Here is a 1,118,481-nt window from a genome sequence, read left to right as displayed (position 1 = left end):
ATGTGCACATCAGGCGGGGAGCTGTCTCTGGCAAGTGGCACAGCAGAAGGCTGGATTTCAGTCAAGATTTTTTTTTTCCCCACCCTTTCTGAAGTCTGCCTCTTCCTTGAAAGCCGTGCTTTGTTTGTGCACTAACACTTCAGAGCGATGTGGGGACAATCTGGAGCGCCGCGGCTGCTGGTGCGCAGCACCGGGGCCTCTCAGTAGGGCACGGGGACAGCCCCGACTGAATTCACAGGGAATGATGGAAAATATTCAGTAGGGCCAACATCCAGCATGGTGCTGGGTGTGCTCAGCTCCTTCCCAGGCTCTGCAGTGGGGTCCCTGGGAGAACAGCACATGGTCTTGGTGGAGCAGCAGGAATAACCCTCCTGGTTCTGAGCGACCTTTCCAATGGACCCGTTTGTGTCTTGATGTCTCCACGTGGTGTTTGGCCTCTCAGCCCCAAAACTGTTGTGGGTGCGAGGATTAGTCCTTGAATTCCGTATGGGGGGGCTGTCTTTGTGGGGCTGATGGCTCTTTGCTCCTTCTGAGGGTCAGAGATGAGATCTGGCCACTAAATGCCCACCCACCTCCCGGGGGAGCCTTTACAGACCGATCCCCTCCCTTCCTGGTGTTTCCTGGGTGTTGTGGCAGTTGTTAAGGAAAATGAGGCTTTTTAAAGACAAAGGAGGGGGGTTGGACTGGAAAACTGGGTTCCACTCTGAATTATATTGTGGTCCCATCTGCATCCCAGTGCCAGGAGCCGGACAGAGCTCGGCTCTCGCTGTGCCCAGGCTCTCAGCTGTGTCGGTGCCGCAGCCCTGTCCTTGCAGGCGTAGCAGTTCCCAAACCTCAGCCCTGCTCAGGCACGGATTGATTGAGCACCAAACAGTCGAGGTGCAAACGTTGATCATGCAGGAAAGTGCTGGTCATCAGCCAAAAATAAGTGGTCCCCAGCTGGAATTGGTAATTCTGCTTCACAAACCAAGCGGATTACGCCAGTGGTGTCCGTCCCCCCTGCGCGGTTGTTGTGCTTCATGCCATAGTATATTTTCCCTACTTGTCTGCCTCTTTGGTTAATAAAGATGGAGAGAGACAATAAAAATATTCATTAAAAAGAACAAAAAAAAATAAAAGATGGAGCCCTGCCTGTAGCCTCTAGCAGCTGGGAGAAGCAATTGCTAAATGAAACTGAGACCTCCAGGGTGGCTGCTGGTGCTCAGGGCTGGGATTTGGGGGTGGGGGGATTTGGGAAGCCCAGAGCCCTGGGTGCCTGGTGGGGCCGTGGGATGCTCGGGGCGAAGGCCACAGCTGTGGCACTGCAGGGACGGCTGCTGCTGCGGGGCGGAGGGAGGAGGGCGAGGGAGCGGTGATGAAAAAGGGAATTAGCAATATAAGCTCTGGGAAAAAGCAGCTGTCGGATGGGGTTATGCGGGGTTAAGCCGTTATCTCGGGCTGTATCGAACGTGTGGCTGGGCTCTCGCTGCTCCTCCCAGGTCATTAGGCGCTGTCCTGAGGAGTGAATGTGCTGAAACCCTCAGGCTGGGGGCTCTTGGCGTGGGTGCTGATGGATGGGAGCACCATGGGGCGGCTGCGATGGATGGAGCCAGGGCTGGGAGGAGCAGGGGAGAGACCCCGTGGGGACCTGGGGCTGTGTGGGGACAGGCTCGGTGGGAAGGGAGAAGGGCAGGAGAGGCGGGCAGGATGCTCTGTGCTGTCCCCATGTCGTTGTCACACCAGCTGAGATGCAGCAAGTGGCGTTTCTCGTGAGGTTATCACTGATGGGACAGCCCCGTGGCACGCGGTGTGTCGATGCTGGCACAGGGGTTTGGGGGCAGCCCTCAGAGCACTTCAGCAACACCCCGTGTGTGTGAGCTGCTGGTGGGAGCCCTGCCCTGCCCCAGCCCGTGGCACCAAGGCGAGACGTGTGTTTCCTCCCCGCTTCCGAGGCGTGAGAAGAGTGAGCTCTGTGCCTCGTTGCGATTTATCGCCCGGCCCCGAGCCAGACGCCTGGATGGCTTCAATCTGCAGCTCCCAGAGCTGATAGAAATATCACCCTGTCACATTAACATCACCCACAGCTACCGCAGCTGCGTGTCGGCAGCGGAGCAGCCAGAGACCTGCTCCCACAGGGCTGGAGCCCCCGGGTTGGGGCTGGCTCCATCGCGCCTCCTCCTCCAGGGGCTGCAGCTCCCCGTGGCTGGCTCCGAGCCCCCCTCACCGCACCACAGACGCCTTGGGTGAGCACCCACCCGCCTCCAGCTCCCCCCCAGGTGCTCGTGATGCCTTTCCTAGAAGTACCAGCGAAATGCAGTGTGGTTTTTTTTGTGCTGAAAAAGCATGGAAATGGCAGCGGGGAGCACAGCAGGATGGCCAGGCTGATGGTGAGGCTGCTGCCTCCCTTCCCTCCTTGGGCATCGGGGGCAGAGCGAGGTGCTCAGCTCCTGCCCCTGTGGTGCTCTGCGTGATTTGGGGGGCATTGTGTTAGCTACCGAGCTGTCGGAGGTACGGCTGGTGTTGTGGTGTGATTTGGAGCCCCTCCAAAGCCACCCAGCCCTAAATCTCCTGCCGCCGCCCGCCCTGTCCCCGCCTCACCCCCATCCCTCTCCCCTGTGCTATCTTCGGTCTAATTAGGAGGCCAGGGCGGCGCGTGTGAGACGAATGTGACCTCATTAGTTTCTTAGGCTGTATTGAAACTTCTTCTTCTCATTTACATCCCAAATCCCTGAACGCACGTCTCTGCTCTCCGGGGTCGCTGCTGCTGCTTTCCAACCCTTCTGGCAGGGCTCTGGGCCGCAGCCGCCTGCCCTCCCCCTGGTCGCTTGCTCCACTTCTGCCTTGAAGCCGAACCCCTCGTGGGTTTGTGGGGGGCAAATTCCTGGTTCAAAGTGAGGGGGAGGGGAGAAAGGCTCCTGGGGGAGATGCCTTGTGCTGGGGCGCTATCCTGTACCCATGGGGATGGGGTGTGGGGGGAGCAGCGAGCACCCCTGCCCTTCAGCGCCTCTGTTTGCTGCAGCACGGGGATGCCCAAATCCCCCTGGCTTCATCCTCCTGACGTTCAGAGGCTTCCTTTCAAGCTCTGAGGATGTACAGCCCCGTGGAGCCCTTCTTTTTCCATCCTAGTTGGAAGGAAAGTGTTCTCTGCAATGGGAAAGTTTGCGTGGGCTCTCCTGTGTGATGTTGGATCCCTTTATAGGGCAGGTACCTCCAAAAGCAAGATGTTTCCAGCTCTCGCAACGAGCATAATTCTTGAAAACGTACGCAATAAACAAAACGAGCCAAATGTAATTAAAATGGAGACAGCATATAATCTGGTAACCCACTTAGAGGCTCAAAGCTTCGGCTTTTTAAAAAAAAAATGTTTGCTCCCAATCCATTTAAATAAACAGAACACCACACAAAGGCTCTCTGTACATTATCAGGACACAAAGAGAAGCGGATCAAAAGCAGCTGTGGCCGGGCTGTACATATGTAGCGAGGAAATTGCTTGATCTCACGTTGCACCTTGCACATGCAAATGCGTCTGCGGCCCTCGCTGTGCGCCGCAGCCGAGCTGCTGCTGCTGCTCCCCCCTGTGCTCTGTGAGGGGTGGCGGCAGGACCCCCGCTGGGCTCCCCCCTGCTGTCCCACCCCTTGTAGTGCTGGGAGATGGGTATGGTGAGGTGGGACCCGTGGGTGGCCCCGTGTCACCCCTTGTGCTTGGTTAGGGTGCGGTGGGACCCATGGGTTGCCCTATGTCACCCTTTGTGCTTGGTTAGGGTGTGCTGGGACATCCTTCTGCGTGGCCTGGGGGGCTCCTGGGGTGTGATTGGTGTCTCCCCTACAGCATGAGGATGTGCTGGGGGTGCTCTGTGGTGTCTGCATGTCCTGGATGCTGTGGTAGGTGTGGGGAGAGGCCAAAGCTGGCTGAGCTGCGCCCTCCCCATGGGTGCGCACAGCAGTGTCTGAAGGGGTGAACTGCTCAGAAACTCGGGAAATCGATGGGAATCCTCTTCCTTACCGCCTGTGCCACGGGTTCTCTGCTTGGCCAGTGTCACACAGGCCGTGTGCTGCCACGTTGCGTCCCCCCAGGCTTGCTGGGGACCATCCTGGTGCTGTGGGGTTTCCGTCTCCCCTCCCCAAACGCCGTCTCGCGGTTCTGCAGCACAGCCTGGCTGCGTTTGTTGGCCCTTGAAGTTTTGCCAACAAACGTGATTTGTCTCGGGCCGGGCAGCAGGGGCTGCGAATCCAGGATCAAGCACGCTCCTAGGCCAGCAGAAGGCATTTGGGGTCGGACGAGCATCTTCCCCTCGCTCTTTGGGGTGGCTGGGGCCAGCCGGGGGACGCTCGTGGTGGCGCGACGTGGGGCGAGGTGACGGTGGGGAGGGCGAGAAAGCTCTCCTTGAACTTTCCACCTATTTCCAGGTGTCTTCAGCTTTAGGAACCGGAGCCTGGGCTCAGCCTGGGGGGGGGGGCGATTTCTCACCCCCACCCTCACCGGCACCGCTCCCCGGGGGCTGCTCGAGGCTCGGTGCCCGCCGTCGGGGCCGGCTCCCGCAGCGGGCGGCGTCGCACCGGCAGAGGGAGCTCCGGGAGCGTCCTCAGAGCGGGGGGACCGGGGGCGGCGGGGCTGGAACCCCCCCCCCATGAGCCGGAGCCGGGGGCTGTGCCCGTCGGGGGGTGGCTCTGCCTCGGAGCTGGGGGGTCCCTGCTGCGCTTTGGGGGGGGTCTGAGGGAGCGGGGTTGGATGTGGGGCGGTGCCGGTGGGGGCACAGAGCCGGCAGCCCCCCCCCCCCCCGAGGCCATCCCGGTGGTGAAGGGCACGGCGGTGACCCCCCCATCGCCCCCCCGGGGGCTGCAAACCGTGCGTGCCTCGCACCGGGGGGGGGCAGCCCCCGCTGCCAGCAGCCCCACGGCCTCCAGCACGGGGGTCCCGGCCTCCCACGGTGGTGCTGGGGGGGGGCAGGACCCTCATTTTCCCCCCACGTCCCCCCCACCCCCCCCCAGCGCGCCCTGTGCGCCCCGTCCAGCCGCGCCGGGGAGGGATGGAGATGGTAAAGGGGGGGGGGGCGCTGCCCGTCCAGCTGTGCAGCCCTGATTGACGGCCTCGGCGTCCAATGGGGGGACTCGGAGGGGCCGGGGGGGGGCCCCTATTGGCTGGGGGGGGGAGGAGGAGCCGGGACTTGAAGTTGGAGTGAGGGCTCCAGCGGTGCCCAGCGCTCCGCTCGCCGCCCGCCCGAGCATCCTCGGCGGCTGCACCCCCCCGGGGGGCCGCTGGTGGGGGCGCGGGGGGGGCCGCCGGAGCCCTTCGGGAGCCTCCCCCGGGGGCTCAACCCCGGCTACTGGAAGGGGAGAAGGGGAAAAAGGAGAAAAGGAGGAGGAGGAGGAGGAGGTGGTGGTGGTGGAGGGGAGGGGGGGGGGCAGAGCTCGCCGCCTCCCCTCCCGCGGCTCGGGCCCCCCCGGAGGCACGGCGAGGAGGAGCTACGGAGCCCGCAGCCGGCAGGGCAGGGCGAGGGGGGCCCGGCCCCGGCTCCCCCAGCCATGCAGCCCCGGAGCTGAAGCCCCCCGGCCCCGGCGCGATGGGCTCCCCCCTTTAGGTTTCCTCCCCATCCTCGGCTTTCCCCGGCTCCCCCCTTCCCCCGGGGGGGGGGTCGCGGCCGGAGGATGGACGAGGCTGGAGAGCGAGCGGCCACCGAGGAACCGGAGCCGGGCAAAACCAAGACTTTCATCCGTCTCAACGACCTGTCCGGGGCCGGGGGGCGGCAGGGGCAGGGGGCTGGGGTCGGGGAAGGGGTCGGGGTCGGGGTCGGGGGGGGCGGCAGCGGCGGCGGCGGCTCGGAGGCGGAGGCGCTGCCCTACCCGGCTCTGGCCCCCGTCGTCTTCTTCTACCTGAGCCAGGACAGCCGGCCCCGGAGCTGGTGCCTCCGCCTGGTCTGTAACCCGTATCCTTTGCAGGTGCCGGCGGCGAGGTAAGCCAGCACCCCCCCCCCTTCCTTCCCTTTTTGGCCCGCACCCCCTTTTTTTTTTTTTGCCCACCCCCCCCCCCTCTCCCTCGGCTGGGATTTTTAGGAGGGGATGGAGCCGTCTCGCCCCCCCCCCCCCTCAACCCCGGTGCCCTCTCGGGAAGTTTGCTGGGTTGTTGCAGGGGGTGCATCTCGCTCCGTCCCGTTTGGGGGGGTCCCCTCCGCTGTGCCCCCCCCCTCCCCAAATCCCCGAGCTCCCCCGGGGATGGGGAATGGGGGAACGGGGGCAGGGGCAGCGGGAGCCCCCTCCTCCTGCTCCTCTCCTGCTCTCCCCGGCACACCGAAAGACCCCAAACCCCATCGCCCCCCCCCTTTGTAGACCCCTCCTTCCTCCCTGACCCCGTTTCTCACCCGTTTTAGGCTACCCGCTCCCTTCCCTGGGGGTTTTAATGAAGCCGGGGGGGGGGGGAGGCGGTGGTGCAGAGGGGATGGAGAGGGGCTGGTTCGCTGCTCGCCTGCGGGGTCCCTAAATAATTCACGGCGTGTGGGGCCGGCTGGAGGGCCCCCTCTCCCCAAACCCTCCCGAGCTGCCGTGGCCCAGGGGATGCTCCTGGCTCGGTGGGGTCCAGGCAAAAGGCAGGGGGGAGCGGGGTCCCATGGGGTGCCCGTCGGCCGGGTCCCGGGGTGAGCCGTGACCCCACACAAGCTCCTGGTCTCCTCCAAACTCCTCGTCTGCTCTGCACAGGTTCCGTGTCCCAGCCGCTTTAGTCAAGTTTAAGCTTTCAAAAGAGAAGGAGGGGGGGGAAAAGACAATAGAAAAGCCACTTCTTGCTGCAGTCTCGATGCCTTGAAAGCCTCCCTCGGAGTTGAGTCGCACCCAGCGCACGGCTCCTCGCATCGCGCCTGGTTTGCCATCCCTGAACTCCAGCTCCGGCGTGTTATCTGCAGGAACAAAAATCCTACGGGGGGATAAAAGGAGGCGATGTGGCTTCCAGCAGGGGATGGTGCCCGCGAGCAGCCCGTGCCCGGGGTGAGCGGGACCTTCCCGGGGCCGTGCAAAAGCCAGAGCCGAGCACGGGCGGGCAGAAACCCCACATCTGGAGTGGGAGAGGCTGTGCGGCAGCAGGGAGGACATGTTACACGGCACGGAGGGCCAGCATGTGCTGGGTGAGAGCTCCCAGTTCACGCAAACCGGGAGTAAATCCGTCGGGGCTGAGGTCGGTGTGCCCGGGCGAGGGGCTGCGGGAGCCGTGGGTATTGTTTTAGTTAAGCTTCGGCGGTAATTCATCCGATAAACAGTCTGCCTCCTTTCCTAAAATGTCCCCCAGGAGGGGAAGAAAAGCAAGATTCCTCTTCCCAGTCATGAATGCTCCCTGCAGTTCCCCCCAGACCTCTCTCACACCAGCCAAGCCATCCGAGGCTGCGTTTATTTCAGCATCTTAGGAAATCTCGAAACTTTGTGAAGCGTTCTGTTTGGGGGAGGGATATTAACTGCGAGTCCGGGTGCTCTCGTTGCCTTTGGTGGATAATGCAATTTGTGACAGCTGATTTATGGACATTTTTTTTCAAACCCCCGCTTCTCCCCGGTGGTGTTGTTTTGAAGCAGGTGTCGACACCTGAAGGTTTTCAGCTGGTTTGGGTAAAATCCCCTCCACCCCGCTCCCTCCAGCGATGGCTTAAAATGCGTCTTGTCCTCTGTGGCTACGAGTGGGATTGCTTTCATCCCTGGGAGAGGAGCGTTACCGTCAAAGCCTCCCCTGGGCACCTGCACACCCTGCTGTGCGCAGGGCTGAGCGCTGGGCACAGCCCTGGGGGCTGGCGTTTTCCTCCTCTCCCGCTTCCAACAGGGAAATCGAACTGCTGGGAGCGATGCTGCAGGGCTGCGGGTCGGGTGGCTGTGAGCTGCTAGTTGTTTTCTGGGCTGCTGACCCACAGCTGGGGGAGCTTATTTAGAAAAAGCAAAGAAAAAGTGGTCTTTAACCAGGTTAACCAGAGCGGTCTTGCTCGTGGGTTTGGCTCTCCGCAGCCTTTTGCTTTTTTAGATGTTACACTTTTATCTTGCTTATCGTGGTGGGCCAGAAAAGTGAAAAAGTGATTCTTCCTGCGCCGTAATCTCCTAGGAATCGTGCCCTGGTGCCACAAACCTATAATCGCCTCCTCGGAAAGTCCTTGTTGCCACCAGCTGCTCGGGGAGGAGTGACAGTGCCCGGCCACGTGGCTGGCAGGAGCCCTCCCTGCCTGCTGCCTTTGGCAGCCGATGGAGGGGCTCTCGGGGGCTTCTTCCGTGCTCTCATCTCGTTTTTGCCTCTCCCTGGGTGAGGCTGTGTGGATATCCACCTCCTGCCTGCTCCCCGACGTTCCCCTGCCCTCCGTGGTGGTCCCTGCGGGCAGGATGGGTGCTGCGGGTGTTGGCAGCGGGTGCTGGAGCTGCTGCTGCACCCAGAGCCCTCTCGCTGTCCCAGCAAGGACAGCTGGTGTCCCCGAGGCTGGCTGTGTCCCCAGGGCTTGTCACATCCCCGTGACACTGGGACGCTGCTCTGCATCCCTCCAGGCAGGTTGTGTGACCGTGACGGCCGAGGCAGGGCGCAGGTTGATGGGCTGGGTGTCAGCAGGGATGCCAGGTCCTGCCGAGGTGATTTGTTAGGCTCTTCTACCCTGTTCCAGTTCAAAGCATCCTCCGTTTGAGGCTGTTTCTCCCTTGGTCTGGTGCGGGGATGGGGGAACCTGTGCTGGGCTCTCGTTCTGCTCCCTCAGGGCTAGAAAGAGGTCGCGGAGTTTGTCCTGATCCAGAAACTGAATGCTCCAGGGCCTGAAACGTTGGGTTTTTAACCTTAAAACTCTCAGCCTTGCAAAGCTCTCCTTCCCCTCCACCCCATTTTGGTCTTTGAAGGAAAACCTGGTTGGGGCCAGGCCCCCAAAGGGGAGGGAGGTGATGGGGACGTACTGTGGGGTCACCGCGCTGGGGCTGGGGGCATTGGGGCTGGGGAAGGCTGGGCTGGTGGGCAGGGAGGAACGGGTGTCCCCGGGGGGAAGGAGGAGGGAAGCTGGTTATACTTGACTTTCCCTTGTAGAATAAAAGCTCCACGAAGGCTGGGAGGATGAAAGGCTGCAGCAGGGGCTGTGCCAGCCTGCTCCTCTGATCAGAGGCAAGAAACGAGGCTAGGGCTCGAGAGCTGCGCGGTGATTGAAGAGCAGGGCTGGAGAAAGCGGGGAGGATGCTGCTGCGTGGCGTCAAGAGCTCTGAATAGGAAAATAACAGCGTTACTGGAGGGCCTGTGATCTCGGCCGTGGTGCTCCAACCTGCCTCTTCCCGGTGGCTGCGCACGGAGTGGTTTGGCTGTACCGAGCTGCTGCCCCGTAGGGTGCCTGGCATGGCCCCGTCTCATCCTCCTGGGGCAGAGCTCACGGCCTCTGGACCTTAGGTTTTAAATTTATTTTATGGCTGAGGGCTGTGTGGGGCTGGCTGGGGCCGAGCTCCCTGCTCCATGCCCATGTCCGTGTGTCCCACGTGCTGGAGAGTGGTGGGACGGGGCGCGAGCCCATCGAGCTCTGCTGTGGTTTGGGCTTCCCCAGCTGGATGTGCTCCGTGCCACGGGGGCACACGAGGTCCTTGTCCCCTTCTCGGGCTGGGTGCTGCTGCTTGAAGGACTCAGCTGTAGCACGCTTTAAAATGGTTGATTTTTTTTTTTTTATCCGAAGGGTGTGTTTTGAGAGGGGAACGTGTTAGTGCTCTTTGGTTGGTAGGTTTGTGGATCAGGTCACTTCCGGGTGCAGTGAACCGAGGTGCTTCGTTTTGGGAGGTTGAAACTGAAAGATTTATTTATTTATTTATTTATTGTTTTAAAAACCCACCAAGGAGGAATTCAGTGGCTTCACCCGACCCATGCTCAGTCCTGGTGCTCGTTTTTCTCCTCTCCTGCAGGCACCAGGTCACCGGTGAGCGCCTCCTGCTCACGGGGGATGCAGAAACCCCATTCCCTGCAGCTCACAGGGAACAGAAGGCTGTGGGGGGGGCTGTGGGGGTCCTCACATCCCCTCCCTGCCCGTGGGGATGAGGGGAATTGGGATGGGGCACAGCTGGCTGGGGATGGGCTGCTCTGCCTCCCATGCAGTGATATCAGGAGAAAAAGCAGGACTCGCTGCCTTCTAGCAAGGGCAGCACGAGCGTGGTGTCTTTTTCCTTTTTCCTTTTTTTTTTTTCTTTTTTTTTTTTATTTTTTTTCCCCTTTTATTCCTCCTTTCCCAAGGGACAAATAACTCTGAAGCCTCTTCCCCGCCGCCCGGAGCCCTGCGGGAGCGAATTTGGGCTCGGCGCGGCAGCCGGCAGCCCCCTCACTGCTGCCTCCCGAGCAAAGCCAGGAGCTGCTTGATCCTAATCTCGGTAACACACCGATCCTAATCTCGGTAACACACCGATCCCAATCCTAACACACCGATCCCAATCCTACTGCCTCCATCTCTGCATCCATCCAGCGCCGGGAGCCGCCGCTCCCTCCGTTGGCTGCTCCGCGGGTGTGTTTTCGAAGGGAGATTCTCTTCGGCGAATTCCCTCTCCCAAGGCTGTTGTGTCACATCTGGAAGTTTGTGTAGGAGTTTATCCAAGCACTGGAGCACGGGGCAGCTTTTTCTCATTTAAAAATCATAGGCTGGCATTTTGAGCCGGGCTGGTGGGGGGGGGGAGAGGGAGGAGGAGGGCTGAGGGAGCCGTCTGCCAAAAAGGAGACTGGAGCAGAGGAATTGTAATGACTTCCAGAAGTTTTTCTTTTCTTTCTTTCTTCCTTTCTTTCTCTCCCTCCCTCCCTCCCTCTCGGCGCGCAGACAAAGGGCTGAGCCCATGCTGGTTATGTCATCCCAGCCCCGGGACCCGGCTTCCCCAGGGGGGGACCAGGGGCTGCCGCGTCTCCGAGCCCCCCCCGGCAGGAAATCCAGGAGGAGGATTCCTGCGAGGAGATGCCCCCAGCCTGCTTTTAATTTGGGGAGGGGGCGGCTCTCCCCAGCCTCCTGCATCTCCTGGGGCTTGGACCCCTGGGGCCAGACCCCCCCTGGGCACCTCTCATCACCAGGGCTCCCCCCCCCCCATGTCGGTGGCACCCCTCGGCCGCTCGCTGCCCTCGAGTCCATCCTTTTGTGCTCCCCCCCGGTTCGGTAGCACTGGGTGGTGTTGGAGTCGCTCGAGAAATGCCCAGGATTTTATGATGCATACAAAATTTTCTGCTTTCTTCTCCCCCCCCACCACCCTGCGCACCCCCTGCAGATGTTTTGGCACCGGGCTGAAAAAATGCCTCTCTCCCATTTTTCCTTTAAACTCTTCGCTATTTTTTTTTTTTTATTTCCTCGCAGAAAAGATCAGGCTTTTCTTTGCCTGGGCTTCTCGAACCCGGGTCTCTCTTAGCTCTCCATTTTTACAGTATTTTGCTGGGAGGGAGAGAGGAAAAACCTCTGGCCCAAAGGAGCCCCCATGCTGGCTTTGTGCGCGGATCCCGCAGTCGCTTTCCCTGGGCAGCCTCAGCCCCCGTCCCGTGCACGGGGACCCGGGAAAGGAGCATCCACAGCCGGGCTGGGAGGGCTTTGAAGCCTTGCTGTGGTTTGGAGGGCCTGAAATTTTCTAGTTAATTAGGAGGCCTGAGTGTTTCTGGGTTTGTTCCGGGGCCAGAGCGTGGCTTTTTCTTCCCCTGGCGGAGGCTACAGAGCGCCTTGGCTTTCCGCTGAGCGACCTAGATGGAGATTTTTTTTTTTTTTTTTTCCCTTTGGTTGGTGATGCACGCGGAGGTTTCCCCCAACCTGGCTTGGCTGCACTCGCGAGCCTCGGCCTCTCAGCCAGGAATCCGGCCTGGCGCGAAGAAAAATAATAAAAATAAAAAAAAAAAAAAAAAAAAGAGAGGAGGAAATTCTCATGGTTTTATATAACCGAGTGAGTAACAATTGATCGTGCTTTGGGATGCTTTCACATCTGCTTCCTACCAAAGCCTCGGCAAAGAGGCTTTGAGCGGATGGAAAAAAAAAAAAAACACATTTTTCACCCTGACTATTTGGCTGAGAGAAAGTTTTGGGCTCGCTCTCTGCCCGCGGTGGCGTGGTGCTGGTCGCTGCCCCCAGCACGAGCGGGGCTGTGGGGACACCCACATGTGGGGACGCTGCCACCGAACGTCCCGGGGGCACCCTGCAGCCACAAGTGGATGGGGCTCGGCTTGGCCCCGGCGTCTGGAGCGTGGTTTTGTTGGAATTTTTCATGCGCCTCCCAGGAGGAAGGGCTGGGGGTGGTTTTGGGGGTGCATCCGTTGCTCTCGCCCTCCTCGGTTCTCCCTCGGCTGGGATGCGTGCCCTGGAAATTTATCCAAGGGATGTGGGGTGTCCCCCTGGGGGGCAGCACAAAATCAAACCCAAATGCTGAAGCCCATCGGGCAGGTGATGGGAGGGAGCTGGGAACTTGGCAGGGACGAGCTCAGAAAGAAAAGGGGATTTATTTGCTGTAATCCACGCTCCAGCCCCACGCTCGCAGGGTTCCGGTAGCAAAGCAGCCTTAGACTTCGCTCTCATTTGGGTCTCTTCCAAGAGATTTTCCCCCGGCACATCCTCCGAACCCGCCTCGGGATGCTCCTGATGAGTGTTTGGGGCTGGAGGGGGCTTCACCCACCCGCCCATCCCTGCGCTTTGTGCCCCCCCTGGGATTTTCTGGGCTTCAGAACCGCCACAGGCCGGGTTTGGAGCTTCTCCTGCCTGGTACTGACGGTCTCCAAGGGGCTGGCGGCCACAGCAGCAGCCCAAGGCAGAGCCCTCCCCTGCCCAGATGGCGGATAGGACTTGTTAATGATTTGTTAATTCAATTAGGAAGCGATCGTTAACCCCTTGCGAGGACACAGCTCCCTTCTGCAGGGCAGGGTTTGCCCCCACGCCTGTGGCTCCCGGTGCCAAAACATTTATTTGGCGTTAAGCTGACAGCCACGCTATGCAAGCCGAGATGTTAATCGGGAACGGGGCTCGTTGGCAGTACTGGGCTGAGACCGGGCTCCTGGGGGGGAGCATTTTGGCTCCCTCCCCACCCCAGGGGCCGTAGGAAGCAAATGTTCCCTCTGCTGAGCCCTGAACGAGGCTTTGAAACGCAGTCGATGCGCTGTGCTGTAACCAGCCTCCCCTTCAGCCTTACCCAGGGACAGCCTGAAAAACCCAGGTCTGGTCAGGCTGGCGGCACCTGGCTCGGTGGTGCAGGTGTAGGGTGCCTTGGTTTTGGGGGTGTCTTGAATTTTGGGAGCCTTCCTCTCCCGGCAGGCTGGCTGCAGCAACGCTACCTTAACTGGAGAGAAGAGAGAGCCCGGTAAGGATGATGAATAGCGGGGCCCTCGTGCTCCGCTGAATTAATGCTTATTTGGGCAGGCAGGGAGGAGAGGAATTAAATTAATATCTGACTTGTAACTGCTACTGTATGTGCTTATTGACTTATCTGGCTTTGGAGGAGCATAAATACGTCTCAGGATATGCCCCCGAGACCGCAATCTGCCGGGGTCACGGCGCAGGTCTGTCTCTGATGCTCCTTTAGAGACTCGCTGCGACTTCTGGGGTCACGGCTCCTAATTCCTCTGACAGAGGACCCGGCCGCTCGCAGATGTGAACGTGTTTGTGCTGCACCACGAGCCAATGTCATAAATCTTGAGGGCCTGCGCCTCGCGTAAATCGCGTTTCTGCCTGACCCCACCGACTGCTCGGGGTTGGGGGCGGCTTGGGCTCGGGGGAGCGAGCGGGGTGTGCGAAGCCCCTCGGTCCTGAGACTGCCTGGATTCCAGCTGCAGCCCCTTTCCTCGTGCTTCCAGCCATTCCCCGAGCTTTTGCCTGCTTTGGGCAGTTGTTGATGGGCTGGGGATGCCTCGGTGAGGCAGGCTGGGGGTCTCAGACAGCCCTGCTGCCCTTCCCAAGGGGGCATGAACCCACGGATCTGTGCAGAGGAGCAACAGCTTCCCTGGTTCAGGTGTCCCAGGGGGTGTAACGCCAAACCCTGTTGTGCTGTGGGTGCTGGGGTGGGCACTGCTGCCCGCTTCCCCTGTGCACAAGGAAGGGGAAGGAGCATTTCCTTCTCCAGGCTGCTCGCCCCGTCCTGCAGGGACACGTCCCTTTGGAAACCTCCTCCTCTGGCTGGCCTGGGGGAATCCTGCCCGGTACCAGGCTGGGAACCAGCTGAGGAGCCCAGCAGCAGCGTGGGCACCCATGGCAGGGGTGGGGACGCTGCCCTCCCTCGTCTTGGTAACTGGGATTTGTCTCCTCCAGCAGCGGACGGTCAAATCTCGCAGCTGGGCTCTGGGCTTGGCTTTTTGCTCTGTTTTGTTCTCTCCTTTCTCGCAGCCCCGTGGAGCTGGGTTGTCTCCCTTCCAGGAGCTCGGAGGGCTGGGCAGGTCGTGGTCAAGCTGCAAATCCGGCCGCGAATTCCCTTTTGTGACAAAAAGGATGCTCTGAAAACGCTGTTCTGCGCCTCCTCCCCTCCCCAAACCCCTCCTTTTACCTTCCCCACACCTCGACTTCCCACCTCGCAGTTTTACTATTGCCTTGGTTTCCCATGGGGGCAGGCTGCAGGTTGGTGTGTGTGTGTGTGTGTGTGTGTGCGATGAAGCTATTCGAGGAGTTGTGATCTCTGCGTTTCATTTTGCAGTTCAGCTGGAAAGATCTCGTTTCCAAATACACCCACACACAGGCACGGCGAGAGAAAGCAGGCGAGGGAGCTGCTCAGGGGGATGGGGCGGCCGTGGAGAGCGCGCCGAGGAGGGGACCAGGGCGGGCAGGGCTCAGTGCCAGGCATGGAGCAGCCCCGAGGCTTTCCCTGCGCTCGGTGAATCCTATCTGGAGTGATTTTTTTTAGGCTTTATTTAGGGACTGGAGGCGCTACCCTGCGCCCCGAGGCTGCATCTTGAGGTGATGCACATGCTGGGCTGTGCCTGTGGGTGGCCGGCTGCCCTGCTGCTGAGCAAAAGGGGGCTGGGGGCAGCCAGAGAGAGAGGTCCTGGGGGCAAAGGTCTTGCTCTGGATGTGGAGAGCTAAAATTGTGCCCAGGATTGGCCTGGGGAGCCAGGGGAGGGTATGGGACACCCCAGTGTGAAGGCATGTGAGCGTGTGCGTACCCACTGTGTGCTGAGCAGGGCATGGCAATGTGGAATAAATGCAGAGGTGCAGAGAGGAGTTGTGAAATTCCTCTTCCAGTGACCTTCAGGCCCAAGCCACCTCGCTCCCAAAGCTCATCGGGTGCTGCAGGAACCCGGCTGTAGGTCCCCGTCTGCGCCCTCTGCCCAGCACCATCCTGACCGGCCCAGGTCCTGCCTCTGGCTCTGGGCCACGCGGGGAGCTGCTGGCGGGGTGGGCACATCCAAGGGGGGCTGGGGTTAGCAGAAAGCACGAGGATCTTCGTGCTGGTGGCACCTCAGTGTGCACAAAATAGGGTCCCTGTGTCCCCCCTACCCCTGGGTCTGTGTCCAGCAGGGCCGGTGGCAGCGGCCACCCCGTGCTTGTGCACCGTGCTCGGCCCCCGCGCGCCGCATCCTCCTGCCGAGGCTTCTGCGTGATTTTTTCCATCCATCTGAAGCGGCTGAGCTCATACAACAATATTCCCCGAGCCAACACTGCTCCTTTTTGAAGTCCCTTGTTTTGGTATCCCTCAGGCTTCACCTTCCTAGCCCCGAAACACAACACCCCCTTGGCGCCGCCGCCTTCCCCTCAGCACCACGGCTCCGCTCATCCCCTGCGCCTCGCGGGGGCCACCCTGCGAAACCACTGCCCTGTCCCCGAGGGGGTCACTGCATCCACCACAAATTTGAAGTGGAAATGGGGATGCTCCGGGCCCTGCAGCCTGCGGTGTTTGTCTTAGCCGGGTGCCGGGGATGCCAGGGCAGTGAGTTATCCCGCTCTGCGGTCAGGGTGGAAGCCAGGGCAGGAGGGAGCGGGGAGGATGTGGCAGCGAGGAGCGATGGCGAGGCGCTCCCAGCCAGCGCTCGTGGCCAAGAATTGGGTTTTGCTGGGGTTTCGCTCCGTTATTTGTATTTATTTTATTTTTTTTTTTGTTGCTGGCTGAACTGGCTGAGAGGTGAAGCCTGTGGGCTAAGCAGCGGAGGTTCCGGGAAATATTTCGCCTCGCTCGTGGTGCTGGGTTTTGTGTTGCTCTGGCAGCGGATGAAGGCGGCGGAGCGCAGGCAGCTTGGCGCAGGGCTCTTGTTCCCCAGCTCCACCCGGCCACGAGTGGCGAGAGAAAACACCAGCGAGCCGCATGCCTCTCCGGGGCCCGTTTGAACTTTTCTCCCTCTTTTTTTTTTCCCCCTTTTTCTTCGAGCCAGGACCTTGCTGAGGGGCCGGCATCCCCAGGCAGAGCTCACATCCATGGTGGTGTGCTGCCAGCCCTCTCTGGGCTGGGGCTTTTCTGGGGTTTGCCTTTCCCCCTGATTTTCTTCCCATGGCTTTCGCCCCTCAGGCTCTTGTGCTCACCGCTGGGCACGGGGCAACCACGGCTGAAGGCAAAAACTGTTGAGGCGAGGATGCGAGCTGCCGCTCGTGGCCTCCTGTGTGTTCTCTCCCATTAAAATCTTAAATTCTGCCATTTTTTGACAAGATTTGGGTTTTCCGCGCTGAGCCGCAGAGTCTCTATGGCAACAGCTAGAGGCAACTTCCCTCCCCAACCCGTCTGATTTTGCAGAGGGGGAGAGGACGGGCACGGGCACGTGCCCGGGAACTGTTTGAACCCCCAGCGTGTGGGGCAGGGAGCAGGAACAGGGGCACTCGGTCACGGGGAGACGCAGAATTGCATCAAGCAGGGGACTGCAGTGAGCTGTGCCCCCCCTGCCCCTCGTGTGCTCTCCTGGCTGTCAGGGGGAGCAGTGCCGCGTCCACCCCGCTGTCCGTCCATCTGTCCGTCCTGGGGCTGCTTTGGGGTTTTCTGCTGGGGTTTGCTGTGCCCCAAGGAGCACAGCGAGGTGGTGGCAGAGCTCGGAGGCGCGATTAAAACCCTAACCTTTCAGGAAAAGCCTCGCAGAAGGGAATGGAAAGGGAGTCAGCTGGGCTAGATTGAAACTTAATAGGTTTGGGGAGTAATTTTGAGAGTCCTATACTGGAGGTCTTTCTAGAAAGATACTATACAACTTAATAACATGTTATATTCCTATATATTATATTTAAATCATCCTATAGTATTGTGTAGGAGGAATCTAATTTTCCACTACAGGGTAATATACCTTCCTATAGGTTTTTTTATCGTGTTTTTTTTTTGTCCAGTGGAGTTAAATAAAAAAAAAATATATCCTTCCTAGAAAACCTAACGAGATGACGAGAAAATAACGGCTTTAATTTATTTAATAAAGGATATAAGTATTTTTCCTGGGGGTTTATATGGCCACAAAAAAAAAGAAAAAGAAAAAGAAAACTCACTCTGAGCTTGTTGGGAAGGGGTTTGTGAGCGGAGGGAGAGGGGTCCTGGGGCCATCGGACCGGTCCCCAGGGGTTCATTGCCAGGAATACTGTCCCTGGGAGCAAAGAGTGGGTCCCCCATCACCTGGGGGAGTCCTGCATGGGGTGGCAGGGGTCTCACTGTGTTGTGGGTTATATCCTTGGGGTGCAGGAGGCGCTTGTGTTTATCCTGAGGTGCCGTGGGGGATGCGTTTCTGCCTGGTGATGCCAGGTTTGGGGCCGGATCCATCTCCAAAGCGGTGCTGTGCTAAGGGCAGGGCTGCATCTGTGGGCTCGCCTTGCTCCCTGGGTTTTGGGGTCTCCAGTTGCACCATGGCCAACAAACCCCTATTGCTGTGCGCCCTGCTCGGGTAGGGGGAGGCTCCCCAGGGGTTGCGGGGCTGGGCTCCTCCATCCCAGCGGGCAGCCGCCCATCACTGCATCCTCGGGGGATCTGGGGACCCACCGGGCACCCGGCACCTCGGTGGCCTGCTGGGGGAAGCCAGTGGCCCTGGTCCTTGGGGGTCCCCAGAGGACAAGCGCCTTTTAATAGCCATGGCAACTAATAAGCCCCGCGCGGTGACATCCCGCCGTCGCCTTGGTGACGGGCCGCACATCACATAGCAACATGTGCCTCACGTACCCATGGAAACGAGAGGGTTTTTAGCATCGCCCCGGTACATCTCCGCTCGGGGAAGGTGCCGGGGCTTATCCCTATGTGACCCCGCCGCGGGCAAGGCCGTGCCTGGGGGCTGCATGGCTGAAATCCCAAAGGGGATTTGGGATGGCACGAGGAGACCCCCGGCACGGGGAGGGAGCGGGGTTTGGTGGGGACAGGGCAGGAGCACGGTGCTTGGGGGTTTGTCATGAGGGCTGCAGGTCTGGGGGGTGGAAATCATTAGAATTAGTTATCTGATGGGCTCATTGAACGGGGGAAAATAAGAAAAGGTGCTGTGGGATGGAGGCTGGAAACCTGCCTTGCTGCGGGCAGGGTGGTGTTGCAGCAGGATTTTCGCAGGCAGCCCGCAGGCTGGTTTTCCCCAGGGTCACCTCCTCCTCCTCAGGCTCCCACCTTGGGTTTTTCCTGGTGGGATGCAGAGGCTGGGCAGCGCTGCTCCTCCCTGGGCGGCACAAATCCTCGGGGGGTTTGTGGCCCCAGCACGTGGCCGGGTGGGATGGGGCTGCGCGACCCCATGGCGGGGCCCCAGCAGCAGGCGCCGGGTGCAGCACTCGCACCGCGACGCTTCCCATTAAGCATTTTCCTGATATTTGCCACTAACAGGCTGGGAAATTTAGGAGCTGGTTCGTTTGTAGCTGCTGAAGTGCTTCTTGCAAGCACACGCAGCCCTTCTTTCCCTGGTTTTACAGGCTTGCCATTAAAACCACCTCATGCAGGCACTTTGGAGAGCAAAAGAGCCAGAGGCCATGGCTCAGGGCCGGTGTGCAGGTGGCTCTGTGGGGTGGTTCAGGTTGCCCCTGCAGATCTGTGGGTCTGTCCTGGTCAGGAACTTGGTGCTGTCACGGACAGGCTTTAAAAATGTTGGAAATCTGCACCAAGAGCTCTGCTGGACCTTAGGCTGGCAGCACGGCCGCTTCTGTGCTTGCGGTGTGTTTCTGCCCACCCGTCAAGGCTCTGGGGTGTGCTGGTCCATGCCAGTGGGAAATCCCTTCCCTTGCCCCCAAATCTCACCGAATATCTCACCGTGTGCCCCAGGGGCGGTCGGACATTGGATGGTTTAGAGTTCAGAATAAAATCAGCCGGGAAGCCACGACAAATGGTCAAAGGAAGGGGCGAGGCGATGTCCTGGGGCCGTGCCATCCCCGAGGAACCCCATCATGAGGCTGGGCTGCCCTGGCTGCCCGCTCTGGGATCCTCACACCCCATCTCATCCCGTGCAGCAGGATTGTTGGCACTGGGGGGCTGCCTCGGGGGGGTGTCCATGCCGCTGGCCTTGTCCAGGTCTGGAGTCTGGTGGAGAAGCTGCTGCTCGTACCCATAGCCGTGGGTCTGCCCCCAGGCTCGCTCCTCCCGGCGTGCTGCAGCATTTGTGCATCTGACAAATCTTCGCATTTATTTTCCCCCTACAACTTGGGGAGAGCAGCCAGCCTCTCCCCGGCCCTGCCCTAACGAATCAGCTCGCAATTCCCAGCGTGTTTTTGGCACCGGGCTGGAAATCCCAAGGCTCCGTTCAACCAGCAGCCAGCCAGTAAAAATAATAATAAAAAAAATAATAAAGAAAAATGGGGAAGGAGGGGGGTAAAACTCAACCGCTGGGCTTCTTGCCACGGCTAGGATGTGGTGCTCTAGGGGATGTACCCCAGCCTTGGCCATCAGTGTGGTGTGCAGGAGCCTGGAGGAGCAGGGTTGGGGTCTCCACGAGCTCATCCGGCCCCGCTGCGGGGTTTGGGGGTGACGGAGGCAGTGCCGGCCGCAAAGGAGGGCTGCAGCCAGCTCGGCGAGGCTTAATTAAATGTGAAATCCTGGCCCTTGTCTCCCGGGCTTTGGCTTGGGATGCCGCGGGTAGGAAATCACTAGAAGGAAATAATGAGAATTAGAGCAACTTCAAGGGCCGCTGCCTTCCCGGCTGGCACGAGGCGAGCGAAGCGCGGGGCTGCAGAGCTTTGGGGCAGCGAGATGCAGCCTAACTTCTCCTTGGGGTACGTGGTGCATGGACGGGGTCGTGCCCGGGTTTGTGGGGCAGCTTTTTAGGGAGGCTGTGCTGTCCCTCATCGCTCCAGCTGTGTGCTGCCCGGAGCTGGGACTCGCTCGGGGTGGGAGCTGGCTCTCCGCGATCCCCCAGACGCTCAGTGACCGAGCCTGGCAGCGAGCATCTCCTGCAGTAGGTGTCCTTTATTTTTTTTGTGTGTGTGTCTCTCCTTTTCTTTAGAGGCGTGCTCATTAAGGCTGCAAAGAGCCTTACTGTAAATTGGATACAAATGTACAGTTAACACCGACTCTCCCCAAGGCCAGTGGAGGTATTCTGGTATTTAACGGAGACAAGGGGAGAGATCCAGGGGAAAAAAAAAAAAAAGGAAAAGTGGCTCTAATTGAGGCCGGTATTTGAACAGTGAAGACCAATTAATGCTCCTGAATCAATAGGGCTGCGTGACTGAACTAATACAGCCCTGCTGAGGGTTTGGGAGCACGCAGCTCCTGGGATGCTTTTGCCTGGAGCCCGTCTGGGGTGAGCTGTGGCCGTGCAGGGACCTTGGGGTTTGCAGAGCCCTCAGGGTTTGCAGCCCTGAGGGGCTGTGGGAGGTGCAGATGAGATGATTTGCCCTCAGACGTGCAGGAAAAGCAATGGGAGGCAGAATTTTCGTGCTGGCAACCTTGGGCACCATCGGGGGACGAGCCCTGCCCCGAGCTGCCTGCAGCTCGCCCCGGTGCCCTTCCCCTCCCTGCTGCTCCTCCCAGCCCCTCGCTCCCTTTTCCAGGTTAGAAATCCAGGACGCTGCCGGATGCGCTGGAGGAAGGTGGGGGAAAGGCAGCCAAACCTGGCGGGCTCGGGAGGTTATTTCTGGCCGGGCTCGGTGCCGCGCTCGCTACCTTTCGCTGCCTCCTTCCCACCTCCCACGGCCCCGCTGCAGCTGGGGCGGAGGAGCCAGCGCCAGCCCCGTGGCGATGGGGGCAGGAGGCAGAGCTGATGGCAGCTCCTGGAGGCTGCCTGCCAGCACAGGAGGGTTAGTGGGTTGGAAAAATATGGCCAGGAGTGTCAGTGGGGACCTTCCTCCCCCTCGCTGCTTCGCCCCACGCCCTGATCCTTGAGCTGGGTGAGGGTCTGGGCGAACCGAGCGCATCCCCATCGCCTCCAGGCAGGCTCTGTGGTGTGAATGGAGATCCTGGCTTCTGTTTTTTACGCTTTTCTCGTGATTTCTGCTGTGTTCCCATGGCTCCAGCTGCCGGGACAGCCGGGGGAGCAGCTGGCAGCACGCTCAGCCCCGGTGCCACACACGTGCCCGAGCAAAAGCTGCGAGCGAAGGGAGCCGGCGGTGTGGGGGCTGCTCCGAAAAACTATTTCCCGAGCGTGCCGAGGTTCGCTCCCCACGGGGAGATCTTGGTGCTGGGCAGGACGATGCCCTCCTCGCTTCCCCAGCAAGGATTTGGGCTCAGCATCCTCCACAGTGAGGGGCTCCGGGGGCCTCCGGAGTGGCACGGCCGGCGCCGGGCGGGCTGTGGGGCTGGAGGCACGTGTGTTTGTGGCGGGCAGAAAGTAAACGCTGTCACTTTGCATTACCAAGTGAACGCTGTCGCTTCGCGTTACGGCCCCGCTCGCCCGCGCTCGGGCGCTGGCAGCCGCAGCCCGGCCCCGGCCTCGCTGCAACACGAGCCCCGGCGGCACGGCCAAGCGCAGCGCCGGCCAAACCGAGCAGTCCGGGCTTGGCTGGGAAGGTTCTTGCACAACCTCCATCCAGGCCCCTCTCCTCACCGCTTTTTGCCCTCCGAGGGGGATCCGCAGGGCTTTCTGCTGGGTTTGGCATCCAATGGGGGCTGCTGAGCAGATAACGGGGCGGTGCGCAGCCCCGTTTTTGTGTTATTTGTTATTTATTTTATGATATTGCAAAATGCAGGGCGGCACCTTGCGCACGTGCTGGTGCCCCTGGGTGTCACCGCTGCCTTCAGTGGGAGCAGGATGAGGCTGCTGCTGCCCCAGCACCGGGGCAGGATGGTGCCCGAGCCGCTAGCGCACGGCGCTGCTGAGCGCTGCGAGGAGGAAAGAGCCGAAATATTTATCTTGGAGACACAAGAAAAGCCATGAGCAGGGAGCCAGGAAGGGGAGGGCGGGTGGGGAAGGCTCGCAGCGTGCTGGCTTTCTCCTGCTGCTCCCTCCCCACACGCCCTTCTTCCCCAGCCCTGGCTCTCCTCTTCCTCCCCGGGGGGAGCAGCCGGTGCTGGCAGCATCTCCTGGCCCCAAAGCGGGGGAAACCATCCCACGAGCCCCTTGCCCCCACGGGGTGGGGGAGATGTGGGATGGAGACCCCCACCCAGGAGGCTGCCAGCCTCGCTGCCACCTCCCGGGGGGTGAGCAGGGCTCTGGGGGGGCACGGAGGGGTGGTGCTGAGCCCCCCGGGGTGCCTGGGGAGGTGGAGGAGGCAGGGATGTCCCTTGGGGTCCCTGTGGGGCTGGCACTAGGGGCTGGGGGTTGCCAGTGGCTCTGCGGATCCGTTCCTTCCCCAGCAGCTCCCTGCTGGGTTGGGGGCCCCGGGGGGGTCAGGAAGCCCCCCAGGTCTGTCCTGCCTCAGTGTCAGCCCCGTGGGTGCTGCGGGGAGCGCGTCCTCCCCAGCGGGTGACGTGAGACGAGGATTTGTAATTGGCAGCTCGCTGGCTTCGGTCCCACGGCTCGCGACCTTCCTGCTGCTCCCACTATTTTGTGTTTTGCTTCTTAAAATATTTACGTACGTCTATATAATGTGAGCTTGGCAGCGGCCGTGCCTCAACACCTGCTATTTCCCCGGGCGGGGGTTTGCTAACGTAACAGCCTCCCCGGTCCCCGGGGCCTCGTAAAACCCCGCGGAGCTGATGGAAAGCCTGGGCTGGGGCTCTGCGGTGTCTCCGTGGGGCTGTGGGGTGGGGATGGGGACGGAGCTAGTCCCGGCTCGCTCCTGGTGCATCCCATCCCCTTGGCCAGGCACCTGGGAAGCGTGTCCCCACGCACGGTGCTGCCACTTCGCCTTTTTATTTAAGCCTCTCGCTCACTTCTAACAATAACCCCAGGGAACGGGTTCACGCTCTGCACGGGTGACCTACCAAGGGCACGGCTGGTTTGTAGGAACGGCCGAGCACCCATCTGTTATCCCTTGGTGCTGTGGGGTCTGGCTGCGTGGGACGAGCTCCGCATCCATCCCACTCTGGTCCCCAAAGCCACCCGCGCTCTGCCCCCGGCCCCGGCTGCGGTTTTTATAAGCCTGAGAATGGATCCCAGGGACAGCCGAGGCTCTCCGGGGAGCGGGGTCACGGCGATGCAGAGGAAATCGCTCCCTGGGAGCGGCTATCCAGAGGGGAAGAGGCCGGCCGTGCCGCGTTCACACGGGGCCGGGAGCGGGGCCGGGGCGCGGGAAGGCGCTGGCACGCGGGGCGCGCTCCCCACGGGGTCACGACGTGCTCGAGGCTCCCTGCCCTGGCGAGGTGCTTCGGAGGAGGATTTAGCACACGGAGGTGCTTGGAAGACAGCATCACTGCTTGTATGGGCCAGGCTTTGGGTCCGCTGCCGTGGGCTGGGGGAGCCCAAAAAGGGACAAAGCTGGGGGGCAGCAGGTGCCGCAGCAATTCTCTGCTCGCCCTCTCCAAGGGAAGGCTGTGATTTTGGGGGGCAGGAAGGCCTGCCCCTCAAGTCCCGCATGCCACTTGTGTTTTCTTTTTCTTTTTTCCCCATTTTAACTCTCTCTGATGGTATTTCCAGCCCTCGCAGCTGCAAAGGGCAGCTGGCAAACCCCCACCTGGTGTGCTCTCCGTGTTGAAGGGCCCCCAGCCCCCTTCCCACAGCGCAGGGGGGCGGCAGCAGCAGCAGAGACACCCAGGGGCTGCTCCTTCTTTACCTGAGGCCACTTGCTGTGCTTTCTGGAAATAACCTGTCTGGGGCTGTGGGCAGAGGTTGGCCCCCGGTGCCAGGGGTTTGCTGCCTTTATTTCACTGCGCTCACCCAGAGCCGCGCGCTGCCGTGTCCCATTGCACCGTGCCCGTTTGCGCCTTGCACCCGGCTAAAATCTGGGGGGCTCCCAGGGCTGGGTGTCGGGGTGAGGATGGGGATGGTGTGGGACAGCCTGCGGGGTGGTGAGAACAGCAGGTGTGGCCTCAGGGGGCAGGGATGAGGCAGCAGAGCATGCAGGATGCTGTCCCTGGACGTCCCCGCTGTGGCCCTGTGCCCCGATGGAGCCGTGCCTCCCGCGGGCAGGCGTGGGCCCTGCCGGAGCACGTTTCCCTGCGGGACATCCCCAGCCCCCATTGTTCCTCTGCTGCTCCCTCCCCAGGCACCAAGCAAGGCTTTCCACGAGCATCCCACCCCACCCAAAGCCCAGGTTTCCTCGGGCTCTGGAGCCTCCAGCTCCTGCCCAGCCCTCGGTGCTGCTTCCCCTGCATCTCTCCCATGCGTAGAGCGGGGCAAACAAATTACCCATGAATAATTTATCTAATCTATTAGCTTGACGAACGTCACCGCATTCCTTCCCCGGCCTGCCCAGATCACAACCTCCTTCCAGCGCAGAGAATTCCTTCCCCCCGCCGCTTCCGCTGGTGCTTTTTGGCTCGCCCTGTTTGTTTGCAGACCGTCTGCCCGCCTGTGTTGCTTGGATGGCTCCGACCGCGGCCGCCTTTGATTCGGACACGTAGCTCGCTCCGCGGGGTTCTGACCCCTGGAGGGGCGAGATGCGGCTCTGAGAACCCAGGTTTTTGCCCTGAGCAGCTGCAGCTTTTTAATTTCGAGCTCGCTCTCTGCAGCCGGCCCCCAAATTTCTCAGCAGCGCCGTTCCCGTGGCCCGGAGGCTCCCGTGGGAAGCGGGGCAGGGGGGCACTCGCCCCTTCCCTGGCCCCTTTTCCCCTTTTTTTTTTTTTTTTGTGGTGCCCTGGGGCCAGGGCTGCTCTCTTGGTGTGAGCACCCCACAAACATGCAGTGTGGTTGGGGGGTGCTGTGGGGGGACACGAACTGCCCCCAAATCCTCCTGTCCTTGAGGTCTTTTCCTGGGTTAGGGTCCGAGTGTGTCATTGCCAGTGCCTGGGGGATTGATTTGATTGTGAGCCTTCCTGGAGGAAAAATGAGGCCAGCTGTAGGGCCCCTTTCCTCCAGCTCCTTTTCAGGTGCAAAACCACAGCAGTGCGAGGGGTCTGGACCTTTTTTGTGGGGTATTTTGGTCCTCGCTGCAGTTCTGGGTGCAATGGGGGCTGCAAACGGGGCAGAGACACAGCAGGAGCCATAAATAATCCATGAGGATGCCCCGTGCCAAGCCTCGGGCTGGGGCTAACCCTTAAAACACCCACCAAAAGCTCAGGTTGTCACAGGGAAGAGCAGGCTCCGAGGTCCCACGGGAGGCACCCAGCGGTCCCGGCCCCTCCGCAGCCATCCCCAGGCTGGGGACAGGGCCGGGAGAGCGGCTGGAGGAGGGGGGGGACCCTGCAGAGGGGAGCAAAAGAGCCGCCCTCCTTGCCCAGCCCTGCAGCCGCGGTAATTAAATATCAAGATCCACCCCCCCTTTCTAGCAGCCTGTTTCCACTTATCCTTTATGGGCGATTAATCAGGGACAGGGAGCTGACGGCGCTCAGAGGCACGTCTGAGAGATGGGAGGGATGGGGATGAGGGGGGTGGTGGTCAAAGGCAGCTGCTGGGGGCCGAATCTCCCCGTGGCGAGGGAGTTTTGGGGGGCAGAGGGGTTTGGGTAGGGTCATTTCTCCTGGCTTGGCAGTGGGAGCCTGCCTGGTCCCGGAAGGCTTTGTCCCCCTGCAGGTGCCTCCCCCGTGCCCGGTGGTGTCCCGGTGCCGCCGCGCTGGGTTGGTGAGTGGCAGCCGTGCTAATTGCGTCTGAATCCCAATTAGCCACGAGGGAAATGTGCAGAAATATGGGAAGTAAACAGCTCGGGGCAGAAATTCCCCCTGCTTTGGGGAACCTTCCGCTAGGACAGGTTTCCTGCCCCCCTTTTCCCTCTGCGGGCTGCTCCCCCCGGCACACGGGGCACTTTTTGGGGTGCTGATCCCCCCCCCTCAGGACAGTGCCGTCACCTCCGGCCCTGCCGGTGCCCCCGCAGCCACAGGGCTCAGAGGATTTAATTCCCTCGGCCTTTCGCCACGGGTCAGCCCTTTCTCTGGCTCCTCTCCAGCTTTTTGGGTCGTCTCTCAGAGAAGTCGAGCCATGAGGTTTGCCCCAGCTGGAGCACGGACCCACAGCTTCGCAGGCGAGCGTCCTGCCCGGTAGATATTTATACTGCAGCAGCAATGTTAAAAATAACAAAAATCAGAGCAGGAAGTTGTAGCAGGGAATGAAAATCTGGCGTTGAGCTGTGGTGCCTGGTGCGTGCCAGGAGTGCCCGTCCTCTGCCACCTCCGGCCCCGCTCCGGGTCCCCTCCTCTCCGCGGGTCCTTGTCCCGTGTGTTTGGGGCACGAAACCTCCCCGAATGCCTGCAGGCGTGGTTCTCAGCCCCGACGTCTTATTTGGGCTCAGCTCAGACCTTTTCCCTGTTGACACAGCTTTGCCTGAGCTCGCAGGGCCGCAGCACAGTGACCTTTCCCGTGTTTGCCGTCCGTGCTCAGGATCGGCCGCGCCGTGGCAGCGCGGCTCTGTGCCACAACCAGGGGGGCAAAACCCCTGGCGAGGGCGAGCACCTTGTAAAAACGTTTGCGTGCTCACCAAGCTGCTCAGGCTAGCACCCTGTGGCTCTGCTGCTGCCTCCCCTTTGCCTTTCGCTCCCCCTTTCCTTGCACCCGATGGCATTTCAGCCTCCTTGATCCAGGGCTGGGCTCTCCCCGCTGCCAGCGCAGGGCAGCAGCGTGTCCCTGGGCAGCAGGGACCACATTTCCCAACCGAGGGCAGCTCCATCCCTTCCCCACGTAGCTCCCAGCACCGTAACCCCTGTACCTGGCAAACATTTCCCCCTTTAGGAGGGCTCTCCAAGGGTTAAGCACGCTGCAGCCCTGCCCAGCTTGGCGCTGGCTCCCTCTCCCCGGCGTGTGACCGTGCTCGCCCTTTCCCAGGCAGTGGCTGGAGCTGCCCGCGTGGGTGCAGGACCCATGGGAGGGGACCAGGGCCGGGTATGGGACCCATGGGAGGTGATTGGGGCCCCCACACCCACTGCTGGCCCCGCACCACAGCCAGGACCCACGGTGTGGACCCCCAGAGGTGGCTGCGGGGCTTCCTAGCAGAGCGCAGGGAGGAAGGGGTGGAAACTGGAGAATCGGAGATGATGCTGGGTGGAAATTGGAGATGATGCTGGGAACTCAGCCGTGGGATTTGTGGGGGCTCGCCTGGCTGGGGCTGGGTAGCCGAAGTGATGGGTAAACCTTCCAGGGGCTGTCCCAGAGCATCCCCAGCCTGGCTCTTCCCAGACAGTCCGAGCAGAGCGTGTCCCCAACCTTTGCCATTTATTATTATTTTTTTGCCATTCTATTATTTATCTTATTACCCGTGACGATGGGAGCTCGCTAACGTTACTTCTTGGCCAAGTCTTGCTCGCAAGCACTCGAGGGCGAAACGAATCGGGGTCACAGGAGGGTTTAATTCAGAGCGTTGTCCTTCAAGGGAAGGAGAAGTCAGACGAGAAGTTTTAAACATTTTATAAAAATATCCACATGTGCTCAGCGCAAAACTCACCGTCTTTACCTAATTTAGAAAATGACTTTATAAGGGGAAAGATTTAACGCTGCTCTGTGGAGGGGAAGAATAATGAAGACGTCTGCACCAAAGCGCACTGTCACCCGAAGATCTCCACGTGCTTCTGAAAGGCTGGGAGAGAAATGATTTTTCTTCCCTGGTTTTAGAAACTGAGGCATGGGATGAGAAAGCCATCAAAGTGCAACTTCCCGGACTAATTTTAGCCGTTTCAGTCCATAGCTCAGCACCTAAATAAATGGCCTGGTTTTAACAGACCCCAGGTCAGGTCCCTGGGGTAAAACCTGGAAGGAGCCCGGCTCCATTGGCCTGCAGAGGTTGCGTGGGGCGGGAGCTGCCGTCGCTTGGCACTGCCACGAGCCCTGCCAGGACACCAGGAGATGAAGCTAACGAGAGCAAATTCATCCCAATTCCTCTGAATTTAAGTGGGGATGAAGGGTTTCTGTGCAGGAGGAGCTGTGTTTTGCCCAGGTGAGGTCAGTGCCCTTTGATTGCCCTGGGGTCAGGGCAGCTCGGTGTCTCCAGGCTTGGAGAGCAAAAGTTGATCCAATTTTTAAAGCCCCTTTGTCAGTCTCCAACCTTTGAAAGTTATTTAGCAAATATATACGCACTTAGCAATAAAAATAAAATTATTTAGCATGCTCCTTAAAGGAAAATGCAATCTGGCTCGCTCAGCTGAGCAGACGGAAAGGTTTCCAGGGTCACTCTCACCAGGAATAAATGCTGACGCGTGCACAAGCCAAGCTTTGCGTTTGGTGATCTTCGTGGGAATCCCAAATCTGAACAAGTGTGACCTGGGGACAAGCCTGGGAGGAGGAGCTGTTCCCAAAATGCTGGCTCAGGCTGGGCAGTTGTACCCCTGAGCCCTGTGGCGGGCCCTGCAGGATGCTCTCCTCCTAGGAAATGGTGCTGCTTTGGGAAGGACGTGGCAGGCTGGGGGGTTTTATAGATGTCACCTGCCTGGGATGTTCCCGAGGTTGGGCTGGGCCAAGGCACGCTCCCTGCCCACCGCTGCTGTCCTGCCTGCCTCCAGCTTGGCTGTTTTTTCCCTATTTTTGGGGAGCACCAAGGCAGTGCCAGCAGGCCCAGGCTCCTCGCAGCCGCAGCGTGATGAGATGTGCAAGGCCAGATCAGGGAAAATCAATTAATGCTCAGAGAAATACCTGCGATCGGGACGGCAACCTTTCATCCTGCTCAGCCCTCCCTGTTTACCGCCGCAGAGGAGGAAGGCAGGAGCAAAGCAGCCTGGCAAGGCACACAAAGCCAACCTCCTTCCCGCAGCTGCTCTGCTCCTGCTAATTCGGGTCCCCGCAGCATTTACACGCAGCCCCGAGCAACCTCGAGCGGCACTCGAGGTTGCTGCAGATGCGATGGTGTTTGTAGCGAGGGATGCTGTGGTCACTGCACTTGTTCCAGGCAAAGGCAATGAGAATTTTATGAGGTGCAAATGGATGGTGAGAGCTTGGAAGTGATGGGTTCCCCCGCCCCGTGCTCGCGCGCCCTCCTCTCGGCACCGGCAGGGCTCGGGGAACAGATGGGTATCAGGGCTGCAAGATGCTCCGAGCCTGGTTTCTGTCGGAGGTGCTGCTGTGGTGGTTAAAACCTGCTTCTGGCTGTGGGATTCATTAGGGCCCCGTCTCCAGGGTTCAGAGGGAAAGCAGAGCAGCTGCTGAAGATGGGGCCGTAACACCTAGACCTCCTCCAGAGCAGTAATGGGATTAGGAAGAAGACAAACACCGAGTGGCCTCATCCACGAAGGCTTTATTTTCTGCTTCCTCCTTGCCTTTTGCTTTATTTGTTAGGAGGGGAACACACATTTTGCATTAGAGGGCAGACGATTAAACCACCTGGGACTGAGAGAGGTACCAGTGATCAGCTGGAATGGGGAGGCTGGAGCTTTCTCAGCTCTTTCTGAGAGCTTCAGCAGCAGATAACAGAAGTGAGAAGTGGATGGGGAGCAGGAGGGGAAGGCGAGGCTGTGACAGAGCAGGGGGCAGGACAGTGAAGGGCACGAGCTGCAGCCTGCAGTTGTTTCAGCAAGGCTTATTAAGGGAGAAGAAACCGCAGGGGTTTATTTTGTGGAAATTCTTTAGTTTCACAAAGATTTGTGCACAGGGAGCAATGAGACGCTGGACCAAGCATGTGGCAAGGAGCCGGAGGGGGAGCCTTGCCCTAGCCCCCAGCTGGCTGGCGCAGGCACCCCCTGTGCTGTGCCCACAGGCAGCGAGTTTGGGGAAGCAAACTTTGGGAAGCGAGCTCTCCGCGCTGCCTTGTCCCGCACAAGCCTGATCCCATGCCGGTGTTTAGTCACACTTTGTCACCGTGATATTTTGACGTGGCATCAGGATGTTTCAGCTCACGCATGTGGATGTCACCTGCAGACACCTGGAGGAGTGACTCAGGTACAGGGCAGCGCTGCTGGGGAGCTGTGCACGGCGTGCCCCTGCCCGCTGGTCTGACCGTGCCTGGGCAGCACCCGCTGCTTCAAACTCTTCATCCCCTCGGTGCCGGGGAAATTCGGTATGATGCTGCTGTTGGGGGGGACCAGCTCTGTCCCCAGCAGCGTGTGAGGTGCTCTCTGCCGCTGCCACCGCCCACAGGGTGATGCTCTCGATGCTCACCCAGGTGTGGAAGCTCGCGCCGAGGAGCGCTCTGTATTTTTGGGCTTAGGCTTGAAAATCTGAAGCGTGCAAGATGGTCTCTGTCTAATTAAGTACTTAACCTGCAATGAAATGTTGTATTTTGTGTTGGTGTTTTTTTTAGAGAGGAAACGTTGGCTCCGTTTCCAAGTGAAACAGAAGCAGTCCAGTTGGAAACTCGTCATCATTCAGACTTTGTAAATATCTTTTTTGGAAGCCAGGTTGGAAAATGTAGCCAAAACTTTGCGGGTACTTCGAGTTGCCCCAAAGCTTTTCCATGCAAACACCTTTGCATGGAAAGTGGTACCCGGTGTTAATTGCTGTAAGCCATTAAGTGGAAAGGGCTTGGTAGTTGGGTAGCTGGGTACAGCTCCCGTGGGCTCCTGGAGGAGGCTGTCACCCTGGTTATCATCGCTGTTGTGGAAACTGAGGATCCCCAGGGATTGCCCTGTGGAGCAGCCCCAAATGGTGTCCCCAGGGCATGGCGCTGGTGACAGTGCAGGGAAAACTGGGGGGACACGGGGTACAGCCCCTGATCTGCTTTACGTGTCACCTGCATCCCTTGGAGGCAGCGCTGCTGGTTCCTACAGCGTCTGCCCTGCCTCGGTCTGTAGGGTTAAAACGATGCTGGGTTTGTCCTTGGGTTTGTCCTCTGAGCTTTTTGCAGAGCTTGGCTGGGTTTCCCCGGGGGCTTTGAGCTCATGCCCTTCTGCGATTAAAATACCAGGGTGGGAAAGAGGAGGGAGCTGCTGCAGCAGTCGTGGCCGGCAGCCGGGCGCTCCCAGGTCATGCTGGAGCTGGCGCAGCAGGGAAGGGGACTGTAACACTGCTGCCCTGCCCGGAGCTTTTCCTCTGCTCATTCCCAAGCTATGGAGAGCAAATGGACAAACCCCAGGGTGTGAGCTCCATCGCTTCCAGAAAGGAGGGAGTGCGTGGAGCCTCTGTCTTTCCGAGGCCTGGAGGATGCTCTTTGGAGGGCAGGTGGTGGAAAGAGGCAAGCCTGAGCAGTACCCTCTCATTGGAAGGGGTAAAAATGAATAGAAATACCCTCTTGGAAATGTCCCAGAGCTGCTTGCCTCTGGAGATCCGGACAAACCTGGCCCCTGGGCGCCAGGGGCAGCATCTCCTCCTCCTCCCAGCTGTGCCGCTGCGGGAGGCTCAGCCCCGAGCACCCCTCGTGCCCGGTGCCTCTGTTCCCCATCTCAAATCTCACCCGCGAGCATCCCTCACCCAGGCGCCTGCAGAAGGATTGTGGCTTGGGAGGGCTGGGAGTAGAAGCTGGTCGCGCATCTCCAATGGATATGGAGATGATTTGTTCAGCGTGCTGGGCTCCCAGCTCCTTTCCTACCAGCTCTTCCCTACGAGGCTTTCCCTGGCTCTCTCTCAGCAGAGGGAATTCCCTTTCTGCCCGAGCTGCCTTCCTTTCTCCAGCTGCAGCAGCATCACCCAGGCAGGTTTGTGGTCCTCAGCCCGACACCTCGTTGTATTGACTTTCTGCCACCCCCTTGTTAGGGCAATTAGGGAATCGCCGCATTAATCGGTGGCTGCTGCTGACCCCGCCGAGCTGTGCAGCTCCTGCGTGCCCCGCTGCAGCTGCCGACACCTCCTGCCCTGGATGAATCTTTCATGCGCTCGCCTCGTGTATTTTTAATAGGCTGGGCCTTGGTGAGGGCGCGTGTGGGCTGCTGGCAGGGTTTGGGGGGGCACAGGGCACCCCGAGGATGCAGGGGTGAAGGGAGAGGGGTTTGGGGTCTGGATGGGTCCGTGGGCAGTAGGGGACTTGAGGTGGTGCTGGGCACGGCAGCACCTTGCTTTGGGAGCTTCCTCCTCGGGCACCACTGGAAGAGGAGGAGGAGGAGGAGGGAGACGTCCCCTCCATCTGTGCGCTGCCCTGGGGAGGGGCGTAAATCACTGGCTGGTGAAAATAGGAAATGGGAAAATAGGAAACGTGCTGGTTTTGCTCAGGTTTTGAAGCCTGCAGGAGCCTCCCATGGCTGCTCCCTGCCTGTTTACAGGAGCTTCAGGGGTTTCCCTCTGCCTGCCCCCACGAACCCTGCTCTGCCCTCTGCTCCAGCAGCGAAGTGCAGGGGATGCTCTCCAAGCAAATACCCTAAACACACAAATCTATTTTTCTCCGCTTTATCCCAATCTGCCATCCCACGTGTTTGGGATCTCCTCCACTCCGCCCTGCCCTCTCCATCCTTCCTGCTTCGGTCTGAGCCTGGCTGACCGCTGCGGAGTCCCCGGCACGGGACCACTCCTGCCCCGCGTGTGGCCACACAGAGGCATCGCTGCCGCTCCTGAGCTCCGCGGGCATTACATAAATCCGCCCCGTACCCAGCTCGTGGACGTCACTGAGCTCTGTCCATGCCCATAACATCATTGTTGCCATGGGAACCAGCGTACTTCCAAGGGGGAAAAAAGTAGAAGGAGACTAAAAAAAGGACAAAGAAGGAACAAAATAAGACAAATATGTGACATATCCCAACGACGTGTCGGTGTAGGATGTTGTAAAGATTGCGCCGCAACTTGTTTGGGAAGCCTTGCATAACGGTTTGGTCTTGGGCAATGCAGCAAGCTGAATCGGGGACGGTGAAAACCTGCTAGTACCCCAAATATCCCGAGCGAGGCGGAGGCTGTAGGGCATGGGCACTGCCCGCTGCAGGAAGCACGGCTGATTTTGGGGCTCCTCGGGGCACTCTTGCCCCGCTGCTGGGAGCTGTGCGGGAGGCTCTGTGCACACGGGGGCTTTGCCTTGCAGAGCACCAGCTTGCTGCACTTGTTTGCTGGAGCACGAGGGAAAGCTGCGTTGCAGCAAGCTCTTGGTTTTCCTCAGTTTACCCCCCCACGAGCATGCATGGCTGGGAGGTGGCGGAGCGTTGCGCTGGGAATATTTTCTGGGTGAGCAGCCAGCAGTGCTGCTCTGCCATATCCATCACCAGCGAGCTCTAAGGGCAGGCTTTTTTAAGGGACTTTTTGCAGCCAGTGCGTTTAAAAGCTGTATATTTGGGGGTTGAGTGTGTATCCACTCCACACTTAAGGCGTGGTGGGAGAAGGAGCCTTAAATATATTATCGAGCACCAGTGATGGCTCCGGCGTACTTAGCGAGTTCTAAATTGTGACCCTCAGTTCCTCCTGCAGCGGGGGAGTCCATTAGGGAGGATTTTGCTGCTCATCTTGTCAAATGCCACGCATGAGCTGCTGGGGAGGGCGCTGCTCCTTGGGGCTTCCTAACGGGGTGGGCTGGGAGCCACAAGGGATGGGGTGTTAGGGGATGACCCCACAGCCCCGAAATGTCAGCAGAAGGTGCTGGAACGGTGATGGGTATGGAGAGGGTGAGAGGTTGGGGTTTTGCTGAGTGGTGTTAGGGCAGTGTGTTGGGAATGGTGTGGGAAGCTGGACCCAGGGCTCCCTGTGGTTCCTAACGGGTGTCCCAAGCCTCCGCCGTGCCTCTCCCGCACCCCTCCGTGGGACAGGTGTGAGCAGGACAGCAATGGGAATCTGGGCTAAATTCACACCGAAGTGCTCTAGCTTGGGATTTTATTGTGTTATTTAATTTCTTATCAGAAACAGCTCCCCCCCCTCTGGTGCTGTTCCCGCGGCCGGGCTGCTGGTGGCCGTGCCAGCCCTCCCAGCTCAGGAGCTAATTGCGAGCGATACGCAGGGCTCTGCTTAAAAGCTCCAGCTCCTGAAGTTTGGGGATTATGCAAGGCACTCAGCTCGCAGGGTTCTTTTTATCTGCATTTTTTTTTTTTCTCTTTAAGCAGTAAGATTTTAAACCCTTTTGGTTGCTGGGAAAAAAAAAAAAAAAAAAAAAAAAAAAGCTTGAAGTTTGAATCTAAAAGGCAAAGGGGAAACAATTCTGCAGCAGTCAGGCAAGCAAGAGCCTTGTCAGGATTTTTTTTTTTTTTCTTTTTCTGACAAAACACCTCTTTTATCGAGCTTCAGCCCCTCTAAATACAGCATCTTTTCTCACTCCATCACCTGAGCAGGCTCCTCTGTGCTGCAGAGCAGGCGCCACGCTCCCCTGGAGCAGCAGTTGCATTTCCCAGGCAGGGGGAAGCCTCCCCTGAGCATCTCTGGCAGCACAGGTTTGAAATCTTTGGGAGAAAATGAAAAGGCGATTAAGGCGATTAATCCCAGAAATTCCTATTTTCCTCTATTAAAGAGTTTTGCTTCCCTGCCAAGCAGCGATGAACCTCCTCTGCGCTCTGATGGGTGCCAGTGGCGTTTTGGGGCACTTTGTGGGGTTTTGGCTGCCTTTAGGTCTCCGTGTGGCTGTGGTGCAGGGGGTGCCACAGTGCAGCACCTGCAAGGGCTGCAAGGAAAACTGGATGAAATGAAATTTCAAACCCTGTGGCATGAATAATCGCCCTGTTTGGGTTTCCCAGGTGTAATTGCAAAGCTGCAAGAATTAAAACAACCTCCCAGGGCTGAGGGGAAGCAGTCTGAGAGAGCTGCAGAGCGAGGGGGGAGCACAAGAGGCCAGACAATGTCCCCAGAGGCCACCCCTGCCAAAACTTCATGTGTTCTTGCTTGTCCCCACACCATGGCCATGCTTTCAGGGTGGCACCGTGATGTTTGGAGAGCTCCCAGGGGCTGCGGTGCCTCTTGCACGTGCTGGAAGCACGAAGTGGCTGCTGCCCTTAATTTTGAAGGAATACCATTAAAAAAATGAAATAAACCCCAATTAATTGTGCAGGGTTGGGGTAGGATTGCGGCAGGAATCCTACAACCTTTCTGCCAGGTGTGACATTCGGAGCCTTCTCTTGGTGGCCTGGGCGGTCGGTGGCAGAGCTGGGAAGGGGTTTTTATTTCCATCCGTGAGGCAGATTAATTCTAAGGGCTTTTCACTTCCCTCGCGAGCGGCCTGAATTAATGTTTTAGGATTTTGGTGGCTGCCGCCTCCCTCTCCCCCAAAGGCCAGACCCTGGAAGTCCCATTATGCTCTTGTCAAAGGGGCTATTTCTGGAATTGATGATAGGAACGAAGCCTAAAACTCCGTTCTCATTAACGTCTGCGGCTTATCCCGGCGTCGCTCCTAAGCTGGTGGGACTCGGTGGCACTGCAGGGGAAGGCTGTCATTTCAACCCAATTTTCGCATCACATTTGCACAAGAATTTCCAGGCCTCGCCAGCACTTTCTGCAGGTTTGCTGAACAGCAGCAGCTGTCCCAGAGAGCAAAAACTTTGCAGGGCAGGAGGGAAATGCCCAGGAACTGTCCTGGTGCTGCCATCCCCGAGCCAAGGAGCGCGCCTGCAGCTGCCGCTGCCCTCCAGCAGCATCGTCCCTTTTAATTCCCTTGCTGGCAAATCTGATCCAAACTTCTGCAACCGAATCATAGCGAGCATAATGCAATATCTTTCTCTTTTGATTATATTAAGCTGGGTAGCGCTGGCTAATTGAATCCTGGGTTCTTGCCTCTTAATTATGGGAGGTCGTGCTCAGCCGTGCGCACGCAGGTGGCGCCGGGGGGAGGCGTTTGAGGGCGTTCGTTCAGGGTGAAGGCTCCTTTCCTCGCAAGCGCTTGGCTTCTGTTTTTTTTTTTTTTTATTTTCTTGTGCTTTTCATTATTTGCAATTTCAGAGAGAGGTCACGGCAAAAGTCTTGCTGGATCTTTCTGGAAAGGGAGCACCTGTGAGCGTTTCAGCTCCGACCAAGTCGATGGTAAAATTGTGGGGTTTTAAGAATGGCTTGGGGTGGGAGGGTGACCCCAAAAGCGGGGACTCTCCAGCGTCCTGTGGCATAGAGAGGACTGTTTGGAGTGTTGGTCGTGCATGTGTGACACGGGTTCCCTGCACCAGGAGGGCACAGCCACCGCAGGGCCAGCTCAGCACCAGCAGTGCCTTGGCGCAGGATGCGGTCCTGATGCGGTGCCACTCTGTGTGGCGAGGAGCAGTGGGGTCTGTGTGGGGCTTCCTAAGCCCCGTGCTCCCTGCTCGGCTTTGCCCCTTCGCTGCCAAGGCAGCAGCAGCAAGCAGTATTCAATAAAGCACCTTCTGCTGCTGCTAATTGAAGTTTTCCTTTGTCAGCCTCTCCCTCAGACAACAGTAGGTACAAAGCCGTAGCCATCAGCACTTTGTGTGGCTCTGAAAATCCCATTAGCAGAAGAAAGAGCTTGAAGTTCCATTCAGCTGGAAAAAAAAAAAAAAAGGGAAAAATAAAATAAAATAACCCCCAACCCTGTGATCTATCAGCTGCACATTAACATATCGCCCCGTGCACCAGCAGGCTCCTGTGCCGGCCCTGCCCCGGGGATATTTAATCAGGGAGAAGCGTTATATTGGACTGAAAATGTGTTTGCCTGAGGGAGCGATGTGCTGATAAGTGGGTCTGCGGTCAGAGCCGGGCAAAGAAAAACACCAGCAGCAGATAAAATCCCATCCTGCTCCCGGCCCCCCTCTCCCCAGGCTGTTTTTCCACCCGAGGGGTGCCTGTTCTCAGAGCCGGGGTGCCCGTCGTGGCAGTGAACGCAGGGACCAGGCACCAACCCAGGTCGTGTTCTCATTTCGGCCACGTGAGGAGAGCTGGGCCTGTCTTCTGCCGCCGGGAAAGAATTTATTTGCAAGGATTTGCCTGGCTGGGGAAGCTTCCATCTGTCCGTCTGTCTCGTCGGGTTCCCATCCGACCAAGCGGGCTCCTTCTGAGCCTTGAATATTTCGCGCAACCCTTGTCAGACGCACACTCATTCTGTCACCAATTCGGGATCTTGCAGGCTTTTTTTTTCCTCTTTAATTCCTGATTTTCTCGAAGGGCTTTGCAGTTCATCACTGGCAGAGCCGTGGATGCTTTCCAAGCCCCCCCAGGCCAGAGAACGCCCGCGGATTTGGCGCGGCTGCTACCGGAGCCTCCTGCCCCCTCCTGCAGCGTGCCCTCCGTGCGTGCCCCCGCAGGGCTATATTTGGGATAAATATTCCAGCCCGTAGCCACGACCTGACAGTCGGAATTTCTATTCCGATATCTTGTAAACATTTCTTCAGATTAAAGGATCCAGATTGCCAGGGACCGGGCGGTGACTCAGCCCCGTGTGATTTCGCAGGAATCGGAGCGGGGTCGTCCTGCGGCACCGCGTGCTCCGGCCCCGCGCCCCACCAGGCAGGCACCTGCTGGTTCCCCCACACCTTTTCCTTCTCCAGCCTGATAACGTGACAACACAGGCTCCAAAACATCGCCCAGCTCTGCATCGCAGTGAAAGCTCTCGTCTGACGGGGGCTGCGTTCATTTGGGTGCAGGCACCGAGCTGCTGGCAGCTCCCCAAACGCTGCTTGCCTCGTGCCAGGGCTGGTCGGCCTCACCAGACACGTGTCCCTGGCTCACCTCTGGGTGTCTGTGTCCCAGGCTCACCTCCAGGTCTCTGCACCCACCAGCTGCAGCGTGGCATCCTTGTTATCCCTCAAATGAGATGCAAACCTCTAATTACAAGGTGGTGAAGGTGCGGAGAGGAGCTGCCTAAAGTGCGGCTTGATCCAGCCCAAAGGCAAGCATGGAGCAGAGGCCAGGAGCTTCCAACCCAGCCTCTCCCCTCCAAATCTACTTTTCCAGGCTTCAGCCCTATGGAAGACCCTGCAGCCACCAGACAAGGACGTCCCCAACACCAGGCACGGGTTGGGAAACCTGCTTGAGGTGCTCTGCCTTCCCCCTTGCAGCTGGAGGTCAAGGCTTAAAATATTCCTGAATACAACCGGACCCAGAGCGTCCTGCCCACAGCTGGAAGCCCTGGTGCTGGCAGATAACCCCGGTGGTGACAGCTCCTTGGTTTCTTGTCCTTGTGCCCTTGGCAGCCAGGAGTTGGCTGGAAGAAGGATGCAGAGATTCAGTACCAGGCTCAAAGCTTCCCCAGGAGGATTTGCTGCAGCAGCGCGCCTTGTTACGTCCAAGCAAGTGCTCAGAGCCTGTCCCAGCAGCTCAGCTCTTCAGCGTTGCTCTGAGAGGCAACGTTTGGGCAGGGGATGGGCTCTGCGGGGCCTCACGGCAGCCCTAAGCCTTTTAGGCGGCCAGTTAATGTTTTTGACAGCCTTAATTTGGGCTGGGAATGAAAAGTTCAATCACTGGCTTCAGGGAAACGCCCCTGGGATAAGCTGTGACATAGTTAATAGAAAATTGTAATGTTGTTAAAGTGCTTTTCTGTGAAATGCCAGGAGAGGAAATTAATGGCGTGTTTTTTTCTAAAAGTTTATATCATTCTTTTAATTTAATTTTTTAATCCATCATATCAGCACTCAGCAGTCTCGCCACGCAACTTTAATTTTATAGCGTTTTTCACATTAGCCACGGCCACTGATGTCACCATGGGGAAAACATGCCACCGGTTTGCCACTCGGGTGCCAAACAACGGGCAGGGTCTCCGTGCAAAACCCCAAAATCTGACCCTTGGGCAGCAGCTCTTGGCGTGTGCCTTGCTGGAAAGACAAGGATTGTCTTTGATTCAGTGGTGACTGCTGGTGTACTGAGTTTGGGTGTTTCTTTGTGCCTGGTGACAAATGGAGGTGAGGGAAGAAGGGGTAAGAAAAGGATATTTTAAAGTTTGATGGTAGTTTTTATGGCAAACTTGTGGTATTTAAGTGCACCAACCTGGGGAGCAGCAGGGCGAGGAGAGACAGCATGTGGGGTGTCCCGGATGGGACAAAACACCTTGGGGTCCTGCTGGCATCTCCCCCCTTCTTTTCCCTATCCACTAAACTGGGGACAAAGACCTGGACCGGGGTGCAGGAGCCCTGGGGGCGAGGGGATGATGAGGGGGGCTTGTGCTTGGCACTGTTGCTTCCTTGACCGTGCCCCGTGCAGCTGGTTCGAGCGGGTGAGCATGCTGGTGATCCTGCTCAACTGCGTGACGCTGGGCATGTTCCACCCCTGCGAGGACATCGCCTGTGACTCACCACGCTGCCGCATCCTGCAGGTACGGCCAGGCACGCGTGGCTTTTGGGGCGGGAGGGCTTTGGGACCCTTCCCTGCCCAGCAAAAAGCTGCGGCGGCCGGCAGTGGGGCCGTGCGCCCTTCGTCCCGCTCCCTTTTCATCCCACTCCCTTTTCATCCTGTTCCCTTTTCATCCCGCTCCCTTTCCTTTGGCAGAGCTTCGACGATTTCATCTTTGCCTTTTTTGCCGTGGAAATGATAGTCAAGATGATCGCGCTGGGGATTTTCGGGAAGAAATGCTACCTGGGAGACACCTGGAACCGCCTGGACTTCTTCATCGTCATCGCGGGGTGAGTCGGGTGCCCTGGGTGACCCCTGCCCACGTGGGCTTCGTGTCTCATGTGCCAGGTCTGGGGAAAGAGAGCTCTGGATGGAGAGTGCTGAGGTCCCTTGGGCTCTTATGCATCAGGGCTGTCAGCACCACCTATCCTAGAAGCCTACAATCTTTTAGGTTGGACAATACCATTAAAAACATCGAGTCCAACCACTGACCTAACACTACTAAACCACGTCCCTAAGCCACGTCCACACATCTCAAATACCTCCAGGGATGGTGACACCCCCACCCCCCTGGGTAACCTCTTCCCAACCACCCTTTCCATGAAGAAATCCTCCCCGATATCCCCTCCAAACCTTCCCTGGTGCAACGTGAGGCTGTTACCCTCTCCTGTAGCAGGGACACCAGCACAGAGGGGGACCCGCTGGTTGTCTCCATCACCCACGAGAGAGATCTCCAGTGCCTGGAGGTGGTGATGACAGTGTACTGGTGATGTTTGGCTCACAAGCACTGGTGGGGATGCAGCAGGAGCCGTTTGCTGCAGTTTTTGGCCAGCACATGCGTGTCCCGTGCCGCGCGGCCACCCTGCCTGGCGCTGGGCTTGGCTCCGCGGCGCTGGGGGCTTGGGTTTCATGCAGGCTGCCCGACGGGGGGGGGTGTTCAGCAGATTGTTTGAAGCGCGGAGAGCTGCCTTCCAGGGAGGATATTTCAGTGAAATGTGCGTGATTGCCCTCTTTGTTGTTTTTGAGGGAAAGCAACCAAGTTTGCCTTTTTGAGCGTTTTCCTTTCCGAGGCACCTGGTTTGAGTTAAGGCTCCTCCAGCACCCGAGAATCTCCTGGCTGGGGCTGCAAATCCACATGAAAAGTGCCTGGCCCCCGGCCAGGGCGCTGAGTTTCTTTGGCACAGGATTCACTCACCGGCCCTCGCCTCCCCTCCCTCCTCCAAGAGCCCGGAGACCTTTTGGGAAAATGGCGCTTTTTTTTTTTTTTTTTCTTTTTTTCTTTTTTTCTTTCCCCTCCTCGCTTTTGATAGAGCTGCAGATCAAATTTACTGGATTTTCCTGGAAAGGAGCGGGGCCCCTCCAGGCTGGGCCGTTTCCCAGGCGAGGGTGTCAGCGGGGCGCCTGCCGTCTGCCGTACGGGGCGCCGTGCCTGCAGGCTTCCCTTACAGCCCCTGGTGTGCGCCCCTGTGGGGAGCTGGGGGCACCGCGAAGGTGGCCCAGTACAACCAGTAAGGAGGCGGCAGGTCTCCCAGTTAGCCCCTAGGAACTCGTTGCTGGAGGAGCCGAAAGATCCCAGGTTCCTCTTGAGTTCTTTGTTATTTCTTGGAGCAGGATGAAGCGTGATGAGGAAGGGGACCTGAGTGTGATGTGATGTGCTGTGCTATGGGGGTGGCGTGTTTGGGGGTGCTGCACTGCCCCCCCCCAGCCCTCTCCCATCCTCTTTAGCTTGTCTGGCGTTTGGAGCCAGGGTTATATATCGATGCCCATGACGGGGCCCCCCATCATGATGGGTGTCTGCTGCTGTTCCTCCAGGCTCTCCTAACCCTGCCCTAATTCCTACATAGCTGTGCTGTGCTTCAGCATCAAACCGCCCACCTGCCTTCTGCACTTGAACGGGAGCCTGGGTTCAGCCCCTTTCCCCCACGGAGCCCTGGGTGTGGGTACGGGCACCCGCATCCCCCGGGGCGCGGCAGCTTCATTAGCTCCAGCGGTTCGCAGCCTCGCAGCCTGCCCGCCTTGGTGCCTCCTGCCAGGTCAGCTTTGCCTCTCGCTAAATGATCGGCCTTTCCTTTTTGTGCTCGAGCTGTTCCCATCTGGGCCCCGTCACAAGCAATTCAGCTGACAAAGGATCGAACTGGCTGTAGGGGCGAAGGCAGAGCCTTTCCCTCGGTGCACGCGGGGTTTTTCTGCGGCCGCTCATCCTGCTGCTCTCCCCCAGCCTCCCCATCCATCCTGGCCCCCGCTGCCTCCTGCTACAGCATTGCTGCTGTCCTAGGGACCCCTCGCTGTCCCCCTGCGGTGCCAAGTGCTGGGGACAGCTGCAGGACCGGGCTGCTGCCATAGCAGAGGACATCAGGGGACCAGAGCCTGGAGTGAAGGCGTAGGTAGAAAACACCTTAAGGACAAGACCAAAAGGCAAAGACAAGACCAAGGGTCAGGTCCCAGCCCAGTAAAGTGAAGGGGGTACAGTGCAGGTGATGTGCTTGGGGCATCCCAGGATACAGGCTCGGGGGAAAATTGGGGAATTTTCCAGGGCTGAGCTGTGGAGGAGAGCGAGCGCCAGGGCGATGCCCTGAGCCGCTCTGGGTTTGTTAGATACCCCATAAAGCAAATGGGGTTTTAACGTGGGTCTCGTGTCAGGGCTTCACCCAGCCTTTCGCCCCTCAGAGCCTGCCCCAAATCTCCCCCAGCCCCTGAACCTCCTTGCAGAGGAGGCAGCACAAAGCTCTGCTTCTGCCTACCCACTGCTTTCCTCCCTGTGGGCAGACCTCCCGCGGAAACCCTTCGTAACCGTGACCAGCCTAGGACAGGCTTGCTTCCAAAAAAAAAAGGAAAAAAAATGGCATTTCAACCATTTCACCCTCCCTCCTCGAGAAGTTTCTGGCCCTGCCGGGGGCTGTGGTCGCAGAGGAACCAATTCTTGCGTATTTGCCCCAAAGGCAGTGCCGCTGGGCGGTGCTGGGCTGGCCACTTGCGCAGCGTGCCGTTAAGTACTTCTCAGCTCTGTTAAACTGTCCAGACCAATCTCATGAGCTCATGGAGAATAAATGACTTCTTTGTGACAATGTAATGCAATTAGCACTAATTGTAGAGAGTGTAATGTCTGCAACACATCTCTGTAATTACAGCAAAACTTGCTGCAGATGAGGGGAGCGCTACACAGACAAAACTCCGCTTGGTGAAGCACAGCTTTGGCTGTAGGTTACGGAGCTGTGTGGGGAAAGGGAAAAAAAAAGAAAAAAAAGTGACGAAACGCATAATTATGTTCCTTTATTTTGAAGGAGAGGATTTGGGGAGTTTGCTTTTTCAAGGAGCGCTTGAAGGTTACCAGGCGCTGTGTGCCGGCTCCCGCTAAGGGTGGCTCGATGGGATTTTGACCTCTCGCGGTGTACAAAGTGGAGGTGCCAAGGACGGGTGCTTGTTTACGCCCAGAAATGTGTAGGATCTCTTGCAGGCTCAGCTGGCGAAGCGTGGCTGTGGGGTGCTGATGCTCCTGGCCCCCTGGGGACCCACAGCCACGCTCTGCCCCGAAAACCAAACCGTGCTCAGCAAACTGAACAAAAAGCAGCAAAACCCCGCGGTTTGGTCGTTCCCCCAGGAGGGGGGCTTTCATCAGGTGAGGATTTGGTGCCTCCAGGGCTCCTCTGGGGCTCTGGGTCGGCGTCTGCCTTCCTGCCCCCCCGCAGGCAGGGCTGTGCATCATCTGTGTGTGAGCTGCGCGGCTCTGCTCTTCCTCCGCGCTCAGCCAGTTGTTTGGCCAAGTGTCCCGTTTGCGCCTTGCTCCTTGGAACAGTGACGGGCCTCTCAGAGGGCTTTCTGACAAAGTTAAACACTTCTGGAATATTTTGCTTACAGTTCGGGAGGAGCTGGGGCTGGAGGTGGCTGGCAGCCCGCTTGCTTTTGAAGCAGACATACCATTTTTTTTCCCTTTGCTTCCTGAGCACTTCTTGTAATGTTTGTTGTTGTTTTTTGTTTTTTTTTTTTTGTTTTTGTTCTCCCTGTGCTGAAGGCAGTATTAAAGGGTTAGCTCCACTGAAGCTTTCATAAACAACTCTTAAGGATGTCTTGCTCCCTCCTGTTTTCGAGTGCTGAGTTTCAGGGCTGAGATATGCTGCAGAAAGCCTTGACGAGTTCGTGGGTAGCAGAGAGCAAGAGACACACCACGGTCCCTTGCTCCACCTGAAACAAAAGCACAGGACAGTTTCTGAAAAGCTCTTTAGCCAGAAATTGGGCACGGAGACAATTCTGCCAGGTGGGTCGCTGCGGGGAGCATCGATCCCATGTCCGTGGTACCCAAAGGATGCGTGCTGGGGGTGATGTTCCCAGCCCGTGGCCTTGATCTCTTGGTGCCTTTGTGCTTCAGAGGCAGGCAGGGCTCCTCCGAACCGCGCTGCAGCCGCACGAGGCACCCAGGGCACCTCAGCAAACGGGGTGGGCATGGGGAGGAAAGGCAAAGCACGGGGTGTGGGATCCCCTGCTGCAGCCTCCTGGCGTGACACGGGGCAAAGGCTCCTCCTTCCCCGTCATCCCTTAAAAAAATAATAATAATAGAAAAATAATAATAGAAAGGCGGGGGTGAAAGCTACTTTTTCGTCCCCGCTCTGTTTGCTCACAGTGGTCTCCAGTGCCTCAGGGCATCTTGGAGCAGCACCCCGGGACCTTGGCTGCGCGGTGCCAGCGGTCAGGTAATTGTGCGTGTGAGCAGCGGGGTAATTGTGCGTGTGATCGGTGGGGTAATTGTGCGTGTGAGCGGGTGATTTGCACACACAATTACCCGATGTGCAGCCGCCCTCCCTGCCGACTGCAGCAGAGGCCGTGCCCGGCCCTCAACAACACCAGTGCTGCCAGCCGGCCACGGGGAGCCTCCTGCCTCGTCCCCGGGGGGCAGCGGTGGCAGAACCAAGCCAAGCCACCAGCCGTGACCCCAAACCTCCGGGTGTCCCCACGGGGGTCCCAGCTTGGCCATGGGGTGCTTTTGGTGAATCCTTTGGTGTGCTCCCTGCCAGCCTCGGTGCAGGGAGGCTGCTGTTTGCAGCAAGCCCTCAGCAGCCTCCCTCACAGCCCGGCTAACTCAAACCTACCTGCAAAAAGGGGTATTTGGGGGAAGTTTTCAGATTTTTTTTTTTTTTTTTGAGAGAAATCTTGTTTCTCTCAGCTTTTCAGCTTGAGCTGAACTTGCTGCTGCTCCAAAAGCCTCTTTTTTCAGGTGTCCTGGCTGGGACTCATGGTGCCTCTGCACGGCCGGATCCAGGGGCTCGCACTACCTCCACCGTTTTTATTTTTATTCCGTCGGGCTGGAATAAAATGGAAATTTTTCAAATTAACAACGCCCACGGATGCGGTGAGACTCGCGAGGCTCAGAAAGCAACGCCTGAGCGAAAAGCAGAGCACGGCGAAGCCTGCGAGGGCCGGGAGGAAATTTCATCCCGGCTTTCTCCAGATACGGCACCGCCGAAATAATTCGCCTTTGTCTTTCCCAGCGCTGATGGCTTAATATCATCCACCCATTGCTGCGCTTTGTAGATAAGGGACATCTGTGTGCCTGGGCTTGGAGAGCTCCTAGCGCTGCGTAAATCTGCATCCTGGGAGATCTGTGGGGGTGAGGCACAGCTCTCGGGGACACGGCCCCAGTGCAGGTGGGGGCTGTCACCTTGCAGCTTTGGTCACCTCGGTCACGTCCATGCCTGCGTCGTGTCCCCAGGTCCTCGGCTGTCCCCATGCTGCGGGTGGCAGGGGGGCAGGATGGGGCCGCCCAGGGCGCTGCGGGGGGGCTCCCGGTGGAGAGCTCATGGCTGTGGGCATGGCTCCATCCGCAGCCCTGCGTGGCAGCATTTACATCCCATTTAGATCAGACACAGCCCAGCGAGCTGCCAGGCCATCCCCAGGCGGGATGGGAACAGCCTCCTGCTGCCTGCTCTGTCCAGAGCTGCTCCTCATGTGCCCTGTCTGTCTGTCCGTCTGATCTGCTGCGAGCCCCAGCACCTCTCCCTCTGGGAGGAGCACTTGCCAGAGGCTGCATCAGCTCTTTTCATGCATCCCCCCCCCCAGCAGCTCGTCGTACGCCTGGCTTTGCAGATGCTCTGGTGGTATTCTTAGAAAGTCCAAAATGTTTCCGAAATGTTTCCTCTTTCTGAATAGCTCCAGCGACCGGGGGCTGCCGAGCGCTCCGATGAGTCTCAGCGTCTGATGTGGATCCACCCTAGTTAATGCCAAGTGTTTTTCTGAACTGTTAACGTTGCTGGGCACTCGGGACCACGGCAGAGGCTCTGACAGGCATCGTGCTCTCACATTTGAGCAGAAATGACATTCGAGCTGGAGCTTTGTCGTGGGCTTTTTACACCACAGATTCTCAGTGCGCTGATGCGATACAGGCGGGTAAATGCTCCTGTCACCTCCCCGGTGCTCAGCACCCCGGTGTTTGCTCTCTTTGGGGAGCTTTGCTGGCCGGGGACTGGATTGATCCCTCCTGTGCATGGGAGGAGACCTCTGAGCTGCTGGGTGCTCGCTGGTGCTGCCTTTTGGTGACTGTTTCCCCCGCACCCACCTGCTCCCAGTCCTCGTATTGAGCTCTTTGCTCAAGGTAGTGGGATCTTTTTTTTTTTTTTTTTTTTTTTTTTAATTTGACACTATAATTGTTTTTTAGTACGTTAAATCAAACCGCGTTCTACAACATGCCCTTTGCAGATTACAAGCACGCTCATCTCTGGGAGTGAGTCTGGAGCTGTCATTAATCAGAAAACGATTTGTCTTGGTGCAAATAATCATGTGCTGCTCTGAATTTTGCTGTTCGCCTCTGTTTTAATTATGGATGAAAGAAAAGCAGTATGTTCGACATGGGCTTTTTACCAGAACCCTGCAAACCATATGAAAATCTTATTTCTGAACACCGAGGGGTATTTTAGAGCTGTGAGAGGCCGGGGAAGCTTTGGTGGCTCTCCTTGGGGGGGACAAAGCTCTGGAGTAGGGTCAGTGAAGTCAGGGTCAGAAGAATTTCTTGAGGCTGCTTTGGTCTTGGCTATGGTTTGTAATCATCATTGTTGGAGCCTACCAAGGGAAATGGGGTGGGGTATCACTGCGTCAGGTGTGGAGCTGTAGGTTTTGGGGATCACACCAAGAGCACATCTCCAGCGGGGAGGGACGGGGCAGCACCAAAAGCCTTTGAGCAAGGCGCCAGCAGTGCCTCCTCCAGCAGCCGGTGCCTGAGCAGGGGAGGGTAACTCAGGCTGGGACAGGGGTGGAGATGGCTGGGAGCAGAGATCCTGGCTGTGAGACGGGGCTGGAAGAGCTGGCTTTGTTTGGCTTTGCAGAATCGAGGCTGGGAGATGTGCTTTGTGCTCTGTCAATACGTCGGGTGGGTAAACACCGGCGACACGGAACGGCTCCAGGAGCAACTTAAAAGGCAGCGCTGGCGTAAGAGCAAATGCATGTGAGCTCGCCCTGAATAAATTGAGGCTGGAAATTAGGCTGCTAACCATCAAAGCCGGAGGGAGGGAACCACCCAACTCGCTTCAAGATGGAACTTGATAATTTTCGGAAGAGATTAATATCCTGTGGTTGCCTGCAGCAGCAGGAGCCCGGCTGTGCAGGGAGCCTCGCGGTTCTGTCGTCGCGTTTGCCTGGCTCTGCCTCTTCGGAGATGCTTTTCGGCAGGTCTCTCATGCTTTCCTCCGGGATGAGGGCCAAATCCCAGCGGTGACACGGCCGGTGGCCCCGCTGTGCTTGAGCAAAGGTGTTGTGAGCAGGGTGAGATGGGGCTGGGCTGCCCCAGGGGCTCACACAGGTGAACTGCAGCCGTGGGCAAAGTCAGGTGAAGGTGGTGCCTCGTTGTGCTGAGCTGTGAAATGGGAACAATCCGTCATTATAAACAGGGCTCTGTCTGGCAATTTCCCTCCCGCAGTGAGCAGGGACTTTGAGAAGCTTCTGCCCTGGATCCTGTGCAGAAGCAGCAACCAGAGCAGATGAGAGAGAGGCGAGAGACCCGGCTGTGTGCGCTCGTTGACTTTATTCCGATAAACAGCCTTTAATGAATTCCTCTGGTAAACCTTTCCGAGGGGTGAGACGCAGTAAAATTCCCTTGGTGAGCAGCTGGCGGGCGGTTTGATCTGCAGTGTTTGATGATCCCGGAGACCCTTGACGCTCGTCCCTGTCTGCCTTGCAGGATGCTGGAGTACTCGCTGGACCTGCAGAACGTCAGCTTCTCGGCCGTGCGCACCGTGCGCGTCCTGCGGCCGCTCAGGGCCATTAACAGAGTCCCCAGTAAGTTGGCTTTTTGCTCTTCCCTTTATAAATCTCTTATATCTGTGCCCCAAAGGTGGAAGAACAAACGTGGATGCTTCCCATCTTCCATCCAACGTTCGCCCAGGCCCTGGTGGTTCTAGGTCCTACCACTGCTCCTGGCTTTCCAGTGCCTGGCGCTCACCAATTCAAATAATATTCCCAGCTGTGCCTTTGGGTGCCACAAGACAAGGGGATCCCCAGGGCTGGCTTCAGACTCCTTTATTTCTCATCCTAAGGGGGTCTTAGGAGGCTGCAAAGGTGAAGGGATGCAGGTGGCGGGGAGCCAGCAGCCTTCCCCATGCAGCGTGGGCAGAGGGATCCAAGCCCTCCCTGCACTCCCCCATCCTTTCCCGGAGAAGCTGGGACACAGAAATCGTGTCATGCCTGGAGGCAGCCCCTGGGAGGCACCGAGGAGCCTCCTCGTGCAGCATCTCTTGCTCCACTCCCCACAGCTGGTCCGTGCAGCAAACCTTGCCTGCAGAGCTGCATGGGTGCCCATCCAGGCACTCCAAGCCTAGAAGAGCCCCCGTTTTTGTAAATTTAGCATAGCCCACTCTCAAACTGATGGCCACGTGCAGTTCTGCCTGCTGGTTTCGCCCTGGAGAAGATCTCTCACCTATCCTAAGAACCGAGGTACTGGTTTTAATGTGAAATAATTCATCCAAGCCTTTTTCTCCCTGGGAAGCAAAGCGTCTGAGTCCTTCTGCTGGGAGATTCACAGCCTCTTGTGAGTGCAGTGATGCTCTGAGGCTTGTGAAGTACCCAGGGAACACCAGGAAACATTGCAACATTGTGGTGCTGGATTCAGCGTTGTTTTCGCCAAATTACCTCCAAGCCTGAACCCCTCCCCTGTACCTCGATGAGCACTGATCAGCTCCAGCTCTGTGCTGGAACTGCCTGGGCTCTGTTTATTTGTCTCGTCCCGACACTGAACCCGGTTTGCTGCTGCTGGTTCAGACGTTACGGTACCCTCCGAATCCTCTCTGTGATGTTTTTTTTTTTTTTTTTTTTTTTATCCCCGTTGCTGAACTGACGGCTGGCTGAATTTATCTGCCACCGTCTGACCGGGGATGTAACTCCCTTAATGTGTTTTCAAATCCCGGGTAATTCGTCTTGGCTCCTGTGCAATGTAGTTATGATGGGATAGAAATATAAGGTGGGAAAAGCAAGAGGAGGGTTTTGTATGATGATAAATGCAGCAACCGTGGAAAGTCGCTCCAGTTAATTATGAGTTGACTCATGGTGGTTGCTCCCCATTAGAGGAGTGAAAGGAGAAACCTGATGGAGGAGACGACAACATCAGAAAGCTTCTTGAAGTATCAAAGTAAAGGGAGCAATAGTAAGGGTTCCTTTAAATGAAAATCAATGCAAGCGAGTGAGAGAATGCAGAAGATGGGGAAGGAAGGGGAGAGAGAGATGAGCAGAATATTACAGAGATGTCAGATAAAATCAATTTTTTTGTGTGTAAATGTCAAGTTGAAGTCACCATCAATTTGTCTTTGTTACAGAACTGGCTGTTCCTGAGCTCGTGAGAATAAACTGCCAGAGAAAATCCCGTGTTTGAAGGAAAAGAGGGGATTTAGGGTAGACAAGAGGAGTTAGGAAGGGAAGGGAATGTTAATACAGCCTGAGTGGGGAAAGCAATAGGGCTGAGCAAGGGAGGTGTCAGAGACAGATCTTGGAAGGAAAGGGGCTGGTAATTGGCAGAAAACTTTGAGAGGAAAAGAGGATTTGGGAGGGGAATGGAGGAAGGAAGAGGAGAGGGGAAGGTGGGTTGTGTGCCCAGGAGTGGGGCCGGGCTGGATAGGGGTACCTGGGGCTGGTGGTGGGGCCAGGGAGCTGCAGGGACCTGCAGCAAAGGGGATGAGGAGAACAGAGGGGAAGGAAGGGTGTAGGTGGAGGGGATAAGGAAAAGGTCAGGAGGCCATGGATGGAAGGAGAAAATTCAGTGCAGATTTTCCTTCTTTGGTGACCGCTTCGTCCTCCCCTCAGGTATGCGCATCCTGGTGACGCTGCTCCTGGACACACTGCCCATGTTGGGGAACGTCCTCCTCCTCTGCTTCTTTGTCTTCTTCATCTTCGGCATCGTGGGAGTCCAGCTGTGGGCGGGTTTGCTCAGGAATCGCTGCTTCCTCCCCGAGAACTTCAGCATGTGAGTCCTGTGGCTGTGGCTGGAGCGTGGGGGGGCATCTGGGCTGCCCTCCAGCAGAAAGCCCAGGCCCTTTGTGCATGGTCCCAGCTCCAAAATGCCACCACAGATCCCACCATGGTGCACGTAGATGGAGTCAGGTCAGCAATTTGCCATTCGCATCCCACAGTGCTGCCCTTCGCCCTCGGCCGGCGCTGGGAAGCCTCTGTGATTGATAAGAGCCTCCAAGAAAACAGCCAGGCTTAAGAGTTGGGGCTTTCTAAATTCAGCAGATCATTAACGTGTGACCTTTTCAGCATTCGTCAGGGTGCCGAGACCTGAATCCCGTTCAGCAGCTGGGAGTGCTTATTGCTATGGCATTCGTGGTCCCACCTGAACCCCAGGGGAGGCTGATGGAGCTGGGCACGCACTTCACGATGCCAGACGCTTCTTAGTCTCGGAGCTGGAGACAGTCCCTGCCTAAAAGTGCTAATTTTTGACAGATCCCAGCCCCCAGGTTTGCACTCGGTGATTTGGTTGTCTTCACATACAGCAGCCGTGCTGCAAATAGTGCCGGGAGCCCAGTGCTGCGAGGAGCATCCCAGCTTGGCAGCCTTTGGGACTGTAATTAGGGCTTCTCAGATGCAAAACAGCTCCAAAGATGTCACCTCTCAGTGCTTCGCCTCCAAACGCAGCCTCCCCGGCACTGATCCAGCTGGATCCACACCGGGATGCACGAGTGTGTAAGGCAGAGGCTCTCCCTTTGCACATCCAAGGATCCCAATGGGCTCCCAAAGCTGGAGGCATCTCTTATCCTCTCCCACACATCCCCTGACCGCCTGCCATCCCCTGCAGGCTGTGTCCCCCAGGGGAAATCAGGGGAACCATTACCAGGGCAAGACCCCGCTAATTAAATGGCATTAGGGCAGGGGGACTCCTTCACCCTTGGGTAAATCCAACCGAGCTACAGGTTTGGGTGCCGCTTAATTGAGCCAGAATTCCAGGGGTTTTGATAAGCTCTGAAGGGTATTATAGGCAATTCTGCAGGATTGAAGCGGGCTGAACTAGGCTTAAAAATATCTTTGAGAGCTTTAGTGGGAGCACTGGCGGCATTAAGGAGACAGCTTCTAGCTCTGCAAGCAGCCAGTTTCTGGCCGGCCATGGCTTGTTTCAGCTCTCTGAGTGTTTTTGCCATGCTTGTTGTGGTGAGGCCACCCTCAGAGGGAGTTTATAGCTTATCTATGGGCTGAACAGGCACTGAATTGTAGATGGAGGCCATGCCTCTGGTTTTAGGAAGGCCTGGGAGGTCTGTGTGCATAGAGTCTTCCTAAGCTGTGCTCAGCATCACTAGGACAGGAGATACAGGAGCTTAAAGTGGCCAATTTCCGTCTTAGTGCAGCAAAGAGGGTTCAGAGAAGAGCTGCTGGGCTAAGCCCTGCTCTTAGAGCCCCAGGTCAATGCTGTTGGTCCTCCAGATGGAGAGACTCTTCGTAATGCCATCAGAGGAGTCGCTCCAAAGCCACAACACAGCACTGCTTCAGCAGTCTGACCAACCTCTTCCACTCCTCATCTGATTCCTTTTCTACTCCTCTCTTTCCATCTGTTTCCCCCCTTCTATTGATGAAGAGTTTGTATGGGGCAGGGAACAGGGGTTCCAGCCCCACCAGCAACCCACTGAGTGCACTGCCTCAGTTTTCCTAAGCCCCAGCAGGGACATCATCTCCCCCAGGGGGGCTGCAGAAAGGCCAGGGGGATTTAAGCAAAAAAAAAACCACAAAACAAACAAAAACCCCTTTACGATGCAGAATAAAAGATGTCACTTTGTGTTGTCGCTTCAGTCGTTATCACGCCAGACTGCCCGCAGTCGGCGTGCAAACCCCAGCCCTGTCTGGCCCCTTTCAGCCCCTACGCGGTGGATTTGGAGCGGTACTACCAGACCGAGAACGAGGACGAGAACCCCTTCATCTGCTCCCAGCCCCGCGAGAATGGGATGCGCTACTGCCGCAGCATCCCGACGCGCAGGGAGGAGGGCCTCGAGTGCACCCTGGACTACTACTCCTACAACGACACCACCAACACCTCCTGTGTCAACTGGAACCAGTATTACACCAACTGCTCAGCCGGGGAGCACAACCCCTTCAAGGGCGCCATCAACTTCGACAACATCGGCTATGCCTGGATCGCGATCTTCCAGGTGAGCCGGGCGTGAAAACTGCCACGGAGCAGGGGTGGGATGGCTGGTGGTGCCTCCCCAGATGTTGTGGGGCTTTGCAACCCCTTTCCCAAGGCTGTGGTGCACCAGCAAGCCCTTCTGTAGTAGCACAAGGATGCTCGAAATGGCAGGGAGACAGTTTGATGCCTGCTTTGATGATGGTTTCATGGGCAAAAGCCTGGTCCCAAATGCTGTGTGGGTGCAGGAGGAGCGTCCTGATGTAGAGCATGGCCTCATGCCTGCTGTTCCCTCTGCAAAGTGCAAAGTTGGCCCTTCATCCAGCTAGAAAAGAAGGGTTGGATGCAGCCCTCACTGGGCGCCACCAGCAATGTGGCTATTGGTACTGGTGGCAGTGGGATTTGGTTCCTCTCTGTCCCGTATTGCTCCCAGACTGGCTATGGGGTGTCAGAATCGGCCCAGGCAGGAGAAATGTTGCTTGTTCTCTCGGTGCTGTAACGGGGCCTCGCCGTGTTGGTTTTCCCTTCCTGCCCCCACCAGGTCATCACGCTGGAAGGCTGGGTGGACATCATGTACTTCGTCATGGACGCGCACTCCTTCTACAACTTCATCTACTTCATCCTCCTCATCATCGTGAGTGGCCTCGCGGGGACGGGGGGGGTCTCCTGGTGTTGTGGAGGGCGTGGAGTGGCCGAGAGGAGCAGGCGGATAGGATAGCACAGGGGATGCGAGGCTGATCCCACGCAGCAGAAACCAGCCTGCTGCAGGACGTGCGGTTTCGGCACGGCACTGCGTTGTGCTGCAAAGGGAAGGTGCACGCAAGCTATGATAGATGCGCTGCTGTTGCTCCTCCTACTTCTTTCTTTGTCCTCCAAGGTCATCTCCCTTAGCTGCCTCCTTGAGTTTAAGTTTAAAAGCAGGGAAATTTCCCCGATCAGGTCTCAAACCATGGAAGGGAGGAGGCTGCCCAGAGGTTTCCCCGTGCCGAAGAGCCCCGCTGGCTGGGCCTCGGTGCAGAGGGGACGTTTAGGGAAAGCAGCCCCAAACTTCAGAGAGCAGAGGAAGAAAGGAGGGAAGGGATGAGTGCCCACAGCCCACCCACGCTTCCCAGCATCAGCCGAGACCACCCACAGAGGAGCCAACAAAGAGTTTCGGAGGGGTGGGCTCCACCATGGGCTTCATCTACGCGAGCGGCGCTGTCTCCTGCGAGTGGAGGAGCTCATTGTCTAGACTCCCTTTATCGTCAAGGGAGAAAAATAGGTGCTTTAAGGGGCTGATTCATCTGCTCCTGAGGTAGACATTCAAAATAAATTAGATGCATTGCAGACTTGATGTGCCTATTCCTCTCCTGACTCTAAAGGATCATTAGGTGCCTCGCGCAGATATAGCTGAGGTAAGTGAGATGAGTCCCTTTCTTCCTGTCTAATTGGACTAAATCCAGCAAAATAGCTGCACGTCCTCCATTAGACCATTGTGGGGATTTCTGGTCCTCATCAAGCCAGGCCTCAAACCCTGGTGAGAAGGTAGGAGGCTGTTTAGCCCACGATGCTTTTTCTGGTTCATCTATTAGCTTCCCCCAAAAAAGCAGCAATCCCTTGCTCTCTGTGTCCCCAAAACAGCAGAGAGGAAGGACAAACAGTGCTTTCCCGGGTGCCGTGCGGGTCTTGTTAGCAGTTTGTGGCAGCCCATTAGCATATCAGAAATTCCTTGTGATCCAGGCTGGCATCTGCAGAAAGCAGGACCTCGTGAAAACCCGGGTTGGAAATAAAATCTCAAAGCTGTGGATGCACACTGCCGCTGCCCTTGCGTAACAGTAACCCGCAAATCCCGTTAGCAGGGGAAAGGGATCTGCTCGCAAGCTACCCACACACTGCCAGAAAAAACGCTCCTATCAGGAGGGCTCAGCGCATTCATCGTAATGCCACTAATTGCGATAATTACAACTGCTGTCTGCAGAGAGAGAAAAACACGATCTTAAAAGAGCAAAAGCTTTTTGTCAAAATTATCTCCTCCTGCCTTTGATCTCTGACGTCCTCCATGGAGCCCTGGTGTGGGAGTCCCCGGGGTGGGGACCTGGGGGGGCTTGTCTTGGGGGATGAGTCAGGCGTGCTGTGGTCCCGGCTGGTGGTCCTTGATGGGGGACACCAGGAATGGTTTCTGGTCCTCGATGGGGAACACGAGGGCTGGCTGGTGGACCTCAATGGGTGATACCGGGGCCAGATGGGGTTTGTCCCCTGCTCCTTGCTTGGTGGTGTAGGGCGAGAAAGGGCCATGGGGTGGGCAGAGCTGAGGACACGGGGCTCTGATGGCTCCCGTCCCCGTAGGTGGGCTCCTTCTTCATGATCAACCTCTGCCTCGTGGTGATCGCGACGCAGTTCTCGGAGACGAAGCAGCGCGAGAGCCAGCTGATGAAGGAGCAGCGGGTGCGCTACCTGTCCAACGCCAGCACCCTGGCCAGCTTTTCGGAGCCGGGCAGCTGCTACGACGAGCTCCTCAAGTACCTGGTTTACATCGCCCGTAAAGGCAGCAAGCAGCTCGTGGAGCTTTACCGGGTGGCGGGCGTGAGGATGGGCTTCCTTGCCAGCCCCACCGGCAAGGCGGGGACCGACCGGCACGCCGGCAAGCGCCGGGCTAGGAAGAGGTCCTCAGTGCACCACCTCATCCACCACCACCACCATCACCACCACCACTACCACCTGGGCAACGGCAACCTGCGGGCACCCCATGCCAGCCCGGAGATCAGCGACGTGGACACCGGCTCCCTCCACAACGGCACCAACCGGCTGATGCTGCCCCCGTCGGCACCGAACCCCGGCGCCGCTCCCGGCCCCACCGAGTCCGTGCACAGCATCTACCACGCCGACTGCCACGTGGAGCCGCTGCGCTGCCGGCCGGCCCTGCCGCAGACAGCTCTCGGCTTGCCGAGCCCAGAAGGTGTCCCCAAGGGCATGGGGGGCGGCAAGGTGTACCCCACCGTGCACCCCAGCACCTCCCACGAGGTGCTGAAGGAGAAGAGCCTGGGGGAGGCGGCAGTGGGGGCCGGCAGCAGCACGCTGACCAGCCTGAACATCCCGCCGGGGCCGTACAGCACCATGCACAAGCTGCTGGAGACGCAGAGCACGGGTGAGTGCCGGGGCTGGTTGTTGGTGTGGGGCTGCATGGCGGAGAGGTGAGCGCTGTGCTGATGGCCTTCTCTTTCGCCCACGTCTTTGCAGGGTTCTTTTCGGTCCACGTTACGGATAAAGGTGATGGATTTGCAGGTGAGGCCAGCGGGAGTCTTCCAACCTACCTAATGCATCGCAGATAAAACAGGGAGGGAGGTTGCAAACTTCCAGGCTTTGTACTTGCAAAAAAACAAAAAAACAAAAAAACCTAAGGGATATGAATGTTTTCAATGAAGTTATTTTATTCCCCTTCAAAATCTCCCCCCAAAATACAATTTATTTTGCAATTAGAGAGCACTCCCCAGATCTCCGCACTCCCCAGATCATCTCCAGCTTGGCTCAGGGACACTGCGCAGAGCTGGAGCCCAGCCTGGCTGCTTCCAAATGGCCAAGTCCTTTCCTCTTTAAAAGGCAAGGGCTGGTGGGGGCTCCGGACCGAGGAGGGATGAGGCTCAGCACACCCCACAGGGCCCCAGGCTGGGGGTGAGGGGGTGTCTGCATTTCACGGCTTCTCAATGGCATTCGCAGATGCCGAGCATTAAAAATCTGCCCTGAGCGATTTGCTCAGGAAGTCTGCAGCAGCGCCAGGAACTGAACGCAGCTCTCCCCGGGCGAGGGTTTCGTACCTTCACCGCAAGGCACTCTTTCCCCTTCCACATCCTGAGGTTTGGGAGCTCGGGCCAACCTCCTTCAAACCCTCTTGGCCTCCAGGCAGCATTTCCAGGCCAGGCTTTCCCAGGCAGTCGGTGCCATCCCCATCCTGCCACGGTGGCCTTTAACACCTCGGGTTTTGACCTTTCCAGGTGGGACCTGCATAGGGAAAAGCCAATTTCCCCCAGCCCAGAGCTCGTACCTGCAGCAGGGCTCTGAGCTCTGCGGTGCTGGGCTTGTGCTGGTGGTGCTGTGCGGGAGTCGGGAGCTTTGCAGCTCGCCTCTCCCCTAGCAGCCAGCTGGCGATGGGGGGAATATCCCACTGCTGCTGTCCCCCGGGGAGCCACCTGGCAGCTGGGAGCTGCTGTGGGGGAAAGCTGGGGATTTTGGAGCATCAGCAAACAGCGGGAGCAGGAAAGGAGGCTGCTGGCAGCGGCGCTCCCGCTAATTGCAGCTCAGAGAGTGCCAAGGCTGGAGGAGCTGATTGATTTCTCCCGGCCTTCACGGCCAAGGGTGCAAGGAGACGGGTGCTGGGCTGGGGAGGGTGCTGGGGGCAGCGAGCAGGGAGAGAGTGCTCAGGGAGCAGGAGCTTGGCCTGGGGATCTTTAACCCTTTGGGAAATGCTCCGTGAGGAGTGAGAAAAGGGCTGGATGTGCAGGTGGCTGTGGCTGCTTGCATTAACTGAGGGCTGGGGTGTCCTTTGGATAGCCACATCCACGTTAGCACTTGCTGATGGCATCAGAGCTGCCTCTGCTCAGGAGCCCTTTTCCCCTTCACAAACACCTGTCGTGTTGAGGACAATTTTTCGATGCTACCAGGCACAGGGGGACCGCTCTCACCGCCTCCCACCCTGCCTAACAGCCCACCCTCCCCTGCCCCGTTGGCGTTTCAGCTCCCTGCCCGAGCTCCTGCAAGATCTCCAGCCCCTGCACCAAGCTGGACGGCGGCTCCTGCAGCCCCGAGGGCTGCCCCTACTGCCTGAAGGCGCTGGCGAGCGAGGCCGAGCAGACGGACAACGAGACGGCGGACTCGGCCAGCGAGGAGGGGGTCTACGAATTCACGCAGGACGCCCACTACAGCGACCAGCGGGACCCCCAGCGTGGCAGGGCCCGGGCCAGGAGCGCCGGCAGGGTGCTGGCCTTCTGGCGCGTGGTGTGCGAGACCTTCCGCAAGATCGTGGACAGCAAATATTTCGGCCGCGGGATCATGGTGGCCATCCTCATCAACACGCTCAGCATGGGCATCGAGTACCACGAGCAGGTGAGCCGGCTTGGCGCTTCCAGCTCCCTCCCAGTCCCAGGGGATGGGACGAGGTGATGTCCCAAGGTCCCTTCCCATCCCTCATTTTTGGGATCGGCTCCGTGCTGAGCCCGCTGCCACGTGGCAGCTGCTGGGGTCGGTGCAGCCGCGGGCAGGAGCGTCTGTTGAATGCGTGGTCCCCAGGGGGGATGTAACAAATGCCTTTGCCTCCCCGGTGAACGCTCCAGCAGCAGCGTGCTGAATCCAAAATAGACTCAGCGCTGGCTATTCCTCCACTTTATTATCTCGGTCCTTGCAGGCAAGAGGCTGCCTCGGCTCCAGCCTCTCATCCGCTTGTCAGCTAGGCGAGCTTTTTGCTGAATGTAGTCATTAAGGAAAGAAGTTGCCACCCTGGAAATGTCTCTATAAGGATGACAAGAGCTCTGCTGTCAGAAGCCGCGGTCTGGTCTCTCGCTCGGGTTTTGTGGCTGAATCCCTGGGTGCTGCCCTGCTCCTACTCTGTGTTGTGCCCTGAGCCCCACAGATGCTGCATGGGCATGGGACGGGCTGGTTCCTGGGTTCCTGCAGGTGCACGGTTCGTTGGGGGGAAGAGTTTATTAGCCGGGATGCCGAGATGCTGCAAAACCTCGCTACATGCCCCCCGCTGCTCGAGGGCTGCCGGCAGCCAGCACGGTGCTGCTCACGGGGCACCGGGGCTCTCCCTCCCAGCCACAGCCAGCCCTGTCCCTGCGCCAGCCTCTTCTGGGAACTCCCTTGCTTCTGGAGTCATCCTTGTTTACTTCTCCCCCGTCCTGGCACGTTTTCTATTTGCACAGTCACTCGCCACCGCGCGCGGAGGCGTTTCTGCGCTGCCCGCAGCGCCCCGTGCCAGCCCGGCTCCCAGTCCCCGTGTCCTCCCGTGCCATTAATGCCTCAGTGACTGAGCGATGGGGGGGGGACTCGGGTGTGCTGAATGTGTCCCTTCCGACCAGCGCCTTCTCCCTGACGGCCTAATGCAGTCTGGCTGGCCAGCCTCACTTCTCAGCACATATTAAGCGGCCGTGCTCTCTGCGCTGCTGCCGGTGGGATCGCCCGCCCCGCCTCACCTTCACGTGCTGCCCCTTGGAGCCGTGTGAGGAAGCATCCATGAGGCTGCTTAATTATAAAGCTCGTCTCCTTTATATTTCTCCTTCCAGTGGCTGGAAGGTGACAGCGGAGCCGCGGTGGCTCTGTTGCCCACCGCCTCGTTGGGGTTGCCCAAGGGTGGTCAAAGCTCGTTGCCCCTCTTCAGGAGATGCTGGTGCAGGCTCCTGCTGTGCATGCACCCGGGACCATCCCGCCTGGATGGGTGGCAGGACGAGCTCCTGGCATCAAACACCACAAAGGAAACAGTTCCTTAATTTTTGGGATCGGGGGAAATCCCAGCCCCTGCTGCCCCAGCAGGCAGGTAGAAGATTTGGGTGAAGAGCAGATAGGCATGAGGGGACTCCAGGCACTGTGGGTGGTTGCTTCCTCTGATGGTATTTTGAAGCCACTACCGTTCCAGATTCCTTTCTCCCAGGCATGTGGAGTGAATAGCGGAGCTGTTTTTATTAGTTCATCTGCTTAAAGTGGTGGCGGAGAGCAGAGAGGTGTTTTTCTGTGAACTCGGGAGGCTTACAGGCTGCAGTTTCATAATCTGACAGTTACGAGAGCAGGAATTAGAGTGGAGAGATGCTGGACCAGGCCTTTCTGCGGGGATGATAAACACTGAAACATGTGATTTCTCTTTTACAAGAGCCTTGCCTGGAAGTGCAAGTGCTCAGCCTCACCAAATTTATCTTCATTGGCCGATTGTTTGCAGAGAAGTGAGGGGGCTTGAAGAGTACTTCACTCCCTGAATTTCTATATTAAGCTCTCTGCTTATTTAATGAATATTTACCTTGTGGGCTTTTCACACGAGGCTGGCCGGGGCACACCAGGCTATATTAGGATAAATCCTTTCGGGCCACGTTTTATGGTGCCGTTGCTTACCAGCACCTTGCCAGAGGGGAGAGGACCCACCAGCAGCCCTGGTGCTCCGGGAGGGATGGGATGGTTGGGGTGGGAGGAGAAGGGCTTCTCCCACCCTGTTTCCCCAGCAGTGTGGGGTGGGATTCAGCAGTCCTGGGACCACGCTGGGCTTCAGAACACGAGCTGCTCACTGCTGTAGCCAGGGGAGAACGGTAAAACCATGGCTGGGGGCTCAGGGTTTTCTCTAAGCTCCTTCAGATAGGGAGCTCACTGACTCGAGCTCAGCATCAGGTTGCTTCCACGAGGCTCCTGCGTGCTCTGAGCGCCCGGCCAGGCTCGGCTGTGCACCCTGGGGTGCTGCCCGTCCTCCCCGTGCCCCCCAGCTCTGCCCCTGCGGGGTGCAGGGGGAGGAAAGCAGAGGCACGAGGGGCGCGCAGCACTCAGCGCGTGGCCGCCGCCGCTGCTGGGCAGCACTGTGAAATTTTCCATCAGGGAACCGACAACCAGATTGCCGCGGATTATTAATGTGACTGCGAAAGTGCTTGTTTTTCTACGGAGATGAAGCAAAATGCAGGTAGAAACTATTAGCTTTGGGTAGAGAAATATAAAGGTGATTTAAGGGTAGGCTCTGGGGGATTCTAAATACACTGCTGAACCAATTGACTGATTCGCCTTAGGGAAGCTGAGACTCTGCAGCGCTGCGGGTTCAAACGGTGAGGGCTTTGCAAAAGCTTGTTCTGCCACAGAGCAGGAGGGAAATGTGCTGCTGAAGCAGAGGGTTTGTGTGCTGCTTTCCCCCCCCCAGCCCTGGCTGTGAGCCAGGCTGTGCTCCACAATGTGCTGCTTTCTGCTTCTTAAAGTCCTTCCTCGGAGTGCAAAGCGACGGCTGAGCACACGGCGTGATGTTGGACTCCTGAGCAGGGGAAAGAATTCGGTGAGGGCTTCCTTAAGGAAGGGCCCGGGGTTTATGTTTTTGTTTTTAAAATCTGGTTCGCATTGAGCTGCCTGGCTGTGCCGATTTTCCTTGTCTGAACTCGCGCGGTATGAACTATACCCTACATACTCGTCTGTTTAAATAGCGCTTGAGTTTCAGCCGCCGTCTCCGTGGTGTTGCACCATTGTTAGCGAGACGGAGGCGAGATCCCAGCCAGAGGGTCCTCCAAAGCCACAATGGCTGGAGCTCCTGGGGACTTGGATCTAGGCTGGGCCAAAACTCTGGGGTCTGTAAAGGAAGGGGAAATTGGTTCCGGCCTCTAGGATCCTTTTGTTCATTTTGGGAAAGCAAATTGGAGAGGTGACGAGGGCGAATGGCTTTTTGGGACAGCACCGAAGGAGACGAGCACATAACCCACGGGAGGCTGTTCTCCACGGGGGAAGAGGCTGTGCTGGTGTTTGGGAGCTCATGGTAGTATCTGAGGCTTAATTCCTCGTGGGTCGTGCTGCAGGCGCCGCGGTACAGCTGACGTACAGCTGTCACCAGGAACGTCATGATCTGAGAGCTGCCGCGCCATGAAAATACCAGCCATCTGTGCCAGAGGAAAGCCTGCTGGCAAAATGGATTAAAGCACCTATTTATGTAAACAGGAGAGGCTGCGGAACGTGGCAGCCTCCCGAATCGGCGTCAAATTCTCAGGTCTCCAGGATGATGGAGGGAGGAAGGGGCAGAAGGGTCAGTACCTGCAGCTGTGCTGGAAAACCTGCCAGCGTGGAGGGGCTACGGGTTCAAGCATCTGTAACGGTCACCCAAAAGGCATTTACGTGCTCGTGCTTCTGCCTGAATTCAGTGGGAAGGAAAGAAGGTAGCTGAAAGTTATTACCTGCCTGGAAGCCTGGGGACCTCAGGATTTGCTTTGGGTCTTAAGCCAAGGCTGAGTGAAGGAATGCATAAAATGCTCGTAGCAGGGCAGAGACTCAAGACTGAGCTTGGCTCAGCCACTGGGGTTATTTTGCAGAGGTCTGAGCAGCCTCAGCAGCATCCTCAGCCCCTGCATGGGGCAGGAGGGCCAGAGCCCCCAGCCTGGGTGTCTGTGCCTCCTGGCATGGCTGAGAGAGAGATGGAGCTGCCAGCATGGGGACAGTGCTGTGCCTGCTCCTGTCCCCTTTTTATTGCATTCCCCGTGCTCTGCCCATGCCCCAGACTCATTAACTGCTGCTCCAGATAATGAGTTGGAGATCAGGGATAAAAGTCAGTCCCCGAGTGACTTGCTGGTTCCGTTTTGTGTGTGCTGCCAGGAGGAATGAGCATGCTCTGGGCATCAGAAGCACTTTTCTCCCAGGACCGGGTGCTCAGGAGCACCCAAGCCGGGCTGAACGTGCTGCAGCTGGACACGGGAGTGGTGGCAGAGAGCACGTCTGTTGTGCACAGGGAGGTGGCTCCTTGGACATCCGTGGGGTGCCAAAATGAGATAAATGCGTGCCAAAATGAGATTTTTATCAAATGCTCGTCCACCTCCTTAGCCCTGTGTTTTGGCTGCTCTGCACCCACTTAATAGCTAGCCTGACTTTTTTACTTTGAAGTTTGTAGTTTGATGATTCCCCGCTATAAATGTGATTCGTTAGGCTTTGATGCAGGAAGGCCTTTGTGCATGTGCACGCATCCCTCTAAATCCAGGAGAAGTCAAGGAGACAGCCCCTTCCCCAGACTGCCTCTGTCCACTCCAAGGAGCCGAGGGGGTCCCACGTTCAGGCACGTTTTCCTTCCTCGAGATAGCTCCGCTTCCCCTTTGGTGCAGGTCCCATTTCTCTATTTAACTCCATTACACATCTCTCCAGCCCTGTGCCAGCTCGTCTCAGCCAAGCGATCAGCGCCTTGGCAGCGCAGCGAGGCTTTCCTCCCCCGGAGCCCGCTGTCTCTGCCCAGGGCTGGGCTTGCAGCTAGCCTCAACTCAATTTTTCAGTGCTACAGCTGCACAGGGCACTCAGACTGTAGGAAAACAAGGTGCCCTATAGATTTGCACGTGTTGTATTCAATTAGCTCCCGCTTCAGCAGAAATTACTCTTATTAACGGTTTGTTGTTGGAGACTGGGGGAGTCAAATCAATGCTAATGGAAGTCATCAGAGCTGTTAATCACCAGGATCACTGACTTCAAACCCGGCTCTCCATTTGTTATTGGGGGTAATTCTTTTTGCGGACCTCGGGGGTTCTTCCGCTCCTTGGCATTTTGAAGGGTTTATGAGGTCTTGTAGGAACTTGTGTCTGTTAATTGACTGCCTCACCAAGCTCCTTCAGGGCACCGTGCAAAACGCGGCGGTGCCACGGTCCTCACATCTGCTAAAAACGGGGCCCTGCCCGTAAAGTAGGCTTTATCCTGGTTTTGGAGATTGCATCCTTTGAAAATTAAAGGAGCTTTCGTGCAGTGGGAAAATGAATGATTTTTTTTTTATCAGGCAGTTCGGCTCTCCGCATGCTTTAGGGATGAACCTATGTGGATTCCTTGACATCCACTGAAGTTTTCTTCAGCTCTGCGGATGGGGAGCTCGAAGTGTCAATCCTCTCCGGTTAATTTTCCTCAGAGGCTGGGAACGCTCGGGCTGCCTTAGATCGTATCATTACAGCTGTTGTTTCAGCTGCCGGCGGCAGCTTCGTCTTATCTCTGCTCCGGCAGCGCTGGGAAGCGCCTGCGGCTCGGCGAAACGGCAAAATGCTGTGTGCCTCGAGACCTGCTCGCTGCCTGTGCCCATGACAAGTCCCTGCTCCCCACAGATAGTCGGGCCTTTCTCTCTGCTCTGACTTTGATTATTGTGGTGTTCCCTGAGCTGGAAAAAAAAAAAAAAAAAAGGAAAGAAAGGAAAAAAAAAAAAGACGGTGCCCCACGGCCACCCGTGTCCTCGCAGAGCCCCTCGTGCCCACTCAGTTCGCACTCCCATCTCCCCACCAGGTTTCAGCTCTGTGTTATAACGGGGTTTCTGCTGATGTTAGGACTCTACCAGCTTTCCCCTGTGGACGCCTGTCAGCATTAGAGATAGCGTTACCGGCACCAGAAACCCGGTTTCAGCAGAACTGGGCAGGAGCTGTACAGGCAGCCTTTTCCTTTCTTTTCCTTTCTCTTTTTTTTTTTTTTTTTTTTTTTCTTCCCTCTCTCCCCTTGGTACCTCTCAAGTACTAATGGGGAGATAAGTTTGGAACTCGGTTTAGATTAACGAGAAATAGAGGGCTTTAAATCTCAAGTACTTACAAGGTGTGACCAAGTGGAAATGCAGCTTTTGTTCAGCTTAAGCTCCCTCGAAACCTGGGTGGAGGGATGAGCCGGTTCATGTTTTTCTTGCATTTTCTGGGATAATATTCATCCGGAAATCTCAAGCTGGGAGAGATAAGGAGTTCAAGCGAGAATATCTGCTGTGCCTCCAGAGACGGGTGTGGAGAGCACAGCTTGGGGTGTGCAAGGGGAGAGACGGGTCTGTGGCTTTGACAGGCTCCCGGAGAAGGGCACGGGCTCGGTGAGGTCCCCACCGCACCCCTGGTGATGGGTGCAAGGGGACACGGCCCCATGTAGGGACATGGCCCCATGTGGAATTGGGGGTCACAGCCACGACACCCAGCCCCTGCCTGCCCCAGGTTGGGTGGGAAGGGGCAGTGTGAGCTGTAGGGGAGGGATGAGGAGGAGATGAGGTGATGCAGGGGGTCCTTGTGGTGCAGGCAGCTCTGATCTCCCCGAAATGGAAGCTGCCTGCCTCCCTTTCGTATGGTATTGCTGTGGCATGAAATATTCAGCTCCCGTTCAGCCTCCAGCAGAATCCTTCTTTCCCATGGTGTGATGGGATGAAGCTGGGCTCATCTGGTTTTCTGTCAAAGTCGTTCCCGTGTCACAAACATCTCTAAATCCTGGATATCACAGCGGTGCCTCCCTTCCCCAGAGCTGGGGGCTGGAGCTGGGAGGGATGGGGACGAGCAGGAGAGGTCCACGGCCACAAGCGGTGACAAACCCAGGGGCTGAGGAGCTGAGCAAAAGCTCTGCCGTCTTGCTGCTTCCCGAGTCATTTTCCAGGGGAACTTTTTCTTTTAGATTGGTGGGACAAAGAATCTGTAGGGAAAGCATCGCAGCACAGCAGGCTCTGGTTGAGCGCGGCGCAGGTTGGTGCAGCCAAACCAGGACTAAAGCTAATGCCCAAATCCTTCCAGGGAGCCTCAAAGACAATGAATGTCACGGCTGAAAATATCCGCGGATCCAGCTTCTATTTATAAAATAGCAAGCGGGCCTGCAGCCGAGTGGAGCGGCGCTTACTGGGGGGCCTTGAAGTGGATTTGGGGCAGCCGGGGCTCTGTGGGGTCTGCCAGCCCCAAACGCTGGGGAATCAGGCACAGCAGAGGGCACAGGAAGGGCGCCTCGGACTGCTGGTTAATCACTGCTTCTCTTCATCTGAATTCCATGCTTTTTGCCCCAGGAATTAGGGTCTGGCTCCCACTTTGAGGTGGATGTGGTGCGTCCACACGCGGAGGGTGGAGAGGATCCTGATGGGAGGCGTCAGGCCGAGAAGCGTGGAGAGTCGCGTGTTTGCGTGACCCGTGCGATTTTTCTTATGTGTGTATATATAAAAAATCTGCAAGTGATGAGTCAGGAAAATGTTGTCGGTGTTTCCTGGGAAATAGCTGAGGTCGTTATTTTCTTTCTGTGGTATTTTGCTTTAGTTGCCATGGAAATGCTTTCAGAAGGGTTTTATTCTGCAGTCCTTTGAATGGCTTCGAAGTTTTCCTGCTGGTCTGGATCCGCTCACAGCAGTGGAGCCTTGGGCTCAGAGGGGACCTGCCCCTGCCTGGCCACCCCACGCATCCCTTTGTGCAGGACAGAAGGCTTTTTGTCTCGTGTTTGTGGGCGAGGGGAAAGCACCCTGTTACCTAGATAGAAATCCAGCCCATCCCTTCTGCCACTGGAAACCTTGCTCGAGAACTTCTAGTTGGTTTAACAAGGAAAAAAAATGCAAAACACCAAAATAATGCATTGTAGCTTATATCTGAGTGCTGAAAAGGGGGACAGTGCTGGCTGAGCTCTGAGATAACATTATCCAGCATCTAGAAGCATTGTCCCTCACCTGCCCCAGCCCCTTTAGCTCAGCTGTGCTCTGTGGAGCAGGGGCACCCTCAAGCCACTGCGAATTACTCACTGGCTCCACAGCCTGTGGCAATGGGGGACTCGGGGGGCTCTGGGTGCTCCCCACAGCCTGTGTGGGGGCAGAGAGGTGAATGGGATAAATGTCTTCCCCTGGTGGAGCCGAAATCTGTGTGAGCCCTCGGAGTCCCCAGGTCTCCAGCCCTTCTCACCCCTCCTGCGCCCCAGCCTCCTCCCCGCTGTGCTCGTTTGCTGTGTGGTGCCTGTGAGAGGTGCCACGCTGTCCTCTCCTGCGGTGTGTGCTGCCAGAGCTCATCAGCATGCTCTTGGGTACATCAACAAATTGACACTGCACAGGCACAGAGCTAACAGGGGATGATTTATCCAGGGCACCACGTCTGTGTGTCCAGCGGGGTGAGATGTCCTGGGGACGAAATTCAGTATTTATGGGGAGGACTCATGGGAAGAGCTGGTGTTCCACACCATGCCCAAGGTGTGCTTGGATCTTGTTCTTTCTGGGTGCTGCTCATTTAATCATAGGATGCTTTCCTTTTAATTAGTCACTGCTGCTACTGATGAGGAAATTAGCAGGCTCTTCTCTTAATGGAAAGCTTGACTCCGGCAGATGTGCTGTGATGGAGCGGCATGCAGGAGGCTCTGTGCGGCACAAAGCTGCGCGATTTGCACCTTGAGTGTGCAGACCTACACGGGGCTGTGGTTCCCTGCAACACAAAACAAATCCAGACAGGTTCCTTCTTCCAAATCCATCACTTAGTGAAAGGATCAATGCTGCTTACCTCCCTGCCTGCCGGATCCTGCAGGGAAGATGCTGCAGGCTGCTTCCTCCAGCCATGTGCTGGGTGGCCCAGGCTCGCTCAGGTGTATTACATCCAGAGCTGGTCAGTCCTGGTTTGATGAGATAGCTGGTGCCAGAAAATGGCAAGTTAGCAAAACTGATGCTGGTTGTAGGAGGGAAGCTGTTTCAGTGAACTTGCTTCAAAAAAAAAAAAAATCTATTGAAATACATTGTCTGAGATATTTGAAACATCCATTTGAACGTTTGGGGAACAAAAAGCTCGTGTTCTTCAAGCTGACTTATTTATATTTTTTAATTTCAGATGATTTACAGTACAGAGCAAATGGATAAGGGAATAGGGACTGAAACGGGGGGAGGGCTTGCAGAAATTTGGAGACGCAGTGTTTCAGTTTGGAGATGCAGTGTTTCAGTTCCCCACATCTGAAACTCCTCTGTCTTGGTTCGGATCGGCTGACAGTTTTAATTCCCATGGGACGGAGAAGCCACTTCCCTGCAGTATTTTAATGATGTCTAAGGAAAGATGCCTCAGATGCATTTTTGATTTCTCTAAGGCAGCAGCATCTCCTAAACAGCCTTGTTATCTGTGCATGTCTGCAGCTCTCTGGGAATCCCGCAGCGGGGGCTCTCCGAAGCGCCCCCGGGGCCTGAAGCCCTGCTGCCAGCCGGGATGCACGTCCCCTGCGGCAGGTTCGCAGCCTCAGCCCGCTTCCATCTGCAGAAATAATTCTCGTGTGTGAAAGCAGCACTTGTGGCCAGGGCCTGGGCGAGCGCCCCAAGGGCTGGCAGTGGTGATGTGTCCCTGGAAAGGGACCCAGAGCTGAGCAGGGGCCTGGGAGCTGTGCGCTGGGGACTCCCCTGCTGGGAGCACACTGTGAAACCCCTCGAGTAGCTCATGTCACCCCCACCCACTGCTCGGGGACCTGCTGCTTCCCAGGACAAAGTAATTCCATGGCCCTAGAGTGCGTGGAGCAGCCGCTCCTCCCTCGCCTCTCCCTCCCCATGGTCTCTGGCCCCAGGGGAGAAGTCTCCTCTTCCCTTCCCTTCCAACCTGTCTTGGCCATTAAGCTCAGATTCGGGTTATTCTCAGCTCTATTTCAGGAGATCCCACTCCCCATTTTTGTTGTGTGCGCCCAATGTCTCCAGTGTTAATATCCTTTTCCTGCAAGGGAAGTAGGAGTGTGTGGAGGAGGAGCAGGGTCCTGGTGGTTTTATTGTTGGGGGGAATGCAGCGGAAGCTGGGGCTGCGGGGGGCAGGATGCTGAGCAGCAGCAGGGAACTGTGGTGGCACATCCATCATGCCGTAGTAGGGCTCAGTGCTGTGGATCTGGCTGTGGGGGTCTGGCTGTGGTCACTAGCTGATTTTGGCCCCCTCTGGTTTCCAAAACAGTCAGGAGAAGCTGTCCTTTCAGATCTGGCAAGGCACTGCCCGTGCTTTCCTTGGGGACAACGTCTCCGCTTCTGGGGAAAGCAGAGCCCTCTCTGTCCACGAGCAGAATCAGTCCCTGTTGATTCCCACCCCTGGCTTCCCTGAACTCATCTCCTCTCACCTCTCCAAGTGGAGGCTGAAGTCCTGACCCTGCTGGGAGGGCGGCAGCCAGCAGCGGTGCCCCCGAAGGCTGCGGGCACCCCGGTGCCACGAGCTGCAACCTCTGCGCTCCCTGCTCCGACACTGATGGGTTTGGAGGCTGGGCCAGGAGCTCCGTGGTGCCCTGGGTGACACCAGCCTCCGTGCTGGGTTAGCGGTGCCGAAGGGCGAGAAGGAAAGCCTCCAGGAACCGAGAAGGAAAGCCTCCAGGAACCCGCTGCTTTTCCCAGCAGTGTTACTGCAGTAATGAGAGCAGCACCGCGGTGTCAGGGTGCTTTTGAATGAGTTGACTTTTTTTTTTTTTTTTTTTTTTTTGACTAATGTAGGCTTTTAGCTATTTGAAATCATCCCGAGGTGCGACTCAACATACAGGTTCTTGGCCTATTTGTGACTTTGTCTGAGTGCTCCCAGAGGTATGCAATGTTAGAGCAGCGAGGTGTTTAATATCGGGAGCATTTGTACTGCAGCTCTATATCATGTCAGGTGTGTGCTTGGCAAACCTGGCCAAGGCATCTGCTCCTCTACAAGCGTGTATGAGACACAGGAAACATTCCAGCTCTCCCCCCACTGTCACCTTTTTCTTTTTTCAGATACTTTTTCTTTTTGGTGCTGCCATTTCCCGCTTTGCTATGCTGGCACCACTGCTTTGTCATCCCACCGGAATCAGTGCAGGTCCCTGGGGGTTATGTGTGCTGAGACAGCAGCAGGGAGGTTTAGGTCCCCATCTTCCATCACACCGGGCTTGGAGGAATTGAGCTAAAAGGGCTTGGCCTCGGTGCTGAGACATTGACTGCAGAAACAAAGGGAGTTCAAAGCCCGTGTGGGTTTAACTGTTTATTTGTCAGTGTATGCCTGTAAAGCTTTGGTTACTGGGGTTTCTCAGCCTCCGAACCATGGCCGATGATGCTGTGAGCAAGGTGGTGACCCTGTCCCCAGCCACCCCTTTGCAGCTCCCACACTGCTGGGCTGGAGTTGGGTTTGGGACATCTCTGCAGCTCATGCTGCCCCGTGACCAGGCGTTGGCAGCTCCTGGCATGCTGTAGGAAGTTTTTGTTGCTGCTGTTGGCCATAAAAGTGTTTTATGGAAGTGGTGGGTGCAGTCAGCATCCCACCCATGCACATCACACCTTGGCTTCTGCGCCTGGTGCAGCCACCCTAAACCCGTGCGTTATGAAATTGGGGCTGTGCATTGGGGTTACACGGGGAGAAGGGCTCTGCTGCTGCAGGCTCTGCTCCGGCCTTTCCTGTCGATGAAGAGTCTGATCCTGAACAGACTACACCGTCAGTTTTTGTCTTCTGCCATATGTTTTCCAATAATGCTCGCCCACCCGCCGGGGAAAGCGCAGCGCTCGGTGTCTGCAGGCATTGTTGGGAACCCTCTGTGAAATATGCTAGAAAAACATGAAAAGTATTAATTTAGGTCTAAGATTACGAGAAGTCTGTTTGTTGTGGGTTTTGTCGTTTGTGTTTTTTCATACCTCTATTTTTAGATTGCCATTCTGAAATGCCAGGATTGTGCCCTTTTTGCAGGAGGGGAATTCAGGGCTTGCTGATAATGAGGTTTTATTGAGACGTTTCAGGCATAACACCTAACGTTTTTGCTCTTGAAAATCTTAGCTTAAATCTTTTGATGAGACATTAAATAAAAAGGCAGGCTTGAAATGCTATTTACATGAGAACCATCTGAGTTTTCTTTCTGTTTAAGGAGGGTTGGAGGATATGAAACCTTGGTGCGTGATGCTCCGATGCAAACCTCCCGTGGTGGTGCTAAAGCTGTGCTTTACGTGAAGTCCATGTCTGGATTTACTTCCCCAGCTTACAACAGACGTATAAAACTTAAATACTCGAATGCCATTCTTCTGCTCTCTCCTGGGCTTTCAGCAAGCTGTTGCCACGTCCTCCTTACACCGTTTCCATCAGCGTCCCTACCCGTTATGTGGACTGATGTATTTCAGGTGTAAGCGTGCACGTGCCTAACAAACAGAGCGGTCGGAGCTGCTGATCTTGTCCCTTTCCTCCCCTTCCTTCCCTAGCCCGAGGAGCTTACCAATGCCCTGGAGATCAGCAACATTGTCTTCACGAGCCTCTTTGCCCTGGAGATGCTGCTGAAAGTCCTCGTTTACGGTCCCTTCGGCTACATTAAGAATCCATACAACATCTTTGATGGGATCATCGTGGTGATTAGGTATGCAACCAGAGCTTTCTTTATGCGTGTTTCCCCTCGTTTGACTGGTTCATTAAAACAGAGAATAATGGAGAGTGGGCATAAATACCTTCCTATGTCACTTCTGTAAATTAACGCACAAAGATACAATTACTAATATACGTCTTGGGGTTATTTTATGGCCATTTTAGAGAGAAGCCTGCACAGAAAGCTATCCATCCCAATGTCCTGGGAAGTCTAGCATCCAAGTGGCACAACCAGTGCCCAATTAAGTAGCTGTCTGGCTTTTGGCACAAGCAAAGACTGTAATTGCACCTGCAGCTGCAGCCGCTGATTTGCAGGCGTGCTCTTGACACTCCAGTGGGGCTCTGCTCCTTGTGAGCCTGGACGGCATCCAGCCCACAGGAGGCATTGGCAGCTCCTCTCTGCCCAGGGCTGGCTTCCCGCTTCCCATCCTTCTTCCCCCCTCTCCTTCCCTTCCACTCCTCTGTGCCTTTTGCGTCGGGCATTGCCTTCTCATCCCCTACTGACCTTTTTTTCCCCCCCTCAGCGTGTGGGAGATCGTGGGCCAGCAGGGCGGGGGCCTCTCTGTCCTGCGGACCTTTCGGCTGATGCGGGTACTGAAGCTGGTCCGCTTCATGCCGGCCCTCCAGCGCCAGCTCGTCGTCCTCATGAAGACCATGGACAACGTGGCCACCTTCTGCATGTTGCTGATGCTCTTCATCTTCATATTTAGGTGGGTGCTGGGTGAGAGACATGGGTCCCTGGTGCCATGAGCTCTGGGTGCTCAGGGGTCCCCACCAGGGCTCGTCTGAGCGAGCAGCCCCATTGCTGGCCAGTGCTGGCAGTGGCTTGCTGGATAATTCCTCTTAACTCTGGCCAATTGAGACATCTGTCTTTGCAAGACGATTTGCAAGGAAAATCTTTCGGCTGGAGGATTCCTTGACATCCCCCCAAGACAGCAGTCCTGTTGCTTACAGCTAAGCAGAAAGCCAGGTGCTAAAAATGCTGCCAAGGAGAAGGGCAGCGTTCCTAAAATGCAGCCAGCTGTGCTGGTGCTCGTGCTCTGGCCCGGCCTCTGTGCAGAAGTGAGGATCTGCAGCAGGGATGTTAGGAAATAAAAAAGCTTGGCGTGACCCTGAATTTTTGGGTTTTGGTCTAGATTTCACAAAGAGCCTGGCCCTGGTAGCAGCTGCTTCTCCTGCAACCCGAGGGCTGACAAAAGCCTGTCCCTTCGTGGAGCAATGTTCCTTTCCCCAGTGAGACACTTTGCTCTGAAACACCGTTTGCTGCCACAGTGCCGAGCAGAGCTGTGAATAATTTGATTATTCAGGTTACTGGCCGAGAGCAGGGGAAAACAAATGATTCTTTTAGCATCAGTCTGAAATGAAAGGTATTCTGTTTTCTTGTCAGAATCAGGAAAGATGTTGTGGGTCCCTTGATAGGTTTCATCGAGGCATTTCACAGGAACCCTTTTTGTCTTCCTAATTCAATTTAAGCCTGTTTTGCTGAAAATGTGTCATTGCAAAACAGAAAGTCAAAACATTTTGTTTAGAAAATGTTGAAACAGAATGTTTTGACTTACAAAAAAAAAAAAAAAAAAAAAAAAAAAAAAAAAAAAAACAAAGCAGAAGAAAAAGAAGGATCAGGCATGCTTCTTGGCTGAAACCATGTGGCAGGTCTGACCCAAATTCACAGTCGGTTCGCATGATCTTGAGGTATGATTTTCACTGAATGAATGATTCATCTTGTAAAAAAAAAAAAAAAAAAATCAATAAAATCACCCGGCTGAAGTCAGGAGGCACAGTCAGCCCTGCCGTGTGGCTGCTCCTCACTGCTGGCCCCGTTCAGCCCGCGCTCTGCCTTGCAGCATCCTGGGGATGCACCTCTTCGGCTGCAAGTTCGCCTCCGAGCGAGATGGCGACACGCTGCCTGACAGGAAGAACTTCGACTCCCTGCTCTGGGCCATCGTCACCGTTTTTCAGGTACAAACCAGAAAGCACCCAGCTCGTGTGGCTTTTGGGGCTGCGGGGGCTGGGGATGCTTTCCAAAGTATCCGACAGAGCTTAGCGAAACTCCTTGCTGTGGGAGGGAGAGGGCCTCAAGCCATGAGGGAGGGGATGGGGGGGTTTCAGGCCGTATTAGCAAATAAATCAGAAGGTTAATGAGGAGAAACCCCGAGGCAGAAATACTGACTGTGGTTATAGCTACGGGTGGCAGCCCCAAAGCGGGTTGCCTGTGTGCATCAGGCTGTCCACCCAGAGCAGACACCCAGCGCAATGTTCTATGGTGTCTCCATTGTCCTGATACATTTTCTCTGCAGATTTTGACCCAGGAAGACTGGAACAAGGTCCTCTACAACGGCATGGCATCTACCTCCTCCTGGGCTGCTCTCTACTTCATTGCTCTCATGACGTTTGGGAATTATGTTCTCTTTAACCTGCTGGTGGCCATCCTGGTGGAGGGTTTCCAGACGGAGGTAATGTCCTCACGCTCGTGCCTTCGCTGTCCTTTAGTTTTCAGGGCCTCCAAACCAGACCCAGGAATTTTGATTTCTGAAATGGGCAGCAATACGTCTGCTGGAGTGGTACAAGAAAAGAAGTGGGGAAAAATAGAAGGAAAAAAAAAAATAAAATATCTTTTCTTTTTTTTCCCTTCTTTTTCCTTAGCTAGGGCGCAATTTAATTCAGCAGGCCCTTTAAGCGAAGGGCTTAAATGAAAGGCATTGTTAGCGTTAATGCAGGAGGGAGAATTCAGCGGTGAGTCAGGCACTGCGGCTGGGATAACTGCTATGACAGTGTCTCTGAAACGCTTCTTGCCGTGCTTGTGAGCTAGATTAAACCCCTCCTGAAAACTTACGCAGGCTGCCGGGAGATTAGTCTGATTGCCTATTTGATGGCCCGCGCTGATGGAGCTCCTCTCGTCCCCAGCACTGCAGTGCTCTCCCCAGTTTAACTTGAATGGGGCTTTGTCCCTGCCAGCTGGGAACCTCTACGGGGCAGCTGTGGGCTTTCATGAAGGGCAGGGGGATAGATTTGAGCTGCACGTTTTTCCCCCAAACTGTGCAGCTGGGAACAAACAAGCATGGCAGCCAGTCCCCAGTGTGGAGACCTTCCATGCCTTGCAGGGGTTGTCCAACTTCGGAGATGCTCGGTGGGAGCGAGGGGATTTTGCACCCTACCCGGGATTTAGGGAGGAATATATACCCTAAAACCATCCACTGGGATCTGCTTGTATGGGCTGTGCTTCTACACGTTCTCTCTGCTTTTTATTAAGCGTGCTGGGGTGGCTGAATATTATTTAAGATTGGTTGCTTATCACCCTATCCGAGCAGCCTATGAAGGGCTATGCACAGAACCGTATTTATTTTTATTATTATTATTTTTTTTTTGCAGTGCAGTTTAGAGTTACATTAATGGGGTCGTACCAGGAGAAGATAGCTAGAAGATTTTTTTTCTCTTTTTCTGTATCGTCTCTCTCTGTGTTGGTGCTTTCCTGTTTAATTGTTATTGCTGTAGCTGTTGCTCTCTGTAACTCCCCCCCTGCCATTCAGCTGAAGGGAAGGTCACTGCCAGGTTCTCCTCAATAGCTCAATGTTCCCTTGCCTGAGCAAGAAGAGGTAAAATCTCCTTGCTGCTTGTGGAGTGATGACAGCTTTGAAACCGACCCTTTGCTCAGGCTAGCAAATTGGTTCTCTGAAGGTCACCTAAGTGGAGGAGCCCCCACAGCCCCCGTATCTCGCTGCCTTACAGTGCATTGTCCCATTTTCTGCCCCCCAAGTCCTCGAGGGCAGTGACACCCTCGGCCAGCACCAGTGCCACAGCCTGGCCCCACGCTATGAGCATCCCCGAGCTCGCTCGCCGCACGCTCTCACCCACGCACCCCGCACGCCCGTGGCGCTGGGCAGCAATTTCTCACGCTCGCTTTGCAGCCAGCTGGTCCCACGGCACGGCTCGCTGTAAGGTCATGCCCTGCCTTAATGCTCTGCGATTTTATTCCTCCAGCCATGTCCTTGTGGGTACATCTTCCTCATGCTGTAACCGAGATTTGAGCACAGGGACCAGAACCCAGCACAGCCTTCGAAGCCCAGACCCCTCTGTGCCTTTTGGGGCTAATTCTGCCCAACCATGGCAATTTCAGCGGGCTTGCACTTGATTTGTGTAATCTGCGACTCTGCTTATGGTGCTGTTTGATGTCTCAGCCTTTTAGGATGGTGTTTTAGTAATCACCTTTCTTCCACGTCCTTGTTATCCTGAGCTCTCAGCGCTCCCCCAGTGAATGGAAATGTGATAAAGACAAACCTCGGCTGAAGCCGAGCTCTCTGCAGCAGAGGGGGAGCGAGCACATGCCGAGGCCAGGAGCCTGAGCTCACCGTGGTGGGAGCCAGCGCTGCCACAGCAGACAGACCCTCACCCACCAGCTCTGGCCTCGCAGCTTCGTGTTTGTTCAGTTTTGCTCCTCCAACACATCTCATTCTGGTTTTTGCTAGCGAGCACACAAAGGCTCCTCTCCGAAGCAAAATTAATAGAGAGATCACCTCTCGCTGAAAACAAACCCCTGCATCTCTCTCCAGTGGTTGCACTCAGCCCTTCTCCTGAGTTAGGTGTTTTTCCATTCTCCTTCAGCTGTCTGGGCTGAAACTCAATCCCAGGGCTGCTGCCTTTATCTTCCTGGTCCTTGACTGCCTTCCCTCAATCTGCGAGCACCTCGTTAATTTTAGTGCATGGCTTTGCAGCCCCAGTTGCTAGGCAGCAGATGTATATAAGCAGTTGGGAAACAAAAAGGACCTGTTCCAAACTTTGAATATGGAGCAATATATTTTGCAGGGTTGAGTTTCTTTCCCTTTCTTTTCTCTCCTTTTTTTTTTTTTTTTTTTTTTTTTTTTTGGATAACCTGCTTCTCTCGTGCAATAGGCACACGCAGGACTTTATGCAACGCGGTTATTTTTGGACGCGCGCTCTCTGATTTAACTTGGGTCTGGCGTTCATGCGGGGAAGGTGAGCAGGGGACTCCGTTTGATGGAGCTGCTAATTTGAAATCGCTGCCTGAACTCTCAGGTCCCTGCCCTCGGGATTTCTCTCTTCGAAGCAAACAATGACTCCTCTTTGTCAGACATAAAGCTCCTCTCCCGAGGGACTTCCTGACAATATTATCTCTAAAGAGTGCTCTTCCATTGGCGATCCTCCCAGTCTCGTGTTCCCTTGTCCTCCCTCACTCCTGGCTCTGGCCCTCTCCCTGCCTTGTGTCCCCCCCAGGGCCACCCCCAGCATGCCCACTGGCCCCCGCGGGAAGGATGCTGCCTGCGCTCTGGGTGTAGCAGCAGGCCCCACAGAAAACAGGGCTTTGACTTCTTCTTCTGAAGAAGACTTCTTCATTTTCCCTTTGTAGAGATTTTGGGATGGTGTTTTTGTTGCATCCTTTTGCATTCCTATCAGCTTTGTTGGGGTTGTCCTTGTGAGAGAAAAGTGTCTCCGTGTTTCCTTTCAATGGCTAGTCCACACCTCTCTCTTTCTTACAAGCACAGACTTTAAATTAAGTGTCCGTGGCTTGCAAGATGCTGTCCTCCCACTCAGCCCCCCCCCCAAAAAAAAAGTCTTAAACTCTTCATCCCGGCCTAGAGCAGGGCAAAATGGCATTGCCACGTAGACGAGCAGTTGAGGAGGGGGTACCCTGTGCCTCCTGGTGCCCCACACCATGCGCCCAGGGCCGTGCCACCTTCCCCAAGTGCTGCCGGGGCTGACAGCGAGCAGAAGGGTGCAAATACCTCAGGCTTTCCAAGTGGGCCAGGAAATGCTGATTTCTGGCACCGTGAAGAGGTGCTGGAGGTATTTTACCTGGCTGTAAGAGGACTGATACTGTGTTAATCAAACATTCATTAAAAGCCTCCATTGCTGCTTAATGACGGTGTAATAAATAGAGATCCCATTATGCAGCTGCAAAAAGGAAAAAAAAAAATCGTGTTTTCAATAATTAGCTGGTGTTTCATTAGCACAATTATCACTTAGGAGCTGAATCAAGCTCTCTGTTTGAAACACTTAATTTAAAGGTAAGGCTGGCCTCTTTGGAGGGCTGTGCTCCACCTGAGGTCTTCCACCCTCTCCCCGCGGAGCCGGCTCTCCATCGCGGCCGCACGCTGCCCTTCTCCTTCCCCGCCTCTCCTCGTTTTTACCCAGATTGATTGATTGATTTTTTTTTTTTGACTCCCCGCTCCGTTCTGCTGTTGAAAGTGTGAAAATTGAACCCCCCCTTCCCCTTCCTTCCCCCTCCCCTCCCTTCCCCCGTTTCTCCTTCAGGAGATCTCCAAGCGAGAAGACGTGAGCGGGCAGCTGAGCTGTATTCAGCTGCCTGTCGACCCGGCAGCGGTACGTACGCCCGCGCATGAGCCCACCCGTGCCCCCCGTGGTTGTGTCCCCTCGTGGTGCCTGGTCACCCTTCCCATCGTAGTAGCTGTCGTGCTTTTGGGGGTTGTCGGGCTGGTGTCGTTCCTTTCTTTTTTGTCGTCCTCATTGTCAAGTCAGCCTTGGTTTTGAGTCCCGTCCTTCTCTGGGGGAGCTGCAGGAACGAAGGTGGGTGCTTTGGGGTGGCCGATGGGGCTCCGGCCCCAGCTCTCGCCGACCCTTTTGTGCAGCCCTAAAATGGGGTAAGCTCGCCCATGGGGCTTGCAGCAGCTTGGTCCGAAGCGTGCTCGCAGCCTGGTCACAGCCGTGGAGGTGTGGGCGGCGATGCTGGGAGCAGCTCCTGGCACCCAAGGGACCTGGAGTCAATCCCCTGAGCAGCACGGTTGTGGGGGCAGGAGCCCCACGCTCTGCAGGATGAGGTGGGACGGAGGCAGCCACTGCTGGAAGATGCTCTGGGGTGCCCAGGGAAGGTCAGCTGTGATGTGGGGTCCTGGTGAGACTCTCCTGAGCATGGAGCAGGTCGGGATGAGCAGGTGGCAAAGGGCAGCAGTGAGCTGCACATCTCCTAAGTGCAGCATGCCCCGAGCCTCACTTGTCTCCCGACCTCATCTTTCTCTTCATCACCCCCTTCCCTTTCTGCCCTCTCTAAGACATCTGGCTTTAACTTCAGCACAAAAGCCCTTTCCATCACATCCAAGTGCGCTCTGTCACCGCGGGTACACACTGCCTTAGCCACAGTGCCGGGGGGCCCTTCTCGACCTACCCCCATTTTCTTGTAACTCCCTCTTCTCTCCTAACCCCTTTTCTATCCAGAAAGGCAAGCTGGGAGTGCAAGAACAGGTAACGGGCAGCAGTGCTTGCCGCAGCGTGCTGGGGCTGGCGCTTGCTGGTTCGCAGGGGACGCTTCTGCCCCCCCGCTGTGGGGTTTGGTGCTGGGGGGAGTCCCCCGTGGCTCCGCTTCCCCCCCTCGGCACACGTCTCGTTGTGCACCCTAAAACTTTCCTCCGGGCTGTCGGAGAGCACTCCAGGAATATGAATTACGTCGGATTTTTTTCCCATTATTTATTCGCCTTTAATAACCCATTAGGGAGAAGTGAGTAATTCCTGGCAGGCCCCCGGAGCTGCGGAGCTGGCGGCGGGAGCGTCCCTGCAGCCAGCTGGAGCCCGCGCTCGCTGGAGCCAGACAGCCCCAAATCCAGCGAATTTTGGGCCAGCCTGGCTTCACGGCCCCCTCTCGCAAGGTGCATTCCTGACCTTCCCTGCTTCCTGCAGGGCGGGCTTCCCTGGACAGCACAGCAGTCCCGAGTGCTCAGGAGGGGAAGGGAAGAGCCAGCTCTTCGCATCACACTCTCTTTTGCTTTAAAACTGTGTCTGAGAGTGTCCAGCCTGCCTGGAAAAGAAACAAAAAGAAAACAAAGCAAAAAAAAAAATACCCTAAGTGTTTAGCAAACCAGGTGGGGAGCAGCAGAGCTAACCCCTGCCCTAACCAAGAGGCGCACAGCACCAGACGTGGTGTCGGAGGCCATCTCCCTTCTGGCCCTGTGCTGCTGAGCTTTCCTCCAGGCTGGGGCCCCTCTGCCTTTCTCCCACTAGGAACCCGAGCACCAAACCTCCGCAGGGGCTCCCGGGGTGCAGCTTGGCCTTGGGGTGGGGGTTCTGGGGCTGCTGGTTTCTCCCAGCTGAAGTGAGGGTCTGCTTGGCTTCTCATCCCGGCACCCTGCCTCCCTTCCCTGCCCTTCTCCCTCCTGATGTGCCTCACGCCGGGGTCTGGTGCCCTTTGCCAGAACGTTTGAGCGTTTTCAGCCCCAAATCCTTCTCTGCTGGATGGGCATCGTTCTGGCAAGCACCTTTTCCTGCCGGATGGGTCCTGACTATACCACACCCTAAGCACCTTTCTGCAGTGCCAATGGACAGAACCGTGCAGGGAGGTCCCTAAGCGGGTCCGTGCCACGAGACTGAGCGAGAGCCCAGGCACCACGCTGCGAGAAATGGTAAACCTCATCCCTCCCCTCCTGAGGACGGGCACGTGTCCTCGGCAGCTCTCAGGATTTGAAAAGATGCAGTGGAATTTGTGTAAATCCCCCAAACTTCTGCTTCTGCTATGTTGCAGCTGGAGGGTGTGTGGCCACCCAGGGGCAGCTGTTATCAGGTACCTCTTGGAGCCTCTTCCATCAGCTACATAGAAAGTCAGGGTCCCTCATGTCCCTTCTGAATCTTCAGTTGCTTTGTCGAAGCATCACTAGAAAGAGCCATGTGAATGCCCATGCACAGGAAGCTTTAAGCTATGCTGCAGAAATTGAGAGAGATGAGTAGGGTCAATTTTTGTCCCTAAGTTGCTCATCAGAATCCTTCCCTCATATCCACACCATGCGCAATTCCAGGAAACCCCAAAATAAGCAATGCTTTCTGGAGGTGTTTTTTTTTCTTCTTCTTTTTTTTTTTTTTTTTTTTTTTTCTTTTTCTGATCCCTTTTTGGGACTGCGTTTGGAATCAGAGGCAGTCTGTCTTCCTGGTAGGAGGTTAATTAGTCTGTGGTATAAATATGTGCATGCCTCATTTTGTGAAAGGTGGTGTTGCATCGTGGTGCAAAACTTGGTGGATCCGTAGGTGTGTTGTTGGCAGTGGGAATCCGTTTGTCGGAGGGGTGTCCGTGCGGTGCAGCCCTCCATCCTCCCTGCTGAAGCTCTCTGCTTTGCTCCAGGGCGACGCTTCCAAGTCCGACTCGGAGGGCGATCTCTTCCCCCGCAGCCTAGAAGAGGAGGCCGGGCTGAAGAAAAACTTGTCGAACCCAGCCTGTGAGTAACAGCCCCGGGACACCTGTCCCTGCTGCAGAAACCCCGCTCTGCTGTGAAAACCGGGTGTCCTGGATGGGGAGAGCCCTCCTGGGGAGGATGCATTCATCCTGGCTCACAGCAGGCTTGTGCTGTGGGGTTGGAGTGCAAGCTGCAAAGGGAGAGGCAATGGCATTCAGGCACGTGCTGTCAGTGCCAGGCATGAGGTCTGGGTGTTTGGAGCATCCCTGCAGGGGCACAAGTGGAGGAGCCCTTGGGGGGAATCAAGGAAGGAGGAGGATGGAGAGGAGAGATGGAGCCCAACATGGGCAGGGGTCTCCAGGGGAAGAGTTGGCAGGGCTCGGTTGAAGGGTTGAGGGGCAGCAGATAACAGATTTGCTCCCCTTTCTCATCAGTGCCTGATCCCATTCCCAACTTACCCCTCACTATTTCCCTGCCATGTTGGAGGAAGGCTCTTGGCTCCCCAGATGGCTTTTGGTCCCTGTCCTCCCAAAGCACAGAGGACAAACACCCCTCATGCAGCTGCTCCGCCTGCCCGAGAAGAGGCTGTGACCGTGCCCCAGGATGAGGGGGGCACCTAAACACCCCTTGTGTCTTCCAGTGATGGCCCTGAGCGACCACCCGGAGCTGAAGAAGAGCCTCACCCCGCCGCTCATCATCCACACCGCCGCCACACCGATGCCCATGCCCAAGAGCGCCGTGTTTGGCGAGGCCGCGCAGGGCCACGAGTCACGCCGGGCCAGCGGCGTCTCCATGGACCCTGCTGCCTACGAGCTCAAGTCCCCGGTAAGGACCTGAGCATCCTGTGGATGCTCCATGGGCATCTGCCAGGCTCACGGGGTTGTTTTGTGTGCTCGAGCCGCATGGGGACAGCCCGGCACGGGTGGGTGGCACGGTGCTGATATTGTCCCCATCCTTCCCGCAGCCCAGCGCCCGCAGCTCCCCGCACAGCCCCTGGAGTGCTGGCAGCAGCTGGACCAGCCGCCGCTCCAGCTGGAACAGCATCGGCCGGGCACCCAGCCTCAAACGGAGGGGCCAGAGCGGAGAGCGCAGGTCCCTGCTCTCCGGGGAGGGGAAGGAGAGCTCGGAGGATGGGGAGAGCTCAGACGAGGAGCGCTCAAGCCGGGCCGGCAGCTTCAACGGCTCCTTACCTCATCGCATGGAGTCACTGGAAACAAAAGGCTCCTTCGACCTCCAGGACACCCTGCAGGTGCCTTCCCTGTACCGGACCAGCAGCATGCACAGCAGCCGCACCTCCGCCTCCGAGCACCAGGACTGCAATGGGAAAACCTCTCCAGGCCTGCTGGTACACCAGCTCCACCTGGACGACCCCCGGCAGGACTGCGATGATGGTGATGACGAAGGCAACATGGTAAGGAAGTGCCAAATGCTTACATTTGGCTGGTTTTGCTCGACCAAGTGCTATTGGCACCTGTCTCGGGAGCGCGCTGGTGGGTGCAAAGCCATGGCCACTGCAAGAAGTGGTTGTCACCACCAGCCCAGGCTGAGGGGCACCAGCGGAGCACCAGGAGCAATCGGGCTGTGGATGCTGCCAGAAGAAGGGCAGGCGTTATGTTAAGTGTTTCAGTGCTGTATCAGATGTCTCTGGATGGAGATATCAGATTCCAGGAAAAGGTATGGATCAAATGCTATCGCAGCAGTACATGCCCCCATCGTGGCAGTATGTGCCCCCGTCCCTGCAGGAATTTAATATGTGTGGATGTGGCACTAAGGAACATGGTTTAGTGTCCCTTACTGGACTCAGCAGGTCAGGCTGGTGACTGGGCTTGGTGACCTTGAAGGTCTTTTCCAACCTAGATGATTCTAAAATTTTATTCTAAGATCGTATGCTTTTCTGTTCTTTTTTTTTTTTTATTAGATTCAATAAGTAAATTTCCCTGCTCCCCAGCCATTGTTTGGCTTTCAGCTCCCACACACAGGAGCAGACAATTTCTGTTGACATCAACAGGCAATGCAAGGGCAGGGCTTGGCCCACAAGTCCCACGGAGACATTAGTCCCGTAGAGACAGTGGTAATTTCAAAGGCTTTGCATTAATTTCAGTATGAAGAGGCATTAGTCCAATAAGTGTCTCTTTTTCAGCGGCCTGAAAAGTGCCATTTAGGAAACGTTAGCTAAAAGCATGGCAGCGGGAGAAGAGAAATCAGCTGTAATTTTGAGCTGATTAGAGCGCCAGATAGTAGAGAGGCATCTCCAGCTTTGCATATTCTCTGCATCCGCACTTCCAAATCAAGGCACGTAATTTGCCACGTGCTGCTGCTGCCCAAAATCATGTAAATGCCACCGGGACTGGGGGGTTTCAGAAACTCCAGCAGCAGGAGGGGAAGTGTGGGGCAGCATGGATGGAAGACACCCACAGTCCTGGCCCTGGCATACGCATAGGGGTGTCCTCATGGCAGGGGCATTTTGGGGTGTTTTCAGCTGTTTTCAGGTTCTCTCATTGCTTCAGCTCACCTTGTTCTTGGGTTTAAAGACGTGCTGGTCTGGTGGGTCATCTGGGGGATTGCTCGGTTTGCATCGGGTGAAGCTGATGGGTTTTGGGTACAGCAATGAAATGGTAATTGGGGCGGTGCTGAGAACATAAGAGCTGTAGCTTGTGGGCATGATTTTACTATATTTCACTGAGTTTGTTGAATGAAAATGGGATTTGGAGCATGTGAAGGGATGCAAAAGGCCGTGGTGACTCCAGAGAGAGAACAGGAGAAGAAAGAGAGTTTGTGCTGGCAGAATGGAGTCACTCAGCCGTAAATCGCCTTTAAAACAAGCCATTATCCCATTACATCTCCAGCATGGATCCTCAGCCTGGGATTTTTACTGATTGTCTTAACCTGGTTTTTAACCTCCATAAAATAAATTGAATTTTTAAGAATAGGAGAGGTAATTATTTTTTGAAAAAGCACGACTGGAAGTGATCAGGAGACCGTGCTCTTTATAGCCAGCTGGGGATGGTTTTTATGTCCAACGTGTGCTGCTTTTTCCAGCTCACCTGGTGCAAAGATCCTGCAGGTGCCTTCCTTCCCCCCAGCAGCTGCCCTTGCGTTGGACACCTTGTGATGGGACACGTCCCTCCTGTCCCCCTCCCATCCCACCCATCCCCGCAGCTCCAGCCAGCGCTGACAAGCTGTTGAATAAGATGCGTGGCTTTAATTTTTTATTATGGCAATGGTGGCTGCTTTTAGGGGAAATTAAATGTCTTCTTTCTGCGTGCTGAGGTCTGGCCACGCAGGGTTAGACCAAAGGTCCCTACCCTTTCCATGGAGCTCTCAGAAGCAAACGCCTAGGGAAAGAATAGACAAAACGGGGTAAATAAAGCGTGCCCCTGCCCGTGGTGCTTCCACACTCGGCAGCTGGGACATCCTCAGCTGGCGGCTGCCTTTCCCCGTGCTCCGAAATATGCACTTACTGCAAATTGCTAAACCAGACGGATCGGAAAATATTGCTTAGATTAGTGAAATGAGTCCCCAGGTTGCAGAGCTTCCCTTTGTGATTGCCTCCTGACGTTCTGGGGGTTTCTTTGCCCCTGTGCGAGCTTTGACAAAGTCAGAAAAAAAATGTCATTATTTTTTAAATGAAAAAAAAAATAATATTCAAAACTCCCCTACCACCAGAAGAAGAAAAGAACTCAACTGTTACTCAGATCAAAGCAATCCTAAATATGCCCTTCTGCAACAAAGCTTAACAAGCTCTCCTTGCTGGATGGTTTTGATTGCCTCTGCACAGAAATAAAAGGCGGTGCAAAGGCTTCGTTTGGATCTCTCAGACTCCCATTATATTAGTGCAGCCCCACTGCCTTCAGAGAGTTTATTCTGAATTTACATTGCTCAGAGGGGCCTGAATCGGGCCCCTGATCTCCCTTCTCCCCAGAAGTACAAAATTAGGGAGGACAAAATCTCTTCTTCGGGGTGTGGATGTAGACAAGGAGAAGCTTCACCGACCTGGCGATCTGCTGCCTGCTTGGGTTTGTGTGGCTGTACCTGAGGTCGGGGATCTGCTGGGGGACCTTTGCTGGGCAGATCTCTGATCCAGGCTGTGTTACAGGTCACTGCACATGCCAGCTGTAAAATTTCTGTGCCGTGCAGAGAGAAGAAAAACTCAAACGCCGAGTGCTCAGAGTGGAAAGCGAGGGCAGAGCCAAGTGTCCCCTACTCCCAGGGGCAAAATCCCTATTGCATGTTGCAATCACAGCTCGGATTCACTCCAGCTATTGCATTTTTTCCTGTGATGTGCAGTCCAGCTGTTCCCCCAAACCATCCTAGCCTGCCTCTACTGCATATTTAAAATCAAATAATCATGTCCCGAGTGCCTCTGTGCAGCTTCAAGCTTGCCTGGAGGTCTGTTGCTGCTCGTAGCGCGTTTTTCAACGGTTCCCCCCCCATCCTTATAATAAATCTTTTATAAACCTAACCCTTTCCCTGACTCGGAGGAGTGCATCAGTCATCTTTTAATGCCAGCTGCCTTTCACCCTGCCCTCAGAAGTACATTAATATCTGGAAGTCCTTAAAAAAAGAAGCTATTTAGCAGCAGCTCTCCTTCGCACAGGCTGGGGGGGGCTGTTTGAATGTGTGGGGTGAAGGCAACATCACAGCCCATCAACGAGCATCACTGCCCCCGGCCCCGTGTGCCCCCGCATCCATCCCCGTGTTGGTGGGGGGGCTGCTGCTGTGAGCGGCTGGGTTTTGGTGAAGCCACCAGCACCCAAATTAAGGAGTAGTTTTCTTCTTTCCTACCCCCCTCCCATCCCAGTCTTTATTCATCCTGCCCAGGTGTGTTTTATGAACAAATAGATGTGATTTAAACAACATAATTGATATATTGCTTCGAACATAATGCGGGCTTAAGCAGCAATCAGGCTGATTGTGCGCGGCTGATGTGTGTCTGGACCTTGCAGAGAAAGCATTTGATGGGACTTGGGCTGGAAGAGCTCGCTTTTTATTTCACAAATATCTTACATTTGGCTCAAATTACCCAACTGGGCTGTTTCACTAGTGGAAATCTGGAGTAATTCCTTTGACTTTAGATTTATGCGGATGTACGGGAGGACAGCACTCAGCCTCGGACAAAGCAGCCAAACTGCAGCCACGGCTGCCCTCGCGTTGACACGCTGAATAGGGACGCGATGGAAGATCGCTTTCTGCCTTTGTTATCTGATTTAGCCCATGAACTCGGAGCTGCAACAATTAGACAAACCCCAAAATATCTTTGGCATTAAAATTGGACAAAAGGAATATAAAGAAGCATTCTGTGCTGCTGACGCATTACCATTCACTACAAATCCCCATGATAAATACCAGAACTGCTTTGAATAATAGATACTTCTGGAAACCTTCCAGCTTGCAAAATGAACTGGACCGAGCTGCAGCTATTACTCCACGTCCAGAGGCTGGGGTAGCAATCACTGCTTTTGCTGCAACTTTGAACAGACACACGATTTTATCCTTTTCTTTTTTTTTTTTTTCTACCTTTGTTAACTCTTGGATAATTTAACAGTCTAGGCTGCTAGGAGGGATAACACATCCCCAGGATGCATGCTCTATTAAATACAGCTTAGAGTGAAGGGAGCACTTCTGACTCCTTGCCTGGAGTTGGAAAAGGAATGTGAAAACAGCCAAGATGTGGCCAAAACCTACTGGTGTGCCATGGCCTGGGGCGTGTGTGCGTAGAAGGGGAGGGAAGGATGGACAACCAAAGGAGAGGGGCAGAAAAACCCAGCTTTTTTGTTATGCAGGCTTCTCTTGTAATTTTCACAAGGTTGTTTTCCTTTTTTGAAGGGTTCAGGTTATCACCAAGTGCTTTCATTAAGATGGGCACTACACTAGCTATTACCCATCGCTAATGAGACCCCTGGCTGAGTACACATAGGAGCAGAAAGCATTTCCTCCATTCCACTCAATTACCCTAACAAATCCCATTTTTACAGTCCAGAGTACCTCAAATTGCTAACAGTTTGGCTCAAAATGAGCACAGAATCCCCCCTTCCCCGTTCTGAAGATGAAATGTGTACAAGTGCCTGAGCCCTGCGGTTCACCCTGCTCCTTGGGCACCAGTGGCAGTTCCTGCTCTGTGCTTCGCGGCGCCGTTCCCAAACACCTGCAAAATAATCTTCCAGGAGCCCTGCAGCCGTGTTCCCACACCTGTGCAGATTCAGACCCACGTGGCAGTGGGGAAATAAGGGTAATGAGTGAGTGAGAATTCATTTTTATTTGTCTGCCAACGCGAAGCACTGTGGTGATGTTGCCCGCACCGGTCTGCGGGTTTGTCTCCCGGTGCTTCGATTGGAAAGGGCTGAGGAAGCCCTGGCGTGGTGGGTGAGGAGTTCGGCTGGGGAACCGGGTGCTGGGTGGCTTCTGCTGGTGGTGCGTGAGTTCACAGCACTGTCAGGATAATTTTCTTAAAGATCCTGGCCTCCCTTTGGAGATCTGTGGCTGAGAATTCAAGAAGACCTAATCCAGAGGCTGTCACAGCTGGGACAAGGCTTCCCCTTGGCACTGAGATTTTACTTGACCTGCTGGCCATGGCACTACAATCTGCCCTCCTGGCCTTAAATAACCTGGTAGTCTAACACATATGTGTGCATGGCTGAGGATGTGCTGTGGTTTTGAGTAGAAATTAATTCGGGGGAGTTGGAAGGCCCGTGCTCATCCAGGAGGTCAGGCTGGCCACGATGTTCCCTTCTGGCTTCATAATCTGCTGTCTAATCTGTTCATGCCGAATGAGAGGCAGATGCTTGCCATCATGTTCCTGGACTGAAACGCAGGTCCCAAATGGCTTCTTTGGCTTTCCAGTGGTGCACAGCCACAGGGCTTGACCCAGCAAGCAGCAGGAATCCCTCCCTGTGTTGCTGTTATAGCTTTTGACATAAGCATTATACATAATTTAAAAAACAAACAAACAAAAAACAACTCAGAAGATTCAGGTAAGCGTCTGTCGAGAATCTGGAGGGTCTGTGGCTGATCTGAGCAGGTTATCACTCCTCTGGGACAGAGGATTTACTTACCAAGTCCATCCTGTTGGCTAGCCGTGTGCTGGAGGAAGGTACCATGAGCAAGGTGAGGCCCCATGAGCTCTCAGCACCAGCACAGCCCTCACCCGGCCTCTGGAGCTCCATCCCCTGAAGGTCTTTTGGGGAAAGATCATTTTCCTTTGGCTTTACTGAGTATCTGGGGATATTTGTTTAGTGAAAAATGGCCCTGAATCCTTTGCTTGGGAGCTTTGGGGGTTTTAACTGTTCTCTCTGCTTTTCCCTCCTGGTCCGTCTCTGCTGTAAATTTTCCTCCTAGAGCAAAAGGGACCGTGTGAAGGCTTGGATCCGGGCACGTCTTCCTGCCTGCTGCAGAGAGAGAGACTCCTGGTCCATCTACATCTTCGCTCCTCACTCAAGGTAAGGCTGCTCACATAGCAGCAGGATGCCTGGCGTGGATGTCCCCGCTGTGGTGGCTCACCACCCGTGTCCCCTCGGCGGTCCCTACACCACAGGGTGCTCTGGTGCAGGCACAGCCCTGGCATGGGAGAGTTTGGTGGTGGTCTGCAGCCTGGGCATGGCAAAGGCTTCATCGCTGATGCCAGCGCTCTGTACGTTTTTTATTCAATGGAGCAAAGAGACTTGGAAATGAGAGGGAAAGGATCTGCATTAAGCAGAAAAATCTAGTTTTGCACCTGGTGTACACGTACAACACAGCAAAGCGCCCTCCTTCACCTGCTAAACCTCCCCTCAGCCCTGACTTTTGTCCTCCCCCTCCCTTCCTCCCTCTCCCACCAGCCCCATAAATCTGCCCTCTCCTTACCCCAGTGCTGCCCTTCCCAAAGCCCGGCCATGGGGCAATTGGGCTCCAGGCTCTCTTTCTTCCTCTGGACATTAACCCACGCTTAACGAGGGTTTCCCACCTTTGAGCTGGTGGGCCCTGGACAGCATTCGAGTTCATTCATAGCAAGATTAGAGAGATTTTCAGAAACAGACTTAGGGGAATGTAATACGGCATTATAAATCCCGGGTCAGTGTACAGCCATCTGTCACAATAAATAGCTTCTGTCTCTTTGTTCTGTGTGCACTCAACCCTTACACGCTTGCTGGAGGTATTTCTTCCTTTATTTAAGTTAAACCTGAACTCTGCGGACCAGGCAGTGGCCAGATCCACACCTGGCTGCCTGTCCGAGCTGGGGAAGCAGCTGCTCCACTCCGAGTGGGGCAGATTCCTCTCTGGTTTTAACCGGGGCTTGAAGTTTGTGGCCCAAATTTGGCATCGAACTTTGTAGCTCGGGTCCTTTTTCATTCCTACCCAGATCTGCCTGCAGCATGGGGCTCTGCCAGGGAGGGGGTTGCAAGACTGTGGCTCATCTGCTGTGCAAACAGGGTGCTCGATTCCCCGGCCGTGCTTCGGCTGCTGCGCAGGCGGGAGCGTGTTCATCCCCAACCAGCCGAGCATTAACAGCTAGTCTGTGTGTTGTCTTTTTTTTTTTTTTCCTCTTCCTTGGCAGATTCCGTCTGATGTGCAATAAAATCATCACGCACAAGATGTTTGATCATATCGTCCTGGTGATCATCTTCCTCAACTGCATTACCATTGCCATGGAACGACCCAAAATCGAGCCTCACAGCGCTGTGAGTTTGAGGTTAATGTTTTCTGTGCTCCAGGCTGGCGTGTTCCTCGTGCAGCCAGCTCATGTGGCTTGCACCCCACTGCCGTGCATTTGGGCTCTCTCTTTTCCTTTTTTAAATGGGAAGCTGCCAGCATATGTGTTGAATTAAGTACAGTGTTTACCGGGGTAATGCTGTCCCAGGAAAGGCTTTTCACCATCCCCTGTTCCATGTGCTGGGGCTGCTGCTCCCAGCTCTCTTGGTCCCTCTCCAGAGTCCGTTCAAAGAACGAGAGCAGAGCTCGTGGTCTGCCACATATCGAGGCTCCCCTAATAATAGCCCATTTCTGCAAGTATGATCGAGGTCTGAATTCGTGGCATAAGCATGGCATCTGTCTCAGTTTCCTTCTCTGATCAACCTTCAAACACTTTTCCTCTCTCAGCACAATATTCGTTTCATCCATCTGTTGTTCACGGGCACGTATGTATGGTGCGAAGGGAATGGGGGAAACTGTTCATTTCATACTTTTCTCTCCCTTTTGTCTGTGATCTTTGTTGTGACACAAGCAAAACCAAATTGCTATGTGCACCGTAATTCCATTTCCCTGAACCGTTTTGCTTTAATTGACTGTGTAATGATTTTTCAAACCAGACCCTCACAGCACCAACTTCCATCAATCAGGGGGGCAGGATCATCCGGTTGCTCTTTTATTTTAGCATAGGTTGCGGCTGAGATATATGCTGGGCTCTTGCTGATGTATTGCAAAAGACTGCTCATATCGCAATCGTATAGAATCCTGTTTTGTTGTCGTAGGCGTGTCAGGCTGTTCATTTTCATGGATCTTCAATGTTAGACCTTAAAACTGGAGTCGTGGCTGCTCTCTGCCTATTTTAAGCTTTCCTTAGTAGTCCTCCTTACTGAATTAGTTTGCCCGGAGGTTCTTCCCCTAAATCCACTTTTTTTTTTTTTCCTCTTTTGATTATTGTGCAGCCATGGAGCACCAACTCACAGCTGCGAGACAAGAGCAGGACTCCCTGCCAGCCAATCTAGCAGGAGGAAATCACCCTGCTGTTCCCCAAATGGGACACCCTTGAGATCCTAAATGCTTCCTTGGAGCCCCTTGCTGTGTCCTTTGAGAGCCACCATTCACCAAGGCTGGCTCTGAAAGGAACTGTACCTGCATGGAGATGAAGGGAGCGGTGTGACATGCAGAGTCAGAGGAGCCCATGGCATGTAGCACAAAACAGCACTGCTGCCTGTATAAGAGAGGGAGGACGAGCTGTGGTGTCCCCAGGCACTGGCAGAGTGCAGAGAGGAAAGGGGACAGGGATCAGTGTGAGGCTCCTCAGCATCAGGTTGTAGCCAAGGGACCCGAACTGGGTCACCTGGGGCAGGAGCTGAGCTGAGCCGTGGTCTGGGAGCAGCAGAGAGGAGCAGGAGGATGCTGATGCTGAGCAGTGGCAGCCAGGAGGAGTGTGCAGCCCCTGCCCGCACTGATGGAGCTTTCATCTGGAAATGGAGAGAGTTAGTTTAGCTTGAGTTGTTTAAAATAATTGTACTTGGCTTCCCCGAGCTGTGGATTTTCTAGCTTGTTCAAGCGAGTTCTCTTTCCCTGCCCCAGTTTCAGCTGGCTTATCGGAACAGGGGATGCTGTTGCTAGCCAACACGCGCTCCCCATTTCAGAGAGCGCGACATGGCCCGTGGAGATTATCCTTCAAAATAGCCCCACGCTTGCCAGAGAGGAAAGTAATATCCTCAGTCTCCTCCACGCTATTGCTGTTTTATCTCCAGCACCACAAGCAGGTCCCTACCCTCTTCCACCCGCACGCCGCCTCGCCCTCGCAGCCGTCTTTTGTGTGGCAGTCAGCGGGCAGCCGGAGATGTTCCCTATCACAGCTCCTGCAATCACAGTGCAGGCCTAGCACCTAATTAATTATGGGCCCAGGATGGAAACAAGCTACTCTGTGGTTCCTGAGTCACTTTCAGTAAATCATGATCTGGCAAGCGAGAGAGTTGCCAAGGTGTTTTGTCTTGTTGAAATTGCATCTCATTTTGAGTGAGAGATCTGCATCTCTTACAGGACTGCTCTGTAGAGAGCAGCAGAAATAAATCCAAAATTGTCATTAGCATAACCAGGGCCAGTTCAATTGTACGCACATGTGTATACATGCACACTCCCCTCCTTTCCTCCAGCTTCCACTGTCTGCCATCCATTTCTCAGCACAGGCAATCAGAGATTTCTTAGGGATTAGGGAAAAGTGTAATTTATTTAATAGTCATCATTAAAAAAGAAAGGTTTCTGCTAACTACAGATAGGGAACCGGTCCATGGCCTCATCTGTAATCGCTAGCTGCTGTTTCAGAACAGTGGCAGCGAGGACTGCATGGTCTAGTGGATAGCACAGTGGATGGGGAGATGAGACCGCCAGGCTTCGTGCCCAGGTCTCGCCTGTGGCTTTGGGCGAGTGATTCACCCTTCTGGGGACAGGTCTCAGCTGGCACCAACCCCCGGAGCTTCTCGGCTTCGGTGGAGCAGTGATAGCTCATGCCAGCCATGCTCTGGCCTCCCATGGGTCCCGCTCGCCTGGCAGCACAGCCGCTCCAATATTGACTTAATTTACTGGGGAATTGGGAGCTCGGTGATATTTGCGCTGCACGGCGGCAGCCGCAGGTGAGGGGCAGGGAGAGATGTGCCAAGGGTGTGAGATGGCCGGGTGTCTGCTGGGGGACATCCAGAGGCCTGGGGGGCAGCCAGAGGCCTAGGGGATGGACAGCCAGAAGCCTGGGGGGCAGCCGGGGGCCTGGGGGCCGCCGTGGTGCTGGCGGAGGGGCCGGTGCTGCGCCGCTGCCCCTCTCCATGGTGCTGACACAGCCTGGCCGCCCGCAGCGAGGTTGTCTAAATATTTGGATTTCCCCGCTCCGCGAGCAAACAGTCCGAGGCCTGGTTCAGCACAGAAGCTGCAGAGCAGTCGGCAGCCGCACAAATGTGCGCAGGGAGGCGTAGAGCTGTGGAAAGCGAGACGTAAAATGTTGTCCCTTGTTTTTCTTTCTTTTTTTTTTTTTATAGGAACGGATTTTCCTAACGCTCTCTAACTACATCTTCACGGTTATCTTCCTGACTGAGATGACAGTTAAGGTAAATGAAGCTGGAGGATGTGTGTCTGTGTTATATCAGTGATATTTTATTACATTGGGCTTGCGAAACTTCTAGGTCTACCAGTGACGAGCGAGGTGAATATTTTCCCCTTCTGAATCATATTCAAATACCCACCACACGCCTTATTCTGAGCACGTTTTACATCAGAACAATTTCACTGAAGTTGCTCTTGATTTACACCATTATATGAGCAATGGGATGCTTCAATTCAGCAATCCTTCCCTATTCAGCAAAGCTCTTGAGCACATGCTTAACTTCAGCCATGCATGGAAGTCCCATTGTCTTCAACAGCCCATTGTCCTCAACAACCTAAGCAGCTATGTGCTTTCCTGAGGAGGAAGATACTTAAGCACATTGAAATTCTTTGCCGGGTTTGAGGCAGGAGGCTCAGAAACCCACTGCTGTAAATCTCTCTTGTGTAATTCATAATGATCTCACAGAACAATTGCTCTTTCTATGGAAAGTTTCTCTAGTTTCTGTATTTGCAAAGCTTGTAACTGATTGCTGTGGGTCAGCCACTCTGAACCTTTACTCCAGGAGTCTATAGAAATAAAACACAATCAAACTTTTTATGCCAGATCTAAACATGTTAGAAACACTTCTGTGCAGCTAGGCTTAGTTGCATTTAAAATACATCAGCTGTCAGGGACAATCTGGGATGTATCTGCAGAGTTATTTTACAGTCCTTGCAATATAACACTTTGCTGATTTGTCTCATTAGGCTTCGATACTGGGAAGCAAATGGACTCACAGACTTGTATCTGTAAATAATGCACTCTCAGCAGGCTGCTAACTGGAGAAAACATATTGGATGCAATAGTCCTAATTTGTTGCAACTTGTTGTCCGGGCAGGTGGTGGCACTAGGCTTGTGTTTTGGGGAGAAAGCCTACTTGAAAAGCAGCTGGAACGTGCTGGATGGGGTGCTGGTTCTCATCTCGGTCATCGACATCCTGGTCTCAATGGTGTCCGACAGCGGCACAAAGATCCTGGGGATGCTGAGGGTTCTGAGACTGCTGAGGACGTTGCGGCCCTTAAGGTAAGCAGAGGATGGGGAAGACCGAAAAGCGCATAGGGTGTGCGTGCCCAAGGGGTTGCTGAGCCACTGCTGCAAAGCAGCAGCACTCATGCAAGGGAAGGGGCAGGCGAGACAAGGGCACGGCGTGTTGTGCCCAGCCTCCTACTGCTCCCCAGACAATGAGCGGCCCGCGGGTCCCGCTGAGCCGCAAGGGGCTCCGGGCACTCAGGCACTCGCTGGGTTTTGGGACCAGCCCCAAGTGCAGTAGTAAACTGATCAATGCCTCTCTTGCTCATTAAAACACACATCCCCTGCTATTTGTGTTCTCATTTGCTCTGTGTAAAGTGCAGCTTAACAGCTTCTTCTCCCCCTTTCCTTCAGGCAGTCAATGGCTTTCGTAACAAAGAAGGAAATTAGTAGCAGGTGGCAGATCATTTTTAAGGAAGCAGAGACTAAACTGTTGCTTAACGTAGAATGCAAAGAAGCCTTTTCCCCTCCGTTCCCCATTAATTTTAAGGAGATATTTGTTTTATATATTGCCCCGACAAGCTGCAAGCAGTTGTCCTTCTGACTCGCTCCCCCACTGCTGGCAGCAGGCACTATCCCATGCCTTGGGGCAGGTGCCCCTTGGGCAAGAACCTGCCCCAGGAGCAGCACCGTTTGGTCCCATACCCCAAGGCAAGAAGGTTTCTCCCCATGCTAAATGCAGTCCCCCTTTAATGCCATTGTTGCTGCTCTTGTTATGCAGCAGCTAATAAACCTTCCTGCTCAAAGCATCTTTGTGTGCCTGTCATATTGTACTGCTGCTTCCTTCATAAAAGGTTCTCTTTGAGTCAGGATTTTCTCTTTCAGGACAACAACAACAACAAAAAAAGGACTCTGCTTCTGACAGAAGATGTTGTTTTACTACCCTTGTGTGAATAATAAGTCTAAATAACAATAGCCATGACCATACATTATGTATCTTTCAAATATTCTTAACAGCTTTGAAAGAGTTTCTGTTAAACTGGGCAATGTGTATGTTGTGCTTGGAGAGTTTTAGGACATGAGCTGCTTTAATCATTTTTATCTGGACAGATCTCCTGTTGGTGTGGTTCGTCTCTCTGGCCACACGACTAGGCTGTCTTCCTATGTGACTCCAGTTCAGAATTTCTTCTCTTCAGGTGTCCCCCAGCATCTCCATGTCAACTGTTGTTTCTGGGGGGAGTTTCTGCCAGATTTCTGGTTTGTTGGATCTGTTCTGCTCTTCTGTTTAGACTGATTTTTGACTCACATTAAGAAAACTTGCAAAATAATCAGGCTATCTCAGAGTAAAACAAGGATCATTTTCCTGTCTCTGAGCTGCAGAATGCAAGTTCCTCTCTGGAGGTGGTGTGGTTAAATCAGATCTAGAGGGAGATGTTTGTGTTGTGCTGAGCCCTGCTAGGGTCGCTGTCTGACCCTAACGCCTGTGTGCTACTTTGTGGATCTGTAGGTCTGCCTTGCCAGGACTTGAGGCTTCATTTGCTTGTCTTTCCCTGCAGTCACCTATGTGCATGAGTAGTCTGCAGTTATGGGGAATAAACCGTGGAGTAGCTGCAGGGCGGAGGAAGACCTGCCATCTGGAGCATGTGCAGGATTAGGTCCTTCCATTGCTATTCCATTCCTGTTGGCATTCAATATGTTTTCTCAAGAGTGTCTGAATGTTTTCAGCCAACACACTGCTTTATACTACAAAGGAAATGCAAAAAGACAGCAACAAGCCCATTCCCTAAATATGTTCACAATCAGTTCTATTCCCCTGTAATTAGATTTGTAGGAAATGAAAAAGCAGCCATCAAACCGGGGACTTTTCACTAAGTCGTAAATCTCCGCCTGTGGAAACCCATCTGCCTCGGCGATGTGCATCCTGGCTGTCCCACTCTGCCGCGGGTCTCCATGTCCCTGCCATGATCCCAGGCTGGATCGGTGCAGGACGGCAGCAGGATTGTGCATGCCGTGGCCCTAGTCCCCATATCAAGGTCAAGTCACTGGTTTTCCTTTCCAAGCAGCATCTCGTGCCCACCACTGGGAGATGGAGCTGGCCACCCGCTGCCCTCCCATCCTGCAGGCACCTGGGGATGGTGATGCAGGGAGGGCACTGTCAGCGAGCAGCCACAGCTCTCACCCGATCTTGAGGGCAGGGACAGCCCTCATTGCCTCTACGTTGGCTTTTCTGGTTCATAACTGGAAGGGGTCCTTCTTGCAGAAAGACCTCCCTTGTTCTGTCGCTTGTTTTTTTTCCCGTGCAAACAACCCCGCTGCTTTATGCAGCACACGAAGCCACACATGCTTGTGCCATTTGCACAGGCATAAAAAAGCTCTGGCCTGCGTGCCAATCACTGGCTTTTGATTGCATGATTGATTATCAGCCTCCAAATTGAATCCATGAGCATTCAAGCCCAGCTTTATGACCAAAATTCCAAAAATATATTCACAAAGGAGTGACATTTAAAGATGTTTCCATGACCCTCTGATGTTTCAGCCAGTAGAGGGATTGCTTATACAATAACATTCCTTCCTAATGCGTTCAACCTGCTCTTGTTGGGATCAAGTGTTGTAGCTTAAGATACAAGAGAAATCAAGATTGAAAATGTATTCAGAATTAATTTGGTTGGACTTCAGTGCTGTTTTACTCTCTGCAGCGCCTGGGCTTTGCCTTTCAAAACAGATGGATAAATTATTCACTCTTCATACCATTGCGGTATGAAACAGTCATTTCATAGACTCACTTCTCCCTGTCATATTATCACCTTTGCTTTTTTTTTTTTTTTAATCTGTGGAGGAAGGCCTTCATTAATGTTGATCTGCTACTTCATCTAAGTGCTCCTTCTTCATCTGAGTGCTCTAATCAGACCAGCAGGCTTAACGTTAGGAAATGTGATCCAGCTGGGGTGAGGCTGGCAGTGGTTTTGGAGTGTCTCACACAAGGGGTTTGACAGCATTGTGAACGCTGAGACCAGCAGAACCAGGAGGAGCTCGAGGGATTAGCATTTCTTCACAACGAACAAAAAAAAAAACGGTCTAACTTCAATTTCCCTATTTGTCATACGCTTAATGCAGATGGGAATTGCCCTGAATGCAACATCAGCGAGTCTCCGGCTCTGGCACGTCCAGAGGGCTCCAAATCAGCTGGATCCTTCAGCAACAAATTGCAGGAGTGGCGGATCAGACAGTACGAGTCTGCAAGCCTGATATCTGCAGGATCTCGGGCAATATTGATGAGGCACAGGGATGCTGTCTGTTGACATATTGGAGCTGACACTAATAATCTGGAAATGCTGAGGATTTCATTGGCACTTCTGAGAGAGTTATCAGACTCTCAAGAGAGACAGCAGGAGACTTTGCACGGACTTGCCTCGACATTGGATCAGGCCCTTAGTTTGAGGCAGCTCCAAGGTCTGAAGGTTTTCATTAGTAAGAACTATCATTTTTCAAAAATCTTTTCAAAGTCTTCTCTCTCCGTAGGGCTGGAAACAGCATTGGCATGGAGCTAGACTGGTGGCAGCTTTTACCCTCATGCATTCTCATTTGAGGAATTCCCTGGTTGATCAAATCTCCGAAAGCAGCCAAATGCTGCAGTTCTTCAGCCCTTTTTTCTCAATACACGCAACTTTGCTAAGTCAGATGAGAAACCTCCTATTTTCTATCTCTGTTGGATACCAAATAGTATACCACAGGGGAAATCACTTTATTATTTCTAGGATAGGTTTCGTTAATAACCATTGGAGAAAATTATCAGCTTCAGACTCTGGAGGCTAAATTTCTTCCTTGTTCCCCCAAATTTAAGGATGCTCCAGTAGCTAGACCACAGGCCTTCAATTTACAAGGCCTGACTTCTGTTCCATCTTGCATAACTGCAGGCAAAATACCTAAGCCAAGATCCCAATGTGCCTAATTTCTATTGAAATCATTGGACATGAAGTGCCCGCAGAGCTCTGGGAGCATAACCATGATCCTCCCGTGCCTCAGTTTCCCATCTGTAGTTTGGCAGTTGTAATATATCACCAAGGATAGTGCAAGGGTAATATGTGAAGGACCATCTGAGGATCCCAAAGTTTGGGATTCAAGCTCAGACTGCCTGGCCCTGTATGCTGACATGGACTGGGAGGAGTCCTTGCCCTCCAGACATTGCCTGCTGGGCTGGATGAGCCACCCCATTGCATCAGGCACAGCTCTCAGCCTCAGTGCAGGTATGACATGACAGCAGCATTGTAATTGCCCCAGCCTGGAGCAGTTCTTGTAGGCAGCGTTGGGAGCCAACCGGTCTCTGCACTGCCACGGCTGCATGGGGTCCATGCCATCCCCTGGAGCACCTCAGCCTTGAGCTGCTTCTCTCTCTGAGCCTTTTATAAGCCCTTTTCCTGCAGCTTAATTCCTAAAATACCCCAGGTCTGAGCATCAGGAAAGCTGAGGTGTCCAAAATAAGGAGCCACACCAGCTACCTGGAAGAGACACCCAGAATGAGTAATAGAAGCATCTGCCTTTTGTGTTTCACTAGTAAGGGAGTGGATAAAAATATCACCATCTGTTTCTTTTTTAAGAGGATAATTGATGATTTACCCTTGACATTTTGAGTAAATATTTAACCAGAAAAAAGGGAAATAATTTTTAGGTCTTCAGGATACTGTTTAAAGCCAAGAGGCTTTGAAAGAACCGGTGCCTGTGTGCTGAGCGCCGCAGTTTGCTCGAGCTGTGGGCTCTGGGGCAGGAGAGGGCTCGTGCAGGCTTGGCTGTGGTCCCAACCCAGGTCAGGCAAGCACACGCTCAGGCCATGCATGTCGGGCATGTGGACGTGTCCATGGGGACCTCTGCTGGGAGCACCAGAGACCAGAAAGGGGGAGAGAGGAGGAGAAATTGGATTTTCTCCAGACAACAGAACTCCAAGCTGTGCTTCAGGCGGGGCAGCTGGGTTTGGGGCCAAACGGCAGAGGCGGTGAGAAGACTTGATGGCAAAAGAGAGAACCAGGCAGAAACAAGAAGGTGGGGAAGTTTGTGGCACTTTTGAGTGCCAAGCGTTCAGAGGAGCCACCAGCCTGTACCCAGGAGCACACAGGCGCTTCCCCCCATCAGGCTGACGCAGCAGACAGCTATTTCTGCTCTAGGAGAGCACAGCTTCTGTGGCATCAGTACAAGCTGATTTACAGAGCTAGTGAAATGCTTAACTCCAGTTGGCATCAAGAGGGGGGAGGTGTGCAACCTCTTCAGATGGCTTTGTCAGTCCCCCAGCTCTCCACCTTCATGTCTGTGATCCTGAATACCATGTTCATCCTGCCCAGCATGGGGAGATGGCTTCTCTAACGCTCACAAGCTTTGCCCTTTCATCATAATATGGTCTTTGAGAGTATAGTACAGTTTCTCCTCTTTTATACGTATATTCTAACAAGCTTCTCTGGTGATGTGCTCATTATTCTCCCCCAACCTTTCCATATAAGCTAATCCTCTGTTAGGAAATTCTGTGCAGTACCAGTCAGAGAGGAACTACAGAAACGAGGTGAGATTCCTGCGGTCCCAATGGTGAAGTTCCACCTGGATGACAGCACTGGTTCTGTAGCTGGGGTTGTACAGCAGGTATAAAGCTGAGACTGGTGGAACCAAGGGGCAGCTCAGGTCTCTACGTAGCAGCACTGTGGGTGCACATACAGACACCTGCTTCGTTTCTCCAGGCTGAAACAGGGAAATCAAGAGCCTTGCCTAAAACCACACAGGAGTGCGCTCTGGGAGGACTCTGCAGTCCTGGACGAACTACAGACATAAAGGGGTGTGCTTGTGGATGAACTGAAACAAGAGGCAGCATCCCAGGGAAGCTGTGATCAAGTCTGGAAACTAGAGAGCTCTTTGGGCCAATTAATAGGAACAGGAAAATGCCAAGCCTTAAAAACGTTGAATTGAGTGGCAACTAGAAGAAGTTGATCAGGAGGTGGATCAAGGATAGACAGCGGGTTAGATTAAAATCATCATTCTGAGTTTAAACAACGTGGGGCTAGCCTCTACGTCTTCCTTTCCTCAACTGACCTTCCTGGTCTGTCTCTTCTCACGTGGCTGCTTTCCCTCTCTTCTTTCATGCAAGGCTGTATGCATAGGCAGAGATCCCTTTCCCTCAGACACTCAACAATCTCACAGGTTCTCTCATCATGTTTTTTTGAGTTATTTGCCATTCTTAAGAAATCTCTAATGCTGTCTTTTCCACAGGTCTTCTGTTCTGGGGGGGAGGCAGAACTGGGCAGATCAGGACTAACATAGGTTTTGTGCTTACTTGCCCTCGCAGAGTCATTAGTCGAGCCCAAGGACTAAAGCTGGTGGTGGAGACTCTCATGTCATCCCTAAAGCCTATTGGGAACATCGTGGTCATCTGCTGCGCCTTTTTCATTATCTTTGGGATCCTGGGAGTTCAGGTGAGTCCCTTGTACATGTATGCCTCGGCACCAAGACAGAAAGTGTAGCAGGCCACAAGTGGCCCCACAGCTTGGTATCAGTAGCAGCACGTGCCCTTCCTGAAGCCAAACCCATGGGGCTGATCCGTCTTCCTAGGGAATTCTTCCTTCCAGCGAGGAGGAGGCAGATTTCCCATTACTGGTCACCCATTAAAAACTCTCTGATTCCAGCCTAACAGCAGTGACCAGCTACGTGCGTCACTAGCTGTAGCTGAAGTAGCAGCAGTTACAGCCAGCTAGTGAGGTTGGCTTTGCCTCTTCCTGGCTTTGTCAAGGTCTTGCAGCCGGCTCTAGAAACGTGTGTTGGTTTTGAATGCCTCACTCTGCTGCAGCTAACAGCCCCGAGTGACTCAGACCCGAGGGCTTTTGCAGCTCTCAGTCCACACCTCAGCAGGACAGCGTGGCCTTTCCAGTGCTCTCAAAACACGATTATTCCTGACTTTCCAGTCTTGGCTGTGTGTCACTTGATGCGTTGAACTTTCTTGAAGCTTCCCTATTGCATGCAGTGGTACAAAAGCTGATGTGATGACCCCCTTGGAGGCACAGAATGGGCTTTCTTCATCCTTTCCCCACCACAAGGACTTTTGCTCTGCCTCCAGCAGGACATAAATCAAGCTATTTCGCCACTTTCTTCCCCTGGCCACACCACAGAAAGGTCAGGCTCGAGGCACCACATGTACTGCCAGAAAAACTCTGCTCGGGAAACTGTTAAATCCCATTCCTGTTCAGTCTGTGAGATAACGTGGGGACATCTCCCCTCCACCTTTCTTCTAGGTTTAAAGCAATAGGGAAATAGAAACTCTCAAGGATGCAATCTTAAGTTTGTAAACTCCAGAGAGACCTTGAATGGAGATTCATTCAGGCTCTGACAGTTTCTATAACTGAAAGCTTGCAGAAATAGAAATTTCTGAGTCTGTTTCCTGCTGGCACTGCTAGCAATATCCTCAGTCCCAGGAGTGCAGGAACCCAGGGGAAAAAGTGGCAGAGTTTCCAATGCAGTTGGTTTCTCATTAACTGAGAAGAAGAGATTGTTTCGTATAAATATTCTGACATAACACTTATTTCTCTCTGAAGTTTATCTGATCTGTCATGACCAGCTTTGGAAAGCAGTTCTGTTTTGCTTTGTTTTTGGAAAGGTGTCTTATATAATATTTTATACTAATGTACAGTTTAAATAATAAATACAGCATTGAAAATAAACAGAGGAGAAAATCGTGCCATCCATAACCATCACAGCAGCTAGATTGGCTGAGTGTTACAGCACAACAACATCCATCCATTATACTAAACAGATACATAAACCTAAGCATATCGCATAAAACAATATCAAATTCAGACACAGGAAAATTTATGCCAAACAACAAAACTTGCAGTATGCTCTCTGAATTTCCTCCCTGCTTATTGCGATTGCTTCCCCTAGTGACTTGCAGTCTTCTGTTAAATTGTCGTGACTATCGATGTGCTTAAGTGGTAGACACAAGCAAGACTGAGCCTGTATTCAGTAAGCAAAATTCTCCGTTAATATTTATGTCTAATTAGGTGTAAGATGAAGGATGTAACTATTTCTATAAAAAGACGATCTCTCAAAATTACATTTGGTTTTCCCATGTAAATATAAGCAGAAGATCAAACTACAGTTAATTTATTTCTTATGCTACAAAAATCTAGACTTCCAAGCTTCTAATGGTGTTTCCTCTTAGCAAGACTCTTTTTGTTGTGCCGCTTGTCCACATGTGGCTAGGCATCATCGGACACGAGAAACAGATTGATAAACAAGCACACTGCAAAAACGCTTGGTCTTTCACTTTCAGAAATGCTGGAATCCGTAGCTCCAACTGAAGCACAGCCAGCGAGCAGCACTTTTACAAATTGGGCTTTCTGTTTCCAAACCCAGTTAGTAGCTGTGTTACTGCTCCCATCTGACGGGCATTACAGTCCAGCTCCAGGAGAAATTGTATTTATAGACAATATATTAAAACAGTTGTTTACCTTCCTGCTTAATTAAAACTTTTTGATCTGTGCAGGCTATATCTCCCTCGCCTGCCTTACAAACAGATAGTGTTTCTCCATGGAAAGATCAGGGAATGCTTCTCTTCTAACATCCAGAGTTTTATGATTGCATTGAGTGGTGATTAACTTTGCATGCCTCGAGAACATCCTTCTGCCGCTGCTGATTTCTGAAGGAAACCCATGGAGTAATGTGTGGGCTTGTCTTGTTCGCTATTATTTCTACTGATATTTGAAATGAACAACAGATCAAAAAGCGTCAGCATCTTTTCTCTGTATACCCAAGCAGTGTTCTAAGAAGCCTGGAGAGCAGGTTGCCACTTTCCCCAAAATCAGTGATAGTAATGTCAATAGCTTCTGTCAGCAAATAAAATCAGGTTTGTTGGATGCCTTGCAGGCTCCGAGCCCATCAATTCTGCTAACATCAATCACCCTGTCTGGAGCAGTCCTGCTCCCCTGCCACTTTCTGTTCTGGCTGTGGGAAGCACCAGCTCTAGAATTAAGTACACAGAGGTTTGTGTTCCTTGTGCGGGTGTAAATCAGGAGTTAACTCCCCAGGAGCTGCATCTCTCCTGGTTTACACCAAAGGAAGCAAGGTCAGGATCAGGTACCCAGCCCCAGCTGGGCTCGACTCTTTCGGCACTGCGTGAGGAATATTTTCAGTCCCCTGCAGGGCTGCAGAGCCCAGTGGTGGCTGGGGAACAGCATTCAAATCCAAGACAGAGCGCTGCCAGCCCTGCACACAGCAAGAGCCCAACATCAGCTGCAGCAAGTCGGCTTCCCTCCAGCATGTCCCCTTCCGACCTGTATAAAGCGGAGCAGAGCTCAGCACTGCGCCTCTTTAGTGCCACCTGCATGGCTGGCAGGGCCCCCGTTACGCCTCATTTCCCGGTGACTCTTGCAGCCAGCATCACTGGCTGGGCTGAGCCGCCGGAGGCATCCTGTGTGTCGCGAGCAGCCGCGGAGTGGTCCCAGTGATTAGCTCGGGCTGTGCTGGAGCTGGCGACCTAGCAGCTACGGGCTTTTGGCTGGTCTCAGACCACTGAACCACACAACCTAACGCACCAGGTGGGTGTCCTAAATGGTGTGAAGTCATGCATTTGCTCATTAGGTATGTATTATACAGGCTGTGCTCATACTCAATAACCCACATGAACAAGGCCATTTCCTTTAACTAATCTGGTCTGCATGGGCTGTGCAGAATTCCCCATGAGAAATGCCCATCCTCTGCAGAGGAATCCCGTGGTCCGAGCCATTACCTTTCCTCTCTTCTTTATGTGTTTTGCAGCTTTTCAAAGGCAAGTTTTTTGTCTGCCAGGGGGAGGACACCAGAAACATCACAAATAAATCGGATTGTGCAGAAGCAAGCTACAAATGGGTCCGGCACAAGTATAATTTTGATAATCTCGGCCAGGTATTAATAGAACGGTAATCTGCTTCTTTGCTCCTTTACCTCCTTGACTTAAAACCTGTGCATTATTATCCCATGGGATTTTCTTACAGGGCACTACCAGCCACAGTAAATATTCAGTTCACATACACAGCATTCTGTCTCTGTAAATCCCAAAGGTGGTGTTTCCAAGCAGGCATACACTTCTTTTCAGAACAGAACAAGCACATGTGGCTTCGTGGAGTACTTAATTGCTTCACTGCTACATAACAAACCAAATATATCTTGCAGAAGGGCTTGTCTAATAAAGCCGGACACTTTCAACCATTTCTGTGACACTGCCTTATTTTAGCTGTGTGGCAGGGACTAATTAGTAGGGAGCAGTAGAAACCTGGAGGGTGGAAGTGAAGGTGCTTTTGTGTTCGGCTTTGTGGTTTCTGAATTAGCGCTCATTGCTGAACCGGGTGCTGACATTGATTGGGTTTTGCTGCTAGGAGAAACCTTGGTCATCAAAGTGTCCCATTATCAGCCAGGTAATGACAATCCCCAGACAGGAAAGGGCAAAGAAGAGTAAAATGTTACAGGTAAAAAAAAGCTTTACTACAACTGCGTGTAACTTTTTTTCTGTGTGTTTCTAGGCCCTGATGTCTCTCTTTGTTCTGGCCTCCAAGGACGGGTGGGTGGATATCATGTACGATGGCCTGGACGCTGTGGGAGTTGACCAGCAGGTACGTGGTTGCTAGAGGTCACAAGCTTCAGATCTTTTTTTTTTTTTTTTTTCAGAATGCTGTGGCTTGGGGGTTTGGGGGCTGCCAGGAGGCAGCCACATCCTGGGGTGTGCCGAGGAGCCCTGAGAAAAGTCTGGATTCGGAGCCAGCCTTTTTGCTGCAGATTTTGCCACACAATCAGTGTAGCTAGGCCACTGCAGGACAACTACACTCGTTGAAGAATGAAGGCTGGCCTTTTAAAGCAATTCGGGCATTTGGGGAGAAAACTGTTTTGTGTAGGAATAAGTTTTCAGTGAGGGAGACGATAGCTGCAAAGAAGGTGACTGTCCTGCTGCTGGCAGAACAGACGTGGTTCTGTCCTCCATGTGCTTTGTGTTTGGGCAGTATTCTGTCAAAACATCTCAGAAGGCTCTAGTTTTCATGAGGAGCAGAGCACACTGACCTAAGGGGCACCCACTTTCAAGGCTGTGGATGTAGCAGCTGTAATCATTTGCTCCCAGCTTTTTGAGGTTCAGTTGATATTTGCCTTCCTCCCCTGTGCAGCCAGTCATGAACTACAACCCGTGGATGCTCCTCTACTTCATCTCCTTCTTGCTGATCGTGGCCTTCTTCGTCCTCAACATGTTCGTGGGGGTTGTGGTGGAGAATTTCCACAAGTGTCGGCAGCACCAGGAGGAAGAAGAAGCCAAGAGGCGGGAGGAGAAGAGGCTTCGCCGGCTGGAGAAAAAGAGAAGGAGTAAGGAGAAACAGATGGCTGGTCGGTAGTCTTTCCACATCTTTCTGAGTCCTGCTTGACCTTCCACACAATCCCCTCCTCCCTCCCCTCCCTGCCTCGCGTCTGGTGATCATTCTTCTCCTAAAAGCATGTCCAGCTATGAAATTTGCATGAAGGAAATAGTGCTGTTTTAGGCTGAGCTAGGAGCCATGGAAGCCTTTTTAATAGCTGCGTGATTTGCAATGACCTTTCCATTGGAGGTTATTTAAATTTAAAAAATAATAATAATCAGACCTGGAGCTTCTTGGATAGCAGAGCTCAGTGTTACACAAATAGTGACAACTGCAAAGATCAGCAGTGCTGGATGGCACCGTAAATCTTATGAATCATGAGCACTGTTGCTGATAACTGGATTCACTATTTGGTTTATTACAGCCTTGTAATGCCACAGTGATGCTACCTGTCCCATTTATCAAACAGGTTTACTTATTGGTAGAGTAGCACCACTGCTATTCAAGAGTGTAATAAAATAATGGAGCCATCTCATTCTAGTAATGCTTAAAAACCCCTTAGAGAAACATATCAATGCATTTGCTTGAGAAATACAGATTAGAAAAAAACAGCAATTGAGGAGAGTAACTAACTAGGCAAAATGGCATTGATGCAAACGGATCCAAACGCCAAGCTCAGTGTGCAAGCTTGCAGCCCTGCCTGGAGGAGGCTTTAAATGTGAAAGGATGCTTGACCTCCACTCTGTCAAAAGTCTATCTATCTTTGTCTTTTGGTCTTTTTTTTTTTATTTTTCTTTTTCTTTAAATTTGATTGAAAAAGGAAGGAATATGTCAGCCAAAGGGTCAAGGTCAGACGTACTTTTCTTCTCGCATGCTCTCTTGTGACTGAACTTTCTAACTTTCTCCTTTGCCCTCGTGTCCATGGCCTCACCCTTTCCCTCCCCGGTCCGACCGCCTGCTGCTCACTCTGTGTCCCCTTTCACATCTCTTCTCTATCTTTGACAGAATTTAGTACTGTTTAAGAGACTGTCTGATCAAGTGCTTGTTCTGAATGCTGGTAATATTAAGTCTGTTTTATTTTATTTTTATTATTATTTTTTGAATAACCTAAGGGGTGTTTAATAGCTGTGACAGGCTTAATTGTGCAACCATGAAACACAAGCATGTCTCAGCCTTTCTCGGTTCAGCACTCACACAGCACTTTCCCATGTCTTTAAGTCCCATTAGCTTCACAGGTTTTGTAACCGATAGGATTATTCACACCAGCCTCTGGACACCAAACTTTGCTTTATGCTGAGAGCCTGGCTTCCTCGACGCTCAGTGGAAAGACGAAGGCTTCCCTCAAGAGTGCTGGAGGACACTTTAGACTGTTCTCAGTTAAGTGGGATCCAGGTAGAAGGAATTGGTTTTCACACCAACGAAATGCCTAGAAAGCACTTTTGGTCAGTCCAAGTTCCCAAACACGGTTTCAGGCTGATGGTTTAGAAAAATGCTTTTAAATGGTGAATAGAAAGATCCCTATTTAAAGTTGCGGTTTTGAAAGGCAGACGTAGAAGAAAAATAGATGTTTAGTTATTATTAATGACCTTATTTATAATGCTAGAGGAACTAGATGAAAAGATGTAAGTCTGGGCAATTTCCCAGCGGGAAGGAATCACAAACCATCCTTGGAGATGTAGTTATTCATTCAGTCCTATGAAATGTCTAATTAAAGAGGCAATAAACAGCTATTTCACTGAGGATCAAATATTGCTGAGTATTCAATCGCCATAAAAACCTTTGAAGAGCAAAGTCTAAAGCCCTCCAAATCGCTTCAGAACAGTTTTCCCAATTCACGTCCAGCAAAATGCTGTTTTTAATTGACCGTGTCCGGCTTTGCCCTCGAAGACAGCAGATGTCACAGCTTAGCTTCGTTCTGCATGGTGGGAACTTGCAGCAGATACCGAGATGAGGCTTTGGTTGTGCCAGCAACTGCATGGGGGCTCCTTCTAGCAGGGCTTCCTGAGCGTCCCCGAGTCTACCTACAGATGTCTATTTTTCATGTAGCCAGATGTAGACATCTAACAGTTGTTTTTCTTCATAGACTTTTCAAATGCAGTTACCCAGTCTGAAAAGCAGAGGAGCGTGTGGGATCCTGGTTGGTGAGGTGTAGGCAAGTGCAGGAGTGGTTGCTGTAAGGTGCCCAGCAGGACGCGTGCCCCACCTCAGGTACAAAGTCTGTCCTCCAGGAGCGTCTCCTTCTCCACCACCATCAAGCCAGGGCGTTCTCAGGGATCTCTTGGGCTTCCACCTGTGTACGCAGGAAAAGCACAAGAGCCCTTCAATGTTCATGATGAGCCCGTGTGCCCGAGCCCACCCTCCATGGGACACGAGGAGAGGATCTGCAAGGAGATGCTCACGGTAGAGGCAGTGGAGAGCGCGAGAGCCGTAGGAACCTCTCAAGGGGAAGGGAAGTCTTGCCGCGTGTCCTGCCGGATGATTAATGCCGTTTCGTTCTTTTAGATCTAATGCTGGATGATGTATTAATGGAGAGCACAGCCAGTGCAGTGCAAGGTACTGGGAAGTCGTCACGTCTCGTCCCACTTGAATGGCAGTGCTGTGTAACTAACGGTTGGCCACGCTGCTGTGAGGCATCCCACTAAACTGTGTGTGTGGTGCAAAGCTCGTTTGCTTACTTCATGGCACACGCGTCTCATTCTGACCTGCAGGTCTGCAGACCTGGCTCAGGACTGACACTTGCAAATCCTTAATTTATCCCTTAATCACGTTATGTTTTTCAGTCATTTTTTTTTTTTCTGGTTTTCGTTAAAGCACTGTCAGACTTTTCATAGCTCTTTTTTTTTGTTTTTAAATTTTTAATTTTTGTTTTGTTTTGTTTCAGAGAATAATGTCTGGACTATGAAAGGGGTCCTTTATTGTTTACGCTAGCTTTCCAACCACAGACTGAGGAGTCTCTGAATAACTTGCAGGAGTGTCTCTGGAAGGCGGGCAGTCTGGCTTAGGGAGATCATTTTGTTATTTCACCAGCCCTCGCTCCTTGCTCCACAAAGGCTGTGCAGCAGGGAGGCACAGTATTTTTCAGCAGGGTAAAATCCAGGATAGTGCAGATCTGCACCAGCCCTCAGCAGGGACATGGGTTTATCTGTAGTGCTGCCAAACTGGTAAATTCTTCAGCCTGATAGAGAGCTGCTCCACCCATGAGCATCTTGTAAGTTAAAAGAAATAAAGATGTAACCTCGTATCCACTCCAAGCCCTGCAGGGATGGGGCAGCTGTGCTGGAACCCGCTCGGAGTCTGTGCTAACCACCCTGACCCGCTGCTCGCTGGCGTTGACCTGTCCCCTTCTATTTTTAGAAGAAGCTTTGATCTGGCAAGCATTTTGTTTAATTCATAACTTAAGAATATTAGCCTGAATAATTAAAGAGGTGCCAACATAGAAACAAATATAGCTGTAATTTTCGACAAAAATAATGTGCTGGAAAAATTGTGCTGTTAAAACTCTCACCTGTGAAAAGTCTCCCACTGCCTGAGCTGGGAGCAGGGCTCCATCCATCTGTCACACGCTGCAGGAAGTTTTGATTAAATAGAAATTGCAGGTGAGGGCAATTGGCTTTGGCTGGGGAGGATAACTCAGGGGGACAGAGGTTCCCACCCTTATATTTCTGAGCCCTTTGGAAGTTATCACAACATGCTTTCATAAACCCTGAACCTCCTTTCCATTGCCATTTCTGGTACTTTTGTTTCTTTGCCTTCATTCTTGCTTTTCTTGTTGGTCTCTCTCTTCTGCAAAACTGGCCACCGGCCCTCAGGGTAGCACTGGGGGTTGCCCTGGGCTTGGGGGCTTCTTTGTTTGTTCTTTCTGTCTGGTTGTGACTCCTCTTCTAGTCGTACAGTTACGTCAAACATGTTTTATGGTATTTTATTTTATTTCTAAGGCATTGAATTCATTCCAAACCCCTCTGTTATCCTGTGCAGACTCAAAGAGTTCTGGAGTCTGCCTTTAAAAAGCGTGCGATTGTCAGGTCTGTGCTTTGTGTTGCCTTTTGTTGCCTGTTCTTTGGATCCCCTCTCGGTGAATGCACCACGCTGCTCTTCAGGCGCTGGCGTGAGCGCGCGGAAAGATTTCTTTCTGAACCCAACTGCTGGAGACGTTAGGGAATCGATCCTGGGTGCCGTAGATGAACCTCCTGGGGTTCAGTGGGAAACCTGAGGTTGTGATCCCAGCAATTCCACACATCTCTGCAGTTACAAAGGGCTGCCTTTCTCTTTATGTGAAGATAAGATGGGGAATTGTGTGCGTGCGCTGCTGCCTGGTGCGTAGTGAGATATTACAGGTTTTTTTTTCTGTTTTTTTTTTTTTTTTTTTTTTTTTTTTTTTTTTTTCCCCGAAGTCTACATTCTATCACAACTGGAAACTTCACAGTGGAAATAATTTATCATTTTCCATTTTTTTTTTTTTGGTTATAAATCCATTCAGTACAATAAAAGCCAAGTAAAATGCTGTGTTTAAATAATAATAAAAAAAAAAGTTCCTTCAGTGCAAACTACTTTTTAACCTAATAATGTTCTTTATACAGTTTGTAAATCCGGCTGCGTCATGGGCTCATTGCTCACGGCCTTGCTGCCATCCTCCAGACACACTCAGAGCTGCAAAGGAGTTAATTCCCTTATTATAGAAGGAGGAAAAAGCCAGAGGAGACTGTAATGGAATTGTCCCACTCTCGTGAATTCCAATTTCCCATGCCCACGCAGCTCCGGCTGCAAAGCCACTTTGGGGAAAGTGGCAATTTCTCTCTTGACAGAGCTATATTGGGAGGCAGCCCCGCTCCAGCAGTGGCACCATCCGTTTTGGAGCCACGCGCTCAGCTTGGAGAGGGCAGAACAGGGGTAGGAATGGGGAAGGTTTGTTGTGCAGCAGCAATAGGAACTGCCTTAGCTAAGGGCTATCTCTGGGGGCATCGGCATTGGGTTTTACTGGGGAGCAAGGGAGCAGCATGGTGAGATGCTCGGGTAGCCCAGGATCCAGGCTGGCATTGCTGTGGGCTGCTGCCTTTTACTCCTCAGCCCTTGGCAGGCATCGCCCACAGTCATGATCCCATGGGATGATGCAAAGAGGAGCAGAGAAAGTCTGCTTGGGAAACAAGTCAAGCTGAGAGCCCATCAAAATGATTAGCTAACAGTGAGTGCCACTGTGACAGGCATCTGCCCCATAGAGACCATTTCCCAGGACAGAGGGACAGGAAGGGTTCTCTGGGCCAAAAATCTCTCTGTAAAATCACCTTCCTACCTGGGCCAGGAGGAAATTGCTTGGGATCCGCTCCCCGAGCTGGTTTTCTCCTGTGTAACTCCATCTAAATCCGAGACACTTCTCGCCCCCACTCCTGGCCTCCAGCCACAGTGAAGCAGCTTGATTTACATCCTGTTTACCAGCCTGATGTTTCGTAGTGGGCTTTTGCTGTATTTCCCCATCTTCTCACATTCTCATTCTGCCAATTCTTCTTTCTTTTGTTTGTTTGCTCTCCTACTCTTTTCTTTAATGCCATGTGTGCCGGGAAGCCAGTTAACCTTTCCAGTAATAACTGAGACTAACCCAGAGCTCTTGTTGTTCTTGACACAGTGTATTGTAACAGTACAGTAATGTGGTGTTGTGTTAGTTGTGAAGTTCACCACCTGGAGTTTAACAGATGTCTGTATTTCCCAAGATGTTGGTATTGTTTAGATCTTTATTGCAATAATTATAAAGGATACTGTGTGATAGGGGGCAGGGGCTTCACACCTGGATAATTACAGATGAACAATACCCAATTTATGTGCAGAAATGCACAGGTCATCTTAAATAAATAATGTTTATACAGCAGCAAGAAAAGCAGTTCATCTGTCCAGAAAGTTCCCTGCCTACCTAGGCACAGTAGCTGTTTGTCCGCGGTGCTCGGACAGCATGCTCTTTTGTGTGTGCATCATCTCGAGGTAATTTCTGTACTGCACTAATATGCATGGCCAGCATGCGGGGAACAGTGAAGTGAGTGGCGGTATGATTTATAAACAGGGTTGACAAATCCCCTCCTAACAAACTTACTGGTGAAGGACAAAGCATTTGCTGATGGTAATTTTCTAAGGCTGCATCCACCACAGCAGCAGCCAGAGACGTTTGGCTCTGGAAACCTTGGGGATGTGCTGGGAAAGGTGACAAGGAGCTTTGGTGTTTGGGAGAAGGGAGAAGCCTTTGCAGATAGATGAGCAATTAGCAACCCTGCTTATAAGGTCACGCACTAACTAATCCAGGTGCAGGATCCCTGCACAGGAGACATTTTAGAAACTCTCTCTAAATCCTCTCTCTGTTCTAACAGCATCGGTGCTATTCTGTAGGATTTGGAATTACCTGTCAATCAAAGCTAAGAAAAATTTGAATTCCAGTGTAATTATTCATAAGTAAATCCACTGCAAGAAAAGGCAGAAACATTGACATTTTTCTCTTTGAATGTGAATTATACATAAATGTAGAAGAAGTAAGTGATACAATTACTATGGTGTTTCTTTCTGCGATGATAAGTTGGTTCATAAAAATAGGTCCTGTTCCTAACTTAATTGTATTCAAACATTTTAGTTAATTTGCTACTCATAATTTAGCATAATGCGATCGAGATATCTTGACTTTATGGAGATTTATGCAGATTCTGAGATATCTGACAAAGTCTTATGAGTGAGTCAGCAGCTACCAGTCTGCTTTTTTGTAAGCACTCAATAGATTCAGCATGAAAATTCATTTTACAGACCTTTTCATCGATATTGTGCTTTAGCACTCTGGTACAGATCACCTAAAGCACAGTGCAGATCAGAAAGTGAATATTAATACTGCCTTTTATGTGTTGACACCGAGGTAGAATTTTGGACGTTCCAAACCCCTACAGAATAAAACTGCTAAAGGATTTGTCTCTCTGGTCCCTGGGCTGTAGGGGAAAAGCCTGTCTCTACCGAAGAGAACAAAACTCTGATTTTCAGGATCCTGTTATGAAGCAGGGAGCGCATGAAACCATTAAATCTATGGTTTTGATTGCAATGTTATTGACTATTGACAAAGTAAATTCTACTTCCAGGCAAAACTTAATCTTCTAAAATCAGTTTTCCCTGAGGGCAACCCAAATCTGGGCTTCACGGCTTCCCTTGGCCTGACTTTTTGCTCAGAGTAATGTATCAAACTGTACATTTGCTCAGCAGCACAAAATATCAAGCCGTGTAATTCTTACAGCTCAATAATTTTCATAACCAGTTGATCATCTAATTAGAAGAGTAATATTACACTCTGACATATTCAAGACAGTCCTTTCCACTTCAATCTGCATTATAATGCCTTCTTGAAAATTGTACTGAATTATATACTCAGCCTTGGCATTTCCTCATTAGAGATTAGGTGAGTAAATGAGTTTATCTCTAGGAACATTCGAGGTCTAAAGAGCATGTCGTCCCTGCAGCAGCCCAACCTGGGAATGAGTTGAACAGTGAAATCTGTACTTTGATAATCTTGTATAAATGGAGGATCGTTATTTTCTAATCACTAAGGCTGACGGATCAGTTTTCCTTGGTATTTTTATGGACCATTTTTCAGCCCTCTGACAGCCAAAGTGTTGAATTTTGTTCTCTCCACAGTTTATTGCAAAGAGCATAATAGGACTGAATTACTTCTCTTTCAAAGACCACCGCTAACTGAATGCCCTGTATTTTTAAGCCATTGTTACTAAAATCTGTCCCCAAAATCTTACCGCTAATTGGGCTTTTGGATACTTTGGGGACTTTCTAAGCTCAGTAGCTAAAAAAAAAATGTTGTTTTAATTTAAATTTTGTTGAAATTTCCCTACGGTGAAAGCATTCCTTAGCACCACAGTAATCCCAGCTCACCTCATCCCTGATGCCATAAGGCTGAGTATAGCGCATGTCCCGCTGAAGACATTTAATGGATGTAAGATGACGGGAGCCCTGCTGTGTATTAAAAATGGTAACATGCCAGCAAGGGAGGGCAAAAAAAAAAAAAAAAGAAAAAGACAGCATGTTGCTGTAATCGGTGTAGAATTTATCATCTTTGGAGTCTGGAAAGTGAGGGCGCATTGACTTGAGCAAGACGCAGAGAAATGACTTGACGTGCCTCTCCGCTCTCCTCCTCCCGCTGCAGAAGCACAGTGCAAGCCCTACTATTCAGATTACTCCCGCTTCCGCCTCCTGATCCACCAGATGTGCACCAGCCATTATCTGGATCTGTTCATCACAGGCGTCATCGGCCTCAACGTGATCACCATGGCCATGGAGCACTACCAGCAGCCAAAGGTACCAGGCCAGAGGGGGACAAAGCAGGCGATAACAAGCTCAGCCATGGTGGGATGAGGTTGGTGGGCACAGTTACGGCCACTTTTGCTGTTTGACCTCAGGGTCCCATTCACTAAGTCCAAATCATCCCTTGGCACCACTGCAAATACCCGTCCTACATCTGGCTTCCAGCTCAGACCATGGTCATCTGTACCAGGAGCCTCTTGCACCTCTCCCTTCTAGTTAAGTGCAAGCTGACTGCTCTGAAAATGAGGATGCATGTTTGTATCATTAGGTAGAAGAGATCACCACTAAAGTCTTCCATTTGACTTAATATTCCCACAAATGAAGGAGAAAAAAAAATGCACTTGTGAAATCTTTTTGACATGTTTCCCCCAAATCCCCAAAGTCCTGTAGGGCCTAATTTTCACAGGCAGTGGGTTCCACGCTGGTCCCTAAAATACATTTTAATATATTAGTGTGCTAAGCTCCTGAGTCTTGGTCATATTCTGAAAATAAAAACAGCCTGTCCTGGGATGTCCTCTTGCGCGTAAGAATGAAATGGAAATAGATGCCTTTGCCATATAACGTGTACTTATTTTTATTAGCCACTTTCAGAATGAATAAATACAGCACACAATAGGAAGAAGTATTCTTTAAGACTAGACAGAGCTTGGATACTTAATGTAAAAAAAAAACAAAAACCTTCAAGCGAGGGGAAAAATATCCTCCAACCTATCATAAAGAAGCCAAAAAGTGAAAGGGCACAAGCCCAATTTATTTCTTCTGTTCAGGTCACCTTTAAATACCTTGGAAGGCTCATTGCATGATTCAGTCATTTGGTGATGAAAAAGGTTGTTGGCTAAGGAGCTCGTATTGGAATCGCTCGAGGGCGTGCATCTTACCGCAGTCGTTTTGCAGCTACGTTTTCTCTTGTATTATAAAAATGTTGGGCAGGCTTTTGTTTTTAATTTTCTTTAGGAAAATAACATTTTGTCTCTAAGCCTCTGGTATGCAGCATCTGGGTAATAACTCCAAACTCGGTCTGTGCTGAGATGACAGCACGGCAAGGGCCATGCACATGTTTGAGGGCCCTGCTGAATCAGGGCCCCGCAGTCGCTCTGGGCTGGGTAGCTGATGGTGAGGATCCCACAGATATTTAAGAGGCTAAGTGTACCAAAAAGCTGTGTACCCAAACTAATGATTTCTTTGCATGTTGGTGATGAGATACTTAAGAGGCCATACAGAATGCTACTGCTGCAGTGCTCCTTTGCAGGCATGATTTTTGGGATGAAATCAGCTCTGATGGAGCTCCCGGTGGTGCAAAAGTTGCCCCTGCCAGGAGGTGCCTGTAGTTATGGGCCAGACTGGGACACCTGCAGAGGGAAGGGTGGCAGAGGAATACCCAGGCTGCTCGGTCCTGCTGGCTTGCTGTTCCAATGACCTGCTCCTTGCCAAAAGCGCAAGGTGAGGAGTAAAGGACAGGCTGTCACCAAGCAGCCATTTGGCCAAGGGCTCGTGCAGACCCAGCCAGCACACAGCTCCCGCAGCAGCACACAAACGAGCACGTGGGATGAAATTCAGCTTTCTGCAGAGAGCACGAGGATTTTGCGCTGCTGACAGCTGCAAATGCAGCAGTTCCTATCACTTACCCAAGTGATCTCAGCCAGGGCTGCGTTCCTGCCAGCAGCAGGCAGGTCCCTGTGGGCTTTGAGTCATGCCTTGGGTTGTTAATATCACCCCATCCCGCAAATTATGTTGGGTGGGCCAGGGCCAGGCAGAAATGCCATCTGTGCACTCCCTGGAGTACTGGAACTTTTCCTTGGGACATTTCTCATCCTGCGAGAGGCTGCGGTTGGAGTCTTTTGTCTGTAGTTAGGAATTGAGGAGCTGTGGTGAAAGCAGGAGAGGGCAGGTTTGAGGGCAGCACGGCCCCTTTGCAGAGCTGGCATCTAACTGCTGTGCTGTGTCCACATCCCAGGTTCTCGATGAAGCCCTGAAGATTTGCAATTACATCTTCACCGTTATCTTTGTCCTGGAGTCTGTTTTCAAGCTTATCGCCTTTGGGTTTCGTCGCTTCTTCCAAGACAGGTAACTAAAGCTACATGTTGACCGTGAGGGCAGCTGCGGGTTTTTAGAGTGTGCTGCCCAAATTCAGCATCTTAGACCCCAGCACTCTTCCCAGTGATGGCATCTAACACGTGGAAATGCTTTTTGGTGTGGCTGGTGGAAACCAGGGTAGGCGGACAGTTAGGATGCGAGTTGGAGACAGGAGCGTGCATGTGAAGAAGAGTGACTTGCACCGATTTGGTGGGTGGACAAAATTGGAGCAAGTCACTCACCGACTGTCTGGTTCCCTTGTCACACCGACTGCATGTCCACAGAATCGTGAGGACTGAGTGAAGTGGCAGAATTTGTGCCAAGGGAGAGAGACTGCTCCTGAGCAGAAATCAAAGAGCAAAAGGACCTCCTTTTGTGCAGATGCTGAGCAGCAGATGAAATGGCTGCTTTTTCTAAATTTCCACTCTCGTATCTTACAAATAAATATTTTATGTCAATGGTAAATCTTTCTCCTCCCATTTTCACCTCCTTCAAGGTCATTACCAAGAGTCCTGGCACTGAGCCGGACGTGATGTGAATCATTCAGCAGCCAGGGGCATGGTTTCACATGTCTGCCCCCGTTTCGGCTCTCTGTGCTGGGATTACATCTCTGTCTGACCCGGCAGGAATCCGTGGTGTCTTTCCTTCACCCAGTGCAATTTTTGTTCCAAGGACTGGGCACGGGCTTCACCTCTTTCTGGGGTAAAGCTCACGCTGAGGTCCACGAGTGCCATGTCTGGAAGGGGCCAACAGAGGCTGCAGCATCTCCCCTGAGGTCTGCAGCCTCTGGGTAGAAAACTGCCCTGCTTTGTTTCTGTTTCCCTTCAGTCGAGAATAACGTTGGCTGTTAGCTGATTTTATAACAAGCTGCATTAGTTATAATGATTTCATAACATAACTGCTTTTGTATAATACCCTCAGAAAAATGCTGCAGATTCATTTGAGTGCGAGAACCATTGAAATGACTGGAATTCATGTGAAACAAGCTGCCTCCTGTTGCCAGCTTCTTAGTAGATGTTAAACTTCATTTTGTGTTGTCTCCAGATGGAACCAATTAGATCTGGCAATTGTGCTGCTGTCTATCATGGGTATCACTTTGGAAGAGATTGAGGTGAATGCTTCGCTACCAATTAACCCCACTATTATCCGAATCATGAGGGTTCTCAGGATTGCTCGAGGTGAGACAAATTAAGCAGAACTGGCTTGTGTTAGAGGTTGCAGGGTCCCCTCCAGGAGAGAGTTAAGCATTGGGAAACAGTTCTGGGGCACATCCCCATCGCAGTGTGCATAGCTCTGGCATCAACAGCCTGTAAACAAATAAAAGAACAATGGGGGAAAATACTTGCGAGGAGCCAAAAAGCTGAGCCAACTGACCATGTGTTTCTATCTTAAGAGGACTTGAAGACCGAGAGCTTAGAAATAAAGGACAAATAGCTGTGGTTGTAACTCCCAGAGATGTACCTGGGAAATTATGCCAGTCAAATCAAACTCGTCTCTGACGGGGATTACAGAACACAAGCTTGAGTACATTGGCTTTAAAAGACAAGCATCTAATAAATTTAATTTCCCGTGGGACTTTACATCTCACCACATTGTGACAAAACATGCCTCATCACTCTGCATCCATCTGTCCCCTCAGAACTGTAATGACACGTACCCGAGTTGTGAAGCCAGCTTCCTTAGGGCTGCATTTTTCACAACAGGGACGTCTCAGGTCCAAACGTTGGAGAGGCAAAATGTGAGTGCTCAGGCCCTTAATAAAGTGCTCCCAGGCTTTCCTGAAGGGCAATGTTGTGCTCTGAGGCATAATTGCTATGATTGCAGTCCTCATCTAAGCAACGAAAGAAGAAATGAAGTGCTGTTGTGTCTCAAGGGAGAAAAAAGTGTTTTTCCTGTGCATTGGATCCCTTTCAGAATTAAAAATATAAGCAGTTTCCAACTGGATATGCAGCCTTCTGGAAGAGATGTGTAAATCAGTTCCTCAGTGAATCATATATGAAAGTGGGTAGCCTATGGAAGTGGGAAAGTAGCCCCAGAGCTGGGAAAGCAACTGCTCACAGTGCAGGGGAAGAAAGAGCTGGGTCCAACAGAGATGACGTGGGGAAAGGATATTCTCTGTCATGTATTTTGTTAGATTCCAAACCCAAGCTGCAAGTACACCTGGTGTGCAAAGTGGTGTAAGAGGCCAGCGAAGGATGCAGCTCCCCCCAGCTGTTAGCTTTAAAGCAGCTAGAAGGAAACATGTGCGTACCTTTTAAACCTCATTATTCTGCTCGGTAGCTGGAGGTGAAACGGCTGCTCCTGTGTTCCTGGGTAGGTGTCAAATTGTCCTTCTCAGTGAGAGGGAAAGGAAAAGCCAGGCAGAATGGCAGTGCTTTCTCCAGGTCTCGGGATAGGTGATGCTGCTGCTCGCAGGAGTTCAATAGTATCCAAGCAACCAGGAGCGATGCCAAAGGGCCAGGAGCTGTAGTGGCTCATGGAGAACACTTGCCATCATTTCACATTTCTCCTCCTATAAACCTGTGGCTCCTGTGAGGGGGGCTGAGTTTGTGCCTCCGTACTAATGCTGCCGTTACCATATTACGACCGTGTTTTCTGCAGTGTTGAAGTTGCTGAAGATGGCTGTAGGGATGAGAGCCCTGCTGGACACCGTGATGCAAGCGCTGCCTCAGGTAACCCACTGCCACAGCACACCAGATCTCCTCTGGCCCACAGCTGATTTCTTATTGCGGAGGAATGCTAATCATTTTATCTCTACTGTCATTAGAGACTCACATTTCCCTTCCGAAGCACAGTCTGAGATACAGTCCTCACATTGAGGTCATTTTTCCCCCGAAGCAATTTAAGTTTTGGATTAAAGAATACAGCAAGAAACAGGTCTGGAACAAAAAAATCAATGAATGTTCTTTTTTTTTTCTTTTTTTTTTTTTTTTTTTTCTTTTCCCCCCCATTTCTTTTTCTCTTTCCAGGTGGGGAATCTGGGTCTTCTCTTCATGTTGTTGTTTTTCATATTTGCAGCTCTTGGAGTGGAGCTCTTTGGAGACCTCGGTGAGTGCTGCCCTGCGCCGTGATGGCAAAAGGGGGTGGGCGCGGGGGCGAGCGGGGGTCTCACTGCCACACTTCGTCCCGCAGAGTGCGACGACACGCACCCCTGCGAGGGGCTGGGGAGGCATGCCACCTTCCGAAACTTCGGGATGGCCTTTCTCACTCTCTTCCGGGTATCCACGGGGGACAACTGGAATGGGATAATGAAGGTAAGAGACCCACGGAAACGGCATTGCCTGTTGCTGCTCTCAACAATGGTCCTGATCCCTGCTGCCCAGCAGCGCGATGCCTGTAGTTATGCCATGGTTTCTGGACACCCCATATGTTTCCTTTCTTAACCCTGAGAGAGCACCTTAAGAAGACAGGATAAAAGCAAAGGGACACATTTCTCAAGTGGCATGAGTTCAGTTCAGTAACAGATGAGTTTTGATTATTTTTTTTCTTAAGTCTCCAATTACTATTGCTTTTTTGTGGTTTTTGGTTTTGTGTGTTGGTTTTATTGTTGTTTTCTGAGAAAACCCATGTTTCTGGGAGAGAGTCTGTCTTAGGGGACAGCCTAAAAGTCAAGTCACTGTGAAGAAACCTGCTCTGTGAACTCCCGGGGTGCCAGCTGGGCTGAGGGAATTGCTGCTCTGTCTGTCCATAGCCCATGGTGAATGTAAGCTGGCTAAACCCCACCAGGGAGCTGTGAGCTTGAGGAAGGGGTGTCTGCAAGCCCTGCTACTGTGGGGTAGCCAATGGGTTGTAGTGCACCCTGCTTTGCCCTGAGTCCGTGCACCACATTCTTGTTTTTGGTTTCTAACCTTGTAAAACGGGCTTATCCAAAGCGAGGCACTGGAACGAGTGAGGCCATTACAGTACCAGCATGTCAATGGCTGTTGCTGAGCTCCCCAGGGACAATGTCCTTTGAGCCTGCTTATGGTGACTAACACGGGAGAAGAAGTGAGGTTTTACTTGGAAGTATTTTGTCATTCTGGACATGAGACTTGTCCAAACTTCTCTGTTTTCTGCATGGAGGGAGAACCCACTGCAGCCAAATGGCAGGCAGAGGTCTGTGCTGGCCAGCTGGAACCTCCTCACACCCCTCAGCCATTCTCCCCTTGTTTCTAGGACACCCTGCGAGACTGTGACCAGGAGTCCACCTGCTACAACACCGTCATTTCGCCCATCTACTTCGTCTCCTTCGTGTTGACAGCCCAGTTCGTCCTGGTGAACGTGGTGATCGCCGTGCTCATGAAGCACTTGGAGGAGAGCAACAAGGAGGCTAAAGAGGAGGCAGAGCTCGAGGCAGAACTGGAGATGGAGATGAAGACAATCAGCCCTGGCCATCGCAGCCCCTCGGACATCTTTGCTTGGACAGGCAGTGTCGGTGGCGAGAGACCCGAGAGCCCCCGAGGATGTACCAATCCCATGCAAATCAAGGTGGATTCTCAGCTCTCATTAGTTTACCCTATGGTGAGAATCTCAGTTGGAGGGTGAAGAGGGGTTGGCCTGCTAAGGGAAGACATGCACGAGTCGGTAATGAAGGAGCGGGTGTACTATACGCCAGGGGCTTGGATTCCTCGCTGTCTGCTGACGGATTGCTGCACGGTGTTGGAGCCAGTGCTCCAGGAAGGAGACCCTAGGCAGGTCTCCAGTCCACCTTGGTGCATCTGTTTAGAGGTACAGAGCTTTGCAATTTGTTCTGGAGATGTGCCCAAGCCACCAAGTACAGAGCTTGCTCTAAATTTGCTCTAATCCAAAGTTTGGGCTAGGCTCTTTGCAAGAGCAAAATTACGAGCATAATAGTGCTGCCACAAACTGCAACATAAAAGAGGAATAAAACTTGGCTAATCTTTGCTTAAGAAATAAATTTGTTTTATAGAGCCTCAACTTAAAATCCATCCCCACAATCAAGCGTGTAAGAAAAGATTATTTTAACAATAGAATAATCCAGGGGGGACGCAAACCTGAGCTCACCAGCACTCGTGGCAAAACTCCCATTAGCAGGAGCAGGGCCCTGACGTGGTAGTTGCTACGGCTGCAGCAAGTCTCTGCAAAGCAGAGCTTCTGGATGAAGACTCCGTTTGAGGAATGAGGGAGGTGAGGTCAAGACCCAGACGGGTCCTTTGGGAGGGAACTGCACTGGAATTATACAAGAAAAATGGTCCAGCCTTTTTTTAGTCTTAGCTGATTGCAAATTGGGTTAAACTCTACACAGACCTCATTAGCTTTTATTACATCATGATTTCACAACCGCATATCTTGGCCTCTGCCTGCGGCGGACTAATGAGTATTCTAATGCATGAAAAACTCATTTATGATCTTTAGTCCAAGAGTGAAAAAGAGTAAATCCCTACTTGAGCTTTGTTTCAGTTCCTAAGCTACCGGCGATTTCTGGTTCCATTAGGAGTCACTGATGTCTGAGATGGAGTCCAAAGCTGCTCTTTGGCACGAGAAAAAGGAGTTCAGGGCAATATGGGGAAATCCAGGCTCATTACAGCCTCTAGGAAGAAACAACATGTCCCAACTGCTGTTGTACACGTTGAGCAGAGTGCTGGCAAACTGTCCTCAGCTCTATTGCCCTGCGTCAGTACTCATTGGCAAAAAGAGAAGTTGTAGAATTGCAGGAGAAATCAATGAGAAGGATGCTTTCAGCTCTTCAGCCTGTTAAACCTGTCCTTTGTGAAGGTGGCATTGGGAAGGGCTTATTCTTGTCAAAATCTCCAGAACATCTTTCTTGCTCTTCCACCCAAACAGAGGCTTTGAAAACCTCCAGAAGACTTTATTCCAATTATTTAAGGTCCCAGCCAAAAATCTTCAGGACAAATCTGATGCTTGAGCATGACAGTAGAGGAATTCAATTCCCAGGACATGACCCTGCAAGGACATGTGGTTAGCATGCTCTTCTGCTTGCCTTGTCCCCAAGATTTTTGCACTGTGTGCTGTTTGACTGTAATGACAGTCCTCATTTCATTGTACACATTAGGCATTCCCTACATGAAAGGTGCTTAAATTGCTGCCACACCGTGTGTGAGGGGTCCTGCTCTGAGCACCCTCCTGCTGTCTGTGCTGTGGCCAGATGTTTTGAAGTTGGCCAGGACAACAGAGGCACCTCAGCCCGTGTCTGGCACATGAATGAGTGACCTGAGGTGTGGCTGTCCTGGGCTTCTGCAGCTTTCATGGACAGGATGCTCGGCATCTCTTCCAGTTGGGTTATTTTAGTTCATGTGACCAAGGATATGGATTTAGGTGTCAGATATTAGGCCCTCTTTGCTCAAAAGCATGGACTATGGGCGCATGAACCTTACAGAAGTAGTGTCCTGTAAAACAGCCCCGTTACACAGCTCAGACACCAGCAGGATCCAGCCATGTGTGTTGAGGGCTGAGGGGTCTGGGACACAGCAGCCCCTCCAGTCCCATCTCTCGTGATGTTGGAGAAAGCTTTCACTGCTCACTGTGATATTACTGCACTGTTCTCTCTCCTCTCCTGCCTCACCTTGCCTGTCCTGTTGTTTCTGTTACTGCTATTCTCCATTAATGTTTGTCTTTTTTTTTTTCTCCCTTCTGTTCTTTTTTCCTCTTTTGTTTGCTTTGTTTTTTGTTTGTTTGTTTGTTTGTTTGTTTGTTGTTTTTTTACACTGTACTTTTTTCTCTCTGTCTCTGTCCCTCAAATTTTATCTCTTTCTTTGGCTTGCTCTACCCTTCTGCATGCTACACACCACCCCTCCTAGGAAAGGCACTTGTTTGATACCATATCACTGCTGATCCAGGAATCTCTGGAAGGAGAGCTGAAGCTGATGGACAACCTGTCAGGCTCTGTGTGCCATCATTATGCCCTCCCTGCTCCCGAATATTACAACTCTGAGAACCAGGTTAATATTCCTAATTTCCTGAAAAGTCTCCATCCAAACTTGATTTGACTGAGACCTTTAATAGAGAGTTAAAATTCTTTGCTTTTATGTAATGTAGTCGCAGGGATTTTGGAGGATAATCATTTTGGCTTTTTCTCTGAGAGTCAGGATAAGATCTGGTTTTATGAAGTTGTGTATCAGTGCAAGAGGAAAAGTACAGGCTTTGAGTTTCCATCTTCAACACAGTAAGAAGGTTTTCATTGGATTTACTGTTCGTGAGTGCTGCAGGGAAAATGTGCAAAATCCCATCTTCATCCTCCAGTGGGGTTCTTGTGTCTGGCATCTTGCTCTCACCCAGGGCTCCACGGCAGTGTCAGGACACAACTGCGGAGCCTGGAGGACAGCTTGAGTTGTTCCCAGAGGGGAGCCTGAGCTGGCAGGGATCAGAAGTTGATCTCTGCATCTTGTGCCTACTTACACTACGTGAAAATCCAGTTTTGAATGATTTTCCTACAGAGGCTTCTCGCAAGTGGGTCATTGTAAACTAGATCCTCATCTCTGATCCACACTGAATTCTGAAGGTGAGGCAGCCCTTAACGATGTACTTAAGTAATGGCGTGCTCCAGTACTTTCTTGAATACATGCTGTAGTGCTTATTTAAAAACAGTTCATTTACTTCTTAGAATAAAATTCCTTCTTTTTCAAGCATGTCATTCTTTAGAGCAAATATTTTCCCTAACTCACAGCAGTAACCATAATAATAATTCAAACATACCTTTTTTTTTTTTTTTTCCCTGCAGTTGGAATTCAGCAAATTCCGTTTTTCTTCATTTCTTTTCTTTCTGGCTAAAAATAGCCAGAAGTTTTCTTGTTAAATCAGTGTGCTTATTTACGAGCTCACTGACACTCTAAATTATCCAACTCAGTGGTTCATTAGAGGGAAGGAACAAGCTTAGGTAAAATGAAATCCTACTGCAGGTCTTTATATAGCAGGAGAACATGTCTCCCTCTGATTGCTGCCTATCGCTCTCCAGATTGAAGTCTATTAAGCTGTAGGAAGCAGCTGCCTCTGAGAGCTGCTGGAGGAACAGAGACAGTAGCTTTGGTGGGGAAGGCTGAGGGTCAGTGCGAATCGCAGCAAGAGCTGGCTGGGAATTTTTTGCCACAACATTTTTCACCAGAAAGTGCTGTTGCAGCAAAAAAATAAAATAAAATAAAATAAAAAAATAAAAATAAAAAATTTGTTTTGACATTTTTATGTAATGAAAAAATATAGCATTTCAGTTTGCAGTGGGTTTTTCTTTTCAAATTTAAGCTAGACTTTTTTTGTTGTTGTTGCAATTAAAAAACATATAAATCAATTGAATGTTTCCAACAAAATGTTTTGACTGCCTCAAATTCAATTTTGGGAGAGGGGAGGCTGAAAGGAGGGCTGTTTTGTTTACATTTTGGCTTTTCCGTTCACAACATTTGTCATGTTCTCGGGCAAGTCAGGAATTCAGAGCAGCGCTGGGACCTGCTGAAAGCAACCTGACGAATGGCAGCTCCCAGCAGAGCAGCTCTGCTGGGCAGGAGATGCCGGCGCCCACCACGCTCCAGCACAGCCCAGCTCCAGTCAGCGGGCTGGATGTGTCCCCATGAGCCATCGGCATCCCCGTTAGGGATTGCAGTCTTCGTGCTGGCAGCCTGCTCAGTCCTGCCTGGCTGGGTGCCCTGGGGGAAGCCAGGAGGTCTCCCAGAGCATCTCTCATCCATTGCCAGTGGACGTTAGTTACCAAGCCTGAGGTTAGATGAGAGGAGCCTGACCCTCTTGCTTTTTGTAGCCAAGGTTTTGAGACTCTCAAAGTTCACTCATCACTGGATTCATTTCACCCCACTGATATAATTTCTTTGAGTGAGGTAACTCAGAACCCTTTGACAACTTAACAGCAGCAGATCTGGGCCTCTGTGGTTTCTGCTGGAAGAAATGTTGCTGTTGAAAGCCTTCAGGCATAGAAGGTAGGGGGGAAAAAGTGCACAGGGAGAAATAGGGAATGAAAAGGAAGCACCTGGGACATGTCCAGGCTGCCTGTGACCTGGTGAAATGTCCTCTCCAGCGCTGCTTGCCTGCTGCCACGGACACAGCAGCTGCAGACACAGACCCAGGCTGGGGATTCTCTCTCCAAAACATTTCGTGCTTCTTAGAAAAATGCTCTGTGTCTGTGGAGAGATCTTTATCAAGATTTTCCCTGAATGCCTTCAGCAGGGATGTGCTGGTGCAGCAGGAGTGCTGAAGATGGTGGGGGATAGAGCGATGGTGGCAGCTGGGGGCTGAGGGATGCAGCTGGTGTTTTTGGCAGGGCAGGTTTGGTGCTTCCCCAGGTGCTGTAGGCTCACCAGCAGGCCAAAGCCCAGAGAAGTCCTCAGTGAGGTACTTCTGACCTTCCCAATTTCAATCAAGCCTTAATGATTTCACTGTCATTGTTGAGTCGTTAGGAAGTTAACGATGGTCCCAGCTGGCTGTCAGGGAGGGGAGAGGTCTCTATGCCCTCCTGAAGCACAGAGAAAGGCATGTGCCATACCCCAGCCTTGAAATGGCTTTGGTGTTGAGGAATCCTTGGGGATCTGACCAGATTAGCTTGGAGGCCACAAAAACAGCTGAGGTGCTGGGTAGGAACCGCTCCAGAGAAGGCAAAAGGTAACGAAGCCTCTTGTGCTTGATCCCAGCCAGGAGGATAAGTATCTCCAGTAGGAAAGCAATGTTACTTTTGCTGCTCCACCTAGACAGAAAAACAACAAAATATAATGCTAGCATTAGCGTGTGGTTTTATACTCCCTCGCAACTCATCGGTAAGCATTTAAGTATGAACGTCCCACTCTTTTTGTCATTTCTTTGTTATATTCTGTTTCTTTAATGTTCTGTCCCTGGTAACAATGTGCATGATATAGCTGCTCCCACTGCAGGGATATTGCTTTAGCGTCTAGAAGTGTTTAGATTATGATACTTTTATTTTATTTTTTCTTTGAAGATTTGTGTCCTGGTTTCTTATGTTTAATCATCTCTCCCTTCAGATCCCTCTAGCTGAGATGGAGGCTCTGTCTCTGACGTCAGATATTCTCTCTGAAAAGTCCTGGTCCTTAGCTCTGACGGATGACTCTTTTCCTGATGATACTTACACACACTTACTTAATGCTCTGGAAAGCAATGTACATACACTGGTCACTGTATAGTCTGATGTTTACAGGGTTCGAAATACTGCTTTTGCCTCCCTACACCTGCCTAATGGCATTCTTAGTTCAAGCACATTTCCAAATAGCACCAACCTTCCCCCTGAACAGGACGTTGTCCTTAATGCCATTAGGACCTGGGCTGGTACCACTCTTTGTCCACAAAGCTGGCTCCCTGTGAGAAATAAGTATTTCTTTTTTTTTTTTTTTCCTTTGGTGTCTTATGTAAAAACAATGTGTTTTCTACAAATAAAATAAATAAAGGAAAAAAAAAAAAAAGGCATTGGAAAGCATCAAGGTTGAAATTTCCTCTCCATCTGAAACAAATCAGTGATGCTGCGTGGAAGAGACACCCATGAGCTAATGACTCATGTGTCCTCTGCAGAGGGGTCATCCACAACCCTTTGGTGTGTAACGGATTTTTGTCTTTATGAACACAGGCACCACAAGGCTTTTTGCATGATTCGGGCCAGACTGTTTATTTTACAAATATCAGATGGGGATCTCTCGGAGATGCTGCTGCTTTTCTGAATTCTTACTCGCAGTCATCTCACTGGAGAAAAAAAAAAAAAAAAGTCTGGATTATTTTGTCTCTTTCTGAATGAAGTAACCAGTATTTTGAACCCTGCCTTAACCATCTCCTCTTTGAAACATTAGACATTTTTAGCTGTGTAGCAGTCAAGTGCTTTTTTCTGCTGTACAACAGACATAACTCCTCTTCCAACATTTTTGGATCATTCTTGTTTTCTTTGTTGTTGTTCATGTACCTGCCTTTGGATGTTTGTGTTGTTGATAAATTTTCTGCCATTCTAGTCAAATGCCATCCTAATTAATACTTATTTGGGAAACACCTCTTAAACCGTGACAATATTTCCCATCATGCTTCATGGCATCATGTACAAAAGATTTTGTAAACTGCATTGAACATTTTGTGTGGGACGTTTTGTTTCAAAATTAGTTAGTTTGGAGGGAGGAGATACCTATTTGAGTTTTGAATCAGGTTATAAGCAAGCCAGTTTGACAGCATAGTAAAGTCTCAAGGATATAGCCAAGAGAGGTTTTCTCCAAAAAAAGAAAAAAAAAAAAAAAAAGAAAGAAAGAAAAAAAGTGAATTTGTGTGTCAATACCAACAAAGTGTTTTGGTCAAGATGTCTTCCCAAACTGCTGAAAAACTGCAATCTTTTGTTGAAATATTTTCTAAATGCATTTTTTATACTTCATTTATACACATTAGCTGAAAACTACCTCAGACAGAATGTTTTGTTTGACTCAAAATAGATTTGGTTAGGGATTTTTTTTGGTTCACAGAAAACTGAAATTTGATTTTCAGTCAAGCCAAAACAACATGTTTTTCAAAACTGCCAGTGAACCAAAAAGTCATGTGCTCCCACTGCTCTGCTTGCGAGCTGGACTCAGAGGATCATTTTGCAGCCATTTTAAATGGTTTTCATGAATTTCACTCATGAGATTGTCCCAAGATGATCAGAAGCTGGAAACAAGTCCTCTGTGGTATTGGATCCTGTCAATGAACCTAGAGCCTCATTAAAGGTTGGGTTTGGACAGGATCTTGAATCCAAATTCTCGAGTTCAAACCCAAATGGTTTTGAATTTGAAAGCTCAGCTTTCAGGCCATCATTTTTGCTTTAGGCTAAATAATATGAAGGCTAAATAATATAAACATACTGCTCTGAAGGGGAAGGCAGGGAGGGAGGAACACAGAGGTTTCCCAACCCAAGTCTCAGCTTTACCAGCACAGATTTTGCTCGATCAAGAGCCTGTAGGCTCTTGTACCTGGGATAGATAATGAGTAGATCCCAGCTAGATCCAAATGGACAGATTCCCCAGGAGTGAAAGTAACACTGCAGGACAGTGCAGACCTGTTTCCTTCATTAACTTTTCAAGTAGTCTTTTTTTTTTTTTAATTTTATTTTTTTTCTTCTTTTTTTTTTTTCTTTTTTGTAAATCCTGTTCAATCTCATTATGTGTTTTTGTGCGAATGAAATGCCACAGCGTAATTTTGTTTTTATGACTAGAGGACAAAATTAAACAAGCAAAAAACCACAACCAAACAAAAAAACCACCAGCCTCAGAACGTTGATTTTGGAAAAACTGCAATAACTGCAGTGCACTGAGTGAATGAAAGGCTTGTCCAAAAATAAGGTTTAAAGTTTTCTTAAAATGCTCTGCAATATACTGTATCAAATGACAATGTCACATCTGATTTCTCTAGTTTTCAATAGAGATGTTTTAAAGATGAGATAATTCTTTCGTTAGAAATGAACAGGAAAGTTGACTTTACTTCCATTTTTCTAACACTGTCACACACAAGAACACCCGGGAACAGTTCTGGGATGGAGATATATTTCCTTATGAAATCAGACCTGAATCTACTTCGTTTGATATTGCATCTAGTGCTGCCCATTCCAAGAGACTCCTTGGCTGTAAAAACCCCACAGTCAACACATATACAATAACCCTTGCTTGCGTTAGATCCCTTCTAATTAGAGAATGGCTTTAACCCCGAAGCAGTAGGTTTATCCCTTTCAATAAAATGGGTTTAGTTATTCCTAACATGAGAAGAAAACCAATAAAATTGTGCTGAGAGCCAGAATAGGACATTTTCTGTAAAATAGTTTTGGTGAGTTTCTGGTTTCCGTTGTTTTTTTGCTGTTGATGTTGTCATTAGAAGGGGAAACTTTGCAAAAGTCTGACTTGCAGAGGAGGGAACATGGAGAAAGCTTTATCGTTATTGCAGAGGATCAAAGTTTTGCAAAGCATGTGACTACCGCTGGCCTTGAGGCATGATGCCTTCTTTACGTACCCCCGAAATAGTCATGGTTTATTACCGCAGTGTTGCTTCCTCTGTTTCTGTGGTCCATTCCGTGTGACAGTTTCTCGACAATACCAACCGAGGGGTTTAGCTTCCTGGTAGATCCATTTGTGCCACCCGTGCATACTGACGATGTGCATGCCCATCGTGCCATACTGGTTGCAATGGCTGTCGCTAGCGTTTCTGGGCACTTCTCCTCTTCCCGACCCTACGGCTTCTCCCTTCCTCACTGCTTCTCTCCCCGTAGGCTGATCTCCGCTCCAAGGACGACACGTTGACGCTGTCCCCAGACAAGGACTTGCTGAGCGTGAGGAAGCCGTCAGTGGGGCGCACCCGCTCCCTGCCCAATGACAGCTACATGTTCCAGCCGCCGCGCTGCCGGCCCTGCGCCGCCGGCCTGGCCGAGAGGACTCCGACCCACCACAAGGCCCAGTCAGGTACAAAGCTGTGATCGCCGCGGGCTGGGGGGGTCCAAGCGCGTCAATAGGAGGCAGCAAATTGCCTTCGGTTCCTAGGAAGGTCTTGGGGGGGGCCTAGATGTTTGGAATGGCTTTGCAAAGCCGCCCCCTCAGCTTGCAAAGATGAGGCTGAAGGGATTGCTCCTCTCCTCCGAGCTTGGCGGTGGCACAGGGAGCTGTTGGCCTGGCTGATTGTGCCCTGGCGTAGTCACAGTCAACAAGACCCAAGCTTCATCTATCTTACCCAGGCTAATTGTTGTCCAGGAACAAAAATCCCAGCAGAACAATATTTCCTTGTGCCCATTTTATTTTTTTTGCAGCAGTACCTGCTGTAGAGGTTTTGGAAGCGCTGTACGGGAACATCTGTGAAAGAAGGGAAAACGGTGTCTCTAAATGCCTGTAAAATGAACATAAACATGCTGAACTGAGAGAGAGCTCGGTGTGAGATGAATGGAAAAATGAGAGTGTAGGATTGTCCTTCTCAGTGTGCGTGGTTGGGCTGCACGCCTTAGAGCTAAATTCAGAGATATTCTTAGATGCAGTGTGCTGCAGATACCGAGGTCTCTATATACACCTCTGTACGTGTACTTTGAGCTGCCTCCAGTGCTTATCACTATATTTTCATTTACTGTCTCCTAGGGGTTACCTTTGGCTGGTAAGTGAATGTAGCTGTCTTTAATTCCCCTGTACGTGCTCTTAGTAGGCCATCATTTTAGACATTTGTCACAGATAAGACAGAGAAGTTTTTACAAGCATTGTCATTTGAAAGCCTCTAAGCAGAACATAATTTCAGCACTGTTCAGAATGGTAGGAGATTTGAGCAGATTAGAAATAAGATGTTGAAATTTGCATAGTAATAAGAACTTGGATGAATAGTGACTGTTGAACAGCAGAAAGAAAATGCGGACACAACGGAGGAAGATGAATCTGGAGTTGTGAGAAATCTCTGCCACAATATGAAATTTTCAAGGTCAAGAGCTGTCCTTTGAAGAATCTGTTTTCACATAATGTAAAAGGTGTAGCTGAAATCCTGGTCAAATCCCACTGAAATTAAGAGCAGAACTCACATTACCTTTGGTGGAGATGGAACTTATGGGTCTCTGTAACAGCCAAGGAATTCCTTGGAGTTATAATTCCTGACCTTTTTTTTAAAAAAAAAAATCTGTTTGGTACAGTGGGAGTTTCCAGTGCTGTATTTCTGACCCTTAATTCAGACACACTCATCCTGTCTTGAAAAACACTATATCAGGAACAAAAAGTGAGTAATTTCTGAGTCCTTCCTTTCAAGATTGTACTTTGCAGTTAGTTCCCAGCATGGAGAACTGTGTAACCCCATCTGACAGTCCTGGCTTATGGGGGCAGGCATTGCACCCTTGTGAATCCACAGGAAAAAAAAAATGGTTCTGCTGAAATGTAGAAGTATTTTGGAAAGGTAAAGCTGATATCTTATTCATAACTATGCTGAGCAATTAAATCTTTTGTGTTTTTCTCCTGCTGGTGAAATTCCAGCCATCTTAACTGGGCCAAAGTGCTCGGAGGTGGGTAAGGTGCCTGAATCTTGGCGTATTTGTCATTGTCCTGTTCTACCTGCAATGTCACTGTTTTTCAGGGTGGGGGGAAGTCACCCCTACCTGTTTACAGTCTGTAATATTGTAAAGTGCTGTGAAGATAGGAAAAGGTGCCAGGCACCTCTAATAAATCACCACGACTAAGCCACAATATTTCAAGCTGAGAAAGGTTTTGTTGTCAGAAACACTGGCACTTGCAGGAGGTATTTGTTTGAATACTCCTTCGTAATGGGGCTGTTGTTCTGGGAAAGATTCCAGGACAAATGAGATTCTCTGGGATACGGTCCAGGTTAAATGAATTGTTTTGAAAAATGTTGAGCCCGTGTGGGGGGAGCACGCAGAGTTTCAAACCTTTTAGAAGAAGTAGCCAGCAACCACAAAGGGTCAGAAAGAGGCTGGAGAGTATGCATTTCCTTCTCCTGGGATGCTTTGTAAAGCTAGCCTTGAAAGCTGCCAGGTGCGGTTCTCTTCCACTTGATTCCCAGTGTGTATGCTGGGAATGAGATCTCAGCAGTCGACCTCTGCTTACGCTCAGGTATGGGGACATCCTCTTCCAGAACCTTTCAAAAGTAGATCCCCACAGTGCTGAGATGAGTGGTTGCCTGCAAAGTTATTGGCCCTTACGCAGGGATGTAGAAATTGCTGGTCCAGATGAACTTCTCGTTCATAATCTTCTGTTCTTTACAGGAGCTAGTCCCAGTTGGATCAGGGGAAAATGCCAAGAAAAATGAAATAATAGACCATTTTGGAATAATTTATTAGTAGGTGGAAGTTTTTTTTCCAGTCATGGAGAACTGTTTGCTGAATTCAGTGTTCTTGCTGTGCCTGTCTGATCCAAGGTGCAAAGGAGCAGTTTTCTCTGAAAGTCACTGAGACAGGGAAGCGATCACCAGAGGAACATGTCACATTCCTCTTTCTTCTTCCTCTTGCAAGGTTCAAAGGCATCAGTGCAGTCGCAGCCAGCAGACACCAGCTCTCTCCTGCAAATTCCAAAAGACCATTTTCACCACATAAGAGCTCACGACCACTTGGTCTGGGAGAGCAAATCCCAGGTTTCCCAGCCAGTGCACTCTCCTTCTGCTGAGAGGCTACTCCGCAGACAGGTAAGCTGAGGTTTTATATTGCCATGCTTTCAGGTTACCCATATTTTAAGTTCAAGGAGGGTTTCATAGAGAAACCTCTGGAGAAGTGTAATTGTCCTACAGAAATAACAAAAAGGTTGATGGATTTTGATCTGAAAGCCATCCAGGGGTCTCCAAAGAATGTGTGTGATGCGTATCATCTCCTCTGGCAATGTGCCTAAATGTTCTCCACGATGTTAGCACTTTATTTTTTCAGGTCTCTTCATAAATGCAGCCAAATGCTCCCCAGGGGCTCATTGGGGTTAAGGAACTAATTCTTAACTGCTGTGATTTTCTCAGTGCTTGAAAGGACACAGTGACTGCAAACTCCAACCCAGGCCACCCTTCCTCTGACTCCTCTCATTTCTTGAAAGGGGAAAGATGTTAAAAGGCAGCTGGATATCTCATTGTATGCAAAACCATCATGGAAAGCACATTGTTTTTACAGCGAGAATTGAAAATTAAGATCCTTTTAAATCTCCTATGTGCTTTTGAAAAGCTTGAGTATATGCAAAACAGAACATATTTTATTTTGTAACTGGTTTTATCTCTGTTATTTTGCCTGGCATTGATTTAAGCCCCGATTCAACCGAAGATCTAAGAGATCTAATCAAAGATTCCAGTCTGGTTGATTGGAAACATAAGTTTAAATTTATCCTTTTTAGTAGCATACTTGAACTTGTGCTTCACTCTCACATTTTTAAACATATTTCATTGTGCTGCTGGATCAGGACCAGAGGCATATCTGATTCCCAAACTCCGCTTTCTTCACTAGTTTGTGTCTGATTTTATATACACAGAGTAGATTGGTTTTATTTTTTCAAAAACAATTTCTTTCCTGCATGAAAATATTCCCCTTTCTTTCATCTTTTAATCAACATTGACAAATTAGACAGTTGATTCATTAAGCTCTAAAAATGAATGTGAAGTACCAAGGTTAACAATTACATTAGTCTGTAATACTAAATTGACATAAGAAATTCCTAGCATGTATTCATTTGCAGAGGGATGGCCAGCTACCCCAATCACTGCTAATGGAGAAACTAATTGATGTCATGATTCCAGTTCATAACCACTCTCTCTTGCTTTCTAATGAATAACAGACCCATCTTTTTGAACTGATCTATCTAGAATAAATTACTGTGTTAGCCATCTTCCTCAACCTAATTTTGTTCGCATTTTTGCAGGCTTCTCTTTCTAAAACCTTTCATACATTTAAATTAATTTATTCCCCTCCCTCCTCTCTCTGCTCGTGCGGTGACATAACCATGCTCTTGGAGTGACCTTTCAGGAAGAAAAAGGCTTTGGGATGGTGAGCGGGTATGGTCTACAGGCCAGTCGCATCCCTCTGAAAGCTACCGAGGTGTTTGCCCTAGGTTTGCTCCTCAGTAGCAAGCAGCTCCCAGCACCATTAATGGGAGTTAGAAGTTGCTCCTGGCAACAGGGTATGATTGCTGCTAGAGTTAATTGTAATCTAGATGGCCAGACACTGAAACTGGGTCTCTGAAGAGGTAAAATCTCCTTTACACCCCTGGCAGTTCTGCTTGCTCAAGTGCTCTCTGCTTGGCTCCTGTTATTGCTGCCACTGATGTGTTACTGGCACATCGGTATAGCCCAGGCTAGCAAAGCATTTTGATTTGCAGTACCCATTTTTCCTTACTGTTACATATATTGCATGTAATTCTGATTTGCTTTCTTTTCTTTCTTTTTTTTTTTTTTTTTTCTTTCTTTCCTTTCCCTTCCCCCTTTTCCCCTCTCTATCCTAAATTTGTGCATAGATAAATCTTGTCCACCACATACCTGGTCCGTGCACTTTCCTCCACCATTGACACCCGTGTCTTTAACCTCCCTTTCCCTTCAGAGTGCTGTAGGGATGGACACAGTCCTCACAGTACCATGCCATTTAGACTCTGGGAAGTTTGGCAATTAGCAATGCACTCGCAGATGAAGATGAGTGGATCGGATACTTTGAGAGAAGGTGTAAAGCCAAGCTCCCCACTGAGGAATGTGCTCCTTGGCAGTGCAGATGCTTTTCTCCAGGGGAATTCTACCTGAAACTAAAACCAGGTTGATTTGCTGGTTCCAGGACTGTGTGTCCACGGTGTAGCCCACACCAAGTTTTGGCTACTAGAGGTGTACACACCAGTGGGGTGGCAGAGGGTCCTTTTGTTTTGAAAGAAACCAGTAGAACTTTTATACCAGCAGTCACTTCTAACAACTACCAAAGATGCCTGTATCATAGGGAAAGAAAGAATTGGTGTTGACTAACGCTGTCTTTGTATGCAACACAGGTTGGTGCACAAGCAAAAGTAATGACAATAATTACTTTTTGCTGCTCTGTTCTACTTCTTTTTTGTGGTCTGTGTCTCTTCTCAGGATATGAACATGATTTCTGCTCCCCAAGCAAATGGCATCAAGGAGGCTAGAATTAGCTCCACTCTTGAGTGTGGTTAGTTACCAGTCTGACACTGTAAAATTTTAACTAGAAAGGATTAGCTAGTGTTGGACAAAATCATTTGCCATATTAAATATTCTCTCAGTTCTCACAGATGACAAAGGGAGCCCAATGTGCAGATGTAACAATAGTCTCTGGTGTTCGTGCATGCACACATGTGCATACTGCAGCTGATGAGAGCTTTGCCTGAATAGAGATCATTTGGCTCAAAAGATCCTTGTGGGACAATTTTTATAAAAATTCTAAGATCATTTGGGGGGTGATTCATCACAAAAACATTCCTTAGTATGAAGAATTTCATCTCCTTACACTTCTCTAAAGGACTGAGACCAGCTGTATGCATCTCCTCCAAATTTCTTTATGAAGTTTTTAATCTTTAAGATCATTTAAGAGTCTTCTCAAACTGAGATGCTGCCTTTAAGGGCCAGTTAATGTGGCTGATTTATAAACCTTTTTGGCAAGGGATACAATGCAGTGGAAAGACAAAGCCTTCAAACCATGCCATAGGCATTTTTTTGCCAGCAGGCACTGATGCTGCATAGGGCTCAAAACAGCCAAGGCAAAATGTGCCTTAAAAAGCCTGGACCCAAGCATCAGAATAGGTGGAAGTAATTACAGATGGTCCCATCCAGCTTCTGCATCTCCTGCATTTCAAGCTCCCACACTGTGAAATGGTGCCGAGCTGCGGCTCGGATAGGAACAAAGCTGTCCCAAAGCCAGGGACAGGCTGTTGCCCTGCTGTGGGCACAGACTGGTTGTTCTGGTGGCAGTGGCACTGGGGATCCTGCTCCATTCCTCAGCGTCACCTGAGCTAGAGAAGGGAATACGCAGGCTCACTTTCACAGTTTCCTTCTCCTCCTTATACCTGCACTGCTAAAAATTACGAAGTGGTTTGCCGTAGATCCTCATCCTTTGCATAACCAGAATATGTCTAAGTTTGGGTGGGGGCATTCAGTTTTTGCAGTCCTTCATTCTTACAGGAGAAAGCTAGAGGTCAACCATTTATGAAGAATAAAGGGTCAAATTGTGCTGTCACTTAGACAGGGATAAGCCCATGGGTCACTGAGGCATGGGGACTGCTAGAACCCACAGTGCAGGCACAGTTGTAGGAGCCGGCGGGTCTGTGCTGAGGTATCTCAGAGAGCTGGTGCCCTGTAAATGTTGTGCCTTGCTTGTACTAATCTTTGTTTGGTCTGTCTCTCTCATCTGGCAACTCCCCTCCTCCCCGATCCCTATGCGCTCCGTACAGATGGCTATAAGGAATGACTCTTTGGATAGCAAGGAGAACCTCCACACCGAGGTGAGTGAACTCTCTGACCCAAATGTCCCCGCTGCGCCCCGGGAGGACTCATCGGGTGCCCTGATGCCCTCAGAAGCGAAAGAGTTGGCCGCATGGAGCCGGGCAAGCGTTCATACGCAGCAGCATTCCCACAACCAGTATAACATTTCAAAGCAGGCACCAGCATCGTGTGCTTGTGCAGACTCGTATCAGGAGACACCTGGAGATTCAGTGGACCAAGAAGTATCTGAAACAAACAGCTCCTCGGAGCCTTTCACTTCAGAAACTTGCACAGCCTCGAGTGCCTGTTCAGAGGCTCAGCCTCTCACTCCTAAGAGGAACGTGGGCAATACCGGCAGCGTTACACTGAAGGACCTGAAGAAATACCACAGTGTAGACACCCAGGGTCTTCTAAAAAAACCGCCCTCTTGGTTAGATGATCAAAGGAGACATTCAATAGAGATTTGTTCCATGGAAAACAGCCCTCAGCACCATTCCACATCTAGCTCTTCTGGCTTCATAAGTCAGGTGGTAAGTGAAATGGAAGGCTTGCAAGGAACACGGCAGAAGAAAAAACTGAGCCCTCCGTGTATATCTATAGATCCACCCGACGGACAGAGTTTGCTACCTAGAGGACCTCACAGCATCTCACCTGCCAGTGGAGATACTTGCTTGAGACGGCGTGCTCCATCGTGTGATTCCAAGGATTCGATGGATATAGGGGATTCGTTGCTTCCAGACAGTATGTCAACATCTCCTACCCCAAAGAAAGACTTGTTGACACTTCCTAGCTTTTCCTTTGATCAAACGGAAATGGACCCCTGAGTTACTTTTCTGTTGGTGCCAAATGTTTTCTTCCTTTCATGTAATAGGAAAAAAAAAAAAATCAAAAACTCTGTATTCCAAAATGGCACTGGGTAAAAAATTTCCAAAGAAAGATTAAAGAACCAGCTGGTTAAAAGAGTGGTTAACCTATATCACGCTTACTTAAGCATATGTTCTGCTTAGGTAAAAGCAATACAATGTGCAGAATCTATATGTATATTATATTTTATTAAATTAATTGAATCTAGTATTGCGGGATGTAGTACATTTTGTGACTAAAGACTCGTTTAATTTTTCTCTATTTTATGTATCTCAGAATATTTCTGAGATAAAGTTGGTTTTTATGAATATTTTAACCTAAAAATATATATTTAATCCCTTCTCTTTTTTGTTTTGTTTTGTTTGGGTTTCATTTTGTTTTGCAAAGCACAAAATGTAGCCAATTAGTGCATTACAGAGGAAATGTATCCCACAGTCAGCAGTAAATAAGAATTATTTAATGTAATTTATTTTTCCCCTTGGACTGAAGTCATTTTCTGAAGGAAAAAAAAAAAAAAGAAAAAAAAAAAAAGAAAAAAGAAAAGCTTGCTTGGATAGTATAAAAATGCAGTGGCATTTTTTTTTTTTAAACCAAATAATATTCGAATCTTGTGTAAAATTGACATCTAGAGAAAAAAAACAGGTGCACGAAACCCGGGATGTACAACATGCTGATATACACCTGAAGGTTGTGAATGTAGAGCCAATCCAACTGTACACTGGCACTACACAATATTGACTTATAACAGGATTATTATAGATCATCCACTGGTGGCTCGCAAAATCAAGTCAACGGATAATTTTCATATGTGCCTAGGAAACCGCGGCAACAAAAGCCTGTGGTCACTTCTGAAGTGTTTTCCAGCATCTTGGAGACAGGCTGCTGCTTTTGCTGAGTTCCACACCTGCGGAAGCCTGCTGTTCCCAGGGGAGCCCCCTTTTTGCAGCAGGACGCAGGTGAGAACAAGGCCAGCTTTAGGGTTTGAGCTAGGTGGCTTCAGTCCCCCAGGACAGCAGTGCACTTGAGCACCTGTCTCAAGTTCTTGCTTAAACTGCATTGAAGTTGATGATCTTATATTTACGTGTTGAGCAGAATCGAGGCCTATTACAGTTTGAAAGTTATTTTACAGAGCGCATGTAAGGAAGTCTGTAAGTACTGAAATGGTTGTTGAGGGTTTTTTGCTACCACTGCTGGAGTTAACTGACACAACCCTGCTGAAATTTTATTTCCAATCTAGCAAATCTAGCAAAAGCCTTAAGCAGCAACTTCATGATACAAAGTCAACAAAAATGGAATCCGTGTCCTTACTTTGTTAACATGTCCTTAGCATCAGTCATCTAGGAAATGAACTGTTTGCTTCTGCGCTAATGCCCTCTGCAAAAAGCAATCACAGAAGCAGATAGCACAGCCTGAAATCACTGGGGGCTGGCCCCATTCGACTCATCCTGCTCTTCACAAGACTGATAGAAAGCAGACATTAACTTCACTGAACCTCCCTGAAATCAAATTAAGATGTAGGCTAAATAAGACTTTGAAGGCATGGTTTTAAGTATGGGAACACTCACAGGTTTAAAATGGCATGCGTGGATAAGTCTTTGCTGGATCACGTCCTTAAACCAGCACAAGCACGAGAAGGATTTGTGCTAATTCTACCAGTCAGGAGTCTGTAACTTTTTGAGCACTACTGATCTTTTCAAATCACTTAAAGATGTTGATACACAGCCTTTTATTCGTTCGGAGATTAGACCATTACGACTACATGTGTCTGCATTAGCTTCAAGTATGTACACCAGGAAAAGATGCTGTTTATACGTAACAGCCTGTGTCAGGTCTTAAGCTCCTTTATTTTCACTCAAAGAAGTTTCCTCCATAAACAATCCCTTTTGATTTACATGTCCTGTGAAAATGGAAGGGACTTCAGCAGGAAGTCAGGCACTCGGTGTATTTGAAGGACGAAGATTAACACTCTGAACTATTTACTGCAGACAGATTAATTCTTGGCTGGGACATTTTTCCCCTCTTCACCATGGGCCCACACAGAGAAGACTCTCTTTGATATGCCTGGCCAAATCCAGAGCTAAGCCCGTTTAAAGCAATGATTTCAAACAAACCTTTCATCAGTTCTTCCCCCAGATTATATTTAAGGAAATAATAAAATTACAGTGTATTAAGCCTGAGAAATATTCGTAATCCCTTTTTGGTTTTATACTCATAATGAGCCTTAGCTTTGCCTTTCACATTTACTAAATAATTTGGGAAAATAGCTAGGCCACTGAAATTGCTGACCCTGATTCCTTAATGATCAGGCGTGTGTTTATATCTCTGGAATGATACAGTCCCTTCCTGATAAAAAAGCATGCAGCATTTTAGCTTGAAATCGTGCCACAAAATGGTGATGTGATGTTAATCCAAATGCTCAACTCCAAATGTAACAAAGTCTAAAGGCTGTTCTATTTTCAAGACTCGGGGTTTCGCCCACTGACAAGGTTTGTGTAAGCAACAAAAAGTTTACATCATACATGAATATTCAATAAGGACTAGCCAATAAAAAATCCTGTAAGGTGATGCAGTCAGGAAAAGAAATCCATGTAAAATAGTTTGTTTTCTAAACCAGATAAGTTTTTTCTAGACGCCCTTTTGAAAAACAAATACAAATGTACTGCAGTGCGTGCAATAATCTTCAGATAATTTTAAATACCTTTGGGGGGGTTTTATAGAATTTGACTTTTTTTAAACAAAATGTACAAAATCCACAGGAATTCTGTAGAATGGTTATGTTGATAGAATTTTTTATATTTTTGTAGAAATCTATAGAGAAATTGTTAAAAGTCTGCATAGCATCTTGGGAACAGAAGCAGCTCTACCTACAATTTTCTTTTCATAAACCTGGAGCCAGACCTACTGTATTACAACATTTATAGCTTAGTTTCAGAGCCTGCATCCAGGTTGTGTTTAGAAGTAAGCAGCTAAACTAAGGTTCTATGATATTGCAGTGCTATTACTGTTCAAGGACTGTACTGATATAAAACATCTACCCCCAGAACTCAGCCCATATTGGTGGCAAAGTAGTCGCATTGCTATCCAGCTCATTCAAGCACACCAGCACTTTAATACTGTGGATTTACTGTATACAGGCAGGAGGAGGATGTTCTGCCATTGCCAGGCTGACACAGGAGGAAGGAGAGAGATTGCAGACGTGTCTGGAAAAATGTAAATTCCATTCTTACAGCCCCTTGCACATAGGACTGACTTTTCATAGCTCGGTTACAGGCCGTTTATACTGTAGATATTTTGGAGGAGGGCAAAGAAAACACTGTTTTTGACTTCTGTGGATTGCACTCAGCACAAGGTGTGTTCAAGGAAATAAAAAAAATTAAAAAAGATTAAAAAAAAAAAAAAAGAAAACAAAAGTGTTACCATTGTAAATTAGGCTATGCCCCAGTCTCCCCTTTTCTGCCCCTTTGGCTATAATAACCCATGTACACTATTACACAAGGTGACTAGAGTAGGCACAGTACCATTGCAATGTCCGTAACAACCTAGTATATATTATAGAACTTTGTATTTAATAGTTAATATATTGTTATACTGTATCAGGTATATAGGCCAAAACAAGGTCTTCTGGTCAGGGCAACAAAAGGTGGTATTCATGGGCAAAATTGGGTTAAAATGTTCCTTTTTACAAAAAGCAAAAAGACAAAAAACGAGTGTAAATCTTTACAAATGACAAAAACAAATGTGTCCTATTAAAAGCTTTTGAAAAGAACATCCATGTGCACTTCCCTTTTTTGTTGTTGTTGATGATAATCTGTATCATTCAGATCAAATCTTGAGGAATGTTTTAATTGTAGACAGTTGGCATAGGTACTGCATAGCAGCAGCAGACGGGAAGTTTAAAGAAGCCTTGCGAAACGGCGGCCCTTTGTGAAACAATTTGGTTTGGCACCACAAGCAAATCCGGCCCAGCACGCTGCCCAGGGCGTGCTGTTTTACTAACCAAGGAGCCCGTCAGTGGTGCTTCTGCAGTTGCACGGGGCTGGCAAAGCAAAATTTGGCACGCTGCTTACCGCGGAGGAGGCTGCCGGCATTGCAGTGAGGACAGCCGCAGCCGGGGAGGACGGAGTCTGGAGAAGGGGCAGGTTTCATCTGCCCATGTAAAAGGGTGGCTGTGCAAAGAGGCCGGGCTCTTCCGCACATTTATAACTTCAGGATTTCCAGCCTGAAGCACTGCAGCCTCTCCTCCATCGCTCCTGCAGCTGTTTGGCTGCTTGCAAAGCAAGAGCTGGTGGTGGTGCTCCCCCAGGAGCTGCTGGGCAGCAGGGGCTCAGCCCCCAGGTGCTGTTTGGGTACCACCAGAAAAATCTGGCCCTGAACTCTTCAGGGGTCTGTAGCAAAGGGGTTACGGGCAGGTCCCAGTGTGAGTTGTCTCCTTTGCTCTGAGGAGCGGCCACTAGAGGGAGAAACCAAGTGCTTGGCCACTGTGCAGCCGGGACGATCGCTCTGCAGCCAGGGGGACCCTAAACCCAAAAGCTGGCACCCAGGGCAGTTATGTTGTCTAGAGCGTGTTTTGGTGGAAGCCCTTTCATATCTATCTCCAAGTAGAAAGCAGTAGGAAGAAAACTGGCCCTTCAACAGAGACAAAATGTGGATCCATGCAAAATCCCACAGAAAGCCATGCAGAGTAGGACTCCAGAGGTGAGCTCTGTCCTGCATCCCTATGGTGCAGGCTGCAGGGCCAACCCCACAGGGTTGGAGGGTCCTGATGGCACTGAGGGCAGCAGGGCTGGCCCCAAAAGCAGGGCAGTCTGCAGCTGTGGGCACTTCACACCTCTCTGCACACAGGTGAGTTGAGGGGAAGTCAGATATTTCTTGTAGGGGAAATCAAATTCTTCTGTTTTCAATGTGGGTTATTGGTGGAACTTGGGAGGGGGATTTTGTTTTATTTTATTTTATTTTATTTTATTTTATTTTATTTTATTTTATTTTATTTTATTTTATTTTATTTTATTTTATTTTATTTGCTGGCTTTTGTGAGTATTCCTGTGTGAAGCTTTTTTTTGCTGAGTTTTGCTTGTGGTTTTTAGAGGGTTCCCACCCAGGCTGGCTGCTTGTGGGTATGCTCACAACTTGCCAGAGCCTGGGCACGGCATTTTGTTCTGTTTGGTGGGTAATCTGGATGCCACACGGAACTAGACTGTTTTCTACGTAATGGTAGCTACTCTTGGGGAGTAGCACTTCAGATTGAATTTGTTTCTGGCTTAGTCCAGACAATTCAGTGAGTTTGGCCGGCCATCCTCCTTTTTGGAGAGCAGTGTCCCATCGGAAGGGCTGTGTGCTCACCACATCCCTATGCCAGAGCTCTGCAAAACCCTGCAAGTAGCTGCATGAGAAATACAAGAAGCCTTTCAGCCTTTCTGTAGGGAGATGTTCTGGAGATGCAAAAAGAAAGACACACTGTCGTGGTTTAACCCGGCTGGCAGCTAAATACCACGCAGCCGTTCGCTCACCCTCCCCCCTCCCTCTCTGGGACGGGGGAGAGAAATGGAAAGTGAAGCCCGTGAGTTGAGATAAAGACAGTTTAATAAGACAGGAAAATAATAATAATAATAATAATAATAATAATAATAATAATAATAATAATAATAATACAATGATGATAATAGTACTACTACTAATAATATGTACAAACAAGTGATGCACAATGCAATTGCTCACCACCCGCTGACCGATGCCCAGCCTAACCCCGAGCAGTCCGGCCCCCTCCCCCCGGCTAGCCACCCCTATATATTGTTTAGCATGACGTCAGATGGTATGGAATACCCCTTTGGCTAGTTTGGGTCACCTGCCCTGGGTCTGTCCCCTCCCAGCTCTTACTGCACCCCCAGCCTGTCTGTTGGCAGGACAGAGCAAAAGTCTGAGGTGTCCTTGGCTTGGTATAAGCACTGCTCTGCAACAATTAAAACATCGGGGTGTTATCAGCACTCTTCTCATCCTAAGCCAAAACACAGCATTCCACCAGCTACTAGGAAGAAAATTAATTCTGTTTTAACTGAAACCAGGACACACACCAACAAGTTTTAGACACCATCTGTACATCACCCCTACCGCCATATCAAAAAAAAAAAAAAAAAAAAAAAAAAAGGAATAAAAAGCGATTTAAAGAAACGTGCCCGGCTCCCTTTATTTCCACCAGCACGGTGCAAACGATGAGCTGCGATCGGCTCCTGGGGGAGGCTCCTGCAGCTGGGGAGTCTCGGACCCACGCAGGGCAGGGGGCGCGGTGCTGGCTGCGGGCAGGGCTCGGCGCGGTGCGCAGCATTTTGCTACCACCTAGCGAGCTGGGGAGAGCTGCCGAGCTGGGCGAGCTGCCGGCCAGGGCATGGGGATACAGCTCGGGCTACCCGGGGTTTTGGTCAGAAAGCCCCTGCCGTGTAGCTCTGCCTGTTGGGGAATTGCTTCGTGTCCTAGTTCAGTGTGACAGAAGCAGCGCAGTGCAAAAGAAAAGGAGGGTTTCTCCTTCTGCGGGGTTTTCCAGCCGCTAAATGTATAAATATCCCCTCCTACGGTAGGAGGAGAGGAAGGATTTGTCCCAGATTCAGGTGCTCTGTGGCAGCCCACGGAGCCACGCATTGCATGGTGTTGGCAGGAGCTGCCCAAAGCCAGGCTGATGTGCAGCATTTCTGTGCCTGGACTCAAGCAAAGCCCCAGGAGACAACAGCGCATCCAGAGATGATCCCAGGGCTGTCCAGCATCTCAGAGGCCATGGCAGCAGTTCAAAGGCTTCTTTGTCTCTGCATGTGCTGATGTTGCCTTGAAACATTTTCAAACGCAGAGCCCAGCACATCTCCCTGCGTGTGCCAACCCGTGTCCGCTCTGCGTGGGCACTCGCACACAGCAGCAGCATCTGTGACCCGTGGGCTTGGACATGGAGTTTAATCTCTGCTTGGCCCAGCATGGGAGGAGGATAATCACCCTGCCTTGCATGGCTCGCGCTGGCTGAGTGCTTGTCACTAGATGGCAATGCCACGAAGTGCTTTAGCTGGGATGTTTGTGTGCCTTAGATAAGGCTGCACCTGAGGTCCTGCTGTTTCTGGTCGGCTTGGCATGTTCTCCAGCGCTGCCAGCCACCGCCTCGCTGGCGTTTTTGCGTTTGAGGATGATTGGGGTTTAAGGGTATTCCATGTGCTGTATTCTATGCTTCAGATGTGTTTACAGCACTATATAATGTTGCAACGCCCTCTGGCATTTTCTATTATTGCTTGAGTCACCGGATGCTTTAACTGGCAAGTCCTCAAGGTTCTGAATAGATTATCTTTCAGTACCTATTTAATAGTGCGAATAGTGCAACCAAAGACCCCTAAGCTCCAGCTGGAAAATAAAAAGGACGGTTAAACCACTTAATTACTTATTGTGCTAACAATTATTTTGCAGAAAGAGAAGGTAGATTCCAGCTGTTCTTGGGAAAATCAAGAAGGAGTTAATGTTGGAGTCATTCTGCAAATTAAAAATGCTGCAGAGGACAGCATGTGCCGAGCTGAGACAGGTGAAGGCAGCACAGAGCCTCTCTGCTGGGTGTCACCATCCCAGTGTGGCCGAGGGCCAGTGACAACTCCCTGTTCATTCAAACAAAGCAGGATCCTGCATTCACAGCGGGATTCCTGCAGCCACTGTGACTTCTGCGAGCCAGTTTTGTGATGAAATCCTGAACGGCTCCAGCCCATTAAAACTAGGAGAGGCTTACGCGGTGGCCAAGCTGGCAGGGGGAGAGGATAACCTGTGGCAAGTGTGTTGGGGGCTGACATAGATTAGTTTGGGTCTTGGCCTCAGTAAGCTCGAGTGCCATGTGCTGCTTGTCTGTGGCTGTTTGTTCATCACTCAAATCTTTTTCTGCAGCTAAACCACCCACAAACTGAGGTGTGTTACACCTGCCATGGGTTTAATTAACCTCTTTAGGCACTTAAGAGTATGTATGTGAAATTATCTAAAATGGGACAAAGACACCCAGTGCCTTCAGAATTCAGCTGCTCGCAGCTGAAGCAGCTCCAGGACCACTTTGGGGCAATCTGGACGGTTCTCAGCACGTCCGGGTTCTGCTCACGGCTCACAGGGAAAAAATGTGGGAGCACAAAATGCGGGAGCACTCACGGAACAGGGGAGGATGGCATTACACACAGTGTCCTGGAGGAGTCATGCGTACACCATTTTCTCTTCCAACAGAGCACTGGGCGGATCCCACCTCACCCCAGAGCTAACAGGAGGACTTTACAAGGCAGCTGGAGGCCAAATGTGGTGTGGTCCCTCTCCCTGCGCTGGTTCTCCAGGGAAGTGCCACCTCTGTGATTCCAGCCAGGGGAAAGGTCTTGCCTTCTGCTCCTACAAAGCCACCCAGCTGATAAATGCCACAAAGCAAAGGGTGAAGCTGTGAGTAAAAGCTGAGGGCTGCGTATTCCCAGCCTGCTCCCTCGTCTGTTTTAACTATGGGACTTCTAAACTGGCCATCGTGCTTTCCAGAAAGAAAGAAATTAAAGTAAAATCCTTTGCTGCTAGAAGAAAACACTATAAGCAACAGTGCTGATATTTTAAAAAAAAAAAAAAAAAAAAATTATCTTCAGCTACTCATGCAGTGTTGACTTTAAGCAGTTTGTTGCAAGTCCGTATCTTACTTGTTAAAACATGGTGTCATCCTCTTTCTAACAAGTGAATTTATAGGGCTGTAAATGATGCTATAGTGGCCTGTTTTTCCTATCATCCGTGACACCTCTGCAGGTCTCAGAAAGGGAGTTTCTGTGCTGTTCAGCAGAGAACAAAGGTGATATTTGGAGTCAACTAACAGTAAAGCTGTAAATCCCAGAGTTCAAGCCCTCCCCAGCCCTCACCCCTAAAAGTCCTTCTTTATGCTGATTTCCTTGAGAGTAGGTCACGCTTCACTTTCAGGGCCTTGCAAGTCATCATGAGGTGAGGGTTTGAAGAGGTGCCTGCCTTTTACCTGGCATTGTGCTTACACAACTGGCTTTTCTCTCAGGGTACCTCCTTTCTGCCCAGCAATCGCTCTAGTTTATAGCTAACCTGCTTCTGTGTGGCCTTGGGTGTGCCTTTTAGGTCTTTCATGATTGCGCTGATTTTGAACACTTGCCCTACAAGTTAGCAGGTGAAAAGTCCTTTTAGCATGCAGCTGCCATGGAAAAAAGGATGCAAATACATTAATGAATGAACTCAGATCTGATCTTGCCACTCCCCAGAATAAAGATATGGTGAGAAAAGGTGAGTTCGTGACCTTCCTGACATTCATACAAAAGGTGCCATTGCGTTTTTCTACGTAGCCAGCCTGCGTTTTGGGGAACATCACAGGAGTGATTACATGTTCTAGGTACAGCCGTCTTCCTTCCATCATCAAAAGGAAACAGGACCAAAGAGTGATAGTGCTTCAGGCTCTGCTTTGCAGCAGGTTCAGCATAATCTTTCACCATAGCCCTTCCCAGGAGCTTTTAAGTTTTCCCTCCATCTTATCTGTCAGACTGTTTAATATTTCTTTCATTCTTGCTTTTGATTTTTTTTTCCTTCTCTGCCAGCTTTTTTTTTTTGACAGACAGCACCTGGAAGTCCACAACTACATTGTGAAGTCAATGCAAGGCAGCAGGGTCTGCTGTGAGGTCCAGACTGGACTTTTTCCTCCAGTCCGTGAGCTCTGGAGGGGTACAAGAGGTGAGCTGGCACCCCCGTTGCACCCACTCAGCAGAACCATCCCTCTTTAATGAGCTGCTACCGAAGGCAGAAGCTGCCCACCGCAAACTAGGAAATGAAGCAAAAGGCAGAATCATCTATCCCACCTAATTTAGAATCCTGTGAGACCCAGGGAAAAACCCTGATGCAGGACCTTTCCCTACAGATACGGTGGAGCATTCCTTCTGAAGTCAATATCTTAATCAGGGATTAAGGCACATAGCACATATCATGGAACCATGTACAGTACACTGATAAAACAAACCTCGCCCCTCCTGTACACACAGCCTCTGGTAACTGTTCTTGAGGTACCTTTTACCTGTGACATCTCGTAATGTTAAAGTCAATCTTAATTTAGGACAAGTTTCTAAACTTCACCGAATTGCAGGGGAGGAGGTTTAAAGAACCACAAAGGAGAACTCCTAGCTATTGCTGACTTTCCTTTAAACTTTCACTATGAACAAACACTTAACAGAAGTTCCTATGTCAGATTTGCACAGAGAGCACACGGTGTCCTTCAATATCTCGCTCACACAGTTGGCTAGGGTTCCTGTAAGTATTCCTTCAGAAGGTTGTAATGTGATTGTGCTGATTAGCCTGGATCAGTCTGAGATTTCAAATCTTGCAGGCAAACACCCAAGAATTTAATCTTGGGTGAGATCTTATCTTGCTACAATAGTAAGTTCAGTCATTTCTACAGCAAAAAATAACTGTGTCCCTGTAGCCAGATTATAGTAAATGGCTAGAACAAATGCTTAGCACTGTTAGATGAAAGCATTTGGCTTTCTCCAATAATATCACCTCCAGTGGATATCAAACCTAGTGTCAATGGCCCAGGCATAAAAGATAAGCAGATTTTTTTTTTCTTTAGAACAGAAATATTTGGGGTGCACAGCAATTCTGGGCTTCTCATCTTTCTTCTTCCCTCTTTTGAAAATTTTTGATGGCAGCCTTCTTATTGACGGTTCTTCACCATGGACACTGGAACTCTTAAGATATTTAAGTAGATTTGTGACAGCGGGGTGATTTGGGTGAGATGATGATATTGGACCAGATGCTACAGCAAGCAGGTCAACAAACAGCAGGTGCTGGAAGGGCAATAATTCTGAAGGACAAGTCCTGTCCAAGAGGAAAGCAAACAGTGTTCTTTCATTGTGAGGAAGTAAAAGCCAGGTTGTGTACAAGGTGCACTACAAAATCTATTAGTTACACATATATGTGAAATTTATTGACTGGAAGCTTTTAAAATAGAGCCACACCACTGCTTCAGCCTAATGTCTACAGAGGATGCAATTAGCATGAAGGAAGTGGCTGCAGATAGACAATAATTTAGGCACTTGCAGAAGTGGCCAGGCTTAAATGTAGCTTGGAGAACTCTTGATTCCTGTTAGTAGGATACCAGTGAGGCTAGGCTACAGCCAGGCAGGAATACAAAAAAACAAATAAACAGAAAAAATAGGGAACTAAGGCCATTTTCCTGAGATTCCAGACGTCCATGACTCAAGGTACACCACTGTTTATGAACAGCCATCTGTTCTTTCTTGTCCAGCACCCTTGGTTTCAGAGCTGTGTGGCAGGGGCTGTGCCAGGGAAGCACAGGTCTTGGGCCTGGGTTTGCTGTTCTCTCTTCACCTCTGTGGTGCTGCTGAGGTAACCACACGTCAAGCCCTTCTAGAGGAAAGACACTGAGTGTCTCCGAGATGTAAATGTTGGTCTGAGCAGCTTGGATGGTTGGACATGGACAGCCTCAAACCCAGGACGCCAGCAGACATCTCTAGGTGACCGGGGACATGTGCAAGCCCCTCAGCCCTCTCTCTGCCTGCTATGTGGGAATTGCCAATGTCCCCCTCCAAGAGCAGACCCTATTTATCTCCACAGGTGGCACAGAGCAAGGAAAACGTCTTCCTAGGGGATTGATCCTTCCATGGGGAAGCCACCCTCACAGAGCAAGAAGCCCCACACTGGCAGCACCGCCTGCCTTTCAGTGCCCAGAGCCACATGCCCACGAGGGGAGACCTGGCACCTTCTCCCCGGCCCTAATGGCTACAGAGGGGTGCCTGAGGCAGCCTCGCCGAGGCGATAAAGGCCGGGCCGGCGCCTCCCGTCCTGAGGGGGCGATGGCAGCGGGGCGAGGCCATGGCGCCTGCCGCCGCCGCCAGGGAGGGAGCGAGGGCGGGCCGGGGGCGGGGAGGTGCGGGCCCGGCGAGCCCCGGCCCGCCCTGGAGAGGCCGGAGCCGGCCTCTCCCGCTGCCCGGCGTGGGCCTGGAGGAGGAGAAGGAGGAGGAGAGGCTAGGTTCCCCTTGCCGTGGCCATGGAGGTGTTCTGCGGGTCCCGCTTCTGGGTAAGCAGCGCGCCCGGCGCTCCGAGGAGAGGAGCAGGGCGGGGGCCGGGCTGGCAGCAGCCCCCCTGAGGAGAGAGGGGGGCTCCCCCGGGGAAGCGGGCGTTGTGCCCCCAAGGCTCGGGGGTCCCCGCTGAGGGTGGGCAGCACTCCCTGGAGGGTCCTAACGGGACTTTCGTGCATCCTCTTTGCATCCTCAGCAGCCCCTCTCCGTGGGCTTGCCATGCCGAGTTTGCCCAGCGCTGGGGCTGGTCATAGCTCTCTCGTTTGGGCTCCGTTGAAGGGGTGCGAATCTGTTTTGCAGCTCTGCCAACAGCTGGGCTTCATAGTGATGTCCCCGATCGTTGCTTTCTCCGAGGGTCCTGTGCTGGCATTGCTGATGTCCATCAGAGTGCTGCCTGCCAAGCGCCCCGTTGCTGGCGGGTGGTGGGCTCCTGGCAGCTGAGGCTGGTCCCAAGGCTGGCGGTGGCTTGAGTTAGAGACTGGAGCCTTCAGCCCTTTGGAAAGGGGCTTGGAGCAGGTGTTGGGGCTGCAAGCAGGAAAGTTTGGAAAGTGCTGCCGTAGCCGTGTGTGCGTGCTGGCTGCTGCAAGTGCTCGGTGCAGCGTTGCTCCGCGGTACAGTAACAGCGTGCTGTTGTTTCTCTCCTGTTCCGTGCAGGCAGACCTTACGAAGTCATGGGGAATTGAGCATGTGTGGAGAACTTGGAGCTGCCTTTCAATAAATCACGTTTTTTTGCATGTTAGTTTGTCTTACGTTGACTTAACTCGAGAGGGATTTTTTCCAACAAAAGACCAGCAGGAATGAGAAGGAGTGGCTGGTGATGAAGCTCTTCTTAGTAACTGCTAGGAAGGTATTAAAGAGCAACACAAGAGCAACAAGCAGTTGGCTGTGAGGACTTAATGCTGGGCTTTGTCTTCAGATAACTAATTATCTGTTAAAATCTCTGTCAACATTGCATTTTAAAAAGAGGGCTTAGGTCCTGAGCCATTGGTTACATTTTTTGTTCAATCTCATATTTCCTTGCCAAGCACTCTGCGCGCTCACTGCTACAGTGTTTGGCGGATAAGCTTGCTCAAACAAGTATTTTCAGCTCTTATTTCTACTATAAACACTTATAAAACAGGAACAAGCACAAACAGACCAACACTGCTTGCTAGCTATTGACTATAAGGAGAAGTTTGCCTTAGCTTCTCAAGGAAGGCTTGCTTCAACTTCTATTGGTGCTGAAGACTTTTGATAACTATTTATTGATACAGTAATGTAAAATGTTCCAGCAGTTATGCAGGCTTTTTAGTACTTTGGTTCATTGCCTTGTGCAGCACTGTTACTTTGCTGTGCTGTGTCTGTTGTATGTTACGCTCAGATAGTTTATCTTTTTTGTAACATTGCCAAGGCTTTTCAACACAAAATTTACAGAAAGTAATATAAAGGTAATCCAGATAAGGGGGTTTAATTAATGAACACTTCTGTATAGCCTAAATGATGATGAGATCTGAATAAATTTAACAAAACATAAATAGTAATAAAAAATATATACCTTCTGTCTTGCTGGAAGTAATAGCACCAATATGATTAACAGCAGTTAATCTGGAACATGGCTGAAACTTGGTAGTTCGGGTTAGCAGAGGAATGCATTTTCTATCCAAGTCTGTAAAGGAAGGTGTCAGGTGTGTTACAAGGCTCTCTAGAAACTTGTGTAATTATCACATGCTTATACATAAACATAAATTACTACTAAAGAATAAAGAGAGACTGGTTGAAAAGTGAAGAGCAGCGTACCTCAAACAAGGAAATGAAATACTTTCCCTTTCTTTGAGGAGTGCCATTCACCTGAATGCGGAACCTGTCCCTTCAGTGCTTGCCGTAGGAGCAAGGTTATGAGTTACTAGGTCGTGAGCAGTGTCCAGCTTTTCTTCTAGGTCTCAAGGCTGGGCAAGACTCTTCTGGCTAAGTCCACCCAAACACTCTTACATCAAAGTCCAGTAGTCTCTTGAGATTCAACAGGATCTGTTGCCTTCTTTTGATAAAATATTCTGCTGGCTGATGAACACTATTACTCTTCAGCTTACTGTGATTTCATATTTCAAAGGCATGGTCTTTTTTTCCAGTTACTCCAGTAATGGAAATGTGTTTTGTAAAACTTAACTTTTGGTTCCTCCTAATCTTATTCTATGTACCTGGCTTTTGGACTGTGGGGAAGAGTTTCTAGGGAAGGAAGCTTTGATTTCTTGTTGCCCTGCAGTGTCAACATTGTCATTAGTTATGAGATGGTAAGTCAGTGATGAATAACGGGCAAAATACTTGGTCTGGAGTTGTTTAGAGTCAGAACAACCTTCCATCTGCCCAATTGTTTTTAAAAATGCTTCCCAATAACTTTGTGGGATGGAAGAGGTGACCCAGTGACCAGCAAACCGGACTCAGTAGCCAAGAGTCTTATACCCTATTTTCAGCAGCCAGGGGCATATTCCCTATTAACAGGAGGTGTACGCTGTGAACTGATGTTATGAGAGAGGTTGTAAGTGATGGTCATGAAGATGACCCTGCAGTCATCTTGAAACAATTTGCTTTGCAAATGCACAAATGTTCAATAAAAAAAGCAGGCATCTTGATGTCCACAAAAGTTGGGGGTTTCCGCTCAGCTGTACACTTTAAAAGGGGAGATCAGGGTGAAAGGCAGTTGCTGGCCTGTGCACATAAACTAATGGTGTTCAGCCTTGCAGTTCAGATCAAGGCTTTGATAAAATGTGAACTAGTTTAAATGCTCACTTTTTCATAGCTGGTGAACTTCAACTCTTTCCCCATATTTTGCCAAATAAACTGAATATTTTTGGAAGCTGAATGGCATACTGGTGTCAGTTTTAAAACTGTTTTGAGCGAAAGGAAACACAATCTTCCAATTTAAACAGTTCTTCATTTTGGAGTTTAAACCAACTACAATAGTTTCTTGTTAAAAGGAGATCAGAATCAAAACAAAACAGTTCAGAGTTAGCTCATGAAAATATTTAGTTTGAGCTGAATCAACTTTAAGAGATGATTGACTTATCTTGGGTTTTTTGGCTTATCGAAAGTGTTATGGTTTCAACTCTTCACCCTGATGCAGGGTGGGGAATTTTGCTGGAAATGTCGAGGGGCTGGCTTTTTGTGTTTACACAGAGGTAAAATAATTTCCTGTCCAACCCATTTTAGAAATGAAAAACTAAGGAAAACACTCTCGGTCACATTAGGAATTTATGAAAGCTTCTGGCTTCTAGCTACTGCTTTACCTGTTGAACATGCAATCTGCATACAAATATGGATTATTCTATATATAAAAGAGAAACAAGCTGAACATTTTATTTTCAAAAGGCAGTACGAGCAATCTCATAATCTGAACGCTTATAAATACACTGTATACTTAACCTGAGAATTAGAAGCTAGTTGTTGATACCGCCTAGCTGTATTCCCATGCTGAATGCCTTTTGGGAAGCGGCAAATGTGATAGCACACACCTATGGACTATCTTGTGTGGGTGTGTTATTTACTATTGTTCACAATTACCTCCTGTTTTATTGTCACATACTTACTGCTGGAATGATGCACCAATTAATGTGACCCACAATCTCTGTACCGGAGAAGCAGACACTGCTGAATTATTGCTTTATTGCTCGTGTCCTCTGCTGCAGTGGGACATGAGTGGTTCCTCTCAGAAGTGAACAGGGTGGTCTCCCAGGGGGAGTTCAGCTGCAGGAGTGTTTTGAGCAGGTGAGGAAACAACGTGAGCTTAGAAAAACAAACTGTGCTCCAGGTTACAGACTTGTCTTTCTGTGGCTCAGACTCTCTGGGTGTGAGCAGGCACTATGGCTGTTGGGATAAACCACTTCATCTCTGCAGTATCGGGTACTGTTGGGATGATGGGTTGCATTAACACTGTAACCTACAAACAGTCTGTGCATAGGCATAAGGAGGAGCTTCTCTTTTCTTATTTTTTTTCAGCACAAAAAGGACAAGTGACAAAGTACCTCATGTGAGAGACCACGGCTTCTAGTCAGTTGTTGGTGAGATCTGGGCTTGTTTCTTTTGATCTTGCTTAGCCTATAAAGCTTGGATTTCTCAGCTACTTGTGTCTTGGTATCCTGACATCTGTTTTTTCCTTTTTTTTCTGTCCCACGTGGAGTGCTGTCTCATTGCGCATCCAGAGGCTCTTGAGTAATTCACCAGGAAGTTGCAGCAACTCTCAGAAGTAAACAATACCTCAGACTTGTCTTTGAGAGAGTCTCATATATCCGAACACAAGCACCCCATTAACCTTTATGTTTGCAGATAGTCCTTCACTTTGAATCATTGTGTGAAATTTGGTTGGGTTTGGACTAAATGTCATGCTGTTCCCTGGAAATGCAGCTTCCTGCCCTGTTAGTTCACAGTGCCACCCTTCTCCCCTCTGCATAATTTCTCTTCTTGCTTCCTCATGTATCATGCTTACGTTTCTGTTTTCAATTCAAGATGACTTAGAATAGGTGTAGGAGGGGAAAATACATCTTGCAAGTGAGATGACAAACAACGTGCTCGTAACACGTGTACAAGTTTATTAAAACAAAAAAGCTTATGTTGTCTGGCCCTAAATTAATAATAAAACCTAACACCTAACATTTCAATTATTCTGTTGCTGTTTCAGCTCAGCTAGTTCCAGCAGAGGAAGAATGAAGCGAAAGGTGGTAGCAGGTCATTGCAGAGGAGGGATTCAGCAGTAGGGTGGCATCATCCGGACTGGCTGTTCTGTATACATCAGCTTCCCCTTCTGCCACGCTATAATAAACACAGAAAGTTCAGTGTTTATAGATCCTTTAAAATGACACAGACCTGCACATAATCTTTGTTAACTGCATTCACTTTCAGATAACAGGCTCCCAATTACATAAATCTCTCCACAAACTATCGTGTCGGGCGTCTGTGTTCTGTCTCGTGTTAGGTCGGCGATCAAAGTAGGTGGCTTGAGTGGTCTCTTCAGACGTCAGGTCTGGGAAGTTATTCTCTCGCAAAGGGTGGCTGTGTTGGTAACATCCTGAACTTAAAAGCAATTGAGTACTCATGTTTAAATCCTTAATAATTAACATTCTCGAACTGACTTGAATGGAAGCTGTTAATAAAGGATATGGGCATCAGATTCTGCAATGTCAAGAGAAGTATAAATATTTGTTATTAGATCTGGAGCATTAGCAGGGACCTGTTACCATTCATCTGTGCATGAACAGTAATAGACTGTATTGGAATCTGTCTGGGAGAGACAAAGTCTGGATTTGAAACTTGTGAGCAAAACTTAGTGCCAGTGAAAGCTGCCAATATCGAGGATTTGTGGAGTCCCTCAGTGGCAGTTGCCAATTAATGAAGCTCATAAAAATGACATTTGTTTCACTGGAATATGTGAATGCGATTGCTCATGTTTTTAAAGGGAATCGGCGATTGCCATTTCCTTCAAGCCAGCATGCTGACAGGGCAAAAAATCAGGGCAGTCCTTAGTGCCCAGCTGCATGCTGCTTTGTGGGAGATGCTTCCAGAAGGCATTTTGGTCCCAAAGCCCCTCTTGTCCTTCCCTTCCGTGGGGTTTTGGGGGTGGCACAGTAAAGCTTGAGGGTGCCTCAAGGTGGAGCAGGTATGGAACTGGGATCCTGTTGTAGGGAGGCAAGGTCCCCCCTTGCTTTGACTGTGAATTAAAGCCCCAGAAGGAGACTATCTGTAGCAAATCCCAAGGTCAGATATGTTCATCAGCTTCTGACACAGCTGTTTCTCCCTGGTCACAGCTCTGACTTTTTAGTTTAAGTGACACAGTCGGTACGTACAAGCTGAAGTGGCTGGGACTTAGGAATTCAATAAAGTTTGCCTCCTGAGAAAAAATATTTGAAATAAAATGTGGCATACTTGAGGAGCTCCTTAAAATGGAGCTATGCTACTGGAGATATAGCCCTTTCGTTTCTGCGCATGTAAATCTGTAATATATTAAAATGAAGAGGCTCTTACTGTTTAAAATTTAATTTAAAAAAAAATTCCTTTGAGAAACCTATTAAATGGGATCTTTGATTTTTCCAGTGAGCTAATGCTCCATTTGTCTCCTGATACTGCCGCGAATATGATGGGCCATTATCCAGTCACACGTTATTTGGCAGAGCTGAAGGACAGCATAGCAGGCAAGCAGCCAGAGGAACGCATTTGTGCTTTTACACAACCAACAGCCTTGCTTCTGTCTTGGGCCTGTGTGAGCTGGCACCTCGTCCCTGTGCTAACGTGACGGCAGTGTGAGGGGCAAAGTCAATGCAGCAGAACTTAGATCCTTTGCAGTAATACCACGTGTTGGTGTCATAAAGCTCTGAATCAGACCACGGTAAGGAATGAGGGAAGAGGGAGGAGAAAAAATGTTTCACGAGAGGTGTCCTGAATTTCAAAGTCATTTGGTTCCACAAATAGTGACTTATTTTTCTTTTCCAAAATTTCTCAGAATACAGAAATACATTTGATGTTTATGCAATTAAAAATGTATAATCCTCATTTCTTCCTTTTCCCCCAGTTGAATTACATGTATTCTAGAATCTCCTCCTCCCCTTACACACAGTTTTCTTCCTCTTTCATTTCCCTTTGCTATTATGTATATTTGGAAACATGGAAAAATCAAAGGGAAAAATTCCCCGCATTCTGCATATCATCTTTCTATTACTGACATGGGAGGTGAGAGCAGGCAGTGGAACAAAAAGCATTAAAAATAAAAATTAAAAAAAAAAAAAAGGAAAAAAAGAAACTTTAGGCTTTTATTTTTTATTTCCTTTGAAAAAGCAAGATATGTTCTCCAGGGAACTAGTTTACTATCAGAAGTTCTGTTGAATGGAAAATTGTAGCCATTAGCAATCTTCATATGTAGCAACACTATATTGTCTGCTTCTTTTTTCCCCCCCTTTTTTTTTCTCTTGTCCCACTACAGAGTTGGTAACTCTTAAATGTTGGTGACCTAAAAAAAAAAATAAATAATAACTTTCTGTGTCTAAGCCTCTTTGTGGCAAAGTGTGCAAGTTCTGCCTTGTTTGGGTATTTGGTGTGTCGTTACTGTAAGCATTTTGCAATTGGGCTGTTGCTGGCCTACAGAAATTCTTCAATGATGGCACTCCTCTTCATATCAGCGCTTCCTGGGGAGGTTCAGTTGTAGGATGTTTGTATAGATCATAGTTAAACATGATTAGTTTAGAAATACAGGTTTTCTAGATGTTGAAAATCAAGTTTTAAGCTTTACGTTCGCATTGCTCAGCTGGTGTTGGATAGAAACTTTGCGTTCAATTTGTTTGGGGTAAGACAACGTACCAGGATCTTATTCTGTGATTAGCATATTCCTTTTCTGTAGTCACCTGATTCCATCTTTTCTTTATCTCTGAATTTTTTGACTTCACAACACCGAAGGCCAGCCTTCCCTTTATGAAGAAGGGGAGAGAGTAGTTGAGGGAGAGCATTCATTTCCTGATGGTGATACCCGTAGCGGTGCTTTGCCAGGTTTTTCTCACTGAAACTACTGTCATGGTTTCGGGCAAGACTGTGGCATTTGCTCTTTTTCTGAATAAAAGTGACTGAAATAAGTAGGTCTGCAGAGTGAGAGATGGGTATAGTTCATGCAGATTAATCCCAGAAGGTAGGTAAAGTGCGAGTGCTCGTCTGTGTTAGGTGAGCCTAGGGCAATTCTGGGAGCGATAAGCCAGGCTTCATTTTGGCATTAAAGCTCGTTAGCAGCCAGTGTGGCCTTGCCCTCCAGCCTGCTGCTGGGTTTAATTCCCTCAGGACTTGGTCTCCCCCAGTGACTGTCACCTCAGGCCACCACCTCTGTGGCCTACCGTGATTTTTGGATGTTCAGTCCACAACCATAAGCTACCTTGTACAGGCTATAATCTTGTGCAAGGTTATTTGATCTCTTAAAATAAACCACTAAATTTACCATTGGAAAAGAGAGTTCAGTGTCCCGCATGCTGGCCTTCACTAATGTAGATAAGTGTTGCAGTGTGTTTTGTAAACAAAAAACCACTCTGGTTATTGCCATACTATTAAACATGTACTTTCAGCCCCATCTTCTTTCCAAGAAGTGTTGCTCTGGTGTTGCAGTGGAGAATGTCATTGTCTTTTGCCCTGTTTTAAAGGGGGGGGGGGGAAGTTGTTTGTGTAATCACATAAGGGAATTGAGTTGTGCAGCAGTCACTGTGGATTAATGAAGCGTGTTACTCTTTCTCTGCACAAGGGTGAAACTGTGCCTTTGGAAATGCAGATGAATGATCTTGCTCTGAAAAGGCCATTTGAAACTGGCAGCCTTCTGGAGAAGTAGAGCAGAGAGCTTGTTTGCAGTTGTGCTCCCAGACGATTACTAGAGTTTGCCCTGAAGAGTTCACCAGCGGGGAACAAGCAGAGGGGATGGACAGCAGCTAGAAGAGGGAGGTGAGACACGGGCTGAGATGAAGCCTGTGCTGTAGCTAAGACTGAGCCCAGATATTTTTTGGTGTTGTGGTTCAGAGCTGTAACTGCAGAGCAGTCCTTGTGTTTGGGAGGATGCCGTGCGATAGAGCTAAGAGCAAACCATAATTATTTTTTTGCCAGGCTGTGCAAGTGAAACTCACTGGCAGGATACTTAATAAATCTAGGAGCAAGAGGCTAAGAAGTCTTTTCTGCATTGAAGTCCTGACTGTCAGTCTCTTCTACAAGAGAAGCTATTTCCATGTTCATTTGCTGCAGGGAAGAGTTGTTACTTTCAGTTATTCACTTCCCTTTTCCTGTGTATCTTTGCAGCCAGCTTTTTTTTTTTTTTTTAATCTGATTTTTAATCTTAAATAGCCTACTGACTGGTGATAACCGGCAGAGAATCAATGGTACAGCACATATTAACCTTGGGACAGTGTGAATGACACCAGCACAGTGGCCTTCACATTCCCAGCAGATAAAGAATGAATTTGTGTTTCCTGCCACTTTTGCAATTCTTTGTGCTCTGTAGTGTTCTTAGGGAGAAACACGTATTAATTTATCCATTCAGTGAAGATAACTGCTTGAGTTTACGAAAGATAAGTCTTCCCTAGGGTTTGGAAGCTTTCCTTTGCAGGCTGTATGAGGAGCATTATTGCAGCATCAGCTGTTTGCTGGGTCAAGCCAGTGTAAGGCACTTTTATTTTAAACTTCTGTGGTAGACTAGGAGTTGGTTTAAACTTAAAACCAAGACCAGAACCATAACTGGTCTTTCTCAGCATGCTCCGTTAATACCATCATTGGGGCTTGGGAAAGGGAGAGACAGGAATTTCGCTGCTTGTTTTTCAGTGCAGCTTTAGGCTCTGTTTGTTCCTCTTTCTTTGAAAGCTGTAAGGGGTGATGTGCAAGAAGCCCAAGATACATTGCTCTGTACAGTTGTTTCCCTTATGGCCATTACCAGTTTTAAAAATGGCCTTTTCAATAGCAGTATTCTTTTCCAGAGGGGAAAGTGTAATAGAAAATATTAAGTATTAGAACAGATTTAATGTTGCTCAGGGCTTTCCTTATTGAACATCGTCCTGTAAACCAAGACCGTGTACTTAAAACTGATCATCTAAATGTGAGCCCTGCTGCACAGAGGGTCATGTTTATCCAAAGATTGTGACTGGAAGGCGGGTATGACGGAAAGATGCTGCAAGGGGCAACGTCCATGACATTTGTAGCTGGCCAGCAGGAAACCCCACTGATCTGTAAGTTTTACTCTCCAGGAGACCCCTTGTCTGCTGTGAAGCTGTAACGAGCACCTCTGATCTTTTTCCCATGGATGTTGCTGTTACATTCAAGTATCGTTACAGGGTTAAGCAAGCTGTGTCTGCAGGCAGTTCAGTGCAGCAGGTTGGGATTTCTGTAATGCTTGTCCCTCCAGCAGAGCCTCCACCCGGATCCATGGTACTGCATCCAAGGGAATGCTGCGTACAGACAGTTGCCACTGAGCTCTTTAGTAGTGTTGAGGAGCCACGTGGGAGTCACAGGTTGTTGCCCTGAAGATTGTGTTGCCTGTGGGGAAGCTGGCTGCTGGTAGTTAGCTGTGGTGGAAACGCGAGCTGTTATGGTTCCTCTGGGATGACTTTTCAGAGGAAGTGGTGTTTCCCTGCATGTGCCTCATGTGAAGTGCTGGTTCTTGGCTCACCCTCGCCCTGTGTCACCCCAGCCCCGTGTCGTGGAGCTGCTTGAAGTGTTTCCAGTGGGTTTTCCCTGAACGGGCCCTGAGGCAGAGCTGTGATGCACGCAGGGAGGTGAGCAGCTCTGGGGACAGCACAGAGCTGTGAGCTGAGGAATGTGTGTGCTAGCCAACTTCAGCATGTTGGACCTTTCAGCAGCCGGCTCAAAGACCTCAAACCCAGACAGCCCAAGGTGGGCATTTTTATTCTCAGTCAGAATGGGATGCAGGCAGCATTTGGTTTGCCTTTCTTACCAGGACAGAGTTCAGAACAAGAAAAGGTAAAGCCAGGTTAAGGCAGGAGCCTTAAAGGTAGGCGTCAGATCTGGTCCCCTCCAGCCCTTGCTTCTTGTGTTTGTTCTGAGGGGTGGAGTTCCATGACTTGGTTGCTGATTTAAAGGGTATTTAGCAATATTTAACAACGTTGGCTTGGTTGGGATAGATTGTCTTGAGCCTTAGTGTTGTATTCCGACAAAAAATGAGCTGCTTAGGGTTGGAGTGGATGTTGGGATATACACTTTCCATGCGGTGATTTATAGCACAGAGTGGAACTGTTAGCTCCATATATAAATAGATGCAGCCTGGTAAGAAATGCATCTTTTGGATTCCCAGATTAAAGAAAAAAATAAAGAAAAAATCAAATCATTATTCACATCATGGTGAAAGGTATGGCACTATTGTTCACTACAGCAAGAGTCTTAGCAAGAGTTTTAGGGGAAGGAGGTAATTGGTGTGGAATTACACTTCTTAAATGTTTTAGGTACTGACTTCTAACAAAAACCCCTCTTACTGTGTGCAAGAATGGAGAGAGTCTGCTGTCAGAAAACACCAATTCATTGAAAGAGGATCTTTTTACAGAAACAGATCTCTTCCAGGAAAGCTCACTGATCAGGTTCAGGGTGGAACTGGACCCGGGAAAGCATTACCAAAAGAGCAGGTAGTCAGGTCTGCCACCTTGGTTGCAGGTTTCTCCTTCGGTCCACACCTCCCTTTCCCAAGTGCCATGCAAGCGCTGAAGCAGGAGGCTCCTGTTGGTCGTGGAGTGGGTGCTGGTTGTACATTCACATGATTTTGGAAAAGTTCCACTTTCATTCTTAGGGATAATTCAGCTGAATTTCAAAATCTTAGATGTTTTTCTAGGACATAATTTTTGTTTTGTGGCCAGCTGTATTTATATGCTCAAAAATGCAACTCTTTTGCCTAGTTGAAATAAGAGTTAATGAAAACCTTTAAATGGCTTGGCAGCCATACAGTCTGTGTCTTGGATACAATAGTCAGCTTGTGTTCAGTCTGAAGTTAATGGACATCTGGGGCAGCTTCTAGGTGGCTGTCAGACAGAAAGCCATTTCTGGGCGTCCTGGTCTTATAGGAAAGGTTTAAATTAAGTGTGCTTTTTAATGTTTTTTTTCTACAAATGTTCCTGTAAATAGAATCCTTGTTTTATTCTGTGCCCAGTTATTGCTGTTCTTCAGTTTTAATTTTCCCAGGATTTTTTTCAAGCAAAAAGAGCAGGAATGCGAACATGCTCAAGACACTGCAAAACCACATTTAATTTAAAGAGGAAGTGAGCATTTTATTGAATAAATGGTAGATAAGTACCAGCTTTAGAACTGAAGAGCCCTTCAGCTCCAAACTTCCTGAGGGCATCTCCTGCCCCAGGCAGGGGAGCTGCTAGGGGGGCTTGTCACATTCAGAGTGTTTTGATGATGAACCAAAAGTGGGTCCTCTTTAAATGTCATCTTCCTTTTAGAGACCGCCTCACTGGAGGAAAGCACAGAAATAGTTTGAATACGAGGCTGGAGTTTTGTTTGGTTTTGATCTTGTATTTGAATTGCAGTGTAATTGCCTCTGTGTTGTTGATTCAAGAACGGTTTCCCCTAGGTCTGGACAAACCCGTTTAGGGAAATCGAAATGTTTTTATTCCCCAGGCCCACACTGGGTGCTTGTGTGCCTTCAAAGGAGCCATTTCTCGGCTGGAGAGATAGTGACCCCATGGCACTAAAGGGTGCAGTTGGGATGCACAGCCACGGGATTTGTGCCACCCTCTGTCGCTTCCAGAGGTCTCTGCCATCCGTCTTTCAGTGCTGCCAAAACTGAAGTACTGAGTGACAAAACTGTTAGAGTTCAGCCAAACCGTCCTGCAACCTGCCAAGACTTTTGTAGTTTCATTGTACTTAGGAGCTCCTCTTAAGTGTGTTAAGTGGATGGATGCAGTGATGCATGGCCCTTCTGACAGATCATTGCCAAGATCCAAGGGCTGTAAGCACACTGTGGCTCTTCACTTCTAATATTAGCCATTGTTTTCAGCATTTCATCTCTTTGGGACTGGTAAACAAAAGCAGGCTCAGAAATTCTTCTTCAGAATTTACATTCAGACATAGTCAGCCCTTCGTTTGTACGGGGTGGGGAGAAGAAGCATGGCTTAACTGAAACATGCTTCTACCGAGAGCTCATACCCAAAAATAATTAGGTACAAGTAAGTGATTCTAGCACAAAGATAAGATATCTGTGGTTCAAGTATGCCTTGGTTTTATCATCTGCTTGTTACTGATACAAGAAAGTAATTTTACATTTCCTGCAAGTAAGTAATTATCTACCACATTGGAGATGACATGTCAGATGGCAAATTGCAAGTTGTGAATTTCCAGTAGATTTGATTAAAAAAAGGCTCCCCTTAACTACACTGAAATTTCTATTTTAGTTTGAACTTTTATAGCTGTGCGTTTGTGTGTGGTGCATTCAAATTCTTAGTTAAAAATTGCATGAGATTTATGGTGCACTAGGTCACTGATGGAAAGCATTTCTTGCAATGTTGTCAAGAAAACCATATTCCTACTTGCATGTAAAATACATTCCTGCCACCTTTGTTTAGAACAAGGAAGTAATAATTGTTAGAGGTATATGAGCAAGAATGATGAGATTTTAGTCAAATGCTTTTTTTTTCTTTTTTTCTAGATAGGCATACTGTTGATCTAAATCTGGTTGTTTTCTCCAATGCTGGACATTCTTGCTGGATGAGTTCCGAAGTCTAGGGTTTTGCCTTGAGAGAAAACTCTGCTTTAGCACCTGCAAAGTCCAGGCTGGGAATGTCTGAGCAATGTTGTAATATCATCACCTGTAACTAAGCCTTAACAAAGAGACAAACGATGGAATTGTATGCCACAGAATGTGTGTGCTGCTCTGAGATGGAGGGCAGGAGTCTCTCTCTCTCTTTTTTTTTTAAGCTTCTGCCAGTATTTATAACTGTATTTAGGCCTTTTACTATAGCAGATTAACCATAAGCTGTTGGAATAGCTTTTACTAAGGCCATTTGCTAACTCCAGCAGAATCTGGATACAACTTCCTCAAGCAGATGTTCCAGTTGGCAGTGCTTCTGCCTCTCTGTTAATAACTGTCTCATTTTTTTTTCTCCAGGATTCAAATCTTTCGATACACACTGATAATCCAGACTTGACGCCGTGTTTCCAGAATACCATCCTAGCATGGATTCCTAGCATTTATCTGTGGACTGCATTACCCTTTTATCTTCTCTACCTAAAGCACTCTAAAAGAGGGTACATCGTGCTTTCCGTGTTGAGCAGGTTCAAGACGGTAAGATGTCTTTGCATTGTTCTGCAAGTAACCTGCAGTTTGTAGTTCATGAGCATTAATTCTGTGTCAAAGCAAACACTGCAGGTGGGGTTTAAACAAAATTATTTCTGGTTTATGGGGGAACTTGCTTATAGGAAACACGTACAGATTTCTGAGGAGGCATACGAAAGGATAGCTCATCTGTTGGGAAATCCTGCGAGCACACCTTTCTGTGTGGAGTGAGGAGTTTATTATTCTGCAGAAAAGAGCAACACCACTTAAAGAGCTCACCACTGGTGAGCCAACACCAGTTAAAGCTGCAAAACAAAGACTTAAAGGTAACTGTAGTGAAAACTTCATCTCATTGTGAAAATAAGCACAGGAAAGTATTTTTTCAAGCCAGTCTACCCACTTAACAGCTATGTGACTTGTCTGCGTCTTGTGCCTAAGAGATGGCTGATGTCAACAGTTCCTCTGGTTTATAAATGGCTAGGTCTAAGGAAAGCAAGCAAGTCACTTCCCATGGACCATGAGAGAATTGGGTTATCCTGGAGAAAAATTCCAGGCATCTGCTTCAGAGCGTGTCTGCCTTTAATCTACATGCTGCCTGTGTTTCTAATTAAAACTGACTAGTATGGGAGGGGAGGAAAAAAGAAAAAACCCAACAGGTAAATACATTAATCTTTCTCCTAGTTGTTTGCACATCCCTTGCAAAACAGTTGAGACTGGATCCTTGGTTTGATTGCAGCGGGACAGTTCCATTAGGCTAAATGCAGCTGGTCACTGTAGCAGTGTTTTGTTTTTCTGTCTCGATGGGAATCTTTGAATCGTAATGGTTTTGCTAGCCATGTGATTGCCCTTGAAGATGAATTTACCAAATGCAGTTTCTGTTTGACTGCTTTCAGCTGTTCGGTGTCCTGCTGTGGTGCGTGAGCTGGGCAGATCTCTTCTACTCTTTCCATGAGCTCCTGCAAAGCAGAACGCCACCACCAGTCTATTTTGTGACTCCCTTGATTGTTGGCATCACTATGGTTCGTAGCTGTTTTCTGTTAATTGGGACTAGTAAGAAAACTGTTACTTACATGCATGAAGGAGGAAAGGGGTTCCTTTACATTTATTGTCTAACCCTGTGCTCTCTTAACTGAATGATTAGTATTTGGATTAGTGAAACAAATTTTGCCAACTGAAAAGACCATAGTTACAGACATCTCTCTCATGCAGACTTACCTATGTAAATTGAAATCTTTATAATAGAGAGATTGTTCTCCCACCTTGCTCTCATCTATTTCTCCAGGCTTGTGATCCAGGTGTGGAGAGAATTTGGGTATGACTTTGCCTAAACGGGGAGATATGATAGAGCTCGGCTTGTGCATTGTTCAGTATTGTACTGGACTTTGTCAGATTATTTTATCTGTTGGTTGTTCCTCCATCAAACAGAAACCAAATTTGCTTTACCTAAGATAACAAACAGGCTTGGGGCTGTTGTGTGAAAAATAAAGCTGTAAAATTTGCCCATTAAGTTTTTAATTCCCTTGGTAAGCTTAATTTATTTTTAATGCTGTTTTCTAGACGAGTCATGGTTGTCCATCTGGACAGGAGAAATGACAGGTCTTAAATTTGTTTAATATATTTATAGCTAAAGTGTAATTGCGTGTGGCCCTAGGTACAACGTCTGGTTTAAAAATTGGATTATGTAGCAGAGGCTCTGAAAGTGATAAAAACAAATTATTTCATAAAGTTATTCAAGGCTTCCCTTAGACAGAGGAAGTTTTATCATTGACTTCTGTAAAATGATGATGGGGCCTCTTTTCAAAGTGGTCCTGCTGCCAATGAGAGTGTGAATAAGGGGAGCAGTGGGATGGGATTGTGTTCACATGTTCCTGTACTTACTTTTCACAGCTGTTAGCTACATTGCTTATTCAATATGAAAGACTGAGAGGAGTTCAGTCCTCTGGGGTGCTCATTATCTTCTGGTTTTTGTCTGTGCTCTGCGCCGTGGGGCCTCTCCGGTCTAAGATCATGACTACAACAGCACAGGTAACATGCCATCCTTGTTAGCACTTGGAGAACAGGAAATGTAGCATTAACATCTCTGTGAAGGGAATGAATCACCAAGTTTGGAGTCAGACCTGAAGCTGGCTTTTGCCAGAAAGAGAAATTTGGTTCCGTTGCCTTGACTCAGACTGGTCTAACTTGAAGGGAACTGGGGTTTCTCCTGCAATGTCATAAAGATTTTGCTTAGCCCAAGGCTATACTGGAAACCTGATAGACATCTGAGGGCTGTACCAATACTCTGACATACACACACACACACGCGCATGAACAGGCTCTCACTATTTATTTGTTTTCCTCCCCTTCCCTTTCTCTTTTCAAGCCCCCTGCCATGCTTCAATAGGAATGGGCAGTGATCGAAGATAATGAGTTTTAATAAATAATGTTCCTTCCTTTGTTGTTCCGGCAGCTTGACCGTATTATACAACTCCAGAGGCTTTCTTTTTGTCAGTGCCCAATGTGGTGAGGACAGCATTTTGACTCCAACTGTGGCTGTAAATAGAGACCAGAAAGTTGGAGGGAGAGAAAAGAAACCTGGGCTGTTATGATTCCCATTTGAAAGCATAGCAGGTTCTCCCACAGTAAGAAAGTTGTTTTTCACAGAAACAAATTTCACTAAGTAGGGCAAAGCAGATTGTTTCAGTGATTAGATCATCAAAGACTAGGAATGAAAGGAAGTATTTGGAAAACATTAAGGTGATTGCTTCTCCTCAGTGAAATCAGTGTTGATTCTGTTTGGTGATTTTTTTATACTTTTTTTTTTTTTTTTAAACTACTAGCAGTGTTATCCTTTTACTAAGGATCTTGCTGTGTCAGACTGTTGTAAATATTCCAGCAGAAACTGAATCAAACCTTAAATGACAATCTGTGTAGAGCTTTTTCAGAGGGTAGCCTCAGTCACGGTGAGACCCTCTTGTACACTACTTAAAGTCAATTTTAAAATTGTGGTACTGGTGAATAAGTACAAATATTGGACTATAAATGATTGAATCCTTAATCATCTTAAAATTCTGTGTGCAGAGCCTTAGAACATCTGTGGGTAATATCCCTCTTGTTCTTGCAACTGCCGAGGACCAAATAAATATTCTTTCTCTTGCACTTAAGGACTAAAAGTTTTAAGTGAACAATGAGAGCATTCACAATGACACTGGGTTATGAAAGAACCGTGTAAGGGACATGCACTCATAGCAAGAAGTTTTAAGTCAACTGCATACTCAAATGAGTGGGAAAGGAAATATCTCTAGAGCAGATGGAACTGTTGTTATACAATGCAGTGCTTTTTCTTGTAGCTTCTTCTGAAAGCATTTGACATTGATTGCTTGTCAGAGAGAAGATACTAAAGAAAATGTATGTTCTCTGATCCGGGTTGACAATTTCTATGCTTACGACATGATCTGGCAAGAACCCCTGGAGGTAATTTAAAAGGATGTCATGTAGTCCCGATTCCAGAGGGTGTCTGCATGCAGTGAAGATGCATAAGCACTTTGAAGTTGACAGAATTTAATGAAAAGCTTGGAGATAAGCATTTTCTTAGGCACTTTACAGAGTATGTGCATACTTTTGTAAGATAATTCCTGCTAGCAGCTACTTCACAGTATTCAACTGTAGGGGAAGAAAGGAATTGCCAAAAGAAGCTGAAACAGACAGTGTGTCTATGTGTGTTGTGGGTGGAAATACAATAATAACAACCATTTACTGTGTTTCTTTTTCCCTTTAGGGCCATGTAAATGAAAGGTTCAGGTTTGCCACATTTTACATCTACTTTGCTTTGATAATCATTGAGTTGATTCTTTCATGTTTTAAAGAAAAGCCTCCATTTTTTTCCCCTGTTAATACAGACCCTGTAAGTATTTTTATTTGCATTACTTATACTTTACAGACTATATAGTGTTTTGAGAGTCCTAGTGAAAATACTTGTAACTGAAAAAAGCTTTGGATTGTCATTGAGATTCCAGCTGTACTTGGTGACCCCCTTAAGAAGCAATAGGTATGGAGAGTACTAGTAATGCGTAATGGAAAAAGGCTTCAAATCCCATTGTTAATGACCGAAACCTGTGTGGTGAAAACAACTCTCCTACTTGCTGCTTCATAAATTTCGTTTATGACAACTAAAGTGTAGTATTAATTATTCCAGGGGTGATTTTTATGAAGATGGTTTTCTACCTGCTTAACATTCATTTAGCTGAAGTCTCTCAGGGTTGACCCAATAAACCAGTTTTATATGTGTTGAGAATAGATATGGAAAAACATTAACAGAAGGTATCAGTGGTGTCACAGGTTAAATTTCTTCTCCATTTCATAAAATGGTCTCTATAATTAGATTTATTCTTGAGCCAGACTGAGAGAGAAACTGAGTTCATTTCCTGAATGAAAATTTCAGAAACTGTAGAATGACGTTTCCCTTTATGTAAGTGTGATTTAAAGGCAATATATTAAGCAATTTTTGAAAGGAGTTCTGCATGACATGGGAAATGAAATAAATCAATTTTTATGTCCTTTTAGGACATAGGTACATACGTGTAATATACCATATAATAGAGCAAAACTGATCAAAGTGAGCTGTTGTCTTGTTGAAGTAATAGTATATATCTTGATTTTTTTTTTTTCCCCTATAACTTTACCATAGAATCCATCTCCAGAGTTAACTTCAGGCTTTCTCTCAAGATTGACGTTTTGGTGGTTTACAAGGTGAGCCTCTCTTTTCAACGTGTTGGACAGCTGACAGCCCTAAACTCTATTTATGATACGTGTTGTACAGAGTTACCAACATGGAGGTTTTTGTCCCTGCAAGTAATTGATGTTGGATGCTCTTTCATTCACAGCATTGTCAGCGCTCTTACCATTTACATGTTTACAAACCACTTTTAGAGTGCTCATACTTCCCAAACTTCTTTTCTGAAAAGTATGGTAACAATTTTGACATGCCTAATAGGATACGCAGTCTGGTTGTGCTTACCACATGCTGGAGTGTGACCTGAAAGAAGTTGTAAGACTGTGTTGCACTTGCAGGTGATAGGGGCAACTTTTCACCCAGCTGAGATGCATTTTGTTTCCTGTTCAGGTTCATGGGTGAATGCTTTTTAATGAGGACATTTCCTGTGCAAGAGGAAGCTGGGTTATATATACAAATGATTATTACCAACTGATGATACTGCTGTAATATGGGATGATATTAAAGATCCAGACATTAGATTGTTTTCTTTTACTCCATGATAAAGAAGTGGCATAGTTACCAGAGGTCATGTTAAGACTTGTTTTTTTCCAAAGTAGTTGAGAGTGTTGAGATCTTCTCTCTTCCATCCATGTAGCTTTATTGTCCTGGCAACAGCCCTGTAAAATTCATTTTAGAGTGAGATCTTTCTAAATTTCTAGAGTTCTGAATTTTCAGCTTTCCTGTAGAGATTTATGGCAACTAGATGTTTCTATCCCTTGGCAAAATTTCACTTACAGTTGTAGTTTTCATTTATTTGGAGAGAGTAATCTGATTTTCCTTTAATTTATGTGAGCTTTACTTTTGCATTTTGTTCACTTCTGACAGTTAATTCAGATAGATTCCGTTATTTTTACTTCTAAATCTTCAGTATTTTTATTTAACACCACAGTTTCATTCAAAGGCTTTCGAATGTTGGCTTTTGTTGTATTTTATTGAAAATACCACTTTAGGAAAAATGTACATGTAATGAAAACTGTGTTGTATCCTCTCCTTAAGTGCAAGCATAGAGATGAGGAAAGGGAAATGAAGGCATAATTATCACTTTTCTTCTGTGGAGATGTATCTTCTTGCTTTTGTTAGCTAACTAGTCCTAGAGTTGTTGCTAGGAGTTGCTTTTTTTTTTTTTTTTTTCCAAACTGAGTTGGACTGTTTTTCTCCATATATGCAGCATGGCAATTCTTGGTTACAAAAGACCCCTTGAAGATAAGGATTTGTGGTCACTGAATGAAGAAGATACTTCAAAAAGTATTGTACAACAACTAAGTAAAGAATGGGACAAGGAAAAAGCAGAGTGTAAACAGTAAGTATACGAACAGTTCTGCGAATGGGGATTGATCTGAGTCACTTCAACATTAATAAGCTGTTCATCCCTGGAAGTGAGCCAAGTAAACGTGGCACTTGTCTCTTATTCCATCTGTTCCTCATTAATATTAACAGTCAAATTGGCTTATTTTAATATGTCTAGGCAGAGGCAAGCAAGAGCCCTCTGGGGCTTCTGTACCACCTACACACTTTTTTAACGAGGTGCTTAAAATCTGCATGGGCAGGTAGTGTCATTTGCCATGTGGTGAAGGGCTGAAGATGTATAAGCAGAAGGGGATGAGTTGGTTGGATAGAAGAAAATTAATAACTTTCATTATTGAGCTGGTAGATGTCTAACCCTATAATTGCATCCCTCCTAGTCATGTTAGAACACAACTTCTGGGCACCATAAAACAAAAGGAATTCTTGATTATCGCCATCGTGAGGGTTTGGCCTGACATTAATTTTAGCCTGAAGGCTCTCGGCAGTAAATAATTCTTCACTTCCTACCAATAAAAGTATGAAACTATCCCAACAAGTGAAGTGTATTGTGTATATAGGGAGAGGAATAGCCTACTTTAAGAGTTGAGACCCTGTTCTTGTTGCCTCAGAAGTTATCAGCAGAATTCCCATGATCTCTGATGGAAATGGAATGAGGGTCAGAATTACTTGCATATAGTTGCATCCATGCTGGAGAGGATATCCTTTTTATTGCATGTTCTGTCCCAGTGTAATCTTAAGAAGTTACCTATTGTGTAACTGTATTTCCTTCTCTGTTCCTAACTCCTTGGTTAGTGTCCAAAACGTCTCCAAACAAATAGATGTGCTAATAGTGTGTTTCAAATGAAAAATGTCAATAAGGAGGATGCCTGGCCTTCCATTTCCTTTCATTGTGGAGATTTCTTCTCCATATGGAAGCTTTCCTCTGTTATTTTCTGTGCATATCCTTGCCAAATTGGAAAGACCCTTTTATGTGATAATATTAGGAAAGTCATAAGCTTTTTGGCAAGGCTAAATATGATGTGGAGAGTTCCACTTCACAGCTAAAATTTGAAAGATTTCCAGCACTAACACCAGCAGCTTGTCCCCTAGTGCTGTGTGTGTGTGTGTTGTGGTTTTACTTTGGTTGGTTGGTTGGTTGATTTGGTTTTTTGTTCACTTAATGTCTCTACTTTTACGGTGTGGAATAACGTGCATTGTCTGGGTTCTGGTCTCTTGCTGCCCAGACATGAATCTTAGTCCCCCAGGCTTTCATATAATAAGAGCACAGCCATTTTACAGAAGTGCCTGGGGTCCAGGAAAACTTTTGCTGGAAAAACAGAAACTGTGTCTGGGGTTTTGTTATGGGGTTCATTGCGTTTTGGAAATCATTCATACAAACTGGGGCCAGTTGGCAATGAATTCAGCCTTAAATTCTGGCTTATACTAAGCTCAGGTAAAATTCTGTGGAGACTACGTTAATGAGCCTGAGGTGGAGAAAAGAGCAAAAACAAAGCAAATCCCTGTACTCTGGATTGCTGTTTCAAGTAACTCTGAAAGCTGGGTGGCTCTGTTTATTCTCCATTTATAAGTAGGCATTCTTAATTACTTCATGTCAAATAACATCATTGGTAGTTGCTTGGAAGCCATTGGAAAGGCTTTTCTTTTTTTTTTAAACTCTGCTGATTAGATCTGCTCTGGGTAAGGTTTTATGATATTAAAATGCCGTTTCAGTTCCGCATGTGTAGAAAGTGTCATGGAAAATATTTGCAGTGTACATAGTAATGACTTCTTTCTAAAAAATTAATCAGTTGCAATTCTGGCATAGCTAAAGCTTCAGACTTATTTCATTGTAATGATTATCATATTCCTATTTTACCTAAACCTACAAAACTCCTTTTGCATATTGTTTCACAGCTCTTTTAAAGCACCCTTGTGAATTACTGTTAAATAATTGCTAATAATTGATTCTCTACTAATGAGTTACAGAATAGATCAGTTTGGATTTAAGTCGGATCACTGTGGATTCAAATCATTATTATAGATAATAATAACAACAACAATAATAAAGCATACTAGTAGTCTTTTTGCTTTTGCTCATTTGACTGTATGGCTGAAGTCTCTGCTTACTTTACTGGTAAGTGCATTGCTGCTTCTGAGAAAGCTGGAGCTGTGCTGGAAGGATGAGAGCGCACTGGAACCTATTTCACCTCACTTTTTAGTTAGCTTCTGATTTTAGAGGCTTTGCTTATGTAGATGAATTGAAGATATAGTGCCTTGTCGTTACCACTGAGAAAGCTATGTGCTTCCCATGAGATAATCAGCATTTATTATCTGCCCAGCTGTAAATAATGGAAGCCAAGCACATGCTTTTTGCTTGGAGAAAAAACTGGGTGTGACGAGTCCCACACACTGCTGAAATCCTGGCCTCACCTAGCTACCCGTAGTAAACACTAGATGTGTTTTTTCTCCCTTTGGGATTTTTGCTGCAAGAGATCTATTTCATTGCTGTTAGCTCACTGTAATAAACATTTTTAATAGCACAAAGCCATGGGCAAGTAGTCCTGTTTCTCCTTCAATGCGTTGTAACAGCCTGGTTGTCAGAAAATAAAGCTTTACTCGTAAACTCTCCAGGTTTGATCTGGAAGAACAAAGACTACACTGTTTATTCTCGTCTGAAACAAAACAAAGCGATAAAACAAAAAATGTTGTCTGGTTTAGGTTCCCCTACCGCACCCTCAAACTGTACTGCAAAGAAATTGGGATTTGCACATGCCTTCATTTGAAAGGATGTGAACAAGTTTCTACCTGCGGGCTGTTAGCCACAGCGATCATTCTGAACTCTCGTAGGCTGTTGGAATTACCAGCCTCTGTAGCCAGCCAGCTCCAAAAAAATCTGCATGCTCTTTATGAAGAATCATAAATCCCACCTCACTTGCAAGTTATTTTTCAAATGCCTTTTTTCTCAACACTAGGGTCTCTCTTCCATCTGTCCTTTCTTATAAGGCTTATGTGTCCCTGACTCACATTTCCTTTCCTCTGCTCCACCTGGATTTGGGATTTAAACTTCCTGGCTGACGTTCATGGAATTATTCTTTAGGTCCCGTAGCCCTCAAGACTCCACAGCAATTTGGGACATGTTGATAGAAAAGCTGCCAGGCTGCTCTTTGAGGAGGAGGTAATTTTTCAGAGCACCCAATCTGTATTGATAGGCTACAGAAGTCAGGCACCTAAACCCAAGAGGTTCCGCTGTTAAACTTGCCCAGAGCCCTGGAGAGCAGCACAAACTTTTGGGGTGAATTTTTCCTTAGTCATTCTCAAAGATCTTTGCAGAAGATCCTGCTTTCATTGGCTTATTTTGCATTTGGAGAGAGTTAACAGAGTTTTAACTGCTTGATTTGTCATTTGAGTAAACTTTAGGCAGCTAAATCCAGAGTTTCTCTTCTGGAAGGAACTTGGTCATCTGTGTCCCAGATCTCAGAGATAGCTCAGCTTTGGAGGTTTTTGTTTTGCACTATGGTTTGTACTCTGTTGAAAAAGTCCCGGGAACGCAAAACTCTGAAGTGGGCTGTGCCTGCTTCCTCTCGCAGCTTGGCATGAGGTTCAGTGCCTGTCTCCAGAGGGACTCAGACTTCTCAGAAAGCAGCTGTGCTACCAGATAAAGGTAAAGGTTTAGTGCAGCTGGTGACAGAATAAAGAATAGTCTCAGAAGGACTAGGTGAGGGTGCCTATTCGTGGCATGTAAATACCAGCTGTTAGAGGATCCTTTTAGAAGAAACTGGAGATTCGAGGTCAATTTAGTTGTCTGCCAAAGGAAGTCAGCCATTCATCTCCTACTCCTTTGGGCCTCATTCTCATCCCCAAGTGATTGGCTTTCTGGCTTGTGGGGTACACCTCATCCTTTTGAGGGGTGTTATGCAGAAAAATAAAGGAAATCAAGACTCATCACACAAGAGGGGCCTATCCCTGAATGTGTCCAGATCTTGCCAGAAGTCCTGCTGTAGCAGAGCAAAGAAAGGAGCTAGGTTTTTGGATGCCACTGCAGTACTGTACACATAGGGCAATGACGTTCTCATCATCAGTTGTCACTAATTGATTGATGTGTTCCCCTAGGAAAGAAGATGTGACATATAGGAAGAAATCTAACCACATGCTGAATCATGTTGGTGATGGTCCAGATGAGGCAGAAGTTCTGATTAGAGACAAGAAGCACAACAGAAAGCCTTCCTTCCTCAAAGCTTTGTTGAGGACCTTCGGACCATACTTCTTAATCGGCTCCTTCTTCAAGCTGATACAAGACTTACTTTCTTTCGTCAACCCTCAGCTCTTAAGGTTGGTTTACTGTGTGAGTAGTTTCTATGTGCAATTTCTATGGAGGCTTGGCTTTGGCAAGCAATATTTATTTTTGAAATGCATAACTAGTTTCCCTCACAGTGCTGCATGTGTAAGTTTCCCCACCTTCCCCCTGAAATGCCCTGAGACAGGAGTTCTTTATTGTGGACTAGGCTGCAAATTGGACAAGCTTCTTTGAAATGAAAGATTCATAAATCACCCATCACCAATAGACAGCTTTGGATTACAAATTACCTGTTGTGCTGTGCAACAGTCCAAAGTAATTTCTTCCCAGTTCTAAAAGATTATTTGTGAAATCAATGCAGAGCACTTCTTGCTGGATCCAGTAGTCTCTGTATATCTGATACCCATATGGGCTGTTGGTGGTGGCAGCTGTAGTGTGACAATACAAATAAAGTGTGATGCTCAAGTACGTGGTGCTTTGGCAGTGCTGCTATCATCTGGGATAGATTTTGGAGACTTTAGATGAGTTTGTGCATTCTTAACAGTATGTAGTGATGAGAATGTGCAGTAAATTTCTAAGCAACAGAAAATAATGGTTTAAAAAAAAAAAAAAAAAAGAGGAACAAAAAAGCAAGAGCTTGACAAAACTGGTATGTCCTCAAATTCTTCCTGAATGGGGAACATCCCTATTTTCCATCTTCGGGGACACTGGTCATTCAGATCCATAAGGCTATCTGCACAATCCCCACATTTTTCTCTCTGTTAGTATTATTCCTGAGGTGAGAATGTCGCCAGATAATCATTAACTAACAAAAACATATTGAAGCATTTCAGAGAATGGCGGTTGCTTTCTATCAAACCATCGCTTCTTGTTTCCAAACCTATGGGAAGGCACGTGGTCCTGTTAATGCATGAAGGGTTTGGATGGGGGCCATAGGTGAATGTGGGGAAAGGGAGAAAGGAAGGCTCTGTTTCTATACAAATGTCTTAAAATAATGTGGAACTGTGTTCAGAGACAGTGTTGTTTTGTGGGTGGTTTGTGACATACCCAGACACTTGCCGAAAAAAGGGTCCAGCCCAATATGGTGACATTAATAGCTTGCAGTCTGTCTTCTTCCAGTGTCCCTAGTGAAGAGGAGGCAGCTGGCTTCCTGCTGGGAACACATTAACTATAGTCTATTCTGGGAATTTCTGAAAATTGCATAAATTCCTGGATATGTTGTCAGTGATATCTCAAGGCATATGATGGGGAATTTCTGCTCAAGTCTAAACTCCTGCAATCTTGGAAAATGCAATTCTAGTGGCAAAAGAAAATGAAAAAGCCATGGTTGTCTGGCAAGTTACACATAAATTAGTTTTCTGTTTCTAAAAAGATTGCTGAATCTTGAGGAAGAGTTTTTTCTTCTGAAGCTGTCCACTTAAGGCATGAATGAATGGTGTTATGCAAAAGGAAGATCTCAGATCTGAAGCTGAAGCAACCTCATGCTTCTAAAGCAAGGCTTTGGGCCTCCCTAGTAGTTTCCAAGTGTTATTTCCCCCCTGCTGGTTATCTGAATCAGGGACCCAAATCTGTTCCTCTCTTATTTTGAAAATTCAATTCTCTGGTCAGTAGTCTGGAGTCAGAAATGTGATTTTTGAGAATTCTGGACGTTGCAATACGTTGTTCTGCTTGTTTGTTATATGACAGTTGTTTTGGTCTTGCAGGGAGAGCACCTATCTGCAGTAAGAAATGGTTATTAATGAAAGATAACCAGTTTAGTGGTACTACAGTTTTACCAAAAAAGTGAGAGTAGAGAACTTCCTGTGCATCCATCCTGAAGGATTTCTTTTAATCTAGCTTTTTTTTTTTTTTTTTTTTTTTTGTGGGAAAGCACCCCAGGCAGAGGTGCTTGGGCTGCTGGAAGAGTATTTGGGTAGGAGGGTGGGAAGCTGGTTTTGCCTGCTTTACTGCAGTGTCCTACGATGTTGTATTGTTCACCTCTTGCCCTGTGCAGCTGCTTGGCAAAGCCCAGACACGGAGCTGTGTGTTTGAACACCAGATTGCAGGGGAAATCTAGACTTTCTCGTCATATTTCATTTTCTACGGGCTTACTTACAAATGGACTTTCTCACTGGCAAAGCTCAGGTTTTGCTGTTGTATCTTTGCAGTGTTGTTTGGCTGAAGTCATAACTCAGCTTGCATCCTGGAGAGCTGTTTACTTTTTGTGGCTAGAGAGAGGATGTGGCAGGATGCCATAGCTGAGGGAAGCTATGTTATGTCCCATTAAACTTGCTGTATGTTTTCTTTTTTTTTCCTTTTCCTTCCCTAATGTTCTGAAAAACAGTGTATTAATCAGCTTCATTAAGAACAAAGATGCCCCAGCCTGGTGGGGATTTTTGATTGCAGCTTTGATGTTTACCTGCGCTGTGCTGCAGACTCTCATACTTCACCAGCATTTCCAGTACTGCTTTGTTACTGGGCTGAGGCTGAGAACTGGGATCACTGGAGTGATATACAGAAAGGTAAGACTGGAAGCATTTCATGGGCCAAAGCACCAACACAAGCAAACCATGTTATGAAGTCTTTTTCTTTGGAGATTAAGAATTAATGTATGTGAGAATAATTTTATTCTTGTTGGTGAATCAAATTCATGGGGAGTATTGTGTTTTCTTAATTCTTGAGGATTTCTTTTCCATCTTTCTTCATATGTGTCAAGATTGTGAATCCAAAGAATCTCTCTTATTTCTCAGTCCTTAGTTATCACAAACTCAGCAAAGCGCTCATCTACTGTTGGAGAAATTGTCAACTTGATGTCAGTGGATGCCCAACGCTTCATGGATCTGGTGACTTTCCTGAATATGTTGTGGTCTGCACCACTCCAGATATTTCTAGCTTTGTATTTCCTCTGGCAGGTACAGACATTGTCACATTTCTTCAGATTTTTTTTTTTTTAAATGACGTACAAGTATAAAGATTTTTGATCCTTTGACCTACCGCTGCTTTTTTATAAGCTTATTTTTCTGCCTGGTTTTGGTAAAATAACTTTCAGTGGTGTACAAGATCGATTAGTTTCGTAGTTGTTTTGTTCAGCTGACAGGCAAGATAACACATCTGAAGCCAAAGGTAGCCTTTATATTTCCTTTGTCCCTAGGATGCTTCAATAGGTGCAGTTTTGGACTCATCACTGTATTCCCAGTAGTAGATACAAATGAGAACTTGAGGGGAGTGCTTAAAAAACAATCGTACAACCATATTATGCCATAACAAGAAGTTTTGCGTGAGTCAGCATGAAACAAATCTCACCCGGAATAAACATATTTTTTTCCATTGCTTCAGTGAAGTTTCTTGTTTATTCCGTGTTTCGTTAGAGCACTGATTTCCTCTTTAAAATGTTTCTTTGCGGTTAATCTGTGTAAAGCAGGAGCACCAATGTAACTATACTGATTTATTCTCAAGAGCCATAAAGCTGCAGTAGGTTTATGAGTTACTGCTCTGCTGGTAAGCAGTGTAGTTAGCGGTTTGTGTGTGCTCTTATCCATATTGAGGGCACTGGGTTAATTCAGTAATTACAGTTCCCTAGGTCAGGGAGAAGTCAGTAGAAAAAATCCCTTCTCTGTAGCTTATTTGTTCATTTCTAGATTTGCTCAATAGCTCTGTGTCTGTGTTAGCTCAGACTTTTTTCCCCTCCCACTGGGAACCACTTACCAGGTAAATCACAAAGCACTCTGCTGTCACCAATACTGGTGTAATGGTAACTCTGGATGGATGTTGTCTTATTTTTCTGTCTCCTCGTTGTTGTGTGGATTCAGAATACTTCACCAGGAGGAGTTCAGCTGCCTATGCAGAATGCTCACCAGTGAGGCAAAGCATTTCTGTTTCTGTAACCTGCTGTTGTTTTAATGCTCGCCATAGGGGATAGCAGCACTTGGGTACAACAACAACTTACCTTTTTTTCTTTCAATCAAGGCTTTAGGGCCTTCTGTGCTGGCAGGAGTTGCTGTGATGGTTTTACTTATCCCATTGAACTCTGCAATAGCAATAAAAACCAGAGCATTCCAGGTAAGGTACCAGCAGAGAAGGTGGTATTATCTAGATTTCTAACTGTGCTATGAGAAGTGAAGGCATCAGCAGTGTCTTGGCCATTTCTGAGATGCCATTCACACTACTTGACTTAAAAGTAAGATTGTGCTGATAAGTTTAATAACTGTATCCTCTCAGATGGTAGTTTTTCCATAGTGAATCAAATGCTATTCAAAGGTGTGGCATTGAGTCATTGACTCATGCTGCTGCAACAGCTTCTGGCATTAGCAAGGAGTTTTTATCTCCGTATCCCCTTCATCTGGCAGCTTCTAGGAACATCTAGGGAAAGGGCAAATGTAATTCTTTGAGCTATGAATGACTTTTTAGAGATGGAAAAAGAAATGTGGCAACTTGTTTCTTGTATTAATGGCCAGTGTTGACTTTCATCACTACTGAGCTGGGGCTAAATTTGAATTATTATCTTGAGGTAAAAATATCTTCTATTCCTTTTTTTCCCCTACACTTAGTCTCTAGTCAAGAAAGGTTGAAAAAACAATATAATAGTGCCCTCTGGCTTTGTGCTACAAAACTCTCATAAGTAGTTTGTGCTGTGTAGCTTATCAGTAGCTGTCTGAAAGGTTTAAAAGAGAAATCAAGCTACTGATGTAAAGAGGGTAAGAGCTGGAAAACAAGTATAAATGATAATATTTAAACACAACCTTAGTAACATGTTTAAACACAACCTTAGTAACAGAGTGGCATTATTACATGCCTTAAACAGACATCCAGACGTTCCATTGAATCTCTTTGGTGCTAACAAGTTAATAGTAGCATTCCTTTTTTTCCCTTGCCCACAATAAGGTGCTTGGAGATGCATAACTAGGTGTGTGTGAACACAATTTTTCATTTTGTCTATACTGCTGAGCAGGGATTTGGTTTATGTGAAGTAGCTGAATGAAGCACTGTGTTCTAGTGTATAGAAGAAAAATAAACTAGGAGTAACCACAAATTTCAAGGGATCCCATGAGAAATAAAACTATGTATATCAGGAACAAAATCCGAAGAAATCAAAGGAAGTAGGGTAGTATTCTATGAAACACCTGAATCTTTCGTAAGGGTGGTTTTGAAAATGTAACTCCTAACACTGAAGATGACTAGAAGGCTTTCATACTCATCTTTTCAACAATTTTCTTGGATTCCTGGTTTCTTTGGAAGTACAGACTTGCACAGTGAGTTTACTGATAATGGTCTGGCTTTCTTTAATCTCCTTCTGCATCCTCTTTAGAAATAGCCCAAGGACCATCGCAGCTATGAGACAACATGTTTAAAGCTCTCATCTAGTCATTCCTGTGACACACTGTCTCCTGTGTTTACCAATAACCTAGGTAGAACAAATGCGGTATAAAGATTCTCGCATTAAATTAATGAATGAGATTCTGGGTGGCATAAAGGTGCTGAAGCTGTACGCTTGGGAGCCATCATTTTCAGAAAAAGTGTTGGAGATACGAAGGAATGAGCTGCGAGTTCTGAAAAAATCTGCCTATCTCAATTCCTTGTCCACCTTTGCATGGATCAGCGCTCCATTCCTGGTAAGTTGAATTTGCATGATTTTTTTTAAATTGTACAAGCATATCGTTGAAGGATATGTGAAGTTCGTAAATAGGCCCTCTACTTGCCAACTGTAAGTTGGAATGATATATAAATACCTTTCAAAAAAAAAATTATTCATGTGCTTTGAAGCAAGGTTTCTATTTATCTAGAGCCCATTTGTTAATCAGTATCAAAGTATTTATTGGTAAAGCCTGCCAGTGGAAGCTGAGAATAGCTGTCTCAGGAGAATTTCCAACCACTTCAAAGTATTTCCCACAACAAATTGAAACTAGAATTTGAAACATCTGAGATACCTGTGTATAAGAGTCCTCGCCAAAAAGCTTTGAGTCGGTCGAGTCAGCGTCTTACACTTTCATTTCTGCCTTTCCTTTTACAGTGCTCTGTTTTAGTGGGAGAAGGAGCTGTTAAATTATGCTACTACCTTAGAAAAAAAGTCTTAATGTAAAAATATAAAGCCTGAATGTCACGTTGTCAATTCTGAAATGATTTTTTTCCTCATTTTTCTTTATTTTGCACCACGATCCCTTTTGCATTAAGAGTTTTGGTTTGCATGCATAAAAACATTCAGATAAGTGCTTTGTCAAAAATGTTCTTAGCCAACAGTTCTCAAGATCAAAGGCCCAACCCTGTAAAAACGTTCTAAATGGCCTCCAGATCATGCCTCTTTCATGTTTCCTTCAAGTTGGGTTCAGTGCACATTCCTCTGCCTGCTCACTGCTGGTGTACTGCACAGGGAGGTACCTTTGCAATGCATGGTCCCTGCCATACAGCGAACCAGCAAATAACTTGGCTGTTACTGCCTTTCTTATTGATCAGTAAATTTTGTTTGCTTAGCCTGCAGTTTACAATGGGTAAATTTGATTAGGTGGAGCTGGAAATGAAGCCAAACCACAGCTAGATAAACGCTTTTCTGAATTTACCAGGGTTCTGTAGTTCACCAACTAAAGCTCCTAGTTCACCTAAACGTTAGCCATTAGTAATCTGACGGTTACTTCGTTCTGCATGCCTTTTTTTGTTGATAACAAATATCAACTTACTCATGTGACAAGCATGTTGAAAAGGTCAAATATGGAGAATTTTCCTGATATTGTTGTTGATACATTTATTTCTAATATGCTCCATGCTTGACTACTTTTTAAAATGTCAAAATGTTACACACATCTCGCAGTAAACTCACCTTCTGGCTTTCAGGTAGCATTGACAACATTTGCTGTATATGTCTCAGTGGATGAGAATAATATCCTGGACGCAGAAAAGGCTTTTGTCTCCCTCTCCTTGTTTAATATCCTGAAGTTTCCCCTCAATATGCTTCCACAGGTCATTAGCAACATTGCACAGGTAAGGAAGGTCTGCTGCATAAGTTCTTTCAGACACAAAGAACACCAGATATCTCTGATTTCTGGAAAGCAGAGCTGCCACGTATCTGCCTGTTAGCTAGCTTTCTTTCCAATATGCTTTCATTAGTGCTGCCATGTATCAGAAAGCTAGACATCTGAGTAAGCTTGTGTGCGTGGCATTTCACATATGTAAATTTTGCTTCACTCAGATGAATGTAGCTTCGTCTAATAAAGTTCACAGTTAAAAACATGAATTTCAGCATAAGACTGCTTGCAGGGAAAGAATGAGTCACTGCTCAGGAAGCCCATGGGGTGGCTTAAGCCATTCTGCATGCTTATCTTTTCTGTAGTAAGAGCATTAAGTCCCCATTAAAAGAATGACAAAATAATGCTGCTTTCTCTTCTTAGACAAGTGTTTCCCTAAAGAGAATTCAGCAGTTCCTGAGTCATGATGAGCTTGATCCAAATTGTGTGGAAACAAAAGTGATTGCACCAGGTAAAGATATCAGTATTTTTTTAAACTATGTTAATACAACAAGCATCTTGTGTTTGTTTTGGACTGGCTGAGTTAGCAAAAAAACAAAAAGCAAATGACAACAATATTATTTATTTTTTTAATTTCTTCTCTAAAGAATGTGTGTTTTATCATTTACTCTATATGGAAATTACAAAAGCTTCTGGCTCTATCTTTGAGCTTTGCACTGCATTTGTTGGGCCTGAGTTTGCATCTGCAATCTAATGGTTGCTAATGCCACTGAATAATGAAGTGCATCCACTGACTGGGGTCAACAAGACCTTCTCACACCTTTCACACTGCGCAAATGGTCAGAAATATTATAAACAGGAGTTCTGTTTTATTCTATTGCAAGCACAATATCCTAAAAGAATGAGCAAACCATTGGAAAGCTGTGTTTTCTCCTGTAATGGACTTTGGTGATACTACGGTTTGAAACCTCTCTTGTGTGTGATGCGGTGGAGGAGGAGGAAGAGGAGGAGGGATGGCTGTGTAGCTGTCACGTGCTTATTGTTATACACCGCTCCAACAGGAGGTGAAGAAAGCCTGCAGATCTGTGACTTGTTATTGTGGCAAGCAAAAAGCTGTGCAGAGGCAAATTTAATCTGAATCATCAAAGTCAACAGCATGCTGTTGGTCTCCTACTGACTTGAAAGTGGTTTCTCAAGTACAGTTGTGCTAATGATTGCACACAGATTCTGAGAACTGCTCTGAGCAGCAAATGTTGGGACCAGCCTCACCTGGACAGAGTGAAGCAGGACTTTTCTGCTCATAGGTCTGTAAGCTCACTGTCTATAGCTTAAGCTGCAACCAGTTATTTTCACTCTGATGAACATTCCCATCTCGTGACCCAGTTGCAATCACTAGACTGTGCTTTCCATACCAATAGAAAAGGGAACTGCAATGTACATGAAACCTGTAAAGATTCCTTTGTGTGCAAGTCTCTCAGTCACGCTATTCCGTGTAACAGTTTTCCTGCCTTCTCTGTTGCATTTTTGTCATGCAGGCTATACCATCTGTGTTAAAAACGCAACGTTCAGCTGGGGAAAGGACCTTAAGCCGTCTTTGAAAGAGTAAGATTTCTTTATGCAACTGCAATACATCTACTTGCTTCCCTTTTTTCTGGCTTTTGGAAGGTCAGTTTGAAAAACATCTGCTAATATCTGCAGGCTTTTTTCTGGGAGAGGTTGTTACCACGTGCCCCGTAGTGCATCTCGTCTGACTTTAAAACGCCTAGCTAATATTCACACCTCACAGTATTCAGGCATTACAGAACAGTGCTGTAAAGCTTTAACTCCGCAGCAACCAGCCTAGACTAGTTATCTATTAAAGGACAGAAAGGCTAGGTAAATTTCTTAAATACTTTTTTTGTTGTTGTTTTTTTAACTGAAGCAGTAGACAAATTAAATTGATCTGATTGCTTATGAAGGCAGTTCTGATGTCTGGGTTTGGGTTTAATTCTGGCTCATGGGCATGTGAACAGTAGTCTCTTCTTTTAAGGTTCTTGTAGCAGGCTCATCCCTGTGGCTATACATATGCCATTTCCAGGCTATGGAGGTGTACGTTTCACTCTTTTGCCTATTTGTATGAATACAAACAAAATTTGCCTGGAAGCACATACGTCCCTGTGTTATGCTTTGTTGCCAGATCAAAATCACAGAAACTTGATAAGTATTCATAGACTTCTTAGTCTGAGCAGCTCGTGATGCTGTGCTGAGTTTATTACATTAACAGGCTGTTCATGGATAACCTGCCAGCAAGAGGCTTAGAGCTCAAAGGAGCTGCTTTGGTTCAGGCAACCAAATCTACAGTCAGGCTGACTTCAGTGTTCTGGGTTTTGTATCAGAAAGAACCATGCATCTCCAGCACAAATTGCTAGCTACCTGGGCCTAAAAATTAATTGGTGACTTCCTAAAAATAGCAGTAAGGCAAACCTCAGCCAGAGGGAAAGAATAATGGGAAGAAGGAAAAACAAAAACAAAACAACAAAAAACCACATTGCTTTTGAAATTTCTTGCTTTCATGTTTTTAAAAACAAACAAACAAAGCATTCTTGCTGTGTGCAAAATATCAACTACCTCCTGGGGAAGAATCTGCAAAAGCATTAAAGCCTTAGTTCTGCATCACGATCTTTGCAAACAGAAGTTCTGGTCGATTTCATTAGTGAAAGACACTGAAGGCGAAGAGACTGTGTCCATCAGTCATTTCCACATCACCTTCAGAACTGGGACCTAAAGCAGTACCTTTTAGGACATCATGGGGAAAACAGTAAAGGATTTTTTTTTTACTGGGAAAGATTAATTTGTCTTTTGTAATTGTGAACCCTGTTTATTAGCACTGGGAATATTTTAGTAAAATGGTTAGGACATTTTTAGGTGTGATGTATTCACTCACTGCTTCAGCACAGTTGCTCCTGGTTTTTAAAATCAAACCCAAAAGATTTCTGGAAGATTGCTTTCAAAAGGCTTATTAGCCCTGTTTGATTTGCTGATGGACTGATGTGACACAGCAAAGGGTCTTAGAAGGCTTGTTACCAATCCCACTGATTTACAACCAACAAAACAGATTAATGTTAGGTTTCCGTTTACTCCTGCAGTTCTGCTTACAGTTGACTGTAGATGAGAAAGGGAGGAGAAAACCTGTGACCAAGCTATGCTTACTATACCCTGTCAGGCTGATTTGTCACTGTATATTTCAGGCCATTTAAAGACCTCTAATGTCTTTAGTAAACTAATATTTAATTAATTTCCAGCCTGTTTCCTCCACAGTATAAATCTGTTGGTCCCCAGTGGTGCTTTGGTTGCTGTTGTTGGCCATGTTGGCTGTGGGAAATCTTCTCTGGTGTCTGCGCTCCTGGGTGAAATGGAAAAGCTGGAAGGAGAAGTGGCTGTGAAGGTTGGTATTGTTTCTAATGCCATTTAACAGTGGTACAGACATGTGGTTCTTATGCCTACCGTTGCTTGCAGTGCACATCAGGCTGGAGAAGACATTGTTTGCTCCTATGTCAGCTTGTCTGTGTGTTTATTTGGGTTTTGTCCACATCTGTTTACTTGTGTTTTACATGAAATGACTTTCTTGATTCCATCAACTGTAGATCAGCAATTAGTACACATATGTACAGTTTGGTTATGTATCAAACAGGATCTATATATGTGTGCTGAAGATCTTAATCAGAGTTGTAAGCTTGAATTGATGCTTATAATAAACTGGAGTTGCCTTTCTCCTATCTTGTTCTAGGGTTCTGTCGCTTATGTGCCTCAACAAGCCTGGATCCAGAATGCCACACTGAAAGATAATATTTTGTTTGGCCAAGCTCCTAATGAACAAAAATACCAAAATGTCCTGGAGGCCTGTGCTTTAAAAACTGACCTGGAAGTGCTGCCAGGAGGAGATCAGACTGAGATAGGAGAGAAGGTAATTTTCTTCAAGTCAGACCTGCTTGATGATTCCTCTTCTGTCAAGCTAAAGAGAACACTGTAAAGTCAGCACCTGGTTTGATCTTTACGACAGCATCCCTATTACAATCAGTGCTGAAACATGCAGGCAGTTCTCTGGGAGTTAGTTGGACTTAAACGTGTTCCCAACTTTGAGTGTTTGTACTGCATCACATAATTGCACACCGAGCCCTGGTGGATCAGAGCATTTCCATTTGTAGTCCAACTGTAAGCGTGCATCTGGCCAGAATACTTGAGGTCCTTCCTATTCCCATATGGATAAAAAGGGAGGAAACATATGGTGTGCTTCAAGTAAAAGAAGTAATATGATCATCCCTTAACGTCTCATTTTAACAAGAAACTTTTACGTCAGTGATTGCCAACAAAGCTTTCTTTCATAGACCACTAAATCTGAGATGGATTTCATGAAGTTGGGTGGATAGATGGATTTGTATGTAAGATAAGAGACGTGGAAGACATTCCAGGTGCTGCAGCCCTGCTTTGAGTGTTTTCATTTTATGTCCTTGTTGACAGTCTTCCTTTTCATTGTTTTGAGTTTTAACAGCTCCCTTTAGGAGCTTATTAAGTGAGAGGCTTATTCTGTCTGCAGATTGCTGGGTGAGTGGAAGTTTGGCAGCGAACAGATTTAGAGGCGTTCTGTTCTTTTCCCTGGCTCTGAGTGCGTTATTCTCTTCAGCATCTCGTGTTTCATTTAGCATCCATGTGTCTGGTGGTGTATGAGCCATAAAAAGTCATAGCTGTTGTTTGAACTGAGTGGTGTGATATATTTTGCTCTCTCCTTCCCTTCAGGGCATCAACCTCTCTGGTGGCCAGAGGCAGCGAGTGAGCCTTGCTCGTGCAGTGTTCAGTAACTCGGACATTTACCTGTTAGATGACCCTCTTTCTGCTGTGGACTCGCATGTTGCAAAGCACATCTTTGACAAAGTTATTGGTCCAGATGGGGTACTTAAAGGAAAAGTAAGCTGACATTTAGATTCTCTTACAAATGCACATAAGCTCTGAAACACTAATGGGTAACGGGAAAGTTGTTTCACCACCGAGGCTTTAGTGCTGAATCATTCCTGAATTTCTGTGTTTAATTGGCAGTGCAGACACCTTTTCTCCACAGCACAGATTCTGTGGTGAGCTGCTATTTAGGTATGTGCAAAAGTGATGGGATCTAGTCAGAACATGTAGAGGCAAAAACCTGTTCTGTCTTTTTAAAAACCCAACTATTTGAAATGTCCAAAATCAAGACATTTGTAGGAACTTGTAGAGGTTGTCAGCTTAGTATTGCTTGTTACTCAGAGGTGGCACAGTGAGGAAGTTGCAACAGCTTACTAATTTTACAGAAATCTTTGGCAGTATGCAGCCAAATTACAGCCTCTCTGCTTCCCCTTCTACTCCTGTTACAATCTTCTCAGACTGTCTCAGTGCTTAAAAGGGAAAGAGGGCAAAGAAACTTAGCACGTGGGAAAGAGGGGAGTGATGACTCAGTTGTTTTACTTCCCTTTGTGGTTATATCAGCATGTAGTAGGAAGCATAGTAAGTTCATGTAGATTTTTCGAAGCTAATTTGACTAACAAGGGCAGTGTATTTCTCTTGGCATTTCACCTTAAGATGATAATTCACTCCCTGTCTCAAAAATGCAGTATTATTTGACTTGTTGGGTAGCATTAATGCACTGCAGCATTTAATCTCAACGACAACTTAGAGATGTGTGTTTTGTTTTGTTTTTTTTCCTCTTTTTCCCTATCCAGACCCGTATTTTGGTGACCCATGGCATTGGTTTCCTGCCTCAGGTAGACCATATAATTGTCCTGGTAGATGGCAAAATCTCTGAAATGGGATCTTACCAAGACCTTCTGAAACAAAACAAGGCTTTTGCAGAATTCCTTCGAAATTATGCACTTGATGAAGGCATCGAAGAGGATGAACTAACAAGTACAGTACTGCTTTTTCTTAAAATATGTCTTTCTGTGTCAACCAGATGACAGGTACTTTCTCTGTATACTGTCCACTGCTCCTTCTTGACATCCTGGCTTTTGTCTTTCCTTTCTGCACTTCTATAAGAAATGCTGTCTTTGGCCAGTTCTGTTTTATTGATAAATGTTTTCCCAAATAAATTTAGTTCAACAATTTCATTTGGTTTGTCCTAGAAAAAATGATTCTTGTGTTTGAAATTATTTTAAAGTTGAGAATTTCTTTTACAATTGACAAGGTTGAGCTCATCAGGAAAATGGAATAGGAAAGAACAAACTGGGGTCTGCTATTACAAGGGCTACACAGAATTTGGTATTTTTCCTTTGTTTTCATGTTGTGTGGTGTGTGTTTTTTTTTTCACACAAGTTAAATGATATTTTAATCTTGGGTTACCTTTAAGGTTGTTTTTATGCTGATGAAATATTGCAAGATTAAAGCATTTTGGTAAATGTTTCCTTTGTGTGGCAGTGTTCTCACACTCTTTGATTGCAGCACTGTGCTCTAGGCAGACATGCAGAAAGGAACATGCATGGCATCTTTTAGCAATAGCAGAGGCTTTCAGTAGGTCCTGACATGAGACCCCATCCCAAGATCATGCCTAGAGCATGTTCTATATGTAAATTTAGCTAGAACTAACTATAACACTATCACTTAGCATTTTGGATGCACTAAGGCAATGAGATGTAAATGCATTTGGTCACCAATCTGCCTCACAAGACCTCTGCAATTTAGTAAAGTGATGCACCGAAAGGATGTGACTACTGCCATTGGGGGTGATTAATGATGGGATTATGTACTGTGATTTTCCTGCTATGCTATTGATTTTCGTTACCCTTGCTTTGCCTGGCCACTTGTTTCTCTGCTTTCTGTTTTACTCAGCAGAAACTCTGAGATGCAATCTTGTCTTGCAGTGGTGGAAGAGGAAGAGGTCCTGCTAGCTGAAGACACCCTCAGCATCCACACCGATCTGGCAGATAACGAACCTGTGACGAACGAGGCCCGCAAACAGTTCCTTAGGTAAACATGAAGTCCTCTTGTGTTTGTAATCTGTATCTGGGGTAAAACACATCTGAAAGATGTTAATCAAATACTGTCTCTCAGTCTGCGACTTCGTTTCCTTTTAGAAATAAATTGTTTTAGAGTCCTTTTGAAAGTAAATGTGAAAGAACACGCAAAGATCAAACACCTGTTCCTGCAATCTTCTTTTTAATCCAAATTGAACCAACTTCTTAAAGCAACTTTTTAATAACCATACCCTTGGAACACTCTCCAGTTACTGTTGATGTGAAAACAGAAACTCGGGGGTTAGCTTTGAAAAGCCTGTTTTGCAATGAGGACTCTAATGCCCTGTATCAAAGTGTCCAGCCCTTGATACAGCCTTTGTTAGGAGCTATAGTTCTGGCATTACTGAACATCACTGTACATGCATGAGGATCCTACATACACCCATATCTGCAAGTGAGGCTGGCATGGGAACAGAGCAAAAGAGCTGGGATGAAGTCCAGTCTGCTGCATCCCATTCTTGCTTTAGCACAGCCACAATATGCCCTCTTTCTCCTAATGACTCTATTGTTTTGACTAGGCAACTTAGTGTAATATCTTCTGAGGGAGGAGAATGTCCCAACAAAATGTCAACGAAACGGAGAGTCTGTGAAAAGAAGCCAGCTGAGCCTCCTCTGCCAAGAAAAAATCCTAACGAGAAGCTTATTCAGGCAGAAACCACTGAAACGGGAACGGTATAGTGTGATTTTCCCCCTTCCTTTTTCTTCATTTTTTCCTGCTTGAAAAAATATCTTTTTTACTTTTACATTTGATCCAGTTCTGTTAAATGCATCGTATAAATTATGACAGCACGTTTTAGGAATTAATCTGGTGGCCACTGATCCTTCAAATTTGGGCTTTTGGCAGGGAGTTCTGCACCTGGCAAAGGCTGTGTAGTTAGGAAGGGATTCTTTTCTTTCCAGCTCCTGCCACAGTCACCTGATACTGCATAGCACTGCACTCTGTCAGCTCTGTCTTTGCGTTGCAGAGCTTTCAGCACTGTTGGTCTTTAAACTGTTTGGCTGCTGTGCAAGTCCAGCTGCAGCACTGGGTATTTGATGACCTGCAGCAGTGGGTTCTACGAGCCAGCTGCATGCCAGTGGATCTGTTCTGTCTAAACGATACCTGCCACACCATCCTTAAGAGCAGTTTATGCTCATGGGTACAAAATGGGCTGCACTCTCCGCGAGCAGGGCCAGCGAGTAAAACAGGAATAGAGAAAAAAGAGAGGAAAAGGGAAAAAGAGAAGATAGGAATAAAGACATAAAATCCAGGGACAGGAAGGAGTGGATGAAAAAGGAACAGGGTGATCTTGTCAAAGAAAACCCCTTCCTGCCACTTCAGAAGGTGTCCTACCACTCGGCATGTCCTGTTTACTGTCTGATGTACGTGCTTCGTAGCACAGACATTTGACTGTTTCTGTGGATTATTTTAGCTGTTAAAGTCCCTAATCAGCAACACTTGTTCTCTAAATTGTTTTTCCTTATGCCTTTTTTAGAGATTGTTGTGTCCTGAGTCTCTGTCTTTTTGCCTATCTGCTTTTTTTTTCTTTTTTTTTTTTTTTTGCATTACCTTAAAACTTATTGTGAAGACACCTGAATGGAGGCCTAAAATAGGACCTGAATAGGCCCTTTAAGTAGTCCTGAGCTGGATATGCCTGACAAGTTGCTTTTGCCTGAAAGTCTTGGTTGCTGTTCTTGTTACCCATCCTTTGCAGCTATTTGATCAACCTCTTCCCAGCCCTGTCTGGCAGTCTTAAAAAATAAAACCCCACAAAACTAATACAGTTCATCAAAATGGAGGAAAAGAATATTTCAGATAAGTTTCTGACTTGTTTAGGAAGTTACCCCCCTGACATGGAGACCCTCTGCAGTCTGTTAGATTTTGGGCAGTTTTGAACTCAGCAGTTTCTCTGCTGAAGGATTCTTTTTTCTGTCTGTACTTCTGAGTCAGTAAGTTGTACAAACCAGCTTTGGTGTGATTTTTTGCAGGTAAAGCTAACAGTGTTCTGGCAATACGTGAAGGCTGTCAGCCCTGTCATCTCTTTAGCTATATGCTTCCTATACTGCTGTCAAAATGCTGCTTCGATTGGGGCCAATGTGTGGCTCAGTGACTGGACCAACGAGCCAGTGATAAACGGGACTCAGCACAACACATCCATGCGAATTGGAGTCTATGCTGCCTTGGGCCTCTTGCAAGGTAAGACCAGATAAAAATCATGATGTCTTAGTACTTATCAAAGAGGAATTAGATGGGAAAGCCATTGTACTAGTTGCTGGTGGCCCAAAATTGCCAGCAATATCTTATCCTAAGCAAGGGAAGTAAAGAAACCTAGAACCAGAAAGTCTGAGCTCGGTCCCCCCCTTGTGATTGTGCTGTGAAGCCTTTGGAGGGGTTTCCATGGGTGACATGGAAGTCTGGGAGAGAAAAGTTGGAGTGAGACTGTGAAAACTCAGGTGCAGAAAAGACAGAGGTTGGGGTGAAGTTGTAGCATTAGGTCTTCATGGAGGCTTGCAGAGGGAAGATGGTTATGCATCTGTCTTCTGTGGACAGCACGGTGAAATCCATGGGGCATATTCGTGTCTGTAAGGCAGCAGTGACCACAATGCCACGGTGCTGATGTGCATGGTAAGAGGGAGGTGGACTTGGAATATGTAATAACGCAAAGAGGCTTCTAGCACAACAGAAGCTGCTTGAGAGTCAAAGAGCTACAAATCAAGTACATCATGCTCGCTGGTTAACACATCTCTTCACTTGGAAGGCCTCATAGTGTTCGTCTCCTCTTTCACCCTGGCGATGGGAGGCATTAATGCAGCCCGGACGCTTCACACGGCTCTGCTGGAGAACAAACTTCACACACCCCAGTCCTTCTATGACACCACTCCAACCGGCCGAATCATCAACCGCTTTTCAAAGGACATCTATGTCATTGATGAAGTCATCCCACCGACCATCTTGATGTTCCTTGGAACATTTTTCACCTCTTTATCGACAATGATTGTGATTATAGCAAGTACTCCGCTCTTTGCCGTGGTTATAGTTCCACTTGCAATTCTGTACTTCTTTGTTCAGGTAACTAGAAAAATATCTCACTACCATTGTAAGGGCTATTACTGCATTATTATTATTATTATTTTTTAATTTATTTATTTTTAAGAAAAATCTAGGGTAAAATTGCAGTATCTGAAGTAACTATGTTTATGTAGGCAAAACATTATTTACTTCTCTCAATAAAGGAGGTGTCTCCTGTGGGACATTGTCATAAAATGGCATAACTTTTTTTGCTTTTAAGTAATAACAAGCAAGCCTACTGTTAGAGATAGAACTGCAGTGCATTTTAATATATTGAACTGTGCATGTATTTGACATACTGACAAGTTGTTAAGGTGGAGAGGAGTTAAATGCTGAAAATAGAATCAATTTTATTGACTTCTGAGCAAAAATGAAGCATATGTTAGTATGTAAATAGAGACCTGATAATGGAGGTACAAATTCATGGTCATTTTCGTGGAAAATGAGGCTCCTACAAATGCATTCATTTTGTTAGGCTATGTTACCTAAAAGTAAAGTGACATAGATAAATTCATCTTACAGTATATAGAAATGGCAGTCATCCAAAACTCTATTTTGGAATGAAACAAAGATAACTTGACTTGAAATACTTCATAATTATAGGGAATACTTTTAAGGGTTTAAGTGCATCATTAAAAATCTCTTTTAAATCCTTAACCTAATAATCCCCTAACCTAATAATCATTTAGCTGATAATTAAAAGAGTAAGTATTTCATGTACCCTTCAACTTTCTCCAAAAAATGGCAGCGATTCTATGTAGCTACCTCCCGTCAGCTGAAGCGTCTGGAGTCTGTGAGCAGATCTCCCATCTACTCACACTTCTCAGAAACAATATCAGGAGCCAGCGTCATCAGAGCCTACAGGAGACAGAAATCCTTTGTAGACATCAGCGATCTGAAGGTGGATGAAAATCAGAAGAGTTACTATCCTGGCATTGTATCAAACAGGTATAGAGGAATATAACTTCTTGTTTCTGCTTAGTTCTTTGTGTTTGCACAACAGGTCCAAGCAAGCATTTACCGTTCTTCTTATGTCTGCCTTTTGACCAGGTGGCTGGGTATTCGAGTTGAGTTTGTGGGGAACTGTATTGTCCTTTTTGCTGCCCTTTTTGCTGTGATTGGTAAAAACAGTCTGAATGCTGGCTTGGTAGGACTTTCAGTATCTTATGCATTACAGGTACGTGTTATAGCACTCTGTTGATAAATTAGCAGTAATGAAGTACTTGTCTAAGTTGGAGTTAATAAGAAAATGATAAAAAAGAATTGTGGAATATCTGGAAACAGTAGAGATTTACACTTAATGCTGACAGGCCATCAGTAAGTCCACATGCAGTAGGAGTTTAGGGCACTTTGGGAGCACTGAGAGTGTGCTGCACCCCAGTATCTCTAGTGGCAGCGTGCAAGCAGCCCAAGAACGTCAGGTGCACCTGCCAACAACAGCTCATTTAAGCAGCATGGGCTTAAGGTGTCCCATGTTTTGCCTGCTACATAGAACATCTGTATGTTTGGGTAATCACAGGGAGATCAACAGGATTCATAAATAGCAAGATAAACTGTACTCACCCAACCTATGAGCAGTTCAGCAGATTTAATGGTCTCGCTCTTGTCAGAAGCTTTTTAGATACAATGAGCGTGCAGGACTGCTGTTAGCAGTTTTCAAGTGAGACACATGACTTTGGGGAATGAGTTGACACCAACTTTTGGGGGGGGCAATTACTAAAGCACTCTTCAAACACATGCTTCTTCACATGAATACCTGGTTATCTGTGGACTTCTTGTTCCAGTATCTGTATTAATGTCGATGCAAAGGTAATTACTCCATTTGTAATATCAGTGTGAATCCATGTCTTAACAACAGCATCCACTTTTGTTGTTAAATCTGCTGTTGTTCCTCTGTGGGCAATATTTTGTTCCTTGTCTTCTCCAGGTGACCTTGTCTCTGAATTGGATGGTCCGAATGACTTCCGATCTTGAAACTAACATTGTGGCTGTTGAAAGAATAAAAGAGTATTCAGAAACAGAAACAGAGGTCAGCTACTTAGAGTCCAGCACGTTCACTAAGAAGCATGGCAAAATTTTAACACGCAATGTTTACCTGGTCTTTCTTCAGACTCTTGACAGAGAATGCCTCCACTGAGAGTATTACCATTTAGCCTGAACAAATGTCACACTCTGAACTGTAATTTATGCTACCACAGCTCTGAATTATTGCTGCTATCATGCAGTCTGTGCTTAGCATCTCATTTTCTGCTAGTGTGAGTGGCTATAGCATAACAGATATGATTTTCACTATCAGAATATTGCTCCCATTGGGTTTGAAGTGTTTGATGTGTCGTCCTACCTGCGTAGATGGTGCTGTGATCCTGCCTCTGAGCACAGCTGCACTACAATTATCAGTCTATGCACATGTTTTCAAAAGTATTTATATTTAATCAGCTTAATCAGACCTCCTCTCCCTTGAGAGAAGAACATCTCCAGGAACACTGCACTGCCTAATCCAGAAAAATCATCCGATCATTTTCTTTTGTTACCAAATACTTTTAAAGGTAGCAGATGGAGCTATGCTGGGAAATCTGCTGCTCTGTGGACATGGTGGGTTTTGTTATCCCTGTGTATATGGGAGACTAAGAATTAGGAAATGGAGACTCTGAGGAGAGCTGCAGTGCAAGTTTCTGGAGATAAAATATTTGATCTTTAAGAAAAAAAAAAAAGAAGGTAGACAAGATGTAAGATGTGTATTATAAGCCAGAGCTTGAGCTGGCATGGAACAGATAGTGTTCTGTTGATGTTAATGGAAAAAAAAATGTTAACTTATATCAGGTCAGGATTTGACTTCATATGCTCAGATATATTTTTTATATTTATTTCACAACAATGGCCAAAATGGGTGGATGCTTAAGAAACTATTTTTAATTTGTAACTAGAAATTCAATGATCAGTTATACATGTATTTCTAGTAACCCATAAATGCTAATGTTTGTGTCTGAGTTTGAATTATTAATTTTTTTAACCTGTATGAGGTGTTTCTAATTTCTGTGTTCTTCAGGCTCCCTGGATAATTGAGGATAAGAGTCCCCCAGAAGACTGGCCATCCAAGGGCGAGCTGGAATTTGTGAATTATTCAGTGAGGTACAGGAAGGGCCTGGACCTAGTGCTGAAGGATCTAAACCTCCAAGTGCACGGTGGAGAGAAGGTGAGTAACCAGCTCCATGTCTCTGTTGTAACTTTGCTCTGGGCCTCCAGTGACAACCACGGATAAAGGACAGGGGCTACGTGAACAGCTGCCTCAGTAGTGCAGACTACATAAGATGTCCAGCAGTAATGACTGTGGCAGCATCCTCCAGGCAGGAAGCAATAGAACCGACTGCGTGGGTCTTTCTGGACTTTAAAAGTTAGGCTGGCGTCGCGTTACCGCGTAGGAGGCACCAGTGATTGCAAGTGACAGAATTTCAGTGACAAAAATGCTTTTCTGAGGAGATGTAGATGGGAGAAGGAATTCCAGCTTTTTCCACAATCTGGCTTTGCCTGTGAAATTTTTGGCATGGAAGGAAATGACAGTCTTTGCTTTCTTAATCGGGAAATTGTCTTTGTTCTGGGAGATTCTCTTCATGCTTCCATTGAAAGTACTGGGCTTTGTGTGCTGTTGACAGAACAACTAGCATGGGAAAGTCCTCCAGTCAATAGGCTATTAATAGGAGAGGGCATTATCACAGAATGTTTGAGGTTGGAAAGGATCTCTGGATGTCATCTGGTTCAACCCTCTGCTCAAGCAGGACCACCTTGTAGTACATTTTTATCCTTATACTAAGCAGATAGAATGACAATTGCCTTCTGGAGTTCTGATATATGTGCTTATGATAAAATCTGAATTGTCATCTAAAAATCTAATTTTTCTCCTTGTCTGTTATGCTAACGTAAGTAATCCCTAACATGGGTACTCCAGCTAATTGCCCAAACTCATGTAGGATGATTGTAGGCCTTTATACATAATTATGGGAATGACGACACATACATTGTAATGTATGACACAGTTTTCTAGAGAAGGGTTGTTGCATTCTTTTTTTTAGATTCCTATCTTGTATAAAACCTCTGAGAGAAACCTTGGCATTTTGTTTTGGTGGTGGTAGTAGTATTTTGTTTTTAACTATATGCATTGCTGTTAATCCTCCAATTTGTTGTAGATTGGGATTGTTGGCAGAACTGGAGCAGGGAAGTCCTCCATGACACTCTGTCTCTTTAGGATCCTGGAAGCTGCAAAAGGGGAAATTAAAATTGATGGTGTGAGAATTTCAGAGATCGGCCTCCATGACCTTCGATCAAGGCTAACAATTATTCCTCAGGTACACCTTCTGTGCATCACAATAAAGGAAGGTTATCAAACCACAAATAGTAGTTAAACCACAGAGGAAAATGCTTTGTTGCATTCAAAAAATGGGTTCACGCAAACAAGTCATTGTATTTCCTCATGTGGTCCTGTCCTGCCAACTTACAAGCTGATGGTGGGTGATAAAACAGAGTTTAGAGTAAAATATCTTTAGAGTCTGTGTATAATGTGATGTATTTTCATAGTGGATAGGACTGGAAGGTGGCCCACCTTCAATGTAATAGACACTTAATAACTTGTATATTAATATCTGTACTTAAAACAGCTAAAGCACTTGCCTAATGGAAGCTTGTTTTCTATCCAGGATCCTGTTCTATTTTCTGGAACACTGAGGATGAACCTGGATCCATTTAATAAGTATTCAGATGAAGAAATATGGAAAGCTCTTGAACTGTCTCATTTGAAGAGGTTTGTCAGCAGTCAGCCATCCATGTTGGAATACGAATGCTCAGAAGGTGGAGAAAATCTTAGGTAAGGAATGTTTGGATTAGAAATTTACACTAAGCTTTCATTCAGCTCTAACAGTGAGTAACGCTTGAGCACAAGTTTACACTGTAATTTGTTGTGTCCTAAAGTACTTGGCCACCAATTCCTGTCCCAAGAAAACCAGTAAGGCTCAAACATGTTATTGCTCTTCTGCCTCTTCCAGGAATTATCTGATTCTCTTTTGCTACTGGGAAGAATTTCTCCCAAACCAAAATCTTGTCTTATCAGTATAGAAAGAAATTGCAGGATGTCAGGGTGTTATCAATAGGCAATCCCTTATCCATGGTTTGGTAGGAAGGGAAATGCTGCCGTAACATGTAACTGTTGTGCCGAGTAAGAGTCCTCTGCCTATACTGACACTTCAGCAATGGCTGTTTGCTGTTATTATTTTGGGAGATCCACAAAGAAAGATGTGAATTGTATGATAAAACATAATGCTTGGACATGCTGTATTGACTTCTGAGACCACAGTGTAACCAGGTTGTGTGTGATGGACATTCAGCTCGTTCCTTGTCCCACAGACACACTTGAAGGCAGTGTCTGGGGAGCTGTAGGGGGGTATGGTGGGCTGCCTAGTTATTTTCTTTGATGGTAGAAAGGACTTGCAGCCTCACAACTTTTTTTTTTTTTTAAGTTTGTGTATGTGCAGTGTTGTTTCACCTGTGCGTGTTTCTGAAAACTCAGACAGAAGCATTATAATTATTAATTTCCCTGACTTTTGATGTAATGACTGAAAGGGGACATTTGGTGGCTCTCTAAGTACTGGGTTAGCTAGATAAAAAAGTCAGTGAACAAACACATGCTGAAAGTAGCTGAGTAATGCTGCGTGTATTTATTTCCTTGAGGGCTGACAGGCTGGGCTGTTAGCTAAATATTTTTTTTTTTCTTGTTCGGTAACTTTATCTGATGAGTAATCTGCTCCAGAACAAGAGATTTTTGAACAATGGAGAGCAAAGGAGCAGTGGGGCCTCTGTGAAAGCCTTGTCTCTGTTTGCAGTGTTGGCCAAAGGCAGCTCGTCTGTCTCGCAAGGGCGCTACTTCGCAAGACGAGAATCCTGATCCTAGATGAAGCAACGGCAGCTATCGATCTGGAGACAGATGATCTTATCCAGATGACAATTAGGACTCAGTTTGAAGACTGCACGGTGCTGACAATAGCACACAGGCTGAACACAATTATGGATTACACGAGGTAAAACACTTAATGGTGCATGTGTTGGGGCTTGCCAGTGTGCTGGGTATGTGAAGCAGGGTCTGATTTGTTTCCAGATAGTCACGCTGGTGCTCTTGTCAGATAGTACATAAGCAACGATGTTTAAGCCATATAATCCTAGGATATCTGGGCTTTATTTTGCTACTGTTGGCATAAGTTCTAATTCATTAACCAAAGCTGTGCAAGAGATACTACCCAGTTGCATGAATGGCACTATCAGCAAATGTAGGGATCCGTTTTTTAACCAGCAGCTGCTGTAACCTTTTCACTTGTTGTATTAATTATTTCAAACTCTATTACTATACTTAATGATCTTTTTCAAGTCGTTCCCCAAAGCCTCTCCATGGCTTTGCAGTACTATGTTTTACAAAGCTACCAATGGAACCATATTTAGTTTTTTTTCTGGGAGATGGTGATTGCGCTGTACTTTTTGAAGTCAAACAGCAGTTCAGGGAGAATGTCTATCATCTGTTGTGCTTCAGTGTGTGAAAGTAATTGAGCAAAATAGTCAAGAGAAAGATTAGAGCAGTATTTGCTTTATGATAGAAATGGGTATCACATTTCCTGTGAGGAATTCTGACATATCTTTTACTGCCACCTTTTGTTTTGCACAGGATTCTCGTTTTAGACAACGGAACCATAGCTGAATTTGATACACCTGCAAACCTTATAGCATCAAAGGGTATTTTCTACAGTATGGCTAAAGATGCTGGACTAGCATGAGAAGATGACCCCTTGTTGAGGGTTTTTTTGGTTAATTTTTTTTTTTTTGTAACTGACTTGCCACAAAAGTGACTTGTGAATGTACTGTAATTTACAAAAGTTTTTGTAGTGGACTTGTGATATATTAACAAAGTATTTTACAATTATAAGGACCAGAAAGTGAATTTTATATTTTTAAATATTTTCTATAAAATATTTTATTATATGCTTCTTTCCCAAAGAATGCCAAGCACTCTGCCAAGGAAATGTATGTATCACAAGGCAATATGTACTGTATTCTGGTTTATAATTAGTAAATTATATTCATGGTACAAAATACACCTGTTTTGTGTCTTATGTATAAGGGTTCATTGGTTTTGAAGTGGAAAGACAGGCCCAGTGGCTCAGCTTGAACAAACAGTGAAGGAACGTTTAGTTTCTGAGTGGTTCCAAGCTGCTCATTGCAGGAGAATAGAGATGAACACGTCAGCTTCAAGTCTGTGATTTATCCCAGGACCTTTGATATCCCTACCTAGTGAAACTTGAGGATTATAAAATTCTTCTTCAACTTAAGGGTTATGAATAATTTGTATTTAAAACTAAAGCTACAGATATGGCTTAATGTAAATAATTATGCAATTTCTGCCAGGTTATTAGAGCCCAGCCTGCAGGGACATGATAAGCACACAAGTATTGCCATTTTGTTCTACCTCTCCTGTGTGAAGTTGCCATGAGTAAGCCTCAGCTTAAGCTGAACATGCATTCTGTGTAGATATTATTTCACTCTTTCAACTCTTATCACCTGAAATAATGTTATTTGTTATACAGAAGTATCTACCTTATTGTTGATAGAGAAACCTCCTCAAATTATGGGGAGTATTGTGTTTAGGCAATATGTGCTTCTAGAATCTGATAGAATATCCTTTGCTTTAGTTGTTCACTTCCTAGGTGGTGTAGGAAACACTATGGAAAACTACCTGGCAAGAAGAAGTTATGTTTTTCTATAAGTAAAGTTCCAAAAAAAAAAACTTTGAGAAGACAAAAAATAATCATTTATTAATTGTTACAAACGATACTTCTTAAACTGAAACAAGAAATCTGCAGCCAAGCATTCATTTGAAATTAACATTTCACATAGCAATGCACAAAGTAATGAATTATATATCATATACAGTAATGTAATGGTTATACACTTATCAGATTAAGTTAGGAGTGTTAATAGTATCTTCTGTGTATAAACTGCATAATGTATAAAAATATTCTTCTGAATGCATAGTTATCTATCAGCATCTGCACAAGATTATTAGTGTAACAATGAAGGCAATCAGCCTAACAGCTGAGCTGTTCTCCATTACTTTTAACTAGTTAATCCACAACAGCTCGGTACCTTTATGGATTTAGCTGGCATTTAGAGAGCCGGTGCATAAACCACGGCTGTTCTGTGTGCCAGGGACAACGCAAAAGACAAGGCATGACATGAGGAACAAGAATTTTATTATTCCATTATACAGAAGGTAATATACCACCAGCATTTTAGTATAAGAAATCAATATTGCTGATGACTCAGACCACATTTGACCTCTAATGCCTTCACAAGAGGCTATTTTGTGGTGACAGAATGTTTTGATATTGTCCTTAGGAGACCGAGCTTCAATCTAGGTAATTGATGCAGGAAATTTGGGTGTTTGCACGGCTCTGTGCTTTCAGGTGAGCGCTGGGCATCTGCCTACACAGCAGATAGGGAGAGGGCTCCCCCTTGTGTGCTCACTCACTCCTGCTGAAGCTGCTTCCCAGCGCCCAGAGGACTATTCACTGGATGAGAGAGCGTGGGCAAACCTGGGTACCAGTTCCTATTGTCTTAGCTGTAATACCGGCGACAGCTCTGACTGCCGGGGAAGAGCGACTTCTGTTCCTGTCCCTGTCTCCGAGAAAGGAGAAAAGGCTGTGGAGGACACCTAACGCCAGTCAGAGGGAGTCATCTTCTGTGAGAAGAGTGGTAAGAGTTTAGAGGGTTTTCATCTCAGCACTTCCTCCAGCTAGTTTGGGTGGGTCCCTTCTCTGCAGGCTACTGCTGTAAGACCCATTTCACAGGTCCATGTGCAATGTACAGCTAATTTGAGCTGTAAACTCTATCAGACAACACAAAAACAAAGTCCTTTGGTGCTGTAGTTTCCAAAGAAACTGGAGGGGCAGGGATGGAAGAGGGGAGAAGACAAGCTGTGGGAAATTCAGTTTGGTATGATCTGTCTGCCTGTTTATATCGAGTACTTTAGTTTTTTTATCTAATTCATAGTACATACTTCACAGTTATGCTATCAGAATACAACTCTACCTCAAATGCAGATGACTGAGTAAATATTAAAATCCTAAAAAGTTAGATAAAATCCAGCTCGCTGTTTTAAATACTTTTCAATTTATTTATATCAGAATTTCATATCACAGCAGTCTGATTTTGAATTTTATGGAACAAGAATAGTGTTTTTTTCAGTAAGCAATATGGGTAAACACAAGTCATTAAAAAAAAAAAATAGCACATTGCATAGGAACATCAAGACTTTAATATTAGCTCAGAAAACCCTGGGCATTTCATTAGTTTCTTCTTACACAGGCAACTTTTAAAGTTTCAATACATGATTTTTCTCAGGAATGTAGGTGTAAGAAGTCAATAAAATTACAATTCTTGTGCTTCCAAAGGGGAACATAAAAGCAGCATTGGAGAAATGTATTTTCAATACAGTAACAAAAATAGTATTTTAAATTGCACATGTCAATACCATATATTGACAGACAACAATAAAATGGATCTATGATTTTGGTTGAGAGCACATTTATGATTTGGATAATCACGGTCACTTTTTGTTTCAACCTGAGAAATAGGGAAAGGTGTAAACAGGTATTAAGAAATCACAGGTAATAAGTCACTTAATAGTATTTAAACTAGACATAGTTTTGTGCTTCTTACACAGATTTAAACCCTCCTGGTTTTTTCCTTCTAAATATGATCTGACTAAAAATAAATGATTTAGAAAGTGAGCGTTAATGGTAACGGACTCAGTACAAATATTAAATGGGTTTCGTGGCAGGTTTTTTAGCATGAGTACCTCTGCTATTTTATAGCAAATTATTAGAACAGTTTAAGGTAAGCCTTTCCCTGAGAGCTGCTACCTCTACAGTATTTCAAGATTATCTTTTTTTTTTTTTTTTTGTAAGGAAAAGTGTTGCATTAACAGGTATTGTTACCAATACTTCCTTTGCATAATTTGCATAACCTACTTTCATATCAGACTAATTACTCTTAGATTAACTAGAGGCTGTAACTGTGCATAACATCTTTAGTTTATTTCAAGGTTAACAAAATAGATTTTTTTCACATCATTAGCCCTTATAGATACTGTATTTCAAATATTATTTTAAAATGAGAGATACAAATATTTTGTTTTATTCTTTAAACAATTAGTATGTCAGTTCTGATGCCTTCTTGTTATAACCACTCCGTTCAGAAAGTGTTGGGACTCTGAAAAGGAAGTTTTTGTCGCTTACTGTTAGAACAAGCTCCAGTTCTTGGAAATCCTGTAGCCTTGCAACATCTTTGTCCTTTAAATAAATACAGTCAGTTGTTAGGTGATAAACTGTATGTTCAATTTAGCAGAAGTAAATTAAATAGTAGGCTTACACTAAAACAAAGTATGTATTTATCCCTAAATATGACAGTTCTTTACAGTAAACTGGAAAGCAGACATCCTGCTGCATCTTGTATTTGTTCTGGGATCCGATTCAGTTACTTGCCTAAGTCTGGTTTTAGAAGGAGTGCAACACTGTGACAGGGAGTGCAAGTGATAAATGGAATTGTGCTTCTAAGATCTACTGCATGCTATATTCCTTGAGTATATGCTGCTGAACTCCACCTCAGCCCCCATTCTTCCCCCTTTTGGTAATTCTTAGAAGGTTATGAATTGATTTCTTGCATCCACTCAAGAAGGACCTGCAGACCTGCACACAGCTTCCTCTAGAGCAGCCCACCAACACCATCCTTGAGCTGGCTTCAGCAGCGTCTTTAGAGACCAACGGAAGACACCCTCCCCCAGTACAGCTCGAGCTCTGATCGCCTCTGCAGCAGTACTCTGCTGCTAGACAGCATTCAGTAGAATCAAATTTGTGTCAGCACAAGGATCAGTAAGTGTCCTGCAATCCTACCAAGGCAGTCTGAAGTAACAAGAGCTGGAGGTACTCCCTTCAACAACAACCTAAGTTGCCAAATGATAGAATTGCTTAAGTCTTTTTCTTCCTTTTCCATTTTTTGACTAATAAATAGTAAGTCATCTTGTACTCGGTGAAGATGCAGTACACTGAAGTCTATTAATCCAGTACTGATCAGATTAGCTCCACGACTGAAGCTAACAATGCTGTAGAGGCATTTGAGAGTGAAAGAGAGGTGAACCACTACTAAGTGCTGAAAGTTGAAGGGAGTTTTTAGTTGCCCAGTTCAAAGTGACCAATCATGAAACACTTAGAATATAAATAGTAATAATAAAAATTGGTGACTGTTTCACGCATACCTTCTGCAAACATTGCAGTTGACTGTTACGGAACTTTGGCCAGACCATTAGGAAGTCTGAAGGAATCTAGAACACTATAAAAACACTACAGTGCTGTTTGAGTGCATGGGTCATTGGTGAAACACACACTAACAGACACAACTAACCACCTAACTCCTCCTCTTCAGTGTTTTAGTCTCTAAGACAGTGAGCATTGCTACAAACTAGTCAACTTTTTGTAACACGTGCATAATGCAGGTGATAAATGAACTACTACTTTTGATGGTAACCTAAAAATCTTTTTTATAAGTTACTGCATTCAAAATTAAGAGTTCTTACCTTTCTTAGCATTGTATTTGGTAATTTTCTGATCTTCTGTACATGTTCAGGGTTAACACCCAGCTCACGGCAACTCACTCGGAGCAGTTCCTTATAGGTCAGTTCTTGTCTGTCCAGTTCAATTTCAATGAAGTCATTTTCTTTAAGACTAGGATTTTGTATTCTAACTTTAAGCACCAGTTCTATTCAAAATAAAAAGGTACATTCATAGGCAGATGTGTAAAAGAATTGAAAAAAAAAATGTACTAAGTATTTCTACATTCTATTAGCCATGGTGTTTTTTTGTTTTTTTTTTTTTTTAATCATTTGTAATAATACAAGAATCCCCAGAAAGCAAACTACTGGACAATATCCCTGCTTGGGCGGGCAATATTTACCCACAGAAATGATAGATCACCTCAATACTCAGGTCTTTCTGCAGATTGAGCCAGCTGAGATTCTCTCCAGCTGACTGGTTACATGCATTCTTTATTTGAAGGGTATGTCATTTAGAGAGGTAGATTACCCTACTTTCTGTAGGCTTTCATAGCATTTGAGACAAACAGCAAATGTTTTCATCAATATTTTAATAACAGTTCCAGCAAAAACAACATATCTGCCTCTTAAATTCCCTTCAAATGTTTTCTGGATGCCTAATGCGCAAGAACTTGAAAGCCTCTAGAAGTACTGTGAGTACATGTAACGCTGACTAGTCCATTTTCACTGTCCGAGGTGAGAAAATTTCTAAGAAAAAGGTGAGAAGAAAGGCTTTTACTGTTACCTTGCATATTAAGTGGAAAAGCTCCTGTGAAGAAAACCGGCTGAAACGTTGGAACAGGCCCCGTGCAGGAGCCGTTCCCTAGCTGAGGTCCAGGCTGTTTTGATCCAACTGGCGAAGGAGGACTTCTGCTCCAAGATGGAGGTGTCTGGTAAACGGGGCCGTTCTGCACGGCAGGATTTGAGCATTGTGGTACGGCACAGCCTCCGGGCAAAGATGGTGCAGCTCCCTTACTGCCTGCTGCCTCAGGAGCAGCATTCTCCTGCTGTACTGATGCCTGTGTGCATGTCTCAGGTAAGGGAGAAGAGTCAGGATCTTGCAATTCTGCACACGAGATACTCCCATTCACAGAGGGATCTGGAATATTGTTACTCATGGTATTATAAATGTAAGGGAAAGGTGGGTTAGCCAGATAATTAGGGATGATTGGCAGTTCTGAATCGTTTTTTAGCTCTGGGAGTTCATCATCTTCCACTGTAAAACAAACAAAACAACATTATCCAAGAATCCAATACAAATAATTCTGGGGGTGCTATTTCCTTCTAAATACTGCCTTTTTTTAAACCTTTATTTATTTTTAATCTGTAGCCAGCACATTGTTACATGGTCTCTAGTGGTATAATGCTATCATCTTCATAATGTATAAGGCAATGAAAAACAAAGGGTAATATAATGTTTGATATTAAGGCAGGGGATAAAGGGAAAAGAACACGCAGTCCTGGGAGAACTGAAACATTAGCAATTCAACAGCTGGGAGACAATAATGAAAACAAAGATAAAGGAATACAAAGTGGAAGAGAAAGGTTGCTAATCAACCATATTTCAAATTACTTATCAGTTCTTGCAGCAAAGCCTATTCCACTCCAGCAGTTACAAAATGCAACAAAAATGCTCTTGCAATATGCTTTAATGAGCTGTTTCTTCAGGCTGCTAATTTTCAATTTATTGAACAGTGTCTAAACTCCATAGAACAACAGGAAAAATACTTATTGCTCATACGCTGTAAGGGTTGCATACAAATTTGAGATATTTTCCCCTGTTCTCCTTTTGAAAATTGGAATCTGCATCTATCTGTGACTGATTTAATCATGGCATTTTTCAAAAAAATAGCTTTTACAGTTTTTCAGTATGAAAGGAAAAAGACTTGGCTAGCTGGGTATGGAATTTGTTGGTAATCCTTTCTTAAACTTTGGTTTCTCACTAAGCAAACACCCTAGAGATCAAGCCACAGTTATTATGAAAACTTAACACAATATTTGGCAATGCAAAATAACACTGGAACATAAGTGCTTTGCACAGCCTCCTCCCATCATCTTTAAAGAGCACGTATCCCATAGGCAATAGATTTACCTCCCAGCATCTTCCTAATTTCCCTCTTTGACGTTAATTGGACTGGCCTTTCTCCTTTCTTGGTGAGGATCTCCTTGTCGGCACCAGAGTGCAGCAGGTAAGCCACCACCGGAGCATGGTTCCGTTTGCATGCCCAGTGCAAACAAGTCCTGCACATGGAAGATGTTAACACTGTTTGAAATACTAAATTACAGCAGAATGATTTCCACTCATTCTTGCTGCATATTAGAACAAGATCTAATGCATGTCTAACATAAAAGCAGTTTTAATAGCAATGTCCCTTGCAAATTCGCACTGGTTTTGGAGCCTGCAGTGACACCTGCTGATGTAGTTTTCCTTTGCTCTAATGCTTGTGATACCAAGTTACCACAGCAGTATTTTTAAAGTTCAAGACATCCTTAGCGATAGTACTATAGACTTCGTGGACTTACACATTATAATATAACCTGCCGTACAGTCTTACCATTTTTCCTTATCTTAGGTTCTAGTCATGTATTACCTTTCTCTAGTTTTTACCTTTTAATGTTCTAGCTCTAGTTGAAGGAAACTCTTCTAGAAAAAACGAACATAACCATTCTCCAAGGTGCTTGTTTGTTTGAAGAATCAAATAAAATACAGCAGAACTAAATGACATACTTATAATGGAAAAAACTTTTAATTGAAAGTCAATTTCAAGTATTTTTTTTTCTTCTTCATGAAAGAAACACAGTCAATATACTGCAGTCGCGTCTTGACCAATAACATCCAACTTGGTATATAAAACTCTGTTCTTTTAAGTTTTCATGTATAAAAGGATGTAAGGGAGAAAATAAAGACTCTGATCTATTGAAGGGGTACAAGTTAGACAAAACCACAAAAGGACAAAATAACTTGCAAAACCCTGTTCATTGTTATGTATTCTGATTTAAGCCTGACTTACCCAAAACAAAAAGCTTATTTCTACAATTTCTTCTTACTAAAATTAATGCACCTTGATGACAGAAAGTATCTTTGAATTAAAGGTAATGGCACTAGTCACTGCAGCAAGTGTTGTTATGTAGAATTAAGTCTAATTGAAGTGTCATAAGTGTCAGTATATGTGTACACATTTTTTTCTTCACAGATGATCCTAGGAACTGTGTTGCCAATTCTTTTAAAGAGCTGACACTGCTAACAATATTATAGAATCCTACACTCCATCTCCATGGTTGGGCTGTGCATTTCAGATAGAAAGTACCGTTTTAAAATGGGATAAAATAATTTTGTTAGCAGAAAGCATTCCTAACTTCCCACAACATCTGAGACAAGCTTCAAGAAATTCAGACCTGGTTAGGGTGGTTTTGCTGTGTGGTGCTTTCTGGACCTCTCACAAATATTTCCGTAAGTGTGAATAGTTTCCATAAATTCAGAAGTGGCACACTGCTGAGTCATAAACTCCTTTGGACCAAAGTGGTGGGAGAAAGTGCACAGTATGTGCCAATATTTGCTTTTACTGCTCACGTGATGACCCTCCAGTGAGGATTATAAGCTGTTTCTGTATGTTAAATCCCCAGGATTTGTGTGGGACCTTGCACATGTACAACATGTGCATGTGTAGTTTGTTTGGAAGGTCCGTAAGCCTCAACAACCCTAGCCTCGTGTTGGAATCCACCCTGAGCATTTCATACGGTCTCACACAGAGGAGTAATACCTACCCTCAGCCTCAGCACCTTCTTTGCATCAGGCATACTGAGAGGCTCACTGGGAAAACTTAAATTCAACAAGAAGGCTTCAATAACAGCAAACTTCCATTTGTTGTCACAGTTAAAAATGACCAGATCGTTATTTTTAAAAATACTTATGTCAGATTTCTTTGCTACGTGACGGTTTTAGATACAAACTAATTTTGACCACAAGCAGCTGCTTATCCTACACACCACGCGGATTCAAAGTCTTAGGAATCACTGATTTTTACAAGCTCCAGTTTTAATCCTCACACTTTGAAAGCTGTCGGTGTCCCACATTTCTCAAAGTTACTGGTCAGGCTTTCGCCTGTAAAACTCCAGCTGCTTTCTTAATTTTATCCTTCCTTTTTTTTTTTTTTTTTTTTTTTTTTTAATTAGAAGTTCAATCACAATGCAGCAGGGAAACTACAGCCTGAATTAACTTCAGGAAAACAGCTTCTGCAAATGCCTGAGCACATCCTGTTTCCTATGCCAAAGGGTCTGGGATGCAGTCCCAAACCTACAAGCGTTGGGACAGGACATTGCAGGAAAGTCTCGGGTTTAGGGTTGTCAGCTGAAGAGTTTGTGTGTCACTGAAACAGCCAGCAACTTCCCACGTAAAATGGAAAGTTATCTTCAAATCTGGTTTAGAAGTTAATAAAACAAGCCTTGTTATAAGGCAACGCTCCCTGGCAAGCTGAAGTTTACTTTCTGATGGCTACTTTGCTCTGTTGCCTTACATTCTCCAAAAAAAAACTGGAGAACAATGACCTGAAGAGGCACCAAGGCGTGAAAAGCAGCTGGCTTCCACCTGGGGTTTGCAGCACCCACAGCCTCCTTACTGACACTTGGCTAACAACGACACCTCCCTGACCCTTTCCTCTCTTCTAACACCCGCCCAGGGGAGCGCCCGGCGAGGGGCTGATATTTTCATTTCCCTCAGCCCCTCGCCGAGCAGCAGCGATGTCCCCGCAGCCCCCCGCGCCCCTCACCAGCCGTTGACTTCGTTCTGGGAGTTGGGGTCCACGCCGAGCCCCAGCAGCCTCCCCACCTCCTCGGCGTCCCCCAGCGCCGCCGCCTCGCGCAGCCGCTCCTGCAGCTCCTTCGTCTCCATGGCGGCCGGCCCCTCGGCGGCTTCCCCCCGGCCGCTACGGCCCCCCCCGAGCTCCGAGAGCCATCCCCCGGCCGGGCCCCGGCTCCCTGCGAGGGGTGTCGACCCCCCCGGCCGGCTTTAGGGCGCCCCGAGCCGCCCCGCTCCCCAAACTCTGCTGGGGGACGCTATTCTCTGTGACAACCCCGGCCTGGAGCTTTAGTTCCTACTCGCAGCCCTGCCTGCTGGGCCGCGAACTCTTGGGCGTTTTGCTCTTGTGGGCTCCCAAATTGTGAAGTTGGCCTTTTTTTTGGGAGTTCGCTTTGTCTGTGAGAATCCTTTAATCCCTAAAGTCTACCTGTAAATCAATGTGAAAGGTTACCTGTTGTTTACAGTATTCGTTTTGAAAAGCCATTTCTGATTGCTCTTGATTTGTCCTAAGGCAAGCTTCAGGAGTCAGCAGAACTATTTAAAAAATATATATATAATAATAAATCACGATTCTAAAGAGTCAAAACAATAACTCCAGGCTCCAGGCAGGCATCTAGCCAGAACCCTGGCCACTTCTCCATGCGGGGACACCTGCAGGAATCATGAGGACCCCCATTTGGTAGCTACTCTCTCTCTTTGGTGTCTGAATGCAATTGGAGTGATAAAAAGAAACTAGCCCAAAAGAAACAGCCCAATTCTGCTCCCTTTTTCTGAAGCAAACACCCACCTCCCATCCGTCCGACAAGCCCAGGCTGGAGAATATTAAGACATAGGATTCATACCAGTTGTGTTGCATTGATTTAGTGAGGTGTTTCCAACTGTTGAAGTAAGTTGTTATTGTGAGAAACAAAGTTGTGTTTTTGCAGTAGAGAACTAATTTTCTGTATTCCAAGGTAGTTGTATAGTCATAATAAGGAGAAATGCTAAGTAGGTAAGTGGACAGCAGAAGGCTTCACTGTTCCAAAATAACGTAGAAGCTTGAGAAAAACAGGATGAGCAGTGTGAGAACAGTAGAACAAAGATCACAAGTTCTCAAAACATAAGAAAGGAGAAATTAAAGGGTTGAAAAAAATAAAGAAAAAATATACATATGTGGTATAAAGGAGCATTGAGTAGCTTGTGAACCTGTAGTACTTAGCCAATGAGGAAACAGGGGAGGTGATCAGGCATCGGGTAATAGGGAATAAAAGGTTAGGATTTGTTTACTAAAATGTGCTCCTGATTGACAGGATGCCCGCCATTGCAATTGCAAATAAAATAGCTTCACAGAAGATTGTGTCTGAAGAAAATTATTTGAGATTTTTCTCACATTATCTTATTAAAAATTTGCAAAGTTTAGAAGAACCTGGCAGTGCCTTGTGGTGCTGTGCAATGGGGGGTTTATGGGCATATTTTGGAAAGGGAACTCTGCAGGCAACTCTGTTTGCAGAAAGCCCCCAGTGATTCTGAACAAGGCTGCTATGAATCCTGGGGGTCTTTCAGGACCTAATACAGCCTTCTAGGTCTTTGGAAAATATAATTTAATTAAAAAAATAATAATAATTTAATGCAGCTTGGATGATGAAAACGATTCTGAGGAAGTGGGAAATAGTTGAAAATTATAAAGGTGAAATTCGGTAATGATAATGTACAAAGTCACATCGGGGAAGGAAAACAAAACAAAACAAACAGAAACTGATGGAGTGTTAACGTGGTAAAATATAAATCAGTAATTTGTAACCGTATAGCATTATTGCAACAACAAAAGAATAGTGTTCCATTTGTGCAGTAACAAAGTCCTGCATGGAATAAACCCGTTCTTTCAGGGTGATACAGACAAAGCAAAAGGAACCCAAAACGACTAATAAAAAATAGCAAATTTTATTAAAAAGCATGACTCGTGAGGACAAGTTTGAAAGAACTGTGCACATTTATTGGAAAAACCAACACCTCAGGTGCCCTGAGGCTCATGAAGCATTTCCAGCTGCGAGAAGCGCTCAGCCACCCCTCGCCGGCAGGCCCCCCTGGGCGCTCACGCACCCCGCAGCACCCGGGGCGACCCCACAGCATTTTTCCGAGAAAAACTCGGGAATCGGGAACCGCTGAGGGGCTAGGTGAGGAGCTCGGCGGCCGCCCCACACGAGGCCGCCACCGGCGCCCCGCAGCAGGCCAGGCCGCAGAGGCGGTTGGCAGGCGCGCGGGGCATTGTGGGCAGGGCGAGGAGCCGCGCCGCCATTTTGTCTCTGTCACTCCGGCGGCGGCGCGGGCGCTCGGGGAGGAGAAGGCGGCGCGGAGCCGGCGTTTGGCGGCGAGGATTCGGCCCGGACGACGCGATGATATCGGCCGCCCAGCTCCTCGATGAGCTTATGGGCCGGGATAGAAACCTGGCCCCGGATGAGAAGCGCAGCAACGTGCGGTGGGACCACGAGAGCGTGAGTGCCGCGGGGCCGCCTCTCCCCTCCCCTCCCGCCCTCCCTCAGGGCCCGGCCGGGAGCGAGGAGCGAGGCCCTGGGCCCGCATCGCCCCCGGGGGCAACAGCGGAGGGGCAGGGCTGGGGTGTGCAGGCCGATAGGGGGGTTCCTAAGGCTGGGGTAGGGGCTGCGGGGCCCTCGGTGCGGCCCTCAGAGGCTGCGGCCCTCCTGCATGGCGGCCGCGGGGCGGGAAGCTCTGGGAGCCCTGAGGTGAGGAGGAGGAGGATGAGGAGGAGGAAGGTCCCGCCGTAGGGAGGCTGAGGGAATGGGGTGGTGTTGGGGCCTTGTGTTTGGGTTTCAGTCTGAGGGGAGAGAGGGTGTGTTGGGCGCGGGGTGGAGAGATGGGGAAGTTTGGGGGGGGTGTGAGGGAGCGGGGTGTGTTTGGGGGCGCTGAAATGAGGCTGGTAGGGGCAGAAACAAAACTTCCTTGGAGCTTGCTGGCTCGTACAAAGGGAGGCGGGACGGGTGTTAGGGGTTTGAAGCACAAGTGTCGCTGGATCTCGCCCCGAACGTGGTGTTGGGGGAGGAAGCACGCAGGTTGGGGTGCAGGCATCCTGACTGAGCGGCCTGGAGGATAGCGAAGAACGACTTTTGAAGCAGCATTTAACAAACAAAAACTTGATTCCTTTTGTACTTTGTCAGTCAGGATAGTGCAGTGTCGAGAAGGGGGGAAGGAGATGGGGACTAGGCTAAATAGTGTTATTACTTAGTACTACTTAACGTGTTTTTTTCATTAACATCGTGATGTCATTCGTATTCTGCAATAAACAGCTCAGACAAGACTTCTTTTGTGTTATTTGGGACTTTTTTTTTTTTTTCTGGGACATAGTTGAGTTTTAGTGAATGACGATTTTTATTGACATCCATCCTAATGGTACTGCAGCCGACTTCTGAAAAAAATCAGCAGTAATTACAAAGTTCCTTAGCTGTTTCTTTGGGAGATATGAGAACTCTGCTGCAATATATATTTTTTTTTCATCATTCACGATGTAGCTGTGTGTTGCAGTATATGTTGAAAAAAAAAAAAGCATCGCAATTAGGATAGCTTGTTTGTTATGGTTGGTAGGAATTGCTGTAGTTTAAGCTGCAAGTAGTGTGCAGTTGAACTACCTGGGGCTCCTCCCACCTTAGTATTTTCTTGGGATGTTTTTAAATTGTGTCAGAAGGGAGAAATGCTTGCTTTTGGCTGTTATATGTTGCATCTGCATCCCACGGGTTGGAATTTTATGTTTTCAAACAAAACTTGTGTTATTTTAGAGATGGCTGAAACACGTGTTTCTCTGAGTGCATGAGATAAGGACAGATGCCTTTCCTGCTCTAGACTGGAAAATTCAAGCATTTTTTTAAATAATTCCTGCTTGAAAAATGCTGCTATGTAGTTAAGTTGTTAGTGTCAGAAGAAAACTGTGAGTCTGAATTTCTTAATGTCCTTCTAGACCTTTTTAACCAAAGATCATTATTCAGTTGGGTGTTCAGTTAAATACTTTCTTTTGATTCTGAACTCAAATAGGGATTGTTCAGCCCTGCAAATAGGAAGTAAATGGCTTGAGCCGGAATCTGGTTAAGATGACTTCTATCTTTAAAAAGGGATTTTTTTTAACTATGTTAGGCTGAAGATATTTGCTATAACTATCGGGATCTATCTTTAAGGTGTTTTTAATTTCTTTATTGTTTATTTTTAGAGACAGGGCCTTGTCTATTCTTCCAAGTCCCCCTTGGACAATTTAGAAAGTGGAGAGCTGTGCTCTCTCCGAGGCCAGCAGCAACTTCACAGGCCGAGGGTTAAGCTTCAGCCTTGCAGGAGCTGCTCTTACATTTGTGCCACTCCTGATTCTATTTATGAGATTTATAGGACCATTATTAAACACAACCTCTCTGAAAGGAGGAATGTGTTAATAGATAGCTACAGTCAATTGATGGATTTGTAGCAGAAATTTACTGCTATTAAAACATAAAGATGTGTTTCAACTTTTAACTCTTTGCATCCCATAACAATTAAATTAGGAATGCTGACACGTTCAGCAATTGCAAATAAGGTTCAAATAGTAACATCCACTCATCTGCTTGACTGCTGTTTTATTTTTCAGGTTAAATGCATGTTAGTGTCCCCTCTGGTAAAATGATGTATCTGTCAACATGGGGCCTTTTCATTGTAAGCATGTTGTGCTCTCATACCAAAATTTAAGATTTTGTGTCACATATCATCAATTTTTAGATGTGGAACGTTATCAAAAACAAGCTCATCCCTGTTTATCATCTGTAACTTACGGATGGGCAGATAAAAAAACAAAACAACAAAACTGCAGAAGATGCAATGTAATACAAGATAGGAATAGGTTGTTAGGAAGTTATGAAAGCAGAGTGTGATAGCTGAGCATTTATTTGCAGTATTAATGAAATGTGTTTATCATATATTGAAAAGCCTTTAAATTCTTGTTTTTATAACTTCTACGTGACTAAAGTCTTTAATCTTAGGACATTGCCATCCCAGGTGCTGTATATTTCAGTATTCCAGAGTCTTTTTGGATGATCAGTTCTAGATCTAGCATAAAGGCTTCCTGTTTTGTGTGTAGCAGGAAATTATTAGTAGCATATGTTCTAATCTTTCTGCTAACTGTCGTATCCGTGACAAGTTGTATTTCTGGAACAGTAACTAAAAAACTGCACTGATTCAAGCATTCTAGTTTATTGTGCCACCTATGCAAGACAAGTCGATGAGTGATGGTGTGAGAGTTCTGAGGCTGTTCTACAGCTCAAGGACGGCAAGCGTTGGCTACCTGCGTTTCATGGAGTGTTTTGAGATTGTGATGGTTTCTTCAAGGTAAATACAGCATTTTAGAAAGTAGGGAGAGATGGAGAGCAGTTACAGACAAATGACTGAGCAATTATCTGTGATAGGCATACAGTTTTTCAAGATACAGATTCTATATTTAAAATATGATTTAGTGGTGTCAATTGTTTACAATCTATTACATACTTTTTTTTAATGCCGGAAGACCTAAATTGGTTTGCATCTAGTTAGAAGCTCAGAACTTACTCCTCTTTCTTTTGATTTTCTTTTTTGGAACTTGACTTAATTTGTACTTGTTTGGGTAGAATATTGTTATTGGGAAGGTTATCTTTAAGAGCCAGTTTGGGGGAAGGACTTAGCTGTTCTGGGTGGGGGAGCATTGCTTACAAAACCTGTGGTGCTTGAGAACTGTAAGGGTTCAAAGAACTCGTCTACATGAAGCAATTTTCTCTTTTTTGTTGTGTAGGTTACAACCTGGATATTATTCTCTGCCTTTTTACTAGGTCTTGTGTGCCTAAAGGAATGCGCTTGTAGAATTGTTTACTACAATTCTACTCTTGTAGAACAGGAGCATGTTAGTGTAGAAGTGTTAATGGTGTAGAGCTGTCGGTAGTTTTTGTCTGGGGGAAAGCTTTGAATTGGTCACAGCGCTTGATGAGCTATCTGGTTTTGATGCCAGCTTTCACAATTCGAACTGAATGCTACTTTCCCATCTCCAAGGGATTTTAAGGATTAGTAAATTTGTGATGAAGTGGAGAGTTCCAAGTGTCCATTTTCATTCCAGTGTGTTACTGAAATACATGTATGACATCTGAGGACTTTGAGACAGGAGCCACGGCTAATCCTGCTGCAACAAAGTGCTGACAACATTCTGCTCAGTCCAGCTTCTCGATAGCAGAGTCATCAGAATAATTTTGGGGAAAAAAGTTCATTATCTGCATGGCTAAGTAGCCATGCTCATCACCTGTTGTCCTGTTTATGCAAATACGGAATATATTTCCATATGACTTCTGAGTAGTGCTAAGTGCAGCAGTCTGATAAGCTACGGATGAGTAATGCCATTTGAAGCATATCACCTCTGGTTCAGCCCTTTAATGGCTCTGTGCTTCTTCAGCCGTTTCTTGGCCCTTTCTATTCCTGTTTGTGATTGACTACTTCAGACCAGCTGTAAAGTGCAGCTGGCTGGTAGCTATCTCCAGCCTGTCAAGGCAGATGTAACATAAAGTGAAGCTAACCCTGGATGATAAAGTTTTAAGATAGCTGCAGGATTCTCTCAATTAATGTTTTTCCATCAAAGCAAAACCAATTGAAGAACATAACGAAATAGGTGCGAGGGAGGGAGAAAACTGTGGCAGACACAGCCCAAACCACTCTGATACCAGTATTTCTCTGCAGGCTGTCTCTGAGGAGACAATGTCAAGGACTTCACTAGGTACCATAGCATCCAGAGCTAGCAGAAAATTACTGCAACTTTTCAGTGATTTTCTTTAATAGTTAATACAGTGTCTGACACAAGTTTAAGCTATGTATTCTAGTGGTGGTCACTACAGCTTTTGGTACTTCTTCCTACCATCAGCTGGTAAGAAGAGGCTTTTTCCAGAAGTGCTGCTTCATAAGGTCATTTAAATTTTTTGTTTTGTTTTGTCAGGCTTCTGACTCTAATAATTTTCCCTTTGCTCTTTTTGTTGCTAGTTTCAAAACTGTTCCAGACCAGTTTGCGGAGTTTTTGAGCATGCAGCTATGAAGACTTCCTATAACTCTTTCCCAGCAGAATATGGTCAGGCTGTTATTGTTGTGCTTTTTGTGTCCTAGGAAATTCTCTGATTAATCCCAGCAGTTTTTCTTGGGAAGTGCCTTTTCACTGACCCCGTACTTGGTTGTGAGGTCAAGAAAATGAAATGGAAGGGAAAGAGATCCTAGAAATAGGAAATGCTATTTCTTTTAACAGAGGAGCTCATCTGCAGTCTGGTTTCTTGAAACAGCTTGACGCTTAAGTGAGATTGTCCGATTTCTTTTTCCTCATGGCCTCCTGAGAAGAAAAAAAATTGTGATTTTTGTGTGGTTGTTTTTAATTATTCGCTATAAATTGTTTCAGAGAACAAGCTTAGGTGGTCTTATGACTTACTGCCAAAGCCTCTGCCAGTAATTCTGAATGTCTGCAAAGAAGGGCGAGTAAGTCTCTGCATAAGCTGCTTTTAAGAGGTGCTGAATTTAGTCCACCCTTAGCAGGTGCTGAATTTTTTGCCATTTTTTTGGAGAGCGCTGTTACTTGAGATTTTGTCTCCAAACAGTAGGCCTTTGGTGTTACACCTGCACGTTTGCTGTGATGCCTGGTTGTAGGGAGACCCATTCAGCTTTACTCATGCAGCTTTTCAAGATGCTTCTGTTCTGGACCAGTCAATCTTGCATTGGCAGTGCAACTGATATTGAAAGGTTTGTACAGTCAGTGATTTATTTTTTTTCTTGGTTCTCCCCAGGAATTCAGTGTTTCTTCAGACAGCACTTAAAGCAGGTGAGAAGTAAAGCCGCTACAAAGCTGTTTTCAGAACGGCTCTGCCACTTTAAATCTGCAGTCACCAGTTTTACTTGGATTAGAGTTAATTCCCAAAGTATAGTCATACTACTCAGACAAATTCATTTTCCACTCATGCTTTGGAAGTATTGTTTTTTTATGCCCCATATAGCTTCTGTATGACCTGAAGATACTTAAACTTTAATTAGTGGTTGTTGGAATATATACAAAGCCTTAGTTGCTGGGCTTTTGTTTTGTTTTGGTTTTGCTATGGTGCTGCTTTGTAGAAATGCCACAGTGACATCACAGAAACAGCCACCTAAACTATAGCCCTGTGAGATGTATATGTGTGTATAAGTAAGACATTTTCCTACCTCTTTGTGTTGAAATTCTGGTAAGATGCTTTTTCACTGTATTTCACGTGAAATATTTAGCAGGGTTTGAATTCAACAGACTAAGTCTAAATTGATTTCTTTTAAACTGTTCTTTTGTCAAGAAGCTGTATCGTGTTCTCTTAGGTTTGTCCTCTTTGGGTCCTCTGTGGGTATTCTGGATAAAATTATGCAGATGTAAGAAAAAATAAGGAGGAGAGAATTGTTTTAATAACATTTTTATTTTCATATATCTATTATGGCTTTTAAGAAGATAGTCCTTTTGAAAATCAAAGTTTTCTGGGAGATGTCCTGCTTTACTAAATACTAATTTCAAGTTATTCTGAGAAATTCATCCATGCCATTGGAGCTGTTTCAGAAGAAGAGACACAATTGTGTGTGCCGAATCCGTCTTTGTCTTCTGTTGTTAAAAGTGGGAGATGAGCAAAAGTTCCTAGAAAACAGGTGGCTAGTTGAGGAAAACTGGTCATACCCCAGGTGAGAGGTGCTTGCTTTCTTAACTTGGAAAAAACATGAGGCACAATTAAGTGACAAAATCTTTCCCCCTTGAGACCATGGTGTGTATTGGATAAGATACTAGCATAAGCTTAATTACTGGTCAGTCTGTTGCTGCTTGCACACGTAGCCTGGGTGTTGCTCCTTTCCTGAGGATTCATCAATGAAAAGCTCCAGAGCAAAGCGGAACTTCAAGCTGATACAGCTTGCTGTCTCGGAGGATATGAGTTAAAGCCTGACTGCTTCTGACATTTAAGCTAGTAATGTAGCAGTAACAGAGCTACTTTACTGATTTGGTTGTGCTGGGCAGGGGTTTTTGTTCTTCTGTGTAGCTGCAGTCACTGAAGCATGGTTAGGTGAAGAATTAACTGAAGTGCAAGTGATTGGAACCAACTCTGGAGTGAAGGCATTGTTTCTGAAATCCTGACGGTGGTGTTGATCTTAAAGTGAGGGGAAGCTTAAGATAAAAACACGCTTTGCTTTTTCCTTCTACACTAAAGATATGGGTAGCTTCCCCCCCCCCCCCCCCCCTTGCTTTAGTTCTCTGCAGATGCTCTGTCTTTGTGAACTTCAGAAAAAGGGAGTGTTATCTGCATGGCCTGACTGCAGAGAGTAAAAGAGGTGTTTTTTGTTTTGTTTTGTTTTGTTTTGTTTTTTAGACCATCTAGACTTGAGACTATTTACTGTTGGGGAATTAGCTTTTTTTGTTGTTTTCTGGTTGGCTGGTTAACGCTGTTGCTTTTTTTCCATAGATCTCGAAGTATTTTCAGTGAAAGCATGGGTTGTGGTTATAAAAATTATTACTGCCTGCTGTATTTAGTGCCACAGTGGCCTAACCTGGATCACAGGAGCAGTATTTACATTATGCAATAAATTACTTTTTTTTTCCCTTTTTTTTTACGCCCACGGGCTGTTGTAGAAAGCTTGGTTGTGTTCCTGTGTAATTGCAAAGCAGTCAGTCCAATTTTAACCTCCGTAGTCTGATTTGCAGTCTGGCAGTTAGCATGGAAAAATAAATCACTGTAATTTGAACAACTGGTGTCACAGGCACTACGCGAGGTGGTTGTGTGGGGTAGGTCTTGGATCCCTACTCACACCCACTTGTTCAGATGCTTCAAAATACTTTTTAGGAAACAGTATGCTGCTGCTCTTTGTCCGCAGCATGAGTGTGTTAGAGCTAGGCTGTAACACCCAGTAGCAATTACTAGATTTGCCAAATATTAGGAAGTGGTGTAACGTATAGGAGGTGTTAGAAGAATTTACAGGCTAATTTTGGATCAGCAATTCATTAAAAATTAATGGTGATCAAGTCTGGGGAAGGGTCTATTAAATAAATAATTGTTCACAATCTCTGGTGACCCTCAAGGGTGAAAGTATTCCTGATTTGAATCCAGTTGGCTTTTCTAATGGATAAAGATACAGGAGATGTCTGAACTTCAAGATCTGACCAACTCTGCTAATTAAGCCAATGTACATGGACGAGTATAAATCTGTATAAAAAAAATAATGAACATCTTCTGTGCACGTCTTCAGAAGTACACAATATATTCTTTGCACGTCGTTCTTAAAGTAGGAATTTGTAAAAGCATTAGATTGAAGTGCAGGGAAGCTCTTGAATAGTTCGTGAAGTTACCTTGTGTGTTCCTAGGTCTCCTAACTGACACCAGAATCCCCAGCCCTGAGGCAGTGCCTCTCGCTTTGAGTGCTGGTGTCTCATAGTTACCTAGCCAGTAGTGTTGAAGGGATGGAGGCTGAATGCAAAGTTCTTACAGATGAGCAGAGGACAACTTGCTGTCCTGCTTGCATGACAGGCATTTTCACAGTTAAAGAATTGCACAGCAAGTTTTTTTTAATACTTCAGTCTTTTCAAAATAACACGTTACCTTGCAGTTACAAATAGGTTATGCCTGTTGTCTTAACTATTCAGAAGTAAAATTAAGTAACACCATTGTGTCAAGGGAGAGTTGGAGTTCTTGGTGTTTTGTCATTAAGACGCACATTGTAGCACTTGCTGATGCCAAGTAACACAAAGATAGGGGGGTGTATGCTGGTAAAATTTTTGGAAGTCTTGCAGAGGGTACAGAGGGTCTTTTTACACTGTAATTTAGAAAACAGAAATGATTACTAAAAATTGTCAATTCCTGACGAAAAAAAAAAAGCTTGTTTTTTTTTCCTCTACTTTCAGGTTTGTAAATACTACCTTTGTGGCTTTTGTCCAGCCGAATTATTCACAAATACCCGTTCTGATTTAGGTAAGTGTATCTGTCTTGTCATTTTTATTCATGTAAATATAATTACAATTGACCTTCTCTATGTAAATATTTTTACTGGTGAATGCTCTGTCAAAACACTTTGGAAATAGCCTTTTTAAGGATAGCCAGTGACACAATATATTAAGATTAATATTTTTTCCAAATCCTACTTCTAAGTGGGGAAAAATATATTTTTAATGGCGTAAGCTAAATTATTGGGTGTGGAGTAGTTTTCTTCTCCTAACATGTTGTCTCCTAATTTGTTTATGCTACCTGGGTAGTGTTTTAACTTATTTTAATGTCACGCTATGTTTTTGAGCTTATTAATTTGAGAGAATTGTACTGTAATAATTACTGCTTAAGGCCTTCTCTAAGTTATGTGTAGCTTTCAAGCTATGGTATGTGAGCATGTAGTTTAGAGAATGCCGCTAGGAAAAACTTGCTTCTTTTTTTAGTGTTAAATTCCAAGTCCACTGAAGAATTTGATAGACTGAGGAGGATGGGAGAATTTCAGCATGGCTACCCTTCATGATCACAGGATACATACCTCTTAGTTTTACTCTGAAGATAAATACTTTAATTATTTATTTTTATTATAAAGAACAATGTTTGGAGTTTAAGAAAGTGCTTGATGAGATTATCTTTAATATGTAATTTTTCCGTTTTTAAAGGCCTCAAAATATTTTTTTGTGTAGTTCTACTGACAAAGAAAGATCTGGAAATTCTGTTTTATATTACAATTTTACAAGTCATTCAGAATTCCCTTTGTTTTTCTAATTACTATGACATATTGGCATTCTTTCTTTGAAACTCCAAGCAAAAGAAGCAGAAATGCAGATATAAAATCCTTGGGAACAGTTAAAAGATCTGTTCTGTCTAGGTGCGCAAACAAATGCCAATGATGTGAGAATTTGGCAGTCAGGAATGCAAGCTTAAACTTTTTGTGTGGTCTTTTTAGGTCCTTGTGAAAAGATTCATGATGAAAATCTGCGTAAACAGTAAGTATGCTGATCAATATGCTAATGCAAATAGCATTCCTAGTATGTTTGAAATTTGTAATAGCAAGCTAACCATGAGAAACTAATCGCTTATTCATCTACACAAACATTTATTTAAACATATAATATTCAGTTACCTCCAGCAACAATTTAAAACAGTGCAATGTGTCGCTTGTTTTTTGTGTACTATGAAGTGATGTGACCTTTCATTTTAAAAACATTTCACCAGGTACGAGAAGAGCTCTCGTTTTATGAAAGTGGGCTATGAAAGAGACTTTTTGCGCTATTTACAAAGCTTACTTGCAGAAGTAGAACGCAGGATTAGAAGAGGTCATGCTCGTTTGGCGCTGTCACAGAATCAGCAGTCTTCTGGGGTGAGTCTGGAAGAATCATTGAGGCAAATAATTTTTCCTCTAGGTAACACCTTCACATTCTCTTTACCTTGGCCTCAAATGTTATGTTCAAGGATGGAATTTTGTTTGGAGGAATTAGCTTGAATAGTTTACTCTTGCCGAGTGAAGCAAGTTCTGTGTTGAGAGGTGTTTCATATGTTAGAATAGATAATTATTGGTCTTCATGGGAGAAGATGCAGGAGAAAGTTATTCCTGACGTGTCTGGAATATGAGAAAATACCTTTGAAACATACAAATTGCTGTCTTTTTCTTTAAACTTAAATATATATAAATGAATGACACACTTGTACTGCTCCGCAGGCAGCAGGACCTACTGGTAAAAATGAAGAGAAGATTCAGGTGTTAACTGACAAAATTGATGTACTACTACAACAGGTGAGTTTTATACCCTATAACAGATCTCTTGCTTTCATTACTTGCTTAATAATCAGTTTTTTTATTGTCCTTCAGATTGAAGAACTAGGTTCAGAAGGGAAGGTGGAAGAGGCACAAGGAATGATGAAACTTGTTGAACAGCTAAAAGAAGAAAGAGAATTGCTGAGGTCTACAACTTCAGTAAGTAACATGTTCGTAGTTCTGTCAGTTGTACTTGAAAATTTGGTGCAACATTTGATCCCTAATAACGATGTCTTTGCACTGAAAGTGTGAAAGTTACGGGCAGCATTAGGCGGTAACTTGATGCTTATGTGTGCTGATTCAGTGTGCTGTCTTGAGAGTGGTTTTCATGCGCATAAATTATGAAAGTACTTAAACAGCAATTCTAGAGGTGTGTGTTCAGCTTACACTAGTTAAGATCTTAGTTAAATTTTGTAGTGTAGCCTCGTGTTGTTTTAAGTTGTCAGACATCCAAACACCGCCCAGCTATTTGCTCACCCAGCTTCGGTGTCATCCACAAATCTGCTGAGGGTACACTTAAGCCCACTGTCTGTGTCACCAGAAAGACGTTAAAATGGTAAAATAGTGCCAGCCTCCATACAGACCCTTGAGAGATATCCCTTGCCACTGGTTGCCACCTGGACATTGAGCTGGTGACCGCAACTCAAGCTCATCAGTTGGTGTTAGAAATAACTCTATAAGAGAAGACTGAGTTTTATTTTCCTTAATCCTGAGATTGCTAGGAAGCTGCAGATAACTAATCCTTTGCAGTGAGGAATAAGGTTTGTTTCAGCTGTTTTCTAGTTGACTCTTTCTTTGTGGCTCACATGGAATGGGCATTTGTAGCCTGTTCTTGCACTGTTCGTCCTAGCAGGTACGATGCTCGAAATACAAAGTATGCAGTGAGGAATTTCAGTTTTCACTAGTGAAAATTATTCAACAATATTAGTAAAGTATTAAAAAGCATTAAAGTATTAGTGCTATTCAACAATAAGAGTAAAGTTGTAAAGATCTTCGCTATCGTGTGTCCAAAAAAAATAATGTTTCTTTTTTTTTCATCTAATATGTTCTTTTGCAGACAATTGAGAGCTTTGCCGCCCAAGAGAAGCAGATGGAAGTTTGTGAAGTTTGTGGAGCCTTCTTAATTGTAGGAGATGCACAGTCCAGGGTAGATGACCACTTGATGGGAAAGCAGCACATGGGTTATGCCAAAATAAAAGCTACTGTTGAAGACCTAAAAGTAAGCATGTCTTAAGTTACTGAGCATAAAAATTGCTCAGAGGATTCCTATGGTAAAGAGAAGGCCGGCCACTGGACTTCCTCAAGTGTTTGAAATACTCCAAAGATAGTATATAAAAATGAAATGGAATCCTGCTCTGCACATTTAGCATTGTGTTTGCACTGATAGTCTTCATTTTACGTGATTATACTGTATGTAAGTAAAGAGGTAAACTCAGGAGTTTGATGTGGCCTTTATTAACATCTGTAAGGCCTGTGTTCCTGTACTAATGACAAGCAAAAAAAAAAAAGTGTTCTCCATGAGAAAGGAGGCAAGTTTCAGTGATTTTCAAAAGTGCTTCTGTGTAGACAGTCCTTTGGACAGAATTAAAATATTTTAAAAGCTTAAACTTCTGCATCTTGAGATTGTTTGAACTAAGTCATATTGAATGACTTACCTTGAATAATCTTAATTTCTTCCCATGAACTTTTCTTTAAGGAAAAGTTACGAAAAAGAACAGAAGAACCTGACCGTGATGACAGGCTAAAGAAAGAGAAACAAGAAAGAGAAGAGAGAGAGAAAGAGAGGGAACGGGAAAGAGAAGAGAGGGAAAGGAAGAGGCGACGTGAAGAGGAAGAAAAAGAAAAAGAGAGGGCCCGTGACAGAGAGAGGCGTAAAAGGAGTCGTTCCCGGAGTAGACATTCAAGCAGAACATCTGACAGAAGGTGCAGCCGTTCACGAGACCACAAAAGATCAAGAAGCAGAGAAAGAAGGCGGAGCAGGTATGGGAACAAAATATTTTCACATAACTTTTCCAGATGTTAAAATCTTGTGAGGACCTTATCTGTCAGCCTGGGTCACATCACTGATTCATTAGCTTCACTGTTCTTATCTAATTTGTAGACATGCTTTACTGGTTCTAGGGATAAACAGGTTTGGATGCATATTTATTGTCTTCCGTCTGTTTTTGGAAGTAGATAACACCGTTGTGGTGAATGAAGGAGCTTTGAGTATGCTGATATTTCCAGAGGACAGGGTCTAGTTTGGTTTTGATTTCCTTTTCTCCGTGACCCCTCTATACCCTCTTAATTTTCCTTGGATTTTAATTTATAGTGGTGGATGTTCTTAAGATTGTGGTTGGATGTTTGAGATGAAGAAGGCAATGTGAAGCCAGGTCTTACTTACTGAGAAATATTTGTATACAGTATGCTAAGCCTCGTTTTAAATACCCGTTTTTTGTGAATAATCAATGCATTGTAAGTGTAAACCAAGAGCAGTTTGTGTATTCTGAGTACCCGCTGACATTTGTATTTTACAAATTTTTTCTAAATGTTAAGGAGTCGTGACCGAAGAAGAAGCAGAAGCCATGATAGATCAGAAAGGAAACATAGGTCTCGCAGCAGGGACAGGAGACGGTCAAAAAGCCGTGATCGGAAATCTTACAAGCACAGAAGCAAAAGCAGAGAGAGAGAACAAGACAGGAAGTCAAAAGAAAAAGGTATGTTTGTGTGAAGACCAAATTAATATTAAGTTCTGTAAACAATATTTTCCTAAAGTCTCAAAAGCTTGTTGTCTTTCTGTCAGGGACTGAAAGTTCTTCTTAGCATCAAATTGGAATTGGTTTTATAAGCTGTATATGTTGCTGTTAACCCATTCGAAGCATTTTATTCTTTCCAGTCATTGTTAATGCACATGCGTGTGTACATACACCCTGGTGTCCTCCTCTCATCTGTTAAGTAGTTTCTAAAAGCTTACAGCTTACTACTTTTGTCTGCAAATTAAGTGTGTGAGGATTGTGATGTATTTTAAGACCTGCTGACCTGTTTACATTTAGAAAAATATTTGCACTGTAATCAGTTTTTTTATGAGTGGGAATTCTTATTGTTAACAGGTATTTCTGTAATTATCCTTTACTGGTATGTGTTTTGTGAGAGATCTGTAGTTGTGTTTCTACCTGTAGCATCTATTACTTCTACACACTGTCATGTTCCTTTACTTTTCTTGCTTAACTACGCTTCTAGTTCTTTTTTTTTTTCCAATCTATGACTGCAGTCCAAGATAAATCTTTGCAGAATTTCTCTGATGCTCTAAATTACAATTCCGTGCTCTCTCCCTGCCAGTCTTCTCCTTTCCTCCCTCCTGCTTGCCCCTGCCTCCCTCCCCCCCTTTTTTTCCCTCAATGAAGTGAGATTTGCCTTGTCAGTATTCAGGTGAGTCTCAAAGGAATGCTGTACTGCTAGTGCTCAGAATGCTTTATGGCAGTACATACATGTACGACAGCATTGATAGTGACTCACTGCTTCATCAAAGGCTGATATTCTGAAGCTGTACCTTTAAGTAGCATTTAAAAGAGCTGCAGAGAAAACACGAGAGATTTGCATTTGGTGAAAAAAAACGTTAATTCATTGTCATTGCTAAATTCCTACTTCAAAAGTCTTTGGAAAGTTCGGGAGGAATATAGTACTAACTTCTGGCTTAAACTACAGGCTTTGCTGGGGTACTGACTAATGTCCACTCCGAAACAGCCACCCCACTTCATCATCAGAGCTGACTGTCAATAATGGATGTAACAATTCTGTTATGTTTCTAAGGTACTTTTGAGGTTCTCTGGGATGAAAGGTGCTATGTGCATGTTTCTTGATTGCATAGGCCTGTGTTTGCTGTACCTTTTTCCATGTTGGTTTTTTTTTCAGCAGATTAATTCCTGAAATGTAGGTGATGCTTCGTGTGTTTTTGTTGCCTGATTCTCTTGGACCATTTTAATTTTTCTGATTTATATCACAGTACATCTTTAGTATTGATTCATCTCTGATTTTGCTTTGCCCTTTATTGGCAAGTGTTTTTTGCTGCCTGCTTGCTGGCAGTGGAACTGATGTGTAGTGTTTAAATTCAAACACAGAATCGTAGCCTGTATCTGTCCATTTGTTACTTTCTTCCTACCTGATGCTGTGCCTTTTTTTGCCTATTTTATGAACAGACTTCTGGTACTTGGTCAAGAATGTCCTCTTCAGTACTTTATGTGTATCTGTCCATATAAATAACTATACGTATTTATTCAAATTTGGTCTGTTTATTGCATTTATGGCTTTGCAGTTCTCTCCTGAATCTTTCCATAAATAGAGGAGTTAGTGAACCTTCTTCAGCATATCAGTATTTTTCATTTAAACTTGACCAATTTCCTTGCTGGCCGTTTTATTTGTTGCTTGCTACCTTCTTCCTCCAGATATGAGAACAGTGGGGTGATGCTTGAGCTGTGATGAAATTTCCACCTGAGAAAATCAATAACTTCTTTTTTTTTTTTTTTAAACTATAACATTTATAGAAATATGAATAGGCCGTAGAGCAGGACCGTAATGCTGAAGAAGTTTGTGTCCCTCCCTCCAGTGAGAGGGAGAAAGAAAGGCAGGGAAAGCGATCAACGCTTGTGTGTTAAATACTGAATTTGTATGATGAAATTGTAAACACCATTACATCCTCACATTTGCCATGTGGCTTTGTAGGCAGTTAATTCAGCAGTTGGCTTTAGGGGTTCATATATCTGAAGCATGAGGCTGGCTACTCTAGTAGTCTTAACTACGTTTACTGCTCCATTGGGAATATTGGCTTCAGAATTTAATTGTCTTTATATATACCATTGATCTGCAATTACAGAAGTAAGCAGCAGCAAAGGCCTGACTTAATGCATGTGGTAGTGCCTTTCATCTTGAAATCTCAAACTGCTTTATAAACATGAAAACATGACTTAAAGGGGAAAAAATAAAAGCAAGTTACCCAAGACTTGCCCACTGTTACACAGTAAATCAGTGCCATACTTCGAAAATTCAGAAGTCCTGGCTTCTTGTTTACTAAAATACTGTGGAATGCTATGACCTTTCAAGGCTATAAGAAGACAGTGTATGTAAAAATGGAGACACAATTTCTGACTTGGGTTTCAGGAACAGGGAGACATTTGCTAAAGGAGAGGAAACTGACAATCAGAAAGACAAGTTGAGCATTAATGTAACTACTGTTGATGTAAACTAACCTCAGCATAGGTGGAATAAATAAGTGGAGAAAAAGAAAATCTGCTTTGCAAGTACCTTCATCTTATGAAGGGTTAACTTGCCACCAGACCACTTTTACTTGGCCCTTTACCTTCTGGATTCACAAACTTATATAAAAATAATTGAATTTGTGATTGTGTTTTCATGTTAGTCATTAAACCTCAGCAAATAATGTCAAAACACTCAAACTGTTGGTAATACAGGATATTATGTTTAACAAACTGACTTTACATTCTCTGAGTAGTAAAACCATTCACATTATCTTGGTAAGAATTCTTAAAGAATATTTCAGTTTCCCACATGAGCTCGAACAGAAAAATGTGCATATGTTGAATTAGGAAGCAAAGTAAATACATGATTTTACCTAATAGATCACAGCTAAGGTAATATATGCATAGTATCCACAGCAAACTAAGTGTATGTGCTTTTAAAGAAAGAAATCTGAAGGATTGAAAATGAAGTGAAGGAACTTAACAGTTGCTCCAGGATTTGAAAGTTTAGTTGATTGGGCTGTTGGATACACTTGATCAGTTCTGCTTGGCAAACTGGAGGTTTGCTATGGTAACACTATTTTATTATTGAAGGTGCTGGAAGAGTTTCATCTTTCATACCACAGGTTAATAGTAGTTTTTTTAACCTTAAACAAAATAATCCTTCCTGACCAAATTCAAGAAACAAAAGACAAAACAAAACCCTGCACACTGCACATCCATAGGGCTATTAAGATCTACCATATCTACATAGGACAGAAGATAAGATTATTGGACTGACTACTAGTCCTCTGCGGGGAAACAAGACTACTATTCCTCAGTGGATCTACGTGTGCATCGGAGATACCTATAAGACACAAAAAGAAGACTTTTTAACAAGGTTAGTTAGAGTGCAATCTACCTGCGGAGTTGCAAAACCGAGGGCAGACAGATACAAAATTTGTAGTTCTTCAGGTAGTTTTTTGGACGTCACTGTGTGCTTTCTCCAGGCACTGTGCACTGGATGTGCTGCTTCCAATGAAACCTCAGTAGTAGTGCTTTTAGGCAGTTGCCCTCATTTCTGCATGGGGGGTTTCCCCCTCCCTTTGGTGGTGTATTAAAAACAGTGAAGTTGGGATGTTGCTTCTGTAACGAAGCTTAATTTCTGCTTTGTCTTCTGAAGTATAAAAGTGTGTATCATGCCAGTCTAGGTGACAACATTGTTTAAAGTAACTTTCAGAGTGTTCAATCTGTGTGCTCCTGTTTTGGGGATATATATATATATATATTTATATTTATTTTAATTGCCCAGATAGCAGGGAACAATCAGAAAAACAAGCATGAATGTTGTTCTGTATGATGATATCTGAGAGGTTGTTTTTTTATTTGTTTTTTTCTCTGAAGTGTCTTTACTAATGAAAGGTTTAATATTATGGTGTGTAGTAATAGAGGAGAAATTGTTATTTTTATTAAATTTGCAAATACTGAATTTACAGATTGAGGCATGTAGCTCTACTATTGAATGTTTTTCTTTCCATGGAAATACTTTTACTTCTGGCTTCCTTCCTCCTTTGAAGACTATTGAGGGAAAGACGAGTGTTTTTTCAGCAGTGTAGTGAACTCTTCAGTTGCCAGTCAGCTTTCTAATTCATGATGAAATTGTGGGGTCCTTTCCATTTTGCTCTTCTTTGTGTTTGGAAAATACTGCTTTTTATGTACCTTCCAAACTGTCTTTCCAGGCCTTTTTTGAGTGAATTAAAAATGCAGTTTTTATAGAATTGGGAATAAATAATGCTGACAAGCATACAGCTTATGTGACGCGCTGTCCAGTAAAGTTAATTTTGATTTCTACTGTGATCCCCACCTACAAAGCGAACTGTTCTCACGTATTGTTTGTTTCCTGAGTGTTTGTTTGGGGTTGCTAATTTTTTTTTAACTTGGTAAAGACTGACTTATTTGATAATGCGCTTATGCATTGTCCATACACATCACAAATTAAACTTGGGGACACAGAATCCTATAATAAGTAAGGAAGCCAATAGCCATGCATCGTATTTGCCTAACTTCTTGACTGCCTAGCTCCCCCCAGTTTGTATATTTCAGCAGACAGCTGCGTAGCTGCCTCTGTTAGATCTGTCCTTCTCCCCCTGCCCTTACTGTCCCCTTTACTTTTTTTTGGTACCCTGTCCATTGCAGGATGGTAGTTTGAAGCCTATTTCTATAACTTTGAGTATTACTGCTATTACTATAGACTACTGTATTATATAGAAAATAATTGTCCCATTTTGTATGCAATGTATCTCACATGTGCAATGTTTGTTTTTACTTTGAAATCCATGGTCAATGTCTTCTTTCATGGCAGAAAAGAGGGGATCTGATGATAAAAAAAGTAGTGTGAAGTCCAGTAGTCGAGAAAAACAGAGTGAAGACACAAATACAGACTCGAAGGAGAGTGATACTAAGAATGAGGTCAATGGGACCAGTGAAGACATTAAATCTGAAGGTGACACTCAGTCCAATTAAAACTGATCTGATATGACCTCAGATCAGACAGAGGTAAGTGCATTATTTCAAACTTTGATTAGGGCTTTTTGTTACTGTTTAACAGTGCAGCGTAAGTATGCACAGATGAAGATGGAACTAAGCCAAGTAAGAAGACATACTAAAGCACCTTCTGAAGGAAAAGACAGTGTAGTCCTGCAAAACATTTTGAGGTACATTGTTTTGTCTCAGCTATTTTGTAGCAGACTCGTGCCCCCATTAGTGTGCCTCTTTGGGACATATTTGTAATATAGTCACCATAGAAAAAATTAATTATCCTTTTTTTATTTGTAGGGATTTTGTTATCGTTTTTTAAAAAAAAGTTGCACTGTTTTTGTATTTAAGTCCATATTGTGTTGGTACATCAGCAGAAACTTTTGCTTTAATACTTAATATTTGAGGCACATGTTGGACTACTTTGTTTTTATATAAACTGCTAGTATTTCTTTGTCAAGGATGTTTCTAGTTTTTTTTGCTTTATTGCCTTGCATTCTAATGCAGTTTGTTCTGTAACTCGAGAGCCAGTAGCATTGGATTGATGGAAGTGTAGGGTTTATGAATTATTGCAGCTGACTACCATACCTCACACAGCGTTGGTGTTGTGAGCGGCCCATGAAAAGCCAAATTAAAAATCAAGGATTCAGTCAAACTAAGCAGGTACTCATGCCAGGTACTCCTTTCTCTACCCACATCCATGTTTGAATGCTGTTGCCTGTAATCTTTAAGCTTACTGTTGTGTTTTTGATTTTCAAGATAGTGAAAAGGACTTTTTATGTATTGTGTGAATACTGTAAATCTGATGTTAACAGAATGGAATTTTCTTTCAACTGTGTGTAGGGATGCAGTGGTGCCCAGAATTAGATATCTTTAAAGAGTTTAAAATGCAATAAACACTACATAATAATCGCCTTGTTACTTTCAATGCAATTCAAGTCTTTAAGAGGTATGTGTTTAATATTTCCTACTGCGTAGGAGAATTTGCAGTCAGCCGTAGCACAGAGAAGTGGAATGGCTGATAACAGACTTCTAAGGCAAATGTAAATAAAAGGCAGATGCCACAAGATGATTACAATGTTCATGGCAAGAATGTATACTGAAAACCTATTTGTTGGAAATAAAACTGTTAACATTAGGAGATGCAAATACTGTGTTAAAAAGAAAAGTTGGAAGTGTTTTCCCCACTCTTGATGTAGCTTCCTTACTTTCGCACAAGATTGTTTTAGTTCTGTTCCTGAAATAAGGAACTAACAATGATGCAGATGCAGCTGATAAATGAGGTTCTTGCAACATAAGCCATTAGTAGAGCTTCATTGTTTATGCTAGGAACCCTTGAACATGTAATGTTGGTCATTAAACTTTAGTGCTACATAATTGCTTCTAAAGCCGATACTGTTCAATGATGATGTTTTTGTAGAATTAAGATGACAGCTAACAACTGGGCCAGTATATAGGAATTGGTAAACTAAATGCTTTTTACGTTGTCTAATTGTCTGTTTTCCCAAAATTTTGCATTATAGGACTACTACGTGAAGAGTCTGCGAAGATGGCGGAAGACAGCTTAAAATGAAGATCTGCTTTAAAAAGAGGTGAAAGAAAGCTGTAGTGGCGTAGAAAAATATAAGTTGAGTTAGAATTTTTTTTATAAAACTTAATTCAGGACTGGTGTTTCCTGCCAGAGTTCAGAAAGATGTGTTGATAGCACATATGCTACTGAGAATATAAGTCCTGTATCCTTTTTTTCTTTAAGACTTTTTAAGATAAGAAACCAACATAACCTGAACACATGGCTTGCTCAGTGTTTAATTGCAAGTTTTCATTCTTGGACTTTAAAACACAAGAATAAATGTTTAGTATTTGTGTGAATCGAACTAAAATGAATCCCATTTTTACAACTAAGCTATTCCTAGCTTCTTGATATACGAGAAATGGAAATAAAGTATCTTTGAATTTCTGTTACAAATTTGATTGTCTCTGTCATTGAACATTTAATATTAAGTAAGTTTCTTTCCTAATAAATTTACTCATGTCTTCAAGCTTAGTCCACTAATTTGGATGTTTAGTTATTCTGTGGTGGTTGGGGTGGTTGTCTTTGTTTTTTCTGTGCCATCAGTTAGTATTTCCTTCGCCCTTAGTTCCCATCAGTTACTGTTGTTGGATTCTGTGTCCCCTATAGTGTGGCTTATTCTGCAATTGGTTAAGAGGTTACAGAAATCTCACAATAAAAACGTAGGCCTTAAGCATTTATAGAACAGATAAACTTCTATACTAGTATCGGAAGGATGCCACTGCTGAGACTGACCATCAGCTTGCCTTTACATTTGCATTGTAGTATCAGTTTTGAACATTACTTAACAACTTTATGCAGCTGGTAGGCATGCACAATTTGCATGTTGCCACAGATAAGGTAAAAGAAACATCCTTTGGGCTTTCTCATGAGGCTATAGCACAAGCAAATGTATATCTTGTTGGTAAACTCCATGCTATGTGTCCTAGTCAGGAGTGAGACAACGTGTACTTCAGTGCTGTGTCTGTAACGCATTAAACTCACATTTTAAAAACTACATTATCCTTCGTGTCAATACTCAGGACTTGATTCTGTAGGTAACTGTAGTCATATATGGACAAAGCACTTTTGTTGCTTGTGCTGATGTCGGTGTGCTTGTGTCATCTGTTTGTGGAAGTGTACTTAAAAAGGATCTGCAGGTCGGTTCCTCTGGTGAAATGGAGAACTGCTTTTCTGATAAGCTGGGTTACTACTTGCAGACAGCCACGATCCCTTTTTGACTCTATTTTTCCAAAGAAGATGTGGGTATGTGGGCAAAGCAGAAAGGAGGCTTTTTATTGGGAATACATGAGAATTCATGTGAGTGAAAGCAGGTAAAATTATAGTTAAGTTCTAATACTGTCATTTTAAAAATACCTTTTCCTCTCTAAACTTGAGGAAGAGACAGGATTTGCCCACTGCATGAATGAATGTGTCACTTACTTCATTGGCTAAATGTCTGCTTGCACCTTACGTTGCTTGTAATTATAATTACGTTATAATTGTTATGGGGAGCAGCAGTTTCCTTTACTTACTTTGGACAGGTACAAATGGTAAAAAAATGAAGAACCTTGTAGTAACTTGGGCTGGGATTTACATTTTAGCACATCTAATAGTGGAGATTCTGCTGCATTGAAGATGAAGGAAAAATTCTGTATTTCAAAGCATAGGAAACATGGTGCCTTTCCAGTAATTTCCTTCAGATTTAAATGCAGTGAGTGTCTCCACAATACATTTGTCTGTGTGAAAAGTGTCATCTTCAGAGCTCAAGACCAAGATAAAATCTGAGATTTTCCAGGTATGCTGTGCAAAAAACATGTAGCTTATTTAAGTAAGCACTTCCCCCGTGCTTTTGCCATACTGGCTTGGCACCTTGATGAGTCCTTTATTTGTTGTTCAGAACATATTGCTTTGTGATTTTTCAAAGTTGTGATAAAATTTTAACATCCACCCTACTTGTTTTGTGTCCCCTGTCCCGTTCCCCCCCAGCCAAGGAAAAGGGAAGACATGTAAATACTTTAAACAACCAATATTTTAATAGAACTGAAGAGTAGCACTGTCAGTTCAGTATCAGTTTGTAGTGCAAACAAAAGTTGTCCTTGGAAGAACAGTAAGTTTTGTAAACTTAGTTTCAGTTGTTACTACCACCAATTTATTGTCCAAAGAAAAACAAACAACGAAACTTAGCTAGTGTGCCTTAGAGTCTATCAAACTGCATAAAACATATAAAAATATTTCTCTGAAATGCATAGACTTATTGTTATTATTACAGTCAAATCATAATTAAAGTTTTAGTCTAATCACATTAACAGCTATTCTTTGTGGAAACTAGTGCAAATAAAGCTTTTTTAAACCAGCTGCTCCTATAGCTGAATGCTCATTAATTAGTGAAGGCAGTCTTTTACACTGATGTCCTAAGTACAGGAACTGAAAAGGAATCAGTTTTATTTTAAACTGTTTAACTATTACTGTACAGGTTTTCAAACAGTTATTGCACATCTTCTGAACTAGCCTCCAAGCTACATTGAAAAGATAGATAAATAGTTAAGATAAAAGCTCCTTTCCTGTCCTACAAGAAAAACAAAATGGGAGAAATAGTTAGGTATTTCTACTTCATGTTGTGTCATACTTTTTAGCTTACCAGCAGCTGAATCAGGCTTTAAAGTAGCCCAGCTCTTGGACAGAGAAGGACTTAGAGTAAGTAAGTGAAAAGATGTTAAGTTGCATTTCTTGTAATATGGAGCAGGTGGGAAAGGATGGTAATTATTTTCAAACCACTAAAGCAAGAATTTTAAGCCCAAGTAACTTAATGGAAAGCCTGAACGCAGACTCGAGCATCTTTTCTGCTGGCAGAAGGGGTTTCTGTATTTTTCTGAAATGCATGCTTGTACTAACCTCCCTTGGAGGAGTCGCTTCAGTGATAACGCAGCTGTGCCACAGGAAGCTAAGAAATCGTAGCAGCCATACTGCTCCTACCAAAACACGTTGATTGTACTATTCATGGTCTCGATGTCAACACTGCAATCCAGATCATACAACAAACTCTGCCAGCTGTGTATAAAGAATCTGCTCTAATGCAGCTTAATAAAGCAGAGATTGAAGGAAAATTGGTATCAAATAATAAAAAAATAAACAACCCTCAGGTTCAGAAAAAATAACTCTACTCCCTATTTTAACATTTTTGGTGTAAAGGTTTTTGTGTTAGTTTTTTTGGTATAAGAGAAAACAAAAAGCTTCTTAATTTTGCAGAAAGCTGGCGTTAGCTCAAGAAGTTTCAGGCTGTTAATATTTCAGCATACTGCAAGTCAACTACCTTAATGAAAATTTGGACTGAAAAGGAGGGACTCCAACAAGGTGTGTTTTAATAATGACTTCTGCCATCCATTTGTGATTTTATGAATATTTTCATTACTGACTTGCTTCAGTGCTAGCTAAGCAGTCCTCATCATAGCCAGATGTTTCTCTCCCTCCACCCCAAAATCACATGAAAACACTTAGAGGCCTTCAGCCTTCTAGGTACTTGTCTGGCTAACAATTTTGACACTGCTTAAAAGTGATGGTAAAATTGCAGGTTATTTAACAATTGTGTTTCCAGTTTAGTATGGCTAATCAGGAGCATAGTATGCACCTTAGAGTTGTGATACCTCAAGAACATAGGTATGTTGTGTTTCTCCTGCTCCTCACACAGCAGAAGCTAACCACGCACCTTGTAACTGGTCTTTGAGGCTGGGCTATACAGAAGCTCCTTGACAGTACTGGCTTCTGGTGTGTCTAATATATGGTCTCCTCAAATGGTTGGGAAAATAAAGACAAAAGCCACAGCTTTATGATGCCCTCTCTACCGTTTGAAATCTAAGGGCTTTCTTTTGAATAGGAGTGTTAACTTGCTTTACAACTTAAATACTTCTTAATGATTTTTTTTTTTTTTTAATATCTTGTGGAACTGAAGGGATGCCCTCACTTAAGTTGCAATATTCTTGTAAGGGAAAGAAACAAGTTTTTAAAGGTGGGCAGTCTTACCTCACTGTTCTTATTTTAGGCCAGTAACAGCTTTTCTTCTGTCACCTGATAGCATTAACTATTCCTAGCCTCATAAGGTAGATGCAGTGGTGTCATACTATGGAACTGTATTTAGGTGGAGGAGAGTAAGGCTGTGTGTATGTCACACACTGCAGCATGGTGTGGTGTTGGAAGCTAGCACTGGCACAGGCTGTATGCAGTACCTTGCATGTGTACCAGCTCGTGTCTAAAAGCAGCATGGCCAGCACCACGCTGCTGCAGGAAGCAAACATTTCTTTAAATAGCACTACACTTGGGGTACAGCTGTGCTTCAAGTGCAGGTGCCTATGGGGTTGGCTTGCACAGGGCAGTTGAGGTAACTGCCTTCTGCACAGTCAGGTCTTAAAAATGCAGAATGCTTGTTGTCCTCGTTACTGTTGCACTGGAGTCCTGGGCCTAGAGGTGAATGTGAAAAACCCTTCTCACATTCAAAAAACACTGCTCTGTATTCATTTGGTATTTAAGTGACATTCAATTTGCTTATAAGTTTGCAGAGAAGTGGAAAGAAAACAGTAGCATCTTGGTAAGACTTTGAAGGGGAAAGAGATTAAGGAATCCTACATTTTTAGAGAGCAGCCGTTCATTGTACGACAAAGACCTCTGCATTGTAACTTAAGCAGGAAGTTCAAAAACACATACATACACACACTATTTCCTGAATGTCTTTTCCATGAGTCTTACTTGGTCAGAGTGGGAATGCTCAACATACTTTTGCATCAACAATTCAGTCTTTGCTGCCCTCTGTTGCCAAATACAATCAATAAACTGAACGGCACTGGAAGCATGTGATTTTAGTAGACATATGAGGTATCCTTTATCTGAATACAGTATCAAGTAAAAAAATAAAAGCAAAGGGGTTATTAAATATCAAAGATAAATTATTAGTTAAAATATTAACCCTAACAATAACTTAAGGTTTCATAGATGCTTAATTCACTGCCTTCAAAAGGCAGCAGCATATAATTACCAGGTTTTTGTATTCTAGAATGCATCTAGAAGAGTCAGTAAGTCAGCTTTGATGCTCTACTGTTGTAGCATGGTCTCTCAGTCAAGGTTGATGCAGCATTTCTGAAGGGAGAGCTGTCACTTTTCACAAGAACTAACTCCAGCTCTTGGAAGTCCTGAAGTCTGGCCACGTCCTTGTCCTTTTAAAGAACAGACAGAACAACAACTTCTGAACATATCGAACATATCTGGTCTTACTTTATAATAGCTGAAGAAAGCAAAAATTAAAGTTTAGGGAGTTTATACCCAATGACAGCAATACATAAAGATGAAAACTTCCTACCAGTATACACTCTCAAAGCATGGTTTTGTTGCATTGAACCTCATGATGATTTGACTGTTTATGCACGTCACTTAAGAGGTGACTGAACACATTTCATTTACAGAACACCTAATATAGGTGTTTTTAGACCGTAAGAGTATGTTTGTTTGTTAATAGCATATCTTTGAACTACGCACATAACAATTTGTGGCATTTCTTCCCCTTGTTATTTGTTCTCAAGACAAGCAAACACTGAAGCAATACACAGCAATTATACTAAAAGCATGCTAATGCACTGTTTCTCATGCATTAAAAGTTGATCTAATTGTTCCATACGCTCTAGGAGCTGAAATAATTGTTTGGACAAGAATGTTTTAAGCAAGTTATGATGAAGTTACAAGGCAAGTCCAATGTTCTTTTGAATTTGTAAGCTTAAATCAGTTTCTAACACAATGCCGTGTTTTGCTGATCTTTTTACAGAAATAACTTCTCTGGTACCTATAAAGTACAGAGTCAAATTAATCTCTGATTTCAATTCTTACCTTTCTTACCAGTGTATTAGGTAATTTTCTTATCTTCTCTACTTGTTCAGGATTTATACCCAATTCACAGCAACTCACTCTGAGCAGATCTTGGTAAGTCAGTTCTTGTCTGTCTAGCTCAATTTCAATGAAGTCGTTGTCTCTGAGATTCTGGACTCTCACCTTAAGTACAAGTTCTGATTGAAAATAAAAAAAATATCCCCTAAAAAAACAACCAAACAAACAAGAACCCTAACACTAAAGTATTACAATTATCTTTTGAGCTCAGGTTTTATAATACAACATCTGTTCCCTCATGGAGAAATACTGTGCCTTTATTTCACCAGCAACTGGTGGTTAAGAGAGCAGAAATACACTGGGAAACATGTTTGTAATGCTAAAAATCTGACCCATCCAGTCACAAAGTGAAGCTGCTACCAAACTACCTGTGATACATTTTATGCTATATGGTATTTTGCAACATTGGAGATTTTCTGTTGCTCAGTCACGACGACTGATTGTTCCATGGGTGGAAAACAAAGTTTGGTAACTACTGTATCTTAAAAACAGTAGTACAACAGTTATTTTTACTTGGGAATGCAGAAAAAAATAATCAATGTATTATTGTGTATTTTTGGCCAAAGAACTTAACATCTCTACCTCTGTTCAACGTTATTCTGACTGTGGAATGAATCCCTACCTCCATCAGTAACAAAAACATGGAATGGGATATAATAGAAGGATGAAAATTGCACTTCATTACCTTGCATGTTATACGGGAAAGTTCCAGTAAAGAAAAAGGGCTGAAATGTTGGTGCAGGACCAGTAGGCGAACTGTCAGTTTGCTGAGGTACAGCCTCGTTCGATGCTACAGGAGAAAACAGACCTCTGCTGTGAGACATGGGTGGCTGACAAACGGGGCCGTTCTGTACTTCAGGTGTTACACATGTTGGTGCTGGGGTAGGTGGTGAGGGGCTGGGCAGCTGTTCCTCAGCATCTGGCGCAGGAAAACCATTGTCGCTGTTACACGATGTAGGTGTGCATATGCCTTCAACCTGAGTTGCTGATGAACAAGGACTAGTTTCACTCTGGGAAGCGGAAGAGATGGAAGCACTTTCATTCTGGGATTCTGCCAAGCTGTCTGGAATGCTTGCTTCAGTATAGACATAGGGGAATGGTGGGTTGGCCAAATAGTTTGCAACAACTGGCAAATTTAAATCTTTCGCTCCTTGACATTCATTGTCTTCCTCTATTAATGAAATTCAAAAATGTGGGAGTAGGGGATGAGAGAGAAAAAAGCCACCAAGTTATTGGATGCATCTTTCTCATTTTGAATAGTCAGTTGTTTCTTAAAACTACATCACATTCTGAGGTAAACACAAGGATAATACTGATTTCTCATAAGCATGTAACACCTGGAAGGCAAGTAGCTTCAAAAGAAAATAAAAAAAATATACATATTTTTACAAATAACCATTGGAAATTATGTCATTTCTAGCAGTGTTATTCTAGCATTTTTGAAGGAAAGGGCTCATAGTTATTCAGTAAATCTAATTTTGCAATGCTTTTAATAACACTGCTGCAAATGGTTTATTATGACCCATGCCAGCATCTTAAACCAAATATTTCTTCAGGTAAGTGAATGTGATACCATATCCAAGCCTTCTTTTCCTTGCTTCACATTTCTACAGTAAGTTAAATTCTTACATGAGTGATGATTACAGGACAGATATTAATGTCAAAGCAGCTCAAAAAGCTCCGCTCACAGACCAAAAAGCAATTAGAAGTTACGTGATACATGTTTATTTCCCGGGAGCTACCGAATTAGATAGTCGTCCTACCCAAAGTTTTGCCAGTCTACTGATCTGGGTGAAAGTATAAAAAGATCACAAATTCTAGAGTGCTTTTAAGACAGGAACAGTACCTCCCAAAATCTTGCGGATGTCTGGTTTCGAAGTTAATTGTGCAGCCAGCTCCCCGGTGGCTGTGAGGATCTGCTTGTCCGCGCCAGCAGCCAGCAGGCAAGCCACCACCTGGGCATGGTTCCGCTTGCAGGCCCAGTGCAGGCAAGTCCTGGGGGAAGGAAACAGAGGGGTTGTGCTCTCAGATCTATCCTGAATCCTCCTGGCTGCCAGTCAACGATTCACCTGGGTTGCATGCAGGACACCTGGGAATAAAGTTTCCTTCATTGCATCACATTTTATCTTTGAAGTTAACAGTTGTGTTCCAAGTTCTCAGAGCAAGGCTGACAGTGAGCCGTGCTGGGGAAGCCTAAGGAGAGGTCCCAGCACAAACAGGTGGTGGCGGCAGGTGGAAGCAGGACAGGCTCCCTTCATTATGATCCTCTTTATCCATAAACCCCAAAGCCTTCTGAGATCAGCATTTCTTTTTCAGTAAACCGCAAAACTAAAGCACTGCGTCCTCGAAGCAGCGATGGCTGGGGTGAAGCGACATCAAATGCAGGATGCCCAGACTGACGTTGGAAACCCCGGGGCCAAAACCCCTCATCAAAACATCATCCAAAACCCCTGCCCGAGGCACGGGCAGCAGCGGCCTCCCCACCGCGGGCCGAGGGCTACCGAGGAGCCGCGGCCGCCTCCACCCCCGGCCCGGGGAGCCGGGTCCCCTCCGCAGCCCCCCGCTCCCCGCCGCCCCTCACCAGCCGTCGACTTCGTTCTGGGAGTTGGGGTCCACGCCGAGCCCCAGCAGCCTCCGCACCTCCTCGGCGTCCCCCAGCGCCGCCGCCTCCCGCAGCCGCTCCTGCAGCTCCCTCTCCTCCGAGGCGCTGCTCAGCGCCGCCATCCCGGGGCCGCGGGGCCGCTACCCGGAGCCCCGGCCCCGGGCCGCCGCCGCGGGCTCCCTCACGGCCGCCGCCATCTTGTGCCCAGGGGCAGCGGGCGGCGGCGGCGGCCCGGGGCCGGGCTCCCCTCGCCTTTCCTCACGGTTTTCTCCCGGCTTGTTCGCCTCGGAAGGGAACGGAGGAACGGAGCGGCCCCGGTGGGGTGGAAACGCCCCGCTGCCTGCGCCGGTTCTCCGGCCTTGCGCCTGCCCTCCAGCCATGGGGCTGGGGCTCGGGCTCAGCAGCCCCCGGTGGAGAGCACAGCCCCGCAGCTCCCGTGGGCACCCCCTGATAATTCCCAGCCCGTGTGCCTCTGGGTACAATTAAAGCGCTAATTAAATCACTGCAGCGTGGGCTGGGGCGTTCGTCAATTTCAGGGTTTCTATTTTGGCATCAGTGCCTGCCACCAATGAGAAATTTGCGCTAAGGTGATTTTTTAAATTATTTTTCATTGCTTCTCTTTTTCAGCACTTATTTGTCACATTATTTTTAACCCACCACTTAATTTAGGACCTGTGTTGCAGACACGTTGGGCAGCCGTGTTCCTGCTGTGGCAGAGGCAATAACACGCAGAGCAGGCCTGCAGCATTTACCACCCAAACCGCTCCCAAGCGGTTACCACCATAAACGAAGCTTCAAAACACAGAAGCAGAGGAGCAAACTTCACTTCAATCAGTCAGGAGAGGCTGAGGCCTGCTGAATGTAGACATTTCTACTTCTTGTGGTGGTTTTACCATGTTTTAACATCCCAGCCAGACCCAGTACACTTCTAAACATGAACACCATTTTGGGCATCCCTCCTCAGCCGAGTCTGTGGGGTACGCGGGTGCTCAGCGTCCCTGTGCAGCCCCAGTGTTCAGCAGCAAAGGCGACGTTTTTAAATAGCACGACAAAGGTCGCACCGTGACTCAGAGGCATTTGTTTTAAACCAGATCACATGCCTTTGATCTCATGCAACGGACTGCAACAGGCTTAGCAAAAATTGTTCTCGGCTTGTACAGAAAGACACAACCAACTGTATGAACAACAGCTTGGCTTAGAGAATGGTTTGCAAACAAGACTTCTCCTCTTCTGTTAATGTTTAGTGACAACTGCAAATACGGACCTCAGGGACCTGGAGGCCAGCCTTCACTTGTCACCTAGATTTATTATTATTATTATTATTTTTGTTAAACTTTCTTTTTCAATAAAAGCTGTCCTAATTGATCCTACTTCTCAGCCCAGGTCAGCACCCATGACCACATTTGCCTGTCTTTAGCAATCATGGCATGCAGCTGTAAAACTCAAACACAGCACACACAAATGTGAATAACTGACCATATCTTATAGGAAGCAAGAATACTCTCTACCACACCACGACAGCTTTAAGCAATCCCAACTTACTAAACCTGGAAAAAATCCAGTAGGATAAAGGGCCAAAATAGCCTGTAGGCCTCTTCCAAAGTGGTACATGACCTCAGACCAACGGGGAAAATCTATTCAAGCAAAGAGAGCAAGATGAGGCCTAGAAAAATTAACCCCTATCCTAGGCCACGGGTAAAACTGCTCTGTGCCACTAGGTGTCAGAGCGGAACAGCAAGAAGGGCCCGAAGTGTAGATCTGCACTTCTCTCTATGGTTGTAAAACGCCTTTAAATTTTCCCCAGCACATCCATAGTGTCTCCATACAGCTTTGATCCTGCAGATTTCAAAACTCTGCACAGTGCAAAGGGGCGTTATGCAATGTTGTAACAAGGGAAGGGAAGCCCCGCTCAATGAGCGGATTTGTTTAGGGTTATGGGGCTTTTCTTTTTGCTTGAGCTCCTCTCCCAAGGCCACCACCAGGGCTTTTAAGGACTCGAAGGCGAGGCACGGGGACAGGCTCTCTCACGCTCTCCGGGGATGAGTATCCTACTCTCTAGTGTTTGTGCCAAGCCCTGTTAAATGCAGCTCGGGTTCACCACTGCTTAGTTACACAATGTACTTCTCCCTGGAGTCATAAGATTTCCTCTCGCAAGAAACACTGTGCGGAGAGGATTAGCAGCAAGCATGCTTGACTCCAGCCGCCATTGCCCGTCCTGCCTGTGCCTTGCGCCCTGGAGCCTCAGCCCAAACTCGCATGTGTTACCCCATTTATTGGCACTAGCATGCACATACCAGAAACACGACAAGCCGAGAGCATGCTCTTTCTTTGCTCCTTCCCTCCCCTTTACCATATGGCAGCCGTTTTTGTGCCCATGCCTGGCAAGCCCCCATTCACACCTGTACATGTATTTCCGTACTGCAGGCAGCAGGGTCTGTGCGGGCTGCAGGGTGCTGGCCATCTTCTTTGGATGCTGCTGGGATCTGCACCCTGTGCTGTGCTGCCAGCCCAAAAGCTAGCGGTCAGTGTGCCTCCTAAATGTGCTTCCTAAAGTCCCTGGCCTTCAGCAGAAACACCAAGCTGCTGCTCTGAGCCACAGGAAGAGTGTGTGTGTGGGAGAGACAAAATAAGTGATATTTGGGTTTTTGTGATTTACAGGTGCTCAGCACTCCCTGTGCATTCACCACCCGAGGGGCATCTGTATCCACCAGCCGTGAGTGAAGTCTGGGTGGACTGTGGGCAGCAGTGGGAGTGCTGGAACTTGTACGGCAGCGCCGAGCAGTGCTTGATGTCCCGTGCTTTGACATCCTGCTGCTGCGTGGAGTAACCACAAGGGACGTGTCTGTGTAGAGTCGGGCCATTCTTTGTCCTTGGAACAAGCTTTCCAGATTCTGTTGGCTTAGTTTTAATTTCTGCCTTTTTGCAAGCTTCTGGGACCCAACTTCTATATTGGCTCTTTTCTCCTTTTTTGGAGAAACCACGGTCTGTCCGTTAGGCCTGTGCCCCTCTTTTTGTTTTAAGGCTTGAAAAGTTTTTCACTCCCTTTGCATTGCAGGTTTAATTCCCCAGCTCCTTTAACCGACTTCTCAGTCATTTAAGGTTATTATTAAACATCTTTTTAAAGGTTTAATTCCCAGTTACTTGGTGAACGTAGATACAGCTGTACAATCCCATTTGAGGCACTCAGTCCCCACCCAACCCAACAGCACAGGCTTGAAGCACAGGCATACACACACAGATTTAAAGCTTTATAGCACTAAAGCAGGACTGGTGGAGAATGAAGATATAATAAACTAAAAGTCTAGCCCAATATTTGCCTAGCTCTAAGCTAACTTAACCATGCTAGCTTTGGGCCTTTCACTGAGTGTCTGAATGCGGCGGAGAGGGGCCCAGAAGAAGAAGTCAAAGTCACCCAGGAGAAGCAGTTTGTGTTATACTTGTTTATTTTGCTGGCCCCATGGAAGTCCCTGTGTGAGGGCCTGTAGGAGAACTTGGTTAAATTCAAAGCCCCATGTTGTCAGGTCTGAGTCTGCCTGATCCAGTGCTCGCTGTGTGCCAGAAGGAAGACACACACACACCCCAGAGACTGCTTCATCTCATCTGTGTGTAGGCACCCAAGAATAGGACACGCTAATCGTGCTCTGGAGAAACCTGTTGTGTTCCACCTACTGCCAAAGCAGCCAAAGGTAACGAGCCTCAAACCCAAAAACTTCCAGCTGCCTCGTGTCAGACAAGATGAGCACCTGAGACAGGGAAGCTGAGGCCCTGCCCTAAGCCCCTCAGTTCTTGCTGAGGTAAATAAAAGCTTTCAGCATGCTGTTGAATTGTGAAGTTGTAGGGAACACACTGCTCGCCTTTCTTTTGACTTGTCTAGTTACATCAACATACCAACAGAAGATCCCTGAAGAATGGACGTGATGCAGGGCTGAAATTTGATGGGTGTTGGAAAATGTCATTGATATGGGGGAGAATTGTGATCTGCAGGAGAAGGATCTGCTCAGACAGCTAAATCCCTTTAGAAATCAGGCACGGTGTGTGGCTGTTTTTCTTTTTGTTTGTTAATTTAACACTGTTCCTATTTGTAGGACAAATAAATAGTTTCTGAACAAACAAGTCAGAGGACTGGAACCTGAGGGAGGTGGTACATCAGCTCAGGGACTCGTGGTTAAGAAGTCCAGTAGATTTTGATAACAACTGGAAATTGTTCAGTGGATTAGTGTCTAAAGCCAGTTTGGCTTCAAGTAATGGCAAGCCTGAGCTGCAGTGCGTGGATCCAAACTTCTCCCCCTGAGGGCTGTTGTTGTTTGCAGTCGTGGAGCCTGGTCCCTTCAGAGCTGAGGGGTGTCCAAACCCAGAAAGCCGAGCCAACAAGGTTGCTGCCTAGCCTTCCTCCAGGCATCTGGCTGAATTCCTCTCTGTCCATGTCTGTAGTCCCTCACCTTGCTCTCCCAAGCCATGAAATTGTCTTTCTCAGGGGACACAGGGTACAGGTATGCCTGGCTCCTGCTTAGGGCCATGTCCTACTTGAGTGTTTGGAGAACAAAGGCTTCTGTGGATCTGGTCCCAGTTCACCTCCTGCAGGTGTAGCAAGTCCACGTGCTGTTAACAAGACAGTGGAGATGGTTCACCTGCATTCATTAGCAAAACATCAAGTGTTTTGCTAAGGCAAGGTCCAAGCTGGTTTCTGAAGGGCTGTGTATTTCTTTAGGAGAAGCTGCCCCCATGCAGAAGACCACATCAAGGTCTGAATTCTCCTTCAGTTGCATTTCGGCTGTCAAGGGGAAAACCACGAATGCAAATCATAACCAGACACACTTAGGAGCTATGCCCTGCGCACTCCTCATGGTCCTGAGACACGGCCAGCTGAAGCTACGAGTCAATTAGGAACTCTCCATTGACTTGGATGGGCTTTCAACCAGACGCTATACAATTCAACAGAGTAATTAGCAAAGCTGTAACTAAAGAGGTCTCCATGGAGATTGACAGCATCACCTCCCAGCTGGTACATTCTCTGCCTCCTATTCTAAATTTGTTCTCGCTGTCTTCCTGGCTCTAATCCATAAGGTTAGCTAAATCTTTCAACGTTTGTGATACATCAAAGCAGCGGAGAGAAGGACAAAGGCCGTTGCGAGGGGGCCGAGAAAGAAATAACCCAGTGCTTTAAGGAAAGCAACAGAAACTGTTCAGACATATATAGTCAGAGTTTGAGAATGGGATTAGGCAGAACAGCACCTCTGCCTGCCTGTCACTTGCAAATTCTTGCTAATACTTTAGGAGCTTATTGGAGGTCAGCACCAAACACCCAAACAGACTAATCTGTATTATAGACACATAATCAAAGTCACAAGGTTTTACATAATATATATTGGTGACACAAGAAGTGTTTGTTCGAATAATTTTGTCATCAAGATTAGTGGCCATGAAAGCCCCTACTGTGCGCTAACCTGGTTTTCTATGGCTACCCCATTGGTACGCCAGAGATTCCTCAAACAAATTGGGAAGGAGCTGAGAGAGTGCAAACCAAGTATATGTTCTGAAACAGCGACATGATTAGATTTTTAGCCATGGCAAAGTTTTATTATTAAAAAAAAAAAAAAAAAAAAAGTGCTGATCTCTCACAGCAAGGCTGTAGCTCCAGACACACAAACAAATGGCTGCAGATACGGTTTTTGCATACTTAATTTTTTCAAGCAGTTTTGGGGTTGCAGGAAGTCACACATCGCAACCAGACGTTGCTTCTGAGGTGATAGCAAGCAGAGTGATGGGATTCACAAGAGAAACTTGCAAATCACGTGTGAGTTTTATGTCCCCTTTCAGAGAGGGGGAAGCTGTGGCATGGAAGGAGTAAATGGTCTGAGCTCACAGAACGAGTCAGTGCCAGAAGTGGGAACGGGTCCTGTGTAGACAATATTGATTGACAAATCTGATTGATTTTAGAAATAAGTTAGTTAAGTATATGGAAATAAGTGTATGGAAAATTTATATTTTTCCACACTAGAGAGAGATCTGTAACCACAGTGTCATGGAAACACAAAAGAAAAAAGCGTAACATTGAATTGAAGACCATTTCCTCTGGGATGGGAAGACACAGTCACAGCTCAAGCCACGGGTTGCAGAGATGATGATTTTGCAGGCACACAGGCCAACTTGTTGTCATGCCTGAGGCACACAAAGCCGAAGGTCCTGTGAGGGTACCCCACATCCTCCCACCCCACTACAGGCAGTCTGGCCCAAGTTCACCCCACCAGCCTGAAGTACATAATTAGGAATCCTGTTGCCCTAAATATCAACAAAGAGAGAGCAAAAGCGATGCCGTCCAGACAGCTGCAGAAGAGAAACCAGCACTTGGGAGGGCTCGGTTGTCCTGTGGCTTTGCAGCAGTGGCTGAAATCACTCTTGAAAGCTCCTTTGTAGAAGCAGAGCTGACTGAGCTGGCCTTCAGGTCAAGGAAAATCAAGTGCTGGGTGGGATTTCCAGGAGGGTTTGGCTGCAACTTCACCCCGCTCCCCTTTGAAGTCAGGAGAATATTTACCATCACCTTCAATCGGAGAAAAATCAGGCCATTAGAGAGCACGTTTGAAACGCTTGCCTCTAATGGTGCTACGGTTCCTTTGTACCTCACTATGCAGAGAAGGCCTGCTGCGGCTGTCATTAAAACACAATCCCAGCAATTGGTTAGATAACACAATGAGCCCAACGCGCGGGCCTTAGGAAGGAAAATTTCCTTAGACAGGAAAATTATAACAATTAAACCACATGAATCTCTTAACCATTACCTACAATCGCTCTGCCAGCCACCATCACATCAGGCAATCAAGGGCTGGTTATCTTTCTTCAACGCTGCTGTCGAAAAGCAAAATGCTGCAGCTCCCTGAACCCCGCTGCGTGCAGGCTGCAGGTGGACGTGTCATGCCACAAACAAGAAAAGATTAAAATAAAAATGTACATTGAATTAGCTGAAACGAGAAAGAGCAACAATGAAAAAAAGCCATTCAATGCAGACAAACAGCCCTTTCCCAGGGCAGGCAGGAGTCTCTCGTACTGGGAAGATGAAAGGAAGCAGAGCATCGCCGCTTTGCAGACAGCGCTTGTGAAATCTCCAGCCCGCATTCGGATCTGCTGCCAGCTGAATGCCAGGAGATGTGCACCCTGCTTATACCAGGGCTGCACTTAGTCACCTTTGGGTATTTCTAGTAGTGATGTCAGCAGCCCAGCGGAGATTTATGAGCTCTTCCTGATGGCCTTCATCTGGATTCGGGCTCTGCTGAGTGCACACAATGTCTTGGAGCTGGCGGTGAAGCAGGGCACTGCAGGCTGAAGCTGAGCATTTCACCTTTCAGTAGGGCTGCCAAAGTGCCCAGCTCCCCACGTATGGGGCTGGCTGCTCCTGGCTGAGCTTCGACCAGCAGAGCCACAGCCAGGACCGCGGACAACCAGCAAAGCCAAATGAAGGCAATAAGTCCTCAGTTAAAAAGATTTTTGTCCTAATTTAGATTTAAATTCCATGAAGACGGAATTGACGCTAAAAGGCTTTCATGATCTTTGCAGAAATGGAAATAGCTCCGTTTTGTGAGAATTAATTATTGTTTATAGCTAAGTTTTGGATACCAAACCCTCGGAGGAGCTCTGGGACTTCCAGGTTGTCCGGCCAAGCCAGCGGCCGCTGCCTGATGGCGAGCCCAGTCGCTGGGAGCCGCGCTGCATCTCCTGGAGGGGCTCCCAGCCACAGTGGGGGCTTCCAAACTGCTGCACATTCAGTGGTTTGGTGAAGTCTTTGCTCGGCTGGAGCTGACTTCTTGCAGCACAGAAGCAAGCAAATTTGCAGCAGTTGTCTTTCACCTTACAAACTCTCGGCTCAGTCTGCTGAAAGGTTCATAAACTTTCCAAAAGGAGCGGCTCAGAGTGATGGTGAGCTGGTGCCTTCACGCTATGGGAATTAACGCTTGCAGTACAAACCAGGAGAAACTCTGGGCTTTCAAGGAGGAAACATGAGAGCTGGGGGAGTTAAATTAAAGTGTAACAGCATTTGCACAGCGGGTTAAAACCTTACTGTTTGCATAAGTTGACTCACATCACAAACAAAAGCAACATGACATTTCTATATTGAATTAGCCTTTTGAAAAGCAAATGGTGCCCATGGGGCTAGAAGCAGGGTCTTGGACTGCGGCCTTTCATGGCTGCTGCTGTGTGATTCTCAGCAAGTGACTTCCTCCCGGCTTTAAATTCCTTAAAATAAATAAGGGTGGTTGAATTAGGGTCGTTTGCAGACTGGAGTGAATCTGTGCAATGGGTTTAATAGTATTCATTAGCCTCCTACAGCAGTACACGTGGTACTAAATTAACTCACGTTCCTGGAGGAACATCACGTGCTTTGGTGAAAGATGTGCTGAGCACCCAGCCTGCGGCTCGTACCGGCACTTTTATTCTGAATTTTCATTCAAACAGAACTGAAAACAAGAAAAACCGAAGATCAGCAGCAACCACAAATGTACTGGTTCGCCTCCGAGGATAGCACACCATGGCTTATGCAGGAACAGCAGTGCTGCAAGACGTGGCAATATCTCCACCCATTTGCACACCATGGATTTGGTGGTGGCGTTTCCCAACATGCTGTTATTCAAGCTAACCTTCCTGATGGACAGCAGGATGAATTAATTCCCAGCATTTGACGTTTGCAATCTTCACAACCCAAAGACACCAATTCCGTAGCCTGCCTGAACTGTCTGTGGGATACCTAAGGCATTGCTTCTGGTAGAGCGAGGGAGACAGGCCGGCACAAGGCAGGCTCCTGCGCCCAGACTTTCCACATATCTCACTGATAACCGGTTGATTATCTTCCTTTGTACCCTCTTTGCCTCTCGCTGTGCTGTTTCAGACAGAATAAACCTAGCAATAATGAACCATCATCAAACTGGCAATTGCTTCCTGCCCAGCTTACGTTAGCAGAGAAGGAGAAAGCAAATGATGATTAGTCGTATGTCTGCACTCAAAGATAAAACCCCCGAGCAGAAGCCATCTGCTGAGGCATAAAATAATAATTCTGGCACTAGCCTCGCCTGAGAGCAATGCCATCAGCTCGCACTGAAACACAACGTAATGCAGGCCTAATGCAGAGTTCTAGCAGGTGGCCCATAACCCTGTAATAAACTCCCTAACATTATTGATTTTTCCCCCCAAACTAAGCCCTTTTGTCTAACTACATTAACTTCTGCTTACTGAGCATCTGCGCACGAGGCGGGATGCACAGATACAGCGGCTCGTTTCGGTGAGCGATCGCTGCTCTAAATATGCCCTGGTTCCCTGAGTGTGTCCTTACACGTTGCTATCTGCTCAGATGGGTTATTTCAGGAGTCAGAACAGCTCTTGTTAGCTATGGGCGCTTACAGGGAGCGCTGACAAAAATCTTAACTAGGGGGAATCTGAAATATGCTTCCACTGCTAATTACACATACAAATAGCTCTGAAAATAGGACCCAGGCACACCATTGCTTCCCCTCAGCCCAAATCTGCCCCTGCTCATGTGCATGTGCTTCCAGAGCTCTCTGCGTGTCTCAGCCTTTGCCTTTGCTTTGATGTTCAGAGGTGCCTCACGTGGGGAAGAAAATCCTGCTTGCTCGGCCAGCCTCACGGCCAGGGCGAGCACGAGATGTGCTCTTCTAAGGCAGGCGAAAAGCTGCTCTGGGGGAGAAGGAGGCAGCACAGACGGCTGTCACTGTGGGGTGGTGGCTGCTCGTTGCCCCCTTTCACACAAAGGTGCAACTCAAGCACGGGGCACGTGGAGGAGATGCGAAGCCTCAAGCCCTGAAGTGGCCGCATGCAGTGGGCAGCCAGGCTGGGCTCCCTGGGCAACCCCAATAGCCCAGGCCCTGAGCAGGTCCTGGTGGAGCTAAGGGAGTGCTACAGCACTTAAGGGGGGAGATTTGGCCCTTTACAATCTAAAGCTGAGGTCCTTGAGTCATCCTCTGGATTTCAGTGTGGGTTTGGAAGCAGCATTACTGCTAGAGGCAAGAGGTCAGCTGCTGTGCTCCAAAGGGGATCTGGCGAGGACGTTCCCTCTAAAATGTCAGGCTATCCACCCTAAATGCAGTAAGCTTTATATACAGAATGGAACATTGCTACTTTCTAAATGAGGCAGTTTTTAAAAAACAACTTTTCCTTTCCATTACATTCGCATCTGTGCAGTGACAAAGGCCACCTGATGCCCACGACTGGTGGTGGTGGGGCTGCAGAAGAGCTTGCCCCAGGGCTCCCTGTGTGCTCAGGGTCCCTGCAGGTGGGGCAGGTGTTAGTCCTCTGTCTGAGGGACTTGGTACCAGCCCTGCTGTGCCTGGATGCCCTGTGTGGGACCAGTGGCCCAGGCTTTGCTTGAGGCAGGTCTCGCAAGTGGAGTCCCGTGGCTCCAAGCCCGCAAACTCCCTCCTTCGGGGCAGGGACAGGAGCCAGCCCAGCACCCCGCTGCCCTCCGAGGCTGCACCCACAGAGCTGAGGGCTCCATCCCTACGGACCGTGCTCCCGAGGCAGCCAAACCCTCCCGTTGGGGATCTCAATGGCGCAGCTGCAGCAAGCAAGCGACCAGGCAGCAGCGCTGGATCGCGGCCGTGCCTGGAGAGGGGGCGGTTTGTGTTTGTGTTGGCAGAGCTGGCGTCAAGTGGCGGCCGGCCCAGACAGCACGAGAGGCCGAATTTGCAAGGGCCCCTTCGCCGAGGCAGAGATCAATGGGAGATGGGAGGTCGAACATTGCAGGGTGGCAGCTCCTGCCAAGAGCCCTTCCACAATAAAACCAGCACATTTATCCGCCGTCCGCTTAGTAACTCCAGATGAGGATTGCTCAGTTTGCCTAATAAATATCATCAACAGTTTACTGTTCCTTTAGCAGTGGTTTAAGAAAAAAAAAAAAAAAGCAGCAACACCACAATTATACTTGTTTGTGCATCAGAGAATCTCATTTCCCTCCTCAGTTGGAAGGGGCCACACCAAACACTGGGGCAGCCTTCGGCACAGCAGAGAGAGGTAGGGACATCCCCTCAGAGCTTAGAAAGAGCAAGAAAACGGACAAAGAAATTATCATTAATGAAAATAGGCACAGTTAAGGCAAGTCTAGATCAACAGCCTTAACCAGGAGGCTGTGTGTCCTGGGAGGGATTTCAGGGCTGTGGTGTAAGGTCAAATGGGTGCCATGTGTCCCCACCACTGGGAACAGAGCAGGGCCAATGCTTTGTGCCACCAGGGCTCAGGTTTGTCCATGGGAGAGCCAAAGGAAGCTCTTCCCAGGTGCCCATCCAACAGCATCAGATCAACACCTTGATCAGAAAGGGTGATTTTGGGGCAGTAGCAGGGTTTCTTCTAAGGTGTGAATTAATTTGGGAAGAGCTTTTTCACAGCAGTATCTGGCACCGAGTCCATAAGCCTAGATAAACCATAAATTCAGTGACCATAACAGAATTGTTTAGAGAAATGGAGCACAAGCATTATTTTATTTCTTATATTAAAGGAAAAAAAAAAAAAGCGTGATACTTTATAAACAAGAAAAAAACAGAAAAACTATGCCCAGGCACTTTGACAGTCTCTGATTCACAGCTGTCACAAGCTGGTGTTGTCCTGCAGTACCCAGTCAGATCCACTGTGCAGCTACCCTAATTTAAACCAGGTGAGCAATGAGCCTTCAGTGAAACCCAGAAGACACCAAGGGCATCAGCCTCCCAACCTGTGCTGGGACAGCTGGGGTCCCCGCCGTCCCAGGGCTGTCTACATGCTGGTGTCACCTCCTGGATGTGGCTGTGTCACAGCCTTTCTGTGACATCCTGGCTGGGATGGGGCAGCTGGCGAGGGTTATTCGGAGCCTCCTTTGACATCAGGAGCTGCCTGGCGGCATTCACGGAGGGATTTATGGTGCTGTTGTCCTCTCTCTGCTGGCAGGGTTCAAGTGGCCAAGGGACAGATCCTTCCAGGGCTGAGTGCTCCCTGTTCCTGGAGTGGTGGGAAGGGGCACAGCACCTGTCCCATTTCCATTGGATTAAGGCAGGATTTGACTCCCTAAGAAGCTTCCTATGAAAAAGGTTTACTGAAAGCCTGATTTCTTAGTTAACATGAATTTCCTGTGCCTCGCATATAATATTACAGTGACCCAACAAAACCATCATTATCATTAAGGATAATTTCTTTATCCTTTTTCTTAGTCATCCAAGCTCCTATGGAATGTCCCTGCTGCTCTCCACTGTGCCAAACGCTGACCCAACATTGGGGTGACAATATTTCAAATCTAGACATTCAGGTGGCCTTTCCTTGAATGATACCACTGATCTGCAAAAGGGACACAATTCAGTCAGCTGAGCACATGTCCCACGCATCTGCTCCTTAAGGTCCCTTCCAACACAACCCATTCTGTGACTCCATGGTTAACCAGCCCCCGTTAAGTTCCACCAGCCTGGCCAGCACATGCTGAATATGAAAATGACGTACCAAAAGCAGAAAGCCACAGGGGGCTTACCTGTCCTTGGAGAAGATCCATCAGGATGGAGGCAGCCGTAGCAAAGCAGAGGACTGCTCCCTTCACATGCCATGAGCCTGTGACTGCTTCTTCAAAGCCCTGCTCTGCTCCCCCATGGCTGAAAAGTGCCTCTGGGCAACCCATCCTCAGTCTGGGAAGTGAAAAATAAATAAGACAGTGTTATTCCTTCCTCCTTCAAGGAAGTCCCACCTGTGGTGGACCCTCAGGGTGTCTTGTCAGCATGGCGAGGAGGTGGCTTTGTGGCACCAGGCTGCGAAGCTCTGCCTGCAGACCCACCTCTGGCCCATCATGGCAAGGGGGTAAAACAGCCCCAGAGGACCCTGGTGGGGGTGGCAGGGAAAAAAATTACTTCTGTGTGGTGGCAGCCCCATGGACAGAGGGCAAATCCCCTGCACACCCAGCAGCTGTTGATGAGACCCCCCTGGACATCACCACCTCCAGTGCCGGGACAGCCGTGTGCAGCCAGACCCATGTACAGCTGGTTTCAAAGCCTGTCTGTAGTCAGTCGTACAATATAAAGTGTCTTTGTTTAGTCAACAGAACTACTAATACATGTGATTTTGTTGTTAATAGAGCTGTAAGAATTTTAAGTACCTCTTGGGAATGTGTCATTTTGGGTTGGCTTTTTTAGGCATCGCAGGGTGCTGCGCTTGTCTTTGTAAACAAGTACTGAATAAAACATTTTGCGCACAGCCGCACTTTGTACAAGTGTCATGCAGGTTTCTAAAGTTTCAGAGAGAATAAATCAACTGCAAACTGCTGCCTGGTGGTTGACTTCACTCTTTATACATAGCTAATTTGGACAACTGCTCTCCGCACATCATACGAAATGCAAATGCTGCGCATATCGTTCTTGCGGTCACATAAATCCCAACTGCTTGAGCCTCTGCCATGAGCCTGGGGTGCCACAGAAATGCCAGAGCTGGGGGAAGATTCTCTTGGGTTGCTCGCCCTTCCTTTTGGAGGATGTTCTTGGGACATATTGGCAGGTAAATGCACCAGGGAGGAGCAGAACCCCAGTTCCTGGGGCATTGCCTGCATTTAGGCCTGTCCACGGCAGCTGCTGGTCACACTGGTTTGCTGCCACCACCACTGGGCAGAACTGGGCCCATGCTCAGCCACAAAAAGCAGCCCTACATGAATAACTCCAGCAGAAAAGGGGTCGTGCATCCCACATGGTCCCTTCTCCCGAAGCAGCACTGCCGACCCGGCCCTCCTGAACCCCTCTTGGGATGCAAACTCACCTGGTCCTCCCAGGAGGCCCTGGGCACCCAGCAGGATCTGGCCAAGCCAGCCCAGAATTCAGCCCAGAGGCTCTAATCCTGCCAGGTGCTGAGCAGCTCGAGCTTCTGCCGTGTGCCTCTGCATTTTGGCAAGTGTTCAGCACAAACAGGATCGGCCCCTTGCTGTAATAATCAGGGAACGACAAACTCAGCTTGACTGAATTTCCAACCCCCCCCTTCACCCCCCAATGCAAAAATGCTGTACATTCCTTTATGCAGGTTTCCATAGAGTTGAACTTCTACTATTTTTTTTGTTGTCGCCGTTAAAGGGGTCAGCAATGCACTGTATGACGGGATCTCGCTGTCAGGAAATGTGGAGGAATTCAGGGACACTTTTAACATCTTGCTGGTGGGGTTGGAGGGCAGCAGTAAAAGCAGCATCCTGGAAATCTCCACACCACAGAGAAAAAAAAGCCTGGAGGAGCACCGGGGGGGAGTTACGAAGACATTCTGCTTTGCAGATTCTAAGTTTAAATAAGTTATTTCTTCCCTGCTTCCTTTGTTAAAATATGATATTCTAGCTTTAATTGCTTCAATCCTATTACTTGTTCCCTTTAGCAAGTGATTGTGTAGCCCCTTGCCGTGGGGAAATCCCCTGATCGTGGGTCCCTGTTACTTAGACAAGTACCCTTTCAGAAGTAAATGCCATTCTTAGCATAGGGAAGTACTTTAGGTCTAAAGGGGTTAAGAAGGCCTCCCTGCATTCAGAAACATGCAGGGGTCCCACCGTGCCAGTTCCAGCCTTTTAAACTCTTTCCAGCTTTTTTTTCTTGCAACAAATCTGTCTGACTGCCACCAGGACATAGGAAGCGTGTGCCTGTCAAAGAAATCAAGTTTACTTTTTCTGACTTGTTAACAGAGGCAGGGTATAAATAGAGCTAACTCTGCTCAGACTATTAGCATTTCTCTTAAAATAAGGGGGTAACTTCCTAGGACCTTTAATCCAATGAGGTCCAGACCAAGCTGCACTATCAGGAGAGGCAGCAAAGGAGCTTGCTGAAGCTTTTACAGAAGTCAGGTGCATTTGGGTTCCTCAAAAATTTAAGGCTCACCAAAACAAGCAACCCCAGGCAAACAAGAACTACCTCCAGCTTGGTCACTGCCACTGCCCTGGAGAAGTTCTGAGATGTTGTTGGCGCCGTTCACTCGGTGGATGTGGATCTTGCTGGGGAAGAGCAGCGTCCTGTTGCTTCTGGAGGTCTCTCTGCAAGGGAGAGCTTTACCTCCCATACGGTATTCACACGCGGGGATATGCCCAAATGACATGAACCCCAACCTGTGGGTAGACGCGCAGAGCACTTGCAAGAGGGAGTGCGAAGCTGACCTGGTGAGTGATGCACATTTCTGTATCTCTGCGGTGCGGGCGGTGGGTTTTGGTGGTGAACTTGCTTGCTTGCACCACGGTCTCTTTCTATTCCATGTAGCAAGGCACCAGCACCGTGCTGGACTTGATCCAGACAATGCACGCATTTAATTGACCCGTGACCTATATAAAATAGAAAAGGTTTGATGAATTATCAGTTAAGCGGGGAGGTGTGTGGCAGCTGTCACTTACGCTGCTGTGGGTACGGCAGGCACTCTGTTTGATCATTTTCCTTGCTTTCTTGTCAAAGGAAACATCAGAATTTGATACTCCAGAACTCAGCATGCCTTGGGGCCAATCCACAGTATTTTAGCAGTGTCACGATGTTCTCTATTGTTGGTAGCCATCATCAATGCTTTATATTCCTGAGTGGGGGGGGGAATTCTGTATGAAATCATTTGATTTAACATTTAAATCATCAGCCTTTTCTGCACTTTGAAACATAAAGCGTGCTCGGAGTGCAGAACAGGGGCATGGTTAAAATGACCAAGCAGATGTTCTCTGTGATGCTCCCAGCTCAAATTATGCTTAGCTTACCACCCTAAAAAACATTTTTCAACCTGTCAGCACTGCCAGCTCAAGCTGGCATCTGAAAATACCTGCTCTTCCTGCCTCTTACATCAACGGCAATGCTCCTGCAGCCCAAAGCAGGCTGACAGCCACATGTACCGTGCAGAAAGAAGTCATTTGGTTCGTGCTCTACAGCCATGTTGTTTCTGCAGTGCTAGAAGTAGTGGGGAGAAGGAAAAAAAAAAAAAAAAAAAAAAAAGGAAAAAAAGAGGGAAAAAGGCTCATCTAGTAAATGAAGAGATTTCCTCCAATGGATCCCATGTGTTACGAATGAAGGTGTTCTTTTTACTTTCATCAGTCCCGATAAAGCCTTCTTTATTTCAACTACCAGGTGCAGCAATGAATATTAAGAGACTTGTAAAAACCCAGCAGCAGCAGAGGACATTGCTTTAATAATTTACTGGTCAAAACCTGAAAGCCAGAAGCCACTGGATAAAAATACTCACTTTAGCCTTGTCTGAGCAGAGTCCTGGGAACTCACATGCAGGAGTCTGACTTTGCTAAACCATGCTCCTTAACCTCAGCTGAAACCGTTTTGCAACTTTGCTTCTGAAACCTCGTAATGTGCAGCTGGAAATAGGGAAAGAGTTATGTTATTAGGTCATCTTTTTCCCAATAAGGAAAGGATACTGGACTCAGGGGAAACTATTGAGTTTGGTAGCTTAAAAAACATTTTGTTCTCACTTACAGAGAAATCTGCTGGATTTCAGGGGGTTGCAGATGTTTAACACATGGTGGAAGCGTGCCCTGTCATGTACATGGCAGCAATGTTCATGGTCCCTTAAAGTAATCCTTAATGAAACGGATGCTGTGATTCAGTGGACACACATCAAATACCTTGTCTGTAGAGAAGACAAGAATTCTCCTAAAATTAACCACAATTTAGAGCTGACTGTAGCTAAGATGGGGTGTAATAAATTACTAGAATAGCGATGCTGCATTTGAAAATAGGACTAAAATAGGACAGAGAAGCCATAATGAGCTGTTTGGGGTTTGTTTTTCTAAATACCATAGAAAAATTATTTTTGGAGCAAGAATTTCCTTACTTTTGAGGTATTCTATTATTTCCTCTACAATGTGAACAATTACAAATCCTTGGCAGTTTCACCTCCAAGAGTAGGCTGTTAGTCTCAGGGAATTCAAATAATACTTTACATACTTCTGTGGAAAATAAGAAGGATTACTGCCTACAGCCATATGATAAGTCTTTCCATCCGCTCTTGTTTCTCAGGGCTTGTCCTCAGGCATTTCGGAGTGCCGAAGGGGGGTTGTTAGCTCTGTAGTCGAGCAGTCCATGTGACTCTAGGAAAGACTTATGATGTGGTTAGTGTTTAAGAAATAGCAATACCTTTTCCTTCTCTAGAGGCTTCTCTTGAAGCACTTCGGAACCCCCAACGTGGTTAGCCACCTCCTGGGAGATGCTGGAGGGGTTTACACTTGTTGCTGGTGGGGACACCAAGTTTGGGATCAAGTGACAGACTTAGGTCCACTGAGCTTGAAACCTTAAAAGTTTCAGGGGTCTCTGCTTGCTGGGTCTCTAAAGAGGACTTAACTCTCTCCCAAGTAATCGGGTTGTTTTCTTACCCTGCAGGAATGCGAGACCTTTGAGAAGTGCTGTCCCAATGTCTGTGGGACAAAGAGCTGCGTGGCGGCTCGGTACATGGACGTCAAGGGGAAGAAAGGGCCGGTGGGAATGCCCAAAGAGGCAACCTGCGACCGTTTCATGTGCATCCAGCAAGGCTCAGAGTGCGACATCTGGGACGGGCAGCCCGTGTGCAAGTGCAAGGACAGGTGTGAGAAGGAGCCGAGCTTCACCTGTGCCTCTGACGGGCTCACCTACTACAACAAGTGCTACATGGATGCAGAAGCTTGCATCAAGGGCATCACATTGAACGTAGTCACCTGTCGATACCACCTTACCTGGCCGAACACCAGCCCTATCCCTGCAGAAACAACAGCTCGCCCTACCACCGCCTATTCCGAGACAACGATCATCGACATCCTGCCGCCGGCTCTCGTGAACAACCCCGTCCATCAGTCTGTCTATGTGGGAGAGACCGTCAGCTTCCTCTGCGATGTTACAGGAAGGCCCAAGCCAGAAATCACATGGGAGAAGCAGGTAGATGGGAAAGAAAAAGTCATCATGAAGCCAAATCACGTCAGAGGGAATGTTGTGGTCACCAACATTGCCCAGCTGGTCATCTACAACACCCAGCTTCAAGACGCAGGCATCTACACCTGCACGGCCAAAAACAGCGGTGGCCTTCTCAGGGCTGATTTCCCTTTGTCAGTCATCAAAGGAGAACCCACATCCAAAGAAGCTTCCCAGAACAAAACACACTTCCCAACTGATGAGTGCCTGAAGCAACCAGACAGCGAAGACTGTGGAGAAGAGCAGACCAGGTGGTACTATGACGCAAAGAAAAACAACTGCTTTACTTTCATTTACGGGAACTGTAACAGCAACCTCAACCACTTTGAGACCTATGAGAACTGTATGCTAACGTGCATGAATGGCCCAATCAACATTTGCAATCTGCCAGCCCTCCAAGGCCACTGCAAAGCCTACGAGCCCAGGTGGGCCTACAACAGCCTGACAAAGCAGTGCCAGTCCTTCATTTACGGCGGGTGCGGAGGTAACGAGAACAACTTTGAGAGCCGGGAGGCCTGTGAAGAGATGTGCCCTTTCCCGAAGAACACGCACTGCAAAGCTTGCAAGCCACGCCAGAAGCTGGTGACCAGCTTCTGCAAAAGCGACTTTGTTATCCTGGGCCGCATCACAGAACTGACCGAAGATCAAGACTCAGGACACGCCCTGGTGACAGTGGAGGAGATTCTCAAAGATGAAAAAATGGGATTAAAATTCCTGGGGAAGGAACCACTAGAAATCACGCTTTTGAACATGGACTGGAGCTGCCCGTGTCCCAACATGACCACAGTGGATGGCCAGCTCATCATCATGGGAGACGTCCACAATGGCATGGCTGTCCTACAGCCAGACAGCTTTGTGGGGACCTCCAGCATCCGGCGTGTACGGAAACTCCGCGAAGTCATCCATAAGAAAACCTGCGAGCTTTTGAAAGAGTTCTTAGGATTACATTAACCTCCTGCACACGTGTCAGCCTCCCAGACCTGTGTGTTTTGTAGGGCTAACAAGCGCTAGGCTAGTGCACAAACTAAACGAGCTGTTTGAAGATACAGTGTAGGAATTATGCAGAACCCTTATTTTAATCCATTAATGATGCTTAGCAACAATGTAGTATGGTCTTTGGCAAGCACGTAAGACAGCAGCAAAAGGCTATTAATCTTGCATTGAAATCAATTTGTCCATATAGGAATGCCATTTAACTAGATGACTCACTGCAGTAATTATACAATTTTTATATAGCTTCCATCATAAATGACGGAATTCATAGCATTTGTGTAGTTAATTGGTACACAGCTAAGTAATATATAATGTCAACTTAATCTGTCTCATTTACAGTATGGAAATGTTATGGTAAGTCATTATAAGTAAGTCACACTTTTGTCTCCTCATAGCAGCACTAATATATTTCACGAGAAAAGCCTGTAAATTATTGTCTGTATTTACAATTGCGCACATTTAACCAATCTATGTGTTATGAATTTGCTTATTTTAATTCCTAGCAGTTTCCTTTGGATTGTACCTCGTTTTTTGAATGGCAACTACTACCTGCTGGCAATCCTTACCTGAGAAAACTCCCACTGAAGAACTCCCTTGATCCTAAACCCAGAACAACAGGTCCATGTAAAAGCCCAAGGCACACTCTCACCCCTGAAATTACTTTTCTGTCATAAGAACAATGTCAGCAAACACCCTTATTCTATTGCACTTTCCTATTTTCGTTTTAATCAATATATTGTCTGTCTATCACACAAAGTGCAAGGCAGGAGGATGGCAGTGTGCTGCCAGCTGTTTTGCTTTTGAAAATCCTTTCCATCTGAGCACATGCAGTGATTTATTGCTTAATTTCACCAGAAAGCCTGTTTTTATAGGCGAGAAAGTAAAATAAAAGCAAAATGAAATCCAAAATAGAAAAGTGCAATACACAGTCTGCAGACTTTTCACACATGCACAGACACAACGCCAGTGAAGCACAAATGCATAGACACAGACACACTCAGTAGACAGTTTAAAGATATTTATCAATTTGAGCCTTTTAGGGCATGCTTTCAAATGATGGAAAACATTTTGTGCTAGGCCACTGTATATACGTGCATGAATAAAAACCCCAAGAAAGACGGTGTGGGCTGTGGGTGTGAGCTTGCATATACACATTTTAACATTTGTGTGTCCCAAAAATGTAACATTTGCCTATGTAAAAATCCTTAAATAAAGAAAAGGTTGATCCTGGAAAAATCCTGCCTCTACTGGGGAATGTCCTTGCCCGTCAAAGTGGGACGTGAGGGCTACACGGTGAGTCTCATCCATAGCACCTCTTGGTTGGGGTGGGTCACCTCATCCAAGGCACCTCTTGGTTGGGTCTCTGCAGTGCCCACCATGGCACAGAAAGCAACCGAGGGCTGGAGCAGCCCCCAGCCCCACCTCAGGGAGCTGAGGGAGGTGCAGTGAGCACTGCTCCATGCTGACATCCAACGGGTGGGCTGGGGGCCCTGCCTGCTCCTGCACACCCATGTATGATAAGGGCTGGCAGAAGGAGATGAAAGAAGCAGATGTTGCACTTCAGCATCGCATACAAGCCTCTACATCCCCAAAGCTTGCACACATCGGGTGTTTTGCAACTGTCAGGGGTTGCAGGAAAGAAATCTAAGCGTGGGGAAGGTGAATTGAGAAGTTAAAAGTGGAGCCCTACTCCACTTTTCATGGTGGGTTTTGGGCTCAGCAGCCAAGCGATGGGCAGGGACCCCAAGGAGGCAGAGGGCTGGGCTTCTCTCCTGGTGGTCTGGGCTTGGGAACTGATCTAAATCTCTGCTTACGTGTGTAATTCTGGAAGAAGCTGGGTGGGAGGGAGAGGAGCCTGGATCAGACTGCTGACCAAGAAAATACCCGCTTGCTTTTTGTGTTGCACCTTTCCTATGCGTAAGTGAGAAAAATGCCAATTAAAGGTTCATAACACTTGCCTGTATTCTCGTGACAACTCCTTCCTGGGGCCAAGAGGTGCCAGTCCCACTGCCCCGAGCCCAGGCCATGGCATCTGTCATACAAGGAAGCTGTAGGAAGTGGCATGTTCCTGCCACACTTTCCAATGCTGAGGCATTGGAACATGGAGGTTTAATAAAGACTGGCTTTATATGGTTCTTTCTTCCAGAAGCTAAAGGATTTTGCAAGTGTGGGAGTGTTTGAGCGGCTCTGGAGACATACCCGGTTGTTCCAGAAGAGCTGGGATGCAAAAGCTGCTGAGAGCAAAAAGTAGCTGATGCATGGCTTTTCCAGCAAGCACATTACCGTGCTTATGTCTAAATGCAGTCTGAGAACTGCTGCTCCCCAAGGCAGAAGGAGCTGTGCCATGGGCATCCCCTCTCGGGGGGAAATCCATCCCTGACCATCCCAGCAGCACCTCCCCTGGGCACAGGGCTGCCATGAGCAGAGCCTCTCCACCTTCTGACCTTGAAGAGCTTAGCTTGCCACTCGAAGCTAATATTTTAGTTCAGCCTCTTATTAAACCTTTAAGAAGCCTAAAATTCAAGTCTGACCAGTCAGCCAGCCCGAGGAAAGCACACGCACAGGGCCAAGCGCTGAAGGATGTAGTTAAAGCCCTTGCAAGGCTAATAGGTACTTGCACAGAGCTCCTGATCAGAAAATCCCTCTCGCATTGTTCACACACAGTTTTCTGCCCTGTTCTCTAGGGTGCATATTTCAAGGCAACCTTGAGGTTGTCAGAAAGCTGGATGGAAATGCCGGTTTGTATCAAAAGTGTGAGAGAAAGGGAAAAGCCTGTTCAATTTCTCTCCTGGCTTTGACGCAGGCTGGGAAAGAACACGGTGGTGGAGCTGGAGGCAGAAGACCCTCTTCAAAGCACATGGCAAAGGCCAGCAGCCTCTGGGGCAGAGCTGAGTCAAGCGTGTCCAAGCATGGAGAGCAGCAGCATTTCCATGGACACCCACCTGTGTTTGTTGGGCTGGCACTGAGTTTGGGCAGAGCAGGAGGTCTGCAGGTCCTGGGACTTGTGCCGAGCTTGGCAGCAGGTAGAGCCCATGTGTGGGAGGAGAGGGAGAAGGGACAGGGACCTGCAGGGACAGAGACCTGCAGGGACCTCTGCAGGGCTCAGGATGGAGCCGGAGGTGTGCCGGACCCTCAAGCTGCAGGAATGCACAGACAGTGAGTGATCCAGGGGCGCACAGAGCCGCTGGCACCAGCACCACTTGCCCACCTCCCGGTCTGGAGTGACGATGAAAAGTACAACGCATTGATCTGCAAACCCTGCAGCTACAGCTGAATGGAAACCATCCAGCACATGGATCTGAAAATGAGTCACAGGTTACTGTGCAAACCATCTGCACAGCCGAGCTCTATTAGCAGAGGGACAAAATACCAGCAAAAAAGTGACGGCGAGAAGCCTCTGACAGAGCACGCCCGTGTTATGGGACCTGGCAGCACAGGGCGTGAGGGCCCCAAGGGAGCAAGCACAGAGAGGTGGCTGCGTAATTCTCAGAGGTAGGGGCCTGCATCAGCACAAACCCTGGAGCAGCTAAGGTCAAGGGAAAGAGGAAATTGAGAAAGAGGAAATATTCGCGTTGTGGGAGTCAGAGATGAGGTCAGGCAGAAGCTTTGATGGGCAACCAGCTCCAGAAGTAGGAGCAAACAGAGATGGTGACACCACTGGAACATGATTCAGATGGCAGGGGTATTTAAGAGCTTAGCTCCCAGTTGTTTCAAAGGGAATTAGGGACCCCTGCAAGAATTACTGCCTGCCATGGGCCTGGGCTCCTGAGGGCGGTGGCTGAAGCAAAACTGCTGCACGGCTTCCTGCAAAAAGAAGGAATAATGCAGCTGGCACCAAACAAGCACCATGCAACACGAGCCCTGCTTCCTCCACATGAAGCACCTCGTGCCTGGTTCACTGAAATTCGCCCCATGTGCACATAGCGTGAAATTCTCATATAGCCAATTGCCAGGAAAAGATTATGGCTGGGCTGGATATCTACATCAGGGTTGTGCAGAGCCAGGTTTCCAGAGGCCCCGGGTGCTGGGAGCTGCTGGAGTCAGTGAGAGCCCTTTGCTGCTCCTCAGCTGTGAGCACGTCACCCCAAGCCAGAGCTGCGAGCCTGGAGCCTGTGTTTTTATACCAAATATTTAGTGTTTTCCCCTTCGCAGGCTCTGGTTACTGATTGACTACAAATGACCTCCAACTGCCTTATTGATTTACAGCGGCTGTCAAAGGACAAAAAATGAGCCCCATGCTCAGGATCTGAGAAATACTGTGAATGGAGGTTGCACAACTGAATAAATGTTCTGCCAGCTCTTTAAATCTTGAAAAAAATGCCAGCTTGAGCTCCTGATCTACAATGCAAACACCAGTGGGATATGAAGATAACACTGCAGCATTATTGGACATATCTGTTAGCCAAAAAAGCAGCACAGCCTGCTTAATTCACAGCTATTTATGGCTGGGCAAATGATATGACATTCAGGCCCAAGAGCTTAGAAACTCAATGGAAAGTCTTGCAAAGGCTGCTCTGCAGTTCAGATTTCAGCCAGAAAGTTCCAATTTTGGTGTTTTACTCTGGGTCTATCAGTCTCTCTGCTCAGACAACCCTCCGTGGTGCCACCTCTGTGTGGTGGTTACAGGACACAAAGGCCCATGGGTCTCGTCCCACCTGGCAATGCCTACCCTCTCATTTGTCACAGTGAAATCAAGAAATGCAGGAGGAAAGGAGGAGGCTGGAAAAAGAGAATGAGGAAAAGAGGGAGGAGGGAGAGCATTTTTACACCTTAAACTGGCACGATGACACGGTAGTTGGACTGGATTAACTGGCATGAAAAGGAACTACCCCTTAAGGAGTCTGTACCTTCTCTTCCTCCTTTGCTCCACTCCTAGCAGCACGCTCAGATCAAAGTGGGTACTGTAACATGCGTAAAGGACATTACTTCCACTACTGCTTGAAATAAACAAAAAAAATAGCAGTAATAAATCTCCAGAATCAGATGGTATTCACCCAAGGGTAAAAGTACTCACATAAGAAATTGCTTAACTATTAACTGCAGCGGATAACCTTTGCTTGCTTCTTTGCAGGACCGGAGGGCTGGAAGGTGGCAAACATGGGGCTAATTTTAGAAAAGGGTTCCCAGGAACTGGTCACAAGAACTCAGCAAGTCTGGTAGAAAGTGTAAAAGAGAGCAAAACTCACCAGATGAATGAGTGTGGTGTAAAAAGGAAGAGTCTGGTCTGCAAACTTCATCGGGGTGAAGCAGTGCTCCGTAACTCTTTGAAGCAGTCATGAGGACAGAGATGGTCCAGCTGATAGAGCTGACTTAGATTTCGGAAAGGCTCTGTGGGGAGTTCTCACCCAAGATCTTTAAAGAAACTTAGCTGTCCTGTAGTGAGACATAAAGCAGTCTATTGAGCCAAGGACTGGTTAAACAAAGGAAAGAAGGGGTGAGAATGAAAGGTCAGCTTTCATAATGAAGGGAAGTCATCGGCAGAGTCCCCTGGGGACATGTACGATGGCCTGGGCTGCTTAATGGAAATGATCTGGAAAGGGATTGGAGAGGCAGGTTACCAGCTTCGTTGTCAATACCAAGTCATTTAGGACTGCAAAAAGACAAGCCGACAGAGGAGCTGTAGAAGGACACTGTAATACCAAGTGACAGGATGACAAAATAGCAGATGAAATACAATATTGATTAATATACATGGGGGGAAAAACAAGCTGTACCTTCGCATTGCAGTGATACCTTCAAACAAGCTACTCTTATTGGAAACCTAGATGATTTGGGACTGAATTCCCCTCAGTTTGCTGCTCTCTGAATTCTGGGTCTCTGCCTTGAACCCACCTAGCAGAGCTCAGCTCAGGCCACACAGCCACACAGATGATGGCTAGGCTCGGCTGAAGGTTTCAAGGCTGGAGAGCTCTCATGGAGAGGGAGCTGCTCTGAAGTGCCATGGTGGTCACCCAGAGCAGGACAGGACCCACAACCCTGGGGAGCAAGGGGCTGCTCCGAGTCGTCACAGATAGATTTTCAAAGGTACTTTGATGCATAAGGATAACAGCTGCCAGCAGCATTTAGGAACTTGAAAGCAAATTCATTTCTATTACTTTTCATTCACCTGGGTTTATTTGAAAAAGCCAAGCAGACATCTCTATCACCTGCAGGAATATACATGCTAATTGGCAATATCTAGGAAAATAAATGTAAATCTGGCCCCGTTGCTTCCCAAAGTGGCACGGGCAGCAGCTGCGCTGCCCTCCAGTCTGAGTCCCTGTTTCTCTGCTCCCTGCTAGTGCCTCCAGAATCCCACAGACAGCATGGAAAACTCAGCAAGAATAACCACAATGGGGATTGACCACACTTCTGTGCTCCAGCGAAGGAAAAGCGGGGGCTGAGCCCCCCCAGAAACAAAGCCACAAGTCACACACATGAGCCTCAGACACGCACCCGTGACTGCGTTTTGTCCCAGGACATCCTTTGAAGGCTGTGGGGACAGCACAGACCAGAACCTCTGCAACCTATGGCCCTCAGCAGAGCTCTCCATGTCCAGTTCATGTCCAGATCCTGTCCAGTGATGTCCAACCATACCACTGTGGTCACAGGAGACAAACCCAAGCACCAGCAGCTGACCATACACATGCACAACTGCTGCGCCCACCACGGCAAACCCCAGATCCCACACAGCCACAGCTTCCAATTTTTGCAATGTTTGGGATGCAGAGAAAAACAAACAACCCCCCCCTCGTCCCCCAGCACTGAAATGACGTCAGAAGGCTGGAAATTGGGGCAGGAGCATCCAGCTGCTCCCATGGCCTGACACAAGATGGCGTGTGGCATCGCGCTTTGGGGCCTTGCCTCTCGCCTTGCACCCGCCGGGTTTCTTCCCTTCCTAAAGCGAAATATTCTCACCTACTGTGCTTAGATTCGCCTTGCTCTCGTCAATTTAACTGTTTCACAGACACTCTGCTGTATAATTTAGGTTTTTCTAAGGGGAAAACAACCCCTGCGGAGCTGGATGGCTGGGGTCGCGCTTCGCTGCCTTTCATCTTTGCCTGGTAAGCGATACAGCAGAGAAATGTGAGGTTTATTGGAAAAAATAGATATAGTCGGCAGTGTGATAAGGCAGTCAAAATCCATTTGCAGAGCTGCAAGAAAAGGACACAATGTATAATTTATTTGGTGCTTTTTGTCTCCCTGTATGCAGATTGTCTGGTTTCTAAATATATTGGTCCAGTTATTCAAAATTATTCATGAATCTCTTCAATGAATAATACTTGACCTGCAGATAATCCAAAGAGTGAATATTGCAATCAAATTCTCCATTTCTGCTGTAATTTATCGTAGCTAACAGATGTATACGACTCAGGTAATTACCCCAGGATGAAACTCAAACTGTATATTTGATTATAATATTTGCAATTCACAATTTGCACTGTGCTAGCTGGCTCGAAAAGTCATCTAATCAAGAGACGAGCAAAAGTATCTTATCTCTGGCATAACTAAATCGCTGCTCCTCTCAGTCGGTTTGGCATTTAAGCGAAACAAGAGCCGTTCACGAGTACGTGCAAGCGGAGCTGCAGCACTGTGAGGGCTGTACACAGGCAGGGCAGACCTGCACAGAGTCAGCAGTGAACAAACACAGATTAAAAGCGAAATGCTAATAGCTTTCTCAGATCTACAGATTGAACAGGTGTGAGAAACAGGACTCACATCAAAGGTGTCCTCATCCTTAAGGTCTCTGATAGCTTTTTCCAGGAAAATATCTGGAGCAGGGTCAGGTGGGCATTTTTTTTCCTTGACTGTCCAACCTATGTCTGCACTTGGAATTATGTTCACAGGGCCATGTGCTGTGAGCAGTGATGGAGAACTGCTCCTCGCCCACAGAGAGCTTGCAGAGGGCACAAGCTTGCAGATGGGACAGTTTTTACTTGTCTGGGTTTTCAGCTGCACAGGCAGCTCAAAGCATTTAGGATTCATGAGTCATGACTTGCAATATCATGAACTTGGCTTTAAAATCCTGTTATTTCTTTCCACAGAATCATAGAATCATCTAGGCTGGAAAAGGCCATCTAGATCACCAAGTCAAACCATCAACCCGACCTGCTGAGTCCTGTCACTAAGCCTTGTCCTTCAGTACCACATAGAAATGCCACAGTCACGTCCCTTAAACACCCCCAGGGATGGGGGCTCCACCACAGCCCTGGGCAGCCCATTCCAGTACTTGACCATCCTCCCCATGAAGAAATTCTCCCAAATGTCCAATCTACCCCTCCCCTGGCACAAACTAAGATCATTTCCTCGCATCCCACTGCTTGCCACCTGTCTGGATAAATTCTCAGCAGTATTGGTTGTTCTTTTGATTTGCCATCAGATTGCAGATCCTTGCAGCAACCACAGTTTTCAGCTGTTCTTTGCCCCCACCAGCACTAAACACATACACTTTTTCTCATTTTTGTTTGTGAGTGGAAGTTTAAGGTCTTGCTTAATCACATAATCTCCAAAGCAGGAGCTTTAGGAGATCTGTCAACCACGACAAGGCTCACAACACTATACCAGGGTCAGAAAGAGCAGTGTTGCCATCTAGGGACTTGCTGTGAGCTTTAAAAAATGAGATATTTTTTTCCAGATGGGATGCTCTAATGTATTTCAAATGGATAGTGGCCATTTGCTTGCTTGCTCTAGGCAGTCTATGGATGGAAGCAGGTACTGAGGGTGGCCTTTTAGGCTTGGCTTTTGTTTTCCTGCAAAATGACGAGCCCTTTCAGTTCAGCCCTGTGTGCCAGGCAGACACCCAGCCCCACAGCTAGCAGCAGCTTCACACTCACTCAGGGCACCGGGAATGCATCTATCCCGGCTCGCACCTGCACACCTGCTACTTTTTTGTTCAAATTTTCATGTTTAGTGAAAGTTTTTCAGAGGACAAAGACTGAAGGAGGATTTGCTGCTCCTGCCCTGGCAGGAAGATTTACACATGAGCAAATGATTTGTAACAAATACAGCGCAAGATAGATGGAGCTGCTTCTCTTGTTCACAAATTATTTGCAGACTATGGACTTGAAGAGGAAGAAAATTTTCCCTTGCTTTGTAAAATACACGCATGCATTTTTTTATTATTATTATTTATGACTACATTCACTGGGAAAAACACTCCTGAGAGCACCTTTTGCAGAATTATTGCAGCTCATGGGTTGTTACATTTGTAATCTGGAGAGAGGAGAGGTTCCTGTTCCACCCTCCTTTCTCCTATTTAGTAATTGCCTTGACCAGTGAGACTTTTGTCACGGGTTTGAGCCTCTGGGCACTGCAATGTCATAAAATCAAAGTCTGAGGCCTCCACCTTTCCCACCAGTGTATTGCAGAAACTGCTCCTGGGTTTTGCTGGGAGAGTGCAGCTCCCTCCATCAAGCTCCAGGGCAAACACATGCACCACACACACACCCCCGACCCCTTGAAATTTCTGCATGCATTCCTAAGCGTGGTAAATATATATATATATATATATATATATATATATATATATATATATATATATATATATATAAAATAAAGCACAATTTCTACAAATATTTCTGGCAGAAGGAAAACTTCTGGAATGTGAGGTGCCACCACAGAAGGAACTGGTGGGAGATGGACATGGGAAACGGGGACAGTGGACACCCTGAAGGGCTCAGGAGCTCCACGTCTGCCAGTTTAAGGAAATCTGAAGCACATGGATGGGACCCACGTGTGCCACAACCACCAGAGCCCCAGTTCCATCGCAAGGAGACGAGCCCTAGTGTTACTTTTCTGCAAGGAGCTCTGAGTATAGCTCCCCACTACACAGCACTTTGCAGAGAAGCCCACACATATTTCTGTCGTTGGGGGTGGTTATGTCCCATAAGGGACTAACTTGTTTTCTTTTCCTGTATAAAGCTTTCCTTTCCCTAGTTCCACAGCTGGAATCGGAAGGCACGGCCACGTACTTGGCAGTGCTGGGAGCGGGGCAGGTCCGCAGCCAGCTGCGCTGCATTCATGTGTGATTTGGAGCTTTCCTCCTTGGCCAGCCAGGTACCTGAAGCAGCTCCAAGCCCAGTTCTTGTGGTAGCTGCATCCTGCAGGAGTCACGCAGCCTCATGAAACATGCATTGGTACAGGCTGCCTAATAAAATCTAGCAGTTCATTAAAAAGAAGAAAAATATTATATTTTCACCCTGACGATCCAGGCGCTGCTAGGTGCTAACTAGGTCACTGTTCAAATCCCTGCCTTCATGGCTTGTGTTCCAGATGTGGGCATGTGTGTCTACATTACCTATCGATTTGTGCAAATCATGTAACATACACAAAACTCATTGGCCTGTGAGCTGAGCAAATACCCAATTGGTCTGTGCATTCATTATTGGTAGTAGCAGATGGGTTGCTTGCTTAAATAGATGCATTTGCAAACTCCTCTAGGTCTGCTTTCAAAACCAGCAGTTTGTTTGCACAGCATGGTGCAGCCAGCTCCTCCCCACCCCGCTCCCCAAACCTCCCCGGCCTGGAGCTCAGGTGCTTTCAGCTTTGCATAAAGAAATTCTGAACACGAATACGTTTTTGCAAGCACACACACAAAAAATCTTTCGATTTGTAATGTATGAGTAAAGCATTGTTTATGCTCATGCACTGTTAATTGGAGTCATCCATAATATGTCAGTCTAAGTGCAAAGTAGAGACAGAATAAAAACATCTACAATGGCCTGGTGCTGCAAATGCTGAGTAACTTTATGCTCTGGAGCAGATACTGTCTGAACAGAATCATTTTGTTCACTCCTGGAGCTGCACGTAGGGGATGTCTGTAGTTAGCAATTGCAAAGGAGGAAAATAAACAGCTACGTTTTCCTGCATTCTGCTATTGCACCCTCAGCTGACAAAAATAAATAAATAAATAAATAAATAAAATCAAGGGGTGGAGGAAAAGCCCATTTGTTTGCTTTGTGGCTGCTTGGAGGGGTGTGCTCTCATTTTGGGGGCCCAGGGGAGCAAAACTGAAGCGCCTGATCTTTGTGGATTGTTTCCTGTTAGCATCGGAGGTGAAGGCTGACACAGAATGGAGCAGCCGTGCCAGGTCTCTGCAGGGCAGCTGGAGTGCTACGGGATATGAATGAAAGACATGGCGCAGGAAAGCAGGGCTGCTAGGGATTTTTGCTCATGCTTTTTAATTCAGCATTCCTACATGCAAAACCAGTGTCTGCCCTTGCAGGACTGTAGATAACATTTGGGGGACATATCAGTTCTCCTGCTTCAGGCCAGTTCAGACTCCTTGCCTGAAAAAAGCAGTTAGGAGCCAAAAGGTCCCTGAGGAGGGGCTGTTGTGCTCTGCCTGGGCCCCACCAGGACGGCATAAGGTCTGCAGGTTCTGCTGCTGTGGTCTCCTCCAAACTTCGTGCCTCAAGCCCAGCCCTTGGACCAGCCCTGCTATAATAAAGCATCTTTGCTTGCTTCAGGCCTGGAGCCCCACAGGGCACAGTTCAGGATCCCCTTTTAGGGGTGCAAGGCTCCGATTTCACCCTCAGTGAGCTGCAGGCCCCTCCTTGGGACCCACATTGGTCCCAAGAACCAGCTCCCTGCTCTGGCCAAGCTGCTCCTCTGCCTGCCATCTGCCCAGAACAGCTCCCGGCATCAGAGGTTTTTCAGTGGCAAAGCAAGATCCAAGCTCCTCTCTACCTCAAGCCATCAGAATATTTCCATTGACTTTAATGGCCTCGTGCATCCAAATTTTTCACATGCAGCATATAGGGCACACTAAGTGAAGGGCTCACAGCCCCTTGCACCCTTTCCAGTAGCTACAGAGAGAAGAGCAGCTGAGGATGCAGCATCTGAAGGCGCAGCTTTACAGTCCTCTGCTGTGTCAGACACAGCACCCCAATGAAGCAAACATTGCTTGCTCACCCAGGGAGCCCATTTATACGCACTGCTGGCCCCCACCTGCCTGGCACACCACAGCCTCAGCCATCCCGCACAGCGCCCTGCAGACCTTCTGGTAGGAAGCTGGAGGGAAAGGAAGTGCTGAGCAGGCTCATGTGCCCGATCAGCTGCCTGCACGGAGCCCAGCTGGCCCTTTCAGCCCCGCTCCCACAGCACAACTGCTCAGAGCAGGCACTGCAGCCCCTCAATGGCCACCTTTGTCGGCAGTCACAGGGCAGGAACACGCAGGATGCTGACGTGGCACCGCGGTCACCGGCTCCGGTCCCCTGCTCCCGGAGCATCAGGACCCAGAGCCTGCCTCTGGCTGCAAGCAGAGGACGGACAAGCTCCTTCCTAATCCTTATGTTAACTTTCATGTCTAAAAAACCCCAAACAAACAATCAGCAGAGGAGGGAGGAAGCGGAGGCATTTCCCTCTTCTGCAGTTCCTTCCTCTTTCTTCAGTTCTTATTTTCCTCCCTTCTTTCTTTCTTCCCCTACCTGTCGAAATGTGGTTACTACAACACGATCAGCAAAAAACTGCAATTTTGATGTGTGAAGCTGTTGAAATTTTAAATACTTGCTTTAAAAAACAAAGCAAAACAAAAAATCCGGAGGAAGAAAGTGTCCTTCCCGCTGCCCTGCCAGCCCAGAGCACCTTTTCCTCCCAGCGCCACGACCGCTGGGCTCACAGAGCCAAAGCTTCTTGGCAGGCAGGCTGCCACCCTGGTAAAGTCAATGTTTACATTTGTCACATATATTTTTAGTGCATCCTATATCCAGCCGTGCCTCATGGGCCAATTGCCATGTCGAAGCAAATGCTGCTTCATTTTTCAGAAGGACTGAGAGAAGAGAAATCCCCGAGGGAGTCCTGGCAGCAGCTGGCTGCAGGGTCCCTGTTTCACCAGTCCTTCAGGTTCCTCCAGTTCACAAACGTGAGCAGAGAAGGAATTTGCTCTACAAGAGGCCTGCTGGTGCCTGACCTCCATAAAAGCAAGCACCTCTCACGGCAGCAAGGTTCAGCCTGGGCTGACCGTGCTGGTGGAGGGACCATTGGGCTGAGTCAGTCAGGTTTTGTTGTGTTCTGGTTGTCTTCTGCGGCCTGCTTGGCACCTGAGAACTTCTAAGGGTTATAATAACATTGACTGGATCCCAGTTTTCCTTCTTTTTACCTTAACTCACTCGTCCTTGTATTGCTAAGACACAGTTCAGTCCTGCACATGGGTTAACCACTCGGCTTTGGACACCCCCAGCAAAAAGGGTTTGTGCCGCGGCCTTCAACATTCGCTGCTGTGCACTCCCACTCAACATCGGCTCCCTTGAAAATATCCCCATAAAGCATAAAGGCCCAGTTTAGGCCTATCCCGATCAAGTAGAGGATATCATGCAGATGAAGTGAACAGTGAGTAATCCTCTTCTTTCTCAGGTGGTGGAAAGTGTCACACACACCACAGGAGGACAAGGGTGGCCTTTATGGTGCCCGTGGCTCATCCCATCCCTGGCTCATAGTTGACCAGTAGCTGCTCCTCCAGCTCTCCTCTGCCCCCATCCCACAGCTCTAGGACAGGGCTGGTGACACAAGGCAGGGCTGGGAGGTGCGAGGCTGGTGGAGGTACCCCAGAGTCACCCGGAGCTCTGGAGCAAGAGGCAAACCTCACCACACCTCTGCCAGGCACAGAAATATGGTTCTACCTTGTGCTGATGGGGAATGGAGACCCAGAGAAGCCAAAGCAGCTGCCTGAAGCAAGAAACTGGCGAGCACGATTAGCAGCTCATATCCTTTCATTCACAGCTCTCCACAGCATAATTTATCATGTGGTTGAAAAAAAAAAAAAAAAAAAAAAACCACAAGTAAAGGAAGAAATAACTGGCTAAAGGTTGTGCAGCCTTGGCTCTCCTTTGTCTTTCAGCCTGCCCAGATAAACGTCATTATGGAAAGGCTGGGGACCCTGCAGCTCTGCAGCTCTAACAGGGAGCGAAAGCAGCGACTCTGGATGAAGATAACTGCAGCAGTTATATGACTAATCCCGACATCTACGGATGTTTTCCACTCTGCCTGCAAGAGTTATGTGATCCTAAGCATCCTTAAGGAAAACAACTCCATTCTGGCTAGCAGATGACTAACTGCTAGCAGATAATACAGATATCTTTTCACATCTGAAAAGAGACCGACATACCCAAGACGACAGTGCCCCACAGAAACACTTGCCGAAGAGACTCAAAGCCAGGCACTGGAGCACAGCTAGCTGTTCCCAAAAAGCAACTGGGAATCAGACAAAGGGGGAGCCCGTCTGCAGCGCTGCCAGCCAGAAGGAGCCTTTTGATCAAGGCGATGTAAACGCCAGGACAGGGAAGGGGCCAGGCTGCCACCCACAGCAATGCCCCTGCAGGATTAAATGGCCTCTGGTCTCTCCAGAAGAAAAAAAGAAAAAAAAAATAATCAAACCACCAGCTCTAAGCACTCAGGCTTTGGGAGAGTAATATCAATGTCAGACTCACAGCTCCCATCTCCCCTTACATATCGCTCATTTTCTAGATTCATCAGGCAGACATTTGAGTACGTGGAAGCCATTTGTGCAGGCATCAAAACGCCAAGCTCGCTGGAGATCTGACCAAACCACATTGCATGTACACGTAGCACATCACCCACAGCACACACACAGGGAAGAAAAGTTTCAGTGGCCATTAAAGACGTATTTAAGGTTTCCCTCCCTAAAGTCACCTCTGTGGCAGGTGCCCATGACCATCCCCTCCCTGAACTAAGCCATGGCAGGGGGCAAGCAAGACAGCAGTGGTGGCACCAGCGTTGGCACTGGTCATGGTGGGGTGCAGGGGGTGCTGCAGAACAGGAGAGGGACAAAGCACACAATGTCACAGCAGGATTGTTGTGTGACTGAAGTGTGCAGTGCTGCCATTGACAATTCGCTATAGATCAGCAATGGAACATTGTTCTCCGCCATAAGCATGGGTATTTTTAGACTAATGTGTTCCACAAACGTTTTGCAAAGGAGTTTTCTTTGCCTGAAGCATCTACTTCTTCTCAACCTTCCTGTGATGCAGTGCAAACCACGTTACTAATAAAAATCATTCTTTAATTTGCTTCCCGAGCACAGTTCACAAAATACATGGTATATTTGGGAGTGTCTGTATACTCTGCTATTTCTGTCCTTCTTATTCAACCTCAGAGAGCAGCAAAGGGAACTGTGAGTACAGAGAGAGACGGCCCTGCCCTGAAGAGATTACAGTCTCAATCAGATAATACGCTGCAAATTACACATGGTGAAGCACAGACCTCAGACAAGCTGAATGGGGAAAAGGCTTGGTTTGGGAAGGAAATGAGGAAAAGTAAGTTTTAAGGAAGACTTTGAAGGAAAACAGAGTAAAATTGATGGAAAAACAAAACAAAACAAAAAAACAAAAACAAAAAAAAAAAAACAACCAAAAACAAAACAAAACAAAACAAACAACAACAACAACAAAAAAAAAACAACTAGGAATTTCAGAGAATAAGATATGAGAATGAAATGGAGAGCCTAAATTTCACTGACTTTGGGTGAGTAAGCTGTTCCAAATACTGAATTCTTAAATCTAGAGAGAGAGCAAGAAATGGTGGGCCCCAGTGCCACCAGCAGCTTCACTTACCTCCCCCAGCTCCTGCCACGAGACGTGCTCAGAGCCAGCAGTGCAGCCTCAGATGCGCTGGGATGGATGCCTGTAAGGGCCAAGCAGCTCTACCACACAATGCTTACACTTCTCTTCTATTAATTGGGGTAACAGACTACCTCCCATAGCTCATCAAGGCTCTGCCTTCATTTGTAGACTCAGCTGAGCAGGAGTAAGGGCAGCAGGTGCAGTACTGCGTTGTAGCAAGGATGGTGTCGGATGGAAGCAAGGCAAGGGCAGGGAGAGGGGACATCATTTATTAGGTCAGCTGGCATACTTGGAAAACTAGACATGCTTTCAGGCACATAAGGCTTCCTTAGGTCTGAAATAGAAGCAATAACCTTAGAGCTAAATACAGGTTGAGAATAATTGTTCCGAGTTAGACTTCATTATATTAACGAATTAGGCAATTTGAGGGAAAGGATGATTGGTTCTTGTTGATCAAAGGGAGGATACTAGCCAGAGGACAGCTGATAATGTCATTCATGGCACAAAGAGAGGGTGAGAGAGACGGGAATAATTACTGCCTAGGGATGGCTGGTGCTAGCAAAAATTATAATGTGATATGCAATCAATATCTGTGTGATTTTTATATCCTAGAGTCAGGAATTTTAATACTCAGATTGTCTTTTGAAGAAATTTTGGAGATCTTCCTTAAAGGTCAGGAGTGAGAGGTCAGAGATGGTGTGGCTGATCTCTGTGCATTTGTCTTTTGTCAGTTTGTATGAGTTAAATTGGGTTAGTTGCCATTGGTTGTTGCCACTGCCAACTATGGAATCTGTAATGCGAACTGCACATCAGCACCAGAGAAGCAGAAAACAGGAGGGCAGTGGTGGTCTCAGTCATTCTGTATCGCTTAGAAATCTGATTCAATTCAGCAGCTGTGGTTAAATGCCAACACTCGTGAGTTCAAATCTATCCCTGTTTCCTGTGAAGTACCAGTCCTTAGGAACCTGTGATATCCTATGGATCTAAATTTTCACCTAAAAGTTAAGTTCTCAGTAGTCTTGTAGAGAAAAGCTAGAAAGTTCTGAAACTGATTTAAATTTATACCCAGAAAATAAATTAATACGATGCAAGGTTGATTATTATTTATAGCTGTCTCATAATTTCTAAAATATTCTTGTAGGCCTGAATCAAGTGATTTGGTTTGACAACACTGAAACAAGGACGACACTGTAACAGTCTAGAAGACATAAATAGTGAACATCATTATGTGTTACTAAAAAATGAAAAATCAATCATTCTTAAGTAAAATATGCCCTGTGTCTCAAAGCAGTTCATAAATATAACATGAGATTCACATATTATCTGCAAATTAGGTAACTGCCCCGGGTGTTAACATTTTTCACTGTAGTTAGGAATTGTGCACTCTTCCCACTAAATTGCCAAACAGAGGTGCTATATGTACCTGGCCAAACTTGAGAGATACAGACAGATTGGGAACCTGTTGACTTCAGAAATAAGGTGCAGTTATCTACAGCATCCGAGACTCAGCAGGGAGTTAAAAGCTCAAGTATAGGCTCAAAAATACAGAAACCACTTCTGGAAAGGCTCAAACTATCTGCTGAAAACTGCACAGACAGTTCATAGCACAGCCAGAGGCAAAACCTTGTAGCCCTGCCTCTGTGCTCATACACAGGATGCTTAATATTGTGGTCTAATGAAAATCAAAGGGGAATTTGTTTTAGTTTGTAAAATCTGTATGCAAGTCTAATTTTGACCAGCAGCAACTTCAGTGAGTAGGCTGGTGTAAAATTTTCACATGATTTGTACTGGAGGAATATATACTTCTATATCTATAGAAACACCCACAGAAATTCTTTTAAAGAATCACAATAGTCGGTATGTGAGATCTCACTGTTCTGGAGGCTTTCTGCTCCATTGGTGGATGAATCAGACTTTATAGCATGGACAATGAGAATTAAGTGCTTTACTTTTATATGCATGCCTTATTTTATTATTATAAAATATAAAGGTCATGTAATATACGTTAACTGAATTGTACTATGGAGAAGACTCTCAGAGGCCACAGCAACTGAAGGCAGTAAAAGGAGGGAACAATAGGTCAGCCTCAGATGTTCCTGTGGCACAGACAAATTGGATGAAGTTCCTTATTGACAGCAATAGCCAGCTAATGTCTAACACTGGAATTTCAGTGGAGCCAGAGGAGGAAACCAACAGAGAAAAGGGCAGTGACTTGCCCAGAGTCAGAGCTGAAATGCGGGGTGCCCGAGTTGTCATCTATTGTCCCATGTTCTTCGCTAAGCTGCCACCTCTCGTTTCCGTCAACATGACTAAAAACTCCCAGGCTGTTGCACTGCTGGGTGAGGCTGCCCAAGCAGCAAATTCACCCTGTTTCATAAGACTGTGATCATCTACTGTAATTCTTAGCTGTATTCTTTACGCTGTCTGTCGAGATAAAGTGAAGTCAAGTAAGGCCCGGCCTACACGTGGCGGAGGGCTAGGGAACCTTTGGGTGGCCAGGGCCTCATGTGCTGATGTTTGCCATCACACAGCAGTTCCTGGCATTGCTATGTGACAGAGCACAGAGTAATTTAAGAGATGAGATCAGAGAGAAGTAGAGCCTGGGTGAAAAGAGTAACGACATGAAAGCCTGGCGCAGCAAAGTAGCGAGAGGCAGCGAACAACTGGAGCGGTGTGCCAGACAGTCCTTCTGAGGGTGCTGTGGGAGAGGCAGAAAAGACAAAGGAAGGAGTTATGAGTACAGCAGGCAATAAATATATTCTGCCAAGGAAAAAAGGTGGATTTCCAGAGTTGTTTTTAATTGCATTAGCCAGTGCTGGTGAAATAACCATCTCAAAGAAGCTCGCCAAGGCACTGAACAGTAATTAAGGCACTACGTTCCCAGAGTCCTCTTTTGTTTTATGCTGTGGGTAATCTTCAAGCTAAGGGGAAAAGGGAAAGCAGCTCAACGAGCTCCAAGAGGGCACGGAGCTGACAGACTGTTTAAACGTAATGGTGTCTCGGCTCTCAGAGGAGGAGAGGATCTCCAATTTCAGGCCTCTGAAGTGCTAAATTATCAAATGAAAACTACAGCGAGTTCCACCAAACTTGCATCCATCAATATTACGGATTGTTTTTAACAAACAAAAGATGACAGAATAAAGGATGGGGGTTGAGGGATGTCTGCGTTGTATGCCAAGGTTTTTCTAAAAATATTTTACACCTGCTATTCGTTCCGCACACTGATCATATTTTGTCTGTGAGGTAAAGAACGCGCAGTGCCAAAGGGAATGTGGTTTATGTTCCCAAGTCCTAATGCTTTTTCCCTTCTGCAAGGCAAAACTCCTTACTACCTCCACTAGAATCAAGCCAAGAGGACAAAAGTCATACACACACTGCCACGGTAACAGTTTAACCATTCCTCTCGCTGATCTTTGGAAACAATCCCTTCAGCAGGATTTTACAGCTCTGGCACTTCGATTTAGCAAACTTTTTATGCAGCTCATGAGAGGAATGCAGCCAACTCTGTACACTCAATTTAAATCAACTTGCTGATGATATAAAAAAGAATGCTGAACCGTCGGTTTGCTTCATCTGCTCCAAAACTACCAACACAAACTAAGGTATTTTTTAGTGAAACGTTAATAGAACAGTCTGGGGCATCAGATCAGTAAACGAACTCTGTTTTGATCCCATGCTGGTTGAAAGAGCTGATTTAACAGCTAGTTGTTTGGTTACTTACGTTTCAGAAATGCAGTGGGACTGTTTGCCAGTACCAGGCTGTTGCACGTTGCAGTACAGGGGGAGCACTGAGTGATGCCAGCTGGGCATGTGGTTGTGCTGGACGATCAGCTGCCATGTTCAGCTGTAGCAAGATGGTATAAATGGTGTTTCAGAGCTTCCTGATTTTGCATGGTGAAGAGCAGAGATGGGTCTTTCTGTGGCTTGAGCCTAGTCCTCAATTTGTGCAAGTCATGGTAGCTTAGTTGACGCTGAAAGAACTACAGAAACTTGTACTCACCAAGAGTGCGATGCCAGGCCAGCCTGCGTCCGCTGGGTTCACAGCTGCAGCATGGACCTTTGAGAACATGATGTGGCAATGAAGCACAAAGTGTTGTAAACTACCCATTAGCTGTCTCCCCTTTGAGAAAATAATCAGATCAATTTAATTTTGGCTACTAGATTCCTGGGGTCAAGAGTAAGGCCTGCCACGTATCCACAGAAAAAACACAGCCCGTACCGCTGCTGTTGAAACCTCCCTGCCCTGCTATGCCAAGAAGCCTCTGAACTCAATTTCACAGATCCCAGATTACAATTTTCAAAAGTAATCAACTTGTACTGAATTGAGTCAGCCTTACAGATTAAGGTGCTACCATCGCTTATCAATTTCTGAACCAATGACTGAACACTAACCTTGTTTTAATGTAGCACGATCATTTAAACAATCTTACATTTAAAAGCAAATTAGTGTAACCTTCAGTATAGTCGTAACATTCATTGCCTTCCTAGGTAGGCATGGCTTAGCTCTGTCAAATTCTATAGATCCGGCAAACAATCATTACTTTTTAGGTTTTATGCTCATTTTGTTTAATCCTAACTGTAGAAAAAGAGAATGGGTACTTTTTTTTTTTTTTTTTATTAAACTAACCATGCAGTGGAAAACTGATGAGTATTGATTTTGACATTTTCTAAAAGCAGAAGAAATACCTCAAAAATATAACTTTATATCTTTTAAAAGATCTATATAAAAATACAGGTTAAAGCAAGAAATACTGGAGGAGATGGATATGCTACAGTAAATGTGGACCTCAGAGACTGCCACTAGTTTGTCACAGCAATTCTAATTTCTTTAAGACTCTACGAATTTATGCTAACACAACTGAATTTGGTTATGGTTCAGAAGTTAAGCATTAACACCAATCCATTGCTACTTCAGACATTTAAAGGTTATATTTTTTAAAAAATTTGTGTTTGGTCAAAGGCCTTGAATGAAGAGACAGGATGCACTAAACATCATGGAGGGGGATGCATAGTTAGGGTTTTACCCTTTTCTTCACTGTCAATAAAAGATGTCTTTTGAGGTTTAACTTACACCAGCAATTTTAAGGAAGTAAATTGCATGTTCACAACAGAAAATACAAAAGAACTTGCACAACTGAGCAAATGCTTCCTTTTTTCACCTTCGCTCCAGTTAGGCCCTTTGTCTCAAAGCAAATGTATTTACCTGAGAGCAGGGCTGCAAGAACAGAAAGCTGGGTATGTGCACATTAAATGAGATTGACTTGGCACTCATTTAAAACAGAATATTGCAACATCAATGTTTGATATAACAAATTCAGCCCTAAGCTTTAGTAAAAGATAAATAAGTGGATGTAGTAGACTGAACAGAAAACGATAAAATCTTTAACTTCTAATAAGGAGTAAGAGAACAGATTAAAAATACTCTCATTTGCATTCTTCAACTGCAAGCTTTCTCTCCAGATTGTCTCCTTGCAAAGCACCATGAACAACCTATGAACAACAGAAACCTGCTTACTAAAATCTTTATATTAAAAGCTGCTGCATGTAGACACCCACCAAAAAATAAAATAATAAAAACCACCTTTGTTTCCAGACCGCCTTTCAAGGCAATGACTGCCTTTTATTGTAGAGTTGGTTATGGTGAAAGTGAACAAATCAGAATGGAAAGAAGGTAGTACTGCTGGATGACCTTTAAAACAAATGATCTTAGCTCAGATCACAGGAACACTGAAAACAGTCTCTGCTATCAAAGCTGCTGAACCTCCTAGGCAGTTTAGTTATTATATTGTAAATGCTAATTATAGTAAGTCTTAAAGTCTAGACATAAAGAGAGAAATAATACACAAATTATTCTCCATGTTTCAGTAATTATGACATATGTATGTATTTTAGACACCGTTCAGTGGCCTGTCCCTTTTAGAAGCAAAATCACCCACTCAAAATTAGTGAAACACTCCTAAGCATGGTTCTGTCCACTGATATGCTGTTACTGGAAAGATAAACCAGATGGCAAACTCAATAAAAAGCAGCCAGTTAAATACAAACAGATGAATGCCTAAAAAAATATTCACTCCATTATTGCTTTTGAATTGGTTGTCATGGCATTAGAAATTGATAGCATTGTCAGCCTCCCATCTCCAACCCACCCCTTTGCTAGAGCAATGCTTTGTCACAGCTGCACCCTGCCCAAAGACCTCACAGCAGCGTTGCAGACCATGCTTGTCCTTGCTTACAGCATGAGGCTATTTCCAACAAGTTGCTGCTCTTCTCACACCAGACTGGGTTTTTAAGCATGGCATGGTGCTGCTGGTGGGCAAGTTTACACCTTTTATAAAACCAAGTGCATCAGGCAGGCCAAGACTGATTTTGTCTCAAATGCCTGTTTCAGAACAGTAATGTTTGGATAATTTTAATACTGTACTCCTTTAGTAGCTTCTAATTCACCATTATGAGCCAAAAGACAATCCACTTAGCATGCATCTCCTCTTTGTACAACCAGAGCTAGGAAGGAAAATGAATTGCTGTTTTAGAGTTCGGGATTAAATAAGCAAGTTTCTCTTCCCCATGACAACATCCATTAGCAAGGAACACTATTTGTCAAAAGCACAGAAAAAAAGTAAGGGATTCAACTTCAAAATAGCCATGGAAAAGCTGAGTTATTTTGTCAGCTTCTGGAATCTGTCCTCCCACTCACATTCATGTTTTGAAAATCTATTAAGCTAAAATTGGTGAAATCCACTAGAATAAACACCTTAGATTGTCACATTGTAGTTGCATTACATTTCTCTCTTTAATAGAGCATATAAAATGGAAGTTTACAATGACTTTAGTAAACTGTACATCAGCACTTTTATTCAGCCTAGCTTCTGAGCTATTAATCCCTAATACAGAAACAAACGCTGATGCATTGGTCTAGGACCTCCCGAGATAATAGTTCCAATCCGCTCTGATTACATGGACAGGGAATTTCACTGAATCACCTGGGTACCTTCTCGATAAATCACATCACACGACAAGTCAACATTCGCACCGCTTGTAGTCTTAATTCTCAAGGGAAAAATAACGACGAACCTCCTGACTTCAGTAAGCTGCAGTTATGGAAAACAAGCGAACATTTGCTCAAGTAATTGTAGGCAAGCATTTAATCAGGTTACGTGCTTTGTCAGAAGTATTTTAGGTAAGCAGCCCATTGTTGTGGTGCATCAATACAGCAACCCTTTCCATTGCTCCTTTGTGATGCACTGAGTCAGACTTTTTTGCATCATTAGCACTGACAACACAAGAAGCGCAGCACTCTGATCTTCAGCAGAACAGTAAAAACAGACCACAACAGTCAATTAATTTTAAAGAATTTTAATACAAACTTAATATAAACTATTTCAGTCCCTCTTAACATGTAAGACACTGACTCAAAATACTTTTATACCTTTTTTCAAGTATTGCACAATGTAGGTACAAAATTAATATTTACGATTACATTTTCTTCCATAATATATAGCAAAAATCTTTAAACTTTTAACAGAAAATACAATTTGTGTTTCTTTTGAAAAAAGCAAATATTTCGTACATTTTAATTCCACCACTAAGGAATATTCTGTACACAACTTTTTTTAGAATTGATGTCTTTAAGATGGATATCTTACAATTTCAGTAAAAAAAATACAACATGAAGCTGCTGCAGCTGTCACAGATCACTGTAGTAAAAAGATATAAATGCAATACCATGTTGTAGAAACAATATATATACTCTGATATTTTACAAACTTTGTACTAAATTAAATTATACAATTAGAAAAAGACCAATAAACCCACTTATTAGTGCCAATTTTTTTGAAATATATATACATATATGTTTGTGGACATATATATATATATACACATGAAAAAAATCAGCCATGTCCTTGCTATATCTTAAATACTGTAAGAGGCCATATTTTGAGAGTATATTTTCGTAATGTACATTTCAGTATAAAATAATTTTGTGCTTGGTTGGCAAATGAAAAAATGATGCATGTTGTATTTATCTAACCAAGCTTGAATGTATTCATACTACAAGCCTTAAAAAAAATCTCAAGAGGTGGAAAAAAAGATACACCCTTGGGTACGTGCATTTTAACTTGTACAATAGTATTTACTTGTATGTCACTTCTGTTTTATTTTTAGTTAGCCATAACTGGCTGGAATTGCTGGTTAGAATACTGCATGTTGTTTAAACTAAAATTCAAGCCATCCACAAAAGACTTCTCATTTAGACCTCCATAGGCTGCAAACATATCAAAGGCATTACTGTACTGGAGAGGACTGAGGTTAAGGGGGCTGTCACCAGGAAATATGCTACTGGTACTACCTTGACCCTGCATGTTGGGGAAAATGAACTCCTTTGCGTTAGGAGAAAGGGCAGAAGTCTTCTGCTGTTGCTGTTGCTGCTGCTGCTGACTGCCTAAGCCAAGCCCGTAGAGAGAGTGCATGGAGGAGGAAAGGGCTTTCTGCTTCAACAGGTCATTGACATTCAAGCCAAGGTTGGTGGGAGAAGTGCGGGCGACCTTGTTGCTACGGCCGCTATTCTTCATTTTGGTCGAGCCAAACTTGGTGGCAGCAAATGTGGCAGTGGTGAAGGTTAAAGGCTGAGTGGAGCGGGGCATGAAAGTTGGGCTCACAGCAGCAGAGTGACCAAAGGGAGGAGAAGGAGAACTAGACACTGAAGATGCTGGGTCACTAATTGGCATGAACACCTGGGCCTCTGGGTTAAAGCTGTTCTTGATTTCCTTATCCAACTCACATCCATTTTCATTATCATCCACATAAAGCACTTTCACTGGTCCCTTTTCACCGATTTGGTATGAAACCTCAAATGGGTCAATCCAAACACTAAGATCCTGAGGCAAGTTGCCACGAACATCATCAATGTCCAAACCACTCTCTTTGGATGCTTGTTCTATGACTGGGTCCACTTTCTCCCCTATATGTATACATCTAAACCCTGATCCTTTGTATGGCTTTTCTGGATACCAGTGCCCTTCATACTTCTTCTTGAGAAGTCTTTCAAGCTCTTCACCAAAAATGTTGACACGTCGTCTGGGAAGCTTATTGTACAAATATGAAATAATAAAATTGAGTGCTACTTGGATTTCAAGCTGCATAGCTGCTATGCCACAAAGGTTTGAGTCTGTTTCGAAACACGAAGAAAGTGTTCAAGATGCCACAGGGAAACAAAATTTCATTCAAAGTGCTGATTCTAGTAGATTATTATCCTTCACCTTGAGTGTTCTTGTTCCTTTAAGAAAAAACAAAAGCAAACACATCCAAATAAGGACAGCGTAAGCTCAAGCTCCAAGGCCTATTCTTTAAGCTTCACTTTTTGCATAAAATAGGTTCCTTTTTAAATGAAAAAAAATAAATTAAAAAAATTGCAAACTATTTATGTTCATGCCTGCAAAAGGTGAGGGTGTCAACTACATTCGGTGTGACTTACAAGCAGTACTGCAGAAGATGCACTAGGCATGTGTTTACATATACAGCATGGGGTATTTCAGAATCACATGAGCTTGCACTTTAGTTATTCACAAAGCAGCAAGTATAATTTTTAAGACATCACAGAACTGCCAGGCCTGTCAAGGGTTCAATTACCAACCCATATTTGGATGATTTATGGTACTCAGCTGCAAAATTTAGAACTGGACTATTAGTTTAGCTTGAAAGGTCTTAAGTTCGAGGCTCATTTATCATTTTAAAGTTTGCAAACACATTGGTCACGCTGTAAGCTGCAGAAATATAAAAATATTCTCAGTTGCTTTAGAGGACTTCACCCAAATAACTAAAATTACGCTGCACTTATTTTAAGTCCAAGCCGACCATTCACATCAACTGGTGAAATTATGTTGTGAATTATGCTGCGCTGGCGAAATTACACTACGTGAAGAGAAAATGTCCGCTGTACATATATAACAATTCTGCCTTTCCTCGGAACAGCTAAAACGATAATGCAGTCAATGCATACAAAATAGACGCATGAATTTGCTGTCACAAGGGTGGCAATGACTGCAAAAATGATTACAATAGATCAATTCCCTAATTTTTCTCTTTCTACTAATTATTCTATAGGTCAAATGTAATATATTAGCTAAATACATATTTTGTGTTGTCTATAGTCCAGATTTCAAAAAGTTACTTGAGCCAAGAAGGCTTTTCATAGGCAATTGTTTTTGCTGAGGCTTTCTCCTTCTCTAGGACTCCATTTTATATTTAATATAAAATATGGTTGTCAGTCCTTCAAAGGACAAAAGGGAAATTAGCTATCTAAAGTTAAAGAAGGGACTAGAATCCAGTATTAGCACACACCCTGCTAATGAAAATCCTGCAATACCCTAATATAAGGTATTCATCCACGGGAGACACCTTTATATAAAAAGTTCCAGTGAAACAAAAAAAATATATTTTTGGCTCAAGTGAAAGGCTCAACAAGAATTTCAATTAAGGGTGTGCTTTTCTGCACTGCATCACCACGAACGAAATTCAGCGTAGCTGTCACTGAAGATTAAAGAAATCAAAGTCGGTAAAAATCCCATTTAAAAAAAAAAAAAAAAAAAGCTTTGTTATTTACATTGTTATTTCTTGCTCCGAATAATCTCCTTTTAAAGCCTGGAACCCTATTTCCAAGCCACTTGCGCTCTCCCCAACATGGTATGGGAATAGTTTGTAAGATAAGGCGACCTTTAAACGTTTGCTGGATCAGCACTGGGTGGGGATAAGGAAAAGATCAAGGGCAAACAGAAGATATTTACAAAAGGGACACAATCAGCGCAGAAAAGCTGATTGGGTGGTTAAAAGGGGCATTTAAAAAATGATTTATTAATCCATCTGTTTTGTTTCCCCGCCTCCGTGTCCTTTAGGAAAGAAATGATCCTTTCAAGGCGCGCCGGGCAGACACCATACATTTTTCTTACGCCCCAAAACGGATCCAGGGGCACGAGCAGCTGATCAAACAAGCCAGCTCGGCCGTGCCCAACTTTTATTTTGCGGTGCTGCTGCTGCTGCTGTCGCCGTTTTTAAATCTTCCCGAGACGGCTGCGGGCCCACCAAGCGCTCCGGGGCGTTACATAACGCGGCGGTTGGGGCTCTCCTCACGGCCCGGGGAGCTCCGGCAAACCGAGGAGGAGGAGGAGGAGGAGGAGGAGGAAGGAGAGCGTCTGCAGGGCCCCGTGAGGGGACAAGCGGAGGGCACAAGGGGCGAGGAGGCCTCGACCCCCCCCCCCCGGTGCCCCTCACACAGCAGGGGCCCAGCCGGCCCCGGGAGGCTCCGTGCCGTGCCCTCAGCCCCAGCCCCGCTCCCTGGGGGGCTCTTTCTCCCTTTTTTTTTTTTCCCCTCAGCCCCTGTGGTGTGTTCTCCCCCCCCACCCCCTCCCCGTCACGGTGGCGCCGTGCCCGCCTCAGCGCCCCCCCACCCCCACCCCCCCTCCGCCTCAAGGGCCGGGCGGTGGCTGCCGCGGCCCCCCCCCCGGCCTGAGGCGTTGGTACTCACCCGGGTGGGTGTGCGGGGTAGTGCAAACAGTCCCGGCGGGGGTGTGAGTGCTGGAAAGGTGCGGGGGTGCTGGGGTTGAGGGGGGGGCTGGGTGGAGGGGTGCGGCTCAGCACCCGGCCCCCATCATCTCGCCGAACTGAGCCGGCTCCCGGAGGATGGGAGGGGAAAGGAAAGAAGAAGATTGAAAAAAATAAAAAAAAAAAGAATAAAAAAAAAAAAAGGGAGGGGGAGGGTTGGAAAAAAAAAGGGGGGGGAGGGAAAGGGGGGGAGGGCTGCGCTGCTCACACCCCCGCGACGTGCGCGCCCGGCAGCCGCCGCTCGGCTCCTTCTGCTACTGCCGCGCCGTGCCGCGCGCCCCTATATATCGCCTCCCTTGCCACGCCCCCAGCTCTTAGCCACGCCCCCCACCCCGCCCGGCCACGCCCCCCCAGCACCACCCTATGCCGGCCGGCGCCCGGCTTCTCCCCGCCCACCTCCACCAGGACACGCCCATCTCAATCAGGCCACGCCCCCTTGCTGGTGCCGCGTCCCTTCCCTCCCCCCCTCCCAGCCCGGCGTGGAGGGGCAGCTCTCTACGTCAGCGCGCTCCTCGCCTCGCAGCAGCGTTGCGTCACTGGCTACGTCAAAGCCTGCCCTCGCGCCCCTCAGCTCCACAGGGAGGGGAGGGGATGGGGGGAGGAGGGCCCCGCGCCGAACTACATCTCCCATGACCGCCGCTGCGCTGATGGCCCGCGGGGGCCTCGGCAGCGACCGGTCACGGCCCTGCGGGCCCTTGGGGAGGGAACTCGGACACCTCGGGGCAGGAGCGAGGAGCCTACGGCCGCCCCCCGAGCCACGGTCAAGGTGGGGGCGCAAAATGGCGGCGCCCCCCTCAGCGCGAGCCGCCCCTCTCAGGCCAGGAGGGGCGCAGCCCCCCCCACCCCCTCCCACCCGAGCCGCCGAGGCTAAAAATACTCCCCCCAGGTAGCAACGCTGACCGATTGGCTGGCTGCCCGCCCTGCTAGCCGCCTGATTGGTCACTCGGTATCGAGGAGGACGACGTCAAAGCCTGATGCTGAGGGGGAGGGGGGGGGCAAAGGCGCTGCCGGCCGCTTGAGGGGAACGAGGGGAGCGGGGCGGGCGCCCGCCCGCCCCGCTCCCCTCGTCCCCCTCAAGCGGCCGGCAGCGCCCCTCGTCCACCCCCCCGGGGGTGAAGCTGACAGGAACCCGGGGCAAATCTCCTCACAGGGCTCCCCTTCGAACCGCCGGGGGTCTGCTGTCGGCCGGCGAGAGCAGGAGCCGGGGTCCAAGGAAGCGGCTGTGGTGTTTCTGTGGTGCTTTTTCTCGCTCCGTGTTCGTGTCACAATAAAGCATTTTGGCACAAACGCTGCGCCGGCCCCTGGAGTGATTTGGGAAATATTGGGAAGAAATGGCGAGGTTTTTTAACCCTTAGGAGGTTAAAATCCGCGGGGGGAGGTAGGGAGTGGGAAATGAAGTGTTAAGGAAGCAAAAGGTAGCGAGGGTGAGAGTGGGGATTTTCCACTGCCGAAAAGTTCTGCTGGAAGGCCTCACCCGTTGCAAAACATAGTTTTTATTCAGATGCATCAATATGGGTGTTACTAGGATTGATTGCAGTATTGCAAACAATGTGAAAATCATAATTCAGGCTCAAAATAGTCGCTTTTTTTTTTTTTTTTTTTGTCCCAATCCTTCATGCTTTTCTTCACTGTGAAGCATTGCCTGTGCCTTCAAAGCGAATGGGGCCATATGTCATCGCCATGCTCCCCAAATTGGAAACTGGTGTGGCGATGAGAAAATTCCAAGCCCTGGCAAAGTGGAGATGAGCGAGAGTCGCTGCAGCACAGCCAGGGAGCCAGGTCCAGAGAGTCTTGGATTTCTCGCTCAGAACAAGTTGTCATTACTTCTACCACAAAAGTTAAGAGGGTGAAATAACTACCAGAACGGGTGAAAAGACAAATGCAGTTTTTTTAAAATTAGAAATCTCACCGGTACGGCAAACATTGACCAAATTGGCAGATAACATCAGCTGTTTCCGTAAACAGTTCAACATGTTACTTTGCTCAGTTCTGCGCTAACTGAGGCAGCAGCAGCAGATTTCCCTTTGAAGTGGGAAAAACTGCACAACCTGGGAGATCGATGTTTTCAGGGGAGCTTTAGTAAGTAGCTTTACCAACCGACTAACTGTGCTGCTGAGTTGCTAAAAAATGAGCGGTTGTAAAAGCAGAAACTTTCTGTTGAATGGCTTTAACGCTGCGTGAGAAGCCTTAGGAGCTGAATTAAAAATACAAAGCTAATACGTGTGTAATCAAGACTGCTGTGAGATCCCGTAAAGCTGCAAAAATGGTGAGGTGCTTTTCTATGGCTTACGTAAAAGAAGCTTCTAATGCAGACAATGCTAAAATTGCATGCTATTGAAAAAATATTATGTTAAATGTTGAAGACAGGTAATTGCCCTAAAAATAAGCTCTGTAGGTCAGCAAGCATCAAGTCCCCATCTAGGGGTCCAAGGAAAGTTTCGGTTTATCCCCATTGGTCTGAAAAAGCAAATTCTGACTTTTAAACTGCGGTGATCATTGTCTTCCACACAGCACACATCAAAAGTAGGTGCCAAACCGTAGTAGTGTTAAATTACTAGCACTTCAAAGCTGAGTCTAATCCAGGATGACTTGTATTCTTGCAAACGCAACTGTCTTTTTGGTCCACAAAGATGTGAGAGTAAGGCCTGCAATATTTTTCAGCCCTTTTGATTAATACACAGCAATAACAAAATGTCTGCCTCTCCCTGCTAGAAAAATCTTTAAAAACGCAATCGATACAAAATCACAACTCCAGCAGCAAAATTTGACTCAGGTTGCCGATACTATTCAATTGTGAGATTAATCTTAAACATATATATATATATATATTCCTATTTTTTCCTGGCAAAGCTTGACAATTTCTCTCCTCAGCAAAACAAATCAGCAGAAGTATTTCAGAGCATTGCAAAGAGGCAAGAGCGAGATTGGAAGTACAGAGACTCTCTTAACCTATATTAAACTAGAAGGGTTTTGATCTCATCTTTGCACACAGCCATATCCTGCGATGGCTGTCTTACCACAGCACCAGGAACTGAGCTACAATTTCGACAGTCTAGGTCCCTGCAGTCTAAACTAGAGAGCCAAGGTTCCTGAAACAACTGATAGCATCTTCTAAAATCTAAACCAGAGTTATATATCGATCAATACATTATCTAAAACTGACATACAGGGTTTTTTTTAAGCTTACAAGTTATTTAAAGGAGCTTAAAATACCCAGGAAAAAAAATTAATAACCTTTGTCAACATAGACAAGAATTTAAGAGAAGCAGCAAGCAAGGCTCATAATACTCATTGCCTGACTTGGTCCTTTTCACCCTCTCTACTAAATGAGTGTTGTTGACCCCTACAGAATATATGATGTGTATCCCCACAACGGACATAAAACTTTGTAACGTATGTTCCTGAATATAGTACAGTCTCTTTTTTAACATTTTCCTATTTAGGAATACAATTCTTCTTTTAGCATGAGAGCCTGGGCTTTGGTTTTTAAAAAGTGGAAAGCTTTTCGCCTTGTATTCATCCCTCTCTAGCCCAGTTTTATCCATTTGCTGATTGTAACGCATGTCCCTTTTCTCCGTCGTCTACCAGTGTGAGCACCCAATCTGGGCTGATCTCCAGCATATATCTATTTTTAACAATTTTGACATGTAGCATGGATTCTCTTACATTTCACTTCACCAGCCTAAGCAGTAATTTCTCCATAAATACACGTTACAGCACATGCACATGCATAGCAGACGTTACCCGGCTTCGGGAGCTCTCTGACCACAAGGATTTTTCAGTTGGGAACCACAAAATTAGCTTGGCTGTAACATTGTTTTGATGGAGTAAAGAATAACCAAGAAGAGAAGAAATCAGCCAAAACTGAGAAGTTCGAGGGGCATTGGCCCAGCAGCAGCCAAGCCAGGACATCCCCTAGGGGAGCCCCAAGCTCCTCTCTAATAACGCAAAGGGGGCAAACAGTCACCTCCGACCAAGAGCAGCGGTGCCAAGTGGCGTGCACATGGCAGGATGTGTGAGTGATAACTCCTGTTTGCAGACTCCTACCCCAGGGCAAACAAGGACTTGCTGCAAACTGCTGCCTGGCTTCGCAGCAGCCCCAGCTGTGCCCGGACTTGTTGCGTAGTGCAGGGGGCTGCGGAATTTGGAGAAATGGGATTTGTGTGCTGGGGCTGCGGGAGCACGCAGGGAAGGGCTGGCGGGAGGCAAACCTGTCGGTTAGATAAATGTCTGTTGGTCTTGTATCATTAATCCTGCCACAGAGGGGGAGAAAGAGCCTTTGAAGTGGAAGGAGGGAAGTACTATGGTAACAGGACAGGCTGGGACTGCGAGACATCACCCAGCATCACTGAGGGATGTTGCACCCCACTGGAGCACTCTTGGAAGCCCCAAAAACCCAGGTACCAATTCTCAAGAGATGCAGCCCAATGCAGCCTAAATGGGTGGGCACAGCCATACATGCATACCAGAAGTTCCTTTGCTTTTAAAGTATGCGATGGCTCTGGTATGCTAAGACTTTGAAAATTTGGCTATCAAGCGCAAGAATTTATATGCCAAGGATGAAGAAACAAGATTTGGGTACCTCCCGCTCTGTGCAGTCAGCACACTCTAAAAAACAAAATACTTCTAAGCTGGTACTTTCTTAGATATTAGTGATTGTTCTTGAAATAGAAACGAAAAAGACAACACATATTATTTTTCTGGGCCAATAAAAGCAAAGGGGAGTGACCCGCAGAAGCATGGGGCTCACAAGGACATCCTTCTTTCCTAAGTGGCACGGTGCTCGTGTGGCTTACTTGGCAAAAGTTACTGGAGTCCCGAGCAAGACACAGAAGGCAGCTGCTGGGTAAGAAGGAAAAAATAAAACCAGGGGAAGCCTGGCATGCTTTAATAAAGACTTTGCACCAAAGCTTTGCTCTTCCCAAAGTTTCAGCCATCTTCAAGGATGAAGTGAGAAGGTTTTGCATCCTGAGACTGCTATGAGGCAAGATCTGTTGTTGACCAGGGACCTGATGAGTGATGTTTTGAGAAAGGGGAACAGATCCTGAGAAGGCCAGGTACAAGGAGAGAAATGGGGAGTAGTTAATCTAAATAAAAATACTGAGAAAAAGAATGATCACAAGCAGACAGATACCGTTAAGGGAAAAAGGCAATGGGAAATATTTCATGAGTATCAGAATTTTCTGTAGTTATGAGAAAACAGCCTTAAAAAGAAGGAAGGAAGAGAAATTGATTTTATACTTTAGAGAGGTTGACCTTTGAGGAAAGTTTTATTAAAATCCGATATAATTTTTTCCTCGAGTTCACCTTTGCGTTGAGATGCTGCCAGTTTAATGTCAATCAGTTCTGCAGTATCTGCTAACAGATAAAATTATGAGGTTAGGTCTGTCCTAGCTGATAGCCATCTAACTTCTCAGTTAATCAGCTTCAGATGCTTCAACCTGCTTGTTACCACCAGCCATTCATGAACAGTTTTAGAGACAGAAAGCTGCTTGTTAAGCTGTAAGGACAGCTCACCGTAATTATTTTATGGGGATCAAAAGTAAACACTGGAGATAAAAGACTGATTTTTTGCCCTTTTAATTTCTGACAGATGAAAGCAGCTTGAAAAGTCTCTTCTGAAGGCAGGTTTCATTAAGACCTTAGTGAAGAATTTTGCTTACTTAGCATTTTCCAGGAAAACTGCTAAATCTATTTCTTGAGAGGCTAAATCCAGGAAAACTAGTCAATCTTTTTAACTGAGAGATACTAAATGTGAAAAAGGAGATGCTAAATATGAAAAACTGAGGAATATATTAAATATATGAAAATAAGGAAATTGCTGCTTAAACTGCAAGGAGGAGTAACGGAGCGGCATCTGTTTACCACAAATGCCTGATAAACACAGAGGCTCTGCTAATTTTTGACATTCAGATTATCATCAGTTAGGGTAAAAAAATATGACGGAGAATGCCCAGGGGAGACTCTTGGAAATAAATGGAAACTCGTATTTATTGAGGCCAAGATCCAGCCAATACAATCCCTCCTTGCTAGCCCTGATGTACCGCTAAACCATTGCTCCAAATTCTCACCCTTTGGCTCTCCCAGCCATGATTTTTATTTTTTATTTTTTTTTTGGCTTAGCAAGGATGTGATCAACCCCTTACTGTTCTCTAGCCTTTCAAGAAAGCAAGGTAGGCACATCTTGAATGAGAAGGGAGGGAAGGATTGCTTTTTGTGCCAACGTTTCTCACATGATCCATTTGTCATATGGAAGCAATAAAGAAGCAAAAAGACCTACAGCTATTTTTGTCTCCCATCCCAAGTCATCTTTGAGAGAGGCAGTGCTTACCGGTCCGTGAAAGAACTGCTCTTGTAATATTGCTCCGGAGAAAGTCGCCTTTCCCTAAGTGCTGATGCCTTGGCTATTGCCATAAAGTCCAGAACAAGATATAATTTTAACATCGCTAGAAGATCTCACCTGGTTCTTGACTATGAATTTAGGGCAACCAAGAATAATACAGCTCTGTAGGAAACCATCCGTATTTTAAGCTTTTATGTGATAAGCATAAATGAAACAATCTGTGCTTCTGGAGCATGTGGCCCCTAACTGGGTTTCTGATACCTTTCCACAATCCTGCTGCTGTCAGTAACAGTGCTTTATGCACTGCCCAGGACTTTGAGAGTTTAGTTAGTGACTAAAATGCAGAATTTCACATGTAAGAAAGCCAAAGGTCCCATGTATTGATACTGAATCTGAGAGCATTAATTTGAGAAGTGACGAGTTAACCGACTGTGCTGTCAAGCTGTGACAATCTGAGTGATGGTGACTTCAAAGTAAAAGGAGTTCAAATGTCAGTATCTTGATGGATAGAGGAAGATCATTGGAAGCTATCTTCACATTAATTAAAAAAACAAGGGTGCTTCTTTCGAGAGGAACAGAAACCTAGTTGCTCTGAACACATGCTCGTTTCTAACCAGAATGCTTTCAAGATCTGAACATAAGTTTAGATACTTCTCTATGCATCATTGGTCTTTTCTGTCCAATAAATTAATAGACAAAAAAAGCATTTGTGGGTAAACTTGACTGTGACAGCTAAAATGCACTCGTACTTAGAGAATGCTGAGCTCAGAAAACCAATCTGAAGAACAGAATGAGTGGGGGACAGGAAGGGAAAGGAAATTTCAGGTGCCTGAAGCACAGTACAGACACAAAGTGCTAGCTGGACAGAGATGCCAGCTTATCACGGATGAATGTTTGACCCTGAGTCTTTAAGGGTATTATCCACGGAAAAAAATCCAATGGAAATTTCTCTTTGAGTTCATTATGCTCCATATCTGACCCTTACTCAACTCACATTAAAGTCTATGGAGTTATGGCAACAGGAACAATGAAATGGAATGAAGATTCCAGCTCAGTGTTTGCTCCTGGGATGCACAAAGTGCTTTTTAATGCAGCTCATGTATCTAGTTCATGTAAGGAGTAGCTCATAGAAGATTTGAATCCGTCAGTGGCATTGAAACAATCATCCAGTTTAAATCATTGATTAAAAGCATAGTAAATCACTCATTTCCTCTCCAACCTTTGGTTCCTAAGGGTATAATTGCTCCAAAATAATATAATACGTGCCTTAAAGACGAAGAAAAAGGTCAGATTAGCATAACATCTTTCCTGAACCGATGGCAAAACATTGTGCAAACCTGGAGCCACATCTTGAAATCTCCCAGGACATTACTCTTGTGACTTTATATTCCAATAAGGCTGTGGCAGGGAGAGAACACAGATCCTTCTATTTCCCAGATCACAGGTCTTTGACATGTGATGGACAGAGTGAGCAGTCCTTACATACCTTCAGATACACAACCCACTTCATTACAACAGAATGTTTTCCCTTGAGTACACAAACCAGTAGGAGTTATTATATCTTGTGCTCTTATTACTGTGCAAGACTACAGACAGTATCTGCACACAGTGGTGGATCTGTCTAGTCTCAAGAGTAGCCATAACTTATACTTCAGAAGAGAGAAACCAGCCGTGTTGCACAATTATGTTGCTTTGGCAATGGGAAGAAGAGATTTCTTCTTGATCCCACATGATGATTATCTTATACACTGGAAAATGAGCAGTGACATACTTTTTATTTCAGCTAATGTAACTCAGACTTGTAAAGAAGGTGATTCTGCTATACGACCATATTATCTAAATTGCTTTGTCGCCAACGCATAGAAAACTGAATATAAAATTGCCTGCACATAATTGAGTGCTGACTCACCCTCCGATTAGGGTAAATGGTGCAGTGTTCCAGGGTGTCTTGGAGCTCTCTATAGTCTCACAATCACATGTGAAATCTTCTGATTGATTTTTCTCCACTCCACTCCAAGCAAGCTTATGTTTCATGCTCCAATTGGGGCTGGATGCTACAAATCCATCCGCTGTCACAGGACATCTTTCCCCTGCTCCGTTACCTTCATCAGTTTTCTGCTGAAGCTCTCATCTTTCATCCCGGCTGGTGCAGTTCCTCCCTTGTGATTTTTCCATCTCCTGGCTCTCCATATTCATAGCCGCTCTTCAAACTCCAACTCTTACCTCGCTAGTTTCTAAGGCTACATAGCTGTGAATGTTTTCTCACAAAGTGTTTTTCCATAAATTCTCACAACTTCATTTCAGTCAAATCTGGGGCTGCATCACTTTACATACATGCTCATAGCAGACCATTTGAATAAAAGCACCTGCAAACACAAGCAAGCAAACACAGCCCCAAGTATTTTAAATGGAGATCTATTTTCTTGAAAACGGCCTCATACTGTAAAACTTCATTTGGAGGTATCAGTGTGTGATTATCCTTAAAAACTGAATGTTTTTTGGTTTCTGAACTGAAGTGAAAGAAGAGTGATTTTAAGAAGCAATGCCAGAACGGAACGATGCAATGCCAGCAGTGAACCCTAGGCTAAGAGCTCTGTGCAATGAGACAAACCAGAACCTGTGCCCTTGGGTCATCTCTCTTCTGACTCCACCACTCAGGTAGTGAAAAGAAGGAGTAGAAGAAGGGCCATGACCTAAATAATTGGAATAATGACTATTATTAGCCAGCAATCCCACCTGGGGGGATTTGCAGGTGACACCAGCCCTGAGCTGAAGGAACCAGGAGTAGAAGCAGTCCCAGAGGTGGCAGGGTTTGGTTGAGCTTTCATCTAACTATGAACATCTTTCTTGCTGACTGAGGTATTTCGTTAGTAGCCACTGAAAATCACATATGGAAAAGGTTGAAATTTTACTTTTTATATAGGACTTGTTTAGTATCAGGTAATAGCTCAGAAATGAAGAGCAACTTGGGCACACACCTCAAGCTTAAGTTCTCCACAAGCACTTGTAGCTGCACAGCCCAGCCTTGTTCCTTACCAGGAACTGTAGCTTTTATTATCTAGTGATCAATCACGCCTGCCTCACCCCCAGAAGAATAGATCTCATTTATCTCCAATGACAGAAAGATAATAACGTGATTGTTCCTTCACACCCAGAGACTGGGCGTCTACTACCTACAAGTTCTCTTCTAAGTTGGATCAACTTTTCTTCAAGGACTTCCTTCCACAGAGTAAAAAGAGGCTCAGCTGAATTGTGTTTCCTGATACCAATGAGCCCCCAAAATAAAAGAGTAAAATTAATTGTAAAAAGCACTACAAATATGCACAGAGAATGTGAAATTCAGAACTGATCTAGAACAGGGCCAGAATCAAGGATCTGATCTCTTCTGGTCAACACGTAACAACACAAAGAATTAAAAGACAGAAGGAAAAAAAAAAAAAAAAAAAGAAAGAGAGAAAAATGAAAAAAAATGAATAGAAGAAAAGATGGTCTGAAACCTTCAAAAGCAGCAGCAAAAAATAAAGCGCCCATGGCTCCCCCAGGTTGGTGCTCCCAGCCCAGGCCACCTTGGACAGTCCTCTCTTACAAGAAACTTATTCTCAAAGGGGAAGACACCAGGTGCTCAAGCTCAGTGTTCCCACCCAGACCTTTCCTGCTAAGCGTTTGGCACCAGCCTGCCCAGCTGTCAGCCGAGTGGGGACAGCAGAACCGGGGCAGCACCAGGTGGCAAGCCGAGCGTCGCAGCGGGTCTCACGGGAGGGCCAGGGGACACGCAGCGCGGAGCAGCATGGGCTGACGTCTGTACCACTGCAGCCACGCCAGCGACTCCAGCGTGAGCAGCGTTTAAACCCTAATCTGCAGCCACTGGTGGGTCGCTTGACAGCAATTTTCCATTGCGCTGCTTGGAGAGGGCAGAGCTGGGAGGCTGGGGCACCCTTGGCTGGAAGCCTGAGCTAATTTTGCAGTGAAGATAAGCCCTGGGGTAGAAGTTCTTCAAAGGGCTGTGACCAGGCTGTGTCTCACTACAGGGGACTCGGAGCAGGCAGGTGTTTTCCCCCTTCAATATATAGAAAATATAAGGTGGTCAGGGTCAGGGTCAGGGTCTCCAGCCTAAACGTGCTGGAGAAGCAGGGCAGAAGCAGCTTGTGTTTCTGATCCACCTGGCTGTGAAGGTATTTGAAGAAGCAGCAGTGCCCCCATAATCAAACAGGAGGAACTGTGCTGGTGCTGCCCCAAGGCTTGTGCTCTAAATGATAACTAACGAGGGTAAAGTCACTGACAAAAAAAAGCTTCCACAGAATCCCTTTCTCAGGCCTTTGATTTTACTGGAACATGCAGAGCAGTAAAATTCACATAGCTGACGGGAAAGCCATGTCCTAGCCTGACCCCACTGCGGACAACAGCAAAACAAAGGGGCAGCGATCCGGGGTCACGTTTGGGGAGGATCCATGATTCAGCATGTCCATTTACTAAATCTCCTTTAATTTGTCACGGAATGAGGGAGCGGGGCAAACACCTGCAGCTCCAGGCTGCTGCTTTATTGCCAAAAGGTAGGGCACAGACAGTGACGAGTGCCTGAAGAATACACGAAGCTCAATTAGGACAGTAGGTCAGAAAGAGCAAGGTGATTCATATCCAGGACATACCCAAACAATCCACAACAATGTGCAGCAATCCTATAGAGCTTTATGTCTTCAAAGCATCCACAAACACCCTTTCCTTTCAACGGCGCTAGCAGGTAACAGGCAACGGGGCAGAAACGCATGCTTGAGACCTGCTAATTCATGGAGAAGTTGAGCTAGTTGGGAGGAAAAGGTTTCCACTGGCCCTCCAGCAACAGCAGGGAGTGAGACAGCTCTGTCCTGGTGGCAGCTGCCACCGCTGGCTGGTCTAGAAATCAGGGGATGTGGAGGGGCTGAGATTCACAGCCAAAAATTAATAAATGAGGTATCCAGGATTAGTAGCTTCTTATAGAGAATGAGCTGCATGCAATTTTCCCAGGAGTAAGCCACAGGTTGTGGCAGATCAAGTTCAGGAGTGCTCGGCTCCTTGGTGAGCACCCTGACAATGCCTCCGTTCAGCTGTGCAAATCGTATTTTATGTGCTTGATTGTGAGTTGCTGGGCAGTGGGATGTAATTTTCCATGCTTGCATTTGGCTCTCAGTTTTACCTTGACAAGTGCTTGATAGTTTAAGCTCTGTCAACACTGTTTCACCTCTTAGAAAATAATAATTAAGAAGCCTGGACAAGAAGTACACATTAGTACGCAACAATTCAGTGATCAGCTCTGCATTAACCTCATCAACACCGCTTACTACTCTGCAGCAAAATGTCTTTTCCAGATTTACCTGAAGACTGGAATGTCAGAAAAACTCAGGGATGCAAAACATACGCTTGGTTGACTTTGATCTCTCTGTAGACAAATCTTTTAAAGTTTAGATCAAGGAATCTTTTAATGAAACAAAGAAATTGTGCCACTTGTATCAGTTCCAGATATAAATAAATCAGCTAGAAATAAACAGGAGCAAGGCAAACCTAAAGGAGACAGCCACACTCTGCAATGTCAGTCCAAAGTGACTGTCTGATGGATGATAATATGGCTGGCTCAGAAAAGAAGTCAGAGTTTAAAAGTCTTGCTGCCAGCCATCTGGCAAATCTTCCAAAATACACTGCAGTAAAAATTCACTGAATTGCTACCTTTTTTTTTTTTTTTTTTTTTTTTTTTTTTTTTTTTTTTTTTTTATCTCCTACTATCAAGACAGTCTATTTGTTTTTGAGGCATAGTGAGGATTTTGAAATCTCTGCTAGGACTCCCTCCTTGGGGACTCGCTGCCGCCCTCCCCACAGCCAGCTCATGGTTCCTTCCCCCCACCAGCCTGCCATCTTCCCAAAGGAGCGATGCTGTTACACATTTAGGGTGTCACTAAGGCACTCAGCGCATCCAGCTCTATTCAGGCTCTTAGAGATGCACTGTCTGTTTGTAACTCACAGGTCCCATCCCCTTGTGCCTCAAGGGGGGCAGAAATTTGTAGCAGCAGGACTTGCAGCACAGCCACCCCCTTGCTCCAGAAGCATCATTTCTTGTTGCTTGAACTAAAAGTCAACCCTTCATAGTTCTAAACAGTATAGAGCTTATTTCATATAACTGAGTAATTTGGACTCTGTAATCACAGAAGACAATAGTAAATATTACCACTAACCATTCCTAATAACCCATAGCAACACAGAGTGCTAAAAATCTATGGGCACTTAAAAAACAACAACATCATTTTCCATTCATTTTGCAGATTAAAAATTACTTCACAGAACAGGCTGCCATGCTGAGTGTTAACAATTTTTTTTCCCCCTGTTTCATCAGCACCTCCCACCTGGACCATAACCAGCTGTAATCTAGTCCGTGACCCTCCTGACTTGATATGAAGCATAATGGCTTGGGGCCATCGTACTGAGAGTACAGGAATGCACGCAGCCCCGACACGCCAGCCCAGAGGCAGCTGGAGATGCTGTCGGGTGACCAGACACTCCTGGGTTACAACTCCCTTACAACTCCTGGGCTGTAACATGGACTCAGTAAAAGCTTTTTGTAGCTTAAACAATCCTTGATGCTGAAACTAGAGTTAACCTGGGCGGTGAATGGAAGAGATCATCTCCTCTGGAAATAAACCCAGGGAATAGAAGAAGGGAGAAAAGCAGGAAGATAATCAAGGAGAGGGACTCCTTGGGAGGGAAATTTAATTGAAAATACGCACTGATGGGAAAAAGAAACACAGGGGAAAAAAGAATTGTTGCATCCCCTCATCACTACTAATCAGGTCCCGGTCCCCCCTCAGCTGCCAAACACTTATCATTTGTAGTTCTCAGCCTTCTTAGATAGATGGGGCTAAGCAACAGAAGCTGTCTCTTAGCAGCCTTCAAGCATGTCTCACCTTTGTTACAGCTAGTTCTAGTCATTTTTAGGCAAATTGGTTTTGTTGTTAACCTGGGTTTGATTTTAATTTCACCCATGTACAGCAGTAACTTGTTAACAAGCTGCTCCAGGAGATCTTTATAGGACAGTAGAAAGCAGGGAAAGGAAATAATTACAGCATTTCCACCTACAGTAGTCTGCTTCAGGGCAGGTATAAATAGATCCGTTAAGTGTTTGTTCACTTAAAAGAGAGTTCAGCCTAACTGCTTTTTCAATTGCCAGCAGCTGAATTGATGGCTTGTTTTTTTTTTTTTCTTAAAAATGAGGGCAAAGATCATCAACTAAATATCGCCCTCCCTTCCTCTAGACCGCAAGTAGCGTTAAAGAAGTTTCAGAATTTTTACCAAATCCAGATGTTGGGTGTATAAAATGCAGGCAATTTTTCAAAACCATTATATTTCTTTGGGAAAGGAAGGCTAATTATATCAGAAAGCTCAGTTCTGCTTTGGAACAGAGGAAATTAATGGCGGAAAAAGAAAAACAACACAACAACAACAAAACCCACATTCACATTTCATTCAGCTGGGGAATCTGAAAAGCTTTGGATGGCTTCATGCGCACAGTAGCTCTCTTTAGAGTCCCACCACAAGTTTTGAGGAAACACATGCTTAAGTGTCTGAAAACGCCCCGTTTCTGGGCTGCAGGAAGCCCAGGAGCAGAGCAGGCACAACACAACACAACACCAGCTGGGATGGGATGGGGATATATCAGGCCATGTGGGGATGGATCTGCAGGGCTTGCTGCTCCAGCATCCCAGAAATAACCTGCCTGGCTTGGAGAAGAGGAGAAAGCCTCTCCTCAGGGACCAGCATGGGAGGAAGGGGAGGAAGAGGAGTGGGTGGCCCATTTGGGTGCCTTGGACCCATCTCCCCCAGCACCATCCACTATCCCATGGCTCCAGGGCCCCACCAACGTCCACCTTCCCTGTGCCAAATTGGTTAAATAAACCTTCCCCGCCGCAGGCTCTCAGCAACGAGATAGACATCGTTTATGCAGTCTCCTCAGTAGCTCTGCTAATGGGCCAGTTATAATGGCATTACGGGGGCTTTCCAGGCAAATCCGCTGCACTCTGCCTGCGGCCTAATGCACTGAGGCCTCGCCTCGGCGCGCCCGGTGATAGTCCCTGTGCACACAAAGCCCGTCCTCTGCCACTGCCTATTGTTCCAGCTGCAGGTGCTATATTTAACCGAACAATAGCTAATAAACAAAAGACGTTTTAAGTGGTTTGTGGTGTCTGCTGAGCACCCGCTGCCCTTTTTGTGTTGTGCTCTGTCTTCAGTCCTCACGCTCAGGTCTCCCGGGTTCTATTCAGCTGCAAAAGCCCAAAGCTACAAGTGAGAGGAATAAACTAATCTGGTGGGGAAACAAAACAATCGATGGCTCACAAAAGCAAAAGGGACAAATATTTGGAAAGGAAAAAGCAGAACAAATTCAAATATAATTGTGAGCCCTACCACAGGAGTGCTGTAGAAGCAGTGAAGGTTCCTCCACACAGGCCTCAAGCCAGCCGCCTTCGCAGGTGCCAAGACTCAAACCTGTGATTCCAGGTAGCGCTAATAAATTTGGGTTTGGAATAGAATTAAACCACTCCTCTGCATGCCTGGGGATGTGACTCAGAGCCGCGGTCCTGCAGAGCCGCCGGAGGTGCACGTAGGCAGGAGCTGCGGGCACCCAAAGGAGGCGAGCTGTGCCCGCCAAGCTGGCAGCCTGAAGCGGGGAAGGAGCTGCCCCAGGTTGCTCATGGGGAGCTGGCTGAAGCAGAGATTTCCTCCACTGACGGGCTCCAATTCAGAGATACAGCTGTTGTCAGGTGGTTTTTATTCCTACGCTCAGGGGGAGGAAGGCGATAGTATTTATTAACCTGATCACAGGCACCGAAGCTCGATCCTCACTCCAGATATGCAGGCAGTCATCAGAGCCTGTTGTGTCTGCATGAACGTCCTAATCCTGACTCTGCTTTCTGAATACATAAAGCAACACATAGGGCCATTCATCCAGGATAGTCTTTTAGGTGGCTGCAGAGGGCAAGACAGTATTTGTAATATAGAGAACTCTATGGCAAGCTATTTTAGTACCATAGGATCATTAACATTTTTGAATGTCTGAGAAGCTGCTAACATTTATAACATTTTACAACCGAGATCCATTCTCCCAAATAGAGAAAGAGCTCATATTTTTCACATACACTGTAGATATTGATAATTTTCTCATTTTCTGATATGACAGGGTTTGGGGATTTTTTTCCCTGCTGAGACAAGATGACTGACAGAAGGAGATGAGAATTTCTCACAACGAGAAGCAATGCATTTTTACACAGCCAAGGCTAGAAGAAAGCAATAATTGTCCCAAGACACAGGCACAAGTCTCCAGAGCGGGTGGTGATTTATTTCAAGAGACACCGCTGACAAAAATGCCAGGCATGCTTTCCCAAGCCAAGACGCAAGCTGAGATTGGCCAAAACACCACCTTGCCCTGCCTCCTGCCCTGCTGTTGGGCGACCCTGTTCTCTTGCTCTCATATAGACATGAGTCTTCTTCCAATATTTGACCAGGCTTTGCAGCTGCCTTCACTCTTCCAGTGGTGCACACAAGCTAAAACAGCCTCCTCTACCTGCTGTCCTCCCAGCCTCCTCTTCCAGCTGTCCTCTGCCTCTTCTCACTGTCCAAATCTCAAGTTTTTCTGTGTTGCTCCTAATAGCTTTGATGTATGCCAAGTCCCATCCTACTCATCCCATTAAAGCCCAGACCTTTCACAAATCTTTCCTGCATTGATCTTCCAGCCAGCTTTTGTCTCTCTTACATCTAGGTTCCCTCTGCTTGTACATGTATTTCTCTGTCTGGATCTGGGAATAGTTCTGCTTCTATTGATGCTACCAGATGCAGGGCCTTATATTTTATTAAAATCCTAGGGGTAAGAATGAAGACTTTAAAGGTATAGATAGATATCTTCTGCTTTGACAGATGCAATAGTGAGCATGACTGCTCCCTGCAATGGTAACACCTGGGGTGTCACAAAAACCTCAAGAGGCTGATGGATATCACAGACAGCCTGATGTTTATCCCATGCTAGACACTGGCTCGAGAGAGACATTTCCATGTTAGATACCAGCCCCAGAGAGACATATTCATGGCATCCCTGCCCAGGAACACTGACTTCACCTACCAGAGGACAGGCAGTGGCTGTCCAAGGCTGTGCCACTTGCTGTAGGACAGCAGGGCCAGAGCTCTGTCTGTGGTGGATCTACCTTCTGCTCCTTTTCTGCAGCCACACTTCAGTCTCAGGTGCCCTCAGACCAAGACCTCGGTAGAATGGTCCTGCTATGAGCAGCCCCTGCAGGCAGCGAGTGCTAGAGCACCAGGGGTCCAGGGACACGGGCTCTGAGCAGGTCTCTGATTTGGAAAACTGCACAGCATCAATGACTTACAAACCTAAGTGTTTGCAAGGCCAGCTGAAAAATATGCCACCATGGGTAAGTGAGGGTGCTTGCTCAGGAGCAGGGCAGAAGAGGGCTTTTAGGCCCAAATCACAGGGCAGCAGTGAGCGAGCTGCTTTGCTTTTCCTTTTTTCCCCTCCTACTGATTTAGTCTGGAAGAATTTCAGAGGGCACTTTCTCCTGTTATACAGCGATAAAACTCTGGGCTCAATAACTGAGATCTGATGTCTGGCATCAGAGCAATACAAATAACAATAAAAGAAACAAAATAGTGGTGAGTCAGGCTGGTTTTGACTTGGAAAAACATCAGTTATCCTTATTACTCACCAGCTCTGCCGTCTCCTCTGGGGGACTCTGCCGGCCACCGCAGACTCTGCAGTCTAAGAGAGGCTGGGTTGAGCTCAAGCCCTCCTAGGACCCACTTTTTTCCCTGGGGCTGCATGGCACCAGCAGTTTCGTACCCATGCTGTCGGGATCCAGAGTGCACAGACAGTCATCAACAACGCGCACAAGCGGCCTGGTCCCGCTGGGAGGTGATTTGTGCTTTCAGATTTGTATTTATTAATTTCTAGACCGTTCACTTCCATTTTGGCTCCATTTTTCTCTTCAAGTGAAAAATTTACCCTGAATCACAGCGCGTTATTTCCACTTGTCAAGATAAAGGTTAATGAAATACCAGTAACTGCATCACAAATCTAGTTCTGTATCTATCTGAGATTTTTTATGGCACACTAAACTGCACAGCCCATGCTTAGAGAAGTCTGTGATTTAAAAAAAAAATAAACTGTCAGAGGTCAAGAAATTCACAATCAGACCAGCTGAGCTTCTGCCTTTCACTGCTCACCTCTCACCTGGGGGATGGGGAAAAGGCCCTCGCTCAATGGCCACAGGGCAAGACAGCCCAGCACACACGATTCTGCAGAACCACGGTACTTAAAACAGCATTTGCCTTTGCAAACATTGTCTACCTATGGATAATGGTTACTTGGATATCTGCGCACTGTATCAATAATATATGAAGTACACATATATGTATGTACTATCTCCTACTAATACATAGGATTTAGAAGCAGCATAACATTTTGTATGTATAGCTGTCTTTGGAGAGATTTGCACCAGAGGTGCAAAGAGGATTTCGCATACTGGCTGCAAAAAGTTTCTCATGCCCTAAACATGAAATGGGGGGTGGGTGGTGGCAGCAGGCAGCACCACAGAGCTGCTCAGCACGGCAGGGCTCACAAGTTGAGAAGAATTATGCAGTGACAAACTCCCCTTTGAAATCCATAGATCAAACCCCAAATTAAATACTCGCCAATACAAAGGATGCACCGGTTTAGCAGCAGTTCACATCCATGAGCCTGCAGGAAGGAAGGGAGGGGCAGCTTTGTTTTCTTCCCAGGGAAGGCCAGTGACTTATGGAATGAGTGTCAGAAACTGCCGGTTGGGATGAGTCATGAGATTGGCATGGGGCGTTTTTCATTAATATTGGCTTGAATACATGCCAAAGAGGATTTCCAGAATTCACAGCCAGTTATTGCTTGTCATAGGGTTAAAAATCCTATAGCCTGTTATTCCACTCCAAGGCATGCAATCAAAAGCCTGCAGAGATTATTCTAAGAAGGTTTGTTCTGTAAATATGTTTTTAAAAAATTTGAGTACAAGTGAAGTTAAAAAATAAAACAAACAAACAAAAAAAGCCCACCAACTTCTAACAGAGCAAACCCTCTTACAGAGAATCTTTTCCCTCCCTCCTAGGTGGATTAAAAAGCATTGTTATGAACTCCCAGTGCAGATTTGATTATGGACTAAATCAAAATGCTTTGGAGTTCTTGGAATTCAGATCTGAAGTTCATAGTTTCAGCCTGTTTGCCGCATATGAAAGTAAGATAAAGAGAGGAATGTACTTTTTCTTCCTTTTGATATGCAAAGATTTAGACAAAATACTTACTTTCCAATTTGCTTTTTCAGTAGAAATCACTAGAGATGCTATCAAACATGAAATACCCTTCGATGCCTGAAGAGCTCCTGAAATGATGGATGACATCAAGAGCCAAAGGAATATATACAAAGCAACTGCAGAAAGAGATTCTTAATCACTCTGTGAAGCATGCTGATTCGTTGCTATCTACTTAACTTAAAGGTTTTGTCATCACATATCTAACTTTAAAATGTAATGAACCATTTGGAGAAAGGAGATCTCTGTTAAAAAAATCAGTCCTGTCCCTTTGGCTGAAGTGTGAGCAATAATGCACTTCATCAGATATTCTCAGCAAGTCCCTCATTAAAATGGTAGTGCCAGATGAGACCTAATTTTCTTAACATTTCCAAAGTACAATGCCAGAAGGAAAATATTTAAGATTTTATGTATTCATGAAAAATAGTAAAAAAGGGTACAAGCCCCTCCTTCTGCTAGTTCTTTGATGGACCTCTGCCATTTACAGATATTTTCCTGTTAAAATTGCATATCAATACTTTTTTAATTAAAAAAAAAAAAAAAGCAAAACAAAACTTTTGCCCACTAGATGGCTGTAATTGTTATGGCCATGCTTAATTTTTGGTATCAAATGCTCATCTTTAATAAAGTGCATTCCTCCTTTTTGTTATTCTGTGCTAGATGCTGTCGATCACCAGTGCGGAAGGGGCAGCGATGGGCTTATCACTTTGCACTTTTCAGGGGTTTGTATCCAACATCAATGTTGAGTGGCTTGCTGTGCCATGTCTGAGGAGCAGGAACCCAGCACCATTCTGAAGGATGAACTGGGCATTCATTTTTCATCACCAAAAGGCATACTTTGTTTTCTGATAATAGAAAGAATGATCAAAGACTAAGATCCCTTTTGGAAAGGCTTTCCTGATAGCATGCCATTTAACACAAGCAGCTTGCTATTACTGTTGTATCACAAAAAAATTTGCAAATCTGATGGATGAGAGCCCAGAAGGCAGGATTGAGCATCCATGTCCTAGATTTAGTATCTGAGTTGATGTGAAAAAGAAGCAGGATCTGCTGGAAAGAAGGCTCAGACGATGCATCACAGAGAACACAGTTTCACTGATGTTTGCAAAAGGCCCAATTCCAGGAAGAGAAATGGATCTGTGCAGTGAATTTGCAAAACGTTTGCTGGCTGCAGTGACCCATGGCTGGAGGTTTCCAGAACCTCCACCCAATGGGAACTTCCACGTGGGCTCAGGTGCAGAGAAAGACAGAAAGACTTCGCTGGTTCAGCTAGCAAGCACGAGGCGAATGCTTCAGCTAAACAGAGCCGCTGGGGTATAAACACCTCCAACATGTTTGACAACTCTTGACTACAGATATGTGGAGAGGGAGTTAGCCCTCTTCTCACATTTTAAGTCCAATGCGAGTTTTTAAGTAGTAGGCAGAAGCTTTCACAACATCTCTCCATTAAGCACAAGCCTGCATGGATTCGCTGAGGCATCACTGAATGCCCTGTGCATGGCTTATCCTTGCAGCTTTGCCCTGTTCAGCCTGCAGATAAGCCTAACCTTGATGGAAATTAGTTTTTATTCAGGGATGAGTTCACCTTCCAGTTCAGCACTGCCCAGAAGGCGAGGGATCAAGGTCCATCAGGTTCCTTAAGTGCAGCTTCTCAGCTCAGTGTCTGCAAAGAGGGTTTGCTCCGCAGGGCCTCATAACCAGCCGAGCTGAGCAGTGCCCTGGCCTTGGCCAAATGTACCACACCAATAATGGGTGCACGTCCAGCACTTCAGGTTTTCGGGTAACCTGGAAGAAACAGCACTTCTGGCATAAGAGGAGCTGCAAAAAGATCTGGTTTAGAAGAATTTCGTGACAGCTGCAATGCACCGGTTTAATATCGGTCAAGTAGATAATTCCACTTATTGCTCGCTGTTGCAGAAATACCACACAAAAGTGCTTGGAGGCTACAATTGCAGTCAAACCAGTTGCGTCCTCCTGCTTTAACTGTATTTCTTCCTAAACCAATATAAACAAAGCTCTCTCTTTTGGTGCCCGTCCTCCAAAGGGAGGTAGACCCCCGTGATGGTGCCAGCCCCACACGCTGTGGGTCACCCAGCTGAATACAGCCAGGTCCTTGTTTTGCCCAACCCCAACACTGCCCCTGGCCAAGTTATCGCATGGGGCATGTGCTGTAGGCAGTTTTTCTGCCCTTCCTGCCACAAGTCCAGCCTGGCTAGGTATTTAAATTGAGTTCATCACCTTGCTGTCTGAACACCTTTTGAAATTATGTTAATCAAGAAAGCATAACGAGCCTTCAAATTCAGCTGAACTGTAAGGGTGAAGTGCTCAAGTAACATGGCTCTTACATCCTAAATCCATCCTGATCTCCAGCACCTCTACAAAGTTGTCCCGTGTCTGGAGCACTGAACTAGGCCATCGTACCAGTGTTTAGGGAATGCTCTTAGAGAAGTGTCAGTATCCTGCTCAGGCATCATTTCCCTATCTACAAAACAAGATGGAGCATTTTTGATTCTGCAGCAAAAGCCTTGGAGACTAATGGGCAAAAAAGCTAGGTACGAGTAAGACAGACGGAGGTCCATGTTACCCTCTCTTCCTATTCCCGTAAAAGTAATTCCTGCCATCATCCTTTGAAACAGTCCAAATGAGTCCCTAAAACCTGGGCACTTCTCTAACGTCCTCTGACTTATCGTCTCTCCTGTCCTCCTGTGCCTGCAGCAAATCTTGCTGAACAGGTTTATGCAAAATAATCTCCATGCAAACATTCTGCAAATAGATCAATTCCACGTCCGGTACCAAACGTCCTATCAGGAGCCCACTGAGCAAACGGACGTCTTCGCTATAAAATTACATACCGGAATGTCATGTAGCATCCTAACCATATAGATTGGAAATAATTTAACTTTCAGCACGGAGTTTTCAGTATTGCAATGACAGCAGTATGAACAGCCACATTTTCTGAGAATTGCAAAGGACAAGTGGTTAAGGTCAGCAGCTTCGCAAGAGTCGTTTGCTTTGGTGCCTAATTCAAGACTCTCCAGAGCAGATTTTGCAAGGTGCAGATCTGCTGAGGCTCCCAGTAAACTGTGATGGAGTTATGGATGCTTTGCATTTTCTGGTAATCAGCCTGGAGAGAATGCAAGCTGTGCCCACAAAAACAAAAGTGTGCACAACTGGGGCTGGTTAAAGACCATGACACTCACTCCTGCAGGCAGCAGAGCTCCTGCCCAGCTCTGTGCTGTCCCGGTGGAGCTCACCCTCCCACCAGCTGCCTTCAAAAAGCAAACCACAGACCACAGAGATTTGCTGGGTAAACAGCGAGCCAGCCCTGCAGTATCACTGCTGTAGAGAAACGGAAAAAGAGCTGCAAGAGGTGCTCCCCACCTGGTGCAGCTCTCCACAGGACGATTTAGGTATCTGGGAGAGTGGCACGTAGCACCTCCCTAACTGAGATGCACGAGGCTGCACCCAAGGGCTGTCTGACCCTTGGTGGAGATATCTAGCAGGGAACCAAAGAGCTCAAGGAAGCTGGGAGTGCCGAGACAGCTCGGGCGGCCGCTCCCTGTGTGCAGAGGGCTGGGGCACGGCCGCTGCTGGCTGGAGAGCCCAAGCCCCGTGGCCGGTGGGGAGGCTCCAGCCTCTGACACAAGGCTTTAGCATGGCCCTGGGGCTGGTCGCCCAACAGAGGTCTGTCCCCTCCTTCAATCTCACCCAGACACTGCGCTGAACCAGGGCGTTTCGTGAGCCTGCCCAACGCGGGGAGCTCGTTTGCATGCTCCCTTTTGGTTTTGTACCATTTCCAACATTTCTGGCAAAAACATTTCCTCTGACTGTTTTCCTTCTAAAAACAGCCTCTTCCAGACAGAGCTGCTCTGCCACCATTTAGCCGGGTAGACATGCGGCTATTTAAAACGCGGAGCTAGAACATTAGCAAAACACTTGTCTGCTTCCAAGACAAGCAGCGGAGGGGAGGGCGCGCCACTGGGTGCAACCTTGCCTGGCCCCGGGAGGGTTAAGCCTGCGTCATGGTGCCCTGTGCCGAATTTAAGGCTCCTGGGGATGGAATCTGTGACAAAACCTGACAAGGTTTTAGGACCAGCTATTTCGCAGCCCTGGGTATTTATGCCTTTGGCTCCCAGCTCTTGTGCACTCTGCGGTCAGCGGTTTAATTATTTACCAGGGTATATGCAGCACCGTTCGGCAACAACCATCAAACCCGACATTTTGCTAATGCGAGGGTAATTGGGTTATTTTTCTCCCACCAGCTGAACCCCCAACCCCCCCTATTCTGCTGGGAGATGCAGAGTCATAGCTCTGCTGGCTTGGCTCCCTGCCACCCAACTGCTCCTTTAAAACCCCATACCTCCCATTGAAGGAACTCGGTGTCCTGTTCGCCAGGAGGACGTCAGTGTTTCTATGGAAACTCTTCCCAAAGATTCTCGCTCCGTGCTGCTGCTGCGTATTGTATGACCGGCTTTGTACACGGCAATTCATTATAGAGGCTGTGACGAAAAGGGAGCAGCTTTCTGCCCGAAGGGAAAAGCATTCAAAAAAATAAAAAAAAAAAAAGCCAACCACCACACCACCTTAGTATTAATAAAATAAGCCACTAAAACTGAAGGTGCTAAAGCTGTTTGGTATTTGGGTTATGAATGGAATCTGCTTGCCTGTGCTTCTTGCAGAGAAATGAAAAATACTGTTTCCTGAATAATTAGCTTAGCTGAAGAAAACCTTATAAATTCTACATAAAGTCCTTTTTTTTTTTCCCCAAGTAGCTAGGGGAAAATTTTCCACCTATCCCCATCACAATCACCATGATCGATGAGTGTCACGTAGGTAACAAATGGAGCCAAACAAGAGCCCCGTACGTGCACCGCTGCGAGTGCAGGGGAGGCTCAAAGCTGGGCTCAGGTTTCGCATTTGAATTAACGTCTGTGAAGGGGACACAGAATTAATAGGTTGACGGAAGATTCACATTAATTTCCCATTTTCCAAAATAACAGAAAATCACTGGAACCAGCAGAGAACACGCTGACGACTTTTACGTAGATCTCCCTTGCTGGTTACGTCCAAAGGTGGCCAGATTGCTCACCCTTCTGGAAATGAGCACCAGGTATGAAATGCTAGGAAGGCAAAAGGTCTGGATTTATTTCCCGCTTCTATCTTCGGTTCGCCCTGTTATGTTGTATTGAGAAATATCCGTTAGCTTGTGATATCTGCAGTTCCTGGGTGGTGGTGTGAAGGTGCCTGGGTGCAGCAGAGCTGGGACAAAACCTGGGAGAAGCTCTGGGCACCTCAGCAAACCGGGCTGCAGGGGTTTTGGGGTGAGCACACCAGTACCAGAGTGCAGAACCATAGCCCCAGCCCAGCAGAGGACTGAGATCTCCTGCAGAACAGCAGGATGTTCACACACCGAGCTGGGAAACAGCACTGAGTGAAAACCTGAGCAGAGAAGAGGATGAGAAGAGACAAGTGTTTTATTTTTAAACCTTATGAATTTCTGAGTAGTTCTGCTTTGTTGCTTTCCTGGGGAGGAAGGCATGGTTGGGAAAATAGGAATCTCAAACTATGCTAGCTCCCTGATCCTGCGCTAAAGACTTGTATTACCTTTAATTGATGTTTCTGAGTGCATTCTCATTGATTTACCCCAACCGCGCTCTTTGTGCAGAGAACATTCTATTCTCAGAGCGTAATCTAGACCCATGCAAACAATATAGATGTTTCCTGATAACATAATTTAGAAAGAGGAGAGGTAATTACTGCCTATGCTGAACACACGGCATCTGCGCTTGCCAGCGTACGACGAACCCATGACCCCGTTCGGAATCTGTACCGGGGAAAACTCCCAGCCCCGCCAATGTGGTTCTCATTTTGCTGAGAGCCTTTTCCATCTTTTTAAATATGCAAGCCCTCATGCCTTTGATTTTTAGCTTCCTTACGATATCTCATGCTGAAATTATTTAGAAGGATCTTGGAGGCTCTTCCATCTGAAATTCAGGGATCATTCCTGCGGAAACGCCTCTGTTGTCGGAGGAGAGGAGAGCAGCGATGCTGGCAGCGGCTGCAGAGCAATGGGGAGAGGATGAGCAAATTCCCTTGGGGGTAGCTTGTTCTTTTAAGTGCAATGAAACAGGTTCTTGCTTTTAAGAACTTGCGTTAAATACTTGAAGAAGAGGTTGGAAGTTGTCTGACCTGCTCAGAAAAATAAAAGTCCGTTTGCCTATATGTAGTGCAAGTGCTGTGATTTAAGATGAATAGTTGGAGCACTTCTGTCTTACAAATCACGCCACAAGCACTACATTTCATTGCCGTCTCACTGATGGAACGATATTCGGGGTGAGATGTTGCAATCTGAATTTTCATCTCTAGGGTCAAATCTGTCTCAGTTGGGCAGTGGCTGGAAAGTATTGCCCCGCAGTGGGGTTCTGTGCAAAATAAGCACATGTCCCTTCACCATGTGGTCAACTGAGATCCATATTACAGAGAAATCACCACCATAATTGCTCCCTGTATCAGCTGCCTCAGGAAAAAAAAAATAAATTAAATTAAAAATAATAATAATTTAAAAAATCAATGACTGAATTGGAAAGCTGCACTCGGTGACCACTGGGATTAAGTCAGAGAGGACGAGGCCAACTGCAAGGAAAACAAAAGCACCGAAATACACTGCTGGCCAGCAGAAAACACCATAAAAGAGGAAACAGTTTACACAAATGACAGTAAATACTAGTTAATCTTTTGTCTCCGTACATGTACACATCCTCCCAAATCCCAAGTCTCTGGAGGGACCGGACAGTCCAGAGGGTTTGGGTTAAAACCAGTCCGGGTTAATTGTGCAGAATTAGCCAGGTTGGCTAGCCCAGGTCAGACTAAGCCACATCATTTGTGATGTAACAACTTTACTCCAGTCATCGCAGGAAACCAAACTGAAATTAAATCTGTTCAAAATAATTAAAATGCTGTTTCCTTAGAAGGCCAAAGAACAGGTAAGTCAATAACACAGAGGAACTAGAAGCAAAGGTGGAGAAATGCATATAAAAATATATTTATTTTTAAACACTAATTTAAAGTCACAGGAAAACCATTCATTGTGCATAGTTCCTGGGGTTTCTTTAAACAGGGAAAGAAGATTAAAATATTAATCTCCGCTGATTTCCCTGTGTAGCAGCAAAAATGAGCGTGGCTAGAAAGACTGACCTATGAGAGAAGATTAAAAAGAGCTAAATTTGTATAGCTTGGCTAAGCAACAGCAGCACATGAGGAACGCGCTGGCAGGGTGCAGAAACAGCGAAAGATGGATTATTATTTGGAAAGACAACAGTGTTAGGGGGTGAAAATTAAAGAAAGGTCAAGCAGAACACTAGAAAAGTGTCCTTTAAGACTCTGGCACATTCTTTAAGTAATGAAAGCCATGGTATGCTGAACATATAAGCACAGGGCTGAACTAAGCTAGTGTGAGGACCGTTGGATGCGACTTAAAGTTCTTCTATTCTTGAGTTTCCAAAGCAAATCACCTTTAGAAAAGTGACAACTCAGCTCTCTCTATAAATCATTTCTTCTCCAGCTCGGCACCTGGCAGTCACTGATCATTTCTTAAAATCTTGAGCAAAAAATAAACTGCAAGGAACAGTCCAGCTCTCTGAGGGAATGGACAAGCCAATCTAAAGCATCTTTGTCATCTCTGGTTTCCATGACAGTTGCATAATCAGACATTTATGTAAGTCGAGGTTTCCTCTTTAAATAGCAGGCTGTGATCTCATGCGCACCTACGGGATAACCCATTTGAATGGGGAAGATGTGCCAGTTGTGTAAAACTAGTTTTTTAAGGCTTCCACCTTATTGTTATTTATTCACCATGGCCAATTAGCCTGCAGAGTGCTGCTCACACGTGAGCGACTCATCTTGCCGTGGCCCAGAAATAGCCACCGTGCCTGGCTCTAATGAACGGCCGGGCTCGGCGCTAGTTCAGACCCTGGTTCAGCAGCCAGGGCTTGCCAAGAGGCAGGGATTTCCTTGCCATATCCCTCCCACCACCAGCCAGAGCTCCCCCTGGCTCATCCTGGCCAATTTGGGATTTCTGCAGGCTGGAGAAACCCACCTGGGGTGGCTCCGCCAGCTTTGGGAAGCGCTGCAGGGGATCTGAAGGCTCCTCCGAGCTCGTGCCAATGCAGAGCAACAAAAAGGGATGCCAAAAATACGGCTGGCTTCCCAGATCTGATATTAATTGAAATGAAGAAAAGCAGAGCTGCTCTGTGGAATTTCAGTCCTACTCCCACCTAGGTTTGTGTAATGAGATTGAAATGCAAGCAAGAGTAACTGCAAGATAAACCTGCTTAAAAAAATAAATAAAGTTGACTACCTGGAAGAAATGGGACCATCTCAGCATATACGGATATTGTGCCAGACTCCTCAAAACCAGCTCAAAAGCTGCGTCCAGTTAGCAAGCAGTCCTTGCACTAAAAAGCCACCTTTTTAGTACTTTTTTGCACCGCTCTGCATCAGCACCATACGCAAAAACACCCTGAGACATGGAGAACAGGCAAGAACAGAAACCTGTCAGCTCTGCCAGCTCTTGGGGCTGCTGCCAGCCTCCCAGCGCAGTGCCTCCTCTCAACGACCCTGCCACAAGAGCAGCACAAAGCCTATCACGGCCCATTGTTCCCGCTATCAAACAATCAGCAAAAAATATCTCCACTTGCTCCTCGGCCTAATCTTCCTCCTCCCACCGAAGCCGATTTAGTGACAAAACAGGGCGGATTGGGGTTTGCAAGCGATGCAATTGGATTTTGCAACCGCAGCGGTATCTCTGAGCGGGCTCCCATGGTCCCGGCCCCCCTGCAGCTCCCGTTAGCCTCCATCACCAGCTCTTATTTTGGCCCGGCCATTTGCCCAGATTTTTGGAGGGGGGGGTTTGTTTGCTTGTGCAAAGCGACTCCTGTGCTGCACGGAGGCAGCACAACCAACGGCTTAATTGCGGCGAGCGCTGGCGCTCCGTAGAGCTGGCTCTGACGCAGGTTACGTAACGGGATTGTTAATGCTTTTTATATGTTGGCGGAACTGAAATTAAAAGAGGAAATTATTCTCCTGATGCTCAACTCTAATCCCCATCTGTCTGTGTTTTTACTTTTCTGCACTTGCAAAGCTCCCTGATCAAAAGGTCTTGAATAGATTCCAGATTTCCAATTTAGTTTGCTTATGCAACCCAAAATATTATGGCAGTCTTTCTTGGGGGCGATTAAGCATATATTTTCAGTTCCTCCAATTCTCTCAGTTCCAAGAGCACTAAAAATGGCATAAAGCTTTAGCTCATTCCATACCATTAGCACCACAAACAACTATTTTTTTTTTTTTTTTTTTTTTTTTTTTAAGACTTTTTAAAAAGATAGGAATAGCCAACAGCTTTGCAGAGAAGGAATATGTGCTGAAAAAATGCGATTTGTTAAATGTCCCCTGCGCCTTGGCAGAAAAGCAGGCAGTCTACACCGATAGAGCTGCTCAGCCAAGGCAAACAACAGGGGATGAACAGACGCGGGGCTGCGCCGTGACCAAGCAGGGCAGATCCCTGAATCCACACAACTTGAGAGCTCTTTGGATCGAGACTCTTGCTTTTTGTCCTGTCGTGAGGATGGGCTTCAGCTGCACTGCTGGGAACAGGTCTGATCTTTCTTGTGGTTTGGACTGTGCTTGGATCACCCCCATCTGAAAACTGGCACTGACTGCTTTTATTGATTTATTCCTTCTTCCTTCCCATCCTCAGCCCTTCACCTGGTGCTAGGACTATGCGACCACCAGCAGGTTTTATTTGGGGTAACAAGGAGAGAGTTTACACTGGAAAACACGGTTTTCACTCAAAGCAGCAACGAATGAGCCCAAAGCATCACGGCAACACCCCCACCCCACTGCCTGGGATGGTGGCACCCCTTCTGGCCCCTGTCCCTGTGCTCACAGCAGCTGCTAAAAAATTGCACCAAGGCGCAGCCTGGGACCAGAAATTCAAAAGGCAGTTTGTCCAAATTTGGGTTGAGGAAGCTGTTATTTAAGGCTCTTGCTGAATCCCAGAAAATACTGATTTCTGGCTCAGCGAGGGCTTGGAGCCTTTCTGCTTTCCAGGATAATTTGATCTGAGAGTCTGAGTGCTGTCAGTCTTATACGTTTCAGAGAAACTCAGCACTTGAGATGCCCAGAAACCAATTAGGCAATGGCAGAAGAAGCAACACAGACCCCAAGCTGCCCACTTTGTGTTGGGATTCACTTCAGACCATTTCTGCTGCCTATTTTGATCAGCTGCCAACCTTTTCCCAAGAAGCATTCAGACTGAATTTTCCCTCCAATGATGCCTGGTCTTAAACACACAGCTGACAGGCACGCTTGAAACCTTAAAACAGAAAGGGTATTTTAAAAATTGCCACCGAATTTCAGAAATTGCCACCACAAGACCCATGCAGCAAAAGGAACAGCGGCTTGTGTGGCTCAGACGTACTCAGCAAAGTGGCTCCACTCGAATCACACGAGCCATTTATTATCTGTGTTTCAGCAACACCCACAGGCTTTGGGGACCTGCACTGTGTGTGTGCAACAACAGCTAAATATAGCACAAGCGACACTCGGTGCAACCACAAAGCATCACTCACTTGAAAATCATCGCTCCCTTCACTGCCCTGGAAATCGTCCCTGCAGCCCCAAAACAGGGAGGATGCTGTGGGACAGCCTGTGCTACCAGGGGATGGGCTGCTTTCACTTTACAAAGATTCCCTAAAATATCCTATTGCTGGTAATGTTTTTAGCAGCAGGACAGCTCCAGCAGCGCTAGGAAGGCAAGAGGGTAATCATCCACCAGAGCTGGTCCGGTTCCAGTTCTGGGGAGCAGCGAAGCATATGCTAAAAATCCCTTGTCTCCGTGGTTAAAGCTAAGCAAGTTGAAATGCTTTGCTGGGCAGAGGTGGACTCGAGGACACACCTCACTCCAGGTGGGCACCTAACGAGCTGGTGGAATTAAAGGGAAGGTAACCAAGTGCTTACATTTCTTGCTGAACTGGGGCTCCAGCGCTGCTCAGCCCCCCATCCTCTTAAGCAAGGCATTTTTCATGGACATTTAATTCGACCACATACTCAGAAAATACCATCAAAAATAAAAAGTTAAAGAGCCGGGAGCCTTTGGAGAACAGAAATAAATAAATAAGCAACCTGGGGAAATCATTAAACTGAACAAACCGGCAGCAAGCCTTAAAAAGGAACTCCGGCTTACGCTAGCTCAGCGTTTGCATGTAGATGAAAGATGCTCCAACCCCAGGGATCTGATCCACGATGGCTACTCCGCACCCTGTGCCACAAACCCTGCAGGGAGGTGGGATGAGTTCGGCTTCACAACCGTGTCCTTCACCCTTCAGCCCCCCGAGAAGGGGAGGCAGCATGCCGGAGGCTGACATGCTCGAGGCCAGCCCGCACGGCGCGGGAGAGGCCCCGATCAAATGTTGCTGCTCTCAGCGGCGAGCGCCCTGCTTATAAATAACGCCAGATCCGGTTACTCCGTGACCTTCGCTTCTCAGCACCGGCAAAGCAAAGCTTGTCCTGCCCGCACCTCCTCCCCAGGGGAGCAGCCTTGTGTTTTAGGGCTCCCACCCCAACGTGGGGTGATGGCGATGCTCCCATGGTGAACCAGCGCCCCACAAGCCACCATGGGGCAGCAAGGCGGGGGTCTTCGGGGTGCTTTGCTGTGAGATGGGTGCCTAGGGGGTTAGCCAGCGTGGAAAAGATTTGGTAAATGGGGTTAGTGCCTTCCTGGCACCTTAGCTCAAAGTAGTCAGATTTAGATGGAGTCTGCATAAAATGGAGCTGCGCTTTGCAAATCCATTTAAAAAAAAAAAAAAAAAAAACAACTTTTTTTTTTCAGACCTAACCCCCAGATAAAGCGCACACAGCACGCACAGCACATATAGCGTCCTCTCTCCCTCCCCAGACTTCCATCAGGAGATTTCCTGGTTCCTCAGACTTTCAAATCTCCAGCCAGGCTGGCAGCATTTCAGATATGCTGGGGCTGATTTGCAGCTTGGACGCAAAAACTCAGTGACCTGAAACAAAGGGAGACGTGGCTGCTCCAGCGCTCGCCTGAGCCCCAGGCACCCAGGAGGGCCCAGAGCGGCTCCTGCCTGGCCCCAGATCCAAGTGAGGGGCCGAAGAAGGGACACACGGCGAGGACACGTTTAGGGGAAGGGCATCCAGGAAAACGAGCTGCCAGCCTGACACCTGCCCCAGCACACCCACTGCCGTACTGTCATCAGCGCCCTGTGCAGCATTCCTCAACAGCTGAAGAGGAAAATATAATTTCTTTAGGAGCCTTGCGTTTCCTATTAGCTGTAATTGCCCAAATAAATCTCAAGTGCTAGCACAGCTGGTCTTCTGTTGTTTTTTGGGTGTTTTTTTTTTTTTTTTAAGCTCGCCATAAAGTGTTTACTGGCAGTTTTTTTTGCAAAATTTGATTTCAAAATTTTATTAGATTAACAATGAAAATGAACAGTGTGTGATTGCTTCCCAAGCAATTTGTTGTAAATATTTAAAGGCTGAAAAAAAAAAAAAAAAAAAAAAAAAAGCTATGTTTGGTATCTCTGAACTGCACGGTGCATTTCTGTCCCTGTGCCGGAGCAACATAAACCCACGGATGTTTTTTCACACAGATGAGTGGGGAAACGTGAACTTTAAGATTTGCTCGGTGCCAGTGTTCCCCAGCGCTGGCTGTAAAGCCCCCAGCTCCCACAAACATTCCTGGCAGAGCAAGGGTTTGGAGAAGGCGAGCGAGCAGAGCCCCGCACTGCCAGGGACTCGCATACCCGCGGTATCTGGTGTTATTTACTTCCTCGTGGCACTCGTCAGCTCCGCTAATAGCTGAGCAAAACACTCGAGTACATTTTCATGTTTGCCACTGCAGGAAAATCCCATTTTGAAGACACAGGGGTATCTCATGGGAAAGCTTGTGAGAAACGTGCTGGCTCGAGACAGCCCTGCTTATTTTGGGATACCACACCAGCAGCTCAGTAACTCTTTCTGTACAGGGTGCGGGCTTAAACAGGTCCCCGGTAATCCGCTGGCTGTCTTCCCTGCAGCATCCAAATCCAATGAGCAAATGCTAGGCAATAAACTCCTGGGTAAATGGAAAAGCGAAATATCCAAAAAAAGAAAAAAGCTCCCTGCCAGCTCTTGAGGGATTACAGCTTCGCCTCGGTTCTGAAACGCTTCTTGCGACACTGCCAATGCCCAGGGATGTTAAATTGGAAAGACAGATAGGCCTTTTAATAGTTTAAGGAAAAGAGGCAGAAATTCTCTTCCCTTATTTGAACTCCTCATTCAAGCGATAATTCCTCATTGAGGGAATAATATAGATATATTTTAATTGAAGGCTGTGAGCACACTGTAGGTTTCAGTTTATGTTTCTTCTAGTCAGGGCTTTAGCAATCTGCCTGTTTCAGGAACAAAAGTGCCGGGCGAAACCGGGGTTGCCGGGCATTGATTTGGACACGCAGGTTTCAGAACCGGGCTGTTTGGCTGCCCTGAGTCACGGCCGGGCTCAGCCTGAAGCTGGGTGGTGCTGCAGCCGTGCCTACATTTACTGCCCCTGTGCACGCTCTGCTCGTGCTTCGGGCACAAACCCTTCCTCGTGCCTCGGGCACAAACCCTTCCTCGAGGGGCTCTGAGCACCTGCACAGCCTCCAGCCGTGGTAACGTTGAGCTGCTGCTGGACATCAAGCGGCCGTCGAGGTACAAACCCGCAGCGTTTGCTCTTGCGACTTTAAAACCATCCTAAATAGTGAGACCGCCGGTGCTATTTGGGACCTCGGAGGGAATCCCAGCTCACCCCTAAAGTATTTTCCTCCCTCGCTCGCCCTGACCACCCCGTGACCCCAGGCTGATCCAGCAGGGCTTTGCCAAGGCGGCTGCCAGCAGAGCGCTCCCGCAGTTGTTGCTGCCTGCCCAGAGAGCGGCGATTGCCTGGGGCTCCCCGGGAAGGGACAGCGGCTTCCACCCCCAAAAATAATGCAGGATCTAAGCTGGATGCGACCATGCTTGTTGGCTAATCCATATTACTGTTTTAAAACCATAATGACATCAAACAAACGAGAAGACAACCCAAATCACTATTTAACAGAAACCTTACTCTGGGTATTTTTCATTCTTATTTTGTTTTCCATTTCATTCTCCTGTTTTCCTCCAATATAATGATATTCCAGGTCAGACTGTGACTGCTGGAAACACCGCATGAGAATATTGCAGGTAATTTGAAAACATTTCAGAAAAAAAAAAAAAAAAAAGCACTATGTAGGACATCAAAGAAAGCTGTGAACCTTCCCATCAAAAAGCTTCTCTTTATTTTTCCCCCTGCACCCCCCATCCTCCTAAGCCCACCTGCCACACACAGCACAGAGCTGCAGCAGTGCAGCCCCATGGGGAGCTACAAGCTTCACTCCCCTGCGGGCACCAGCAGAGCTGCAGCTGCTCCGGGGACTTTTCACAGACTGGATCAGACCTCTAGAGCCAAACCCAATGGGCAGCACCCAGGCAAAATCTGATATTTCCATAGGAAAGGCGCTGACTCCTCCAGTCACCAGTTACAGCGCAGGCACGCAGGCAAGGGCAGCCCAAAAACCCGCCTGCCCCTTCCTGCTGTAACAGGACTTATCAAGAATAGATAAAATGGAAAAAAAATCCATATGTAACAAAGTTCTCCTTTCTTCTGGAGTTAATTTTCAACACCTTTCGTTGTTGTTTTTGTTTCTTTGTTTGTTTGTTTTTAATTGCTTGATAGCAAAGTCTGAAGCCTGAAAAAAGTTTACGTCTTTAGGATCATTTGGCTGTAATCTGGTAGCACTGTGGGTCTATCAAAAACAACAGAAACCATTATTTGTGTTTTTCTGTGTTCACAGGAAAAAAAATTATACACTTAGATAAACTGAACCATTCTCTTTGAACTTTTCCTTTGTTTGAATTAAATACTCTGGAAGCCAGCACATTAATCACACTGCAAAATGCACCGAGTTAGTGAGCTCCGATTTTTTGTTTTAATGAGCAAGTGTTCCTTGTGATAACTTGGGGAATTATACTTTCTGAATGGTGGGAAAATACACAATTATGTCACATCCCACCAAACTAAACACACTATTCAAGAAATATGGATTTTTTTTCCCCCCCAAAAAATCTTTTTCTTTGCTTCTATACCGGAGAACTTCAGCTGGGGATTATAATTCCTTTCAAAGTATTCTTTCTTAACAATATTGCTGCTATTCATGTTTCTTTTACAGCATTTTCTGAATTGTTCTAGGTATTTGGATCTCTATTTTGGGAAAATGGATTTTTCTCTCCAGAGTAACACTCTATCTTAAAACCCTTTCTGTTGGGAAGAAGTTCTCTCAACACAACTCTTAATGCCTGGTGGCGCAGTTAACCACCTCACTGTGTTTTCAAGGATAATCACTGTTCCTCAAAGAGTAAATCACTCATTTCAATTAATGGCCAAGTGCTTGGTGGGATGCAGGTTGGCTTCTCTCGAGTTTTACATGCATGACATGAGCCTCTGCACCACAAAGGCGACCCGAACATCGCAGAAGACTCATGCCACCTGCACCCTAGTCCAGGTCCCCAGGGATGCCGAAGCCCCAGTGGGCAGCAAGGCTGGGTCAGGGCTGCAGGAGGGAGCAGAGCCCCTTTCTGCAAAGCTTCATGGTGCACCAGCTGGCACAGCCTGGCTTTGAACCTCTCGGATTCAACTTTTCCGCAAAATTTATTTTGATGGGGATTTTTCTTGTTGCAACAAAAAAAGCCATGCCAGCTTCAGGAAAAGCAAAGCCATTCCAATCAGGGGAGAAAATGTGCATATTGCAAAACATGGCAAGTTTTTAAGGATGGAATGAGCCCAGATGGATTCTCCTGTTTCATTTGCCAGGAGGAGGAGTGACTCAGAGCTCGTGCGTTTTATGGGAAGCGCTTGGCACGCTGCCGCAGCTGGGGGCCCCAGGGACAGGACCAGGGCCAGAGGGAGATGGCAGAGCCCCCAGCCAGCCACGTCTCAATGACTGGAGACCAAAGAACAGGCCCAACTGCGCAGAAGTTGAAGGACAAGCATAGCTTTTGTTGCTCATTAGAACCGTCTGTTTTTTTCAGAAAACAGCTCCTTGTTTCCTTAGTAACTCCTCTTGGAAGAAGTAAATGCACCTGAGTGTAGCTTAGCAATGCGCAGCGTCTACATACGTTGCCTCATCCATTTCCACCCACTCTCAGCATCTCCATAAGCTTCCATGTCAGCCCTGCCACTGCTTGGTACAGGGTCTGATCACCAGAGGAGTAGGAGCAGCTCGAGCCCGAGCAGCCCGTTAACCAAAGCCGTAGCAAAGAACAGAAATAAACCTGCACCAGTCACCACTGCAAATGTTGCTCCCAAGGGACGGGAGAAATTGTACGCCGAGATGTACGCGCATAAGGCTGCCTACGCCTCTGTGTGGGAAGGGGTTTAATGGGGAGCCGAGAAAGAGCCTGCATGTAGGAGGAGAAGAGAGCAGATGTTAGCAGCGCCTTTTTGTTTTCCTGGATGGCATGGCAGAGGGAGATCGAAGGAAAGCTCCCCTTGTGCAGAAATAGGAGCTCGAGGAGATGGCTGTGGGATGTGGCAAGGCTTTGACCGTGCAGCCAGGTCAGGCTCAGAGGCTCTGGCACCAGCAGCAGCCACCAGAGGACTGGAGACCACGCACGGCCCTTCGCAGAGAGCCAAGCACAGCATATGCCATGCTCTGAGGTGTCAGACTTGGACGTGACTTCCTCTTGGGCTTATGGAAGGGCTTCCCCTCACCCTGACCCAGGCAGCTGGAGGTGGTCAGAAATGGCCAGACCATTTATAACCAACGCCCGGTGGGGTTGTCGATCAGAAACCCACTACCAGTTTTCAGAGTACCCTGATGGCTTCAGTTCCACTGCAGAAACACACCAGTGACTTTCCAAAGACTCATCCCTCCCTACAAAACAGCCACGTGCAATGGAAGTACCCACAAATCACCGTGTGGTGCCCGAGGCAGGGAAGGGCTGTACAGCGCACGTTCGATGCTCACACTGTGCTGCCAGGCTGTATCCCCAGGCTGAACACCCGGCATCGTGTGCCAGCCCCATTTCATAACCCACAACGCAAATGTCTGGTGGAGGGCAGCGTCTGGCGAGCTGCAGGCACACCCTGCCCCAGGAGAAGGGGCTGGCAGTTCGGAGAAAACACCAAAATTGGCCCAGAACAGGACCGAGCTGCAGCCACTGGCGCAGAGTGCAGGACTGGAAGTTAGGAGGGACAAACAACAACCAGGCTTGCCGCAAACTCCTCTGCCATTCATTTTGTGCCAGAGCAGCTCTGAGAAGCCCTAAAATCTCACACTGTACCGCACAGAGTCCCCGCTCAGAAGATTTCAGCCTGAGCATCTCCCTGAGTTTCTTGGTGCCCCCGTAATGGGTGCCTATCTCGGAGGGAGGCTGGGGTTGATGCAAAAATGCCTGGTTGCCAGACACAGAGGCCATTTAGGTGTCATGCTAATTGCCCTGCCCATGCTTTTATATATAATTTCCTTTAACTGCAGCTCAGCTGCCCCACGGGTTCAGTGCAGTGCCTGGTCCCAGCCGCATCCGCGCCCTGCCGGTCGTTGCTCTTCTTCCTTTGCAAGGCACAGATACAGGGCCCCTTTAAAGCCTGCATGAATGAGCCTCTCATAAATTCCATATTGGAGAAACTCTGGCTGTATCCTTTGGTCATGAAAAGAAATTAAAGCTGCATATAACATTCAGTACCCTGTAATCCCTCCGCACAGCCTTGTGCCTGCATAAATCAGAGCCTCTCATGAATATTGCACTGTACCTGCAGCTGCCTGACCCACATGGTTAAAAAAGATAAATAAAATGAAAACAAAGCGGCAGTCACGTAAAGGCTTCACAAACAGCACCTGCTTTCTGAGAGCCTGAAAGGTCACAAAATGCAACCTGAGAAGCACACAGCTTTCAGAGCCTTAAAAGGAGGGGAGAGCGTGTTTGCTCTTCCTCTCATGCAGCAGAGAAGGAAGCACGGCGATGCACGGCGAGCCCTCTGGCAGGAGCTCTGTGGTCATGCAGAGGGACGAGCCACAGCTCCCTTTGGGCAGCACGGAGCAGGGAAGAAAAGCTGTTTTATGAGTCTTGGAGGGGGAGCAAGACCCCAGGCCTTTAACTCAATGGGTGAAAGGCTTTTCCCACCAGAACTAACTCACAGGCGTCTATGATTTCAAATTGTGTCTTGATTAAAGATAGGGATCTGTTTCATGCTTTTTTTTTTTTTTTTTTTTTTTTTAATTCCCAAATCTTAGAAGATAAAAATCTAGTTTTCATCCAGCTCCCGAAGAGAGACCAGGGTTAGCTGCTATTAACAACTTCCCCAGAGACCAACAAAATACATCGTGGTGCTTGGGGGGGGTTCTGTTGTTGAAACTTCAGTCACGGACAACAAAAACTGCTGACAAGACATCCTGCTCTGTCCCTTCCACATTCCCCCTTTTGTTCGCTGCCCAGAATGTCTCCCTCCTTGAATTCATGTGTGGGAATGGCACAAATGTATAAAAGAGGATCACAAGCTCAGTATAAATTCACTTTCTTGATGAATTTATCAGAGACCACAGACCAAGTTTATTACTGTCTGGCCATTTAATTGCTTTGCAACCTTTACCAAGGCAGTATGCTCCTGCCTCAGTTTCTCCCTGTAGTGAACAGCAATGCTCGAGCTACCTCAACCTCCCTAGAGCCCACCAAGAATCCTAGAAGAGGTCTGAGTTTTGTCCTGTACACTTTTCTGTGGCAGTCTGCATGTGCTTGCTGCATGCTACCTTCCTACCAAATAATGGATTTTTCCTTTAATAACTGTAATTCCCTTTCAGCTCCTTGCTGCCACTCACGCTGCAGCTTCTCCTCCATCAAGCAGAGACAACACAGAGTTTTGCCCCCCCATCACCATACTGCAAAATCCCGTGTCTTAAAGCATTAAGCAAAGGTTTGTATTGCAGCCAATGAACGCTGTTAAAAGGGTATTGAATGCTTTTTCCATTGCCATTAATTGAGTGAAGGGAAAACAGACTCCACTGCTGTCATATCACATCAAAATAATTAGCTCAACTATAAATAGCTCAGCTTACTCACTTTTTTCTTCTCTTTTTTTTAAGGTCAAGACTGCAGCCAAAAGGAGCAGCAGCACATCCCAGCAGAGCATCCCATCTTCCGCTTGGATTCAGACAAAGCAGGGAGAAAAGGAAGCGCATCTGTAATCAGTGATCCCAAGGCCACACAATTACATCATAATTAGACAAATAATTAGTCACATTTAGATAAGAAGAGGGGGGAAAAGAGTGTTAGCAAGCCCACATCTACGCAGATTTACATGAGCTTAATTAATGAGCATTTTCAAACCAATTTTAGCTAAACTGCCTTTGTTTTTCTTGAATGATGCTTCCGCATCAAGCTAAATTATTCTTTAATCACTTCAACATTAAGCACAGCTTCTCCATGAATAAGATGAGCAGAATAAGCTGTGACACCAAGGCACTCTCTTGACCTTGATTCGGGTTCACGCCCCGGCCTGCTGGGAGCCCTGCCCTTGCATTTGCTGCCGCTGACCCTCGTCACCTTGTCGCTCGTTAGCTGCTGTCGGCAGGAGCAGCCAGGTGCCTCTGCTGCCCAGGGCAGCATCACACCACGGTGCTAGGAGGAGCAAGAAGCCTAAGCACTTGGAGCAACACTTAGCACAGTGCAGGCTCCTTTACTCTGCTCCTGGACTTACAGAACAGACACAGCTGCAAGGCTTAAAGATATTTAGGGCTCGACCCAAACTGCAGCCCTGCCCTGTTCCCGTACTTCTCCCACTGCGTTAGCCTCATGATCAGCTCAGAATTATCACTGCATTTCAGCAATTGGTAGCTTCAGAAGCCAAGAGATCAAATCTGGACTTGGAGCATGTCATTTGTAGATGCATTCACTAGAAGAGGCCCCCGAAGTTTCTGTGACGGTGCTCGAACAGAGCTGCTTGTGTGCGGTTGTTGTTATCCCCTGGAAATCCAGGGTACTTGGAGGCACTTAGGTACTAAACTCCTTTTGGCTGATGTTTATTCTGTGCAGTGCACAGTCTCAGTTCCAGTCCAAGGGCTGCACAACAGCGTATTTAGATCCGTCTCTATCCACTGAATGAAACCTGAAATATTCCTTTTCCTCCTCCTAAACTTCCCGACTCTTTGTAGCATCATAAATCACAGAAACCTCACTGTGCTCGCTCGGGGCCTGGCTGCAGTGATGCGGAATGGGGAACTGAAGTCTCTTTCCACTGGTTCTAAGCAAAAGATTTTATGCAGCTTACCAATACACTGAGTTTTCATGGGAGCCAGTGGGAGTTAAATACCCGACTTGAAAAATATATTTGTGCCCAAGCAGGTCTGGGAGGTCTGTAAGTGGATCCTGACCTGCTCACAGATACTTCTTCCTGCCGGCTCTCACATGCAGCCATATTTTTCCAGATACACTTATCTATCTGCTGTATGTGGCGATATATAACTCTGAAGAAGGCAGAGTAAGTGATTGCCTTTCCCTAGTCAAGTGCAGAAAGGTCAGATTTAATACGAAGCTGAGTGGCGATGAAATGACACAGAAAATGTACAAAAATAGAGTGTAGCCATGCTGAAAGGCAAGCGTGTCTGCTCGTCCAGCTGAAACGCCCAGCAGCACAAACGCACCATTCATCTCCACAGAGGCTCTTTATTGCTCCCCACTCTTAGGTTCGGGACACTGGCATCGCTTCCCCTGGAGATGAGCTTTCCAGGAGCGCTGGGGTTGAAGCAGGTCCCTTCAGACCCCCGGCAGCCCCCGGTGCCACCCAGCACCTCGGGGAGCTGCGGGGCACCTGCGCTGTCCCAGCAAAAGATGTTTTCCCCAGTCCCCCCCTTCTAATGGCTGGGGAGCTGCTGCACGGCTTATGTACAGCCCTACAGCTATTTGTTTTAATTTTGGTGGTGTTTTTCTCTAAGCAGTGCTGGACTCTCACAAGATGGGCAGATTGTGCACGTAAATGGAAATGAATGCACAACATGTTAGCTCCCTGCGTTCGAAGGAATACAGTGGCAGTCCCTTCTCGTGCCCTGCATGCAATGGGATATTTCAGAGCTTCCCTATCGAAATTGCATTATGCTATGCACATTTTTTTCTCAAAGTCACCCCTGAAGGCCACAGCAGATTTCAAGGAGCAGTTCCGACCACTCGCTGTGGTTCAAGCCCCAGATCCTAAGCACTTACATCAAAGACTCCAGATCAGCCACGGGCCATAGGAGCACAGCTGACATCAAGCTCCTGCTTTTGCTTGTCTGCCTCATTTGGAGTCCAAGATTCAAAGTGCCTTTCAAAACCATGCTCCATGCAGACCTGCTTGAGTTATGGGTAAGGCATCAAGCAGGGAAGTGGTTGTTCTTAAAGCTGAGAGAGGAAACTTTCTGAAGCTATCTATGACATGTAGATATGAAATAATAGAGAATTGTTTCTTTTAGATACAAACTACAACTCAGTCACAGTATGGCTCATGATAAAGACATTGTGAAGGCTATCAGATGAAACTCTGTGTGCTAAATCTTCTTAATATTGAAGAGAAATGTAACAATTTACTGCCTGTGCTAAAGCTTGGGCTTACTGGAAGCGTATCCCGCCTCGCTTCCCCATATCTGCCTCTGTCTTTTAAATGAGTGCCATGAATCACAGTCTAATAATAATTTTTTTAAGAAATGCTTCTTTCCTAGGAAATCACATTCAGCCACAGTTTAAAGTAAACTCTGTGCATGTTCCAAACATTTAGAGGATACACCTAGAAGCCAATAGAGATATGCTTCCTTTATCTACTGGTATTGGGCATGGTCCAGTTACCAGGAAGGTCCACACCAGCACTCCCACCATCTCCGGCAGGCCCACAGTGCGTGGCTTATCAGGGGAGTTTTCAAGGAAAAAGAAAAATTACATGTAGGACCACAAAAGCACCAAGAGCTAATTCCAGCCAGCTAGAAAGGCAACGCATGATCTAACCCAGTCATCTAGACCTTTCCTACTGAAAGCGTGCTTTCTAGCCAGCCTCTCTGAGCACACATTGCCCCCATCTGAAAGGCAGCATCAGAAACCAAAGAGCCGGTTTCAAACCTCCAAGACCCACGTGAAGTCTGTGCCCTGCAGCCAGTTTGGCAGTCAGAGCTTTAAAAAATAAACCCAGCTACAGAGCGGTGATTTGCATAGCGCATAGTGGCTAAAATTAGCCTGCCTCAACTCCATCTCGAGAGGAAGTCTGACTTGCCACTGCAGCTTCAGGTTTCTTGGCTTTAAGAGCAATGCATAGCATCTGAGGAATACAGACGTGTCTTCTAGGCAGTCCTGCTCCTCTTGGCTGGCGCTGCTCCCCAGCCTGAGGCAGTGCCTACATCTCCAAGCTGTCCTGCAGCACCAGCAAGAGCCTCGTTCTTCCCAACCAGGGAAACCAGAATACGCTGAAACATGTGAATGCCCTCTTTTCACTATGAAAAGGTTTAGAAGATGATTTATTAAGGAGAGGATGCGGTGCAGGTCACAAGATGGTCTGTCCTGGACATAGGAAGAATAAAACTTCTCTAAGACTCTATCACCGCATGAGACAGGGGCTTCCAAAAGCTTGAGAAAGCAGTAGTGCAGTAAGAGGTGCTCTGCAGAAGACACTCATGATGCAAAGTCATTTTAGGAATGGTAGATTATTTTTTGTTAGCTACTGGATTAACTTGAGATACCCCAGCCTGACTCTTAGTCGAGGTCCTACATCATCCTTGCATAACAGCCCGTGTTTCTCTGTCATAATTTAATGTTGTTGCAGCATTGTGATGCAGCTGCCCAAACAACTCACACACTGTCTCCTTTAATTCTGCAGACAAATGGATGTCCATAGGAGGTTACACAAGTCCACCCTGGATGTCTCTGACCAATTTAAATTATTCAAAAAGTCGATCATCAGCTAAGTGCTAAGTTGTTTTTCATTTCAACTTCAGATGTAGCTATAGCTGTTCCCCCTGAGACATATAAATCATTAATTTAGTTACGTAGTGGGATCACTCAGGACTTGTACTGCCTGGTGCTGCTTGCACAGGTCCCTTCTCTCCTGCTGCACCAACTCTGCCCAGCTGAGCCGTATTTCACACATCCCCACCCAATCCGTGGGGTTGGGGTCTGGGCCCTTGGACCAGGTTTCTTGGGGCTTTTGGCTGCTCTCACCATGAGGTTCCAGATACCTTCAAATCAGAGATCACAGCTACCAGAGCTTTATAGCTGAATGCTTGTATTAAATTTGTGCAAAATAAACTTGCTGCGGCAACAATCCAGTATTGGCTTTTATATTTTACATGACTGTAAGCCAGCATGGCTTTTCATTTTCTGCTGTGTTGTAGAGTTGAAAGGTAATGATTTGCTTTTAAAATACAATTAAAATGATTCAGTTACTACTTTGACTACAATATATATCTTATGGAAGGAGCACAGAGTAAAAGCTCACCAATGGGCTGGGTCCTGGCTGGTTGCAATTAGGAACAGAACAGCCCCATGACATGAAATCTGATGATACACTGAACTTCTGACCTATAGCAGAAATCTGATCGTCACAGCCCAGCTTCTTCTTCATTTCAGCTCTGTTCCGGAAAACAAAAGTCTTCATTCAACATTCAATTTTCCCCACCCTTCACCACTGGAATTTTTATATGATCTGAATTAAATATGCCAGACTTTGAAGGTAAAAGTTATAAGGGGCCAAGTGAAATCCAGGGCATCTTTCCACTTCTTTTGCAATTGTCTGTAGGCCTTGTACTGATGTGATGGGGCCCTACAGGAAAATGAGGTGCTTCTGTGTCAAACTTCACTGTGGTTTAAGCAGAATAAAATACTGGATCTAATATTACTGGATTTTTTTTTTTTTTTTTTTTTTTTTTCTGGGCTGGAGGCACTCATTGCTTTTTGCCAAAATTAGACACGTTCTCTGATCCAAAGTTTAAGGCTTACTCCTAAAGTCCTTACTCAGGACTTAGGGCAGGAAAAGCTGCTGATATCCAAAATGAAGTCTGAGCAGAGCACAGACTACCCAAGTTTGGTTACTACACACCAGTGGCGAGTTGCGGTCGAAGCACCCAATAACCTGCAGTGTGTCACAGCCATGGTGCTGACACCTCCGCAGTGTTGTGTGGAGATAATTAGGTCTTAAAAGATGTGCCACCATGCTGGATGGAGTCCAGCTCAGCAGTCCTCCTTATCTGAGTTTCTGCTCAGTTTTAGGCCCATGTGCTCTTCGCTCAACGGTGTCAACAGGCAACCTCCGTGGGCGTCAGGAGCGCGCAGATGGGTGGCGTTACCCACCCATGGCTCTGATAAGCTAAAAACAGATTGAAGGTCTAAGTCAATTACACGTAAGCACGTGATAAAATTCCTTGCTAAACTGGGGCCTAAGTCAGTGTGATCTTAGGGTGGAACTCAAATAAAGGCTCTTGGAGGAGGAAGAACAGGCACAAGAATGGAGCCAAAGGTTCTCCTGGGCTGGGGTGCGTGGCCAGAGCCCAGGCAAATGGGAAAACAGCGTGATCCGACAGAAGGAGGGATTGTGTGAGTGGCTCCGTGGCTGTGGCTTGGGAGGAGGAATTTCCTCATGGGAACGTTGCCAGGAGGGTGAGGAAATTGCTTGTTTTTCTAAGCAGAAGCAACTAATAAAGGAGGGGTAGGAACAAAGGTTCTCATCTGTGTTGTAGGCAGTGTCACTGAGACGTAGTACTGGTGGTGCTTTGGGTTGTGCTGTTTAAAATAGCTTGCTTTCTTTAGGCTTTTGAAAGCAGGGTGAAGTAATAGAGTTGATCTCTTGTAAGCATCTGTGATCAGCATTCAGGAGGACTATGGCAATGACTTGTGTAGTGAAGAATAAAAATAGCCCAGGCCTAAGATATCAGTCCCAGATTTCACCTTCAATTCTGGAGAGCAAGTGTTAGCTAAGTCCAGAAACTAAACACTGGAGTTAGTAGAGCTGTGTGTGCAAGAATCCAGCTTTACCACGCAAAGACACATTAGATAGAGCAAACAATCCATAAAAGACAGAACGAAACAACCTGCAAAACACTTTGGGGCACTGTGCTGGCTGAAAAGAAGCTTGGAGCTGTGAGGAACAGCTGCTTCTGGAGATATTCCTACTACACAGAGGAATAAAAGACTTCATGCCTGAAGAATCTCCCTGATTACATCTCCATTCTGTAGTCACCATCTACAACTGGTTTGAATGCAAAAATGGGAACTTCAGCTCAGAAGGGACGGCAGAGTCTTTACTCCCCTTATATCAGAGAAGCTGTTTTGAACCAACTCTTCTAGATATATAGCACTTAGAAGAAAGTGTAGCTCTCATGATAAGTCTTGTGTAGGGGTTCTTAGTCAATTTTTATGCCAAGGATCACAAATTAATTAAGAAAATCTTGTCTCTTGGAAACTCTTCTAGTCACAGTTGCATCAAATCACTCTAGCAGTAGCTTGCATGGAAAAATAACATTAGGGATATTTTTATTTTTAGCTGTCTTAATGAAATATAGCAGATGGAAATAAAGAGGAGAAGCCCGTCCTATGTGACTAGCCATCTGTCTGGGGATCAGCAACAAGTACTTCATGGATCACAGCTAGAAAATTACTGGGTAATTAATGTCAGTCTTCAAGCTACCTTACAATTCTTCACTCTCTTTATTCTACTCTGTAAAGTGGATTTCAAATGCCACTCATAACTTACCCGGCCACAAGAGACATGCTTATAGCACCACCCTTAGAGTACTAAACCTCGGGTTGAGCCCCAGTGGCTGCTGCAATTCCTCCCTCCTTCAGAGGTCTGCAAAGCTGTCAGCGATCACATAGCCATCTACTCAGCATGAGATAAACTACCTGGATCCTAAGGGCTATTCCAGATGATCTAAATTTACCTTTTGGACATGTGTAACCTGCTCTCAGTTCCATGGCACACCAAGCACTGGGACCAGCACAGGACCATCCCCTCTATTAGGCCCGTCATGGAAACCAGGTTATTAACTTGAACATGGGGTAAAGAGCTATTATCCAAAACTAAATTTTGCTAAACTAGATTTTTGTGTTGTGTTTCCTAATGACGTGTAGCTTTTCCAAGTTAGTTAAGTAGCTAGTTAGGAATCTGGCCCTTCAAACTGCTCCAATTACTTCTACGCACTATTCATTTGGAGGAAGCTTGTCATGTTTAATGACATCCTAAACAGACATACAATCCCGAACACTGCTAAAGGTCACAGAGCTCGAGCTCTTGGAGATGAGATACTTATTCAGTGTTGTCATAGCTATCCCCTCTCTGTGCTCACACATGCTGCATTACTGCTGCAGCTTGTTCTCGCTTTCCTTTTTGGGAAAATCGATGCCTTGTCACCAGAAAGTTTGATATTTCACCATTACAGAATATTGGTAATTCTTCTCCTGTAACAGGATATTGTTATTGGACTGTTTTAACCTTGTTTATTACCTCCATTCTGCCAGCTCTTACAATTCACTTGATACTGTTTTGGTTATTTTTGTGCTTTGATTTAAGAACACTGTGCTCCAGGACTGCACTTTAAGAAATGCCCCGAGGAGCGGAGCCAAGGGAGTCATCAGCTTATTTAGTGGGCTGTGCTGAGCTCTCCGCAGTGGCTTAAGAAATGCCTCCCTTCCTGGAAATCCACTGCTATCTGGTAAAAGTCTACTGTATGGCACAAACACCATTAATCTTCACAGCCCCCTAGACACACCATAACTGAATCTTACATAGCAGGTGAAAATTGTGTTATTCCTCATGCAGGATGGGAAAGTGACCCCAGCCAGATTTAAAAATTGAGAAAATCCCATTTGTAGGCCTAAGTCTTTGTCTATGTCTTCTATTACTTTTGCATTCATTTTTTTTTCTCCTTCTTACTTGTTAAGCAATCTCATTTTGTTGGCAAATACCACGTATTTGCAAACACGTTTCTGTCCCCTACAAGCCTGCAAGAACATTTGCAAGTGGGGCAACTGTGCCCTGACTTCCTCGTGGTAATGTCACCGTCCCATTTGTCCTCCTTCCAGCCCATCCTTGGGGACGGGGACACCACAGGCTGTGTGACCCAGGACCTTGGGGCTGGTGGCAGAATTGGGATTTAATTAGAGCATGGCCTTCAATCAGACCCTCCCTTCCAGCTTTCAGCAGACAACATCTGTAAGGAAATTATTAAATCAAAGCCCCGCCGATCCTCCCCAGCCTCATCCATGGAGGTGTTAATTGGAGGCACAGCTTGGGTTAGGTGCACACTGGCCTAGGGGAGGGACTGAGCATGTTCTGCTTTTTGCAGCACTCTCCAAGAGGCTTCCTAGAGGCTGAAGAGAAGGAGAAGTGAGCGTGCAGAGATGCCTTGTGTCCATAGAAGTGTTCCTCTTTCCACCCATCTCAGCCCACTGCTGACAGCCCTGCCACCAGCAGCCGGGCAGCACCAAGCAGGGCCAAAAGCCACCCCTGCTGCCCAGGGAGCAGTAGCAGAGCCTCATCGCTTCGTGCTCGGCTGCCTGGTACTGACACACAACATTGCTATCCTCCTTCTGCATGCTACTGCCCTTCACAAAGTAATCCAAGCCTTTCTATGGCGTATTTAACCTGGAGCTCTATCTCCCCAGTGGGACGTGGCTGGGACTTTCAAAGGAGACCACTGGGCAGTCGTCCTTCAGGGGATTTGGTGAATAATTCTCAGCCTCTTTTAAAAACTCACAGAATGGCCGTGGAGATAAATTGCAGGTTCTGCACACAGACAGACTGCTCAAGGTTCATTACAATACCAGTTAAATGCTATTTATCTCATTCATTGTCTCATTCTAGTCACTCATTTCCCCTGAGAAGCCCATGAGCTGGACACAAGGGTTGGCTGTACACGGTTCTCCTTTCAACTGGCACTCTTAGTTTAGAAACAATCCCTAGAAACATTTTTTTTTTTTCCCCCCACAGAGTTTTAAGCCAACAGCCAGGGCAAGCAAGTACTTATTACAGGAGCACAGATCGAAAGCTCACTACCATTCTCGGGCAGCTGGATCCAAGGTTTTGGTCTGGCTGAAGAGAGCTGAGCACAAGTGAGCTGCGGGGCCTGATGTGCTCCTCACCCTCACTCTGGCTGGGCTGCAAGGGCTGAGCAGAAGAGGAGAACAGAGGTGCCTGGGTACAAAAGCTTTGCTTTTACCAACTATCAATAAATATACAAAGACCTGCTGCGGTAAAGAGTGATAAAAAATACCTGAGGGGGGATGTTTTAAGCCCTACGCTGTAGCCCAGGACCCACAGCCCTGGCCTGCAGATGGCTGTTGCTCCAGGAGGGGGGCTGGTACCTGTCCTGGGCTTTTCTGGGAGCTGCACACATCTCCTGGGCCAGTCTCCAGCCAAAACAGCTGAAACCTCTCTTAAATGACGCATAGCACAGCTTCTTGGGTGCAGGAGAGAGGGAAGAGAAGGAGGCAGAGCTGGCCCTGACTGTTCACATGCTGAGAACTACAAGTCCCTGGTGTATTTGAAGCCTCAAGAGTGCTGAGGTGCAACAAGTTCCCTGCCAGTGACCTTTTACTGTTAACGTCTGAGCATGGTTTTCATTACAGTAATGGTAAGAAACCATTAAAGAACCACCCAAGCCCCAGATTTTCTTTCAGTCACACAATGCCAAGAGACATATTTAGAAAAATGACTGCAAGCCTGATCACAAATGTAATTACATGCCAAAAAACTCCATCCTTCTCTTCAGCATTTAAACTCTTTCTTGGCAAAACTTCCCTGTTGAGCTGGGGTGTTTCCCAAATGACAGCAAGTTTGCTGAGCCGTGTTTTCGGATGCCATTCCAATGGGCACACGCGTGAATGCTTTGCTGGATGTCTGTCTCCCACAGTACCTGCCAGCTAAATACCTGGTCACTGCTGGAGCTCACAGCACTCAAGGGCCTGAGGGACACATTCTGCGTAAGCCAGTGAGAATCAAAATATAATTTGGCCAGTTTTACCTGTCCTTGTCAGATCATCTTCAGTTTCCAAAGCTTCCCATTACCTTTCTTACGACCAGTACGATGACTGCATTCGTTAGGCTAGAGGATTGGTGAGTCCAGGCTCTCATCCCTCTTCCTCAGTACTCAGGAATTTTACTCCAAGGTCAGTTCAGCCTAAAATAAAAGATGTTACATGTGAAAAAGGCAATGAGAGCAGCAGTCTTATCCAAATGCTCTGTGCCCATGTGTACACACGGCCTGTACCAGCTGTTACGGAGTCTGCTTGCTATTGCTCTGGAGGCTGGCACCTCACAGGGTGCCTTTGGTCACCCCTCCAGCTGACAGGGGACACTCACCTAGCAGGACCTGCTGCCTTTCAGGACGTGCATGGTTTGATTTTAGTCATTGATCAAAAATAGCCAACCTGCTTTATTTTCACATCTACTTCAATAGCAGGCAGTCAGGTAAGTGTCACGGCCGCCTGAACAACATCAGAGACCAGCCCAGTCCAGAGGGGTTCTGTGCAACATCTGTGTGGTGAGAGGAGAGCCCCAGCCAGGAATAAGTCTCTGCTGCTCCCTCTCACGGCTCAGCCAACCTCACCATCACCATAGTCCTGACCTAATACTTTTCACCTCCTTATTTTTTTCATCTCACGAGCAGAAGTTGAAGTTGCGTTGCCAACCTAGAAAAGCAACATGGAGTTGGTGCTTGCTGCAGCACAGCTCCTGTCTGTCTCACCTGCCTGTTTGGACCTGTTTTCCTTGCCTGGTTTGTACATCCAGAGTCACGGGGACATCCTGAGGACTGGCGGTCCTCACAGAGGGCTTTGCCCAGGGGTCTGGTGAACATCCTTACACTAATAAAATACAAATAACTTGCCATTGCCACCCAAATTAATGGCTGGGAAGACACAGGGCATGTATCAAATCACACTTAGCAGTCCCAAGGATCAATCCCCCTATCTGCAAATGGGCTGGGGGAGAAAATGAAGGGTTTAAGTTTTGTCCCCCTCACGTCGCTGTGCCTTGGCCCTCCCACGCTGTCTGCTTTGAGATAAATCTCTTGCGCAGGATTTATCCAGAGCCTTCTCTTCCACGTGCTGCCTGCAGACAGATCTGTGTGTGTTTGCATGTGTAAGTGTTATACATAACCAGCCTGCACTTTCCAACAAATTAGCAGAAATACCACAGTTTTACATTTGCTGCGATCTGCCTGCCAATCAAGGAGGCTCCCGCGGTCCTTCCTGATATTCATACCAGGATCACAGCCATCCGCTGTTTGCTACGAAAACTTGATTCTCTAGGCACGAAGATTGATGGAAACCTCCAGCTGGTGGCATCTCACAAAGAAACCATGGGCTTGGCCTCCCCCCCTGCCTGGAGAGCCTGCAACAGCAGCCAGCAGCAGGGGAGCCAGAGCATAAAAAGTGCAGTAAATAAACCCCATCTTAGCACCAAGGTTGATACAAAAAGCCATAAAAAGCAGGGACAGTAAAAGAGAAAAATGCGTGGCAGCCACAAATCCTTGAGGCTGACATGAAAAGGATTTTAATTGAAAACGAGTGCCCCAAACTCCTTCTCCTGAAGGTGATCGGCATGCCCTGGCCTCACAGGATTGTTGCTTGCACATACATGCATACGTCAGCTTGTATTCATAGCCCTAAAATGTTCCTGCCAGTTACACACTCCACAGATACCAGCAAGATCTTAGATTCCGCTTCCCCCCAGCCCCTGCTGTTGTTGCATCTGCTTGTTTTACCTATCATCCACCCCGCCCCCGTCTTCGTCTGAGCATACGCTGCAGGAGGAGAGATATAAATAAGGTCAGGATCTCATTTCCAGGTAGCCAGATGTGTGGCAGCACCTGGAGCACATTCCCCATGTCTTGGGCTGTCATGGTGCAGGAGAGGACTCCGTTTGTGGTGCTCATCACCCAGACACCTGCGTGCTTATATACCTGCTTGAGCCATTACCTCCCTTTGTTCTGCTTCAGGGCTCTGTGCTTGGTTTATTAAGCTCAGATGAGCACGGTTACACGGTCCTACACTCAATCCGTGTAGTTAATGTCTGTAGTTACCTCTGGATTCTGGCTGGTTAACTGGTGTTGAATGGGCAGTAACGTAACTGCACCCTGGCACTGCACTTTATGGAGCTGAAGGCATTAAATCGGAATTAGCTGTGTGACTATTAACAAGGACATCCACCAGTAACCCGTGCAAATGGCCTTTCGGTGTTGCCTGTTTACAAGAAACACCTTGTTATTCTGTAAAATGTTGCAGGAGACTCGAGCCTGCCCGCCAGAGCACACAGCCACAGGCCGGCCGCTTGCAGGGAGCAGCAGAGCTGCTTTAGCTCTACAAAAATCTTTCGTTCCTCTGCCAAAGCCTTAAATCCCTTTGACGACCTTCAGCTGAACTCCTGGCCTGGCGGGAGGGAGGGAAGGAGCTGTGCAGAAGGAGGGGATGGAGCAGGGGATGGGGAGGGAGGTGCTGGGAACCCGGCGATGGGGGTGAGCGTGAGGAGCAGGCACCTGCTGGGAGGGACGGGCGCTCGGGGTGGGTTTTCCTATCTATGTCCATGCTATGAGCCCGCTCTCTAGGGAACTGGGCACCGACTATTCCCGGCCCATCCGTCAGCAGCCTGGCTTGAGAGGGTTTTCCTTTCCCAGCTCCCTCTCGCCCCTGAGGCCAGGTTTCCTCCTCCCGCCCCGTCCAGCTCCTGGGTCCTTGCCCGAGGCGCAGAGGAAGGGGAGATGTCTGCTGGGGATGGGAAGGGACACGGAGCTCTTCTGTGCCCACATCACCTCATTTGCTCTTCTCGCCAGCACCTCTGCACATCCCATCACCAGTTTGTGCCAGGGGATCACACCAGCACCACATTCACATCTCGGGTGCACCAAGCTGACCCCTCAGCTGCACAAAACCCCCTAAAACACCCCAAACCCAAACCCAAACCACCACCCCATTTCTGCATCCTCATCCTTCTGCTCTTGCAAGCTGAGCCTGCCATTCCCAGCCGTGCCCGCACCCGGTGCAGGATCTGGCCCAGGACACAGCCCTGGTTTGTGCCCAGCTGCCGCCCCGCTCGGCTTCAGCTGCTCGGCAAGCGAGGCAGCGCCTGGCCCCCCCGCCGCAGCCCCGTTGTGCCGCACGGAGACAAAAATATTCACCAGCTGCTGCCCACCTGGTGCTGAGACGAGTTTAGGAAACAGCAACGAGAAACTGAAAATAAAAGGCCAAAAAGAGATAGATGCGGGCCTCGCACCAGAAGTGAGAGCGCTAAAAATAGCGGTGATGTGATCCATCAGTGCTCTAGGTCGTAATTAACCGCTTGAGTGTCTTTGGGCATGGAGCAAGTGTGTCCGGCAATACGAAACCCACAGGAGGCGAACAGCCCAGACGGCGCGTCCCGGGCTCCCGGCGTGCCACCACCGAAAATAGAAGACACGTGGCCGGTCCCCCGGCAGGACAATGCTGGTGGCCATGCAGTGTCACCTCCTGTGCACCACCTCAGGGACCACCGGGCTCCATCCAACCCACCACCGTGGTGCGGGGACTTTCCTGGGGTGAGCTGCACCAGCACTGGGTGCTTGGCTTGGTTGCAACCCAAGGTTTTGTCCAAACCCTTCCTGGTGCTGGAGGGGGGGGAGCGGTGACAGCAGGGGGCCTGGATGCGTCCCGTGCCCCCCAGCAAAGCCCCTCGGGTCTCCTGCTCCAGCCCTTCCACCAGCCTCACGTTTGGCAGCGGCAGTCGCAGGGCTGGATCAAAATAGCACAGCCGGTTCCAAGGCACCTCTCAAGTCAATTTATGCCTGATATTTAGTTTCTGTAAATATAGGATGTTGTGCATGAGATCAAGTGGAAAGTTTCCTTTTTGATTCCTCCGGAAACAGAATTATTTAACTGAGCTGCTATTCCCTGGAAACATTTGACTCAAGTGTTACGACATTGTGATAGAGGAGGAGAAATTCAATGCCACAACAGCAGCCCGCAGCTAATCCATTCTCTTCTGGGACTGGGAAAGCTCAGACTGGGAGAAGGACATTTAAAACCAGCCTGGTTCTGAGAGTAGGTAGTATTTAATACCAGAACAAAATAGGTCAGGTTTTAATAACAAATCTGTGACTTAACCCATCATGATCCTAAACAAAGTCAACACAGCTACAAACCATAAAAAACAGTATCTCAGTGCAAAAGCTCATTTCAGCTCCGTTCAGAGCCTTGGGTACTCAGCAAGATGCCATCTCCTTGTGTTTCACCCCCCATACGTCTGCCTCAAACCCTGCACAGCCTCTCCTACCTCTCAGTGTGGATGCCCCCAGGGCTCTCCAATCAGGCCCAGCAGCTGCGTGCATCCCATGCGTCCTTCGGGGTAAGGTCACACAGTGGGGAACAGATGCTGCCTCCCAGGAGGGGTGAGCTGAGCACCCGAGGCAAGAAGGCTGTGAACAGCCCAACACTTTATAATCCATAGGTGTGCTTCTTGCTCTTGCAACTCGTCCTGCTTGCCCCAGGTCCCAGTGCTGCAGCATAGAGGACCTATGAGCACACCAAAGTGTGCTGCAGCACCTCAGGGCTGCTTTAGGACTTCAGATTTCATGGGACAGCCAGTACGGTCCTGTCCAGCACAGTTACAGTGCTGGGACCAGCTGGAGAAGACCAACATCAGCTGCAGTGCCATGGCCAAGGAAGCATCCCACTAAGGTGGTTTTGAGTCAGAAGAACTTTAAAGTCACAATTTTATTTTCTCTCTCTATTTTTGGCTTCAGATTCTTGGATGTCTCCTGCCTACTCCCAAAATGCGTGACAAGGAGTAGGTCTGAGATAGTAACAATATTAAAATGAGTCCAAGTGCAGCATGAGCTGAAAGTTAGCAGGATAAAAGCTCTCAGCAAAAATTGCAGCTGAGGAGCAGCCTCAGGAGAAGACCAGGAGGCAAGGGAAGGTCGCAGAGAGCCTTGAGGGGACGATGATGTATGTGATGTGCTCTGCTCAGCACTGCTCAGGCTCAACAACCAAGGAGGCGAAGTCCAGAGAGGGATGGAAATGACCAGCAAACACAAGAAACAAGGAGAGAAAGTGAAACAACCAGGGCCTGCAGAATACCAACATAGGTGTGGTAACAGTCTCTACGAGTTACTGTAAACAAGTAGAGAACAGGACTGTTTTCTGAATACATTTTCTGTGAAATGGTAAGAGTGTCCTGCCTTGCTTTGCATGACCTGAGAAGGCCCAGCTGAAGTGGTGGCCCGCCTGCCATGCTGCAGCTCACTCCTAATTCCACAGTGAAAAAGCTTCACAGCTGCTAACATAACACCAACCCCTCCGGAGCCTCTGTAGGTCCCTCTTCCAGTTGAAGTCTCCTGCAGCAAGGACACAGAGGCCTTTCAGGCAGCTACCACCGCATATAATGCCTTCTGGCATCACGGTGAACAGGCCCAATATAGCCCAGAGGCAGCACCTGGGGAAAGAAAAACAGACCTGACTTCTGGAAAATGCAACTAGAGCAAGAAAGGAACCAACAAACTGTGAAATGCTTGTTTGCCTTGTGCTGATCCTCACCAGAGGTGGGCCTGGGGAGAAGGTGAATCATTTGCGACTTCCAAAATGAAGTGATCCGTGTTAACAACCACAGTTATTTATTGACTTCTTTGGGGCATGGAGCCTTATCTATCCAAAACACACGTTTGTTCTCAGGGATCAGAGTAAAGGCACTGTTCCTGAGCCAGACGTGTGAGCACTGAGCGTTGTAACTGAGATTAACCACGGGATGTGTGGGACAGCACAGGGGGCAGCACTGCCTAGGGGAGCAGGGAGAAGAAGGCAAACCGAGGTTATAACCAAGCGGCTCGGTGCCTGCAGGGTGTGCCTGCCCCGGGCAGTGCCCATCACACCAGTGCACGGCAAGGAAGAGGCAGGCCAACATCCATCTTCTGGGAAATGGGAGCACACAGGCTTGTGAATAAGTCATTTCATTGAGCCACATACAGGAGGAGGAAGAAAGAAATCAGACATTTCCCCCCATTTTCCAAAGCTCCTGATGCTTCATTCGTTGTTGCTGCACTTGTTGTTCATCTGTGGTAATAAAACACAGCCTCGGACAAGTGCCAGGGGCCCTCAACAACCAACTCAAGGTTACTGTGGGGGCAAATCCTACTCCTCTCGTTCCTTCTTGTGCCCTTGATTCAAGGCTTGCAGCTTTCCTAATCCCCAGGGATTGGAGTGACTTTACGTGCATGCTCTGGAGCTTGCAGGCTTGATGCTGTCAAGCCCAGGAGTCATTTTTAGGAAGAGTCTCCCCAATGCTCCGAGCACTGGTTGTGGGTATTTTATTCTGTTTTGACTGCTGGAGGCTTATGCAGTTTCCAGCAAGCGTGCAGACCCCAGGGAAAGTTTACAGACAGCTCAACAAGCCGTACAACATTGCTTTGCTTAATTACTATTTATGGATGCTTAAGCATCACCCGCAGCATCCTAAATGTCCCCAGACCATGGTTTCAAAGCCACCCTTCTAGCTGACACGCTGACTGAAGCCTGCCCCGGGAAGCTCAATGCACGGCATGGTCCAGGTGCCCGTCCTTGTGCCACCAGCACAGCTCTCAGCATTTTGCTCATCTCTGGTGCTCATCCCAGCCCCAAGTGGACCAGGACAGTCCCTGCACAGCTGCTACCAACAGAAAAGGTTTAGCAATCCCCAAGTGAGGACGTTTGATAGAAACATTTCATTACTACTGCAAACACTTCCTAAAGCATCCCAGAAAGCACAGCGCTGTTGGGCAAATAAAATCTCTAAATAACTCCAAGCTATTAAAAGCCAGTGGGTTCTTGCACCCTCCACAGCCATAAAACCTGCAGAAATAGAGTCTCTGGATGCTGGTGCTATTTAAAGGAAGAGCACAATGCACGTCTTGTTTGTGCCATCGCCGTGTCACCGTATGGTGACGTGGTGCTGGCCAAGTCCCTCAATAACTGTGTGCACGGCCGTGCCCCATGCTCTGCTCACCTCCAGCTTTCCCTTCTGAGCGTCACCAGGCTTTTGGAGGGCGCTGCCAGCACAGGGCCGGGGCAGCGTGCCTGCACGCAGGGTAAGGAGTGCTTCAGAGCCAATATTTGTGTTAAGGGATGATCAATGCTCAGGCTTATTCCAATCAGATACTATTTTGTTGTTGTTGTTGTTTGTATTTTTAAACAGGAGCTATAAAATCCAGGAAACGTGGATTTATGACCTATAAATGGTTTAGTTAAAGTTACATAAGCCAGTAGGTTGTAGCTCTATTTACTCAGATGGGGCTGCCATCCCAGGCACCCGCAAAGCTCATTTTGTGGCATTTCTTTCTCTGAGCTCTGCTAAAAGCACAGCGATGGGGGGCTGACAAAGGTTTCAGAAATGGGGGCTTACTGACAGGTGGGCAGCTACTGCGAGCAGACGGTACCAGCGTTCAGCCTAGCTGCAGCACATGAAAAACAAACACGTCGACCTCTGGCCCTGGTGTTTGCTTTGGATGCAAAGTTTGCTTGCTGTGAGGAATGACAAGAGAGATTTCTTTCTATCAAAATCTTTGAAGGAGTAAATTCCCCATAGGGTTGCTGCAGGAGGAGCTGGTCCCAGGGAGGAGGTAACCCAGGGCACTGCAGCTGCTCTGCTGTGGGACCAGGCTGCTGGATGCACCAGGCTTTGCAGCATCATGGAGTCTGGGGGTTTGTTTATTTGTTTTAAAGGAGAAGTGATGAGAGCTGCCCAAGATCAGCAGAGGTGGGGCATGAGATTTGCTTAAAAAGTGTAATTTGTACAAACATGAAGGGAAACTGCAGCAGCCGGGTTGATTAACAAAGTCTGCTGTGCCTGTTGCCCGAACACCAACCTTCCCTGGAGGAAGGCATGTGGCACTCTTGGGCCAGTATTTGGGGATGGAGCAGCTGGAGGACGAGAAGAGCAGCATGGAAAAGCCTCTAAACCACACCTTGCTTGAGCTGCAGGTCCTGCGCATGACAGTCAGTTACAGAGATGATCAGAGACAGTGACTTGCCACTCATGGGCAGCACAAGCCCCGGTGGTGCCACTCACCTTCCTCCACGAGCTGCAGCCCCTCCTGGGGACCTGCACCTTTCTGGAAGAGGAGCTGGTTGCAGCCTGCAGCACATCCCCTTCTGTTCACAGCTCACTTGCAGCGATTCAGCCACAGCTTTGGCCCAAAGTTGACATTTGGGGCTTTAGCGCAGGTCCAGGTTGCTATGGTGAAATGACCTTCCCAGCACCCTGAAAAGTTCAGAGATTTGGCTGAGAAACAACTCTTAAAAATGCTTGCAAAAGCCAGACAACCACTTTGCTATTTCAAGCTGACGACAGGTCGTTTTGGCAGCACATCGGTACCCAAACGGCAGCAAAGCTGTTTCCCTGCCCCTCTTTGCAAGCCCCAAATCTTTACTTTCTCAATAAGCAGTAGCACCAGTGGGGAGCATGGGGTGCAGGTTCACTGGCCAGGCACTGCCAGGGATGTTCCCGGTGCCACCTCTCCTCATTTAGACTTTCTCTTCCCACATACAGAAAACCACAGCCCTGCAGGAGGTCCAGGACAGGCACCTCAGGCCTGGTGCTCAGCACGGGCAGCTGCCCTGCAGCCAGAGGCCGGGCTGCAGCATCTTCCCTCCCCAGGAGGAACGCAGCACGGCCACAGCCCAAAACCCAGGAGAGCACTTTTGGTAGGGAGCACCCACACAGTGCTTATTTGCAAGCTGAGTCAACCCGGCTGTAATGGTTTTGTGGATGCCACCCAACTCACCTCTCTCTTATCCCAGGGATTTTCATTATCTTTTGGGCAATTTTGACAAGAATTCAATTTTCCCTGCCCACGCACGCATCCTGCTGTTCTCTCATTGAGCACATCAATTAGCAGCCAAAAATCTCCTCAGCGCCGTGTTTCTCTGGCATTCAGCTGTAAACACCCTTCCCCACACGATTACCCACCCAAAGCAGTGCCAGCCTTCCCTGGGCATGGCCCTGAGGCCTATAGCCTGGTGAACCCGGGGTCTTCAGGATTCAAGGCAGCCCATGAAGAGGCAGAGCCAAATCCTCCCTGGTTCTAGGCTTTGAGGAGGCTGGCTGGGCCTTCTCACTTGACCCCGGTTCTTGTCATCCCCCAAGGTCTCTCTGCCATCCCAGGGAGATAAACCATGACCTAAAGCAAGCAGCGGCAGCACCACATGAAACCCCCACCTCCACACAGCCCCCAGAGCTCTGGGAGAGGACAGAAGTTAACAGGCCTCTCACTGGATATTTACTGCAGCCAGAGGAACACCCGGAGGCTTCCCAGCTGCCTTTGCACACCGTGGAGCTCTCCCAGTTCCTGCTTTTTATTCCTGCTGGGCTACAGGCAGCTATGCCATTTTCCACAGATCCAGCCCTTTCCAGAAGGCAGAGGCTGTTTTCAAGGCCTGAAGGCCAACAAGTTATGGTGTAGCCAACATGCCAGGCCCAGCTTGCTCTTCTCCAGGCACTTGTCACCATGACACAGGACACCAGGGCTTTTGGACTGCCCCAATGCATCACCTTTTTTTTTTTTTTTTTTTTAATCTTAACTTCAAAGTAAAAGTAGGCTGATCCTTGCTTTGAAGGGAGTCACCCCCAGGAGCCATGTCTGCAAGCCAGGCCACGGGGTACCACAATGATTAGAAGTTGGTGCTCTCAAAACCCACACAAAAGGCCACCACACCAGCACCCAAAGAGAGCCACAGTTAACACACACCACACTCATCCCCATGGACCTTCTGCTCCCAGCTGGGTGAAGAGGCTGCTGGCCACCACAGCACTGGTCCAGACACAGGCACGCAGTGGTGGCAGCCCCGTCCCCACCAACACGAAGGGAGAGAGGGAGGTTAAAACCCCAATCCCAGCTCTAGTGGCCCCAGAGGGAGGTTTAAACCCCAGCTCTGTTGGCCCCATGGCCACTCAGACGCAGCACTCCCAGTGCCGGCCCCTCTGCACCAAGGTGGAAGTGAAAAGCAGATGTGGAATCCAGGACGGTTTCCAACTTTTTCATTTTTTTTCCTCCTCCTTATTTAAGCCCCAGCCCTGAGCCATTAACAAAGCAGAAGCCGCTGGGCACAAACATCTCGTGCAGAGAGGGCAGCAGCAGGGGAAGGCAGTAGTCCTTCCCTTGACCACAGAAGCCACCTGCAAGCCCAAAAGCCTTGGGGCTGTGGGGTGGAGGAGGGCTGTGGTGCTTCTGTTCTTGAAGAGAGGCAAGAGGAGCACCTCCTAATTAAGCCGGGCTCATGCTTCCATAGTCTTTAAAATAGGAGAAGCGTTTTTATTCCATGCCCCAGCTGCAAGGGGCTGAAGAGGTCCCAGCACAGGGGCTCCACCACACCACAGATCGGCCGCACCCAAGGCAGAGAAATCCCCACAACACAACTTAAACCACAACCAAGGGGAAGGCAAGGGCAAGCAATTTTCTGAACCCTTTGATGATCAAACACCCCAATTCTCCTTTTCTTTGTTCGACCGCTGACACAAGATCTCCACCTTCTTAGAGGAAACCCAAAACTTGCATGTTGGCAGGCAGGCAGGGAGAAGAGCCGTACCCCAGCACAATGACTTCTCCTCCAGGTCTGCATGGAGCCTTTGAATTCTTAGAGCACCACCTTGTGTTTAAACACAACACAGGCAGTCCTGAGGGTTCTCATCCCACCTACAGGCACAAGCAGCTAACAAACAGTCCACATCACACCACTCTACAACAGTGTTTCAAAAAGCAGGGAAACAATTCTTCTCAGAATTAGGTTTGTCACTTCAATGTCTTTCAAACAAGTTAATTGTAACCAGGCAAGATTGCTACAAGTCCTGAAACTGGAGCATGGTCCAAGGCCAAAAAGCCCCCTTCATTCACCTGCAGAAGACTTGAAGGGGCACTCCTGCCTCAGAGATGATCATAAAGTTAAATAATGTTCACAGACTGTATTGCTCAAACAGCTTTCAGACACGTTACAGGATGGTGAAAGGGAAGTGATGGCAAAAAGAATGCCTCATTTTGGTTTAACATCCCATTGCAGAAAAAAAGGAAATTCACTCTCTTTCACTAAGCCTGAGGTTTAATTTCCAGCAAACAAAGTACTTTCCAATAAATAAAAAACACATTCAGGCAAACATTTTCACTTCTTTTGATTATTAACATTTTACATACTATGATTTGAAGTTGGCCGCTTCTTCTTATAGGAGACAGACCACTGAGATTTTTAAAAACTTGCTACAGAAGCTGTGTTTTTCCTGTTACCATCATGTTCATTGGTGAATAGCTGGGGCATTTATCACGGCTTAAAACTTCAGTTTCCAAATATCATTTGATAGAATTGTAAACTGTGGTGCTATAGGCACTTTTTAAATGAAAAATCTGAAGAATCAAACTACTTATCCACATGCACAGCTGGGCTAGGAGAAGAAAGCTTAAACATTTGCCCAGTAAAGATTTTTCTTGATGCTTCTTCATATTTAATACACACACTCTTATGAGCACAGTGCACTGACATGCATGTGAACAGACACATCCTGAGAATAAACACTGAGGGAAATGTCAGCACATCTGTTCTGGAAAGGCAACAAGGCAAAGATCTTGCAAGAAAATTCCAGTAAATGATCAAAAAGAATCTCTGCGTATGTTAACACGAGGTCTTTGCATCCTAGAGGTAATCAAAAGCAACTTTATATAGGCTTTTCAATATGGTTTGAGAGAAGCAAGAGTACATCAGCACACACAGGCAGGGGGAACAGGCTAGGCAGCAACATGCCACCAGCACACAAGAGGACAAAATGTTGTTGCACAAGGAGGGTGCCACCAGAACCCGTTATAACAAAGGTTAACCAAATATTTTCAGTGGCATGGCCAGTTCTTACAGACTCAAGATAAAGTGCTGGGACAAACAGGGCTAGAACGTGGCAGATAACCCAGGAAACAACTGAAAACCTGGTTCTAGCCATGAGCTTTGCTTCTGCAGGAGAAAATCAGTCACCCAGCCCTCACTCTTCTGCCTTGTAAATATATCATTTCCTGTGCTGTGCAGTAACTAACCAACATGCTTTTGGGCTTAAATGAATTAAGCCAGTTCTTTTGTAAGGTGCTAAGAGGTTTGGAAAATAAATTCCAGTGTCAGTGGCTACCTCACCTGAGCTGCAGTTCAGTGGTTATCCATCCTCTAGTCTTAATCTATGAATCAGCAGGTTTGTAGGCTATACAGGAGATGAAGAGAGCATTTAGGATCCAGTCAGTGTATGCAGTTTTTCTTCAAGTTTTTTGCTTAGGTCCAGTATGAGATACCAAGATTAGAGCAGTTGTGGGACGACTCAAATAGATTACCCGTATTTATGATAGCAATATTTAGCTGCTAGTATGATGCCTTCTGGTAGCATCAAAAGCTTTTGAAGTTAACACAAGACCACAAAGAAAACACCAATCAGATGCATGTTTCATATACATATTTATATATATTTCATGTACAAAGTTACATTCTGAACCCCATGGATTCAATAATAGAAATAAATACTGAAATAACTACACTGCTATATGAGCTTTTCTGCTCACAGAAGCCTCAAGTTTTAACAGACAGCAAGTTTAACGCTGTAGTATCCATCTTGGATTACAGAGGCAAGTAAAATTCAGCGTAAAGTGTCCAACAGACAAAACTTTCAAAAATTACAGACCATAAAATGTTTAAAATATGTTTAAAAGATTGAGAAATGTGCATCAACAAAATTAATAAAGGAAACTTAATCTTGTTAGAGGGCGGGAGAGACATTTAGTGTATAGAAAAATGCTTTGAGGTGCAACATAGGTTGTTACAATATGGCATAACCCTGTTAGAAAAAAACATTTAATTTCCCTAAAGAACTGTATTTGAGTTTACCGTGTCTTGTTTTACAGATCAGGGCCTTCACAAGACCCTGTTGAGACAGGGTCACTTACAAGAGTGCTAAATCAGGTTTAATCCTTTGGTAACTTTTATAATACTCACATGGAAATAAATATTCAGTTACACAGCATTTTAAAAGACGCACGTTCTTTAGAACAGTTAGTATAATAAAACAGATTTAACATTTGTTTGTTACTAAGGCAGCCTATGATAAAGTGTCTACGCTCTGCCAGCTCTATCTGATCCAACGCAGGAAGACCTTTACAAGAAATGGACAATGCAGCAGCTTATACAATGCATTTCACCTTTACCATGCAAACACCCTTACCCAGGCAAGTAATGTGCTGCATATTTTGTGCTCGAAATGTTTCCAAACTATTAACAAGCTGTAGCTATCAAAAGATTAGCTCCTATTTATATGATGCTTTAATCATATATGAGTGTATGCATAAACATTCTGGAGACTGATTTTTAGGGGTGTATTCTCATCTCAATGCCTGGGGCTTTCCTTGTTTTACTCACCATTCAAAGTGACCTTAAGTCAGAAGCATATAAATCCCAGTGCACTGCAATGAGAATAAGGATCCATTTAATCTACTGTACCTTAGGACAGGGGATAGTTTTTAGATGAGAAATACAGAGAAGTGCACATGCCTTTTATCTACACCAACAGTGGTACATAGTTAATCTATTATTTTCTTTAAAAACCTGTCTACTTTTGGACAGAAACAGCCGTTGCTGAAAAATCTGCTGAAGTTGGTCCACTGAGGTGACTAAAATGGCACGGTGGACCAGATACATTTGGCAAAAAAACAGGTACACACTTGCCAGATTTTACTGCTCTATTTGACAGCAGTAAAGCCATTCAAAGAAAACTGATCATTTCATTAATAATTACAAATAAAATGCTATACAAGAACCAAGGAATGGAATTGTGCGTTTGGTTGTTTGTTTTTTTTTGAGAACACAAGAATGCGACAATCAACCAGTGAGTAAAAGCTTTGGAGACTGTGCTTTCTGAAGAAAAATGAATTTAAGATGGCAGGAGAAGCAATGAAACTGCACCACTCACAGTGAAGATTCTGCACAACTGTAAAAGTTTAGACAGCATTTTTCTTAGATGTCTAATTTCATAAGTTAATTCAGATGTGCTTCAAGTTCAGCATACATTTCTACAGGAGTTTTAAATAGGCCTCTATAAGAGCATTAAGTCAGTTTACCTTCTGTATTTGTATAATTTTTAAGAGCTCCCAGACTTCATAATTACGCCAAAGTAGTTTGAGTGACATTAAAGATGAATTTGGAAAGCAAATTATGAACAACATGCTCTCATCACTTTTGGCATTCTGAAGAGAAAAATACTACCAAGATATTAGACTTCTTTAATAAGGATTTTTTTTTACTACATAGTTCATGTCCTAAATACATATTTACGAGAGGAACAGCTGTGTACAAAATATGTTGCTTAAAAAGTATTTATACATATAAATCTAACCAATAGACCTGAATGGAGTTTTTCTGGTTTATCAGCTATGATATGCATTTGAAAAAGCTGCCTAAATATATATTTACACAATAGACCTCAGCTAAATGTGTTCATTTAAAAAATTAAGAAAATATATAAACACATGTTTGCCTGATAGACCAGAACTGCTCCTATTGCATAAAAATGTTTAGGCAGTTTTAAAAAAGTGTGTCTACATTTACTCCTCTGAAACTGTTCAGTTCTCTCACATATCAATTTACTAATTCTTCTGCTAATCTGAACAGAACAGTCCCAGCTTTTGGGGGGTAAATGCTGGATGTTTATTAAAACCCCTCAAACTTGTATATTCTAGCAAATAAATGAAAGAGCAAATCTAGGTTTTAAAATAGTCTGAGGAACAGAAGTCATGAAGTGTTTAACTTAGGTTTGATACTAATGTAGGAAATTCAATGTAAAAGGAAGACAGTCTTCAACTCACACTTATGGTTAAAAAAATAGACGGTGAGTAGACAGAATGTCAGCCTGATATTAGAGTCTCCTGACTTTCAACAATTTACTCAATCCTGCTAACATGGTTAAACTTCTTTTGGGTGGGACTAAATGGGAGTATGCAGCTACAAAAAATACACTTTGTACCCTATTATCTGGCACTAAAATTCCTTTACAATCTCACTTGGGCAGAATGCATTTTTCCTGTACACTCTGTCTTTTCTCATGCTCTACTTGAGGTCTTTAACCTTCACACATGTAGTGCCTCATGAGTTTGACCAGCTAGGCAGAGAAGATCATTCTAGTGCTTAGGACATAAGGAGTTAAGACAAGAAAAGAAAAAGAAAATGTATCCCCTGGTTCAAGAATTCTGCAATTGTTTTCAAATTTAAATCATCCTAAGGATACCCTTTGGAAACAGTCATTCACATGTATCCATGTCAGGGAAATGGGAAAACACTATGCTCAAAATTGCTGATCGAGGGCAGCAGTTCTCAAACTTTATGGTTCAACAGTGAAAACATGTTGTTTTATTTAAATATTGTCATAATTTCTATACAACCCCTTTCCCCCCACAATTTTTGATGAAAGTAACAAATTAATCTGTATACACTAGGTAAGCAAGACTTTCCAAGTTTGAAAACAAAAGCTGAAACAGTTTGCTTTAGCCCTCACTGAATATTTGGATGAGCCTTGATAATCCATCTCATTTTTTCTTTTTTAATACTCTGGGAATAACTTTGCTGTTTTACTACTCAATGCATTATACAGTGAAATGAAGCTCAGTTGAAATAAAGCCAAACTCAAGTGAGACTAACAAAGAAGTGAACTATATTAGGTTGTTGTGGTACAGTAAAACTAATGTCTCGATTGCTTACTATGGTGTGCACACCAGTTTTGAGAAAGTTCTGATTTCATTATACTGTTCCATGTAACAACGGTGCAGTAAAACAGCACAAGCTAATTCCTGTACAGTTAAAGGTATGAGAGATTTGCAATATAAAGTTAAACAGCAAAGAAATGCTTCAACATCATGTAGTGAAACATGTTTCACAAAATAAAAAAACATGCAGAAGCTTTTTTTTTTTTTCCTTTTTAGTTTTTAAGGTCTCCAGCTGCATCCTACAGGCTCACTCACTGCCATACATTACTTGCCACACTATCAAGTGACTCCTCTCAGCTTTGGCTACAGAAGGTTCTAGTTGCAGAGCTTCTCCAAGGAGTTCAGATTCTCCACCTTCATCACCTGAAAAACAGCAGCTTTGATTCAGACAGATAAAAACATTTTTAACACCAAGAGGAGCAAAATAAATGACATCTAGATTTACAGCTCACTACAGATAGTAGTTGCCACTTGCTCCTTTAAAGGAATATTCACAATCTTCAATATGTAAGTTACAAACTGGAAGTTTGTTGCCTAATTATTTTGAGCCTAGTATTCTGACAGTTGCATTCTGCAGACCTAGCCCCACCACAAATTAACTGGAGTTTTGTGAGTATCTCAACTCTACGTATTTCTTTACCCCTAGCTCTTTGATGCAAGAAAGAAACGGCCTAACTTGCAAACCTGCAGCATCTTTCAGGAGGAAATGGAGATGGTTATGCTACAAAGTGCACTAGCATAAACACACAAACCACAAAATGCTCTAGAAATATGGGCAGTAATTGAGCACATATAAGACAATACAACATCCATGTGTTTGATAAACAACGGTCCTTTTCTTCTTTCCTCTTGTTCTAGTTAACCTAACTTGTCACAACACCGCACACACTGGCACACGGCATCCTTAAACCTACTCTCCTTTATAACCCTTCAAAAGAGAAAAGAGCATTTTTACAACTGCATCTAAACTTTGTGACATGAGCCAACTTGGATCAAAGGTGATCAACTAACCACTAACAAAACCGCATGTAGACAGCAATAAACATCAGTACAGAGGCAGTCTTGTGGTACAGAAGATCAGTTTAATCAGATGAAATGGGAACTTACTGACAACTTCAGGAAGGTTTCAAGTCAGAATTTGGCTGGGATTCTGGTTAGACTACTTTGGAGCTCTGAGGAATCTAAACATGCAATAGACTGAACTTGCTCTCGAGCCAGCTTGCTGCACTGGTGTGGTGAGGGCTGAGTTAATGCAGCTTATACTATGCTATGCTTAAGTTCAAGTCTTTGCATCATGCCACAAGGACAGCAAAATGCACGTTTGGTATGTGGCTATACCAGCTTGTTTAGAACAAGTGCCGAGTTTTCAATACCTCACTGCAACATGGCACAGAATTGCTACGTCCTGCCTACTACATACACTCCACCAGGGTTACTGGCAGGAACTTGTTTTGCATTGGGAATAACAGCACTTGAGCTAGCCCTTTGTTTTTTTGGTTTTGGGGTGATTGGTTGTTTGTATTTTTATTGTTGTTTTGGGTGGGGGTTTCCTCCCCCTCTTTTTCCTTTTTTTTTTTTTTTTTTTTTGATCACTAGAAACAGATTAAAGCAAAAAGGAGTTCTAAATCAGGAGTTGGACTTCCTTTGGGGCATTTTTTCCTCAAACTCTCCAGCTGCAGATTCTAAACATTGAGTTATGACACTTATTTTGTTACATTTCCCCAAAAGTTTCAAATAAAAATAAAAAGGCTTGCACAAGAGATTATTTATTGGCTAGATCATGCAAAAGTGCTGTCCAAAAAAAATAAAAATCAGTGATCAAAATAAGCAGGGCATCTAAAGATAACAGTAAACTACTCTCTCCCTCTTCCTTCAAACCAAGATTTGCTCATGTTTAAGTGTTGTTCATGTAATACTTAAATATGCAAACTGACCACAAAAGGTCATTTAACTACAGACATATTTTTCAGCAGCTTGAGAAGGAAGAGTTTAACTTTTCAAAATAAGACTGAATACATAAAAGGTAAGATGGTACATGACTCCAAAGCAGAGTTTCAAATAAACCTTTTCAAACAGTAGTCTCTCAGATGTCATGGTTTACTGGGAGAAGAGGAAATTGAAGGTGTGTGTATATGAGAATAAAGAGGCTTCTATACACTTAGTAAACACGCACATACTGAGCAACCACAGAAATGCACTCCACAATCACAATGGAAGTTTTTATATGGCTTATGACCTTATTTAAGGCTTTTGGTATGAAATTAGAATTAATTTTAAATTCAGTATTTCTTACCCATTCTGAAGTCAATATATCCCTCTCCACCACTTATCACCAACATGGATTTTAAGGAACTCTGGTTGAAGGACTCTGGGGCTGGTTTATCACCCGTTAGCTCTGTTCCACCACTACCCTGTGGGCAAACCACCTGACCTGTATAAAAATATACAGAACACATTTTTATGCCCCATCTCACAGAATTAGACCACCTGTTAATTCGGTTGTTGGCTGACATACCTAATGCCTAATAATACACTTAACTTTGGATTCTATTATCTCTCTAACGAGCAGCAAAAAAAAAAAAAGCTAGCTATACTCTGCTTTCACCGCTCTCTAAAGAGATGAAGTCAGATCAGCCCAATGCAAGTCAGAATTAAGTGCCTCTTGACAGAATTCACAGCACAGGCATGCAGATCTAGAGAATGATCTAGAGAATGACATTGAAACAGACTTAAGGACTTTTTTCAGACAACCGAAATGATTCGGCACATCAGCCCATTAAGTAAACTTGTCATTTACTTCCAGCACACCATGTATATGCAGTTGCTGAGAGGGTAATTCCACCAGCACCACAGTTCCTAGAAAACTTAAGCTTTTTCAAACAAGATTCTTTCTTCTGGGCACTACTCCCTTAGTAGTTCTTCATTCCTGCAGGATGTCAGATTCTTAAATCAGACCTTGTGTCAGCTAGCAGTTGGTCACCTTCTCAGTAGGCAAGTACTCGGTTCCCACAGTACCTTTCTCCAGACAAAACAAAAAAGTCTTTTTTTTTTTTTTTTGGCCAGCCCCTTTTTTGCCCCACTAAACAGTACTGCATTAATGAATCAGAAAAGTCTTGCAAAAAGTATTAAGTTTGTTTCCAAGGACACGATTTCATATACTTGCTATCTTCGCCTGAACTCTAGGCTTAAGAAGCAAAGGAGGAAAGAAAAACAACTTAATTTGAGGAATAACAATAAAAGCTCACCAGGTACTGCAACAAAGAATTTAACAGCATCACGGTGCCCATGGAAGCAAAGCTGTGCATGTGCCATTGAACAATATGGTATGAAGGTTCCTGGAGTCACTTTGTCACTATTCTCATCTCCATATACACGTATTACGCTCCCTGGACGGTTTCCGGAGCCTGCTGCTGCTTTATTAGCTGTAAAAGAAGAAAAGAACTGTTTTCTACTTGAAAGAACAAATTACAGAAATGGTTATTTGTTAAGAAACCTTATGGTACCATCTAAAAGCTAAAGCCAACTTAGATAAAAATGAAACAGGAGGGCAGCAATGCCAATTCAAGACAGAGCTGGAAAGAAAAAAGATTGCATGCTTCGTTATTTTAAGTACATCAGAAAATGGAGCAGGATTCTTATTAGTCTAGCATAATCACCAAATTTTAATATCCTACTTTTGGAAAATAAATAATTTGTGAAAGTTTTATATCTTTCATAGGAAATAAGTACCTCTGAATTTGCTCTTACTGAAATATGTTAATGTATATAACATAACTAAAGACACGTTCATTCCAACTAATCATAGGGTATCCCCTTGCAAGTGAAAAAACTAAAAATAGCCACCTGTGGGCATGAAGAAGCTACCATATTATAATTCTATGTCTAATTTTTACTGAGAAGTTTTAAAATGCATTAAAACAGAAAAGTACTCATGCTAGACATACAAGCCATCTCCATTCCAAAGGCTATCAGAGAAGTGAAGGAAACAGTGATTTATAACAAGACAGTAAACAATGTGGATTAATGACAAAGTTATAAGATATGGTATCACATTGGCTGGAAGAAAAACAAAGTCTGTATGAAAGTTCAGCTGCAACACAGGATGATATACTAAACTGCTGAGCAGATTGGTGGCCATTTAGCAAACATAAAACTGCTGCAATGCAGTAACTGCAAGTGGAAAAACATTTAGGAACATACAAAGGGTAAATCTATAGGGAGTGGAAAACAGCCTCAAAGTGGCTATTAGAAGCCTGAAAATAGATTTTTGTTCAGGATCTGCACTTACCCCTCAGCCCCAGTAAACGTCCCTGGTGGAGGATTACAGCTAAAGTGAGAAAGGAGGAAAGGGGAAATGGATAGGTACGACAGTAGAGGAGAAGGATTAATGAGAACCCACCATTCTTGTATTTTGGTTTTGATAAGATAGAGCTTAAAATAGCTCCTAAAACAGTAAATATCTAATTACAGAAGATTCAATATTACGTCAAAGAACAGCATCTTGTTATTAAAGTTTCAGTACAAAATGGACAACAAAAGCATTGTCACCTTCATGTGCTTTATTGCTATAGAGTTTATCATTGATTAGCAATGTTTCCCCTTTCTCTCTTTCCTTGGCAGGAAACTACCAAAGTAATATATAACTACTCTTGTTTTCAAGTGCCCTTTTGAAACAGTATCTGCAGATCTGGAAGGTGCCCTGCTAATGAGACCTAGGGAGCTGAGATATGCAATTGATTATGCACGGATGTGACCGCTGTTGAAACCCTGAATATTTATAACAAGGATTCTCAAACCCACAATCAAGCTATCCACAAATGGTTGTTCCAATTCACAAGCTACTAACAACACTGAAATTAAACCAAATAACTTTAATAGGGATTTTTTTTCCATGTCACCGCTGTTTTAAAACACACTCCTCTGGAAACATTAAATTAAGCTTGATGCAAATTAAGAGCTATAATTTATTAAAGCATGACTTAAGCTATTTCAAATTCCTTGATAGGAAACCTGTCCTTTCCTAGCAGACTCATGCAATGCAAAAAAAGACATTTATTGAATGGACAGACAATGTAATGGAACAGTATGAAAAACGCATGTATGTGCTGTTCAACAAAGCAGATACAACATGAAGACCTTTCACTGTTAAGTTACCCTAAAATCTACTCAACAGATTGCACTAATTTTGATACAAAACACAGTACAATTAAGACTACCAGTGCTACTTTTTATTTTCTGAAACTTCTGTCCATATGTTTTATTAGTCTTAGACAAGAATCGTTGTTTTGTTGTTTGCTTCAAGCAACCAATTTACAAATAAATTCTTCTGAAGCTTAACCTGTAACATTCATTTTGCCCTTGAACTGGAACATCACTTTCTCTCAGGGTTCAACTGCCCACGGCAGAGTACTTCCCCCCCATCCCCAATTAGTTTCAGTCTACGACAAGCGTTTAGGGTCTGTCTTTAAGCAGATAGATGGATCTACAGTATTGGAATTTTACCTAGAAGTTGGTGTTCTATTTAGAGAAAGCATTTAGAACTCCCAGAGCTTTAAACACGTCCTTAGAAGCAGCTGATACTAGTGCTGTTCCAGTCCTTTATACAAACTTTGTGAAGAATTCTCAAAAGCTATAGCTAAATTGTACTGCAACAAAACCAACTTGCTCAAATCAAACAGAAAACCTACGCCAGTGATCATATGGCAATCATAACATTAAATACAACACCACAGCTCTCTCTTACAAGCAATCAACTCCTACAAACACTGCTAGTACTAAGGCTTCAAGGTGCCTCTTGCATTCAAGCCAGTCCACTTCAATTTAAAGCGCAATTTTGGAGATGGGATTTTTTGCTCAGAATTGTAACCATGGACACAGAGTAGGTGCTAAAACCTGAAAAATTCAGACCTGGCAGTAAAATTTTCTATCTGTTATCAAGCATCTGAATGACCTTAAAATTATTTTTGCAACTACAGCATATTGCACAGTGCTATTCATTTATATTTTACTTACTTTCTGTTAATGGAATGGAGATGATGACACCATTTCCTGTTCCTACCCATAAACGATTACAAGACACCATAAGAGCTGTGATTCTCACAAATGAGAATCCCAGTTTACCAGTACCTAAAAACAAAAAATGCTTTTCATCAAAAATTATGAGCAAGAATAATTTTACTTCCATAATATAATCTTAACTTCAACTCCCAACTCATGTTGACAAGTAATTCCCTCCCATTTCAAACAAATAAGGCAGAGGAGCACATCCAAGTTGTAAAGGTAAAATAAAAAGTTACAACATTTCTGTGAATAAAGTCATGAACCTATACAGAAAGAGATTAATGTGAACTGTGAGAAAGCACAAAAGATAAAACAACTGTACAATGCTGCACAATAAGTTATTTTGGGGCTTACAGAGCCATGGAAGCTTTTTTTTGTTGTTTTTCAAACAAAAGATGATGAGTTCAGTGTGAAATAGTTTCTTGTTTGTTAAAATAAATGGTACTGTTTCTTCAGGAAGTGAAGAAGTTTCAAAGACTATCACTAATGCTATGAGGGGATCAGAAGACAGCTGCCAAGCTAAGAGGAATGTATGCTACACTAGCCCCCCTTACACTGATGGCATAATAGTTAATTGTGAAGGATTTCCAAAGGCCTGATTACCTATATTTGTTATGTAGGTAGTCAAATTGCTCTTATATAAACTTTAATGAAAAATCAGAAGCCTTATTAGCTTCCACAGCAGTAGGAATTTGATATTTTGCACTTGTATTGGAAAAGAAACAGCATTTTCTGCAGAGAAGTACTGGGTTCTTCCCATTCAGACTAAAAGAGGCATCATTCTAGTAATAAAGAGGAAGGATTTTACTATATCTATTCATTCCTGTCCAAATACCATTTTTGTCAATAGTTCTGAGTTTCCAGGGACACTGTAGACACCTGGTAGAATCAGACTATACCAGAGACCTATTGGACAGACTTAGACTTCTACTTCCAAAATTAAGTTTTCACATCAAACAGGATTTGACTAGACTTCCACCCACCCATCCGGTTTGTTTGCAATGGGAATTGACTGGCTCATGACAGAAAATGAAAGCTCCAAACATAAAGAGGTGTAAGAATACTACAGTTTCTTATCAACTTACCTAGCATTTTGCTTACATAAGGTTCAATGTCCACATCCTGCAGATGCTGATACGTGTGCGCATGATAGAGACGCAGAGTAGAGTCCAAGCGAATAGACACCCATACCCCATCACCCACCCACGCCAGCTGTCTCACTTGGCTTTCTCTTCTTGGGTGTGCATCAAATGACTTCTACAAAAGATTGGATTTTAAATTAGAAAATGAAATAAAGAAGAGTACAAAGGACTTTTCTACTACTCAAACACTGTCAATATCAGCAATTTTCTCAAGTCATCTACTGCTCCCTGATTTGTGAGATTACTATCAAAAACATTGCTTAGCTTAGTGACAATTACCATATGATGCTGATAAAGTAATAATAATACAGGCCAATTCCCTGCCCTAAAGCATGATCTCAAAGACATAGTTTCCTACTACATTCTTATGTAAATAACATTCCCAGCCTACTCTGATTTCCATCTGTTTTATCCAGAGGCCATTTTGTGAGGTCCTCCAGACACTGCACAAGATACATATGCCCCAAAGGTGTTTTTCTTCCTAGTTTTGTCAAGCCTTGCTCTTGCATACAAGCTCATCCCTGCAGAATACACTTTATCCACCAGCAAAACAACTCAATTCCTTATTGTATGAATTCTTTCCTTTCAGGTTTCCCACATATGTAACTTGTCACAAAGAATTTATGAATTGGGTGCTTAATATTTTCCAAAGAGCTAAGCAGTCACCCTGAAAGTCTGGTCCATATCTTAGACCAAGTACCAGAAGCTGAAGTACTAATATTGCTAAGAGCTTTCAGAAAACATAGCAGCTTCCTGTAGTTGCATACATAAAGCACTGCAGAAAACAGCTTACACACCTTACATAAACAAAACATTCCTTAACTGGTGAGAGAGTACATTCAAGATTAACACTTACAAACCTCTAAAGTGTTCAGACTCCAGAGAAGGTTAGAGGGGGGTGGAAAACATAATGAATATGTAAGTATGCATGAATGCAAAGAATGAGCTGGGAGCTAGCCTTACAAGTTCTGCAAGGATCTACAAGACATTTTCTAGTTTCTGGCCAGGTTGAAATGGAGAACTAAACTCCAAAATAATCACTTTCTACAAATAAAAGCCATCTTGTCATATGTTAAACTCTTTGAGAACAATGAAAACAACTTAAGAAAACTTAAAAATTTGTTTTAAGGAAGTAGTTGTCTGCCTATTTCTGTGATCGTGAATAAATAACTGTTCTCCAGAGTTACTCAGGAGTTTAAGCTGGAGCATGAGAAAGCATTAAAACATTTATTTGAAACACCATTTTAAACTTGCCTCTATTTTCATGGCCTTCGGTTGAACAACATAGATTTTGTTCCTGTAGCCACACCAGACTTTGTCATGTACCACTGTCATGCATCTTATAGAATGATGTGGCCGGCCCAGGTCTAAGAGGTGATAGTTTGTCAAATCCCACTGACCATCTTTAAAAACAGAAGCAAAATTAAAAAAATAGGTTCATATAAGTTTAAAAGTTAAAAGCACAAATATCTTAAGTTTCATTTCTTAAAAGCACTGTAATAATCTGGGTAAGTCAATACAAATTTATGTCTAAGCTCCGCATTAAAGAAAGCAGCTATTAGTTGTATGAACTACCAACATCCCAACTGCTACTTTGTTTTTATATAATAAGGTTGAACCATGACTCACATTTAAAACATGTCAAAACATTTTTAAAAACAGCAAGTTACCTACTGCTAAATGCTTTACTTGGATAGGCATCAGTATATATACACATAACAAGCAACTACCCACACAACGCTAGGCACTTGCTGCTTGACTATGCTGAGCATAGAAACGTTGGCCAGTGCTTTAAGACTTTTTTAAATACGCCATAAGAGTACTTAAGAGTTAAGTACTTTAACATGTGAAAGAGCACCTGTCAGCAGACAGCCAAGTAAATTATAAAGAAATGTAACTATGTGTTGTATAGGTACAGAGGCAGAGGATGCACAGAAGGTGGTATTAACAAAAGCAGCGGGCCAGAGGCTCTCACTTCATATACTGCATTCAACACTTCATTCACTCTGTAGTCCTTTAAGCAATAGAAAGGAACTTTCGAGTCAGAATCTGTGGTGGCAATTTCAAATAGAAGAACCTGGGTGTCTCAGAGCAAGAGGAAGAGAATAGGAGATTCCTAATTGCTACATTTAAAATTTCCCTGAACTTACACCAAGTGTTATGCTTGGTTAAAGTATTGAATATCTACATCAGACTCGAGATTGCAACTGAAATAAGAGTGATTTCTCAATACAATCTGCAAAATAGACATTGGGAGACCTTTTCAAAACACTGTTTAAAAAAGGCATATTTCTTTCAAAAAGTACTATTATAACTTCTCTGTTTCAAGACCTAACAGAATGCTTACCGACTCCTCTGTGAAATATTGCTAGTGTTCCATCAGCTAGTGCAACTAATACTATTCCTTTTACATGTCTGTTAAGAGAAAGGAGGTACAAGAATATAAAGTGTTAAACTGCATTTCTAAAAACGTTTAGAATTTACTTTAAACATACATTTTAGTATACTTTTTATAGTTGCATTAGCCTGAGTGTTTTGATTTCTACAATACCGCTCAACAGAGCGGACAGTAACAGTGACTCAAGATCTAGTTCAGATAGCTTCACGTACCAAGCTACAATGCTTGAAGGAAACATCAAGGATAACCACCTCTAACTGCTTTGAGTACGCAGCTACAAAGAAACTCAATATTTGAGTTACAGCATTTTCAATATATACAAGATCTCTTATTTTTCCTCACACCCTAAGCATTTTCCACTGCCCCCCCTCAAAGAATGTGTTCACTTAAGGCAGCTGACATTCCCAACAGCTAGGGAGGAAATAAAAATCTACTTCATATGTACTCGAATAAAAGTTAATTGTAATTTACATTACATTCTTTCAGGACTTACACAATACTGAGAATAGAATCTTTAAGTTTAATGGCATGAATACATTTCCTCCACTGGGCCACTGACGAATGAACATACAGGCTGCAAAGACAAATCAGGAAGGATTAAAAGGCATTAAGAAAGGTCTACCAGGCAGGAGAAAAAAAACAGGTAAAACATTTATAACTGAAATCCACAATTAAAAAGAAAACAGGTTTTCACATTCCACTGAACACTGTATTAAGACTGAAAGAAAGCTATATTAGCAGGCAGAACAGTTTTTCCAGATGCCTAAAACATTACAAAGTCCCTTGTAGGCACATCTACAGTAAAAAAGGCAATATTTTCTAGCATAATATAATATCGAATGGTAAGAACTACTAAACCATTCCTTTCACTACAAAAAGACTTTTCTATAGTTAAGTGTTATCTGCCAAAAAGAGCCTGCTAATCACTTACAAAACTTTGAGAGTTCTAATGCCCAAATGTAGCCAAGCATAAAACGTTTTGCCTCTAGACAGCTTTTGCAATTAATTTTGACTTGAGACAGTTACCAGCCTGTAGGGCCAAGAAGTACCTTTAAAATAATTTTTAAATGAATCTAAAAGATTATCATTTTCTTACCATCCGTTTTGTGTTCCAAGCCACATTGTCGGTAAAAGGCTACTCATTTTCTGTGCTTCTTCTCTCACTAGATCTTGCTCATTTGGCAATATTGCAACATCTTTATATAACTCTGAGTCAGTGCTAAAAAACACAGTTAAAATACATTGAATAAAGTGCACAGATTATTCAGAGTATAACATGGGTATTTACTTCATTGCTGTTGGCATCTACAGTTATTTGTAAGTATGTGAATGTTTAAAAAATAGTAACAGTACATAGAAGTATGTCAATCATACAAACAAACCTAATAAGAATGAATTTCTTAAAGTGGACATTTACTTATAAAAGGAAAGTTTAGGTTTCGTTCAAGCCTATTGGTCTTACTGATCTCTCCAGGGCAACGGCAGAAGAGTTGCAACATCAGAGGCAAGAGAAATACTTATAGAAAGGCTGAAACACCCTGAACTCCCAGTAATACAGTTGTGCCTGCATGCACAGGGGAAGATTTCAAACTTGCTATCATTTGAAATACTGTTTATTTTCAAGCTTCTCCACTGCTGTAATTACTCAGATTGATTATTCTCAGAAAGGAAACATATTTGAACAACCAATTGGCCAGGAGAAAATGACGGTTTCACATCAGAACAGGAAATTTCAATAGGCATTTCTAGATCAGTGCCATCAAGTCTGTAAGAGGACTTAGTGACAAACTGGTAGACACCCACTACTGCATTCTGTAGGTGTGTGTACTCATGTCCTATGTATTTCACAGATAAAAGACTATACCACCTCATGCACGCAGAACATTTTATAACAAGACTACTTACATAAAGGTCAATATCCTCTACAAGGAAAAAGGTAGTACTTTTGTCACCTGTGATCCTGAAAACATAATATTTTTATTTTTAAATACATTTTAAGAGGTGTAAGCTTTGACTATGTACCTAGGCTGATACACTGGAGATGCCTCTGTTGTATTCTGTACTCCCAGTGGATCTGTAAAGACATGCTCTGTGTAGACTCCGGTTTGTGCAATATCAGCTGGGTCTTCTCCTGTCCCTGCATTTACTTCTGTTGCTTCTGTTGCCTCCTCTGCAGTTGGAATGTTGTCATCTGCTGAATTACTTTCAGTTGCAGTATCTGTGGAACAAAGACTTAAAGAACTGCAAGAGAATTCTGAACTGTTCAAAATAGCCAGAGTGTGATACTTAGAACATAAGTGAAGAGCTGTAACAACCAGACAATCACAATCCAAATGTCTCATCTAAAAAACCCTCCGATCAGAAACAGAGTAACCTACTGAAGTTTCAGTATCAACAAGGTGTCAAATGCACTAAGTAAATGGTTTCACTTCAATCTCTATTAAGATTTCATAGGATAAAGCAAATATCCTTATCCTTTGGAGTCATCTGTCAAGACAAGATCAGTGTTTCAATACTGGACAACTTAATAATAAGTTCTTTAGACCAGGCATGAGACAGACTTCACTCAAAGGGAATTGAAAGAAGCAACTGTCTACACCCACTTGATACCACTTCCACAAAGTTTTCTGCTCCAAATATGCAACGCAAGCCAGATTTGTAAGCCATTTTCCATACAGTGCTTGTTTTTATGTCACCACCGTTTAAAGACATGCTATTATACTAAATAAACATGCACCATTTGTTCCTCAGCTGCACCTAATGGTGTTTTCCACCCCTGGGATATGTGTACAGTTTTCATACCTGACTGTTTATCTGCCATTGGTGAGCCACCATTTGCATCATGAGCTATAGGTGCTCCTGCAATACCCTCTGCAGTGCAGCCAACCACTGTTATTCCTCCAAGCAAGCTATCAGTTTCCGCAGAGCTGTTGCTAGTCATACTTCCACACAGAGATGACTTGTCCACTTGGCTGGGATCTGCTTCTTGAGACCCTTCTTCTCCTGCAGGATAGTCTGTTTCCCTTGCCCCTGAACAAGATTAAACTTGCATGTTTCTTGTGGGCAAAAAGGAGAGCCACTTTTGTACCGAATAACAAACTAATTCCACAAAACAGTGGCACTACAGCACGATTTGTAATATAGCAGACAAAAAACTTGGTACTAGTTACTGACATCTCTCTACCTTTGAGTTAATTTAGGTCAAGAGCCAATTCAAGAGTGGAACAGTATAGCAGAAATCCAATAGCTTTCCCTTTAACTAAACATTTCTTATTGCTGTGTTACAGAACTATTTTTAACACACTGATCTTCAATTTTCCCTTGCATAAGAAAAACTGAACAAGATGCGCTTAAAAAAAAGTAGGAGCTAAAATATCATAAGTCTTTACCTGGTACACTAGCAATACAAAGCACATGAGAATTGCAAACAATGAAACTGTCCAGAATATTTCCGGGTTGATTAGCATCAATAATAATAACTTTTGTAGCAGAATGTGTGCTAGTACAGATCCAAACTAGACTGGATAATTCTTCCTGATGTTTCAGCTCCTTCTGCTGGTCCTGAAGCAAAATAAAGGCATAGTAGACATGAACAACAGAAGGTAAAGAAATAAGAATAGAATTATTGCCGTTGATCTTACATTATCAACTACAGAAATATACTTATCGCATGCTTATATAGATTTAATGCCATTGTAAAGTTACAGTTACTGACTTGTCCTCTATGGAGTTTGAATATTAAAGAAAAACATTTTATTCTTGTATAAAAAGAACAAAATAGCTACAACTGCACAATTATACAGCTAAAAAGTATAATGCTACAAAACAATGCTATTTACATGCCAGCTACCATGTTTGCTATCACCAGCAATTGAGATGTCCCAATGCACTTCACACCAAAGTTTTAGTGTGATTTCCATTCATTGTGTTAAGTTCATAAACTCGTGAAAACTAATGTATACTTCAGCATTCTAGTTTTTTCCTTCCCCTCCAAAACAGACAGTACTGGCATAAGCAGTGCATCATTTTAATGTAAAATTGCCTTGCTCCTCATTTACCAACAAGCTGACACAGAAAAAAAGGCAAAATATTTTAGTCTTTCATCTCAATATCCTAAATATCTTGGGTTGACAATTTCCTGAGAATAATCTATTACAAAAACTGATTACCAAATATATTATTAATCTACAGATATACAGTAAAAGGCATTTAACTATAAAAACTATTCAACATCCTTTATGGTGATCTTACCTTGAGCTCTTGGTCTAGTCTATCTAAGCTACTTTGAGATCCTGTGCGCTGCTTGTTGCCATCTGCATCTGTACCAGTCACATCGTTGTAAAATACGCTAGCACCAACAACAGACCCGCCATCTCGCGTTTTCCCTCCTGACAGGTTTACTCCCACAGCACACCACAGCTTGAAAGAAAAATAAATATTTCACTTAAATGTTAAACTAAAGAAAAATAAAGTACGCTAATATCAAAATTATGATCTTTCTGCAGTCCACTTTAAGGAATTCATTAACATTAAAGCTATGTATATTTCCACTGAAGCTTAAGTTCTGATTCATCTATGATTTATTACAACTTATAAAACTTGTTAAATTTATAAGCTTTATTACAGAAAATAATTAAATCTAAAGCTGAAAAAATAATCAAGCTATAGGTCATCCAAAGTACAGTCTTGTATAATACCTCCAAACATCCTACCTTCATAGAGGTATCCTTTTCATCTAAAGGTCTCAGGTAAACAGGTACAGGTAAGTTTTTCATCTTATTGTCACCTTGGCCACCATTTGCTACCTATGCAAAAAAAAAAAAAATAATAATAATAATCAGAAAAACTTTCCCCTTTGAAGACATGTACAATCTTCATAATCAGTTGATTAGATTTTGTTAAACATGCTTAGTTTTGGTTTTCTTTAAAACCACAAGACGACTGACTTTTAAATGTCAAATTTGAGAAGAGCAGAAATGCTGGAATCACTCAAACAGCTGTGAAATACCACTGTTCCCTAATCTCTTAGAATTTTACAGAACAAAGTTGTTACTGTTATATTTGAAAACATAAGCATAATACCTGTTTGTACTTCTGAGGTAAACTCCAGCCAAATGCTTGTACTCTACCATCCTCTTTCTGGACATGTGCTTTCACTTGGCGATACTGTTCTCTTTTCTGCTCTCTGCGTGAGGCTAAACTGGCTTCAGTTCTACAGAAGAATCATTATTAAAAAAACCTGTTACTTAGGCTCTTCAAAATTCTGCGTCTATTGAGTTTAATGGAAGTTCCAATGACAAGATCTCTGGAAGTATCAGATTATCAAACTTTTGCAACATCACCTGTATAACACCAGGCTTCCTGTAGGCTGTTTTTAAGGGACCTGGGAAATACGCAGCAAAAATCAGGAAGTCTACCGTCAGTATCTCTATTGTTAGTATTCTTAAAAAAAAAAAAAAAAAAAAAAAAAAAAAAGAGTAAGTGCATGGGTTATGCACTTCTACAGGAAGCTGTGAAGTTGTAAACCAAAATTGTGTATTGCCAAAAAGATGTACATGAGAGAAAACAATACAGACAGCAGTTAGCCTAACTCATGTTGTATTTTTCTACTGAATTTCAAGTGATAGTATTCACACAGCTATTGCTTAGCTACGATGCTTGGGAATAAAAGTGTACTGAATGCTGCCTCCTGTGCCTAAATGCACTTTATGGAAGGCAGTGATATTTGCCAAACAAAACACTACTGCCAGCTACCCAGAATAATCATCCACCACTGAGTATTTCAGTTAGCACTATGTTGATTTCTTAAGTATCAACATTCACTTCAGGAGAACATTATACTTCACTTTGCAGCAATGCTGTTTATCTCAGAAGACTAAAAGAGTAATTACTTGATAGATCATATCTAGTATTATAAAACCAAAGCGTCTTACTCTTCACTGAGGAATTCAAAGGCTTTAGATTTGTCACTAGGTAATTGAGATAAGGTGCTGCTTCTTTTCTTGACTGATGGAGTAATATGCGACGTTGGAGCATTGTATTTAACATTGACAGGAGGTTCTGGTTTCTTAGCTGTATTGCTAGATGAACTGAAGAGCCTGCTAAAACTGGAGTAAGAAAAAAGGAAAAGAAGAAAGATAACAGTTAAGATTTTTAATATACATCCTGACTTTCCTGTGCAGGCAAAACACTACACATGCTAGCCTTCAAGCCAGTTAAGACTAAAACTGAAGCCCAACACAGCAGCTACTGCACACTCAGAAACACTCTGAAAGAACAGACACTGATGTCAGTATTAAAAATTCTTGAAGATTTACTATCCCGTTTGTTTATTAAATTTATTGGAATCTTCATCTTGAATGAAAGTCTATAAGAAACCAATAAAATTAGCATGTGAACATCACAGCTAGAATACAGTCTTATGATGCATATTAGTTCATGCACAGTGCATTCTAAAAGCCCCACCGACTCCTAGGGTAGGAAACAGATTAGTTATCAGCAAACCACAACATTAAGAGGATTATTTGATAAATAACTTATTGTGAATAATACCATTTCAGATTTAAAGAGCTTCAGGTTAGAAAGGAAAACTTGACAGTCAACTAGACTTCACAGAGAAAAAGGAAGCTGAAATACAGACAATCCACATAAGCTATTCAAGTTTCTATTTTCATAATAAAAAAAGAATCCATTAAAATGTTCAGAACAAGTTCTGGTGCATAGTCAGCTAGGAAAATTACAGCACTTTGGCATTTAACTTCAAAGTGCACAGCCATTCATTAAGTGATGCAGCTTACGATATATTTTGTCTTCAAGAACAGTCTTACCGAGCTGGCATGCTAGGTAACAAGAGGAGAACAATTAAGATATCTCTATCTGCCAAAAGATAATTAGCTAACATATAAAAGTGTGCCAGCTAATTGGTTAGGGTCTTTTATTTATTTTGTCCGTGAGTTGTGTTTCAATACTTACAACTGCCAAATACTTGATCTCTTCTTTTCTTGCATGGCTGGATTTTCTCTTGATGCTCTACAAGAGACGAATTTTAAATTTACTGAGTAAGCATTAATAAAAAGGAAAGGAACACAGTGTTCAATTTATTTAAAAAAAATAGGGTAACAGATAGTGAAAGTATCAAAGCCTATTTCTTCACATTAGCATTTCTAACCAGAGCACAACATACAAATTCTCACAGGATGAAGCAACACAAACATTTACATTTATTTGCATTGCAAACAACTGGCAAGTGCTCTGCAGACAGAAAAGATAAGTCTGTATAACACTTTACAATGAAAACAGCTGGAAAGCAGAAGACTTTAAAATGCTTTTTAAGGTATTTTAATCATTGCCTTTATATTTTAAAAATATTGTTTTTCAACACATTAGTAAATAAATGATAAAGTGATTGCTCCTGAAGACACAAACAAACAGAGGTAAGACAAGAAGATTTCTACAAGAGAGAACAGCTACAAAAAAGCAAGCCATGGCTGCCTGGGAACACATATTTCTCTCTCAGACTCAAAGAGAAAATGGCTCACAGATATTAAAGACAATGACAAAAACAAATGTCACCATTGTACCTGACCAGCAGGCGGCAGCAAATGACACTTACTACTGGATATGGAACTGACTCAGGGGATGTGGCAAGAATTAATTGGGGCTGAGTTTTCTTTTTACATCATCCCTTCCAGACAACTCAGTGTTCAGAATGCAAATTAGACCAAACTGCATCCTTACTGGTTAATATTTAATAAACCTTGCAGTTTTCAAATTGTTCCCTCCTGATCTACCGAAGTTCTTACACGAGTTACACTCCATCTTGAAGAACTGTATTAGTATTTTGATATCTCAGCTGATAACTTGGCACACTTAAAGATTTGTGCATGCATACAGTATTTTTTTCCTGTACACCCAATTAATAGTAAGATTTCAAAGGTTTGTAATTGTTCTGAAGAACATGCATTTCTTCAAGGCATGCTTATTTTACATCACACGAAATAATACATTTTCACAAAGGTTTCATCAAAAACCCATTCTAACAAGGTAAGTTATATGCATGTAACATTAGAACAAACTTATTCAAAGACAAGTGGGGAGACAAGCAGCAGGTTGATTAAGGCCTCAGCCTACTGATCAGATCGCTCTGCAGTTGTTTTTTTTCCTTTAAAAAAAAAACTTGTGAAATCTAAGGAGCTCCAAAGATTTCAAGAGTCTTACCTTATCATCTCAGTCCATCGGACAGCTTCCTGAAGTTCCATCAACCTCTCTTTATACTGATTTCTTTCCATCAGAACACGAGCCATTTCAACACGAGTAAAACGCTTCCGCTGAGCGGTAGGGACATCACTCTGAACACACACACACACACACACACAAAAAAAAAAATGAACAAAGGAGCACAGTACAGCATTGCAGAGTCAGCCTCTGCCTTCAGACAAAAGTCAGTTTAGGGCACAATTCCAGATTCCAAGTCACTGGGGCTTTGTAAAACTTTATTTTACCCAGTAGATTCTACCTTCACCTTCCTCTCCTCCCATCCTTTGTAATGTAGTTTAATCTAAATAAAAAGCAGTTCAAGAAGAAAGTGACATAATAACAGGCAGAGAGGAAAGAAGGAAAGCTAGAGATGGTAAGTTTACTTGTGCTCTTTAGGTCTTCTGTTTCCTTAATGTAGCAGAAGTTTTCTGCTATTACTTATTAAGCGATAAAGCTTAACTGCGCTCACTAAATACACATGGACTTCTAGCATCCAATTCTGAATTATTTATACAAAATACAGATGCACACATACACCTACATCATCATCCTCTTTAGCTTTCTGTCTTGCTTCCTCTGCTTCTGCACGAGCTCTAAATACAAAATAAAAAATAGCTGCATTAGATACCACAATAATTTTTTCCTTCTTTTTCATAACCGTGGTATTTAACTTACTTTTTGAGCTCTTCTTCCAGTTCCTTATTCTTCTCTTCAAGCTTTTGCTTTGCTTGTTTTACAGCCTCCAGTTCACCTTGTAATACATCCTTCTCACAGGTCAATTCATCCACCTTTGCTATCAAATCATTCTTCACGACATTCAGTGCATTTCTGCACAAACATTTAAAACACATCATTACAAGGATCGACTATGGTCTCATAGTTAAGTTAGTTTTATTCTTGAACTTGAAGATCCTCAAAATTTAAGTTTCTTACATAAAGCTACTATAAAAAGTTAGCTTTCTTCAACAGATTAAACCCTCCCACAAATCTCAAACACTGACAAAATACATTTGTACCACTGTATTTGAAAGAAGTAGAGATAACTCTGAACAGTTTGTTTACAGGTTGCATTCCTCAACAGGCCTCCAATGGATTAGATTCTACAGTTCCAAGTGTGTTTCTAACAAAAGGTAGGAAGTTGATCTCATTAGGGCATAGCAATGCGTATCCTTACAGGGAAAAGTCATCTTTTGCTCACGAGGTCTTTAGTTTCTTGAGTACCCATTTAAGTTATGTATTTATCCAGATCTACCTATAAATTAAAAATATTTATATGCCACCAATACTCTTACAAAAGAGCATATTTCAGATTTTCATGCATGAAGATACAAATTACTATTGATTTTTTAAATGAGAAGGAGAAAGGAAGACTGCCAGCCACCCATTTCACACAGCTTGGTGTCACGTCTTCTGTCCTGATCATGTTACATACTACTATGGTGTAACTGAGTGGTCTCTGCACTTCTCTTACATGGGGTTTCACATCTACCTCTGTTCCACGTTAAAGTCGGAAAACATTCAGAGACTAATATAGGTCTCTATAGGAAGCATGCCAACAAATTAAGGACAAATCAGGTATATGGTTACTTTCAGGTACATTTTACACACTGCATGTGTAAAATGTGCAGCTATGGAGAGCTCTGAGCAGGTATGCTTATTGTTTAACACTGAAGTGACAAGAGTCCAGCATTCTTTGACATTTATCTGAGGATTTATTTGGAAGCATAACAAAGTATCAGAGAAGGGCAGGAATTTTTTACATACACATTCACACTTACTTTGTCTCCAACAGTTGAGTGTTTTCCAAAATAAGGTTTTCTACCTCACGACCCATTCCTTTCCAAAGGAAACAAACACATAAGATTAGCAGATGAAATGGTTATTTTTACAAACTATGTTTTACTTTTTGTCTAACAACAACTGAACATTAAGTATGTAGCTTGGCAGAGAACTGAGCTATCTGAAGTTTCAGGACCTACCTTCTACAATTAGCTTTCCCCTCCACCTTCTCAGCCTGCCTTCAATTAAAGACTAAAAGCACCCTTGGCTGACAGCAGGCTAGAGCTACCTCCACCTATTGTATACATTTTGAAGATGTTACAGTATTACTAATTAAAAAACAAAACAAAACAAAACAAAAGCATAATCGGGGAAGTACTACTCCATGAAAAGTTAAGTTTAAAATGCTTGTCTGTCTTTTATACCATGTAAGATTCAAAAGCATATAGATGATATATAAAACATGCTGAACAAAGCTCAGATTGCAAAAGCCCTGCAGACCTCCCCAGAGCAAATGATACCTTACCAAAGAAATTATGGTCTTTAAAGCCCATGCATTCCATGTAGAGCAAAAACAAGAACAAGAAATATTTCATGTAAGGTGTAGTATGGGTGAAGAGCAATAAAATATTTAGATTTATGAAATAAGAGTGAATTAAAACAAAGCCACCACCAATAATTTGAAGTGAAATGTGATGTGATTAGAAGCAGGATTTACATGGAAGATGTTAAAAAAAAGTTAGGCTCGTCACAACCATTTCTATTGGTTGGACCTCTTAAAAAAAAAAAAGAGTAATTTAATAGAAGTTCATCTTGGCTTCTGTGAAATAGTTTAGAAGCACAATACTTTGAAATGCTAAACCATTCAGTACAAGATTCAAAGAAATATGCTACTACAAAAAAGTAAACTTAGCTCTACATAACTAATTTAATATTATTTAAAATTCTGGAAATTAGTTTCTAACCCCCTAATGCTTGCATGCATAAAGTAGTCAGTTATAGTTTTTTTAAAAGCAACTTTTAGAAGAATAATCACTTTACATCTTATCCTGCACAGCAAAATTATTTTCCAATTAAACCTCCCACTGTTATCATATTGATGAAAATAGAAATTATGCTAATTCGAGGTCAACACAAGAAAGAAGTCTCTTAATGGTGGAGGCCTTTTAAAATATTCTATAAACACAACCTTTCAAGCAACTTTGATAGACTTAAAAGATATTTTGATAACAAAAAATGGTACTTAAATAGACATGCAAGTCAATTTCCTCTCTTGAAATTCCTCACTCTGAGTTTAGGATTAAAAATAAATGACATTTAATACTGAAGGAACTTGGATCACCTGAGGTTACTTTATCAATAACTACAGAAATTCCTTACACTACAGTCCAAAGGTTTTAATAAAACAGCTATTGCTTTTTATATGTTTCCAGTATACATAGATAAAACTAGCTAGGATCACTTCCAACAGGTTTCAGGATCCTTTTTAATGCAAGAACAAAAACTAGAAAGCCAAGAGTGCAAAGGCAAAAAAAAAAAGTTACCAAGCAGGGAAAAAATGCAGAGAATGTATTTTATGAGAGCAGCAGCCAAGAACGCCTAACTGTAGAAGCAACAGATTTCAAAGAATTTTTTTTTAAAAAAGAAGCATACACACCAGAATATTCCCCTGGGTATGCAGCCCAAGAGAAAACAGATTAGAGAATCCCAATTAACTATTTTTACAGATCTCAAAATTAAAAATAAATGGTCACAAAGTGGAGCCAAATGCTTGAAACACACCAACTATCCTGAATGTAGATGTGGCTTTTAAGCACCACAAAGTAGTTCAAATTATGGTTGTATTTAAGTTACATGGTGATTCTATAGTCAAACTATTAGATCACATTCTGCATAACATACATTTATAGCAGTATGTTCATTTTCCACATACTGGTATTTATAGCAGAGTGTATTACTGAAAATGCTAATGAAGACAGTAAAACCTTTGCTACATTATTCTAAAAAGTATATTATTTTTGCATATGGTAAAGTATGTATTATCAGAACACCCTGACAGAAATTGGATTTCTTTAAACAATTTGTCATTCAGATAAGAGACAGAAGTTGCTATATCTTAATATTTCTCCGGTACCTACATTTTTTTGCACGCAGAATGTGCCATTAGTTGTCCCTGTGACAGAGGGCAAGAGTTTTGGATGAAATATGTTCAGCAAGAATGGGATGGTCCTCACTGCTCAGGATTCAAAGCAGTACAGAGTAACATCCATGAAAACTCCTCTCTCAGACTAGGCCCATTACTCAAGTGGGAAATACTTGGCAGAAATGCCCCCTACGTTATATTAAGTTTCTGGTAGAAAGCAACCACCAGAAATCCAGACCACATACACAGTAGTTCTAAATTATTAATAATCTTGATTTCTAGCTTCTGACAGGGCAATTAATGATTTTCTATATGCAACCTAACACATGCACGAGATGCATCTGTATTTTATATGTTTTCCATAGTACCAACTTTCATTACTTCAAAATGAGGCGTGCACAGTGATACGTCCAGAAATAACTTGTGATAATACTAGATAGTCATTTATGGAAAGATCCATTTTTCCCCCCACATGACCTTTTAGCTCCTGATCAACTCATGTCCCCAAAACCTCCACTTTGTTCAGTTAGCACACAAGCAGCAGCAAGCCACTTGGTGGAAAAGAGGGAAATGTGTTTCTTCCCCTTCCCCTGCTTTTAATTAATAGTTTGATTCTCCAATTACCACCACTGCATTATACTGCAATTTTCTTACAAACCACACAACTTCCACAGAGTTGTGATAAAGCCAGGCCATTACAGACTGGCATAATGTGAATTAAACTACCTAAAACTGAAGATTACTTTGGTTGAAGATGTCATCTGACACAAAGGTTTTATATTATACTATACTCTATTTCAGTTTTCCCTATAAGTACCTAAAAACATTATGGCTGATAGTATATGTCATTTTTTTGCATAATTCCACCTTAGGATGACAGTCAGATATTTTCATGCAAATGGCTCTTAACAGTAAGTCTACTAAAGACAATTATACACTTCACTAGCAAAGAAAACTCCTCTGAACAGGATCTTTGAAGAACCATTCTTACCCAGTAAATCTGCACCTTCATCCACATCTCCAATTAGGCCAGAACCAGCAGATGACAGCTCTTCAAAGAGTGACTCTGTATTACGGTCAAATGCTTTGTTCTCTATGCCTTTGGTAGGAGTGCTGTTAAAGAATTAGAACAAACATATCAAAAAGGCAGAAGTCCATTCCCACTCTGAAGAATGTTTTCTCCATATATTTTTTTTTGCCAGTAGTTCATTTGTTACCCTATAAAAACAGAATAAAAGTTTTAGAAGCTTTTGTCTTAAAGTCCTAAATTTTATTTTTATATGTTTTCCTAATGTTACCCTTCATAAGCAAATGCCTACAAGAAGCAGACTCAGGCAAAGGCACTCTACCAGCAATGGGATTCTCCCATCAGAATCTGAAGAATGCTGTAGCACTTGAGGAGTCAGTCCTAGATCCAGATTTTGAAGACTGGGTGAAATCACAAGAGGTCAGCTTAACAAACGCTAATATCTTGAAACCCAGATTCGAGTACAAAAGGCCTCTTGGTACAGACCCTCAAAACATGAAGAGAATATTTAGGTATTATTAAGCGTGCTGTAATATGAAGTACCCTGCACGTTCACTTGAAGTATAGTGACAGAATGAAGAACTGCTGTTACACTTAAAACCTCCTGAGGAATCTGGTGAAAGAAACAGGGTCACAGAAGTAGGAGATTCATTATATAATGCATGACCTCGGTCTTAAAATTTCAAAACAAGTAAAGAGATGAAAACTGAAGTCTGGTACCTTCTAAAACTGGTTTTCCTACTCAAATCACATCGCACAACTTACCTAGAACCCTTATATCCACTGAGATCTTTATCCATATCCAGCTCTGGAGTTGACTCAATGATGGCCTGAACTTCAGACTTTTCTTCATTTTCATTTCCACCTAGGGAAAATCAAATAGTATGTCTCCATAAATCAAAAATCACTTTAAATTGTGACACACAACATTACAGACATTAAATTAATGTTAAGTTGATGATCAATTCAATATATCTGTGTTCAGAGACTTATTTAAGCAACTAAACAAGATCTATGGATTTTGATACCCTAGCACAGACATTGGAATTTCTAAGCAAGTCTCTCTTATAGACCAAGTGAAATTTAATAAAGTTATTGTACAGCAGAAGTTTATTTCAATGTAGTTTATCAGCACTCTTAGAAGGCTTCAGTTTCTTTGGCATCCTCACTGAGAAAACACTATCCTTGCCTGTAACTGAATTGAAGTTCCAGTTGCAACTCTCAACAGTAATAGGCAAAAAATCATTTTTTTAGAGAAGTCCTTTCTCTAATCACTAAATGGTCATTATTCCCCACTCCTTTATATTAGCAATCAAGGAACATCTACCTCATTTCATGACTTTGTGTCTAGATGAGTGTTACTTCTGCTGCTCACAAGGGAATGTCATTTATGACTCTGATTCTAGAAAAATAAGGACTAATACCACCAATAAACAACAGACTTCTCTCACCAATATTTCATTCTCCTAAAAATATTAAGTAAAAAATATTTATCATTTCTGGCAGAATTAAGGCATTTCATTAAGGGTTATGTATAGGTCCATAATAATTCATTTACTAAAAAGTATATGCGGCTCACCAGTGGACACATTTCTTGTCTCTTGAGCTACCTGTACTTCAATATTCTTGCTTACGTCTGGCTTTTCACTCTGCTTATCTGTGCCCTTCGCAAGTCCTTCAACATCTTCCTTCTGAGGAGTTTCAGCAGGCAATGCAGGTATATCAGAAGCAGCCGTGGATGCTGGAGTAGTAGATTTTGAGCCTGCCTGGCTAACATCAGAGAGCTCATCCTAAAACGGATGAATTAGCATTGAAAAGTCAGCATAAGTTAAAATATTAGAAGAGTCATAGTTGTTTCTAAAGAACAAGTGCCAAAAATCCTCCATTTTTCTGAAGAATATGCAGATCTAAAGAAATAGGAACGAAAAGAGTAACTTAAGCCCGTTTTACCAGATTCATGGCTGTGAATAGCTAAGGCTGTGGTTTCACTCCTGTTAAGGAGGCTGTAACTACAAAATACACATCCTTTTTTTAATACTATTTTAAAATCTGAGATTATGAAGTATACCAACAGGTTTATGATGCTTTTCTGTTAAGTATTACACAGCAGTGTGTATTCCCGTATTAGTAATCCTTCTAGCTGCACAGTAAATTGCTGACGGTCTTCCCAAAGCTGCTCTAAAATGTGCTTTTCCAAAACTCGTGTAATGTCTAAAAATAGCCTCTCAGAGGATACTCAAGTACTGATGCAGAACACGCATTAAACTAGTGTAGAACTACAGCACGTAGAACTGTACCAGCATCTTAACCGTGACTTAAACAGCAGCATACCAGTGAACAAGATCTCTCTGTAGATACAAACACCAACTGGTTATTTAGGCCACTGTTTTCCAAAGTGTTAGAGAAATATCCTTGGGAAACAGATGAAATACTGAGACTGCTACATGCAAAACGAAGGCAGGAAAGCAAGTCTTGACAAAAAGCTCTTTTTTGGTCTTGTTTGTGAATCAGAGGTGAAAGCAAGGCTCCTAGGCATCCCGTGACATCTAACAGCACTCATCTGTTAGCTCAGGAAACCAAAACATGACAAGAAAGAAGGAAGTTTATATTTTGTGAAGCTTTAATTCATTGTACTGCTCGCATCCTTTTTCAAGAAGGAAGTGAAGCTGAAGTTTAAGGTTGCTTAAAAAACAAAAAACCTTGCAAGCAGACACACGTTCTTAGATTTGCATTAAGTGCAATATTCATTGCAAGTGCAAGATTACTAGGAGTTGTAATTTTTTTATTTTTATTTTTATTTATTTATTTTACACTTCTGCTACTTCCTTGCAAGGTAAGACTTCATTTTCTGAGGGCAGGAAGACACACATCTGTGTATATCTGCATAAATGAAAAGCTTGCATCACATAGTAACATCTCCACTTGGAATTTGCAAGCATAGAAATAAACTCTTTCCTTCAATACCTTCTTATCAGTTAGGAAATTGATAGTAATTGACTTATTGATTTTGAAATTACCCCCAAAAGAATACATTATTCCACAGTTACTCAAGAAAATGAAACCAAGATTCTAAGGTGTTATGAGATATTTGGTGTCCATTTCCAAAAAAAACTACACTATCTACCCAATTGCTTATTGAATTTGTTAAGTTCAGCCAATGATTCATACTTTACCAAGTAGTTACAGAAAGGAGGAAATGATACCTCTTACCAAGAGAATCCAGAGATCACACAAACACAGAATAAAGTCTTAACAGAGCCAACGGTTCTCTTTAAACATTTCTACATCTTTGTGTTCCAAAAGCATCCACTAACTGATGCAGACTGACCACTGACTTTCACAAACAGAACTCCAGAAACATGTCTTGATAGACAAAGAAAATAGTGAAGAGAACAGCCCTTTGCTTAAAGGGATTTCAAGTAACCCCATACTTTACATTTCTGACTTAGCTAGCTAAAGAAAAAAATGCAGTAGATAACTCTCAGAAACAATGCTCATTAAACTATTGTGAATGTTTGGTCCAAAAACTAATAAAAACAAAATGCAACTCCATGAAGTGCAGGAAAATCAGAATATCTCAAAGACCAAGCACTTGGAAGTCAGTGCTAACTTAGCAAATCTGACGTTTTTGGCAGTGTTGCCAGTTTTCCTGAATACTGCAAAATTAGTTTAAAAATTATATCATTAAAACTGGAGTAGTTGTGGCTCACCTGCAATACCTTGCAGAAATAAGTAGAAGAGAATGAATGGAACTTACAAAACTGTACTGAGTAATATTGGAAGACAAGGTAATGTTCCTTCTGTACTGTTCCTTCTGTATTTCTACAGATTACTTTGCCTTTTTAGTCTGGGTTTCTCCCTGACACTTACTGTTGTAATACTTTACGAGGAATTACTGTCCATCAATGAATTGCAAACATGCCTGAAAGCAGCAGACCCTTACTTTGTACTTGTTGTTAAAGTATTTAGAGAGAAAAATAAGAAAAGAAAAAATTTTAAATTCTGGTTATGACCTCAATATATCATGTCATCCCACAGGTTCACTTCAGAAGTATTTTATGTTCACAAGTATAAATCTGCTTTGGACTAAAGAAATCTACTCTGACTGAATAGGCTTTAAAAGTTAGTTCACATTATTTTCCACATTCTTCTAGCAGAGTTGAGTGGAACTATACCAAGAAACCTTTTTTTGATGACATATAGTAGCCATTATAATCTTTCTAAGGGCACAGGATAGGATCAGAAACTCCCCTTTTTATTCCACCTCCACCTATTCTTAGTCATAACTAATCTGTATTTCAGTCAGCTCTCCTAAAAAGAGCTCTGTCAATTCGTTGAAATCAATTGGCATGGGACAAAGGGAACAGGAAAACTAAAATCCAAGATGGCACAATGGGAATAGTGTGGTAAGTGACAGTTTTTTAGATTCAAACTCCTGTTGTCACTGATATCTTTTTATAATTCATCACTTCCCATTAGCTCCATGTGACCTCTAGATTAAAAAATAATAATAATAAAAAAAATCAAGTTCCAGTTACTTCTGGATTGCTATTTATTATCAGTTTAGTATTCTTCTGCTGTATATTAAGTTCACTTTCCCCTCAGCTGCACACATCTTCAGAAATAACAGCACAACCATATCTCCTAGTACACCTCGGCAGCATCAGGAGGCAGAGGCTTTACACAGTTTGGAGTTCTTCAACCTGCAGCCCCGGGCTCCTGCTGTGTTCGTGCACCCTAGTCCCAACCACTAAGCTCACCACACACCAACACCACTCCTCTATTTTTCCCCTTTCTGCAGCTTGCTCTATGCCACCTCCCACTGCTGGGACACAGAACAATTGGAGAAATTATAGCCAAGCTACACGTAAGGGAAATCACATCACAAGCTAATTTAGGAAAGTTAGGTCACTCAACTCTACGGTAGTCTGAGAGAAGGCAGCGGCTGCATTAGAGTACTGCCTGTAGCCAAAGCTTTCCTTCCAAAAGGATATTGAGTTGGCAGACCTGCTTACCTAGTTACATAGCTAGGCTGTAAAGAAATAGTGACTGGCCTTTAGAAATGGTCATTGATCAGAAAAAAACACTCTTGGGAATAAGAGAACTGCATTACCACTTGTTTGCAAAATACACAGCTGTGTAAACGAACGTGATTCAGGGTTCTGTCTCTTCTTTCATTTCCATTTTTCTCTCTACCGGCAGCAAAGTGTAACATTTTTATAGGGGTTTCTCCTAATGCACAGGACAGCCACACTAACAACTTACCTTCAGGCTTGTGTGGGATCGTGGCTGGCTTAGCTCGTGGAATTTCCAGTGCTCTGACCCAGGTGTTTCTCCTGCTTCTCTCTGAGCTTCAGGCGTAAGCAGTGCATCCCCTGGAGGTAACGGGAAGATGCCCAGTGATATTGGACGCTCCTTTCTGTTTGAAAAAGGACAGATTTTGTCAACTATTTCAGATGTCACATAGCTTTTCCTGTTCACCTCTAAAATCAGCAGGGAAGTCGTAAAGTTACAGGTTCAAATGTTCATAACCTGTTCTCTACTGAACATACAATGCAGCATATGCAGTTTGTATTACAGCACATACTAATTCCACATTTCACATGATTTGATTAATTGCAGATTGGGCTATTCCATGGCTTTAGGCAGCAACATTGATTGCACTGAATCTAATCTACAGCAAACTAACAGAAACATAACACAAACAGCAGTTTAAAACAGAAATGTCTACTTCAGAAAAATTAGTTCTCAGCAGCCACTCGAAACACTTTTTTTTTTTTTTTTTTGCAAGATACTCTCTAACAACTTCAACAACTATATCAGTAATATAAGCATTTGGGAAAGTCATAAGACATCAACCAAAAGTTCAAATTTAAGGTCACATGAATTATATTCATTTGTGTAACTGGGTAAAATAAACAGATCAAGGAATTACAAGTGTTAAAACCAGCCCAGCTAAAAAGTTTATAGTTTTAACAAAGACCAGTTCAGTACTCTGCTTTACTGTAGGGCCACAGGAAAATTTGAAAACAGCAAGAAAAGAGCAACCAATGCCATGACGTGACTGCTGCCATAAGTAGCAGTACTGACTATGTTACATCAACTACAGCTTAAGATTTACTTCAACAACACGAAAGGTAGATAACTTCATCCTAACTCCTCACTACCTTTGCTAACTTTATCCCTTCTCTACAACAAACAACATTTGGAAGTTCCAAAGCTTTGTATGTTGATCCCTTCCACAAAAGATTCCCAAATCCAGTCTTGCTATCAATAATGTTATCAGTAAACAGAAAAAGATTAATACTTCCTGATAGCAAGAGACAAAAACATTGTGTAGAATGCAATTCATGGGATGCTAGAGCCAGCCCTGAGAAGGAAAAATATCAGCCAGGCATAGAATTGAGACAAAACAATGTATTTCTTGAATTAGAACAATGAAATACAGAAGCAAAAAATGGGACCGTAATCAACCAGTGCAGCTCAAGCAAAGTTTTCAGTATACTGTAGACCAAAAGATCAAAGTGCACACAAGTGATGGCAGAAGACTGAGCTTCATGAGAAAATATTGCCGTTAACTATTCCTACGGAGATAATCCAGACAATATTGCGACCGGAGAGATTTTGTATATTTTAGCATTATAATGAGTCAAATCACTACCTCATCTTTTTAACAACCAGGCTTTTCACAAATTAAACTTAACTGTGACACAGTTCTATGCAGAATTAGTACCTACTTATAAGCTATATGCAAAACCACAAAAAGGAATATTAAAAAGCATAGGAAAAACTTTTTTAAATTTTAAACCAAGAAGGAAAGTTAGTCAAGAAGGGATTGTATTTAGAATTTAATCAATGAAAAAGTCAGCAAAAATAGCAATATTTTAATGGTAAACGGTTTGGCATAAACCTTCGCAGTACAGAGATACAAAGATTCCCTGTCATAGGAGTCTCAAACTCTCACATTGCTCGTGTCTTGGTCTTTCATAAATACCATTCCATCTTCAGTTGTTAATTCAGGAGTAGTTTAGCACAGCAAATCAGGCAGCAAAGCAAGTAAAGCAAAATTAATCAGGGTTACAAAATAAAAAGCATCATATGGCTTGCATTTTTCAAAGTTACTGCTCTGATAAGTTTTCATGAAAAAAAAAAAAATAGCCAAAGAGCTAAAGAGAATTGGATTCCAGCAGTTACCGCTATTGTGATAGGTGCTGCTTTTCTTTAGATTTCCCACAACTCTAATGCATGCAGGGAACAAAGGACACCACATAAGCTTAAGTTATGATAAAAGACTGAAAACATTTCATTGGTTAAGAAATCCGGCAGGGAAAAAAAGGAAAAAAGAATCCCTTCAGTCCAAAAGAAAGCTTATAAAGCATGCATTGTGAAGGGCCCCTTGCTTTGGAAAACGCCTCCTGGAGCAATGGTTCGAAGGAGACAGATTTGTTTGCTTTGTAGTCTTCAGAATAGAGAATTGAAACAAAACAGGTACTGGAAAAAGAGTTCTCAGCTGAGAAGTGCTTTTTTTGGTGGAATAGGTTCATTATAAAATTTATTTGAAACTATTTTGATGTGCTTAAAATACTGTTCAGGTGAATTGCAAGACTGCACTGTAAATGAAGTTTGAAAAGAGGCCTTATTTTGGACATTAAGGCTTCCTATGTGATGCTGGATGCCTGTATTAAAAGAAATTATCTAATTAGACTAAAGCAATCTCAACTTATTCACAGGTTGTTGACTATTCTGAAATAAAGCATTGAAGCATTCACAGGAACCTTTACGATAAACAACCAGATGCTCTGTTTTAACAGCTGGCTAATGTGAAAAACAAGACAATTCTTTTACAACTGGATTCCTTCACCCTATGTTTTTACCTTTTTGATATGAATAATAGACTAAGGAACTAAGCTCCAATTCCCGTAACTCCTAAAATATATTACTAGGAAGAGTTGACTGGGGGGGGAGGGGGAACGGCTTCCAAAAACACTCAGATCCATGAAATATTTACCAGGGAAGGAAAAGCGCATTACAAAAACATCTTAAACTATCTGACTCCTTAAATATAGGAACTGTAATGAAGTTTTCTGAACCTGAAGCTCAATATTTTGCTGTGCTGCTTTTGTTTTGTTTTTAAGAGTTGGGGGTTATTGAATATGGGTTCAGGTTTTTTGCTCGTCTTAAACAAAAACAGCCCAACTAAACCAGTCTAGATAGTTACACTATTTCTCTGTATTTAATATGCATATTTATTCTCAATAATAACACATGGTTTTTAAGCTACTGATGGACTTGAAAGCTTTGGAAAAACCCGTCTGTGCTCAGAGACCTACATTAAAAAGCATACTACCATACAGCATCTACATGTGCCATGTATCAAGGAGAACATCACATGGCTCTTTCAGAGAACATTTCCAGCATTTTTCACTCTCAAAGTTTGTTTTTGCCCTTTTTTTTTTTTTGAAATTAAGTTCACCAACAGTGGGAAGCATGTCAAGTTTTCAGGTCAGAAAGCTACATTAAAATTTTCCAGTTGCTCTCTTTTTGTAATTATGGTACAAAAGCATATCAGGATTACTTTTGGTAACCATATTCTAATGTATGTCTGGTACTGCTCCAGGCAACTAGGACACAGAACATAACTTGAGGGAGGACAGAGAGCTGGCAGGTTGCCATACAAGTACAGAAAAGAGGAGAGGATAACATTTGGCTGAACAATAGTGAATAGGCTTTAAGAGCTCTAATGCTTAAATAATGAAAGATTTTTTCCCCCCACAAACCAATAAACATTTTTTTTTCAATAGCGTAATCAACTAATTAGTATGTATTTGAACAATTATCAATTTGCTGTTCTTATGCAATTCTTTAGATTAAAAATTAATGGAATGTATTAGTACAAGGTCTCAGTCTGCATATATTTATGGCTACACATGATCAGCCAAGTACCTGACAATACAATAAATATGAGCTTGATTCATGAGATTGTCACCACAGCTTTTTTTTTTTGCAGGTTACCATCAACCAAAACAATAGCTTTCTTAAAAGAACAAAAATACATTAACAGACCTTATAACTTGCTTAAGCAAAGGGCACCTACATTTGAATGCTTAAAAATATTACCACATTCCCAGTCCATAAACATTAAGTTTACAGAAGAATTTGAAATTTATGCATGATTTGCATCTTTAATTTGTCCTTGCTCTTTTTGTTTGACAAGAAAAGAGAAAGCAGAGAAAAAGAAAGAGCAGGAGAAGCTAAGGTTCAGTGGGTCAGAGTACCTGAGTATCCTTGGTAGGTTCTGCGTCAGAGCTGGCACACCAGTAGAAATAGAAAAGTGCACAAGCAGCAAAACAGAGAGAGATACCAAGATAGCCGAATTAATGACCACCGCCCCGCCAACGAAGCCAAACACAAATAGCAGCATGCATCCAGGATTCATGGCGCTGTGCTGGCATGGTGAAACGCCGGAACCAAGAAGGCTACACAGAGGCCGAGGGTGTATCTTTGTAGGCAAAGTCTGTCATTCAGCCGCTGCCACAAAAACAATGCCATCAGCAGCAGCTTTCCACTCTTCTGCAGCAGCTCCAAAGCAATGACATCACCTCTCCTCCCCCTCGCACCGAGCTGCCGGGCTCCTCGCAGCATCTATGCAGCGACGCAGAGACACAGCCAGCCCAGGAGTTCTTCTCCCCTCCTTCCACGCAGAGTTCATAGGCTAGAAAGCTCAAAATCTGCATAATATATTCACACCGAGCCCTTAGAACAAGTGGGTATCAAGATACACACCACCAACCTGAACACAAAGCAACAGCACGGTATCAATTATTTTGTCACAGCTGCTGACATTTTTTTCCTACCTACCTGAATGTAAACACCAAAAAAAAGCTGAAATTGAGATATACTTTGTACGTTAGCCTTAATGTTTAGCAGTACAACAGCAAAAGCTTTTCTCTACTAGTTTCTACGCTATTCTCTTACTGCATTCCAATCATACAACAAATCTTTCTGATTCAGCCAAATCGTTGTTGTAGGATTAAAGAACAAAGTCTTGCAAACACAAACGAATGGATTTTTCTTTCATTTCAGGGTGAGAGCATAATAAATAGCTTACCTAATTCTACTGTGTGTAGTGGATTCTAACTGTTCACCCCCTGTTAGCTGATGAAGTTTGGTTCTTTCCAAGTGCTCCATATAATTGTGAATCATCTGTTTAAAATGACAGAAACAGTAAAATTAATACTACTTGCTTTTAGTACAGTTGCGTAATTCTTAGCTAATACAATATAGTTTTTTCTTGTAATGCTAAAAATAGTAAAAGCATTCAGAAACATTAAATAGATAAAGAAAGAAGTAAAATTATAGTGTGTAAGGCCACAAACCAGCAGAGAATCCCATAATTTAAAAAAAAAAAAAAAAGAGAACTTGTGCATTCATGCACAGGAAATATCCTAGCATCCAAAGTGCATGTAGTAAATTCAAAACTCTTGTTTATAATAAGTGCCATATTCAAATCCATTTTAGGTGCTAAAACCTCTAATTATAGTAAATTAGAATATCTGCTTGACATGACATTTTATTGCCTAACTGCAAAAAATCTGCAAAAGATCTGCATTCTCTTTCTCCCAACATTTAAATAAATTTAACTTCTCTTATAGAGAACACAGAAAGCTTTGGTTTCGAATCACCTAGATAGACTCCTCATAAAAAGGAGGGAGTGCCTGTGATTAGTCCTTGAGAAGAGCTCCGATCACTTCCTCTCCTTCTGTGAAGAGACAGCCACGGGCCAACATGCTGACTCCTGCAGTCATGACTTATTTAACGAACCCTGATTCCAATCAGCCTAAGGACAATGCTGCTCAGCAGACAACTGATCTGGGTCGTGCATGGAGAGAAGTAGCAGGTATTGCCACATCATTCTAAAAGGCTAATTTGGACATGCATCTTCAGAATGAAAGATAGAAAAGTCTGAAGAGCATTGAAAGCCTGGAGAGAACCCTACATGACTATTTTTAGCATTTCTGTGCTCACATTCAACATTAATAGGGCACTCAGAAAAGGAAAAAAAATCATAGGTATATTGCACAAGAATTCAGTGCAATTTTTTTCCAAACCATATTCAAGCCATGTCAAAGGCTTCTTTCTGGAAATTATACCTATTCTGTAAAACTAGAATTTCTCAGAATCACAGAATATTCCGAGTTGGAAAGGCTCCAACAAGGACCACCATGTCCAACTTTTGTGGACGCATTTTCAGAACACCTTTATTAACAAGTACCTATACAACTAATACTATATAACCTTTTGTTTGTGAGGATATGTTCAAACATTAGGACTAAATTCAGCAAGACCTGGAAACCTCCACCTACATGTTTCTGTCAAGTCAGGCTTGATGTGTCCAAGGCTACTAAGGCAGGAGTTCAATGCAAACACCAGTTGACAGCATCAGCTACATATGGATAAATATTCTTAGGCTAAAATTCTCATATTACGAACAGATTTAAGATATCCTGATTGATAGGCATCATATAAATCAACATTACATGACATACAGATCTTTTCCCTGCATTCAGTCGAAATACTTTTTTCTGCTCTGAATTATATTATCTTGCTATTTTTAGAGAAACATTATATAATGTACTTTAACTGCCGTCAAAAGCTTACAAAATTTATCCTCCCAAATGATACAAATGCAGCGTTTTACTACAACCACCTCATTTGTTTTCTGAATTATTTTTAAATGCTTGCTTATATGCAGAAGCAATCAAAAAACTGAAAACTCCACTTTCAACTACCCAATGTTTCTTGTTTTTTCTGTTTCCATCAAGGAATCAAAATCAGGTGTTCCAATATTTCCTGAGCAGGGTTGTACATAATAACAAGTCTATAATTCAGAAATCCCAGAGAAAAAAAAACAATCATGAATTAGTTTGAGATGTATATAAGACCATTCAGTATTGTTTGTATACCCCCCCCCCACCATAGAAGGGAATTATTGCACAAAACTCAACCTACCTGGAAAAATGTCAATTTGTAGGGCAGCATTTTTTAAAAAAATAAAGTTTTACACAGAACATCTTGTTTTTCTTTTTTTTTTTTTTTTTTTTTTTAAGCCACTGAACAGAAGCTAAGGAACTAGTACCTTTCTAAGGAACAGTTACAACATGGGAAAAAAGAGTAGGGTCAGTAAAATCTGTCTAACTTCCGCGTTTTACAAAATATGTTGTTTAACCTACTTTCTTCCCTCCCCTCAGCCTGTTATTCTTTTGTTTACTGGAATGTCTCATCATATTTATTACCCGCATACAGCGGCTAGAGGGCAGGTCAATTTAAAGGACTAAGCAGTTTAGTATTGCTCTGCAGATGAAAATAATGCTGATGGTGAAAGCAGCATATCCATAGATCTCATGCTTCAGCACAAAGCGCATAAGCTATAAGAACACAAAAGTAAGATGAGAAAGGCAAACGTATGCATCTCATGCACGCGCAGTGCAGCACAGCAATTTCCCCACAGATTCAGGGTACAGATGCCTGCAGTGTCCCCACAGTCAGAAAAAACTATGTAAAGCTTACACACTGCCTTGATCCAGGGTCACATGTATGAAACTTGGCAATATTGGAATATCTTCTGCAAGGAGTTGAATTCCTCACCCTCCTTCCCTACACACGGGATGAGGGGCTACACAGCTGGTGCCAGAAATCACGTAACGTGAGACACAGCCCATGGATTCTCAACTTGTAGAAATCAGTATAATTAAAGCCTTGAAATGATAAATGCTGTAATTCATTGAGAAGTTATCTCAAAGTGCTCCTTTGCAACAAAATTTTGAAGAATCCCTCCAAAACCACTGGGATTTGAACTAGACGACATGCAGTGGCCCTTTCAACCGAAATTACTGAGCCTCAGCATATCCTTGAAGTGCACCATCTTCACCCAAATAACATGAAATAACATGCTAGAAGTCAGAGCGCTCAAAATTCAATCAAGAATGTTAAGAATACTCCATTATCTCAAGTTTTAATGTTATTGATAACTTAAGAAACGGAGTTTCTACCGTTCTTACAAAGTTATAGAAAAGGACAGATAATAAATAAAAGACCACAGCTACTGTCTTCTTTCACAGAAGTTGCAGTCAATATTCAATCATTCGTAACCTTCTCCTACTGACAGCTCACTTTGCTGCCTCCAAAGGTCACAAGTATTTTGAATATGACCAATTGCTCCAAAGACAACATAATAAATACCAACCACTCTTCATCATTTTTGTGATTAAATACATTGCTCAGTTACCAATAGATGAAGGGATTAAAGAAAGCTCAAAACTTGGAAAAGTTAACTTCCATAGTTAACAGTATTTCAAAATTCCTATTCGCTCATTTCAGGGCACATGAAATAGACAACTATAATGAGTGCTTGAACACATTACTGCATCAATACTCAAGTCATTCCCCTTGAACAGCAGCAACAGTCATCCAATGTCTTTCCATCTCAAAAAACACTCAGTTTCGTTAACACATACGGCATGTGACAAGTTCTAGAAGTATGAAATATTACAGGTTTTTCTCCCTCAAACTTCTGTGCTCAGTGAAAGACGAACATCCTGGCACTAGTTTGTATTCCTACCCTTACAAATAATCCCTCAATATACACAAGCCTTTTACTTCTTTTGCCACAAAGTCGTATAAATCCATAACCCCAGTCTGAGCATTTTTCTTTAACAGAGTTGAAAGCATCTCCTTCATGCCTTCCTTTCTCTTCTTGTTCCTTTTCGTGTCAAGGCTTCAGCCCCCTGAGGACAGCAGTTGGCAATTCTCTTACTGTCAGACGAGGCTCTGCACGACAGTGCTCACTGTTCAGTCTGCAGATCCAGCCAGGTTTGGCACAAGCAGCTCTTCCCTTTGGGAACAGGTGACCAACTGTGTATATATAGACATTTCTGTGTCCCACATAATCTAGACCTATTAAGGTAATGGACGTTTTTAGAATCACCTTGATTTAGTACATGAGTCCTAAATGAACTTCCATGTAACTCTTTTACCTTTAAGGGTTTGTGATGAGCTTGTCACCTCGGTAACATTCCCACTGATGAACCAGATGCTTCTTTATCCACATAAAAGACGATGTTGCTGGCAGTTACAATAACATGTAAAGATGCTAAATCTAGGTTTTTACATCAAGGTGCCAATGTTTAGCATAAGGCTTGAGAAAAACAATATGTTGGAACAAATACCCGAAGTATAACCTCAAAGACACCAAGTGTGGTCCCCAGGCTCAGCCAAAGCTGGAAGCATCCCTCTCCATTTAGCCTTCTCTTCCTGTTTCCCCACACTCTGACCTGCCCAGGACACTTGTTTATCCAACTGAACCTGACAAAGTGCACACCCAATGCCAGGGATAGGCTCACTGTTCTGTCACATTGTATCAGTGCAAAACAGTGAGAAATTTGCATGGCCCAATTATGCTTCATTAAACTAAGCCCATATTCTCTGTGTCAGGAAGAGCGATATCGAACCATCTTACCCTTGTGTTTCCCAAAAGATAAAAAAGTGCTTGCTAAGCAGAAGTTTTATTCTGGAAATCTGCGCAGAGAGGTGCTACAGGTGTTAGTCAACTCTCAAGTAAACAGTAAGAAGTGCTTTGCCCTGGTTTCCTGAGCAATGAACATGTAACAATTTTTTAAAGGTTTGTTTGAAGACTAAATGTGCCCTATCAACTACATAGCAAAAGAAAATATGCCCCTTTACATGCTACTTTAGGGGTTTGCTCCGAGTCCCGAGAAGCAGCGCATCACCTCTTTGCAGCACAGGTAAGCAATCTCCAGCAGGTACGTGCAGATAACAGGTCTGCTCTTATACAGGCAATGTAAGGAGTCAATTTTATATTTAACAAAATTGTATTTGAGATAAGTTATAACTGCATACCAGAATTTTTTTCTTTATTCTATAAAAAGAGATTTTTGGATTAGACCGTGTCCAACCCTTTAGCTTTTTAGCATACTGTCATCATGGCTGCGTGACCATTTCCTGCATCTGGCCCTTTACAGCTCTAGGAAGAGGAAAACAACATACATCTCCAGAAGTTCCAGAAGTTAGAATCCAGGAACTCCAGCATGCTGCTTTATTGCTCATCCATTCTGAGTGTTAAACCGTAGCAATATTGGTGGAAAACCAAAAACCAAAAACCAGCTGTAAGCAACAAAAAGACAAAGGAGCAGAGCACGTTAGCTAAGCAGGGAATCACCACAAGGATGTGAGGACACGTCCAGGCTGCATTCATGCATTCTGTTCTGACGCAACAAGCCAACATCTCAAGTATCTGCTACAAATGCCTAGCTATGCTCCACCTTCAAATGTGCCAACTAAACGCTGAGGTTATCACACCCTAATCCACTTAAAATCAAGCCAGTTAGCTCAAGCACAGGCTTAGAAGGGAAGGAAGCTTACGGAATATATGGCACTCACACCCATTAGCTCATCTCCCAGTGTATGTAGAACTGGGAAGACAGACATAGGCTAATTTGACAGAAGGATGAAGAGGGCTAAAGCCTCTTCTGTGAGCTTTAACAAGTCAGGGCAGTCCTGCTGCCTCTGCAGCTGCACAGATGCCTCACTGCCAGGGCAGGCTGGTGCCCTTGGCTGCAATGCAGAGCACCGTCCCTAGCAGGCTGCACTGCTGAGCACTCCTAGCACTTGACAGCATGGCCACAGAGCCTCAGGGAAGTTCAGAGTTAGAAGAGGAAGCCATCCAAGTCTGAAATATTAAATCGTGATTAAAGAAGCTGGGCAGAGGAGGATGAAAGGAAGCAAATAGCAAAGGCAGGGAGAATAGAGAAAAATTGGTAGAAATTAAGATGGCAGAAAATACAGGCAAGCTGCATCTTTTATGTGACATCTGTCAGAGCAATCACTGCCAACATCTTCACTAAAAAAATCTAATACTCCATTCGTTATCTGGTCAACTGAAAGGAAAACAATTGTCATTTCAGTAAGTACCAAAACCAGATTACTTGCAAAGACAATAGTGAAGCTGATTCAGAAGGAAAAAAGTATTCCTTCCTACAAAAAATAACATACAAAAGGTTTTACAAATATGTATTGTGATCGAAGTATTTAAATCTGTGCACTTGATAACACTGCTTAAAGTAGATTGAGCATTTGCTAAAATACCTTGCATTAGGACCTGCACAGACCTAAAACATGAAGATCTGTCTGTTGGGAGAAGGGGAAGCAGGAAATCACAAAGGGGAAGAGGGAAGAAGGGGACTATTATCAGTCTCTTCCAGTCCTTAAGTCTCAAACACACACCAGAAACCTGCAATAAAATGCTGATCTTCTTGACATACCTCAGACTGTCTCACAAATTCACAGATTACAAAATTGGCAATGGTCTAATTGTAATCAAAAATATAGTTAAGAGCACAGATAAAGAATATCTAGTTACTTCCTGAGGACTGTCACAGCTGTTAAAAAGACCCCTAACCTTCTAAAAACAATCGTACTGCTGGGAGCTTTGTCCTTAGTCCCCACTCCAGAGCTGAGCTTTCTCAGCCTACAAGTTCATTACCCCATCAATTCTCCATGCTTTATCTTTAATATACTGTTGTATTTCAGTAGATGTCAGCTGATGGCCTGAGAGTTTTGTATGCCTTTGTAACATATATACATGTCACCTAAAGACAGAGATCAAAGTCTACATACACAAAAGCAGAAATATCCTATGGCAAGGGTGTTTGTTTTTAGAAACTATGTAAAACATGTTTTTTCTGCATCACCCTGATTTCCTTAGTGTTTTGAATTGTAAGAAGTTGGCTAAACAAAGAAAGAGGTGAAACATGTCAAAATACTAAAACAAGGGAACAAATGAAGAACAAAGGAAGCAAGCATACTGAAAGGAAGCACAGAAAACAAGAGACCTGTTTTTAGGAGCACAGAGATATGGATATGCCATATCACATTACAACTCGTTTCTTTATGAAGGAAGGACATAATCACCTCAGTGACAATAAAACCCAAGACAACCTTCTCCCTACACCAAAGAAAGTGAATGTAAGATGTAAGAGCATTTAATAAATTGGAATCAAACCAGCAAAGGTTGTTGTCCATTTTGGAGCAAAACCTACGTAAAAAGATATTCAGAATGTTTCATTAGCATTTCAGTGAATTACTGGTACCCCACACATTTAGTTAACTCAAACTCTGCAAAAGAAGATTTGATAAAAAAATTGTGCCATTTCTATTGTGGTAGTAACTCGCAGGGTCTAACTGAACTAAACCAAACCTGTGAAGGCACACAGTACTCTGAAGCACTTTCAACTCAAAAGGAAGCAAGCCTACAACTGAGCAGCATTAACCTTTGTCACTTCGTGTTTTACTTAAGTTTCCAGTTTTCAACAGCTGCAGCTTCTAAAGTAACTATTTAGTAACAAATGTGATCTTAAATACATTAAAATTACAGCAAATGCAACATTATAAAAATACGAAAAGCAGAGGTCTTGTCATGCAATACTTGAATGCTATATGCTGGCTGCCATTCCAAATGACTTCCAGCTGTTGTCAGTATTAAAGCAATTTTAAGATGAGTATGCTACGTATTAAAAGGTAACCAAACCCAACACTAATGCTTGCTTCTCCTTCCCCCACATCCTTCAAACTACAAATAGTCAATATCACATTCCCCTCTGTTACTAATGTTCCCAAACCAGCTATCTGATCTTTCAAATAAGAAAGGCAAAGCAATCAGAGTAAGGGGAAGAACGAGAATTGTGCTATTGAGTACTTCAGACTGATCAGAATTATTCAAAGAACATAGGGATTTCCTTACTAAAATAAATATGCTAACTAGGCAGTAAGCATCCCTGCATGGGAAAAACAACCTGCAGTTAAAAATCAAAGCATTGCAAATCCCTTTATGCTACAGAACGTTCTTTTAGCAGTGTGGCTATTTGTTTTTATTTAACTTAATAGACAAAGTCAAACTTGTCCTGTATTTATCAGCAATAACTTTTTTTTTTAAACAGCTATCAATAAGTATGGCAAGGTTTTCTGATCATGATGCTCAGTAGAAGGACAACTTTTTTTTGTTTCTATTTCTTTGAAATCTGCTAGTGTGCTTTCAAAAACTGTCTTTAAAATACAAAAAAGCAAATTCCTTTTTTTTTTTTTTGGATTCTGAAAGTGTGAGAAAGCTACAGAAGGTATAATCAAACTAACATGGATAAAAACAAATCCGGGGATATGAATGAGATGAAAACTAAATCTCAAGTGACACCTGGTTACAACCAACATTAAGAAAACAAATATCCAAGTATCAGAGTATCAGTGAATAGATTAAATACGCAATAATTTTCAGTTGCTCAGGATAGGACGTCTTCCTTAGATATACATTTTTACAGTATCTTGTTATAATGACCTACCTCTGTGTGTCTTGAATGAAGAGCATTGTATTCTTTCTTGAGTTCTGCTTCCCTCTCTTCCAGTCTGCTAACTAGAAGACAAAAATTGAGAAAGGAATTAAATTCATAAACCTAAAAAACTTCTGATCTTTTTGCTTAATCCTGGACAAATCAGAGACAAGAATATTGTTGGCAATGAATAGCAAAGAGCAGAATAGAAAGTACACCAGTTCCTCCTTACACTCTCATCACTTGAGCTTCCTGAACACACCAACAGGAGCACAATGTTACAAACTGCAGTCCCCATAAGAAAGACAGAGCACTATTTTCCCTGGCTGATGCTAGTTCAATGACAGGATTTTTATGTTCAAGAACAGCTTGTATCAATCCAGATCTTTTCCACACATGAACATAAAAAACCCAAGAGGCAGAAACCACATCATATAGGATGAGAGTTGCAAGCTCCAGCAGAAGTTCTACCTTGCTTTCCTAAAATATGACTAGACATCTCCAGAGGCGTTTAACTGGTACAAATATAAACAAGGTATTTTGAAATAGCTTCAAGTCACACATTGTGGTACAGAAATTAAGGCTTTTATGCTAGCATTCACTCATATTCCACTGAGGTAATAATAATGCAGTAATACAATAAATTCAGTGAAAGAAAATATTCGAATACTTGTGTAGGCATTCCAAATTAAAGATATGTCTAGCAGATTAAAGTAACATTTCAGAAACTACATAATATTAAAGAGCAGACGATCTGGAACAAACCGACTTTTTTTTCCCCCCTTCAGGAAAAAAGTGAAAGAACAACTTTTTTTCCCCCATTAAAACAGAAAACACTTCTTGCTGCCAGTCTTAAATGGGAAAGACATCTTTTTCTTTTGGTATTTTGTGACATGGTATTTATGGGATATAAGGATGAGTCTCAAATTCTGTAACTGCAGTTCCCTTATTCCATTTGCCATGAAGTAGCTTCCCATACTCCATTTGTTTAAATACTCCTGGGAAACTCAGAATTTATAGTTACTCACCTCCAGAGACTCATTGCCAACCACATTATCTGAAGATGAATGCTAGCATTTTCTTTGGTATTTGCACATTTTGCCATTGCTGACTGGGTATTCTGAAAGTCAATTCTCATCTCTTTTTAGCTCCATACATCTGTATTTTGGCACAGTGCTTTATTGCAAGTAGGTTCCAATCAAAAAACCTTTGCCAGAGTTAAACGCTGGAACCAAAATACGCAATTGTCTGTTCACCCAAATCTGTATAAACACTCTTAGCTCCTAATCTAATCTCGCTCTTATAAGAACATTAAGTTTCTTGACACAACCTTTTGCACTCTACCTATAAATACCTCACCAAAAGTATCAAATCAAACTTTATTTACACTAATGCAAGATTGAATGCTTCCAATTCTGCACCATTATCAGACTGAACAAAAGCTCTTCGGGTCAAATAACAGGAAGCGATGTAAAAGTATTTCCATCCTACCATATATTTTACAGCACAATACACATGGCAATACACAGCTTTGAGAGGCAATGCAGGACACAAAAATGATATCTAATGAATGGAAGAATTTAGTTTATTATTTTTAGATAGACATTTTAAACCTCCTCATACAGTTAAAGGGAAGCCCATGTAAGTGCCTACAGAAACAAGTGTCAAAATGTGTAATTACAAAGCTTGACATAAAAATTTTACCCAGTATCTTAAAATGGCAGGCATAATAGTCAGAAAAAAACCCTACATTTTGCATGAAATGCCCATGGGAGGCATCCCAGCCATACCCAGGGAGAAGATGCAGGCCGGGCTGCAGCAGCTCTACCTCCCCACGGCCCCAGCAGCGCCTGCAGCTCCTCTTGGCAATGTCCATCTCCGGGCTCCACATTCAAGTCCCCGCTGCCTCTCTGCCCCCCCACAGACCTGGAAGCCTTTCAGCTGCACAAGACCTTGCTTTAGGACAGGCAAACGGCCTGGAAATGATGGAAATGCAAACTGCATTGCTAATTAGCTTCATGTTTTGTGAAACCTGCTCCCTTCCCTAGAAACGGTTTCCAAGTGCCCCGGCACAGGCCCAGGGGCCCTCCACAGCCCCACACCAACTAACACAAGCTCCACGTGGATCCCTGCTGCTTCCTGACAGCAACCAAGGTTGTGATTCAAGGCAACCACAGCAGGGTTTGGTGGAGACAATGGTGGGGCACCCCCAAACCGCTCGATACACTGGCATCTGGGCACCACAACCAACACTGAGTCCTGGAGATGAACTTGAGCTGGAAGATTCTGGGAGAATTACTTTATGCAACGTATTTAGTGGAAATTAATTAAAGTGGTGCTCTAGGTGCTACAAACATGCTTCTTTCTTCACAGCTGTCTGTAACCTTGCTTCATGAAGCCCACAAAAGCACCTCCCATAATTAGCTACACAGCAAACACTTTCACGAGGGTTGCGGTTCCATAATGAAGCACGCTATTTTCTCCCATCATCCAATTTTAATTAGTTCCTGAAATCAAGTAATAGAAAACAGTAGTACATAAATACAGTTACTGAATATTCAAAGAGGAGATCTTCATAAAAATGGTTACTCAAGATCAGGTTTAGTTATGCACGGAAGTTTAAAAATAATATGAACGCCCTAGAAAGTTGCATTTCTCATTCCCAGTTTTCTTCTGGGAGTTGTCTCCAGTTTCTTAATGCTCACATCACACTTCTACAGCTGGCAGTTTCAGCCACAAGCAGATGTACACTAAGTTTATGTACCTCAGATACCATATTAACAGTCCTCAAAACAAGCTTTTCCAATACCAACAGGACAATAAACACTGGAAACCTATTTGACACAGAACATGTTTCCCCAAAGAGATGATCTAAACCAAACATCAGCCAACAGAGCACACTTCCCTTTTCCAGTTAAACACCATGGAAGAGATCAGATATTCCCTTGGGATCAGAGATCACCACACTCCTAAACACAGAGGGTACCTGCACCTGGTGAAGAACAGCCAGAAGACTTGAGGAAGACCATAAGGTTCTGGCCCCCAAACCTTAGAGGAACTAATAAAGTCACTATTAAATAAACACTCCTGTCAGCAGCAAGAGGAAGTTCACAGCAATGAAATAGGAGACAGAAGAAATGCCTTCCAATGGCACACAGAAGCACATTTAAACTGCATTGTTGTCAGCTCTGTTTTACTCCACCACACAAAAGAGTGGAAGTCTGGAACCGCCCTGATAACATCCACCCGAAGCAGGAACCGTGCCGGCACTGCCTAACACCACTGGGTCCGCAAAGAGCCTGCCAGCCAGGGATCCAAGCAAAGGTCACATTTTTGTTTAAAGTAACAACATTAAAAACACCTCTGACGTTTCCTAAGATGTTGAATTCCTAATGGGTAGCTGATGAAATCAGTTTGATGCTGCACATTGTCCGAATGCTTCAGGGAACAAAGTTAAAAACCCTTTAGCTGCCATCACTGCCATACGTATGAAGCTTCCCATGTGTTTTGCCATGCAAGAGCACAACCTTAGTGCAAAGTATCCACCGCCTCTGTCATAATGGCTTTATAAAGCCATTATATCCTTGTTACATCATGTGAGATACAGTGCAAGTTTATGATGGATACTACAGGGGCAAAATGTAATAAACACTGAAAGAGTGCCACCGCTCATGGCTGCAAGTCTACCTTTCAAAAATGGAAACGTCTTCATATTACGTCACTGTGGGCTTTGTTGACATTCTACAACAAAAAAGACTCAGCTTTAAAAGGAAGAGCATAAAATGCAGGTACCCTACTATTTTTAGGCCAATGTGAAAGCATCCTACTGGCACACCATCACAAATTCAAGCTCAAGGTCTGTCTGCAACCTTCTCCAGCACTATCAATATCCTAACATATTCAATGACCTGAAGCACCAGTCTTAACTGAAGTCCTCTCAAATCAAACCAATTGAACCTAAAAAAAGGAGGTTACACATTAAACTAGACAAGCCTCTGGAGTTTCTACCACTTGACAGCATTACAAAGAATTAGGCAGCACAGCTGCCTACCCTGCCTGTTCAAAAATCAGAGCTTACCTCCCAAGTCTGATGGCTTTTACCAAGTTTGGAACACCCTCCATCTGTATGTTGTCCTCTGCCTCAAACTGCTGATAAGCCTGAGGGGGAGAAAGAGAAACAGACCTGCTAGAACACCAAATCCAACCTGTGTGGCACCTTCAAGAGGAATGGCAAGTTCCTGCTACACAAACCAGGACACAGATCCAGCTCACCGACAAGCCCTTCCTGGCACTGAAGCCATCTGAAAGCTCTCCTTGAACAGTTCTCATCCAGATCTGTTCTTAAATGCAAGTCCCATAGCAAAGTTAACTTACAGACCAAGCACAACCGATTCTATGAGCCAGTAGGACCTCATGATCTAGTAAGTTGCTAAAGGACAGACATCAGACATTGCCTGAAACCAGCACTGAAGCTGTCAAGCAATTATTTAACCCAAAAGTGATAAGACCAGGAAATAATCAACACAGAAAACAAATTTTTAATACAAGTGGCAAATACAATTCCTTGTCAACCAGCATCTTCGAGTAGCTCTTACTGCTGTGAACTGCAGATCTACTTTGCAGTTCAAAAATAGGGCACTAAATCAGGTAACTTCATTGTCAAGATAATGCTCTACTGATTGCAAATAACACACAAAGCTCCAAGGTCTTGTTGCTGCCATCTCTGGACTGTTCAAGTACCCACTGTATCGAACAAACCTCCAAATCATAGAAATTTATCATCAAAAGCTTGACATAACTTCAAAAACGCTCCTTCAACTTTCTGCTACCACCATTTCATTATATTAATGCAGACAGCTGCACTGCCAGGCTCCCTCACAGAGACTGAAATTCAAATGAACAAGGATATGTACAAGCCAACTTCTATAAAAATCAAATCAAAAATTGGATCTATTACTAACTTCTCCCTTGTTCTCTGGCCAAAATAATGTTTCACTGAGGAAAGTTTTGAGTGTTTGTTTTGAAAAGTAATATATTTGCTTATACATTTGGCTACTGAAGCAAGTCACTTTTTCCAAAAAAATCCAGAGTCAACATAAATGCAGAAGACAGCAGACTGGACTCGTGTTTAAAGCCAGATAACCCAAACAACTTGGGAACGTAGGAGTCTTAGAGAAAAAAAAAAAAAGCTTTTAAAGCTTTTCTCCATTGTTAGAGAAAAAAAAAACAGTTATAATAAAATTCAGCACCCAAACCACTGGCATGCCACTCAATTTAAAAAATAGATTTCCACAAGCAGTTAATTACATGTCAGCAGATTTCAACCTACTCTGACCACTTTTGCTCAGGTATATTAATAGATTAGTTCACAGCAGACCAATCACTGCTCTCATTTTCTACTCCATTTTGGTTTAGCCTCCAGCCTTGTAGCGTGACTTAGTGCAACCTCCCGAGCTAACTGTACCCTCTGCTCCATCTAGTGGACGACTGATTCCCACAACGCAGAAACACCAGGTACCACTATAGTTTCTCAACATAAGGCAGCCCACAGATGCCCATAAAAATTAAGCATTGGAAAACTATTTTAAGAAGGTAAAAAGGAACCATAACTGAAGCTGTAATAGCACTGTTGTTGGTCTTCACCTTTTTCACAGCATAAAGAACTAACAGAGGGGGTATAGATGATAATTCCACACTCGCATTCAAGCGGAAAGGTACCAGACACCTTCAGGTCTGAACGCCCCACGGCAGGAGCTGGTTTGTTTCCTAACAGCAGTGCCTTGTCACAGATGCTCTGGCTGAAGTGCAGAGCTGGGAAATAAACATCCCCTTGGTGCAAGAGCAGCCGGAGGTACCCAGGGAGCTCCTGAAACGCCGCCAGGCTCGTCACCTCTCCAAGCAACTGAGAAAGGCTTTAGTCAAAAACAAGTGTTTGTTTCTGGCACACTTTGATGCTCACACTCCTCCTCACAGAACAGTTCTTCAAGTTTAGTAAACGATACCCACAGCACAGTGTAGAAGGAGGGGGAGTATCTGCGCCTTGTCAACAAGCCAATGTAGATGAGCAACGCTGAGGAGAACCCAGCAAACTAAGGTCCAAATTCATTAATCAAGAAATACAAGAACTTGATATGCTCTATTCCTTTTCTGCTGGAAAAGAGCCTGCTTTCAGTCTTCACGAAATACATGGGAATAAAGACCTCCCCTGAACAAGCCTTAGCTTCTCAGCTTGAGGATCTACCAAAAAGGTCTCTTGAACTCCTTAGAAAAACCACTCCTGTTGAGCCGTACCTAGAAATAGCATTACCAACAGCTGTATTTCACACCAGTTGCTGACATTATCACGTGTGCAGATACTCAAGTCACGAGTCACGTCTCAAACCAATGTTAGGTTTCACAGGTGAAAGTTCATATTAAAGTTTTATTGTTAACTACACACGTCTACATCCAATTGCTTCTGCAGTAAGGTGTCAGCAGATCTCTGGCGCTGGGTGCCTTCAGATTGTAGATCAAGATGTCCATCTCTGTGTACGCTGTAATAATGCTGGTATCTGGCAAGTTCAGATGAAAATGAATAGCAAACATCTGCAGAAGATTCACAACAGTAACCAGTCCTGCAATCTCTTGAAGTCAGTAAAAGCAACAGCTCTGTTTAGCATAGGAGGAAAACAAATCTGCATGTTTACATCAGCTGCCAAAACATTTGCCTCATATCCCAAATAAAACCTACGGCCAGCAGTATCAATTGCTGAGTTATGTCACCTGATGTGGGAAATAGTCAACCCAACAGTTGTGGCACAATGTCCCCAGCTCTGAAGACAGAGGTTTAATTTTATATGTAGTTTTTTCCAAATAAAATCTAACAAGCATACTTAGGAAGTTTATGTTTGATAAACTTATGAGGTATGGAAACATATCTGTGCTTCAGTTGTCCTGTCAAATGTGGCAAGGTACCTTGGTTATATTTAAGCACTAGGCAGATCCAGAAAAGAAACCAAATCTCTCAACTCCCAGAGCCTACCATCACTACCAGAAAGCACTTGATCCATCCAGATGACTTTTTTTTTCCCCCCAATTTCTCTTGGGATTAAACCCGACTATCCTTGTGAATAAGTTAACCTGAAAAATGATTCCTCCAGAAAGCACATCCCAAAGCTGTTCACTTACGCAATAAGCCACAAGATATACTATAGTTGCCTTTCACAAAACAAACAAACCAAGCCACCTGATATTCCCAAAGAGTGATGCAAGGAGGGAAAAGAATAAACTTCTCTAGCTCCCACAGAATTCACTGGGGCACCAGGGGAGCACCGCAAGGCTCACACCCCATTTAGTAACCAGACCAAGCAACACCCACAGCAACACAGCATGTGCAATTGTGGAGCTCAGCTGGACAAGCAAGGTATGCATTTGTACTACAAGTTTTTAAACAGCTCTGTGAGCCTGATTTTCCAGATTCAAGATTGAAATTTGAAACTTCTTAAGGCTGCAAGCTAGTTACAAGCAGAGCTAGTGGCATCGCTACAATCAAGACTTAAAATAACGTGAAACTGTTAGGCAGTTATCTAAAGCTTTTGATAAAGATGTTCAGGGTTATCAAAGACTGGTGTCAGCCTCAGACACTTGTCTGAAGTGTGAGGGATGGGAAGGGGAAGAGAAGAATTGAAGTGTTAAAGCTTCTAATTTGAAACAAGAAACACCAGCACATCCATGCCTGGCACACCCCTGCAATGTTCACAGGTGCCCTCTGCTGTCAAGAAAAAAATCCAGAAGTCTACTCGAGCAATAAAGCCAAAGAGACATCTGCTCTCTGAGTAAAAATTTTTCTTAAGACTGACAGCAAGAGCTTCTGAAACTGCCCGTACTGACATCATCCCAAGACAAGTATCATGAAGATAGATCCTGGAGACTTAATTTGCTTTTACTTCCACTAGCCACAGGGCCAGACTTCCCTGTGCTCCCTGCACAGGTAACAATGACAGCCAAGGCTGCCAATGCAGGGCTGGAGAGGGGCAGACAATGCAAAGTCACAGAGAAAAGTAGCAGTGCAAAATGAGACGAGTAAATGGATGACAGGCCAAAGAGCCATGCCACAGCAGCACATTCCTGCACTCAAATAGAAGTCACAAATCCTTACACCTTTGCTCTACTTCAAGCAGTTGTAAAGTTTACCAAAATATCCCAGGATGCAACTTGCCACTTCTATTTTCTGGCAGCAAACTTGACTTTGACAACCACCACAACCCACCAAAACCAAGGATCAGGTGCTTTATATTGTGCAAGTGATAGCTAGACGTGCATCTGCCCCTGCCATACAGGCTTTCACCATCTACAGCAGCTCCGTGCACTCTCAGCGGTGCCACCAGGCCAAGCTGTCCCCCTCTGCCCCTTCCCCATTCCTCTGGGAAATGTTTTGTCATGGTAGGTCACTGGTCTAGGCTGCAGCTGACAGCAAACGTTTAAATCAGTAACGTGGTGGGTGGGAAGTGAACCACAATAATGTAGAAACTAGTTGACAAAAATTAAGCTTCCTTTTCCACTTCTTTAATTTCAAATGGCAGACTTATTCCAGCCCAGCTGGTTACATATGTGGCTATGAACGTAATCCCACATGATACTTCAGTTGAAAGAAATATTTTTTTTTAGTGGGAAGATCACTGTGATTAAGTGTTTTCAAAGCAGTTCATTTTATTTGTAAAGCATTTCAATCTCTGTGAGGAGCAACATGTGAACTCTTTAGCAGAAGGGAGTACTATTTATCCTGCTCAAGGTTTGGATACCATCTAGCAGATGAAACTACCTTCAGAGATGCAGCCCCATGTCTTAATTGGGTTTTATTCTAAAAATCAGTCAATTATGAAAATGCCAATAAGCTCTATTGTGAGATTTTACCAACTTGAACTTCAGTGTTATCTGTAACTTACATGTAAGTAAAAGCCTAGATTTTGAGTCAAAATCTTATTGACTTAGGTTACTGACAAAAAAAAAAAAAAAAACTTATTTTGAGTCAAAACAAACCCATGACTCATTCTTGCTGTCATTCTTCACCAGGAGGCACAAAGTAAGTCACCCAACATCTGAACTCTTGTATCTGTATTGTATTTTGACAGCAAGAATTAAAATATACAAGGCATAAACCCCTGGGTCTCCATTTAGTTCACAAGACTGGCATTTCCATCTTTGACCAAACCCACACCACTGTTCTCAGATGAAAAACAAAACAGACCTCCCACATACTTTGAGGCAGTTCAACAGCAGCCAAACACCAGCACGGCCACTTGGTGAATTTCTGCAATCTAATATGCACGAAAGTGCTTAAACATAAACCCTAGGTTTGTGCCTGTGGCAAAACTGTAGTGTCTCACAAAGATGTTTGCCAGGCTCAAGAGTGCTTTGATTCTGAGATTGGAAAGTGGATCCCTAAGAAAACGGGATGTAAAAATGGTTAGTCTAGTATCTATCACATTCCACTGATACTAAGTAATCTAGTATATCACATTCCACTGATACTAAGTACGAAGTAATACACAAAGCATTTTCCGATAAACTGATGCCTCTGTACTCTGACCCAGAAGGGCCAAGCCAGGTTTCACTAGCTTACTCACCCTGTGCCAGGAACTGGCACGTCCCATTACAGGTAATAACAGCACCACTATTCAGAATGTCGGTGTGGTAACAGCTGGCAATACCACAGACTGATTTAAGTGCACAGACAGTACCAGACGTAGAGAAAAAGAAATATAACTAGATGGTTCATATCTGCATCCAGTGAATTCAAGTGACATACTTGTATTTTTGGTGTCATAGGACGCACAAATTGCCTTGCCTATGGAATAGAAGAGATAATACTGCAAAGTTAGACTTCTTGAAGAATCTGTATACCTGCATCGTTTTCATACCCTAGAAATTTAGATCACTGAAAAATCAGTTCAGTTGCATAATATTCATTAGGTGTTCACAACTGTGTTTACGGCTCCTTTGATCTTACTCTGCATCAGCAGCATTTCAAGTATTTGTAACACTTTCATGTTGTCCTAGACAAGCTACCAAGCCACATCATAAGCCAAACCCAGTGTTCCATACAGCTCTGTTGTTTCTCAAAAGTTATGTTTCTACCCTTACTCATAACACTGAAAACCAAACTTCACAGAAGATTATTATATCTTAGGATGAAAAAAGAAAGCTCTAACTTCTTGCATTACAGACATGGAAGGTGGCTGACAAGAAACAGAGGAGGAAAGAACAGTGGAGAAGAGAGCTACTCGACAAGTGGCAGCTCGCTTTTAGAAGCTGATCTTATCCCAGCCTGATCAGGCTTGATAACACTCCGTCACTGCATTTGTGCATGAGCCAGCAATAAAAGCTGTATATTAACAGCCAGGCATACTCGTCTTAGGTGAACAGAAATGAGCTCAGAAGCACCTCTCATCAGTTTGACAAAAACATCAATTGACATTAATCAACATTTCTATACTGTGCCCAAAAAAGTTAAATGAAAACACAAAGATCAGAACCTTCACTGAACACTTAACAGACTCGAAGCAAAAAAAAAAAAAAAAAAAAAAAAATTGAATCCATGATTAGCAACAGAGCTTTCATTTTCACTTTCAGACTGGGGGTGGAAGAGATGGAATGAGAGAATATTTTTGTGGTTTAGAGGTTTTTTGTTATTTTTTCTTTACCCTTTCCTCAACTAGAGGTAGAAAAACCCACAATGAAGTTTTGATCAACCACTGAATCCACCTGGATAAGAACCAGTCCAACAAAGAGCTACATTACATTCATTTTGTAACTTTCCATATTTCAAACAAACTAAACATTGCTGTGTTTCTCCAAAACTTACACAAATTTTGGTAAATTACACAGAACATCTCAAAGTAGTACACTTCCTCAACTCATTTTCTGTAAATACTAAATGACTTAAAAATAATTCAGCAAAGTTTTATAAATGCTCACTAGAATCAGAAGCAGAGGTATTCTTATCCAGTAACACTTCTAAACCCAAAGACTACGTTTATTTTTAGCACAGGCAACAGTTTAATAAGATGCAAATTTATTTGTGGGGAAGAAAGTTAGCTTATTCTCTTGTTACTGATTGCAAAACAAGTTCTAAAAGCTCTTGAAAAAGTTGCTAAAGAAGAAGATAGCATGATTTAAAAGGAAAACAAATACGATAGAAGAAGAATCACATTATAAACCATATGCATGTATCTAATTTTTTTTTTTTTTGCCTTAATTGTAAGGAAAACAAACTTGCACAGGAATTAAAAGTTATTTGTCAAAATGCACAAATCAGTATAGATATTCAGCACGTATGTTACCATTCTACAGAACAAAATTCTAATACACTATTATCACATTAAACACAGTGCAATATATATTTTACTTACTTTGATCAGCATAGTTTTTTGCTTTTAGTTCAAGCTGTCGAGTTTGTGATTCTAATGCTTCCACTCTGGTCTGCAAGTCCTTTTTCTCTTGTTCTTGAGAATCTTCAAACTCAATGAATTTCTAGACAGGAAAATATAGTCAAATTAGACTTGAGTTCAAAAAACTTTAAAAGGCATGAGCAAATTTCATTTCTATTTCATCAAATTGAAGCAACAGATGCACGATCATTCCTAGATTTAAGTAGAAAGACTTTCACTTCAAGAAGCATGTAGGAAACAATACAGAGCTCTTCACAGCAAAGAAGGATACAACTGGGTTCCCAGAATAACACCTCTACAGCCCACATTCACTCTTGTGTCCACTGGTCAAGTATCCCATCCATCCAGCATGCTTCGCATAATCACCATCATCTAAGTACCGGCTTCTTCAGAGAATCCCGCTCAGTACTAACACAAACATGAATTATTTTATTCTATCCCAGCTTCACACACTGCCTGCCAACCCCACATAGGAATACAGAAGGCCTCAGTATCCTTTGATTTGACTGAACATCTATGAAGCACACCTTCACCAAGAAGCCATGAAATGAAAACACAGCCACTACAGTACACACCTCCCAACTGCCAGCCAAAAATATCACACATTTTCCATCCCCACCCAATTGCTTCTAGTGTCCAACAGATTATAAAACGTTGAGTCTTTATCAACAGCTTAATAACCATCTCCTCCAATCTGTCAACTGCTTAGCCAACCACTTACAGACACTGCAATAGTGCTGGTCACACCACCTTCTGCTACTGTGGTTTACCAAGGAGCAACACTCAACATTCTGGAGCTCACTAACAAGTACCAGCATTTATATTCTGTAACATACAAGTTAACAATTCATCACTATGGAAGTTTTAAAAGCTTTTTTTCCTCCCCTATTTATCTTAACCAAAACCTGAAGAAATTGAGCATGTCCTGGCAGCACAAAGACTACCTCGAACAGCTAAAGATGGATTAGGTCACACAGAGCTCCATTCAGCACTGCAAAAAGGCCAAAGCATGAGGAAAAGCTACTAAGACAGCTAATGACATGAGGAAAAGCGTATCAGAGGCCTTCACCAAGAAGAGCCCAGACAGCAACGGGGTTCAGAAGAAAGCTGCAGCTGGATACCACGTGGAAGCAAAGAAAAGGAGCCCAGATACTAGGGAAGAGCCAGCAAGTTAAAAAAAAAAAAAAAAAAAAAAAAGGATTATTAATTTCACCTTATCATCAGGATTAATGGAAAAAGGACAGTGCCGACTTCCCTCCTTTCCTTCAGTCCTCCCACTGAAGTGGGAAAATCGCCCACTTGATGGGACTGAGCTGAAGGAGGTGTCTAATGGGAAGGATTCCCTTGGAGCAGTCACAAGGTTACGAGCTATCTTCACACTGGGGATCAGTTTAACTGGTAACCTTTAACAACACCCAGAAGAAAAAGCAAAGTGCACAAGCAGAAGGAAAGGCACGTGAGCCTGTTACAAACCAGCTTTTCAAATAGTAATATTACAGGTGATTTGAATATAACCACGTCCTGTGTGTTTCTAGGAAAATTTAGTGGAAAAAATTATTCAGACGCTCACACACCAACTTTTAATAAGCTGGTAAGTTTTAACAAACATATGGACTACAGCTTCTTACCCTATGGAAGGGCTTCAGCTTAGCACAGTCATCAGAAAAGATTTTTATTAAAAATGACTTCAAATGTACAAATGCATCAAAATCTATGCAGAAGAACAAGAGTTCCTTTCAGGCAAGCTCTACATGGCTATCACAGGACTCCGAACGGCGTTCATATGACTGTGCCTGCAGCAAAAGTCATGAAACAATCGAGGAGCAGCTGACACTAACCCAGGTGGGACTGCTTCGGGTTCTGCAATTTAAAAGTTAGTTCTTCCCCCACTTCCAAAAGACAGACGTGAAAGTCTTTGCACATCACGCCCTCCAAAAACAGTTTAGGAATATTAATTTGACAGCGTATGACCAAAAACCTCAAACTTAAAACTTGTTCAATCTCCCCTTTGCAGCAGATGATATAATAGTTTTGCCCCTTTTATATTGAAAATTCAAGTCAAGTCTAGCTTATTCATTCTTCGCAGACTTCCTTTTTAAGGAGGGCTTCAAAGTTAGACGCAAATTTGGCACCAGGGCTAAATACCACCATGGTCTGGTACATAAAACATGGGAAAACATGAAAGAAGAATTATGAAACAGAACTATAACATCTTTGTTTGGGAAATCATCAGAGAACCAACTAAAGTCAGATGTGTTTCAGAATTTGCAAAAGGCCAGTGACAATTATACTTTTGACTAAGCAGCCGTTCAAAGCCATCAATGCCACTGTTGGTCACAAAACTGTGGACAGAGTCCTTCATTATTTCCTATTTCCTCTCATGTTCTTCAACTGCACGCAAGAGAAGTGGTTTTGCATTAAAATTAAATAAATGATCTGTTAGTTTTTCACTCATTTACCTTCACTTTGTTAGAGTAAGGGTTCAAGTTACATCTCTTCAGAAAACTTTCTGATTCAAGACGGATCTTTTTTTCTCTCCCTCTGCTGAGAACTGTACCAGATCAAGCCACAGACCAAGTCCTTGAGGCTGAGTGTGTCTGTGCTGTTTCATCTCCCCTTCCTGTGACGGGGCAGGCCCAGGCAGAGCCCCGGGAGCTGGTCACCCTGCCTTGACTAAGCCTGTATGACTAGGATGGAAAGACCAGTCAGATAAGCAGTCACTGCAGCCAAGCACATTGACAGCACACTTAAATCCGGCACGCTCTCTGCACTGCTTAAAGTAAATGCAGCAGCACACATAGGAACACACTGGCCACTCGATATATGGATTTCTCATTTCAACCTGAGCTGCTAATTACACAAAATACTCAGGCAGACAGAAAAGCTAGCGTTCCTCGTCTCATGCAACTTCCTCCACAGGCCACAAAGCCGTATCTTAGCAATCTAATGAGAAGTGAGTTTGGGGGCTTTTTTCCAAATAAAAAAAAAAAAAAGAGAGAAGAACAAGTTGAAGGACACCAGTGCATCTTTAAAAGAATGAGTCTGATTACAGAAGACTCTAATCTAAAGGCTCAAACTGTCCTTAGGAGGTCATCCTGTTTCCAGGCTCTTAATCTGCAATGATCAATGCCGGTGTCTGCATCCTAACTTTGATATATAACGATGTGTAAGCACAGGATATGATGCACACTTCCTTCTGCATGTGCCTACCGCTGAAATTCAAGCCTGAGATACCTTCACAAGCTATGTTTGGTAACTCCCATTTAATCCTTCCCATTTTCTCTAGGCGGTATCAACTACGTCACTTCAGACAGGCATTTGTCTGACCTGTTCTTAAAGACTTCCAGTATAAAGTATAAGAGTGCTTTGCAAATAAGTTCCAGAAGTCTTCACACAGATTTAAAATTGATTATATAAAATTTAGAGCAATAATCATTGCAATAAACATGAACTCGGATCACAAACTAAAACAGCAAAGCATATACTATACATTCTGAACAGTCTCTCAAGCACATGTCCATTTAGTGACTTGGTAATATAGCTCTAGCAAAATTAAACATTTCTTCCTGTGTGTGTCTTCATCTTCTGTTTCCTTCTATATTAACTTGTTTTCTTGTCACATGATCCAGGTTCAGTACTGAGCACATCTGATTTGAGGGTACCACCTACTTGGCAGCCCTTATTACCCTATGACACAGACTTGAGTAACTTTTATTGCACTGATGCTAGCTTTTCAGCCAAAGGCATGCTCTTCCTTGAGTATCCTATAGATAGGAACTGTTGAAAACCAGCTCAGCTAGACTTGGTGTAGATAATGTGGAGCTGAAAACAACCAAGTATAGAGCTGATGCTATTTTAGTAAGCTCTGAGACCTATAACAGAAGTTAGCTATCAAGTTCATGCTATTACTTAAACTAATCTTCATGGTGGTGAGTCCTTTTTCATGACTGTAGAAGTAGCAGCTACATATTGAATATCAGACCTGGAAAGCAGCTTAATCCCACCAACAGCAGAAAAACTGAAAGGGAAGTTAGGCTGCTTGACACTGCTAGACAGTGACGGATTTTGTCTGTTTCCAAGTCCACCTGAAACTCCTGCTAGCAATGCACACCAAAGTACAAAGTGGCATAGTGATTTTGGCTTCCTGCAGAAGTAATGGGTAAGAGAGCAGAACTCCAAACCCTTCCTCCTCTCCCACTTCTGTCGCAGGGCACGCTGCCTCTCGTTTACGAGGTGGGAAGATAAGTTATGCACTACCATAAGCAGAACAGCAGACTAGCGAGTTCCTCTATTTCTCCAGTTCTGCACAAAGCACAACCATGTTAAAAGTCAGGCAAATGACTTTATAGCAATTAACAAGATCTCGACTACTATCTGAAGGACTGAGAAGCAGGTCTGGTATTTCTGAAATCTTCCTTTATTTTAAAGTCACCGCAACAGAAGCGAAAACAGCTTCCAGAACATTTCCTAGCTCTTTTTAAATTCAAGAATTAAAGGAGGCAAATTAGGACAGCAGTGTAAAGAGATTGCTATTCAAACAGTAAACCATTTATCTTCCCGGAGATATTACCACAAATAAATACTCCTACAGTGGCAAACAGAAAGTAAAAAGAAGGGACGTTACTTCTCCAGGGTAGTCAGAACAGACAGTATGGAACATTGAACTTTGTAGCTCACAGGTCTCCATTTTGCTATCAGAGCACACAAACAACTTCCAAAATGAAAGAAAAGAGAAACACGAAGCCAATAACTTGTTGTCCAAGAAAAACAGCGCTACGTTCACGTTCCCTCCCTCTCATTTCACTGATAGAGCACCCATCGGGTTACCTCAGCATTCAAAAATAAGTCACAATGATCAATCAAGTCTGAATAAAACACACCCCTCATGAACGTACCAAGCTTTATGGGACAATTTCACAAACGTATGGCAGAACTGACCCCAGCACATACCAAAAAGATGACCCTGGTGCTCACAATGGAACATACAGTCTTTGATCTAATTGCTCTTTAAAAAGCATCAGTGAGCTGTCTTGCAGCACAAGTAGTAGTTTTTAAAACAGTGTTAACTCTTGTCCCCTTAATTTACCATGACACAAAGAAACATTGATCACAGTGAGGTACAAATATGTACATACAGCTTCTGAAGAGCCTGAATAACACAATTTATGCCATATTCTATTTCATCATATTGTTATGGTTTCTGTTCAGCCGTCCGAGGCCTGCTTTTTTTAATCTGGAAAGTGCTTCCTGGGTTTCAAGCTTGATTGACTTGCTCATCAACTAGTTCAGAGAAACATCTGTATCTGTCCCTTCTACTGACACTCTTAATAAAAATATATATTTAAATAAAAGCCTTTTACACGCAGCTTGTGTCAGAATTAGTGATTTATGGCAACAGTCTCTCTAGACTGAAGTCCAGAAAGCACTGTAAAACAACTAAATGCCTGACAAGGACAACAAATGGTTCATGGGTACAAGAGTCTGGGGATGCTGTTGACAGCACCTTAGTTTGCAGCAAACTACTGAAGCCCTGGAGCAACTTGAAAGACAACATTTCTCGCTCACTTATAGGCGTAATGAATGCAAACATCTGCACAGGGCAAACAATGTTTTCCAAATTAACTTTTCCTCATCATGATTGCCTTCATCTTCAGCGTTGTTATTTTTCTAATCTGGAAAAAGGTAAGCACAACCACAGAGACAAGCATGGGGCGTGAGGTCTGGAAATAGACTTATAAGATGAGTTGTTCTATTACAGATAATGCTGTCAATCCAATTTCCTACAAGAGTTTGGCAGGACAATGGGCTGAAAGCAGCTATCCTGCGCAGCTGCCTTCTATTGTATTTCCTTATAACCTAGCAGACAAAAAAAAAATCCAGTTAACAAGTTTACGAGGAGGAAATTCTCTGGCATTTTCACTTCATTTTTTGTAGTCGCATCCAAACTCTGAGCTTGCCATTGAGCAACCCACACCACCTGTTGCCAGCTGCAGCTTTTAGATGCAGACTGCACAGCACCGGTGCAGACAGTGCCTCTTTCCATACATTTTGCAGCGCATCCTTTTCGTCAAACCTTGAGCCCAGAGAGCCCAGCGCTGGCCAGCTCCCGCCAGGCATTAAGCACAGCGGGGAAGAGGCTGTGCTCTCGGTCCCAGGCCTGTGTGAGCTGTGCAGGGCTGAGGCCTCACAGGCTCCTCCTTCAGCACTGGGTTCAGTTTTGGGCCCCTCACTACAAGAAGAGCATCAAGGCTGGAGTGTGTTCAGAGAAGGGCCTGGAACACAACTCCTGTGAGGTGAGGCTGAGGGAACTGGGGGTGTTTGGCCTGGAGAAGAGAAGTCTCAGACCTTATCGCTCCCTACAACTACCTGAAAGGAAGGCGTGGGGAGCTGGGGGTGGGCCTCTTCTCGCAGGTAACTAGCGACAGGGCTAGAGGGAACGGCCTCAAGGTGGTAAGGGGAGGTTCAGGTTGGAAATCAGGAGACATTTGTTTTCAGAAGGGGTGGTCAGGCGTTGGGTCGGGCTGCCCAGGGAGGTGGCGGAGTCAACATCCCTGGGGGTGCTCAAGGAAGGGCTGGACGTGGCGCTTAGGGACACGGCTTGGTGGGTGGTGGTGCAGTAGGAGATGGTCGGACCAGATCATCTTGGAGGCTTTTTCCAACCTTAACAATTCCAGGATTCTCCTCTAGACTGCTGAGTAAGGCTGGGGGCTCACAGCAGGCACCCACAGCAGCGCAGCCCCAACCCATCAGGGGCAGGGATCCCCTCGGTTCTCTGCCAAACCCCGGTCCCCCCCTTAATCCCCTCAGTCCCCCCCCAGCCCCGGCCGCCCCTCACCTCCTCGGCCTGCTTGCGCAGCGCCTTCTCCCTCTCGTACTGCGTGAGGAGCTGCTCGTTGTCGTCCCGCAGCAGCTCCAGCTCCACGCTGGTCTCCTGGCTGTGGGCGCACACCGAGTCCAGGTTCTCCAGCACGGCCACCACCAGCGGCATCAGCTCGGCCACCACCTCCTCGTCGTAGCGCCCGATCAGCCGCTCGAACTCGCGGTAGATGGAGCCGGCCAGCCCCGACACCCGCTCCGACATCATGGCGGGGCCGGGGCCGCCGGGGTCCTCCTGGTACACCACGCCGTCCGCCAGCTCCATGGCTCTGAGGGGAGCGCCGGGACCGGAGACGGGGCCGGGGAAGGGGCTGGGGGGGGGGGAGTGGAGGCGGCTCCGCGGCGGTGCCTCAGCGGCGGCCGGGAGAGGAGGAGGAGGAGGGGGGGGAGCGGGGCGGGGGGGGGCGGAGAGCAACGGCGGCGGCGCGCGGCACTGACCTCAGCCGCCGCGCCGGGGCGGGGCCGCGCGTCACGCGGGTGGGGGGGTCACGTGGGTGGGGAATGGGCGGGAAGGAGGTGTGGGGGGGGTGAAGGAGGGGGGAGGGGGCCGCGCCCCGCCTGAGGGGAATGGTTGAGGGGGGAGGAGGTGGGGGGTGTGTCAGGAAGTAGGGCGCACAACGGGAGGGTTTGGGGGGATTTAAGCTGCTTTTGGTGGTGTTTTATGCAGTGCCGTTGTCAATAGGATTCTGTGCTTTTTCTCTCTCTAAGTCCCGACCCTAACCATTGCCCTAATTGTCATCCTGAGCCCGCAGAAGTCTCCCAGGGAGCAGTGCTCGCAACGGAAGCCTTTTGGGAGAACCGAGCGCCCTTTGGGAGCCTTTACGCAGCCCCACACACAACAGCACCCTGCGCTTTCTCTTCAAACCCTAACCCTGTTACCCTAATTATGACCCTAAGCTCACCTCAGTCTCCCTTGGCTGCTCCCAACAGAAGCCTTCTGGTAGACCTGAACTTACTTCGGCAGCCTTTATGCAGCCCCGCTCACAACAGCACTCAGAATCACAGAATCACATAATTATCTAGGTTGGAAGAGACCTCCAAGATCAGCTAGTCCAACCTCTGCGCTTTCTTTCTCTTCAAACCCCAAACCCGAACTCTAACCCTAACCCTAACCTTACCCGTTACCTAATCATGATCCTAACCCCACACTAAGCCCACCCAAGTCTCCCAGGAAACTGTCCTCGCAACGGAAGCCTTTTGGGAGACCTCAGCTTCCTTTGTCAGGATTTACACAGCTCCCCACACACCAGGACTCTGAGCTTCCTCTCTCTCAAACCCAAATCCAAACCCTAATCATGTGGCTCTGGGTGCTGGCGGCCCCTGTGGGCAGGTGGGTGACGGCACGGGGATTCCTTCTCTTTTAATAGACTTGCAGAAATGCCCTCCAACAGTTCCCGTGAAAGCATTATTATTTACTACATGTACAGAGGCATAAATAGATCAAGTGAATGGGTTAGGGATGACTGGCAGAGTTAAAACTATTTTTTTAGGACTTAGCAGCTCTGCAGCAATGCTGAGTTCTCTGTGTTTCTTCATTTCCGACAACAAAAAGACCTCTTGTTTTCAATGTCTGATCACTTCGTGTCGGAAAACCTGCTCTGTTACTGGGAACATGGTTCGGAAACATGTTGTGCTTGGCAGGAGAGGTTGGTTTTCCTGGGGTTTGGAATGATGATGGTGTGTTTTATCAGGGGAACAAAGTCGGCTATTTCAGGCACTTACTGTAAATTTGAGAACATCTACATAGATTCAATAAAAAATTAGAGAAGCTTCACATTCTTCATTTTTATCATACAATTCACGTTTGGGGAAATCACCTTTTTTCATTACGTGAATGTAGTTCATGTGCAGTGGAGCTAAGGAACCAGGTGGCCTAGCAGCAGTACAGCAACAGAAATAAAAAAATGCAAAAGCTTGAGAAGTGATGAAACTTCAACTGCAGTGACTGCAGTAATTTCCACTGGAGTGCAGTAGAGGTTTGCACTGTATTTTCCCTCATTTGGGCTGATTCTAAGGCAGTAAATATGCTTAAATTCATATACTGCATTGTGTTTACATACTAAGCTAATGGCTCTGCATAGGAAGAACAAAGATAAAGATTTCAGTCCCCTGTGTTGGGTTTACATGTGAGTTCTGTTCAGACATAACTAATAGTTCATATTTAAACTAAGATAATATTTAATATAATGCAGCCAGGACAGCTAAACTACACATTTGTTTGTAAACATGGCAAAAGGAAAGAAAAGTTGTTTGCCTTTGAATTATGACCAAAAAATTAAGTCATTTTAGCTTAAAATAAAATAAAATAAAATAAAATAAAATAAAATAAAATAAAATAAAATAAAATAAAATAAAATAAAAGTATATTGTCATACAGAAATCATCTCAAGTGAAATTTTCATTTGAATTATTGGAAATGACCCCTATGAAAATATTATTTTGTATTTCTCTTTAGCAGTTGTCCACTCAGAGAAAAACTGCAACTTCCCCATGTTTACCAGCTGTCTGCCATGGATTACTGTCTTTACTTGATGCTGGGGTGTTGAGGGACAATGTCTTTCAGAATTTCTCTCTCCCTTTGTACCACAGTTTCACATTTGCTTCAGTTGTTTGTATTGAGGAAGACACTGAAAGCCTTTGGGTTGGGGGTTGCTGGCTTGTGTTTGTTATTTTTCTTTAAGTGAGCCTGAATAAATCTTGTAGGAAGAGTGCAGATATCCAAAGTAATTCCATTCTGCTCTCAGGACAAGGTTGGTAGGCCATATCCAATTGCAGTGGACTCTTAACCTAGACCTTACTGCATTATTCATGTGTAATACTGCATGACGTGAGGACATCTGTAAACAACTGCAGATGATTATAAGGCTAACAATACTGATCATCTTGACTTGTTGCAAATGCTCTTTTGTCTATATGGTTTTATAGTTATTGTCATCATGCTTGGCAAATTGCACAAATACATTAGCTCAAAAGACTTTCGTTTTGGCAGACAGCAAAAATGGGTCAAGGTGTCCGCTGACAGCCTTTAAGGGAAGGGGTCTCTAAGGATATACTATTTTTATCCTCTTTCTATTAGCAAAATTGATAGATGTGGTTTTCTTTCAAATAGCTGGAGCAAGTCCATCAGTGAATGGGCAGGCTGCTGCTGCTAGGGTTGCAGTCAGACTGAGTACAGGGGGAAGAGAGTTTGTGCTCCATTTGCTCTGTTTGTGCTCCATTGTGCTCCTGTTTTATGTCTAGTAACCTCAAAGTTTTATACCATGGATAAATGAAATATTTAAAAATATGAACATTAGAAAAACTACCCAGGACAAGTTTCAACTGGTGTAAAGATGTATCCTGTGGGCAGTCTTACTATTCTGATCATGTTTTATTATGTGTACCTCACAGTCAGTGTGAGATCAGAAACTCAAGGTTGGATTAAAAATACAAGATAAGAAAGTATATCCTAGCTGCTTGCAGAAAGATTAAGAAACCTCAATGGTCTGTCAATTTAGTAAACTGATCATGCATAAGAAATGGCACAAGAGACACAATAGTGTTGTCTGTGTTGCTTGAGAACAGTGACTGTCTGTGGTGACAACTAGAGTAAAATACAATTCATAGACACGGGGAAAGAACTACCTGAGAAACAAAGCAGTTTTCTGGATAATAAAAGTTATATTCTGCATTCCTACAAGTATCAATTTATTTGAAATTAAATTGATTTGTAATTTACCATTAGCCATTGAATCAGTTGGGGATGAGAAGAACTTAACTTGGGCTTCAACCAGAAGAAGAAATTAGTTCTGTAGTCCTTTATGTCTTAAAGCACAACAGAAATCAAGCCAGAAGATAAAGGATCATGGTTACAATAATCAAATGGTAGCAATACGTAGCTAAATGAGGAGTTGCATAGCCAAGAGCAACAAAGCAAGTCAGACTTCCCAGTCTGGTTATGAGCAGCAAGAGGTGCATAGCACAGAACACAAGTCCAGACGAGAATTCACCAGGTGTTTGTTTGGAGGAGTACAGGTACAGGCTTTTATCTGAGATCTTCCTAAAGCTTGGGCCAAAATGTAAAAGCCAAGAGCTATGTTTAAAGTCTCCTGAAGTTTGGAGACATTCACAGTCAGCCTGTTGCCTCAGGCCCATTTAAAAAAATCTCTGCTAGTTTTAAGTAAAGGGTTAAAGGCTTGAGCTCAGTAATGGCGTTTCTCATTCATTCACACTCTACATTGAAGAATGAAGATTTTTTTTTCTCTTCCCATGATCTCTCCACTTTTAGAAGATTATTTATCTAGACTGTCTCAGACCTCGCGTTTTAGGTGAACATGTAATTTCAATCTACTCAGTAATTTTGGTAGAATTTCTAACTATAGCAAAAAGATGCTATATTAAACATAACAAATAAGTATACTTCTGTGGTGATTTATGTACTATATAATGTATAACATGTTCTGCTAATCATGGATTAATCTCAAACGTGACAAAGATGACCCTTATTTAATGAGGTTAAAAGACTTGGCAAAGATCACACGGCAGGCCTACGGTAAAGCTGCAGACAGTTCTTGCCCACCTTACGGCAAGTCCTAAGCTTTAATCGTTAAATAGCACGGTTTTAGCAAGGCTATAAATAGATGTCCTATTGCTGCTTTTGACTAAATATTTTTCTAAACATTCTGTTTCTGGGGACATTTTTCTATTTATAAATACTGCTTTGCCTTTGTGAGGATCATACATTAGGGTTTGTATTAGTAATGTGAAATATCTGAAATAAAGGTGTATTGGAACAATGGAGTATACCTGGTAGAATTTCTGAGTATTCTCCTGATAAAGCTGAACTTACTCCTGGTAAGTGGCAGCTAAGTCCTGCCCAGAAGGAACGGGAGCCCACATTGATTTGCTTTCAGGAAGATCCAAGGAGTAAAGGCAAGGAAATTCATCCCAGTTTCAGAACCAAGAACAGGACAAGAATGGGTTTCCTCTTGGCAGCACATGCACCGTGAAGACTAGGGCATTGCAGATGTTTTATCCTCACATCTATCAAAGGGCGTAAAACCCTTAAGAAACAAGTAAGTGTTGAAGGGGGGTTTGCCTCTGAGAGCTGATATGTAAAATGTGATGCCTTCTTTAAAGGAGAAACATAAAGAAAAAGAGATACTGCAATAACGAGGCATATTGAAATAATTCCGTGCATGGTTTGTAATTCAAAAAACGGAATTGAGCTGCAAAGAATCAATGCTCAACAAAGCATTTCCTTTGCACCCCACTTTAAATAACCCGAAAAGCAGCATGCAGGCAGATGACGGCACCACCCCCTCCCCAAAAACACTCCGGGCTTCGGAGGAACCGCGTGGGGATGTCCGCGGGTGAAGGGTCACGGCGGGCCAGGCCACCGGCGGGGGATGACACGGGAAGGCGGCACCAAATCCCCTGAGCGGATCAGGGCCCGGGGGCAGGCCTAAGGAGGCCCCGGGAAGGGTTAAGGGGCAGCCCGGCAGCGGCGCGGCCCCCGGGGGCGGCTCGGGGCTAAGCCGGGCTCGGCCGGGAGCGGCCGCCGAGGGAGCGCCGGGGCCGGAGCAGGTGGGACGGGGCGGGGGGGACAGGGGTCGAGGGGGATAACGGGGGGCGAAAAGGGGATGAGGGGGGCATGGCCCGGCCGGGAACCCCTCTGCTCACACGGGGACGGGGCGGTGCGAGGGGGCAGCCCGCAGCAGGCTGACCGCCGGCTGGTGTGAGTGTGCAAGGGGGTGTGCTTGAGCACTTTGGGGGTGTGCACAAGTGTGCAAGTGCACTTGCGTGTGAGTGCACTTGTGTGTGCATGCGTTGTGAGTGTGCACAGGTGTGTGGCAGCACTTGTGTGTGCACATGCCGTACTTGCAGCAAACCGTGTGCCAAACAAAATAGAGATGTCTATAGATTAAAATGATGTTTATGGATTTATCCAACCTACTTTGTCCTAACTTGCCGGCGGCGGCCCCTCACTGCACCTGCAGTAGAGCTCTTCGCTTTGGTTCCATTTAGAGCTTTTCTGAATTTAATATTTGCTAATTGCTTGGTCCTGTATCTGGCAAACCATTATTGTTTTAAGGTTACATTTGTTGCGCTTGTAAAATCCCTGGTGGGGAGTGATTGATTTATCAAATCAGCGCAGATCACGGGGTGACAGCCTGCAGACACAGCCAATGCAGTCATTACAATAGCATAGCTGATGGCACACACGACTCGGGGCTGGGATCACACTTGCCTGCTGGTCCTGGAATAACAACTCTTGTTCTTCCTCGCTAGGACGATGGCTGCTGTTGCAGAGCGCACCTTCATCGCCATCAAGCCTGACGGGGTCCAGCGGGGACTGGTGGGAGAGATCATCAAGCGGTTTGAGCAGAAAGGATTCAAACTGGTGGCCATGAAACTGATACACGTAAGCTGTCCTTAACTTGCACATCTCCTTTTCATAGAAACGGCAACCTAAAAATAAAGTAGGAGACAATAATGAGAAATTGACCGTTCAGAAAATTTAAACCTGGACCTTTGGTAAGTCTTTGGCTATTTTGGAAAAGTTCCAATTCGCAGCTCTGGCTAAATGCTTTAGACATGCTAAGTATGCTAATTTTAGTAACTTGATGTCCTTAGCCCGAAGAGAATATTCTTTTAGGTGCATCCTATACCTAATAAATATCTCTGGATATCTTCAACAAATACCAGTTCACATACCCGTGTTAGCAACAGATCTTTTTTGAGTTCAGGTGTGGTTAAAACAAACAGCTCAAATTCATGTTTACTATAATTACTTACAGGAAGTTGCTAGAAATGATGAATTTTGAGGTGTAGGCATGTTTTAGGATTGATAGCGCTCTGCAGTTAATCTATCTGATTTCAGTACGCTCTTAAGCTCGTAGAAGAAGCTTTTTGTGTGGTTGTTTTTTAATGCAGGCCTCTGAAGACCTTCTGAGAGAACACTACATTGATCTAAAAGACCGTCCATTCTATGATGGTCTGGTGCAGTACATGCACTCTGGACCTGTTGTAGCTATGGTGAGTTCTTAAAAACAAAGTTTAGCTAAGAAAAATACACTGTTTAGTTGTCTTACCTGTAAATAAGCTCGTGGTACCTAATGAATACTAGTTTACCTTTGAAAGGATTCAAATAATCAAATAATATAGTTTGGAAGATGTACTTCTGACTTGGTTTTTCTATGTATCTTTTTATCACAGTCTTTCTCTCCTTTGATCCTTTGAGTCAGTATGTTGAGGAATAGGGCAGGGGAAAAGGGAGAGCTTAAGCTGAAACTTTGATAAACAGTAAACCTGCACCCAAAAAAAACACCGTGGAATGCCATGTATTAATCAAGCTGAGAAGTGATGATGAAATATTTTTACAATACTCTCACGTTCAAGTAACTTTGAAAATCTTGTTTAGTCTAATTTAATTAGAAGGAATTTTCCTTTTATTTTTTTTCCCTTTAACAGTGTGTTTGTTGAATAGTTGAGCTGGAGGTTTAGATCTTCAATGAGCAGAGAGCTTTGGAAGGCTGTTTACTGTACTGAGATTTAAAATAGTTCTCTTCCCATCCTTGGGGAGGAAAGGTACGTTGCAGATGGGTGGGGAAGGGCAGAACTGCACTAAAGGCTTCAAGAATTTGACAGAGAAATTGGAAATAAAATATGACTCCCTATTAGGAATATAGGGATGGTGACTTGTGTTATGATGAACAGCACTGCATAATTCTGGAAGGTGTTATTAATTCTTGCTACTTTGTCTAGTGCAATATAATCTCAATGGATTTTTTTTTTTTTTTTTTTACTAAGGTGTGGGAAGGTCTTAATGTGGTTAAAACTGGAAGGGTGATGCTGGGGGAAACTAATCCAGTGGATTCAAAACCTGGCACTATTCGTGGTGACCTCTGTGTTCAAGTTGGAAGGTATATTTTGAAAGTACTGATTTAAACTGAAGCCCCTAAAGCTCCAGTGGTATGTCGTGATACACATAGGAAAAGTGCTCCAGCCTTCTTCATTTTATGCGTGGAGCTGCTTTCCCCATTATAATGTGACTGGATCTAAAGGTGGAAGTGGAATTGCAGTCTTCCCTTTGACAAAAATGATGAGCAAAGCCGTCACGGCCCACTCCATGCCTATAACTACTTTACAGTTCCTCACGACTTCTCTCTGTAATGGTGACCACTTAAAAATGAAGTTGACTTTGCTTTGCACTTGACGATTGTATTAATTTTATATCCACCTCTTCTTTTTGTAGGAACATCATTCATGGAAGTGATTCTGTAGAAAGTGCTGAGACAGAGATCAATCTGTGGTTCACTCCTGAAGAACTGGTTGATTACAGAAGCTGTGCTCATGAATGGATCTATGAGTAGAACTGAGCCCATACCTTTTGATATCCTTACTATCTGTAATCAGTTGTTACCAGTTATTTTAAAGTCCTTCATATCAACTAGTAGAAACCCGTTTCAGAAACCTGTGGTATTCACTGTTGTGAATATTAAATATAATCAGTGTTTGTTGCTGTTTTGGTTAAAAAGCTATCAATTTATGGATAGGATTGTATTTTTAAAAACTTTTTAGCTACGTATGGGAGTGAGAGAGGTGAGATTCAAACACAGAGAAGCAAAACATTCCTTGTTAATAATACAGAACATGTATTTTCCTGAAGCACTCCCCAAAGTCAAAGAGGAGGTTTTAGTAAATAGAAGCTAATGCAAATCTCTCAGTGTTAAAGGTGCATCATTTTGTTAAAGTGTTAGTGGTCAACCAGTGGTATGTAAATACATTGTGTGCTCAGATGTTGAGGGTTGAGCTTGATATCAAATCAAGTGAATCCTCATGCCTAAAGGGGGTGCAGAAAAACTCTTATTTCTCCTTCCAAAAGGTGCTGTGCCTGTACACAGAGCACGATAAAATAACTTCTCTACATTGACATGGTTTAATTTTTTTCTGCATGATTTATTTAGTATTTTAAGGAAGGATTAATAGGCCAGGCTTTTTGAAATGCTCTTTTATGTGAAAAGAAGATTAATGTGAGAATGGATGAGCGTGATCCATTTTCAGTCACTGTACCGTAGCAGTCCTCTAACATTGCACAGAGGAACAATGGAGTGATGTTTGCTGTACTGACCACAGAGCTGATAATTTAGCTTCATTTGTACTTCTACATCCATACTTCCTTAATAGCTGGAACTCCAAAGCAAGGAGCAAGTTGATTTTGGATAAGATACTTCATAAATGGCTCCAGCATTATTTATTTATTTATTTAATCGTGTCAACAAATACATTCGTAATAATGCTAAACCTATTTCAGTAGAGGAATCTGCTTCCATCACAGAACACAGCCTCTTGCTGAAATATTTTGCAACAAACACTCAACAGAGGTTTGGGATGTAGGAACAAAAAGTGCACTGGAGTCAATGTAATGTATTTATTTCCTTGTAACACTGTATTCATTAAAAGCAGGAGTTTTGTGAAACTACTTGTTCAAACTCCCATATTTTTGCCTACAGTGAGTTGTTGTTTCAAAGAGCAAACTGCAATGAATATTGAATTTGATGCTTATGATACGTTATGAAGGCAACCAACTCCTAATGAGAGTTGGTTGCCTAATAAAATATTTGCTGTTTCTTAAGTTAAACAAAAGGTTTGTTCATTATATTGCCTTAGGGCTAATTAATGAGTCTAAGGAGAGGGAACAAATTCCCTACCTACCAAACTGTAGATGATGTTTGTAGCCTCTTTCCTAAAAATAGTCAGTGCTACAGAAGGCAAATAATTAAGTTAAAGGTTGTTAGAACAAAGCGAACACATAACAAACCTGTGCACTGGATGAGTAGTAGTCCTGAGTTCCACTTTTGCCTGAAGGATTAGGTTTCTTTCTCTTGATTGCTTACTACAAAACAGAAATTTGGGAAGAAGTGTGGTTTACGTGGAGGTGAGGGGGGTTGTCAGAAAGATACTGATTAGTGTCTAATGCATTTAGACTGAGAGGAGGTGGAAGTTGGCCACCTCTTGGAAGAAATGCAGTATTCCTCTTGCACATCTGAGCTGCCTGACTCAGCGTTTCCAGTTTCACTAATTTAAGTTGCCTGTCAATAGGAGACTGCGTACGTACTGCAGAGGGTATTGCTTTCATGTTACAGCCGCAGTGCTGGTGTTGAATTATAACTAGTTCAGGAAGAAAAAATGTAGCTTGTAAATTATATCAGCTAGTAAGCACTATAAAAACTAATAACATTTTTCTTAATTCTCATTAAGGTGCAGGTTCAGGAACTGTTAAGTTTTACATGTATGTTTTGACACTTCTCAGCTTCACCTTCTGATATCATAGCCAAAGAAATATCCCAGGCAACTTCCTCGGCTTCCAGCTGCCACATCTCTCTTCTGGGGGACACAACGCCCAGCCGGCCTGAGGCGTGCTGCTTCTGCTGAGCTAATTCGGCCACCACCTGATAGGAGACAGCGGGGCTATCTGTGAAAACAGCAAAGCAAGGCCTCCTAGTAAAGAAAAGATTTAGCACGGCTCCACATCCTTAACCGTCTCACTTTTCACTGTGAAAAACGCGTTTTGATGCGTGGCGTTAGCCGCTGTTTACCAAGCGTTCAATTTACAGCTCCGTGCTCGGGTCTGCTCGGTTCTGCACCCCTGTGGGGGGAGAACGGGGGCAGGAAGAGCAGGGAACGGGAGCCTTGAGGGGCTTCGAGGGCAGCTGTGGAGGAGGCCGGGTGCCTCCGAGCTGCCACAGCGAGGCCCCAGCAGCTGCCTCCCTCCCGGGCGGGCCGCCAGGCGCTGAGACAGCGCGGCCACCGCGAGGCCCGGCGGCTGTCCGGCTTCTCCTCAGCGGCCCGGCCCGGCTTCACCTCAGCGAGCAGGGGCTGGCGGCAGCAGGTGGGAGGCGCAGACGAGCCCCCAGCCCCGCCGGGCCCGCCCCTAAGCGCCGCGGGGCGGCCGTGAGGAGAGGAGGAGCCGCCCGCCCGCCTCCTCCTCCTCTTCCTGCGGCGGCTGCGGAGCGGGAGGCTGCGGCGAGGTAGGCGGCGGCCGGGCCCTCCGGCAGGGGAGGCCGGAGGGGGAGCGGGATGCGCCTCGCCGACACCCGGAGCCTCACGGGGGGATCGGGGGGAGTCGTCTCGCTTCAGCCCCGGTGGCTGCGGAGGGGAAGGGGCTGAGGGACGGGAGCGGGCCCGGCGCCACGTGGGCCCGGGCGGGGCGGGCAGGGCGCCGCCATGGACGTGGGGCTGCCGGCTGCCGGCCGACCTTGAGCCGCCCCTCGGCACGGGGAGCTGTGTGAATACGCGTGTGTGGGGGTGTAAGTGGGGGTGTAAGTGGGGTGTATTCGTGTCCCGCAGCGCCATGGCTGCCAACTGCGAGCGCACCTTCATCGCCATCAAGCCCGATGGCGTCCAGCGGGGGCTGGTGGGGGAGATCATCAAGCGCTTCGAGCAGAAGGGGTTCCGCCTGGTCGCCATGAAGTTCGTGCACGTAAGTCCCCGCGCTGCTGGCTCCCTTCTAAACGCCTTCGTTCAGCTGCCACGATAGGTAAAGGTACCATTTTCCCATGCTATCGTTTTCCTATGCTGCCGTTCTTGTATTACAACGGGAATCTGGACAACAGCTGCACGCCCGTCAGGCCGAGCCTTCTACCAGCCACGAGCACCTGAGCTCTTCCTTCCCTTTCCTAAGGAAAGGGCTCTGCTAGCTTAATGGAGCCCCTGAGACGAAGTGACCTTGACTGAAAGGTTGTAGCCACCAACATGCATCAGACACCTTGTCCATAGCTTGTTGCCCAGGATTACTGTAACACAAAAAAGTAATCTTGCCCACTTGAAACACTGAAAGCCCTAATTCCCGCCCCCCCATCCTGCACTCCTTTAATTTTATAGCAGGAACTCATCTCCTAACACTAGTAACATCTTTTGTGTCATGGTATTTTGACAGCAATATATTTAATGTTACATCTGCTCTTTTAAAGGCTTCTGAAGACCTTCTCAAACAACATTACATTGACCTGAAAGATCGACCATTCTACCCTGGTTTGGTTAAATACATGAACTCTGGACCTATTGTGGCAATGGTATGTGTTTTTTTTTTTTTTTTTTTTTTTTAGAAACTGCTTTCTTGAGTATATTTGTCCCGTGCTGCAAGTTGTTTTAAAATAGTAAGATGCACTGGTTGTTACAGGAACGCTACAAAACTGCTTAGTTCTGATACTAATATAATTAAGACAGTTTAGTGTGAGTTCTTTATTAAAAAGAAGGAAGATGTGCATGTTTAAAATGCCAATTAAAATACTTGAAGATTCTTGACAGCTTAATTTCTGCCCCAAAGAACCTTCTACTGGGGCGGGGGAGGGAGAAGAGAAAGAAGTTTAGTTTACTGCTTTCTTCCATAGATGTTCATCTTCTGTGTCATTCTTTATGCTTTCCTCAGAACAATAAAACCACTCTAGAAGCATCTCATCTTGTGACTAGAAAACATACATGTAACTACACATTCCTGCAAGTCTTTGGGTTGTTCATTTTCTAACAAAAGAGAAGTGTTTTAAGGTTGGCTTTACATATCAAGTAATTTTAAGGCTTGTTAAGGTATCTCACATAACTGGAATGACAGTGCTGATAAACTGGAATTTCTTATTTAAAAAACAAATTTTCCCTAGATGTTTTTCCCCCCTCTTTCTCTCCTTCTCTCTAAGGAGAGAATCTAGACTTTTTTTTTGAGATAAAACCCTTATTTCTTTACAAAATGTGAATTATTACTAAAGATTAATCTTTGAAATGTTGTAGAAGCAAGAATTAATAGGTTTGGTTTGTCTTGTCTTTTTCTTGTTTTTTGTCCCTGAAGGTATGGGAAGGCCTCAACGTGGTTAAAACTGGTAGAGTAATGCTAGGGGAAACCAACCCAGCAGACTCAAAGCCTGGTACCATCCGTGGTGACTTCTGCATTCAAGTAGGAAGGTTTGTGTGCTCAGTATCAATGTTATTGAGAAACTTAATGGTGGTAGTCTTTTCTTCAAGAAAGTCAAATTATTGATAGATAGCTAGCCTGATTCTTTTTTATTTGCAGGTTGCATTTTGTAACAGATACTTAGGAAAATGGCTTGGTACAAAACACTTTTTTTGAAATACTCATCAGCTACTCATCAGAGCTTCATGTAAGATCAGTCAGTGGCATTGGCTGTTGTAGTCAAATAGCCCTAGTCCCCCCTGCTAGGCTTAATTAGCTCTTACAGTGGGGCTGTTTAAGTACTGTAGTTGACATAGTAGCCCTGTAGCTCTAGGTGCTTCATCCACGTTTTCCATTTACTACTAGGTTACTAATTTTTTTTTCTCCTTTGAAACGATGTTTGTCTTCTTCCACAGAAACATCATTCATGGCAGTGACTCCGTAGAAAGTGCTCAGAAGGAGATCAATCTGTGGTTTAAACCTACGGAGCTCGTTGACTTCAAGTCTTGTGCACACGACTGGATCTATGAGTGAAATCAGCTTCCAGAAGGAATTGTGCCTCTTAACAAGTCATCTCATTCCAGCCATTGATCTGGGAGCAATTATCACCACGGTTAGCTTAGTCATTTTTCAGCATTATCAAATAAAAGGATGATACAAACTAACTCCTTGTGGTGCATTTACTATGACAGACTCATCTTATTGAACTACTCAATAAAGTGGGATGAATATTTCAGTATTTTCCCTGTGCACAAGGTATAGTGGTGTTAGAATACAGATTTCCCTATACAGGTATTGAAGCATAAAACTTTGCAGTTAATGGTCACTGAAGTTGCTTTGCAGACTACTGAAACACCTTCAGCTGCAGTCCAAAGCCAACTTGCAGAGAGAAGGGGTGGGGGCGCTACTTCAAGCATGGAACTGCACTGAAAAGAGTGACATTATCCCGTGACAAGATTTCTATCCCAATGCACAACTATTTATATCAGCTGTGAAATACAAGGCCAAGTCCAACTATTAAGCTTGCACTGTATTAAATGCTTACCTAGTGCCCTAATCCCCTTTAAGAAAACAACATACAGGAAGAGATTTTTTAACATTTTTATTTTGTGTAAAAAAAGGCAAATTTAGTGAATTATTTTCATCTTGTACACAAAGTTATAATTTTAATGCTTTTCACATCCATGCTGAAAATCTGCGGTCTCATAAAAATGAAAGGAACATTAATTTCTCCAAAAGCATTTTTTCACTTAGTTATGTACATTGCATGAGAAAGTTTTAAATACTCTCTCATTGACCACACAAATTACCAAGAAAATAAAAGATTAAATTTGTACAGATATTGATTTATATATCAAATACATACAGAAATGATGTAAAAACCCTATCTGTTTAATCTTGATTCCCGCCCCAATGTTTTCCCAGGGGCCAGAGCTGACGCCTTTTGTATAAATGGCTGTGGCTTTTTGTTTTAAATATGAAAATTAAAAGGAAGAAAAATTCAGTTTAAATCACAGTTTTTTTAAAATCCCTTCCCAATAAAGGATTGTTACCAAATATATTAGCACCATCGTACAAATATTGACGGGAGAGGGTATTCACATCACATAAAACAACAATCATAAAAAACAAACAAACACTGAAACCCGTGTTAGTATCCGTAGAACAAAGAATTGATAACTGCTTTAGCTTTCCTCAGATGCAGCAAGGAAAAGGTTAAAGAGTTGTATTTAAAATAACAGATCAGCAGAAAGATTCTGAGCAACAGAAGGGCAGCTGCAAAGGTGCGTAACTTGTGCTACCTTATGGTTAAAAAAAAAAATTGCTATGCCAAATAGTGAAGTTTGACCCCATTGAAGATTTCAGATGTCTAACACTGCTCTTCCTTTAGCCAAGTAACATGGCTTAAAGTGAAAATAAAAAATACCTAGAGCCATGTTACTAACGAATGCTTTACAAATACAGTGAAGCCTGTACTATGGATACCACAGGCAATCTGTAACCCACTTTTTGGGGAATCCATTCTCAATACCTAGTAGAATTTTGCTCAGCCTTTCCTTAAACCTATCCTGAGCAAATGACTTCAATTAATTCCTCACATGGTCTACATAGGACAGATTTCACTATACTTGACAAACAATGTGGGTATATTTTGAATTCAGAAACAGAGGAGAGATTTCATCCGTAAGTCTCAACAAGCAACTCCTAGCGTAGTCACCTGTGTATCTGAGAATGCAAGTCAACTCCTGTACTTTAGTGTTTTAATTAAAAAGTATACCTGTTTTTAAAGAACATTATAAAGACTGACAGACTTCAAATCTGATTCTGTTATCCTTCCAACACAGGAAGTGTGTTCATCTTAAGTGCTATTTTTGCCTCTTCACATTTGAAGACTATAGCTCAAAAGTCAGACATGACTGGGAAACCAAGTTCTGAGTCTGGGCAATATGCAGAAGTCCAAGGTTCCAGGTTTCCTGGCTTTGCAATATACCTTGCTCATTATAGCCCAAGTTTTCACATTATGAAACACAAATTAATGCAAATTTTTCTACTGTATTCAGAAGCTATCGATGAAAGAAGAATGCAAGACTGTGCCAACCTCATTCCAGCTGTGACAATTTGCAAGTTGTCACATTAAAAAATAAAACAATAAAAATAATAATCATAATAAAATGAATATTGATGTACTTACCAAACCAAAACAATGCTTGCAGAACTGGATTTTACAGCAGAATAAATGGAGAGCACAGGAAAATAAAAATCAGGGCTCACCAAAGTGTCATTAACAATGGTCTCTAATCCTACTTCTCCAATCCAGGCTGTTTAAAAGAAATGTCACGTGTGTCAGAATCTGAGAAAACGTATTTGAAGTCTACCAACCGTGATAAAGTCCTTTCACTGTGGCTATTTTAGAGAGCGAAAGTGTCTTTACCACCTGAAGTTACAGAAACGTAATAGTCTGATAACCAGATTCTGTTCATGTAAGAAGCTGTTGTTAAAAGGGGGTCAGTATTAAAGAAATTTCACTAGTAAGGGAGGAGAAAATTCCAGACATTCCTACACTATACAGGACATTTTTTAATTCCAGTAGTAAATACAAAACTTTACATAATTAACCCCTCTTGCATAGAATGAGGTAAACCTGTGCATATTACCAATACTATGTACCCAAAGTTAGAGCAATATTTTAGAAAATAATCAAATTGCTGGTTTTCAACTTTCTATGCACTTTTTTTTTTTTTTTTTTAATTCAAACAACAATATACAAAAAAAATGGTCTCCTGGGGCTCTGTGGGTTGATATCCTTAAAGCATTTCTTAGGCTGTAGGAACAAAAAAATTACTTTTTTTTTTTTTTTAAGCCCTAACTTATAGTCAAGAGTCAGATGATCATTGTACTGCTCTGAAGGGGACCTACTAAGACCCAGAAGCACTTATAGAACATATGCAATTAATTCCTGAGAGTTTAGTTAATGAACCTTACTGGTAAAAGCTAAAGCTCTTGATGCACGTTTTTCCAGTCACAGCTCTGCAGGGCTGATAAATAACTTTACTAATCAACTCCATAAATGAAGCCATCTAAATAAACACACAAAGTTTAAAAATATGGAAAGAAAATCCAAATAATTCAGAGTTCATGCAAAAGTACTTCGTATTTTACTATTAGCCATTTTCACCCTTCTGCGTGACTTTTGCCTTTAAAACCGCTGGACAGTTCAACAGGTGGGGTTAAAGGGATACTCGACACAAAGATTCCAGGCAATAAGCAAATCCAGTTTGTGAATTATATGCTAGATTGTATATGATTTATATACTTTCCAAATCTCAACTTCCATATCATACTACTGCAGCAAGAAAGGAACTCTGCAGGCTGTGCAGGCTGTGAACTTTTTTTTTTTTTTTTAATTTGCAATGCTTGGCTCATTTTAGCTCAACTGAAATCACATGGAACATCAGTTTTGAATGTTCAGAAATAAATATTTAAGATGGCAAGGAAACATCTAGGTCTTTCTGAATGGAAAAAAAAATAATCAGAAGAATACTCCGAAGTTCCTTCCCACTCCCAAGGGAAGGCCTGAGTTACTAATTACGTTTCTTTAGCCTAAATTCAGAGCTAAACTTAATCTTCCAAATGTGGGAATTTTCTGAAGTTCCAGTTTGGCATAGGGCTCTGTAAACAGTTGCTGGAGCATTCCAAGACTACACACATCCACGTACAGACAAGAGCTTTATAGTCCCAATCCAATGCCCACTGCAGTCACTGAAGACAAGGCTACTGATATTAATGGGCACTGATTCAGACCCTAAGGAACTTTTTAAAATTACAAAACGTCTTATATAAAAAAAAAAGCATTTAAAACTAAATAAAAACATCTTGAAAAGTTAAAAACCTCCCTCATGTGATGGCTCCAATGCAACTGGGGCTACTCACTGAGTAGAGCTTTACAGGACTATCTTCCACATACAATTTATGCCTCTAAATCAGAGCTTAAATGCCTTATTTTCACCATAAGAAAACAGAGGCGTGACCAGTGCAGTTCGCAAGAGTCTGTAAGTCTCCCAACTTGTACCAAAAAGGTTCATTTGTCATGACAGTTCATCTGTACTTGCAACTATATCTTCCTCCAACCACTTCCCACAATCGTGCTAATTAAACTTTAATCTTACCAAAAAAATTAGATTTTCAGTTCTTGTTAACAATGCACAATAAATCTGAACTTGAAAATATTACAAAATTCTTTCAAAAGCTTCAAATACAACACAAAAGTGTCCATTCTTGTTTTTAATAAATTGAAAAATCTTCTTTCACTAAAATAGTTTCCCCGCCCTTCCAAAAAATTCTGAACTGAGTCTAACTCTTCTACAGTTAGCAAAGTGCCCCAGGTACAGTCATCCAAACTGCACCATCAAAGTGGGAACGAGATCAGTCAGTCTTGGAGAAAGGCTCTTTTCCTATCACCAATAATCTGCCCCTCACTTTTCTGAGCTGCTTTATGGTTCTTGTTTAATGTAGTAACTGGCAGATCCGTTGCTTTCCTGATCAGATGCTCCTTGAAGGAAGCTATATTCTTCTCCATCTAGCAACTCCTCCTTCAGCTGCAATGAAGACACTAAAAACAAAAGACGAACATTAAAGATCTGTAACATTCAAAAGAAGTACAACTTTCTCTTAAATTTACTTTATATAATTTAAATTGGCAACAGCTCCAAGATTTCCCATTTTCTTACATTCTGCGTTTTAGTGGTTGTTCTTTTAACATGCAATATCCCACAGAACACAGATCCTTTCTGACCTTACACTGAACTTTAAGCTATGCTCTAGTATTAATACATATGAGTGAGCAATTCACAATCATATATGCTCTATATAATTTTTCTTCCAAGATTTTACTATTTTAAAACTCTGGTTTAAGAGGGCAACAAAATGTTGCTAAGAAAAATTCTTTTTTTTTTTTTTTTTTTTACTGCTCACTTTTTTGTTTACTTTCTACTTCCAATTTAGTCTTTAGCCTAGTTACAATGAACTAGTTGCCATTTACAATCTCTGAATCACATTACTTGCCTGATTACTGTAAACAGTCTACACAAGACAAGAAAAAAACATTGATAAAGATTTCTTAATATATCATTAAATTTTTAGGATCCCAGAGGTTTCATTCAAGACATTTTTAGTAGTTGTAATCTTCTCCCCTTTCTTTTGTATAAAGAAGATAGAAATGAGACCTGAGACATAGAAAGAACGATGTTATGAATAGCAATAATGTCACAATTACTTCTCCAATTTCACTAATGGACAGTGGTAATTATTGAAACATGAGCACAATGAAAAGGACACTGAAAACAAAGTATGCCAGTACTTTCATTAAAGGTGCAGTACCCACATTAAAGGGTTGATTATACAATAATAAATGATTTGCTGTGACCAAATGAATGAGAAAACTACTAAAGTTTATGATTACTTAATATAAATTTATATGCACATCAATGTACCTTGAAATGCAGAAATATTATGCAGTGAAACTAAAAATAAATTCCATAACCTATTACTAGTTGTAGCCCTGCTATAACTTACAAGCCATTTGATAATTCTTTTATTATTTTTCTGTCATCTTCCATGTTGGAAACACTCGTGCTAAATAAAAATAAAATTTGAAAATAAAGATATTAAAAAAAAGTCCAGAAGTTGCAACATAACGCAAGCTCTCCCCATTTATTTAACAGAAGCCATCTCACTGGCTACATAGCCCACACTCTCTTGCCTTAAAAACAAACAAAAAACCACTTCTCCCTGCATTATGTCCAGCTCTGATCAAGAGCTCTAGCCTGTGGAGACAACAAAAGTGCTGTATAAATTGCAAGACACACAATTGTTTACTTGGGTATGCTGCTAGTACCTTAAGCAAAGGCTACACCCAAAATATCAATACAGCACGGAGTGATGGTTTGCATGTAGACAAGAAGTAGGGTGAGTCTCTCAGAGCAGCCTCCTTCTCCAAGACACTGGCTGTTGTCTCTTTTTAAAGTGATGCTGTTCTACAATTGCATTTCAGTGCTTAAGGATCATTTCATATGACTCAAAGATACAAATCTACATCGAAGAAGCAGCACAACTTTGCTAGAGAACAAAAGCACTTTGTATTCCAAATGCTATGAGGCACTACTGAAACCTTCTCCAACATGTGGCAGTAGGAAAGGGGAAAAAGACATTTAGTGAATCTTACCAAGTTCTCTGATAGACAAGAAGTTTTATAGTAGGTATCTGTCTTGTCAGTAATCTTCCACTATTTTCATTCAAAGCCATACAGGTATTTCCTGAAAAGCGCCTACATCCTAGCTATGACTACTAAAACATAAGGCAGTGTTAAATGTTACAGAATAGATACGCAATTTATTAATTATGGCTGACCTCAAATGTGTTGAGCTTACATTTTGTTGGGGTATACTTCCCTCTTCCCTAGACTTAAAAGGTGTGTTTTTTCTGGTTTCTATTTAAACACCTTTGGTCAAGGACAAGGCTACACCACAAAACTAATTTTGTCCCAACACTTCAAAATTCAGAATTTTGGCATCTGAAAAGTTCCTGAAGATGGTAATGGAAAGCATCAGGTCCCAAAACCCAAAGAACACCAGGGTTTTGTAGGAATTCAGAGATCTAATGACACACAAAACTCAGCCTGTGCACATCTGTGCACTAAATAAACACCTGAGCTGTAGATTTGCAGTCAGAGAAGACAAGTTGTGCAAAAACACAATCCAGAAATCCTCTCACCAGGCTTACAGCTTCCTTGGTACAAAAGAGAAAAGAGACATTTCTTTTTACTTCAGTTTGCTACTCGTGTACATCAGTTACTGAGAAACATTGGGGGGTACACAGAAGAGAGTCAGGACAAAGGAACTGTTCTGGATGTCCTCTGCAGTCAATGAAAAGTGGCAACACCGCAGCATAATCAGACTAAAGGAAGTTTTAAAAAACATAAATCAAGGAAATTTGAAGCTGTATGTATTAACCTGGCAACTGTCCTGCAGGTAGAGCACAATCTGGTTTGTCTGATGGATTGTACCTCTCCACTTTATCAGTTAGCGGTATTTAGTGTATCTGCTATACTTCCATACATAATAGGAAAAGATGAGAGGAAAAACTACCAGATCTTGTATAGTAATCTATACTGAGAAAAAGACTGAATACATTACACAAGCTATCCTTAAATAAGCTCAAAATTATAATATTTTTATGTATTTTAATATCATAAAAACTTAATAAAATTTTAACATCACTGATGATTTTAGTGTTTTTCTCTGCTCTCTCGTATAGTTGCATGATTTTACCATTGATACTTAAACAGAACAGATTTTATAGCAAAGAGGGAAAAAGACTCATCTTAAAGGACAAACTAATTTCAAATATAATTTCTACATTAGTAACTCACAAAATGTCAACTAACATCTCCATTCTCCAAGGATGTTTATCTTTTCCCAGATAACTGTCTTTTTTCTGACATAAAGGCAAATATCACTCCTTATCTATTATGTACTGCTATTTTCTCTACAAAAGATGTTACACACTAACTTCCTGCTGTCAAATATTCCCAAAACACACTGCCATTCAGTTAGGCTTAACAGAATGCACTTCTGTATTTTAAAACTTCGCAGAGCAACTCTGTCCCCCAATAACCTTCAGCTGTCCTGCTATTAAGTTTTCAAACTTTTAGAGTCCTTTTCTACTATAATTAATTCAGTGATGTGGTGCATTGGTGAGAATGAAAAGCTCCCTAAGGGTGGGGTGGGGGAAGTAAAAATAAAAAAAATAATAAAAAAAGAAAAAGAAAGGAAAAAAAAACAGTTGATGAGTCAGCATGTTCCTTGCTAGCCCATGCTCGGTTCCCCACCCTGTCCATCACTTCCCTCTGCAGTAAGCAAGGCTGATGTGTCTAGTTACCTGTTTTGAGGCTGGGACTGAAATCTTGGCTAGTCCTGGGAGGCTGGAAGGCCTCCGGGGCTGTCTGTGCTGGAAGGGTTCGATATGGAGGAGGAGTCAACTCGTCATCACCAGAGAAGCTCCTCCGCACCCCACCTGCCATGGGTAGGCTGGACAAACTGACAGGTTTCTTCCCAACTGGTATCTTCCTCTCTAAACATCAAGTCAAACTACAATAAACGCTTGGGTTAAAGTGCATTAGGTAACTCAGACTGTTCAACTGAGAAATGGCTCTGCTTCGTGTTCACAGATTCTGGAAAACGAGGGCCTTCATATACAATGGTACCATTTCCTTATTAGTGGGAATATTCTTCCATTTCTCAACCACCACATTTTTACTTACTGAATTCTAGAGACTGGATGGTAGGACTCTATGCACATCATGCTATCAATGAAATATAACTGCTGTAAATTCCTACTGCTGCAGCTACACCACACAGTCACTATACAATCCTCTGGTCATACAGTTCGAAACTATAGTTGTTTCTGTGTGTGTACCTAGCAGAGACAGGAAATGTGGTTCTTGGAAAATAAATCCAGTCGAGACAAGATTTATCCTCTCCTAAAGCCTAGGTTTAAAAATATATACTCATGGTTACTTTAGAATGATGCTTACCATTTTTATAGTGCCTTATGAGCATTGATGAGCCTTTTGGTGTTTAGCAATTTTATTTATTTAATTAAATTTAAATTCCTTTAAATTAGTAAGCATTGCTTTCATGAAAAAACGCTATGAAACCATTTTCCATGCCAGTTGTGAATCTGTTCCTACTATGTTACCTAGGAGACGCTCTGATTCTGTGACTGAGGAAACCTCTCATTACAATAGCAGGGATGCAAGCACTTTAATACGTCACCTCCACTACTTTGAGCTATATCAAGACCAAAGATTGTAATGCTTAAGTATTCTCAGCACAGTCAGATAAAGACCGTATCATTAACAAAAGCCTAGCCCTTAAAGTAAAAAGGTAATGAGACTATGCATGCGCTCAAGGTATCACACATACATTTTTCTTACTAGAAGGCTTCAGTGTGGGGACCCCAATTAAGCTTTTTAGATAGTAGGAAGTTGGAACAGGCATAACTCAGTTTAGCTTCAGGTCCTACTCAGGTATCTTTTTTTTTTTTTTCCTGTCCCAGTCTAAGGGCCTCTTCCCTTATAGCTAGATCTGTGATAGAACAAAAATCAGTGGATGCAGCTTATTTCAATACAACACCTACTGGTCAAAGATTTAAAGCTTTGAAATAAGGGAGATTGGTGACAGGTGAGTTTTTATTTTAGCTCAGACAAACTTGTCTATTTTTTTTTCCAGTAACCTCAAGATTAATTGATTCCCTGAAAAAAATATTTAATAACTATTCTGATTGAAACCAAGTTACTTTAAGATACATAGGCAGCTGTCTATAGACCCACTGTTCCATGTTTTCAATGCTCAGAGGCATTTAGTTCACCTTGTACTTTACAACTGAGTGTTTGAACTGTATGTGAGTATTTTCCCCCTCACTGCATTTAAAGCTGTATTTTTACAAAATTTTACCTTACCTTATTTTCCTCTCACACCTATTCTTTACCTAGGACCTGTGGCCGAAGGCACTTGATAACCCTTAGAAATCCACCTTTGGAACTCTGATGACAGCAATGGCAGTAACATTGAAATCATCAAAATTCATACTTTGTTAGATAAGACTGGCCAGAAGTTAGAAAGACCTCAAAAGAAAGCAACTGTACTTCACATATATAGAATAGCATAGTTCAGATTTCAACAGCCTCTGTATTATAAGGTCAGTTTTAAAGGGATGGGGGAAAACTGTTCTGTCTTTCAGACTTCAAATTTTAGTTCTATTCTTGAATGAACTCAAGTCTCATAGCAAAAAAATTCTCTGGAAATAAGCCTAAAGAAGTCAAGATTGGATTCTAATAGTATGAAAAGCCTAACTTTCTTGCTTAGAACAGGATTTTGTATAATGAAACCTCTCCAGATGTTACCTTATGGACTATTAAAGATTTTTAGTTTGGTTTGCTAACTTGCAGGGGAATAAAAAAAAAAAACTTGAAACATTACCAAAACTGTTGATTTTATTATTTTCTAGGCTGTCACACTAGAAAATAGCTTGACCAAGAAGCAAGGCCAAATGAAGACAACAGATTATAGACCTTTTCTGTAGCTGATCTGTCCATGTGTTAGCAACATAAAATACTGCACCTTCTTTTCAACACTCCACTCTTACTAAGCAAACACCAAAAGAATCTGCATAAAGAGCTGATGCTCCAAATACAATAAACATAGTTAGACTGTCCTGAACTAAGCCCCTGACTTCTATCAAACCATTCTGATGTGGTAGAGCTGGTTCTTCTTTCAGGACAGAAAGCAGAGCTGATTTTCAGTTGATGATGGGAGGTCCTCTTGTGACTGGCTATCTCTGCTCCATCTATTTTACTCATACAAAAAAGACTTCCTGCTTAAACAGTTAGTGTCATGGAAATAAATATGGAGGAATGCAAAACGTGCATTTGTGCAAAAGAAACTTCAAATTGGTTGTGATTTTAAAGAAAAATTGATCCTGAGGGAAACAATAACTATGGGAAGAACCTGAATAGTTCTGTTAAAAAGCTCAGATTCTTAAAAATTGTCATTACAATGTTTTACTGTGACAAGAACAGTCACAAATTGCAATGCTATTTATTGTCTCTGAAAGTAGTCACACAAAAGTAGTTTTATTTACATACTGCTTCCCACAGATGTCTCATCAAAAAAGTTGCTTTTTCTTTTCAAAAGGAACCAGCTAGACAGTAATTTCAAATTTCTACATGTAGTTCTTTCAGATTCAAGTAACCTGAATCTTATTTTTACATCTGTTTTACAAAAGCAGAGTCAAAACCATATTAACGGATACCTGAGGATTTTGTATAAGGCACTCTTGCAACTTACTTAACGTATTCTTTACAATAACATCTGGATTCTGAAAATACTATAACATTTATCCATCTACAATTCACAGATGATTAACAGTATCAATCCTGTTGCAAGTTAAATATAGATATCTATGTTCTTAGTTATTTTAAGAGTTCCTTTTATGGCATACTGCACCTTTAAGCTTAACATCTGTTTTACACACAGACAGCACTTCCAAATAGAAAAGGGACTTAAGGAGAGACCACAAGCTTTTTAAACAATGAGAAAAATGCAAATGCTATTTTGTCACCCACTTTTCTTATGTCCTTTGTACTGTTGCGATTTTGATTTTTTCTTCTGTTTTGATGAACTTGACTGGTTATCTCTTGATGCTGCAAAAAAAATAATTAGGAGTACAAAATTAAAGTTTACTACTTTGAAAAAAACACTTCAAAATGTGTCACAGCTGCTATAGATTTCTCCGTAGTGACTGAATGAAGGCAGAACACCCTTATTGAGGAAAAAAACCTCATTAAACTACTAACAGTAACTAATATTACCTTCCCAATAAACCATTAACAGTTCTTGAAACACAATTATCGTTTAACTTGACCTGACAGGCCACATGTTGATGCAGGTAAATGAACTGTAGTCTTCTCACATAAATACTTATGTAAGCGAATAACTATGAACACACTGAGTTCCATTAAATTCAGTATGTAAAGCACATATACTTGCAAACTTCATGTAATATAAATTCTGTCTCCAGACCTTGTAAGTAAATAACATTTTTTTTTTCCTAGATTAAATAAGCACTTGGCAGTAAAAATAGAAAAACTTAGCCACAGAAATGCTGAGAAGTACTTTGAAAGTCAATGTGGAAGAGATTAGAACTGTGCACTCCTGTGCATTAACAAGAGTTTGTTCCATTTTTGTAATGCCTGGTGACCTAACTTGGAAAGGATGCAGTTAGGAAAATCATAACATGTCGATAAGGACCAGTTAACTGTTTTTATTTACACGACAGAACTTACACTGTGGTGCTGGAGGCTGTAGTTGATATCCAGTTAGCTGACACCATCCCACTGGATAGAGGTCTGGGGACTCGCAATCCACCCACTGATCATATTCATCTTCCCACCCATCAAAGTGTATCCTCAACAGACGATGGATAATGCGAGTTACTGTGGCCACACATACCAGGCGAGGTTCCATCAGATCAACAGCCTCCAGTTTCATTCCAACATGAAACCCATGGTTTGGAACTTCCTGGAAAAGTAAGCACGTTGGCAAGTCAAACATCAACAAACACACACGTTACATCACGTTATATCACGTTTACACATGAGTAAAGCACACTCACAAAGCAAATAACATTTATGAAGTTTCATGTTGCCCTGTATTTAACATTTCAGAAATATTCAATCTTAATATACTCAAACGGTTCCTATTTCTAAAGAGTCCCTGTTGCCCTAGTTTTCCCCAATTCTGCTCGAAGAACTGGGTCAATCCCATGGAGTACGCAGACAAATCTAAAGAAAATACTAACTGCACTTCAAATACACATGCATAATATTTATTACCTTATTGAAGAGCTTTACAGGTGCTGCTATTGAGTCAGTTTCCCTGAGGTAGTCAAACCATTTGAAAGGGAGTTTTGCATACCCTGTGAATTTTAAACAACATTTTCATACATCAACTGCAAACTTCACGTATTGAAACATCAACAAGAACAGTATATTGGCACTGTGTTATGGCTAAAAAGACAACAAAGAAGCAAAATATTAACATCAGAAACTTCCACTCTCTGAGCTTTCGTCTAAGGGACAAGACAATCAACCGGACACTGCCCATTTGCAACAAAGATGAACGAACTTCTAGATAATACAGAAAGTGTCATTTGATGTTAAGATTAATCATTCACACTTGAAGCTTTCTGTCCACGTAGATCCTTGATCTCTACAAGCCCCACACAAATGACCCAGAACAGATCATGTAATTAAGCACATCCAGTGTCTTTCCTGTGGGGAAAGAGCTCCACTATTGAAAAATTTGATGCGTTAGGAACAGACTTGTACGAACATGTAGAGATATTTTAAAACTTAAATAATGAGGTTAAAGATAGCAAGAATAGGATAAATTACAGTTTTTTTTTTTTTTTTCCCAATCTTAAAAGCTATTGTAAAGGTAAGAAAATTTCTTTTGTATTCATTAGATGAACAAAAGCTGAATATGCCTAAAAGATGTAGGACTTCTTTGTTTGTTTGGTTTTACTTTGGTTTGTTTGGTTTTCTGTTTGCAACTCCTACAGCTGCTTAGGTTCTCAAATTCTAACTCCTGTAGCAACAACAGCTTGAAAGATTTCTTTGTGGTAGCATGCAATGTTGGACATTCTGAACAACCATGGTGCATTGGGTATAGCATGGGGAGAGAGCTATGGGAAATGCTTTCATCTCATTTGAGTGTGGGTAGAGAGCTCCCACTGAGTCACAGCTCAGTACTGAAGGGCCAGACTCAACAGGTAGCTGCCACTCACGACTCAAAATACAATCTCAGCCTTAGAAGTGTCTAAGCATCTTCAGCTTCTGCTGATTTCAGCAAGGGATCAAGATGTTTGGAAGGAATGAGCTTACAAACAAGAAGTCCAGTAACTTCATAGCAACTCATTTAAGTTATCCACATAGCTAACTGTAATTTGAAAAAGGGTGTTCACATCAGGCATGTGGTATCTGCGTGAATAGATGTAGCTGGATAGCTAGCAATTGGTAATGGTAGTAATATATCACTTTTTGCGTGCTAATACTTTTCTCATTTATGTACAGTTCCTCTGGCTAGACCAACATATCTGTATATGAGCCCTTTAATTTACTTCTCACCACACAGAGACACACGCATGTGGTCCGTGTTAAAGTAGTCAGATTTAAGAAACTCCCTTTTCTAGCTCATAATGTCAAGAGTGGAATATACATCATAAGAACTAAAACTCTGGTCATTTTGATCCTATTAAATCAGTAACAAAATGCTTAAGTATATTAATGCATTTTATGGTCTGTATTTTACTCCTAACTCCTCTTTCAAATGACATTTAGATTAATGCATGTGTGATTTTAAATCGTCTCTCAGCAGACGATACAGGACTGTTGTGGAAAACTGCAATAAAAGGGAAAAAATACATGTAGGTAAAAAAGTTGCCACAATACAAAAAACCAGTAGTATGGTAAGGTGTAAATAATACAATTTGCACACTGTGTAAATAAAGTTTGAAGTGTAAAAAGGAGGTCATCATAAAAGGGAATGTTTTCTATTCTGTATCATTTAATGCATTTATTCCTAAACTAACTGATATTGATACACACACTTTTTCCCCATGCAACAATGATTATTATTGTAAGAGACTCCTGCAGCACATTTTTTGAGGAGTGATCATGCCCATGAATTCCTATGCAATAAATTCACTAAATGAGCTGACTGAAAAACAGTAAATCTGTCTAACTGCAATTTACAAATACTTAAGGAACCCTTTAGTGTGCAGTAATGAAAATGATATGAAATTATTTTCTTCGTGTGTAGTTACCTAGAAAATCATTCAGTAAATATAAATAGAAGCCTGCAAGAAGGAAAATGAAGGAAAAAATCCATAAAAATCATTTGCTGTGACACACCTAATTGCAATCCTCTTTATAAATTGCTAGAGCAAGACAATAAAATGGAAAGATGAAGGCAGTAAGATATTTCTATAGGCACATATGCTAGTGGACAGACAGCTTTTTCCTTACAGTAGGGATTATGAAGCATACAGCTCTAATGGCTACTTCCCTGAAGATCAAATTTGTGCATATTCCTAGAAATCTCCTGTCATTGTCATCAATTAACCTAAACTTGAGATAATTTAACAATGTTCGTTAATCCTCTGGCAGTCAGGACAACCCAACAATGACATATTATGAACTGCTCAGTGACTAGCATATTTACACTTCCCATTCACTTAATGGTTATACTATTCAAGTGGCTACCCTCAATTTATGACAGCAAAAGGAGATTTTAGTCAGTGATTTATACAGATGTTCAATTTCACTTTTTCTAAACTAAAGTTTATCTTTGTTTTAAGATTACTTTGAAGTTACGCTGTTGTATTTGTTTCTGACTTGAGTCCTAAAAAGTGACATGAATTTTGTAGACTGAATTAAGAAACAAAGCACATGGCACATACAATATCACTGAAAAAATATTCAAAGTAAAATGTGGTCAGAATGCTATATGTACCTCTGGGTGGAGTTAGTTCAATCATGTTAATTTCACAGAAACCAACAGGGAAAATAGAAGGGGAAGTGGCATGGTAACAAAACCAATCAGACCCATCTGCTGCTTCTGAGCCATCAATCCCAATCATAAGATAGCCATCTGCTAAAACCTTTGTAAAGAAAAACAAAATTTTACATTAAATACCTTTAACTGTGTGATAAGGCTAGAAAGAAAGCATGCCATGTTTCAAGAGTGAAAAAATAACTGAGTAATAATGAAAATACTTAGAAGAACATTCAATTATAATAAAACAAACAAAAAAATCATACCTGTCTCCACGATGGTGTATGCTATTGTCAAATGTACCTTTGTTAACTGCAAAGTTATGAGATGAATATTTCCTTTCACTGAGCTCTAGTTTATTTCTCTGTGAACACCACTTCTACTTTTAAAGCTTTATAATTCAGTTTACTCTAACCTGTAAGGATATTCTGCACACTATTAATAAAAAAAAAAGATTCAAAATAATTACCACAGTCATTGGTAAGGTTATGCTAGGCTGCTCAGCTACTTTTTAATTTTTTTTTTTCCCCTTTTAGTAAGTATATCGCATGTATGGGGTCCTTTTCAACTATGCTAGGAAGAAAAGATCATCCTTGAAGTGTCTTCGTAGCCTTCAGCAAGTAAGCAAGATGAGGCTTTTTTTCATTTTGGAACAGAATTGCGAAATTTTTAAGATAGTTAGCAGAAGACTGTCCTGAAAGTAATCTCACAAGCTATTACATCCAAATTAAAGATAAGGCTGAATTTCCAGAGATCAAAAATGAAAAAGTTACATGAATATATTCCTTTTCATAGTACTTGCATATAAACAATTAACGGATGCATTCAATAAACAATTTATTTTTTCTTTGTTTCAAACCTGAATAAAGGTAAATGAAAAACAGACTCCTGTCCATCTTCCCCATACACACGTTTGTTTTCTTACCTTTCTAATAGTTGCCACACATATTGCTGAAAGGTTTAAGGGGTCTATAGCTTCCAATTTCATTCCTTCTTTAAACCATTCTCCAGCTGTGTCAACCTCTTTTACCTAAAAAAAAAAAAAAAAAAAAAAAAAAAATAAAAAAATAAAAAAATAAAAAATCAGATAACAGCATCAGAAGCAAAAATCTAATAAGCAAAAATCTAATAATCTAATCTTTGAACAATATAAAACCACACACAGTCAAAAGAACAGATTAAAATACTTGTACTGTCACCTCTGTTTATGTTAAGAAGGTCAAATTAGTTAACTGTGTGAATAAAAAACACCAGTGATTTTGCTCGGCATATTTCCAGGACTTAAACAGAGTAGTTTCAGGTCTATTTTTATAAATACCAGGAACTAAAGGTCCTCAATTGACTCAGAGAAAAGACTGCTCTTGCTAGCAGACTCACCTTCATAAATAAGTGTGCGGGTGCATCAAAATGTGCATCCTGTTTCTTTGTAATATCTACAAGGAATAAGAGTACATGTTAATTGGAGGTTTTGTTAGTAGAGCAAAAAGTATGTTTTTCTCTGAATATGTGAACTACTAGAAAGCAATCACCTTATTAGTGTGGGAGGCCCACAGTTTATGGTAAGATCACCATAAAAACCTGGGGGACATTCTCTACTTTCCTCATTGACTTCTACCTGAAAAACTTCTAACACAACCTCATTTATGGAAAAAGGAAATAAAATCCAATGTTCACAAGACAGCTCAATTACATCACCAAATTGCTACTAATACATAGACGCTTTCGGAAAAAAAAAAAAAAAAAAAAAAAGGCAAGTTAACCTCTCTGAGCTATGTTATGACAGAAAATTACATTTATGTAATTACATATAATTTTGTATACAATTATGTCTAATCATTCTATATACATAACTGATTTTTGCCAGCTGCTGAATCCCTGAAACCCCACTAGAGACATTATATTTAGGAAATAGCACTGTTCTTGATTTCTCTAACTACTCTTATTTATAATGAGTTTCAGTAAAAGTTTAAGTGCTAAAACTGTTCTGAAGGGATGCCTTGTGAACTGTTTTACAGAAATTCTCTTTCAGACAAGGGACACAGTCACAGTGCAACAGGGAAAGATTCAAAAACAGACTTTTTTTTTACAATTTAGAAGCCTTAAATATTTCAAACTACAACCACTTCTGTGTTTTAGATAATAAGGGTCTTAACCATGTATCATCTATTATACTGTTTTATCTTCCCTTCCCAAAAATTTCTAAAACACAAAATCTTTCAAAAAAAAAATATAGTCCTTAAACTTGAGTGGGGAAAAAATCATATCCCATAGGATACTTGTTCACGTTGTAGTGTATAACAGACAAACACAGAGAAACTAGTGGAGCAGGACAGTGCAATTCCAGATATCAGCATGAAAAGCGATACTGTGCTTGAATACTGCAGCTCAAGGTTTTCCTGCAGAGACAACTTGTTAACCACTACATAAGACTGAAGCCCTCTAGATATTGATATACTAAACTCTAGATATTGATATACTATACTCAACTAAAACTTATTATGGCTTTTTCAACACTGTAGAAAATGCTAGTTGTACTTTTAGCTGAAAGTCTTGAATGACAGTATAATTGTTAAAAGTCCCTATACCCCATTATATGTACTTTTAAAGATAATTGCTAAAGCTAGTTTTATTAGCTTTATGAAGTGGCAGTGTTGCTTAAGTCAGGTTTCTCCAAGTCAATACTGCCCCCAAAGACACCTCTGAAATCCAAAAGGCTTACCAGATCTTTTGAATCTATGTCCTATACTTCGAGACCAACCAATGTGATGAATGAGTGGACTGTACATATGGCACCAGAAGTCATCAGTTTTGTCTTCACTTTCTTCATATACCAATCTTAACCGTCCCCCAATGACACTCTCTACAACCGCTACCCTTGTTCGACAAAGGTGTGTTTTGTCAACAACTTCTACTCTCATGGAAGTTTTGAACGGATACTGCATACTTTCTGACACCTTAAAATAAGGGGAAAAAAGAAATTATGTAAAAATGTTTCAGCTTAGTCATCTGTCTTCTACTGTTAAAGCACAACATCAAAGCATTTTCCCTTTAATTCAAGTAACTTCTTAATCCACCTGGAGAAGTGACAAGAATGATTTCTCTTGTATTTCGTTGCCAAAATGTAACATCTTCACAAGACTAATTAGAATATATCCTACAATGGTGTAACTTTTATCAAGTACAGCCTTAACACAGCTCTCATAAAGGTTAAATTAATTCTTTTGACTTAATGAAAGTTTGTTCAGTTAATAACAATGAATAAAATTACCTTGAGTAACAATTTTAACAACATAAAACCCTTTTGCTTTGGCATCTTTAAACACAGAATTAAAATTATTATGAGGCATGAAAAAGAATGTTCAAACATAATAAAAACTGACCACTCACAAACATTTCATCATATACCAAAAAGAAAGGAACAGAATGGAAATAGATGTTATCCTGCCTCAAGACTTTGCCAACTTAATTTGGCTTCCAACAGAGCCTATTTTTAAATACAAATGAACATCTTCAGAAAAAAACGAGGTGGGTGAGGTTATTAGATGCAATGTTAAGACAACAAAACAATACTTCATATATTCCTACTAAAATCTATGTACCATCTCATAATAATTAAGTTAACTTAGAGCATACCATATAGGCAGCTGCCATACAACTTAAAAACAGGAAATCTAATCTAGAGCAGATGAAAAATATTAAAAGCGTCTTTTTTTGCATCTAGAAATGTGTTATATTAACTAATTTTGCTTAGTTCCTTGTAACAGTGCACAATAAAAACCATTGCTGAATTAGATCAGATTTATTTTTTCTTATATCACAGGGTAGCTTATTAGCACTTTTTTTTTTTTTTTTTTTTAATTGGTGTATTTTAAAATTAAGTAGACTAACTAATTTCTAAAAGAAAATTACTTCTGTTAGAGGAAACAGTTTTCCCAACAGCATCACATTGACAAGTGTGGGGGTAAACGAAGAATAAAGATTCCCAGGAAAACTGTTTCAAGTGAAGAAACTACTTTATCATCTTCACTACAAAAGGAGATACTGTGCCATTGTAAAATATTTCAGCTCTTCACTCTGTGCTGCAATTTTGTTCACAGTACATCATTGATATTGCATCAGCCTTACCTTCTGAGAAAAGTCAGGAGGAAGTGTTTTGGCACCAGTAAGTCGTTTCACTAGAAAAGCTTTCCAGTTTGTGTATTTGTGTTGGATGGCTGTTGCAAATGAAGGGGACAAAATAAGCCACTGATTTTTAATTGTGTCCGTTAGAGACAATGTTATAGTCTGGAATATGTAAAGAAGAAATCCTAGATGACTGTTAAAAAGCCTGAATGAAAATAATGACAAAAACCTCTTTAGAGAATAAATGCTACCCAAGATTAAATGTATGGGTATGTCAGGGCAAAGTATTTAGTAACAAAATATAGATATAAATCAGTGCATGTTCACATCACTGATTAGCTAACTGCTTTCACCTTGAACTTAAAAACTACGTTGTACCAGAGGGGCTACCACAAGAAACATTTTCACTGCAAGCCAAATCCTTATTTTTCCAATAGATCTAATGATTTATTTCTAACTGTTGAAATCATTATAACGGTAAAAAAAAAAAAAAAAAAACAAAAAACACACACTTGCATATCAGAACCATAAGCAAATTTATTAAGAAAAGACTTTTCAATTATAGCAATCAGTGAGGCAACTATTTACATACTTCGAGGAGGGACTAGAGGCTTTCCACTGGTAGCACACCAACCAACCGGGTGGATATCAGACCCACAAACGTTGCACCAGAAGTCAAGGCTTGAATCATTTTCAAAGCCTTCATATCTTAGCAGAGCATTGTAGCCTGAAATAAAACAATCATATAAAAAAAAAAATATTAGTATTTCTTTACTCAGTATAAATTACATTGGATTTTCTAGACTGGAACTTTTTCTAGAACATTATTCTTAAGGCACATTGCTGTATGTTACCATATTTTAAATAAAATTAAAATTATTGTACTATAAACTTTCAGAAATTATATATAGAGAAATAATTGTTTCTTTACCCACAGTCTGTGCTTTTTATATTTTAGCTACACAACCCTCATTTTTTAATTTTACTTTTAAACAAGTTTTTTTTTTTTTAAAAGAAGGCTTGCTATCATACAACTGCTTATCCTCTCATCTGGCACTGCTTTTAGTGAATTCCAGCAATATAAAAAACAGATGCTTTCAATTCTCTTTGAAGCTACTGTGAAAGTGTGACAGTGATAGTGCTATAACATGTAACCTAGCAATACAGCACTGACACCCTAACTAGTGCTGATATTCTACTAACCAGGTGACTACTGACTATAGTATCAGCTCCCTTCACAGAATTATTTTGAGTATTTCAATTAAAGTATATTCACCTGCTAATTTTACAATTCCAGCTATCCAGAAGACTTTGGTAGGTAGGCTGCAGTCCGTGTTTGGTACCTCCACTCGTACTCCTTCTGAGATATCACCCCAGCATGTCCCCATAGGTGCCTAACATTTAAGGTAGGGGGGAAAAGTGAACAGTTCACCACTTTATTTATAGCACATGAAAATTACTATTTTTTTTAAGTCATATTAGTATTTTGTGAGTAACTTTCAAATAAAATATGATAATCGATATACATAAGACAAAGATGGTTAGAAAATAATCTATGAAAACCTAATTTGGATATTTATCTAAAGCTTATGTGTAGTTCTACTATACTACAATCACTGTGTATTTCCTACCAGCTTTAGGATTCCAAATTTAAACACCTGTAAAGCACAAGCACACACTGTATATGCTCAGAGGTCAGCTTTGTTCCATTATGTTTCAACTAGGTGCTACCTACTGATTTTAGTGAGAACGATGTAACTCCTCTTCAACTCTATTAGCAGAAAATTATGGCACTTCAAATTCATACCTGTGCCACAGACAGAAAAATCTTTATATTCTGTAAATCCGTAATGTGCATGAAAAATGCTTACAAGTTATTCCTTGAGTCTATTCTGAAGTTTTATTATAGTGGGTTTTATCACCTATTGGTTCAGATCCTCTCACAAGAACAGGCTTTCATATCATCTGCAAGTAATTATTCTAATAATAAATTAAAATAACAGAAGGCTGAGGTTAACTTTTTAATGAATAATGAAGGGAAACACATACACTGTCCTGAAAGCTTAGGCTAATGTGTTAATAACAAAAAGAAATAGAAACTTGACGAATTCCTAAGGAACCTGGGAAACTGGAAACAAAAACCAACATTTAGTTTGCTCTGCCAGGAAGAATGTTTTGTTGAACAGAGCATCATGAAAGATAGCCAAAGATGGTACAGCAGAGATACAAGAAATGCATAGTGCTAAAGAATTTAATACCTTAAAAGTTACTCAGCTAAAGTTAACAGTAACAAAATATAAGTTGAGCCAGTCTAAGCTAGAGACCACTAAGAATGGGAAGATTCAGATTTTGGCTATTTTAAAGCAACAGGTATATCAAATGTAATCTATTCTGACAAAAGTAAATTCTGATCAGTTCAGACAATGTCCATATACAGGGACAGTTAAAGGAACCCCTGGTTATGTATTGTATTCTAAGGCTGTGTTTCATTTACAAGGTCAAGGTTCTTTGCAAATGTAGAGAATTTCACAGCTCACTGGGAATAGCCTCTAACTTCACTGATTTTTGGCTGTGAGCCACAGGAGATGAAAACTGGATTAATCCTGCCTAAATTATTGGAAATTCCAATACTGGAATTTTGCTGGCAATCAGCAATGGCCACCTAGTAGCTCTAAAGACTAAAGTTATCTTAAAAGGGGATACCATTCACTTGTAGAAATATTTGAGGCTAGGCATGCAAAACTTAAAACAAGTTTTAACCTATTAAAGTTAGTCCGAGAAAGTATGCAAATTTCTTATTCTTGAAGCCTGGTCTCTTCATGTTCTGCTATGTCCCATCTACACCAGTCTAGACTGGAGAGCTCATTTCTGCCATCTGGCAGACAGAAAGAAAACTTGCAAGCTGATGCTTTATTTTCATGTACAAAGCATGCAGATGCAGCTTCTTAATCAAGTCCTATTGCATATTCACTATCATCTCTAAATTGAGATTTGTAGCTTTTTGAATTGAAATGGGGAAATAAACTTTCAAATTGCCTATTTTAGTAAATCTTGTTGCCTTGTATAGAGATACAGATGAGTCCAAACAATCAAAAATAGCAGTGCTGAATAATTTCCTAATCCAGCTGCACTACATTAAAAAATATTTTACTGCCTGCTCATCTATTCAGTTGATTCAGAGGAAAAGTATAGAAAAACACTTCTCCTCCCATCAACCGATAATAGAAATGTCACAAATATTTTTATTTCTAGAACGTGGATTGGTATAGAGGGAAATAGCAGAAAGTTAAATTTGTCCTTGTCTGTGAAAATATTGGTTCTGCTAGTTCTCCTACACCAATCCATGTGGCTCACCCTTTAGAAGGAAGCCATCCTGTGTAGCATCATTACTGAAAAGCCAGATAACATTACTGCCCTGAAGTGACAGTTTACAGTATACCTCGTATACTGCACATCTTTTCCTTTTTCACTCATAATATTCTTACAGGAGGATGACTGGATAAACCAGGGCTATAGCAGCCATCTTCCTTATTGTCTTCTCTGTCTTTGTCCAATTAATTAACATTCGCACAATGCTTTGAAAAATAAAAATCAAAGCACTATGTAAGTGTCAAGTTTGATTTATCTGCTGGCTGGAATGGTAACTCTGAAGTCTGGATTGGCATAATAAGAACTAGCAGAACCATAATTTACAGGTAAGAACAAATTTACCTTTCAGACTCATGACGAAGAGATCCGCTTCACGTTACTCCCAAACAAGGAAGATCTGCTTCATCGCTTCCTGCTCCGGGAGATGACCTGGGAGGGTTTATCTGTGAGCTGCAGCTGCCTTTTCTGCAAGGTAAGTTGCAATCAGGAAGGTCCTGTTTGACAGGGTTTGAAAGCAATGCCTGAGCGCTCAGTATCCCCACATGCTTAGCTGAACAAAGAGCTCATAGGTTAAATTATTTGCTTCTAAAGGTTTTGGATGGCATCAATACTGCCATGATTTCAGATTTGAAGCTGGAATCAGGATTTTCATGTCAAAGAAATGCTACCAGTTCCTGAAGCATAAGGATACAATGCTGCTACCATGTGTAAACTCTAACCCCACAAAAGGTAATGCAGAGAAGACAACGTGTACAATGGTTTAAAAGCTAGAAGCAAAGCACTGCCACCTAGTGCAAAATCCTGGAAATGTTCCCAAATAATAATTATTTTTTTTTTTAGTAACAAAAGAAACAAAGAGTAAAAAATACTTCATAAAGACCGATAAAACACTTAACTTCAGAAAGTATGTGTCTCACCAGCAGAGTAGGAAAAGAATAATTACTGTTAATGTACAACTTAATGCACCATTAAGTAGTACTGATGCATGATTCAAATCACTATTTACTTTCAGCTAACAAAAGCAAAAGTATAAAAAAAAAGTAGAAACTTTAAGATCACGAAACCAGAATGCAAGTTACCAATGGAGATAGCAAATAGAGCACACTGTATGTTGCTAAATTATAACAAAATAGAGTAAAAATTCAGCAAATAAAAAAGGGGCAAGGTGCACAAACTGTAATTTTGGCTCTGCCACAGTCTTCCTGCACAAAAAACTAACAAACAAAACAGCTTCTCTATTTCAGTTTACTGACCTAGAAAGCAGATACGGCAGTAATATTGCTAGTGAATTTCGTTAGTGTTAGTCAAGGCTGAAATGTCAGGATGTCTGGAATGAAGGTAACAAGGAAGTGCAAAAGCCACATAAAGGGCATCAAAAAAGCCTCTGAAGTTAATTCCTCTCATACAGAAAAAGCAATGAAGAGAGTTTCAATTATTTTGTGTCTAAAATGTGATAAATGGAAGAATAAATAACTCCCCACATTATACAAGAAAATGGCAAATCTGGGAAAATTACACCAGACCTGAAATACTGAAGTACACTGGGTTATGAAACGAATAAACAAATGAATAAGGGAGTAAGACATGGGATTTTGCTTAAGTTTTCTTTAACATTGATCCCAATGTTCCCTATTAAATATCCAAGCAGATAAATAATCAGGTACACAATTCATCTAATAATAAACTTAGGGGCAGATGCGTCATTATTTTACTGTAGTGTCAATTCTACACCTTTATCTTGGACAGGATAAACTTGATATACTCAGTCTTGTGGACACACACAAAACGTGCATGCCATCTATAATATAAATTGTAAACAAACGTCAATTAATACAAAGTTTTACAAATCAAAGAATCTATCACGTTGAAAAAAATAGCAACAAGCTTTCCAGACAGACAAAGGGAATATTTTTTATTTTAATTATCAACAGAGAGAACGGGAGAGAGAGAGAGAGAGAGAGAGAGAAGGATCTAACAAGAAAAGATGTGTTTTTGGATTTTGACTGGTATAATAAATATGCTTTTCATAGAAATAACTACAGTAAGAGTAAATGTAAATCACACTATTCCAAAGCTAAATAACATCCACCAAAAAAGTAGAAGTTTCAAATGAGACTGCAGCAGTTGCATTTTACTTCTACAAAAAAGGAAAAAGTAGGGAGTAAAGAAACACCATTCTGAACATTAGTATTGTACCTGTTCACATTACTGGCGTACTATTCAGGTCAATGAATGAAGCAGTAAGAAAGGAAGTTCTGACTCCTTTTAATATGGAATGTTACAGCTTAATTTACCAATGTATCACTATTGTAGATGTATCCTAATTAAGCATGAAGCATTTGCTGTTATAATTGCACAGGTCACATCATCAAACAACACCTTTTGATATGTAGTTATGAAATTACTTGTTACAACACATACATAATTGTGAAAGGAAAGGGCAAACACGCTTGCTTAAGCACATGGAATTTGATACAAATTCATGAATCTATACTAATACAAGGCTCTGTTCTGGGCAGAAGTTAAGGCCTCTAAGCATAAAGGGTACTATTCAGAAAGTGCCAACTGCCAAGAGCCCTCAACTCCTACTGATTTATGAATTGACAGGGCTCAGCATGAATTCCAGAACTGGCCAGAAAATGTGTCTCTCTTCTCCCTTATGAAGGGCTTCTGTGAAACAAAATGTTTATTTTGACTGAAATTTTCAGCAGATAATCTCAGGCAAAATAAAACTTGTGTAAGAAGCTGAAACACTAGCTTCTGACATAAAAAAAAAAAAACACAACAGCACGCTGAGAAAAGAGACTGCGAAAGTTTTTACTTAGAGATACTTTTACACTAGAAACTACTAGCAGTATTTTAAACATATAATCAATGGATTTCAACAAACACATTAAAGACAGATGCTGATAAATATTTTCCTAATTCCCCAAGCTACATTCTGTCATGACAAGAATGAATGAGGACCTTTTGTTTGGAATCTTCATAATTATAACACAAAGAAAAGTATGCTTTTTCATTTCAGATTTATGAAGAGGCTCAATTTTCCTTTATTTCTACAGTACCTAGCAGCACAACTGACAGGAAGAATGACTAAAAACCAAGATTAAAAAAATATCAAACCCAAATATGTAATGGAAAGATCAGTTCCTATAGATTGGGGCTTGCTCCAGTATAAGAAGTATTTTATAACATTATCTAGCATTGCATGAAACCTAGTTGGTTTGATACTCTATAGCGTGATTTTGTGCCCAGAATGTTTGAAAAATAATTTCACAAGTGTTTAAGACCCCTTTTATTTTTTTCTTTGTGAAAGCATGCACGATGGGTGTGACAGAGCATTCAGAATGATTCAAAAAACAAACAGAAACATACATATGTATCTTAAAAAGTGGTCATACTCATACAGTTTACAGGTTGCACACTCCAAGGCTTGGAAACAAGTTTGGATATGCATGTTTTGCAAAAACAAATGCAAGAATTAACGGGGATTCTCTCTCTCATGCATGCACATACATACAAACACACACAAAAGACTAACGCATTGAAAAATACTTACATGTTTAAAACAGGTCACAGGAGCTGCCGTAAAGCTATTGCTATTGATGTAGTTACCCCAGCTGAAGCCTTCCACAGGGACAGCTGTTAAGAGAAAGTTATTTCATTTAGGAAGCTGCTAATGAAACAAAGCTAAAACAAATTCTGAGTGATATAAGATGTTTATGTGCCATTACCTGCTTTAGTCTTTGCCTGGTTTTGTAAAGTTGCTTGGTACTGAGCATATGCTGCTAATTTAGCCACCAATGGTTGTTTTTGTAGAACTTTAGCCTTTTTTGTTGGAGGTTTACCCTAAAACAACAACAAAAAGCTAAGTAAATAAAGCCTTTCCAAACTCCAACACAAAAATTTCCATAGATCTGTAGCATATTTTGAAAAAAGTCACTGTGGGGAAAAAAAAAAAAAAGAAAACACTTAAGTTTTAAAAATAATTTATCACATATTTTTCACAACATGGTATGGAAGTTGACCAAGTACACAAAACTACATATAATATTAATGACATTCAAACACCAACAGCAAAAGAACTAAAAGATTACGTTTGTACTAGTATTCCAATTTGAAGAACATATATACTCATTGTTTTACCTGGAAAAAAAAAAAAAAAAAAAAAAAAAAAGATATCTTTGGAAAGCAGGTTAGAAGGAAGAATTTTTAAATTTAATTTATATCAATGCACAGTTTCTTGACCTTTGTTGCATATGCAATGAGCATGAGATAGGATATAATATTTCTCGACATGTCCAGTTCTTTTATTCAATGTTACAGAAATGTTTTCCTGATTATTTGATTAATATTTTAAGTGAACAGTTTAAACCCCGTTTTGTAAGACTGTGAAGTTAAGAAAATCCTCAAAAGCAAACACAACAGTGCTAAACAAACCTTTATTCTCTCTAAAGCCTGAAAGTATCTTAGGGATGAGACTCATGGATTTTCAAATCACTACGTATATAGACTAATTGTTGATTACATTATATTTTTCTTGCAAATAAAAGTGGGCCACTGCAGCAGAAATGCAATAAGGAGTCAATATTCTGTGTAATTTGCTCTGCTGAGCAAAGCAATTTGCTCATTATTGATATGGTTTTGAATTTCGCCTTAGAAATCATTTATGTGACAATTTTACTGTGTTTAGAAACTTGACTTGGTTGTTTTAAAAACATCATGCAAGTTTTACAAGCGTACACATTTTACAAAGACAGACTATAATAAGTATATAAAGAAAATGGTGTCTGTACCGCTACCTGAAGTCTGGCCAGAATGCTGGCCTTCTTGGAGTTCGATGAATAGCTTCTGGAACACGATACACTGCAGAAGCGTTTCGTTTTAGAGTAAAAAGCGTCACGGACACCAACCATTCCACACATCTCGCATGTAGCTAATCAGAGGGCAGAAAGAACAAAATGTTAGGGGTGTAAAAAAAAGCCACAGTAAAAATTCAGAACAAAGACAGCATTACAAAGGTCCTGTAGGTGGCACCAAACTGATCCATTTCTACCAAATCCAAAATTCTACCCGGAGAAATCTCTGCTAACCACTAATAATCTTGTCCAAAATATTTTTCCCCATTGGCAAAAGCAATCTTTCCCCTCCTCCCTGTCCTTTTATTTTTCTTGTAAACTGCAGTTCATAGCTAGGTAATAGTGAACAGGGACACACTGGCAGGCTTTATCCAGCAGTGGTAATGAAGTTTTCCTAGTATTGGAAGAAATATTTTTATATATTGTATATATGAACAAGATAAAGGGTAGGTATACTTCCAAGTGTAAGAGAACAGAATGACACTTACAGAAGAGCTCAAAGCATGAAAACAATGTGCATGAGAACACATACTTGTGTGAATATTATACACAACACATATTAAAAGTGGGGAAACGTTCATAAACTATTTCTTTCCTGACAGCAAGATTCAAATTCTATCTTATTACAGTTTTGTAAAACCCAAACAATCCACTCCCCTTCAGCTATTTCGGTCAAATTTCAAGGGCAGCAAACACTTGGGACTGGACCCTCAGAAATCACAGCATAGGTTGAAAAACAAAGTCTTGGTACTCACGCTCCACTTACTTACCCATGCCAGATTTACCATCTGGATAAGTATAGACCTGTCCATTGTTCTTTATGATTGGGAGACTGGATGGCAAAGGAGCAACCTCTTCTTCACTCTCATCTGAACTGGAGCTGCTGCTGGTGTCCTCACTACAACTATCATAACCGTCAAACATCCCGAATGAATCACGTCTTTTCCTTTCTGTTCGTGAAGTATGTTCTGTCTAAAAATAAATTAAAAAAGAAATAAAAAAATAAAAGCAAACAAAACAAAAAATACCAGAGCATTCTGAATACAAAAAAATTCAAAGGCAAACTTAAGAAGTTTCAACGGTCAAAGTCAACCTTTAAATGTAGAACTACTACAAACTGCTCAATCAGCACAGAAATATGAGCCACGTATTGCTAATTGAATTAGTATTAGTAGAGCCAAAACTAGCCAATTTCTGGTATTAGGATAAACAGGAAGAAAAATCTCTCTCGGTCCACTGAGAATACACAGTAGCAGCCCATACATTCCTTTTTCTTGGTATCTTCAGAGTTCATTAATCCTGATGTGCTGATTAATGACAGCCACAGAGATCTTATATGCAAATGAGCACCTTCCAGATGGCTGCAGCCAATTTCACCAGAATTCATTCATTTCAGAAAGCTGGGCAGAGAAAAGACAGTTCAATGAGGAGGGCACTATTCTACCGAGCAGGAACGAAGCTCTCTCTGCTACTACTGGCTTGCAGGGTTACAGATAAATCACTCATTTTCCCTAGGATTCAGTTTCTCATGGGTGAACCAGGAATACTTCTCTACCTCACGGGGATGTTCTGAGGATTAATACATTAACAATTATGAAGAGCTCAGTTACTATGGCAATAGGGTCTGAATAAATACTAAAAGATAGAAAGGTGACTAATTTGCCACTGTCATCTACAAAACCCTGTTACATAATAGTTTTGCTATAACCTATAAATCTGAGGTCAAGTGAAAACATACAGATTTGAAGAATGCAAAACAGTTGAGCAATTTCTGAAAACATTAAAGCATAAACAACAGATTAACTGATCTTTTTCTGATGCACATCCACTACATGCATTGTAATAGTCACATCTTTCACTCGATCACTATTTTAAACAGCTCTACTGAAACAAGGTTACTGCTACGTAAGTGAGCTGCCCTCATCAAGCTATAAAAAAGACAAATTTAAAAGTATTTCCATTACTCTTAACAAGATCTACTAAGATTGAGAGGTACTAATAAATAAAAAAAAAGAAAAAAATCTACAATGGAAGCACAGGTTAGGGGAATGAAGTACAGCAAGAAAACAAAAATAAATAAGAAAGTCTTTGCTTCTACTTCCTTCCCACTCCCATCCAAGAGCTAGTTTTATTTAAAAATCACTGTAGACAAAAAGAAACGTGACTTCACTTTCCCTTCTTAAATTGCATTTGGATTCATAGCTTTAAGATTTCATCACAGTAATTCCCCAAATCCCTTTCCTAGAGAGTATATGCCTGAACATCTTTATTGTTGGATTTTATCCAAGCCTTTTTCTGCCCTGCTATTCTTTTATTATAATATTCTCTCTTCTCCTTTTTGATCTAAGTCCTATTATAGAAGGATTTCTTCATATTTAAAAAGGGAAAACTGATTCCCACACCGACTCAATCCTAGTATCCCACTAACAAAAACCCAAAACCCACATCCTGTAAGCATAGAAGATTATACAATAAGATACACAAATCACTTAAAGCAGCTCTGAAACTTAAACAAATTCAATGTAATGTTAACAGTACACACATCCCGCAGCCAACCACTCAAAGTTATATTCAAACCTACCAAAACTTAGGACAGGGCATAACTCTGCATTTCCTTGAAGAAGCTGAGAGCTGCTTGAAGCAGCTAGGACAACAGCTGCAATCAGAGGAAATGCAGGGAGAGGGCAGAACGAACCCTTGTCCTAAGCTGCGCTGGTAGCAAGCCTTACCTGAACACTATCACTGATACTATTACCAGCAAGATGCAAGATCAGTTATTCGTTTGTGTGCACGTGTGCGTAGATTAAGACAGAAGTTGAACACGTTGCCATGGATACAGTGTTCTGCAAAAAGTGGCAGTAATTTACAGATCAGAACATGAAGACTCATTCCCTTCCCCAGAATCTCAAACTCTGTCGTGCCCCAGCTTGGCTTTCCTTGACCATTGCCTGCAGCAGGAAATAAGACACACCACCATCCTGACCATTCACAGCAGTAACACTGCGTTGCATCCTCATTTTTTGGACAGATCTTGGTGGTGTACCAGAGCCCACAGACAGAATATCCAGCCTCAGCCATGCATCCTCTGTCAATCAGCTGACCTGATTTCATTAAGGGACCAGGGCCCTGTCCCACACAAAGGAGGGCCTCGACCCTTTACTGGAAGCTGCAGCACGGGGTGGTCTCAGCACATCCCTTTTTCTTTTCAAACCTGAGACCTCTGGACGCACGTGGCCTTTCTGTTCATCCAGAGCTTTGCTGCCAGGGCTGTGAAATGCTAGAGCAGCTCAGGAGGAGAAGCACAGCTCTGTTCCCAGCCCCGCAGAGCCAGCACAGCTCCCACTGTGAGAGCAGGAGCAGGAATGGAAAGCTGGAGGCAAGCTGAAGCTCCAGTGGCACAGGAGGAAGGGAAGAAAGGCTGCGGCAGGCAAGCTGAAGCATGGTGCAAGATTGCAATCGCAGATACCACAACAGAACGGTTGGCTCTTTTTAATTTATTTTTTATTTTTGCTATCACATACATTTGGAACCTCAGCATCACTGCCAAGCCCTCTCTGCCAAAACATTCACAGATGAGAAAGAAAACATTTCCAATTTCTCTAGAGAAATTGGGACCTCTAAAAAAAATCGTTCTTCAGCATTACAGAGGTTTCTAAGGAGCAATCATCAAGGGTTAGTTAAGCTTAACTAAAATGTCAAAAGAAGTCTCATATTCCACCTTTCCATTTACTTTATATTCGGTCAAATTGTCTCAGCTCAAGTTATGAGCAACTCTAAACAGTAACTTTACTAGTTGTTTTAAAATAACACTATAGTTTTTATATAACATTTTCATCCAAGCTTTTGCCAGAAAATAAGCATGCTTGCCAGATAATTTGCATAGGACATTCCTAATGTCAATTTATAGTTATTATCTGGATTGTAATTCTTGGGAAATTACTCAAAATACATTTTGTGTAACTTGGAAAGCATACAGTTTTTCAATAGAAAAAATACCAACTACTTTGTTTATAGAAGTAGGTGGAAGCTAGGGAAGAAAATATGCAAATACCTATTCTGGAATTTTGCTAGAGTACATCAAAACACTTCTATTTTGATACTAAACACCTCTAAGGTTCTTTTCAACCCATGTTGAGACAGTATTTGTAGAAACAAATGAATAATGTGTGGATCTCTGATTGCCCTTCTTGCTGAAATGAAAGGTCCTATTCTTTTCCAAGCTTTAATATCCGAAGCAGAAAATAGTTAGGGTACAACTCTGAACTCAAAGGTCAACAATTGCATCCTTACATAAAGGGCAACAGATGTCTCCAACAGAACCATAACTGAGGAAAAAGCATCTGCTTCAGTAACAGCAGCAGCTTGCAACTCCTGCTGTCTTCTTCCAAGTGCTGAGCAGCAGCGTGCCTTACCAGCTGACTAGCCACACCATCTGACAGGGGAGCACTTAGCTGCTACCTGCAGCACCTCTGTGAATGGAAGCCTCAGAGAGAACAGCTTTCACTGTACCAGGTGCTCCCACTGGATTTTGAGACACACTGTCCATGAGAATGCAGTCCTCCACCCAAAAAAGTAGCACGATAGTTACAGTGTTGAAGTGGCCTGTCATAGCCACAAAACTGGGGGTCATCACTGTCAATGGGGGGGAGTAAGCTTACATTATATGTATGTTTACAGGCTTTAATAATCAACATTTAGTAATATTTCTCCTAAAATTCATTTTCCAGCTACTAGAGACAGTAGCAGAAATTGATCCAACCGTAACAAGATCAATCCCCATGTTTCATAATACAGGCAGCCAAAGAAAAGAACGTTTCCTACTCTCAGGAGCTGCATTTAGCATGAAAAATTACACTGAGGGGGAAAATTACCTTTCCCTCAAGATTGAAACAGATTAGTGCTCTTCACCTCTAAACGTGAGGGAATGCATCTGCAAAGCTTGCTCTGAGCAGGAGGCCTGGCTTACCATAAAGCTCAGAGCTGTGCAACCGGTCATTAGGCAAAGAGCAGTAGCTGTTGCACTACAGGATAACCCAGTAGGTCAGCGAGCAGAAGCAATGCACATACAGGCCAAACATTTAGGTATACTGGCTAAGCTTATTTTCCTAGTGAGATTACCAGTTCCTCAACAGGAATGGTTTTTAGACACAGCGATACAAGATCTAGGCGAAGCGGGACTGGCAAATCCAAGTCTGCACAAATATTTGCTTGGGGGGGTTTCTTGCATAGTTCTTACTGAAGGGGTGGGTGGAGAAGGGAGCCCTAAAAAGCTGCTTTCGTATTCTGCCCAACTTCTCATTTTCCTGTTCTTCCTCTCCCCTCTGTGAGTACTTGGCAACGATGTATTTTTAAGAAATACTCTTAATTAACCATTACACAAGGCAAATGGCATGATAAAAGAATATAGTTAAGAAAACCGGTTTCCCTAAAAGCAGGAAGGCAAACTATAAACAAATATGATTAATAACTAGTTTAACTCCTTTAGCATATAGTTACACAGTTGATTTTAGTCAGCACATTATAGCACACGCTTTCGGAGAATAGTAACTACTTTTTCAGCACAAAACGATGGTCACAAAGGGCTTAAACACAGAATTAAACCAGAAAATAAAACCACATAATGTTAATTAGACATCAAATACTTACTCTGGAAATTGCTTTAGTGTTCTAATGAAAACTATACTCAAGTTTTGGCACAATTTATGAGAGTGTTTTTGAAGGTGAGAAGTTGCTATAGAAATTTTACCCTGTTATTAAGTGACCAAACCCCTTGCCTCCAAGCAAGCACACCCTGGCAAAAGGAGGTTGATACAAAAATCACAGAAAGGTCTCAACCTGCTCAAAAGGATTGTCATTACTTCTGAATCAATTTAGTGCTTGAATTCAGAAAGGCAGCAGTTTAGAAGTGAGTAGGAGAGCTGTAGCTTAACAGAAGCCTGCCAGCACCTACACAGATAGGCATCTCTTTCAGTGCTCAGATCTGACTCCCAGAAACGTGACAGAAGTTGGAGCAGATGGTATTTGAGGCCAAGGTCAACAATGAGGTCACCATAACCTTCAGGCCATGGGTCTGTGATAAGTCACATTTACTTTAATCACATATCCTTAACAGATCATACGTTTCCCATAATGTACTTCGAAGTCAGTATTAAATTTGATGCACAGCTTTTAAATTCATTCATTAATGTTTTATGCCACAAGCTCAGTTTTAGCTCCAGATGTCAGCATTAAGGCACCGACACGACAGAACTTATTTGTTACAACTCTTCTGAACTTAAGCTGGCCAGAGCAATTTAGTGCAGTAATACTAGCTCACCCCTGACAGAACTGAAGATCTACTTATGCCTCAGAGCGTGACAAAAACGGAAAATTCAAACAGGACCAATTTAAAGAAAACACACTTTCAGCTTTCATTAAAAATAAACAAGCAAAACACTCCAAAGCTAAACATCTTGGGATTCCTGGAAATCAGAACCAACCAAACTTACTTTTTTTATATAAGCAACTCACCTCTATCTGGAAATGTGCCTTCCACTCTTATAATAAGTAAAATCTCAGCTGGAAAATTACAGAAATGTTTTTCCTGTCTCTTCATTTGCTATGTATGACAGCATTTTGTCTGAAGCCAGTTTCTGCTGTTTGCCAATGGTTTTGTCCATAGCCTCTTCCCCAGGGGGTTTCACACAAGAAGAGGGGAGACTCTTTTACAAAAAAATATATCAAATTAGCAGGCAATTTGGAAGGGGAGGGGTGATGTAAATATGTGAAATATCTGAGTTTTGAAAAAAAATGAAAATCTGTTACAAATTCCATTATGTGTTTACAAAGCTCTTATACACAGGAGTACCCGGAAGAGGCAAAGTCTAGAAGGCAAATACTTTGTTTTAACCATCCTGTTAACATTAAAAAACAAAAACAAACCAAAAACCCAACACCAACCCAAAACCATAGTGTGCTACACCTGAATTCCTTCTATGTGCTCAGAGCTGGATTCAGCAAAACATCACATGGGTCTAATGCGTGCCAACTTACCTGAGAAGTGAAGGTGTGTTGGAGTATGCAGAAGGTATCAAGAACCTTGCAAAATTAAATCACATTTTTGGAAAGTAAGAGAAATGAAAGCTAATGAGGAGGAACTTCTTTTGTAAAGATTATTAACACCGCTAGTGTCATCCAGCTCTTTAGGGAGCAAAAATGAAGATAGTTCTTATTTTCAGGGTACAAGCCTGTTGTATGTGCGCAGATCTCCACGCTCTCAGGAACACCTGAACCGTTCTTGTGGCAAAAGCAGCGACATCCCCCTAGGGGGGGGGTTTACCTCAGCTACGTTCCCCTATAGCGTAGGTTACACAGTTCCTCAAACCGATCCCTCGGCAGAACTAACAAGCAAAAGCAACTGCACACACCGATCAGCTTTGTCGGCTTTTTTAAAGAACACGCTTTTAGTTCCCATTTAACGCTCCAGATCAGTCTCTCCCATGCCCTTTTTGCTCCGCTCCCTGCAAGTCAGGACCGGACTGCAGCGCTGCAACCAGATGTAACGAGCAAACAAACAAACGCGGCTCCTCAAACATGCAAAACACCTAAAACACGGAGAATTGCCCTGCAGCTTCCACAGAGCTGACTGGGACTGCAAGTTAAGGATCCCAGCGGCTGCCACAGGGGCTTTGAACTTTTTTATTTTTTTTCCCTTTTGTTGAAGGAGTCGCGTTCCCACACGCGGCCGCTTCTCCCGGGAGCTGACAGAACCCGGGGAAGCCCCTCAGGAACCGGGCTGGAGGCTGACCTGGCCGCACGGGAACAAAGCCACGACAACAACAACACGGCCGCGACTCGCGGGGGATCGCGACAGAGAGCGGGGCGCGACAGAAGAGTGAATCACGAAGTGGTGGGTGCACGGCAAAGGAGGAAATCGCGACAAAGGGGGGTGAATCACGACAGGAGGATGGATCACGATAAAGGGGGGTCTCCCCCTCCTCACCCGCTGCTCCCCGCTCTCACAGCCCCCCGCAGCCCCCCTTTACCCCCCAGCCCCGCTCCGCACCCCGCGGGCTCCTCTCCCCCCGCCAGCCCCCGGCGCTCACCAGCTCCTTTGTGTCTTCCATCAGGCCCTGGCGGGCAGCAGGCAGCGGCCGCCGCGGCCCCTTCAGCTGGGCTCGGCCCCCTCAGGGCGCCCCCGCCCGCCCGCCCGCCCGCCCCCCAGCCCAGCCCCTGCCGGGGCCCCGGGGCGGCCCCGCGGAGTTCAGCGCCGCGCCGGGGGAGCGGGGCCCCGCGCCCTGCGCCGGGACGGCAACAACATGAGCGGGCGCGCACTGCGCAGGCGCCGAGCCCCGCCCCCCGCGCGCCCTCATTGGGCGCCCCGCGGGATGGGGCTGCCTCGCTCGCCGTACCCCCCCTCCCCCCTCCGACCTATGGGAGAAACCATTTGGAAGCTGGGGGGGGAGAGAGTGAGAAAGAGATGAAAGAGAGGAGAATCCCAGCCTAGAACTGCTTTTATTTTATGATATATAGTGAAGAATGCGGTATCTCTGCTAATCTGATGAGGAAAGCGGCCCATTTTTACGCTCCGGGGTGCAGCACCCCCCCACGTACGCAGTGGTGCGGCCTGACCGCCCCCGCGTCACGTGGGACGCGGGGCAGGCGGGGCGAAAGGGAGGCAAAGAAAGGAGACCACGTGACCGCGCCTCGCAGCCGGACTCACGTGGGCCGAGCGAGGGGAAGGGGGGGGCGGTGCGGCGGGGGCCTATCGGGGGAGGGAGGCGGAGCGGTCGCGTGAGCAGCCAGCGGGGTTTCCGGTTCCGGTCGGTGCGCGAGGCGGCCCCGTGAGGAGCGATGCGGCCGGGGCCGGGGGCGCCCCGCGGGGGGGAGGCCGGGCCGGGGCCGCTGCAGCCCTCGGTGAGGAAAACGCAAATGGGCGGCAGCAGGAAGAAGAAGAAGACGGCGAGGCAGCTCCAGCGGCTCGCGGAGGAGGAGGAGGCGGCGGCGCTGGAGGCGGAGGAAGCGGAGCAGCGCGGCCGGCACCTGCAGGCCCTGTCCGGAGCCACGGGCGCGGAGCGGGAGCTGGAGGAGCTGCTCTTCGGGGACTGCCTCGCCGCCGAGGAGGGCGAGCTGCTGCAGCGCCTGGCCGGCCCGCCGCGGGTAGGGCCCGGGGGCGGGTGGGAGCTGCGGTGGCGGCAGCTTGCTGCGTGCGGGTACCCCCCGAGGGGCGGTGGTCGCCCCGCGGCTGGGCTGAAAGGGGCCGCTCGGTTGTTTTCAGCACGCTGCCGAGGATGGAGGGAGCCTTCTCAGAGACTCCAGCGATTCAGAGGTGGAGAATGAAGCGAAAAGTGCTTTCGTGTCTAAAGCGCCGGCCTGGGTGGATGAGGATGATGAAGCTGAGGAAAAGTAAGTCCAAGCTCGGGCGTAGGAGTGGTTATAAAGGGCTTCAGCGGGAATGATTTTCATGTTCTGTGTGTTTTTGTTCTCTAGGATTGATATGACACATAGGTACAGGAGGGACCTGATGAAAAGCGATGCTGAGAAAACTCTTACCAAGAAAAAGCTGAAAATAAGACTTGAGGAACAGTAAGTACTGTTAATACTTATTTGGCAAGCTTTATTATATTAAGAGTGTGTGGTTTTCCAAGTCCCATTGTGGGCTGATCTCCACGGAAATGTTACCATATTAATGTGAATTGTTTAGAGCTGGTGCTTCTTATGGTGCTTCTGGTATTTTTATATCCAAAAGTAATATTTAAAGTAGTAGTAAATAAAATATGAATTTGGTCTCTCTTCATTAAATTGTTTTTGTAGAGGTTACTTAATTCTTCTAAGAAATTATACCAGAAACTATTTGTAGTGATCTGTTGTGGTTTAATTAGGGTGATGAAATATCTTAATTTAGTATAAAATATAAGAAAGAATAGCAGTAGCATAACAATGTAGAAATTCAGATGGGCTTCGGTTATCTTGGTGTAAGCGTGCATCATTCTGAAGAGCAGTGCCTTAATGTTTGGTATCAATTTTGCTTTAGATTCACGTTCTACAAGTTAACAAAATACACTAATAAAGGAAGTTGAATGAAATTTGAGGAGAACTTCACATACCATTTTAAGTGAAAATAATCTTGCAAATTTTCATCTGTGTGTTGCACGACATAAACGTATCTGATGTGTAGAAAAAAATAATTGGATTAAAAGCTTTTCATTCTTCTCACTCCTCACCATTATCTTGCTAGGTTTCAACGAGCTATGGGAGGAGTTCCTGCCTGGGCTGACAGAGAATACAGGAAGAAATCCAAGCGGACTAGAAGTGATAGTAAAGAAACCTATTACAATTCTAATATGCCTTTCTGTGCTTTCCTATTCATCTGCTTAGAAAATGACTGATGTTTGGTTGATTCCTGTGGTGTGATAATTTGCTGAGTTAATCAGTTTTCTTTAGCATGCTTTTATTTGATTTATTGTTTCTGTATGGAATTTATAGGTCGTGATCAGTGAGTGTTTGAGGAATTAACCTTTTTACTATGCTTTGTTTTAATTAGGTGTCAGCGATGATGATGATGATCTGCTGTGCAGAACTGGTAATTTCATAACAACCTCGGAATCCCTGCCAAGAGGTATTTTGGAGGTAAAGGCAAGCCTGGTTTTGCACCTTAGTCTGAGCTATATATACATGCTTTGCTCTTTGGGCAGAGAGATCAGTGACTGCATGAGTTTCTTGTTTGTGTCTGTAACGGTAATGTTTCAATATTTACACTTCACACAACTTGATAGGTCACCTTATAAAAGCATGAAACAAATTGAGGTGTATTGTTTGCTGTAGGGATTACTTCATGTATCCTTAAATAACATCTGCTACTGGGATTTCAATCTGTACAGGAAGGATGGAAATCTCCCATACCTTTGAAGTTATTGAAATGGTCTTTGAAAAGTGAGCCTTAAAATTTTCTTATGCCATCTCATTTACAATTATCTTCTTTCTTATCTCATTTGCAATTATTTCAGGTGAGTGAGAATGTAGATAGTTTTACGTAGGCTTTCTGCTACAACCAATAGTCCAAGTAGCTTTTTATTATGTCTGCCATGTGGAAACAGCTTAACAAGCTTACTGTGTGCATGAGTTCTGCTTGTATCGGTTGCCTAAATGTCAGCATATAGTTTGAGATGTCTTATAGAACAAAGAATGATTAAGCTGACTGTTCATCAGCATAAATAAATGCATAAATTTTGTTGTTTTCTCAAACTGCTTGATCTGTTTTCTAGATGAAGAGCTGCTTGCCAGCTAATCAGGAACGTCTTGCTGAAGGAAAACTGTCAACTGTGCAGTTCCATCCATCTGCTCAAGTTGTTATGACTGCTGGACGTGATCGATCCGTGTCACTCTTTCAGGTGAAGAATTTCAATTTACATGATGTAGATGGCCATTAATACCGAATACTCTTTTGTTGAATGTACCTGAAACAGGCTGGGATGATAGACTTGCTTTTCATTCTTCCTTTGGTGGCATGCGCAGAGTGGTTGTAATGTCTGTGATTAGAAAGTGATTTCAAATGTCTGTGAATTGAAATTTTTTGGAAGATTTCTATGGGAGACTTCAGTCAGTGATTTCATACCAGCTATTTGCAGAGTATAAGTAAATTAGTTTCATCAGGCTTTTTAGTTTGAGTAACAAGGGCTGGTGAGGTTGTGGTGTTTGTTTTTTTTTTTTCTTAAGTTGTTTGTAAAACCTGTATTGTGAAGAGCAATCCACTTACATTTAGAATTTGTAATACTGCTGAGAAATTAGTTTGGGCATGGAGATGCTGTACTGGAGAAGGAAGTCCTGGGGCACTCTGGTCTTGCTCCTCTGAACGCTAAAAACCGTAACTGTTAGGAACTTTCTGCGTGGCCCGGCATCAGTGAAATGGTCAAAGACAAAAGTTGAATTTGACCTCCACAAGTCTGCAGGAAAGGAGAATGCAAAGCAAATGTTTCCATTTGGAAAAGTGTGTTAGAAATGACATTTTGAAAAAAACATGGGCTAGACAGGAAGGGTAAGAGGTAATCCAGGAAGGTTGGGAGTTCCTAGCGTATAGGGTGAGGGGTGAGACATGGGCTATTTGTAAACTTGGAAGAAAGGGAGAGACTTGTTTCCATCTGGTGTAGTTTTACTTTCTCTTATACTGGTGAGTCAATAAGAATTTACTGTAGAACCATGTGGTATGTTCCTTAATATGATGATGTTTCTATTGAAGGTTGATGGTATAAGGAATCCAAAAATACAGAGCATCTATTTAGAGAGTTTTCCGATCTATAAAGCTTGTTTCAGTGCTGATGGAGAACAAGTTATAGCCACTGGTACTCACCATAAAATGTTTTACGTGTACGACATGATGGGTGGAAGCATTATTCCTGTACATCAAGTAAGAGGTATGTTAGACCTTTAAGTGTTTTCAGTATTGTTAAATAGATAAAACTGCCATTTAGAAGGCATATGAATTTATTTAAAAGGAAGTGGAGTGAATTGTTGGAAGTAGTGATACTTATTAGAGTATGTTTAGCTTTAGTTTGTCAAGGATACAACACTAAGTTTGTGTGGCATCTAACTAATGACATGGTTTATGGGGGCAGTATGTTACAGAAACAAAAAGCTGAATTACAATCAGGTCTTGCTTCTATTCATTGTAGGTGTGAACGTTAAGGAAAAGAATAAATTGTGCCAGCATGACGTTCTAATTCTCTCTTTTTAAAGGCATGGAGGACAAATTTGTCAAAAACTTTGAAGTCTCTCCAGATGGATCATTTATGCTTCTAACTGGAACTTCGGGTTATCTTCATTTGCTGTCAATGAAGGTAGTTTTAGTTTCATTATTCATTTAACTTCCATTTCTTGGTACCCTTTTCCTTTTAAGCCTGCTTGCCATCTAGCTTTTTAGTTAAAACAGGTATAACATACTGTGACAGCCTTTGAGAGTGAGCTATTAACTGCCTATAGTATTAGAAAATGATTTGGGGATGTTTAGAATTTTACAGTGAAGTTGTGTTTGGGACTGATAATGGAATTAAATCCACAGTATTGTGGATTTTTTGTTGTTGTTGTTGTTTTTTTTAAAAAGTCTTATGTCAGTGACATGTTTCATTTTATTGCATAAACCCTGCTAACAGAAATGAATGGCCTCAGTATGGAGGGTGGATGATACAGGACTTTTTTTTTTTTTTTGGAATAGTGCTAGCGTGTGTTGGTGTACCTTTGTCATGAATTGCCCTACCTACTGTGATTCATAATGAATCTAGAACTTTATTTCAAGTACATTTTAAAATGCCATATGATAGCACTTGGGAAGGGCTATATGATAGCAACTTAGAAATAACTAGGAAAAACACCTTTTAAAAATAAAGTTCAGTTCCCTTATGTAATAAGATCCCTCTGAGAGAGCAGAAAAAAAGTGGTGAAATGCCAGATTCATTGTCACCATTGTTAATTTCATCCTACAGACAAAGGAACTGATCAGCACTATGAAGGTAAATGGAAGATCAACTGCATCTGCTTTCACTTCAGACAGCAGTAAAGTATATAGCTATTCAAGTAAGTGTTTTCTCTAATAGTACTAATTGTAATTCCATTTATATTGTTTTTTGTAAATCAACTGTTTTGCTGAGTTAATTGGCAAATTAAGTGATCAGATAAATAAACTGCTTTAGTATATTCTTAGATTAAAAAAAATCCTATATTTGATACTTGTAAATGAGTTAACAGCTGTCTTCTTCTGAAACTTACTTTATCAAGACAGACAAATCAATGTGGTTTCTGTAATCTTCTATTTCATTCTGCAGAGGAAGGTGAAGTTTTCATTTGGGATGTAAGAAGCAGAAAGTGTCTACACAAATTTGAAGACGAAGGCTCTTTGGAAGGAAAGTGTATTGCTGTTTCAAAAAATAACCAATATGTGGCATGCGGGTGAGTAACGTGGATGTTTCAGTTTCTTTATCATTTTGAAGTTCTTCAGTAAATTTGTTTGGGGCTAGTAGGAGAGTAGGAATGTAGGAATACAGAAAAAGTTCACTTTTAATGAAGCTGTAGTAGAGGTGAATGGATGAACCATTGCCTTTTCTATGATAATTTATTTTGTTCCATGTATATATAAAATACCATACACACTGAATACTGGTATCACTCCTAGTGTATTACTATTGCCTTGCAATAGGTCTAGCAGTGTTGTGGTTTAATCTGGCTGGCAGCCAAACACCACACAGCTGTTCGCTCACCCTCCCCCCTCCCTCTCTGGGATGGGGGAGAGAAATGGGAAAGTGAAGCCTGTGAGTTGAGATAAAGACAGTTTATTAAGACAGAAAAATAATAACAATAATGATGATAATAGTACTACTACTACTACTGTGTTCAAAACAAGTGATACGCAATGCAATTGCTCACCACCCGCTGACCGATGCTCAGCCTAACCCTGAGCAATCCAGCCTCCCCCCTGACCCCGGCCAGCCACCCCTATATATTGTTTAGCATGAGGTCAGGTGGTATGGAATACCTGTTTGGGTCAGCTGTCCTGGGTCTGTCCCCTCCCAGCTCTTGCTGCACCCCCAGCCTGCCTGCTAGCAGGACAGAGCGAGAAGCTGAAACATCCTTGGCTTGACATAAGCGCTGCTCTGCAACAATTATAACATCAGCATGTTATCAGCACTCTTCTCATCCTAATTCAAAACATAGCGCCCTACCAGCTACTATGAGGAGAACTAACTGTCCTAACTGAAACCAGGACAAGCAGTTAATTTTAAAATCATATGGAGTGAAATTGCATAATCTGTAATATAAATACCAGTCTGGTGCCCCATTTCTTTGACATTTTCTTCTAGTTTACTCTTACACTTCTGATTTGATTGCTGTAAGAGAATGTTATCACTTCAAAAGATGTCTTAACTCAGTTCCAGCAACAGAACTGTAATATTGCTTAAAAGTATTTCTGAAATAAGCTTGCTGAGGTGCAACTTCAGCTAGTGGTATCAATTCATTACAATGAGACTGCAAAATATTTACAATATGCATTTTCTCAGCCCACTGCAGAAGAGGATTTTAAAGCAGACTTGTTCTGTGTGGAGGGTGTTTTTAGGCATATTTTGCATAAAAGCAAACACACAAGAGCTCAATGATTTCTGAATCTTTGATAGTAAGCTCTCACTGCTTTAAATTCATCGTATATAAGAGACCAGTTAACAAAGTATCTCTGGGTAGGTGTCATTGTCACCCCACTCACTCCTTGCAACCCTCCACTAAATACTGTTGCAAACTTTAAAGCAAAATGCAAGCTTCAAACAGAATATTACAAACTGTGCTAAATAGTTAACAGTGATCTCTTTAAGTTGAATGTTGGCTATGGATAACAAATTAATATGTACTGGAAGTGCTATTTATTGGTATAGTCTTTGTTAATTTCTCTTTTCAGTTCAGTTTCTGGAGTTGTAAACTTGTATACTACTGATGTCTGCCTCAAAGAAAATAATCCTAAACCGGTTAAAGCCATAATGAATCTAGTTACATCTGCTACATCTGTGACCTTCAATCCTACCACGGAAATCTTGGCTGTGGCCTCTAATGAAGCTGATGAGGCTGTCAAATTGGTATGTTCAGCTTCTTGCGTGGTATCTTGGTGGAAAAAATTTCCTGTTGATAAAATAAAACTGATGCTGAGTAGGTAAGTATACTGCAGAATTTGCTAGACAGAGCAGATCAGGATGTGTACAAGGGACCGTATATTTAAGAAAATTATTTTTTTTTTTCTTTGAAGCATGTTCTGAATGTAGCTTAATTCACCTGTTACTTCTTTCTTTAAAATGCTTTTTTTTTTTTTTTTTTTAAACAGTGCTGTAAATAAAACAACTTAGCAACAAATCTGATTTTCCAGTATCTGTTAACTGTTACAGTCTTACTGTGTGGTAATAGCTCATTCAGAATTCTGGTCAACAGTAGATCTAATCAATTAATCTGAGGATTTGGAAGCCTCTTTTTACTCCTTAGATGTAATTACTCAAAAATAAATTAGGTGCAATAAATGATTTCTTAGTGTGTTCCCTGCACCTTGTTTCTTCAGTAAAAAACCTAGAGTGGGGTAGGATAGGGAATAGAACTGATCATTTGAAATCAGTGTTGAACTTAAATGTTAAATTTTTACTTTAATGTGATTTTTTTGCTCCTAACTGATGAGTTACCTATTTCTTAATAGATACACATTCCGTCGTATACTGTATTCTCAAACTTCCCAGTGTTCAGAAGAAAACAAATTTATCTTACTCAGTCTATGGACTTTTCTCCTAGAAGTGGATTTTTCTCTATAGCAAACAACAAAGGCAAAGCTTTATTATATAGGTATGTACTAACTTAGGCTGATAAATGCTAGGTAGCACACTTACCTTTTCAAGGTGGGGCAGATGACTGGTAAATGATAAAAAAAAAAAAAAAAAAAAATTGGTCTACTTGATCTAAATTTTACTGAAGAGAGTATGATGCTGACTTCCTATCATGGGGAATGAATCTAGTTGTTTGCAGCGAAATATAGTTTATAATCAGAAATCTATGTCAAAAATTTTATTGAAATAACTTGCTGAAATAACTAGGAAATAAAAAGCCAGATACTGGATGTTCTTCCTTTTTTTTTTAATTTAAAAAATAATTGGAAGACTAAAACAAGATATGAGTTTCTATACTAGCATCCACATCTGTCATGGTTTGTTCTAGCTGTGAAGGCAGGATGAAGAGCATCCATGGGGGGGGGTGCACTGGCACAGGTTGTCCAGAGAGGTTGTTGAATCTCTATCCTTTGAGATACTCAAAAGCAATTGGAATGTCTGTTGACTAGCTTAAGATAAACTTGATTTTAATGTGAAGTCTGATTTATGAGGTCTGACAGGGAGAACTTATGGGGGAAAAAAAATAAGGAAGAATGTAAAAATGAGAATAAATCTTGTAATGTAATTGTCCTTTATTTAAATCTGAACTGCATGTTGTAATGGCACTTCGGGTAAATCTATTAACCTTATGATTGCTGTCTTTTACTACATACATATTTCAACTATTGAATAGTTGTCATTTCTTACGGTGTTTGCTCAACAAGTTACTGAAGTTTTAAACCTGTCTCAACTTTTTTTTTTCAGGCTGAAACATTATTCAGATTTTTAAAAGATAGAGGAGAAAATGGGCTAGTAACTCAGGTAAGAGTAGCACTAGAACTATTGATAAGATTGTCTTGAGGAATCTTGGTTTTGTTTTGCTGTTTCCACTACTTCATAGGTGGCAACAAGAAGTTATTAGTGTGTAATCTGAAATGGTCTTGTTTGGATTTCGTACACGCAGTGGACTACTTTAGTGGGCAAGATTTATACTTGTTTTATTAATCTCAGCTTTTCTAATAATACTCTTAAAGTCAGTAGGTAGTTTAACGGAACTTGCCCAGTCCTGTTGACAGCAATTTAAAGAAAATCTGACCATATTTAAATCACACTCCTGGGCAGTGGTGGTAAAAGCAACTGTGGGCTGGCTTATCTTGATCCTGTTGTGAAGTCATGTTAAGCCTGCATATTTGAAAATTTAGGTTACATAAATAAGCTTGAAGTACAGTTTGTGTGCAGGTATCTTATTGTAGACTTTAATATTGTCCTGGGAAAGGACATGTCCTGTAGTGTTGTTAGCACTACTACGTTACTATTTGAACCAAAATGTGATAATGATGGAAAGCTCAGCCCATTCAAATGGGAGGCAGATTAATCTTCTGCATGTTAAGCTTGCGTAAAACTTTGGGATGGCTAAATATTCTAAAAATACTAACAAATGACTCTGTACTGATCTTTCCACAGGTGTCGTAACCTGGAATTACAAGAATGGAACTACACAATCAAGCAAATTTTTTATATGGAAGTTGAAAAATAATATAACTTGTGGCTTTTGAATGTTTTTACTTAATAAATGTACCTGATAAGTTTTCAGGCATGTTATTCCAATTTTTTTCAATGTTTTGTTTAAGCAAATGACTAAAGACTTTAATGGTTGCTACTCAAGTTAATGTCTTCAAGAAATGCTTGATGTCCTCAGTTATTATGAGAATATAAAGTATTCCACTGTTAACATAAGTATTGGCTTTACATAAAGTGTGAGCTCTGCTTTGTGCATTTGGCTTGAGCTTTGCCACCAGTCAGATCCATTTGTGGCTGGAAACATGGTTTTGCTGACCGGGGGAGCAAAGAAGTAACCTGAAGAACCCTGTTGGTGCAGTGGGCCAGCTATAGCTTAGGAGGAACACCAGCCACCATCCTTTGTGCTTAATGTCTCATCACCAGATCAACTGTTGTACTGTGGTTTTAATTCTTCAGGAAGACTCCATTCTTACCTTTCTGTGAAAGTAAAGCACCCTGAATAATCCCAAATGTCACTTCATTTGATTTTTCAATCAGTTGTAAAATCCTGATCTCATTACAGCTGCTGTTGCTGGTTCTTTCTGATGTGTCTCAAATCATTGTTTTTCCTGAATTAGCCACATATTTTCAAATACATACAGGAAAAAGTTGGCTAGGAGTCCGCTACAACATTAGTGAAGTCTCTATTTTGAGAATAAATTGTGACTAATAACATCTGTCCACTTCACAGGAGGGAGCTTTTGGAGCAGTAACATCAAGAGCAAGGTGTTCCAGTAAGCATTAGTGAAGGTCGATATTAAGCAGTCAGTGAAAGTGTTATTACAAGGAAGGTACTCTGAGCATGAGGAAAGCTAATTCTAGAAACCTGTCAAAGGTATGAGTTTACTGCTAAATACTTGTCATAACTGTTTTCAAAAACAGGATAGTGTTCTCTGAAGTACTGGGTTTTTTAACACAGCTTTACTAATGGTGCATTTTACAAATCATGGAAAAGCAGAATATGCTATGAAGGTGTTAAACGGATTAGAGTATTTAAACTTATTGAAGTGTTAAACCTAAATATCTTTGGAAGAGGAAAAAAAAATAAGCACACTTTACTAAGATGCTTGATACAGGATTTTTCTGTTACAACCAAATTTAGTTAAAATCTAGATGGGACTGAAAATCTGTTGAATTTCAGAAAACTAGAAGCTGAAACTGGTTGATACTTCACTAGAGGGCAGCACTTAATCACTTATTTTGGACATTCAATGGCTTTATGCAATGTATCAGTTCCTCCTGTGACAGCCCTGCTCCTGAGTAGGGTTGTGGTTCTCAACATGACTCAGCTTTTTTTTTTTTTTTATAATTTCTGTACTTGAGGCTTAGGTTTAAATAGCATGACCTAATCCACAAAACTATTGCATCTTTTTTCAGATAGGTGCCATGACTTCTAAAAAGGTAGGTTTTTAATAAGTTAGATTGACCAATCACATGAAAGTAGCTGTGAAGTATTTTAGTACACTTAATCCTCTTGTCTCTCTGCCCCTCTTCTTCCAGTGTCTCCATTCTTTCCATGAAGAAATAATTCTGAACCTAGTGTTTCAAAACCATATAGCAAGCCGTTAACAGATCTCAAACTAGGAATTAAGGGATTCCTGGCCTTGTTAACAAGTCCAACAGCTTCTAATGCTCTTCCCTGTACATCCTGCAGATTTGTGGTTTAGGTTGAATGGGACAGGAAAGCGAATAGAAAAGGTGTTACATAGTGTGCTGTGGTGCTGTATGCTGTTGTGTCACTGCAAATGCTTCCAAATAATGCCAGAAAGAAAGGAGAGATTAAACATTTTAAACAAATTCTGTGATGTGGTTAGCAAATATGAAGCTTGACAATGAGGAGCACTGGAGAACAAGCAAGTTTAACCTTTGCACTAAATATCTTAGTTCTTGCTGTTGTATTTTGTCTTCTGCAAAACATAGCTTACAGCTCCATTCAACATAGAATAGTGAAGACTTCTGCGTTTTGAGAAATGAAAAAAACCTCAGTGTGTCTGTGGCATTTTGTAATGTGTTTTCAGTAATGACTTTCAGGTAATTACCAGATTTAAAAAGTGAGATGTTGATAAGTATTGCAAGAAGTTGATGTTACTAATGTGTCTAGGATATTTATTTGCAATTAATTTGTAGTTCATTTGTGGATGAACTACCACATTTTAGATAAACATATCACAGTACTCATCTCAAATGAAAAATTCAGCTTTGTCAATTTGCTATGTGTTAATAGTACTTATACTTCTGACCTATTTAAAACCTTTGTGTTTAATTCCTTTTTTCCTAGCGTGGCTTTTTTTTTTTACTGGCATTGCTCAGCTGAAGTTCTTTTAATGAATTATTTCTCTGCTTTTTCCTCTTCCATTCTCCTTGGCAAAATAAATTTTATTGATGTAGCCCATTAAATATTTATCACCACAGCCTTTCCCCTTCAGGCTGTGATCTTGTCCAATTCTGCAAGCTAAAGACAATTAGTCTGGTGCTTAGAAACGAAATCTGAAAGGAAAAAAAGACTGACTAGATGCTGGAGTAACACTGGTTACTTAGATTATTAGGTTTACTGCTAAGTCTGTCTTGAAACAGTTTGCTCCGGATTCTGGAACTAGATTTGTGGTGAAATTGAATAGCAAAAGTTTAAAGGATCAAAATGATTTTCATAGTGTCTAATTCAAGGTCCAAGAGTGCTTCTCTCAAAATTATTTGGAAAGTTACTTCCATAAATCCCTGTGGAACTGCTTCAACCACTACCTGATTTTCCTAGTTAACATTCCAGCCAGACCCAGTACACCTAGCTATTTGCTGATTAGGGAGAGCAAGTAAGAATCTCCTCTCTGGATGCAGTGCTGTAGATATGGCAGTTATAGAACACCTTAAAAAGAAGCTGGTTTCTCACCTAACAGTGCTTCTCAAAGTATTTAAAGGTCTTAAGTAACACCCTAACGTGTGCACACACACACCCTCTCCGCCCCTTTTTTTTGTTGGTTTTGGCAGGGGGGCTGTGGTTTGTGAGTCCTGGTGGAGGATATAGAGCTCTTCTGAAGGGTGTCAGCAGTAAAAGAATGTACTGGACAAAATGCTCAGGTTACTGCTATCTGATACGTCTAGGCATCCAGCTGGCATTCAGTAGACCACACTGTCACTAAATTCTTGTGTATTTACACTGCATTTTTGAGCAGCAATCCGCTAGGCACTTAATGACTTCCTACTGTTGTTTGGCTTTCTGTTGATGAAACTATGGAACAAAGATTACGTTTTCTGGAACAGAACATCTCTTGGGTGCTCAGACATGATATTTGTCCTGTGTTTATATGGCAGGGAATACAGTCTAACCCATTCTGGGGCACTCATTGAGGCAGTCTGCACCTGTGTATTTTCTTCTGGTGACTAAAACTATTAAGTTACAGATCTTGTCAAATTACTTTGAGCCCCCTTAACCTGAACAAAATCTTATAAGCTGATTATACACTTTGAACTGACTGCAGCCTGATTTGATTTTCATAATATATATTACAATATGTGCCTGAAAACTCAAGATCACTGTACTGAGATGAAGTCTGGAAATGAGTGGAAAAGTCCTTGTTAATAGGAAATTCAAGGTTACATTTAATTGAGAAGACACAAGAAATGTGTGGGTAAATATAGCAGTCACATGGGATTCAAGAAAAACAGGCAAATTTGTGTAAGTTAATTTTCTATTTAACAAAGCCCTTTATTGCTTATAAAAATGTTTATATCTATATTAACATAATCCAGCTGTCAGTTCTCAAACCACTTAGTGCTGGTGTATTTCAGCTGTGTATTATACCACATACTGAGCCGAGGCTATAAAGTGATGTATACCAATTAAGATTAATTATTGTAAGATTTAGTATGGACAGATAGCTGGTCAAAATTTAGCAAATCTTCAATTAAAGTGTTTCTCCTTTTTTCTTTCTCAAAGAATGCTGTTTGGCAGAACAATGCTGATTTTCTGTGTCTAAATTTATCTCGACCTATTTTGATTGGATATAACGACTTTAATGTAGTTGTGGAACAGAGAACAGAGGCTGTCCTTGGGATCCCTTGAGGGTACGGGTTTCAGTTGCAGAAAAAGCAAAGTTTAAATGCTGTTTCCAGTTGAATGGAAGACTCTTGAGATTTGTGACTCTTATTCGCGGTTTAAGTGATGTGTTGCATCAGGCCTGATAGCAAGTGGCTTTTCTCTAAAAATTCAGAAATACACAGACTATACTAAAGTCAAGGAAAAGTTTTAAAACCGTGTACTTAAGCTTTCCAATCAGAACTGTATAATTTTGGAGTAAGCATGAGTTGCTGAGGGCTTATGAAAACTTTTAATTCAAATTCAGGACTATAAACAATACGCTTTCCCTTTGTAGGATGGAGATTATAGATCTTATTTTAGATCTTATTTTAGATCTAGATCTATAGATCTTATTTTCTTGTAGATTTTTGAAAAAGATGCTGTAGCTTCACTGTGGCAAAGTTGAATTGTGTTTCTAATTTCCCTCAAGGTATTTGAGTAAAAGGCGTGACAGGCATAGAGCAGCAAGGTGCAGATTATTATGGTCAGAAGAGAAACCAGTGTTTTGCTTAAAATTCATCCTATTGTGATTAACATAATAGCAATTTGTACTTGCAGGTACAATGTCCACTTAGTAATCTTAAAGTGGAGGTGCTATATAATTCAAAACAGTGTCTTGAAGCCCAGCAGGGCTAAATTAGGGAAAAATGTTAGTGTCTTCCTTGATTGTAATCATCTGTACTTGCAGCCCATTCAGTTTGAAGATCTAAAAGAGCTTTATTAAGGGATGTAATCATGTATAGTAAGTAATATTAGGTTTGTCTTGGGGGGGAGGGGAGGGGAGAGGTACAGAGGTGAAATAAATGATATGCTGAGTTGGAACTGGGATCTCAAGTTTAGTTGCTTGATTTCCTGTCATTTTTTTCTAAAACATTGGATTAGCTTCTCTCATTGGATTGTTATGCCTTGGCCTGTTTTTGTATATGCACCTGCTATTCCCTTTTTTTACGGACTTGTAGTTCTGGAATGATACTGAAGGTGTTCCTTTCATTCTCCAGTCTGTTTTCCTTCTGCAGATACTTTAAAGTGACTCTGCTGATGAATATGGTGTTTAGATTTTGTGAGGAGTACTAGTTCTCTGGGAACTGATGTTCAGGTCAGAGTATTTCTAACCTGTCAGCTTTGGCAGGTTTCTGCAAAGACAGTCACTAAAGTTGAGATTGTTGCAGAAAATTAAAACTTGCACAGAAATTCATAGGTTCCCGCGTCTCTTCTGAATATGGATGAAAATACAATCCAGGAAAATGGGAGGGGGGTATGTCATAAAGTTGGCTATAGTCAGGGCCATCTAAAAATAATTACCTTTATTATAAACTTACATAAATATCTTGCTATCTTGTGTGTCTAATAATGCCAGAGCTGCTTTTCCACAGTGAAATTTTACTTGTCTAATTTTCTAAACACTTTGTGACCATCTGTCTTCACTCTGGATATGAGACATTAATTAAAGCCTTTAAGAGATGTGCAGTAAACTTACCCTCAAATCTCTGAGAAGTCAGTTTTTTACACACAGCTTAAAGGAGACCATTAGCTGTCTGGATTCCTGTCAATAAAACAAACTCTGGTGATGCTAGGGGTAAGTCCAATAATTAGGGGTAGTGACATATTGAACAGCAGAAAAATCCCCAGCAGTTAGCAAAATGTCTGGAAGAATCCAGATGTGGGAGATTCAGTATGATGATTTCTATAGGTTACATCGGTGCACTGCAGAAAATGCAAATGACAAACTAAAAGAAGTGCTCAGTAACACAGTCAGTTGTATTTATTGCTAAAATAATTGCTTGATACTGTTGTGCTGATATAAACTCAGGGTGTCTCTGTAAACAACTGTCTTGTAACAATACATACAGAATTGTGCCCTATATGCAGTGTACTGATGCTTCTACCCAGAAAGAAGCTAACCAAGAAATACCTTTGGAAATTACATTTTTGGGGGCGTACCTTTAAAAAAAAAAAAATAATAATGCAGCTGTAATAACTCCCTGAGTTTGTTTGAATATATCCTCCAGCAAATCATGTCTTCACCTCTGAGCAATTAAAACAGTAGAACAGAATTTCACTTGAATGCATTTAATGCTTTTTTCTTGGTTTTGCCATATGCTGATTTCTCCTGGAGGGAGAAAATCTGAGAGTATCATGTAACATTTTTCCAAATAGAATAATAAATGAGTGGGTGTTTGAGATGTGAAAGGATATGAATCTCTGAAGCTGGCTTAGATAATTTGTTTTTTTAGTTGCGCGGAGTAAGTCCAATGTTTTCAGGAGCATTTTCAGCTCGGAAGATTGTGTGCTTATGCAAAACATGGCCAAGAACAGATGAAGGTGAAATATGGTAAATTAACGAATGGGTCAGGTCTCTAGTTTTTCCTGATGAAGGTGAAATATGGTAAATTAATGAATGGGTCAGGTCTCTAGTTTTTCCTGAGTCTGGAAGACTTGACTAACTTCCAACAGCAGTAAAATAGCCGGATCTGCTGAAGGGCTCTGCAAGAACAGGACCCCCCTGCCCCAGCTCTGCACGTCCGAGTGCCTGGCGCTGGGCACAGCTCTGTGGCACAAGCTGCTCTTTTTCTTCTGAGCTTTGTTGTCTTCCTGATCTATCCTCTGGGAACCTCTTCCTTGGTTTTTCAGACAGACTTAGATAAGTCCCCTGGAAAAAAAGTCTTCAGCTCAGCTGGCACTCTTAATCTAAAAATATGAGGCACATAATTGCTGTTAACACTCATAACAGTTTTAAGTTCATGGAAAGTTAGCCAATATTTTTAATGGAGCTACTTCACAGTTAGATTATGTTCCTGATGAGCGTGTCATTGCTTCATTAGGTTTCTCCCCTCATAGTTTTCCTGCATTTTGATAGCAAATGATCCTTTGCTCTCAAGGACATAGCCAGGGCTGATGTTTCTGTGAAACACATGGTGATGCCACCTACAGATGCATTTCATCTTCTAGGTGTCTGTGCCACTTTCAGAGATCAGCCTAGGAAGAAGGGTTAGGGAAGAAAACTTGCAAAAAATGAGTTTATTAAATTTTTATGGTAATGATCTTAAGTGCTTATGTATAGTGGTAGTGAAAATGATGAGACTGATATACTCCAGCTACTAACTTATACTTCATTAACTTTATTAGGCAAAATTACTTAAGACTTCATAAATATCAAATGCTAGTCCCTGCACACAGAGCAGTATCATAACATTTATAAGCATCATTAAGTGCTGGAGTGCACATTCGCACACATGTGTTGTAGCAGAAGTGAGATCACTAAACAACGGAGATGCATTTATTTTCTGGGGAACAATTTCCTGAATTCATGGGAGTTTTAAAACTATTTCAAGGAGTTCTGCATTTCCATAATCAGGTATACAAATGTCTTATTCTGAAGTTTTTACCCAGCAAAATATCAGCTGGGTATGTCAGGTGTTTCTGGGTTGGATGATGATTTATGGGGTCATGGTTCAGATCGTAGCAATCCCTCATTTCTGAGAGGCCGGACACCTGTGCTCTGGCTGAAGCTGGGGAGATGCAGCAGGAGGCACTTGCACTGTGCTGTTATGGGGGCCTGGCATTTGCTCTTCTCTGTGCTCACTGGATGGAGCAGTCATGGGGTTAAACATTGAAGGTCTACTTAGTGTCAGTCACTCATCTCTAAGCCTTCTAAGTGAAGCACAAAGTCCTTTCAAAAAGTAAAAAAGCTTTCATAATGATGAGGCTGTGTCTTGTTCCCACAGAATTCAGAAGGAACAAGTACATATTCTTCCATTTCAGACTTTTTCTTTAATTATAGCCTCAGATTTTTCATCACAGTGGTCAAAAAGCATCTCTTAGTAGTACAAAGAACTATGCCCATCCAAGGTATTTTAGAAACAGCTACGTAAATGGATTTGTCTGAAGATAAGGACAGGTTGAGCTTGTTAAAACCAAGTTGACAAGTTAAGTGGAGAAGCCTGTCTTGAAGTGGCATGTGATGGGACACCTGTGCAGGCAGGCAGCTATAGTTGAGTGGAAGCAGAGCAGAGGTTCTTTTTTACGGATGAATTCAGCTTGGGTCAAGGTATGCCTGAGTGTGGGAAGAAAGGTAAGAGTTTCCTTATGGTATAATGCTTTTCTGAATCTTTTTCCTGGGGGGTGAAGCTTTGCTCATTGGTATATTTGTGTGATGGTGGTGAATTTCGCTGCAGCGACCTGGAGCTGGAAGTCCAGACGGTCCTTCTGAGCTGCTGTTTCTCTTCAAGTTTTAGTTTCAGTAGTTTGACAATAGCTGAATTCTGGGAAAGGTATCCCTAAGGGAATCTAAAGTGTGTTTTCTGAAAGCTCTAGGGATAGCTCCGTTAATCTAGATTTAGCGAGTTGTTTGGGATGCAGTACTCTTATTATCACTGTAGAAACTGCCTGTGCAGAGATGGATTGAAACAGGACCACTTTCCTGAGAGATGTTTGCCTTCTCAGACTTATAATAGGAAAGCCGTGGGGATGCAGGCTGAAGGGAATTCCTGCCAGGATGAGCAATTGTGTCTCTTGTGTACCTGGTTCTTGGTATTTTTCCTAATTCCTGGTTTCTTGCTGGTGGTTTTGGCTTCGTGGCCATCCCCATTGAACTGCAGGCTGCTGGTTTACAGAAGAGGGAGCAGTCATGCTCCTTTCTCACCTGGCTGCTCCTCTTGGCTTTCCTCAGTGTAATGTGGTGAAACAGCTCTTTTTTTTTTGTGAGTGCGGATTAATGAACAGTTAAAGAACAAAGAAATGAATGTTAACATACTGATGGGACTATCACACTGTATATATGTGACTGAGTAAGCCCTGCCATGCCTGCAGTGTGCTTAACTGCGGGGCTTCTAAAATCAGGAAGGGCTCAGGAGAGACAGGCAGCCGTTGAGGGAGGCAGAAGTGCTGCAGCAGCGCGTGCAGGAGCAGAGATGCATTCCTTATGCCCTCCTCTAAAAGGCTATTGTATAGTTTGCCTTATTAGTATAGAGCCATTTCACTGCTCTTGATGTGTGTAAATGCTACCAGAAGCTCTTGCTGTGTAGTAATTCTTAACTGTGCTAGGTGTGTTTCCCTGAATTATGGTGACGAGGTTGCCTAATGTTGCTTTACAGCGCCTATTGCCTATTTAAGGATACAGCAGGCTTTTTGGGGTATAGCTCTTACAAAGGCAATGATGAGCTGCTGCTGTACAGACTTGTCACTAATACCTGAGTGCATTCTAGGTAATCTGTTCTGCAGTATTTTTTACTGACATGGTCCCTCTAAAGCTAAGAGTAACGGGTGATTTGTAACCCTGAAAAAAAACCCTCCATTTGTCAGGTGGGGGGGGAAAATTTGTACTAGGTCTGCAAAGAGGCTTCATAATTTTTACATGTGAGCATCTTGGAAAATTTCAGGGGGGAAAAAAATCAAGCTTTTATTTTAAAAAACAACAAAACCTTCTGGTATGCTTACTCAGAAGAGCCATATGTACCGCAGTCAGTGTGGATAAACCTCCTCAGCTGAACCCTGCTACCCGGGGGAACAGGGTGTTCTTTAAAGTTCAAATCAGAATTTAAATTTTTCATATGCTCTTCTTGTCTAATAGTACGTACAAACACACAGCTCTCATGTAGGGTATTTTTTTTCGTCTTTCCATCTCTGCTCAGGCAGAAGAATTCTCATTCTGGTAAATATTCAACTGGATGAAAACCTCGATTAAGGGGGGGAAAAAAGTTTTAGGGACTGCTCAGCTGGGTTAGGCCTGTACAGGCTGATAGGGAACGAGAGATGCTTGTCTGCTGGGACAGCACTGTGAATCCAGGATCATCTGAGGATCAGGAAATAAGATTTTTGCCACCTAATACTCTGGAGGAGCTCTAGGTCAGGTGGCAGAAATTATTTCCCAATACAGTTTTTGGATCCCTGTGAATGTGGGCGAAACAGCCTGTGGGACTGCGCTGGGCTCTCCTTTCAGACACTGTCCCTGTGGCCATGGCCGTGATCCCATGTGCTGTTCTGGTCGTGGGTTCCATGTCTGGCTGTGGGGCTTCCCTTCCAAGGGGTTCTGGCTCTCCTGCTTCTGATAAAACTCATTTGCAGGCTAAATCCTTCTCACTGTGATAAGTTATTTTTTCTTTTCTGCATCTTTGCCTTCCAACCTCCCTTCTTTCTTTTTAATATAACTAGCACAGGTGGGATAAAGGCAAAGAGCAAGTTGCTGCACCCTAGGTGAAATTTATAGCTTTTGAAAAGCTCCTGTGGCTCGGGATGTTAATCCTAACCTGGGACTGTTGCTTAAAGAAGCAAATGTTTAATAACCTGCCCTAATGCTCTGCTGCTGGCAAGGGGAAAAAGACTGAGCAGTCTTTCCCCAGACATGCCACTGTAATATCTCATTGCAGCAGTTTTAGTAATGGCACAGAGCTTCAATTTTTTTTAAATCTTAAAAGTGGTCCCAAGCACATATATATGTACCAAGCCTGTCTCTGATTTTTCCAGAGTTCATTCAAAATTTAGTTTAATAATAATGAGACAGGTTTGTGCTTCCCCACCTACCCCAAGAGTGCTGTCTGTTGAGGAAGGGGTGGGAGGCCTTAGTGAGATTGCTTGACGAAGGCTGGAAAAGGAGGGCTAAAGGGGTTGCTGTGTGGAAGGTGGCTTCATCCTTTTTGGTTGTTTGGCCTCCTGTCTCTCCCCCTCCCCATCCACTTTCTCCTCAAAACCTATTTCTCCTTTGCCGTGTGTTCCCTTCTCTCTGCACAGAAGTCTTCTTGGCTTTGCCCCAAGCTTGTTTTGTTTGTATTTTTTGTACTGCACTTTAAGATGGAATCTCTAAGTCCAGCCAGAGACCAGAGTCCCCTTGCTCTAGGCACGCACAAAATGCTGTCTTCTGCCCCTGAAAGGTTTTGAAGGTTATATTTTTGCAAAAGTCCAGTTCTGTGGCTTTATTTTTCATTCTGGGGGTGGTAAGTTGATCTAGTCTGCTGTTTAGCCCAGTGTAAAGCTCTGAAGTCACTTGAAGAATGTGGATGAGGGTTTAAGAAAATGTAACCATCTTCTAAAAATTTAAAATGAGCAGGTTCCATGACCCAGCAGATTAATTCAGAGGGAATCAAGTGATACACGGCAGAGGTAAGACATCTGATGAACAGCTCCAGTACAGGAGGGCAAATGATGTCAGCTTCATTTAAAAGTAATTGTTTTTGTACATGGCTGGCATATAAACTATGATAACCTGACATTACAATAACCTGACACTACAACGTGCTCCTCAGTACAAATGGGTGGTGAAAGCAGATGTTTTATTTTAGTATTCAACCAACAGCACTTCAGTGGCACCTAATTAGCGTATATATAGATACAGCTATTTGAGACAAAACCATTGTAGAGCAGAAATGTCTCTACAAGTACTGGTCTGCAACTTTTCTGGACTTCCAGTGTGTGAGCTTATTGCTGGACTAGCTTTGCTGAGAAGCAGTAAATAGTTCAAAACCAGCACAAGAGAGAGGTTCTCCAAGACAATTTCTTGTTGGTAAACGCAAAATAATTACCACTTGATGGCTGCTCATTCCAGTCTTCAAAATAAGCTCTTGATCTCATTTTGTTCTTTAGTAGACAGGTATACTCATACAAAAAAGTGATCACCAGAGTTAGTGCTAATTAGCTGCCTTGCTGGCAGTCTTTGCCCAGAGACGTGAGATGTGAGAGGACAGCAGATGTTAAAATATCCTTTTATTCTCAGTATGCTCCTTTTGTCTTGTACTTTGTTGTCACTTACATCTGTGCATTGTGAAGGTTAAAGAATGTGATCCATCATTTTTACGTTTCTGTGGAAATTGCTGTGAATGGCACAAGGTGTAAGGCAATGCAGGACTGGGCACAGTATTTCTAGAAGGGACGTGGGGAGTTGGCAGCATGTAGAGTTCACATGGCTGCCACTTGTAATATTTTCCTTTTTCTTTCAGTAATGTGACTTTTGCAAACACTAAGTAATGTGTTTTTATGAAGCCTTGTGATCTGCTGGTGCCCAGTGGGCAAAAGTGTTACCAGGCTGATGGCTTGCAGGTGGGACATTTTAGTGAGGTAAACTCATGGGTGTGGATGATTTTTTGCAAGCTCTGTTGAAGTCTGGTATGCAGAAGAACTTTGTGAAAAGAGGCAAATTTGAGGCATCCCTCCAAGATGTTTGTATTTTTCCTATTGTGTATAAACACATTCCACTGGAGGAACTTGGTGTTAGCAAATATGTGGGGAGTGCTGTGAGCATTGGAATGTATCTTCAGCATTCATACAGACCTAAACACAGGTAAATCCCTTGTTCTTTTCAGTCCTTAAAAATGTTTAAGTATTGCAGTCTTGTTTTGGAAGTTTCCCTTTTTCCAAGTTGTTCCAAGTGCTCCTTGCAGATAAGGGTTCTCCAGACAAGTGTATCAGGGAAACACGGGGCCCTGTGTGCTTCTGTTCAATATCACAGGTTTTGATATCACCTGGATTTAGGTGGTGATGTATTGGTAGCTTAATGCAATCATGTATGCAGGGTGTTGGCTTAGAACACTTTTGAAAGCAAGATATTTTTGTGAATTTTAAAACTCCGCTGACTATTTGAGTGGCTTAATGAAAACCTTGACAGTTCTAACTCCTCTCTTTGTTTTCTGACTGCTAAATGACTTTTATTGTATTTTACTTTATGCCATAGCGTTATCACAGACTGAAATGAATTTATCCCTTTTCTCCTTCCTCAGACAGAAACTGATGAGGTCTCAATTTTCCAAATAGGCTTCATTTACAGGCACAGAAACCTCTGAAAATTCAGGCTGCTTTCATTCCCCCATTTCAAGTTCCAGACAGTAAATAGTGTGCAGCAGTATGGGGAACACAACACAGAGCTTTTCATTTACAAAGCCCTATTTGCAGAGCTGGGGAGAAGTCCTTTGTCTGGCAATGGAACAAGTGCAGTGAGAAGCAATGGCTTTTCATTTTCTTTGATCCAATAATTTACTGACGGTACAGTCCCAAGAATGCCCTTGCAGTGCTTGCATTGTGGTGTGGCATTGCATCAGCTGCTTCTAACCTACAGAGGGAGCAAATGTAAAATGGGGGTGGGAAGGGGTGGGGAAGCACATTTCCTGTTACTATGGGGCATGTATCCGACTTTATGTGGCACTTTAAATATTAAAAAGGAGCTCATTAAGCAATTTCTGCAAATTAGGCTTCTCGTGGCATAGCATGGACTTGCTCTGTTTTCTGTACTGACTGCTACGGCTGTGATTGTGTATCCATGTGTTTCTCTGCTGCTGTTTGGAAGGAGTCATATTTTTACAGCAACATAACCCATTTTCCCTTTATTGTAATTGTTTTGGAATAAGAAGTAATCATCCAGGACTGACCAACTTGCTCTACCAAACGTTCTGTTCTCAATTCTAGTAAATTGCTTTGAGAATTGAACAAAGCGCTGTTCAATCACGCAAGATATCCATTCTGAACAACACCAGGAAAGTAAACCTACTTTAGCCCATTGCAATCATGTCTTTTTCTACATCTTGAAGATAAAAACTGTAAGAGCATGATACCAAATGTGCAGAACTTATGAATCTCCATTCATTCAATAAGGAACTTAGTTTGATAAAGTAACTCCATGTACCTTGTTCAAATCCCCAGACTTGGCAAGTGTTTAAATTATTACTAATACAGTAAGACTTCTTTGATAGGAACTTTTATCAGTGGGTATCAGTGTTCTGCAGTTAAGACTGAAGCTATCGGGCTCTTTGAAGGGGCCTGCACAGGGCTGGCAGGTATCAGCAAGGCATACCCCCACCTCCTTTAGGATCTCTTCGTGTCTCTGGGTTCCTGCTTTCCTTTCTTTGTCCATACAGGTGTAAACAAGGGTTATCTGCTGGGTGGCTGCTCTCGTGTCCCAGTAATCCTCTGTTTGAGCTTGTGCTTTCAGGATGGCCAGAACCTGAAAACTTTGTATTTCAGTGTGTAATATTAAACTAACATAGATCAAACAAAAGCTTTCAATTATACGTTAGCCAGACTTAGTGATAAATAGTTCTTCGTCTACCTGTTGCAGAACGGTTGATGACTGAACGATCAGTTTGGATTGCCTGTTGGGCTAGAGTCTAAGATCTTTCCAACTTGTTAATCTCTCAGCAGCTGCAGCACAGTGTGCTGTAGGGGTGGTGCATATCAGAGTAGTACAGGGCAGAAGGAATTGGCCTGGAGGTTTTATTGCAGTTTTGTCTGCAGATGCTGTCTGTATCCCCTGTGCTCCATGCTAAACCTCCCAGGGAAAATGCTGTCTGGGGAAAGCCTTGTTTGCTATTCTTGCTGTTAGCGTTAAGCAGATAGTTGTACAGATAGGGAAAGATCCCCTGTGATCTTCAGTCTTTCAAACATGGTAGCACGTTACATGAGACTGGGATCAATATCTTTCAACATTTTTCATTTCATTTGTTGGTTTTAGTTGTTTTATGTCATAGTTGGTTAAGTCTGAAATTAAGTGTACAGGCTTCAGTGTCATGTCATATTCTTGCACTGATGCACAGTATGGCCACTGGCACGTGCTCTCCCATATTCTTTGGGTGAGGGGAAAAAATGTAATGGAAGTCTTTATAGGTATAAGAAAAGTGATATTGAAGATGGTTATTGTTCACAGAAACACTACCTTTTCCAGAAACACTGTATGAGGTTTTCCTATACTTCTATTTATATGGAAGATAGGTAGTGACTGCTTGAAAGAAACCAACTGCCTCTTGAGTAAATAATACTTTATAGGCTTTTATAGACTTTCTTTCCTTTTTCGTTAAAAGATTATAAAATGGTAAATATGACAGGAACAGAAAGTTAGGGCTTTGAAATTGCTCGACTGTAACAAGCTAATAGTGATAGAGCCTTTGAAAAGGGCAGCTCACATGGGAAAATGCTGACATTATCAGGGCAATTGTAAATTCAGGTTAGTAAAACAACTAAATAATGTCATTAATTTTATCACTACAAGTGTCTTCAAACACTGGACAGAGCACTGCTATGTCTTTTAGTTACTTTCTCAAAACAAGTCTTAAGGAGAAATAGCAGCATCTTTCATTTGTAGAAGTAGGCTCTTTCCGTCTTTACCAAAGCAACACTTGTACTGAAAGTCTTTGCACTAGCCCCTTAGTTTTGAATAAAATTATGAAAAATAGATCAGATTTGTTTATGTTAGCCCTTTAAAGATAGGCAGAAATGCATTTATTAAAATTGAATATTTTTAAGGGTTGTCCCTTTCAGATGAGCCTGTAAATAGGAGGTAGGTAGTTAGTGCCTGAGATAACAAGTGCAGTTTGACTTTCAAATTCTAGAAATATTTTCACACATGGGAATGGGACTATATATTCTCTTTATATACTGTTTACATATACAGTACACTTGAATATTGCAAGTAACTGTATTGCAAAAAAAAAAAACAAAAACAAACACAAACAAACAATAGTAGTTAGTATCATCCTCTTGCCCTCTTCTCTTGTAACTCAGCAGAAGAAATATCCTTCTAGGAGAGAATCCCGGAGTTGGTCTATGCATTCTTGTAACACTTGCCAGTGCTTTTTCAGGCTTATGCACCCATGGCATCAATGCACCTGCACAGGTGATTAGCAGTCCTGCCTCATACTGACTACTGGAAGGAGTGTGTTCAGATACAGGTGGCAGCTGCTGCTGCTGGAGCAAGTGCTGTAACCTGCTTCTAGGGGCTCTGTGGGACTGGGAGAAACAGTGCTCCAGAGCAGGCGGGTTGTCCGTGCAAGTTGCAGACAGCTTGCAGCCTGTTGGACACTGGAGCGTGGACCGTGCATGATCTAGGAGCATTGCCTGTAATTGATGTCCTTTTTTCTAAAGCTTTTAAATTTGTATCATGGAGACTCATCTTGCTAGGTTTTAAGTAGTGGCTAGAAGTAGAAGCTGAGGGCAGTCCCATTTTGTGGCCTGGGATCTGGAGTTTACTTGTCAGTTTGGGAGTCAGCATGGCAGAACGAGTCAAACTTCAAGATCATAGAAAGGCTTTGGCTGGAAGGGACTGTAAAGATCTTAGGTAATCTCTGTGTATTAATGATGTCAGCACATATAAATTAGAAGCTGTAAATGAAGTGTAATAATTTCCCTTTGAATAATGGAAAAATAGATCAGAAACAGGTGAACAAGCTTCTCATGCTTTTAACTAATATTTTTCTTGAATCTTGCAATTAAAATTAATTGCTCCAATTTTTCATTTGTGTAGAAAATAGATGGATGAATCATTATATATTTGTTATTGTTGCAGACTTCTGCTACATATTTTATGCTTGCTTGTATACAATACCTTACTGCCTTGAAAGCGTCTTTCAATATTGCATTTTTATGGGATGGTAATTCAGCAGAACTGCACTGATAAAAGAGGGTCTCTAATCTTTAACTGTTATTGAACAGTTTTTCTTTTAGGGAAAGGTGGAATAGTGCCATTCCAAGCTAGCCTTGTTGGGGAATTCCATTAAGGGATTCCATGGATGTAACTGGACTGCTTCATAACCACTGCCTTCAGTATTGCTGTAGTAGAATATAGTAAAGTGAGGGTATTTAAACCTAGTGAAAAGAATAAACCATTAGGCTACGCTGTCAGTAATAGGACAGTGCTTAATCTGGTTAGGCTCTGGCTCAGGTCAGGGAAAAGGGATTACTCAGTGCTACCTATGTATTGACATCTGGAATTTGGGGAAGGGAATGAAGTGGTAGTGGTTAATCTACACAAAGTGTTGCAGGGACCATTGGTGTCATGAGATCTAGGTGGACTGTTGCTGTTTTGGGCATCCTTTCACAAAATTGAATCAACAGAACAAATAAAGGAAATACATGTATGGTATTCAAACAGGATGACAATGATGGTACAGGGACAGAAGTCAGAAGTGTTTCTGCATGGCATTGTTCATAGGTAAATTTATGGTTTTTCAACATTTGGTTACAACAGGAATCCAAAGCTTGACCTGCTGCAGCATATTCAGGATTTCTTTTCCTGTTCCTGTTAATCATGTAAATTTGGGAACACAACTTGTGTCTAAGTACTGGCCGTTGCTAATCCTACTTTAGTGTTTATCTTTCTTTGATGGAAGTTATATTATTGCATTTTGAATGTACTTGAGAAAAGCAGCTCATGATTTGTGCTGTCCCCGAAGGGAGTCCTTGTTGTTATCTTGTTTAAACAATGCTCATTGTTTGAGTTGTTAATGTGTTCATCATTTATATATGGTAAATCCTCCAGACACTGTATTGTAACCATTGTAATTGGGCTTAGGGATTTACCCAAGTGTGTTTCTGTTGCATTGCTCTGTTTCTTGCTTCTTGATGCTAGATTGCTAGAAGACTGAGATATAATTGCAAGATTCCCGTTTCCTGGGGGTAAAGTGACTGTGAGGCTGGAGGGTGGTGTTAGTTCCAATTCCAGCTGTCTGCAGCCTCCAAAGCTTGATTTTATATTGTAATTATGACTTTCTACTTAGCCCTTGATTTTTCTTGAACCAAGGGGACCTTTCAGAGCAGGGTTTTAATGAAAGATATCTGGTTTATTTGCTCTGCAGTCTGTGTGTTTATATCCCTTTAGGAAGGGTGTGACTGGGCAGCAGAGGGGAAGGTCGTCTTTGCCTTGCCTGGCTGTGCCAGAGGCAAGAGGATATTACAGACCACTTGTAAGAAGTTTATTGTTCTAGGTCACATAAAAGAAAGCTTTAAAGATGGGGGGAAAAAATATTGTGTGGTGCTGTTTTAAGGAATTACTGCAGCAGCAGAAGTAGCTGCTTATACAGAGCTGGGGGCTGAAGAGAGCTACAGCTCCAGGAAAAAAGCCCTGAGCTCCCTCTACTTCCTCATGTGTGTTTGAGGCACAGCCCAGACTGAGCTGGTGCAGAACTGATTGGCTCTTTTGATTACATTTATTACTAGTTGATTTTCTTAATACAGCTTTTCTTTGCTTTTTTTTTTTTTTTTTCTTTCTTTTTTTCTTTCTAATGTACTGCAAAGCTTTATTTTCTTTATAATCAGAGATTTTTTTTCACAGAGCCAAATTCACTCCTAACATTGTGGAGCATTTTGTCTGTAAAGACTTTTTTTTTAAATCTGAAAGTTAGGGAGTATGTGTGGTGTAGGAAAAAGGAGTGCTGACTGGCTGGGTTTGGCTGGGCGTTAAAGCAATATGTGTCAAGATGAATACAACGAAGCTTGTATTGCAAGATACTTGAGATGCTCTAATCACACAGCTTGAGGAAACAATGAAAAATGAGACTAAAGGTTTGCATTTCCTTTTCGAGAGCTTCATGTTGCCTGTTCTCTAGATGTGTGTAGGGAACACAAGGTATCTCTGCCCTTTGCTCATCTCAGTAGTGAAGAAGAACGCCCGTTGGTGTGTGCAGTCATCACCACTTACCAGCAATAGGCTTAAGAGTAGGTTTTGCTCCCTTGTGGTTAGGAAGCAGGGTGAACCTGAAGAGCCTTGCTTTTTTGTGCTTGGCAGATCAGTGCTGACCTCAGTCAATTAAAAGCAAGCTCTACCTAACATAGTTTTTAAATAGCTGAGGAAGTTATTTATAATAAATACTTGCATAACTGAGGAAGAGAATACCTGGAAGATACTAAGATGAGAAAGAAATACGGGAAAGTGTCTTGTGGTATTTTGCTATAGCTGCAGTGATGCACAGGGTATGGTATGCATGTGACATAATTTATTAGAATAACTGGTCTAGTAGAACAAAACTAGGGTAGCTCTGGAGCACAATGGTAACTGCAGATCTTCAGAGTGCTAAGGAGGAAAGTCTACCAGATAACTCCAACAGAGTTAGGCAAAGCCATCATGCAGTGAATCATTAGGATAACAGCATCTTTTTTAAAAGTGTAATTATTTCTATATAACACCTGCCAATGAACACTAAAATAGAAATAAATCTGTTCTTCCCTGCTCTGTTTTCTTCTCTTTTGGTAAGCTGTGAGGTTTTGTGATGTCTTCCTTTCTCTCATTCTCTGCTCTGCTTTGGCCTCCCTTTTTCTAATGTTGGCCAGTATTCTTGTCTCAGACCCTTCTTTGACCTTCTTTGACCTTCTTTGACCTTCTTTGACCTTCTTTGACCTTCTTTGACCTTCTTTGACCTTCTTTGACCTTCTTTGACCTTCTTTGACCTTCTTTGACCTTCTTTGACCTTCTTTGACCTTCTTTGACCTTCTTTGACCTTCTTTGACCTTCTTTGACCTTCTTTGACCTTCTTTGACCTTCTTTGACCTTCTTTGACCTTCTTTTCTTCCTACACTTCTCCACTTCTCCCTTTCTTTTTGTCTGATGTTCTGTTACCTAACCTGCCTGGATTCTTTTGGATCTTCTTGGCATTTTTTTCTCTGACCTTTTTTTTTTTTTTTTTAGGTCTTCTCTAATCCTTTTTTTCCAGCATATCTATGGCCCATTGTGATGATCTGTGAACCTGGATCTCTCTCTGACCTTTGACCTTCTAAAGGGTGAGGTGTGTGTCCCTAGCTGTGTTTTGTGTCATCAAATGATAATTTTCACGTGTCCTGAAGTTTGTTTCTATTATTAGTATTAATATTATTGTTGTCATTTGCTGTTGGGGGTGCTAAACGAGCTGTATTTTAAAAAAAAAGATTTACCCACTACTTGGTAATGAGTGCTGAAGTGGTTCAGACTGTCTAAATGACCTTCTGACAGCCAGTGAGTTGGCAGTAAAAGTAACATGGAAAAGTCTTCAGCAGGCAGGCTGGGCTGGGTTGGGTTACTGAAGATTAGATGATGACAAAAAAAAAAAAAGGAATCAATTTTTTTGTTGTTGTTGCTTCTTTGTTTTGGTGGTTCTAGATCAGGCATTTGTGCAAGGTAGAACAGACTTGATCACTTCTGTGAGTCCTTGATATGAAAGGTGTGAATATAATAAACTAAGGCAGAGTTTCACTTCCGATAATGAACAGAGGCAGTTCCATGCCCCTGGGAAAGTGCAGGCAGCTTCTGCCCCTGCTCCTCTTTTGTTGGAGCCAAGGAGCAGATGTTTGGGAGCAGCTCACCTTAATCCTTTCTTGAACTAATGCTCAGGGCTCATGGGATTTGGTGTCGTGTCCTAGTGATAAATTCCGCCCTGATTATTTGATAGCCAGAGCCCTAAACTATCCCTTATTGCTCAAGGAGTAGCGAAAATGTGAATTTTCCAAGATGGATTTGTTTTTGAGCAGTGAACAGCAAGGAAGACAGGTTCATGTGGCCACAAGATGGCAATCACAGAGCAAACTTCAAACTGATGCTCTTTGCAGCATGCATGATGGAAATTAGCACTGTGCTCCTTGAATTACAGATGCCTATAAAACAAAAATAGTGCAGCAGGTGGGGAAAGTTACTGTGCAATGTATACGTAAAGTGCACATGTGTTTCTTTAAATGGTATTTCTTCCTTAAACCCCACAAAAATGTGGTGCTATGTGTAAATATACCTTCCGCTGATTAAGGAAATCACCAGGGGTAGCTCTTCTCAGTTAATCTTGATCGCTTTAGGACTGAGGCAAGTGGAAAGCAAGTGGCATTAAATTAATATATGCGTAATCATTCCAGTATACTGTAGCTGCCTTAAAGCTGCTTAATAGTGGCCTCTTTATTTCAGCTTTTTCACTAGAAGCTGCACAAATTGTCTGGTTACTTTCATACTTCAGTCCTGAGGGGAAAAAAATCGCTGTAAAAATCGGTTTGGAATGTTCCCTGTTAAACTGTTTTCATGGGTCAGAGGCATGACATGAAATATTTCTACAGAGAAAATAACAAATTCTGCAGTATGTCACTGCTATAGGCTCCATTTTCACGTTCTGCAAAATAGTTCCTCTCCTTTTTCCCCATTTTTATTGCTGTGAGAATGGAAATAGAAGTATTACCCAAGTTGGCTGAGGTGCTGTGTGCTGATTTTGATGAAACTATTACAGAAACAACAGTGAGCTTTAGCCTCTTCTGTTGGGACTTGAGTAAAGAGCTCCCATGATGTGATCACTGCTTTGAAAGATCTCTCTCCATCTTGTGTCTGCTTCTGTTAATTTGCAAAGGTCAGGTATCACTTCATGTGGCTGTAGAAATGATTGGAGTTCAGGATATTCCTTCAGAGGCTGTTGTCCTCTGAAGCAGAGGTACACTGCGGGGTCGGCAGCTAGGTATTTGTTAGCTTGGTTGGAAAACCTGGTTGCAGTCCCCAGATTGTGCATGTGCAGTCTCTTGGCTACCTCGACATGCACACCTACCTACTTGGATGGCACAGTGCCTACCCACAGGCTTGTTCCCCCTCTGGAGGCAGGATTCAGTGTTTAATAAGCACCTTCTCATGTAACTCCATTCTGCTCGCAGTAGAAGAAGACCCTTGGGTCCCCAAAATAGGGATAACTTAGGATCTGATACTCGGTGGTCTTGTGCTGTTGCTTACTAGAAGAAATGGTTGCAAAATAGCTCTTGGAAAGTGTGGGGCAACAGGATGTGCTTCTTCCTTTTGTCTTGAATAAAGATAATGGTATGAGAAAGCAACTCCAATAAGACTTGGTACCAGATTGCCTTCTGAGTGAAGGGATCCCTCAGAGTCCTGATACAGTTCTGTTTAGTAGCACTGCTGCTAGAACAGCCTTGTAACATACTGACAGGTGGATTTTATTGGGTGACTTCTTAAGCTTGCAAGCTAGCCTGCCTTACCTATGATGCTATTAAAATAAAAAGCTCCGAATAAGATGTCTAGTCTGTTTCTGTCTTCAGCCTGATGTAGGCTGACGTGGTAGGATAGTGAGGGCATGACAAAGAGGATACAAATCTGCAGCTGCTGGGCCAGGCATGTACCAGGCTGCAGCGCTTCACTGCAGGGTCAAAGCAGGGAGTGAGGGGTTTCTCTCTGCTCTCAGACACAATGCCCGTAAGCACCCTCATCATTTTGGTGAATCTGGGAAAACAATTATAGAAATAAACATCAGCCAGAGGAAGTCCAGCTTGTTCCTCTGGTATTTGCATTGGCTTTTCTAACACTTAGCTTGTGGCTTGGTGGAACACCACGCAGAGGCTTCCTGACCTCTCCTTTAACTGCTCTCCTGGCATTATTTCAGTTATATTGCTCATATGTAAACTTGTGCCAGACTGAAAGCTGGAAGAATGACATTTTCTGGCTTTATGTGGTGCATGTGCGATACTTGCAGGCTAAAAATAGATATGTGTACGTATCTATATAGATACCATTAGGCAATAACTGGAAAAAAAGGAATCTATTGATGCACTTCTGGGTCTTTTCCTTTCAGTTGACTTCAGCCTCTCCTCTCTGCAGCCCAGAACTTGCAGTTGCCTTCTGCTGTCCATCCCTGGTTCCACAAGTTGGATGCTCTAATTCATGGGCAGATAGAGAGCACCTGGAAAAATGTGGTGGAATAGGGAGGCAGAGGTGACCTTTTGACAAGGCAGGAGTATAATGAAGAGAGTTAGAAGGAGAAACGAGAATTCAAGAGGTAGGTCTAGGGGAAGTATGGGAAAGAAGCACCAACGGAGATGGGAAGGAAATCTGATTTTAACAATAAATTAGCCATGTACAATAAACAGCAGCCCAAATATGTATTATTTATAAATATTGATATATATTTAAGTAAACATAGTCTGAATTCTACAAAGCCTAAATATGAGTAGTGATAGTGCCAGCATCTCCATTCTATTGACTAATATCTGAAGTTTAACTAATGATGAGTTTATGTAGAATAGGAATCAAGACACAGTAGACATGGTGGTATTGAAAGAAATAACTTGGTTGGAATGTGACAGGTATGAGAAGATTTAGGTTTTTAAGAACTTGTCTCTTGCTTCATTGTTTTGATTAAAAGAAGGTAGAGTAATAAGGTGTTGCATTGAATCTTCTCCATTGTGTGATCCAAGTTGTAAACAAGGTAGGCAAAGTGAAACATGCAGATCAAAGCTGAGCACAGAACACGCTATCTCGATCTTTCACTGTAGTTGCTATCCAGGGCACATCTCTATTTTGTTTCAGTTTTGACATTGAATGTAACACGGCTCAGGCTCCCTAATAGAGCTGGCACAATTTCAGGCTGATATGGCTGTCCTGGCAGTGTCAAGTCTAGCTTGAGCCGTCAAGGCACAGTGGCTCGTTACATACTCATTTTTATCATCTCTTGCTTTATTCTATTGGAAGCTTACAGCAGAGGTTAAAAACGTTGTCTGCACTGGGATTCCTCTCCAGCTGCTACGGGCTCATTTTATCCCTGACCCTGTGAGATACTAAAGCCAGGCTGCTTCATCTGTCACTGGCTTGAAAAGAAGCCCGGTCCCTAGACATGCTACATCATTTATTCCATTTTTTTTTCCTGATCCAGTGGACTTGAAATCCATTCTATTTCCCATTAATAAGAGTTCTACCAGATGCACAGGAAGGGTAGAGACCTTCTGACATCAGAGAAGCAACTAACCTCTGCTGGGCTGCTATCACATTTTTTTTTCCATGGTACAACATCAATAAGTTGAAAATAATCTGCAGCTTTGTAATGAGGAAATACGCTACTAGGTGTTCTAAATAACAAAGATGGTTGCTTATTAGTTCTGTTGGTCTGACTTTGTAAAGGGCTACACTGTGAACATTTCGTAATTAGGTCTGCATGCTGTGAGCAGTGTTCTGCATGTACTTTTTTGGGCCAAAGCTGTACTTTATGAATTCCCAGTTTGAAGCTGGTGAGAAGAGAAGCCTGAGGCTCATGCAGTATAGCAAGCTTAGACATTACAATAGGAATGGCAATAAACATGGCTATAAAAGGGACTTTAAATCAGCAGTCCCTTTTTTTTCTTCCCTGAAAGCACTTTAAGTGTTTCCACAGTCTTCTGCCAGTACTGCTGCTTAGGTGCAGTTAAGGACTTCTCCTATTTTGCAGATTGTCCAATTAAAATATAAACATTAAATTTTGAGAGGTCCATTGGAGCTCATTGTTTCACCATAAGGACTTATATTTGCGATAACAATTGTGGTTCTCTTGAGGATCCTTTTAAATAGGAAAATTGGCCCAAATAATTTTAGTTTGTTAGAAATTGCACCTGTTTTTCTGCATCAGCTTAGATGTTGCCTCTCATTGTCCATCATAGAGCCTGGGCTCACATGAGACTGAACTGAGCACAGCTTCCCAAATCTCATCTGCATTGTACTCACCAGAGCCAAGAGTATACAAATGTGCATCAGTTTTAGAAATGCAAGTTTTAGTATCAATGGCAAAGATCTAGTCTGAAGTGAAATAAGATACAAATCTGCACTGAAAAGCAACTGGATTAAATTTCCATGGTTAACTTTTGAAGAGCTGATTTGGTTCCAAAGCATTACTGTCCAGAAGGTGGCCCCCAGTAGTGGATGGGCTCTTGTTTTTTTTTATCCTGTGTCCTGGGCCACACTATTGCCAAGTAGTTTTTATTTGCATGTGGAGTAAAGTTGAGGAAAAGTGGAGCTCTCTTCAGAAGACACGGGTCCTTCCGTATGTCAAGACTGCCAAACAGGGCTTTTCAACCAGCTTTCTCAAGTCTGGCAACTTGGCTAAATTAGCCGTGCCTTCTTCTCACCTTGTGGACTTGGAACTGTTTCATTGGTCAGAAAACTCCACCTTCAGTGCAGAAGTGATTTCTAAACTTTTCCAAAATAATCTTTCTCTGTGTGTGTACAGCAAGCATACATCCCTCAAGCTACAGGTGTTGCAAGTTCAAAAGCAAAAGCTTTTGTATTGGATCCAGCGCTTGGACTCCATCCCCAAGCACCCAGGGTGAACAAATAAACACTTGGCTATAAATACTGAAACTTGTTATAAAGGTATGAAGCCTGTTCAGAAGGTGATATGCCAGCTTTGCTGAGGGACAAATATGACCCAGGGATGGGTTAAGCTGTGTTGGCAGCCTGCTCAGGGCTAGAGATGCTTGCTTTTTGGCGGAAGTGTACCTTTTGCTGTAGGATTACAGCCTACATGCAGCGAAGTCCATCTTGCTTCCTGCCTTTTGCTTCTGTACAAATGCAGTTTGGTGTTTGGATGTGAAAAATAAATTGCATTGCCTGCAAATCTTCACCAACATACTGGGAGGGGGCGGGAAAAGGCACACTTGAAGGGTGTGCTTCTCACATAGCTTAGGTGGAGTCGGTGCAAGTTAGTTGGTAGGGAATGGCAGCTGGAAGGTGTCATGTGGGGCAGAGCATGGTTCATCCTCAAAGCAGCAAACGGCATCTCATTAAATGCTTGCTGACATCAGAGAACCCAGGAACTCAGCATGACTGATGCTAGAGGGACTTTCTCAGTAACTTAAAATTGAGGTGGATTGAAGGTAAGGCTGGCCCATGTTATCAGCTGTGTACCCAAACATGGGCAGGGTGCATCGCTGCTATACAATGATGAAATCAGTAGTATGTTGTAATGGTTACAGCTAGTATTTTGATTGTGATTTAGGGTGCTTTTGTCTGCACAAATGTACTTATGGAAGATGTAAACTCCCTGCCCATTTTCACCAGGAAGATGATTATAAAAAGCATCCAGTCAACCTGGTCTCAGTGTCCTCCTTAAGCCCTGAACCCCATTTCCTTTTCATCCTACCCAGCAACAAATGTCTGAAGAACGCTTTCAACTCTGGAATGGTAAAGCTGGGAAACGAGTTCATGAACAATCTCAGCTTAAATAATACAGCACTTTAGTGAAGCAGCTTTATGAATTGAGAAAGAATAATAGGATGTTACTAGTTCGTATAATACTGATGAAAATACAGACTTTGCATTTTGACAGTATATTACCTATGTTTCCAATTCAGTAAGATTTTAAAACACTTTACTGATACAAGGTATTCAGTACAACACTAGGAAAATACTTTGTATTAGCTATTTTGCATCCTTTCTGCAGCAGAGGAAATGACTTTAAACTTAAATTGTGTTAATTGCAGGGAGGATCTTCAGGTACAGAGTGCTGAAAATGATACTGTCTAATGACAGTATTTGTACTGTACAGTATTTATATTTTAAATCAGCATTTAACTCTAAACTTGAAGACAGTTACATTCTGTGAAAATTTTCTGGTAAGCTCAGCTGAGTCTCAGACTCTAAAAAAAATGTAGATACATTCTGTATCCAATGTCTAAAAGTCTTCAGCTTGTGTTTTAGCTCCCTGTAGGTATAGGGCTACCTCTTGAGACCAGAAATGTTTTACTGTCTCAGCATAAACTGTAGCAAGTTTGAATCCAGAGGAGTATTTTTCCAAGTGATTTCTGTTAATATAAATATCAAAATGTCATATATTTCAAAATAAAAGTAAGCTTAAGAGCTGATTGGATTGTCTGTTTAGATTTTTACTATATATGGTCCCTAAGACATCAATCCATGTATGTATGGCTTGGAAGTGAGCTGTTGTGGTTGTGGCATGTGTATGTGAGCAGTTCCACTAAAGGTTAAGGTTGAGCTCCATTTAATAAGTTTGGAATGTTCCTGTTGGTTTCTAGGAGGAAAACCTAACTTCTCAGTGTAGTATCCGAACTATGACTGAACTGAAATTTAATATTGCTAAATCATGATGTGCTCTTCCAGCAATGCATGATTTAAGTTATGCTGGGATGATGAAACTAACTGCTCTGCATTATCATAGCAATATTTAATAACATATGTGGTCTGTAAGTGATGCTTTATGGATTAATGGTGGAAGGTGTACAGAAAGATAGGGAAGAGAAATGAAAGGTTGGCTTTGGGAGTGAAACTTTTGGTACAGCTCTTGTGAAATGGAGTTTCAGCAGATGGTGCTTTTAAAATCTGAGTCAAGTTGACAATTGTATTGCAGGCAACTTAGTATTGGTCACCTCTGCTGTACTGGTGCAGGTCCAAGCCGTTTGTATTACATGTGCGTATCAGTTAGGGTTACACATCTTCATAATATTTCTTCCCATCATCAATGACCTTATTTGAAGCAGTGCCTGATCTAAGATTTGAAGCTTTTGCAGTAATCTCTCCTAGTACAAACATATACCACAATTTGAAAAAAAATAAAAAATATATATATATATTGTAATATGGCTTTATCTTACAGTTATAATCCATGTGTGTTTTTTTCTGGCTAAAAAACGTTTTTTTCCTTTTAACAAATTTGCTCTAAATCTGATTGTGCCAAGACTGAAGAATGTATTTAGATAGCTTTCTAAAGTATTCTTGTGCTACCTGGAGGAATCATCTCAGTGGTATTAAAGGAATTATTTTATTTAAAGAGTCAAGGTTGAAGTGCAAATGTCAAATAATGTCTACCAGCTATACATCAACTGATAAACTGATGGGCTTTGCTGGTAAAAGGGATTTAACATAATAACCAGTGACAATATTATGTGGTATCTAGTGGGATCCATGCTTGAGTAAAAATATGTATTGATGATTCTGGTCAAAAGCAATGAATTTTAATGTTGCATCTTCTCCCTTTTTCTGTGACTTTTTCTGTACTTCAAAATAATAGTTTTAGAAAGCATACAACTGAATAAACACTGAAGTTCTAATTAGGAGATGAATGTCAGGCACTGGACTGCTGGACAGGGTTATGGAAGAGTAAGATTTGAACTCGGACTCTTTTCTTTTTTTAGTGACCTTGAACATGTCATTTCAACTAGTGGTGCATTACATGGTCTTCAGCACAATGGGGATAACACTTCTCTTTCTTGAAGAAATGAGTGTTAGGTTATATCTGTCAGTATCTAGGAAACACTATTGCTACTTTTACACTGATAGCAGGTAGCCGGCAACCAGCTCAGGACTCAGTGCAATAACTCAACTCAAAAAAAAAAAAAAAAAAAAAAAAAGGTAGCTACAGAAATGAACTTAACTGAACAAAGTAGAAGGAGTCTGCGACTGCATCACTTCACATTCCTTGGCAGTTAAGCTGATTGCAGTGGTGGGTGTCTAGCAGTGCTTGCTGTTGTTACTAAAACCCAAGCTCCTGGAACAACAAGAATTTCACTTTTAAATAAAAGAAAAAAAAGCAAACCCTAATCCTTGTGGCTGTGCTCATGGTTTATGAATGTGTGGAGTTGGCTATATTGAATTTGCTGTAGTGATGTGTTCTGATCTCCTGAAAATGTATTAAACAATTTGCTTATCTCTTGCTAACTCTTCTATGTTGTCATAGCATTGTGATTTTTTAAATGTGCATGGACTGAAGTTATTTTGGGGACCTTAAGCTGTGAATTTCTTCTTAAAAGCTGTCAGAAAAATGTAGGCAGTTTTTCTTTGTGTGTTGCCAGCTGTGAAGAATTGTTTTTTTGATAGTTTTGATATTTTGCACAGAAAACTCTGTCTTTGTCATGATGGTATTGGCTTCTCTCAGGGGGTGTGGTGATGGTACAGCAAGGGTTTTAAATACTGTTGGTTTAATCAGACAAATTTCCTCAGTGGTACGTGTGTGCTGGGAACAATCCAAGAAACTCAGTGATTGCCTTTGTATCTCCCAGCTGTTAGAGAGCAGTCACCCTTCCCTTGCTGGCATAGGTTTCCTAAGGGCTTTCATATGTAGAAGAAACCTTTACAGTCAGCTCTGCTCTCCTGCTCCTACCCCTCAGCAACATGGAAAAGAAAAAAGGAAAACAGCTCGGGAGCTCTGTGATGGTGAAGAATGAACCTACTCAGGAGTGCTCGAGGTCTCCTCTCCTTTAGACGCTTAGGGGTACAAACCTAGGATAGACCATGAAAAGGCTGGAAAATGCCTTCCTAACAAGTTCAGCTCAGAACTTGTGTTTTGTGGAGATTTAAGTCCGACTTTGTGGTACTGGAGTACTCTTGACGTTTGGAGAAAGCTCAGTACTGAGTTGCGTAGCTTAAGCAGTTCTCTAGCAAATGTTGTTGTGTTTTAAAAAGAGGAAAAAACAATAGCATTAGACTACAAAGCAAAACGTTTTTTCCCTCCAAAGAGGCTACATTTTAGATGTTTGTGTCTTTATATACAAATTACTTTTTCCTCTCAGACTGTTGGAGAACACCAAATAGCAAGTGACATTGTAAGAAACAAAAAAAAAAGCTAGCTATCCTTTTAGATTTAATGGTGGCTGGGTTTCAGCCTGGCATTCTCTACCTGACACTACTTATTTTCTTGAGGCTGTTTTTATAGGAGACGCATCAAACTTACTGAATGTTTCCTTTACTATAGCTCCTGACAAAACCAAAGCGCAGCTTGCAATTTAACCAGGTTATATCACTCCAGAAGGGTCACAGTATTTCATCTGTAACTGCTTCTAGATAAAGATCAGAACTATTGCCATATATTGGGAGAAAATAATTTTTATATTTTGCTTCCTTTTGTCAGCTTCGTATTTCTTGAAGCCAAACTGTAACAGGAAGTCTTACATGCTTTTATTTTTTTCGGTACCTATAACAGTGGAATCACGTACTCAAGTTTGTTTTCTGCATTCATAATGTGATTTTTTTCTGTGGAGGCATACAAAATTTTGAAGCATGTTGATTCAGGTTGTTTTGATTTAAAACAAATATGTGGAACTTGATGAAATATCGTGCAAGGCTTTGTTAAGGAAGCTGCCTTATGTTGTGATAAGTAAAGCACCAGAACTCTGCCAATACAGGACACTGGTGGCAGATTTTTAGCTGGGGGTTTAAAGACAAATCTCTTAGTTTAATAGTGACTGGTGACTAATTTCTGATGCACAAAAAACTTACTGCTTGGTTGCTGAGAGCAGACAAGAGTATCAAGCCATTTGCCATGTCTAGTTAGATTTAGTGCTTTTAAAGCCTAAACCTGCTGGGTCACATTCCTGACAGACATGCTGAGGACAGGGATGCCATTAGATAACTAATCATATAGTTTGCATTTCCTGTGAGTGCCTTAATGGGGATCTTAAAGTACCTTAATTATGCTTTAGCCCCATTGTATTAAGGGTTATCGAGTGTAATCTTCTCCATCACAGGAGTGAGGCACAAAGTGGTGAAGAGATTTGAGCAGTGGTGCACAGCAAACCTACTGAGCCATGAAAGCGATTCTCCAGTTTTTGATCCCATTTCGGTGCCCTAATCCAAAGACCACAATTGAGTTTGGGTTGCAAAAATAACTAGAGCAACCTGTAAGTGAAGAGACCTGCAGCTTCCTTCATGCTTGTCAGTGCTGCTGCTCAGTTCCATCGATAGAAGTGGTGAGAAAAATGTTTTTCTTAACTGCAATAGGTGTGCGTTTTATCAAGGGAGTTAATGCAGCTTCTTATTGTGACCATCTGTTCAATAAATTTAAAGGGAGAATGGTGCATGAAATCTGTACCCTGTAAGCTTTTAATCGTGGGATGTGGGGGTAGAAGCTTTCCCAGAATAAATACGTAAGTGTCCATTGAAACACTTCTTTAAGAGGACTCTAATTCAAGCAGTTTTAATAGCCTGTAGTCTGTAACATACTGTTAGTCACTTAATAAACGATGATCCAAAAGTTAAATGATGTGGCTCAGTTTGTACTGTGCTAGCTGAACAAATTGTAATTGGCTAACATAGTGTAGACTGAATGTACATACTGGAAAACCAAGAAAACCTCACCATACGACGACTCCTCAGTCCTGACCATAGTTCAGTATGTCTAAAATGCAAGCTTTGTGCAATGATACCACTCGTGAATTCTCCTAGTGTGGGCTTTGTGCTCACTCCTGCACAACAGGCAGACGTACAAACCCACATGCTTTGCTCTGCTTCTATAGGCTTCACGGCTCATCTCACCTCTGCATCAAACATTTGCACCATGTTTTGTGGAATTACAGATGCTACATCAAAAAAGAAGGAAATGTATAAGGGAATGGTTTCTTCTGCACATAGATGAAGGAATGAAAACAAAGAAATCCATTTCTCCTCATTAAAAACAGAAGGAAAACACCCTGTCCTGGGCTGGAGGAAGCAGCAGAACTTTTCTCTCTTGTCACACCTCAACATCTCTGTCCTTGTTGCCTGTTCTCAGTCATGTAGTTGAGGCTGGTCATGTAACTTGTGTGAGAGCAATTTCTGCAGCAAAGGCTTTTGAAGAGTGTTAGGAACATAGTTCCCCATCTGCATGCTATGGCATCCCTGTGTCTCCTTGCATTCCCCTCACCACTGAGGATTAGCCAAAACTTTATTTTTAATACATACTTAAATATAGAAATAATCATAGAATCATAGAATCATAGAATATCCTGAGTTGGAAGGGACCCTTAAGGATCATCAAGTCCAACTCTCGACACCGCACAGGTCTACCCAAAAGTTCAGACCATGTGCCTAAGTTCACAGTCCAATCTCTTCTTAAATTCAGACAGGCTCGGTGCAGTGACCACTTCCCTGGGGAGCCTGTTCCAGTGTGCAACCACCCTCTCTGTGAAGAACCCCCTCCTGACGTCCAGCCTAAATTTCCCCTGCCTCAGCTTAACCCCGTTCCCGCGGGTCCTGTCGCTAGTAAGTGACAGTAATGTAAGCTGTAACCAATTTTTATAAAACAGTTAGGAAGTATTAGGAGTGGTGGTTCCATTGTTGCATGCTGTGTTGCTAATGTCCCCTGAGCACAACAAATATCAATTTGAAAAATGAAAACTATCCAGCTGAGAATCATCTGCATGACTTCACTCATGAGAGGAATTTATCCCTCACTGTTTGGAAGAGCCTTAATGTGTCCAATTGTGCCAGTGCTGGGCTAACTGTAAAGGAAAACTCCATAATAGATGAACCTTCAGTGTTCGTAATTCATGTAATTAATTTGTTTTGATGAATATGACAATTTAAGCCTTTTTACTATACATAGATTTGAGCTTCTGTAAAGGGGCTATTTTAGTGGTTGTGGTTGTTTAGCTAAGCTTTTATAAAAGGTATCAGGTAATAAAAGCTTTTGAAATACTCAATTTTTATTATACTGGGAAATAGGTTGGCAGGATTTCATGTAATGGTCTTTCATTAGAAGACTGCAGTATAGGAAAAGGATACCTCAAGTATTCGTATGTATTGGTAAGGTCCTGGAAAGATGGTGATGTTAGCACTTGGCCATTAAGATTACCTGGTGCCCTAGTTACTGGCAAGTCCTTAACTAAGCAATTTTCTTACTTGCTTTCATCAGTAATCTTACACAGGGGACTAGGAGGGAACTGATCCACGAGACAGCTGCCCAAGTTCCCGTTTTGTTCCACACACTGCACATCTTTGTGGAGGGAATTGTGTTCATTTGAATTAGGAAGGCAACTAATAATAAAGCTACGTGTATCCCCAAACACAGTTCTTTTTTTCTCTTCCAAACTTTTGCACTGATACAAAATCTATCACTTTTATTCTTGCGAGTACTTAATTTTTATTGTAATGTGGGAAAAGAAGAACATGAGGAAACTGCGCAAGCATAGTTGAGTGCTAAGCAATCACCTGTATTAACGAGGCTGAAATGTAGATGCTGTAACACACAGACCTTGCTGTCCTAACTTGTCGTGGCAGATTTCTGAAGTGTACACTGAGGGCTCATAAATGAAAACAATGATGTACCTCTCCATGGAGAAGGTATAACACATTACGAGTAGGCTTTTTTCCTCCGCATGTTGAGCTCCTTCCCAGACTCTGTACTGCTTTGTGGAGTTCTGTATACCCTAGAGAGAGCGTGGTTTTCATCATCTGTGACTTGAAAATACAACTCCTGGACTTTTGTATATTTAAGAAGAAACAACAACAACAACAAAAAAACAGCACCAAAGAAGTCCTGGAATATCTGTTATTCTTGTGAACACTACTGCTTGTCATTTCTGCATCCTAAATTCTTTCTATTCTTACCATGGTGTCCATTTGCACTAGGTATTACTGTGTATTGGCATGTCATATGCTTTAAGGTACAGAGCTGATTCATAGCATGGTAAAGGTTTTGTTTTACTGGTCATTGGTTTTGATCAAGAGTATGAGCTCAAATTAAAATGTAAGGGTTTTTTATACTCAAAATCTAATGGCAGGAAATAATAAAAAGCTTAAATGAGAATATAGCTCTGGAAATGTGTGTGCAGAACTTGTCTTCTGTATTCATAACCTGTAACTGCCCTGAAGGGATTTATTAAAATTCAATGCATGCTGATCCCAGACTGTTGGATTTCAAACATGAAATTGGGACCTGACTTTGATTTTGTTTATATATTTATATATGTATAAATATATAAAATGTGTATGTGTCTAAATACAAAAACTGAGAATCAAAATGTAGATTGTTCTATGAAGATGTATTCATTCATACTGCATCTAGTAGAATAACAGACTAGCATTGATACAGGAATCATAAATCTAGAGAACAAGAACCAACCGGTCTTTTAACTTTGATTTTTTTCATAGTTTTAGTGTGAAAAACACGTAGATTATTTTCAATATGTGTAGTTGATTATGATTAGTGGAGCCCTCCTTATCCTGATAGCTGCAAATATTCTGTGAATTGATAGGATTCAACATTTAGCAGCGGTGTTGATTAAGTAATATTACCACCTATCCCACCTATCTGTATATCCAAGAGCCAGATTAGCTTCAAACCTTGAATATAGTCTTCTTTTCTGTAATTAATTCTTCCATATATGCTCAGATCATGTTGGAGGAAGAGGTTTAATCTGAATCAGTTTCTAGTATTAAATGGTGTTGGGGAGTGTTTTAAAAAACTGTATATTGACCAAATCAGTAAATATGAAATAATGTTAGTGATACTCATTCTGTCTTTTACTGCTGCAGAAGTTACTGTGCTGGCTTAATAAATCATCATCACATACGAAATGCATCTTAAAATTGCAGTTCCTATCTTGGTGCAAATGCGGTTGAAGAGAGCTAGCACTTGATTTCATTCATTTACACTTGGGTCTTTTGTTTATACTTGGCTCTTAATACATTTGAGTTTTTGCTCTCTTTCCATTTGAAATGTGCTGTGTTGAAGGATAGCGATGCTGCAGGAAAAAAGATTTAATGGAATTACGTATTCAGGGAGGTGCTGCTAAAAAGTAAGGATGACAAAGTAGTTTTGCCTAATAAATCCATGAGGGCTTAACCAGGGAAGTTCTGTTCATTTCTATTTATTGCATTTATCTTCCCAAGGGAGTTGGCCAAAACAGGAAAATCTGTAGTATTTAAATTTTTCAGGGTATGGGAAAAGTTGGATACCACATCTCTTCTGGCAGAGATGTGTAAAGCTCAGCTCAAGTGAGTCAATTTCTTTACGCTCAGGCTAATGACACTTAATGCTATAATGTTTTTCTTTTTTTAACCTTATGCCAAAATTTAGCTGATTCTGAAGTTCTGACTCTGAATAAGAAACTAAAATGAATTACAGTTTTACAGTTTTCACCTTCATTTGGAAAACGAGAGCAAGAGTCTAGGTGGCCTGGGTTGTACACATTTATATCCTTCTGCGGAGATTTTGCCCCTTAAACATGAGCCATTGCTAACAAGATTTTGGAAAGCATCCAGTTCTTCTAGTCCTAATCTGGTATCTGCTTTTGTTTTCTGCTCTTTTAAATTAAATTTGTGAAGAATCTTTTTGAGATGGGGTTATACAGCTCTTTTTTATGGTAATTGGAAAATATTAGTGAAAAATAGTTTTTGCCAGAGGGATCTGCTCTTTGCAATAGGCTGTACAGATCAAACAAGTTGTTATTAAAAACAGATTCCTGACTGATAATATCCACCATCTGGGAGCAGTGATTGCAGAGACAAAATTGGATTCACCAGGGGAGGTGGCTGTGGTGCTTGATGTTGAAATAGCCTTTGATAGAATAGGAAGAAGAGCTGTTTACTGCAGATAGAATTCTGTGAATTTCTTGCACGAGTCCATTAAAACTCTCCATCTTATCCTGGGGGCAGTGGTGATAAGCCGGTATTTTCCAATATCATTTCAAATCGTGACTGGGGGAGGAAGGTTAGGTAAACAAATATTTTCCTTTCTTATCATCACATTTCCTTGTTTATTATTGAGTCCTAGCAGAGTAGGTTAGAACAACCACCAGATTAATAACACTTAAATGGATTTTTCCTTGTGTACAGAATCTTTTTTTCTTTTAAGTGCTGAATACTTAGAGCTATCAGCAGATGTTGAACACATCTCTGTGTGACTTATCCTTGTTTTCTAAGGCTACAGAAAGATTTTGAGAAAGAAGATGAGAAGTGAGAGGATTTTAGCATTCCAGTGCTCACACTGCTAGCCCTGAAACCATTATCTTTTATCCCACTGGGGGACTATGTTGAATTGCCCTTATGTGCTTGCTTTGCATTTGAATGACAAACATCGTGGGTAGAAAAAATGGCGAACACTTTGGTTTGTGTTTCCTAAGCTGTATTTTTATAATTTGTGCAATTTTGGCCAAGTCAAACTTTTCCAGAGACAAAAGGCTAATAATAAAGGGCTAAAGTAGAGGCAGCAAGCAGAGCATGGACTTGGAGCAAGTCATGCTGCATAGAACTTCCCTTTGTGAAAGAATTCAACAGGTCTTTCCACCTTTACTCTTATAAGTAATACAGTTTTTGAACTTTGTGTAGAAATGGAGTGCATTGCTTCCCTTTGCTAAATCCTAAACTATCATATAATGTTCTAGAGCAAAATTGTGAAAAGCATTCATGTCTTATTGCTGCTTCATGCTAGCAGGGTGCCCACATATCACTTCAACTTGCAAACATTTAATATTGTGAAAACAAAGTTCATTTGTTTTGCCTTCCTCTTGCAGAAACAATCCTCCAGGTGCTCCCTGTCCAACTTGTGACTGTCAGCTTGGCTGTGCACAAGGCATCTGAGAGGCCAGGACTAGGTTGTCTCTGCTCTGGGTCCAGCAGCCCCATGTAGACACAGCAGCTTTAGATGTCAGTCCCAGATGACTCTGGAGACATAATAGGCAAAAACACAAGAGGTGAAAAATTTATACTTTTTAAAAAAAGGAATCCAGTCCAGGTTTGCCAGGATGAGCAACTTCTTGCTTTCTTGCTTAGCCATATCTAATGTCTTTCTAGCTCTAGTTAATCTTTTAAGTAATAACATATTAGTGCATGTCATAGTCCGTGACTTTTGTCTCTTAAAGGATTCTAAGATGTAGAATATTTGGCCAGACTAAACCTTGCACACATGTTTAATGAGTAGACCCCAGTGTTGTTGGGTTGTGAGTTATGTAAAGTTGGATATGAAGAACAAAACTATATTATTATTTCAAGTATTTATCAGGCAATCTAACAGATGTTAGAAGATGGAACTGAAAAGGTGGTGGAGATATCCCTGACCTTTCCATCCCTCATTCTGGTCATAGCTAAAATGTTTATAAGAATGTTATATTTTCTAAAGATCTGATCATCCTGCAGGCAGAATAAGCCTTTAGCTCAAAAAGAACATGGCATAGGGTTATGCCTTCCTTTAATGCTTACAATTTGAAAATTATTACATAGGTGCAAAGTCAAGAGCAGTTTCATCTTTCATTTCTTGCCATAATACTATTTAAGAACATAACGCTTCATTTAATAAAAAAATAAAAACTATAAATTTAAACAGCTGTTTACAAATCTTAAAAATTAAATAATATTCCAGAAAATATTAAAACTTAAAAGGAAGTTAAACACAGACACAGAAAGGATTTTTTTTTTAAGATTAGTATTCTGGAAATTTACCTGGGAAGGTTAAGAGTGGAATTTATATACCTTTGCATTAAGCTGGAGCTGAAGTGGTGACAAGAACCTACACAGACAGCTTTGCTAAAAATAACTATATTCAGGCAGGAAAATAAATGCTGATAAGTAATTAAAACTATATCCTGTTGTCTCTTCAAATACCTTGAAGGATTTGCGAGGAAAAAACAGGCTTGTAACTGAAATTGTTATCAATTTTTTTCATTAAATGTATGGGAATTAATATATTTAATTAAGACTCCTGCCCCTTTGATTTTATTAAGGCTAGGCAATGGGTTAAATCACTTTCAAGGAGTGTTAGACACACGGGTACAGTAATTGTTAAAACCTCATTTCTGTAGGAAATTAGGCTGAAAATAGTATGGAGAAACCTCCAACTGGCAAGCCTTGTGGAGCAGTGGTTTGAATTTTCCGCAACAAGGCCCATTAGAATCAAATTGCATGCATCAGTGATTGTCCTTTCTTAGCAAATAATGGTAAAAATGTACACGTTTCTAACCCTATTATCTTTGTACTTCCCATCTCCGATAAGTATAATGAATTTAGGAGCAACAGAGGATGCAATATTTTAAGCCCGTGATGTTCTGCCATCTTTCTACTTTCTCATTAAAAGCAATGAAGTGGGAGGTGTGTTAGAACTTGCCACAGATGTTTAACCATCACCACACCTGCTCCTTTGTGGGAAGATCTCACATAGTAATATGATAAATCTCCAGAGAGGGAAAATACTTAGCATCTGTATTCAATTAATTGTTTTCACAGATCAGCATCTGTGGTGTGCTTCTTCTCCCTCACCTTTGTTATTAAAAATGTTAATAGTGGAGGACTGTTCTTGTCCAAAAAAAAAGGAAATACAGATGTCAAGGGGTTTAAAGAATTTCTCATTCAAGAACTTCTCATTCAAACTTTTTTACATATAGCTGAAGTTTAAAAAAAAAAAAAAAAAAGTGATTACTCCACATCTTTGCTTCACCTAAAATGAAGTTTTGTTTACATGAAATTTTATATGAAATAGTAAGAAGAAAGGTGGGAGATGTTTTGTGTCCTCTCCTTTTATCTGCAGGTCACACAGCATATTGCATGGTCCTTCAAACATTAAATGTACTGAAATTGTTTGGGGGCTTAGATTCTGCCAGACTTGTACATAACAGAGGTTTGCAGGTTTCATATAAGTTTACTTGCTGAGGCTCACTGAGGTGCCATTTTCTTATATTTTGGAGAGAATTATCCTCTCAGAAATAAGATAAATTAGGTTATGTTATTTCAGTGCAGGCATATAACCTATCCCTGTCACAGAATCATTTACTCAGTTACCCACCAACTAATTTGTGGTAACTCCAGGTCAGTGTTGCTCTAAGATTCAATTTCTGTGAAGTATTTATAAAATCCACTTCCCTGTAGTGTGTGGATGAATTTGTCTTGCTCCAGCTCAGACTGGCTGTGCAAGGGGGCAAAAGGGATACGATGGGCTTGTTGTTGCCCATTCAGTTTTGGAAAAATAACAGCTGGGATATTTCCTCAGATGATTTCAGGTAGGAAGATCTTTTTTTTTGATGCTTTTTGGTGCTTCTCACAGTTAACCTCCACTTGGTAGTCTGACGTACTGGTGTGGGACTGAACCTCTTCCCGCCTTAAAAGGCCCGTGCAGCCACCTGTCAGGCCCAGCGCTGCCTGGGGAAAGGTTGGTCCCCTCACAGCAGAGCAAAACTCATCCTCAGGCCTACCCAAAGCATCACATAGAAGGAGGGGAAACCTGTTAGAATGGAGTAGCTGTTTTTAGAACAAGAAAAGGCATTTTTGAGGACGTCGGTTTCTAGGGTTTTCCCCAGAGGTGCAGGGAGAGGCATTTTGCTTCCCTCACCTCCTCAGGCCCAGCTCCCTGCTTGTCTGCCTCTGAAAGGTAGGTGTGTGCTCATGTACATATATGCACATAGATTCATGAACATCAGTAATTTGTGGTTAGTTCTTAATATTAAAAGTGGCTTGGTGAAAATGCCCATGTGGCTGTTGTGTGAGTGTGCGAAGCTCAGGTGGAGGCTGTGAGGAGCCATGAGGTAGGGGGAAATTGCCTAGCAACAGCAGCCCCCTCACGGCCAGGCCTACTGCAGCCCCTGGGACCTGTGGATGAGGCCCCAAGTTTGAAGATGTAAATTTAAGGTGTATATGTGTTTCTATATATGTGTGTGTTTATATAGATGTGTATATACATAAATGTATGCATCTGTGTGCATACATATGTTTATATATGTTCTGGGCCACTGTCCTGTAGAAAGTGCTCATTATTCCCTTCCTCTAAAGGAAACTAAGAACTGCTTTTCAAGCTCCCTTTGCTTTATGCAAAAAAAAGCCTCAATACAGGGTAGCTCCTTCTGTCGGGTGCCTGCTGACACGTGGAGGTTTGGCTCTACAGATTGTATTGATATTTTGCACCAGCCTCTGCAGCTGGGCTTGCTAAAAATATCTTTGGAGATAATTCAGCTAGGAAAAACATCTAACTGCATAGAAGGATGTTATTTATTTTTATAGGTCTGGATTGCTGTTAAATTTCATCCCTCTTTCTGTCTCTCAAATATGCATCGAGTGCTCTGTGTAATGCTGATAAACATCTGGATGCTAATGAGTCCTAGACAGCTGTGTGACAGTCACTTCAGACTAGGTGGCATGGTGTACTTGCTGAAGTGGAAGAAAAATCTAAGAAAACGGGCAATTGCCATGGCGAGGATCATAGCTGTCTTGTTAAGAGTTGCAGTATTAGACCTTTCCACATTTCAGCTTTCCTTTGCTGTCTTGCAGGCAGTTACTTTTCAGTGGTCTCCCTACCCTGCTCCAGTGTGAATTCCAGTCCTGTGTCCATCCCTACAGTAAGTAATTAGCAGTAACATCACTCCTGTCAGGAGCTATCCCTCTCTTATGTGTTCTCATTGTCAGCTGCTTAAATGCAGGACATTTCTGCCTCCTAAGAAGCTTTCTTGTGTGGAAGCACAATCATTGCTCTGGGCCAAGATTTATGGGAAGGGGGAAAAAAAAAGGAAGGTGTGGTGGGAGTTCTGCTATAGTAGGTTAGGTAAAGTAATGATAGAAGTAGGAGCCTGCCGTACCATGTAAGAACCACCTGGAGCTTGCTGTACCAAATAAGAACCACCTGGAAGACGAGTACATGGAGTATATATTTTTTTATTTTTATTTCTTACTTTTTTTCTGTCTCACAGCTTTTCCTCCACTATTGTCTGTGAAGTTTAGGGAGATTTTCAGTGTAGGATGAATAATCAAGAAAACAACTTACCTGACAGAAGAATTTGTTAAACTTGAAGTACGATATGCAACAGAAACTCTGTGCCTGTGATCTGGATACTTACAACCTCTTCTAAAACAATGCATGCCCACTCACTGTTGAACACTGCATGAAAGTTGGAGGGAAATTGTTTTCCTGTTACTTGGTACTTGTGCTATTTCAAGTGTGCTGACCCTACTGCTTTCCTTACCTGGCAGATCCAAGGTACAGATCTAATGCTGTTGTGCGCAGGCTGTGGACACAGCTCAAACTCCCTCATTCCAAGGAAATTCTTTCATATCAGGATACAAACAACAAATGATTGAGCTTTCCTCATTAAATCCTCTCTTGGTCTATTGCATTGATTTTGTGAAGCTATGAGTCTGCCTGTTTGGTACAATATCTACTTGATTGTGTTTTGATGTTGCAGTATATTGTTGTATCAAATATTCAGCTATTTAATCAAAGACAATGTCTATCCTCATCTGCTTCTTTTTACCAGTCACTGAAGTATGTGAATTATAATTGGATAAAATATGTGGCATGATTGCTTTACCTGAATATCCATCATAAGTCATGAGTAGCCAGTAACTTATTTCCTTTTGTGCATTTGGATGAAATATCCAAATAAATAAATTGCTATCTGAGGAACTGATTTAGAAGTAGGAAGCAAGTAAGAAAGTTGATACTTCTCTTGACTTTTAAGGAGAATTTGTGGTAAAGGAATAAATTAGGGAGGTCTCTCAGGGCATATTGTACTAGTAGAATATAAATGCAGAGAGGATTGTGCATGCAGCAGAAGGAAGACTGTATGCTTATTATGAGAAGCGTATTACTACACAAAGCACCAAGTTTTGCTAGTGTTCTTGGTTAGATTGGGCTGATCTTGTGGTTAATAGGACTCTTGCTGTTGATTTCAGTGGGAGCAGAACTTGACACATGAATTGAGAAGTGATGCTTAAGCTTCTTTTTCAGGTTATGTACTGTTCTCATACAAACATTGTCTCACAAAGGGGGAGTCTAATAGGTCTGATGTTAATTTCTATCTTGCTATGGGACTTCATTTTGTAAATGAGTGAATGTGGCCTAGGAGAGCTGGGGGGGTGGGATGATAAAATCATTTCCTGAAGCTGTTTTGCTGGATAATTTAATAATAATGATTTGCAAATGATCTTCCCAAATAGAAGGGAAAACTTGGATAGTGATCTCAGTGGTATGACTCCAAGCCCTTTTAAATGCAACGCTGTGTTAACATACCTTAATGTTGGTTCTTCTAGGGCCTCAGTGGTTTTGACTGGTGAGGAGGGTCTTCAGTTGGCTGTCTTGCATAAAAGGGGATGAATGAAATTATTTTTCTTACTACTGCACCTGTGCTCTTTTAGTTCTTTTATTTTCCTTCTATAAGATAGAGCTGCTAAATATGCAGCATATACTGTATTAACATAACTTTTCACATTTTATTTGCAAACTGTTGACTGCCTAGGCTTTGTTAATGTCAAACATTTCCTCTTTTGTAGTATGATCTCTAAAGCTGCAACTTTCCTATTGCTCTAGAGGTTGTCTAATTAAATGTAAATTACATGTTTATTTCTGCAGATAGTATGTTGTGGGAGCTTCCTTTGGGTACTGTCCTTTTACAGTTGTTCTGTACTAAATTGGCATGGGTGTAACCTATGACAGGCAGCCATGACCTCTAAACTGTTTACCTCTTCCGTCAGATTTGAAGAACTGAAACACTGATATAGATGTACCTTGTTCTGAAAAGGTGTATTTACCCACTTGAATTCTTTGTCCATGAGATAAAGTCACTGTTAACTTAAAAATATGCTTTTGACTCTTCTTGTGCTCCATTGCTACGTCTACTTTATGGTCTCTTTTGTGTGTGGTCACAAGCAGAAACTTTTTTTCCTCCTTCTTTTCTCCTGTATTTATAATCTTGCAATCTTTGTCAAAGGTTCAGTTAGATTTACCGAACTTCAGAGAGCTCAGTTTTGTGTGAAGGTAGAGAGAAGAGTTAATCTGATATTTGCTGTACATAAAGCACTTTATAACTGAAAATGCCTTTTGGACTGCTGCTCTGTCTGTTTTGTTCTTGAAAAGCATAACTATTTTAGGGATTCTCTAAGTTTCTGATCTAATTCCTGGATTTTCATTGTAAATAAGGGATGACCAAAGCAAAAACTAGGTCCTAACTCCGTCTAACTTTGGGAAAATTCAGACCTACATTTGCAGAAGAGTTTTGCTTTATTACGTCAATAATTCCTGCTGATCTGGTACAGGATGTATACCCATGTCAAGTAGGGTAGAACTGAAGCTCTGAAGCTTTTGAGGTTTCACTTTACTTCAGCGAGTATTCCTTGTGCTCAGCCCACCTAAGATTCAGGCCTTAAATGTCAGATTTTTTTTTTTTAATCATATTTATAAAGGTGACTCATTGTGAACGGTTCATTGTATGTTGGGCTGCAAAGGACAGATAATGGAGTTCTGATAACAGAATACCCGAAAGAGATCTCATTATTGCAGGACTTGGGAAGTTAACATATTTATTAAAGTTCTGACAATTGTGACAGTCATCCTTGCCTGTAAATGTCAGTGCATTATAAACTTCCATAGCTTCCTTCTCGTTTCTCAGACTCCTGTCAATCAGTGCAATTATTACATGAAGTGAAAGTCACCACAAACTGTCCTTATTTTTCTGCTGCATTGTCTTTTAGCCTTAATATGTGATGGAAATGGATTATTTTTTTTCCCCAGGACTATGTGACAACCAGTTACTATTAAATAAGGTGTTAATGGCAGCATTGACTTTAAGCCCTGCACACTGCTCTAAACGCCCAGCCACACCGGGGTTGCCAAGCTTTATTGCTGTTACTGCACATGGATTTTGACAAAATATTGTAGTCAGGATAGCACAGAATGTTATGTGGAGAAATCTATTCTGCATCATGCTCTAATCACATCTTTCTAATCCATAATGCAAAACGATGAACCAGAACTGTATTTTTTTTAATTAGCCACTTCTGCAGCAACATGTTTCAGAATAAATCCTGATGCAGCTGAGTTGAGATGCTGAGGACAAAAAACACTGAGTCTTCCCCAGGAGCTTGCAGGTGTGGAAACAGATATAGTTCTTAAGTTCTTTATTGAAATGTTTACCCACTGAGTGGAGTACTAGCTTGCTTTTTTTTTTTTTTTTTCTTTTAAACTGTCTTTAATGCCCCTGTTGAATAGTGCATCTAGAAATCTAAAATGAATGAGTTAAAATAGTTTCCAAATCCTTGATGTTGCATGATTGCAGTCAGTGGAGACTTAGCTATTTACTTCAGTGAATGTAACATCAAACTGTAAGGGAGGCTATTCTGCTGCTGCTGGAACAATTCAGTATGTCATATCTATCTTTCAGAGGTACATATATGTAGATTAGCAGAGTCTAAGCTGTGTTTATAGTTTCTCTATTTTTTATACAATCTGGTGGATGTGCACCAATAGTTCCCAGATTAAAGCTTTACAGGTTTTGTTTGTGTATGGTTTCTAAGCTTCAAAACCGAAACAAACTTTCAGGCCAACAGTTCAGTTACTGTTTCACTTCAATATTTATCTAGAATATGAAAGGTTTGTGTTTTTCAGAGGTTGGTTTCCTGGTAAATTAATTTTTCAGTACTTATTCTGGCAAAAGCCAACTGGCAAAGATTTCTTGAATTGGCACTGTATACTTCTTTTCCAAGCTCTATCTATATTTACATCTAGAAAGGCAACATTAATTGGTCTTTTAGAAATTAGTTAAGTAAAGGTATAACAGACAAATACTTCCTACTGCTTATTTGGTCTCTCATGAACTTGGTAGTGTGGAATTTCTTGGACCAATTTCACCCTCTGTCTTCATGTAATATTTGTTGCAGTCTGGCTGTTTAAAGTAAATAAAGAAGTCTTACATTTTTTTTTTGAAATGTCAAACTTCTGTAGCTCCTAATCTTCCTAATTTAAATGTATGTACCAAGGACTAATTTTCATGCAACAGCTTCTTTAAGTGATTAAATAATTTGATTAGGCATACAACTTGATTATGGAAAGCTGAATTTTTTATCATGAGTATGAATTATAAAAAAAAAAAAAAAAAGATTTGGTTCAAAGCAGTTGTATAGATCTTTAAAAAACAAAATAAAAAAATGACAAACAGGTAGCCTGAATACCTGATATATTGTTGATTTGTTGGCTTTCCCTTTTCATAGGAATTTAATAATTCTTTGGATAAGAATATTTTCTTATTAGCAGGATATTATAGAAAAATCTGTGTATCTAGGAATGCCAACGCCATGTCTAAGAAGAAAGGCATTCTTTCAGTAACTAGCGCTCTGCTTTGAATATCCTATTCCCAACATTTTCCCCTCTTCCCTGGACATCCAGCCTGAGTGGTTCAGAGCAATGACAGTGAGGGGACCACACACTGCTAGCACTGAACCTAGATTTGTTCCTTCCTTGGTGTGAGGCTGCTCAGTCTGAGAGTAGGCAAATCCAGATGCCAATTATCTAAATTAACTCTGCAGTGAAAAATATACCCCCAACAAGCCAAGTTCCTCATGCATGATTAGGTAATTGATATTGTTCCATCGCTATAATTTAAAAGGAGAGCACATTTAAGTTAGCTTCAGAGAAAGTGAGTTGTAATGGGGGACAGGTGGGAAACTGTTGTCTAAAAAAGCTGTTTTCTCTGTCTTGCTACAATGCCTAAGCAGAAATGTTGTGTTCTGAGAAGGTTTCTGTTCAGTATCACTGGTCACAGTTTCCAAAGATGACAAAAAAACAGGTGTCCTCTTGGCCCCATGAGTTTGGTGTGTGCAGGATAAAAACCTATCTAAATTCAGGTAAATAAAATAGGAAGCATGTTGTTTCAGTTGCAGAATATTACACAGAATATGATTTAATAGTGAATTTTTATTATGCCAACACATTGTGCTTTTTTTAAAGTGTAATCTGAATCTTATTTGTCTTTCTGGACCTAACCAGCAGCTAGATCTATTGCTTTGTCATTCACCTGTAAAATAAAATCAATGAATACTGGCAGCTTTTCCTGTCTAGTCATTGGCAATTAACTTAAATCATTTGCTGATGACTTTGTAGACTCAGTCACTCTTACAATACAAGTTTATCTTGTACAAATCAAGAAAATAGTGGGTGAAGACTTTGATGTTCTAATGATAAAATTAGGCAATTTACATATTCTGTGAAAAGGTCTGGATTGTGCTGGCATTACAGGTAGTGTGACAGACATCACAACAGCATTGATACACCACAGTCAGGATGTCACAGTGGTGCAACGTGGTATGATTACAATATATTGTGGCTGATAAGGCTATAATTAATTCCACTTGAATACTGATACAACGTCACAACAAATTTGCCAATGAGCAGGTTCCTCTGAAAGGGTGCCTGCCTAACTCTTCATGCCAGGCTTTACTAATCATTGTTACTGCTTCCCCAGTGTATCGTTTTCTTGCCCATGGTAATTTGCTGTGTTAGAGTAGCATGTCTGAGGGCTGCTGTAGTCTAGGCTCTGCTGGCATTTTCAGTATAGAACCTGTTCCTCATAGGCTTATCTCTTCTGTAAAAAAAGAAAATGCTGTAGGAAGACGTCTGACCACTGATTTCTTTGGTCTGTGCATTCTCAACCCAGTCAAGTAAATGGGTTAGAGCCTCAGACTCCCTATGTACCTGTGAAGGTTTGTAGTACATTTAAAGGATTGTCCCTGAAGTATTTGATGGGTGGTTCTGTGACTTCACAAAAATAAAAACTAGAATCAACTGCAACTTAGGACATAACGCTCTTCCTTTATGTACCTATTTTCTGGCTTTGGGGAGAAATCCTAGCTGTGAGAAATAACGGGAAGTGAGTCAGAACCATCTACCAGAGAGGGCAGAGTCTTATTTTGACGCTGATAGCCATCCGTGTCCTCGCAGGTTGTTCTGTTCTCACATGGGTGAATGTGCAGTTGATGGAAACAAACAATAACTGCCATCCTGATGAAACTATTATTTTTGTTTGCTGAGCAACAACTGACGCAAATGGCAGGAATGTACAAAACCGACTTAGCTGACTTTGAGTTATAAGATACGACTGGAGATTTCATTGGAGTTAGAATATCAGTGGCTGATTGAAGACCTGGGTTTGCCTTATCAAATTATGCTTGTGCTGCCCCGTTTTACTTGCTGTTCTTCCAGTCTGCCTACAAGCCTGAGTAGATCTGTGATGTCTGTGTTCTTGATGAACCATCTGGAAACTAAAACTTTGATAATCTGGAAGTCTTGGAAGGATTCAGTCTGTAATAGATCATTCTGCTAAGCCTTATGCTACTGTGCCACTGATTAATAATCCTTTGAATTGTTATATAATAATTTGTTATATAAATACAGATTATTTACACCTAAAATAAGAAAATGATGTTTTATGAGGCTCAGGTCAATCTCAGGAAGTGATATCATCTAATTCAGTGTGCCTGACTCACCAGAAATGTCTCATACTGATGCACTAAATGGGCTAAGGGAACACAAATATTCACAAGCGCTACTGAAATAAAACGTAATTATGATTTAGATATATTTTCATGTTGTCTCATACACTCTTATGGACAGTTTTTACAGTTTTTTAGTTTCTATGTTCAGCCTAGTGAATTGAAGTCAGATTTTCTATTTAGAGAGTATCAAGCAATACTGTTCGCAGTCAGTCTTTTCTAAGCCAATACATGTATTTTTCTCTGACTGGGTTATATTTTTCTTCAAGTTAAACAAAATGTTAAGTGCTTTGAGAGGATGATTTAAACAGACCGCTTTGGTAAATGATTCTGACCTTGTCATTTACTTTAAAAACAGGCTGTACATCCAGACCATATTCTTGTTCCATTTCACTGAGGATGTTCTCCACTTAGAGGCTGTGCATATATTTGTTTTAAGATTTTCCACCAAATTGAAAGCTGTATGTAAATAGCTGCCTCTGGAGGAAGGATTTGAAAAGAGGAGGAAAAAAAAGGCATTGAGTAGTTCTGGTAAGGTAGACCAATACTGTAGTTGAGTATAGGAACAGCAGTGGCTTTTTTCTGAAACTTGATAAGAGTACGTTAATGGTTGTGTAGTAAAATTCCACTTTACAACAACAACAAGAACAATTAAAAAAACAGCCACAATGCCTTGAGCCTTGTCCCTCTCCAGTAAAATAACAAATATATGCTTATGTCTTCCTTTTTTGTCTTCTTTTTTTTTTTTTTAATTCCTAAACCAGAACTCTTTCTGTACCTTCAGCGATATAAAGGGCACAACAAATCTCAAATATGTATTCTGAAGCCTTAAGAAATTGATGAGAACAAGTAGTCTTGAATGGTAAAAGAGGTAAAAATTATTAAGCCTTGCCATTTGCAACTTTTTCTGTTGCTTCTCATCTGCATCCCAAAATTTGGATTTCAAGGTAAATAGATTGTCAGCCTAATCAAGAGCACAATGTAGCTGTTCTTTTATTTTTCTTTAATGAGTAAACATTGTATGAATTTTGGAACCCTTATGAAGAGAGAGAGTTTAATATTTTAAACTGTCTATTTTTCATGTTGATTACTAACCAGAGCTTCAGTTATAATGAATGAGAAATTATTCCTGAACTTAGAACCTAAACTGTCTTTCTCTATCCAGTTTTTGGTAACATTTTGTTCTACAGCTAAATTATAATTTAAGTCCCTATTATAATTAGTGTCACTTGATTTTCAGAATGTTGAACCATTAGAAATGCTCTAACAGCTTAAAAGATTACGTAGTATGTAAGCCAGCTGGCAAAAAAACTAAAAATGGAATATCTGTTGTGATGCTCTTGGAAACAGCTGAGTCCCCTCTTGTATTTGGGTGTTTTTTTTAGGATTCTAATTCCTTCATAATACAGCATATGAGCTGTTTTAATTGAAACACATTTTTACGTTGGGAAATGTTTTTATTTTCCATCTTGACATTTTGAGTATTGGAGATGAGGAAAACTTTCAACGTAGTACGTTGCATTCCCCCCTTTCTTTTCTTCCTGAAGATAACTTTGTATACCACTGAAGAGTTGTTTGGTGTGTTCTTTCTCTCTCTCTCTCTCTCTCTCTCTCTCTCTCTCTTTTTTTTTCTTTTTTTTTTTCCTGTTGGACAGACCAGGCAGAGTCTCATTCTCATGAATGAGCCTCACTTGAATTTGTGAATGAGAGGAAGTCTTGTCACAGAAATGAAGTCAAGCTGGGTAGTTGTGTTCAGCTCAGTGGAGGCACTTAGCAAGTACATTCTGCTGCATGGTTCAGATTGTTCAGATTTTATTCATGATCCTGGCCCCTTATTCATAGAAGCAATTCCTCTGAAATCAGTAACATCACTAGTGTGTTTCCGTATCCTGTGAAGAGGTAAATTGCCAGTTCATTCTAAAGCAGAAGTCAAAACTTTGCTTATTTAAGTATGCTAGAGGGTTAGCTTTGTAGCTGTTGTGCACTTAATTTTTCCTCTTGAATTCCTCTGTAAATTATATGTGTGAGTCTGGTTATTTGTTAGTTGTAAGCTGGGCAGGTCATGGGCTGCTTTTGTCTTACAGTCATGTACAATCAATAATACAGCAAGTAACTCCTGACAATTATTAAATGAATTTTGGCATCCTTCTGTTGGCAAATTGCTTGTGAACAGATGGCAAAACTTTAAAATTTAGTAAAACATCGAAGTTTTTCCTACTCTGCCACCTGAAACAATCAGATCTGAAGCCAGTTGGGTAAGTGCAAATTTACTGCCAATGTGTGGTGGAATAATTTATGCTCTTCAGTCTTCTAGATGACTTGCATACATAAATAATATGAACTTTATGGCAAAGGAGGATTTTTATGAGAGTTAGAGATCTCTAGTGGTTAGCTTTGTGGCTGTGTGTTGGTGAGTTCAATCTGTATTTCATGAACTTGGTTTCCCATGCTTTTCATTTACTCAGATCTAACTTCTAATGAATTAACAAGGTACTATCTTCAATGAAAAATGCATTTATTCAAGTCCTTTAATGTGTATACCATTTCTGTGATAGCATACACTGAGCCACACTTCACAAATTCAGTGCTGTGGACAGCAAGAGAGGGGTAATGCATCCTGTACCCTGAAGTCCTGTCATGAGCTGAGGTTCAGATGAGGTTCAATTGATAAACACCTTAAATAGTATTAAAATAACAAATGTATTGATGTAAAATAGATGCTTTACCCTAATTCTTCTGTGAATCACTGCCTGTCAACTTTATTCCGCCCCCCTGTCCTGCTTTGCAGTTGTTGTAGTGTAGTACCAAACTGAATAAATCCAGAACTATTTTTTAAATTAAGCACCTAGACAAAATTTGTTTGTGAGCAAAAGTTATGGACAGAACTATTGGCTGTGTAAGTTATGCCTGTGTTTCTTCTTGCATGTATAAATTATTTTTGCCTATGCACTAGGTCAAATACACCTATGTGTAAGTAGTAAGCTATGAAATGTTAGTTTGGCAAGCTGAAAAGGGAGTGTCATTAGAGAAAGCATATCACTTTTTTGCATAAAAGAACCCCTGGCTATTCTTTTTCAATGTATTTGTAGAGCAACATTATAGACATTCATCTCCACACACAGTCAAAATAGTCCTCACGGATACCAATGATGGAGATGTAAAACCCTCTGCTATGTGTTGTTTTGAGTTTTGAATGGGAAGAGAAGCAGTTCAGACTGAGACACAAAGAAAACACTGCATAGGTGGTGTGTTTCATGAATAAATTGACGGCAGGACCTGCATTCATCCTGAGCAGCTCTTTTATTCCTAGTTATGCCCAAGAAAACCTGCAGCCAAATTCTTCAGTGAGATAATTTTAATTGTAGAGTATCTTTGATTAATTTTTTTTTAATAGTAGAGGGAGTAGAGACTTCTGGATGAGAGTAAGTGCCATGTATAGTCAAGAGAGAAATCTTTTTTTTTTTTTTTTTTTTAAAAAAAAAAAAACAAAAACAAAAAAAACAGGAGCTTTTTGTGCATTGTGTGCATTTTTTGTATTGATGTGGAATTTTATCAAAGGTGGTTGACTCCATTGCTGATTCATCACTCAGTATGGAACCATCTACAAGATAATCACAAGCTATGGGTAGTCATTTATATGACAGGTGGACTTGGATGAAACTGAACTTGAAACTTAGAGGCTGTGTTGGTAATGTAATACAGATGCTGTTTCAGTGCTGAAAGGAAAGCCAGCATGGCCATGTCAAGTGAGAGTTGCACGAAGCAATTAATGGTGTGTATTTCTATTCTTTTTTGTGCTTCTGTGCATTTTGAACAATCTCAGTCTTTTAAAGTTCTAGGATACATCTCTGCATGATAAATTTGTGATTATCTAATCCAATTTCCATGGTAAAAGGGTAATTTCTTTATCCTCTGCATTACAATTCTTATCCATGATTTGGTAACTCCCTGTGGAGGACAGGTTTTTCTTCAGGGTGCTTAAGTCTAATTCTAATCTAATGTAAAACTCTAAAGGAATTAGGAAGTTCATAAGGTAATACTTAAACTAGCCATAGCCATATGGATTGTTTTAAAGTAAATTGTAAACAAATTGCTTCCTGTGACAATGTAATGTAATAAGCATAGCATTAATGATCTTGATAAACTGGAATTTTTCAAGCTGTGGTTGTTGTAATTCAGATGACCAGCGCTGTGCATAGAGAGGGTGTGAGCGTGGATCTGCTGAGTGCATGCACTGCTGCACCCAGAATCACTCATTGGATCTGATTTTCCATGGGAGACTGTGAAACATGGACAGGGTTGGGAAGCTGAAGAAATGAAGATGTGACCTGGCCTTGGGGGTCACCCAAGGGTTGGAGGAGAGGAGGAGGCTGTAAGACGGAGCGAAAGCAGGGCCCACGGTTGTGGGGTGGAGGCTGTGGAACTGGTCTTGTGGAATTGAGGCTGGATTGTTTTGACAGGCTTGTTAGATGGTGCTTTATTATTATTTTAAAATTAACTCTTTTTAGGACTACTTATAGCCCAGTGTCCAAGTCTTGCTTGGAGTGTTACTCTCTATCACAGATCATGAGTACGATCTCGGTGCACTTCCAGACTGGTATTGGAGCCTCTAGTGACTACTTTGCTGTCTAGCGGTGCTCACTTTGCTTATGAGCACGTGCACATTTTTGGCTACCAGCTCCAATTTTCCTCCTCCCCTGTCTCTTCAATTATGCCACGTTAGATTGTAGAAGATTTATCTACTTCCTCTGTACTGCAGGATGAAGGCACCTTCAGAGCTGTAGCTGATAATGCAGCATCTGACAAAATCTCTGCCCTGGAAATATATGCGTGTCCTTGTGTGTGTAGAAAAGAAAAGAATGGTAGGCAAGAAAGGAATTAAATTAGTTTTCTATGGGCTTTAGAGGTCATACACAGTCATAGCAGACTACATATAACTGAAATTTTGTGTGCAGGGAGTTTTATAAAGTTCGGAGTATGTGTTTTAAATGTAACCACATAAATGAAACAATAGAGGAAGAAAAAAAAAGTAACACTCGTCGATTCTCAACACAAATTCCAAGTGCATGTTGGAAACTGCAATTCTTTATTGAGACATCCTACCCAACTCCTAAATACTGTAAGGGCTTTCAAAGATGGCATGAATTCTACTGCTGAGTTTCTAATGTATGATGGAAAAAAGTCACTTAATGTTTTAGACCAGTTCATGTTTTCCAGCATTTACAAGTTCTTCTGAAACAGAATGGTGGGGTAGGAAGACAATTGGACTGTAATGATCTTGCAGATATTTCTGCACCATGCCCAGCTGTCATGCCAAATCCCAGTCATTGCTAATATGTTTTTCCTGCCCGGCTGTAACCCCTCATGCCTGTCTGTCCTTCAGCTGTCCATCCAGTACTTGAATGATGATCTGCTCTTAAAATGTGCTGAGTATAGTGGCAGAGTGGTCTTGCTAGTCTATAGTTGAAGCATATTCAGCATATACTGCTCTGTTGTCACACTATTACTGGGTGTATGCTGTAGGGGAATGAAATAACGGAAAAATACTGAAATACAAAACTAGCTAAAATTGCAGGAAAAAGAAAAAAAGTAGTTGCAGGGATAGACCAGCAACTACAGGCTTGCAACAGGGATAGATTAAACTATTGCTGGAAAATGTATGGCTCCATCTTAGGCACTGCTTCAAAATGCTGCAAAAGGTCTTGACTTGCGGTAAAGTTAAGGAAAAATAGGTGACTTTCTGTCTGTGAGTAACTTAGCACTTACATGAAACACTTGATTTGAGAAGTTGAGAGCACCTGACAGATGTTAATAAAATCTCATGACCCTGCTGTGATACAGCTGTATGGCATTCTCCCCATCTAGAAGATGGATGTTCCCTAGTGTAACAAAACCAAGTGCTTGATGCAGTGAACTTCTGAGCACAGCAGGATGACAAACTTGCAAGATGGGATATTCTTTGGAAGTTTTGACACTTTCCAAGAAGTCTCTTGATTTTTCCTTTCATCTATTTTTATTTCCACCACCATTGTGCTCCCTGCTCCCCCCCCAGTATGTTCTAGATGTAGTCATATTTTCCAGTGGTCTTCTGTTAGCAGTAAAAGGTTTCAGTGAAGAATTATGTCACATTTTAAAAATGCTGTCACTTCAGTTTGTTTCAGAACTGATACCAGGGTGCTAAAGAAGCACTAAAACATCTCTTGAAGTGTCTTTAGTATTTGCTGAAATAAACGTGATGATGCTCTGAAGCATATAATAGATTAGGATTTTATAGAAATCTTTATCTTTTCCTAGCATTTGTTTATCTAAAAGATTCTATCATTGGGGATTCCTTATAGGTATTAAGCATCTTACATTTTATTTAGGTCACATTGCTCAGCCTTTCTTATTTTGCCTGTTTATATCAATGCAAACACTATTGTTATTTCATTCAGAATGCTAAAGGAAAAACCAAGTCCTTAGTAGCAGTCCAAAATGAGCATTCTGCCCCACTTAATCTCATCACGCAGTGGTCATAGTTGAACAAACAAGTATATGTACTGTTGCAGTTAAATTACAGAAGCTGTGGTTTCAGGAGCAGTGTAAAATACTGCAGGTGGCACATCTGCTATTTGCTTCTGGGCTCACTTACCCCCTCTCTGCACGAGCAGAGGCGTTTACTTGGGGAGCCAGGTTAAAATTAAATGCATGCATTTGGTGGAGGTATTCTAATTTGGCTTCTTGATCTAGTCCCAATGTGTCACAAATGCTCCTCGGTACTAGGGTCTGGGGCAAAGCTGAAAAATATGGAGAGGGAGGAGGTAACTGGAAAAAAGCTGTGATTGAAGTTGAAAGCTCCTTCTAACTTCAGTGTTGGCTTACGCAGCTTAAGGTCTTTGCAGAATCATTGCTTTGAAACCATGAGCTCAGATGGGCAAGGTCTGTGCTGTAACTACAGTGATGTTTGGGTACAGGAGCAGAGCAAAAAAGATCTAAGTGTTGAAAAGGGAGAAGAAAATAAGCCAAAGGTGCTGTATGTGTAGAGCTATGAAGAGATACATAGAAGTGCCTTGATGGCTGACGTTAAAGCATGATCAGCCTCTCCCCCTTCAAATCTCTTTTGCTGTGATAAGAAAGCTTAAGCTGCTTAAACTATGAAATAAATGTTTAAATACATTGACTTGAAATCTACATATTCTTTGTAAAACACCTCTGAAACTTCTTACTGTATACAACAGAAAACTAGACTTTGAATGATTTCTAAACAACTTAAATTCCCCTTTCCAACAATATATTTTTACTTCCCTTGTTGTATAAGATACATTATAAATTAATTGCCTTGTTGAAGTATGCAGGTTTATACAAGTTTATTGCTTTGTACCTGGTTTGCTCATAAACAATTCGAAATACACTGGTAGAGAAACACTGCAGATAACTTATGAAGTATGAATGCAGGTAAGTGTTTTTGTGGGACTTGTTTGGATCATAGCAATGTAGTAGTTTGTTTGAATACGTTGCCACGGTGTTATCAAATTCATGCAGGGTTTGTAGGTTTTTCCTGCAGCTCGTGTCGTTTTTTCTTATTGTATCTGCTAACTGTAACCTCTGGCTATTTAGGATGAATTGAAAATGAGGATGGAAATGTATAAGCATATGTTCCTTAAATGATGATTACAGACAATAGTTTGGCAATCCATTTTCTGTACCAACGCAATTGTTTTGAAGCCAGATGGCTATCAAAAATCCTAGCAAACCATAACACTTAGTGGTTTGCATGATTTACTTTCTAGAAAATGAACGTGATGAATATTTAACAGAAAAGTTGCAGGAAATATTAACTTCTATTTAATTTGAGCCATGTAATATGTTACCTTATGGTGAGTTTTAACATGGCACTCCTGAAACAGATGTAGGCACAATACACCATCCACCTTGGTATGGTAATTTATGCAGGCTTGTGTTGCACTGATTGATGTTCTCCATTCATTTCAGGTACACCACGAGCTCTAGTGTTGCACACCACATGAATATTGGTTTTGTGCTGTCACTGAAATATGTCTTAGGTAGACCTTAGGACACCTAAGTCTTACTTCTGTGATTTTTAGGTACAATGATTTTTTATAAATAACCATGTATAACAAAGTTGCTACAATAAGTTAGTACAAAGGGTTCTTCTTTATTAGCTTTTGGAACAGCTGAATGTCAGATTAATTTGTACCAAGTCATTATTGCTTTGCAGCAAATGAGAGAAAACTTCAAGTCAATTGCTATAGTTACTGCAGGAGGCTGTTTAATTAATAAAATGTGTTGATATATGTGTACTTTTTTTTTGAAATGCTAAAGCAATATCAAACCTCCTTATAGTAAAGAATACATGTAAGAAAACTGCGGAGAGGGACTTAATTCAACAATATTTCTGTTTGAAAACCCTGTAGGACAAATTCTGTGAGTGGCGAGTGAAGCAGGATGATAATGCTGAACTGCAGCAGGGTTCAAAAGTAATATTTATTGTGGTAGACTCCAGATGCACCTGTGAAGTTGAAGGGCTGTTTGCCTTTTTGCTTAGAGACCAGAATTTTTCCATTCTTGTTAGGTAGCTGTTTCTTACAGTGATGAATTCCCTTCTCAAGTAGTTAAGTAATCTTGCATGGTATGAATCACAGTGCACCTCTGACAATTTCTTCTTTCAAATACTAGATACATATATTTCTGTGTAAGATGTATTGGGTTTGATCTTGCTGGCCAATGTGAGTTCTGTAAAATCAGTGAGACATCAAGTGATGCTCCACATGAAATTTTAATTTCTGAGAATGCTTGCTCAGTCATGTATTTGTTCCTCTATATAAATATGGTCGAATACCATGAGGCTAGGAACAGGGATGATATTAAGCATGTTAATTCAAGGGTGTAGCTTGATGTTTACAGTAAAAGGTTTTTTTTTTTTTTTTTTTTTTTTTTTTTTTTGTAGCCCCTGACATACTAAGCATAACTGCAGTTACTGTTAGCTCTTAAAATATCAAAATTCTAAAGTGGTCACCAAATAGTACTTGATTTTGGCTGCAATAGGGAGAAAAAAAAAAGTATCCTTGTTTACACAGTAGACATTGTTTACCCATCAAAACAACAGTCACCTTCTGTCTCTGTTAGGTCACTCCTCACCTAAACATTCTATAAAAGTTGTGTTTTCTCCTAGAATGTGAAGTATTTGAAAGAACTGCTGTATATCTTTTCCCTTAGATTCTTCTTTCACTAACAGATAAATATTTTAGTTACAACAAAGCAAAGGCTTTAACTTCAATGGGAACTTTGAGGGGATGGCCTCCCCTCTTGCTTCAAAGGAATGAGGACTGCAGGTTCTTGGTGTATGAGAGGCTCCAAGCTATTAAACCAAAGGACGTTTCTATGCCTGTGAAAGAGATCTGATCTTTCATGCTCGGGACAGCTAAGGTGCTCAGCTCTATTCTGAGTGAGTGCGAGGGGAAGCTCTGGGCAGTGCTGTGTTTGCAGCAGGGCATTTGATGTTTTAATGTCATCCAGGTGAGCACCTGAGTGTATGCAGAAGGACATAAAATAGCTGCTGGGGGGGTTGCTTGGTACTTCCAACTTTACTGTGGATTTCCTAGCTAATACAAATGAAGTGATAAACCATGTTGAGCAAGTGATTTATAGCAGGTTGGAGTCCAGCAGGGTGATTATATCTAGCACTTGAGGGAAGCAGAGGGTATGGAAATAAATGTGTCAGAAATATAATTAAATGTTTTGTGCTGCTGCCGATAGATGTATAATTACAACCACCACCAATATCATGTACCTACAGGGAGGAAACAATGAATAAGGCTGCATTTGTCGACTTCTCGCTCCATAGGAATTCCCCAGCTTTTCTCTTACCTTACAATCATGCTGTTCCCTTTTTAATTGAAAGGGAATTATAAAAGGTTTTCTCTAACACAAAATGGAGTCATTCCAACCTATACGTTTTTTTTTCAAAAGACAGTAACAAATAAAACAACCCTCAAACAAACAAAATCTCACCAACCCAAAAAACAAGCTGTCAGCTGGGGTAAAGATGTAGCTGAACAGACTGCTATTTGCTTTGGGATTGTTTGCCATGGCATTAACCTAAGCAATGAATCTGGATGCTGAACTTGACAAGACATCCTTGCTGAATGCAAATAATACATGATAGTACCCTTCTGAATCCTGAATTAGATGATGAGCAGTACAATAACTTGAAGCTATCATGCACCTGGATGTCCAGTCCTTCAGCTCACACATACTTAAATGCTCTTTATTCTAAGGTCTCTGCTGTGCTGTCAGTAAAAACATAAAAATGAAAATTGGATACAGTGGTTCAGGCAGAGACATCAAGTCAAATACGCTCAGAGAAGACAAGATTTAGGCTTTTTGAAATGACTTTCTGTTTTTCTCTTCATTGCCCATTGTCTGGACTTGCAGTTCATCTGGCCAACCAGTGCTCCTGCAGAATTTTTCTTTTCTTGGTTTGAGTTTCCAAGCAATAGCAGGAATGATGTTCACCTGGAATTCTGGCAAAATGTAAATACAGATTCAGTTTTTGTGTAGTCTAATCCCATTCATACCCAGGATCAATCAGACTTTAAAAATGACTTTTGGGGTGACAGCATACAAGCATAAATACTGTTTTTTGGGGAGTAGCCTTTTGATTAATCAGAGGTGGGATTGTGTTAGCTAGCCATAGCCTCCAGAATAACTAAGAACTGGCTGAATCTTCTGTGCATTTGACTTTGCCATTGCACTTGAATTAAAGGTCCGTGATTATATGTGCTAAATGTTTGAACAAAATGTATGTTTTACACTTTTTTTGTTTCCTTTTAGCTAAATGAGGAATACAGTGCAACTAGGATCTGGTCAATGCTTGTGAAGTTTTAAAAGGAAGTATTCTTTTACTGCTCGTAATTCCCGGTGTAGCTCCTACTTTATTGGAAGTTGGAAAAATCTTTCAAGTATTATTAAATCTAAAATGAATCTAACAGGCTGCATAAATAGCCTTGATATTAGAACAGATTTGTACTGACCACTGACATGACACCTTGAGTTCCACATGAACAATGATTTATTCTATTTTGGATTATGGTTAAATTATCTTGAAGTTAGAGATAAGTATGTAGAGATTCTTTTTGTTAGGTATTTTATGCCATATAGAATTAAATTGGAGATTGAAAGATGAACAGGTCATAAGATCCTATGCTTAAATTTCTCAATGCGTTGTAATAAAGTAGGAAGGTTTTTGTTCCCTTTGTTTGGACAATTTTTCCAGGAAGTGTGGTTGCCACATTGTTCTGCTCTGAAAAAGAGGGTAGAGGGGATAAATAAGGTGTGTTAGCCAGTGGTGCATTGGTCGTGATATTTATGGTTCATCTGCTGGCTTACCTCTTAGGACACATCATTAGCTCACATTTTAGAGTGATTGTAAAAGGGTGTGCAGGTACCCTAAACTCTCTTTCATCATCTCCCCTTTGAAGAGAAGGAGTAGATCCTTGCAAACTGCAGTTTATTTTCTCCAACAATCATCTGTAGCAGTACTTAGTGCTTTCAACGTATGCTTTTAAGGTGTCAGTTTTGCTGCAACACCTTTTGATTCGCTTTGCAGCTGTATTTACTGAATCCTTCAGTGAAGAAGAAATGGCTTCAATATTAATTGTGTTACTGAGCATTACCCTTTGTACTTACTGGTATCTGAGGCATAACTTCAGTATATCATACAGTTGGATAGACGTACTGTAATAAAAAATACATTAAGTTATTGAATGCTTTGGATCTTTTAGTCACAAGAGACATTGCATTTAGAAAGGGAAAATGAATATCCACTGCTCATACCTTATAAACTACATTGCTTTGGGGTCTTAAGATGTGGTAATTATTTTTTGGTAATGTAAGCAACAGTAGAATTTATTATTAACTTTCCTATAATAAAAAATATGTTTACTACTTTTAAAATAGTGTTTTTCCATATGGGTTCTATGTCTAAAGGTGCCTTTTGTACTCAGCTGATCTCGGTGTACAGGAATGTACAATCTGAAAAGTACAGTCCTCTTCCTTAGTGAAATATCAAAATTAGCTGTATTAATTAAATCCATCATTTTTTTAGCATTAAAATATTGTTGAGCCAGGAATTGTGTGGTTGCTGAATTAAGGCTGAGTTTTCAACCCTTCCTTAGGAAAAACAAATGAAAAATGTGTGTTCCACAATATGTTTGTGTATTTAAAGGAGGTAAGATAAATCATCTTCTTTAGTGAATTTCTTTTTTTTTTTTTTTTTTTTTTGCTTTTACTCTCTATGTGCCTTTTATGCAGAATGGTGTGGTTGTATTTGTTCTTATAATGAAAGAGTGATTGTAGTTCAGTAATATGAAACTAATTGATAGACTTCAGTCTAGTTTCCAATTGACTTCTGCCTTTGCAACAAAGCATTGTCTTCATGTTTTCAAGAAAGGGGACAAAGACCCAGAGTAGGAAGTGTGCTGGTCTTTTATTCATCCACTGACAAGATGAAGAATTTAGTGTGATATTGTATCTCTTTTGTAGGAGATGAGAACTTCTGTGCTTGTCTTAAATCTGTTTTGTATGTAAGTGAAGGACTCCATTCTTGACTCTTGTTTGACATCGTTACTGGGTACCAAGAGTCAGTATATCTAGCTGTCTTTGCATTGTTACTTTCCACTGATTTCTCTGTTTTGAAAAGAAATTATAAAATGCTCTCATTTAAAGCAAACAAAACCCCATCAAGTGCTTATGTTGAAACAAACTGAGAAATGCTACTTTTTATTCTCAAGATTTTTGATGCCGAGGAATCAAAGTTGCATCCCATGGGGTTCAAGCCTTAATGCTAAAAAAGGTTATGGATATCAGATATGTGGGAGAAGTTGAGGACATGAACTATTCCAAAAGGGAATGCATACAGAATCCTAAGGAGAAGGAGGGGATAAGTGCAGAAAGCAAAGAAGATTGAAGGTCAGCGTGATCATGCTTTTTGTGTGTGTGTTTGGAGAAAAATGTATCAGTGACAAAGATTTGAACTTCTCTGGAGACAAGACTTAAAAGCCTTAATTGAAACGTTTTTTTCCTCTACACTGAGAGCATGAAAATCCTTCTCACATATACATAATGTCATCAAGAAAGGAGAAACTGACACAACAACAGCTTAACTTTAAAGCAATCTTTTCACTTTATTTTTAAAGACACGTTGGGGTTAGCTTAGGCTACAGGGATTTTTAATCAAAAAGAGTTTCTGGCAGATGTTGATCCTAGCAAACTGCCCAGCCCAGACCCTCTTCCCTTTCATAATAGGATCAACCCCTCTTACTTTACTTCCGTGCAATCCACAACATTTTTCTATGCCACAGCTGGCAGGAGATGGAAGCATTTAAGGTGTTTTTTGTTGCATGAGAAAACAGTTTTTGTTTTTAAGCAATGTATTCAATACCTTTGATCAAAATATTCACTTGCTGTTTCTAAGTGTTGTAGTTACTGCCACGTACTGTTTAGCTTAAGCTGTCTTGGTTAGTAGTAATACAGCCAACCTGAAGTCCTTTTTCAGGTAAAGCTAGCATGAAACACGTTTCTGAGATGAAAATAGGGCCCTGGAGTGGTGTCTTGAGGGGAGACATCATTTCAATGTTGAGTTGAGGCAGTGCGTTAACAGAATCATGTCCATTGAATTTAATGCATTTAGTCCAAACTTGCAATAAGGTGTCCATTGTCTTTTTTTTTTTTTTCTAAAAAGAAAAATAAAATAAAATCAAGCTATCATCACTGTGGGGCTGTGATGTATTGGAAACTTCTCCATAAATGTTAGCAGCTGTTTATTACAAACATTGCCATCTGTGGTAATATCTGCACTGTGTATGTGTACAAGCCTACAGTGGTTGGTTGTTAAATGGTCAGAAACTACCCACAGTAACTCTACAGATTTTCCTTTTAACACAGACCAGTGATGGCTACCAAAGTTACTATGAAGTGGTAAAGATAAATGTTCTCTAGAGCTGGCACTGCTTTTTTTCATGGTCATTGAAAATTAAAGGTCAAATTTCAGCAAAAAAAGTCTTTTAGGTTGGCTCTTAGGCTGAGAAAAGCTATTCCATGAAAATTTTCATGTCTGAACAAATTACCACATCTTTTTTTTTCAGCAAAAATAAAAAGGGCAGATACAATTACATGTGAAGGCTCATCCCAAATGAGATTTTGTTAATATTGCTAAATCTACTTGATCAGATGTTAAGATTATCAATGAATATAAGTGCTGTGTAGACTTCATGGTTTATTTGGTTTGAACTTGAAAGCTATTTTGTTATGGAATTTTGTTGTTGCTCTTGAAGACTTGTCTGCCTCTTTCTCAGTTCTTCATTTTGCAGTTAGCTCCCCCTGCTACCTGAGCATTATATATTTGAGAGCTCTGGTAACTGTGATACTTTGACTCTGGTTTATATATTGGAATGCTTATTAGCTTAAAGAGGTATTTTGGGGAAATGTCATGTAAATTTCTGTTTACTGGCTGTTGAAAGGGAAGAGGAGTGCCTATTTTTCCTCTAGAAATTCACCTACAGTATTTTTCATTCTGGTGATATAGCGTAGTAATTGTAGCGTAGTAAACTAACAGTGCCAAGGTAAGGTATTTGTAACACAAAATTACAGTTTTGGTATAGCATGGAGATGCATAGGAAGTTATCAAAATAATTCGGTGATCTCTCACCTTTCCAAGTCTTGGATCAGAAAGCTGGATATTATTTGAATGCCAATGATCCATTTAAAAAATACAACTTCATTGGAGAAAAACAGCTAATTGTACTATAACAGAAGTTTAAATGTATTTTCTCCATTGAATTTATTTACACCTTAAAGGATAAATCATCTTTCTCATTATTTGAAAAGCTTTGAATAACTGAGGGAGAGAAAATAAATGTACAAAAGGCGACTTCCTGACAGTCTTGTCAATATACGTGTTTGGAACTGACAACATGAGAAATTATGGTATCAACCTAAAAAATGAAAATCCTCAGGGCTCTGAAAACACAAGATGAAGACAGTCGCATTTGTATGCCAGTGCTATGATATATGAATCCCTCTAACTGTTATAGAAAGATCAGCGACTGCCACATGTATGGTGTGCTCTGTGTGAGTGTGTTTGTAATTCAATAAAATGTTTTCAGGGGAGAACTGGCATCTCTTTATTAACACTAGTTCCTTGGCAAATGAGCACACAGGTGGATACAAAATTTCAGCATTAAGAGAAATTTATGGTCAATTTTAACTAGCATAGTGCTGTAAAGCGCAAGATAGTGCCTTGATGAGCCTTTTGCAGACTTCATATTGTCCTTTAGAATGGTGTGTGAGGTTGTGGAAAGAAACAAATTTTCTTTGAAGGAATTAAGAAACAAATTGGAATATACAGGGAGAAGAAAATTTGACATGACACTGATCCAACTTTGTTTTTAGAACTAGACTGTTGGTGGGTTTGTCATAACATAGGCAACTGTGTGGAATTTCATGGTAGCATTCTGTTTCACCTGCTTGCTAGGACATCACATGGATTCTGCAAAGCCTGTAGGTGCCTGGGATTTGCCACCCAGGATTGTTTCTAGGGATAAGTGTTGGCTGATTCAGTGGAAGTAGAAGAAAAGGTTCTCCTTAGTTGTAGGTGATGCAACTTGAACTGAGGCTATATTTGTTTCTCATATACACTTGCTTTTGTTTTTTGCCTTTAGTACTTGAACCCATGACCATCTGCTTCACACAACAAAGATTCTTAAAACTGGAGATCTTGCTTTGTTTCCGAACAAACTAGAGAGGAGGATACAAAGTGTTCCCCCACCTCTGAAAGTTGCGTAGACATGAATATTTCTTAAAAGTATCTTCAAGTAAGATGGATCATTTCACTTACATTAGTCTCCTCCTTAAGCACTTAACTTGCATACTTCTACTTTTTAACCATACATTCTGTCCTCCTCTTATTTTACCAGGATAAAACAGCATCTGGAAAGGAAAGTATTCAATGGTAATAATAGCATTTCTCTTCTCTTACTTGCATTTATCTGAATCATGTGCCATAGGAATAGTTTCTGCTGTTTGTTTTGCAGTTGTTTCATATTACTATTCTTTCTTTATGGTTGAACATAAGCTTTTGCTTTAAAGTATTGTTTTCCTTTTCTCATAGTATTTTGTTTCTTTTGTTTGTGGCTTTTTTGAAAGACTTTTCTGAGCCTTGATGAAACAGACCTTGGTGTGCTTTGATCATTTTTTTTTTTTAAATATCTCTTCTTGCTCAGCAAGCTTTCCATCGTGCTTATCTTTATGATCACTGTGGGGGAGAGAAGAGATGCAGTGAAATGAACTGGAAACGAACCCTTTGGAAGTGCAGCCTGAACGTAGAACTTGTTGTTTGGTTGGAATCAGTTCTTTTGGTCTTCTGTTCTAGCCACTGAAGGCTATCTCGGTTACCTCACGTAGAAAGGTTGGCGTGCCATTTTCAAAGCATATGGAAAATTCACATAATTATGTAAATGCCAACTATTGTTACCTACGTGTTGCTGCTGGCTGTGGTTTGATAGCTCAGCTCTTGCTGCTTGTGTAGGTTGGGCATTTCCTCATAGCATTGGATGGGGATTAGGTTTCTCTCTGTCCTTTTGGAGTCGTGTGTATTTTTTTCCTTTTAAAGAAGTGAGGGGGGGGGGTGATAGGAAATACTGCCCTGTTCCAGTCACATATGTGCTGTGAATCTCTGCAAAACTTTATAAGAGCTTTCATTACTGCAGTATCTGAAATATGTGGTTGTTCTTATAACAACCCTTCCCTTTTGTGCTGAGGCTTTTTATCACATTTTTTAGGTGTGAACAGAGACATAAGAGGGGACAGTGATTTGTCACAGGCTGAAAGTACAGCCTCTGGTGGAACAAACGTCTCGCAAGCCCTGGGCTGTGGGGAAGTCCTAGAAAGCTGATTACTTCTTCTCTTGAATGACCATATTTCCTATTGCTGTGCTGTCAGCTTCTCATTCTGCGCAGTTCATATTATAAATAACTCTCCAAATGTTGAATATTTTAAAAGATGGCTTCTCTTGCTGGGATCTATTCCCATGAAAAATACTGATGTCAATTGAGACAAGTCAGCCCTTTCAGTTCTTTTTTTTTTTTTTTTTTTTTTAATAGTATGCACTCTGGATTCTTTTTATGGATTTTTTTTTTAAATCAATATTTTTCTAAAACATTAATCATATTTGATCTTTCCATATCTTTTAGGTTACTTTAAAAGTAAGAGGAAAATTATGAGTGTTTTCATGAATGAGTATCTTTAAGCAATATTCTCCGTATTAAAAAGGGAAACAGATCTATGTTAGTGTATTTATCTGTGTTAATATAGTGCCACTGTTTCTAAACATCAGTTAAAAAATATATTTAAAGTGAACCTAATTTCCAGTGACTATGCATAATAAATAGACAGGCTAAACATAATTACATTTTTTAATGCATTGAAATGCAAGAATGATTTGGGACTTCTAAGTGAAGCTCATTGAAAACTATGGCAACTATGGTAAGTGCCTAGATTTAATTGTACATTAAAGGCAAAAGTGTTTATATTGTAGTAATACAGTCTGCTTTAGGAAGAACTTGCAAAAAGATAACAAGTAACTGTATGCTGTCTGTAACCAGTAATTTTTTCATATATTTTTAAGCAGCAAAGTGAGATCTTCATTCTTATGGCAAATAGAAACATTCCAATAAGATATCATATTTGTTAAGAACTTATTTACTGGAGGCACAATGCAGTTGACATAGCATAGGTCAGATCAAGACTTTCACATAAACAATATACTGAGCTTTTGTTAAAATTGTAGAGAGGATGCTGTTTTCAGAAGAAAAGCTCCATACAGCAAGTACCAGACAATCCTTGTGTGAAGCTAGTGCTTTCAAATCATAAAATATAAAGGAAATGGGTTCTGTTTTCTGAAATAATCAGGTGTAGGGCCTAAATAATAGCCCTAGAAACGCTCTTCAAATTTTTTTCTCACCTCTTTTGCATTGCTAGACTAAGACTGACATTCAGAAATGATACGAAGTGGGCCTGTGTGCTGAGGAAAACCTGGTCAGCGTGGGCTTCTTGTACCTCTGGGTTATGAGGATATCACAGTGCTCCAGGCTACATAGGGTATAATGATCTTCAACATTAGCCTCCAGGGTAGAGAAACTTTAAGCCAAACAAAGCCAATATTTGGTTAAAGTATTTCAAAATATTCTTTTCTATGCATACAGCATGTTTTATGTGCAAGCAGACATGGAAAGTAGATGTTACCATCTTTAAATAAACTCTGTAATTTTTAAAGTTGGAAAAAACTAGAAAGCAAAGCAAACAAAAGGGAATTCAACATAATCCTGAATTTCAGTAGTATGCTACTACGTTATAAAAGATGCAACAGGGGCTTGTTTTCTGTGTTACTTCTCTTAGAAACCTATTCAAGGTCATGGTTTGAATAGACAAGTAATTGGATTTGAGGCACCATATGTTATGGGATGCTTATGACATCCCTAATGAATGTTACAGGGTACTATTTCTTCCCAAAAAAATATGTTGACATTAGCATTAAAATGACTGTTGACATGAAAACTTTCATTAGGAGAAACAATGTGAAGTCAACCCCCCTCTGGCCCCTATCATAAGATGCCCACTCTAGCAATGCAGGGGGGTTGCTTACCAGCTCTGGCCTGTCACCATCACTCACCAAACTTTACTGCCCTTTCACAATATCTTCTGATTCACAGTGACAAATCCTAGACCATAAAAGCAACTAGAGTCCATCGCTGTGTGTCTCTTGTTAGTCATTTCACAGTATTTATGGAGCTGCTTGCAGAGAACATTATTCCTGTGTTCTGTTTTGTAAATCAAACAAGGGTTAATTCTACTAAAAGAAAATGTATTTTAAGCCTGTAAGGTTTGGAGAAGCCTTTGCTTTGTGTTCATCTCTTTCAGTGGTGTTGGCTTTGTAAAGGATGGAGTTGATGTCATTAGGTATGTCACCTTCTTCCCATGTAGTCTAACTTTGAAGAGTCTTTTATGTAAGTAACCTTAATGTCATTTTCATGGGTGTGTTCTTCCCCTAGATGCCCCAAACAAGTGACTTTCTTTTTAAAGTGTGATTTAAAAAAACAAAACACCTGCAAGTAAATAACAAATATGAGGAAAAAACTCGATACTATTATTCTGAGGTTAAAATTGGAGAGCTATTTTAAAAAAAAAATAATCACATTAGCCATGCGCATAAATATCATAAAAAAGCACACAGTCTTGATCTAACCCCATTCCTGCCTTTAAGACAGTTGTTTCCTTTCTTATCCCTTATATGTGGGTAGCAGGATCATAGTCCTTTCCAGATCACAGGGCAGCACCAAGTAGATATAAGTAGAGCTCTGTGCTCTATTTTGGCACTACTGAGTGCAGTTACTTAAAGCTGGAACAGAGGTAAGGCAGGCCAGGCTGATTTGCTGGTTCCCAATACCTAAAGTAGCGTGGGCAGTAGCGCAGGCAAGCTGTAACTAGCTTATTTGTTACGCTCCTCAAGATAGCTGAATATTACATGATGGAAGCTTGCATGGGGATACTGAGGCATGGTTTCACAGGGAAGCAGAAGGAATACCTCATATTCCTAGTGTTGTGCCCTGATAATGACCGTCGCTGCAATCTCTGCTTGATTTTTGTGTGTGTGTGTAGCAACATGGGGAATTGTGACAGCGTGTCCTTGCATCAGATTTTGATGTTTGTGAGCCACACAGTCAGGCTGCTGGAGACTTGCTTTTCGGCTTGCAGCTTCAGGCACTGGCCTGTGCAGATGAGCCTCCTGTGCGATGTAACTCATAGGAAAGCATAACAATCCTGAGTGGTAGTCACAAGGTCAGCTGGTAGCTTGCCATGTAATGGTGTGAATCCTTGCTCAGAGAATTGAGCTTGCTATTTGCCCTTATCTGGGAGGTACCCGCTGTTTGCCTGTGCAGTGAAAATCCAAACAGTGTTGTAGTTGCTTTTTTTTGAGCCAACCTCTTTTACTTAGTTTGGAACTTTTATTTTTAAAAGATACAGCTAATTACTCTTTAAACATGCTGAGTCATCCCAATAACAGACAGCACTACATGAACATTTCAGTTCAGATCATTTCAATAAATGGTCTCTACAACAACGTTTCTTAGGATAACAACTATGTCCTCCGGTATTTCCCATTCTTACAGAAGATGCATTTCATACAAAGATGGTTATGTCTATTTTTAAGATATGGTACAGATAAGGAGCTGGGGGAAGAGTCTATTCCCAAAATTTAGAGGCTGGAATTAGTCTGTACCTGCTTCATCATATGTGTTCTGAATTATGCAGTGAGGCTGGGATTCATCAAGGCTTTTAAGAGCCAAAGTCCTGTTGGTTTGAGACCTGAAATCATCTAACCTGAAGTTACAAAAGTGGATGTTTAATTGAATTAGTTTACATTCTTTAAGGAGTAGCCACACAGAACAGTTCCTCCTCCCACTGCATTACAGCATGGCTGAGTTTCAATGATTTAATTTTTAATGCAAGAATTCTAGCTGGCCATCTGTGTTGGAGGTATGAGGACTGTGTTTGGGTGAAATATTTGTCAATGGAGCTCTACGTCTGTAAATTTTTCTGAAGCTCATAGAATCCAAATATAAATGTTTAATGAATGGGACCTTTTGTGGCAAAAATTTGGCATGAATTTCTGAAAATATCCCACTTACATTGCTGTCAGTTTTAAAATTATGCCTGAAAGAAGGCAGAAAGCTGAAATCGGCTTGCTGCTGTATTACTGTATCACTAAGGAAGAAATGCAGCACAGGAGCAAGTCTTTTTTTTTCTTTTCTGTCATTGAGATTCTCCACCATTCTATATTTTGCTATTGTGCTTATGACTTTGTGTTGTCTTAATGTACCTGCACAAGACTTTTATCACATTTGAATAGTTAATTCACTGTTTGCCCCATCATTCCTACCTTTTTACTAGGTATAGTTTACAATCACTCATTTTACAAGTTAAACCTGGCAGTTATCCAAGAGTCTTTTAGACCTTAATCTTGAAATGATAGCACTGTAGAAGAGTTCCCTATCAAACGGTTAATTGCTTTTTTTTAAAAAAAAAAACACCTCTTGTGTAGATGTATACATAAATATGACCTGCTTGTTCTTTTGCTTTTGATCTAGTCATCAATTTTATGCTGATCTGGGTACTGGTGGGAGAATTTCAGGCAGGTTTCTTTCCATTCTGTAACCATTGGATGGGTGAAGTCAATTTTTACTGCTTTCCTGGTACTTCTTTCTTTTATTTTGCTGGGGGCTTGGTCATTCCACAGCCAGGTGTCAGAAATTTCCTGCCACTTTTGGACACATGGACCAAAAATAGTAAATAGTAAGCCCTGGGTCATCTTGAAGTGTTCCAGATCTCTTCACATGTTGAGAAAAGTAGGTGAGACAGTACCAGCAACCCTTTTTGTGTGCTCTTACACTCAATGCAGGCAAGTCTGGGTGCAACAATCACAGTTAAAATGGTTCATAATTAAGTCATCCTTCACTGTTAGCATTCTGACTGCTCTCTCTTTTCCTCAGCTAATCCTACCATCGGTGAAACGTAAGAGTGAGGTTTGCTTTGCTCTTCAGATGTTAGTTTTGCATGGATTGTGTTCCAAGGAGACTGAACTAAAGCATATGTGTGCAGCGGGAGAGTAAGGGAAGCACAGCATGAGGTATTTCTGGCAGTCTCTGATTTCTTTGCAGAGTGCTAGACGGTTTCACAAAATCACCTGCTATAGCACTGAGGGTGCACATCCAGCATGGAGTAGAGGAATTGGGAGACACATTCAGAATGTGACTCAGCATTGCTCTTCCCTGATCACATAAATACATTGCCGTCTACATGTATGTTTCAATGTATGCCCTGGGTTTGAATGCCTAACAAAATGTGATCTGTTTTCCAAATTTCAGTGACTGTCTCCTTGTGCTGGACAACAGCTAGCCAAGGCTGAAGGTCAAAGCCTTGACCTGGGTGACCACAGTATCTTGCAGCTGTACCTTTTTTCCACCTGGATTTGTTTTTGATCCTCGCTCTTTTTTCCCTTAGAGGGTGGGAGCTTCTGTATAAATTCATAGCCTGTGTCAGTTTTTTTCCTCATATTTCTAAGGATTTTTTACTCTATTTAAATGCTAAGGGTTATTTTCCCCTCCTTAGAAGATTTATTATCCTGTTTTTCATTTTCTGCTCTGAGTATGTGTTTGACATGTCTTTAGTTATTAGAATAGAAGCCTGACACTGTGGGAAACAGAAAATGTTTGCCCGCGTTAGGTTTCACATTATAAATGGATCTTGTTCTTTACCATGCAAACAGGCTCCTTGAATAATTTTACAGTATGCTGTTGAGAACTGCGGTAAGCCATTTACTAGTAAATCAGCATTTCTTACAGCAAACTCTGTTTTGTCAGCCATTACATCGAGGGAATAAAATGTAATAAAAATCAAAGTTACAGCTGATCTTCCTGAAAAATTGATACTGTTTTGAGTATAGGAACAAAGCATCTGGGATATTTTGGGCAGTGTCCAGTACTTAAAGCTTTGAGCTGCAATAGAAAACATGCAAAACATCTGCCTTCATGCTACATTGTCAACGTTTGTTAGTTTTCCCTCTTGTTTGTGACCTTGGGGGAAAGCTCAGCTCCTGAAAGGAACTGCTGCATGAGGGATACCCAAAACATTGAAAGGGTTTTATTTGCTTTGAGTCTTGGCTTTCTGGGTGAAATCATATCTGATTTTCTAGCTCTTCTTCACCAGTTAATAGGGGTAGCAGCTCACTTTATTTTTTTAAAATTATATTTATTTGTTTTGTGGCAGTTCAAATGTACAAGGAAAGCACTTGTTACCAGCAAGAGTAAATATCAAGAAACTTCCCAACTCTTTTATTTCTACGGCAGTATTGTGATTCTGTGGGGAAATGCACCTTCCATGCATTGCTCAGAGCTGCTGATAATTTTAAGGCTTGTGTTGGAAGTAGCCAAGTGTGAAACCTTGGAAGACCAAAATGGGGGCACTAACAGCAGGGTCTGTCAGAAGCAGAAAGATGCTGAAGTATTATCTCAAGTGTGTGGCTCTTTTTTTGTTTTGTTTTAATTAAAAACAAGTGTTTTGAGAAGTCCTATGGTTTGAAACACTGTTGGATGCAAAGTACTTAAAATAACTTCAGCTGCTGGCAGCCCATTTTTCCACCAGGCTCCCCCAGTTTCTCAGGTGCCTGACGAACTAATGTCATCCAAGCAACACTTGTTAAATGACATTTCTTAAGGCCACGGTATGGATCTGCGTATGAATACCCGGAAAGCAGTGCTATTCATTATAACAGAAATTTGCATGATTTTTAAGTTCTTCTGATTTTTGTTGGCCAATTTACCTTTTTGTCTGAGTTTCTGGATCCATATAGGGGAGGACAGCCTTGCACACATCCAAGGGTCATTGTTCCTAGACTTGCTGGGGGCAGCCAGAAGCTTGGTTTTGGGTCTCAGTGTTCAGCACCTTGCCCCATCTTTCAGGGTATATACTTTACAGAAAAGTGAGAGGTTTTAAATGTTGAGAAAGGGTGGCTTTTGATTCAAAGGAGTTTGTTTCATTCTGAAACTTCCAGGCAGACCCTTGCTGCTTCAGCTTTCAGCCCCTACTTGCTGCTTCAGCTTTCAAGGCTGGAACAGAATGGCAGGACAGAAATGCACAGTATCTATAGGTACAGTTATACTGAATGATTTTTCCTGCCTTCATTACACAGGTCCTATGTATTTGTTGTTATTTTTTGTATAGAAGTAATTTTTTGTTTTTCAATTAAAGGAACAACTAAGCTTATCAAACTTGGCTAGCTATTACACTTTTTTTTTGAACACTACTTGAAACGGAGGCTTTTTCAGAACTGTAAATTTGAATTTCCTCTTTTTTTTTTTATTATCTTTAAATAAGTTCTAAGTTTGGTACCTAGCTAGATATTACAGTCTGTGACAGCAGAAGATCAAACTTGAGCATTCCCTCTCAGTGTTACATTCTTAATGTCACCATCACAGCTTGGCAACGTGGTCCTGCTTGTGGTGGTGGTTGCTTGCACACCCACTGTCAGGTTGATGTTCCTTGTCAGGTTTGTGCCTGCTCTGAGCCTTTTCACAAGTGAGGAATCCTGTTTGTGATCTGAGCAGCTCAGGCAGGGATGGTATGGAGGCCACAACAGCACAAATTCAGTTCTTACCACAAAATACTGAGTTTGGGCTTTGTTTACAGCCAGACTTCTTGTGAGTACCATGGACAGAAAAGACTAAAGTCAGAGGTTGCTACTTGCATGTGCTGCATAGACTGATTACCAGAAGATCGTCTGTGCCTGCTGTTTGTTAATGATGCTTTATCTTTTTGCTTAAAGGCTTTGTGATAGGCTTTGTGTGGCTTCCTTTGGACGCCTGGTATCTCCTGACACAGAGGAAAGTGCCCAGTTTGAAATGCTGGAAATCAGATGTCTGGATATGAGCACCGCTTAAATGTTTGGGTGTACAATGGGTGTACAAATGGGTGTACAAGATGCTTGATTCTAAGCTTTGGTTTGGTCTATTTCTACTGCAATCTGTTACTAGAACAAAAACCCAAACAAATCACACCAAGATGGAGTTTATTGGTTCACAAAATGGACTTGGAAATGTTGACAAACGTATTTGCAGTGTCCTGGTATGATTGCCACGTTTCTCTATTTGCAGGGTTTCTGTATTGCAGCCTCACCTAATCCAAAGCACAGCATGACTCCTTCCTAGGACTAGTCTCTTCTATCATATCTCTCCCTACTCTTAAATCCCTTCAACCAGCTTTCAGTAAAATAGCACATAAGTTTTATTACTTAATAAAAGTTTCATAATGGAGGCCAGGCTTATCTTCCCTACCTTCTGTCACTGACAAACTTGGATCAACAATTGCCAGCTATTTGTCCAGAAAATATAGATTGAGCCATTCTAGACTGTACTCTCAGTAAGTTTGCTCTACTCTTAATAATCCTACAAGCAGCTTTAAAAATAATAATAAAAAAATAATAAAAAATGTTTTGGAAACAATCTGAATACCACAAATTTAAAAATTAAATTCAAGATCACTGTGGCATCTAAAAAATATTAAATGCATGAGACTTGTGATATACTTAGTTTTATTAGCTATGTAAATCTAAGTCAGTAACTTTTGCTTTCTCAGCTGCAGAATTTGGCAGTGTTAACCTGCAGTCTAATGGTTACTGTGTGGCACTTCTGTGGTTGTGTAGTAGATTGTTCAGTTCCCTGCAGTGTTAAGCTGATACATGCAAGCATTTTGAAATGCTCAAACTGAAGAAAGTTAGGGATTGGGTACTATATATGTGCTAATAGGATCCTGGACCAGGGTCATCAGCCCCAACCCCTGCTACAAATAAGGCATCAGTGTGTCATTTCCCCCTGGGCTGACCACCACCCTTCCAGCAGTAATTCTGCTGCAGCTTTCGCTGAGCAATTCAGTTGTTGACAGCTTCAGGTTCACAGAATCACAGAATCACAGAATTTTCTAGGTTGGAAGAGACCTCAAGGTCATCGAGTCCAACCTCCAACCTAACGCTAACAGCCCTCCACTAAACCATATCCCTAAGCTCTACATCTAAGCTTCTTTTGAAGACTTCCAGGGATGGTGACTCCACCACTTCCCTGGGCAGCCTGTTCCAATGCCTCACAACCCTTTCTGTAAAGAAGTTCTTCCTAACATCTAACCTAAAACTCCCCTGGCTCAACTTAAGCCCATTCCCCCTCGTCCTGTCACCAGGCACGTGGGAGAACAGGCCAACCCCCACCTCTCTACAGCCTCCCTTGAGGTACCTAAAAAGAGCGATAAGGTCACCCCTGAGCCTCCTCTTCTCCAGGCTGAACAAGCCCAGCTCCCTTAGCCGCTCCTCGTAGGACTTGTTCTCCAGGCCCCTCACCAGCTTCGTCGCCCTTCTCTGCACCCGCTCAAGCACCTCGATGTCCTTCTTGTAGCGAGGGGCCCAAAACTGAACACAGTACTCGAGGTGCGGCCTCACCAGAGCTGAGTACAGGGGGACGATCACCTCCCTAGCCCTGCTGGTCACGCTGTTCCTAATACAAGCCAGGATGCCGTTGGCCTTCTTGGCCACCTGAGCACACTGCTGGCTCATATTCAGCCGACTGTCCACCATCACTCCCAGGTCCTTCTCTGCCTGGCAGCTTTCCAACCATTCCTCTCCCAGCCTGTAGCTCTGCTTGGGGTTATTGCGCCCCAGGTGCAGGACCCGGCACTTGGCCTTGTTAAACTTCATGCAGTTGACCTCAGCCCATCGGTGCAGCCTATCCAGATCCTCCTGCAGAGCTTTCCTACCCTCAAGCAGATCGACACACGCACCTAACTTGGTGTCATCTGCGAACTTACTGAGGGTGCACTCGATGCCCTCATCCAGATCATCGATGAAGATATTAAAGAGGACCGGCCCCAGCACCGAGCCCTGGGGGACGCCACTAGTGACTGGCCTCCAACTGGACTTGGCTCCATTTACCACGACTCTTTGGGCCCGGCTATCCAGCCAGTTTCTAACCCAACGAAGCGTGCGCCAGTCCAAGCCAAGAGCAGCCAGTTTCTTGAGGAGAATGCTGTGGGAGACGGTGTCAAAAGCCTTGCTGAAGTCAAGGTAGACCACATCCACAGCCTTTCCCTCATCCACCCAGCGCGTCACTCTGTCATAGAAGGAGATCAGGTTCGTCAGGCATGACCTGCCTTTCATAAAGCCATGCTGACTGGGCCTGATCGCCTGCTTCCCCTTCAAGTGCTGCATGATGACTCTCAGGAGGATCTGCTCCATGAGCTTTCCTGGCACTGAGGTCAAACTGACAGGCCTGTAGTTTCCTGGGTCTGCCCTCCGGCCCTTCTTGTAGATGGGCGTCACGTTTGCTAGCCGCCAGTCGATTGGGACCTCCCCCGATAGCCAGGACTGTTGATAAATGATGGACAGCGGCTTGGCCAGCTCCTCTGCCAGTTCCCTCAGTACCCTTGGGTGGATCCCATCTGGCCCCATCGACTTGTGCACATCTAAGTGCCGTAGTAGGTCACCAACCAGTTCTTCATGGATAATGAGGGCCACATCCTGCTCCCCATCCCCTTCCACCAGCTCAGGGTACTGGTTCCTTACAGGCTTCCCCGTACATCAGTGTGCCTACTTTGGGAGTCCTGTGGCTACCAACCCGTACATGTACTCGCTTTCCTGATATCTCTCCCTTTCATGTCACTCATGAAATCATACAGTTTCCAGCTCACACGCTGCAATCTTTCCAAACGGCTGTCTGCAACAAACTCAGTTTCCAGTCTGATGCTGTCCACGCTGTTCTCTTTGGCCAAAGATGAGATGGTGTGTTTGGGTATGTTAAAGCTGCAACACAGACTGGGCCTCTAAGTTCTTTACAGCTCTCCAGTCCTGTCAAACTTCTCATAGGATGTATTTTTCAATTTTGTACAAATACTTCATAGTCTCTGCTTGGTCCTTTTTAGCTTCATCATCTTTTCTGTGAATTTCTACTGTCATCATGTGTTGCAAAGGGAGTGTTAGGAACTGGATAGCCATGATAGCATGAGGTCTGCCCACTCTCCAGAGAAATAAACAATTCAAAACTTCGTAATGTGCAAGAAGGCCAAACATGCGTTATGTGAACTTGTTAAACACATTTATTGAGTTCTTGACAGTAACCAAACACAGTGAATGACCATTATAAACAAGAAAAAAGGCATTCCCTTTTACTTGGTCAGCTCCTGCTTTATCTGTAAAGAAAATTTATTCCTTTCCACTACCAATTTACAGGGTTGAATTTGTCCCAATAATGGACTGAACAGGGAAAATGGCAATTTGAAACTGAGATGTTTCTGCTGCAATCTGCTTCTGAGCCTGGCCTGACTCCTGTTAATGATGGACCATACAGCACAGTCAAAGTAATGCTGGCTTTAACTGCATTTGCGATTGCCATTAACTCACTTTACTTGGCTGCAAACAAATAAATGATTTTTTCTTTTTTTTTTTAAAGAAAGAAAAACAAAGAATCTCACAAACAGTGCAGCCACAAATATTTAGAGGCTTATTTCAGAAAGAAAATAAACCAAAGCAAGTTTACTAAATTAATTTGTTAAACACATTTATTGAGTTGTTAATAGTAACCAACACAACGTATGACCTGTTGTAAAACAAGAAACAGAAAATGGATCAATTCTGATTTTGGCAAATCCTACTACAGATATGTGACAAAGAGGGAAATATTTCAATTTCCTTTATATTCTGCAGTGATATATTTACAATACTTATCTCTCAAAGTCTGTCCCTTTTTAATTAAATGAACAGAAGGATCATAATCTAGAAATAAGTTTCCTCTACAGTCTTCTTGTTCTGTCTTGTCAGTATCCATTAATGATTGTGAAATAATGAGAGCTTTCCAAGGATTACTTGGCACACAGAACACAACTCCACTTTGATGCTGCACCGAGCCACCTTTTTTCTTTTTTTCTTTTATTTTGAGGGAGAGGGGAAAGGAGGAAGAATTTCATATATACAAAGGCTGAAAAGTCTTTTTTTTTTTTTTTTGTTTGTGAAGCTAAATTAGTTCAGGAAAACTGTATCAAAATTGTAATCACATTTACTGTAATATTGTCTTTTTACTTTTTTTTTAAAATTACCACCGATCATATGAATGAATTTTTAGTTGAGTTTCCAACATGGCAGCTTTTTTCCTACAGCATGCTTGCACATGCTGCCGCGAACCCAAAGAGAGAGTGAGGTTGGGTGCATTCTAGATTATGTCAATTCACAGTAGTAGCATTCCACTGAGGTTATGGGTTCTGCCTGCTCTGTCTTACTTGAGGAGCCATTCATTTACTGAAAGGAAAGAGAAACAAAAACAGTTATGCTTTAATAAACCCCACATATGAAACTGGCTAGATCTAATGCTCTTCTAGAAATTAAACACATCCAGAAAAAGCTAGGAGACTTGTTTTCCTCCTTTTCTTGGAAAAAGTATTGCATCTGAATGACAGTTTCTTTGTAGCACTGCAACACAGTCACCAGCCTTGCAGTTATTGGCAAGAAGGAACTTTTACACTGCTATTGCAGGTAATAAAAGTGTATGTGCATAGGCTGAAAGATGCATAGGATGCTCAGTTGAGAACCCCCAGCTGTGGCAGCGTAAGGCTTTACCAGCAGGTGACTGAGTTGGTTCATTTATTTAGTGTCCACTGTGTAATAAAAAGGTTTCCAGTCTGGGTGTGCATTATGGGGGTACACCTCCAAAATGAAATTTATTCTTTTGTGTGGGATCAGTTGGCATCAAGACTAGCTCATCCCCTGTTCTCTTTCCAAGTAGGTAACAGAACAAAATGCTCTTTGTAAGACTTTAAAATGAAGCTAGAAGGCTGAAGGCCTGTCACATCTGCTGTTGAAAAATACCAGATGTCCCCAGCTGCTTTTTGTCATGGCTTTTCCTGGATGTTTCTGGGCAAATTTCCTCTTCAATGTCAAATACGCAATGTTTGACTCATACTGCTACTCCCACAAGATCTGGAGTTTCATTTGTATTTATCTTTATGCTTTGTTACACACTTGGATTTTGCAAAGAAGAGACCTCAGTGTAATCATAGAAAGGGTTATTCTGGAGGTGGAACGTACCTCTATACTGTAGTTTCTGTGCTCTATTGTTTGGGCAATCTTTTCCCTGTAAACTAAAGTTGATATTGGTTCGGATACATCGATTGTTGAGAGGCTGGACTGGTCTGAAATTGTCGCTCATGCTCAGAAATATCTGTGATGGCTGATTCTGGCTTAGCAGTCGTAAAGAATGCATCTATACAAAATACAAAGCAAGGATTTTTAGTGCTGGTCTTTCCTGTAAGTAAACAACATAAAACACTATTAGATCAGCTACCTAATAAATCCAAGTTAAACAGTTTCAGTGATTTGTAATCATAGGTGGGCTGAAAGAGTCAACTCGAAGTAAAACTTCCTTCTGCGGTCCTCTGTTTCTAAGCCCCATTTGAACCAGAAGTGGCTAGTTTTGTGTGGAGTAAATGCAAACGGTGTGAGGTGTCCTTGTCTGAGCAGGAAACAAATGGAGTAGAGTACTGGATGCTATCCATACTCTGCTATCTGGAGTGCTGCATTGATGAATGACAAGAGAATTTCCTAGAAGTTCAGTAGCTATTAGTGTAGCTTCCAGCTGAGAAGACACAGTTTCAGATGCTGATGCTCAAGAGCTGTATATGGCCATACATCCAGTCAGGATGGAAAGGGTAACTGACAGTCATATTGCTGAGCTTCTGAAATTAATGATGTTAAAAAACAGATCCTCTCTCCTTTGACAAAAGTGTTTTTTGATAGTCTGTGGGATACGTATACACTTTTTCTAGTTACTTTGGCTTTCTTTTGAGATGGTTTCACAGATCAATAGAGAGGGAATTACTGGATCACCCAGGATTTCCAGGTTGTCCAGCCGTGATAAATGCAAACTACAAGCAGACAGCAATGGTTGTTGTACACATGGTGCAACTGTACCACAAGCATGTTCATTGGTTCAAGTCAAACCCTTTCATGCTTTGTGTAGGACACTAGAAAAAAAAAAATAATTCCCCCTGCAATTTGTTAAAAACAAACAAACAAACAACAACAACAACAAAAAAAAAACAACTAAAATATTTTGGTTAAAAAATATTAAATATATTTTCTATATCCATGTGTAATTTGAATATTTAAGAGGCAGTGAGTTGATGCTTTCCTCTAGCTGGTAACTAAAAAAAAACCACAAACACTTAATTTAAGAAATCCAGTAGCTTCATTTTACATACTGATAATCGTTAGCAGCTTGCAGGGAAAACGCGAGCTGTGAATTAGCTTTTCAGTCTGAGTACACAATAATTAGTAAGTATTCCATGAAATCAGTTTGCAGCACTAACGTTGGAGATGTAACTAACCAGTAAGCCATGACAAGGAGCAAGCGTCATGACTGGTGTAGGCTCCCGAAATACTCTGTTTTGTACAGTAATGTAACTAAAAATGTTTCACGTAGGAAATTGTTCAGGTTCCCTGTTGGAAAAGTTCAGAATGCACAGCATGGGTCTGTCTTTGTTTAACCATGTTATTCTTCCAAATTACTCTACTCATTTAGAAAAGAAAGTGCTTTCTCTGCATCTAGACAGAAGTGGGCAGAGAGAATATCATAACGATAAAACATCTCTTGGACTTCGTAAAGGCATCTTGTTTACACTGATAATACTTCAAATCTAAAGATATCATAGTTCTTTTATTTTCCCTCACTTCACTTCTCAGGCCAAGTTTCATCCCTTGTGAGCTTGGGACGGGCAGATTGTGGTTCAAGGGTTCCTTTGGGATTCTAGTATGTAAGAGAAACAGACTTAAGCTCAGCTCACTGTTCTGCAGGCAACTCATTGATGGAAGCTCTGGGGCAGCGTGCAATTGGTGCTGATTTGGTGGTTTTCTGATGTTAGGCCCTGGATTGTGAGCAAGTCATACAGAAATGCAGTCTTCATGGCTTTTCCACTGGTGTGTTTCCGCAGCAGTGTAATTTTGACTATGAATTGAATTGTATTCCTTTTGCATAATTTATTTGTCCCCTTTCTGCTAGGGTCGTCAATTTGTCAATCTGGCTTTTCTGCAGATACTCACAATTTCTATCCTGCTGTCTTATTCTGTAGTAGGAAATACTGGCTGAGGGTTTTTTCTAGACAGCCCCATGTACTGGATCTCTCACATCAACATGCTATTGACGTGTGTAAACACAACTGTCACTCATGATTTGGCTGTTTTTTTCTGACCTTAGAATGGTCCGGGTTACCCTTTGTAATGGCAGTTATTTTTGTACAACACTGCTCTATTTGTTTTAGAATCCTCATGTGTTTATTCACAGAATTGTAACTTATCAGGAGACCATTTGGTTCAAACCCTTGCTGAAAGCAGGGCTCACCTCAAAGTGGGTGCTTGTACAGATATTTAGGTAGCTCTAAATAGTGAAGATTTTTATTTGCCAAAAGACTCTTCCTTGCTTTTGCAATCTGTAGAAGTTGCAAGCAGAGATCCATGCAGCAAAGGGTGGAATCTAATTTTATATATAAAGCCATAGACTTATGTTTAAAATATTCTTTATATCTAGACTAGATTAAGTAATTTTTAAATTAAAATTAAGTAATTTTTACCTGCATCCTTGTTATGTAGACAGGTTTGTTCATTATTATCCAACTTGCTGTTTCATAGCAGGGTGGAATTGTCATTGACCCATCGTATGTAATGAAACTAGAGGTCTCTGGATAAAGTTCCTCAATATTAAGCCCCTGTAGTAAGTATGCATCGTCTGGAGAATAAAGGGAGGAAAATAAAGATATAACAATAGATTTGAGGGGGGAGGAAAAAGTATTTACAGTTCTTATTTCAAAATATCATCATCAGTTTAATGATACATGAAACACAATTCTGAATGCTCCGGAGAGCATTGGACAAGAACAAGTCCCACGAATTCTGTCATCCTTCTTGGGTTGAATCCTACTCTTAGATGCCCAGCACACCCTCTGTGGCACATCGCACAAGCATTCACAGTGTAACTCTGAACCTCCTTTAGGAACTGGAGTTAAATCCTTCTTGAAGTTATTGATTTAGATGCAGCAGTCTTTGGAGAAGACTCACCATACTTTGGAGTGCTTTACAATTTTTGTTCAGCAAGGCTTTGGGAAGGCCAAGAGTGTTAAAACTTCATTGCCTTTCTGCCACAGGAGGAAGTTGAGGTTAATGCATGATAATAAAGATGTTCAATGAAGCCTGGTTGCCTTTCGTGTGCGCGGTGGGGGGCGGATGCGGTGCTAGCTCACTCAGAATGCTAAAATCAGGGTGGAAAAGTATGCTGGAAAGCAGCTTACTAGGGTCCCTGCTTCCTTCATATGCCACTTGGGGAATTAATGAGGTATCCCTCTGCAACAGAATTCACTCTGTGGGCATCTACCAAAATATAATGAGATAGGGATATATCTGTTAAATCATCAAAATTCCTCAGTCTTTTTTTATGCTACGCACATTATTTCCCTTGTGTAACGCTGGCCTATAATATTTTTGGCAGTGCTATCAAAGCTGGATCTCAGATTTTCCTGCCAAATCTTCATCTGTAGGAGTTCCTTAATAAGAAATACTTGGGGATGAACACGCTTAACTTCTGATATGCTACTGCTACCGTGCCTCTCAGAGAAAGCTGGACTGGTTACAAGTAGTAATGCTGTGCGATCTCTGCATGCTTTCACTTGCATGTAGTGTTCAATATGGCTTATTTGCAGAACAAGCACTGAAATGTGGGCAAGGAAGGCTGCCTTTTTAGGCAGTTCCCCTTTCAAGACACAGGAGAAGCTGGCATTGATTTTAATTGAAGACAAGGATGTAAAAATGAAGTAGATTACTGCTTAGACTAAAGAGAAATGTTTCAAGTCCATATTTTCAGTCAGTGTCAATAATTTAGGCATTCCTGCTGGATTCACTAGTGTTCTTAATGTGCTAGTCACTGTAGATTTAAACAGTTTTTATTTTTCATTTAAAAAAAAAGCTGATAAACAATTCCTTGGCTATTGGGAAAAGAAGATTGTAAATGGAAGCAAGGAAAGAAATATGATCAAGGAAGCATGTAAGAATGAAAAAGAAAATAGAAATTTAACTGGAATTTAACATATAGATGAAGGACAAAGCTTAGATGAGCAAAATGCTTGTCTCAAACTATCTAATGGAGGAACAAAAAGGACTCTGTACTGCGTTGGGCAAAAGAAAAATCCAAGTACAGAGGCAAAACAAATGTGACTTTTTTATTTTGACATAGTGTCGTTGACATGCTGCAGCCTTACAGGCTATACGTATTTGTGACTACAGCATCAGTTCAAGTGTCAAGGTGAGAGTGTAATATTTGCATCATGTTGGCCAGTGCCTTACAGCTATTTTGTGTTTAAAATGCATTTGTTGTTTTAGGAAAGATACTCTAGGCACGTCATTTCACGTTTATTAGCAGTACAGCCCTCTGCCACCTTCCTGTGCTTCAGGGTAGTTGCCGTGCCATATAGCTGGATGCCCACGTAAAGGGGGAAGTACTGGTTGTATCTTACAGGTGACTGGCACCTTTGTTAATGTGCTTAGCCTTTACTGTTCCATGGCCTTGGGTATCAAGTCTGGTTTTAAATCCCAAATTTTCCAGATGGAAGTACAGAAGTATTGCTATGGTACTGCAGAGCCAAAATGCTCTTACATTTTAACAGCTAGAGATGACTGAATACACCTGTGTCCTATTCATTAAAAACATTATTTGCACTGCAGCAGTAATTTTTCTAGAATTACATGAGAAGAGAATGAATGCTTTTTTTCAAGCCAGTGCCTGTTTTCCATGAGTCATCATGCTTCTTTCCCTTCCCCACATGAACATCCTGTTCATTATTTATGAGGCACGGAGACTGGTGCGTTAACTCCAAATGGCACGGAGTCAGTCTGAATAGATGGTTTCAAACTCTGAGAACCAAATCTGCTTTGTCATATCCATATTGACTTCTGTTGGACTAAAATGATTTAAGTAAGGTACAATTTGCCCTGAAATATTTACATGGGGATGGAAAGCTAACTAAAGATTAATGCAGATTGATGATATGTATTTTTGGTGCGTGTTACATTCTAGTTGACTAATTTGTATTCAGAAAAGTGCACAGATTATTAGCAATAGGTCTACTTATTGAAAGCAAGGTACAGAAGCAGATTTACTGCTGGCATTAGTGCAGGTAATCATGGGGATTTTGGAGTTGCTTTGCAGAGCATTAATGGAAAATGTAATTGAGTATTTTGATGGGGGCTTCTAACTTTTGCCTGTGGATTTAGTGTGTTTATGATATTCTGAGAATGACTAGCACTCCAGGGTGGAATATGGTAGGTAACAGCATGGGAGCAGTGTGGGGCATGGTGGTCCTGCTCATTCAGGCAAGTCCAATGTATGCCAGTGCCCTGAAGATCAGGAGAGGTGGTTTTCTCTCTTTGCCTTACTGATTTTTGGATTAGCTGCTAGGTTACCTTGTTTGCATGCTGAGGACCTGCAAAATGTACTGTGCTCCTTGTGTTAGCCATCTTCCCCACCAGCTTCCTGCAGTAGAGCTGCATCAAATCTGATTAATTGCCTCTGTGTTCACTTGGAGGGTGTTTAAGGAGAGTCAGTGGATTATACCAGATGTCAAAATCCATCAGGTGAAATTAAAGGGAAACCGAAGAAGAAAGTATCACTTAAGGAAAAAGAAAAATGTCTGTGAATGAAATTAGTTTGGCTAAGTAAAAGTGGTACTCATTCATCCCTGTATGGGGGTTATATTCCCAGCAGAAGTCAGAAATCTCCCTGGGAATGGCCTGAGAAGATTACAGAACAAACATTTGGTTATCGCTTTTCACATGAAGAGCTCTGCTCTTTTCCTTTCCCAACATCTTAATAAAAATTTCCTGTACTGGAACTGAAGCAGAACTGGGGGAGTTGTATTAATACTAGGCTGCAACACTTCAGTGTGTTGTCTTTTTTTTTTTTTTTTTTTTGATATTTCCTGCAAGTTTGTGGTTCAAGATGGTTGAAAACAGTGGGGTGATAGCTTGCCAGTAATAAACCTCCTTTACTAAACCTGCTCAGCCTTTACTAGATTCTCAGCATCATCCCTCTCCACAGCCCACACTGTTTATCTTGATCTGCTTGTGCCTTGGGGTGATTCCTGAACTCATGAACTCTTCTTATACAAACTACATTTCATTAGATTTCAATTTCATTTACATAAAGGCCTCTGACAACTTTCTTAGCAAATAATAGAAATCCTCTTTTATCCCCAGATTTGTAACAGGTGTGTGGGGTTTGCTTTCATAGCAAAAACGTGTGTTCTGTTTAAAACACCAGTACTTCTGGGGTTGCTGTCATTCAGTTAATATATTCCCTATTTGATTCCTAAGTTCATAGGATAATTCAGAAAGGGACACTAAATAGAATAAAGGGTAAGGAATGTAGAGATCCGCAGTTATTGAACTCTGCATCAGAGTCTCTCCATTTACCAGCCTGCACAAGTCGCACAGACCCAGGCTGAGAGTAGCAGCGACTGCCTTGAATGTCCAAGGTTGGTCCCCTGGGGCCTGGTTTCAGACAGCTGAGCTTTTACTGCTTGTGACAGGAGCTGTGGGAGCTCAGTCCTTCTGGCAACCCACTGAAACGTGAACCTTGAGAAATTAGGAGTCGTATCTCCAGATATCTGGATCTTAAGCTTTTTCGGAATAATCTGTTAAAATTGGAATACTGTTCACTTGTTATCTATAATGTAGCTAAAGATTGAGTTTGAGGAAATTCAAAATTTTAGAGCTCTTCTGTCTAGCTGGCTATGCGTGAGTATTTTAGTGGAGAAGGATAAGCCCAAATTTCAATGAAGAGTTTGGGGAAGGTAAATTGTTACTGCTCTTCAGCTATGCCCAGTGTTTGCTTACCACTGTTCTGAAAGAACGGTAACTTATCCTCTCCAATATCACACTTGAAGTAGAATATTAAAGCAGGTTTTCTTTGGAGAGATTCATATAGCTTCTGAGCAAAGTCTGTTTGAAAGAATCCTCGTTTCAACTAGTTCAAAGTGGTGTGATCACAGAATAAAATAAGCATTTGAAACCTGCTTAAAAGTTCCTTGGGGTCCACTTTACCTCACTGTAACCATTAATTATCTGAGAGTAGAAATTCCCCTTTCAATCTACATTGCCCATGGAAATTTCATGCAGCATAGACCCTCATTTTTTTGCTGTTATTTTAAAAGAAAAAAAAAATCAGCAAAAACCATGCAACTTTAGTTATGTTATTACCTGTCCTGACTCTAAAGCTATTCTCTGCTTACCATTTTCTCCGCACCCCTATGGAGCCTGCTGCGTATTGCCTTCAGGAGTGCACCCCTAAACCACAACCTAAAAACCTCCAGCTGCTAAAAGCAGAACAGAAATCCTTGCACCGTAAGAAGTAAAATTAGTTTTCAGCAATGATGCTATAATCCATCACACAAGACAACTGCAAAATTACTTTTGATAACACTCTCACGTTCCCAATTTGCACGAAAAAGCTCCCAGTCAATACTTGTTACTACAGTAAGTAACCCAGTGCTCTGCAGAATGGGGTCTCTGTTGTATCCACCTAAGTTTTCCCTTTAAGACACACCTGTTAGTGGTAAGTGGTTAGGAATTAGAGCAGTTCCAGTACACTTGGATTTAGCAATCTGTTACGCATTCATCTCAATGTGAAATTTAGCAAACCAAAATTGTGTGATTGGAATTGCATTTTCTTTTAGAGAGACAAAGCAACCAAGGAAAGCTGTTAGGATGCAACCAGTTCCAGTGTGAAGGTGCGGCTGCTTATAAATGCAGCACAAAAAGAAAATATTTTGCAGTGGAAGAGATGTGCTTGCATGCTTGTGGGGATGATGGTTGCACACTCATTCATGCAGCAAAGGAAAGGTGCTGCTGGTTCCTTCCAGCCCTGTAGGGTGTCATATCCATGCCTGTGGCCTCTCCTCTGCTCTGAACCACCATGAGTTGTCCAGTCTTTGTTCTGCAGGCTAGCTCTTGGAGCATGTGTGGCCCAGGAGCACAAGAAAAGCTGTGGTAACTGTGTAGATGAATGAGATAGGGTTGCTGTGAAGAGAAAGATGAGGCAGGAGCCTTCTCTTGCTCAGTGTGTAAGACCTGGCAGGTCTGTGTGTGTGTACATGGGGAAAGTAGCTTTCTCAGTGGTCCTCTGTCAGATCTTCTGGTTGCTCCACAGGAAAAAGCCAGGAATACGTAATTATGTAAGAGCCTTAAAAAGCACTTACAGCCTTGACCATGGTTTTCCCTGTCCCTCCCCGCAGCAGCGCTGTCAGGCAAGAAGCTCTTACAGAACAGTATTAGGGTGTGTTTTTTTTTTTTTTTGGTAAGAAATCAAGACTGGCAGTCTAAAATCTGGGCTAATCTCCTGCTGCTTCTATGCAGAGAAGAAAACACTTCATGCAGCTACAACAATCTGGAAAAAAATGTTCTCAGGAGAATCCTCTGTCACATTCCTTCCTGTAGGTATTGTGGAGAAAAGAGCTTTATCGTAATAGCAGCCTCTTATTTTCAAAAAGACGTACCAAGGTTTGTTAAATGGAAGGCGAAATTAGATACAATTAAATGGGAAGAAGTGCATGTTTATAGTAGAGGGCATGGAACTGCCTGCTTCAGAATGGAGTTAGATTTGCTCCGTTCCTCAAATTCTGTATCATGAGGCAAGATTCAGTCTTTCTGCTGTTCTTTTGCTCAGGAATTAGTGGGTAAAATTCTGAGCTTTCACTCTACATAGGTTTCTAATACATATTTTTTTCTTTACATTGTAGGATTGTAATCTTAGTTTTGCAGGGATTGGAAAAGATAGAGTCCAGGCAAAGAAACCTGACTGCATACTTGAGGGAGGTGTGCAGAAACCTATCCAAACACTTCCATCATACCGAGTTCAGGGACTTTTGTGGAAATTAAATGGAATTTTTTGAGTTCTCTGGAGGTTCAGATATGAAGACGTAAACTGTGTATAGACTGATAGAGCTGGGAACTAAATCCTGCAGTCCTGACATCCAGTCTAATTCTAGTTATGAACAACTCTGTCCTACTCTTTGTAGACATGGCAGAGTTTTATAATATTTTTATTTGCTTATTTTGCTGTGTAGTTTTACTGTATCATTTAGCTTATTAACTTAATGGCTGCTTGGAATTCAAGTGAATATTTGACAAAGGGAATAAGGTTTTCAGGAGAAAAGGTTTAATTTGTTCCATTGAGATCTATGTATTTTTCATGACTTTTTCTAAATTACCCTAATTTTCACTGACATTTAAGCTCCAGTTTTCCACATTTAATATACTAACATGGAATTATTGAGCATTATCAGTTGAAGGCTTTCTAAATGTGAATACAACAAATATATATGCTATGTTGATGACCTCTTTATATATCCATTATGTGCAGCAATAGTTAAATAGAGATGACATTTTTCTGAACAAAATGAAAGTGTTAATGAGTATTAAATCCACAGTTGCATGTTAAAATAGGTAATGATGCAGCATCTTGACATAATTTGATTTGAAATAATCCATGTTGCTTTGCATGTTATTTTTGCTGCTAACAGTAAGCAGTTTCTCCTGAGTATTCTGTGAGTATAGTGTGCATATATATTTGTTAAATATAATTTCATTACTTTATTGCTTGTTCAAACATAAAATAGGCTTTGAAATTCAAAATTCCCTCCATGAACTGATGACCTTGGATTTCTTCAAGTTCCCAAGTTTATCACAGAGTCACTGGTGATACAAGCTTTGTGATTTTTTCCCATACTGAAGAGTCTCTTACTTCAGTGGATCACTAAATACGATATCTGATACTAAAAGCACAGAGCTGTTAGCTAACGTAAATGAAAAGACTTACTTTTATACGTTATTCTTGTTATAGTGTCTCTGTTAAGCATACGATTTAGAAATGGATTTGATGATTCAGATACCTGCAGAAGAGAAAAATGTACAGTGTCAAAACCTTCAGAGAAGCATGCCTTTTCTGCCAATGTAGCTGGGCTTTGTCCCTTTCCTCTATCATAGGACCCCAGTCTACTAGGAGATGCTTACTTGTAATTGTATAATTCATGTTTCGTAAAGAATACCAAACTTGTGGAATCAGTAACTTCAGTCAGAGCCACTCAGCTGTTATGCTTATGTTTATGATATTAGCTGTTATGTTTATGATATTAGCTGTTATGTTTATGATATTAGTTTTTTTCTTTCAATGTTATCCCTTATACCTTTTCATTTTCCTTACGTTACTTTGAAAGTGCTTTTGAGCAGGGATTGTGTGTTCAGTTCCCAGGGTGATGCTGTCTCAGGGTTCTAGATCAGAGCCCCCAGGCACTGCAGTTATTTAATGAGGAGTCCAGGTCCTAGATTTGCAGTTTGTGGGAAATGTACATTGCCTGCTGTAGGTGTTGATAACGTTAAATACTTACTTTCATAAATATGGAAACTACCACCAACCCATTAGGACTCTTTGCAGCTTCTGTGACATTTGTGTACAGCTCATGGTTGTAGTGGATTAGTTGAACCTAGAAAACAGAGAAGGGAAACATTACAATTAAACAGTAGTAAATCATTCCATACGCTGTTTGCAAATACTCTATGTACACCACTTGGTTTGTATTAGGATCCCATCTACGTTCAGGATATTTTGTAACAGTGCAATTTTTCAGAGATTTGCAGCATGCATGATTTTAATAATTTCAGTTACCATCTGGCTTCAACTGGCACAGCACCAACATGTTTTCTTCTAAATTGCCAGTAAGTGAATTTACCCACATCAAGTTATGAATTGCACTGCAGGGGTTGACATCATTTCCCCATTGCAACAGCACTTGCCATAGGCATCAAGTAATCCGTACTTTTCAGCCTCAAGCCAAACACAGGGGAGTCAGGGGTTGATATATTTGTAGAAACATATGGGATGCAGGGTTGGAACTGTTTAAAGCAGTACTTGCAGAATTCAAAATACTAATATTCATTGGCTCCAGATTCTACAAACTTCATTACAAAAGCTCCTACAGTTAGGTGCTTACTGTATTATAGTTAACCAGGTTCTCCTTAGCTCCTACAGCTTCCCTTCTGCTTGTTAGCTTTATAATTTGCTGGAATTCATCAGAACATGTATTTTAGTTTATGAAGGTATAGTTCATCTCTCTCTCTGAGTAGAAATACATTACCCAGAACAATGCTATTTTCACTTTTTTCTGAGACCACTGGAAACAGTTACAGTATACATTGCAATTAGTAGGTTTTTTTTTTTTTTTTTTTGAGCTGACCAACTTTAATGAACTCATGTGAGGCAGATAAGTACTTCTAAGAAATTGAAAGACTATTTAGCTTTACTTAGCCTGCAGATACATTATCTAGTTTTCAGATGTCCATTAGAAAAGAAAGGTCATTGTTCTGTTCATTCAGAATCACAGCAGCCTGATGCATGTATTTAAAAACCAGGTACGTTTTCCATCTACTGGTGTAAACCAGATTGTTGGTCCAATGTAATCTGTAGACTTGATTTAAATCTGGTAGTCGATGGCCAAAGACTAATGCTTGTAGCAAAGAAATATTACCATATAGGGCTTTCCATGTTTGTGATGAGGAAGAAACTTCTTCCTCTATACAACAAACTAATCAACAACAACAACAAAAAACACCACAAAATCCAAACCCACTGAACTGTCATCTAGTGACAACACTGGTGATTTTGCCTTTTGGATGAATGTGATATCTGGAGCATCACTACTGTAAAGCAGAATACAACTGCAATGATTTCTCGAGAAGAATGACCTCCCTATATAATCTGCAATGTATGTTCAAATTACAAAGACAAAGCCTTGCTATCCAGATATGTTCACCATCATGTATGCTAGAAGTGATCGGAATGATAACAGCATCCCAAGTTATTTGTAACCTACACCATTATTATCTCAGTCTATGACAAGTTGAGGAAAAAATGATGCCCGCAAACTCTGGGAGTATTCAGACAGTTCTACTTCCTATGCTCTGCCCTGACTGTAAAATGTATTTTTCATATGTTATATGCCAGTTACTCAGAATCAGATCTTATAGGAAGGATTTCCTAATGTAAAAATCCCTCAAGACTTGTTTGCCCCCTGTCCCAATCCCTCAATAATGCAGTTTTAGCACGTGGGTACTGATGCAAAAAGGGCAGTGGAAATTCAGAAAGAAAAGAAAATATTTGTGTTAATAAGATTAGGTCTTTGGCACATAGCTTTATTGTTTACAACTAATGGCTCACAGACAAAAAAAATAATAATAAGGTAAGGGTCAAGATTACTGCTAGCATGTGTTAATTTTGGTTACTTCTGTCCTCATTGGATTGGGAACTGTTGGTTGACCTTTTTACAAATCACACAGTAGGCATTTTTTAAGGCAAACAAACCAAAATGGAACAAAAAAGTAAAAATGTCAAAGTAGCCAATGAAGTCATTACTAAATTCTGACAGCTAGGAAGCAGGACGAATGCAGTAAGTTTTCTAAAGGTCTTGTGAAGAATTACAGCATTTATTGTATAGCACAGAGACATTGCAGACTCTCTTGTGAATTCCTGAGGAAATAAGGGATGAAGTCTGCTTTAGACTTGAACTGCTTCTGCACAAAGTTCCGGAATAACAATGGATTAGATAAGCTTGGTTTATCTAACAAACCAAAATGTTTAGTGCAGAAATGGGTAAAAGGAAGGACCACGTTCTTTTTCCGCCCTAAGAAACGCTGTGTCAATGTCAAGCTCTCATTTTTACTGGTGGGACTTCTGGAAATACAATGCCTAGCGTATATATGCCACATACAGGATGATACCTGTCTCAGACCCATGGCAAGGACTCTAATGCGTGGTGCAGTTCTAGGAGGACACGTGGTGCTGCAGTCAGCGGTATGGGGGTGCAGCAGTGCCCTGGCTCCGGTGGAGACCTCTCTTAACATCAGCAACACACCACTCAGCCTGTGCAAAGCTGGCATGCTGGCTGCAGGCAGTCCATAGGTGGTTGTGGGAATGAGTTAACACACTTGAACTGATTAGAAATTAGAATAGATACTTCCTTTGCAGATCCCACAGTGATCTCTCCACTGTATGCTGCACTTTTACAAGGAAAATAGTTATCAGAGAGCTTTGTCATCCTTTACCAGTGCTGCAAGTGGATTTCATACCATTTTTTTCCACTCCTGCAGGTCTGTATGCCTCTGCCCCACTCCACCTGTCCTTATCACAGCTCAGACTGGTTCTGAACAGTTTTGGAGAGTGCATTTGAGAAACCTGATTTCACTACAGTTTGAGGTCTCCCCTCACATTGTTGTTTCTCAAAGCACCTAGTGCTGAATGAAGACTTTTTTTCTTCCAAGAACTGTCACATGCTTTATGTTAGAGTTGTATCCTTCCTCCCTGCACCTGAATCAATTTTAAAGCTGTTTCCATGGCACCGTGGTTAAGTTCATTAGTTTTTTTAATTAAAAAAAAAGAAAGAATGAAACAAGATTGCCCATGCAAGGAGACAATTTTCAAAGTTTCTCACATGGAGGAACAGACTGCTTTAAACAGGTACAAATGAATAAAAGTATCTTAGATATAGAATACTATATGCAGGATTAAAAATATAATTCCCTATTAAATTCTTTCTTTCCAGAATGATTTCTTCTAAACTGCCTGAAATACCTGTAATCTTGCAGTCTTCATTAAATATTATTAGTTTTTTCTATGAAGGTGAAACCACACAACTAAAATTACCTGTATGTGAAAATCTCCCTTTTCCAAATGATGACATTGGATTAAAAACAAAACACAACAAGAGCAAACTTGTGGTACTGGAAGTCCCCTTTGGTTCTGCCTTGAGTTTCAAGGCTCAAACATAATAAAAAATCTTGTTATAAGCTATTGATTTTCTTTGGAAGATTCCCCCTTTAAGATTAATTTGCCACAGAACAACTTATAGCTCTTTGTTTTCCTCAAGCAATAGAAGTTCTATTTTTCAGGGAGTAGAGAATTAAGATTAATTACTCTCATTTTAGCCGATGAAAATCCAGAGTGTGCCCTTGTTCCATCACCCAAAAATGCGCACTGGACCAGGAGCAGACACAGCACTTTTTTAGACAGCTGATATTGGCGGCGCTGGGAATGTCAGCAGGAGCTGGCTGCAGTACGGTAGGGTTAATTACTGAGCGTGCACTCCTCAGCCCCGTGGGCAGCATCTCTGGGGCAAAGTAACAGAGGCTGATTCTGTGGCTTCTCCTCTGGTTGCTGTGGGGAAAAACCTATCTCCCTTTCTCAACACACGTGTATGTGTGTTTGGAAGGGTAATAACCTCTTTTTTGCCTGTGCTTTGCTGAAGGTCAGCCCTGGGCTCGTAGTACTCATATTGTTTGCATGGTACTACTTTTCCTCTGCAATGCATTTGGGTTTTTTGATCCTTCACCCAGGTGAAATGTGCATCTTGGGGCTGAGCTAGCGGCAGGATGTCTTCCATGTGGCATTTGGCCAAGGCTCCGTGGCTTAGCAGAAGGAGGCAGATTGCTGTGGTGATGATCATGGGTGCTAAAGATTCCAGGGGTTGTTTTCACCAATCTTTTGGCAATTTTTCCAACTTGACCAAAAAGCTTTTGTAATTACAGAGCTCTGTTCTAGGATGCATGCGTAACACTTCTATAAACGTCACATCACTGCAAGATGCTCTGCTGCAGTGAGGTATGGAGAAATACAAATTTAGGATATCACAGCATCACTTTTTTTTTTTTTTTTTTTTTTTTGAAAGTCCTGTTAGGAGTAATAGAAATAGCCTTTATTCTCTCCTGGAAATGTTATAATTGAGTGCATAAACATTTTGATTGGTAAATGACAAAGGTTCTAAACCGGGAAGTGAATGGCAGCAGGGAATGGCTAATCTGTAACTGTAACATTTGTATTATGCTGTGCTACCTGAAAAACTGTTGAGACAACTGATTGAGAGTGAGCACAAAGCACATTTCTAGCACAGTAGGGAGCAAAAGCAAATGAAATTGCTCAGGAAGACGAGTTCAGTGTTTGTTTTGATTCAGTGGCCAAGATCTCATTAAGGAAAATAATTATACGTTTTTGATTATGTAAAGTTAAATAAAAAGAGGAAAAGTTATGTAATTTTAGTGTGGCAGATGTCTACTAACTAAAATAATTTTGGGTAAAAAATGAGTTTAAAACTCATTAATAGTGTTAGATAGTCCCATGTTAAAATATATTTGCCATTACAGCTTTTGTCAAACAATTTGGAAAGAGCAGTATCAGCATATCACCTTAGAGTTATTTAAGGCATTATTTTTGTCAGTCCAATCAGGTGTGAGATCTGAGGTCCTCACTTTGTGAGAGAATCATGAAATTATAGGAGAGGCTTCGTTGGAAGGGACCATTAAAGATCTTAACGGGACATAGTCCAAGCCCCTGCCAGGAGCAAACCAATTCTTTTCAGTGTCCAGATTCTAGGATGTGTAATTTGCGTGGCCAACAAAAATGTCTTTAGATTCGTCTTAATTAAATTAGGTGCACCTCGTGCTTCGTGGAAAGGTATAGCACCATCTGTGAGAACACAAACCAGGCTCCTCAGAACCCATAGTCCTGATTTCTCTTGTTTCGCTGGACCAGTGCCTGGCAGTGCTCCACAAACGTAGTGTTACAGGGCGAATGCTCCCGTGTTTGGCAGGTGCTGGAGAACTTTACAGCAGAACAACAGGGCTAAGTATCTCGTGGACTATTCAAGAAAGAAGTTCACTGCAGTTTGTTCATGTTTAGGCTTTGGAGATGGATGTTACTGTTGTATCTTCCTGAATTGCTGTAATGCTCAAACCCTGTTTGTTCCCACACACTCCCTCCCATGTGAGGAGAATAGATTAAATGTGTCCATGTTTAATTACTGCATTTTGGTGGTTGCTCTTGGCCTGCTCAAGGCACAAGTCATTGCAACTGAAGTGGAGCAAGAACTTGGACTCTGGGCCAGTTTCAGTCCCTTTTTGCTTTCAGTTTGCCTGTTCAAACTAACAGCTGGAGAGCTGGGCTGGTAGCAGGCTCAGAAGAATGTTGTTAAAACAGTTTAAGAAGATAAAAATTAAGATTTGTAGTAATTCTTCTTGGGGAAAAAAAAGAACAGACATCTGTTTTCATGCACGAGATACTCTACCAAGAAATGTTGGTACCTGCCAAGCCAGTATTGCCCCATACTTATTAATTAACCCATAACTGTACCTGTCCTATTTCACGTGTCTGAGCCCACAGCAGTGAGGTGATGTTACGTGGTTGTAAATTGGCAACGTAAATTTAACGTGACCATGTAGACTTCTAGCAGTTCACTCTAGCATTTTTTTTCAGAATACTGTGGTTTGAACATTAAAATCAGTTTAGAAGATTTTAGTTTAAAGCAACTTCGGAAAAGTGCCTGAACCATTTGTTTTAAATAATTTTTTCTCTCTTTTCTATCAAAACTCAAGTTCTTTAGGCTGTTGCTGAGAAATGTTGTTGTTGTTTTTCTGTACTGCTTTTGACAGTCATTTCATGATTTAGAAGAAATGCCTAGAAAATAGTGGTTTAATAGAAAGACTTGTCATCTGCGTTTATAGCAATATGCCAGCAATTTTATCCTAGATAAATAATAAAAAAAAAAAAAAAAAAACAATTCTCTTTTCTTTAAAAGACTAAGGCTAAGCACACAAGACAGGAACTCAGTTTTCTCTTGTTTATGAGTAGATAACTGCATAGAAGCACATGCAGGGAGATGCAACAATGCATTCTGCAGTAAAGTGGAAATGCAGTTTCGAATTAACTGTACCTGGCTGTGAAATCTGCTTTCCTAGAAATAATTATATCCTAGGAATTAGCACTTAAACAGCAAATGGTGTCTAACATTTCATTAGACCAGTTGGTAACAAGGATGAGCGTGTAGTACCTCTGTTCAGCAAATGGTACCCGGTGGGACTTAGCCAGGGCTCCGCTGGAAGGAGCTAACGCTGTGTTCTTTTCAGCATATGACTTTTTTTTTTTTAAAGTAACATCTGCTCCGTTAGGTTTAAAGTAATTATCTCTAGTCGCAGACATACAATTGAAAGGTAAGAGTCGTGAGGTTTTGGGGGCATCTGTTCAAAGGTGCTCAAGCTGGGTGTTTTATTGTACTTCCAAAAGAGAATGTTGCAAGTCGGATCTGAAGCAGACCAGCCATTTTGGCTGCCGACTTGGTATTTTACAACTATGTGGTTACTAATAGAGAAAAATATACTTATTCCTTCTGCCCTCCAGTTCAGTAGATTGTTTATAAACAAATTGCAGCCAGAAAATAAAATAAAAAATCAACATTGACCTGAACGAAGTGTAGAGGATCTAAAAGTATTTCTTTTTTTAAATCTTTTAGTGTGCTCTTATTTCTTTTGTAAGCCTCACTCTAATGGATTTGCGAACAGGAAAATAAGCTATTTTAGCCGATATTCAAAACATGCTTTTTCTATAGGACTACAGTAAAAAGTACAAATTCACCAGCTTAAGAGGCCAGATGAGCTGTTCATGCCTCAGAATTTATTAGGACTTTTCACCTATTTGCTAACACCAAAAAGTTAAGTAAATGATAGGCTAAAAAAATGATTGCAAAAGGTGACAGATTGCTGCCATCCAAATGCTGCCAGAACTGTTCCAAGTGTCACAATCATTTGCACCCTTTCCCAGAGAGTAGGAAACACAATGAAACAAAAACCCAAGCTGAGCCCCAGAGGTACCTAGAAGTGTCTGATGCTGGTTGCTGTGTGACATCGGGGGAATTTTTGACAGGGCAGTCGTTGCTGAAGCCTTCCACTGCTGATTACTCTTACCACAGGGTATTTTTGGCTGCCCTGCCAGTCCACCACTCTTGTCATTCATTGTTAGCAGATGAGCAAGAGCTCAGTAAACATAAATAAATGGCAGTGTTCTGTGATTCACTTTGTGTGAGGATCAAAATTAAGTCTTAAACTCAAATGTTTAATGTTGATTATGTCTTGGATGGTGTAAAATTTCACTGCAAGCTGTAATTTGGCACTGACCCAATCCGTCATCAACAAAAGCTGCATCTTAAGAGACAATAGAGGTAATGTGGGGGAAAAAAGGCTTAGACGAGCCTGTCATCATTCCTGGATTCGTGCAGGATTTCTGACTAAATGCTACATTTAAATTATTTTCTCATTTTAAATACAACAGATGCTCAGACTCCATGATGATGAATTCAGTATAAATGCTCAGTTTGGGAGATTCAGTTATATAACAGAGCTCTGAATTTCTGGGAGAATTCTGTATTTCTTCAGCAATCAGTCCAGAACACAGCAGAAGTTGGTTCCTGCAAGTTAAAAACGTGGCAAAATGGCCATCAGTGCTATTTTTGTTGTTTGCTTTGTTACCCTGGGATAGCATGTCAAAAGGATGCTTGCACAAAGTCACTGAGCGGTGAAAGAGATGCATTAAGTTCAAACCTTCCCTAACAATGTGATACCACCATGGCTCTCAGTCTGCCTTGCCGAAGTGGGTGGCCACAATGGGCAAGAACAGAGAAATGTGACAGTGATGGATAAAAGAAGGAACAAAAATAAGTCAATACAATCTAGGCTAGCGAAAACCCAGTTGTTGTTCTAGGGCTTATCTCTTTTGGCCTTATCTTACAATCCAGGAGGCAAATAATAATAATAATAAAGAGGTCAAGCTTATTATATCCCATATAGCAATGTTCCCAACAATCAAAGAAAAGGTTAGCTTTAGGATTACAAACAGAAGCGGAAACCAAGCAATATATTTATCAATTTCCTGGCTACTCATGAAGTTAAAAGTATATTATTAAACCAAGAATATAATTTTCCAGTGGCAAAAATAAAGCATAGGATTTTGTATATATAAAATGGCAATAAAGTGTACACATGATGAAAGCATCGAATAACACTGAGGGTACATTTTTAAGAAGCTATTGGTGTGATGCGTCTGGGGTCCACTTAAGTCCTCACTCAGCTTGTTTGGGCAGTGGCTCCTGCCTAGGATGGGAGGGGAATTTAGCACAGGGTGTGTGAGAATTGGCTGCTCCTGCAGGGAGGAAGAGAAGGAAGAGAGATGGATCTGCTTGCCTTTTGGGAAGAGAAAGCAGTGCGTAAATGCTGAGGACGGATATGTGTAATTGGGGAGATCAACTTTTAAAACAGAAACTAAATGTGTTGAAATCATTTGTTTAAATAGTGTATCCTATAGAAGTTAAATGTGAAAGCACACAAATGGTCTTATGGGATCTTTCTGAATGATTTATTGATGTGTGCCTTTTTATTTATTTAAATTTTTAAAAGAGTTTCCTTACCCTTTAGTGATTGGGTTGCTCCCATATAACCTAAGAAATTTAGGTTCAACTCCCTTCTCTGCCCTTAAGGAAATCTTCCTACCATTTCTGTCCATCTTGGCAACCCTGAAGCAGGAAAGCTCTGGCAGCAATATTGTGAGATGCTCAGATGCAACTTTAATGGCACTGGGAAAAGCATAAAGACTACCAAGACAGATAACGAATGTCATATTATGAAGCTCAATTTTTGTTATTGATCTATGGCTGTATGTAACACATCACCCATAAAAGGTGCAAAAAGGAGCTCACAATAAAGTAGTCTTGGCAGAAAACTGCAGGATACTTGGATTTTCAGCATCTTAAAGAGCAATAACAGAGAAACACAAAGCCTGAGAAAAGAGGGAGAAAAAATATGAAATGGATATAATTGTCAGTGATCCTACCATTAAATCTTCTAATGCAAGTTGAAGTTTCAAACACAGAAAAGTTTGAGGCAGCCCTGCTTGACACACAATAGCCAAAAGCATTTCTGGAATGAATGTTTTATTGAATTATTGAAGTTCCTTTAGGATATTAGTACTGGAGTAGATGAGATGATATACTACAGAGTCAGATTTTTAAACATCATTTGAAGAAATCTCACACCAGGATTTCCTGTTTAAGGTGTAGAATCAGAGATGGAGAGGAGAGATGGCACAGATCTGCCCTGCAGGCAGAAAATAAGTTGTCATTCCGTCCCACCCCCCCAGTATCTTGGAAGCTTCTTTTAAATCTAAGGAAAGTACAACTGGCTTTTGTTGTTTATGTAAATTGCTTAAGAGATTTTCACCTGGTAGTGTAAAAGCCTGAAGTTGAGGAATAATGATTACAGCCAAAACAAGAGGACATGAATTATCTAAGAAGATGAGGTAATACAGCTTAAGGCAGACAACTATAAAATTATCTTGTTGCTAAATGAATTGAGTGACATTATACTCAGTAGGAAAGTTAACCGGCACTTAGAATTTATGCTCTAAGTCAGTTATCAATTATAAAGTAAGCCTTTCAGCTCTATCTTCAGATTTGGTAAAAGAATCACAGAATCACAGAATCACAGAATTTCTAGGTTGGAAGAGACCTCAAGGTCATCGAGTCCAACCTCCAACCTAACGCTAACAGCCCTCCACTAAACCATATCCCTAAGCTCTACAAGGGAGAAAGCAGGATATTGGCAAACTCTACTTCACAAATGCAGTGCAGCATAAATTAAAAGGGCCCAAAATGACACACAGCAGCGTTTGTTTAGCATAAGACCACATTCTTCTGGGTACCTTCTAAAGAGTACCGAGAATTACCCCATGGTAAGAGCAGCTCAGTACAGCCGCACAATGACAAATTAGTTCCGTTTACAAACAGAGGAAAAAGATGATCACAGAAGCCTTTCCTGCAGCCTTAATTATACTGCAGTTGGGTGAAGTTCAAGGATCTAACAGTGGTTTTCTTTGTTAAAGGTATTTTCTGCCATTTCCTGTTTTATATCATCTCTCAAAGCTGCTTCTCTGCATCCATGACAAATAAATGGCTCAGCTTTGTACAGACACCAAAAGCTCTCCTCTTCCCTTTGTCTCAAACTTTGTAATGATATATTACAGCACAGCAGTTATGTTTTTTCCAAACTCATTGGTAATTGTCACCCAGACTAGCTAAACACCAGTGACCTCTGCTTTGCAGTTTGTCTTGCCTGTATAACACATGTGGTTAGAAACAAGAAGACACCTGAAAATCCCATCTAACACCAGGAAGTAAAGCTGAGAGTTAGCCTCTGTGAATATGCCCTGAACCTACACTTATTCACAAGTTTTAAAATTTAATAAGTGAAGGTCACTGAAAAATAATGAGAACCAATTGCAGCGCTTACAGAAACACGCTGGCTGCTGTGTCTGTTTGTGGGCTGTTTGAGCAGTGAGATGCGAGGGCTAAGCCAACAAAAGGGCGAGGAAAGAAAATCAGTTATGCAGACAGGTTCGTCATGAAGGATTGAAGAGCACTTTAATTAGATATCAGCCCAAGGGCTGAAGGAACACTGAGGGTGAAGCTAGGGTGCAACATCCCTAACCTTAAAAGCAGATCTGCCTGTTGGGCGTTGAAGTTTGTGGAACGGAAGCTTGCGAGCACAGGCTGCTTTGGGGCTCCTGTGTTTTCATGATATTATCTCTGTTTCATTACAAATCTGGAATCTTTTAACCGGTAATTCATCTCTTCACCGGAAAGGGAGGTGAGCACAGCAAAAGCACTTCAGATCTGCAACACAAGTGTTTTATGTGCCTTTCTTTAAAACATAGCTGAGTGCAAAGAGTGCTAAGTCGTTTAGAACTCAAAATGTGCCTCGTGGTCATGATGGTGGTGAAAGGGGCAGCGATAAAATCACGCTTATCATTTGTATCAGCAGGCTTTCCACATCAGAGAATAGAAATCAGAGCTTTTCTTCCTATTAGAAAACACAGTCTGTATTCATTTGCAAGACAATTTATGTAGCTGAAATGCTGAAAATACTGGTATGGGAATACCTGAAAGGCCAGATCGATGTTTTTCCTTAATGAAGGAAAACCAGGGAATGTGCCGTGCTCCAAAATGTAAAACTCCTGCAGAAATCTTCAGTCTGTTGGACTTTCTGCTATTAGAAGAGGTGAATTTGGGTGATGATCCAATTAAAGGCTTTGAAATTTGTTTTGTCCATGCAGTAAACTAGTTCCTGCTGGCGGATAGCCTGGCCTCAGCCATGCTGTGAAAGCAGCTCCTTATGCTTCCTGGCAAAGGGCCTGGCCTTCAGAATGTCCCTGTGAGTCCCATGCCAATAGCCCACGCTGTTTACTTCTTGCCACTTCCAGTTCCCGCTGAAAGAGCTGTAGAACCCTGAAACAACATGAATGGGGATCTGCAGAGCCCCTGCCATGGGGAAATCACGTCTGAATGAAGTGAGGGGCTGCGAAAGGAACAGCTGCAGCTGTGCCGTGACTGGCTTTCAGCGTGCCCCATCCCAGCGCTCTTTCCTTTAGCCATGTCACTGATCCTAAGTGAGGAAGAGAGGCAAAGGGCAAATGGTGCCTGTCCCTTCCCCTGCCTTGACAGCAGCCACCCCTACCTGCCAAAGCACCCCGGCATGATAATTGTCTTAAAGAGTGAATCGGGGGTCGTGTTTTCCCAGTACGGCCGGGGGGCTGTGTGCTTGCAGTGTGACTAGTGCTGGGCTGTGGCAAGTACCACGGTTAGCTTTGGGCCCTCGCCAATCTCATAAAATCGAGCAGGCACAAATATTTACAACTGTTGGAGCGTGGCAACTGGAATGGTCTTGCTCTTTGTTAGATGTGCAAGAAAAGATCTTTTAATTTTAGCACTATCTCTTGTGGATTTTGTGTTATTTTTACCCCAGGAAATTATTATTTACAAATTTGACCAGCTGTGGTTTTTCCAGTTTGTCCTGACGCTGCACCTGCTGCCTCTTCCTTTATTTAATTTCTTTGTTATGTACGTTTATCCTCTAATGTGGCTCTTGCACAGCAAACGAGAACCTTTCTCTTAGTGCATAGATGAAATGGAGCTGAAAATTAGAGCAGATAAAAATCCAGCTCTTCGAGCTGTAATGTTAAGAACTCTTCAACCAGGGTTAGACACCTAATTGAAGATAATGTTGACTCTCTCCATGACTTTATTACTTTGTCAAGCTTATATCATTAAGCGTGTATTTGATTTCCTTACCTGCAGTAAACAATTTTGTTGTTGTGATTATATGCTGCTTTGTAATGACTGGAGAAGTTGCATTATGCTTTAAATGTTAGATAATGCTGTCTCTAGATTTTGAGTTATGGAGCAACACTGTAATTATCGCATTACCTTGCTAAAACATCAAATTATTTGTCAGTGATGCAAAAAAATAGGAACCTAAATGTGAGAAATTATAATAGGAATCGGTACTTTAACAATATCGTTTTGCTAGGCTCTTCTGAGGAAAATATCCCGTATAAATCCCATATAAATTATAGCAATGGGGACTGTATATCACCAAAATGATACCTAACAAAAGATTGATTTGTGATTTTAATAAGTGTAGTGTAAATGCGTAGTATGAGTTGGGCTTTACAATTCATTTAAATATATATGATTAAATTTTATTGCATAATACGTTTCAAGCTGCTAACGCTATAGCCTTTGTAAAGCCAAGTGCTGCAGGTTTAAAGGGGGAGACAAATAAAAACGAAAAAAGTATTCTTTAAAAAAAAAAGTCGTTGAACTTCGAGCCCAGCTTACACCGAGGATTCTGTCTCCAGTGTTCCCTGATCTCCTCAAGCCAAGAAGTTCCCAAATCCTATTAAAAATCACAGGTTTCTCAGCAAACAGCAGGAGTTTTTTCCTGGGAGAAAGGTTTTAATAATTAAAATTAGCTAATACTGAAGCACAGGAGATTATTTGATCTTGTTTAGAAACTGACACTTTCCAGAAGGAAAAAGAATGCAATCTCTAAAATCATTTTGTGGGAGTCAAGTAGAAGAAATTCACCTCAGAAGAGAAGAGGGCAACTCACCAGGGAAATAGTTCTGCTCAAAATAATTGTGAGCTTGAACATCAAGGTTGAGATTTTTAGGATGTTTCCAGAAGAAAAAGAACAAAACTGTAAGACTCGCAGGATGAGATGTAAAAATGTTTTTGTTACTGCTTCGGGGCATTACAGCTCTCAGACACATCATAGGACGTTGCTGTTGGCTTTTGTGCTTCAGCCCAAATTTCAGTTTGTCTACTTTTGCCCATGTAATTTCAACTAAAACCACCTGTTTTATCAAGGCAGTCTGTATTCCTGCACGGAACTGAAAATGTCACCATTCCTTTAATAGGCTGAAATTTTGCCCTAGTAGCCCCTGCTGCCTTTGGTTACTGCCAGCACATGAAAATACGACATCAGAAACACGTCAGTGGATGCATGTGCCCAGTAACAGCAGGGTTGCTTTTGGGCCATGCTCTTTCCAGACTTCCCTATAACGCAGGCTGTGTTATTTAAGCCCATGACATACTCCTTGCCCATATTCTGACCCACATATTCCTCTGCTTTTATGAACACCAAACTTGTCCCCTGCCCTCCTCTGTCCTGTTTCTTCCTGTCACTTAAAATCCATCATTCTTCTAATGCTAGCACTGTTATCCAGCTGTGCCAGTCCTCACTGCGCATTTCCCAGAGAAGCAAAATGGTCCTCCAATCTATCCTACTTTCCTTTCACAGTGGTGTTAAGAGGTTAGTGAATATATGTCTGAAACCACGCTGCTTCTTTTTCAAGGGACTGTCACAGTGGGAAAGGGCAGCACTGCTGCTCTGCTGTCTACATCATTTGGAGGATGTCACAGGTTGCTCATGCAAATGTTTCTGAAAGCACAGAAAAATAAGTTCTGGGTGCTCTGGCAGGTTACAGCATCACACCTCTTCTTTGTGCTGCCAGACTTTATCTATGCATCATGCTTTTTAGCTTTGATGTTGCGTAGTTAGAGTCATTGAAGGTCAGGAATGGAACAAACAAATAAGAAAACATGTTAATTGTGTTTTTTGAATTATTACTCTCTTTTTATTATAAGAGCAGAGCAACATTAACATACAATCCAAGTGTGTGGTGCTGCAATTCAGAATTAATGCTGTAGGTGCAATAAAAAAAACACAGTTTTCTTGACCTGTTTGATTACCCCTGTTTGATCTCTTTCCATGGTAGAATAAAGGAAAAATAGATCAGCTAAAAAAGTGGAGAGGGAGGCAAAACAAGACTGGATGAGAAAGCAAACTAATGGATGTGCAACCAACTTTTCACATTTCCAAATTTTGGAGCAAAAGCTTTGACAGTCTGTAATATTATAGCTAAGCTAATTGCATTATCTGAAGTGCTACAGCCTACGTATGCTGTTTGTGTTGAATAAGAAAAACAAAACCAAACCAGCAGTGACACAGGACCTGCCTTTACCATAGAACATAGGCGGGACAGCGTGCACAAGCTAAATTTATTTGTACTCTGAATAATGATGTGAGACTACTGCAGATGTACTTGTGATAAATGACCTCGTGTCCTTATTATCTTTGCTAAAACTCCTAAGGTTTAATTAAGGAACAATGAAACAGAACTCACTTTTTAGCATTTTTCATGCTCTTGCTGTGCTTTGCGAGTGAAACAGTCAATAACCAGCAGCAGCGGAACATCGTGGAGTTGGGGCATGGCAACTGCCAGCAGACATCAGTCCTCCTGGCAGCGCTGGGAGTTTCATGGATGGCACAGGGGCAAGTTAAGCTTGCTCACAGGTCTGTGTACTTTTATTCACTCCTTATCCTTGCACTATTCTCAACCAAGTGAAAGTCTGGTGAACAAATAATTTCATAATGGATAAAGGTAGATCTACACTGACACTGCCATGCTCTGTAGTTCCTACTACTTGGCAAAGACCCTGATAAAACACTTGTTCCCTTGGCTGAGGTTCAATCACAGGTCACTGTTGCAAAGTAGGTGAGACAATGTTATGTGGTATTGAATTGCTCCCTTGCAAATGACTTCTGCGCTATCTGCTTGGATTTTCCAGGAGCTCTTTTCCCACTAAGTACCTGTGACCATTCACTCCCATCTCTGCTGCAAAAATAAGCTCTAATCTCACTACAGGTAAAACTTTTGAACAGTAACAGCAACAAAAACTTAGAATGAGGATGCTGCCGTGGCAAACAAATCTTCAGTAAATGAGCCAGACAGGTCAGAGACAGCAGTAGCCAGCAGCTGGGCTTCTGTCAGCTCCTCAGACACTAGTGTCCTTGCAGTTCCTCCACTGTTAATAACAAATGGGGAAAATGATCCAAATAACTAGCAGCAGTAAAAGCAAAGAAGCCTGTAGCAGTTCCATACTACAACCTACTTAAAGCAGGAGCTGCTTCCATTGCTTCAGAATAGGAGGAGGAGGAGATTTTTCCAGAAGCAAAACACATAAGACATCCTCAGCAAAAATAAATAAATAATAATAATAAAAAAATATATAAATATGTATGTGTATATGTATATATATAAATATATTTTTTTCCACCTAGCCAACTTCCACCTGGTCCATTCACTCACAGCAGCTCAGCTCAGTGCAATTGCTGCTGTTATTGTCCTGTAAACATACAGCTTGTAGCTCTCGCTGGACTGACCCCTCTAGAAAACTTGGCCCAAATCCCTGAAATCTGATGCATTGCAGCAGGTCACATACTCAGACTTCATATTACTAAGTCACTGTTGGTCTTTCTCAGTCAGTGACAGTTTTACTGGCTGCAGCTGGAGGTGTTCTCAAGGCTTTACATGGCTTTTTTTATTTACATGGTGCCATTGCTGTAAGTTAGATTTCCCATATGAATTAAAATTACGAGGGAAGACTCGTCATTTTGCTGTCACTGCTGTCTTGCAGTTTGTTTTGTAGAAACTGATACGGCTTCACTTTCCACATAGATGATTACTGTAAATAATGTATACAAATGGAATGTGTGCATGTTAAGGAAAACTTGGTTTATTTGCTTCATTTATAGCAATGTGATAAAACAGTTCTTTAGTTACAGACCTACTGATTGGAATCAATCAACATCTCAGAGTTTGAACGCTGTCGAAAAAATTAAATGGTTCAATAAATCTGAGATTATACTTTCAAACAACAATTACTGTGTATTTAGAAATATTTTAATATATTTTAACTCTATCAGCATTTCCTAAACTTTGAAGATGCATCTTCGTGAATTATTCTCACTGCTTCATTGACTTTTAATATCGTCAATGCTTACAAGCCTCCTGCATTTCAAAAGAAAGTACTTTAAGGCTTACTTAGCTTGGCATATTTTCTATGCTACAGACTTCAGTATTTGGCAGGGTTTTTATCTGCCTCTTTTGCTATATTTATATTACAAGTTTGAAGGTCTAAAAAGCACTTGATGTGAGATAGCTGCAGGTATAGATGATAAAAGGTTTTCTGGGTGGCAGAATGTTGTGCATATGTGATGGGAAATTTGTGATTGCCTTTTAATGGATTTGGATGTTGTAGTCTGCACAGGATGGTGTCAATTGGGGTGATTAACTTTTGTTATAGAAATAATTACAAGATCTTCCTCTTCTAGATAACCCATGAATTAATTTTGAGGAAGCAGGTAGGCAACATTTCTGGGACTTTGACTACATCACGACATTTTGTGCTTTGCTCTCCACTGTGCCATAGCCTGTTGTCATCGCTGCAGTTGACTCAGCCTCTCTCTCAGCCTACCCATTTGTAAAATCTGCAAAATAATTATACTGCAAGGTAATTGATAGTTAATGGGGAACGTGTTAATGACTGCAAAACATTTGACAAAAAGCATTACAAGGGATATCATTATTGTCTGCAGTGAGCAGCTATCAGCATTTGTGAATATCCACGGGGAGCACGATGTGACCGCTTCCAAACCCTGGTCATATCTGAATTCGTTTTTTGGTTCAGGCCCAACTCTAAACAAAACAACAAACTAAAAGGAGACAGATGGTCTCTTCCAGCTCTTTGCTGCACTTTTCTTTCCCTCTAACAAACATTAAAGGAGAGATTTTCAGCTGATATAAGATGATAAAACTCAGTAATTCTGTTGGTTTCCTAGACTTTCCCCACTTTTTTATTTTTTATTTTAAACAATGTAGGTCTTTAGATTTAATCACAGGCATTCACTTTGAGTTATAAGCTGCCATTTTTAGAGCACAAAATGAGGAACACCATCTAGAAATGCACTGGTAAAATCGATGCACTTCAAGCTAGCTGAAGATTGTTTGATGATCACAAGCAAAATATTGATGAGTTTACAAGATTATTTGAAAGACGGATGGCATCACAAAACTGATGCGTTCTGGGCTAGCAAAGAATTCTGTTCATTTTAAACAAAGGAATTCATCTAAAAATAAGTAATAGCATGGTCCTCCTCATTTTCTCTTCAAGCAGTGTTTCCATTTTATTTTAGAAATCTTAACATTTTAGGTCATAAGATTGAGCACAAAACAGAAACAAGTTTTCCAAAGTACTGTGAGAAATTATTTGGTAATGTATTATGTATTTGTAGTAAGATTAAATGAATATGAAGTTCATATATAAGATCATAGCGGAGCCAAAACATTTTAAATTTATATGGGTCTAAATATGGATTTAACTATTTCAAATCCTGTTTTCCATCCTGCTTTCCTGGAATTGTGTCCAATTTTGTCATGCTCCCAAAAGCTACAATTGCATCACAAACATGCCCTTCTGTACTTTGCGTTTATCAGAATGCCCACAGTTCCACATTTTTTTTAATGGGGCTGATAATGCATAGGAAGATTTATGGGAACAGACCCCAGAAATTTTGCCTGGAAACTCAAAATTCTAACAGAAGATTTCCAACTTTCTTTGAGGCATTTGTCTCCAGCACTGAATATATCTAAAATGTAGGTATGTATTTTCAAATAGGAAAAAGGATACTGAATTTTACTTTTTTTTTTTTTTTTTTTTTACCCTGCCATTTTTCCTTTCATCATTTGCCTGAATTTTTAGAAGAAAATCCTATGAGAATGAAACAGATAGGCATTCATTAGAATCCGAGAGAATAAAGGTGATTATTATTTTTTTTTTTTTAATTAGCTGCCCCAGGGAATAGCTCTGCCAGTTCGGATGGAGAAGAGTTCCTCTATTGTGCCTTTTGTGACTTAGGAATAGGAGATAGGGAGGCTCTAAGCTACAAATCAAACAGTGAAAATCCTCTTAACTGAACACACCCTTGGGCTTCACACAGAATAAGGCCTTGGAGTAATCAGAAGTAGAACTAGTTGGGATTTTTTTTTTAATTTTTTTTGCTGAAACAGTGTTTTTGGTGGAAAATGCTTATGTGTCAAAACCAAAGTACCTTGTGGAGGGAACTTGATTTCAAAGAACTTTTGCTGAAACACAAACAGAGGCTATGGGAAACCTCCCTGATTTCCTGCAGGCTTGTCTAGTGATTCAACCCAGAGCCTGGGCACCACCCTAGCTTATTTTACAGTAATTTCTTGGTTTGCCTTTGGTGTCCCTCCACTCAGCAGGGCGGTAAGTATGCATAAGGGTTTGTTTGTAGGTACAAGCAGATTGTCAAAGGGATGATCTGGGCACGTACAACATGGGAGCCTTGAGATTTCTGCAGAGAACTTTGCTTTAAAGCCGAACAGGTCGGGAAGCAGGAAGGCACAGGGGCAGGGATGAATTGCACTGTTCAAAACCCCAGCTGCAGCTTTCTCCCTGGCTTGCCCATTAGCCACCTCCCTGGAAGCAACTCACAGCAGCCACTGCTCTAAAGGTAAAAATGGAACAGTATGTGCCAAAACCTGATTTAACTGGAACAATTTTGGTGCAGTAATTTGGTTTTCAGGTAAAACTGGCCCCATAGATCAATGTCACAATACTCTTTAGAGACAATCCACAAGCCTCAAAGCCACAAAGTGACTTCACAAGGTGCAGAAGCAGAGCTCTGTCCATCTCTTTGGCTATTTGTTTCTGTGTTTGAAGCATAGGCATGTCCTGATAAAGGAAAGTGGTTTTAAGGGTTTTGAGTGATTTTAAGGTTTTAAAATAGAGGGTTTTAAGTTTTACCAATGATGGGTTGTTCTGCAAATACTTAATGTATTTTTAATTATGCTTTTATTGGGAGCATATTTTTCTGATATTTTATTAACCTTTCACTGTTTTTTATGTGAAGAGAGCAAGAAATGAACATTAACCTCAAACCACTTGACAGCTGGAGTACACTTAGTTCTAAGAAGCCTTTTATCCTTCTCTGAATCACAATTCCTTATTTCAGACAAGTGCACCAATTCATCGTGTATGCATATTACCATAAGCTTTTTCTTTTTTTCTCTCAGATAAAAACGCTAAGGGTTTGTTTCTTGCTTCTTCTGGAGAATCTAGAACCAAATTTGAAAGCCAGACTCCTCTACTACTTGATGTAATGATTTATAGCACAATGAAAAAGTGCTGCAATGAGAGTTTGGTGGACTGGGGCAGGAGGAAGAAATTTCGTGGTATACAGCCTTACCAGGGTGTTTCAGACTTGCATGGTATGATGGAGAAAAGCAGCAGGTAATTGAGAACTGGGTGGCTGAACTCTCACAGCCATGGATGCTGTTAGATTAAGTCCTGAATGAATGTGAAAAATAACGGGTCTCTGAAGGCAACGTCCACCTGCTTTGCTTTGGATAGAGTTCAAGTTATCTGGCTGGCTTGGAGATAGTGGCTAGGACTGATAGCTAAGTCCTCGATTGCTTTGTGATTAGATTGTCAGAGGACCCGAGGAACTAGGAAAGTAATTACTAAAGGTGAAAAGAGCAAAAAATCGTGTAACAAAATATGCCCAGTGTATAACGTTCACATTGAATATGCCTTCTAAATAATAAACCCCCTGGCTTTTATCCATAGGAATTATATATTTGAGAAAATTTTACAGCTGCTTCTGATCAGACCTGTTCTGAAGGTTAAGCAGATTGACTGTGTTACTGATTCTGTTATTAGCAGAATTTCCTGGGCCTAGATGGCAGTGGCATGTTCATATGTTGATAAGAAAGAGTAAATAAAAACTGAGGTGATGGAAAGAGATGGACAGTAATGGACTTGCCCTTTCTAGCTAAAATCCAGAACTCTCTTTGCCTTTGATGGAACTTCCAGAGTAATAACTTGTGTGTGATGCTTTTCTCTTGTGCCTGTGGCAAACTGTCAGTTAGAAAATGTGTTCAAGGTAGTTAGTGTGGAGAAAAAAAAATGGGGGTGGGGGCGAGAAAAACCTACTGTAAAGTAACTTCCTTATTCTGTTAATTTCTGCTGAGTTTTAATCCAGCAAATCTTGGCAGATGTGTGAAATAACGTGTAATAGTTTATCCAGAGATAAGAGTGCAGACAGGTAAAGGTGAGATGTTAAAGATAAATGGAAAGGAAATGGTCTTTGAGAAAAGTTTCAACCTTGTCAATTCTAATTCTCTGTAGAGTTAACACTGATGTTATTGTGCCCGCTACTGCGTGCTAGTTTAAAGACAGATATGCTTGAGAAACTGGTGTAATAGTAATAACTTCAGAAGGATATGCCTGTAAAACAGTAACTACAACGTCAGTTTACTTCCCTTTATTGTTTGTAAAATATCCTAATCCATTATCTATTGCAATTTTGTCCAAAGAAAAGAGTGTTTTAAACAATTTCCTTCTCAGCCTTTACTGAAAGCATCAATAAACTAGGCGGTTAAAATACCATACTTCAAAGTTAAAGTATTTTGACTTTCCAGGAGGCGGCGTATGCCAGTGTGCTTTTAATTAAGGAGAGGTCTGCAGTGATGGTGGAAGGTCAAGCCAGTATGCTAAATGAGAACGGTAACTCTGCAACAACCTCACAGCGTTTCCTGAACATGTAATAAAAAATCAGCTAGAATCGACATGATTTAGATGGCTTTTTACTAAGGCACTAAAACACCTCTTAAGAAACTATTAAACATAAGGTAAGGGACAAAGACCTAACAAAGGAGGAGCTGAAGCTACAGAAATAAACTGAAGGTTAGAGAGTTAATGGTAAGGCTTCACAGCTGCTACTGTATATTAAAAAAAATAATAATAATAATTACCAGGGAGGAAGGAGACTTCAGGCCCCTCCCTGGAGATAGACTCCTGGGCTCCTTCAGTCCCTGGAGGCTGTGCTCCCTGCCCCATTCAGGTCCCAGGGAGTGAGCAGAGCACCTGGGTGGGATGTGGAAAACCCCGTAACGCTATTTTTGCTCCTTTCTTTGCCTGATTTGGACATGGGTGTGAGCCAGGAATTCCTGCCTTCCCCAAGAAGGCCTGGCCAACAAGCTTAAGGTGTACAGAAATGGGGTCCCAGCTGCTGTCTGAAGCGCTTCCATTTGTAAAGAGTAACCTCAAAATTACTGAAGACAGCTTCCAAAGTGAATCCCCGCTCAGCAGGCTGTAAAGACCATTCTTACTCTCTCGGGCCCTTAAGAGCAGCTGCGTTCGACTGCTCTCAGATATGAAACAACTCAGTGCAGTCAAGATATGTGTGGCTGTGTGAGTGCCCAGCACCAAACGTGCAGGTGTCTGAGGAATTTCACTGGGTTTGGTGGTGATGGATCAGTATCTTGAAAGTGTTTTGTGTCATCTGTTACTTGACTTTGGATTCTTCTGTTAGTGGTCTGATTGCCAGCATTCATCCTCCAGCTCACAGGCAGTATCGGGTAAAAGAGACTGGGCTAAAAAAGTTTTATGCTCTTTGCAGTCAGAGGGTAATGGTTAGTATGTACATAACAAATCATACAGTCTTACCCAAGGCAAAACTGCATTGTCTTCATTAGAATTTTGTCTAGGGAAACAATTGCAGTAATTGTTCCCCATTTTTTATTCTTTTGGTAAATTGCAAAGATGATAAAAATTCACATACACTAGCTTTTTATTTTCTTTTGCGGTTGTCCAGGAACATTGCTGCAAGAACTTTTGCATAAGGAATTAGTTTGATTCCTCCTTCTCTGGAACATTACATTAAATGTATTTGCGGAAAAAGTTAAAATTTACAAGTGTAATGGAAAAATCATTACCAAGTAACATAAAACCCACTGCAGAATGAACACAGTTTTTTTGGCTGCAGAGGTAAATTGCTCTTTAATTAAAGAAGAATCACCCCACAGCAAGTAAAGTCACCCCAAGCAAATTATAGTAATTTGGAATAAGGCAAAATGCATACTTCATAAGTGACAGTGGAGGTTTAGAGGGCTGAATGTTTTAATGTCCCAGTGGTTTAAAAGAGCAAATCCTACAGCTGCTACTCTAAGCAGAAAAACTCCACCTTATTGCTTTATGATGCTGGATTTTGAAATTGAGGCACCAAAGGGATTTAGATTATAGTCTGTGACAGACTGTGCTCTGAGTACATTGACACTCTCTTCCACTTCTCCCTCCCACCCAAAAAAGAGAACAGTTGGTAACTGAAAAGTAAACATGAGCAAAAAAAAAAATACTTATTACTAAAGGGATCTGTTTCACTCAGTATCTAAGTGATTCAACTTTTATTATTCCATGCAGAAGATATTTTGTCATGTTGCTACATTAATACAAACTGACATTTTCATAGAGCTTGCAATTTGCTTGGACAGTTCTTACAGTTCTCCTAATGGATGAATAGAATGAATCCATCAGATTCAGAAAAGTAGTTTCCAAAGACGAAAAGTTTTCTGGCAAGGAGCACCTGCATATGTGTAGATAATGAAAAAAGAAATAAAAATGCAACTCTAAAAATCTGCACATAAGTTTCTTAAATTTCAATAAATAGCAGACAGTGTCTGTGGAGCCTGTATCACAAAATCTCAAAAAGCAATATACAGAGGCAAAAAATACTGGATGTCAGAAATGGAGCTCCTTGTGCCAAGCCTAGAATATCCTACATGGAATCCAGGAAGAATAACACTGAGAAATATAGGGGATTTGGGTGCTTTCAGAGTTAGGTGATGGAACAGCAAACATTTGCAGAAACATTTCTGGTTCTTGCCAAAACTGACTTGAGAGTAGAAGTCCTATCACACATGAGTAGAAGAGGATTGTAATACCGTGTAGCAGCTGGTACCTTAGCCTCAGCAGCTTTTCATTCATTGCTTTAAGAATAACTCCCTTAAATATCATATATGAAATTTTCAAATACATGCATGTATGCATGTCTAACAATTCCTAGTCACATGCCTTCTATAAATCAGTTAATAATTTAGAGAAATCAGGTGATCTCAGTATTGTTAGTTGTCCGAAATGTTAAGCTATTTCATTATTCCAGAAAGACTTGATGCAATTTGTTTGGGGCAAAGTCTAAATAATCAAAATGATGACACACTTATATAAATGTGAGAAGGAGCTTCATTTATTTGATGTGATAATGAACTATAATTTTTCACCTGCACTCCTGGCCCCAAATATCACAGTAATCTGATAAAATGTAAAAGTACAAACCTAAAGTTCAAAATCCTGTCTGAGTACCTGAAATTTAGTCCCAAATTTTATAAGTGGTTAAACACTTGTTCTAAGGCATTCAAACTCGAGATGGCATCTAATGATTGTTTGGGATTATAAAATTAAATGACTTCCTTTCAATTATATGTTATCATTAGTCTTCCTGCTAAAAGAAATAAATATGTAATTTTCCCCACGTATCTTTTCCTTAGTTTGTATCCTACAAAGAGCCATAGCTGCAGCGAGGCCCAGTCCCGAATCCCTGTTTGTGCAATAACTGCGCTTCTGTGGCTTATATACCAAGAGAAACAGGCTATTACAATTTGATTCAAAGAGAAGCATTAAACTTTTCCAGTTTTGTCTGTGCATTCAGACTTAGATGTATGATAGAAACTGTAAATTCTTCCCCTTGCAAAAAAAAAAAAAAATCAGTCAAAAAACTCATTTGTATTTCCACTGCTAATCAAGTTTCGGGAAGGTGAAAAATAGCATTAATGGTATTTATGATATCAGAGGCTGATTGCACATGAAGTAAAATTCTTTATTGCTGATATAAAGTTTGAGCATATATAATTTGATTTGGTGTAATTATTTTTTTCCCCAGGGAAGGATAAAACAGGCTATTTCTAGAATCTAATTTTCCTTTAAAAATGGCAGCATGACTACAACAGTCCGAAGTGTAAGGCTGACTGCAGGACAGGCATTGCCAGCAATGCAGCCATTCTGATGAAACAGCTTTACTTGCTGCACTTTTTTTTTCCTATTTATTTTTCTCTTGATGGTCAGCAATTTATAGTTGCTATACCTCCACTTGATTCTGTAACTTCTCCTGGCTACTGAATATTGGGATTTGTTATTTTATGAGCATATATTACCTTGGAAGATGGCTCTCTATAGCCAGAAGTAGTACAGGAAGGAACATAAGTTAAAATTCAGTTGTTCTACTTCAAAAGTGTTAATGATGAAACTGTTTTTGAAGGTCACCAAGGATTAAGATGTGTTTTTAGCAAGCAGCCGGTGTAGGAAGTACACTGTATTTTATTGTAAAATATGCCATAAAAAATAATTCTGTCCATATTCCTGGAAATTCTGCTTTCTTCTGGATTCCAATAGGGTAAGTTCAAAAGGAGAAGATTCCTTGATAAGAAATCCTGACTGCATGTTCCATTTTAAATATTGTCCATTTGCTGCTTACAAAATATCTGGATGTCAACACATTATTCTGACTGCTGCTTTAAATTGTTATTACCGCCACGTAGGCATGGATGTTCAGACAGTTCAGTTACTGCCTGGCTTTTCACCCATTTTCAGCTTCTGATTTCAAGGAATCTCTGTCATCTCCTCTCTTCACAATTCGTTCTATAATTCATGTAAGTGTATATAAATGAAAACCTGCCACAGCAAAATAACACCAAAATCTAATGGAACATGAAATCAAGTAAATGGAATTTGGTGCAGCAATTAGTTTGCATTTTAATCTGCAGACCTGTTTATTATCCGTCAGCAAAATAACCATTAAATGTGTGTAACTCAGATGCATTGAATTGTTTAAGAAAGAAAAACAGTCAGGAGTCAGAAGAAAATAATATGAGAAATCTGGGAAATAAACCCACCATTGCGATTTGCAGTGCTAGATTTTTCTGGGAAATTCTTTCTGTATCTCATGAACCCTGCAGATATTTTGTAGCTTAGAGTTCCCTTTCTATATTTCCCTTTGTTGCTACTAGGGGGTAAGTTACTTGTTCAATTGGTATGCGCCCCAAACTTTTGTAGCCTTCAGTAGATTATCGTGTATTGTTTCACGTGGTGGTTCTGGAGCAGTATGATCCATACCTGACAGGATCCATACTGTACAGTGAATTGAGTATTACCTTTTATCTTTCCTCTCCATTCATACTGTACCACTGTCACCTACTGTGCTATTCCTGGTTTCAGGTGCTGTAAACATCAGCAACTCCTTTGCTTTTGCTTAGCAACTTGCTTTACCACCTCATGTTTTGCTGGGAAGTATTCTGGGAACATTTAAAAATAATTTTGATGATTTTCACTGTATAAAATAGCATAGGTTTCCCATATGCCTCCCTGCAAGTCTTATTGCCTAGATTATCTCCCTGGTCTCTTCCTTGGACTGTGCCTTCCCCCCCACCCATGGACCACATTTTTGGATCTGACAAGATTTCAGGCTATCAAGAGGGGGTTGTGTGTGAGAGCACGTAGTGTTAGAGGGGAGGCAGCATGGAGGCACTGCCCTACTAAATCACATCTCTGTTAAAATGCCGAAGTTACTTATAGAGCCAACTGAGAGTGCAAAGGAATTTCCAATGGACAACTGAGAGCTCAGAAACTGGCAGACCACAGCCAGGTGTGAATAACCCTTGTGCTGATATCGTTCAATCCTAATTTGTTATTTTAAACAGCAACCCCCCCAACTGAAAACATGAAATTGATTTGGTGTTTAGAAAAACACAATATTTATGCATTAATGAATAAGCATGTCTTTTGGACTGTAACTCTGCTTTTTATGTGCATAAATATGTTATAAAACTTGTGGTGGAATCCACCTATAATATTTAGGGTGGACAGAGGTGTATTCTTGTACCTAATGCAGGCGTTCGTCTCCCACTGGTTTTGAATTACTCACGTGAATAGCCTCCTTATCCTATGGTAATGACAATACCACCACCTCTTCCTGATTTATATTCTATTCCTCTAGCAATTTAATTCATTATCCTATTGACTTTCTCCTCTGAAGCTGAACATTAATCTGAAGGTTATAGAGATTTTACTAAACCACCCTTCCATTAGACATGTGTTCCCTCATCTGGTACTTTCCTCAGAGGCTTATTTTTCAACATTAATCAGCATGGGAGTACAGTAAACTTGTCTGCTGGCTGAAATACTTAAAAATGACCTGTATCATTTCATAGGCAATTTCCAAAATGTAACACAGATGGCCTGTGGCAACTGACAGATCTGAATTTCAGACTTTTTCTGCAGGTTGTTGGCAGGAGTGCCCGTGGCATGGGGCATAGCAGGGGCAGGCTTGCACCCTGCCTGCTACAGGAAGGCAGCTGTGATGAAGCTGGAGGCTGCTGTCCTCTGTGCCCAGCCCCAGCAGACCTGGGTGAGGAATCTAAATGTTGGGTAGGGAACTGTGTGGAGAAACATGCTTTTGTGCAGAATAGGCACATAAGTCAACACCTGAGCCAAATTTCACATGGGAGTCACAGCTGAACATTTCCTAGCTGACAAGTTTTGGAAGAAGATGGAGGCTTTATCAAATGAAAGGAGACATGGGTGGTTCGCTTACAGTTTCCTCTGATGTACTAATCAGCCGTGACCCGTTGTGTTTTGCCTACATAACTGAAGTCATAGTTTATATATGGTTACATCTTGTGTGTTTCATAAACGTTCTTCTGTTTGCTATAAGCAGTACCAACAGAAGTAATTTGGGGGAGACTATTTGGAACCGTACAGGCAAATCAAAGTTGTACCAAAGGTCTCAGTGACAAAATCACTGCTGCTGATTTAACAATTGAGACCGTTCTAATTCTGCAGCAGGCTGGATTAAATTATTCCATCTGGTCTGATGCTTCTCATAGGCTGTTTATCTGTCAGTCCTGCTTCTAAAAATATCAGAAGTTGGATTTGCAACACTGATCTCTCTGATAAGTAATCCTTTAGTATCATTAGAAGTTCCCTACTCAGGGAAAGTTTGCCTGCTTTCACATAGAAATCAAAGCAGTAGAAGAAGGCTGATGCCATGCTCCTTTTCCCACTCCTGTTTTCTTACATTTTACTTGGTTTTCTTAGGAGTTTTTAGCAGTAGTAGAAGTAAATCTCTGTTTCAAATGCTGTGCATAGTGTTCACTTATCTAGTTAGTGTTCTGGCTCTCATTTTATTTCTTATCACTGTGTGTTTATAATCTGTCAGTGGGTTTTCAAAAGGTAACTTGGTGGGCAGAGAAGGATGTTTTTTTTTATTTAATGTATTCTGAACTATGGCCTCTTGTTTGAGAGTTTCTAGCTATGGAATATGTAAAAAGTGCATAACCCTATATAATTAAGCTCCTTAACTTTCTTTTTAAAGACTACTACTACAATGCATTACCATAAAATGATTGGAGCTCTCCTGCAGCATGCTCATTCATATATGTATATTAGGAAACAAAATGGTGTTGACTTGTAAGATTTTGCCACACAGTAATGTTAAAGGGCCCCATTTTCAACATGAACCTTTTGGATGTTCAGATCTATTTAATTTTTATTTTAACAATGTAGACAGAGCTTGAACAGCAGCAGTATTCAGCCATATTTTCTGCTGCCTCTGTCTGAAAGAAGGGTCTTTTGTTAAATGACACAGACTCGGAAGGATTAGAAGCAGTTTTGCATAGAGTTATTAGGCAGCAGACAAGATTGATTCATGTCCTAGCTGGGGACTTTGCTTGAGCCAAGATTTTCTTTTAATTGTTATAATAAAGTAGGATGCTTATGCAAGGAGTAGAGAATTGAATGCACTCAACTATGTATCTGAGGGACAAGCAAATGCTCAATTTATTTAAATATTCCAAAGCCTTGCATTCTTTCCATGTTAGCAGTGTCAAACATATTGTCAATAATCTGATACACAATTTTAAAGCCCTTATACTCAAGCTATTTAAGCATTAGTTCACTTATTCTGTCTATTAAAGTTATAATTATAGGCTAAAAGGTAACCAGATTATTGTAGAGATCTCTCCTGACAGCCTTTAACACCTAGTTAGATGTTAAAGCCTGGAAATTACAAGTCTCTCAGTATCACTCAGACACAGTACTTCTTGAAGCAAATTGCTATTTCTAGATTGTTTCTCATTCCATGGTACTGCTCCAGTGCTCTCCAGCTTGCTCCGAGTGCCTCTGTACTTGTGGAACATCTTCATTAGGAAAAGAAAAAAAAAGTTCTAACAAACCTCTTGCTTAGCATGCATCTTAGGTTGGATTTCCAGATATGTAAACACACTGCTCTTAGTTCAAGATGTGCTGAGGCCATCTGACAGCTTCTGCCTTCTCTGATTTGGATTTCACTTGGGGTGTTTGAGGCAGTCTAGCAGTTTGCCAGTGCTGCTGCAGGTGCACTGCTCTTTCGCCCAGCTGCTGCCCAGGGTCCCTTTTCTCTCTCCAAAACACTGACTTTAACATGCACTGGAGAATTCAGCATCAGTGAAAGTGAGGGGACAGAAATGGATGGGAGGAGAGAGGAGGAGGAACAACGAGCTGATTGTGGTCTACTTGATTGCATCGCACTGCTTGAGTAACTTCATCCCTGGGCATTGTTTCCATGGCAAACTAGAGGTTGCAGTGAACTCCACAGTGATCTTGTCCAACACAAATAAGAGCAGCAGCAACAGAACGGTGTTGTGGGTGTTAGTGTGCAATTAGCAACCAACCAGTGTAATCCTGCAATGATTTTTCTCTGCTTGCCTTCACCTGCTAAAGCTCAGGGTAGCAATTCTTCATTGCTGTGGTTACCTGCACAAATTAAACTAATGCAGTTATGCCGTTATTTTTCTTTATCCCATCTCTTCTGACAGTATCACCCACCACAGAAGTGATAATAATTAGCAGCAGTGAACCTGAAACATGTTACCTTATACCATCATGTACTCTGTAACCATAAAGTCAGGTAACTCGTCTATAGTTTTCTTATTATAGTTGCTGAGAGCTGTAAACATTACAGCTCTCAGTGCTGGGAGCTTATTGAAAATCACTTATTTATACAGACAGCACTTGTATGGATGAATGTATATCCTAAGAACGTTGTCAGCTGCCATCCTTCACTGAAAATTTGTACCCATGCTAGTCAACATGATTGATTTGACTCGGTGCCTGTACTTTGGAAACGGTATTTGGTTTATTATTAAAGCTTAACTGTGTAGATGCAGATTCAAATTAGTAATTAATACTTGACCTTACTGGAGCTTACCTGTCTGGCTGCCCACAACAGCTATCTGAACCTTTGAAAAGCACATCCTTGAAGGACAGAATTCATCTCAGCATCTGCAAAGGAGGCATCTAGCCTAAGCTACTTGGCCAGCTGCTTGTCTCTGCTCCGTTGTCAGGGGAGATGCATTTCCACAGGGTGATTTGTCCTGTCCTAAGAGATATGTCTCTGGCTGTCAGGAATGATCATCCTCTGAAGATGCCAATCTCTTTCCATTCACTGCAGGAGGAATTCAGATAACTAGATGAAACCTGCATATGCTGTGGATCCAGCTGCGCGTGACTTACTGACTTACAGTGGTTTCCACTTAGCTGGATTTTATGCTTTTATTAATAAAAACTTGAGGTCTCTGTAAGCAAATAATACCAAATTTTAATAATAACAAAATGTATTCCTGCAATAAGTCAGAAGTAATAGGAAGGCAATGATCCTGGTCTAGAAACTCCTGAGGGAACACTGAGGGTAGTGGAAGCTAATCGTGCTGTCTCACTGCTGATGTTGGCAAACCAAGTTAGGAAGCTGACTTTTCTGCTCAGCATGTAAATGGGCTGGGTGCTGCCTGGAAAAGATTCAGGGCATTTAAACTGGGGCTCCAGCTGGCAAGTGTGACAACTTAGCTCTGCATCATCTAAGGTTCAAGCTCACTGGTTTCACCGTGGACTGTGCTGTGAACTCCAGCGGCTGTTCACAGGCAGTCAGGCATCCCTCAAATGGGTGGGCAGCTGGGTCAGCAGCTTCTGTAGCTGTCCCAGCCAAACAGCTGCTTTGCCACCCTGCTCTCATCCAGGAAACCATCACATTATCTCCACTTTGAAGTCTCACTGCCTCTTTTGCTATTTTGATGTGAACCTTTTTTAAATCAGTTAGTGATGTTTCAAGCAGAATAGGGCAGTGGCTCAAATATAGCTGTTTAATATCTGGTTGTTTCAGGAATCAAAATTTCCTGTTGCCATGTGAATGTTGTTTAAATTAGTATTATCCTGGCTGCAGGAATAGAGCTGAAGGAGTATTAAAATGTCATAAACTGTCATGTCTAGTCTTCAGAAAAGATAATAAAAGTCTTTCAGTCCAGTGCCAGCTGCATTTATTAATGTTCTTCAAAACTTTTGAAGCCAGAAGTGACTAGCGAAGTTATTAACATTAAGTATAGGAAATAAAATAAGTGCTCTACATGTTTACTTTTGTTATAGTCTATGAGTGATGAATTTCTATCTTGTCTACTTCTTTAAAAATACCTGAAACCATACTGATAACATCATACCAAATGCCTGATATGTTTCAACCCGATTTTTGCTTTCTTCAGTTTTTGTTTGGATAGCCTTCTGTAAATCTGTTTAGCAAAGCAAAGACCTTGTTTACTACAACACTACATCCTAACTTTCAGCTCTTAAAGGAGCAATACATTATAAGTCCACTCATCACAGAATTTAAACAATGCAATGGGAAGGCAGTTGCGTAAGGCATGAATAATTTCATGAAAAAGCTGCCACTGGCTATATTAATATATCTACAGAGCTTATCAAAGCAAATAATTACCATCAATTACAACATTATTTGACAATTCTGCAGTTAATGTGCTACTCTTAAATAACTGCTGTTGCACGATGCCACAGAAATTGCCATGAGTTAACTGTCTCGTCACCAGAACCTGTGATAGATAGCGCAGATGGTAATTTGGTTATTCTTCCCTAGCAAAATAAGTTGTTTACTATGACAAACTATTCATTTTGGTCTTCTGAAAGAATGGTAAAAGGTACTTGGAGTATCTTTAAAAATAATCCCTGCAATAATTGACAGTTACTCTGAAGCATTGCCTTATTTGTGGAGCAAAGTTGCACGCTGGTTCATGGTCATGGCATGGGCTGATGGAGGATGAGGTGCTGCAAAACCCTTGAGACTCTTCTCGTACATAGAAAGAGTGAAAAAATTCTGCTTTGCTTATCAGAAAATCTGCAAACTTTCCTATATATCTTCAAAAAGTACTCCAAGGCTAAAACGTTTACCTGACAGAAGTAATGAGCTGTCCTGCAGGTAGTTATCAAGATCATCAAATTACAGTCTTTTCTGGGATAATTACAGATATGCATTTAAAAGATAAAGTAAGTACTGATTCTGCTATTGTTTACTTGCGGGGTGTATTTCTTCAGCAGAGCAACAGAGTTCTGTGGAACCATCAGTAAAATTAAGTTTCACCTTATTTCTTACATAAATTGAAGGCAGAACAATGGTCAATGTAAAATGTTACATGCCAGTGAGCAGTAAATTAGCATTTTATTTAATAAAATAGAGCATCTTATTCAAGACTAACCATTAAGTGTTACTTCATGGTTAGTCTTGTATTTGCATTTACTCAATTACTTTGTAAGCTATTTGTTTGTGAATATATGGTATCTAGGAGTGCAATTAATACCACAGTTTCATTTTTAGATATGACTCACATGGCAATGCATGGGCCAAAAAAACAACACAGCCGACAACCAAAAAATGAATTTCCCACTGGATAAAGTGGGGATTTTTATGAGTACAAATAAGTTCACAAATACCTTCAGGCAGAAAAGGAAAGTGTGCCCTTTCAGGCTGGTTCATTTGTAACTCCACATGTGCTGACATACCTCCCCAGAGAAAGCCTGTCCATTGAGTAGGTGCTCTGATCCCTGGCTGTCTTCACTTCCAAAGTGTAACCGGATTTCCTCAAGGCGGTGGCTGTATGTCATCGGCCCTCCAGAGATGTTGACCAAATGCTCTTTGTCTAATCGTAGAGATACATGTCTCCCTGTATTATACATTGTCCCGCTGACCTAAACAATATTGGAGGAAAAAAAAAAAAAGCATTTTGTCAATATCATTTGTAAATCCTTGAAACCTGTTACATGTACTTCAAGCTGTTGCACCTTACACGCCTTCATTTCAATGTGGCAATGTCTCTTATTGTTGTGAGATGAAATACACAACCTGAGGATATACTTCAAGTTCTGCTTTGAACCTTATACTGTATATTCAAATATTTTGCTAAATCTAGGTGTACATGTTTTATCCAGGGGCATATGGTTAACACAATGAATAGGATTATTATACTTCTAAATAAGTAGGCTTTTAGAATACTTTTTTAAGTGAGATCTGAATAATGACTTCATTACAAAATTTCTCCACTGAAAATGGGTACCTTTCAGCTGGCATAAATTATTTAAGTATACTCGGAACAAATCTGAAATTTAACTCATTTTTTTCTTCTTTTAATATTTATAACAAAGTTATCCAAAAGTAAAGGTGGTGCAAAAGCAGAGATATAATTATTCATAAAATAGGGTGCCCTACTCCTCCTGGTGCTGCAGGTAAAAACTTTCATTGTCCTCCTCTGCAAGACTCTGAATGCTTTATGTTTGCAATTGACAGATATTTTAGACGTAGTGGAACAGAATTAATTATGGTTTGATCATATGTCTCCAGTTCCTACTACACCTCAAGTAGCTGTAATGCTCTTTAAGATTCATCTTTATTTTTAAAAAGACTGAATGCTACGCTTCATTTGAAAACTGATTTACAGTCACTGTAATGAAAAAGAAAATGATTGTAGAAATGTTTCATATGGAATATATTTCTGTCATATTTCCCACTGCCGGGAAAGATTCCTATAGTAAGAAGTTCCTTAACTTATGCCATTAGAAAGTGAAATACGCCAGCTTGGGCTAAAGCAGAATCGTGATTTAAGAACATTCTGCATGGATACAAATGGTACACTTGAATAACATTCATTTACTTTAAGAAGAGGAAGCGCAGCAATAATATGCTTTGTTGCATTTCAATTTAAAATTAAAGACATGACTATTATGTATTATATCCTGTACTACATCAGTGCTATAGTAATTAACATTGCTGCAGTGTCATTTTATCTGTAATACTAATTATGGAGTTTAAATGACATGTTTTGTTGCACAGTATGTTGTAAAAAGTTACGTTGCACAGACTGTGCAATAGAATTAAATGGATGAGATTAAAACTGCTTTTGATTATCGTAGGTTTTTAAACTTTGATACAGATGTTCTATTTTTTGTTTATTCCAATTGGAAAATAAGGAGGAATATTTTTTTAATGAAAAGCAATAAACATAAATATTCCTACTCATTTCAAATAAAACACAGTGATTTTGTTTGTAAATGCTCCTTAGTTTTCTGCTTGACTTTGCATGCACAATAATTAAATACCAAGTTTAGTTTAATAGGTGAAAGAAGGTCAGTTTATTGAATTCAGTTTCAGTACACTGCATATGAATGACATAAAATTGCGTATCATAAGTAAGACATGTAGTTTAAAAACAAATAAGGGGAAATGGTTTAAAGCCTCTTATTCACATTCGAAAACTCATGCTTCACTGAGCACTCAGTTAAATTTAGCAACTGTGCAAAATATTCAGAATTCATTTTCTTACTTAAATTGCTACAAATATCAAATTAGGTTACCATTATTTTCTCTCTCAAGGTAAAAGTGACCCAAATAACCTCTAATATGAATCAAATAACTCTCTGTAGAGCAGAGAGGGGAAATGATAAGAGACAAATTCATGAACAGGAGTAACATTTGTCTTTCTCATTTTCCCCCTCATAAAAATGTAATGCTTGTAATGAGATTGTATTGACTCTTTTAAAACAGAATTTCCCTACATAAGTGCAGATAAAAAACACCAGTAATGAAACGAAGTATCTGACATGCCTCATTTCTGACCTGCAGTGAGGGATGGACACCTGAAGTCAAACCATAAGAGCTTCCTGCATAGGCATACAAACTTGTCACCAGGAGAGACAAAATTCAAGATCTTCAATGTCAAAAATGCAAGGTTTTGTACCTTTTTTCAGCCTTTTCTGGCTTAAATGAAGCACTGGCTTTCTGGTTGTGATTGTGCCCATTGGAATGGGCTGCCCAGGGAGGTGGTTGAGTCACCATCCCTGGAGGTCTTTAAAAGATGTTTAGATGTAGAGCTTAGTGATATGGTTTAGTGGAGGACTGGTTAGTGTTAGGTCAGAGGTTGGACGAGGTGATCTTGAAGGTCTATTCCAACCTAGACGATTCTGTGATTCTGTGAAGAGCAGCCACGTATACCAATCCAGATGCTGGTCCCAGTTGGTCCCTGTCCATTTCTTTTCTTAAGAGTGTCAACATCCCCCACCCTTACTAGTGACTTCTGATCGGCAGTTCTGTTAAGGGCGTTTGCTCACTACAAGGAGAACAGAAGTGTCTTACATTTGCCATTTACTTGGATTACATACAGAGAAAAGATGAAAATGTTAAGCTTTTTTTTTTTTTTTTTTTTTTTTTTTTTTTAAATAAAAAAATCTGGAGACTTTCTGACCTGTAGTGTTTGTATAAGGCAGTGCCTGATTATGGGAAGCATTAACATACTGCTGTGTGAAATTCTCTATTGCAGTTCAGGATATTGTCTGGTTTATATACAAGCTCAACATCTGATGACCTTTAAAAGTGTACCTTTTAGTGTAACCACTTAATAGTTGTAAGACATAGTATTGCTTAGTGCAATCACCTACAGAGTCTGCAGATGCATTACAATCAGTAGGAAGGTGTCATGCAAAAAATGACGAAAGAAAGAACGAAGTTTGCCTTGCTTTTTTTTCAGCAGAAAACATTCTATTGTGTTTTAACTATGCACACCTTTGATTGTGGCTGGAGAAGAAGTAGGTTCTGATCTTACTCATTATTTGAAGCTCCTGATAAATAGGGCTTCTCTATATTTTATGGTACTGAGCCTTTAAAGTGATGGTGCACGGTCACTTTCGAACATCAAACTGAGCTGGTCTTGTGGACAGCAAAGTTGCATGTGGTTTTGTAACGGGCCTCAGGCATAGAAATCGGCTCGGTGGTATTCTCTGTATTTTGTATGTTTTCCTATAAAATACACGGTAGGAAGACAGGGGTGTCTTCTGAGAAAGATGTTGACTCAGCCTGATACAGACAACAATACCTACTACTCCAAAGAGCATATAATTAAATTTTTATACCTTTCGGTGGATTGGATAAAATGTTATAGGGTAGTTTAAAAAGGTAATATAAAAGATCTGTTAAGATCTGTATAACTATTTCCTTAATTTGTCAAATTAATCTTTGGTGCTAAGACCTTCACAGTCTTGGCTTTCGTGTTGCTCCTTGCTCTGCTAATAACATTTTTGTTTTACCTTTATGTTTGACTTAACGTTTTTTAGTAAAGTTAAATAAATATATTTATGTAAGGATAATTACATAGCAAACAAGCTTAGGAAAAAAGAAAGCAGTATTTCCCCCTCCTCATTTTCAAAAGGATCGATATTGACGTTTACTTTATCCACCAGAAATAAGAGTGCAGCAAAGAAAACATATATCAAAGCATCAGTAAAAGTCTGCCTGAGAAAACAGCTGCATCCAACATTTTCAAAGTTAACGATCGTACCACATTCTTAGTTGACCCAATTTTCCTCAAACATTGAGAAGTATTTCCAAACAGGTAATTTTACCTATGGCAAAATCCCCAAGTAGAACAGAGAATGTTGATGGGCTTTAGCCTTAATTGTGGAATGTTTCAACTTTGGTCGGCTTTAATTAAATTATTAACATATTCCTGATGTAGTTATTTTCTATTTAATCTCATTCATTTTAATTCTTGCTTCACAGAGCTTTGTGCACATAATTCCCCAGCAGCATTATTGTCTCTCTTTATCTTGATGCAAGACAGGCATGCTAATACATGTATATTCCATACTACATTTCTAAGGAAGATCTCAATACTCATGTGGTACCTGTGTAACCTGCTAGTCCTACGATCACAAAGAAGTCCAGATTCTGCTGTTTGAAAGGTGGAACACAAGTAAGATCAATAGAAGTCCTTAACTAATAAACACAAATTCTTTGATGTGTGTTTATCTTGGAACTGCACAGATTTTTATGACCATTAGAAAAAAAAATAGATGAAACAATCTTTCCTAATGTTATTCTTCAACCCTGCACTTATGAAAACATTTTGTTGTGTCCTAGTTAACCATCTATCTTGCTCACTTACTCTTTTCTTCCACAACTAGTCCTGAACTACATAATTTTCAGAAGTTCTTTCATGTCCTACATCTTTACATTTTAGTCTATGATTAAACAGCCTTCAAAACCCCGTGCAGGAAAAGTGACAGAAAGAGAAGCCTGTTTGGGAGTGAAGCCATGCTAGGAGTGTAAGCAAGGAGTGCAAGAGGAAAGGCAAAGGAGCAGAGATGGATTCTTTGCCTTTCAGTCCCTTGCTACGACAGCAGCTCACTGTCACCTTTCTTCAGCAGGCTCTCTGCTTCCCAATGGTCTTGACAAAATAGCAAAATAGTCTCTTGGTATTTTGGATTTATTCAGGTATCAGTGGTCTGAAGATCAGTTCCAAGAACATTTTTTAACTTGTATCAGTGCCTGCCAGTGGAGCAGCACTGAATGTAAGGAAGCGAGAAAATCAATTGTGTATGGCTCCCTGCTATGGTGTCCTTGGATCTTATCTGTGGCATTAGACGTTTCTTTCTTTGGGATGAAAATAGATACAGTCAAAGAAGGCCTAGCGCTGGGTAGAGAAGCAAATCACCAAGTATTGAAGAGTGTTTTGAAGGTGTTGTAATGCCCCAGTTTTATATCCTGCAATAACCACATTTCTGTTGCCTGCCACCTGGCTTCTGTATTTTCCTCCTGAATGTGATGGTTTATGGAATACGACAGCAGCTCTGCAAGCTCAGAGGGGTGGGCTTTCTGCTCCTTTACCAGCACCTGAGCTGTTAATGCCACTTGCTTTGTCCTGACTTAGCTTTCTGCTGTTTGGTGTCAATGTGGCGAGGGCAGCAGGTGACCCGGATCCTACCTAAGGGACACATCTTGTGCCATCAGGTTTCTGCTCAACTAGTGGCCCTAGGAGGTTCATAGAGGGACCAGGGCTCCATGGAGACATTAAAATATTAATACTAATATTAACTTGTCCCTAGCATCTGCCATCTAGGGGTCTCAAAGTGCTTCACAAATGCATAAATAAATATACAATTGTCTTCTGTCTCCCAGGGATCAGTAAGCTTTAATGCCAGGCTGTACTGCTTTCTGCCTGGGGATTGTCCCGTGCAACACTTCTGGCTGTAGCTCAGGTCACCCGAGCTTGAGTTTCTAATTACAGCAGCAAAATGATTAATGTTTTTTTCTGAGTACTCCAAGCACATTCCTTTCGTTTAATGATTGTTGTTGTTGTTTGTAGTATCTTGACCAGACGCTTTCTGCGATACAAATATTGTTCCCATTGATTTGGATTGATTGTGCTGTGGTAAGCCGCTTGTATCTCTCTTGTGCAAAGCAGAGACTGCTTCAGGGTTGGAAAAGAGTTTCCATAGACTCCAGGGTATGTCTGTGATTTGAAATCTGACTTTAGGACTGTGACTAAGCACCACACCAAAGTAGGAGTTGAGATGTAGTAAAGCACACTGCTTAGTTCTCTGCACAAGGATTACATTCCCTTATTTCAAAGCAGTGCCTGGAGAAGAACATAACTTTTCCTAATGTTGTGCTTATGGCACCCAGTTAGTTTTAGAAGTAGTTTTATGCTGCTGTTGTGATTTTCTAGAAGTTGTTAACAGGGGACTTATGATAGAGAATAAAAGATATTTCAGTGATATTCTTCTAAGGTATTTAACAGTTGTTTAAAACGGCATAATTGTTTCTGAAGTCTTATCTTAAAGAAGAGATTGATACTAAATAGGAGACAACTGTTGTACAGATTTTTTTACAAACTATCATGGAAAATTTGAGAGCTCTGTCCTTGTTCTGCAGTATTTCTGTATGCATGCATAAGGATTGTATTTCTTAACTGTTTGTAAGCAATTGCTTTCTACAGAACATTCAAGTGCATTTGGTGTATCTTTGTACATTTGAATATTTATTGTTCATAATGCTTTTTCCCTGCCTTTATCTTTAAGCTCAACATATGCAACATTATGTAAGGAAACTGTAGAAACGCTGCTCATATAACATCATTTTCAGAATTATATCCGAATAATTCTGAATTATTTCTGAATTTTTATTCAGTATAATAAAGAACGTACTTTCTTGGACTTGTAAATCATGATATTTTATATATTTGCATGTAGATGTCTCTGGGCCTTAGACATAGATATATTCAAAGTATTTCATGCTTATATTTTAAGGTAGATTCCAGTTGTAATTCCTGCAAACTTTCCGTGCTGCCAGCAGAGAGCACTGTTGACCCATCCCATAACGCTATCACCTCTATACCATTGGGACTTCCACCGCAAAGAAGAAAATTAAAACTGAAATCATTTGGTTGGTTGGTTGGTTTGGTTTGGTTTGGTTTGTGACACGGCTGTAATCCGTGCCTTCGCTTTCAGAAGTGGTGGTTTTGGCTGTGGGACAGTAGTGTGAAGTCTGTTGCATCAGTCAAACAGCTTTCTTCTGGTCTACCCCACTGTGTTTGGAGGCTGCAGGTTCAGCATGTGGCTTGAAGGCCATCAGATAAGTGACATATCCAGAGTGCTTTTTTTTGGAAAAAATACAATATTGTGCTTGGGGAAAAAAAAAAAAAAAGAGAGAGAGAAAAAAAAAAAAAGAAAGAAAAAGTTTTCTGGGTGGGAAGAAAATTAAAGATAAGGAAATCCCAGAGTTTTGATACAGTACCACGTACTGGGAGGGAGCTGCAGTGTCAGTGCTGAGCTTTGAAGAACAACAGGCATCATCATCAATATTTGATTAAAAAGGTCTGTATGAAGAAATGTAAAATGTAAGAGAGAAGGGTAAAGATTAAAATAATCTTTTCATCTTGCAAGTTGAAAAGTTTTAAAAAGGAAATGATGTTAATGAGTCCAATTAATCTATTTACCTGCTTAACATAACGTGACATGTTCCAGCATATGGCATGACACACTTTTTTTTTAAAGCACCATTTTCAGTAAGAATCTCTGCCATTCACTGATCTTCAGTTTTGCCTGTTTACTTCCCTTAAGTGTCTGATCTGTAAAAATCTTGGAGCAAACCTCATAAATTAAATATTCAGGCGTACTGGCTAATGAGCACAATATGTCAATTTTCAGAGATCAAAATAATGTGCTTCAATAATGTATACACCATTCTGTAACAAAAATATAATTTTAATAGAGGACCCGCAGGGTCATGGTTAGCCTGAGACAATTATATGCCACAGGATGTGAAGGAATGAAACTGCTCCTAGGACATTGGTAATACCCCACAGAGTGTATATGCCACATGCTGCCTTTTAGGGATAATAAAGTGCTTTATTATATTTCCGCTACTACATTAATGCAAGGATTTTACCTTGTTAGTAACCATGAAGGCTAAAGCAGATGCAGCAGAATGTATGGTGTCTAGCATTAATAATTGCTGTATGTGTGTTGATGTTTACTTCTCTCCTTAATCTAAAATATTCCAACTGTATTTAAACCAGATGTAGCAGATGAATTAGATCTCAGAACTTTCACTAGATTTTAAAACGAGAATCAAATTAGTGAAATAGATGAGCAGAAAAACTGGCATCTATGACTGGACAGCTTCCACCAGTGCTGGCTGAAGCCTCAGGGACCAGTAAGGCTTTTAAGTGGGGGATATATCTTGATTCTGAGAGCTTCCTGCACATTGGATCCATTATATGCTGTTTGGTGTGAAAAAAATAAATCATTAAGAATGTTCGGCTCTGTGAAACCAGGCTGGATCTCAGTGTCCATCATCTTCTGCTCTGTAGTATCCTGAAACCTGCAGCGTGAGTACTTGCATGCAAACTGAAGCATGGGAGAGGAATGTGTGAAAACAAGTTACCTTAAAAGACAGCATAACCTCAGAAGACTTCTTTGCATGCAGCAGAACTGTGCAGTATCAATGTAAACAGCATGCAGTTACGCAGAAGGTAGAGTGAGAATGACCAGGTGTATCTTCAGCCACGTAGAACAGTGAAGGGATTGTGTCGAGTTCAAGTTAAATGTGGTCATACGCAGGATGGAGCAGAGCCTCCATCCTGAGATCGCTGGCAGCGATTTTTAAATAAATACCTGGTTGTGCTTCAACAGCATTCACGGATCTGTCTTTACAATGGTAGACTCTGGAGTGACTTCAGTTTATTAGAAGAGAACTCGAGTTTGTTGTGAAGTGTCATGCACCTATGTCTTGCTCTGGTGTTTAACAAAAGATGTTTGGGGGCATTCTAAACCAGACACACGGTGCCTGTAACTAGATTTAGCGATTCACAGCCCTGTGCTTCTATAGCTGCATTTTACCACAGATGACAAGTCTTATCCTTTGGTGTGACACAGTTACAAGCATTATATGGAAGAGAAAGAGGGAAAAATTACATTTGCATGCTCCTTTTTGTTCATTAACCTTATTTTAGAATTAGGCTAAGTCAATAAGTAATTGAGAGAGTAACTGGGGCTTAGAGAACCCATTACCCTAATTTAGTCTAGCAATCTGTAACAAGATTTTAGTTTGAAGAATCCGCATTAAAAACTGTGTTAGGAATAATTTTTGTCTCTGATGAAAGGATGTCAGAGCTGTCTTTTTTAAACCTGAAGGCTTAAGAACATTTTCCAACTGGTGAGAAATACAGACAAATGAAAACTCACCCTGTCCATTTTAAAGGGGGGCTTAAAAATTAAAATTGAGTATGTTAAAATCCCGAGGCTCTAATTGAGTCGCTATTTAATGAGTGGTATTAAGATGCACTGACTCCTGGTAGCTGCCTGGATTTCAGAGCTCTTTCTGCAGAGTGCTTTGGTTGAAATGCCAGTGGTTTTCCAATGGAATCCCAATCAGATGGAAATTTATAGCACTTATATTGAAATCAGTGGTTCACTTCCCCTATATTTTTCTGTAGTAAGACAGACTTCAGATAATATCTCAGTTGATTGGGTATTGATAAATGTATCCATACTTTCTAATATCTTTATTTTGCTTGTATTTTCTCTTCAGTGCTTCCTTTCCTAATAAAACTTTCAGAATTTCCCTGCTGAACAGATGAGGTATAGCTAGTTGATTGATTTAAATTCTTTTTGAAGCTGTTGCTTTATATTCTACTTCACTATTTGTATGTAGCATTAACAAGAAGGCTGCACTAAATTAGTCTGGGAAATATTTTTCAAACTAAGTTGTAAATAACAGTGTAGTAAAGTGTAGATTATTAATACACTCACCACGTTATTTACCTGCATCCATCCATCTATGCACACGTGTATATGCATCTCTCTCTAAGTATGCATTTGTATAGATACATAGATAGAAATAAAATTTTTCCTTTTTTTTTTTTTTTTTTTTTTTTTTTACTGACTTCTGTAGATAGAAAGAGAAAGCGAAATGCCTGTCCTCACACCCAGGCCTGGATTAATGAGTTGGCAAAACCTTCTTGCTGTGGTGCATCCAGAGCATTAGCTTGCTGTCCGAATGACTGAGAAGCATACGGCTTTCTGAGCAGGGTAAAAGATGTGCATACAAAGTTTATCTGTTTTACACCGCAGTCAAAACATACCATTATTAAGTTTAATGATGCAATTTTACAAGAGCCCAAAGACCCCGTTTCTCTAATTCTTTTTGCTGCTAAGAAGCTCTACGTTTCTATGCCTGTTAAGTTTTCATAAATCCTCTAAAATAATGAAGTGACCGCTGCTGCTTTGTGATATCCTCTGACCACTTGTTCTGTTTCTTTGCTGGGATAGAGCTCGTTTTGCTCCCAGTACTGGTGTGGTGCCATGTTTGGGATTTAGGCTGAGAATCACGTTGGTAACACCCTGATGGCTGCTGCTGAGCAGTGCTCACTTGGAGCCAAGGGCTTTGGGCTCCTTGTGCTGCCCTGCCGGCGAGGAGCCTGGGGGTGCCCCAGGAGCTGGGAGGGGACACAGGCAGGCCAGCTGAGCTGGGCTGCTCAGAGGAATGTTCCTCACCAGGGCTCAACCCTAAAACTGGGAGAGCTGATGGGGGGCTGATGTCTCTTGGGAACAGGTTGGGTGTCTGTGAGCGGGTGCCGAGCAATGTCGTTGTACATCAGAGAAGCCTGGTAATACTTCACTGGTATTGCATGAGATGAAAAGAAGAATTTATACAGCTCAACTTTTTAGCCAGGAAAGGGATAAAAGTATTATTAGCTTTTTTTAGCAGAAGTGTAACAAGTGTTTGAGAGCAGTATATTTCATAAGTTGCTTCCTAAATCACTGCCAAGGAAAAACATAATTATTGCAAAATAATTTCCTGAGCCCTGTATCTCTGGAGGTAAACTAGTATTTAGATAACTTGAAATTTGACCTCAATAAAATTTATTATATGTCAAGGCAAATCCTTTGTGACATGCAAAAATCATGAGCTATTCTGCCTAGTAGCATAGTTTGCTGGTTTTTTTTTAGTGTTTTTTTTTTTTTTTTTTTTTAATAGAAGGGAGATGTTTTGTTCTAGTTCTTTAAAAAAGGTGAATAACTTAGCTTTTCGAGTAACAAATATTACTGTTTCTGTTTAACAGAGGACTGTTTTACTTTACTCTGTTTTATCTGTCTCCAAAACGTTTGTGTAGTTTTTTTATGTTGAGAAGAAGAGCTGCAGTAAAGGTAGAAGTAAAAACAGGCAGATCCCATCCTAAACGTACCTTTGTTTTCCCAACAATGCAAGTTGGGAAAAAAATATTAAAAAACAGATCTCCCTAATGCTGATAGCTATAAATTATATCTTAGCTAGAAGAATCTCCTCTGTGTTTCAGCATGCCTCTAACTCAAGTCTCTGAGAGTCAATGTGCAAGTTGGATGGAAGATGGGGAAGGTTGGTCTGCAGCATGAACTGGAGCTGCAGGCTGACTGGCAGCATGGGGACAGCCCTCACCTCCTTTGGTGGTTCCACACCTGGGGTTACGTGGTTATTTGTCATCATTCCAGTTACTGTAGATGCGAAATTCTTCCAGTCAGAAAGCTTCCTAAGGCTTCACTTATGAGCACTTTTCTGCTAAAAGTTGCTCAAGAGATACTGTGTTAATTCTCCCGCCATTCCACATTACCTGCTGTGCTTTCAGATTGCATGGCTAAGGGGAAAGAGCTGGTTGTTTGATATTCTAATCTTCTGAACATCTCTACATATAGAGGAGTTATGAAAATTAGTATTTTTACAAGTAATCAAAATGACACAATGTCTGGAATTCCAAGAATCAATTTTTTACTCTTATATCGTTCCCAAACATGTCTTATTTTATGCAGTGAAAGATGCTTTTCCACTAGCTCAAATATAAAGAAATGGTGAGACACTATTCTGAAAAAGGTTATTAGAAAAGCAATTTTTGCATCATGCTAATTTACCATCGGTTTCCTTCTGTTTTGCTTTGTCACTGTGCTTACCAAAAATACAGATTTTTCTCGCTTTGCAAAGGAGTCCATGGGGAAAAGACAAAAAGGAGTTATGGGATAAAGTTAGCTAGGAATCAGCATAGAACTGAATGCTTTTCCAATAGGGGTACAGTTTAGCTTAGGTAGGATCTTAGCTTTCCAGACATAAAAGGCAAGTTCATTTTTAAGGAACATTTTATCATATATAGTCTAAAGAGAGTTTCAAGAATGTTTAATCTGTTGAAACAAGTTCATTTTTATTATCTTCCCAGGTAGAATCTTTTAAAATAGTGGCTTGTTGTCAGTTATGAATCAGCATTCAATTTATTAGCAATTGCTTTTCCCCTTATTTCTTGCACCTTCTTCCTTCTCTACAGTGTGCAAACCACAGGCTGAGAAAGCTCCTGTATGCTACTGAAGTGGTACCTTCCCCACCTCTGGGTGTTTGCACACACACTGGTGTGTTCACAATCCTATTCCTGATGAATTACAGCCGAGAAGTCGAAAGGTACTTAACGTTTTATTTTCAATGTAAAGACAACCTTGCTCTCTTTATCCTAGATGAAGACATGTTTTAGTGTTCACTCTCATAGATTTGTTCTCCTTGCCTGCAGAAAAGGAAAATAGTTTGTGTGCTTATGTTCTTATGAACTACATAGAACTTAGGTAGAAGTTGGACTGGAGCTTCCAAAAATGAAGTCTTACAGATCAGAGTAAGTATTTCTTACAAGGCATTAGTGAGAATGTTAGCACACTTGGTATTTCTAACAATTTGATATGCGCTTCGATTCTGAATAATGGGTCTGCCCATGAGCAACTGAAATGTGTGAGGGGTACCAGTTTTTAATATGTAATTGGTGACTGATAGTAAAGATAGGAAATACTGGTCTACACTTACAGAAAAATATCCACTCCCTGATGTAATTGAAGGATTTGTAAGTCTATCGTGGCTTATGTCTTATTATTTTCACACCAACTATTTCTAAGTCTAGATGATGCCTAATAAACAACTCCTTTAATCATCTTTAAAATGACAAACCTGTTGATAAATTGAATTTTCTCCAACAAGATATTGCTATATTGATTTTAGTACTCCATTTTTAATAAGCAGAGACTGTTCGGAATTGCTTGCTATGACAGTCTTGAAAGTAGGGCATCAACTGACTTGGCAAATGGCTGAATTTATTGGGGAAGTTTTTGCTAGAACTCTAATCCATTATCCTTTTATTGTTGACATTAATTTGCAATAAGGACACTGGGCCAAATCTGCCGCATATAAAAAATAGACAAGTATGTCTACCTAAAAGTTTCTGCGGTACATTTGCTCTTTTCAGGAATAAATAACATATCCTTCCAACCATGCCTGAAGTCACCAAATTAAATTCTGTGTATAGGCAGCCTTAGTGCCAACTCCCATCTCCAAGTATGGGCACATCACTCACTGAGCAAAGGGCTGCGGCTGCTTAATGCGGCTGCTTTGGTTAGCGTGAGCAGCAGGTGTGCAGGAGTTTCTAGACCCTGGCGCTAGAGGTAACGTAAGACAGCAGTGCTGAAAAAAGGTGATGCTTTTTTTTCATTACTTGGAAGTGCACCACTATGGTTAAGGGAAGGAAGATTCTATTTTCCTTAATTGCAAAGTTTCCAACAACTGATTATTTTCATGAGTAGCAGAATAACTTCAGTGTCTTTACCATATAAAAGGCAGATAAGTTCTTACCTCTGGCCTATATTATTTTGCTAGAGGGTACACAACATACTTTTAAGATAATGTTATGGCTAATCACATTACTCAGAAAAGGTGATGGAAACCCAGTGGCTGGGTCAACATGTAACATTTAAAATGTTGCTTGTAATTGCAAATGCATTTTTGGAATTTATCTTAGTTTTCCGTGAACATATGAAAGCTCTGGACACATTAAGGAATTTAATGGTGTTTTCAAACATCATATGCTGAGTCTACTTACTGAAAAAGGGTTACTTGCCTTAATGACTCTTTATATTTCTCTTTGGTTAAATTAGCAGAAAATTTATATGAAGATAGCATGTCTGTTACTAAAGCAAACATACAAGATTGAGACAATACAAAATTCTTGCACCCTTTAAGCTAGAATGAAATAAACGTAAAAACAAATGTTCTAAAATGTTTCAGTTTGAGATAGAGAAATATTTTTGATATTCTAACTTCCACCTCAAGAGCGAGTATAGCTGGTACATTAAAACTGTGTTTTTGTACGTGTACAAACCCATTCTGGGACTAAAAGCATATCCATAATTATCCAAATACATAGGTGCCTATTCGCATGTCCAGCCAGTGGTATGTGTGGATTTTATAATGCCTGGTCTTTTACAAAAGCATTGTTTTCTGTTTTTTCCTACGAGCTCATGCTTCCCTAACCAAAAAGAAAAAAAAATGGAGGGGGGATTACTGAACAAAACGTGATATATACAAGTTAACAATTGACAATTTAGTAATGGGTACTAAGTAAAAACCTGAATAAGAATGTTATGGCCAAACCACCTTTAAGGGATTTCAGGTTTCTGGTTAAAATACTGTTGCTTATTGTCTTTTTCATTTATATATTAAAAAAAGATTTAATACTCCTAAATCCCTGCCTCTCATCCCTTGTATGCCCTGTCAAGCAAAACCAAAACAAAATCAAACCAACAACTTCTAGGATAAAAATTCTACCCTCTAGGTCAGTGTTCCTCAAACTCTGAGCTCTGATCCCTTCACACAGAAATGGAGGCACAAAGCAACAAATGTCAGTAACTTATTTCCCCATCAATGCAGGACTGCCAGCTACCTTCACCGGCTGGCAGCAGCCGAGTCCCTGCAAGGCAGTGGTGTCCACTGTGGGACCTGCAGACATGAGAAGACTGAAGAGCCCAAAGTGGTCCACACATGCCGAAAGCCTGAGGAATACTGATCTAGGTCAACTTTTTCCACATTCAGGCACTTTAGCAGACGTGACCTGATTCTCAGAAGTGCTGAGTAAACAGAATTCTATAAATGATAACATTTCAACAAAGAGGGCTGCTTTTCATATACTAGAAAACTCAAAACTCTAAATATGTCCCTTAGGCTATTAGGAAAATGTTAATCCTGATGTTTTCATCTGTAGTTATGTGATTTTTTCCCTTTATCTTTCAGTGATTTGGTTAGTTCAGTCCCCTTTTTACTGTCCTACATACATGTGTAGTCTGCACTGCTATAATTGTGAGGCTGCTTTTCTTATAATAGCTGTTCCTATGTACCTCTGAAACAAGTTAAATACGTGCAGGAAGATCCCTAGGGTTTTCTGTTCTCCTGGGCAAAATCATTGTCCGTTCTGTTTTTCTATTTTTTGTGATGTTTGCAGAAGAATTTCCAAATGTTTTTTGCAGTATGCTGCCTGAAAGATACCTCAATACTGACAAAACATGTAGCACAGGGATGTATGTTTTCTACCCAACTAAAAATGCTCAGTAAATGCCTTTCTTTTTCAAACTGTAGGGCTTCATCCAAGCTAGTGAACGCATTTTTCTCCTGATCAAGGCTGTGCGACAGATTATAAATTCTTGTTTTATCTGAATGTTAATCTGGTAGTGCTGTAAGAGCATATGACATGGGAAAACCTCAAAATATATTCAGTGCTGACCTACCTTTAGTTCTAAGTTTAAAAGGTTGAACATATCCTTCTGTATCTATACCACAGTTACAGCCCTGAGATTCTCTTCCTGAAATCATCAGAAGCAAGATCAGGTTATAATTGTCCAGATGTAAATTTGACTAACTCCTTATTAGAAGAAGAAACAAACAAACAAAAAAACAACACAACAAAACCTATCCATGTGGAAAACTCTTATTTAACTGTAGGGAAACCTAGAAGGTTCTATAGGGAGAACTTTAAAAAAGCCCATTGTGATTATTCTCCAGGATTCTGAAGCTATTTTGCTACAGTATTTTATAGAGATAGAATGGTCTAACATAAATAATTCAAACATCCCAAACTGGGAGACTTCAGATTCTGCTACAGAGTATCCGTGGAGGAAGATATTAACAAGTCCAATAGAAAAGATTAATATTTCTCCTGTTAAGAATATAGGGCTCCATCAGTCAGCATGCACTGCTGACTACCTGTCTCGCATCTATATTTTTTATGTTAGTAGGAGAGTGCTATCCATCTATTCTCTGCATTCACATCATAAATTAGAAGACACTGTTCCATTAACTAGTAAAGTAAAAAACATGTTGGTTATATTTGGATAACTAACATGTACTCAGAACAGTTACTTGTGGTATTACTGTTCTCTTCTTCCTGAAATGGGCCTCCTACCCTAGCCACAAGGTATTCAGAAGCCCTTACACCCCCTCGCCCAATCCCAGCATTTCTATGTACAAAGCTTTATTCTGGAATAAATGCACAAATAAAGTAGCAGCGGTTACACTAAAAAGATTGAACAAAACCTCATGAAGCACAGAAGAAAGCATGGCTTAAAACCCGGGGTGACTGGGTGAAGTCCATACACTCTTAATTAATATTTCAGCTGGATATATCACCCCAGACAGAATAATCCCCCACTATTCCAGCATGCAGCTGCAGTACCAGCTAGCCTACTGACATGCTGTTTCTAGCAAATCAGGGACCTAAGGCTTAATCTACATCATCTAGAAAGCATGTGTGCAGAAAATGTGTAATGCCAGATCTTACTACAAAAAAGAAGATTAAGGCTGAAAAAGGATTAGAAATTAATTAAGGAGCTTCTTCATGTTTCCCAATATCCTTCTGATCTGTTACCAGCCTATCTTCAGAGCCTCTGCTACTGATGCAGTTGTTAGTGAGCGTTCAAACCACAAGCACTACAGAGGATTATCATTATGCTTTAGGACGAGCTGTGGCTTGGGGTTTATTTCCAGTTCCACACTTTCAGATTTTTGGCAGGGATCAGTGGGAGAGCTGCAGAGTCTGAGCTCAGGCAGGGACAAGGCTTTCAGGTCACACACCACCACCAGCAAGCGGCCCTTCTGCAGGTGGATGGGGCTGCTGCATCCCTGTGGGACTGCAGCAGGGAGCTGATGCTCTGAAACAGCCCCAGCTGATGGTGAGGCAAGTGGCCAGGGGGCCAAGTGGTTCAGGACCCTGAACTAATGAAACAACGGGGAGGCACAAGCAGCTCTCTGATCACTGTAGGCTCTTTAATTTTTCAGAGTAAAGCAAAGTTATTCCTGGCCTCAGTTTTGTGAGCATGACAGCTATGGGATTGTTTAGCAACCTACGATACAAGCACAACGTACAAGTTAGGTGCTAACATGAAAAGCATCACCTTGTAGTTGCATTCAAACTTTGTGGTGTGCCCTCTGAAAGTTTTCATCCGCGTGTGCTCTACTTATACATTAAGATTATGCACCAGAGAATATTTCACTCTGATTAATATTAATTAGTTCTAGTTAATATTAATCATTTTAAAATTAATTATGGCATTTGCTATGCAGACAGTTTCTCACTTATGACATGGGGTGTTTCTATTTTCTGAAACTTGATTATATTGAAAAATTCAACTTTCACCCCACTGAGGCAGAGCAATCATTATTTTGTTTGAAATTCACAGCTTAACCTGCACACAAATGGAATTAACACCGCATGACTCTATGAGGTATTCTAGAAACAGGGCCCTCAAGCTTGTTTCAGTGAAAAATCAAATGTATTTTATCACCTTTATGAATACACAGCTACGAGCAGGTTCTGAAGTAGAGAGAGAATCATATACACTGACAGCATTTATGAAAGCAGTGGTGATAAAGGAACAGTAAACAATTTTTTGAAGAAGGTGAGAGTTTCGTTTCAAATGAAAACTCTAGAAATGAGCAGGGAAAAGCTGACTTGTCAAGCAGAAAGCCTTTTAGTGATTACATCTATTCTAGCACAAACAAACAGCACCCCCGAAACCTACCCCCAAACTCATGCCATCAATATATTAGACAAACTCAAAAATAAGCAGTGTTAATGATGTCTGCAAATTACTATTGATTATTATTGCAGGATGCAACAAGATTCAACATGAATTGAGACAACATCAAAGCATCCATTTCTTCTTACAAAATTTGAATAAATGAGTAATTCCATATAGCTGTCATGCTCAGCTCTGCGGTACTTAAACATTCCCTTTTCCAGGACAAATTCACAGGAGGAGCCTACCCTCTCTTGCATACATCTCAGGAGTTGCTCAGATTTCCATTTTCAGCTGCAGGTTACCACATTTCCATATTGCTATGGGCTGGTTTAGCAGAGCTGAAAATTTCTTCTATTCTAACTTCTCTGTCACAAAGGGGGATAAAGCAGGACACTTCTGCTTTTCATCCACACCGACACATCCATCAGGTCCCACAAGGCTGTCCTTCTCTCTTCCCTCTGCTTAGCTCACTGTCACAGCTACGTGCAGCCCTCCTCTCCGTCTCTGAAGCAGAACGCTGAAGCCTTCAGGCTGGGTTTCCATAAGACAGCAGTGCTGGACTTACTCTGCTTCCACGAAATAGGGGTATTTCAGAGAAACAGAATCAGATCAATGGAGAGCATGTCCATGCTGCGTGATGGAGCTCACACAGACAACTCGGAGCTGCTGCTAACAGAAGCAGCCCCAGAGCCAGAGACAAAACGAGCCTGCTGGCAGCTAATTGGCCATAGCGAGCTGCTACCAGAAAGCTCTTCGAAAACTGGCTTTGCTAAGACCTGTGCAGCCCTGGATTCATACCGCCTGTGACACGCAACCTGTCTTCAAACTACTGTCAAATTGTGTTATCTTTGATAAGACCCCAATATATAAAATAGCTGTGATCTGTGCAATATGCTGGATTGATAACTAGCAAAGCTCCCTTCTATTGTTTTTGAAGCAAAATCCTATTTACAGAAAAGCCTGTCATTACACAGAATCCACATACTTTTAAAGAGAAAAACATCTGCTTACTACTAAAAATATATGGGAAAGGATAACTTCAGGGAATATTTAACAATACCTGCAAAATACAGAAAGGGATTCAAACCTGTTTCCAGTATCACATTTAAATTCCTATGAACTTATTCATTTTGGAAAATACAGCTAGCAGCTGTTCCTCCTTGTCTTCTGACATTAAATTAGTAATTATTGTGTGTCATGTGTGTGTGCAAATATTTATTTACCATTAGGTTTGTTTCTCTTTTTTTTTTTTTTAAACCACCATAGCTATTCAGCTCCTTTAAGTCTTCTAACAACTATGTAAAGATGCCATTTGGGAACCCTAAATTGTACATTTTCTCCATATGTGGCACACCCAACCTCCTGTTCTCACATATACATATAGATGACTGCATCAACCTATCTTACATTTCATGCAGCTAACCAGTTTCTAAGAATTACCATATAAACATCAGGTGAAATATAGCACTGCTTAAAAGGGCTTCATTAAAATGTATTTACCCAATAACTTCTGTCAGCTGGAATGGACTCTAGAAAGCTTCCTGCCAGTTATTTCCATGGAATCTGGTGTTCTTTTTATTGGTGTCAATGGGAAACTGAGTGGTTCTTCTCGCTTCGTGGATTTACTGTAGTATAAATCCACAGGCTTCAGCATAGCTACTTCTGATTTACACTATTGTGAGAAGAGATTCAGATCTATAGTTTATAGATGAAAATTTTTAAGTGACCATTGAAAAGATAAAGTATTCAATATGCACAGCAAAAGATGCCTTCTGAAGATAAATAGTCATTCTTTATGTATAGTTCACTTGTTTTTCTGCTTTGAATACTCTGTCAATGATCATTTATGGCAGAGTGCATATGAATCAGCCTTATGAGGTATTAGATCACATTGAGGGTAAATTTTCAAGTTATCCTAACTAATATAGCTGACAAATTGTGCGTGTGTTTACTTGTACAAGTCAAGTGGCAACTCTCCCCATGGTGGCATATGCACATGTGAATTTAAGCAAATACATTCGCCTAAAAACTACAGAGGTCATCTGGCAATTTGGTCCACATAGCTAGCCTTGTATCTGAAATACAACACTTTCTTGTGTCCAAATATATTTTTTTTTCTGTAAGATTCAAAATTCCTTGGTGATATTTTTTTTTTTTTTAGATGAAATAACAAACTGTCTCCTGGCAGCACAGGAGATCTGAGGATTATTGGCAAGCGGGGAGTTTTGCAGACCTGTGCAATGTTTAAAAATTCACAATAGGCTAATTAGCATGCAGGTCAACCCGAAACAAAAAGCCAGGTTTGGATTCAAAAGCATAGCAAGATCAGCTGAAATCAGCCTGTTTCTTCTGGGGAGACGGGCACCACTCTGCCCCCACTTCTTGCGATTTTTTGGGTGCTAAGCACAGCTCGAGGTCTTACTTGGTTTTGATAGAAAGACCTCTTACCTTAGGGTGAAATGACATCGTGTCAGCTCCATGACAAAGGGCACAGACAGCAATTAGCAGTGACACGGTGTGCCATCCAATTTGTGGGGAACACGAGTATCAGTAAAGGTCCACAGAAAGCGCTCTTTGTAGAGGATTGCACAGCACACAGCTGAGCACCCTGCGCATCCCCTGGGTGCGTGCGGTCTGCCACCTGGCTGGTGGGGTCCTGGCAGAGTTAGGGCTGCCTGACAGACCTTTCTGTTTAGGATTTCAGAAAGTAACATACCTATGAATAAATTGTTATGGAAGTTAAGCTGCAGTACGGAGCCATGTAATCTATGGCTCACAGATTAAGATGTGTGATTTTACATAACCCTATGTACAAACAATGCTATGCAGTTAAAGTAGCATCATGCTGGGAGAAATGTGCAGTGAGAGGCAGGGTGCACCAGGTGGGGTAAGGTATTGAAGGGAAGCAGCCCAGGCAGGCATCATCAAATCAAAACTTGGCACAGCAATCTTATTCACAGTTTGATTTCCCTTGGCCTAATGCTCCTCTGCCTGCTGCACCCTGCAATACGATGTGCCCTTAAAAGCACTTTATTTTTTGCTTTGTTTCATGTGGACTCCCACCATCTTCATATTCTAAATATATATATCACATAAATATACCTATAAATGCATTTTTTTAAAATCTGAAATTATGTCTTTATTCTAGAATGTCTTTATCCAGAGACTGTGTAATAGTTTACGTGGGTTTAAATTTAATGGATAGGAAACCTAAGTACAAGGCAGACAGATCATGGCTTTAGAGGGGCTGTATCACTGTTACAAAATGGATTCACTGTTAGGTGAACTGGTACAACCTGAAGTAGGCTTGGAGTTCTGCTGGCATCAGCGGGAGCTGAGGAGGATTCAAGCCAAGTCCTTTTCACTCAAATGATGACAGCAGACATCATTTATTTTATTTATCAAGGGAGAATTTAAGAGGCCTGATCACTCAGAAAACGCCGGCCCTTGTCCTCAGCTGTACTGAATAAAATGAGCCTTCACCAAGCTCCTGGAGCATCAGAGTATAGATGGCTGAAGATTCCCCCCACATGACCACAAACCTTTCAAAAGCTGGCAGCTAACAACAGGCTGCTCTCTAAGGCAGAACATTTGCCTTTGGATTCCCACAAGGTTTTCCTATCCCGTCTCTTATTCAGGGTATATTTTGAACTGCTAGGGACTTAAATGCCAGCAATATTCACAAGACAGCAATCTCTATATCAATAGAGATAGTGCAACTGGGCTAGCTTTTCAAGTCCTGAGAGACATCATAACAGCATCCCTGTCTTGCCTTGTTCCAGGCAGCTGAATAGAGAAATACGGCTGAAAAACAGTCAAAGAACCAGAATTTTACTAGCAAGTGAATGGCATCAGTCATTCAGTGCAGCACTGTGTGCTTCTCAGAGATCTTAAGGATCCCAGCCCTGTTCCTAAACACTCAAATGAGGTCAGTAACCTGACTATATAACAAACTGATCTTTAAGTGTAATAATAAGGGAAGGTGACATGCTTCTCCGTATTGAGACAGAGACTCCCTTCCAGCTAATGTAGGGGAAGAATTCAGTAATGATCTGAGTAGTACGTTGTACTTTCTCTAAACATAGGCTGTGGTAGATGGTCTTTGTGCATTTGTTATGCATGTTAATTCTGCTTAGCTTTGTGATATCCACTGTCTGATTAAATTGTGCCCTGAAGTAATACTAGAATAAAGCTGTAAGTAGTTATTATATGCAGCAATGTCTTAATTGAAGAGCAAAACCATTTACTGAGATTTCTACGACTGCAAAATATGTTGATATTACTTGAGAAACAGCTATTTCTAAGCTCCAATTAGGAAATTACATTTATTGATTAAGGGCTGACATTGGATAACTTGCAAAATAGACAGCCAAAGATGCACTGGATCAAATCCCTCCTTGCATTTTCTGATTTCAGTCAATACTTTTTCTCCCACTATGTAGAATTTGGTGATACTGTCATACTGTATTTCACATTTTTTTAAACAACTAATATAATAATAATAGCAACTCCATTATTTTGGCAATGTTCCTATGGCTAAAAACTCAAATAAACATGTTTAAATCTGCCATGTAGGAATGGCAGGAATGTATGTTATAGTAGCAATGTGGGGCAGAACTAAAGGCTTTTGAGGAAATACATACACTGTTTTTTTGCACAGTGCAGAGGTGAAGTCTGTAAGATCACCCAGAGCCCCATCTGCAGCTTGTTGGACACAAGTCCTCTCAAGGCTCTGCTGTTGCAGTTCACCACCCAGCCCCTTGCAGGGAAAAGAGGTGGAAGGTGGCTTCTTCTGGAGGAAAACTTCCCTTCCTGCCCATCCCCAGTCCCTGGAGAATGTCTTGCTAATGTGCGCTGGGCTGACAGTAACAGATTAGACCATTAATCATAATTATTTGGATCATTTTCTTCCCCAGCTATAAAATGATAATGTAGAAGAAAAGACATTTGGAGAATTATTTAAAACCAAAACCAAGCTAGTGCTTTTTATAATACTGAACTTGTACAGAATGGTCAGGTACATCTGACAATTTATAAAGATATCATTTTTTGCTTATGTACTCCCTAGGCAACAAATTATAATGATCTAGAAAATGCTCTGGAAGTGTCTAAGCAACAGAAGAAAACTGAAAACATTTACTATATGACTAACTGCATTAGAGTAATTGAATTTCCCTAAATGAAGAGGAAGAATTAAATTAATGGAGCAATAGTTTGACAAGTTTGGCTTCAGTTACTAGACATAAGCAAAATCATTACTTAAGCATATTGTTAATTATGTTCAAATCAAGAACAAATTGAGTGATAGCTGCTAATTAGGCTTGTGTGCACAAGAAAATAAGAGAAGCAATAACATTACAGCAGGCTATAAATATGTACATGTGTTTGCACAATACTGTTATACAGATGAGATGTGGGTGTGGGAGAGGGAGTGCTGGTGGGCGTGCACACATGGAGATGGGAAGCAGGCACCCTGCTTGCTTTGTTTCAGGATGAAGTTGTTTTATTGTTTAATATATATGAATGAACACAGGATGCAATTCTGCCATTGGTTCACTCTGGGCCACTGATTTACCCATTGTTCAGTTAGGCATGCCAGCGAGGCCACGCAGAGCAGCTTCAGGATCTTTATGAAAATGCAGCCTCATGCATGCGGCTTTAGCCAGTGGCACGGATCTGGGTTCCATGGGAGGTGATGGCCTGGTAACTGGTGGGTCAAGAGGCTACAGTCTGCTAAATATTTTGGATGCTTAAATATATAGCATCCTGCAGATGTAGTAAAAGGCCATGTATATGCAGATGACATTAAAGTTTTTGATAAATGGAAAATAATTTGCTGTGAAAAAATACGTATCAGCTTGTATGGAGCATCTCCATATCCCTGTCTGCTTTTCTAACCCGCAAGTCATGCATTAATGTACATAAAGAGTCTGGGAAACAAAAGATGAGCTTACATTAAGTGATAGATTCTGTGAAGCACACTGTTATTTGTATATACAGACTTCTTAATTCAGCAGTTTAGCTAAAAGGATGGTAGCAGACACGCAGGCTTGGTGTGCTGCACGAGTAGGGAATGGACATCAGTGTAATCAGGCAGACATCGGCTGACCTAAATCTGCACGGCAGCATCACTGTACTCACAGCAACAGGAACAGGGCAGCTTTGTAGCAAGCATCATCTGTGAGAAACGTCTTAGGAATTTTGCATTTGACTTCTTGAAATTTCTGTTCCCAGAGTCTGGGCTGACTTGTGATCTGCATGATTCTAATAAAACTAAGGATACAACTAAGTTTCCTTGGGGGGGGGGAAACCTGAACGTTAGATGCTTTTGTGCCTTCTTGTGTCCTTTTCCCAAATCCCACTCGGTAGATTTTCACTCACTCATTAAGGAATTGTAGTCTTTAGTTGCCAGTTACAAAGATGCCTTCTGATGCTTCCTGTAAGATATTTCTCCAGCAATGTATACTTGGAAAAGTTGGTGTGCAATTTGACTGCACCATGTAAAATAAGCCTAAATTCATAAATGGGATGATACTAGCTTCGGAAAAGGTGAATATTCTCTCCTTTGAGTGTACCAAACCACAGCATTAGCCATGCAAATCGAATTGATTGGAACGACCCAGACTTCTTCTTTGCTGTGCCATAAGAAATAGCTACACAGGGAAAACTTTATTTGCTGCGGGCTGTGTATGAAGGCTACTTATAAACTGTTTGGTCTTCTAAAAGAAAGCTCAGAAATTTACTGTTGTAAATGTCCCTGCTATTCAGTGGGACATGAAAATCCTTAACATTTCTAAAAATTACATCATCACTCTAGGATAGAAGAGATATTACTCCATATAATAATAATAGATTTAGGCATACAAACTGGTGCCAGTGAACAGTGATTGTGGGAAAACAAAATGTTTAAAGACATCACATAACAAAATTCTCAGCCATAATAGTGCACAACTAATTTTTTTACATTCTTCTGATAAAAAGTCCTTCTGGTGTCTGCAATTTTTTTCTTACTACTTTTGTTGCTTCCTATTAAGTTATGAAGGTGGAAGAAAATGAAAGGTTATCATTAAATTGCACGAGTTATAATTTAAATAAAATGTCAGTTAGTGTTAAAATAGTTTAAACGCTGAATAGACATTGATAGCTAAATTATTGCGTGGAAACAAGCTATCTGTGGTGAAAGACAGTTCCTCCTCCCTAGTGTCATTGGGCACATGCTCTGTGTTAGTCAGGAATTCTTTCCTCGTGGTCTCACTGCTGACCTTTCTTTGCCAGGTGCTCAGCGAAGGCAGGGTCAGTGTTTCCATACCTGCAGGACTCCCGTCTGCTTCGGCACAGCTCAGACCTTGGCCTCCTCATCACGCACCTGACAGACACGGTCAGTTTTTGAAATGCAGTTTATTTTATTGTGACTAGTGGCAGCCTGTAACTAATAAATGGGAAAGAGGGGGCAGATTTGAGATGCACCGCTCAGAACTGTTTCATGTGGTAATAGTTCAGGTGCTGTATCTTGCACCTTTGCCTTATTGTCTGCTTCCCTGGTCAACTGCCAGCAGAGCGGGTTCACGCTCTTGTTCATGTCTTCTCCAGTATGTGGACAATACCTGTGCTCTGACCAGTTTTGAGAGATATCCAATGAGGGCAAGGTTTTCAGAAGCAATTTGCACCCAGGAACACAAACCGAGAACGGGAAGCTATTGGGGGTTCAAGAGAGTGATGGTTCAGTTACGGTGTTTGTTAACTGAGAACTGAGCTACTTCAAAAATCTGTTCAAAAAACCAGATGTATATAAAACACCTGTCATTGCCTCTAAAGCATCCTGCTAAACCTAAAGGCCAATTCAAAGTGTTCAAAATTCCCATGAAACATTCTGATAAGACTGTGGCTTAAGAAACATATGGAGCGATTTTTATGTGATTTTTACTGTTTTCATGTCATACTTTCATTTTTATTCCCATATCCATCAGCAAAGAGCACTTCTTTTAAAACAATAAAGGCATCGTTTTGTATATATCCTATCCTTAGACCAAACTGCAGGTCTTAAAACAGTACATCAAATTGGGAAGGCCTGTTACCAGCACTCACTGGAAATCAGCTCTTTCTTTGAGGGAGGGAGTGAAGGAACAAAATTCCAATTTGTATTCCAGATATTACTAGGAAGTGTACCCGTAAAATAATATGTAAATTGAAAATAAACAACTGATAAAAGTTATGAATTATAGCCCATACTATTAAAAGTACAATTTCTGTAGTTGCTAGCAGTAAAGAGAGGCAAAAACATTTAAACCCAAGCACAGTTCCCTTTTTTCTCCATAAGAACCAAGCACAGCTAAACGAAATTAACTACACATTAGAAAAGAAAGAAATATAAAGATTGAAGGAAGAAGTAGTATTAAACTATATAGCTACATGTAAAGTCAAACATAAGGCAACAAAATTTCAACTCTATGGATGTGAATGTCTAAAAATATCAGAAGGAAAGTAAAACCTTGATTACGTATTGTTAGTTAATGATAATTGGCAGCTCTTTTCAGGGGGAAAACAACCTACAGCTAAACAATGAAATTCAATTAGCAGTTATTACCCAAGGTTTATAAATACCATGCTCTCTTGGAAATGCACATTCATGAATTCTGATCCTTATTACCCTAAAGTAAATACAGAGTAAGTCCAAGAAAATTACGTGAACTCAGTGTAGATACAGACTGCCATAACTGGAAGTAGATTGGCTGTAATCTTTTGCTGGTAATTCCCACTGAGTTGATTATGCTGTTTCAAAGGCAGTCAATGATGTGCTAAAAGGAGAGCCCCTATAAAAATGTCAGTGCAAACAAAGGGAAGATTAGGATGATTTCCCCAAAGCTGACGGAGTTCCTGATGCTCCAGATGCTATTTTGCTAAGCAGCCAAGGACTTTTTTCTGTTACCTATAAAGGGATTTCTGAAGAACAAATGTTTTGCTAAAGAAATCACTGAATTGCACAAGATCGAAGGTATTTTGAAGGCACTTCCCAGGGTGGTGTCTCACCCTGGAAAGTCACAGTTTTCCACTTGTTTCAAATCACTCAGCACCTAGGTATAATAACAGTATTTGGAGGAATGTTTCCAATAGACGTGCTAACTGCATACCACTTCTTTGTGCTGCTGCGTGCTGCCTACAGGACGAGCTTATCTGAAGCTCAAAAGGAAAGTGGTTGAAATAATAACAGGCTGAAATTGAGGGCACACTTAAACTACAAACTGTAGTGCTGTGAACAAACATCGCCAAAGTTGGCCAGTGAAAACATTCTAGCCACAGTAGCAAGACTACCCATGTCAGGGTTATTTTTAAATATTGCTTCAGTGTAAATTTTATCTGTAGGATAAACTTGAAATCCAAGGCAAGGCACCAAATGCAACACAAATAAAATGTCAGCAATAGATTTATGTTGGATAACAAGGAGAAATCCAAATATTAAAAAATATGTATTCTGCTCTCTTAGTAAGCCTCTGAAACTTACCTCTAGGCATAGAGTAGCTTTTTCTAACTGCAAGATCTAGGGTGAGAAGATGCGCTGTCCCAGATATCAGATGTTTGGGATTGCTGGAGGGAGGGAGGAGCTTTCTGGCAGAAGCATGTTTTTTCAGATGCATCTTTGAAAGCCTCTGCCTCCTCCTCGCACCCTTGTCCTTGCTGTCTCCCACCCACAAACTGAGATGTAAATTTTTTATTTCTGCTATTTTGTTGGGTGGTTCTGCAGATTTACCGATAATCCTACATCAAAAAATAGTTTGGAACAATTATGTCTGTATTAAAAGGAGCAGGTGTATTGGGCAAGGTGGTGTGTAGAGGGTTAGCCTGGGACAAACCCCAGGCTGGACCCAGGCAGGGAACAGCCAGGTGTGGCTGTGGGGCCCTGGACTTGCTTCTGGAGCAACCAGGTTTTGTTTAGTCCTGAAGGAACCTGGCTTGCATGCTCTGAAAGCACAAGTGATGTAAACTAAGTGTCAGTAAGTGGAGATGAGCAGATTTGCTTCCAAAGCACCCTCTTGAGCTGAACTACAGCTCTACAGTAGATGGGGATTTTAAAAATTCTGGATGACTTTTGTGGGACCGGGCTGTTAAAACAGATACAGTTTTTTGCTGAAGGTATTGACCTGCTGCTTACAGCTATTAGAAAGTCTGGGCAATGCTAGCTTGGCAGCTACAGGTGATTATACAGTTACCAATGGGTTATTAAATCTCCTCCAGATCAATGCCTCTTCTTCCGGAAATGGATTAAAAAAGTCGGGGAGGTACAGAAACACCCAAGGGAATTATACAGAAACCATCCTATATATTTTAAAAATCTAATTAACTGTAAAGTAATTTCACTCCACAGAGACCATAATAGCACAGACATAAGAGAAGAAGCAGTAATTTGTTTTCCTGCCTATTGATTTCTGGAAGGTAACTGGAAGAGGCAGGTATTTTTAGTCTATCTTAAAAAGATAGTTTATAAGTAAAGCTTTTTCAGTGCCCAGGGAGAAAATCTAAACAACATTTGAATGTCTTGTTTTGCTGCATGCTCTCTTCGGACTTTGAAGTTTCATCAGCAAGCAGGGATACATACTTTAGAGATATAAAAACAGGCTGGTGTGTGCTTTGGCATTTTTTTTTCAGATCCACCAGGAGCATTGACTTTACAGCCCCCCACCCATACCATATAGATGGAAGGTAGCTCTGCAGGCATACCCGGTCACCTGCAGAGGTGCTCAGGTCTGCGTTTTGCTGCTCGTTGTGCCGTCTTTTCTTTTCAGTTACACTGTCACTGTTTTCCAAAGAACACTGAAAACATCTGCCAGCGTTAATACCGGTGGGAAGGCCTTTCCACCCCGAAGAGCCTCCTGTCTGTTTGACAGGGATGCTCACGCACCCGCTTCACAGCCCGTTAGGAAATTCCAGGAGCGCTGAGGCACATCTTGTGCTGGCCACCACCGCTGCTGCTGAGGGTTGACACCTCCACTCTTGCAGAGAATGGCTGCCAAGGGGTGGCAGCCTGCACTGAATTTTACATGAACCTGTCAATATAGTATTTAACATTACAATTTTGGTGCTCCTCAGAGACTTAAATCACCAAGACATCACCTCATAATTTACTGCAACAGGAATCTTTTGTCTAATATTAACTAAATTCTGCTCTTCTTTATGCCCTGTTGGGTTTGTCTCCGAAACATTTCATGCACGTACAGCAGGAACATTGCTGATGAACCTGATTCTGCTCTCAGTAATAGTGCAGGAATATTGATTTAAACACTGGTGTTCTGGCTTTCTCTCAGTCTAAGGGCACTTGTAAACACAGAAAGTTCAAAGAATGGAGTCCCAGTCTCAAAATAAATACAAAATCCCTATTGATTTCACTCAATGATTTTAAAGCTAGAAGGAAGATGTGCTGATAAAGCATAACATAGAAAAGGGGGTAATTTTAGCCAGCGCATCTTTTTCAAGATTTGAACCAGAAATCTGTCATAGTTTAGGCTTTTCTGGGTCAGGAACCACTCATCTACTCATCTGCCACAAGGACAGTGTGAGCTAGATTTGAATATGTGAAATGTGTGTTGTGCTTCAGATTGCTGTCAAGCACTCACAAAATGCATATTTAAATTTTGAAAGGATAGGAATATCCTTCTTGGTGCTGCCACATCTCTCCCTCCTTGCATGTCTTGGTAACTTCCCCCACTGGTCTCTTAAGGACTCTCTGTTTAGCAACCAGTTTATGCCACTTCCATCGCCCTCAGCTAGGGAAACGATTTCAAACACTGTGAGTCTGTGAGAAAAGAGTTCATCATATCTTGAGTTTTGATATTTCAAATGAATTTCAAAATGCAGCTAGCTACTTGCATACCAGAATTTCTACGCAGGAACACGAGCCGTGACTCCATTGCTCGCAAAAAGGCAGCTGCTTTGTGAAGACAGTGAAAGAATGGGACAAGGTGTTGAACTACTCAGAAGTTGGCAATGGCTTGACTGTACTGGCAGGTCAGGTTTCAGACAAAGTCTCTAACGTTGTGAGAAACATGGTGTTTCTGAAAGGCTACATATTGATGCTTTTAAGCAGATATTTCACAGAAAAATATATTTTGCAGAAAATAGGAAAGTTACTTCTGATCTGAATCAGGATTACAAAAAAAAAATAAATGACATTTTGACAATCTTTCTTATGGCTTGTCCACATCTAATATATCAGGTGAGTGTTTTCTCTCTAAACAAAGTGAGCTTTCCAGCTCAGTGTCACAGCATACTTGGTTGTGCTCTAGCCATAATTCCAGAATAAAAATCTGGTTTGATGTTTTAAAAGTCACCTCTCTGTTAAATGAATCTGCCAAAGTCTGACTGCTGCAGTTAAACTCCTTCCCACAACTTACCACCCCCATATCCCCCCAAACACACACACACACACACAAAGCTACTTCAGCTGGCCTATTTCTTGCAAGTAATAGGTTTTCCTTTGCACTTAACTCATTGTTTTAATTTTATTTTACTCTCTTTTGAAACCAGAAGGCTACAGTTTCCCTAACCCTAATTTTTGTTTCATCTGCATCTAAACTTCAGGGTAGATATTCAGTGTTCTGATAAAGTGAAGCACTTAAGGAAAAATTCATATCAAAAGTCGTGTTTCTCAGAAGTAAAAGCTAATATGCACTTTTGGGAGAAACATTGCAGTTGCAATCCTGTGCACATAATGCGACTATTTATCATTGTTTGGCACTTTCGACTGGATGATTCAAGATTTGCTTCATAGTTTTGAGACATTTACAAGAAGATAAAGGAGAAAACATTTGGTAAAAGATGATCCCATACGTTATAAATAATGACTTCTGTGGTGTCACCATAAAATATCTCATAATAATGAACCAAGGTGAATAATTCACACAATTTTCTATTGGCTTGAAAAATTAGATTATTTTTCAGGAGCTAAACGAACAATAAATTTCAGTTCCAAACAAGCAGCTTTGCAGATAGTCTCCAACCCTTATGCAAATATCCATGGGTAAGGGAAATAATGGCCAACAGGAGTGCACATTGCTGGATGCTGTTCATGCACAGTATGTCAAAGCAATAGGACCATATAAGTCACGGGTAGGGTGTGCTCCACCAGTTTAATAATTTTTAAGGGCTTTTTAAATAATTTTCATATACTCCTAAAGTGGTCTGTCAGTTCTGTTAGAATTATAATTACTTTTCCAATGACAACTAAAGTATTAAAGCACTGCAATGAATGAGTTTGCTCAAAACTTAGCCTTTATTTTTCCAGAGAGGATTATTTTCCTTGAAGAGTGGTAGTTGCCGTAAGTTGTTCAATAAATGTGAAGATTTGTTACTGCATTCAGTAGCAAATACATTCTTGTAAAATGCACCTAGGTGCAACTAAATAAAGGTAAAGGCTAAAACTCTTCCTTTTATTGTCAGCAAGAATGACAAGGTATATAGAAAGCTCAGAGGTTAATACACTAATAAAAGGAAAGTCAGCCCCAGTGATTTGGTCTGATACATTGTCTGCTAGGTCTGTGTAACTCTATCCAGAAATAAATATCCTATTTGTTAGGAATAATGAGTATTCATATCAGTGTCCTTCTTGAGAATTGTTACATACAGATATGAAACTGCATTTGAATTACAAACTAGGAGACTAAAGAAGGAAATTTCAATTTTTATTTTTTAAATAGCCGCCATTTCTGCAGGTTTAAACTCCAAATATGGAAAGCTAGCCTGTTCATAGTAAAAGGACAGTCTACAAAATTAAAAGAAATCTTAAAAAAATAAATTATTTGTTCAAGAAACTGTTTAAACAATGTTTAGTACTGAAGAAAGACCTAATACTCAATAAGGTGGCATAAAATATATAACTTTGGCTCCCTGTCATGCATCTGTCATCCCCTCCATGTAACCAAAAGTTTCCAGTAATTAAACCTTCCAGCTGCTCGCAGTGCCAAGGCAGCCAGGCACAAGACCGCTAGCTGCTACTGGGACAGGCAGTAGGCTCCTTTACCTTATCTTCTCCCTAACTCAGAAAACAGGAATTTATCCTTCATGTTTAGATGTTTTCCATGTAGCTGCAAAATATACCTACCTGCCTCTTCACATTTGGGGTCTGCTTATCTTTGCCTTGCAGATTTGCTGGAGGAGGATTAGAAACAATCAGAATTTCACTCGCGCAACTGAGACACTTGTCTCAGTGCATGTAAACACCCGGCAGCAGCCGAGCTGAGCACAGAGGAGGTACAATACCACACGCGCAGCAGCCTGTGGCAGCAGCGGAGCTTTTCAATGACCAGCATGGAAAGCTTCACACCATCAGCTTTCAAATTCTCATGCTGCCTCTGCATCAGGAAGTCCATCAGTAAGTAGTATTTGGGTTAATAAGAATTTGTTCCAACTGGCCATTGGCTTTTCTCAGATCTGGATGTGAAGCCTTTCTCCATAGGGCCTGCCTATTGCTCAGCCTATACCTATAACTTCATAAATTCTCTTGCTTGTGAAATCATTATTATTAAGATCTGATTTTGACTCATAAAATTACATCCAGGTTTTGATTTTCTGGTTTAAAAAAAAATATGTATATATATATATATATATATATAGTTTCCTTGGCACTAACCAAGAAAAAATCCATTGAAAACTAAAAGGAGAAGTGGTTTGCTTGAGATGAATTCTCTAGATCTTGGCACAGCTACAGAAATAATTCCAGGCAAAGCAGGCATCCACCCTACCCCCACATCTAACAACACTTGACAGTAGGAAAACAATTCAGTGCAAACAGAACCTTTGCAACTGCCAGGAACGAATCCTGGCTTCACTGAAGAAAAAGAGACTTCTGCCATCGATTTCAGTGAAGCCAAGTTTTCTTTCCAGGTCATTTGAATCCATGTCTCACGGCTGGTTGCCCAGGTCTAGAAGCACCACAGAATGGTTTTTGGCAGTCACACACACAGCTAGAATATCCAGTGTCTGCCTGCTACTTTGGCCTGTGGATTTCATCAAGTCAGAGCTGGTGTCGAGCAGAATCAGGCTGCAAGCTGCCAACACAGAGAAATTTCCCATTCAGAAGAGGGCTTTTTCGGGTTTATGCACACTACCAATCTATAGGCTGTTTGTGTCTGGAGTCCCAGTACAGTGGCAGCTCATTGTGTTGATGAATACAGAATCTGTGTGATGCACAGCTTCTCTGAGTAACCACCAGTTTCTTTTATTTAAATATTAGTAAAGGTAAACAAAAATGCTCGCAGCCCTTATTGTATACTGCCCCTAGGCATAAAAGAATGTCCTCTGTGAACACAGTAGGAGAATACAGCAGGCTTCATATTGAATATTTCTATAATCAGTAGTGATTTTTCATATTTTTTTTTCAGAAAGAGGTAAAGCCTATCTTGTGGTCAGTGTTAACCTCATAAAGTCAGTAAGATGCCTGTTACTTTTAACTTTTTATTATATTAGAACAATTAAGTGGTTATACAGATATTAAACATGAGTTTTTCAGAGGATCCTGAAGAAATTACATGTAATTGAACTTAAGCAGGGACCTTGAAACCAATTTTTAAGAAGATCTTTCTAAAATTTACGCATTTTTGTGCCTCCAAAGGCTTGTGAAATACAGGCATCTGATTTATCCTATAAATAGAATTTTACAATATCCTAGAAGCATCTAATTATCTTGGACCAATGTTCTATAAGCTACAAGGTAGATTCCCTACAGCATTGTATCTTCCACAGTATTTTCTCATTTTGACTTCTTTGCATTTAATTCATATATCTTTTTTCATCCTGAAGCATTTCCCTTCTTCCCAAGAAAACCTAGAACCTTCTGTTCTGTGTACAGGTAATGCCATTATGTACAGCTTTCCAATCACTTACAAATTTTTGTTAGCTTTCTTTCCTTCAACACCTTTGATTGGCATAAAAAATACTATCCTATTATTCTGCAACAAGAAGTAAATTCAGGGTGTTCGCACATACACAGATATTATTTGAACAAAATGTTGACCTTGTGATTTCCTGATACAGTGTATGACGGGGAATAAAAATAGTTCCAATAGTCTCTAGTCCAAAACCTTAAATGAGAGTTAAGGAAATGTGTGGGGGTAAGCTGCTAATGCAAGAGTCTGGAATGACTGTGTGTTTTGAGTTTGTATGGATTTTTCGTTGCTAGCTCTCAAGTGAAATGAGCTGTTTCACATTGTAAAGTGTACTCTTTTAATTATGCTAGGACAAGTTATGTGTTTTTTGGAAAACTCTCAGAAAACAGGATTTGGAAAGATTTCAGGAGTTTTCATGTTAGGAGGCTTATCAAAAGGGTATTTTTCTTTATATTATATTCTGTGTGAAAAGTTATTGTGGATGATCTTGCCAAACAAAACATTTCCTGCTCTGTAGTTTAGAACGGAGGTAGCCATTTATTGTAGAAAGAATTTAATGTTTAATGTCGGATTCAGTGCTTCTCTGCTCCTTCCCCTTCTCATTTACTCTTATGCAAACAATTTCTCTGTATGCCTGTCCCATTGACTTAGGAAGCATAAAGAAAAAAGAAAAGCACCGCGTTCAAATCTGAAGTTACGTCTTACAGCCTAGTTTTAGCTGCCAAAAACCTGAGGTGTTGCTGGAGAGTCCCTGAAATCCATTAGGATTTCTGCTACTGTTACTGAGTTCTGATGGTTTAGATGAGTTTAGATGCCAGAGTGATAGGTGGCTGTATAGCTACAAATGGAGTACTGCGCCAGGAGAATTGCTTCTGTTCGTTTAGCCATCATTGACTCAAGATTTGGACATTCAAGGGAGCAAGGTACTCAGCTGCCATTGAATTTCAATTACAAAATGGTGCCCAGCTCCACTAGGGACTTTTGGCCTAACTCAGCCTAAATTGCTAGGACCAAAGCCAAGGAGTGGTCAACTGCTTATCAGCTGCTCTGCACGCTCTGAGCACCTCTCTGAATCCTCGAGTACATTTTAATGTACTCCTTTGCATGGGCCTGTGACAGGGGGAATCAGCTGCCGTTATTTCCTGAGCTCCCCAAAGGAATTTGTGAATGAACTGCATTAAGAAGCTGCTGATACCTTGTGGGAAATCTCTGAAACACATCTTGTTTGAAATCGATTCTGTATGTGGCCTGTAGCATATTTTCGCTATTTCTTTTCTTCTGTGCAGGAATCCTTATGAGAAAAGTTGTTGCCTTTTTGGGGGCAAGATTTCCATTACTGTCTCATCTCTGACTCAATTTCCATGTCTAAGTATATGCTGTTTGAAGCAGCAATTAATGCAAGCTCTATTCCCCAGAAAGAAGAGGTTGGGATTTTGCTCACAGGGAGGAGGAATGGAAAATAAAGGAGACGCCTGCATTAGCTAAAAAATTTGTCAGCTTGTCTGATGAGGGTGCAAGAGAGACCTAGGAGAATGAGGAGCAATTTATTCCCTTCCCTGTATATCCCAGCTAGACATTTTCTAAACAGTTCTTTCAATACTAGTAATGAGCCGAGAGCATTTGAAAGTAAGGCTGCATACTGCAGTACTCAAGTATGACAGTAAAAATGGCATCATTTAATTTTGGTTTTTACAACACGGCATGGCGCAGTAAGTGCATTAGATATTTTGGGATTCTACCTTCTCACATTTCCCTGCTGTTATCTCAATAAAACAATATTTTAATGAGAACCTGCCAAGAATGTTAGATGGGACCCAGGACCCTAACTGAGTTTTTCTTTGTCTGTGTGACTACAAATGCTACAGCTATGCCTGGACAAGCTATGCCTTCAATTACACATAAGAAAATGTCCTTTCTTTAATTATATTTTGAATTACTGCCCCAAAATACCTGTAAGGTGGCAGAGAAACCAGGTGTGCAGACCCTACAGCACTGTTTACATGCCATAACGGCTCAGGGGCACGGGTTTGGCAGTGAGAGGTCTGGCCAGCTCTCCAGAAAGGCTTTCCAGGAAAACTGAACCTTTACATCAATGTACTTAAGTTGATACAGAATCAGTAAGATACACTTAAATCTGGACTAATCCCTCACTAGTTAAATCTACATTTCAGAGGTGAAACACTAAAATGAGTATAGAGGGACATAAGGAACATGATTCCTTAAATTCTTGTTTTTGAGGGCAACATTGACAACTGAACGAAGTAACGGCCATTGCATTACAAAGGTTGAGGTGTGTGTATGTTTCTGATACCGAAATTATAAAGTTGGTGCAAAGTGTTCCCTTGCATGAAATACACAAAGCAATAATGACAATTTCTTAATGATGGAAATTGCATTTTAGGAATAAAATCAGTCCTAAATACAGCTAGATAATGCCAGTGATTTAGGACTGTGTGTAATTAAAAGGAAAAAGATCTTTGCCTTCTCTAAGAGCGATCAAGGCAAATCCTAGTTGGTTGCAAAAGTACCAGCATTTGGGTCTTTGTAACTGAGAAGTCTAATAAAGAACTGCTTTATCCTGCATTTACTACCGAGGTTCATACAGCTGAGCTGAAATCTCTAGTAGCTTTACGTTTGTTCAAAAATACCACTTGATATTTAAAGGTGTGCTACTAGGAGTAAGCTGCTCCTGTTGCCTGATCCTGTGCTATAGCTCCCATCGGAGCCACTATTGAAATGAGATCATCTTCTAAAGTAAATGAATAAAAATGCACAAAAACATTAAAACATATGAAGCTAAACAGTTTCCACCATTGGAGTATTATCTGTAGTGGTGCTCACCCAAGTGGTTGAAGATTTCTCCCTTCATTTGAAGTTGCTCAGTAAGTTACGTGTTCCTGTGTGCTGAATGCCTCAAGCCGCTGGGGGACCCATGTGCGCAGCCACCCAGTGCTACTCACCCCGTCCTGCTTCTGTAGGGAACTTCAGGGCTGGAGGCACATGCTGCTGCCATCGGCTGAGGTACAGCAGTGCCAGGTAAAGAAAACTTGACAAACTATATATGCAGTATCTCTTTTTAGCCAGTGATTTCCATTTCCACTGACTACTCATGCTGAAAATACTTACTTTCAAACCATCACATTGCAACAATTGATAGGACAATTTAGAACTATTCATTTGCAATTAATTCAAGCATTTAATTTCAGTTTTTTGAAAGGTTTATAGGCCCCAATGACCATAAATATTAATTTTATTCATACACATGTATCAGAGCCTTTCCAGAACGTGGCAAGGAGCTCAACACCTCTAAGCAGCACTTCAAAATAGAAACGAGCACTCCATTAGTACTGAGAACGTAGTAATAATTCTTTTTTTTTAATAGAAAGATTGACCATAGAAACAAAAAGATGCAGAATGAGTTTAAAGTTTAAAATATTTTGTAAAAAGGGCAGAGGAATTTTCACCTTTGGTTTAAGTGCACAAAGGGGATTGAGTGAGAGAGAGGGAAGAGTGGAAGGAGGCTACCAAAAGCCAAATACATGATGTTTTTTCACTGCTTACATATTGCTTCGATAAGTGTATCTGACTGTTCTCAGGCACATTCTCATTTAGTCTCTCTTCCTGGTGGTTCCAAACTGAACATACAGTCGAACATAGTAAAGACCAGCATAAGTGCACTAAATCGAGAAAAATTATACCAGAAATTATTTCTGTCCTTTCAGTCTGCTTTTTACTATTTTTTGATGTGATTCATCCTTTTATTTTGTTTTTACATCTTCGTGTATTTTCTTTTTCATGACTGATTTTTCTTCTATTTTAGAAAAATATACTGGCAACATGATTTTTAAAATTACACAAAAGTACACACAGCGAGAAGCCAGAAACATGAGGATAGAAAGAAAACATATTTTAAATTACTATCTTATTTTTGAGTTCTGAATGTTACCTCCAGTCAGAAGCATTTTAAAAGTGAGAAAGAATTGGTGTACACTTTTGAAGTAAGTGTCTTGGAGAAGGTGGAAAAAAGAGAAGCATTACAAGAACGAACCCTTTCACAGAAGAATTGTTTACAATTTTTTTTTTCTGATTATCTATGATAAATGTCTACTGCCTATTATCTTAGCTGGAAACTCCAAGTTACTGTGGCACAATGTAAAATAATATTACAGCTTGCTGACATTAATTTATCTTGATTATTCTAATAATTTTATATTTTTATTGGTGCACTGGAATGCAAAAAAAAATGCAGTATAATTTAATTTTCACTATCATATGTGGGGAAATCACTGGAGGCATTAAAATGATGAAAGAAGAGATATGCTAATACCACAAAAAAGGATGCAAAAATGATTTATGTTACTTTCTTCTCCTATTTGCAGTTCATTAAGTCACTGTCTTCTTGTAATGACCAAGTGAAAATTAAAGTACTTCAGAAAAGAACTTTAGGTTCAAGCATCATTAGAGGAAGAGAAATGGGTTCTTTGATGAACTTGACTGCGGAAATCTATAGAGCACAACTTAATCAGACTGCACATTGATCTTTGATGCTAGAAGGCAGACGTAAGATTGAACAAATCATTTTAATGCATATTTTTCCTTTAAAAAGTAGCATATGATGCATGAGAATGATTTATATTTAATATACTTCAAGTTCATAAGGTTTAATTGTACACTGCGCTTTCTTTTTTACTCACTTCAAACCAAAACCTAGAAAAAATAGGTACTTATAAGGTTATGCATTTCCCTGTGCATTCTGTATTTCAGAGGACCTATGACTTTGGAAAACTGCTTTTTTTTTTTTTTTAAAACTAATAAACTCACAATTCACTTAAAACACATAATTTCCACTCATATGAAACGTGAACCGTGAGTTATACTGTCAGTAGATAACTGTGGATAGTAAAAATACCTTCAACCTATTTGCTTTCTCTTCTCCAAAAAGATTTTTTAACAGCTTAATTAGATGGTAGATTGAATTTCACTCAGGTATTTATAATGCTTCTTACTTTTTAAGGTTATTGCAAACTGAAGTAAGGCTGAAATCTGTAATACACAATAAATGTTTGTTCATTGTCTTTTGTCTTATAAAACAAGGAGTTCCGTTTGAGGAGCAGGAGTTGCAAAAGCTCCCTGCTGAAGTAAGATGTATAATACTTGGCTAGACACTATGAAAATTCTTTTGCTTAATGTAACAAAAAAGAGAACCCCCTCCCCTTCTCTCCTTCTGCATCTCAGTTGCCTCTTTTGTTCAAAGACACTGCTGCAAAGTTCATGTAACCATCTCCTGATAAGTTGTTAAACTAGTGTATCAACATCCTGCATTCCTGTCTCACGCTGGGCCAACATGCCCAAATAAAGAAAGAAGTTGAGCCACAACGCGGAGGAAGACTACGGCCTTCATCTTCACGACCACCAGAGGGACAGAGAAGACCCCTTAGCAACAGTGCGCGCAGTCGCAGAATACACCAGGATGTGCTGCGTAATCCCAGAATTACCAAGATAGAAAAAGGGACCCTGGCGGGGGTGAGGTGCACGCCGTTGGCGGAGCCGAGACTCCCCGGCCGCCCAGCGCTGTTTTGCTTGCTGTTGCTTACTCAATAAATTCCTTTCTATTATTAATGCAATGCTCTCTGAAAATTAATTAAGGGGGCAACTTATAACAAAATCCATAGAAGTTGGTCTTCTGGAAAGAATAATACGGGGTTGCCTGCATCACTGTGGTAGGGGGTAACAGCAATTCTGATCCAACAATTAGTGTTCAGGAGGAAAATATTTAACTTCTAAATTACAATAGGAATACAGAAAAGCAGAATATGAATCTGTATGTTTTCATTTTTTTGCCCTGTTGAAATATGAAAAGTGAATACTTCTTCCTTTTCTAGAAGGAACTCATAACTTTTTGTGGTAATAGGTGAGAACATAAGCCCATACTTAACACATGGCAGTAACTCACAGGTTTGTATATGCTTTCGTCCTGAAGCATCCCATAGTATTATCCATACCTAATGAAGTGGAGTATAAATATTTCACATATTTCACATCTTCCACTTGTCTGTTCCACTCACTAAAAGAAGATGTGCTAGACCAGCAATAATAGGCTTTGAGATACCTAACATCCTGGGCGGAAGATAGAGTTCAGAGATTAACCATTTTGAAAATTTTGTCACTATTCCAGTTGACTTTTTTTTATATTAGTTTTTCGTTGGGTGGCAGAATAGATATAGAAGTTGGAGCCAAACGCATTGTTGCTATACATTGCTGTAAAGTAGCTGTACCAGGACAGGATTAAGCTTTCTGAGCTTCTGGTATTTTGTTTCATTATGCTTCATTCTTCAGAATCTTTCCTGAGCTATCATCACAGAGGAAAAGTCCTCCAGTATTTCATATAATTTCTAAAGAACCCTCTTCCTTCCCTCCCAAGAAACTGTGGTTGCTAGTCAGATAAATATATAAGAAATTAAATAATTTCTAAAATTACTACCTCCTTTTTCACTTTCAACTTCTCCAATTCCCCCTATTTTATTTGCTGCTGAACGTGCCCTTTTGATAGAGAAATCCCTTCTCAGCATAAACCAATACTGTCTTGGCAACAAAGCCGCTCAGTATTAAATACAGGATGATGGAGATAAATTTTAATCAGGTCAATGTGCTCTAATTACTATAAATTAGATTTTATTTCTGTAAGCAAGCAAACAGTATTATTTAGGTTATTTAAAACAAAAATGCTTTAAACAGTCCAAGTAATTTTGAAAACACAGATTATTTTTAAACAAAATTACATCTTTGTTCTCGATGTGTCAATAACGTTACGCAGAGTAGCATTTTCTGGAGAAAATAAATCTTACAAACCCCTTGAAATTGAATTTAATGCTTGTCGATACCAAACTTCCTAAAATTGTGAAGAAACGAAGATCAGGCACGAACAAATAGCAAAAGTGACCTACCTATATGAAGTGTACAGTTATTAAAACAGTGAGCACTGCCTGTAACATCCTTCTGCATTTTCAGTGGATGAAGTACCATAAGCAGCACTACCACCAATCCTGCAGTTGGATTCGCTTGGCTGTATCTTTGCACCAGTGCAACCTCTTCAGTTTTTCCTGAGTTCAGAAAGTGCGCTCCACAGGACAGATTTTTGTGCCAGGAAAGCCACATTTAATGAGCAAAGGTGTTTATCTAGAATCATCTCAATAGCTGCAATTTCAGACAATGTGAAAACACTTTGCAAGTGGTATTACTGATCTGCCGCTGACACATTTTACACAGCAATATCCTACACTTGGTCTTTTTGCTCCAAATTAGATGCTGATCATAGGTTTTTTTTTTTCTTCACAAAGGTTATCCAGTGTTTTCCCAAATATGAAACTAACTAAGCCTGCCCTTAATTTCAAGCTAGGGTACACAGACACAAAATACCATTCCCATGTGTAATGGAGAAGGTGTAACATGTAACATGTTCCCATGGGTGGCAGAAGGTGTAACAAACACTTGCTCACAGTTTAATACAGATACTCTTACAGTCAAACGATAAGGTTTCATATTTAGATAATGCCAAGTCTTGATTTGTGGCAAACAAGATTTTGTTTTCCTGCAAAAGTAACAATAAGCCTGAGTCTTATGGTTCCATTTTTGTAACAACAGCTAAGTACTCTGAAGGCATCGAGAACAGTGTGCCCCAGCACCTTTCCTAACTGTCCAAGACTGCTCTGGACTTACTTATGCAGGCATTGTGTGTTGTTAACCGAACAAATAGGATGAAGCAGAGAAGAATTTAAGGCTCCTACGTAATTTAAAACAAACTTATGTAAAATAAAAGTATGGAGATAGAAACAAAGTGCTTTACAAGAAATTTATGAGCTGAGAAATGATTTAAGTTGCTTAATTTTTGCACAGATTCTGGTATCAGTAGTATTGTCCTTGTCTTCCATCTTCATCCCTCCTCCCATCTTGGCTTGTGGGAATAAAGTATAGGATGATTTAAAAACCTTTAATTTACAGCAAGTCTGAGTATGTGAAAGCTTAGGAAAACTTTTCCTACACAGAAAAGTTTAGTTTGCTGCCTCAAACTAAATGAGTTTCCAAGTAGCAGAAACAGCAGAGACACCAAAGTGTAGCAGTTGTAGGAGCTCTGCCATTAAGAGGTTCTGTGGATGGTCTTTGCCTTTGATGGATGTTGGTAGCAACAGAGTGGAGACACTGCATTAACTGGCATCACACCGTTCCTGAGGTGAATGCAAGAAGCCCAATTCAGGAGGCCCAAAGAGAAAATCTGGCAAGCTGAGTGTAGGTTTTTACTTTTACTTTGGCAATGCTGCATACAGGAGTACTGGGAACATTTAATAGCCAGGCAGAACAGCAAGTGAAATCAATAAGTCGATTGTAAGGGTATAGCATGGCGCTGTTGTATGTTCTCTATCAGGTACATTTAAATATTAAACCCTTTGCTATCTTCAGATAAGGGGAGCGGTGCCTTACAAGCCCTCTCTGTGATCCTACAATTGTACTTCACTGCTGTGAGTGACAATGACAAAGCTTTCCACTATCCTTCTACCTCCTTCCATCACAGCCTGTTTGTCTCTGTGTATAACACAACTATTTTATTAACAGATTTTCTGAATGTTACTCCACAATCAGCTGAATTTGAAGGAATACAATATTTGTATTGCATAATAAGAGAGGGGATAATTTTTATAGGTTTTATATGTTAGGTAATCAGCTTCAGAGATGATCAAAGATTAACTTTAAATGGATGCTGCTAAGAAAGATCTTCAGTCTTAAATCAGCTTTTCTGCTTTAAACCTTTCTCTTTAATCCTCAGCTTCAAGTAATTTTATAAATAGATAAAATTGGAAAATCTTTTAAACTATAGATGTATAATATAATCAGATGAGCCACAGTGCTACCTTTTCTTTACTCAAGATAACTGTAAGAAAATATAAACAGTTTGTCTTCGTAAACGGTGCACTTTGTATCAGAACAGTGTAAAATTATTAATCAAAACCTGCATCATTTTAAAAAAGCAAACTAAAGCAAACTATGTCCTTTCTCCTAGTTACATAATATTTCTGAGATGCTTCTGTGTCAGGATTTAAAACTAGAGGCTGTACAGTGACACCAGCACCTACCAGCACATGTGTACAGCTCCGGGAGACTTTTCAGCTACAGTGGCCGTGTGCCACGCTGCATTTTGGCCGCGCTGTGTGGATGCTGCTATGGAGGCAACCAGGCAGGCCCAGAGGCTGCAAGGTGCCACAGCAAAGATAGCCCCTGGCAACAATTATCTTGTCTGCAGTCTAAATGCTTCTGCACTTACGTAAATATCTGAAAAATCAAATCCAGAAGTTTTTTTTTTTTTTGGAGGAAACAGTTTGTCTTTTTTTTTAAAAAAAAAAAAAAAAAGTTTATTCAGCCATTAGGGCCAAGATTCATCTTGCCTTATTTGCTACTATTCATACCTAGTTATCTTTTAAATAATTGTCTTAGCTGCCCATATACTTATTGGAGAGCGTCAGGTGCCTATCATTCACCTATTTCTGATCATTGTGTTAAAGTAGGATAAATTACTACTGGAAATGCCCCTCTCTCTGCACTGATGCAGCCTGAATGAAACTGGATGGTTGACGTACAGCAGATGAATCCCACTCTAGGAATCAGATCATTAACTCAGTTGCACAAGTATATATCTGGAGTAATTTGAACTCTTGCTGAATTTATGCTGTGTGACCCAAGCCAATCCAAACCTTAGTATGCTTCAATCAACTTGAGATATACAGCTTAATAAGAAAGGTTTAAACACAGTTTGGATATGAAAACATATCCTGAGATCCTTGCCAATCTGTGAAGTTTCATATTCACAATAATGAATAATAAAAGCAATAATGATAAAATGCTTTCCCTACTGCCAAAAAAAATCACATAAAATGAAAGTGATTGTAAGACATGTTGTTAAAGGGGAAAAAAAAGCCATGATTTGGAAAATATTTTATGCAAATTTTAATTACTTCTAGTGTTACTGATAGCAAGGTAAGTAAAAGGTAAACAGTTTCCAGAATATAACGGGATCTCTAAAACTACAATATTCTTGTATATGGAAGTGGTAGACCTGATTTTACTGACATTTAGATTGGGTTTGCAGTGATACCAGTCCACTCGTTTAAATGCAGTTATTCCTGATATGTATGAGTGTAAGTGAGAATACAATCCTACGCATTTCTTTGTTTTGACAGTATGCATATTTTTCCATGCAATTTAAATAATCAAATCCCCTTTCCTTCTTACGCACTGGTCACATCTCATGAAGTCGGTGAATACTTCACAACTCCAGTAAACAGTAGAAAAGGCATTTAGAAGACAAACTATACATAATCATTAAAAAGACTAAGCATAAAAAACTACCAGAGCTGCAGGGCAGCAGTAATATTCACAGACAAACTCTACATTTATATTCAGCAATAAAAATAAAGCCAGATAGAAACTGTCACATCCAGTGGTATGTAGGCTAGTCCTACAAAAAACAGACTTGAAAGAAATGCATACAGATGGTTATAAACTGGTTTTGGAATGTCATTAATAAAAAACAAAAGTTGCTCTGAAAAATGTTATAGAGCCCACTTAAGTATTGCACGTTAAAGCATTCAAGATGAGTGCTATGAGACTCGTGTTGCTAGGAAGAATGAATAAAGTAGGGTTGAAAAGAAATTTCAGATTGAAAATTAAACGCATTCTGTTGTGTAAAGGGCACCTACATGTACGAGCATGTTCAGGAAGGCCTCTCCTCTTCAGCATGCGTTGATTTGTATACTGAGAGAGCAACTAAATATTTTAACTGGATATTTTTAACCTCATATAATAGCAAAGTAAAGTAGCATCATTCACAAGTAAAGCAAAGGAACGGGGGCTTCCTGTCAAGGCCATTGTGTCTTCTGTATTCTGTCAGAGTGTTTTGAGTACGTCAGGAAAAAAGATCAGTTTGCAGGGCTTCTTCGGCATGGTCCTTACAGAACACTTTGTCCAGCGCCGTGTTGAGACTCTCAGGCAAGAAGAGCATCTGCCATTTCGCACGGGAGACTTTCATAGTCCAGTAGCTCTCACTGTTGGAAAGTTTTTCCTGATATTCAGCTTCAATTTTCCATTAATTTCTTCCCATAACTCCAGTTATGTGCCACTTATGGCTCAGCAGTGTAACCCAGGATCACAGTCTTGGTCTTTCCTTTTACAATTTTACTGCCTTTTTATAATTAACAACCTGCAAAATTCTCTGAGGAGATACTCAGGTTACCGATCTGAAAAGACAAGACATTTCAATGCCTTGGGATTGTTACCTGAGGCAAGATAGCATGCTATATATTTCTCTTCTGAGGAAGGGCATACTGACAGGCACGGGCTCTGCTATCCTGCCTCTCTAACTCTGCCCATGGGTGGCATGAATTTTTTGTTATAATACACATCTAGGGCTAAATTGCACTCTGGTTTCCCTTTTCAGAGCTGTGGGCGAACATGGTGGAAACCAAGCCACTAAGCAGCAGTACTTAGAGCTGTTGTGATGGTTCAGAGCAGACAAGTAACATTTTAGTTTGCCTTAAACCTAAATCAGCATTTGAATCAAATGCAAGTGCTCAGAAAGTTTTAAATCCCCCCTGCCCCCCCCCACCCCCCGGCCCGTTTTTTAACATTTTTTTCTTTTTCTCTTTATCTTGAATCATCCATCTAGTGTCAACAGATGCAATCCACAGAAACAATAAAGGTGCCATGGCAGCTAGCTTAATTTATTGCTGGTGTTTGCATCTCATCTTGATGGTGTAGAATATGTTGGACTATAAGGGAATACAAACAAAAGCAGAATGGTAGCAATTACTCATTCTGCTGGCAAGGTATATAAGTCAGGCACTAAAAAATGAACAAAGAGCAGTAAAGATTCTTTTGCAAAGCTAATACAATTTTCTGAATTTCTGCATTATCAGGAATACATTTACACTTGCTACTTCCACTGGTGACTAAACAACTCTAAGCCATGGCGCATTTGTCTTGACCCTTTCCATGCTGCTCCCATTTTTATCTTCTCCTTGAACAACAGAGTATTCCTTAATAGACTCACAGGTTAATTATTAATGCTAGTGTTTATATTATAAAATAAAAATTGAAATCATGTCTCCTCTTTTCAGACCTAACATTTTAAGCCTACTACTAAACCCGTGTTACTTTAGCACTTTATTCATTAATGTTTAATATGGTTCCAGTGCGTGTTTCAAACATCCTTTACTCAGCTGTACTAAAAACCATGTAAGAGAACTAAGTTTAAAAAAGTCCCATAAAAATCCAGTTCTTGTTAACCTAAAAGCAAAGGAAAATGTCAGTGAAGATGAGTGATACTTTTGTTTATTAATGCTAGGCAGAGTTTGATTTTGAGCCATTTTGACTTTAGCCCTGTTTGGATTAGACAATTTGAGTTGGGGTCAATTTGTAACTTATGGTAGAAGCCTGCAAGAGAAAAAGCGGTGTGTTCATCTAGATAAAATATTCTCACTCTGCTTTCCAAACTCCTAATCTCTGTGCTTCATCAGCAGTTTACTTCTTACTGAATCTTTTCAACACTGCAGTTATTCTCCACTGTAAAAGTTTATGACCAGATTGAGGATGGCGGCCAAGGAAGCTGAAGCCCCAGGCAGGGCTCCCCTACCACCCTGCGTACTCTCCTACTGATGCAGCTTCTTCCCTCTCCTGTTCCCCACATGGAAAAGCGCTGGCATCAGGCACCAATGCTCTTCAGGGCAATAAACAGCATTATTGCTTTGATGCTTGTATTTTACAGCTCAGTGGAGCAGGTGCAACCTGGAAACAATGCTGCTTTATCTTGGAAAGTCATAGCACTTGCTGGTTTTCAGTTTTGTTATCTCAACTAATTTGCTTCAAAATGCAGGATGAAACAGAAGGAGCAGGCAGAGCTGAGAAATGTTTGACTCTATTTTAACCCTCATAAGAAGGTAGATTACCTCAGTTTAGGGATTTGTGGGACAGTTTCAAGGTGAGTATTTCAAAAGGTCTTCCTGTCAAAAAACCCTAAAGTTTCGGGTTCAAAAGAGATTGAAGGATATGCCCTGTGCTCGTTACTTGTGAGATGGGTTTGGAAAAATTATGTGAAAATAGTTTTGGATAGCTTTTTCTCAGGTATTTCCCTCTTTTAGCAATGACTACAAAAGAGACAATGTGACCCTTAGATTTTATTCAGCCTTTCCATGATATGTTCAGATTGTTTCCAGACGAGAATCCTCCCAGAATATCAAGCTGAAAGCTTGTAGGTGTCTTTTTGCTTTGTCTTAAGATAAGTTATGGGAGTCAAACCAGGACAAGAAGATGCGAATCAAAGGAGCCTGACTGTGAGTAGCTCTGAAAACTGCCTCAGTATTTCTGTACTTCTGTTAATCTCCAGTATACAATCTTTGAATCTTTTTTTAATTTTTGATGATGTGTTTGTGGTCTCCACAAAGCAACTGCTCACTATTTGTATTTCTGTTGTGTCTAGGGACTGCTAACATAGATTGGGCATCGCTGCTTCTGAGTCAGGCACCATGAAATATGTAAAACTATTTCCCAGAGAGACTGCTTCCATTATCCTTTTTTCAAAACAACTGTTAAAACTCTTCCTGTAGCTGTCTGCCATCTCAGCTCATTCTGGAGATGTATTTCTCAAACTGATGCTTGAGACTGCTTTAAGGACTGCTGACATTGTACAGATGAGCACAAAGAACAGTGGACAAAGACCACTGAATTGAAAATTTTACTTCCACTAGGATACATCAGGAGTGATATTAATGTCTCAGCTGGAGGTACTGATGTGCATATGATGTGACCCTCTAGTGTTTTTGGTACGCAGCTCTGCTCCCCTTTCCTTCTCGAACACATCAGTGCAGAGTCTGACATCAGCAGTACTGCTAATGTGACTACTGTGACTTTACAGCCCTGCAAAAAGTGAGATAATGAGTTCAACTTTATTTTAATGGGTTTTTATTTTGGATGATCTGTGAATATATATAGAAGCTCTACCTATACAAATGCATAGAAGAGCATCCCAGCATAAACATATATGGAAGAAAAACCTTGCTAAGAATGCACTAGCTTTCTGGGGAGGCAGTGATAAAGAAAATACGTATAAATGATGCTATGGTTAAAACACATGGCTAAGTATATGTAGCTTTCAAACCACTCATTAGAAACTCCAGCTCCCTTTGTAAACACCTGCTTGGATACCTGAAGAACCATACCACAAAGAGTCTGAAACAAGTTTAAATGAACCTGGAGGGGCTACAATGTAATGAGAGTTCATATAGGCACCACACATCTAGCTCCATTCAGAAAAAATGATTTGCATAGCAGGCCACTGGATGAATCAGACTGTTGACATTTTCAAGTGCAGAATTCCAATTAATTCTGATGTTCGTGGAGGAAATACTTGCTTTTAAAATGGACAAAAATAAGAATACTCAGCTGATGCCCATCTGTCGTGAACATGGCAAAACCGTGGGTGATAAACCCATGGCTTCAACTCACCAGTACCCCTCCAAACCATGGCAGCTGCTCTTGCATCATTCTAAGATTTTCCAGATCTAGCTGGGAAGTTTTGTGATGCTAATTTTTTTTTTTTTTTTTTCCAACCCTCTCTCCAGCTCTGCAAAATTCCCAGCAATCTTGATTTCTCCCTTTCCTTTCTCTCTCTCTTCCCCCCCACCCTCCTTTTTTTTTTTGGTCCATTGTCAACTTTAATGTGGCAGCTGAGTAGTGTGTGCAGTTATGGTTTTGTTTCCTTCGATTTTCCTGTAGGGCTGACAGGACAAATCTGCTGAAGAAGGCAGTGATTTGCCACTTGTGTCTCAGTGGCAGACCCTTGGCTTTTGCATTATTACAGTGATGTCTCCTGTTACCATATAAATAGAAGAAGCTGTATTGGCTTGGCTGGTTGGTTGGATATAAGAATAAGGAGCTGATAATACAGGTAAAAAGAGATCCTTTTCTCAGGACAGCTTTTACAGTTGACTACAATGGGCTCAGCTGCTATGGCAAGATGTCTGAAGTAGTACTTGAGAAGACAGCAGTAGTAAGAAATGCATCTTGAATGTCCATCTATTGAGGTAGAAAATGTGCTATTAGCACTAGACTCTTTTATATTGTGTTACGCTCTCAGATAGGTCTCAGACCTGGTAATTTTCTATGTGGACATAGCACTGGACATAGGGACTGAGATCTGGATGTAAGGTTTACAAGTGGGTTATACTCAATAACTTCTTTACTAGTACCTGTGATGGTCTCTCTGTTCTGACAGTAGGAAGTTACAATACCCTCGGGTGGCTGGACATGATTACAGATTAGGAGTTTTATCATCCTGTTCTCAAAAGGAATGGAGATAAGGATAAGCCTTTTATTTGTGAACTGTTGGTGCTGGGTCTGTAAGCTTAAGTGAAAATGGATGGAATTAAGGAGAAAAAAGGACAGGCATTCTGCAGATGGGTTTACCCTTCAGCTTCTTCTGATGTTTCTTCAAAAGGCAGATAAAGATGTGGCCCCAATGCAGCCCGAACAATGCCCCCTTTTCCCAAAAGTCTGTCTGCCACTGTTTTTCCATAATTTCACCTCTATTATTCGTAAGATCTCTTTTATATTTTCCTGCTTTCAAGGTCAGAATTTTGAAAATTGAGTTGCTGATTAGGGAATAGTTTGCCTTTTGCAGATTTGTATTGTGTCTTTAACCTTGATCCAAGATGAAGACAGCAGAAACAGCCCCTGCAGGGAATGTTTAAAGTGAATTTCACTGTATCTGGCATAGAGTCTACACTTTTAAGCGCTGAAGTGATTTTGGATTACATAATGACAACTTGCAGCAAAGGCTGCACACACATGCAGGTGGAGCAGGACACATACAAAAGGTGTATAGAAGGCTGCTCTGCTAGTCAAGCTCATCTTGACAGACAGTTGCAAATGCACAGAGGACAGCTCTCCACACAACCAGCAAGCCGCTTCCATTAGGCACTCGTTCTTTTCTCAGCCTGCATGGCCACTAAAAATAGCTTTCTGTTATTATCTGAAAAAACACCGTCTTTCCTGGTTCTCTGCATTTTCCTGCACTACATCTGTTCTCAGGATTTCTTTGCAATTGTCCCATATGAAATATAAACACTCCCATGACGTTCTTCTCACCAACTGGGTCACCAATTTTAACTGGAATATTAGGGAGATGTATAAAAAGAGAGAATATTATGTTCTACAAATGCCCATAGTTCCAAGGAGACATGTCTGTAACCTCTCTGATCACCTACTCAGTCAACTGCCTGCCAAAAAGAAGTTGAGCATAACAAAGTCTAGTCAGTGGTAAGATGAACAGAAAAGCGGAACAGGTTCTTATGGGAATTCCCTAAAAACACAGATTTCTGACATTTGAGACAGCTGTGAACAAATAGGTTTAGTCTGTGAATATTCAACAAAGCTGACGTCTGTCAGCTCAGCAACACGACATGCTTAGCCCAAGCGTTTCTAAACACATCTGCAGTGTGAACTTTTTAACGTTATATTAATTCAGTGAACAAAGGAAACTGATAGTGTCATAGTACAGCTCTGAATTTACATCAGTAAATGCCTGTATTTCAGAGATTTAAAAAAGGCTTAACTCATGTTATGGAGTTTTTTTTAATTAGCTATATAAGGCCTATATTTTAAATGGTTCTTCCCTGAATTTTAGACACGTGAAATGGTTCCAACTCATTATGAACCTGAAATATGGTTGGCATACTTTTCTGAATGAAGGATCAGGCAGAAATATCCCACTGTACCTTCTGAAATGCTTATGCTCCCTTGACAGCACAACTATTGATTTCTTAATCCTGTTAAAAAGGGGGTGGTGGCACAAAAGGCATGGTATGTGGAAACACCTTGTTTCACAAGTCAGCAAGGACACTTAATTTGTCTCAGATTAGCTGTGGGTGTACTGCAGCAAAATTTAAGTTCCAGTGAAAATCTGTAGTACTGAGCAAAGGCTTGACGGAATTGTATTCGCAGCTCCCTTGTAAGATGTTTCTGGGCCACATCTTGATATTTCATTCATTTGAATAATTCATTGAAGTAAACATAACAATCTGTATAAGGAATAAAAAGGTGGTTTGGACCTCGCATAATTCAATTAATCTTCTGCAAATCAGAATATGCTAGACTTAATCAGGTTTATATTTCAGGTAGGTCCTTTTCAAGTCTACTCAGGGGAGTAGTTCTAACATGTATTACCAGTGATGTCAAGTAGGGGGGTGAGTCTGTAAGTAAAACAAAACCGAAAATGCAAATATTCTCTAGAAATTTGAAGAGCACCCAAGAATTATTGCCCTGACCATCAAAAGCTGATGGTCAAAATGAAAATGGTAAAAAAATTTACCATTTTCAGAGATGCTTACATTTCAGCCACCTTCACTGTTCTGAAATCATGTGTGTTTAAGAAAGAGTATTTTCCAGTCATTTTCCAAATACAAGGCCCGATCCCAGAAATACTCATGCAGGAAGAAAGACTTATGGAATTATTTATCATACACACAAATTTGGAACAAAGAGCCTCTTCTCCATTGTCCTAATTATTTTTCATAAAATGAAAATCTCATTTTGACAGGTGTACATATTCTTCTCACTGAGGTAGATGTGAAGACCAGGCCCACCAGAGGAAAGCTACTTTGCAGGTAACATACAATAACTGTATTTGAGCGTAATATGTCTCCCTCCTGATAGAATAAGGACTGATGAGACATCCTTGCAAAACTTCCTACAGTCATTTCAATTGCAGTAATGTAAGAAAGTTTCTGTCATTTACCTTGTGCAGGATGCAAATTAAGTCTGAAAGCCACTTGCAGTTACTTAGACTGTGAAGTGAAGAAAGGAGGAAAGATAAAACAGAGGAGGAGAGCAGCCTTGGCTACAGCAGTGAAGCACAAACACTCCTCCAATTAGCTATACACTCTGAATTTCTGTAACAATTCATAAAGCTGCTCTGGGCTTCAGAAAAATTTCTCTGCATTCTCTCAAAGCCCAGGCTGTGTGCTTTAAGCGGCACCTTTTAGTTCCTAGCCCTTAGGAAATGAATATGCATGTGCAAAAAATAATAAAAAAAAAAGATAGTATTTTCTGCAACGTGTGATGATGCCATCCATCTTAAACTCTTGCTGAAGGGTGTTGGGTTGTGTGTATAAGCCCTTTCTCACCCACTGCTCTATGTGTGATGCAGGTATTGTCCCTCTGCTGGCACAACCTGCTGCAGAGACGTTTCCGAGCAAGTAAACATGCAGCTGCGTCAATTTTAGCTCGAGTCCTGTGCTCCCATCCCGGCACGCTGCCTTGCGATGTCTGCTGTCACACCAGCATTTGACAACATTTTGACAGTGACAATTGTTCTGTTAAGATGGGGTCTGACATTTATCCGTTGAGGCAGCTTCACAGAAAAGCTATAAAGCCCTCTGGTGAGTTTGAAAATCTATCCACCTACATTGCAAGCAATTAATACTTAATCATTATAATCTGCTTGTGAAATAGGTAAGTACTGTCATTCGCACTTCTCATAATCCAGCCTAAACCACTTCCAGGGCTTTTAGTTGCTAACTGAGCAACTCAGACGAAGCTGTGCTGTGTCTGGAAGAGAGAATCCCTTCCTAGATAAGCAGACAGGTCTTTTTTCACCTTCCACTTGCTGGCTGTGAAGCACTTTGAAATGGATGCTCTCAGGTCAGGGAAGGTACTGAATACAGCCTCTGATGTCTGCTGTGCATGTTCCACGTATTTTCCAAATATCATGTAGGAAAATCTGGGTCAAACGAGATGTAAAACACTTTTCTAAATTAAGCACCACGTAAACAAGTGAAACTCCCACTTGCATCAAAAGCAGTTACGCTCACCTAAGCAAAGCTGTAATTTGGCTCCTCTATCCCCAAATATTCGTATCTTAAGCAGTATCTTTTAAGAGAAAAATACTGGTTTGGAAAGTTGGCAAAATAATAAAAAATGCACAGGGACCTCACGTTCAGTATGAAACATTTGAAAATATTAATTTCTCTCCAGTTCATAATCAGACAGCTTATTTACATCAGAAGTGTAAAATGAGCAATGGACAAATACAAGTTATATAAAACAGAATAATAATAAATAAATAAATTTAAACCATACAGTGTACTCCTAACCATTTCAAAATCATATAAAGTAGAACTGCATGATGAATCACCACAGAATTCACATTAAAAGAATGGATTTTTTCCATATCTTCCCATGAAACTCTAACTTTATTCCTCTGAAAGTGCTTTAATGAACTCTATAAAGTATTTGCTTGGCAGAAAACTATATAAAAAATGAATCACCAGCTATATAGACAGGGGAAAATTGTAGCATATACAAAATACCAAAATGAAGAGACTTGTAGTTGCTTGGGAAGCATACACAGGAATGGGACAGGGCTTGCTGGCAGCACAGCAGCTCTGGCGGTACTGTGGCTCTGGGAAGCCTTACAAGGACGCTTCTCTAGAGTCACCAATCTGTCTCAAAAGAGGACAGAGCAGACTTGGTGACCCTGTTAATACACTTCTGAGAGACATTACTTAAACATTGAGCTTCTGGGGATATTGCTGGTTGCAATTAGCATGGAAGAGCAGAAACAGTCTGACCAAAAAAGGGCAGGCAATGGAAATTAAACCAAAACAAGTGAGTGCTTTATTAACCCACAGTTGTTGTTTTAAAGGAATTTATTCGAAGATGCAAGTTTCTGAGAAAGTGGAAAATATCCATGGGAAAAAGGCTTGCTTTTCATCGATGACCTTGAATGTCACTGCTGGTTACCCCTGGCAACAGCCAAAGAACAGCTGGGTTTCAATAAAAGGAGAATGCAAGGGAGAGCATGGACCAGTGTTGCCAGTGAGTTTAATTATCCACTTTCATGTTTGTATTAGTAATTGGTTTCTGGGGTGTTGGGCTTTTTTAATGTTTAATCCATATGGATGGTAATACCCTCTGCTACTGCTGTTCCTCACGCATGGGTGAGTGCTTTTGTGGAGACGAAACATGGAACTCCGCAGCCACCCGGAGAGCTTTGGGAACACCTGCCTCCGCACGAGGCAGCCGCCCCCTCCGCGTTGTGCTGTGTGCTGCCTCTACGGGAGGCTGCTGGCTCCACCACGTTGTGATTTGTGGTCTCAGGTAGCAGCCACTGTCTATTCACCAGCACATTTAAGAAAAAAGCAAAACACCTTTTATTTGAGGGAAGACATGCCCGTATACCGGGAAACCAAGGCAATGCAATGGCTGACACCAGGCTTGGTAAGCACAGTGGATGTTTCAAGGTCACCGTAATTGCCTATTGTGCTTTCCTTTTTTGCCCTCAAGAAATAATCAAATTAATGATCCCATTTCCTGGCAAATCCAGAAACTCTATTAATTTTAGTGATTCATCCTAATACAGTGATCACTGCCAAGAATTTATTTCAGTGTTTGGTGTGCAATGAAGCTAATGTAATTTGAAAATTATAACATTGTAAGATATGTAGTGACATAGGATTGATTAAAAACACAATTTAAATGAATCACATGCTTGCTTCCCTGGAAAGATTAGTAATGGCCAGTAGAAGAGAAAGAGATGAGACTGAAAACAGCAAGGGCATAGATTTTAAGCAACCGAGACTCCACGTGTTGGTTTGTCTTTGTTAATCCAGCCTATAACACATATGGTGATGCTTTTAAATCACTGTGCATGTTTGGGTGAAGATTTTTTATTTGGATATGAGCAGAATAACATCTAAAGAAGGTGTTCAACCTATTTCTAACAATAATCTCACTCTTCCCATCACTAATTCTACATAGTTACAAGCCCACAAACATCTTGGTGATCTGAAGTCTTAAAATTAATCAGCTTTAAGGAAAGCTGGAATCGTTTGTCCTAAACAATTCAGTCATGTGATTAAAAGGAAACAGGTGTGAGATGCAAGAGTCAGAAAAGAGATTCTACTTTGGGTTTTTGTTTTATCTGAAAAGCCAGCCATCTCATCTGTTGCATTCATTCTCCTTTAGGAAACATTAATCTGCACAGATGGTGAAACCTAGTAATCTCTGCTACCAGCTGCAGAGTGGAATTTTTAATGAAATGGGAATTTGAAGGTTTTCACAGAAAGCACTAGAATCACTCCTATTATTTCCCGTGATGCCCAAATTACTTTGACTGTTATTTGACATCTACTGTACTGTAAATATAACAGCCGCATAGCTTCGGTCACAGCCCAAATACAATCATTTCAGAATGGCCTTTGTTGTTTACAAAAGCCAGATGCTGAAAGCATTTCAGTCAGAGAAATGTCATCCACCATCAGCACATCTACTACAGAAAGCTCGAGAACTTAGAACCTGTTATTTGGAACTTTATTTTGCCTTTCTCTGAGATTTATAATAGTTTTAGCATGTTTGTAAGCCATGAAGCCAGAGATCAGACATAAAATAGGATTTGTAAAGAAAGAAGAGTTCTAGAAAACATACAGTTACTGTCAGTTTTTCAGCCTTGTGATACAAAGGTTTTAGCTAAAGAATGTCTTTCAGCCCTTAGGTTAAAAACAACAAAAAAACAGTCCCGATCCAAGAAGAGAATCATAAAGTAATAATTTGGGGAAGCAATCCTAATCAATAGTTACTAATTCAACCTGTATAATATGTATATTAAAGCTAAGAAGTAAGAGCCATAAAGAGATATAAATTTTATCTTGATATGGTTAACCATATGATTTCTTTACAAACTTATACCTTTAAGAAAAGCAGCAATTTCTATTTAAAAAAATCCTCTAGCATTTAATTTTATAAATAAACATTAGCATTACAGTGCAATTGATCAGGTGCACTGAAGTGAATAGGTATTTTATGCATGTATGCAGGACAGCTGCTAGTCTTTGAAATGAAAGTTTATGAAGTTTCCATTCTAGTTTCCTCTCTGATGTGTATTTCACCACAAGTTCCCCATTAAGCTAGTTTCACTTCAGTGATTGCAGTACTATGCTCTATTGTAGTTACATTTAATATAGCTACAACTGAGCTATATTTGTGACATGCTCACAAATTCTCCTTATTTGTGAGCATGTCAGAACGTGGAGAAAAGGAAACAGATTAATGGAAAGAAGTCATAAAATATACCCAGATTTACTTTTTTTTTTTTTTTCCCCTAAAAAGAATAAACACCTTTTCGAGGAAGAATTTTTATTTAGGCGCCTGAGTAGTTTCTTAAGGGTTTGTAAATGATCAACACAAATTTTGAGTATGGTAGAGTTCTAAGTTGTTCCATATAGAGGAAGGATAGTGCAAAAAGTCTGCCTCTGGGAGCAGAGATTCATGCTCTGTTTCTGCCTTCTCAGCACAGTTACCTCAAGTATTGCAGATAAACCAGCAAGCTTTTGGGAATAAAAATTTATCTTGCCTTTCTGCATCACAAAATTGGCAAATTCAGAGATGGGTGAGAGCCAGTATTGCTCCTTTGACTTCAGCAGGAATGAAGCCATTTCTGCCAGACCTGATTTGTTCCTTTCAGTCTGGAAAAGTGAGAGACAGAGACAAGCACCAAAAGGTGCTTCTGAAGTTAGACAACTTCAGGCCTAAGCTCTGATGCCTTTGCTGCATTATTATGAATACAAGCATATTGTACAGCACTTTAAATAAGACATATAAATTAGTAAGGTATTTACCCCTGGAGACTTGGGACTTGTGTTTTACCCACATTTGCCTGGTTAATTTGGTCAGAACCAAAAGGCCATAAGTTTGCAAAATAACCTAAGGGTAAGATAAATAGTTTAGAAATGAATCAAGTAAATGATTTGTGTTATATGTGTGCACTCTCCATGCCAAAGGTGCTGTCAAAGTGTTGAGTCAAATCAAATCAATCAGTTAAAGTGCTATAAAATATGAATGCGGAAGGAATAGATGAGATCCTGATGTGAATAAAAAAATACTTTATAAACTGTCTGAAATAAATCAATCATCCTTTCACGCAGCAAATACAAAATGCAATATACTTCATATTAACTGTGGCTGAAAATGCATTCAGATGAAGATAAAATATTGGGCGTCTATTTAATCTAGTGGAGGACAACATTGCCTTAAGTGATCATTTACTTCACAGAAGTCAAAGGGTCAGAATTCAGAAGTAACTCAGTCCTTAAGATACAAATAGGCGCTTGAAGTGATTTTGAAAGACAGACTCATTTTGGCACTAACTTCTCTTAATGAAAATGGGGCTTAGAACATTTGTAAATCCTCATTAGGTATGTATCTACCTTAAAAAAATGGTCCTAGACCTCTTAGGAAGTTTCCTCTGAAACTTTTGTAATGGAAATGGCTATATGCTTCAGAAAAAAAAAAAGTTTTAATAGAATACCTTTATTTCTCTTGAAAACATTATTTACTGTGATATTCACCCCTATAGTGCAGAAAATAGTCAATAATGTACATGCTTTTTGGAATTCATGTTTTTAATTAAAATGAGCAACAAACATTTTGATGGAAAGCACAATGGGGAAAAGAGCCCTAACAAATTTATTTCAAACAAAAAAATCCCACTGAAAGCATTTGATTTTTTCAAATCAAAAAAAATCAAATCAAAAATTTTTTCAAAAAAATGTTCCACATGTTATTCTGAGCATAGTTGACAGTATACAATAAATATAAAAAGCTACTTGATATACATGACAGAGATTGATAAAATTACAATAAAAGAACAGAGTTTGAGGATGAACCTTTGTGAGAAAAAATTCAAATCAGTCTGTGAGAGCTTCTTTCCTAAACTGAAATGGGAACAAACAACTCATGTTCCTTTTAGAAGGAAAGGAGATTTCAAAAGGAAAGTCAATATTTTTACTCTCACCAGTCTTATTTCCAGTTTTAAATGCTATGGGTGAAATCCCTAGCACATCTTCAGATGACACCCACCTTCCCAGAATATCCACACAAATATCTGCCAGTTATTTTTTTTTTCACATTCAGTGACTTTTATCTCTTTCTGCACTTCATCTTTTCTGCCTTGTGCAGATACAACATGTGCGTGTTTTCCAGAAATGGTACAGCACAATCTGTGGATGAGCAGTTACCTTTGAATGTATTCCAGTGACTGTAGATGAAACACATTTTTCTTGTGTGTGTCTTTTCTTATTATTCAGAGTGTCTGCTCTGAACCTGCCTTCTCAAGGAGTCATCAAAAAACGGGGTATTCATCTGCATTCAGTTCTTACAAATTCCCCAAAGGGGTACCATGATGTAAATGATCTTCCTGGTTCTCAATGAGGCTAAAGACTGTCACGCCTCCATATTTAGACAGAATTTTACTAATTCAGGATCTGGCCTTTCAGCTGAAGTTAACAGGGCACAATGGATAAAGATATTCAATAATAGATCTGTGTTTCAGTAATAGTGGTACAAATCCAGATTTACACTGGATTTGCATTTATCTGAGACAAGAATATAATGTACACAGTTTTTTAAATACTATTAGAATGTTTTTGTATGCATAAATGAGTAAATATTAGTTTCCATAAAAAACACTGCTCTTGTAGAAATGATTAAAGGACAAGATGAAAGACAAAATCCTCAGTCAGCTGCTATTTGGAATTGCTAACCAGATTTTTTTTCTGACTATCACTTTATCTGATAAATTCCTTTTTGCAGCATATGGCTTCAATCTAAGCTAGTTACCAAAATTCTATTATTCCTTTCATATTTGCCTTTTGTAGAAGATAGAAGGGCAAATTTATAAATGGGAAACACCATGCTGTAATTCACAGCAATAAACAGTAAAAAGGTTGTCTTTGTCACCCACTCCAAAATATTACGTATTCCTTCCTCAGATTGTGAGCTTCCTTCCATTCATATCTGTATGAAATTATAGACCTTTCATGAGAGTTACTGACCTATGACTTACTTTTTTCAGTTATGCATTTTGTGCCAGCCGTTAACTATAGTATCACGTAAGTGTTTAACTTGCACAAATAGCCATGGTAATATGTAAGTACTGTGATGTGTGCCAGTAAGCTGGGGCTGAAAAATTGCAAGTGCAGTTAGATTGCAGTTAGAGTATATCAAATGACCTTCTGTTGGAATAATAATAATAATAATATTTTAAAGAAAATACTCTTGATAATCACATGTTTTAGTAAATTTTAATTGCTTAAAATGCTGTTCAGTTTTTGGTAACTCAGCATTACAAAAGCGATGCAATTTGTGTAGCAGAGATTCCCTAGCACTGAAAATATTGCGGCTCATAATAGTCCTGCTTCTAACCACCTCCTTTAAGTGACTAAATGTTTCTGGCTCCAGTGTTATTCTTAGGAAATCTTTGAAGTGGTGAGGAAAGTAGAAGTAAAGATAACATTGAAAAAAAAAAACAGCCAAACACAAACAAAAACACACAAAACAAAACAACAAAAAAGGAAAGCATGAAAGAGAGACAAAGGGAGTAGCAACAAGAGGGAAAAAAAAAGGAGTTGGGAATAAAGAGGGCCTCTTGTGGGATGAGGAGAGGAGGAAAGGACTATCATCAAGAACCTCCACGGTGATTTGAAGAAAGGCATTTTACTGCTTTTATCCCGAGCAATTACACCGGAACTATCTCCTGTTACACCATATCTGACACAATGAAAGCCACCCATGTTATTAAAAATGAGAAGGAAAGGATCTATTCGGTTACATGAAGGCAGCACTACAAAATTTCCCAGGCCTTGCAAGACAAGGTAAAGAAAAGCTTTTATTTAACATCGTGGCTTGTTGAGCACAGCTTCCCTTTGTGACGTGTAGCCTTGCTTACAATAAACAGCTTTTGGGGTTTTCAAATGCCTCAGCTTTGCTTCAGTGTGTTTAATCACCTGCAAAAGCTGTTTATTGCCTTGTATACTTCCCCCATCGTGAACATTATCCTTTAAGTATAAGGCTTTATGGTGAGTCAGAACAGACCAAATGATGTAAGGGTACAAGGCGGTATCAAAGCTGTGTTCAAGCACAGATGAAATTAATCCGCATGGGGACTACAGACTATGAAAGTAGAAAGATAAGCTACAGTGATGCAGTGAAATTATTTCACAGGCACTCTGCTTATCCTTTAAAATGCACCCTTGTTTTTGAGAGCCATACTGGCAATCTCATATGCAACTATCAAAGAAAGACGTAGGCATTCACGGAAAATTATGATCATGATAGACAAAGAAAGGCTAATAAAGGGCACATATGTGTACTTCTGAAGGCTTCAGTTAAGGTGCTTTAAGACAGATACAAAGATAATAATAAAAAAGCAGAACACTGATTAAGTATTTAAATGAAAAAATGTGGTATTCCATAGAGCACTTCCTTTATCAATAGAGAAGGACTATATCTGTTTGTAAAGCACCTTCTGAAAGGATATCAAGACCAGGGACAAATAATCAAAGGCTTTATATAAAAAAGAATAGCTTTTGCTCCTGTGAAAGGCAGAGAGAGATTGTTGAATTAAGTTCAGATATCTTTAAAGTTTTTTTGTGCAGGTACTTTTACTTTTGGTGAAGAAAATAATATCAAAGCATCTAGCAACTGGGTTGCTACTGAGTTTGATAACAGAGGTACAAAATGGTGGCCAGCATAACATCAAAGCAGTGACTGTGACCTACCTCTCTATTTCACAAAAAATATCTAGCATCACTAGAATTTTTGATTTCTGCATGGCCACTGTTTATGGAGAAGAAAAAAAAACAACACAACAACAACATAAATTCAAGTGTATTAAAAATGGGAAGAGAAAACTGACATAAATTGTAAATTGAGAAACATGCTGGGCCAAATGACCTTTCTTGTCTTTACTGTCCTGAAATACTCCCACAGAGAAGGCATTTTATAGCTATTGACAAGCAGTTTGCCAATTCTTACTCAAAAATTATGAATTTACTATTCCTCCGTGTGTGTCTTTATTTTGTTTTGTTTTTTAAATACTAATCATCTCAAGGCACTATTGACTCTTAGAGATGCAGCCAGCATTTCAGTGTCTAATTCTGGTTACTCACCACGTGAAGGGACTTGGACTTTTAAATTAAATAGTGCTAGCTCAGCCAGTAAGAGTCAAAGCCATAAACCTTGCAATACATATTTATATTGTGCAATGTTGCAAAAATAATTCAATCATCTTGTTTCTTAAGGAAAAATAAATAAATATATTCATTGTAATTTCACTGTGTGTGTAAGATGATCAGTTGAATTAGTAAGCTAAAAATGATGACATTTGAAATAAGCAGTGTTGCAAATGCTAAACAAGTGGTATAATTGCAAATTCAGCATGGATTTCCATAAATTCCAATCTATTATAAAGAAAATATATTTCCAGTGAATGCTTCATCCTTTCATCTCATCAAATTCACTGAAAATTTGTCTAGCTACCTTTAATTTACAATGCATTTACTCTGAGTTGTCAAATACAGTCTGAACTGCTTTATATTCAAGAAATGAAGAGGAAAATTAGTATTTTTTTTAAATGTAGCCATCTAAAAAGCTAGGTTTTTCTTAGCAAAAAAAAAAAAAAAAAAAAGGCAGGCATTTCCACAGGGTATTTTTAGATGTCTTTGTTAAAGCAGAGGAATACTAGTCGATGTTTTGGGAGAGAAACTAGGATTAAAGCAGCTGGAATCTGTTCAACAGACACAGTCTCAGAGCAATGTTGGTTGACAGAGTTTTCTGGCAGTTTCTAGTCCAACCTCCTGCCTGCTCCAAGTGGGACTATTGTCAGTCCTACATCAAGTAATCCATGGCTTCATCTAGCTGAGTCCTTTTGTTGAAAAGGAGAAAGGGAAGAGGGTTCACCTTCTACCAAGTCTATATACAGACATGTCTCTCTGACCTCAGTTTAACAAAGAACAGTCCTCACCTTCCCCCTGTGACTTTCGTACACATTTTTTAAAATATTGCATAGATATGTACATATCTACATGAAGGAAGATGCTAAATTTTTAGTTGTGGCTAATGAAATCCCATAAATAGCTGCAAGTCCTTTGTCCATTCAGTGACTCATCCATGCTCTGAAAACCCCCAAAAGCAAGACCCATGGCAATTCCATTTTACCAAAACAAATTGGAATGCAAATTGTACCCACAAGACTTCATTGTTCATATTACAATGAAGTGAGAGCTTTTGGTTACAACTATAACCGAACTATCTACTTCTGATAGAACATTTTTTTCCTGCATTTCTAAATCCATCAGCAGTGAATGTAGAAAAGCAAACCAATAAGTGCTTGGAGCTAATTCCTACTTGTTGGGTAGCTATATGGAACTTCCCCTCCTTTCTTAGAAGTCATACTGGTAAAGCTGTATTTGTTACTATCTCTTGCTAGCAAATGAATTAAATTTACCACTTATCCAAGCATGAAATTATGTTTTCAATAATAATTCAATAAAAGCTGCATAAGCTGCAAACAATTATATATCTCATTGAAGAATCCGTTATCACCAAGTGTCCATTTTAGTCATTAAATAAAGTGTGATTGCATATCTGTAGTACATTGAGAAAGAAAGCTGATCGCCCACTTAGCTGCAGTGAGACAATGGAGGATGCAGGTAGTAAAGCTTATTAATTGGGCTCAAAATACCATAAAAATGTAATGAAATGTTACTTTCATTTTGCGAAGAATTGCAAAGTGCATCTCTTTAATGTTTGTGGGCTCTTGCTACCATTGCAGATCTTGAGATGAGAACTATCCTTATTCTGGAGCTGCATTTCCCGTTTCCCTTTTCTTTGCAGCTAGTTTCTGCCAGCTCTAATCGGATGCTGGTCCTCATGCACTGCACAGTAGTATCATTGTTTTTCATAATGTTTGATGTGCAGAACTCCTCTCTCTTTTTTGTCTTCTTTCGCTATTAAAAAATGATCGCAGCCACACTAACAGTAATATTTATAAAGTTTGTTGTAATAACTTGACAGACCCAATTTTTCATCTAGTACAGTTGATGGGTTAGAAAGATGATGGGAATGACAAAAAAAAATATTCCAACAACCTGGAAGCTTTTAAAATAAATTTACTGTTTGCATAGATTCAAATTCTACAAGACAATGTAATTTCTTCCTACACAGCTTTAACAATTCTCCCCTTTAAGGTGTCAGGAAGATAAGTGGGTGATAATGTATTGATCCAAAGCTGCTGCCTATAATTTCCCTCTTCTCACAAATGTCATACAAATATTACATTTCCTTTTGTATCACCAATAATGCCACGATAATATTCAGTTCTGCCTGCCAATTCATTTTAGAAGTCTCTAAGGACCAAACTGGTTTTATAATTTGTAATTATGGAGGGCAGTTAAAACCTCTCCTGAACTGCTACCCAAAAGTTTCTGATGCATCCCTGGGAGGAAGCCAGTTTTATCTAAAGAACTGTCTCCAAAGATTATAGTAGAAGATTTGTTGCTAAAACTCCATCATCAAACACTCGAGAACAATCACAGGAAAATCATGTGTGCTATCTGATAAACTGCTTTACCATTGTGCCAATGTGACTGATTGACACCCTGGTTGGACAGGACAGTCACTCCATCATATCTCAAGAGATCAACCTTCTAAGGAAATCTGGGCTCAGCTGATACATCACTCTTTCATAACACTGGAGATGCAGAACTGCTCTCTCTTTCTGCCTCTTTCTTTCTGCCTCCTCACCTATTAAACAGTAATTGCAGCCAGACTAACAGTAATATTTATAAACTTTGTTGTAATAATTTGCCAGACTCAATATTTCATCCAGCACAGCTGTTTTATTCTCCCATTACGTACACCAGATGCTGTAATATTGTTCCTAATTTATGTGTGGAGTGTTCAGTTAAAGGCTGCTGCAGACTTCCACACGGCGCCGCACCGGCTTGCAGCTCAACAGCACGGCTCTTTCTCCAGTAATCACCTCTATGCTGCTCATAGGAAAAGAGTAGTCCCAGGCCTACTAAAGATAACAGATGGTATCTGGTGGAAGCAGGAAGAAAAGTTAAGAGCTGGCATGTATTTTGCACTTCCCAGTAGCTCTTCTCTTTAGGAATCTCTTTAGGAATCTCTTTAGTATATGGCTCACTGCACATCCCTTTATTCACATGATTATTTATGCAGGGCACAATGGTGTATTATATCATTAACACTCCAGGCAGAAATGCATACAGTATGGTAGTCATAGCACAGGAAAGGTTGGTCTTTCATGAGAGTATTATGCCTTCCCTTGCGGTGGCGAGTATTTATCATGAAAGTGGTCTAAGATTTTGCGTGAAATGATTTCTTCTCTTCCTTTGCACTGTTCTGGGAGAGCAGGAACAGGAGGTGATAAAGCAGCTGGACACATATAAACATCTTGATGATATTTGCGGTGAAATTCTAAAGGGAACTGAGCAAACCTTCAAATTCAAATAGCGTTTAAAGAACATGACATTTGGAAAAAAATATCAGTCCATTCAAGTACTCTGAGCTGTTTCGGCAGAAGTTTTCCCCAAACCAAGGAGTCCATGCAGGGATTCCCACCATGGCTGTTGGAGCTTTGGACCAGCTGGGCAGTACCAACTCAGATGCCCAGTTTTCATTATTTGAGCTTATACCTTTGCTTGTTCTTCTCTGAACTAGCCTGGGTACTTCTTAAGGAGATTCTCCTGTAGAGCACCTTTGGCCTGTGATATGTACCACATAACTGTAAGAGGATTTCAGCTGTGACCTTGCTCAGGATGAGTATAGTAGTCTTTACACATTGTTACCACCTTTGCAGTGGTTCCCAGAAAGCTTTGTCATGCTTAGCTCCCTAACTTGAATTTATCACAACAGTAAGAAGACAGCACACAATGTATGTTCAAACGCTGCTGGATCTTCTTAACAGATGAAAACTCCTTGGGCAAGACACAAATCTTTTGTATGCTGTTAAGATTTTTTGTTCAAGCAATGTTACATTCTTATTAGTTTACTGACTTTATTTTGCTTAAATACTGAGTTATCAGTGCTGCACTCCCTGAAAGATACTGAAAATGATGCATTTCTACTGGAGAAAATAGCAGCCAAATGTGCAAAACTACAGTACTCACAGCTGCAATCTACAGGATACAGAATTTGTTTAATATATATCTACCTTAGAAATTTCTTTGGTGCATAAATCCCTAGCTTCTATAGCTTCCGCCTTTATAGACACACATGGATTTCAATAAGATGCAAACATCACAAATAAGTCATCATCATAATAACTGGTTTTGACCTGTTTTCTACTTTCCCTTCAGTGACTCCTGTATCTGCTGGCCAGTTTCATCCAACTTTGACAAAGAAGATACCTAAGCGTTTTGTGAAAACTGCGTAGAAGGAACCAAAATATTGTCTTAGAAAAAGGTAGGTAAAATGAAGATATTAGAGATTGCTGTTAGCAACAGTCAACTGAGCAATCAGCAGGTGCGTTTGCAGGATGGCTGGCACAAAGAGCTTGGAAATAGCCACAGCATCTGCTGCCTTTGCTTTCTAATGAAGGGGATTTGTGAAGTGGTAAGAGGGGACAGAAGCTATAAGGAATCTAACGTGATTCCGTAGGAAACCAGGCTTCATTATTTCTTCTGTTTATGGAGCAGTGTTAAAAGAAAACCTGCATAACCTTTTGCCACAAAGAGCCCCCCCCCCCAGAAGGTCAAACTAGGTACAAAAATCATTCCACTAACATGTAGCCACTTCCGTGACCAAGGGCATTTGGGTGATAGCAAGTGGGCACTAAGATGGCACACAACTTTGCCCAATAAGAGAGGATGATTCCATCTGAAATTTGACCATAGATATGGTCAAATATGGCATACATCTCTGTGCTTCCAAACAATATTATTCTAGTATACTTATATTTATTTATATGCTTACACCAAGGAGTTTGTAAGCTCTATAAAGAGCCTGGATACAACAACCATCTTATCATGGGTAGACAGTAGCTTCCTTATAGCAAGAAGATGTCAAATAAACAAGATAAAGTGCCAAAGGTTTAAGCCTGAAGTTGAGATTTAGAGGCATGGATTTAGTGTTGTGTATCTGCTGAATCTGAGAATCTCTCCAATATCACTGCCTTCTGGCCATGTCAAATCCTTCTTGGTAGTGAGGTTCTGGGTGCAGAGTTTCTCTCTCCAGCGTTCGAATCCGTCCCTTGGCAACATACGAGGAGACCTGTTTAGTGGTATTTCTGCACTTCTAATTGAGCAATACCTAGTAAATGGCCCCAGATGTGTCAAGTAGGGATTTACATCCCAGTCTGTCTTCAGGCTATAGGAACCATGGCAGACTGTCATTTTTAATAACACACTGAAAGAAAAGATCACAAATGTACATTTGCATCAAAAGCTGAAGTCACTTGAAAGTAGCTATTAATGTCCATCACATAAATAATATGCTTTACAAAACTAAACACAAAAATACACTTATATGGAGGGGCTCTGATAATATCAAAAGGGCATTTGTGTGACTAAAAGTAATGCACATTTTGATCTTTTTTTTTTTTTTTTTTCCAAAGGCTTCTTTGCACAGTACATTTGAATGCTATTTTGGGTAGAGGTCTGAAATAGTCCTAGATGAAATAGGACTAGATGAAATACTTAGTTAAGGCTAAATCCTTAGTTAAGGCAAAGTGTCTTCAAAGGAGCTTTTATGTGCCACCTCAGCACAGCTGTACTGCCCTTGGCATAGCCCTGGAAGCTGCTGTGATCTAAATTCATCTCTGCGATGTATTTCTTTGCACTGTTTGTGTGGCAGGGAACAGAGGACTGCAGAATACAAGTAGAGGGATTTAATACTATCAGTGGCAAATTATAATGTTGATAGCTGCCGCCAGCTGCTTGCTGGGGCACAATGGAAAGTATATGGGAGTAAAGGATATACACCCATTCCTTTTTCCTACATATCCCAAGGAAGTCACAATTTGTCCTTATTAATCCCTGCCCACTTTTCTCCTTTGTGCCCCCAACCCCAATAAATATCCCTAATGGATCAATGTGGCAATGTGCCATCTATGTAAGTGTATTCTGTGCAACACCCTCTTCTGCTGAACAGCTTCCATGAGACAGGTGGCACTGAACTGTTAAAAAAGTAAGTTAGAGAGCAGTCGATTTATTTTTTATTTTTATTTTTTCTGTGTGGTGTGTTACAGGCTAGAGATTAGCACTACTTATATTTATATGAAGTACATTTTCACCTTGGTACCAAAAGCAGTTTTGAAATAGTCAGACCTTGCAAATTCATAATAGCGACACTGAAACCAGGAGTCATCTTTCTTGAAAAAACAGAATTATCTTTTAATAGTCACTACAGATGCTCCAACTGTCTTGTGAAATGATCCCCTCAGGGAATATAAGCACCCATATGAACTTTCTTCAGTTAGTTTTAAGTTATGATGCAAGTTATACTGATTTAAGTTAAAGATAACTTTCCAGAAGCCATCCCTTTAGCCATTTTACAGCATTATTCAGAGCTGGGGCTGATGCAAGAGAGACAAAACATAAATTCAGAAAATAAACAGTTTATTGACTTTCCTTACAGATGATGATGTTTCTTTAGACTGATGCTTTAATCAAATGTCTTACAGTGAGTTTCTGGAATCTGAAAAATTCTGGAAAATAGACTGCAGATGAAATCTTATATGCTTGTTCACTTTTATTTGACTGCTGAAATAATGAATGATAGGATACAGCCTTTAGGAAAAAGGTGAGAGTCTCATACACGTACAGACAGAAAGATACATATAAATGTACTTATTTTTCTTTCAAGACAAATGTTGTAAACTGAGATAGGAAAGACAAAATGGATTTTAGAGAAAACTCATGAAAATGAGACTGTTATGTATTTGGATTTTTCTACTGATGTACCAGAATTCTACACTTTCTTCTTTTATCCAAGTTTAGAAAAGGAGACATCAAAAAATGTTTCTTTAATAATCTTCTCCGTATTTGTCAGTTAAAACAGACTCCCCAGTGTTTTTTGGCAGACAAGTTAAACTTTTTTTTTCAGTTTAGAAGCTAAGATTTCCATTGTCAGACTTAAATTGACAGTCTGGGACTGTTTATTGTTCAGGGACATGAGCAATAACTTGATAAAGAAGCTGGGTTTAAAACTGTTTAGTTATAATTGCTTTCAGTTGAAAGGTACATACAATGAACTATTTATAAATTCAAACACTTACCTACATGACACAGAGGGCTGCCACACATCTTAGTAATAATACCATGAGCTATGATTTTCTGTCATTTTCTGTACAGAAACAGCATATCCCAAATAAAAAAGGGCACATGCAAAAGATTATTTGCTCTTTCCAATTTCCTTGTACAGCTTGCAATCCCCTGTAATATATACTACCTCTTACATTAAAACAATTTCTTACCCCCAATTCATGTACTTTTTCTTCCCCTGCTTCAGAATCATTTATTGATGGTATTTTCTCAGCCTGTTGAGTGACACACAGGTTAAATACCCCTACTGTTTCGCCATCCAGTTCTCAGTTGGACAAGGAGCTGCTGATCACAGATACGTTTTTAATTCTTAGACCACTAATTCATTGGTGGTAGATAATTGACCCCTGTTCCAGTTTTTGCCCCTACCCTTCTTTCTGGCATCAAATTCTAAAACACCTCAATTAATTCCGCTATCTATAAGCAAACTGCCTGCTTCACCCTTCAACAATCAGTGATTAACAGTATCAAGAGGAAGAACAATGAACTTGCACTTCTCTCTAACACTCAAAGTTCTGAATGGCACATCTGACTACCACAGCAATTTGTATTTCACCCTGACAGCAGTGTTATTTATCCTTGTCTTCACTAGCTTGCAGCAGAATTGACATGTGTCTATTATAAAGTCCCTACTCCAGTTGCAAGACGAGCAGAAATCCCTGACAAAACTATGATGGTTTCTTGCTTACCTTCAGTATAAAACAATGTAAGGAGATGCAACTGTGAGAACTGTTATCTGCTGTGCTTGAGACAAAAAAAAAAAAAAAAAAACACTTTCAAAATCACCAGTCTTGCAATGATTTTGTGCTAATTCTCCGGCCACAGAGCACGTTTACTTGTCCCTAACTTTCTTAACTTTTATGTGAATGACCTGATGATAAATCAGCGTCAAACAGATTAGTCATCTCTTGATTGTTTCCTTTGCTGAGATCGCTGCAACTGAACAAAAACATAGTTCATAGCTTTAACCATCAGGGATGAAAGTAAGAGTTAATGTACAAAACAAAAGAGAAACTTTTCTCCAGCTTCTTTAAGGGCCATGTCTGATTCCAGTTCATCAGGTGCTGGATCTCTCACAGCTCACACTTCACAGCTGCAGCCAACAGGCCACAAGCTATTGCTGTGCCTGCTGTCTGCATAACTCTTTGGAAAGCTGACTTAGCACCTTTCACCCTCAGATCTTCAGCCAGAATGTATCTGCTGCCTACATGGGCAGCAGACACATAGCATACATCATAGCCTCCTGTTCCCACATAGAAACTGATTTCCAGCTACACTCCATTACAGAATTCCAGAGCATTTTGTTAATCATCTTCAGGAAAAATGGCTTGAATATAAACGCGTATTCGATGGGTGCAGGCTATGGATGCTGAATGGCTAACAGTCAGCCTTGCCACCAACTCCCCGCGATGTAGAGCCAAGTGCATAGTCAAGGTAGTGCCTTACATAAGAACTGTTTGCTATGCAATATATTCACCTGCCAACTAGGAAGCTGCTGTTTGAGCTCACATAGGGGAATAAACTAATATTGAAATAAGAAGAACTGAAGAAGAATTATTTATGAACAGTTCAAAATAATTCTTGTAAGTTCAAGTTGGCCTTACATTGATTACAAAGAGAAAAAAGAAAATCTGTGTTGGATGCTGTATAAATTATTCTCAAACATTTAAGAAACTGTTGCAATGCTGTTTTTAAACACAGATTACGTTAGCTACATTGCTGTGTAGTTATTTAAAATTCAGAATATATCACCTTCCTAAAGGACATTCATGGCACTGATAACAACATAACGAGTATCTCACATTTTCATATCTCACATACATAACCAGGGATCATAAAAGCTTCTTTCCAAATTGTAGTCTTTTGCCATTGAGAACAAAAAGTCATAAAACTTTGAGGCAAGGATTTACCAGGAGGGAAGGCATGTGGATTCTCATTAGTTCTGGTTGGCATGGCAAGTGTTTTGCTTTAACTGACCTAGTGGAAGCTGAAAAATAAGCTTATATATGCTAGTATCTTCTCCATATATCTGGACTTTGATATGATTCATTCCCATTTATTACATCAGGTTGTCTGTAAAATGCATTTCTTTAATATTATTCCACAAATATCTGCTTGTAAGAAAATATTATATTTTAATAGGTTTCAATATAATGTCATACATTAATTATTGTATGTTTCTAATGAAAAGAAAGAAAGGGAAGGACAATGAAAGAAAAAGAATGAATCTGAGACCAGGAAATACATTTTAACAATGTTAAAGTACAAAACTGTATTCCATGTAAAGTATATAGTGTTAGGAGACTTATACACCTTTACTGTGTGAGCAGTGCAAAAGAAAAAAAAAAAGTTTTCAGCGTTTTCATATAGTGGTTATAGCCTCAAGTACAGAACCCAGTACAAAGACAAGATATATGGTACTTTTACTTCTGCAAGGTTTGAAATAAGCATCTAGGTTTATAAATAGACTTAAGAGCAGGATGAAATAAATCCAAATAAGATACTATCAAAATAGAGCACAATGTATATTAGTAGATAGAAAAAGACCATTTAGAGCAAATTTGTACTTTTGAAAATTCCTTTGAATATATCAAAATATTTAGGAATTGGAGCCCAGCTGCTGCTCCAGCCACCAAGGTACTTCTTTCCAAGGTATTCCAAGAAATTTGAAAGCAATTTAAAAAGAAAAAGAAACAATTAAGGTAGGGAAAAAGAAAGCAGTGGGCAAGACCTATGGCTGGTGTCAGTTAGCTCTGCTTCAATAACAGCATTGACTCTTTAACCTTCTCATGGTTCTGCTGTCCAATGTCCACATCAGCAGATGCCCTTGATGTTTCAAACAACATCACAAATTTTATCTAGGGTTTCATCAAATAGTCTCAAACATCCTAACTACAATGTATGAGACGTATCTGTCCACACATTTGTTCAGTTAAGTTACTGCATGCTTAAATCAGCATACGAGAGGGTAGATTTGCCGCCTTCTTGTATACATACATATGGCATTTTCCTATCAATGACATGGGAAGTGCATGCTATACATATTCCCAGGTTTTGCATAATCGTCTTTGCAAGGATACCATGGGTTGCTTTTAATTACTACATAACTGAAGCTGAGATACAGTTTCACGTATCATTTGAAAGATGCTGCTGTCAAAATTAGACATCCTGAGATCCAAACCAGGGTACCATATAGCTTGTGGAATAATCCCATTAAATCACTTCTTCCTGCCGTATCTAGGCTTTCCTAGGAAATTTCCCATGGCAGACAAGTGAGTTTGTTTTATGACACTGGACAAGATTAAATGGCAAGAAGAGGAACTGTATTGCAGCAACAAAACCTCCTCATCTACTATGAAGAAGATGTAGAAGTGCATTCCAGTGCTCTTTCAGGATTCCAGTGCTATTTCAGGATCCTTCACGATTTTAGTGGTGTTCCACTGTTGTAGACAACCAAAAATTTAGGAAAACATCTGGGTTCCCACATATTCCAAATTAATTCAGTCTTAAGATGGGATCACTGAAGTGATAAGGAAGCAGAAGACCCTGCAAATAGACAGATCTAGCACCTAGATAAATGCTTTTTCCTAAGTGCTTTTGAAAAGATACATTTTTTCCTGTTCTAAATAGTGACGAGGACTAACAAACAACAGTTATTTTAAACTGCTAGTTTCATTTTATGTTCACTTACAAATATATCTGAGAACACACAACACTGTAGAAGTATTAGAAATCATTTAAGCAGCAATACTGTATCACATTTTTTATTCATTAAAGTTTTTGATATTTGCATCAGACTTCTGACTTTCTAAAGCCGCTCTAAATCAAAACATCATATTAGTAAGCTCTCTACAAATTCATCACAAATCAGTTTACAGATGACATTGATGTCTTATTGCTATCCATTCCTCCTGGACCATTTCTAACAATTCATTTTTTATATTCCTGCAGTGCTGAAATATGGTTCACACCAGTATCTGTCCTTTTAGTAATCACCAAAGCAAAGCTTGGCAGTTGTCATATATTGCACTCTTGAGAAAAATGCTAGTAATACTCTGAATTGATTGATCAGTGTGGAATCAGAACTAGCTGGCAAAGAAACCATTAGCTGATTTCAATTCATAAATCTCTTCTCTCCCACCCTATTTTAGTTTAGAAACTGCTAAATATTACCATTATCTTGTGATGCATAGGATGAAGCCATTATTTATAAATATATTAATTTAACTAATGTGTGATTGCATTCATTAATGCCCTTATAAGTAGGCAGACTTATGGATTTTACTGAGCAAATTTCATTTATGTACACTGAGCTAGTGAATGTATCTAACAGCCCTTGGCTAGCAGACATTAATCTGTTCATCTCCTCAGAGGTCAAAATCAGGCACAACATTCTTCCTTATCTTAAAAATAAAGTGATTTTAAACAGAACTTCACCTGCTGTAAACAACAGTTTAAGTCCTCGAATATGACCTAAAATGATTAGTAACACAGGGTGCTGCTTACATGACAGGGTTTAATTAATCGGCAGGGATTCGCGTAGTGTCTAAAGCAAATGCTGTTACTTAACATGTTTTAGGAGAAAAAAAAATAAGGCCAAGAACAGGGAAAAAACTGCTAGTTGGTTAAAAAGATTTCCTGAAGAGATCTTAACATCCCATCAATAAAGCAAAGTGCACTATCCCCAAGAACTTAAAAATCTAAAGGCAGAAGTGGCATACATGTTGTTGGAAGGTGAGTGTGAAATGACACACTGGAACTTACAGAGAACAAGTTTTGGGGGAACAAAGGCAGAGGACTTGGAGAAGAGAGACTGCCAGTGCTGGTGAATGAAGGAGGAAATCCCAGCAGAGGACCAGCTCAGTGCAAAATGAGATTTGTTCATCTGCTACTAGTAGTAGTACACACGTGATGGTCCAGAAAGCCCTGCTTTGGAGACTGAAATCCATTGTGCTTGCTGCCCAAATGGCACGCGCCTGCAGCAGCTCGGCAGTAAAGTTATTCTGTTGTGCTGTTGCTGGTTGCCTTGGTGCTTATGTGAATCCAAAGAAAAAAAGTAGAGAAAGTAAAACCGTATTTTCCTTTGTGACAGAGTGGAGAAGTGTGATTTGCATATTAATAAGTGTTTGTATTGTTTATTAAAAAAGGGCTGTTTATCTGAAAAGGGCTGTGTGTTAAATTCACTAAAATGGATAATCAAGAGACAAATCTGGGCCTGAGAGAGAGCTGAAACTTTGGGAGTTTCCTCAAAAGCAGCATTTCTTTGGGGGAATTTATCTGCATGTAAACTCATTAAGTATCTTGTGCTGAGATTCTGGATCTTGAAATCCAATTAGCTGTATCAATGATATTCAGCCTTGAGGACCTGAAAAGCCACTTTCTGAGGAAATGGAGAAGCACAAACATAGAAAATAGCACAAAACAATTCAGAATAACATCTGACTATTCTTGAATTGTAAATCGCATGAGCTGATACTGTACTGCAATGGTTTAACAGCATATAAAGCAACATACTGTTGCTCACTGGATCTTTATTGTGCAAATTGGATCAAAGGTATATTTTGTAAATTGCATTGCAATCCCATTTGCTTCTGAATGGATTGGGAAGAAGTTTCTTCTCAGCCTCAGGTCAGACATACAAACTCACCTGCTGTGTAACAGGCCACAGGCACCTGGTAGGCTGTGGAGTAGGTAGACAGTAATATTCTTTCTTCATACTTTCCTTTTAGACCATTCCTTTTCTTTAGGAACATGAATATATATTTTTTTCCCAAGTGGTCTAAAAAATCGCAGGAATGCCTCAATACAGTTTACTAAAGTGTCTTCCACTACTAATACTGAAATAAACTCTCTGATGAAAGAGGCTAGAAAGGTGAGAACTTAAAAGTGGAATTCTGAGTCCTGATAAATTGAGTAATGGAAATGGTTTGGAACAGTTTTGGTCTGTAGTTGTAGAGATTGAGAACTAAACAGGTCACTGGTTTACAGAAACTAAGCAACATTCTACAACCCCAAAAAATAAAGCCCCAAGAGAAACCAGTGGTAGGGAATGAAAGAGTTTGGAGGAAATACTAAGTGTGTGAGCAAGTTGCCCAGCTGTACATTGCTTGAATTGCTCTACACTGGTCTTGAATTTTGTTCCTGGGGTGAACATCTTCTGTTCCTTCTTAAGTTAATTAAAAAAGTGAAGAACACAAAGTAGAAATGTGGTTTTCAAAATCAGAACTCAAAAACGATTTCTACTTTCATAGAAGAAATCTTTGTTAAAAATGTGAAGTTACTGTTTCAGGAGTAATTGGTATGAAAGCTTCCTTCCCTCTAGCTGCTCTCCTAAGGCATGACTCTTCCAGCTCCCTTTTCACAAGCTATGTATAATTTTGTCTCTGTATGCAACTACCTGTCTCATGTGTATTTAAGTTAGCGTATTATAACTTTGATTTGAAACCACATCAACCACCTTTTTTATTTATTCATCATTTTTCTTAGGATCGGTTCCATAAATTTCTTTAGTGTACAGCATAATCACAGTAAAGTCTTGTCTACAAAATTCCCTGGCTGCTATACCAATTGGTTCATTGCCCTGAAAACTGAAGTGCTTCAGCCCACATGAAACGCACCTCAGTATTTAACATATAAAACACATTACCCAAAAAGTGAGCATAAATATACTACCTGCCAAATCAACTCGGCACTGAAGCCTTAACTATGAGAAAAGATTTTTTTTTTAAGGCATCAAATTGCAATCTTTTCCTTAAAGGAGAATTTTGATTCAGCCATTTTAGAAATATCTCTAAAATAGATTAGCCATAACTAGAACAAATCCTGTTCTCATAATGTGATGGAAAGCTATCTCTGCTTGACAGCAGCAGGATAACATTTGTGAGTACGATAAGAATATCTCATTACTGATATAACATCTCCCAGGCCCTTCATGCTTCTGATATTTTATTAATAATCAGACATTTGCTTCATTCTGAACTGGCATAAAAACCAGTTAAATTCTTAGAACTGCTGAAGACATTAAATAGTCTGAAACTCCTTGCTTTGATTCACTGACAATGGGCATTAATTTTTTTCTTGACTATTGCATTATGTCATACTGTAGTTTGTAAATAACCTGAAAAATGTCATTCTTTACATAAATAGCAAAATTGATACAGCTCCTTTTTTGTATCAAAATGAAAAATCTCAATGCATTTCTGTGTAAAAAGCAAAATGTGCATATTCCCCTGAAATTTGGACCATAGTTGGGAGCATAACTGTCCTTCAGTAAGTAACAATAATACCATTTTCTCATTTCTCTGAGGAAGTTTGCATCAATTCTGGCCTATATGCATGTGTACCACCAGAAGCTCAATGGGAAGTACCGAGCAAATTCCCATCTCATGTTTTTTTTTTTTTTCCAGAAGAAATCTAATTTGTCAAGACAACAGGAGAAGATAAATCATTTTGGAATAATCTTTTGTTAGAATCTCTGCTAGTTCCAATATTCTAAGTCACTGTGCTTTTTCATTTGCATTGCTCTGTGTTACAGAGACTGAATAGAAGAACTGTCCACATAGAATCAGCAACAAATCTTTAAAATACCATTTTAAACATGCCCACGTAGGGGAAGAAACAAACAAAACAGAAAAATTAAAACTAATGATTGTTTCCAAGTGTACTAACAGGCTCTACTAGGAAAAAGATGTTTCATTTGTAAAATAAATTGAGAATTGAAAAATAGAAACCCTCCAGTTGGATGAACAGAATTGATACATCATTTTTTTGAGGATTTCTCTTAAGCTTCCATACTGTGAAAATATTCTTTAGTAAAAAAATAATAAAATCATTAAGGATAATCAAATTAATTTCAAATTAATATTTCACTCGGCATGGTGATTTTGGAACAAAATGTATCTCGGAAATGAAAATGGCTGATTCTTTCAGTACTAAAATTTGTCTGCACCCCTAATTTTTAGGAAGTATAATTCTTTAGTAAACATAAAAGGGAAGAATGAATTGGTACCTAACCTCAGCAATGCAGAAAATCATTTTAAGAACAATGTATGTAAAATGTCCCTAAATATGCTACTGGTATGAACAGGAGACTACTAAGAGTGAAACGTGCTTGGGATCCAAATCTGCTTTCATTGTTTAGATTTCCTAACTTGCCACATTTTTTTTTTATGGTATACACTGACATATAAAAGTTTTAATTCTGCTTATTAGCTCTGAGTCAGCAAGCACAAATGCACATACTTGAGTGTTTTTAAAATTCATAGCCATAAATAATTTCTGGTGAATTACTTTGACCTATATGCATGTATTAGCACAACACTGCAATATCTGAGTTGCAAAAACTTGTAGAAACATTACTGAACTTGAGTTTTTTACTACAGTAAAAAGCTTGTACAAATTTTATCTTCTACCATAACTTAGATACAGTATAAAAAGATCTGAGGACCTATCAGTAGTGTTCTGGTGTGTACACATACCTCAGACAACAATCTCCACCTGTTTGAACAGCATGTCTAGGTTCCTGAGCCACAGGTAGACACATTAGCTAACCCAAGATGACTGTGGTTGCACACCTCATTTTTTTAAGATAAACTTCCCAAATCTGGTTAGGCAACATAAGGTTTCTATATACAGCATTTAAAAAGTATTATTGGTCAAAAACAGAGCTTAACAAACTAGTCAGCCATGTCAGTCACTTTTCAACAAGGAATTACCATGCTGATTTTATCTGAAAAATATTATTTTAAGCTGAGAAAGTCTTTGTCAACCTATTGTTGCCATCCGATCCAAGGTCTTTGGACATTTACTTATGATCTATTGAAATAAATGTCATTTTATTTTCTAATTAATGTATGTCCAGATATGTCCAATAAAAAAAATCTTCCTATGAGTCTAAGTGCCAGTACTCTCCAGATAACACAGAAACTAGGTTATTTTTTGAACATGTTTATCTGCTTGTCCTGTCATCGGATATGCATCACATAGTTCCCTTTATTTCTTAATACAAATAAAGTCAGTCATCCCTTCCTAACATGACGTTACTGCAATGTGATCCTGATTTAGATGAATAAAAGAAGGTTCTGGCCATCTTAAACAACACTTTTAGAATAATGGCTTTATAATGCCATTCAGGGTGAACACCAAATTTAATTATAAACACACAGTTTCTAAAAATGAGATGCTTGTCTTCCAGACAGCAGAGTTTCATGTAATAGTTCATATGAAATTATAAATATGGGCTAGAAGACATCTGAAAATATATGGTTGCTATCTCTCCAATGGTGAATGAAATTGAACAATTTGCAAAGGATTATGTTGCTCTTATTCTGCCTCAGATCCAACTGAGATAGAAGTGTAAATGCTTTAGAAATATAAAGTACAGCAAATGTTTGTAAGTCTATTAATGTCTTGTTTTTATACCAGAACATGATAGAACACCTACCTTTCTTCCCCCCGTGTTTATGCGAAGTGGTGTTAAGAAAGGATCAAAAATCATATGGCTGGTTTCAATATTGACAGGTGACTGTCTTTTCCCAACAGAGCAAAGATTCCAAGCTGAGTTCACCAAACCCCAAAAGGAGGGAACTGTAAAACAAAAAAAAGTGCAAGTTAAGAAAAGTCTGGAAAAAGTAGAGAAATACATGCAAGACAAATAGCCAGACAATTAAACTTGCCATACTCTCTGCATGCACACATTGGAAGTGAACACTGGCAAATTCATCTAGCAATTGATATTTAAAACTTCCTACACAAAGACCAATGCATATTGTTTCATATATTTTTGTATCAGCAAAGAAGGTGTATTTTTTTGCCTTTATGAATGTACCTAGCTATAATCCCAGATTCAATTATAAATAGCTTCTTTGTTGCCAGTCTTATGGAATATTTACTTAGCATAGGTATGTGACTCATTTGTCCTTATGCTAATTTTACATACATACAATGTGTCATTGGACTGAAACCATTCTGTTTTACTCAACTCCTTAAAAGTTTTTATATTTAGTAGAATTCATTAAAAAATACAGCATAATTGTAGGAGAAACATACAGTGTGATCCCAGAGAACAGGCCTGCTCTCTAGACAGGTTCTGTTCATTTCCATTCCATTCACCCAAGTCTTTCTTAAGTCAGAATTATGATCTAAAAAAAATTCTCGTTGGAAAAGCCATGCTCTGGTGGTGATAGTTCCTTCCCTGTATGTGCAATGGTTTGGGACATGGAGGAAGCCCTGATTTTTGACAAGCCGAGTTCCTCTAAAAGGTTCTGTGCCCCTGACTGGGAAAGGAAGAAATGTGATCTGATTATCTGTGTACTGCTTCTCATCAGATAACCGCAGGTTGAAGGTTCATATTGTATCTAATCTGCAATTTACAGACAATGTCAGCCTCTCACTGGATGCTGAAAAAATCCTGACTAAATGAGCAATAAGCAACTAATAAAATACATGGAGACAGATTCAAACTTAGGTGTACGCTTTATCCCTCTCTAAAGTACATAAGGCAACTTTGACTTTATCAGAATTATTCTGTGTGGTTTTGTGTAGCAGGTGGGCATTTCAGAGATGCTCATGTTGCTGTTCTTTGTTGGTTTTCCTTTTTTCTTTTTATGTTTTGTTGAAAGTTTTCATAACCTTTGAGCCTGCCAGCATTCTTCTAATCAACTGTGTGACAAAGGCTACAAACCCAGGCTGGGGGAAGGAGCCCGTGGCTGAGCCCCTGGGGCAGTAGCACAGGTGTTTTGCCTAGAGGGTGGAGCTGCACACAACCCATCCCTGCTTATAAAAAGCCTTGTGGTTGCTACAGCCTGCTGTTTGGAGGGCTTTGTAGTGTGAATACTTGCTTCTACCTCCAATTTTTAATTATTCTAGTAAGAACCTGCATAGAGCATTGCTTGGATTTGACCCAAATAAGTCCATTTGCATTGGACTTAATGCACTGGGAAGGTATTTCTTTGTGGAGAGACAGGAGGAAAATATCTTCTAAGTAGTGTAGCCTCAGGACAGTGGCTGATACTTGTGTTTTTGTGTTATGCCTTATAGAACAGCTCATTTTTTTGCCCTCAAAGTTTAATGTTGACCCAATCGAAGTTTAATTTTAACCTGTAAGTTAGTATATAACTTCATGTCTAACTGTGCTATGAAAGTAAATGATCATTAGGATTTCTCAGGATGTTGCTTGCACAGCAAAGCTCTAGCTTAAGTATCTACACAGAAGCAATGAAAAGTATTTTGCGGTGGAGTATCAGCCTATTGCTGTAGCTTACAAGCTATTGTTCGTAGATATTACTTCTTTTATAAAATTCCTGAAAACTCCTTTTTCAGTGAATGCTTTTTTTTTTTTTTTTCTTCTCATCTCTAGTCTGTGCACCTGCACCTCCTCTGTCTGCTCTACCAGTCAATGTCTACTTCCCTAGGAAACTTAGGTAACTTCAGGAGTTTCCAGAGTATACTAAGCAAGAGTGCTAATGCGCTGAGAATGAATAAAATAAATGCAGTACAGTTTAAAGTAAAACAAAGTATATCTCATTATTTGTGTGCCGTTTTTCTTTAGGGAAATACCACAGGATCTCACTATGGATTTCATCAGAGAAAAAATCCCTCTTTATGTAGAGGTCTAAATTAAGTCTCGCTTAATCGAGATGATCAGGTTTACCTTGATAGATCCCACTGTGGTGTTAATTCAAACAAAACATTAATAATGAAACTGTAGAACTGTAGGTTCAAGAGAGAAAACATTTAAAAGGAAATATGTTACTGAGATGGTTTCTAAAAATCTTTTGGGCAGGAATACTGCTGGTATTGTTAAAAGTGCATAGTTCTTTAGCAAGCATTTTAGAAACAAGCCTGATATGGTAAGGGCAATAAAATGGTAAGCAAGCTATCCATTATCTTCAAGTTTGTATTACTTAAAGAACTTATGATGTAACTGAGATTGTCCCAGAAGAGCCATGATGGAAAATATCTTTTATGAGTGGATGTTTCATAATGTCCCTTCTGTTCCTGACAGGGCAACTCTGTTCTGTGCACTGCTGGTCATGCTGGCCTACTGCTGGGAAGTCAAGGAGGTGGAGGTCTGACTTGATGCTGCACAGGAAAGGTTAGTCTTGTCACCTAAACACATAACTTTGTGCTGTTATCTTTGATGTCTTTCTAAATGCCTGGGTAGCTTACGCTTGAGCATCTCTTCAAGATGTGCTTGGTGCTATCTCTATTATATACGGTTGGATGGAAAGTACAGCAATGGTAAACTTTCCTCTGTGATCAGAAAGACTTCGCTTATGCTTCAACCGAAGGTTAATTAGGGAAGACTGACCTGAGGCTGCACACCTAAGTTAACTAGTGGATGGGGATATCATGCAATATTAACGTCTAATTATATTTAATTAAAGTAATTAGTATTGCTGCTTAGATGCTCAAAGTAATAGAAAAGTATTCAGAACCACGATGGAAAATCCCAGCAGTATTCATGTAGAAAACCAAGGCTTAAATTAAATATAAGTACCGAATTGACTGATTAGCCTAAAGAAATTAGTAGCTGAATTTAGGAAAACACAGCAAAATATTCGTTATTCTATTATTCCAGGTTAACTATCAGGGAACGTTCTACTAGAGAGTAGGTCCTTAATGAAACACCTCCTTCATCACGTTTACCTGCATTGTATTTCCATAAATATCTGGTCTTGTGTGAGTGGGAATACACTGCATCTTTGTGTGTGGACCTCTGAAGCATTTTTGACAGCAGCCCAGCTCCTGTGCTGTCCAGCAGCTGCTCTTATGAGTTAGTTCGCATGCAGCCCACACAGTAGTTTACAATCTCATTTAACAAGGTTCTCCAGCTACTGGTCATTCTGCCAAAAGTTTTGGTATATTGATCATGTCATCTCTGCCTTTGTCTATAAATTCTCCTGAACTTCCACTGCTTGAGCTCATTTCTCACGAACATGTTACACAGATATGAGGTGACAAGTTTTTGCCTGACCAGTGTCATGCCTTCAGCCTTCTCATAACAGAAAGAAAATGGGATAAATTCAGTCTATTTACTTTGTGTGTTTGTGCACTACAGACAACGGGTTTTGTGTGTGTTATGTGGGGAGGAGGTGAGAGGATCACATTTTATTATACCTATGCAAAAATTGCTGACATACTTATTCATAGCCTGGATCTTATTGCAGCTGCTAGTTTTTTCAATTTACTGGGAACAAGTTATATTGAGATATATGAAGATGCTCTAGTATCAGCGCGACACGATAGAATGAGGGATTCTGATGGCTTTCACCAAACCTATGCATAACAACAGTGAAATAATAGCAGCTAGAACAATAAAGTAAGGATTGAATGCAATTCTCCTAGTGATCACTACTGTGGATTTGCTTGAATAAATGCATCTCAAGAGGAAAAGCAAAGTAATGAATGCCAAGTGTCCGATAAGGATGCCCTTCTGTAGGTACAGTGAACTCGCAGATAAGTGTGAACTGTCTGTACTGTGCGTTGGACATGTAGCAGTATGCACCCGTGTTACACAATCACAGAATGGCTGAGGTTTGAAGGGACCTCTGGAGGTCATCTGGGCCCTGCTCAGGAAGGGCTGCGCAGTACCAGGTGCACAGCACCATCTCCAGATGGCTTCTGAGTATCTGTAAGGACGTGGAGGAGGCAGTAGTAACAAATCTCCATGCTGTGAGAGGAGAGGCACAGATTTTCCTAGTATGGGATCAGAGGTGCATGCTGTGTACTACATCTGAAATATTACTTGATCTTCGAAAAAGATTCTAGATTGATAGGTCTAGGTCATGAAAGGGTTGGGGACAGCTAAGTACTGTCTCCCAGTTTTTCTCTGGCATTGGAGGGCTTATTTATGAAGAAGCTTGGGTTCTGCCCTGTTCTCTTTCTGCACCTTGCTCTTAGCAAAGCCACAAGTCTAACTAGAACCTCTCTGAGGTGCTTTCTGAAGAGTCCTTGTGAGGCACTGGCTGAAAGAGATTTGGTCTTGCTCAGAGGAGAAGAGGTGCATCCAGAGTGGGGGACAACTTGGCACTTCTTGCACACCTGGCTCTGGGGGGCAGAGTGCTCCTGGGGCTCATACTGTAGTAAGGCTGCTCCGGGTTGTCAGTTTGCTGCATGGAAATCCCAGATGTTTTTCATTCTGAAATGACTCTGTGACTCTCTGTGTGACTGCAAAGTTTTAATATCCAGGAAATATCCCAGTGTTTCTCACTATAGCTTCTGAGTTTAGAGTAGAACACAGGAGCTGTTCCAAAATGTTCCTTGTTGCCTCATGTAAGTAGATGAGATGGAATTGCAGCAGAACAAATAGAGGATGTCTGGGAGGAAAGTGTGATAATAGATAATACTATACTGAATTTAATATTTTCATATATAAATTAAAAACCCTTATATAGTGGATTTTTGTGTAGCACCTTTAAGAAAAGGAACTAAATGGTAAAGTGGACGCTGGTACTGCTGGAGTGTAAGCCAAACTGGGTGTTGTGTGTTTATTCAGAGCCTCTGTTTAAATAGGGTCAAGGAAAACTCAGTAAGCGTCAACAAAAATGAAGAAAGCAGCGAAAGTAAGAGCATCCTTCAAAAAACGGTGTTCAAATAAGAAAAATGGAAAAGATGATAACTCTGACATGTTAAATATAAAACTAAAATAAGACAAGTCAAGAGAAGATATTGAAGAACAATTTGCTAAAGTCATAAAAACCACTAACAACTTCTCTCAAGTGTATGAGAGGCAAGGATCCTGTCAGAGTCTGTAGGACCAGCTGATTGTTGTAAAAGAAGCACATGAAAGATAATGTAGCAGCAAAGCTATATCAATTCCTCTCCTTATTGCTTACAAAGGTGCCAAGGGAGGTTCCCAGATGGGAGCTTGTTTATGGGGAATGAATCTGAGAAACTGTCTCAAACTTGAGCATCAGAAAATTACTTTCAGTATAAACTGACAAAATAAAAAAAATCACTGAGGTCAGTCAGAACTCTTGGATGAATACCATGGTGACTTGAATTGCCAAAATCATCACTTAAAATCTGTGCTGTTTCAGAGGATAAAAAGCAAATAAGATCATATTTTTGAAGAGACTTAAGGAGAATTCGACTTGCAGGTCTCCAGACCTAAAAGCAAACAGGCACGTGGTATTAATTTCCACCTTTTCCCTCCCCACAGAGAACAGGACTGAAGAATTGAGCTATTCGTTCCAGAGAAACCCTAAATAGCAACTTGCTGGAAGCAAAAGGAAATATTGTTTAATAGTTGCTTATTTTTCCCAAGGCTTCTGCTACTGATCACAGTCCATTATAGGAGATGAGATCTAGACAAGACAGGGAAGTTATCTGTGCTACAATAAGACTATAACTTTCTCCTTGAAATTTTCTCAGCTTTCAAGAGCACAGATTTTGTGAATTTAAGTTACTCTAGAGTCCACAAGTTTAAATAAAAGGAGTCAACTTATTCATGCAGCAGTTCTTGTTTATATATTTAAGCTTTAACATCAGCCTTGGCAATAGCATGAAACACAATCAGATTGTATTTGTGCAGCAATTATTCTTGCCCTGTGTAATTACTGGTCCCTCAGATAAAATCTCAAGCTACTTTATTGAAGCTGGGAATTGAAACCACAGAGAGAATCAGCTATCTATGTACATCAATAAAGCAGTCCATTAATTATTTCCACCTACTCAACTTGAAGAAAATTACCATACTAATGCCTCTGGATAACCACATGACCTGCTTTGCTTCTACATAAAAGCCAAATGTAAAGTCATAAAGGCTTTGAGAGATAAATCGGGGACACTAAAGAAATGACAGAGTATAGAATGGCATTCATGTAAGTAATTGGTCACAGAAATCTCCAGACCGCAGTAATATCAGACAGTATCATAATGGCTTCAAACTTGAGAACTGAAAGTATTCCGATTTCTTTTTAACAAGCAAAAAGTTGATAGCTGAAATAGATCACTGAGAATAAGACAGCACTGCCATTATCGAAAAGAAATAAATTTCTTCACTGCTAGATCTTGAAACATATCAAAAAGTAGGAATCATGAAGAACTCAGCAGCAGCATACTAGTCGTTCCATACTGGGCTGTTCAAATGTCATCTTCCCTTTGTATGGAGGATTCTCAATGACAGGAAAAGTTCAATAGCTCCACTGGCTAAATGAGGGGAAAAAACTAGAAGGGGTATACAAGGGGTTAAGATTCTAAAAATATACTTTTTAAAAGTGTATCTTTAATACAGACACTCTGCAATACTTTTCTCGATTTACCTTTTAAATTATAGCTGCTCATTTCTGCCTAATTAAGCATTTTCTTCCAATAAAGCTATTACCTGGAAAAAAGTATTTAGTAATCACAATTAGTGACCTCTAACCTTGCAAAGTTTTTGCTTATTTTCATGTACACATTTGGGATACTGGTGTAGATAACACCACAACTTCGTTCATCCCACTGATAAGAACAAACTAACTCACATTTATAAACCATGTTAATGATAAGGTAGAGAGCAGTTATACAACAGTATGTAATTAGATCCTGTGTGTCACAATGCGGACAGTTAACACATACCCTAAAACTGTACAATCACACGCTACTTTAGCCTTTCCCAAAATATAGGTCAGCTACTTAAAAGGTACTTACAGATGCCTTTCCCATTCTCTCATCTTTTGCTTTATTAATATGGCAGTGGTGTGTCTACAGGCAGAGGTATGTCCAGCAGCTTCAGTGAGCATCTTCTAGGGTCTTTGTTACTACTGTTTTGAAAATATAACGTTCTTTCTCTCATTCAGAAAGGAGATACAGTCTTGGGAAAAACTATTTATCTCTGTAACGTTAGTGAAGATCCCACTGCTGAAAGATTTAGAATAACTATGGCAAGAAATGAAACTGATAAAAACAGGTTCAAGGACAGTTTGCTTCAAAGGTTAAAGAAACCGAGCTGTTTAGTGGGGATGGCATAGATTGAATGTTAGTCTTGGATAAAGGAAATCCTTCTTTGTAGAAGAGCTAAAAAGTAAAAGATGGGGGTGGGGGAGGAGGGAGGGAAGCACCATCCTCTCCCCCTTTTCTCAAAGAACACAAGATACTGAGAGTCCATGTGGCATGGATCCCTGCTTGCCTGCCATTCAGTTAAAACGTTCGTCTCCCTTATGTCTGCCCATAGTACCCCGGTGCCTGGGATGCCTGTATGAGTAACTAGCTGCATCAATTACTCGCCACTAGCTGGCAGCTTCTCATCGAGCTCAGTCAGTCTCTCAGTGATCAGTCACTGCCATGGTTCAACACGTTCCCCTTGAAGCAGGCAAAGAACAAGTTGGCAATCACAACTGAGTAAATTTGCCTGATGTACGTTGTAACTTGTGGGGTGGAAAAGAGGAAGAGTTTGTCCTGGATTTATAGGTAGACTGAAAGGGCAAAAGAAAAGCAAAAGAGCTGTGGTGGTCATTCTGTCCTTTAAACTGAAATGTAAGATACCCAGGTTTTGAGCTTTGCGTATTTCTAAATGCTACTTTTCCTCTTCATGTTTCATCTTTCATTTTTCTGTTTGCGTTGTTTTTCAATTTGTAAATCTGGGGACTTTGTTGCTGCTAAAATGAGCGACTGATCTGAGGCAGGGTAAGAGCACTAAGGTTTTAGAGAAGATCCAGAAGAAGAGTGAAGAAAGCTTCAAATAGATGAAATTGGGACACAGTAGAAAACTGTTCAGATAAAGTAATTTAAAACATTTTTAAAGGAAAGAGAGAGACTGCTTATTCAGCAAATAATTTAAGTCCTAGAGATTCAGCTTTATTTTAAAGTCTTCAGGATATTATTGATCCTTTTGCTGAAAAATATAAATGAAAGAAGGAACATAAATATGAGTTCTTGTAATGTTTTATTCTTCCACAAGTGTTCTTTCTGGAGTAGTGGATGCTGCAGTGCTTCACAGCAGACTTACTAATACTCTGCTCAGGTAGTAAGTCAGAAGCTAATAATTTCTTGACAAACTGAATATGTCTGCATCTGTTTAGTGCTTCACTTGTTCATTAGCCTGGACATAACAAGCATCATGTTCAGAAACTGCAGGGCATTACGGGATTCAGTTTGGAGAAGCCTGGCACTGAAACTTAAGGGCAGTATGTAAGGAACATCAGTAAGGGTTAAGTGGTCCTGATCTCTAAAACATTTGTGGGTGACAGCGACCTCTCGAGAATTTCTTGTAGCTGTGTACAACAGGACTCTTACAGCTAATGACAGCACGTAATGCAGAAATGTCCTGGCTCTGCTGACTTGCCAAGACAAGCGAGGAGCAAGCACAGAGCTCACCGCTGAGTGCTGCAGTTCTCATCTGTAATGACAGTTCAAGACAGTAACAGTGATGTTCTATGCTCTCATATTTTCTAGAGTAATCAGATTTCTCTGACCCCATTCCACAATGCTATGGCCCTGCCAGGGGATGTTGTGTCCACAGTGAGTTTACCAAAGCTCTAACTTTGACTGTTCTTGGAAGGGCCAGAAGTCTTTAGGACAGCTGACCAAATGCACTTACGGCCTGAAAATATTGTCAGGGAAATACTCATCTATTAGAATTCCAACACAGTGCTGCCAAGCCACAACTCTAAACAGAGCCATTACTACAAAATGTTTTGGGATGGAAAGAAACCTTGGCCTCTCCTTAGCTGCTACATCAGACCGCTCAGCTAACTGCTGTCCAGGAATTGATCTTCCAAGAGATCTACTCATTTTCCTAACTGCAGTCACAGTCTGAATCTAGTCACTGGTTTCTTGATTTGTACATGCAGCACATAGCACACAGCCTCTGCAGATATGCTTCTGCTGCTGCATACAGAAGCTAGTTTGAGTTACCTAGGAAAACCTGCATGTGTAGGAAGAATTTCACTCTTATACTGAGTGATTCAGCTCAAATACTCATGGCTATTTTTGCTGTGCTGCATGCGCAACCAGAAGAAGCAAAAAAGGTTTAGTGGTCCCTCTGATTTAGGGTGAATTTGGTTGCACAGGAGCCCCAATAACTAAGCATCTTCTAGAGGACGGTCTCACTAGCTGCCATTTCCCCTTTCTCCAGAATAAGCGTTTGTATCCTACTGATCTCTACGTTTGACAAACTCTTTATGTAGGAATTACTGTCTGAGATGTAAGTTGATAGCTGAGTGCAAGGGTATTCTTCTGGTTGATGCCACATTATCTGATTTCTGTATTCTGTATGTGCACCAAGGGACAAATACACTGCATAGGAAATGTAACGGTTTTCTACCCAACAGATCCCTGCATCATCAATCAGCTGAATGTCAAGTGGTAACTAGTATAATAAGTGTAAGGCTGGCCATTATTGGCTTAATTTTCAGAAATGCTGAAATACATTCTCAGAATTCTCTTAAATCAGGGAAAATACGGGACAGTGTGGAAGGTCACTTTCTTGAAAAAAAAACAGGCCATTTACATAATCTGAAAATTTTATGTGTGCTGTATTGTCCAGAAAAAATCTGTACAAACAAATATAGAGAAAGTGCTTAAAAAGGAAAGGAACTGCATTGGTACAAATCTATCTGCAAGCCCCCAAACAAACGGAGAAGAATGAAATTAGCTATTTGTTGACAATGAATAAAACGTACTAAAAGCTGAAGTGGCTTCTCATGTCACACACTTCCTCTTCTGCCTCTGTTAGAGTTACTCAGGTGGGTTAGTCCCTGGTCCTGTTGGCTTCTGTAGCAAATGCCAAGAAAATGCTACTTGTTTACTCATGGTGTTGCACACCTATCATTCAACCAAGTTTCCTTAAGGAACTTGCTCTTACTGGGAGCTGTTCTACTTACTATTGGATTAATTGCCATATGTATTGCTCAAATATACTGCACCTTGTTAATGACAAGGTCGTATTTCAAACCTTTTGGTCCACTAATGCATTCGGTTTTGAATTGTGCTGTGAATCTGAGCTCCCAAACAACCTTGCTGATCTTGCTGAGGCTGCTTTTGAAGAGAGATGCAGTGCATGAAACTGCTGAGTTCTGCTGTCAGTGAGAAAACAATTTGAAAATGTATTGGTTTTCACAAGGCTATGAAGGTTCTTAAATACTCACCTAAATGTGTATTTAATGACACCACTAAGTGTTTTCTTATTTACTTTGAAGTTTCTGTATTTGCCGTTAAATACAGAAGAATGTTCTGCAGCGCTCCCATCAGACAGGCAACTGGGAAGAGACTCAAGCTGGTTTTATCTGCAACCCCCCCTTAATAAAAATAATCTAGAAGGGAAAAGGGGAAGGGAACCAAGCAATTAATACTCGGGCATTGCTTGAATCAACACTGGAAGAAGGTAAATATATATATTTGGATATGTTATGGTTATTAAGTATTTGGTGCTAAGAAATCTAAGTATGTAACACCAGGGCATACATGATTTTCTTAATGCTTTTTTTTTTTTTTTTTTTTTTTTAAATGAAAAGACCTTTTCAAATGCTACAGTGAATTCTTAAATCAGAAGATGAGGGTTCAATGCCGAAGTATTGTCGTAATTTCATCTAAAAATAGCCACCAGAGGGCAGACCGTGTGTTCTTAAAAGGTTTGTGTTGGGCCAGGGAGCTGAAATGGGCAGGACCCTGTTAGTGCATCCCCCGAGTTCAGTGTCTTCAGTTCCCTTGTAAATGGATCTTGGGATGGATGGGGGAGAACAGGCCAGGGATTATATAAACAAGGAGCTGGAGAAGGGCGAGCACGGAGGCTGTGCAGTAAGGCAGGGCTGTGCAATGTGGCAGCCTCCCAGCTGCTGGCGAGAGGCCAGTAGCTACATGACTGAGCATCAGGTCAGAGAGCAGACCCGCAGGACAGCCTGTTCAGACAAGATTACTTGCAAACAGCTCAAGGAGACTGTTAGTGTTAGCCGAGGTGCCAGAACATTATGGATACTCTGAAGATGGAGGCTGAAGGAGCTATCTTCTCTCAGTGTTGTAGGGTGATGCTATCACACTCTTGTGGGATTCTAATATACTGCTAATGCTGTTTCTAATCTGGTCATGCCTGATCTCACTGTTAACACGTACATACAAAGAGTATGTCCCCAGAATAATTTGGAAGCTTCTGACTGTTGGCAAAGAAAATTCAATCTAGCAACTGAATCATAAGATCAAATTTGTTCTGAATGTGCCAGTAAAAATTGATGTGGGCTATTGGCAAGGAGCGGACACTTCCTCTTGATGCAAGACAGGATCTGTAATAGTGCTGCAATGCTGCCATCAGTGCTTGAAAATGGAAATGCACCACCTCAAATAAAGCCAACAGGAGCAACCGAGCTGTGGATGCCAGGTCTGTGCTCAAGGTTAGATCAAATAGCTGCCACAAGGAGAACCCTCTATTATTTCCAGCTAAGAACTCCACAAGTTATGACTGCAAAGCTGTTTAGCACAGCAGTAATCCTTCCTGAACCTTTCCTTAGCTAACTGTTTTCTTAAGCTGTGGGTGTGTACGCGTGCCTCATGCTAGTGTCACTCAGAGCACTACAGAAAAATGCTGCTCCTCTGACCAGTACTGGTAGGTGGCATGAGTTTGTAAGGCAGTAACTGTGTGATGCCTTCTTACCATGGCTTGCAGCGACTTATTTCAGCTTGTGAAAACTGTCAGTAGCAAAAGTTATGTATGTGAGAAATACAGCAGTGCACAAGCATCATCCAATCTGCAAGGTAACTGTTCCACCTTGAAAAGCACCACAGCAGTACCACCATGTTTTAGCAGAGCAGTGGAGAGACCACTCAGAGGTCTGATGCCCAAAATGCAAAATTGTAAAGCCACTCACAGGCACAAAAACTATAATCTACTTCCCAGAGTGTCACAGGGAGAACAGGAGACCTGTAGCTCTAGAATGCTCCCGACAGCCTATTTCTCTCTGCCAGAGACTGTAACAGCTCAGAAAGAATGAGCATCAATTGCTTTCAGGGGAAGCATGTAAAGGATAATGTATGTTGCCTTTTTGGCAGCCAAGATTCACCAGAAGATAGTGCCTTGGAGGCTTTATTACTTGTGACCTTCACAGAGACCCGAATACATCTTATTTTCTGAATTATTCCAGCCTGTGGATACAGCATTTGATGGTCTTTCTAGCAGTATAAGAAAAATCATACCTTCCCTGAGAAAGAGGTTTAGGGGAAAGAAGTATTAAACGGTTACATCCAAGTGGGATAAAAAACTTATGGCCATGCACATGGAAAAGGCTGCAAAGGTGACTAATTTAAAAAGTACTTTCTAATGGTTCTGAGCTCCTAAATCACCCCAAAATTTATTAAGAATTTTATCAAATACACTGGGTAATCAAAAAAACATCATCTGCAGGCAAAAATTGTAGCCTTATAACCACTGAAAATATAAGTTCAAGTTGACTTCCTTGTTACAGACTTGCTACCAGTTTTAGATATCAAAATACAAACTAATCATGGAAATATGACCAACTGAACTATTAATTCTCAAGTCTCTGAAATTATCAGATTGTAATCTTTCCTACCTGGTTTCCTTTTGGAAGCAAAAAATTTTGAGTGAAGTTGCCACTTGGCTTTTCAGTTTTATGTTGAATTAGTTGAATAAACAGACTGAAATAAACGTTCTTCGTACCAACAGAGGAATTGCTCCTGTCTAACGGTCATTTAGGACAATAGACTGATTCCATACAATTGGCCAGTGTCTATCAGTGCACCGGTCTGGCCTTAACACTATAGCAAAAAATACAGCACTCATTTTTAAACACAAACTATATTAGCTGAATACATTTACTGTTAGTTGGCATGATTTCAGTTTGTACTTTCAGTGAAAACGAACACAAATTATTATTTATGAACTGAACATTTATTTTTGTATAATAGCCTTTAAATATATGGCAATGTGTTTTACTATTGCGTGCTTCCAGTAGAAGTAATATTCAGAGGGCTTAGTAAGTACAGATTAGCTACCTTTAATGTTCTTACTTCTGTTTAAACTTAGTCTAACACAAAGCTACCAAAGCTAAGTCAGTAATCATAAATCCTATTACAATTGCCATGTGCAAATACCCATTCACTACAGATGAAGTTTACTCTCAACAAGTTTTTCCAGCATCATCTGGCCAAATAAAGAAAAGTAAATACCAGGCTTACAATCAAAATTGTATTTCTTTCTGGTTCACTTCATTGAATTTCAGCACCTTCCCTGGCAGACAGGAAAGGGAATGGAGAGACTTGACAGGACAGACAGTTTTTCTTTTAGGAAAAGCTTTCTACGTTCATCTCACAACAATACATATAATTATTTTTCTGTCTGAGCTTTAAGAAGAGTATTTCAAGAATCAAAACAATTCACTTCCTAGCCTGCTTTTCAAACATCTGTAGCAGTGCACATTGAAATAAAATCCCTCTTGGTTTGCATTCAGCCTAGTGGAAGAGTAGCAGTAGGTTAGCAACCATGTTATGTGCAGTGACTGAACTTACTCCAGTGTATTTGCATTTTTTCTTTAACAGAAAACATTGAATATGTTACATGGAAAATGGAGAGGAAAGTGCTTGTTTCAGGAATATTTTCCTAGTGGAAAGTTGAACATGAATCGTAAAAATAAATAAAAACTAACCTCTTGGCTAGCATTAGGAACATTGTCTTCATAAAGTCCTGCCTGAACAACTCAAAGTAACTTTAGCTACATAATTGTGGTACAAGAGAAACAGGACAAAGTCTGAGTCTCCCAGCTAGGTAATTATCATTGGAAGCTTCACCTCCATCAGCAGTGATGCTTTTTCTTTGTTCTGCGCTATTAGCTGTTGTCAGTTAGGGCAGCTGATATATCTATTATGGTTCTGAAGAAAACCAGCAGAGCAATATAATGATGATTCCTGGAACACTTATCACTAGACTACTACCTAATGTACAAGAGGAGTATTCATTTATTTTCTGTAGCATTAACTGTGGCCAATTTTGTAGGAAAATAGTCTCTATATATCATTGCTTGGGACTTAGTCCAATGATCTGCTCCTCAGTCTTGAGATTAAACTTTTTGCTATCTTCACATTCAAACATGAGACATTTCAATACCATAACAATGCTTGGTGTTTTTGTTAATCTACTGATTTGCTATGATTGTGGTTCTTGAGTAATAATCACTCTTTTGAAGCCTCAGTGTGACTTCAGTGGCAATACTTACGAAGTTTGAAGATTTTAACAGCTTCAGAAGGAAACAATTTGAGCACTGATTATTTCCTAACAAGAAAGAAGTAGTAGCTAAAAATATTACTTCGTTTTGCAGAAAATAGTTTTAATCATGGTGATTCAAAATGGATGTCTTGCAATGTCTTGCGGGGTGTTTTCTTTCTTTTTTTCTTTCTTTTTTTTTTTTTTTTTTTTTTTTTTGTGGAAGAACATCTCATTTTAGACTGTCTAAAGCACATTCTCTCCTTTTGTGCATGTTTCAAAAAATTCTGATTAGTTCTTCAGCAAAACGGTCTTCAGTGTTGTTTGCTTCAGGAAAACCATAGTTATCAGGTTATCTCAAATTATCTTTCTTTTCTGGGTGAAACTTTTTTTTGTTAAAATACAATTAGTGTTTGTAGTTAAGTACTTCCCCAAGCTACATATACATTCTGAATACGCATTGCTTGCTAAAAGGTACTAAATTATCTACATCTAATTGCAAATTTATGCTCAATGTCTCTTACAGTCTCTGAGATTCCCCTTTTTAAACTCCTGCTTCTTGGCATGTTTCTATGTTTGCTATGTAGCTTATAAAATCAAAGTGGACATAGCCTTTTAAGCAGAAGGGATATTTGCAAATGGCTGAGGAAAATACTGTATTTTTGTTCACATAGTTCAGCTTGCCCATTTTTAGTTTCTCTTCCTTTAAAAACATACACTGCACTTTGTAGGATGAAAAAATCCATAAACTGTAATTTCTGGGAATTTTATTCTCTGATACCATCTGAAGTTTCCTGCTGCTATTATTGGTGGGAGGGTTTTGCGATGCACTTTAAAGCAAGAGTTCATATGAAATGCCTGGATAAAGCAGTTCAGATGGACTGCCTAGCGTACAAGTCTGCAGTAGCCATCACCAGCCTGCCTGGGTATCCCCAAAGATGCCAGTGATTAGAAAGCCTCCAGTTCTAGAAAATCCTTTGAAAAAGTAGAAAGCACAGTTTTTGCTGCACGAGGAAGTTTCATTAAGATCTCTTCTCCCTGAGGTGACACTTTCTCATAACTCTTTAAAAGTCTGGAAATGCTCTATAACTCATTAGGCAGATGAACCTCATTTTCTGCAAAAACAAATATTAGTTCCAAGGCAACTGAAGCTGCATGAAGCTCACATTTAAAACAGGTGTTAACAGTGTATTTTAAAACAAAGCAAAACAATTTTGGTGGACTCAAGTTTTCTCCTAGGAACTATTCATTATTTCTATGTTAGAGGTGTCTCCTTCACACATGCATTAATTGCCTACATGAAAGTAGTCATGAATTGTACTTCCTGGTACAATGCACAGTCCTTCTATAATGGCCAATGGAAGCCAATGAGAAAATCACCCAGTGAGCACATCCAAACCTAGGAGGAGAACATTTCCACTTCAGAGATCTGATTTGAACTCCATTAGACCACTGTCACAATGTCCTTTCGAGTAACATGCCATTAGGTTTAGGACAACTCCTGCACCTTGCCAGTCTTTATACAAAAACTTACTGAGATGCACAGGATATATTTAGTTTACTTTTAAGCTGAATGTTCTATGTTTAATTTATTTCTGTAGCCTCAGGTGCATCTAAATTTGATTGTAACAAACCATCTACTAGGCAGATTTTGATGCATTATATGGATGACAGATGAATGCAGATAGCTTGTCTACTTCTGTCTGCTCTCCTACTGAAAAATAAGTCTTTTAACTCAGCTATTTTTAAACTTTTCCTTTAAACTTAAGCAACGTGTCCCAGGATGTTCTGTGGCTAATACTCTAGGAAAAATTTTCAAGGTGGAAGTGTTGAAACTTAAACACTTTACAGTCTGCACACACATCCTGCTCTTTTGCTATGACTGAGGCTTAAATTGAAATTCCTGAGTTTGTCAGTAATTATTTTTTTTTCCTAGGTTCTTTTATTACACTTGCTTATTAGCATTTCTAAATTACAAAGAAATTTGGTTAAATTTTGCCTTAGCAAATTTCACAGAATCTGAATTTGGCGATGACCAATCTGGCTGCTAACTGTACAGGAGCAGGTGACACTAGGTACAATCAATGGTTTTAAGATTAAGTGTGCTGCTTTTCACCCCTTAAAAACAAGATAACATTTCAGGTTTAGGCTCAACATTAAACTAGCTGTAAAATTAAGGATGCTTCCCTGAATATGGTAAAAGCACCTTAAAGTCAAATACCTGCCACAGCTCTTAAGAAAGCAAAATGTTCAAAACCACAAGCATGTTTCTAAATTACCAGTGCTGCCTTTTGCCTTGACTTTTGCAGAAGGAGAATAAATTGTGATGCCAATCTGAGGGGGATTTCCCATTCTGTATCTCCGAATCTGTCTCTCTCTGAATTCAGGCAACTGCAGAAACTTGGTAGGCTTGTTCAAGTTTTTTCATTACCAGACTGATCATCCCCTCTTAAATGCTGACAGATTCTGTCATTTTCATCTGCCTGTTACTTACCGTACACATAATGCTAGTTAAAATTATCGGTAAAACTGGCTTGCAGCTTATCTGTTAACACTTGCATGCAAACCTGTCAGTTCTTCACATTAAGATACATTTACTCTTTTCAAAACACATTCAAGCTGACTACTAATTCTTCAGTCCTTGACTTCATAGGCAGTATAAACTTTTAAATGGTAATTGAGTCATCTTTTGATGAGCTGAAAGGGAGAGCAAAGTATGATGTTGCCAACAGCACACTGCTGTTTGCTCAGCAGTAAAGTTTATGGAGTACTGCTTTATTCAGACAAATTATTAGGTTCAGTACAGGTGGTAGGTGGATGACACACAGTCATGATGTACAGAAAATCCATACCCATTATCTAGCAGCAGCATCTAGCCTTGAGGTCTGCGAATTTACAGCTGACTTAGGAGCTATGACCAACAGTGACACTCAGCACGCAGTCTGTGCCCCTCCCTGTGCAGGACATAAAACTCACCAGTACAAAAGGTTGGCAGGAGGATCTACTTTTTGTGATAACTATTAAAACTGAGATTGTCTACTGTTTTTTTTTTCATGTTACTATTTAGAGTACAGATGGGAGAATGGGGGGGTTTCTGTATGTCCCTCCACTTCACGCACCATATTATTTTGCTGCAGTGAGTTTTATGAACTACTTATTCTTTATTTTTTAAACTGTCTAGATCATTCATAATTGCATAGCACTGTATTCATTGCCAGCTTTTATATCGTTGGCAAATATAACCACTACCAAAAAAGCATCCTGCTGCAATCCATTCATGACCAAGCTTTCTCTTTCCATCTTGAAATACTACTTGCATTGGCACCTTTCATTCTGTTCTCAAATTCTGAACAGTAACACTGTATTGTGACTTTTTTCTGATCAATCTTTTACTTTGAATGTCACCAAAAGTGTCTGAAACTTAGAACCATTTTCTAATTCAGTTTTTCTTTCCTCTGTTGACTTTACTGCTTAAAACATCTTTAAGTCTGAGCACCTCAGTCTAGACCAGATTTTGTGTAGACACTATACTTTTTCCTTCAGATGATCATTATTTCTTATACTTTAAATAAAAGGCAAAAGGGCCAAGTATGATTTAACATTTATCAGCAGATTCGAATGTTTTTCCTAAGTGGACATTGTTTTTTTAATGCTCATTTAAGAGTTTAACATTTACTACCTGTGAGGTATTTGCAATGTGATTACCTGAAAATCTGCTCCCTTTTAAAGGTTTTTCTGATATTGGAGCAGGAAATACTTGCTGCAAACTTAAGCATTTTCCTCTGTTAAAATTCCTATCAAAAGCATGGTATAGAAGACAACACTAACTTTATGAAAAAGGTTCTAAGCTTCCGAGGCTCTGATTAAATAGAATTGTACTGACTTTATTAAAAAGGATTTGGTTCTCCATTACTTTCACAGTTTTTAAAATATATCCAACTTAGCATTAACCATCCAACGTTTTTGGATGAACTGCCAAATCCTCAGATGGTAGTAGTTGGTGAACATATAGCATAAATATCATTCCTCCTTATTTGGTACTTAATACATTTGGGTTTTCTGTTCATCTGCGAAAAGTCTGGTTGCTGTCTCTTGTTCTTATGTATTGTGCTGCACTTTATAATCTTCTTATCCTCAACAGACTTGATGCCAAAATCAGTGTTAGAGCTCCCAACAGAATGACACCTCTTCAAATTCAGCCTTGTCTGGTATTTCACCTCAAATTGAGGAACTGAATGGTTATGGCACCTTTTCTTTACTTGGATTTCACACACTCCAGATGACAGGAATTGCATTCAAAAGGCAAAGCAAAGAGTTAGAATCTATTTTTGCAGAATCCAGTCAAGTATGACTTTCACATGCTTCTGTCCTGCAAAACATGTTTCTGAATGATCTATAGTTTCAAATTACTTTTAAACAAAATTTCCCCAAAACTTGCACTGTTGGTTCCTCACGCTATCAGGTAGGCCTCTATTGTAGGCAATAATATATTTTTTCTGACATCTTCATTTCTTTCCTTCTGTTAAGATTAAAAAGAAATATAAAAAATGCATGCCTTTCTGCAGTTTTTTTCTATAATGTCATTTATCTTATTCTGATTCTCCTGACAGTTTGTAATGCTTCCAGAGCTTACATTTCAAAGAACTTTTCAGCAATTCAATCTCCTTTTGGGTGCCATGATCCGGCCTTAATTCAGCCAGATGAAACATGGCCAAGGATTTTGAGGAGCAACAGAGATTTATTTCAGTACAGTTAAAGGTGGAATAAGCATCAGGCTGCCTCCACCTTCAGTAGTTCTGTAAGGTTTGGCTTAGCTCTTCTGAAGTTTCCTAAATGAGGTTGGCCACAGGTTGCATTGAATGTAATATATGCCCCCAAAACTGTTTTATCAGCATCTACGACAGCTGTATCAGCTTCATGAGAATCAAATTCAGTAATGGCAGAGGAGAAAATATTTTAGAAACCTTCATTGTCCCTTTTCTCTTCCTGGGATGAAAGTGCATGCAGCAGCAAATGGCAAAATCAGGGTTAAGTTTGTTGTAACTGAGGATGAGATCCTTGCTATGTCTACAAAAGTAGACAGCAACAGAAATGTTCTTTAGAACAGAAGAAGAAATTAGCAATCTATTTTTTTGTGACTAACAGAAATCCCTCTATGGCTGCCTATGCAACAGATTAAAGTTGATATTTAAAAATTATGCACTGAAAGCACATGGAAACACCATTTATAGTTATTGCTCAAAAACTTGGATGATCCTAAAAACATCATCAAGAAAGTGGTAAGAAATTTTACTTATTCTACCATTGTACACTAATTAAACTGTTTAGTGCAGAGATCAGCATAAATAAGGAATTAGCAAACAATGATGAGCATAGGATGATTTGTAATATCAGTACATTGATGCACTGGGCTCAGATACTGTAATTTGATTGGCAGCGCTTTATTAAGTTTTGGCAGCATTTAAGTAGACTGGGAGTGCTGTTATGAAGCTCAAGCACATTAATCCAAGCTCCAGCTCTCATTAATACTGATGAGTGAAGGCAGTTAATTGAATTATGTATGAAGTGCCGCTGATTAAATAATATTTCACTCCTTGCTATAGAATTAACTCTGCTTTATTAACAGCCACTGTTGTCTCTAATAGTGTATGTCAGAGGGACCTTTTCTCAGCCATCCGCTTTCATTTTTTTAACCATCTGTTCAGGTTGCTTATGTGTTTTAATCTTTTCCTATCGTATTCTACTTGTACTTGCCTTTGAAAGAACTATTTGAGATTTTCAGAAGTGTTGGTATGATACTGGGAGTCTGGAAGTCTTTTATTCCCTTATAGAAAAGGTTTAGATTAAATTTTTCAATTGATTTGTTCTCATTGACAGTGGAAAAGGATTCTACAGATTGTAGAAACATTTTTGATGCTGTCTTATGAATGAAATATAACAGTAACCGAATATTTGTTTTGCTATGTTGGTGATTTCACTTTTTTTTTTTTTTTTTTTTTTTTTTTTACTGTTTTGAAGTATTGCATATGGAACCGGGGACACACTGTTGATGAGGGAGAGAAGGGAAAAGTTCATGCACAGAATTCAAAGTCACAAAGAAATTGCAAAGCAGGGCTTCAGAAAATAAACTAATATTCTCTAAGGAACTCTACTGAACAACTACAAGAATTACTGTCTTCACCAGTTGGCAGATGTTTACAATTAATCTCAATGGAAAGACACCTGAAAGAGATCTCAGCTATTTAGCTGTTCAAAGACAACACAGCAAAACCTAATTAGGAAAGTGGCAATGGCTTATAAACAACAATAAAAGGCTCAACATTGTCAAGACACAGGAGTTACTCCTGGGCTATACTGTCAGAAGGCCAGATCATGGTGTTCTTTCAGCTTTGCAAAGAGATGCTATGAGTTGGCAAAACATTTGAAATTATGTTAACTGAAACTGTGTACTAAAATGTAAATTAAAGAATACAGAAAGCAATATGCAAAATGTAGAAAGTAACGGCTTTTAGTTAGAAATAAGTGTTTTTAAAATATGTAGTGTTGGAGGTCTGATAGAGAACTATTTTATTTTCAAAGCAGAAGATGCATACCTTTTCCATGATCAGCCTCAGAATATTCTAAGACTAATCTTTCAGGTGATTGTCCTATCCCTGGACCTATGTAAAAGGTTTTCAGTGAAAGAAAATGGAATACTGTAGTGCACAAGTGATGGTAACACTGAGAATTAGTGTTTTAGTATATCAAAACACACATGCAATGTTTTCACTATTTTTATGTTACTTTACATTCCATTTGTTTCATAAAGACAACTGAGGAACAGTCTTTTTAATGTGTATTTGTAGAATAGAAAGCCTAAAGCAAGTACTTTTTTATAGATATATTAGTGTGTTGTTTTTTTTAATTCCAATGCTTATACTTGTGTATCCCCAGAAATACAATTTTTCTAATTAAATTAAGTGGACGTTATAACCAGAAACCAAGATGGAAATGCTTATAAGATATTGTTTAATGAAAGTAAATCAGATATTTCTTAATTCAAACTGCAAGAATACCAACAATTAGGATCAGAGGGTACAGCAAGGCCTCTAATTAAGGTTATTCACTGCTTTGACACAATTTTCCCTTGGTACTCTAATTATGATGTACTAAAAGAAAATTTCAAGAATACAAACAATGCCTCTGAAACCCTGTTTCATGAAACAAGCTTGTATTTTGATATTGAGATGTCTTTTCCAAAACAGCTAAGTGATAAGTGATCTGCATGTACAGTTATGAATAATGGAAATGGTCTGTGGATGGTGCACTGAACTCAGAACCAGAAAATCTGGGTTCCTTTCTACTCATCTATGAAGTCTTGTATAATCTGTACTATAGATGCATATAACTGACATGCTAGTTTGAAGCAAGTCCTTTCTCAAGTGGGGATAATACTCGGTCTGTGTTACAACAGCTAGGAATATTCAATGGAGGGAGACAAAGACAGTTAAATCAGGGCTAAGGGTGAGATTTCTCTTAATTCACCAGGCAACTCAGTTATGGCATATACGAGTCTTTCAAAGAACAGAGGCGTACCCATAATGCTAGCTACTTGCCAAATAGGACTAATCTTCAATCTTCTACTGAAATATGATGGTGCCATAGCCAGACTAAAAAGCGAAAAATTCAGCTTTCACAGTACTTTAGAAAGACTAAATATCTTAATCAACAGAGAACAGGAGGTCCCCCTCGCAAGCTGTTGATGATTTCTATATTTAAAGGTTGGATCCAAGGAACTGAGTGCAAGGACCAAAGGCCCCATTAAAACTAGAGCTAGAAAATTTGTTTTTCAACTTAGAATCTGTGTCACTTTACCACTGCAAAGTTTGTCTTTTACTTTGGTAGATATATTTGGAAGAAGAAAGTTTATTGAAAACAGGAGACTGGATGATGAAATAACTTTACCTTGGAAAGTGCAGTCCCTATTGTTTGGGGATGAGGACTTCCAACACCAAGAACCATTGGCAAAGCCCATGTAAAAAAGGAAAAAATGGTTACCTCCAGAGGCCGGAAGCATGTATGCCCATAGAAAGTCCAGATGTAATTTTCAACCGCCTATGAAAATATTGATTTCAGTCACAGACTGAGGAACGGATGAGGAGGAGGCAGATAGCCATCTGTGGAGGAAGCTTTGCTTGCTTCTCATAGGTTCCAAAGATCATGAAGTGCTGTTGAGGGTGCCAGCTGAGCTGCTGCCATGAGCTGTTCCATCAAATAATCTCTGGGAAGTTTGCCTGTGAAGTCATAGCATACATCCCAAAACAAGTACCACTTGATATATCTTCACTATGAAAGCCTGCTGAGAAGCAGGTTTTCTTTCCAAAGATGTTCAGACTTCAGGCCTTCTATTGCCTGATATTATTGGGGGCAGGGCAGCATGTCTAGGGAGTTGTCAGTAGTACTATAAGTCTTAACACCTGGTGTTTTTTCTTTGATCATTTTGGACTGCCTATCAGGAACACTTCCACATGTCCCTCCACTAGAGGGAAATGGAACCCTCTTCATTCTTGAAGAGAACTGAATATTGAAGTTTTCTGCTCTTATGGGCACATTTTATACTGCTGAGTTCTCGTTGAACTAACCAGACACAAACTTTTTCATAACTAAGCTGTACGTTTTCTCCTTTCTGTGCTTTGAAGGAAGTTGCTCAAAAGTCTTATTAGCATAAACCAGCAGAGGGCCTGGTCTAAGCGACAAGGCTTTAACTAGTTGATTAACTGCAATATCTACAAAGTTGATTAGCTGATTAGCAGAAGTATCTACAAATTAGTTTCAACAGTACTCTAAGTCAGTAGCAGAAGGGCAAGAGGCCACACACTAAGAACTGTACTGTCTTGTGATCAGGCCATGACAGTGCAAAAACACTGCTGATAATTTTGACCTCACTGTAATTGTATATACAGGCTTCTATCAGAGGTAGCTTAAATATTGTGACATTCCTTAAGTACTTCCAATACTCTCTTTTGCTACTGAATGGCAATACCATGTAGAGTAGAGAAACGAAAGGGTATCTGAAAACCTCAAATATAAGAAGATAGCTGGTTTAAATATAAGTTCAAAACATAATTCTTTTGGTCAAAGATGCTTTGGGATGCTTTCAAAACAGGGAACCAACCTATTTTAATAAAGCATTTATAATCAGCTTGAAAATAGAGATTAGAATGGGAGCTACGTACTAGTCTAACATATTTATATATTATGCCCACCTAAAAACAAGAGGATAGTCATTTTCACTTATCTATTTTTACTTCTGTATCTCAGTACTATTATTTTGGCTGTGGTAGAATCCAAAAGGAATTCTCCAAAAACAGATTATTCCCCACACCTGTTATGCCAGGGCAAATATGAGGTAAAAAAACTGAAAAGAGACTTAGTCCCACAGCCTCTAAATTTAGAACAAGAAATACCTACAGAACACGGTGAACTCAGTAGGTGATTCATTTCCTGTAGAAGATGATTCCTAAAAGCTCAAGTATCTCCAGAAGGTCACTCCCACCTTCAGAAAACATACACAACAACTTATTTTTAGACTTCTGTAGAAATGCCTTGCCCACACAGTAAATTGGACATATGTTCTTGGATTTAGCTGCCAGTTTTGTTAAAGTTAAATTCTGGGCCTACTGTTTTTACTAAATAAAATTCCCATTTATTTCAGTCAAAGGAAAACCCCATTTTGCATAAAACTATTGCTCATGGACCTAGCAGTCAGAGCGAAGTCTGCTCTTGACGTTCTTAAACTTAATGGTGGGTTGTTGGTCCTCCTACAAGCCCATTCCTAACTTTAGATAGAGCAGCTGGAAAGGATCTTAGATTAAGTGCATGCTAACTTGCATTGCTAAATCAAAATGAAAGTGGTTAAGTCTCTTCCTTTTGCTCCTTTTGCTTTCATTTGCACAATATGGATATGCAGTTTCTGTAACCAAAATGTTACAAGAAAATCTTTCCTTTTCTGATTAGCCCTATTAGCTCTCCATTGTGTTTGCACAGGAGCACTGCAATAGTGGTTAGTTTATAGATGTGGGATATAAATACCCAAATTCCTATGATCTTTTATCAAATGAATTAATTGCAGTAGTAGATTCAGTACTAGTCTATTTCAATGTCTCTCCCTGGAAATCTTGTCTACCACAAAATCCCAGAGAAGATAGTCTTTAAAAATTAGTGTGCTTCATCCTTGATCATTATGATCTTTTCTTCCTCATTTGTTATCATTTTTTTAAAATTCATCTGTCATTGCCAGCTTCCTCTCAAAGTCTCTCAAGTTCACTGTTTACAGAACACTTGCGTTTATACTCTTAATTCAGTGGGCCCTCCTTTAAACATCACCAAATGGATTTTCTGTTGGTAAAAACATATGGAGTAATTTAATTTCAACTGAGTGAAAGAATTTTTTGCTCACCGGCTTCCAATGATAGAATATCGTAATTTCATCCATTGCTTCTAAACCAGATTCATAAATTAACAGCAACTGGCATGCGTATTTCATCTCTGCTCTCATTAGAAACATGTACAAAAGTTCTTATAGTGTTAATCTTAAAGTCGGCATGTACTTTTGTATATGAATGTGAAATTGGGCTGGTTTGTCAGTTGAAGGTTCAACAATCTACATTTGAAATTTAAAATCAGTCCAAATCCTGAATTACAACTATTGCTGAAAACATTGTTTTGGATTCAGTGCTCTAAATTGTTTACAAATGGCAGTGTACAAGCTATCCTAAAATAGTAGGAGCATTTTGAAGGTACATGAAGGCAACTGTGGTTCGGCATCACACAGTCTGGTACCTGAGAGCAATGAAACTGGAGGTAAAAAAATAAATCTGGAGTAAGAATTCTTGGGAAATAATTAAAAACAGGTAGACTAAAAGCTCTGGACAGGCATCACAAATTTCCAATATGGACCTATCTTTTTGCATCTGCAAATAAGACAATAGGCTTTTGCCAACTATTGCTTGGCTGACATTAATGTAGAATTAAATACTCATCACATTATCATATCATCCTGATTTCCTGTGGCTTATTTATAGAAAACAAAATTTTAAAAGCCCAAATCATTTCAGGAAAATATTCCCTGAAAATGTAAAACAACTAAAACAAAAAATTGCATAGATATGGTGACTGATTCTTGACAGGACAGAGATGGGAAAAGTTTTGCATCTCAATAGTTGTTCCAATTCTTAAAAGAAATAAAACCATGATAATTTATTTGTTCATCTTCATGCAAAGATGCCACTTAGCATTCAAGGAGCAATTTATTCATCTCCACATAAAATTCCACAGAACTAACCCTCATTTTATAGTATAATTTACATCTGCTGTTCAACTACTGGATTAATTTCTATCATAGATGTGTTTTCTGCTATTGTTACACAGCTGTAGATCTTATATAAGGAATGCTACAGATAAATGTTGTGTATGTTAAGCACCTCAGTGATAAATGTTAGAAATGTTTGAATTATATACATCTATGCATCAATATACATGCACACGTGCGTGTCTATATGCACACCAACTGCAGAGCCACATAGTAGAGTAATTCTGAGATGGGACTTGAAAAACACACCTAATTATCAGCATGAATAGAACAACTTAAACTCTTGTTAAGAGTTTAGTGAAATTTAATATCATGATCATCTCCTCGGCTTGCACTAGGCACTGGCTGGTTGGAGTTTTTGGCTGTTTAAGAGGAATAAAATACAAGAAGCAGAAATTGATCATTTCTTAGTGCAATGCCTAAAAAAACAGCTATTTCTGCTTATTCATTGGACTGGGCAGGTTTGCGAGCACCACCAGCTAGCTAATGTCTCTGCTGAAGCAACAGGCACTAACAGAGGTTCTCAGGATAAAAAGTCTAGCTGAGCTCATGGTAAGGTTAGACTAAAATTTGATCATTTTTGTTAAGCTTGATAGTGAATGTAGACTCCAGTCAATGAATAAATTTGGATGCTATCTCAGGCAGCCAATGAGGAGATGTAAATATATTTGGGATTATGTCCATTTACCATATGACATTTTCTACCTATTTAACAGTTACTTGCATGCAAAATGTGTCAGGAGAGAATGTAAAATAACGTGGCATTGTGAGATTGTCCTAACTCTAAATAGTTATGGGTATAGTGTTATCTTGGGGTCGCCGAAAATAGCTGTCAGGAAGCAAGGAGGACAGTTAGGGAGTCAAAACGTACCAAATTCGAAGATTCTCTGAATAAGGACACTTGAATCTAGTCCTATTTCTTACAGTTTTGCTGTAAAAGGAAAGTGCTTTGCTAAAATACAAATTTGTCTGCATGTTTAATGCTGCAGTATGGGGAGATTTTAGAAGTCACATTCAGTAAAAACTCCTTATAATCATAGAAGAATATATGCTGGGCTAGACAGCCTAATGCACTGTTTCCGACAGCGGATTCTGGATATAAAAGCAAATACATCAAGCCACAGAACAGGCTATTTGGAGGGAAGTGGAGCTTTCCTTTATGGACACAAAGACAGAAGTTCTTATGCTATTCCTTTTGTACAGAAAAGTATGACTAAAACTTTCATTTACTGTCTCTATACTGGGACAGCAAATGGCAGGGTTTTTGACAACTATTCTATTTATAAAAGTGCTAGGATCATCCAGAACGCAAAGAACAACCCAGTAACCCTTTTTACACCTCAATCCCTCAAACACAGTGTTTGCAGACAGGTCATGTTGCAAGATTGAGCATGCTATTTCTCTGCAAAGGCAAATATAACACAGAGGGTAACATTCTGTAGTTCAATGCAGTTTAGGAAATGTGACTGTAGGTGTGTGATCAGTAAGCAAAAATACATCTGTTAAATGGTTTTGAAAATATTTCCTTATTAAAGCCAGCTAACATTATTCCAACAACTTTGTGTTTAGGAGTCTGCAACTAAGAATCCCCCTTTCTCCAATTACGAACAGCACGCTCCACAAAATTCTCACTGTAAATATATGGCCCGGCAACAGTAGTATGTATTAAGTGCTGGAATGTGTCTTTATGTACATTATGCATGAAAACCAATGCAAGCTCATGTTGCAGAACAGGGTCAAGCAGGAAATTGAAAATTAAATGCCAGTATCTCAGTAACAGCTTCCTGAAGGGCGCATTAGGAACAGTTTACCAGAAATCTTCCCAGAAGGAGTTGAGAAACAAGAATACCTTTCACTTGAACCCATTTCTTCTGCCTTTGCTGCCGCATAGCAGTCATTTAACTTTCTCTGTATTTCCACTTAATATGTGGCAGGGTCTTAGGGGCAGGGGTTTAACTTACATGTATACTTCAGTTATTCACACCACTCAACCCCTACAAGAATAGAGAACAGTCTTCCAGGGACTAAATTCTCACTTAAAGATGATTTAGATACTTTGAAACTCTGCAGTGAGAATTACGACGGTCTTCAGGCACTGAATGATCCAGTAGGTGCCTACTGGGATCATCATATCTTCTTGGCTAAGAAAGTTGGATGCTAAATTCCCAGAGCCTTTGGGAGACTGTGCATCTTACCTACTTAGGTCCTTTCCCTTGTCCAGTTGTTTGCATTTTAAAGCATTTAAATAGGGTTTCTAGATCTGGCCATCAATCTTAAAATGCCACTGGGATTGCTAAACCACTTCTGAAACTGAAAACTGTTAAACAAAATTATCCTGTGTTTTAATCTGGACTTTCTAAATCAAGAAGTGTTGCTTATGAAACTGAGTAACTTTTCAGTATTTTAATATTCATGTTCTGGAGCTTCTTCATGTCTTTATCTTTGCAACCTAGTAGTGATTTAGGTAGAGTTTTGATGCAAAACCCACACAAATGTTAAGTGCTTATTATGTTTAATGGATACAAATAGCCATAAATACTCGTGACTTGATGTAACAACCTGGGAACATTTCTGTTATCTTCAATAAATATTTGTAGCTCTATATGCCTGCTTAACTGTGTATTGGTGCCTGCCTGAATGTACTAATAATTCAAATAAGGCTTTAAGAAGAGTAGTTACAGAGTCAGCAACAAAGGAGAAACAATGGTAAGGCAGGCAGAAACCTGAGCATCAGTAGTACAGGCAAAAAGCCTTATCTCTTTCATTTCAATGCAATTATGCCCCTTTAATCACTACTTTCCCTTTGGTCCTTCCCACAATTCCAACACTGTGTTTGCATTGAGTTAGATGCGTAGGAAGAGAGTCCTGTCTCTGCTCACAATTCGCATCTCATTTCACATCTCAGTAAATGTATCTTAATTTTTTATCTTTTTGGCCTCTTAACTATTATTTTACTTAAACTATGCATAGGAGTTTTATGAAAAATACTGTAAAACAAGTTGGGATACAGTGTTTAAAAGTCTATCTAAAAATTAATTTGCACTGGATGGCGTTCTTAACTGGGAAGCTATATCTAAACAATTGCCAGAATAATGTGACTGGCCTGAGACAGAGCCTGTTCAAGTCAAGTGGAAGACTTCCACTGATTTCACCAGACTCTGGGGTAAGGCACCATCTTCTTACCATTAAACTCTAGAATTAAAAAGCCACAAGTCCAGCCTCAAAGCAATATGCTTATAAACATGAAATTACAATGAGCAATAAAATCTTGAGAGATTAGTTTCTCTATTACTTTAATTTATACTCTTGTTAACCAATTTAGAATGCACATTAAAGTACCAGGTAATTCTAAAGATGTCAGTATCTGGATAATAGAGCCTGGTGAGGCCATGCAATGTAAGTGTTTCAGCCAAATCCCATTAAACTTCAGTCATTTATTTCCTCTTTATTTTAAGAAAGCCTAATTTAAAAGTAGGAAGAGAGCCATTTGAAGATGCCTAACTACTAGGTAGGAAAAGCTAAATGGAATCAGAACTCGCTCCTGGGAAATGGCCTAACATGCAATAGTGAATGGGTATTCTGTAGCCATGGCCTACATAGTCTTGGTTGAAAATACAGCTCAGAAAGCCTAACTACATCATCTGGGATGCTTTCTTCTATGTTATATGCTATATCCTGTAAGTCATACAGAACAGTTAAATCCCGCTGTTCTGAATTGGGACTAAAGCTGGGAATTCGCCATCCTTCATATCTGCATGTTGTAGAAAGGCAGCTGGGTCATGATAGAGCCTTAACTACATCTGAGCATCCTATTCACCCTATATGGTTAGTGCTCCGGTACCACTAGTGTGATCCCCAGTACAAAGGTTTATTCCTTCCATTTGGCCTCTCTCCCCATAAGAAATACAGGATACAGTATTAAAATGTGATATCCTGAAAATGCACATTATTAATGCAATTGCAGTGTAAACACTAGGAAAAAAAGAGGTGGATACCATACTGCACAGCTGCGTAAACAAGTTAATTTCACTCAAAGTAAAGAAGTTGGAGGGAGATTTTTCTTAAATATAGCTATCATAAAATGAATATAATCTTGTAAATATTGATAATTTTTAAAATTTTTAAAATTTTAAACTCATTTCTGATGTCCTTATCAAAGGGATGGAGCACTTGACTCAACAAGCAAATTCCACTGGTTTCAGTGGGAGCTATTTTCAGACATAAGTAAAAACACAATTTTCAAAACTAGCAGTGGCTGGCTTTTGTACAGACTACTGTGGCAAAGACTTGCTTTCCAATTATTATAGTGTTTTTTTTTTGTTTGTTTGTTTTAATAATGCCTGGATTCCAGAGACATTATTGAAATAAATACAACATAAAGTCTTCCTTGCAAGCAAAGAAGAAAGCTTTCATCTTTTTACCATCTGATGATTTTTACTGAATTACTGGTGTTTAAACGCTACTGCTTCTCAACTTTGGGGTTTTTGAATTGAAACATAGCGGCTGTGCAATTGGCTGCTGCTTGGCCTGCACATTTCCTCCTCTTCCTTTCTACTAAAGCTATGCCATACTGTGAGATAATGCCAAAACTTAACTGCAAGTAATCATGTAACTTTCATCAACTCTATTAAAAAGAGTCTTTGAAATAATGGGCATGAAGTAGGTATGCCAAATTCACAGTGCCAATCCAGTTGGCTACTGTTGCTTCTCTGTTGGGGCAGCTGTACTGCTTCATGTTAGGCAGCCAAAAGGCACAGGTTTCTCCAAAGGACCTGCAGGAACATCTTTTTTCTTTTATAATCAACAGCATGGTGACCCTAGGCAGACTAGCCTGATGATAACAGGCATCTCAACTGGTTGGTTAGTTCTCCCAGAGCCTGCATATTGTTACCTTGAACTCAGCTTGTCTTTTTCGTTACCTACAACTCATTTAATATTTGTAAAGTGACTTATCTTTATAAAGATCTTCATTTTCCACATAAATCCCCATAACTGAAGCTCCTGGTTATTAAAGACATACAGAAAATAAGTTAAAGGGAGGTCATAAGATGGTCCTAAAAAAAAATAATTTCTCCTTTGGGGGGCAACATCTATCAGCAATATGTTCTGGTGTCAAGTGAACGACTTCCAGCGTGACCTGGTTATTTGTGCCACATATTTCAATATTTTTCTCTTTCCACCAGATCCTGAAGGCTGTAGGCTGTGATGTTGTCTACATGCACTTGTGAATTATAGCAGTGCCATTTGCACAGCTGTAGTTAACGACCTGTCAGGTTTCCCATTATGATGTTATGCTGTTATTTTCAGGGTTTATGTCCTGACTATAAAGTTGGTGACTGCTTGGTCTGGAAACACTAATGCATTTTTGTACATTTTATAAATACGAAATGAAAAAGTGCCCTAATAAAAAAACACACTCTATTCAAAAAACAAAAAGTGGCAATTCTAAGTAATATTTTCACTTGTTGAAAAAAAAAACAATCAATAACATTAAGGAAGCTTCCTTTTTTTGGCCAGTCATTAATTCTAATGCGATTTACAGCTCTGAAAAGGGTCAGCAGGTAGCTGGAAATGCATTATGTAGGTGACTGTTTTAAGGTGAATTTCTTTGTAAGACATATGAAATGTCGTGGTGACTGCAAATAGCATGGACCTGCAAATACCATGGTGACATGATGTTATATGATAGCTGTATTTTAATGTGTGTAAGTAACAGCAGTAAAGTTTCGCCAAATAATTATTGCCCATACTCTTAGGCAGGCAGACACGGCAAATGATGAGCATGGATTTTGCTCCTGAATTTGTTCGATGGATGCACGGTTCAGTGAATTCACAACTGACCTTTTTAGAGAGGTGCTACATGAGGAGGAAATTTTCACTGAGTACAAATGAGTGGTTTTAGAGTATCAAGTCAATAGCAATCCCGTAATTGAAGAGTAATCCTATACATACATGTACACGCTGCTTTTGGAAATAAATCTCTTGCAGGCTACTGAATAAGTACTATGATATTACAGTCCTCTGATTCCGTATTTACAATTTAAATCATAGCCGTCTGTAAAGAAAGTACTTGCATATGGTATGGCAGATCTCCCTGTAGGTGTAAGTGTCATTTCCTTTTCTTTTTGACCTCTTTCTCCCTCAGGCAGGGGGATTGGATTTGACAAGGAAGTTTTGTAAGCAACAGTAAATCTTTCATTGATAAGAAGTAACCAAGAGAGCATGCTACAACAGACCATATGCAGTGTAATGGTGTGATCTTATTCCACAGAAGTTTATTTTAGTTATAGATAAGTGTGTGTATGCAATTAGTATTACTTTCCTCTGTATGACTTGGCAAATTCTACCCCAATGACACTAAATTGTACTAATAAGATGTACAAACTGAAAATGGCATGCTATATTAATAGGAAATCCTCAGTGGTGCTGGGTTCATCTCCCATGTAACACTCAGGAATAATCTCCCTGAAGACCGTGTAATAAGCTGATGTAAATATTCTCACCAAAATAAGAGATGGATTCCTAATTGTTACTTGCAAACTGTAACTCCTAAAATATACTTATCTTCATCAAAGTGCTTTACAAGAATGTTTTTGTAAGTGGGATAATGACAGGAGGAGTGGTGAGGATTTCATTAACTGTTTCCATGCTAAACTATGATCCCTCCCAGTTCTATTTCCCCACCCCCCCACAGTTTTCTAGGACTACCTAAGCAAACTTAAGATGCATCACTGTATCCCGTCTGTGATTAAATCCAATTATGTGCCATTACAAAAGAACAAATAAAAATAGTTTCTTGGTACTCTCAGTGACTTCTTTCTCTATAAGGAAAACTGGATTATTAAGTTAGAGAAGTTTTTTGGGTCTCTGAGATTGAATAGCCACCGATTCTTCTATCTGATTTCTTTGTGCTTCAATTCTGCTTCTCTAGGACATGGATACCATCAAACCCCTATTGCCAAAGGGTGATACAAACTACTGATACTACAACTACTGTGTAAAGAGTAGCCTGTCATGGCATAAGATAAGAGAAACTTATTGAATGTAACAATACATATACTCAGCGGCACCAACGTGCCGGAGCTTTGCTGGCTGGCACTTAAAATTGTTCTGAGCAATCCTTCAGACAAAGTAAGGATTTACAAGCTTTCAGCTATGACTTAGTCATGGACTACTGCTTTTATATTTAGCAGCTTGTCAAGAATACAATAAACCTTTTCCTCTATATACCAGTATTTATATTTAGAATTCCTTCCTTTGCTTTTAGAAAGAACCTAAGGAAAACACTCCTAGTATCAGCCTTATTGTTTCAGTGCAAACCCCCAAACTTTAGATGATAGGTCTAAGGTCCTGTACAGTGATGATATTTCTCTTAATTGTTCTTTCTTCTTATAACTCATACTAGTGTCACTGCAAGGTAAATAGAACAATTTCAAAAGAGTAGGAAAGAGGCATTTCAACTTCATCAAAAAGTAACTGGAGTTACTTTTCCCCAAATTGGCATCTGACCCAACAGTAAAGTGTGAGATACAGTAATTGACAAGGATCTGCAGATTAGTGCCTTGAAAATCTTCCGTATTAGGGGGGATATTGCTTGTGTCTTAGCAGAAGGAGCCTGCGGGTTCATTCAGCAGGAGAAGTACGAGACAGCTGGTAACACAGCAAGATACATCAGGCTATCCAGTGCAGTATTTGTTATAAAGGGAAGGCTTGACCTTTGCAGTACCTGACTGTGGCTAGAAATAGACAGGCAGACAACTTGAATCATTTGGTCTTGTCAGCATAATAAAGCAAAGTCCAAGACACATCTGTTACATGCGATTTTCATTCTGTGGATGTTAACTGTAAATTAGGAGAGGAACAACAGCAACAAAAAAAAGCAACCAAGAAAGGTAATTAGGCTGTTGATGGGAAAAGGGACTGGAGACGACTTCAGCAGAGAACTGTGGTCCAACCACAAATACAACAAGGTTTAAAATCTGAGATTTTCAGAGATCATTACTGTGCTTAGCTCACAATAGAATGCCCTGGAGAACTCTGTAATGCCTTGAGGTCCTGTATATCTTCCTCTGCATGGACTCAATATTTTGTTATAGTCTTCCTTTACTGCTAAGCAGAACTAATGGAGAAAGTGATAAAACGCTGAAGTTGCTTTCTTCTGATAAAGAAATATTCTACTTATTACTATCAAGCATAGAACATCTATAGACAGAAGGTTCTCTTTGATTCTGCCTGCCTACACTACCCACCACTGCAACATTAAAAGTCCACAGGCCACAGATGAGGGAAGAAATCAGATATGACTGGGCCAAATAGTTTATCGCAGTTTTTATAATGTAGTTTGAACAAGGAAATGTGACTAACACATACTTAACTCATCAGTCTCTTGTTTTATTCTCTTTCATCCTTGTCTTTCCTTCCTTTTGCCTTACTACCAGAAAGGGAGTTTCCAAAAACCCCTCATTGCCTGTCAGCCTTTGCATCTCTGGACAAAACACCATTCAGAAGGCTGTAGTGGCAGTTTTTCTTCCTGGTTTGAGGCTGACCACAGTTGTTAATTCAGGAAACAGTCTCTCAGAAAGCATCTAGGGATATTTCTAGGTAATTCAAAACTAGCTTGAAATAAGGAACCAATTAGAAGAAAATTTCCTGTGCAGATTGGAAAGCCACTGCAGAAGTTGGATATAGCTTTAAAAAAAAAAAAAAAAAAAAAAGACCATATTCCTATTTAATGCAACCATCTTTGTTGGCATGCCCTCGTAAGGGCTAGCCACTGACAACAGAAATGTCAGCAAACAGGGAGTTCATATCAGCCACAGTGGTTTGTGCCTTTGAAGTTTGTTTTGTGCTGCTTACACGGTAGATCAGAATTCAGGATTCAGCTTGGTTGACAAACCCAGGAAGGATCACTACCAAAGCTTTTAAGACGAAGCCCTTAATCCTGCTTAATTACTTAGAGTTACTGGACAGACAAAATACCACTGGGCTACAGCCAGATGAATGAGCACCTTGTGTGTTCTCACTGGAACTTGCTATGAAAGTGCTGACGAGCTGAGCAACGTACCCCTACTGCACATCCCAGAATGCTGTTAAATTTAAACTTTTGTTCAGGAGCAATTTCTTAAATGAATAAACAAATTCAATTTCTCACACATACAGCTTCACAATTAATGTCAGCTTTGATTTTTCTACTGCTGCTGTGATTGTTATTGAAGGAGAACATTGCAGATCACCACCCAAATCAAGTATCTCTCGTTATTTCTCCATCTATTCATGAAAGCAAGCAGATTCAGATTTGTATTAAAAGCAGGTAAATACATAAATCAACTCATGGTATTTATATTTGCTTAAAGCTTTGTGTAATCTAAAGTTCAGAGACACAGCTTGAGGTTTTTAAATACACCTTCTGCCATAAGGAACTATGGTATTGTTCTTAGTGGTATCAGTGACTTGCCAAGAGATGTTTCATCTCACAGTAAAATGTGAGCCACTACATAACACGAGTATTGGAGGATTTGCCAGGAAAATCTAGTGCACTAAACCTGTATCTGGAAAATTCAGAATTCAATTCAGACATAGTATCCAAAAAACCTTTCTTTTAGTAAGACTAAAAGTAGGCTAAACCTGGAGGCCAGGTTGTATCACATGGTATTATACTTCCTTGTGAAGGTATACTATTATGTAGAATCATAACCAGATCCCCATATGCTAAATTCCATTGATTTTCATATTTAAGTTCAGGGATAAATCAAACCATTGAGGTCTAAGTTGCCCTCTAACCAGCCTATTTATATCTTTAAGATAAAGACTCGAATTTTCAGGTTGATTCTTATGGTCTCAGTAAGCACAGTGCTGCTTACTCATGGGAGAAAGTGATAAAAATGATCTCAAACTCAATGCTGTAATTTGGTTTCAATTCAGAAGATGAGCAAATGATGCCATATCTGGTATTAAAAATGAGGCCATGAAGTGTCCACTGTCAATAATTTTCCTTTCTTCTTCCAAGTTAAAAGCAGTCAACTCACATGTTCCTTGCTGTTTTAAAATAATAGATGGTATCAATTAATTCAAAAGTGAGACTGGCTTTACTTTTTTGTTGTATTTGACTCCCATAAAACAAACAAAAAACACTACTTAGTTTCCTCTCTGGTTACGTTATTTGTAAACAGTGCATTTTTGCAGAATCACTGAAGTTTAAAAGAAAAGAAAATATCTAACACAAAATATATTTCCTTCAAGCTATCTTTAACTGACAACCAAAGCTGAAATATTGTACATACTAACCTAAGTTCCAATCAATAAATGAATGCTTTCCAGAATCTATGCTTTATCACCCTGCAGAAATGAAGTATTCCAATATATTGCTTTCTAAAACAAAGAATGCTATTATTGTTCCAATAAATAATTATATATGGCTGGTTAATTCTTCAGAGTTGGCACTAGACTGAATGATTTTGAGAGTGCATGCAGACTGTTTAAAATGCTATTGTAGCTCAGCATCACTGTTTTCACTGACAAGCAAAATGCACCAGACGGTGAAAATGCTACAGCCTCCTTAAGTCCCAAAATAAGACAAGAAGAAATGTTATAGTTAGTATAAAAGGGAGCAATGCAGGAGTAGCAATCAGTAGGTTTATGTTTTGTATTATGTAAGCAGACAAACTAGGTGATTACTGACCTCAACATATGAAATAAACTTTCTGAAAAGCTCATGCACTAAGCCATCCTCCAGTTACATAGGTGTTGAAGATGTCTGTGGGTGTGAAGTTTCGTACCTCAGTTTCAGGCCTTGGACAAATGGTTTGTGGTTCTTACAGTGACCTACCTGTCAAAGGTTAGTTTTGGACATGTACATATATTTGTAATTAAAAAGAAGTCTTAATGACCACACAAAAGAAACTGAAGACACTTGAACTGCCTGCACAGGCCACAGCAAAAGCATATTGATAGAGCAGGAATTTTAATACCAGGTTTTGACACTCATGACAAAAACTGTTGGATATTTCAGGCTTCTTTTTCATTGTAAATCACTACCGAATTCACACATTTCCTCCTTGGAGGGAATTTCTCAGTGCTTCACAAACGCTGGCCCCGTGTTCCTTTTGAGTCATTGTAGCTTTGCCAGCTGGTCTATGTTAGGGCATAATCCCATCAACAGCAGTCTAGCATGAGCAGCATTAATCTCTAGCAACTTCTTCCCTTTTACAGTACGAGTTACAAAAGGGACTATGAAAAACAGATTTCTCATCTCAGAGAAATGGGTAGCCTTTGATTTGGTGATCTGTAGCCAGTAATGAATCACCGCGGAATTAGATCTTTATCTGGAGTGAAAGTTGTTTTAAAACTTCTAGTATATGGAAGGAGAAGAAAATTATCTGCTTCAGCAAAATGGCTTCTTCCTCATAGCTAAGATTAGCATTATCACCATGTAAAGTAATTTCAGGCATGCTACGATTCAGTAAGGGTCACAAAAACAGTGTCTTCCCAGGGCAAGAAACACTCATGCCCTTCTATTAACATATATTCCACAAATTTGGTAACAGGATGGAGCTTTGGCAAGAGAAGTCTATGACCACAAATTAGATTTAACCACCTTTGTATTTTATACATACCACAGCACACTATTATGATGTTACCAAAAAAACACGAACACGATCAAGAGAATCAATACAGTCAGACACAAGAGTATCAAAGGTTATGAGCATGTATCTGAAGTACAAGAAATGGTACAGAGCAGTTTGAAATATTATTGCTTTTGTCACCCAGAAAATGCTTGCATGACTGCAATACACAACATATTGAAAGTCACAGCAAAGCTCAGCCAAACAAAAAATATAGCAAAAGTATTTTAACCCATCATGAACTACTTTGATATTCCATACAAAAAAGTCTGTGTAGTGAAAGTATGTAATATAGATTATTTGATTATTATGCAAATCACTAAGCTGAAAGAAGAGTACCCATTCTTCATCCTTGAACATTCCCTGAAGTTTAATTCAGAACCTAATTTGCATTCAATTAACATTTTAAAGCACTACCTCCTAGTTTGTTTGCCTGCATGATTTAAATCATAAGAGCAGTTCTTTGCTTTTAGGAACAGGTGAGAGAGAGAAAAGATCTCTGGTATGTACAGAGTCCCAGCTAGCCACTGATGCACCCTCCTTCCTGTGCTGAGCAACTCTGCACCCTTAGCAAGTAAGGCTTAGCACTAAGACAGACCTGAGCCACAGTTAGTATGAGAAAACTTAAAAACTTGACAGTCACCATCACTCTCTTCTCAGTTGAGCAGTGCAAGAAGGGGGGTTAAGAAGACACTGTGAGGGGCCTTGTAGCTCATCTCTGCTTATATCCTCTCCTAGCTGTGAGATACAAATCAGTGATTGTAAGCCACTGGTTGATAACATGTAATTTAAGCTGAGAATTCAAGATTCCGGGAAAAATAATGTGTGCCACTACAGGTGTTATGATTGGAAAGGGATTTAAAATAACGTTTCTAAAATGTGTCCCAGAATATACAGAGAGGGGAATGTAATGAAGTATGGTTTGATTTTATGAAATGCTCAAAAACAAATTTGTGCAGGATCCACAGCATTAGTTAGGACCTGAAATGCATCCAGAACAGTATTTGACTGAAAAACTTATGAGTGGAATATTCTAATATAGGCACTTTGTGGTATACTCAGCTGTATTTGTGTTGATCACATTGCTTACATTGACAAAAGATGCCAATTTTGAGCTGCAATGACAGAGGCTTGGACAAATACTCCTTTCTAATAGCTTTTGGGGCAGTAACTTTCAGCACAAGGACAGGACAAACAGCTGCAGAAGGGAAACATCTTTGCACATGGTTATAGCTGCTTGCTTCAGTGCGCACCAGTCAGCACCTTCAGCTATAGCTCCTCAGGCTGCCCATCAGCTATCATCTCTCAGGTGTTAATTAGCATCTCGTGTGAGATCTGATGTGTGCCTGCTAGCATTATGGATGAGCTTAATATGCACTAACATATCCTTTGTGATGTGTTTGTCTGAGATCATAGCCATAAAATAAATCATTGAAATGCTTTAAATGTGGTTGTCAAAGACTCCAAAGTTGCTGAAAAGAATTAGTTGTTTGTTCTGTAAAAAATTGTGGGAGTTCTCTCTTCTGCTGCAGCTCATAGGTTGTAGAGTTGAATTTGAAAGACATGCGACATTCTGCAGGGAAGGTGCCCCCAGATTACCCTTACTTTCTGCATGGCTATATCAGTGAGCTATTCATGATAGTCCTTCTGGACCAATTATTCTTGATTATGTATGCTAGGTTAGTCCAATATTTAACATGCATGGGTAATTCCAGGTTCTTTCAGAAAGGATGTCTTTCTTCACACTAGTCTAGAAAGTCTTCCATCTTGAATGTCTGAGTCATGACTGTTCCCTCCTGATTCTTCTAAGGATATTCAGCATGTTCCCAAGCCCAAACTTCACATGGTATTAAGACTGGAATACCACAAGCATTTACATGTTCTTCAAAGGTTACTATGATTTTCAGATTTTCTTCCCCACTGTTAACATTAGGAACTAAACACGAACATGCTGTAGTGTCTGACAGACCAAATGATTCTCAAGTAAACCTGAAAAGCATCTTTATATTGCATCGATATGTAATTAAACTCTGGGCTTGTAGATGTTGAGTTTTGTATGTGCTTTCTCATAAATTTCCATGCCAGAAACTTCTGCATTGAAATATTTCATCTAATTTGCACTAGTATTCCTATCAAGATAATCAACAGTTTGGATATTTCTAACGACTGTCAGATTGTATCTGTTGTCACAACAGTGAAAATATCTATGATAGATTAAATCAACAGACTCTTAGGAATAGTTCGTGTCGTGGCAAAGTACTAGTGCTAGTACATTCAGGAAATAAAGATCATGTAAGTTTTTATGATGCATTCAGGACAGAACTCGAAGTGCTATTTCAACTTATAATACATACCTAATATAAATAAATTAATACATGTTTGTCTCAATCACATTGAAAACGTATTGAACAAAATCAGTGAATGTCTCTGAGTATACAGTGCATACTGAGCAAGCAATGAATAGAAAATGAATATTGCTAAAGTTTCCTGTACACCCCCTCTAGTGGAAGCATCTAGTCAAATGGAACAGTAAAGGCCCAAAAAAGTAATTTTGTTTGAAAGGAAGAGTAAAATAATTTACAGAAATGGAGCACAAAAGATCACGTATCATATGAGGGTCAAAAACAAAATAAAAAGAAGTCTGTCTAAGAACAACTAGTACCTCAGGCAGCTTGAATCCTGAAATGTTAAGAGAGAGCTAGAAAAGAGCGAGCTAAGGCCTAATCAGTAATCAGAGCACAGGTTATTTAAGGAGCATGTATCATTAGGATTCATGGTACAAATGTTTTGGAGGAACTCTACCCGTATTGAGAATACTGGGCTATTGCTATCCTGAATTTCACTTCTATCAGGTAAATTCAGTTGGCATTGCTCATTTATATCCTTTTAGCTACCCACTGATTATTTGCTAAATAGTTTACTAAATCTTACTGAAGCCAAGTTAGGGTTTCGTCTTTTTTCCCCCCAGTGTTTCGTGGTTTGAAAACAAAAAACAGTGGAAATTTGCTTGCTAGGTTCATGTTTCAATTATGTTGCTTGTTGCTTTCCTAATATACTCTTATATTTGTAGAAATGGGATTGTCTAGAAGTGATAAAAGTGACATCAGATAAGCACAGGCCTGCTTTTCAGTCTTCCCTTTCTCTTTCCTATACGTAGAGCACATTCACTGTGAGAAAACAGGAATGTCATCAAAGCAATTTCTCATTCCCTGAAAACAGCTACAGTCTTCAGAGGATATATTGCTAAAACTTTTCTACCTTTAATGACGATATGTTGACTACCTGTGTACTTCACATCTTTGCAGTGCATTAAAAAACAAACCTAAAAAATCTACCCCATCCCAAACCCAACTATACTAATTCCAGTGGGGAAAAACATAAAGTAATTAAAATTAAAATGCACTTACCTGGAACAAAGCTTCCCTGGACCACCTCCTTATAAGCCCACCAGCCCTCATGGATTTTTGGTGAATTTTGTTGAGCTAGAAAGAAATAAACAAATCATAAAATTAACACAAGGCATAGGAAGTGTTTAATTACAAGAACTTTGGGAACTCTAAATAGAATATCATCTTCAACAGAGGAGCCATTCCTCAAGTTCCCAAATGATGTCTGTTCAATTTACTGAATTGTGTTAGTGCCTGTATCTTGGAGCACCTTGTCTCTGTTTCTCAGACAGTAAAATATACTTTCTGAAGAACTGATCACTAAATGCAAAATTTCAGATAAAAACTGAGAATTTGTAACACTTGTGAATGCTTCTGTGCCAACCATAAATTCAACACAGGATAAAAATGCAGATAAAGAGTGCGCTGCACTCATTCTTGGGAGTCAGTATCAGAGCCCAAGTTTGTAGACAGAGCAGCAGTTTCTCCCCTTCCTTTCCCAAGTTCTCCAGTAATCTCTCACTTTGAATAGGAAGAAGTGATGGAGTGAACTGCAGGCAACAGCTGTATCTATAACTGTTTCTCCTCTCATCCCACGTGCCCTGAGTTCCAAAACCAGAACGGAAATGGGTAACCCATGGCTTTACAAACATTGGTTCATACTATACTGCTCAGGCAGGAAGATGAGGTTTTTCTGACATCTTCTCTGTCCACAGCATAGCATCCACTAGTTGTCCCCCACCCCAGTCATCCTGTAAGCTATAGCACAGTGCAGTTAAAGCAATAAAAGCTTTCTTTGACCAATATTCTGAATGCCATAAAGATAATCTAAGCTTTGGATAATATTTGTCCCTGATGAGACTGTTGCTTAAATAACTTCTCTACATTCCCTGAGAAGCAAAGAGTAGAAAGGTTTTGACCACTCCACAAGGTCATTGCTTCTGCTTGACTTGCAGGAAATCAGCACTGGAGCAAATCTTATGGTTAAAATATAAAGTATTAATACAAAAATATAGAATATAATAGTTTCAAAGCATATACAGACACAGCCGGATAAACGTTTGGTTAATTTCCATAAGACAGCAGATCAGACAATATGCAAATGTTCTGCCATCACTTGTGTTTTGCTTGGTATCTTCATGTTTAGAGCAACTCTTTTTCACTGAGCTACAGAAAGCTCAGCTAGCTTTTGTATTATTAGTTGTGTTTTTTTTTTTTTTAATCAGACACTTTCAATCCCTTACACTAGGTCTAAGAAATTTTAACATCTAGTACACAGCTACAAAGATGCTGGATTTAGCAGCTTTCTGCTGCAGTTTCATTTCTAGATCACATATTATATACAGAAGGCACAATTACCCTGGGAAAAGTTCCAACATTATAATAAAATTGTTGTTGTCGTCATTAAAACTTACAAAGAGAATGTGATACTCAGACTAAAAGGGATAAAAGATGAGGACCACTACATACTGTTCTATCAGCAACAAAATAACAGTTATGATTTAACTGACTGTAAATTGCAGAAACAAAAGTAAAGCTGAAGTTAATTAAACATACTGACAGAAGGCCCAACCATTTCTGCTTACCAGAAGCCTGGGCACACAGCAGAATGGGGTACTTCTGGATGTAGATTTCCCCTTGGAGTACTCGCACTTGTGCCATCAGTTGAATGGTGACATGGTAAACTGAAAGGGCTGCCATACTGTGTACTCTTTGCTTTCTGCAGATGACATTACCTTCACTTTTTAACCTTTGTATCACTGTGTAGAGAACTCAAACTGTGTCTGGCTTTGTTGTGCTGGACTACACTATACGAACATTTGGAAAATGGCAAATCCCAACCCACAATCCAAAATATCTGAGCAGCAAAATATTCATACCCAGCCTGATCAGTGATTTTTGGAATCCCAACACTGGTTCACAGAGGTTACTTTTATGGTTATGTGCAACAGAAGGCCTTAAAGATTTCAGGATGCTTCAGCAATAGGAGAGAACACTAATATGTGAGTCCCAAAAAGCACAGCAATTATTCTTCCACTTAAAATTCCCCAGAAAATTAAAGTGCGTTCAAGTCATTACTGATACACACATCTAAAGCTAGTACAGCCAACCAGAGACAGCTGCATTTTATAAAAGGGTGAAAAAAGTATATATGTAGATTCAGGCAACTTAAGGAGACTTCAGGGAGGCCAGAATTTTCAAAAGGAACTGTTCTTTGTCAGTATTTATAGAAACATATACAACAGAAAAACGTATAGGTTTTCCCCATCTAAATATGTGCCAGGTCTGAAAGAAATAGTCCAGTATTCAGTTTAAACCAAAATTAAAGGGCACGAGCTCTGCAGTTCTGTTTCATTGTGTTGAGCCAAACACACACACACACAAAGCAGTATCAGGAAAACTAAGATTTTTGCCATATTTTTAAAAATCTGTTGCATTAGTATGGAAACAAAGACTACATGAGATGAGCAAGAAAATTAGATTATCAAAGCTTTGTACTAAATAATTGGATGTCTGTGCAATCACTTCAGCTATCAGAGAAGACCATGACCTGGCATCACTCTGCACTTCCCCCAGATACCAGATCCATATCTCTTCAATATACATGAAAATGAAACACACAAAAAGGAATGCAATAAGCAAAATAATCTGCTTTTCCACAGCTATATGAAGTGCCTAAGATAGAGCAAGAGCACTGGTGGGCTACTCCTGATTCACAGAAAACTGAGGCCACTGAGGAAATTGAGAAGCAAGGCATGTTGTTCTGAGAGAGGAGCTAGGGAGATGCCCAGTGCCATGCCAAGACTTCTTGAACCCTGAAACCTCTACCTTTTATACCAGTTCAGGTAAAACATCCTGCAATAACAGCACAGTGACTGAACATAGATTTTCACTCTGTTGTGCATATGAAATCTAGCTTGGTGCCAAAGATTTACTCCGATTGATCCTGCAGGGACTTTGCTTAAGGAAAAAGATTTATAAAGCTCTAATTCCTCTGAATGCAGAAGGAGAAGGGATTGGTAAGGGCAAGAAGCAGACAGTGTCTTCTGAGAACTTCTCCTAACCCATTACCCAACCTGTCTTTTGAAAGTGGGCAAGTGGTCTGATCAGAGGAGCAAAAAAGCTGTTCTCTGTTTATGAAACAGACCCATACCTGGATTAGCAATGGAACAAAGGAATATAAAATTAGAATGAACAGACATATGGACAGTCCTTGCTGGGAATCCTATCTGGGCCACTTACACCTGATGCCCATACAACACAGGGTCTGTACAATTGGTGTATCAGTGCCCATCTGACAGCATGGCACTGTGCCTGGATAAACAGGTTCAACCTTATGGCTTAGGAATTATTGCCAAGGAAAAGGATTCTTCATATGCGCCACCTCATGACACTGCAAATAGCAGAATTCTCTCCACATCCTTCTTATTTCAATTAAAGAGAAACTATTGTACATCTCATTGCAATTCTCCTGCTTGAGGACCATAAAGAGACATGCATGCTCGCTTTGTGGTTTCTGGTATTCCTGTGTGCCTACCCGAATAGAGAGGCGCCTACATGGCAGCTCCTTTGTTTTGGCAGGACCTGTCACACAAAATACTAGGGAGGCAAAAGGCCTAGAAAGCAATTCTGTGTTACCGGAGAGGGTTAAGTATCTAAGTAAAATAAATCATTTCCAATACCTCAGGGACTTATGCTTTTACTGCTGATTTCAAAATACCCAGAGTAGGAACTTGTACAGAACCTTTATGTGCCTTTTGTTTCCAAGATGCATCTTTGTTTCTCTAAGGCATCAAAATAAACAGGCTAAACCAAAGAAACACTTTGCTGTTTGGAACAGAGCACAGGTAGCTCTGCAACAGCTATGTTATCATCAACAAGGTATTCTGCATTAGCAGGGAAGGTCCAAAATGCCACGTTTGTCCAAAGTGCTAGAGGATATTGGAATGACCTCCATTTGCTACAGTGTTCTCTTCCTCCTACTGAAATCACTGGAATCTGAGATTAGTTGTTGTGCGGATATAACACCATTATGTCAGACCTATTGCAATGCAGCTGCTGTAGAGGAGACAGGATATTTATTCAGAGCAGAAATGACGTGTTGCTTTCATTTTGTCAGGTTATTGGAGGTCTGTCTTAATGTGGAGTGTAAAATTAAAGGCTAACCTCTGCAAGATGTCAAGCATTTTCGTTTCCTTGTGACTTCCATGTATAGAAAAGTAGCACTTCCTATATTACAACTACAGTGCAGTAAACACAAACGCCAAATGATGCCAATGCCACATAAACTCAACAGCTCCCTATGTCTAGCTTATTGGTTAAAACCTGTAGGCTTACGATTCAAAGAGGAGCTGTGTACTCAGTCAAACTGTTTTAAAATCATCACATAACAGTGTATCCAGTGTACCCAGATGCTGTATACAGCATGCAGGTGCTGAAATACCTGCATAAGAAGATTCAGAGACGCCTTCATCTAGTTGGATGGCTAATGCTAACACAATATAAAACACAATAATTAATAATAAAATACCCCTCAGTAAATATGGCTATTTGGATTAGATAAGTAAGTTATTCTACTATTAGTTATTTACTTTATTTAAGCAAAAGATAGAATGGCTTGCATCTGATGCCGTCCACACCTGAGCATAAGCCAGCAGCATCCTGCCAGATCAGAGTTCTCCATTCCTTGACTACCATTTCACCCAGATAAAAAATGCTGGACTACAGAGAAACCTTTTTATATTTGATTTTTATTGATCTGAGCTCTTCTGATTGATACATTAATCATTCTGTACATTTCTCTCTTAACAGTCTGCTTTTGATGACCTGATCAGCATTGCTCTGGCATTAAATACATAAGAATATATATTTAAACAAAAAAAAAAGTGGAAAAAGTAGTTTAATATTTTTTTCCTAAACTCCATTTCCAGAATGCTAGACAATGTACGCACTTTGTAATTATTTTAAATTCATAGTTTTAATTACTACATTTTATATGTATCTTTTGCACACTGTTAAACCCAAGGATGGGTTGCCCAAATTCTGGATGGAACACAGACTTGCTCAATCTAAACAATCATTTTTGACATCTTGAATCATACAAGTACCAGCTTTTGGCTCACACCAACAAAGGCCTCCTAAAGCAAATGGAATAGACATGTTTAAAGTGGACCAGACAGCAGGGGAGCTAAGCAGATGCAATTAGCTTAAGATTCAGCCTTCTAAAATTAACGTTCACTTTGTTTAAAACAAGTCTGTACATAATTGTAGCTATTATTTAAGACATTTTATGTAGCCTTTTATATATTAAGAAAACACAACAAACCTAACAACACATGCACTTCAGGCACTATATAAAGCATCATTTATAAATGAATACTTACAGGACACGAAAGGTTAGCCTGCTTATGAATACTACAGCCTACATTGTATGCATCACCATACGATGAGGGAGGAAAAACAAAACAAAGGATTATAAAGGGATCAATAAATAAAATGCTTTCATCAGCTATGCCAGATTTTTTTTTTCCTGGATAACATTTTGCTCAGAAAACATGCAAATGCTCTTTCATTAAGTTAATACTTTCCAATTCCATAAATCCTTCTTCCACTGTCCCCATGTGTAAAAGCTCTCACTGCTGCTGTGAATTGCAAACAGTATTCAATACAGGCAAAAGGGACGTGACCTGTTTTTATCATGTCTGAGGGCAAAAGCAAAGTACTACCATGGGAACTCTGCTATGGCACAGAGACTTGACTATTCTCTGTATTTTCTACTTATTGTAATTTTGTGTTCCAGTATGACTACAATTAAAAACCTGGGCCAAAGGGTAAGATTTCATATGAGCAGGCTGATATGTATGCAGGCAGTAGTAACAAACTACGTGGCATTATATTGCAGTATAGCTAACAGCTGCATCTACTCTCTCTGTGTAGTTGGCTTTTGATGAGAGGCACCAAGTGTCCAGAGCCACTAAATTCTGCTTGAAGAACCTTAAACTAAGATGTTTGCAACTACTTAAGCCCAGAGTAAAAGGAAAAGCATTCTTCTTACACCACTGTTTAACCAGAACTCTGCAAGACTTTGGTAGTACCTGGCAGTAGCCTGGTTTGCAGGATGTGTGATGTGTGTGTAAGGCTCAGCTCAGTTCTGTGACTGTGCACTTCCACTTACCTACCAGTAAACATGAGTTGTAATACCAGTTATCATCCTGTTGTGTTTGAGAAATTAAACGGCAGGATTTAGTAGAAGGGATCACATGAAACAGTGCTTATTAGGTGCTTGTTAATGGCAGCTGTATAAACAGATGGTTTTGGGTGGTGGGTCCTAACTTGTAATAAGCACTTTTCCAAAAGGGGTATTTGCCCAATCATGCAACTGTTGTTTAAGTTCTAATATATTGAAGTAATATTAAATTTTCTTGTATCTAAAGCTTTTAGTGAGAAAAAGTTGAAATCCCTTTGACATACTCCTCCCTGAGCACCTAACTATACCAAAGGAAATGATGGATTGCACTGCGGGGTGAATTTATGTCACTGTGCCCAATTTCACATGAAACCTGCATACTGTTCCTAACTCCAGTTGTAAAACATCAAACATCCCTGTAAAGACATCCTTTTAATGTGACTAATGCACATGTAAAATATGAAGTCCACATAATGTCAGAGACAGTATGTTACCCTCTCCAAGTAGTTTTTGGCATTAATGGCTGGAATGCTAAGATGCTGTTCCATTTAATATTATTTGCTTCAATTTTTAAAATATTTTTTGGGGGGGTTAATTTTCCTTCAGTAAATTTTAACTTCTGAAGGGGTTAAGAAATAGAGGATTTCAGTATAGCTCTCTCTGTGTTGTCCAGGAAAGCTGAGCAGATTTGTTTGATGTGACAGAGTATTGAAGGTTCTACCCAGAAATTTCTTATCAACTTTGGATGTGACCCTCTTCTTACCCAGATCCCAGATGTATCTATGGGATTCACTTTGTTTTTGAATGAGGTACGGTTGGCACTAGAGTCAGAACTGCATCAAAGCTGAACTACTGTAAGAAATCAAAGCAATTAAATTAATGCAGGAGAAAAATACATAGCTCTATTGCAGCAATTAGAACAAAATACTGTTTGTAAGTGGTGCAGGAAATTCAAAACGGTAAGCCAGAGACTCAGCACCTTTCATTTCAAGACAGTCACTGATGGCATGCTTAGGGTTTCATGGGTCCTAAACCTTGTTAACACTATTTGGCTCTCACCATTTTCCGGAGTTTCCTCTATGAGTATCAGCACACAGCATAGTCTATTCTGTGTTGTGATCGATGGCGTAGTTTCTCTCTGATCAGTTGCTTAATCATGTCTAGATACAAAGTCTGAAAAGCTCTATAAAATAATGTAGTAAGAAGAAGCAAGACATCTTGTGATATTAACTTCGGAAATAGCTCTTACTTTACATTGTGCTGCATGCCCTCCACTTCCATTAATTTCAATGCAGTTTGGGGACACTCAGCAACTTCAAAGCAATGGTCTCAATATCCTTGAGCCTTTAAACTTCAATACATTATTAATGCTAAATTAATAGGGCTTCCTTTAAAAGGAAACCACTAAGTTCCTTCCACAGGAGCACACATGATATTGACATCTCATCGAGTTTATGACCCTACTTGCTCTCTGTACTCTCTAAACATAAAGTCACCAACCAGTAACAGAACAAACAGTCAGAGACCGTCCTGTTAAGTGCCATAGGCAGATCTTTTTTTATTCTTTTCCTTGGCTACGGTAAAGAAAAATGATTTCTTCAGCATTCTTCCCGTGAGGGAGCTGTGCCCAGAATTTAATATTTGTCACTGCTTAGGAAAACTCAAGGGTAAAAATAAAGGTCTTCCAATTAACCTCAAGACAAATGGCATGGCATCAATAATAGGGGCTTGATCCTACAGAATACACAGCAGCCTCATATCACACTGAATTCTACAGCTTCATGAAACCTTGTGGTCCACAATGTGATATGGGAATGTTCTGGAGGGCTACGTCATATGCAAAGAATTAATAAATGCTTAACCAGTCCTATTACACATATTTCCACAGTCTTAACAGTGGGGACATACCTGAAAAAGAAGCAAGAAGGCTGCCTTTAATCACCCTTGAAAACTTAGCAGAACTATAAATGACACTCTGTAGGCCTAACACACACGTTACTCTAACTTCAGGTAATACCAAATGATGCACTTTTCTGAGACGGGAGGAGTCGTGTTCTCCTGGCTAACAAAGCTGCATATAAACAACTGCAACAACACAATGTCATTCAAAAGATAATAGAGGGGAGGCAAAATTATTCTGATTACGCTGAATTGGATTCAGAGACCTAGATTTTTAGGCATACTGGGGTTGATAGTCAGGGCACTAATCCAGATCATCTCACAGCTCACTGGACTACTGAAATCCTCAGCACTTAAACCTTATGTCCTGATGTTTTTAGAGATCAGAAAGTCAAAAAATGTTTTTCTGACCATATAATAACAGCTTTGCCACCATCAAGAAGAAACCTAATGTCAGAGGATAAGCCAAGATATGGATCCATTTCAGGCAGTGGTATCAAAACAGAAAATTGAACCCATCATAATGTGACTTTCTTGCAATTGCTCTTCATCACCACTTCAGTTTATTAGTTTCTTAGCAGAAAGTGGTTCTTGGTTACAGTTACTAGACATTTCTTAACAGAATACAAAAAAAAAAAAACTCACAACTTTCTATGTAATTTTTCTGAATTTAAAAGTGACAGCCTTTATGCCAATGAGTAGTAGATTATACCATAAGTTCTTTCAGTGGCGTTAAAAAGATTTTGAAGTATTTTTCAACATAAAGTATTGTTTCAGACTGACATAGATTTTGATCTGCTCAGAATAAGGCTTCTACATCGTGCAGACTTCCAGAAAAGCCCGGTTTATGCCTATCACCATCACTACACATGACAAGAGTAGAAGAGTCTTAAATAGCAATGAATTCATTAAATTCCCTTTAAACTGCCAAAAAGGGTTAGGATCATTGGGTTTAATTGTGTGCAACCAAACGTTGAGATGCCGCAAACTGTCAAAAACTCCAAGGCCCATGTTAACAATACAGGGTTTATATATACATTTCCTTCACTCCATTCCTGGAAGACTGTGAAAAATCAGTGTATATTACTGGAGGCAAGAAAAAGGACTGAAGAGAGATATCTGCTTGTGAGATACAAGGGCAACTCAGAACAAGAAAAGATTTTTAGAGACCCCGAAAAGCAAGGAAAGACTGGCCCTGCATCATAAAAAGGTATTGAAGGTCACAAACTGAGAGTATACTTACCCACTACATCATTAATGAACCCCAAATCATTTAATAAAACAAAGTGCACAGCTCAGAATCCCTGAAGTATTTAACCTGGCCACAAGACAAACATGAACACTGTGTATCAACAGCATTAACTTACTTTGCATGAATTAAATTTATGATACCAGAGGCAACTTAGTAAAGTAGAGAAGAAAATAAAGTAGTGTCATCAAAACCTCAATCCACTTACTTCCTTGTAACCTAAATGATGGAGAGTCAAGAAAATAGAAACTTTTTTTTTTAAACTTCATCATGCTCCCAATCTTGAAAGAAGATAAATCACTCTCTCTGCCTCTCCTCACCATTTTTGCTTCCCTGCAGTTCTGTGGAATATCCCTCAGAGATTACTTCTATCATCCATCTGTCCATAGTTGTATTTATCCACTGATGCTGGACAAAGTCGTACCCTTCCCCCTCTTTGGACTGATTCCTGAGATAGCAGCATTATTCTGGCACTCCGCTACTATTCTGTTATTTAAGAAACATTTACAACAACCACCCTATTCCAAGCAACAATACACTTGGCTAGAAATGATGCAGCTATGTCTACCTTAGGTGACAGTAGAGAACAGTTTATCTTTCCAAACCTTACTAAATTTCTTGGCTTCTTGGTCCTTGCAAAGGTGTCCCCTATGCATCCTCCTCAGCCACTTCTTCAGCCATGAGTCAAAAGCAGTGATTTGCTGTTTTCCTCTGCCTCGCATTCAGTTTTGAAGTTAAGATGGAAGACATTTCACACTGGCTGCAATGCCTGTACCTGCTTCATTTTGCTGTTTTAGAATTTTAATCGCTTTCTCAATTTTTGATGTAGAAATCCCAGGTAGGCAAAAAAAAAAAAAAAAAAAAAAAAAAAACAAAAAAAAACACCTTCATTTGGTTATCTCTGTTGTTCACAGCTTGCTCTCCTTGTCTTTGAGAGATGAGACTTTGGACAAAGATAAAAGAAAAAGAAAAAAAAACACTAGAGGTAAGAATTCAAAAAATATATTTAGTTTAAGAGAACTGTATGGAGAAATACATCCATACATGCCACTGCAAAGGTTTCATCAGGGATTTCCTAGCTTTCCTTCTTTTCATCTGTGTGTTCCTGTTTCTTCCAAGTCAAAACCCACAGAAGTTTCAGACAGTCTTATATATTTGCCTGTAGCAAGAGGAAAGAATTTTCTTTAGTGAGGACAAAACCAAGTCAGGACTGGAAATGGAAGCTGTAGCTTTTAAATGTGTATGTTTCCCATCTCATTGGCCTTGCATATCTGAAGCAGAGATGCCTGGCAGTTTCCAGTGTCCTTTGAAAAGCAGACAGTATTGCATCTGCTACCCAGGTTTCCTCCATATTTTATTTATATTTACCTTTATTCTGAAAACTTCTCAAGGTCTACTTCTGTGCTAAACCTTGTTATTGCTCTGTGTTTCATCTTTGGCTGAGACCTTGACTGAAATGAAAAAAAAAAAAAAAGAAGGAAATCCTAGGAGCTGTGAAAGCCCTGCCTCCTTCACACTCCATGGGGCAGAACTGGTGACAAGCTGCAGATGGGATCATCCCAGTAGCTCAGCCACAAACACCAGCTGCCCACCACCTACTGAGCAAACTACTGAATATGATGGCAGTACAGGAAAATCTGTCCATCGATAATACTCATTGCCCTCATCATTTAATTTATAATCATGCTGAACAGTTATCCATTTATTGATGTATGTAGATACCCACTAAATCTCCACCTAAACTCAACCACAGCACAGTACTACAAAGTAACATACTACCTTAGCAGTAAGCCCATGAGCCCCAGAACAGCAGCTTTCAAAATAACAGAGACAGGGAAAAACATCCTCAAATGCAAGGCAATTCAGAGAAGCTTTCCTTCTTTCAGTTAAGATCCTTATTATTTTAAATTTTTATCAGTGAATGCTTCAAAGAACAATTGAGAGTAACGCTGGCAAATTCTTCTATGCAGCTGCCTGCAGAAAACACTACATACCCTGGAGACACAGACATCCCATACCTGATTATGCACAAATAAATGCCTGCTGAGCTTTCCACATATACTGAGCACTGGAGATGGGAACAGAACGGTAGGATATGCACAACTACAGACCTAGTCCATAAACATAGCATCTAACAGAAATCAGGCCCTCATGTCCTGTACCTGCTTCTTTCTCTGTGTTTCAGCCTGTCACTTAAGCCTTTGATTTATGTATGCAGAATTGGTTGCAGGTACAGATGAAAAAGCTGCGGCCAAGCAGCGTGCCCACTTCAAAGCGTCTGCACTCCTGAAAGGAAATTACCAACCACATTCTGCTGACAACTGGCTTGTTGACATTGCCTTTACTAGGATTTGCCTGCAGTCACACACGGCACAGATATCCAAGCAGCTGCAGACAGCTCTGCCTGTCAGCAGTACCAGGCTAACTTGGCTCTACAGCTGCAGGATTAGAGCTGGTCTGTGCCTGGGCAGTAAGGAGCACAAAGAGATATGGGCTGGGTGGAAATGCCTGTGGAAGTCAGTGACAGTGCTACCAGAAGTCAGACTGGGGAACTAAGTTAATTCCAGCCCTTTGCTCTTCTCACTAGAACACACCAAGTTTTACATGTAACATCTCAGCTACTCTATAAACTCTCAGTCCACTTACAATAGCCTTCTGAATGTTAGGCAAACTATCCGGGAGATTGCCAGGATATTTGGAATAGTGAAATTAATCTAACAAAAACAAACTCTTGTTTGTAGCCCCCCCCCCAAAAAAAAAAAAAAAAAAGACATTTTGACATCAGTCTCAGATACTAAAATCATCACAGCAGCAGCCAGGAGAAACTGGCTGAATGCTGCACACCACAGTTCTTCCCTTCGCACAAATGCCTGCCGAGCTGTTCGTGAAAACTCTGCGCTAGCCACCAGGGAAACGCAGTGAGGGCTGATGAATAATGCACACAAATCAAAGTCCATTACATCTGGCTGGGAGACCATACAATTACACAACGAACAATACTACTGACTCCGTAAGCTTGATTTTGAGCCCTGTTAGACAGATGCTAGGGTCAAAATTGGATGACAAAACTGGATACATGGAAAGGATCTTACACCAGGGTCCTTTATCCAGCTCTCGGCTTCATACCAGGACAGGTTCACTGCAACTGCCATGCTACGGTGCCAGGTTTTCTCTCAGCTACACAGACAACTGAGCCACAGTACCAGAAGATGCCAACTTATTTTACATTTAGTCAGACTGATCTCCACCCTTCCATACATTCTTGGAGTTGATCCAGCCACATACCTAAAAGGAATCATGTGTTTTCTTAAATCCTTATGGTACTGTGTATGTGGCATCTGTTTGTTTTTTCCCCAACACAACTTCGTGCAGCAATATGTTGATAAGACTGCTCTTATTTATTTTTTGTACTTTTTGCAGCAACAAAGAGTTGTAGAGGTCATATGCTAGAAACAGCATAAAACACAGAGAACCACCAGTGTTCAAGAGCTTAAGAGACCTCATTGTTTAGCTGGAGAACAGACAGCTTAATCGTGACTGTATCTGCTTTAAACTGTTCTATGGAACTTCAGAACTTAGGACAAATCCTTACTGTAAGCATCTCCTGTCTGTAGTGTTTGCCAAAGCCCTGCCTTCACCTCCTGGTTCTGAAAATCAGGCGTGTTTACGGTCTTCTTACTGGTACATCAATATACATAAGGAGCTTGAGTCTATAACTCGCAGTAATGCAAGCAGCCCATGTAACTCAAAGGGATTTCTTGTATGAGTGAAGATTAACAAGATTTAACAAGACCGACACAGTGCTCTGCGGAACACAACATTTTGATAAATGGTGCTCTTGTAGCAGCTTATTCTAGGCCCATTCTACAAGATTTAAACTGATAGGAATTATTCTACTTCAGATATGCTCTGAATAGAGTTCCAGAACACACATCTGAAGGGAGACCCATCTGTATCATCATCTTTCTTTTTGAGTTTGGATTTCTTTAATTGCGATTTCCCCAACTGCAACCCAAGGCAGAAGTGAAGAATGTGGCACTGGGGCTTGCCCAGTGGTGTGTATTTACTTTACAAACAGTCACCATTTCTTTTCATTATTTTCTGCCATTAGAGGGTAGCCTGAGTGTATGGGAGATGTCAGGATAGTAAATAAAACAACCACCTCTGATATTAAAGAAGTAAGTGAGGTCTATTTACTCCCCAAGAACAGAAGACTACTTAAACAAAAATAATCAATTTTAGGTTAATGCTTTCTTAAAATACACTTTTCTTCTACGACAATCCAAGAATTGTCAACATTTACACAAACAGTTGTTGTAGGGCAATATTTATCCTAGCAGTCTCTGTAGGGATAACAGCAATTTGAGTTGAAAGATCTACTCCTTTCCCTCTTCCCCACCCCAGAAACAGCTCATAATAAAGGAACAAATTTTCTCCTTTGGGTGGGATTGAGTTAATACAATTGCAACATTTTTTGGTGAATTTGGCATGAGTAAAACTACACTTTGTTATGACAGACATTTAGCAAACTATCTTTACCACATTGGGATATCAACATTTCCTTTCTTTTAATTCTTTGCTAGCTATTCTATGTACAAGAGAAAGAAACAACCAAACATTTAAGGTTTTGTGGACAATCAAGCTATACTATTGAGAAGTAAAACAAACAAAAACCCAAACGATTAGGGATTCCATTTTGGAAATTAACTCAATAATCTAAAAGTGATCACTAATCACTTTTCATCATACATCTTTAAAGGATTTTTAATTCACAATTATAGACTTGTCACAGATCAGAGGCTAAGTGCACATTAAAACGTTAGGCTGTAACTGTTCTGTTTCTGTTCAGCACAGTGGTAATCCACAGATAACACTACAGCAGTTGGAATAAGTGTCAAGGTGATCCAGAAGCTGAGCAAATTTTAACTGTCTCAAAAAGCACAACAGTTCTCACATCATGTCACTTCTGATCTGAAGTGCTAATCTTTCTCTTCTTCCCCAACCAACTTTTCATTCATCCCAAGTATAGAAGAAGACAAAGAAATACTAGATATAGACTAATTAAGGAAAATGTTAAAGCCCAAACTCCAAACACCTGCTGAAATACCACCACCACTTTCCTTCCATCTGTGTTCAGCCATGTTCTTGAATTTAGTGCAGTACATGTATAACGTGCACAAGTGCTGTAGTGAAATGAGGTTTGGCACTAGAAAATGATGTGGAGGACATGCACTGGCATATTTTCTTAGGACAATTTCCCCCCACGTACAGGCATTTTGCATAAAAGCTGCCTCTTCATAATTTAACACCCCCTACTCTCCTCCTTGGCACTGTTTCTCAAATAAGTTAATCTGCAAACCCAGAAGCTACAGGAACTCATCTGACATCAGTCAAGAGAAACTAGTACAGTACTAGTCAGATTAGCATCCCAGCTATAAACACAACCTTAAATCAACATACACAAGATCAGAATCAACTTAAAATGCCAGCACATACATTTGTGTTGGGTTTAACTAATGCAATATAAAACTGGTGTCATTTACACTATTTCATCTTTGAGTACCAACTAGCTGTGTGCAGCCTTATCTCACGTAAATCTGCAGTAAAAACAATGTAAGATTTGGACCTAGACGCCTCAAAACCCTCAAGGTGTCTTTTTATTGCTTTATAGTTTGTCTGGGAAATTATTTCTGTGCAATGTAGTGCAAAGCCCTGTGACACTGATTCAACAGTGAGATATGAGTCCACTCTTTGACTTACTCAAAGAGGGTTCTGAGCAGCAGCAACTCTTTAATGCTCTGCAACAATTAGGGGAAAGCATTTTGACATACCTGAGCAAAAGGTACTACAGAAAGTTCTGTTTAAATTAATTATATTTCTCTAGGCTTTAAGAACCACAATCACTCCTAATGGATTCAAAGGTGAGATATTTTACTTAACCTCCTACCCACGCTGATATTAAAAGGCTAGTATAGGAATTCTTTAACAATCCTCCATGCATTACAAGACCTAGATAGTCTTTAGGAAGGAAGAGATTTCCAAACTTCACTCCAAATCACAATGGACAAGAGGATCGCTACACTTATAAAGCCCTAATAGCTCTCAGCATTGCCTCGTTCAGTAGAGAGAGCAAAAACTGTCTTCTTAAGAGTCTGATCCCTTCCTCCTCCACTGCAGTCTGGTCGAATGTAGAGTGACTTCAACAGAATGAGATCTGAACCCAGATCTGCACCTAGCAATTATGTAAGAACCTCGTGGTTCTTAGGTTAGGTAAGTTAGCAGAAACTAAGGGGGGGCAACTCTCGAAATCATAGAGCTGCCTAAAAGGAGAGGACTGGTTTTGCTTTATGCTTTTCTTTGGATGGCTATTAGACTATTTTTCTCAACCTTACACTTGGGATGGAGATAGAAAGGCTGCTGGTTAGACTCTCAGTGTAGAAGAAAACCCTCAAAGGCTCATCATTATCTGAAGCCAACCTAGCAGTGTTATGAAAGGCCACTTCAGTCATAGTCTTCCTAGCAATTCAGGGTAAAAGTATCATGTTTTTTTTTTTTTTTTTTTTTTTTTTCTTAAATACATGATTCAAACTTCTAAAATATTTGATTCCTGAGCACTCCTGAAGAGGTGGTGTCCCCCTTTTCTACAAATTAATGCTACAGTCAAAGAAAGATACTCCCCACATCTGCTTAGCCAATTTGTTGCCTCAGTGAACAATTTTTCCATGCTTAGACTTGCACAGCACTTGATACATACAAAACGTTTCTCCCATTGACCTCCTTTAGCTGTATCTGCTCAGCACTTCTGCAAAAGGGGCCTCAGGGGAAAGAGGAAACATATAATTAGTGACCACCCTTGAAAAGTTTGATTAAAGTGAGTTGCCAAGCAACACAAACTCTGGCAGAGACAGGGATAAAATCCTATTCTCTAGAGAAGACTTAAATTCCTATGTGACTATTTTTTCCTCTTTCTGCAGTCCGCTCCTTTATTCACTGTGTCCTGCAACCTCTGCAATAAAATGAGAAAGTGCTAAACTAGTAACCCTCGTGCAGGCAACAATACTTCTGTTATTTCTTACTTGGAGTATTAAGATAACTTTAGATTGTGAGAGTGTATAAATTCCTCACTTGCCTCTCCCCTACTCTTATTTTAGATGAAAACTAAATAATAAATAAATAAAAGGAAAGAAAGAAAACTCTACCAAATGGCATCATTCTTGTATCTACCAACGTGATCACAAAGTTAGGTCTTTCCTCTCCTTGCAATACCTGTTGCAGACCTAATTTTCTCCTTTCTCTCTGCCTTCCCCATTCCTCATTCAAGCACAGTCTCCTCTGCACCAACTGTCTTCTCGTCTCCCCAGCCTAGCCCCAGTACAGCTGTCTTCACCCAGCCAGCCAGTCCCAGTTACAGCAGGTACTGAAATCCTGCCCAGAGCACTTCATCTGATAAACATGCAGGCTTTCTAACTTATTTGAAGCTAATGAAGGAGATCTGTTTTTCCCAGATGCTGATTCCATTTTTATCACACTTACATGTAAATATATGCATGTGTGTGACATGGTATACATCTGCTTACAAATATGCATAATATTTAGCACCATAATTAACAGTAATGCACTTTACATGAAAGCAAGAACAACAACAGATCAGATCAAATAACCTGGGAAGCAACCAGTAGATGAGATGAATGCTTCCTTTAAGAGCAGGTTACAGAGGAACTTGTGGGAGAGGGAAACACCTAGGGAAGTGAGCACATGGACCAGCAGCTGCAAGTAGCTCGAGGAAAGGGGCAGGCACTGCACTCAGCAAGGACAGGACCAGGGACAACAGCTGATGGAACACATTCTGCTGAGTCACTGATTGTTAGCAAGGGTCCTGAATGTAGTCCCAATAGGAGAAAACTGTGAACCAGTGCTTAAGTTTTAAGGCCCTAACACCCATGGACTGTCCTTGCTCACATTGACATCCTTTCTCTGGCAAATGATTCTCAGAGCTGTCTATCCCCCTTCAGCCCATAACCTGGATGCATTTGAAAGAGAGGCAAACAAGTTTCAGAACTGTTGATCTGCAGTAATAGCCATCAGCAAAAGCTTTGAAAAAAAATACAAAAATAGCCAGCCAAGAGAGATCCTTCATCTCAAACCTTCCAGCCATTGCAGACAGAGGTTTAGGAATCTCCTGAGCCAGGGGTTGTACTCTATTAACCTGGGAATAACTGAGAGTACCAATAATGACTTCTTGCTTCAAGTTCCTTACTACTTGCAGAGCAAAATAAGGCCCCCAGCTCTCATCTCAAGGAAGAGACAGCCTACAGCTAGTGCACGTCAGATGTATATTTAGCGAGATCAGTGGAGCTGTGCTGACTTACTGTGCACAGTATCAGTTAAGCTGGAGCAGCATCCAAAAGCTCCAATTAGGAGGAGAACTCCATCCTGTCAGGCACTAGATAAATACCTACAGTCATGCATGCCCTATCCCAGGGAGACAGGCTAGGCTGCCTTCATATGCTTCTAATTGGGCTTTCCTTGAAACAGATCCCAAGTCTGCAACATTTGCAGAATGTAGTTGTTTGTTTACTCCACTGGACTGGAACATGAGAATTACTTTAGTCTATCCCTTGCGAAATGCAGACCTTGCCAATATAGCAAAGGATAGAACTCAAAGTCTAATAAGAAGGTATAAAACATACCTTCATTCTTCAGGCTTTAGGTATTTGATTGGCTCATCAGCATCTGTCCATCATAAAAAAAATAAATAATTGTATCAGCCCTGTATGCTCAAGAAATAGGACATTCATAGTTCAGGCATCTTCAGCCACCTGGAGAAAGTTGTTAGCTCCATCCAGCTCTGTCAGGTGACATTTTGGCCTTCCTCGCCTTTCAGAGTGGAAGTAGGAGAAGCAGGGAAAAAAGAAGAGATGGTGTACATCCATATGCCTCCTTTTTAACCCTGCATCAGAAGGGAATTGACATTTCCCTGATGGCCCTCTGATAGCTCATTTGCTCTTGAGTCAGCCCTTTCTGACACAGATAGCCTTTCTTTGTGCTTTTTTCATTGTCATTTACAGATTGTTTTAAACAGCTTGCATAAGTGTCTTCAACAATGTAGAAATGCTGAGCATCTAAATATGATATGAGAACCATACTGTGATGTACATCATAAGTAATCAACTCTGTTAGAGGAATCATTAAGCTCATCATAAATATCTTCAAAAGACGGTTTTGAGCTAGATAAAAGAATGAAAACAAAACCCCAGTCCCAAGTCCGAATGATGTATAAATTCTGTCTTGTAAATAACAAGCAGGACATTCTCTCGGGGGCAGTGGGAACTAAAACTAACTGTTGCCCTTCTTCGGGAACAGCTATGTTAGGTAAGGCACAAGGGAAAAGAGGCCACATAAAACACTTGTAATGTTTCAGCATCACCAGAGTTTAACCTGGGAAAGCTTTTACTGGAAAGCTTCCAACTCTGCCAGCTCTTTTTTACATAGCGGATTTTATTCCACAGCTGAAGACCTTCAAAATAACAAAACTATGCAAAGGAAAAGCAGATTGACTTTTTGGCAGGAAGTCAATGTGCAAATACTAATGAAATAATCTGAGTAAGCAGTCAAACTCCTCAAAGGTCAACTGCTACATAGGGAAGAACTTTAGAGCATTTAAGTTATTAACAATTTTGTCTTTCAGGATTCTGACAGTTTTTGTGTTCCAACTTATGGGTTTAAAATCAAGATTTGATGACTGAACAGTCAAGCTCTCTGTATTTCTATCTCTATGATTTCCAGACAAAAAGATTGTCTTATTCCTATGGAAGCCACCAGACTCCTGAACGTTTAGGACCAAAACCAAAAGCAATTAGGAAAGTGGGCTATCATCAGTGCTCTTTCTCATTTGATTCTGACAAAGTGCACTACAAAAGACACAATCCCGGTGCCATTTTCCTTGCTGCATCCTTGCTATTAGTATATATCCTCATTCTTTTACCTATTCCTCCATTCTTTTTTTATTCCATCCACCACAACCAAGTGCTTTTTATCCCCCTTACTGGTCTACTCCTGTCCTTCTCCTATTTTAGAATTAAGGAATGGGTGCAAGCAATGACAGGAGGTGAAGAGAAGAAAATTATGCTCAGGAAAACAAGTGTATGACCTCATACTCCCTAAGCTTTGAAATAGTTTAGGTTTAAAATATGTTACTTCTATTAAGAGTACATGAAAGAACATTTGCTCTACCCTTGATTGGTTTCATCATCTTAAGTTGGGAATTTAAAGAATCTTTTATTTTGTTGATGCTGCTTTAGATGGCCCCCTCTTTTTGCAGGTCTCCATGAGTATAACTTTTGCCTCTTAAATCGCAAGGAAAAAATGTGCGTGAAAGGTTAGGCAGTCTTCCTATTTAATACTCAGAAAGTACACTGGATAAATTTAAACTCTGTCTATTAGATTCAGTTTAGGCCCTTTCCAAGTAAACAACCTAAATTAATACAAACAAGGTTGATTTCATTTTAGGAGTGCCTACGCTACTTGTAGCCTTTTAATTAAATTGATGCATTTAAAATCACTTTTTATTTAGGCTTTGCCTACAGAACATGAAACATCCTTAGCCAACATAAAATCATAAATAAGAGTACAAAATACTAGGAGAGATTACTGAATTTCCAGTTCTCACTGGCCATTTAAAACAGCTGAAACACAGAAGTGTTGAAGTGGTTCTTTCTTTAAAAACAGTAGGGGTAGATATCATTTCCACTTACTGTACTCCCCACTTTTTAGCTTCCTTATCCCTAACACAGGTCAACTATAAAAGAAATGTGAACTAAATTCTACCCTTCCACGACCCATGGAATCAAGAACAGATTAACCTTTCTGATCCAACACTTACTAAAGAAAAGAAAAGATTAAGAGAAACAAGATGGGAGCACCCTATTTCTGGCTATATTGATGTGCTTGGGATTGCTGGTCAGATCCCATCAGTTCCAAATCAGAGTAATAAAGAAGCTGAAATGAGACTTCTTATCTGCTAGTTGTATTTCTGCATCTCTCACCACCAATCTGAAGCATACGGAAAGCAAATTCCGTGCTGGCATGATGCCCTTCCAACTCACACATCAAAGCACTGTCTCTTCAGACATTGGAATTGAGAAGGCCTAAAAGTAACATCTATGTATCTAACTTATTTAAAGAGCGTCACCACTGCAGGCAGGAGAAAAAGAAGAGCTAAGTATCACAGAGAAAGCAGTCTTAAGGAAAAGCAAGCAGATGTAAAAGGAGGTGGGAAATTAATACAGGTGTCTAGGTTTAATGCCCAACATTAAAAACCTAATTTATACAAAAGGGAAGAGTTGTTGGCTGTAACACTGCCTAAGAGCGTGTGGCAAGTATGAAAGAATCACAGGCACCTTATCCAATCTGTGAGAAAGTGGGACATACCTGGGCTTGGCTAACTCAGAAATATTCAATCAATGTATTTGTAACTCTACTGCTATAGTACTCAAAAGGCACTGATTGTGAAAACTGATCATGAATAGCACAGTAAGTTCCAGGCTTCTAAGCACTTACTGCAGTAACACGGTCTGTTTCCCAACATCTTTGCAGTCCTTGGAGAGGTGTAGATGCAGATTTAATGAGCAATGCATACCATCTGTTAATATTGCCTTTAAGAGCAACTGAGAAAAAAACAGCAATACCAAGAGTGCAAGAGATGGCAGAAGCTTTAAAAAATGGACCATCCATAACAGGGTTCTCTTTGTATGACTGCTGTAAAAACAAATCCCCCAAAATGAGCAAACTACATGTTTATTTGGTAACTGTTAGAATATTTAAGTCAGTCTTAAATCTGGATTAGAACCATGGCATAAACATTTCAGTTAGCAGAGCTAGTGGCCGTATTACTTCCAATTCAAAGCCTAACTCACCACACTGATGCATCCCAGGGCTTGATCCTGCAGCACACATGCTTTGAGTTAGCTCCTTTCTCTTACAAAACAGAAAAGATCTTTAGAGTTGCACTGATTTACATAAACACAGGATCTGTTTGCTTGTTATTTTACACTCAAGCCTAGAGGGTAAAAACTGCTGTAATTCTAATAGAGTAGTATTTCTCACTTACTCACTGGGGTTATAGCTGCTTTGGATGCTAGACACTGGACAATCAAGCCCCTGGTCCCTAAAGTGTCTAAACAGAGAAAGATAAGTCTGACAGCACAATACATTTTCAGCTATTAGATAGGGCTACTCAACTTAATCCTGAAGGCATTCGGTAGACAGTCACAAACAGAGGGATACAGAGAAACTACTTGGTGTTGCTCCAGTCAACAGGTGCCTCATTTGTCTGCAACGTGAACCTGATCAGGTGGGAAGAACTAATCAGTGGCTGGCCAAACTGCTGGCTAAAGATCCTACCATGGGGCTGTAATTTAGAGCCAGGTCTTACACCCTTGCAACGCGTGGTTAAGCTTCAAAGCCTGTCTGTGGAGCTGCAAACATTACTCAGATCCTGTATGTTGGGAGCTTAATTAGTGCCTAGTTCTCACAAATTAGTCTTCTATAGAATATCATATGAGCCCTTGTATTTATATAGCATTGTGTATTTCTGTTTTAAGTAAGAAAGAGGACACTTTTCATTTTCACATTATCTGTTCTCATTGGTCTACTCACCTCAGTAGGTGTAACTCTTGTTTTCATTTTGATGATGAACTCTCATTTCCTGGAGGATAAGGACTGTACTTCCTAATGGCTGTCAAGACAATAACTTCTTAAGGGATCTCACGTCTTTCATACAGTCATACATGTACATTTCAGTCTTATGTTAATATTTTTCTCTTTTTCAAGTGAGTTTTGAGAAATTGCCAAAAAACCATTTGAACACTTCGAGTTTACTTCCACAGCCCCAGTTTTATTTGAATACACTATTTAATCTGGAGGGAGAGAAATAACTGTAGGTCTGTAGTTTGCATGATGAGTTTTCTTTGGCCTAGTTTATCCTACATAGCTTTGTGACAAGAGCAGATGTAAAAGCTCTTTGCAGTCCTTAATCAAGACATGCTACTACTGTGATAACCAGAAGGCAAAAGGATAAGCCAAATCACCAGGGTTCAGAAACAGAGATGGTCACATGAAATAAAAGGTTTAGTTTAATTACTAGAATTCCCTAACAGAATTTTAAGTTAATTATAAAGTTAAAGCCATGTTACCTTACTTTATGTTAGTATAAACATGTAGAATATATTTGTAGTAAGTTAATAATCATAAAATTCTATGACATAGTGACCCTTTAAATCAGAAATGCATTCGTTTTCAGTGAGTTTAATGGGTAATTAATTTATACTCCCTTTTCCCAAGCAGAATAATGCAATTGCAGTTAAAATGCAAAAGCATACTTTCCTACGACTTTTCCAAATCTCCTGCAGTGAACACAAAAGCAAAATATTTCTGCCTGTTTTCAGCATATAATGATAGGAATCAAAACCCCATTCAAAGCAAGACATAATTAGATGATAATTTAAGCATGCTTCCTGTTAAAGAGTTAGTTACGTTGTGTTTTAAACAAACACCAAAACCTAGTTGTTTAAAGCTAGACTGTTGTCATTATTTATTCAATCAAAACCCATTTCATCTTCTGTATGTCATGCAGAAATTGCATCTACACCAATCTGGCAGACACCAGGTACTCAACTCCTTTCATCAAAGGAAATCATATTTAAAAGAATGTATTTTACATTCTTCTATAACAAAATCAAACTCTTTTTTTTTTATAATTACACTTTTAGAATGGAGTGTTTCAGAAAATTGCAAACACTTGAAAGCCAAAACAATTCCAATTTGCAACTTTAAGCACAGATGTGGTAAATAGGGCCCAAAACACATAATAAGGGCCTCCATCACTCTGCTTCTCTAATATCAAACCATCCATTCAAATTAAATGTCCCCAGAACTCTCCCAGCCACTATCAATTTGATTTCTTCTGCATGCTGTTCCCTCTCCCCTAACTCCAGTCCCCTCCATATTGTACTGATGAAGACCTGATAAAGCTCTCTTCATGCTTCTTCTTCATAGATCCCTGCTGAAGCCCGAACCACTACACTGTAGTGCCCAAAATTTCCACATATCTCTCTACATGGATGAACCATTTCCTCATTGCTTTCCTCTTATTTTTTTATACATTGTTTTTCACCTGAAGAAAACTTCTTACACTTGCACAGAAATAAGTACTGAAATTAAGCCTAGCCAGGCTAGAACTCTGGGAACAGCCCTGAGCCCTACTAATCCAAATCCTACACTGTTTTAGAAAACATAATTTCCCCAAAGCTCTAACAGTAATTTTGCATTTTGCTACATCTTCAAATGCCAATGAAATCCACCTGAAGGTGGATTTCCACCAGAGGGTGGTGAAATCCACCAGCACTGTTAGTGGCAGACAGAGTGAAGAGAGGTAGTGGATATTTGGACAGTTAGGAGCAGTGACCTTGTACCAAGGAAGCACTACCTTGTACCAAGGAAGTGAAAGCAAGACCTAATTTATGTTGTTCTTACTTGAGCTTCTACTAATAACAACTCATCTCTAAACAAAGTAAAAATTTATTTGTCCACATTCATTTAAAATGATATAAACTTTTACTGTTCTATAGAGTAATAGAAATAAAAATGTATAAATTCACTTCCATTCAGGAAGAGTCCAGATCAGCGTCTCAAAGAGCAATAAATAATGGGATACTACTAACATCAAACATCAAGAAAGACAGTTAAAAACATTACAAACCATATCTCAGTAACCTAACAATCTATAGGTTCAGTCAATTTAAAAGATCTAGGAACAGAGGTTTAGTGGATTAGTAACAACAGACCATTAATCTCCGCAGCCTCAATTTTAATCCAGCAATGACCAAAGTGATTGAAAATCATTCTGACCACATGACTAGCAAAGCTTCTAAGCATGGTTCTCTCACATACCTGAATCCCGCAGCAGAGGTCACAGGGTGTTTTTAATGGGACTTTTTACCACGATACCTCTGCTTAATACTTAACTAAACTCAATGCCAACATTTTTGGCAGAGTAATTCCATTGCATACTACCTCTATGATCTAGGAGCTGATCTGAAGCTTCTGTTTTAGACCTTATTTCAGTCTATGTTAGCAAAGTTTGTACCCCCCCCCCAGCAGAATATCCAAAACACATTTGTGTAAAACAAATCATTTTTTGTTTCTACATAAGACTTTTAATCAATGTGTAGGTATTGACAACTGTCATTCCAAGCAAATGCCAGGAGATTATTTCTGTACCGTTTATATAATATGAGTGAAAGTAACATCCAAAACCATTTGAACAGAGTTTTTTTAACTGAACTAGTATTACGCTATGTCCTCTGTTATTATACCTAAGAATGCTCTATTTCCAAGATTTTAGGTTCTGGGTTATTTAGTGACTAGAATCGATTTTTAGATGTCCAGCAATGCGATATTATGTGATCAAGACACAACTTCATCTTTTGGCCTTCTAGAGCAATTACCAGGATATCAGTAAAGTAGCCATTGAAAGAGAGACCTTTCAGAAACGATTTATATTTCACTGTTATGTGCTGCGTTCTGAAATCTGAGTCACAAGTTCTTTTTCAGGAGCATTAAAAGGAAGATGATGACTATCTTGTCAGATATGCTCTTTTATTACTGTGAAGTAAGGAAGTATTTAAAAACATGAAGACATAGAAAGTCCCAGTTACAAAGAGTAAGGAAGTTAAAATGGGAGAGGTAGGAGCACAAGTTATGAGAGTTAAGTGTTTGTGTAGCACCAACTAAAACCAAAGTTTGCAGGTTCCATGCCCTTTGGTAGTCATGGCCCAAATACTTAAGTATGATGTAAATGTATTACAGAGCTTTATCTATCCATTTTAATAAATAGTGCAATACTTAGGTAAACTTTCTTACCACAGTATAAATTTATTCTTAACACCACAGATGAAGCCTGACCTTATTTAAAACATGAAGAACTTTTCAATTTATACACACTGACTATGCTACCACCTTCCCTCAGTAGTAGAGAGGCAATGATTGGTTTATTTTGGTAACACACAGAGGGGTAGAATGAACCACAATTTTTTTTACATATTCCCCATGAGAAGTTCCCTGTTTCAGCTTGACTAAACTCTGCTTTTGCAATTTAGACCATCCCAGGTGCTTGCACAAACTTGGCATGAGGTTTACCCAGGCACCACTGTTCAGCACCCAGTATTGCGGGTCTTCCCTCACCACACAACCCAGTGGTGCGGCCATCCCTCCAGCAGGCACACAGACAGCACCAGAGCCCAGGTCTCTCTACACAGGATGTCCTCTTTATGTCAGTACTTGAGGTTTGATCAAAATAAATTAAAAATTTGTACTGGAAAAAAAGTGGAACAGAAAGTCACACATTAAAATGATTGTGTACAGTCACACATCTCTTGCTATTTTTGTTTTTGTTTACCACAGTCTAGGGGTAATCTATTTACTGTTGTGAAAAATGGCATCTGTTTCATTCAGGGCATCCATATAGAGAAAGTTAACTAATTACAATGTAAATAATTTTTATTCTGATTGTACTCTCTCTTGCTATGTTTGTCATACTAGAAAAGTCCACATCTTGACTTCACCATGCAAAGAACTAATACAATTTTACCTAGATCAAAACTATTTTCTATACAACTGCTTAACTTAATCAGTGATTATGAAATTTTCTGCTCATTTTAGCTGGGCATTTTCAAAGATTTTGCATTACTTGTTTATGATACCACTGCTAGACCTTGATTCAGCAAAGCACTTAAGCACATCCTTATTCTAAGTTATTTTACACAATTGCATATTAAGACTCAGATGCAGCAAAACAATTAAGCATGTCTTTTACGCTTTGCATTTTGCTGAATCTATGCATTAATGTATAACGATAGTATCTAAAAAGGATGAATAAGTTTTTAGCTGACAAGTATGAAAACATACTAATGTTACCTAATAAAGGTAAATCATATTATTTATTACTCTATATTGCATCCTGTTCCACAGTGAGCTAAATACCTGTGACTCTAGAGCAAAGACACAATTACAGACTGGCAAAGATGAATTGTTAACACCTTGGAGAGAGCCAAGGGCTTTACTGAGGATAAAAATTATGCATCTGCAGGTAACTTTAAATCCCACTTGCAATTACTAACTGCCTCAGGATCATCTGGGCAAATGAGAGAAGACTGGAGTCCTTGTAGATTACTTTGCTTTCCAGCAGGCATGAAAACTTACTACAACAATAAGATACCACTTATAAATATGAATATTAACCAAAAAATAAAAAATAAATGGTGAAGCCAGGCGAATATATTGGAAAATAAAAAGCAGGAGTTAAGACATCATGAGCAAAATGCCCTGGGATGAGGCCACAAAACAAATTCACATATATATATGCACAGCATATCCAATAGCTATAGAGCAGTAAGTAAAGGAATTGTTTGGTCTGCCGATACCATGAACTCCAAAGAAAATGGGGGCCAGAATCTGTGGTGCCCTCAAACTTCGGTTGTTGCTTATGCCAGCACAAGGCAGATGTGAAACATGAGGCATGCACGTAGGTGCTGCACTTTGAGGAACCCGTTCGTTACTCCTAGTCACAATAAAAACTTAAAAGCGGCCAACTGAATGAATGTTAAAAATTTAAGCAGAATTTAAATAACACGTTTATGGAAGAACCTTGTAATACAGTACTGAATTTTACCCTAGTAATACACTAATTCCTGGAAAGCATGCAAACCAATTTAAGTGAAACTCTAATTGATGTGATTCTTAAATACACCATAAATGTACTTCCTCGTATCTTCACTGCTAGTATTAAGAAAAAAAATACCTTCTAATGGACAGGCAGAGAGAGGAGGAGGGATCCAGACCCTGAGAGAACACACCAGGCTCCATGCCATGAAGCCACGCAAGTTTAAACACCAAGGATAATTATGGTCTGAATTTTTGGGTAGACCTATGTGGAGCCAGGAATTGGACTCAGTCATCCTTATGGGTCCCTTCCAACTTGGGATATTCTATGATTCTATAATAAATCTTGCTGAAGCAAACTGCATGAGGCAAAGGAGCAGAAACTACCACAAGCCCGTCATAGAAACTACCATAGACCTTGAAGTTTTAGAAGTTTAGAAGTGGTTATTTTATGTTTCTCGGGGGCAGATTTGCCTGGTTTTCATCATCCAGCTGCAGCCGTCCCCCTTCTAGTCAGAAATTGAGAGGCAGCTTACTTAGTTATGTACCTCAGAGACACTGTTTCCAGAAGTTTCCAGAAGGCATTTGCAAGCACAGGAAGTGCCACAGGGGGCAGTCACCGGCCTGTGGGGCACTGTCCCTGAGGTGAACAGGAGGTCCAGGGAGAGCCACACAGGGCAGCCACCCTCCTGCCATCACCAGGCTCAACTGTGGCAAGGAGAGGAGACGTGTTCCCCAAAGAAGGTCTGCTGTCAAGCCGATTAATCCAGTCAGCGAGGCGAGGTAAGGTGAGGAGCAGCAGGGCGCGCATGGCTGAGGGGCAGGCGGAGGGCTGAGGTTAAAGGCAGTTTTGAGCCACAGAGGCACCAGACGTGGCTTCTCTTGCCACAGCAGTCTGAGCCAAGGCTACACGGCTGTGTAGGATTAGAAGTGATGTGGAAGGGACAGGCAGATCCTGGGGGTGTTGGGGTGAGCCTGCAGAGCCCATGGGCTTGCCCCCCAGGGCCTGTCAGCACCTTCCCTCCTGGCTCCGGCACCCACGGGCTCCCTCATTTCACTGAGGTGATTCAGTGTCAGACCCTGACCAGAAACATGGTTTAAGAGTAATTCTAGTGCTTCAAAGTGGAAGTGAGAGTGAAAATGAATTGTAATTAAATATTTATATTGCTGTTGGGTGACTTGTCACACAACATTTTACCTCAGATTCTCCTTTGTGGAAGTGTGACCAACACTACTTACTATCTGCAAATTATTCTAAGGTTTACTGATGAACCACACCATTGTTTTTTCTTTTTTATTGAAGTACAGCCCAGTATCTTCCAACCATTACTTTCATTCTTGGAAAAATCCAGACTGCACAATCCCATTCAGACAAATCTGCTGGCAGTGGCTGTTCACACCCTCCCAAGCATCAAACACCTTTTCTTTCAAGCAACAGTTGCCCTTCCTTTCCATAACTAACTGCAGCTTCCCCTATGGGATATTACATACCTGCAAATGCTATGGCTTTCCACCCATGTATGAACAAATAGCTCATTCTCCATGAAATTTCATTTTCAGAGGACTGTATATTGAAGTATTACTATGATTTACTGCCAGCATGCACCAATCGTCAGTACCACCTTTCTCCTAAAGAGAAAATTAGAATCAGTTTCTTTTTTTCTGCCACAGTGGCAAATGCAAATTAACGCTCCTTCTAGCAGCTCAAGTATGTCACTTGGCAAAATAAAATTTAGCTGTGGCAGTAGCAATCCTTCCCACTCCTTCAGTTACCCAACTGCCAGAAGAGCCATCAGGCAGTTTGCTGGAAGGCATGGTCATTCCAACGTCACTTCAAACGATGCAGTTTTCCACACTCAGGCGCACCAAAAGGCCTCTCAGTATTGCTCATTATCTTGCAGCATTAAAAAGGCAAATTATGTAGGAGTCCTGCTATGCTAGTCTTTCTACCAGTGGCAGAACAGAAAAACTCCATTCTGAGGACTATTCTTGAAGCAGAACAGGGCATTATAGTAGTTAACAGTAGGAAAGAACTTAAATTGGAAGCAACCCACAAAACTGACAAGATGATTTTGCAAAAAAACCCCACATTTTCCCTCTAAATCCATCTACTCAAACATTACTTCCAAAAGCTAGAGATGTCAACACATTTAGAGCTTAGCTTCCTCCTGCCTGCATGTGCTTAAAAGCCACTTTGGACGAGACAGTGCACAACTCCATACTTAAAAGCCAGATGACAAACATAGGGTATTCTGAGCTTGATCAAGTTAAGCACTTGATACAGAAAGGAAGAAAGAATGTCAGAATGAACAGATAACATTAAATCTTATATATATACATATATATATCATATATTATATCTTATATATAACATATCTTGTTAAAAAGTACATTCTAATTTTTTTTTTTTTTTTGTGAACTATAGCTGCTGTGATATTTTTCTAGTAATATTACAAAAGATGACACTGTGGGACATTTAAATTTAATATTATTTTAACTACAGAAATACAGATCCACAAATCTAAACCACAAATACTTTTGTATGGAAAAATACACCAAACAGTGAAAGCATCTTTTGTTTAGTTCTGCCTATTGCTTTCATTACCCTGTGTCTTTGTGAACTAATCACCAATTATTTTTCAAGATGAATAAAAGAAAAAAGAAAATATTTTAGGGCTGTAGCCCTGGATAGAACTGTACATGGCACCCTATTGTTCTCAACAGTAGCACAGAGATCTGCCATTTAAAGCTTTTCTCATTGTCAAGCATCAAGTTTTTGAAAGTTGTAAGGCCCAAATCTCATTAACACTAAAGCCACGTATAACATTTTCAGAGTTACAAGGTCTTTTAAAGTGGGTATAAATATAGGTTTCCTTATGCCTTCTTACCTCAACTGTCAACTGCTAAGTACTGCATGAAAACCTTTCCCATATTGATAAATAACACTGCCTATGACACAGCCAGTACTTGCCTGTATCACCAGAAAGGTTACTATGCACAGAACATAGGTCTAAAAAGTTTCAGTCATCTATTTTTTATGACAACAATAACTTCCTATTATATCTTCAAGACCCAGTGGAATTTCAGTGGAAGACCCTTGATAGCTTTTTAACAATCAATGGTTAAATCAGCAATAAAACATTCTACTTTGAATTCAAATGTAAATAGTTTGGGCTATAAATTATCCTATTACCCTTTTTTAAAGAATGTATTCCCTAATTATTTAGCATTACTGTTTCAATTTATCTGTCACAATGGAATTTTGTTCCATTTCTTCTCCACTGTATGGACAGGCCCTTCTGCATCTTCTGTTGGCATTGGGGGTTGGAACTACGATGATCTTTTAGGTCCCTTCCAACTCGAGCCATTCTATGATTACAATGGAAATACAGTCATACTAAACAATGTTGCCTCTAAACAAGTCATTAAAAACTTTGATGCCTATTTTCTGTTCCTCCCAACATGATGCATAGTTAAGATGAAAGGAAGATAGGATCAAAATAACACTTATCACAATATGTCAATGTTGTCCGTAACTGTCATCTAGTTTTGTCTAATGCTTGAGCTGGTAATAAGATGATGATAAAACAAGCTTATATAGTCTTCTATTAACAGACCAGATGGACCAATCTTCCACTTCATTCTTTGCCATGTTAAGTTTAACAATAAACAATTGGTAACGGTGAAAACAGCAGTTCACTCCTCATCTAAATGACAGCCTATCAGCCAAGTGGGAAAGCAATGCTTTGACCAATAGCAACAAATCAGAAAAACAGCCTTTTATCGTAGGCAGAATTCCTTGTTCATTGTTATACAAGGAATATTCATAATGCAGATGGCAAGCCCTTTCAGTCCTTGCTGAATTCAAAGTCTAGCTGTAACAGACTTTAAAACGGAAACATTTTCAAGGGCAAAATTTCTCTCTAACATCAGCTGTATCTAAAAAGACTTAAAGAATACCTTTAAAGTGAGAGTGCTTATTTGAGTTGGGGTTTTATTCCTGTTTTAAATAATTTTGTTTTGGAGGCTTAGTATCTAGTTCAATTGGATTACCAATGAGGCAACACAATAAGGACAAGAGGTCCCTTTGAAAGCTGGATATATTCATCACTGAGATTTGGAAAACAATAGCAGTGATAACCAGTTTCTTCCCCTCAGTTTATTGGATGGAAAATAGCTCAGCATAATATGTGCAAAACTATTCATAAATGTTCCCTTCTACTACCTTTACATAGGCTAAAAATATTGGCGTTGTTTTGACACTTTAGCGCCTATCTGGTCACGCTCTAGCTGTAAAACTAACAACAAAAATAGAATGATGAAAAACATAGGACACGCACACACACACAAAAAAGTAAAGCAGACATTTATAGGAGACTACAAGGCTATTTCCATAGAATTTTAAAGCAGAAACATCTTCACACCTTTTGAAAAGGCGGCAACATCTCTGAAGTGAGAAAGCATTCAAATGATAAGAAACTGAGAGTCTTTGGATACAACATATGGCCTCCATCCTGTGTTTGAATGTGAGCAGGAGGATTGAGTCCACGTGGATTTTCAGTAACATCAACAAACCCCATGCAAGCATGAAGGTTTGCCCACACACATGAAGCTGTGGAGATAGGATAAAGCAGAAAAGAATACTATAGTGGATTGGGTGCCAGAAGCTCTTAGTCACCAGATGCACCAGGCTGCATATTCCACATGCCTGTGCGCCTAGTGATTGCTTTCCTCTCGCATATATATGTGCTATGAATAATTCCTTCCCCTTGGATATCGCATTTCTTAACAAAAGTGCCAGAAAATGCTATTTCTGTGACATTATTTAAGAATAATTAACGTGGTTTCAACATTTTTGTCCAAACATAACAATGAAGCATTCAGCATTAGCAACTAATGGACATGAGAGCCTTGGTATTCTCTTCTACAAGCACACATGCTGCCTTGAATTACCTCCAGTTGTATAAGGGCAGGAGAAGAAGAGTTATCAGACCTTACACATCATCATTCAATAGCTAATTCAAGCCCTGGCATAATTTAGAGATCCTATAGGACATCTCTGTGTTATGCCAGGTAATAAGAGCTCAGAGACTGAAGAAGCAGCAAGATGGAAAATGAAGTGCAATTGTGCTCCAAGAACACTCATAGACCTCAATGCCAGGAGATGCTCAATACACAGGAGATTCCTTGATACCCAGAAATTTTTTAATACCATCATAGTTGTTCATGAGATGTGATTTATGACTCCTGTGTGTGCTGCCAAACAGGCTGAAGCAGTTACATCATAGAAGGGATGTGCCCCTACCTGACTTAGGATGACAGCAAAGGATGAAAATGCTTTCAAATAATGAGAGCTGTAGGGCTTGCATGAATTTCATCCATATTAGTTCCCGCAAGCCAAAACAGTAAAAGGTAATATATCAATTCATAGGAAGCCACAAGGATGTTGAACATACAGGTTCTGTAAATCATTTTGTTGATGGATTAACAGAAAATGTACATAGATATCTTCTTAATCAATGCCTACTACAGTAGTACTTCCTTATTTAAATGAAGTACCCTGCAAGGGTTTGAAAACAGCATTCTGATTTTTATCATGAAATTGTTTTTTAATATGTAGAATCACAAAAAATGTTAATTGTTTATACAAATGACTATGCAAGCAAACGTGGCAGCCATTAAGGGATCAAAAACATCTCACCTACAGCTGAGAACACTGATGATAATTAATCTGAGGTAGTATTCTCATCCAGGAAGGATATCTTGGTCATCATGCCAACAACTACAATTCTTTTTCTATACAAACAGTATAGTCCCCATGATATGATTATCTGCATCTTCAAAGGAACAACAACTAGAGGGTCTTTTTTCAGCATTCTGTCTACAGGACATCTTCACTTCAAATACCCTGTGTTCTTTTTATGCTGTGCTATCATAAAAAGGAACAAACCCTCGAAAATCATAATACAAATCATGACTAGTTTTCCTCAGAGACTACAACTCAAAGGAATAAATACGCATCATGACATAGAAGGAAAGAGAGGGCTTTCATTTATTTCTAAAGGACAGAAATTGTTTTCTTGGTCCTTCAATTTATTCTTATTTCTTGTTTGCATCTGTACAAAGGAACTAGACTATCCTTTCAAACAAACAATTTCAAGTAGCAAAAGCCTTAATTCAGTGTGTCAAGAGAACAAAAATATTCTATTTACAAAGTTCACTGATACATCATTTCCCAAACATACATGGTAGTAATTAAAAAATATATATATATTTGTAGATATCAATACCATTTCTTCCAAACCAAGCAATCTAACTTACACACAGGTAACTGACCAATAAATAATATGTTAGGTATCAAATATTTTGAAAACATATATACCTCTTTTTAATAGATTAAATTGCTTTCCATATTCTAAGTACTCTGAAGATACCACCAAAACTTACAGTCTTAGAAAAATTCACACAAGACACCAAAAAGCCAATTGTGCTATATCTTCATTATTTAATCTAATGAAGAAACAGCGTAAGTACTACATTCAGCACAATTTATACTTAAATGTCACGTAAATACATACCAAAAGACAGTGTGACATTACATCAAACCTATCTTTAATAAATAAGTTTACTAATAATGATAAATTACTCATAAGCTAACTTAATAGTCAGTTTTGTTCAGTGACTAACACCATCCCTTTGAACAGCAGCCTTTAAAAGGCCCTAATCCAAATATCCACTGAAATTAGTAGGAAGGCCACCACAGGTTTAGATACACACTGAATTCAGTCTTTGCTAATGTTCAGGAAAGATCCACGCACAGAACAGTCTTCATTGCTGAAACAATTAACTCACTAAGAAAAGAAAAATGCTACCACGTTCCTTAATTCACATTCCTGTAATTTGTAGCAATGTGCTCAAATAGTGTCTTTTTTAAGAAACATGTTGAATGAAGGACCAGTGCTGAAGTGCTAAAAATACATAGTTTCTGAAAACGTGTGTTAAGCTGCAGCAAACCTTGAGAGGCTTCATTACACTTTCTCTTACTTAGACTGTTATCCAGACATCCCAGCTATATAATACGCTACAAAACGTAGTGTAAAAAGGATGACAGATACAAAGTATTAGTGCCAGTCAGATATCTACAAATCTTAATCCTTTTCACCAAGATGACGAAGGATTCCTGAAAAAAATAAAAATCCCTAAGAAGAAAAAAAGAAAGGCTAAATGCATGCATTCATCCTGTGTGTGGTTAAAACAAATTATCTGAAACCACAGCTTTAACCATGAAGCAAAAACATCCCATCATTCACTTATTCAATGTATTACTCAAAAAAAAAAAAAAAAAAAAAGAGAAAAAAAAAAAAAGAGAAAAAGAAAATAGGCTGTTTTTAATGCTAGAGGGAGACGGAGAGTGCAGAGAGCCCCTGCAGGACTGATCCCACTACTGGTTTCAGATGCCTGGGTTCCCATGTCTGAAGGTGAGAAAAGGAGGGGGGAAGGTTAGGAAACCCTGGCAGCTAAATGTGTGGCATAAGGACCTGCACAGAATGGGACAGCTTTTTTCTGTCTTGAGATATTACTGTCAGAATAGCCAAAAAAGGGATGAGAGTTTGTTTTTCAATTCTCACTGTGGTACTTACAGAAGTGCCTAATTTGAAGGGAACTGTACAGGTGGCATATCATGCTGAGCTAAATAGATAAGTGTGAGATTTAAATGACAAGAGGCAGCAGGTTTTGCGGTTCTAAAGAGCGAGAAAGAGAATTATTCTGATGGTACCAGTGGGCACAAGTGGAAGGTCAGCTTGGGGTGCTGCCAGCGTCACCTGGGTGGCTGGTGGCAGATGGTGCCGGTCTGGAAGGATAAAAGAAGGACTCGTGTACCCCACAGGCTGAGAGCAACAGAATTTGCTCAGGAATACAAGAAGTTTTGGGGAAGGCACAGGCAGTACAAATTACTGTAGATGCTGCCACCCCAAATGTCAGTACCAGTGTCACCGGTCCAAGGGTTGCAGGGGTGGATCAGCCGGGCAGCGCTGCAGAGAGCGCAGTCAGGCAGGCGCTCTCAGGGTGAGATGCTGCAGGCGCTGCTGGCTGGGTGCTGGGCCAGGCCCATGTCTGTGCAGTCCCAGGGGAGCTCCGGGGCTCCCTCTCCCCAGGCATCTCCAGGGGGGAGTCTGTGATGCCCACCAGGACGCCCCATTGCCCCCCTGCAGCGTTCTGCCTGCTGTTGCTCGCGTTCCCATTTCTGGACTTACGCAACAACTCGGGGGCAGCAGCCGCCTGCAGGGAAGCGGAGCAGCAGGAGCCGCAGGCAGCTGAATCCCCATGGGGCTCCCCAGAGTGTCCCAAACTAGAAAACTGGCCACCTCCCCTCCACTGCCTCCCGCAACATAATTATTCCAGCATGACTGACATGACAAATTAACAAGGCAGCCAGGGCTTTTGCAGCAGAAGGGAGTGTTTTCCCCCAGAATAAATTGTTCCAATCCTTTACGCTAGACACCCGGCCGTGCCTATTCATTAATTGGACAAGCTCTGGTGACAACTGAAATTACCTGATTTCTACATACTGGAGAGAGAGAGAGCATTTCAAGCTTAACATGAGAAGCCTAAAGCTGGAATCCCAGCCCCCAAGGCGTTCTTTGGATGGGGTTATTAAAATAAAAAAAAATCATTTTAAGAGCGTAGGCACAGCAAAGCTCCCGTTTAAAAGCAGAGGCACGTTCGTTAGTATCATTCCTCCCTTTGCGGTCCCTGAACTGTGGCAGCAGAACATGACAAGTCTGCCAATGAACCGCAAACCTTGTAAGATCCACAGATCAGCCGAGTTTAAGAACTTCAGGAACTATGAAATTCTGAGATTACTGGATGGTGGGATTAATTATCACAGCCATTAGCACATTAGGAATTTGAAGCATCTCCTTAACCAGCACACTGTGGTTATTTCTTGCAACCAACGTATCATAATCACGAAACAGGTAGCGGAATTAAGGGGGGCATTATAGTTGGGGATTTCTGTCACGTTCCACACATGGTATGTTGTTCATGCATTTTTTTGACTACTGTTTTGACTTGGATGTAGCCGTACCTCTTGCCCCTTCCTAAGGGAAGCCCTGGGAACCCTGAAGGGTATTTCTCCCCCATGCCCGCCCTTTCGATGCCGGTTGCGTACCTGAAATGCAGACGATGAAATTCGCTTGCAGAAGAAAAAGCACCTCCCAAACAATTTCCATCCTCCGATTCTCATGCCAAGTGCATCCCTCGGCGAAAAAAAATAACAAAGATCAATATCGCAGTTTGAACGATCCCAGCAATTTTCCTTTCGGACTTGCAGCCTGTATTCCCCAGATGTGCTGACAACACATGTCCGAGCTCTCTCTCTGTACAGCTCAAGCGAGATCCCTTCCCTTCCTTCGCCCTCCAAAAAAGAGCACGAAGCCGACTGCCAGCACAGGGCTCTTCCTCCACGAGCGAGTAAAAAATCCACCAGATTTCCCAACAAGACATAGACCACAAACCCCAACCGATCCGGTCCGGAGAGCGTCTCTATTCCAGGGCGGCCAGACGCGAGTTACCCCAAACTCCGCACGGCTCAGCGGGGCGCTGCCAACATGCCCGGGGCAGGGAGGCGGCGGAGGGAGAGGGCTTTCCTCTCCGGCTGCTACAAAACGAGCGGAAAAAGATTAATACCCGCTGCAACGCCTTCTCCCGCCCCTAGAGCCCGGGGAGGGCAGCCCGGAGCGGCAGCCGGCTCGGCTCCAGCCCTGCCGGGCTTTTTCTGCAGTCCCAGCGAGCCCAGGCGGCTTTCCGCCGCCCGACTGCAGGGGTCGGGCTTGCCCCGCGTACGGGGCTGCCCTTCCCCGCCTGGGCTGGCCCCGGACCCGGTCCTGGGTCCCCCCCCGGGTCGCCCCCGGCTGTCCCGGTGGGGCCGGGAGGGTTACATCGGCTCTGCCCCCCCCGGCGGCTCCGAGCTGCCCCAGCGGGGGCTGCTGCGAGCAGCGGGGGCTGGTGCGCAGAGCCGGCCGGCTGCGCTCCGCTGAGGCTGGCGATATTTTCAAACTTGTTTAAACAAGGAGGAAAAGGAGAGAACGCCAAAAAATAGCAAACTTCGGGCGGGTTTGGCGCTGGGGAGGCGGGCGGAGCGGCCAGCCGGGAGTTGGCGAAGTGCTGGCGCTGCAGCGCGGCTGAGCGCATCCCGCACCCGCCGCGCTCCTGCAGAGGCACAGCCCCGCTCCCCGGCCCCAAATGAGCAGCGTCCCCTCGGGGTGGAGGGGGATGGAAAGGGGGACAACCTCTTACTTACCCCAAATCCTCCCGCCGGTTAGCTGGCTCAGCTCACCCGCTGCGCCCCCGCTGCCCGCGGTCCCGCAAGCGAATCGAGGTCGGGCTCGGAGCCGCTTTGCCGCAGCCGCCCCCCGCCCGCCCCCTCGAGCAGCGCGGAGGTACCGGGGCCGGCCGCCCCCCCCCCCCGGCCCTATCGCCGACTATTCGCCCATCGCCCCCCGGCCGGGAGCGCGCTGCGGGATGCCGCGGGGCGGCAGCGCCGGGCACGGCGGGGGCTCGGCGCGGCGACGCGCACGGGCGGGGGGGCGGCGGCGAGCGCGGGGCTCGGAGGAGGCGGTGCCAGGGCGGGGGGGCTGCGGCGGGCACCGGGCTGCTACGGCCGGTGGAGGCGGGGGGGGGGGACGGGACACATAAAAGAAGGAAGGTTCCAGGTCGCATCGGCTGTCCGGCTTCCCAGGGATGTTTTAAGAGCTGCTGCTCACTTTGGTTTAAATGTGGATCCGTTTTTTTAGTAATTTTTTTTTTTTTCCCCAAAAAAAAACCAACAAGGACACCTGGCTCGGGGAGGGGTTGGGCTTCCCCTTCTGCGGAGATGGAAATCGGCACGGGGCTGGGGAGCTGCGGGGTAGGGGCTGCCCCTGGCAGGCTCGGACCGGAGGGACAAGGGGGGTCCGGGGATGCCGGCTCGGGACAGAGAGGGGCACCTGGCTCTGCTTCCACTGCGGGAGCCTTCGTGAGCACCGTGTGGCAGAGGGAGGGGAGGGAGGGAGCTGCTTTGGGCTTCCAACAGCTCCCCCATCTCCTGGCAGGTACGCAGAGGTCGCATTACAAATCCTCCAGCGGGGGATGCATGCATAATGCAGTGAGCATGGGGTGGCTTATAAACAGCACTCCAGCCCGGGGCATGCTTGTAAAATGCACCTTTGCCTGGATTCTAGCAAAATGGGAATGCCTGGATCTCTGAATGGGGAAGGAGAGGATCTTCAAGAGACGAAACCACAGCCTGGGTTGTTATTTTCATCGGCTCTGAGACATGTGTAGGAGTCATAGGTTTCAAGTCATCCTGACAGTATTTAATTGCGGTAGATCAGGTTCCTTGAGTGATTCAAAGACCCTGGATGGGACAAAATCACCAGTATTTGAAAGGAAGAACTGGACTGCAGGTGCTTAGTAGTCAATATAAATTCCTGTATTTGTTTTGCCAGTTTTTAAGGTAGCGTAAGTGCTCTTTGCACTGCAGCAGCCTCTGCTGATGTTTACTCTCTCTCTTCTGATGGGTTAAAAGGGACTCAGGGTTTTAGCAAACTATTTGCTGTCATCTGGGCAGTGAGACCAGCTAAGGGAGGCTGGTCAGGAGCCACTGTCATTCAAGGCTCAAAGGACAAATAACTTAAAGAATTCCCATATTGTTTTATGGATTCTCAGTAAACAGTGGGACTGTGTAGGAAGAGGGATTTTTTTCCTTGGTGGGATTGCAGAATGCTGGGTTTAGTTTAAATACTTAAATTGAAGGAAGAGATAATTAGCTCTCTTTAGTAAAGTTAATGTATAGGAGTTAGAGAACTGGGGGCGAGCAGGCATTTATTAAGGATGTCACAATATAGATATGCCTTTGGGCACTGAGTCAGTTGTCCAGAAGCACCAAACCAGTATAGATTTTTAAAGAGGTTGAAATATGATTTGCATCTGGTTCTTGAAAAGTTAATGAAATAAGGACTGCAGGGAGCCCTTCTGAATCATTCCTTTAGGATCACATTATCAAATGAAGACTCCAGTAAGCAGAAGAAACAATTATTATTGGACCCAAGACCTTGTTTGTTGAGTATTTTGTGTTTTGAGAATCGCATAAAATAGCATGCAACTCTTTTTTATTCCTTTTTTAAAAGCCAAGTTAACATTTCCTGCTCTGGCATTATGAAAGGAATGAGTGTCACTCTCGTCTAGACATATTTAAGCATGCCTTAGGAAATTCTCTCCCACTGATGCTCACTAAAGTCCTTTACTCTAATTGATGAACATTTCCCATGGAGTTGGCTGTAAATTCTCTTTTGGATTTTCCCAATTCATTTCTCACAAGAGCATCCCTGTCCAGAACACAATGAGACACTTATCTTTTATGTTCATATTTACACAGTCACCCTTGTTCCTAAAACAGTGCCCTTGAAATTATGGCATCATATGTGAGGAAATGAATGTCTCAAGCAAGTAAAAAATATGCTGCATCAAGAAACAGGTGTGGAAGGCTAGCGTGTCTTTTAACTTCTGTATTGAAATGACCTGCTGTAAAAGTGTGTGTTGTCCATTGAGCCAGAAAGGAATCTGACTGGTGACAAGAGAGAATGCCAAATCCTATGCAGCAAGCTCATATTTAATTCCTGTTGATGTTAGTGGAACTTTAGTATGAGTTTAATGGCAGGAAATAAATAAATAAATAAAAAGTAGTTGATGCTGGCTGCTAGCAGGTAGCCCAAAATCCCAACTGCATTAATGTTTCTTCATCCTTTCAGTCTGGTATGTTCATCCTATTCTCCTCATGTAATCCTTATGTTTATTTCAGTGGCCTGAGATAAATAAGTAGTTTGCATCTTAGACCAGGAAATCTAAGAGGAATGAAAGGCAAGTTGAAAGTTTTCGTCACCTGGAAAATACAGTAGTGAGCTCAGAAAATAAATACTTTTTAAAAAAATCTAGATAAATAGTGATGAGCTCCTTCTGCTGTCATTCACTTGCTCTGATGTTATTTGACTGGCAGTGGCCTTAAAACTTGGTTTTGAAGTCATTATGGCTGCATTGGCTGCTGCAGCTCCACAGGAAAGCTTCCTTCAATGAAGTTGAATGGATGTCAATATGGGCCGATTCCAAAGCCCACTGAAATCAATTGAAATATTTCTGCAGACTTCGGTGATCAGGCTCTCCCTGCCAAATTTGGCACAGCATATTTGGTCCCAAGAGAGGTGCCTTAATATAGCATGGTGTATTTGGGAGAGAAGGAAAAGGTACTATAGAGCAGAATGAAACTCTCCTGTGTTTATTGGTGTTGTTTGTAGTTCAGAATAGACAAAAATGCTACTTGTGGCATCATTTTTTATTAAATGACTTTCCATTCAAAACTCCTTCGGTAACTCACTAAAATGAAGGGGTTTGGTATTTGCTGCATTTATCTGATTTACATTCATATTTGTTGGCTAAACTTCTTAAACTTAATCGTGCCAGCCTTTGAGCTGTACTGAAGTCATTGGCCGACTTGTGTGCCCAGAGGTAAAGATGACTATAAAGTGTTCTTAGACAAGTCTCTGAACCATGTTCAAATATTTTAATTGTGAGGATTTTACTATCTGGAAGTGTGGCTGGGATTTTCTGTCAGAGTTTAAAAGTAGCTAACATATTAATTACAAGCCAGACACCTAGCATCTTCAGGCCAGGTTTACAGGGAAACACTTTTTGTTTCAGCTATGCTAACAGAGTTCAAAAAGTACTCAAAAAAATCACATGCTTTCATACCAAAGTAAAACATTCCAGTTCAATAAAACAAAACTATGGTTTGTACCTTCTCAGAGGAGCCAGCATTTTGACTCATTTGACACAAAATGAGCTTGGATGGGAAAAGATCAATTGTAGAAATCGTTTTGAGCTGGGCAACTTCTGAATAAAGTGGGTTGGCCCGTGGCTCCTGCGCTGTCGATGGAAGAGGTTGCTGCCATTCATCACTACCGAGCTGCCGAAGGTTCCCACTGAGGGGGTGCAGCAGCTTGCCTGTGCGCTCCCTGGCTCATTTCTGTCAAAGTAAGTCAGATCAGCAAAGGCCTGCTATTGAAGCTGTCTGAAGCTTCTGGCACATTTCCAACAATTAAGCTGGCAGAGCTGGAACAATTCCTGCTCTGACTTGTTTTCCCCTGTCCCAGGGGTTGCTGGCCCCATGGCAGGGTTGATGGAAGAACTTGTGAGTCAGCTTCTGAATTGCCGCTGGGAACAGGCTAGGATGTAAGCATGAACCAAAATCAATGCTAAATCAAAATGAAAGAAAGGGCTATCGCTGCAGTTCACTCAGGTGGAAGAAAGCTCAAGGGTCTCCAGATCCAAACGGGGATTTGAAGATCATCCAAAACCAGCAGTCTATTAGTGTCCAGCTTAGGGAACCTCACCAGAGTGTAAAAGAACTGGACCCTGACCACTATTAAAATGAAAGTAGTTCCTTGGAATAAATTATCACAGGGATAGCACTGAGCCTTGCTATTGTAAATCATGCGAGTGTGATACCATTCCTCCTTGTCTTAAGTTTATCCTATATTTCCGCTTGTATTCCAGGTGGGACTTAGTTTTTTATTGCAATTAACTAAATTGTTTATAGAAGTAAGACAAAAAGGACTTTCGTGTTTAGGCTGTACATTTGAATGTCTTTCAGTGCAACTTCCAAAAGACTTCAGATAAGGCAGTAAAATATCATAATAAATTGCAAAACCCTGCCAAAAACTTTTGTGCATTCTATACAAACATTTGAAGCTATAATAAAGAATAACACACACAGTTATTTTAATATAAGAATCAAAACTTGTCTACTCACACCTTCAGTCTTTATTTCCTCTATAAAGAACTCCAATCTTAGGAAATGAGTGTGGGATTTGGAAAGAATTTATAGTCCTGATTGTGCCAGCATTGACTATAGGGCTTTGGACAAGCTTGCTGTATCACATTTTCTTGCATTTATAAAACAGGCTGCAATTTAGCAAGGAATTCAGTAAGACCTGGTTAAGAATTTGCAGTAAGAAAGGTGGTATTGACTTTCGCCACTCGAGGAGTAAGAACAGCTTACAAGTGCCCAAGCTCCTCTGAGGCTATAGAGCACCACGAGCCAGCAAGTGGGAAGGCAGTGCTGAATTCAGCCAGCTCCCAGGCTTCCTTCCTCAGCTCTTGCAATTTTTTTTCAACACTGCTCACTCTCTAATGCGCTGTGTGTTCCCTTCTCCCCACAAAAGCAGCAACGCCGTGGGGCCTGCTGCATTGGTGGTCCAAGTCAGCCAAGGAGGATGAGGCTCAAAGGCTCTGCTGTAGCCCTGCTGGGATTTCATCATCGTCAGCAGTCTGCTGCCTGTGACAATTCCCTGCTTGTCTGCATGCGAACACAGTTTTCATAGTCAGGTGCCTCATTCTAAACTTATAGTTAGCCCCCTCCATTTCCAGAGATGCTAAAGTACCTTCTTGGTTCAGGTGTTAAGCGAGTTAACATTAGAAAAGCCACTAGCAATAGGTGAGCTGCTGACAGCGTAACTATAAATAGTCCTAGTGCTCCTGTTCCATATATTGTTACTGCCATGCTTTCTTGTATTTTCTGAGAATATCTTCAGTGCTTATAAATAGTGCTGACCTCACTAAGGAAACTGATAAAAAATTTAACGTATCATTGTAAAAATACAGCTTCTAAGAATCCATCAGTGCGACAGACATTAAGGTAATTATTTTCTTGTATTGATGGTCTTTATCAAAACTCAAATGGAATTTACATTTTACTGGTAGAGATAATGATGCAATTTATTTGAAGTTAAAAACACCCCTAACAAAGCAGTGAGGAAAATGACTGGCAGTTAACTATTAAGTCAATCAATGTGGTTTTCCTGTGACTCAGTCTATTCATTATCATAAAGGCTTATTTTCAGTCCAAATCTTCTTTTTCGTATCTGAACTCCAATAAACAGTGTTAAGACATCAAGTATTTATGAAATAACATTCTTCTAATTCAAAAAGACATATGTGAACTGCAGTGATTTAGTTTTCCTGGAAGTGAGAATTTAGTCAGAAGAGTGTTTAAAACCTCTTGCTGTCTTGCAGTTCCTCAATAAACCTCAGTAGGCTCCTAGGAGACTTAGCAGCTGTGCGCCCACAGAAGTAGGTTTTTCTGAGTAGGCAAGTGGAATGGGAAAATGTTTTTTTTTTTTTCTTTCTTTCTTTCTTTTTTTTTTTTTTTTCTTTTTTACTAGTATCAGTCACCAGATAAAATTGACTTCAGGTGATGCAGTGATTACAGTTCTTGTAATATTCTTATTTCCCTCATCTGGAAGGGTATCATTGATCTTGCCTTTAGAAGTAACTGAAAAGCTAAAAGAGCAACGTTTAGAGGTAAATAGGGGTTGCTTTGAGTGTAACTGACTGCAGTCTGTTCCAGAGTGGTGGATGCTGAGCTGGGGTATTCTTTTAATCCAGCATATGGATTTGACTAAATTCAGAGACTGTGTGGACTGATATAAACTATGCCAAATGCCTCGTGTTCCAGCAGGGTTCTTCTGGTAAACGGCAGTTATTGGCCTGTACAGGTGTTTCTGCTGTGTCTCCTCTCATTTAGCTGCGCTCCTGGCATCATGGCATCACAACCACCGATGGGCTGGGTTTAGCACACTGCTTACCGCTGGGCTTTGCCCCAGAATCCATGCATGTTTGCCACCTTCAAGGTAAATTTGGTTTGGAAAAAAGGCTGCAAAGTTGCTGTCTTGTACCGCAGAATGTCACTCTATGTTTCTGATTGTTTCTAAAGCTACCTGCAGTGGATATGGGAAAGAGAACTTCTTTTCTGTTTTTCTGCCACTATCCTTCTCTCTTGCAAGTTTGACTTAATTAAAAGATCAAAAGCAGTATATATTTTTTGATACTGAGGATTCTTTGTCATCTCAATCTGAAAGAAGAGAACACATATCTTTAAAATGATTCTGATATGGATCTTACTGGTTCCTTATTACAGATTCTGACAGTCAATTGTCACCTAGTGCCTATTTAATATAATTTCTTATGCCACATAGAACAATGATGATTGCACTATCAGATTAATAATATATATATGTGTGAGCCAAGGCAGCTACGTTGTAAATTTTCAGGCTATGCTCCTCTTGGAGTGGATTGAGTAGGGATCTCATGTTTCTGCTAGGAAGTAAAGGCATCTGTTTGCAGGGGATTTCTCCTATTGTGTTAAAATCTACTACCAGGGTATTTGGAAGGAAAAAGGTAAATTCTGAGCATACCTTATTTCCTGCATAATGGCCCAGTGAGAAGTGCGGGAACTCATTAGAAGTTTTCTCTGCTGAGCTCCGTGCTTGAACCTAAAGGTTATATATCTAGTAAAAAAGTCATGTTCCCTGGCTTCTTTGTGTGTGGCTATTGTTTAGGTTTGTGTGCCTGTGGACAAGCAGACAGAGTTTTGTTAAAATTGTCTATTTCTATTCGCTGTGTTTTTGTTTTTGTTTTAATATTAATGCATGATCCATTATGCTTTCTGTGGGAAATGCATTTTTTTGTCGGTGGTGGTTTTTGTAATTACAAACAGCAATTAAGACGGAAAAGGAGGAACACAGTGAGTAGTATTGTTCTTGTCTCTTTCTGGATTTTTTCTTAAGTTTTGTAATCAAGGTTTTCGCTAAGCAGATCTTTATTATGCAAGAAAATACCTCTCTAGTACTTTTTTAAGCAAAAACAGTTAATATGAGTATTCCAAAAGCAGAGATTAAAACAAATATCACAACATTAGATGTTGTTCCCTGCTACTTTTCACATGTTGCAGATGTCCATAAAGCATCAATTATAGGCCTGAGCTTGGTTCCATTACAGCGAATGGGAGGTTTCACCCTCTGATTTTTACCACATTTCCTTTGAAATTAAGCCTCAATTCAGCCTTTTGCCAGCTGGATAACTTTCATCACAAAAGTAATTCAGCAAATGGAATTATTCATGTGCTTAAAACAGATTATGCACTCTTTTTTTTTTTTTTTTTTTTTTTTTTTTTTTTTTTAGTAGGAGGCATCCTGAGGCACAGTGTCTCATACAGCACAACTGCAGTTTATAGTCAATAGACTGGAATAGCTGCAGTCTGCATGGCACTTCCTCAGCTACTGTGTGAACCAATATTTTGTGTTCATTTGCAGCATTTCAGAAGAAACTAACCCTCTTGTAATTCCTTCCCCTAAATCTTACTAGTTCGGGAAAGAATCACTTGTACTGATGCTTTGTTTTCAATTGGTTTTGTCTCCCTTAGTTTTCCTCTGTAAAATGGGAATAATCTTCGCAAAGATGCAAAAAAAGGTTAACAGTTAATGCTTGCAGTAAGGTCTGAAGGTAAGAACCATGTAAGAAAAGATGTTACTCAAAAAATTTCCAGGCTGGCTGATCTGCAAGAGCTGTCAGTAGAATTACAGGACCAGTGAAACTTATGCATTGTATTTTTCTAGAAATAGAGTAGAGGAATTGGCACCTAACACAATTCAAAGGGTGAGAACAAGCCCTCAAAAAGAAAATAAGACTGTTCTGACTTTTAGAAATCTTTATAAACGTCATTTAGTGTCATTTTCAAATACCTTGAAGGGATCATAAAACTTTGCTCTTCTCTGATCATTGTACCACTTAGAAGAGGAAAGGTATGAACAGCCATAACCCTGGCACATTTTTAACAATACTCAGGACCAAAGGGGATTGTAAGATGGAAACTTTGATAACAAAAACATAAAGATGTCATTGTCAACTATCTCAAAATATACACGCTTGTTGTAAATGTCACATAAGCCTACAGCTAAGTGATGGATCACAGTTTCCTACGTTTTTGAAGTATTCCTGTTGATGAACACTTTAACTCCTTCATGAACAAGTTATTCTTTGTCCCCAAATTTGCCTTCTGTCCTTATGCTTGGTATCACTGAAACAAAATGCCTCATTTAATGAGTCAGTTGCAAATACATGCTAGAATTTTGGTTCTACGCTGCACAGAGGAAAACAAATACTTGGAAAATGTTCGGTAAAAAACACAGATAATAGCATAGATCACTGCTAACAATAGGATGAAATATTTCCTCTTCGTTAAAATAATAATGGCAGTAAGTGGTAAGCTAAACTGAGTATCAGAGACCTAAGGACTAACTTGTGCCTCAGTATATGTCAGCAAAGTGTTTAACCATAAGATTAAAACTAAGCAATTGAATGTAAGCATCCTTGTTCAGCTCTGCACACAGTAGACCTCTTGGCTGAGTAAAAGGCATACAAAACTGTTTTAAGAACATCAGGTATGCCAGGATGGATCTTGGCCCATTAGGCCTTGACCCAGTGATTGCTCATGTTTGCTTGTGTTTGCCACCAGACTGGAAACAGTTTCTAACAGGGACATTTGTTATTGCAGACCCAGGTCCTTTTGGTGCTCTGGAGGTGTCAGAGGTTTAAATGCTTGAGGATTGCCATTTTCTGGTGCCATCAAGCCCTGCTTCATGCAGTCTCTCATCATGTGATGTGGAGAGCATGCTACTTATTTTTCTACATGATTAGGTAAGTCACATGCACACCCTAGCCCATGGAAGTGGAGATTAATTAATTGTTTCAACTTCTCTATCCATACTATTTCTGGACTCTGCTCCTATTTTTTTAATCTTGATCACCTGTTCTACAGTTATCTTTACCAAAACCAGGAGTCAACAGCCCACTTTTCTTGTACAGTTTGCTCAGATAAACTTGTATTTTTTTTTTCCTCTGTAACTGTTGGACTTTTCTTTGTGTTTAGAGATGTTTATGGTTTTTACCTGCCCTGCTACAGAGTAGAAACAAAATAATAATCTTTCAATAGAGAGCTACAGGTGCATAATACAGAAACCATGTATTGCCAAAATTTATTAAGTTCATTAAGTTTTTGGAAAGAAACTTCATCACATTAAAATCTGTAATCCCAGTAAATTAAAAGATAATTTGGAAATTACAGGCTGGTGGGTAGTGTAACTGAACTGTTAAAAATCTTTTCTACAGATTGCAAGTCATTAATAATTAGTATTACAAAACATATTACATCTTTGATTGGGGGGAAATGGACTGAGGCTAGTATTACATTATTCAATTAGATTTAATTCCATTTGGTGTGTGTTTTGCTTTATTTCAATTGCAATCTGTAAAAAGATCATGGTAACAACCATCCAAAATGTCAATTAATTTGTGTATAGAGCAAATAGCACACATAATAATTTCATCATATAGTGCAGCTCTGTTGACTGACAGTGGAAGTGCTGCTAGGCTTACTATGGTTAATTAGATTTCTTTATGCATTGTACAGCAGCATTACAGGCATAATTTATAAATGAGTTTATTAAAATTTCTGTCTTCATAGAGTGAAAGCATGTTAAACTTTCTTAAATGTTTGTTCTCACCTTTGCATGCTTTGCCTGTTCACTAGGAAAATGTAAAATGTAATACTGTGAGCAGGGAGGGCTATATCCATCCAACCTCTTCTCCTTTCTACTCTTCTCCAAATTAAGACCTTAATTGTTTACTCTGAATTTTGTTCTGTGCACTGCTCCCACATTACGATCACTTTCCTTGGGATACGTAGCATCTTTTGTTCTGACTCTGCATCTCCATTAGTCTGAAGATTTAAATTCCTCTCCTTCTTTCCTTTATCTCCTTTCAAGTGTCAAGTTTGTTTACTCTCTTATTTGTAAGAAACCAATGCTACTTGCATAAACCTAATTTATTCCAAAAAGAATCTTAATGCACCATAAAACTAATATTGTTCTCAAGGTGCTCAATCTGACACAGCACACAGACTTTATTTTATGGTGGTACCGCTCTATGCAATACCATATATAATATTCTGTATTACCTGATTATTATACAGAAATCATCCATTTTAGAACCTTGATCGCTAGGCAAGTCCTTTCATCAAAATATCTGCAAAAATAAACATCTGCATTAGGAGGGATATCTTCAAGATCTGTAGCAGAGAGTTCTTGAAAATTCTGCTTGAAAACTGCTGCCTCATCTGAGCTGAACATTTCAGATGCAAAACAAAAGGGAACTGGCTAAGAAGTTTAAGTTGCATCTATTTGTTTCAATCATTTTCCTAGGTGCAAAGCATTGTTACACAATCTTGCTGGTTAATCTACCCAAGATTCAGGAGTACATGTAGCAGTTGGCAATTTATGGATGTAATCAAGCATTACTTTGAAATCACAGTAGTATGGGGAAAGGACTGTAAAAACTGAACTGAGCTTCAGTGACAAAAGTAGTAAGGAAGAGGACAAGTGAAAGACCATAGCAAGGAGGTAACTTGTTCTTATTCTGGCCACACGTAGTAGTAGTAAGTAAATCATTTCTGTATTTAGCCTGTTACGCACAAAAAAAAACTCCAGTAGAGGATTTAGTAATGATAATTGAAACACCTTTCCAATAGGTTTCATACATCCAAATCCTTTGCTTCTTACTCAGCACTATTTTACTTTTGTCCTGCCTATTGTTTCATGCATGGCATGGTTCAGAAAAGTCATCCTTGTAGATGGTCTTTAGGAAGAGAATCAGTGACATATTCTTTGTTACTGGGTTTGTTTTAAGAAGTTGAAATGTAGCAAATTTTTTTGAACTAAGCCCTGTATTCTGCAAACTAATAAATGTCTACAGTAGTATAGCATAGCAGAGCACAGGAGCCTTGACTCTCAGAAGTTGTTCAAGATGGGAGATCTAAGAGTACTAAGAAACTCAAGGATTAACGTGGTAATTCCTTACCATTTCTTATTAGCCTAGGAAGGAATGACCAGGAGTTCACAATGCTATTATGATATGTTTACAGTCAAGGCCATTGTTACTGATTTTTCTGTGCTTAGAAACAGTTCAGATGTGAAAACAGTGTTCATGATACACCACAAACCAGGTCCATATAGAAGTTTTAATGCTTAAATCCTACTGGGTAACAGAGCTAGCTCACTGTAATTACTAAAGCTCGCACCCATTTTCCCCTTAGCATCAAAACCCAGATTCCAGAAGGACAAATCTGAATCAAATGTCCCGTCTTCCTACCTTAGACTAAATGTTCTGATAACACTACAGTACAGTATGTAGATGGGTACTTCATTTTTTTTCAAAAACTGGAATGGAAAAGAGGTTATTTTTATTGCCTAAGATATACTTGTAAAAAAAAAAACAACAAATACATTGCTATATTTACGTTAACAGAACTAAATCTGAATATATTTTTTCAGTCTTTGAGGCCACTTTCAGAAAGAAAAATGTTGCACAGGGAAAACTGGAAGAACTGGTGTAGAACTGCCCACACTACAGATGAGGAGCATGACTACAGTATTTTCTGGGATGATAATGAATTACTTGGTACTTTAGCCGAATTGTCAGATATGAGACCATAGATCCTGCAGGGAGCAAAGCTTTCACGTGCATTATATTTGCATCACAAAAATACATTTCTATGAATATGCCTTGTAAAATTCATGCCCGTCATTCTTTAATCTGAATCCGGTTGCCTACAGATATTTAAATCACTGTTGCTACTAATAGGCTTCTAGCACAGGGACTTACTCTTTTTTAGAAAGCAGTGGCAAATAGGAGGGAAAAGAACTCTGATTTTTTTTTCGTGAAATAACCCAATTTTGCAGAATCGACCTGCCTTCTGCTACCATGGCATTTTTGCTGTGCTTGTCTGAGACAGTCCTTTCACCTCTGCTTTATTTCTTCTGCGTGCATCGAGTCCCTGTGGATGACAGGCTCTGATGTACAAAAGCCTAGCACAGCTGGGCCCTGCTGTCATCTGATACTACTTTATGAAATGCTGCTTCCACTGCTGAAATTGGAAGTCCCATTGCTTTGACCCGTATTTCCCTGACAAATGCTTGGTGTATGGTCTGTCTTCTGGTGGCATTACTCATGGTCACTTCCTGTGAAAATAGGCATAAACTATGTTCTTATGGGCTTCTTAGATAAACCTCCAGGAGGGGCTGTGATGTAAATGGCACACTCCAATTTGAGAATCATCTTTCTACCACTTGGTGGAGGTTTGCTAGTGGCCAGTTAGGGGAAATTTAATTTTAAGCTTTTTGAGCACTTTACTGATGGAGAATCTTTCTAGGAGTTCTTGAAGAGCTTTTCAGTCTTTTCCCAATAGCTTTCCAAGAACTCCTGGATCTAGTATCTCTGTCATGTTTATGTAGATCCCCTGATACCTAAAACCCCAGGAAGACCCTAGAACTCCATTGAGATGGCAACTTCTTGATTCTTGATATGTAGATCCCTTGGTGTGGCTGCCTACAACCTGTCCCACAACACCCACATTTCATCTTACAGTTTTATGGAACCTTCTAAAAATGCAACATGGTGAAATGATTATTTTATGGGACTTGATTTGTCTTTTGGGTGTTTTAAAGTGCAAGGATTGTGGCTGTTTCATGGGAGATCTTATTAAAAGAGAGAAATGAACTTTTTCCTGTAGTTTACAAGTTACTAAAACTGGGAATAGCAAAAACAGGGAATATTGCCAGAAAGGAGAATCAAAACAGTTCAAAAGTATGACATGTCACAGGATTTGAGTTAATAACATCTCCACCATGCAGTGAGTATGGAGTTGCTGTTGATAAATAAAGTACTGAGAACAGGCCTGTAGTCAGAGCAGAACCACAAACACATCTGAAGGGATGAAGATGGCGTAAGTTCAAAACACACAGGCCTTCGTTCCCTTGTCACGCAGTATGTGACTTGAATTAAGAGCTTACTCTTCACCCCTAATGTTCTCATATTTTATTGAAGAGGCAATACTCCACAAAGACTGAGTGTAGTATCAAGCAATAGAAATAACACAAAAAAGAAAAGCACAGGAGAGGACTGAGATATATAGACTGAATTGAAGATAAAACACAACCATATTAAAGTCACTGTATTAAAAATAAGTAGACCTGATTTTCTTCTGCATCGGAGCTTCCTTATGCCACTTTGTCAGAATAATGGGGCCATGAAGTGTGTATAACTGTAATTACTCCTACTCCAAAGGTCCTTTAAGTTGACAGACTGGTATAAATGGAGCATTGTATAAATGAGAATTGAGTTCCGTGCAGAGCAGATCGCATGTTCCTCTGAATTCCAAATGTATTCTAAAATTTTAGGTAGAAGAGTGGCAGGGATATCTCCCTCTATGGAAAACGTGTATTTCACAGTCAACGTTTTGTCTATAGGAGAATTTCATTGGGCTTCACTGTGCAACTTTGCCCTACATACAGGTATGCTCACCTATGCAAAGGCAGTGAAAATTTTGCAAAATCATACTGTTAAAATTCTGTAGCAACATTGTTCAGCTGCGACTGCAAAAAGACTCAGACTGTGAGATCTTACATGATACAGATCAATTCAGAGGAATGTCCTAGGACTCTGGAGAAAACTGAGGGAAAAAAAAAGTGTGTGTGTGGGGGAAGACGACACTGTCCCAGAAGGGTGTTAACCCTTCTTTTCTTTCAAAGGGTCTGTGGCTACCACTCCAGTTGATTCATCTGACAGCTGTTCTGAGACCAAAGGATGCTTTAATGGGAGATTCTCTCTTTTTACAGTTCCTTTCTAGACTGAAAGGCTGGCCTTCTGTGGCAGCACTTCTTAGGTATCAGAAGCATCAAATGCTGCATAGAGCATGTTCTCTACTTACATAATAAATAGATGGCCAGCCTAGAAAGATGCTTTTAAAATCATAAGATTTCTCTAGGGGTAGGATGAGGTCAGAGGAGCTGAGGATGTAATATGTTTCCAACAAGGAAATTGAAAAGCAGGTGAGAGAAACTGCCTTTCAAGATTCTCCTTTATTATTTCCCTTTCTTCACTGAAATTCATATCAGGACAAGACCCACACAACACTTAAACAATCTTGTAAGTCTGCTAGAGTATAAAATGTGCTGATCTGCTCAGGTGAATTGTACCTGTGGTGTCTGTATAGGTTAATGAAATCTAATCCTGCACTCTTGATAAAATCCATTAAGTAGTGACCAGCTGTTTCAGCTGGAATCCCAGCACTGCTCTATCTCCCCTTCTCTCCCATCTGTCAATCAACAAGGTTTCTCAGGGAAGTTTTCCATTTATAATGTTGAATTCTGCAGCCTTGCTGCTTTTGAATAATTTTGAATAAATAAATAATTGTGTAAAACACACACACAAAAAAAGGAGAATTTCTGGAACCTGGTTGTCAATTTGTTTTGGACTGTTTTATTCTGGGAGCAGTTTCCCTTGAATGTCTATGATAAATTTAAATAGGGTCATACCGATTATTCCCTATATTGTTTGGAAACATTTCCTTGCTAGCTAGAGCTCTTGCTGCCTTCTCAGTCTAAATATGAGAATGGCTGCCCTGGAGTCTTTAACAGCAAATTTCAGACGGTAAATTGTCCTGATAAAAGTACATCTGGGAATTTGAGAGATCACCAGACTTCTGGCCAAATGCAAATTTATATGAGAAGAGTTAACCACCTCTGATTAGTGCTTCTTGAATTTTAGCTTGTGAAATGACTGCTGAGCCAAGATGCACCCACCAAAATGCTGTTCCTGCAAAACACTTAGTCATGATCTGAAATTCTTTGCTGAATTGGGGCTTGAGGCTAAATAAGTTTTAAAAGGAAACATAACCTCGACTGTTAGGTATACAATGGTAAGTTATGTAGAAAAACTTCCGTTATTATATTTTCATTCAGACAATCCAGCGGAATTAGTCAAGAGGAATGAACCTGCCATCACTGACAGGCCTAGGGGATAATCCCTGATTAGCAATGCCCTCCAAGGCACATCTTTTGGTATTAGCCTCATTTTAAAATAGGAGGTTTTGTGTTACAAAAGTGAAATTGAATAACATCCTGCAAATAAATGTGAAATATGTACAGTCCAATTCTATAGTAGTCCTACCTACTTAAAAATATATTATGCAATTGTGGTGTCTCAAAAAGCACCGCTCATCTACAAAACAGAGACAGTAGGAACAATAACCTATACTTGAGAGTACTTTGGTGAGAAGAAAAAAAAGGGAAGTGATAAGGAAAATCCAGCCACTGCTTTTCTTTCTGCTGGAGAAATAGTGATGCTATGATCTCTGACCTTTTATTAACAAGGCAGTCTCTTTCAGAGGACAGTGATTCATTGCAGGCCACCTTATCTGCATTTGAACACTCTCACCCCCAAGGCATCCCTTTGTCATATACTGTAACTACAGATGGCAATAGATTCCTTGTACTAGCAGAAACAGATCCATGAAGTTTAAAGTGCTACTTTATCCTATCTGGAATATAGAAGAACCTTTAATGAGATTTAGAAAATTATGGATAAAGCCTAGTTTAACTTTTGTAATAAAACATACATCGATATCTCTAACTAATGTGTATTGTTGCGGTGTAAGCCTATAGAGAATAAAGGGTGTCCTATTTGCATTATAAGTTGATAAAAGGAATATGATACAGTATTTGAAGGTGGTACAAAGGCTGAAATTTTCTATGGGAATAAGAAAGAATAAAATGACTTTCTTGATCTTGCCAATTGTATTTTGCAAATCAAACCGCTTCAAATCAAACATTGGACTGTCAATGATAGGTAAAAGAGTATTCCTTACACAGAATGGGTAAAGGGATCCGTTCTGACTGCCCTTTCAGCCAAGGTTTGGTGTGTCCTTACTAACAGCGATACTCTAAATTATCCAAATGAGAAGTAATCATGGCTGAGACACCATTAGTTCTAAAAAAGCTATGACCAAAACAAGTAATTGTGTCTGTGTAGTTACAGTTTGAAGGGGAACTTTTAACCTTGTAAACAAAAGGTTGTTTTCTTTTATTTTTATGATAATTACCTAGTTCCTTAAGTTCTGGATGACTTTCATTCCCACCTACACCTATGTATCAGAACTAAGTATTGGATATAAACACAAACGTCCAATGATCCTATCTGAGCTAATAGCTTTGCTACTTCCCTTCCCTGATTTACACATAATCAGAGTATGTGTAAATTATGTAAATGTCATTGCTGTTTCTTCCTCAGTACAGGCTATTTTCCCTTTGTTCCTAGTCACAGCTGGTTAATTGCCACTATCCTATCTGGATAGCTCGTTTTAAACTCTCCAGATGTAATTAGGATTTCTAGTACATTCATATTAAATATTTTATCAGACATAAGTTATACATTTATTCTTTTAATGTGCATGACCTATGGCACATTATCATTAGCTGTGCCTAAACGGGAGGGCTAGGGAGTGTCCCATAACTTGAAGGTCTGGGTATGCTTCCAGACACTATTGCTTGCTTTCTACTTCATGACCTTGTTTTCATCAGAGTGAAACCCAAACACAAATAGAGCAAGAGCCATGGCTCATTTCAGAGGTTTCCCAGTTTGGCTATGGGAAGACTGTTCTCATTGTGAAGTGTGCCTCCTTTGTCATTTAGGTGTGGTGCCTAGAGAATGGATGTGACATATTATCAGCCAGAATGACAGAGCAGCAACATGCCACTTGCTCTACATCTGATTAGGACAAACTGCCATCAGAAAACTGGAGAAAGTAGCTATCTGCAGTTATACCTACTTCTAATATGCATGTGAAGAAATGGCTCGTGTGGGGACGTCTGCAGGGGACAAGGCAGAAGAGTGTGGAATATTCCTAACAGGGCAAGAATCTGATTTTCCTACCAGCAACAGGTAAAACTGATTCCTTGTAGACAGCTGAGAATGTGAGAAGTGCAGTTCAATCTCTGTTGCCACTTTTCTCTACCTCCAAATGTCTGCCCTCTTTGATTTTTGTCTATATTTCTCATTATAATATAATCCTATGTATTTTTGAGCGTGTTTTGATTTAGGGGTCTCCTTGGGCAACTTCTGCTCTTGTGAATAATCCTTATTCATAAAGAGCTCAGTTATGGTCAATAGGGTCTTTTTTTTGGGGGGGGAAGGGGGGGGGGGGGGAGGCAGGGAGGGAGGAACATTACTCCTTGTATTTATGAAGATCTATTCTTCTGAATAAAGATTTAGCTTGTGGTAAATAAGGGTAAGTAATGCCAGCAGCTATGGTCTGGTTCCAGCTATACCAACTCAAATGAGCTGAAAACTCACCTCCCTGTCAGTTTTCCAGCTTGGAAAACTAAATAATTCCATAATATTCAGAACAGTTTCTCCTCCTAGTAGATTATGAATTTTCAAAGCGATGCTTAATTAGTCTTGTTAGTTGTTAAGGAACTGTGGAAAGATATCATAGGACTGGTAAAGAAGGATAAACCTGGGCATCACAAACTAGCCAGGAGCTGGGAAGCAGATAAAACAAACCTCCATGCTTTATCTTTTTTATGACAAAATTCTTTCATTCAATTTGCACTACACACCCAACACCAATACAGTGCTAGTTGGATAACAAGGTGCACTAACAAAGAATGTGACTGAAAGACTACAAGGAATCCACACGCTTTCGTTACTATTAGAAAAATGTTGATTAAAACTGGTGCTCATGGTAACTTCTGATGTGACATAATAAAAGAAGCATATTGTCATTAGTCTTTACCCCTTTTCTTTAACTGAATATATAGAAATAGATATTTGATAATTTATGTTTTCTAGCTCTTCTACTAGTAGGATGGTGGGTTTGATTCTGGTAATTACTGGCTGCCTTCTCTCTGTTTTTGGACTCACAAAGTCTGCCACATTCAGGTGACAAGCAATTGAAGAGCTGAACAAGCTATGTCATTATATTAACAATATAGTTCATAAAGCTGTCTAGGAGAGAGAAAGTCAAACAGACAGTGGTGTTCTTTTTCTTTTGGTGTGGATTGTTCTTACATTTCCATGAAATAGACACAAGAATGAAAACCCCAGCTCTGCCATTTCCTCCTGGCTTCCAGTGACCCTTCAGGTCTCTCTGGCCATTGGTGTCACATGTAAGAAAGGAGTCTCACTTGCAGGATGGTGTGAGAGAAAATTAATGCAGTCCAGAATTCTTATTTTGTGAAGGATTACTGGGTGGTGTGATGTATCATATTTTATCACACTCCTTTTCCTCTGGCCTGTGCTTTGCATGCCTAGGTAGCTTCTGGGCCAGAACAAATGCTCAGTTAGGTGCAAGAAAGGGATGGCAGAGCCCTGTCGGACAGCTCTTGAGTCCTTCTGCTTCTCCTTAGCCCTGCATCTCACTTGAAGACAGCATGGCATGGAAAGGCCTGGTCTTTTCTCCACATTGATGTTAAAGATGTTCACAAAGTACATGTAAGCACTTACAAGGCTTTGAGAGTTAGGAGGAGCAGCATTACTTCAGCAGTATTTTTTTAAAGTTTACGGATGGGTGTATTGTGAAGGAGAGCTGATTTCATCCCTAGCTGTGGTACAGCCTTGCTGTGTGACCTTGGGCAAGCCACTTAACACCTGTGTTTCCCTATTCCCCGCTGTGTAAAATATTGCTGATGCTTATCTAGATTAAAAAAGAGCAGTGAGGCGATGTTCATTAATTATTGTTGGAGAGTGTTCTGAGATTCAATCCAATAAAAGCATAGGATACAATGCTTTGCCCTTCTAGAATACATTCATTTGAGGAGGGTAAAGTATTATATCTTCCACTTTATGTGAAAAGAAAGAAAACCAAAACACCACTTGGAAACCTTATTTTAATTGGCCTTGCGCTTTGTGTTTTTTGTTTTAAACTGTACCCAAGGCTAAACTCACAGGTTCTTATAAAACACAAAAGATGGAGGCAGGCACTTTATGTGATTTGTGTAAATAGTTTAGGAATCTGCTCGTGATGGAGTCAGGCATCTAGTATGCTTGGGTGGCTCCATCAGTCCCAAGAGAATGCCCACCTACATCCTTAGGTGGCTAATTTTCTCTGTCAGTCTAAGCTGTAGATTTACCATTTCTAATGCTTAAAGATATAGAGCAAACTTAGGGAAAAAAAAAAAAAAAGTTGTAAAGCTATTCTACAGTATAGCCCTCCATGCCATATTGGATTTTTGAAATATTTTGCAATATGAAGTTTTGGGGTGAGTCGTTAACATTTTGCCCTTATTTCTTTCTGTACAGTAGTACCATTTCATTTCTGAATTGCATTGCTATTAAGGGAATGTCTTAACCAATTCCTTAGATGTAGACTCTCAGTACTACAAAAGCTGAACATGTTGGAAAGCTTTTGGATTCAATCAAGGAAGTAGAGACTGTAGAAACTATTCTAAGATGAGTCAGATCCGTTTCTGTATTTTCAGAGGAAAATGTAAATATTTCATGTGTTCTTCATGAGATAAGTATATGCCTCCTTTGGATGTGCTGGAAGGAAATTCAGGTTCTTTGGATAATTCAAAATTTTAAGGCAGTAGTTTATCAATTATTTTTGTATTTCAAAAAGAGAATATATTTGTTGCACCATTTTTTTTTTCTCTCCTGCATAGCTACGTTGTAAGGAAAAAAATATGGACCCTAGCTAATGTCACAGTGAGCTGTAAAAGTCTCCTTCCAAAACAGACCAAGGAGAGACGAGCCATCAGTCCTGCATGGCCTTCTGCACTGTGCGAAACAGAGCATTTATTACAGAACAACAGGTTGTCACAAAAGCCAATGCCACAGTCAGTTCTAAAAAGCTTGGCTGTTACAGAGTTAATTTTGTGGGACAGTATTTTCCCAGGTGGAAAGGCAACAGAGAAGAGAAGTATACCTGGGAGAAGAGGTATTGGGTGGTTGCATAAACACTTTGATTGGAGCTAGGTGGGTTGGATTCTGAGTGCTACTGCAAATTCCTGGGTAAAGCAGAAACAGAGATGGTTGGGTCTGTATTGTTTTAACTATTTCAAAAACCTTCTATACTGCATATAAGCTTCTTTTATTTTTCTTTTATTATTATTATATATATATTTTTAATTTTATCTCATGTTGTCCTTCCATGGATTTCTACTGCTTTGCTTTTGAATTGCTCTGTGGGTAACTGGTAAGAATAAGGGAATTAATGGTTGAAGATTGCAAGCTGTTGAGCAGGGTGTTTTCACTGGGAGAGCAGTGCCAACTAACACATGGTCTTCTTAATGTTTTATTGTTATAGATACTTTAAAAACTCGTATTCAAGAGAATGCTATTTTACAAGAAAAGTTTCTTAATTGTTATGGTATTCTATTAAATGTGGTTTCTTCTGCAAATGTGTATTTTTACTTTTTAAAAACTATTAGCACAATATGGGAGTGCACGATTCAAATGGAGAACTCTGAATGCTGGCGTAGTACGTCAGAGAACAGAAGAGAGTCTTCTCTTGGTATACAGCCACATGCTGCCATATGGCTGATTCTCTGGGAAAATTCGTGTTGGTGCTCGTGGGGACTTTGCGAAGTGTGCAACTCGGCGTGATGCTCTGCTTGCTCTGGAGAGAGCCTCTCCTGCTTGGAATTAGAGAAACTCTTGAGGGAGGGGAGAGAAACAGGGAAAGATTATCATGAAGGTTGCAAAGACTTGCTTTAAAGAGAGCTTTAATATTTGTGGACATATCTATTTACATCTGCACATATATAAAAAGGCTATGGTGTTTTCCAGTCTCATGAAGATAAGAGCTTAACAACAGTTGCACGGCTTCTTTACATCCATTTCTGCTTTGATGATTATAGGTTCCTGCTCTGCTGTTACGTTTTGGCAGCCAGCAAGTCTGTGCATTTCCTCCCTTCCTCCACCAGGCACCATTTCTTTCTTTGCGAGATGTGCTGGGAGTACAGCGATTGTTATCATCCTGAATACTTAGTACCAAATTAGATGTGGTTTTTTTTCCGGTCGCTGCTCTGAGCAGCAGCTGTCTTGGTTGGATAATAGCTTACTTTGTTTGATACAGTTGGATGAAAAATTGAACAGAACAGGGAAAAATCAATAATCCTCCCTGTAATGAAAGGGATGTGTATCAAGGATAGTTTTCATAGATACGTGTGTTGAATCATCTCATATGCGACCAAATATTAGGTAAATTCTTTCTATTCTTATTCAGAGGAGTAGTTCTAGGTAGTCAAGAAGTGAACCTGAAGAACAGAGTTTAACTTTCCTTACTGTACTATAGCTCACCAAAGCAGGTACTGATACATTTTTTAAGTGGCTGCAGATGTTTGGATATTTAGTATAAAAGAGACTTGATTTATTTTTTTCTTCCCAAAAAATAATACTACTCAAAAGTGCATAGTCTGTACACCTCTAAATTCATTTAGGAAATTTTAGGCCTTAAAAGATGGGTGTTACAACTAACACTGTTTCCCCAAAGAAATTGTAGGGTGTCTGTTTGTTATTATTTAATATTTGCAGTTCTTCTGTTGCCTTGGATGTAGTCAAGATTCTTTGGGAGGGACGGGGAAGAGATATTTCTGAGGAAAAAAAATGACAGAAAACGTTAACCTTTTCTATCATTCACTTCCTTCCACAGACAAGGGAAGCGAGTTCCCTTCGTGTTTCGATTTGCTTCTTTTCAGGTTAAGTAAGACAAACAGAGAGGTCAGCATGGTTTTCTCCTGATCTAATGCTAAACCTACAGGAGTTGTCTGGTGCATGAACCCGGTGGGTCAACACGGGTGAGCTTGTTCTAAAGTCTTGAAAAAAGAGACAGTAAAAATGATATAAATAACTTGGCAAATAGCAGGGAGGAGAACGATTATTAAAAATATATATATAGAGAGAGAGAGAGACAGAGAGAGACAGAGAGAATCCAAGAGAGTCCAACAAATCTTGGAGACATCACTTGGACAGAACCTGGTGCATACACAGCCAGGTAGAATAAGGACATTGTCTTTATTCTTTGTTTTTTAAATCTGAGAACAAAAAAAAAGAAAGAAAGAAAAAAAAGCCCCAAGACTAACAAGAGAGTTTGAAAGAAACCTGTGAAATCTTTCTTTCTCTTGTCCTAAAAGCCTTCCTTGTCCATGCTGAGGTTAAACTGATCAAGAGCCTAAATCAACAAGAGCAATATGAGTGTCATGAGTGTCCAGGAAGTCATTAAGGGTGGTGTGATATTTTTCAAGCCCTTTCCTTTCTGGGTGTTTCTATTTTAATAGTACAAATTTTAAGGACAACTGTGTGTCGAAGTGAAGGTGCCTTTTCCCTTTTTATTTTCCTCCTTCTCTTCTGTCTTTCTTTCAGAAATCTGTTGCAGACTGCCACCTCTAAATCGTGCTTAGAGGCTTCTGATCTCTGCAATATACACTATGGCGGCTTGTGCCACTGCTTTCTATTGTAATATACTAAGTCATTTAACACATGCTTGTCCTTTCAGTGAGCTGCTGGAAGGCCTTCTTTAGCTTACGGTGTTTGGGAACTTGAGGTCTTGACTCTAAATGCAGAGATGATTCTAGTATGCAGAAAGCAATTACCAGCCTTGGAACATGTCCAGAACGGCGAGGTTAGCAGCATTCCTCTTTTCAATAGCGCCCTGGTAATATTAATAACCAAAAGCTCTGTTAGTATATCTTCCTGGAGACATGCATTCTAATAGGCAGTCATGGTCATATACTTACTTTTCTCAGTTTTCATTTGAATATATATGAATACATTTAACACCAGGCAGAGCAGGTTCAACAGGGAACTTGCAGATAGATGTGCAGCATGGAGACTTATGGAACGCATGCCATGATAAAATGGGAGCAGGTAAATTATGGGTGTTGTAGTGTATAATCTGCACTATTATCGTAATTGCTATCTGCATTATCTTTTGAATGGAGATGAAAATATTTTATATAACAGAATTAAATACCAGTGTTTGTACTATATTTAATACTTTGATACCTGATAAGTAAGTTATGCTGTAAAGAATAACTCAGGTGGAGTTTAGATCACTGCTTATAAAAGATCTGAGGTGCAACGTCTGAAGTTTGAGTGTTGCCGAGGCTTCTAGAATACTTTGTGAATGCAAGACCTTGAAATTGAATAGAAGTTAATTAAAGAGTGCTACTAATGAAATAATAGGGTTGTTATTCTCTTTTACAAAATTGTTCCAAACTATGACTCTATTCTACTATCCTGGTGTTTGTTGTGATTAAATGTCTTATGGCCAATTAGCTCCTAAGTCTTCGTGTGCCATTCTGCTATAAACTATTTCCTTGTTTGTGTACTGAAGTGGTTTTCTGCTCTGGTGCACTTGGCAGTAGTCAAAGGAGGTGTCTTTCAGTTTTCTGCTTGTGAAGACCTCTGTGCCTTCAGCTTCACAACAGGCTATTGGAGTTCACAGTTTTGGGGTCAAAAATAAGCAGCTCTACGTGTGGGATTTGCAGCTGCTGATGAACAGCATTTATCTGGCAATTTGAAGAAAACTCCCTTGCAGTTATATTTCAGTTCTTTCTAAAATGTTATTCAAATGTTAATGTATTACATTAAGGGCCTGATAACACCTCAGGGACTATCTATGGTTGCAGCCTTTCTGTATGGACAGACTCAGTCTCCTCTGTTGGGGCATTTTCCTTGTGTTCTTCCCAAGATTTCCTGACAGCACAGGTTCTTGGTGGGTGTGGAAGACTCAAGCAGGATAAAAATGGTAGTAAAAAGCATAAATCTTACTTCCTCTGCAATAGCTGGGGATGAGTTCCGTCTTCTGGCTTTGTTAGCAAGGTTCTCATGTTCATTTTGCATCAACAGGGAAGGAGAGTAAGATGGAGAGGTTAAGCATTTAATCAGCCACAACTGTCAGGAGATGTTAGCTCAAGCTCTGATGTTGTGCGTGCTTCCTCTGACACTGCCAGTGTCACTGGCATGGGTTTTACTCGTATTTTGTGCTGTTCAGATGAATACATTTCAAATTGGTCAGGTAAAGGATATGGGAGAGAAGTGTTTTACCCTCCATGTAACCATTCATTAAAGAAAAGAACAATCAAGATAAACTCATGGGAATGGGTGAGCTTATACTGTACAGGAACAGCACGGGGTCTCCTGTGTTCACAGACACCGGTGTGATCCCTGCAGTAAAGCTAGAGTACAGAGTTTCTCATGGAGTATTAAATGCATATTCTACCCTACCTTCAGACTGGAAAATACCAGTCACACATGAAAACTGTTCACATTTTATGTACCTAACTTGCTATGCCTTTATGGCTTGCAGGGCAAACTTACGTGGAGGTCATGAAGCAAGTGGAGAGGATCTCATGCCTGGTTTCCTCGGCTCTGTCATGTACAGACCCAGCTATTTCCATTGCCCTGACATGGATGGGATGAATGGTGATCTTTGGTTAGTGTGTGCGTCACCCTGAGTGGTGAAGAACTTCTGGAGAAGGAAGGGGAGGTGTTGGTTAAACCATGTACCCCAGGAGTTGTGTACTTGTGTTTTGGTGTCCGGTTAACAAGACAGGGAAGTAGGAAAAAACTTGGAGGACCACAAGCAGAAATGTTAAGAAAAACAAAGAGAAGGCATCCTGCTGTGATGATTGAAGTCGTCCCTTTTTCTTCATAATCTGCTCTGCAAGGAGCAGTCCTTCTGCTATGACTATTAGAGATGCTGCATGTTATCAGACCCACTGCCTGGAGCTCTTGGGACAAAGAGGTTTGTCTGTCTCACTAGTTACGGTCTGTTCTACTAGCGGTTGCTGGTGCGTGCTTGTGATAAAGCTCTTTGTATGCAAACAAAAAGCATGTTACGCTTTGATTCACAGGATATTAAATCTCATGTGGGCTCAAAGGAGCAATTTGCTGTGTGGCACAGAATGACCTGTCCAGCTGTAGTTGGTGACCTTTATCCAAATGCAAAACCTCCTTACAAACATCTGCCTTAAATGAGGAAGATTTCTTGAAAACTAATGTTGAATACTTCAATCTGGGGAACTGTAATGCATTTTGATTAAATGAGAACAGTTCCTGTAAAGTTTTGGGAACATTTCATTACCATATCACAACCTACAGTGGAAAGCAGTAGGAGTTGTTCAGCTTTGGTCACTTTTGGATTTCCTTCCCAGTTAAGGAAGCATGGATGCAGCACGCCCTGGATTTGGTGCACAGGTCTCCAAGGGCTTACCTGGTTACTGAAGTTTAATGAGTGTATAAATGTCATCCAACAGTTGGATTCCGAAGGGCAAGTAAAAAGCTTGAGTGGTATATAAACAACGAAAGCTGGATCCAAAGCTCATTGAAGTCAGCAGGGGTTTCCTAATTAGGCTTTGATAGACACTAGTTCTATCACCTACTGATTTGGACATGTGTATGTGTGTCTGTTATTTCCCCAATCTATGTGTGTCACACTAAAGACAGGAGACTATCCCGTGTGCTTCTAGTATAATATATGTATTTTTTATATATAATATATAATAATTTTACATATTTCACAACATTATGTATTCTGAAATAAACTGAATACCTCATTTGGCAAATAAAGAACTTCATAATGTTTTTCAACAAAGGTGCTAAATACCAAGTAGTTACTTCCATGTAAGCTCAAGTAAATGAGATTTTTTGCCTGAAGATTTGAATGACCTGAATCATCCAAATGCATGTTTAGGGGTTTCATGTTTTGTCAGTAGTTTGTTAGTCTATAGCTACATGTGAACCTCTTTGCTAGGCTAAGCAGTTCCTACCCGCAGGTGTTCATCCCTGCTTTTCATAGAGGGGCAGTGCAGGTTAACGTGTAGGGCCTTGGAGCAACTGGGTGGGCAGGGCAGCTGCTGCTCAAGCTGTTGTGGGCAGCAGTGATGTCTAACTGCAGTCTTGTTTCTTTTGGATTGTTCTCTTACAAAATAATTACCAAATGGGTAATATAATTCTCACCTTCACACTTTTTTTTTTTTTTAAGTGATCACTGCAAACATAGGAGGATGCATTTGGAATGCTTCAGACTTTTTGTCTAGTGTGCCTTTTTCCTTAGGCTTGTTTTCCTTCTAAAGAAAGATGAATTGTTGAATATATTTACATGCCGTTGTGCTTGCAATTATATATTCGCAGATTTTTTTTGTCTGTACACAACTAGTTGGGCGTAGATACCCATTTTTAATAAGAAAGTGGCAAGATTCCAAGACATTGTTTTCTGATTTTCTGTTTATTAAAAATAATAATAAAAAAAAAGTGTCATTCTCCCTAAGGAATTACAAACAGAGATGAGGCAGATTGAGGGCAAGCATTTGGTAACAAACAACTTCTGAATAATTTCATTTCAGATGCTCAGTGATGACTTTGAAAACTTTGCAGGTAAAACACAAACTTTTCAAGTAAAACCAAAACACATCAGATGAACAATTCCCTGTGTGTGCATGTTCATTTTGTTACTTCTGCTTTGTTACTGTTTGACAAGAAAAATCTCAAATCATTCTGATACCCTGTTCATGCAGAAAACTTCGACAGTTGAATGTATTTCTTTTTTTAAATCAGACTTTATTTTGTTAATTAAATCTCAGATCTTGTGCAATGGTTTCTCTTGGTTTTATGAGAGGATGGTAGCATTCAGATATTTGGAGAGAAGGCTTGAGAACGAGATAAGCCCTAGAATATTGAGTCTCTTGTTCTCATTGTTATCCCACACAGCTTTGAAAGAAACTTTGGCAAAGTTCTATGTGTATCTGAAATTTTATAAGGTGTTTAAATAGCTAACTAAAGCTTCTTCCATGATGCTGGTCAAATTGGGAATAAAAGATGTCTTTTTCAAGTCTAAAAACTTGCATAAGAAGTGAATTCTCGAGTCTTCTTACCACCTCTTAGAACTAGCTTCAACATTTCATTCCCTGTTACCCTCTCCCTCTTCAATGCAGGGTCCTTTGTTTTAGTGAGACTGGTGGAAGGAAGCTGTCCGGAGCTGGTCTTGCCCGTTGCATCTGGCTGATCTCCCGTAAGCTTTGTACATTGGAACATTGTGTATCTTCTGTGGAGGAGCAGGATGAAATAAACTGCCTTGCAGAGCACGTCCAGAGGTAGTCAGCAGGCTCCTGATCCTGTTACAGGAGCAGCAGCCATGTGGCTGTTGAATAGTTCTGTCCATTAGGCCTTACTGTTTTGGTTGTGCAGATGTAGTCAGTGTTCTGAACTCTCTGTCCTGAAGTTATCATAATCTTGTTTCCTACTGCAGACTTCAGTAGAGTATAAAGTATTTCTAAATTGGCTAATCTTTGGCCAAAGTTGTCTTGGAAACCCATGCAGATCTTCTAGTGGTTTCTAACAGTCCCAGCTGTTGCTTCCCCTGTTAATATCCCATAGCTCCTTCAGGCCAGTGTCAGCTGGTAAGATATTTTGCTCGTTAGTGTTGAATTCTGAGTCCTAAAGCAGGTAATTTTTTCTTTTTTCCCTCTCAGCACATCGTGCTCATCTCCTGGATGTTGTAGTGGAGTTAAAGCAGCATTCATAACTCATCTCTCATTGCTTTGAAGAAGCAGATATAATCATAGCAGAATCAAAAAATGAATGTTAAAACGGAGGCAAAAGGGTGAAATATATTACACTGATGACATTATGGCAACATAATGAAGAAACTGAAAGGCACAAAATGAGATCTTATATTTTCCTTAAGTTTAGTAAACCCATTCTTTTGAGCTTTATGGATGTGATGAACATCAATAAGATTGATTAAAAAAGGCTGTAGAATGTTAAAATTATACCACGTTGCTTGCAGCTCCAATATTATTCATGCTTACAATGGGCCATTATCTATACACTGTTCTTTACAGGAAAAATAATAAATTAATTGCTTTCCACTGTTTTTACCTTGCCTAAAGCTTGTCAACAACTTGTCTTTAAAGATTGCTGCAATTACCATTTGCATAGTAAAATCCGCTTCTTCAGCCGGGCAGAATCTTTGCCATAAGCCTTGTTTCTTCTGAATAATTTGCTCTGCTTGCTTACAGCACACAACCTGCTGCAGTTTGATAGGAGCTGTAGGAAAGCGAGTACCACAAGTGGCAAGGTACCAGGGACCACCTCTCGGGGGTGGCAGGGGCTGGAGGGGCAAGGACAACTGAGCTGTTCCAGCTGAAGTGTTTAGAAGCCTTGCTGTTACCATTATAACAGAAACCAAACCAAAATCTATGGCAGCTGCGGGTCATGTGGCACTTCTGTGTTTTGGAGGAAGTTTGATTATTTAAGCCTTAAACCTCCTACTCCCATCTATGGGCTGCAAGGAGCTTGCACAGGGAACGAGTTCCCCTTGACTATGTACCAGAAAAGGAAAATCTGTTTTCCTTCCAACACATTTCTTCATCTAAAAGAATAATGAGAAGGACTAGAGATGATGTAAGGTTGATTTGAAGAGAAGCAAAGCTGAGGAGGAGTGGTCAGGCTGTATTTATGTCTATTTAACTTAACAATAGGGTTGTGTTTCTCGGAGGAGAACGTTCACATGAGGCAAATGTAAGGGGATTAAAAAGGGAATTTAATCTTTCATCAATTTCTCTGTGGAGCTGAAAATGTTTGGGTAATTAAACTGTTTACCTATGTTTTGTGTGCCTGCTGTTACAGCTGGATGTTGTCACCCTCATTTTTTCAATGGTATAATTTACTGCATTAGCAACTTGCTGAGACTTGCAGCAAACACATCTACCCTTGGAATGAGAGGTCTTTTTGTACTCCGTGCACAGGCTTCAGGAAGCCTGTGAGGGAGAAGGATCATTTTGTTTCATATAATATGTACATTTTTAAATTATTTGTTCCAAGTTGTGACTGGGAAGGCAGGAGGAACGCCTCTCCTTTCAGATGATGAAGGGATACCTGGGCAAGTGAAGAGCTGTAGGGAAGGCAGCCAAGGCATTTCTCAGAAACCTGTTCCTGCTACTCTGAGTGCCTGACTAGATACCCTGTAAACTAAAAAAGGACCGTGTCTTATTTGCATCATGTGCATGCCTCATAATTTCCTAAGGTTAACTTGGGTAGTATCTTTTCTGAACAGGAGGCTGTTGTGCTCCTTCCACTGCTTTTTGCATAGTGGTGTCGGGAGGGAAGGCAGCCCAGCCCCAGTGGGAAGGAGCCTTAGCAGGCACAGGTGAGTAGGGCCTCCTGCAGCTCCCACAGGGCTTCACCCCATTCATAACCCAACTATTCCCTTAGTATTTGTCACTCTGTACCGCCACCTCTTTCTCCAGTTCTGTTTCACTTAGCCTTTGCAGTTGTTTTTTTTTTTTTAAACATTTCTTTACCTGATGTTTAATAACTCCTTTCTGCACCTAAGAAAAAGAGCTGATGCTTGTCCAAGTCTCTTTGTGTAATATATATATTTTTTGTCTTTATAAGAGAAGGTCTTCAGGGCAGGAATACTTCCCTACCCTGGGTGCCTAGCATAATGGATTCTATTTATGACTGGCCCTTTACATACGACTAATGGGCTTAATTAACAATATTATTTGACTTGAAAAATCAATTGAAAATTAACCCTTAACACTCTGAAAACTCAAAATTAATTTCAAGAGCTGCTATTTTCGAAGGAGTCCTCTGCTTTCTGCTGAAGAAAAGCACCTTTGGAACATACCTTTCTCCTTTCCATCTTCTCTAGTAGAAATAGAATCACTCACTTAGCATGTAAATGCCATAAGACACTTTCTTTTCTGTTTGTGTTAATGGCTTTCACAAGATTTATACACAGAAGCAGACACGAAAACCACTGTTTCACACTTAACTTGCTTTCATGTGCCTCCTGATGCTTTTTGGGAAAGAGTGCCAAAGACTGCCAGTGAAATTAAACTTTTAGAAGCAGGCATAAATAAATGAGACTTCTCACCTATGGAAACATGGCTGTGAACATGTATGGCTTCTTTGTGAATGGAACAGCATCTAGAAAGCTAGCAAGGCAGAGTGATGTGAGTCAGACCAATATATTTACTGAAGCTGGGCAGGGTAAGAAATGTATTAATGCACAGTAAATATCTGTATGTATTTAAGTTCCTTGAATAATCCCCGAGGAACAGTAGTGCTGAGACACAATGCCACACCAGTCTCTGCCCTGGGCTAAGGAAGAAGAAGGAAGGAAGCATGGGACCCTGAACAGTTTATACAAAACCTGAAAACCAAACCAAAATAGCCCAGCAGATTCACAGTGAGCATCCTGGGCAAAGACAAGCCTGAGCCAACCAAATTCCTTTTTATCCTGATATGATGAGATACTTGCTAGGTGGCTTTGCAGATATCTCCTCTAGGCTGTGGCTGCTATTCCCAGCAGGACTGCTAATGCGATATCACACTGAGAGATGCCCGCGCAGCACCGTACAGGGGCCTTGAAATGCTTGAAATACGAACCAGGACTTGCTGGTACGGTGTCTGATCTTGATACAGTTTGAACCGGTAGCTTTTTTAAAATTATTTTATTTTTTGCATTACATTTATATTAAGAAGGGAAATTCGTGTTTTTTGCTATTAAAAGCTTGTATGTATTTTTCATGTGGAGGCAGACTTGATTTCAGCACTTATTTACTAACCTCAAAGTGTTTTTTTAGTCTGTTTCTGTGTTACTGTGTATGTTATTCTACATTATTTTCTCCCTACCAACAATCATACAGAAAACAGTTCAATTATTCATTTCAACAGACTTTGCAAAGTAAGAAACAAAGAAAAACTTCTATGGAGTATACTCTATTTTTTTTTTTTTTAATTAAATATACTTTTAAGTTGCTCCTGACAAAACAGAAGCAAAACCTACCAAACAGTGGCTGAAACTTGAAGCCCAGTCTGTTTCTATTGTTAAATTGAAAAATACTCGGTAACTTCTAAAACTTGTGAGAAAAGCTGTCTTTTCAACTGCAGCCAGCTCTGAGCCAGCTGTGCTCCACCGTGGGCAATGCCATGCTGATTTTATTCCTCGTGTTTTGGAAGGTAGGAGTCAATGAGATATGCAGGCTTTAAACAACACCATGTGGTAGCATAGTACAAAGATACTAATTAAGGTAAAATGATTCTGGTAGAGATCATGCAGGCACATAAAAGGGAGTAGTCCTGGGGAAATAGAAGAGTTTATGAATACTTATTTGGATTTATTGCATCTACAAAACACATTAGAACCCTAAAAAATGCCATACCTATAAAACTGAATGAGCAAACAAACTGTATACAAAGGTACTTAAGGTTGCTGAGGGCCACCTTCTTGAAAGAGAGAAAATAGGAGGAAAGAATTATATGTTCTTTCATGCTGCAGTGGTGCTGACAGTCATTTATGTGAGACTCTGAAAGCTTTTATTCCTCCTTGCATGTCGTATCAATACTCATCCAAGCTTCTGCACCTCATCCTCAGCTCAGGAGCCTTGTTGCAGCATTTATTTTATTTTATTTTATTTTATTTTATTTTATTTTATTTTATTTTATTTTATTTTATTTTATTTTATTTTATTTTATTTTATTTTTTTACTACTTTGGGGAAGCTACTTCACCTTTATGTCAATGAGGATATTGCTAGGGGTTTGTTCAGCAGCTGATCTGTGCAAAAGCTCAGCAGCTCAATTATTTATGCTCCCTTTTAAGGGAGATGATCAAAGTAGTAGATGGGGAGCCGGGAGTGCACCAAACCAAGGAGGAAGCAAGTGAAGGTGGACAGGAGCACAAGAAAATTTCCTTTTCTTCCTTCAGTCTGATCAGAGTGTAAGGAAGAATCAGGCTGGAAAGCAGCTGGTTGCGATGGGAAGCTCTGGCTGGTGACGATGACAGAGCCTTGTAATGAGAGGGCTCACGGCTCTCTTGTGTCCATGTATCCCTGAAACCTTCTGTGCTGGGAATGAAAGGGGAAAGGAGATGCCGGTATGGTACAGGAATATAATTACCTACTGTAAGCCCTATTTTCACTTCTCCCAGTGTTGGTTTTGTTATACAGAAGTGTGAGTATAGGCTGCATTATGTATTTGTGTCAGGGTAAAATCTGAACTTTAGGAGCTCGTTAGCTTGTGCCAGTTCTCTCTGTTCATGGCTTTTGAGGACCAAGAGGACCACCGTGTTCATCCTGTCTGCAGTCCTGCAGGTGATAGGTTTCATGCAGCAATTCTTGGAACCAGCCAGTTACTTCCAGCACAAGTGAACTGTAATTTCGTAGCTTCTGCAAGAGCTGTTGCCAAATTTAACTACAGCATTTTACAGATGAAGGATAAACTTCTTCATGAAGCACTTCTTCCCTAACAGTACAAAACCTTTGAAAACAAACCATATGTGCCATGCTGTGCAATTATTATAAACAAACAAAGCCCAACAACAACAAACAAACAAAAACCATACCAACCTGTTTAGAAATGTCTGTTGTATTTTTTGGGCGTAACCCATGACGAATCAAGAGTTCAATTCTTTCAGATCTGGTGACATCTAAGCTTTGGACTGGAGAGTTCTGATATACTTGGGCTCTTCTAATGCCTCTAGAAACTGTTTTTTGCAAGTACTGCAAACTGTTGGCATTTCTGGGCTTCAGCAGGTCTATTTCCTCATTAGTGTGTTTTGGTTTTCCTTTTGTTTTGGATTACATTTCAAATCTACACATCTGATATAGTTTCTTATCTGTTTTGTAGGTGGCAGCTATTTAATTCAGGAGAAAACTGTCTGCTCTGGAACTCTGCAGCTCAGTTACTAGTTGTTTCTAATAGAGATGTTATAGGAATTGATACCTACTGCTTTCTCTAATGATTCTACAATTCAAATTGCATGTAAAATATTTTTACTTTACTATGAAAAGTATTGCCTCCTTCCTACACTAAATCGTATTGCTACCTGAAACTTAACATTCTCTTATTAAATGCTGGAGCGTTTCAGATGTTTCATATATTGGCTTCCTGAAGAAATGAGCCCTCTATAGTTTTAGTGTTCTCTCCTGCATTCAAATGCTTTCCCATATTTTATAGTAACTTTGAAGCATTGTTTAAACTAATCCCTCTGCATAAATTGCAAACCATGAATATTTCACCATGAGGAAAATAGTCAAGTAGATCTTTAAAGGGGGAATATGAAGATGGGCTGGGATGAGAATGAGCAATAAAAGCTTTTCTGTCTAATGAACATCTAAGCTTTCTGAAAATATTTTTCTCAGAGCAGAGATGTAAAGTTCAAACCTTTGAATGATTTGTGAACTGAATCTAAAAACAGTATGCACTAGGTTAATCAAAATTCATTTAGATATTGACATTTTATACTTGGAACAAAGATTAAAAATACCCTACAATTTTGAAGTCCAAATGAAGAAATGTGTTGCTATTTGTCAATGCATGACTTTCCAGCAACTTTGTTTTTCTGCTTTTTTCTTCTAGAGCAGAAAATTCATCAGAACAATTAAAAAAATAAATCATAAAACTGCTTTCACAAAATGATTAGCAAATAAGCATCTATTAATAATTCCTTAAAAATGAGAGTATCTCTGGCTGAGATCCTTCGGAAAATGATGCAAAACCATTTGGCCGGTAACTAAGAAGTTTGGATGTTTGGTAATGTTTTGATGTTAGCTGCTACAATGTATGCATAGTTCTTTGCCTAACCAAGTAATTTTCTGTAGTCAGTCACGTGAATACTACCAAATATCAGACGAGATCTTTACAGAATCAATGTAATATTACACGGGGAATTGCTTCAGCCAGGAAGAATCTCTCCTGAAGAGTGAACCTTGCTGGAGGAATTGCTGATGCCTCCCCCTTCCCAGCAGCAATATATGGCACTCAATTTAGCATAGGAATCAGCTCATCAAATCACTTAGGAAGACAGGTGCTTATGTGCTGCTGAATAGAAGCTCTTGTCATTGCCTTTTCTTCCTTCATCTTCATGCAGAGAAGCAGAAAGGAATTTCACCGTTTCCCAGGAATGCTGCAGCTGATGCCAATGCAAGGAGCCTTGTTATTAGGGTGATTGCCTGTCAAGTGCGCTCACTCTCAAGCTGCAATGACCCGATGCTAAACACTTCAAGCATCCAATGTCTGGCATGCAATTATTTATTTGTACGCTACATTCCTACCATGTGTTTCAATCAATATTTTACTGAATCAGAGGCATTGTCCAAAAAGCTGAAAGCTATACGTTTTGTGTTAATTGACAACGTAATGTCTGAATTTAGAAATACCTGGCATGAAGAAAATGTAAACCAGGATGATTGTGTGATTAAATAGTTGACTTTTATATTGTATATTAGTCATGCCATCATCCAATTAAAAGGATAATGGAAACAATAGTGATTTTTAATTTTTAAACCAGTGTGGGCTGCATTAAGGGGATTATGAAGCTTTATTAAGTAATTTGCATAATGTAATGATCGAGAATAGAATCTGAGTCAAAGCTGAGCTGCACATGGTAAATTAGGCAACTTTTAATTTCTCCTTGAGATAACTTCGGACAACAAATTTTCAATATAAAATGCAACGGGAGCGTCTCCAAGTTGCAAAGATGTTTGCAGAGCATGGTTGTCATTAGTGCTCTTCCATGAATTCCTTTCAGGCCAGGCTTTGACTTTAGCATGTGAGTATTGAGGTCAGGACGGCTGGCTGTGGGTTGTGTGCTTTACTCTACTGGACTCTTTCTTCCGCTGAGGCTGATCTAAATAATTGTGGCTCCTCAATGTCAACAGCTGCCCTTTATCTGCTGCAGCCTGCTCTATGCAACTGTTGCTTACTACCATTAGTGAGCCTTATTCTCGTAATTAACCTGGTGATCTTCTGCGAGATGGATAAAAATATAGCAGTGTGGCCTCTGATGCCATTGGCAAAGGTCAAAGGAGTTGAATGTGGATGTTTGCCTATGTGACCGAAGAGCATCAGGCACAATTCAATGAAATCTGAAGCACCATGGGAGAGGTGTTGCATCTCTCTCCCATCTCCTTCAACATTGACAATAACCACTGCTCAGTCTATTCAGTTTAGTTCTGTTCCTTACCAGACAGGGTATTTCAGGTATTAGGTTGTTAGTGCAGTGGAGCTGACGTTTTTATAGCAAGGCTTTTCGGTCTTGCTTGTATGAAAGTCTCAGCCCTCACATAAATCTTGTCAAAGGCAAAATGTTTTATATGTTGCATAAAATAGCTGCACATCTGCTGTTTTTAATGTTTGCACATTCAGAACTCGTTTTTTTGAAGGAAAAAAAAAAGAAGAAAGAATTACATTTTGTAATCCAACATTTTAGATGTCCTTATTGTTCTATAACTCTTTAAAATTGTCTGATATTTTTATTCTGAAATTTCCTGATCATTATATCGTGTCACAGGGATCATGAGTGAAACTGACTGGCAAGGGCCAGATTTATACCGGTACATTAATTACCTAGATTAAACGATCCCAGTGCTCAACTGTATCACAAAAGAGAGAAACAAGCCTCTTCGTTTTTAACAGGAAATCCCTTAATGCAGCAATAGATTTATAGCTTAGCTTCTCCAAATTCATCACTCAGAGTTTTGGTGGTTTAACACAAAGATGGTCACTCTGGGGATACCTGGCTGGAGGAGGGTCTGAAATAGTACTCCTGGAAGGGGATGATTTAAATGGCTTCCTCAAGTTGCAGGGGAGGCATTTGTAAAGAAGCCCTAATGATATCTAAAACTAATTGAAATGTAAAGCTGTTTTTCCTGATATCCCATTGCATTTGACAGTCTCTTTCCTCCTTCATTATTATATGTGAATATAAGGAAGAAAAAGAATGGGCTACCGGTCCGATTTTTTTATTTAATTTCTGAGGCTGATACTGCATATTTGTCAGTGTAGAAATGCTAGTACTATAAAGAAGATACAAACTGCCTGAGCTTATCTGTACAAACAGATACAGAAATAGAAATGTTCTCTTTCCATGGAGCTCTGTTGGATGGTAGGATGCATTTTGCAGAACCCTGGCTTTCAGAGCAGTGATACCACCTCCTTCCCTGCTCTCACCAGCAGCTGATAGCTGTAACTTGGAGGTGTCAAAGGACAGGGACATGGGGATCAGTGTCCTCTGTGGTTTGTTCACAACTCAGAAGACTGAGAAGTTCTGAGTAGCCCAGTATTTTAAAGCGTATAATAAGTGAACTGTTCAGCGCTATGGGAAAAAAAAAAAAAGAGCATGCCTGGATGTGTCCTATTACAGATATAGAAAGCAGGTGAGAAATGACCATTACAGTCTAAAAATAAAGCATTGCCTGAACATGGCAAGAGCCACGTTAGAGGAAGATGTCTGCAGAATAAGCTATGTGTGATTTTTGTGCACAAAGACCTTGATTCTGGCTGCAATGGCACTGACTTGCAGGGATTTCACAACATGAGGTGTTGGGGGAAAAATGGGGAAAATCAAACAGGTAAAGTTATAATGGGGATGTAAAATGGATGCAGCCTTGAGGAGAAGGTAGCAGATCTTTGTTGTATAATTCCATCAACAAGCTGCAAGTCTGACTGGGACTGGTGGTATAGTTGGTTCACAGCTCACTGAACCTTATGTGTGTAGTTAGTTATTTGAGAGAGTGAGGCAGTAAGAGAAAAGATGCCCAAATGTGGGCTGTGCTCTGGGTCACCCTGGGGAAGGAGGGAAGAAAAGCTCTGGGGAAAGGCGAGGAGAGGCAGCAACAAAAATTCTGGTTCCCAAAATGATACTGCCTGGGACTTTCTTTTCCCAGACAGTGGGCATAGCTGGCTGTTGAGTGATGGATGTCCTGGGAATTTGGTTCATTGCTGTTGTGATGTGAATAGAGTAGTTCAGTTGGAGGGACCAACAAAGATCCTTGAGTCTGACTGCCTGATCACCTCAGAGCTAAACAAAAGTTGAAACATATTAAGGGCATTATCCAAGTGCCTCTTGCACATTTACAGGTATGGGGCATAAAACACTTCACAAGGAAGCCTATTGCAGTGTTTGACCACACTCTTGATCTAGAAGCTTTTCCTGATGCCCAGTGTGGACAGCTGCTGTCCCCTGGTGCTGTGTTGTGCCATTCCCACATGTTCTGGCCATGGTTACTAGGGAGAAGAGGTCGGTGCCTCCCTCTCCGCTTCTCCTCCTCGGAGAGCTGTGGGAAGCAATGAGGGCCCTTCTTAGCTTCATTTTCTCCCAACTAGACCATTCAAGTGTCCTCAGCCTCCCCTCATAGGACCTGCCTCCCAGAAGGAACGCATTTGCACTCAGCTCTGTGTTAGCCAGGCATGGGCTGGAGTTTTATGCTTTCCTTTTAATCTTGTTCCAGCCTGGCATCAGTTTCAGAGTGAAGAATTGAGGACACCAGGGACTGCAGACAGTTTTGAATAGCCTTGACCTGATTCGCCTCATCCTTAGAAAAATACAGATATCACCCAGGGCACTGAAAATTTCAAATCAATGATTTCAAAGTCACATCAACTCCTAGTGACTTCAAAGGAAATGGGACTTGACTGCTTTTACTCCTCATCCTAAGAGTACATATTGGATTTCTCATACCACTCTCTTCTGCTCCCAAAGCTGATAAAGCAGTGGTGCCATATAGTGCTTCTCTTCATAACTGCTAGCCCCACAGCAGTGCCATACAGCGCTCCTCTTCATACCTGCTAGCCCCACAGCAGGGCAGCAGGTGGTTTGTGAGCAGTAGGGGAATCGGGCAGGGTTCGATCTTAGAAACAGTCATGTTGGAGGCACAGCAAGTGGATGACTTCCCACAATGAAACATTTGGGCAATCCATTGCCATCTGTCTTTATTTTGCAAACCCACTCAATTGGCCAACACATTCAAAATATCACCGCAATGTATTTCTCAACGAGAATCTAAAAAAAAAAAAAAAAGATATAAACCTGATAAAATTACCTATATGTTTTTTTCCCTGTTCAAATTTCTTGACGTTCACATTACTGTAACGTTTTGTAAACGAGGCTTCTCTTGGACCAAAAACCACTCCACAGTGGGAAGTGTAGATGTATGGTACCTTTCAGAAATGCTGTAATTTTGTTAGGTAACCAAATAAACTATGATAATGAGCTACTTCTTCCAAGTAGGCTGAAAGGTAATGACTCAAGTCTGTGTCATATTTATTTGGGTATGGATAGTCTAGCACTTAAAGTGGTAGTATTAGTGCTTGTGCTCAGCTATCTTGCTCCCTCCCTTGCCTAAAACGTGGAAGAAATTTCGATTTTATTTTCATTTACATTATCTGAATGGCTGTGCCCCAATTTATTTATTTATTTATTTATTTATTTTTTGGTGGGGCACATTCAGAATGGATGGCAGCAGCAAGTCAACACAATTGAGCTGTAATTCTGTCTCATCTGACTGCCTTCTGTCTTAGAGAGTATTACTGGGCAGTTAAGAGGTAAGGAGGGTAAAGGAATGTGCTATTGGAGAATTAGTAATCCTTTAAGTTTCTTGAAGGATGGGCAACTTGAAAAAAATGGTTATTCCAAAAGAAATGTTTTCCTGTTCTTGGTTACAACTTGCCTAGTTGCTTTGCATCTCCATGCACCAATTTATTAAAAAAAAAAAAAAAAAAAAGGTTTTCTTTGTATCTTGCTTATGGTGTTTTGCTGTAATTGCATTTAAATGAGACAGAATTCTCTGAAACAAATGAAAGATTCTTGTGGCCATGCAAATATCTGCTGATAAATGCCCTTGAGACCTCTGAGCTTTGTGTTTGTGTTGTATGCTCCCTGCGCTGGGCACTGTTGCCCTTACTGCTACAATTGCCTAAAAAAAAAAAGGTTCTCCCCCTTACAGTTTTGATCTTACTTAACATTTTCAAAATTAAATATTCTAAGGAAAGCTAGCCAAAGATATGAAGGAGAACTGATTCAGGGAGTTTGATGGAAATCACATCAGGTAATCTTCAGCTTTTATAGACCATTGTTCTCCCATACCAGTTAGGTATCTGAGTATAAAACTGTTGTTTTCTTCAGAGGAGTGCTGGCAGCTATTTTTACGCGTCTGATTATTCTAGTATTCCTTCCAGCCACCTCCCGTTAGTTCTATTACACTTACTGTATGGTCAGATTTAACGCTTTGGAATGCAGATTAAGTTATTTCTATCAGTAATTCCACTTTCTTCATGCTGTACTACAGTGTTCAAAGTGGGCACGTCCAGAGCGCTTCTCAGGCAGTGCCCTCTCCAATGGCAACGTCGAGCCCATTGTAAACTTTGTCTTCCAATGCTTCAAATGAATTTATCTATGCAGCATTAGTAAAGAGCCCACTATTATATTTCTAAGGAGAAGATAACTGCCAGCAACCTTTTTTTTTTTAAAAAAAATCCCGGTTCCATGCCTAATGATACAGTTTTAAGATCTAATGCCTCTAAACCTTCTAGGAATGAAGTGAAATGCTGTGTAAATCTGCTGAAAAGCAAGGTAATCCTTCCGTTTCGCTGGTGTCTGGGAACCATGTCTGTCTCTCTCTAGAATTTGCAAGATGCTGGACATTAAATCCATCACGCTGAGAGCTTTGAATCCTGCCTATCTTGAGTCTTGGAGGACGATAGTTAGGAAGGAGGAGGGGCGGTGAACTATGGAAGGAAGTAACCTTTGGAAATATAATCTTAAAAAAAATTAACTTCTAGAAAAATAGGTAACTTTAAAACTCCCTGGAGTAAGGACTGTTACTACAGCTGAAGTGGGAAGCAGAAATGTCTCCCTGTGGGAGTTCTTCTGTACCATCCTGATGTGCAACACCTTTATGAGGAGTGTGCAGCTGCAACACTTACAGAGGTCACACTTGTCAGAGATAACCTCGAGTTGCATGGCTGCGAAGGCCTGCATCTAGCTAGGAGGAGGAGATTGTGTACTTCTGTTTGGTAAATTCTGAGCTTAATTATTGTCCAAAGGAAGAACACATCCAGTTGTGCCATTTGTCAGACCTCCGGGTGGCTGTCTTGGCATGTGGAAAATACTCTGGAAGGTTAAAATACATAGAATACTTTTAAAAAACCACCACCAACAACAAAAAGCACAACCACACAAAATCATAGACCTGGTGCAGTCTCTAACCCTGTTCAAATATGCAATGAAAAGCTTATTTTGTACATCTTTCACTTTTAGACAGCTAGGGAAATTAATGCTCTAGCCTGAGGCCTCTGTGTTAATGACCCCTAGCTATGCACTGATGAAAGGTTTTGTACATCAAGTTGCTCCTTACTGCTGAATTTTTTGTGGAGCTACCTCCTTTTATGCTGAGATCTTTAAAACTTAAAATTGTAAATGTATCAAACATGGGCATTCTCCTGTTTCCTTCCTCCCTTTTTGCATTGAAATGTGATCATATTGGAGCAGATGTTTACTGGGGAGACGATCTCTTTTTCAGAGTGATGTTTATGGAGTCTTAATTAGTCTGGCTAGTGTGCTCTGAAGATTAGGGTGCTCCCCATAGATACAAAATTATAAAGTAGACTTGAAAGAAAGCATGATATCATGATTTTTCCAGCTGCCTATGATTCAGTAAACATCTTCCCCATCCCCCTGCTTTACATCTATTGTGGATTGAGAGGAAAAAGCTCCCTGACTCTGCCCAGTATTTCTGACAAGGCATTAACTTTACTAAAAAGCTCATTTGCTTTTCCAGTACAAAGCCCTTACATTGATGCAGGGGCTGTCTGCAGAATTGCTGTTCTTCTTTCTCTCCCTCTGTTCTACCCGGCTTTCAATTTTATGGCATTATCTTAACAATCCCTGCCCAGGTCCAAGAATAGTGGGACTGCTGGTTTTGCAAGGATGCTAGTCAAAATAAGGTACTAAAAGGTTCCATTTGACTGTAGGAGGAGAGCATGCCCCATGGATCTCTGACAGTATCTTGGTGTTTGCTTGAAGAAAAGAAGAAAGTGAGTAGAGAATTGAGCATCTTGGATCAGTTCCGGCCTCAAAATAAGCTCAAATTTTGTTGACTCTTATAGATAAAGGTGCTTCAGACCTTATCCTGTGCACAGTATCCATTTATCAGCGTGATCATTGACACAATGAAAAACCACTTACAAAGCAAACTTGAATATAGGCCAGAGGAAACTGAATCCAAGCATGAGAAAATTTATAGCTCCTGAGGCCAAGAAGGACCCTTCAGGCTGGTTAGTTTGACCTCCTGCTGAGTGATTCATGTTTATATGGACCTCAGCTTATTTTCCTAGTAAAAATGGCAGTTCTTTTTGTCCTTTGCATCAGCTGTAGGATAGCTATTAACCTCTTTAACAGGTAACAGGTAGTTTGGTGGAGCTTAGAATGCTCTGGAAGGCTGTGTGTACCTCTGGGATAGGCTGGCATTTCTTTCTAACACAGCAATGTCTCAGCTACAGAAAGTATCAGGTGAGGGGGATTTCAGGGTATTTCTAATCAACTTGCACTAAATGAGGTCCTTGGCTTAAATGAATCAAGACATGAGTGCTAGCACAAATCTTACAGGTAGGAAGTCTTGCATTTAATTTACAATCCTTAACTGTGGTATGAAGATGGACTTAATTTAGAACCAGATCATGATTGTTCTTAACATCTTTTTAATTACAGTTGTTCCTGTTGGAATGGGCGGTGGTGATTTTAAATGTGAAGTGCTTTGTTTATTGCATGTGAACAGAGCTCAACTCAATTTCTTTTCTGAGAGTATTTGTGGGATGCTTTCTAAAGCACTGTGCAAACATTAATTCATTTCTGATTATCAAAGTTGTGTTTTTGAACACCATTTCCTTTGATCGACCTACAAGTATGTTTGGTTTATTTGTGGGGGAGCATAACAGCAAAAAGACGGTATTTGGGTTAGTTAAATTGAGTTACTGATCCTCTGCCTCGTTACGATTCTAGCCAAGTGAATAATATTAAAACTGGGGCTAAAAAAGGACTTTCTTATATCTTTAATTGATAGTCTGCTTTAGAAACTTGTTTACATTTAGTTTGCTTGCACAAGAATCTTATGATACTCTTCACAGACTCCTGGATCCCGGGATAATACAATATATTGATTTACTGACTGAAATTAGAGACTCAAAAACATGCTTTAATAAGGCCAGTTGTTTTTGCATGTTAACAAAACGAACATGATAGGCAGAACACTCAGCAGTTAATCACTGTTAATACCTCTGCCGTTCATACAGGTAGCATTAATTGATGTGTTCGGAATACAGCTCGTTGTCAGGAATTTCATATTAATTTAGAACTGAATGCAGAATAAAAGCTCAGTGCTCCAGGACTAGACTTCAGCATGTCTGTATCACTGTACACTACATGTTCTGGGTACAGGAAACATAAGCGACTGAGTTGATTGCACTTTTGCTTTAATGTTCTTTGTAGCATAATGAGTGGAATGTGAAAAGGAGAGTTATCTGAAGAACTGCCTGAATTAATGCAATATTGTGGTTTGAGACCGCAAATGAGAGCTGCTCAGTGGCTGGACAGAACAGCGTGCAGCACCGTCCTGTGTACGTACTCGTGAAGGATGCGTGTTTGATCCTGAAGCTCTGCTGGCTCCTGTGTCACCTTCACCCCGAGCTGCTCATTATCTCTGTGCTGATTTAGCTCTGAGGGTTGGATGAATGCTGCCATGCTCCTCCCACCTGTAACAGCAAAGAAGTATCCTGTTTTGATATTCATTCTTTTCTTTGTCTGTCAGTAATCAAATACTGCTGCTCTTCAAATTTGCATCATCTCATCAGCTTTAAAATTAATACATCTTTATGATGGGTGGGTGAATTTATGTCTCAGTTGTTTCAGGCTTCTGGCAGACTTAACTAATAAACAGGTTATATATTGCTTGACAAGCATATGCAGATGATGGGTACTCCATGAAATTTATATTAAAAATTAGTTTTTGGAGAGCAAGCTACCAGTAACTACTGACCATTTCAGCTGCTGGCTTCTGGTCCTGCTTGGTCTGTTTCTTTCTGGACAGCAGAAGAGCCTGGCAGCAGCTTTCTTGGGAAGCCTGGAAAGATGTGTCTTTGTTCAGGGTGTGCCTTGAGCATTGCTGCCTGCTTCAACTCTCAGGAGTTTATACTGTTGATTAAATTTTAAACAAATAAATAGTTACCATTTTAATCACAGCTATGTTCAGGGTTCTATGAAGAGGTGGTTTTGACATTTTTCACACCTCAATGTTTAATTAAAACACACTTGAAAACAAATAAAGAATTGGGGATGACATTTTACAGGAGGAGTTACCTGAGCTCTGTAATTCCTCCTGAGCAGAATTAGCAGGCAGACTTTTGGAAGCAGATCTTTAGGATGTGGATGAAATATACTATTTTGTGGCTCCAAGACACCTGTAAGAAGAAGTCCCAGCAGAAGCTAGCAGAATAATCAATAATGTAAGCAAAAACTTTGGACAGTACAATATAAGCTTAAAAAGTGGCAGGTATTGCCAAAATATTTTGAATAGATTTCATTTTCAAAGCTAACCCTTCCACACCCCAGTGCTCTGCACAATCAATACCATAAATTAACATGCAAAACTGCCAGAAAAATGACAGATGAATCTATAAGTGGTGTGAGCTGACGGTGTGGCTGCAGCTGAAAAGAAATGTGAGCTTCTCTAGCAGTTCTGTCGGACATCTCTGTTGTAGATTTAGGGTAATTTTTCTACTCCTGGGGTTAGTGCTGTGTCATTTGTGACACCATGGAATTCAATTAGGCTCCATCTACATTAAGACGGCACTTGATGAAAACGATAGTTTTTAGTGTTGTCCACAGATGTCATGTAAAGCGAATCTATCAAACTGTAATTGGAAGAGAAATCAAGTCTTAAATAATTCTATGTGGCATCTTCGATTATTTTTAATGGAGGATTTTTTTCAGGCTAATTCAGCTGAGAAAATAAAATGGACTTGATTTAAAAACTCTTTTAATAGAGGTAGATTCTCTGTGAAGTTGCAAAGAGATGCAGGAGGATACAGACCCTTACAACCACGCATCCCTCAGCGTAGGCCAAAGGACACTTTGCTTATAAGTGGTATGAAATAAGAGGCTGCCATGTGGTGATGGCAGTGTTTTAAAAGCATATCTAGCTAGAGCATGAGTTCTGACACTTCTGGAGTTAGAAGAGGCAGTTTTGCTAATCATGGTTTGTTAGGGCTGACAAGATGCTTACCGTATGTTTTGATTTTTGCTTTATGCTCCCCTTTTGCCCTGGTTGCTTGACTGCAAGGCAGAGTTGGCTGATGCTAATAGGCATTTAATAAAATAATCATGACAGAATAACCACCACACTGATATGTACCATAGCCCATGTTACATTCTTTAGGTTTTCTTATAATGGCCATTTATATTGATGAGCTTGTGTTATGATGTGAAATAACAGACCCTTACCTGAGTCCCTTTTACACTGCTGAGGTACTCCAGGAATCTGTTGCTACACCTGAGGACAGATCCCTACCTGAGTTCAAATGGCTGCAGAAATGCTGACAGCAGTGGAGTGAAATGAGGGCAATTCTCATCAACGTCAAGACCAAGTTAAGGTGAGTAGCTCTAAATCCTAACTGCGTTCATGGGTCAGAAAAATCCCAACTCTATTTCCATGAAACTGAGGCAGTGAGATGCTCAATGAATTGCTAAAATGAAAATCTGGCAGACCAGAAACTTGATCCTAGTTCTTTCTGACAGTTAAAGGGATAAATCTGGACTACCTTTCTCTCTATTACAGGAGAAAATCTTCAAGTACAAAGCAGATTTCCAATAGCTAGAGCATGTCCAGAGCACAGTGAGGTCTAACATTACTGACGCACTTGCTCTGGCTTGCAGTTGGGTTCTGCTATGCATATGCCTGACCTATACTTGCCATAACAATTATTTTTCCAGTGATCTCACTTTTCTTGCTACCAGATACTTAGAAACATACTAGATCAGCCCCTGAAGTAGATTGCAGAAGCAAACTTGATGGTAAATTTGGTAGATCTTGTTTTAGGCGAGGGATCCCTCATGCAGGAAATCTGCCGTATCTAACTCTGATCTTATTTAAAGTCTTCCTCATAGAGAATCTACAGCCTTCTTCAGCCAGGTGTGCCAACGGCTCAGTAACATGTCATTGAACTTGCTCAGAAACTTTCAGCATTTGACCTGTATTAAAAACTGTGAAAACATATCCCCCCCCCCCAAAAAAAAAAAAAAAAAGTGCTGTTTGACGTGAAGATTTTACATTATTATAGTCTTGGAGTTTTTTGTTAAGTGGGTGTGATTTTTTTTTGGTCTTTTTTTTTCATGGCTTTATTGTTTGTAGCTTGAAATTAGTGATAAGCCTCTGATTTAACCTCCTTGAAAGAACTATGACTCTTAAAAGTACGCTTATCCTGTTTACTGTCTGCTTTCATGGCTACATTTTAGTCTGTTTTCTGATGGTAGTCTACATTTTGATACATACAGTACAATCAAGGGAACGTATTAACATACCCAGAGTGAGGGAAGGCATTTACCCTATACTGTTGTAATGTCTGTTGTAATTCAGAAAACATTATCTTAAAAACCACAGCTGCACATCATATTTTTCATATCAGTCTTCCAGGCCTGATTATTCTTCAATTTGTAGCAATGTAAATTAGCAATAAAACCGTTGAACTCATTTGAGATCTGCTGGAATAAAAGTGGTATAGGACAAAAATAACTGGTGTTTAGAAATAATTGAAACACTAAAATAAAATTTATACATTTAAAATGTATGTTGACTTGAGAAAAGGTCCTGGAGATTAAATCAGTAGACTTTTATTTAAAAATATATATACACACAACACGCACATGTATATAGTCTGGGATTTTCATTCTCATGCTTGTTGTTTCACAGAAAAAAAAAAAAGGCTTTATTTCAGCTTTTTTGGAGTACCTCTTCTGCATTTATTTTTATATTGTTTTGTAAAAGTACATGGACATTAAATCACTTTCTCAGTGAAAACCAGATTGGAAACCACTTGAGTGGGTTTCTCCAATGTCCTTTTATTCATGAGGGTTAAAAACTGGCAATCCACCATCACATTCAGAAGCAATCCAGCTCAGTTGTCATGGAGATAGCCAGGACGTTAGCGATCTGTTTTATTATTTAAAAACCACTTCCTTGTGTGCTGCTTCTTCGCTCTTCCTTGATCCTGAGATCCATCAGGCTCTGAAAGTGCAACGTGCTCTTGAAAGTGATTTGCCTTTTTAAAAAATTCCTTTGGCAGGAAAAATATTGAGTGAGGGCACACATCACCCCTCAGCTCTGAGCCTTAGCTGAGCTGCCTGTGCCCTTAGGTTTTGTGCTGGAGGATGCTGTGGACCTCAGTCCATGCATATAAGCAGTAGTGCACGAGTGCAGAGTGCTTTGTCAATTTTGATGCCCCCATGTTCCTACATGCAATTTGCCTGGTTTGGGAGGCAGGGTTATGCACTTGCTTGTAGACTGTATCAGTGGTGGAGCTTGACATGCCCCCATGTCCCAGACCCTGATTTCCCTGGGGAGTGTTAGGTTTTTGTGCCCAGGGAGAGGAGCTACTCCTGGCTGATTGCTGCTGGCTGAGCTGGAGAACTTGGGATGAGCCTTACTTTATGTGATAAGGTTAAATGTTTAATGATATCTGTAATTAAGTTGTCATTAGGTCGTATTTGGTACCCTGAAGCAAACTTAATTTAAAGCTTGAATTACCAAGACTGCTTATAGTTGACAAAAAGAACCTATAATCCTATATAAAAAACTAGAATAAAAATGAAACACCAGTCCCAAAGTATGAAAGATGTTTTCCGTGCGTAAATAGTGCACGAGGTGTTGACAAGTTTTAAAACAAATAAAAAAACAAACCATAGAACTTGGGGGGAGATAAAAAGGAAAAAAAAAAGTGTGTGTGTGGGGAAACAACCAAACAAAACCTCTTCATTTATGGTACCTGTCCTTGAAAGGTACCGTGTAATGTTTCCTTATTTATTCATTCCACTCCACTTTGCCCTCTGCCATTATGCAGGCTCCAACAAAGAAGGTGACCCCCAAGTGTTCAAAACAAGTCTGGAGTAATATACTAATAAAAATTCATGTGATGGCTTTTTTATTTTTTTATAAGAAAAAAGCAAAGCTCAAATCTTTGTTCAAGGTCCATTAAGATGTACAGATCATTCTACAATACTTTCATTAGCAGATTCCTTGCTTGAAAAAGGCCTGCCTATTGTGTGATGAATCCCCAACAGTATTATTGACTGTCTTGTCCTCTCCAAAGGTAGAAGATAAAAGAAATAGTAGCATGGTGGAAGGATGATAGCTCTTAAGTTTCATACACAGCCTAGCATATGATGTGCATTAGCTCTTGGCAAACTCTATTTGACCCCGTCTCCTTTGGCCATTCGATACCATTGAAGGGGTCCATAACTCACACTGGAAGTAAATGAAAATGCTAGCAAAGGTCTACATCAGCTTATGATATAATACTGGAGTCTTAAACAGAGCTCTTCAAAGGCTACTGTGATGAAGTAAAGGGCAACGAAAAATAGAGGTACGTGCGAACTTAAGGACTGGAATAATTTATCATGCATGAAAACCCTTGTGCAAGAAATGATCATTTCAAAGGGGACACTTACATTCTAGCAGGTCTTTTCTCAGCTTTAGGGGCTAAGGGACTAATGTTGCTTAGGAACATCCTGAATATTTAAACACTGGTTTAAATTAAAATACTGCAATTCAGTTAATGAATACCAAGCTCCGAAACTCATCTGTGGACTAGTACCTTGTCTAAAGGCTGTCTTGGCTTGCTCGGGTATGAAACCATACAGGAGCAAGTTCTCAACTGTTCAGATAAGCTGTACGTTTATTCCTGTTTTGTTGTGTACCCACGAAAACTTGCTGACTAGTATCATACCCTTTGTATTTTGAGTACCGTGCATACTTTCAAGGCTATGTAAGCAATTGGGCAAACTGAACTGTCACGATTTGGTGCCTCTACAACTTGAGAGTCTCTTCAACTGCAGATAGCAAGTATTCCTGCCTTTGAATCCAGATTCTTGGTTTTCCTCTTCACATTGACTTTGCATAATGCTGAAGAGCTGTGCAATGCTCAGTGAACTGCTGTGACTTGGAGCGTTGGAGGGCTGGGAAATTGCTGCTCGGTCTGGAGGGATGATGGACTGTGAGGATGCATGCAACCATGGCAATACCTTTAGCTTTGCATCTTGATACTGTAATCCTGAGAGCTTCCAAGTCATCTCAAACCTATTCAACAGCTGAATTGCAAGTATTTTAATTAGGTTGGTGAGCATTTTCCCAGCAAAATATGTAGGGGCCTGCTTCCTACCCCATGGCTGCTCAAAAGAAAAGAAGGGAACAATACAGTTGACGTGACTACTTGGCACATGGCATCCTCCTCCTCCTCCAGCAGTCTGTGCCTGATGTTGGAGGATAGCTCTCACTGAATCAAGTTTCTTCTCAGGGCTATTTGGTCTGTAGCAGGTCTTTCTGATACATTCAGTTCTGTGAAAAGGATCTTTGCATCCTCGAGGAGGGTGGTTGACTTTCAGTTGGATTTGCCTGAACGCACAAGTGCTTTTCCAGCTCATTTCTCTTCTGTGTTCTATTGAAGGCTTTCTAATTATTCAATAAACGTATTAAAATGGAAAGGAAGAAGGGAAATCTAGAAGATAAAGGGCTTAGAATCAGCTCAGAGAAAAAACAGTCACTTGTGATAAATGTAAGGTAGTTTGTAATTGATCACAGTATTGAAGAATTTTACCTCCATTAGCTTTATGGGCTGTTACATGCTTTCTAATCTAAAGTAAAACTAGATCCACGTGAGCTTTTTGTAAATAAGATCAATCAGGGCTCCTTTAAAGATTACCAACGTGATGGAGACATTTTTTCCAGTCATTGCTCTGCAGTCCTACCCGTATGGATTGCTGGGAAGCTGTCTCTGCTTTCTTGCAGTGTTTGGGGGTGCTTCTGCCCGCGGTGTGGGGGTGAGAAAGGAGGTAGGAGAGGGGAGACTTGGGCTTTACCTTTGTGCATCGTAGGAAAGGCGAAGTAGAATTTGATGAGCTCTGTGTCTTCAGTGACCACCAGAGAACTTTGTAGGAGACAGAGTTTAAGATCTGGCCAGGGTCCAATAAGTCTGGAATATGAGATCAGTATCAAAAAGACACAATTCCCCTAAAACATGTACAAAAGTTTACTTTTTTGATTGCCCCCCCCCTTTTTTTTTTTCTTGTGCATAGCTTCCTATTTTCTGCTATGAAAAAAGGGATGAGCGTTCTTTTCATTTTTCTATGCTTGCCTTTGTGGCTACATTTATGCTTCCTGCTTACAGTGAGTACAGATTTCAAACATCATACTTAGTGCTTATTGCTATTATCCATCAACACAGTGGCACACAATTCCACTGATTTTAATATAATTGAAGCAAATTAATTTTAATAACTAAAATCTGAACATTAGCATTAGTTGAAATGGGAATAAAATTGCTCCCATCTCACACTTAAATTACTGCTTCTTTTCATAAATTTTAAAACAGCTGACTCTGAATTCCTACCTGCGTTTTGGGGGAAAAAATTATTACCATTATTTTTTACCAGGGACTCATGCCGAATTCTATCAGGGGCTGTGGTTATGCTAAAGATAAAGTGCAGCAAAAGGGCTGACTGCTGCACCAGGAGTGTACAGTGGAGACCATTACGGTGTGATTTCCTAGTCCATAACTGTGCATCCCCGAAGGGGGGAACGTGGTTTTACCTTCTCAAGGGGTGTGAATGGATTGAACTGGAAAGAAAAATCAAAGCTTTCAGTCATTGAAATAAGATTTTATGTCAGGTTTTGTGGAATTACTTGGTTTATTGTTCTTGTATAAAACACTCAAACTGCTTGGAACAAAGGTCAAACTACTTCTAGCTTCAACTTACCATAGCAATTCCATTAGGAATTTTGACTGCTGGTTTTTCCTTTAGCGGAGGGACATTTTCCTGATACTTTTATGACAAAATAACCAAATTCCCAAAATACTCTCATTTTGGTCTGATCCTTGCTGTCTCTTAGCAGTCTGATGTTCACACATTGGCAGTGATCCACAATTTTGAGCCTTACACCACATGCAAAAATAAGGGAGTTCTCAGTTTGTCTCCTTGCTCCATTCAAAAGAAAAAACAAGTGAAAGACTTGATATTTTTAAACCATCTTCAGATTTCATTGCCCTGTTTTCCTATTGATATAGGAAGCCTCTGAATGTATCAGAGCTGTGGAGAACCCCCGTTACACTGCCAACCTGTGCTGTTAGCGGTCTGCATTTACAGATTTGGAAACTGAAGGGCAAGAAAAGTTGGAGCTTAATCGAATATGGCTTTTCTTATTCAGGCAGACTGTTTTGTCTGCTTGTGTTGAACTTTATGGAACGTGTCTGTATTCAACAAGAAAAATGTTTCTGCACAACTCGACGTCTCTGCTGTTTGGTATTTCACTTCTGTGCCACATTTGTGGCTCTGAGCAAGGCAAGTCTCTATCTGCAGCAAATGGCTTTGTCTGGCTGCTTGTATTGATTCGGGAAGTTACAGTGGTTGAGCACATTAGTAGAACTGAGTATTAGTAGAAAAATGTGGTTGGAGGATTTACTCTGGTTTCATCCCATCATCACCTGGTTGATTAAGCAGGTGATGCTCCAGACTTGTACCTGTACTAAGGAGCTGTGCAGCTCTCTGAGGGTTGTGATTTGATTGCAGGTACATTCTGCTCTGGCAGCACACAGGCAGGACTCGCAGCCTGAGTCTGGGCAACCCTACTAAATTTTACATCCTGGTCTTGTGGTTTGGGGCCATGCTTCCCTGTCTCTGACATCCTGTAGCTTTTCTATAAGTAACTGAATCTCTCCTGTTTATAGAACTGTTTGCAAAAAGGCAAGAAATGTAAGTCTGTGCTATTAATGCAGACTAACTCTTGAGTTGAGCTAGAAAATAAGTGCGCCTTATCTCTGCTGAAATTAACTGAGCCTTGGAAGATTTTCTTTGCTGCCCTGCTTTCCTCAGGTGTAAAGGATACACGCCGTTGGAGTGGTGGCAGAGGGGATGATGTGGCAGGTTATTCCTGGAGCGAGAATTAGCGAGTCCTTGCACATGAGAACTGCTAGCAGTGCAATAGCATTAAACTTTAATGGCTGATGTGTGCGTGCATGAAGGGAATAGGCTGGCTTCTTAATTTGGGGTAGTGAATGCTGTTAGCTTCCTTCATGTTTATGAAAATTAAACTTTAATTATAAGGCATTTGTTTTGAAGTTAATTTCTTTCTCTTTGCCTTTGTGCTCAGGTTGAGAACTGGAAAGTGAGATTACATAAATTGTTTAATTTAATTAGTAGTCTCATGGTAAATGTTCTGCAGAGCACTAGTGACTGACCTGTGCCCTGACATTATTGAACTATAAAGCAAATGCCCATGAGAAGAAACTATGGTGAATTAATGGATTTTCTAGCAAAAGCTGAAAATTAAACTCTTCTCTCATATAATTGTTTCTACAGAAATCCTTGTGTTATTGTGTATGAGAATCTCTTACCTGAGGAGGTAAAAACTAGTTTATTTCAAACTCGTTGAACAGAGGGTGATTTGCTTTATGAGTTACTGCACCATGGGGGGACTGAAGAGGAGAGGCAGCCCCAGCCATTGTCCCGCCTGTGGCTGCAGAAGCTGACTTGAAGGAGCCTTTTTGTCAATGGGGATCTTCCACTCTGAACCAAGCTGCTGGGTCTGTATCCTCTCTTGTGGCATTAGGATTCAAATTCAAAAACTGCAATTCAAAAATTCAGCTTTATACACACCAAATATCTGTTAAACTCTGAAGCACAGTTCCTGATTAGTCTTAATTGTTTGTACTTGCTGGGAAGTGGACTGGTAGAGCTGCATTCTGAAACCTTCCAGTAAGCTTTAACCTGATTTCCAACTCATTTATTGCAAAGGGAGGGTGATAAAACACCTCTTCTCACTGTTTTCTAAGAACTATAATGATTCAAGACATGGGCAAAATTTTGTGGAAGATTACGTGAATTTCAGCCGCTTCAATAGTGTCAATTCACTGCAAAATTATTATTTTTTATTTTTTTTTAATAAAATCTGTATGTGAAGCCTAAGAGTAATCAGTACTCAAATGGATGTTTTAATGTGGGTCACAGTACATTTACAATTAACTTGGGTAATTTTTCTTTAGGGATCCGTTGCTAATAATTAATTTCTTTAATTTCAGAAAGTTAGTAGCATCTCATAAAGGAAATGCAATCTTTATTTTAGAATAAGGAGTAGAGGTTTGTGTGTGAATGTGACTCTTAAATGTTTCTAATGTTGTCTACCTAGGAAAACAAAGCCATCTGCTATGGTAACTCTGAAAGAAACCTGTGATAATTTGGTTTCAGTAGCAGATTATATTCTGATGAATTTTCATCCATATTGAAAGCTCAATGGTAAAGAGCAGAAAGCCCATCACTGCTTACTGGTATTTCATGAGATGTGTTTTTGGTGTGTGGTTTGGCTTGGCTTTAGTTTATGTTTTGTTAGAATTTCCACTACCTCCCACTCTATCTTGTTATCTCTCAAAAGGCTCCTGCAGTGCTGGAGATAACGGTGCTGATGGATAGACTAAGGAAGAAAGTTACATCTTAATTATACATTAAACGAGAGTGAAAAAACAACATGGTATTGCTGCACAATCTCTCATTAGCACTTTTACAAATCTAATTGCAAAATATTTTTAAAACTTTGAAACTTTAATCTCAGACATCTTGTCTTCAGTTCTGTTAGGCAAGTGTGACGTGGAAACCATCACGTAACTATAATAACATGATGGCATCCTACAAAGTGATCTTAGAGTTCCTCCTTCTCTAAAAGTATGATTTCTGAAGACATCACCATTTACTTATTTACATCAGTTTGTTCATTGCATCATCAAAAAGCAAAATATGTATTATAGCTTGAAAGCAGCACGCAATGCAGTGATCAGAGAGGGGAGTGAAATGGGGCTTTTGAGCAGCTTTTCCAAGAAGGTGCAATGAGGCTTCTCAGCGTTATCATTAGGTGCCAGCCTCATCCTGCTCTGAATTCTTCAAAGCAGCGGGGCTGTTGTTTCATTAAAAGAATATATCTGCTTTTAAAGTAAGAGATTGTTAATTAAATGGTGAAGTTTGCTGCCAAATATTGATAATATTTGAAGCGCTAAGTCAGGGCTTGTCAAACAGCTCAGTGTGCTATTTCTGGATGCTGAAGGCCATCTACCAGGCTGGACAGACCATGGCACTGCCTCCTCCCTTCAAGCTGCCCAGGCTTGGAGCGGTTTCCTGGCTGGGAGCTTGAAGGTAAATCATTAAATCCATTGAGTCCAACGTGCATCTGCTGAGACTGCTGATGCTGGAGAATGAGGGATACCAGCTGGCTCCATGACCAGAAATCAGCTAATTTCACGTGCCTGCTTCTCTGGGTTGCTAATAGAAATGTTGGCATTTACCTACAGGAGCTCCTGTGCGCTTATGACACAACTGTCACCTCATTTATTTTAATGGCAAACATTTAGGTCAGCAGGTAGACATACATTATGTATATATATATATATAATTTTTATTTTAGGCTGTTGTTACGTATCTTGAATAGAAGTTGAACTTAAAAGAAAACACTGTCCAATTTCTAGTACCTGAAATTCCAAAAACTGAGGGAGCTCCGTGTGTGGGAATTGCCTTGCACCAGCCAGGGAGATTAGCTTGGCTCTTTCAATTAGATTAGAAAGCCAGAGTTAACAAACCTCCCCCAGGAGCAAACAGCTGTGGTAATGATCACAATTTACAGTTGGGATTCTTAGGACTTCGGGGAAAAATGGGACAGGAGGGGAGAAATCTGCCTGAGTGCAGGAGCTGGCAGTTGTCTAGGCAAGCTTTAACTTCATAAGGCTTATCCAATTAATCCCTGTGACTCCTTGGCTCTTCTGCAATACCTAGCAGGTGGGCTTAATGTACTAAACAGCCCATGAGCAAAGGAGAGAGAGCTCATGGTACAAACAGTGTAAAACAGCTCCCAGCAGAGTGCGGAACTGGAGACAATATCATCTCCTCAACACGATGCAGTTGTATAGCCTCAAACAGTACACTTCTGGAGCACGCTGCACAGTAACTGAATGAAAGCCCTTAAGCAAACCAGGCAGAAAATATAAATTAGCTGAGAAGGCACATATATCTGAAAAATCGATTTAAATCCTACGTGGCCCTTGCCAGCAGGACCACACTCTCAAACTTTTCAGATCCAGCAGAAATGTTCAACACAAATGTATTTTTAAGTACTAGTACTAAATAACAGACTTCTGAGCCAGTGATCTGGAGTTCACTGAATTATCCTCTATCTCAGTAAGGCACATTAGAAATGTTCATAACTGGGCAGCATAAATGAATGCAAGTTTCCATCTCAGACCCTTTAGAAATCAAGTTCTGCAAACCTTCATATAGTACAGTAAGATAAAATTATGGCTTCACTAATGTTTTCCATTAGCTGCTATCTGCACCACTGCTGAAAGCATTTGTGCTTTTTGAATAGGGCAGAATTCAAGGCATAAGCAATGCCTTGTAGCTCCCAGCACTCCTTTCCCTTCCCTTGTGCAGGGTGCACTGAGGAGCATTTGCTCCCTACTCGCTTAGCAAATGCTGAAAGCTAGAAATCATTGCAATGGTTATTAATCACTGAAAATCAGACGTGCCCCAAGCAAGATTTAAAGTGAATGCACAGCTCGCTTTATCAGATTTATCAGATGTCTGTGCTTTCAAAGTTCCAGTAAATTGCTCTTGAAATTGGTATCTGTACACAGCCATAGCGTGAGCTAGTAACTGGAGGGGCTTGGGCTGAAAGGACGGGATTTCCAGGGGTGGCACGGAAGGCAGCTGGCCGTTCCCACCGCTCGTGCTCTGCCTGTGTGTGCCAAACTCCCATCAGACTCTGTACAGGCAGCATATATTGCATGTTCCGCCCTTACTCAAACACATGCCTAAGTAGGAGCTGATTTTTCTTGTTACTTTTTTTACGTTTGTTGGTGAATTCTTTTATTAGACTTAGCAAGTTAGCTTGTAGGGAGAGGAACTGTCACCCTGGAGAAGAGATACCTGATGCAGCTATTGAAAAAAAAAAAAAAAAAAGTCTTCCATTATAAAAGCAAATGGAGTAATGGGAGAAAATATACCAAGGTGACAGTTTCCATTACTTCGTATTATGTGAACTAACTTCTAGCTATAAAATTAAGGGTTTGCTTTACAGGCACTTCTGAACAAAGACCACTTCTGCTCGGTTTCCTTATTCCTTCCAAAGGAACCTAATCTCTGTCTGTGGCATCCTCCTTCACATGATAGTGATGTGGAAGATTGCTGGGTGACACTGTAATGCTTATGGAAGCTGAGCAATCAGTAGAAGACGACAGCTTCCAGTTCTGTAGGCAGAAAGTCCTCACCCACACTAATGACAATATTAAAAAATAAATATAATAAAATTCACAAGCTTCTATCAGCAAGACTTTGGGATTCTTGAGAAGAAAAAAAAAGGAAAAAAAGGTGTAGAACTGACTTAATATCGAACTTTTGATTGTGTAAAGATGGAAAGTGAAAACACAGTGAACTTCAGCAATCTACCCAGAATACTAAGAAACACAAACAAGTACTGAGTTGCACTTTTCTGGTTTGAATAATATTTTGATTTCCCAGTTGCCTTTCACACCCACCTCCATGTTAATTGCTAATATTTACTGACCCAGATCCTTCAGAAAATATCTAACAAATGTGTTATAAAAAAGACAGTTTCTGCTTGCAGTGATTTCGTTGGCTTGGTGGTTGTTCTTCACTAATTAAAGAGAATAGCTTATGTTAAATCTCAGTTCAGATATAAGTGATCAAAAATTTCCATGCTTAGGTTTCGTAACTCTGATGCTTATCCAGAGTGAAAACGCAGCAGACCTGTTAAGAGTGAGAACTGGTAGGTGTCTGGAGGTATCAAATCATATAATCTTTGCAAAAGCTCTTGAAAATTAAACACATGTTGAAATAAAACATTGATCAGAATAAAACATTAGCAATCCTGTTTTTGAACAATGTGGCTTTGGAAACATTGGAAGACTTTGGAGATGATTTTTTTCAGGAATCTATATGTATTTATGGAAACAGTATTCTTCAAAGTCTTGTTTTTGTGCATCCTTTCTTTTATACCTCTGGAGGCCTTAAGTGTTGAGGTCCTAGAAGCCATTGAATTGTGATTATGACAATGATGAATGGACTGATGATGTAGTATCCACGCTACAAGTAAGGCATCTGTTTCCATAAGGCTTTCACTGTAACAAAGTAGATGGTTTTAAATAGCAAAAAATCTGTTGCAATGCAATGGATTCAGTATATATCAAAGTCTTGTCTGTCTTTTCCTATTTTAACATGTCCAGAGGAAGAAGAAGAAGAAACAGCAGCCTTTCCCAAGACTCTACTAATAATGACTTAATAAGGGACTTAAAATGCAGCTGGAGACTCAAAGCTACACTTTCATACCCAGGTCTCTTTGACTGCAATTTTGATATCCACCTTACATTTGAATTTTATACACAACAGCACATGCCAGCCACAACCAGCTATAAAAGTGTCATTACATTATATTATCAACAGTTTTGAAAAACTGTTTTATTTATGGCATTTTATAAACTGTTACTTCAAGAGAATGGCACTACTGTTTCCAGCAGTGTTGTCTAATCTCTATGGTCTCCTCAGCGTGGTAGTGAGGGACACAGGCTCGCACTCCTTGTCTCCCCATTTCCTTTTGATGGTGAATAATCTTGTGCAGCCTGGTGCTGAGAGGGAAATTGCGCTGATCCCCAGGCACCCTCCACCAGTCAGGAGTTTGCAGAAGAGCACTACCTGCAGCCTTTATATTCAACTCTCTCAGCGCATTTATTTTTAGTTTTATATCATCGTTTTATGCCAACTGAACAAATAATAAACAAATCCTTAAAAAGACTCTATTGTTCCTTGCTGCCAACCTGGAGCAACGCCAGAATCAATTTGAAGAATTGCCTCGACATCCCGCTGTGCATTAAATTGAGGGCACGCTGCTCTGCCAGAAAGGTGGGCAAGGAGAAGAAAGGCAGGTGGGGAACCCCTCTTGCTCCTCTGAGTTGTGCAGTGTGGCCCTTTGCATCTTTCTCAGTTCTTGGTGCTCTCTTTTGTCCCACATAAATGTTCCTCTGAACAGTCCCTGTTGCAGAAATAGTCAATGGGAGGGGGCAGAGCTGTGCATCAGACATCCTAAATTGCTTATCTTAATTAACATTTAGACAAGAGGGTGTGGCTGAATGAGTTTGGGGACAATTCAGGATGTTCACCATTGTTTTCTCATCATTTTTAACATACTGTGTGTATGCTATAATAGGATGGCTGGTTTTGTTACCGAAGTCTGACAATTTTTCGTCTTTCTAGTGAAGGTACCCATGAGCCCATAACTTGGACTTCTGTTGGAGGAATAGGGGAAGAAAGAGCACTCGTGCAATTCAAAGCATTGTCCCTTAAAAAACTAAAGACTACCCCAAACCTCATATGCTAATCTACTGATGAGAGAGAAGACATGCAAACCCATGGACTATCAAAGCAAACTCCCTTCCATTATTCATTTCACAGGCAGTTCACTGGTTACAGCTTGCTTTCAGAGCTCCTGAAACAGAATTTTTGCTTTTGGCTTGCTCAGAGCCTTGGAGAAACAGGCTCCAATTACTAACACAGAGACAAATCTCCCACTTGTACTTGCGGGTCATGGTTGCCATTTACTCAGCTCCTGCCTTTACATTTATGTGAGGTATTACTGCTAGTTTTGGGCAGAGCGTGTGTATTCATGTTTGCTCCTGCCCCTGGATAGATTGTTATATTCCTCTAGAAAAACAAGGTGTGTGCTCTCATTACTTCAAAGTAGCTGAGCCATGAGTACAGATCATGGTTACCAATTCATCTTAAACCACCTTATTAAATATTCCAATTGTTTGTATTTTTTTAAAACTGCAAGATAATTTTTTTTCATTATGTTGGGTGAATTTTCAAGAAATAGCCACTCATCCAATTCAATATATACGTATATATATGCATATATATATATTTAGAGATTCTTTCTGGCTACTTTTATCAGAAATCCAAACCTTTTTCCTCAGCCCTGCAGTAGCATTCATTACTTGATAAAGAGCAGCAAACATAAAAATGTAGCACTTTTACCTTATTTCTCCTCTTCCAATTAAGACGTGACACACCTGGAATTACTAATGTCATTCCTGAAACGACACTCAATGCATTGAGAGTGCTTGATAAAAATCTTGTGCCCTGCTTAGACCCTGTTTCTGGGAATACATGGGCCATGGCAAAGAGCATGCTGGCTTTAATTACACTTTAAAAATGAACTCAAATTGCACTAATTGTGATGATGCTTTGCTGTCTGATTTGGTAAGATAGTGAATAGCAAAGCGTAGATGGATGAGTACTGCCAGGGAACATGAGAGTTGCAGGTGCAAGTTCCAAAGGTTGGGGCTTCAGCTTGGGTGCTGGGGTGTGGGTCCAGGTCTGACCATGGGTAGCCCTGTGCCAAGCGTGGATGGAGGATCGGCCCAGCGAGTGCTACCTCCAAGCCCCACTGGCTGCCAGCCAGTGCTGGGGGCAGAGGCTTCACGTGGGAAGACGGCGTTTGAGCAGGGTTACGGTTCCCTAGTTTTGACTGAATAGTGAGTGTGAAGGTGGGGTTGGTTGGTTATTTTTTCCATTTTGCTTTCAGGTGACTGTACTCGAGGGAATTTAGACTTTTTTTTTTTTTTTGGCATTTGGCAAGCTGCCTATTTTTCGAATAACAATTATAAAACTGAGCATTCACTTCTATATTAAAAAGGAGACTAGTCCATCCTCTGGGAATAGCCCCTTTTCTTTTTTGTTTATGCATAAATAAGCAAAGCGCTTTGCACAATGGCTGAGCACGGTGTATTTTGTTTCAAGAGACCCGGAGTGCCCACAGCTATACTTGACTTCAGCAGGAATTCTGTGTGTTCACTTCTTCTGAAAATTAGACCCTTTGTTCTTTTCCTAGAGCAATGACAATTTGTGTCTCAAAAGTAAAATCATGCTGCACCATAAGCTGCGGTTAGAACAATATGCTTGTGGTTTTGTGAAGAAGTTTGCAAGTTAAAAAAAAAAAAGAAAAAGATTTTGAAAACATAGTTTTGATTAACACCTTCTTCAAAATTTTAAAATCTTGAGTGTCTTTATTTATTTATTTAGTTAGTTCCCAGCCAGTATTCCTAAGGGGGACTCTTCTCGCTCTATTCTGTCGTAATAGAGCGGCAGTAAAAAATGGGTAACCATTGTGTTTTAATAATGGTCAGAAAGCTCTCTAGGTGCTTCATGGAGCAGAGCTGCAGGAAATGGGCAGTTCTTATTTTATTTTTACAGGTACTTTTCCTTGCTCTTACTCGTAATTGTTTGAGAACAGAATAAAATTCAAGCCTGTTGCCAGATCTCGTAAGCATAAATGTAGGCACCTGAACTATTTCTTTGACTATTCAGATGTTCTGTGGTGGTTTTCTATAAAAAGAAGCTGTGCTCATTTCAGTGTCTAAAGTTTGGATGGTGGGGAATATTTCCCTTACAGAGGTTATGATAAGTGTTCACAGTTACATTCCCACTTATGGGAAACGGGTATGTTCACAAGGGCTTATTTCTTGGAAAGTAACATTTACCCTCTGAGTTTTGCTTACCTTTTAAATTTCCCCTAGGTATCCTTGTCAGGAAGTTTGCTGGATGGCAAAACCGCCTCTCCTACTCCATCATTTTGTGGTAAAGAAGGTTGTGTTTGGATCACATACTAAATAGGCAAAGGTGAGAGGACCAAATCAATGTCTGTGTCAGACTATCTCTTGGCTTATCTCTAAGACCCATACATGTTCCAGCTTCTTATCTTCTTTCAAAATGTCTTTATTATTGACTGGGTTTTCCTAATCTGCATGTGCCCAAAGTACAAATACAAATTAACTAATAATCCCATACTTACATCACTTACATTTGTTGTCTAGGGAGATAGTAAAGGAGATTATTTGGGGTTTCATTCCTTGAAGTGTTACAAACTGACAATTTCAAGATCAGAAGCACAGCACAGAGTGAACCTTGTGCTAAGGACAGGAGATGGAGTTGGGGAAGGACCAGATGCTGGCAGGTTTTACAGGAGTTGGAAGGGAGAACCAGTAGGAGGGAAGGGTGGCAGCACTGAAGAACCACTTATTTTCACGTCATGCTGTAGAGTTGCATTTGGAGACTGACCTGGTGCTGATGTAAGCTGTTACATGAATGCAGAAGGCATGCAGCAGTGTTGATGTAATGTGGAGCCTCGCCTCTGGATAGAGGCTGCCCCTGATCCAGCAATCTCCTCCCAGGCTTGCAGCACAGGCTTACCGGTGCTCATAGTCAGAGGGTCTCTGCAGTTTGCTCTGTTACTGTGTGATGTGTGATATGTACATCAGCCTGGAAACAAGGGCTCTCTGCAGCATTTCTACCAATGACCATGGAAAGAACCAACTCATTATTATTTATCAAAGACTGTTTTATTGTAGAGGGACAAAAAGGATGACAACAGTCATGGTAGGTGGGATTGCTCCTTCACAAGCCATGTGTCCTAAATGTCTTAAGCATTTGTCCATGGAGTTTTGTCATACATACTCTCTATTTTTGGCACTTACTATTACATTTCCTAAGGCAGACTAAAGCTCTTTTGACTCACTTCTTGAATGTCAACACCACATACCTGGACCTTCTTCAGGTTGCTAAAATACATGGTTCTAGTAGTGCCCAAGTATAACGATGTACATCCTGGCTGCATGTGATGTTTTGATGGATGCATTGAAATTTCTCTTAAAACAGTAAAATTCAATAACTTTATGAAGCTGTTTACATTGGTTACAAATAGTAATTACTGTTATATAAAATAATTAGTAGTATTTTGTTGAACTTCCAGTGTTTTTAGTTGAACCTAATTCTCAGTGTAAGACTTGGTCACTACCAGTCATTCCTATGTTAATTTTAATGGGTTTTTAATAGTAATATGTAAAGTAAATGAACTGAACATTTCAGTAGAGATCTGGTAGAATGAATGGAAATTTCAGAATAATCTGAGTGGTATGTTAATTGCTTGGTAGTTACATTAAACTGAATAGCAAAGTGGATGGTATTCAAAAGAAGCTGAAAATACTCTTCTGATTCCAAGATGGCATGTTAATTTAAGTTTTAAAGGCTTTCTAATTTAAATAATTGTGTTAAATTTTACTGTCTGTCATCTTATAAAATCAAAGTAATGAACTTAATAGCAGAGAACATATTTGAAAACATCTTTGTTGGATCTGACTGAAAATTTTAACATAACTGTTTTTGATCACAAATAGTAATTTCATCAAATAGAAATGTTATCAGAAAGCATGTTGATTTTTTCAACAGAATAAAGTAAAACAATTCCTTTAGAATTTTTCACTTTTATGTTTTTTTGAGTTTCACAAAGAATTTCTTTGGATGACTTCTTAATTCCGGTTTTATGATAAATATCCAATTTTTTGTATTGATTTGATACTTTGAAATGGATTGCTTTTGGAATAGGAATTTTATGACAAAGTTAAATCATATTAATCAGAATAGTTCTGTATTTTATTTAGTGGCATGGTGAAATAACCAATATATTCAACCAGAATTGAATTTCTGAGTTCTTGATCCCATCATCTTGGAATAGGTGTTGGGATATAAAGCTTAATACTTTTTTTTTTTTCCTTACTGTGAAGTGCTAGGCATGATCCCTGACTGTTCCCTGCTATAAAGCATCATGTGTAGAGAACTAAGAATGAATGAGGTAAGCACATAGTTAATGAAGTTCTGAAGTGCCTTGCTGAATTTTGCTTTGAGGGGAATTAGCTGGAATACATCAGGCAGTAGTGATCATAAAGGTATGGAGTGAAGTACCAAGCTATTTCTGAAAAATGACCATCTTTGAAATGTTTACTGTTGTAACTAGCTAACTGCACTTAGCTCATTGGTAGGTATGTGAAATTTAGTGGTTTACAATGTCTAGCTTGCTGTAACATTTTCATCTGAAGCTAAACCACCACATATACTTTGAAAAATAAGCAAAATTCAGTGTAGGTTCAGGATTATTGCTTAATAGTGCCTTCCTATTTATTTTCAGTATGGAAAGTGGAAAGATTAAATTTCATTGGCTTTATTTACAGAAACAGAAATCCTTGCTTTTCATGCCTGTTACAGCAAATTGGTTTATTAGGAAAAAACAACAACAAAGAAGCAAAGAACTTAGAGTAAATATTTGGCATTTTCTGCATAGAAAAATGTCAACCATGGAAGTATTTATTCACACCAGAAACCTGATCTAAGTGTTATATTTATGCCATCATAACAGAGATGGTGATTGCTCACCACACCTTGTGCAGTTACTTCTGTTTACCTAAGTTACTACTACATCAGAGCAACAGCGCTGCTGTGATGGGGGCTACAGAAGGAAAGGGGGATTCCCTTCTGTATGACAATTGGCTTAGCTGTTTCCTGGTGTTGTCTTTGGGTTTTGGTCTGTGCACGTTACCAGTCAAAACTGACCTTCATTGCGAAACCGACTTGGTATATAAGTAGAAATTAAACCAGTGCACCCATCAACTATTTCTGGTTTCTCACCTTCAGTCTGTGAAGGCAGATGCATAATATCGTTTTTGCACAAAAAAAGTCAGAGTCTAAGGGTTTGGCTGGGCCATGGCCATTCATGCTGCTTTAGCTGATGATTTTACCAGTGTTCTCCAGGAATAGAAGGTGTGTCTAGACTTCAGTTAATAGTAACATCAGTGAGTGTCCCAAAGTGACAAGAATGAAGTCCCCCGAGTGGTTTGCGGGTGCTTTGCCAGCATCTCCTTTGTTGTCATGTTTCTTTTTTTTTTTTTTTTTTTTTTTTTTTTTACTTTCCTTCCATTTTTGCCATTGTTTAAATGAGCTTGCAGCAGCTTTTAATTACTGCCTTGTGAAACTCAGTTCTGTCAGTTCATGTGATGTTTGTTGAACTTTTCAGATCATTTCGGGTCTGTGGAGCTTCTGCCTGGTGGGACTTGTGTGGAGGTTTGGGCTCATTAAGCCTTTGCATAGCAAAGCCAGTGTGGAAACAAATTTGTCAGGCTTTATTCACCTGGTACTGCGTGTGTGTGTGTTTGATTGTTGGTTTTGGTTGTTTGGGTCTTGTTTTGTTTTCTTTTTTTACCTTCAGTTGGGCATCTCTGCATGCTGATGCTTGTGAAGGGAAAAAATAGGACTCAAACAACAAAAGAAAATCTGACATTGAAACCACACAATGTTGTGACCACCATAAAAAATCAATTGATAATTCTTTGCAGGAGCTTGAAACTCATTTTCCATCCATTTACTGTATTTACTCACCCTCTTTCTCTGTGCTTCATCACCACAGCACCAAACACAGTTGACCAGCAAGAGATTTTACGGATGAAAATGAAATAATGAATCTTAGAATATTTCCCCCTCTTATAATTGTGGTAATTAAAATCTAAAAAACCATTAAAGCATAGTTGTGATGTTGAAAGCTGTGTTTGAATTGAGCTTCCAGTCTCAAAGTGGTTCTTTTTGCCCAGCTCTTTGTGTTCCTTCTTACACTAGATCAGTCCAGATTTCCACGTTCAAGCATACTCAGCTTTGCAAAATTTAGCTTTGGGCTTCAGTTGAGAACTTCCTAACAGTTTCTAGCTTCAAGTTGGTCATGGGATGATTCAAAACCTAAGTGAAAGATTTTGCATACCATTGCTCTTAATGGATCCAGCCTGGGAAGACAGGCAATGTAATTTCTCTGTTATTAATCAACAGCAAAACCAAATTGCCCTTGATAGTAAGAATGTTTCAGGATCATTAGAACAATCTTCCTGCTTGTTTTACTGGCAGTGTCTGTGTTACAGCATGGTTCGATTTTGCTGCTGGCCAGGAAAATTCAAATCTACTGACTTGGTGCCTCAAGGCATCAAAATTGTGCTTGCTGGGTAGGGAATGAGCTGGACTTGGTGCTGCTGGAGCGAGGGAGATTTGGCCTCATTGGGAGTGACTGTTGATGCACCCCCTAGGTAAGCAATCAATAGTATTGATCTGCCTGGGTGAATTGTGTGCTGCTTGCGAGGCAGTGGCACATGCTGCAGACTAATAGGAGAACGAGCAGGCTCACCAAGCTGCTGCTGGCTTGAATTACAGGAATTAGAAGTGACTGATGTTGGGAAAGCTAAAGGATTAGCCACTACCCAGGTTAGTGCAATCTAATCAGGGACTAAAGATGATGCATAAACTTGGCTCTGCTGCCCAGTGCCCACCTGGGTGGTACACGTGGACATGGAGTCTCAGAGGGGACTGGTATCTTCTGCATTTGTGCACCTCAGGTGAGGCAGCGTGAACTAAGGCCCTGTGAGGCAGCTGCAGTACCACACAAATAAAACAGAAAATGGAAGTTGACAAATTGTCTCTCTCTAAACTGAATATTCTAATAGCTTTTAGTTGCTTTAATTACTTTCCATGGGTACAAGGAGAGCTCTAGTATAAATATTAATATTATGAATGAAACATGAGTCCCTTTCATCTGAGTAGGGTCTTCAGATTCACTTAGTTTCTTTCTGGTAGAATGATTGATGGAACGTCTCATTCAGAACCAGACTGACAACAAAAATTGTAGTTAAGGAATACTCTAATTTTAAAAGCATTTAGCTTACATGTTAGTAAGAGTTGAACACTTTTTAAATGTTTTAAAAATAGTCTCTGGTAACACAATATCACTGGTTTATGTTAAGACAGCTTCACATATTGGCAAACTTTTCCTTCTTTATTTCCCCATCCTGCTTCAGAATCTGTTTCTCTTTCAGTACAAATGTGCTATTTATGGAGAAGCTTTTGCTGGGTAATCGAAACAGTTTCGTGATAAGAAACTTCTAGCCATCTCTAATTCCAGTGTAAGGAGGAGGATGAAATCTCTACACTTGAATATACTTTTGATAATTCTTCTGAAGTACAAACAAATATCTTACTCACCTGTGCACAGAACTTCTATCTGACAGTATCTAACTGCTTTCAGACCCCAGGGTGCTGACAAGGGCTGCAGATATTTGCCAAACAGATGTGACCACCTCCAAAAGCCTGTTGGCAATAACTATACCTAAAAGTGACTTGTGCCATAACTACTTCCTCGATTCTACCTCTGGAGCAGGAATAGACTTGGACTGAAGTATATAAGTAACACAAATTATTTGAAAAGAAAACAAATACTAAGTTTTTATCAAAGTGGCTAATAGTTAAAAATGCAATTCCTCAAGTTCTCTGCTGGGAAATCTTTAAGAGGCTCTAGAGAGTGTATGTGGCTCTACAGGAGAGAGAGAGTTTCAGTAGTGAGTGGTAAAAGCCCTGATCAGGGGTTACATGTTTGAAACTTGTCACCGTAAGGATGGAGATGATCTTTCTGCTGAATCCTACTGTGGTAGCATGGTTTTACTCCGTGGGTGGAGCAGCTTTCTGTGGCAGTTGGCATAGAGTCTCTGTAGAACCAACTCCTGTGTCTACTCCGCAGAGGAAGAGGTCTTTCTGATAATTACTTGCTTTCTGTGGAGAGTGTATTTCTGTTCTTCATAGGCAGAAATTTTATTCCAAAAGCACCTAGCTCCCCAAACTGAAATTTCATATGATCCATTCATTCATTCAACTAGGAAATACAAAATATACTTGCACGTTTTTCCACTGAAAATAAGAACTGCAGCAATAGGGTAGTTACATTTTCAAACACTTTTGCGTATGCATTAAGACATGTATAAATTTAATTCCAGTTTAAATACTGATGTGCATATTTGTGTTTATACGTGAATGTCCCTGAATGCTTGTTTTTTGAACAGATTTTTCCCCTATGGTATTGCAAAGCTTTGGAAAAATCAATTCTTTTGAGTTAAAGCAACATTACTAGAAAGAAAGATCGTCACTGGCTTTAATGTGCTCAGGAGCCAAGAGTTGTATTCTTGATCAGTCATAGCAGAAAGTCTTTTATAGGGTGATAGGTATTTTATTTCAAGTTAACTATTTTAAGTGAAAATCATACTAAGGAACAGCTAGCCAAGACAGTATATGAACCTTGTATGATAGGTCATGGGTTTTCTTCCTTGTCAAAAAATGTTGTATAACAGACATCGTATTTGACAATTTAAGTATATGGCATCACAGTCTGATTCTTTTTACTGCTGTGATTCGTTTGCTTTAACTTGGATTCTTGGATTTTGTGATCACATTTCGTAGCCATTACATAGACTGTGTTCTCTACATGTATTTATATGTGTAAAGCCTCAGTAAAAACTTTAAAAAATAATAAAAATCAGGCTCTAATAAATACAGCATTATTACAAGTTCTACAGGATTTGATTTTTATGATAGATTATGTATTTCTATAGCTACTTGCTGGAATTAAAATATATATTTGATATTAAAATACATATTAAAACAAGATTATTTCGCAGAGAAGAAGAAAACAATTATACAGTTGTTAGGTAAGTAGAGTACCTGTAACAGCAGCAACAGTTTTCTCATCTCCTATGGAGGTCTGTATTGGCAGGATGAGAGCTAACAGAATCTCTGCTGATATTGGACTGATGAAAAGCAGAAGTATAAAAATGAGAGTTAGTGCTGTGTTCAATGTGAAAAGATGTCTGCACCCTTCTCTTTATTCTACGTTTTCCTTACAACACTCAGGCTTTCATTTAAAAATAACTTTCTCCTCCTTTCCTGCCAGGCAGTTATCAGCTATCCTTGTGTAAATCTGTGCTGACACATGTTAATTCAACCTTGCTGAGAACTGTCTACTTTTAAATTGCAGTGTCAGCAAATCCATAAACTCTAGAATTTACTGAGGGTCACATCAGTATTAAGATGCATCAGCACAGCAGTCTCAAAGCCTGGTCCTGCAGATGGCCATGCTTACAGGCAACCAGCTGAAGCCCTGGAGAAGCTACAAAGTTCTTCCAAGGACAGAGCTTGAGCATTAGTCATCATAGAACACGAGCATATTTATTCAGTGGGAATAAAGATCTGGTTGGACCTTAGTTCAGCTGTGTCAGGTCATACTTGAACAACATTAAAATGCTTAGGGTCAATCTTGGAGGTGTGCAATATGATATTTAATACCTTTTGCAAGTCTCTGGTCCTGTGTATAATGGCACTGGTCACATAAAAGGTCACAAATGAGCCCATGTTAGGAGTAGAAATATCCACTAGAGGTGCATATATGATCATATAAATGAGCGTAGATGATCACAAATGAGCAAATCTCACAAGCTGGCCTCTTGGCTGCCCATTGGTGCAAAGAGAACAGATTTTAATAGTTGGCAAATGAGACTTTTAACCTAAACACAACAAAGCTGGTTTATTTGCTACATCTCCTGAGTTTGGTGAGGTTATACATGGAGAATTAAAAGAAGCTTATTTGAGATAAGCAGTGAACAAATGGGTAGTGAACAAAGGGATGAAGCAAGGAGACAGCACTGGTCAGCCTCACGTAGTCACTAGCTACCAAATTTGCTTGGTATTTTTAGAGGGGTCACTATAAAGGGGAGTGATTTTTGTCTGTGGCTGTTGCACAGAGCCAGTCGGGGAAGTGCTTCAGCTGTGTTTAAAATAATTCCTCTTTAGAAAAGCCCTCAAGTTTAAATGCTTAGCTTTTAAGCATTGCTTAAGCCCATTGGCTTCAATAGGACTTACGCTGAGGGTCCTTAAAGAATGGGGATAATTCACTGAATCAGGGCCACAGAGAACAAAAACAAAAAAATATATTTTATCAGGTACTGGATGTACTTTAATTCTCCTCCAGAAAATATGCATTGCATGCAAAAGAAGTTGCTTAATTTTTGAAGGCAGTAGAATCATAGAATCATTAAGGTTGGAAAAGACCTTCAAGATCATCTGGTCCAAGTATTTTTAAGCAGTGCAAGTGCTTGCAGGGTTGAGACCATAATCTCCAGGACAGTTTAAGTACGCTCTCTAAACAAAATGAAGACTGATAGTATATGTGAATGAGGAAAAAAAAGGGGCAGGAAAGAGGCAAGAAAACCTGTATTTTAAAGCTGTGAAATCTTGGTGTCTATATGCATAAGTGCTTCATAATTCAGTAATAATGTAGTCATGCATTTAAAAAAAAAAATAATCTAGGATTAGAAAAGCATGTAATTCCTTTTTCACATTTTGCTTCTTTTCCTATGTATACACCAGCCCTTCCTTTCCCCGACTAGTTGCTATACAGTGGAAGGTTTAGCAAACACCTGAGTGCAGGAAGATATGCAAAAGGCAAAAATGTGCATATGCCTCTGTTTGCAGGTAGCATTAGGCAATATGCTTTTCAAAATCTTTTTTTTTTTTTTTTTTTTTTTAATTGAACTGCAGCTATAATCTTCCTTACATTATATTTATTTATATAACAGCGGTCCTTTATCTAGCCTTACCAAGAATAGGATTATTTTTTCTTCTTCATCTATTGGCCTCTGATGATCTTTTTTGTGTCCTTTAAGAGTCTGGAACAGATTTTCACCAATGGTGCTGGAAAAAAGGCTAACCCTTTATAGCAAGTAATACATTAATTTGTCCTTTCTGGAAAAATGTCTTCGCCTGAGGCCCTGATTCACCATGCTCTGAGGAAGAAAGAGTATTTTTTCCTCAGTAGTAATGGTCCAGCCAGGGGAATGTCACTTAGCACCAAGGGATGTCAACATCGCAGAGCATTTGCTAATTTCATCAAGATTAATATAATCCTTGGCACCTGGTCCTAAATCATTGGCGACAGCTCATGGCAAAATGGGAAATATCACAGGGACCAATGACACTTTCTACAGCTTTCCCTTCAGCAATAACACTTCTGATGTATTTATCTTAATTAGCAGCAGCAGGAGAAAAAGAAAGAAATAGAGACAGAGAGAAATTTGATTGAATTTGAGAAAGATCATAATTTAGAGTGTGTTCTCTGTACAATTCCAAATGTAGATTTTTGACAGAGAGAAAGGAACACAATTCACTCAAATGAAGGGCAAAAGTGTCACGAAGCTTACTGGAATATATTTCTTAATTTTTCCTTTTGTTAAGCATTAGCTCTAAATTCATAATAATAAATACATTAGTATGTAACTTGTTCAGAAAGGCTTCCATTCCTTTATAGTAATATCTTCCTAGCAATGGAAAAATAACAACAACAAAAACATAGTGTCCTTGCAGGCAGCTGAAAGCTGAATATTTCAAGTTGTTTAAGTTTGAAATGCATTTAAAATAAGAAGTAAATGGGTGGAATGAAATACAAAATATATTCCTAGATGATTCAATTATCCCATTCTCATCTGTGTTTTTGGAGTATCTTTCCTTGGAGTGCTTCAGAGCAGTGTCATGAGGAGTTCAGCAAGCCCTGTCTGTGCATCCCCATTTCCAATGATATATGGCTGTGAAAGTGTAAGGTCAATCAGTCTCAAGTACTTAAAAAAAATTCTTTTAAAAATTAATAGGATGCCTGCTTTTCAGTCCACCAGGCCATCTCTAATAAACACCTACAATTTTGAACCATTGAAATTGAAGAAAAATAGGAATTCTGCTGCTTCCAAGTTATAACTTTGTTCTCCAGAATTTCGAAGTGAATCTTGCTCATCAGTGCTCTACAATGTGAGATATATATATACTTTTTTTTTGGTCCTGTTAAAGAAATAGAACAGCACAGAAACAGTTGGAAAGAGCAACAAAGGTACTGGAAAGAAAGACTGGTAAAGGGATGAATGAACAGCTACAAAGAAGGATGTTCTCTGCCAAATTACTGGAAAAAGTGGTTTAGGCCTTTATAGAGGCACGAGTGGGCGAAATCCAATAGCTCAAGATGTATAAGATAAAATGGTTGTGAAAAGCAGCTACAGAAGGACTCTACAGTAATAATGGCCTTATAAAACCCCCTTTCATGTACAAGGTTTTGAATTGCTTAGTCTGACATGCCTGTGCAAAATGAGGTACACCTCCGTTATAGAGGCGCCGATGGGGATTGTTGAATGCAGCTGGATGCACAAACCCCACATTTACCTATATAGTTACCTGTATTGCAATGGTAACTTGCATATATCACATGGTAATTATATGCCTAAGGTATCAAAAAATCTGCACTCTGTAGGAAAACTGAGTTAGCTGAAGACTAACTTAGTGTGTGGCATTGCTGCTCACACCAATATTTCTGTTCCCTGACTAACTGGATTGTTTCTGGGAGGTGAGCAATATTAAAGTCATCTTTTTTCCCTGCTGTCAACTGTATCAGGTGCATTTTCTCCTCATTGACAAGTATCTAATAAGCTCAGATCTGCTCACTTTCATCTTTTGGAGATACTGTATGTGTATTGAAGGCCATTTGGTCTTGTAGATAGATTTCTCCTTCTGTCACATGCTTGGGAAGCATAATATCCTGACCAGCTTTACCTTGGGAGGCAGATACTCATTACTACAATTCACTTGCCAAATGAGCAGATCTTCTTGCTGCAGAAACCGATTGCAAATTTATGCATTTTAAAGCAATAATCTTTATGAAAAGCAAACTTTCCCTGGGAAAAAAAAAAAAAAAGTGCGTATGAGAATAAAATGTTTAACAATGCAAGTTAACAATTACTGGTAAGTGAACTGTGAATATTTAAGAAATAATAAAAAATCCCAAAGCCAGCAGAAGCGATTGGGTGTGATGCTCTGTACAGACAGCTGGCTGGGATATCTGTGCAGAGGAGTCCAGATGAGCATCATCAAATGTGTGAGCAATGGAGAAATGTCATGCTTAGCCTATTCTGAATTCTACTTGAATTGAGCAGACTATTTTAGGTATTAGAGTCAAGGCATTAGCAGTTTGTAACACCTTAACTGGTGGGTTCACTTGGTGGGTGGGAGTAGACAAATGTTTTCAGCAAGCAGCTTGGTCTCGCTCAGTGAAATAAAATTGAATTTGGCTATCTTGCTAAAAATGTACTTTTAGATAATCCAGCCAGCCTGTAACATGACTCATTCTCAATCCCTCATTAGTAAAAGCAGCAGGGGAAAGCATGCTATGGATGTGACAAAAGCCATGGTGCTACTGCAGTCACAGAGAGGTCTCCTCTTTTGCTGGTGAGGGTGAGAAGAGGAGGCTGGATTCCACCAACATTGATTCAGGTTTTGGGTTTCAACTATTGCCAGAATTTAGGTCCCTTCTGACCAAAGTTGTTCTTTGAACTGATCCACTTAAGTTAAACAGCTCCAATCCAGCAGAATATATGGTCTAATTATGGGAAAATGCTGAGCAGACTGGCATCGTTAAGTCTGAATGAGCTCCTGTGTCTGGAGAAAACTCAACAGATCGCAGCGTGCGGAGAGGCGAGGTACCACCCTGCTGCTTTGCTCAGATGCAATTTCTACAATCATTTGGAAATCCCAAACCTGCCCCTCTGTAGAGCAGGTCTCCACGCTGCAGGTGCAACCACGCCGATGCATCCCTGGTGTCTGGGACGTGCTCTAGGTGTTGGGAGAGCAGTGCTGTGTGCTGTGCCTACAGAGCAGTGCAAAGGGTGCCTGTCACCTCCTTGTTTGGAAGTCACTATAATTAAACGTGTAAAAAATAATCTGGCTGTGCTTTGGTGTATATCTTTTTTTAGGAATACTGGACCCATGTGAAAGGAAAGGAGAGATATTTGTGTGTGTTCCTGAAATTTCCAGTTTCTCCACTTTAGCATTTCTTTGGCATTTCATTTGAGATTCTTGTTACTTCTTTTGTTGTACTTGAGATTTATGTTCTCTTGCCACTTACCCAAGTGACTTTATTTTCATATCTGTCAGTTTGAGAGGTAACACACACAAAAAAAATCTGCCATCTAGCAATTAGTCTTTTGAAAAATTAAAGCTTTTTCAAGATATATAACAGGAGTGATTTTTTTCTTAGTGGCTTGATCTCAATCTTAGGCTAGAATAAACTCACATAAACTAATAGCAACAATTAAAATCTATTTCTTCACTAGAATGTGCTTCCATTAATCACCTCAATTTTCTTTCTGTCCTGTTTCTCAATTTGGGCTTTAAAAAACAAACCAACCAAACAAAAAAACCTTGTTGTGTGAGATCTGATTTTAGTTAAACATCTATTTAATACTTTATCAGCAAAATTAGCTTCCAGTGGAATGGTGATAAGGTCTTTAAAGCAAGTTGTGCAAACATCTAAAAGAAGACAATTACACTGCTTTTTGTGTTTTCGGTGAACTCTACTGTAAAATATTTTCTCTTGTTTTTGAACGACTTGTATTTTAGTTTCCTGTTTGATCGACTGAGTGACACAATTTGCATTTGATTGCATCAGGATGCCTTTTTCCCCTCACCTCCGCCCCAGAAGTAGATACAGGACTAGATGATTGAAAAATAACCCTGATGGCCTAAACAATAATTAGTGAGAGCCTTTAAAGTTCACTGATTGAATTAAAATTCTTTGCAAAATCATTGTGATTTTAGAGACAGGCAACAAAAACTAATTTTACAGTCTAGGGAAGGGTAGGTTGAAGGTGTGCTTGTCAAAGCAAAACAACAAAGCAAGTAGCAGAAGGTCATATTGCGATATGAGTTACCGTGAGACCTGATGTGAAACTTGAGTGCTCCTCCACTTACTAAGACACTCATTTAGGAAAACACTGAAATGAATGTAGAACTACACAGAGTAATCCTTGATAGTTGAGGATGGTATGTCTAGATTTGTAAGGGGTTGACCAGCTAACCCTGGTCCTACCAGAAACATTTGGGATGGACACTTCGAGGGTTTCTTCTGTAAAGCACGTAACCCTCTGGCCTGGAAGTGCTGTGGCAGGGTAGTTGCTTTATGCTGCGGTAATATGAATTAGGGACTTGCTGTCGAAGTAGTTCAGCTCTGGTGAATCTGAGACACAGAGCATCATGCACCCCACATGGTCACAGGCAAATATTGACCAGGGATGTTAGTAAGAACCTGTTGTCTGCAGACTCCACACTACGGCCTTGTTTTCCTCTCTGGAAGGGGCTGTGCGATGCCGGGCATGGATCACTGTGTGTACTGATAGAGCATTGCTCTTGTTTACAGCTGGTGGCTCTGCCTTGGGTAAATCTATCAATACTGCTTAATTATTCTGTAGTTTTCCAGAAAAAGCATCATCGGATTTGAAGGAGAGGGAAAAATTAGCCTGACTTCAGTAAACAGGGGTTGTGTGCTGGTGGAGGAGGCACAAAGGCAAGGCTTCGGGCTGCTTCTGGAGATGCTCTACCGGCCCTCTGTTAAGGGCTCAGGTGGAAATTAAAGGTGCTGGGGGCCCTGTGCTAGTCCTTTGCACAGGGGGGAATTTTTCCTCAGGCATGGAAAGGGGCTACAATTGCTGCCACAAACAGATTTCTCATTCAGCTTCTGGTCTCTTCATGCCTCACAGGTACTCCACAGGGAGCCTCCTCTGCTGTCGGCTCTGAGAAGTGGAAGGTTTTGTGCATATATTCAGTTCATTCTGAAATCTCAGATGTCATCTCCTCAGCCCATTTCCATAATTACTTATGTGGAACCACATCTTGCAGCCATGATGAAAATGGAAAAGAAAGAAAGAAAAAAGTAGGAGTTAAAAACAAAAGAAAAAAAAAATCTAAACTGCCCACTAGTCCCTGTCTGCCCAAACCATGGAGCTGATGTCTTGCCTAGGGGAATCTGTGCAAAGATCTTAGTTCTGTGTCTTTTTAGCCTCATTCCAGAAGTCCCGATTTCAACTTGTGTGAGATAAAAGAGCATGTGTTTTTTCAGTATGTTTTAATTAGCTGTGGTTTTCAGAATCTATAATTTATATAACTTTAACTATAAGAATCTACTGACACCCTGAGTCAATTTTTTTTTGATTTTTGCTTTTTTGGGTTTATTATTTATAAAACTCCTGGTTTTTAATATTTAAATAATCATTCTTGACTTTGAAATCATTTCACATCTTGCCCCCTCCCAGTTAATTTCTCTCTCCCTTGTGAGCTGGACTCCCAGATCTCTTGCGATTTGTGGCAAATTTCCCACAAAACTGTGTGACTAACCCCGGCCTCACCAGTGTGTTTATTGCCTTGGTGCCTGCTGGAAGCTGTACAGCAGGTTTGCAAAGGGAACTCACTGGACAACACGTGCTGCAGCACCCGCTCCTTTCTGTCCTCTCAGGATGCTGTGGGGTTTTAGTTTCGTTCTAGGGGCAGTGATTAACTATAGTCCAGTTCTATCACTTTGGGAAGCAAATAACCCAGTCCAATTTTTTTGGTTAATTGATGGGCTGAGTAGTCCGTAGCAAGTGTTTTAATTTTGGTCTGTCTCTGAAGTTATTAACGTTACAGAAATTAATTATCATATACGCATAAAATTGCCTTAACCAAATTGCATTTCTTCCTGGGAAGATTACTGAGCAGATACAATTCTATTGCCGCAATTGTACTGTAAAGGCAAACGTTTGTATTGTGTTATCTCAACTAAACTTAGGAGTCTATAGTCTTGTTTTATTAAGTGTCTCACACAGATTTATAGTTTCCTCTATCTCTGGCTTCTAGCTTCGTATCAAGCACTTCTCTGCAGGGAGTGAAGAAAATATTTCTAAGCCCATAATGTTCATCTTTTCCTGACATGCTTGATTGTGATATATTAATTATATTTAAATAACATTCATTAAAACTGTACTTGTCCCTTCAAGATTTTAAAATCGGTGTCAGGGAAAATGAAAGCCTTTGTTTCAAATTCTCTTTCTGATTATCTTCTCTCTAATTGACTTTTGCTCCTTTCCAGTCAAGTTTTAATTTCCTTGTGTGGCTATATAAAGCTGTCCAGTTCTATTTTTCTTTCTTCCATCGTGCTTTGCAATTCTGGCCTACTGTTGTGTAACTGATCCATTTTCATTGCCTACTAAGTACTGTGCACAATGAAGACCCTAGGATGTGCCTGTGAGAAAGTCATGGTCAAGGCGCTCTTTGAAGACCAATTTTTATTTCATAGTACTTTTACTTGATGTACTTAATCCTAGATTTGTTACTAGTTTCAGCTATAAAACCCAGAAGACCCTGTGTAACTTCACAGTTAGCTGTGAAGAGGTATAACACAATACCAAGACATAATTGAGATGCATTGGAAGTTTATCATGACTATAGTGACAAGAATTTGATCCCCCAGTACCATTTAACAGACTGTCTCCCCGAAGTTTGTCCTGCTTTCTAGGTTGTGTTAATGGTCTGAGAGAGGTTCAACACTCACTGCACATTTTGTTGGCAAAAACCAAAGGAAACAAAAAGTCTCAAACCAAAACTGTAACATGCAAATAGATACTTCATCAGTGTATTCTTAGAAAGAGGAGTTATCAGTGTGCTGTGTATTTTTGAAGGAAGAAAAATAGAACCACTTGCAGGTTACCAGGGTGTTGTGTCTCAGATAAACTGTCTTCCTTCAAAAACATGCTTGTACTTCCACGGTATTTCTTATTCACAGCTGCCAGATTACAGTAGACTGTACCTGTTGATGCTGACCTGCATGATAACATTCCTGTGAAGTTCATTAGCTAATGACGTGCAAGCAGACCAAGGCGCACTTTGAATGTAAAGTTGGCAGGGAATTAACTGGGGCTTTGATCCCTTTGCCATCTGGTGGTAGTGAACTTAGCTTTCCCTGAGGGGTGGGGAAGGAGTATTGCATCTCCTGGAGCAGTGTTTTGCCTACTGGAGAAAGATACAGTTGATTGAATTGAATGCTTAAAAAAAATCATTGCCACATCTGAAAGTATTATAAGGAGGAAGATATTTGTAGAGACGGAAAGAAGTTGCCATAATGTAGTCAAAGCACAAGTTAACTGAGAGAAAAGGCTGTCAGAGAGTGAACTCAGTCTTCATCATTGATAAATATTGGCTTCATCAAGTGCAGTGCAGGATGCAACATCTCCAAGGCAGAATTTCTTTAATACTTTCTTTGACATCACAAGGAGCTGTTGTATTCCACACTACATCAAATATATGTTTGCCAGTAGACTTTATTAACTTATTAAATCAGCAAGAAGAAATAGCCACTTTGTTCTATTTAATTTAAAACAATAAAACTAAATAATAGAAGTGTGGCTTCATAATGCAGTCTCATGTTAGATAAGAAGGTCCTTTATTCAATATTAGAATTTCTTTCAGTATTAATGGAGTTTTCCTTACATCCACATGTTTAAGTACATGACACAACATAGGGGCCTATGTGTTTGATAGCATGTGCCACATAATTAAACATGAAAAGTCTTTGTTGATGCAATTAATAGGGTTCTGAATTTAAATACACACAAGTCTAGAAAGTGAAACATACAAAATTAAAGAAAAAAGGAAACACAGTTATTTAGGTTGCATATATCATATCTGACGGTATGATAGCTTTGATAAGAACATCAAGCTTTTATTTTCATAGATTCACAGAGCTTAAAGCCCTGCCTACCCTGTTGTGTACTACAGCCATAGACTTTTTCCAGACAATTTCTGTATTAGATTCATGTTGTCTATGTTGGGGAAATGTAAATTTATGAATTTATAAATGAGAATTTGTAAATTTAATGAAGGTCTGAGTAGTCTAGTGAGCATGTCACCCTAAGATAATGTTGAAAGCAGAATTTAAAGAATGGAGTGACATGACGAGTGATAAGAATATCCAGAACTAGTAATTTTAAATCCTCAGCTTCAAAATCTAACCTGTCCCCTAACTAACTGAGGTTTCTCTGTCAGCCGGTCACTTCACTGGTGTACCTGAGAGAATTTCTTGCACCTTCAAGTCACCAACACTAGCTGGACTTGGACAGTAAAAAATTGTTTGAAGAAGCGATACGGGTCTGATCTGGCAGTTGCTTTGATATTATGCTATATATATCTGGAATAATTACGTCAATTTTTAAATCCCGTTCTTGATTTATTTCACATGCAATGATTCTGATAGCCTAGAAATCCCTCCAAAAGTACCTGGAGCTTAGCTGAAACACAGGGATGAATGACATGAGGGAACATTATGCGAGTCAAAGCCTGAGTTTGGACCATCAAAAAGCCTGTGATCAGAAACAAAAAAAAAAAAGGGGGGGGGACTTGACTATCTGTTTGATTTTTGACACCATATCCTAGAAGTTAGTGAAGTCCCAGTCCTTCCTACTGAAACATCAACTCCTATAGCTTGAGAAAGCATCTAGAATTATATACAGGTGGCTTGGCTCTTCTGGAAAGAGAAGACCTACCTCATAATTCTCATTTCTTGAATTCATGTCAAGGCCAACAGGAGCTCTGGATACCTGGTGCCGTGTCAAGGAAGTGCTCGGTTTGCTTGCTGCAACTCTGAGCTCAGACTCTTGGGTTGTATACATGGAGGAACTTGTCAAATAATTTGTTTTGGAGCATGAATGTGTTTGTTATTCTCAAGTCTGTGACAGATTTGGAATAGCAATTTTTTGAACTGGCAAAAGCTTTCAAGAGCACCATCAGTAACAGTGTGTCAGTTTTAACAGTGAATTCAGTGTCTTCTGTCAATTTGTAAAACCCCTGTTATGTTATTTTAAACGTTTCTATGTTATTTTAGGTGTTTATTTTCTCATTTGATATAAATGTCTTGAAAATATTTGGAGGCCACAGTTCCAGCTTTTCAATTTGCGCTCATGCTTTACTTAATCCACCTGTTTTTCTGCCTGTGCATGTGGAAAAGGCTGGAGCAGACACAAATAAATATGAAAATATAGGTGCATTGTAGCTTTATTTGTTCTTTTCAATAAATATAGTTTTGATCAACTTTAATACTGTAATACTGTGTTTGATGCAATAATTTCTCATAGCAGCTTCAGGAGCTGAGACTCCTGGTTGATGCTCCCTGTATGCTATAAAAACCTGCATATGAGCCTTCTGCAAAGTTTATCGAAATGGGGCTTTGCAAATGAGATACTATTGCTCTGGAATAGTTTGGTGTTGCTATTCTTGCATTATTTTCATTTACACAAAAGCATGCACAGCTAGGAGTTAGGTCTGTTATCAAAAACTAGGGAAGGGATTTTCTACCAGTACATGGCTAATCAAAATATAAAATACAGAATACTGAAAAGGTCACCATGGCAAACAGCTGTATTGTATTTCACTGAATATATTAAGCATTTCATTTCTAATGTCTCATTCCAAAGACAAAGATTTTAATGAAACTGGAAAATGGCATGAAGCTATTTTTATCTGTGTGTGTGTTGCAAAGCAAATAGGCAGTTTCAGAGTCAGGTTGCCATTATTTATCAAGATTTTTGAGGCCACAGGAATCTAACTGGAGCCAACCACATCTTTCATAAAATGGCCATTTATTGCTTTTTTATTATTACTCGAAATAATTAACACTGGCTGCTTACAGTAGTTCCCTCTTTTCTCTTGTTTGTAGTCTACTTTTCAAAACGAAAGATGATTTCAGGAACCACAGCCCCTCTACCCGAACAGGAGGGTCACTGTCCTTTGTGGAGTTACCCAAAGTGCAGAGGGGTGATAACAAGTCTGTAATGGAACAGCTAGATGCAAAACTCAATTCCTTTTTCAGCTTCCGAACTCTATTTTTTGCTAAGTTTGAAGATGCTTGTTGAATTTTATGAGTACATTAGGAAATAAAACAGACTCGGTGATTGAAATTAAATGCCTTAAAGGATGTGCTTTTTATTTGTGCTAAGATCTCACTTAATGCAAAAGATGTCTCTCAAAATTCCTTATTAGTAGCTTGTCGTGCAAAACCATGTACCACAGCCTGTCTCAGGACAACAGGACAGTGAGCTGTCACCCTCCTACTGTGCTTTCCTGAGAGCCCCACAGCCTGTGCCCCTTGGGCCCGGATACCTCTCTGTTAAAAGAGCATTAAATATGTCACGTACCATGGGATGGGAGTATCTGCAGCAGCAGTATGTGCCTGGTAGGTCACCATGTGGAGTGGGAATGGAGCTCCTTGCTCACCTGGCCACGTGGCTGGATCCTGGACGTGGTAGAGCTACTGTTAAGATGGATGTGCCTTGCTTGTGTGTGCCAAGGAGGATGGGGATGTAGGCCCTGCCTTGCCCCTGGTTGTGTGCTGTGCCCAAAGGATTAGGTTAGAATCATTCATAGGTGGGAATTACATGGGCAAAGGCTTTGGCATAGAGTACCAGCATACTGCAGGCTTTGTTTAGCTTGTCGTTCTTTCCTAAGAATCATTACAGATTTGATAATATTACATTTAAATTAAAAAAAAAAAAAAAAAGAAAGAAAATAAAAATCGTAAGAGCAAATATGTTTTGTTTTGTTGCTATATTTGTAGCCTTAGGTTGTAGATTTGTGAACAGAAAGAAGTCTGGTGAGGATAAATGTTGTCTCTACTAGCCTGTTAAAAGTACACATCTACAGGACACAGTTTCTTTATGCTAGGATTCAGCTGAGGTGGAAGTGGTCCATAGCATTTGTCAGCCTGACAAATGCTTAATTGGATAATTTGTGGGGTGAACAGGGATATTTTTGAGCAGTGATTTGACATGTTTCTAGTGTATCTACCTCTGCGCTCCTCCCCTTCCTTTAATTATGTAAGAGACTTAACTATGTAAGAGATTTTGTTTTGAGTAGTTGTAATTAAGAGTTCAGTCAGTAGCAGCTATAGATTATTCATGAATCATCCTTTCTCTTTTGACAGAGAGCAAATTGTGCCACCATCTCAAATCTTACAGCAAATATTTCACATTTCCAGTCCTACTGGGACAAATGCAAGAGGCAAATATTTATTTTTCTTCTAAGCCAGGAAGCAGTCGTGCTGCTGGGGAAGACGAGGTAATGACATGTGCTTCGTGCTGTTTGTCATGTCCCAAGCTCCAGGGATCTGGGTTCCGCTCACTGGGCAAAACCATCCAGCAACGGATACACCTGTAATTGTAAAGAACGAGGGATCGTTTGCAAGAAAGCTGAGTGTTTCAACAAAGCCAGTGTAGGTAGGTGTGCTGGAATTACAAGCAGAAAACAGCAGCCGTTTTGGCTCGAGTGCTGCAGAGCAGGGGCTTCCAGGATTCGGGGACCAGAGCTTCCCACTCTGTTACCCCTGGGGGAAGCTGCTTTCCACTGCCTGCAGAGAGCGTGTGGGGGCAGTAGCATGGCCAGGCTATAGCTGTTTTTTGTGAAAACCCTCCAAAGCATCCCAACTAGTTTTGTATGCTCAAAAATACTTGGTCCTTTAAAAATAAATAAACCCCAAAGAAGCCATGTTTCAGTTCATTATGTGGACTGAAAATTCCCCTTACAGTTTTTGTCTGGATATGGATCTTTTGGGGACTGTAATAACGTAAGGGCAGTGTTCCTTGTTTTTATTTTTCTGTCGTAAACTCTGGAGTCGTTATTTCTATATGTTGTTACGCTGCTGGTTTATTTAACTGACATTTGGAGCAGAGAGAAGGCAGGTGCACTAATGTAGGTGGGATTATACGCTAAATACTGAAGACTGGCTGGAGTTCTGAAATTTGCCTCTCTGTGAGGTTTGATGAGCCAAAAGGCTCTTACCGAGCCTGATGAGGTTTTGTGTACATAAGGGCTTATTACCATGAAGCTAGTTAAGGACTAAGAGCACAATCTATTTAGTGTGGGGGGATATGGGCTTAATTAATTGTTTAAAATGTTTTTTGTTGTGGCTTTGCTGTATAATTATCAGTGTCTCAGACATTCGTGATTTTGAGACTTTTACTGAGGGATGTGGTATTGCTGCTATGGGACAAAAGAGGATATCTGCTTTCAGGCTTTGTTTTTTAAATAATGGTTCTATTTATTTATTCTATATTTTTTTCTTTTCCCTTCTGATTGCCCCCTTTCCCTGTTAAAGATCAATCTATAAAACGTTGTCCAAACCCAACTGTAAGCGAAAAGCTGGGACCTGAAGGCAAAACTGAGCAATTAAAAAGAAATTAAAAGGATTTCTGAAGTTGATGATGTGGTGATTTTGTTATTTGGGGAACTGTTGATATATTTTATTCAATGTGGTTGGCAACAGTAATTTGAGAAAATGCTTATTTTGCTTTGTTTTTTAAGACATACGCTTATTTTAATGCTTTTTCTTCGAGTAACCTTTTGATGAATTATTGCTTATCTTTTATTTGAGTTGAGGTTTGCTGTGTTGTTCTGCTTTACCTGTCCCCTGTGTCCAACCAGTTCCCTTGACATTTTCTTAATGAACCTGTTTTCTTCACATACTTATCCAGGGAATGAATGTACTAAGTTGATACAGTGAGAAATGAGTGTTTGCTTTTCCTGCTCAGCTGATAAGATTTGTATATTCACATATGCAGGTATTGTGTGGTCTGTAACTGTACTTTGTGTTTCTCATGCATCAATATAAATGGAGGCAGACATAGTTGTGAAGTGTATCCTTTCATTTTATTTTCTATTTTGTTTCAGATAAGTGCAACTTGAGATGATTCTTTTAGGAAATGGGAAAAAATTACACTGCAAAGTATTTTCGATGCCTTTGGTGGGACAATTTTCTGAAGTTTCTTGAAAGTTCTAGATGATGTTTAAGGGGAAAAAAAAAAACACTTTGAATTTAATACAAACATGCAACGCATCACCCCACAAACTCATACGACTTACACTAAATAGATGTGCTTCTTAAATATTCTTTTTCATTATGCCAGCGACAAATTCTGTAATTCACTTTGATTGCAATAGATGATCTTTGGTTAGGAAGGGAAGATGTGCACTAAGGAATATTAGAACAGATAAACTATTTCCTTCATCCTGCCTGCTTCTTTGTGTGGGTTGACTTAAAGTTGTCTCTGTTCAGGGATTTTGATGTTCACTTAATATACTAATTTGTAGAGTTGAGGCCTGAGATTGTTCATCTTTTCTGCCTTACTGCAGACTGTTGTTTACTTGCTTTGCTGCTAAACAGTGGCCATGCAAGTATAATGAATGCATTGATTAATCATTTCAGTGTAAATCATTTGTATTCCAAATTAAGTGGCTTGAAAAGAACCGAGAACAACTTTTTTTTTTTTTTTTTTAATTGTTTCTCTTGCCAGAGCCTGAGCTGTCAGCACCCATCCATCCTACAAATGCATCAGGCACCGACTTCTTCCAACCCCATTCCTAACCACAGAAGTCAAACATCCCTCCTAGGACCTGCAACACTATCTAGATACAAAATTTATGTGTAAAGAAAATTAAGTCCCACTCTGATGTCTTTGAAGGAGAAGACCTTAGGATAACACAGGAAGAGTTTTCTTTCTTTCTTTCCATGTTGGAAGAAGCACACACAAAGCCTGTCACCTCAGTGTCAGCAACTCCCAAAAGGTCTGAAGGCTCAATACAATGTTCCCCGCAGACTGGAGGAGTATTTGGGTGTTCAGCATTACAGCCCAGCACCAAGTAGGTAGCTCTCACCTGCAGAGAGTCTCTCCAAGTGACCTCTGGAGCCTTTTTGAATTCTCCTGGAACATGCTGCTACAAGTGCACTGTGCACTTCAGCTGGGGAAACTGAGGCACAGAACAGTAAAGTGGCTATTAAAAGAGCTGGGAGTAACTCAGTTTTCTTGACTTCTTGTCCTGGGCTCTTTTCAAACTCTGCCAGACAAGTAGACCCTAAACACTACATTCACAAATTCTTTTCAAGTCTTTTACATCAACAGTCAGCGTGAGGGGTATCAGAATTGGGCCTTCGTATCATCTCAAACCTGTTTGTTTGGGTTTGTTAGGTCTCAGAGGACAGTAAAGGCAAATGAGATAGTGGCTTTCTTAGAAATCACTATTTCACCCAACAAAATGTTTCTCTACAATAGCAAAGAGCAGGTTTTATTTCTGCCAAAACCTCTGCAACCAAATGGACAAAATTTATCTGTAGCTTGGCAGCCAATATGCATTATCCTCAGGTTCCTTGCTAAACTATTAAAATTAATCAGGTGGCAAACTTTCATTATGCCAGCTCTAATAAACAAGAAATCCAGGCTCCTAGCACTGGAAACATCAGTAAATAGAGCAGTACAATGAAGTGTCTGAGGAAACTCTCCAAAAGCTAGTCAAATCAAATTAAATTATGCATATACCAAACTATTTATTTTTATATCGAATCTTTCTTACAAAAGTATCACAACCTATTATATGCTATATAATAAAGAGCAAATGCCACCAGCTTGGGGATGAGACTGCTCTGTGTACCCCTTTGGCAGTTCCATCAGCATTGATGGTGATGTGGGAATCAGCATCTATGGGTAAATTATAAGGAAGTTAGGCTCAGAGAACATGCTTTTCTTATTAGATAAAGAAGGCTAAATAAGGCCATTGCCTAGGAATAGATTGCAATTTGACACAAGAGTCAGGAAAATGCAAGCAAAATTAATCAGTCAGCAAGAAGAGATACATTCAGGGCATTGTTTAAAATAATAGAGTTTAGGTATTGCTCTCACAAGGTTCTCAGGTCAAATAGGTCTGGAATGAGGATAGAAAAGCTGAAACTCTGGCACTTAGAATCTGTTAGGAGCGCACAGCACCAAAAGATCAGCGAATTACTCAAGTACTGGATGGAGCCCGTATTAGTTTAGCATCAACGAATGGAAGAGAATGAATCAGAAAGCATGAAGCTAATAAGAGACCTTGAGGTGCTGTTGACTTTAAGTGCCTGAAAGTTTACAGGAACCTCTTTGAGAAGTATGACTGCATCTATAAAGCAAGGGAAATAATAGGCTGTAGTTTCTAAAGGAGCAAGGTAAGCCAAGCAGAATTTTATGTTCGTATGAGGACATCCAACCTCCTCAGGCTTTTCTGAAATTTCTGGGGAAAAAACTACTCAGGTTTCTGAGACCCCTGGATTTAACCAAAGTGCCCAACAAAGAAAATACTCTGAAAAGCTGATCAAAAAAAAAAAAAACAAAAAAACAAACAACAACAACAAAAAAACAAACCTGGGTACTTCCTGATGGATGCTCAGTCAGAGGAAGCTCAGTATAATAGGGATTTTTACAATAAGGATTTTTCTGTGTCAGAGCCTGGCAAATTTTTCCAAAGGTGGTAGACTGAGAAGCAATGTATTTGTTTCTGGCATGCCTCTGAGGAAACTCATCTGTGTATGTGCCAGGCAGCCAATATCCACATGGTGGATTCAAGCAGTCCTGGCACCACCGCCAAATCCAAAAGAAGAGATCTGCAACACAGCGCTGGAGAGATTTGTTCACTAAATTGAGATTAGGCTCAACAGCTGCAAAGTCTTTGTGGCTGGCACTTGGGGAATTAGCAACTTGCTGCAGATGAGGGCTCTCACCTGGCAAATTAATTTCCAGTTTTAAATGGATCCACCCTGCCTACTGCCTGAGTCTGGCTGTTGTGTGGGTCCCAGCACTACCTGCAGGTAGGTACTGTTTTGGTGCTGCCTGTGCAGACTGCTTTGGAAATGAGGCAGAAGCTGCCTTCTTGTTTATTTAATAAATGAAACTTTTAGGCACCAGTGGGTGCATTTATTCTGTTTTTCTTGGCACTTGCACATTTATTTGACTATGCTCCTCCCTTAGCATGAGTGTTGATGGAAGGTGGCAATTACATTAATCATCTGTGCTGTCACCCCTTGTTTTGAATCTGCTCAGGGTAAGTGCTCTTCCCAAAATTCTGTGCAATCTGTTCCTGCACACGGAGAATGTTTACCCAGCAATGCAGGACCACCTCCAAAGCAATCTGTGAATTTAGTAAAGTCACCCACAAAGAACAAGAAATAGATATTTTTATGTATGGGACTGGTAGCCAACACTTTCAGAAAACTAATCTAATAAGAATTTTCTCTGGTTTTGGGAAAGTTTATTTATTTGTTTTCCTTGAAGTCGCCTTGGTTGTTGTACATGATGAGAGAGCCTTTGGGTTTAATGCAAGGCTGTCTGTTGCATTCAGAGTACAATTTCACATGTCAGTAGCTCATGGAGGGGTTTAAAGTTGGTGGCTTTTTAGGATGGGGGGGGCATGGTGTGTTTTTTGTTTTTTTTTCTTCCCAAAATACAGACTAGATATTTTGTGTTATTTGCGAAGGAGACTCTGACAGATTGGGTAGAAGATCAGCCAGTCATAAAGTGACAAATTTGATGATTAAGATAGTTGAATTTGGTTTTGGTTTGGACATTAAACAAATGGAGTGACTCATACTAAAAGAGGACTGACTGCTCTGCAAAGTGTGCGTGGTAGAAAAGGCTGCTCTTCATCTTGTACAATGTGCTGAGCATATCAACAGCCCAGGCTGATTATCAGCTGGTGTGGTGGCTTAGGAGGAATCTAGTGAGGAGGAAAAACCTATAATGCCCTGATCTGTTGGTGCCTGGGCCTCTGCTCAGAAAGTTTTGTAAACCTGCCTTGTGGGGCAGACAGAGGAAATAGTACCCTGTAAAAATTTTGTGTGTCCTAGACAGTATTCTGCTCGGGGATGACAAAATGGGATACAGAGAGTTGTGAGTGGCTTCAGGGAAAGGGAAAGCATTTGAGCTTCCCCTTCAACTGCTATGGTAGGATTTTAGCTGACACTGGAGAGCCAGTATTCACAAAAATGTCACAGTCAGGTCTGTATAGAGAGAGAGGGATACTATTATTATTATTTTGCATATATGTATCTTTTGGGAAAACACAGTGGAGAAATATTGGTGGATCCACCATTAAGATGTTCAGGCCCTGCAATTTCAGGCATCAATTTAATCAGGCTGATCAGAGTTAACATGCTAGTCTGAAATGAGATAATACGTGGTTCCTAAGAAGGAAACGCTGGCAGACTGGAAGAAGCTGGATGGTTTTCTGGCAACATCTTTTTATATTTCTGATCCAGGAGGCAGGGTAACCAACAGAGAGCCCCCTGCCAAGCCTGCTCTTCCTCTGATCAAACCCCAGGAGCTCAGCCCTTCGGTACAAAGCAGCACTCATTTGGTTGGCTGCCAGTCAGCAGGGCCTGAGTTGGGCTCTGGTTTCTGAGAATCAGTTATGTTGCACCAAGTCCCAAGCAGAAGTTCGATCCGGGCAATGAAATAAAATTTGCTTGCAGAAAAAACCCACGATGTCTGAGAACTGAATCAATACAGACACCCATTCAACCTTGGGCAAGACTTGTCAAATCTCATAACTTAAGCAACTTTGGGTCTGCATGAGAGTCTGGCAGAGAAAAACACTGGAGTAGGAAGCAAGGCAGATAGTTTGGCTTTATATCAGGTGTGTCCCACCAGCACCATGTCCTGCTATGTACCTGCTCTTAGGTGCTGGGTTATATTCACTGTGCAGTGTAGCACAGTGACTGGGAAGATGACTTTGAATACTGAACGATGACGTGGGAGAAATAAATTTGATTTGTGGCTTTACCACAGGCTTCCCATTGAGTAGGCAGCTTTGAATGTTGCTTATATGCTCTATGCTCTGTGCCTCAGCTGTGAGTGCCATGCAATTAAAACTTGAGCTGCTCAGCTGGAAGAGTGGTGGTACCTTGAAACAAGATAACCATTAATTTCTTCTCTTTGTACAGGAATCACAAAGCCCAGCCCTGAAGTGCTATTTTTATTGTGGTATTATCAAGCTGCCAACCAAGAATGAAGACCCAATATAGTGGGAACAACACAATGGGAGAATAAGACTCTCTTTTCCCTAAGGTATTTGTTACTTTAAAGGCTCATCTAAAGCAGAAACTTATTCTGGTATCAGATAAAGGATAAATAAAACTGTGTAAACCAGTACAGCATCATGGGGATCCTCTGATGCCAGATTAAGAGCAACTTCTTTTTGCTTGTATTTTTTAGTTTGTTTTCCATTATTACACTTTTTTATAGGACTGCTATCAATGAAATAGTTTAGACTGGCATGATTTACTTCCATAAACCCAAATGTATGGAGTATTCTCTTCATCTCTTAAATTTCAGTGTGTTGTGTAGCTGTTGTCTGCTATTTTATATATATATGTGTGTGTGTGTACATATATACACGTGTATATCCTCTATATCCATATATAGATATGGATATATATATATACATATATATATATATATATACATGTGTATACACACTCTATATCCTTCCAGAGCTGGCTGTATTTCACCTGTGAGCAAAATGATTCCATAAACCATGCTCTGTAAAGAAGCTGAGAGCCTTTCAAATGACACATGCTCCATCAGTGAATGGCAAATTGTTATGGTGGGTTTTTGTGATACATGAGAGAATGACATGATGAATCTTTCTAGGACAGGGATAGAAGGGCAGGAGGCAGGTGGCATTGAAATGGCTCCCAGGGAACAGAGGGGATGGACGGATTCTCCCATGATGTAAAATCCAACAAATTCATTAAAAAGTTACTTTAGTCAAAGATCTGACCCATAAGCTGCTCCTCATACTATAACTGACATAGTAGCTATTAGCTGAACCTGTTTAACAAATCTTCATCTTTATGATAAGCAGTTTGAGCTTCTTCTGTATTTTAATAAATGTTTGATATGATTAAAAACATGAATTTAATTAATAGGGAGAAATCACATGGTTTCTTTGTTAGTATAAGGATGTTGTGTCCAACCTAGTTCTGTGTATATTAGGAAGGAAATAGGTAGGGAGGACTGTAATGCAGTAGCCAGCTTTTAATATACTATGAACTGCTGATAGGGTGAGAGCCACTTGTTCTAGTGATTTTCTCATCATTTATATATTCAGTTGCATCTGCTTCTAAATAAAACTCACAAACTGATCTTAATTATTTCTAAGCCTATAACTATAAGGGGTATATTTTAAAAAAGCAAACCCATCTGACTTAAATCAGTACATTAAATAGTAGCATTTTAATTAACTCAGAAATATTTTCTCTTATTTATTGTGATTTATTTTTCCTCTCTTACCTAGCTCTTAAAAGCAGAATGTTATGGGTTCCCCATGGAATTCTGTTACTATAGTGAAGGTTTTCACTGAAGTTTGAACAGACAAACCCTTGAGGGTATTGAAAAGTTTTCTGCCAAAAATTAAGTATTTCCAGGATTAATGGAAACATCCATTCCAGTGATTTGTTATATGCTATTCACAGTGTTTTAATGCCTCAGCAACTTGATTCAAACTTTCAAGTGTCTGTAGAGCTGTGTTCAAGATATTTCTGCAATGCTCGTTTCATTTCACAGAGCAAATCTATTCAAATAAACAGTATGCACAATTAGGGAGCTTTATTTCTCTGAGATGCAGCTACAGGACATAATCCTGAGGGAAGGGAAATTCTCAGCTTCTATAGACTTATGTTGCTTCCAGGTAGCAACAGAGACATCTGACAGACAGCAAAAGTGAGAAAGATTCAGGAAGTTGGAATACAAACAATTCTCAAATTCCATCATGTAGTTGACTCAAGATAGTTAATAAAGCACCAGGGAAGACTTCTGGGATTATGATCCTCGCATGGGAGGAGATAATAAGAAAACAGTGACATCTGTGCAGTTCCATTAGGCAAATTCTTGGAATTTCATTAATGGAGCTTTAATGAGTGGAAGACATCTTGTCAAGGCTGATCTGTGTCTCTGGAACCTGGATATCAGCAGTTTATGATGGCCCTAATCTTCATCCTCCGAAGTCAATGGCATTGTAATCATCACTTATTTCCTGCACTTCTCATGTAAAGTAAGTCTGTTTGTACTTTATACAAGAATTAAGGGCTTATGAGAAGTCTTGGGCTGGCAGCCCTAGAGACTGAAATTCTGTTTATTCATGGAGCAGGCTGAGCTTAACTGAGAGTAGTTCTGCTACTTCATCTCAACCTGTTGGGCTGGGACTCTCTCTGTAGGCAGGAAGATACCTCAGCAGCAATTTCCACTCTCTTCTGGTTTCCCCCAGAAGTGCTAAGGGAGACTTCTAGCTACTGAGCACTGCTATTTTTTCCTGAGCTACAGACAAGGGCAGAAATAAAAGAACTTCTAAATTTTATTTCTGAGTATGTGTTTTACTTGTCAGCAAGAGGAGTGCATTACTTTTGTTATGGATATTTGGTCCTGTTCGGACAAATTTCCTCTGTCTGCATGAGAAGTTAAATTTTAAAGAGCCAGGTTTGCAGACCACTGAAGAGCCCTCAGTGGTAATGGATTTCTGTTGCAACCAGCGAAGGGCACACTGGAACAATGACCTCTGGGTGAGAGGTTCAATATCCTCTTACCAAACCTCGGAGGCCTCCAGTCATATTGATGGATTTCTTTCCACGTTGCTTGGATATTAACCGTATACTAGAGAAGAAAAACCGAAACCACAATCTGTGAGGCAAGAAACGTCTTTGAAGAAAAACAGAAAAGTGTTAATTTTTTATTAATATTTTGAAATAATAATAGTTCCATGGAGCTGTAAAAGAGGCAATGCACAGAATATTAAAAATCTTAACAGTTTTAAAGTGAGAATTTTAAATATCCTTGGGGAAACTGATGAAGTTTGGTGGTTATTTAGAGTTTGTACTGTGTGGTATGAGGATGTCAGTTCAAACACAAGTATAAGCTAGATGCCTTAGTCCAAAAATCATTCATTCACTGGTATATTTGCCCTGTGACAGAATAAAATGTGATTTTTTTTAATAGGATTAAAATAATATTTCAGAATGGATACATCTTGGATTTTATGAGCTGCAATAAATGCAATTGAGGCTGTAACATTCATTTGGAAGCATGTGTACATGCGTTTAGGAGGCAGAATTTGGTAAGCATCAATTTATATCTGGGTCGATACAGTCATCTTCCCTGGGTTTCACCTCTGATTGGTAGCACTTCAAGGAGCTGGGAGGGATTTCTTTCTGTGAAACAGAATTGCATAGGAAGAGTGGAGCACGTTGGGGGATTAATATCAGGTATCAGGTATTGCCTGTTCTAATTGCATCACACACCAGTGCTTGCTCTAGGGAGAGAGGCTTATCGAAATAAATGAGTCCACATCTTGGCCACAGTATTCAGGTAGTATATTTGAAATTTGCCATTTAACACCTGGCATCATAAGATCCTTATTTTAATGAAAAGTTTGAGGTATTACATGAACAATATATATACATAAGCCATTTTCTCCTATGATTCTCAAAACGTACTGAATAAATGCTGGTATCTCTTCCTAGAACTTGAGCCTAAAAAAGAATGAGATCCCTCTGTTGCTCCTAGGTAATGGAGTTATTTTTTCAATGTCAGTGATAGGGACTAGTATTTCTGGCATGCTGACAGACAATAATAAAGGTCATAACACTTGCTGTCTCCAAACTCCCAGTGACATGAATGGGAGTTTCAAGTGCACAGTATTGAACCGAAGAATTATGGCTTGAGAGAAGCGTGTCTGCTAATAGTAATTTCTGATAAACACCAGGTGAAAAAAACCCCTAACGCTTCTGAAGAAAAGGAGAAGAGGGATGTCGTGGTTTAACCCGACCGGCAGCTAAACACCACGCAGCCGTTCGCTCACCCTCCCCCCTCCCTCTCTGGGACGGGGGAGAGAAATGGAAAGTGAAGCCCGTGAGTTGAGATAAAGACAGTTTAATAAGACAGGAAAAAAAAATAACAAAATAATAATAACAATAATAATAATGATGATACAATGGTGATAATACGAAAGTAATAATAGTATGTACAAACAAGTGATGCACAATGCAATTGCTCACCACCCGCTGACCGATGCCCAGCCTAACCCCGAGCAGTCCGGCCCCCCCCCCCCCCCGGCTAGCCACCCCTATATATTGTTTAGCATGATGTCAGATGGTATGGAATACCCCTTTGGCTAGTTTGGGTCACCTGTCCTGGGTCTGTCCCCTCCCAGCTCTTACTGCACCCCCCAGCCTGCCCGTTGGCAGGACAGAGCAAAGGCTGAGATGTCCTTGGCTTAGTATAAGCACTGCCCTGCAACAATTAAAGCATCGGGGTGTTATCAGCACTCTTCTCATTCTAAGCCAAAACACAGCATTCCACCAGCTACTAGGAAGAAAATTAATTCTGTGCTAACTGAAACCAGGACAAGGGAGAGTGGAAGCTGTGTGCAATTTCTTCATTTCTGCTAATAATATTTAATCCTTGCACTGTGTTTTATCTGTGGACTTCGGATAATAAAGATGCAAGTACCACAGAATAATTTTAGGCACAGAAAAATGAGTTGATTAATCCAAGTCCTTTGATAGATACAGGAACTATTTCTCCAGCTTCTAGACTCTTGTATAGCCCCAAGAGAAAGCCAAGGATTTCAATGCTTCCTGTGCTAATTTCTGTATAATTAAACTAAAATGTTTTCTGACAGTGTGAATTTTTGAAAACTTTGTTGTAGTGATTTTGTTCAGGTAAGTAAAAACATTTTCAAATTGTTTTTATTTTTATATATACACACACATTTATACACAAAAAAATGCCATTTTATTTTTTTCTAGTGAGCCGTATTTTGTTCCAAGTTAGTTAATGAATAATTGTTGATAAATATGGCAATCTAATCTGATGTGTCTAAGGCAGGACCAGGTGGACAGTGGGGCTAATGTGCAATACAATCAAATTATATTTGACAAAGCCCCTTGGAGTTGCAGCCTTTATGGATGGATGACAATGGCTTGAAGATCTGCACAAGTTGATTCAGATAGTTAGTTTGTGTAGGAAAAACTCTAGGATAGGTACAAATGTTATTATGTAGCTGATGTAATCAAGCATAGCTTGCTTTCTACTCAAAAACCATACTTTCAAAGTTGGCTGTCAGTGTGTTTCCAGTTTCCAATTGTTTGTCACTGAATGCCATTTATTGCAGAAAACATGATTATTTTCTCAGCATTTTGACAAGAAACACAGAGGAACTGTGAGTAAAGCTTCTAAAATATTCCCAGTTTTCATCTTGTTCTGTCATAGAATGACTCGAAGGCTCCCACCCTTTCTCTTCTCTTCAATCCATTGGGCTTCACGTTACTCCCAAGATCCTGGACAAAGGGAAACCAGTGAGGCTTGGCTAACCTGGGGATGGAAAACAAGAAGATGCAAGGGGAGTACACATGCCTTCAAAACTGTGAACCAAGCCTTATTTCAACTCTCCGAGCATCGGCAGAAAGGTGGAGAGAAGTAAAAGCACAGCCTATGGTTTCAAGCCATATTTATCCACTGGAAATGGAGAAGACACTAGATGGGATGTATTTGAGATATTTAATAGATGCTAATAGAAGATACTGCGTGGTACCCGACATAAGTTCTGGGTTTCTCTATTTAAATTGTGTTAGAGACTGGAATGTGTACCACAGTACTTATTTCTTTTTTCTGATATCCACAGTTAGCTACCTAAACTGCTGTCAAGTGGGTGCAGGATTGAAAATGCTCCTATTTATACAAATAACCAAAAGCTTTGTGGCCAGGGAGAGAGAAAATCAGCTTACGCTAATTATCAGAAGCCAGCAAGGTAAGGCTTGCAGAAGGTAAATCTGTATGTCTGCTGCTGTAGAAATTGGTGCATGTGGGGAACCTTTTAAAACCAATTTTCTCTGCTTTCTCTTGCATGCAGTATAATGGGAACTCTGTTTTTCAATGAACAGAAGAGTTTGTAGAAAAAGATAATAAATTTAGTCATTTTCTATTTCATGGCATTATTATACATGTTTTATGATGACTGTACAATGTTTGCCTACCTAGCTCTTCCTCTGTCTTAGAGTGATTAATCTTTTTTATTCCTGGTTGTAAATTGGTTTGTTTCTTTGGGCTCTTGTTTTGTCAAAGGGATGTTTTGACACACTGCTGAGCTAAGTGAGATTATCCCAATTACATTTGACTGATAACATTTGTTGTCTGGTGCCTTCCATGTGAGTAACTGCATGAAATAAAATGCTGCCTTTCATTTCTGTGTGATCTTGCTTTACACATAGGCAATTTGTACACAAATTATGATTTTTAATGAAAGAGATTAATTATGAAAATCAGTGACTAAGGCCTGAGATCAACCAGGGGTTTAAACACCCTAATCACTAAGAACAGGAACAGTCAGTGCCAATGTGGGACTGGTATTCAGCTCCCTTTTCTTCCTGTGCCTATGGATGGTCTCTGGGAAGTCCTCAAACTCTGCCTCAGAAGGCATGTTTCAGGATTGAGAAGTGGCTCCTCTGGAGAGAGTGAACCTTCCTTAATTCTTGGATAATACTTGCTTAGTGGGGAATGTGTGAAAATAAACTGAATTGTAGTTTTAAACTGACAGCAAAAGTGCTACAGACATACAGAAAAAAAAATTCCTGGTTAAGTTCCAACTCTTCTGAGAGTGATCCAGGTCATCTGTTTGGCTTCACCAGTCTGGTAGACAGACCTGTAGTGTCAGCTCCTAACCTGAAAATACGCTTTTTCAGGATTAGACAGCTAATTTGTAGACCTCCCTAGGATAGGGAGGATGTTGAAGACTAATTTATTACATCTCTATTAGCTTTTTCTAAATGAGAGCACAATTAAAAAAGTGGTATTATTTTTAGAAAGTTATTGCTAACTGTTCTTTTCAGCAATCAGATTTTCCATTTTCATATTGTTGTGACATCTCCTATCAGGGTATGGCAGTTGCATGAATTAAGTTAAGTGCTGTTGTTCAGCTTGATTACAAGAAAACTGAAATATGCTCCTCGTGGGTATTATCTGTCATATTGCTAAACACAAAACCAGCGTACAGCTCTGCTTCATTCTGTAAAACCCTTGCTTGCCATGCTCTGAATGTTCTTCTCTGAGGTTCTGAATGTCTCACTACTGCCAATGTCCTCTTATTCCAGTATCTTGTGGTGTTGGACCTTATGGCTGAACTGCGTGTGGATGATCTGATATCCTGCTGGAGAAAGTAACAATCTGGGGCTCGCACTAAAAGAAAGATTTTTGGCTCTCAACTGTTGCAGTGTTGGAGACAAATCTCTCAACCGCAGCTGTGCATGATGGCAGGGGAATATGTAAATATTTTTACTTCTAGTATTCTTCAGTAGTAGATGTTATTTCAATGCTTTTAACATGACAGAGCCCCCAGCAGTTTAGGGGTCCATCGCATTTTCGACCGAGAAGACAAATAAGATGGAGACAGCAAAGCTGTTATTCCCTTTGATCAAATAGAAATTTGAAGAAGAGGGGAATTAAACAACTTGGTTGAAGTCATGTGATGGATCTGCAGCAGAACTAGGAGTTTAAACCTGTACCTATGAAGTACAAGACATCGTGTCTTTTCTTTGTTTTTTCCTCTTATTAACTGTAGCAAAGAGCTGGAAATTCTTTGCAAACAACCAAAAAATAGTTATGTCTTTTAAATAAACCAGACATTTTTGTTCTATCTGTTTAAAAAAAAAATAAAATAATATGGAATCGTTGTTACTTAAATTTGGTAGTTTTCTATAACATCCATGGGTTAGGATGCTAACAGGGTACATCAGCCATCCAAGTATTAGTATTGGAAGTGTCTGATGGGGGATGGATTGCTGTCCTGCAACACATGGATTTTGTTGTGTTTTGGATTTCTGAGATTGCTAAGGTCTTTCACAGGAACACTCTTCAAGTACTCTAATCCAGCCCCTTCAAACATGGAAATGACTTTTGTGTTTCACCTGAGGAGGATGCAGGAAGTGTAACTCATAGCCTCTTGACATCTGCAGGCAGATGTTCCCCTCTCAGCTGTAAAACACAACATATTCGTAACCCAGGTGCCAAAACAGAGCAAAACTTCTATAATCAGTAATTCCACTTATGCCCCCAAAGTCACAGTCCTCACCTTTGTGAGTGCTTGGAGGTGATTAAAAATATTAAGATTAAAGTACTGTGATTAAGTCTTTTAATGTTCCAAGTTTCTTCAAAAGTTTTGCAGAATTGTTTTCTTTCCGTCCTCCTTGTGTCATCTTTAACATGGCCTGTATGCTCATGCCTTCTGTGCATTGTTTATTTAATACCTGTCCTCGTTTCACTTCTATGACTGAAGAGTCTATTTTAAGCCTCCCGGAATCTTTTCTCCAACTGGTTAGAGCCATGTTATTTTGCGTGCCCTACTTTGAAAACATGTGCCTCAAGAATGACTCAGGGTCTTGAGGAGCTATAACATGGAGGCATAATAGTCCCCCTCAGACTGAGAAAATTGGCTGCTCTCAACTGTAAAAGCATGCTTTTGTTTTCCAGCTCATACAGAACGTATGTGCAAGCACTGGCTAGCCTTACATTTTAGAAGAAAAATTGCACCGTCAAAATGTTTAGCTGTTTGTGACAACCTCCACCACCTGCTTTATAAAAGATCTTTACATCAAAGAGCGTGTAAGGCCAAAACAACAGAGAATTGATTCTTTAAATTTTAGATCTCTGCTTTGAATATATTTTCCTCTTTAATTCCTTCCTTTCCTTCCCCAGTGACCCAGTCATGATTTCACATTGTCCCCCTGGTCATGCGCTCCTGATAACGTGGGCATCGTCTGGCTTTCAGGGTAGGACTGAGACCTGAACTGTGGCTGACTTTTATGTAAGTGCTGACTAAATTAGTTGACCCAGGCTGAGGTACTCAGAAAATAAAGCAGTGTATGTGGCATACGTAATAAAAAGAGATTTTTGTCTCCTAAATGATAGGATTCCAGGAAATGAAAATTTCATTGCGACCTGATTAGAAGCCTACTTTCTATTTAAAGAAGTTGTAATTCAAACAAGCTTTGAAATGAATGAAGAATTTCGTACTTTGAATTTTCTGCGTGAAGGGCTTTCAATTTCAGCTCTGTATGGTTAATAATACCTGGACAGAAAGCCTCTGTGCGGTCACATTCAGGGGCTGATGTCTACTTTGCAATCGAATCCTTAGCAAAGGGCAGAAAGGTTTGTAAGTCAGCCCCTGAGGAAGTGAGCAAAGTCACTCTCACCTTGTGCCTCTGCTGTCCATCTGAAAAAGGAGGGAGTAGCTGCAGCAAGTTGTTGCTTCCTCAGGGTGTGTGTGTGTGCGCACTGTGCCTGTTGGTCAGGGTATGGAGCAAGGAACTTGAAGCTGTTCCTGAGTGCCTCTCAGCATGTTTATCTTCAAAATGTCCCTTGGAGGTGGAGTAGTGGTTTTGTTCCCACTTCCCACACAGGCTGCAGGGTGGTCTGCACCCTGCGGGCTCTGTGGAGCAGTACTTGAGGCAGCTGAGTGCCAGAGGCAGCGTGCCTGCCTTGCTTCAACCCTTCTCCGGAGGAGCAGGGCGTGCTAACCTAGGCAGAGCTTCACAATTGTTACTGGTGCTTTTTAGGTGTCTGCTGCCTGCTGCTTACACTGTGATTGACAAAATCTCACTTCAAGTCAGTGCCCACGTGTGGAACTCAGTCGCTTCCCCGGCTCCCTGATGGGTATGTGAACATCAGAGCATCCTTCTGGCTCTCCTGTCCAGCTGTGGGCATGCAGCCAGGGAGTGTTTCTATGGAAGCTGTTTCTTTCTCCTTGCAGAAATTAAGTCTCAGTACCCCTACTTATGTCAAAAAGTCCTCATGCAGTAGCAGTCACGTTGTAGGTTGTGAGTTGCGGTTTGTCTTAGCTTGAGTACTGGATTTTCATATAGTATTAAGTAGGAACCTAATGTTGGTGCCTTTTCAACAGGTGACTTAAAAGTCTGATGTTAGCTATTCTAAGGAATAAACCGTGCCTCCTTTTGAAAACATCTAGTGTATTTATTTAATATTGACCTATAATCTTAGAAATGACTAGTCCTTCTACATGGTTAACTTGACAACTTAAAAGACCTTTCAGAAACAGCGAAGTAATTACTCTGTAAACCAGCATTTTCTAAAGTGGCAAAAGATGGGTTCCTAGATCATTTCAAAAAAAATCTTTTAAAAAGCTAGCTGATGATCCTCAGAAGTTTAGGAGTGTTTCTACAAATGCACTGTTTTCAAGCTGAAAAAGAATCCAACTGCTTAAAGGAATGAATTACAGCTATTAGCTAGCTTCAGAAAACATTACAAAGGGTGAAATAAAGTATTTTATAATAAACAGCATCATTTCTTATCCAGTCATAGTTATTTATTTTATAAAAGATGTCCTTGGTGTGGCAAAGAAACTAATGGATTGACTTATGTATTTTTAGACTGCATCCTGTGCTATAGTAGTTTTAAGAGAAGCTATTGAAGAAGGAAGAGGAGATGAGAAAACTCTTAAGCCAAGAAATGAATCCAATGCATTAGTTTAACTAAACATGCCTTCAGGCTTTTTTTTTTCCTTTTCCCACAGGAGTAGGTAATCAAGGTATTCTGCTATGAAAAGTGCTTTTTTTCAAAAAGAAAAGAAGAGGAAAAAAATCACTAGGGAGAGCATTAAACTTCTGCTTGACATATGAAGGTTTCAAGGCAAGTGATAGGCAAAATTTATGTGATTAATATTCTTGCTTTCATGCTGCACTCTCTGTCCTGTGACCAAAAAATTGGAGTACATTTTACACACCATTATGCAGTAACATAAGAACAGGGTCTACTTTTATTTTTTCTTGAAAGCTCGTCTAGCCACTGTTTGCATTTTTTATTCCTTTTATGTACTGCTGTGGGACATTAAAATACACCAAATTCCCTTCAGAGTTGTATAAATACTGAAGGTTAAATTGTACAAATGGTCTGTGTCTAAACACTTGATATCAAATCTATGCAGCTTACCGAGGAAGATGCTTTAGAGAACCAAATAAATCTCTTAGTGTTCATGTGCATATGTGTATTCATACAGATGTATTGTGTCCTTATTCTAGCCTTCCTGAAGTAAGAAAGAGCTCTGTACTTCCTATAGCAAGGAACAAGTTTTGCAAAATGACAAGGAATCAAGATCCATAAAAGTTTGACTTTCTCATCAATGCACTTTGTTCACAATCTGCAAACTTGATTTTAGAAAATGTCTTTCATTAACTGCAGGAGAAAGTTTATATTGCAGCCATTGTGAAGAGCATAGAGTAATGGTAAACATAATGAGTTGATTTCCATTCTGTTCAAGAAAGAAATCCAAAGATTTATTGTTACCTGAGTTACGAAAGTGTTCCTCAAAACTCTTTCTCAGTGGAAAATAACATGGGGAATATGCTCTTTAACAGTTAAAATGCTGTCCTACTGCAGGACAGCATTTTGACTGCTTCATTATTACTATTTTTAAATAAAGAATTGCATATAGAAGCATTTAAAGAATAAAATTTATCTCAGTATTGGGATCTGGTTAACAATTTTGATTTATAAAAATGTTGATTTCAATGCTGTTAATAAATTGTGGGTAAAACTAACTGATTTCAGATGTTTTACAAAGTAGTATGTATAGTCTTTATAAAACAAGCAACTTTTTCAAAATACTAATAACTATGAACCAAATCTGAACTTAAAATTATTTACTTCACTTGTCTATGGATCATTGCTAACCGTTGACTTACAATACACTAGCAGATGAAACCCACCTAATGCAATAATTCATATATTCTAAAAATAAAGTTACATTTTAACTTGACTGAATTTTAATCAGTTCTTGTTATTAGATCGGGAGTAAAAAGGAGCCTAACAAGTGTTTTGGAATCTCTCTGCCTTTAAGTGGAGCTCTCAGAACCACGCAGCAGCTCCTGGAGGGATTCCTTTTTATCTCATTCGGAATTACATTAAGGGTGTGTACGTGCATTCAGAGCTCTTGGAAATGTGATGCTTACTATCCAAAACCTACTGCAAGTTATTAGCAACAAAAGACATTCTCTCTTCAGGTAAAATATGTAGTATCCATATCCTGTAATTCGGGATTTGGCCTCTCATTTCAACCAGAATCAAATCACTCTAATTGCAAGAAGCAGTTTGCTACAGGACAAGAACTGTAAAATTCAGTATTTTTTGTATTTCTGAGTTGTTGATTCAGTTTGTCTGCACAAACAAGCCCAAGAATTCAGATTGGAATTGTCAAAACACAAAAGCATTTCAGTATCTCATAGTGTTAAGCAGGAAAGGGTTTTCAGATTTGGTTCGAGATGGGCCCTTAAGGCCTTTGGACTGGGCCTGTTTTCTCATTGTGAACTCCAACAATGCAGTTGTTGGATTGTGGTGCTGCTATTTGAAAGAACAAGAGAAACAGAATTGATTGTACTTAATTTAAAAACCAGGGATGAGGATAAAAGTAGACATTGAAGTTATTCAGTGCTCTTGGTAAGGTTTCAGGGGGAATCACCTTCTTTCCTCCTAGTAACAAGGCAGACTCAGGCACGCTATTCCGTTTCATATATGAGTTTAGCATGACACCAAAAACATCCAAAAAAAACACAACACATCTATGATTTATTTAGCTGAGATCAAAGATATACAGCTGCAAAGACTCTAATTAAAATTTGATGATGCAGCAGGCAGGCTACATCTATTATTTAATTTGGAGGTTGTGATCTTACACAAAATTAGCTGCCAGATTTCACTTGCACTCTTGGGCTACAAATACACTTGTACTCAATCATTTTGATATGAGGTTGAATAGCCAAAATTTCACAACAGATCCTCACATGTCCTATGTGGAATTTATTGTCAGGAAGGGAGCTAATAAATTCCAGCTTTGGACCAGCTCAGATCCATTTCTGACGACATGTTGCTTAGCACTAACACAGTTCAACTTGTTTTGCTCCAAGGACCAAAACTAGTGTATTTTGAAAACATGGCTGATTACTGAGGCGTTTTCACAGTGGACTCAGACACAGCTTTTGACCTTCTCAAACTATTTAATGAGTTTCTGAAATAAGCTTTAGAAAACTTTTTTAGAAAAAGTTCTAGCTTACTGAATAATTCTAGCTGTTTACTTCATGAAAAGGAGCAGCATAGAGGTCCACAGTCTAATTAACACTCTTTTTTGTTTTCTCCTTTTTCTTCTTTAGAATAAGAGAAAACATTGCCTCTCCATAATCTCATGATAGAAGACCAGGTAAGAAATTACTAAAATAATGAATTTTCATGGAAAATTGTTACAAATCAGTCACATTATGCATAGCATTCCCTTGTACAAACAAGGTGGCCTTGAATTTTGGCTAACCTTGTACCAAATCAACAAACAGCCCTGGAGATTAACATCCTTTTACCAGTAAGTATGATTTCTACATGTGGGTGGTGTGTGTTCTTCTAAGCAAGGTTTGACTTTAGCTGTGCTAATAACCAGCTAACTTAGGTATGTGATACTGAAGCAAAGGTAGAATCTGGTGCAAAAAGCCCAACTCTGATCAACGGGCAGCCAGCTCTGTGGAACGGGACCATCCATTCTCCCTCTAGCCTTGCACTCCAAGTCAAGCATGTGCTAATTGGTCCCATCTCTCAATCTTGCTGTGTGCCTGTCTTCAGAATTATTACAGTTTCTCTCTACCTTGCTTTGTGTCCATCTTTAGAATTACTATAGTTTTCACATCAACAGTGGAATTTTATCTGAAGTTATAGACTGGCAATTTTAGTTCTGGTTATCTGTTCCACTGGAGATTTAAGCTAAGTTCTTTTATACTATAAAGCAGCACTCACATGGCTGGGCACTTCTTTTAGCTTAGAAATGGCCATCATTAGCTGTGAGAAAGGTAGCTTCTGCTTCTTAGCTGAAATTGATGTCTGTCTACAGGAGTATTCCTAGTTCACTTATTTGTGCTATTGTGTGAGAACACTCAGATGCTGCTATATAACCTAGCTCTGCATCTTTCAGGGTGTGAGAATGGAAAAAAAATCTTGCCTGTCCTAATTTCAACTTCAGACCTGTACTTATTTCTCTGCAGCCAGGACAGGGATGGTGATGACTACAGAGAAAGTGTAGTGGGACTCTGCTGTTTGGCTCTGAGGTTTAGGGAGGAGAACAAAAGTAGGCTGAGAAATATTGATCTCACTTTCTTTAATGCCTTTACTGTTTGGTCTGGGAATTTGTTGTGAAATACAGAAGATGTCACTTGCAGAATCCACAGGGTTTACTTGAGATCTGGTACCTTCGCTAAGTGCATCAAGGGAATCTGAGAGAATGGCTGTCCTTCATTACTTGCTGAGATACTCCTCCATAAATCTCATTTCTTTTATGACTGCTGAATGTGTTTGTACTTCTCTTTTTTTGAAGGTACCCAGTGGCCTAATTTTGGCTTTCTTCAGCTAAAAACCAATCCAAAATCAACCCCAGATGTTAAGATGACTTTTTTTATATTGTTTTTATTTTTATTTTAACAAATAAAGTAGAAAGAAAGTTCTCTTTGCTGTTATGGTTTTGAGGAGGATTTTGCTGTTTGGCAGGCTATTTCCATGTGAGTTTAACACTGTTGAAATATGATGCAAATGACTGAAATAAGAGATTTTAATAATGTAGAGTGGGCCTAAAACAATGCATATTTTTGATTACTGGGCTGGTTTTTTTTGTTTGTTTAGTATTAGGCTTAATCAAAGAAAAAAACAAATTTCAGTTAATGAAAGGAAAAAATGTGACCCAAATCTTTAGGGAGATATAACAGTTAATTGGATTTCAAGTACTGTAGCTCCATTCTCAATACTGTTCCATTTTCTTTTCAGGATTACAGTTGTTTAGTTCCATTAGCCTAAATGCACAGGGTCAGCTTTTAAATTATATTGCATTAGTCTACCAGTTTCTTTTGCCTTATTCTTCCTCTTTTGCCTCCATGGCTCCTCGCACGGCAGTGACCTGCCTTGGCAGAGGTCGCCTGTCATAGCCACGAGAGAGATCTGCCGCTGGAACTGACACTGCTCTTCCTAATGACTCCTGCCTTCGTTCAGGGCCTCCAGTGTGTCACTAAGAAGTTAGAGCTCTGCCTGACTCTCAAAACAACAAACCAAGGCTACTATTTGCTCGTTAAAATTAATGTATACCAACAAACCGAGTCTTCCAACTGAAACAAAACAAAACAAAACAAACCCCTTCACTTGGCAGCACTCTGTAACGTCTGAACACAAACGAACAGATACTTACGATTTATATTAAATTCCAGATTAACAAGAAAAATTATTAGGTGTGATGTTGGGATAAATTTATATATCCTGGGGGAAGCATTTTCAGTGCTGGGAAGGATAGGTTCTTCAGCAGGGCAAGTTATTAGGGTTGCATGTCAGTGGCATCATGCAAAGCTGTTATTCGCATGGGGTGTTATGGCTTTCCATATAATGGGATTTGTTAAAAACATTGACTTTCAGTCTTTGAAACTTGTTGGCATTTGATTTTGACAAATACCAAGTACTTTGCCAAGTTTGATTTTATTTTTATTTTTTTATGAATAATTCTCCCTTATTTTCAGTAAGCTCTCTGCATGGTGAAAAACAAGAGTAACGGATTAGAATGATGTTGGCCATTACGTTCATACTTCTAGAGGAATTGCAAAACAATTTGATAAAATACCTAGCAGATTTTTTTCACTCAATTCTACCTTTAAATTCCCACATCCTTAAAAAAAAGAGAAGCATTCCACCAATATGACTAAGAGTAAACACAGGGAGCAATGAGAAGAAGCTACAAAAGCACTATGAAAGTGCCAATCTCTAGAGGCAAGACATTTAGTTTACCATAACTTTTAAAAAATGTGTCAGCATTGTTTCTCTTTCAAAGAAACATACAACGCTTCAGTGAACTTGACATCTTTTAGAGCTGACCCTATTAATTATTTTTGACTTACTGTGTACTATACATCCACAGGGATTTTCAGAGGATCAAGTACACTATTGTCAAGGGCTTTTATTTCTCTTTCAAATGTACTTGTGTGTGTTGGAGAGTTTACATGTAAAACTGTCTATTAATGAATGCTATGTGATAGAAGGGTTTAGAGAAATAAATGTATCCATCTCGAGGGAGAAATATGCATAGCAGATTAATAAAATGCACTTTACATGTTTTATCTATACTGCTCAGAAGTTCAGACAGCATATAGACTACAATATCTAATTTTCCTGGAGCTCTCAAAGACTTCTAGGATCAGTTCTTCCAGTAGAAGCAGTCTGGAATATGTTCTTCAACACAGAGGACCAAATTCTGTTCTCAGTTTCAAAATCTTACTCCAAATTAACATTGGTGTGACTGAGAACAGATTCTCTCCCTGATATATTGTTTGCTCTTTGGAGACCAGTGACACTGAGAAAGTGATAAAGAGATTGGCATATAAGTATACAGCAAAAAGAAGGGTAATAAAAGTTGGGAAGAGTAATGAGTTGAGAAGAAACTCACACAGATGCTGAGAAAATTCATTTTTTTTTTTTTTTTCTCAGTCATTCAAGGCAGGAAAGATGTGAGCAATAAGAAGAAAAAGAGAGGTAGAAGGCAAAACAATAAAAATGTGCCTTTGTGCAGTGGAAAGTCATTTCCCCAACTCCCACACATGCACAGGTCTTAAGCACAAAATTTATTGCTTCATGTTTCAAAAAAAAGAAAAAAGAAAAAAAAGGCCAGAACAAACTAAGGTGTTTTATTTGGTTGTTTTTTGTTGTTGTTGTTAGGTTGTTTGTTTTTAGTGCATTTTATATCTATATCTATATCCATCTATATATTATTTTTTTTTTGTGCAAAGAGAGGTTCAGCTTGGAAATTAGGAGGAATTTTTTCTCAGAAAAAGGCACTGGAATGGGTTGCCCTGGGAGGTGGCAGGGTCAGTCCCTGGGCTTGTTTAAGAAAAGGTTGGATGTGGTGCTTAGGAAGATGGTTTAGTGGGTAAGGGTGCTGGTAGGGGAAAGGTTGGACTAGATGATCTTGAAGGTCTTTTCTAACCGTAACGTTTCTATGATATATATTAATATATATAAAGGTAAACATTTTTTTCAATAATTTTGTTTCTCTCAGAAATTCAGCTGAAGGCTAGGGCACCATGATGAAGATAGCTTATATCCAGAATAAAACCAGCATGGTTCTGAGTTTAAAACTTAGCCAGAGAAATCTGTCAAGGCCTGGCTGCCATACCTCAGCATAGGAGGATTTGGAATACAAGTTGACAAAATCATGAATCAGTGAATTGCCTTACCATTGTCAGATAACACTGATTTATGTTGCAAGACTGAACTTAGAATAAGGGGGCACCATTGATACAATACTTAGCACTATAACATCTGCTTTTTTTTTTTTTAGGTTTTATAATTCAACTGACAAGCCATGACATACCTATATGACTACTATCAGTTGCCAAGAATGTGGGAAAGCATCAGTACAAATGTACTGGAACAAGATCAACTCATACAGCAATATAGTTTTGCAATACAGACTACCATTTTGGAGTCCATATGGATGGTCTCTTAATAAGGATTTTCTTACATTAATCTGATTCCAGTGTTTGATCACTATCTTTTAATTGTTCCTTTTTTTTTTTTTTTAACCTCTGAAAAGTGCAATTTCCACCTCTAAGCATTATCCAATTCATCCTTTAGAAGCAACTGCTATAAGTAAAAAAGTAAAAGCAGTGGGTCTGCTAATGGTTGCCTGTGCCAGAATTTTACCCTCTACTTAAAACAGCAGAGATGAACAAAAATTGAGTGCTACTGCAAGGAAAACATGGATTTCTAATGGCATCTTTATAATCAACTGGCAAAACCATGGAAATGGCATTGAAGTAAATGAACTGTACTTCTTACAACTAATTGCGTGATTCCCTTTGCACGCTATACTGCAGGAGAGGAGATGGCAGCCCACGATGATAGTACAGAAGATGCACTAAGTCATGCTTCTTTCATGGAGATAGTGGATTAACTGGAGTATAGCTGAGTAAATTATAATCTTTTACCTCTGTATACTTTTTAATGAGCTCTATAGTGAAGGGCAGCATTACACTAGGCAGCCTCGCTAACACCGTGCAAATTTCTACTTGATTATTCACTATAGTAATGGGGTATAGTCTATAAGACTTCTGTCTTAGAACCAAATAGATGATATAGAAAATCTTGAGGAATACTAAAACTGACTTTGTAGAATTCAAAGCATTGGCTCATGTCTGCCTGCTGTTTGTCCTTGTGGTCTGAAATCCAGCCAGCCTTGCTAGCAAAAGCTAGCAAACTACGTGCGGCTGGTATTCGGGCTTCATGGCCTGACAAAGGAATGCTGAGAGAGCTTTAATATTGCAGACCGTGAGCTGAGTCAGTGACCTACTTCCTAAAAAAATGAACATAGAAGAGATTAGAGAACAGAGACTTCTGAAGAGTTATATTTGAAGTATTTAAATTAGTTGATGGATCAGCTCTGAATCCATACAGCTATACTACAGCCACTCAGAAGAAACTAGCCATAAAGAGCATGGTGGATATTATTATCAATCTGATAGCTTCACACCTAAAAACAGATCTTGGGTAGATTATAAATTATTTTTAAACATTGATATACTTGAGGCTTTTTCTCTGATGACGCTTGTCATTAGTATTGCTTCTTTTTAAACCAAGAACAAAAGATCACCAAAATGTTGTCATTAATACTATGTGAATCATTGTTTAATTAGATTTTTCAACTTAAAGTTTAGTACCTTCTTTTAAAATAAATTAGGTTGGCAGAATAACAATACTTCATTTTTTTTCTTTGCATTTTCCTGCTGGAATATGCTAGAGCCTTGCTCTTCATATGAAATGTTTAGTTTTAAGTGCAGTTTTAGTTTGGGATTTATTTAATATTTTAATTAAGTACGTATTAAAGTTTGCACAAAGATTTTTTTTTAATTGTAAAGTTTTACTTTTAAATGTTTTTAATGAGTGCCTCAGCTGAAAGAGTTTGAAGAAAAATCAAGTATTTTCTGATTGTCTGAAACCTGCATTTTTCATCTGAAGACAGACTGAGTGAATACTGTGAAAGACCCTAATTCTTCAAAGACTTCTTTGCCCCCACATTGTTCAACAAAGGTATGTATAGATGATAGAAAACACAAAGTACACAAGAACAAAACAAGACACAACAAAGACTAAAACAAAATGAAAAAAAAATACTGAATCCATGGGAATGAACTAATTTTCCTGTCACTTAAGTAGTTATAAAACAAGCCAAGCATATCTGAAGGTGAATGTTAATGACCAAGGAGGCAGACAGATGGTCCAAATTGTCTTTAGGTGGTTCATCATACTTCATTATTCTCAGAAAATTGTCTTTGATAAATGGATATTCAATGTTAAGTGGATTTTGGGGCAACGTATGGGTCACCTTTTGATTACGGTCAAGCAGAGTACATTCAATAGATTTCTGCCACTTCATGACTGGTCACTTCTTTTTCACAGGTTATTTGTACATACTAAACTCCACATCTGTTTCCTTAACTTAAAACCAAAGTGTCATTGCACAGAAACCATGGTTTGTATTGAAGTCTCATGTTCATGACATAGTGAAATTTTCATACTAATATGGTTGCTGGTAGTGCAGAATCACTACTGCAAGCATTGTTATCTCAAGGGAAGGTCTGGATCTTTCATAGAATATTTTGGATCTTGATCTTTTGGATATTTTGGATCTGTATCTTTCATAGAAGATTCTGGATCTTTCAAGAAGTGCTTTAGCATTGCAAAGGACTGAGACAACCACGTTCATGTTTTCTAGGAGCAGGAACTTTTTTTTTCTTGTTGAGTAATGATTGTGAAAAATGTATGCATTGCCAGCTAACCAAATGAAAATGAAAATTAGCTGGTTAGATACCAAATGCTAATACTGATATGACATAGGCTTTTCTTTGGTCTAGAGAAAGACAAGTAAGAGTATCTCAGGAGGAAGAGATGGCTTGTCCCATGACATCTTCCCCTTCCAACTCTCAGCCATACTTGCCATTGATGTAAAGTGTGGCTGAGGTCTGGCTGCAGTTTGGAAAGACAGTCATCGGAATTAGAAACGTAGCACCTTTTCTCTAGCCAAATTTGTTTGTCAAGAGGTCAACAGTCACCCACTTGGCAGTAGTTTCATTCTTTTCAATACAACACAGATCCCCTAGTTACTGTAGTAATGCACATGAAAATTAGGCAAACCAGTATTTACAAGACTTAAGTTTTACGTGTTTTGCAAGTACCAAAATGTAGGTGCAAGAATTTGCTTGTAAAAATTATACTTATGCAGGGGGAAAACAAGCCAGCTTTTTAACAAACTCCCGTCATTACATCTGTATGTCTACTTCCTACTTGATGGGAGTAGACAAAAAAAAAACACCCATTGACTTCAATTTTGCAGTGTCACAATTCTATGTGTCCTTAGCAGTTGTATGTTATTTACCAAATATTAAAATATTACTGTTGCATAGTGTGTAACGTGTATTAGGCTTCCCATTAATGTATAATATTGTATCTGGCATGCTGTGCCTTGAATCCTTCTATCAATTCACCTGTGTAATTGACCAGCGTCTCATGGGTATAGATACTGCATTTCAGAGAATTTGAACTCCTGCAAGCTGGACAGTAAGATAGTTCTGGCCAATTTAATTATGCAAATGGAAATTCAGTTTCTCAGGAATATATTATCAGCATTACTTCAAAGACTTGCATAGAATTCTCTCCTATCATCTTTTTATTGGTTCTTTTTCTTTGTTGAACAAGAGAAAATGAAATATTACAATACATTGAGAAAAATTGGTGAGAAAATAAATGAGCTAGATACATTTTCAAATGCCTCCTGTTCCAGTTAGAGGCTGGTAAGCCAGGAGTAAGGAGATAGCAATTTTGCTCTGTCTTCCTTTCCTGTTGTGCACATATGCTTTTATGGAAAAATTCTTTGGAATATAAATGGAAACAGCGTTACAGGTATTTTAAATCTCATCACAAATTTAATAGAATGTTGAGGCTGCAGCATTTTAGTATGTATAAAAAACTTTTTTAGAAGGAGATTTTCTCATAAAATCTTTTGTTTTGCAGAAGTTATTCTTAACAATTTTAAAAGATTCAATGTTAAGCTACAAGGGTAACAAAGCTAAATATTTTATGTCCTTCAAAAACTAGCATTCTGAAATTAGCTTAGGAATTGAAGAATAGCTGGCATTTTGCACTATGCGGAAACTTCAAAGTTCTATCCTAATGCATATAAAGTTCTAAAAATATGAAATTAGACTTTCCACATTAAGTATAATTAAGAACTTCAGGACACTGTTGCAGCATCGCTAAGAGAATGAAATTAAATACATTGGGATATTTAGACAATTGTTTTATAATTTATTTTAACATTTTGGTGAACTATTCTTCTCTTTCCCCATTTTTTCCAAGCTTTTGGTCTTTTCTTAGGTTTACTAGGAGGAGACCTGAGAGAATCATAGAAAACCCTGAGCTGTAAGGAACCTGTGAGGATCATCGAGTCCAACTCCTGACTCCATACAAGGCAATCTAAGAGTTAAACCATGTACCTAAAAGATTCTTGTCTGAACACTTCCTGAGCATTGACAGGATGGGGCCATATGACAACTTTTTGAGTGAGCCTGTTTCAGGGAAGAACTTTTTCCTAATATCCAATCTGAACTTCCCCTGAGAGCAGCACCCAAATGTCACAAGAGTGCCTGCTTGTCATGTTGGGGCTGAAGAAACTTCTCTACCTACTCTCTCTCTGCATTAGTGCAAGACAGAGGCAGTCACTTGCATAAACTTCACAAAGTAGACTTATTTCCGGGACTTTTTTTATTTTATTTTATTTTTTTTTTAAGGCTGTATTTAATTAGTGCACAATTTCTTTTTGAAAGTGAATTCTTTTAAGTCATTTCTAATCACTCATAGAAGCGGACATATTTATCACTTCAGGTCTTGTTCTCAAGGAGTGATGGTAACCATAATTATAAGTGCAGGTCAGAGCTTATAACATATCCCAATAGCTTTGAGTGCTATAAAGTCATAAAATACCTTCACATTTCCATTTTTATAGTACGAGAAAATCTTTCTACAATGTAAGATGACTTGTAGGTAATCAACCTGTTTCATGATCAGTCAAGAAGTGGACTTCTAAAAGTCTTTAAAGGGCAGGACCACAATGTTAACTCAGGGCAAAAAAAAAAAAAAGAAAAGTTTTTTGCTGTCATAAACTCAAATGAAATTGTCCTGCCATTGAGACAGAGCTGACTGAGGGCCACCACCCTCTCGTGTGCTGCTTTGCACTGGTCAATCATTAACAGTAAGATTCATTTCCCCTAATTTTAATGATGTAAAAATAAATTATCTTAAATAATTGCTAAAGGTCCCTCTTTAGTAGAGGAGAAAGTAATTCATACACCCATAGTGTGAATTGTGCCACCTAGTAAAACACCTATGTTAGTGCTCTCTGTAATTCCAGTGAGAAACTAGATGAATAATGTGGATTAGGATGCTCTAGTTAGGTGAAGGAAATTATTCCTAAATGACTAGATCCCTGTGTTTTGCACAGAGATTATGGATAAGCTACTAAAGCTCGTTATCATGTTATCTCTCTAGAACAACCGTTCTCAGCATCTTGGTGTACTGGCATTTTACTGTGGCTTAGAACCAGGAGAAATGAAGAAACACGAAGTAAGGCTCTGGCAGTAGTTGCTTAAAAAGAAAGAAAGAAAAAGTGAGTGATAAGTCATTTAATACGTTATTTGCATAAAGATTAAGATGTGTTCCTTAAATTGACTTGTTAAATCCTTACTGATTTTATAGATTTAGCTCAAACACGTATAGAACCAATCGCTTGCTTAGCCAAGAGATCTACTTGGACTATTTCTGTAACCTGACAATCAAGTCTGTTTTGTCCACATGACAGGCATCTTTCCAGTTATTTTTTATTACTAATAATTTCACAATTTCAGACCATGAGGCTAGTGACTAAGCTATTGGCTTCTTGGTTCTGTTTTCTTTACTGCCACTGATTGCCTCTTTAATCTTGCATTCCTTTGTCTCTGTTTTCTATAGATCATGAGACTTTTCAGCACAATGCATCATCTGGAGTACTAAGGTACTCGTTGGCTTTTAATCAATCATCCCATTTTTATTTATTAGTCCATTTTCCGTTGACACTATATAACATAAGGCCTTCCCCAATGAGCTGGTAATGAAACCAGTAGGAGCTGTGGATAATCAGTCCTTGTTTGAGAGGTAGTCACTGTCTCAAAGAATTGTGCTAAGAAAGTAATTATAGCCCAAACTGTGAAACTCTCAAAGGCTTTTATGAACATCCTACTTTACATGCACATTTCAATTTACAAGGTTCATTTGAATCAGTGGCTAAAAGGAATAATGCATAATATGGGTGACAGATACCCAATACTTCAGATTTACACATTCAGTTGATTCCTTAATGTCACTATTCAGTGACACCATCCATTTCTTCATTGTCTAGTTCATCGGTATAGTATTTTTGATTGAAAGACAGTTTGACACTCCTGCTTTTCCCCTGTGTGGGATTTTTTTACTATCTCATACTCCCTTTTTAATTTTGCACCAAGAATCTGTGCAAACCTGGGGAAGAAAGCACAAAACTTAGTCTTCATAAATGCATGACTGAAAAGTGTTTTTAATGTTTAAGATCAAGTAACTGGTGACAAAAGCTTGCTGGTAGTCTGCTCTTTAACATTAACACAACCTTTGTGATACAAATGTATAGGAAAAAAAATACTCTGTATTGTCTGGCAACTAAACCTTTTAAGCCACTGTTTTGCTGTCTGTATGCCACAGAAACAATGTTAAAATGAGATTTAGAAGCCAAAAATCTGCATACCGTTTAAAGTAAACTACATGTTAAATAACATTTCTGCCAGTTTTTAAATTGGCAAACATACCCATCCAGTTCTTGTTAAATATCATTAAAAAATTATGTTCACTGAGAAATATGCACGTTAATTCTTTATGATAGTAGCTAGACAGGCCAGTCTTCAGATTGAAAGTAATTTGCCAAGACTGAACACAAACCACTGAGAATACCTCCCCCAAAAGGCCTACAGGATACAGGGAGGGCAAAAACCAGACAGACAGGGAGCAGAGGGAGATTAAGAAAACAGTATTGGCCAGAATTAAGTAATGATCCTAGCACAGTAATTGTCTGATGTCTGATTTTGATAAGCAGGACCGTCTTGAGTTATTTTTACAGCATGTGCTGCTAATCTGCACAAATTTTGGAGGTGGGACTGTTACAGTATGACCAGGTCCCAGCTCCTCAGGGCCTGCAGGCCCAGCCTGGGGCTCTGCCTGTCATTGCCTCTGTCCAGGCCTGGGTCACCCTGCGGCCACAGTCCCCTAGGGCTGGCTGTGCCCCTTTGGGCATGGAGTGGTGTCCCTGCACCCCTGAGCATCTGCAGCCCCACACACCCCCAAGGCTGCCAAGTTTTTTGTTTGGGATTTTATCATTATTTGTTGTTGTTTTTGTTTTAACACACTTTCACACATAGAGACGATTCTTTTGTGTGACTGACTGGAACTACGGAGCCCAGGCGTTTCTGCAGGGCTGCCGTGGGGCTGATAGGCGGTGGCGGTGACTGCCACTTGTCCCGGCCCTGTCAGCCGGCGGCTGCCCGCGCCCTCCCAGCGCGCCCCGCAGCCGCCGCGGGGGGGAGCACGGGGAAAGGTGGCGGCGAGGTGGAGCCTCGGGCCTCTGCAAAGGTACTGGGCATCATGAAGTAAATTTTGGACTATTTAAGGTTTGCTCTTTCTCTTCGTACTTTAAGCAGAAATGTTTCCTTATGTAGTAATTGCCTAGGTGTTCAATGTCTAATTTAAAACATATGAAAGACGTGAACACACGGTCTGGCAGTGAGCAGTTAGTACAGGCCCTGCCTTCCTGACACAGCGCTGTGGCTCAGGTAAGTCGCAGGCCGCCATGATGGTGGCAGGCTGCATACATGATAAAATAATCCATTTTCTGACAATTACCGCTTGTAAAAGAATCATACAACATTTGGGAGAAAATAATCCATAATTCAGTAGTAATTATTACTAAGATTTTAATACTTGAGCTCAGGCCTTGCAGGGGCAGAGAGAGATTTTCAAGAATTCTTTTTTTCCATCCTCACTGCAGCACCAGATGAATACTGATATATTTTTCTGTTAGTAGTCATTTCAGTCACTCAATGCTAGTAGCACTTGAAGTAAATACCAAAATAATGCCTCTTTAACAGGCATATTTTGCAGAGTATGTTAAGTGACCAAAGTCAGTTGTAAACTAAAGAAAGCATGGTGGAAAGAATGGAAATAGTGAGAAGGAAAATGGCACTAAATGATTAGTTAATTTTTATTTTATTTTTTTTTTTTCATTGCTGCAGTAGTGCCTGGGACTGGCTCAGAGACTGGTGTTTTCTTGTGAAAGGTATTGATATGGTCACAGGTTAAAAGATTGGCCCTACCCTGCCAAACTTACGGATTCAAGTAACAAAGCTGGCAAAGAGTCAGGGACAGTAAATTGTATAGGTGACCAACTGCAGTGCAGAGATACTAAATTACGTGCCCTTTACTGTCTGGGCAGCAATGGAGTATTTCCACCGCAAATTGCAGTATGGTGCTGGGGTACCTGGGCTTTCATGACCTGCGCATATAGCATCAGAAGCAGCTTACATCTGCATATGTTTCTTAGATAAAAATGAAAGCCCATCACCAGTGTTATGATTCAGAATTTATTTTAAGAGAAATTATAAAAGATATTTTAATTATATTGTTATAGATTAATATTAAGTCAACCAGTGAACTATAAGACAATTACTTTTTATGGTTTTATCAATTTATCATAATTTTTATTTTTATTTCATCAGCATCCACCGTTCCCAAGTGTCATCAGGGCACTGCTCGAGATAGGAGCTGCATACAGGAGTAAGTAGTAAGTTGGTCCTTACTCTGAATACCATACACAATAAATAAAGTGTGTTTTCCTCCTCCCTGTGTGGAAGGAGGAAAAGAATTACAGGTTGGTCAAGTGGTTCCACTGCAGCCACGCAGCTATTCTAGCTGAAATAGTTACATCTCGTGGTTTGGGTATGTACACATTCTGCTTTTGTGAATCAAAGCTCTCTGGTGAGTAAAATAAATTTTCTGCTAATATATTTGTCTCTTACAAGTTTTTGCTAACTAGGTTTCAGCTAAGGAACTGCAGGTGAGCCAGGATTTATAAATGGTCTTCTTCATGTGGGATTATGTATTAGGCTGTTCGGCAGCACATGATTTTGCTGCATGTTTAGATGACTTTAAAACTAATAAAAGAGTAAGTAAAGAGTACATGTGCAATATGTGTCTTCATTCAGGTTTTGAGCTAAATTATGTTTTTTTTTTTTTTCAGAATCTATGAAAACTTTTAATTTAAAAATATTTATGTACATATTCTGGTAGCATTAAGTAATAAAACCTGTTCAGTTCCTGAGATCGTTAAGGTTCTCTGATACCTTATATCACAAGAAAGGAAGAAATTATGGAAAGTTTTTCAATGGAAAAATGAAAATATATGAAGTAATATATATTAAATATAAAAGATATAAAGTAGAAAATATATAAAAGAATATATGTTGCAGTGTTTTTCAAGTGTACAGTTTATTAATTTAAGCAATCTGTAAAAGGGAAACTAAGAAAAGTGATATACCAGTCCAAGTAGCAATCGTGTATTTACAATGAATTGCTCATGTTTGCTTCTGAAAATTCATAACCTGAGGTAGAACTGAAAAATGAAAGAGAAAAACCAAGCATGTAAAATCAATTGATGTGCTGGCTAGCTACCAGAACATCTTTATTTTCAATAACCATGTTCAACCATGTTCTATATCTATTTATCACTGAACTCATTGGGCAGAACAAAAAAGGTGCTAATGTTAATACCTCATGAATATGCACAAAAAATGTTCCCTTTTGGTTAAATATCAACATTTATACTAACCTTTTTGTTCTTTTGTGTTTAATAAGAATGAAAGATAGTGGGTGCTATGGGCAAAGACTTCATTAACATTGTTCTCTTGGGTATTCTTGACATTTAATTTGAAGACACACGTGAAATGAATGTAGATACTGTATTTAGTATGCATATTAAACATGTAAAATAAAATAAAAAAAAAAGCAAAACTAGTGAATGTACAGAAATTCCATAGACTTTTTGAAAAGCAGATCATTATTTTTAGGGAGAAATAGTGTCTGATGATCAAAATGAAGTGACACAAACATTGCTGGAATTCAGAAGAGAAGATGGAAGTTCCAGATTAGCGTGTTTGCTAAACATGCCATTAACATGAACAGCACATCAACATCAATCAAGCATGTTTAGCTTACAAACTTTTTTTTTTTTTTTTGCCACCAACAATAAATTTAGTGTACCACTCTGTTTAGTGTGAAAAAACTCATGAGCATACGGAGAAGACGAGGATCATCCTTCAGGGTGAAGACATAAGGAGCAGACAGACAATGTCAAATAATTTCACATATGATAACAACCCACTCGTAGCAGTTCTGCATTTGATGAATATTGTTTAAAGCTGTCATCCAATCAGTGCAAGCACGTATGTATGCATGCTCATGTATATGCGTTTTGTGTAATATAAGGAGCTTTTTATAGTTGTTGTATATTTTGGTCCATTCTAGTGTCCCATCTACAAAGCTTGCAGCTGCCAAAGCTGGTTACATTAAAGTTAACCCTTTAAATTCATGCACAGAGACCGCTTGTAGAAATACTGGGGGAGCTGAAAAGATGCAGAAGCCTTTCCATCTCCTCAGCAGGAAAGCATCGTGCCTCAGTACAAAATGCATGTAAACCAGCTACTTGCAAATTATGTAAGTGGTAGAAGAGGGTCCAGAAAGTCCAGTTCTGCTGATGGCAAAATGCAGAAAGCAACTCATTCTTACTTGAGTTTGCCTTAGGTACTCAACCTGTTTTCTGCAGGGTTCTCCATTAGTGTTGGTTGGATGTCAAATGTCTGTTAATCTGCTTTATCTCCACATCTTCAGGTTGATTCCAGGAGAGAATGGAGCCATTCCCTCAGGAACAATGCAGGAGAGTAATCACTTAAAAAAAGGTTTCTGTGTATCCCAAAGTCATTAACAATTGTGCTTGGCCCAGGAATTCAAAATTATTTATAGTAACTATGTATTGACTTTATATAACAATTGTGGATTTCAGACACATTAAAAAAAAAATTCCTTTGGGGTAAGTACTGGTTTGCTCTGTGTGTAATGCCGGTGCTCTGGTAAAATTACTCTTACATGTTCTAGATGAGAAGATAACTGACATTAGAAAGCAGTCCTTGTTACACCAAACTTTGTTTTTATGAGTTCCCACATAAATTTAGCAGGTAGCCCTTGTAATGTAGATGGAATACTATTACCTGTAATACCTTGATCCTATCCTAGGGAGGAAGATGTATTTTCTCTTCTGAAGTTACCATCATCACAATTATTTTTAAGAGAAAAACTCTTGGAAGAGCTCACTGTTTTCCTTGTTAAAATACATGTATAGTTTGAAAAGAATGATCTCTCTCCTATTTTTCAGTCTTAGGTTTGAGGGAAAGAGAAGTTGTGACACTGACACTGTCTTGATGTGTGGGCTTGTCTTGGTTGAATCCTCTTGTGTTCTTGCATCTGTTGTACAGTCTGCTAGCTCATATAAAGGATTTTAAAATACAATCACAAATGACATTTTATGCGTTTTTATCTCTTTTGAAGAATTGAAGTTTTGCTTGGCTTATACAGTAGATTTATTTCTGATATCTTGGAGAAAAAATACTTAGAAAACTGTATAAATCACCGCTAGGCAAATAAATAAAAATTTCTTTAGGTGACACAATATATCTAATGTCTAATTTCACAGACAGCCATATGTTATGATATTGAGATACCAGCTTTCAGTAATGCTTATATTTTCAAGCTTCTCTGCTTTCTTTCTCTTGCAAAGTGTAGTGCATTCTCTAAAGAAGAATAAACGTTGATAGTCTCATCTGAAGCACGAGAAATTGAGGCATGAGTTGGTGAGTAATAGTCTAGCATCAAACATAGTATCAGAAGAAGAAAAGGAAAAGTAATGAGATGGTAGCCTAAATGCTTGGGGTTTGCCATCTTATTTTGAGGATGATATATGAATGAAAATACTAGCATTAGGCATTTAAATATTCTTCCTAGAAAATGAAACCAAATGAGTAAATACAGTTGAATAGGGGGGAAGAAGAGTACTTTCTCACAGAGCTCCCTCAGACAGTGTCTGTACAGACCAGCAGACTGCTTGTGTAATTTTTAAGACCCTGAGGTTCATATGGAGATTGTCTGTGTGAACCTGAGGCTAACACAAGCTTGCGAGTTGATGGTGAAGAAGAAGGGATGAGTAGATTATTTTTTACAGGGAAGTTCAAATAATTTACCTCTGTATTCTGTCTTTATTTCCTGTTCCTCTTTCTTCAACTTGGAGGTGCGAGTGGATAAACCTAGATTTGTCCTGAGACCCCGAAGGGAAGGAGCAGTACTGTAACTCCTAAATTTATGGTAGAACTCTATTTAAAAGATGATAAAGTATCAACATAGGGACGGAGGTACCATGACTATTGTGCCCTGCAATGAAAAACAAGTCTTGCCCTGTCTGTGGTTACAATGCTAAGTGGATTTTCATCTAATGTGCAATCAGAGCGCCCTGTGTGAAAAGAGATGCTTGCTGATGATCAGGCATTAGAGAAACAAGAGTGCTCTCCAAGTTTTAAGGGAAATCAGGTGAAATCTTCCTCCAGATGCCGTTGCTTCTTTATATGCTATATTGCACTGATAGCATACAGTGATGAATCATCCGTCATGTCGCTGTATGACAGGATACATTTGTGATGAATAATGTCCTAAACACAAATTTCATTGCACCATGGTAGAATTTATCCATCTTATACTCTCCTTGGCCTGTACCTACGTAAACCCATCAGGCATGATTTTGCACAGTGCAGGGGCACAGTATTGTTCCCGTGTTATGGTGATTGGTACTCTGTGGCCTCTGAGTTACCTATGCCGTGTTAATGGGATGGAGGCTCAGAGATAGGTTGAATAGTTCATCGCAGCCTGAAGATCAAGTTGTGATGGGGTGGAGAACTGGGCTGAGGGCAAAGATCCTTTATGAGAGAGGTGATTCCAATGACTGCCCTTGCTTACAGAGTATACACACAGAGCACAAGGCAGGGCAGTTGTATTCTGCAGTGCAATATACAGTACGAGCTCTTGGTGTCACTACCTGGGGACATCAGGAAGGGCAAAGAGGATACAGGCAGCACATCAGGAAGAGGTGAGCGAAGCACTTCTGGAAGCTTACCTTTGCAGACAAATTCATTTGCATTTACAGAGGTGCAGTAGGACCATGAGAATTACCTCTATGTTTGGAGGTTAGCTGTCTGTAAGCCTTGGTTTCTGTTCATTTCGTTAGTGGCTGGATCTCAGCATTGCTAGCTTAACTAAAACTTTTTGTTTGGTTAAATTAACGTCGAGAGTGTAGTCTTGGAAAGGAGGGGCTATACCAACCTGTATTTTATATGAGGGAAGTGTTCAGTTGAGTCAGTTGAAAAATAAATATGTGAACTGCAGAGTATCCCCCAGTGAAAGTGAGGAGGCATTTTCCAAATCTTCTTACATTTTTCTTAAGTGGCTGCATAGAGTTGCACATAGTTTTGAGCTACCTGTTCCTGAACAAAAACGGATTATCATGTTCCATGGCCTGCTTCTAGCAGACACAGTAGGTTGCTTTCCTGAGTTACTTAGGTCTATACTGGGCTGGAATACAAGTATCGGAGTAAGGGAGAGCATGTGCTCTTTTCTGGGGGCTAGCGAAGTCTTGTGTAAAGACTTGTGAGAGGAAATAGGGACCATGCTGTCTTCTTTTAACTTCTTTGTAACTAAGCCACTTGCTAGCAAAGGATTTGGGATTCACAAGGTAGATGCAAATGAATTTCCCCTGGGGAAAAGGAGGTTAAAGGAAAAACTTGAACCTGGGAAGGCAGAAGGGGCCTGAATTTCAGGTTGCTCCCTCAACCCCTTTCCCCTGTACCAGAAGCTGCTCACACACAGTGCATTTTATTTCCCATAGCTCAAGGCTATGCCGGAAGGCACCTTTTAGTATTACCCGTTTATACTAAGGCTACACACCTGAGACTAGCCACAGTATTTGAAAAGATTTCACAGAGTAGAAACACCCCTCTGCCTGTGGTTGTCTAATAAAAAAAAAAAAATCCATCTGACTTTGTTTATAAAGGGAATGTATATTTTAAAAGCAATAGTTTGCTTCCAACCCGGATTAACAGAAATGTTCAAAAGCATCCTTAAGAACAGCAACATCTTGCCACACCTGACTTCCCCCCACTCTTCAAGAAACAGGTTGTTTCCATATATTTAAGTTCACTAGACTTCCTGAAACATTGCCTGCTATTTTTTAAAAATTTGGACTATTCAATATGCCTGCTATTTTAGAGATAGTCAAATATTAAAAAAAAAAAAACACAAAACACAACAACAACAAAAAAACCTGTGATACTTCTTTAGAAGGATGTACTTTTATGGTGGCAGAATGATAGAAAAAGCTATCTGCTACAGACAGAGCCCCTTTGATGGGGAAAATTCAATCAGATCTTTAAAAAGTGCTTTAGCAGAATTCTGCGAATCCTTTCTTCTTTCTGCCACTTTCCTGAATGTCTGCAGTTGGTACTTCTTGTGCTGTACGTAGGAGACTTGGGAAAGAAGCTCATGTGATAATGTTATTTTCTTTTTTAAAACTGCAAGAAACATATCTACCAAAATACAAATACTGTCTTAACATAGCTTGCTTTGAAGCGTTAAACATTAAAAATCTTCTGTCATACGTGAGTGACTGGGGGCTTAATTTCTCCAAGTGTAAGAAGGGGCAAGGTGCGTAAAGCTGCAGCAGAGCGGTTGTTAAGGGGATAGGAAGCAGCTGGTCACTGTGCAGTCCTAGCCCAGATTTGAAGGTGACTTTTTCTTAGGCAGGGTTTTTTAGCAACAAGTTTCCTAGTTACCATCTTTTCTTGATCCCTAACTAAGCAATGGTGCGAGATTAGTAAATGTTGATTGAGAGAACAGGGGAAACGAGTCCATGCCACAAAATGGCTTCCCAGGCTACGTTGGGAGTGGTTGCTCAGAGTGAGTTACCATTTCTTCTCCACCTGCTGCAGTTCTGTGATTTATTACCATTTCCTCTGTGCTACGATGAGCATTGGTTAGGGCTTTGTGCTCGTTCATGTGCAGAAGCAGTGTCTAAGGTCCTCTGTGAGGGCAGGAAGCTGCCAGCTCTTCTTTTTGTGAGGAGCATTGCTGGGTTGTCACTAGCCAAAACCTATCCCAGGTGGGCTTTCCTCAAAAAAGGCTGTGAACCAGGTAGGCTTCACAACTTGATACCTGGAGTGTGGATGTGGAGTAAAGGTTTTTTAGCCCTGCATGTTAAGGTTGCTAACCTGACTTTTCTGTGCTTTTGAATTCATTTTTTCATGTCTGCTCCTGAAGTGGTGTGAACCTCCTTGCTCTGATGTGGCACCTTTCCCATGCCTGCAGCTCAGCTTCTTACCGTTCTTTTGATAAGGCAAAAACAACAGTACAAATCCTTTTATACAGTGCAAATGTTTTTGAGCTGCCTAGTAACTTAAGGCTGTTTTGATGGGAGGAAGGTGGCTTTAACGAAATGACATTCTTCAACCTAGGGCAAGTTTAAAATCACTGCTATTACTAAACAATTGGGGTTCTCCCCTTTCAGGTGTTGCCCAAAGCACTTTTCAGGCTTTCACCTCAGCCTTACTGCAATTTTCATAGGGATTTTCGCCAGTGCCTCTGAAAATAAACTGAAACATATTAAAAAAAAAAAAAAAAAAAAAGTAAACTTGTTCTCTCTGAAGTCAATAGGCAGGCTTTGAAGGACTTGCAGTGTTCCCTCAAGTGCTGCTAGTAGAAGCAAAACACATGGAAATAATATGGTCTTGGTACAGAGCTCTGTGTTAGAGTTCAGACCCACTGATTGTGGCATTGTTCTCAGAACAGCAGAAAATCTCAGGTTGTGAGAAGATCGGGGTGAATCCCTTTCACAACTCTGGGTTAAATTCCTTTCTCTTTGCCTTACCCGATCCATACCTGGATAGGATAAGTAAGGCCACACAATTCCAGCTAGTATATTAAAAAGATCTACCCTAACATGTAGGCTTTTTCCAGTGTCCTCTTTCTGTGTAACTGTCAGAAGAACAGAGATCTGGTGCCCTTTCCTGGGACCAGCTTCAGCCCAGCGGGCTTTGTTTCTTGAATTTAGCTGTACTCAATCACAGGTGACTTCCTGAATTCTGATGCTTCTATGGTATAGTAAGAGATTAGAAGCAGATCCTACTATACAGTTAGAAGTCCAAAGGGCAAGCTATTAAGAAATGATTTTCAAGGAAGACTGTTAATATGCTGGATGCTCTATGAGGAATGCTGATAGGAGACGGGAAATGAAGACTTGAGAATAGTTGGCTGCTGCTGCACGCTCTGTTGGTACAGAACTGCGTGGAAAATTGGTAGCAAGAACATGTTAAAACATGGCATAGAAAGAAAGTATGTATAAATGCTCGAGGAGGAGGTGTGCTTGCCGGTAGAGGAGGGCTACTTCAGCTTCACAGAAATGGCTTTACTCCTTAGGGTAATAGTGCAACCAAAGAAAAGTTCAGGAGAGGAAGTGAAGAAGATACTACATCCTATTGAAACTGCAGAGGATATCCCTTAAGGTGAATATAGCTACCCAAGCTGATGTTTTCCAGGGTAATGAAGTAAATGAAAGGATCTCACAGGATTTGCATTACCTCTAAAATCACTCAGTCCTTACTGGCCTTGAAGAAAATGATGCATCCTGCATTGCAGAGCTCTCATACTCATTAAGGCAAGGGACTCCACAAGGCCAATGTGTTAGCATGACTGTCTGGTTCTAAAACACTTAAATGGTGTACAGCTTTCCAGTGTTCCCAGATATGTGCAGGAATACTGAGAATAGCTGTGGTGAAATTGTTCTGAAGATTTGTGTCAGGGAACCTGAGCTTGAGAAAAAAGTGTGTCTTGTAAAGCTGAACAGAATATTCCTTCCTCCGGGGGAATATCGCACTTTAGGTTTGAATGAGTATTTCACTACCCATTCTATTAGTTTAAACTCACAATAATTATTCAGCTTTTGCTGTTAGAGACAGTATTTGGCCCCATGGTAGCTGAAACAGGAGATAGTTTATTGTTGTATGCTTTTAAGAAACAGTTGTTTCTAGTAGCAGGAAGGCAATAAAAAAACGCACACAAGCAACTCTGGTTCTATTTTGCCCCAAAAGAGTGTTTCACAGAGAGGGGGAACATGCTGTGTTTGGTAAGTGTAGCTTGTAGTATTTCTGCTGAGAATGAGTTAGGGAAACATGCAAGGTGGCTCAAGCACCATGTTTTTGGCTAATTTTGAAGATGCTATACGCCAAATAGAGCGTATGATGTGCATGCAATGTTCTGCCCCAAAGAACTGAAAGATGAAGTACTCGTACAAAAAGAGGAACATGAGAACAGGCAAAGTGAATTATGTGACCAACACTACTTTAGCTTGTTTTATGGAAAAGAGTGTATTAGGTAGAATGGTCACTTACTAAGTGGTGCTTGATAGTGCCAGTCATGTTGGATGATGACTTCATCTAAAAAAAAAAACACAAAAAACAAGCTGACTCGATATTTGTGATTTGCGCCCAAGACAGTATTCCAGTTGTGCAGCAGATCAATCTGCTGACGTTACTTGGCGGTAAGGCTTTGGCTTCTTAGATAAGATGTTCCTTTTGATGCTTCTATTTGCAAGTACAATGTGTGATTTCTGTATTGCAGTTTCGTTTATTTTACCGAGCAAAGCATCTTTGGTACCATAATGAATTCTGCTTAAACGTGCTTATCTGATTGGGCTGGTAAAGACACAAGGCATCGTACAACACTGTGTCAATTATTTCCATTCTTGTTGGGAAACATGACCAAGAAGCTCTGAAAGCATAACCTCATATTGCGCTTCTATTTGTTACAGAGATTTTAACAAACCCAGACTGTTGTGCTGGCTGAAAAGGAAAACAAAACAAAACAAAACATATTCTAAAATGCTAAAAACACACACACAAAAAAACAGGATAACACTACTTCTTAATACGGCAGCAGTGGCTGACCTGCTGTATAAACAGAAATCAGTCTGCTGCTGCCCATGTTAGTTAAGCACTCCAGATGCAGCGATGTGCAGGTACATTTTTCTCCCAGATAACAGAGTCTTCACTGTGGTGGTGTGTTTTTTCATCACTAGCTCTGATTCCCTTCAACATTTGATATCCAGCAATGCTCATCGACCTCCAGTAGTGCTTTATGGGTTATTTATTGGTCACTGAATGTGTCCTTTGTGGTTCTCTAATTTAATTGGATTTTTTCAATTTACCTTTGTTTGTCTCTGGTATATTGCAACGTAGTTAATTGCATGTGAAAGTACTCCTCCTAGAATAACAATAATAGAAGCTAGAATATTAGGTTGGTTTCTCTATCTACTTATACAGCAGCGTTTATATACTGCATGCTTTTTTTTTTTTTTTAAGAAACACTAACACAGAGTTGAGTAGAATATGGAAATGTACCATAAACTGCTTTTTGTTGTTTAGATCAAAAATTCTATTTGAATATTGCCCTTCTTATTGCAGCCTAGTCCAAGCTCACTCAGCTTCATGCCCCTTTTCTCTGTGGCTTTGCAGTTGTGTATCTGAGTGCTGTTCCTTGGTATACAATGAATCTCCTTCCAATGGTGATTAGTTTGGTGACTCACCTACTTAAGGATCTCTGGCTCTTAATATTACTGGTACTTGTTGCTGAGTTTATTGGTAATATTTTGCATTCAGAAACATGGTTACCGTAATACCCCTCTCAAACTGCAATCTGTGTTACGTTATGGCCTGGGAGCTTGCATCGAGCCAGAATCTATTGGTACATCCATCCCAGACTTCCATGACCCTGAGGGTGTCCTTGCCACCTGCTGAGATTTCTCTGAGAAATCTGACCTGTCTGAAGCAGCTCTGGCTTCTGCCAAGTTCTGCCATTATCAATTGCATACCATAGGCTTTTAAGGAAACAGAACTGTATTATTTCAGGCTGGGATGGAGAACATGAGCAGGGAAAGTATTTGAATATATTTGCAATTATTTACTTACAAAGGTCTGTTTCTATAGGGAAAAAACAACTCCAGGATCTCAAATCCGTTCTTTTGCCCTTTCTCAATCTTGTCAGCAGCACCTCAGTCAGCTGTAAAGATGCTTTGGCAAGGCCTGCCCTGTATTGAGACATAGCAGTTATTAGATCTGTGAGCTGCTGCTGGACAATGGATTCATGATTGCTTGAGGATTCCACTGGTAGAAAGGATATAAGAGACCTTTCCATGCCTTGGGGGATAAATCACGCTTACTTGGAAGCATGTCTGTGGTGCTTCTGAGTCCCACTTACCAAATTTCTTTGATAGAAAAGGTAGAATGGAAATAATTGGGAGCTTCCTGGCTATGAGAAATGGTAATTTTATATATACCTATTCCCCATAAAGGCTGCATGGAAGGCAGGGTGAAAGGGAGAGCAGTAATTACTTGCTAGTACGAACGAAGCATTTGCTATTGCAAAGGTAATTGAGTGTTGCTGCTGATGGGGGTGTTGGATTAGGACCCTGAACTTCTGAGGAAGGATGTAGATCAGGAGCATTCTGAAATGTCCCAAATGCCACTAAAAAGCTGCACACTGATACCTTCATGGAGACTTCAGCTTGTTTTGTTAGGTCCTTCTTGACTTGGGTACAAGTTATGATGTTTTAGAAATCTTTGTGGGGGGCATGTTTCTAAAAATACCCTTCTCCTGGTGATCTCTTCCTAGTTTTGATGTATGTAGATGTGTAACAGACAAAAAGAATGCAAGGCGTGCTTGGCAGCTGGTACAGTGGGATCAGAATAGTGGAACAAATGTCAGAATGTATTCACCTTTTACCAGGAGTTGTGATTCAAGAGGAAAATATTATGAAACTGCTGTCAGAGTCTGGTGGGTCAGGGACTTGTAACATTTGTCATGCAGCCATTTTGATGTTTCTAAATGACAGCTGAGAAAAATAAGGCAGACTGGTGTGTTCATGACAAAGAAAATTTGATTTCTTTTCGGAACAAGTGTGGCTGTGTAGTGCAAAAGTATTTACCGCAAGGTGCCTGCAGATGAACTGTATGTACTATTACTTCTTGATTTATTTATTTATTTATTTTTTTTAGAATATTGTACAAAATGACAGGATAATTTTAGACAGACTACATCTCAACACAGCTGGGAATGGCTACTAATTAAATAATTCTTATGAATAGGTAAAAACGCTTCAAATATCTCCTCTTAAATCCAAGCAACCCAGAAGCCCAGGAGTGATTGCTCAGAGTTAATATATCTAGCAAATCCTCTTAAGTAGGAATGCCCTTAATCTGACAAATGGGAAGATGTTCAGTACTGTGAAGTCTTTTTGCTGTGTACTCCATCTGCTTCACGTGAGGGGCTGTCTGACTTGAAGCTTCCAAGAATCCTCTGAAGGTAGACGAGATAGTTGTCATACTTGTGAATAGTCTCATACTTGTAATGTGATTCACATGTATCTTTGTACCTAGCACAGTGTCTGGATTTCTAAGGGTTCTCATGTATTCCTAGTGTAAATTCAGTTTTTAACTTGAGCCGTTTGACATGGACAAGAGATGATGATTCCCAGTTAACCTAGCTTGTAATTGCTTTAGTTTTGAAGACTTGGTCAATAGGCCTTGAATCATTCATAAGTATCAGAAGTTTCACAGAATCTCAAACTGTTTCCAAACTGTTTATTAAGGTTACCTACTCTTTGAGGGATAGTTTCGGATTTGAGCCTGATAAATAGGAAGGCTTTATTTGAAAGAACTTCAGATAACGGGCTGCCTACTAAAGGGTTCAGCTTGTCTGTGCTGTACCCACTGCCCCACACACAAAGTCATTCCTTTGCAAAGTCTTCTCCACCATGGGTGGAGTGATGGAGTTTACTCCATCGGTTCAGTTTTAAGAAGGAAATCTTACTGCTATTAGTTGTTTAAAGTTTCTTAGAATGATTTAAGAATGTTTGTATAAAGAGAAACTTTTTATCCTTGTTCTAGCCAGATTGGCATAATAACCCAAACTACAGAAGATCAATCCCTGCTTTGAACTTTCTGGATCTATTGAGAGAGGGGCAGACATTTTATCTTGATAGAAGACAAGGTCAGTTCTTTTATAAAACTTGGCTCTTATGTAAATACAAATCTAAGTGGAGCAAAGAATGATTTTTCCTGATTTATAGTGTGACCCAGCTCCTGTAATGTCCTTCAGGTCTGATTTAATGCTGGCACAGTCTCTGGTTTTGACTTTCCAGTTATTGGCCATTCATCAAGAAAATGGATGAATTTGATGTATTGTTTTCTCAGGTGGGACGCTGCCCCTACCACGTGCTTCACAAATTCAGAGGGATTTAAGCCAAAAGGGAGGATTTTTTTTTCTTATCTTAAATTTTAATGTGAAGGTTTAAAAAAAAAAAAAAAAAGAAAGAAAAACAAGAAACAAGTGTGTTCTATGGCTGTTATCCTCCATATAGGGCAGGCTGAACATAACTGAACCACAGACACTACAACATTTCTATGTGTCTACATTCACTCTCTGTGAAGCAACCAGCAGGAAGTAATGAAACAAAAAATATGAAAAGTTGTACAGGGATTTCAGAAATATTTTCTGGTGCCTCTTTCTGAGCAGATAGATGTGGCTTTTGAATAATGTGAAAGATCTTGAAGAGCTGTGTACTGATTTCAGTGTGGAAGAGCTGCAGGAGTTGGTCAGTGTAGTGAAGCCGTTTCCCACTATCTAAAAATGAATCATTAACGTTCTGTCAAATATACACAACTAAGATGAGGCTACTTAATTTGTCGTTTATGTTGAATTACCTAGGAAATTACCTGCTTGCTCTCCCTGGGTTCAGTTACAGACTTTTAAATGTTTAAGTTCATTTCAGCTGAGGGGCAGGTGAGGGGAGTTGGCTACTAGCTTTTTGCCTGCTGGTGAGATGAGAGCTGTTCCTACAGCCACTGGAACTGGAGGCTCAGCTGCTGGGGTTATTCTGGACATTGCTGTAGACAGCAAAATAGTAAAAATGGGGAGATCTTACACTAGATTGTAACAAAAAACAGGCTGTAAGTTTGACTGCTAGTTAGTTTCAGTGTGAAGAGGTAGGTATCTAACTTGGGAGATAACAGCTGGGCCAGCTTCATCAAGGACTCTGCCATGTCTGGTGCTTAGTCCCTAACCAAGAAGCCTGTAAAGCTCAGTGCTGACAGACTGCATATGCTTAAGCTACTAAATGTTTTCACCTCCCACTGGCTTCGTGTACTTAGGCATGGAGAACTTTGCAGTAGTGAGCTCTAAATCAGTTGATGCATTGTCACAGCTCCCTGAATTAATGGCCAAGTCATAGCTGAATTTTATTAACCTTGCTTAACTTTAACTGCGGGGGCAAATGCTGCTTCCTTTGCTTTAGTAGATGAGGTGGAACCTGTTGGATCTTTTAAGTAACTGGGGTAGGACTTGCCTTTGATGTAGTGACCTACAAGAATAAATTTTTTATTATTATTATTATTATTATTATTATTATTATTATTTTGAATTCAGTGGGAAGTATAGATGATATTCAGGAAGGGAAGACTGAGGCAAGCAGTGAGTAAATGCTGCCTGGTTACCAATGAAAATGATATGCCACGCTGCCATTGAAGTTAATTTGGGAGAAACTGGAAGTGAACCATGATTTAAAAAAAATAATAAGCAAAATGAAAGCATCAGTTATACTGCTACGGTCAGCTGGAAATCTGACAAATGGCAGGTTTTATGGCTGAGCCTAATGCATCCTGGACTTTCTGAGGTGTGAAGGTAAGGGTTACAGATCAGCTCACCTGGACCTGCTTGGTGGTGTTATAAATGGCAGTGTGGGTATGGAGACAGGTGTGGGCTGCAGTCAGCCCTGCAGGGAATGTGGGGCAGGTAACTGCCTGCAGGATTTCTGCTGCTTGTCACTTCCTCTGGGGATCTATGTCAGCTTCTGCCAGTTGAGTGTTGTAATGATTATGACTTGAGACCTTATATGTGTACCGGGCTCCCAAAATGGAGCTGAGGTGTGGAGTTTCTGTACAGGCTCTGCAGGCAACCAGTGGACTGGAATTTCCCATGACTTCCATTATCAGTCAGTTGAGGGGATTAGGAATCCTAGTTGTTTAAGACTTAAGGCTGTATTTAAGCATTCTGTCAGGAATGAACATCAAAGAAACATGGCAGTTGTCAGCAAAATGGTGTGGCAGGATTTGCTAAGGATAAAATGCAGAAAAGCACTTAGATGGGTGTAGCATCTGAAGCAAGTAAATAACTTTTCTGTCTGAACCCAACGAGAAAAAAATGGTTGATACTTCTGCTTTTATAGCCAGTGAGATATGAAATTTAAAATGGTGTTAATACATGTTCTCCTATAGTTGATGTTGTAATACAATTTCTGTAGGCTGCTAAATTTGAGATTACAAGGTTAGGCCTCATATTTAGGAACTGCATCATAAAACTTGAGGATTAACAAGTAATTTTTTTAAAAAAAGTTCTTTGACTTAACCTAAGGCCCAAAGGATTTATGGAAGAAAGGGTGCATCAGACCTCTCTTAGTCAAACCGTGCTAAGTGGCAGTGGGAGTACTTTCACCTGTTCTTTGTGTTGTCTTAAATCACCTTCATGAACTGTCCATGAGAATCCATAAATATTGAATGGCCCCTATTAAAAAAGGAAAGCCACTAGTCTGTTTCCTTGAATGGGAGCTGACCCATTGTGTATATACAGAAAGAAAAGCATTTAGTCCCATTGCTAACCCAGTACAGCAGGTTTTATCCCCCAGTCAGAGGTTTACAATCTGTAGTCAAAATTCTGTGATAAGAATGAGCTGCGCACAGATGGCAGAAGTTAATAGCCTGATCCTGACATCAGGACACATAAAAGAAATCATCAACCATAGAAGATAGAACAGTTCTGATGGCTTGGAATAGATCTGTGCTGCCCTGTACTTTGTACCCTAATTTACATAAGTATTACCATTCTGCTGCACTTAGTATTATCCTTAAAATGGCATATATAGTTAAACAAGGCTGAGGATGATGTGGAACTGCAAGACCAAGGCGGGGAGTCTGGCTTAATCTTCAAATGAAATGCTGCCACTCCCACTGGTTTCAGCTGCAGTTAATGGAAGATACTACACTGACTAAAACAATATTTGAATTTGTCATGTTGACAAAACTCAATGAAATTCACTCAGATGCTTTCCTACCTCAGTAAATGGGGAATGGCAGTTAGCTGTCCAACAGGGAAACTTTGGAACAAATACAAACCCTAAGAAACCAAGTAGTAACAGAAACCAGCACATGTTCTAATCCAGAAGTGTTCTAGCTTGCTTAAAGTTCTTCTGTGTTTTTTTTTTTTTTATTTTATTTTTTTTCTGCTGAGTAGTCCAGACTTGACTTCAGCGTTTCTGATCTGCTAGGTAATCAGAAGGGCAGGCACTCTGTATGTGTGATGGCAAATGAGTTTGACACCACCTGAATTAGCACAGAAGATGCTTGACCTATAACCCAGAGGTGACAGAATAGTTACTATTGAGCCCTAATTTCTTCAGTGGTTGATTCACTTGCTTTGTGGTTTAGTCATTTACATTCCATTTGATATTTTGATCCACGTGACCTTCCTGACTACTCTAATTTATTTAAAATATGGGCAAATGCTTTGGCTTCCATCACTGTTTTGAAGTAGGAATAGAAACAGTTTCTACAGAGTGATTCATATTCAGTAGATCCCCTCTGTCCGTAAGATTAAAATAGCTTGAAGGAAGCGGTCTAGTTTCCTATGAATGTTTGAAGCCAGTGGAAAAGATACTGAGTCCAAAAGAATCAATGTCTATGGTTAACCTACTAGGCGAGGTAGCAGTATCTTGTGTAACTTGTAAACAGCAACAGTAAATTCACTTACGTGTGGGAAGGGAGAGTTCATTTACAGAATTTTTAAAAATGAAAATTGTTTGATAAACAAGTAAAAACATCATTGCAGATGAGCCAGAACCTTTAAAATAGTAGTTCTGTTTTAGATCAATAGTAAAGCTATAATATACGGCAAGTTCTTAAATGTGTTAGCTTATAATGTGGTTTATAAGGTTTAGCAGCATGATGAAGGAATTTAACCGTGTATTGAAGGCAAAGAAATAAATAACTGAGCTTAAGGTTATGTTTAAATCAGTACCAAGTGGGAGCTAGAACTCCTAATATAACCCAGTTTTCAGAGGATGCCAATTTAGTTGAATGACTTTTCACCTGTGTTTTTGACGGCAAGGAATGGCTGTGTAGTTAGATCAAATGCTAATCCCAGGCACTTCCATCTAATAGCCTCCGGTGGAAGAAAGGTCACTGCCTGAGCCAATTTTGAGCCAATTTCCTTTCTGCCTGGGGTTGCCCTCTGCCCAGAGGTGGTGGGATGTGTTGAATGTTGTTCTCATGGTACTGCCATTGTGGCTGTTACATGTTAATGCTCTCGCATCTATGCCTGGTTTCATGAGGAGAATGGAGATATGTCCAATGTAGCTGATGCAAGACTAATAAGTTCTTATTGCTTGCTCCTCGGATGCTTTTAGCAGTAGGCACTGCCATTGCAATGCAGGAATTTCTGTTTCTGTGACAACGCTTGGTGAGTGCCAAGTCATCATTGTAACATAACCTTTATCCTCTGCCATGAAGGGCTTACATTGCAGAATTAGGAATTCTTTCCTCTTGCCTGGAAACTTAATTCTGAAGTATCCAGTGTGCTGGCATATTTCTCTGTTTACTTGAATCTGGCGCTCATTGCTTTCCTTGTCGAGGTGCCTGGAGTCCAAGGTCAAAGTCAGAGGTGCGCTGCTGAGGGTAGATTTTCAGTCAGGTTTCATAACATTGCTAGGACTATAACTCTTGTACTAATAAGCTAGTTTACTTCAACAAAACTGAGATAATAGATGTCCAAAGGAATGCAAGTTTTGTTAAAATAACTGAAGACAAAAAAAGACTGGTGATCCCATTAACAGCGTGAACATTAGCAGTGCAATGTAAGCTCAGTGCTTATTAGGCACGAGAGAATCTATACCAGTTCAGTCTTGTTTATTTGCTGTAAGTAGAAAATCACTGCAGATTACTTCCCCTAAGCAGTTCTGACAGAAGAGGATATTTTTCATTTACCTGCTTATTCTTGCAAAAATGTTAGTCATTTTGAATTAAAGAGCTGAATGTGATTAGTTCAGCTGTTCCTTGCATTAAAAACTTTTCTTCCGATGTCTTAATGGTTTTTAATGTCTTTGAATTTGCTAAAGTAAAAATAAATATTTAGTGTTTTTTTTTTTTTTTTTTAAAGGAGGGGAGAATGGGATGCTTTCATCTAGATTAGAGCCAAATGAAACTTGGTGTCAGAAAAACGATAGATTGTTTAAGGTTCCACTGAGTAAGAGCTGAAGTTGATGGCTGCAGTAAAGCTGAAATGGTAAGCAGTGTGACTGTACAATCGGTTATGTCATGAGATTGCCACTGGTGGGGATTTGAATCTTGAATGTGTATCCAGGTACAATCTATTTTCTCTTGGCTGATTCTGGAATGATATATTTAAACTGTCCTTCTAACATTCAGAACTGATTGGCCCATTTTTAAACTCAAGTAGAAACACCTTGGAAATTTTTTAAAGCGGATCACAGCGCCCCATACCTGTTTCATGCCAGTCTTCCAGCACTCTCATGTGCTGCTGAGTAAGGATTGACTACTGAATCAAGAATGTAATCACAGACATAAGTCTTTTTCTTTTTTCTTTTTCTTTTTCTTTTTCTTTTTTTTTTTTTTTCCAGCAGATTTTTAATTATCTGTTAATGCTTGAAGTAGTAAGAAAGTCTTCACACTTGGATAGCTTACTGAAATGCAGTTTTCCCCATGCAGTACTTGTGCTGGACCTTTATTCATTTCCTTGTTTTCCCCTTCATTGTCTGGAAACTTGGAAGCATTGTAGGTTCCAGGTATTGACTGAAAAAGGTAGATTTTTTGTCAGAAATCTTGGTCTCTAGAGAAAATCCAGGTTGCAAATGGAATTAATACAGGTAGTTAGGACACTGAACAAAAGTCAATATAAAGAAAGAATTAAAAACCACATTAGACAAATTTTGTGTGGGTACGTGAAAGGATGGTTAGTGAGATAAAGTAAAGGGATGAAAGTATGACAGAAGCCTGGTGTTAGGTAAATCAGTACAAATTCAGGAAATCTATCCAGTATACATGTGAGGAATATATTCATTGCAAAGAGCACATTTAATAGTAGTCATCTTTCTGATGCCAAATTAGACTGTGTTCCTTTCCTATAAGTATGCACATCAGGTACCACTAGTACAGATATTGGTCAGCCAAGCAGATGTTCTTTGGTAAATAACACTCCACGGTCTGAGTTTTTTATTGGATGCATTTGGTTCACTGATATTTCAAATGGCTTGCATTGCTCATTTCAAATATTATTCTAATATTATTTTTTTTTCTTGTTGCTTTACAGAGTAGTTAGTACAGAGTAGTTAGCCTTATAATCCTTATTGCTGGAAAATTGTCTGTTTTAAGCCTCGATTCTACTATCAGCAGTGGCAGATCAAATCCAGAGCAGCTATCTTGGGGAGGACATTCCAGTCTGAAGGCTGCCATTCTCCTATCAGGATTGTATTCTGCCCTTTTCATCAGCAGTGCAAAACAGAAATAATTCAGCAAAATCATTATTCATTGTTTTTCTGTTCCTGATTTTGTGAATCATATTCAGGCATGAAGCTTTCAGAAAAATGCTCCTGACAATAGCTCACGGCTGCCTGCTCTATTTGGTAAATAAATGCTGTTGCAGGAAATAGCAACCTGAGCAATTGCCACTGTGTTAACTGAGGGACAGCAAAGAATTAATCTTTTCTTTTGATTGGGAGAATTATTTTGCAACATACATTATCTCATATTGGAAACCTGTTAGCCATGAAATGATGAGATAATTTGGGTGACCATCACAGGGGAAGACAGCTGGATCTCACTATCTTTTTTAGATGGTGGGAAGCTGACTCTCCCCTGCCAATTACCAACCTAAATCTATGAGTCTGAGTCTCCATTTGGTTTGGCAATGCAATTTCCAGGTCAGTTTAGATACGTGCATATGCTTTTGCATAGACGAAAAATTAGCACAACCCTGCCTTATGCAGACCTGTAGGAAATAAGCCTACCATCCACATATAATGTTTTTTTCCTACTTCCCAAATGATATAACATGGATTTCATTTTGAATAAGAAACAAATTGCAGAAAATCAGCTCTATTCAGGTATAATTAAAAGGCAAAACACTGTCATTTCTGAAGGAAAATACTCATTAGGAGTAATTTGTTTGGCTCTCATTAGTACAGGAATGGCAATTTCTAGTATATGCTGTGTGTAAAATTAGCTTAGAAATATTTATTTTTAATGAGCTACAAAAATATTTCTGACTTTTAAACCGTTCTGTGATGGCTGTAGTCACTGTGTTCCTGGTGATCACAGACATAGGACGGTGTATCCTGGATATACATTTAGCTGTTTGGGAAATAAAAATAGCCTTGTAATGAATCCCCTTGAATGGAGATACAAGGGCTCTAATATGGCACATATTTTCCCGGTTCCACTGTTCCCCAAGAGCATACTGATGTGAAGTTCCTTTAGTGTGGGTATCCTAATACTTGGGTCTTAGGTTCTTGGTCTTGGGCAACTCTGGCTCCAGTCGTAGTTCCAGTAGTTGTGTCGATTTCCATTTTCACGGAAAACATGCATCTGGATTATAAGTGCAAAGGTCTTGCAAGGGTTTGCATGTCCACTCACATTTTATATGAAAGCAAGCTCATCAAAAGAAATAATTAAGCTTAGGCATTACACACTAAGCAAGTGTGGACACTGCTTGCACGATCAGATTGTCTCCATGAAACAGCATCAAGGTGAGATGCTTGTTCCCAGCTGACACGGAGATAACTGAAAATTTTCCTAAGCCAATATGTTACCTAAAATGGCCATGACAAAAATTACTGTTTCTGTTGTGAGAGGAAAAAGTAGCATGAAATTGCTCTGTTTTAAATGAGATTTGTCCTAAGGCTGACAGGAAGTGTGAAAGAGCTCGTAGTTCACAGAACTTGTGGCAAGAGCAGAATTTTCCCAGTATGTAGGTTTTTGATTCTTTACTATCTATTTTATACAACATTTTAAACTGGCATTTCAATTTACAGCTCTTGCATTGCTTTCAAAGATCTGCTCTATGTGGTTTGAACTTTGAAAATAAAATAATCATTATTTATTACACTAATTCCATGGATTATTGCAGACATTAGTGGAATATATGGACAGTATAATTACATTAGTTAATCACTTCCCAGATGTACCATAAATAGATTGAATAGAAATAGTTTGGAAATTGCTCGAATTTGAATTTTCCACAACCCTAAAAAGTAGGTTTAAAAATTGCTCATAATTTTCATTATTTCAATGTTATTTAACTCACTGAAATCCCACGACCCTGCTCTACTCAAAGTAGAACTTACAGTTTTAGCCCCATTTAAAAAGTGTCACGCAGCACATGTTTAGGAAAAACTTCAACTGCAAATCTCAAACACAAGATACAGCCCCTTTGTAAAGCACTTCTGACTACATCAGGCCAGAAGATACAGGCAGGTGTGAAATAAGTTGCACCCAGAAGATGTAGCAAGGTACACTATATTCTGCATTGCTCTGGCTTCCAGTGCTGAACTGGGGCATTATCACAAGCAGTGCTAATGCTTGGCTTTGTCTTGGGCTGTGCAAAACCCTAAGTTCTAGTAAATGTGATCAGATCACCAAAGTCTGCTAGGACTTTTCAGAGTTTGTCCTACGTTCAGTAGACTACATAATTTAAGGATTCCTTATGCATTCAGGCTGTGTCTGGGTTGGTATTACAAACTCTTCCTACTATTTGAAGGCCATTCATTTTTAAAATAGCTTTTAAAGTGTGTCTTTGACTGTTCTTCTTTGATAAAGCTCTTTAAATTTTCTTTCTCCATGGAGTTGTGGATGTTTTTGTAACTAATGGTGCTGCTGATGTGAAAGGGTTTCAGTAATATAAGAATGTGAGTTGAAGGAAACCAGCTCCCTAAGATGGGCAGCTAATTGGGAGCTATGCTGTTTTGTGTTGGGATTGGGCTATGGGAAGGATGTTACACAATAGCTTACTTTTGAATCGGAAGATGGTATTGTGATTCTGTGTTAATTAAGGAATAGAGATTGTGGCCTTATGTTAATGGAGTAGATATAACTAGATTGGAACGTATACAGAATGAATGCTGGGATTGTTTTGGTACCAGACATCTCAGTAAGACACCTGCAAGGTTAAATTGTAATAGTAGTGTAACCATGGTAATGCTGTTGAGTTAGGATTGATGTAATGTTAAGGACTAAGACTGATACAGTATTAGATGAATAAATTTCAAACAAATATTCTTGAAATACTATCAGGTATGCAATCTTTTGTAGATTAAAAAGCTCTGTTAAACATTAAGGCATAGAAAAGCATGTTTACCAGGCTTCTTTTCCACTTTTTTCCTCCTCCTACTCCCCACTGTTTGGAGTTACTTTTCCTAAAGACAGTGAGTGAGAAATACGACCTTGCAGCTAAGATGGCCCTAAGTATCCTGAACTGCAGTAAGACGAGCATTGCTAGCAGGTCAGTGGAGGTGCCTCTTTACTTGACACCAGTAAGACAGCATCTGGAGTGCCCAGGGCTGAATTTTCCAACACAGGAAGGACATGGATGTACTCGAATCAGTGTGGCCTTTTGGGCCACGAAGACAATTAAGAGGTTGGATTATCCAGCGTATGAGGAGAGGCTAACAGAACTGGGGTTGCTTAGCTTAGAGAAGGCTTGAGATTTTTATGAATGTATAAATACCTGATGGAAGGAGTGAAGAAGATGGAGCCAGATTCTTCTCAGAAGTGTCCAGTTAACAGACAAAGGCAATGGGCACAAACTGAAATATTTTATGTTTAAACAGAATTTCATGTATAACTTTTTTTTAATGGTGAAGATGATCAAAAACTGGAAAAGGTTTCCCAGAGAGGCTGTGTAGTCTCCATTCTTTGAGATGCTTTGGGTGAGTAACCTGCTTTAGCTAGCTTCTTTGTATTTGAGGAGTGTTGGACCTGTACGGGTCCTCTGGAAATGGTCTAACATCAACAGTTCTGATTCTATGATGGTACCTTAAATATCCCGTTCTCCTGCCAAGATGATCAGGTTAACAGCTGTGAATATGGAAATACATAACTATTTGCAGTCAAGCTTTTACGTGTCTCCATTTTAGTGGTAAATTCTTATCTATCATTTTCTGCTCTAAATACGTAGTGTTTCTTGCAATGACTTGTGTACCACTGTTCAGAAAGATGACCCTAATAATGCAGCAGATGTGGGCTCTGTGCAAGGCATAAAATGCTATATGTCCAGTCCAGAACACGTGCATCCACAAACTTCCTTCTTATAGCACACTGAAGCTTAAATCTTGGATTTTACTCTAACGGTGTCTTCAGTACATACAGCGATGTCTGGCATATGATGGGTACATTGCTGTTTTTGTCGTGGCTGCCCAAACCTGTTTACATGTGTGCTAAGGACACTCAGAGGCAGAGACGTTCATCTGCTTTTTCTTTCATCTGGTTGTGTGTGAAGGTGGACGTGGAGCAGAAGGGTTGAAGCTCTTTGATCCTTTATCTGATTTGAGTGGGAAATTCCTGTTTCAGAGTTTCAGTAATATTTGAAGTAACTACACCAGAACGGGTGTTGCTTGAGGGGGGGGGGGGGGGGCGCGGCCCTTTCCTGAATGTGGGTTCTACTGAGTTGCATTCTTCACCCCAACTATCCCATCTTCGTGGTACACTAGCAGTCTTGGCTTTTGTCACAGGCAGCTTTTTCCTCCTCCTCCTTCCCATCCCCCCCCCCCAAAAAAAAAAAGCTATAACAATTAAGTACAACAGCACTGGCTACAGAAAACAAACTCTTAATTTAATTTATATTAAACTATAATTCATTTTTCTAATAAACCTACTCTTCATTAATATCGTGTTTGACATTTTATAGTCCTATCTACCTTTAGAAATTTAGTTTAATTAATCAAGCCCTCATACTTATTTCCTGCTGCATTATTTGTTACCTCTTTGGCTCAGGGTACATCACCATTATTTACTTCTTTAATTAGCTCTGCATCATTAATCTATGCTGCTTCTCATCTTTCTTTAGATGGAGTAACAGTTCACATTTTGAGGGGAGCTAACGCTTAGCTGCTGGAGTTCTCTTGACATCTCTTAAGATGTGTTAAGACCTCTGTGCTTTAGTGCAAGTGAATATGGGATTTAGCGTCAGTGTATTGCAGCCAAAGGACTTTGTTTAGTTTCATTAGGTAATGGTGCGCCATCCCCTTAAAGCTGCTTGAAGATTACTTTTTCTAGTCAAATCTTGGAGTTTGTATGAAGCTGAGCTGCCAAAACAATTGGGAACAGTGGTGTTTAAAAAAGCTTAGTGGAGTAACTGTGTTGATGTCTGTCATTACTGGAACTTCCTGCACCAGTAACGTGATGTTAGATTGAAGGGCCAGGTTCTGCTTATGCTGCAGAAGTTAAGGCTGTGAGCTCTCTGCAGCAATACACAGTAATGTACATTTTCATATGCTGCAGTTGATTTCTGAGGGGTCACATCCTGTGCATTATGCTGCACACTCTAAAGCAACAGGAGGCTTGTCCTTAGGAAGCTTCGGATCGCCTCTGAGTGCTACTCGTCTTCCCTGTCTCCTTTTGCCCAGGGCTGCTCTTCCCTTGGGAGGCTTGTCTTCATGCATTTGTGGGAAACGAGGCTCTGACACAGATGTCAGAGTAGTAAGTGGAATCGTGCCCTTTCCCTGAGGCCTTCTGAGTTTGCTGTCCCCAGACTTCCTTTAGTTAGGATCTCTTTTGAAGTTTAACTGGTCGTCTCGCTTGTCACATGCTCCATGTTGTTATTTTACAGACCATGTCTTTTGAGGATTATTTCTATGTGCTTGCATCTTGATAAGATCATGTTCTTTCTAAAGACCAGTTCTGGCTTTTGAATGGTACAGATGATCCTATTTTCAGCACTTAACTTTCAAGTCATCCTTCCTCTGCCTGCTCTGTATGTGAGGGGATTGTGTTAAGAAATCACCCTCTCTTGAGCCCAGCACTTGTTCAGGATCTAGGTGGGAGTTTTGTTATTACTCAAGATTTTTCCTTGGTAAACTTTTCCTTGTCTTTTTGTTGGTGACCTGTAAATGAGAGGATGGGAAAACAGTCAGTTTTCTTTCAGATTTTTTTAATCAGAGAAGAACTTTGCTATTGGGATTCGAGCCATCCAGCTAAGCTCCTACCATGCTGAGCTATTTCAATGTGTAGCTGCTGTTACATGCAGTAATTAAGCAAAGGAGGCTTCTCTCTTATGTTAGAGAGACAAACCCCTCTCTGAAGTGAGGGGCATACTGCTGGGAAAGGGCCTGCTTGTACCTACAGGAGAAACATTTATGCCACCATGGGAAATGTGGAACATACTACCAACAGCTTCTCCCAGTTTTATTTCTTGAAATGATTCACATTTTGCAGGGAGTATTTTGATTTCATTGATTTGTGCTGAGATCCTTTAAGTGATCTCAAGAGGATTAAGATGCATGGTTCCCATTAATTTAAATTGGAATTACCAACAGTTAAATACCTTAAATGATTGGGGAAATCTGTTTATTATGTAACATTATTCAGTGCAATTAACACGCAGAGTGGGAAACCCTGAGTGAGGTGAGCAGGTGGAATAGCGATTTGTGTTGGTGCCATTTTTTATTTTTATTTTTTTGACAAATCTGGCTTGGTATGGGGTCCAGGAGCTCTTGCATGGCCTGTGACAAGGCAGCATGTGCAGTGACAGGGCTGCCCAGGAAGATCAGCCACACTCACAGCTTAGAGCTGCTCTCCCAGCTGCCACAGTTTCTTTTAGACCACGCTGAGGAGAGGGCACTGCAGGTGGAAGGTGCTCCAGAGCTGAGAATTTATTCTTAAATAAATTTTTTTTTATAACATATATGATCCTGTTACCTGTGTGTCAGAAACAATAAATTCGTGCTATGCTATCAGTGGTATGCAGGATAAGCTGTTCGACTGCTAGATGAGATTCTACTGCTCAAAAAACCTGTTCTTACCTGTTTCTTGCCTTCTGTTTTCTCGGTTAGCCTGGCTTTTCTGTCAGGTGTCTGTTGTCTGTTAACTCAAGAATAAATCACTGAAGCTATACCTGTAACTTGATCGGAGAGGGCATTACAGTAATTTTTGTCAATAGCTGGAAACTAGAAAGACCCTAATTTGCAGGATTCCTGCATAATTTTTAGCAAGCTGTGAGCTCTTTCTGGCTTTTTTTTTTTTTTTTTTTTTTTCTCCATTACTCACAAGTCATGCAGATTCCATGTATAAAGGAAAGGAGAGCTTCAGCTGGTGTGCAAAGCACTGATGTTGGAACCAAAGGAGCCAATGTATTCATTCTCAAACCTGTGGGAATAAGTCCTTAGAAGTTTTAAACAGTACCGTCAATACAAGACTTAATTGTGACAATAGCCAAATCATAATTTCTAGCCATTTTGAGTACAAGTTTGAATTCAAAGTGTTTTTAAATGGCAAATTGTTAATGAAGAATATTAAAAACAAAACATTTTTTGATGGTTTGAAAAGCGTGAGCAACAGAGAAACAGAACTGAGAGACAGCATTCTTAAAGAACGTCCTTTGTTTCACTCAGCTTGTCATATCCCAGCTGAGTAAACTGTATAAGGGAAAATCAGTGTGGAATCCTCACTAGGCATTAGTAAAAAAAAATGCATTGGAAGATGAAGAATATTCTGAAATAGAGTTGGGTGAGTGGTACTCCAGGTAAGCATATGTTGGCATACTCTTCAGCTGTAAATTACGGGGAGAAATGAATGGTGCCAAACTGGTCTAAGTAAATGATTAGAGTCCATTATTTCCACAAAAAGGTAGGTATAGGCAAGAATCAAATTTCTCATCATGGATATGAGAGCACTACTCTGGGAAACAAGTACATTAGGGCACACAGCTTTCTTAGCATCAGCTATTATATCCTTTTAAGCCATGTTTGAGAGTACATTTCCTTCTTGAAAATTGGGAATTTGTTCTATTTTTATAGAAATGAGCTTGTTGCAAATTGGCATACTCTGCTGTGTGCATGGCTTTCTATGCCACAGAGGGACCGCAGGGCAATTATCAGAAGCATCCATTGAAGGACTTGAGTAATTTGCCAAATGTTATTTTGTTTTCAGATAAAGTAAATAGTTTTAGTACTGAAGTGCATTTAAGTACTCTAACTTTTTGTTTAGTTTAAATTTTGTTTCTCTTACCCCTTTAAAAAAGCATTCTTCTGTCTACTGCCTTTTTATTTTTATGTTCTCGAGCACAGTTATGTGACTGCCTGTAATGCCTTCTATGAATCTCAGCATAGGGGAGTTTATCCCAAGATGGAGCTGTGAATGGATGTTGATTTAAAGGAGGTCAGTTAAACTTTATTAAATTAGGCTTTTTTTAAAACAAGATCATCTGTGAGGAGACAGAATGATGTCATTGATAGCTGTGGTGCTCTCCTGAAATACAAACCAATGCCTAATAGGAATGGTTTCACAAAGGCTTGACCTGTAGTCAATCCATCTGTAGTGGATTGCCTTTCAATTCTGCTCTTCTGATTTATTTATTTTTTTAATGGCTCAGTGATCCGTTACAGCAACAGTAAGTGATGTCATGTTATGTGTTTTAATGCAAGTCTTCAACACATACAAGCTGTTCCTTGAACAACAGAACTAGTATAACATCGTTTACTTACCTACAATGTTTCCTGGATCCAGAGCACTCTTAAACCCAAATGGTTGGTCAGATGCACACTGCTAAGCTGTTGGGTGAGTGAAGCATAACCCTCCTTTTAGAGCGTGCCTTAGCCCTGTTGAGCTGCTCTTTCCTATGAAGCTGTTAGGAATGTAATACAATGGTGGTTGCTTGGAATGGTGGTTGGCCAGGTTCAGAAGCAATTAGAGGACTGAGAGACTTTGTGATCTCACAAGTCTTGTTTTCATAAGGAACCCAGTCTAAAATTACCTTCTCCAATTACATGGTGTTGGATTACATTAAGTAATGTGTGTCTTGAGGAACTGATAAATGCCATGTAGCTTTCATTACCTGCAGCGCCGAGTGCACTCCTAGTCCTTGTTACTGCAGTAGTGCCACGAACTCCTAACACCTCTTCCTTTTGGGAAAAAGCCATGTACCTCCCAGTGCTGCAGAGCTCTGCTTTGTCAAAAGCTCACTTCATTTCCTTTTAAGTTCACTTTTCTCTTGCTAGTGGGGCATTAATTCTGTCATAACAGTATACTTACTACCACCTCCCAGCAGTTTCCCTGAGAGGAACAGGTCTTTGTTTGTTCAGGGAGGGCAGTGGGGGTTGAAAATGGTGCAAAAGCTTTTTGCAGTTGACTTGTTCTTCCCTTTTGCCACTGTACAGAGAATTCTCCATGCTGGCTTCTTTCCTCTGACTGCTTTATCGCCTTCAGCAGCCAGCCTTACCTAATCCCAGCCTCTGTCGATCAGCAGTCCCCATTCTCCTGCATTTTTACCTTTTTGTACTCCAAACTTTTCACTGTTTTCAACACCTTCTTGTGTCTCTACTGACAAGTGCTTTTGAACAGATGCCACGCTGCACCTTGTCAGAGCCGTTCAGGAATATGGATCTGATGACTTTGCTGCATGCAAAAAAGAATTGGCATCCACATTTTGCTTTCTATGTATCTGTTTGTTTAATATATCGAAGGTAGTTTTAGTTGGAACTGAGTAGCTGTCATTCTTGTGAGAATTTGATTTCTACTATGTTGTGCTACTGTTTATAGTGAATTTATAATTATTATCCTTCAATATAATTAACTTCCCAGATGTTGTAGCATATATGGTGAAAGTGAAATAGTGTCCACCATTCCTAAAACGTTGAATGTGTAAAGAAGTTCAGTAGGTCACTGACAGTGATAACAAGTGTTCGAATTCACAGTAAATGACCCATGGCTGATTTTTTTTGTAGGGTAGTTTCTGTTGATTTCCCCTCTTCCCCTTCCTTTTCAAAAAATAAAAAATAAAAAAAAAATATGTGGGCTCTGCAGTTTGCTTACCTCTTGGTTCTTTACCAAGTCATCTTGCCAAACTTTGATTTGGAAGTTAAAAAAAAAAAAAAAAAAGAGTGTACAATGAATACCTTAATACAGAAATCAAATCAATGAACAGGTGGTTCTACCACTTTGTTTAAATTTCTATCCCTTGCTATCTAATGTATTGATAATGATGTTTTCTAAATCCATACCCCCTTTTAATTTTCCTTTTGTATCATCTTTTTCTGGGTTTTACAGATGTATCTAAATGGTGTTAACATCAGGATCCAAGTATTGAGTTCCTTTAATACCAGAATTTGAGAGCAGGATGAATGAATCCCTTCATCTAAAATAGTTCATGTTTTGGCATTATTCATCTCTGGCAGATTGTTACTTTCAGTATAAAGGTGCCTGGATTGCACTATGCAAAAACAGCAGGCTGTGGAGCATGCAAAGCTTCATCAGCCTATTCTATACATAGGTCATAGAAGGTGCACAAAGGCTTTGTGTGCACTTAAATTAATTTCATTACCTTTCTTGTCACAGTTGATTCTCAGTCTCAATTTTACTTCAGCTTTCCTCACCTCTGAAGTTGTCTTTATTGCAGAATGTTCTTGATGGTAACAGGTAAATCCAGTTTTCTTTCAATATTTTTATGGTTTTGTTTTGGGATTTTTATAGAATGCCCCATGGAAAAAAATCACCGTTGGCAAGCCGTTTTCTTTAAGAAGGCTTATTGGTCAGGCAAATACAATGAACTAGTATGGTCAGTATAGAAGGCTGTTTACCTTGTTTAATCTTTGACTTAAGAGTGTGGATCTGAGACATTCTGCTGTCTCAACACCTGCTAATGTAGCCTGTTCTTTTCCTGGCATGGGGAAGAAGTAAGGTGGTGTATGTTAAGCTTATTCTGTGTGGTCCTGTTCATTCCTGAGTCTTGGTTTTTATGTGAGGTTTTTTCCTCTACCATTGAAAAGTCTCAAAATAATCAGACACCGATGGTCAGTACAACAATAGCAATGCAATCTTAAAACATTTTCTATAGCTTTGTACTCTGTTCCTCACCTTTCGTGCCAGCAAAGACCTACATTTGTCCAGTGCATTCTGCTTTGGGATGGTGGCTTTTCACATTGCATCTTTTAACTGTCATAGTAGGTTTTGTGCCTTTGCAGATTAATTCTGCTGTGACATGTAATTTAACTAATGACCACCATAAAATGAATGCTGAAAATCATTATTGCTGTCCCTTTAAATTATTTAATTTGGAAGGTACTTGAGTGTATTTTATAAAAGCCTCACCAGCCTGAGTTTCCCTTCAGCACGGAGTAGCAGCAATGCTTTGTGCTTTCTTATTGTGGCGGTTGCAAGATAGCAAAATTAATCTTAATGCTGAAGGAGGCATCAGATGAGAAGAAAAGCGTTAAGTTAGCAGTCTGTATTCCATTCCATGACTAACTCCCTGTATTGCTGAAGAGGGAAGATGGTTACAGGTTGCTTTCAAGGGATAACTAGGCTGGGATATAAAATGCAGGCTGCCATGGGCCGTTCGGTTTGTCTGATTCTGGGTGTCATGGAAGGAGGAAGTAATTAGAAGGTCTCTGACTAAAGGTGGGAGTTGTTCTGAGGCATGATCCAGGGTAAAAATAACAAAATATTTTTATAAGCTTCATTGGTGTTTGTTGAATCCTTTAGAATAGAATTTAGATCAGCTTTCAAACTCTATCAGACCTTTATAAAAAAAAATAAAAATCCTCTTCCACTAGAAGTTTGCTCTTCAGTGATTGTTTCTGTCGTGTGCTAGGTGTGAGGTACCTAATTGTCTACTGATGGATAGGAGGGCCCAGCCTCTACACCTGCTGAGAGTGTGTTGGTAACCTAGTAATTGAGTTCATTTGGCTATAATATGTGGTTGCTTTTAAAAGATATTATTTTTATCCCTTTTATAAAGAACACACACATACTCCCTCCCTGCCTGGGGAAATGCATTTTTTTAAATGTAAAATCTCAGATTCAGCTTTGGAAACAGAGCACGTGGCTCTCAAGTGGAGCCTAGTGTAAGCCAACAGGGTTATCTGCTCATTTCCATTTGCATGGAACAGCATTCAAGATGGGGCATCAGCGTAGTGTTAATCCATACTGTTACGGCTAAATTGCAGGTAAAACTGATGATGCTGCTCACCAGTGAAAGCATTCCTCAGTGATTAAACGTTTATGTTAGGGCACTTGGTGTATGGGCACCAGGTCTTAAAAAACAACATATTTTTTCCTCACTATGTAAGCAGTGCAGTTATGAGCACTGTCCTTGAAAGCAGGCAGCAGACAATCTGATTGCTTTTCAAATTGAATACCTCACCTGCTGTTTGTAAACGTGTTCTTCTCTCATTTACCCTGTTACCGAACAAACAGTCATTGATTTCAGTTGCACGTGTGTTTTTTAAAGCAGCAACATCCCAGATTGGATACAAATGTGGCGTCTGTCTGGTTAGTGAGATATCCAGCTTAAAACGAAAACAACTTAAACTATAGGCAGTCCTTTTTATTGCTATTGATTCTGGTAATAAGGAAAACGAAGGCAGCTGAAGAGAAAAAACAGGTTATTAAAGCACACCTGCCCTAGGAAGTGTGAAATTTGGAAATTATAAGAATTGTGTTTGACTTGAATATAAGCAAAGGATAGCTTCCCAGCAGACAAATGGTTAAGACTGTACATCAGCCACTTGTACCGTCAGAGTAAGTTGTGAACTGTCCAACTGGTGCCAGTGTTTTGAGGGAGAGCGAAGTTTGTTCATTGTTCTGGAATACAATCTATATTTTCAATCAGAAAAAGGCACATTTTTTAAATAAACGTGGACTTTGCACTATGTAGGGATTGTGCATATCCTTAACTATATATTTGTACTTTGTTTTGCTTGTTGCCTTAGTTACATTGGTCAAATTTTTGTGTGCATATCTGATCTGTTTTCCTGCCCCTCTCCAACTTGATTTGATTTTGCAATTGGGAGGCCTCCAGCTCTTCTTCCCATTTGTGTTAGGTGCTGTGCACATCTGGAATGGGAAACAAGCTTGCTTTTCATGTAGTATCATTGCTGACACTCAAGACAGTATGGGAAAAGGAAATTCAACTGAAAAAACAGAAGATGCAAAATAAAGGCTGGAGACTTAGGCTGTGATTTTCTATGGAGGTCAGGTTTTTTTTTTTGAAAGTATGCCTAATAATTGAATCATGCACAGAAATCTGCTTCAGGGTGGAATTAACTCAAGTGCGGAAGTTAGACTAGTTTGCATTCAGGTTTCAGAAACTGAAATTCACTCATTGTTCTGATCAGAACTATCCCTTAATGTAGGTGCCAGAATTTCCCCATGGTTCTCCATTGGCTATGTTTAATGTCTAGAATTGATTAATTATTTCCTAGAATCAAATGCAGAATTCATGAGTTCATCTGGTGATGAGCCTTTTGCATCCTTAGAATGCTATAATTCATAAACGACAAGGCACTGGTAGAAGACTGTGGTGTGACAATAGGTTTAATTCCAGCACAAAAGGATGCCTTGATTGGGCTTCTCTGCAGTAGGTTTCCAAGCATTTCCCACTTTTTTTTGAGAATGCTTATTTCCATATCTTTCTGGGAGCAGAGTGGCTTCCCAGATGTGTCTAAAGAGCTACCTACATTAAGTTTATTCCATGTGTTAAAGGATGAATATTACAGCATTATCAGTCACTTGCCTTGGGCCATAAGCCACATTCATTTCTTCACAATAGAGTTACTGAGTACCACTGATGATACAATATATAGTTAAGGCACGTGGAGTTATCAAGGAGAATATACAACAGCCTTGTATAATTTCATTAAAAGGTGAACTGCATTCTTCCCTGTACAAATAGCAGGTTAGTGTGTGGTGATGAATCACTTGCATTCAGAGGAAGGGTCTTAGGCCTCTAAGGCCGAAACTTTCACAAGCCTCAAGGTGAGAAAATGCACTGATAACAACATAACCAGCTGATTTAATCTAATAAGAGTTTGTTTTTGTTTACTTTGGAGGACATAGGATATTATTGGTTATGTATCCTCATTCCAATACATGGAGCGTTCTCCAAGCTCTTGCTCACAACACACGGACAGAACTGGTTACTCTTTGTATACAGCTCTGCCTTCAACGTTGTCCCTACTAGAGCATCTGCAGACTGTACTCACTTTGGTGCACAAGTCTGCGGACAGAGCAAATAATCCCAGTCTTGTCCAGCTGCCATGATGCTATTCAGGCCAGCAGTATTTACAGAGAAAAGCAAGACCGGTCAGCCTCGGTCCTTGTACATACTGTGAAGTTAACTGACAGGCTGCTTAATTATCAAAGCAGATCGAGACTGAGCGAAGACTCTTGTACTTCTATTGAACAGGTTAGCTCAAGTTGAGCCCCAGCACTTAACCGGCCAGGAACTTTTAGCCCTGTGACAGTATGTCCAATATTCAACAAGTCTGACCATAGCACTGCATTGCCCTTATTAGTCAGATCTGGTCAACTGCACTTACTGTGGGTGATACAGCTATGAGCTGATTCCTCAGTGTAACTGGTGAGAGCGCATGTACATACAGATCCACCAGCCTTACCTAAGCATTGTAATTCAGAGTTCTCTCGGAGTGTTCCCATTGCCGTAACCTTTGTTATTATTTGCTCTGGAATTCTTTGTGGTTTTGACTGCGTTTTTTAAGCACCACTTAGGAGAGAGGTTGAGGAACCTCTAGTTTGGGTCACCAGTGATAGACAACAGGAAATGTCAAATAAAATTGTATGTTTTCCTTTAAAGTTCTACTGTAAGCTTTTCTGAAACTTATTATTGAAACAAATGTTAAAACCAGCATTATTTTTCTAGGTCTTGTTCAAATACTGAGAAAAAAAAAAAGGTAGCAGTGTCAAACAAGGTCTGTTAAAGCAGCAGGCAAGCATGAATTTGGGCTTACTTTTCAGGTCTATCACTGCTTGACCATCACAAATTGTTGCTGTGACAATGTTAAGTAACACCTGAGAATACCTAAGTGTGTCTTTTTGTTCCTTAAAAATTAGGTGCTGAAGTTTTCATAATGTATATTCTTTACACATTATCTACAGCTGCTACTGTTCCTCTTACAGATACTGACTGTCACTGAAATTTGGTGTGGATGCTTACAGGGAAAGTCAGCTGATGAGCTTTCTGCATGTATACTTACCTCCAGGGCTAGCTATTTAATTGAATTTAAAATCAATTTTCAATTAGTGGTGGTTTAGCACCTCATATTAACTGCTAGAATTGTGAATAAAGGTAAAGAGAAAAGCATTCAAATCTATAATTACTTTTACCTTAATGAAATGAACAATAGCAGCATTAGGAAGCCAGGTGCTGAGTGGTTAAGAAAGTTCGGTTGGTTCCTCCTGGCCCCGTGTCACAGCGCGGCATCGCAGGTCGCTGCTTTGGTACCTCCGAGGAGGCAGCACAGAGATGGGCATAACGGCAGGGACAGGAGAAGTGCAGATGTCTTAAACTCTGCTGCTGGAATAACTTTAGAAGGCTAAAACTGAATTTCTCTCTATGGGAGATCCTTAATAGGAATAAGTATTTTTAATTCACTTATGTCTGAATGTGGCATGCATGTGCTGGTGCCCTGGAGAATACTGCAGGGAGTTGCAGTTGCTGGTCATCTTAAAAGTTTTTAAGGAGTTCTTATTTGTGGTTTTCCAGTTGATAGAGGGTATCGGTCCTCTAGCGCAGGAATCCTAGCTCATTTCCTATCAGTAGTTATACCATGTTAGAGTTGAGATCTGGTCAATAACTCTGCATTCAGTTCCATACTCAACATCTATTCCAGAGTGACCATTATTTTGCAACCATTGCCTTTTAGGCTATTTGTTTTAAATTGTTGCAACATAAAATCAATACAACAGAGCAGGGCTCAAAAGGTAAACACTGAAAATAAGAACACTGTTTCTCCTCCTAACCCTTCCACATATCTTTTTGGCTTGATTATTTTAGCACTGGGGATTGTTTCTTCCTCCAATTTCCAACAAGTTTTGTAAGTGGCATAGCTGAATTTCTTTCAAGCGTTTCATTAGAAAGTCTGCTATGATCTTTCCACTTTTGGGATATGTTTAAATGCTGGCAGTGATGAAGCAGTTGGAATGTCATGAGGACATACTGGACAGTCTTCATATTTCACTTCTCAAGGGCGGTCATTTTTGCTCTTGATCGGTATGAGTCTCCAAATCTGAGTTTAGAGGGTTCAAAAGTCTGAAGTTGTGCAATATTTCCACTTACATGAAAAAGGGCTTGAAGCTCTCCCACACCTGAGTGTCAGGACATTTTATCTACTTTTTACCAGGACAAACCATAGAATCACAGAATTTTCTAGGTTGGAAGAGACCTCAAGGTCATCGAGTCCAACCTCCAACCTAACGCTAACAGCCCTCCACTAAACCATATCCCTAAGCTCTACATCTAAACGTCTTTTGAAGACTTCCAGGGATGGTGACTCCACCACTTCCCTGGGCAGCCTGTTCCAGTGCCTCACAACCCTTTCAGTGAAGAAGTTAAGTCAGTCTAGCTTTTACAGAAACAACATTATGTCTCAGGAGGTTCTGTGTAACAAGTACCTGATATTTTCTTCTCTGACTCTAGTAGGCCCTGCATCATTAAGAATTTTTATCTGTGGAGACCATCATCTGTGCTTAACTCACTGCAGTGTATTAGAGAAACCATCCTAGGAAGAATGTTTGTACTTTGTTTTGGTTTAAACTAGAGTATTGGTCACACCATGATGGTATGGTCTAATTTTGTGCTTGGAGAAATCGCATTTACCACAAAACTATTATAGTTTAACCACTTTATCAAATTAAGTTCCTGAAGGTGATTGACAGAGGAAAGTCAACTTATTATATTAAAATTACCATATGATATGGATTGTCCCACTGCAAAACAACAACAGCAAAAAATACAGTCTCCATTAGTGAGTCACAAGGTGTGAAAGTAACTTAATGCCCATGTGACATCTGAAGTGTGAATAGTCTGTTCATATTAAATGGCATTGTCTGAAAGCTTTAGACTTTTGGTTAATAATCACATACTTAAACTACAGTTGTTGTTTTTTTTTTTTTGTTTTTGTTTGTTTGTTTTTGCTACTGAACATAGGATCTTGCTACTGCACACCTGCTGCTGTTTCTTGTTTGCCTTAAGAACAGGGATGGCATAGAAATAGTCATCTTATTGCTGTGTGCACGTCTGAAACTATTACTATTGCTCTTAATGAGAGACTTCTGAATCTTGTTTAGGATTGTTACTCCTCATATGGGTTCCATCATTCTAGTTCCAGCATGACTGCTACTGTGCTATTGCGAAGGACTGGACTTGGAAGGCTGTATCCTGTCCTGTAGCAAACACAGATAAAGTACATTTGTGGAAAGAGGTATTTTCTCTTTGGTGCCCTGCAAATTCTAATAGCACCTGATTTCTGCTTCAGTCCCTTGTGAATGCTAAACCAGCCCCAGAGCTGCACTGATGTAGCCTGACTGCTCATGGACCCAGAACTGTTCTGTGAGCAGCGTTGAACAGGTCGCTGGAGATTCCCCTGTCATACTTCCTCTTCCTTGGCTGTTCCCTTCATGCAGACTGGCACTGTATTGATTCTTTGCTACAGGAATGGTCCCTGGAGAACAGGCTGTTGCTGTTAGCATGCTGATGTATCAGCATCTGTTGCTGTTCTTCCTACATCCAGCCAAATACAAGTAGTAGCAGAACAGTTGCAAGAAAGTTTGAACACTCCTATGGATTTTTTTGTCTTAATGCTGTTATCACCAGCTGACCAATTTTTTTTTTCAGGTATACTGTGGCTCCAGATGGCCTTGATAAAGCATCTGAGCTTAAACTTCTTCCAATTACATCAAAGTTCAGTTGTAAGGCTAGGTCGTAGCTTTCTGAAAGCCCCATTTCTAGCAGAAAGGCCATTTGTTGTGCTGCAGTTTAAATTGATTTCCTACAAAAATGGAGTCCTGTGTATATATTGATTAGGATATTTTGGAGTATTTTAAACTATTTTGTTCCAAATAATTTGTTAATGTATATGTGACAGTTCTAAGGAGTAAGTACTGTTTTTTTAGTTTCTTTTGAGGCAAGTAGTAGGGCAGTTCTGAAGAGGAGGTAACTTTTTTGAAGTCAGTGTTTTCTTCCACTGCTGCTTTGCTTAAATTAACTTGCTGGGGAAGAAGAGAGGAGAATAGTTGCTATTGATCTTCTGTATTAATTGCATGTAGTTAATGACTCCATTTTCTTCCCCTTCTCTGCTCTGTACATCCATAAACTTCTCTGTGGCTTTGCATTAAGTGTTGCAAAGGAATCCTGTTTGCACAGTGAGAGGGGGAACATTTGGACCTTAGTGCTGTGGTGAGCAAGTAACCTGAGTTATTTGTGTCAATGAGGATGATCTTGTTAGAACGGGATATAAAATAAGTGGCAACAAAGATTAGCAAGGATGCAGTACATTTAGGTAAGGCAGCTGTAGCAAAGGTGCAGTCTTCACCATACAGCAACTTTAGGTAAAAGTATATAGGATGATACCCATCAAATTGCCTTAAACATGGGTCGTATGGGAGACGTCTTGCATATTTTCTAGTGCATCTCAACTCTTCTGCAGTGCTCCTTGTTAACTCTTACATCAGTGCTGCAATTCTTCAATGACACAAAGGAATACCAGTCAATAACTACTTAACAATGGTATGAATTATGTAAAATAAATATTTTTACTATTACAGGAGGAAAAAGATTAATGTGTCTGGGTACAATGCTATAAAAACACCCTGAATCTTTACAAGCAAAACAGCATTAGCTGTGATAAAATGAATATTTGCAATTGTTCCTATGAATTTCTGGATGTTTATAGAAATGTTAAATGGGCTTGTATGAAAAGCAATTGGCAACTGTAATTAAATTTTCCCTAAATATATATAATTCATGGCATGCTTATTCCCTGCAATAAGAGTTTAAAGGCTTAAGGAGCTTCAGATGAACTGCAGCAATGTCTTAAGCTTCTACATCTTACTCAGTGCTTCGACTATCCGTAATGACTTTTACTGTTGAAATGTTCTAAAAGTTTATTTACCAGTCTGTTTACAGTCATTACTATAGTTGTTTCAAAATCGGAACACGTTCTGCAAACACTTTAGCTCAAGATAACTTATTCTTGTCTTGATGAAGTTCCTGTCTGTATTCATTCACCACAATTTTGATTGTTGATTTCAAACCTGGGGAATGCATGGAAATGTATGTTGCATGTAACGATGAATTTTAGCTGTCCTTTCTGCAGGATAGATGTTGCTGTGACAGTCCTGTTATTAATAAAAGAAACAAATGAGCTTTGAGAGGCTCAAAGAATTGTGAAGTGGAATAGCAGACTATGAATTATGCTTCTCTTCTTTCTGTGAATACCAAGGTGAAGTAGGGAGTGGCTTGCTGTCCTGTACCCAGAGAATTTATTTAGATATGCAGGAAATATCCCAGATGTTAGCAGAGTCCTGGGGGCTTTGTATCACTGATTCTTTATTTCAGTGACAACTAATCCATATTGTGTAGCAACTTCTTTTTCAGTCATCTGCATCCACCACTTTCATTGACAGAGTATTGTTATTCTTGGAACTTTCAACTGCCCGTTATAATTCCAGTGAAGAATGATTGGTCTGGGAATGTTACAACTATGTGTAATTTGCAAGACTTATTTCAGCTCTATGCATTGATTATTGCTACTTAATATTTAAAAATCAATGCTGTGACACAGAAGAACTGGTATGCTAAATAGATCTTCAAGCCTTTTTTAGGTTCAGAAAGAACATGCCTGTATGTAAGTACTGCAGCTTGTGTAATACTGAAATACAGATAATAGTTCACAGATACAGAATGGGCATCCTTATTGCTCTTCTAGAGACTTCAATATTTTAAACTTATATTCACCAGAGACAGGTTGTCTTGGATCATCTAATTCTACACTTGAACCTGACAATCCTTTACAAGCAAGAACACCTCAGCAAGTGAATATTAAATTGTAAAAATAAGGAAGAGTTCTTTCAAAGGGCAGAATACATTGGTAATGTCATGTGTTATAACCTATAAAGTGTACCCGTATAAATACTTGAAAGGCTGTCAGACTTCAGGTAAAAAATAAAATTGTTTCCAGCAAGTAAATATTTCTAAAATGGTGACCTTTATTTTTGAGACATTTGAGGTATAGAGGAACTACCATGATCAGGAAAGTTCCATCAAACTTATTTTCTGTCATAACAGGTGTTACCAACAAAATTGATGCTACACTAACAGTGGTATCCGTAACAAAAGCTCTAGGCAACTGTTAACGACGTCCAAACCAATGGTAAATGATTTCTGGAGTCTGTAGCTGTATTTAAGTTTGGGTCTTCACTTTGTCCAAGATACTGTATAATGGACACTGAGGTGTCTTTAGTGAAGAGTTCCAGGCCTTAATTGCATCTTCTGTGGGGTGGGGAAAGCACCTCCTTTGTTCTGCCTGCATCCCACTAGCTCACTTGCCTGCTTACCTCTGCAGCCTGTTCTTCCCTTTGGGAGCCTTCTAAAAGTTTTCTGCTGCCTTGGCACTCATGATGTTAAGCAGCCCCAAGAACTTGTGTCTGTTGTGTTATAGGACTCTGTGAATACTGAGGAAAGAAAGAATACATGTTTCCAGCTTTCAGGCAAAACATGGAGAAGGAGGTCCTTGTACGTGGCCTCTGTGGAGAGTGAGAGGAAGAGTCCTTGTCTGAAGAAGGCTTGACTGAACAGTCTTTGCTCCCAGCAGTTTGACGTCTCTCCCATGACCTGTGTTGAGGGTGTGATAGGTGAGGCACCTTGCTCAGCCAGAGCTGGCAGCTCTCATCAGTTGCTGCAACTGCAGGTGCTCCAAGGGGTTCTCTGACTGGACTCTGCTGTTCAGGAAGGGAAGTGTAGTGTAGTCAGCGGCAGACATACAGAGGTTTTCATTTCTTCTGAGCATGTTTTATTGTTTCTATTTGATCGAATTTCTTACCTACCTCATAGCTGCCCTGTGTTAGAGAAGTCTAAACTCTGTGGGTAAAAAAAAAAAATAATCTTAATTGAGTATTTGAGCAGCACTAATGCAGTTTTTGGTCTTGCTATCCACAATTTACTAGCAAACAAAAAGAGTATACGAGCAAAATCCCCTCATGAAATCCCATTTCATATGTGGGACATGCAAGTTTTGGCTGGGACTTTGTAATCTGACCTTATTTTTAAACTAGAAACATAGTCAAACCGTGGCATACAAAACCAAACTGCCAATTCCAATAATAGAAGGCAGTAGGGAGGTATGCCAGAACTCCTTGTTGCACGTACCTCCCTCTTGCTGAGCTGTAATGGAGGTGTATAGAAAGTTCTTCAATAAATTCTCACTCTGTAAGTGACTTGTGTGTGCCCCGGCACCTGGTCACCGTGGCCTCGTCAGGCGTGTTTAGTCATCGCCTGGCGGGATATGCTGAGAGACCTCCACAAGCAGGTGGAACATTTTCTTTCTTTAAAGAATGAGATAACTAGTGCCCTTCAGGCACATACTGTTAAAGGACAAGACTAATGCTGCCAATGTTATCCTTATTTTACCATTACAGAGAAATTTTAACTTTGAGAACACTTTTATTTTTAGTTGCCTTTTTAGGCAGCTGCAGGTATGTCACCGCAGTCTCAAGGGCAAACTTTCAGTGGTGGCTGGAGGACTGAACTGTGTCGCTCAGAAAATTGGCTTTAAGTCATCTTTATACTTTCCGTAGACAAAGCTGGAGGTGCTGAATTTACCCTCCTTAAAGCATTTTTAGCGAACTGAAATGGTGGCCACCAGTTGGCTCTTGCACCATCTGGTGCCTGGAACTGCCTGTGTGGGTAACATTGGCTGAGAGGGTTTATTTTTTGCTTAGAAATTGGGTTCTAAGTGACTTCCAGATAAACTTTGTGCATATAAGATTTTGATGAGACTGAAGAAATGCAGAAACCAAAGTCTTTTTGACAAACTGGGAAGGCATCAGCAAATCTGATGGGTACTTGCTTCCCATGTTATTTTATTCCCTAGGCATCTGCCATGGAAGTTTAGCAGCTGAATGGGAAATCTGGAAATGGCTGTGCAAACAGATGGACATCAAGTGTTCACCTGAGGTCCACAGGTCGGGGCTGCTTTGGCTGGCTAGTGAAGGAAGCTGCTTTATGGAGATGCTGCAGGGGGAGATTGTGGACTTAATTTAAAATTGTGAAATGTGGGCATGGTTTTTCAGTGGTTTTAGAAGATGTTTTTAACTTCTTCCTACTTACCTTTTGGTAAGTAGAAGAGTTTCAGTCAAAGCATCCTGCATTTTCCCCATTCAAGACTTGAAACTCAGAAGCACAGCCTTACTAAAACATAACCACTGCAGACAACTCATGTGCTCCAATGCAGGGTGGCCGATGTAACATGAAGGACAAAGGCTGACTGAGTCTGAGGCATCTCAACTGCTGCTCAGAACTGGATAATAGAAGTGTTGAGCAGGGTCACAGAACTGGGGCACCTGGCAGTACGGGCACTAGGCTTGTTAAAATACCGTGTGCGCCCCATCTCTTTAAAGGGCTGCAGTGTGGCTCCACAGTGGTGCTGTTATGGTTGCTCAGGTCAGCTGGCTTCTGGCTTTTTCTAACTTGGAGAGCTTGGCTTTGCAGCCTTGATTATGCCATTTAAACAGTAATTTGCATATTGCTTTTACAGGAGGTTGAGTGAATAATGATGAATTTTTTTTTCCTTGATTTTGCACACAGTTAAAGGAATGTATTCCAGGAGAGCTTCCCTAAATTATTCTTGTAACTCTTTGGCTTTAATTGGTAAATTACTTCTTGCAAGTCTGAGATGTAGAGCCTCGTTTCCTGGTGTGATTTGATTGGCAATTTAGAGATGATTTGTTAAACTGAAAGAGTGTATTTCATAAGATTAAATATGAAATTGAAAAACTGCTCGAGGGCATAATTGCCCTGCTTTCTCCTAGAAACATTCTTGTGCTGGAAATGTATACAGCAAACATGTTTTTGCAACACTGGTGTTGGAAAAGAAACACACCAAGTTGCTTGGAATTGAGTTGAGCATCCACTTAATCCTGAAGCTTGTTCCTCTGCTAGCACTTGTATTCTAGTAACCCCGCAAAATACACTGTAAATAAGTGGGCCCCAAACCGTAATCTCAGCAGACTTGTAAGTGATCTCTGCTGGACCACCTCAAGGTTTTTATCTGGTTAATGCTTTTTGGTTTATATGCTTGTAAACTGGGCTTTTAAAATTTTTTTGTACATGTACTCAGCTCTGGTGAGGCCGCACCTCGAGTACTGTGTTCAGTTTTGGGCCCCTCGCTACAAGAAGGACATCGAGGTGCTTGAGCGGGTGCAGAGAAGGGCAACGAAGCTGGTGAGGGGCCTGGAGAACAAGTCCTACGAGGAGCGGCTGAGGGAGCTGGGCTTGTTCAGCCTGGAGAAGAGGAGGCTCAGGGGCGACCTTATCGCTCTCTATAGGTACCTCAAGGGAGGCTGTAGCGAGGTGGGGGTTGGCCTGTTCTCCCACGTGCCTGGTGACAGGACGAGGGGGAATGGGCTTAAGTTGAGCCAGGGGAGTTTTAGGTTAGATGTTAGGAAGAACTTCACTGAAAGGGTTTTGAGGCATTGGAACAGGCTGCCCAGGGAAGTGGTGGAGTCACCATCCCTGGAAGTCTTCAAAAGACGCTTAGATGTAGAGCTTAGGGAAATGGTTTAGTGGGGACTGTTAGCGTTAGGTCAGAGGTTGGACTCGATGACCTTGAGGTCTCTTCCAACCTAGAAAATTCTGTGATTCTGTGATTCTATGTATAAGGCCTTGCTTTTGTTAAGAAATAGATTTGGAGGTCTGTTTCAGGGATTCCAAGAAATTATTCCAAGAAATTCCAAGAAATTCAGCTTCAGAGACACCTGTGGCAATGAGTTCCATTCTCTCATTTTATTCTTTAATTAATAGTTTTAATATCATTCAATCCTTTTAGATCTAGAATATTTAGAGTACAGTTGCACATTTGGCAAAAGATGACCTCTTCAGATTTTTCTTTTTGCCCTTAGGCACGTTTTTTTGTGTTTTTTTTTTTTTTCCATTCCCCTACACAAAGCAACATAATGCTAGAGCCCAATACTACTACTTGAGAAATTTTTTATTTTTTTTCCTTCTATGTGAGTTTACTTTGTTGTACTGATTTCCATCCACCAAAAAAGAAGGCAGGGAAATGATCAGGAAGGCTAAGCATATTAGTCTTACTGCCTTTAAAACTGTTTTTAGCAGTAAATGAGTGAGTTATTCCAGGATACCCAGGAATTTCTGGGTTTTGGGAACAGAAAATTCCAGGAGCTATCAGCCAGGTGATTGATAGTATGGACTCCAGTTTTCTCCCTCTGTGTTCAAAAGCTCATGTGAAATCCAGCTTGAACAAGACACACCCTGTGTGGAGTCTAACACCACAAACACTATCCCTTGTAGGCTCATCTCACACTTACGTCCCTGTTTGCCTTTTCTGAGCAGGCGTAAGTGTTTTCTCCTGTGTATCGTGCAGATACTTTGGCAGGCCATGTTGCAGCCATTTCACATAGGTCACTGATTCCGACTTGCTTTTCCCACACTGTTCAACAGCAACCTGGAAGAAAGGAGAAGTGAGCCAGTTAAATCCCATGTTAACATGGGCATGATTTTGTTACTAAGAGGCCAAAAAACAAGCTGTTGTATTTTCAGTTTTAGTTTTAAAATGTTTATGTCCTTTCCAAAAAAGAAGTTGCATCCAACTTGCTAGATGGGAAGAAAGGCAAGCATGTAGCTGGCCACTGCAGAAAATCTATGCCTGTTATAAAGAAATTAAATGATTCTTTTTTTTTTTTTTTTTTTTTTTTTTTCTTGGTGCTTCCTCTTTTACTGTTCAGAGGAGCTAAAAGACTGGTATCTCTGGGCCACCGTGGAGCCTACCTCTAGAGGTTCCAGCCTGAAAACCCTGACCTATAATTGTGAAGGGATGTACTCAGAGCCAAACGAAGTTTACATCAAACTCCACAATACAGTAAGCAGATTCATTTACTGAAACTGGTCATTTGAGGTGACTTTCAGATAGCGTACTTAACAGAAGGAGCTGACTACCACTCCTGCGGCCATGGAAGTTTATAAGGAGCAGCTTTTAGAGCAAAGACCAACATAAGCCACCCCATTACATCACCACACCAGTCTGTTTTGAGTTGTAATAACGAAATCTCACACTTTGTTATGTTTCCACATATCTAGCAGCAGGAAACATTTTTCCCCTTCACTCATTTGAAATTCTATCAATGAGTTTGTATACTTAAAGAAACTTTGCCCTGACAGAAGATTTCAGGCTGTATAATGTTAATGCTTAAGGGCTGGGCAGAACAGCTGGGGTCTCCCATTGCCAGAAGAACAAGTGGGGCAGGTACAAGTTGATGGAACAGGTGGCTGGAGAGATTCTCTGTGAGATCTCCCCCAAGTATTGCCTTTTCAGAGCAGACTTGAAATAAGTATTCTGGGTGACAGGATCTCAAATTGAGAGATATTTTGGCAGCCAGGACAGAAGGAAGACATTGTGCCTTCAAAATGACTGATTCAGGCTGCAAATCACTTACTTAAAGAAAAGATTAATGACGGCCAGGTCATCTGTAATGCTTTGCTCTAAGTAATTATCAGTAAACCATTTCATCCCTTATTTGACTTGATACTGTCATTCACAAATTAAGGGCCACTCAGTCTCTGGGATTTCTGAGTGCAGAATCTCTACTGATCTGTTATCACTTATTCCCTGGGACATTAATAGGCTTTATCTCATGTTTCAGTAATAGGTTAAATATTGGTCTGCTGGAGCATGTAGCTGTCACTGACTAGCCACTTAAACTCACCATTGATTTTTTCCTTTTTTATTTTTTAAAGCTTTGGCATGCTTGATGTTCACGACTTAGGACCTTGTCATCATGTAACCCTTGCTTGTTATGGTGAGACCTTCATCACAGCTGCCTGTTTTTGCTGGCAGTAATGAAAGCTATGTATTGTTGTTCATGGCTCTTTCAAAAGCCTCATGCGCTTGAGAACACTCTCATCCCCTTTTGGGCTATCTAGTCCCAAAATCCACTACAGTTTTTAAGTCTGTCAGGAGCAGTGCATTTTCCCTTTAGCACAGATAAATATGGAGTATTTAACTCTACAATTAAGTGTTTATTTTTCTGTATTCTAGATGGTTATAATGTTAAACAAGTTTGTATTTTAACAGAAAGAGAAGTACCAATGGGAAAGACTTGCTCCCTGGAGTGTGACTGGCCTGCTGCAGGTGCTGGAGGTGAGCCAGTGTCAGGACAAAATGCTGCTTCTCTTAGGTGTCTCTTGGTAAATCTTAGATCTTACTGTGAATTAAACCAACTGGCTCCCCCATATAGTGAGGGAGGCCAATGGAATTTGGCAGGAACTGAGCACCCATCTGGGATCTTTGGCCTGCTCCTCAGCATCTCCGCAGCAGTGCAGGATCTTTGTGTGTCTCCACAGAGGGAGCTGATGCAGGCAATAGAAGCAGACAGATCTCTTCTGCAAGGGAACCTGGTCTACAGATGTCTTTAATTCAGGCCTGTGATGAATCATCAGAATGACTGTGATTATGTGTGTTTTTTTAAATAGCCTGTTTGTTGCAGTTCTGTTCATCAGCAGTAGTGGTAACATCAGAATACTTACTCTAAAATCTAGCTGATTTCATGTTGTTTTGGAAGACTGTAAGGTAAATTTGCATTCCTGCAGAGGTAGGAAGAAGTTTGAAGAATTTTTTAATATCTGGCTTTGCTATGTTGTTAGCAATCAATCTGTCATAAGCTATGGCAACATTTTCTGAAGGCAGTTTTCCTGAGTTTCTACAGCTCCAGTTTTTAAGTGTATCTGGATTTCCTTAAACCAGTGGGAGATAGGTAGCCAGACACTTTGGGGAACGATTTAGAAGTTTCTTGAAAACTTGACCCTGACCTGTTTTTGAGGTAAAAAATGGTATTTGTATGTGACTTGAGTGGATTTTTTTCCCCCCAGCAATGTATACACAGACCTGTTTGTAAAATTTCCCAGTGCTGGTATTTGCTATCTGTGGCTTCAGTTTTTGAAACTAGGTTGTGCTGGATCTCTGAATCGCAGTTTTCTTCTGAGTAGGGAGAACTAAATATTGGTCAGGTGATAATGATGATGTTTTTCAATTTCAAAAGGAAGAAGTTTCACATGAAATGCTTTTGACTACTTTCATTCTAATAGTGGGAAAGGCTGAAAGCTTCATTATGTGCTTGTTTTAAAAAAGGGACTAAGAAATGAAGAAGAAATAAACTGATGGGGCAATAAGGGGCAAAAATGAGGCTGTACTGGTTTCTGTGATGAGGTGGGAGTTGCAGGAGGAGTTTTTTTCAGTGTTAGCATTCACTGCCACCATGCATGGCGCTTGATCTCCTGCATCCCTGGTCTCCAAAGCCCCAGTCAATGTCTCCATTGAAGAAACTTTTCCATCTTAACGTAATGCTGCTGTTTGCCAAGCAAGCTAATACATTTCTCATGTAGCTTTATTTCAGGCTTTTCCCCTGCAAGCTCTGCATGTGGTGAGCACTCTGAAAAGCATGGTGAGCCATGCATTACCCAACGGTGCCTCCCCACCGCATCATTGCGTGATCTCTGCTTAGGATCACTCTGCAGGCTGGGCTCCCTCTGTTGGAAGGGGCCTTTTGGGCTCTGCCTTGAGGCCTCTCGTGCATTTGGTGCACAATGATTGCACCTCACTCATGCTAAGAAGAGCTGTGGTGGGTATGTTTATTAAAGTAAATTTCAGAGCAGAAGAGAAATCCGTGTATTCGAAAATGAGTGATCGTATTTTTTGATGTAACTCCTCAGAAACTTGAAATGAAGTGGGCCTTGGACTTGCACGCTAAGTATAGATTAAAAAGGAGTATTCGTACTGTTACGCTTTGTTCATATACTGCAATTATCAAAAACAAGACCCTCAGACGACCCTTTCTCAGATAAAAGAAATGAACAAGAATTAGGGGTAATTACAGTATTTTTATGAAGCCTTGGTGGGTTGAATGTACCACCTGAACACTACAGCTGAGAGGAAAAATATTTTCTGGCTTCTAAATTCCTGCTTTGAATAACTGGGTAATGCTAAAGGACATCCTGGTGAGGATGATTTTTATTATGTGAATCTCCTATACTGCTGAAATTTAGAATTAATGTGACCCCCCTAATTCTCCAGGTTACTTTACCTCAGTGTTGGACCAAAAAAAAAAAAATTCAGAATGGGATTCACATGAGAGCTTTTTATTTTTATTTTTTATTTTTTCCCTCACCAGGCTCCCTGTAATAATTTTTAATGGGTGAAAGCTCTTGAGCTAGCTGAGAAGTTTGTTCCTTTAATAGGCAGTCCAGGAATTGTAGTTTTCTGTCTGCCGTTGAGCTGTTTATGGATATTTGCTGTAGACAACCTGTTGACTAATTGGATTGTTTATACCTGGAGGCTGCTTGAAGCTAGCACAGCAGTGCCTAAAAGGGTTTGATAAAAAATACATTTCTCACATAGGGGTTGTACAGATAAGAGTCCGAATTCACCACTGAGACCCTTTTTCTATGCTACTGCAACCAGGGAGAAAGGGAAGAATACAATGGGGAATCTGGCGTGCTATCTTGAATCTTTTAAAAGCCTCCGTGTTCCCAGCACTAAAGTTTCTCTCAATTGAATTGTTTTTCCTTCCAGAAATGTTGAGCTCTGCTAACATAGCTGAAGAACAAAGTATAAAATATTTTATGTCCAGCATGGATAACTTAAATCGTTTCTGAAGATGAACTCGTAGCATCTGAGACAATACACGAGGCGTAGCGTGTGTGTGAAGATTCCTGTGGAGCTGAATATAATAGGATAGAGGTGTTGTTGATGGCTGGAAATAAAGCTCTGAGGCCTTAGCTGGCCACTTAAGGAAAAGGCAATGTCATCTTCTAGCCTTTAGTATTGCATTTCTTATTGCGTATGGGATGATTTCAGTAAGTGCCAACAAGGAGCTATTAAACCCTAGCTCACTCAAGGGTTTGGCTGTTTTGTGGGGACTTCAAAAGAAATTGGAAAATGAGGTATGAACAGAAAACTTTTTGTGTTATGGGATTTCATTTTGGTCCAGAAGCCACAAATCTCATTGCACTTACTACTGAAGTCCCAGTGGATCTGATAAATAATTGATAGAAGGGGACTGTTCTTCAAGGAAAGGGGAATGGAACTGCAAAGAGGTTAGCAGCAGGTTTGCACAAATACATGAGCAGTGACACCTTTTAGTGTTGTATTGATCAGTGCTGGTGAAAGGGAGAGATTTGTGTGGGGTCAGGAACCACATTATCGAGGGCATAAAAGCCTCCTTGGCTTTAGCCCTGTGAGATATGGAAGGAAAACAAGTGGTTAGGTCTGAGGAATGGGTGCTGCTTGGGGAAATGTGGACCTTGGCATTCAACCCACAAGAGTGCATTTTGTTATGTTATGTGGTAAAGGGGGAGGAGGAGGATTAAGGGGGTTGAGAGAGTGGCAATGAAATGACTTAAATGGCTGGAAAGAGACTGTAGAAGCCAAAACGAATGTAGTTATTTGCATTACATTCTATGAATATTTGTCTGCTGCTTACCCCACGGCCTTGTTCATGCAGGCAAATTCCCCACCTGAGCAGAAACCTACTCCATGAGGGTAACACGCCAGCACTTGTACTGCTCTTACTAAGCTTGGAGGAGTTTCTTTATGCTACTCTTGTTTCCAACTAGTGTAAACTGAAAAGCTTGCTTTCTGATCAGCCGTTTGATGATACTTACAAATTCTCCGTGTGTTTCCTGTTGTCTGTAATGAAAATTTTCTATAACAAATATTAAATATAAAATAGAATGCATTTTATAAAACCATCCACTGTTACAGATAATTGGAAAATATGCATGCTCCTAAACCGAAGATGAATCATTGTTCGCAAGCATTTTAAGGCAATATTAAATTAATGAAGAAAAGTGTACCCTTGTTATAAATATGAGGTCTCTGGTAGTTTTTTTTTTTTATAATAAATTGTTCTAGGCTTTGTATATATTTTTGCCTTTATGGAAAAACTCTCTGCCTAGTAATTGACAAAAATAAAATGTGCAGAATTGTTTTGACTTTCTCAGGATAAGAGAAGGAGCATCTAGATGGGTAAATAAAGAGGAATTTAGCTGCTCATTCAAGAAATCTTGAGGAAAACCCTGAATTTTGGGATGGTTAGGTTCTGTGGTATTTTCCCAAAGTTGAACAGATTCTCTGTTTCTCATAGCTGTGCAGTGGCATTGTGCTTTTATACCTGGTAAATTTATAGACAAAGAAGGCATCTTTTTCCAAATACGGAAGAATGGATGGATACGATGGAGGAGGGATTGTACACAGTAAGTTGATAATGGCTCAGCGTGATACACGTTCAGTAGACTCTTTGCATCTTTGCTTTCCACTTGTTGTTTTTCTCACCCTTACAGTTTGCCTGACATGCTTCCGTATCCTCATGTTCTTTCTCTTAACTCTGCTACCCCATCAGGAGCCATTTTTCACCCAGGCTCCCTTCCTGGCTGCCTTGGCATGCAGCAGTGAATTTCATCAGTTCGGGCTGACTTTGTGTCTGGCTGGGTCAGTGTGACATGGCAGAAAGCAAAGCTAAATGCTTGGCTGTTTGCATGAAATATGGTATAAAAGTGTTTATTGGTTTCTAAGTTAGCTGCAGCAATGGGAAACGGGAGCAAAGGAAAGATGATTGTTTAGTAATAACCATTATGAGGTTTGGAGACTTTGTGGATTCATTTTGCTGTAGCACACTGCATACAAAACGATGCAAAGCTGATTAAGGAATAGTGGCTTTAAAAGCAGAGTTAAATTTTCCCAAGCTCTGCTAAGAATTTATTTTCCCTGATATTGCAGTAGGGTGATACCCTATAAATATAGGCTAAAACTAAGTAACGGGGCAGTTTGCTTCTGGTTTTATGCAGCTCGAGCTCTTCCAGTCCTGTGTCTCTTCTGCAGACACCCCTGGGGGTAAGGATTGACAACTTGCAATGTTTTAAGACCTTTGCAGTGTTAGGTTTTGTTGTTGCTTTTGTTGGCTTTTAATCTAAAGAACAACAACAAAAAATGTGCAGTAGTCAGATGAGTTTATGGGGAGGCAGCCATTCAACTCTCAGTGCACTGAGTGCCAAAACTACATCTCACAGCAAATTTGACTTAAATTGATGTCATTAGATTAGACATCGGTTTTAGTCTTAGCATGATTTTCTTTTCTATACCTGAATAACTTACAAGCTAGGACAGGCAAGTGAGCTCAGTATCTAGATGCTGAAAGCTACAGGGCTCTGTTCCATTAATAGCTCAGGTATTCAGATTAAACTCCAGGGTGCTGCCCAGCCTCTGTTCGGCTAGCAGAGACGTGCTGTCTGGCTGCACTGTGCTTTGATAGTATGGAAACATTAAGCTCTAATGTGCTGGTGACATTTGTTTGCTTTATTATAGGTATTCACAGTTAGTTGTTTTGTACAGGTGTCTGAAAGTTCATTTAGCAAGATATCTTAGGTGGCCCGAGGTCTTGTTTGTATGATCACCCAGAAGCCTGGAGTACCTATACAGCAAGCAGGGTAAGGAATCCCACAGAGCAATTTTTCATGACATTTTGGTAGTTTGGTTGGATAAAACAATGGAGTATGAATAAAATTCAGAACGGGACAGAGATTATCAAAGCATGGGGTTACGAAAGATTCATTTTGTTTTATTTGAGACACTGCTCGAAGACTTTGCAGTGCTTGTTAAAAAGTTTAGAGACAATTCCATACTGATTTTTTTGACAAACTATGTTGTTTTTTATCTGAGAATGGGGGGAGATTCTACATCTAGAAAGCAAGAACTGAATCAGATAAAGAAAACCACGCTAGTGTATAAACCAGCACAAGTTCAGTGCAGCTGTAATAGCAATGGTACGTGGGCAGTATCCTCCAGTCTAGGATGGGATAGGATCCCCTGCCCCCAGTCCAGGATGGTGCAGAACAAAATCCCCTTCCCTTTCAGGAGCACTGGGATCTGAGCTTAGTTCCCTTATCCTAATTGGGTGAACTTGACAAGGACATTGGGGAGCACTGAAATGAATTAGCAGGGGCGCCCTTGCTAAAAACCTTCCTGCAGTTTTGTCTGAATTCCATCCCTGTGCTGTGCTACCTGTGTGTCCTTCTTGCTTTCCCCTGTTTTATCCACTTCTTTCCCTTCCCTTTTTCTAGCTTACCTGTTCCTAACAACCAACCGTATTTCCTGAGAGCAAAGAAGAAATGGTGGCGGTGGTTAGGGTGTTTGCCTTATCTGTGTGTTTTGCCACTTTAAGCCTGTTGTCTCTGCCCTGCAATTTATAATTTTCTTGGGTCAGGGACTCACAACAGTGTGTGTACAGTGCCTGACACAATTTGTCATCAATTTGCCTTGCTCATTAAGTGCTACGTAATAATCTTAATATGAAAGAAACCTTATCAGCTTGAAAGCAATGCGATCAACAATTAGCATTAAAGTTTCTCACTTATGAACTTTATCTGAACTGAACAGCTAGGGATAGATAATCCAAAAAAAGGCACTACAAAAAGAAAACCACCAAACCACACGTGCTGTAACATCAGAATGTTTTTGATCCTGAAACTGAGACTGTGTGATTAATCTGGTTTCCCAGAAGCTAGCAGGCAGACACTTCCAAATGTGAAATTATTCCTCTTCTGCAGAAATGAAAGAATTCAAAAGAACTGCCTCAGCAGTTTCTGCTGGGGCTGTGCCCAGGGTATGGCATTTATTTTGTAATTTCTTTCAATTAGATTATTTACTCTTTTTCAGCTATCTGTTTAATCTAATTCGCTTGCTGGTTTTGTCCTGCTGGGGCCTCCTCTGTAAATCCAATAGTGCTGGCATAGCACAGACCTTGGTGCACCTCCTAGAAGCTTTTGCAGTTTTCTACTGGCCAAGCTTACCTGGACCAGGATCTGTGTTATACAGAATATTTCCATTCCTCTTTTTATTTAGCTGGGAAGGATTTGGGTGGAAGGCAGTGTCAGAATTGTGTATCTCATTCTTAAAAGAGAGAAGCATTTCAGAAGAGAATTTCTTACAGGGTCACCTTCATCCATTCCTCTCTAGCCATTTGTTCGATAGCCACGTTTTTTGGTGGGAATGGCCCATTCCCAGGTTTGCTTGTAGCCGTGTGACTTGGTATTCAGCTGCTTTAGAGATCCTCATACAGCCATGAGGGTGTCTTAAGGGTTTTATAGCACTGGCGTAGCTGAACATGCACCAGCAAAAGGTAGCATTGCTTTCTGTCTGGTTTTAAATATTTAATGAAGATCATTAAAACTACAGCATGCGGTGGCCGTTTTTACTTGTTGCAACAAACAAGTAAACTGAGGACTGTCCAGCCCCTGTGGAAATATTTCCATTAGCTTCTGTGAAAAGTGGAATCTTTTTCCTTGTGAAAAACTGAGCTATTGAAAATAAGATTGACCTCTAGATCAGGGTATAACTTAGATGTTCTGTGCAACTTCATCACCATCTGCTTTGAGTTCTGTTCACGCTGCAGAAGGTCACGTACTGAAACTCAGAGTAGATATCAGAAGTGCCCTGCTGTCCTCTAAAGGAAAACGTGAGGAATGGAAAACAAAAGGTGGTTGTGTTGCCAACTGGATGCTGATATAACTGTGGGAGTTAGCAATCAAGAAAATATTATGTGCACTCTTGGAGCTGTACTGGTTTTTGTAGCTATCCAAGTAGGACGAATACGTTCTTTTTCTTGTGGTTATTTTAGAAGGAAATGTTTCCCAGTTCTGAGGAGATAAACAATGAAACATGCAATAAATGTATCCTGAAATTAGATAGAATTCCTCTTGCCGATTTGGGAATTACCAGTGCAATAAGCAGTAACAGTGTTTGTTTACTGCTCTCTAATTTTCAAATAAAATGTTTAGTACATTAAGATCAGTATGTTTAATAATGAACCATAATCAATCACATATCTTTGGCCTGGTGCTCTCAGACCACATTAAAAATGACAGACTTGCATAGCTCTGAGTTAGGAAAAGGCCATATGATGATCACATCCCTGAGCAGGGAATTGCAGACTCTTCTGGAGTGCATTATTTATTGCGTGATACAAATTGGAGACACAGGGAGCATTTATTTGATTCCTCTGTAATATGCTGACATGGTTGGGTGCTAAAAACTATGATAAACGTCTACTAAAAAGAATGCAATTAAATGACCAGAGTAGATAGACAAGCAGTCTGAACACCATCTTTGTCCGATTTATGTTTGTTTCAGGAGGAACTGACTTTGGTGTTCTCATAGACTTGGTTGATCTTAGAGTTTTTTTCTGACCATAAATGATGCGATCATTGCATTAATGAAAATGTGATTGTTAGCAATTACTACTCACATATTACAGTAGCTTTACAGAGCATATCTGCAACCCAGTGCCCACCAGTGCATCAGTGGCAGAAATCTGTTCTTCCCGTAGCCGAGTGAACTGCAATTCACTTCGTTTTTTCTGCCCAGTAACGCTTCACATCATTTTGATCATGTAAAAAGACCATCAGGTAAATAACTAGCAGGAAGCATTTTCCATTCTGATGGTACAAAAAGGAGAATAGATACTTTTTTACAAAGAATTTATATTGCAATATTCAGGTGTAAAAGTAAGGATGGAAAAGTAAGTAAAATTAAAGTGTACTAGTCTAAAAGTGATTGTCATTCAAACACCTGTAATCTTTTCTGGGAGGGAACAGGTGCAAAATGTTCCCTTTGTGCCATCCCTTCTCTTTTTGATTCTTTTCCTGTCATTTTCCTGAGCAGGTTTCACATAAATAGAACATGAATGGAGTTGCCTGCTCTAATCCAGATGGGAGGATACAGCACTGGTATAATTTTAATGTGAAAGATGCATCAGCTTTCATTTCAGTGATGTAAATATGCATGTTCTTCACTGAATAAGTGAAGGCAAACTGGGAGGCGTAGATGTCTGTAATATATGGAAGGTGTGAACCCTTGGAATTAACACACGCGGGGTTTGCAGTGTTCCGCTTAATGCTGTGGATGAATCACTGACCTGATCTCGCAAACGATTACAGATGTGCCTAGTTTTATTTACTTACATAGTACCATTACAGGCAGTAGGTTAAGTGAATTTTGGGGTAAGTGCACAGTCAATGACCAGATTGGAATGAAATGTTAGACAGGAATGTGGAAATTGTTCGCAAGCATGTATTTGAATTCAGCTAATTTAGGCTCTGTTTGATAAAATTGTTCCTATTATTGCAGAATTTTGGACCCCCAGGTAATAGTACCGTTAGAGAGCAGGCAGAAGAAGGCATCCTTGAGAATGATTACATTTTTCCTGGGGTGAATTCCAAGGCCTTGAGCCTCTGAGTTAATTTTTCTTCCGTAGCTGACAGTCCAAACTGAGCCAAATGGATGGGTCTGGCAGCTACACACCTGAGCATTTTCTAACGATGCCATACAGAGACTGAAACTTCATAGAGGGCAGTCAAAATTATTTTGAAAGACTCAAATCAGTGCATTGCTCTAACAGGCTTGAATTATTATGAAGTAAAATACGATACACGAGCTGTAGAGGGACTAAAGTTCCATTTTGAATAGAAAGTCTATTTGCTGGGAGGGCTGGGAGACAGCTGTGCACAGGTGCATGTATTCATGCTCCATGTTAGAGAAATAAAATGTTCTCCCTTATTTTTAGCTTTTTTTTTTCTTTATTTTTTTTTCGTCAGAACAATTCTGTTCCTTAAAGAGAACTAATTTTAATGAATAAAAGTGTGAATTGGTCTGCATGGCCACGGGAATAACTTTTTTCTGCAGTAATTGGGCCAGCGATAATGAACGTAGTATGTTCCTGTGACCCAAAATGCTGACAAATCAAGCTAATAATCTAAAAGAAAGGGAACATGTGTTGTTTCCCTGTTTTGACCAGTTATCTCACATTTGCACAAATGACTTTCTTCATTAATTCTGGTGAAGTTGAGAACTACAGTGGTACCAGCTGTGAAGATCATGGCTGCTTTCCTTCATTGATGCTTTAAAGGAATAATTTGAAATAATCTATTGACTTGATTGCCTTTTAGCTATTGATGTCTTCTGTCTGTATATACATACGAATATATCAAATATATTATGTGCATATGTATGCATGTGAACCAGTGGTAATAACACAGATTTTGATCTGTGATAGGACCTTCATGCCATTAGGGCAGGGCTGATTCCAGAGCATTCAGAAACAGACATGGTTGTGTCCGCAAAGGCTTCTACAAAAAAAACATATAGTTGTCTTTCATTAAAATATTTATTGGGAAAACATGATTTTTCTTTAAAAATATATACTTGGAATTAAGAAACCACTCAACAGTGGAGAATAGGAATTGGAAATTATATCATATGTGGTGTTTCTTCTAAACACAGCATTTGCAGTGTGTGGTATCATTGCAGCTTGCAATGAAGAACTTACTAAACAATTACAGTATGCCAGAGACCAATATAGCTGCATTTGCTTTTTTTAAAATTTACTTGTTTAATTAGAAGTTGCTTCCTGAACATGTCTGGAGACTTTTATCTCTAGTCACTTGTTATTAATACTTTTTTAAACTGTTGTAGTATGTGATTAGCAAACATCAGAAAACATTATGCATATTTTATATGGCATATATAGTCCTGCATTTATAATTTACAACATATGTTGCTAAAACATCTATTAAACATTGATAGCTGGTTTCATGTTACTACTACTGTGTATTATAAATACAATAAAATTACTCAAATGTGCCCACAACCTTTCTATCAACATTCACTTATTGTTAATATTTTTGCAATCTATGGCAGCGTAAAAATGACCATAATGCATCATAAATGATTTATGAAGTAATCTCCACCTGCTCATTTGTCATTAGGGTTGTGCACCACAAACCATTTTAAAATCGTTTTAAAAAATAAAAAATAAATCGATCTGCAACTATTGGAGAGAATCAACTCTAGTTCAAGGAAATACTGGGGTTTTCAAACAAGTTTTTTGTAAGCAAGTCCATTACTGATGTGTAGCAACCTGGGTTTACCTCTTTCAGAAGACCAGCTTCTTTAGCAAACCAGCCTAATAGTTTTTTTGCCCTTGCCCTCAAGGGCTTTCTGCATTGTTCAAAGCCTTACTGTGCTGCAGTTGCTGCCTTTTTTTTTTTTTTTTTTTTTCCCCTCCCGAACCATTTTTCTGCATGGTACTACTTTCATTTCCTGCTTTAGTTATTATCACATTATTTCCTAATCTGCCATGGACAACGCTAATCTGAGGCAGTGAAGGAAGCTGAAGTTCCTCTGGTTGATGCTGGGCTGCTGCTCAGAAAAAAAAACCCTGCAATGGGGCCACACAGCAATCAAACGGAGACCTTGCAAGTGGGTGAGCAAAGTACTCTTTGGAGAATAAAGAGTAATAACGCTGTTCTTTTCCTCTTGCTAGTTAAGCTAAAAATCTCTAATGTGCAGTGCTCAAGCAGTTCTTGAAGCAGGAACTAGAGTTTAGGGACCCCCCCATTTGCAGATGCAGGACAGTCACTCTTGCCTCCACCATCTTGTTAATGTGGATCAGAATCACAGCCACTTCTGTAGCCTGGCACATGCAAGATTAATGATTCTCCTTGCTTCTCCTATTCCTTCAAATCTCTCCTTTAGATAGTGCAGTCTAGATTGATTTGTGGCCTTTGCCCGTGCCCATACATCTTGATTCTGACAGACAGTTTTTGAGCTCTGCTTTAATGTACCTTTGCAAGTTTAAGTTGTTTTGCTGTACTTCTGATTTTATGCCTGCAGAGAGGAGTGCTTCTAAGGCCTGTGCAGGTAATTGGGAAATGTAGGATATGCCGTAGCTGCAGCAGAACTTCCCGTGTTGCCTTGGTATCTGGCTGTTTCATTACTGCTGGATCACCTGCTATGATACCTTCGCAGTGGTGAATGGGTATTTTGCAAATGTGGTCCCTGGACTGTTGGATATATACCCTGTTCTGAATGTTGGAGCTGTGTCCCTGAACCAGAACTAGCCATTTTCTGGCATTTCAGAGCAATGCTGGAATTCCTTGAAATGGACACAGCACAATATTATTTTGCTAGTATCTGTTGTTGCGCTATCTCGTGAATGCAACCCTATGATTTTGTACAGTTTAATCTCTTCCATTTTATGTGGTCCTAATCCAGTTAAGTGTTACTGTCCAAGAAAGAACTTGCAGCCATTACAGGTGTGTTAATACAGCTGGAATTTAATCAAAACAGTATGTGTTCAGAGATGTTGCTGTGCAGATGTCTGAATTATTCCATGGGCTATTTTTGATCCTACAGTGAAACTAGAAGTAGTAAGGCCCCTGAATGGTGTGTTTGGGATTCAGTGGGGATAACTTTGGTGCTGTGGATTCTCCTTAGCTAAGTGTAAATTAACTGTCCATATACCGCTTCAAATCATTAATTTGAAGTTTTGAAAACTTTCCTTACTAAGGGAGGAAGCTTTGTAATCTAGTTAAAAACATGGTAAATCCAGGTAAATACTACATTTTGCAAGTATGGGCTCTTATATTTTTACGTAAAGAATCTACGAAGACGTCAATTCCTTGAACAGATGGTGCTGGCTGTGTCAACACTGGTGCAAGTCAAACTGTACCTTTCTCTCCTGATCAGCATTGTACTGGAAATAGCTCTGAGGGCCATAACAGTCGTGTTTGTTTAATTCTGAAGTATGAATAGTCTTTTTTCTCTGCTGCTTGGCTGATGACTAGGAATGCAGAATGGCTGGCTGTGTACAGTTATATTGTGTGGTGTTATCAGACCTCTTTTCTTCCTTGTTACTAGATTACAAAGAAAGGACTGCTGGAACTGCTCTGGCCTGAAGCACAGAAGTCAGCATATGTGACTTGAGTTTGCACACATAAATTATACATAAGTCATGTTCCAGGATTAAGGAGATCTGAGTTTTAGAAGTTTTAAAGAGAGGAGTCATAAAGGCTTAAAATTCAGTTTCTACCAAGTTCCTTTGCAGAATCTCAATGCTGAGGCAAGCAATGGAGAAAAAATCCATAAAAACAGAACTTCAGAACTGGAGACGAGTGTGATTCAAACATCCTGAGGCACTGTTCATTCTGAAGTAGACTCGTTCAAAATATTTGGAGTTTTCCTAGTGCATTCTAATACATAGTTTGTGCCATCTTTCACCTGTTTGAGAGTTTTAGGTGCTTACAGTATACTGTTTCTAGGAGGAAATAATTTCCAATCAAGTTTAAATGTTAAATTCCAAACTACTTTTTTCATATGAGAGAACAGAAATCAAATGGTGATCTAGCTAAGTGTTGAAGTCCGCTGTGAATCGCTCACTGTAAAAGGCAGGCGCTTTTGAAAGAGGCAGACGTTCTCCAGAGGAACGTGGCAACCTCGGGGATTTTCCAACGCCGCCTGGATGTGGTCCTGGGCAACCAGCTCTGGGTGACCCAGCTGGAGCAGGGGCGTGGGACAAGGCCTTGAGAGGTCTCTTCTACCCTTGGCTGTTCTGTGACTCTCTGATATTTTATTAATCGAGCCCCTGATTCAATTCTCAGACCAATGCTTTATTCTAACCTTATTTAATGATGCATTTGCTTAATTAGGTGCACTGAAAAGTCAAGGTTCATTTGAAAAAACAAGACTTTTCCCTTTGCATCTTTTTAAACAGAAGCAAATAAAAGCAGAGAATTCTTCCATGAATTGTGTGATTTGTGTTTGCGTTGTTGGTAATGAGCTGAAAAATTAGTGCATGGAACAGTCAAGAAGTTGGGGTGTTGCTTTGAGGGCAATATTAGCAGATGAGAAACTTAAGTCAAGCCAAACAGAAATTCAATATCAACATTATTTATTTTTTTTTAGATCTGGGTAGTGATGTGCACAATGTGAGACTCTAAAGAGCAGCCCTTGAGCACAAGCTCCCATCCTAGCTGTAACAGCTCTTCACTTAGCCTAATGGGGACCGCTGCAATTAAACCAGCAGCAGCCCACTGAAAGAAAACCCGGGCTCATGGCTGAGAAGCCATTTTGTAGGATGAAATCCAGCAGTTTTTCAAAAGATTGAGGGATGCGTCTGTCCATCTATCATAACAGAGAATCTACAGCAACTTCTGTGGGCTGTGGCTTGTCTTCTCAGCATGCATAAACACAGCTCTTTGTGCGTAGTTCTTAAATGAGCTATTCTTCAGCGTGGTTGGTGTGGTGGCCTTCCCGCCGTCACTGAGTGCATCTCTAACAAGGCCCTACAGCTTTGGGGAAGCTTACAGCTTTTCATGTGCTTTAGATGCTGGTGGCTGAGTGACAGTGGCTGTATTCAAAACCTGTGGATGGAATCAGTGACAATGCACCAGGAGGGCCTAAATGATGCAGTGTAAGGCAGTGTCCCCATGCTGTCTCACCTTATTTCTAATGAAAGTTCCGACTTTTTGTCAGAAGAGGTTTGCCCTTCTATCAAAACAATTAATTTGCAAAGGTTTGATCCCAGCTACTTGGTTGTGGAGTTTGAAGCTACTGGTGGGACTTCTTGTAACTGTGGTGCTGTTTGTTTCGAAACATAACGATAGTTTTGTCCAGATAGTTTTGTGCTGTAGGATTATGAAGTGATCCCCTCATTGTTAATGGGTGTATTTCAAATCACACTGATTTCTTGACCAAACTCCAGTCTATTTCCTTCCAAAGCTGCAAGGAACAATTTAAATTGCTGAATAACATTCCTTGAGAAGTCAGTTACGCTGCTCCTCTAAAATAGGATATTTTGCTTATTAAAATGCTAATGGTAAAATGGAAGCAAAAGATTATATTCTTCTGTATCATTCTGTTGTATATTGTTCTGTTAATTAGTTGTTTTTTTAAGTATATCCTCTATTTTCTTTTGGTGTTAGAAGTTCAGATTTAATTTTGATAGTATATAGGGACTTTGTAGACAGATCTATAATTATAGATTTGTTTATTTGATGATGCACATTTTCTATTACGACTGCTTTGTAAATTAGAGGTGAAGAACCAGACTTTACATATTTGTAAGCAAGCAGGGACTTAAATGTAGGATAGAAACAGTGTGATGTGAAATACATAATATAGTCTTTGTGCTAGACCGGTAAATTTCCTTTATTAGGGTTAGGGAGAGGTCATCTAGCCCAGACTTGTAATTTGCTGAAAATCTGTAAGTACTTTATTATGACTGTGTAGAGTGATGCTCGTTTTGGTACAAACTTAGAACTTAAAAACAAATGAGCAATAAATGCTAATTGACTCAGAAATCCTCAGACAGCAATTCTGAAGAGCCCATTCCCAAACACAGAGCAGCCCTTTTCCCAAACACCCTGGGCTCTGCCTGTTACACTGCTGGCCTCAGGGCTTCACAAACTGTTGCTGAGGCAGGTGAGAGCAGCGGTGGGGAAAGCCGAGAGAGTTCTTGGTGAAGGAACACAGATCTTGTTTGTATACAGAAGTGTGGGCTGTGCACTCGGTTGTTTTGTTGTTTTTCCACTGGGCTGGTTGACCTAGATAGGATTAGATCTCACAGCTTGTGGTTGGAAATCTCACAGGTAGTGAGGGGATGAATTCTGAGTTATGGGATGGAGTTCCAAGCCACTGTAACTTTTCTCTAGCTAGAACAGTCCAGAGGTTGGTGTTGGACTTTTCCTGCTGTGTTTGTTTTCTGTCTTACAACAAAAACACAAGAATAGAATCTCTTCAAAGAGATGTTAACATGTTACTTCCAAAGTTTTCTCTCGTGCTAATTATGTGGGTGAGCTGCCAGAACTGATGTTTTGTTTGCCCATTTATTTTATATCTGTAGACTCCCTGAAAGTGCAGATCTTCTCGAGGCAGCAGCCATAACACGCTGCAGGGATGACCACATGCTTGTGCCTGCTCAGTGTAAATAATGTGTCACTGTTCTGCTGGGCGTACCAGACAATTGCAAGTTCTTTAGATTAAAACAGGCTGTTGGAAAACTTGCAGGGGTTGAGTTTCTTTGCTCAACTACTTGTAAACCCATTTTTTTTATCATGTTTAACTGGCACAGTGGTCAGTCACTTCACTAGGAGAGGGTGTGGGAGGAGCTGGGCTGCACTGATGTGGTAAATCCCTTCATCCATGGGAACTCCTGATGGTTTTGACTGTTGCCTTGAACATCTGTCTTCCCTTTTGCAAAGCCAATGCTCAAAGGGAGCTGCTGCCTTCTGCTCTCTCTCAGGGTTTTGTGTACTGGAGTACCTCCTGTTTTCCACAAATATGGTCATTTAAGTAAGGTGTGGTGCTTTAATCACTGCTAAGTTACAGATGTTTATTTTCCATTGTTGTTTATGACAGGATATCTGTGATAATTTTGTTAATTGCCACTTGGAAGGATCCCATTTTTTTTTTCCCTATATGTATTCCACACATAAAAACGTCATTCAGCTTTACACCCATTTGCATGAAATGCTACTGCTGCTTTGTTGGAGGATTAGCTGGAACTGCTTGACAGGAGAATGTGTTTCTATAATATGTAGTATTCATGACTATAAATACATTCAAACAGCAGAGCTGAGCTACTGGTGATGGAGAACTATCTGCAGGAGTCAGCAGGCTGCTCTGAAGCTCATAGGATGGATGTGAGTGACAGCACATTCAAGCCCCCTGAAACTGGCAGCTTTGGGGACCACCCTGGCTGCTCTGGGTGGGGACAGTGGGAGGATGCAGTTCTGTGCTGTGTTCTTCCAGCTTTTTAGCTGGTGCAAAGGAATCATGTTGGCAAAAGTTGGAGGGATGGGGCAGTAGGATCCTGTGCTTCCTCTTTTCTTTCCCCACAACGTTGGTTAGAGAAGCAGAGATGGTAGCGAATGCATATACAATTAACCTTCTGCTTCTTAATCTTGAGGGGGCTTAGAGTTGACAGCAACAAGAAAAAGTGCAATTGTAAGCTTATTTACTACATTTGTTAACCATCTGGGATATAAAACCTTCTAAAGTGAAGGAGCTGTCAGATTTCATTCTAGTTAACCCTCTGGAAGCAAATGATTTTAATTTGTTTTCATCAGGCATTCAGTTCAGTAAAAGCCTTGGACAAAAAGCAGTACTGACGCAATGATTGCCTTTACATCCATGTTGTCATAGGAGCTGATGACTGACAGAAATCACCAGTGGTCAGCAGGACTTCTGCTGGAAACAGGGGAAGAGGTCACCAGAGATAAATTCCTCCCTGACTCACACTGTCAGGTGTTATCAAAGGTGAAGCATCCGTAGCTTGAAGGCGGATAACTAGGTCAGATGCGATGCTCTCCTTCTCCAGTTAGGGGACTACAGCAAGCAAGTATGGTCTGGTGGGTTACGTGGATTTTCTGCAGTAGAATGAATTTATTTTAATGGCTGTGGTAGATGGAAAGTAAGATGCTAAAGTGGCCTGTTGAAGTTGAGAGAAAGGAATGAACTCGGAGACCTCAGGAGGCTGCAGGATGTACTGAAGGTGCTGTGGTGCCCTGCAGCATGTTGTCAGTTCTCTTGGAATTTGCACAGAGAGAATGGCCAGGATCCATCTGCAGTTCCATAAATAAGGATGTAAGAAGAACCAGCACAAACTGTAACAGTTTAAGGTACTAGAAATACTACAATAAATAATGTAATGGGGATAGTACGCTTTGCTTTATAGTAGTGAAAAGTGCTCTGCTTTTGTTGCGTGGTTGTGGGAACTGGGCTGAGCCCCCCTTTTTTTTTTTTTTTAATATTATTATTCTTCTTGCTTGTTTAGACCTGTACTAGCAACGCTGAAAATTGGTGCTGCATTCCCCTTGGACACTAGTGATCAAAAGTAAAGAAATTAAGGAAGAGAACTGACTCAATGGAAAAAACAAATAAAAGCAGCTCACAGCAGGGAGCCAAATTTTTCACTGTAGCAACCTTGGCTTCAGTGGAGAAATCCAGTTCCGATGAGAGAATTTGTCCCTGGATTCTGAAGAAAGCGAGGAGAAAGATTCTCCAGTACAGATTAGAGGGGGGGAAAGCCAGCATCAAGGCTCGAGATGCAGGACATGGGATTACATAAAGCAGCTGTAGGAATTCCCTGTAAGGTCCATGCCTTAGTAGGAATCTCTTTAGTGATGCACATACTCTCTGGCCTTGAGTTCTTGCTGGTCCTTGCTCAATTACCTTTCAGGAATGTGCATGAGATAGCAAGAGGTGTGGTTGCTTCAGGAGAAGTGAATAGGGGAAACTGCAGCCCTTTTGCTGTCTGGGAGTTCAGTGTTCTGCACTACTGAGAGTTGGGTTGCTTTGGTGCCAAAATATGGATTTAGTTGCTTAAAATTAAGTCTGCCTGTGTCCCAGTTTCCCCATCTGTAAAATGTATTACAGCAATTTCAGCTAATCCTATTAAATTGTAGTACTAGTGTTTCACTATTAATATATCTCCAACGACATGCATCATGGTAAATTTACCCCATGGTGGCTGAAATGTCTGTGGTAGCACAGCATAAAATAACCAGAGCCTTTGGGACTCCAGAGCTCTCCTTTATTTTTAATTGGTTGACTGGAAAGAAATTATGCCAATTTTCTCCAAGCAAAGATTTGGCCTATCCTCGCCATGAGGGAGGGATAGCAACCTATTTTTCAGACTAAGATATTTTTACTTCCTCTACCCTGCTGTTTTAGAGTATCAAGCAAGCCGTATTTGATGAGAAAGTTTTGTCTTTTCTTTGCACATTAAACTTCAGATTTTTTTTTTTCCATCTGACACTGTGCAAGGAAGGACTCAGGTGCCTTCAAAATGCAAAGACTATGTGTAATGAAAAGACTTCCTGCTAGGCAAGGAAAAAGCTTCAGAGGTAATTATATCTGAGTTTCTTCAGCATTTTGTTCCATTTAGTGTTTTATTAAACCTCTCACCTGATCTTTGGTGTGTGTATGATAAAAGGAAGTTTGTAGTGCAGCCACCTCTGATAGATGATATAATCCTTTTAGCAGGCAGGATGTAAAATAGGTCCCACAACGCATCGGGATTACCTCAGAAATCCCTGGCAAGGCTAATTATTTTTTTCCTAGCCACTGAGCAATTGCTAACTCTCCCACAGTTACTAAGTGTTTCTGACCTTCGATATTTCTTCTACACTTGTGCACAGATTGCACCTAGAATCCCTCAAGGACACAGCACCTGGAGTACTGCTTCCAAACAGCTCGCCATGAAGGACATAGTTTTTGACTGATGCAGTTTCTGCTTGCTTGGTGTATTCCCTGAAGACAGCAACGTAACTTATGTTTCCATAAGAGGGGAAAAAAAAAAAAAAAAGGTCTGTCTATCTTAAGAGTCCATTATATTAATAGAAATCATTAGTTTGACCCTGTTGATTGCAGTGGCAGAGCAGTAATAACAATATATCCAAAATGTCGTTAGATGGACTGTAGAGGAAGGTTACAGCATGAGATTGAATAAATCCCTAGATAAAGGGAAGGCAGTGTGGTCTAGAGACCAGTGTCCCAAATTCTGGTCAAAGATCCAGCCTGGTGCTGAGGGCACAGTAAGTGAGTAAGTGACTGCTGCCTGCCTCCTTTGTGGTGTCCCTAACATGAATTAAGAACCCAATGGTCACTTGCATTTTTGTTGATTTAGGAGCTAGGATTTAATTAGGGCAAGGATTTCAAATGTTCACCAAGATGTGGGAACATTTTGGAGATCCGTTTTTTTTTTTTTTTTCAGGTATCTTTAGCTCTTCTGACTGCTTATGGATGTTTTGTAATGCTGCAAATTATTAAATAACTAAAAACAGAGCTCACTTGTAAAAATGTGAAGCCTAACCTTCTTGAAATATTAGTTGGTTTAGAAAATTAGTTTGCATTTATATATCTTTACTGTAATTACTTCAAGATTTCAGCCATGTACATAATTTAATGTGATGGGCAGGTGCTGAGAGTTTAAGACTCAGGTCATACATAATTTAGAAATGAATATTCTACCTCTTAATTTTTCTAAGTCAAATGTTACCTGTTGCGGTGCTGTACTGAAATTAGTTTCACTTGGAAGCCAGGTCAAAATCATTCACCTCATGGTGAATTCACCTCCAAACAAGTTTTCTCAGACTAGAAGGTTTCTCTCTTCATAATGTTCTTTTGCTTCAAACCCTGATGATGAATGGCTTCTCCTTCTCCCCCAGCTTCTCCAGACAGCAGCTGATGCCTTGGAGCAAAACACGTGGGGTTCACAGGCCTGCCCATAGGGAACGTGTAGGTTCCTTGTGAATGGGAAGTCAAGACTAAAAAGCCAGGCTCCTCACTGTCGTAGGCACATTTGCTCTTGAAACATTACAGTGAAGTGTCTGATGGTACCATTTAAATAATCACCAGAGCCACATTTCCATTCAGATGACAGCCTGTTTCTTATCTCAGTAATTTTTATGGTTCCCCAACCGGAGCTCAATACACCACATACACAAAATAATTGCCATGAAGCCAAGTGTTCCTTTGCCTTCTTTGCTGGGTACATTTTTCAAACGTTCCCTAGGAGGGAGTAAAGCCCAGAAATTTTCAGTGCTGTTATAACTGTAACTGAAGCTGTAATTAGGCAATCAAATATTAAATCATTAATCAAATGTTTTGTATTGCTGTTAAGTTAAACCAGGAACACCCAAAGTAAAAATAAATAACACGAGCTAAGTACATGATTGGTCAATCCCAAAACATGTTTTTTTACAGATCTGTCCCACTAGGTGTACAGGAGGCCTTAAATGAGTTTCTTGCCACCAAACGTGGCAAGTTTATAACATGAAACTACTGAGGGACAGCATGGAGAAGACAAAATCATTGCCGACTGCAGTGCCTTGCACAATACGGTCCTGTTCCCTGAGCGAAGACTACAGGCATTTTCTCATCTCACACTAATAATATACAGTGTCTGTAAAAACCACTTCTTAGCAGGGTAGAACAACTTCACAGATGCTCAGCTGCAGCAGACAGTGAATGGCTTGCTCAGAGGTGTACAGGAAACTTGAGCGCAAATGGCTTTCAAACCCAGCTCTCATCACTTCTAGAAATGTTCCAGAATCAAAGGGAGCATCTTTCTGTTACAGTGATTATTATAATAAATACTGCATGTGATACTAAAAGAGCTGATTGCCTGAACTATTCCAAAGGCATGTCTGGGGTCCTTGCTAAGATGGTATTTGAACATTGAACATCACCAAAAATGAAAATAAAGGCCCCAAACATATTTCCTGTCTGGCTGCTGAGTTGTCTGGTACATGGCAACCAAGCTTATCTATGCATTCTAGAACACCTCTTATTTATAATTTGGTGTTTTTAACCTAATTGGGAAGTAAAGCTGAGCAGATTTTCCCAAGTATGACACCTTTCTTGACTACTTTTAAGGCCTTTATATTGCTGGAGTAGCACAGTAAAGCTCCTGCGTAATGAAAACCTGAGTCATTCAAACTATCATATTGCTTCTACCAGAGGTAATTTTTAAAAGCACAGATACACTCAGTAGGGCATGATCCTTGTGGCTAATGAGATCTTTTCCTTTCTTTGCATTTGCATGGGGTTTTGCATTTCTGAGACATTTCTGCGAGCTCTCTGTAGAGCGCTGCTTTGCAGCCTTTTCACTGGAGACCCGAGCAGTCTGTGGTCTACCCCTGAGAAAAATTTACTTTCATTATTATTTGTTGTGTGTTTGCTTTAAAGTAGGACTGAAAGTCTGTCTTCTCTTTTTGTACTGATTTAATGTTTGTGACTTCAAAACTTGTATTTCTGTCTAATTTTTGTCATGGCTTAAGCTCCCATTGCATTAGAAGTGAGGCAGAATGAATGGAGGCTTACTTCTCCCATCCCCTTCGGTTTGTGTGTGGTCACTGGTTGCACCTGGACCCTCCAGTGGTCACTACATCTTGGAGGTTCCCCTAGACTATCAATTTATAACTAAAAAGCCAGCATTTTGCTCTCTATATATGCTGGTGATCTAACTCTAAAGAGCGATGCAGGTTGGAGTGTTCCAGCTGCTAAACAGGAATTATGTACTTGCTTCTCTTTCAGAGGCAGAGCAAAGCAGGCTCTGCAGGGATGCTGAAATTGCTTGCAGCAATATTTTTTGTAATATGAATCCAAATAACTGAAGAGGCAAAGCTTTCCACAAGGGTAAACAGCTCACAGGGAAGGAGTTCCTTTCTCAGGCTCCTATGATTCATTCCTGTAGCAGGGGAACTTAGGAGGAAGACTGAAAAATGAGGGTAGCCCAATCTCTGGTCTTGCTACAATCTCATACAGAGCCGACAGAGCCAGGTGCTGCCGTAGCCCCCTGCACAGGCAGCTCCCGGCAAATGGTGTCCAGTGATGGGGTTTCCAGAGAAGCTTCTAGGGGAAGGCAAATGTGGCTGGCTGGAATGCAGTTCTTCGTACAGGGGTGTGGGGTAGGCTTTCCCTGACTGTCCTTTATACAGGCAGTAGGATTTTCCTGCATCTAAGCAGTGTGAATGGGAGGCAAAGCCTCTGAGCATTAGATGGCAAAGATACAAACTTGTCACCTATTAACGTTTGTCCAGCTTGCTGCTTTGAATGCTTTAGGAGGACATGCAACTAATGCCAAATCCTGGGGATCTTTAACAGAGTACTTTAATGGGTCAAATGAATGTTAGGGGATAGTGTCAAACTTTCAGAATTCACTTTTTTTCAGTGATTTACCTTTTTATATATCAGTGCAGTATAACCATGTGCCTGAGGTGGATCCTCTGCATCCTGGATCTAGACTTGCTACAGAAGTAACTGAGAAATAGTGGTAAATAATCTTCACCATAAATCCTGTTTCCCATCTATACACTATCACAAACTGTTTTGGTCTGGAGTGCCGGGTTATGATCACTAAGAGTGAACTGTGGGAGTTAAACTGGAAGCTCATAAGATGAAGGAAATAGTCTCTCCCTGTGGTTTCAGCACCTACTGGTGTCAAAACCCATTTCTTCACCTCATCGTTCAGGAGAAAGGGCAAGTAGCTCTCCTGAGCTCCTCTGTTAATTCTGGGCTCCTTCAATTCATAGCAAGGTGTCAGCAGAAAATTGTATTTCCTCAGTTGTGTGCCAGGTGTTATATCTTTCTTTTGTCTTTCTTTTTGCAGCTGGTAAAATTGGATAATGTTTTATTTGCTGCTTATCTCATTGGGTAACCTATGACAGATATCCTAGAACAAGAGCCATTGAGCAAAGATGGTAATAATGCATGGTGTTTATCTGGCATGGTTGTGTCTTCAAAAGGCTTTATCAGCAGAAATTAAGGAACAGCAAATGAATGAGGAAAAAAAATACCCCAAATGTTCTAATTAGGCCCACACACACCAGCAGTGAAGTGGTCGCTCATGGCTGACTGCATAACTGAGCTGACAAATGCCAGCCAAGTGCCACCAAGTGAGCTGTCCTGAGCAGAACCACAGCTGCACATCTGTCACCTCGTGTAGGGCTTAGGAGGATCAGTTCTGACAGAGAACGTGCCAGCCTTCTGGAGAATAATTGGGCTTGATAACTGGGCTGTGCAAATAGCTGCAAACGGTGCTCGGGCGGGCTTTTGGGAATGTGTTCTGTGCTGGGCTGCCTTCAGCACCCTTCTCCAAATGTATTTGCATTTTCACGTCAACAATGAATGTGGCAAGGATAGATTGTTTTTCACGTGAGTGACTCACTTTTTACTCCCTTAAGTAGTAAACACCACCAATACCTACATCTGGTGGTATCTGCTGTCTGAAGAGATACCAGAGCTAGTTCTGGTACTAAGAACAGACTTGGGGTGGTAGCACAAAGGCCTGCATGGCCCTATTTGAGGCACATGCTTCCATGATCCAGCAGTGCAGCTGGTTTGGATAGCAGTGTGTTGCTCTGAGTATGGGCCTCTCTCCTGGGGCTTCTGTATGTATGCAGTTAGGTTCTGTCTCTGTTATGTCAGCCCAGTCTCAGACTGTTGTAGAGATGAGGATGTTTTCTGTGCAATCAGAAAAGAGAAACAATGTGATTGAACTTAATATTTCACAGGCTTCATGCCACAGAGCTTGATTCACGCAGCTGGAAAGGCCAGTGCATGTCTTGGCATGGCAATTTGGACATGTGCTAGATCTCTGGGGAGGGAGTGCATCTGTTAGCTGTGTGTTTCATGTTGACCCTGTTGTAGTCAATGAGTAGCTCATCACATAGAAATTATTTGTGCAAAGGACAAGGACATCAATTTGTTGTAAAATACCCCCAAAGCAGTAAAATAATTCCCTTCTCTGTTGTAATCAATCATTATATAGAAATGTGTGTAACACATTTGTGTGTAACAATATTGAACTGCAAAGTACTGTTATTGTTGCATCTAAGCTATCTGAAATTCTAGCTGGAGACATAATCATGAATCTATACAAATTATTTTATACTGTATTTCCTTTCAACATTAAAAATAAATAATAAAAAACCCTGAATAGATTTTATCACTACTGCGTTGGGGAAGAGTGTTTAGGATACCTTTTTTAAACTAGTTTAATCATATATAACACAACTTAAAACCCTTTCACAAATAGTTTTTAGAAAGTAGATGCAAATTACCATTTAAATTACAGACCGTAAGAAGGAGTCTGGAATGTAACAGAAGTTAAGCTGAGAGTTTTGAGGCGACCTGTAGAGATGTTCCAAAGAAACGTGTAATTCAGAGGCTGCGATAGGACATTCCTTTTCAGTGTTTAGATATTCAGATCCTCACAATTTTCTATCTGATCCGCATTTTTCATACAGGAATTCTGAAGAAAGACCTTTTCTCTACATTTCAGCTTGTGGAACAAACCCCAAAACTCTTCTACACCTTGCTCCAGCTGTCAGGACCACTCCTGTCTTGGAGCACTCAGTGAGTACTGCTCTCCATGCATCTAGGTAACAGATTGTTATTCTGAGACCTACAGCACTGGGAAATGAGTACGCCCTTCTGCAGTGGGCTACCTCAAGATCTTTGTGTCTTAAATTCTGAAAATAGGGTCTCAAGTGCATTATCCTGTACAGCAGGGAATTGCAATTCCTGAAGCACCAGCACCTCAGGTACAAGGGTGTTAGCGGACAGCAGAGCTCCTTTCTGCTAGTGGCTCTTCTGTTGTGTTTGTCACTGTTTAGGGTAACAGCTTATCCAAAGCCTCTAATTAGGCTGCTCAGATGCTATTTTACTGTCCAGCTACGAACGTATCTTTACAGATACTATAAGTGTAAAGTGGAGACAGCTGACAGCTTAAAAATAACAGAAATAGTTTATCCATGCTGATTTTGCATTTTACACCAACTGGGAATAGTACTCACCATGTCATTTGGGGAAAAAGAAAGAAAGGGGTATGGGGAAAGACTGCCCAAACCTATTATGGTCTTCTCCCACAGTCTCTGCTGGGAAAAGCTGTCATCTGCACTCAAAATTTTTGTGAAGGAACTGTAGTTTGCTTCAGGTTACAGCACATCTACACATTTATGTGCAGGCTGGACGACTGGGGCACTGCAGTGCAGTAGAGAGCAGCTGTGCGGATGTGCCAGGATGTTCTTGCAACTGTGGCTGCTCAAAGTGTTCAGTTCAGTTTATGGCTAACTGCAGCGTGGTAGGATCCTCTACACATTTTAATGCGTGCAATGCCACTGCAATCCACTTTGCAATATGCACATGTGATACACTTTTCAGTTGAAGTCCAGGAATCTCATAGTTACTAAAGAAAATTAGAGAGCAGAACACTGAACTCAATTTGTCATGCTCATTATTGGAGGCAAACTAAGTGTGTTTAAGCTTAATCAAAATAAATTCTTTCTGAGCTTGCCCCTCTTCCTTGTTAAACACTGGTTCAAAACCTGTTAGAAGCAGATATGATACTTTGTGTTGTTCTGAAGTTGCATTGTCCATATAGCAATGGAACCCCACTCCTGAACTGCATTTCTTTTCCAATTACACCGTAATGGCCTCCTATTGAGGTACTAACATACTCAGATATCACGGTATTTTAGAGTATCTCTTCATTGCAGCCTAGCAGTTCTCAAATATTGCAAGCGGAATATTAGCGTGGACCAAGGCTGCCAGTTTCTGATACGGCTGAACAACCTGAGAAGTTGCTGCTGAATCACAATTCCCAGGAGATTTGTGTCTCTTGTTCTATGAGTTCCGAAGTCTGCAATTAACTTCCATTGGTACTTTATTCCTATGAGTATCTTCCTGAACTAAAATGGTTGGAAGAAAAATTCTATGGGCTTTGTTAAGAAGTTGTTCTGCGTTTGCATAGGTCAGATTTTGTTGTTTTGTGTGCATTCAGAGGAATAATTTCAGTTTAGAATTCCACAAGAAGAAGAGTCAATACAAGCATAATCTATATAAAGCAATTCCATCAAATAGGCTATGACTATTTCCTGATACTTGCTGAATCTACGGTCCTTTGGCCTGCCAATATTTTTCCACTGGTACTGTCCAAATGCAGATGCTACATGTGCAACCACACAATATCTTTGGTCACCATTCCCACCTTGGCCTCCAGTCAAAAAATAAACAAGGTACATTACACAGGGAGGAGGGCTGGTAGTGTTGCACGTTGCTGTTGCTTTCAAAGCCACTTTTTACTTTCCTGTATCTCTGGGGAAGTAAGGCTTCACTATTGCACTAGGAAGCTTTGCCTTGCAAAGCCATTCTGTCTGAGGGCTTGTGAGGCCATCAGTGCCTTCCTGCTGCAGTTCCTTGGCAGGGAAACATCATTACCGTGGTGGCAGGGGACTGCTCCGTGTCTCCATGGAGCAGGCGATCAGAAAGCTCTCCCGTTTAATGCCATGCAAGGCTCAGCAAGCAGTGTCCCCCACTGGACACTGCCCACACAGAGAGGCACAAATGATTCCTGGGTAGCTCATTTGCAATTAAACGATGTGTTTTGAGCAGCTCTCCCTCGCATGTAATTGCATCACATGGGCTTTGCAGTGGATGTGAGAGACATCAGCTGCTGGGATGGCATGCTACAATTATCTTAAACAGGCCTGCTAACAAGCGTTAACATTCTGTCTTCGGGCTATATGGGGATCTAGGCTGTATGGGAGCCAATATATCTCAATTCTATAGCTTTATACGGGAGTTCTGAAACTGTCTTGTATGGCACAATTTAGTTCCCTGTCAAACTGTCTGAAAAGAACTGGGAGGGAGGAATGGGGACCTGACATCATTTAAGAGCTGAGAAAATGCACAGACTGACTGTTTGTGGAAATGGTTTTGTTTATGCTGCTGGTTTTTATTTTTTTTCCCCAATTGATATGGTATTTTTATTTTAAAAAGATGCTTAGTTTGTACTATGTTATTCAAAATCTTGAACTTATGCTGTGTGGCTCACTTACGCTGAGCAACATAATACTATTCCTGCTTCCTGGCTGAATAAACATTGCACCTGTAACTCAATTGCAGGAGCCAAAGCTTGTGGAAAATACATTTTAGAATATACTCTGAGGAAATTGTAGAGTGTCTAATTTTTTTTTCTTTTTTTTGGAACAGGGGTAGTAGAAAAAAATGAAAATAACAAGTGATCACACATCTTGGTGGAAAGGTTGGAGGCAAGCAATCATGAGCAACATAAATTTGTTTAAAGACCTGAAAGATTTCTAATAAAAAGTGCTTCACAGTTGTCTGGGCATACAAGTGTACAGGGGGTCTGCTCGTGCTCTTCTGGCAAAATGTGATAAAGGGCTTGGATTATTTTTGCATTTCCGTTTGGAAATAATCACTCTAGAAAGTATTTTGCAAATATTAAATTAGAAATTATCAAGATTCTCTTTTCAGGAAGAAAAGTTATTGCTGCCTCAAGAAATTGCTAGGTTAAATAACTTGTCTAAAGTTAATGGAAAAAACAAACCAAACCAAACCAAGGCTCAGACCAGATTCAGGATTGCAAAATGACAAAGTAAAACATTTAGAGTTGCAGTGGTTACTAGCCCTAAATTCCTGTGCTATCCAGAAGGCTTGGGGCTTGATGCTAGCTTTGTCCCCAGGAAACAGTCTAAAGGGAAGGTCTGTAAGACTTGTCAGGGGAATGGCACAGCTGGTGCAAAGCAAAATCTGTTGCAGTGGAGTTTCATGACAAGACAACTAATCCGAGTGAAAAATCCTAATGGAGACACAGCACTGGGGTAGCTTCTACCAAGCCAAAGCAAGGTGGGCTTGACCCCGTTTCTGCAAGCCAACTCCCACGGTTGCATTATGGTAGGAATCGCACAACTGTCTTCTCTAGGATTAAACGTGGGAGATCTGGTGCCACTTACCCATAGGGATTTGATATTTTTGGCAGCAAAGATACACGGAGGCTCTTGGGGGGTCTCAGCGGTAGCACTGGGTATAAATTAATAGGTTATGAGAGTCTGTTACAACGCTGCCCAATGTTAATCTCATTGGATGTATCTGTATTTAGAATTAATTGTGTTTCTGCTGATACAGGCTCACATAGGAGCCGTGTTTGTGTGCCTCCTTATTTGCATGTTAATGGGGTTCTCCAGGGTTTTTCCTTGATCTTTAACAATAGGAAAGATTGGCTAATTGAAATTTGTTTGAAAAGGGTTTATTTGGCTCTTGGGTTAGGGACAATAGACTATGACAGCAGTGGAAAGCTGCAAAGCTCATGTTAGCAAGTTGGATTTTAATACCTGAGCATACCCACGCTGGCAGGATAAACTAACAAAGGGGGTGAATGGTTTACACTCATCCTTCTCATGCTAACGACCCTAAATCGGTGTTGGTCCAGCCTGTTCATGGAGCGATTGCTTTGCAGGAGCTCAGGTGGGAAGCCCTGATATTGGTGAAACAAAGGACCCACGTGTAAAACTGGTCAGGGACAGTTGTACCCTCCTAACAGATGAATCTGGCTCAGAAATGTAGAAATGACAGTGTGCAGACATCTGGCCCAGTACCCATCACTCATACTCCCCCAAAACTGTGGATTTTAACCTGGGCATCTGAACTGTCTTTAAATGTGCTCCATTGAATCCTGCCTTGGCTTATTGTCTTGGACTCTGTAAACCACTCATTTCCCTTGCTGCTGGGGCAAGACATTTCTGTCTTGGGTCCTTGGATCCTTGTGGCGCCTTGCATGCAGCTCCCATCAGAAGTGCTGGGAAGCCGTGGTGAAGCGTAGCAGTTGCTGGAGCGGATTGCCGCGCTCGGAGAATTACCTTCGGGCTGGGAATATTCTGATGGCTCAATTCATCAGCTGCCCCCTTTGCCAGCACCATCAGTCAAATAACTGGAGCTGGAGGTCAGGATTTCAGCGTGGAAATAACATTTTGGGTGAATGATGATGATTGTTTGTTGGGGGGAAGGGTTGTATATTTTTACTGCTTATTCTCTGCGGTCCATGTTTTCAGCCAGCTGCAGCAGAGCTGTTCTGATGTGCACCTTCTGGGGTCTTCTAACAAATATTCTGGTTTGTTCCTGTCCAGTTAGTCACCGAGAAGCACTGCAGGGCCTGATTAACACTACACTAATCTCTGTGTCTTAGAACCTGCATGTGATTTAGCGGTCTCAGTCAATCTCTTTGCAAATATTTAACTACTGGGTCAAATATTGAGGGTTTTGATTATGAAGAGTTCATTATGTGGCAGATAGCACATTTACTGGTACAGAGCAGAGAATAATCACAGCTGAAGCACAGCTGTCAGAATAAAATAACCAAGTGCAGCTATTGCTGTAGTTGTTTACACACTCATTAGCTCTGAAAACTTCACAGGCCAGAGTGGTGCTGCTGTGCTAAGCACCAGGCTGCTCCTCTTCTGTAACTGGAGCCCGCCTGCATTTTGGCTCTGTCCTGATACAGCTGACTAATGTTTGAAGAGCGTGGAGTTCCCTGGGCTCTTCTGAGGCAAGGAAAAATAAATGTGGCAGAATACAGCAAGGACGAGACTGTCATCCTGCCACAGGAGGCAACAGCTAGTGATGGGTCAGGGCAATCAGTCTTAAGTAAGTTTAATTGTTACTTGAGGAAAATACTAGGTGCAATGTGGGTTAGGTTTTGGCTTTTTTCTCTAAAAGTTTTTGGTATGAAGACCGAAGAAGGGATTAGTCTACCATCTGTGCCTACTAGTGAGCAACTCAATTGGTTTTTGCAAGAGCAGTATGAGAGTCTGGGTTCCTAAAACACCCTGCTCAGAGACAGAAGATTTGCATGGTTAGCAATTAATAAGAACTGCCAGGTCCCAACAATCTCAAAAGTTCAGGTCCTAGGATTGTCAGTAACTGACTGCATTATCAGTTGTCTTGGTCAGCTCTTTGGTGCAAGATGCACTGAAGCTGAGGTCAGTAAGCAAATTGGAAACCTGAGCCACTGGCCCTTGTGCATCACAGCACAAACACTGCAGTGTAGAGAGAATGGCACAGTGTTTGCTTCGTCAGGTGGGCTGTAAGCACCAAGAAAATGTTTTTCTGTTGGTTTGTTTCTCCTCCATGTGCGATAGAACAGAACGACAATGAAGCAGACTAGAAAGCAAATTCCCACTGAGGAGGAATGGTGAGCACAGGGAATGGTGAGTGTGTGTATTTAACTTCTAATAGTTCATTGGCATGAAGGAAAAAAAAGCAGGTGCTGGGATGGTTCAGACTGGCTGCAGACTTCAGCTTCATGCAAGCTACACTACTTCATTCTTAACAGTTATTTCATTCATTTTGGCCGTACATCACAGCAATCATCCAGCCAGTCTTTGTAACATACAATGGAGGAAGCTCAGTCTTGCTGTAAGTGGCAGCAGCAATAGCAAAGCAAGGCATGGCATGAGAAAGTCTTAATTCTCTTCAGGTGTAACTCCACTGTACCATATAAGCAAAGGAGGCTCAGATTATCTAGCAAGAAAATGCAAAATATGTTCTGAGATGGATTTTACTCAGCTTTGCATCTGTTTGGGGAGCGTTCCTGCAGTTAACTGGAAATGGTGTTAAAGTAAGCAGCAGATGTGCATCCTGAAATATACTGAGAAGGTCTTAAATCAGTCTTTGTTTTCAAAGTATTTTGGAAAGCTGAGAGAGAGAAGTAGAATATTAATAGCTGAAGTGGTTTGTAAAGTAAGCAAGCACTTCAGAAGTACCCTTCAAAGAAAGGATGTGGTAAACTTTAAATTGGTCCTAAGGGAGCTAGAGAGGACCATCATCAAATTGAGCACTTAAAACGTGTCAGGGATATTTTTGTAACCAGCTGCTGTTTGGAAGCATGACATTTTTCAGTTCCGTCCAGCAAGACCCATTCGCTCTGTACCATATACTGCAACTTACCTTTGTCATGTCTCTGTGGGTTTAAGCTGATAGGTGCTGGAGCTTACAGCTGCTGCAGTATCACTGCGTGCTGTAATGATTGCAGTGGCAGGCTATCCTCCGGTACCCAGCAGCTCCCACACAAGGTCAGTTTTTGACTCCCACCTTGCCCATTAAAGCCAGCCCAAGTTTACTTGGGCCTTCAGCTCGTGAGGCTTTCATTCATACACTTTCTGCTTGCATGTTGCCTCCTTGTGCTTTACAAGGGTTTCTCACCAATTCTCAGAGTTTTCCTGGAACTCTTCAAATCCTTTTTGAAAGCTGTCGTTACGATGTTTTGTAAAACTCAGCACTTAGGAGGCCGCTGGTCTGTCTCAGCACCGCATCCGCATGCTGGCGAAGGATTTGCCTGCCCAACATGGGGTGAGTGGTGCAGAGATTTTCAAGCCTCTGTTAATGCAAGTGCCTGTGTGTGTTCACACAGTACAGCACCACACGGAGAAATGAATTTCCTCCCAGTCACAGCCTGAATGCTGTCTCCGCTAATAGGCCGTGGCTTTCTGCTGTATGCTGATTTTTTTTTTCTTGGAGTAGCAGCTCTGCTATGGGATCGAAATCTGTTGCTAATTGTTTCTTTTTGTGATTTCTTGACTTAAATTAAAAGGTTTTGCTCTGTTTGGTGCATAACAGAAAAATTGGTCCTGCTTAATGACTGGAGGTTTGAGGATGGCTGTATGAAGCAATGTTAGTGAGGGGGGCTTCCCTGCCAGCCCCCATGTAAGAGTCTAGGTATTGGAAACTACTGAAGCTGGATGTCAGTGAGAGCCCATGCAGGCACAAGGCTTAATTTCAGAATTTAGTTAATGATATGCTTTGTTATGGTTATTCCCCTTTAAAAAGAAAGAGGAGAAACAAGATTAATATTGCAGAGAAACTATTTCCTTTTACCATGGAGTTTTAATTAAGTACTGGTGAAAGAAACGTAGACTAAACTGATTTTGCTTGCCTGGAGTAATGGATCTGGAAGCTGAAATGAGTCTTTTTCTTGTCTCAATACATTATGAATAAATAGAGGATTGAAAGCAACAGCAGTCCTTCGTGTAAGCATTTCAAAAGCCTCGTAAGGATAAACCTTCAGAGGCATATCCTGCTACAAATTCTACTTTAAGTGTTTGTGCAACTGTTCTAATAGTTGATTTTTAATGTATGTTAGAGTTCATCTATTAAGCAATGGTTATTATGCATATTTGCACTTGGCAGACAGTGAAATAGAAAGTTTGACAGGCTTGCTGTGACTGATTAAATTCTTCTTCCACTTCCATTAGAGTTCTCAATCTCACCTTGAAAATCTCATCCCACACCCTTGATGTGATTTTAAAGTGGCATTTATGCTGTGCATGTGAAACACACTAACTTCTGTAAGCTCTGTGTTTAATAATGAGACTGAAAAAAATACTTACAGGTTGCTCCTAGGAAATGGTAATGAGATTCCCAACAGAAGCATCTAACACTGTCAGAAATTGCTGGTGGTGAGTCTGCTCTCTCTCCTGCATCTATGTGAGGTGCAGAGTGCTATTTCAGCAGGATTATAAAACAGAAAAGACACCTTTTTTCAAAACCATTTCATGGCTACGTATGCCTGGATCAGCCCTTCTGGTTCAAGTTCGTAGAACTTGATGAACTGAGCAAAGTGGAGTTGCAGATGTTTGGGAATAGCTGCTGGTGAGGCGCTCGCTCCTGCGGTGATTTCTGATGAGCAATGTGCACCGGGAGAGCTGGGGTTAAATACAGGAGCAGAGTTGGGGATTTGCCAGGTGGAAGTGCAAGTTCCCAGGCTTCTGATCTGCTTTTGTGCAGTCATCACCTCCACTTCAGTTATCTCTTCTCTGAAAGAAAAGGCTGTGCCAGTAGTTCTGGGAAGCAGCCTTCTGCAGAATGATGATTTATTTGGTTTAATGGTGTCCTGAAAAATGATAATAGAGGACAACTTTACGTGGAACAACTTGTTTGTTTGAAAACGAGGTGTGTACCAAGATGAGCACGCTTTGACAGAGGTTCCGTAATGTGGCTGCTGAGATACCACTAAGACCATTCAAGCAGGTACATCCCTCCTGAACTGTGAATCCTGGACTGATCCCTGGGTTTTGAGGCGCCCATCTTCAGGATCCTAGGAACTGACATTTGAGGAATGTACAGTCTAGACCATGAAGGTAGTTTTTTTGACTAGAAATGTCTATAGAACAAAGTACACTGCTCTGGCCAGTCTGCAAATTCATGCTTTTTTTTTCTTTTTTGTTTTGATTAAAAAAAATAATATATATATATATATATATATATATATATATATCCACCTTTAGGATAATCTTCCCCAATCAGAACATTTTTGTTGAACATTTCCTTTTTTCTTTAAAATAACTTGAAAAAGTTTTTTTTTTTTTTTTTAATTAAAATTACCATTACCTTCAAATTCTTCGACTTACATTTCTCCCACAATTTCAGCATACCCACAATTTAAATTCGTGTCAGATCCCAAGCAATTGGAGGTGAGGAGGAAGCAAAACATAAGAATTCAAAGCTGTTATTCACCCAAGCTTATCTGCAACTCCCCTCAAAAATCAAAGCAAAATTGAAATCGGAGACAGATGACGGGAAGCAATGGGGCAACCAGAAGGCAGTGAATCTCCGGGGAGTCTTTGGAAGGATGATGCCAGCAGCTTTACGTGCACATGGTGACAAATCCTCATCCTTTGTCAACTGGTGAAGCTCCACTGATTTCCCAGAGTCTGGCCAGGGACGTGCTTCTGAAGGCACGCGGCTGCTCCACCAGGAAGGCCCTGCTGAGCAGCCCAGGCAGGCAGGCTGCAAAGAGGCGGCGTCTGCAGCCTCCCCGTCTCTCGCTCCCTGAAGGCACCCACTCACTTTTTTGTTCTAATTAGGATTTATTTTGATTGCATGACAGCCACTGATTTTCAGATGCTGCAGGCTTCTGGATGCGGAGGAGGAGGGAGGCTTGTCCTGTAGGTCAGTGAAGGCCAGGAGCGGTGGGGTCAAAGGCTCTTCTCAGGCTATTAATGCAGAAGGTGTTAGCTCCGGTTGACCTGTGCAGACAAGTGGCAGTATGCTTATACCTATCTTATGAGTGGCAGTAGGCTTATACCCAGTATCTCAGTAGCACGATGGCAGCATTTGGTGGTGTTCTTACTAGAACAAAAGCTATGGAAGGCAGAGGAAAGAACCAGAAGTGTATTCCCTCATTCTCAGTCGAGCATTGCAGGTAGAACATTCTCCTTTCCCACCCTCTTTTGAAGACCTGCTGGAGATTTTTGTTTAACCATAACAGTGCAGCGGCTGGTTTCAGGCTTAACTGTTGCACATCTAGCTGGTTTTAATAAGACCTTGTTACTGATTCAAAGGTCAGTTGTTCCTCCACTCTCCCTTGACAACATGCTTGAATAAAATTCAACCCTCTGCTCTTACAAAATTTGAAGTGGGAGAAAATGCAGATGTTATATTTATTTCCAGTAGTTTTTTACTCCTGTTCAGGGAGACTGGAAAACACATCAGTGTGCAAAATGTGCCTGAAGCTACATTTCTTTCATTTCCCTGCACAGTGCCCGTAAGAATTATTAAACATGATTTTCACAAAGGCAGGCATTTGTTTTTTAAATCAGGATTGTAAGATACACTGGGGTTTAAGAGATTTATGTGCTATTGCTTCTTTTATAATTGTTCCTGTAAATGGATGTGAAAGTTGAATCACTTAGCATCGTTTGCTTTTCTGGAGAAAAGCAACGAATTTTAAACTGAGATTATTTTCATAGCCAGGCAAGTGATCTGTTATTCCTGAGAATGTCTTGGTGTTAGGGTTTATTGTTGCATGTGTATTGCTGCCTTTCCCAGGTGGAAAAGGGGAAAAAATATATATGTGTATAAAAACAGTAGATCATTCTGTCAAAACCAGGATGTCTAAATGTCTTTGAAAATGTGCATTTTTCTGTACCTGAATAAGATTGATATTCACAAAGGATGTTCAAGTCCTCAGCTCTCACCAATTTCACCAGCTCAGTTCATTTCACTGGTGCCAATTTAACTTGCACCAGCTGTGAAAATCTGGATCCTGGATGTGTGTGCCTGAAAGACAGTAACTTCTTGCACAACTATCTGTAATCGAATGTGTACGTGTGTATGTATATATATGTACTTACTTAAGAAAGTCTGCAGTTTAACTCAACTATTTTATTGCCTCTTCACCTGTTTTCGTATACATTATATCACTATTATGTGTATAAACTACTACATACATGTGTATAAGCTAATATGTGCGCATATGTATATGTGTGTATATACACACAAATAAAAAGCAAACTGCTAGAAAAGAGAAAACTACAGAAATTCAGTGCTGTGCCCTCTGAGTGAAGCAAGGCTGCTCCGTAGCTGTTAGATGTTTGTCCAGAAATAGACTTGTGGATTCAAGCTTCTGTATTCAGACGGAGTTTGTGTTAAGGTCAGCTGAGACCTCATTAAATCTGCATCCCAGTTCAAAGTATTTGCACTAGTGCAGTTTTCCCCACTTAAGAGTCCTGAGGAGCTGTTCAGAGGCAGATCCACAATTACAGGTGTGGATTAAGAATGACCTGCTGCAGGACTTCCTCAGGGCAATGCCAAATTTTCTTTTTTTACCAGCTCTGACGAGCAGAGATCTGCATCAGATTCACATCCTGGAAAGGGCCATTCAGGCTGGCAGGAGTAGAGCAGGATGAAGCTCACTTACTTTTGTCTGTGTAAGGAACAACATTAAGGAATGCTGCTCAGCTCATATTGCTGCTACAGATGATGTAGTAGATGATTTTTGTGTGAGTGCAGCACCGAAACTGCACTAAAAATTAAATGTAGAGTGTGGCATGCTGAGATGAGAGTAGTCACATAATTACCTTCTTGCTCTCTCATTGCAAGTGGAAAGAACCTGACTTTCAGATGGAGCCTTTTCTGTTGTTTTTAAATGTTTACCGATGTGAAACACTCGTTTTTTGTGATGCTGAGACCTGTTGGAGTGCATTTTTGCATTATTCATAATGTGGCCGAACTCTCCCACAGACTGGCAGTGCGATTTCACTCAGGACTCCATACGCAAAAGTTGAGCATACCTTTAGGTCAGACTTACTCAAGTAGTTTTGCTCATTATCTAAATATTTATAACTGGAAATTAAAGATGCAATTTTTCTTCTAACAGAGAATGAAATCTTACTTTAGGGACACGTAATACAGTCAATGCTATTAATTTTGCGTGTAAAGATAAATCGAAATTTTAAATAATTAACATTAGGGTTTTTACACGTTTGTGCCTTTGAAAGAGAATTAGTTTAAGATACAGAGCAAAATACATTATTCATAATTTCATGGTAGAAATAAGAAAATTGATATGAGGATATTTGGCATGGACTATAAAATCTCATTAGCAGCAGTGTTCTTATTGCTTTTGTGAGACTTGCAGATATTAGTTGTATTTCCTCTTGAAATGAATAGTGCGCAGTGAGCAAGGTTCCAGAGTAAGTCATTCTGCAAAACGGCTTACAGACTTAAGCTGCTGAGTAAGCAGATATTTTCCTATACTATTTTTTACTCTGTCATTGTTTGGAGCTTGACTAAATGAAATACTGTGGTCTGAAGTACTGGCCAGCTCCTAACCCATGGCTGCATACAGTTACAAGTCTTGGCAGTGTTTTCTCAACAATCTTCTCGGAGAAACTTTGCCTCCTTAGTCCCAAGAAAAGCTTGTTTCAGTGTATGCAGATAGGCGATGTTTGAAACTTTGAGGTTGCCCTCCTCGGAACCTGCAGGCACTTCCCCGGCAGAAAGATAATTACGGCATTAAGATCAGCATTAAATATTCTTGTAATCTCCCAGTAAAATAATTAACTCTAGTTTGGCAGTTTGATACAGGGCTGAAGGTCTGTTTGAAGAACACGGTGTCACTAATTACTTTTTGTGATTGCGTGTATCGATATTCTGGTACGGAGTCAGAAGGCAGGGATCTGTCAATGAACTGTGTTTCTGGCAGACGACTGGGGTGAAGTCCCAGGCCCACTGAAGTCTGCAGTAAAAAACCCGTTTAGCTTCCACGGACCCAGAGCTAACGTGCTTGGGCAGTGGCATGCTCTCCTTTGGCAGAACTCTGCACCTTGAGCTAAATGCTGGAGACATCATGAGAAGCTACACTGACAGCAAGCACTGATAGTCCTTGGAAATGACCAGGGGAATATAAGGAACAAAGGAACAAGGAATAAAACCGATATTAAGTGTTTTAACTGAGCAATAATAGATACAGCTGAGGCTAAGGCAACCCCTAGGCCTTACCTCACTTGCTTTTCAAGGCAATGTAAACCAGCACATTCTCAGCACATGCCTTTAGTACCGGTTTGGCATCACTGCGTTCCCTACAGCTGATGTCCCTTTAATCCGCTCCCCGATGCGCAGTGGTCATGTCACCGAGGACACCGCTAGTTCAGTGGGAATTGTTCCATTACTGTCTGAACTTGTTCTGACCCCTTTGAGTGCACTATTGCACGAGGGCGGATAACTTGGAGTGCCTAATGAAATACTAGAAAATAATTTATTTATTTTTAGCAGTTTCTTGCTCCAGAGACTTGTCTTCTGAGGTCAAGTAGCATCTTGTTTTCAGAAAGCACTGAGAGTATGGTCACAAATTCATACAGCATCATGAAAAGCATTAAAAAGGCTTCATTTTCATAAAAATAGTCTTCAGAGGTTGTTTATGTTAGTAGTTCTTATTCTTATTTAAAACAGCACTGTGAGACTACTCAGAATCAGATAACTGCTATTTATTTATTTTTTCCAATAGGCTCTTAGCTTACTCGTAGGTTATTCTGTAGAGCAGAGGTTATTTAAAGTTGCCTGTTTGTTTTTGTGGTACCCAGGGCAGCAGAAATGTGTTCCCGATGAGCTCTCTTAGAGATTCTATTATAAAAGAAACTGCAATCTCAATAAAACTAATCTTTAAATATCGTTTCTACTTCATATGTCATAATTTTAATTTTAAGCTATTGAGTCCTTCTCTCACTCTCTCTCCTTGTGTACTTGTGCACTTCTCATAACCTCTTAAAAAAGCTTCATGTAATGGCCATTAACATCAGCAAGGAATGCTGCAGGTAAACATGACAGCATACTTTAAAAACAACATGGTTTTGTAAGAGTGGAAGGGAAAATTCCCCTCTTTGCTAATGATTGATGAGGATCTATCTGACTCTGGTAGATGTACTTGCATTCCAATGATATGGAGGACCAATTACATGTGCTCACTATAGCACAGCAGGCACATCATCTATTTTATTAAACTTGCAGCATCTAGCTTAAATGTTTTGGAGGTCCAGAAGTCTCTAGATAGTTCAAATGATAAGAGACGCCTTCAGAGATGTGATTCAGGTTAGGTGTATGCTGGTTAACCCCTTCTCTAGGTCTGCAGAATGGCAGTTTTGATGCAAACATCTTTTTGGCTTGCTTGCTTAGGAGTTTTAAATGTTGGGTGAGGTATTTCCACTGCTAGGTGAAAAGATTTGTTTGCATGCTAACACCAGCATCGCAGAAGCAAGAAACTAAAGATTTTAGACACATCCAGAAAGGTGTAGGGTGCCTGGTCTCCAGAGAAGGATCCAAGAGTGAGTGTTAGGGGGTGATGTGTGATTTGGAAGTGTCAGCCAAGAGGTTTCTTAGTTTTGGGGCATAGGCTACTGCATCTTCCACAACTCAGCTATGTAAAGAGCACCTGATTCCTCAACATCTAACCCTAGCAATTTTGGAATAGAATAGGTTAGTGTGGTTGAAGAGGACTTAGAGCCACTAGAGTACCCCTGCCTCATGCCTTAAGGGCTAACCAGAAGACAAAACCTAATATTAAGGGTTTTATCCAACTGCCTCATGAACATTGACAGGCATGGGGCATCAGCCACCTTGATAGGAAGCCTCTTCCACTCTCAAAGTAAAGATTGTTTTCTAATATCTAGTCTCTATTTCTAAAGAAATGTTTCATAATATCTAGTCTGAACCTCCCCTGGTGCAGGAGGTGCCATTCCCATGCATCCTATCAAACCTTGAGAAGAGAGATTGTAACATACAGATAGATAGATCCAGCTGGAAAATCAGCCATAAAATCTACACATTAAATTCAGAGGAAAATGCATGCTGTCTTTTTCTGCAGGAAAATCTGTATGATCTGAAATGTTTTGTGCTTACTGTAGACCTTGACAGGTTTTCTCTCTCTCTAATACATACACATGCATGAGAAACAGAAATGCCAGGAACATGAGTACTATATGCACTGGAAAAAAAAAAAAAAAAAAAAAAAAAAACCAACAACACAAAAAGGTTGGGAGGGTCAAAAGAAGTTTCTCCATCTAGAGAAATCAGTTCCTCAGGTGGCATCTAAAGGTAGCTGGTTAAGGCTGCTCTGTGCTCCTGGGCAGTCCTGAGACTGATCCTTGTTACTACCCTAGAAATCTGAGCCTTACGTTTAAAGCCTTTCCTTTGGAAGATGTAGGCGTCAGTCTCATTATTCAATCATTCTTATTTTTAAACAGAGGGAACTATTCCATGGTGCTTTTTTCCTTTGCTGATTTGGTATTTGTAGCCTGTTAAAAATTTGCATGTAATTGACACTCAAATGCAAGGCTGTCTAAACCAAAATAATCATTTAGATAAGCTGTGTCCTCAAAACATTTTTTCCCTTCTATTAAGAAAGCAGCTATTTGAATATTGCCATGTTCCTGCCTGACACATCCCTTTCAGCAGCTTGCTCAGAAGCACAGTAGACACAACACAGTAAAAGCGGAGCAGCAGTTTTGCCATTTTTCATCATTGACAATGTAGCTAAACCTTCCATGAAAGCTCCGTCTCTGGAAGAACAGGTGCCTGACAGAGAAACTGCTCCCGACTGAAATGAACAGAATTGCTTTCTCAGATCTGTGGACTTTTATTAGGACAAAAATTCAATTTCCAGACATTTGCCCAGGGATCCTTCATAGGCCTTCCAGTGCTCAGTGGCCATAAAGAAGCCTGTAGCGTATGGGTAAAAGCAGCGCTCGTGATTGACAACTACCCATGAGCCTTCCTTTTAATTTAGGATGCACAGTGCTGGAATATGATTCCTGCATGCACTGTCGCTTAAGAATTGTTCTTTCAAAATGAAGGTCTTATGTGACCATAAAGTGGAAGGATTTCGTTGTGCCTATAGCATTCCATGTACATTTTATGAGCCAGGGGAGGTAAACAGGAGAAAGGTGCCCAAGTCGTGTTCTGTTCTTTGAATGTGGAAGAGTGCTCCCTGCCTTTCAGAAACACAAGCACGTGTTGGGGCTGAGAGTGGGAGCAGATGAAAATGAGATGCGTGGCGAGTGTGCGAGCACCAGAGGCATATCAACTGCCAGTGTTTACAGAAGGAACTGGTGTTCAGCTTAATGTCAGTGGTTAGAAATAACTTCTCTAAATCTCTAAACAGGGGGTTTCGGAGAAGTCACTTCGGTACGTTTGGCAGGTCCTTGATCTTGTAATCCTAATGTATTAGCTGTGACAGAGAAAGGGAAGAGGCTGCACGGGCATGGATCTAGTAAAGTACCTGCGCTGTCATGCATGAACATGAGGCCAGGGTCCCCGCAGCAGTAAGTGTGCTCAGCATCTTTCAAGAGCAGACCCTTTTAGTGCCATCCGAGTTTATAGCTGTTAGCTAGCTAAATTATATAAATAACTACAAGTTACAGCCCTGTACGATACTAACTGTCCATCTCGGGTTGCTAAAGGCACTCAGTTCCTGTTGACCTCCAGCTGAACTAATAAATAAAAGCTGATGTCAAAGGGAGTTAAAAGCACTCAAAACACTTCCTTCTCTTCGGGAATAATTTGAGCCATAAGACAAGCTCTTATATCAGGAACATGGTCTATTTTTTCTTTTTCTTTACTTCTTGAGTTTTGTTTATATGTGTGAATAGGCGTGTATGGGTCATATGTGTACACATAAAACAGAGAAAGAATCAACACCAGAAGAGTGAACAAATGGGGAAAAATTGTATCTGACAAAAAGCAAATGTTTTTGTAGGGAAACTGCTCATTGGAAATTACATGCTCAACTTGGAGAAAGTTCAAATTACCTAATGTGTATATCATTGATTTTCTTCCTGAGGCACAGCTCTGTAATCTAGATGTTAACACAGCAAGATTTGTGTGTTCAGTAGCATGGTTTGGTGTGATTTTGCTCATGGGAATGTGTGCAGAGGCTTCCCCCCAGCAAGTGTGAGGACGGTCTCCTAACAAGGAGCCTGCAGTTCGAGCTGGGTCTGTAACTGCTGTTCTCATCCCACTGCTGCAGTCTGCCGTGTTCTGGGGGCAGTGGTTGCTGGACAGGAGAAAAGGTCCAGTGGGTAACGGCCAAACCCACAGAGATCAGCAGTCACAAGCTACGTGTTTGCTGGGGGTGGACAAGGTTTAGAGGCTGAGCTCTCGAGGCGCCCTCAGGTGAGGGTTTGCCATCCAGAAGCTAGAAGTGAGCAGGCTTAGGTAACGAATGTGCTGGGCACCTGCTGCTCTGCCACTCTTGTTCCAACACCCAGCTGGGTGTGTTTGCTGACCTGAGGGATTCTAAAGAGTAGTGATACAGATGCTTAGGACCTCGCTTTGTGGGGCATGATGTGTTAAGGTGGAGAAGTACTGCTGGAATCTCTTGAGAGAGCTGTGTTGTAAGCCTCCCAGTACCAACCTTGGTGTGACTCGGCGTGGGCCAACTTCTACATGTGAAAACTCTTCCTTGCTGAAGGGCTGGTGTGGGGCTGTCAGTTGGCTCACAAGGGTCCTGCATCATGTACACAATTAGCTCTTCTGGTGCTGCCCAGGCACTGATAACAGCCCTGGTCTGGGGTGCATCTGTGTATGCAATGGACATCTCAGGCAGCTCGGCTGCCAAAAGAATTAGAGCATCAGGTCGTGGTGGTATGGTCGGGTGTCCAGAGCGCTGGGCTGATGGGATCAGCTCCTTTCAGGCAGGCTGAGCACTTTGATTTCTAACAGAAAATTCTTTGCCTTGGAACATGGGGTTTTCCCTGTCTTTCTGCTTCTGTGTTGTAGTCATGTATTGTGGTTTCTTTGTTTATGCCAATTCAAAGGTTATATTGCTGTTATTGCACCTTTTTAATGCTGGTTTCCTGGATTCACTTAGTATTTCCAACTGCTGTTCCTAAAGCCCTTGTTGTTTAGATAACAGAATGATTTAATCTTTTCTGCTTACACAATGTGGGTTGTTTTATGTGTTTTATGGTGTTTTTTTTTTTTTTTTTTGGCTCAGTCCCATATAATTATCACTCTACCCACATTAAAAAGGGTACTTTTCGGAGTTCATAATTTCAGAATATGTCACCACCAACAAAAATCTGCTGTTGAAATATGCTTTTACTTGGAAAAAAAGTCATCTGCCTCCCACTATGTAGGCTGCAGTACACTTACAGCAGGGAAGATGCTGTGGTAGAGCTAGACAGATGCTCCCAGTAATGTCTTCAATAGCTGCAACACTAAGTGCAAAACAGAATGCACTAAAATAACCAAATTTAGTGAGCACTAAAAAGAAATCCTTCAACCTGGTAGCACAGAACCCAGTATTTGGCAAATGTGCAAAACGTAAGATCTTTGGAGGAAGCAAAAGACCTTCTAAGCAGCATTGCTGCATTGGAGTTCTGTAAGTGCTGGACCCACCCATGCTGGAGCTGCAGCCTGCTTGCACAGGGGATGATCTGCCACCATGCTATTGATGTGGTGGCAGTAGTCCTGCTGTGGCTGTCCCTTCACCCCATGCTAGGAGCCACTTCCTCCTCATTGCTTTCTTGAAGGGTTTTTAATGTTTCCTAATAAACTGAGGATACCTTTCCCATAGTCACGTTTCCGATATTACAAACTGCTTCTCTGCTTTTCTTTATCATGCTGTTTTTCTCATTTTTTTTTTTTTATGAGTTTGCACTGTGCTTTGTATTTGTGGGCCATTAATTTTGAATGCGGTCAGGGATTTCTTAGGCTCATTTCACTTTGGTAAGGTAATCTGCTACTGTGATGGTCTTGCCAGGTATCTGCTAGATAAAAACGATTCTGAAGCTTAGGTTTCTTTGTTTTTGTAGCTATTCCTTTTAAATCTTCTGTTCTTTGTGTATATCTTAGTATGTATTGCAAGGTCTTGTGAATGCACCCCTCAGTCTTTGGAAGATGATGCTGTGCCATTTGTTGGAGTCATGATGGTTTGGGAGACTTTGTTGTGGAATGTAATGTGCCTTGAAATAGCACCTGCCTTTGATTCCAGCCAGCTGCTCCTCACAACTAGATCACCAAATGAATCATAGCAGGTGCTTTTAGTCTGAGTAGCAGAGATCAGTGTCCTATATAGTACATGGAGAAAACTATCATGAATCTCTATTCAATTTGCCTTCTTTTCTATGTTGTTTGATTGCCCTATGAAACTGAAACAGTGTGGAGAAAGATGGTGATGTTCTTACCCTGAGTTTTCCTGCATGCACTCACTAATGGTGCTCTTGATCACAGGAAAACACACCTTTCTATTAAAAGCTCAAGGATTACAACACTTCTGAGGTGTTATTTCTGTTCATATGATCTCAGCTAAGTATAAAAGGCAACTTTTTCCTCTGGTGATGAAAAGCATAATCTTTTCCTCAATCTCTCTACAGATAGGCTGTAGATATGAGATAATGCATGTTCTCTAAGGTGTTTGGAGGCTGAAGTATTGAAAGGGAAGATATTGGCATAAGTTCAAGCTCTTAACAGTTCTCAGAATGAAAGTGAAAAATCAGGGAGCCCTTGCATGTAATAACCTCCTAAGGGATGAGGAGTAGAGTCGTAGATAGGTCTTTGAAAAACACAGTGGTTAGTATGAGTAATGGATCAGTATGCCTTTAATTACAGGTTGTGAAAAAAGAAATAAATGCAAAATTAGTTAACATTTTGAGTGACACCTTGTATTGATTGGCACGTTCTCTTTATCTCCTCTTTTTCCAGTCTAACCAAAGTCTTTGTAACAGCTCAGTAATGACTGCATACACACCGAGACTGGGAAAAATTCTAAGGAATCTAAGAAGCTGTGGGGCAAGAAGTAAATCTGTCACTGATTAGATAGTGGTAAATGGTTCAAACAAAATTAGACACGCTGTATTAGTGAAGCAAAGGAAATAATCTTTGAAATGTCCTTTTCTATGGTGCTAGAGGATGAATGAATTACCTATTGGTCATCTTTAGCTGGTGAAAGAATAGAATAACCAAAGCAGGCATGGGGATAGACAGCACATAATCCAGGGAGTGTTCTTAATCTTCTGAGCTATAGTTTGCTGCATTTATAAAGGATGAAAAAAGACAATATGGAATTATATTAGAAGGCAGTAGAGAATGTCCAACATGCATGTGTTTAAAGATATATATGCATATTAAGGTATCTGTGGCTCTTGGTTGTATCTTCTCCAGTGCCAACTGGCAGCATGTGACTGTTTAGCTTCTATTAACTGTCTCAAAAGTGCAGTGAAAGCTGTCCAGTATCTTTAATATAATAAAAAGTTTTAAAATGGGTCACAAATTTGCACTTGAAAATTGACTCCTTGGCTGAAAGTACATTCATAAAGTTCAGGAAGCCTTGGGCAGAAGAGAGCAGATGAGGAGGAAAAAAAAAAAAGTGAATGCATTTCAATTAATATGTTTAACTCTCAATTTTCTTAAATTCTTCTATTCGGTATGTTTCACTGAGAATCCACCCATTGAAAATACTTCAATTTTAAATGTTTCGAAAGAATTGCTCCGGGAAAAAAAAAAAAAATCAGCAGAAATTGCTCAAGGAAATACATCTTAATCTCGTTTTAGTCATTGATAGTTTAAACATTTAAGAGCGGGAGGAATAAGATTACTTGATAAAAATAATTAATCTTTCTTCCATTTAAGACTTGTAGAAATTGATTTTCATAAAAAGTAAAAATAAAAAATCTGTACTGTTGTAACTTGCTAATTCCAAAATGTCATTTTTACAGAAAGACGCCAAGTATGACTTAAACTGGTTTATTTAGAGATCTGGAGAATTCTTCAATTCCTAACACATTTTCAGTTAGGAAGAGAAGTTCATGGACACATACTCCTAAAATCTCAAAGGGATGCTGAAATCAATATTTTTTCACAGTGAAATAAAGTGAATATATGGTACTTACCTGTGTAGTAAAGTGACTTTTTATGTGCCATTAATTATTAGTTTCTGAAAGTAGGCGAGGAATGTTTTAGATGCTTAGCTTATCTGTCTGGGATGCTCTCGCCCACAGTACTTGGGTATGATTTATCTCCTTTCAGCCAGGGAAAAAAATTTCTTTAAGATTAAATGCTAAATTTCCGTGTAAACTTTGTGAAGAAACTGTTACATCCTACATTTCTCCCCTGTCCCTTTGTGTTCTGCAGTGCCCTCCTAAGGTATGACATAAATATTGCTCAGCAACTTCTTTTCAGCCATAATTCATTTGAAATGTTTCACTTTCAGCACACAGAAATACAAACAAACACCAAAAGGAAGGGATGTTTCAAAGGTGATTAATATTTAGGAAAGGTTATTTTTATGTAGTGAGGAATTTCTTCTGTTGCTTTGCACATGTGGTCTTTGCAGCAGTGGCGACCTACAGCCCTTTTTCTTCTGCTCAAAATTACATTTCAAGTCCAACCATGCAAAATCAATATATTTCAGTCAATCACATTTAAAGCTTTACTTGATAGCACATGTTCTTCCTATAATATACTGGGTTATCGCCTTCAAAATTTGAGAGAGCCAAGGCTTTGGGCTGAGATAAAAAATATTATTGTGGCGTGCAGTTGAAACAAATCAATGCAGCACTCGGCCCCGAACGAGCAGAGTAAACAGTTGATTCTCATTTGACATGCAGCAGTCCCAGTACTTAGCTTGGCCACAGTTCCTGCAATTTGTTTTCATTTATGTTCAACCACTGAAGTCTTTTGCGCTGCCATTAGCACTTTGGAAGCATTAAGAAGGAAAGTGAGATGGATTCAAATCCATATAGGTGAAAAATCAAAGTAATCTTCTTTTGTAGCTGAAAGTGAAACTCTGAGAAGCTCAGAATTCTTCAAAGTCGCTTCTCCAAATTCATTGTTGAAATCATCAAAGCACTGTTTTTCTGCTTTATCTTGGTCTGAAAAGGAGACCTTACTTTTCCTGACAAGGCAGTGTGTTTTATATTCCAAATACAATCCAGCGTTTGTTCAAACTGAACTTATTTATTCCTCGGAGTTATAGATGGGAGAAAAATACATTGTCCACAAAATGACTACATAAAATAGCATCTGTGGGAGAGCAGAATATGGCTAACAGATCTATCATTTACCACAGAAATATAATTAAATCTTTCTTTAAAATAAAGAGATTTTCCTGGGGTCGGCAGGAAACCCCACTGAATTCTCTGTCCTGTTTGGCTTTCTGCGCATGTTGTCAAGCTTGGTAAATTTTTTAGCAGCTGTCAAAGTAAATTTATTACAGAAGAGCTCTAAGTTCTTGTGTAATCCAGAAGGGAAAAGCCCTGCTGACTGGTTTTACTTCATCTTTTGTCTTTACAACACTTTAAAAGCCTCATGTAGTTAAGATTCAGGAACAGCACTAGTTGAACAAAATTTTCCATCTGCTAGAGAGGAGCGTATTTGTGTGCAAAATATGTCTATATTTAAAAGTAATTTCCTAGTGGCCTACTCTGGAATGGGTCTGTTTAAGGCATGTATGTTTGCAACTAATGACGTGCACTTGGAAAGCTGCAATGAGCACGCTGTAAACTGAACTGCTCGGAAACAGTGATTTTTTATTGATGGTTGGCTGAGGGAACTGAAACCTGGATGAGGGAGGAAAGTTGGGAGGTTCCCGATCAAAGGACCCAAGGCTGTGTTATCTGGGGGCTGTACTGCAGGAACTGGGCAGGGGGCCTGGGGGGACACGCTGGATGTCAGCAGTGCAGAGAGACCTCTTAGAGAACCATGTGCAATGTGAGAGCAAGCCAAATCAATAAAAAAAATTACTGTCTCATCAGAGGTATTTATATTTATTAAATATCCTGGCACTGGAACCTACACTTCATTCATGAATTTGTTTGCTCAGAGGCAGGCGAGGACCGTGGGACTCTCGCTCTCCTTCCTGCTCCAGCCTTGTTTGAGGTGCAGCCAGCTGGTCTGTGTCTGCCGAGCCACTTCTGTGCTGCTCGGCGAGGCTGGGTCACTGGCAAAGAAAGCACTTTGGTGTTGTCACTCTAAAGAAATTAAAGTTAAGCAAGCAGTGCAACACTTAGGAGGGAGCAGTCAAAACGATGATGAATAGCAAGTAACAGGAGGAGGCAGGAAGAAATGGGAGAGGTTTAGTTTTTCAATTCACTTCTACGGGAAAGTGAAGAACAGTTTTCTTAACGACCTTCACTTAGATGAGCATGTCTGTGTCCCTGCCTATCAATTTCACCTCAAAAAAAAAAAAAAAAAAAAAAAAAAAGAAAAGAAAAACCCACAAAATTACATAAATAGATAATTTGAACTCAAGGAATGATGAACTCAAGGAATGATGGCTCTCAACATGGTGCTGAGCTTCTGAGAAGAATGGCTGGCTAGGTGTGTGCACAACTACAACTTCCTTGTTGGTAGAGTCACAGAATATGGAAATTTGCTGGCCTTAACTGAAAGCTTTTATCTTTGTGATTACTCTTTGAACATCTGGGTTCTTTCTTGGCATTTTTTAAACCGTTGATCAGCATTAGCCTTTCAGAACCTGAAACACGTAATTTCCCCCTTGAATCTGTGTCTATCTGTGAACATCATGCCTGGATGACTTGAGGCTTGCCAATTCAGTTTTACAGCAGGTTTAATTTAACTGAAAGAAGGTCAATACAATCAATCTGCCTCAAACTAATTTTATTTTATTTTTTTATTTTTCTCAGCAGGAGGTATAAATGAATGAGGGGAGGGAAGATTGGGAAGATTAATTCTCTGTGAAAGGTTGTATAATTTGCTACCCAACTCTGCTAATGAGACTATCGTTGTTATCATCTTTATGGTGTTTACTACATCAGTTCTTTATGAACAGTGAAATAATACGGTTTCAGGTTAGTTTTTAATAGTGACTGTTATTACATTTTGGGGAAAATTGTTATTTGCATAACACTGTATTTTTTTATTCCTTGTCTGTGTCTTCCTTGTTTGCCATGTCTTACATAACTATTACTCCTGGCATGCGAGATTGACCTACATTTGCTAAAGATATTACCTTGATACATGTTTTAGAATAATTTATGTGTTTGCAAAGTATTTACTCTTTAGGAGATGTAAATACAGAAAATTACCCCTATTTGCACAGTTTCTAAAAGAAATGTATAGTTCTTAGAAAGACGGTGTAATGTAGCTTTTAATGGTCTCAATATACTTAAACTGTGACTTTTTTATTTTTTTAAACTTTTTACAAATGTGTGAATTTGTTAAAGACTTCAACAGTGACCTAACTCTCTTCCCTCTGAAGTCAATGGAAAATAGTAATTGATTTCAGCAGAAGCAGAGCAGAGCGAGGCCAACAGTAGGTAATTATGAAAATCATACACTAGTGGGAGTAGTCTTAAGTTAAATATTGCAAAACACCTAAGTGACTTAGGACCTCAAGTTCTATTGATTTTCATTACGGGTAAATATCTTACCTGGAATTCTGCATGCCGCTAGCATAAGGCTTGAAACTGCATTTCATTATTTTAGGATTAGGTCACCTTTCAGATGAGTTTATGAAACTGATTTGAGGAAAAGTCATTTTTTCTCTGTTCAGCTTTCAAGTTCAGTGTGTGGCCCATCTGGGAAGTGGGTCATACAAACATACATCCTCGTGATTTAGAGATTCACACTCAGTTCAATGACACTTAGGCAAGTAAGTGCTGCCCAATATGAGTAAGGGCATCAGCATAATTGGTATTGCTACTTTTCACAATGCCATAAATTGGAAGTTGAAGGCAAAGTGGGGTGTAAAAGGTGATAAAAATAAATTTGTGCATCAGCTGAAACTGCAGCCTCAAATTTTCTAATCTTTCAGGCTGTAACCTGCAATTTCTTCCAATTCAAAATTCACAGTGAAGTCACTGGGTCTGTTTCACTTCCTGAGCAACTCCACTGACTGTCATTATCGATGCTTATATCCAAACTGACATCTGAGCTACCAGTTCTGATTGGCATGAAGCCCTTTTACATGGTCTAAGTGGTTAAAGAGCAGTGGAGTTAGGACACACAACATTTATGTCTTTATTCAGATCTCTGAAAAGGAAAGAGAATGGGAATCAGATGTGAATAAGAATCAGCAGCATTCTGATCACAGTATGGCCAGTTTCAGGATTTTGTTCACATAGCTGCTACTGTAAATTTTATCTTCTGCTTCAGTTTTTTAGCATCTGACTTTAAGTTCTTGTGGTTTTCTCTGTGACCTTGTTACCTCCAGGATCTCTGTATTAAATTTGCAGAACCGGTGTTCCTAAGTTTCTCTAAATATTACAGATTTGGGCTCTGTTCTGATTTCATTGTCTTACTCACGTTTGCTTCTACTTTTCAGTCCTCTGCATCATGATCTGTATGTTCCAGTTATTAACATTCAAAATGTGTATGGGCTAGGGGGTAGGAGTGTCATGATCACTCCTGGGGCATCCACCTGTCAGCTCTGTGAATCTCAGGTTGCCTCTACACCAAGTACTTTTTTGTGTCTAAGAGAGTTTGGAATGGAAGATGTCTGCAGTTCTCCCTTTTAAAAGGCTCAGTTCCTCCTTAAATAAGATGTGTGTTTGTGTAATGCTGTTTTGTTTGTTTGTTTGTTTGTTTTCGTCTCAGGCAGGGATCCGTGGACATTAATTCATTGCATAATATTCTTGTAAAGTAAATAAAATACAATCCTCAATTTACAGATAGGAAAACCTGGGGAAAAGCTAAGGCTTTCTAAGATAATGTTGGAAATTTGCAAGCATCTAAGATTTGAACTCTGCTACTTGAATTCTCATCAGATCGTATTGCTTCCTTAATTATAATTCTAGTTAATCATAGATCTCTAGTTTATCAGCCCAGCAGGACTAAATTAAAGAGAACCGTAAGTTCCTGTGGCTTTCCAGCAGTACCTACCTTTAATTTATTATATTCATGGAAAGCTTCAGAGATGCATTTGTTATCACTAAGGCTGTGTAGTTAGGAGCTTTATAATGTTACCTTATGTTAATGTGATTAATAATTAACATCTTTTTGTTAATTAAACATTGCAAATATATTTAGGCAGCTAAAGCACTTTTTCTAGGGATGCTAAGTAAAACATCCCTTGATGCTGGCTAGGAAGACATAACTAGCTGAAGACATTACTTAGGGGCTGGGTAAAGCCCGTTATGAATGGAGCCGTGTTGTGTCGTCCCCCCCGGTACATTTATTTATTTCATGTTTGGTTTGGTTGTGAACTTTACTTGAGGAAGATTTCCTGTGTGATTTCCTAGCTCCTTGCAGCCAATGGCAAAACTTCATCTGCCTTCAAAAGCATGAGCAGGGGAATGTCTTTGAGGATGTGATTAACAAGCATTGATAAACTGCTGCCAGAAAAATTTATGTTACTTAATGTTAAGTAACCTCTGTTGCCTGGCACTCGTGAATCCACACAAGACAGAGCACTGGCCTGGCCCTGCAAGCACTGCTTGAGTAACAACGGGACAGGCTCCTGTTCCTAGATGATATATTAATAAAAGATGTTGTGACATGGAATTGAAAATCTTGGTACCAGGCATTTAAATTGTGGCTTCAGATTATACAAAATACTTGGATATAGCAGTGACCACATTTTTATACCTATGTTCACGAAGAATCAATCAAGTAACTCTAGCACTGTAAGGTTAGGATCCAACCTATCAAACGAAGCAGTCATGTTAATCGTACCGTGCTGTACATGCCACCCTCCTCTTGCCAAGCTTAATCCTTTCCTAACCATGCCTCTGAAGAACTAAAACAATCAAGAGAGACCTTGAGGTAGAGCATTATTTCATGTATTTTTAATGGTAAATTTCACTCATTTCCCATTTATCACTGAGAGAAGAGTGGAAACAGCTCCCCTCTGCCTTTTTACTGGGAAGAGATTATGTCAGACCTGAAGAGAAACTTGGTTGGCAAAGTTACTCTGCTGTTCTTTATTATTTATTTATTTATTTATTTTTAGATTAGCTATTTTAATACTGAATTGTCAATATTCCTTTAACTTTGTGACTTGCAAATATAGGAAAGTTGTTAAAATGAAAATCAAAACCATAGCTAAAGCCTTCCCAGTTGATCAGAATTCTTGGCATAATGTCAAAAGCCCCTTGACACAGCTAGAGGAAAACTAGCTTTGTTTTTCTGTTGTTGAAACACCGTCACAATTTTCCTTGAGTCTTAAGGTGACCACATCAACTCAAGCTCTGTGATGCCATGATATGTTAAAAGAAAACTGCTTTCTTCTTGGAGAAGAGCACAGTTTTGATTGACAATGCAATGTTTTTAATAATTTTTCCTAGAAAGTAGACTTGTAATAGGCTTTTATTTCAGCCAATGAAGAGAGATAAAGAAAAATATTCTAGCTACAGAAGTCTGTAGGCTGACTTCAGCAGTTTATAAAAAATATTTTATTCTGTGATATTTTAGGAATCTCTACATATTCCCAATGCAGCATCTTTTTTTTTCCATAGCTGTACCATTTGTACAAACAATTTGTAAACAGGGAAATAGCAAAATTGATCAAATAAATTATTCACAAAGGAATTATTCACTCAGCTCAAGTATTTCTTTTAAACAACAGTAAAAGCTGTCAGCTCATATGTCTTGTTATAACAATTGAAACAGTGTTTTATTTAAAAGAGCTCTTTATGACAAAATAGAAAAAAAGGAAAACAATCTATACGACTGAACTGCAGAGCACGCTGTTTTTTAGCTGGTTTGGGGTATCAACTTTTAAATTACATAAAATACAAAGCACAATACAAAAAAAGTATCCCATTAACGGGATTCAAATTTTATTGTCCTTTCTGTGTATCCTGACTATAAATTCACATAAAATTTTGAGAAGCAACTATGTGAATTAGAAAAATATGTTTCTTGGAGATGTGGTCTCCTTAAATAGTGGTTCATTCAAGAAATATTCCCTCGTAGGCTAGGCAACAATCCTGCAGTTGAAAGAAGTAAAATGTCTTTCTAACTGTAACAGATTTTATCTATAGTTCTGTCATCTATTGAAAAAGAAGATTTAAACTAGTCCTTACTTAAAGGCTTGTTACAGAAATCTCTTTCAAAATTCCAAGAATCTTTGAATAACTTGTTGTAGATTTATTTGTTTTACCAGTTCTCCCAAATTTGTTTGTATGATGGCTGCCTTTCTCTAGTTTGGAACTTGGAAGCAAAGTCAAAGCTTCTTACTTGTCCTGCAAAATTCTAGTAGATGGTGATTACTGGTAAAAGGTTTATTTAATTAAGCATTTAATTACTTTATATCATTCCTAGGAATTAGCCTATCTTGTTTTTTTCTTAGAGCTTTTAGAACACGATTACGAACCATACCTTAACTTACGCAAAATGAATTATTACCTAAAAATGAAAATAAGAGGAGCAAAGCACATCAGAGACACATTGAAAATTCCTTTATACTTTCTGTCCCAGAGGCAGATAAAACTAGGTTTTCTCCTGCATGGATTTTTTTACCTCTTTTTGGCAAACACTAAGTGCTTAGCTGTTATTGGAGCATAGAGGGGAAAATACTGAAGTAATTTACTGGCCTGTCATTTTGCCTGAGGGTTACTCCAGCGTATTCACTCAATAACCTGTTTTGTTTATTACCTCTACCATATTCTGAAGCATTTTTCCCTCTTTCACCATTACTTGCACATCAAATTTTTATGTGAGGTGGCATATTGGAGCAAACTACAGGCTCTGAATACAGGCTTTGCAGTATATTGTGAATAAATTACTGGTATCATTCGTGAATACTCATACAAACATGAAAGAAGTAAATATATTGTAAAAGTAGAGGAAACGTATGTGTAATAATGCTGAAGATATAGGTTAACATAGTGTTTCAATAAATTTATTGACTTAAAAGCCATGCATATGTTAAAAGAAAAAAGTAAATCTTAAATTAGCATTTTAATACCACCCTGCCTGCTGATGTCATCACATGAAGTCAAGCATTTACACCTCTAAAGAAGAACCTCTGCTATTTATGTGGTATTGGCATGTAAAACAGGATTACGTGTATTGGCTGATTTTCTCATTTTGTTTTGAAACAAGTTAATTTAGTAAATAATTGCTCAGCAAATAATAGTGTCGTCCCCCCCCCCCCCCCCCCCCCCCAGCCCCTCCCGGCATATTAAACGTTAGGAATTTTAAAGGAACAATTCAAGTTTTTTTTGGTTTGAGGGAGTAAACTGAGGGAATTAAATTTCTTTACCTACTTCTGTATTGGTAAATGCTAAACTAAAGAATTTTGTGGAAGACTGGGTGGATAATATGTAGAACTAACTTGGAATATACCATATATATGTTTAATTTTCCTTTCCCTACCAGCTTTCAATATATAAGTTCAATGTAAAATATTTTTCTAGAAAGCTAAGGCTCAACATAGGTGAAGATCCCTATGGTGCTACGCAGTGCTTTTATTCAAAGAGTTTTAAGCTAAAAGCTTTTTTTAAAAAATAAATTTAAAGAAAAATTTTTAAACAACTAGAAAATCTAATCAATAAGAAAATTTAATAAAAATGATATATTAACAACTAAATAGTATTTGATTTTAATGGTTTGTAAAATGAAAATATAATAATGTGAGACAATTTTTATGATCTCTCATTTCTTCTAAATTGTAGTACATCTGATCATGGAATTATGACTCCTTGATTATGGAGTTATGATTAGTCTATTAGCTTGAAAATTATATGAACTTAGCTATTGTAACATGATGCACAGTCTTCAAACGATAAAGCTCAATTCCATTCCTTCCTTGAATTGCTTAGGCATTGCACCTGCTACATAGGGACTCACATTGACTTGATCTGTTGTCACAATGATGGGTGGGCTTTGTGTGTTGAAAGTTGTTAACAGTATGTGAAGAGATAAAGCATTTTGATGGAGGAGAAACATTAGGTTTTATTAATTCTGCCAAGTTCTAATGCAACAGATGCTCCGGGTGAACCAAGAGGAAGATTGAGTTGCAAAGAGTTGATAGCATGAGTATATTACTACATTTTGGTGGCTGATTCAAGCTTTGTCATTCCAATTGCTTAAATTAGTCTTTTTTTTTTTATTATTTTTTAGTTTGCTCCTTCTTGTTTATAAAGAGTCAACAGGTGCATGTCCAGATCCTGTTACCGTTTGCGTTCCCATACGTGTTTGTTGAATAGCCAGTCACATTACAGTGTCAAAAAGAATTCCAAAGAATTGGTTTCTGCTTATATGGAAAAATAGGTGCTATCAAAGTTGGAGTTTTAAGTTGTTTTACTCAATAGTTTTATTGTGCAGACTTTTAAATCTTTATTATTCTTTTCATTTTAACTTTACTGTAGTATTGCTATGTCTTCCTGATAACCTTATCTTCATTACAATGGGCCTGTGGAAGTGTATCACCAAGATAAAAATTAGCTGCTTCAGTAAGTTTAGAGAACTCTTTGATATATTTCTACTGAGATGCAATTGACAGTGAAGGAGCAATACATATATAGAAAAAACTGGTGTGATTATTATTTTGCAGTTAGGACCCTCACTTTTTTTCTTGGTTTTGCATAAATATGTTAATTATACTTAACCTGACACATGGATCAGAAATGAATTCTTTGTAGGTGGGGCAATCAGTCTGCTTTTCTGCACAGCTCAACAAGTAACTGTTTTGGCATGTACACTGGGTGTCCTGACACAGAAAAATACCCACTTTCTTTTTTTCTAGTTATTCTTGCTGGCTAATTCATATCTATAATAGCTGTAGTTTTTTATTTAGCTTACTGTCTAGCTGAATTCAGTGAAAACTGTACATGGTATTCTGTGATCAGTTCCTGCAAAATGCATATTGATTTGAGGGTCATAGAGTTCACTTAAAATTAGGTTGCCTAAAGCAATTAATTTGTCAATATTTTAATAATTGGATATATTACTATTTGTGTAGCAGCTATAGGCATGAGTTTTTAGAGACTTGCAATTAAGTCAATTCTGCCTTAATTTCTTTGTGGAGTGCTTGGCCCGGCAAGATCAGAGGGGGCAGTACCCGGCCTGGTCCTGGAGCTGGTGTGTTAGCAAATTCTCAGGACTCTTCAGTTGCAGATTTATGTTTGAATTAGGACCACACTGTTTCCATGGAAATTGAACAACTTTGCCAATACTTAGAAAGCCTTGAAGCGGAATAAAAATTGTTAGTTATGGAAATGAATTTATTAACAGGAAGTATTTTAGGTCAAATACATCAAACTTGGAGCAGTACATGAAAAGTGTATGATAGTTTAGTGGTCCTGTATAGAAAAGTTATTCTAGATGTAAGAAATGTGGCAGTACTCTGCCACAGTACTGGGAGGCCTCATGGCGGCCTGCAGATCCCTCAGGGGGGAGCGGAGGGGCAGGCGCTGAGCTCTGCTCTCTGGGGACAGTGACAGGGCCAGAGGGAACTGCATGGAGCTGGGACAGGGGAGGGTCAGGCTGGGGGATAGGGAAAGGTTCTGCACCCAGAGGTGCAGGGGAACTGGGACAGGCTCCCCAGGGCCGTGGTCACGGCACTGTGCCTGCTGGAGTTGAAGTTTGGACGGCGCTGTCAGACATGTTGTCTGATTTCTTGGGGACCCTGTGTGGAGCCAGGAGTTGGACTTGATGACCTTGTGGGCTCCTTCCAAGTTAGGATATTCTGTGATTATACGTTATTGATCGGACAGAAGCATGACAGCACTTCAGGGGTCTGGGCCTAAGCACGTGCCTTGGATCAATGCCACTTGGAACAGAGCTGAAAAAAATGGAGAATTGCCTGTCTGAGTGCGGAGCGGCCACTAAAGCAGAGGTGAGGTAAGGAGTTAACAGCAGGTCATGGAGTGTGTTAGCAGTCACAGTAACTGTAAGTAAACATCAAATGAGCTGCTCATGATCTACTGCCAACATAGCTAATTTGTTTTTCCAGAGGCAGAGTGGAGGACATTTGCAGCCTGTGTAAAGCTGCATCTCTTGTCAGGATGAGGCATGGTGCATGGTTTGCTCCACTATCTTTAGTGATAGAACGATGTTTTAAAATCACTGGCAGGATTTTTAAATACAAAAGGGCAAGACAGATAAAGTTCCAAAAGAGGATGATATCTATTAAGTGTGTAGTAAAAGTGGGATAGAGTAATAGAAAGTAATGAGTCTTGGCATGCATCTTCCTGTTTGTAGCAGCCGAATCAAGGCTTACGCCGACGGAATCCTTGCATGGCAAACCAGAACTGTGGGGATTCCATGAACGAGGAAGTATTTCCTCATCAAATGTACTTTTCACTCTGAAATCGGTAAAACTATTTTTTGTTTGCTGTACTCCATAGCCTTGTAATTCGTTAGCAGCTCTTTGGGCTTCAGTTCAACTGAGCAATTAAATCTAGTTTGGACCCAGCAAAGTCCTTAAGAATTAGAGACTCTGCATGCAATTTCTGGCTAAAAGTTAGTGGGATTTTATGCATTTTTTGAAATCAGGTTTTCATAATTAGTCTCTTCCCTGTGCTCTGGAAAGAGAGCACTAAAGACCAGTAAAGATGATTTCTATGTAGAAAGTATGAATTTCTTTGTGCTTCAGAATCCATCTTTATCATACACATTACTGCCTGAATGTGTCCACCTGAAACAGGGGCCTATCTGCCACTAAATTCCCTTGTTTTAGGAAACAGAATTGAATGGGATCCATTCTAGGGGCATATGGGTGTCACATGTGCTGAAAGGATGCTAGTGATAAGAAAAGTTAATAGTGTTTTGAGTTCATTTCTGAAACTGTCCATTCAAACACACTTGTGGAATATAAGTGCATACAACTGAATATATGAATAATTCCTTCATCTGAAATTCATAGTTTTCCCTTTCTTTTTTTTTTTTTTTTTGACTTACTGTAATGCATCATACCTAATCAAAGGGCACAGGGCTGTTCTTTAAGCTGTAAACAAAAAATAGACAGAAACATGATAAGTGAAATGTTCGTTTTTATGGACTTCTCTGTAGGATGTGTTCCCTAAGCTGATCACGAAAGCATTCACAGATGCAAGATGTAACTACTATATCTAAGCCTCCTGCTAATGGATCTTAAATTTTTCTATAGCACCCATCACTGTTATATATAAGCCCTGAATCTAGATTTCTTAAGAACAGCATATTGAGTTTGATGACTGCTAAGTTCCTGAAGGGAGATGTTTAATGGCTTTTGTACCATACCTACTTTACTACATTAAAATGTTTAATTATATAGAAATATTGCTTTTGGTTGTTCTGATCTTAATGACTCACATCTGTGGAGGCAGATGATACCTGGGAAAATAAAGCTGGCACACAAAGGGGCCAATTTCCTGCAGCAAGAAAAGAGCTTCTCATATCTGATTGTAAAGAGCAGGTTAACTACTTGCTGCTTCTGCTGTGAGGGACTTTCATTCTTACACTTAACAGAAGCCCAGGATTAGAAGAAATATTATTTACAAAGCTTTTTTTTCCTTTTTTTTTTTTTTTTCCTGTTAATAGAAATTGCTCTGATGTCTAGACTGATTTGTCTTACGAGCTAAATGAAAAATTAATCGAGCAAAAGGTGTCTGTAGAGGTAAAAGAAAGCCTGGTTGAAGTGTATAAGGGATGGTGTAGGTAGAATACAATGGAAAAGAAATCATGTGGACATAGAGTGTTCCCGTTAGCTTAATGCACCTCTATGGCACAGGGTTTTATTTTTATTTTTTAATGGGATCTATATAGTTCTTTTAAGTTTTCTTCCTTTATGGGTTACCCACAGACACACTGAAGTGCTCAGTTGTGATCACTGCATTATTAGCAAATGAAACCATCTCAAGAAATTGCTTGTGGTCACATACTTTATCCTTCATGGTTTTTAGAGGCTTTGGTGTCTTTCCAAACCGCAGAGGTGTCACGGTGCCAAACTACAGCAATACTGTGAGGATTCCAGCCTCCCCTCTTTTTCAGTTAATCTAGGTTAGAGGTAGACCCAGTGCCTTGAAAGCTTTTTAAGCATCTTAATTTCTTTAAATTCAGATGTATCTCTAGCACGTTAATGGTATCAGATTGAGAACTTCCAGAGGCAAAAAGTTCTACTTCCTCTTGAAATACATGTGTCTGTGTATACACGTGTGTATATATGTGCGCGTATATATACAAGATATATAGATACATCCATACATAAGCCTGAAGGGGCAAAAATTGCAGGTGGTAAGTAGGCCATATTTGAAGGAGAGAGGCTGGTCTTACCAGCCATCGCAAAATTGGTAAACCAGCTTGGAGAGGTTCCCAAACTGAAATGATACAGTCAGGCCTGTATTTTCAGCCTTGCCTTTAAAAAAGGAGTATCCAAGGAGTAAATCCTATTGACAGAGAGCTCCGGGAGAGCTTTAGCACTGAATTTTGGATCATGAATTGGGCCTGAAGTAAAACATAAGCACGTGCACCTCTATTGCTGGAGATTGCAATCTTGGTGGCCAGTGCTTTTCTGAAAGCCATGGGCTTTATAGGCAGCACATCCCAAATCCTGCTTTACTTTGCTGTCTTTTTTTCTTTGCATTGTGTGGCAGATAACTGAATACCTATTACTAGGGTGAAGGTGGGTGTACCTGTAGAGAGTTAGTGACCTGCAGTCAATATTCATTCAGGATTTTTTGCTGGAATTATTGTTCTCTGATTGTATTTTCTCCTATTTTCAAAATGTTTTTAACTGTGTAATCTTTTAGCCTATTAGAGAACTTGGGAGAAAAAAATAGTTGTAACAAAAATAGAAAATTCCTCAGTCATTTGATCTGTCTTCCACTTGCTGTATTGGTGCTTCATTGCTTGATCAGCCACCTGATAATTCATGCCCCTGTTAACTTTCCAGGGTCTGTTATTGCTAAGGGTCAACTAAATAATCCATGAAGATCAGACGGCTGCTGATGTTGATCTTCAGTTGTTCGTATATCGCCTTGCAGTAAGAGTTTACAGGCAACGCTTACGGTTCTGTTGGCTGTTCTTTTTTCAAAGTTGGCTCTGCATGGAAATGTAGGCTGAAAGGAAAAAGCTTTCTCTAATGGAGGTTTTTCTAAATCACCTTTTATTTTTGCAGTTGTGCATATCAGTGTTAAGCAATATAAATGCCTGCTGCTTGTGTAAGTGGAGAATTTTCATTTTCTAGAACTTGCACAAAGAAAATGCCTGAGAAAGCTGCAAAACAAATGAAAATCAGTGTTCCAACTTTTGTTCTGACCTAAGGAGATTTTTAAATTGTGTATAAATTTTCATATGATTTTGATACTTGGAAGGAAGCAGTGTTTTAAAAGATAGAAAAATATTCTGACATCATTCATATTTCAGTTCCTTTGTAAAAATAATTGTGTGCCTTTTCACTTTGCAAATGAGCTTTCTTTAAACAGCTGAAAAATAAGCTTCTGCTACCTCAGAAGCTCAGAAGCTTTCTTCATGGTCTTGAATCAGAAATGGGGCGTGTTGCTTTTATGGTATTAGGCCTTCTATTAGCAGGGGAAAACACTATAAGAAATATATAATGTTATAAAGAAGACACTGCAGTTTTTATGAAATCACTTCTAGTTTCCTCCAAACACAGATAACCCGTGACACAATTATTTGGTAAGGTCTTGTTTATCGTTGTGCTCTTCATGCAATTACCAATCAGAAACCAAGTCCTAGGTACTTGCCATGAGCCTTGAACTTGCTTTGGGTTTGTTGCTACCGCCCTTAAGAAGCCCAGACTTCCACTAGCTCTGGTGATAACTCCTACGGAGAGTGTGGGGTGCTGGGGTGTCTGCATATCCCTGTGCACTGCCATACTCGGTGGCACAGCTCTGGTTTCATTAATGCTGTAGATACTCGATGAAGCTGTCATAAGTGAGCAAGCTGGCTTCTCCCTCCCTTCCTCTCTAAAAATTTCTGATGAACTGATGTATGCTGACCCTGAAGAGACCTGAAGCGTATTTGAAAGGAGTACTCCAAGTGTGATCAGTGAATACAATCCTGTCTTTCAATTTCCTTATGAATACTATAGGATAAAAGGAAGCGTGTTTTTTTTCTTTCCCTTTTCTTTCCATAACAGCAATTCTTTGACTTGAGGAAGTGAAGCTCAAACTTATTTTATGCATTGCTTTCATCATCTGTGTAGCACCAGTCATTTTAAATGTGCTAGATTTACATCTCATGTAAATGCATAAAAATAGGAGACTATATCCAAAGCTCGATAGAAATTCCATTTCTTACAAATCAAACTATATAATTTTTCAAAAGGTTTAGACACAAAACGATAGTGACATTCTTATCTTAGTAATTTAACAAGCTATTCTTTTCCCACCCTCTCTGTCAGGTGGCCACCTCATTGACACTCAGGGTGTGATTACGCTGGGAGCAGGACCACAGGCACGAGACTTCTCCAGCAAGAGGAGTGTTACTAGAGAGGATTTAAAGCTTTGGATGGCTGCAGATCAGGAGAGAAAGGGGAATATACCTTATATAAACCCACCAACACCACTACTCTAAGATACATGCTTATGATAATCATATGCTCCCTTCGGTGCCAAGTACAAGTCATTGTTTTTAGCGGCCTTTGGATCAGGCCCTAAACCCTACAGCAAAGGAATTGCAATTTGACCGTTCATACCAAATGAGTAATTCCAGCTCATTAACATTATTTTATTCAGTCAGAATCGCTGATATGTACCAGCTGCTTTGCACCACTCTGCAGACACAAAGCAAATATAAACCTGGTGAGGTTGGGTTTATGGCTGCAGCCTGTTGGCAGGATAATAGAACCCAGCCAAAGCATGCAGGTAGATGTGACCTGCTGTTAATTGAGAGATAGCGGTAATCAAAGGTGTTTATGCTTATTCTTCTCATGGGGATGTAACTTCCAACTAATAGTTTTTGGGAAACATTGTGCAAAAATGGTGAAAAGATAGTTGAAATCTTGTACAGTGCCTATTGAATTTGAGTTAATTGTGGCAAGATTATACCATGAATTGATGTACGCAGAAGCAGTGATGGAAATGCAGAATTGGTCAAATGCCCCAACTGCCAGTTAAAACTGACAGCCAGTTCTTCAAACAGTTGCTTTTCTGCCTAGGGCTTTACATGTGACAGACTTTCTGTGTCCAGCCTGAGACAGACACTTTTGATTTAGCCTTACTTTCTTCCATGAGGCTTCCTCAGGTGTTGGTATCGGTCCCCTAGTTTCTTGCAAACTTCCTGGTGGGTTATTGAGTTCTGGGACATACTTATCCATTCTTTTGGGAGCCAAAACAAGACTGCATAGAAGTTCTTCAAACCTTGATGCAGCAAATCTAATGTGTAATGCAGGAACAGGGCTATACCTGCAAGCAGTGCAGATGTCTCACCTAGCGTGTGGATATGTAGAAAAACTTTTGAGAGGTTTAAATCTTTCATTTCTCACTATTTATCTTTTGGCTATTCCATTTTTCATCCTGTGATCATTCATGGGTGAAATACTAAGCTTCTCTCTAGATCAAATAGTTACATATATATCAGCCATAAAATAAGAGACAATATTGTTCTGCTGAATGCAGTCTTGAATGCACAGAAACGTGTGCTAATTGTGAGGATTCTGGAGTCCTGGTGTGGAAGTTGATTCTCTAGAAATCGAAATAAGAGCTTGCTTGAAGGAAGAGCTTGTTCTTGCTGAGAGAGAAATAACTTCTTGGGTTTGGCCTAATATATTGAGAGGCAGGATAACAGCATGAAGTGGGAAAGGTATGCTATTCGTATATGATGTATTGCAGATGGCAAGGCTTTGGAAGATTTCTTTTTCACTTTCAAAACTTGTCTCTCTTCATTTTGGCCCACTCTCATGTTAGTAGGTATATTGACTAACACAGTGGGTGTCCACCAAGAGAAATCAGGTAGTTTAATTTTCTGGTGTCAGTGGTTACAAGTTAAAAGCATGTTTTTCAGCCCCCTGGAAGTCATTTTGTAATGTGATATTGAAGGAACACAAGATCTACAGGTATTCCTGCAACTAATTTTGGCAGAGAAATAGAACAGAGGAAGCCAGCTGTCCTTAGAGCACATCATACTAGGTTGAAAATGTGGGAGTCACAAAGGATATAAAATCTCTGAGCGTGGGTAAAATCCCAATGGGTGTTGATATAGGAACTCTTTGGGGACTGACTTAAGTTATTCTTCTCCACCTACTGTTCCATAGAAGATACTAACCTCATGCAGATTTTTGTGTTAGTAATATTTGTAATAACTTCCCTTGTCCAGAAAAAAACTTTTCATTAGCAAGAAGCATAATTCTGTGCACCTTTCTCAAACAATGTTCCCATTAATTTAATGTGGAATATGGAGTTAAATCTTCATGTTGTTTAAGAAATGCTGTCTTTTGAGGTACCTCTGCCTCCAGTTGACTCCCACATGTGCAAAATAAAATGCAAACCAAGGGGGACTGAACACCTAAACGGGATGTATAAGATAGTGAAGGGCTCTTACTTTGAAAAGAATTCTTCCTACAACTCTGTCAAAGTTTTTCTCACTATAGATGTGGATTTTCAAGACACAAGCGAGGAAAACTCAAGTTTTATGGAAAGAGGTTTCTTCATGATTCAGGTTCTGATTCAGATGACCTTTGAAAGGAAAGAATGGTCTAGGTTGAAATCTGGCATGTTAGGCAGAGGGAGGAGAACTTCTTAGTCACTCGACACTACAAGAACATTTCATGTGTTTTAGAATAACGCTGTAACATTGGTGCCTTTCTAATGGCTGGAGGACCTGTCTTATACTTGATATGAAAAAGTATGTGAGCACCACCACACTGCAGACTTAAATATAGTTACATTTCACAGAGATAACTGACTGCTGGCTTGGGAAAAAGGAAACGTTCCTTCTGAATGCAGCCTGGATCCTGAGTTTTTCTTTCTGGAAATGTCTGCACAGCTGGGAAAGGTCACTTAGGATGTGAAGCATGTCTTTGAAATCCTGCACATTGTTTAAAAATTCTGCCACTTGTGACTTATCTGGGAGTTGCATTCCGTCTGGGGGGAGAAAGAAGCAAATATCATCCTTTTGAGCAGAACACGTCCTTTTCATATTAGATTCTATAATACATTGGAAGCTTTAGATTTTAGAGTAGTAGTCTTGCAAGGAATAATAAACCATCCAAAAGAGACAAACCATTCCAATTTAGGAAAAATATGATGTGTTAAAAGTAATTCTGTTAAAAGGTGCTCAATCTGTTTTATTGTAAGTTTCATTTCATTATTGTTTAAACCTTCGTATATAGGTTTATATATATTTTCTGTCCCAATTTTCACAGAAACAGATGGTATATGTCGGACAATCGATCTGTCCTGAAGTGGCAGAGTAAAACACTTTTATTATAGCAAAAATTATTTAGAAAACTCCTGAGCTCACCCTTTTGTGTACAAAATTGACTTTTGGTGCAAAGCAAGTTTTATTGCTGCTTAAACTAGTATTGATCAAACTATCAAAGATTGTGTTATGGTTTGAGTGGTTGTTCTCAGAGTACCTACAAGAATGATTTTTTCTATCTGAATTCTGCAATCAATCCTGATTCTGTTGAATATCTTTTTTTTTTTTTTTTTTTCTTAAACTAATTTTGAACATGGTTACTTCTCTGACCTTTTACAAGATAAAAGAATAAATTGAAGTAGTGTTGTCCTTTTTTAATTTCCTCTTCTGAAAATAATTCATTTAAATGTTAGAAGCCTTTCTACACACCTTCAGGGCAGCTTTAATTTTGAAGCTAAAGGTGCTGCTTAAGACTCCAGTTATTAGAGACATCCTTAACAGTAGTTAAGTCTTTACTTAATTTTAGTAAAAGGTTCTTTGTAAAATCTAGATGTAGACAAACTGTGGGCCCTGAGTGAGTGCATTGGTTTTGATTATAGCACTTTGGCCTCTTGCCTTCTTAAGCCAAGAACTGGAACCTCATCCAGTTTCAGCTGTGCCACAAAACAAACAAACAAACAAAACAAAACCAACAAACAGCAACAAAAACCACAAAGCACCAACACAAAAAGCTGTTGCACACAGCTTCTGTACCCTTCTCTATGTTAAGTTGTTTGGTAGGTGTTGAACTCCAGCACATGCAGCATCTACCTTGCTGCATAAATATAGTGGCAGAAACACTTCAGCATTAAAAACATTAAGTACTGGAACAATTTGTGACCACAGAGAAGCTAAGAGTGTGTCACTTGGTTCTGATTAGCATCAGCAGGTTAGCGAAATGACTCCAGGGCTCTGGGTGGAAGCATTTATTGCTAACAGAAGAGATTCCAAATTCTTTATTCCTGTCAAGAAATGCTTTCTGTGAGAAGACAGATCGATTGTAGTGGAAGTATCATTGTCAGTTTATGATCAATTAGACTCACAATCTAGCATGACAGAAGTAAATGAGGAAAATACATAATGTATAGACCTATATTCTGGCTGAAAACCTTGAAGCAGCTTACATATTCTTCTAGTACAATGGAAATGATTAAATCATTACATGTGAGAAACTAAAGCTCTGGCTTTTTTGGGGAGAGAAAAAAATGCTTAGATGTATATGTAGTATAATGCTTAGATGCATCTTCACTGCTTCAATTTATATGTGGTTTTAAAAGAGACTTAGAGAGCTTTTAGTCTTGAATCTCAGAGGTAAGCTCCAGCAAGATTTATTTTCCCCCAAAAAAGTAGGTCGGGGAAGAAGAGAGGTATTAACTACAGGTAAAATCTTTGGAGAACTTTCTCCAAATCTAGACACACCAAGGTAAGAAAAAAGTGAACTGAGAATGGCCTGATTTCCACTATTTCGGATAGTGCAGTTGTCTTTTTAAATATAAATATTGTCAGGTATCTTGAAAAAGCAAAGACTTAAACCCACTCAAAGCATTGCCTTCAACAGCTGTGCTTTTCAAGACCGTTTCTAGAGGAATGCTGATGACTGGTGCGCGTGGGGAAGCGCCTGTCGCACTGTGGTGACATGTGAGCACCAGTTGCACCTACTAGTGCTCCAAAAAATGGGAACCCTGTGAGACGGACCCTTACTGTGCTCTGCTTTCTTCAGAAGATGCCCGAGTCTCAGTGGCGAACCCTGAGCTCTTCCATTTATTTTCAAAAATGCTTCTTAGGATTGGTAAAATTTTATGATGCAAGAACTGCAGATAATTACTGTATAAATATTGGCATAAATTAACCAGTGCAATTTTAGCACTTGATTAATGGAGTGAGTAAAGATACCGAGATGTATTAATGTTTGCAGATGTAGACCTTGAAATAGGAAATGAAATCTATATTATCCAAATAAAATTAGCAGGAGAATTCACATCAGAATTGCGTAAAAGCAGAGGGGAGCTCATGTAGCCTGCATGAGAAATCTCTTTTATCCCTCAAAGCAAATGCAGACACCCTTTTCTCATGTACAAAGGGTTAAGGGAGAATTGTGCCAACCAACGTCAGATGGAGATCTGCCCCAGAATTTTAGTCCAAGAAACAATTAATTGACCTAAAAGCCCCATGCTCATTGCCAAGGGGAAATGTCTGTTGTTAATGTACTAGGTGCTGCTTTCCCCCTCATGTAAAACTTGGTGCAAAAGAAGTGGCAGAAGAGCCTGTGGTAACTGGCTGTGCGTCGTTCTGCGCAGAGGGTTTCTTCCACTAAATTGACATTCAAATGACCTGAAAATCAACTCTCTTTGCCTGTCTGTGTCTTTTCCCAGATAGATCTGTAAACTCCAGATTTAGTAAGGAAACTATGCAAATATTTGTTGAGGGGAACAAATGTGCTGTTTATTTTCTGTACTAAATTGAATTTGCTGAAGATTTAACAGAGCAGAGCAGCACCTGCTAGTCTAATATTACATTAATATCAGTCATGCAGAGTGGGGCCCTGCTTAATGACTAGGTTGCTGTTTGCCTGTGCTCAGTAATTGAGATGCAAGAGTTTTACTCTGTGCTTTGCTACGGGAGCACTGTGTTTTGTTAATCACTACCTCATTATGGTTGGATTGCTATTCAATAATCTGTTTGATAGAGGGTGTGACTGACGAACGAAAGAAGAAGGTTAGTCTGGTAACACATTTGCTCCTGACTTGTGGCTTTTGCAAAATCAACACAAAGAGCAGAAATTAACCTCTGCTCTGAGGTGAAAGAATTATACTTCTGCTCGCTGTTAAATTGGCCTGTGATAATATCTATACAGGGTGATGGTAAGCAACAAAGTACATCTGTTGTGTTTTGAAATTGAACTGAAACTATTTTTTAAATTAGGAACAGAAACACTGAGGTTCTCCAACAATGCTTTTTTATTACTGTTATTTCCCTTTTGAAAGGGATGAGAAAGAAAAGTTATATCCCAAACCAAAATGCTAGTTAGTACAGTAAGGAAGAGTTTGTGTTTAAGAAACTGGCAGGGGCACTGGTTTCTTCTCCTGTTTTGTAGTGTTCCGTGGCAAATTTCCTTTAGTTTTCCATTAGTGAGAAGAGGTGTTTTTTTCCTCAGTTATGGCATCAGTTGTTAAAACTGTCGTAGGTCAGGGAATATTTTTTCATTGGTCAATGGAAATACAGTTATGACTCCGATTTCAATTTCAGCCTCCAGGCAGTAATGGCTAGACGTTAGCACATGATAAGGTAAGGAATAAGAAAGTACCCATCAGAAAATAAATTAAGATGCATGCTTTTTGCTCAAATGGTATTACAGAGAAGAAAACTATGCTAAGCATTGGAAATAAAATGCCATTTCTCATTTGGTTTCAATTGATTTCTCATAATTTACATCGAGGTGACGGTGTTTCTGGAAGTCAGTATCAGTGTTACAGACAGAAGGGACAGTGTGAGTGTAGAGATGGTGCAATGAGGACAGTAATAAATACTGCACAGGGAGGTTTGAAAAACAAAACAAAATGACCAAATGGAACCTTCAGGTTCCCAAGTGACTCCTTCGTGGCAAGGAGGAAGCTTGGCAGAGAATTCCAAAAGCTGGCAGGATTTTCTGAGAAGCAAGTTCAAGACGATGCAGTTCTTTCTTTTCTTTTTTCTTTTTTCTTTTTTTTTTTTTCCCTGTTGTGAAGAAATTATTTACTTTTCTGAGAAGGGCTTCCTTGAAATGAGAACTCGCTGCGCTGCTAGGTATTTACTCGACAGGACTCAAAATCATCTAATAAATAGTGGAGAACCTCTTGCAGTAATTCAGTGAGCTGAAATGGAAAGCGTCTGATATTATGGGGCTACTTACTCCAACATGGGCTCTAATTCTGTTAGGAAGAGAACCTATTAATGCTGAAATGATTGTCTTGTTGGATTTCTGTAGGGCTCGTCAGTGGTTTTTCTGCTGCTAGCTCTGTTCAGTGCTGTGGCATGTGACAGTACAAGGATTGTGCCTGATTACAGGGAGGCTATTGAATGTTACGAGTTTTCAATCAATTCTTTTAAGCTTTGTACACAATTGTTAGATAGCGATAGGTACCTCCTGTTCCAGTGAATGTGGTCATCTAAGTAAGCTGTAAGGCGTTTCAGAGGGAAGCTAATTGATCTCATTTTTAAGTACCGCGGTTCCTTGTCTGATAGCTCCCTTGTTCATCAGAAGGTTCAGACACAATGAGAGCTGTCCCATTTCTTCCTATGGTGCCGTAAGGATAGAATTTACTGCTTTGAACTCATTGTCTCTGTCAGTCAACATTAGAAATTATTAAAGATTGAAAGGATCTCTTCTTGTACAAAAATAAATCCAATGTAAAACACTGAAGTCATGTTAGGCCAGCTGGTCAGTTTTGTAGCAGAACTTAAGGGTGTTTTTTTTCAAGTTTATGTATGATCTAACTTTTATGCTATACATACACATAGGTTTTATTTAAATTAAAAAAAAAAAAAAAAAGTAATTTTTGTTCAGCATTCCTTGCAGTAACAGTTTTCCCTCAGGCCAACTAATTCAAATTATACTCCATTCAGTTTTTCTTTACAAGTATATGGTATAGGTGGGAGATGGGCTAGGTATTCACTCATCAGCAATGCTAGCTTGGTCTGTTGAATCTCTAAAGGGTTATTCTGTTGCCCGACATAATGACCACCGTAAAATGCTCTTTTTCAAGACATCTGTAAAACTACTGTAATGTAATAAAAAAAAAATAAATAAATAAAAAAGGAAGCGTGAGACCAGACCTAGAAAACAAGGCCATCCCCAAAGTAAACTCATCTTGCTAATTCTTTAAGTTAATTCTTCTATCCAGAAGTACCTTTCTGGATACCAGTGAAAAATGGTTTTAAAGGGATTTAAATATTTTAAAGGCGTTTAAAGATTTGCCTTTAGGTTTTTCTGTGTATTTCACTAAAGCTGGGAGAAGACTGGGTTTTATGGTAGAAATCATTGGTCTTAAAACATTTTGGTTTCGTTCCTCTTGCCTTACTAAATTGTTATAAATCAACATTTCAAAATAACTGGCTACAAATAACTAGATTTTTAGAAATATTTAATGTCTTAATGTAGATATGTCATAATTTTCACAAGTTCTTAGGCACAAAACTTTCATTAACTTGCATGCAGATTGTGGCATTAAATATTTCTGTTTTAATGAAATGTTAAGTTCTTAAAGGCTTTAAAAAGTGTTATCTCAAGTTCTAAAGTAGTTTTGGAAACCAATAATTAAGCAGTTTGTCAACAAAACTCCCAAAGGAACTTTCCCCTTTAGCTTTTATTAAAATTTAAGTCTCAGGCGCTTCTAAGCTTCTGTTTAATTAGCCTCAGACTCAGACCTGTACATTTAAAAACAAACAATGAAACAATTTATTCTCATGCCCTGGCGAAAGGCAGTGTCAGCAATTCTGGATTTCTTCCCACTAAGATACAACCACTGGGGCCTCAAAGTTGGTGATTCAAGTATAGGGAAATAAACAATAACCCCCAAATCCTCAAGACAAACTAGAGTAAATTTCAGTTTTTAATTACTTTTGTGCTAATGGAGACTGATACGATAAAGAAATGTTTCCAAAGGCTGATTAAATGACTGAAGCTGAATTTCTGAAATGCCAGTTAATAGCAAGAAGTGAATGTCTTGTCCTTGCAAGCATGTGTAGAAGCGTGTGTTGTATTCCAGGTGGACGGCCCAATCCAACTCCATAGAAATGAAATTCCAGTTTTGCAGCAGAGGTGGTGTGCGTTACAATCTGTATCTGAGAGAGTCTGATAGCATGCAATAAATGATAAATCGGACTGCTCCCATGAGAAAGGTTTGCCTTGCTGGGAGCAGCAAGTCGTGGAAAGTCAGAGGGCCCAAATAGCCTTGTTCTTGACGCTGACAGTACAGAGGAATGCAGAGGGTTCTTGGTCGGCTGTGCACGGGCTGTTCTCAACAGCAGCTGCTGCCCTGGCAGGTCAGCACACAGAGATTGTCAACCAGTGGCAGAGAAGGGGAGTGAAGGAAGGAGGAAGAACAATGCAAACTGTTTGTTTACAGATAATGGGAATAATTTATTTTCTTTACAGTCTGTTTAAATTTTCATTAAACTTGAGTCCTTTCTCTCAGGTCTACATTACTGTGTACTTACAGTCAGCTCTGCCACCAGGAAGGAATCTCATTTCTATGGAAATTAAAACCAGGTCTTCAATCCAGGATTAAAGCAGAAATACATCTTTGTTTCAAAGACTGCTACAGGAAATCGTCTTTATTTAAAGCTGTATTTCCAACCTGTTACATTAATTACGTTTTTGGGTGATGACACTATGAAAATGAATTGTATATTCAAAAAAAAAAAAGATTCCTCTAATGTATTTGATTCACTATCACCATTTACTCTTGGGTAATAAAAATTAATTCCTGCTATCATCTTCCCCCTTTGATTACTGTTTTGCTTTTTTTTTTTTTTTTTGTCAATAAGCCTGAGTTTTTTCTTTATATCCTGTCTGTAAAATTATTTGAGAGCAATGCACGTATGCTTATTTTGCTCATTTGGAAATTATTCAATTATTTATTCTCAACCTGGCATGAACCTGGGGGAGAGAGCTTAGAAAAAATGAACCTGTAAATCCAACTATTTTCACTAAACTTTACGTTTGAGGAAGAAGGAAAGCTTAAACACATAAGAAGAATAAAAAAGTGCCCTTTACTGCTGCCCATAGAGTACCAGGATAAAGAGTTTGTGGTTGTTTTTTTTTTCCTTATTCCAGACTTTTTTTTGAAAATATGATCTGTTTAAAAGCACGAGTATGTTGCCCCCACCTGAGACCAATCCTGGATAAAGCTCACCAATATAATCCAAAACAATTGTACCCCAGTGGCATGATTGCCCTTGAAACCTCTGCTGCTGGCTAACCGAGTCCCCAGCTGCTAGCAATGGTATCAGCGCTCCCCGGGGGAGGCTGCTGATTGCAGCGGTATTGCTGGTGCCTGTGTATCGTGGAGCCGCAGGTGATGGACATAATGCAAAGCTGAAGTATGGCAGGTGTTGAACAGTCTTTGCCTGTTACCAGTAGCTTCAGGCTTGAGAAGTTGCACATACTGTTCTGGTGCTTCAACAGATTATAAAGAGTATATATGTGTAAATATTTACATAGATCATAAAAAAAAGCAGCAGGGAAAGCAGAAGCTGAGGACTCTCAGTGCTTTTCAAGAGGCTTTTTTTTTTTTTTTTCATTGGTACAAACATTATCAGAAACCCCCCAAGAAAACTCTAGGGGTGGGTGAAAAAGAGAGCACTTCCCTCATCAGTGCTACCAGGTAAGTACAGTACCTGTTGGGGTGAGGGGAGGGAGAAAGGGTAATTTACTTAACTAACAGAGTGCAGAAATACACGAAACAGAACTGCAGACTGTAAGGCCTCGCAGTTCTGATCTTTAGAAGCTTTTCAGGTGGGTGCTGCTGTGATTTCTGCTAAGCTGTCGGCTCTAAAGTCACAACTTAACCTGAAGATGAATGCCGGTTGCAATGGTTGCTTTAAAGTGGGCTTTAACAAAATCTTTTCAGAAGAGCAAAGTAGTTTGTTATTCCAATAGCTGAAGTCTCCAGATGAGCAGCACCTGTAAATAATAATAATAATAGTGGAATATGCCATTTTTGAAAGTTTATTGGAACTGGCTTTGTAGTCTGTGCTGCCTGCTCCGGAGTCTGGGGGTGAGGAGGGCTGATTCCCTCTGTGTCCCGACAGTGCGAAGGATCACATATGATTGCTTACTGCTCGCTTACTGCCTTTGTGATCACAACTGTTCTCCAGGCTTGTAGTGATCAGAAGAGTCTTAAAAACTTTGTGGGAGAGGGGTTAGGTAGGAGAAAGGGTGAAGGAAGAGGTGGGGCAGTGTTGGTCTGCGTGCAGCCGTGTGAGCAGGTGTATTTTGGAGCTTGGATTTAGGTACCTTATCTCTTCAAGGCCTTTTTTTTTTTTCTTTTCTTTTTGGATTCTATGAACTAGATTGTGCTGATTTTGCCTCACCCTTGTCCTGCAGTACAACTGCATCATGAGCAAAGGGGACAAGATCTAGCTGCCAGTGGTTTAATAACCTAGAGCATTGCTGTCTTAGAAAGCGGCCTTTCCACTCCTTATTGCTACAGATAACTTATTCTTAAAGCCACTCTAGTGGGGGTTTATTTAAATTATGTTTTGTTATGGGAGAAAGGTGAGTGATTCCTGGTCAGCTTTATACCTGTGACTTTCTCCATAAATTTATTGTCATACTTAATTGGTCTTGTTGAAACAATTAAAATGAAATAAACAACAAAAACATGCTGATTAGGTGGAAAAGTCCGGTAGGGAAATGGACTTGGTGTTCTGTTAGGGATAAAAATGAACTGTGTAAATCATACCTGATGTGTTGAGAACTTGAGGAATATTTCAATTTGGAGCCATTGTTACTCCTCATCAAATCTGACAGCTGGGGCGGCTCCACTAATTCTCTTTGAGCATGATTGACTCTCTCACTGACTTCAAGAAATGTGAATCGATGCTGCCTTGCAAATAGATAGGTCTCCTATTTAACTGTCTGTCAAGGGGGGAGCGTTTTCTTTCCCATCTCTACCATCATTAAACACATGATTATAGTATACGTGTGTGTCTTGTCTGTCTACAGCCTGACACCTAAAATGTATGCTGTGTGACAATATAATTTACTTTATTATCAGAAGTATCAGCCATTCCTTAATTTCTAAAAGAGTAGTTTAGGCAACATGTTTGCTTTTGAACCTATCCTGTACCAACGATATTTACTTAGGATGATTCTAAACATGGCAATTCTGACTCTTTAAGTGGTGGTAACAGCACTGTGCCATCTTTTGGCTGCTTGCTTACCGATAAAGAGCCAACTTCAGAGAATTGTCTCTCAGACCAGAAATCAGAATTTCTACCGAGCCCTTCTATGAACCTATTCCTCTGGTTTCTCTGTTTTGGCCAGGGACCTCCCCCCGCTTCTTCCCCTCTCCATGAAGTTTTTTGTCTATTTGGAGTTTTGAGGTGTTTCTCAGCTGTCTCCTTGTATAAGGATGCTGCTTTTTTCCTGCCAGTAGGAGAACCTGTTAATACAGCCACTCATTCTGGTGTTACATACATGGAAAGGTAACCCCAACCTTTGGTTGCTTAAGGTTTGAGTCTCTCAGGCTCGGCCACAACTTCTGCATTATCCTGATTCGCTGTCTCTGAGAAGAGAGTTTCCTTAACTTGCCGATTTTTATCTTGATTCACCTTGCCCCCAAACACTAGGCAAGTTTAATAATAAACAAAAGATTTAACAAGACTGAAGGTCAAGGTTTTCTGGGCAAGGTTGGAAACGAAAGATCACAAGTAAACCCAACATAAAACACAGTCTTGGTTTATCATTGACAATATTTCTTCCAGCCTGCTCTTGTATTTCTCATCTAGAATTCTGTGCCATAGCCTCTTCACGAACACCGAGCTCCCAGGTTCACAGAGGCATTTTACTTCTTGGAGGACTGAATACCTCTTCTCCTTAAGCAGCCCCACTTGCATTTCACTGCAGCTGGGGGTGCATACAAATGTAGAAGCCCTGGGTGGCTGTGTGAAGCAAGGCGTGTTGGGTACCCTAATATAATCCCCCCCTTGCTTGGGTTCATCTCTGTTGTCATTCCTATCAGAGTAAACACACACCACACACAAACACTGCTGGGTTTGCTCCTAGCCTCATGTTTCCGTAGGCCTCTCTTCCTACCCAGCTTTGTGCTCGCTGCCCGTCTGAGCCGTTCATCATCTTCTCCCCAGGCCTGGTGAGAGGAGCATTGTGTTCATATTAAATGTTAATATTGTTAAATTCATAATTACATGTACAGCCTGTGAAGCTCGTGGTCTTTTCTTAAAGCTAAATAGCTTTCAAAAGAGTTGTTTTACAAAATATTTGTCAGTATGGTTTGTTCCTTTAGTTTGTTGCTTTAGTTTGAGCATGGTTAGGAGCAGGATTTTTTTTTCCTGCTTTCATATGGATTCCTGTGTTGTCTTATACTTCACATGTCTCCAAAACATTGATCCTGAAATGTATTTTTAGGAAAAATACTGCTAGAACTAGTAAAATTAAAGAGAAAAGGCTGTGAAGGAAGAAGCTCAGCTGAAGCAGCTACTGATGCTGGCTTGATGAAGCACTAGAACTGCATGTGTAGAGACAGTGACCTGAAATGTATCTCAGGACACATGTACACAAATGTGGATCTTTTAAATTCTACCAAAATTAAATGCAGAAGAGCTCACTCACTTGTGCTTACAGGTATTCTAAATAATTCCTTCAGAAGATTTTGTTACCTTTACTTTGAGAGAAAAAAGCAGCAAGCAACAAGATCAGTGTTTGTAAAAGAGGGAAGCCTCTGAATTTTCTTTTTCTCTTTGATTTTAAGATAAATACACTCAAGTGGTCTAGACAACTTTATTATCCATTTGATGACCTTTCAGTCAAAACAAAAACTGAAGAGGCTTGAGACACGAGTATTGCATTTTGTTCTCTTCTTTTGAATCATTGTCTTCCTAGGCACCCACAGAATCATCTTTATTCTAACAGTTAAGTTTCCCTAGGAACCTCTTGGGGTTTTGCACAGGGATTTTTCTTCACCATCTTTACTGCTCTACAAGAACCGTTTCTGTGCAGAAATGGGCCGGATAATGCTCAGAGCAGACTATTCCCTTGTGCCGAGGAAGTGCAGAGGCAACCTATACGTACACTGTAGGCTGAAGCAGGCACAAAAGCAATCGGGAAATGAGGCGTGAAGCCACACACAGGGTGGCTCTGCACCTTGGTTTTACTTAGAATTTACTCTGTGCCATTACCTCCTTGGGAAGCAAATCTGCACTGTTGTCATTCTTCCTGTTTACCCCTGATGTTTGGGATGGAGGGACATAAAGGGAAGGTGGAACCAAACCTGTGCTGACCTACACTTATTTAGAACATCCTAATACAGTATGGCATGAAGGCGGAGAGACCTGGACTATTCACCAGCTGATTAATGATGTCTCAGAGGAGCACTGCTTACTCTAGCCTTTCTTGCAACATTGCTTTTCTGCAATCTGTTGCTTGAAATCCTGTAACAACAGAAATTGCAGGTGGCTGCTGTCACAAAGCAGCTTCATATCAGGTATTTCTAACTCCCTTTGGAGCTGAAGTTCGTGGTACTATAGGCAACATCTCTGCCTATTGTAACAGACCAAAAAAAAAGGTTTAATTACTGGCAATTCTCTGCTTTTGCCCTACTAAATCACATAGCTTGGGACACTGGAAACAGACTGGCTGGCAGAACAGAGCTCAGTCTCTGGTAATTTGCCTGGCTTATGGGTACTCTGACCTCCCCACACACTTACCCCGTTTACTTTTTAAATGACCAATTTAATCAGGCACATGTACAATACAGAAATGGGTGTGTGAATATCTAAAAATATGAGAGAGGGAACTTCAGATGTTTTATCTTTCATTAGTTAATAACAGCAGTAATGACCTCAGCAGCACAGGATGTCTTTTGCAAAATTAATAACCACATGAGGGTTAATGGCCCAAGGCGATGAACTCTCTCAGACAATCATTAATCTACCTTGATGATTATTGCTTCATTACTGAACACTGAAACCTCCTTGGTGTACCAGTGAATGCCTAATTTCTGCCCTCCCTACTGATGTTCATAATGTGCCCTCTTATCTTTCTTCTGGGTATGCAGGAGAACAGGAGTAAAGCTCCCAGATGCAAATGAAGGTAGCCAGCAGGAGAGGTACGAAACTCATTTGAATACAGGCTTGGAGAACACGTCTCCCAAATGATTATCTGTTTTCTACCTACATATTAAAAAGTGCTTTAAGGGCTATTTTTTGTTTATGGTTTTAAGTAGCTGTAGTCTGAGAAGCAATACCATGGCTCATGAAGCAAAGGCTTTCTGAGAAGGTTATGTATATAGACTGTTTAATTGGTTGGTCTGTGTATTTAGATGGTGCCTATTAGTACCGAGTCCTTGTTTTCCTCCCTAGGAATAGCATCCTGCAGCTCAGAGCTGCAAACATATCCCTTCTGTTGCTGATATTGATCTGAGTTTAACCCTGTAAACGAGACGTGGAGAAATGGAAGCTGAGACATCCTAGAGAAAACTGTGTGTCAGGGTATTTAACACAGCCAGGCCCTGCCACAAACAAATTTTTATGGCAACTTAGTCTGCTGTTTTGAATAGTCTAGTTTTTTGGAGTAAGGCCAGCATCTGTAGAAGGAAAGAGCTCTGAAAGCACATCATCTTGCTGGCTGTGTAATATAGAAACTTGCACAATCCCACATCTAGCCTTTTTTCCTCCTTGTCAGCCTCTGACAGCTGTGCACATTAACCTTCAGAACCTGTTTTTTCCTTTTTTTTTCCCCCCCCCGCTTTATCATCTCTGCTGCCAGGATTAGTTTTAGTTGGACAGTGATTAATAAAGAGAGGGTGCTGCATAACCAGCTCAGATTTGGATAGGTAATTAGGACCTCTAGCTACTAGCTCCAAGTTAGGAGCAGCTGCATTTCATTTGGATTTTGTAGCTGCACAGCCCTGTTGCAGAGCGGATAAATCCGGAATATATATTTGAAATTTCTCTGTGTTAGTGGGCTAGAAAACAGCAACTGTTTACAATTCTCTTGCTTTGTTTTTTGCTTGCCTTTGTGGAACATGAGAAGCATAGACAAGCATTATTGATGCAAAGAAACTGTAATTATCAACAATTATGATTGAAGATGGCTTATTGGAGGTGGGAGAGCTCTGTAAAACTCTTCAGGAACATTGTAATACACACAGGTGTAGCCCGCTGACATTATGGGAGCTTAACAAAACACTGAAGTGTCTGGATCTGAGACATAACCTGAGCACTGGGAAATTGCCACTGTGAGAATTCATAACCTCAGTCTGCAAGGTGTCTTTCCTGCATTTGCTGGTAGATGGAGGCAATACAAACCTTCTTAACCAAGGCTTCATCCACTCAGCCTGTCCAAACTTTAAAGGTGATTTCCTAATAATACGCAGGAAAAGCAAAGCGCATCAGAACAATAGTAATGGCAGAGGTTAGCGGCCACTCTGTTCTGCACATGGCTTAATAGTTTTGGCTGTTCTTGTGCTTCCCCTTTTTTTAGGGAGATCCATGTACACTGGCATCCTGGACCTCCACCGACGAACTCATTCTTCTGTATTCCCTTGATCATAAGCCTAATGTGTGGTCAACAGCAAATTTGATGGGAGATTTTCTTTGCCCTACTCTCTAGTGAGTACTCAGTGTATATCTAGTGATTACAAAATCTCATTCCATTACACTACTAATTTACAGGGAATTAAATTATAAACAAGGTGATTACTGAATGTTATTTATGGCCCATGTAATTATATAGCTGTCAAAGCAATGGATGCAGTTGAATTGGTTTCTGTTTTTTTCTTTATTTTTTTTTTTCAAAAGCCTTGGTCTGCACTTTTTTCCTGGTCTACTGAGTTTGTTAATTGTCCACAGCTGAAAATACTTCTTTTTACATTGCAAGATCACTAGCCTTTACTCTAAGAATGTAGCTGTAGCTGGTTATAATTAGCTGTGAAGCTGATGAGAAATTTTGCCTATTGGGTTTGAAACCCCTTCAAGTAATGAAAAATAGTTTACTTTTTTGTGTACTGGTCGATGAAGGAAAGAATTTCAATTCCCTGAAAAATAGCTAGGATGCAACAGTAGTAAATAATGAAAGAATTACTTGTCATAACTGTTGCTTTTATAAAAGATACCTTGTCTACAAGCTGGTAGGACGTATGGTCATATATAGTGCAAGGAGTAAATCAGAATGAAAATACTGAACATTTGCTTTTGATAAGATTATTGATAGCATATGCATAATTTTATGATGGATTAAGCAACAAATCTGTAGAGACCTACATGGAATTGCTTTTCCACAAGCATTCAACCAGTGGAGAAAGGTGGTAATACAGTGGCCTCTCCTCTGTTTGAAAAGCACAAGTACGCTTTGGACGTGATGGTAAATGAATTATATTAACTAGTATAATCCACAATTAAAGAATGAAACAGCATAGCACATGGGTCTGTTCAAAAACCAACTAAGTGTGTGTGTATATATATGTATATGTATAGTTTAAAGTCAGCAGAAGTCTTGTCCAAGTATTATTTGATTGTAATGTTAGGAATAAAATACTGAGAAATTACTGTGTCATTGCCAGGTCACCTTTATACTCTTCATCAGCCTACTTGAATAATGTTAATTTTTTGAAAGGAATTTTAAAGGACAAAACCACGTTTCCTTTAAGAATCTCTAGAAAAGCCTTGATTTATCTTTCTTTTTTAATATATGTTTTTTCTTCTTAGGTATGCCAGGGGTATGGTTGGTACAGTTTTACATTTACTTCTAAGAGGGAAAAATACTGTATTTGATCATTGTGTTCACGGATGCAGACACTGTTCTGGTGTTTTCAGTCTAATATAGACTTGTGTCTCCTGCTGAAAGGTGTTGAATTTTGTGCAACAGTGCTACCCAGTGCACTGGTTCCTGTCGTCCATCTATGCAAGTGTAAGTAAGTCTTGCTCTGAGGGCAAAAAGTTCATCTTGGTTCTATTAGCACTTTTCCTCTGAAATTTTCCTCTAAAATTGTTGTAACACGTCAATAACTCAAGGCTGCTTTAACTGGAGGCTAATTGTCAGTGATTGTACCATATGTCATATGTCATGGGAGGAAACAGGAACATTTGTCACCTATTCACAAGAAGCTTGTGGCAGTGCCTTATATATTTTTTTTTTTGTTCACCTGGTGCTTATTACAACTGTGTCGAATCAATTTTGTCTGCCATGGTTGAGAAAGTATCAAAAAATAAAATCAAAATTTGACAAAAAAAATACAGATACTAATATCTCTGCATGAAAACACATGCACTAACTTCTCTGCATCTCTAAACTGTTACTAAAATTAAACCTTTTGCAGTTGCGTACCACCACATGGAGCTCAGTCCCGTCCCACAAAAGAAGCCTGAGTCTTCAGGAGTTTGCAAACACAGAGTGAACTGTATGAGTATTGTCTTTCTATACATAAAAATCGAAATATATATATGCGTGTGTGTGTATATATATATATACATATATAAATAAGGCATAGGTAGGCAGGTGAAGCCTCTCTAGAGCTTGTGGTTTGTTTACAGCACGTGTCAGTGTATAGGCTAAATGCCCTTAATTCAGCTATCAAAGCTGACATACACTGTATATTTATTAATGTCCCACCTTTGACCTTCCATCCCACCTGCTTAGAGGACATTAAACACTGACTTAAGGAAATGCTTTGGTGTGGAGTTTTTAAATTAGGTTCTGAAGCAATCAACCTTTTAAGTAAACATTCTCTAGTGTACTTAGCTTCCCTGACTGCCTCCTGCAGGAGAGAGCTCACACTCTGATTCTCATCTGTTATTCCCCTTCCTTCCTTCTTTTCCTTACATTAATACTAGCTTGCTAGCATTTGAAGTTTTATTCAGAAAGGCCTTTTGATGTGTGGCTTTATTTGATGAGGAAGATGGCAGAAGGTTAAACAAAACAGACTTCTTCTTAGCGTGTTCTGCCAGACAGCTGCAGTATAAAGGAGCAATGTGTTGAACGCTTTGTGGTTGGAGATGTATTTGCAGCGTCATTTGAATGCCAATGTCTGAACCTTAGACCATCAGCTGTGCCTTTCACCTTGTGGCATGGTGTGTGCCCCAGCATTCAGCAGTGATGTTTGAGGGCCATCTGTCACAGAACATGTATTTGAGTACCCAGACGTGGAAGAAGTGTATAAAGTGGAGCTAGTTGGTGTTAGCAGCAAATCTCCTTCATAAATAGCTGGTATGAACTGGGAGGATTAAATTACTCCTTTTGGTGTAATTCCTTTGACAGTAGTCTAACCTACCCAGCCACAGACCGTTGTCACCTCTCAGTCTGCAGTCTGTTACACAAGATTTCTTTATTTCAATAAAGAAATTAAAAAAAAAAAAGTGTTCATTTCAATGACTGTCTACCTTTCAAAATATTTCAGATTCAAATCTGCTAATCCAAAAATCAGTCCCGTTAGCTGACTGAATCAATAAGACTTGAGTCAGAACAAAAGATAGTAGCTGTTAACATTAGAAAAAGGAAAGTGGACCCTTCATGACTGTCTTTCTAGAACATCAATATGGTAAATAAGTAAATGAACTTCGCATTCACTGATAGGTCTGAAATATTCTGGCTAATCCAGGGACATCAACAAAAGGCCAAGCGTGAGCCTTCTCTACCATCACAAGGGAGTGGAAGTGGATAGCAAAAGTCTCCATTCTAGGCTGGAACTGTGCAGTTTGCAATTAAAATAAAGCTCTAACTCACCTTGGTGGGGAAAAAATATAAGGAAAGAGTTATAACACAGAAAGAGTCATTGCTATATAATCTACTCATGGAAAGCTGATAGCCTCCAAGTAGCCTACAGCGTGAAGGTCGTGGCTATAAAAGGGAGTTAAATTAAGAATCCACAGTTCTCAGGTTAGCAGTGCAGGTGGTATTTTCTTATGTGAGCAGGCTATGAAAGGCTTGTCTGAAACTGATGAGTGGGGCCAAATGTAGGTCAAGAACTTGAGCGGAGGCATTACCTGATTTTGGTGTTCTCGTAAAAGATGTGTGCCTTCTCCCCAGCAATGCGAGTTGGGATCGCTGTACGTGGTGATTGCTGTTATGTCTACTAATTGTCCCCATGCACTATAGAACATGTAATTTTCGCCCAGTCTAGATATATCAGAGGATCTTCTGGATTGATTGTTTAGCAGAAGAGAAGTGAAGGAGTGTAGTCCTAGAAAGACTGTTGGAGATTTTGGTTTTCTGTGTATTTTTATTACAGCAGAAGATAATAAAGAGATGTTTCAAATTATCTTCAGTGTATCTCAAAAGGAGCAAGTGACATGACAGTGTAATAATACCAAATACCATTGTGCACCAGCAGTCTGGTCCAATTACTATGTTATATCATGATGGATTTTGTGTTAGTGAAGCTTCAGTAACACAGTGATGTGACCCAGGGTAATTGGAGAAAAAAAATCTATTAAAATAATTAAAAAATTGCTTGGGTTACTTACGTAGGAATGCAAGCAATCACCAAATAAGCAGAAGGAAAGGGGAATATGATCCACAGCCTGCTAAAGTTGTTGGAACAGCTCTTGGAGGCTGCAGTATCCAAGCTCAAGTTCATAGTGCTCTGTGTATGGATCACTTTTCTTCCAAGTTATGTTTTTTGGTACGTTTGTGCAGATAGACTATTATTATTATTCAGGATTCTTATTGATTCTGGATTTCAGGATTATTTATTGATTCTGCTAACAAAATCAGATATTCTCCAGTGCAACAGTAAAATTGTGTACGTGATGTTCCCTGGTGAATAAAAATCTCACGCTATCGTACGGGAGAAAAATCAATCGCATATGCCTATTTTCCTTCAATTAAGGCCAAATTATTAGTATGAAAAATGACTGAGATGGTCTGTATGTTGCAGGACTTTAGATTGGGAGGTCTTTTTAGCTTTAAAATATATCCCTTATTTAAAGAAAGTCTCTGCCAGAAAATTTGAAATTACTTGAAATAGTCTGCAGCTCTAGAGTGGGATTGCAAGTTATCAGCTGGCTGTGCCACATTGACAAAAGCACTGAGAAAGGAGGAGGCTCCTTTGGCCTGTGGGTTTTGTGGGGATTTTTTTCTTGTTTGGTTATCGATTCAAGGCTATTATCTTGGATGATGATATCTGGAGTTTCTGCGCTCGAATATCTAAAAGGCCCATTTAAATTACTTTGGGAAAATTACTAAGACAATTATGGGATTGTAATATAAAGTACCATAATTACACTTTAATGCTTCTCATCGATTGTTGAGGTTTGCACTTTGCAGTAGCATGAAACACTGAAACTGTTTTCTTTGCCCACCCAGAAAGTTAATGTTTTAATAGCACTTCTACAATGACAGCTTTTCACAACTTGGTGAGTAGGAGCGTGTGAGATGAGAGATGTGTGCTATATATATGAATGCGCACACACTTATTCATCCTGCTTGGAAAGCCACGTGTCAGTATCTCTTGTCTTCCAGGTTCCTCCTCCGTCTTTAAGTGGTCCGAAGGAGCAGGTGTGTTCACGTCCCTGTGTCAGGATGGAGCAGAGCTCCCCAGGTGGGGAATGGTGAGGTGACGTGGTGGTGGCACTCATCCTTTGTGTGCCTAGAAGAGAGCATGTTCTCTGTGAAGGCACCAGGAATTGAAGAGAGGACAGGCTCTTTTTTGAAGAAATACTTGATCAGGGTTTCCAAATACCAGCTCTATCAGCTTTCTGATGGTGTAGTCAAAAGGCAGCTTCTGGATAACCTTTTAGAAACCAACAAGAGGAAATTCAAAGAAGCTGCTTCCAGTTATTTGCAGGGTAATGTGTAAAGTTAAATTCTACAAAGAATGAAGGAAAAAAGTGATGCTGTCTTCCCTGTTCTAATTTTCCAGCCTGAGAATAATGAAGTATCTCTTGCTTCTTTTTCAAAGGCTTTCTGGACAAGGTTATAATAATAAAGAAAAATAATAATATTTGATCACTGCAATAATTCCTTAGCATTCCCGGGATTTCAGTGGTTATTAATGCCATGTACCTGTATCATCCCCTAGCTGCCACCTCAGAGCTTATGATTCCAGGACAGGCTGTGCCTCCAAGGCAGATACCATGAGGTATGGCCTTGCCTTCCAGTCCCATGTACAGGAATCTTGTTCCCCATGGTTCTGGGTTCCTCTGCTTGAAACTTCTCCGTGTGCTGGTACCCCCAGCAGCTGGGTGATGACCAGGGCTGGCGCACAGCTGCTGTCTCCTCAGTGGTTCCCTTTCTGCTGCCATCTTCTCTACAGTTGGATAGGGGACGGGGTGAATTTTAACTTTCTGTTTCCAGCAATTTGCCTGATGGAAGTTCTTGCACAGAAGCGTGCCTTGGCCTTGTGGTTAGTTTACAGTCATTTTTGTCTGTGAAATTATGGAAGTATGAGAAATACTCTATCAGGTCCCACATGACAGGCCCAACCAGAGCTGGAAGATGTGCATTTGCAGGCCTTGCCTTCCCTTTCTGTCAGAGTTATTCCCTCCCATCTGCTGCCAGGCCTCAGGAGGCTCCTCTGACGTTTGGATTAAGCTCTGCCATAACAATATTGATTGGAGTGTCTTAGTGGTTAAGGAAGCAAAGCTGTCCTGTTCTGTAAATGCTATATCGTTATGCTATCGGAATCTTACCTTTTAAACCGTTGTGGTGTACGGAGGGTTTGCCCTTCCCTCGCACAGTGCACACGCACGGTCCTTCCTTCTTCCGAGGGTTGGCTGCCAGACGCACTTCCCTCTGTGTGCACGTTCACCTCTCCTGTGGAGCAAGCTATGAGCGTGCTGCCATCTCATGGCAGGCCACTGTTTAATTAGATATGACAAACAGTACAGGACAAATTGGGATTATCATCATGCAAATGTGACCTGCCCAAATCTATGTAAATAAAAAATGAATTCTGCCTGTGTTTTTAAACTGAGAACATTCTCTGATTTCCATGTAGCGGATAATGAGACCTTAAGTGGCAGAGAAGGTGTGGCTGAACCCACTGTGTATCCTTCTACATGTACAATTTTTGTGCCTTTAGAAAAATAAAGGACCTTGACTACACAGTATTAATATTAAAGATGTCTGGGATAATGCAGCAAATCCCATGGAACGTTACTATCAGTGCAATTCTCTCCTCAGAAAAACATCTTTCTTTACTTTCAGCAGCAGGTATTGGTATACATAGCAGAGCAAAACATAATTAAATCTATTAAGGAGACTTGTTGCAGAACACAAATGTCTGAATATTGATGGAAAAAGAAAACATTTTGTCTTTCTCTTCTGAGGGTAGATAACGCCGTCTTTCAATTCTTATTTAAGAATTCTCAGTCTGTGAGGCTGTTCAAACATCTGACATTTCTGTGTTCAGCTGGGATTTCTATTCTGCACCCAGCTCTGTGGTATCTGGCTGCTATCATGATGGATGTTTCGCTGCTTGAAATTGTTGTCCCGTAGAGTCTTCAGTTATCATCAAGGGTATTTTGGCACAGGGCCCTAGGGGAAAAACATGATTTCATTGTGGTTTGCTTTTGAGGTCTCTATTTTAAGGCAGTGGTTTGGCCACAGGGTGTTAACGTGTGCTGCTCAGAGGACCTGAAATCTGGGACGTTACCTGGAAGGACCACCTACATCAGTGTCCTGCTTCCAACAGCAGCCATGGGTGGTCGGGCTGAACTGGCAGGTGCACATGTGCTCATGACACAGTTCACAGGGTCCCCCAAAACACCTCTGTATTCCAGACAAAAATCCTAGTGCAGCCCTTTTGTTGCAGAGGCCAGGCTGCAGTCCTTCTGCTGGCCCCTGCAGCACTCAGGAGAGGTGGTGGCACTTCTCTCCTCTCCTCTGCAGTCAAGCACTCCTATCTGAGGATCCCCAATGACACAGACTTCCCTCAAGTAAAGCACCCCTAGGGAGCATCTACCAGGTCCTTGTGTTTTCAGGGAGTGAGACCCTGTCACCCACGCAGGATCTCTTTCCAGTTCTCTCATGTTGTATTTTGGGGACTTTAATCCTGTCTGCTGGTCGTCTTTCTCACTTACTGTCCACTAAAATTTTTTCATTTCTCATGTTTTCAGTGGGCTCCTTTTTTAGGGCTATCTTTTAGGTTAATTTGGAGAACTGTAAGGAAGAGTGGGTGTATGCTGACACCTAGGACCAACTCCGAGGTCAGTCCTGAGCACTAACTTGGCTGGTCTGTAGTGGGTGTCAGTTAACTAGAGAAAGGAAGAAGGGCTGACTGGTATTTCACAGTGAATAAATTTGTGCTGTATACTGCGCATCTGAGCTTCCAATTAAGAAGAGTTAATGGATGGAGCTTTGCAATACCTGAAGTTACATAAATTGACAACTGAAAAACTTGCTTAACCTTCTTGCAATTTAATCCTAATGCACCAGCAAGCTTGTGTTTCTGAGGCAGAAAATCATTTTTGCTATAGTCTTCCAGTCAAACATTTTACCCTTCTTATCAATGTAAACCCAGCCTTTCTTACATTTGCAGGTAAGAATATATTTTCTGGAAAGTTGCCTCCCCATTCCCCAGCAGAGTTTGTAGCTGTGTATTAGTACTTGCAGCTCTGGGCTGAACTACTCAGAGTTGCACCTACCATTCATCTTGTGAGCACAGAATTGCTGGGCTCTTTCATACTGCACTTCTGTCTGTGGATTTAGTGCTGTCTGGCAAAGCGAGTACGTAGGAGCAGCACCACTTTACTCATATTATGTTGACAGGTGAGGTCCTGGTGTGCTCTTTCTGGTGACTGTTGTGGATGAGGAGCTATTCTGGTGTCGAGTTCCTCTGCAACCTCTAGAACTACATAATTGTTTGTTGCTTTATCCCTAATTATCTACGTTGTTTGTTGCTTTATCCCTAAAATAAGGAAATACGATGTTTTGTTGTTTTTTCCTTGTGATAGGGGTGGGAAGTTTTCCTAATTTCAGCTGGTGAAATGCAAGGATTACATTACTATGTCCACTCAGTGAAAAAATTCAGTGAAAACATTGGCAGAACTTGTGGTCTCGTGATTGACACATCTGTGAAGTTTCTTCTGGGTTATTTCAATGGGTAAAGCAAGAGAAGATACAATTCAGTATAATTATCTCTTCCCATCCATCTCCATGCTCTGGGAATGTCTCTGGGTTGATGCAGGTCTTTTACACGCAGCATATAGAAAAGCATGGCACTCCCCAGAGAGCTTCTTAAGCTGCATGCTCATGTTGGGCTCTAAAAGAATGCCAGCATTCTCAGATCGCGTTACAGAATCCAGTGCATGAAATAAGTTTTAAACTCCTCTGGACTTTAACAACTTATATATAAAAGGCATATTTTATTTTATTTTTTTTTATGTAAAGACCAACTCTGTCAAAATCCAAGCCTGACACCTGCTATTAAAATGCTGGTAGGAACTAGGTTTTATTTCCCTTATTTAAAAGAAATCCAGCCAGTCAATTGGATTACAACCAGTGATACTACCCAGAGCAAAGGGTAACAAATGCTGCCTACACCTAAGCCTTGCCATGGGTGTTTTTGCTAGTGTGCCAAGTGGGGCGAGATTTCTCCTAGTGTGCATGCAGTACCAGGACAAGGAAAAAACGCAGCTCTGAAAATCTGCAAGTTACTCCTGTGTATCAGGCATCCACACTGATATCTTCATTACTGTTTTTTTTGTTTTTTTTTTTTTTCCCCCCCAAATTGTCGTCTTATAGTTGCCCAGTAACTCTTCTGATGATGGGTAAACTTAGAGAAGACAACTATTCAAAATAAGAGTGAAGTTTTAAGTGATAAAATTGAGAGTGGCAAAACAATAGAATAAGCTGAACATTTTTTTTGGATGTTCTTGGCTTATTTAGGAGCCTCATGACGTGCTGCCTGCCAGTCTGGGAGTGACTGATGGAGTTTCTCTCCTTGAACGCACGTTCCCCCTTTGCAAAGCACAGCATTCTGTCTTCCATCCGTGCTCCTGTTCTTGTTCTCAGTCTGGCATGTGCTGCCATTTGGGGCTTAATGAAATAAATAGGTCTCATCCTCCCCTTTCTCAGGAAGAACCTCAATTTTAAAGATATCCTGTGTTCATCTTTTGGCATCTACCTGTCCATTGCACGTTCCAGTACTGTATGAAACATATGTATGGTATTTCGGTGTGCATGTTACTGGATTCACCATCTTTCAATCCCTCTTACCTCTTCAATCACTCTTACCTCTTCTAAGAGGTCATACTGGAATTGTATTACCCAGGGTGGACTCAGTGTAGACAGTGATTCTTCTAAACTGCTTTGGCTTACCACAAGCCACCTTTTATCAATTTTAGGGGGTCATGCTGTCACACCCATTCAAATAGAAATATTCCAGCAACTTTCCTCTACTTAGTCTCTTTGTGCTTCTATAACAATGAAAATTATGAGAGCTTATTCATTGTAGCTGATGAGAGCAGAAAGCATTGTGGAAGGCGGTTGTTGTTCCCCCAGGATGATGCCATATGAATAAAAGATTTAGGTGCATTTCCATATAATACATTGCCTTTTTCATTAGACATTCAGTTCTGCTCCTGATATACTGAATGGAGATGTTGGCATTTCCCAGTCCAGCTTGAGGGCTGAAGAACAGGAGTTCTTAATGGCTTATTGTCAAAGCAGCTGCCTCTGCTGCATCTCGTGCTCCTCAGGCCATGGCCTGCCGTCGTAATTGTGGATTAGGCACCAAAGATTAGCGACTGTAGCAGATTCATGGACTTTATTGCTTCATGATTATTGCAGCGATTCACCAGGCACTAGGAAGATGTCAGTCCTTTTAATAGATGTCAGTTCTTCATCCAAATCTCTCCTCTGCCCAGCTGAACAAGGAGACCAAATTAGGAGTTAGTGATTATTTTTATTTTTTTTTATTTCTACGAAGACATTTTGTGTCTAGATTACCCTGCATGTGGATCATAGTGTCTTTAGGACAGCTCCAAAATTTTCTTTTAACAGCTGACGTCAGAAATATCCCAGCTGACAGCACTGCTGCAGCAGCAGTGGTACAGTGCACATCACGGCTGGGCCTCACAGCAGGCCCTTCATTGTTTCGCTGCACCCAGCACTCCTAGGTTGGTTTGTACATAATGAGCTAGCTCCTAACTGTTCATCTCATCTAATGTATATAATCTTTAGTCTGCATTTTCTTTAAGGTGAGTTTAAGAATGCTAGGGAAGTAGAGATGATCAACTCCTCCTAAAGTCAGAAACCATTTTTCTATGAGAAGTTGTGGTATAACAATAAAAAAAAAAAAAAAAAAAAAAAGAGAGAGAGAAGGAAAACAGATATACTTTCTCTTAACTTCTGTGTAGCATCTGTTTTAAAGGGACGCACCTTGTCCTGTTAGAACCTGAGCCTTTTAAGAGTTCTGAACCTAACACAGCACTTGAAAGAATTGGATAAATGGTGTCATTGTTACATCCTGCCACTTTCAGATTCATTGTATGAGAGAGACTATACTGAAACAAATGGAATACAATTCAATTTGTTCTTTTCCACTGTCAGGGAACTGTTTTGTCCTGCTTAGAAAATGGATGTGTTATAAAATTATTAAACCAAATGCAGGACAAGATAAGGGGTATAAGATGTTGTAAAGCTGTGAAAGCCCATGAAATTGTTTTAAACATTGTTTTTATCCCCAAGACTGATTATTAGCAATGCTCTCTAGCAATGTGTGTTTTATTTTGTAAACAATTGTTCCGATCTTCACTGATGTTAAGTATGGGGAAGCCTTTTCTGTATTATTCTTTTCTGGAAGTAAGGTATATGATGTGAACAAAGCTGTCAAAAGATATTACTTCATTCAGAAATGCCCAAGCTGTTTCACATGGCATTGCAGTATGTTGGAAAACCGTAAGTGTGCAAAGCTCTCTTATACCATATGGTTATGTATGGTGCAGTACAGAGACTGATCTGATAGTGTTCGGTGGCTGGACTCCTACTGATTTCATTGCAATAGGGATTTCTACTGAAATGTTAATCCAAAGCCTCTATGTTCTTCTTTTTCTGACCCTAGCTGGATCTTTTAGGACATTTGGAGAGCTGGCTTGAGAATGTACTACAGCAGAAGATTTTGAACTGTGTTGTGGTTGAAAATGAATTTCCTGAAATTAAGGAATGAAAGACATAAAGAAATGAGCGGAATTTTAAAAGTTGTTTTCTATGAAGTATTTGGTTAAAGTCTTGTGAAATCACAAAAAATAGGCTGAGATGTTCTTCTCTTTTTTTTCTTCCCTCAACAAAGCCAGTTACTTCTGGTGCTTCACACGCAGCCAGTTGGGCGGTGCTGGGTCAGACCATCACTCGGTCCCAGGATGGAAAGAGAGAGGGCTGCAGAACAGCTTTTAGGCATGCTGACATCAGGACAAATGATGTCTTCGTTATTTTTCGAGAGTTGTGGATTATAATTATTTCAGGTTAATAAATTGAGATTTGTATATTTATGTCAGGCTAATGACATCAGGGAAGACTTTAATATCATTTGCCAGATGTACCCAGAAAGTTCCACTGACTTCAGCACTATCAGCTGGGTAAGGAGAATGTATGGAATATCACCTCGCATCTCACCCATCTCTCTTCTGCCAATTTTTAGAGGGGAAACAAGATCGCCTGAGGCCAGCTTGCAGCTAATGTAACAGGGGAAAGACGGGGAGATGATAATAATTCACCCACCCATGACAATATTCAGGTTCAGTGCTGAACCCTGCACTATCTATCACAGGAGCTATTGCTTTCTCTGTGCAGTAAGAGGGGCTCATTGTGGATGCTCTCAGGAACTTGCCTCTTCACATTGATGGGCTGTCTACTTCTGTTAATGCCTCCTTCTTGTATATGTCAGAGTTCACTCTTGCCATCCTTACATTTTCAACCTCATCTCTCCAAGTTCTTTTTGTTCAATCTACTGAAGGAAATAGCAAATCCATTTTCCTTGCTCTCCTTGTTGAATGGTTTAGTTATCTTCCTTGAGAGAGAACTTCATTTGTGGTGGTCCAGTGAACAAAGTTGAGGATGTGAATTAAATTATCTGTGTGGCTTTAGTTTGGGCAGGATAATTAAATGGGTAAATCCACACAATCTCAATGAAAACTTAGTATCCAATTTACCCTAAAAATTTTTTTGGTCACTCTGTAAGTATCCAACTTTTGTGTTTAGCCATCTCTACAGTGAATTTCCTCAGTTTCTCTTGGTATTTGGTTGGAGAACTCTAACAAGTCATTTTTTTTGTTCAAGGTGTTTAAGTCTTCATCAGACTTAAATTTGGTCCTTCTAATTTAATCCACTTTCTTGTAAGCCCGATGAGCTGGTAGTGTTTCTTCTGTTCCTTCCCCTTTAAAGGAAAAAATGCTGAGAAATATGTATTGGGAATCAGTTATTCATCAACTTTTGCTGATGATGCAGATTACCAATTGCCTACAATTAGTCCTAAATTTTCTCTTTCCCCTGACACTACTGTCCTGTAAATTTTCATAATAAATTCTGAATAAACACTGCTAAAATCCCCCTGATAATAAGCAGGATTAATAGCAGCAAAGCCCAAATTACTGTTGTGCGCTTTATAAATTAACACAAAGGTGAAAGATATCAGAAAACCACTTATTTGTACACTGGGGCTGATTCTCCACTGCTTTACAACTAATCTTGCCATTAATACTTGTACAGTGTTACGATGTAAAGTTAAATGGTATATTCCAGTGCTACAGCTTGTACTTAATTAATATCAGGACCCCATTGTGTTGGATGCTGTACAAATGCTTCATAGGGAAGCATGAGTTTACCATTTGAATAAGAAGTGCTGAACTTGTAAGCAGAGACGCAAAGAAAGACTCAATTGAAGCCACGTGTCGGATCAGTAACAAAGCTGGGGGAAAGTTGAGTCTTGACTGATTGCTGCAATGGGTGTGGGGGCTCCAGGCAGAAAACCTGAGCCAACTTTGTCCTTTTGGAAGAGTTGTCCATAGCCATCTTGAATAGGAAGGTTTAAAATGTCTTCAGCAAGGAGAGCTTCTACCAAGCTCTGTGTTTGAGAGGATTCTTTCGCAGGTGTATCTGATCCAACAGGGCTCCGTCAGTCTTCACTGTCAATTTCTACCATACCATCTTAACAGATGCCTCAAAGGCATTCATTTCCCTGAGAAGTTGTTTCAGTAAGGCTTTAGTCAGAACAATTAAGTGCCCTCATTCCATCCAGAAAATAACTTAGATAGCGTGTTTTATTTTTATTTATTTTAATGAACGGAATGTTATCTAAATACTAACGCTTTTATTATTATTATTTTTTTCTATTAGGCCTAGTGGTCAGAAACTTTTCAGTTGCGTACTGAAGAATAATAGTGTACTTCTCTCACTCCACAGCTTGGCTTTCCAAACAAACAAAAATCTAAACAGGTTCCTCCAAATCAAACGCTTTGAGCAATAATTTCCCACTACAAATAGCTTATATGACATGCTGGAATGAAATAAGATAATATAGGGAAAAAATAATTTCCCAATCTAATTTATTTTGTGAATTCTTTTCCTGGCAGTTTTAAAGGTGCCAGGGGTCATACTTTCAGCTGATACCAACTGATGCATTGCTAATTGAATGGGGAGGTGCCGCATTAAGAAACCCAAACTTCTGATTTTTAACTCCTTGTACCCCTCTTAACAAAAATGTGTTGGCAGCTGCATCCCAAGTGTGCCCATAAAAGATCCCTCTGTTTTCCTCCAGGGAACAGAATTCATGTGGACTTCTCTGAGTTTTCTTTGAGTTAGTAAAGCAAAACTTGTCTACTCTTACAAAGCACTATGGAGTCTCTCTCATCCATGCTATTTTATGTTGCTGTTTATGAATAACAATCTTTAATAACAACAGGAATTCACAATACATATGAAGTATTCTCTGGGGTCTCAGTGTTTCAGTCTGAATTCTGCTTGTCTGAAGAAGTTCTCCTAGTTACTGTTGTAATTTTATGTGTGTTGGTGAAAAGAATTTGGTCTGCTGACACTTTTGGGGTTCTTTTTCAATTGTGCTCTGGGGTAGCCTTTTTAGAAATGCTGACCATTTTTCTGTAGTCCTTTTGTTGTGGGAAATGGAAACATGACCATTGATTTTGGAGGAAGCAGGTCAGCTGGTACTGAGCATTTTGTAACGTCCCTCTGTGTCTTACCCTGCAGTGTGGTATTTCATTCTCCTTGGCTGTGGCAGCTTGCTCGTGTGACATTTATGTGCTGTGTCAGGGTACCCTGCAATCACTAATACCTCTAAAGGAGGTTCTGTGGGAAACACCTCTGGTGTCCTTCCTTTCTTTATTCTTTGTACATAACAGAGGTAGAGGAATGATGATTTTCTTTTCCTACGTAGTTACACTGATGCCTTCCCACTGCCATTTCCTATGAAGGAAAGCTAGCAGATCATTGCAAAACTGAAAATTACTTAAAAATATCTGAAGATGATCTCTCCTTACTCAGATAAATACAATCACCTAGTTCTTACCCAAAATGTGAAGAGACGGTGGTGTTTGGCCATTCTTATCTTTGACCAAGTGTAACATGTGTTTGACCTGAATGTAACTATTGAATGAATGGGCTGAGTAAGGAGGAGCGCTAGTCGCACTTGAAGTAAAATCTTAATTATATTTAGTGTCTCTGCAAGTATATTTTTTCTGAAATTGAAGTCTTGTTGCTAGTTCAAGATAACTTCCTGTATATTAAAGGAAACACTGTGTTCTCTGACCTCCGTGTTGATGCCAGTTGATTTGCCTACACAGTCTCAGCACAAAGGACTTGCTGTTTCAAAGTAGAATGTGAAGTTACACGTGCCACCAAGACCAGTGTCTCCTACTGAAACATGACTCCAAGGGCTTGTAAATACTGGGATTTGTTCCTGGCTGGCTTTTCCAAAGTAAGTATGAAGTCTTATATTCCTCTTTGAAGACTCATTCTCCATGAAGTGCTTTTCTTCTAGTGAGACTGTATAATTCATTTTTAAAAGTGGTTAGGATTCAACTAGAGAGAGGCAGTCCTGTTGCAGCATAAAAGTTTCCTACCTGGAGCACTTTTAAGTTCACACACCTGGCTTTGTTCCAGAACAACTTTCATGTGTAGACAAGACCATATTTCCCTGCAAGACGTTTCCAATCAACTCTGGCCTGTGGGCTCTCTCTGGGAGGCAGAGCTGCATGCAGAGAACTTGCTGGATTGGGTCCGTTATGTCAAGCTTCCTTCCTCTCACCTTTCAGAGTAATTCTGAAAACTCACGTATTGCACAGAGCATGCTGGCTGCAAAGACCATCCCACGCTGTGTGCTTTCTCTCTTTGTAATCTGCTTCACTGTATTGAAACAGCTTGCATCCTCCGATTACAAACCCTCTAGGGTAGGGACATTTTTGTTACTTGTTTTGCTCAGCTCGCCTACTATAGTGTTCCTTGTTCATCTCTTTTGGAGCACAGTGTATGCTACACCAAAATAATATTATGTTAAAAGAAGTTGAGGTTTTGAACAAGTAAACAATAAGCTTTGGGTTTCTCATTTTCATAAATTTTAACTAGTTTATTCTGTATATTCCATGGCAAGACACACCTATGCAATGGGAGGGACTCTGCTTGTGGCTCTTCCAGTGAGTTCAGAATGAGAGTATGATACTGCATTGGGCTGTGCTGACATCCTGAATCTAATGGTGCCATGGCCTCTGCTACTTCAGGCAGCGTAATGGTTACACTACACAACATCTTGGGAGATGGATTTAAGCCTTATGCTCTCTGTTGAAAAGCAAATACAGTTATTTGGTTTGTACCACCATACACTGTTGTTTGTGTCGGTAGCTGCCATAAGAAGGTAAGGTACAAGGTTTTTATTTCCCTGCCATAGCTTGGGTCATCCCTTTGTATATAGGATATGTGCTGCCACTCTGCTTCACAATTAAGTGACTAGTGTAGCTTTTTAAATGTATATTGTCTTTGTTTTTATGCTAAGGTTCTGCATCATGACTGTAGAAATAGTGTGGATCTTCTGTTTTTTAAAAAGCCCTGTAACATGCAGAATGCTTTTCTGCACAGGAAATCTTCTCAGATGTGATTTTGTGCCCTTTGATGCATATCCACCTATGAATTTATGCTGAGGACTTCACTTCTTTTATAGTCTTATGGGACACTTTGGCTTTGGTTTCAGCTGGAGTCAGGATCTTTTCTGTTCTTGTGTATACAAAACAAAGCTAGTATGGTTTACATACATGAATATTTTCAAATATTTGAATCTCCTACCTTCTGAAATATTGTTATTTCTGTAAATGCATACACAATGACCTGAAATACTTTCCTGCTCTATAGAAGGTAACAAGATGTAATTTTTATAGCTGAACTCAGAATACTTCTCCTATTGTCCATTCAACTAAAAATGTGAATTGCTTTTCCATTTGTCCCCTTTTCTCATTCTTTTTTATTTCTTGAATAAACTATTTTTATTATCGTCTTAAGCTTTTTATCTAATTCTATTCACCGGCTTTATTGTGCCCATTGCACAGTCTTTTTATGATGGTTCTCCCTCTTTCTAAAGTCTTTTATTAATGCAGCACATATGTATATTCTTTCATTTCATTTCATTGTTGCATTTTTTTTCTTGCTGTCCCTTTTTTCTCATCTCCAACTCATTGTGATAAATACCATTTTTGCATTCTGTTTGTGATTCGTGGTCTTTACAAAAGGCAAAGATGCCCATTTGACATCACAAAGAAAATGTCAGTGTTTAAACATCAAGGGCTTCATTTTGTAAAGGTTGAGAGTGTGCACAGTCTCCAGCAGTTCCACACTGAAATATAGGTGCTCACTTCTGCAAAATTGGTTTTATTGCCTTACTTTTTAGCTGATAATAAACTGATAATGAATGCAGGACATTGCTGAATAAACATATTAATCATTTAGTGGCTGTACAAGACTTCAGAACTTGAAAATATCAAACGAAATGCAGAGATAAAACAGGGCATCCTTTGGGGGCAAAGTCTGCCCTGTGTCAAGTACTAGCTCTGTTTAATACACGTAAATGTCACCATTACTTTTCAAACAAACGGGTGTAAGCTGTGGACGCCATTTGCATGAGACTTAAGGTTTCTAGAATGAGCAATATTTTCTTCTGCCAATACATGTAAAGAAAACCCTTCAAATGAAGGGAATGCCATGTCTGTTGTTTGAGAACGCTTTTGGTGTTAGGTAGATGGTGACTGCCTGGCACTGAATGTAAGGCTGCTGTGCCCTCGGGGTGGGCATTGATTAAGACTCAATCATGGAATCTATTGACCGGAGTAGTAATGACCTAGTCAGAGACTTCAATAATGCAGTCACAATCCTTTGTAAGGATTATTTTTCTTAACATATCCCTGTTACCTGCCTTGCCCTCTTTTTTTTTTTTTTTTTTTTTGAATCTTGAATTTCTGGGATTGTGCCAGCAAAACAATTCAGCATGTGCTGGACTTCAAGCGTGTCATTAGTGGGATGGGAGAGTGTCCTTACCAGCACTGGAGACAAGAGCAGCTAGAGCAGCTTATTAGCTCTAATACAGTCATTTCCAGCATTGCTCTCTGGTACAAGCTAGGACAAGGCCAAGACTCTTGTAAATGTACATAACAACAGACACTGGCATATGTTTGGGAGTTACAGAGAATGTAGAGCTAGGATATTGTTATTAAAATATTTCTCCAGCTTTATTCTTGCTGAAATTTTCTATGTCTAAGATGAGTATTTACTGTGCAATCTTTGCTGCTGAGCTCTGCCAAAACCTCTCATTCTCCTGCTCGTCAGTGCTTGTGTTTTCCTCCCAGACCTGTGCTTTTCTGGAGAAGAGAGATCAGCTGGCTCAGTAATAACACATCTGATGCATGTTCTGCTCCAGCCTTGTAGGTCACACTGAGGTTGTGCTCCCAGTCTGATGGGTTTTGCTCACCATCGAATAAAATAAAGATTCTTTATTCCTGAAAAGCCAAACAGTTACTGTAAACCTTTCGTAAAGGGCCTCTTTTTTTTTTTTTTTTTTTTTTTAATTTTCCCCTTAATGATACCTGGGTTAATAAAAGATTGTGCACTTCTAAATTTGAAAATGCATTAGCAATTGTTAGGTGTTTGTTTGTTTTTTTAACTCAGATTCCCTCACTGTCATACACTTCATTAATTCTGCATACTACATGCTTTCTAGGTTTATCCTAAAATGCTGTATCATTTACTCAGGTAAATTAAGTTGTCATAGAAACTTTGTTAAGTATTAGGTCTTTTCTCACCGTTTGGCAGTATATTTTTGATATTTAAATAACAGTTTATTTTTTTCTCTTGTGCTCACTGCATTTTTTTCTAATAGATCTGCTTGAGCTAGCTGTAATGATATGAATAGGTAGTTCTTCATACTGAGCCGTGGTGAAGTATAACAGGCCTTCAGTTTGAGACTGCATAGTAGTAGCATCCAGAGTCAGGTTGCAGGGAAAAGAAGCATTTTGCAAGCACATTGAGTTTGTCAAATCACTTTTCTTTGGCACTTCGAGCTGTTGTACCTACTCTCTACAGTTATTAAAATAATGATTCATATATATATATGTACTTGCTATTGATAGAAAAGAAATCCTGTAACTATTTGAGCAAACAGGATTAGGCGAAGATTTAACTAGCCGTCTTTCATGGCTTTTTGATTTCCAGTCTTCTTGTTTCAACAGGTGTTCCATCTGTTAAGCTGTACTTCAGGAAAGCACTTAAGCACATACTTAAATCAGTCAATACGAGGAAGACCCATAAGCCTGGATTTAACTAGGTGCATATTTCTGAATCAAGGCATTAAGCTGCTTGCTCAATATGTAAAAAATTCCATCATTTTAATCACAGTGATTGTGTGCGTCCTTACCAAAATGCAGTGCCATATACAAATATTAAGTACTGAACCTAGCTTGAGTACAATGAGAAGTATGTTTTCTTTATGGAAAACAACAACTTGGGAAAGTATATCCAGATACTTTGTGATGATAAGAGAAAATTGTACCTCTTAGGTTTTAGCCTTACGATTCTACAAAAGTAGAATATCCTGAGTTGGACCAGTTTGTGACTAGAATTAATACATGTGATGACATGGAAATCAATGAGATCAAACATGCCCGACCGGCATGTTTGTTTTTTTTTTTGCCTTGTTTTCCCCATTTGTTAAATACCACTTCTTCACCTCCATGGAGATAGTTGGAGACAACAGAATTTCCCATAATGTTACTTGTCATTACTAACATAATTTTCTGATGTGTTTAAGTATTCAAAGAGAGTGAATGATAGACTCTCCAAGATTTAAAGTATTTCAATGGTAAATGAATAGAATGGCATGTAACCGGTGGGCAAACATTGCTGCATATTACTATATTTTTCTTTTAGGCATGGTATATGTGAATATACACAAAGCAATCTTGCTGCACAGCATTTCAAAATGTAATGTATATTCTGTCTGTGGACCCTCAGTTCTACCATTATCGATCGAAGTCCATGTGTGCTCTTATAAAAAAGAAAATGACTTTCTACTGTGGGCTCAAATGAGAGCATGCAGTGTCTCTCTTTTGTTTCAGAGTTCCCCAGAAAACAACGAAACGTACAGCTCAGTGACTTAACTAATACAGAAGTAGTGCAGTGATAGCATTTTGCTGTCACAGTAGTAACTTCCATCAGGTACCTTCTCATTAGCAGCATCAACCAGCACACGTTACTGTTCCCACATGGTGTGCATGCTAATATATCAGGTAGAGAAAACTGATGTGGTAACCACGTAATGACATGGATCTCACTTCTGCCTTTGCAAATATGTCCCTGAACATACGGTGTTGCCAGTGAAAGGTGGCCACCCAGGCTGCTGTTTTATGTCTTTGAAAATTGTCTTGTTAAACCTTTGCGGGCTTGATACTGTTAACATGTAACACCTCAGTGTGTACTACTTACATAGCCCCGTATGAACTATTAATGCAAAACAAGTTATTCTACTGTATTAGTCTCATTTTCCTTTAAAAAAGAATTCTTGTTTCGTTGGAATCAGAAGTGATCTTTAGGAAAGCCTTTCCATTGCAGGTTACTGCACAGTTCACTTGAGTCTCTGGCTATGAACAATTACTAAAAGAAACAATAGTACAAGAGTTGTTCTTTTCATGTGATGACTTTCTTTTTTGTAATAATATTCTTTATTACAATAAAACCATCGGAATACTCATAATTTCATATTTCTTCATAAAATCAGTGTTGTTTATAGCCTTTGTCCTTGGAATGCAGCTGTAAGCAATGATAATGAAGGAATAAATAATCTGTGGAGTCAGTGGAAGGTACACTTCTTACTTCGCTAAACTCTTTTGGATGCACATGTGGTCAATTGATGGACTGAATCTGTGCCATGTCTGCATGTTGTTTTTTAGCTGTTGCTGTGAGCTAGCAGAGAACAGGCAAGCTTTGGATTGAGGAACCATCCAGAACTTACCTAGGACCTGTAAGAGGGATGGTGTGCTTGATTCATCAGATTGCCATTCACTTTATGTTAGTAGTCATTACCCAGTGCTGCCAACCCTTCCACTCTGCCAGCTGTGTTTAGTGCAGAAATGATGTTCAGTGCTGTTCGTATAACACTGCGAAATGGCCATCCCTATATCATAGGGAGAAGGAGGAAGCTGCATTTAACCACAGTTTGAAATTTATTCCCGTAAGAATGTTGATACAGAAAAGCTCACTAAATAACAACAACAAAAAAAAAACACCCTTAACAGCCAGACTTGCAGAAGCTGCCTCAAATTCAGCTTCTGGTAATGAGCTACATGCAGGAGTGTGCTCACAGCAATAATAGACCAATTCTGCCAAATGTGGGAGAATTTGGGGCCTGTTTTCAAGAGTGTTTAAGTGTATGACTCTTCAGTGCTGTCCAGGAAAACTGATTCAGGACACGCTTTAATCATTCCTTGGAAGTTTAGAAAAAAAAAATTCTGAAAAATATTTGTCTGTTAAGGTAAGTAACTCAGTGGAAGAATATGAAGGCCACTTAGTTCCTCTTTTCCCACCAATTTTGGTCTGACTACTCTGTGCTCCTTCCTTCTTAATTCTTCTTGTAAATTAATTTTAGATCTGATATCACCTCTGACCACTACAATTAGTTGGAGGAAGAGAAAATATGGAAGAACAGGGGAGAAGGAAGGGAGGAAATGTTCCACTTACAGAATAAAAATGACTTCCTGAAAATACAACCTTTTTTTTTTTTTTTTTTTTTCCCCAAAGCAAATGATTAGTCAAACATGAAATAAAGGAAAGCTCAGATTTGTCGGTTGGTGCTCTGGCTTGCAGCACCCTGGGTGTTATTTGGAGCCACAAGCAGCCTGTGACAGGTGTGTGCAGTTTTGATGTCCCAGCGGGATTAGTGGGCACAGGGAGCTGCTGTACACAGGGTTGTGGCTGTGACAACCCAGTAAATTTTAGATGGCAATTCTGCCTGGCCATGCTGCAGGGTTCCTGCACCACAGCTCCACCTGCCTGAGGCTGGGACTCCTTGGGATGTCCTTGTCTGCTCTGGGCTGTGAATCACTCCAAGCAGCTCCTTGCTCCTTTACTCTCTGAGGTGTGCCATGTTTGTTGTTGTCCGGGGAAGATTTAGCTGTGCAGCTTAGAGAATCAGGAATTTTGGCTGTTCAGTCTAACGAGGAAGAGTACTATGTTCCTGTATCATTCTTTGACACAACTGTTCCCAAAATGAAAACAAATGTGTTATGTCCAGATGTATTTTACCAATTTTTACAGCATGGAAAACAAAGGAAAAAAGAAGCAACTTAAAATGTCTTTCTGTTTGATTTCTCATAAACAATCACAATAATTAACTTAAGAAATTACTGGGTGTCTTAAGATGTCCTGACTGTTTATATTTGAAAGCCCTTTCTGCAAAGATGGCTTATTCACTAAAGACTGATCTTTTAAATGCCTCCTTGTAAAACATATTTTACTGTGACACCTTATAAATATTAGAACAATGGGCTTTGCAGAACAAACAGATCCAAAACCACAGAAATACACAACAATGATTCATTTCTTATATCAGTCATTCAATACATTATTAACTTCCCTGTGAGCAGGAGGTGCATTACAATCTTTATGCCCTAAGAGCAGAAGTCAAAATATTCCCAGAGCAGCAGAGAGAAATGTATTTTACAGGTACTGGTATCGCACCTGTTTGCAAGGCGTCAAAATGCAGAAATCTGAATGCATCTATATTCAAATCTAGAATTAAACCCAACAGTATACCCTATTAAGTTTTCCTCTGAGGTTCCTTTCAGCTCCTGTTGTAAATTACCAGCCTTATTGAGAGTTTGTAGTGCAAGCAGAAGAGAAGTCTGCACAGAGCTCCAGTGGCCTGGAACGTCAGGGCAGTAAGATTTTTATTTTTCGTTCTGCAAAGCAGAAATTGTGTCTAATAATCCAACATATAGTCAACTCCTTTTATTTTAACTTTTTAAATTAAGCATGGAGCATGAGAAACATCTGTGTTGCAGTTTAATGACACAATTCACTCCTTGTACTTTTATAGGATTAATTAGCATCTAAACAATATTTTTTTCTTGTTACAGCTCTAAGCTCGGCTTATGCAGAACCAATTATATCTCTGCATTTCAGTCTGCTAGAAGCTCGTGGCACGGCAGTTGTTCTGAGGAGGTCAGCAGTGGTAATAAGTTGTTCTTAGGGACTTTTCCTACTGTTTGCATTTTGACAGTTAGCATGCATTTTATTTATGCTGACAGGTCCTCTCAGCATCCGCAGGTATTGAGCCATCTGTGTCCTTGTCCTTCCTGCACTTCTTTGGCAGAGAGCTGACGCTTATGGGGACCTACGTAGTCCAAGCACTGTTACTTGTGTTAGTGCAAAGTAAGTGTAAAATGCACGTAGCAGCGGTAAAATCAGGTAACGTTGTTCTTGTTTTGTATCGGTGGAAAGTGCATGCGAAGTCAGGGAACGCTTAGGGCTACGCTCCATACTGGTCTGAATCAAACTCCATTCTGTAATGTGCAGAGAGCATTTGAAATGGTGCTGGTTGATGTTAGTATGCAATAAAAATCAACCAGAGGGTGAATATTGATGGGGCTCTGATTTCCAAATCTTGACGTTGTAATGCCTGTTATCTCTTTGCCCTTCTTCTCTGAAAATATCCAAGAGCAGAATTCACAACAAGAGCTAGGCTGGGGTAAGACTATATGCTACAATTCTTTCTGACCCATAGATCTATAAGATGTAGTGTGGCTTCTGTCTATTAAGCAAGTATAAACCATAGCAGTGTCACTCATCGATTTAGAAGTTACATCAGAGATTAGAGGAATTACCACTTCTAATGGCAATTTCAAGAAATCCCCAGGTTTGTGTGAAATTGGTACTGGGTGAGGCAGTCATCCCGAGGGTAGGGAACTGAGAGGATGTCCTTTAGAGCCAGTTCCCTGGAATGGCCTGGTTGAAAAAAATGATTTTATTTAGGGTAAGGATGTTGACAGCATTAGGTGATCAGCTTTCTTGCTAAAATTTGTATGTGTTTAAATTAAAAATTCCATTTGAAGCGATCATCAATAGTTATGCTAGATGGGAATTTTTCCACTCCATAGTTACAAGTTGCCACAGTTTCTTGCCAGATACCCTGGTTAATTACAGACAAGTTAATTACTCCCCAGTCATGATTTACTGTGGCTACTGGCTGCTATTTCCACTTGATTGCTACCACATCTCAGAATGACAATGAAAAATTATGCTCCAAATTAGATGTGAAAGGAAAGAGAAATCCAGTTTAAAATGCAAAACTGAAAGAGCAGCAAACCTTGGTAAACTCACTTCAGAATGGAAAGGCTGGAGAAAATCATTCATTTCTTTCCTCTTCCATTGTTGTGGATGTTTGAAACTACACTAATTACCAAACTCATGAATTCAGAATAGCACATTCATATTTGTCCACCCCCTGACCCTGTGTGTCTGGTATCGAGCTACTGCATCTTGTCATAAATTATGAATTCTCTGAAACAGGGTCTGCATTTGGATGGATTCTTACAATGCAGAGCAGGTCGGCTTTATCCCAGGTTTGGCACCTGCAGTTACAAACTGCTGCATCATATCAGAGTGGCATCTCTACCTATAACTGATAGATAAACATTCCCTTCTCTTGTACACTTGGATTGTCTGTTGCTGATTAGATATTATCACGGTGTAATATTTGTGTCAGCTGGAGGCATTTTCATGGTGATTTTTGCCCATCCTTATTGGGACAGCTTTCTGCTTTTGCATCTCGTGCAGTGAACTGAAGGCGGGCACTGTCCAAACCACCGGTGTCTGCTGGCAAGTCAGCCTCACCTTGAGGCTCTTCCACCAGCTGTGAGCCCAGTTCTAGATCCACTCTGCCTTTGGGGGCAGATAAAAATGCTCTCAGACAAAAGGAGATGGAAGGGAAGGCAGAAAGGAGCAAGAAAGGAAGAGAAGGAATAGAGATCTCATGTGAACAAGGAGAGGAATGCCTGGGACCCTACTACTGGGGTGGGGGAGAGAATGGGGAACAGAGCCCCTTGCATTGATTAGCACTGGGAGGAAAGTTTGTGGTTGCAGTGCTGTGAAAGGGATGGGAGAAAAAAGACATAAGGGAGGCAGTGGATAAGCAAGGAACTAGTGTGTACTCTGTGTCTTGACCTGCAGTGGCTACCGGTGTGTTTGTGCCTCTGGCCTGCAGCATTTGCTCAAAGTCTGGCTGTGCTCCAGGTTTCATACGATTCGGTGAGATTCTTGCTCATTCTGGTCACTCCCTGTTTGCATGCTGCTGACTTGAGCACTTTCCCTTGTTTTTCCAACGTGAAAATTGGAGTTAAAATCAATTTATTCTAGAGTAAAAAATTTGGAAAGTGCGGGCGGACGCAAAGTGTTTTGCTTTGTCATCAAAATTGTGCAATTCCAAAAGAATTTGACCACTGAGACTTTTTGGACGCCAGCCTGTTTGATCTGTTCTCTCTTTGCTGGGTTTCTTGAGAATTATTTTGAGAACATATTAATGAGAATGTCAGCTCCAGCCATCACTAATGGTTAATATGACAAAAACGTGTCACAAAAAGGCTGAAAACTTGCTTTACCTTGAAATTCCCAAGGACATTTATGTACACCTTTCCTCTCCTAAAACAGACTCTGAATTTCCTGTTCCAAGCCTGTTCTCACTGCACCCAAGCATTCATGGAGAAAATGTTTGTACAGTGCTTGCAGCAACTTGGGTACATTGCACATGTGGAAGAGAAGTTGGATCTCATTAATTACTCCAACAGTAAAGGCAATTAGTGAAGTGCATCTTGTTAGGTATCTGCTAAGATCCTACTTAATGGCTCATTACTTGTAAGCAAGCAGTCTGGTAACATTTCTAGGACTGTGTATAATAGTGTGAGAGCTATGGAGAAGCATAAGGGGAGCAAGCAGTGCTGTTGCTAATTCTCATTTTCTCTTTACTTTTCATAATGATAGAAAAGCGAATTAATTCCAGTATGAAACTGTATTGAATCAGTCCCATCTCACTCCTCCAGCCCAGCAAGCACAGGGATTCTCTTTTTACTTTGTTTGGTCAAATGTGTAGGATACCAGGTTTCCAAGAGCCTTGTCTGACACTGCTCACTCCCCCAGATTTATTCCTTGCTCCTTTAGTTACTTCATACTCCTTAAGCAGAGATGGAGGCCTGTGAATGAGAACTGCAGGCATGTCCTAAACCTGTCTCTCACTGCCTTGGAGAAGCAGCGTAAGTCGTGTGGCTGATGGCTTGTGGGGTTTGTTAGCGGTGAGGAAGAGACGGTTTTCATTGCCATGCAGGCACAAGCAGGTCATTTAATTTGTACAGTGTCTGACTACTGGCGGTCGTTTCCTTGTTTGTTTAGGCAGGGTTGAGTAGGCAAAAGAGACTGTCTTGTTTGGTGGTTATTGCTGGCTAATGACACAACAGGGATCTTGCAGTTATTAAAACCCTGTGTTTCCCTTTATCACAGTCTGCCTTAATGCTTTTCCGTGCAGGCAGTCAGCTACTCCATTATTTTTTGCTCCATTAGATTTTGTTGTGGTCGTTTGCAAATAACTGGCTGCTGGATAGACAGATCCTTCTATGCAGTGGCTCTTCCCTCGTGGCAAAAGTGAAGCACAGGTCCCTCCCTGAACGAGCCCGTGTCCCTGTACCTGCAATGCCACCCTGCAGGGACAGGACACTGCAAAGCCAGCTAATGGCTGGAATTTCGAGTGTTCTTGAGATTTCCCTCATATAAAACTCCTTTAAGCTCCAGGTATTAAGAGTTGGAGCTCAGTCGACTGCCCTGGTGTCTGAGCAGTCATTATCCCGAGGAGCCCCGCGAGCAGGTTGTGCTATTTACTGCCGTTACTGTCAAATAACACAGTGCTCTGTCTTGCTTTAAGAAGGGTAGTGATGCTTTAAAATGAATGGCTGCTAACAGGAGTAATCCTATAATCAGGATAATGTTTTATACACAAGTCTATTTTTGTACAATGCCACTACAGTAAATGAGCCTATTCTGATACCACTGAACAAGTACTACAATTTTCCAGGTGGGCAACTTTGATTAGACATTGGTCTTTTTCTTTGTGAACCTAAGGTTCTGCTAAACAACATACTGTGCTAAATTAGTTAGCACATTGAGTTTAAAATAAGATAATTCCTCTTTATAAATACGTGTCTTTCCACTGTATGCCCAGAAAGACTTTTTTTTTTTTTTGGCTAGCGGTGTGGGGTTATGAATACTTAAATACCTAAGTACTCTGTCACAGTACTGCCTTCTCTAGCAGTATAAAATTGAGCACATAACAAGTTTTTAAAATTTATCTTGACTGTAAACATGCATGGTTAGTGTCACTTTTTCCCCTATTTTACTGAAATAGGGGAAAAAAAAATAGTTGTTGGTTTTGGAGCAAAACCAGCTCAAAGGTGCGATTTTATATTTTGATCTGAAAGCCATGAGATCCGTGGTATCCTGTGTTGTTTGTCATGGCTGTGGTTGTGGTGGGGAGAGCTGGGCTGCTGGTGGGACCTTTTCTGGAGCAGGCAGCTTCCTTCCCCTGGGAGAAACCAGTCCTCTGGGAAGGAGGAGCGTGAACCTTCACCCAGGCCAGCACGTCTGCAGACTTGGCCAAACTGACACAGGGCTTTAAATTCAATATCAGTCACTTGCATTTGGCTCAAGTGTCTTTGGGGAGCCACAGCTTTTAAAATGGATGTGGAAAGCTGGAGGTCTGGACACTTGATGTTGAAGAAGTAAAGGTGGCTGCTCAGCAGAGTACACGGATGTTGAAGTCATAGGCATGAAGTTATGTATTCTTAGTTAAGGTTTGAAAATGGATTTCCATTTTCTTCATCAGCCATGATCTTGTTATTTAATATAATGGCTTTCAGTAACAAGTGCTGGAGATTAAGAATTAACAGAGCTGTGATTGGCACAGCCTAGTCGAGCAGCAGTCAGATGCAGTGACAGCCAACATGAGCAGCTGGAGCTGCCTGCGCTGAGCATCGCCTGCATGGTGGCAGTGTCTGAGCCCCATCGACGTCAGTTCTGCATTGCACATGTTTAACAGGACAGTGTGGGTCTGTGGGAATCCAGATCTCCTCCTCTGAGCTCGCTCAGTGTGTCAGCATTACATCTTCATAGGCATGTAGGAACCATGCACGAATATGCACTGTCCATTTTAATTACAGACTTCAACTCAGATTCATCATCTTAGTTCCCTTCAAGACGTTTTTCTGCTCTTTCTTTGTGCTTTATGAGTATCATTTTCATGGTTCACTCTGTAAGATTTTGCTTCCCAAATTAACATCTGAATTTGACATTTTCTTGATAATAAATAGGCAGTGTTATGATGAAAGTACCCAGGAAGGCTGCATTACATTCTCTGGCAATTTATTTTAAAGACATGTGAAGTGTGTCCTTCTTCCCAGGCAGAGCTGATGCTATTCCATATAGCATATCTCAGTGCTTTTAAATCCTCAGGGAAATTATCTTTTAAATTACTTAAGGGGGAAAAAAAATAAAAAGGCAGCATGCCTTGACACCAAGGATTAACTGCTCCTACATAAGTTAATTTGGTTTAAAGATGTGATACTTTCTGGATATTGATTTGGATATTTTAGTTCTATAACTCATAAATTACAGGCAAGCTCAGTACATTATGAAGATACTTGGCTGGATATTAAAATTTTAGAAGTACTCATGAAATAATTGGTAAAGTCATAATTGCTCTGATATTTGAGAGTTTTTAAAAAATGTAAAAACAGGGAGTAATACAGGAGAAGTGGGAAATAAATCCAGTCCTACAAAGACCAGCATCATTCATTACAGCAAACAAATAAATCCCACGTTTGGGACACACCATCTGTGTCTTTGTTGTCTCTCTCTTTTGTACAAGTTAAGCTGAGTCTTCTACAACTGATTCCAAAGAGACGTGGGGATATTTGGCATGTGGAACGTTTGTCTGTGGAATATTCAGCTGGGAGAAAGTAATATAAAAAGCTTGCATCTCTTGCACAATCATTATCAGTAATCCCTGACATATTTTTTTCATTAGAGAGACTTTTTTTTTTTTTAATTCATCTGGAGATCTAAATTGGTGCTCAGTGAAAAGAATGAATATTTTCAACAGATAAATAGTTTGAGAACCCATAAGGCATTGGCAAAGTGTTTGCAGGGTAAACTATTTCATGGAAATGGTCTTGGTAATAATATTAGTTTTTTTTTTTTTTTTTTTTTAATATATACAAAGAGTAACAGGGCCTTTGTAAATTAGGAACCTTTGAGCCCTGAAAGTGATGGCATTTTGCATTGCTGAGTGGCCAGTCATGAGCGCCACTGCTGTAGCCGTGGATTTGTGCCACCATAATTTTCTCGCACTTCTGAGGCATCCCTGCTGTTGGGATGTCCCACCTAGCTCAGACAAGGCCAGGGGATGAAGGCTGTGCAGCCTGGCTGGGGAAGGGCTGGTGGGGTTTTCCTTCTGTAGAGGCTGCTGCTGGTAGGCAGAGCAGAGCCTGAGCTGAGACAGGCAAGGGGTGTCTGCCAGGAGAGGGCTGGGAGGTGGAAGGGAGCCCCGGAGATGTGTACCTTTTATTTTCTACCTTTGCAATGATTCTGCTGCTTTTGCAGTCCCTGTGGAAATGAAGTTCAGCTAATTAACAGTAATGAACACCATGCTGTGAACAATGTTGCAAATAAATGAAGATTTATAGAACAGAATTGAAGACAAAGTCATGTTTTTCAGCACTACCAGAGTTTGCTGATCTGAGATCTTCCATCGCTTCTAGCCTGTAGTCGCCATCGCTTCCTCTTGCTTTGTCTTTGTCCCTCACAGTAATAATTCCCCTGTACTGAATTGTAGTCTGTTTATTTAGCAGGGATCCTTTGATCACATTTGATTTTCGTCGTGCTTCAAGATAGAGATTATGGTGTGCTTCTGTGGAGATTCACACTTCAGACTATTTCTCTACTTTCTTTTTAATTGTCATGTGCATAAATTACTGCTGATCTTCTTTCATTTGTAGATTTTTGCCCTGGAGTTATGTAGTCTCCTACTGACGTTTCTTGTTGCTTGGTTTTGAAACACCTGTCACTTTGTGAGGATTTATTTCAATGTGTCTCAGGTTTCCTTTTGGCTTCCCTATGGAATTAATGCAACTTTCTTTTTAATGAGAATAATTATTTCTCTGTCTCCATGTCATTATATTTCTTTTGCTGAAATGAATATGTCATTAGAATTCCCTTCAAATAAGTCATAAGGGCTCCCCGTATATTCCAGGTGATATACAGATTATGAATTAATAGAATAGCGCTAATTAATTTCTTCTTTCTAATTTTCTCCTTTAATTCCACAGTATTACGTGAGTAATTGCTAGAGATTCAGGATCTTTTCTAGATTCAGTGACTATTTCTGTCACTTCAAAATAAGCTTGTATTGCAAGATGTTGATGATGATATGTTGATCATACTCTGGAGTCTGCCATTTGATAAAGTTTCGAAGAGGAAATTTAATGCAACAAATACTCAAATCTGTAGCATACAAAATTACTAATTCTCAATTTTTAAGAAGGCTGGTATTTTTTTCTGTTTCTCATTTCAAGTTGAAGTGGTCATATAGTCTATTACAAACAAGTAAAAGAGTTAAAAGAAGATAGTAGTAAAAATGAATGTAAGCTCTTTGGATGGACATCATCTTTCCAGCGTAGCATGTCCTGCACTGCTGGACTTTAAGCAGTGCTCTGAATTCAAATTATTGAGAATCTGAAGCCTTTTTTCAGATGTGCATTTACTGGTGAATGAAGGCACCTGGAGGCACTTGAGCATCTTAGCACCAGCCTCTTCTCAGATGCGTCTGTGGAGTGGCGATCTGGGCTCTTTTCTACTGGGAGGGAGATAAGAACATAAAATAATGGGAGACGTTAGCCAAGTTAGGCAGTTGAACAGTATGCGCTAAGCTGATGAATGTGGACTATTTTTTTTTCTGTAGAATCAAATCTAATAGTATTCCAATATTTTAATTAAATTAGGTAAAATTCATACTCCCCTTGCAGTGTAATGATTAAGGCACAGCATCAAATTACATTGATCTGAGACTAGAAATGACACCTTTCGCCTTAATTTTATGCTTAGCTTTGTCCCAGCCATTAGTCAGGATTATCCTAAAAAAAATGGATACAATTTATTTGAGAAAGATAAAATACAACAAGATTTATTGAAATCTTTCTTGTTCGTTTTCTCCCTTTCTTTCTTCCCCTTTAGCAGCTTAACTGAAACAATATTTGTGTAACTTGTTGTCTGATTGTCTCATGGGCTTTCTGAGTTCCCACCCTCTCTGAGGACCCAATATCCTTTTCTGTACACTCAGAGCACGTCATCATTCCCTTTCTGTCTTCTGTGTAGTCAAATAATTTGAAACATTTTCCTCTTGAAAATTCTATTGTCATATTCTATTCTTATTAAAATAATTATGAACCTCTACTATAATGGATTTTTTTTTTCCACTTAGGCTTGTTTAAATAAGTACCTAGCAGTCTGCTTTCAAAGGATCCTTTGTTTCCTCATTCAAGGTGCATTGGAGTGTTCCCTGAAATAGCTCAATTAGTTTCCATTCTTTTTTCTTTTCTTTCCTGCAGCCCTATCCATTCACTTCTGTAGTTTCTTGATCTTTCTGCAAGAATTACATCTTCATCTCCCCAACTTGTGTTTTTAATCAAACAACCTTGAATCAGTGTGATGGTGCTATGAAACTGAGTTGCTTTCCCATTTTTGTACATTCTGTATTCATTTTCTTTCAAGAGAGCTAGTATTACACCACTTTTCAGAATGCTTTGCAATAGCTTTTTCCCCCCTCAAATGTGAGGATTTTATTACTTCTATTCAGGTTGAGAAGGAAGATTTTGTTTAGAATACAATCTTCCATTTAGAATAACCAGTAGTCCATTTTAGACTATTTGTCCTAAAAACACAACTTTTGAAGTCAACCTCTGGCTCAGTGAGATTGTGTGTTCACGTAGGTCAGAAGAACTGGGGTCAGAATAATCTGGTTCTGGTACATAATCTGATTCTATAGCATTTCCTACCCTTTTCTCTGACTGGAAGCACCAGGAGAACGCCAAATTTCTGGTGTCATGGTTATCCTTTTACTTTACCAGTAATTCTACTTTAGACCTTAAAGTCTTTTGATTAAAATGTACCAGAAGGGACCACTTCTGAAAACAGTAATTTGGCTTTGAGACAGGATTTAAAAAAAAAAAAAAAAAAAAAAAAAAAAAAGAACAAAACCAACACCAAACCAAAAAATCACTGGTTCTACTTGTCATGTAGCAGTTTCCTCCAAGAAAAATGGCAAGTGGCTGGATCCTACACGCCAGCTCTGCAGGAGCATCACACTTCTATGCTAATGACTCTTCGGTAAACCACGACAGCTGTGAAGCTAAGAATGACAGTGAAAAGCTACCTAATATGGAGGAGGGGGATATGAGTCTCAAGACCAGCCTCATCATGATAGTCCTATATCTTGCCAATTAATTGAAGGTACGGTGAGTGAAAATAGCACAATTGAGAACACAGCAGGGAAAGCAAGTGCTATTAAACCCTCTAAAGCTACCAGAGGAAATACATTAGTTCTTTAATCAGCAGAAATGGTAATTTAACAATGCAAGAAGAGGCAGAAGAATCTATTATTTAAAAAACAGAAATTCTAATGCAAGTGTGAATCATAGCAGAATGCCACATTAGACTCCATTCCTCATCAGGCGCAATGTGGACAAGATTGCCCCTCACCAGCTGTAGGCTCTGGGTTCGTGCTGCTGGAGCAATCAGGAGGACATCAGGCAGAGAGCTGGATGCACTGAGTACTGGATCCAAATCTTGAAAGATGAATTATTAGAGCTGCACAAAGGCATTGTATGCAGGATGCTTTTTGACCTATAATTTAAATAATGCAAATCTCTATTCAAACAAATCTCTATTTTTTCCTCGATGATGTTGCATTTTGTTACAATTATATATAACTTGCAATTGAGCAATATTAGGGTTTCGTTGTATATTGGAAACATATATAAAATTCAGGGATTTGTAGAATCCCAAAGACCATAAAGCCACATGGTAATGCAAAGTATTCATCAGTGAACATAAAAATGACTTCTATTAAAAAAAAAAAGCTGATGATAGTTTCAGGTGATGTAAACAAGCCACAGCTATTCAGGTTGTCAATTTAGTCTTCTAGTAACTTATTTTACTTTGTCTGTCACCAGATCTGTAGAAAATCTAGCTGGTCCCTTCATCATGCTGTATGATGAAAGAGAAATGCTGTTCCTCCACGACTCCCCTTAATAACTGGGAAGCCACAGGTAGATTTGCAGGCTCATGTGGTTATGCACCAAAAAGTCATATTCCCCTGGGCAAATCCACTGCAGTGTCAGCAGCTATCAGAATAAAACCTAAATTAATTTTGAAGGACTTCTAATGGTGTTGATAGCCGGTGGATGTAATATGTTACAATTCTTGGGCTGTCATCTCGTTTTTGCTACTTATCTATGTAATTCAGATTTTACCTATCAGGAAAACAAACAAACAAAATCAAACCCACATATGTAACCACTTGTCTTCCAGTTCTTAACGTTTCTTAAATAACGATTTCTGCTTTCAAAAGAGAGGGAAGATTGAAGGGAAGCGTGTGTAAAATCTCTGACGTTAAATTCAAGGACCCCCTTAATAGCGTCCTGTACTGGGGTCACCAAATTCCCCAAACAGAATTGTATGAAGGGGGAGTTGAACATTGTAACTACCATGCTGTGAGAGCGTGAAGCACTTAACACTGTCTCCTACTGTATTAATGGCTTTCCCTCTCCTTGTATAAGAGAATGCAAAATTCAAAAGTAATAGAAAAGCAATATAAATGTGTTACAGTGACATTGATGATAACACTGCCTGTAAAATTTAAATATACTCTGAATGGATGTAAATTAACAGCTCTTGGAGCTGTGCCTTGTAAAACTCACTCATATGTGACTTAATTTTATTACGTTCCTGCTGCACATACAGAGCTGAAATTACACATGTGAAGAACATTTGTAGTGGAAAAAATGAATTATTGTGTGTGTTTAACAGTTAAGATGTAGTGGTTAAACAGTATAATTATGATAATCTTGGTGTTGGAAAACTGTGAATCCGTTACCGCCACTGCTTTGCTTTTTTTTTTTTTTTTTTTTTGAGAACTTCTCCATGAAAGCCATCAGCAGCAGAAAGATTGTCTGGGAGAGGATGCCAGGGGCAGAGAAAGGGGAAGGGAAGATGTACTAGGTATTGATTAGATGTGTTTCTCATTAATGCAAGCACACTTACATGGAGGCGTGCCATATTCTCAGACTGCAAATTTAACAAGCGAGGCAGGTAAACAGATAGTTAACCTAACGGTGAGCGGGACTAGTTCTTTAGCAAGGGCAGGGATCCTTGTAATGGATAATTATCTAAGGACAGCCTCTTGTACCTGATTTAATTAGGATATGACCTGTCCTGTTTCATTCAGAAAATGTGTACCTATCTGTTCCTAAGTAGGACTGTGTGACCCAAAAGCATGCGACTAGAGTTTGCAGTGGTTTAGCAGTAATAATTCTTTTCCTGAAGATTTAGCTACCCTTAACCAAAATGCTACTAAAAGAGACGTTTAAGTGTCAAATGGTGGTTTTCTTTGGAAGTACAGAATATACAAAAGAAAGGGGCTTAAAGTTTTGGAAGCCAGAGCTGCCCAAAATGTAGGGGTTTGACTATAAGTTTATTTAATTTGAATGGCTTTTTGATTTTGTTTTATGCACCAAAAATTTTGTCAGACTTACTGACTGAGTATTTTGCTCTGCAGAAACATCCAGAAAGCTTTTGCTTGAGATGAAGCACTTGATAGAAACTCAAATGTATTCACAGTAGGATTAAATTTCCAAAATGTAGTGAATACTGCTTCTCTCAAGGAGTAATGTCAATAAGGAAGGGTGATAATTTTCTTTAGTGCGTGTGTGTGTGAGAAGCAGGTGTAAAAAGCTGTGTTGCAAGCACACGGAGTTTTAATCCTTCTTTCCAGTCATGTACTGTCAGATGTAAATCTCTGCCATGTGGAAGGTGGTGCAGAGTCAGGGCCCTTGGGAGCACGGCTCCTGACTGCGTGGTCGGACAGTGATGCAGGAATGCCCGGAGGGATGGCTCTGCATGCCACAGGATCACTAAGGGTCTTGTTAGTTCTTCGGAAGGAGGTAACTTTCCATCCTGTCACTGCTTTCCACTGGCAGCTCAAATCTTTCTATGGTGTTTTACTTCCAAAATGGTGAAATTGGCTTTGTGGAGATGATTTACATCATCATGTTATCTGCATCCAAAGCACAGTGAAGTTGAGGACAGCCTTTCACGCTCAGCGAAGTACAGTGTATCCTGTTATCTCTCTGGGGAATCCACAGAACTTTACCATGGGCCATCTTCAGAGACCCGGGGAGATGTTTTTTCTTTTTTTCATGGGACAGTTTCTCGTACAATAGCCATAATCTTTATTACTTTGTGGTGTATAGTGCTTGCCATCAAGATTGATTAAATGCCTCGGCTTCATTGCGCCTCCCATAAATGGCTATAAGGATTGATTAAATGCTTCAGTTTCAATATTTAATCAAACTCACCAGCTGTCTATTGCTGTATACTACAAAATCATGAGATTATTCCTTAAATAATATGCAATAAACCAAATAATTCATAAATCAGGTACAGTATGGTGTATCTCTATAGCTTATTTCCTTTTAACTAAGGAAGGAGAGAATGGGTGATGTTGACTGCCCATGATAATTTTGCACCCTAATTTTTAAAAGTAGCACTACATAAAAACTGTTCTCTTTTTCCTAACATTAGTGTGAGAGAATTTGTTGTCATGTCCCTACCAGTTAAAATCAGAGACGTGTTAGATTAAACCCACTAAAGGTTTCATGTTCACCAAGGATTTTTTAATTTATTTTTTTTTAAGATATTACTTGTTTTGCTGTGAAGCTGTCAGAAGAAGACTAATGGAATCAGTAAACCACTTGAGCTTGTTGACTTACGGAAGGCATACTAAAAAGCCAACTTGCCTGTTAATCGAAGCAGCTTCTGAAAGTAAAGGCATGGCCGTGGTGAGGTTAGAGAAATGAGTAGTTTGACAAGGGTGTTAAATCGTGAACAAGCCCTGCCCATGGAATGGAGCCAAAATAGGGTGTTAAGCAGTGTGAACACCCTGGTGGTTTTCTGCACTGAATACTGTGAGTTTCTGTTAATCAAGCTGCTAAAGCTCTTGCTAAACGTGCCTTCTTTTCCTTGGTAAACCAGGCCACTTGACATTAGTAAATCTATGAGCCGTTAAGGCTGTTCAGTACAGTCTGGGGGACTAAGCATGCTACGTGTGTAGGCATGGTCCTCAGTTTCCATCTCTCTTGAGCCATCTGAGCAGTTGTCACTGTTTTATTTCTTGGCATTCTTTCTTCTTTGTGAAGAAAGGCAGGAGGACAGAGGCCCTGTTAGCCTCTATGCAGCTGATTAGGTGGGCCTCTTAAGGGTAGATATTGTCCATATTGTGAGGATGTGGGAACTCAGCACAGCTGGTCTGAACAGTGGATTTAATTTAACATTACAGTAGACATTTGCAACCAGATCAGTCAGTCTACGTGCCTGCTTTGACCCAGAGTGCCTTTGCCGTACAAGTACTGCTTTGTCCCACTGCTAAAGGCAGCCTGGATATCCAGGCGGGTGGGTGTTGGGGCCATTTGACTCTCACCTGGAGTATCTTTAGGGAAATGGAGTTGGTTGGAAAGCAAATACTCCTCTCATGAGAAATTTTTGTAACCTAGAAGTGAAAAACGCACGTTTCTTCAGGAATTTTTGCACGCCCTTAAGAATAAACTTGTTTTGTGTTGTTTTGTTTTGCTTTGCTTTGTTTTGTTTTCCCAGTCATTTGAGAATCTTATTATGGTTTGGCTGATAAGCAAGACACAGAAGTAGCATAGGGAAATATTTGAACTCCTCTGTGACGTGATTAAAAAAAAAAAAAAAAAAGTAACATTTTCTGCAATTTAAAGAGAAAACTATTTAGAAGGTTTGATTTTTTTTTTTTTTTTTTTTTTTAATGGGCAGATGATAAGACACATTAACTGTACGTGCTGATAAATCAGCAGTTACTTTGGTCTTCTGGTTATCTTTAGGCAAAGCTCCAAAGGCTTCACTTGTACTGAAGCACACTCCTACTTCCCCCAACATCTCACTGCTTTAGGGAGGTTGTAGGAAGTTTTTTTCATTGTACCCATGTTATTTACTTATAAATATCAAACAGAACAAGTTAAAAAACTACTAAAATAACTATTTATAGTGTTAACAAAATTTGGAACAAGAAATATCAAACTGAACAATTTAGATGAGATACTACAAGTTTTGTGAATTAAAAAGAGAAAAAAATGAACTAGATTATTTATAAAGGTACTCTTTTTTTCTTTTTTAATCATGTCACTGCTGGGAAATAAGACTCCATTTATTTTTACACGAATTACTATCTGTTGTTGATATTATCACATGAATAAATAGCTAAGTATTCATTCTTCATGTAGACTCCACTGTGCTACAAATGAATTCATAGCTTGTAATTTACATTTTATTTAAGTACCTGGTGGTTGAGCATCAAAATATATTCAGCAAATCCTCCAGGCTAATTGCTAAACAGGAAAAACTAATTGTAGTTTATTTGAACGTGGTTAGGCTAAGTGCAGAACCATGATTTCTGAATAACTGGGGAAAAATTGCCAGCAGTCATCGTGGTCCTTGTGGGTCAGGGTGGCCTGCTGCACGTTGTCCAGGCTCAAAGGCAGATTTTCTCTGGACTAAACAGGAATCTTGGAGGATCAGGTGATATCAGCATGAGTGGGAAACAACAGCATCTCCTCAGTTTCCTACTGGCCTGAGCTGCTGTTGAGGCTCCATCCGAGAATCATTCATCAACCGGAGTCATGAGCTCCACTGGGGATTTGGTCCTGCAGCCCCCTCTCACTTTATTGTAGCATTATCAGTTGCCAAAAAGCATTCTGTTTTGCAACGAGGTCACTTGTGAAGGAGAGGGAATCAAAAAATGAGGGTTACTTCTGATGGTCATTCAAAAAGGGGTAGATGTCTGTAAGTGGGTGTTTGTGGTGATGCAGTAAAGGCTATCTATGTAGGTAGCAGATAATATCTGAAAATGGCAAGGGAGTGATGAGGAAATGAATACAAAGAAAACTGTAAGCAAACAAGGAAACAACGGCATGAATTGCTTACTGTTAAATTAGCAGATCACTGGACTCAAGATCAGGGATTAAATCCTAAAATAAAGGTGCACTTTGTAAGATTTGGAGGATCTGTGTATAAATTGTAGGAGCAGGATTTGGTATGACTTGTACTTTCAAACAGGAATTAGAATATCCTAGCAAGACACCAGGGACTGAAGATGTAAATGACAGAACAGTTCAAATACCTTGGTATTTGTGTAGATCTAATCTCAACTAATAACTGTACTCCATTTAGGGAATTGCTAAATTCAAACAAAAGTCATTCTGCTTAACTGACACTCTGTTGTAGTGGAGATGAGATAAAGACGGCGGGGGGGGGGGGGGGGGGAGTAAATTAACCTTAAAAAAAAAAAAAAAAAAAAAAAAAAGTAGCTGACAAATACTCTGCAAGGTGTTGGTTTTAGGGAGAGGTGCAGCTCATTGTGCTTCCTCTGGTGGGAACAGGAGCTGAGGCAGGATGCTGGCAGGCAGCGAGAGGCAACAAGGACTGACCAAAGGGATCATCAGAGTCCTGCGAACAAGAAGGGCACAGAATAAAATAGCTTAACTTAAACCATATAACCATATGCCAAATCAGTGGTGGAGCAAGGATTAATGCTGTGGTTTTACAACAAAACTGTGCTACCTTGATTTGTGCCCAAACACCTAAACTTCCCCAGCTCCTAATAAGGCCCTTTATCACCCCATCTGATCCCATGATACACGCCGTGTTTGTTAATGTTCATTAAGCATCAAGCCCGTTAGTTTTCACTGAGCAGCAGGTGAAGATGAACTGAAGGTCATTTTCTTCCTTCTCCCCCTCTACATATTGCAGTGGTATGGCTTTGGGTGCTCACATCCCAAAGATCTCTGTAGGCCTAGATATATCTACAGAAATACATGTCCATATTTTCGCGTGACTGCATTTCTTTTCCAGTTACTATCTGCAGTATTATCTGACTGTGTTTTACAATCCTCTCTCACATTTTCTGTGCTGTATGATGATAAGCTTATGCAATAAATGTTAGCAGAAGTCTAAGAGTTAGGAAAGATTGTTATTTAGTGTTTTGTGGTGGTCTTTCCTTCTTGAAATATTTTTTGTGTCATGAGGTGATTTTTGCCTGATGCAGAATTATAGAAGAAAAGTACTTTTTGCTTTAACACATTTACCAAAGAAGCAATTTCCAATTGAGGAAGCACTGTAAATGCTTTTAGAAGAAGTCTTTTTCTCTTAAACTTATGGGCTAAGTTAAGTAATACTGTTAGAGGTTACCCAGACTATTAATTGTGTGCTCTTTGGGCAGGACTTTGCTTTCTTCTGTTGTGTGAAAAATAGCAGGGTGCTTGTGTTGCAATCTAGGAAAAAGGAAAATCCATAAATAACATTTAATAATGTCCTTTTCTGTATCAAATTCTTGTGAGGTCTAGAGAAGCTGAAACCTGTTGTTACTCGAAAAAATTTAAGAAATACAAAAGCAAAATTTGATTGACTATATCTGGCTAAGAAGTAACTGCTTTTGAAGTGTTTGTCTTTTTAAAAAATATTTCTTATTTTTTCTTTCCCCCGTGTGGAAATTATTCTTTTTATTTAAAGAAAGGTTTTAAGTACAAATATTAGATATGGATTTGCATTAATATAACTATTTTAATCTGCTGCTGAGTTTCCCTTAGACTACTGTTGTCAGTTGGGTGAATGTTTTATATATATGTATATTTATAAAACTCTTCCTACTCTGAAGTTTCTCGAGTTAAATCACAAACATGTAGAGAACATGACATATTGCATTTCTCTATATATGTTTAGACCCATCATGGGGAGCAAGGAGAAAATGCAATTTAATAACGCATTTTTATTCATCTGAATGTTAATTGTATATTTTTATTAGTTTGAAGTCAGTGGTGTTGGGAGACATTGCTGTAATTTCTAAATTTTCCCCATGCAGAATCATGTCTGGCTGTGACATAATACTATGCTCCTCACCAAAAGCCTAAGAAAAAACAACTTTCAAATAGCTGTGGCATTGCATTACTTTTTTAAAAAAGTATTGGTTAAAGAAAAAACAAAGTATTTTAATATGCAAGTTTGAATTGAGAAAATATATGCATAGTTATTCAGCCATAAGTGTGTTTTATTAGCATTTAGACTTAAAAGGAAAACAAACATTGTTGACTAGTTTTGCCAAATAAACAAGCTAAATCTTTTCATGTTTATAACTAGTTCAAAAACATATTGAATCAATCAAAATATACTTAGCTGCAAATTTTCCAGCATTTTCCAGCAAAATTTCTTTAAAATTCCAGAGAATAAACTATGTTTCTAAAGGTACTATAAAGTGGAGAAAGCTTATTTCCACATGACGTGATCCTACAGAGATAATTTGCCACATTTCCCCACTATAATTCTATTACATTTAGGGACTCATTTAATACCACTTATCTATCTGATGTTAAACTGGGCATGATGTAGCCAGTCTTGCAAAACTGTAATGCAGGAGCACAGTTTACCAACAGTTCTTGGAAAATTCAAAACTATGTGGACCTCTTCCATTGAGTTCGTTAGGGAACCTTACACAGGTTCTGTGGCAATACTGAGGAAAAAAAAAAAGGGGAAAAAGTCTAAAATTTTTTATGTGAATGAACAAAATAATGGGTTTGTAGGAACAGCTTTTCTTCATTGCTCAAAGATCACGAAGCAGTTCAGGATGGATATAAAGACAGCAAAATTAAAAAAACTTGTGTGTATATATATGTGCTAGAAAGTAGTTGGGTCTTACTAGTTTACAGCTGATGGGATGGATGCATTAATGTAGTCTTCACAATTTACAGCTTAGACAGAAGAGACCGTTGTCTCTATTTTATAGATGGAAAAATACAAAAGAGGAAATTCATCACATAATGAATATCTAATATTTTCTTCAGCCTAGAATAGAGTTGAGCAAGGAACCATTCTTGAGTCCTTAAATTCTGTATTGAAAAGATCTTTTTGGTGTTTGGCTTTGGTGTAAGAGAAACCAATACTGCAAATATCTAAGGACTACTTTTCTTCATATGCTGTCTGGGAGTAGTGCCTCATTAAAGTAGGGTCTGGTTCCTCCTCTCTGAGCAGCTGTGATTTATCTGGAATGCCCCTATTGTTTTTGAAGTTGATGCTCGGATCCTAGCAATTCCCCTGAAGTTCCCAATCTAGTCTGTTTCCTTCCTTTTCTGTTCTCCCAGCGTGACGTGGAGTCTCCTGCCTCCCTCATTCCTTCCTTCACCAAGGTTTCTTCCTTGTCCTTCCAGCAGCATCCCCCCTTCTGTAAGGGAAATGAGACCGCCTGCTTCTCCTTGGGAACTGCCTTCCCTTCAGGTCTCCTTAATCAGAGTCATTGGTAGACCCTTTTCTCAAAAAAAAGAATTTATAAGTCCAGAAGGTGGAACGAGGCACTGTGGAAACTCCTTCCCTTCTCCTGTCCTTTGTTTCTTCTCCAGTTTCACAGAACAGCAGCTCTGGATGCCTGGAGGTGAAGCAGTCCCTCAGCAACCCCCCAGCAGCTCCTGACAAAAGCAGTCAGAGCCGGCAGCCCCGCTTGGCTGGCGCCGAGGTGGTAAGACAGGGCTATGACAGTGGACTCTACCTTGCAGGCAGACATTTTAATCCACTTCCATCACTGTATAATAATATTTCTGCAACCTCCTGTAAAATCAGGGATGATGGAGGCCTTACTTGGGCTCTGTAAATAGCATTTTGCTGAGGAGTGTGTGACGTGCCTCATTCTGCTGTATTTTCTCATGAGTGAACCTTGACTGTGTGGGGAAACACCCAGACAAAGTGGTTTAAGGCTTCTTTGTTTTCTTCCTTTTCTCCTCGCTAATGGAAGAGCTGCAGAGAAGGGAAGAGTTCCCTCAGTTAATTGATAATTTTCTAGCTGACAGCCACAGCAAAGTCCCTGGTGTGAAATGCTAGGAGAAGAGAATCCAGAGTGAAAAATAAAAATAAGAATAATTAAAAAAAAAAAAAAAAAAAAAGAAACTAGCTATATTTTGCTCCATAACTTACCACTCCTATTTAGGCTCTAGAGATTGCTTCTCAAATAAATACCAAACAAGTAATTATGTTGTGTCTTGAGCAACAACTGAAAAGAAAAAAAATTGAAGTGTTCTCCTAGGCAAGTGGAGAGGAAAATACCCTTGATCCTTTGGATAAATATAGGACCAAATCTTCAGATAATAGAGATTCAAGTAATTGCTTTAAACTCCAAGCAACTGTAGTGGGATGAATATTTTGCCTGTTCTCCCCATGAGCTATAATGAATTTTTGGATGATTTCTGCTGCTTCTAGGAAATGTCCTCGGTTCAGAATTCTCCCAGTAAGGCAGGAAATACCCTTCTGCGTGAGTTGGGACCATGTCCCAGTTCACATTTAGTCAAGACAGCCCAGCAAATGGTGTAACAAAGGAATTAGACGCAGCAAATGTTGTTAGCAGTGTTTTTGCACTGTATGATTGCGGAGATGCGATATTTTAGGTTCTCTCCCTCACTACTCACAGTTGACTTGAGCATGTTGATACGACTTTGGATGAGGTTCAATGAGACGTAATGCTGCTTGTACTTGCATGACAGTAGTTTTATTCTGAGGTATAAAATGACCTGACTCCACAGTCTGGAAACTGGCACCTTAAACTTAATAACCGGAGGCTGAATTTTCTTTCTTTGGCTGAACCGTCACCTCCAGACCCTCACATATAGAATTCCATAAATAAATTTTTGAGGTTTATTTCTTCCCTTAAGAATCTAGAATCACATACTACTCTTGCTTCCCCCATCACCTTTCCTTTAAATTCACACATGAGCATTAAAGTGTTAGAAATTCAGTGCAAATTTATCCTCCTGGGATTATGCTGAATGGTGATATTCAGTTACTGTACCTTGATGTCAGCCTGACTTTGGGGGAATCTGCTCTCTCTCCAACGTGCACAGAATACCCAATTCGGATATTACCATGAGGATCTGAGGAGGAAATTTTGCCTCCAATGCCTGGGTGCCACTGGGATTTCTCATGCTATGTATAATGCATGATGCAAGTTGCTGCAGTTTTTTCCCCTCATTTTTGTCAATAGCTCTAATCCTTTTGACCAGACTTATGCAGCACAAATACCTGTGAAAAGACTTTGTACTGACACTTAGTAAATGCTAATAAATGTTCTTTTCTTAAAAAAAAAAAAAAAAATGCAGTGGAGGTGCTAGGGAGGCTTGATGAAAATGCAGTTTGCATTCGTGTAAATAAAAGGCCCCTTGTAGTGAAATTTTGACCACCAGACAAAGGTAAGTCCAGAGATTTAGCATGCTGCACAATGCAGGGGAGGAGAGGGCTCTTACCTTGCTTGCTTGCATCCTAGTTGGATGCAGAAGGTGGCAGTTGGTGGAACAAAAACAACTTAGCATCTCAAAATGACAAAATTGAGTCCGCTTTTAGTGAAATTCAAAGTCTGCACATATTTCAGCATAGAACTCTGTTCTGAAGGAAGAATTGCCTGGAAAATAAGATCAAGGTTTTCAGTCTATAAATGTGATGCCTTAAGAGAATAACCTCATTCGTGTCTAGAAAGACGGAAAAAAAAAAAAACCCTTAAGGATATGTATATCTTACTCATTAAAGCAAATAGGACTACTTAATATCCAGCTGCAGCACAGACTAACATTGTGGCCCAGTTTTAAATGCTGGAATCAATCCTGTTTATGGGAGCGGGACTACTCGTGATCCATATTCAAGCACATAGCGAGGTATTTGCACAGCCCGCAAGTGAAGGGAGAGCTCGGCATGCTCAGGTCCTTGCAAGCTAGGCATCTGTCTCTCCCTAACTTGATGAAGCTTTTATTTAGGCTTCTATTTATTAAAAACAAATGTTTCACTAGCAGAATTTGAGTTTTTATGAACTTCAGAATAGACTTTGAGTCCAAAAGTGGTAATGAGGTGAATAAAGCGGTGTGAAGCTTCAGGCATTAGCAATTCCAGGCACAGCTTGAGAAGAGTAGGCCTGGAAGTTCACCGTTAATGCTTTTGAAAATTGATGCTGAAACACATGTAATTTAGTCTAAAACATTTTTTTGTTTGTTGATAACAGTGCCTTGGGGATGATGGTGTTCTGGGTAGGTTTCAGCTCTAATACCAGTGAAGCTGTGAAGGCTTTGGGGAGTTTAGCTCAACCAAGTGCTAGTAATTGCAGCAGGACGAGGAGCCCAATGAGCTGTAAGGCTGCCAAATTACTGAAGGCCATTCCCACCTGTCGCTCCAGCCATCTCTGGTAACGGTATACTGGGATTTTCCCTGGTGAGCTGCTTTTCAAAGACTTATAAAAGGAAGGGTAGAGGTAACAGGAAGGTGTCTGGCAAATGGAACAGGATGGCGAAGGGATTTTTCTCTTACTACAGAAGCAAACTTGCAGAGCAGCTAGCATGCTGTAAATCAGGAGGTGGGTAAAAGAGCAGCGGACACAGATCAGTGCTAAATGATGAGCGTTATCATTCTTGTAATTAAGAAATTAAGCAGATATTTAAGGTAAAGGGGAGCAAAAGGTATGCTGAACCTCTGTGGGGGGGAAAAAAAGTAATTTGGAGAGAAAGTGAAGGAAGGGTGGAAACTGGCCTTGGAAGATTTTTGTAGCTGTTTGTGAGTAGATTGAAGTAAATGCTTGGCAGAATATTTATTTGTAAGGAGTATTTAAATACTTGGGTTATATGCTGAGAAATACTATTTTTTGCACTTCCATTTTCACAAGAAAGATGCTCAAAATGAGAAATTATTTCTAAAAGTGTGAAGGAATGTTTTTCTTACATAAAATCTAAAGAGCTGAATGCTTTCAGAAAGTGCCTACAAGCTGGCAACTTCAACCCCTGGTCCCAGTTAATGACAATGATCAAGACATGGGGTACAGAGAGGGAGAAGAAAGGTTTCTCTGGGAAGTGTCAGATCACATTCCTTCATATTCTGCCAAAACAAATGTAGCTCTTGTCAAAATTGAGTACGGGCAGTCAGTAAGTGCCACACAGAGTGCTTAATGCTTCTCAAGGAGATTTGCCTGTGCTCACGTGGTGTTTGTTAGCTGCTCTACAATGAAGGCCTTTAAATGTGGTTAATAATGATGCACACAGGCTTATTGGAAATAATTGCAATTACAGTTCACATGGGGCTTTTAGATTCCCTGCTCTGGTCTGGAGTGATGAATAGCTATTTCACCTCACGGGGAGCTCAGCAATGTACCTGTGTGGCACTTGCTTGCAGTACTCCTGCTGGTCTGGCCTGCTGAATATGTGAGCTCTCCAGCCCGTGGCTGACCTGCCTTGGGAGCTCGAGCAGTTGGAAATTGTTTTCTGAGCTCTTCAAGTACCTTGTTAGTCCTTAGTGGTAGGCAGCTTCACATGCAGGGGAAGTTTGGGGATTTATTTTGGACTGAGATTCAGGTAAAAGGAAATGGCAGGAGTTGAAGTGCGTATGTTACTTCTCCGTTCTCTGCGTGCCCTCTCAAGAGGAGAGGAGAGAAGCTCCTGAAATTCAGAGCCAATAAAGTGCACGTCTCTGACTGAAATCTTCAAACTGGGCTATGATGCATGAGCCCCACTCAGGAGCATACATTCTTGTCTGTTCCAGAGACAACTAAGTGTTGCTCTTGTTCTTTCACACCTACATCTTCTGTCTCTGCCAAGATGTTTCCTTCATCTGTGGCCTTATTTAGCATGCTGTCCACCTACTAGCTGCGTTCTCATTATGTATTTTAAATGAGCAATAAAATATCCATTTACATAATGAATACATTTATATTGATATGTTATATAATTTAGAGATGTACTTAATTAAAACTTGTTTATAATTAGGTCTCTTGCTATGCCAGCTAACTCTTATGTTATTTATAAAACGTCAGGAATAGTAGAAAAACATGAATATTAGAATGTGAAAATATCTTTGTTGTTGCCTCATTTGTAACCCTTTTGGGCCTGTTTCCATTTATCTTGGGGTGTTCCTCTTTCACGGGGATGAATATTCATTGGAAATGCTTTGAGTGTTTGCTGGTGAGGACAGACTGCAGAGAAATCGTTGATCAGTCATTGGGTTTAATTTTCTGGTTGTTTCAGATCCGAGGGTAGAAATGGTGTTTGGTTTGAGTCTTTCGTTTGTGTTGTTTTTAAATGGGAATGACTAAATCAAATAATGCAGTCATTTGGGGACTTTGAAAGGTACAAATGCTCCCTAGAGAGGTGGACATCAAGCATCTTCTGAATTTCTTTGATACAGCTTTTATTTTTGGATTTTTTATTGGTTGTCATCTTGTAAAGTCTTTCTTGTGTTGCATTAAAACAAACAGACGTGATATGGATGAACAGAAACAGTCTGCAAGTAAGACTTTAAGTTCTCTTTGGAGAACTGATTTTGAAGCTCTAGCTGGTGTAAGGAAGCAACCTTCAGACCTTCGATGGAATGGTGCGTTGGTGAGCAGCTTACCTCCTTACCAAGCGAACTCTCCTAAAAACGCTGAAGATGTGCTTCCCAAATTAGGAAAAACTACCGTAGTGTTCAGTCGGCACTTTCTGCATGCGATGTTCCTTAACCGGAATTATCACCGAGGTCAAACAGAGCACTCTTGTTTAGAGGGGAAAATAATTTGAGGTTTCACACATTAGCTATTCCCAGCTTGTTTATCTTTTGCTGAAGCAATGACCTACGGTGCCTGTCTTGCTGAGCGTGGTTTCCATAGAAACTGGCTGACTTGTAGCACGGCTGTTCTGGCAGCAGCCTAAAATGGTCTTTAGCCACGCATTGCGCTAGGGAGAGCAGTAGTTGGGCTACCCATCGGGCAAGCAGTTGATGGGCCGATACTGAAGTTGAGCATGCCAGAGGCCGAGAACTGCTGTGCTCCCTTGCTGAGGTTATGAGTGATGTGTTGTGTGTGTTACCTGCAGGGAGCCCTCTAGGCTGTGGGTTGCGCTGGGCCCCCACAAGGAGGACGCGGAGCTGTTAGAGCACATCCAGGGGAGGCCGCCAAGGTGCTGAGAGGCCTGGAGCACCTCTCTCTGGTGAGGGAAGGCTCAGAGTGCTGGGGCTGCTCAGCCTAGAGAAGAGACGGCTCCGGGGTGACCTCATTGCAGCTTTTGGAGACTTAAAGGGAGCTTATACAAAAGATAGAGAGCAACTTTTTGCTCAGTCACGTAATGATAGGACAAGGGGGAATGGTTTTAAATTAAAAGAAGGGAGATCTAGATTAGAGGTGAGGAGGAAATTCTTCTCTCAGAGGGTGGTGAGGCCCTGGAACAGGTTGCCCAGAGAAACTGTGGATGCCCCATCCCTGGAGGTGTTCAAGAACCCGCTGGATGAGGCCCTGGGCAACCTGATCTAGTGGGTGACATGGCAGGGGGTTGGAACTGGATGGTCTTTCAGGTCCCTCCCAACCTGAGCAACTCTGTGATATACAGAAATGTGAGTTAAAAAAAAAAAAAAAAAAAAAAAAGCTGATGAACTGGAATAAGAAAATAGAATAAGGAAAGAGTTAACATTTAGTTTAGTGTTGTTTTTCTTTGAAACATATACAGAACAAAAGAAGTGCTGATTGTAAGGAACCTCTCCCAGTGTCTGATCCAACCTCCTGCTCAAAGAAGGACCGTCAGGTCAGCCATGCTTTTGTCTACCTGAGTCTTGAAAAACCTCCTAGGGTGGAAGACATACATAGTAGGCTTGTTCAGATCTCCTTGAAGTGTATAAATCTTTATTGTTGATGCTCTGCTTTTCCTACGTACCTCTTCTTCAGATTATTCACAGGAAAAAAAATGAAAGTCTCTTTGCATATTTGAAATAATCTTGTAGAGGAGTTAAGGTTTCTGACCATGGTAGCAGAAAGAGTTTTATTTTTTTGCTTGAAGTGGAAAGAAAGGACTCCTTCAGTGTTAACGGAAGATTTGTATTTTGTTTCTAAAGCTTAAATTTGAATGCAAATTCAATAGAAATCAACCTCTTTCTCTCCCTAAACATGCTCTGGAGAATTATGGCCAAAATCCAGGGCTACGATATGCCTAACTTGGCAGCTTATTTATTGCTTTATTGATTAACATTCAAAGAACAGCAGCACTAGTGAAACACTCGGTGCAGTTTTCCATCTCTTTAGTCTTATTTTTCCCTCTCTGTGGATTAACTCATGTATAATCAGTAGAAAATGTCAATTGTTCTGGTATCTTGTATCTCAAAGAACAGACCAAAGATTTTAAGCTACTTAGTTGTACTTCTAACGTATCATACCTATAATGAAAAGCTATTGGCAAAAAATGATCATTTTCTTGGTTTGGTTTATTTGAAAGGCATTCTTACTCATACAAAATATCAGTCGTATAGTACTCCAAAGAATAAAAGCAAGAAAACAAACTGGCAGACAAAATAGCTGCTTGAATGGATTATAGTTTTGATTTGGTACAGTAGTATTACAGGTAATGGTCTGTGAGAGTCAGCACGGGTAAGAATTTGCATAAGAGGTGTTCTCCATGGGAGTGATTTGCAAGAGAAGGGAGGGCGCTTGGTGAAAGGAATTGGGAGTCTCTCCATTGTATTGAGCAGTCTGCAAAGAGTTTCACAGTTGAATGGATGTGAGAAGGACAAACAGGGCTCTTGTGAGAGAAGTGTTTGTGACATGCAGGAAGAGAACAAGCTAGACATACGTGGCATGGAACTGCATAGTACTGTGATTTCTGGTCTCTTTTCTCTAACACTATAATGGAGCAAAGAAAATTCTCCGGATTATATCTGGATGGAAAGCCATTCTCCTGTCCTCTAAAAATTTTAAATTAAAATGTGCCAGGGAATCGAACCTCTGCCATCGTTACGGATACTTCTGCACTGGATGGATAGATACTAAACCATATGTAGGTTGCAACTTAAAACACTTTTGGAGGTTGTTTTAATACAGGGTTTTGTGTAGCTTTTTCTCATGCTCTTGAAGCAGACAGTTATTTTGTTCTCTGCAATAAGGAAGGGTTTCCAAAGTTAGTTGTTTTTAGATTGCCGTGCTGGCTTTTTGATCAGTGGGAGTACACGCAGGACTAAATGTGCACAACTAATGGTAGCACTGAGAAAAGGCTAGAGCATAACAATATCTGCATGATTACGTGAATAAACACTCCCAGTCCTTGTTAGCAGGTATGTCAGAGTGATGCAGGACTCGACTCATTTGAGCAACACAGACGTGCCAATTGAATAGGACTGCACTGGAGTCAGAGTAGTTGCTATTTGGAACAAATTGTACTCTGTACTTAGAAGGTGAGATGCTGCGTTACACCCCAGGTAATGAGGGAAAGATATGGCCAGGCTATTGTTTAACATGTCCCAGGAGTATTTAAACAGGAAGACCAGAGGAAGCTTTCCCCATCAGCCAAAAAGTAGGGGGTAGAAAGAAAGAGATCAAAGTGTCTCACTGGCTCATTTTGAAGACTGTGAATTAGCTCTGAGCAAGGTGTTAATTAAAAAATGACCCAGAAGAAAGTTTCAGGATTTGCGTTTTGCAACAAAACTTGACTTGAGTGATTTGAGAAGTTTATTGCAGGTTAAGAGAATTTTCCTCTAAGCCTGGCTTGGTGCGCGTTTCAAATAAACGATGCAAAACAGCTATCAGCAAGGATCAATGCATTTGCCACATCAAAACTGTGCTGTGTGATTTACGTTACCTGGGACTGACAGGAGCCTGATTTATCAGAGTAGCCCAGACATAAAAGCCTCCTTCCGGAGTTCCGTTTATAATTTTTCTAAACCATTTATTGAGAGTATTTTTGTACCTTTTGTCCCTGTCACACTGTCTTTTAAGAACATAAAAAGTGAAAGACTGAACAGTCAGGATTCAGGGGAAGTTTTAAGATCCAGTGGGTCTTAATTTGATCTCCTGTGTGCTGTTGCTGCTTTGTGATTTATTTTTTTTTAGTGATTTGTCTATTGAGTAACTTGCTGTTCTCAGCTGTGTTGGTATGAATAGAGACGTACTTCAAGAAAGCTTGAGTTTCATCACTCTTATTTGAAACCCAAGGCAATTTCATTACAAAGACAGTACTTTACCTATTCTGAAGGAGTCACTTAAAAAAATAAAAATAAAAAAAAATATACTGGTAGTGATGTGGGATGGCAGGAGGGATGTCTGATTTGCATTGCAGGTTTCCTGAGAGGTGCTGAAGACGTCGTTCAGTTTCACCGGGCTGTTGTTCTCTGCACAAACAACCCTTTTCTCCTGTGTATCTGAATTCTGAAGCCACAAGGAATTAGGTGAAAAGAGAAGCAGGGAGCCACTGTGCACTGCTTTTTCTTGGTTTGAGAAATTAATAATAAAGCACTTTGAATTTTTTAGCGTGCTACAGTAAATATATTGAAAAAGACAAGACATTAAGTATTGCACTTAATTGATATGGTTGTGCTTTTTTTCTGTTGTTTCTGCAGTGTATCCATGCTGGCTCTCACAGGAGGCACCCCTTTTCCATTAGCTGAATTTTAACTAGCAGAGCTTCCCAACACCGTGTGAGATTTATGATCTCATCTCTCTTCCAGTGTCTCTATAATTAAGCAAACCTAAGGGTAAGATTTAGTCAAATGAAGCTGAAATTAAACTCATTCTGCATGTTCTGAAAGACTCCAAACTTTATTGAAGCCAGGATATTGAATGTAAACGTTCTGCATTTTAGCCTGCTTTATTCTTCCTTTAAGAGTGATGGAAAGAAATAATTTTTCAGCATTTCTGATAAGTAACAGATCCATAGCAGTACAAAAAAACAGTTCCTCCATACATGAAGCCTTGTTTGTATATGTTGTTTAGGATCTAGAGATGCTATTGCATCTTTCAATCTAATGGTATGCTTTTTGGAGCATGGCATTCATGCATGCTGCTATAAAAGACTATGGTATCAAGCACTGGCTTGACCTCAGAGTTTGTAATCTCTCACGTGCTTTATTGCTTCAGTTTGAAGTGATTCTAGAGCTTCTGCTCTACGCCTGTTGATTTTACAGCGCAAGTTGGAGTCCTTTTTCCCTCTACTTCGACATGTAAAGTGGTTGCTGTTATTTCCTGTTTCATTGTTGGTAGGATAACAATACTCTCTGGTGCAAGAGTAGATCATACCGGTGTGATTGGCTAAAAATGTTTGCATTTTAGCAAACAAATAAATTGGGATTGTTTGTTCTTCTGTGAAATAAGAGGTGAAAAGCAATACTTCTGCGAAGTGTTCTGAGATCTGCAAATAACAATTTTTCATGTACATTTCACATCGTATTTCTAACCGTATGTGTAAGAAACCTAGGTAACTCAGATTTAAGTACAGGATTGCTCTAGATAGGAGAATAAAGAAGCCCACATTTCATTAAGTCAGACAATACAACTTCTGGAGGAGGCTAATAAGTCCACCAATGCCTACAGTGCAATGTGACTCACCATGTGTTGGAGAAGAATGTTTTAAAGTGCTGATAGGTGACAAAGTTTTGAGGCATCAAATGGGGAGAGTTAACAGGAAAATTATGGCTGAACTTCTCAGGGTAGCCACGGTGGAGTTGATGTTCCCACTGTAATTACAAGATACAATGCAAGTTCTCTGAGTAGCCTCGAAAGTCTCAGTTCCTAAGTGTATGTATTCCCTTCTCAAGCATCATTTTATTTTTATTGCTTTTATTTTACCCTTTTTCCATTGCAGTGGTGCTGAGAGGCTATGAAATGATTATTAGAGTCTAGAAATTTTAAGGCAGTACCATTTCAGCATGATGCGAAGTCCAGAATCTTAGCAGTAACTTGCTAGCAGAAATCACATTGCCTTTGGCAATCTTTACTACAGTGCTTATTTTTAAATATTTTCTACAAAAGTAAACTGCTGATTATCATGCTTATCCCAGTACTGATGTGCTACCCTTCTGAGATGTGACTCTCACTGTAACGGCAACCAGAGAGGCTTTTTTCTCTTCTTAGGAAGAATTTGCTATGACACTTAGGTCTGAAACCACATGGAGATTTTGATTTGACTTTTATTTAAGGAAGGTTCTGTGCATAAAAACAAGGGTTTTCAGACAACCCAAGTCCCTCACAAACTTGGGATAACTGATTTCTGGACACACGAGGCAGACTTGGCTCAGTGTGCATGGTCTGACAGCTTTGAATAAACGCTGGCTTCAGAGCTCCCTGTTAGGCAGGAGTCCTTCCATTTAATTTGATAGAGGTGCAGAGGGAGAGGGGAGCAGTCTCTGCCTGCAAAGTGAAATTGCAGTGAATGACAAGTGCCCGGAGTGAGGTACTTGCTTCAGCTTTAGATTCAAGTTCCATGGGGACTTCATTCTATGTGTTTCTGTACAAAAGACAATAATTTTCTACAACAAAAGCAGCATCTATGAGCTATTTCAGCCTATCTGTTTCAAGGGAAAATAGAAAGTGAGAAAAGCCATCAGCATATTTCAGTTAGCACAGGAGCTGCGTGTAATACAGCGGTGTCTCCGACTCAGGTGGGAGTTAGTTGCTGAAGTATAAAAACAGCAAAAAAGACAAATAATATAAGTTATGGTTATTACTTAATAACGTTACCATCTATATATCAAAATTATGAAAGAGGCTGGAGACAAGACAATACGGACCTGAAAACTCCTTCAGCTCCATGGGTTATTGTAATACGGAAGCAGCTGCTAAAGGAAGGGCTGGTGTTGGAGTTCAGTGCTGGCATTTGTCTGTGCCTGAAACTTACAGCGTGCCTGGATTGATCTGCTAGCGTTAGATTGGGCTAGCTGTAACGTCATTACTTCAGAAACTGAGAGAGCTATTGCATCAGTTTTTGTATTGTCTTGTTCTCCAGCAGTGTATGACTGCAATGTGTGGATTAGAGGTACGTGCTATTGGAACTTAAACATAGAAAGATTTATTTTATAGAGTATAGGCAAGCAAACTCTGCAGTGAGGAGCTGCAGCTTTCTCCGGTGGGTCATCTTGCCTTTGTATACCCACAGGATCCTGTTGGTGGGTGGCTGACTTTTGGATTAGCATGCTAGCCAGTAGTCCTGGGGATGCGTGGTGGTGGTGGTGCAGTGGTGCCTTTTTCACCCTCCTGCTTGTCCAGGGCCCTGGGAGCTCTGAGGTGGGCTCATGCATGCAAGAGCAGAGGGGCGCAGCAGCATCCCTTGCAGTAATGCCCTGTCCCTGCTCCCACCATGGCTTCTCATAACATCCTTTGCAAGCTCTATGGGGGAAAGGGAGAATTTCTGTGTTAGTTTAAATTCGGTATTGTGAATGCCACAGTTGGAAAAACCCTGTTAACAGGTAACAGCTGCAGACGCTCACAGTACTGACCTGAATGGAAATTAAATTAATGTAAACGTGATGTTTCCAGGATTATATTAAAATGACATTTTAACTTCCTGCACATTTTTTTTCAGTTGCTTATTGCCCAAGCAACTTCATTATTCTGCAGTGCTGTATCAGAAACTTCCCTCAGGTGAGGTTCCTTGGAGTGATGGGCTCAAGGTGGCTGCCTTGGGATGCAGCACAGAGGTGGGCAGCGTGGCAATTAGCAGAAGGGTATTTGCCGTATTTCGAGTAACACTGTTCCAGCTTTCCCCCCTTGTGAGGGTACAGGTAGAAAATAGCCTGGGTATTGACCCGCTGCTGCTTTCTGAAAGCCATGACAAACTGAAATGGACACCCTGATCATATAGGTAAGGAAAGCAATTTCTCATGTAAGGGAAACACCATAAATGATTCATAGTACCCATATTTCTCATGCTTATTTCCTGTGGGTGTAGAGAAGCAGGGATTAGAAATGAATGGCAATGCTTACTGCTCCTAAGGGGTTTGCCTGGAGGTGATTTTACTTTTAAGCTTTACAATTAACTCTCCAGATGCCAGTCCCAAAAGCTGAAGTCTGAAAACCCTCCATGAGCTTCAAATATGCAAGAAAAGAAAAGTACAAGAGTTGGGAATTAAACACAAAGTGCAAGTATTTTGGAAAGTGTAGGGTGTTCAAAAAGTAGAGGGGTTGCAGCACCAGCATGCGCTGAGCTGCTGCAAGTGCAGGAGCAAGCGTTACGTAGGGCATGAGAGAGGACTGTAAAAATGGGAGTGGTTGCTGGTATTCAGCAGAACTTCTCCAGATGATACTTTGCTTCTGGAGGTGATGGGGTCTATTATGGTCCTTTGGGGTTAGGGTCTTCTGATGCGTGACAGCTCGTGGAGAGGAACAGGCAGGCAGATTTCCAGGGCTAGCATCCAGCATCCCCCACTGGGTGACCCTATGCAAAGCCTGTGGGGTGAGGTTTTTTTGGTTTTGTTTTTGAAATTTGTCTCTCAATCCTGTTTTCAAAATAAAATCAATCTCTCTCACCTGGAGGTGAAATCCAGTACTGGTCTGTGAAACAGCTACCCTACTTTCAACACTTTGTGATGGTCTCCCTGGGGTGACGTGAGCTGATCCACTAACTTTGCTGTGAAGGAATTTGCTCAATACCCAAGTTCCTGTTTGCCATACCTATCTGCAGGATCAGGGCCAGCAGGCAAATGGTTTTTCACTATTTACATCAGACCAGAAATTTTAAATGAGTTTTCCTAGTATTATGTACAGTCTGTGACACAAATAACATTTAAGCCCTAGTCTCCTGAGCCCCAGTCAGGCACTTTAGCCATAGGATGAATCCTATTTCTTCGTAGCACCAGTGTGGTTTAAATGCAAAGCAATACACGTGGGGATGGGTGGAAACTCTGTCTTTAATTTTAATGGAGATTTATGTGGTATAATATAGCTGATATTGGACTCTCTCCTGAGGGAGAGGAGATATTGCCAGGAATAAAAATGTGCAGGAAGAAGATCATAGATTCTATCAGTGAGCAATTAGGAGCTTTGCAGACTCTGTATGTTATGCCTGTATATCTACATGAGCAGTATGTGATATACTAGATATACTGCACAGACTCCATAATCTCTGAAGTTGAGTGCTGCAACCCAGTGTTCACTTAATTTCCTTTTAATTTTGATTTTCACTTAAAAGAAAAAAAAAAGCGCATCATATAAAGAAAGTATCATAATACGCGCTTGTTTTTGTCAGGGAATTTGACACTTGTAATCAAAACCTTTTTCAAAGCATCTTTCCTCCCCATCATTCTGTGTACCAGCACTAGAAAGCCTGCTGTTTTTTTTCCAGTATTATGTTTTGTGAAGACGTCTTCACAGAGAGGTTTCAGTTTGTGCAGGATGTATATTTAGCAATCAATAGCTGTCATTTGCTGTTTAGAATAGCTTTGGTAATGTCTTAAATCTGTCCAACTAGCTGTCATTAAATATTTTTTATTGTGCTAGGAAAACAAAATAATTGCTATAATTCTCCATAAAACCCTTAATAGTCCCAAGGGTTAGGTTATAATGCAGCTTGATGGTGTGCATGTACTCATGCACAATGGAGTCCCAGTGAAGATGTTACACAAATGCCTTTTTTTTTTTTTTTTTTTCCAGTAAGAAGCCCTAACTTCTTGTGCCTGCTTTTCAGAAAGTACTTCGCTGGCTCTGGACAGCTCTGTACCTTTCAGGAATAGGTCAGGTTCAGGCAGGCCTGAGATGTCCATATGTTTAAATCTCTATTAAAGCAGATTAGGTTGCTTTTAATGTTTAATTTAAATTTTTGCTGCTGAGCAGCTGCTGAGCTGCTCAGCAATGGTTGCACATCACTAAGTATCAATGTACTGCAAAATGAAAGATTATGTATGTTTATAAGCTGCCCTGGTTATATCTGCTGCAAAGGCACTGTGGTATTGGAAAACCCATCTCAAAGCAAAGCTTCTCCTATTACTATTACAATTTGTGGCAGAACGGCCTTTTTTCAGCAAATTAATTATTATCAGGATGAACCGTGCTGCTTTTACTGTATTTTTAGGAAGTGCAGACTTTAAGTATGACTTCAAAATAAAACAAAACTACAGAGGATTTACCAATGTGAAATTATTGTATTTATTTTTTTTTTCAAGATTCTGCTATACTGTGGTGTTTTCCTCAGGGAAAAAGGACAAAAAATAAGACCAATCTCTAAACATTTGGTTCTATTATCAAATGTGATTATTAACTCATTAGTGTTTAATAGTTCACCAATATGGTGATTTCCAAGATTGAGATTATTGCTTAAATGACAAGGGAAATGCTGCAGTATCTCCTGTATATATGAGTATGCGATGCCCTCGTTTGTCTGTTCCAGAAGCTGAAGACAGCTCTCAATGACACCATTGTGTATTGCCCTTCAAGGGAAATAAATCTGAGCATGCTTGAGACACCTACATGTTGACAATTCATTTTTACATTTACATTTAATGAATACGTTTCTGGGTGAGATTCCTGTTCTAGCAAAACCTGTCCTAGGATCTTTAATAATTACAAATAGATGAGATACATCTTTGAAATTTCATCCATCTCCTTTAGGAGAGGTGTAACTTTTTTCTAAGCCTGGGTAAATAGTTGTTGTATTTCATGTCAAACTTGATGTCAGTGTAAAACTACAGCTAACGAGCTATTTGTTGTGCTCTAGATTTCAGTAGCTGCATGGCACTATTTCACATGATACTTGGATTGCTTGATTTAGGAGATACCTAACAGCTTCTCTGTCTGGGGCTTCCCTCAGCATGCGAAAGTCCTTGTGTGAAATAGGTCATGGCACAGCATTGAGTGACCTTTTACCACAGCAATGCTGGAGCAGAAGCTCTTGGCAAGGGAAAGTAGACATAGTCAGAGAGTTGGACACAGAAACTTAAAGCAAAATATTTCAGGAAAACCACGCTGTTAGGTTTTCCCTCTTCTCTCATTAATGCCTCTGTTGTTCATGCACCGTGTGTTCAACATCCCATGTGTAGAGCTGCCTAGAGCAAACAGTCCCACCGGAGTTGGGTGGGGAAGGCTGATCCCCTTCAGAGGGTGTTCAACTTTTTTTTTCGGTTGATATGTTCTCCACAGTATCTTCATTCCGTATTAAAAAAAAAAAAAAAGAAAAAAGTTCTGTACGTATTATATTCAAGTGATTTGATCTGATGTAGAAATGCTGAATGAAGCCAGGTGTCCCCTGGAGTCTGTTTTCAACTTCACAGACCTTGATCTTAAAAAGACTTAACTTCACATGCTGTGCTGGTACTTAAGTATAAATAATCCTGTTGATTTACTGTGCTTATATACATGCTTAGTGTTGGGAAAACTAGGACACTAATAATAATGTGTGCTTAGGGTGGGTTTTAATCACAGAGCTGTATCTACATACTGTAAGATAATTTTGCCAAAATCACAACACGTGAGCAGAGGAGAATGTGTATTTCTTTTTTCCTTGTAGCTATTGCCAAGCACAAATATAATTTGTGCACATTTATTTTGTTTAATGACGTTCTCTCACTTCCTTGCTGCTTGATTTTAAATGGCTTTGCCTTACAGTTAAGAGAGGCTGGTGCATTGCACTGAGAACTGCTCTCATGGCGAGTCATCTGCAAACACGGGTAACAAAGACATGAAGCTAAGGATTAGGTTGTTGTATGCAAATATGTGAAACTGCTGTGGCCTATCTTCAATTGCTGGGTATTTCTGCCTTCCCATACAGGTTATCTGTGGTCATTAAGAAACTGCATGAGAAATTTTTGAATAGGTAGGCTGACAACAGAACTGACTACAAAGAAGCCCAGGTGTTCCCAATTGCACCTTGCTGGCACTGCCACGTACAGAGCTAATAGAAATGTCAGTCATGGTAGCTGGCAGGATAGATTGTATTTAGGGAAATCAGGATTTCCAAAGTCTGTTGCTTTTTTAAACTCGTCCTGCATTCAAATTTACCGAACAAATCTCGCATTTAAAACCAATAACGTATTGTGCAAGGATATTGTCATTTCTTTAGAACCCAACCTTGCTGTGGGGATGTGGGTGGATGCCAAAATGGCCCATGACAGTCCAGCTGTAGGGTGGGTATTTGGTGTGATGCCTCTGCTCCAGGATCAAAGATCTCCCTTTTCTGTTCCGTGTTTCAGATCTAGATGGCAGAGTACAATTCTAATTCATGAGAGAGTGGTGATTTTTTGCTGGTTTTCCTTGGTTGGGGATCTGGCTTTTAGTCCAACTGGAAAGAAGCCAGATTTATGATTTTTGTCTTTTTGATTTAGACCCAGGAGAGCAGATCTTTCCAGATCAGTTGCCTTGTTGAGATTTGTCCTTAGTTAGACTAAAATGTCACTTGCTGGAGTTGTGAGATTTCAGTGGAATCTAAAACAACTGTAGTGAATGACTTGGCTGTGTCAAACCTGTCTAAAACCTTGTTGAATCTGTCTGGGTCTGATTCTGGATTCCAGTGCTGTGTTTACAGCCTTTGTCTAATTACATTTTAAGGGCATAAACAATTCAAGGGGAAATACACAGCTAGGGAAAAAGATATCTAAGCAATATGCTCCTCAGTAATGAAATTCAATGGAGTATTGCTGGCAAAGGGTTTTATTTTAAAATGTATTTGCTGTGTTTAACTGCACTTATTTAGCTTTTCAATATCTTATCCTAGCCAGCATTTTACTACTTTTTTTTCAGTGTTATATCTGTGTTTACGGGAAAAATCACAACTTGTCCATTCTTCAGTTGAATAATCCATTGGAATTGCAAATGCTGTTCAAATGATCTAGCTGAATCTCCAGATGTTCCTCTAATTGCATCCAGAAAAACTATATTCAGTTGCATATAAATCTCAAAGTTCATTTGAGAAGCATGGGCAATTTATTAATCCACCTGAATTGTTTCTTCCAACCCTGAATTTAGTCTGATGAAAATTCAGTTCTTTTAAATGTACCTTTATTTTTGTCCTCTAGGAAAACAAATATTTGTTTGCATAGAAAAGCCGCACTTAGCTGTGGTAAATAGCTTCTTTGAATCACGGACAGAAGCTTTATGGGACTCCTTGTGATTCCACAGGAGTCTTATTTTCATTTACTGCCCTACTAATCATAAAAAGTTGGCAGTCACTGGAAAGCAAAGTGACTAATGTCATCTCACTGTTCTTCACACCACGACAAGAAGCATATTCCTTTGATCCAAATTGCCATTAGAATTGCTGTTCGGATAATAACAGTGGGAGATTTAGCTTAGATAGTAGGAAAAGCCGCCATCTCTAAGGACGCATGAGGACTTGCACAAATAACGTGGAGAGCTTGTTATATCTCTTGTGCTGAAGGTTTTAGAAAGAGGTTAGACAAATATTTGAGAAAAGGGTATAGTTGACCTTGTCTTGTGTCAGCAGCGATTGCCAGGATGACTTCTGGGCACTCAGAGGCTCCAGCTCTCCATGTGCATGATTGTGTGCTGGCTGTGACATGGGCTGGAGTCTGGGAGCTAACACGAGCCATTGGGTTCACCAAGTGCCCTGGGATTGGGAACAGACCTGCTGCATTTGTGGACAGTTTGAGGTCGTTCCCTCTGTAGGAACCAGAACACATGAGCTTTCTCAGGGGCTGGTACCCAGGTATCTGTGCCACTGCTGCCCTGCAGGATGTGCTGCCAGTCTGTAACCACACCTGGACTGGGAAATGAGAGCGCAGTGCTACGACAGAGGCCCTGCTATGCTCCTGGCTGTGGGACAAGGTGTTCTCAAACTGGGGGCACCACACTTCGCAGTCATTGGAACTTGAATTTCCAGAAGCCACTGAAAAACTTTTAACGTGCTTCTTCCACTTTTAGAACAGAATTATTTTTGCCTTGCCTGTTTTATATTGGCTACTTGTACTTGCATATGGAAACTTCAGCTTAATTCACTTGTCCTGAAGAGAAGCATAAAAGCCTTTGCATCAGGAGGCTGGATTTAAAGTGTACTCCAATCTCAAAATACTTTTATTTTTTATGCGTAAGGGTAACTGTGATATGCATTCAGCAAAAATGTTGCCGTTTCAGTTACATCCAGAGATTAAAACACTGATAAGAGTCACAGATGTGACAATTATTTCCCCCTACTTTCTGGTTTAACATAAGCATTGGTTATTGAGAATTAATGGTGTCAGAAGTGGTACTTTCAGGGAAAATAACTTTTAGGTTAGGTAATACATTATCTGCTGATTTATTTCTCTTGAGGAAAAAATAACTCAGAGCACTATTTTGAGAGGCAGAAATAAAACTAAAGCTATCAGATTCCCATCTGAAATGACCACCTCTGCATTTTGTTGCTTAATACAGGCAGAGGAAACTAATTACAGACCTGTGTTCAGAGAGAGCACTTCAGCCCATGTAAACCCAAAGTGCTCAGACAAGGTTTTTAAATAGGACTCCAGGAGCTGATGAAAGCATACAGGTGTGTAATGAAGGCTACAGAGCCATAGAGCAGCTTTAGAAAGAGCGAGCTGCTGAGCTCCCAATCAAATATGTAAATGTATGTGTCAAAAATAACCTCTCCCCATTATGTTAGCCCAGGCAGGTGTACAGGCGAGAGTCTGGGAGGTCCTGAGATGGCTGCCTCTGTACAGAAAGGGAGAGCATTAGGCTTTCTTAGGATATTGAAAGAAATGAGGAGATGCATATTTAATCATGCAATTTAAAGTCATTGCAGTGATTTTTTTAAGAGCTTATCTCTAAATATTACCCTTATTTCTGAAACATTCTTATCATGAGATACTACAGGTGATGTTGTGTCAAATCCATTTTTACTGCACACCATGTATATACTTTGGTTAGTAATTTGCAACAATGGAGGTGGGATTTCAAGCTACTTTCAATAAAATCTGCTCTTGGACATCTTGCTGCTGGCCCATTTTTCCTCATTCCAAAAGGTTTGTTTAAAAAAAAAAAAAAAAAGAAATAATGAAATACCAGCTAAAAGGGCTGCATTTAAATCAGCCTATATTTAGTGCTGTTAAGTTTCAGAATGGTATCAGAAAAGCAAAGACGGGTGCCTACTGACACTTTGTTTGACAGAGAAATAGGGGGAAAAAGTTCTGTGCTGGTAGGAGATGGTATCAGTCACTGGGGCCTGTGGATGTAGAAAGGATGGATGAGAAGCAACCCCTGTGTGATTTTGGGGTCCTTATTTCAGCTACCAGCACAGGGACATGATAGGGAACATGGTGGCTAACATGAGGGTTGTCACAAGAAACTGCTTTTTAGTCATACGTGGTGTGACCTATTGAGTTAGCAAGGAGAAACAAGCAACAAGACCCCACAAGCCCACAGCAGTGAGAGATGGGGAATGGAAGCAGCTTTGGGGAGTGAGTGTGGACGAAGGATTTTTGCTTATATTTGAAAACTTGTATTGCATCAATACAAATCCATCTTCATTAGTATTATCAGCCTGGGAGATAATTTATCTTTAAGGTTTTCCCCATAATTTACTTAGAACTAATAGAAAGTAGTGGTTGTGCTATAAAGGGGCTTGCAGTAAATGATGATCAGCCAGGATTTGCTTTGTACTTGGGCTGGGGTCAGGCTTGTGCCCTTTCACAGGCTGTGTTTGCTCCACTAGGTGGGCAGCAGCCTGCAGTTTCTGGCCGTCACCTGCAGGGCTGAGCGATGTGCCACCAGACCCGGCGTGCTGGGGTGGGGGCTTCTAGAAATCCCAGATAAATGACCCCTGGAGGTGCATACAGAGTGCCCTCACAGTGGGAGTATTCCCCTTGAATCCTGCTCAACTTAAGCCTAACAGAGGCCTATCTGTTGGATCTGCCTCTGCGGTGGCACGCAGTGTAGCTGTGCCCATGCAAAGCACTGTGTGTTCCCCCCGCTTTGACATTCTCACAAGGTAATATCACTGTTGCGATACATCTCCTATTTTTGGTTCAATTATCAGATCTTTGGCTCACAGTCTGCAGACATTGATTGTAGTTTTTAATAAGTGTAATCTTAGTAGCTTAGACGGTATGAGCTGCTAGGGAAGTGGGGGGTAATTCATCCTGCAGTCAGAAAGGAACTAGATGTTCCCTATGGCCAGTTTGAGCTCTTTCTGGCAAATGTGCAAGGTCTCATTGCTCCCCGTACACGAGGCCAGACAGATGGCAGGTGCAAACGGGCACCTCTGCACAACTTCACAGCACTGTGATCATCACAGTCCTGCCCAGCTGCATCCCTGGGCGTCCCCGTTTGAAGAAAGGGGCAACTGCACACCAGCGTGCATCCCGTGCTCTGGTTCTACAGGAAGAGGACAAAACTGCTCTCTTCATTTTTACCACAGCAGTTGGGGGCTTTATTTTCCTTAACAGCAACCATTTCAAAGAATCCTTCTCCATAGTCCCCTTGACATGAGTTTTGTGTCCCTTCTAATTAGTGATCATGTTAAATAGCAATGAATGTGATCCATTACGTATTGCCATTACTCTGTTATCACAAATACATCATTGTAATCTATATTATGTTATCAGTCATGCAATAGATATGTTTCAAAAGGTAATGTGTTACTGTACTGGTACCAGTTTGAAACCAAAACTTGGCTGATATCTAAATTTCTAACCAAGCAACGTGTTAATGTATTTTCCCTATGCTCCTCATTACTTGGCAAGATTCAAGGTCTGAATTCTATCATGTATTTTGGTATTACTTGGCACGTGCTGTTTCAGAGCAAAAGAGTCCAATGTTTTAAATAAGGTAACCAAACACAGGTTTGTAGGTTAACCTAAGAATAGGATTAGGGCTAACTGTACTTTGGTGTGTTTTTTCAAGAATGCTATATGATGTAGCTTTGTTTGCCTTACTCCATTGAAAAAAACTGTTTAGTAGGAAAGCTTTATCTGACAGTTGTCTGTCCTGAAATTTCTTCGAAATGTTCTTTCATTCTTCTCCATCCTACCCTGTATTTCTTCTTACAATAGAAGTGTAGGGGAATAGGACAAGCCAGGAAATAAGATATTTTTCAAGAACATTACGAGTTATTCGTGAAACTCAAAATCATTTGTTTCCAAACTAAGCATAAAATGTTATGGTAAAAAGAAAAAAATAACCTTGTTGCCTTGTTTGGAGGGATTAAGCAGAGCTAAGGTACGTATGCACTTCTCCTTTGCATGAGAATGCATTGTATGTATTTTGAATAAAACACTTTCTGTTGGAAGTGTAGGACATCTAGAATCTGTTCTGTCCACTTCTACCCCTTCAAAGATAGTGGCTTGACCTTACAGCCTGGGTCTGCCAGTATCTGCCCCCGTACAGTGCTTACCCTGAATTTGGGGATTTAGTTTTCCCTTAAACAGCTTGCACAGTGCAGCCACTGCAGATGTGTTTTGAGCAAAAGAAAGAAGCTGGACAAATTCTTTGATGTCTCCCTGCACTGTTATGATTCTTGACAGAACAACTATTTATCAGCAAATGAATTCCTAAAGGAAAGACAGCATATTGGATTTCTCTGCATTTTATCTTTCCTGGAATATAGCAGAATCATCAGTATATGCACCAGTGGAGAGCAGGGAGGCACTTACTGAACTCAGAGCTGACTTGCTCCAAAACCCCATGTTGTTATAATTACAAGGTTTAAAAATTTTTAAAGTCAAAATACTTATTCTTTTTTCCCAGAGAAGCCGATGAAGTGATGTGCTCTATTGCATGTTGAAGATGCTCTAATATACCCAAAGGAATAGGCCCTTCCGCAGTTTCTGGAATTTAAGAAACGTGTTAAAAAAAAAAAAAAAAAAAAAAAATTGGTACACCCTACTTTATACTCTTAGGAGTAAGAAAAGAAAAAATCCTGTCTAAGACACTGTTTTCATTTGAGATGTAAATGACAGGCTCTTCTCAATAGATCCTGCAGCTGCGAAATTGATGGTTGCTCCATGTGTGCTAATAGGAGGCTTCAAGGGCATCAGTCATTTCAGAAAACTTTCTCATCGCATGGTAAGGAAACTTGTTCAGGAATAAAGTGCTTGCCTAGCTTTCAGGCTTTCCATATGGACACATCTTTATTTGTGAATATGTTTCCCTTCTTTGCTCCGTGGGCAGAGCAGTTCAGTTGCACACATGCTAGAGCCATGTCTCGGTGTGTCTGGATACGTGACACCAGTCGACAGGCTAGCTGTCTTCAGCCACCCAAATTAAAGAAATGCCTGAAAGCTGCCAGAGCATCTTGCTTTACTAGTTGATCCTATCTAGGGCAGGAGGAGTGAATTAGATAACCTTTAGAGACCCTTCCTGCTCTGTTTTTCTTACCTGCTCCAAGATAAAGGCTTTCACATAGGAAATTGGGCAATCAGCATCATGGTCCAAAAAAAAAAAAAAAAAAACGCTAACACAAAATAATGATGAAATCCGTTCTCACTTTCATGAAAAAACTTTGGAACCTGTTTGGCCTGAGCCCTAGAAGTAGCTCTCACTGGCCATTTCAGTGCACAGAAAATTACTAAACTGCGGAGAATTGTGCCTCACGGTATTTAAGCTGGGAATTTTATACAGAATTGTTTTGCTACAGGAGGTGAGAGGTTGCATAGTAGTCCTTCACCTTCTGGAGACTTCTTTTTCTCGCTGTTTTGATTTTTCTCTCTTCTTTAAAATATATATGGTTATGATGAAGTAGAAAGAAAGGTAACATGGGAGAAAAGTATATTGCAAACTCTTAATCTGCACTCGAGGAATGTCTTGCCAACCTCAGGAAAATCTGAACTGTTTTCTGTCCTGATCTCTTGACTTCTTGATGCAAATTCCTCCCAATTAGATTTCTTTAGAAAACCTCTTATAGCTTCTTTCAGTGGTATTCAGTAACACTGAAAAAATCTAACGTGTTATGCATGAGGTGCCTTTTAAAAAGTTTTAAGAAGTGAGTTTTGCATTGTTGTGTGTTGCGTTGTGTTGTTTTCTTTTTTTAACACCAAAAAAGACAGGAATTTTAATCTGGCTTTGTGGGTTTGCTTATCTACTTCCTCAGTCTAGCTCTTGTTTTATAAATTGCTAATTTATGGCTTTTCTTAGTATCTTTATTGGATTTCGTTGCAGAACCATGGCTCTGCCAGCAACGTGTCTGTGTGCCTCAAAGAGAGGAGCCCCAGTACTCCGAGCAGCTGTTGACAAATTATTTACTGCTGAAGCTCCCATGTTGTTCGGTGCAAGCAAAGGAGTACTCTTTGCATGCTCCCTGCTCTATAATTGTTGGTTTTAGTGCTCTGTGTCTGTGGCCAAATTGCTGCCTGAGGTGTCAGAAAATCAAATGTCTCTCTATTGTTTATCTGCAGTGCACAGCTAGAAAGCCCTAACTGATGTGCGTTCAACCTCTGTGCTGTCGATTCCAAAGACGATAGCATCCTTAAAAGAACAAAGCTGAATAAAATGGGAGCCCAGAGTTTGCATGTGACCTCGTTTTGGGGCAGCAAACACCTCAGTTCAAGGAGGCTGCAGAGGCCTGGAAGTGGTGTTTCCAGGTATCAGCTTAAAAATCACGTAGGAAGTAGAGGTGAGCACGCTAAAAAAGATTTGTGATCCTGTGCCAGTCAGATTTGTTCTTTGGGGAACTAATTCTTCAGTCTTATGTAGTGGACGGCTGCAGGGACTGCACTGAGGAGAAACCTTCGGATACGGCTGTAGTGAGATTGGGTGAGATGCTGGGTGTCAGCCGCTGAAATATGGCTGAGGTGAAAAACATTTCCAAGACACTGGAATGATGACAGTTTGTACGTTTCCTGGGAAGGAAGGCTACCAGGAATTTAGGGTAAGGAAGGTTTGGAGTTTGAAAATCCATTTGCAGGTCTTACACTGTCGACCCTCAGGAGAAAAAAAAATCATAGTATGTATGTTTGGCTAGCTGTGATCCTGTGCATGTTTATAAGCTGAGGAGACAGTAATCAAAGTTCAAATGTTCCACAGAAATACCATGTCAAAACACTGTCAAGGAAAACAGAAGGACAAGGGAAATTTGTGACATTTTATGGTGCTGGCAAATGTAAAGTAGCTGGAAGGTTTAGAACAGGATTCTTACAGGGTGTAAATCTCTACTTCTAGTGGTGCTCAGACTCCACATGAGCAGAAATCTGGCCATCAGGTTTCTAAATCTCTGAATATAACCAAAACCAATGTTATCAAGAGCTCATGTTTAAAACCAAAAACACCAAAAAAGCAAAACGAAAGCGACCCAGAATCTGCAGGAGGCAAGGATAGGCTAGGTGGGACCAAGAAAAGCAAAGCAAATCTGAAGAGTGGAGTTAGCAGTGCTGAGTCATAATAAGACAGCAAAAGGAGAAGGCTGCTGGGGAGAAAATCCATTCCCTTCCTTCGCTATCTGTCAGGAAGATAAATCTTTCTCTCTGGGGTAGCGTTTCAGCCCTGTGCGCCCCACTCTATACTCATTAGAGGCACAAAGCCCCTGCTCGGTGCCAGAAGTTCAGCGCATCTCCTCCCCGTCCCCACAAGCAGTTGGCTCTGGGTTAGTGGCAGATCAGTACTTGGATATAAACAAGAGAGTCTGAAAGCATCAGCATGGATTACAAATTCAGGTGGTGTCCCCAAGGTTCAGCCCCATCTGGGGGTGCTCTGAGATGCAGGCTGCCTGCAGGGCTTGTGTACGAGTCTGCGTGCAGAGCTCATGCTCCCTGCCTGTGGTTTCTTCTCATGTCCTTCACTAATTTATATCAGCCTGCTGTTTGCATATATTTAATTCATTTACTATTTTTCATATACTTTCTGTAAGAAATACTTCCAGTTTTCCAGAATAGGAACTGTTGCTCTGGCAATAAGAGTGGGGAACCAGCATCAAAGCTCCTTTTACTGAGACTGCCTGATTTTTATTCTCTGCGAAACTGCAAATATAGATTTCAGGCATACTGTTGGATAGCTTTCCTAATGCTCGCTGCAGCTGCACAATATATTTGCAGTGGCTCTTGCACACGCTGATACATACTTACATCTATGATGTAAATGAATAAATGTATCTGTGGTCTGTGCAATTAAAAATGAATGGCCGTGCAAAAATGATAGCGGAGTTGTTTCCATATGATGGTGATACCCATAAAAACAGATCATTGCACAGTAAATGGTCTGTTTATAGATGCAGTTTTCTTTTTTTTTTTTTTTTTCTTTAAAATGCCAGTTGGCTGAAGCACATTCCCACCTCTACCACCTGCTTGAGTTATTATTATGGGCTTTTTTCCTAATACCAAACTAACATTGAAATATAAATATATTCTTCATTCTTTGAAGTTCTGGCACTCACAGGCAGTGGTTATGTGTCTGTGTGGGTGTCTGTAGGTGGACATTGCTATGCAGCTGCTGAATTCACTCATTAAATTACTAGGAGGAAAGTCCTGGCTCCACCAAAGCAAGTGCATAATTTCTGTTACCTCAAAATTCATCCAACTGTCATTGTGCCTGAATAAATGAATAGTTGAGGCAGCTTTGACTAATCTCACTATTTTATTTTATTTTTTTTTAGATTAATCTGTGTTGTCCACCATAGCAATACATTGTAATGCTCTAACAGGGAGTTAATACCACTTTTTTTTTTTTTTTTTTTTTTTTTTTTTTTCAAGGAGTGAGATCTAACTGCAGCTGCAGCTGTTATGGCAAGCTAAGAAACTTGTCCAAGTACGCAGAGATTTTTGGCCAAGGGCTGAATCAACCATGAGGGCTGCCCAAAACCTGGGAAGGAATTATTCCTTAGAAATAGATTCATAAAGTATTGCCCACTGCTGGGATAGTCCAGGTTTATTAGGAACTTTTTTAGGATGCTAGGATGATCCAGGTATTAACTTAATAAGAATTTTTACAAAATATCAAAATAATTGGTTTAAATTGAATGTCACTTACTTGCTGCTCACAAGGAATTTTTAGTTGAATAAGCACACAAAGAAACAAAGTTTTGGAGGGAAGCAACAATTGGTGGAGACTGGATATTCCCAGAGTTGGTCTGTCCTTATTCAACAATGTTTGTTCAGTGTTTCATGACAAAGTTAACAGCAGCATTAGGTAGGAAAAGCCATCTATCTTGAAAAATACATTATGTCGCTGTTTAGCTGATTGACAGTCATAACCATTACCAGCTCTCATACTGAGGAATGTTGGGGATTCAAAGAAATACTCTCAGACAGGAGGCTGGACCCCAGAATGCAGTGAGGTGTGCACGAAAGCAGCGCTTTGAGCTCAGCCATTCGGCCAGCTCAATTTTTCTCATAATATGTGCTAATTTTGATGTGTACATGCTGATGCATGTAAATAGTCAGTGACTATATTATGCTAAAAATACTTTTTTGTTTTCTTTTCCTCTGTGCTCTGACGCTTTCTTTCTTATTTTTCTGTGTTTTGTCAATGCCTATGTTTGTGTTGTCAAATTTAGTAGCTCAAAGGATGGAACCGCTAGTGGATGACAACACAATAGGTTTCAGTTGTATTCAACGTTCCTCAATTGCCAGTGTCATTTCCAGCAGAAGAATCTCTTGAGCAACGTAAACTAGAAAATCATTTAATTGTATCAGCTTCACCTGTTAGAAAATGCATGCAGATTTGGCAGGGATAGGTCTTTAAGAATGTCAGGATGTTTACAGCAAACTTGAAGCAGACAAGCTGCTAGGTTCTTCTAGCTCATGGCAGTAAGCCTACTCTATAAAAGTAAAATGGGACTTTCAAGACCTGAACTGAAAACTTTCCAATTTCCTTACTATTGTTTGCCATGTGTTGGTTTATCATACGTGTCTATGGATCCTTTAGAGGCTTCCTTGTTTGCACGAGCATACAGAACAGCACAGACTCAGCACACCAGCCCTGCCAGGCTGCACGTTCCACTGTCAGACTTCCCTGGGCCAGTAGCTGTCGTGCTACCACTGCCTGGGTACGCAGTCATTTGCAGGATGTGCTCAGTGGACGCATGCTAGCAAATAGTGATGTTGTTGCACTAACTGCCTTACAGAGAGTTTGGGTAACTCTGTTAGCATCACTGCAAGCATCAACCCCGTGACATCTGATGGAAGGTGTCTGGTGCGAGATCAGGTTTTGGGTTGTTTGTTTGGAGCTGAAGCCCCCTTCTTCCCCCATTTGCTGTGGCACTGCATCGATATTTGTGCTTTTAACATGCCGTATGGGTGAGATGTTGTGGCGTAGCTATAAATGTTACAAAATAGGAAGTTCAGCATTGCAAATGAGACTAAACTGCCAGAGTAACACGCTCGTCACTGGGAAGATAAATCATGTCAGAAATTCCGACAAGTCTGTCTCCTTCCTGTGAGCAGAAATCTCTCAAGTGATCAGCATGGATTTCGAAAAACATAAAATGAGAATATTTTGCATTTTAAGTCTATTTTTCCATGTATTGACTTCTTATTTAAATTTGACTCTCAGGAATTGTCAGTGAATAGAAGATTCTGTTATTTAGACGTGAGCATTTATTAGGTACTTACCTAATTATTCAGAATTCTTACGACACCTCATCAAGAGGTGCTGAACCTCTTGTAGGCATATTTCCATTCAAGTTAGATAGTTCCTGCCTTTGTGGGAGGGGCTGAGGGGATGATGTCATGTTCTATTTGAGTTTGTTGCTGCTGGTGTGGTTTGTTTTTCTTTTTTTTTTTTTTACAATTTGTGCACAAATAGTGCATATTTTCTGCCTTTGCATATGGCCTTTGTAATTTCCTCCACTGTAGATCTTTCAGATTTTACAGCAGTAGAACTATGCCAACAACCCCAACATTATGAACTGGATCAAACCAGGAAGGGATGCTAAATCCCTTCACTGAGGGCAAAGAGTCATGATTTGAGTAAGAGGCCTTTGAATTTCTCATGCAAAGACCTGAAATTAGTTCGTAATTAAGCTGATGATTGTTTCTAGTGAAAATGTTATAATGGTATCACAAGGTTCTGTTTAAGATGAACTGTTTCATTTTTATGAGATAGGTAACTTTTCCTCCTGCTGTCATTTCACCATACTTTGATCCTTATCAGTGAATCAAAGGTCTGTTTTTTGGCAATAAGTTCAGATTTTTTTTCTTTTTTTTTTTTTTCCCTCCCTGAAGCCTCTGAGAAGCAACATTAGAAGTTACCTTCTCTTGTTGTTTACATCAATGATATTTTTCTTTTCTGTAGCCAGGAAGTGGAAAATTGCAGAGTTCTTCCCATTTGGTGATTACATGGGATGCTTCAGACTGCCCAGTGGTTGGGCTGTTCCAGTTACAAGCCAGAAGTCCCTATGAGTATACCAAAGGTCCACAAATGCTTGGATTTACCCACTGTATTTGTGACTTCTCTCAGCCCATTTTTATGTACGGTAGACTCCGACTTGCCAGCTGTTAGAAGAGCATATTGGTGTCAGAAATGGGAACAACTCCAATTCTCTCTCATTTGGGATATTATTTTGAGTTTAGCAAACAGCAAGGTATGGACTCCAAACAGCTGGGGAATGCCAGGGAGAACACGCGGCCCTGTCAGCTCAGGGCTCAGCTGGTGGCAGCACGAAGCCCCTCAGAGACGCACAGGCCTGAAGGTCCTGCTGGAGAGCCTCCGGGCCGGCCTTCTGCTTGGTGGGGATATTGCCACTGCTGCATCAGGTCAGCCTTGCCATTTCGTTGTCTTTAAAGCCTTCAGAGATGTCGTTTCCACAGCCTCTCCTCTAGGCCTTTCCGAGGGCCGTGGTGCCCTGTTGGTGAATGTTGTTTCCCCTGTACAGAAGGGCCAGCGCCATGTTAGGCCCTAAAAGCTGAGCTGTGAGTGTGAGGGATGTCCCTCTGAGGCAGAAATCTCACCCTTTGTGGCCTTTCCTACAGTCACCTCCTCAAGAAAGGGCTTTCCAAATCCTCTGCAGTTTCTGGGCAGAGGTTTAACCAGGTTTGTCAGGCAGAAGAGCACAACGTGAGCGCGGGTGGCTTTGCGCAGCAGGCCTCAATGAAAGCGCTGCTTAGTTAGTGCTGCTCTGCCGCTGACACGTTTTGTAGTGCTTTATAGAAGCTCACTGTAGAAAATCTTAAGACTTTTGTAGACCAGTACAACAATGCTAAAGCAATATATTGTTTAGTAAACAGATTTTCATGCAGTCTGTTCCATACTATCAACACATTTCAGTTCAGCTTTCAAGGGTCCTTCTTTCTCTCTCTTTTTTTTTTTTTTTTTTTTTTCCTTTTTAAGCCTAGGTATCTAATAGTGATGTCTGTGGTTATTTGTAAACAGATCTGCAAGCAGTTAGAAGGGTGACTTCACATACATAAGCACAGCACGCATTTTTGCTGGAAGTTTTATTCTCCAATAAGTAGCATCGACTTCCTGCTGTGGCAGATACAGACACAGAAGATAACCTCTTCCTAGCTTGGGCATTCAAAAGCTCTGTGATACAGACAGGACTAGTTTGACTTTTCCAGCTTTCAGACAGTGTGTTTGAAATGTCTGCAGCAAATACAGGGAAGCAGGACTTTGATACTGCAGGAATTGTGTGGTTAGGAACCCCAGAGAGGTCAAAACAGGAGTATCTATGGGCTGGATTGTGCTTGCTCCAGAATGTACAGACGGAATAGCTGCAAAGGCACATCGGGATGTGCGAAGTGGGAAGGTTGATTATTGCTGACAGTCCTGCTGTGCCAATTGTTCTAAGAGAAATCGGTCCTCCTGATGCAGCAGCTCTAAGTTGCACTTATAACAATATATCCTGAATTACCATATTATCTAACAACAGTTGCAGAAATGGGGAACCTGAACTTTAGGTTCAGTTGTGTTTAAAAGGGTGTCTCTAGAATAGACCCTTACTTGCAGCTTGTTTTCAAACAAGGTAATGATTAACCCAAATGTAGTTTTTTCATGTGGTGTATTGGTTGCCTGGAGCCAGCTGGGTTAAGGACAAAGCACTGCAGTGTGGAAGCACCATGTGTTAGCAGGCAGCGTCAGAGCTGCCTGGCCTCGGCTGTGCTAGAGCTGCTCCCGATGAAGGGAACTGGCTTCCAAACAAGCCTTTCACATCTTACGGACAGAGTGAAGTATTTGGACAAAAAAAGACTGCATTTGAAAGTGAATGTTTAATCATGGCTTGTCTTTAGCAGAATGCTCTTATTCATTTGCTAGCTCATTTGTTTATTCTCTAGCACATTTATTGGACTGCATTGCAAGGAATAATTGTGATCTGCTTCTGGTCTTTGACAGGGTCCTTTCTGTAATGTTTTATTTGGAAGGAGTTTCTGCAGCAAAGGTGTCAGGCAGCATCTGCTGACAAGTATTACAATAATTGTCATCTCTGTAACATCTAAACCACTTAGTAGCAGCCTTGTTGGGTGAAGAACTTTCTACTTTGCTGTGTATGGGAGCAAGATAATCATTATTGTGTTTCAGAGCATGACAGGATTTTCTCCTAGTATCATGTATCTGTGAAGGATCTTCTCTTGGGTGCTACTTACATAAACTTACTTTGTATTTAAATTGTATTACCAGTGTGCTCAGTTAGGGGAAATAAATGAAACAATGCAGCATATTGCTCTGCTTTGTTCAATTTTAATTTTGACTAAACTATTCGGTTCGGCACTGCAAATAGTCCTTGGTCGCAAACAACCTGAAAGAATGTCTCTTGTGATCAAGTTAACAGCAGTAGTTTACATGTGGTCTCAAAGGAGCATCAACTTGACAGATACAATAATTCTGGGATTCAGACTTCTGTAGATAAATTCTGGAGGGAACTGAAAAATGAGAATCATAAGAACTTGTTTCTGAAGAGAAATCACAATGGAAATTCTTATATTCCTGTTAGAACTGGGAAATATGGGAAACCAGGCTGATGTTTCAGACTAGACTGGTTGCTTTGAATGCCTTAATCTGGGGAATCTTCGTGAAAGGAGTATCATTTCTTGAAATGTAGATTAATTCTTGGTATTTGTCTGGGTGGAACAATTTCCACCTTAGACCTTAAAGGGGAGCTTCTGTAAAGTTGTGCAAAGAACAGGGAAAATCTGTCTTCTGACGTTGACCTTATTGCAGGCTGTTCAGTAGCCAGCCTCTGTGCAACTCTGACTCGTTGCAGCTTACGTCTGGCAAGTACTGTGTTGACAAAGTTATAAATCATGTTGGTTTCCAAAATGTTTATCAGGACTATGATGTTATCTAAATGATGATTGTGAACAGCATCTGTCAACTTGCTGTCAGATTGTTCTAGAAATTCTAAAATTAGTGAAGGGCACCAGCTCTCGTGCTGTTACGAATTACAGTTGACTTGTATTTGGTTTACTTCTCAGTCTTTTAAAGCAGTAACTTTTAGTCTATTGGTTCTGTTTTTCAAGTCTTCCCCCTCCCACAGCCCCTGCGAGAACTGTTGAATTGCATTTCATCCCAACCAATGTCGATTTTGTGTGGCTTTTTCTTCCAAACTCTTGTTTTTCAAAAACAAAGTTATATAAAAGTTATAAAATCTATTAATAAGCTATGTTTGTAGAGGTATATTGTAGTTATGTTTGCTAATTGAGAGAAATATTTTTCTTTGCAGTGCCAGTGGAACAGGAAATAATTGTAGTGGATATCTGTGTTTGTTTTTTGTTTGTTTGTTTGTGACAAGAGACATCTCTCAGGGCTTTTGAATAGTATCTCTCCATAGTCTTTGTTTATATAAGAAAATAAAGGGCAGAGCTTTTGCTGTGTTCTTGTAATGGTCATTTGGCGTGGGATTGGCGTGATGATGAGGGATGTCACTGAACTAAGTAGCTGTCACGTGCCAAAGTGATCTTCCAAACTTGTAATAAACATCCAGCTAATGTTTTGTTTGGGGCTTTCAAGAAAACTATACTGACAGGTAGGCATTTTTTATTTTTATTTCTTTTTCTTTTGAGGGAAAAATATCAGTCTGTAGAAGTGCTATAATCTCTGGTGTCATTCTGTACAAGTGTTTTTAATCCATTTGCTTTGAGCATGCATTACCAATTGCCAGGGATTGCAGCTTCAATGAAAGGTCTGAGTTTTGTCTATTCACCCCGCACTGTATGAAGCAATTACCTTTACATATTAATAAGTGCTTGTAATTTGTTTTTATTTTCTTTCTCCAGACATAAAAGCAAACACTTCTGAGAGGGAAGAAATACTCCTTTGTCAGAAGCTCTGGTAATTAACAAATAAGCAAACTCAGTCTCTCCTTGTTTGATAATGATGGTTTTGTAGGTGGAGTGTTTGCTCCCTTAAAATGGAAAAATGTCAGGGCTCTGTGTGGAGTTCCCGTGGTGGCAAAGTGAGGCAGAGAGGAGGTAATTTCTTTAACTGGCTGATTAGCTGGTTTGTTCTCCACATTTAGTGCGGACTGCTTACGGCATAGGGAGTGCTGCACAGCTTGCACTGGAGGAAATGGAGACAAAAAGGGAGGAAAAATACAGTGGGGGGCAGGAGAAAGGAAGGTTTTGTCTTTGTTGTGCTCGTCAGAAACTCAGTGAACAGTCGTGTCATCCCCTTCTGCCGTTTATTATCTTTTTAGGAATCTGAAGTTTCACATGATTTTCTTTTTTTTTTTTTTTTTTCCTGTCTTTCAAGTGCATGTGAGCTGTTCCCACATCCCCTGCCCATTTTATTTTTATTTTTTTTTATATCTTGTTAATACTCTGAGTTTATAATGGGTTAGGTCCCTCGCAGGCTGCACTGTGACTGACATGAGCCTGTCTTTGTCACCTTTCCTCCCAGGCTGTGCTTTTTGGTGGGATGTAACAAAAAAGTGAGCTGGTTGACTGGTACCTTGCAGTGGGTTATCCAATTTTATCCTTTTTATACATTAAAAAATGCCACCTATGCATGAACATGAAAAAGTTACACCTTGTGCAGATTCAGTTCCAGTTCAGCTGATGACTAGGAAATATAATATAGGGACTGAAAGGAAGGGCAAAACCCCAGATGTTCCCTGAATTACCAACAGAGGATGAACGAACCCGATGAAGAAGAGAGCTGACCCAGGCTGAACTTTGGGGACCTGTCCAGATAGGCTTCATTATGATGTCCTAAAAAAACCCCACCATAAATCCCACATGGTTGCATTGTTAAGTGTCACACCTGTCCTGAAAGATGTAGGTTTCCTAAAGCTTAGGTGCTGTTCTGAACCAGGACTCCCTGTTTCCAGCCCAGCCTGCTGCAGTGTGTAGGAGCTGGTTCTGTGCCTTGTCAGTGCAGGACTGAGCTTCTGCCTCTCTGCTTTCATAAGCACGCTGTCAAAGTGCTCAGGAGTTCTTGAACGACTCTTCTGCAAAGTCAGCTTTGCTTGCATCTCACTAGCCTGTGCTTTGGGACTTTCTCACTGCTTTCCTTTTGATCATTGTTTTCACAGTTCTACCATCTGCACATTTTATAACTTCTGTATTAAGAAACTCATCTGCTTTAACAGCTATTAATCTGAACGTTTTGAAATTGCTGTGGATATTGCCCGTTTGCTCTTTAACAGTTTAGGAATCATAAATGTGACGTGATATAAATCTGTAAATGAAATATTACCTCTCACATAAAGCCTGTGCACATATATATGTATATATATTTTTTTGCTTCGGTAATTTTAGTCTCTGCTCTGTGGTCAGTTATGTATCATCAAGTCTGGAGATACATGTCTCTTGTATATATAAAAAAAAATTCTACTAATTATTGAACAGACTGTCTAAGTAAAGCCAAATAAGAACTTAATGACTTCTCAGACCCAAGCTTTCATCCCTCTAATATTTCATATATGTTTTAATTGCTGTTTGTCTAGTTGAAATATCCTGAGAATGTCCATAAATTGATGTCATTTTCTTTTCTCATCTGTAATCTCAAAACAGAGAACAAGAATTACCCTGCATGCTGTGTTTTTTTTTTTTTTTTTCTTCCACATTTAGTTTCATTTGAACACTATAGACAAATACATCTTTCTGTCATCTGATGTGTCAATATACTTTGGGCATTTCAGGTCTTTTTAAGGCTGTGATAACTTAAGTTCACCTCTGATTTTTATGCTGAGTAAACTTCAAAACAAAAACCCTTAAAATTTAAGGTAAGTACAGACTAGTGCAGGTGTTTAATCAAAAATATTTGAGGCTGGGGAAAGTCTCTAGAATTTTTCTTAGCCAGAAATTTCATAACAGCAATTTGCTGTGTGAGGTAATTAATTTTACAAATCAGATTCTTTGAACCATTAAGAAATTTCTAGTAGTCTTGAGAGGAAAAAAAAAAATAGACCTTCACATTTTTCCCTTTCTGTACCTTCTTATAAAGTTCCTGGAGGAGGGACAAGATGGCATAGATCACCAAAAAATAGTGGTGATGTCTAGGACAGAGGCCATGATTCAGTTTGCCTACTGCATCTCAAAAGAATGATGATTGATAGACAGAGCACAGCTATGTTTCATCACTATAAATCTGAAACTGCAAATAACTTTGGCTTTGCAGTGGCTCTGCCAGGCTCAGAGTGAGCTGACAGAATCATGAGACTGCGACAGTGAATGGACCTATGACAAATTTACACCAGTGCAATTGAGAATAGAGTTTTAGGGAATATTTCTTAGACAATAACAATGATTTTCTGCTGGCTCTTTCTACAAGTCTGCAGGTCTTTTTTGTTTAGTAATGAATGATTGAAAGGATTTGCTTAGTAAATGGGTGTGCCGTATACATTTTTTGATGATGTGACAGCAATGTTTCTGATCAGAATAAACGGTAGTCCCATTCACAATATACTTTTAAATGAGGTCAGGAAAGTCTTATTAATTATTCTGAATATTCTCTGAATTACTTGGTTTGATTGCAAATGATACAAATTGTTTACTACTTTATAAGTGAACTTGATGCCTAATATGACATCTACACTTAGACATTACATATGTGGAAATATTAATGGGCTTTTGGGACCTTGGACCATATTCTTTCAGTAGCTGCCTTAATGTGCAGGGAATGCAGTGACCGATGCACTATCAATAACACAACTGACTGTCCTGCCTGATTTATTTTGCAGTCATCCTGGAGAAATCACTTTGTGGTTACGACTCAGCAAATGTTGAGGAATGTACCTCTTGCCAAAATTACTAAACCTGAAACTGGGTTGCTACTCAGCAGAAAGAAGAAAAAACAGGCAGCTGAAGTATGCTGGAAACAGTATCCATTTGGGATTGCAGGAAAAATCAAGTGAAGGATAAAAAGTAGTCTGCAAACAAATCAGGCATGTTAAGGGTCATGCAATGCATCAAACTAGAAAAAGGTGAGCTGACGTTTCTGGTTATTTGTTACAGTTCCCTAAATGATGTTCTTATTTTAAGTTGTGCTAGTCAGATTATTTTGACAAACTGTTCTAACAATATTTTATTGTGGTCAAACTTTGAGACCATTCAGTGATGTTATTACAAAATTAAGAAGTTTGAGATGACTCTGGTTCTAGCATAAGGAGAGTTTCTGCAGGGAAGCAAGCATCTGTTCAAATTGTTTCTGCAAGGTGTTTATAGTCTTTCCCAACAATAACCAAAAATAGCCTGACCCTCAGTAATTTTCCACCTTAAGACTAGAAAATCCCTTTGATAAAAGAATTTGCAATTTATGATTTTTAACCCTTTTTTTGCTATTACATTTTAGGATTTCCCAAAAGCAAGCATGTCTGTAAGTGAAAAACTTCCTTCAGGAAATGGGAAGGCACCTGAACGTTTTGCAGACCTGAGATTGTATCCAAATGCCTTTGCAAGGATCCAGGCAAAAAGACTTTCCTTCTGTCCTTTCCAGTGAGACTTCAGGTAAGAAATGGATTTCACAATGCTACTTTCTGTCAGTCCAGATGATGAAAGAATGCAATATACACCTGAGTGGCTCATTGCACAGAAGGGTGTGAGTACATCAGCAAGGTCGGTTTATGCAGAGCTTCTGTCTAAGCAAATTCAGACTCCTGTTGTCTAAATACCTGCTGTGTTTCTTTGATTGCAATCATTAACATTAGGGATTTAATCACCCAGAGTTGGACCTGGTTTTATTTTTTGATGTTGAAAGCATTCTTATAGTTGAAAAGGTTGAAGGTAAGTGAGTTCTCTTGGAAAATATCGGTCAGGTGTGGACTGGACAAACTTGGTGTATGCACAGAAGTTCTGTCCTTAACTTTCATGCGTTTTGAAGAGCATTGTTCCAATCCATGCGCTTCGTGACCAAAGTTGTGCTCCTTGAGTGCCCCTAAGATGTTCTTACTACTTAGAAACATAAAAAGACATCACTAGAAGATAATTGTCTGTTCAGTATATGGTGATTTTTATGTTAGAGCTGGAGATACTTGTAACATTGCATTTTTTTAAAGTGTGCTTCTTGTCTAAACTTTTTTAAAACAAATTTCCTCTAATGCTTTTCATAAATCCAAATAAATGCACGTGGCAATGATTGGAGCTGAAGGCTTGTAGTGATTAGCCCTTTCTGAACACAAAGACATGAGAAATAAGTTTGGCTCAGAGGAAGCCAGGCAGGGAAGGAAAGATGCAAGCGGACATCAGACTAAGTACAACTTACTGAAATTAAATCCTGTAGGTCAAATTAGAAACGTATCTGTCAAGGTATTCTTATCACATATAGAACAGCTAATTTAAACACCATTATAAAAAATTAATTAAGCATAATCTGCAGAAACCTGAAGTATAAAACTAAAGGACTAAAATTAATAATGTAAGAATGAGATTCGTTCAGTTTTGAACTAATGGTTTTTACATGATATCTCCCGTTAAACCATAGACTCATTTGGGGAATGCAGGATAGTAAATTTTTATCAGCATTTAATTTTGTTTAATTTAGAGCAGAGTTCTATAATAACATTTACCATGGAATACTCAAGTTAGACTAATTATGTGTGTCGATTTTTGTCCATAAATCATTTTTAAAAATAGACTTGGGACACAAGGTGGGTAATACGCTACATTAGCGATAATGTATTTTGGAGTGGTGTTTATGTTTGGATGCAGCAAAAAATGATGGTGCTGTTCGTTTTGTATTTGTAAAACTATAAAGACACGAGAGGAAACAGCAGAAGGTTTGATGAGAAGTCCTTTGATTAAGCAAGGCAGGTTCTCCTGAATGGCCATGAATCAAATCCAAAACAGAGAAATTAAGCTATCCCTTGGAAATGATGTACAGAACATGTCCTGACTGTGTTTCTTTACAGTGATTGTAAACAGCTTTTCTAAGAAAGCAAACATCAGTCATTTTGTCAGTCACTTGAAAACCTTTTTGTAAAGTACAGGTATTGTATGTAGCATTCCTCAACAAGTGGATAACAAAAGGGAAACCTTGGGAGCTGCAGGTGTTGTCTTGTTGACAGGGTTGTCTAACTAGTGGTTCGTATAGCATGTTTGGAAAATGAATCGATCCACCAAATTGCTCTTTTATTGGAAGATGTTTCTTTTCTTAGCTGTCACAGGAACATATATTTTTTTCTACCATGAAGATATAGGCAGACATCATCGTCTTTTCCAAACCCAGATAACTTTTGTTTTAAAAATCATTTAAGTTACTAAGTGACCGCAGCGTACTGATCTGCCATGTTATTTACAAATCTCAGGAAGTTAACTGCTAGAAAATGATTACTTAAGGGATGTCATAAATCTTAACACAGCCCACACAGTAAGCACGCTGGCCTGAATCCAGTTCTTGCAGCTGGCCAAAACACATTCTTTATGTGACCCAGAAAAGGAGAATTTAAATGGCTCAGGGTGGAGAAGTCACCAGTTCTGCCTATAGCACAGCCCACAGTAGGTTCCAAGTCCTTGAAGCTGCAGCTTGTAGCTTCAGGAGATGTCCTAGAAGATAAGGAGCACTGGGATAGTCTGGTCAAGCAGCGACCTTCAGGAGCTTGATGCCAGGGACTGGGAACAGGGCCGTTGTGTGACTCTACATGGTGTGACTATTGTGTCAGTGTGCTGCCAGAGAACAAGTTCATCATGTGAACAAGTCAGAAGTTTGACAGAAAGGGGGAATGAAGCCCATTCGGTGGCTTGCAATAAGAGCAAGAAATCTGAGGTATTTTCCTGATGAAACATAAAGAAAGATTTTCTTTATAACTTAACTCTGTCTGATAGTTATGGGCATAAGGTGTGTTATTAGTTGATGTGATTTTGGTACTGGAGCATGCTCTTTCAAAGAGGGAAGGCTGGGGGGGGAGGGATGTAAAGTGCACCTGCAGCAGTACAAGTGGGTACAGTGTAGTTCTGTCATATATGGCAGATTCTGAGAAATCTCCAGGATGAATTCAAATTCCAGTAGAAAGCCGTTCACTGGATCCCTGGAAAGTAGATCTGGTGAGCAGGATTAGTCGTGTAACCATTGATTCATCTGTGTAGTTTATCTAATCACTCTTATCACCTGGATCTTTTAAAATCTAATTCTATTTAATACACCCATGTTTTCTGTAACAGTCCTTTTGCTGTGTTATTTTAGTGGTGAAGCTGAAATCAATAAATGAAATGGCAAAAAGAAAGGGAGATTGATTTTCTTTTATTTTTAATTTTACATTCTTTTTCTTTTATTCTTCATCTTCTACTCTGTTTTCTTCCTAGTACTGTAGAGAAAGCTTGTTGATTTTTCTTCTACGTAATCCTGGAGTAGCTAAAAGCTTGTACTTAATGAGGCAATTGCCAATGCCCAGCAGAGACCCGATTTGTCTGTGCATTGTGGGTAACTCCATTAGCTGCAGTGGACTTGCAACACCCGTTTAGGAATTACTGCTCTAATCATGTTGTGGAACATTGTTTTGCTGATGTTCCCAGAGAATATAGACTTGTCTGCGATAGAGAGCTTGTGTGGCGTAAATACACATGCACACAGCTACGAATGAATTAATATTTGTGATGGAGTGTAAAGGGTCGTAGTGCAATACAGAGAAATGATGGGAACTCAAAGTGGGAGTGTATGGGGAAGTTGTCCTGTTCCCACCACGCAGGGTGATGCGAGGAAGCAGCCAGCCACTGACCCCTGGTGTGTCACAACAGGGACCTGCTGGCCAAATCTTCCGGTCGGTCACGTTGCTTGGGGTTTGAGGAAGGAAGCATCCATTTCTGACAGAGCCTTTGCATACAACATCAGGAGTTCCTCCACATACAGCACTATTGCAGACAGAAACTATTCCCCTTTTGAAGACACTACCTGGTGTTTTTGTCCCCCACAACTCCCAGCTGGCACATCCCAGCATCACTGCAATGTCACGTTCCCAAATGGCTGCAGGTTGTTCTGGAAGAGAGAGCTACTGTTGATGAATTACTAATAGGGTCATTTTCTGTGTTTCATTGGTTTTCAAGTGACATGGAAGCCAGTGAGATGTGGGTGGCTAGCCTTCTTGGCATAAGGCTGCTCTGAAATTTGAAGATTTGTTGCTTCCTCAGGGACAGTACCCAGACCTACTTTAATCTGGCAGTGAAGGTGTATCAGCACAGACACAGCGTGGCTGCTGACCGGGTTGCATCCTGAATTCCTGGAGAGCTCATTCAGACCCTGCTCAGCTCCTTGTCACGGTTGCTATTATTTCCTAACTGGTTCATTTGAAGTCTGTGCAGATGTGCCTACACACACCGCACTGAAGACTGTATACATACCCCTAGGCTCCTGGAAGGGCTGGTTAATGATGTTTATTCCGCTCAAAGACTCTTTAATTTAGCCAGCAATAACATAACATGATCCAGTGTCTGAAAATGAGAGTTACATGCCTTCAAGTTGGAAATAAAAGGCCAGCTTTTTAACAGTGCAGGTAATTAATCATTGGCATGGCTTATCCAAATATTAATTCATTTTTCATGTAGTTATTTAAGAAGGGCGTGTAATTCTCACTTAAAATATAGGAGTGTCTTCTTGATGAAACACCTCTGTAGTAAAGGAGCTGCTACAATTACCAGAACATCAGACTCATTCCTCTTCAGCAGCAGGTGTTAGGGCTTTGTACAAAGGTGGATGCATAGTTATATGTGGCTTGGGAAAGGCCCGAAGCCAGACCAGATTTTGGTCTTTGCTTTTGGTCATTTACAAACAGGAGGTGGGTGCTTGTACTGTCAGAGATTCATGTTTGTGTTTATTCTTCACTAATTCTTCACTAATATGAAGTGAAAGAAGTAGTATAAAAGATAAATCCATCTACTTGAAAAAGTTTTTGCTTCCCTAGTGCTACTTGAGAACCAATGTATTAAGGTATTTTCTTAAGAAACAAATCACTATTTATATTGTTTCTGTCCTTTTCTTACTTAGTCCTGCCTATTTCCCATTTATTCTCTCTCCTTGTAGTACAGTGCTAGCTGTTTGTCAGATACAAGGCTTCACTGCTGAAATAATAGGATATTCATTGCTAGAAGCCTGATAATGGGTAAAAGATCAATCCTATCTAAAAGTACTTTTGGCTTTGAAGAGTTGTGGTCTTCTGTAACAAATGTGTTGTGGTCTTCTGTAACTAGTTTAGTTGATATCTTCTTAAAATCAAATTTTATACTGGCTTTGTATGCGTTCATCACATTGCATGCAAATTTCTGGTGTTAGGTAGCAAGTTGTGAATAATATTTAATAATTGGCTTACCGTTATTTTGTATGTGATTCTTCCCATTTCACTACCAAATTTCAGAAGTTGTGGCTCCACTGAAGTCAAAATCCTGTTGGACATAGGAGAGAGAAAGTCAAGTCTCAGTAGTTCTTAATGAGTCCTGAATGAGAGGTAAGATCCAGGCTGGCACTCTGCACAGAGATGTTATCAGCTTTCTGTTTCCTTAACTCCTGTGTTCTTTTTGAACACACCTGCATGTACACGCTAGTGTCAGTCCAGTAGACTCAGATAAGAGTTTTCCATTTAGAAGTAGATCCAAGTAATGCAAGAGTAATGAGATCAATTTGTTCTGGTCTTTCACTGACTTTCTGATTACTTTTAGCTCTGGCTAGAATTCAGCATGGATAATTACATTCTTTCTACCTAATTCCCCTTGTAGCTTCAGTTGCATATGGCATTCTTTGGCTTTTACTGATTTATTTTTTTTTTCTGTTTGCTGGAAGCTATTAAACTGTTCTACATTTCACCCCAGAGTTGGCTGCATTTCGATAGCTCGTGAAGTGTTTCATACATTGTGGTGTTTGTAAAGCACCTTGGGACTATTTTTGGATTAAGGGTCCCATCGGAATTGAGTATATTGTTTCCATCCCTGACATCCTTCATAATGTGTAGATCTTGGAATTTTGCTAAGTACCTCTTCATGGAATTGCTGAGGCTGGAAGGAACCTCTAAAGACTCGGTGGTCCAATGCCCTGCTTGGAGCAGGTTGCTGAGGACCGTGTGCATTTTTGTTTTGAGTATCTCCAGAAATGGAGATTAAAGTACCTTCCTGAGCAGCCTGTTCCAGTGCTTGGCCACCTTCACTGTAATAATTATATATATATAAAAGATAAATGTTTTAGCAGAATTTCCTGTATAATAGTTTGTCTCCTCTCGATTGACTGAACACCACTGAGAATAGCATGGCTCCATTTTCTTCACAGTCTCCTCTCAGGGATTTATACATTTTTTATACATCTTCATAAAATCTCACTAAGACTTCTCTTCCTCAGGCTCTCAGTGCCAGTTCTTGGCCTCTCTGCATGTGTCAGATACTCCAAGCTCTCAATTATCTTCAGGACCATTTGCTGGACCTCCAGTCTGTCCGTGTCTGTCCTGTACTGGGGAGCTCATCTAGGGACACAGTGCTCCAAATGTGTTCTCCCCAGTGGGTACAGGGGAATAATTGTTTCCCTCTACTGGCTGGCAATGCTTTTCCTAATGTAGTTTCAGGTGCTCTTGGTCATTTTCTGCCACAAGGGCACAATGGTAGCTTATACTCTCATTCTGTGTTTTCAGAGTTTTTTTAAAGGGTCAACCTCCTTTTACTCATAAATCCTTCACTTCTTTTTGCCCTTTGAACCATCACAAAAAATACAAGTATTATTTTAGAACCTCTTCATTTTCAAATCTACCTGCTAGAATTTCTGTAATAAAGTATTTTATATTTTGGCTGGTAAGGTAGGTCTCAAAACAGAAATTTCAAGAAGGTATGTGAACCTGAAAAGCTTTATTTCTCCCTATACTTTGTAGAATTTGAGAATTTGCATCAAACTGTGGGTTAATGAAATAAGGCTGCAACTGGAAAAATTAGTATTATGGTATTACAGGCACTGCGATTCAGGCTTTCTGGTGACTGAGGCTGTCCTATTATGTAGTTTAGGGCCTCTGAGGAGGGTTTCAGCAGCATAAAGAATTGATTAAAAATAATATAACCTATAACACATGTAAAAATCTAATTAGAGCAGTGTAAAGGTTTATAGCAATCTGGCATTCATTTCTAGCTCAACTGCAGACCTGCTGAATAACTTGCACAAGTCATTTATCTTTCCAGGTCTTTATATCTTTATCAGTAGAATAAGGAGGGAAGGCATTCCTGGATGCTTATTGTTACTTTAAAACCAGGGGCAGGGGAGTTCATCCTTGTTTTGCAGAGGTGATCCAGAGGGGGAAAAAATCTGCTTAATTATCAGTCCTTCAAATGTTACCGGAATAAGAGCTGTAGATATGCATAAAATTATGTATTGAGAGATACTGTTAAAACTTGTGTTTTCTGATAAGCCACAGTTGTCCTTCATTTTAAATAGCCCACGGCCAGTGTCATCATGTTGTACTGCCTACTTGAAATGAGAATTTAATTTACAGCTCAAATTCAGGGAATAGTTAGGGAATTATGTGTGAATTCTAAAAAAAAAAAAAAATAAAATTAAAAAAAATGGAGTAGAGGTTATTTGGAATTCTTGTAAAGCCCATTAAATGACAGTTATGAAACCAGTATAATAAACCAAAATTGTGGCACATTTCTCATTGACATGCATGACAACTTCTGCAGTTATTTTATAGTAGAAAATTCACTCCTAAGGTGCATTAATCTCTAATTCATCTTATGGAATTTTGTTCCAGCATTCTGAACTGCCAAAAATATAAAAATACCTGGCTTTTATACACTGTCATTGCTTTGTGTAACAAGTTAGGATCTTTATCAGTTGTTGGGGTAGGATTTATTTTATTTTTGTTTGTTTGTTTTTTAATAAATAGAGTTTATAATTAGTCTAGAAAAAAAAGTGTCCACAGGCATTTTCAAAGCTTACCTGTCAGGATTTCTTGTTGGTATTAAGCTTACGTGCATCCATGCGAGGATTTTTCTCTTCTGTTTCTAATTAAACTCATGGGAAAACTTAGACATAACTTCTGCAGAGCTAATTCCCTGTCCAAATCTGATCATTGATTTTATCTTACTTTTTGGCTACATTCACCATGGCAGACCATTGCTCGCACAGTACCTGCTCCATACTTCTGAGAGCTTGCAGAGCTTTTATGATTTTCAAGCATTAACATCACATCTTTCCTGAAGTGTAGGACTTGATTGTTTTTAGTAGCAGTAAAATCATTTTGCAAATACAGAATTTTACTCAGGATTCCCAGGCTGCAAAGATATAGATGTGGTCCCAAATCACAGAGTTGAATCTGAAACCTGTTGAGAAGCAAAATTTTTAATTCTAGCTACCCAACAGAGGTCTCTTTCTTTTAGCGTGTCTTGGTCTGAAAGGTAGTGCTGTGATTTTTGCAGTAAGTCTATAGTTATTTGAAAAATGAATTAATTTTGTTCCTTTACAAAACAGAAAATAGAGACTATGAAGATGCAAAATTTTGTTACAGAGTGATTTTAAAAACATGATTGTTCTCATTTGTAATTTTAGGCTGTCAAATAAAATCTGTTCGTAGCAAGTTAACCCAATCTCTTATTACAAGTTATGTAATGTTTGTGCTACTGTTTTTTTTTAATAAGATCAGTGTCATCTCCCTGAGACAGGAATGTTACCTTCTTTAAAGCTGGTGTTCCTAAAATATCTCACTTTAGTAATAGTTTCTGTCACAGAAGGTGACAGGAATGGCATTATGTCTCTGACAGTACTGGAAGAGTTATTAGTACACAGAAGGTGAGCATTTTGAATGCTGCCTTCTACACGCAGCATTCATTTTTCAGTCTTGCTGTATCCTGTGGTGTTGCTGTGTATCCTGTAGCGATTACTATGGCATCATCCCAGGTTCTGCTGCTTGCAGTATTTCCCAGTCCAGAAGAGTTATTTTTCTATTCCAGTGATGATTGTTAAACAGGGGTATCCATTACATCTCAGCGGTCATACATGGAGTAAGTTTAGTTTGGTTCATCAGGGCACTGATCCTAACAGAAATCTCTGGTAGGCTTTGGCTCCAAAGGCAGATCATATACTCAAGTCCTGTAACTTCCTGGGAAGGCCCCAAGTCAATGGAACTTATCTAATCTGGACTTAGAAAATTGACCTATTCTCACTTTATAACATGAACCAAGTGGGTGTGACTCACAGCCGTAAGTATGGTTGCATTAAGATCCAGCAAAGGCTGTGAGCCCACATTAGCTCATTGCCAATGTGCAGCAGTGGTTTATATGGTAAATGCTGGACAATACCCATTATCCAAAAGGATGCAACCTAAAAGTTAGTAGTAAGACCATCTCTCAGACATTATACAAAGCTGTAAGACTGTCGTTTAAATGAGTTCACAAACTATGACGCTCAAGATTTTGTGATTATTTTTTTTTTCGCCAGATACCTTTGTTTAGTAATTTCTGGAAAGAATTCTTATTTTCTGTTACTGTTCTGCAACAGAAGAAAACCAAATCTAGCACTGAATTGAAATATTTTAACACTGTCAAAACAGAATACTTGACCATCCTAGAGGCATGTAGACATCCAACCTGTGTAGAAGTTCTGAGACCTTGCAAAAAGTGAGTTCTTCCCATGCTTTTTAAATCTCAGGTGTTCTCAGAATTGGGACCAGGGACTCTTTAAGTTACCAGTGTTTCATGTGGTAAATTTAAACTGTTCTCTGACCACAGCTCAGTGTGATATGTGAATTTTTTCATTTCTGAAGTTTGGAAATTAATCACAAGTCTTGTGTAAAGCCCTGTGTGTTCTACACACGTTCCTCTCTAGCAAATTCTCCCTTGCTGTTTGGATAATACATGCTAGCTAAAGTACTTCACCTTGCTTTCCAAGTTAATGGCATCTTGTGTCTGGTCGCCTCATCCCTTTGAGTCATGAATGGTAAAGACTGGAGAGAGTAGCTACTGCCTCATGGGAGCAGCTATTTGATAGGGAGTATCACCCGTTGTAACCTTGCTCTTTATCTTTTGACTGAGGCTTGGGGGTTTAGACTTGTTTCTTAATAGCTTTACTGTAATCCACACTTTCCATTGTGATGTGTATCTAGGAGGCGGGTATTAAGTATTAATAAACCTGCTATTTAGCTTGGTTTTGCAAGGTAGGGAAAATTGAAATTCTTATTTGTGAAGGCATTTAAAAACATGTTAAAAGTCCCATTAAAATCAGAGCAACTATTTGCGTGCTTAAAGATAAGCCTTTATAAAGACTGAGACCACTGCTCAGCGCTTGACAGAATATAGTCCTAAATATATTGTCTCTATATTACCACACACTCAAGATTTGCGCATTAAATAAATCAGTCATCCTTACAAGATTACAGATTGTAATAAAGCATTTAGTATCTGAAAGTCTTCACTTTTTCATCTTACACAAGCATCATGAAATCTTAATGTTATTAGAGGTTAAATAATTTATGTTGCTTGCCTAAGAGAAAATGTCATAGAGTGCCCATGGTCTGCGGGCTTGATTTTCTAGATTTCTTTTAAAGACAAAATACAACAACGTGTATTTCAATCAGGAAAATACTTTTCACCAAAAGAAAAAAAAAAAAAATGCACCACCACTAAAAACGGAACAACAAAAAAGACTAGAGGAAAATAACAATGTAAATCAAGAAGACAATTCAAAGAAGAAACAGATATTGTGACAGTAGAGCTCAGTTATTTTCAAAAGTGACATTGTTTTTTCTGTGCAATAGTAGATTCATCAGTCATTAAGAATTACACAAGTATCTGTTCACTTTTTCCTTTTAAAAAAAATGTATTGCATGCCAACTGAAATATATGTGGACCAAGATTTAACGGTGCACTCTACCATCAGCTGGGCTGAAAGATTTACAAGAGAAGTTCTCACACTTATTCAGGCAGAGATCTTACTGATTTTGTTTCAAGGTTGCAGTCATCAACAAGGAAGGCATTTAGACATGAGGCAAATGTAGTTTATAGATCTGTAGTTGGACTAGGAAATTCAGAAAGTCATATGCAATGTCTGCGAATAGCTGTCTAAGCAGATAGTTTAAATCCCATAAATTGTGCACCAGAGAAATGAAGAAAGGAGATAAAGCCATTGCTGATGGTTTCTTAACTTGCTGATCCATTTCCTTGTGCAGTACTGGTTTGGTTAGGGGTTTGGACATCTATTTTTATTTATGTACTTATTTTGAATGCGTCTGTCTGGAAAATGAAACAGTAAAGATTCCAGTTAAAATTCCAAACTGGCCTAGGATTTGGGTTCGGATTCAAATGTTCCCAAGGTTGTGAATATAGGCAAGGTTCTGGTGCAGGGAGATCAAGAATTGAAACATCAGGCTTGTCTCTGAAGTTGAACTCTGAAGTTTAAATTCATCTTTTTTGCAAAGTACCTCAAAAATTCTTAAACTTTCAAAATAAGGTAAATTAAGGAGAATAAAACTGACGAAAAGAAAAGTTTCCTCTTCTGTCAAAGCAAATCCTCTTTGCTTCATTCAGGGCTTGTGTTTGTGATTTCAGTCTCTCATCTTCCAAACAAACTGTATTATCTGAATTTTGAGTCTAATATGCTTGGTTGTTTGTGATAAAGATAACACTTCCTCACCGTACACTTGACTGCTACAAAAGAACTAAAGCTAATAAATGCTAATAAAGAGAAAAGTAATGATGTTATTTACTACTTCTAATTAAGGGTATTAAAACAGATGTGCATCAGGGAGGAAAGAAAAATTAATGCAGGCCAATAATTGCGATGTTTAAAATGAAAGCAATTTTAAAATATTTACTTGTGAATAGCTTATAATGGAATACTTACTTCAAGAAAAAGGTACACAATTAAAAAATCATGGCCAAAAAAATGAAATTAGGGTACAATAAACCTGATGACTTCTAGTAGTTAGAAGTCCAAAATGTAGGTCCTATTTGCTTAATAAATATTCAATCAGAACAGTGTGGTGCAAGGATTTGAATGATACGATTTTAAGAATTTAGCCACCAGCCTTACTGCAGTGTAAAGAAACTATAATCCAAATGCAAAATAATACGCAGAAAGATCGTGAGAACTGCACATTTAAAGGCCTGAAAACTCATGAGAACTGAGTTGATTGTGGTGACAGCGAATAGATGCTGGAAAATTGGCCAGCTGTGATGGAAAATGACTGAGTTAAGTAAAAGTTTTGCATGGATGCAGCTGGATAGAGCCTTTACCTGATGTTTTAGCACAGTCTTTGAAATGGGCGTTGTCTGTGGGTGCTGCATTTTAGGTTAAGTACCACGAAGTTTTTGCTATCACATCTCATGCACATAAACACATTTTACAGATGAAGGCATCCAACTTACATGGTTTGTTCAAAGCTATAAAGGTAGGATTCAGTGGTGGAGCTGGGGAAGAAGTAAGTTCTGTTGGCTCTTGATCATTGCTTCAAAATCAGCTTCCCTTTTATCCACTCTTTATTTAAAATAAACAATATATGTATTCTAGCTGAATGGCTTTGTTCAATGTGAAGCGTCTCAGCTCTATGGTAGGTGCTGGGAAGGTCTCAAGATGATATCAAGCACTACCTTTTATTATTAAGAACAACTTTTATGAGGGAAGTAGAATGAAGATGCTTGGAAGGTGAGTCTTCAGTGACCCTCTGATAGTAATGTTGTATGAACAAGTTGCTTTTCTGTAGTTTGCAGACAGTTAATAGAATAGATTTGGGCTATGGGGGTTGTAGCCTCCATTTGAGTAGTAAAAGGGGCGACAGCTCTTCTATGAGGCCCACACTAGTTGTAGAAATCCAGTCACTCCTGTGGGTAAGATTGTGAAATAAGTGGAGAATTTCAGGCTACCTTGCACAAAGTTTTCTTTTTATGATTTTTTTTTAACTTCCTCCCTGACCTTGGAAAGGAGATTTGGAGTCAATAAAGTGTGTTTATCTTTCCTGCTGCAAATACTTGTGTTGAGGCAGTCTGCTTGGTTGGTTGGTTTTCCTTAAACTTCTTGGTTGATTCCTTTGCTACTCTGCATGTTTTCTGATTGGACCTCTCAGAATTACAGTATTAAAATTTCCACAAGGAAACCCTTTTTTGACAGAGCAGTTGTAAAATCTTTATTACTGAGGGATTATACTTCAGTGACTAGCACTGGAAAACATACTGTCCTTCAGGTAAAGTGTCTCTACTTTGCTGTATTTTTCTGTCTCTAACAATTAAATGCTATCCAGCTCTGCTTAACAGAAGCATCTCCGTCATGTGGTACCTTCTCCTTGTGAGCCCCATCAATGTCAATGAAAAATCCATTACTTCTCTGAGTTTTAAACAAAGCCCAGGCTCATGAGAGCATCTCCATCCCACACAGGCAGTAAGGGGGGACTGGCACTTAAGCACAGCAAAACAGTTTCATTTGAAAAATCTGAGACATCTTGCTAGCTCAGGCTCACCCAAATCATTAAGTACTCGGCTGGATTTTGGATGTAGTTAATGAGAATATTGCCAGTGGTTTCAGTGGTTACACAGCCCGGTGCAATCTGATGAAGACAACAGGCAGAAGGGTAACATGCTGTAGGGTCACCTCGCTGTCTGTGTGAATTGTCACTGGTGTCAGAGGCACCACGTCCTGCTGTTGTCAGTGCAGTTTCAGCGAGAATGAAACAAGTCTCTGAGGCTTTGGCTCTATATGCAGTTTATTTCTTCTTATTGGAGTGGGAATAAACACTTTGAAGGAATAGTTTTGACAAGTAAGCTAACACCACTGAATGGGTAGATGGGGTTAGATGGCTGGGGTTTTACTTCTTCCTTGAAAAGAATGGGGGTTAGTGGAAACAAGGGAGCTTTTAAAAATAACGTCTAATATGCAATTCAGTATACGGCCTCAGATACTTAAATATACATATACAAACTGCAAGTACATTAAGGCATATAATAGAAACCCTAGACCAAAATCAGATGGTGAGAAAATCAAGTAATTCTAATCTCATGATCTCATGTGTATGTGCTTACCAACACACTTTGAGTCAATTCCAACCCTATTTCTGAATTTTTTTTTGGTGCTGGACACAGCAATGGTAGAAAAATAAGTCAATTATTTTGAGAGAGCAATGCCTTGCATTGCTTTTCACACTCCAGTGCCTTGCCACTGTTCAAACCTTTGCAGCTGAGGCAAAGTGTATTTCAGCCTTTTCCAAACCTTGGGAGCAAGCTAACAGGTGCTGTTTGTACCCTATCTTCGTGCATTTGCTTGACTTGCGCTCCAATTCCCAAATGTAGTTTCACAATTTCAGTTCAGAAGAAATACAAAGCAGAGACTGCTCCATGCAATGGCAATTACAATAATTATTACGGTTCTGTTCCTCTGTTAAAAATCTTGTTTTAGATTGGAATCTGAGAGCAAGGGCTGAAAATATACGCCTTTTGATGGTTTGTTGGCTTTATTGTCTGTGACTAGCCAACACAGTGCTTGAAAGAATGGAAGATTACTCTTTCAGTCTTAATTTTGGTCAGAAAACAATCATACCAGAAAAGCTTTTATGAATGGATGAGCAGTATCAAGCATCAATCTTTGTTAACAGTTTATCAGTGGTAAAGCAAGCCCCTAGTCAATAGATTTTAGCAGAAATAATATTGAGATTGAAGGCTGCAACAGTGGAAATAAAAAAGGAAAAAGAAATGACTATTAACATTTAGAAGGAGTGAAGAACAAGCACATAGACATGATGGGGATCCATCAGCCATTGCACTAAGCATTAATTTAGCTTTCTGGATGTAACACTTGGATAACTCAGATGTAAGCCTGGTGTGGAAAACAACATGCACATTGCTGTTAACTCTGCCTGCTAAAATGTAATAGCAATTCTTTCCGCTAACTTAATCAACTGTTATCAGGTTATTAGATGCAGGCTGCCAGGATGATATGTTGTGCAAAATGTTGAGTTTAAAAGAATAAACACTTCTCATGTCAACATCTATTGGAAAAAAAAATGTTTTTGAGCTTTCAATTTTCTGTGTGTATTTGAATAAGTTTTTCAGTTTTGGTTTATTTTGCAAAGGGGAAAGGGAGCAGACTTGTGAATGTTCACAGTGTCATGAAACGGGATTTCAGTCATTACGTAGGGAATAGAAGCCATTCTACCCAATATGAGCAAAGCTATGGGGTTGTTTGTAGGCTAGTGGGAACAAAAATAAGTGTGCAATGTTTTGATTTAGGGGCATAGGAGGCAGGGTTGGGGGTGTCTGAGGGCATACTTTATTTTACAGGATTATTTGAGAGTACAGAGGTGGATAGGAGCTATTCCAAACTTAGAGTCTAACTCACTAGCACTACCTTCTGCTCCAAGTTTACTGTGTAGTTCAACCGAATGGTTCACTGTGAAGACACTAATGTGCTGGATCTTCATCTTCCTGAAGGCAGCAGAAGCACACGTCCTCAAAGGCCAGTGCCCACAGGAGATTATTTATTTGGTGAGAGGAAGAGGGGAGCAAGAGAAAGGGATAGGAAAAGGAAAACATGACTAATGTTACTGGATTTTGCCCTGCAGGTCAAGTAATTACATGGAAGTCTTGACTTTCTATTTTTCTGGCTGTACCTCTAATTATCTTTCTTCCATTTAAGTATGTTTGTGTCCGTAAGCTTGAAAATGGTAATCTAAAATATAAGATCAAAAGTTCACTATTTGTGATACCGCTCAGAAATTAAACTAATGCACTTCGGGGTTAAAATTAAAAACAAACCTAATTTATAAGGTTTTGAGTACCCAATCTGGAAACAGCTTGCTAAGGTTAGGATAGAGCTGTGCCTCAGTTAAACCAGGAGTGTCCTCAGCCAGTGCCTGCTAACACAGCCTCTGAGGGTCTGCTCCTGAGAGATGTTCAGCATCTTTTCCTTGTTCAGTCTGAAAAGAAGGTATGCAAACAAACCTAAGCACTTCTCCAAGCGGGTCTCTGAGACTTGCTTCAAAAGATGTCACGTAATGGCTCCTCTGGAAAGTACCCGATATTCAAAGAATAGAGGCTAGGGGGAGGGAGTAAGGCAGAGAAGGAGTGTGCAATGCAGAGAACTGGGAGCACAAATACAGCTATGAGGAGAAGTTTTGAAAGTGAGAAGAAATAAAAGCTTGATCTTGCTATGTCAAAGAAAAGAGGAGGCAATGAAGAGATCTGAGGATTTCTATAGACTTCCTAAGCTTCAAAGGATTTTTAAAATATTAAGTTTTTTATCATTTTAACTTACTATATGGGACACAGCAGATATAAAAAGCCTCTAGGCATGTATAAAACAAAAATACTTTTTAAAAAATCAAAATACTCTGAAAAGCAGCTCACCTCCCTCAGATAAGAGGAAAGAAAGACAGTTTTATCATCTTATCCAAGATGAATAACCTAACAGAATTCTAGCCCTGCTCAGTGGCAATTCAGAAGAGAAGGGCGCTCGTTTCCAGAGTAAATTGTGAGGCTGATGATTGTCAAGTGGCTCAGGTAAGCACAGCCTCCTGGACAGATTTTGAACATGGAAGCCAGGTATTATAACAGAATAAACTCAGCATGCTAAACAAAACTAAAACTCAGAAGCACGCCTGCTCTTCCCTTTTGCCATTGATGCTTCTGGTCCCATGGGAACTGTAATGAAACAATATACTGCAAACTGTCCCAATTTGTGTTACTGTTTTTATTGCTAATGCTACTCAGAAGGAAATTGTGCTTGACCTTTAACTGGGTAAGTTTACAGTGGAATCTCAAGGAGCTGACAATTAGTAACTGATCAATAATGAGTGTCATTGGCTTGGTAGTTTTGTTCCCCCATAGGTTTATACTCTTCTCCTTCTCTACAGATGTCAGTAGTTTAGGTTCCACCAAGGCCTTGAAGGTGGACATCTGTGTAGGCCTGGTGAACACTGAACTAACACTACTTCTCACATTTTAAATTAAAAATCTTATTGTTACAAATGACCAAAAATATTTCTGCACTGTGCAAACTGGTATCACAGTGCCACTGTTTGAAAAAGTGATGAGCAGCACTGTGGGAATATGATTAAAAACAGCCTTATCTCATGTGAACTGAGTGAAATTCTAGATCATTTGGTGTTTTTGCAGTCCCAGAATTCTGGATGGCTACAGTATGCATTTCTACAGGTTGACGTTTTTGATAGTAATTGTCCCTGGAGAAAACCTTTTGCCTCAAAAGGTTTCTCCAATTAGTGTAGAGCTTACAGAAGGGACTCTACACCGCCCCTTCCAAGCTGCATTATAAGTAAAATGTCAGAAACACATCAGGATGAGGAGGAGGTCAGAAAGGATATAGGACACTTGCAAAAAACTTAAACTGTTGGATAAAGATAACATGACATCTTTACTCATCAACCCTTTCCTATTCAAGTGTGTGGCTGAGATTCAGGATGCTGGCTGGGACAATGTGGTGTGTTCTGTGGCAAAGCACCCAGCTTTGGGGTGATAGTGGGCATCAGAGGAGGACACTATAAAAAGGCAAGGTGTTTGCAGCAAGCTAATGGAATGCTATCTAACTGCTTGTGAGAAAAAGTAATGTTTTCTTTGAATTACCTGATTCAAGGCACTACCCAAAAGCTTTCTGTACTAGGCAAATGTCCTTTTTCTCCCATGAAGGCTCATATGTGAAGTAGTTTTGATAGACTGTTGTTTATTGGTTTTAAGCTAAACCACAACTGAACATGGTGTATTGCAGTTTTAGATGAGAGGTCAATCTAATTGCCAAGTAATTGTCTGAAAATTACATGAACAATAAAACAAAGTTGTACTCTTTGTAACATACAGTGTCAGGCTGGTAAGAAAGGTTTTTGCATTTAATTGACATTTAGCAAAATAATTACAAGTCCTTCAGGATAATTAGAATACACACTGTATTTGCAAAGTGCTTAAAATACTAGTTGACCTTTAGTAAGTGTGTTAATCAATAACAAACATATAACTTGCTATTATGCCAATTAAATGCCTATGTATTTGTTTCAGATATTTAAAGGTGAAGGTTAAATCATGTTAAATCATTACACTGTCAGGTTGGGCATTTTGCTCTGATGCGTTGCATCCAGAGAAAGCATGCAAATATCTTCTGAAATGCCCCAGGGATCCTACTGATGCATTTTAAAATGTACAACAGGGATTTTAAAATCTTGTACTCGTGTGAGTTACAATCCTGGGACTTGTTCTTAAGATGCACAGTTCTGAAGAGATGTTCCTTCTTGTGCCTCTATTTAGCCTTCTTAAAATGCAAATGAATTTACATCAAAGGGCATGTATCTGTGCTAGGTGGTGATCTCCAAGTGTCCCTGTTAAGCTTCCAACATCCAGAGAAATATAATGAGGTGATAGCAAAATTTCCTTGAGCGTAATGCCTCTTTCACTGAAGAGATGAGTATCGTCTACGGAGACAAATACCAGAATGTTTCATGTGTACTAACAAGTTAATAGAGTAATGCCTAGCATGGAATTAAAAGATATTTGTGTTGTTTTTCTGTTACACGTGGTGCAGGACCTTATAGTTAAGAAGGGGAAATGGTTGGCACATGCAAACACAAGTGTTAGATTCTCCACCAAATTCAATGAAGAAGCCAAAAACAAGATAGAAAATAATCTTTCTTTCTGCTTTTGTAGGAATTTTTCTAAGATTTTATCTTTGGGAAAAATAATCTATTCGTGGTACAAATGAGCAAGAACAGAACTGTTGCTCATGTGATGCTCAGCCATTGCTCTACCAAGCTGTAGCAATTTTCATCTGTTGAAGATCTGTTTGAATACATTTTAGAGAAAGGTGTAGTAAATTAGTATGGCCATGCTCTTCTCTTTTTCAAGAGTAATATACTTCTGACTTTGCATAAAGGTCAATGGAGTGTTAAATTGAGGGTGATTAAATACAGTGTGAAGGATATGACTCCAAGAGCAAGAATCAGTGAGAAGAAAAATGTGAATTAAGATGCAATAAAAACAAAGTAATTGTTGAATAAAAAACCCACTGTCTGATATCCAGAGTCCAAAGCTGTGATCCTTTGAAGTAGCACATAGACCACTGAAAAAATCAAACAAAACTCTTTCCTCTCTTTCTTCTTTACATAATTGAGGCTTGCAGTCACATGAAAAGCATTTGGCACTGTCCCTGTAATGTAGTATTTTTACAAAAACTATGAGGACAGAAAGCACTGAAATTCTAGGGTGGGTGCTTTAAGATTTAGTTTTCTTTTTCTCTGTTTCTTACGAATGATAGCATGAAAAGAAAAACCAAGTAAAAGAATTTTGACGTGACTGTAGGGATAAGAAAATTCTCAGTTATGGTGTCTCATGTATCTTGTTTATTGTTTTTAATGTACTGCTAGAATGTTTACAATAAGGATTATTCAGTTTAAGAGTTGAATTTCCTTCAATAGGTAGTGTTTTACTCTACTTCTCTTGCCGGAATTGGCCACAATGTGTCTCTCACTTGAGACAAAGCACACAGTAGATACATTTATATTATTGTATCTGGTTGGAAGAAAAGATCTCTTCCCACTCAGGCAAACACAAACATCAGGATTTTGGAATGTTGATACTGTATGTAATCGTAGATTCTGTAGTCAACAAATATCATTGCATGACTCCTTAAATTGTATACTTCTGCATAGGGATGCAGCCAAGAAACTTATTCAGTGAAGCTGTGGGGGTTCATTTTTCTTTAGTCTAAAATCAGTTCTCTTTCAGTTGTGAAATGATGACTTACTCTGAGTTTTCTGAAGCCTATGGTGAACAGTGATATATTTTAAAAGGAATGGAAAACAAACAAAGGCATTGAGTCTAGTAATTCAGAACTATGCTTTTAATAACATAACCCCCAGGCACAGTGCTTCCAGGATAATCCATTTGCTTCCATTTCTGGCCCTGCCTTCACATTGCTATCACAATATAAGTTAGCAAGATGCTTATCTTTAATTTGGTAAGGACATGCAAATTAGTAAATTTTCCAAGTGGTATGTAAACTGTAACCATTGTAAAGCAATTTTTATTCACAAGGACTAAATTTACCAAGAAGGGTATGAGGAGCTCTGTGTTAAGATGCCATGGAGTTTTCCATTGATACTGAAACCATTTTGGACTGAAGGTTCCCGTGTTACTCCAACATGAGGTTATGGTTAAGTACAACTCCTTATATTCACTTGTAATATCTGTCTATTGTGTTTTAAAGCACAGCACACAAAAGAACGCGGACTATGTCTGTATTACCCATGTGAAATAAAGCCTTACTTTACAGATAGTGCCTTGTGAATAAAATACTGCTCCCAAGACATAACCTGATTCCCCAAGTGGTAGACAGAATTCTGCAATAAGGTTTATGAAACTGAAGTCAGACTTGCATCAACAGAAACTGTCCCTAAATATTCCCTAAAACATTCTTAAACTTGAGTAGTATACTTGGGGTTTAGTATACACGGAAATGGAGATTTATTGTCAGTGAGAAGTTGATGATGAAAAAGTTGAAAGACATTTTATGAGTCCTGAGGCAACAAAATGCCAAGTGCTGATATCAGTCAGGCCATTTGAAATAAAAGCCCAGAAATCACTCCCAAAGAGGGCTGCTGATGTTCCATGTTAATAATTGATAAAATAATGTACAAACATCTTAGCTGGAGTTGTAACTGCCAAAAGCTGTGAAGCTGCATTAAAACAAACTGCATTTCTCTCCTTTAGAAAGTTCAGTTTTCAGGATGATTGCTGATTCCAGTACCGATGATTTCCATCATGTATGATTTCGGAATCTTTTTCGCAAGTTGATTTTTTTCTGGTTGATGTGAAGCTTTAAAGTGTGACCCTCGTTGGATGTTTTATGCAGAAACAAGCTACTAATGATCCATTCATGAAGCTGTCCCAGTCTGATGTGATCTTTCCTGAGCATTGGTGCATGAGATGGAACATGATACTCCAGATATTTCTCTAATGCTCTGTAGAGTGGCTTTACGCTATTTCTGTCTGCTTCCAAAATGGATCGTATTACATTTGCTTTTCCTGAGTTGTACAGCTGAGTCCCATCACTCCCATTCTCTTATTAAAACTTGGATAGAAAAATGGGTAGGGTGGAGAAAGAGGAAATACTGTTATCCAGTAGTTGCAAATCTTGACTAAGGAGCTTGGAATTTACTTATTTATTTCCTATGGCCTGTAAGTTTCTTGTATGAGCTTTTTTGGCAAATTATAGATCGAATCTTGTAAGGTAGTAGTGTTTTTCCACACCTGTCCACGGCCAAGCCACTGTACTTTTTTGAGCTTTGCCCTTCACCTTCGCACTTCATTCAGATAAACCATAAACTGGAGTTCCATGAATAGTTCCTGGAGTGGCAAGTGCCAAAGAAGTCTAATCTTTACTGGGGGCCCTTTGAATCCACCAAAACACAAATAAATGTAGCGGACTGACAGAGTTTTCAAATCATTACTGGTCCTTTATCTTCGCTGATTTATTTACTGTCCCAGTCTGTGTTTGTAATCTGACTAATATTTTTTACTAAAACTAGAATTAATTCAAAAGTGAGTGTCTTAACGATCAAAGAGCTACATCTCATCAGTATTACTCTGTGTACAAGATGTGGATCTTAGCAGACATTAGCAAACACACAGGCATTTAAAAATGGATCAGGGGCATGGGATGGTGCTAAGGACCATGTGATGGCCATACACCAAAATGTTCTTAAGCTCCAGGGGAAAAATATTGTTGAATAAAGAAGCAACTTGAGAGTAAGTGAACCGTAATGGGAATTCAGCAGCTAATTCTCCTGTTTGCACTGCATTGAGGATGTAGTGACTTAAGAGGAACAATTGCTTCAATCTCAGAGTAAATGGTAGTCAAGAAAAGCTGAAGGAAATTAATATGCCAGAAATAGATCAATGACTGCTTTCATACAGCTTCATGTCAGGCTTCTGTTTAGTTTCTACCTAGCAGCTAAACTAGAAAAGACAAAGCTTCCTTTATAATTCCTTGATACCAAATGCCTGCGTGATGTGAAAATGGAGTAGTTCCATCAAAGTGAGGCAAGGTATTGAATGAATATTTGTCCCAAATTTAAAGTGTTCATCACTATGTAATTTGTTACAAGAGCCAAAGGAAGTTTTATGGGCATTTTGTTCATCATATTTAGCCTGGTTCTTTGTCTGCCTAAAGTGTTGTACTGAAGCCTCAAGGAAGAATTATGGTCTCAATTATTCCTTCTGCATTGCTCCTATATTAGTGCTGAATCCTGAGGGAAGGGTTACTACTGATAATTAATCTTTCCCTAGTTTCTCCAAGTGAAAGTACCAAACCTGCAAACGCGGGAGGGTATTTTTTAAAGGGATGACTCTGCTGCTGTGTAGAATTCAGATATCCATGTACACAGGTAAATGTACCAAATAGACTGACGTAAGCTAATTACTGTATTACTTCAGTTACAACATTTAATTCCAAACTGTTACTCTGAATTGTAGCAGTCTTTCTGAAATACATTAGGCAGATTTCCTATGTTGGTTCTGTCCTGTACTCCCTCAGGTCAATCATTTCAATAAATCACACGGTAAATCACACGGTAATATAGAGTTCAGATTAATGTGTACTGATACCCTCTGCAATAATTATTGATACTTGAACTATAAATATGCTACTTAACCACCCTTTGGTTATCACCACTTGTGGTTGTTTTTTTGTCCTTTGTTTGCATGTTCATAGTCTCTCTTAGCTTATATAGGGAGAGGTGGACATTATAAGAATTGGATGGTAGGTTCAAAAAGCAAATAGCAGGCAGACTGACCTTTATTCTGCATACTTGCTTCATCTCTTGTGTGGAGGGCTGTTGTACATCCTATATGCTGGTTAATTGCTAATGGATAATACCAGGGTGAAACCATAATTAGTTGATTTTATGCTTCTGTGTTTTTTTTTTTTGTTTGTTTTTTTGTTTTTTTGTTTTTTATGTCTTGTAGTGTATACGTTTTATTTAAAAACAGTTGGAGATCTCATTCCTTTCCTGCTTGCGTTCTCCCACTTCCGTAATTGTACATAAGCATTGACCAATTTTTGTTTTCTTGGCAAGATGACAATTATCTCATTTGAATTTGCTTTCTTGTTTAGACTTCAAGGAGCATTTGGAGGTAGCAAACAGCTCACATTCATTTCAGCTGCGCTTACAGACCAGAGCCACTGTCAGGCTATGCTGAGCATTACCTGCGCCCTTCGAGGCTCCGATCTTGTTGCCCTCTGCCGCATGTGTCACTGTCTAGAAGAATAGCTCTGCTGCTTTCAAGAGTGTTACACCTGTGGGCTGCAGAGAGAGACCCAGCACTTTTCTAATAGCTTTTAGAAAAGCAAGCCGCACATCCCCTTAGAGTTCGAGTCACCATATTTCACCTCATGATGTGGCTGATGCTAGGGTTTTCAATTCTGTCAAGCTCTTGCTGAGGGCAGAACAATGAAGGCTGCTGGGTGATAGGAGCGTGGGAGCTGGGTAACAGCATGTTGCTGTCACCGTCCTTTCTATAGCAGCATTTTGCTATTCATAACGTCAGCAGTATGGCCATCCACCACCATGGAAATAGAGCACTGGAAGCAGTGTCAGGGCTTATGAAGTACACAGAAGTTAGCCCTGATGAATCACTTCCTACTCCAATTCTATTTATTTACTCATTTGTCTCCTCTCTGTTTGCGGTGTAGATGGTGGTTTGACATCTGAGCTATCTACTTGCTTGGGCTCTGGCAAAGTTTGGGGTCTCAGGTTTTAGAGACTCCAGCTTGCTGTGGTGAAATACTGATGAGATGAAAATATCAATGCAGTTTATGCAGGAATCTAATCTACTTAATGCCCCAAATAAAGTAAGATTGTTGTATGTACAAAAATGGTACTTCACTGAGTTCCTTTAAATTAATTTAGTATAATTAACGCATTCACTTTTTAAGTTGTAGTACTGCCTATTTGAGGCTCTGACGTCTTCAGGTATCAGCTTTAGCAAAATCTTTTAGTGCTTTCTGTAAGTAAACACTTGGTGTTAACACATGTCATTATTTACATATTGAAAGGTATTTCTTTTAGAAAAGTTAAGGGTTTTTGAGGTTACTGAATGTGTTCTGAAAAGTGGTCTAACCTTTGTGAACTCGGATACCCTCACTCAGCTCCAAAGTAACTTGAAATCCACTGGAAGGACTGTTCTTGACTCCAGTAGGCTTTGGGACCAATCTTATACACAGCCATTTAGGTCCGTCCAGGCTTCCAGGTTTAATAATATTGTATGTGAAATTTAATGTTCTTATTGATGAAGCTTTTTCTTCACCTCTTTTTCTTACTCTTTTTAGGTAGCATTCACAGATTTTTTTTTTTTTTTTTTTTTTTAATATTTTGTATATAATTGTAATGTCGTTTTCTACAAGTGCAGTTTATTGCCTTTTATTCTCAGAGGATTTTTTTTTTCCCTTGTGGACAGTAAAGTAATTTATAAAACTTATTAGAAGGTTTATACATATTATAACAACTCACAAGTGAAATACGAATACCTAGAGTTAGATGCTTAGGTGCACTGAAACATTTACAACCACTCAATAGAGCTATTTGGATTTGTGCCAAGGTAGGTGTTTTTTTCTTTCACATCCACAAAACTTATATCATGTTAAATAAAAGTGGCAAGTTTTATGCAGCTATCAGTGAGAATTTGTGTAACTTTAAGCAATTAAAAGCCTAGAGAATTCAATCTTAATGTTACTGGTTATTTTTAAAGGTACAGAATATTCATGACCATCACTCTGCTTTTAATTCAGAAGATGAACACTGATGTGTTGTCCTTGAATGGGGATAAAATTAAGGAGTACATGTGTGCAGAAGTAAGTTCAGCCACTTCCCTTTATACCACTTGACAAGTTTCCTCAGCATTAGTACATCTATATTACTATTCACAGCCATGTATGAGACAGCTTAAAATCATGTTGAGATGATTTAAAGTTGTGTGTTTTATATATTCTTATAAAGAAATAGATTACACAAAATGAGTTGATACCTGCCTGCATCCAAACAACTTTTTTTCAGCTAATGTAATAGCTAATTACACAAATTTTCACTAGTTCATGTAATAGGTGATAAATTCACAATCTGAGCCTCATTTAAATATTCTTCCTTTGCTTCAGGTCTTACTTTAAATAGAAAAATCAAAAAATATGGCTCTTAGCCTTGCTTTGGTGAACCTAAGCCACGATGGCTACTGTACAGTGACTGGGAGCATAGGGCCAATCTGGGGGTCCCTCAGGGACCCTATCAACAGTAATTGTGTTAAGTGAGGGATTTCTGATTCACAATCCAGAACCATGAAATGAACGTGGAATCATGAACCCAGCCTCCGGCACCACTTCTGTGCACTCAAAGCCTGTGAAGGGCTCTGGAAATGTACCCACATCTCTCAGTAGTCTGAAGCAATCAATAAAATTAACCTAGGTTTTCTTTCATTAGGAAGTATTACCTGACCAGTATGCATAATTTTAGAGCTGCGAGTATGCCTGCCAGCTGTGACAGCCACCAATCCCTGGCATCCCAAGTGGGTCACACAAGGCAGCCGAGTAGATGTTTCAATACAGAGTGAAATGAATTAAGCCATTGCTGATTCCAAATTACCCTTGCTTTTAGTATTTACATTGGCCCAAGCCCCGGGACAAATTCGTCGCACATTGTAAAATAGAGTGGAAGCTTCAAAGGTAAAGTTTGTTCTCTGCTCTGCATATTAAACTCTTGGTTTAAATTCTACCTTTTCCACAAGGTGCATGTTAAAATAAATGAAAATATAGCAGGTCTGATTCTCCTTTCCATGAGATAGATTTCACAATTCAAGCTTCCAATGCTTGCAATAACAGTTTTGCTGGCTCAAATTGCAGAGGAGAAAAGAAAAATCAAACCACAAAATACACTATTTAAACTTGGACAAGAAGTAGGCTAATGGCTCACAAGGTTGACCGAACCAACATAATAGCCCATAAAGCATTCTTTGATGTTATGTGCCAAGGACAGTCTTAGAATTTGTAGGAAATAAGATAAGAAATGAAAAGCTAAGCCTGATCCAGACATAAATATACAGACTGCTGTGAGAGTTTCCTTTATGTCCAGCAGATGTCAATGTGGCGATAAACTAAAGCACGCTGGGAATCAAAAACGAGCCTGTCTGCTCTCAGAGTAAAGGTGGAGTTGGAGTTTGCATCCCAAGCACCAGACTCAGCCATGCTCTCACGGCATGGTGGAGCACACATTTAGTTTTTTGGGATTCTTTTCCAAAAATGGCTTTGTTTTTCTCCATACTATCAACATTTATTTAACCACAGTTTAAAATGTGTTACAACTTCTGTGATGTAGGACATAGCTTGGCATTTTGCTTCCCATATATTTTCGTCTTCATTTCCTGCAAACATGATGGTCTTGGTTTTTCCCATGTGCTCTATAGTTACTGTAGGCTGCTGTATCCATGCTCTCTCTAGTGCTGGGCAGACCTTCCCTCCAGGCTTACCCTGGGAATTCCCTATTGTGCTATTTGTTGTGTAACATGTGATTTCAAATTATTTGTATTTGAGTGAATAGTTCACTGATCTTGATTATGTAGGAAACAGGAACAATGGGCAGTAGTTAAGTTTTTGCAGATGGATAGATTGTTCTCTTAGTAGTAGCTCTGCTTAGTTTTTAGTGTTGTTTGAACACGCCATTGATTTTCTGTAAGTTCATTATATTGTTTAGCTGTTTTTTTAGTCTACTGTACATGATGTTTGAGTATTGCTGTATTGATTTCTCAACAAGCCATTTGCGTTTCAAAATATTAATCACTCAAACTAAAAGTACTCATACATAGGTTTTCTGTTTCATAAAATCATGCAACGATGATCAACAAATAGGAAAACTTCCTGTGCTGCTTGCATTTTGTTTGGAAACATTTCTCTAGAGTAGTGGTTTGCAGTAGGCTTTTGATGAAAAAGATAGAAGCTGTCACGGAATTGATTAGGAAGTCATTATCTGGATAAGATACCATAAGTTGAGATAAGATACCATAATCATCTCTGTGATGATTCACTGAGCGGAGTACTCTGGTGAGGACAAACCGTGAGCTGATGTACCGCACACATCCAGCAGGTGCTGGCAATTGTCACCTACAAACACGTTCACATGCATTTGGTAGCTGTGGCAGTGACCCTCTGATGGCTCTTCCTCTATCTGAATGCTTTGTGTCATCCTTTCCTGTATTAGTGGAAAGGCTTTACAAGAAGCAGAGGAATCAGGCATACTTCGGGATGAGTGTGTCTGTTTGGTGTGGATTACCGCAGGGCTGTCTGAAGCGAAGTAAGCTTTGGTGTAATTACCCAACTTTCAGTTCTTGCCTCAGACTGTCAGTAGTAGTCCTCTGTGTACCAAAAGCCGTATTCTCCAAAGTGAAAATAGGGCTACGTGATGGCTCATTATGGAGTTTAAATGTAAACTCTAAGGCTTCTCTTTTTGAACGCAAGTGGAGGACTCCTCCACTGGACCACAGTTCAGGAGGAGCAGATGTCTCACAGTTTGTGATCTACTCTTACTACAGTCAGCCTAAAAGTAATGACTCAGAATCTTCAAAATATAAAGGAAGGGATATTTTTAGTCTCTATCACATCACATCTGAAGCTCCTTTCTTAGCAGTGCTACTTAACTGAGGCCACTTGTTATCTCTGGGATTTCAGAGCCACGGCTGACTTTCTCCAGTGTTCCTCTCTCCCCCAGCTATTAGCCCCGTGCTTGGATTCTCTGGGGGATATCTGCTAATAAATAACGATAAAAAAAAGGAGGAGACCTCCCTCCCATTTTTGTTTCCCTCACTCCTGACCTCTGATTCTGTGGATGAGAATGTGGTGATAAGCACATAAAAGAACTGTTCTCTACTGCTGAATATTTCATACCAGTTTCTTGTCAAAAAATTGATTTTTGCCACAGCTCTCTGACTTTACTTGTCAGGATGAACACGCACACTGTTTTGGAAATGTAAATAGGGATATTTGCTCTTTTTTCTGTGTCAGAGAACCCTCTGACTATGGTCTGTTGTGCGCCCCCCTTTTCTACAATAATTTGCAACCTGCAAGCAAAGAAGTCAGGTTTAAATTGCTGTTCAATTCAGTCAAGTTGAGAACTTTTCACACCTGTGTATGTAACATTTGCATAAATTTTTATAGGAAAAGACCAGTGTTTGGCAAATCACACAAAAGCAACAAGATGATGCAACAACATATTACAGAAGATACTTATATTAAGATATGTCGTTCTTCCTGGCGCTTGCTGTACGCTGCTATTTGTGTATCTTGAGATTTTTAAAACCTGTACTGTACAGTTACGTTTTAGCATGGTATCATATCATAGTATCAAACTTCCATTAAAACAGAGTTCTCGCCTAATAGAGTTTCTCTGACACCAGCTATCATAAGGGACTAAAACAGAAGAAATTGTATTACTCCATAATGCGAACACTAGACTTGATTTTAACAGCCTAATAAATACATTAGGCCTGCAACCTTCTGCATTCAGGATTGCTCTAAAGCGATCTTTAAACACCACAGTGCATTTCATTTATTGGTTTTGTGATGACCTCAGCTGTTGTGTGTTGTTTGGGTTACCGACTGCAGAAACCTGAAAATGTTAATAGGAGCTGCTTTCAATAGCAGTCATTTTTCCTCCTTCAGCCAGTCTGCCAATTTTATCTTATTTTTTGCTTCTTCTCTGGTGACTTTGGGAGATGTATTTGGCTCGATTCATGCCCAGTTACCAGTTGTATTTAAGTGTTTGTTTTAAATTTTCTTTTGCCCTGCTGAAGGTTTTTATAAGCTACTTCTCTAGCTTTGTCTTGGCCATTTGGAGTGGAAGCTATTTCCCCTGCTGCCAAAGGAGCCAAGTATTCAGTGCACTCTGGCAGTGAGTAGGGTTACGTGAGGGTATAACCCCAAAGTTGGTCTGAGGGCCCTGAAGTGCTGCTCTTACTGAAGGAGAAGCCCTATACACATCCCCGGCTTACAGAGCTCTAACTAAGTGTGCAGTCATTGGGGACTGCTAATTTTCCAATTATATTTTCAAGAGGATAATGTGCTCTTCAGAAGAGGTCTTGAGTTGGCACTCGCAATCACTGTACCCAAGACAAACTGATAAGGAGTGGGAGGACTGGAGAGGCAGGGCAGGACACTGCACAGGGCGTGCAGGATCACGGCCAAAGAGGCTGTGGACAGGGCAAGAGGGTAAGCTCACATAACCTTGCAGTTAAGGCTGTAACTTGCAGTCATCCTGATTCAGACGGGGGTGTTGTTTTTTAAACCAGGTTGTGTGTTTGCAAATACCGCAAATCACTTATTTTCAGAGGAATAAAAAAAATACTTTTTTTTTTTTTTTTTTCCACTGCTGTGCACTTCCTATGAGCGCTGCCAGTCCAGCAAAGCTCTCTCCATCCATGCCCCAGGATGTGGCCCTGCCAGCAGAGAGCCAGACCTGTGCAGCAGTGCTGCCTTCACCAGGACGTGCCCCGCATGTTAGTGCACCATGTCATCTTGTTCAGAAGAGAAGTTACTCCCTTCTGTTAGTCCTCAGCTGTTAACCATAGATTATTTTATTTTTATTTTTTTTTTACCTAATAGCTATATGGAACCTGGGGGGCAATACCCACTGGGATCTGTCTGCTGACTTAGATCAAATTTCAGTTCCAAATATATTTACTGTCACTTCCTCTATATGGGACTTGTAAATCTTTTCATGTAGAAACAGTGTGGAACTAAAGGTCTAAACTTTCCCTTTGATGTCAGTAAGAACTTCACTTCTTACTTGGATTGAGCTATAATAATATACTTCCTCTGGAAAAAAAAGTTAATGGGTTGTTAGAAACTTTACAGGAATTTTTAAATTAAACTTTAAGTGAGCATATTGTTAAGGTGTAGGTTGGGGAAACATACATAAATACATATATATATATATATATATGATGAAATCAAAAGTATAAGTCATCTAGATATTCCTATTTTTGTGCAACAGGCTTTCTAAATCAGCTATATATATGATTTAAATCGTAAATGAGCTAAGGATACCATATGGTTTCAGTATGCATCCAAACTAGCAGAATTCTTCCTGAGGAAATATTATTAAGGGTATTTTATTCTAGGCTTATTGCAGTATTTCTTCCGAGTGAGAAATATATTTGGAGCTGCTCTTGAATATAGGCACGTTGTGCATTCTGTAACGGAAACAGATGTGTTGAGCTCTTCCTTATATACAATACCTGTAGGGGGAAAAAATAAATCTCTTAGGGTGTGGTAACTACTCTGCATCCTATTAATGCCTCTGTCCTGTATCTCGTGTTGTGGTTTTAAAGGTAGTCACTGAGAAGTGTGCAGGGAGAATATTTGTTCTCTTCTGGTAAGTATGTGGACTATAATCGCTACACCTGGCCAGATGCTTTTGCCTTGACATTTTTAAAGTCATTTCCAGAATCTTTCCCTGTTTCAAGATATGTAGATTTTTATGCAGTGCCCTAATATTTTCTTGCTTATATAAATTTCATCCATGTTTTTATATATTGATCTTCATGGTTTGGTGCATGTAATGAGATTAGTCCTTCCTTACTGCAGCTGCTTTGAAGAATGCAAGCTGGTATAAGTATGCTAGCTACAAGAGACAGTACTGTGTTGTGCAATGCCACGTGGGTTAATTTAATTCCTAAACTAAGGTAGGCTCATTGCAAAATATATTAACTACAGATTTTCCAAAATACTGATTTCACATGACTATGGATTGATTAACATGTAATTGAGGGAAATAATTCTGTGCATTAGAGCTCTGATATTTACACTGCATCGTATGCAGTGCTATCTCTAACAACTCTTGCCATTTCTGTTCCATGTTTTCTCCATTCCAAAGCAGCTGAATGTGCTTTCTTTGGAATGAGTATTTCAGTTGTCAGTTTTTCATAATGCAACAGTAATGAGGGAAAAGAGGAAAAATAAGAACAGTAACTTCCACTTGTACAGCATCTTTCATCTAAGAGTTTCCAAAGGCAAACATCAGTAATGAGATAAGCCTGGTGGTTTTATTTCTGACCTACATTGAGGCTGTTTGCTTGTATTTCTCTCAAGATAACTAGCTAACAGAAAATGGGTGGCTGGCCAGGAAGAGCTTGGGTGTTACCAGAAGTGCTGCTGGGTACTTAGGGAGCTTCTCTATCTTCCCCTCTTGTGGGAAAATGGTGTACTTCCCAGGAAGAGACCTTCTGAACGGGACATAAAATTGAGATTCTAACACATGTTAAGTCATTAAATAACTTACGGATTATTTTATGAGAGCAAGGCTCCATCCCAGTTAATTCCATTTCAGCCTCTGATGTTCTTCCACAGTTTAAGTGAATAAATATTCTGCCTTCCAGGCCTTAATTAATTGTACTTGTTTAGTTCTGTTGTGAGGTATTGAAAAACCTCTGAACTCATCTCAAAAATCTGCTATGATTCCTGCCTCTGTGATGCAGCAAAGCTCATTCACTAGCAGAAAATTTGGAAATCTTTTGCTTGGTAGCATGATACTTCACAGCTCTGCTTCTGGTCTTCTACCAACCTAAATCAGAATCTGCTCTCTAAAAGCAATTGTTTTTTCCCTCGTGCCAGTTTCTGACCCAGTGTTTTCCCAGTGGTGATGTTGATTTTCATGCAGATGAACCAAAACGCAGCAGCTTAACTGAATTGACACTGGCAGATGCTCCAAGGCAACAATGGTGTTTGAATACAGCACCGACACACACCTGCCATCCTCAGAGGTGATGGGAAGAAACTCAACTTGCGCTGATCAGACCTTTCCTCTGATGGGATCCTAGCTAATGATGTTGTCATTACCAAGAGAGTCCCTATTGATCCCGTTCGTCAGACTTCAACTGTTTAAGAATAGCATTGTTCATATAAACAGTGTCACTAAAGCTTATTATAAGTTTGTGTACTTTCTGCAGCGATGCTGATCTTGTCGTACAGCTATCATGGTGCTGTGGGTTATCTTGTTTGCTTTTTATTTCTCCTCTCCCTTCACCTTTTATGCTAAGGATATAAACTATGTAGGTTAAAAAATTTTGCATGGCTTATGCATAGTAATGTCATCAGGAGATTGCAATCCACTAGCTGGGGGCTGTTGATTTAACTGCAATACAGGTAGAAAATACAAGTTTTGGTTCATAGCAATTTGAGTAAAATCTTGTGCAAAAACCAAAAACACATCTTTGCATTTGGGAAGAAGTTTAGCAACGGATTTGTCGCTAAATTTCTGGTCTTCATCTATTTGATGGGATTGAATATACCTGATTTTTTTTTTTTTTTTTTTTTTTAGCCTATCACCACATCAAAACTGTCTCTAAATACACTGAAGCTTCAACAACAGAGTTATCAGTACTCTTTGGTGTGGTTTATGGCGTGGATAGAATGCAGATACAGACAATCCAAAAGAGAAATGGGGTTCCTCTGCAGTTCTGAAATACGTACATCTGTTTCTGCTGTTGCATAGAAAAAGAAAATAAAGCAGTGCAATGTGAATTGGAAGAGAAGTATGACAGTCATTTTTGGGTTAAAGAAAGGGGAAAAAAATGTGTGTGAAATCATTTTGCTATCCCAAAAATGACAGGGAGGAACATTATGAGCAGGGTCTCATATTTCCCCAGTAACTAAATATTGCTTTGGCTTTATTGCTCAGTTGACTTACAGAGAATGGATTTGTGGTTAGAGGAAAGAGCTTTAAAATTGCAGCTAGATTGTTTTTTTTTTTTTCCAAAGTTTTTTTTTTTTTTTTTTTTTTATTTAAAATGTCTTGAAGCTTAATTCCATTTTTTAGAGGAGCTCTTTCTTCAATGAGAATTTTACAAACATTTTTACAACAACAAAAAAAATATATTAAATTACACACTGATGTTAATTTTGCTCTTCTTTTGCCACATATTTTTAAACGTAGCTCGAAGGCAAAGCTAATTAATGATAAGCACATACATAAAATGAGTTCAGAAGTACAGAAATCCTGATGTTTCCTCAGGTTTAGAGACTTGAACATGATGAGCTAAACACAGACTGCTTCACTGAAGAAATTTAGGTCTTAAATTGAGTCCTTCCCCTTCGCCCTCCTTTCTTTCAAGTCACCTTGTTTAAGATAAATCGATTGACCAAGGTGGAGTTTTCCTGAGTGATTTGTGGTTTGAAACATCCAAGTATTTTCAGGCTCTCTCTTTTCATTTCCTTAAAGTCTGAGCTTTAAAGTGAATCCTTCCATCTCGACACAGGTAGAGAACAAACCCTTCTGATTTGAGAGCCCGGGAGAGATGGTCTGAGTGAATTGTCAGTGGCAGTTGAAGAGATGGGCATGCCCCTGCTATTACAGAAACCGAGTCCTGATCGATAGGAAAGAAAGAAAAGAGAAATCAGTATGCAAATTTGTGCATACAAACTCAAGACTGAAATGTCATAAAGATTGAAAACAGCTGATAGGTTGTACTTACCCCTTCTTTTACATGTTTGTGATCCCTGGGCAGTAGATCTCCTTTTGGAGATCTTCACACTGTTTGTAGATTCCTAGTGCAAGAAGACTTGGAAGCTTTGAAAGAAACTTTGAAAATGCAGCTCATTCACCGAAGGTAAATCCAGTCACCACTGAGTATTTTATCTCATTGGTCAACCAATGTATAGCATCATTTTCTGCAAGCCGTGCCATGTGACTCAAGTTGGGGATAATGGAAATTGAAAGCAACCATGAGCATTTTTTTGAGCTATGAATATGTTGCCTCTTGAAAAATGCGAATAAGAATTCACATCTTCATCTCGGGTCCTTTTCCTATGCCAGCAAAACATTTGATATCACAATAGAAAAGTGTTTTATTTATTTCAATGTGCAGTTGGAATAATTTTTTTTTTTTTTCCACAACAAGTACAACCGTAACTTAAACTGACAGTGCTAAATACTGTGGTAAATCTGAAAACATTTCCTTTCTTGCTTGATAAATTAAACTGACCTAAAATAAGAATCCCATTCCAAAAATATGTCCAAAGTATTAATACAAATTTGCCCAACATTCAGAAATGCAAAATACAAGGCCAAGTACAGTTTTCTTCTGCATCCAACTTTAGTGACATATCTTTCCCGTAGGTTTCACTGGCATAATGAAAAAAATGGGGTAATAAATCTTTTCCTTCAAACATGTTTGGCTGAGTATTGGAAAAAGTTGGCTGTGCTGTGCCAGGCTCTTGGAGGCCAATTGCTTCCGTAAGTGTAAAGCTCGATTGCAGGTGCATCTCTGACCCCTTCTGAAGAGGGGCTGAGGGCACTGAGCATGTGTAGGCTGCAGCGATGGACATCTGTTAGGGATTCCTCCAACTCGGGGTAAAATCTTTCAAGGAAATGCATAATGCATTTGGATTATAGAGGCTTAGCCAAATTTTTCCTTATGTTATCCTCCTAAAGTTTTGACTTAAATCAAATTCACCATGGAGAGGGATGCTGATGTCCTACTGGGCAAGAAGTTCTTGCATTTCTATGACTTTACTTTTCGTTAGTGTGTGCCGCAGACTGAGCTTTCCCTGCGGTCGTGTCCAGCACCTGCAGATGGCCCAGCGCAGTGCACACACCACGTGCACAAGTGAGGCTCCATGGCATAATGCAGAAGGTGAGGCTGACCAGCAGGGTGGCAGAGCAGCATGCTGCAACTCCCTGCTACTGTATGAATGAGTCAAGGCTTGCTTGGAAAAGCCGGGAAAGAGAGTGATAGCAAAAGGCCATTACTGAGCAGCGAGAACCCCAGGTGATGTTGAACTTGAGCAATGAGCCTAGAGTCCCTGCTTGCAGACTAATGGGAGCTGTTCCTGCAGGGTAAGAATCAGATAGGAAAACAACACTGCTTAAAGTATGCTTTTGTCATCCAGAAGCACTTAAGCTGCGTGAATAAAATTGCATTCAGTGTGCCAAGGGCATGAATAACTCCACACAGTGAAGAACAAGTGCCTGAGCTTGGATGATTACCAGTGTCAAGATAGCAGGCACCCCTAACTATTTACAATGGAGTTTTACAGAACAAGAGAGGAAAACAGTGTCCGTGGCTAGGAAGTGGGTCAGACACACAGCAAAAAATAACAAGAAAAAGAACAAGAACCGGAGAGCCCACAAGCTGCATCCCAGCAGCTCTGAATATGGGGATGGAATCTGTGTAAGGACAAATGCCATTTTATCCTCAACAAAACCTGGCAGACCTCCCAGGCTGCTTTAAAGGAAACTTGCCTTGTCCAGCAGCTTTGTTAAGTACCGTGCATTAAATGCTGCAGCCTCTGCTTCAGGTTCCTAAAGCTTGATTTCTGACAGTAGAGAAGTGCTTTCTCCTGTTAAGCGGGGCAGGTCTCTGACCTGGGAAAATCCTTAATCCTGGCAGTGATGGTTCCTTTCAACTCCCTAGGTCAGGCTTAAAATAGCATTTCTGTGAAGAAGAGAGCTTGATGGAGGAAAACAAGGCAGCCCCTCACTTCATTGTGCCTGGTGAGCTTTCTCTGTGTTTTGTTTAAATCACAGAAAGGGACTCAGCATAGAGCTGCCTGTCCCTGCGACATGGAGCACTGTAAAGGCTGTGCCCAGTGCTGTGGAAATAAATAGGTGCGTGTATTTTGTGCTTCGGGTGATGGGTTATTTGTAAGCAGACTTAAGACTTAAAGCACTCAGAGAATCAGGGTTTTCTCCCCGTCCAGCCAGGAAAAGAGCTGGGTAAGGCAAAGAAAACACAGAAATGGCCTTGTAGAAGTACAAATGGAGAACTGTCCATCTATCTGCTGCACCACCCCTCTGAACACCCCAAATGAGCACAATTTAGGATACTTCTGCTTTCTTCCCACTTCCTTGTCTTTTCCTCCCTGGGCAGAGTTGGTTGTGCCTCTCTGGAAGATGGAAATGATGCCTGATGGTAGCGTGAGGCTTGGGTTTGGGTTCTTCTTGTGTCCCAAGCTACCCATGGAGCCCTGAGCAAGTCAGGGCTCAGCCTGTACCCAGTAAGTGTGCAGAGCATCATGCTGCACCTGATGGGTCTCGTGGTAGCATGAACACCTAAACAAACCATCCAGGGTGTGTGGCTCAGTTGTTCAGCTCTGAGCTGCCTGCAGGTCCCTCTCACCTCTCACCAGCAGCTCCCCTTGTGTGAGCTGTGGCACAACCCCAGTGTCAGTTTAGGCTGAGGTCTCGCCAAAAGCATTTAGTTTACCACCTCCTCTCTTGTAAGGCTGCTTACATTTGCAGTGGCTCTTGTGTCACCCTGAGCTATAGATCTTCATCTTACCACATGGCGGTTATACAGGGGCTTTAAGTGACAGCTCACTTTCCCATCTTCCCACATTTTCATTTTGTAATTGAGGAAAACTTATGATCCTATTTGCAAGTTGTTGTTTATTTGTGTTTTGTGTCGGGAAGTTACGGCCTTTTGATGGATGTGTTATGTACATGCTGACTGATTAAATATGACAGTAATGAAAATATATTCAATAATACAGGCTTGGGATGGCAGCCAAAGCTTTCATGAATACATCCAAGGAATGACAGAGGACGTGTGGGTAGGGACATGCAGGTTACGCTGTGCCCTGCAGCAGGATCTGGGGTTGGAAGAAATGTCAGGTCCAAAGAGTCGGTCCTGCTAACGGGTTTTAGGGAAGTCACACCCACCAGGGGTTAGCTTGCTCGGTGCTGCACCTGTGATGGAAACTCCCCTCTGCGTGCTTCTCTAAAAGAGCCTGATTTTCTGCCCATTTGTCTTGAATCCTAAGAAATGGCAGTGTTGAAATCAAGGCCAGAAGTGCTGGGGAGGTTCCCCTGCTCAGCCCCAGCCTCGGTGGTGGTGTGCCCATCCCACTGGGTTCAATCTTTCCCAGCCTTTCTGAGGAGTGGCTGTGCCTCAACTGTCCTACATTAAAAAGCAACTTGTTCAATTAAATCCCCTGCCTTCCGGGATCAAAGCCCTGTGGGATTGTTCCTGAAGCCTGTTTACAAACCGTGAGTTGTTTACAAAGCACACAGATCCAACAAGGCCTGTTTTACCGTGGAGACTGAAGGGGAAGCATTAACGCTTTTCACTGTCAGAGTTTAGGTGACTTCAATCTATTTTTCTTTCATACAAGTACTGAAATACAAACACAGGAAAACTGTGATGTCAAATTGTACTTTAGGATTAAGATCAGGAAGCTTTTTACAGGCGAGCAATATTTTACCACGGGTATCCTTTCTTTCCCCATAACCAGTGGTCTATAGAAGGCTTTAAAACGTTTGAAGTAGTCTGAATCTTCCCATGGCACTGCTAACATTTCAGTTTTATAGGTCCCAATTCAGCAAAGCTCTTGAACACGCACTGAGAATCAAGGGTGATCCCAAAGTTCTCTGGAAGGGGCTTGCACAGAGCAATAGCACCCTGCCCAGTGAAAGGCAGTCAGCAACAGAGAGGGGGAAAAAATTAAACCTTTGGTATTTTGATACTACAGGTTGGAAAACCTGGATTGAAAAATATATATATATCCTTGAGGAGGAGAGAAAAAGCTTGAGTCTTCAAATTACAATAGCAGATGCAGACACTTTCCATCCTCCTTAAAGGAGAGACATCACCTCTACTGGCAGTGACCTGGATTTTGTTTTGATAGACAGCTGAGTTAGCTGTGTCTCTAGTTTAAGATGTGCTCTTCTGGTCCGCTCCCAACCTTTGCACCCTCTGACCATCCACAGCACAGCTTTTTTGCATCCTCCCCCTGTATCTGTGTGAGTTGATTACCTCAGCCCCGTGCCACGGCGAAGAACAAAGCTCAGTCAAGGCTCAAACGTAGCGGAAAGAGGAGAAAAGTCATAAAGGGAAAGTTAATGGCCCAGCAATCTCTATTGGGAGCACTACTGAAATGGGCTCTCATTTCTGCCATATCAATCACAGCTCGCTTAGGGAAGCCTTGATGGTTTCCTTGCTGCTGCTGCTCCTGGGGAAGATCCAGGTGAAGAACCCCCCTGAGCTCGGCTGCTTGCCGCGGGCTCATTCACTGGGGAGGGTCCCTGACATTTCTCCCGGCATCACCCCATAGTGCTCAGCGCTGCTCAGCTGGCAGAGCAGCTCCATCTACGCCGGTGTCTCTGGAAGCAGTCATTGACTCTAAATTAATAGTGGCTTGAGTGCTAACAAGCTGGACAGGGTGCTGGTACAGAACAAAAGGTTACGGACAGGTGCTACAGAGCAGTGTTAAAAATACACAGAGCTTTTACTGATGTTCTTTCAAGAGGTTTGGTTTTTTAGTTAGTTTATATTTGGAGAAGCTTCTAGACCAGTTAGGAAGATCACTTTACATAAATTTACTAGACCCTAGTCATGGTTACGGTGGCTAACGAGAATTTTTGGATGCTAACATTTAAAAAGTATTTCTTGAATGTAATGATGTAGGTCTGTTAACAATCAATATGCACATTTTAAATCAAGTAAAAAAATTAAATCTGAAAAAGACTTAATTTTCCTGGATAATACAATGATGTGTAGTGCAGGCTGTAAGCCCTATATCAGAGCAGTTCTTTGTATTTGTGGGCCTGCTGTGAGAGAACGTCCAAACTTTTGCAAATAGTGATGCATCTTTAATATCCTCGGTTACTTGTTGTTATTTTGAATATTGCACTTTGATAAAGATGGTAGTACGGAACTGTTTGTGCCTTTCCTTACTTGGCATGAGTATAATGAAGCAGTAAAGCCGTAAATACATGTTTTGCGTAGGATTCTACAAGCTTGGGGAGGAATAAGAGCCTCTCTCGGCTTGTTTTTCCCTGTTTTATTTCTATGTGTTTGCATTAGTTATAGCATTGTGGTTTAGACGTTTCAATATAGTTCTGTGCTCACAGAAGAACCTGATGAGACCTGTATTACCATGGTTTTTTATTTGACTTCCACTCTAAAGCCTTAATATTTGCAAACATGAGTATATACAAATATTTGACTACAAGCTTCACTTCTGGGCTTGCAATTGGGATTTGCTTTGAAAATGTCTTTCCAGCAAGGCGTGTGAGATCTTACAGTAAGTCATCAGAGGATTATGGAGTCTCAGGGCTGTAGTGTTCATTTCTGTTCCTGTTGGGTAATGACTGAAGTGAGTACAAAGCAAAAAGCTGTTGTTCAGTGCTGGTAACTTTCTGCTCCTACAACTGATGGTACAGAATATAGGGAGAGGGAACATCTCTTTCCTGGAATATTGCTGCTGACATTTGACTGATCGAAGCCTGATGGAGAGGGAAGAGGAAAGGTTACTGTTAATGATCATTTCACTAAGAAAGTATAACCCGGAGCTGTGAAAGGGTTCGTTGCACATACTCTTTGCAATTTCCTTGTGCTGTGTTGTAGCTCCTGCAGCACGCTGAGCAGCGTAAAGCAACTGTTTAAAATCAACACTGTGAAGGTGTAGATTTGATGTGTATTAATGACTTCCAGATCAAATTTTCTGAAACTACAATTAAATTGTGTTTTTCTAGCTGAAAACAGAGCTGCTGGAAGGTGTGTGTGTCCCAATAGTCATCTCTACAGCACCCTACAGCGTGTAACTGAGGACAGCTACTGAGCACAGCACCTTCCAGCAAGGCTTGCTCAGACCTGCCTGGTGTGATCCACAGCACAGGCAGGCTCCCTGTCAGCTGCTGATGGTGGCCAACACATTTATATCCTGCAGAGGGAAAGGCCCTTGTGCAGATGTATGCCTTTGTAAAAGACATGCAGCTGCTTTGGGGGAAATGCTTGCCATGCCCACAGGTACTGTGCCATCTGAGCCACAGGGAAGCAGGGAGGTGTTTGGTTTGCAAGGATTATAAAAAACAAACAAACAAACAAACAAACAAACAAAACACAGAAACACAGACACTTCTCATAGAATCATAGCATGTCCTCATATCCTGAGTTGGAAGGGACAAATGGGGTTTATGCTCTGCCTGTGCTGCCTCGAGGCAGAACATGGGGGCTTAGGAAACCCTGGCCATTGCCCTGAGCTGGTGAAACCCATCAGAGCTTCCATTAAGTTCAGGAGAGCTGTGCTGTTCTGTACCAGCTTGCAGTTTTCCAGCAGTCTCTCCAAGAAGCTGAGTCACTTCATGAAGCCGTGTTCCTCCATCATGAGAAGGTCTCCGTGCTCATTGTGGGTGAGAACCGAGGGACAAGTAGGAGAGTCCCAGATATTACCCCTGCACAGAGCCCCCACGCTGGCCTCTACCAGTATAGCAACATGGCAGCCAGCATCTGTATTGGTAGTTTCTTTTTTGCTGCTGCTGCTGCTAAATGACTTGATGTTACCTAATGAAGACGCATATGCTGTGTGCATATACTGTAGAGAAATCTGTGATATTGATATACATATGAATAAGGAACACTATTTGGAGCCTCGGTGCGTAGGGGGACACAGGGGAAAGTAACAGTAGATTGCCTGTTGCCACTGTGACTGCAGTAAGTTGTGCTTAAAAAGATTGAGAGGATGGATTTAGTAATATAAACTGGTGAAATACAATGTTTAGAGTGGCAAGTTATCATGAAAATTATAAAATATATTTAGCCATTACAAGGGCGCTGCATTTAGTGTATTATTATTCTTAGACTCTCAGTAAGCCACTCACACGCTGCCTTATGTTTTCTGACATTTCCATTATTAAATTCTGGTCATCGACATAAATAGTATTGCAGAATAACAACCCCAAACCTGAAGAAACCAACTCAATTTACCTTCAGGTTTTAAGAAGTAATATTTATGCATATGTATGAGGGAAATAATAGCACATTATTTTACTGTAATAAAGTCATCCCTTTCTCGGTATCCAGACAGCAAGCTGTTGGCTAGTGACAGTGTTCCAGCAGTGGTGGAGGGCCACCCCAAAGACTACAGAAAGGGAAACCCTGAAGTAGTGGAGACTGCTCCAAGGGCAAGACCACCCCGTGGGGTCAGGTAACAAAGCTCACAGGACATAAACATAGCCCAAAGATGTTGTTCACTGAGTTTGCATCTCACGGTGGTTTTTCCTTGCTATCCCTTGGTGAAATGAACCTGACCTTTTAAAACACATCACAAGCCTGGTGTGAGTGCCACCCCACCTGCATTGTCACATCAGCGATGGTGGCAGCAGGAGAAAGGAAGCATGAGCAGGCTGGGCTGGCCCCATCGTGGTGTCCCGAAGCCTGCTGAGATGCAAATCCTGGGGATGTGGTTGGGAGGGAGTTAGGTTTCTCATGCTACTTATCTTACAGCATCATCTGCAATATGGCTGTTTAAATGGGAAAAAAAAAATACATGGAATAAAATTCAGATTGCCATTAACTTCTTTGAATTTTAATGCAATAGGAAGTGTACCAACAACAGCAAATTATAAAAATCACCCCTCCCTGACTTTGATGGATGCACCCCGCACAAACACAACACATACTGTTTTATGAACGAGATTATTTGCCTAAGTCATCAGCATATGATTGATTAAAGGAGCAAAATGAGTATGTAATCACTTCTGCATATCTTGCTTACTACAAATAAGAAAGTTTTGTCCAATTTATTAGAAGCTGATGAGATTAAAGTAAATTGTACAGTTGGAGCCCTAACAAATGCTTTTTAGCATTGAAATACTCGGTGATTAAACAGCGTAGCCAGCTGAGTACTGATGCTTTCATGTCTGCTGCAGCATCCAGGACTGTGCTGTCAAAACAAGCCACCAAAATGCTGGGGCAGGAAATATTAGCTACTCGAGGGACTGGAAGACAATAAGTCAGTTCCTTTTTCATGTCTACTGCATGCCGACTACTGATGACATCTGTATAAGAATTATTCCTTTGAGAAGGAAGGAAAAGTTCTTTCTTGCTGAGTTTTTTAATAAATGAGAGATAGGATTGGTAGGGTGGAAACAAATCCTAAATCGTAATTTTTCAGAGCTCTGAACTGACATCAGTTCTTTAATGTAGACATCCTTTTATGATATAAATTTCAATTATGTGGAAAGTATGCATATGTTTTTATTAAAGCAGGTGGTAATGTAGAACCTAAATAAAATGTTTAATCTGAGATCTTGGATTGAGGCTGGGGCACGTTTGTTCCTCTGTCAAAGGTTTTGAGTTACACATTTGATCTGCAAATGTAGAAGGAGTACTGAAGTGATGTAATGTAACTTGTCAATTTTAAGAAAGAAATGTGGTCATAGTAAGCAAAAGAGATTAAAGAACAAGAAAAATGGTATTATATTGAAGAACCATAGATTTTAAGTAAAATATGTTCCCAAGGTATCCAAAACTGATTCAATCTAATGTATAACCAGTCCTGAGTAAGAGGGTAAAATTGACACTTGAGCATTGTATGAATAAAAAACCATCTCTGGGCAAGGTCCTGTCTTTATCAAAGTCTTACAAACTACTCAGTTTGCTTTCAGAGATCAGTCTCTCCCTCCCCTCTCTCAAATTATAAATGATGGTCAAATAAGTAAGAGAAAGCACTTATTCTCTAGCTAGAGAGAAAAGATTGTCTTAGGCATTGCATTACTTAACGTGTCAATGGGCACAATGTAACATGATAAGTGATATGATTTCTCCTCCTCCTGCTATGATGCAGGGGAACGGGTCTCATATTCCTGAGTTATTCTCCAAGAACACAATCGTGTCCAAAATGAACTTGCCCTTGTCAAGATACCTCTGTTGTAGCACAAAACCAGGTCCATCTCATTCAAATCAGTGGCGGTCATGAAAGTGAACAGAATCTGGAGCACTGTAGGCATGGGAAAAAGCATGTATATGTCGGCTTATTTTTTCTAATGGTGACTGAAACAGAATTTAAGTGGTCCTGAAAGTATCACATGTTAATAACTGACTTACAGAGTGTCCCCAAATAGTATGAATGCTTCTTTCAAATTAAGTTAAAATTACTTTGTTTCAAATAAAAGGGATAATTTAAATTTAGTAGACTTTTCTTTATCATGTGGCTTTTTTTTTTTAACAGTATCAATAAATTTATAACTTCTTCCAACCATGCTCCATCAATCTCCTGTTTTCTGTGAGCCCATTTTCAGCAGAAAGTATCAAGAATAATTCAGTGGCATGTAGTGAGAACTTCAGTAATTCTAATTGCATAGGCTTATTTGTTAGCCTTAGATGCAGAATGATTTCTAAGCACATGATTAAACTGATGGCTACTCACTTAAATGGCTTAAAACTAAGCATGTGTTTTTGTTGATTGATGGACTGGTTAACAACCACTTAACCACCTAGCTGGCTGCAGTTTTTGCAGAAAGTGACAGGATGTATAAAGAGGCCATGGTCAGTGTGCGTTACAGCCTTATTTATCATTAGGAATGGAGCTAACTGAGCTATTGTTTTTAATTCATTTTTAATTTATTATTTTTTAATCGGGGAGAAAAATGCCCAGTGCTGTAGTTGGTACAGTTCTGTAAAATGTCTACCTGTTATCCACGTTTGTTTCATGTAAAAGACAGGCTTATTAATGTCTCAGTACTGTAGATTGACACAACACATCATTAAAGCTCAGACATAGTCATTACCCTGTGCTGCGGTGCTTGGGATTATTAATATTTTCAGTTCTGTGAGGACACAGGAGATGTGCCTCTGCTGCACGCGTTTCTAAGCCCTGTGATGGATTAAAAAAAGGAATGCCTAGATACAAAGCCGAATAATACAGTGCTGGCCTTTTTTAAAGCAGTCTTCTTTCAACGTTCAGACAGACTTTTCTATTGTTCCACTGAGTGTGTGCTAATTAAACCGATGGGAGGACTGAGAGCTAATTGATGGCGGCACAGGTCTCCAAAAGCACTGCACTAAAGGGAGCAATATTCGATGTGCTTTTGAAGATTAAAGTTACAAGTTAGGACACATGCAGATTCAGTAGACCTTACGCTGAACTGGAGCCTAATCCCCAGAAATTCGGTAGTGAGGCTCACAGTATGTTACGAGTTCATCTTGCAGTGTCTGGCAGACGTACTACAGAGCAAAGAGGGCAAAATACTTCCCATGTTCTCTTCTTCCTAGACACTCAGTTGTGACATACCGCACATGAGCACTGGAGTAAGCAGCTCTGCTGTCTGCGCGGTGCAGGGAGAGGTGTGAAGCGCTGTCCTAGAGCATGCTACAGACTGCAGAATTTCTCTTTGGCCTCAACTGGAGGGCAGGTGCAGCTGTGTTGAGCACATCACGCTGTTATGCACATGCAGCCTTTGAAGCATAGGTGTTGGTTAACCAGTTTGTAGTTCTACACATTAGAGAAAAATACACGTGCATATACTGCTGTGCCTAGTGCCAACATGAGGTGCAGGAGAAATCCTCGCTGGAGGGATTTGAGTAGCATAGCTGATGCTATTCCTCTGCTTGGAATGGTTTTCACTTGTAGGTTTGTTTAGGAAGAGCAAATCAGTTGCAGTGAGGTTTGTTACTGTGTCAGAAATGTCTTCTAGGCTAAATTAGGTATCCAGAAGGGTTGCCTACTGTGCTTCTGTGCAGGGAGAAGGTCCCTGCCTAGGGACCATGTGTACCTTCCTCCAGCTTGACTAAGTACGCCTTCTACCGTTGGTTTTGCTCAGAGACAGATTTCTTGAATACGAAGGTGCAGATTTTGATGACTGACTGACGTGAGAACTCCGGTTCAGTGTTTGGCTCATTGAACTCTTCTTTGGCACCGCAGTGGTTTTATAATTATTATTGACTGAACTGTCCTTTTCAATACTTAATTCCATTGTATTTTGCTGACCAAGGTAGATGCTTTAGTTGTGCACTTACCTCTGATGCTTTCTGTAGACACCTCTTGTGGTTTCTATATTCTCTCCTTGCCTGCAGAACAATCCTTGATTATAGAGGTTTCATGCATGAAATGAATGAGAGAGTAACCTCACTAGAAACGTGTAGTATGATGTAGAGAGAGCAGACCTCTGAGACACTGGAAGGGAAATTTAGTTTCACAACCTTTGCACCGGCTTCTTTTGTTGTATTCTGCAGAGTTTAGAAAGTGACTGAGCTACGTGCTGTCTGTTCTGCACTTTGCACATTACCTTTACCCTTTTGTACCGATGCATTTTAACTATCAAACTTCACAATTGACATTATCTTTTCCCTCTCTATAGAGATTTGCAAGGCTAAATTCTTGGGTGAGTAGTTCCACCTAACTGCTGTAGTCGCAGTGAAGTTAGTGAATTTCTGTTGTTTTCTGTTTGCTGATAACCTGCGCCACCCCTAATGGTACAACACTTTTTCATTGTGAATTACTTTTTAGTACCATAGTTTCTTTTTAACTGAGTGGTGTTGACTTGCTGTAGGCTTGTGTCATACTTCCATCGTAATGGGAAATGACTAGCATGTTCCAAAAGAACTTTCCAAAAACCTCTTTGACAGAAACTGCATCGAATATGTTTTGGCTAGCACACATTTGGAGAGAGAGGAGAAATAGCTCCACAGAGCTGACATTAGCTATTTACTGATTGTGTAAGATAAAAACAAAGCAAGTGAGAAAGCCAGGAACAGAGCAGTGTGAATAAACCGTACACTGTACCAGGTTGCTATCCAGACCGGAGATACTCCAGCTACTACGTGTGCAGAAAACTCTCCTGTCTCTTTCTGTGTAAGACCAGCCAGCAGCCTCAGAGTTGTTCAGTTCTGGCATTTTAGGATATCTGGACTTAAGAGCTTTCCAAGAATTATATCGTGTGAACTCTCAGATTCCCATTAAGCTTCTGGCTGTTTTACTTCTTTTCTGCAAAATAATAATTTCTTGCCTAATGGACCATTGAGCTAGTGTTTCAGAGAAACCCGGAGCAGTTAGGCATTTGGCACCCATTGACTTTCCACCTTAGTTATTATATTGGTTAATCCAGATCATTTACATCAGCATTGCAGAAGCAATAAGCTCCCCATTTCAACGGGTTGCACTGCTGACTGTGTTTATTGACTGGTTGACAACTTCAGAACTGTTATCTATCATGATTCCAACAGCTCAGCAGGTAGTAAACATTCTCTTTATTGTAGCATATTGAACAAAATTTGTATGCAAGTCTATTAGCAAAGCTTGTAAACACTTGACTAAACTGTGTGGCTCAATTAGCAAAGAATAATGGAGCAATAAGTAAAGTATGTGCAATTTTATCAACTCCTTGCAGCTCGGCAAAGTCTACACCATTATCAGGAAAGCATAAAGAGCAATTTTCAATGTATCTCACTGAATATTTTCATATTACCTTTGACTAAATCATAAAGGCATGTCAAAAAATCTGAAAAAAAATATTAATGGCATCAGCATGAAATGCAGTGCAGTCAGGTGCATATATTCATTAATTAGCAAGTGTGTACTACTTGGTTAATTAAGAATATAAAAATGTAACATCTGAAGTGTACTGTTTAATGAAATAACAAGGTTGATCACTAACATATATTACACAAACAGCTCCTTCATGAGAAGTATATATACAGCACAATTTTTTAATTATGTAAACATGGACACAATACTGCTCTATAATCAGCATATGAAATGGCTGGTTGCTGGCAGGAATTTCACTGGACATAAGCTCCGCTTGCCCTAAGGTTCAGATGAAGATTTGAAGACAAAGATTTTGGTTCAGCTGTATCAAAGCATTGGCAGTTGTCCTTAAGTGTTTCATCTTCCAACAACTTCAGTTGCTTTTACAGCTGGTTCATTAAACAGACACGTTTTGTTTTCATCCATATGAGCTGCAGAGACAAAAAATTGCAATATATAAAACTCAATTTCCATGATGCAAGGTTGTTCTTCAAGGAGCTGTGCTGCAGCTCTGTGCTGTAGTATTAGAGGCCAGTTCTCAGTAGACTGCGGCTGCCATCGGGCCTGTTGCATGCAGAGGCTGTTGAAACGAAGGTGAGGGGTGCGCCGAGACAGCCCAAGGAGAAGGATGTGTGTCTACCACAACATAAGACATGCAGAACATGTGGTGCTCTGCTGGGTGCTGTCCTGCGGTCATTTGGAGGAGGGAAGAGAGGAGTTATAGTCTCCTCTTCCTACCACCTACAGTAAATCAGCTCCCAATTTCCCTCTTGGTAAGAGATTGATGGCAATCCAAACATGTGCAAGGAGGTGATGAATCTCTCAAAACAGTGCAGAAAAAGAAGAATGAGTGCGCCAGGTACATTTCTGTGCCCCACCAGTAATGGTCAGTAGAAGATTGTTCTTGGTGCTCTGAGGCAAACGTGCTAGGCACCCTCAGCATCTTTCTCTGCAGTATTGCATCTAGCTCAGGTGCCACAGAGATCGGGAGAAGAAGCAGTATCAAGGAGACAGGTTGGGTTTATTCTTTGACATCTTTGAGAATAAAATCCAGGATCTGGAGTAATAGAAGAGTTAAAATTGTATAGAAGTTCTTAGCAATATTTGAGACCTTTACAAAATTTACAGCATTAAAAGGTACCTTGGTAGTATCAAGTCTTTTGAATTTAAAACATTTAAAGTCTGGATCATTGTGGGATTGTTACCCACAAGGTAGCTGGAGGCGACTACTTCCCTTGAGTTTACTCCCCAGTTTCTGTCCACACTTACCTGGTTCAGGGGCCAGGGAGCGTCAGTCCCAATAGGACATGTAGCATCAGATAGAATTAGATGTGTTGGGATCTCTTTCCCCTGTCCTGCTTCCTATCTTACTTTTCTCTCCCCGCCCGGTTTCCTTTACTAGCCTGCCATCTTTGGGTCCACAAATTTGCTGCAGTACCAGCGGAAGAGCATGTCAACAGATTTTCCTACTGCAGGTAGGGGGACAAAGAGAGGAGAAGAAATAGCAGAAATGTTATCCAGCCCTCTTCTCTTCTCCTTTCTGCTCAGCGTATCATCCCTTCTCCTGCCATGGTTGCTGATGAACTTACCCATCTCCTTTAGGAATGATCATATACAATATTAACTGCCCTTTCTTTGTTGATCTGTCTGTGAGGACTTCTGTAGCAGATGTACTGTAAGCACTGGAGTATTCTGCCTCATGGCAAGAGATTATGAGGAATAGGGCAAGATTAAAAGGAATATTTAAAATGCCTAAATCTTGTGCTCTTTGAAGAGATGACTTCGTGTCTTTGAAGTTTACAAGTGTCTTAATGCAAAGCAATGTCTTCTCATGCAAAATCAGATTCTTTAATGTAACTTTAAATCTAGAGAAGCTGTTAGTTAAGGGCTTTCATATAAAATGGCATTCTCTTGGTTTTGATATTTTTTCCTTTAAATATATATTTCTTTAAAAAAGCTATGTACTGATAAAGAACACATGATTTTGATCAATAGTCTCCCCTGGGGTGCATAAAGTCTCTAAAATTGATCTAACAGCTCCACGAGGTGATTATGGGTAGGGAGGTCGATACAATATCTTGCCAACTAATCTTCAGCTGTAGAGGGTTAAGTTAAAGAGCTCACACTTCCAGCTCAATATGTATTCATTCACATGGACACGTTTTGATCACAATCATTTTTCTAAAGCATCATTCTTGTGTGTATAGGAGAGACGATATCAAGTAAAGGCAAGCACAATAACACTGAAACTGTTACTGGCGTAGTCAGTAAAATGGCAACTCTCATGCTTGCTCTAGGACAGTTCAGAAATTAATTCCCTCTGTCCCTTTACTAAACCAATACTTACATTTAAACCTTCCTATTTTTTTTTCAGGCAGACATCTGGCAGTGAAAAATAACATGTTAAAATGTGCAGGACAATAGAAGCTACATGGGTCGAGGTTCAGCCCCTGTGAGTTACAATGTCTTGCTTTACACCTTAAAAAAGCCTAGTTCTAGGAGTGTGCCTTCAGCTGAAATTATGATCCCACACATTCAAATGTGCTTTGTCCTCCCACCTGGAAAACTCCCATCTTTCTCATCAACAGCAGATAGCTGCTAGTTTGAATATGTGGAAATAATTTCTCACAATACAGCAAATTGTTGAGGAATTAGCAGAAAATCACAAGTCAATTATTTTTTTATTGCTGGCAGTAGAATTCTCTGTTTGTCCTTGGAAAATGAAGCAGTAGAGGAAGGCTTGGACGTTTGAAATTACTATTCCAAAAGATTTGGATCAACTCTCAAGAAAATAATATTTCATGTTTTTGAAGTAGACCTCGGTATTTTGAGCTTGTTTTTCATATTTCTGTCTACTTTCATTTAAGTAATTTATCAGTTCTGAATGGAAAGGAGGGGTCTTGTCTTGTTTGGGAAGGGCCTTTTAGCCCAAACCCCTGCTTGCAGGCTGGTGGTAGATTAGGGAAGAAGAAGAAACAAAACACACAACCAGTCGCCAGGAATAATGTGTGAAATGTACCTGTAGGGTATCTCAAGTGAAGGCAAGAGAATTAAAGCAGGAATGAACTTGACCTGAAGTGTGCGTATTTTTTTTCAGGTAGAGAAAAGTTCATTATTTCATATATCACTCAAAGCAATGTCATCGTATGAGTGTAGGAGACTTCACAAAGGTAGAAAGCATTTGTCTCTATATACGTAAGGAATTCTGGTTAATGTATCTGTCATAGTATAAAGAAACAAGACACAGGTAATATCTATGGATGCTTTCTGTTGTGGTCCAGCATTCAGAATGCATTGTCTGAGGCGCACAGAGTCATAAAATCAGATCTGAACCGTCAGGGAATTCTAGTATTTCTATTGCTTTGATTCATCCATCTGAAGGCTAAGGGCATACAGGGGGCTGAACTTTTTATTTTTTATTTTTTTTATCACTGTTACTGTTGTTACTGGCAGCTACTGGTGGCTGCCACATGGATTAATGACAGATAAAAGCAGCAGCAGGCTGGAGTGGCTGACTTTCAGAAACACACACAGGTTCATCTCTTCTTGAAAGAGGCTTGTTAATTAGAATTAAAATGCAAAGTTAATGTTTGCTTTCTTCATTAATGTTGCCACAAAGAGCTTCATTAGGGTCTCAGAGAGTCAATCTTGTATTTATGGCTGATTATAGCAATGTAAAAATTACAGCAGTGTATTTATGTTACTGTTTCTGTTCTGTCTGGAAGTGGAAATGTATTTGTTGAACTCTTGACCTGATAAAAGCCTCATATTGTCAAATAAAAAGTGAAAATGTTGTTGCACAAGCTCATTTGCCTTTTTAATGTTCTTTAGCTGACTCCTGTGATTGACAAACTCTTCGAGGAACGTTAGCTGTAGAGGTACACAAACAGTGAACAATTCCGGTCATTTCTATCCTCTCACTTTAACTGGAGAGGGGGAAATAAAATATGTTGATAGCAGGTCACGAGTAACTTCAGTGGATTTATTCATCTCTTTTGCTTTAGGTGTGCGTTAAAATATAAATGTTAAACATGAAAATCAGTAACATCCAAGATTCTTGAATGACGCTAGGTTGGCAGTTGTACAGAGGCCATGGTTGCTTGTTTTGCTCAAGGTCAAGGGAATTATTTTAAATGCAGCTACAAATTGCTTTCAAACTTCATTCGTGGAGATTATTTGACATTTATGGGATATTTCATGTGGTGCTGCCCCTATGATTTACATTGTCTAGTCCTACTTCAGGGAACCACGAGGGTCAATGCAAACCTTTTTTCAGCTGGAAGAAGCGTGTGTGCATGTTGTGTGTATTGTAAGGGAGTTTCCTGCTCTTCTATGTGACATCTCTCTGGCTTTGTACTTAATTGCACTAGGAACAAGTGGCCTAGGTGAAAAACATCAAAATTCATACGTTTCAAGGTTTTCCTCAGTAACCCATAATCTGTTGGTGCACTTCATATGTTGCCTCCATGATACTGTGAAAGCACTGAGAGGTGAGAAGCTGGGTAGCTGTATGAGCTTAGTTAGCTGAGTAGGGGAAAAAAAATAAATTAGTAGTATACAAGTCAATAAACCACAATATAAAAATCTAGAGGAGACCAGACATCCTTAGTTCCACTGATTACAGAACTACTTATTAATAACAAGATGGTATAACCTGGGCTTGAAGAGCCAAAGTGCTTGGTGCTAATAAGCTTCTGTCATCTGCAAATCAAGGCATCAGGGAGGATGCAGCACCATCTTAGTATTGCGTGCAGTGCCCAGGTTCTTCAGGGGGCAAGGTGTCTTTGCAGGGCACTTCTGTACTTGGATTTTCTGTGGCTGCAGCCACGGCTGCAGAGAGGCAGTTCAGTGCCCGTCAGTGCTCTGCAGTGTGCTGGGAAGCTGTCAGATGGGCAGTAGCTGTGCAGGCAGCAAAGACCATATGACTTATAAGCAACTGACTTTAAGGCTAGTTTAGCTTCATCTCATTTAGAGATTGAGGCCTAAACTGGCTCCTAGACAGAGCCCAAAGACCTTTATGCATTGCATGTCTCCCTCCAGCCTTCAAGGCTGCAGTTAAAGAAGACCCAGGTGGTATCCTGGACTTGTGCACTGCCAAGGCTCTGCTTTCTCTTTACATGTTTTGTGGTGCTAAGTGTGATGTTCTGCTCACTGTGGAGCTGGGTAAAAGGTTTGCGGTTCCCAACCTCTCTGCTGCCCATCCCTGCCCTCCTCCCGAGGTGGGTTGAAGAAGAGCTTATGACTGAAAATGCCCATGAGTTAGGATCGTGTTGGTAGGATTCAGATTGCTTCTCGACCTTGCCCAGCAGAAGCCAAGCAACACTTTCAACTCTGGCCTTAGTTTACTGTTTTAACGGCCTGAGGGAGACAACTCATTTCTAGCATGGCATTTCAGGTGGAAATAAAGTGGAGAAATGGAGAGAGTGCAATATTCAGGCTTCATTCACTCCCCTGCACTTACAGAGAAAGCCATTTTCAGTGGTCCCATCAATAAGGAAATTAGAAACATTGCTCGTTGTACTCTAACATGGGGGTGAATTTAACTCCTAGTTGTTCATCAACTGGACTGTCAAGTAACAAGTTTTACGGTTTTATCCAGCACGCTGTATTCACATTTTGTTGAACTATGTGGCATATTCACATGTGTACTTTTCAGTTATTCAAGCTTTTTCTCAACAAAATCAAGTCTGCCTGTACCCAGGCAGAGCAGCGATCTGTCACGCCGCATTAGGTGACTGTATTTTTTATGATAAAGAGAACAAGATTCCTTATGGACACAATAAATTGCAAGAGAGACCTCTAGAGCACTATGCATCTTCAGGCTAGCGGGCTTTTTTCATCATGAAGCCATTAAGTATGGCATTAACTACAGCATATGAATGGGTACCACAGATTATAGCCATAGGAGGTACTGAGAATGTGCCCCCTCTTACACTGTTTGTGGAAATGCACTCATGTTGTGACGATTTATGTTTTCATTACTGAACAATTCCCATAATGACAGGCATTGAATATGGATGCTTAATGTTGAGTACAGGGGAAAAAAATAGAACTACACTTTGAGTAATAAGTTTTGATTGAATGAATGGCTACTTTATAAACTTTCATTACTATGATTTGGTCTGAGGGAAATAGCAGCTTGTCAGAATTTTTCCAATGGAAAATTTAATCAACAGAAAATGACGCATTAGGAGAATGAAAAGGCTATCAGCGTCGTTCTGCTGGAACCCCATGGCTCTGTCTGCCTTTCTCATGCTTTGACAGCTTGGGCTTTCAGGCCGTACACCCTGTTCCTTGGGCTGTTGATGGGATTGTAGTGGTGGGTGTACTGGGAGCTGACAGAGTCTGCAAAGGGTTTTGAGAGTTTTTGGCTACCTTCATGCAAAGTGTGATTTTTCGTCTTTTTTCCCCTGTGTTTCTCCTGGTTGAAAACTCCAATTTGAGAGGAATCTTTTTACCCAGTGTGAAAGCTTTTTGAAGGAATCCTTCCATATCCAACCTCAATCCTAAATGTTCATAGCAATTTGCTGGTGGCTTATCTTTCATTTAAGTTGCTAAATGGCTTCTTTCCTCTACTGATATACTGTCATTTTTTTCCAATTTTTTATCCATCAGTTTCAGTGGTTTTGTGCTTTAAAGATGAACAGCAACAACTTCAGCTAGTAAGCTGTATTAAATTATTTGTTCTGCACTCCTAATCAGGAGACTATTAGTCTACAAACTTAGAAGAAATGTGGAAGTGATACATATAACCTAGACTGGGAAGTTGAGGATTAATTATATTGGGTCATGCAGATAAATTTACCATATAAGAAAGCGTTTGTACCAATCTATGTGCAAGAACCTACAGCACAACTGAGTCACAGCACATTCCAAACAATGACTACAGAAGTACACGTATTACGGGATCCTTGTGCTCTTTGTCTTCTTTCAGTGTTCTCTGTCAAATTACAATTATATCTAATAGTTTCTCCCCTTCCTTAAGCCGTTAGTTGGCTTCACACTTTATATTCATTACGTACACAGTTTACGCTGCAGCAAAACAGCACAGGTGCGTTGTAAATGAAAATCCGCAGTTTAGGGAGCATGTTTTTCCATCTTAGTATGTTACCTATAATATGTTGTTGTGACTGCAGATATAAATTAAACGCTAGGGTAAGTTTAGTGTGACACGAATATGTCTTTATCTTGAATTCTGCTTGGCCTTCTAGAATAGTCTGTAACACAAAATCTGTCTTGTCTCTGACAAGAAACCCTAATCAAGGAGACATGCAAATCTGGTCACTGACTTCAAGAAAACCTAGACTTTGGGTATCATTCCGTGCACAAAGGGCAGCTTCTCTGCTGGTATAAATTGAAGCTGCTCAGCTGAAGTAAAATATTTAAGACACTCATTATGTAATTGCTCACCTGTTGGGTACATGACCCTCTCAATCACTGCCTTTCTTTATCTGCTTCCCTGATTCGAACAGCGGGTGTGATCCTGCGTTCTCACAGTTGGAGTTGAGCTCTTCATGCACCTATTGCATATGGATCAGTGAATGATACTGCAGATTTGCTTTCAGCTATGGAATTTACTAACTTGCATAGTAAAAAGAGCACTGTACTGTTGTACTGTTTGTTAAAGAAGCATGTTGCTTTTATTTTGTCACATTTTTCATGGAGACAGCATATACAGTCTAAATAAAATAACATTTGCTCTTAAGGCTTACAACTTCTGGCTGGGCCAAACATAGAAAAGTCTAGTGTGCCCCTTAACGGTTTTCTCTGCTGGTAGATTTGAAAAGAAATTACCAACTGATTTCTTCACAGAATTTTTGATAAGTCCCTGTAAGGTTTTAATAATCTTTTGAGGACTTCAGTCTGCCACTGGGAGAGGACTGATACGTTCCCATGAGTTATGTGCAAATCCAATTGAAATCTATCCAAACAGGACGGCAGCTGAACATACCACAAAGCAAATGACTCTTAACCTTTGGCCTGTGAGCTTGTCTTCAGGGACTATTTGTTGTTTCATTTCAGTAAAAATCGTGAAAGATCTCTTTTGCTTCTCATTTTGGAACCAAACTAAATTTCCAAGCTCATGTTGTTGACAAAGTCTCTTTTAGCTTCTAACCACCCTTTATGGCCACAGCAAAAGTAGTACTCTCCTGGTCAATATATTTGTGTTCAAGAGCAACTTTGACATACAGAACTAGCTGAACCAATGCTATTTTGGTGCTTCCCAAATACCTCCCAGGTTAGGACTTAGGGAAGAGATCAGGAAGTGTGTATGACTGGTGATAGATTTAATTTGTTCGTAAATGAAGACCTACATTTTCAAGTCTGCCATGGTCAAAATGTTCACACTGATCAACTAAGGCATGTGAAAATGGAGATGATGCCAAGAAACACAACAGAAGAACCCACATCTGGCATGTATTGGCTAGCCAGGCCACAGGGTATCTTTGTCAATCCACATGTAGTTTAACCTTGTGTAGTTTGGGTGGTAAGTTCTCTGCTGCAATTGCAAGATACTGTTCAAGCTATACAGAAACGTTCTTCAGAGGCAGCTCCATTCATCCTGCTCACCTGAAGTGCTGCAGTATGAGTCAAAGAGCTACAAGGACTAATGGAAGAGGAAGAAAAGTTGGGACTGTATCCTATATCCACTTGCATGACAGGCTTCTCATGAAAGGTTTCACATTGGTTTGTTTTTGAAAGTCTCTGCTTGTGCAGGGCTCGATAAGGATGTGCTTGAGACCCCTCTGTCGCTTAGGACAAAGCTCTTTCAGTGGGAACAGCAGGAACCAGAACGCTATTGCTCATCTCTCCCAACAGCATTTCCAGCTTTTAAACCAGGGGATTTAATCACTATGAATGCCCTTGGAACACTTGGAAAAAACTTCATTGGTCTTTGATGGGGGTATCTTCAGCTGCTAGGAGGATTCTTACTACAGAGTGGTTTTGTGGCCTTTTTAAGTCTAGAACCTGAAGGCTGCTATTGATGTGGTGAAGCAGCTGACGAGACCAGTGCAGCTGAAACAGATGAATCTCCTCTGCATGAGCTCACTCCTAAATCCTCACCCTGCTTGGAAATGCTCTCTACTGTTAAGTACTGACCAAATACAATCCCTAAGCAGTATTTGCTCAAAAAGTGTTTGTTTCCAAGTGTCCTTGTTGCATTCTGCTAGTGATGCTGTAATTCAGTGACTCTGATTTTCCATGCGGCCAGCAGCTGTGCCAGCATCGGCAGGCATCAGAGTGGCAAGCACAGACGAGGCAAGCTGTCCCGGCACCCAGGCAGGTAGTGTGAGCAAACCAGTCCTCAGCAGGGTTTGAGGCAGATGTGGGGTAGGGCTGCTCCTTGCACGAGCTGCTGTTGGGGTGAAAGAACTCCAGCGGTCTCAGGTCAGCCTCGGGAGAAAGATGGGTTCCTGGGGGCCTGCAGCAGCCTCAGCTTCTCCAGTGTGCTTGTGTGATCAGGGGAGCAAGGAGCTGGGTTTACACAAGGAAGGTTTAGCAGTGATATGTGTGTAATTCCCAAGTCAAGTTAAATCGGTTCAGTTACAAAAACATTCGTCCACTTCAGCACAGCTTTCCTCTCCCATATTTGGGGGAAAGTTCACAACCCTCCACATTGCCATAATCCCTGTCAGAAGTATTTCCAGGGGAGAGAAAACGTCCATGCAGGTGCCTTCTGAAATGCACACTTCAGCTTTTGCTGATAAAGCATTTCCTTCAAAACAAGTCTTCAGAAAGTTTTGTTGGCTAGCTTTTGACTTCTGCTTTTTCAAGGAGAGGTCTTACTACCTGGAAAGCACTGGCTACTTTTTTTCTGGGGCTCTCTGTATGTAACAGCAGCTCTTGCATACTGGGCTTTGATAACCCATGCACATCTCCTTTGAAAATATACACTCCATCTCTTCCTCACCTCCTACATCACTTTCCTTTGTGATAGAGTGACACCAGGCCACTTTTTGCTCTTATCCTGCCCTTTTCTTGTTTCAAAGGATGTGAAGTTCCACACTTTTTCATTCTTTGTGTGCACATCCCATTCATTGGCCTTTGTTTTTCTGTTTGATGATTTATTGATAAATAGGACGTGTCGTGTTTCTCTATATGATTTTGATCATCAACCAAAACACCACAAAGCTAAAGAAAAATCCAAGCCACAAGAAGTAAAGCCAATAGATCGAGGAAGACAAAAAGAGTGGAGAGTTTTCTAATAACAATTCTTTTTTAATGCTGTTGCCCCTTGCATTTTTATGAGGCTTTTCAAAACCCCATACTGCAACTTTGGCCATAAAGTAAAGTGCCAAATCATTCTGTTTCATTTACAAATGACTGGAACTTCCTTTTCTGATGGCCTAAATGTAGCCAGAATAATATTTACAAAAGATATGTGTATTTCTTCTTTTTCTATTTAATTAAAGAACTTGTGGCTTGTCCATCAGATCCAAATCTTAGCAAAAAATTAAAAAATTCTCTCAGCAATAAAAACGGTGAAATATCCAAGCTTTCAAATGAGACCCTCTGTGCAAGCTCTGTAATAAACACACCTTCAACACATTCTGACCTCTTCATTTTTCATTGCAAAGATTAATAATAGGTAGCTTAGCAACGATGCTGTATTGTCAGCACATGTTAGAGACTTGGCAGCATTCAAGGTCGATCTGCAATAAGCTTAGATTGAATGCCATTAGCTAGATGCCACTTTGCCTCTGGAGTTTATTGCTAAATTTTTATTCCAGGAGGGAAAGAAAATACCGTGCTGACACAGTTAATATTTGGACCACAGCGGAAAGGTCTGGATCACTTACATGACTCATGTATTGAAAAAAAGCTACTCTAAATTAGATCTTAACCATTTGAAAGCTGAATCTATTATCATTTATTATGAAGTGTAGAGGTGATTTCTGCATGGAGTAGTCAATAAACTCCATACAGCTTTGAATGCAGTGGTTACATTATTGGCTCATGAGAATTAGGGTTCAACCAGCAACTCTGAATCTGGAAGATCTCGTACATTTGATCATTCGTTGGCTCACTTTTATGAGAAACTGTCTCCCTTCTGGGAAAATAAGATCCACAAAATGGTGTTAGTGCCTAAAAACAGAGCTGATGAGTTGTAATCTCAAAATCCTCATTTAGCTGCTGCCTAACCTAAGTTTGCTGAAAGATCCATTGGATAAAATCTGTAAGCAGGCCTTGGGGCAAGGATGGATTTTGCTGAAAAGGAATAAATGATGAACTCCTCTTATGGAACAGTTCTTAGAAGTAGGAAGATGCTCAACACGGGGAAGAAAAATAAAATAAAACAAAGAAAAAGAAAAGAAATACACTGACTCACCTTCATGTCCACAGGTGAGATACACCCTGTAAGTATGTGCTTGATCAGTAATCTTCCCCTTCAAGAGCCAATTGACCAGATTTAAGACAGTAATAAACCTATCCGCTTTTTCCCCCTCCACCCAACTTTTGTGGCTCCTTATGGCAGGAAAATAGCTGCCTCGATAAATAAAAAGGTTTTTCTCTGCAAGAACTTCAGTGCACGAAGCCTTTGTTCAGACGTAGCCTAGCTGTAATACATGACTCAAGTGTGATGCAGAGATGGGAGAGCAGTCTGCAGGTGGAGATCTGGCATAATAATAATGTTTCTCTTTAAGATAACAGGTGATATCTAATTTTCTTAAGCTAAGTCAGTTTCATAGTCACTGTGTGCAATTGAGAATTTGTGGAGGGATTCGTGGGAGTCTTCACAGTTGTCATAGACATTGCACCATAGGATGGTTTGGGTTGGAAGGGACCTTAAAAACCATTTATTGCCAACCCCCTGCCGTGGGCAGGGACACCTTCCCCTAGACAGGTTGCCCAGAGCCCCATGCAGCCTGGCCTTGAGCACTTCCAGGTAGGCAGCATCCACAACTCCATTGGTTGAAATTGTTGTGAAGAAAACAGAAAGCAGCAATGGGGTAGTTTCACATTGTGAGGGGAACACAGGTAGCCGTGTTGTCCCTTGTAATTTCCATGTTACCAGTGTAAGGATTCATTTGAGAATGAAAAAACAAAAGAGTAAGGACAGTTTAAAAAAAAAAAAAAAAAAGAAAAAAAAGAAAAGAAAAAATTCTGATAAATAACACTTGCACTTGGTGTTCCTGCTATCATACAGTTAATAGCATGACTAAATTTTTCTTTCCCTTGCAAATATTTATACTTGGTAAAATGTCATTTCTTGTGGTTTTGATTAGAGAAAATGCAATTATAAATCCAGATCCTAATGCATAGTCTTCTAATAAAGTCAGCTTTCCCCACTGTTCCTATACTACCGCCATCTTCTAATTTATTTCTCATTAGGCTATGGCATTGCTAGGTAGGAGTAAAACATTCAGAAGTAAATCAACAGGCCTGAGAATATTTTTTTTTAAAAGAATAATTATTAAAAAGATACAGAAAGGTAAATTATTGAATCATGGTTATGCTTTTTTTCTTCATATTCTAGTCCAGAATTAAAAAAAAAAAAAAAAAAGAACTTTCCCCTCTTATGGTTGTTGTGACTGTTGCTTTTTTGTTTTACATTTTATTAATTTGTACCCTGGGTAGTCTGTCCCAAATGCATTTATCTTGAATGGTTATCTGAAACCATTATCACCAGAGGAAATCAAATCAAAGTTTATTCTAGCTACTCATGTTATATTTCATATTGTATATTCCCTGTGGGCTAGATAATGAGTTTTGAAGTCTCTTTCTTGAAAAGAAATAGCTCGCGCTGGTCGGCAGTCTATCTAGCATTCCTGTTTTGGAATCAGACATATAGTAGCAGTTCTTCACTCTTTATGTGGCATTCAGTATATTACATACAGGGGAAGAAATTCAAATCAGGCAGCATGCAAACTACTCTCTCCCTTGTTTAGTCTTCTTATAAAACAGCCCCTTTTCAAGAGTGCAGTATAATGTGGGACCTGGCTCTGGTCCCATTTATTGATGCTTTCAGGCATGATCCTCAATCAAATTTCAAAAGACCCATAGAATGGAGTATAGTCTGAACTTAATTCTTCAGTTCTATCCCAGGGGAGTCACTGCTGTTGACTTTGTGCAGATTGTTCTTCTGTTGGCGCACAAAAGCTCACCAGAGGACCTGTGCTGTGCGGGGAGTTCGAGAAGACAAAGCCTCCAGTGATCAGCAGGCACTGAGGGATGCTTCCCAACCTGACTCTAGGCTAATCAACAGACCGTAATTGCCTGTATTATGTTCAATGAGTAAACATAGGAGCTTAGGAGAGACTATTAGCTAGACGACTTTTAAAATCAATGCAATAGCCATCCAGACTGATGTATACATAAGAAAAGTTGAAAAGCTTTTGAATTTGCAGAAAGTACTGCATTTCAGTCTTTAATTGCCCCGTTGAACACCACTGTTTGTCTTACAGAGATAATGAAACCAATGCCCCAAAGCAGCACAACACTATTGCAACAAAACTGGCATTTCAGGGTGATATCAGATCATCAGTGCAGTACCCCCCTGCGTCCTTAACATCTTACTAACGCACATTTCTAGAAGTCTCAGGAAATCATTGAGGAGAGGCTGAGCCTCACCCTTTAGGTCATTAGTTCTACTCTCATGAAGACTGGCAGCACTAAAAAGAAATTGCTCCTTCTCAGAAGACGTAGTGACCCTTCACATACGGGTGATGTTGGTAACTTCTGCCTTGTCTCTGACAGATAGGACCTGGCCTTGCCCACAGAAACCAGTAGGCCAGGTCACTTGTTTATTATCTAATGCAACAAAATAGTGAAAAGCATGAACTGTTACTTTGGTACAAGCCAAGTAAAAAGTTGAATGGTATAAGTAATAATAATATAACAAGTGCAGTGTGCTATTGAATCGCTGATGGTGACGGAACTGTAGCAGTAAATAGGCAGTTAACTTCGTAACCACACAAACCATTCTGCTTTATTTGTGTATTGCTTTTCCCAGTGTGTTGTGATAGCAATAGCAAGTTAATAGTGATGTATATTATGAAAATAACCCACTACAAAATGAACATCTGCTTTCGATTAAACAGGTGTATGGGAAATTCAGCACATTCATAAGCATAATTAAAGATTGTTATTACTAGGAAGTAGAGAGATACTTCAGTAATTAAATATAGCTGAAAATTATTTCACTTTTTCTTTATAAAGATATTATCTTGCTTGTTTTAAAAGAGTATCCATGGTTTATTGAACTCAAAAGCTACATAAAACCTCATTTTGCAAGCTACTTAGCATAAACTGTTGACCTCCTAAGTCAAACTGATCATTTTAAGGAGTATATTTATAATGTAATCAAAATTTGGGAGTAAAAATATATTACCTTTAAAATTCACCTTATTGTTTTGAGATTATTGACTAATAACCTAAGGTCATTTGCAACTTCAGTGCCCATCCAGGCTTTACTACCAGAGGCTGTTATCTGCCTTCTGGAATACTGGACCCTAAGTGTCAAAAGTTCAGCATCCACAAGTGGAGACACCTGAAACTAGTATTCATATTAGGAAATGCTGACCTTTTACTCTTGTATCTCCCTGAAGGCATTTGACTGAAGAATTCCTGTGTGAGACAGATATTGCCTAGGGATTATGGAACAAAATGTCAGAAGTGCCAGGAAAATTTATTGGTAGTGAATCGGGTTTTGATGAGCTGCCTATAGACAGCCAAGGAGTCAGCGCTCCCTAGAAGAGCAAATTTGCAGGGTTTGTGACATGAGTTGTAAGCTAATGCAGTAACAACTGATGCAGATAGTTAAAGCCAGACCAGTATAAGAGCAAATAAGTAGTGTTACAGGCAATTATTTTATAAGCAGAATGAAAATGAACTTACTTTCCTTTTAGTAAAAAAAATTCCACATATCATACAAACTGGCAGAAATGTACTTCAGAGCAGTTTTGCTCCAGCCCAACATCTGTTAGGGGCTTCCTTGCTAGTTATTGGATGATAGACATGGGTAAGGAATACTGAAGCTCTCTGACACGTAACTGTTGTGTGAGGTCAGGTCGTTGGTCTCTTTGGCATTCTTTCCCATGTCCCCTCCTTCCTTCAGTGTTCCCTCCTTCATTCCTTTGGATAATCTGCATTTTTAAAATAACGCAATAAATACTGTTTTTGTCTGCTCAGTCGTGAAAGGAAAAGCTCTGTGGAGGTCTCATATCCAGTCTGGAAAGCCAGATAAATAAGAAACTGAAGCAAGAAGTCAGTATGTGTTATTACTTCATAAAATCATGGTAGCTTTCCTTGACTTGCCTATGCCTGGTATGATGGGGAGAAGAGAGAAGGAAAAAAAAAAAAAAAAAAAAGGAATTCTTGATACGGTGTCATTTCATTATAGTTTTTTTCCTCTGTTGCTAATAGTTTAATAGTTTAATTGATCCCCTGCTTTACTGCAGTTACTTGGCAATTCACTTGTACAGCTGAGTTTGGTTTTCATTCCTCTGTGGTTTATGTCCAGTCATCATCTTCAGCTACATAAATTGTCTAACTTTAAAACTGCTGATATAGACCTGTCATGGTCTTTTTCTTAGCTTTATAAATGATGTTTTCTAGGTGAAGGACATTGTGTTCATGGACACTGTATATGGCTGCTCCACTTCAGACTGTTGTCTGAGAGATGTGAGAAGTCGAAGTGAACTTCACACTGCTGAACATCAGCAGGGAGGAAGAGAACAGCAATATCTGAGAAACCCTACGGTATGTGCAGAAAGTAAGCCTAGATCTTTCTCCCAAACCTGTACCCAGCTCTCTGCTTGTATCCTAACAAAGAATGAGGAGAGAAAACACTATCATTAATTTTCATACTAAATGAGCCTTAATAGCTTCTCTGCTTGTGCAGTGGGTCAGCTGCATGGTTCGTTGGCTGGGCTGTCGAGGCACTGCGCGGAGCACTGAGCCAGGTGGCAGCTTTAGAGCAATGAAAATAGAGCACTCAGCTCTGCCCTTCCCTTGGCATTAATGCAAGGAGATTACACTCGTGTAATGAATTTCTAAAGTTTCTACCTTCATCTAGTGGTTCTCCCTTGTTTTCCCTGTTGTCTGTGACAAGTTCACGTAGAATCCATGTTTTTTTCCAGACTTAACTATTTATCTTCCAGTGTGTATTTTCATTTTCTTTCCCACTTACACAGCAGACCAAATGTTGAACCATTGAGTTCAAGTAGAGGTAAAAATGAAGAGTGAGTGGTTGAAATACTGTCCTTGTTCTCTCTGTGTAAATCTGAGGTAATTACTAGAACAGGCTGAAAATGCAGTTTTCATCCCATGGGCATGTTCTTTTAATTTAGAAACCATACCAAATTTAAGAGAGTTGAAGGAAGCCGGGTTTAATGAGACATTTTGATTTCAGAAAGTCTCAAATATTGTTTCATTTCAGTTATTTCAGTGTTTTCATTGGATAATATAGCACTGCTGAGACAATGGAAATGAAATTCTTTGGTAACTTCCTATACCAAAGATCAAGGAATCTAATCTATTATCATGTGCTTTGATTTTTGTAGATCAGCATTATTCAGTGGAACAATGATCTATAGGAAAGCTTTCCACCAATCCTGGTGTTGACCTTGAATAAATAGATTAGATCATGTTTTCAGACAAACCTACTGCCAAAGCAACCTGACTTACTGTGTATACCCTAGAGTCTCTCACAAGCACCAGTGCCAGCGAAATCTAGTCCAGTAAGTCCCTTAACATTTTTTTCTGTATCCCTTCACCCCTATGACAGTTATTGTCAATGGAAGAGCAAATTATTAGGTTTATTCAATTTACAATTTCCTTTTCTTTTAAGTAATTAATAGGCAATTATTAAAATTATTAAATTAATTTGCAATAGCCAAATTTAGCTAGTTTATTATAAAGCCTGAAACAACTCCAGGTATATAAAGCCTGTTGTTCTGGCTTCATTGCGTGAAGGCTTTGACTGAAGTCTGCTTCAAACTACTGTCAAGTACTCACAGATCTGTGTTCTCTGTCATTTCCCCAAAGAGAGCACAGACTATTTGGGTATGTGTTTATTGTCAGAAGTTACTGGTGAATGAGATTCAAGGCAAGTTGGAAAATGATCAACATTCATTTTCAATATCTTGAAAAAGAGCTAATAAGCAAGTTGTAAGTACATGAGATAGTATACGTGGAATTGATTTTTTTTCCCCATTGATTTATAGCCAATTTACAAGGTGCTTTTAAGTAGAATAGTTAGAAGAAAATAAGGGCTTCGAAGTCATTTGGAAGCATCTCTTTGATAGGTGTAGTATTTGTAGTATTCAGTGGTAAACCTGCATATTTTTTCAGTATTCCAAGGTGAAGTGTCTGGAAACATTCATATATTGCATGTGAAAGATCTCGTACTTGATTCTTAGTTCAGTGGAACTAAATCAGACACTTTTACATATGGGCTTTTGCAGGGCTTTTATTTATTTCTTCCTACCGTCACCATAAGTGACCTAAATCTGAGACAAAGAGAGATAGCAGTTTCAATTTCTATTTTTATTTTCACAGCAGTATGAGCGTTCATCATACTTCATAATATGACAAAATGATTAAATTCTGCTCTGACTTGCACAGCTTTTAATTTGGAGCAACTTCAAGGGAGTTAGTCCAGACTTAAATATGTAAGTGGAAGTGGGAAAATTTGACTCAGTATGTGTTTGATTCTGATTTCAGCTGTGATTGTCGACACTGTAGCTCATATTTGATTCAGAACCTTGTGTTAAGTGAGCTGTGCAGTAATGTGCTTTTTAGCTGGAAATTATTGCAGGACCATTTAAAGAAAAACTTAATCAGGTGCCATACAAACTTCTGATTAAGGTTTTTAAATAACAAACTTGAAGTTAAAACCAGCAAGGCATAAGAAATTCCCAGAGCAGTGAATACAAAATCATTAATCTGAACCACTTTTAATTTCTACTCAGAATTTGTTAGTGGAGTGGTAAATTAAATTGTGGTCCTGGTTTTAGAAAATATCTGCTGTGAGCGTACACTCATCTTTGCTAATCAGAGGCAACAGTACTCATAGAAACAATTTGTCATTTCATCTTCAAATACACAATAAAAAAATCTCATGGAAAAGATTTTCTTTCTTATGTACAGCAATCACTTCAGCGTAAGACCAGCGAGAATATCAGCAGGAAAATCCTAGTGCCTGGCAAATGACACAGTAATGAAAGACAACGTGGGGGGACCAGGACTGAGCAGTGTCCTTTGGTATCAATAATTACATGTGGCTCCTGTTTGCAGTGGTATAAAGCAGAGATAACAAACAGTGGAATGATGCTGATGAAAAATCAGAACCAACAAGCCCAGAGTTAGACCTATGAATTCTCTTGTATTTCTTTCTGTTCACTGTCTGGGTTTGCTTCTGTTCCCAATCCACTCTGCGGAAGCTGCCATGCCCGTGTGCTGCTTTCACATCTGAGAGAACCAAAGCAGTGCTTTGTATTCCGGGCAGTGCCTCCTGTGTCTTCAGTGTACGCAGTAGTTGGGCATAACTCAGCTGCAATTTTATCTCTACTAAGGAAGAAAGCTTCTGATGTGTCAGTCATGTTGATGGGCTTAGTTGTTTTGCTGAGGCTACTTGCGTATGCGTCTTGGCCATCAGCAGGAGGGTTCGCAGGATGCTTCTAGGAACCCATGTTGTCCTGGGAGGGAGGTAAGATAAGACAGCATTAGGGTGGTAAAGCTGTTTCTTCAGGAAGAGAAAAGCCTTGCCTAAGGCATCATCTCAAGGAGATTTAGGTTTCTGTGACGCTTGTTAGTTCTCTAAAGAGGTTAAGTGTTAATGGTCTTTCGTGTTATAAATAAACATGGGAACTTGGATGAAAAGCCTGTAAATAACCACTTTAACTGCCTCTGTGCTATGCTCTGGAAAAACTTCTCTACTCGCCTTCCACTGCTGTCCCGTGCACGTTTCCTCAATCTGAATTCTCTAGCATGCAAGTTTGACTCTCTTCTGCTAAGTCACTGGGTTTTGAAGGAGTGCTATTGCAATTTTCAGAATATGGGGTATGCTCAGAACAGAATGGGCCCCACCAAGCCAAATACGAAATTTCTGCCAGCAGAGACCATATCCTCACCACTCATCTTTTGACTGTGTAGAGACAGCAAACACAAGGATGTAGCCAGAATCAGTACAGATGGTCTCTCTTTGTTCTGTTGGTATCTGTCCAGGTCTGCCGTGAAGTCAGTTGAGACACCAGATAAGATATGTCTTCATATCCAAACTTCATGGTTTCTTCAAACTCTGTTGAAGTCTTGACATGAGAAAAGAAATGGCTCTGCTCAGGAAGAAGGGAACTCTTCTTACTCATCTAATAAAAACAACTGTAGACTGTAAAACGAAAAATCAGGCTGTTGTTGGCTCCCCAGCTGCATGTGCTGTGGCACTGTGCTGAGCTCAAACGGCAGATCCATTTGAGACAGCTTGCAGGAATTGGCATGATAGGATAGTAGGCAAAAGAAGGGGTTATTCCATGAGGTCCAATCCAGATTGATGCTAAAGTACCACCAGCATCATCTTCTGAGAATCACAACCCCCCAGACACAATGCATGTCTGTAGGCGGTGATGGTTTGGTTTGTGTTCCTTTGTTGTTGTGTTTGTTTTCCCTAAATTGAGACTAAGCAGAGGAAATGGTTAGCAAACGGCAAGTTCAGCTGGCTTTAGCAGAATGTACATTTAAAAAATGGGAAGGAAGAAGAAGGGAGACCTGATTTCCTCGCCAGGAAGACTTAGAGGTTGGACTAAGTGATCTAGAGGTTGGACTAGGTGATCTTTGAGGTCTCTTCCAACCTGGAAGATTCTGTGATTCTGTGAAGAGCTAGGAGTTCACTTCAGGAAAACCTGGTCCTGGAAGTCTTGTGCTGCATGACTTAAAACAGTGAGAATTTTGTCAGCTCTGGCCTAATTGCCTTTCCTGTGTTCAGTAAATGTGCATAGCCGAGTTTTAAGCATATATTTGGATCCTGCTCTCTTTAACACAGCACTTCTGTATATATTGGAGTTCTAGTAATTTGAGGTCCCTGTGAAATGCCTAGTGCTACAATTTCAATTTAGTTAAAAGGGGGGGGAGAAGGCTCAGCCCATCTCAGGAGGTTCCCAGCTCTCTTTACAGGACTGTCCCTATAGCATGAATTAGGGGATTTCTTGGACTCTCCACGCAGCAGAGCTCAAGCATGCAGCTAAGAATTAAGACTTTTATATAGGTATTGTTACAGATTCATTAATTTAAGGAAGCAAGTTTTCCACAGCAAATAAACACAGGGTATGTGCAATGAATATCACGCTGCTTAAAAGAAGGGAAAAACAACAACAACAAAAACCACCATAATATGTTCTGTGTGTGATTGGAGTATCTGCAGTGCTTATTTTTCAATTAAGTGAAAGACTGCAGAAAAACAGAATATGTAAAAAGTATCTGTGCAGTCACATCCAGGATATTGGTAGAAGCAACTACAATAATTTTTGTCTCACGAGAGTATTGTGAGAATTAACTCATATATACAAAAATACTTTAGTTCTGGAATGAAAGACCCCAGGCAAATATAAAGTATTTTAATGTTTTGAAGCAGTCTGGTAAATTTTCTTACATTGAATAGCACCTTGTGCTATAATCCCATTGCTTTTGCTGGAATTACTTATTCCAGTAGATGAAATAATAATAAGGGTGTTAAGGACGTTGTCTTCTGTTGCATATGAGGAAATCACTGCTTGTTTTAACTGCAAATCACCTATAGCTGTCAGCGTGCTCTGTAACGTGGCCAACACTGGTGTCAGTGACAGCTGGTGGGTTCTTCCCTCCAAAGGTTAAAGATTAACACAGGTCTGTAGGTTCCCAGCAAGACAACTGGTAGTGGTGGTTTTCAGTGGTGTCTTCCCGTCCTCCACTAAAATCTGTATCTAAAATGACTTGCAAGTCGAGGACGATGACTGCTGAGCTGTAAAAGAGTGTAATGCATAGACATGGGGTTTCTGGAGCACACTGAGAAGCTTTTTTTTTTTTTTTTTGAAGCTGAATAGGGAGAGTCTGGAACTTTTTATCCATTCAGTGCATTCCTTACAGAGGAGAGTGATTAAATTTACTGATTAATTATTGAGCCAAAAGAGAGTCTGTGTTGAAAAGAATGGAAATAGGAAATACATACATATATACTCATATACAGGGAATGAATCCTGAAAGCTTATTCAGAACTAAACTCCAAGCTCAAAACATTGTATTTAAGGATTTCACTGGATTTTCCAGTGAGCTGTAATTTACTCTTCTGAACGCGGTGAGCAGCAGGAACTGCTGATGTTAACGTTTTGTTTCCAGACGAACGAGCCATTGTGTGTAGCCTGGGCAGTGGAGCTGCTCGAGCAGCGTGCTGTGCGTACGGTGGGAGGGCACCCTGAAAATCAGAGTGAACGGGGAGGAAGATTTCAATTTGAAAAAGAAAGAAGGGGAGGGTTAGATGCAAGGTGTGACAGAGGGCAGTGGTCTGATTTTGAGGCACAAGGAAAAATGAATGCTTCAGGAGCTCAGCAAGAAGTCTTTATTGGAAGTGGTTATAGTTGTCTGTGAACACCGGTTGTCAAGTAGTTGACAAGTGGCTATTAATCCTCAGTCATAAGTACGAATAATCCATTCCCATGAGAAGGCAGTGAGTGTAAACCATGCAGGAGCTGAAGAATTCTCCTCTGATAAACCAGAGCAGATGCCCCAGGAGAGGGGAGGCCTGACAAGAGAGGTCACTGGACACAGCAAGAAGCTGGTGTTATCTGTCTGGCTGCGATGCAAGGCATGCGAGGATGTACAGAGTTCAAAAAAGGTGCAGGAACTGGGAACTGAGTAAAGAAAAAAAAATCTACTTCTGGGTTGCAAGCATTTGGATATTTTGAGCCAACCAGTTCTTTTGGGTTTATTAGTACATTTCTCTCTCTTTCTCATATTTTTTGGGCTTCTGCAGCTTGCTTTTCTGTGGTTACTTTCCAAGCACATCTCAAAGAAATGATACTTTTACAAGATCTTAAGGTTGAGCTTTTGGAAGCTGCATTTTGATCTGGATCTATGTTAAAGAGGAGGGAGAAGTTTCTTGTCCTCAAGAACACATGGCGAAGCTACCAGAGCAAAAACATTGTCGAGAGCCGTTTGGATCCTAGAAAAGGAAGGCAACAATTTGATGGGCTTATGTGTCAGTGGAAGTGCAGATGGAAGAATGGTTTCTATCAAACCTCTGTGCTTAGGGACTGTGTTTCCCTAAGTTCTTAATGTAGTTGCCATGGAAGTAGATGGGGATCTTTCTGGTTAGTTAAACAGTAAGATGGTACTTGCAGTCAGTTAAAACATAACACTTTTAGGCTTTTTATGATACCAGACAATGACTTTTCACACACAAGTCCGAATTTGGCACAAGTGCACAGATCAGTGGTGCTTCTGTTGGTCTCTCAAAACTGCACACAGGAAAAAAAAAAAAAAAAAGTTAGGTAAATATAGTTTTGAAGCCTAAATGTAGAAATACTAACTTTGAAAGTGTGATATAAAGTAACTAATCTTCTAGAGAGTCTGTTGATACGATATGACAGTGCATAATTTTTATCTCATCACTGAGTGATATTTTGCATATGAAATTTGCAAACACAATGTGTTTTTGTCATATAAAATACAGTTAATTTTCCTCATTGCCACAAGGGAAATTTTGAGGTAATTTTGTCAACATGCTCTGTAACGAAATGAATTTGGGGGCTCACAGGCTCAGTAGTTTTCTCCAAAGAAGAAATAACACTTCTTAGACTCACTCTGAAGGTTGCTGGCAACTATAAAAACTATAAATATTTTAAATGGTAGCATTTTAAAAGGTTAGAAATGAGCCATGAAGAAATTGGCTGCACTTTCTCTCATTTCAGGAATGGGGAAGAACAACAGCAAAGGGAAATGAGGGGGAGTGCCTGCACACGAGCAAAACCTATAGAAAATGAACTAAATTCAGAGCAAGGTGACTGAATTTTAATAAAGAATGAGAGTAATTCTTAATCATTTTTGCAAGGCTGGATGATCCAAGACATGGGCAGCATGTAGGTATCACATCTGTCTTAAACGGCTGATTCACTGGTGGGTAGCCTGGTTTGTGTCGTATTTACCCTGGTGGGTGTCTGGCACAGTGTCCAAGGTTGAAATCCAGCAGCTGGTCAGAAGGAGCAGCTATTGTAGTGGAAAAGCCATTCCCTAAGACATGGTCTCTTGGCCCAGGCCCAGGCTATCACTGCAGTTCTTGCATGTAGCTACCTATCCATATATAACACTCATTTTCGAGTGATCTGAAAAGTACTGAAACGCCTTCTGACGTGGAGGCTCTGGCATGGGATGTGAACCACGAGTAAAATGGTTTGGGCGTTGGGGTACTCGTGTTACACAGGGGACGGCGGAGGTGCAGGCAGGCTCCCAGCAGTGCTCTCCCTCTTGAGCAAAGGGCCCCGACTGCTTCCACCTCTCCAGGACCCCGCCAGGCTTGGATTTGTGCAGCTTCTTCATGCAGCGAGAGGTGCTGTGACGTTCTGATGCACAGGTGGGACGAAGTGAGGCCCACACATTGCTGTGCCAATGTTACATAATCTCGGGCAAATTAAAGTTTAATGATTTGACTTACGCAAGTTCTGTAAGCCATGAAGATAGCACACTTAAGTGCTAAATCTCCTTGCTCCATTGACTTTAATTAAACTCATCTGCAGCTTATGAGTTTTGGTGAGCTCATTACAAACATACACAAACAAAACTTGGCTTGCGTGGCTGAATTACCCCAAACTCCCCATTTCTGCATTTTGCTACCTCATGTGGCCCTCTGAATAAACAAATTAGAAGTAAATGTTAGGCAAATTATTGCACTGGCGGTGTTACTTGAGTCAGGATTGATTGAAGGGCACAGAAGACTGGCT

The 1,118,481-nt window shown here is 41.5% G+C and overlaps 14 protein-coding genes and 8 long non-coding RNA genes across 85 annotated transcripts; 12 read left to right on the top strand and 10 right to left on the bottom strand.

Moving 5' to 3' along the window:
* Window positions 1-5,451: 5,451 nt before the first annotated feature.
* On the top strand, window positions 5,452-134,074 carry CACNA1G (calcium voltage-gated channel subunit alpha1 G). 12 transcript variants are annotated; one of them, XM_084492273.1, is made up of 39 exons: window positions 5,452-5,903; window positions 39,062-39,173; window positions 39,347-39,480; window positions 47,349-47,446; window positions 49,460-49,619; window positions 51,498-51,789; window positions 52,306-52,398; window positions 54,090-54,888; window positions 54,981-55,025; window positions 56,473-56,840; window positions 69,292-69,443; window positions 69,973-70,158; window positions 71,293-71,407; window positions 71,746-71,901; window positions 75,716-75,784; window positions 78,522-78,615; window positions 79,214-79,398; window positions 79,538-79,984; window positions 85,909-86,009; window positions 87,104-87,227; window positions 90,270-90,338; window positions 91,212-91,396; window positions 97,662-97,788; window positions 101,123-101,248; window positions 101,863-101,952; window positions 102,496-102,688; window positions 105,181-105,231; window positions 110,843-110,994; window positions 112,955-113,064; window positions 114,118-114,251; window positions 115,675-115,745; window positions 116,043-116,121; window positions 116,206-116,327; window positions 117,229-117,573; window positions 119,832-119,972; window positions 123,003-123,137; window positions 126,236-126,425; window positions 128,948-129,117; window positions 132,840-134,074. In XM_084492273.1, exons 1-39 carry the CDS (start codon window positions 5,626-5,628, stop codon window positions 133,692-133,694), a joined length of 7,353 nt encoding a protein of 2,450 aa, XP_084348399.1. In that variant the 5' UTR covers window positions 5,452-5,625; the 3' UTR covers window positions 133,695-134,074. The 12 variants fall into 12 exon arrangements, with proteins under 12 accessions (XP_084348399.1, XP_084348403.1, XP_084348400.1 ...); XM_084492277.1 differs by having other exon boundaries at window positions 102,496-102,709; window positions 117,229-117,540; window positions 119,871-119,972; XM_084492274.1 differs by having other exon boundaries at window positions 102,496-102,709; window positions 117,229-117,540.
* An 11,590-nt stretch (window positions 134,075-145,664) lies between these two features.
* Window positions 145,665-193,987, top strand: ABCC3 (ATP binding cassette subfamily C member 3). Of its 2 annotated transcripts, XM_084492246.1 has the most exons (31): window positions 145,665-145,795; window positions 159,376-159,552; window positions 160,437-160,562; window positions 161,431-161,568; window positions 163,301-163,426; window positions 164,210-164,271; window positions 165,465-165,596; window positions 169,691-169,909; window positions 172,198-172,375; window positions 172,604-172,765; window positions 173,820-173,912; window positions 175,259-175,462; window positions 176,676-176,822; window positions 177,230-177,317; window positions 178,342-178,408; window positions 180,104-180,230; window positions 180,573-180,749; window positions 181,580-181,747; window positions 182,530-182,713; window positions 183,664-183,769; window positions 184,335-184,488; window positions 185,785-185,992; window positions 186,555-186,865; window positions 187,614-187,813; window positions 187,916-188,042; window positions 188,793-188,894; window positions 189,912-190,058; window positions 191,047-191,205; window positions 191,554-191,720; window positions 192,733-192,927; window positions 193,563-193,987. In XM_084492246.1, exons 1-31 carry the CDS (start codon window positions 145,766-145,768, stop codon window positions 193,669-193,671), a joined length of 4,590 nt encoding a protein of 1,529 aa, XP_084348372.1. In that variant the 5' UTR covers window positions 145,665-145,765; the 3' UTR covers window positions 193,672-193,987. The 2 variants fall into 2 exon arrangements, 1 of the variants encoding a protein (XP_084348372.1); XR_014684601.1 differs by lacking the exons at window positions 192,733-192,927; window positions 193,563-193,987 and having other exon boundaries at window positions 191,106-191,205; window positions 191,554-191,690.
* Window positions 188,441-234,327, bottom strand: ANKRD40 (ankyrin repeat domain 40). 6 transcript variants are annotated; one of them, XM_084492264.1, is made up of 6 exons: window positions 203,306-203,554; window positions 200,632-200,780; window positions 199,285-199,755; window positions 198,525-198,706; window positions 197,191-197,244; window positions 188,441-188,853 (listed from the first exon to the last, which is right to left on the bottom strand). In XM_084492264.1, exons 1-6 carry the CDS (start codon window positions 203,425-203,427, stop codon window positions 188,842-188,844), a joined length of 990 nt encoding a protein of 329 aa, XP_084348390.1. In that variant the 5' UTR covers window positions 203,428-203,554; the 3' UTR covers window positions 188,441-188,841. The 6 variants fall into 6 exon arrangements, with proteins under 6 accessions (XP_084348390.1, XP_084348391.1, XP_084348389.1 ...); XM_084492263.1 differs by lacking the exon at window positions 188,441-188,853 and adding an exon at window positions 194,680-195,632; XM_084492265.1 differs by lacking the exon at window positions 197,191-197,244.
* Window positions 205,290-225,804, top strand: LUC7L3 (LUC7 like 3 pre-mRNA splicing factor). 18 transcript variants are annotated; one of them, XR_014684603.1, is made up of 14 exons: window positions 205,290-205,805; window positions 214,220-214,286; window positions 215,245-215,284; window positions 215,514-215,658; window positions 215,998-216,072; window positions 216,148-216,252; window positions 217,151-217,312; window positions 217,790-218,073; window positions 218,629-218,789; window positions 222,079-222,204; window positions 223,666-223,806; window positions 223,912-224,017; window positions 224,436-224,501; window positions 225,362-225,804. XR_014684603.1 is itself a non-coding variant. In XM_084492259.1 (13 exons), the coding sequence occupies exons 1-12, from the start codon at window positions 205,707-205,709 to the stop codon at window positions 224,458-224,460; spliced, it is 1,410 nt and encodes a 469-aa protein (XP_084348385.1). In that variant the 5' UTR covers window positions 205,290-205,706; the 3' UTR covers window positions 224,461-224,501; window positions 225,362-225,804. The 18 variants fall into 18 exon arrangements, 12 of the variants coding, with proteins under 12 accessions (XP_084348385.1, XP_084348375.1, XP_084348384.1 ...); XR_014684602.1 differs by lacking the exon at window positions 224,436-224,501; XR_014684605.1 differs by lacking the exon at window positions 223,912-224,017 and having other exon boundaries at window positions 223,666-223,859.
* An 11,042-nt stretch (window positions 234,328-245,369) lies between the features above and the next one.
* On the bottom strand, window positions 245,370-268,694 carry LOC311420903 (uncharacterized protein). 5 transcript variants are annotated; one of them, XR_014684610.1, is made up of 9 exons: window positions 268,332-268,694; window positions 250,327-250,480; window positions 250,085-250,208; window positions 249,030-249,191; window positions 248,791-248,909; window positions 247,911-248,006; window positions 247,667-247,824; window positions 246,402-246,552; window positions 245,370-245,959 (listed from the first exon to the last, which is right to left on the bottom strand). XR_014684610.1 is itself a non-coding variant. In XM_084492268.1 (5 exons), the coding sequence occupies exons 2-5, from the start codon at window positions 258,058-258,060 to the stop codon at window positions 256,494-256,496; spliced, it is 306 nt and encodes a 101-aa protein (XP_084348394.1). In that variant the 5' UTR covers window positions 258,061-258,156; window positions 268,332-268,694; the 3' UTR covers window positions 255,441-256,493. The 5 variants fall into 5 exon arrangements, 1 of the variants encoding a protein (XP_084348394.1); XR_014684608.1 differs by having other exon boundaries at window positions 247,911-248,909; XR_014684609.1 differs by having other exon boundaries at window positions 245,370-245,881; window positions 247,911-248,909.
* On the top strand, window positions 248,831-254,137 carry WFIKKN2 (WAP, follistatin/kazal, immunoglobulin, kunitz and netrin domain containing 2). Its single transcript, XM_084492247.1, has 2 exons — window positions 248,831-249,032; window positions 251,230-254,137. Exons 1-2 carry the CDS (start codon window positions 248,832-248,834, stop codon window positions 252,739-252,741), a joined length of 1,713 nt encoding a protein of 570 aa, XP_084348373.1. The 5' UTR covers window position 248,831; the 3' UTR covers window positions 252,742-254,137.
* A 6,983-nt stretch (window positions 268,695-275,677) lies between the features above and the next one.
* TOB1 (transducer of ERBB2, 1) lies at window positions 275,678-280,068 on the bottom strand. Its single transcript, XM_084492573.1, has 2 exons — window positions 279,859-280,068; window positions 275,678-277,614 (listed from the first exon to the last, which is right to left on the bottom strand). The coding sequence occupies exon 2, from the start codon at window positions 277,478-277,480 to the stop codon at window positions 276,500-276,502; it is 981 nt and encodes a 326-aa protein (XP_084348699.1). The 5' UTR covers window positions 277,481-277,614; window positions 279,859-280,068; the 3' UTR covers window positions 275,678-276,499.
* A 1,448-nt stretch (window positions 280,069-281,516) lies between these two features.
* LOC311421121 lies at window positions 281,517-303,047 on the bottom strand. Its single transcript, XR_014684705.1, has 3 exons — window positions 302,993-303,047; window positions 288,188-288,644; window positions 281,517-281,790 (listed from the first exon to the last, which is right to left on the bottom strand). It is a non-coding gene; the product is annotated as an uncharacterized lncRNA (long non-coding RNA).
* Window positions 303,048-322,605: 19,558 nt separating this feature from the next.
* LOC311420896 lies at window positions 322,606-332,683 on the bottom strand. Its single transcript, XR_014684600.1, has 3 exons — window positions 331,994-332,683; window positions 327,711-327,866; window positions 322,606-323,059 (listed from the first exon to the last, which is right to left on the bottom strand). It is a non-coding gene; the product is annotated as an uncharacterized lncRNA (long non-coding RNA).
* Window positions 332,684-340,144: 7,461 nt separating this feature from the next.
* Window positions 340,145-403,320, bottom strand: SPAG9 (sperm associated antigen 9). Of its 6 annotated transcripts, XM_084492229.1 has the most exons (31): window positions 402,916-403,319; window positions 396,042-396,162; window positions 384,664-384,734; window positions 383,334-383,366; window positions 376,365-376,459; window positions 371,522-371,675; window positions 367,836-368,046; window positions 367,022-367,121; window positions 366,221-366,342; window positions 363,086-363,143; window positions 361,983-362,135; window positions 361,849-361,900; window positions 361,269-361,399; window positions 360,024-360,080; window positions 358,985-359,158; window positions 358,134-358,263; window positions 357,764-357,856; window positions 357,303-357,470; window positions 356,441-356,612; window positions 355,854-356,081; window positions 355,074-355,269; window positions 354,148-354,270; window positions 353,545-353,625; window positions 353,001-353,068; window positions 351,908-352,056; window positions 350,597-350,768; window positions 349,464-349,577; window positions 347,740-347,778; window positions 346,697-346,873; window positions 345,745-345,882; window positions 340,145-343,814 (listed from the first exon to the last, which is right to left on the bottom strand). In XM_084492229.1, the coding sequence occupies exons 1-31, from the start codon at window positions 403,219-403,221 to the stop codon at window positions 343,699-343,701; spliced, it is 4,002 nt and encodes a 1,333-aa protein (XP_084348355.1). In that variant the 5' UTR covers window positions 403,222-403,319; the 3' UTR covers window positions 340,145-343,698. The 6 variants fall into 6 exon arrangements, with proteins under 6 accessions (XP_084348355.1, XP_084348359.1, XP_084348357.1 ...); XM_084492233.1 differs by lacking the exon at window positions 355,854-356,081 and having other exon boundaries at window positions 402,916-403,320; XM_084492231.1 differs by lacking the exon at window positions 347,740-347,778.
* LOC311420895 (nucleoside diphosphate kinase-like) lies at window positions 402,323-412,419 on the top strand. Of its 3 annotated transcripts, none has more exons than XM_084492245.1 (5): window positions 402,323-402,373; window positions 409,227-409,359; window positions 409,872-409,973; window positions 410,748-410,860; window positions 411,193-412,419. In XM_084492245.1, the coding sequence occupies exons 2-5, from the start codon at window positions 409,231-409,233 to the stop codon at window positions 411,308-411,310; spliced, it is 462 nt and encodes a 153-aa protein (XP_084348371.1). In that variant the 5' UTR covers window positions 402,323-402,373; window positions 409,227-409,230; the 3' UTR covers window positions 411,311-412,419. The 3 variants fall into 3 exon arrangements, with proteins under 3 accessions (XP_084348371.1, XP_084348370.1, XP_084348369.1); XM_084492244.1 differs by lacking the exon at window positions 402,323-402,373 and adding an exon at window positions 406,255-408,010; XM_084492243.1 differs by lacking the exon at window positions 402,323-402,373 and adding an exon at window positions 408,453-408,521.
* Window positions 412,420-413,814: 1,395 nt separating this feature from the next.
* LOC311420894 (nucleoside diphosphate kinase) lies at window positions 413,815-416,546 on the top strand. The gene is made up of 5 exons (XM_084492242.1): window positions 413,815-413,968; window positions 414,288-414,420; window positions 414,911-415,012; window positions 415,780-415,892; window positions 416,298-416,546. Exons 2-5 carry the CDS (start codon window positions 414,292-414,294, stop codon window positions 416,413-416,415), a joined length of 462 nt encoding a protein of 153 aa, XP_084348368.1. The 5' UTR covers window positions 413,815-413,968; window positions 414,288-414,291; the 3' UTR covers window positions 416,416-416,546.
* A 422-nt stretch (window positions 416,547-416,968) lies between these two features.
* On the bottom strand, window positions 416,969-452,194 carry MBTD1 (mbt domain containing 1). Of its 6 annotated transcripts, XM_084492238.1 has the most exons (18): window positions 451,990-452,194; window positions 450,416-450,606; window positions 446,635-446,748; window positions 444,676-444,877; window positions 443,843-443,982; window positions 442,781-442,895; window positions 442,606-442,688; window positions 436,954-437,071; window positions 436,270-436,404; window positions 435,681-435,769; window positions 434,275-434,509; window positions 432,933-432,988; window positions 432,481-432,585; window positions 431,514-431,661; window positions 428,834-428,916; window positions 428,285-428,519; window positions 427,565-427,642; window positions 416,969-420,991 (listed from the first exon to the last, which is right to left on the bottom strand). In XM_084492238.1, the coding sequence occupies exons 4-18, from the start codon at window positions 444,827-444,829 to the stop codon at window positions 420,873-420,875; spliced, it is 1,893 nt and encodes a 630-aa protein (XP_084348364.1). In that variant the 5' UTR covers window positions 444,830-444,877; window positions 446,635-446,748; window positions 450,416-450,606; window positions 451,990-452,194; the 3' UTR covers window positions 416,969-420,872. The 6 variants fall into 6 exon arrangements, with proteins under 6 accessions (XP_084348364.1, XP_084348365.1, XP_084348366.1 ...); XM_084492239.1 differs by lacking the exon at window positions 446,635-446,748; XM_084492240.1 differs by lacking the exon at window positions 450,416-450,606.
* Window positions 452,195-452,713: 519 nt separating this feature from the next.
* Window positions 452,714-461,848, top strand: UTP18 (UTP18 small subunit processome component). The gene is made up of 14 exons (XM_084492218.1): window positions 452,714-453,043; window positions 453,162-453,289; window positions 453,374-453,469; window positions 454,122-454,201; window positions 454,428-454,513; window positions 455,149-455,274; window positions 456,120-456,294; window positions 456,617-456,717; window positions 457,360-457,450; window positions 457,699-457,822; window positions 459,318-459,492; window positions 460,095-460,237; window positions 461,023-461,079; window positions 461,722-461,848. The coding sequence occupies exons 1-13, from the start codon at window positions 452,738-452,740 to the stop codon at window positions 461,045-461,047; spliced, it is 1,656 nt and encodes a 551-aa protein (XP_084348344.1). The 5' UTR covers window positions 452,714-452,737; the 3' UTR covers window positions 461,048-461,079; window positions 461,722-461,848.
* Window positions 461,849-469,427: 7,579 nt separating this feature from the next.
* Window positions 469,428-679,593, top strand: LOC311420889 (uncharacterized protein). Of its 5 annotated transcripts, XR_014684588.1 has the most exons (11): window positions 469,428-469,961; window positions 592,940-593,070; window positions 605,769-605,871; window positions 632,001-632,067; window positions 634,107-634,279; window positions 645,619-645,724; window positions 655,989-656,077; window positions 660,587-660,676; window positions 675,022-675,116; window positions 677,858-677,991; window positions 678,731-679,593. XR_014684588.1 is itself a non-coding variant. In XM_084492228.1 (4 exons), the coding sequence occupies exons 1-4, from the start codon at window positions 469,851-469,853 to the stop codon at window positions 618,901-618,903; spliced, it is 504 nt and encodes a 167-aa protein (XP_084348354.1). In that variant the 5' UTR covers window positions 469,428-469,850; the 3' UTR covers window positions 618,904-619,060. The 5 variants fall into 5 exon arrangements, 1 of the variants encoding a protein (XP_084348354.1); XR_014684589.1 differs by lacking the exons at window positions 645,619-645,724; window positions 655,989-656,077; window positions 660,587-660,676; ... (1 more) ...; window positions 677,858-677,991; window positions 678,731-679,593 and adding an exon at window positions 632,610-632,841 and having other exon boundaries at window positions 634,107-634,944; XR_014684590.1 differs by lacking the exons at window positions 632,001-632,067; window positions 634,107-634,279; window positions 645,619-645,724; ... (3 more) ...; window positions 677,858-677,991; window positions 678,731-679,593 and adding an exon at window positions 612,625-612,955.
* Window positions 535,986-736,521, bottom strand: CA10 (carbonic anhydrase 10). 2 transcript variants are annotated; one of them, XM_084492226.1, is made up of 11 exons: window positions 736,426-736,521; window positions 735,641-735,783; window positions 735,295-735,382; window positions 699,091-699,165; window positions 658,025-658,167; window positions 580,827-581,012; window positions 548,379-548,474; window positions 547,811-547,883; window positions 540,522-540,676; window positions 537,985-538,159; window positions 535,986-537,198 (listed from the first exon to the last, which is right to left on the bottom strand). In XM_084492226.1, exons 3-11 carry the CDS (start codon window positions 735,353-735,355, stop codon window positions 537,176-537,178), a joined length of 987 nt encoding a protein of 328 aa, XP_084348352.1. In that variant the 5' UTR covers window positions 735,356-735,382; window positions 735,641-735,783; window positions 736,426-736,521; the 3' UTR covers window positions 535,986-537,175. The 2 variants fall into 2 exon arrangements, with proteins under 2 accessions (XP_084348352.1, XP_084348353.1); XM_084492227.1 differs by lacking the exon at window positions 735,641-735,783 and having other exon boundaries at window positions 736,426-736,465.
* On the top strand, window positions 726,769-840,906 carry LOC311420890. Of its 8 annotated transcripts, XR_014684592.1 has the most exons (10): window positions 821,138-821,217; window positions 823,348-823,471; window positions 826,397-826,514; window positions 829,083-829,208; window positions 830,548-830,718; window positions 832,148-832,256; window positions 833,008-833,104; window positions 833,982-834,097; window positions 836,611-836,657; window positions 840,804-840,906. It is a non-coding gene; the product is annotated as an uncharacterized lncRNA (long non-coding RNA). The 8 variants fall into 8 exon arrangements; XR_014684593.1 differs by lacking the exon at window positions 833,008-833,104 and having other exon boundaries at window positions 840,804-840,901; XR_014684596.1 differs by lacking the exons at window positions 821,138-821,217; window positions 832,148-832,256; window positions 833,008-833,104; ... (1 more) ...; window positions 836,611-836,657; window positions 840,804-840,906 and adding exons at window positions 726,891-726,905; window positions 745,549-745,691; window positions 781,206-781,321 and having other exon boundaries at window positions 830,548-831,136.
* Window positions 763,082-765,022, bottom strand: LOC311421127. Its single transcript, XR_014684711.1, has 2 exons — window positions 764,818-765,022; window positions 763,082-764,426 (listed from the first exon to the last, which is right to left on the bottom strand). It is a non-coding gene; the product is annotated as an uncharacterized lncRNA (long non-coding RNA).
* A 7,196-nt stretch (window positions 840,907-848,102) lies between the features above and the next one.
* LOC311420774 lies at window positions 848,103-852,034 on the top strand. The gene is made up of 3 exons (XR_014684544.1): window positions 848,103-848,206; window positions 849,349-849,406; window positions 850,884-852,034. It is a non-coding gene; the product is annotated as an uncharacterized lncRNA (long non-coding RNA).
* A 57,822-nt stretch (window positions 852,035-909,856) lies between these two features.
* LOC311420875 lies at window positions 909,857-911,475 on the top strand. Its single transcript, XR_014684582.1, has 3 exons — window positions 909,857-909,938; window positions 910,585-910,657; window positions 911,160-911,475. It is a non-coding gene; the product is annotated as an uncharacterized lncRNA (long non-coding RNA).
* Window positions 911,476-964,963: 53,488 nt separating this feature from the next.
* On the top strand, window positions 964,964-1,098,318 carry LOC311420773. 2 transcript variants are annotated; one of them, XR_014684542.1, is made up of 4 exons: window positions 964,964-965,206; window positions 1,048,113-1,048,355; window positions 1,048,724-1,048,878; window positions 1,096,947-1,098,318. It is a non-coding gene; the product is annotated as an uncharacterized lncRNA (long non-coding RNA). The 2 variants fall into 2 exon arrangements; XR_014684543.1 differs by lacking the exon at window positions 1,096,947-1,098,318 and adding an exon at window positions 1,080,648-1,080,773.
* LOC311420887 lies at window positions 975,233-977,287 on the bottom strand. Its single transcript, XR_014684587.1, has 2 exons — window positions 977,190-977,287; window positions 975,233-976,147 (listed from the first exon to the last, which is right to left on the bottom strand). It is a non-coding gene; the product is annotated as an uncharacterized lncRNA (long non-coding RNA).
* Window positions 1,098,319-1,118,481: the final 20,163 nt, after the last annotated feature.

The sequence above is a fragment of the Aythya ferina genome, assembly GCF_964211825.1.
Source record: "Aythya ferina genome assembly, chromosome: 18".
Lineage (NCBI taxonomy): Eukaryota > Metazoa > Chordata > Aves > Anseriformes > Anatidae > Aythya > Aythya ferina.
This window is presented reverse-complemented; position numbering and strand designations above follow the sequence as displayed.

What these genes read in the sequence shown, in the direction of transcription:
- WFIKKN2 (XM_084492247.1), top strand. Translation starts at nt 248,832, where the DNA reads ATGTTGTTGGCGCCGTTCACTCGGTGGATGTGGATCTTGCTGGGGAAG. An exon ending in GGGAGTGCGAAGCTGACCTG is followed by an intron (nt 249,033 to 251,229) that starts GTGAGTGATGCA and finishes CTTACCCTGCAG; the next exon opens with GAATGCGAGACCTTTGAGAA.
- LUC7L3 (XM_084492248.1), top strand. Translation starts at nt 210,962, where the DNA reads ATGCCTGGTTGTAGGGAGACCCATTCAGCTTTACTCATGCAGCTTTTC. An exon ending in GATGAAAATCTGCGTAAACA is followed by an intron (nt 215,285 to 215,513) that starts GTAAGTATGCTG and finishes ACATTTCACCAG; the next exon opens with GTACGAGAAGAGCTCTCGTT. An exon ending in TTGATGTACTACTACAACAG is followed by an intron (nt 216,073 to 216,147) that starts GTGAGTTTTATA and finishes ATTGTCCTTCAG; the next exon opens with ATTGAAGAACTAGGTTCAGA.
- ANKRD40 (XM_084492261.1), bottom strand. Translation starts at nt 234,036, where the DNA reads ATGGCGGCGCTGAGCAGCGCCTCGGAGGAGAGGGAGCTGCAGGAGCGG. An exon ending in CATCCGCAAGATTTTGGGAG is followed by an intron (nt 232,484 to 233,158) that starts GTACTGTTCCTG and finishes TTTCATTAATAG; the next exon opens with AGGAAGACAATGAATGTCAA. An exon ending in TTTCCCGTATAACATGCAAG is followed by an intron (nt 231,432 to 231,997) that starts GTAATGAAGTGC and finishes ATTTTCAATCAG; the next exon opens with AACTTGTACTTAAGGTGAGA.
- LOC311420903 (XM_084492268.1), bottom strand. Translation starts at nt 258,060, where the DNA reads ATGACTGCTTCAAAGAGTTACGGAGCACTGCTTCACCCCGATGAAGTT. An exon ending in ACACCACACTCATTCATCTG is followed by an intron (nt 257,865 to 257,969) that starts GTGAGTTTTGCT and finishes GCCACCTTCCAG; the next exon opens with CCCTCCGGTCCTGCAAAGAA. An exon ending in ATAGTTAAGCAATTTCTTAT is followed by an intron (nt 257,685 to 257,797) that starts GTGAGTACTTTT and finishes CGCATGTTACAG; the next exon opens with TACCCACTTTGATCTGAGCG.
- CACNA1G (XM_084492269.1), top strand. Translation starts at nt 5,626, where the DNA reads ATGGACGAGGCTGGAGAGCGAGCGGCCACCGAGGAACCGGAGCCGGGC. An exon ending in CCTGGATCGCGATCTTCCAG is followed by an intron (nt 51,790 to 52,305) that starts GTGAGCCGGGCG and finishes TGCCCCCACCAG; the next exon opens with GTCATCACGCTGGAAGGCTG. An exon ending in CACAGCCAGTGCAGTGCAAG is followed by an intron (nt 105,232 to 110,842) that starts GTACTGGGAAGT and finishes CTCCCGCTGCAG; the next exon opens with AAGCACAGTGCAAGCCCTAC.
- LOC311420894 (XM_084492242.1), top strand. Translation starts at nt 414,292, where the DNA reads ATGGCTGCCAACTGCGAGCGCACCTTCATCGCCATCAAGCCCGATGGC. An exon ending in CTGGACCTATTGTGGCAATG is followed by an intron (nt 415,013 to 415,779) that starts GTATGTGTTTTT and finishes TTGTCCCTGAAG; the next exon opens with GTATGGGAAGGCCTCAACGT. An exon ending in TTCTGCATTCAAGTAGGAAG is followed by an intron (nt 415,893 to 416,297) that starts GTTTGTGTGCTC and finishes CTTCTTCCACAG; the next exon opens with AAACATCATTCATGGCAGTG.
- CA10 (XM_084492226.1), bottom strand. Translation starts at nt 735,355, where the DNA reads ATGGAAATTGTTTGGGAGGTGCTTTTTCTTCTGCAAGCGAATTTCATC. An exon ending in GACAGGCTTTCTCTGGGGAG is followed by an intron (nt 548,475 to 580,826) that starts GTATGTCAGCAC and finishes TCTGTTTTCTAG; the next exon opens with GTTCAACTAATCCACTACAA. An exon ending in TAGTTTCCATATTTATGAAA is followed by an intron (nt 547,884 to 548,378) that starts GTAAGTATTTAA and finishes TCTCTTCTGCAG; the next exon opens with GTATCTGAATCATCAAATCC.
- ABCC3 (XM_084492246.1), top strand. Translation starts at nt 145,766, where the DNA reads ATGGAGGTGTTCTGCGGGTCCCGCTTCTGG. An exon ending in GTCAACCCTCAGCTCTTAAG is followed by an intron (nt 169,910 to 172,197) that starts GTTGGTTTACTG and finishes TCTGAAAAACAG; the next exon opens with TGTATTAATCAGCTTCATTA. An exon ending in ATTCAGAAACAGAAACAGAG is followed by an intron (nt 188,895 to 189,911) that starts GTCAGCTACTTA and finishes TGTGTTCTTCAG; the next exon opens with GCTCCCTGGATAATTGAGGA.
- MBTD1 (XM_084492235.1), bottom strand. Translation starts at nt 452,010, where the DNA reads ATGGAAGACACAAAGGAGCTG. An exon ending in CCGCACACTTATTTATGAAG is followed by an intron (nt 432,586 to 432,932) that starts GTGAGTCTGCTA and finishes TTTTTTTTTTAG; the next exon opens with GTAAAAGAGGTTGACACAGC. An exon ending in CTGTAAAGCTCTTCAATAAG is followed by an intron (nt 428,520 to 428,833) that starts GTAATAAATATT and finishes TTACTTTTCCAG; the next exon opens with GAAGTTCCAAACCATGGGTT.
- LOC311420895 (XM_084492245.1), top strand. Translation starts at nt 409,231, where the DNA reads ATGGCTGCTGTTGCAGAGCGCACCTTCATCGCCATCAAGCCTGACGGG. An exon ending in TGGCCATGAAACTGATACAC is followed by an intron (nt 409,360 to 409,871) that starts GTAAGCTGTCCT and finishes TTTTTAATGCAG; the next exon opens with GCCTCTGAAGACCTTCTGAG. An exon ending in CTCTGTGTTCAAGTTGGAAG is followed by an intron (nt 410,861 to 411,192) that starts GTATATTTTGAA and finishes TTCTTTTTGTAG; the next exon opens with GAACATCATTCATGGAAGTG.
- UTP18 (XM_084492218.1), top strand. Translation starts at nt 452,738, where the DNA reads ATGCGGCCGGGGCCGGGGGCGCCCCGCGGGGGGGAGGCCGGGCCGGGG. An exon ending in GATGATGAAGCTGAGGAAAA is followed by an intron (nt 453,290 to 453,373) that starts GTAAGTCCAAGC and finishes TTTGTTCTCTAG; the next exon opens with GATTGATATGACACATAGGT. An exon ending in TAAAGTATATAGCTATTCAA is followed by an intron (nt 457,451 to 457,698) that starts GTAAGTGTTTTC and finishes TTCATTCTGCAG; the next exon opens with AGGAAGGTGAAGTTTTCATT.
- SPAG9 (XM_084492229.1), bottom strand. Translation starts at nt 403,221, where the DNA reads ATGGAGCTGGCGGACGGCGTGGTGTACCAGGAGGACCCCGGCGGCCCC. An exon ending in CTGGAAGAAGAGCTCAAAAA is followed by an intron (nt 361,901 to 361,982) that starts GTAAGTTAAATA and finishes TTTTGTATTTAG; the next exon opens with AGCTCGTGCAGAAGCAGAGG. An exon ending in TCTCCAGTGTATCAGCCTAG is followed by an intron (nt 354,271 to 355,073) that starts GTACATAGTCAA and finishes TGTGTTTTTTAG; the next exon opens with CACTGACTCAGAGTTATATA.
- TOB1 (XM_084492573.1), bottom strand. Translation starts at nt 277,480, where the DNA reads ATGCAGCTTGAAATCCAAGTAGCACTCAATTTTATTATTTCATATTTG.
- LOC311420889 (XM_084492228.1), top strand. Translation starts at nt 469,851, where the DNA reads ATGGGACACCTGTGCAGGCAGGCAGCTATAGTTGAGTGGAAGCAGAGC. An exon ending in GCCTGAGTGTGGGAAGAAAG is followed by an intron (nt 469,962 to 592,939) that starts GTAAGAGTTTCC and finishes CCTTCTCTACAG; the next exon opens with TGTGCAAACCACAGGCTGAG. An exon ending in TCACGCACCTGACAGACACG is followed by an intron (nt 605,872 to 618,744) that starts GTCAGTTTTTGA and finishes TCCTATTTGCAG; the next exon opens with TTCATTAAGTCACTGTCTTC.